The 926382-nt window shown below is 35.4% G+C and overlaps 2 protein-coding genes and 1 long non-coding RNA gene across 5 annotated transcripts; 2 read left to right on the forward strand and 1 right to left on the reverse strand.

Annotated features, from left to right (window-relative positions):
• Window positions 1-38227: 38227 nt before the first annotated feature.
• On the reverse strand, window positions 38228-889521 carry NEGR1 (neuronal growth regulator 1). 3 transcript variants are annotated; one of them, XM_045477845.1, is made up of 7 exons: window positions 889048-889521; window positions 519528-519760; window positions 377694-377819; window positions 313546-313677; window positions 228231-228351; window positions 212455-212606; window positions 38228-42087 (listed from the first exon to the last, which is right to left on the reverse strand). In XM_045477845.1, exons 1-7 carry the CDS (start codon window positions 889221-889223, stop codon window positions 41963-41965), a joined length of 1065 nt encoding a protein of 354 aa, XP_045333801.1. In that variant the 5' UTR covers window positions 889224-889521; the 3' UTR covers window positions 38228-41962. The 3 variants fall into 3 exon arrangements, with proteins under 3 accessions (XP_045333801.1, XP_045333802.1, XP_045333803.1); XM_045477846.1 differs by lacking the exon at window positions 38228-42087 and adding an exon at window positions 147626-147756; XM_045477847.1 differs by lacking the exon at window positions 38228-42087 and adding an exon at window positions 198385-198500.
• Window positions 193315-207849, forward strand: LOC123598067. The gene is made up of 4 exons (XR_006712379.1): window positions 193315-193327; window positions 195604-195608; window positions 203484-203489; window positions 207741-207849. It is a non-coding gene; the product is annotated as an uncharacterized LOC123598067 (long non-coding RNA).
• LOC123599758 (40S ribosomal protein S7-like) lies at window positions 712877-713327 on the forward strand (the record flags this gene model as incomplete). Its single annotated transcript, XM_045482061.1, has 1 exon — window positions 712877-713327. A coding segment is annotated over one exon (384 nt), but the record flags the coding sequence as incomplete, so codon positions are not given.
• Window positions 889522-926382: the final 36861 nt, after the last annotated feature.

Below are 926382 nucleotides of genomic sequence, written 5' to 3' on the forward strand. Positions count from 1 at the left end.
TAGAGTAAGTAATTTTAATAACATAGTGTATGGGGTGCTGCTTAACTGGTGGAATGATAACATTAACATTATGTAATCCACTATTAAGTGCCATTCATTCTTTCTAGGTTTAAAAGCAGGCCAAATTGGGCTGTTAATTAGAGAAGCAGTGGAGACAATCACCCCTTCTCTAATAGGTCTTATACAATAGGTTTCGATCTAGAAGACTCGTTTTAATTTATACTGGACCATACAAACTATTTTATCTGGGCAGAAGATCCATAGGGTCTCATTTTATCGAGCCAATTGTGAGTGCCAAAGACTTAATTTAATTTTAATTTATTGCTCATTGGGATAGAGCAGCCATGACCACTATGGGATACTTTAGAACATTGGGCACTATGACTACAGGGAATTTAAAAAAAGCAACGGTTCCTATGGCTAAGGTAAGGCATTCCTATTTATCCTCTATTTTATGTTTAGAAACTCCCCTGACATGACAGAGATGCCTTGTTTAAATTTAGTGGGATCTCCAGGAATAAGTATAATTACAGCCCCCATAATGATTAAGGCCATGATGTTTTGCTAATTGGTAATTTCAGCAGATGTTAAAGTTAATTCAGAAACTATATTGTAGAAACAAAATGCCAAGCAGCAAGCAACCTTTTATCATTTTGTTGTATAAATCTTTTTAGTGAATGTTAGATTTTCAACTGGGTCAAATTTTGGACCTCTGTTTCCATTTTTTTTGTTTCCTCCTCCTATATTCAGCTTTCTGGGGGATTTGGGGGGTCCTTTTTGGTTGATCACTAGACATATTTTGACAGAGGACTGTGTCCTCTCTGCCCTGCTCATATTTGTAGGTTTCTCTTTCCAGAAAGCCTCAAATCAGTATTTGTTAGCTTTTTTTTTTTTTTTTAAGATTTTCACAGATAAATTCACATTTTCTCAAAACTCTAAGAGGAATGGTTCCTCTAGAATGTATTAGGTTTGCTTCTTCCAGGAACCTGGGACACCAGTCTAGCTTACTAATTTAGTCTAGTTACTAAATTAATTTATTCACATGAAGTTTTTTTGCACTCCCCACATAGAATGCATTTTCATTTCAAAGCTTCTTTGAGATTTTGGGGTTAGGAATTCTCGAGGAAGATATTTTCCCCTTTCTGTTCCGTGTGAAAATTTGAGACAAGCAACTTTGTTTGTAGTATTCTTGGTTTATCTTTAAATTCACTCCTATAATGAGGTTGTAGACCCACAGGCTTTGTATACCGTGCTCAATGTCCCTTGCGGCCTTAAAAATCAAAGCTGAAGTTCACCTCATTCATCAAATGATTTTGAGAAAAGTCAAATAAAGTGCTCAGTAATGCATCTTGGATTCTTCCTTCTCTTAATTTTTGGTCTCATTATATTTAATGCTCTTTTAAGCTTATCAATGCATTTAGACAAATTGATGGTTGATGCAAATGTTTTCCGTCACTATGCTTAGTTTACTTTTTATTTTTTGTATATATCATTATTATTTGCAATTCTCATAGTCAACAGTAAGAAGCCTTTTTGAGTGAATGAGGTTTTTCATGTATGTACATCTAGGCCTTCCTTTTGTTTAAGAACTACTCTTAGAAAAGAAAAGATGGAATTCTAAGTGTCTGGAAAAATGATCCTACATAATGCACATATAGTAATTGCTTTTGTTACTTTTGAAAATCCACTCTACCAGTTGAATTTAGATATACTCTTCTGAATTTATTAAAAAGTGACAGTGGTTTCTTTAAAAATGAAACCATTAAATGGTTTCGTTACATGGTTTCTTTACTCTTCACCTGCAATATTTCTTATTTATGGAATTGTTTTTGTTTGAGATATATGTGGATAACAGAATATTTTCTTCTTATCACGGAGCGATAAGAAATTTGATCTCAGAGACTTTATGTGCACATAAGAAGTGTGTGGCAGTATTATACTGAGAAAGGGCAATGAATTTGCTCCCCTGCCCCCGGATTTGTGTCTTTTATAGTGCTTTCACACAATAATGCTGGGCTTTGGCATATCAGAGTTTTGGTCAATGAGACATCAGCAGAAGTGATACAAACAGAAATTCGAGAGTACTTCCTACTCCCTACTGAGGCCTACTCTCAGAATTGTTTCTGGAGGAATTCAGTAGCCATGCTGTGAGCTGATCCTAGCTTTTCAGACAAAGGGAGGTCATGTGGAGGGGCTCTCCAGGGTACAATCTCACAGGGAGCTAGCAACAATGAGGATAACAGGCCTCTAAGCAGCAGTCAACTCCAAGACCCAGGTATTGTGAGAGAGCCTTTCAGACCTTCCAGCCCTGCCTATTGGGGATACAGGTGCCTTAAAGTGACCTTAGTGGGTACTGTATGGAGCAGAAAAAGAGCTCAGTCAACTCCAGAAACATGAAAAGTAATACATGCTTGTTGTTTCAAGCTATTCAGTTTTGGAATATTTGATCATGCAGGGATTCATAAGAAACATGTAAGAGGTTTAATTCAGCCCTGGGTACTGGGAAATTTTGCTTTCTCACATTAAAAAGCCAAAACAAATATGCATTTCCTTCATTCTCTAGTATGCTCATTTCCAAAGTACTGTGAAATCTTTATTAAAGTACAAATTTGAGACCTTTTCCACAGCATCCCTCTTTCACCAAGATATCTTTTTTAAATGTTTATCTTTGAGAGAGAGGGAGAGACAGAGGGTGAGTGGGGGAGGGGCAGAGAGAGAGGGAGACAGAATCTGGAGAAGGCTCCAGGCTCCAGGCTCTGAGCTGTCAGCACAGAGCCTGACATGGAGCTTGAACTCACGAGCCATGAAATCAGGACCTGAGCAGAAGTTGGATGCTTAACCGACTGAGCCACCTAGGTGCCCCTCACCAAGATATCTTATTTGTAATGAAATCATTTGGCAAAGCTCAAATAATTCTTTCTATTATTATTTTGATTTATTTTAAGTAAAATATTATGCAAATGCTTGCTTTAACTGCTAAGAGCTGTCACTAAAGGATTTGTATTCTATACTAATAATGCCAGGCCGTGTTTCATGCCCCTTAATGAAATTTTGACCTTATTTGCTCTAAAAAAAAATCTCTGCTCGCAAAAGCTATAATTCTGTTGAATGTTTTCTCAAATGCTTGAGGAGTCATACTGTGTAATATTGGTTATACTTCACAGTGTGCAACATTATATTGCATGTGTGTTTTACTAGTGAGTAATTTTATTTTGTAGTCCTGCGAGTACCATCATATAATTAAACTGTAAACTCATGTGGTGTAAAGGTCAGACACTTTAAATGTATGAAAACAAATGATATGTGTATTTAGGGTTCTACTCTTTGCACACTGAGATCAGCAAAGGGATGAAAAGATCATGTATGCTGCAATTGAAATTTCTAATCTTTGGAACAGTTTTGCAGCATCTTGTTATTGTAAACAGAATCTTACACACATCGTTTAAAAGTGTACCTCCATTTTCTTGGAATATTCACAGAGCAAACATTCCTGTTAGAGATTTTTAACCTAGTCATGAATAAGTCAATCACTGTAGTTAGTGCCTACTTTTTTCTTCTTAATTGTATCTTCTGTAAATACACCTTGATTTTGGCTTTGTGGCAGCTTTCACAGTAGAAATACATTATGCCTTTCTTTACGATGACCAAAAATACAGAAGATTGTAGCTAATTTATTCTTTGTATTTTAGGTTTTTAAAATGGACACAATAATTTCAAACTAGTTTTAAAAGTGTCTCTTTAGAGACACCTCAAGTCATGATCTCACAGTTCGTGGACTCAAGCCCCATGTCAGTCTTTGTGCTCACAGCGCAGAGCCTGCTTCCAATTCTCTGTCCCCCTCTCTCTCTTTGCCCCCTGCCCCCGCTCATGCTCTCTCTCTCTCCCTCTCTCTCTCAAAAATAAACATTGAGAAGGTTTTTTAAATTGTTTCTTTAAAGGCCAAGGGAACATGTTTGTGTATACCAATTATATTTATTCCATCTTACCCTTGTACATGGAGATTCTGGAGAAATCAAGGCTTACTTAATCTTGGACAGTATTGCTATTAGATAGATCACCAAGAGATGAATATAAGTAGTTTCTAGTAAAAAATATTCCAGTTATTCTTTGGGAATATTCGGAAATAAATTTAAATGGGCCAGGTGCTGATATAAGATAGTCTTATTATTCCTATCACATGACTTCTCAACAATGTAGAGGAGCATTTAGACACTATGCATCCATTTATTTAGAATATGTGAATTCTTATAGAGCAGACATGTGTCTTAAAACTTCATTTCTTCACCCAGTAATCTTCTACCACAGATCTTCCAAACTAATGAGTCAATGAAGAGGCTTACTGGTGTTAAATTCTATGTATGAATCCATATGTGTCTTCACCTGGAAAGAAGGTCTAAAGCTTTCATTATATTCTCAAAGATTCATAAATGCAAAAATGTTTTGAACCTGATTGTCTCTGGCTTTTTAACCTGGATGTGCATGCTTTCTTTGATGAAGTGTATGCAATTTCTTTACATTCTTAGAGTGAGCTTAAATATATTTCTGTAATGTTTCCTTTCACCATTCTTAATTCTATCCCTTAGTGTCAAAGAGAAAAAATCCAATTATAATATTTCAGTCCATCAAATAATTAAAAATAACTATTTTGATTATTCTCATTTACATATCTTAGAAAATTTTGTTTTTCATAATTTATAAATGATAAAACAGAGTGGTATAAATTTGTTCATAACATTAGTTTATGGTTTTAATGTCTACAGGATTTGTAGTGATGTCCTTATTTGGTTTTATTCCTAATGTTGGTTACTAATGATTTTTTTTTAAATCATCCTCATCAAAGTTTAATCAATTTTATTAGAGTTTTCTACAAATAAAAATTTGGCTTTATTGATTTTTTTTCTATTGCATGTTAATTTTCTCTTGTACTAATTTCTGTTATCTTTATTATTTGTTTTTCTATTTTTGCGTGTGTGTGTTTAATTTGCTCTTATTTTTCCAACTTGTCGAGCCAGAGACTTAGATCATTGATTTTTAGCTCTTTTAAAAATGCATTTTTGGGCGCCTGGGTGGCTCAAGCCTGTTAAGCGTCTGTCTCTTGATTTGGGCTCAGGTCATGATCTCACAGTTCGTGGGATTGAGCCCCACCTCCGGCTCTTCACTGACTGTGGAGCTTGCTTGGGATTCTCTCTCTCCTTCTCTCTCTCTCTGCCCCTCCCCACTTCCTCTCCCTTGCTCTTTCACTCTCTCTCCCTCAAAATAAATAAACTCAAAAAAGGCATTTTAAGGCTACAGATTTTCCTTTAGGGATAGTTTAGCTGAATGCTACAAGCTTTGATCTGTCATATTTTCTTTTTTTTTTTTTTTTCAACGTTTATTTATTTTTGGGACAGAGAGAGACAGAGCATGAACGGGGGAGGGGCAGAGAGAGAGGGAGACACAGAATCCGAAACAGGCTCCAGGCTCTGAGCCATCAGCCCAGAGCCTGACGCGGGGCTCGAACTCACGGACCGCGAGATCGTGACCTGGCTGAAGTCAGACGCTTAACCGACTGTGCCACCCAGGCGCCCCTGAACACTGTATTTTTTAGAAAGAAAAAAAATTAGCTTAACAATTTGCCATGATAATGCAGCATAACTGGACATGCCTGATTTGACTTCAGAAAGAGTATATTTAAAGAGACATAAAAATAGTGAGTATGATAAAGTCCATCTTCTGATAATAACCTTGATTCCAACAATTCAACATCAATGGAATGCTACCCTAGAACTAGAATATTTCTTACATGAGAAAAAGGTATCATTCACAATTACAGAAGTGTGACTTCCTCATTTTCAAAATGCATGCCCTTAAGTTTAAAGACTTTCAGCATCTTTTATTCTTTCCATGAATCTGGAAGACAGTCAGAAGTTGCCCAGAGGTTATCTTTAAATACATTTCTTGGGGTGCCTAGGTGGCTCAATCAGTTGAGCATTCAACCTCGGCTCAGGTCATGATCTCCCAGTCGGTGAGTTCAAGCCCTGCGTTGGGCTTTGTGTTGACAGCTCAGAGTCTGGAAACTGCTTTGGATTCTGTCTCCCTCTCTCTCTGTCCCTGCCCTGCTCATGATCTGTCTCCCTCTCTCAAAAATAAATAAACGTTAAAAAAAAATTAAATAAATTTCTAAACAATACCAGAAAATGTTATTTTATGTACTTGTCAATATTTGACTCTAAACTTTTATTTGCATATCAAAAATTGTGTCCAAAATTGCTTTAGAAGCTATGGTTTAAAATGACAAAAAGGTGAAACATTGTTTTGACGAGCCATCCAGAAAGCTAACTTTTAAATAGAATAACCACCTCCCCTTGTGCACTCACCATCCAACTTCAGCAATTTTGTCAATTCTGTTTTATTTACCATCACATATTTGTTTTTAAACTGAAATATTTTAAAGAAAATCTCAAAAGACATTGTGTTCAGTCAGCATGCTTCTTAAACTGATAAAAAAAACTTATTTTTAACTTAGCTGCCATTCAATTTTCATACTTTATGTAAATACAAATAATTATTTTCTCAATGTTTAGATGTTGAAAAATATAAAATATTCTGAAAAGTTGTTAGACTAGTTCGATGAACACCTGCATATCTTTGCTTTATTTAGATTCAGCAACTGTCAAAATTGGCCATATTTTCCTTTTCTTTTATGTCACTTTTTCTTGCTCAGGATGTGCGTGGGCTCTCTCTCTCACACATGGTGATCACTTTGTAACATACATACATGTTGAATCACTGTGTTACACACTTGGAACCAGTATAATATTGTATGTAAACTACACCTCAGTAAACAAAGTGTGTTGCCTCATGGGTTTATTTACCACTTTATTTCCTTACCATTCCTCCCCTCCCCCGCAGGAATATTACATGGATGCAACACATCATAAAATATATATTGACAATTGTGATGAACATAGCATAATGTGTAGATTTGTTGAACCACTATGTTATACACCTGAAACTAATGTAGTATTATGTGTCAACTGCGCTTCAATTAAAAAAAAAAAAAGATATGTTGATGTAAATTTGTTTCATTATTGGTGATGTTACGTTTTCTCATTTGGTTAAGATTGTGTTCACCAGATTTCTCCATTGTAATTTTTCCCTTTATAATTATAAGTATTATGTGGAATGAAATTCAAGAATATGTGAATATCTTGTTCCCCAACAAATTTTACTCAGTAGTAAACGATCTTTATTATATTATCTCATGTCCAATCAGTGTTCAAAATTTGAACACTTGCCTCATAAATATTTTAAGTTATTTTGTTTGAATCATGATCCAGACAAGGTTTAGACATTCTGTTTCATTTTGATGTATCTTATATTTCTTTTAGTCTCTAGAGTCTGTCTTCCCATTTTCCACACACTATCTCTCTTTTCATGTCTTCCATTGCTTTATTAGAGAAATTGAGTCAGTTGCCTTATAGAGTGACCACTTTTTGTGTGTATTGTATTCAAATTGATTTTCTGTTTCCCATATAAACTGGTAAACTGTAAACTGGTATTGAGATCTAGACATTTGATTAAATTCCATTTAAGATTTTAATGGCACTTACTTTAATTTCTTTTAACGTTTATTTATTTTTGAGAGAGAGAGACAGGGTGCGAATAGGGGAAGGGCAGAGAGAAAGGGAGACACAGAATCTGAAGCAGGCTCCATGCTCCGAGCTGTCAGCATAAAGCCCGCTGCGGGGCTCGAACCCATGAACCATGAGATCATGACCTGAGCTGAGGTCAGATGCTCAACTGACTAAGCCACCCAGGTGCCCTTAATGGCACTTACTTTAAAAGTGGTGCTGAGAACTTTCAATATGCCTCTTAAAGGAAGAATCTTAATTGATTTTATTCTGCAATGGTCTGACCAAAACCAACACAATTCAAGGCAGTGACTATGTATTCACTGCTTGTGTGCAGAATGCCACCACTCTCGGTCTTACTTCACTGCTTAAGTAGTGGGACAAGTTTTCAAATCAACATTTCCTTGCCCATAAGCGTTTTACCATAGTTTATGACCAAAAATTGAGAGGAGCGTAACAGAAAATGTATCTGTGCATGCAAGTTTAAGATTGAAAGTGGGGAATTCTGAGCAACAGCTACTTTGTCCTGTAAAAGTCCTATTTCTCCTGTCTACACAGCACGTGAAGAAATGGAGAGGACTTTGAGAGCAGGGCAAGAGAAATCTTCCAGTTGAGCAGTTATATAACAACTAAAACTGTACTACTTCATTTACATAGATATAATGCAATGGGTTTTAAAAAAAATGATAGACTCATTAATTTTCAGGACTAAGGGGACAATACTATTGGCCACTCAGCTTTTGCCTGAGTATTTCCAATCGAAGTGTGCGTACCCCTTTCTGAGAAAAAGACACCTCTATTGTTAGTTTATCTCAAAGAATACCATTTTTTTCTTATGTTGTCATGAAACCAGTCATCCTATAAACTCCACATTTATGTCTTACTTATGCTTTCTGTGAAAACTCAGAGTTCCCTTTCTCATCTATGTGACAATCTGTTAATAATTGAAAAGCACAGCTATGGTTCCCCCTGTCTTTTTAGAACACATGTAACCAGACCCTTACCCTGAGATCTGTCATGTCACAAACTCAGATACCTGTAGAGGCCAGGCTATAGCAGGAATGTGTGATGTTGGCTAGACTAAGATGGAAAATTCATAATGTAAAGAAGGTAGGTGTCAGCTTATGGCGTTTGTGGATTGTCACCAAGGTGAAAATGTGGGACTTAATGCTACCAGATCTTTGAATTCCCAATAAAAGTTGGAAACATGGTTTGTATGAGAAATCTCCTGATTTCTAAACATTAGTATACATTCTAAACTTCAAAGCACTGTGTAGTTTAGCACTGCGCAAGCGAAATAAAATACATTGGAATGGTCAGATTCTGTTTGTCAGTTGCCAGTTGTGACTTGTGTTGTAATCATTCTAAAAGTGACAGGTATCCAGACTCCTGGGCTGCTTCCTTTGGAGGTACTGTAATTCACCCATTACCTTCTTAAAATAGAGTTCACGGAGTTGAAACCAGTCATGTTCTGGTGCCGAGCAGAAGACTGTCACTTCTATGAACTCAGTCTAGATTTTGCTCTCTTTTTACCACTTCTTTTTATCCTTACCTTATTTCAGTATGGTCTGCTAGAACATCCAGATCCTTTTCACATTATCTGGTACGAAGCCATCTGATGCTTCTGCACATAGTTTTCTTCCCAATAGCCCAAACTTCTATCTGTTTTTAAAATTTACGTTTGTTATTTTAAAACTTTCACATGGCAGCTGTATGTTTTTCTTTAAGTAAGTTCACTTACCTTTGAAGAAATAAGAGCTCATAATGGGTAAAATCTAAACTATTTTTCTACGTGTGACTTAAAGAAAAAAGGTTGGGTGGATCATAACAATATGACAAAGATTTGTTACCTAAACGTGTCATTGATAAGCAATGCTTTTTTGTTTCAGCTATTTAAGGAAGTGGAATAAACATTTTTGTAAGTTAGAAACATGTTGTTGAATTTTGTATTTGGCAGGATAGACTGAATCTCAGTCTGATTATCTTATATAAGCTATTGCAATATCCATTAAAAAGTCATTCTGGTAATGGCAACAAATGTGCAAATGTTGCTTCTTTTACAAACGATGAAATACTACTATAATAGTTGTTATTATCTCATTAGCTAAGATCCCAAGCAATTTTTGTTTGTGTTTAAAAAAAAAAACTGTTTCTAATTTAAGATCACTCTTTCCTGGATGCCAATACAAATTTTGATAAAATGAGTGGCTTTATTTTCTATACAGTTACAATTAATCAGCTTGTTTAATGTCTTAATACAAGTTTGATTTTTAAGATGGAATAAAAAAATAACTTATTTATTTATTTATTTATTTATTACTTATTTATTTAAAACTTTACATTTTTAAGCAATCACTATACCTAACATGGGGCTTGAACTCATGAACCCTAATCAAGGGTTGTGTGCTTTTCTGACTGAGCCAGCCAGGCAGGTGCTCCAACATCATACAATTAAATGTCAAAATATGATTGACACCAACACCAATTTTTAGAGTTTTCAGTAGCGATTATTCTTTAGCAACAACTACATTAAAAAAAAAAGAAGGGGCGCCTGGGTGGCTCTGTCGGTTAAGCGTCCGACTTCGGCTCAGGTCATGATCTCACGGTCCGTGAGTTCGAGCCCCGCGTCGGGCTTTGTGCTGACAGCTCAGAGCCTGGAGCCTGTTTCAGATTCTGTGTCTCCCTCTCTCTCTGCCCCTCCCCTGTTCATGCTCTGTCTCTCTCTGTCTCAAAAATAAATAAAAAAACGTTAAAAAAAATTAAAAAAAAAAAGCTAGAGTCTTACATTTTTATTTCATGTTGCAAAGTTCAATTTTATTTCTAATTTTTGTTAGTACATATTTCGTTATGTACCTTATTGCAAAGTAAAATTGCAACATTATTTCACATTCTTTCTCTTCAATGTTTGATATCAGGACTTTAAAGGATGAAAATCTGATTGTCTAGAATAATGAAATGTGTGATAATGAAACTAGGCATCTGAAATTCAATTTAGGTTCTGAAATTTAAATTTTACTCCCAGTTGTTGATATATTCTTCCACTTCTCTAGAAACACAACCAAAGCATATTCCTCTTAAAGAAGCATAATCATCAACTCTAACAATGTTCACTCAAGGGAGAAAAAGTCACATAGAAGTTGAATGCTATTTTATTTTTGTCCCTTTAAGTGTCCTACATTTTTCATAAAAATGAGACTATGATTATAAAGACATTTTTATGTAAATCTAAATTTTATGTCAATCAGCAGTCAGGCTTATAAAAAGATGACTGTGGGTCTTAAAATAACGTATGTAATGTTATCATTGGTGTGATATTTATTCATGTCACCTAGTTCATTATTTTTTTTTTTTAAAGTGCTAATAGTAAACTACTCACAAGAATGGACTTGGCCAGCATATGGACAGAAAGGGGTCTGCGTGTGTGCACTGATGGGAAACGTATATTACCTTCCTACACAGCATTTACTGTTGGTATTTTTGCCCAAGTATGTTAAAGTACTCTGTTTATGATTAAACGTGAAAAACATTAAATGTATAATGAGGCCAGATGCCAACTTCAAAGTAACAAGAGTATAGGACACATTGAAAAATCTTGAGTTTTAAAGGTTAAATTAAAAAAAAATTAATGTTTATTTTTGAGAGAGAGAGACAGAGTGTGAGTGGGGGAGGGGCAGAGAGAGAGGGAGACACAGAATCCGAAGCAGGCTCCAGGCTCTGAGCCATCAGCACAGACCCTGACGTGGGGACCCACAAACTGTGAGATCATGACCTGAGCTGAAGTAGGACGCTTAACCAACTGAGCCACCCAGGCACCCTTAAAGGTTAATTTTAAGACAAAGAATTATTCAGTGGTTTCATTTAAAAGTAAAAACATAAAGGGGTGCCTAGGTGGCTCAGTCTGTTGGGCGGCCTACTTCAGCTCAGGTCATGATCTCATGGTTCATGGGTTCAAGCCCCGCGTCGGGCTCTGTGCTGACAGCTCCGAGCCTGAAGCCTGCTTCGGAATCTGTGACTCCCCCCTCTCTCTGTCCCCTTCCCAGCTCATTCTCTGTCTCTGTCTCTCAAAAAATAAATGAAAAAAGTTAAAAAAAATTTAAAGTAAAAACATAAGGAGTAGATTGTCCACTGTTCAAATCAGTACGAGAAAGTTTTCCTGACGGCAGTGTAATGACTTTTTCGGGGAGGGGGTACAAAACCCAGAGTATGTTTGTCATTCCAACACATTGGTCTGTGTTATCATGACATGACTAAAAAGGGTAGAACGTTTCCCTTTACTTTCAATCAGCAGCATTTGAGCAAATTGGTAAATTTCCCTACGTTTCCAAGCATAATTGCCCAGAATTTGGGAAGCCCTGAAATTTGGGCACTGGCTGAGTATGCTTGCAGACAGAGGAGAAACAAATGATAGGGCCTCAGCCAAGTTCAGTCTACTCACTGGGTGGTCTGTGGGCCAGTCCACGATAAGAACAGAAGTTGAGAGTAGGCATTGAAAAAGTTTCATGCCACTTTAACATTGCTGCTATTTCTAAGCATGTGACCAGTGGGTTGATTTGTTAAATCGAATCATAAAGTAATTGAGCTTATTTTCTTTATATCTTGCTTCTCACTTTTACTTCGTTTTTATAATTCATCCTCATTGCCCTTCACAAAGTAGTGGTATGCAACACATTGGAAATTAAAACAAAACAACAAAGATTCTTCACCACAGTTTAAGAAGCACTGATCTAAATGCTAACCACCTGGAGCCAGAATCCACCATGGAAGTGTCAGGACTGTCCCACACTGGACTACTAGTGGCCTGGCTTCACAGATGCCAACACTGTGTAAAAATGTTAGTTATTAACTTCTTAATTCACTGCTCCTTCCCAATTTAATTAGGGTGATCATTTTAGGGATGAGGATGGAAAGTGCCAAGTGGAATCTGGAACAAAATGGATCTAGGTTCAATCAGGTCTGTATTTTTATAGCAGAGGCTTAACCTTCTTATCTCTGTGATGTCAGCAGTCTCCCTTGCAGGGTCGTTGTTGAGGATCAAAGGAGGTAAGTTATGCAGAGTACCTGGCACATAGTAGGTGCTCAACAAGGGGAGAAAGGTTGGCGTTCTACTATCCTTTCTCCCTGAACACAACATACAAAGCTCAAGGTTGTTTAAATAAATGGCTGAAATTGACCCAAAAAGTCCTGATCAACAGTTTTTACAAATGTGTGTTCATCTTTTAATAGCATCTTTTGGGGGAGTCTTATGTTTTCTTGCTTTTATAAAACTTTTTATGAGTGCAGATTGCTATGAATATACAACCAAAGGAAAGATATAAATCTGTTAGATTTTTTCCCTACCTGCTGAGCCCTGTAGGAAAGCTGTGACAGTGGACAAGGGGATAATATCATAAGCCATTATTATTATCTCTATCAATGAAATGATTTATAATGATCACGGAGCAAGCTGTGTGATAATAATAAAGTCATTCCGTACAATTTGTAAAAGCCACATATGGTGATATACCACTTCCTACTGTTTTACATCTATTTATAACTCAATTATCTGGTGCTATTGTTAAGGGAGTTGTTTTGAGATTGAACAGTAACTGAGCCAAGCTATGGCAAAAAAAAAAAAAAAAATCTGTAAAAATGCTTTTAGTTCATTCTGTTGCTCTGCAACCCAGTGTCCAAATCTCTTTGATTTGAGCAAGTAGTTTGTGTTTAGCTTATAGATTAAATACAGTGTTTACTTTCATTTTCTACTTGCATGTAGAAAAGTTTTTATATCTGGTGCCATTAGTAGCATGATTGCATTGTTAGATCCAGTGAAGGAATAAATTAGGCTCATTTGAGAAGAACATTTCTTGTCTGCTGCTAGGATACTGTTTCAGAAATTATCATTATGTTGGGTAATGACCACAAAAGTGTTAATGCCCTCAACAATGTACCTCACTTACTTCCTCAATGACTCATTGGAAATCTAGGTAGCCATATTTTCAGTTTATTTTTCTGGCTTTTTTTTTTTTTTAGTTTAAGCACTACAAGTACTAGTTTTCCTCTCTATTGTGTTTGTGCGTGCATGTGTGTTACACAATTAAGTTGCATACTTTTTAATAGTAGTTTAATGATAGTTACTTTGACAGTTTGAGAATTGATTTTGTTTTTGTCTAATTTGCCTTTGTTTATAGTTATGTGATATCCTATCAAATTATTTGGCTTTGAAGCAAAACAATTAACAATACAGTGTTTGAATGATGTGGGAGTGTGCCGGATAAATATTTCTTCGAAGAACATTGTAGCAGACTGAAAATGAATCAAACTAATCATTGGTGTCCTACATTCAGAATGCTGTTAGGAAATTGTTCCTCATACTAATACATTGTGTTGTGTTGGCTTCTATACAAGTTGACTTGAAGGAATTAACCAACTTTGTTATAAAAGGACAAATCCCTGAAAATACTATCTTCCAAAGCAGAAAAGAAAAAAATGCCTTAGTGGAACCCTTGTGGTATTAACAATACTAGCTAGATAATGACAAAATTACCATTCTTTAAATTAGAATACTTGTACTAATGTTGTACTGTGTGAATGTTTAATATATTAAGGAAATTGTCTTCAACACCCTCAAAATGTGTGTAGGATTCCCCCAAGAAACAAGGGTGTTTAATAGGGGACAATGTCAGTCATTGACACCCATTATTAAAATAAGTAAACAAATTAAACTTTGTAATATATATATATATATATATATATACATATAAAGATATATATATACATATATATACATATATATGTATATATATGTATATATGTGTATATATATACACACACATACATATATACACATATACATACATACATATATAAATATTTTATTTATTTAAGCTATTTCCTACCCCAGCAAAGGGATGGTCATCATTTGATACAAATAAAGGATACTTAAAGTCCCATATATTTTTCTGGTCTATGAGCAGAGTTATGGTCCAAACCAGAGCTGTGGTCTGTGGTGCCTAGATAGTGGTTCAGGTTTTCCTTCGTCATCTTCATAGTCAGTTGGAAGCTTATTCACACAAGGGTTCAGGAATAGAGCAGGGAAAGAAAGGGTTTGGGCCTGATGTAGAGATAGGAGTAGGCAATGAACTTGGGTCTCTCATGCTCTCCTTAGTGAAACTTCAGGAAGGTGTTCATCATGCTCACTCCCACGAGGGGGTGCTTGACCAAATAAGTGAGAACTTCCCACCTGCAAGATCAACCCCCTTCTACATAAGTACTAGTCAACATAGGCCTCCCCAGCTATGGCTCAGACCAGGCAAGCAGCCCAGGAAACCAGGCCTGCTGTTGTAAGTTTTGACCCGGACAGCCACACACCCCCAATCTCTTTCATTGTCAATATCCTTCACCATCATGGTACATTTATTACATTGATGAACCTACATTGACACATTATTATTACCCTATATCCATAGTTTACATTGTTTCACTCTTGATGTACATTCAGTGGATTTGAACAAATGGATAATGCCATGTATCCTTCATTGTAGTATCATATAGAATAGTTTCACTGCCGTAAAGATCCTCTGTATTCTGCCTATTCATCCCTATCTCCATCCTAACCTTTGGCAACCACTGATCCTTTTACTATCCCCATAGTTTTGCCTTTTCCAGGACATCATATTTGGAAAAATACAGTATGTAGTCTATTCAGATTGGCTTCTTTCACTTAGCAATGTGCATTTAAGATTCTCCCATGTCTTTTCATGCTTGGTAGCTTATTTCTTTCTAGTGCTGAATAATGTCCCATTGTCTGAATGTACCACAGTTTATTTAACCATTCACCTACTGAAGGACACCTTAGTTGCTTCTAAGTTTTGGCAAGGATAAATAAAGTTCCATGTGCAGGCTTTTGTGTGGATATAAGTTTTCAATTTCTCCAAAAATACCAATGAGGACAATTGCTGGATCATATGTTAAAAGTATGTTCGATTTTGCCAAATAGTCTTCCAAGGTGGCTATACCATTTTGCATTCCCATGAGCAATGACTGAAAGTCGCTATGGCTCCGCATTGTTGCTAGCGTTTGATGTTGTTAATATTTTGGATTTTGGCCATTCTAATAGGCATATAGTGGTATCCCATTGTTTTAATGTTTAAGGCATTTTTAAAAGGTTAATAATCTCAAAAGTTAATACTCTCAGAATAGAATGAATATCTGTCAAAAGATTTCCATGTCTAGAAAAGAAAGCCTTTTATTACAGTAAAATTTAATTATTTTACAAGAAATTGCTCTAAATACACAGTCATTGGAAAAGTTACTAGAAGAAAAAAAATTGTAGACTAAAGAGACTAAAATAGACTAAAATTTATTATTATCAACCTGACTTCTTTTCAAATGCTTGGTCCTAGAAATAAAGGTACTTCTGGCTTTCATTTATATGATTATGAACACTGGTACCTGATGTAAATTCAAATTTAGTACTGAGATAAAAAAATAAGATAGCTTCTTAATCGGGCAATACATAATTTTTTATTGGCTAGTCCTCTGGCCAGAAGCAAAATAAGGAAACTAGCATTCTGAACTCATTTTTCCATTTGAGAAAAAAGTTCATATTGGGTTAACAAATGCAATTACATTTTATAGCTTTAAAATTATTTCAACAGGACCATTAATTGCCCTCATGATATAACAAGTAAAGTTTACTGCTAGCAACAGCTTATTTTGTAATTATCACATGGGAGCATTTTTCCTAAACTCTACCTTCAATAGATATTGGTTTAATTTATCAGAATTTTCCATTATTGTGTTTTTAGGTAATGTATTAAGTTATTACTCAAACACAATGGTGTCTGAGTTCTTATATATTACAGACTGAGTGACAGAAACAGAAACAGAATTATATATCATTCTAGTGAAAATGACAGCAACATTTTTTTTTTCTAATAGCATCCTACAGGAGGCCCAAACTGATTTGCACTCTGCTCTCTATTTGTACAGTTAATTAATCCAAAAGAAGCATTTATTAACTTGAATTTTTAAAGTCGTCTTTTAAGATTATGTATCACTTAAACAAAAGTGAAAGAAGTCGATGTAGGAACCTGAAATATACTTAATAAGGATAGATATTAACATATGCCCAACTATGAAAACTCATAGTTTCTCTTATTCTCTCTCTCTCTCCCCTCTTTCTCTTTCTCTTTATATATAGATATATAAGGGTGAGGACAATAGAAAGAAATAGAAAGAGGACAATAGAAAGAATGAAATAGAATGTTGTAGTAGTCTCCTATAATGGCTGTATCAAATTACCACAAGTGTAATAGCTTAAAACAATGCAAATTTGGGGCTGCTGGGTGGCTCAGTTGGTTGGGCTTCCGACTTTGGTTCAGGTCATGATCCTGCAGTCTGTGATTTTGAGCCCTGCGTCTGGCTCTGTGCTCAGCCTGGAGCCTGCTTCAGATTCTCTCTCTGCCCCTCCCCTGATCACACTCTGTCTCTCTCTCTTTCAAAAATATGTAAACATTAAAAAAATGTTTTTTTAAAAATGCAAGTTTATTTTCTTACAGTTCTGGAGGTCAGATGTCCAAAACGGGTCCCACTGGGCTAACATCAGGGGGTTGGCAGAGCTGCCTTCTTTTCTGGAGCCTCTAGGGAAAAAAATCTCATTCTTCCCTTTTTACATAACATTAAAATGAGACTACAAAAAGGAATGAACTATTTGGATGATATTTTGATACAATATCTTGCCTTAAAATTATGCTTTTACCAAAGGTCATGATTAGACAAGATTAATGAGATTCAGAGGTTGGACATTTGTACTATGGCTTCAAATTTAGAATCATTTTAGATTCGTTCGCTGAATAAAGACCAAAATACAATTTCTCCCATATCAAGTTATTGATACTAGAATAGAAACTCAGTGGCTCTACTGGACCATATTCTTCCTGCAAACTGAAATCTTGTAAGCGGAAGTTCCTTGTTTGTATTCTCTGTAGGTGTTGACCTGAAAAGTCACACATAATGAGAGCATTGCTGAAGTAGTAAGCCTGTCATTTTTATAAAACTTCAGCCAATAGTTTCCTGATATCAGCAATAGATTCAAAAGATAGAAGAACAAGTGACTATCCCGAAATCCTATGACCTCAATAGAGTGTGAAATTAATGAATGCAATCCTCAAGAGGGATGGGGTGGTAGAGGCATAGATATTTGCAATTTGTCTGACCGCTTTCAGTAATAGGAAGTTACATCGATTCGATAACGAAATGAAATTAATTGATGTCGGTTTGTCAAATATAGTAAATAGCGTTTTATATAAGTGGCAATTTGTACACAGATATGACACAGACAGTTCATGCTCTCATATATTTTAGTGAATCATATCAGTTATTGTAATGTCCCAGATTTTTGAGATTTGCAAACATGTCGTTTTAAAAATAAGTGCAGAAAGGTAGTATATAGTGATGGTGGAAAGTACTGATTTTGAAATCTGGCCACCATGTTTTAAATCTAGTTTGACCTATCACTCATGGATAGGTTATTTCACCTGCCTGTGTCTCAGATTCCCCATCTACAAAATGGGCAAAATAATAGCCTTTATATCAATGGGCTACTGTCAAGAATATATGAGAATTACATGTGAAATATGTAGCCAATGGACTACATTTGATAAACAAACAAAAATATTTTTTTTTTAAATTTTTTTTTCAAGGTTTATTTTATTTTTGGGACAGAGAGAGACAGAGCATGAACGGGGGAGGGGCAGAGAGAGAGGGAGACACAGAATGGGAAACAGGCTCCAGGCTCTGAGCCATCAGCCCAGAGCCCGACACGGGGCTCGAACTCACGGACCGCGAGATCGTGACCTGGCTGAAGTCGGATGCTTAACCGACTGCGCCACCCAGGCGCCCCAAACAAACAAAAATATTAACTATTACTCTATAGAAGTTGACTTTATTGTAGATGTTTAATCTAGATTATATGATACTCAAATTCATGCTCAAGAAAAAAAATCATGAATTTTTCTTGCAATTAAGGAAGTCCAAGAAAAAGAAGTAGATTTTGTTATATCCTTGTTTTAAGCCAACATCAACTTTTAGTCTTCAAACTTTAAGAAACAAACAGTCATGGTTTTGTTAATTGGAAATCTTGTGTGCAAATATTCAAAGAAGTCAGCAAAAAGACATGAGATGTTCTAAAATTTTAATAACCAAGTATGTTTGTTAATAGACTTTGAAAAGTTCATTTTATTAAATTTGACTTTTATGCTAAATTTAACTTTTGTTTAAGAACATATCTGCTTATATATATTGACTTTAAGTAGTGCCATCAGTATATTCCTTCTGATGCCAGGGATAAATATTTTTAATACCTAAAACTGGATCATGAGCCTGGGTGAGTCAGTCAGTTAAGCGTCCAACTTCAGCTCAGATCATGATGTTGCGGTTCGTGAGTACGAGCCCCGCGTTGGGCTCTGTGCTGACAGCTCAGAACCTGGAGCCTGTTTCAAATTCTGTCTCTCTCTCTCTCTCTCTCTCTCTCTGTGTCCCTCCCCAACCCATGCTCTGTCTATCTCTCTCTCTCTCTTTCTCAAAAATAAATAAACATTAAAAAAAAACAAAACTAAAACTGGATCAAAATCAGAAGTAGGAATTACTAAGACCAGCTTCTAGTGTGAATGTTTTTTTAAGTACATGTCCCCTGCTTATTCATCACATCAGGAAGCCAGTAAAAGGAGACATTTGTTGGTTGGGATTAGACACCAGTATCTGGGCACTTCAGCAGATTGTACTGGAAGATTTGAAGGGGAGGAAATGGTCACTTTAGTGCAAATTATTCTTGGCTATGGAATCAAAAGTGATTAGGCTGTAAATCTTATTCTCTCTTCTATCATGGAGATTTTCTTCTACTTCTGTCACTGATTTTCTTTTATTGGTTGTCAGTTTATGTTTTTAAATGTCTTTTCTTCATAATACAATTCTATGAAGCTATATATGATTAATTCCACTGCTGTTAAAGAAAGGTTTCCTTAAAACATGTTGTAAATTTACAATCAGGAAAGAGTAAAGTCATAGAACTAGTGGTATGCAGTTTGTACAGGGAGCTCTGGTTTTACTCCTCTTGGTCTATGATGACCTTAAATTAAACTGAGCTCCTCAGACTCTGTTCCCTGTATGATAGGTAGCAATGAAGCCTGTTCTTTACATGAAGAAAAATAAATAAATAGAAGAATGTGGGAGAGGAGTTATGGCAGAAATTTTTTCCTTATTATAAGCAAGCCACTTTATAGAGTTGTGCTGGTGTAAACACCAGAGAGAAAGAGTATGTTATAGAGTTATGATACCTTCATGGGTTGTTGATGAGTTTTCACCATAGGTTGCAAGACCACATAGCATGCTTTTACCTAAACATGACTATTATTTCCTGTTTTCATGGGGTATAAAATGTTGTTTTTATTTGGCATGGTACATCTTAACCTATGAGCTGGAAGAGGAAAATATGTTCTTTGAATTGTGCATCCTCCTGATGAAATTGTGGCTGTCAATCTAAACTTTGTGTTGTCATTATTGGTCATTTTTAGTGACGGATGAAACCTTTCTAAAAGAAACTTAATAGTACCTTGGGTCTAACCGGCAAATGCGATTGCAGAACACTGAGACTGGAAGAAGTATCTTGTACATTAGGTTGATATTGTAAAATCACAGTTGAATTAATTTTGCACTCTTAGGATGAAAATACTCTTGATGTGTGAGACTTCCAAAAAGACTTGCTTGCTGTTATTTATCTGTTATGTTCCAATACTCCAGTTTTTAATTCACTTAACTCATGAAAAACAATTTCAGGCCTATTTGTGACAACATGGATGGACCTAGTGGGTATAATGCTAAGTGAAATAAGTGAGAGAAAGACAAATATCATAGGCGTTCACTTATATGTGGAATCAACAAAACAAAACAAAACAATGCAAATGAACAAATAAACAATACCATTACAGACTCTTTTTTTTCAATATATGAAGTTTATTGTCAAATTGGTTTCCATACAACACCCAGTGCTCATCCCAAAAGGTGCCCTCCTTAATACCCATCACCCACCTTCCCCTCCCTCCCACCCCCCATCAACCCTCAGTTTGTTCTCAGTTTTTTAGAGTCTCTTATGATTTGGCTCTCTTCTACTCTAACCTCTTTTTTTTTCCTTCCCCTCCCCTATGGGTTTCTGTTAAGTTTCTCAGGATCCACATAAGAGTGAAACCATATGGTATCTGTCTTTCTCTGTATAGCTTATTTCACTTAGCATCACACTCTCCAGTTCCATCCATGTTGCTACAAAGGGCCATATTTCACTCTTTTTCATTGCCACGTAGTACTCCATTGTGTATATAAACCACAATTTTTTTATCCATTCATCAGTTGATGGACATTTAGGCTCTTTCCATAATTTGGCTATTGTTGACAGTACAGACTCTTAAACACAGAGAACAAATTGATGGTTGCCAGAGGGAAGCGGGTAGGGGATGGGAAAATAGATAAAAGCGATTAAGAAGTACAAACTTCCAGTTATGAAATAAGTCATGGAGATGAAAAGTAAAGCATAGGAATATTGGCTATAATATTGTATAATGTTGTATTGTGACAGATGGTGACTATGCTTATTATGGTGAGCACTGAGTAAGTAATGTATAGAATTGTTGAATCAATATGTTGTACACTTGAAACTAATAAAACATTGTATGCCAACTATACTTCAATAATGATAATAAAACAATTTCAGGCCAAACTCGTTTTCCTTACTTACCATGTCAAGTTTAACTTTATCCTCAGTAATGTTTTCAGATATTAAATGGGACTGCTTGACCTCTGTCAGAACATGGCATTTCATGAATACTATTCTATCAATAACAAAATAGTGGGCTGGAGGTACCTGGGTGGCTCAGCCTGTTAAGTGTCTGATTCTTGATTTTGGCTGAGGTCATGATCTCACAGTTTGTGGGATTGAGCCCCACATCAAGCTCTGAGCTGACAGCACGACAGTGTGGAGCCTGCTTGAGATTCTCTTACCCTCTCTCTCTACCCCATCCTGCTTGTGTGCCGGCACACACGTGTGTGTGTAGTCTCTCTCTCTCTCAAAATAAATAAACTTAAAAATAATAGGAGCTTGGCTCAACTTAGTCTCATTTCTCTTTATTCTTCTGAATACCCCTTCAGTTCATTTCAGAAAAACCTAATTATTATCTATTGTATGCAGTTTTTTAAAACTGAGGGTCCTTTCCTTAGCTGCTGAATACTTTCCTTCATTGACTTAATTATGCTTTCAAAGGTAGGTGGTGTCAGGTAAGAAACAACACGTTCAATAATGCTAATTTATTGACATTTATACATAAGTACAATATTTTTTATAATGTACTTCTGTTGTAAACCTGAGTATGTCACATGCTTTTTTGGTTTTTTGTTTCAATACATTTTCACCTTAGCTAGGGTGGCCATATAATTTATTGTCCATAACAGAACACTTTGAGTTTGAAAGAGGAAGTTACTAATAATTATGCCAGGTCAATAGATACAAACTGAGCCGGTCCTGGGAAAACTATGTTCCCTGGAGCAAATCCAGGTCACCACCTGTTTTTGAATAGCCCAGAGACTAAGAGTAATGTTTTTCATTTTTTGATGGCTGGAAAAAATCAAGAGAAGAATAATATTTCATGACATATTAAAGTTATACAAAATAATTTGTGTCCATAAATAGAGTTTTATTGGAACACAGTCACATCAAATCATTTATATATGGTGTATGGCTGCTATCATGCTACAATGGCAGAAACACAGCATATTGCCTAGAATATTTACTGTTTTAATCTTTAGAGAAAAAGCGCACTGACCCCTGAGGCAGAATAATCCCAACCATAGCCCAACTGAGACCACTCATTTCAATTGGACAGGATCTTTCTTTTCGAATAGTGCCAGTTAGTGGCATGTCTGCAAAGAATGCTTGCATGTATTATGATAATACGTATTATGATAATACGCACGATAGTACTGATGCCAATGCCAATGATGATGTTTCTGGTAACATATTTACCTACCCTGTAGTTTCCTATGGACGAGAAACTCTTCCAGGTCATATTTTTGGACCTGCTAGTCCTTTAGTCCTTCGACAATATACTTTTGCACATAATTTTTCAAGCTGTTAATTTGTTTTATGAATAAAAAATAGGTTTCTCTTCAGGAACCAGACTGCTTCCATTTTCTCTGACAAAAAAATTGTCAGGCAACCTTGAAAACAATTTTGAGTTTTTGTCTGAATGCTTTTAAAAGTGTGGGGTTGGGCAATATTTTAAAGTAACCTCATTCTGTCTCTTTGGTATTGAATTAGAGTTACAGGAATTCTAGCTCGTTGTCCAATAGGCCAGATAAATTTCCTCTTTAAAGTGAGTCATTTATTTGTTGGCTAATTAACAAGTCATGTGCTCTCATAAAAGTTAACACAATTGGCTCATTTGCAGCATCGTTGTCTATTAAGTTTAACTGAAACTGTGAGCTTATTGAGCCTACTTACCATCTTCTAGATTAAGTTAGATTTGCCAGTAGGCACATGTAGAATATTTTTAGGAACTACACAAAATACAAAAATCTGTATATCTAGAAATTAAATTAACTGGAACTTAAATTACCATCTGAATAACAACAGATACGTTGTTCTTGTACATTTGTTTACTGATTAGATGGTTCAGTGTTGTCTCCTGTGAAACGCAATACAGTTAGCAAACGGCAACCAGTGTGAGCTGGAGGCTGGTGAGGAATTAGTATTCTCCTGGCACCAAAAATGTGCCATTCATATCTTTTCACTTAAAACACTAATTGCATATAATAATTCTAGGTTTTAGTTTTAAAAAGAACCCTTCATGTATAGGGTACTGTAGAACTATTCAGTTCATATGTCAACCCTAATTAAAACCTATCTCAGAATTCATTAAAATCAGGCTCAACTGTTTAACATCTCTTACAGCAGTGCACCTTTAGATGAAAAAACACTGCACTCTCCATTTTTTCCCTTTTCAGTCTTTGTTGTGTAATAGAAACCATTAATTTGGAAGGATGGAGTAAAAATGGAATAAATAGTATAGGCTTTGTGTAATTCTCTAAAGGTTTTCTATGTCATAATCAAGGTGAAGAAAAAATGCTTATTGCAAATGTCCTGAGCTGTCAGAACTATATATTTAGAATCATTAAGTCTGTGGTAACCTGTGAAAATAAAATACATAATGAGGATAAAGTTAAATGGATGATAGAATCTGAGCTTCAATGACTTGAAGGAAAAAAAAAAAAAAAACACAAAACTCCTAACCTCAGTTCTTACATGCTAGTCAAAGCGAAATAAAACTCTTCACTTTTTTCCTTTTTCTTTTCAGATTTTAGCACAGAAAATTACTGTTAGTCATCTCAAATGATGATTTAAGATTTTATCCAATTTGTAGTGTGGTGACAGAAATTTACTGAAATGGTTCTAGTAGAACTTGTAAGTATATATGATGAAGAATGCTGAGTCTTTTGTTATTCAGAGAAAACCAAAAGAAAATATGATTGGCTGAGTAACTGAGAAATAAAATATATGCTTCCCATGAGGGCAGAAGTGTGAGAAGTTCTGTGTCTTCACATCAATACCAAAGTGGGTCCTCTTACATTCCAGAAGAAAACCTTGAGGAAACATCCACAAACAAAAGCCTAACTCCTGTATCTTAGTCAACGCAGGCAATTGCCATAAACTCATAACTTAAACAAAGAACACCTATTTCCCACATTTCTCGAGCTCAGAAGTCCAGCATCAAGGTGCTGACAGATTCAGGGTGGGCTTAGAGCTGCTTCCCGGTTCATGGACTGCAGTCTTCTTGCTATGTGGTCACACGTTGAAAGAGCCAACAGAGTTCTGCGAGGTCTCTGTTATAGGGCACTAATCTCATTCATGAGGGCTCCTCTCTCATGACCTTCACCTCCCAAAGGCCTCACTTTTTAATACCATAATATTGGGTGTCACTATTTCAGCATATGAATTTGTGAGGGGGGACACAAACTCTCAGTCCATAACAAGGTGATGATAACCCTGAGAGTGGCTCACAATGAAGCCATTGTGTTATGTCACCTATTATATATCAAAACTAATAATGAAGAGGTTAAAACAATAATCACAGGTTAAAATGAGGAAATTCCCTAAGTTATTCTTTAAAGATATAGGAACAAATCTTTCTACTTGTTTTTTTGTCCTGGGAAAGCTCCATCAAGGAAGTGTAGAGACAGACTTGTAATATTTTGATTCCTGCTCCTGGCTCTATCTTTGGCCATAAGGAATAAACTATTTGTATGTGGGGCCTCCCAGTAAGCTCACATTTTATCCCTGTCCTGAATCACCCTTTCAGCTAAAGGTTACTAGGAGCTGCAATCTGTGGTGCTTAAATGGGAAAACCTATCTTGGACCATCATAAAATTGACACCAACACCCTGCAGACTCTGTCTTCATCCTCAGATTGTTCCTGGAATTTCTGCATAAAAAAATTCCATGCACTAAAAATTCACACACAAATTAAAAAGATAATTTAACTCAATAATTTTGGACTTTCAACAAAGAAAAACTCATATTGTCACAGGAAACATGTTTCTTCGAATGCCTAAACATCTCATTAAGGGCACGTAGTTGATCCCATTGATGTTATGAATTATTAGTTAATTTCTTAAAAATTCATAAAACTTTATTTATATCCTCGTCTATTTCCCTGAGTCTGGAACATTTACCAAGATTGATGTAGGTCTAGAACAGCGAAAACTGCCTTTCATGAGCTGAGTGTAGTGGGAAAGATGGACAAGAAACATGCTCAAGGGGCGGGACTTTACACCTATGCCGAAAAAAAAAAATGGGGCAGAATGAATTTTTAATTTTTCAAAATTACACTATTTGTTATTTTTCACTTTTGGAAATCAAGTTATTAATTTTAGAGCAAGAGTTCTCAGGACATAGTATTCTCCTAACCATTATATATTTCACAGAAGTTCTGAGACTTTCTCACCATCATTGCCATCTCTATCTCGAAATCTTTTTTTTTAAATTTTTTAACATTTATTCATATTTTGAGAGACAGAGCATAAGTGGGGGAGGGGCAGAGAGAGAGAGGGAGACACAGAATCCAAAGCAAGCTCCAGGCTCTGAACTGACAGCACAGAGCCCAACACAGGGCTCAAACTCACACACCATGAGATCATGACCTGAGCTGAAGTAGGATGCTTAACCAACTGAGCCACCTAGCCACCTAGCCACCTAGCCTAGCCACCTAGCCCTAGCCTAGCCACCTAGCCACCTAGCCTAGCCACCTAGCCCTCTATTTTGAAATCTTAAAACAAAAATCCACTCCCCAAATCATAACAATCCTTCAGACTTAATAGTTACGACAGAAATTGGCTAGCTACTAACCAAACCGGTTTTCCTTTCTGCATTATGTCCACAGCTAGACTTCATTTCTAAGCTTTTCTTGAAGTTGGGTGGTACCACCAGGTTGATGTCTGGTTTCACTGGCCCACAGATTGTGAATGGAAGTGATGTTGTCCTACTGTGAGGCCTGGCTCAGGAAATCAAAAAGAATGAAGAAAGTCCAGAAATTTGGGAGTTAAAAGGGATGAAAAAGTGGATGCCTGCCACTGTGCTTCTAAAAGTAAGAAATAAAATTGAAGTAGCTTTGGAGGTCCAAGGGTCCATGACAAAGATCAGATTAAGAGTATGGCTTTTTTGCTGAAATAGGAATCAGATTTCCAAATGTTCTACAGCCCCAAAGGAAGTCCTAAACTCCCACAGCAACTTCAGGGATGGTGATAGTGATCAAGAAAGAAGTTTCCATAGGGTGCAGGAAGGGCCGGGGAGAAAACCAGAGAAGGGAGATGTTCAAAAAAAAATTAAACTCAGAGTCTAATCAAGAAATGTCCCAATCTTCCTGGGTAGGGCCCCTTCAAAATATTTGCTCTGCAGAATTTCATAAATTCTTGCCACTGTCACTTTTTTTCTTTTCTGAATGGAACACTTTATTGTGGTTATCTTATTTTTCACTACCTTTGTACTTGGCTCTATGTATGGTTTGGAAGTAGGGAATGGAAATATGTTGTTTTATATTCACAAGGGTTATCAACTTTTAAGAGCCATATTTGGACTTAATGGAGAGGTTTTGCATGACCAGAAGATACTGGACTTCTTGCTGGATGCAATGACTGAGCAAAACTTTGAGGGAGTGGAAGAATGAGTTCTGTATATGGGAGGAAAAGGAATATAAACTTTTAGTGACTAAAAGAGAAGATGAAGAGACACTAACTAAATTTAACAAAAATCCATTTCCTCTTTCTCCGTGGCACACATTTTCCAGCTTTTCTTGACTTAGGTTAAAGCCAGAAGTCTGAGTGCTAGTTGATGGAATATAGATATGATATATGCCATGTCTAAGTCTAGCCTATAAGAATTTCTTGCATGTTCCTACTCTTTCTCTTCTTTTGCCTTGCCACTAAATACATAATGACTGGGTTGACTATTGAAGCTATGTTTAAAGATGGCAGAGGATTCATCAACATGGGTCCTGATTATCTGCAAGGAGAATATCCCCACTCATCCATGCTGCTACTTGGTTAGTGCATAAATGAGAAATAAATCTCAACTGAGATAAGTCACTGAGATTTCAGCATTTATCTGTTACATAAAAGTTAGGGTGCCTAAAAATATATACTAGTAAAAATAGACAGCTTTTAAAAGTCCCACTGAAAATAACATTTTTTAAGATTAAGAAATCCAGCATAGTTTATTGCTGATTTCAATTGAGATTGTGTTTGAAATGGTAAAATTTTGGATTATGTTACCATCTCAACAACTAAACAACTATTCTGTTTTCAATAACACTGCTGTTATTGGCATGGGAAGCCAATAGAGTTAATTTTCTAATATTCCAATGGAGACATTTTGTATGGGTTTCTGGAAAGAAATAGAACATTTGGTTGCAAAAATTACAATATTACACATAAGGTTGACCGTTTGTATATTAACAAATTCTTCAGCAGAATGAATAATTCCAGTTAGAAACATTAGGACAAACAAAATGAGTCTTTGGCCAGGGTTAAAACTGGGTAAGTCTTTAGAGAAAATAGAAAAGAAATTGCAAGAATGATGGCATTCATTAAGTTTCAGCTTCAAAACTGCCCCACCTTAACTTTCTGGCTGGAATTCTGTCCTGGAAAGAAATCAGTAGAGACTTTGAGATAAGGATCCATGCCTTGATGTATTGCTCCCCTTCTCCCCTTCTGCTCCCCTTCAAAAGGTCCTCTGATTTGGCAAGAAATATACATATTCACAACTCTTTTTAAATAACTTCCTCAGAACACAGGTGAACCAATAGTGCTGGTACTGATTTTTATAATCCTGAATCCTTATGTGGTAGATCATTTATTTATTTAACAAATATTTAGTGAGCATCTATGATGTGTCAGGCACTGTTTCTGAATATTAGAGACACAGTAGTGTTCAAAACATGACAATCTCTGCCATCATGGCATGTAGTCTGAGGGGAAAGGCAGAACACTGAAGATAAATGGGTAAATTATACGGTGCTAGTGACAAGTGCTAAAGAGAAAAATAAAATGAAGTAGAAGAATACGTATAATTGGGATGGAAACTACAATTTTAGAAAGAGTAAGATTTCACTGAAATGGTGTCACTTGAGGAAGCCTAAAGGAAGGTATGGTCTAACCCGTGTTGGTACACAGGAAAGTTATTCCAAACAGAAGGAAGAGCAGGGGTGAATACCTGACATGGGAGCATGCCTGACATGTGTGAGGAACCCTAAGGAGGCTAGTGAGATCAAAGTCAAATAAATACAAGGGAAGAGTTGTAGGGGATGATGACTTAAAGATCGTGAGATACTGGGAGACATAAGACTTTATGATTCATAACAAAAATTTTGGTGCTGGGGTACTTGGTTGGCTCAGTTGGTTAAGTGTCAGACTTCTGCTCAGGCCACGATCTCATGGTTCAGTTTGTGAGTTCAAGCCTTGCATCGAGCTCTCTGCTGACAGCGCAGAGCCCGCTTAGGATCCTCTGTCCCTCTTTCTCTTCCGTTTCTCCACTTGCACTCTCTCTGTCTGTCTCAAAAATAAATAAATAAACTTAAAAAAAATATTTTGGTTCCACTCTGAGTGACCTGGAGAAATTGAGATCTGCCGATGTTACAGAATTACTGTGGCTCCAGTGTTCAAAACAGAGTGAAGAAGCCCAGATTAGAATCCAGGTGAGCCTTTTGAAGGTTATTACACAAATCCAGGCAGGAAATGATGTGGCTCAGACCAGGGCCATGATTGGGAACAGTCATCACAGTCTAGGTGTGTTTTGCAGCTGGAGCTGACAGGATTTAATGAGGGACCAGATGTGGAGTCTCAGAGAAAGGGAAGAGGCAAAACTTTTGGCCTTGAAAGAATGGAATTGCCATTTCCTGAGATGGGGCTGATAGCAGGAGGGGCTAGTTTAGAGGGAAATTGGAAGAGACCAGATTTAACATATTTAAGCTTGGGATGTTTACTGGATATTTCAATTGGAACTACTGAGTATGTGCTTGGTATATGCCTTGAGTTCACCGCAGCCTTTTGGGCTGGTGATACAGATATGGAGCAGCATAGACACTGCTTAGGACTCAGAGATTGAATGATATCACTTCGGGATTAAGTGTAGCAAGATAAAAGAAACAGTCTGAGGACTACACTCTTATGTTTAGGTATTTAGAAGAAAAGGAGGAAACATCAAAGGCTCTGAAAAGGAATAGCTAGAATTATAGGAGAAAAATGAAGCAAACATGGTCTCATGGAAGACAAGTACTGAAAACGTTTCAAGATGGAGCAAGATATCCATTAACCAGGTTGAGTAAAACGAGCACTGAGAAATTATATTTGGATTTAGAATGTGGAGATCATCGATGACACAGTTATAGCCAAGCATGGGGACAGAAACCTGATGGGAATAGATTCGACAGAGGAAAGAAATAGTTGGAGGCAGTGTCCCCTTTGCATTTGATGGATACAAGTGATAAGGTTGTGGCCATAAATTAAAGTAGACTTCAGTATTTTGACATACATTGCTCCAAATGAGGACTCAAGCTCATACTTATCAAATATTTATTGGAATTTACAATTAGCATGAAACTGTCGTGTTGGGAGATCAAGCTTCAATGTTACCTTTTCTGTGAAGTCTTTTCTGCCTCCCTCATACAGTTCATTGCTGTGTTTTTTTGTGCTCCTGAACATTTCATTAATGTATTTGCAAAATTCGTGTTGTAGTATTGTGTTGCAGCATTTGCAAAATTTGTGTTTAATCATTTATTTCTATGTTTGTCTCTCCCATTACATTGGGAATCCCTCAACTTTATATAAAAATACAGTGTTTTGGTAAAAGTATACACTCAATAAGTGTGTGCTGACTGAATATTATTTTAAGTTAGTCTAAATTATGTAGGGCAATACAAAAAGGAGATTTATTGGGTGTTGAGGACTATAAGAGTCCTCATTCACTTTTCCCAAGATCTAAAGCCTGGCACTTTCAGGAAATAATGGCACCTACTTCTTGGAATGTAGTTGTGCATTGTCCCTTTTATTATGAAATAAAGGCCTTACAAAATAATTAATCATGAATGTGCCATTCAACTAATTATTATGCTTTTATATTTTTTGTTTCTTTTTCCCCTCAGATTGCCAAAATTGTTTCTTTTTCTCATTATAACATTATTCAAATGATGAATTTAATACTTTTATATATAACAGAATCTAGGTAAAGTTTTTTTCTGTGGGACAGAAATCTGGAATTCAGTTCACAGACTTTTTGACAATTCCCATGTCCTTGGAGTTTATGAGTGCTCAAATTAACATTACTATAATTTCAATTTAAAAGAGAGACAGTTGATCTGATTTGGAATACTGGGTGCTTCTGTGAAGCTACTTTCCCAAGGATGATTAGTTTTGATATTAATTTTTAATAGGGCTCATTTACAGCTTGCTCGCACATAAGATCCTATTTGAGGCATTGAATTTGAGTATAAGAAAAATGCCTATTAAGACTAAGGTATTAAATATGTATATAAAATCTTTTATGCTTCTCTACAGTTTAAACAAATAATTGTCATAGATGCCAAACTATCTTTAAGATACCCCTTACTTGAACTACGCACTGAAAAAAGTGTATAGGTTCAAATTCATATGTTAATTCTGTTGTAAATAACATCAGACAAATATTTTGTGACTATGACTTTTTGTTTCTTTTGATTGTTGTTTTTAAAGAGGAAACTTTAGGCAAAGAAATTGCTTGCACATGTTTTATCTGTCTATCATCTATCTATCTATATATCTATCATCTATCTACTTAATCTAAAATCTATCTTCCCAAATTGAATTCCAGTCCTTATGAAAATCACCTTTAGAATTTATAGCAACTTCACCATACTTTTCAAGACTACATCAAATAAAATGTAATTCTGATGAATTGTTCATTATATTTGTTTTAATGAGCAGCTGAATAATTTTGATGTAGAAGATCCTACACCAAATATGCAGGCATAATGGAAATATTTTCTCAGATTATAGTTAAAATAGATAATCTTTTTTTTAATGTTTATTTTTGAAAGAGAGAGAGAGACAAGAACATGAGCAGAGGAGGGGCAGAGAGAGAAGGAAACACAGAGTCCGAAGCAGGCTCCAAGCTCTGAGCTGTCAGCACAGAGCCTGACACGGGGCTTGAATTCATGATCTGTGAGATCATGACCTGAGCTGAAGTTGGATGCTTAACAGACTGAGCCACCCAGGCACCCCTGAGAACCTTTACTAAATTAGCATAACAGCAAATGTATAATGACTTTCCATGTGTGACTTTTTACAAACTTACCTGCTTACAGGTATGTGTCATGGGCAATTTTCACTTGGTTAAATAGTATCTGAATGCTCTACCTCTTTGGAAAGGTCTCCTGTGAATAGATCTTAGTAGAAGAAAGGACCCTATCTCCTGTTTCTAAAACTCAGGCAGGGTAGATTGTCCTGCATCTGGCAGCTTAGTTCTTGAGCATATAAACTTAGGTTTGGCCAACTGCTCAGGACTTTGGATCTTGAGCAAGTGAAACAGATATGGGAACAGTTAGATATTACCTACAGTAGCAGTAGTAGAGCTGAGATCCAATAGAAGTGACAGATGTCTATAGATGTGGTGTCCTTACCTGTGGCATGACCATAGTGGTGTGCTTGATTGCCTATTGGCTGCATTTGCAGTTACATTTCCTGTCTTGGTGTCATTCTGTTTTCCAGATTTTCCATCATTCTGAAAGCTACCCACGATTCTTCCAATGAATTCCTTTTCTGCTCAAGTTAGCCAGTCTGTTTCTGCTGTTTGCAACCAAGACTGATAGAGTATGACATATGCATATACTGATATCACAGATGTAGGAAACACTGAGACCCCTTAAAATACATTTTTATTTGCATTTGAAAAACATTCTGCAATGTTTCTGGTAACCTGAAATCAAGAGTTAAATTCGCAAAGATTTTGGGATGTGTGTGTGTGTGTGTGTGTGTGCAAACATCACCAAAAGCTTATACCTGACAATCACAGATGGTCTGAGTCTTTATTTTATTGTGCATATTCATAAAATGATGACCTATTCAAATTCAGATTTTCTTTTCTTTCTAAGCAATTTCAGCAATTGCCTGGGAGAATTCATTGTTAACTATCTCATAGCAATGGAAGTTTTATCTCTTTTATTATGTTATGTGATGAAATGGAATATTGTCTTTTTTTTTTTTGAGAAAAGGGCATGATATACCACTTTCAGAATCTAATTTTAGATGAACAAAAATTAAACTTTTAAAGAAACAAGAGGAATGACAACTTGGAAAATACAGAATAGTAACCTTTATTCACATCACTGTATTTACTAATTATAAATGGAAAAAGTTGAAGTCACATTGCAGAGATTTTTCTATTTCATGGTAGATCCAGGTAGCAGGAAATAAACACACACACACACACACACACACACACACACACCAGAAGTCTCTGGCGACGTATTCCTACTATTTTTCCTGTTAATCTCTGTCTCTCTCTCTCTCTCTCTCTGTCTCTCTCTCTCTCTCTCTGTCTCTCTCTCACCCCCTCTTCCCTCCTCCCTCCCTCTCCTCTCCCCTCTCTTTCTTCTTTTCCTTCTCCCTTTTTTTCAGATTTAAGGCCAGGTTGACTTCTTTTTAAAAAAAATTTTTTTTAATGTTTATTTATTATTGAGAGACAGAGAGAGACAGAGCATGAGCATGGGAGGGGCAGAGAGAGGAAGAGACACAGAATCTGAAGGAGGCTCCAGGCTCTGAGCTGTTAGCACAGAGCCTGAAGCGGGGCTTGAACTCATCAACCGAGTGAGATCATACCTAAGCGAAGTCAGACACTTAACTGACTCTGCCACCAAGGCGCCCCCAGGCCAGGTTGACTTCTTAGAAAAAGGCTTCAAGAAACAGACGCCTTCTTCTCTAGTTTAGTTATAGTCATCTAAGCATCCAGATTAACTGTCCCAGACAATTCCTTTTAGATGGCTGTTTGAAGGTTGCCTAATCACACTTTCCTATGAGTGAATGAATGAATGGATGGATGCCAAATGAACATTTCAAGTTATCTGACAAAGGTAACCGTCTTGTCAGTCTAAACTAAATTTGATTTGTAAAATATCCGAAATCAACAGATGGCAGATTCTTCTTGAAGTGATAACTATCTTGAGAATATACCTCAAAGAAGAAAATGAAGACCACTGTTTATATTCTTGTGTTACTTGATAAAAATATATATATTTGTGTAGGGACCAAGGGCTAGCCATCTCAAGATGTGCCACTTTGGTATGCAGATCATGGCAAACTGATCAAGGCACAAAAGACTCAGGAAGAAACTTGACCTTCCCTCTAAATGCCTAAAAGATTTTAGATAGAGGACTTGCTCCAGGCAGAGAGCTACCACCATAGATAACTACATTATAATATGAACTAGGTGTGATTGACTGGGAGGATCCTAGCAAGGCTTTACTTGATCAAGGTCTAAGTTCCTTTGCTTCTGAAAGGCCAGTAAACATTTGTTTACCAAACATTTAACTCCATTCTTCCTATGAATTGCTTTCTTTCCCTTTAAAGTCCCAGACCTCCACCCCTTTCTCCTGAGTCCAGTTTGACCTAAATACCTCATTTTGCCTGACTGTCTTTGGAATTTCATGTCTCTGTGGATTCCCTGTACATCCAAAATTAAATTTTAATTCTTTTGTTCATCTGTCTCATGTCAATTTAATTTTTGGTTCAGTTAGAAGAACCTTGATTGACAGAGGAAATATTTTCTCTCCTACATTTGCCATATGTTAAGCCATAGAATCTTTCTAATATATTGTTAACATTGAATTGTGAGAGAATAGGAATTTCTGAACACACATGCTAGTTGGTCTATCTATAAACTAGAAATATACATTTCTAGGAAAAAAAATGTTTTTCCAAATTAAAAAAAAAAAAAACAGTCTTTCTCCTTGTCAACATTTAAAGTTATGAGACAGTAAGACTTCCCAAAGCATAAACTAGTTATCTATCTGTCCACAGGAAAGATGTATCCCCAGAAATAAATTTGATTCCAAATCTTTAAAAAAAATCTGCTTTTCTCCGTGTCAGCATTTAAAGCAGGTGCCATCTTCTGATTAATTAAACACAAGATGTTACTTATTCTAAAATCTTAGCAAATAAAACTTAAACAGAAACTGTTGGCTGCACTGTTGTCATTTCTTCTTCTTTTTGAATCATCCAGAACACCACATGGCTGGCTTGCAGGCTTATTTTCCAGATGACTGATAGCTATGTGATTTTGTGTTTGTGGATGTGAGTGTGTGAACTATTTTGAAAGACATGAGCTTGAAGCAGTTCAAATCTCTGGCAACAATTTCTTAAGGAGTATGTCATATATGAGCTATTGACCACATTTTTGCCAGGTCACTTGTCAAATGAGTGGTAGGGAGATGTCAAGTTCAAAGCAACCACACTCTACATCTATTTAGAAAACCATGTAAGAGTTCTGATAGGTACTTTAGAACACTGAAGAAACCCTTGCTCTTTACTATTAGCATATTATAGTCTCCAAAGACTATTTTATAAATCCCTTTAAAAAAATACGGTCCCCAAATTTTCTCAGGAAATTCCATGTGCTTGGAGTACTTGTTTAAGCACAATTCAAAACTGCAGGAGGTAGAAGTCTGCTGTAGTTTAGTGTAAAGTTAACTTTTTTGAATGTAAAAAAGGTCAAAATTAATGAAGAAACTAGCAAATTCAAAGTTCCACTGAGGAACATCCCAGTGCTTTTAGCAATTCACTTGAATTGCAGGAGGAAAACCACCCCCTTTAACATTTTAAAGCTTTGAAAGCCTAATGAACCATGCTACCTCCTGTAGTTTCTACCAAACCAAAATTTGTGCGAGGAGCAGGCTCATTAGCATTAAGTGGAAGCAGACCATTCAGCTCTTGCAATAGCTTCTTATAACGTTTTCACCATTATCATTGTATTTGGTTGATAAAATATTGCTATCTCAACTGTTATTTTGTTTTTCTTATTGTTGTTGATGTAAAATTCCTGTTATCCCAAGAATTAAATGCTCTCCTTCCAAATGACAAATGACTTTACTTTTAACAGTATCGAAAATATATTCATTGTTCAACGAGGTAGATTCTTGCACCAAGGTGGTTCTTGTTATGTTTAATCGTTTACTTCACCTTCTCTATGTCCCAAGCTGTTAGGTAATGACTTGGGGATAGGAAGAAAATAAGCAATTAGAGGATATTAGATGTAGAGATAATATTTGTGTGTGTGTGTGTGTGTGTGTGTGTGTGTGTGTGTGTGTCATTACAATGGAGATTATGTTGTCAAACCTCGAAATATTAGCAATTCATTTAATTCAACTGTTTTAAAGATTTTTACATCTCAGCATTTTAGGGAAAAATTTGTGTTGCAGTGAGAAACCCATGCATTATTTACAGCACACCCTTCCAGATGACCTGATTCTGATTCTGTGGGAGTCTACCTTTCATTGCATTTGAACTTGCATTTTACAAGTTGTAGATAAGTGATACGAAGGCAAAATATTTCTTGTCTGTAGACATGTAAATAAATTCTGTTGGTTAAAGATTCAATTGGATGAATTGAATTACTCTTTCTTTCTCTGGAAGAAGTCAGTTTTGTTTCTATTAGCATATTAATTTCAATATTCTTGATCTATAAATGTGTCTGATTTTTGGATTGTCCTTTTATCTGGTTGTAACATCTTATTCAGTGACTCATTAATAATTAATGTGTTCATTTTATATGTGCATCGAAAGTCGTGCTTTTTTCCCAACTAGATTGAACTCCACAGGATTTGCATTACGTTTATATTTTGCTAACAAAATACAAATGTATTCCTTATGTTATATATAGTTCAATTTGTAAAATTAGCATCTCCTTTTTGTTGTACTGCCCCATAACAAACAGATGTGCATATAATTAGTATTTTGATCTAAACTGGCTCAAACAACATCATTCAAGATTAAAATCAGTATTCTATTTTACATTTAAAAAAATGTGTATATATATATTTGGCCTCCATTTTCCTAAGAATTCTGGGAAACAATCTTAATGGATTATCCAAAATTTGACATGTCTTTTGCAAAATGTTATATAAAAAAGATACATATAGTTACGGGAATATCCTCCATGGGTGTGATGGATCTAATGTTAATAAAGGCTCATGTGTGAAAGGCAACTGCATTCTATGTTCTACACCCAAAAGTTTTCGATGAGATACAAATTGTGATTTGCCTTTAAATCATGTACACACTGGAAGCATTGGAAAATAAAGGGATGACATTAAAGAAAAAAAAGTATAAACAAAGTTACTTATTTATAAATATAGATATACATATAGTTGTTTACAAAGCTAGTAATATGATCACCTCCTTTTCTTCTTCCTAAGAAAATTAATGGAAATAGAAACAACTTGGGACTATGTTGCACAGCTTATTTGATTCAAATCTGCCACTTAGTAGAAGCGTAATCTTCAGCAAGTGATTTAAGATTTCTGAATCTTGTTTTCATCATCAATGCATGACAATAACATTTGAAAGTATTGTGAAAGTCAAAGTAGCAATGTCTGCTAAAGTGCTTTGCCATTGTAAAATGCATGGTAGAGATCGTCGTGACCTTTCAGGAGCAATTCTAGCTGCCACTAGTAATTCTAGCTGTCTCTGAGATGGAGTGCATTTCTTAGATTGAAGCATTGGGTGAGCTATGCTAACTTTAGGATGATTGTGGGTGGAGATTTCAGGGAGAAAACTAAAAACCTTTTTCCTTTTTCCTCTCTCCAGGAAGACTGGAAGTATTTATGTGATTCATTTGCCAATTTTATTCCTTCCACTAGAGATGTCAATTCTTAAGTATTTTCAGTGAATTTAGAATTATTAGAAGTGCGTGTGAACGTGGCGGTTTATGCTTCTTGGGAAGTTCAGAAAGAGTACATCGATTCTCTGGTGGTTGGATCAGACTCCATTATCATGAATGAATTGTTCTTAGAAAATTTCCTCTTAAAATTCTTAAATTTCTGCCTACCAGGGTGAAGCAAGTGATTATTTTCCAAATACCTGGATGTCGTTTTGAAGTATTTTGGCCCATCATGTTCAGAGACAAAGTAGCTCTGCTTCACATGCTACCTTTCAAGGTCTGAGACTTGATGCTTCTGTTTCCATGTAATTAAGTGCAGGATAGAAATTACACAGGGAGAAGTGATGAACCAGTGGGAAAATCAGATGTTTATTAATGTGTTTTTATTGGGGGGGTAGATATAGTTTTCCCAGAATAGCAATGACACCCACATTTCAAAAGAGCTTATTACTCCAAGCATGGATCTTTTTCATGGTTTGTTGTTTTGTTTATCAACCATACTGTTCCTTTTTATTTGATTCCTTTTTATTTGGATGGATGTGGAGAACAGGGCTTAAATCACTCATCTGGGATGTCTCTCATTTGGATAGTATAGCAGCCACAAACGAAGGGCTCTCAGCCAAATTGTGTTCTGTTTGGAAAACAAGGTGTTTTAAGGAAATTGTATGTGCATGCCTTGAGGTGGAATATATACTCCCTGTTTTATACCTGGCTGTTTATGAAATTATAATATATGCCTGACTCCTGTAGGTATTTGAGTTTTGGGATTCTTGGCTTATAAAACTAATAAGATTTTATCAGCAGTCTCTGTTTCTAACTTTGCTGCATTTCCGCAGGTGAAAGTTCTAAATAATAAATAATAAAATCTCTCTGGAAAGTTGCTTCTTTAGGCTAGATGTAGTTCAACTTGTGAAACCTTTTGGGATTCAGCAACAGAAAGAAAGGCTATACGTGCAGCCCTTTGAAATTGTAGCATCTAATGTTTTCACCCTGTATTGCTTTGGAGTTCCTGAAAGATGTGACTATGGTACAGTGAATGCAGCAGAAAATAAAGAAGGGAATAGCAGAAATATGTTAAATTATTATTTCTTCCTTTTTTCTCTTAAACGAATAGAGTTTTAAATGAGTCAAATACATATTTTAATTGATAAACTGACTTTATATTCACCTATTGGAAACAGTACAACATATTTTACATCAGATTATGAAATATGGATGTTTTACTAAAAGACAGGAAGGGCTTTTTCCAGTCTTTAAAGTAAATACATATTCAAAGGATCTTAAGGCATACCATTTATTCATATTCATATCTATTGAAATACTGTACATCCACATACTTCAATAAATAGTTAAAAACCTGACCTCTTTTTAAATCATTTCTGAATTTCAAAAAACAATTTTTATTGAAAAGATTAAATAGGTAACTTTTGGCTGTCACAAAGCTAAGTACAATGGATAAATTAACAATTATTCAGTAAATTTGATCAATATAGATGATTGGCTTTGATAAATTTCTCAGACTTCTCTGAGTTCACACATTGGGGTATATATATATATATATATATATATATATATAGTTGTGTTTTTTTTTTTTGTCCTGAATTACCTGGGTAATTTTCTCAGTTCTCCAGTCTACTTTCTAGATATAGCTTAAATGTTATGATGAAGCATTAATTTTTCAGTTAAGTTTTAAACACCCCCAAAAGTGGTTTTAAGTTTGACATTCTCTTTCGAATCTTTTAGTGTTTCCAAAAAAACACAATCCTATAATTTGGGCAGTACTTTTCATTATGTAATTGCTGCATAATAGAAACTTAATGGTGTCACAGGACTTATGTTTTGAATGGGATCATTGTAAAACATAATTACAGCACTTGCAGTTAAACCAAAATGCAAATGAATTAAGTCAACTACCCTAATATTCTTCTTCCCTCTCTCCCTTATCTTCTCCCTTCCTTCCTTCATTTCCTCCTTCCTTCCTCCTTTTTTTCTTCCCTCTCTCCTTACCTCCACTCTTTTCTTTGCAGTCTCTTTTCTCAACTGCTCTTTATTTTTCTTTCCTTAAAAAAAAAAGAAACTTTAGGGGCAACAAAAGGAGTCCCACAAATGTAACTTGTGGAAATATAACGCTGAAATGAATAGCTAGCAAAATTGTTATAGATCAAAAGATAAATCAATTTCATAAAACCGCTATTCTGAAATTGCAACAATCTTGTACAGTCAGGACTGATAAAATGGAGTAATCAGACATTTCATATGTCTATAAATGTAAAATCATCTACTTGAACATTATATGCAATACATTCACACAAAAAAGCAAATACTGTAGCCTTATTTGAACAATATTGAACTCATAAATACTCATGGTTTCACTCTGTTCAGGGGCCTAAAGACTAGGAATGCTGCTGTGATACAGAAAAACATAGTGAATACCTCCTCTATTTAAAATGTCACTCAAGAAATTCTCTTCTAACATAAAGGCAAATACATATAGCTACTGAGCTATGACTGTACTTCTGTCACATTCTATGGGAAAAACACCAGACTCCACAAATTCGGAATCATGACAACACTTTGAACTAATTATTTGGTTCATCCATAGTTTATACCTCGATTTACCTCACATTTACCCTACAAACCTTACAAAGAGGAGGTATTTTTAACTCTAGGAAAGCGGTCACTGTATAATATGCATTCTTGATCTGTTTCTTTCTCCCAAACAATGGTACTGATGGTTAACACTTTTGTGGTAGCACCACTATTTCTAGTAAGTAGATTTTTATGGAGTGTGCCACTTTAAAGCTGCAATACAAAAAAAAAAAATTGTAGTTTACTCACCAATTTCACAAAGAATATTTTTAAAAAGCAAATAAATAATAATCAAAATTAAAATGCCATGTGTGTTAAAAAAGTTTTTAATACATCAGTCAAAATAATGTAATGAATAATTACAGTGAGTAAATTTAATAGCATAATGCCATATTATTGCCATTTTGTGGAAACACTGTATATTTATGCCTCCTCATGTAGGATTCATTTTTCTAATTAAAATAGATTTATGGCGTACTTTGGGGCTAAGCTTTACTCAAAAAAAATCATGATTTTCAAGCCATTTCTTTCGGGGCAAAATATTAGGTATGTTAAGTATGTACAACCTCCATGAAATATCTCGTATCTAACTATTAGTGAGTTTTTTTTCATTGTTAATATGACTTGCAAAAGGAGACTATTTGCAGAAATCCCCCTATGTAGTGAAATTGGTAAGTTCATCAAACTTGTAAAATGGCTTTCAAGGCTATGGTCTTTCTTTAGTAAAGAGTAAAACCATGGAAATACTCTTGTAATATAATACTCCTTAAAATAACACCATTTTCCTTAAAAAATGTAGTTTTCATTCTTTATGGTGGAAACAATGAACTATTCATGATAACTTGATAACTAATATATCTTAAGATATTCTAATCACGGGTGTCTTGTCTTCATTTGATCATGTCTTACACATATCATGTAAGAAGACATAAAGCATGGTCATTTTGTCATTGTGTTTTGACCTTATGTTTTTGAACTGACATTGCTACAGAGAAAGATTTTATTGCAGAACTAGTTATTTCAGGGATTGATCTGCTGCATGCCAGCATGGAATACTTGTTATTATATATTTTGGAACATTTTCTTTTATATAACATGCATTCCAAGCTCTCAGCTGAGTGATGTTTTCAGGTGGAAGATGTGCGAAATGCCCGGGTGCGGGAGCACGCATCTATCACACCAACTTACCTGCCACAGAACCAAATGACTTTGGCGTGTTCACCAACTCATGTCATGTTAGGTGATCAGACTTTGTGTTCTTTCTGACAACCATCTTAAAGATTTTGGCTTGGAGTAGTGAAAGGAAAAGATGCTGTATTGCTGAGCAATCCCTTGGATGGACTTTGCTGTCATTTTAAAGGGAATTATTTCCCAGAGTGGATTCAACATTCAACTGTAACCAAAGGATTCACACGGTAATAGATTGACCTGTACTACGTTAATGAAATTGTTTTTCATCGCAAAACTGAGTTTAGGTGGGGCAAAATTCTCACACCCCACTGGCAAGGAGGGAAGAGATTTTTACAGTCTGACAGCTCCTTCATTCTTTAGAGATAGGATATAGTCTAGCTTTATCATTATGGTTTATTTTTGCTTTCAAATTATAGGATGTGGCAAAACATTTTTATTAGGTGGAGACAAAGAGCAAATTATTATTTTATGAAGGCACACCCATGCTGAACTTACAGGGAAGAGAAGCAGAGCTGCACAGCCAGTTATATTACAAGGCTCATTCCTGAAACCTGAATATCATGCGAGCAGAAAAATCTAGATATGTGTTAGTTATATTTTGAAGAAATGATCTGAAGGCAATATTATTTGCTTTTTTATCAAAAAAGGAAAAAAATGCATCTTTGTCAATGTGGATTGACTCCTATTGAAACAGGGAAATGAATGCTTGTATTGCAGCCTTAAAGAATCACATAGTCACTGCAATATTCGTTTTTGTAAACTACAGCCTGCAACCTAGCAGACCATGACTGAATGCTTTTGAAAAGTTGTAGATTACAAACATGAAATCACAATTAATATCCTCTAAAAGTAATTTCAGAGCTTTCACGTCTTAAAAAAAGGACAATGTGTACTGCTTCACAAGGTAATGTAGCTAATCAAAAAAAGAGTAGAATTAAAGTATTTACATAATGAGCAATTCTACAGAAGGCGATCATCCCCATGTAAGCACTGCTGATTATATCCCACGCTGCTTTTAACAAACTGTACCAGATTGGATCCAGCCATCAGCACTTTCAGAGAATCCTTAAAAGCCTTTTATGGGTCTTTAAATTTATTGTAGAATGGCATTCTTCAGGTAGAATATGCTGGTGAAAGAGGACAGTGTCAACACAAGGTACCAGCAGGAGAAAAGAACGTCAGCGCTCCCGGTAATTCCATACTGGGCTGTACTTGGAGCTGGAAAGAAACGGAAAAGATTAAATCAAAATCTAATTTGTGTCTTTTAGGATCTTAACAATAATCAAAAGGCAGCTGGGTGTACTGGGGAGAGCACTGGCATTGGAGTAGATAGACTTAAGTTCACATCTGGTTCTGCTATATGACAATGTGTGGCCTATGCAACTAACTTCTCTGAGCTTGAGTTTTCTCAAGGGCAAGAGACAATATAATCCACCTGGCAGGGCTGCCGTGAGAATTGGAGATGAAGAACATACAGCACATCGCACTGGGCTGGACACAGGCTAAGTACTTAATAAACAGTGGCTAGCATTATTATTCCTTTTTTTGTACTGTAAATATTTGTATTGGTGGATAATATGTAGTTCATGCATATATATATATATATATATATATATATATATTTTTTTTTTTTTTTTAACATTTATTTATTATTGAGAGACAGAGAGAGAGCAGGGGAGGAGCCAAGAGACGGGGAGACACAGAATCCAAAGCAGGCTCCAGGCTCTGAGCTGTCAGCACAGAGTCTGACGTGAGGCTCAAACTCACAAACTGTGAGATCATGACCTGAGCCGAAGTTGGACGCTCAACTGACTGAACCACCCAGGTGCCCCATGCATATATTTTTTTAACATTTATTTTTATTGAGATCTATAATTGGCATTGTGTAAGTTTAAGGCGCACAACAGTGTTGATTTGATACATTTATGAATTGCAATATGATCACCACCACAGCATCAGCTAACAACTCTATCATATCACATAATTATCATTTCTCTTTTGTAATGGAACAATTAAAATCTAGTCTCTTAGCAACTTTGAAGATTATAATACACTAATGTTGTCTATAATCACTATGCTGTGCATTAGTTCTCTGGGAGTCCATTTATCTACTAGTTCTAAGTCTGTACCTTTAGACAACATATCCCCGATTCCCCTACCCCAGCCTCTGGTCACCATTCTGCTCTGTTTTTACAAGTTTAGCTTTTTAGATTTCACATATAAATGATACTATATATATATATTTTTTTGTGTGTGTGTGTGGATCTTTTTTATTGGTCAAATACTTGTACTAAAAGCTGGGAAAAATTTTTTTGGGGGGGATAGGTGAAAAAAATATTCAAACAATCATAATATATTCCAAGGAATATTAGATTTGCATGTATACACTGGAGCAACACAGAAAATTTTGTATCTAAATCTTCCCAAGCAAGGGAGGGATGATTTAACAGAGTTTTACCAAAGGGGACAGTCATTTGGGTAGAGGAAACAATTTATTCAAAGGTATGAGTAAAGGGGAGAGCAGGACATATATTCTAGTAGATTAGTCTTGCTGGACCATGAAGTTTGAGGCTTGGAGTAGAGGGAATTGAAACTGGAACTCTAGGCAGATAGAGCATAACCTTAACTGTAAGAAAAATAACAGGTTTTTTTTTTTAAGTTTATTTATTTATTTTGAGGGAGGGAGAAAGAGAGAGAGGGAGAGAGAGAGAGAGAGAGAGAGAGAGAGAGAGAGAATGCACAAGTGGGGAAGGGGCAGAGAGAAGGAGAGAGAAAGAGAGAGGAGAGACAGATCCCAAGCAGCCTCTGCGCCATCAGCACAGAGCTTGATGCGGGCCTCGAACTCACAAACTGCAAGGTCATGACCTGAGCCGAGATCAAGAGTCAGATACTTAACCAACTCTGCCACCCAGGCGCCCCGATTTAGTTTTTTTTATAGTGAAGGAGATTTTAAAGAATTTGGAGCTGTTGAATCGTGTGATTACTTTTATACATTGGAAAGATCACAGTTTCATACTCAGAGAAGCTTATGTAGTACTTGGCGAACAGTCATGTTGAATTCTCACTGAGAGATTTCACCTAGAGAGTCACTGAAGCTTAGAATATGGTGGGAGTCTACTGAATGAATTTCACTGCATTTCACAAGAGAACTGTAGCCTCTTTGAATGTGAATTATACTGTTCCAGAAATGGAATGTTGTAGGCATGCTCAGCTTTGCTTGAGACCGATCCTCATTTGTCATAATAAAAATAATAGTAATAATAAAAAACCCCACCAACATACTTTTAACTACCCTCTCTTAATGAAACCTGGATTTCAAGCAATGTTTCCTAGTAGAAAGTGAACCATGTAATAAAAAAAATATACTATTTCATCCCCAAAACCATAACTCAAATCCAGAAGCAGTTTTAGTCACAATGAGTTTGAATTAACAGCAGGTTGTTTTTAATAGAACTTTCACCAGTGACTATATTTCCATATTACAAGAAGAATAAATTGTTTTGTTTGTATCTCTAAGAAATTAAAAGGGGATGAGAGCTGCATTGACCTTTGCAGGGGGAAGTTTTCTTGACAGTACAATTGTTGATTCCAGGTGAATAAAGTTCAAGGTCTAAGATTACTCCTCTTTAGTAAACATGGAGCAAAATCCACTATTTAATGCTTCTATTTGCAGCATAAGTGAGTTTTAAAAAAATGAGAAGATGATGAAGAAAATAAGTCTATTGTTGAGCACATAGCTTTTGAAGTTTTGATATATAAGAAGTCTAATTTAAAACCATGAAACTCCTTAAATTATTTCCTCTTGTTCAAGACCTGGAAAGGTGTGTTGTTTTTTAAAACATAAATAAATATTTAATTGGTCTGTTACCTTTTCAATGACAGCTATTTAAGAGTTATTTTGCTGTTGTTTTTAAAGAATCTCAAGTGCAATAAAACCGGTATTATAGTAAAGGACTAATAATAAGCAAAGCATATAAAATGATTTCATAAATAAGAAATAGATCTTAAAAGCCAAGCATACAAAACAAAGATAAAATTTTTATTGTCATGACAAATTAAATAGTACATCAAGGGGGTAAAGTAGAAAGAATCCTGAAAACTCCTTATCCATCCTTTAAAGTGCATTTTGGGAGCAATCTTTCCTGAATCCCCTCTCCTTTACCAGCACGCTGAACAGATTACCTTACTGTGCCATCATGCCACCATAATATCCCTTTTTATACAGCTATCATACTACATTGTCAATATTCACATACATATCTATTTTTCTAACCAGACTGTGAACTCTCCTAGGTCATGTTTTATTTATCTTTTTGTTTCCATGTACAGAGAGTGGCAAAGTAGATGCTGAAGAGATGTCTTTTGAATGAATGATTCAATTTAATAAATGAATGGGCCGGAATTAAAAGGAGTAGTTCTCTCCTACAAAACGGAATCTCTTCTGAAGCAAGCCACTTGCTTATAGGCCAGAGATTCTACAATATATCATCTTTCATTCATTCATTCAGCCCAAATTTATTGGATTAGGTACCGGGCACTGAGAATACAATAGCTAATAAGATAGGATGGTCCTTTTGCTGCTTAATTCCATATACCCTATCTTTTCCCCCAGTGTGCCTTTATCTTCCACTCAGCCTCCTACTGCCTTAGACATGACAAAAGTATGTCAATAATATATTTAAAATTAAATATTATAACAGAGTATGTATTTTTCCATTGTACTCTTTAGTTGTCCTATTAGTCCTTCTATTAGTCCTAAAATAAAGGAGGAGCCTTTTGCTGCATCATTAGCCTGCAATTATTACAGGAAATGGACTGTAGACTAGCTATTGATAATCAGTAAGCCAAAAAACAAAGAGTAAAGTTAGTCAAGGGAATTTTTGATTACATACCTAATGCTAAGTCATGTACACAATTTGTACCCCTTAAGTATATATTGAGCATCTTTCATGTGCTAGGGATTGAACACAGGCAAAGGCAAATAAAACTCAATCTCCTCTCTTAGGAAAAGTTTTATTATAGTTGGAGGTGTAAATAATAAGGCACATATAGAACATTAGGATATACATACTTATAAGGATAATAAACAAACATGGGAAGGCTCCACAAGGAGTCATGGCAGGTAAGTAGTCTGAGTAGATACAAATAGAGTGGTTTTTTTTTTACAAAATGCAATGATATGCATGTGTTAGTGTATCTCACTTTTAAAAATGGTGGCATATAGTCCTTTTACTTGGGGAATCCTATTATTGTATAACCTTAGTCCCATTAACTATTTATTATGTATTTGTGTGTGTGTGTGTGTGTATGTGTGACTTGTTGAGTGATTCAGAGTACCAGACTAATGGTACTAAAGTTAGGAGTCTCAGTATTATTGGGGCCAATTAGATTTGTTTGGCATGTTAAATATCAAACATCTACTTGAGAAATTATAGAAAATGTTAAGAAATTAAAGAAAATAACTTCACTATTAGAAATTAGCTTGAAGAGTCAGTTCAAATATCATATGCTTTAAAAAGAGGAAAGTTTGGGCGCCTGGGTGGCTCAGTTTGTTAAATGCCCCACTTTGGCTCAGGTCATGATCTCATGGCTCGTGAGTTCAAGCCTGGTGTCAGGCTCTGTGCTGACAGCTCAGAGCCTGGAACCTGCTTTGGATTCTGTGTCTCCTTCTTTCTCTCTGCCCCACCCCGCCGCTCATGAGCGCTCTCTCTCTCTCTCAAAAATAAATAAAATTAAAAAAAAATAATAAAAACAGAAAGAGGAAAGTTTTTATAAAGTCCCACATGCCAAATCAATTTGACATCATATTTGATATCATACTTACATATCTATCTTTCCCCATTAGACTAAGAATGTCTTCAAGCCAAGATTTATTATATGTAATTTTTTTCATTGGTACAGAACAGAGTCTGATATTTAGTAGGTGTTCAATAAATATTTGTTGAATGATGATAAGGTTTGTATCTATTTCCCATCCTTTTACCATAAGCACATAAAGGAACACAAGGTCTTGACTTCTTTTTTCAGAAGAATATTGTCTTTCATCATTTGTGTTTAACTGCCTTTCTTCTCTCCCTACTTTTAGACTTATTACTTTCTAAGACCTGTACAGAGTCAGAATACCTCTTTTCAGCATTTGAGCAGAAGATAGATCATGAGGCTGATTATAAGGGGGAGGAGCAGCCATCCAACTTTCTAGCACTATCCTTTTGCAGCAAACAACAGGAAGTGTAGATGAACCCATGTCCCCCAAATATAGTCCTGAATTTTTTAGTTAGGAGACATCTAGTGGTGTCTCTGACATGGTCAGATCTGTTGTATATTCTCTGCCATGTTTTTAGTTTCCTGTGAATATCAAACTGCTACTCATCCTAAATAAAATTAGGAGGGCTAGGGCATATGATCAGAGGTGTAGTTGGGCTACGCTGAGAATTTTGATTTCATTCTGAGTGATATGGGAATCCACATGAGAGTTTTGAGCAGAGGAGGCTAGCTGACATTCTTAAATAATTGCTTGGCTATTGTGTGGAAAATAGATGATACTAGTGGAGGCAAGAGTAGAGGTCTATGTTAATCCCAGACCATCAGGGGTCTCCATTGCCTCCTGAGGAAAGCCAAAACTCTGTAGCTCAGCATTCAGGGACCTCTGTTACCTGGTTCTAGTCAACTTATCCAGACTCGTATATGCTCCTAGCTCCAGTCACATGAACCATTTTCTGAACACACAGAGTATTTTCATTTCTTGTCATTTGCATATGCCATATCATTAAGCTTAAATGGTCTTCCTTCCTGTCCCCTTCTCCCCCTACCTTAAAAGTCCTACTCATCCTTAGATACCTAAAATACCTTTTACTCCATGAGGCCCCCTGAATCTCCCTATGAATTTTTAGTAACCCATTTATACCTGATTTCAGAAATAGTTCCTTTTTAACTGATAGTACATAAATATATTATATATAGTATATATATGTATAGTATACTATATATATGTATACTATATGTGGTATATAGTATACAGTATGAATATTTTACTTCATTTTTAATCTACACTTGCTTAAATTAATGTTTCTCTGATCTTACAAAGCTGTCCTCCATTTTATCCTACAAAAACATTTATTCTCTTCATTATTTTGGTTTCTTTTGAAGGACTTTTATTTAATGCTATTTACTGCTAGGTAATTGTTCAGTTTCCTCTGGTTTGCCAGCTCCTTGAAGACAGGGAGTACGAGCTCTTCCCACCTCTCCCCCCGTATGATGCATGGCCTTTAGAGAGTGGTTTCCTGGCTGATCTAACACCCAGTTGGGTTTTGCTGGGGCTCTCAGGTAGGGAGCAGAAGTGCCTGGGCTAGGTGTACAGTCCAAGCCTCTGGGATTTCTCCCAGTTGTCAACAGGAAGATCCAATCTGGGTTTTAACACACATCTTACATCTTGTCTAATTATGATTATCATTCCCAATTACTTACAGCTGCTGCATATTATTTTCAGTCTTGGCAGTTTTCCCTTGTATTGCTCCAGTTTTTATTTTTAGGCAAAAGCAAATGTAACTGTGAAATATTTAGTTTTGGTATAATACCAATTACTTGCCTAGGCAATTTCCTTAAATTACTCAAGCTTTAACTAAACTAACTTTGAGTCATATTTTTAAGATTCTTGCTGAAATCTTAGGTACAGTTACTTCAGCTACATTAACTCTGCTTCCATAAAAAAGCTGGCCTCAACTTACATTTTACTGAGGAAGCCTATACCTGGGAAGTGAATGATTTACACCTAAATTAGATTTCATAGAAAAGAGAGTGATTAATGTGGATTCAAAATAGATTGCGCATTAGTTCACTGAGAAATTATGCATCATTGATTCTCTGCAAAAAGGCAGGGTACCTGTTTCATTGCATACTGTGGGAGGCATTAGCTCAAGAGACATTTTAATCCTCTCATTAGCAATATCCACCCCTTAACACTATCAGCAGGTGGAGAGGGTATCCAGATTCAGATCATACCCCAATTTCTTCAATCACTTAACTCTGCCTTCACACTGGGTGGAGATGGGGGAGGAAAAGAGAACTAGCATGGAATATGTTTTACCATAGAATGTACAACTTTGGACTGTAGTGTCTGGAAGAAGCAGGCAAGTCTCAGCACAGGTGACATCATCTCATTATTCCTTTCTGCACTATTTCTTGTGCAGTCAAGTGGTCCAGGCCTTAAGATTGAATGTGTTGTGTTAAAGACACAGCAAAGAGAAGCCCTGTCTTCTCGTGCACTATCTCACACACAGGGCACACTGATTTCCACAGGTAGGCTTTCTTTGTGTGGCTATTCCATGCTCCTGTACTGTAGATCCTCCAAAATCTTCCCTGAGGCTCTAGAGTTAAGAGATACCTGAGTAGCATAGTGATGGTGTATGTAGTAGAGCTAACAATGGATAGATTTTTGGATTCTTTTTTACTCAACACACCTTTATTTTGCCATAGACTGTTTCCAAGAGTAAAGAGAGGGAAACATAACATACCCCACTTTTCACGCAGCTTTCGGGACGGTAGAGTAAGGTTTAATTTATGAGCCTCTAGCACAGTGAGCTTCACTTTTATTTAGGGAGAGAAATTAGGAGTTGGTAAACGGCTTCGAATTCCTGCCTATCAGGCTTCTTTTTTATCTTCCTTAGAAAGAATTGGTCTAACAAGTTCACATTGGTGCACTTTTTTTTTTCAAAATCAAAACCTAAGGGTACAGAAAATCTATATTTAGATATTTATTCTCACATTTTAGACTTTCATTTTTCATTTGATCAAAAGCTGAATGCCTATCTTCAGGAAGTTCAAACATCTTTTACAGATAGAGCCTTTGCAAACATAAAAATGTAAAATAATTATTTCACAGAGAGTATCTTTATTTTAGCGGCACCTGGGTGGTTCAGTCAGTCGAGCATCTGACTCTTGATTTCAGCTCAGGCCATGATCTCATGGTTTGTGAGTTTGAGTCCCACATCAGGCTCTGCAATGACAGTGCAGAGCCTGCTTGGGATTCTCTCCCTCTCTCTCTGACCCTCCCTCTCTCTCTCAAAATAAATTAAAGAAAATTTTTAAAAAAGTATCTTTATTTTATGTTATGAACAATGAGGAGACTGGCTAGAGAAATCACATGATTCCTTTCTCTTTCTGACTCATGGTATTTCCCTGCCAGCTTGTTCTCAGCAACTACTAAGCTATTTCTCTGGCAGACCACCATCCTTGAATCCTTTCCTGCTTGCTGAATAGCCATTTTGCCAAAGTTCACAGTATACAATCCTATTTACTCAGCATCAACTGCATTAGGAATTTTAAACATATGTTTGTCTCTGTTATTACCCATATTCAGAAATCTGCCTATTTGTAGATAAATACTTTTATCTGCAAATAGCCAGATGAAACTATCCAAGACTATTACCTCTAATTTGAGCTAAGGAGAATAAGTAAGCAATCACCCAAATAAAAACAAATTCCACAGTCTTTTTTCTGTCCTTCAGAGTCATTGAAAAAAAGTTTCAAAGCCTGAATTATTCATCAATATCTCCTAAATGTGTGGATGTTTTAGTTTACTCTTTTTTTAGCAGATCAGAAGTGATTTACATGAATGTATAGTAACTCTGTTTTGAAGTATGTTGTCAATAGAGGTAATTTTGTATAGTCCTAAATGCTTCTTTGAGCTTGGGCAAAGTCCAGTCATTCATTCCAGGTTGGTTTGAAAACAGGTTTCTATAGAAGTATCATCACAGATTTTGGAGTATGTGTGCATATGTGTGTGGGAGTGTATACACGTGTTTCAAAAGCTGGCTTTGTTGTGTGAAATATATACACAAACATACAATACAAATTGCCTTGACTACATAGATTTTAGTTTAGGCCTTTAAGGCATCATTTAGTTGAAGAAAAGGGTTTTACAGAAATAAAAATAGAAACCCAGCTGTGTTCTTAAGGTCACTAATAGTCACTGCCATCAGCTGTATCATCAATGTGCTAATGCGGGAAAAAATGGGAGGAATTACAAACTGGTAAACATTTTTGCAAGTTGAATGAGCTTTTAAGATTTTATACGTGTGGTTGTGTGGCTGTAACTTTGTTTAAGTTTTTATATAAGTGTTAAAACTTGGAACTATAATGATCAAATTGTCTTATTTATTAAGTTTTATTTTATCTTTTATGTTAGGAACGTTATCCTAAAGCAGCTTCTCTTCTGTTACTCTACAATTGTTCTTTCAGCATTAAAGATCAAGAATTTCATAAAGTTTGATTATCTTTTTCATTTTTTGGAATATTACATTTACCTTCCAATTTTTTTTCTTAGCTTTTCAAGTGCAATAAAGGCCAGAGATTATCTGGCCCTGTAGTTCTGATTTACTTAAATTGTTCCACTTGTTATGCTCCAGATTGATTTTCAATTATTCTCAATGATTCTCTAATCATTGCCTTTATATTTCGGCTATTTAAAAAACCTTATTAAATCCAAATGGCTTTGTATAGAATTCAAGACCCTCTGTAAACTTTCCCAAAGCTACCTTTCTGGTCCTACCCTGGCTGCTGTCTCACATGGACTGCACTAGTCACACTAGGCGGGAAGGGCCCTTCGTGCAGGATATGCCCAGGCCTGTGTTGCATTTGTGTATTTGCTCATGCTCTGCCTTCATCTGGGATGGGTTTTGCATTTCTTTGTGTTAAAACGGTACCCAGCTTTCAGTGCCCATCTCACACACATTCTGCTCATAGGTTAGAACTGCCAGAACTCTAAGGGGCATTGAGAGTGGTATAGGTTAGAACCTGCCAGAACTCTAAGGGGCATTGAGAGTGGTATGCATGAGGAGATGAGGCTGGTGGAGATGAATGATGTGGTTAAGTTAGAGGTAAAAATAGGACTAGAACTGTGGTATGCTGATTCTCTGTGCTTCCATTTCCATGTAGCCTCCCTGAATTGCTACCTAACTCTACTTGGAATTAATCTGCCAATTCCTCTTTTCTTCAATAGCCAATTTGCTTTTACCTCTACTTTATCAGCCTCCTGTTCATCATCTTCAATAGAGCCTCAATCTCTTGAAAACAAGGATCATATTTAAATTACTTTTGTATTACAGCATTTGATTAAATGATTGGCACTGTCAAAATATTTATTGCAGGTAACTATAGATGAATTGTTTTAATTTCTGCAGTTTAATGAGGTTTTGCAGCAAAGCTCAAGAGAAAGAAAGAAGGACTATAGGGAAGGAATTATCAGCAGTCAAGAATTCGGGATTTGGAAACATCGACTACCACTGTGGAGGAAGATTGGTTCTATTTTATTGAAGCGAAGAAGCTCCTATTCTCAGATGTCCCTGAAGACACTGTTCCATAAACATATGGAGTTATACACTCCAAGAGAACTGTTGAAGAACTGCTCTTGTCTGTGACTTCTAGTTAAATGTGCTAGTTATAGACGGAGACAGTATTGGTAACAATCAAGCACACCGTGTATTAGCTTCGCACCTCTATGCCTCGGTTTTGTCTTCCTGGTAGGGTTGCAATAAGTAAATGAGCTAAGTAAAATGCTTAGCACAGTGCTCATTTAAGTGTTCATTGAACAGCAGCTTTTAAGATGTACTAGTATATGTATAAGAAGGGCCAATGTAAGTCCTTTACTTTGGCCCAAGAGGAAATATCCAGTTGGTGGAATAAGGCTATGTGTACCTCAAAATCCTATCCACTTGAAACAATCACAACCATGCCAACCATATGCTCCTTGAAAGGACAGCTCTAAGAACGCGGATCAGAAAATTTATTCATTAAGCAAGTAATGCTTGAGTACCTATAAATACATAGTGAGCGCTGATTATGCATGATAAACTATTTTGTGTGCTGGGATACAGTCTTATTATCTAATTGCTCTAAGTAGATCACAGTGTTCTGAATAAGCCACACCCTAACCCCCTGGCTTACAGACAATATTTCTTCTACTTGGAATCATCTTCTTCCACTTCCTCCCAAGTTTTCAGCCTCCATATGACATACTTCTCCACGGCAGTTCAAACTCCTCTGTCATGGCCTTACTTACTGACTTGCCTCCTTGTCTAAACTATGAATTCCTAAAGAACAGGGACCTTGAATTTTTCATCTTTCTATACTTCTCTTTTCCTCTTCCCCAGTGGCTAGCACAATGACTGCATATAATAAGGGCTTAATAAATAACTGCTCTTTTTATCTCCACATGAGATAAATTTGCAAAATACATTTGTTTCCCACACCTTTTGTATCTTGCCTTCCATCCTCTCATCGCCTTTTTACTTTAGCTGCTGCTATGACAACCAGCTGCATGCAGGGCAAACAATTGTGAGATATATTCCACATGGTTCCTCGCAGGGGTCCCAGTGGGATGGAGCTTAGTGACCCATAGCAGGGACCAGCTCAATAACACATTCTTGGACTGGCTTTCCCTCTTTCTCTGTTTAACTTGTTCCAATCTCCTACCAGCATGCTTAAAATTCCTTTCCAAAATAATCACCTATTAGTGAGCAGCTCATTTTGGGAGGACCCACACAAAGATGGCACTCTTGTATGAAGAAGAGAAGAACAACAGGTTATAAATACTGTGCCTAGGGCAATTTAATATCCTCCCACAGTGTATAGTGCTTTGCACTTAGTAGGTGTACAATAAATTGGTTTTAGATAAATAAATTGATTGAAAGTAAATAATCATCCTATCTGTTTGCCTACATTCTTCTTGGCTCTTGATAACTCAGTTGCATCACTTTTATGAGGTCTGCATTAATTATATTGTCAGCAGGCACACACCCTTCATAAGGTAAAAGGGGTCTTAAAATCTTAATTAAATCTGATTTTTTTTCCTCATAGATTTTATCCCAGGAATATTACCCACTGTTTTACATTATTATCATTCTGGTTTCTGCTATACCAGCAACATTGCCTAATGAAATTTCTGTCTCCTATTGTATTTTTTAAATATTTAAAAGCACTCATGGTTCTTATATTTTTATTATGATTTCACTGTAAAATACTCCTCTCCCTACAACCTTGAAATGGTCTTTTCTCAAAGCTCCAGCCTGCCTTTTCTGCCTACATTTTCTGCCTAAGGTGATCCAACTTGTAGGGTGGGAAAATGGGAAATACAATTATTATGAAAGGAACTTGGATGTGTGCATGCAAAAGTCAGATGTTGGGGAATTTTAGTCCAAAAATGGTCCCACGAAGGATGAAAAGAAAAAAGATCAAAACATTTGCATAGTGATCCTGGCACTGAACACATTTTGCAATCAGGATTCATACTGATTTTTAAGGATGTTTAGTAACGTTCTTCTCCCCAAATACAGAGACTACATTGTTCTTAATTTTTCTGGACACCAGTGAAGGTATTTTAAAAGGAGAGGTGGGAATGTTTTAAACTATTACATCAAAATACCTAACATGTGCCTCCTTTTAGGGATGTTGTACATTTAGCCACTTATATTATTACTCGAAAATTTTTTTAGGTTTATTTCTTTCTTTTGCGGGGGGGATGATAGGGCAGAGAGAGAGGGAGAGAGAGAATCCCAAGCAGGCTCTGAGCTGTCAGTGCAGAGCCTGATGCAGGGCTTGAACTCACAAACCATGAGATGATAACCTGAGCCCAAATCAAGAGACAGATGCTTAACCAGCTTAGCAACTCAGGTGCACTTGTTCAAAAGAGTTTTTGACTGTAATTGAAATAATGCTTCCTGGGACTGCATTGATAAGTTTTTCAGTCTATCAACTGATAAATTTGTATCCACAGTTCTTTTGGTCACAAGTCATGAGGAGAAGCCTTGTTATTTCATTAGCCAAAATTTTAGTTTTTTAGAGTTGCCTCTACTTTAGCATTATTGTCAATTATCCTTAACCAAAACATATACATTTAACCCTCAAACTGGAAAAATAACTTAGTGAGTCAAAAAAGAATAATTCAGGAGTAACTGGTTTTTATAACATTAATCACATTCTTCACATAACAAATCCTTACTGAGCACCTACTATGTGTTAGGCATTGTGCTTAGTGCTGAATATACAAAGATGAACAAGATTTAATCCACGGCTTTCAGGAACTCAATGTCAAGTAAATCAAAACTATCTACTTTAGAATAAAAGGGTTGATTTTCACCAAATCATATATTATTAGAATTCCAGGATTAAAAGAAACTTTGAGAGACTCTATTCTCATTTGTCAAAGTATAATCAAATCAGAAATCTAGTTAGAAAAAGGCATTTCAGGTTTATGCCATTGAGTTTTTTTAAATGTTTATTTATTTTTGAGAGAGAGACAGACAGAGCAGGAGCGGGGGAGGGGTAGAGAGAGAGAGGGAAACACAAAACCTAAACGGGCTCCAGGCTCTGAGATGTCAGCACAGAGCCCAAAGCGGGGTTCAAATTCATGAACCAGGAGATCATGACCTGAGCTGAAGTCAGATGCTTAACCTACTGAGCCACCTAGGCACTCCAAGGTCTATGCCATTTTAAATCTAGAAGGGAACGAAGTCTAGAGAGGGAAGAGTTACACAGAAAATTAATTCAATTCTCTAGACTTTCAGTTTGGTGTTCTTTCTGGCACACGGCACTTCTCACATTAACCTATTTAGTACCTTGTTTCAGATTTTTATAACTCCCACTGCTCATATAATCTTAAAATATTTCTTTTGTTTTTAATTTTTTTTAATGTTTATTTTTGAGAGAGAGAACAGGTGTGGAGGGGCAGAGAGAGAGAGAGAGGGAGACAGAGAATCTGAAACAGGCTGGCCTTGTCAATGCAAAGCCCAATATGGGGCTGGAGCCCATGAACCGGGAGATCATGACCTGAACTGAAGTCAGATGCTCAACTGACTGAGCCACCCAGGTGCTCCTTAAAATATTTCTAAATATAATATGATCAAACTAATTTCATAGTCTAGTAAATTATCCACACCACTTTGATTAATCATTTCAACCAATAAAATACAAAATGAGTTTTTCTGTATACGTGCTAGAAGTGATACAATTATTTTTTAAAATAACAAATGTTTGAAGTGATTCCCAAATTTTATAGTCAATGTATGCTGTATTTGCATCTCATAATATATTTACTTGGATGTTTTTAATGCATTAAACATATAAAGCCCATAATATTTGCTGATCAAATATTAGTGATATTTGAACAATTATCATATTAGAATCTATCATGAATGGTTAATTTTAATTTGTATCAAAAAGAATGAGATTGTTGCCTAGTACCTAGAATCAAAACAATAGGTACCTATAATATTCTGCATGTATGTTTAAACTGTCTTGATTCATCAGTTTCTCAAAGGTGCACATGAATTCTGTAAGTTAGAAAAATTAGCATCTTTGCATAAAATGTGGTTTATTTTTTTTTTCACATGAAGGACAGACTTCAGTTTATTATTCATGCTTGCAGTCAGGACTTGAAAACTTGAAAAGTGAAAAAGGGATTAAGGAATCCATAGATTCTTAGAGCAGAGCGTAGTTTAAAAACAAATGTGTCAATTTGGTTTTATTGCAGTAACTTCCTCTACCTTCCTATTACACCAATACATAAGAGCAATTGCTAGTGAAATCAGACAGCCACATTTAAATACCCGTGGTTTAATATGCATTTTCCACTTCACACTAAACTGAATTATAATCACAATTAATAAGAACATTTAGTATCATTCTAATAGTCAAAAGTGAATTTCTAAAATTCTCTGTAAGTTGATGTGCAAGATTTGAGAAAAGCAACCATGAAGTCATTTCCTTTCCTGTGTATTCTTAGAAACATATCTTATAAAAAAACTTTGGGCTATATAATTGCACTTGGGTGTACTTCTTTTAATCTAAAAATTAGAAAAGACAGATGATTATTTTCTCCCCTCATTGAAAACAGAAAAGATATTAAACGTTAATATCCCATTGTTACACTTTTTTTTTCCTGAAGATAAAGGGATATAAAAAGGAAGCAATAAGCGCTGTGCATGTTCTTGCTAATCTTACCAGAATCTCCTCCTATATTAAACTATTTCTTGTCTATCCTATTTAAACTGTTCTCCTGATATTCTTCACATATGAACAAGATGATCCTTTGCTGAGTTTAGGCATCATGGCAGCTACCAGCTTATAAAGAGTGAAAGAGCAGCTTTATCCGCATGTCTGAATTAGGAACAAGAAACTCACCAATAATACAAATAGAGTTTTTCATTAAGCAGCATTCCTGTTTATTACAGAGCAACAATAATTTTTTTGGAATTCAATTTAACAATGAAAACAAATCCCAATTCCCCCATCTTTTTGATGCAGCTGGTTGCACTATGCATAATGCCTGATATACAATGGCAGTGTCTATTGTTACAGAACTGGCTTATTTGTGTATTGAAAGCTTCATTCAAATTTGTATGGTTCAGAATGTTCAATGAAATGCACAAATTGACTAGTTCAATATTCCTCAATTTGTCATAATGGTTTTTGTGCGCATTTTTTTTTAAGACAGCCATAATGCCATTTTTGTTTCATAAGAAACAAGGCAAAGATTCCTGTGAAATCTCACAGTTCAATGCTAGAGATAGGGTTCTTGGTCAAGTTCAAAGTCACTTATAGAATTATGAAAACCATCTCAGACTAAATCTGGGTTGAGCAGCTACAGAAAATCCACGGGAAGTCTTACTTTATTGTTTGCTGACAATGAAGTGAAATACAAGGTGGGCATATTATGAAAAGGATGTTGTAAGTGAAAGGGAGTGCCTGAGAAGAAGAAAAGTGAGTTTTGGAAAAGACATTGAAACTTAAATAATGTTTAGGCAGAAAGAGGGGTCTAGGGAAACCCTATGATTAAAAATATCAGCAAAAACACAAACATACTAATTTTGGAGTCTTGCAAATACATCTCTTCATATTGTGCATTTTGGGTCCTTTTCTATTCCTAGGTATGTTTACTAAATTACATGAATCTAGTAATTCCAATACCCTTTGAGTATGCATCCTAAAATACATGCTCAGTTAATTCGTTTTCAACTCACTCATTCATTCATTCAATCATGCATTCAACTTTACACCATTGAATTGCCTTTTTTTTTTTTTAAGTTTATTTATTTACTGAGAGAGAGATTGTGTGTGCACAGCAGGGGAGGGGCAGAGAAACAGAGAGAGAATCTCAAGCAGAATCTCTGTGCTGACGGTGCAGAGCCTGACAGAGCTCACTGTCATCAACTGTGAGATCATGACCTGAGCAGAAATCAAGAGTTGGACGCTTAACTGAGTTGCCCAGGCATCCCCCTTTTGGGTTTAAATTATGGAAAAGAAACCTTGAGTCAGAAAATATGGTTTGATCTCCAGGTCACTGAATCATGAGAACAATAGATACAAAAAGCTGTTTTTAAATAAGGAAAAACTACAAAACCCTGGAAGGAAAATCAAATGTCACTATTTCTTAGGTGCCAGTCAGAGGCATTTAATTGCCTGTTGTTCATTTGAAGATATTACCTTTTCATCATTTCACTGGTAGGTAAAGAATAGAGGTTCTTTTCCAGCTGGAAAAACTAGACTCTTCTACTTGACATAGATGACTTATTATTTTACTTCCTGAGAAGATGTATTTTCAGCGTTAAATATAGAGTAGAATAACAATCGCATTATAATTATCAAACATGTGGGCATTATGACTCCTCCCCCATTTTTTTTCTGATGCTAATCGTGATTAGAAATTTTTTTAGTATAAAGAATTAAAGATCTTCAACAGAATACTGAAGTACTGTGGGTTTCAGGTTTTCTATCTCTAGGACAGGGTTATTAATACCCGTGGGTTATTGTGAGCATGAGAGGAGATAATGTTGGTGACCATGCTTTGTGATGCATAGATCAGTTTATAAAAGCAATGTGGGTCCAGGGCATAATTCTCAGGTGCTGATAATTGAGTCTTTATAGAAAAAAATTCCAGGGTGCCTGGGTTGCTCAGTTGGTTGAGCGTCTGACTTTTGATTTTAGCTCAGGTCACAATTTCACAGTTGTGACATAGAGCCTCTCGTTTGGCTCTGCATTAAGTGTGGAACCTGCTTGGGATTCTCTCTCTCTCTCTCTCTCTCTCTCTCGGTCCTTTCCCCCCTCTCGTGCTCTCTCACTCTCCCTCCCTCTAAAATAATAATAAAAAAAGTCTCTCTTAAATTTGTTGTCATTTGTTAAAGAATGGAATATCTTCAGGTGATCCATCAACTCAATCATGATTATAAGGTGAAGTGTAATGACCACAAATAACTTGCTTTGGTGAAAAAAAAAAATCTGTTCACTCAGAGGCTCAGCTTTATCTATTAGTAATTGGCAGGGTGAGGTATCTGACTTGTGAAAGTATCTCTTTTATCATTTATTCATTCAGTGTTTGTAGATTCATTTGTGAAATATTTTTGTAGCACCTACTCTGCACAGAACTGCCTGGGTGTCACAGGTGTTCCTCCATCTCCCAAGACTCCCATCCCCTGGTTGGTTAATCAAACACTAATCTAGGCACTGCTGTGAAAGAATTTTGCAGATGTAATTAAAGTCAATTGACCTTAAAATATGGAGATAATCCAGTGGGCTGACCTAGTCTCATGAGCCCCTCTAAAAGTAGGCGGTTTTCTGCACTGGTAGCAGAAGAGGATGTCAGAGATTCAGACCCAGAGGGGAACAGCTGGCTTGAGGGCAGAAGGGCCCCTGTGTTGAGGAATGCAAATGACCTTTAGAAACAGTAAGTAGCCTCTGTCTGACATCCAGCAAGGACATGAAGACCTCAGTCTCACAACCACAAGGAACTAAATCCTGACAATAGTCTGAATGAAACTAAAAGTGTATTCCTCCTTAGAGCTTCTAGGCACCTTGATTTCAGCCTCGTGAGATCACACGTAAAGAATCCAATTGAGCCACATGGCAGTTCAGACCTATAGGACTGTGAGCTAATGAATGTTGCTTTAAACCACAACATTTGAGGCAATTGTTTCATAGCAATAGAAAATAATTTCCTTTCATACTGGCACACATCACATGAAGTGTGGAAAACGATGCCAGGGTTACAGAGACAAAATTAGAAATGGAAGACCAAAAGATATGTCAAGGTGAAATGGCTAGGCATCAAATGAGCAGCACATGTAAGTGCTCTTAGCGCAAGAAGGCATTTCATAGTATTTTGACTTCTTCCTGGAAGGTTTGTCAGGGCAGAATTCCTCTTATAATTTCAAATAAATCTTTTCCTGAACCTACATGTCTATCTTTAATTCAGGTTTTTGTTTAGATGACATTCTACAATCCTATGCTATGTCTGTTCTCCATGTTTTATACAAACCTTTCCTCACCTTTGCAAACAATAAAAACAAAGCCTCCAATCAGAGACTCCAGGGGGTCAGTACCATTGTTCCTGTCAGTTGAAAGGAAATAATCATTAGCTACTTATAAATCCAGGATTACTCCAATTCACGCTGTGCCCTGAATGAGATAATATGTACATACATGTAATCTCTATCCAGAGTACAGAAAAAAAGCTTGACCGGAACCCTGTGTGCACTTCTCCCCTCCCACTTTTTAAATGTAAAATGCCTAAATCTGAACACTGATCAATGAATAACTAATCCTAGTAAGCACATAGCCATGCTTATTTTCTAACTCCTTTGTGGTCAAATAATGAATACAGATGATACAGAAAATAGGCACCATGGCAAATTTAGACAAATAGAATTTAGAGACAGTGACAGAAAGCTTAGTCAAGCATAATGCTCACAAAACATAAAGCAAAAATCAGGATGAAAAACATCAAACATTCCCCAGAGGCTCCTGATTGCATAAGAGGGTCTGACTTTAGAGTCCTTTGGTTTAGTGCAATCTCCTCTTTTTCTAGCATTCATACTCCTACAGCTGAAAGATATTTGGACTCTAACACTCATTATTTACAGTAACTGTGGAAGCTGCCAGAATACCTAAGTAAATAAACGAATGGATAAATAAAAGTGAATACATGTGTAGAAGATAAAGAGGAAAGCCCCGGGCTCCTCTTAATTTCCTCAGGTTTGCAATCTAACTGTGTTTCCAGTAGGGAAAAAGGCATACGCTCACTCCTCTAAAAAACACTTTTTTATGTACAAAAGGTAAAGCCAACATAGTTTTTTACTTGTGCTATTTCTCCATTTAAGCTGCTATTTGCTACTTATCATGTATGCATAGAGGAATGGATGGAATGAACAAAGCATGGATTTTTGTTGTTCCTGCCATGTAAAGTTACAGGAAATAAATTGCAGGGAGGATAGAATAGGTGTAGAAATAACCTAAATCTTTTTATGTAGATGAAGTGAAAAAGCAGTCTCCTTTAGAATTGCTTCTTTAGATTATAATAGCAATTTATGTTAAAAGTCACTATGACAAATCAGCCCATAATTTATTTTAAGAAGTCAAACTAGCAAGATCAAGTGTTCTGTAGGTGGTATTTCATCTTATCATATTAAAACAGTCTTCCCAAATGTAAAAGATAATCTCAACTGCTGTGTTCTGTAAGCAAGCAGAAAATTATGTAAATCTGATTTCCTTACTATGCGTTTGCTATCTCTTTAAAGCTTACTAAATCATATCCAGATTTGTAAACACAAAAGCACTGGATCCAAGATACATTTGCTTTTCAAACACTCAGAATGAAAAAAGGTATTTTGCAAGATGTAATTGAAAAATTCCTATCTGTTTTCAAAAGCTAACAAATCAACAGTTGTGTGAGATTAAAAAAAAAAATACAAAACATCACCTCTTAACTTATTATGGGCTTAATTGCTTCCTCATAATGGAGTGTGACAATGTGATTGCAGTAAGAACACCTGCTTTGAAAATCGCTTATCAAAGAAATGCCAGTGAGGAGCAGGAAGTCCAAATGGAGGCCATGTTGAAGTTCCTCATCTATTTCTTAGTTTGCATCACTTCTTACCCCCTCTCCTTTAAGCCTATCAGGTTCAGTGCCTGAATAATTGGTGTTTACTTTGTTAGCTCACCCAAAAATATCTGCACCTGCATGCCCAGCTTTGAGGCTACAAAGGCAAAGAGTTTGCATATGCAAGTAGTTGGGCATTTTTCTGGGCCCAAACTCAGAGATTATCTTCCCTACAGACACAGAAGCCCCCTGAACTACAATCTAACTATATTAGATTGCCAGTGTGTGAGAAGACAAAGCCCGGGAGCTAGACTGCATAAATCTCTCAAGTCAATAGCCAATAGAATGGACTGTCCTCATTCTTTCTTTGATCTGAAGAAGAAAATCCTTTGATGTCAAGGTTAACTGGTTAAGTTCATTGGTATTGTGGATTTGCGTTTAGTTGCATTCACATAGCTTAATCTTTTTGTAAACATATGTCTAATCATATATGTTTTTTCACCAATAATTTCTTACTTTGTCTTTGGAAAAGGGAGGAAATCCTTTCCATTTTCTATGAAGAGTTGGACAAGGGCAATAAATCAATAGGTTAAAAGATATTTAAATTGCTATGTTTTAGTTAACAGAAATGTATTTTATGCCCTTTTTAAAAATGAGGATTATGAAAACAAACTCTATTTCTAGTTCCTAGCATGGCTAAACGTTTAGTAAATGAGATAGGTTCAATAACTTCAGTGAACAATAAAATGTAAATTTTGGTTTTATAAGGAATTGTATTAACTGTAAAATAAGTCAATATTCCATTTGAATTCAAACATTCTAGAATTTTAAGTGATAGACTGAAACAATGACATGTAGAGAGTAAAGGACAGAGAATGCTCCACTTAGATGTGGTAGGAGCCATAGAAAGAGAATGGCGCACAAAGAAGGTAGGACAAATAATGAATGAGAGATGTGCTCAAGCAGAACTATGCAGCCATGCATACGAACACAGAGACAACACCCACACAGACATATACACACACACACACACACACACACATACACTCCTCAAGCATACCAATTGCTCAGAGAATCATCTAGACATTTACTGAAAGGGCAAAAGGAAACTGAGAATGATAATTATGGGTGAGGAGAGGAACAGCCCCAGCATACGCATTTGTAGGATAATGCTCCAAGGGACTAAAAATGCCCTCTTGTATTTTCACAACTCTTGGTGCTGGCTCTTCTGCTAGGATGACATAAAGCAGAAGTGCATGTTTAGCCTATGAGCTGAAAGTTTTCACACTTGCTGTTAAGGAAGTCTGTGTTAGGTCCCATCTGAGAGAGCACACATGCAGTAACAACGTTCAAACCAAAATTTCACAAAAGCAAAAGGACTGTGTCGATAGTCTTTAGTATCTAGAGGTATATCTATACCTATATCACCGTTATGTTAAGATACTGAGCATAAGCCCTGATGATTTCAAATGCTGGGGACATAATGTCAATGTGCTATCAGGGAACTACATAGCTAAAAGAGAAGAAATAATTTGTATGTTTAGGAACCCGTGGGACTTAGAACAAAATAATAAGAATAGCTGATTATTACCTAGACCTCGTATGTTGAGTATTATTCTAAAAACTTTGTATATATAAATTTATTTACTCCTCATAATAGTCTATATTATTTTCCCCATTTTATATGGGGGAAAACTGATAAATGTAAGTATTAGAGATCTATTTTAATCCAATCTCTGTAGTTTTAAGATCTTTGCTCTTAGCCACTTTACTATGGTGCCTTCAGCGATAAGCAAATATTACAAAGGTTAAACAGTTTTAGAAGATCTGCCATTAAAAAGAAACAAACAAGCAAACAAACAAAACTACATTAGGAGTTTCTCTAATAAGACAAGAAAGGAAAAGAGTGCTTAAAAATCTTTGTCACCTACAGGTGATAAAACCTTTTTAAGACTTCCCTTTCACAAACAAACCAGAATGAAGTAAGGAGAAATCTTGGCATGCTCAACACATCTTTGGTTTTATGATTGAGATGTTATGTTTTAGAATTTTTTTTACAAACCACATAGACTAGATGGCTGATACTGGCGAGCATGGCCATGTTATTTTCAAGGAACTTAGATTCAGTGAAAAATCTATTTCTAAAGAAGGAACAAAAGACTACCCAATATTTAAATTATTTTACAGGTCAATAATAAGTATTGCTATGTACCATACCAGTTTTTACTATTTTTAAGGTAAAATTAAGGCAAAAAAGTCCAAAAGATGAAGAAAACTCTACATTGCATTTCATTTTTAATTCGAATGCTCAGTAGATTGCACACACACAAAAAGTCCTTATTGATGACAGACTGCCCAAGAAAAAATTCTTTTTAATAGCCTGAGCCAAATCACCCAGAGCCGGTGTTCTCTGAGGCATTTTGTCCAGAAAGCCATCCATTGAAGGCTTTTTCCATCTGTTAGGTCCACTGTACTATGCATACCATTTTGTTCTCGCTCTGGGAGCTGTCTAGCCAGTCCTAGACCCATCCATACCTCATTATTCTGCAGCCAGACAAATGGTGGCAATTATAACATCGCGGTAGGGATGACATACTATGGTATGGTTGAGAAGGCTCTTTCATTTTAAAAACCACTGTTTTATAATGCTTAAAACTTTCTCTAAATATTTTTCATATGGAAACTTTGTGTTTGCTTTCAGTTTGAAGTGATTTTGTAAGAGAAATATTTAAGAGATGTATTTTGTTTTAAAGTGAAAATATACCTGTGGGTTACCCTGGCTTATTTATGAAGCATTCACTGGGAGGTGAGGGTGGAGAGAAGGATAGTTTACACTTACTATCCAACAAAGTGCGTTGAGTGCCTACTGTATGTTCAAGGCTCTTTGTCAGCCTGGTCTCCCTTCTTAGAGTGCTAATTGTCTGGTAGAACAGGTAAAGCAAATGCACAAGTGAATGTCACACAAGTGTCTCGTCCCCCTATTCATGGTCTCCTACTTCAATACCTAAAGGAGACAATGTCCTTCTAAACTACTTGGGCAATTCATCTCTGAACTTTTGGGTTTTTTTTGGTACCTTTGGCGAACTTTGGCCACCGTAGCTTCTGATTCCAGGTTTGAAGGTACTTTTCCTCATTGCTTTTGGCTCTTTGGTCTCATTTGGACCTTAGCTCCTTTTCTGACCTAACTCAGAAAACTTAGGGGTTTGCCCTAATATGTCCTTTCTCTATAGCTCTCTGTTCTTTTGTCTGGGGGATCAACTAGGTGACTGGGAAATATAACATTCCTTTTTTTCTTGTTTATTTAAAATTAAGTTTCATGTTTTAGATTTTTAAAAAGTGGAATTGAATTTCTTGTAGTTAAAGCAGTCATACTGTCTTTTCACTCTAAAAGTCTTAGATTATCCAGATGTGCCAAAGTACTTATAGCACAGAGTTGCTTATAAAACATCAAAATTTTAGCTTGGTAATGCACAAAGTGTATAATTCACACATTTTACAGAATTTTCAGAAATGGTGTGTCTTACAGTTTTTTATAGTTTTGACTCCATAGAAGAATAAAAATAGGAATGATTATTTTTTTGAGATCAAGCAATAAATACATATTCCGTGGCATTGTTTAGATGTATTCAAAACCCACAAGTACTGATTTGAAAGAAAGCAAATAAAAAATGCATATGAAAATATGATGCAGTTCTAAATCATGAAGTCAGCTTATTTAATGTTAAAATATACAAAAAGTACAGTTTGGATTAAGTAAAAAATGACTATAAGCTCCCAACTTTTCCAGTAAAACACTAATGGAAAAAGAGGAGATGAAAAATGTTTGTTTACACAAGATCCTACTGCAGAACATTGGTGATCAAGCCTCTTCATTTCTTCGAATATTTCACCTAGTGACTATAAAATGTCAGTTCTAAAACTGGGTTTATAGTTAGTTTGTCTGAATAGAAAACTCCCTTATATTTTGAGTCTTTCAAAGTCTTTTTTAGGTCAAAATCAAGTCAGGCATTCTTTTTACCTGACTGAATTCACCCAGGATTCTACTCATGTTATACAATGTCAGTAATAATGTCAGGGCTAAAGGCTAATTGGTAGCCCTAAAAACAGAGTTAATTATTTTGAACTGCACTTAGAAAAAAATAAAACAGTCTGTAGAAAGTCCACAGTTCTTTTTTGGAGGTATTTGATCTGAAGGGAAGAGGATCAATATTTCTTTTCCTTCATTCATTCACCCATTTGTCCAATTATTCATCTCTTCATTCATTCATCAGACATTAAATACCTACTATTACCCAAGTGCTACTTAGGATCTACAGAAACAGCAGTGAACAAACAAGTTTCTTCCTATCAGGGAACTTACATTGGGGCAGGGAAATGGAGAAAAAACAACCCATCAACTAATTGTCAGGTAAGTGTTAAGAAGATAAAACAGGATAAGGGAATAGAAAGTGAATGGAAGTGTAGGGTGCTCTTTTATGTATGGTTAAGGATTTGGAGACTTTTGTCTAGATATGTGAATACAGTAATAACATGAGCCATAAAAATATCTGAGGGAAAACTGTATTAAGCAGAGGGGCCAGTTAGCACTGAGGCCCCACGGCAGGAGCACACCTGGTATGTTTAAAAACAGCAATAAAATCAGAATGGCTGGAGTCCAGTGGGAGAGCCCAGTAAGAGAGGTATTGTAAGAGATGAGGTTACAGGTTGGGGGGAGATATCATACAAGCCACCATGAGAACTTTGGATTCATTTTTAGTGAGATAGAAAGCTATTGGATGGTTTTGAGTAGAGAAGTGACAAGTTTTAAATATATCACTGGTGCCATTTGTGGTACAGAGTAGATTAAGATGAGGCAGTGTGGGAGGCCAGGGAGACAAATTGGGAATCCATTGCAATAGTCTAACTGGAACATATGTTTTAGCAGTTGCTTTTAAGGAATCTTCAAGGTGGACACCAATCACTGTAGTCCACACTGCCTAAAAACTTCCCTGGGAAATACAGAAGTATGACTCCTGGAGCCCCGTGCGCATGTGAGACAGAGAGGCTGTCTTTCTCTACAGCTTTAAAGGTTTGTTGTTACTGGTAATTAACATGATAGTTCTCTACATTCTAAAACAACTTCATAAGCAAACAGAAACTATGAGAAATATATTGCACCAAAAATGTGTTATTTAATAAAATCTGTTTTTTAAAAGTTGAAGTCATATTGAGGTTATCCTATCGGTAATGAACCGGTAAGATAGAAATACGTCTGTTTCAATGGCTGGTCAAAGTGTATTTGTATATATTCTTAACTATGTGTTCATTTACAGAACTTTCACACATGCTGTAATGGTAATACTACCAAACTGTAGGTACATGACATTGTAAATATATGGCTCAATAAGACAAAATAATTTTTTAGAATATGAAATATATTTACCTACATGAAGTTAATCGGTGCAAATAACTGTAAAACCTTATGATTCCATTTATATGAAATGTTCACAGGAGAAAAATATATAGATACAGAAAGAGTAGTAGTGGTTGCTCAGGGCTGAGAGGATGAGGAGGTTTGGGGGGGTGATAGCTGGAGGGTACATGATTTCTTTTATAGATGATAAAAATGTTCTAAAATTGTTTGAGTTGATGGTTGCATAACTCTGAATACACTAAAAACCACTAAAATTTATACTTTCAATGGGTAAATTGTACGGTATGTGAATTATATCTCAATAAAGCTGTTATCCGAAAAATGATGATAAAACTGATGGGTGAAGTCTTACCTATATAAAGCAATGTTAATAAATGTTAGTTAAAAAAAAAGCTAACGTACCAGTGACTCAAGAAATTAAATTGCTTCTGTGTTAAATTTCTTATGAGAATAATCACAAGCTTTCTATGCACTTTGTCCATTTATGAATGGTTGTGGTGTGTTCTATATTCTCTATTTGGAAAATCTGGGAAGGGGGTGGCCAAATTGAACAAGAACTCTTTAGAAAGAAAAAAAAAAAAGAACTCCTTAGAAAGAAAAAGCATCATCAATTATCAATTATCATTAATTAACTGTTCCATGTATATTAAGTGCCTGAATTTGTGTTTGTCCAAGATAGGTCTAGAAGATTTGTTTGAAGTATCTTTAGTGCCCATGATAAATTTCAGGCAAAGAGAACTCTCTAGGTCAGGCAGAAGTATGATCTTCTTTAAGTCAAAAGAACACCTATATTAAACATGTACTTCTAAAAGCAACATTGCCTTTCAGAGGCTTCTTAGAATTCTTATTAGTAATATTTTTTTTGTCTGGAGACACTTTGTCACAGGGGCTGTCTGCCCTGATGGACATGGTTCTTATATCTATTTCTATTAGTCATGGCTGCCAATCTGTGGTTCACACCAGCTATCTACCAGATTATAATGCTCATTGAAAGTTACAATAGTAATTCGATCAATCTATTTCTATGTAAACTGTTTGGATAGATTTGAGGTTGCATGGATATTCTTTATGAAGTCTGAGTCATTTGTGTACACATGACAAAATAACAGGTGCTCTGATAACCTGGATTATGCCTCAATTTTGCACCAAGAATTAATGATCTTATAACAGAGGTACGTAGAACTGCTTCTTGTGAAAAATATATCCATACTTATGTCCAAACTCCTAGAATATTTCTGTATTGTGAAGCATTTTTATCAGATTATAATGATACTTTAAATGTAATGAATCCTAGCTCTTGTGTGTGTGTGTGTGTGTGTGTGTGTGTGTGTGTGTATGTGTATGTGGTGCTGAAAAATTACTCTGTATAATAATAAACTTTCTAAACAAATTTAATTGCCTTCTCATCCCACTGGAAAAAAGAATGAAAAGCTACTTTCAGGATAATAATTAAAAGTTGCTATTGTTTTGTTTTGTTTTTACGTTTAAAAAGCACCTAGGCATAATAGTATTTTGTAGCAGCTTGGGGCACCAGACAAAAGATGGCCCTGAATTAGGGTTCTGTGATGAACTGGTTTCAATCCAAGCTCATAATTTTGGTTGTCAGAGGAGCCTTGACATTTCATACAGACTATCACAAATGAAATGGGGCCAGGCACTCTTGAGAGAGCACCTGGCCCCATTTGATGCTATCATGCCCAGAACCTGAATATGCTGATGTAGAAGACTGGCAAGTGTCACTGGCCAGTGGTGGAGCAGTGGAAACCTAGCCGGTTCTTGCTCATGGGAATAGCATGCTGCAAGGGCCAGCAACACATGTGGACAGGTGCTCACTTATGTGTCTGGCTGGAGTATATTTCTTTTTGTCCTGCTGTGACCAGCAAATAGTTGTACACTATCCTTAGTCTCAAATTCACACTAAAGTCAAAGTACCCCTAGAGAGTTTTCCAGGGGAATACATCCCTAAGTACCACTCTCTCTAATGTTTACTCCTGATTCCATTTCCTATCACTGTTTTGACAGACACTACTTCAATTAATCATTTTTTTCAAACACTATTCAGGGGTGTAATTGGTCCTGAATAGGGCTCTATGTATTAGAAGATCAACTCTTTATACGGAAGCAAAAACTTAGAAAGGTAAGTGGGAAAATTAAATGTTCAGGTAGGTACAAAAGTGTAAAGTGTGTCTACAATTCATTGGTTGAGTTCCAAGGGTTCAAATGGAATTTCACCATATTACCTTTATTTGGCAAATTAAAAAATAAACTGAGTACATCCACTGAAGACTGATGCTTCATTAGAGGTTCTCAACAGGAGTCTGGAGGGGCACCTGGGTGGCTTAGTCGGTTAAACATCTGGCTCTTCATTTTGGGTCAGGTCATGATCTCATGGCTCATCAGACTGAACACCACTTCTGACTCTGGACAGCTCTGAGCCTTCTTCGGATTTTCTCTCTCCCTCTCTCTCTCCCTCCCCCCACCCACCCCGTGTGCGTGCTCTCTCTCTCTCTCTCTCTCTCTTTCTCTCAAAATAAATAAACTATAAAAAAGTAGTAAACAGGAGTCTGGCTGAGAGATTCTTATTTTTCCCTTTATCGACTTCTTTAGCACTTCTGTTCATTTCTTAAGGAAATTTGTGCTTCCTGCTTTGTTGTACTGTTATCTGATTATCCATATCTGTTCCCTGATGTGTAAGCTCATTGAGAAAAGGTGTCTTGTGTCATCCACCACTATTTCACATACAGTGCCCATCACCGTGTCATGTCCTAGTGAGTACTAAATATTTTTGAGTAATTAAGTATCTTCATCCAAAACATACTGCACTTTATTCTATAAGTAAAGCAATTCATTTTGTTAGTTGATTAACACAACAACTGAGGATTTATTACGAAGTGAGAAATAATTATCAGTAAATTCTCATGGGCATTAGTCCAATTACTTGTCCAGGTGTAATTGTGAATTCATTGCCAACAACCAGAGCCTGTGATAGAGCAGTAAAGTAGCTGCTGTACGATGAATATAATTTTATTTTGATTACAGATATGTCTCCAAAATAAACTGTTTTTATTCATTTTAGCATACTTAGAAGTATAGCTGGTCTCTGATGTATGAGAAAAATCTTAACATTAATTTACATGTTGGGGTCACTTTTTATAGCTTTTTAAAAAATGCAATTGCTATGACCCGTGGATAAGGATTTTATTCAGAAAAGGACACTACTGAATCCTTTAGACCCTTGCCATTTCAGTGTGGTTTGGCCACCAATAATATCAACATTAGCTGAAACTTGTTAGAAATGTAGAATATTAAACCTTCCCCAAGAATATTGAATCAGAACGTGCATTTTAACAAGATACCTGGGTGATTCAAATGCACATTAAAGTTTGAGAGGCCCTATCTTAGGCCTTTTTTCCTGTCATTGGAATTAGAAATGTCTTATTTATAGAATTGAAAGAATAAAGTCTTGTTGTGTCTGTTTTTGATTGATCCTACAACCTCAATCAGCTTGGCTGATGCAGGTGAGCGGCTTAGTAAGGTTCTGAATATTAATGCTTCTATATAATCAAAATCATGGAAACATATTGGTCATACGTATCTTCAAATGGTATAAAGCAGTCAGTTAAAAGGTAACATTTGTAGGGGCTCACTGTGTGCAGAAATTTAGGTGAGGCTCTCTGGCTCATTACAAATGAATATATTTCTTGGAAGACATGTTTGAAGATACCTACAGCTGAATATAGGAGACATACCCAGAGTTATTATCGTACACATGAGGCCAGAATATTCTTCCAGGCAAAACGCATGACCACGTCTGGAAATGTGGCCAACCACATAAGCAGTGTGCCGTGTGACCAATAATTATTCAGAAGGTAAGTGAGGATATCAAATCAGTGTGGATAGAAATACAAAAGAGTTAAGAATCAGAAAGACACAAAATCATAAATTTTCACATAACCTAGTGGGGTAGATTGTGCTATTAGCCCTCCCTGTATACATACCCTTTGTTACGTACTTTCCAGAGCCCCCTCACTTCTCTGCTTCATGACTTCAGTTCAGCCATGAGATTTACTTTACCAACTGACATGAGATAGAACAGATACTGTGCCAGTTTTGACCCTATGCATTAAAAGAACTTGATGAGCCATGGTAAGCAAAAGTGCGTAAAGTGAGGCCAATAAATGAGCAGAGATCACAGCATTCAGAGTCCTGCAGACAACAGTAATAAAAACTGGATTTATTTTTAGCGATTATAGATTTTTAAGGAAATTATGGATTTTTAGGAGATATGTGTTATTGCCTTTAGTATATTTTTAGCTCCTTGAAGATGGGAATCTATATTATCTATCATTGAATACTTCCATGTAAGCACAAGATGGGTATTTGGTAAGTATGTCAAGTGGTAACTGAAATGGGTACATGCAATTTGTAAGTCAGTATTTTGAAAAATGCTGATGACTACATTCTATGAAAGAAACTCAATCATAAAAAGTATAGTATAGTATAGTTCATTCACCAAGTTAAGAAACACATTTCCATGATTTATTTTGAAAGAAATTACCTCTATATAAATACATTAGCAAATAGTAACCCCACATGTTACATGAACATTCAAATATGAAGCATTTGGAAGTGCTTCTAATAGTTTAAAATTACTTTTTTTTAAACCTGTATATTTTATGCTTATCTTCAATAAACAAAAGAAAAAATCTACCATTATTAAATAGGCATTTTAACCTTACATAGCACAATCCTAGCAACCCTTTAAAATTGGAATGGCAATAGGCCAGGGTAATGGGAATTAGTCATGGTTGGAAAAGCTTAAGACTAAAAGTGGGATAGTTCTGACACAACACTAGGATCCCTCTACTGGGCCTTCTTCTGGTAGAAGGTTATAGTCTGACTCTGACCTTTCCTTAGAAAAAGTGCCATATTACTATGGAGAATCATCTTCCAAATGTGAAAAACTTTGAGTTTCCAGGGAAAATTCTCTGTTCCTTTTTCTCCTCTTTCAAGACCCTGTTGTGTTCAGGTTAATCCGTTACTTGGTACACTCTAATGCTCCACCAGCCATGGGAGATGGGGGATGAAGACAGGGCAGAATTGATGAGCCGCACCACCGAGTTCTTCCTGAATCTCCGGGTGAATCTAGGAGCAGGGTCCAGAAAGTTGTCAATTTTATCTACTAGTGTCCTTCTTTCTCTTCGGCTATGTATATCTTGGACTGATTTATTTATGCATCGAATATTTACTGGGTGTTTATTCACTCCTACAACTCCATTTTCCGTCTGTCCTCTATCAAAAAACCTCCACTGAACACTCTAGATCTCAATGATCCATTCCTCCCCACAGCAGCTCTAGCCTTTATTTCCCGTATTGCTTATTTGGCACATAAAAAGGCATTTCCATAGAATGCCTTTTATTTAAAATTTATGTTTGTATTAAAATATTTTGTTATGTCCACTTTTATTAGTTATATGTAATTCCCCCAATTAAAGTATTGCTGAGAGGCAGAGACAGTTTCTCGTATAACTTCATGTCCCCCCAGCACTCAGTGCAGAATAGCCAGCAATGCACATTTGTTGATCAAATGCACATGTGAATGAATAAGCAGCTTTGTGAGCATCACTCATTAATTCTTTCAATTTATATAATGCCTATTCTTGTGAAACTCCTATTCCAATTGGAAATGGCTCACATCCTTGTATGTTTTCCATTGGATAAATTTCATCTGATGCTAACAGTTTTTTATAATTTGTGAGAAACATGCATTAACCTACTTTTTTCTAATGGATTTAAATAATACTCACTTGATGTTTACAATTTATAGAACATGGTAATCTATAGTCAACTCTTGATTAATTGATGTACAGGTTTTCTAAATTTTTCATTAGCATCTTCAACTGTGTTGGAGAATAAAAATGAGAAGTTAATTTCACTTTTTTTCTTTTTTGCAAAGAATTGTTGTAAAGTTGATAGAGAGATGAGATGCCTAGCTGTATTGATTTGTGTGACCCTTTAACATCACCTGTGAGCACCATTTATGCATTTGATTCTTGAATCGATAATTATTGGTAACTGAGAATTGTGTACTAGATTCACAGATACTCACCAGCAGGTGTGGAATGACATCATATTCTTTCTCTTGTATCATTACTATATTTCAATTATAGGAAATCTGGCTCCCCAAAATTAAAGTTTTAAACTTTTTACATGTCTTGAAGATGTGGAAATCGTTATAATCAGAGAATGTAAGGACAAATTCCCTATCATTTCCAGGCTCTCTTTTCAAAAACGTTCTACTGCTTAATTTAACAGTTGCAACAACTCAGCACTGCCATTAGAACACACATGCATTTATAGACAGAATGTAAATCCATGTGCATGGCTATATTCCAGTAAAACTTTATTTCTAAACACGGAAATTTTATTTTATTTTATTTTATTTTATTTTATTTTATTTTATTTTATTTTATTTTTTTAAAGAATTTATTGGTTCATGTAACTTTATTTTATTTTTTTAAATGTTTATTTATTATTGAGAGACAGAGAGGGGCAGAGCGTGAGCAGGGAGGGGCAGAGAGAGAGGGAGACACAGAATCTGAAGCAGGCTCCAGGCTCTGAGTTGTCAGCACAGAGCTCGACGTGGGGCTGGAACTCACAAACTGTGAGATCATGACCTGAGCTGAAGTCGGACGCTTAACCAACTGAGCCACCCAGGTGCCCCTAAACACGGAAATTTTAAATCTGTATAGTTTTCAAGTCTCAGGGGACTTTTGATATTTAAAAATAATTAAAAAAAATTAAAAACCATTTTTTATCTCAGGAGCCTAATAAAACAGGAGGTGGCTGCCTGTTTATCATTTATGCATTGTCGGTGTGCCTCTACTGCAGAGTTAAATTCCTATAGTGGAGTTGAATACTTGTAAGAAAAACCATAGGTTCCACAAAGCCAAAACTATGTCTGACTTGGTTCTTCAAAAAAAGTTTGCCAATCCCTGGTTTAGAGGGTATTATAATTCTATTAAAAAGCAGGATGTATTCAAATGACACGCTGTATGAGGTACAATAGAAAACACAGTCTTTCTCAAAAGACGACAAACATCTTAACCTAATATTAATGAACTCAAATGCCATGTTTTGAGCAACTATGTGTGGTGCAGTATTCTAGGCATCAGATATACTGCATCTCAGGCATACCTATGGATGGGCATAATCTCTGCCCTCATGGAGTTTATATTTTTGGATTAGAACCACATAATAAAACATAAATAGGCACATACGCAATGCATAAATGTAATGCACGGTCAAATGACTCTCACAGAGACTTCCGGCTTGAGTCAGATCTGAAATGGCAGAAGCGATACCAAAACCCTCTTTCAGGTTTATCTAAAGCTTGATGCTACCAGCCTGCACGTTTAAACTCTAGTGGGGGTTAATGACATGAGGAAAAGCTTAAACTTTGTCTTCTCAGAAACTGCAATAAATCAAGGAGAAAATACACGCTCAAGGTTAAGACAGCCTCAATGTACTTTTTAAACTAGCTTAGGCTATCAAAACTGTCTTTACGCAAAGATTATAGATAATGGGACAATATAATTACAGAAATTTGGAATTCTCTATGGAGCCCTAGAGATAAAAATCTCTAAATATTGTTGCACTTGAAGTTAGTTGAGGATTTATAGCTTTAGAGGAGGAGGTTGATGGACTATAAAAAACTGAATTAGAAATGATGACTGGACATAGCATAAGTGATCTGACACACTGACTCCTGAATGTTCTGAGTCTAGCAAAGTTCTCAAAGTAAGAAACTTCGATCTAAACTGCAGACACCTGAGAGGAATTCAATTTATGATAGTGGAAGGTTAATACCTGGGAAATAGATATGCCTTTAAATAAAAATAGAAAGCCCCAATATGCTTATCCTGATGTTCCAGTAAGCAGTTGGCTTCCTGATGGGAACCTGCACAGGAGAAGTCTGATGGTCAGGTCCAATGTTGCAGTCACGGTTGTGTGATCTACTTGGCATTCCCAAGGGCATTTAGTAAATGCTGTATCCAATGTGATGCTGTGGTGTGAAAGTTCTGTCACTGAATTTTCTAGCTTCCTGCTATGAGAGTTGAGAAGGAAAGTAAAAAAGGAAAAGAGATCATATCTTTAACTCTCCTTTATATTTTTACATTACTTATTAGATTATCCTTTTGTAAGGAATTGTCACAAAGCACTAAAATAAACACTAATGTTTTTAAAATAGTCAAGACAAAGAATATCAAATGTGAGTCATGTTGCTGTAAAGTTATAAGTACAGATGACTTTGTGTGGTCTTTAGAGCATCTGTGACCACATTAGAAGATATTTTTCTCTTTGCTAGAAGCCAAGTTGCCTCATTTGAGATGAACTCATTGGAAATCATTTCACGGAAAACCGTGAGGAAGAGGAAATAGGAGGCATTTCAAATCGGTTGTGTACCAAATAGATTTCTGTTTAGTTTATTCTGAGACAACTGTCTCAGAAAACAAAGCGGGGGTGGTTTCATGTTGTTTCAGAAGGAGGAAAAAAACTATATTTTCTTAAATGTCATCAAATGGTGAATTGTTTCACAAAATCAGGAGGCAAACCTTTACAATGTGCTCATTATTTTGAGAAGGTAAGATGAATTATTTTTGACAAGATTGACTTTTAAGAATTGCACACAATACTACTGTGAAGGGGAAATAATTCAAAACTGACATGTTTTACATGGATTATGTCCCTATGACCAATTTAAGTGACTACAAATTTAGTTGGCATGTTTAGATTTTAATTAAAGATGATTATATTAGCCTGTTATATGTTCATAATAGAATCTGGTTACTTATATTTGTTTATTCTGTCTTTCTCTTTAATTGAAATGTAACAGAAATGTACATAAATTGTAACTGTACAGTTTGATGAATTTCACAAAAGAAATATATCCATGAAACTGGCATGCTTATCAAGAAGCACCCTGAAGAACCCTTTTGCACTGTTGGTGGGAATGCAAACTGGTGCAGCCACTCTGGAAAACAGTGTGGAAAACAGTCCTCAAAAAATTAAAAATAGATCTACCCTATGACCCAGCAATAGCACTTTTAGGAATTTACCCAAAGGATATAAGAGTGCTGATGCATAGGGGCACTTGTACCCCAATGTTTCTAGCAGCACTTTCAACAATAGACAAATTATGAAAAGAGCCTAAATGTCCATCAACTGATGAATGGATAAAGAAGTTGGGGTTTATATATACAGTGGAATACTACTTGGCAATGAGATAGAATGAAATATGGCCTTTTGTAGCAACGTGGATGGAACTGGAGAGTGTTATGCTAAGTGAAATAAGCCATAAAGAGAAAGACAGATACCATATGTTTTCACTCTTATGTGGATGCCGAGAACCTTAACAGAAGACCATGGGGGAGAGGAAGGAGAAAAAAAAAGTTAGAGAGGGAGGGAGCCAAACCATAAGAGACTCTTAAAAACTGAGAATAAACTGAGGGTTGATGGGGGGTGGGAGGGAGGGGAAAGTGGGTGATGGGCATTGAGGAGGGCACTTGCTGGGATGAGCACTGGGTGTGTTACGGAAACCAATTTGACAATAAATTTCATATTAAAAATAAATAAATAATTAAATAAACATTAAAAAAAAAAAGATGCACCCTGAAGCTACTATGTCTCCTTTCAGTAAATATCCCAATTCGTAAGAGTAATCAGTATCTTGACCTCCAATCCTGGCAATGTTCTAACTTTAAATCAATGGAATCAAACAATATATACTTTGTTATGTTTGGCTTATTTCATTCAATGTTATGTTTGTGAAAATCCTTCATGATGTTGTATATAACTGTATTCATCCATTCTTGTTGCTATATAAGATTCCATTGTGTAGATATACAACAACTTGTTTATCCATTCTGCTGATGGACACTTAGTTTGCTTCTAGATGTGTATTAGTAATAACTAGTATGCTAGTTATTACTAGCATAATATTGCTAGCATAATATAGCTATATTACGCTAGTAATATGATATAATACTAGCATATATAGTATATATATACACTAGCATATATAATACATAATATAATACTAGCATATATTACTAGCATAATATAGAATGTATATAACTTTGTATATAACTTGTATATATTGTTGTACATAACTTTTGTATATAACTTGTATATAAATTTTGGTGAACATATGCCTTCATTTCTGCAGGTGTACCTAAAAGTGCAATTGATTTGTCATAGGGTAGGAATATATTCAGTTTATACTGATATTGTCTAATAATTTTCTCAAATGGTTAAGTCAATTTACACTCTCACCCAAGTGTATGAGTGATCTTAGCCAACCATTTTTGTCTTTTCCATTTTAGCCCTTCTGATGGCTGTAGAGAGCTTTCAGATTATGGTTATAATTTTCATTTGTTTGATGACTAATGACCTTGAGTGTCTTTTCATATATTTATTCACAATTTGTATGCACTCTTTTGTGAAGTAGCTATTCAATTTTTTTAACTTATTGCCCTATTGTATGTTCTTCCTAATCTTATTTTTTACAGGAATTTTTTAATGTATTGAAAATACAAGTTGGATATATGTATTACAAATTTCTTCTTGAAAACTGTGGTTTACTTTTTTGCTTTTTATGATGTTTTGTGTCATATTATTTAATAAAGACATTGTCAATTTTTAATATTATTTTAAGTTATTTTTTTTTTACTTACTCATCAGAATAAAATACATTGTGTGTTGTGTCTCATGAAGCCCCAAATAGGAGGATCTATTTAATCAGCAACCTTGAGCTTTTAGTGCATTTCAAAATTCCATTTACGAATTTTGTTCCAAATTCATGATTTTAAAAATCAGGCTATATAACACGTGCCCTACTTTCTTAAATTCTTTAATTGAAAAAAATTTTTTTTTTAGAGAGGGAGAGCATGAGTGGGAGAGAGGGGCAGACGATGAGAGAGAGAATGTTAAGCAGGCTCCACACTCAGTGTAGAGCCCGGACATGGGGCTTGATCCCACAAGCCCAGGATCATGACTTGAGCTGAAATCAAGACTTGGATGCTCAACTGACTGAACCACCCAGACACCCCAGTGTGCTCTCCCTTTTTAATCATCAAATTAATTTGATACTAGTGTTTCAGTTTATAATTAATTATTTAAATTCATATATTTAAAATACAACCTTTAACCATTTTAAATGCAATTAAATGCACAAAAGTCTTGAAGTCATTGAAAATAAAAATAATGAAATATTACTGGCTTTGTGGGTATGTGTGTCTCATACATAGTATTTCTATGCCACAACTGTTTTATTCACTATATGTGACTTCATGGAGCTTACATTTATTTTGCATTATTCTCCAAACTAATACCCTTGCAGTGTCTGCCCCACTGCCATGCAATCTACCCTCTTTCTTGTTACTAGAGATATCTTTACAAATGTACACTGACATAAATCACTTCCTGGGCCAAAATATTCCAATACCTTTGGATAAAGTTCAAGACCATGGGGCAGCATATGAAGCCACGAATAAGATGGTTGATGTTTTCCCCCTAGTCACCTGGCTTTCCTCGCAGTTCCTTAACAACCAGGGAGTACTGACTGCCCCTCTGCTCTTCTGCCTGCTGAACTCTGACTCCTCCTTTAAATCTCTGTTCATACTTTACTCTCTCTGAAAAGCCTTCCTGACCTTCCTAAATTTGGTTAATTCCACCATCTGTTTCCCAAACGCCTGAGCATAACATATGTATCTCCCTGTTTATAGATTTTTTTTCCCCGAAGAGACTGTGAAGCTTCAGGAAGAGACCAATGTCTTATTCCTCTTTGAGTTCACAATGCCTAGAATGGACCTAAAATGTGTCTGGCATAAGTTTATTGAGTAAATTAATGAATGATTCTTTTCTGTAAGTTTTTTTCTTTCCAAAATACTTTTATAAATGTCAATAAAATTTGATCATAGAAATTATGTCTCTTATACTAGGGAATAATTTTTTTGAAAAAGAATAAAGGCATGTATTTGCTATGGGGACTGAAAGAGAAAACATCAATACACTTGCATTTTTTTTGATACTTTCACAGTTCTGAACGATAACCCTATAACCCTATGGAAAGAACAGAATGACCCAAGAGAAGGACAGTAATTTTTTTTTTTTTCCTTTTGTCTGCCTGGCCAAGAAAAGCTCTGTTTACTGGTCATTGAAAGGTTATTTAGAAATTTTAGTATTTAGTGTCTTTGGTCAGTGTTGAAAGAAAAGGATAGAAGTGAAGCTTAACAGAGCTTAGAAGAAAGAGAGGGCTTGCAGTACCTGCTGAGAGAGAGAAAAAGCCATTATTCCTTGTGCCCTGTCAGATAAGAGGAGTCCTTGGTAAGAACAGGCTGAGAGAGATTAGAGAAGATGATGTAACATTCCAGAAGCAGAAAACTCTGAAAGCAGGTGGTAGGGCAAGGTCTCCCAGTAGATGCAGGGCAGGGTTACGACAAACACAGTCTGACAAAAACACAAAGAAGGTTAAGGTGATCCCCAACTTAGATGTCGTTTATACAATCGGTTCCAACTGTATGGTAGTAAACATTGTAAGTGACATCACGAAAAGCTTTCTGGAATCTTTGATTACAGTGACAACTGCACAATATAAGGGCAAAGGATAAAAATCTCATTACTTTTCATTTTTTTCCCCTTTCAAGGGGCTTATAATATGGTTCGATGCTATGTCTTTGTCAAGTTTATTTGAGTTGTCAAAGAGTAACGTGAGACTGTCACTGTGATAGTCTGAAAGCTTAATGCTCTCAAACTTTGTCCATGTACTATTCACACAGAAGTGTCACGCCATAATCCACACTATCCATGAGATGTAGATGTTAGATACTTCATACACTCAGTGGCTACCCTCAACTCTGCAAACTCTCACCGGATCACAGCAGGATTCATATTCACTATTGCAACATCAAGGCTGGCAAAGGTATGAGAGTTCATGCAAAAAATCCATCATCCATATGGAGATTTTATTGTTAGAAATTGCTATCATCAGTTTCTCTGACACTGTTTACATTAAGTGTTTATTCAGTGGTATCTATATTTAGAATTTTACAAAGTTTGGACAATCAGTTTTATGGGAAAAATAAAACAAAACTGCATTCAAGACTGTTATTTGGGTTAATAGGATCACTTTACTGGTATTCAAATCTCAGCATCAAAATCACCTCTGAATTTTTTTTTTTTTTTTTTTTTTTTTTTACCTTGGAAGACAGTCTTTGTTGGTAGTATTAATTCTCAGGTTCGGTGAGCCATTATGTGATGACAGATAAAGAGAACTACAATTTTTACAACTCTTAAATTTAAGAGCTACAGTTTAAGTTCAACTTACTATTTTTATTTTATTTTTAAAGTTTATTTTTGAGAGAGAGCACGTGCTTGTGAGAGAGGCAGAGAGAGAGGGGGGCAGGATCTGAAGTGGGCTCCATGCTGACAGCAGAGACCCCAATGTGGGGCTCAAATTCACAAACTGTGAGATCATGACCCGAAGCTAACTCAGACGCTTAACTGACTGAGCCACCCAGGCACCCCTGAGTTCAACTTTCTAAATTAGGTGCTAGCATCATCTGAGTAGCAACTTTAACTTCATAACACAATTCCATGTACAGTATATCACTTAATTCTCACAATACGTGTTTAGGCAAGCTTTATTATTTCCCCCATTTTATAGGTGGTAGAACTGAGGCTCAGGGAGATTTACTGGTGTGCTCAGGATTCTACAATCATTAAGTGAACTGAGGACTCAAGCTGTGTCTGAACTCTAAATCCTCAACCACATTGCTGAATACCATTATCTCAGTCTGGATTGTCTTTCCTTTTTCTTGTTATTCCCATTGATCAATACCAGTCTGGAATATAATTTTTTAATGAATAAATTTATTTCTTAATATTTTATTTTTTAATATTTATTTTGCTTATTTTGAGAGAAAGAGAGTGTGAGAGCATACGCACATGCATGCAAGTGGCAGGGCAGGGCAGGGCAGAGAGAGGGAGAGGGAGAGAGAGAGAATCCTAAGCAGGCTCTGCCTTGCCAGTACAGAGCCCATCATGGGGCTTTACCCATGAACCCTGAGATCACGACCTGAGCCAAAATCAAGAGTCGGACGCTTAACTGACTAAGTCACCCAGGTGTCCCATGAATAAATTTATTTTTATATGTGCTGTTTATTTTCAAAACTTTTAGAAACTTATGGAAATTTTATACACAATATTTTTTTTTACCAGCAAGATATCCTTTGTTATTAATTTAGTGAACAAACAAAATCTGTGGCATATCAAGGTTGGATGTGATATATCATTTAAACTGTAAATACTAAAAAAAAATAATAAATAAATTGTAAATACTGCATGCAACCAAAAATATGAGAAACATTTTAAGAGGAATTATTAATATATCATACAAAAAGTGAATTTAGTGTCATTAGTGGTTCTTTTTGGGTATTGAAAAATGGGTAACTTTTTTCCTTTTATGTTTCTGTATTTTCTACATAATCTTTAATGACAATGTAATACTTAGAGCATTGAAAAACATATGTTTGAAAAGAAAGCTTGTGGCCTTCTTATGGTCTTCAATGTTTTCAATGTTTTTAAATCTTTGATTTGATCTAACCTCTAGTGTAATCAGAGAAAAGTCCAATTCTTATCTCCTCTTCTCCAGACCAGGAATTACCTTCATTTCTTAATAATTACATCCATTGGATACTTAGAAGATGCCCCTCCCCACCCCAGAATACTTCAGAGCTTCCTCAGATAGGTTAGATCTGCCTGTTTATGATTGGAGCTTTAAGAGCAGATGTTTTAAAACTGTTCCAGAACTGTTCTAACAAAAGCCTAAGTTTCTTTTCTTTAGCCAATTATACAGAGGAAACATGGTCCCGGGAAAGAACCAGTGGAATCAAGAGGCACCCAGTAAGTGCTACAGATTTCACAGTAGCTGATATCACTATTCATTCTACAGCCTGGCTATTGATCTTGCGGTCAATATTATACCCATGTCTGTATCCTTGAAGAGATTGTATGAAAACTATGCTACTGGTCTATAAAAGCCATTATTTAAAGTTCCTTTGAAAAAAGGATATTATTAATTTGATTATGTCCATTAAAATATTCAACAATCCTATTCAATATTCTAGTACATAATTCTGAAAAAATGTGTCCAGGTGTGATTTTATTTTTGAACATGTAGGTCTTCACCAGATTGTGAATTCTTTTAGGGAAGGGACAATATCCTACCACACACACACACCCACACTCTATCCCCCAGCATCAGTAGGGGCTCAAAATTACCAGCTGAATTGGATGAATAAATTCCATTCAAACATCATGAGGCAGTCTTCCATGTTACACTGCAAATAGTTATAATTTTACTATGGGGGGGATAGCATTTCCTGATACCGAATAAATTGTCAAATTTATTAACCATCCCAAACACACACACACACACACACACACACTCACACTTAAAATAGCATGCACCTCCTTTTCTTTTCTTTTATTCTTTTCAGTATCTATTAGGATGGCTAATTCTCATTCTCATACCATTAGATTTTCCTAGTGTAGAAATGCAAAGTTTATCATCAGTGATATCACCACACATAAAACTCCACAAAATGTCTTACGTTTTTTATGACATTAACAAGCTTTCTTGTTAAAGTAGCAATCTACATTGCTATAAGGTTTAAAATAATTTCTGACTTTTATAATTAAAGTGTTGAAGTTTTTCATTTAATGTTCCAGATACATCAGGAACTTTCACAGGGACTAGATAAAAGGTCTGCTTCTAGATAATTGTCAGAGTAGGGGAAAAAACTTTGTGAAGACACAATTCATGGGGGAAATCACGGACTTGAGTAGTCATTAAATTCATGTCCCTGTCTCAAAGCCATATAGGATCCACACTGTCACTTCAATAGTGATTTTGAAACCTATCTTGATTAATACCTCCCCCGCGCCGTGGCTTTTTCCTGGCATCAGATCACAATAACACTCCCTACCATCTATGAATTCTGCAGCTTCAGAAAAATAAAAGTAGCTATCAATGAGGAAAAATTAGAGCCTATTCACTTAAAAAAAGCTAAGAAAAATATATAAAAATAACTGCGAGGGAAATACAACAGATAATAGTGCTAGCTCCAACAATGTCACTTGTACTAACAACCTTTATAAAAATACCCATAGCAGATTTATTTCAGTAGCATAAACACTGGAAGAGTCCTTTGACTTCCAAGAAGATGAAATAATATGTAGGTCATGAATACATAAGTTTTATTTCTATAACCGAAAGTATTTCACCACTTCAAGATGTATTTATGAGGCAAATTACTGGAATAGTACAGAATTAAATTTGGTTTTATATAGCATCTTTCATACCCCAAGTATCTCAATAGCTTTCTGAAAGTACAGAAATGCAGTGGCAATTGGAAGCTGAAGAAGCTATTATGCATTTAAGGGCAGATGATATAGGTTTGGATTCAGAGACGTGCTTTATGGATTCAGGGAACAGGATATTTTCCCACTCATCCTTTACATGTTCTGTGTCATCTTTATGCTCTACCTGCGCTGCAACCAAGGACATGCAGCGGGGCCTTAGTGCAAGAGCTTCTTTAATCATTTTGTCACCTGTCTGTAGGTGTGGGCACAGGGTTGCAATGTTAGATAAGCTTTGGTTATGGTATTTGAAATCCGCTTGTCTCTGGCCCTGTGGTAAGTGAGGCATCGTACTCGGTATAGCATATTCAGTGTAAAATGCCATTCAATGCCCAGGATAGAAATAAACTTGTTCTTAATTTAGGGGGAAGACAACAGCGACTAGACCAAGTTTTATGCCAAGATGGTCAAAAAATGGGAAAACCAGACACAAATCAGTGTATCATGTGGTGGAATTACAACTCTCACCATGCTGGAGAAAGATCTGAAATGACACCAGCAGCTCTTTCCATACGATGTGGGGAAAAGAAGTACAAACAAGGGCTATTGCCCTTCATGATATTTTATGTGGCAGAACTGTTTGTAGCTGGAAAGTATTGTTCATGTCAGAGAGAAACTCCCAGGGAAATGAAAAGCTAATAAGGATCAGCATGAAATCTGGAATGGCTCTGAGCAGATTGTTCACTGACGGGGAACAGTACTAAATGGAGAAAGCCCCACACTCAGTAGTCGAAAGGCTAGAAATCAGAATTGCACACAAAAGAAATAACCTCTGCCCTTTTCCTTTACTCTAAACTAAGCCACGATTATGCTGCAAATGTTAGTCTCACATTTACCCACAAAAACTGGTGGCTGACTGCCCCACAATTTTCTTTTTTCCCTTCTCTTCAGCCTTAATTCATGAACTTGCTTTCTTATTTTGAACTTAAATCTTATTCTATAGACTTGATTCCTCCATTTCCCAAGAATATCCATGGCCAATTTATTCTCTACCTCCTTTAGCAGCAAGTCTCTGTCCATCAGCACTAAATGACCATTTAAATTACTCATAGTTTTCACTACATTTAAGTGTTTCACGTGCACTTTTGGGTTTAAGAAATTTTTACTGGAGTGGATTTGCTGCTTTCCATTTCTTCAGAGCTTATTATGCTCTTCTGTTGTCATTAATTCTGGATCCAACCTTTTTTCTATCTGACCAGACCCAGTCTCAGGTTTCAGTTCTGCCACTTACTAGGTAAGCTTGGACAAATCACTTTCTACTGCTTTGTCTAGAAAATGAAGAGACTGGTAACAACTGGTGAACATCTGCCCTACCTATGCCACAGAGGGAAATAGGGAATCAGATGTGATAACAAATACAAAAAGGCTTTATAAACCACTGTAGTGGGCACTGGATGTTTTATTTTGCTCAGCATCCCTTCTTAAGATACCATCGCTTGCCTCTCATAACTCGTAGTTAGAGTGAGGTTGGCTCTAGCCTCCTTTAGCCCTACCTTGGGGATAGCCATGCTATCAAAGCTTGGCCAATCAGATCCCACATCAGTTGCTTTAGGAAAAGGCACTGGTGCAAGTGAGGCAATAAGACTGTCTGCCAGGGACTTAAATATTGAATAATAGTTGGCAGTGACTTATGGAGCCCAATAATGGCATTTTGAAGAAGCTTTCCATTATTTTATACAATGCAGATTCCAAGAATTGATTTTGGTACTTTTGCAAAGACAAATTTTTCAATATTTCCTACAATTCCAGGAGAAAGCCAGTATTCAACACAAAGTATCAATGGTGCTGAGGCTGAGAAACCTTGCTCGAGAGCCTACTATAGTGCTTGGCATATAATATATTCATTCAGTCCTTACTAACTCTGTCAATAGTAGTAGTGGAATGAATAAATGACTGAATAAATGAATGTAGGTGCTTAGATGGAAGTGTAATATTATTAAATAGCTTTTTCAAGTTCATCCAGTTAGCCTTCAGCAAGGGTGGGACTTGAGTTAAGATCTCTTGACCGTCAAGCTGGTGTTTTGTTTGTTTTGTTACCTTTTCACATCTCCAAATTACAGTTCTTAACTTATAATTTATCACTGTCTAATCGTAAATTTATTTTCTTATCTTCTTTTCACCTTCTGTGACTCATAAACCCAAAGACATGAAACTTCAGGTTATCGTATATGCATGTTTCACCACTGGATGAACTATTGTGTACCGCTGCCAGTTGATTTACAATTTCAAAAATAAGGAGAAAGTTTCCTAAATTATAATAAGTATTTTTTCAACAAAAGCATGTAATTTTGTAAATAGTTCTCAATAAACAGGGATAAAAAAGCAATCATGTAGAGCAACAGAACCAAAATTCAAAACCGGAGTCAAATGAGACAACTTCCAAGATTTCTCAAAGGCTTGAAGATATAGTTATATGTTTGCTCAAGTACAATACAATACAGAAGGACATGTTTTAAGCCACTCTAGGCAAAGAAGCACTCTGAAAAATCCGACCCACAAAAGGGAATCACTGCTGGGTTTCAGGAAGGGTAGTAGAGTAGAGGATTTGACAGCTCGGGCCCTTCTTTGTTCGTAATGCAGGCAGAGAGCACGCTGCCCCGCGTAATGAGGCATGCACCGATCTGCCCAGACGACTAGGGCCTTGACTATTTTGGAAGGTGGTAGATGTGCTTTAATCATTTTTTATTCCCCGCAATGGTTGACTCATGGCAAGCCTTTCTCATATATTTGTAGGGCAGGTCCTAGGCTGCCATTCCACAAAACTGTGGAAAGTTGAGAGGCAAAGGGAATTCTGAAAAGCCCCCAGATTTTTTTGTAAGACACACAATGATAATGAGCACCAACGAACATGTCTTGACAATTTTACCACGAGCTTTTGAACTGATAAATCTCGTTTCTTTCTTCTTTTTCTACATTTCTCCCTTTTCCTATGCTGACTTTTTCCAATTTTTGAAATGTTTTATTTTTTGGCATGCCAGCAGTTTGAATCCACCTGTGTGAAATGGAAGAGGTGACTGACCAACTTGGCCCAATTTGCCTGGGATTTTTGTGGTTTTAGCACAAAAGTCACTTTTTAAAAAATGTTTACTCATTTATTTTGAGAGAAGGAGAGGGAGAGAACACAGAGGCCTAACACACGGCTCGATCCTATGAACTGCAAGATCATGACCTGAGCCAAAATCAAGGGTCGGATGTTTAACTGACTGAACCACCCAGGAGCCCCTAAAGTTGTCTGTCCTTAGAAGCTCTTCAGACCTAGGCAAACCAGGACACTTGGTCACCCTATCTTGCTTCTTGAGGGATGTCTATCAGAAACCTCCCTTTCAGTGCTCTCCCATCTGTTCCCTCAGTCACTCGGTCCTGAGATTCTTCCTTCACAAAGCCTTACCTTTACCCTTTTCCCTCCTTCTACTCTCTTGGTCTAAGTCCTCCTCTTTTGTCCCCATTGTCTGGATGCCAGAAGAGTATTTGTAATGTGCCACCTGGTTGCATAACTCCTCAGCTTAAGGGTTTTTGATGATACTTCACTGCATAAAAGATAAAGCTAAGAGCTGAAGAACAGAATCAGCCTCCTATTTCAATTTCCAGTATTTTCTTTCAGTTCCTTCTGATGTGAATTCTGCCACATAAATAAGTCTACGTATGACCCAAATCGACTTTTAATTTTATCAGTCATTCATTGCACGGTTATAGTCCCTGTGTGGTCCAGGGATTGTGGTCCACAGTTATAGTCCCTGTGTGGTCCAGGGTCCTAGGGAAAGAGCAAACAAGACAGACAGGGTCTCCATCCTTAAATAAATTTCTGTCTACTAATATTAAGTTTTCCTTATTACAGATTCAGTGAGGAAGCTGAAATTTATGCATGCATACTTGAACCTGACTTTACATACATTATTTCTTTTAGTTCTCACAACTATGTGAACTAGAACCTCTTACTGTGTTTCCTACAAAGGTAACTAACATAACACTCAGAGAAACTACACCATATATCACACAGATATATAATTATCCTAGGTATATTTGACTGCAAAGTTTGTGTCCTTTTCCTTGTTCTGTATTGCTACTCTGAGGACCTCATTAATTTATTTCCGGATCATGTGAGTCTCTTGGCTAGGCTGGATACAAACCCAACTGATCTCTCAAGGTGCAGCTAATGGCCTGCCTGCTCTATAAATTCTTCCCTTATTGTCATTGTAGTCTCTAAACTCCTATAAACTCATATTATCTGTACCAGTCCTTTGTTATTAGATTAGACATTGTTTTCCCTCAATTGTTCAATGCCAGCAGTATTTGTGAATTGGACAGTGTTTGTTGATTAGGTCAAGCACAACTATTAGGGTTGGAAGGCTTAAGTTCTTCCAAATACTATTTGTGGGTCTATGGGCACAAGGGCCTGGGCTAAGGTGAGGCAAGCAAGGCACCCAAGGCTAGGATTCCAAATTTAGGTAGGTTTTTACTCATGGCACAGAGAGTGAATAATACTACCCTACATTTTGGATCCTAAGTACCTTGCTTTCTTCACCCCAGTCTCTAAACCCTGATGACAATTTCCTTAACCTTGTCAGCCCTGGTTTTCTGAATTATAAAGTGAAGATTAAAAAAAATTGCATCTAAGAGAAAGAAGAACACTTTTGCACTGTTGGGGAGGGATGCAAACTGGTGCACCACTCTGGAAAAAGTATGGAGCTTCCTCAAAAAATTAAAAATAGAATTACCCTACGACCCAGAGATTGCAATACTAGGTGTTTATCCAAAAAATTAAAAAATGCTGATTCCAAAGGGCACATGCACTCAAATGTTGAGAGCAGTGCTATCAACGATAGTCAAATTATGGAAAGACCCCAAATGTCCATTGAATGATGAATGGAAAAAGAAGGTGTTATATATATACATATATACATACATACACATACATAATAGAATATTACTTGGCAATCAAAACGAATGAAATCTTGCCATTTGCAACAATGTAGATAGAACTAGAGTGTATTTTGCTAAGTGAAATCAGTCAGAGAAAGATAAATAGATAAATATGTTATTTCAGTCATGTGGAGTTTAAGAAACAAAACAGATGAACATAGGGGAAGGGAAGTAAAAATAAAATAAGATAAAAAGAGAGAGGGAGGCAAATCATAAGAGACTCTTAAATATAGAGAACAAACTGAGGGTTAATGGAGGGGGGAGGGGCTGGGGGGATGGGCTAAATAGGTGATGGGCATTAAGGAGGGGACTTGTGATGAGCACTGGGTGTTATATGTAAGTGATGAATTATTAAATTGTATCCCTAAAACCAATACTACACTATGTGTTAACTAAATCTAAGTTTAAAAAAAAAAAAGAAAAAAATTCCATCTACAGTAAGGTTGTTTTAAATATTACATGTAATATGATAGAGTACCCAGTACATAGGACTACTCAACAGGTTTTAGCGCTACTACCCATGGTCACACAGCCTAGTAGAGTATTGAGGTGATAGATCCAGAGTAGATTTGGATGGCACGACAAAGCAGGAAAAATTCTGAAGTTCTCTGGAGCAAGAAATCAGATAGTTGGAAGAGACGTGTCCATAACAGGTATAAGGGAAAGGGGTAGAAAAATGCCCGACACAGATGCATTTGCTTACTTCACAATTTGCCTAGGCCTGGATAATTTCATGCCACTAATAAAAACAAGTAATTGTATAATTAACAAAAAAAAAAAAAAACCCTTATTCCACATCATTGCCAAATAAATTTTTTTTGAGGCTGACTGGTATCTGAACGTGGAGCAAACCTATTCTGTCCTTCTCATGGATGAAGAACTTTCCACTCAGGGCTTATCTTATTTATGTTTAAAAAACACTGCTGCTTTGTTTTTGATGAATGGGTGTTCATCCAACATTACCTATTTATAATATCACATTTTAAAACTCCTTAGTATACAAAAAACATCATTGTCTATTGCTGTTCTCACAATAAAGGGCAGCTGTTCCAGGTCTTTGGCTAAATTAACAAAAATATCATAAAAAAATGTTTGCCGATCTATCATGTCACAAAGCTTTTTTCCCTCTCAAATCATATATTATCCTAATGCATACTTTTTAAAATAAGACAGATCACTTCTAAATGATTGTCTTTAAGATTTGCATAATTAGCTAAACTAAATTAACATCCTGAACTTGGTCATGATTGCCAAATTTGAAGGTCTTACTTTCATTTTTGTTGAAGAAGCTTGAATTAATTTATTCTCTTATAAAGCTTGAATGCATAATCAGTTTTTAATTTGAATAAGCAAACTGGCCCAGAAAATTTTGCAAATTACTCTAATAAGTTCTCTTGGTATTTCCCACAGAAGGCTGAGCAAATGTTGATAGAAGGACACACTGTTTGCTTATGTTTAATCTTCCCATCTGACTTATATAAATGTCACAAATGAATCTTGGACACATGTCCAATGTCAAATATCGATAAGATGGCCCTGGGAAGAAGTAATCTACATTTAGGACTGGTTAGAGAAGATGGGTTTTTAGCTTCAAAGAAACTGATTGTTGGGAAACAGGGGGTGAAGAAAGCATACAAGTATGAGGGAAGTTTTAAAAAAAGGGTGTGTATTCAGAAATACTTTAAGTGAAGCTACTGTTGAGAAAAAAGAGCCAATGTCATTTTTTTTTTCTGAATGCCATGTACTAGCCATTCTTATAAAGTCTTTATATAACTCTTTTTATTTAATCTTCATAGCCACCTTAGCCAGTGAGGAAATGGGATCTTAAAGGGGGTCATATACCAGCCCAAGTTGCCACAGTGGCAGAACAAATGGCAGAAAGGGTTTAGAATTCTGGTCTGTTTTCATTTTGGGGTTTATGATTTTAACGACCATACATGGGTTTGGCTACGTTAACCTATTAACCTGCATCTTTTTAAACCTAGGCATTACAGAATCATTAGCATTATTGGAGTAGTAAACAATTGCATATAAAACCTTTAAATACAGTCTACTTACAATAAAATCAATGATGTAATCTAATGTACTGGGTGGGGGGAGGGGGGGATACTCAGCAGCATTAGCCTGAAACCCATAATTGTTCCTTAAGTAAGAATGGCCTGAGTTTGTTAGGGGTGCCTTTTATCCTTCTTTCCGGATAGGACAACTCTTTTAAGATCAAGCAAAGATTTAATAGCTGGTATTTGGGAAATTCAACAGACCTTTTTTAGAAGAAGAGCCCTTTCATGATGTGTGCGGTTAGAGAGCAATGGAGATGCAAAGAAGAAAATCAAGCACTAATAGGTGCTCTCAAGGTAATTCCCTTTTGTAGTGCAAAGCAGGCCTTAGAACGCTGGGTCTTGCCCAGCAGGATGGCCCCCTACCTGTCTGGTGACTGTGCACGCTGCAGGCCAATCATAGAAGAAGATACTTCAAATGATTTTTCCATGGGTGTGTAGCCAGAGGCTTTTGTATTAAAAACCAGAGATTATACTAGAAGTGCAGTTAGGGGATACGTCCAGCCACGATAAAAACAATAACCCCAATGACTCTTTTACAAGAGAATATAAAGTGAACTTCATCTTTTGGGAACAGCTTATTTAAAAGCAGTCTATCAGTCAATTAACTGATCAACAAGTTTTGGTACCAAATTTCATTTATCATTGTGATTTTCAAAAGGAATAATTTGTTCATGTTAGGAAAATTGAGAAGACTTACAAACGTGTGTGTTTCTGTGTATGTGTGTGTGCATATATGGGTATATGTGTTTGTAGCTACATTAGATAATACTTAAGCATATGAGGAGATTTGAGGGAAGCCATGGCAAGGAAATGAGATGAAGCTCAGTGTATGGACGCTATAAGGACTTGTGCAGTTCATTTATTCTTCTATTAGATCATTCATTTATTTAACAAATATTCATTGAGTGCCTCTTAGGTACTTGACACTCCTCTAGATGCTGGAGTGTTTGCAGTGAAGAAAAAAGATAAAAATTCCTGTCCTGGTGTAAATTATAGTGCAGGTTGGATGGGGTTGAGAGGGACAGAAAAACATAATACCTTAGGAAATACATTGCATATGCTGTATGCAAAAAAAGTGACAAAAGTTGTAGAACTAAATCAGGCAGTGAAAAGGAGACTGGGGAATGCTGGGGGAGAGGCATAACATTTGCAACAGAGCAGTGTTTCAGTCACTATGGAGATTCATTATATACTTGTTCATGTCCTTCTAGGTACATGATAGGGCTGCACTACTCTACCTTGTCGAGGGTGGGTGTGTCACGTGACTCACTGTGTCCAGTGGAATATGCACAGAAATTACGTGTGCCACATTTGACCAGAAATCTTTAAGAAAAGTTCATAATTCTCCAAGTTTCCTATCCCTTATTGTGGCAATCACTGGCTAGATGATAGAGGTTATTGTGGTAAGGACACAGGAAACAGTGCCCTCTGCTTATGCTGATGATCATGCAATATAATCAAGAAACAAACAGACCTTGAGGTGCCTGGCTGGCTCAGTCAGTAGAGCATTCAACTCTTAATCTCAGGGTCGTGAGTTTAAACCTCACATTGGGTGTGGAGCTTCTTACAATAAAATTAAAAAAAAAAAAAAAAAAAGAAAGAAACAGACTTGATGGCCATTTGTACTGCACTATTACTGCCTATCCTGAGATATAGATGGTCAAGAGTCAATTTTCAGTAGTTGCTCAAATCAGGCTGCCACTTTTTCCCCTCAGGTCCTGGCAGACAATGTTAAACAATGGGATCCTTTATAACAGGAGTCAGTAAATTACAGGCCAGATATGATCCACTACGTGTTTTGTATAGTCTGCGAGTTAAGGACAATTTTTAGGGGAGCCTGGGTGGCTCAGTCGGTTAAGCGTCAGACTCTTGGTTTCAGCTCAGGTCATGATCTTGCAGTTCGTGATTTCGAGTCCCACACTGAGCTCTGCACTGGCAGTGTGGAGCCTGCTAGGGATTCTCTCCCTCTCCCTCTCTCTCTCTCTGCCCTTCCCCCACTCATGTGCTTTCTCTTTCAAAAATAAATAAACTTTAAAAAAACAATAATTTTTATATTTTTAAATGATTACAAAAATCAAAAGATAAATCCTATTTTGTGATCCATGAAAATCATACAGGATTCAAATGTTAGTGCCTATAAATAAAATTTTATTGGAACTCGGTCACAAGCATTCATAATGTGTTGTTTATGGCTGCCTTCCTGCTATAACAGCAGAGTTGAATAGTTGTGATAAAGTTGAGTAGTTGAAATTTCAAAGCCTAAAATATAATTTGGCCCTTTATAGATAAACTCTGCTGAACCCTGTTTTATAGTGGTCACATGGCTCATATCATTGCTCAGAAAATGTACAGTAACTTTTCCCAGGCATGAGACCTCTAGCATACAAATCTCTTTCTAAATATCCTCTAACGGAAGAACCTGGGAAATGGAGGGAACAAGTTCACTGGGAGAGTTTCTTACCTGCATTTCTCATTGTGGCGTATTCAAAGTAAATTTATAGTTCATTAAAAGCAATTCTACACTGGGACAAAATGATGCAACTATATATTTTGTACAAGTCTCTGTGCTAGACTCTTGCCTTAACCCTCAAGGCATTTATAATCTAATTAGAGAGAAAAGGCCCAAACAAATACAAAAAAAAAAAAAAAAAAAAATAGATGGAGCTTATGCTAGATGAATGGTTACAGCCAGGAATCCAAAGGAAAATTGATTGCTCAGAAGTGGGGCATGTCTGCAGGACAAGGTCAGAGTTAGACACATCTCATTCCTGGGCTGCTGCTGTTGTTTTAAACCTCAGTTGGGTTTCAAGACATCTGCAAAGGCTCCATATAGTTAATAAAAGTGGATTAGAGTCAAGTTTTCATATTCTTTCAATAGCTTGCTTATTTAATCTCTTCATTAAAGAAACAAAACAAAACAGAATCTCAGGTCAAAGTTGACCCAATACTGTATCATTGAGTCAGAGTTACAAAACTACCACATACTATTTCTAGGCCACATACGTCTCTGACTTTAAGTATGCCTCACAGTGATTAAGGAATATGATAAATCTATTGAATTGAGAAAGAGTGCAATGATTTTTTTTCTTTTTCAATATATGAAGTTTATTGTCCAATTGGTTTCCATACAACACCCAGTGCTCATCCCAAAAGGTGCCCTCCTCGATACCCATCACGCACCCTCCCCTCCCTCCCACCCCCCATCAACCCTCAGTTTGTTCTCAGTTTTTAAGAGTCTCTTATGCTTTGGCTCTCTCCCACTCTAACCTTTTTTTTTTTTTTCCTTCCCCTCCCCCATGGGTTTCTGTTAAGTTTCTCAGGATCCACATAAGAGTGAAACCATATGGTATCTGTCTTTCTCTGTAGGGCTTATTTCACTTAGCATCACACTCTCCAGTTCCATCCATGTTGCTACAAAGGGCCATATTTCATTCTTTCTCAAGAGTGCAATGATTTTTGTCATCTCTAGCAACATGGTACGTTTAAAAGGGAAAGCAAAATGAACTAATAAAAATAACTAAAGAGCATGAACCAAAGGAAAGGGTTAAGGAAAAGAATAAGAAAAAGTGATGAGTAATATCTAATCAAATTATAACTTCATCCACATTAGTGCCATCTTCATTTTGATTTAACTTTGCCAAATTAACTAAACCAATATTTAAAAAAAAATCTGTCAGAAATGAAAAATGAAAGATTCAGTTTTTCATTACAAAGTACCATATCCTCCCAAGGATACAACTGTGTTGCAGAAGCAAGCTCACACGAAACCTGGATGTATATAAATTAAAGAGCTTTCTCCACAGTAGAGCACAGAAAATGAAGAAGAGCACCTGTGAGCCAATTCGTGTGGGAAAATATGCTTCCCGTAATTAAATAAAAACATGCTGCCTCCATCTTATGTATATTGTTGATTAGACAGAGCAATTCACACTGTGAACTGCAGGATCTTGGTGTTGAGGGAAGTCTACCCAATGGAGTGTAATATAATAACAAACTGAAACTTTGTCTCTAATGGTTGAAACACCAACAAAGGCAGTGGTATACAGTTCTGCAGGAGAAAATGAAGCTTGGCTATTCACTCACTCTTAAGAAAATCCAAGTCCCTTATCTTCAAAGACAATTAGGGGTTCAAGACAGAGAAAAGCACTTCAGATCCGTCCTTTACTGGGAAAGGACCAGTGGGGAAATGTTTGGATTCCTTAGAATTTGTACCATTTATTTCATTAAAGATCTCAAATTCCTGTGTTTCCTGCAATGTTACTGAAATTATAGCACACATAATGGACAAAAAAAAAAAAAAAAAAAGAAATAATTAAAAATTAGAGTTTCAATGAGAACAATTAGCTACAAAGATAAAAGTACTTACTGAATTTTACTCTGTGCTAGCTACTGCAATGGATGCTGAGGATATAGCAGTGAAAAGGACAGTCTCTATCTACCCTCATGGAGTTTGCAGCTTTTCTTGAGTGGCTACCAGCAGAATCCCTAAATTACCTACCGAATTATTTCAGGAGCAGAATGGTAAACAACCTGCTGACAAGTGGTCCCTTGTCTTCGTGGTCGCTACTGAGGTGGTCATGATCAGGGCACTGTATCTAGCCCTAGTCTTCTGTAACTCAGAGGACAACATGCACACATGCTGATTTGGAGACGATGACTAACAATCTTGTTGAAGACAATGATGATACTAGGGTTACTTAACACTTGTAAATCCAAGTTAAGTTCACTTTGTAGATCTTTGGCACTCATTTCTGTACTAGTTTCTACAAGGCTAGCTTTCTTGCTGGAGTGGGAACTGGGGAGAGAAAGCTGCAACGGTAACAGATAAACTTAAGTCATATAATGAGTATATACTAAATGGAAACACATCGGAGGACTCTGATCAGATTAATGGCATGATTATAGCTGTAAATTAGGTAGATTAAACCAGCAGTGTATATAGATCGGACTGGAGTAGAAAATGAGGAATGTTAGTTGAGAAATCTTTATCTGCATTCATGTGGCAAACAATAGGTCCTTGAATAAGAGGGTATATATAAAAGATATCAAGAAAAACTGATTATGATGAGCAACTTTTACCAAATTAATATCAGAAATGAGCATTTTGTGTGCTAATGATTAATAGTAAAATCTTTGGAGATTGATATGTTCTACTCCTAACTGCATTTCCTAGCTGTGGGACCACTTAAACTCTTTGAATCTCAGCCTTCTCAGAGGTAAAATGGTGATAATAATATGCAAGTAACAGGAGCATTGAAGAGAACTACGATGATTCATGTGAAACATTTAATGCTGTCTGGTACACCTTATGTAGCCACTGAATTGATAACCTTTGGTTGAAGAATTAATAGCAGCAGTTATAGTAATAGCACTATTAAAATTCTATATTCTTGTGTAGAATCAACGTTCAGGACTTGAAATCTATGTTTACTATTTTCAAATCATTTGTTCAACAGATATTCACTGACCCCTTACTTTCTGGCCCTTCTTGCTCCAGGGCCAAAGACACAGTTGCTTAACAAACACCGCCTTGGAGCCCTCTTGGAGGTTACATTCTATGGGAGTAGACAGATTACAAAGTATAAACATAATGAATCAATTAGAAACGGAATGTGATATGTACTATGAAAAAAGAGAGCATGGTAAGGGAGATGGAGAATCTCTGAAAAGCAGCCAGTAGACATATGCATGGTCAGAGTTGATCTCAGTGAGAGGGTAATAACTGAAGAAAGTTTTGAAAGGAAAGGGTAAGAGAGTCATGTGATATTTGGGGAAGAATGTGGCAAGCAGAGGGAATATAAAGCCCAGGTGGAGCATGCCTGGTGTGTACATGGAGGCCAGTGTACATGGAGTGGAGTGAGCAAGGGACGAGAGGTGGGAGAAAATTATGGAGATAACAGCATGGGCGGAACCCACAGGAATTGACAGGCCACACTTGAACAACTGTTGATCTAGCTTAATAAGGCTGGAAGAGCGGAGAGCCTAAATCCGGTTCTGTGGAGTGGTATCAAGATTCATACGGCCTTTTTGCACAGGATTGTCCAACCTGCAGTACAAATTGTGGGTTGTCTTTGAGCCAAGTTTTAAGCAAACCTGGAAAGCTTTTTCTTGTAACTTTAATGGATTTTTGTTTTACATGTCATGGCCGGAAGATTTAGTCCCTATCCATATTGCCACCATTTAAGTAATAATGCTAAAATCATGTATTCATAAAGTATACCTTACAAAATTAATACATGAAAGGAAAGTAAGACAAAATTGGCATGTGGCTTCTCAGAAGTTACACATCGTGGCACAAAGCTTGAGGCTGGATTATTTCATTAGGTTAATTTGTGGGCTAAATTTAAGACTGGAACTATACGAATGGATTCTGAGGCTGTGTTGGTGTTTCAGGTATGAGAGAAGCATGCCTGCGGTCTGTTAGTTTGCTAAAGTAGGTGTCATGGTGTAAAAATGGAAAACAAGGTAATAAATGAATGCCCAGAGAATTATATCATCTGTATTGCTCTTGTTATGTCATTTATGCTGGTATTTCAGAATCAAATTTCAATAATGCTTCAGTAACAGTATGTTAAAGGACTCCTTCATTTTTCACTGTCATATTTTAGAAAGTCAGAGCTTTGAATATGAGAGGAAATTTTAACTAGTGAACCAATTATTTTAATTTGATAGAATTTTTGTCATTTGCATGTTTGACAATTATTTATGACCACTATAGATAATTAGGGGTTATATATTTTTCAGAATACTGTTAACAGCATTATAAACATTAGCTGAACCATAAATTCCAATAGAGTATAAAACACTTTATGCTTTTGACCTTTTATAAAATATTCTCCTGTTTGAAAAAAATTGTCAAAATTATAGCTATCTTTCCAACCAATACCTGGTATTGTAAACAAGCTCTTGACTTCATATAGCACATTTAAATCTAAGTATTTGGTGGTAACCATTGATAACTGTCCTCATAAATCAAAATCTATTGGCTTTGTATATTTTAAATGGAGAAATATGGCATATTGTAAATAATAAATTATTTTCTAGTGAAAATCTTGTGTTTTTCAGCATTTTAATTATCTTTCCTCCTAACATATCTATAGGTGAAAAACTTAAGTTTCTGCACCACAGATAAGAAAACAAAATAGATTCTATATATACACATATAATATTAACCACTTAAAATGATCTAGCAGTATCATTTGCCTTTTCCTTGTCAAACTGAATGATTTGGGGGACAGAAATTGTATATATATTTCAGATTATTATTTTGACGTTTCACTGACCATTTCTATCTATTATGTGAGCTTAGACAGTGGCACTCACTATAGGCTATGTCTAACAATGACTACTGATGAATTCATAGATGAGTCTTTCACATCTGATGACTCCATCAATGTTAAAAGTCCTACTACTAAAATTGAGCAAATACATTTCCCAAGACCTTATCAACCTTGGTATGGAACAGATGAGCAAAGAGCTGAACTGAATTGATGAAAAGTATCCTAAGTCGTTCACAACTAATGATGGAGCTTGTAAAGTACAGAATCTCTGGAGAAAGGAACTGACTCGCCTTATATGCATCGTATTTTTATCTGCATTTCAATACTGCTTGAATATGTACTTCATTACAGGGCACAACTAAAATAGAAGGGCACCTGCTAAGTCAGAGCCATAAAACAGATCTACAGCCTGCTGGCATGTGAAATTTCTCTAATTTATATTTTTTATGAAACTACCCTCACATTATGTGGTTGGAAGCATAAATAATAAAGCATGTTACTTAAGCAATTTTACATTTACTATATTAGTAAGTAAATGCAATGGCCACCCTTATTCTCAAACAATAAAAACTACCCAGCCTTTTCATGAAAGATGATTGCAATTTCCATTGGCCTGTATATGCAATAAAAAACCATAACTCATCAAAATTTTAGCTATTTTCTCTTAAGAAAGAAGAGCGATTTGCTTGAACACTGAACGTGATATTAAATATTCATGAAACTGAAAAGAGTTTAAGTACTAAGTAAAACTCAAATTCTTTTCAACTAGGTTGAAATTCTTTTTGAACCAGGTAAAAACTGCTACTAACTTGAAGAGGTGTTCAAAAACACTGTAAAGAGATGCTACAATATGTCCAAAGTGCTAGAGTTATTTGGAATTGATTTTTCTAAAAGGCCTGTTCCTCCTCTGAAATTGATTCATGATAACAGCCTCCATTTGGGTCAAACAGTATTTAACCGCTTGTAAATTTTAATTAAATGATTTGTCACTTTGAGCACATAGTTTGTCATCTTGCAACTAAACGATGTGTCTTTATCAGAAAATGACTCAGGGGGAAGGCATTCATCTAATTTGTCACTTGGACACCCATTAAGATAATTTGGTTGTTGCATAGGGATAAAGTTGAAGATTTGCAAAATGGAGTACACCACTTTTAGTAAGCAGGATCACATTGTAAACTATTAAAAAAAACCATAATTTGCTCTGTAATTAAATTCTAATAAGTACTTTACTTCTGGTCATTTTTCATTAGCAGATGTTGAACTTTCTGAGAAGAGAAAATCCTCTAGCTGAATTTAGTATCTACAGCAAAATCGGGGGCTTCAAGTGAAAAGCAATAAGCTTTAATAAAATTATCTGGGAGAAAAACCCTTTCATCAGAAGAACTTACATCGCTGCAGACCCAGCTGAGACCCTGTCTGCAGCTTGGCTGATACGATCAGAGCTAGCCTGGAACAGAGTGAAAGGGACAACTGATGAATTATTGTAGAAAGAGCAGAGATCATAAAACCCTTCTCTACAGAAAGGTACATCTGGAAGAAGGAAGGTGTTAAATATATTAATTTTAGTGTCCCAAAGTTATTAGAGAGTTAGTGTGTGTATGGTTGAGTGCTCAAGTCAAACAGTATAATTACAATACTCTGGATCCTTTTCTACACTGATACAGGGGTGATGTTGCTCAACAAGGAACAGATTTGTTAACCAGAATTACAAGATAGGTTCAAATGTAAATTTCTTTTGAAACTAAAGAATAAAATCTTGTTAATCCAACTACTCTCAGGCTGTCCTGAAGGGTTCAGCGAAATCACCAACTGGTGTGGAGTGAAGGGAATTGAATCTGACCTGTGAGATCTTTTTCCAACTAAATTCTAAGTCCTTGGAAGTCAAGGATGAAGTATTAGATGTCAACATTCCCCTCAGGGTTTATATACTCACAGGGCACCAAAATCAGCTGGGGCCTTTTGAAAATTTTTGCTGCCTAGACTCTATTGCATATATGCAGGTTCACTTGCTCTGAAGTAGGGCCCAAGCACTGGTATTTTTACATTCCAGTTTGTACCCAGAGTTAAGAAGCACTGGGCTGACATAGGCAGTGCTCATATAATATGCAGGGAATGGGGAAGGTCTGTTTCTAATAGAAGTATCAATCCCATAGTCATTCAGATTCCAGATTTAGCACCGTCTTGAATTTCTATCTCTTCCTAACATCCTTTAACGTTGCCTCATCCCACCACTACCAACCTACACAACTGTTTGTTCTTCTTTGATTTATTTTTTCTTTCTCCTTATGTTGTTGTCTAAATTCAGGCACATTTACTAATTTCTGTAGAAAAAACTTTCCCAGCTAATGCTGTTTTCTGTCTCTCACATATCTTTTTATTCTGTTGATAAATGCTAGAAAAGTTCTCATCAAGTTTTGCCTCCACTCAATAACTTCCAAAGGCTTTGAGACCTGGAACCATCTATCCCTACACAGTCTACTAGTTACTTAAGGTGACATTACTATTGCATTGTTTTTGTCAGCAAACTAGATTCTTGCCCAATAAATTAGTGAAATTTATTGCTCATTGCAGAGACTTTCTGCAAGACCCATTAACTCTTCAATAGAAAGCATCAACAGGGGCACTTGGGTGGCTCAGTTGGTTAAGTGTCTGATTCTTGATTTCGACTCAGGTCACGATCAAGCCCTGAGATCAAGCCCTGCATTGAGATCGAGCCCCACATGGTCGGGTTCTGCGCTTACAGTGTGGCGCTTGCTTGGGGTTATCTCTCTCCTCTCTCTGCCCCTCCCTCCCTTGCACTTTGTCTCCTCTCAAAATAAATAACCATTTTTAAAAAAGCATCAACAGTTTATACCTAGAGACTTTTTTAAACCTCTCAGCTCAAAATCCTCAAAGTCTTCTCCTTGCAGTGCCCACTAATTCTAAGCTACTGTATTGTTGCCCTTACCCAATCCTAAGTAAGTTCCACACTGAAAGACTTATTTAAACCAAAAATCAAGTTCTCAATAAAATCTAATTTTCCTTGTCTTCACACTCTGAGACACCAACAAATTTCTTGAGGAAGCCTTCTTAGTTACCTACCTGAACAACAAACTCAACACTGTTTTATCAATGTGTTGAGTTAGTGACATTTCAGAAGGCATTATTCTACATTTCTTCAATTCCAACAGAACAGGGTCCCAGCATTCTTTCTTGGTCTGACATTCCAGATCTTGCAGTAGCTGACCCCCCAGATATCTTTCTTACCTTATCTCTTGCTGTTCTATTTTACCTACCCTATGTTCCAGACCATCTGGGTGAACTTCTACTCTTTGCAGACATCATGACTTTTCTTATTACATGCTATTCTCTCATATTGAAATCCCCCATTCATTTTGATTTTCACCAGAACTAACATTTGTGGGAAACTTAAAATTAAACGACTGGGATTGGATGACCTCTATGGTCCCTTTGACTCCTTAATGATCTATTATGGAGTCTGTACTAACAGTGACAGAAGGAGTGAGAGATGGAAGAAGTTTTGGCTGGAAGAATGGAGTGGTGTTGATTAATTATATATGCACCACAAGACAACCGGACTGGCTACTATTTTTCCTAATTTAGAGATATTTACATACCAGTGAGTTCACTTTACCTTTCTCCCACTGTTTGTTAGGTTCACCCTAATATAGCTTTTCTGAAATCTCAGTATATGAACTTTTGATTCTTTATTCTCCAGGATCGTGAATGTGGTGTGAAAAATGAAATTCAATTGGCTTAGTGAGATGTGTGCTTCATTAAGACAGATTGATTCATTCTTAGTATTCCAAGATCTTTTAGGGACTTCAACATTGGAAGCAACTTCATTTATGTGCAAGTCCATTATCTTCCTAGGCAGTAGAGCCAAGCTGACTGATCCATAGCTGGCTGGTATCTCTTTGGAAGCCTCTCCTTAGACTGTTTGGGAATTGGTGATGAGAAAAAGTATTTTTGTTTCACTCTGATTCATGAAAGAGAGAGCACATTTATATTCTCTAAGTGAGAATTCAGACCCAGGTGTCATTTATATATCTATTCAAAGGAAGGAGAAGGAGGAGGGGGAGCACGAGGAGGAGGGGGAGTGGGAGGGGTGAGGAAGGAGCAAGAGGAGAAATTACAAAACAAAAACAGGCTGAAAATGAAATAAAAGGTATAAATATGGAAAAAATACATTAGATGTTCTAAAAATGAAGAATTGAAGTAAAAGACTGAAGATGTGGTAAACTTTACTTTGGGACAGTGGCACAGAGAAAAAGTGAACCATAAAAGAAATTCATAGCCAGAGTGATAAAGTGATTGCAAAATGTGTATTTGAATATATGTGTAGTTAAGAAAAACAGAAAGTAGATTGAAGGGCTCCAACAACTGTCTGAAGTGAATTTCTGCAGAAGAAAACAGAATGATACAGAAGAAATACTTGATAAGAAAACAGGTAACACTTTTTCAGAATTAAATACACATATGAGTGCTAAGATTGAAAGTGCTCATTGAATACCAGTCAAGATAAATGAAATTCTGTATATACTCAGACATGTTATAAAGATAAATGAAATTCAGTACATACTCAGACATGTTATGACATTACATTGAACCTGCAAAGGGCAGTACTATGAAGAATATCTTAAAAGCTAACAGAAATAGAGGATAGATTACCTCTATTACCAAGGAGCAACAATTAGCAAATTTCCCATTAGTACTTAGCAGATATCAGAAGATAATGAATAACAGCTTCAAAGTACTGATGGAAGAGATAAAATCAAAAATAAAAAGCCTGAAGCCAGAATTAGACATTTCGTAAGACAATTGGGAGGAAATGGTTAATACCAGGCCTGCGACTCATTCATTTCCTACTGGGGACCTGGTTTGGTGGAGGGGAGAGGAGTAGTGAATGACCTTCATCTAACTTCCTTATAATGATGTCGATGACTTTGAACAGGCCTCTCTGCAGTATGATAATGGTATTTACTACAGATAGGGAGTCTTTATCTAGAAAATGGTTTTTTGTAGGATATCCATGGTGTAACTAGATAGCTTCTTGTAAATGAGCCTGGACTTTATGGGTGTATATGCTGGGGGATGGGGGCTGGTCATCTAGACATTCCCCTATCCCTGCAATTATCAGAGTATAAGATGAAAGAGCTCCAAATCCCTAATGGCTTCTCTTGCGAACAGTTTAGCATATACTGCTCAACACTGTTCTATCTGAAATGAAAACACATCTTAAAGTGGGGAAAGAAACATTTTTGGAAGCTGCATATGCTGGTTTTGAGTTCCTACAGGAAATGAATGTTTTGCCTGAGCCTCTTGCTTGCCTATATCCTTCAAATCATTAATAAAGTTTGGTGCTGGGTAAGATCTATAACGTGTGGCAATGTTCTTTGACTATTCAACCCTTTGAGTTAACACAGCTATCACTCAAAAATCCTGAACAAATTTTCAGGCATACCTAGGGTAAGAAAGCTTGTCACCAATAGACTCACACTGAATAAACTAAAAACATATTTTAACAGAAGGAAAAATTACCCCAGAGGGAAGGACGATATGAAAGAAAAATGATGAACACAGAAAGTTGTATTTTTTGGCAAAGTTAATTAACTGTTGAAAAAAAGAAAGAACACATAACAAAACCAGTGAATATGTATAGGTGCTCGTGTGTGACTAAATAGCAAAATAAAAATTCAAAACGGTGCAAAAACACTGTGTGTGCTCATGAGAGGAGGGTATTCAGTAAATAACTAAACCATACTGTTTCTTGTCTTTTGGGGAAGAGGGTACTGAACAAATTTAAACACACTAGAAAAATTTGTATTTAACTCTGCATGTTAAAATGTATGAAAAATCACTAAAAGAATTGCAATATGTAACATCAGCATTTAACTTCCAAATCAATACAGGAAAATATGAAAAAAAAGAAATAGAAGGTAGGTAGGGAGGAAAACAGAACATGTAAAATTTAAAAACACAATATCCCAAAATATATATTAAATATAGATAAATATAAACATCTTACAAATAATATTCTTTTTTTTTTTTTAATTTTTTTTTTCAACGTTTTTTTTATTTTTGGGACAGAGAGAGACAGAGCATGAACGGGGGAGGGGCAGAGAGAGAGGGAGACACAGAATCGGAAACAGGCTCCAGGCTCTGAGCCATCAGCCCAGAGCCTGACGCGGGGCTCGAACTCACGGACCGGGAGATCGTGACCTGGCTGAAGTCGGACGCTCAACCGACTGCGCCACCCAGGCGCCCCCAAATAATATTCTTAATTGAGTTAGGCAAATAAATCCTAGACTAAAATTTAAAATACAAAGTGTTATCAAAAAGTTCAATTAATGATTTATATCCTCCTTTCCCATCTGATAAAATTTTGATATTATCTGATTTATTCAATTTGTAGTCTAATAATTTAGTGTTATATTTTATTCCGTAGTGTTTCCCTCTAGAGAATATAATATCTTCAATTGTACTTTTTTTCATTCATGTTCACTTGTTCAAGTATTTAGCTTTTAATTTGCAAGATATCATGTAGAATCATGTCATAGTACCATCCATTTGGTGTTTATAAAACTAATTTCTCCTTTGAGAGTTCTGTCTGGAGGTTGTAGTAAGATGATTTTTCTACTTTTTTTCCAGTCCTGTTTAAAGTACATTTTTCTTTAAAGAATATTTGAAACCGTTAGAATATGTGTCATATTTTACATATTCTCATGAATTTTTCTTTATGTCTATCTGATCTATCTAGAGAGAATATGGGTTACGTGATTGGTTTATAATCAAATGACAGGAAAGAAAAAAACCAAAAAGGAAAACTACATGGATCTTTAACAGCTTTAATAGACTGTAGAGTCAAACCTCGACTCACATCTCTTTTTTCTACCAGTCGATTGTCATTTTTGACAATACAAACCAAAAGAAAATGAAATTAGAAAAATAATATATGGCCACTCATATTTCATCAGGTTGTGTAGTGAGGAATTTAACATTGCCAAAGCAATCTCTAAGCCCTTGAAATGTCATGCTTGATAGGAAGGTCTTTGCTTGCTTGGGGGTCTGGGCCTAGCCAGATAGAAACAGTGTGGTGTAGAAGCTGTGAGCCACATCAACAAAGTGATTTAGGGTAGGGGCTTCGGGTCACATGATATCAGCTCTATCTTCTGAAGGCTTGGCAGCAGATTCATTACGTGGGCAATCAACCGTGTCCACATGTAGAGCCCCAATAAAGGCTGCAGACGCAAAGGTTCAGGTGAGTGTCCCTGACTGGCGCTCCTCTGTACATGTTACATATCAACACCAGGATAGTAACTTGGTCTTGACACCAAGGGAAGAGGACAGTGGAAGTTCCATGGTTGGGGTTTTTCCTGGACTTGGTTCTAGGTTTTTCCCTTGGCTGATTTTAATATGTATCCTCTAGTTGTAATAAATAGTAATCACAGGCTTAGAGTTCAGTGATTTCTGTGAGTCCTCCTAGAGAATTATTAAAACCGAGGGAGGTTTTGCGAATGCCCTTAACTAGTAAGTAGGTAAAATAAAAATAGTGAATGCGTGCTCAGGTATGCAATTATAAGTTTATTTCCTTCACCATGACTTGTAAATAATGAGCAAGTATTGTTGAGTATCAGCTTAATATGTACATGGAGAATTGTCTAGGAATCGATTTTAATTTTAACCAAGACTATTGGTGAACATTCCCTATACGAACAAACTGCTTAACCCGTGCAGTTTTAAAGTGTTTAAAAAAACAGGCAGCCTTACTTAATATCAACAATATGAAGTAACTGGCAGGTATTTCAAAGACTGCTTTTGTGTGTGTTTTAGCAGCAAATTTTGTTGACATTCACTGGAAACCCATCTTTAGGGCAGAGAATTTGGCAGATACTTTGTTCAGCAGGTTTCTTGACAACTGTGTATGAAAAGCTATTTTTTGCCTTTCACAGGGACTGGTCAAAGGCTGAAGTTTGCTTTTGGTGACATTGCGTTAATTGTCTCCCTTGAGGCTGCCAGAGCGCTAAAGGCAGGTTAGCATTTCCTGACTCTTGCTTCCTCTTGAGTCCATGCTTCTTGCCTTCTAATAGCACTGTTTATGCCTGCAGCATGGCTGGCTGCCACCTTCCCTGCTTTGCTGGGACTTCCTCTTTCACCTTTACTTATGCCTGTCTACTGAATTTATGGGAGAAAGTGTCCAGTTACTTTAGTCTAGTTAGCTGCAGTTGATGCTAGATGGGCAGGGTGGTTAGTTTTGAGGAGAAGCAGGGTTAGTAGAAGGTGAAGCTCTTGCTCAAAACTCTATGACCCTTCTGCCTTAGGTATTTTGTTCCCTTAGTAGATTATGGTGCTTTGTTATATTTATTTTCAGTATACATTTTTGGTGTAGAACTCAGAAGTCTCAGAAAGACTGAGGAGATAATCCTAACAGACAACAATATTTCACTTTGGGGATTTTTTCTTCTTCTTCTTTTGATACACAAGGTCAAAGGTCAAAACCTGTAGGGAGCCAGAGGGCATGAGAAATGAAAAAAAAAATCATGATGATCTTATACTTTTCTTGTATCATTTTAACAGTGTTTTCAAATAAACCCCAAACTGTCTCTGTTGAATTGGGGTGTTTTTTCATAGGTTTTCATAAGACAAAAGTATGCGTTAATCTTTTGTTCCACTTTACTTTGTTCTCCAGGGACTGACCCTCATACCGTTGATTTCTTTTGCTAGTAAAAGACCCACTCACTGTGGCAAACTCAAGATGTGTGTGCATATGCACATGTGTGTACGGTACGAAAATACTCTGATCATTCTATTTTTTCTGACCGTTCTAAAGAAGATAAAGGCTGAATATTTTATTCCTATTTAATTCTACTCATTTATTTAGTCTTCCCAGTGTCTATTTCCTTCTCCTCAGTCCATAGTAACTTCATATTTATTTGGAAACCATATTTTTCTTCTATTCTCAGTTTGGAAAGGATTGATCCCCTAGCTGACTTAACACATCACCATGTCCTATTCCTCTGGACATAGGAAACAGTTAATGAAGCACTTTGGGCCATGAAGCAAAAGCACATCCTGGAATACATGTAGGAGCAACCAGAATAAATCCCTTTTAGGGCCCCCGGATGGTATTGTGTGAGGATGAGAGGTCAGTAATTTCCATATCATTTTGCTACTACAGAGAGATAATTAAAGTTGTTGATTGTTAGTGGAGGCACCTAAAGATGAAGATGATATTATAGATGCTGGACAGATAGACAAAGGGAAAATATACGTCAGTGACACTCTCTAGCAGCTAGATCAAACCTTACCTAAAGCTTACCTCTTATCCTTTTCTTCTAGAGTCACTGGGACATAATTGACATATAACATTGTATAAGTTTAAGGTTACAGCCTGTTGATCTGATACACGTATATGTTGCCAAATGATTACCACCAAAGATCAATGTACCTGAAGCCAATCCCTCCTATATTTTCAGTTACATGAACCAATATATTTTTTATTAAGCTATTTTAAGTTTTTGTCTGGCACTTTAAAACATTAAAGTCCTACAAGACAGTCCTACAAATATATAGAAAATATATAATATATATAGAAGTATATATATATAGAAAAAATATATAAATATATATATACAATATATATATATAGAAAATATATAATCTAAGTATAAAAGTTTCTTTATTAATAACTTTTCTCATAAGAACTAGGCAGAAATAATTATTTTACTTTACTAACATAAAAATAATATAGAAGAACCTGGTTGAGATTTACAGGTTTCCAAACCTTAACTCTACTTATCCTTGGGCTGAGTAGCTGTGCTGGTCAGTTGAATCTGCTCTAATGATTTTCATTGTGCTTCTTTAGCTGGCCTGGATCAGCTTCCTACTGTCTTATTCTTGCCTGCTCTTCTCTCTACCTGCCGCATCTCTACTTATGCACGCCAGCAGTACCCTGTCATGGGATGGAAAAAAACAATCACAAAACCAGCATCCCATTTTAGCTGGTTGGATGCAATCCAGATAAATTCACTATCCAGTAGAATCAATCAGTAGAAGAAAGTCATTATGAAAGTATGTCTCACTTGCTTGTTTTCTCTTCCCGACAGGCTAAATATTTAATAAGAATCCAGGTGTTATTTATTCATTTTTATTAGGTCCTCCTGACACCCAATCCTACATTGTGATGGGCAATTAAGGTAAATATACGCTTAAGGGAGAAAACTTTGCTTCTGGGAAACTATTTTCACACCAATCCCAGTCCAATTGAGTTATAGCTTAAATATCTCTTGCTTAAAATATTTATTTATAGGTTGTAGATATACTTTTAACTATTTGTATTCTCTTATTCATGAGAAAATTAGAGACTCTGATTGGTAGAGAATCTTTTTCTCTGCCAATATGCCATTAATATTGTCATTGATTTTGTTATCTACAGTGGTGTTGTTGCTTATTAAAGTTTCTTAGAAGCTCTGCGATTGCTTGCATGTAAATAAATTACAACTACAGAGTTGTTTACTATGCTTTGAATATTTGTACTTCTTTACATGGTTTAATCTAAATGTTAGTTGGTTATGAAATTTTCAAGGATGGCTCACTTAACATTTTCAGGCTTTTTTGAAAGAGTGAAAATTGATTAAATAGAATGCCCTGAAAACAATGAATTTGATAGACTACATTTCAGTCAACCCATATAATTACAGTGGCCATATTTCCCTAACTCCTATTAACAACAACAACAACAACAGTCAATATGTACTGAGTGTTTACTATGTGCCAGGCATTGTTCTAAGTTCTTTACAGAAAACAATTCATTAAGCCAACCGTATTATTTGCAATATTATTTCCCCCATTTTACAGACAAAGAAACTGAGGCCAGAGAGGTTATCTGCTTAAGGTTTTAGGAAAATAAGTAACTACTGAGTAAATATGCAAATTTCCATCTCCCTTACCGTGTTCTACCCCCTGCCTTTGAAGGAATAAATCTTTGTTTATTTACTGCTGTATCCCAGGCTTAGAACAGTGATAAAACAGTGGGTAGGTAATGCAGACTGAATGAATGAAGTTTAGCACCAGTGTTAAAAAACAGGAAATGTAGCATCAGATCCTTGCTTTTACCCTGATGTTATGCTGCTTCAGAACCAATGAGCAGCAAATAGAACTCTGCACTATGGAAAAATAAGAAGAGATATTTAATTTTTTTATATGTTTACTTATTTTTGAGAGAGAGACAGAGTGTGAGAGGCAGAGGGGCAGAGAGAGAGGGAGACACAGAATCCTAAGCAGGCTCCAGGCTCTGAGCTGTCAGCACAGAGCCGGAAGTGGGGCTGGAACTCACAGACTGCGAGATCATGACCTGAGCCGAAGTCAGATGATTGACTGGGCCACCCAGCCACCTCAAGAAGAGATATTTAAAGTAATAACTTAGGGGGGCACCTGGGTGGCTCAGCTGGTTGAGCGTCTGACTTCCGCTCAGGTCATGATCTCACAATTCGTGGGTTCGAGCCCCGCGTTGGGCTCTGTGCTGACAGCTCAGAGCCTGGAGCCTGATTTGGAGTCTGTGTCTCCCTTTCTGCCCCTGCCCTGCTTGCTTGCTTGCTCTCTCTCAAAAGTAAATAAAAACATTAAAAAAGATAAAATAGTAACTTAGGAATGTTGGCCACATCTGGAACTGTGATTAGCATCTTACATCCCCAATCTCTAATTCTTCCAAAGAATCCTGAAAGGTAGGAATACTTATTTCTTGTTTAGAAAGTCCCTTGTTAAACAGGGACTCAGAGAGGTCAAATGACTTACCTAAACGCCTTATGATTAATAAAGACTGGCGCCTGAGTCTGATTTTCCCTTTTCACATAAATTCTTAGGCTTCTTCCCTTAAACTCTAATTCCTTTATTATATATGATAACAATAGCCAATAGCTTATTAAAAGAGATGCATCATTATCACTGTTTTACATGCTTATATCATGTAATAAATTTCACTTTAGAACTCCGTGAGGTAGGCCCTATTATTAAGACTTTGCCAGGCAAGAAAATGGATGTGGCACATGCTTGAGGTCATATAGTTCGTCACGAAGAAAAGAAAGACCAAACCCAGGCCTTTCCACACTGTCCCAAGCTGCCTTCTTCCAGAAGTCCCGCCCAGAGCTTGGCACAGTGGGTGCTCAGTCAGGGCTTGCCGGCTCGAAAGCATCAGAAAAAATATGTGATAAATTTAGCTTCTGTACACAAATATTTTCGCAAGCTCTAATCCTTTCTCTTTACTGTAAGGATCCTTCTTTAAGCAATGACTGCTGGGTACCTACACCATTTGGATAACTGCAACCCTTCCCTTGATTTTGTCCGCATATAATGAGTATAAATAGGTGAGTCACGCTGCTTCCTTTGGTGTTTCCATGTCCAAAAAGGCAAAAATGGCAAAAATTAACTGTCTATGGACTATAAAGATAAAACACAACTTTTGAGCTGACTGGCATTCCTTGGAGCACAGTTTTGTGTGAATAGTTTTGAGATATTTCTACCAATAAAGACTATAGTAATTCTTGCAATTATTCACGGTATGTTCTTTCAAAATAAAATCACTTTGTAAATTTTATTAGTAAGAGATGATACAGAACCTTAGGCACTGATTATCATGATCCTCACCACCTTGTTATTGTTGTTATTATTGTTGTTTTTTGCCTTTTATGAAAGTATTTAAGAGATTTTTTTTTTTTTTAAGTATGGACTTTAATTACTGCCTGATGAATAAATGTTTTTAGTCTTTGGAGGTAAATGTTGCATTCATACTTCTGGTTTCACATTTATTAATTTTTGGGGCGCCTGGGTGGCTCAGTTGGTTAAGCATCAGACATCAGCTCAGGTCATGAACTCATGGTTCGTGATTTCGAGCCCCGCGTGGGGCTCTGTACTGACAGCTCAGAGCCTGGAACCTGCTTTGGATTCTGTGCCTCCCTCTCTCTCTGTTCCTCCCTCGCTCTCTCTCAAAAATAAACAAACATTAAAAAAATTTAAAAGTTAACACTTGTTAATTTTCCTTTTGTTCCTCTCCTCCCCCACACCAGCTCAGATTTGTTTTCCTCATTCTCCCTGTCCCTTTATTTTCTGGACACTATGGACACTAGCCTAATCCTGAAGACCAGAAGCCCAATTTCTGTAGCAAATTACAAACCATTGAGCTTTAGGACTAATATACCATTTCATTTCCAGACCTAGATCTTTTGATATCAATGCAACACTGAATCATGAGCAATAAAGTTGCTTAATTTTTAAAGTGCCATTAACTCTTCATACTCATACCTTTATATACTAAATAGGCAAAAGATGGAAACAGAATCCACACCACAAACAGCTGTACATCTTCATTGTTGCCAAAGCAGAAACACACTAATATGAAATAACTAGTTTTGGAAACAGTAGCAAAAAGGTATTTTGGGTTGAGTCATTGAGAAACTTCTTTCATATATAGAATTTTTTTTCAACATGAAAGGAAAAAAATGCCACAGATCATCTTTCTAAATAAAATAAAATAAAATAAAATAAAATAAAATAAAGGTATTGGGAAACACTGAACAAATTCACAAAATCGTTTTTTAAAAATTTTTAATGTTTATTTTTGAGAGAGACGGAGAAACAGTGTGTGAGAGGGGGAGGGGCAGAGAGAGAGGGAGACACAGAATGGGAAGCAGGCTCCAGGCTCTGAGCTGTCAGCACAGAGTCCAATGTGGAGCTTGAACTCATGAACTACGAGATCATGACCTGAGCCAAAGTCGGACGCTTAACTGACTGAGCCACCCATGCATCCCAACAAAATATTTTCTGATTAAAAGATCCTTATACTTGTCAAGAAAGCAATCATTAATTTAAACAAATCCAAGATCAAATGACTTAGAAATTTTTATGTTCTGTCTTTCCATTTTTAATTCTCGTTGTTTTCGTTTTTCACAGGAATTTGTGCCATTACAGGACTTTGAGTTTGTTTATAAATAAAATGTTTTAATATCTATCATTCTTTTTTTTTTTTTTTAATTTTTTTTTCAACGTTTATTTTTGGGACAGAGAGAGACAGAGCATGAACGGGGGAGGGGCAGAGAGAGAGGGAGACACAGAATTGGAAACAGGCTCCAGGCTCTGAGCCATCAGCCCAGAGCCCGACGCGGGGCTCGAACTCATGGACCGCGAGATCGTGACCTGGCTGAAGTCGGACTCTTAACCGACTGCGCCACCCAGGCGCCCCTAATATCTATCCTTCTTAAGCCACACACAATAAGTCTTAAAACTGGACATGGCAAATAGAAGTTGTGTTTATCAGGATTATCTTAATACCTACTTCACATCTGTATTTCCCTGAGTCCTTTGTGGACATAACTGTTACTAATTCATTAAGTCATGGAGGCATTAATTCAACAATAATTAACAGCTAACTTTGTACCATCTGCCCTAATTTCTGGGGATAAAATTGTGAATAAAGCACTGCCCTGATGAAATTTACATTCTAATTGATGAGGGAAAGGGCAATTAAAAAATACAAAAGTTATTTAATATAAATGAGATAAATAAATGAGTCAGTGTAGGTTAATGGAGAATGCCGGGGTGGAATGCAATTAGCAAAATGGTGGTCAGGGTAGGGCCCAACAAGAGTGGACATCTGAGCAAAGACTTGAAGAAGTCAATGAGAGGCCATGTGGGTATCTGGAAGAAGCATTTTCCAGGTAGAAGAACAGCCAGTGTAAAGGCCACGAGGCAGGGTCCATCTGGCAAGACATGTTCTAGAACTAGCACAGAGGTCAGTCTGATTGAAGCAGATTGGCCAAAAGAAAGAGAATAGGAAATGAAATCTGAGTAAAGGCAGTGTGTCAGATCATGCAGGGTTATATAGACTAATATAAGGTCTTGGGCTTTTTACTCCAAGTGAAAGGGAAACAGATCTATGAAGAGCTTTGAGGAAGAAAATGAGATGATATGACTTACATTTTAAAAGTTGGGAATGGGGCAAGAACATAGCATGGGTCCTGCTTGGGAAGTTTTGCAATAATCCATAATAGGATGGTATCAGCATTACATCTTACCCTCAAAGATGATTGGATTCTATTAAAATATTGGTGTGTGTGTGTGTGTGTGTGTGTGTGTGTGTGTGTATGTGTAAAACCATTATGGTGGGCATGACATAGAGGTTTTATCTTCAGTTCCAACTCTCGTCCATTGGTAGTGACTGCCAGGTGTGTTAGAGTGAAAAGAGTCTAGGGCCATGTTCGTGCTCAGAGGGAGAGTCCCAAAACTGTGAGAGGTGGCATGGCAGCAAGATGTCAGGGATGTTCTCTGTTCAAAGGCAACTGTCAGTAGTGGATTGTAAACAGGTGAAGACTTTCTTTTGGCTTAAAACACATACAATAAATGAAAGTGCCTAGCATTTAACAGTAATTTCTACAATAGCAGTATCTAAAAAGGTTTTAAAAGTGGCACTTTCATTAAGAATTTTATTCACCTACATTTCTATTCCTCAGGACTAAAGAGCAAAAATGCCTAGATCATTTTCTATACTCTCTGGAAAATAATTGGTTTACTCTTGAGGAATATAAACTTGAAAGCCATATAGAGATTTTAGGTAAACTAATCAACTATTGCCATATTCTCCTTAATATGACTATGGACTTTGAACCTTGACGGAGAACTAGCTTTGCAGATATCAGCCTCCCATCCTATTTCAGCTTTTCAAATAGGCTTTTTTTTTTAACGTACAACAATTTTTGTGGTTATTTAAACATTCTTAGAGTAACTCCATTTGGGCACATGGATGAAATACCAGCTGGATGTTACCCTCTAGTATGATTGGGATACTATTCTCCTTCTCCACATAATGTTATATTTTTCATTCCCAGGGTCAACTAATTTTATTTATTGCCACTGCCGGTAGCCCTTAAATATATAAGAATCTCCATATACATCTGTATAAAATAAAGCCTTGAAATTATTTCTTCAAAACAGCAATCATTTGCATTTAGCAGGCAGAGCAAATTTATCTTTCTGTATAATGCTGCTACATCTTAAAAAGGCAATATCATAAATGAGATTATCCCTTCAGAAAGCAATCCCAGACTAAAATAAATCAAGATATGGAAACCTTACAAGTGGCCTTTAATATATTGGATATTACCAGAAAGTATGTGCAACTCAAATGTTCTAAGACAACAATTTATTGTTGAATTCTCAATGTAGGTTTTCCTTTTAACAATATATTATCAGTCTCTATCCAATAGAGTTAATAATCTCCCATCCTTTTGTAGCTGTGAAAATCAGCATAGGATCATTCCAGTTGAAGTCTTCCAGTCCAGTTCCTTCTTTATAGTGATGGGGAAACTGAGGCCCAGAGAGCAAACAGTGAATAACAAAGATAAGAAACTACTCCATCTAAGTCACTAAGGATTTTTCTCGTGACACTATACTGATTGCATCTAAGTTTTCCTTATATAAAACTCTATCTCCAACTGCCATGTAATCAAAAAGAATACAATAAACCTTTAATATGTGGAGTGCTTTAATATGTGGACTGTTTTTACATTTTTTTTGACTAATGAAAATATTCTACAGAGTTTTTTCTAAGAGTAGATAAAAAAATACCCTGATAATTAAATAACTGTCCCCAAGATTGAGGTTATTCCAATGAGATGAAGGACAGGATTCCAACCCTGAAAATTTTTGTCTTTTCTTGGTTCGTAGATAAATGGGGGAGCAGATGGAGAAAGGAGAAAAGGCACAGCCGGGGGAACAGCAAATTCATGCCATTCTCTATCCTCCTTCTGACCATATCCATTAGCATATAATCTTCATGGTAAAATAAAAGAAGGCAAAATTCAAAGTATTTCTTTAGTCTCAAAGAGACTATGAAAGGACTGGGAGGTACTTTTCTAATAATCCAGCTGGTACTTTAAATATCTTTAGCATGTCCCCAATCAATGCAACATTCAGGCTCAAACATAGCCCTTGAAGCACAAAGTAGGTCTCGTCTTTTTAGTACCTGAAACTTTTCTATTGCTAGTTAAGCTTCTACTGTTGGAAACTTGGTTTTTAATAGAATATTGTTCTGACGGTATATGAGTCACACATAGACATTTCAGAGTCCCTTTTATTTCCACTCTGAATGAAAACCAAGTGAGAACTAGAATAAAAACATATAAGCTAATTTAAATATTTAGCATGGTTCCTGGCAATAGTAAGAAGTCAGTAAATGCCATTAGTAATAATATAGACAACACTTTAAATTATAATTAACAGTGTTAGTGTTCCTATTTTTATTATGTAAAATCATATAGTTTCTAACATGATTAGGTATTTTTTCCCCACAATGCTCCAGTAATCAGTCTTGAGACATTAAGGTGAAGAACTGTGTTTACTTAATTGCCCAAAACAGCAAGGCGATACAGCAGCTGGAAAGGTCTTGACCATTTCTACTCCATATAGGGAACTCTTCTTCTTCCATATAAGAGGAAGAGACAGAATACACAGAAGTTTTTTTACCTCTTAACTTGTTTGAAGAGGAAAAAAAGATCTATCTTAAAAACATCCAGTCTTTCCTTTTAAGACCACACCACAATTTTAGGAAGTAATCCCTAAGTTACCATAATGAGAGGCCAGCAGAGTAGAATCAGGAATGTTCTTGATGAAACAGTCCTACATACTAATGGCTTTGTCTAATGCTGAAATAACATCTAAAGATTCACAGTCCTCTCCATCTACTGGGGGACTACTTTCTTCCCTCTCTTCCTCACTGCTGTCTCCCAGGCAGATGATTTTAGTATAATACCTGTAACTACTCAAGAGCTCTCTCCTGACGTGTACTTTGTTCTCTGAACCCTTTTAAGTTGTAGCTTCTCTGATTATTTTGGTCCCAGAGTTTCATGCCTTTTACACACTGTTATTCTAAATTCCATGAGTCACTTATTGGCTCATAATACAGGTCTTTCAAACCCCTTTGAGTTTGCACATTCTGTTCTATACTATTTGCCCCCATTTTTGTAACATTAGCCAAATTCACTAATATGAAAGCTTTCTAGGATGGTTCAAAATGAAAATAATGGGCTAGCTGAGGAGTAAATAATACTTATTTATGAATGACAAAGTTTTGCTCACAAACTTGGCTTATGGTGTAAGTAGTTTTTTATAACTATGTACCCTATTATGCAGCAAAAACAAAAGAAAACAGAAGCCTAAATAAAAAAAAATGGTTAAAAATGAGCAGAAGTTTCCTTTTGTAAGCAAATGTGCTTTTCCTTGAAATGTAAAAAGTCATATTTGCTCATTAACTTTCTTTATAATATAGTGCATTTGCAGCAACCAACTTTCTATTTGAAATACACATTTTCCAAAACATGTTAAGGATGTGTTAAGTAGAACAAATAAGCTGACTTGGCATTTTTTCTAACATCCTTCTCATATGTTTTCTTACACTGAAGAGGCTGGGAAGCTAAAAATGACTTTCTAGCTCCTTTGGAGTTAGGTTTCCATACATAATTTTTATTCTTTTTTTTTTTTTAATGTTTATTTATTTGAGAGAGAGAGAACACACACAAGGGAGGGACAGAGGGAGGGGCAGAGAGAGAATCCCAAGCAGACTCCATGCTGTCAGCACAGAGACTGACATGATGCTCAGTCCCACAAACCTGGGATCATGATCTGAGTCAAAATCAAGAGTCAGACGCTTAACCGACTGAGCCACCCAGGCACTCCCAGATGTAATTTATTTTCTAAAAATCCGATGAATATGCTCAAGACTTAAAATTCAGAACTTCAACAGTTTAAGGAGCAGTGGTATGTGGGTCCCTTTTGCTCATGGGAAACTTACAGAAATGGTGTTCTCTTGGAGTTCACAGTGCCAGCTACTAAGGTTCTACTTAAGGCAGGAATTTTCTAGAAGCAATAGTTTTGGGATGGACTTCCTGAATTCTTCAGCCTCCTGGTTTGGGTAACATAGCAGTTTCCTTGGTGGTGGTGTTCTGGTAGCCAACCCTTGAGACCAGCCTACAGCCTGTTTTTATTGCTTCCCTCTCAAACAATTTTGTCAGCCTAATTCCCTCTAAAAATAGTCACTTTCTGCTTATGAGTCTAGAGTGGTTTTTGCAACAGAACTCTTGCTGATTCAACTTTGAGGTCCTGAAATTAAACTTTAAGGTATGGAATATTTTTTAATATTCTTCAAAGTTACCATCCCATTCCTCAGAGTCCACTCTTTTCCTAAGCAGTGCCATAATTTTCTACCCACCTATTGTTATTCAGTAACTCACAGAGGCAGATTCTTCATTCAAAATTTGGCTAAATTCACCAAATATCTTTGCCACTTTTACTACCACGTACCATGATTTATTTGTATCCTTTCTTTTGTTATGAACAGCTTTCTCCTGACTTACTCACAAACCATTCAGAAAACCCATCTCAGATTCCTATATTGGAGTGTGTGTTGCCTGCAATCAGAAAGATTATACTATTCAAGATTCAATAATATAGAGGTTCTGGTTTTTTTTTTTTCACAAAGATGAGGTGGCATAATACAAATTTGAAAACAAGTAGATCTAGACTTGAAAACAGGCTCCACCATTTTACTTACCATTGGTGTGACTCTGGAATAATTATTCAACTTTTTTGAATCTGTTCCTTGAGATTCAAATACCTCATAGAGTCCTTGTGAAGATTAAAGGTGAGCTATATACAAATAAACATAGCCCATGTTTTACCAATTGGAGAATTACATCTTCCTTATTTTATGTAGTGTGTAGATGGAAGTATTAAAAGTAAACAAGCTTTATAATATAAACCAAAGGAAGTAAGTATTTCCTTTGTCTGTCTCAGGCTATATAGGGAACAGGAAGCTCTTTCCTGAGTTTTAAAATCTCCCAGGTAGATTGGAAATTACTCATTAAAAAGACCAAGGTAGTAGCAGTGGAGTCTTGCCCAGACAGTTTCACACCGTGTTTCCAGTTTTCTGTCTTGGTCCTCGAGCATTCTACCGTTCCTGATTCATTCTCAGGCCAGGTTCCCCAGTATCTTGTTGATATTGGAAGTTCCTTAGTCATCCTTCCAATAAATTATTTTTTATCTAAGTTCTTCATAGTTGGTTTCTGTTGTTTCCTATAAAGAACACTGATTGATAGAGTATTACTTTTCTACTCCATAAAAGATGAAACTAAGCCCACAGAAAGGTTGTGTTACCACTCCAAGGTCACATAGCTAGTAAGTAATAAAGCCATGATTCAACTCGGGTCTTTCACATTGCAAAACTCCAGTAAAAGCTGTTTTTCTGCTTAAACAGAGCTGAGTCTTCTAAGACCAAATATGTCTAACTGGTCTTATTTCCCTGGAGTATACCCAGGAAGCTTCCATTCAAGCCAATCTGAGTTACTTTAAAATAGGAAGGGGAGAAAACAAAAGCCCATACAGTTGTAAAGGAGGAGGATTTGCTACATTGCTTTCAATTCCTTACATCTTGGCACCAAATGGGATAAAACGGAAATTATTGCACTTCTGGGGAGAAAAAAATAGCCCATCACCCCCAAATAAAGCAATAACCTTATTTTAATCCATGAATTAAATTGAATCACATTATCACTTATGTACCAATCTATATAACACACTTAAAATTTAAATGTATGACTCAGAATTTGAATAGACTGTGTATTGTACTTTACATTATAAAATCATCTCGGGACTGCCAATGTGATGTCTGTTGCAGACTCTTACACATTTCTTATCCTTAAATAAAGAAGTATGATTTTCTGAATTATTCTTTTGTAGGACTGTATTCTTTTCTGTTTATACCAAGATTGTATGAAATCCAAGCCAAAGGTAGCTATAAATATCATATATTTATTTCAATTTTGAAATATAAATTTAGAACTAATATATATTTATTACAAACCTAACTGAATATGAAAATGCATTATTTTTATTCAAAAAGTGTTTATGACACTAGGATATAATGTACATGGCCAACGATATTCTCTAAAAATCATCACGGAAAGCACAGTGTGACCTATGTAAGCATTGTTTCTCCAGCTTTTCACTGATATGTTTTATCTTCTCACACAACATTTATAGATATATAATGTTATAGCTATAACAAGTATATTCTTATTGCAACCAGTCTAGGTAATGTTGTTCCTCTCACCTATGATTGGGTTAAGAAGGGACATGTGACACAGTATTGGCAAGGATTGAGTCACATATAAACATGTGAAGGGAATGTTGCTAAAGGATTCTGGGAACGTTTCTTCACTGATGAAAAGAAACAGAGAAGGAAAAAAAAAGGCTCCTTTTCTTCCATTGGACATTGATGTGTCTGCATGGAAAGCCTGGAACTGCAGCAGTCCCCTTGTGATTTCAAGAGCTGTTTCCAGAACACAGAGCTGATAAATGGGGAGAAAAATGACTCCTTGAGTGGCTGAATTAACTAACTCTGGAGCTGCTCTCTTATTATGTGAAATAATCATGTTTCTTTATTGTTTAGGCAACCTTACCTTGGGGTTTTCTGTTATGAGAAACCCAAGGCATCTTATCTGATATACATAGCAAGTGAGTATTTCAGAGAAGATCTTTGCACAATCACTGGCCCATAGAGATTGTTCAAGTAGTATTTATTAAATAAGTGGTGAATGCAAGGAGGATAACATTATCTTACAGACCCAAGGAAACACTGAGGAACTGAAATTTATTTGGATTAAGGATGGTAATAATGGAGGGTGACTATAAGCAAACAATGGTTATTATGGAAGTGGTGTGATATGGGGAAAGGCACATTTTAGAACCTCTAGTGAAGAACTTCAGGGCTTGACCCTTTTTTCTTGAAGTGAAAATATGAAGTCACGACAGAGTGTTTTTCTCACTCTTCATCCTAGTGTGAATGTCACTCAACTCTGTTATGTTAAAGGCTGGCCCCTCCACATTTCTAGCCTATAGGCACCACACTAGCAAACATTCTGTCATTCCCATAGGGAATCTAGCATATTTTCAACATGGAAAAATACCACAGCTACCCAATGTGTAAAATACAAAACAAAACAAGGTGTTTATTGGCTTTTCCTTCTATCAGCACTCTAGGAGAGAGAAACTTGTCTTTTGAAGACATTTACTTGGGCAAGGGGAAAATACAAACTAAAATGCAAGAAAGACTTTCAGATAAGGGAGATAGGTAGAGACAACACAGAAGAGAGTACCACTCACAGGGAGGAGCCTGTCTACTTGTGTTAAGTATCTTTTAGGTACAGGATAAATTTTCCTTCTAATGAGAAGTTCTAAACCATTTACAATAGTGTCAGTACCTCTTGAAAATGATCAATTAAACCTTTATTGAAAAAAAAAACATAAAGACCTTTTCTCCATTCTCATTATCAAGATCTCACAACCAAACCTTTGAGCTTGAAGCTCTCACCTTCAAGTATCTATAACAATGCACGACCCTGATCTTTTTCCAGCTAGGTGGCTCCTAGTTCAGCAATTTTCCCCTCCCTTCTCCAAGCAGTCAGTACGCCCTTTCCATTTTTTCTCTGTATTCACTTAGAGTTTTTATATTTATGGATTTCTCTCTGATTTGTATCTCTAAGCAATTTAATATAGAAAAATTTACTGGAAGTATGCAAGACCCAAAACTGGTTTGATAAAAATAAAAGGATGCATGACACTTTGACCCCACTCTTAAGGATCTCAGGATCCAGTTTAGGAGACAGGTACTTAAGCAGGTGTGTCATATAAGACACACTGTGACAGGGGCGCCTGGGTGGCGCAGTCGGTTAAGCATCCGACTTCAGCCAGGTCACGATCTCGCGGTCCGTGAGTTCGAGCCCTGCGTCGGGCTCTGGGCTGATGGCTCAGAGCCTGGAGCCTGTTTCCGATTCTGTGTCTCCCTCTCTCTCTGCCCCTCCCCCGTTCATGCTCTGTCTCTCTCTGTCCCAGAAATAAATAAACGTTGAAAAAAAAAATTAAAAAAAAAAAAAGACATACTGTGACAAATGCCATAACAAAAATCTTTAGGCAATGGAAACAGGGGTAACTGGCTTCCCACTGGAGTCTAAATGTAAACTGTCTCCTGCCTCTGGCTGATTGAGTCTCTCCCTTCAATTCAAACTCACCATGTGTAAGAAAGAATTCACCATCTTTCTTCCAAAAACTGTTCTCCATCGTGATGACTACTTCTACTAGCAGTTTGACAGTTAGCCTAGTTGCTCACGCTTGAAAGATGGGTATTCTTTGCATTTTCCTCAGATTCATGCTCCCCATCTAGCCATTCACCAAATTCTGTTCATTTTTCTTTTGAAACGTCTCTTTTATCCTTCTGTTCTATGGTCATTACAACCTCCCTAGTCCAAAAGTGGATCACTTTACACCTATATTCCGACAATTTCCTAGCAGATGTCTTTGGATCCAGGCCTTCCCTCACCTAAATCATCCTGTATACTTAAAAAAACCACAGAATTCTAAAATAGGAAGAGGCATTGCCCTTCAGTGCAAAAACCTGTACAAATTAATTTGGAACTGTAGGTGAATTGCCATCTATTACCTGAACACTTACTGGTGGAAACCCAACTCCTCAAAACATTTCCTATTTAAATTATAGATTATTTTAATTGATAGAAAAATTCTCCTTGCACTGCTAAGTCTATATATATATATATATATATATATATATATATATATATTGCTATGTTCCTCTATTGAATTCTAGTTTTGCAAATCTGAATTATGAAGTCCATCAAAATTTAAAGGAAGTTATTTTGTCTCTTCAAGCCTTATCTTTAAAAACCTGGATAAATATACACTGTTCCCATAATATGAATTTTAGGTCTCACCATTTTGATGATCCTCCTGTTGGTACTTCATAATTGTCAGCAGTATTTAAAATGTGGTGTCCAGAACTAAAAAGGGTACTTTGAAATTTCTCTACATCAATTTTCATTGTCCTACTCATCCCACAAATTCAAGAATCTTAAATATTCCCAGTTTTTATCACTGCAAAGCACAACTTTTGAGCTGTACTTGACTTTTAAAACCATCCAATATCTATGTCCTTAGTTCTAGCCCAACTTATTTATCTTCAGTTTCTTTTTTTATTTTTTATTTAAATTAAAAAAAATTTTTTTAATTTATTTTTGAGAGGAAGAGAGAGAGAGAGAGAGAGAGAGAGAGAGAGAGAGAATGAGTAGGGGAGGGGCAGAGAGAGAGTGAGACACAGAATCCTACACTAGCTCCAGGCTCTGAGCTGTCAGCACAGAGCCTGACATGTGACTCAAATCCACGAACCACAAGATCATGACCTGAGCTGAAGTCAGATGCTTAACCGACTGAGCCACCCAAGCACCCCTATTTATCTTTAGTTTCTTAAAGCATCTCCTGCTTTAGCTGGACTGGGATCTTCATATCAGCATTCCCTTTCATTCATTCACTTATACTTCCAAGCCTTTCCCTATATTCATCCTTTTGATTGAAATTATTTACCTCCTTTCTACCTATCTTAATATATCTTGATATTAAGACTATGTAGTAAGAAATCAGACTATGTAGTAGAAATCTGATCTCCAGACTGTAGACTCAGAAGTCTCAACTTTGCCCTTGGCACCTGGGAGGAGACCTCTAGGCTCCTGGAATATCCTGTCTGCTAAGAGTGTTTATGTTTGCTTGAGGGCTTTGGCCATCACCAAGTGTCTACTAATGTGGTGATGTATGACAGGGGCTTATGTTCTGACCTCTGGAGGAACTGATGACTAAGGGTAGCCTGACCTTTGTGAGAGGCTGGTGATGAAAAGGAAGCTATATAAGTACTATGTGATTAAGCCCTAATAAAAACTCTGGACACTAAAGGCTCAAGGGAACTTCCCTGAATGACAGTACTCTGTGTGTACTGTCCCACACTGAAGCCAGGAGGAGGTCACACCATCCATGATTCCACATGGAGAGGACAGCCAGAAGCTGTGCAATTGAACTTCTCCCAGACTCTGCGCTGTGTCTCTTTCTTTGGCTGATTTTTCTATATCTTTTCTCTGTAATGAACCATGAGTAGAATAGTTTTCAGTGTGTTCTTGAGTTCTGTGAATGATCAAACCCAAGGATGATTGTGGGGGTGTCTGAATCCGTAGCCAGGTGGTTTGAAGTGAAAGTGGTCCTGGGGACTCATGAATTTATGGCTTATATCTGAAATGAGGGCAGTCTTGCAGGGACTGTTCCCTTAAACTGCACAATTGGTTAAACTCCTTGCACAGAGCCACTTCCTTCTTGAAGCATCCTCTGGGCACTATCCTCATGATGTCTTCTCCTAAATATCTATAGTTTTTTTTATTGAGTATCACAAAATCTGTCACTAGCATACATCATTGGAGGTTGGTTATTAAGTAGACATTATGATAATTATCATAAAAGGTTTGGATTTTTGTAACCATGAAAATTTAGTGATCTGGTAACTTCTGACATCAGGAAGAAGTAAAAGAAGGAGAGAAAAGACTATGTATATAATGCTGTGAAAAGGTGGAAGATAGAGAAGAGGGTAGTGATACTGGAAGGATGATATTAAGCATTTTCCTAAGGAACCATTGCATTAAAGAAATAGGTCAACAGTTCTGTCAACTGCATTGAGCACATTGTAGGTATTGAAAATGTGAAAATGTGAAAAATTTCCAGGAGGAATCCTTGATGAAGTTACCTGATAATTGTGGTATTTTTCTTTGATAGAAAATTATCCCAGAGGTTTCAGGCTTTAGGAGTCAATTCCTGCCTTTCCCACATCTTATAATTTCAGCTGAGTAAGACTGTCTATGTGTTCACTGCCTATGACTGATCATTGATCTCTTAATTATAACTTTTTCCTATTTCTTGGTCATATAAAAGATACCAATGGTCAGTGGGGGGCTCCTGCCCAGTTTAACAGAAAGGGTTAATTCTACATAATATAAGATACTCCAAAATAGAAAGAGCAGACATAGGCAGCAAGTAAGTAGAGCAATATGGAAGCAGCCTAAGAAACCAAAAGGAATGGAGGAATTAAGGGCCAGAAATGAGCTCACACTGGCACCTGCAACTAATTTGGGGAAGATATCCACGGAAACTTAGAAAAGTCTTCAAATCAGAAATGGTGATGAATTGATTCTTGGTTTGAGTGCTGCAGCAGGTGGTGGAAGAGGGGATGGGAAGAGTAAAGTATACATTAGTCAGAACTTTGATATCATTTCCTTGTATAATCCATCTTGCTTTCCTGGTTTTATTTTTTACTTCTTTGAAAACTTATGTAAGGGGACAAGAATTCACATTTCCTTGAGCTGGGATTATGACAGACTACATTTTTTTTTTATCCCAAGATAATGCTTTTCAGAAAGGAAAACATCTCAAATAGGCATCCTGGAGGGTCCTGAAGGACCTTAAATTGGGACAATTCTATACAAACACAATGTTTGATTATCTGCTCGTTCTGTTCAAATAACACTACGGATCCTGGCTGAGCTACAGAGATGTGCAATAGATCAATAACACGACAAAAATTCATTATTTACCTGCTAGAATCCTATGATAACCGATCAACGGAATACATGTGTAAATCCTTACTTTATAAGCAATCTCCACATTCCCCTAGACTCTTTCTTAGAGCTAATCCACCTGCAATTTTGCTAACATCCACCCTCAATACTGGAAAATTGATCAATCAAAATAATGCACTAGGTTTTGATGTGCTTAATCTGGTTTCTGTTGGGAACGTTAGCATTTATGAATTAGAGAAGTAAAGAGCAGTGTGTCTGTTCCCTTAATTGCTATCTGATTCCAGTATACTAAAAAGTATTGGGAGAAGAGTTTATTAATATTGAAATTTCCAATAAGAAATGCATGTTTAATTAAAGTGATATTAGCTAGTACTTTACATACTGGGCTGATAAGTGCTGATCAATTGACAAATGAGGTTGTTATTAAGTAAAGAGAAACTACTACTCCTGATTGAAACAGATGCATTTATTAGCCAACAACATACATCTTTATAATTTTATATGTGCGAATAATTTTCTGAAATAATACTAAATGTATACGTGTATTATAAACATATTTGGAACTATCAGCAGGTACCGAGTGAATTGTTTGAAATATGTGTTTCTCTTTTAAACAGAAACATTTACTCTTGTTCCATAGTTTAAAAAAAATCCAAATATGCTTTTCTCAAGACAATTTGAGAACGTTTTTGAAACTGAGGGTTTTCAATCTCTTTTATGAGATCAGATGAATAAATTACTTTCAAGGTACCTGACTCCCCAGGGTAGAATTGGCTTGTTGCTTCTCTAAATTGTGGTGGTTTAAGAACTCATTTTTTTTCAATATACATTCTTTATTTCTTTAAAAGCTATATAGAGAGGATGAAGAAAAAATATGCAATTGCAAAATATACAGATGTAAATACATGCAGCATAGGGAAAGATAAATAAATATTCATTAAACATATCCATATATATCGTATGCTTGTTATTTACATATCAAACAAACTGTCTCAGGTAAAATAAAACCTAACATTAATGGTTCTTATGATTAGAACCTCCTTTTCCATTTGTACATATCTATTTTTATTCAGGATAGTATATTAAATTATGTAACTTCTGTATTTCAGTCAGGATATGATGCTAAATGAGATGAGAAATCATCTCATACCTTTTCCCATTACAGAAACAAATGTATGCTGATTAAAATTTATGAGCTAATTGCCCCCATGGTCCCTAGAACAGCACTAAAAACTCAACATGAGTTCATTAATAATTATTGAAATGGATATTGTTTCTGTAAGTCTGGTCCTAGGCCTGTCTAATAAAATATACAAACAGAAAAACATGAACTGCTTTAACAACTGAGAGGTAGTTGCCATCAAGTACTCCTCCTTTTTTGGAATGATTACACAATTCTCTGTATGTGTTAAAACGAAGTTTGTTGCATTCAAAATCACAACATTGTAAAATATGCCTTTATCTCTCTCAAAAACTTCCTTCTGGGTTGGGAAGTATGCTGCAAGAAGACAGTGTGATGCACTAGTTGACTTTCCAAGGTCTATTAATCTATGAAGTGAAAATTAATATCCTTTCATCAGATGAGGCTGGTACCCAATTATCGGTAGAGCAGATGTTGTGCTTTTCTGCTGGGTATAAAGAAAAGGGATGTACATATCGTGTTTCAAGAGGTGTACCAGTGTAAGTAGGACATTCCCACTGCCTTACTGCTACTCTGAAGGTAAATTGCTTGAGCGTGCAGCAACCTCCTGCAGTCCCTCCAATACCAGAAATGAAAAGCACCACTCTGAAATGTCCAGGCTTGGCTCTTTTCATCAGTAAATTATGGGAATGTAACTCATACAGCTGCTATGGGTACCTGCTGTCTGCCAGATCCCTTTGCTTCTATTTCTTCTGCCCACTGGGTATAGCCAGTCATTTCCAAAAGCTAATTTGCAGTTGATTATGCAATCTGCCAAACCCAATCAATGTGCATACTCATGACCACTCATAAGATTATTTGCCTTAATCATAGGAGACCTCTGGGTCATTACTCCACCATGGGGAATATATTCAGTGGAGATGGTTATGGGCTGCCCACTATGCAGCTGCCTGCCAGGTCTCTTGGCTTTTATTATTTTCATCTCTCGGATGCAGCCAGTTCTATCCAAAGACGCTTGAAAGGCAAATCCATTTCCTATCAGTGAGAAACCCTCTGTTGACTACTGACTTCTGAGGCAGTAGGATAAATACAAAAACCTTGAGGATACTTCAGGATTAAGGTTTCTTTTCTTTTCTTCTTCTTTTTAAAATAGTAATGTTAGTTTTCGGTAAGAGTTCATTCTCTTCCATATAGCAGAATAGACTTTCTTTAGATGTCAAAAAAAAAATGGTCTTCTAAATATCACACCTCTTGTTGGGATTTCTTAGGTGCTAACTCTCCATAGCCATGAATTGCTTTCTGATTTTTTATACTCATAAGTTTCTTTTTAAAAATGGACTGGATCATCATGTTTCAACACATACATAGGGACTGTGACTTACAGAGCCTGGCATATACAACCACCTAATGCAGAGAAGACAAAGATACACCATGCAGGCTGCTATTCTCCTTCATCTCCTTCAGATATAAAAGGTGTCTGTTATATGTTGGGCACTATTATAGGTAGTCAGGATGCAACAGAACACAAAGGAGACAATCTTCCCACCCTTATGGTGTTTATATTCTAGTGGGGACAGAAACATCAGTATCCTTATCACAGAGTCATTTCTTCCTGAGCCCTGACACAGCCATGGCCTATTTTCTCAACCTTCGCTCCAGACAGTCACTACCTATCTATATGAGTGGGCATGTCAAGTGAGACCTATTGGTCATCCCTGATCTAGTACAGTCTAACAGTGATAGAGAAATAGTCACACAAAAAGTGCACACTACTTTACATTGAAACACCTGAATCAAAACCTCCAAGCCATAATAAATGCCAGATCAATGTATGGACCATTAACTATTTAATCTACATTTCTCAGTAGTAAGTCTTATTGGACTGCCAAATAATGTGATTTTTTTCCAAATTTTTATTTAAATTCCAGTTAGTTAACATACAGTGTAATATTAGTTTCAGGAATAGAATTTAGTGATTCATCACTTACATGCAACACCCAGTGCTCAATCCAACAAGCCCCCTCCTTAATCCCCACCACCTGTGTCATCCACCCCCTCCCCGCCCCTCCCAATAACCATCAGTTTGTTCTCTATATTTAAAAGTCTGTTTCTTGGTTTGCCTACCTTTTCCCCCACCATGTTCATTTGTTTTGTTTCTTAAATTCCACATATGAGGGAAATCATATGGTATTTGTCTTTCTCTGACTGACTTATTTCAGTTAGCATAATACTCTGCTTGATGAATTAAACTTGAATTGTAGAAATACATCGTAAGAGGTTAATTGCTAACAGATTAACGGGCAGATTCTTACTAATCACAAAATGGAACATAATACCAAAAAATCAGCTGTACAATTTCTTCATGGTTCTTCTTCTGTGTAAATAAACATATTTCAAGAACATGAAATGTGGTTAAATTTTTTTTAACTCGCCACTTTATAAGTTTAATATGTCTAAAATTGTGTTAAACATATTATTGTTAATGACATCTTGATTTAAGCAAGTTTTAGCTCCAGCTATCAGGGTCAAGACAGACTGAGAATGAATAAAGCCATGTATGGCCAAATTGCTGACTTACAGGATTAATCTAAATGAGGAAATGACAATAGTCACTTTCTTATTTTATCTTAGTCTGAACTCCCCAATAGGACCCTAGCTTTTTTTTTTTAAAGTGGATTTTTAAGGTGAAAACTCAGTTTTGATAAAGGTAATGTCTTATTTCTCAAGTGGGTCAATTTCTTCATGTCTGTTACATAAAGGGGCCCCATCTTCTTTGCCTGTGTAAATGTTTTGGAACTTCCAAAGACCAGATGAACTGCCACCTTATCCTCAAAGTTCTCCTCATCCGCAGTAGAGTCTTCTCTAAGATCTATCAGCAATTAATGTTTAAAATAATAACGGTGCATTTAAATGTGCTTATTTAAAATAGGGTATTATAACTGCTACATGGTATTTTTAAATTGTCACAAAAAATTTTATGTCTGACTCCATTGTAAGACTGGCAGTAGTATGTGAATGATACCAACGAGTGAATACCAGCTTTTCCATGTATTTATTATTGGCTCCCATATTTATTATTATCTATTTATTCTATATGCACATACCCTAGTATGTGCACACATATCCTTTTGTATTACAATCCTTATAAAAATAAGTTGTGATCCAATAAAGATGTGACTTTAATCACTTGGCTTCTCTACATAATTGACATATCTTTAAAACAAAGATGGCATATTTTCTTTAAAATTAAGATATCATTTGTGACACATTCATGGTGATTCAATAAATATAATGAATTTTAACTTTACCACAAAGTAAATATTTTCAATATGATTTTTACCATCATTTGAGGCATAAACGATCCCCAAATCTGGAATATTGCTGAAAGTCTCAACCCTCAGTTTTCTGCATTATGAAATAGATTTACCCTGAATTGAGAAACATTAATCCTAGGTTTTATCACCTGACTCTGCTTCTAAGAGCTGTGTAACTTTAGAAAATTCTTTTAGCCTGACAAATCTTAGTTTATCTGTCTATAAAATGAAGAGTAGGTAATCTCCATTGACCCTATAAAACACACACACACACACACACACACACACACAACACCAATGATTCTGTATTGATACAAAAATGTCCACTCCCTGGTGACATGTCAAAGAAAGTCAAACTATACAATGTGATAGTGAAAAGACCAGGTTTATGAAAATATAAATAATAAGAAATGGCATGAGAAGAAGGAAAAAAATATAAGGACTATTTATATATCTGCCTTCAGTAGAGTTTATTATAGTTATTGTAAATTGCACAAAAATCTTTTGTTAAAATAAAACATTAATTACTTATTTATATATTCAAAAGGTAAACATTGATCAGCATTGTGCTATGTGTATAGGGTTCTATTGACTGCTAAGAAGGCAAAATGCACTGAAATAATCAACAATGAATTAGAAGTTATTCTATTTAACCTTCAGGTTTATTGTAAATTTGAAAATATAATTAGATATGCCTTATGATTATTTGGCCAAATGCCAAATCTTTTGGAAAATAAAGACACACTCAGACCTGAAGGCAGTAACATTGAGTGTACATATAATTCTCCCAGGCTGTGAAATGTCTCCTAAGGCATAATTTAGTCAGTAAAACTCCCGTGGCCTAAAACAATGTTAAAATGCTCACAAGTCGAGGGCTGACTTCTGGAATTGGCTTGATGACTTTGCAGATCCAGGCTACAGAGAGCTTTTGGAGTGTGACTTGAGAAGAAGGAACAAAATGAAGACAGAGCCTTTTGACTGCTTTTCAGGCATCTTAACTGCAATTGACAGCATGTTCTGCATAATATGCTCTGCAAAGCTGAGTGTTGGTTAATAAAAAAGGAGTGGTATTTCATGCTTAGGTAAGTTTAGGAAATCCTGAATTAAACAATTTACCAGGTTTCTTCATTGCAGAATCTCTATTGTGTTTAATGTTTAACTTGAATCTTCAAGACAATGGTGTAGTATGCGGAATCATCAAATCTATTTGACCAACAGAACTATTTTGTCTCAAAGTATGGCATAAGACTAGCATTTGTGGTCAAGTATACAAAGCCCCCTTTGTCCCCAAAAGCCTTTGTTTCACTATTACACATCATATTACATTTAATTGTTCATCAGAGTCTCGACTAAACAGAATGGAAAGAGTTTAGCTTCCAGGAGCCCAGAGACTTCCACAGAAGTTCCACAGAGTTGAAGCATTATTTTTATTTATTGATTCCATGTAGATCAATGCCAGGATGTTGTAAAATAAATCATCTGATAGGAATACTTTTCTGGCTGTGTTGAGATAAGCTGAATCAAAGAGAGATATATCCTTTCATTAATATTCTTAGGGTCACAAAGTATTAGCGTTTGTGTTTGCGCTGAGATGATCGGTCAAAGATACACAGAGCCAATATTAAATCTAACTGATGTGAATGGCCTTGTAGTGTGAACACATAATAAAGCATATCTTTCTTCCTTTATATCCAAACTTAAATTGGCTAAATTCTAAGTCAGGATTATAGAAAAAAAAAAAAAAAACAAAACCAAAAACCTCAAAGAATGCATCCAGTGTAGGTTTCATGTTATAATATCTATAGTATAATTATATTCTGCAAACATAGGTGGATTCATTGGAAATGTGTTAAAAGCGGGAATAACTGGAATTCTAGATACAAGTAAATGATAAGGTCTGATGCATGAAGAACTCCATAATATCTTGCTTAATTGAAGTACTACTATCGTTCATTTTCAAACCAAAACCAACATTATCTTTTCAAAATAGAAGTATTTCTTCTGTTTTATAGAATCGAGTGTTATGTTTTTAAAATAACTGTCAACTACATTAAAAGAAATCTTTAATGAGATGAAATGTTTTCTCTTGGAAATATTAAATGTAAAAACACTTCTCACTGCCCCCCTCCTGCACAAAATATGAATTATATTGATAGAAACATATTTAACATAATGCTTTACTAAATAAAAGTGAAAATGAAAACATTATTTGTGATAACTGGACTGTATTTAAGGAAAAATAACCTGTACTTTTTAATATTCTGTTTTCCAATGTTTTAAATGTTGTGGTATTTTGTTTCAGTGTACTCTATGCAACCATCAACACCTAATTTGTGTAATATCTGATCCCAGAAAAACTATGTATGGTATATCCTAAATTAAGCAGTATTTGGAAAGTAACAAATACTAAGAACATTTTAAAAACTGTGTTACTAAAAAATGCTCTAAGAATAAGATGCATTGGAGACTATGATTATGAAGAAACTAATAGTTTTGCTATATAACACATGGGCAAAAAATACCATATAATACACTAATAAAGATGACAGATTAAATAATTTCTCTTATAGAAGAGTTATGGATACAATTGTACATATAACTTAGAAAGGCTGAATTCAGGTGAATCTTGTAGAAATCAGTTTTATTACCTTGTAAGTAATAAGACTTCATATAATAACTCAAAAAGTTAAAGTCTAGGACATTTCTTTGTGTTACCTAGACATATTTAGTTTACCTATGCTCTGTCTGACTGATACAGAAATCTGTCCCCACCTTCACCTCCCCAAAAAAGTGAGCTATGAGGAAAAGCACACAGAGTGATTATTATCTTGGCAAATCTGCCAATACTTAGATCCTGGCTCTCTCACTCTTCTGAAACAAGAAACTTATTTTCCCTGTTTTCAGTTGATAAGATTAGGAGAGGGACTCTCGCTACATAAATTCAGAATAAGCTAAAGAAGATATGCCAGTTCCTAAATGTATAATAAAAACTCTCATTCATCAGCATTTTTCTTCTGAAGGCAAACCAAAATTAACACTCTATCTACTTTTGTTTATTTTTAAAAAAATATATATTTTTAATGTTTTTAATGCTTATTTTTGAGAGACAGAGACAAAATGTGAGCAGGGAAGGGTCAAAAAGAGAGGGAGACACAGAATCCAAAGCAGGCTCCAGGCTCTGAAGTATCAGCACAGAGTCCGACTCGGGGCTCGAACTCACGGACTGCGAAATCATGACCTGAGCCAAAGTCGATGCTTAACTGACTGAGACACCCAGGTGGCCCCCGCTCTATCTACCTTTATTAAGTACAATGGATTTTATAGATATCTTCCTAAAATATCCCAAAGTCCTAATTGGTATGTGTTTTTGCCTTCATTAAATAGAAGAAACTGAGGCTCAGGGAAGTTGAGTAACCTGTTGAAGATCACACAGCTGGTAAATCACAAAGTCCAATTCAAATTAGGGTCTTAGGCAGTTTATTTTGATACAGTGTTTTCAAACTTAGATCTGTCTGAATTCCTTCTAAAGAGATCTTACGATCTCTTAGGTCTAGTGAACCTAAGACTATGTGCATGAACCAGGTTTTTAAAAAGCTTGTTCATCCACGTTGCTACAAAGGGCCATATTTCATTCTTTCTCATTGCCACGAAGTACTCCATTGTGTATATAAACCACAATTTCTTTATCCATTCATCAGTTATGCTAAGTGAAATAAGCCATACAGAGAAAGACAGATACCATATGTTTTCACTCTTACGTGGATCCTGAGAAACTTAACAGAAACCCATGGGGAGGGGTAGGAAAAAAAAAAAAAAAAGAGGTTAGAGTGGGAGAGAGCCAAAGCATAAGAGACTCTTGAAAACTGAGAACAAACTGCAGGTTGATGGGGGATGGGAGGGAGGGGAGGGTGGGTGATGGCTATTGAGGAGGGCACCTTTTGGGATGAGCACTGGGTGTTGTATGGAAAACAATTTGACAATAAATTTCATATATTGAAAAAATCAATCAATCAATCATTAAAAAATAAAATAAAATAAAATAAAATAAAAAATAAAAAGCTGTTCATTATTCACTGCATAAAGAAATATCTTTTTAAAACATATTTGGTAAAAATGATTCTTTAAGGATTATCATAAAAAATGAAAAGACAAAATTTCAAAATTCTCATAGAATTTGTGGGCCTTTAAGAGGATGGGTGAGAATCTCAGCTGAGAAACTGGCTTAATATTTAAGGTCACAGGATTTGGGGTCAGATAAATCCTGACTGCAGTCACTCATTCATTAGCTCTCAGGGCTTCAGTTTCTTCTGTAGGTTGGGATGAAAATATCCACTCTTAGGATTGTCATGCAAGTTAAGCGAGATAAAGTATTTAAAATGATCTAACGCAGTGTCCGCAGTGCTCAATAAAGGGTAGTGACTGTGATTTGTATTTCCAGCACAATGTTGTCCACTCAGACATGCGCCCTTCTTCCTAGCTATCATTGCTATCTCCTTAAGCCTGGAATCAGATTTGGCCCCAAGCATTCATGGCTTCCTGGTAGGCAGATCCAGTTTGCATATGTCTGCCAGAGAAATCTCTCCTGATCAGGGCTGAGAGGGACAAAAAATAGTTTGTCTCAATGACTCCTTTGGCAGGCTACCAATTCGCACCCTGCATTCTTTAATTAGATATGTTAAGATCTATAAGCAGTTTACAAGGAAGTCAAACGCCTACAACATGTTTTGTTTGTTTATTTACTCAAGGCAATGTTTAAGACTTAGCTCTTTATTCTTGGAAGTCAGATCTATTTCTAAGTTCTTGAAGTAGCACTTCATTTGGCTCCTGTGTACTGCCTACTATGAAAGATACCTTGTGTGAAAAATATAAAGTTAACTACTACATATCTCCTCTTTAGTATAACAGGCATATGTGGGACAGGGAAAGGCAACTAGGGAGAACGGGTGGAGAAAATGAGAAGGTGCTATCAAATATGCTTAGGAAAGGACAAGATAACCTGCTGTTACTTGCCACCAAAAGCTTTCTGTCACTGTATCCCAAAGTAGCAGGCTTTGAAGGGTTCATTGATGGTTAGATGAGCCCACTGGGAATTTTTGCATATGCACAAGACCCATCGTGTTTGGAACTTTGGCCAGAGTGAAGGACAAGTTAGTTGTGATTTGTCATTCTTGGACATTTTAATTAATAGCCTGATAATATGGGAATTTTTAGAGTTCTTTTCTCATTGAGCTTAGTTCGAGGGTCTCTGACCTGGGGTAGAGATTTGTCTGAGTTGAATCATGCTCATTCTAAATTCCTGGATTCAATGCAGATATTTCAGAACAAGCTATATTCACAAGTGCTATGTACCCATCTGACTGGGAAACAGTCAATTTAACTAAGCTCATAAGGAACACCAAAGCAATTTCACAGCTGATGTAGACCCATAGACCTTTTATATCTTTTTTATAGGAAAGTCATAGAATTTAAGAGTTAGAAGCAAACTTTAGGATCATCTACCCCAACCACTCCATTTTATAGAATCTATATTCCCAGGATAATGAGAGATTCATTGAGGACAGGGGCCACATCTTAATCATCAGTATTCTCAAATGAGTTGAGATATGCCTACAACCCTAAACTAGTCATTGACTTGATTTCAGGAATTTTTTTGATAACTAACAGTGGCCTCCTAATCACTGTACTATATTGTTTAAGTAGATTATCCTATACCACTCAGTCCCTAACAAATGAAATATTAAATACAAATAGATGGGGTGGCAGCAAGGCAGCAAGGCAGCAAGACTGAATTTTTTGTATTTTAATGGTTAGGAGTATGTACAATTTCAATATATTACTATTAAGTATATAGAAGCAACCTTTGCTCAAGGGGTTAGAGCAAACCATAGTTTGGTGAATACTACTGTGGGAGGGAAAAATGTGTAAAATTCCAACACAAATCAATACAGATCTTTCTTGACTTACAATGGGTTTCCATCCTGAATAACATAAGTTGAAAATATCTTAAGTCAAAAATACACTTAATGCCCTTAATTTATTGAACATCATAGCTTAGCCTAGCCAATGTTAAATGTGCTCAGAACACTTACATTAGCCTATAGTTGTGCAAAATCATTAACACAAAGCTTATTTTATAATAAAGTGTTGAATATTTCATGTAATTTATTGAATACTGTACTGATGGAGAAAAACAGAATAGTTGTAAGTTTATCAGTTGTTTACCCTCGTGATCATGTGGCTGATTGGGAGCTGTGGCTGGCTGCTTCTGCCCAGCATCACAAACGAGTACTGCACTGCATATTGCTGGCCCAGGAAAACATCAAAATTCAAAATTCAAAGTACAGTTTCTATTGAATGCATGTTGTTTTCACACCACTCTGAAGTTGAAAAATTGTTAAGTCAACGAAGACTTCAAAGCCTGCTACGTTGGGATAGAGTGACATAAAGCTCTTGGTGGCAAGTAAAAGCAGGGTACCTTGTCCCTTCCTAAGTATATTTGAAAGCACCTTCTCATTTTTCATCCTAAATCAGGAACCCTCTGTATGTGGAAAGGACGTGTAAAAGTCTTCAGCAGAGGATATGGCACAGAGGTGCCACCTAGTGACTGTGAAAAGCATAGATTTGTTAGCATGGACAATGGGATTTGTTTGTATTTCAGGTCATCTGTAAATATATTCTAATACAAAATATCTATTCATAATTTGCTCTGCTCTATCAAGTTCTGAAGAAAAGCTGACTAATTCTCTGCAAGCCTTTAAAAAACACGAAGGCAAAACAGTGTAAGATGTTTATCAAAGTGCTTTGCTCCTTATAGGTGCACACCCCACTAGTTCTAAGTAAATCCAATAAGCAAAATTTCTAATATATCATGTGATAAGAAGAGTAGAACACATTCCTGTAGAACACATTCCTGTTTCCGATATTATTTCTTAAGGTTAGCCCTAAGACTTTTTTTTTATTTAGCAGTGTGTTGCACATAATAGATACTTGATAAAGGATGTTGAATGAGTGCATGCATTAATGAATGGATAGCTACATGAATCCTTGAACTTCAGGAATGTCAAGAGAGATGATGTTACCTTGGAAAGTGGACAGGTCTGATTTTTCCTCACTACCTGGATGATCAGTAGTAAGACAGCCAGCTTATATCTGTGTATAATCTCATTTTGAAATCGAAGAGAAATCCTGAAATCAAAGGACTTTGGTAGTTCAAATTGAGAAGAATGGTAGAGGAAGAGGTAAAGCCAGAAAAGAGCCAAAAAAAAAGTGCTATAAATGAAATATGAGGATTGGTGAGATGCACCATAATTTCTACTTGGCAACAGGAATCGCTTCTAATACGACAGACTTATTGATGGTATGGATCTAGGTAAGTTGCTGTTATCAATTACAAAATGAATATACAAGATGCCCCTGTCCAGTCTTCCTTTGTCTCTCTGTCTTCCCCCAACCCCCACCCCAATGCTTTTCTGAAATCAAGCCTAATGGTAAGGGCACAGGCTCGTATGTTCACATGTGTGGTTGCCTAACAATTGTAATGTCCTGCTAAATCGATGGGTGTTACCTCTATACAATAAAAAGCAATAAGTAAATGTTGTGGACAGTTTATGAATTGAAAAGAGTTTGATCACCTGGCTGCATGATTAGAGGCTCAAACTCCATATGCGCATGAACCATTAAATGGATTCTTAAAAACTACAAAAATCGTCTCTTTTCAAAACTTCTAAGACATAAGATGTGATAGTAAAGGATGGCATGTTGTTTATTTTTGTATGTTTAGATGAGCAAAAGAGTGTTGGGGAAGAAAATTAGTTGGTATACTCTTAGCAGAAAAATGCCCAAAGAGGGACCTCCCAATCTGTGATGGCTCAGATTTGTGATCATTATGAAGAAGCCAATCAGCAGACAAGGTTGCGTTGTTAGGTTGTTGTGGCAATGGCATGAGAATATAAATAAAGCCCCTAACGTAATGCAGGAAAATACAAAAACTATTTGCTGATTTTGTGGGTCATTGGATAAATTGTTTGACATTTCTGAACTTCACATTCTTAACCTATGAAATGTTGATACAAGTATTTTATATATCACAAGACTATTTTGAGAAGTCGATGTCTATTGAAAACACTTTTTACAACAGTAACTCCCTTTGAAACATGAGTTATAACATCGCCATTTGCAAGCAAAGCACAAAATAGCCTTGTCTAGTTGCATTTGCAGTCTCTATTTAGTCTACCTAAGGTAAACAATGGGAGAAAGATGCAAAATTGGCTACTACACCTGACCAGATGATCAGCAAAGGCCTAAGATTTGGAGCTCTGGATTTAGTGATTTATACAGCAAACAGAAAGGCTATTCTGCCTAGTAATACCCTTTTGATGTGCATGATCAACTGTGAAATTTCCACCATTAGAAATAAATTGTTTAGGGTTAAATAGGCAGCTCCTTTCAAAACATAAATACTCCTAGGAAGGTGTATATTTGACATTATTTGTCATTAAGACTATCACACAAACATAAATTGGTTTAACAACTGATTTATTAATAAAAACTGGCTGAAATTCATTCATTTCTGGCCATAATTATTCTCAGTACAGTGAAAGTCTCTGGACTGGGAGCAGTAAGGATAAGGGTGTTCTACAGGAGGCAAGGAGCACTAAAGTGAAAATTATGTTCTCCAAATGTGGTCAAGAAAAGCAAAAATCTGAAGGTTCACCTTCCCAGCAGCTTTACCCTATTCTCCTAAATGCAAAATCTCCATGGAAAAACATTTTTTCCCTTTTTTAAAGTTTTATTTATTTATTTTGAGAGAGAGAGAGAGCAACGGAGGGGCAGAGAGAGAAAGAGAGAGAGAGATAGAGAGAGAGACAGAACCCAAGCAAGCTCCATGCTGCCAGCACAGTGCCTGATATAGGGCTTGAACTCACAAACCGTGAGACCATGACCTGAACTGAGATCATGAGTCAGATGCTTAACCAACTGAGTCACCCAGGCGCCCCCACATTTTACCCTTTTAAAAAAATGTTTATTTATTTTGAGAGAGACAGAAAGAGTGAGCATGAACAGGGGAGGAGCAGAGAGAGAGAAAAGAGGGAGAGAGAGAGAGAATCCCAGGCAGGCTCTGTGCTGTCAGTGAAGACATGGGGCTTGATCCCAAGAATGGTGAGATTATGACCTGATCTGAAATCAAGTTAGATGTTTAACCAACTGAGCCACGAGGAACCCTCACGTTTTTCCTTTTAGTTTTCTTTTTAGTATTTCAAAATTAAAGCCAAATTAAAATATATGCATTCTTACTGGGAACAACTACAAAAAAGCATTGACTTGTTGGCTTTTACAGAACCATGTGTCCAAGAACAAAGAAACTGTTTCCTACATGTATTATTGAAAGAGTAATCACTTATTACACCAAAAGTCATTAACTCCAATTGTTTCAAGATTTACTAGCATTTCTGATTCTTTCCTGTATGGATTCCTTCTCTAATTGACCATTGGGCAGTTGGGATTTATCTCTTACATTAAGATCTTTCAGTCTTCTGTGTGTGTATGTGTGTGTGTATGTGTGTGTGTGTGTGTGTGTGTGTGTGTGTGTGTGTATCAGCTCATTTGTTTTCTAAAATATTGTAATATTGTTGGTAATAATGTGGTCTAACAAACAGGACTTATTTAATGATATTTTTTACTTCTTATACAATGAAATATGGGATTATAAACATTTAATGTAAAATTCAATGTTTAAGTAGTTAGTATTCTCAAAAATTCATGACCCAAACATTCGAGAATCCAAGGAGGTTTGGTAGGTTTTGAGGGAAAATATTGATGTAGAGAAAAGAAATTATTTCATCATCTGATGTGACTGGCAGAATAATGACCTTCCACTGGTGTCCACAACCTTATTCCTAGAATCTATAAATTTATTAGAATTGCATGGCAATTGGAATTAAGGTAGCAGACAGAATTATGGTTGCTAACCAAGCAACTATAAAATAGGGAGGTTGTCTAGATTATCTGGGTGGGTCCAATGATATCACAGAGTACTTAAATGTGGAAGAGTGAGGCAACAGTCAGTGATGTGATATGAGAAAGACATGAATGGCCATAGCTGGCTTTGACGTTGGAAGAAGAATATATATGAAGGAATGTGGACAACCTCTAGAATCTGGAAAAGACAAGAAAACAGACTTTCCCCTAGAGCCTCTGAAAAAAGAATGCAGTCCTGTTGACACCTTGATGTAAGTCAGTAAGATTCATTGTAGACTTCTGACCTCCAGAACTATAAGATAATAAATCCGTGTTGTTTTAAAACACTGTGTCTGTGGCAATCTGTTAAAGCAGCAATAAGAAACTAACATGCTTAGGAAATCATTCATCCATCTATTCATGCATTCAATAAATCTTGCATGTCTCCTAAATGTAAGACACTGCCATGTTCATGTAATCAGTGTTTAACTAATAGAGCTGCTTTTTGTTAACTTCTATTTTCTTCCTTTCCACTGGTAACCCAGAAATGATTAGACAAGTAGTAAACTTTCCCCTTTTCATGAGGATTTTGGACAGAAACTTTACTTTCCATCAGCTTTCGATTCTCTCCCTTTTTGAGTGGATATATTATGAAAACTCCATCCCTATGTAAATCTTAGCTTTATGTTGGATGTGAGAAAACTCATGTTTATTTCTTTTAAAATATAAAAGATAAAGGTGTGTATTTCAATTCTAGTTTTTCAAGCTGCTGAAAAATTTCTCATGTCAATTTGCTCAATTTTTTATGGATACATGGATATTGCAGTCACTTAAAAAAATTTTTTTAATGTCTATTTATTTATTTTGAGAGACACAGAGACAGTATGAGTACGGCAGGGGTAGCGAGAGAGAGAGAATCTCAAGCAGACTCCGCACTATCAGTGCAGATCCCAACATAGAGCTCAAACTCATGAAACTATGAGATCATGACCTGAGCAGAAACTGAAAGTCAGACACTTAACCGACTGAACCACCCAGGTGCCCCTGTAGTCACTCTTTAAGACACTATGGATAGATTAAAAAAGATTAAAAATAACAGGAAGGATCAAAAACCTTGCCTCTTTCTGTAAATGATCTTGCCATTTAGAGCTGTGACAGGCACATACCTCCAAACATAATGCAAGGCATTAAGGGCTTTGATGATTGTGCTATGACTCCATAACTTCTTATATGGTATAATGTACTAGTATGTACCTGGCAAATACTTATTAGAAGCTTACATTCATAAGTGTATGTTATTTTATGTATGTGAAGTAGAGAGATGGTAATCATTAAAATCTAATACTTAGCTACATATTAATCATTTAACTTAACACATTAAGGCTTTGTTATTAGTGGTTTTTGACTTTGAGCCATTGATCTATATCTTTGGTGGTGTTTTACTTTGAGCCCAGAGTAAAGCAAAAAACCAATAGCTTAAAATGATATTTCAAGATAAAGTTGAAGATATGTCAAGGAAGAAAGGACTGAATGAATAGTGAGAATACAGAGCACCCCACTTTCTTCATCTCTAAAAAAAAGAGCATCTTATTTGAAATTGCATCATAGATTTTCTGCTATATTTTATCTGGAAATTAATCAACTAATTATGGATAATTATAATTAATATCTGAATTCATTATATTCAGGCATATTAATTAGAATTTGAAATATATTCTGAGCAGTCTTAAACTCCTTACACTCTAACAATCAGAGAATAATGGAAGCTTGATTGTTTTAAATTAGAAAAAAAAACCACGCCCCTTAAAATAAATTTTGAAATAATACCACAAGTTTGACACTTATTTTGCTGGAACTCATCACCAGCTTGCAGAGAGACTTTTGTACTCAGGTAGCCATTTTCTTATGGCAAGAAACTTGTAGCGAGGGGTTGGGATTTCACAGACTTCACTTGATGCCTCCTCACCTCCATTCTTATTTTTCTGCTCTTACAGAATTATATCTGCAAAATACACAGTAATATTATTCCCCTTGTTACAAAAGAACAAAACACTGAATCCTTTCCCCAACAACAGGATAAAATCCAAACCCGTTGATGAGACATTTGGGTTATTTTCCCTATCTTGGTTGGTGTCCCACCATCTGCAGAAAGAGGTGGGAGTCATCCTTGTTTGATCCTCTCCTTGTCCTTCAAATCTAATCAGTAAACAAGCACTGACACATTTTTCTTCTAAATAATTTTTGAACAGATTCTATTCTCTCCTTGCTACAACCACTGTCTTATATCAGGCTCTCATCATCTCTTCTGGATATTATATAATAACATTTTCTGATGCTAATCTTGTTCAAACCAATTATTTCTGCACCTCAAACCTCAGAGTTACATAAGAAGCCTAATAATCAGCCTATGTCTAGGATTAAATAGACAAAACTTCCAAGTAGTGTACACAACACCCTTAATGATCTTGCTATGTTCATCCATAGAACTACTAAACTCTCTGCTCAATTTACACTCTAGACATTAATTTGGAACCTCTCTCAAACACACTGCGCTATTTTATGTCTCTGCATTTTTGCACATGCTGATATCTCTGTTGGATTTCCCCCTTTATCTTTATGTTTAAACTATTCAGAAATCACCTTCTCTAGAAAGCCTTTTCTGACATTCCTCAGGTGGGATCAGAGTTCCCAGAGCACATTACACGTACCTCTCTTATAACGCATACTGCATTATATTAATTTCTTCTGTTTCCGTGTTTCTCTCCCACACTGGAATGTGAGATTCTTAAAAGACAAGCAGTGGGCCAATCACTTTGCATCTCCAATAGATAATGCAGCGTTTGACACATTTAGGTGCTCATTAAGCGGTTCTTGGGAACTGACAGAAACTTCACAAGCTGACTTAACTTTTCAACTTCTGCCATTTCCTTGCTAGTCTGATGCTGTAGTCTAATGGACCACATATATTTGTTATCCATTCATACACCCATCCATTCACCTATTCATTCACTGATCCATCCATTCATTCACTGATCCATCCACCCATTCACTCCTTCATCCATCCATCCATCCATCCATCCATCCATCCATCCATCTATGCATCTATGGGTAGTTAGGTATATTCCTTGATCCAGGCATTAAGATTTTTAAATTTTCTATTTAGTAAACAAGTGGATAAATTACCCAATCTTTTCTTGCTATCACGTAATTACTTGATTTTTGATGGAGTATTTTCATCCCTCTCTATTCATGAATGACTTTTACCGAAGCACACTACTATTACTTAGGATATTCTTCTTATGCTCTAACCCTGTGGACTATATATGGGTTTCTAAACCATTCATTCATTCATTCATTCATGCAGAAAAGATAATCCCTTGAAAAAATAGACATTTTTGTCTTTTAGTATAAAACTTGATAATGCAATTTAAAAAACTGGTTTAATGCCCTTTCTCAATCAATTACCATAAGAAATGCTAGAATAAAAAAGTATTTTTAGGAACTGTTAATATCTATAAACTGATGCAAGAGAGTGAATTTTGGTTCATTTAGTAGTAAATTTGTGGTTTTTATTTTATCATCTTCCCTTTGCATGAGTTTAAAACATGCTGGAAGAGATAGGTATGACCTAATATAAACCAAAAGCCGTGATATAGTTAGTTGTCAGAAAACCTCCTAAGTCTTGTGTTTAATGTTCAGTTCAAATGCTTTATTAGGAGGTTCAGTATTTTCACTAAAACCATTTGGCATACATGGAGGACCTACTAAGTAGCAGCACAGTAGAAGATAGTAAAGATACAGGAATGAAATCCGATTCTTCCTCATTTTCCGTACTTTGTACCTCTTTGGCTTTTTAAGCATTTCCTTTGTTTATGATGGTACTTGCATTCCTTGCCAACTACATCTAATCTATGATCCTGTCCGTATATATGAAGATTTCCTCCAGGCAGAATTGTCTGATTTTTCTCTAGACAGAAATTATAGAATGTATTATCTTGAATAATGGTTAGTTACACATATGCCTGTCTACTTAATAGATTATGAACTCCTTTAAAATAATAAATGTATGCTCCCAGCACTCAGTGTCTGATACAGTTGTTCCTCAATAAAGGTTTGCTAAATGATGAACACTATCCTCCAAATAGAAAATGGGGCTTCCTGGGGTAAGCTTAAAGAAAGCATTTTCCTTTGTAAGAAAACCCAGGAAACCAGAGAAATGAAAAATTGTTTCCAAAGTAGATGAATCAGGAAGTATTCAATTTAAAGTGGGATTTCTTTACATTATGTGGTGTCTTCTGGTGAATATAAATGATTCACTCTACAAACATTATATTTTGTTTTTTTTTTTTTTTTCAAAAATGACTTCTGTTCTTTAAAGTGAGGCACATATATTTGATGATCAAGTATTGGGCATTTTAATTTTGGTTTTTCCATGTACTTGCTGAGTGGCCTTGAGTGAAACATTTGTTTTGTCTCTTTATTTGGCTGTAAAATGGAACTATGTTTGTTGCATGACTTAAATATGTTCTTAAAACATCAATAAACACAATGTGTTTAACAGTAGCCACTTTTAAATAGTGTTTTTTCCAAGCCCAACTTGAGAGTCTACACTGACTTTTTTGTTTGTTTTCAGAAATGGAAAAATTATTTTTTTTTTATTTTAGAGAGAGAGAGGTAAATGGGGAGAGACAGACAGACAGAGAGAGAGAGAGAGAGAGAGAGATTGAGAATCTTAAGCAGGCTCCATGCTCAGCACCGAGCCCCACATGGGGCTTGACCTCATGAGCATGGGATCATGACCCAAGCCAAAATGAAGAGTCAGATGCTTAACCGACTAAGCCACCCAAGCACTGCTGGAAAAAATCATTTTTAAACCACATTTCCAGCTGTCTAAAGATTTATAAAATGAAACCATTTTTTATGACAAATAACAGGGATATGCAGTTAAAATTAAATTATTTACAAAATAGTAATTTTCAATTGATGACTAGTAGAGATTATTTCTAGGGACAAAGTAAGGACAAATGTTGTGTGCAGGCATCTGCAGTACTTTAGCAAAGCCCAAATTTTAATCTTCTGCCTACAGACTACACAAGGTTGGCTGAATTACTGTTTACTAAACTATTTTGAGTCTATAGGAAGCCAAATAAATGCTGGTTTGGTTGGACTTTTCACTTTTTTGTATGGTCACTTTGGTGCTATGTAGATAGCTATAACCCAGGAGTATAAAACCAGAATCAAAGCATCATCATGAATTTGTTTCTAGACTAGGAACTTCAGTCTTCACTTGATGGGCTCAAGGTCACAGAAGAGAGTACTTGTGTATATGGTATTCAGACAGACAGATTGTGCTTGCAAACCAACAGATAGTTTTAGGTAGATTAGTTTGCATTGAATAAGGCAGACAGAATCAGCCTTAACCTCTTTTCCATCCTTCAACAAATAAAAGTCAAATATTAATATCATAATACACTTCAAAAGTGATCACAAAATGTAATTTAAAAAAAGTGAAGGTAAATCTTTAAGTTGCTTTAATAGGATGATGTTGTTATTGGCCTAATGGTGGTCATTTTTAAGCCAAGTGACCACTGGCCAGAATAGCATAAGGTCTATCTCGGCAATTAGAATAACAGTAGTCCAAATTTTCAAATCCACTGCATATATCATTCACCATGAAAAATGCCCCTTACCTTTCAAACTTTGAGACTCTGAGACTGATCAAAGAAGAGTTTGCTTTTGTTCTTATTACTTACTATATTTCATGGCCTTTTCTTGAATAATGATGTTAATAATTCAATTTTCATTCCCTTCAGTTGAAACAGAATCTGACTTGTCAAGAATATATAAAAAAATATAAGTTATGACTCCACGACCTTCATTTCTTTAGTACTTATGGACATAAATGATATAAATCCACTTTCTTCAATATATTTTCAATGTGCCCAATATTTTCATAACTATATCCACTTTATCTCTGCTTTAACTCTCTGACAGTAATATTACAAAATATGAAATCTGTCTTAAGTTATTTTACATTCTCTTTTTCCACTTCTGTAGAAGCAGTAAATGGACCAGTTTGAAAATCTGATATTTCTTACCCCTTGAATACGTTTGTGAGAATATTCATTTACTATTTTTTATTGAATAAAATATTTTTTAAAGCTTTGTTTGAAATGACTGGGGCTTTTAAAGGTTTGGCTTTATTCATAGGGTAAATTATTTTCCCATCTACTTTTAATGATCTTTTGCTTAGAGTTATATATTGCCAAATTCTTCTCTTTCGTATCTTGCACAGCAGACTGCACATACTTTTAAAAGCTTTTGTTTATCATTTATACCACTGTTTAAATCCTGCTATAACCACATGCTCTTCAAATCCCTCACTAACCAAACCGTTCTCTGGAGGCCTTTAACAAATTCACAATTAATGAAGGATGAGTTTCACTGAAAGCTGTGTTTGTTTTTCTACCCTTCAATTCCATTCAGTTCAACATATATTTATTAATCTTTCCATAATAATCCTTCTTATAAAAAAAGCTTACATCACTTTTTTTCCTAAGATTGAGGTGTTAAGAAATTCAATTTTAAAATATTTTTTCATGTGTTCATTGTTTTGAAATATTGAATCCAAGCAAGGAACTGACCAATTTGGGGTTAATGACAATTTGAATAACGGTTGCTTTAGGCATTCTATAGACAGGGCCAGAAGTATAAGGTCTCAGAGTACTTGAAAAACCACATAGTCCAAATGATACATAGTCCAATGTATCTATATTTATATATGCTATATATATGTATATTTTATACACCTGTATGTTGTATAGGTGTATATTTTCCCTCAAATTGTAACCTATACTTTTATCATAGTTACCCTGTAGCACACACTTTTATAGGTACTTTACCAATTTTTACTTACTCAACTTTCATAATAACTCTATGTGTTAGGTACTATTGTTATTCCACCCTCATCCCATTTACCAAATGCATACGCTGAGGCAGAGAGAGGTTAAGTAACTTGAATAAGTTTACACAGCTAACAGGAAGCAGAGCTAGGCTTCAAATCCAGACAGTTGGCCACATTCTTAACCCTTATGCTCTACATGGTTTAAAGACATATGAATCTATTTATTTGCTTTATGACTTGTGATTTTTTTGTAAGAGTCCCTTCCATTGAAAGAACGTTTGCTACAAATAGCCTACTGAAAAAGCATCTTTTATGCTTATCTTTAATAAAGCTTTCTCCCAAAACACAAAGTCAGCAGTAGTATTACTGAATTCCACAAGATGCCACCTCTTAAAATATTTTGCATTCCATTCTTTGTTTGAATAGATAAGGAAGGTAACCCATCCTTTTAATTTATGAAAACTTCATCCAATAATTAGGGCATGGCCTAGGAAGAAAAGTAAGTACTTATCTAATCTTCACTTCAATCTACTAGGTGACATAGCAACATAGAAATTACTTAATATCCTCTTTAAAATTGATGAAAAAAGAGATCAAAAAGTTTACTAACAAGATTAATAACTCTAAGATCTCATATGAACCTGAGATTATGTATCTCTGTGGAGGTCTTAGGTATTCATAAGAATCAGATTTAGGAGGTCTTTTTATAAGCTAAGAGAAAAATCAGATTCAAATGATTAATTGCTCTAATTATATTGGCATGGCAGTCAAACTTGGGAGGCTATTACTCCTATCTATAAAATGGAGAAATGTTATTAATTATATAACTTAAACCTTGTATGCATCTACTGTGAAATAATTTAAATTAGACTACTCCAATATGCTTTGGTTTGACAGGTTATGAAAAAGTATTCTATAATTTGACCAGAAAGTGTTATAATATGAGATTCTTTAAATACATAATCATAGACTTGCTCAAACTTGTTTCATTCAGGGGGTGGGGATAATTCATAATCATCTAAAGTAATTTTAAGCATTTTTGATTGATTACAATTTGAGATAGGATTTTTTTTTCACTTCTAAAACACTCAGTTTCTCAGATCAGCAAATCCTCTTTTAGACTAAAATTTAGAGCCATTTCTGGAATGAGAGGAGAAACAACTATTTAACCAACTTATACCTCTTTATGGGTCGGCAGCATCAACAAATCCTTTAACTCAGCAGTTGCAAGAAATCCCTATGAACTTTTCAAAGCTAAATAACTTTAGCAGTTCCACTTTCTTCTTTAAATAGCCAGCAGCCAACATTCAAAATGAACTGCTAAATTCCTATAGAACAAGATAAAGGTTGTTTCTAATATCAATAGCTTTTATCTCAATTTCATGTCACCCAGAAATGCTCACAGTTAAAAACAACACTTAAAAACACACTTATAGCAACGGGCTATCTTTTCAGACTGAGTGTCTGTGGCTGAATTAGGAACAATCTGGAAATAAAACACAACTGAAATAAGTCCTTTGATTTGACAGTTTCAAGAGACCAAAATCTCCCACTATCATATTCCAAGAGTGGAAGTATAAGTTTTCCCTCAGCTATTCCCTTTAGAAACACTAAGTGCTATCCTGTTTAGTAATGATTTTATAATAATGAAATAGCAAAGTACATAGTTTTTTTTTAAAGCTACTCAGAAAATCTTGTAAACTCTCTACAGCTCTGTTTGCAAAGATATCGCAGAAGCTAATCACCTTGCAGCTACTACACAATGTGACACAGATTTACTGCATCAGGCCTGAAGAATGAAGTAGAAGATACCGGCCTCAAATCAGGGTCAGATCACAAAATCCAAAGGGAGGACAAATCACAGATAGACGAGGACAAGTAACAGACATTAGAGCGGTACCGCAAGCATGCGGCCCATATTCAAGTCAGTTTGTTTCTATGACAGTGCAGAGGTCTTGTTTAATGGAGAAAGTACCCAAGCATACTTTGCGAATGTATGTGGATACTGACCTGGACTTGTGACAGGACTAGAGGTAGTAGGCTCAATAATTTCTACAAAAAGGGAAAAGGAAAGAAAAGAAAAACATTTTGTGTATTAATCATACATAAAGACGAACACTCATGAGACAATCAACAGTCATGCAACATATACACAGGTGGTCTTTTATTTGAAGGCTTCCCTGACCATGGAAACCACTGAACAAAATCCAGTCTCTGAGGTTTACATAACTCCCCATCACTGTCTTTGACAGTAAGTAATCTTTCATTATGAGCCAACATTTAGGAGTCCTTTCCACATTCTGGTCTAGAGCATCAGGTTATGCTGTGTGAAGGTTAAGCCACCAGCCTTAGAGTTCTGAAGCAAGTTTTTCAAGCCTTCCTTCTAGGAAAAGTACTGAACCTACATGTAGAATGACTTTTCTAAGAGAGTTGATGCCGTAAGTGGAATTTAAGAAACAAAACAGATGAACATAGGGGAAGGGAAGGCAAAATGAGATAAAGCCAGAATGGGAGCCAAACCATAAGAGACTCTTAAAGACAGAAAACAAACTGAGGGTTGCTGGACAGGTGTTGGTTGGGGAGATGGGCTAAGTGTGTGATGGGTATTAAGGAGGGTACTTGCTGGGATGAGCACTGGGTGTCATATATAAGAGATGAATCACCAGGTTCTACTCATGTAACCAATACTACAGTGTATGTCAGCTAACTTGAATTTAGATAGATAAATAAAAAATCAAGAAAGAGAGCTGACACCAGTTCTTACAAAGTCATTCAATCAGTTATTGCTTACTAATATGTATTAAAAATAAAAATCATGGGTAAAATTCATATATCTCAAAATGCCTTTCTGAAGATAAGTTTCCTATTTTACAAGCATGTCTACAGAATTTGGCCATTTAAAGGACCAGTTTTGTCTGCCTTTATGCCTCTAGGTAAAAAGTAAACACACATACACACACACATACCACATATACACAAACATGTACACATTATGGATTACCTGAAATACATTTGCATATCTACAAGGCATCGCTGGCTATAGTGTAAGCATAATTAAAGGATAACTATATCATTGGTGTATCAGTATAATTTTCCAGCAAGTATCTAACAAAACATAAGCTCTATAGCATTTTAAATAATGTATGCATTTTATTTAAGATTTCCATTTTAACTTATCTTTTAATAGGATAATTTCTTTCCAAATATTAAATAGTGGTGATCATAAAAATAATAGTAATACGAACATTAAACGCCATCATTGGCAATCCTAAAGTATATGAATAATTTTTAATGAGGAAGAATGCAAATCATGAAAACATGGCATTTTGGAGAAACTCTAATCACATAGTGGTCTGAGAGACTTATTTCAGTACCAAGTACACACAGGTAACCTATTCCTTTTTAACCTAGTTAATAAACATGCCTTATAATGGTAAAAAAAAAAAAGTCCAGATTCTTATAACCAAACAGTGAGTGTGGCTGTGAGAGGTAAAAGCAGAGACCCTCATACAAAGTCATATTTCTGAGCAAGAGATTGCCACCTTGCTAGCTACATTCACCAAAACTACAAAAGATATTGTAGATCCCCCCAAATTATTTTGTTAGTTTACGACCTCATTGGGGCTCTGCTGTCTTTCACCGATTCTGGCACAGACAAGGCTCTGGCAATTCCCAATCCCATGCAATAATGAACTCACTAACAGTCTAGCTCAGCTACTGGTTTGAATTAAAAAAACCCTCTTTAACAAGAGTTATGCAATGGAACTTCCAAAAATGTTTTGGGGGGTCAATTATTTGGGGAACTAACGTCTGTGTGTCTTAGTCTGCAAGGCTGATTACCTGGGTCCTTCCTGAGTGTTCCGAACTAATGGATCAGGAAAGATGTTTAGGACAGTTGACAAAGATTATGGCTCAGGTTACAAAAGATCTGGGATGGAGGAATGTAACTTTTGAAGAGAGACAATCTCAAATGGTCAAATACTTATTCAAATAACGAGCTACAATTCGAAATTCAAAAATCTGTTCTGTAATTTGGTATTGCTGAGAAGTAGAAACTTATAATAGCAATTCTGAATTAGATTACTTAAAAATGTGGGGATGTTCCTATTTTCCTTCTCCAAGAAAAGTTATATATATTCACCATTAATGTTTCAATTCTTTCTATGTGTTAAGCAATATTCTAGGTACTGGGATTACAGCAGGTAATAGAATTGTTAAAAATGCCTGGTCTCAGGAAGCCTATGGATTATATAATGTAGAACTTTAAAATATTAAAGCATTTTATCCTTATGTCAGAATGACATTATTTATAGAAAATTAAAATTTGAAATAAAATATCATAGAGAAACACTGCTCTAATTTAAAAACTTTTCTTTTGTTAGGCTGGCATAAACCTTCAAACGTTTAAATGCTATTATGCTTTAAAAATTACCATAAAAAGCTCCATTAAACTAGTGAAAATTTATATTAAACTTAGTTTAATGCTATATAGCAAATCTCATTGATATATACTGGGAGTGTGTACTCAAATCAAAGGATTTTATAATTCAAAAGAGAAATGAAAGCATAAAATGGCTTGTGAGGTAGAAGCCTAATCAGAAAATTTATTCACAAGAAAACTAAATTCAGTAGGACAGTGAACAGAGTTTTCTATGTTCAGTAATTTGGACAATTGAACTTCAATTTCTTCAACTGTTTGGCTTCCATTGTTTTGGATTTCTAATGTTCGTTTGAGAGTTTGCTGAAAAAGGTGGCGTGGCATACAACTTCATCTCAATGCAAGGATGGTAGAAACAAATAGCTATCCTATTGAACCAAGCTCTTCATTGTGCTTGCTTATGTAGAGCTAAATTACTTATGTAAAGCCACATTGTCGCATAGAAAGGGCTTTTAAAAGAATACAGGAATTTAGTGCATGAAAAATTATGTTGCACACCGGATCTACTCCATAATTTAGTTTAGTTTCATAGTCAATACATAATTTAGTTTCATAGTCAATACAAGATATTTTTCCCACATAGGCAAGATATACTAGAAGCCATAATAAGGTAATTTTATATAAAACAAGAATCAGGACCAGAGAAGTTGATTGAGTTGGAGATTCCCATTATAAAAAGCAAGGGGTCACACCTAAGGCTGGATGGACAGGAAGCAGAAGAGAAAACCAGAGGAAGTGGGGTCAAAGCACCAACATTGGGACAAGCTGGTGCTGTGGGTTGAGGATAATGAGATTTCCTGATGTGAGATAGTGTGGTAAGTTAGAAAGGAGCCAGAAAAAACTGGGATTAAATCTCAAACCTGCCATCATTTAACTGCGTGATGGTGAGCGTGTTAATGAATCTCTCCAACCCCCCAGTGTCCTCATTTATTGAATTTAGATAATAGCTCTTACTTTGTAGGGTTGTTGGTAGGATTAAAGATACTTTATATAAACAACCAAGTGAGATTCAGTAGCAGTGGTAGTTTTTGTTATTACTCATAGAAATAAATGGAAAAATTAGTATCTGAGTCGCTGAACATTAGTAGAGTGTTAGGATTTCGGGAGATTTAACTTTACTAGATAGAAGCAAAGATGGGCAATATCACAAGTAGTTGAAACTATATAAATAGCAAAATTACACCTAGAATGTGGACACTGATTTTTCTTTTTTAATTCAAAAGGTTAATATATCATGCTTTTGGGGAATTATTTGGGAGTCATACTGGCTCTTAGAAGATAACTATAGAATCTAAGATTTTTTAAAAAAGTTTATTTATTTGAGAGAGAGAGAGAGATAGAGGGAGAGAGAGAGAATGAGAGAATCCCAAGCAGTCTCTATGCTGTCACTGCAGAGCCAAATGTGGGGCTCGATTTCACAAACTACGAGATCATGACCTGAGCCAAAATCAAGAGTTGGATGCTTAACCGACTGAGCCATCCAGGCGCCCTAGAATCCAAAGTATTTTTGAACAATTCTGGTTTAAGTAAGGGTAGAAATTTATAGATCTCACAATTTTTATGAGGGACAAACACACTTTAATTTTAAAATGGGGCCAAACTGTAGGCATAAAGTATTAACATATTCAGAGGTATTTAAAAATAAATGTTTCTTCCTTATATCTCCAAGCAAATGAAAATGACCCTACTAACTCAATATAGTCAGGTTCTTTTTCTTTTTTAAAAAAAATTTTGTTTAATGTTTTATTTATTTTTGAGACAGAGGGAGACAGAGCATGAGCAGGGGAGGGGCAGAGAGAGAGGGAGACACAGAATCCCGAGCAGGCTCTGAGCTGTCAGCACAGAGCCCGACATGGGGCTCAAACTCAGAAATCGCGAGATCATGACCTGAGCTGAAGTCGGACACTTAACCGACTGAGATACCCAGGGGCCCCAGGTTCTTTTTTTATAAAATAATTATATTACTTAAAAATATAGTTTGACTAGCAGTTGAAACTGACTATATCCAATAAATCTGCTATAGATTTTCTTATACTCTTCAGACACTGATTTAATTTTTTAGGAATGACTTTTTGACCAGTTGCTATAGCAGCAATAATTATTATTATCATATTAACTACAATTGCTGACATTTATTGAACTCTTGCTATGTGTCAGGCACAGCTACATATATTAACTTATATTCTTCTCCCTAAAATTCTGTGAGGTGCATACTCTTATCAATTTCCCTTTTACAGATGAGATAATGAAGCACAGAGAGGTTAACTATCTTGTTTATAGCCACACAGCTAACAAGGAGTAGAAACGGAAGAGACTTTGTGCTAGGATGTCTTAGCATTCCATTTTCTCAACTTCCAGAAGAAATAGATTGCTCACTTCCAGTATGTCTATAATTACTTACATGGGTCATTCCTATGTGAGGGATCTTACAACTCGTTACCACCACTAAGCTTTCCCAAAAAGACGGTTTTTCTATTAGAGGTAGCTAATACATGAGTGGCTTCTGTTACCAAAAATGGAAGAGAGGCAAATTCAATGTTAATTCCTAGAGGCTTCTATAATATACGGCTTTGCATGAAAAAAAGAAAAAAGAGAGAAAGGTTTATAACACAGGATTTTTCCAATCTTGTTCTCATATTTCAGGCCAATACCCAATATAGTTGTTTGCTTCTGTATAAGCCTTGATGCCATTGAGGAACAGTACTCCAAATAGCTCAGAGGACATTATCATAACTGGATTACACAATCAAATGAATCTTGAACTTGTAAACTCCCACTCTTTTAACACAGTAGTTTGACCAGGTATTATTTAACTTTCAAGAATACTGGTTCTTTTTATGTGGATCAGATTTGAGCTATTTTTCCGTTGCATTAGTAATCAACTTGTAAGCAGTGAAATATTCTTCAGGAGTTGCCAAGTGGGCTTTCCTGATGAACAACAGTAAAAGTTCTCAGTGAGACTTTCTTATGTGTCTCATTATGTGGAGAATCAGAGTGAGCGCTTCAGGGTTAATGGCAGAATATATCATTGTGGGCAATTGTATTACTGTAGGGAATAGCCTCAGCAAAGAGATGGTTTTAATTGTACATAAAACAGAGGTGAAGGGAAGTTCACCACGACAGACATTTTCAACAGTTACGTGAAAAAATGAGGTGTCGTGCAAAACAAGTTTTACTTTGTTAGTAAATGTGGTTTTGGCTAGGACAGAGGGAAATGCTATTAAAACAAGGCATTGAGGAAAAAGCGTGTGTTACAAGGAGACATTTGTAACAACCCTTTCTATAGAGCTCATTAATTATTCTTTAACTCTGCACACACAACATATTGTTTGAGTTGTCTAGTATCAAACCCTTTCATTTCTATGTATTTTGGAAGTTCATATTTGATTTCTAGATGCTTTTATCTTTATGTTATTACACAGCCATGACGTGTGTGAGTTATGTTTTAGACTGCTGAGACATACCATGATTGTGTGTTGAGACATGGCAGAAATTAATCTTTTTGGTTGCCCTGGTTTCATCTGACAGCTCTGACTCCCAATCATTGGGGAGTGGAGGCAATGGCATTTCCACAGTAGAATGAAGATGTTGCCCTGGAATGACCAAAGTTAGGGCTGATGGAAGCCACTGAATAGACCATGAGCTAGACTGGACACAGCACATAAAAAAAAAGAAAGGCTACCCTTTCCTTTTACCTTTACAGAAGAGGCCCATAAAGTGTGCGTCAGGCACTTAGGGCACTGGAATAGCAGAGACTTCGTGCAGAGAGAACAATTTAGGCTTCACACTTTGCCTCCAGACAAGAAACACATTAATGGGATTGTAGCTGACATCTGTAACTACGTGGTATTCTTGTCTAATTCAGACAACCCTATCTTGGCAGTCCAAAGACTTGGGTTCCATCCCATCTATCAACCTTAGGTGTCTGATTCTAACCCAAGTTCTGGATTTTACTTTTCTAGTATATAATTAAGAAGTTATAATGATTGGCTCACATACTTCACTGGATTATTTTTGTATCCATCACATGGTTGTTGTTTAAAAGATGGTTTAGATCAGGGGCACTTGGGTGGCTCAGTCGGTTAAGTGTCTGATTTGGCTCAGGTCATGGTCTCACGGTTCCTGAGTTCAAGCCCCGCATCATGTGCTGAGCTCTCAGCACAGAGCCGGAGCCTGCTTCAGATTCTGTGCCTCCCTTGCTCTCTGCCCCTCCCCCGCTCTCTCTCTGTCTCTGTCTCTCTCAAAAATAAATAATAAAAACATTAAAAAAATAAAAGATGGTTAGCACAGAGGTCAGTGATAGAGGTTCTGGAGGAAACCTACTGAGGGCCAAATCCTGAGTGCCATACATAGAAGCCACTCACCCTCTATGTGCATTAAATACAACAGAGATAATGATAAAATCTACCAGCCAACATTGCAGGGAGGGTAAGCAGGATAAACCACTTCACACAGTAGCTGCCTGGAAAATAAATAAACATGGCTCTATAAAAGTTAACTTATTTTTTAATTGAAACTATGATAACATTTAAAATCATTATATGGGGCGCCTGGGTGGCGCAGTTGGTTAAGCGTCCGACTTCAGCCAGGTCACGATCTCGCGGTCCGTGAGTTTGAGCCCCGCGTCGGGCTCTGGGCTGATGGCTCAGAGCCTGGAGCCTGTTTCCGATTCTGTGTCTCCCTCTCTCTCTGCCCTTCCCCGTTCATGCTCTGTCTCTCTCTGTCCCAAAAATAAAATAAATAAACGTTGAAAAAAAACAAAACAAAACAAAAAAAAATAAAAATAAAATCATTATAGCACTATCAGCATTTTGTGTTATTCTAAGTGACTATCACATACTTCAACCTTAAAGGTAAAATAATTTCCACTTAAGAAAACCATTTCTAATAATGGAAAAGTTGCAAAATCATTTCCAAATGCTTACAAGGAGAAGCCTAAATGCTAACATTAGCTGCACTCAATGGCCAAAAACTCACTGTAACTTTACAAATGTGCACAATTAGTCTGCATTTATTTTGGAGAAGAAGCTTTGTGCCTACTGAAAGGAATATCCTATGTGGATCTATTGTTTGCAGATGTTTGAGTGTGTATATGTGATATATGAAAGGATAAAGGAGGATTCACAGAGACATAAGAATTAGAGGCTGATGTAAGTATCTTTATGTGTGTGTGTGTGTGTGTGTGTGTGTGTGTCTAGGATTCATTTGAAGACAAAGCCCTATATCAAAACTAAAAAAGATGCATGTCTGATATCATTCTGGTAAATATTCCAAGGCAGTATAAATGTTGCTATACAGATCTTCCTTGACTTACGATGGGTATATGTCTTGATAAACCAAAATTAATTAAGAATAAATTAAAAAATGTATTTCGTGTATCTAACCTGCCAAACATCATAGCTTAGCTTAGCCAAGAAAACATACTCAGAACACCTACATTGGCTTACAATTGGGCAAATAATCTAACACAAAGCCTATTTTACAATAAAGTGTTGACTATCTCATGTAATCTATTGAATGCTGTATTGAAAGTGAAAACAGAATGGCAGTGTGGGTACAGAATGGTTGTAAGTTTATTGGTGTTCGCCTTCATGATTCCATGGCTGACTGGGAGCTGTGGCTCACTGCCATGCCCCAGCATCATGAGAGAACATCCTACTATATATCATTAGCCTGGAAAAAAGGAAAAGATCAAAATTCAAATTTCGAAGTAAGGTTTCTATCGAATGCATATAGTTTTCACACCATCATAAACTCAACAAAAAAAAATCATTAAGTTGAACCATCATAAGTCAGAGACGGTCTGTGCTTAACCTTGTCAATGCTACCTCTTTGAATATAGAATGTTCTCAGTCTACTCAAAGCCAGTTCTGAGTGAGGAAAATGTTTCTGTATTAAAAAGGTGGAATTCATAACAAATGGTGCATTCATATGCTTAATAATATTAATAAAATAACTTTCTAGACTGAAATTCTCAGTTGCTCCAAAATATTTCTCTACTGGATGAGATTTTGAGAGAATAAGTTTGGAAGAATTTTGGTCCATGCTATGGATTACTATGGATTAAAATGTTTGTCTCAGACTTCTTCTAAGTAAGCGACTCTAACCTAGACTGAAAAGGCCACTGAAATGTTGGGTTTTAGTGAATATTTCATATGGCACTCTGATGCCAAAGACTGTGTGATTTTCATCATTATATAGATAATCTCTGGAAAGGATCTGATGAGAGCGAGATGTTATTTCTGAAACATGCTTCCCAGAGTCACAGAATAATAAATGTTTCCGCTTTCAGCAGACATACTTGGTGTCTTCCCTAATACAAATTAGAATGAAAATCAAAGTAAAAGGAATATAGTTAAGGATACAACAAGGATCCAAAAGAGGAGTATTAGACACTGACATATTTATAAACCACCAATGTATTTACAAAACTCCACTGTATTGATGGCATGCAATAAAATGCAGGGCCTAGGAACTCGGAAGTTAATACTTGGACTGTTTATTGTCTTAAATCTACAAAATCCTGATGACTTCCAAGACTGAATTGCAACATTTGAGCTCTTTCCAATGCTCCCTCATATATGACTGTACAGAGGAATGGCTTTTCTTGACTGCCTCCAGATTTTTGTTGGCACAGGGATCTCAAAGGAGTTGGCAAATGACCAGATACTTTGAGATACTCATTTCACTGCATTAGCATATTACTCATCAGTTTGGCATGTTCAATCTAAATGGGATTTTGATGAAATCAAATCTATACCATTACTGAGATTTAGCCATGTGAAGTGTCTTTAATATTGTTGGAGTCACACAGAAATGGATTCAAAACTTTGCTACATACTAGATGCAAGATCTTTTACAAGTTAACAGTTATAGATAAGATGAGCTTTTCAGGAAGAATAACCAACATGAGATGCCTTGCATACTGACTGGCATAGAGTGGGATGATACCAATTTTTGTATCTTTCTCTCTGATCAAGAGCCAACATTTCTGATGTCATGGAAGAAATCTCTTAGTCTCTAGCTATTCACAGATCTTTTTTGGCAATATATTTGTAAACAACTGAAGAATATTAAAAAAAAAAGAAACCCTGAAAACTAATAATAAAAAGGCAGCTTGAGGATAACGACAAATGTCCCTTGAGCATTGGCTCCACTGAAGATATGTTAAATGATGTGGCCTACAAACTCTTTTACAAAGAAGGATGCTATGAGATATCCATTACAGGCACTGAAGTGTGTTAGAGGCACATGTTGCTTCTGTGAGCCAGGTGATTAAGGACTGGTTTTACATGGAACAGCAGGAACAGAATAGTCTGGCAGAATACGTGTTACTACAGTCATACTAATGCTCTATCTGAAGCTACATGGCAATGGTACAGCTTTCTGGGGTACCAATGCTCACAGAAAATCAGGCTTGCCAAGGAGAAGTTAAGGTAAAAAGACCAAGGGCAAAACCTTGAGAGGTGACCACAGAGGCTTTCCTAGAGAAGTGCTTCTTGGACATTGACACACTGACACATCAGATTCTTTGGGGGTTATCCATTTCTTTTCAACACATCTGTTGAATGCATTCTATTTTCTTGATATTATGTAAGGTGTGTTGATACAGTGGCGAATAAGACAAATTCCCATCTCCGTAAAAATATTGTAAGACAGATTGACAATAAATAAAAACAAAGTAATTCCATAAGTTACACTGCAGTAAGAACTATCAAAAATAAATACTGAGTACTTTAGGAATATGTAGCAAGAGAATCTACCATGTAACTGACACGTGGTTAGGGGAAAACTCTCTGAGATCTAACATACGAAACTTTAGTTGCCATATTTTAATTTTGTGCTTTGTCCAAGGTGTTGACAGACGACAACAGAAGGGGATGTCATACAGGTTCATTGTTAGTGTGAGCCTGCTAACAACAAATTTAGCTACAGCATAGTCTGCCCTGAGAAATGTTCTTCAGAAAATGAGATGGCAAGAGGGTATGATATGATGTGCTCTCTGAATAGCAAGGTAAGAAAGTAAATGATTCTAGTTGTAAGCAGAGGATGTGACAGCCTAAAGACATCTTAGAGACTATTCTGATCCCCCTGGTTCATCTAAGGGATGAAGAAAATGAGGACCATACAGATACATTAATGTTTGTACAGCCAGTAAATTACAGAGAAGGAATCAGAAACCCGGTCTTTTCATTCCTAATCCAGTGTTAATGAGGGAGAAAGAAACCTTTGCAATGCTCTACCTTAGTCTAAAAATGGCACATCAAAGAGAGCCAAATCTTCTTAGTAATGTGCCAGGGTACGTGCTTTCATAATTTCATTCTTGTCATGACATTTGGTCCTCCTAACAACACCTGAGGCAAGGACAGCAAGTGATTGAAGATCAAGGACTCCACAAGCAATTTTACTTGGTGTCAAAATCTGACCCAATGAATTCTGGAGCACATTCACCTTTGGGAAATTTTTCTACTTTGTTTTAAATTGACTTGAAAAACCACAAAGGTGTATATATGCATATGACAGAGTGTAAGGCCTATGTGTGTGCGTGTGTGTGTACATGTGTGTTACATGATATGAACATCTAGGATATGATGAATATTTTTTTCCTTTCTTGGTAGAACATTATAAAGGCAGGAGTTTTACCTGTTTTGCTAATGTATTCTCAATGCCTAGAACACTGCTTGGCACATAGTAGCTACTCAATAAATGCTTCCTCAATGAATGAAAGAATATGTGTGCAGTTGTATATATGTGGGTATATCTGTTCATATGTGAATGTTTTGGTGTGGACATTTATACTATACATGTGTCATGTACATGTGACAACCCCATAATATCTGTGGGAACAGGAGGATTCGTGAAGAGGAGTGACTCACAGATACCAACCAAGCACCTTAAGGTCACACTTTAAATATATTCTCAACATGAGAGGCATTCTCTTACTGAGTCCAAATGGAAGTTGCAGCTTTGCTTGAGTATAAATTTTTTTTGAGATTTCTTTTGAAATTTGGCAGGATTGAAGCAGTTACTATTATGCAAATTGAAATAGTAAAGTCTGACCAAGATCCTTGCCACCCTGACCATATGATAATTTTTCTATATTTTATTCCCCTGCATTTAATTACAAAATGTTTCATTTTCACAAAGAAAGTAAAGACTGATAATGCAGGCAGGCATAATGAGTTGGACATAAATATATTCTAATTGCACAATCTACCATATATATGTAAAAGAAATACATAAGATTTCAGTCAAGTTTGGTTTTAGAGAATAAACCATTTTCAAGCTCAATGCACCATGGATTTCCTTGGTCTGGATCTCCTGGAAAATATTATTAATACCAAGACTTTTAATAGACATGGATGAAATCTAAGTTTAAAAATTTGAGCAGAATATCGGTTATGACTGAATTTTACTCCAAGTTACATATTTCAGTGAAGGAAGTTAATCTCTTGACCCAAAATTAAACTCTCAGGAAATCCAGAGCAGAGCACTAGTTGGTTAAGTTGGATAGAATGTTCAGCCATCAAAACCATATTAGGTTTCAGGCATCATACAAAGTCAAAGCAGGTGTTCAGCATTACTCATTTGTTTGACTTCTTGCATTCACTACAGCAGCGCACCAGGAAGCTGCACTCATTGAGGCAAAAACCAACCTTATCTATATACTTTTGGGTCAAATTTAACTCCTCAAGCTTTCTTGGATGTGTAGGCTTCCCTTTCCCTTCTTGCTCATGCAATGTTCCTATCATTTTCTGATATCATATGTTTTAAGTGACTTCTTGCTTCACATTCATTTATCTAAACTGCTTCCTCTTTTGTCTCATGCTGGTCACATTGGCTACATTAAGAACTTCTCTAGGCTTCAATTTACCTAGCTGTAAAATGGACAAAATAATAACTTACCTCCTCAGGTGACTGTGAAAACTAAATAGTTTCTCTGTAAAAATTTTAGCATGGTCCCTGGTACATGATGGACACTAAACATTAGTGATCACTTTTAATTTAACTTAAATAAATTACATACATGTTACATATTAAGTATTGCAATTATTATTATCTTGTCTCTAATCTCCAGGATGGAAGATTGTTAAGAAGGAGAGTGGGAGGCATTCCGACTAGCTATGTTTGGTGTCCATGAGTATAGTTTATAATTCCACTGAGATTCAATTCACTTAAAGAACACATCAAGGTATGGTGGAAAGAATGTAGACTAGGGAATTTTTCCTGGCTCTGTGATTGTTAACTCTACAGCCCTCGGCAAGTTATCTTAACTTTCTAAGGCTGTTTCCTCAATCAAAAAGGGGAGCAGAGAGCCAAGAGAGAGGAAATAGAGTGTTATTTGCCACAATGCTGGTTGGGATCAGAAGTGAGATCAGAATTCAGGTTTTCTGAATTCCAGGTCAGGTCTCCTGCTTTTGCAGCTGACTGGCTGCTGGCTCCAACTGAAGCACTTCACTCATTAGCTCATGCTACAGTGATTATTAATGACGATATACCAAGGGCTGTGTTAGACATCTGAGATACAACAGTGTACAAAAAGAGGCAGCATCTCAGCCCCCATGAAGCCTTGTCTAGCAGGAAGAAATGATTTGGAGTGTGGTTCCCATGCTGGATTTAGAGAACTGTGAATGAGCTCAAAAGCCACAGATCAGGATCTGTTTGTCTGCCTTTGACCTGTTCACAGAAGGAACAAAGGATGCTTTATATCTATCAGGTAGAAGCATACTACACATGCTTCTCACTTTTGGGTGTTTTGCTTTGAGTTTTGCTGGTTTCCATGGCAACTGTCAAACAGGTTTTATGGAAAAGGAAATCTCTCCTGAACTGTTCTAGCTTGGAGGTGATTAGACCTCTTTAAAAGCCAATGTCCTTTGCTGACTTCAGTGTCACATTATCACTTTTAAATCCCAATTTTATGGATAGTTTCTTGACTTCTGTATCTTTTTTCCTTTCTCTGTCTCTCTTTTGCCATATTCCTGATTTAACCTTCTCCTTTTATCTTTTACTTGTACATAGGGTGTGGCACTTTTCTAGACATGATTCATTGCATGACAAATTTCCCCAGAATTCTATCTCCCATGAACTTGATAAGCAACACAGAGCAGGCAGCCCTGGGAGATACCTGTACAGGGAGAGCCCAGCCTTTGAATAGAAACTCAGGCTGTGTGGAGAGAAGTGGCCCATGGAGGCATAACATTAGGGTTGGTAAGGACGGACTTTCTCTTGACAACTACTTTCTCATATATATTTCTATATTTTGACTCCTTATTGGCTATGAGAATTTGGTATTATTTGCTTTTTCCCTGCCTATGAAATTAGCAATCTGAATATATGCTATCCATGATGCAATCCAACTTGAAAATATTAGGGTCTATGGATCAAATGGTTATATATGTGAAGAGGAATTTGGGTCTGATAAGCATATTAGAACAAACTACCAAAATAAAAATAATCTTTTAAAGATTAAAAAAAAATAACACAACAACTCTTCGGTCACTAGCGTTTTAACAAAGTTATTTAACCAGGGTTTGGCTATATTTAGTATAAAGCTAAATGTATCAAAATTTTCTTTAATCTATATACATAAGGAATGCTCATGGAAAAAACAATTTACAAAAATTCTCTATCACTAAATAGTGGGTAAAATGAAAATTTCACAGTGAAGAATAAAATTACTTAATTTATGTATTAATTCATTCATTCACCTCAAAACTTGACCGAGTGCCTACTAAGTGCCAAGTATTACACAATGTGCTGAGGGTACAAAGATAAATGTCAGCTCTTGCTTTCAAGTGGGCAAAGTAAAATAAAATGGATATAATATATAACATAAGACATTGATTGGTACCAAGTAACAAAGAAGGCAAATATGTTTTTAAGGTGGGGGTTGCAGTAGCATTAGATGTCATTTGCCAGATAGCATTTTAAACGCTGTAAACACATTAACCCTTTAATCCTCCAAACATTCTAGGAAAGTGGATACTATTATTATCCTCATTATAAAAGAGGGAGAAAACTGACAAACTGAGTCATCTGTTCAAGGTGACACGGAAAGGAAATGGCATAGCCAGAATTCAGATTCAGTGTGTCTGGACTCTGGAGCCTATGAGCTTACCACTTAATCCTACAGTTGTTAGAACTGTGTTAAGGTAGGGCCCTTGAAATAGCAGGGTAGAAAAGACAGCCTATAGGACTGAAGGAACAAGTGTAATATGAAGTAAGAGCTGCATTACCCATTATCAGGTTTTCTGCATAAAGAGATGCCCTATTGGTTGTTGCCGCTGTAAATCATTTCTAGCTGCTAGTCAATCAGGTCACAGATTTAGATTGGCCAAAATGAAGTGAAAGACTAGAGGGAGGTTGGCAAGTTGGTCTGATACTGTAATCACTCCTAATGTTGCTTTCATTTTTAAAATAAATATTCTATTATGGCCAATCAGTGTGTCTGCCAACTTCTTTTCTTCTAAAATATTTAGATGTTTCTGGTGATTTCATAGAGCTAAAGTAAGAGGTGGAAAAATCTTTTTTGAATAGCTCTCCTACTCTTTTCATCTTAGTTTCTTTGTTTAAATCTTCATTTCATTGCCAATTCAGAACAGTAACCCCCTCCTTTATTGTCTAGTACCGTCCATCTAACTTGTTCATTTACCAAGAGACAGAGACAATATTACTGGGAAATATCTGTTTGGGAATAATTAATTGGAAATGAGAGCATGTGTATTTTACAATTCAGTAAAGTCACTGGAGTGGAAAGGGGATAGGTTGTTTCTGCTTCTCACAGTCTATTCTTATCCCTTTCCTGTTTGGGGAGAGATTTTCTAAAAATTGGATTCATAGCTCTGCAGCTTTAGTATCTCTTGGAGAAGAACCAAAACAAGGATGGTCCATTACAAAAAAAAATAAAAAGAACATGCAATGAAAGATATTTAGACATGTATAAAAACTTAAAAATAAACATGAAAAGTTAATAAATTTTTTAATGTTTATTTATTTCTTAAATTTTTTTTTTCAACGTTTATTCATTTTTGGGACAGAGAGAGACAGAGCATGAACGGGGGAGGGGCAGAGAGAGAGGGAGACACAGAATCGGAAACAGGCTCCAGGCTCTGAGCCATCAGCCCAGAGCCTGACGCGGGGCTCGAACTCACGGACCGCGAGATCGTGACCTGGCTGAAGTCGGACGCTTAACCGACTGCACCACCCAGGCGCCCCATTGTTTATTTATTTCTGAGGGAGACAGAGACAGTGCAGGAGCAGGAGAGGTACAGAGTCAGTACTCAATAAATGATGCTATTACCCATTGTAGTGAAAGTCTTCTAAAAAGATTTATTTTTTTTAATGTTTATTTATTTTTGAAGGAGAGAGACAGAGTGTGAGTGGGGGAGGGGCAGAGAGGGAGACACAGAATCTGAAGCAGGCTCCAGGATCTGGGCTGTCAGCACAGAGCCCGACATGGGGCTCAAACTCATGAACTGTGAGATCATGACCTGAGCCCAAGTCTGATGCCCAACAAACTGAGCCACCCACACACCCCTACCTGAAAGATTAACAAATAACATATTCTTTCATATCAGTGTGGTCCCAAAAAAGCAGGGAGGACTGCATGCACATCTCAGAAAATTGATCTGGAAGAGGAAAAGAGAGGGGCAGGGAAGAACTCTGTTTTGCCAGTTTTGCTACAACCATTGCCTCTGTGGTAGGCAGCCTTCAAGATGGTCTCCAGTGAAGCTGATGTTCTGGTATTCACATCATTGTACCAGAGTTGGTGTGTTTTACTAATAGCATGGGACAGAAGTCATGGAATGTCACTTTGCTCTAGATTAAAACAGTTACTGCAACTTCTGCTTTGAGCTCTTCTTCACCCACTGCCCACCCACTCTGATCAGGGAAAGGCATGGAAAAGCTCACATGGAAAGTGACTGAGTTCTCCTGTAAACAACCACCTTGAATGATCATGGAGGCAAATCCTCCAGATTTATCAAACCTCAGATGACTTCAGCCTCTTCTGTCACCTTAATTGTAGCCTTGTGAGAGACTTTGAGCTAGAACCACCAGCTAAACCACTCCTAGAATTCTAACCCACAGAAACTGAGATAATAAATGTCTTTTGGCAGGGGGGGGGGGCACCTGGGTGGCACAGTCGGTTAAGTATCTGACTCCTGATTTCAGCTCAGGTTTTGGTTCATGAGATTGAGCCCCACATCGGGCTCTGTGCTAACAGCACAGAGTCTGCTTGGGATTCTCTCCCCCTTTCTCTTTGCCTCTTGCACTCTCTCAAAATTAAATAAATTAAAAAATACATTTTTTAAGTTTATATGTTTAGGGCAATTTATTATGCAGCAAAACATAACCAGAACAGTCCTACTAGTTCTGTAGTCATGGTGAACCTTTCCATAACTGGTGGCTTTTTTGAGCAGGAACATTCCTACTGCTGTAGGCACAGCACTCTCTGACATACCTTCACACTAAGTAAGGCACACTCCATGCTGCCATCAAATGCAAAGGATAGTAATAATGGATTTCAAGGAGGTTAATCTCCCAAGGCCAAAACTATACTCTCTAAATTTCTCAATTTTCAGAAAAGAGGAGACAAGATCCTATCAGGCATTGGGTTCCGGTATGGATTTGACTTTAGCTTCTTGTCACTGTTTCAAAGACATCTTACATTCTTGGATATTCTTGACGTTTGAATCATGTGTCAAGATGTTGTTGATTCTAGTGATGGCAACGTTTCATCTCATATGCATAGCAGATTGTTCAAACATGCCGAGGCTGTGGTGTTCCTTTCCATTCTGCTGTTCCCAATTTTATTGTCACTTCAGAAATAAACTACAACATATAAAGGAGCACTGAGAAGGCGGCTTTAAGAGCCCTGGGGTAGAGCTAAAAGCAGCTCCCTTGATTTTATGTTTGAGCCATCTGGTGCTTACATCAGCTACCACTTGTTTTCAAATATATATTATTTGCGACTTTGTAGAGCTGAATAACATGAGCCCCTTTGGTACAGCAAATATTGTCAACGTACAGTGATTTAAATAAAAGAAGAAGCTAGTCATTTCATATGAGTCTGTGTGGAGAGAGGTTGATAGTTTCTCTGTACAGAGAACAGAAGAGTTCTTCAACTAAGAAATATGTCTAAAACTTTATCCTCCTGGACACCAAATTAACTAAACCTTTTCAGAGAAACCATCTGCGTCTAGAGCAAAGGCCAGTTACTATTGAGAACTTACTATATCACAAACATTGTGCTAAACACCTCAAATGCTTTATCTAATTTGAGCATTTCAAATGCTCTATCTAATCACAAATAAATTAGACAATGCTGCAGTAATAATCAACCTTAAAATCTTAAGGAATTAGCATTACAAATACTTATTGCCTTGCTACATGCATATCTATATATCCCTCAGAGATCAGGTTGATCATCTTGCTATTGTAGCATTTGGAAAGAGCAAAAGTTCAATTTGGGAGGGAAAGAGGCACAGTGTCATTCATTGTTTCTTCTACATGTTGGCACCACATATCAAGACTGCTCAAAATCTTACTGGTTGAAATAAGCCATATGATCTTGCCTAAAATCTTCCTATAAACCTAGAAGGAAAGAAGAACCAGATCTAGGCTATCTTACTAGAAGTCTCTAAAATACCTTCTTTTTACATGTTCAGAAACAGTGATTCAGAGAGGTAAGGTGATCTTTCAAGGCCATTTAGCTGATAGGCCATTTAGCTGATACCTGATTTTTCAAGGCCAGATACCTGATTTGTATATTTACATCCAGGTCTGTTAAAACTCAAAGCCCATGCTCTTGAGCGCTACATGTGGAGAAGAGAATCCCTGGCCTATAGTGGCACTAATCAGAAGGAGGTGGAGGGTCAAATGGTATCTGTTCTGTCTGCACAACATTCTTCCATGGAGTATTTCAAATATTTATTCTGTATGCCCTAAGTGAATGAGGGCAGGGACCATGTCAGTGTTTGACGACCACTGAATGCTCAAGATCTAGTATAGCTCCAGGCACGTAGCAAGTGTTCAGTAAATTTTGGTTGAAATCTATTGAATGGATGCCTAACTTGTGACACAGGTCATATAGGACTATGTAAACCAGGATACAGAGAACACACTTGGTGCTACTTTGAACTACACTTCCTTCCTCATTTATACAGTAAAATGGTAAACTCAAACTATATTATATCTTGTATGCTCCTCCATTAATGTAGCAGTATTGTGGGATAATCATTTCTACTCTCTAAGGCCAAATGGAAGAGTAGTCAGTTAGTCTTTAATTTTTTTTTTTTTTTTTTTTGCTTCCATCCTTTGCTACCCATGTGTGTTGTCTGGAGTTACCAAGTTTGGCACATGTTCACTTTTCCACCTATGATTACTTTTATTCTCATTCTTATTGCCATATTACCTTCCCAGCCCTTCAAAATTTTTTTTTCACTAATGTTTATCTAGAAATGTCATAACATTTAAAAATTAAAACTGTCTACACTTTGCTATGCTATGTCCGTAAGAGCTCCTTCCTCTCCCAGGAACTGGAGTTGCTATTTCCTAGAAGCACCACTGCTTTAAGAGAACTTTCCAGACTCTAACTCACCCTTGCTCTTGTCAGGATCCTGAAACTGACTTTTTTCTACTGACTCAATTTCCCTGTCTACTGCTGTGGACATGACTTTTTTGAATCCAGCCCTTCATGCAGGAACATTGTGATTCCAGATATGGGACATGAACACTAGCATCTAAGGCTGAGACACTTGGCTCACATTTTTATTCCTTTTCGTTTAGTACTCTGTATACTTGGTCCGCCTCTGTTCTAGTTCCTTAGACTAGACTAGCTTATGCCATCCAAATCACTTAGTAGGAGAAATTGGACCATACTTTTCTATGGTATAGGAAAATCTACTTGGAGTATTAAGTGCAAGAATCAGCTTGTAGGAAAGAATTGAGGTAATTTTATTCTCTTTCTAGAATCCTGAAATGTACCACCAAGGAAAGCTATGAAATCTGCCTTACCTCTGTGTTTACTATTTTAGGTTTATAATACATGTCTCTGAGTATAACTTAGAAGACCTACATCATGGGTATTATGTTGTCACAGAGACCAGCATTATAAAAGGAATTTACTATACCATAGTGTGCTACTCTACATTTTATGCCCTTAAGAAGAATTTTTATAGATATTGTTTATAAGTACTTAATTAAATGATATTGCATACTCCATCAGGATTGCCAATGGGACTTTTCCTACCTCAACATAAAAGTGCAAGCAGTACTCTTTAATAATTTGTAACATTATTCTTTCACAGTGATCCTTACTTCTTCAAAAATCTAAACATTAAGTTTCTGAGAATAGATCATATTCCATTACAGACGTTCATGAAGGAAAAAAATAATCATGACTTATTGAAGAAATTTCAATCATATTTTGGTCACTTCAAATAAATAATGAAAAAGAGACACTGAGAAATACATTCATTGCCTGATGGGCCACTTATATGATTGAGTATTTTAAAGACATATTCAAACAGCCATACACAGATGTACACACACAGAGATGTTTATAACATGTACACAAAGAATATATTCAGGTATAGTCAGTATGATACACAAATGAAAGACTAGAAAGCCAGAGACCTGAGGTCTTGTCCTTTCCTGAATTTATTCATGTTTAAGATCTTAGGCAAATACTTAACTTTATTTAGCCAGCAATAGAATAAAATTTTTAAATCAGAGCAAAGAATATATATGTTAGTTTCCCTTCTGCCACATGTGGTAGACATTGCTTATTGATTTGGGCATTCATTTCTGCAGGTCAGGGTGGCAGTCTCAAAACTCTTTTCAGTACTAGGCTCCAGGCAACACCTTCGATTGATTTGATTTTGCACCTGATATAAAGTCCATTGGTCATCTCAGGCAGATGACTGTAAATGTTTTTTTCTGTAAGATCATGAAAAAATATATACCTTCTTTCATACTGAAAGAATTTGGAGCCTGAAAATAACTCGTTCATATTCATGTGCATAATAGCAAAACAAGTGCTAAAAGTATGAAAACTTGTATATCTTTAATCACAGATACTCTTTCTTCTTCTTCTTTTAGAATACACTGCATATAAATAGGCAAAAATGCATTTTACTTTGCAGCATATTCTCAGGAGAATTCAGCAATGGAAACTCCCCCAATTTCTTGACAACACAGAAAATTGACATTGTCAGAAAAAGATGTTTCTTTGCATTTGACTTAAATATAGGGACATACACTAATATTTCTCTTCTCAACTTTTTGCAACATAGATTTTATGTTCCATATCTTTCCACAAAAGAATTGAGTCAGCTTGTAAAAATTACATATACTTATGATGCAATTTCTTGCTTTTCTTTTTTCCCTATTATTTAAAAATCTACTGAGTATATACTTTCTAGAAATAAGATTACATTTAGAACTCCACTTCTTCCAAATGGGTATGTTTCTTAACAGCATATACCATAATATCTATATTTTATACTTACCCTCTTTTTGAGTGACCAGTCTTATTTCCAAATTTCCCTATATGTTTAAATAATGAGATTATTTCAAGCATTTCAAAATGAGTAATTAATTGCCCAGCCTGAAATCTGCCTGGTATCAAAGTATTAATGCCTGAATTAATTTTCAACTTATAACTGTTTTCATTTACACCTACTTCCTCGGTAGTTATTTAAGGCAATTTCATCTTCCCTGTCTGTGGCTTATATGTTAATGTATTTCATTTTAATGAACACTCTTTAAGCTGTAGAAGTAGGCCAAACGCTATCAGAATGTGTCATAAGTGAAGAAATCTGACTCAAAGATAAAACTTTCAGATGAAAATGTTTAAAAGAAAAGGTACAATGGAGATATTTTTAAGTCAGAGATGAGACATAAGTCATCTGAAATATATTGCTATAACAGGTTCTATCCTTCTCTAGGAATTGAACAGAGATGAATATATCTCTTTGTGCATAGGTTTTAAAATTTTTACCCAAGACTCATTGTACACACAAGCTAATCTGTCGAAAAAGTTTGATAGCTGATAGTTTTCAAAATTACTTGTTATTTCACTGAACTCTAATTTGAGTATGTAGATATAGCTCAAGGTTTTTATACTATTCGCATACTCCTAATAATTACATTTAATTTGGTACAAAATTATTGTCCTTGTTTAGCATATTTTCTTTTGTTAGCATCAAATATCTTCATCACAGGACATTTTAAAAGTAAGATTTAATAGTAAATTAGGCTTGCAAAAAAGGATTTTAATGCAATAACTCAAGTCAGCATCATAAATGAGGATTCATTGCTTTAATTAATACTGTGGAGAATTAATAAAAAATAATTTTGTTGTTTAGCTTTCATCTTTATGCCTTTCAGACACATTAGATGCTAGAGTAGGCAAATATAAAATGGTTTATCATTATATAAATAACTTTACTTAACTTTTTAGCTCTAAAATATTTCTGTTTTAGAATACTAACTTTTTTCTATTATTGAAAATCTGGGCATTAATCAAGTATAAATGAGACAGGTGTCAATCAAGTGTTAATTGAAGATCATATTATTTGGCTAATTAGACAATATTATGTTGCTAATTAGAGACAATATTGTTAAAGAATGGAATACTAATATAAAATCAAACAACTGTATTATTCTCCCAGTACTACAGTTAGCAGAGACCACTTAATTAATCGTGAGGCAGTGACCTGTTCAGTCTGGGGAGGTGCTCTTTAGTTTTCAAGATAGACAATTCCTGTGTCAAGGAAGAATGAATCACTTAATTGTTCAAAAGGTGAAGAGTTTGTAGCCAGAAAAATCACTGTTATTTGGAGTTTCTCACCCTCCTGCATCCTATTATTGTTCTCAAGTTCCAAGAAGTACAACATAGTGTGTTAAATCTCTATTCTGGGATGGGACTCCTTCACAGACACCATTATCCTCCTTTTCTTGGTAAAAGTGGACAATCTAGAGGAAAAAACTTGCAGCTGAATTTATCATTTCTCTTAATGAGAAAATATATTTTGAGCACTGAATTTCTGGATTCTTTCTTCTTTGGATTTCACCAAGTAGGTTGCCAGAATCAAAGATGTCCTGCATGTAGAACCTGCTAGAAGGTTGGAATAAGAAAAGTTCAGGCATTTAAAGGGCACACTTTGGAGCACCAAATTTCCAGGAATTTAAGATCTTTTTAGTGTCTCTGGTAACACCAAGAAGTTACCCCCGAAAGTTCTCAGCAGTTTTACTTTACTATATTCCTTCTGAAAGTGTCCTCTTTTGAAGGAATCAATTTTTCCTCCAATAGATGAGGAATAGCCACATGGAATTCAACTTGAGACAAAGAGTGACTAGCCTTTTGCACAACAGATTGAAAAGTCTTAGTTGAATATTGATGCTCTGCATCCCTCTCACTTTCAAATTACAAATTGCATTTTCTTTATATCATGCCCCAGCTTAAATAGTAACCATTCTCAAATATCTCTAAGCAAATATGTGTTTCTTGCAAAGCAACTCTGATGGGTTGGTAGTGGATGTTTGTAGGCTGCAGTTGGTTAAATAGCAAAGATGGCCAAGGTTGATTAGCAATGTCTGCCAGAGGAGAAGGGTGAGGGAAGAAGATGCCCACATGCTATGTTATGCTTCCTGCCTTAGAGAGAGAGAATTTCCTTTCTGAATCTTGGTTCATGATGATATAACTTGCTACATAAGAATAGACATTCTTAGAATGTTTACTTGTTGCAAAAAACATAAAGGTAAAGGTGACATATATTTATCCTCTGCCCACAGGGAAGAAGAAAATTAATCTGTTACTCTAGTGACCAGGAGTGAGAATTTGACAAGAGTACCACTGCATATGCACAGAGTATAGGAAAAGTTAGTCTCAATGTTTGAAGTTTAATATGTGGCCAAATTCTATTCCTTTCATAAGTAACTTATGAAAATGAAGTCAACAAAGATCCATTAAAGGAAAACAAATACAGTAAAACCTTGGTTTGTGCGCATAATTTGTTCCAGAAACACCTCGGTAATCCAAAGCACTTGTGGGTCAAAGCAAACTTCAAGAACCATGGCTCAGTTGTGGTCATGTGACGTTAGGCATCATGTACTAGTTGTATTGCAAGACACTGCTCATTTACCAAGTTAAAATTTATTAGAAATATTTGCTCATCCTGCAGAACACTCGCAGAACAAATTACTCGCAATCCAAGGTTTTATTGTATTCTCTAGTAAGACTATATGCACTCTATCTCTGAATGCATGGAAATCATTTCTGGTGCTCCTTTCTTGCTCTCTGTAACCCTAAGAGTTGAGGATATCTTTAAATGTCCTTTACTTTAACTGGGCTATCAGTAATACGTAGGCTTGAGGAAGCTATTTTCTATGATGTTATATAATTCAAGAAAATATAAATATAGATAATCTACTTGTTATGACTAGATCATAAAAGATGATACAAAGTTCTGAACTTGACATACTTAAAGGATATTATTTAATGTACTATAAGATGTCACTTACTAGACCTCTTCTCTTTAAATGAAAATAAAGTAGTTTTAGATGAGTTATGAAAGCCCAGATTCATCAAACTTTAATGCATAATAGTAGTCTCTATATTGCATTAAAACCTGGGGTTTCCATGCTGGACTTTAGTTTTGAAACATAGAATTCATATTTTTGGGTAATACGTCTGAAAATTTTTCTGCCTTATATGTCTGAGACAATCTGCTCATTGCCCACTGAAAAGATTGACCAGATAGAAAGTAGGAAGTGTTTGCTGAAGAAAGAGGCCCACACAGCTCTGTTAGTTAAGAGGAGAGAATTTCTCGACTCTCTGAAGAATTAATATGATGTTGCCGTAATGTCAAATTGAATGTTATGGTTTATTTAGTAATTCCAGAAGCATTTACTCTGATAATGTATGAATCCTGGTGCACACGTTATCTTGTATATACACAAAATTCCGAGAAAAATCATTAATGTGCAACAATTTATTATTCTGTCCTCTCAGTGACGTTTTAAAATGAAGTTTTATCAATTTCCTAATTATACACAAAAGCAAATAAATTCAAACTCACACTCATAAAACCACACTCGGGAAATGAAACACAAAGAAAAGAAAGAGAGAGAGTTAAAAATAAACATGGATGGGAGGGATATATTCTGTTTTGAAGGTAGACATAAATGTTCAATTAACCTATTTCTCATGTCCTTTTTTATGACTACATATGGTGACAAATCTTCCTAATAAGAAGTGGTAAAAACAACAGATGTGTAACATAGCAAAATAAAAACACCTCAACAGATGTATAATTTTTATTTTGCATGAAATGAATAGGAATGCAGAAAGTACATTTTGCAAAGCATAAAAAGCCCTTCATTTAGGAAAGCTATGAGTTAGAATGGTTTTAGAAACATTCTATGGATTGATTTGAAGAATTCAGGAAAGACCATCCCCAAGGCAGACACCTAAATGCTGTGAAGCCTGATTGTAGTTAAAAAATTAGTTCTTTAAGGTAGATATAGTTCACCTCCCACATTTCTTTTCAAAAAGCACAAATACCTTTGGGAGGGAAGTCTGAGAAACAATCACTTTGAGGACTGGAAAGAGAGAAAAAGAAAAGAAAAGGAAAGGAAAGGAAAGGAAAGGAAAAAAAGAAAAGAAGGAAAAAAGAAAGAAAAATAGAGAAAGAAAGAAAGAAAGAAACAAACAAACAAACAAAGAAAAAAAGAAGAAAGCTGGAGAAATCATGAAGAGAAGGGAAGCTAACAGAATCTTAAATACGGAGTTGTGTAAGGGCTTGGAATTGCTGATTATTAAGTATGGTGAAAGCGGGGAAATTTGGCTCTGTTCCAGACAAAAATTAGCTGGAGGTAGTATGGGAGGGAGGAGTGTCAAGTTCAAAAAACTTTGGAAGTTACATCAAATACTTGGAGGACATCAATCAAAATGAGGAAGAAAGAAAATATTGATAAGATATTTCTAGTTTTTCTAACTGTTGAATTCCATTAAACAAATTAAGTTGCTCATTAATAAGTCAAAGTCTTTATTTTGACATACATTTTTAAAACTTTTCAATTTGAAATAAATTTAGATTTACACAGAAGTTGCAAAGGCAGCACAGAGAGCCCACATATACCTCTCACCCATCTCCACCATAAGATAATAATTACCAATAATCACTATAATTAAGAATACTAAAAAATGAACATTCATACAATATCATCAAACTATAATCTTTATTCAAATTTTCCAAGTTTTTACTTTAATGTTCTTTTTCTATACCAAGATCCAATTCAGGGTAGGTACCATGTTGTATTTAGTTTCCCTGCCTCTTTGATCTTCTCCAGCTTGTAATATTCCTTCAGTGTCTTTCATTACGTTGACACTTTGAAGAGTACTGGTTGAAATTCTGCAGAATATCCTTCGATTTGGATTTCTCTGATGTTTTCTCATGATCAGAATAAACATATATTTTGGGAAAAATACCACAGAGCTTATGTACCTTTCTCCTCCTATCACATCAGGGGTTCATTATATCGATGTGTGTTATTACTGGTGATATTAACCTTAATCGCTTAGTTACAACAGTTTCTGTCATGCTTCTTCACTGTAAAGTTATTATTTTTCCTTTTACATACTCTAATCATTAGCAGGGAGTCACCAAATCCAGTCCATATTGAAGAGGAAGAGGAATTAAATTCCACCTCTAGAGGGTGGAGTATCAAAGAATATGTGGAATATGTTCAGATCACCACTGTAATTAATATGTATTTTGGAGGTGTCTGGGGAGCTCAGTTGGTTAGGCGTCCGACTTCGGCTCAGGTCACGATCTCATGGTTTGTGAGTTTGAGCCCCATGTCAGGCTCTGTGCTAACAGCTCAGAGCCTGGAGCCTGCTTCGGATTCTGTGTCTCTCTCTCTCTGCCCCTCCCTTGCTCGTGCTCTGTCTCTTTCTCTCTCAAAAATGAATAAACATTAAAAAAATTAAAAAATAAATATTTGGGGGCAGATACTTTGAAGATATAAAAATATCCCATTTCTATTTAAAAGTATTCCACTTATTTTAATATACATCAAATCTTACCTGCAGTAATTATTACTATGGTGTTCTGATGGTGGCTTTCGGTTTCCCTCATTCTCACATTTAATAATTGGAATTTTGTAAGGAAGGATTGTCTTCCCTCTTTGTCTATGTATTAACAATTTTTTATAGCAGTATGGACTGATGGGTATTTATTCTTTCTTTGAATTGTAGTCCAATATTATCAATAGTTATTTTGCAGCTCAAATTATTCCAGTTCTGGTAATTTGGAGCTCTTGTGAGTAGTTACTGTGTCTTTTTGGCATGCCCTTCATCTCTTTTTGCCCCCACACTTCCTTACATATTGGCACCATAAATGTTCTATGCTTCTCTTGTATTTTCCCTGCCCAGCCCTAGAATCAGCCATTTCTCCAAGGATACCTGGTTTCTTTTATTGGACAATGGTATTAGGAACTAAGGTCCGGGTGCTAGAAGTGCTCATTGCCACTGGAGTTTCAGTGTTTCTAGGCTTCTCAGGAGGCCACATTAGAGAATGTGTGTATGTATATTAACTCATATATACACACATTTAATTTTATTTCTGTATCTATCTATATATACATTAAAATCACACGAGTTCATATTGATATTCTCAACAATCAAGCACCACATGGTTAATTCTTGCATTTTGCCTTTGCTTATTTGTAATTTCTTTCTTAGGCAATGGGAAAGTTGACTTTTATTGTCTATAATATATCTACTTATTTGCCCATCCCAGTACACATGCAATATTAGTTTCAAAACTGCTAACCCCTAATCTTATGAGAAATGAATTCACCAGCCAGAGTACAGTTCATTTTCATCTTTAGCCTTACAGTATCAAATCAAAAGACAAATTTACAAAGTTCCTTAAATCAGCTCCTTTCTTCCTCACTCATTTTGGTGTGGTTAGGTGATTCATTTGTTACACAGTTACATTCATTTGTCACAGTCTGAATTCCATCTTGGATTTCCCGGACATCTGGTTTGATTTTTAAAAATTTGCATACAAGTTTGCTTTTTATTGTGTACATTTCTGTATTTTGATAAAGACATAGAGCTGTGTATCCATTACCACAGCACCACATCATCCCAAAATTTCTGAGCAAAGTATTCTGACACAAACGAACCAAACAATAATAACAGTAATAACAGCACTTTACACTTTTAACTAAATTCCTAAAATATGTATGTGAAGTACCTGGAAGGTTGGGTTGTGATTGGCTCCAGACAGATACCACCAGTTTCACAGAACTTAATACTGAGAAATACACTATCAAGTACACACTTTCCCACACCATTATCTATTAAATCACCATATATTTCGGATTACCATTCTGGCAAAAAAAAAAAAAATCTTCAGGGATTCCAAATGCTGTGTATACTTCTCAATCCACAAAAGACTGCCGAGATCTCAGCTTGGAACTGCTTTCCAACCTTCTATTCTACCATTTTGCTGTCTGCCTTTTATATCCTAAGACTTTTTCAAAGTATTGTGTGAAGGCCAGCTGTACCACCTTCACTGAAAGCTCAAGCGTCCACGGTTATCACCTACACAGATATTGCCTTACTCCTGAAGAGGCAGTGGGCGTGGTGGGGGTGGTGGGAGTAATGATGATGATAATAACTATATTTAGAAGTTATCATTTATAAAGAACTCTTATATGTACTTTTCTAAAGAACTTCTACATGCACTTTTCTAAAGAGTTTTCATAGGCAGCTTACAATGATCCTGAGAGTTTTAAAGGCACCCACTATTACAATATCTACTTAACGATGAGATTAAAGATTAAAGTAGATTAAAGAGTCTACTTAAATTGAATCTCAGAGATTATCTCCAGGCTCTAAGGTTAAAAAATAGCTGGCCTAGGACTTGAACCCACATCTTCTTTTTCATATTTCTTACCCTCCCCATCATCTATGTTGAAACCCTTCAGTGCTATCAGCGGAGAGAAGAAATAAAATCAATATTCATTACATATGGTATTAATATGTACCAGGCATTGAATAATTTTCCATCTTATCCAATCTAATGACATTCTTTCAATGCTGTAAGGTAAATACTACCAAATGGAGACACTCGTATTCTAAGAATAACTTTCCCAAAGTCACCTCTAGATTTCAATCTCAAATTGCTTGAGCACAAATTCCATCTTTCCACAGGATCACACTAGATCTTGTTAGAGTGATTATAAATACCCTTAGCTCTCAAACCCAGTGTTTTGTGTCTCATGAAGGTAACCGTTTTGGGTTTCATGAAGGACTGGCCAAGATTCAGTATATAAGCCAGTATATAAGAAAGGATTTAATACTATATAAAAGGGTGAGCTTGATATCCATTCTCTTCTTTGAAGTAGGAAAGATTCTTCTGATTTTAGTCTCCTGGATCTCTGAAGTCTGGACCTAAGCCTTAAGAAAGAGTGAAGCTTTTGCTAGCTAGCTAGAACTGGGTTTGAATCAGGGCCCACTTTGCACTAGCCGTATGGAATTGGAAAAGGTATTTAATGTCTCTGACACTCAATTTTATGTTCTGTAAAATTGGGAACTATGTCATAATGTTGCAGAAAGGATTAAATAATATGCTGCACATAAAATCCTTAGCACCTTGGCTATAGGTATGAGATCAAATCTTAGGACAGGCAGCTTTTAATCTCACAAAGCCATTACAACAGTCCCACTTTTCTGTTAGCCAATAAAGTGGTCAAGTAAGTTGAGGAAGTTTATCGTAAACATAATCAAAGCAAGCCTCTAACAAAGTCCAATGGTCCTGTTACTTTTGATTCGGTATTTACATTCCAAATGTTTCCACAACCACTCTGATTATACATCCTGTTCTGTTTGGGAACAATCCTTATGTAATTTAAAAAAAAAAGTTTATTTTTGAGAGAGAGATAGAGAGGGGGGTGGAGGGGAAGAGAGAGTAAGAGAGAGAAGAAGACACAGAATCCGAAGCAGGCTCCAGGCTCTGAGCTGTCAGCACAGAGCCCAACATGGTGCTTGAACTCACAAACTGTGAGATCATGACCTGAGTCAAAGTCGGACTCTTAACCAACTGAGCCACCCAGGCACCCCTATCCTTATTTAATTTTTAATAGGACCTTCTTTTATTGTCAAAAGTTTTCAATTTGGATGATAAGCTATATGATCACACTATTTAAAAGGGTTTACTAGTTCCTCTGTCTTTTACTCCTCAAAAATAAGCAGAAGAGACCTACTGAACTGGATGAAACTATGTGCTCACTTGAATTTATAAATACTAACCACAAACCAGATTTGAATGGATAATCCTAAACTTTTTATACAATAACAATAGAGCAGCTATTAAAACAATCATTTGAGTAGAAATGTTTAAGATCCCAAATTTTCAATATCATTGTTTCTCCATATACTTTGGTATTTGTTTGTTTGTTCATTTATTTGAAGGAGAGACAGAGAGAGAGAGGCAGAGGGAGAGAGAGAGAAAGAATGTTAAGCAGACTCCATGCTCAGCATGGAGGTGGATGTGAGGCTTGATCCCACGACCCTTGGATCTTGACCGGAGTCAAAATCAAAACTCAGATGTTCAACCAACTGAGCCACCCAGGGTCCCTCCATGTACTTTGGTGTTTAAATAGCTAAAGATGACCATGAATCCTGGAAACATAGATAGTTAGAGTCCTGTGTGACCAATCATGTTGAATTCTAGAGTGTTCAGAGTTGAACAGATGGCTTAGGTGTCATTTTAGTATCTGTTCTGCCTCTTTCAAAAAGAGAAAAAAAAGTGACAAAGTATTCTTTTTAGATCTTTCTTTCATGAATATGCATAAATATAGCATTCATGAATCACTGAGATGTAGGAGACTGTTAAATTGCATTTTTGCTAGAGTTTAAAAAAACATATGAGTAACCATACTTTTGACTCTGAGTAATTACAATTCCTTACTTAGAGGTCAATTTTTGAATCTGTTCCACTGTTGGCTTATGGGATGAAGTGAAATGGAAGCACAAAGGCACACTAATGATGAATTATTAAAGTTCTTTTTATTCCCTTGTGGCTAAATATCTTTCTAGTTAGAATTTAGGTGCCAAAGGTTTGATTCAGATTATCATGAATAAATTATATAGATTATTTAGCAAAATTTAAAAAGATAATGAGAGAGTGAAAAGAACAAACTTTCTCATTAGAACTTATTCTGCATTGTTAACTTTTCTGTTGTTATTTTGACATCTATTTGAAAGAATGACCCTAGAAAAATTTTATTTCTTTCTTTAAAATTCTTCATGTGTACTTAAGTATTTTTCCTGGTTGTAGGACAAAGATAACAAATATATTGCACTGCTTATCATTACTCCCATCATACACCTGCAAATATTAATAATCTGGATTTTTTCCAGATTGTTTTCATTATTTCCAGTCATTTTCATTCCACAGCATTCAAAGGATATGCTTCCAAATAAATAGCACTAGAATCCAGATGAAAATCTAAACACTTTCTCCAGTATATATTTACTAAAGCACAAGGTCTCTGAGTTCTCACTTACCTTTAAGAACTGCTGTAGAAAATTACTTGGGTATTTAGCCTAATTGTTACTTTATACTTGAGGGACTCCATTCTCTTTCCTTTTAAATCACTTGAAAAATAGTATCTTTTGTTACATAATGCTGTGTCAATAGTCTTAAAATCTCAGTGACTCCTACAACATTCATTTCTTGCCCACATAATTTGTTGACTGTAGGTCAATGGCAATACCGTTCCTTTTCCACGTGTCTTCTTTGCTTTAGGGTAAGGTCCAAAGCATATCTCTTACCTGGCTTAGGTCCTTCACATTGCTGAGGGAAAGTCTGAGAAAGAACTATTAATAGTTCTTGGGGCTTTTGTCTAGATGTGGTATACACCATGTGTGCTATTTTATTGGCCAAAGCAAGTCACAGAGCCACTGGAATCGGTGGCAGGGAGGAGTTGCACATCATTTAGAAATTGGTAGATGTATAATTGTCTTACAGGAAGGAAGTGGGTATCTGTGAAAAATAACAGTATCTTCCACAAGCATATATTTCTTTGTTTGCTTGTTTATTAGAGAGCTATTGTTCCAGGCAACATACTGGGGTAGGAATAATAGGGCTACCTTCTACTTAAGTGCAGCATAAGAAGATTTCAGGTTTCCTGCTGACTCTGGAAGATACTTAATCTTCTGGAAAGACATATCTACGGCTTTTGCCTGGGAGCTGGTAGATAAATGGACAGTTCATGAACCCAAGATATGGTTGATTTTTCCCTCAATGTTTTTATGCTGCTTTGCACCTGGACTCTATGAGCTAGATCAGAGAAAGCCCACAGAGCATTTTTGCAGAATAATGTCCTAAATGCCCATGTAATTTTAATTATAGACCAAGCTTAAATGGATAATTTAAAATATGCTCCAATCATACAGAGGGAGAGTAAATTATCTTGTATTATTTACTGAAAGAACTGGAAAGACAAGTAAATGGTTGCTAAGCCTTTTGCTATCACTTGGAGAAATAAGAGAGTATCAAAAATAGTAAAACCATGAGCCTGAAGGAATGTAAGAGTGAGATTTATTTATTTTTTGTCACATTTTCATAACAGAGGGAAGTTTGAAATAAGCAGAGGATTAGAATTTTTCAGGGAATACTGTCTTTCTAGTGTAAAGAAGGGTGACAACTTTAATCAATAATTTTTACCATTTGAAATCTGGCAATAGTGGCTGAAAGAAAGAAAGAATAACAGTGCTGAGTGAAAGTGTGGGGGACTTGTCCCAGCAGGTTGACATGAGATGACTTGAAAATGATACACTGTTGGTGTCTTTTGTCCTGACTGTAGGTGATAGATGACTTTGATACAGAACGGGCATGCTGATCAGCAAAATAAAACAAAACAAAATAAGAAAAACAAAACCAACCTTCCAATCTATCATTTCAAAGTAAATATGTACTTATGTTTGTAGGGGAAAGAATGAAGGGCTAAGGCATTCCACATTTATTAAAACCTCTACTCTTGCCACTGGAAAGCTTTGGCATTACTTGGGAGCTTGTTAGAAATGCAGAATCTTAGGCCCATCTCAGACCTACTGAATCAGAATCTGCATTTTAATAAGATTCCCAGGTGATTTGCATGCCCTTTAAAGCCTGAGAAACACTGCTCTAGGATGATCAGCTCCATGCAGGGGAATGTATGTATACCATTTTATGTAATCATCACCATACATACATTTGTTTCCAGAATTTAAGAATTAGGGAACTTAGTATCAGGTCTCATAAATTTGGCGAGATCTTCTACATGGTAACTAGTGAATCTACTAGTTTTTATTTCCCTCAGTCTTCCATGCTCTCTTATTGGAAATTTCTTCTCTAAAAACAGAAAAATAAAAGCTCTGTTTCTTTAGCACCTCAGTTCTCTACAATTCAAAACTCAGTGTTCCCTCAACTCTCATTTTCTCTCTGCTCCCTCTCCTCCTTTTGTGCTCACAAGTACAAATATGTACTTCAGGCACTAAAAACTAAAAACAAGTCAAAAAGTTGATCACAATTTTTTTTTTGTAGTTCAGAGAAATAAGAAAAAAATTTATGAAGAACTATGTTTTATCAGTTCTGGATATCAATAGTTTTCATAAAATTTCCAAGGCCACAATTAATATGTGGATACTATAGACTCTTGATAAATCTGTCTCACAAGGATAAAACTGGAACTCACAGATTATACAATCATTGACTCAGAGCCAGTAAAAGATTTAGAGATAACTCTCTCACATGTCCTGTGACCTCTGGTGATTTTTCAAGCTCTTCTATTGCAGAGCTGTGGTTAAAACCCAGGTCTTCTGATTCTAGTTTGGGGTTCACCTATTTCTCCTACATATCACAATACTCTAACGAGAAGCCAAGGGTGCCTGTCAATTAGAAATGATTAGGAAAGCACACAAATTTTGCATGGTATTTTCAGGGGAAGAACCAGTCCTGAAATCCTGTCCTTACACTGGCCAATGGCCTTTTTATTGATAGGTAACCAGGTAGAATAAAATGGTAGTAAAGAAAACACTCCTTGATGGTTCCTGGGAGGAAGCCATGCTTCCACTGCTTTGAGCCTTTCTATAAATTTTATCCAGAAACAGGGTTGGATCAGATTCCCACCAAGATCCTATTTGACTTAATCCTTGGCTTGAGGTTACTAAAGAATTATGGCATATTCAAAAGAAAAGAAAAGGAAAAAATAAACAGCTGGAGTTTGTGTGCTTGTGCATGCTTCTATGTATATATATACACAATAGTTTAAGCCTGACTAAGACTTTTATGATTCATGTCATTTCTTGTATACAGACTTCATCACGGTTCTTAGTGGTTTTTGGTAATAAGCTATTTGCTTAGCAGGAAAAATAAGTCTCTCCCTATGATTGCCAACATTGTACTGGTCTCTGTGTAGAGCGTATTTCCTCATCAAGAACTCAGGCCCTCTAAATAGGACAGAGCAACCAGTATTGGCATGCAGACAAGAACACACAGAGAGCACCAGCTGATTCCTGAGTTTCTTCACCAGGTACACAGAAAGACAGAAAAAAGAAACAGTGCAGGAGCTTGGTGGGAAGAAAAGGAATGTGAAATAAATATGATGGCACAAGTGAAATCAGAGATATTGAAAAAGACAGAGTACTAGCGGAGGCAGCAAGGGAGTGGATGAGGCTAGAGAAGATAATGTTCTTAGGAACATTTTGGGTAGGAGTGTCCTCTTTAACAGACTTATATCAACCTTCAAAATTTTCTAAATTTATTTTTTAAATTCTGCATATTTTGATAGTATCTTCCTGTCCATCTATGTCCACACAGAAGTCAAATCATAAAAATATACGCCATAAGTTAACATAATGTCTGGCACACAGAGAATAAGGCCACTGAAGACAGAGGCAGAGATCAGGGTGATGGTGCCACCAGGCAAGGGACACTGAGGACTGTTGGCAACCACCAGAAGCTAGATGTGAGGCAGAGAACGGATTCTCAGAGACTCTGGGCCAATCATGCCAAATCTTGACTATGGACCTCCAGAACTAGGAAGGAATAAATTTCTGTTGTTTTAAGCCACCCAGTTTGTGGTAATTTGGTATGAAATCCCTAGGAAATTAATACAGATATTTAAGTGAACGGATTACTAATAATACCTTTAATATTTCCAAGTATTTGAATTTCTAATATGTTATTTTGTCATTCAAAATAAGTAACCACAAGATAAAGCAAAATAATTTATAGCATTTTCTGTACTTTATAGGTAAGGAAACTGAGGCACAGAGAAGGCAGCAAGTAGTAATAAAATTATTAGCCATCTTTTTTAAGGAAAGCATGTATTTAGCATTATTCTACATCAGGCAATTTACTGTGGCAGTCTTTGTGCATCTTTTCATTTATTCCTAGAAACAATACTCTGTGTGAGACGAGTATTACAGCCCTCATTAAGCAACATGCTGGTAAGTAACAAAGTTGGATTTGAACCCGTCTCTCTAGTCTAACTGTTCATACTCTTAAACAGGAGTCAACAAATTTTATTTCTAAAGAGCCAGATAGCAAATACTTTTGTCTATGTGGGCCAAATGATCTCTGTAGCAACTTCTCCACACTGGTTATAAGTAGCCATAGACATACATAAACAAATGGGCAAGGGTGTATGCCAACAAAACTTTATTGGCAGTGAAATTTGAATTCATGATTTTCACAGGTCATGGAAATGTTTTTCTATTGACTTCTCCCATCATTTATAAAGGCAGAAGCCATTATTGGCTCATAGGTCATACAAACATGGGTAGTGGCTGGATATGGCCCACGGACAGTAGTCTGCTTTAACTATAACAAGACAGTAGGAGATAGCCATGAAAAAAGTCCTAGGAAGTTAAACCAAAAACATATTCTAGTAGGATACAACAATTTTACAAATGTTTGGTTTTAAACTGCTTTATTGCATTCCAAAAATTCAAAAAATTTAAGTAGGGCATCTTTCTTATAGGAAAGGTGCTCCCTCTTCTTCACATTCTAAAGTCAGGTTTAATTGGCCAGTAAGGTCTCCTGTGTCATCATGCCTAACATGACTAATGTTAGATGGAGCAAGGGATGTTTATGTCCCTTCTTGATTCCTTTTATCCCCATGTAGATACCACATTATCACACTAACTGGCCATTGGTAAGACCATAAGAAGCCAAGTCCTCAGCCTCCTCCATGTGAGGCTATGGGAGGTGGCATGAACAAACGTGACCCCTTGAGATGAGGAAATATTTTGTGATGCCCCTTGTCAATATCTCAAATCTGTGGTTTAGCCCTCATCTCAATCTCTCTCTCTTTAGTCACATTTCAAATTTTAAATGTAAGAAAATTAATCTACTATCACTTAAAGTCTTAATTGTCACTGATAACAGAGGTAGAGAATACAGTAAAGTATAGAATCAAAGAATTAAGCATTAGGAGTCTAAAAGAAGCTTTCTGATTTCTTGAGGACAATTTGAGACTAAAATGGAAAATATAAGGAGATGTCTCAATTTTATTTAGAGAAATGCAGACCCACAGAGATAATTTTCTTTGCTTTTTCATTGTGTTTCTCCCTCCCATCCCCATTTCCATCATATTCCAAAAACCATCTACTTGAGATAAAATTTATTAAGTTTTGCAGAATTCGGTGTAGCTTCAAACATATATTTTCTATATACAGTCTGCAATGAATGTAGTAGCTGAATACAGAAAAATGACTTGAGGGAAGATTGTTCTAAAAATACTATTTCCAGCAAAAGGCAGAAATGGTATAGGATTGATAAGCATTTGCTATTACCTATATTTTAGTCTAATCGCCTGTGCTTTTTTGAACAGTTACTTACATTTTCTAGTAATGTTTGTTTATATGCAGCTACTTTTCTGCTTTCTTGGTACCTAAAATAAAATTCAGGTAAACTGTGCAATTGCTCTACTATTGCTTGATTTCCACATAATGGGGACATGTAAGAATTCAGTTTTCTGTTACTCATTCTAGATTTCATATTGTAATTGACTTCTGTCATTATTCAGCTCACAATAAAGTATATCAGCATATGCAATGTATAAGTTCAAAGATTCATAAAATGATAGCATTTCCAACTCACTCATTCAATCAACACTGTGTATCAAGAGACAAAGCGCTGTTGTTTATTGCCGGTTAGATTATGTATATCCTTTGTTGTTTTAGGGAAGTCGTTTTATTCACTTATCCGTGAAGTGAGCAGGTTAGAGACATCTTTAAGCTTCCTTGACAGGAAATATACATTCCATACACAAGAGCCCTAAGACCTTAGAATTTGATGAGCTCCAGTGAAGAATAATTTCTGCTAAATGTCTGGTCCTTGCACCACTTATCGTATTCTTTTACCCCTGAGAGACTGTCTAGAGACCCCAGGGAGAAAACCTGGGAGAGCAGGAACAGTACTAGGTTTCTAGGAGTCCCCAAGGATCTCAGGTCATCCATATATTCCAGATGAGCAAACTCAGAAAACAAGTAATTTGTTTATTATTAGTCAGTCAAATATTTATTGAAGTTACTATGTGATGAGTCTGGTGCTGGGAAGTGGTTTTCCAGTTGTAAATAAAAGAATGCAAAAGTGGGGATGTGAATAAACACCCGAAAGTAAAAGTGTAAGAATCTGTTTATATATGAGTACATATCTATATATGTGTGTTTGTGTATAGGTGGTACATAAAATAGAATTATAAGAGTTATACACATTGCATATGTGTATATATATGTGTGTATATGTATATATATATTTCTTGGGAATAAAGATCCTTTGTTATCTGTTGTTAAAAGTAATGTATGAGTTTTTAAATCTTAAAATAAATCATTTCTCCTTAAAAAGGAACAGACTAAGAAAGAAAAGTTAATGACCTGGTGGTAGAAAAAGGGTTGACAGGAAGGAAAGGAGAGGGAAAGAAGTTCAGCACAGCCTGAACTTGGAAGAGAGACCGAAAAAAGAACAACAACAACAAAAATAAAACTATGTTGGAGCACTTAACACGAAGTTAAGTGCATTTCAGAGAGAAATAAAGAGATTGATCTTTATTGTTGTTGGAAAAATTCGGTGACTCTCTTGAATCCTGAAGACAATTTTCAGAACGATCTGAATTTTTGTTTTAAGGTCTTAAAGCCTTATTTATTTATTTATTTATTTATTTATTTATTTATTTTAAAACAAGATAACACCGTTTTATTGGGGTTACACATGGTTCTTGCCCTCAGTAAGCATGGAGTTGAGATAATAAATATCTGGTGCTTTGATTTTATTTGTGTTACTTGGAGAGAGAGCCGCAGCATGTCTCCTTGGCAAAAGGAGGCTGGAAGCACCATTGTGTGTGAGGTCATTGAGGGTTTCTCTTCCCAGTTGAGCTATACATGAACTGGTGACTTGATCGTGTTTCAGGTGACCCTCAAAAAAGCTCAGACATGCATGTGGCTCACCAATGGGGTCACCCCACCTTCCCCATTCCTGCTTAAACACTGTTTCTTCTCTGGTGGTTGTGGTTATAGTGTTAACAAGTATACTACTAAGCTTTGTAAAACAAATTCTAGCTTCACAGCTCCCACTATTTCTGGGACTTTGGGTTACTTACTTAATCTCTTCGTGCTTCACTTTCCTAAAAAATCATAAAAAAATACTTCCTACCCAAGATAATTTTGAGGACCAGACAAAGTGTTTTAAATACTTAGTGTAATTTAGACAATGTTTTTATTGATTTTCATAATCTGTTGACACACATAGGAGTTTTCCAAGGGGATCCCACGTTTTAAAGAGAGAGAAAAGCTTGGTAATTTAAAAAAAGCTGTTTCTAATTTGTTGTTATTACAGCCTTGGGTTTTTTATACATGGTATTTTCTTTGACAAGTGGCACATAGTGACATTGGTACCCCAATACCACAGACACTCTCATAGAACTTTGTATTTGTCCTCCCTGCCTAAGACTATATAGAGCTCACTGGGGGTCTTGAATATATCTTTTTTTTCCCCACTAGCTCTCTGGTACATTAACTTGAGTAATACACTGAATCTGTATGGCTTTACAAGTAATAGAATTACCTACACTTATAAATTGGAAAGTGACATATTACTACTACCCAGTAGTTAAATGTACCTTTCAGCTACAAGATACAATATAAAATCTTTGTGTGACAAATACTTTTCTTACTTGTAAATGCATACTTCCAGTGGTCAAATTATTTTATGCTGCACAGTAAAATTTTTCCTTAATGGTACTTATAAACTTTGTTTATACTGGGTACTTATTATTATTATTATTACTTTTTAGAGGAAAATGTTCTGAAATATTACTGTATGACTCTAGCCACCTCTTTTTGTTTAATACATGAAGCCATGATGATTAAATTTTGTAGAACAAATCATAGTTCCCGGAGGAAAACTAGCTAAAGTGTTTATACGCTTTAACGAAATTGAAAGGCTAGAGAGTTAATAAAGCATTTAGTTTGTACCTGATAGCTTAGTTCAGGGCTTTTGTAATTGTTTAATGCTGTTGTTTTTGTGGTGCATGTGTGACTTTTGCTTGTTTGCTCTAGATTGGTGGAAAAAGACAAGTTTAGTGACGTCTATCTGTGATTCTAGGTATGTTAGCTAATTGTCAGATTAAGTGGATGATGTGTCAAGCAGTTCATTTTGAACTTTGAATTAAACAAACAAATAAACACATTAATGGGTGAAAGAGCTCATATATATGTGAAAATTCATATTAGAAATTGAGACACATTTTGGCCAAGAATAGCATTTTATTATTACCTCCTTCTTAGTCATTAATATATTTGGGGATAGACTTACCTAAAGTTTTCCGAAAGTCACAATAGAGGAGTCACCGTTGGTTTAGTTGCCTCACAAGGCATATTTAGGAAAGATGCATTATATTAGTTAATCAATACAAGACTATTCTCATAATTCCCTGAAGCGCAAATATATCTATTGTTAATCATAGCCCGAGTCAGCATCATGAAGTTATCGTTTTTAAAAATAAATAGTAGTTTTCTGTATGATTGACCAAATTGATTTTGCCATGATCGGGGTCAGACAAAATAACTGACTGAAACATACAAAACTAATAGTAACAAAAACAATAAAACGATTTTTAAAATCTGAAATGTGAGATTATTATACATAAAGCTGAGTATACCTTTTGGAGCATATATTTGTCAAAAGTCAAGGGGACTTTTGCCAGGACAAACTAATATGCCTTGCCTACATCACAGATAATTGTCATATAATATCCAGTACAAGCTGGGATTGGGGCACGGGTGACAGACAATTTTCTGTACTGTAAATTCATGCCATGTTTAGACCCTATGTAGAAGGTTTAATTTTTCAAATTAACTCTGGGCATGAGCCCTTGTTGCCTATGTTAGAACACTCATGATTTCTGGGTTTAAAACAGGCTTTATTTAGCTCTGTTGCAAGTTGTTCATTATAGTTTAAAACTCTAACAAGCCATCCAAGCATTTGTGACCTCCCGATCTCCATTCCTTATTCGTAATCACAACTACTGAAAATGCCCATTAGGCTTGTGACGTACAGCAAGTCTAAACAAAGGCAGAAAGCAAGATGTTGAGATTCTGGGAAATTCTAATTACTCCTAGGAAAAAGGACAAGTAAACAACTGAAAAGCAAGGCTCTGTTCAGACCAAGACGGTTTCATTATGGTTGCTGTTGAAAAGGTTTTCTTTTCTTTTTTTTCTTGGTCTGAGGTGAGCACAAGCTCATAATCCATACTATTTTTCCAGTATTCTAGACAGGAGATAATATGCTCAATACCAGTATCCTGCACATTAACTCCTCTCTCACTACTGAGAAAAGCAAAGCATCTGTTGCTGCTAATTGACAGGCATTTTATACCACTGCAGACTCTTGCTTAAACATTGATTTCCAACTCAGGGTCCAGACGTGTACGCTTGAGGTCTAGAGGTTGTAAATATCACACTTATGAGTATACGTTCGTTTAAATACATCTCTCTGTGTTCAACTTTATTTTGCAAATGTCCAAGTATATTAACCTCCTCAAGGTTGGAGTCATTGCTATGGAAACAACACTAGTTAATAAATGTCTGACTGCACATATCATTGTGCTAGACACTAATAAATAGATAGACATGGCACCTTGGCTTCTGGTTTGTTACATCCCCAAAGGGACCTCTAGAAGAGTAATCAATGAACACTTGAAAAAGGATGGCCATTTAGATTGGTTTGCTAATATCATCTTAAAAGCAATTTTCAGTTCCTGAGATGACTGGCAAAGAAAGTGCCCCTGGAGGAGCCTAGGGCTATAGGAAAACCTCCAGAGGCCGAGTTCTTGTAGCAGATAAGAGTTTTGTGGAGAATTCTCATTTGCTGGAGGCACTCCCCCCCCACCACCACCACATGTGAAGTCATATGGTGACAATGCTTCTGGTTTGTGGGTTTGTTTAATATTGGTACAGATTACTATGTCTTAAGAATATAAATTGAGATTGAAATTAGAGTTTATTGAACTAGGTGGATATTTAAGAAAGAAAATATGAGTTTGTCTTTGCATACCACCTAAGAGGACCGTAAAGAGAGCTCTATCTAGAAATAAATAACGGTCCGTATTAAAGTGAGACCCAAATAGATGATGATTACATGGGCAGAAAGAACTGCTGCATGGAGGCAAGAGCTTGGACTTTGGGATACTCATGCTTCACATCTTCCTGATAGCAATTTGAAAGGTTAAAAGATTTAGTTGAGGCCTCTGTAGCTATCTGTTCACCAGCCAATGACTTCCAAAGCTGTGAGATGTATTGTGTAACCCAGCGAGCTTGCCAGGCCAATCTGCTCTTATTTGTATCTTGTGTCTGCCCAATGCCTCACTGTCTCTCCTGGGTCAAGGTGTAAGAGTTACTGAAGACAGCAAAATATCCACAAACTTACTTTTTACTTTCCCTTCCTTCCTGACCAATCTCTGGGTAAAATGGTGAACCGCAAAAAAAAAAAAAAAAAAAAAAAAAAAAGACAGAGGAACCTAGTTTATTAGAATTTGCTAAACTAAATGTGTTTATGTAATCCCACTCCGTTTCTTGAATCTGGAGAATGAATTTCACAGATATGGAGTGACTTGCTCAAAGTCACATATGAAGGAAATAGCTAAACCAGGAAAAGAAGCAACCTTTTCTGAGTCCCAGGACAGATTTCTGATTTAGACTTTAAGGGCTGATTGTGTTTGGGAAGCAATGGACACAACTAAAAAACAAACTATATTTTCTAGCCTTCCTGATATATGTAGTTTTGTGGCATAGGCAAAGAAGTGCAAGTAGAAGTCACCGGGTGAAGTTTCTGGGAAAGCTCCTCAAAAGATAGCCAATTCGGCCACTGTATGCCCCTCACTTCCTCTCGTTGGAATATGGTTGTGATGTTGAGTGCTCTCTGCTCTCTTGTGAAAATGAGACAACAAGAACATGCTGAGTAAAGTTGAAAGGGGACAGATCGTTTGGTCCCTGTTAACACTGTGGTGCCAACATTATGGACCGGTTTACTTATCTCTAGACTTTTAGTTACACAAGGAAAACAAACCAGTAATTTGTTTAAGACCCTGTTTATTAGACATCTTTAACTGCTATGGACCTTAATCCTTAACTGATATACATAAATACATAAATGTATGTATCCTCACCTAAGAACATGCTAATTAAAGTCTCTGAATCTAATGTATAATACTATGAATTCATGTTACCTTAAATTAGAACTCTGATTTTGTACAACTGTACAAATTATGCCTAACATAGTGGGCATATTCTAGTGTGTAATTAATTCTATCCTTGAGGGAGTGTTTGTGGGGAGAATCAGGTGATATGGGCTCTATCACCAATTCTCAGGAAAATATGCCAAGCTGCTTAGTGGGCCTTGGTTTCCCCAACCAAAATATTATGGATCAGATAATATAAACCTTTTAAAATACTCATAGCCTTTAGACCCAAGATTCAACAACTAGATATTTTCTTTTATCTCAATCAATCTGTGATGCCAGTTTCAGTATATTATGGGTTAAACAGACTTGTGATTTTGTCTGGGAAACAGTCTCTTTTGCCTTGAGAATTCATACATACTCTTTCACCTGAAATCTTCTAGTTTCTTTCTTTTGCCTGGCTAACATTCACTCATTCTTCAAATCTCAGACTGGATATCAATTTCTTTGGAAAGTTATGCCTGACCCTTGCGTATTATATTTGTCTGATAACATGCTGGTATCTACCACAGATTATACATTTCTTGAAGATTGGGGCTATGTCTGCCTTATTGCCATTGTATTGCAGCAACTAATATAAATCCTGGCACAGCATCCATATTCAAAAATGAAAAGAATGAATGAATGCATTAGGAAACATTGTTTCTACTGCAGGGAAAAGATATTCCAGTTTTCAAATAATGGGCTAAGAGAGGAAGAGTTTCCAATGGAACATAGTTTATCTGCATGTGCATGTAGTTTGGCTATAGTTTTTATGTATGTAGTTATGTATGAATATATCTATAAGATTGAGGCCTTTTCATAACATTAGGTAAAGAGTAGATAAATGTACCTAGTACATACAGGCTTTGACTGTATTATTCATAGAAATTAATAGGAATACCATATAACATTTAATGTGGTTTAAACACCGGTAGGATAATTCATACACGTGGTCTTCGATAACTGAACAACTTCCCTAAAAGTATTTCAAGGAGAGAGAAAAGCTCATTTAAGCATTTTTATTTGAGAATATTTTCTTACTTTTATAGTGTATCACATAATCAGTTGAAGAAATAAGCAATGAGATAACTGGCCGGAATTCAAATGAATTGCCTTTTGGATGGGCTATGCCCCCAGTTCACTTGCAGAATTGAAAATGAGGGAAATTGGCTTGCCTTCTGAGAGTTAAATTATGAAAGCAACAGATCAGAACAGATATATGCAAAATTACCTTTTAAAGACAAAAGAAATTATACAGCAAACAGAACTTGACAGAAACCTGATTGAATATATTAACACTTGTAAACAAAGAATATGTTACTCCTAAGGGGAAGGAAGCAGAAATCCATGATTTGGTTAGCTGTATGTGCAGACAAAGTCACAGGGGCAAATCAGGATTGGAGGGGGTGATTTATAGATGGATGTAATATCGGTCCCACTCAGAGAAAAGGGAGCCAGAATTCTTGAACTTTCTGTGTATTTTTCCCACTGTTAAAATTGCCATTTTTTGGTATGATGGGATGAATGAAGGGATGTTGATTTTAGATTAATGCCATTTACTGTTTGATTTATTTATCTCCCCTTATCTGATTCCATGATCATGAAACAACCTGCTGATTGTGATTTGGTGTCCGATGCAGGTCTGGTTACAGGGAGAGAATGGCTGATCCTACCGACTGCAAGTATTTTCTGTCCTCAGACAGTGATTTCTTAGGAAGAATTAATAAGAAAACTTCTGATTATGATGTGGCTTCTCATGAAGCTTCACTTTAGGAACAGATCATGCCAATGTGAACATTATAATCCAAGTCAACTTCTTATTGTAATTAGTAAATCACTATTTGGTGGTCTACTCAGAATGTATGTTGTAGTTTCATATACTTTTTAGTCAGTGTCAGTCTCTCATAGTTGCTAGGTCCCAGGCAATGGACCAGAAAGACTCTGCATCTTCGAAACAGATATCCAGAATCTATAATATGTTGATCTTTAAGCCATTCTCAGGCCCAACCAGACTTCCCCAGAGCCTTGCTATTTAATAAGGAGTGGTCCTTGGACTTGCTACCTGAATATCCCAGGTTGTTTTGAGAAATTCAGAACCTTAGCCTCTGGTCCAGAATCACTGAATCTGCCTGCATTTTACCAAAGTTTTCAGTATATTTACGTGTATAACACAAGTTGAGAAGTTCTGCTTTAGGGGATACATCCACAATTTTTATCTATCTCTACAGGTTGTTGGGAGACATTCTTTCATAGGTATTTCACACTGCTCATGTTTTGTTTTGTTTTGTTTTTGTGAATGCCAACAAATGCAAGGCTTCAGTGAAGAATAAAGAGTAAATGCTCTTTATTCAGGCAACATCTTGTGGGATGAGGTAGGGTATCCTGGGTAGACTTGCTTACTGGCTGCTATAAAATGCTGGGTTCCCAAAGTTCGGTGTTCTTCTTTAACAGAACTCATGGTATGTACAAGCATCCATGTGGGCCTTTTTTTTTTTATAATTTAACTTTATTTTTTATTTTTCAAAATTTACATCCAAATTAGTTAGTATATAGTGAAGCAATGATTTCAGGAGTAGACTCCTTAGCTCCCCTTACCCATTTAGCTCATCCCCATCTCACAACCCCTCCAGCAGCCCTCAGTTTGTCTCTTCTGTTTTGTCCCCCTCCCTGTTTTTATATTATTTTTGTTTCACTTCCCTTATGTTCATCTGTTTTGTCTCTTAAAGTCCTCATATGAGTGAAGTCATATGATTTTTGTCTTTCTCTGACTAATTTCACTTAGCATAATACCCTCCAGTTCCATCCACGCTGTTGCAAATGGCATGATTTCATTCTTTTTGATTGCTGAGTAATACTCCATTGTATTTATACCACATCTTCTGTATCCATGCATCCATTGATGGACATTTGGGCTCTTTACATGTATCCCTTTGAAACAGCACACCTGTATCCCTTGGATAAATGCCTAGTAGTGAAATTGCTGGGTCTTAGGGTAGTTCTATTTTTAGTTTTTTAAGAAACCTCCATACTGTTTTCCAGAGTGGCTGCACCAGCTTGCGTTGCCACCAACAATGCAAAAGAGATCCTCTTTCTCTGTATCCTTGCCAACATCTGTTGTTGCCTGAGTTGTTCATGTTAGCCATTCTGACAGGTGTAAGGTGGTATCTCATTGTGGTTTTGATTTGTGTTTGCCTGATGATGAGTGATGTTGAGCATTTTTTCATGTGTTGGTTGGCCATCTGGATGTCTTCTTTGGAGAAGTGTCTATTCATGTCTTTTGTCCATTTCTTCACTGGATTATTTGTTTTTTGGGTGTTGAATTTGATAAGTTCTTTGTAGATTTTGGATACTAACCCTTTATCTGATATGTCGTTTGCAAATAGCTTCTCCCATTCTGTCGGTTGCCTTTTAGTTTTGCTGATTGTTTCCTTCGCTGTGCAGAAGCTTTTTATTTTGATGAGGTCCCAATAGTTCATTTTTGCTTTTGTTTCTCTTGCTTCCGGAAGGGAGTTGAGTTGAGTAAGAAATTGCTGCCGGCAAGATCAAAGAGGTTATTGCCTGCTTTCTCCTCAAGGATTTTGATGGCTTCCTGTCTTACATTTAGGTCTTTGATCCATTTTGAGTTTATTTTTGTGTATGGTGTAAGAAAGTGGTCCAGGTTCATTCTTCTGCATGTCACCGTCCAGTTTTCCCAGCACCACTTGCTGAAGAGACTGTCTTTATTCCATTGGATATTCTTTCCTGCTTTGTGAAAGATTAGTTGCCCATACGTTTGTGGGTCCATTTCTGGGTTCTCTATTCTATTCCATTGATCTGAGTGTCTGTTCTTGTGCCATCCATGTGGGCCATTTATGTTGACTCTGTGGGAATGTGGGGCTCATGGAATGGATGCAAATGTGCTGACTCAATGGCTATCGCTCTTGCCAGGAGTAATAAAGTCTTATATCTTTGACCCAGGAGTCTTGCGTTTTCTGCCAGTCCACAAAAATATGGCAAGCTAACATTAGCTTGTAAGTAGGTAAAATCTCAGACACTTCCCAGTTATTGTCACAGATTTCTTCAGCCTTTTTTTTTTTTTTTTTAGCACAAATGCAAAGAGCAAAGTGTTAGGAGAACTGAGTTCTTATGTAGGTTCTACCATTAACTAGTTATGCCAAAGAATGGTTATTAGTTCTTCTCCATGGAATGATTTCTTCTTCATGTATAAAGTCAGGGGAGCAGGGAAAGGGATGAAGTACTTGATGAGAAGTTATATATGGTTAGTTCCTTGAGGGCAAAGTCCATGTCATAAGAATTATTTGTTATTATTCTCCCTTCTAAGAATAAGCATATTTCTTTGAATGTTGGTGATATCAATAATGCATACTCTATTTTAGTCACAGGGGCTTGATAATCTCTTACCTTAAGTTATTTTTTGTATGCACTCTAATTCTACATTAAAGGATATGCATATGTTCTATGCACACATAGAGCCTTATGTGGTGAAGATAATTAATTTTCACTGAATTCAAAATACACAAATTGTTTTCATTATCTCTGGTTCAGTGTAATCTTGATAATTTTCAGGTCCCTACTCATTTGGGGTATTTTAGCATCTTTGTAAGAACAACTATTTGTCCATCATATAATACAAAATTCTTCTGACACTAAACCTGCAAATGATTTTCAAGGAAGAAAAAACAATAGAATTCAAGAAGCTAATGTGTGTTGCCTGCATTTGCCACTTTCAGGGTCATGAATTCAGTTTAGTGCTAGCTGGACTACAGAGATGGGAAGGAATACACCTTTTCTAAAGGAGGACCTCTTGCACCCTACAATCAAAATTGATGGAGAGTTCGGTCACTTATATCTTCCTATACGAAAAGAGTCAATTGCTTCTGTCTCCAATTAAAGCACTAAAGAACTAGCTATAACTTCAAAAGCATCAACTTCAACATGAAACAAGATGGTCAGGGAAAGTTTGTGAGCTTTAGGGCACAGGCAGTTGTAAGAGGGTTGCCTTTCCAACCAAGCCCACCATTTTTGATCTCCTTAATGTAGCTGCTGTTTGAGAGAGAACAATGATGATAGTAACACTTTTTCTACCAAAAATATTTTCCTAAGGTTGCTAGCAAGTTAAATCAATTAGACTGGAAGCCTAGTAAGTTTTTGAGCAAATTAGTTTGTCAAAGTAAACCACAAACCTGGTCTACTATTGTAGTTAACTCTTAAAGAGAGTTCTGTGTCCTCAGTCTGCATCAGTACAAAGTGGGTCACACAGGCTGTTCAGGCCCCAATGCTTTCTTCAGATAAGAATCATGGAGCTTAATATCCAAGAGATTCCAAGAGGAAAAAGACAAGGATCACTGAGGAGAATGGACTTGGGAGTTCTTTCCAGATCATAGAATGAGCAGCTGTCCAGTGATCCACCTAAGGAACATTAATACTGGCAGAAAAGGGAAACTTGGTTCTTCAAACTGGTGGGAGCTGATCCTTTCTGTGGATACGTGGCTACTGTGGGTTTCCCTTTTCCCCGTTTTTATAATGCGAATGCTATTACAGTGTTTTGGTTTGTATTCTACCATAGTATATCAGGCTTATATGTGGTAAAAGACATTTGTTTGAATCCCAAGTTTAGTTGACCACGATGTGTCACATTCAGGCTGACAGAGAAGAGTGTGCAACACCCAGAGATCCTGTCTCAGATACAGCATCTGATAGCACATGATGATCTACTTTTGAAAGGAATGGGTATGTTGTATATATAGGAAGAAGGGCATGCTTGGATATGTGAGTCACAGACAGAGTGTAGTAAAGATTACTTACTAGTCATCTGTCAATATCCATCATATCCCTTTCTTATAATAAAAAGATACAGTTTGGGCAGAGAATTCAGCTGTCACTAATAAATAGTATTTTGCTAAGTGAAGTAAACCAGGAAGAAAGAAAAAAAATGGCATGATCTCACTTATATGTGGAATTTAGAAAAGTCAAATACATACAAGCAAAAGTAGAACAATGGTCATCAGGGGCAGGGAGGTGAGGGAACCAGAGAAGAGATGTTGATCAAAGGATATAAAGTTACAATTATATAAGATTAATGTCTAGAGATCTAAAGTATAGCATAATGACTGTACTTAATAATAATGTGTTAAATATAGGAAATTTGATATGAGACTAGAGAGCAGATATCAGTTATCTATCATCACATATATAAAAAGTGGTAATTATATGGTAATAAGATATGGTAATTGCCTTGACTGTAATAATCATTTCACTATATATATATGTGTGTGTGTGTGTATATATAAATATATAAATATATATATATAAATATATAAATATATATACAGTGATACATACATACACATATCAAATGTTGTACACCATAAATATGTACAATTTTTAATTTAAAAACAATAAAAACACTGCTTTACAAAAAAGTGTTATGTGTACAGATTTGGGGAAGTATTTGTAAAAGAAAAGTGTGAGATCTCTTTCCCTCTATTCTTCTTCCCATAGCCTGAAGTACCAATATTATGGTTTGAACTGGATGGGATACTTGGGACCATAAAGTAACTTGGGAATGGATGGGACAAAGTGCACCAAAATCATGCAAGGAGGCTATGTCCTTAATATTATTATGACATTTTAGCCCTGGACTATCTATTGCAGACTTCCATGTGAGAGTGAAGTAAGTCTATTTTGCGTTTTGTCACTTGCAACTGTTCCTAATCCTAACACAGATGCTTTTGAATTTATCTAGAAAGTAATTCACAGATCTTAAAATTTGTGTCGATTCCTTACAAGTCTCACAGGATTTTAGTATTAATGAATAAGAATTGATAAATTATTTTTGGAGGGGCACCTGAGTGGCTCAGTCAGTTAAGCCTGCGACTTCGGCTTGGGCCATGATCTCATGGCTCATGAGTCTGAGCCCATGTTGGATTCTGTGTTGACAGCTTGGAGGCTGAAGCCTGCTTAATATTCTGTGTCCTCCCATCTCTCTCTGTGCCCCTCCCCCACCAGTGCTCTCTGTCTGTCTGTCTCTCTCTTTCTATAAAATAAATAACCTTTAAAAAAATTAAAAATAAATAAATAATTTTTGGAATACTGACCTTCCAGGGGAAGATTTCCCAGAAATTTGGTTTGATAGAATTTTAATGGGAAAGTAGAACATAGATAAAATAATTCGCTTTTGGGTCTAAACATTTGTTTTAGATATTTTTTCAAAGGTCATATTAAATAACAAATGTTAGAATGTTACAGTTTTACAAGAGTACCTATGAAGAAGCCTACAACCTGGCAGCAGCTACTAACACACTATCAACAACGTTGAGGCACAACCAAAAGCTGCTATGAAGTGACAAATATAAACAAGTACTTAACCGACTATGCATCTGATGGTCTTTTAGAAGGGATATGTTATAAACCATACACATGATGATGGTCACGAAGAAATGAAATCAGTATTAGGTGATTTTTAATTCAGCCTTACACACACACACACACACACACACACACACACACTCATGCATAGTTAAAAGAATCATTTCCAATCACTATAATAGATTCCACATTTTTTTCTGTTTTCTATGTATGTGGTAATCGTCACCATTTCCAGTCTGAAATTGTCCTCCGTGCAAACCTGTCACTTTGCCGCACTTTCCTCTATAAACAGTGACAATAACAACAGCAACAGAACATAGCATTTTTCAAAGCTGTTAAAAGTTAGGCCTATCTCCCACTGAATTCCACTATTGTAAATCACAAAGGATAATAATGTTGTCTTTGTATTTGAAGATAATGATTCTGAGTCACCATCAGCAGAATACTTGCTTGGAGTAATTTTTTTCCAGTACCTTGATACTCACTTTTTCTGAACTCCCGAAGCCATAATTATCTTATCTAGATAGAGCACTGCATTACATTTTGCCTCACCTCATTCTCTAATCAAGCCTAGATACTAAGTCTGATCTCATACCAGCCACACTGAACACAGGTTGCTCAGAGGCTGTTTTCTCCTCATACTTCTCTTTCTTCACAACCTTCACCCTCCAGCCATTAGTAGAGTGTGGTATACAGAGGCATTTATATTGACTTTCTGGTTAATAGTGGGGCTGGATTTGTGCTTAACCACCTCAGCTCCTATCATAACCAACTGAAAGATGGGACTGTAGACATAGGTTATTAAAAACTAAAGCAAAACAGACCAAAACACATAGAAAAACAAAGGCAAATTCTCCTAGAGAGCTCAACTTACCTTCCTTGGTCTGGGACTGGAGAAGGTATGTATTATGCTGGATATTTCATTGCATACAATAGACAGTAACTAAATTGGCAAAACGATCTCTATGGGTTATTTTCCAGGACATGGAAATAACTTTTAATGTTTAGCTATCAACTGTTATCGTGACATTACTAATCAGGTGTTTTTTAAATCAGGAGACAATGCGTTATAAATCTATATAAGAAAGTTCTCTATGGGTTCATTCAGGGGCAAGAGTATTTAACTTTATTACAGTAGTCAGAGATGAAAGATTTTGCTCCAATGTATCTTTGGAGAGCTTCTTGCAACATCCAGTATAATCTGAAGGAAAAAGAGATTACACCAAACAATTATAGTATTAATTGGTGAATAGACTAACAGTGTCCTAGCTGTTAGGGAAGACAACATTAGAAAAAGGTTAAACATCTCACTAAATAGTTCTGTACTAGTTATTTTACTATTTGATCAGCAAAAAAGATCAAGAGAGTGAAGTAACTGCTCTTCCTTTACATGAATGTTGGCCCATGTATATATGATTTTCTAGAAATATATGAGGAAGTGATAATTATATATGTCTGAGAACTGCCAAAAGTGGCAGAGAAATTAATGCTCAGAACCAAAGTAGTCTATGTTAGTAACTGGGGTTGTTTCACGTGCACGATGAGACTTCTAAGAACTAAAGTACCACAATATTTTGGTGAAAAACTAGTGTAAAGCAGGAATGAGGCATAGTGATAAAGCCAATTTTAAGAGGGAAATGTTTTGTGTTGCAGAAAATGTAAACAAGAAATGCTACCTGTATTTGTGTACACTTGGGTATGAATGAGCTTAGCACAGAGACAGGAAAAAAGTCTCACTTGTGTCAGGGGTCATTATATGGATTTGGAGATACTGTATCAAATCATTCCTACTTCACAGTAAAGTTTAGGAAATTATAGATATAATGAGGGGGATTGGAGTTATATAAGAGGGAAAGGAAAGACAACTAATGGATGAATCCCTACTATGTACCAAGTGCATATCTTATTTAATATGTAAGATCCTTCCACTTCCACGTGAGCAAAGTCAAATTAACTCCATTTCACATGAGTAAATTGAAGATAAGAGAGTTTATGCAATTTGCCTAGAATCTTGCAGCATATATACTGGGAAGACAAGTTCTCCTTTATATTCACTCAGGTAAATAGAGGCATGGTGAAACTGGCTCGTATCAGGTCATGAGAGCCAATTGTTAAACCTGAAGGAATGTTGTTAGCAGTCTGCCAAACACTGCCTTTGTTAAAATTAAGTTACATAAGCTTACCATTATATATATTAAAAACAAATGGCATTACTTCTCAAAACTCATCTTACAAAATTATTTTACTAAATTTCTATTATTATCTATGATCTTCAGGTTTTTTATATTATAGTTGCACTGTGGAAATATTATATTATGGTGTGATACTGTATATCCTCTCCCGACTCTGCATTCAGTAACATCATTTGATAGCTTGAAATCTGCATGACGGGGATATTTACACAATGGAAATTGGCAAATCCTCTAAATTAGGGGTTGAGCTTTTGTTACTGTTGTTGACTGTCTACACTTAAGAAAACGATGGCAAACATGTTAATGGAAATTAAACTTAAAGTATATTGTATGTATCCATCACACTGTAATGAGCACAAAAAATTGAGAGAATTTTCTTTCAGGATCTAAAACTGTTACCTGTTTCAGCAAAGTGGTTGTTTTCATCTTATTCATTATCACAAATAAAAATAGCAACACATATTCATGTTAGAATAATATTCATAGTTGGGTACAACTCCATTTGTCAAATCATGATTGAATTGCAACCATAGTTGGCTATGGATACATGATTTTGGCAAAAATTAATGAAATAATTCTTTGAGAGGGAATTGGCTGTATGGAGTTTACAATAAAGTGTATTGTACATTTTATTATTTACAAGTATACAAATTTTTGTGATACACGTTCCTTGTTTCAGTTACATTTCTACCAATGTACCACTGAATATATAGAGGTGAAGCCATAAAATTTTTGTTAAGTGAGACTGAATAGAAATATGGGAAGTTTTTGCAAGGTGTAAAATTCATTCTATGTTGTAATTATAAACATGTAAAATAAATACATAAAGATAGGAAGGCTTATGTGAAAATAAAAGGAGTTTTGTGAGGAGGATAGATGATGTACAATTAATTTACAGCACAAAGGGGTAAATATGAAAAATAAAAATGCATAACAAAAGCCTGCTATGCCCTAGAAGAGTAGTTTTAATATTCTTTTGCGCCAATATTATAAAATATTTTGAAAAGGACGGGTGGGAGGTGTTGTCACAGAACATAATTCTACAGACCCCCTGTAGAAGGTTCTTTTGTTTACATCACAGTAAAACATGATTTTTTTTAAACTGTCACATCTAAAACTCTGCCATACATATCTCCGACCTTTCCCTTTAATAGTAGAATATTATACTGCCTGATTTTTCATCACTAATTCTCATTTTCTCTAAATTTTAGTACACATATGTTAAGATTTGAACTCATCTTTCCAGTCGGAAGCGATTCTTTGAGAGAAGAAGCACTTTTCTCAAATCAAAACAAATGTAAAAACCAAACAAACAAAACATGCTTTGGGCAGCCAATTCTGCGACTATTTTTAAAAAGTAAGCCTGCTTTTTCCCAGGAACCTATGAGAAAATCTTCTTGCAAATTTCAGGCACAACCAGGTTGCTTCCCAAATTGGCCATTTGCACTCCAGGGCTAGAGATGAAAGTGCCCAGAATTGCTGAGTAATTCAATTGCGGCCAGAATCGATGCAAGCACAGACGCCACTCTGGTCAAAGGTTGGCCCTTAGGCTGCAACTTAAGTCAATTTTGGGTAAGCCAAGTTTGATTACATTTTCGGTGATGAAGCTTTCGAAAGCAATGCTGAGCTGCCTATTCTGAGGCTGTCTGGTTCTATCCCGAATCTATACTCCTGGTTAGAGAAGCATCTATGTATCTGTTTTGGTTATGATTAAGTCCTGCTGGAGTTGAGGAAAAATGAGAGAAAGAAAAAAATTAAAAGAAAAAAAAGAGGGCGTGATCCAGAAAACATGTGAATCTATCACCAATACTATGTGAGCAATAATGTATTTTATCTTTTAAAAAGCGTAGTAACAAGAATAAGAGGGAGAAAGAATCAGGGAACATGCTAACAAAGAAAAAAAGTAACAGACAGAAGTTTATTATGATGGTGATGTGTGGCCATCTAAGAATATTTTGGCATGTGAGACCTGTGCTTTTAGGGGATGGTGGCAGGAGGGATGTTGAGGAAATACAGGTGGTTCTGAAGTATGAAGCAAAATGGGTGTAGGAAAGGATGTCAAATATGGACTCCAACAGCCACAGGCTAGCTTGAGAGAAATAAACACTTTCAATTTATCTTTTTCCAGCAGTCAAGACTGCAGACCCGTTGTGCATCCATAGCTTATGCAAGTCTCCCTAAAATGTGTTTGCTTAGTTAAATCGTTTGATTATAGATATTACATGCGAGTAAGCACATTATTATAACATAAACTATAGTGCTCCCAAGAAATTATAATTTTTTGGAGAAAATATGAATTTTCCTACAGGTATGGCCACTAATTTTTGAAACATGGACTAGAAGCCTGCCAGTTTTAGAAAAATATGTTGCTAAATATTGTCTTATGAAGTGTTTTACAAAACTTGCAATTCCTTCTAGGTGGACTGAGAATGACTCTAATGGTTCTTTGACAAGAATTATGATCTGCCTCACTAATTAGGCTGCTTCACATATGCACTAATTGGATTGATTTAAAAAATCAAAGAAAGGAAACTGAAGAGCATGCAACTATTTAATACCACATTTTAGAGCTGGGTTACTCAAGTTCTTTCTTTGCTTCAAAATAGTTGAAAGAGAAAGCTTGTTAAAAAAAAAAGAGAGAGATAAAATTGGAAAGATCCAACTTACTAAAAATTTCTGGCCACGCCATAGGTGAAATAACATTTCCATGAAAGCACGTCTTGTTAATTTATTCATATCTTACTTAAGTACACACTGAGCAGGTATCTAATATGTGTTTCTGGAGAGAAATCTCAATTAAATTATATTTATAAGTAAAGAATCCATTCTATACTGAATAGATGCATTCGATGAGGACATACCATTTCTACTCTCTTCCCCAGCAGTTTTATGGCTACTAAAACAGAATTTACAGTGCTTTAGAGAAAGTTGGCCCATTAAAATATCATTGCTTTCACAATTAATTCTTCCTCTTTTTTCTTTTATTTGGAATATCAAAACAGAAAAAAACACCTATTTCATTCTACTTTTTCTTTTGGTGATGTGCTCTATTAATTATACCTCACATTGCCTGAGGAGAAATGGGAATTTTAATAATAATGGCACTCAGCACTTCATAATAATCATTTTCTTCACTTATATCTCTGAATCTTATATGGGAGACCACACTTGAATTTTTCAGAAAAAGAAATTACAGCACCAAAGTGGAGGTGGGACAGTAGCTCAGACTGCTAGCTTATCGTGTGCTCCAACTATTAGATCATGCTTCGAATCCAGGCACAGCTACAGGGAAAATAATGCATGCTGGGTAAATATGCTCTCAGGGACTTAATGAGAAATCATGGGAGCGGAAATCTCTCACAGGGCCTCCAACATGCTTTGTCAGGGAAAAGACTAGCAAAGGCACTCCTGAAGGTTGAGACTGGGAATACCTTTTTGTCAAGCTGGAAATGTTGGCACGTTTTCATTTTTACAAAATCTTAATAGCCACAACTCCCATATACACGAGGTCACATTTTGGCCTAATTTGTTATAAGGGTTAGAGCTTTGTGAAATAGCAAGCAAGAAGATCTATTCTAGTGCCTTTTCATAGGTTATTGGCCAACAGAATTGAAACTGTGAACATAAAGGAAATTTCCCTGGAGAGTAAAATTCTTTGTAGAGATGACAAAATGATTAGGCCAGCAGTGCTATTGAGCTAAACTTTATGGGAACTCACCACAGAGCAAAATACATTAAAATACATTTTTTTCTGTCAATAAAAAATAATTTTGAGTTCAATGACAAAAATGTACAGAAGGGAAAAATATTGGCAGCCTTTCTACTTTGTTAAGGAGTAAGTGTAACTGTTTTTAATAACAATCAATACATAAAACTGCTTCTTTTAAACATATATAGATTTTTTTTAGAATCTTAAAGCATTATAGGAGAAAGAGAACTTGGGTAGTTATTTTATTCTCTGCATTTTATAGATGAGGAAACTGAGGACAGAGAGTTAAGTGCTTTACCTAAGGACTTCTCCAAGTAAAGGCAAGAACCTACATTCCCCGACTCTCAGGCTAGGACCCGTAATAAAATTTTATGGTTAATTTTTAAACTCCTTTTGATTTTTCAATATCTTTTTGGTATCTAATTCCCACAAACCTGCTACATTTCAAGGCTGATGAATGACAACAGCAAATACCAAAGCTCCATCCTCCCTTTGGCGTTTACTGACCCTGTATCAGCTATAGGGATGTATATGTAGCTTTAGTAGCTTGAAGATACAGCTGTCAAATTGCCTCTTAACCAGAGAGAAACACATCAGTAGAGTAATTAATCCTGTACAACCCTTTCTATCAACCTGACCACTTTTTTTTTTTTCAATCATTACAAGTGAATGCTCATGTGCACGGCTGATTTAATTAATAATTCTAATAAAAAAGACAGTATCATAACGATAGACATAAGTACATGAATAAATGGATTAAAGAACCAGTGCTGTTCTTAAATAGCCAGTGAGATAAAGTTGCTCAGTTATTGAGGTTACGGAGGCTGAGCTTCCAGCAGCCACCCTTCAAAGTTTGGATCATCCGTACCAGAGAGTAGAGACATTTAATCAGGCCCTAGATTAGTTATTTTACATATCCTGTATCATTTGATCTTTGCAACAACCCTGTAAAAATAACCTATTTTCTCCATTTTATAGGTGAGATGATTGAAGCGTTAAGATTGGGACTAAGAGAACTGTCCAGCATCCTGAATGGGGGACTAGGGTTTCAAATCAGACTTATTTGATTCCCAAGCTTTTGGTGGTTGGTCTTGTCATGAAAAAAGCACTGGAACACGAGTAGGACAAACTAAGCAAGCTCTAGCTTTAGATCTGCTATGACAATATATAACACTGAGTTCCCTCACCGATAAAGGGAAAGAACTGGTCTAGAATGAAAGTTTTCAAACCTAATTTTGTGGAACTCTATGGCTTTTTGACAGGCCTCAGGGTCACTGTGTGGTGTGATATGGAGGAAAAAGATAGGATTTTCCAGGTTTACCTTCAAACCAACCACATGAACTCCAATTTAACTTTGTTATATATTAAGGGCTTGCATCAGGTTTCTCTGGGGAAGGAAAGGAATCCACAGCTGTAAGAACTTTAAAAAAAAACCCAACTAGGTAATATCTGAGACTACTCTAGCTCTAAGGTTGTGTCATTTGATATGGCTAACCAAAGCTCTGTTAGCATTTGTATTTGGCTCTTACATGAAATCAGTGGTGATTTCATGAACTGAAGTACCAGTTGGAGCGATTTGGTGAACTGTTCCTACAGTTATTCTCACTACTTCAACCTGTTGGTATATCTCTCGTGTATGGCACTGAATGGCTATTTTGTGTTTAGCTTCTTGAGAATACACAAAGCTTCTAGGTATAAGGTCAGGGAGGAAAAAACCTTCTTGCTTCACTCATGCTGCATTTCACCAAATTTGTATATAGCCATTATTTGTATGATGATTATGTCTCTATGTGCATATTTCAGTTTAGCAGAGTGCCATTCAATAGGTCGACATAACTATATCAAAAATCTACCTACAACTGCAAACCTAATTTTTGTAAAATACTTATTACTAGAACATCCAGGAAAGGCTTTCCATTAACATCTTAAAGCTGTGAGGATAAAGCAAGTTGGCTCACATAGCACACTGTCTTCAATAATCACCAAGTCTAAATTTATTACTGCCTCTTTCAACCAAAATGAAATCCCTATCTCTTTTAAGCTCCAGGAGGGGAGATCAATTTCAATCTAAAATATGAATCATTCAAATTTGTGGTATCACCTTTCACATGGAATCAAGGTTCATTATAATACGCGAAAGTAACAGAGAGCCCATACAGTTGCTTACTGGCATGTGGGGACATTTGAAGCAAGCAGAGAGCTGAAATATTACTTGCAAGGGCACAGCTGGCTTCACATTCAACAAATCAGTCAAAAAAATAACGTTTGCCTGCCTCAGTCAGATCTAAACAAGGGAAAACTATTATGCCAGCTACATTCTTTCTTTCCCCAGTAGCCTCTTCCATTTTCCTTTTGGATACCAGCTAGTGCCCCCCCCCCTTTTTTTTAATCCCTAAGAGAAGGTGTCCATCAAATTAAATAGACTGGGAAGAAATATTCTGTAAACATGAAAGGAGATATTCCAGAAAGTTAAATAGCAATGATTGTATAAAACATTTGAAATTAGAACTTCATTATTGTCTCCACAGGGTTGCTAAGGCAGGGAAAAGAGAAAGTTTTGGTGATTCCTTTGAATATTTTATGTGTAATATTTCTGAGGCAAATGCTTCGTTATTTGAATAAATGCATGTACGCACGTGCGTGCACGTGTGCACACACACACACATGCACACACACAAGAAAAGAAGACCTTATAGCATCATTAGGACCTATATTCTGGCAATAGATTTGACACCCCACTTTTGGAAACATGAACAAAGAGTTTGGCACCCACACACTATAGCAATATGATTGTTATCTATTTTGGTCTGCAATCTAAGACTCTGTTAATATTAAAGCTTGAATTGTCCCAAATAGTTTCATATATTAAGTCTCAGGAGAAGGTTGTACTGAATTAAAGTTATGTGAATTTTAAGCACTTTGTTTATGTGGCTAAGATTTTTTCCCTTCTTAACTGATTTCTTTCCTTATTTGCCTTTAGATTATGATTCTTTGTGTCCTATAATGAATATCTGTTTTTTTAACAAAGCATATACAACATATTTTACTTATAGAAATGACTTTTATTGGTTACTAAATTACTAATCAAATAAGGGTGTAAATCTGATGAATTGAACCCATAGATGGCAGGATGGGACCATTCAGTTCATATTCTTTAAGGGGAAGACATAAAGAAATCAGCTCCTGTTCAGGAAACAAAAAACACAACTGAAAAATAGTATAAAAATCTCAAATAATTCTGAATCTCTCATTTTTTACTTAATAAGGAATTTTGCTATGAATAGTTGGCATGCTGTCATCCATTATTAATTTTGTTACAGCATTTGCTCTCTGAGGCTGGTCTATAGTGATCTACAGAATATTCTCTCTCTCTCTCTCTCTCTCTCTCCCCCTCTCACACACACATCAAGAGACATTTTTAATGCAAGTATATGCCAGAAATTTCTGTACAGAACATCTGCAAAGTGAGGGATTCATTGTACACAAGGTTTCCTACAGTTTTCCTAATACAAACTTTACTTTCCCCTAACTTGAGAAATCATACATTCTTTATCTAGAGTAATTCTATTAATGAAATTACTAACATCTCTGCTTAGAATTAGAGTTCCTCTTAATATTACAGTCTAAAGCCTACAGGTCACGGAAGGCAAATGGGTTTAAGGTAACTTCATTTTAAATCAAAGCCCTTTCTTGTTTCTCTGGGACTAAAGAAAGATGTGTGAAAAGAGGCTAACAAACTGAGAATGAGGGCAGCTTGCAGAAGAGCAAGAAGCATGGGAAGTATGATTCACCAAAGACCGAGTACGGCATCTTTGATGGTCAGGGAGTGGTTGACATACATATAGTCATTGGACCTATTAATCAGATTGAAAGCCAATTCAGACCAGCTGCTCAAGGATCAAGGCAGATCATCAGCCTGTTTTCTTCCTTTCATAGCCTAGTCCATAGAAAGGGTAGTTTACTACCCATGTCTCTACTTCCTCATCTACTTCTTTCACCTGAATCCACAACCTCATGACTTCTACTCCCAGTTTTCTACAAAGTGCCTTGGCAAAGATCACCGATTGTTGCCAGTTGTCAGAGGCAGTGGTTGATTTTCAGACTTTTCCGATCTGATGGAACATTGGGCATTGCTGACTGTCCCTTTTGCCGAACAAATCTCCTGTGGCTTCTGTGGCACTGATCCTCCTCTGGCATCTTCATCCTCACTTGTCCCACGAGCTTCTACAGGATATTTCAACTCTTCTGCACACTCCTTGGTGCTGATTTTACCTGGAGGTTGGTCCTTGCTCATCTTTTTACTGTACGTGGCCTTTATGCAAAATCTCACTTACTGCTGACACTACCAGCTCCACTCCGATAACCTCCAAATCGTATCTTCATTCTGGACTTTACATCCAGCAAACTACTGGACATTGCCTCCAACTGAGTATGTCCAAAATTAAAGTCACTTTTCTTCTTTCAATCTCTACTTTCTCCCCAAATCTGCAAGTGCTTCTCCTTCTCTCCTAAACTCCCTGACTAAACTCCCTTAGTTTAGTGTCACCCAACTAAATGTTGGGAGTTTTTTAGATTCCTACAATTCCCTTCCTGTTCTCTCCACAGTTGGTCATTAACTCCTCTCTCCTAATTTCTTGCCACCCCCTCACCTCTGCTACTTTTTTTTTGGTGCAATTATCTTCTTGTAGGTCTAATACCTGGGCCTAGAACTCATGTTAACTAAGAATGTCTTCCAGAAACTAAATCTGTTTATATCCTGCCTTTATTAAAAATCCTTCAATAGCTCTTCAAAACCAGAAAGATAAAGTCCAAGCTCATTTGCAGCCTTTCTTGTCATAATTCCATCAACTTGTCCAATCATCTCTCAATAGTCTCTTCTCCCACCTTTTACTCTAACTAACCATATAAAGATACCACTATGTCTTCAAGTGTATCAGATTGTTCCATACTGCCATGTCTTTACAGTGGCTGCTTCAAACTAGAGTATTCTCCCTCACCCCCACCCAGCCATTCCACACCCAGGCTCAATCTAATCACATCCTTTGTTCAAGGGTCATCTCTACAGCTCATCCTCAGTCACGGAGACTGAGTTGATCATTCTCTCATTGTTGCCACTGTACAATGTACTCACGGCTGTTCTTAAATGAACTCTGCAAACTTCTGTTGAAAATCACACAATGGTGGCTAAATAGGTATTTTGAGGTGCATATTATTTATAATTCTTATAGTCATACTCTCATCAGCCATCTAGATGACAGTCCTTTCATGACCCTCAAGGCCAGGTCAAGAGCCTCTTCTCTGTCCTAGTATGCCACCATTACTATATTGCATTACAGTTGTCTGTTTCTTATCCCTCTCCTCTCATTCATCTGAGAACTCTTTGAGCATTGGGTTCCAGATATATTAATCCTTTTCTTTCTAACATTAAGAACAGTTTTTTGTACAATATAGGCAGTATATATATATATATATACACACACACACACACATACATATATATGTATTTCTTGACAAATAAAGGTTGCTATTGAACAGATTATCTGAGCCTTGAAAATAGAATTTTTTAGTTTTGTCTTTACTACTTGCATCTCCTAGATGTCTGAACTTCTATGCTGCAGACTTCATTAATCTGGAATTAGTGCCACAAAATCTGGTTCACGCACCGACCAAGGGATATGGTTAAGTTACAGCTAGAGTTAGGTCATTATTTCAAATTTGCATGCCTTCTCCCTAGCTTACCAGTAACAGATTACCACTTAAACTCTTAGTAAAGTATTGGGCATGGGGTCAACAAGTAAGGTCAGCAACCTATATATTGCTTTTGGAACTGAACTGAACTGAATTGAGTGCTCTTACAGGATATGATATAATAACAATGGTTAACATTTATTGAGTGCTTACTTTGTTCCAGGCTGAGGGATAAATGCTTTACATGCATCATCCCATTTAATTTTCATCCCATAGATGGGAGCCATTATTGGCCTCATTTTATTAACAATGAATTAGTGAGACTTTGGCATTTGCTTACACAAAGTCACATGTGACTAATATGCAGCAAAACTGTGATCAAACCAAGGCCTGCTTGACTGCTTTTACATGAAACACACACACACACACGCACACGCACATGCACACACACAGACACACACACACTAAAGAGTGTTGCATTTTTTTTATGGTCTTAGTTATAGAAAGGCTCCAAATTATAGCTTCTTGCCTTCTGTCTCCTTGGTGATCTAGACAATGCAGGTTATTACAAACCAGGAGTAGACTGTATCAGTCCAAGTTTTATCCTAAATAGTTATGGATGGAGAACTGACGCCTAGTGGCTAAAGCTCTGTTAGAACATTATTATCAATCAGTTTGAGGGTTTATATGTATAAACGCTACACTAGGCAACTCATATTTCTTATAACCCTCTCCCATTCATAGACCTTGTGAGATATGACAAAAATTCTTATCAAGTGACACAGTGCTGTCTCAAGCTAACATCACATGAATGTTAAGAAAGCTGCCTTCCCCCATAATATAGTTTGTAGATTCACAATGCCTGTGTTGGGTAACTGTACCATCCAAAGAGATTTAAAATGCTATAAAACTGTGTGTTTAAATATCCGTGAGTCTCATATTTGTATAAGTTTTCAGTCAAACATTGAGCCCATTCATCTTTCATATACTTAAATCTGATATCTGGTATGTGTTGTTTACATCTAACCACTTACTTTTAAAAGTTTTATATATTGAGGAATAGCATCCTAAATGATTAAAGTCGATTAAAAAGCACAATGAGGACAAAGGTTATATGTAGAGGTTTAGCTTCGGAAGAGTATGTTGCAAATGATACAATTTATCTTTCACTCCGTTGATGCTTCTATGTTCATAGCAAGAGAGTGAAATGTAAGAGTTAAAAACTTGGGCTCTGGAGCAAGACTGTAGGGATTCAGTGTTTTGCTTTGTCCCTTATTTGGCTTTGGTCAAGCGTTTCATCTCTTTTCATCTTAGTTTCCTCATTTGTAAGAAGGAAATTATAGAATTTACCTCTTTGGATCACACGAGAATTAAATGAACAAATTCATATAAAGAGATTAGAATAGCATCTGGTCTACAGGAAGCTCACAGTAAGTGTACCTTATAATTGCCCTGGTATTGTCTTACATATCTAGAGATTACAAATACACACTTTACATCTGCAACCCAGTTCATTCATTCATTTATTCATTAGCCATTTAATCACTTATCCAATGTTTAACAAATTCATTTAGTCCTTAAAGATTTATTGATTAGCTATTAAATCACAAGCACTGTGCTTGGTGATATGGGCCATAAAATAATGAACCAGGTATTGATCCTATATTCTCAACAAACATAATTTCGTGGAGAGATAAAAAATTTATAAAAGTAACTATTGTACAAAATAGAAATGCTCAGTGTAAGAAGAATTTCAGATGAGGGCATAGATGTTGTCTGAATATATAGTCATTTCTTCAACTTCTAGGTCTATGTCCAAAATTGCAGTTAATATTTGCATATTACGTCTTTGCTGATAAATTAATCAAACTGCACTCGTATTCCATAGCACCTCTACATGCAGGAAGGCAGTGGCAAAGGGAAATACCTAGAGACCATTCTAAAGATACCATGTTTAGAAGCCCTTTTAGCAGTGCATTATTTCCAGATGATTGTGTTAAGGTTGTCAGAACACAACAAACACTTAAGTAAGTGACATTTGTTCTTAATCTGTCATATTCATTAATGTTTCTGTTTCAAAAATCAGAATGTGATTTAGAAATTTAAATAGCAAAGAGTTAATGTGTTATATAAGCCTTAAATTTTTCTTTATTTTGCCTTATTAATTCATTAATTCTTTCAGGTCCTTGAATATTTAAATCATTTAAAATATTAATAGTATACCAAAGAAATATCAATATTTACATGAAATTGGAATTCACGTAGCTCTGTAATATTTTTAATGGTTTATATTATTCATAATTACACTAAATAAATCATCCTCATGGAAGAAACTCAAGCAAGTTTGTTATATACTATGGCTATTGCATGGCAAACAGTGGTTGTCTTTCAGAGTGTGGGTATTAAGAAATAGTAAGTAATATTAAGCTGGAATAATAAGTGATATGTTGTTTTAAAAGTATATAGAAAGCAAATCATTTCAAGTGATTATTTTCTACTAACATCAAATTAATATATTTTATTTAACATCAGAGGCTCTTAAATTGTCACAATTCAAAGTTCATAAATCATGAAACTTTTTGTAATATATTTTTAAGTAGTAGAAGCATTATATATCCCATGCTCGTTTCTGCAAAATGGAAGTGATCATGTCTGTGATGAACTACACAATATTCACATTTTTCAGAGACACAGGTATATATATTATGATAATATAAATATACACGTGTCCGTGTACTATAAAGATATTAACTATAAAAGATAAGGATGACTTCAGTTAACTTTGTGGAAATGAAAAGATTGTATATTCTCTGCAATCTTCTTTGAACACTTTGAGAAACACTCCACTAAAATCAGGAACATTTTATGGTTATGAAAATGTGTTGTTTACTCGGCTTTTAAAAAGTACTGAAACTAATTGTAGGAGAAAATATCAGCTTAGGTTTCTCTCCCTCCAACTAATCCTCATGTTTATTCTTCCTTTTTTAGCAAAACCTTAAGAACCAAGATACATTAGAAATATAGTATTTATTTTAGCAAAACCTTAGGTTGTTTTTCAAATAGTTTTGAGTAAAAACATTATCTATATGGAAAAAATATTCTGTCCATGACGATTTACTTACTCTTACATTTTATATATGGCATGTGAAATTCTCACTATTACAAGGTGAATGCCTAAAGAAAACCAACCAAGAGTAAGTTCAACGGAAATTAACCAGTGTTTAAGGATAATGGAACACATTTTTAAAAAACAAAATGAAAACAAATAAAACCCCACCAAACCATCTTCAGTCAGAAGACATTTTTCAGTGGGTCTTATTATTTAGGTATCTTTTTTCCCTTTTCTCAGCTGTAAGACAGTTTTCTAAACACACATGGACTTCAACAGGGATTATAAAATTCTCAAACACCCATACCATTTAGGGGCCAAGTTTCCTCCGTGTAAGGGATGTGTCACATCAGGCTGAGTTTAAAAATGAACATACACCATTCTCAGGTTTTATCTCTGCTGATGGACAGGAGCCAAGGGGCCCCTGGGAGCATTCTGGCAACACTGTGTTACTTACGGTTGAGAGGCAGGCTCGCATTGGTTGTGCCTAGCTTGTTGGCAGCCACACAAGTATAATTGCCGAAGTGCTCCTGTGTCACATTGGTAACAGTGAGAATGGATCTTGTGCTAAAGTTTTGAATAATAATTCCTTGTTGGCCATTGAAGAGCCTAGAAGACAAAATCACCTCTAGGTTAATATGCATCGTGAATATCATTTTTGGTTTTATCTTAGTTGAGGTTGTCATGGCAACCCATAGACAGTTTGGTCCACACTAGTATTAGCATATAATGTGATAATGGTGCAATTATATTTTCCTTACGTGAGTAGATATAGGGGAGGAGAAGCTGTATGACAGCTGTGGATTGTTACTACAGGATTCTTCGCACTCTACAAAACACTAAACTGAGATTTCCACATGTCCTTTTCATACGCTGACTTGTATTTTAGAAAATTAAATGCACCACAGCAATAGAGTCTCATCTGTTAAAGTCAAGAACGACTAAAGCAAATTAAATATAATGATTTCATTAAAAATACAAACCGATGGTTTCTAAAAAGCTGGCTAAGATATGTCTAGGCTTTTCCAGATAACATTGTTGGATAACTCCCCATCCAAGTTAACCCCACAACTGCAATAAGATGTTCTGAGTCCAGGGTCAACACCATTTTGCTGCTGCTACATACAACCCAGACAGATGACTTGCTTTTCACCTAGAAAACAGCCGCAGTATAGCACTGAGAAGAGCATTCCAAGTTGAGTCTTGTCTTGGTCACATTTGAGGAATGTGCTGGGGGAGTCCTCTAACCTTTCTGGGCCTCAATACAGGCTTCAGTTTTACCTGATTCCACCCTGATGACCCAACACTCTCTCTCCAGGCCTACCGGCAGAGGTTTCACTCTCAAATAGGCTGGCAATGCATCACGGTTCTCAGGGCTTGCCACACTCACTCCATCTTCACTTTTTTCCTGATCTGCACCCAGTGGTCATCAGCCCTTTGTATCTCTGCCAGCTGGATCCTTCCCTCTGCACTCAGGTCTGATGTGTGTCCTATCTCTCCTACTCTAGTGCTCCTTAAATGACTCTTTCCCCCGCCCCGCTCTCTGCATGTTTCTCTTGAAATTGCTGTGGGATTCATAAAATCAAAGCCACATTCTTGCATTGTTCTCTGTAGCGGTTTCCATGCACACAGGTCTTTTCAACCCAAATAAATAGAATTGCCTTAAATTCCTCAAAAGACAGGGCCATATGGACATGCTTTATTTTATATTTGAGTCCTGCATAGCACTTAATAGTACCTAACAAATAACTCATAGATCAGCAGAATTGGGGTGACATCCCCACAACACAGGTATTGGTAAGCCCCCTTCAGGGGCCTCCTCAATACATTCTTTTTCTAAATATGAATTCTGTTATAATGACGATGCCAACCAGATGATAACGTCTTCCTAACTAACCCCAAAGTTTACTATGAAATGATGTGCTGATCACAATATGGGCTATGTAAGCTCATAGCCTGAATGGCATGGTATTTTTCCTCCTTAGTATGTTCAAATTTTAGTAGCAAATATTTTTTTTAATCATGAAGATGCAAATAAATGGCATTCTCCTGAGAGTTTAGGTTGAACTCCTTTGCATTACATTATGTGACTTGCATCTGAATTTAGATAAAATATACTGTAGTTACATGAAGATTAAAATAAGCAGCCATGCTTGATTACCCTGGGAATTTCTTATATTTCATGTAATGGCTGAATTTAACTTATCCAAAACTCAAACCTTAATCAGATTAATAAAACTTTGACTTAAATAAACACTGAAAACATTAACTTGAGCAATAAACCCAATGATTCTCAACTATGACACAACAAAATAAGGCATAAAATATCAAGGATATGGCAGTTTTTACTCCTCTGTCTCGTATTTCAAATCTATCAACATTTATGCCAAAATACCAACGTGATAATTGCATATTTTTCTGCATCACATTAATAACTTTATTTCTAACCAATATTATATGCTATGTATAAAAACTGATGGCTTCATTGGCCAGAGAGCTTCAGGGTTAGGGCTCAAATCTATCTTCCCATGTTTGTGCTCATATGGACACATTGTCCAAAGGACTCAGCAGCTCTCTGGATTACTAAGTTCCCATTGTGCCGCACTTACCAAGCTAAGATTCATTTTTCTGCTAAAGAATTAAGAAGAAGTTAGTCAGGGCCTTTATTCGACTAGACTCTGGGGAGAAAATTCTAAGGGAGTATATTTAGTAACTTGATGGCACTGTTTGCTTATGTTCCTTCAGACCATCTTTCTGAGTTGGCTTCCAACTCTCTGCCATAAAATGTGTCTGAAGGCAAAGCCCCAGATGTTACTAAATCACACAGGACACCCACGCTCTGTATGTGTAGACCCATTTTTGGCCTCTGGTCAGGGGTTGCTGTGAACATCCTTATCAGAGAGCCACATTGGTGGCACAGTGGCACGTTAGCAGCCATGACTCCTGCTGCTCCACTCATGCTGGCAAGTGATTATGGCCAATAAAACAGAAAAGTATCTTCCCTGGGGGGATTTTCTTCCCTCTAGAGGAAGCTACCTTTCTGAGATTACTGGAGAAGTCCAAAGTTTACTTTTTTTAAAGTCGGGAATTTTAGAAGTGCTGACTCCTCAAAATACCCTATAAGAACCTGTCTTTACCAGTAGATGGCTGGTAAAGCTAACCTTGAGGGAGAGTGACTTCTGAGATGGTGTCTATCTCTGAGGGTGTACTGTGATTTTCCTGTAGGGATCCTGTGGGTGCAAGGGGTGGAGAGCTTTCTCAGCTATTCAAATCAATTCTGAAATTTATCATTGCTACAAAGATGAGTTTGATGCCAGATGATTAGGGACTTGGCTGGGCAAGATCTTTGAAGGCTCTTCAAGATCTTTGAAGGCCTTTCAGTAGCTTAAAGTTGAAGAGAAGAATCATTCAGACACATAAACATAAACAGTTGTAAACACAACTGAGTTGATTTTAGTCACAATGGGGACCCTGTTAAGATGAATACTCCTGCCCTTAGTTACTGGATATAGAAATCTGAACCACACTTATAAGTCTCATCATGTATGTCCTGAATGTAATTTTACTCTTTGACTAAAAACAAATAATAAAAGATGCCTTTAATTGGTGACAATTGTTTTCTTTATGAAATAGTTTTATTCCAAAATGGTTGGATATAGTAAAGAGAATAGTCTGTAAAAAGAATAAATATTTATCAATAAACACATATTTGACAAATTAAAGTATCATACTATATTAAAGAAAATGCTTGATAGCCTTCAAACATGCACATGTTAGCCTATTAACAGAATGACCCTGGCCTCATTGAGTTTTTCACATCCATCCCAGACTTGTTTGAAACCAGAGTTCCTTGCATTGGTGATGTGAAATCTTGAAGTGACAACTCAAGCAATAGTTCACAATACACCTTGCAATAAAAACCAGAGAACTAACTCTGGAATATTGCCTTATTTGGAGTTCTCTCTTTTCCCTAAATACTTAAGTGTTTCAAGTTTTAAGAGAATCATTCTTGTATTGACTTAGAATCCAAAATAAGAGACGTCTTCTCATAGTTCCTTCCCGTAGGAAGAGAGGAAACAATTGTGTTGAGTTAGTGGTTGGTTATGGAATTCTTACCCTCAGAAGTGGATCAGCAGCATTTGATGCTTGCTTAGAAATCCCTGGGAATTTTTGTTTTTTGCATTTTACCATTCAGTGGACCCCATGGCTGTAAGATCCTTCTATTATTGTGGACCCTGCTGTCCTCTATATTTACTGCCGATGGTAGTTTATTCATACTGCTCTGATCAGAATGTTTGTGTCCTCCAAAAATTCTTATGTCAAAAATCTAAACCTCAAGGATGATGGTATTAGTGGGTGGGGCCTTTGGAAGGTGCTTAGAAATCATAAAGGTGAAACCATGATGAATGGGATTAGTGCCTTACAAGAAGTTCCAGAGAGCTCCCATAGCCCCTTCTGTCATGTGAGGATACAACAAGATGTCTGTGACCTAGAAGAGGACCCTTTTCAGACCATGCCTGCACCCTGATCTTGGACTTCCAGGTTCCTGAACTGTCAGATAACTTTCTGTTGTTTACAAACCACCCAATCTGTGGTGTTTTGTTATAGCAGCCCAGATGGATGAAGACACATACTGAGGATCATTGCCCTCACTCTCCTTCCTTCTGCTTTTCATTAATGCCTCATAAATCTGTAAACTGCAGGCCATCTGCCCTGTCATCAGATGATGCAGGCAACTCATAAGTAACACAGCCTGACCAACTAACTTGTTCTGAATTAGAATAGCCATATTTTCAAGTGTCAGTCATAAAGAAGTAGCACATAGAAAGCATACTAATAACTTAAAGATACTTATAAATCTGACCCATGAAATGTTCACAAACTTTACAATCACAGCTTCTCTCAGGCAGTAAGTAAGATGGACAGAAGAGTCCATAGCAACAACACAACAGCAAAACTGACCACCAAGCCATTGGCACTGACTGATAAGACTGCAAAACTAAGTGGTATAGCTATACCAAACCTCATTCACTTTATATATAAATCCAGCCTGATGACACATTTTGGGACTATTGTTTGTTCTGTGCATTTCCAGGTCAAGCGTAACAATAAATATTCTGGAGAAACAAGCTTATAAGTGCAAATAGTCACTGAAATTCTTCATTGCTAATGTAAGAAATATACATAAGTGTATCAGACAACAACATTTAAAATGTTTAAGTACTTTAAATAGGAGTGGGAGAGGTGGACTAAATGATGATTGATCTTTCATCAGAGTAGAATTATAAGGAAATATGATAATATATCATGCTGTATAACTGGATAAGATTATTATGGCCTTATTAAGTGATTTTTGGGTGATAGTATAGCAGAGATCAAAAATAGCAGGGGACAGAAGGTAGTTCCTGAGTCATAAGAGATATATGTACAAAGAAAATGAATATTACTTCTCACAATGTATTGCAGGCTTTGAGTTCCAAGAGGTGGTGTGAGCTAACGATACAACTCAAAAAAGAGCTTTAGAAAAAGTCATGGGTGATGGTAAAAACGTCACAGGTGATACAGTCGTAATGGAAATGAAGTTCTACTTCATCAACAAATGATGATTAAATTCCTTCTATGCTTAAGGCACTGGTTTAAGAACCAAAGGGGGGAAAAGACAAATGGACACAGTTCTAGCTAAGGACTTTGGCTACACTTAAAAATATGAAGATGACATCGAGATCATATAGGTCCTTACATGACACATCTCAATGTCTCTCTCAGTGGCAGAGTTCTAGCTTACATATATTTTGCTTCTGCATCATGGCTATATTTCTCGTCTTTTCCATGAGAGCAGGAATGCTTTATGTATGTGGAAAATGTTAGCTGCTCTCAACATATTTATGACCGAGGTAATCTAACACTAAAGAATTTCAATGCTGTACAAAAAAGTTTGTGTTAAGACTGTGTGAAATTGACATTCAGAAAACATTTAAGCATTTTCAAATGTATGTCAACTAATCTTCATAGCATCCCTAGGAAGTAAGCATTACTAGTCCCATTTTACAGATGAGAAAAAAAAAGTTTAGAAAAGTTAAGTTAATTTATCTTCCATCATCTGGTAAGTGGTAGAACCAACATTCAAATCCAGATCTTCTGACTATCGATATTATTCAAAAATGGTACTCAAATCATCAAATAGAAGCCAGGATACTGTATTTTAGTTTGGAAAGACAAGTCATAAATCATTGGTGGTTCAAGGAAATTAAGTAAGCCAAAGAATAGAACCAGTGGAGTTAAATAACCAAGTAATATGTGGTATCTATGCCAGGAAAACTAGATCCAGTCCATGGGGTAAAGAGAGTTAAAAAAACGTAAGGTTCAGTTCAGCTGAGATTCCCTGGACCAGAGGTCCCTTAACTATCTATGTGGGGCTTAGCCATGCCCCCAGTCTCCTACAGTAGCTGTCTTTCACTTCCAATGGAGTCATCCTTTGATATGACTCAGTCCCAAGATGAGAAGTGTGAAATGGTCTCTTGACACACTCTTTCCTCCTCAAACTACCTTCCAGGACAACACACACCTTCAGCATTGATTATTGTTTGTGTTTCATCCCCTAGGCTCACTAAATATTTGGGTTGCAGTAAATCTTTCCCCATAGTGTATATGTGGAATATAGTCAAGAATGGCAGAAAAAAAACATAACCTAGGAGATGGCAAGAATGCAATAATTTTAAGTAAGTTCAAAGTTGTCTTTAAAGTTTGCTAGTGATGCTATGGAGTTAATGTGTTCTTTCTGACTTAGTCAAATCATTATCACATCAAAAAGCTCTCTTTACCACAACATTTCAGGTATAAGTTTTCATAGATTTGTATGACTTTGGATTACTGTCCATATTCCCCATTAGAGTGCAACTCCATTAGGGCAAGTTTCCTAGCTTTTGCTGTTCATTATATTCTAAGCATGGGGCATAATGTTGTGTACTTAATAGGTATACAGTGAGTAGTTATTGTATACTTACGTTGAATTGTATGAATTATGTTTTTACATTTTTGTACTGCTTAGTTTTTTCATCTGTTAAATGAAAAAAACGAAACCAGGTTCAAAGTGTTGATGTAAGAATGGTTTTTAAATATATAAAATGCAATATCTATGAACACACTCATTTATATCAAATGCAGTAGGCACTAGACATATGATAGGTGTTATTATTGTTCAATACTAGGGTCTGTTTCTTAGACAGAGCAGATACATTTCCTCTCAGATGGCAGCAAAATATTAAATATTGAAAATACAGGAAATTACTTTTAAAGGAAAGATCTAGGAGAGTGACTGAAAAGATCATAGTATCATGATTTCAAGATGTGCCAAATTCAGTCTCAATTACATGTGTATTATCAACCTCATCTAGCTTTTTCACAGATGCGCAGGGCCGATAAAAAAAATAAAAGTAAAAAGAAGGAGGAGCGAGTACTGCTAGATACCAGAGAGAAATGAAAATTGATGTGAACATGCTGCCATAGCAACCTATTGGTTTACTGTGTTGTTTGGTACTTAAGGCTTGAATACAATATGATATCATTTATTCCTAGGAACAGACTGAAGAATATCATGCATCAATGTCTCAGCCCCAAGGGGTATCTATCTTTAGTTGCACATTTGAATAAATTAATGTATTATAATATATTAGGACATTTTAATGATTTTAGACTTTATTAGGCTATTTAAAATGTATGCCTTGTTTACTTTATCAATTTTAATGAAATTAATAATTTTAGATTAGAGACCTTTGGGTTGCCTTGCTTGTGACGGTTTGATTCACATGGGGAGGATATTGCCTTTAACTTTACATCAAATAAACAAAGGCTATAGTGCAAGTGTCAGTCCTCCCCTGACTGCAGTGAGCCTTGTATCCCTGACAACCTGGCCTATGACTAGATTTTTTCCCTCTGCTTGAACTGCCTTTCTAATATCAATGTGCGCAAGACTTTAATGTCAAATTTCATCCCATAATATACCAACACAACCATTTTGCAGAGATCACATTCACAAAAACGAAATCCTGGAAGGTCAGAACTGAGCAACAGAAACCAGTGTCTTTTCTGCAATCATGTATTGGGTTTACAGTGTCCTACAATCTAGGGTGACAGATGCATCTTGTAGTGATACTCTCTTCTCAGTTTGAAACTGTATTAAAATAAGAATGGCTCTACGTTCACATGATTATAAGGCCCCACTCATTCTTGCAATAGAGTGTATTTCAAACACCATGTTAGATGCTGGAAACACGATGGTTGAGCAGGGCAAAATCCTCATGCTCAGGTAGATTATAGATTAGGAGAGGAGAGACTAGTAAAAAAAAGTTGAGTATAGCTTAAAAAGTGCTTTGATAGAGGTAAGAACATGGGAGAACATCTGGAGAGACTCCTTTCCTAGTAGAAAGGGGTCAGGGTAGTTTTCTGAGAGAAGATGATATCTGAATTGAGACTAAAGGACTAGTGGAAGGTAGCCAGGATGGGTGTGTGTGTGAAAGGGGCTTATAAGCAAAATGGCCAACATATTAAAAGGCCTGAAAGATAGAGATCATGTCAGTTTGTGGCCAAAATATTTTAGGATAGTTATCACCCTATTGTGAGATGATAGAATGGCAAGATTTGTGGTCAGAGAGGTAAACAGGGGCAAGAACATGAATGCCTTCCATGCCATACTGTGATGTTAGGACTTGATTCTAGGGACATTTAAGAACCATAAGATTAGGTATTTAGTTTGGAAATACTGCTATGAATTTTAAGAACACAACTGAAATCTAGCTGTTTACTAATGGACTGTGTGTGCAGTATTGATACCTCAATTTTAGTATATCCCAAACAAAACTCAGCCCAGCTCTCTCAAATCTCTGTTCCTATGTTCCCAGCTTCGGTTGACAACTTCACCATTCACCTTGTTCCTGAGATGGAAAACTTAAAATTATCTTCAAATGGTCCTTTCCTTTTAGCCTAATCTAATCACTGATTTTTAATTGCACAACTAATACCCTACGTTAAATCATATTTTATATCTTTGCCATCCAAACTGCTCTGAGAAACATTTTATGAAGACAGGGATGGGATACTTTTACTACTTTTGAAAAGTCCTTCAGTGGCTTCCTAAAGCCTATGGAATCAAGTCTAAATGCTTTATCATGACATTTAAAATGATCCAAGTCTTGCCCTAGCGTGCATTTCTTTAAAAAAAATTTTTTTTAATGTTTATTTATTTCTGAGACAGAAAGAGACAGAGCATGAGTGGGGAGGGGCAGAGAGAGAGGGGGACACAGAATCCGAAGCAGGCTTCAGGCTCTGAGCTGTCAGCACAGACCCAACGCGGGGCTCGAACTCACAGACTGCGAGATCATGACCTGAGCCGAAGCCTGACGCTCAACTGACTGAGCCACCCAGGCACCCCCCAGCGTGCATTTCTAACCCTACCTCCTATTACACCTGATTTCACATCTTGTACCCCAGGGAATAATAAAACCTCTCTGCACAATGCTTATATAACATTGACTATGTTCTTTCCTTTCTTATGATTTTTCTTGACTCCTTGCAATGTTTAGAAATACTGTTCTCTGGTATCAAGCACAAAAGCTACCTGTTCCCTGAAGCATTTGTTAATATTCTGATTTGAGCTGAATGGACCCTTGCTGTGCACTTTCAAGGACTTGGCTTAGGCTCCCTTAGGATCTTCTTATGTGGAACTTATTTCATTTTGGTGATTTTTATGATAAACTGTAAACTCTAAGTCAGGGAATGCAAACTGGAATAGCCCACTTTCAATTCTGTTTGACTGGCCCAAAGTTTTAAATGTGATAATTTGTATGTATGTCTTATGGTCATGTGTCTTCCGTTTCCCAGCAGTTGAAATGCTCTCACTTATTTCATATATTTATCTTTTGCTTCCCTGGTATTGGTTGATAAAATCATCACAGGGGCAACCAAATTGTATTGATAAGACTTGGGTTATGAACTAAAAAGAGTGAAAAATCATCAGAATAAAATTAAAGATAGATAGATAGATAGAGAAATAACACTAGAAACACAAGTTTCTTCAATGCAGGAACTTACTTCCTTTTCAGTCTTCAAAATACATCACAGTTAAGTGCCCAATGCACATTTGTTAAAATCTCAGGTAAGCAGGGAAGATTATTTCTAACATGGAGTGGTAATGAAGTTATTTCCAGTACCCTTCTAAATCAAAATATGCAACTGCTTAATCTTATAAAAATGGCTTTGCAAATGAGGGGAGAGAGAGAGAGTGAGAGAGAGAGAGAGAAAGGGAAAGAGAGAAAATGAATTAACATTTCTAGTCTCTTCTTTAATTTTTTTTTTACATTTATTTATTTTTGAGAGACAGAGAGAGACACAGCACAAGTGGGGGAGGGGCAGAGAGAGAAGGAGACACAGAATCTGAAGCAGGCTCCAGGCTCTGAGCTGTCAGCACAGAGCCCAACGCAGGGCTCGAACTCACAAACCATGAGATTGTGACCTGAGCTGAAGTCGGATGCTCAACCGACTGAGCCACCCAGGTGCCCCTCTATTCTCTTCTTAATAATCAAAGTTATGGTATAAATCTAGAGAAAATGGATACCTTGACATGACTCAGGAAATTATGGGTTGGTGTGTTTTTGTTTTTAAGATCATTTCGTTGAGGTACTATATATATATATATATATATATATATATATATATACACATATATATACACATTAAATATATATTGATATATATTACACATTAAATATATACAGACATATATATCTGTACAACTCAATGAGTTTGGGTTAAGTATACACCTGTGAAATCATCACTACCAACTCCATAAACATATTCATTACCCACCAAGGTTTCCTGAAAATTAGACTTTACTTCCCATTCTGTACTTCCCTTCAGTGACTCATTTTACCTTTGTGAGATAGTTTTTTTTTTCCCTCAGGCATAATCTAGCTAGAATTATGTGAGCAATGGGCAAGATAGTATACAGCCAGTTACATGTGTTATAAGATTACAAAGCTAGCATGTAGGGTAAAATATGCATGGCATTAAAATTGCCCTTGAAAATTCCTTATTTTAAACTAACATACTTTATAAGAGTCTCCAAAATGGAGGGAAAGTACTCCAAGTTGGATACAAACTGATCTGTTGGATTTTAAGAAGAGAATAATAGAATGCCCATTTATGTTACAATTGTATCTCATCTTTTAACTTTTATCTGTTTTAGGTCATTTAATGTTTGCAATATATATTGCAATATACTTAAAAAATGCATACAATTTACAAATAAGTACGCATATACTTAGTTTTTGCTAAGTTTTAAATTTTACTTATAGGGATATATATTTCAAAAATTTTGTGGACCACTGCCTACATCACTGATCTAAAACACGATGGTCATGCCATCTTCACAACATGATACAAAACCCATGTTTCTGCAATATCTATTTAAACGTTAGTCCGTTACAATTCACTTTATGTTTTTAGTCTTAATCTTAAATAAATATACTGTTTTCAAGTCATAGATTAATTTAATTTCATGTCATCAAAGACATTATTTGCTTAACAGTACTTTGCCTATTCTGAAAATACTCTTCCACTGGATATAAGAAGTCCATTCCTTTTATCAATCTTCTCTATTATCAAGAAAATAAGTTAATATTTTTGGCTTTCTACATAATTGAGCTCTGAACTCTGATTTTCCCAATACTAAAATGTATATGGAGTAAAACTAAATCTGTGAGCACTGTACCTGCCAGGTATGCTGAAAGAGCCTATAGTGTTAAAAAATAAAACCATTTTATACCAAAGAATGATATTTTAATAACTAGTATATAACTTTAGTCATTCTCATGATGCTTATCTAAACAGTGCAATAAACTAAATGTCAAATGGCTAATATGTCTAATATAAAATATAGTTTTTTGGGGGGCGCCTGGGTGGCTCAGTCGGTTGAGCGGCTGACTTCGGCTCAGGTCATGATCTCGCGGTCCATGAGTTCGAGCCCCGCGTCGGGCTCTGGGCTGACAGCTCAGAGCCTGGAGCCTGTTTTAGATTCTGTGTCTCCCTCTCTCTGACCCTCCCCCGTTCATGCTTTGTCTCTCTCTGTCTCAAAAATAAATAAACGTTAAAAAAAATTAAAAAAATATATAAAATATAGTTTTTTTTTGTTTTTTTTTTTTTATTGCCATCCATGTCAACCATGAGGGAGACAGTGTGGAAGCTATTTTGAAGATAGTATCTGATGATTCTCAATTTTTGGTATTCATGTCCCCATTTTGCCCCTTCCACATTGAATAGGGTCGCTCTGTGTAACCAGTAAGATATTACTGAATGGCAGAACATAACTTCTGGGACTAGGTCATAAACAGCTTCTACCTTGCTCTCTCTTGGACCACTAGCTCTGGAAAAAGTCAGCTACCATGTCAAGAAGACAGTCAAACAGCTCTATGAAGAGGTCCATATGGTGATTAACTGAAGCCTTCTGTCTATAACAAGCACTAACTTGCCGGGCATGTAAGCAGATCCTTTAGCTCTAGTCAAGCCTTCAGATAACCGGTGCCAGGTGACACGTGACTGCAACCTGATGAGAGACCCTGAGCCATAACTATCCAGCTAAGCTGCTCCCATTCTGATCCACAGAAGCTGTGATAATAAATGCTTACTGGTTTAAGATGCTGAGTTTTGGGCTAATTTGTTATTTAGCAATAGATAACTAAGAGTGGCACTGTATACAACAGAAACAATGTGGGCTGAAAGGTTAACAATAAAATGTGTCTTGATGGCATCTTTTAAGTTGAATGCTCTTGGGCAGGTTAAGTCTCCTGTGTCTCAATTCTGTCATCGGTAAATTGAGGACAATAAATTGTGTCTCACAGACGTCTGAAGAATAAGTGAGATAAAAGAATTTAAAGAACCTAGAAAGTGATTTGTCCTCAGTAAGCGTTTGTTTCCTTCTTTTCTTTAAATTGTGCTTTATTTTGCAGTTTTTTAAAGGTTTTTAGATTATTCTCAGCACACAGAAATGGATTTTATAGGATGTGGAAGAACTATAGGTAGAGATAGGACTAGGGATGTTGAGGTACTGACTTTTTTTTTTTAATTTGCTTGTGTTTATTTATTCGTATTTTATTTGAATGAAGATCTGGCTTTGAAGATCTTAATTTAAAAGAAATGAGTTTTTATAAACATTCTCTTAAGTAGACCTGAAAGAGTAGGTTATTTCTGAATATTTTTGTAAACTCCAACTATAAAAGATCTCTAGGAAACAAAACTTCTCCAGATCTTGTAAAAACTCTGCTACACTCTGACAGGGTCTCTGACAGCTTCATGTTTCTGTTAGTGACCCTGAGGTCAAGAAAACAGCTCGGAAATGTGCTCTATCTGTTTCTTCTCTGTGTGTCTACCTTGACTCCATTATTTCTGTGTCTTTGACTAAATAAACTCAGGAAGTCTGACTGTTTGTATGTGCAGTCTTTTATTTTGCTAATTCACAAATGACCTGCGATGCCTTTACCCCTGCCATTTAGTATTGACATTTCAAATTATTTTTGATAGTCTCTGAAGTGCCATGACCTACACTAGGGGCATGGACTCTGCATGAAGATTTGCAAGACTTCTTGAGTTCAAATCCCAGATCTGCCACTAACTGTCTGATTTTGTGCAAATGACTTAAAAACACTCCTTGCTTTGGTTTTCCCCAAGCAAAAGGTGAGAATAATAATAGTATCTATCCTATCAGTTTGTTGTGAAAATAAATCGGGCTAACATTTGTTAACAATTTAGAACCCTGCCTGTCAGGTGCTTTTTACATGGATAGTTTTTCATTTTAATGAGATAAATATTTGGATGGCCTGGGCCCAGAAGATAGCATGGTAAACCCACTCAGGGAGTGTAACAACCATCATTCAGCAACTAGAAGCCTTCCCTTTCCTACTCTGCAGACATTCTCAAATTTGCTTTATGGTAATTTTGAGGGGAATTTATATACTCAGTGGGATTTGGTAATTTGGGTATTTCCTTAAATATAACCTGAACAAATGACAAATGTGCACTTCACTCTGAAACCAAAGTGTGTTTGCCTTTGACAGGTGCATCGGATTTTCACAGCTCCCAGATTTTCTCTAGGTGTGTGAGTGTGTTGGGAAAGGGCATTGATTGGGGAGAATCAATCCACTATTTTTTAGCAGTGGTTCTAAACTCCTTTGAAAATGTAATGAAAGCTATAGTCCATCTTTCCAGTAGGGAAAAAAAATCACTGAAGCTATGACTACGGACACCAATGGGTCCTTTGCTGTTTTTGCTATAGGCCAAGAAAGTGGACTAAGGATTATTGTAGCCTTTTATGACAATGGTTTCTGAATTTAGGAAAGGAAAAGAGAGAAACAGAAAAAAAAATTCAGGACATCATTTCACAAAATACTAGAAACCAAAAAAACTTTAACAAAGGAGCTCTCACATGTACTACTAGGGATAATTCCATTAACCTGTAAGAAAGGTATGACAGGTTCAACAGTGACTTTGAAAGCTATACTAAATAGTTTGTCATTATTTAAATTGTGCTTTGTGGAGTACCAGGGATTTGGGGGAGGCCCTTGCAAGGACAGTCTGTTAGAAGGGAGGGTTCTGAGCAGATGGAATTGAAATTCTATTCATCCCACATCTAGCAGAGAAGTCCTGCTTTCACAGATATTACTTACTGGGCTTCCATATAAGATAATATTTGAACAAAGGGTTTCGTAACTTTCGAGGATTGGGAACCGTTCTTCTAGATATTTGTCTATATAGATAATCACAAACTGGAAGCTTCTCAATCTGGATTATCAGAATCTGAGAAAAGTTATATTGGCTGATATACAATATTGTACAGTAGGGCCAGGGTGACCACAGACCCAGTTTATCTACTTCTAAGTATATAAAAATAAAGGGCTTCTATGAAGCTACAAAGAGGTAGATTTAGAATTAGTAAAAACGTTAATTAGTAAGAAGAACTAAAAATGGAACATACCAAATTGTGAAAGAGGCTGCATAAAAATAGTTGCAAACAATTTTAGATAAAAGCAGAGCCAGTTATTGGGGTCAAATGAGATAGTTATGGGGATATCGTTTATTGTTAAGGCTGCTGTTGAAGAGGGAGAAGGTCTTCTAAAAATCCACTTTTGATTACAGTTTAAGAAAAAAAAATAGCTGCTTATGTCACATCCAGTGTCATCCATTATGGCAATATCTAAGATCATAATGTCATTTCACCAGTTTTCAGTTCAGACATTTAGCTGTAATTAGTCATGAGCGATGGTATAAGTAAGTAAACCCCATGCATATATGTCAAACAGTACAGAATTGCCAATATTCAGCTTTTTTGGCTATAAATAGCAGTTTCATATGGTCCAATCTAACATTTTCTTGAACACGTTTCTCCCTAGTTTTGAAGCAAAAAAAATATATTATAGATAATATCCTCCCCTCTGCATTACATCTTCCAGTTAACCCACAGGGGTTCCACTCTTCTTTGATGGCTTGATAAGAGCAGCTGAAGAAGTCTGAATGAGCCTACTGGTTGAAAGTAAAGAGAAAGTAGTCAAGTCCTGTCTCCTCTTGTTCAATAGCTCTTGTCAAGGTTTTTCCTGGGGCTCCTCAAGGGGACAATCATATAGAGCTAAAGTTCCAGTAACCCTAAAATCCCCTTGGTTAGTCCTTTAACTATGTATTTTATCTCCTCTACAGGCCCTTTAGTGATAGAATATCTAAAATACAGTGTTCTGTAAAATGAAATGTTAAAATGCCTTGTGGGAGAGTAAGGCAGGTGAAAGGGTTGAGACTTATCAAGGAAGCCAGGCAGAGGCAGCAGCTCCGATTGCTTTTGGAGTGCACTCATGGAAGCTGTGCCCAAGTCCTTTAAAAGCTAGTTTACTTTCCAAGTAAACATGGCTGCCAGCAAGAGCAATGGTGTTCTGGTTCAGAAAAGAAGGGAAGGAATGAAATGCATCAGTAATGTGGGATTTTCAGGCATTTCCGAGATCCTATAAAACCAAAGTGGACATTTCTTCTAGATGCTATTAGCTACTCATCCCTCCCACGTGGGCCCCTTCAGTTTGCCTGCCTGCGAGGAGGCTGCTGAGAATCATTCAAGCCAGTTAAAGAAATGGCTTAAAGTAAGCATCTGAAACACAAACACATTAGCTCAAAGTGCTTGAAACACAGTAATAATCACAAAGTCCTTACTTCTTCTCTCCTTTGTACCATTCAAAGGCCGGAGGCGGCACACCTGCACCTTCGCATCTTATCAATCCACTGCGTCCCGGGGCCACGGTGCCAGATTTAATTTCCTGAATTGTAGGAGCAACTGAAAAAGAAACAAACAAACAAAGAAACTGGTGGGTAAGTAAAACTAATCTTCAGCAGAAATATAACACACATATATTTTTATTCCTTCTATATTCAAAGCAATCTTATGCCTGATAGGCCAATGCATCACATCTTCAGTGTTTTATGCTTCTAATACAAGACTAGTCATTTTCAGCTTCATTTTTCACGTTGGACAATAGATGAATGTTCCCAAGAAGTGCAGAGTAAATGCAATACATTTTGGCCATGCTTCCTGTTGGAAAAATGGCATTGTTGAGGGGAACACTTCATCTGTACTCCAGTCAAACTACACTCCCATAATAGCTCTCATTTATTGAGTGATCACTAGGAGCCAGTCACTGGGCTTGCTGCTTTATTTTCACGATTTCCTCACAGTAAACGCCAAGCTGGATGGTATTATCCCAAAACCATAAATATGAAAACTGAAGCTCAGAGAGGTTAAATAATTTGTCTAAGGTCACATAGCTACTTAGCTGCAGGATTTGGGTATAATATTGGCATATTGATTTAGGTATATTGACTCAAAGCCTGAACTCTTTCATTATTCTGTGCTTTTTTCTGCTTACTCCCTGTGCTTTAGCACATTAGTGATTTTTTTTTTTGGGGAGGGGGGTTGTTTCTTCTACCTGGAATGCTATTCTTTTCCATTTCTACAAATTCAAGGCCCCATTAGGTATCTCCATGCTCTTTCCTGTTGCTCTGGTTGAAAATAGCTCCCCCTTCTCTGAATAGTAGATTTAAATCTCTCATAATGTATAATGTATACTTTCTATCTTGTATTGTTATTATTTATGGATATGTCAGACTTTCTTGTTAGCTGCTTGAAGGCAGGGTGTCTGGTTCATATTTGCATATTCAGAGATCAAAGCACACAAAATCATGCATAAAAAGCTTCTTTGTAGCATAGTCACTCCTTTATTTTTTGAAAGGTTATTTACTTTGAAAGAGAGCTAGAGCAGGGAAGGGGCAGAGAGAGAGGGAGAGAACCCCAAGCAGGCTCTGCATTGTCAATGTGAAGCCTGATGTGGGGTTCCATCTCACAACTGTGAAATCATGACCGGAGTCAAAATCAAGAGTCAGTTGCTTAATCCACCCAGGCACCCCATCGAGCCACTCCTTTATTCATTAAATAGTTGTTGAGCTATCAATATAGGACTAACATTTCTCAAGGTACAAAGCAGTTAAACTCCCTGACATGATGAAGTTTACATTCTAGATGAAGGGAGGGATGGGAAGATAGACTACAAGCAGCAAATAAAATAAATAAGTAATTTAAATACAATGTTAGAAGGTGATAAGAAAATGGTTTAAAAATTAGAGCAAGATAAGAGGAATTAGAGCAAGGCATGGATTGCAATTTTATGTGGGGTAATCTGAGGAGGATTCATCAAGAAAAGTGAGATTTAAGCAAAAACTAGAAGTAGATGAGTGAGTTTTCCCTGTGGCTATCCATAGAAAAAGACTTCCAGGATGAAAGAACAGCTTGCAGTGAGGCCCTGAGGCTGAAGCAAGCCTGGTTTGTTTGAAAATTACCAAAGATATCCATGTGGCTGAAGCAAAGAGAAAGAAGGGAGATTTTCAGGAGATAGAGTGTGATGATGGTTAATTGCTGCCAACTTGACTTGGTCACAGTGTCCAGCTATTTGCGAAACATTATTTCTGGGTGTGCCTGCTTTTGTATGGAAGTAACCTTCAAATTGGTGGACACAGTAAAGTGTAGGGCCCTCTCCCAATTGGGTGCACATAATACATTCCATTGAAGGCATGAGTAGAACTAAAGGGAGAGGAAAGGAGAATTCACCCCTTCTCTGCCTGACTGCTTGAGCTAAAACATCGGTCTCCTTTCCTTGGACTGAGATTTACACCATTGGCTCCCCCAAATCTCAGGCTTTTGGATTGGACTGAACTATACAGTGACTTTCCTGGGTTTTTCTTGTAGACAGCAATTTGGGGCTCTTCTCAGTTTGTATAATCGCGTGAGATATTCCTCATAATATAATCTCTTTGTGTGTGTGTGTGTGTGTGTGTGTGTGTATGTGTAGGTATGTGTAAATATGTATGTGTATATCTACCTATCTAGATATCTATAGGTTTTTAGATATAGATGTGTGTGTGTGTGTGTGTGTGTGTGTGTATACATACATACATACATACATACATCGGTTCTGTTTCTCTGCAGAACCCTGATACATGGGACCAAAGGATGGAAGCTCAGGTGGACTTTGAGGGCCATTTTAAAGACTTGGCTTTCCTCTGAGTGAAATGGTGAATTACTATAGAAGAGAGATAGAATCTGACTTCAGTTTCAAAGGTATTTTGGCTGCTGCTGTCTTGAGAAAAGACCATAGTGAGGACTGGAGGAAAGCTGAGCAGTAGTAGGAAACTGTTGCAGTATGCAAGGCAATGATGTTGGCAGCTCAGACTAGGGTGGTAGCACTAAAGGTAGTGAAAGTAATTGGCTTTAGAGTCTATTGTAAAGTTGAAGCCAATAAGATTTCCCTAACAGACTTAAAAAATGAGAGAGGAGTCCACGGTGACTTCATTGGGTTTAACTGCAAAGTTAGAATACCTATTGTCTGAGATGGGTAAGATAGTAAGTCAGTGAATTTGGGAGAGAAACATTAGAAGTTTTATGCATGTGTGATTTTTTAAAAGTTTATTTATTTATTGAGGCACCTGGGTGGCTCAGTTAGATAAGCGTCTGACTTCGGCTCAGGTCATGATCTCATGGTTCGTGGGTTCAAGCCCCGCGCTGGGCTCTGTGCTGACAGCTGAGAGCCTGTAGCCTGCTTCAGATTCTGTGTCTCCCTTTCTCTCTGCCCCTCTCCTGTTCCCACTCTGTCTCTTTTTCTCAAAAATAAATAAACACTAACAAAAATTTTTTTAAAAAGCTTATTTATTTTGAGGGAAAGAGAGCACAAGCAGGGGAGGGGCAGAGAGAGGGAGAGAGAGAATCCTAAGCATGATGTGGAGCCTGATGTGGGGCTCGAACTCACGAACTGTGAGATCACGACCTGAGCTGAAACCAAGAGTCAAATGCTTAACTGACTGAGCCACAGGTGCCCCATATTTCTTAGAGCAAATTTCAGTTCACACAAAACTGAGTGGAAGGTACAGAGATATTCCATTTACTCCTTGCCCTGATATATGCATAGCCTCTCTGTTATTGACACCCTCTACACCACAGCAGTGCATTTGTTATAGATGATGAACCTACACTGACACATCATTATCACCTAAAATCCATAGTTTACATTAGATTTCACTCTTGGTGTTGTATATACTATGGGTTTAGGCAAGAGCATAATGACATATAACTATCATTATAATATCATACAAATTATTTTCACTGCCCTAGAAATCTTCTGTGCTGTGTTAATCTCTACCACCCCTCCACTCTTGGAAACCACTGATTTTTTCATTGTTTCCAAAGTTTTGCATTTTCCAGTATGTTAAATTGTTGTAATCATAGAGTATGTAACCTTTTCAGATTGGCTTCTTTCACTTAGTGATATGCATTTAAGTTTTCTCCATGTCTTTTCATGGCTTGATAGAGCAATTGTTTTTATCACTGAATAATATTCCATCAACTGGACATCCCACAGCTTATTCATCCATTTGCTTACTAAAAAAATCTTGATTGCTTCCGAGTTGGAAATTATAAATAAAGCACCTATAAACATCCATGCACAAGTTTTTGTGTACATTAAGTTTTAAATTCTTTGGCTAAATGCCAAGGAGTGCAATTATTGGATCGTATGATAAGGTTATGTTTAGTTTTGTAAGAAACCACCACACTGTTTTCCAAAATGGTTCTATAATTCTGTGTTCCCACCAGAGATGTATGGGAGCTCCTGTTGTTCCGCATCCTTGCCAGCACTTGTAGCTGTCAGTGTTCCAGATTTTGGTTTTTCTACTGCATGTGTAGTGGTATCTCATTGTTTTAATTTGCATTTCATCGCTGACATAGGATGCAGAACATCTTTTCATATACTTATTTGCCATCCGTATATCTTCGGCAAAGTGTCTGTTAAGGTCTATGGCCCATTTTTTAATCGGATTGTTTGTATTTTTGTTGTTGAGTTTTAACAGTTCTTTGTATATTTTGGATAACAGTCCTTTGTCAGATGTGCCTTTTACAAATATTTTTCTCCCGGTGTGTGGCTTTTCTTTTCATACTTTTAATAGTGTGTTTCACAGATCCCCAAATTCTAATTTTAATGAAGTCCAGCTTATCAATTATTTCTTCCATGGATTGTGCATGCCTTTTGGTGTTGCAGCTAAAAAGTCATCACCCATCCCAAGGTCATCTAGATTTTCTCCTATGTAAGCTTCTAGTGTTTTATATGAATATCTGTTTTCATAAATATTTTATTTTCCATCAATCTTTTGAACATAGTATATATATTTTAAATAACACTATGGGAAAGTTGTCAACACAACAGCAACCTTGAAAATGCAAATACTAATTCATTCAGACAAATGACCTGAGTAAGTGTGCACTCTGGATATATTTTAGATTTCTTTAGAAAGCAATAAAAAGTACAGAGTTTAATGATTTTTCAATATGCAGTGAATATGAAAACTGTAAACACTCTTACTACAGAACATTGCCTTTCCTTTTAAAAATACCCTAGCAAATTCATCATTTTCTGTTAAGGGTGATACTTCACTTTGAAATTGCAGCACCTCCATTTCTCTGTGGTGTTTTTATTCCTAATAGTAATAGTTCAGTTACAGTTCCGGAAAAAAAAACTTGCAAAGAAATATTTTTATTAAAGTGCTTGCTAATAACTTGGTGAAAAATAATAAAGAAAATGTTTACCAAAAATATTTGAAGAAGAAATAGTTATGAGGTGATACATATGCACATTTATATATGTATATATGTAGTATATATGTAAATACATAAATATATTACACATATACATATATATGTCTATGTATATATGTGTAGGTTTGTGTGTATATACATATACATACAAATATATGTATATCCACACACTTTCATATAAGAAATCGCTTACTAAATTTAATTATCTTTATAAAGCAAAGATTCACATCCTCCCATAAAAAGCAATAAAATATACAAAATATGTCTATACATAAAAGCCTACTTATTTGTCAATTATTATGACGCTGTTTTGCCTGTGAGAGGCATTGGTAGGATTGCATTTCCACCCTTGTTCTCATAGGCTTTAATCTCTCCTTCTCTCCCTGTCACACTAAGAGGGCATAATCTTTTATGATATCCAACTATTACTGAAGATGAAATAACCATATGCAACAGGAGATCCATCACAAGCTTCTATTGATAACCTGGTTAGTTTAATTACTCTCTTGTTTGTCAAGGGGGCCATGACTCATTACAAACAAAACCATGAAATCCGGAACATTGACTGAAAACCCATGCGTAATGAACTGAAATAAAATCTAATTTGTCATTAAAAGGCTTTTTATGCAGTTATTTGTGCATATGGCTCAACACTAGGTGCTTTACCACACAAGTTAAAGGGACATGATCCTGTTGTCTAGAGGTTCACAGGTTGCTGTGATGGACACTGAAAATGGAAAAATGCCTAAAATGTCATTGGAAGCATACATGAAGAATAAGTCCAGGGTTAACACTGCACATAAGAAAAAGTTCTAAGAACATTTTTTTTATGTGTTAGAGAATGAAAGGGCTATAATCAATATGGAGAAGGCAGTCTCATATAGATTTCATTTGGGGGTTAAAAATTATACACTTAACATAGAAGGCTCTATTTATTGATTTTTCTTGGGGACACAGATGAACCTTTATTCACATTATTCTACCTCTTTTAAAAATAACTGTTCAAGAAGAAGTGGATTTATCCACCTAGCTATTTTTCATCACTTTATCAATTAAACAAATATTTTTATTAGGGACCATGTTAATGAAAATAAGTCATATTTTTGGCCTCATAGGGCTAACATTTTTGAAGGGTGTGTGTATGTGTATGCCTGTACATGCACGTACAAAAAGTAAATTAAAAAGTAAATAAATAAATAAATAAATAGTAAGAAAGTTGTATGAGCTAAGATGGAAATTGAGCAGAGTAAAAGAAAAACGTAATTATCAAGATGTGTTGTTTTATATGGTGCAGTCATAAAGGTCCTTATTGATAAGGCAATATTTGAACAGAGAATTGCATGATGTGAGAAAAGGAATCATGTGGTAATATATAATAAGTTATTATAATAAAAAGAAATAGAAAAGGGAAAAGATTTGAATTGAGAGTATGCTTGAGGTGGAAACATACTTAACAGGTTTAAATGGTCATCACAGTTTAAGCAGATAAGTGAGAGGAAGAATCAGAAGGGAAGATTGGGCAGGCAGCTGGGGCTCAAGTTGTGTAGAGTCTGGTAACCCATGGTAAAGCCTCTGAATTTTGTTCTAAGGAGATGAGGTTTTGGAGATTTTGAGCAGAGTGACAATGATTTGATTAATATTTTATAAATATTCTTTGGCTGCTGAATGGATCATGGTCTGTAGAGAGGCATGAGGGGAAACAGGCAGAACAGCTAGGAGGCTGTTGCAGTAATTTTTAGGATGATGAGAAAGTCATTGGCCAATCCATAAAAAAGGAAGGAATTGAGAGAAAATTTAATTAAATAGATCATTGGTCACATTGGACCTGAGTCAACTCATTTTAGTTAACTGGCAGTGACAGGGCATTTGTAGTGAAATTCCAAGTTTATCTTATTCTGAACCCTATTATTTTGTGTAAATAAAAGAGTTCTATGGCCACAGAAATGTCTGATTATACCCAGCAGGTTTCTTTTCTAGAGCACATCTCAGAGACTGATGTGCAAGTATGCGTTATGAATATTGTAGGGTATGAAGTTTTTCCCAAACTTATGAGACCATGCAATTGTATAAGGTTTTGTATAAGGAACTGTATACTGGAGTACTGTGGGTTTAATATTTCTTGGGAGACATTCTGGGTATGTTGGATAGTGGCATTAGTAGATGTGTGAGGTCTAGTTCACATCCTATATTACATGATTCATTACTTTCAGGTCAAATCATTCCTGGTTCAACAGGTTTCTATGTGCTCATGAGTTGTAATGTACTCAGGAATTTTATGTGAGGAAAAGGCCTCAATTAATTGCATCATAGTATGGTATATACTTGCTTATTTGCCAGAAATATATACCTCACAACAATTATGATTAATTAAGTCTCAAACTGGAGCTATAATAATGAATTATAAGTATGCTTAGCTAAGTTGTATAAAATACTTATTTTCTACCAAAAAATGTTCTGTGTTTTAAGGAAGCATATTGGGCCCTTCCTAGAAGAGATAACCAAATGCTAAAATCTAAATGACTGCTTCCAGAACTTACTTGTTTTACCATCACACTCCATTACTCTGTGAATTTTGGCCCTGACCCAGGAGTGTATGCTGCTTTTTTTAGGGAATGGGGGTGTAAATGTGGGCTTCTGCATGCATTTGTGTTTCTAGAACTGTTTTTATTTCCATGAAGACAGTTTTTGTTTTGCTCAGATGTAACTTCTTTCAATTATACCAAAGTAGCAGATAGGGTGACTACCTGAGCCTCTCAATTTCATAAGTACAATGGCATCCTTTGGAATAGACAAATTTGTGTGCACTGCTGAAATGTAGGCATACCATTCTTGTATCAAATTGTATACGGCTGTGAGCTGAAGCAACTGCATACTGAAACAAATCAATTTTAGAGAAATGTTATTAACAGATGTGAGGAACAGCAAAGAACAGATGTTGGGAAAAGCCAGCAGTGAAAGGGTCAAGAAGGGGTATTTAACACCTGTGTGATTAGATGCTCATAAAAGAGGAGTCTTCCTTTTTCATTTACTCAGTGGGATTACTTCCATTCATTGTTTAGCCAGTCATTTCAGGATGAAGATAATTAAAGGTTCTTCATCCAAAACTCCAGGCTCTGCAGGTGCAAGCAACAGAACCTTTGCACTTGGCACCCAGTAAGCCTAATCAAGATTCAAGTTTTCTTAGTTACATGACAATAGCCACAAAGACCTTCTTCCTCTCTTGTCATTCTCAATGGGAGTTTTGGTTTTGTACAGAGTCTTATTATCAAAAAGATGAGTGAATCCAAGAATTATTTCAATAGCCTTAGTGAATTGAGGTAGTTCAAAAGAAACTTCATAGCTCCAGTGGCAAACAAATTGACACCATCCCACTCCCTCAAAATGATGGACAAAATGAGGAAGGTGCTGTATTAAATAGTCACAACAATAAAGAAGAGTGAGGAATAGTAAAGAGAAGTAAATCATGAGGAAATCTGTCCTATAGAAGCTACATAGGAAAACACTGGGCTAAATAATCATGTTGATGTTGATCTAAATTCTAGACCTTGTGAGCTACACTAAGGCAGCCTCAGTCAAATGAATACTCTTCAAAAAAATTTTAAGGTACCCAGTACATAATAGAGAACACAATATATAGGATGTGCTGAATACACAATTGTTACAGATGTGAATGACGATAGTTGAAAAATTTCTTCCTTGAAGATAGGTTTCACCGTAAGGTAAGAAATAATGGCAATCTTTCAAAGGCTGTCATAGATCTCACAGAAATGGACCACAGGTCAATAAACCCTTCCCATGAAGCAAATATGTCCTTGCCTTACGGGCTAATTTGATTCTAAAGAAAGCTGAGAACTCCATGTTATTGTTAAGGGAACATTTTAAAATAATTTATCTAGTCAGATTTTTTAAAAAATGAAACTATTGAAATATAATTGAAAACTAATCTTCATGACCTAAAGGACTTTCACATTGAATCACACCTCTGCTCAGTTTTCACAGGGGATGAAAATAGTACAGTTTGTAATGTACTTCCAGATTCCTCAAGACCTTAAACATTTACACAGTCATGAAATAGTGCAGTGAAAAGGTTTTTTCTTTTCAGTCAAACAAAAGTGGTTGTAACATTCATTCTCTGAGTTATTTAACCCTTCTAAATCCTAGTTTTCTCCTCTGTAAAATAAATAGTGCCTACTTCATAGGATTGCTGTATAGACAACATAAAACACTTCATGGAAGGTCAGAAATAACCCCACAATTATATGGTCAATTAATCTTCAACAAAGGAGGCAAGAATATACAATGGGAAAAAGACAGTCTCTTTAACATGTGTTGGGGATACTGGATAGCTACACGCAAAAGAATGAAGCAGGACCACTTTCTCACACCATACACAAATATAAACTCAAAATTGATTAAGAATCTAAACGTGAGAATTGAAGCCATGAAAATTCTAGAAGAGAGTACAGGCAGTAATTTCTCTGACATTAGCCATAACAACATTTTTCTAGATATGTCTACTGAGGCAAGGGAAACACAAGCAAAAACAAACTATTGGGCTTTAATCAAAATAAAAAGCTTCTGCACAGCAAAGGAAATGACCAACAAAAATAAAAGACAACGTGCTGAATGGGGAGAGATATTTGCAAATGCCATATCTGATAAAGGGTCAGTGTCCAAAATACATAAAGAATTTATACGACTCAACACCCATAAAGACAAATAATTCGATTAAAAAATGGGCAGAAGACATGAACAGACATTTCTCCAAAGAAGATGGCCAACAGACACATGGAAAGATGCTCAACATACTCATCATCAAGGAAATGCAAATCAAAACTACAATGACATATCACCTCATACCTGTCAGAATAGCTAAAATAAAAAACTCAAGAAAAAATAAGTGTTGAGGATGTGGAGAAAAAGGAACCCTCCTATACTGTTGGTAGGAATACAACCTGGTGCAGCCACTGTAGAAGACAGTTTGGGGTTCCTCAAAAAATTAAAAATAGAGGGGTGCCTGGGTGGCTCAGTTGGTTAATTGTCTGACTCTTGGCTTCATCTCATGTCATGATCTCACAGTTTGTAAGTTCGAGCCCCACATCGGGCTCTGCACTGACAGCATGGAGCCTGCTTGGAATTCTCTCTCCTCTCTCTCTGCCCCTCATCTACTTGCACTATCTCTGTCTCCCTCAAAATAAATAACTAAACTTAAAAAAAATTAAAAATAGAATAATCCTACAATCCAGGAATCACACTATTGGGTAGTTACCCAAAGAACACCAAAACACTAATTCAAAGGGATATATGCACCCCTACGTTTATTGCAGCATTATTAAAACTAGCCAAATAATGAAAGCAGCCCATGTGTCCACAGACAGATGAATGGATAAAGACGTGGTCTATATATACAATGACATAATATTTAACCAGAGAGAGAGAGAAAGAGAGAGAGAGATCTTGCCATTTGCAACAACATGGATGGAGCTAGAAAGTATAATGCGACACAAAATAAGCCAGTCAGAGAAAGACAAATACCATATGATTTCACTCATATGTGGAATTTAAGAAACCAAACAAATGAACAAAGACAAGAGAGAGAGAGAGAGAGAGAGAGAGAGAGAAACCAAAAAGCAGACTCTGCACTATAGAGAACAAACAGATGGTTACCAGGGGGAGGTGGAAGGGGGGATGGGTAAAATAGGTGAAGAGGATTAAGAGTAGAAAGTAAACTTATTTTGATGAGCACTGAGTAATATATGGAACTGTTGAATCACTATATGGTACAACTGAAACTAACAGAACACTGTGTATTAACTATACTGGATTTAAAATAATAAAAAAAAAACCCATAAAACATCATGAAAAGTGCTTACCCTAGTGCTTTGCACTGAGTTAGCAGCCAATAATAACATTAATTATTTTTAAACAGGTATTATTACTAGTGAATAGGATATCACAGTCTTGCTCCCTTTAAAACATGAGATCATGATAAGATATGGATAGAAAGGGAACTAATTTTTAAAACATTCATTGTCTTAGAACGGCAAGCATGTGACTGATTTAATTAGAGGACAGACCAGTATCACTTTTTTGTAAAATAATTTTTAAAGTTTATTTATTTTTGAGAAGGAGACACAGAGTGTGATCGGGCAAGGGACAGAGAGAGAGAGGGAGACACAGAATCTGAAGCAGGCTCCAGGCTCTGAGCTGTCAGCAGAGCCTGAAGTGGGCTCGAACCACGAACTGTGAGATCATGACCTGAGCCAAAGTCCGACTCTGAACCGACTGAGCCACCCAGGTGCCCCAAGGACCAGTATCACTTCTTAGTCTCCCAGAATTTCATCTATTCCCTACCTTATAATTGTAGTTAACCAAGAAAATTTTCTTTGAAAGGCATTTGTGATAGACCTTGTATAATTTCTCAATGACCAAAAAGTAAGAGGCTTAGGTTCAATAATGTGATAGAACATCAAAAGTGTATGGAACACAAAGGTGTTCTTTCTAGAAAGATAGGCAATTGTGGACATACATTATGTGTTAAGGCATATAAAAGATCAATGTATCGATTCAGTTAAGCTTATGATGAGATCATTTTCTCTTTCACAAGAAAGACAATGAAAAGTGGAATTTCACATTAAATTCACATGAATTTCACATAAGATTGACTTCAGTGGTTTTATTAAAGGTTCAATATCCATCTCAGTGTACTACGCTGTGGTCTCTAATTCCCTTATGTTTGCACAGGTGCATAACAAGCAAACTTTTGTAAAATATTCCAGAGCTAAGATATATAAGTGCATATTAAATCTGATTTTAGGGGCATTGGTAAAGGACCTTGCACTAGTCCCCTAAACCCACAAAGAGAAAAATCTGTTCATTGTTTAAAACTACAACATATGGGATTCTTTTTCTAAACTCCTGGTTTAATGCTATAACTCTTTCAAGGGGGTTAAATATACTTAAGCTTTCCTCAGTCATATATATTGTGGTGTGAGTGGTCTGATATTGTGCTGATCATGAGAGTACATCTGTTAGAGGCTGTTGAAAGATGGATGGTTGGGTTATCTGTGACTCATGAATAAGTAGATAAAAGAACAGTAAGGAGATAAAAGGGTTATATAATGAGGAGTTTGTTGGTGCTTAGGCAGAACTCATTCACATCATGCTTTTGGCAAGGGTCAGCAGTAGTGAAATTACAGCTTGAAGTAGCTGTCCTCTTATAGTCAGCAATGCTCACTTCAGTGATGCATCCACTGTAAAATATGTCTGAGATTTATTGGGCCACCAGCTGTATCAATAGGAATTAAATGGTTCACTGTTTTCCTAGCTGTTCACCAAACTTTCTTTCTTTAGACTTTATTCATGATTTGATCTCTTCTCTGTTGTCAGTCATGCTGAAATTATAGCTGAATGTGATTGATTTGGATACAGTGGACACGTTTGCAAGAATTTTGAAGTTGGGTTCTCCAAAGGCATCTCTATTCTCAGCACGTATGATCTTGCAACACAAGTTGCCCATCAGTACAAACCTTCCGAGTCTCTAAATGTTTGCATACATTTTTTTCATGTTGAAGCTATTATGAATTTCCTGATATAAAAATTATTTTTAGTGAATACCTCCAAAATAAAGAATAGAAGAGTTCAGATGCTTTCTTTAGGTTACTTCTAAAACATGAAAATATTTTTTTTTCTCATGGGGAAAACCTTCTAGTTATATTAATCGGTCAAGACATGTTATTTAAGCTTCTATTATGTTTATTGTTATGGTTTAAGTCATGGTACATTTTCAAAAGATTAGAAATGATCTCTCAGAATACAAATAAACTAGATGCATATAAATTTAAGATTTTTGCAGTCAGTCAATGTAAAAAATACTAGTAAAGATATACTAGGTAATAGATGGGGATAATGTTGGTGGAACTTTTCTTTAGGCTAATTCTCAGCAGATCACATTTCCCTCTGACTTCAGGGCCAGCTTCCTCCAAGGACCTACTAGTAAACCTGAAGGCACCAGGGGACCTTGGGCTGGTATGTGACTTCTGCCCTCTGCAGAATAATCAGTGAATTAGATTTCTTAGTTGACTAAACGGTTTATTATTTCTTCTTGTTTCTGTGGCCTTCAATAATCTTAAAATAGCATATTTAAAAAGTTGATTAAAATTCAATTATTAAAATTGTTTAATTCTGAAAAATGAATAATTCATATTGCTAATATATTCCAAAGAATTACTTTCCAAACACACTGTCTTGGAGGAAGAGAAAAGAAAGGCTTTGAGTAGCTAGAAAAAAAAAGGAAATTAAGAAAGAAAATTTATGTCATAGAAATATAGTTGTAAACTACCCATTTCTTCTTGTTTACTGCCCTCAAATGCATGAGGGAAAATGTTATAATTCTAGCAAGACTATAGGAGATGTATTAAGTGAGTTGACATTTTTTAAAACTATATGCACAGATTCCCTAGTAAGAAAATGAACATTAAACTGAACCACTTCTACCTCTCCATGTATCTTGAGGTGGCAATCAGCTGTGTGCACGGACCTGCATCCTGGAGTTTGCAGTGTTATAGAATTTCTATACGGTTCAAAGAGTAAAGAAACAGAGGTCATGACTGTGGAACAGATGTGCTTCATCCATCGACTCGCTCTGAACTTATGAACAGGAGAAAAATAACGGAGCAGGAAGTGATACTAGTTGTAGAATTGAGAGGTAATTTTTCTCCCATTTGAAAAACACAGTTTTAGACACTTCTATTTATGGATAAAGAAAGCCAAATCAGAGCAAACACAGTAAGGGTAACTAAGAGCAAAAGAATAAGAAGATATAAAGTAGGAGAGACATTTACCTACAAATAGTGTAGCTTAAAGAAATAAAAAGATGTGGGAGGAGGGATGGCAGAAAACTGTAATTTTCAGAAACAATAGCGTAGGTTTATTTGGAACTAAGAATGTTTAACAAGGGAAAAATGTCATTCTTCCTAAGATGATTAGATAAAACATGGTATGAGAAAACTCTGCCTAACAGCAAAAGTAATTTGACAACTGAAGGGTGTGTCAGGAAAGGGAAAGTCTGACTGACAAATAAGAAATTCCATGTCAGCAAGAGTAGCACATAAATAAGTTATTAGAGAAAATGTTTAGGCTCTTTCCTCCTCTGCTCGGAAATATATTTTGCCCCAAAAGCAGCTGATACCCTCCTTATAATCTCAATCTTATTTACTGCCTCTTAGGTCAAAATCAGTAGATTCCTCACTATTTATTGCTCTCATCCTGCAAAGCTTATCTGTGCATTTGATGAACAGTTACTATTGCCATTTCATCAAAGTCATTACAAAACATTTCCAAGTCTTGAGAGACTGTAATCTTGTAGATTCTGCCTTTAAAGTGCATCTTATCATTCCTTATCACCCCATAGCTATCATGCTGGGGCAAGCCAACATCACCTCTGGCTTGAAATATTGGAAGTTTCCTAAGTGGAGTCCCCCTGCTTTTACCCTTGCTCCCTATATTGGCCATTCTCAATATAGAACGATAGCGTTTCTGATAAAACAAGTCAAATTCTCAATCTTGCTACTACACACAGCCACACCCTGGCTTTTCCTTCCATTCAGAATAGAAGTCAAATGCATTACAGTGGTCCACAAAACCTTAAACAATCTGACTCTCCTGCTCCCCCCTCTCTCTGTCTCTCTCATTCTCTGACCACATTTCTGTCCACTCTCTTTCTTGCCCAATATTCTCTGGCCACACTATGTGATATGACATGGACATGGACATATGAAATAGGGACAACCAAGAATTCCCTACCTTAGGTTCCTTATACTTGGTATTTCCTCAGCATAAAATACTCAACCCTCAGTTATATTCATTTCTTGCTTGCATCCTCATTGCTTCCAGTCTGTGCTCCAATTCTACCATATTGAAGGGACTTCTCTGTCTATATAAAATGATAATACTGCTCCCTTACCCTACAGCTCCTTCCTTCCATCCTCATTGTTCTCTCTACCAACGATTTCCAACTGACACAGTATATATTTACTTCTTTATTTGCTGATTGCCTCTTTTCCTTCATTGGAAAATATAATCCATGAAGAATCAGTCTTGTTTTGTTCAGTGATGTATCCTAGGCTAGTGCCTGGGACATAGTAGGCACTCAAAAAATAAAAGATATATTATTTCTATCTAATGAATAAAATCTTAAAACAACCATTCAATTCTCTATTACAAAAATGTGACATATCGTAAGCCAAGGCAGATGTCATAGTGTTATTTCTCTTTCATGAGTAGAAAATTTCTGTAGCATTATCATTTGTATGTGTAAAATCTCTAATACTGTGTGCCTCCAAAATGAATAACGTAATGTCTGCAAATATATCACCTTAGTGTTTTTGATAAGTTTTGCTATATAATAATATCATATTTTTCTCAGCTCTTCATACTGAGTTAAATTAATATATACCTGTGTGTATGCATATATATTTTAATATACAATAAATATATTTTTATATACTTATATAGTATATATAATGTGTGCTATATTTATATGTTATATATGTAATTAAATTTAATGTATTCCTTAGAGTACTTAGATATGATTTATAATAAATCATCTGAAATTAAATAGTTAACTTTATAGTTATAAGGTATCACAGGTAGCACTACATCACTCAGCACTAAAATACAATATAGCTGGGCAGCTGAGTTGTAGAAAACATTCAAGCATTATTTGTCTATCATATTCTTCAATATATTGTGACTCAGAAAGAAAGCACAGATAAACTTTAGGCTTATGCCCTGTTTTACTTAGCTATTGTCACAATAATACTGTGTAAGAAATAATCACTACAACTTAGTGACATGTATCAGTATCTAGTTCTCTCATGTGTCTTACTCTCTGTCATATCTGTAATGCCCATTAGTCAAAGCAGTCATATAGTCAAGTCTGTCATCAATGAGGCTGAGAAATATTCTATGTACAATTGGAGGGGGATGGGAGATAATATTGTGCTAAGAAATTATCCAGACTATTACTTGTAGAATTTTCCAAAGTCATTCAGGCTCAGAGTCTCTTTCATACCAAAGCCAAAGAGAGCTCCATGGGTCTGCCTTGAAAAGGAAAGTTTGTTTCATGTTCTGGTGAGGAAATGGGGTGTCTGAAATGAATTGTGGATTTCACCATGGTTTAATGTGAGAGATATCTGACTAAAGAAAACCACAGAGAACAGAGCTTCCATGGAAACCAAAAGGATAGCAAGCGCTATGTAAACCAAGTACTGTGGAAAGGTAGCATGTCAAGGTGTTATTAGAGCATCCCGAAAGGTTGGTATGAGGACCCATCATACGAAGACTCCCTACTTCTTTAGCTACCATAAGTGAGATACATTTGAAAATTGGGAGATATTTTTCTATGTTCGTATTTCATCTATTGACTCAATATTTATTCTGAGTTATTGTCTTTTCTCTTATTCATTAATTTAATCAGTGCTATTGGTCAAGGATATATGAAATAGTTCTTAGAGAAGCTCAGGACTCTAGTGAAATTAGGAACTGGCCAATAATGTGTGATAAACTTTTGTTTCTCTAAGACCTTGCCCAGGAAGAGGAAAATGGAAAACACTTTAAAGAAGTTTGTTGAACAACTGAATGTGATGAATGAATGAACTCTATGAAATACTATGATTCTACGAACTTACTAAAATTTATACTCCAGGCTTTTCCAACTTAATATGGTTAAATTCTAATGAGTTACATTCGGTGTTGATGGGTTTATTATTTTCATGTAGTACATAAGTGATACTTAAACACATTCATACTCTGTGGCCAAATATTGATACCAATGGCATTTCCTAACAATGTACATTTCTTAAAGAATTTCTTTAACAAATTAATTTTTAGTGCATAGGGATATGGAAATAGGATTATTTCTGGGCCCTTTTCACCTAAAAATTACTCTAAAGCTAAAAATACATCTGAAAAAAGTTATACATTCTAGCCATAAAAGGCTATACTTAGACCAAATAAATGGATACACTTGCTAAGGAAATTAGTATTTATTTTGACTAGAAATCTTTGTTATTAGTTGAGTCTAAAACATATATATGAGTCCAAACAATTTATTCACTTTGTGTGTAAATTGCAAGATATTAGTACAGTCCCTCTTTATCCACAGGGGATATATTCTACCACCTCTAGTGGATGCCTGAAACCTTGGACAGTATAGAACCTATGTAGACTTTGTTTTTCCCTATAAATACATACCCATGGTAAAGTTTAATTTATGAATTAAGCACAGTAAAAGATTAATAAAAAATAATTAATAATAAAAGTAGAATAGCCATAATGATATACTATAATAAAAGTTACATGAATGTGGTTTCTCTCTCTAAAAATATATCCTATACTGTTCTCACTGTTATTCTTCCTGTAATGAGGTAACATGATAAAATGCCTATGTGATGAGATGAAGTGAGGTGAATGACATAGGCAATGTGATCTACTGTTAGTCTACTAAATCCTTCTGATCGCATCTCAGAAGGAGGATCATCTGCTCCCAGACCATGGTTGATAATGGGTAACTGAAACCCTGGTAAGTGAAACTGCTGATAAAAGGGGACTGTTGTATAAAGTAGAGAGTTGATCTGTGAACACTGGGTATACTGGAAACCATTTATGTGTTTGTTTGTAAAAGACAGCACGGATGATTTCCAGAATGTTAGAAGTAATATGTGCTGCTTCTGTTTGGTTAAATGTTCAGTTTAGTATTTCTACCTGAATTTGAGTTCACTATTTTTTTAAATGGAAATGCACAATTGGAGGTGAGTATGATCATAGTGTAAGAATTTTGAAGACTGGTCAAGATAATGCTCCCCATTGAGTCTATTATCTTCAAGGTCTTTCCAGTGTATTCCACTATGTGCCCCATGAAATAATGGTCCATCATGGATTTAACGTTTTTTTGTTTTTGTTTTTGTTTTTTACTCAAGTAATCCTATCAGGTAACTTAGCAACAGCATCAATTAAACTATTTCAATGTGGTTTTGTGGTGTGGTGTGGTGTGTGTGTGGTTTGTGTGTTGTATGTTAACTCTATTTCTTCCAAAATGGAAATAAGTCTGCATTTGGTAACTGAACCAAATGTTTCCAGGGCATTTTAAATGTATAATTCATAAAAACCAAAAAATGGTAAAACAATGCACGGGCTCTACTAGCATTCATTTAGCTATAGAAAATATGCAAAAACTCCAGGTAGAACAGGTTTTGTCTTTTAACATTTTAATGAGCTTTGGGACTTTCATGCATATTAGTTATGTTGCCCTAATTACTCATTATAATTCTAATGTGCATTTTATATTTAATTACAATGCTTATAAAGATTTGGTATGGACAGTAAATTATTATAACTAGCATGTGCATAATGATTATGAACTGAATTTATTAACTTTTATACCAGCATTTAGTGTTGGTAACTTTCATTTTCACCTTGGTGATTAACCACATTGTCTGATTAAACAAATATTTGTGTGGAATTAATTGTAAATGACAAAGAGCAGTGCCCACTTTTTTGCTTTTCGTCAATTTGCATCAAATATTATTTTTAGTTTTCTTAGCTATGCCATTACTAGACAAGTTCATTTACAAATGTAAAGTATTGTTATTTTTTCTTAATTATTCAAAATATTTTAGGCTTGTTAAGATATTTCAACAGGGAGCTTGATGTCAGATGATTAAAAACTTCCCGCTAGGGTAGGTAAAGTTAAGAGTTTTTTTTCTGAGATATTAGCTTAAACACATCCTAACTGCAAGGTATGCAATTAAAAAAAAAAAAAAACAAAAACGATTCTCACATTTTGTAAACATTAAGAATAGCTGTCCTCTATCAACAAGAATTTCTCTTCCTGTTTAGAAAAATGCATTTCCACAAATCTTAGATGTTAATTCTTTGCCAAATTGCTTATATTAAAAATACACAACAGCTCCAGATTCATTTTCCATCCCTGAAATTTAGCACAGGGCTCTGTATCAAGTGGGCCATCAATACTTGTTAATTGATAATTAGGGTGGCGATAAGGTTTCCTTGTAAAAATTCACATTCACTTAGAGGGAAATAAAAATAACAAGAACTTGAATGTGAAGAAATTTTAACCTTATCAGATAAAGTCTATATTTTTGGACTCCAGATAGTCTTATTCCTAATCCAGGTAATACATTCAGGAAAGTATTTATCTGAAAAATTCCTTTATATAGTGTACTACTTAGGAACTTTGCATTAAGAATTCATTTAGGGGGGCGCCTGGGTGGCTCAGTTGGTTAAGCGGCCAACTTCGGTCATGATCTCGCGGTCTGTGAGTTCGAGCCCCGCGTTGGGCTCTGTGCTGACAGCTCAGAGCCTGGAGCCTGTTTCAGATTCTGTATCTCCCTCTCTCTGACCCTCCCCTGTTCGTGCTCTGTCTCTCCCTGTCTCAAAAATAAATAAAACGTTAAAAAATTAAAAAAAAAAAAAAAGAATTCATTTAGGATCTTAGTTTATAACCAGTCACTAGTTGCAGGATGCTGGGCAAACATAACATTTTAAAACTTCAAATTCTGCCTCTCTAATACAGGGATGACACAATCTACTTCAAAGACTTGTGGCAATTCAATGAAGAGGTTGTATATAAAGAAAGAGCACAAGGAAAGCCTGGCATGTAATGAACATTTGAAAATTTGAAAATGTGAGGCGCTGTCACACAAATGCTACTGCCACCCTGATTCAAAGAGACTGTTTATTTTGCAGAGCAACATACGTATCTAACATTCATCTTCCTCAAATCCTCCAGTATAATTTATCTACTGACAAACGTGGTATGCATGTATGTACATATATAATTATGGCAGCATACATGTATTAAATATTTATATATAGGTGCATAAGTGTATATGTATATATTTGATATTACAAACCATTAATTTCCTATCATGTGACCACTTGGGGTATGGATATGATAGTCTCATATACTATTCCATTGTTTGCTATGTAGTGGAATTACTAGTTCACCCTTTGAACGACTCTTATGAAAACAATCTATAGACTTGTATGACACTTATTTATATATGTTAATTGATATCATTGAACTTCTGTAAGTATTATTAATAACAGTCATTATTATTTTGTACAATTATATATTATGCAATTGTATACAGAAAAACAGACATACAGCTACATAGTAATATAGCACATTATTATTTACAAAGTAATGCTATTATCTCCTTCAGTACACTGTAGTCTCTAAGGTAGATTGTATTCCTTAGTTACCTTTTTTTCCCTGTAAATAGCAAACATTTATTAAGTATTTACTGCAATGTCAGTTACTATGTTATGGCCTTAGCAGCTAGAACTCTGTCTTGCACATAATAAATCTTTGTAATCTGAGAGAATAGGTGAATGAATTATAGTTTATCTACTATATAGTCTATTGACTTATGGGAAAGTTTTTGAAGATTATTTTTTGTTTAATAGGCTGTGTATGGTTAAAGGAAACATAATGAACTGATAGGTGAAACTTCCTATCAGTCCGTTAAGTGTTTTCATGGCAAAATTCTCTGAATATTTACTTAATTTCCTGAATTAATTAATAAGATTTTTTTAAGAAATAAAAATAACCACATACCTCTTTTAAAGTATTTCTAAGATTTAATTCTAAAACCTTAAATTGCTTTGAAATTGAGTTTATGCCAAATTGTGTATTTTTTGTGGTAATACGGCCATACTAGAGTAAATAAAAATGCTTCCTGCTTTTTACTCATATCTTTGTCATCCATGCATTCCTTCTAACATGCCCCCGGTCAGGAAATGAAATGTTAACACCAGGAGCTCTCCAGGTCACCTAACTAAGTGATGCTCATGGGGAAAACAAAACAAACTAAACTGTACAGAATCCAAAGACTGCCATTGCCAGGGGCTGCCACCAATGTTCCACATATGAACTTGGAAGAATAATAGAGTGTGAGAGATAGTTGCAGAGTATGAAACTCCTATTCAAGAGCTGTTCAGTTCTGCCTCCAGTGATGGTACACCTATGCTCCCTGACAAGTGTATTGAAACTACCAACTTCCTATTTGGTTGAAACAATTTTGTGTCATCTTACTATAAATTAATGACTTAAACCTATGTGAAGAAATCTGTCCTTTTATTTTTTCTTGTCTTATTTTTTCAGTCTTAAGAAGATGTTGACTTCAAAGACTCCTGAAATAGAACATACAAGCACCCAAAAAAGGAGGCTGAAGTGCCTTTTTGATACCTGGATTTTCCTGCCATTGGTGGATGCCACAAAAATTCTTTGTCCTCTCCTCAATAAATATATTTTAAAGTCCCCTGGCAGTCAATGATCTAATGTTTATACTTCTAACTTTCACTGAGTGATTTCAAAGGCCCATTAAGTGTACTGTTGGCAATTTTTCTGTGGTGCAAGTTGAATCCTGTGTAATTATATTGCCGGTAAGGTGGACTGGAGGAGTTTGAGTTTAAAATGTAATAATTGGCTTAGTTTAGTTTAACAGTGAAGGATTGAACTGTGGGCATTTCAAGAGGGATGGAAAGTCCTAAGGGAAGGGATTAACTCAAATGGGAATTGGGAAGAAATGTTCATTCTCATGGAAAGTTAAGGAAATAGAAAGGATTTTAATTTAAAATATTTGGTTTCTTTTTCTACCCACATGCTCACTCCTACCCTAAGAAAAAAGAACAACTGAAATTTGCACTTGTAGAGAAGGAATGGTTGTTAGAGATTGGTCATTTCTCTTTACCCTAGGGTAGCTATGTGTCAACAGAACATAAATATTCTGCTCAGTAACTCCACGGAGGAGTTTTCTAAAAGCACGTAGTCCATGTGGAGAGGTCTATGATTTTCCAGTTGTGTCTACAAGTGGAAGATAAGTTCACTTCTTGTGAGTGTTACAATCTGGTGCATTGGGCCAGAAACCTTGAGGAATAGACAAAAGAGATGGATTTAAGGAGCAAAAAAAGCATTCAGAGAAAGAGGTTTTGGAGGAGCCAGGTTGTTTTGGACCTGGAATTATAGGTACTCTGTGGGTAAATTTTAATAGTTGTGTGGCTGTCTTTAAACTGCTCTGATCAAAAATGCAGACTTAGGTCTTAGGTGTGAGTCATATGGGCTTTTCATAGTAGGTTGTGGGTCTTTGTCTTGGATCTTTGTACTGAGAGAATGACCTTTATGATACAGGTAAGCAGAAATATTATATGCAGAGTCATTTTTAGTAGGAGTGGCCTGAGTAAGCAGGCCGACCATGCCTGAATTTAAGTAAAGAACAGGTGGGCCCAGTGGGTGGCCTCAGCAAAATGCTAGAACAATAAGCCAGGCCAACCATGGCAAAAACAGGCAGCATTAGGGGGCCTTGGCAGGCACCAGTTAAGCTGGCTAAGATGTGTAGCCTACTAAAGCTTAATTTTGAACTCTACTAGCACCAATAGCCTCGTTATATAGATGAGGTGGACTCTTCCATACTTCTATTGTGTTTTTCAGTCAGGTAGGTAGGGTGAAAGGCTTGATCTTTTAATTGCAAAGATCCTGAGTTCCCAATAGGTAGAAACTGCTTAGTTCAGCTGCCACAAATTTTGTTTCTCTTTTATGTTTTGAATTTATATCAGGACTAAAAGAGGAAACTCTGAAGGTGCTAACCTTGAAAACATGAGGCTTGTCCACAGTCCCTTTAGAGTCATTTCCCACTATTGTCTCAAGTTGAATCTGGACTTATTAATTACATAGGCTTAGGAAATGTTTTTGATTGCTGAGATCCAAATTATGACTTTATTCAGAGAAGAGTATTAGATTTTATTGATAAATAAAAAGGAACAGGGACCCTTATAAAGAGAATATTCTGTCTTCTTGGACGAAGGTAGAGAAAAAAATTCAGTAACACTGATGCCTTTTAGATAGTTTAAAAAAGGCCTGGGCAGAAACAAAGGATCAGGTTTGCTCAGGAAGTTAAGGAAAAAATGGAAGGATGCAAAATAACTTGTTTCAATCATGATTGAGGAGCAATGGATGAATGAAAATAGAAAAACAAAACAACTAACCCAGACCAATTAAATGGTAGAGGAGGGAGAAATTCTCAGCAAAATAGGTAATATCTTTGTAGCTAGTCCAAATAGATATTAAGGGGGAAAATGTAATATTAAAAGCCTAAAGACAGTGATATATAAGAGAAAAGAATATCTGGTTTCACTTGCTCTCAGGGTTTCACAAAGAGTAGATATGTATTAGTTATTACTAGCTCAAAACAAACACCTCTCCTGCTTCCCCTACAAAAAATAATACAAACTATAATTTTGGCTATGGGGTTAATCTAATATTGGAGGAGAGACAGAAGATGGGAGCAAACAGTAAGGAACATATTATAGCAATCAAGATTTAAGGTACAGAAGTAGATTTCCAGTGGTAGAGATGCAAGATGATAAAGGATTTGAGAAAATTATTTAAGAGGCAAAATCGATGTGGTTATTTATAATTGGATATAAGGAGAGAGGAAGATGGGGATGTTGACAATTATTCCTGGGTTTTTGGCCAGCACAATTGGATGGGTGATCATGACATTTGAAAATAATGTAAGTGGGTTGACGATAGAAGAGGGATAGCAATGCTAAGTTCAGTTTGGGAACATACCAACATTGAGATGCTCTTGAAATATGAGCATCAATACTAGATGAAGAAATGGGTAGAAAGGTCTAGGGCTGAGAGAAGTCTGGCCTGGGTTATGAATATTTGAGTCACCTGTGCAAAGGTGTAAATTAATGTCATAGGAAGGCATGAGATTGCAGATTGAGAGAGAGCTTTTAAAAAAACTGGTGTCTCCTGGGTCGCCTTGGTGGCTCAGCTGGCTAAGCTACTGACTTCGGCTCATGTCATGATCTTGAGGTTTATGAGTTTAAGCCCCATGTTGGGTTCTGCTGACAGCTCAGAGCCTGGAGGCTGCTTCAGATTCTTTGTCTCCTTCTCTCTCTGTCCCTCCCCTGCTTGTGCTCTGTCTCTCTCTCAAAAATAAATTAAAAAACAAAACAAAACAAAACAACAACTGGTGTCTCCTACTTTATTACAATGCACTTTAAGAATCCTTCATATTGTCTAAATCATGCTACTCATCTAATATATTGATTACCAACAAATACTTTACATTCTCGCCCTGGGAAAAATTAAATTATATAAAAGTAGAGAATATTTTAAAAAAAAAGAAAAGAAAACAAACATTCAAACTAAATCAAAGATAGAAGTAAATGGTATCTTAAAAGTGCTCTTAATCTTTCTCATGTACATATAATGACCTATATTATACAAATATAGATGAATTATTCATACCTTTTAAATATTATCTGAATAGAAATTCTTAGAATGGTAGTGTTATGGTAGACCTGGAAACAACTAAATATTTTGTTTAAAATGTATTATAGTAGGTTCTGTGAAAGACTATTTTTGGTTTTGTCAAAAGAGAAACTAAATAATAGAAGAAATAAATTCAAGAGACATAAAGAAAATAATTTCTATTTCTAATTGGTTTCAGGGAAATTAATAATCTGGAAGTTCTACTATGCATACTTCATACCTTTCTAGTCTTTATTAAGCCATTTCCTTTTAATATCTCTTAGTTCTTATTTTTATTATCAAAATGATGGAAATTATTTTTTTTAAAGGCAAAGGTAAATAGACTTCCATGTGAAGAGTGAAACTGTGGAAGATTAGAATTACTGTTAAGGTTTATCCTGGAATGATGGATTGGCAGGAAATAGCACTGAATCATTTCCATCAAAAGGCAAGCTTCTCTATTTTAAGAGAAGATCCCTTAAGATTCTATCAGATTCTAATGTTTTCTAAGAGACATCGTCAAAAAATATTTTCCAGACACTCACAATATATTTATATCTGATTTTATAGAATACCTATACTATGTTGAGTTGGCTATCGTATTGTTTATCATTTAAAAATATATATAAAAAAGGCTATTTTCTTAACTGAATGTTATGGAGGCTTTAGTAACAAAGTATATCTTCTATTCAGCAATATGTTGGATAGCATTTATATGCTTCGAGCTCTTTAGTGATCTTTTATCATATACCCAAGGTTCTGTTTCTATAATAGTAGTCCAGTTCTTTGAGGTCAGAGAAAGTAGTGGAGTAAACATGAATACAGGTCCTTGCAAGCATTTATGTGGGGAACAAGGGTATGGTGAATAAGGAGAAATTTCTCACATGGTATGAGGAATACCAACAGAGATTTGTTCTAGGCTTCCCTTTTTATGAAAGGAAAAAAATCAGGTTTTATAACATTTCCCAGCCATGGGATGCTAGTAATTGAGTATATAAATCTCAATACATACCATTGATGTGAACTGCTTTGATATGCTCTCCCTTCATAAGGAAGTGTCTAAACAAACAAATATGCCAACACACTATTGTGTAGTGTCAAGCTCCAAGTTTTTAGTCTCTTTATTTTTTATTTATTTTTAACAATTAAAAAAATATTTTAGAGAGAGAAGGGGGGAGGGGCAGAAGGAGAGAATCTTTTTTTTTTTTTTTTTAATGTTTATTTATTTATTTTGAGAGAGCGAGAGAGAGAGACAGAGAGCAGGGGACAAGCAGACAGAGAGGGAGAGAAAGAATCCCAAGCAGCCTCTGCTACTGTCAACACAGAACCTGACATGGGGCTCAAACCCACAAACCATGAGATCAGGACCTCAGCTGAAATCAAGACTTGGACATTCATCCGACTGAGCCACCCAGGTGCCCTGAGAGAATCTTAAGCAGGCTCCATGCTCAGTGCAGAGCCTGATGTGGGGCTTGATCCCATGATCCTGGGATCATGACCTGAGCTGAAGTCAAAAGTTGGACACTCAACAGACTGAGGCACCCATGCGTCCCAAGCTCCCAAGTATAAAATAAACAAAAATTCATTAAGTAAGGGCAGGGGCAGAGAGAGGGAAACACAGAATCTGTAGCAGGCTCCAGGATCTGAGTTGTCAGCACAGAACCCAATGTGGGGCTCAAACTCAAAAACTGAGATCGTGGATGACCTGAGCCGCAGTTGGACACTTAACCAACTAAACCACCTAGGCACCTCTATGAACACTTCACATGCCAGCTCATTTAGCTTTCATAACAATTCTATCAGTCCTATCATAATTTCCATTTCACACCTGAGAGAAGTAAGGTGTCTGAGGTCACACCTTTAACCACTACTATCTTATGGATGTCAAAACTTTGCATTTAATAACCCTTCATATTCTCAGAGAGGGCCATTATTAATATACTGAGGCATTTCTGATGATGTTTCTACATGTGGCCACAATGCTAGCTGTTAGTATTTTCTGGATCCTTGAAGAATTCCTTTGTTCCCCATACTCAGAATCTTTCACTGGATAATACCACAGCGTCTAAGTATTAAGGGCAAAAATGACTTCTAGCTTTTAACACATGTACTCATACTCATTTCACCTGTTGTAAGTGGAAGGAGTAAAATATACTGTGAGTGAAAATAAGCCTGTATCCCTAATTCACACCCTTGCATGAGCGCTGAAGCCACTCGTATACAGGTAGTGCTGTGTCAAAGGGAAGGCACATTCATTTTCTCTGCCACATGTGCCTGTGCTCAGAGTACTGTGTAAACAGAAAAATAGACTGTCTTTGCATGGAATGCTAATGCATATTTGAGGATGAATATATGTGCAGGGGGCGGAAAACAGGGCATAGAGCAGTTTTCCATGCCCAATCACAGGCTTTCTCAACTAGGTGAGTTTATGCTTTACGATTTTCATCAGCAGAAAGAAACAGTTGCAATTACTGAGGATTTTCACAATTCTTCAATGCACAGCTACAAAGGACTGGCTCAACAAAGCCCCTTTTCATCACAAAGGTTCGTACTCCTATTTCTTTTCTTGCTGCTTTTGCTGAAGATATTTTGTCCATATTTTCTCAGACTCTATGTTTCAGGTAGTATGTGGGTGAGTGTGTGTATGGTGGTCTGCAGCATGGTAGAAGATTGTGTGTGTGTGTGTGTGTGTGTGTGTGTGTGTGTGTAGGAAGCTGAAAACTGAGTCATAGTCCTTGAACACTATTATTTCAAAACCTTAAAAAAGTTAAACATTTCTCAAAACAAATACTGCACTGCTTGTGAAGGGGAAATCAGGGTCATCAACCATTACTCACTCGTGTTTGGGCTCCAGGCATTTGTGACCTGCCAACTAATATGGTGTGGGCCCAACAAGCACATGTCATTAATGCACCTGAGTGCCAGAGGCAGCATGAATGGACACGTGCGTTTCATCTGTAGTGTCTTCATGATGTATTAGTAGAGGGGTGGAGGAAGGGGATGAGAGAACATGAAAAAAATTAGCACTATCCAAGAAGAGAAATCAGGTCGCTTGTCTTAGCACACGTGTCCTCATCTCAGACCTGAGGATGATTGCTACTCTTTTTTGCAAACAGACATCCATAGATTGAGGCAGAACGGCTCTGCTTTTCTGGAATGGTCAATTCCAGCATAATGGAATTATGCCCTCACAAGTCATATTTTCATTACCACAATTATAGGCCTACTATGTAGCCTCTATTATTGCTGAGAGCAAGTCATATTTGTAATGTGAACAAACTGCTGTCCGGTCAACAGTTTCCAGTATGGGTTACCCTGTGCAGGAAGAGATTATGTGTAAAATGCAATTAAACTTGGGATTCTCTCGTGGTTGATTTGTGGCCACACTGCTATCACAATGAAAGCAGAAACCTTGGCTGTAGAGAGAGCTGTGTGGTATGCAAAATTTGGCTCTGTAGAGACTCATGGAGTCAGACCTCTAATCTGCCTGGAACATTGAGCCCCCTTGAAACTGAAATGATGCTCTTGGCTTCAAAACGTACATTGCAGAGGAGAAAATGTCTCAGAGTGTCAAAGTGAATTATTCCCCTTCACACTCTTCTCTAGTCTCCCCCAGTAACTCGAGCCAGGCAAACAACGTGAATGAAATATTCTCCTATTAATGATAGTAAGTTCCTCTCTTAACAAAAGTGATAGAACATGATAAGCAGTTAGTAAATTTTAAGTCTTTGTTATTAAATATTCCCACCAAGCCAAATCACTCCCAAGGAGACAATCACTTGAAAAAGAAAGTTCTTCATTAATAATTCAGTATCAACTAGGGAAAATTATTTCAAGAGCTGAATCTATAAGAGCTTACATATTCAACTTCAGATGGGAAAATTAAGAAGTCACTTATTATTTACTAAAATTGAGAACTTCTGACTGGAACACAATGTTTAACTACTCTAACCTGGAGTGACCAGATAATCTGCTTTACTAATAAATTGAAAAAAAAAAACTAAGTGATAACAGACATTTTTCTTGTGTCTTGTTATACTTTTATAACTTGAGAGTGTTAGACATAGTAAAAACTCATAGATCCTTATGGCATGGATAGTGGATGACTCCTCACCACTGGACAATTAACCAAAACTTCTGCAACAAAAAAGCTCCTCCAAAGTCTTTGTGGAAAACCAGCTGTTAATTCTTCTGGTGTTGATTTTGCAGAGCCCACACAACAAAGTATGTAAATCCACTAATTCAGATTGTGTTTCTGAGGACACTGCTCATTACGACTGTATAATAAATGAGAGTGCACAAGTCACCATTAGCACAGAACAGATTGTTTGGGTAGCAAAGACAGCAGCTGTCACAGCTTGACAGCTTTCTTGTTAGTGAATCAGCTTTACTGACAGCCTATTTGATTGAAAACCACTGTTCACTGACAGTGTGTTACAGTTGATATACATATGTATCTCATGAAAAATGAGACAGTTGCTGAATATCCATGAAAGGTTGAGAAGCTACAGCTTTACGAACTGCATTAAAGAAGAAGGAAGTTCTCATAAAGCAGGACCATTAGTGTATAAACACATTTTGCTTACAAAAACTACCCCCACATGGTAACAAAAGTGCCTGTGAAAGCACGATGGATGACCCAGTAGGTAGGTTTTCCGTACGTTGTTTAGACGCCTGGTCATAGGACTTTTTTATTTGTGAGTGAATAAGGCCAATGTAAAAACAGAACTTGTGGAGAAGTACATTCATTTCACTTCTTAAATCTCAGGACTGTTACAGGATGAATGTGGGGGGTGGGGAAATCCCTTCTCACATCTGAACTTGGGGTAGAAGTACAATGAGCGGAGTGGGGGTGACATCAGTAAGCAGAACCAGTCCTGCATAATCAGGCAAGTGTGATCTATGCTACCTAGCACAGACTTGACACCATACTTTCGTGCTGGAAAGCTTCTGTTTCAGCAGCACAGGGCCTCTGCCTGAGTAGAAATGTGGGGATAAGAATAGTTCAGATATTCTGGGGTTACTTGAAAAGTGACAAGAATGACATTTCGCTGGAACAGGAAGCACTAGATTCACTCATTTGGACTTCTCTGTGAGGTTCACTAATTTATGTTCCCTGAGCTCTTCCCTAGAATGATCCATATGCTTGGGGCCTTAGGAAGTACGGTGAGTTAATGCATTTACCTGATAGCTTCGTCCAAGTTCCCATTTGTCATCATCACATAATTTGGCAGAGTTTCTAGCCTCTATACAAGTGAGAGACAGGATCAGAATAACCAACATGCCTGCAGGTCAGGGGAGCAAGGCAGCTACACTCAGACATTGATTGGGGTAGGCTGGCAGGGCTGTGCCTCTGCTATTGGCAAACCCAAGTGTTTTTGGTGCAGGTGCTGCTAATAATGAGTGGCAACAAGGTTGGAAAATGAGCATTTGAACCAACGGTGAAGGGTTTAAACCATGGAATAAAGATAAATTATTTTTTTTTTAATTTTTTTTTCAACGTTTATTTATTTTTGGGACAGAGAGAGACAGAGCATGAACGGGGGAGGGGCAGAGAGAGAGGGAGACCAAGAATCGGAAACAGGCTCCAGGCTCTGAGCCATCAGCCCAGAGCCTGACGCGGGGCTGGAACTCACGGACCGCGAGATCGTGACTTGGCGGAAGTCGGACGCTTAACCGACTGCGCCACCCAGGCACCCCTAAAGATAAATTATTAAGCCGATCATGTTTTGTTTTGTTTTGTTTTGTTTTTAAAGACAGAGGAATGGTAAAACATAATTTGGTAAATGTGAAGAAGGAAAGAGGGGGGTAGGGGAGAAAGGAAGAAAGAGAGGGAGGGAGAAAAAACAGGAGGAAAAAGAGAAAGAATAGGAAGTAAAGAGATCATCTGTGTATAAACGAAATATTTTTAAAATAATAGTAAGACCACACATCAATTTGGGCAGCATGATTTTTTGTTGTTTTCACTAATTTGTTCATTCACTAGAACTAATAAAGTACACTGTTCTTGCTTCAGTATTTAGTATATGCAGTGGGGAATCTATAAATGTTTATTATAGCTTACAGTAGGCAATTTATAAAATATCTACTCTATAAAAGTTAAATGTGTTTCCCCCTATTTTCTTTCACTATTTCTTTTTCTGAGAGACTGTAGCCACAAGAGTCCCAGGCAGATAGATAGCCACTGTTGTACCTAGGATTGGGCTTGTAAGTATCACTGGGACTCTTATTTTACTTTATTTTATTTATTTATTTTTTTCCTGGGACTTTAAGGCAGGGCTAAATATACTCAGGAGTGAATAAGGAAAAGTTAGACATAAGGAAGGGAGGTAAAAGAAGCCAGGTAAAGGAGTAAATCCATGAATTTGGTGTTGCCAATCTTTTCAAAAGGGGACAATCTCTACTGGGTTTTAGGCAAACAGGTCAGCCTGTTGAAGTAGGCAACCTCTTCTTTAGTGTGATATAAGATGATATGAAAGAATACACAGCCCCAAACATTTGCCCTTGCCTTCCTCTTGACTTGACCTAAAGTCTCCTCCATTCTTCCCATGATGCGAGGCTTGTCAACAAGTCCTTTCCAAGTACGTTAATGCAACCTTTCAGGAAGAAGAGACTTTATGTGTCAGGCAATGTGTCTTTTGAATGATGATGGTGGTATTGAGGATATAGTAACTATAGGAATACCACAGGGTAGAAAACAGATGGACCATTGGAAACTGGTGGTTAAAAGCGGGCATAAACTGAAAAGTCAAACAGCAAAGGTTGTACTGGATACATTTTTCATTGACTTTTCAACTGTACTGGGCTAAACTTAATCTGAAAGAAATGCATCAGCCTATTATGTTGCTTCTGTCAGTTTCTAAGACCCACTCTTAGAAAGCAGGATAGAGGAGAGAGTCAGTATTTAAGAAAGAGAAAGGATATTCTTATTCTTAGAACTGCCACTACCCGGTTCATGATCCAAACACAAATGCTTATGCATGTGGGTGGTTGCTACAATTTGTAAACTCCAAGCTTCTTCAAATTCTGGCTCAGGAATATTATAATTTTCCAAAATCTAATAGGACCTCAGAAACAATCCAGGCTCATTTAGTGGCAGATAGAATGCCTTCAGGACTGGTATTTGATACGATCTGGAATTGTAAACAAATCATTAATTAGATTTCCTCATGGATTTTGCAAAAACTGAATCAAGTTTAAATGAACAATAAAGAATTGATGGCAGTTTTCATTGCTTACAGAAAGTATGATATATGCTTACTGAGAAAAACCTCAAACTACCACAGAGAAGTGAACACAAAGTAAGGGAGTATGCTTTACAGCTTCTTCCATATGGCTGAAAAGGACAGAGATCCTAGCAGCCCAAGGGAACTCCATTTCCACTGGGAGCAAAAGGCAAATCTACTGCAGTGGCCCTTATGGCTGCCATTGTGACTTTTGTGACTCTGCTTTTTAAAAGCTTGTCTGATTTCATGCCTCTCTGGCTGCATTGGTCTCACCTTCAGGCCTCAGCACTAGTTTTTCCCTGGGGCTGGAATGCTCTTCCCTAGATAGCCAGCCACCTAGCCAACTTCCTCACCTGCTTCAAGTCTTTGCTTAAATGTCACCTTCTCAATGGGGACAACACATAGAACTTCATCAAAATTACAATTCCTGGGGCGCCTGATTGGCTCAGTTGATTAAACTTCAGACTCTTGATTTCAGCTCAGGTCATGATCTCACGGTTTGTGACATCAAGCCCCACCTAGGGCTCCATGCTGACAGTGCACGGAGCCTGGTTCTGAATCTCTCTGTCCCTCTCTCTCTGCCCCACCCTCACTCACTCTTACTCTCTCTCAAAATAAATAAATAAACTTAAAAGAATCCTTAAAAAAATTACAATTCCCAATCCCCTCCCAATCTCTCTTTACCTTCTCTACTTCTTTTTTCCATTATGCTATCACACTCTAATATATAATTTACTCTTTTGTTAGTTTTTAATGTCAATTGTTTAACATCTTCCTTCTTTTGCTAAAGTGAAAGCTCCATGAAGCCCGGTTCTGTTTTATTTACTCATCTATCCCAAGACTCTAAGACAGTGCCTGGCATGTGACAGGAACTCGATATATAGTTGTTAAATTAATAAAATAGGTGTGAAAACTTGGGAAGGGACTTAAAATTCAGGCCTCAATTTCTACATCTTTTAAATGGAAAAGGTATCTATAGTGGTGAGGATTAAGCAGAGGGGTAGGACCTTCCAGGGGCCTCTGAGTGGCTTAGTTAAGCATTTGACTCTTGGTTTTCGCTTAGGTCATGATCTCATGGTTTTCAGTTTGAGCCCTGCATCAGGCTGTCTGCTTTCAGCACAGAGCCTACTTTGGATCCTCTATCCCCATCTCTCTCTGCCTCTCCTCTGCTTGTGTTTTCTCTCTCTCTTTCTCTCTCTCTCTCAAAAATACATAAAACGTTAAAAAAACAAAGAAATTAAAGAAAAGGACCTCTACACCTTCCTGTGTTACTTCCAGTACCACAGTAATCTTTATCCAAGAGCTTATTCTGATAACTTCCCCAGACTAGTGTCTGTTCATATATGTTAATGAAGGTTTCTGAAGTCTGCTAGAAAGAAGTATTTCGTCCCTCTCGTACAATTACCCTTTGTAGTCATTTCCTACTGGCTTTTCTTACTGGCTGTTCTCATACCGTTTATACATTTATACAACTCTACATCTTATGCAATTTTGCTACCTTGACAAGCTATATTAAGACATTGTTATGCACCTCACCCCTCAAACCCAGATTAGGAATCAACCCATGTAATAAGTCAGGTTTACATCACGCCCTTTCAGTTTTGCATTTTTCAATTCTAGCTGAAATCTCAGATTATGTTCCAGTTTAGAGTTATTTTTAGAGCAACCACACATTTTTCTGACTTTTGAAAAATGCAAGCACTTTTAGAGTGCTTTTCACATAGTATGCATTGAATGCATATTTGTTGAATGTTATGTAAATACAACTTTATTATATATTTTGAGCATAACACTCAATATACTAAATATTCAGGACAGCAGTGTACTCTGAAACAGTTTAATCCTTGTATGCAGAAAAAATAGGAACACTCAATAATAGTGCTATTTATCATATATTAAGTTTTATTTACTTAACATAGTTTTAGAAATACAACATATTCCTGACTTGACTGGTTTTCTACATTCTCAGAGCGGTACACAATAGCAGTCTCTCAATAATTATTTTTACAATGAAGTAATAAATGAGTGAAATAAATCATACCTTAGGACTTTTTATGCTTTTTAAATATTCAGTAGAACCATTTTTGAAGCCCATGGTAAGGTTTAATTTCTTTTAGAGGAAATGACTAAGCCTGAAGTGTCTGGACATTTGAAGAATATACCGGAAGTAAGAGGCTAACATTTATCTCCACATTGTCTGCACTTCTTTGACAGGTTAGGTAGAATAGGAAACATGGGTATTAAATTTCAATCAGGGTTAATAAGCGGACACATATTGGGCTGGTAAGAGGTTGAGTAATGATTGGGAAGTTCCATATTTAATCACTGGTTGGCTGCCTTGACCTGCATAGGTCATGAACCCTAGACAGGTATTTTTGGATTGTAACATTCTTAGGAAAGAAAAATTACTTCTCAGAATGTTATCCCGCTCCTCTACTGCTCCCACTGCCTTACAGAAATGGAAATAGTATTGGCACTTTGCTCCCAAATGTGAAAGTTTACCATTACAATATTTTGGTCTTTCCAGAGGATGGATTCTTTGGCCATTTCCAACAGTGTGTGTGTGTGTGTGTGTGTGTGTGTGTGTGTAAATGCACACACATTTTATACATGAATGTTGAAAATTAATCTTTTCAACAGCATTTCATTTTATTCTCTATGGTCTCCTAAGGGATAGTAGACCTAAACTGGTAGGTGGCCCCGAACTGGCATAATATCTCTTCTGGAAGAGGATCACATACTAGAAATTTAACTGTAGTATAATTGACCTCAATCCTCATTACTTAGGAAAATCTGCCAGAAGTATCAAGAAATTAACTGATTTTTTTTTCCCTGAGAACTATAGAACGATGATGATTAAGAGAAAGATTGATTTTAGGTCAGACCTAACACATTGTTTCATCCTGGCTCTCAGAAGTTATGTGTGTAACAGAGAGCAGGGCAATCTGTTCGGTATGATAGTATAATTAATGGGCACTATGCATTTGAAAAATGGCTTCTCTCTTTATGTTTAAAAATACATATATTATTTCAAAGTGAGGCATAACTGAGTCTGTTTGTCCTTGACCAGAGGTAATATCTGAATCTCAGAGAAAAAGCTGATCTGCTGTGCGGCTGCATTACTGAGAAAAATCTTTATGGGCTTTCATCAGAAATATTGAAAGGTTGTGAATGAGACAAAAAAAGAACAACTTACATACTACTGAATTGATGTTTCTAACTTAAAATACTGTCCTTCCACGTAATAATATCTGTACTAATTATTACAGATACAAACTATGAGTGAATATATGAAGAAACTAGTTAGCTATGGACATGGTATTTCACTTTAAGGAAAATAATCTTTTAAAAAATGTTTTTTAATGTTTTTACTTATTTTTGAGAGACAGAGAAAGACAGAGCATGAGTGGGGGAGGGGTAGAAAAAAGAGGGAGACAAGAATCTGAAGCAGGCTCCAGGCTCTGAGTTCCCACCACAGAGCCCAACATGGGGCTCGAACTCATGAACCTTGAGATCATGACCTGATGTGAAGTCGGACACTTCAGCGACTGAGCCACCCAGGCACCCAAGGAAAATAATCTAAGTGTCTAGAATGTGTTGGCTCTAGCCATGTTAAATTAGCTTTATTTAAAAAGATGTGCAGAGGAATAAGCTTCTTTATCCAATTTGGTAAAACCAACAGAATTCTCTATGTTACACCAAGTGTGTTCGGGACCCGGATTCACCACCAGTTCTTCTTCATCTGCTCTAAGCAGTCCCAAGTCTAAGCCATAGGACAATTTCTTTGCCCATCATTTCTGTCTTTGGGAACCAACCGGAAACGTTGATTCATTTTGTAGAGTTTCTAAATGCTTGTATGCAGTGATTCTTCTCTAACCCAGGTGTTGATGAAAACTTACAGACTTACAAATGACTTTCAAATATTCGACCAGCCAAAATTCCACTAAATCCCTAGAATTTGCATTGGCCTCATCTCTGGTATGGAAGGAGGGCTATACATCTTTCTCACAATTTTATTTATATCATACTTGGCGAAGAAATTGTCATTTTCTCACAATAAACATTTGAGGTCACACTGAAGAAGGACTTTGGTTCTGTGTTAGTAGATGAACTACCTATGAGCCATTTTCCTTTTTTCTTCCTCCTTCCCCTGACAAGCTCCAATGACTATTCAATGACCCATGTGTGAGCTTTTGTTCATTTGTTAGTTTCTCTGTGGTACAGATAGATTTATATTGAGTCTTCTATACTTTCTCCTTTATTCATCTTTGCGACTAATATTAGTACTTGCAGCTAGGGGTGAAAGAGAACGAAAGAACAGGAATTGAATGTATGACCTCAGCCTTATTAAAACCATACACTGATCTATGACAGTCATGTCATACCTACAAACATCAAACAACCTGGCTTGTGATAGTATCTACACTTAGTACTCTATGCATGTGGCCATGCCACTGATATATTTCCGTGAAAATCAAATTGTTATGTCATAGCTGCTTCAAATATTATCCATAAAAACATATGCAGGAAGGAAAGAAGGTAAAAACATATATAAGGGAAAGCAATGGAGAATTCTCTTAATTCCAATGAAAAATATTATTTAATATATCCTACTAGCTTTTCTTGAGCCAGAAAAATATGTAGTCAACTAGCACTGTCCCCATTCACAGTTGTTTATAACTTTCTTAAAATAATGCTTTGGGGGCTAAAATACCTTATAAATCATCCTGGCCAAGAAACAATTTTGTTCAGAAAATTCAATTTAAAACAAAAACTAGAGTAGTTTCTGAATTACCTGACCACAGGGAAGAAGAAAGGGGTTCAGCTATCTAAAAGTGTATGTATGCAAGAAATCACACAAAAAATAATAATAAAGTAAGATTAGCATGGCTTAAAAAACAAAGAACTTGGATGTCAAACAGGTGAAATCCAACAATTTTTATAAAAGCAAATAATATTCATGTTAACTGGATCCTGTCTTCTCATTTTAAAGATGAGGAAACTGTGTCTCAGAGAAGTTAAATGATTCATCCAAGGGACAAACGTAACATTACAACTCTGTTTGCTTGAAGATGTTTAATCCTGTAAAATTGTGTAAAGAGCATTAAACAGGGAATTACGAGCCCTGAATGCTATTTCTGGCTTTTTAAAACAAGATTAGACCCTAGGTAAAACATATAACTGCTCAGTTTCTTCATGTGTACCCTGTACAGTCGAGCTAGAACATCTCCAGAGGTCCTTTCCAAATCTGGAGACATGATTCAATCACAGAACTTGCTAGATTGTTTTTTGTTTCTTGGTTTGTTTTTCTGTGAACCTGTAATGCCCAGACCCACAATCCTTCCTGTCAATTACTCACAGGATGGCACACCCAAAACTTGTACTTGTCTTTCTCTGGTTTGTTCAGTATATATCTCTGCCATGTTCAGTTTTCACCATTACCTTCCTTTGATGACACCACACTCTTCTTTCATTTCTTCGATTTATTTTTTCCCTTCAGTTCCATACCTCAAATGATTTCCTAATAGTGCTTTCTAGACTCTGACTAAATGCTTTCTCTGATCCTCAGCTAAAATTGATTATTCCTTTCCTTGTCCATGGTTTCTTAATTTTATCACGGTAGTTATTTTTATATAGGTAGAAATGCCCTAGAACCATGTGAAAAGTGTCCGATTTCACTTTTAATCATTGTAAATTGAAATCAGATGTTATATTTTACCTACCAAACCCTAAATTATTAGGTTAATTGTGTGTGCAGAAAAACAAAACCTTCATATCCTGAGAGTATAACTGTAAACTGGTACAGCCTTTTCAGAAGGAATTTGGCAACAGATATCAGAAGGCTTAAAATGTATATCTATAACCCAAGAATTCCAATTCAAATAATTTATCCTAAGGACGTAAAAAAGACAGACAGAAGGGCAATGCACAGGGATAGTATTATTATATAACCAAAGTGGAAACAACCTATCAAACAATAAAACAAGTTTTAAATTGTGGTACACCTTTCTAAGATACCATTTGGCCATTAATAAGCATGTTCATGAAGATTGATTAATTACCTGGGAACAGGATAAAATATATTAAAATGGGAAGGGCACAAAACTCTATGCACAAAATACATGGAAATATAAAATTCAAAATGTTGGCAGTGACTATTTTTATTTTATTACTTAATTTTTAACGTTTATTAATTATTGAGAAAGAGAGAGAGACAGAGCATGAGCATGGGAGGGGCACAGAGAAGGGGAGACAGAATCTGAAGTAGGCTCCAGGCTCTGAGCCATCAGCACAGAGCCCGACGTGGGGCTCGAACTCACAAACTGCAAGATCATGACCTGAGCCAAACAAAGTCGGATGGACAACTGACTGAGCCACCCAGGCGTCCCAGCAGTATTATTTTTAAATGAGTATTCTTATTATCTTTATACTCTGATGTGTAAAACCTATCGGGAACTTGTATTAAACAATAAGAAGAAGCCAGACTATAAATGTGGAGACATGTTAGGTTTTCCCTGGAAGGGTTTGTTGGTCCAGTCAGTTTGAATACTGAGATGGGTGCTAGTTGAGAACTCAGACGTCTGTGGCTTCACTCTTATACACCCTGTGTGTGAAGAGAAGACAATTTGGACAACTTTTTGCATCTTTAATCTCCACATTTCCAAAATGATGTGTTTGGGAAAAGATGATCTCTTTTATATAATTTGTTTATTCTATAAGTCCATTAAACACTTAATTTATGAGAAACAAGAGAGACAACATAGGGACTGTTATACTTTGACACACAAAACATGAAACAAAAATGAGTGCCTATGAAAGTATACTAGAGAATATTTTAATATTAAGTCTAACACTTCAGATTTTGAAGTACCTCCAAATTAAAATAAATGAATAGATGCATGGCATTAAAAAAATTATTTCTCCCTTATTCATTTATTGCTGGAAAAGCTCTAAATGATTAAGTCGGCCCATATGGAAATGCTGTGATGTTAGACAGAAATTTCAGTGACCCCTGCATAACAGGAGCTGTGATTGCCAGTTCCTTCCTGGTTTGAACTGGAAGTTTCAGCTCGCACTATTTATGGTGTAATGACTCCATACAGATGGGGAAATCAGATCAAGTGGAATCAGAACTTTGGTTTCTAATTAGATCCAGCTGTTCCATGGAAGCTGAATCTTTATCTCTAGGCCTTAAAAGTAGCTTGCACAAGTTTCACATTTTAAAGAGCATTGTGAACCTGTGAAGATATAAATGCAGAAATAACAAATTTGGAAATGGAAACTTGTGTCTGTCTTATCATAAATGAATCCTGTATTTGTATTGCAGTTATTGAGAAAAGATCATGAAAGTTTTCTCCCTGATGCTTGCTTATAGAGTACTTTTTTTCTTTCTGGCCTTCAATATTTTTCCAGGAAGAAAACTTTCTACCAATAAAGCTTTATTCTTGCAGTTGCTTTTTTCTAAATTTTGGTTAAAACAAATACAGTGTCATTACTATACTCTTTAAAAGAGTTGTGATTTTTAGTGTCAAAAAACAAATTTATGGGGCGCCTGGGTGGCTCAGTCGGGACTACCTTGGGTTCAGGTCAAGATCTCACGGTTGGTGACTTCAAGCGCTGCGTCGGGCTCTGTGCTGACAGCTCAGAGCCTGGAGCCTGCTTCTGATTCTGTGTCTCCCTCTCTCTCTGCTCCTCCCCCACTCATGCTCTGTCTCTCTCTCAAAAATAAATAAACATTAAAAAAAAAAACAAATTTAAAAATAGATAATATCAACCATATGGAGATGTCATTTTGCTTTCTAATAACTTTGAGATCAGTTTTTTTTAAAACCTTTATTTAGGAGAATAGAATGATAATTAGGTAACAAATGAATTTGTGCCTTTCTCTGAGGGAAGTATTAGCAGTTTTTTTTTTTTTTAATTTTTAAAGTTTACCTATTTTAAGAGAGGCAGAGACAGCGTGAGCAGGGGAGGGGCAGAGAAAGAGGGAGAGAGAGAATCTCATGCAGGCTCTGAGTTGGCAGCACAGAGCCAAATGCAGGGCTCAAACTCAGGAAACTGTGAGATCATGACCTGAGCAGAAACCAAGAGTTGGACGCTCAACCAACTGATCCACCCAGACACCCCAACAGTGTTTTGATAATAAATTCTTACCTCATTCTTAGAAATAATTTTCAAAAAGTAACAACAAACAAACATAACCCCATAACTATGTAACAAATATTTTTATCTGTTTTTCTTTATTGATGTTTGCCTTCGCCTAGAATAGTGCCTGGCACATGAGAGGTGTTCAAAGATATTTTCTGAATGAAGAAGGAAATGAAATTCAAGGATATAAATATTTATGATTAATGAATGAAATGTGAAATATAAAAATAAATAAAAAATATAAACAGATTAACAATTGATCTAAAGAAAAGGGAGGAAGCCACCACTAAACTCTACTTGCTTTTAGAGAGTTTGTATAGCAAAGTGATAATAGCACTGACTGGCTGTAGGGGAGGAATGATATGAGCTCAATTCTAAGATGAGCATATTACTTGTGTGTCCTTAGGAAAGGCTTTAAATCCTTTGAATCCAGATTGTTTTTCTACAAATTATGTATAATAATGTCCATCTTGGGTTGCTTTGAGATCTGAATAAGAAATGTGTAGATTGGGGCGCCTGGGTGGCGCAGTCGGTTAAGCGTCCGACTTCAGCCAGGTCACGATCTCGCGGTCCGTGAGTTTGAGCCCCGCGTCAGGCTCTGGGCTGATGGCTCAGAGCCTGGAGCCTGTTTCCGATTCTGTGTCTCCCTCTCTCTCTGACCCTCCCCCGTTCATGCTCTGTCTCTCTCTGTCCCAAAAATAAATAAACGTTGAAAAAAAAAAAAAAAAGAAATGTGTAGATTCTACAAATGGCATCATATTAAGTTAGCACTCACTCTGCACATGCCTATCACATCCCTGCTTTTCTTTGTTTTATCTTTAATTTCTTCCAGCTCCTCTAACTGAAATATAATTCATTCTACCCAGACAGATCAAATGAATCCTTTTCTGATTACCCCAATCAGATTTAACTTCAATATCTCTGTCACAGCATTTATTACACTCTGTCCTGCACATCTTGAGCCCACTTATGAACATATACATCTTGTACATTAATAGTAACAATGATGGCAGCAGCTAATATTAATTGAACACTCACTAAGTCCCATGCACTGTGCCAACTGTTTAAGTGTTTCATACATTATCTTATTTAACCCTCATGATTTCACATAAGGTACTATTACTACTTTTTTTTTTCAACTTTTTACGTTGAAGTTCATCCCCCAACTAGTAAATAATTAACTATAAGTTCCTTGAGTGCCCCTAGTACATTTCAGAATTTATATTAAGTGCTTTATGCAAGGTCTTTTTCTTATTATATACAATAATTTTATGAGTAGGATTTATTCGTATTTTATAAATAGGGAAAGTAAGGTGCAAAAAAGTTAAGTAACATAACCAAGGCCATATAACCCATAAACGATAGTTAATATTAAAAATCAAGGTATGTCCAATTCCAATTCCAAAACCTGAATTCTTCCTCAGCATTCTTTCAACACACAACAGTGTATTATTTCCACCAAATATTCAAGAAATACTTATTTAGAAAACTATTTCTTCTCACACATATAATCATTCATTATTTGCACTGTCATAATGTGAATTTGTATCATACTTAACACAATCTGTCAGTCTTTGGTTAAAAAAAAAAAAGAATAGTGTGATTAGTCATTTCAGTTTGTAATCTGAATAAAATGTTTTCAGGTTAATTCCACTCTTTTTCTCATTTTCTAGCCAAGAAGTCAGCAAACTACGGTCAAATCCATATATCCAATGGTATTTATAAATAAAATTTTATTGAAATATACCATATCCATCTGCATATGAATATATGTATAGTATATATATTATCTGTGGCTATTTATACACTACAAAATATCATTTTGAGTAGTTATAATAGATAACATAGGGCCCAAGAAGGCTAAAATATTTACTGTTTGTCCCTTTGCAGAAAACATTTGCTAGCCCCTGTTCTAATCCTCATAGGTTTTGTATTATGGTCTTATTTTTGGTCAGTTATCTCCTTCTCTCTAAACTCAATATTTTAAGTCACTTTGGCAGAAACAGGAATTCACTGATTCATGGAGATTCCCCCTACCCCAGCAATGTAAATTAGTTGATGTCAGGTCTTGGAATTCAAGGCTCTGTCTTAGGTATCTCAAATACAAAATAAAATAGATATTAATGCTAAAAATAATTTGCTTTCTTCAATTTTTCTGTTTTCAGGCTCATAACTTACTATAATCTTAATAAAAGGCTGAAAGATTAAAAAATGACAATGGTAGCTGTAAATACAATCTGTGAATCTGTAACTCTTGATTCTCCTTTTAATCTGCAGTCTTTGATGTAACTAAGACATTCTCTGGAGTGTTTATGAAGCCATCTTATATACATATACTTGGTAAATATGAAGTAACTTTAAAATATTTCTGAAGTATAATATTCATGTGTACCAACTTTTCTTTCTTGAAACTGAAAGTTACACTGACAACTTAAAAAAAACTTTCCATTTCAGAAATTCCTGTCCAACTAGATGGATTAAATAGATTCTTTCTCCATCTCATTCATCCTTTATTTGCTGCCCATTTCTCTGTATTAGATCAAAGCCCTGTAGTTTTCATGTATTGTATTTTTTTGTCAATTGACTATACATCTTATCTGATTACTAATCATTATTGTACTGGTCTATTGGTATTTATGACATAAGTGATATTTATCAAAGTAGACCTTTATCACTGGAAAGACAATGTTCTTGTACGCCAAGCATGTTGCTCCTACTTCTGTGATCACCACAGCAGCTGCCTCCTTTGTTGCCAGCATTACTTTCCAAGGCTTTACATGTTATTTCCTTATCATGGCCATGTCAAGATAAATGATGTTTTCACTTAAGAGATGACAAAACTGTCTTTTGAGATATTTAGTGAACTGCCCAAGCTCACAGCTAAAAAACATTACAGAGCCACTTGTAAAACCCATGGCTGTGGGGTGCCTGGGTGGCTCAGTGGGTTAAGTTTTGGACTCTTGATTTCACCTCAGGTTATGATTTCACGGTTGGTGAGATCAAGCCCCAGGTCAGGCTCTGTGCTGATGACAACTCGAGACTGCTTGGGATTCTCTCTTTCACCCTCTCTCTCATATACACAGGTGTGCTCTCTTTATAAATAAATAAATAAACATGTACTTATTTATTTTTAAATGTTTTTACTTATTTTTGAGAGAGAGAGAGAACACTCTTGTGTGCACACATGTGAACGGGAGAGTGGCAGAGAGCAAGGGAGACAAGGATCTGAAGCGGGCTCTGTGCTGAGAGTGGAGCACCCGATGGGGTCTCAAACTCATGAACCCCGAGATCCTGATGTGAGACAAAGTTGGACGCTTAACTGACCAAGCCACCCAGGAGCTTCAATAAATAAATAAACATTACAAAAAAAGGGGGGCACCTGGGTGGCTCAGTCTGTGCTGACAGCTCAGGGCCTGGAGCTTGCTTTGGATTCTGTCTCTGCCCCTCCCCCACTCTCTCTCTCTCTCTCTCTCTCTCTCTCTCTCTCTCAAAAATAAACATCAAAAATTAAAAACAAAAACAAAAACAAACAAACACACGGCTATAAAGCTCCAATGTCCTATTCTTTCTACTACATGATACCTAAGATAGCTCCTTTTGTTAGTGGAAAAAAATCATTATATAAATATGTCTGTATATTATTTAGCACTTGAGAGAGGTGAGCTATCAAGATATGAAAAGACATGAGGGAACATTGAACACATACTAAGTGAAAGAAGTCAGTCTGAAAAGACTACATAGGGCATGATTTCAATTATAAGACATTATTGAAAAGATAAAAATATGGAGAAAGTAAAAAACAAATCAGTAGTTGCCAAGGGTTCAGGGGAAAAGATGATTAGGTGGAGCACAGGGCATCTTTAGGGCAGTGAAACTATTCTGTACTACACTGTAATGGTAGATACATGACTTTAGGCATTTGCCAAAATCCATAATATGTATAATATCAAGAGTCATGAGGTTGTGGAGTGCTGGGGGTCTGAAGCTGACAGCCAAGAAAGGATTCTTGAGATGTCTCTGGTGCAAAGAGGTGATTTTATTAAAGCAAGGGACAGGACCCACATGCAAAAAAAAAAAAAAAAAAAAAAAAAAAAAAAAAAAAAGCTGCACTGGGGTTGTGAAGAGTGACTGATTATCTAGGATGAAGTTGGGAGAGGTAAAGTCTAAAAGGAGTCCTCTGAAAGGACTTTCATATGCTAAAGAGGACTTCTAAGATACTGGAGGCCTAGCTATTGTAAGCTAAGGTTGTTTTTTCCTTTAGTAAAGCATTAACATTAAGACTGTAGGGAGTTCCTGGAGAAATGTTATACTCTGTGTTGCCTCAAGTATTTGTCAATGGGCTACAGGTTATGAGGAAATTTAATTTTATTTGCCATTTCCTTCTTGCTTTTGTTTCCCACATCACCACGGAGGGGAGGGTAAAGTTGGGGCTCCAGGAAATTGAGTCTATGGGTTTCTGAAGATTAGGCTATTGATAAGACTGCCTTTTTCTTGTAAGTTACTAAGACACTTGTAAACCGATAGAGACTCAGGTCCTGCATGACTGTGACTCTATCAGTTAACCATTTGTTTTCCCCCTTAACTTTGTTCTTGGGCAGCCAGGAGTGCCTGAAGAATGTCACACATATCCCAACTTGGGGAGGAGGGGTTTTCAGCATGTCAGCTTGCCTTATGCTCCCTCCTCACAAAGTAAACCCTATGTAAACTATGGACTTTGCTAATGTGAATGTATCAATATTGGTTTATCAATTTATCAACGATTTTATTTATTTGTTACACTAATGCTAGATGCTGATAATAGAGGAAACTGGTGGTAGAAGACATAGAGGAGAAATATAGGGACTTTCAATAATTTCTACACAGATTTTCTCTAAACATAACACTAGCCCCCCAAAAAGAAAGTCTAGGACTTCTAGTTTCAGGTTTTGCATGTAAGGAGCTTGGAAGTACCATTTAATCCTAAAAGTGAGTGACAAGACGAACAGATTGAAAAACAACTCATTTTGGATTCTAAAATGGGGGAGGACATGGGAAAAACAGTTTTGCTTTAGACTGGCAAGACAGACAGGACCCCAAAGGCCATCCCAACCTACAGGAGCACAGACTCACCAGTAGAAACTGACGAGGGAGCATAAGGAAAGTTGAGAGCAAAACATAAGCTAGCGTACCCATCCCCAAGGTGGGATGTGTGTGACATTCCCCAGGCACTCCTGGCTGCCCAAGAACAAGGGAACAGGAAAAGAAATAGTTAACTGACAGACACTACAGTCATGCAAGACCCGAGTCTCCATCAGTTTACAAACACCTTAGTAAATTACAAGAAAAAGGCAATCTTATCAATAGCTTAATCTCCAGAAACTTATAGCCCCAACATCAGCCACCCCTCCATAGTAAAGTGGGGAACAAAGGCAAGAAGGAAATGTCAGGTAAAATTAAATTTCCTTATAACCTGCAGGCATTGACAAATACTTGAGGCAAAGACAGTATAACATTTCTCCAGGAACTCCCTACTGTCTTAATGTTAATGCTTTATTAAAGGAAAAAACAACCTCAAGCCTCCAGTAATCTGAGTCTTCTTTAGCATATGAAATCCTTTTAAGAAACTTCCTCTTGACTTTATCTTCCCCAACTCCATGGTATATAACCAGTCACTCTTCACAACCCCAGTGCAGCTTTTTTTTTTTTTTTTGCATGTGGGTCCTGTCCTCGTGCTTCAATAAAAACACCTTTTTTGCATCAAAGGCATCTTCAAGAATTCTTTCTTGGCTGTTGGTTCTGGAACCCCATCACTCTGAAACCCCCATCAAAACCACCCAGATGACCAGGGACACAGGTAGGAAAACCTAAACTATAATTGACAAATTGCTAGAGGTTCAGTGGAAACAACTCTGAGGGTTAAAAACTAAAGAGGGACATGTCATGGTGGGGTACCCACAATATTGTGAGATTTACCACCAGGAACTCAACCACATTCCAGCCCCAAATATTTGAGAAAAATCTCTTTGGGCTTCCAGTAGGAGGGGACAAAGAGCCATTTGGAAATCATGCCAGAGCACTCATTCTCAACAAGGTCTGCCCTTAGGGGAAACTAGTGAATGAAAGCCTAACCTGCTGGGGGCATTATGGGATCTTCATTTACTAGGGTAAGGGAAATACCCAATTCCAGCCCACTCTAGCCACCCTGTCCCACCAAAGGGGGATTAAAAAGACTTGTAAAGTTCACAGTTCAGTGGCATAGAATCACTAAAAGACTGAGAACTCATCATAAGACTATAGAGCACTTCCCCTCTGCCCACACCTCACCACCATATTACTGAAAGCCTTTTTATAGAAGTTCCTTTTATCCACCACGCCCAGCTAACAAAACCAACCAAACAAACATAACAAAACATACCAAAAGGCAGCAACACAATTCGCAAGCATCAGAACCAGACATGGCAAGGAGGCTAAAATTGTCTGATTGGGTTAAAACAACTATGATTAATATGTTAAGAGCTCTAGTGGATAAAATAGACAGCATTAGACAGCATGGATGAACAGATGGGCAATGTAAGCAGAGAAGTGGAAATGCTAAGAAAGTTCTTTAGAATAAACACATGTAAATAAAATAATACAGTTTTATGAACTTGGATCTACATAAAGAAAGGAAGAATACCAAAGGAGGAATAAGTGAAAGTAAAATAAAAAGTTTTAACTTTCATATTTTTAATTGATCTAACAGAAAATTTGTTTAAATTGATATCAACAATGTATTCAATTGCTTAAGCTTATGTGTATTATACACATATATGCTTATGTATGCATATATATAAATGAAATAAATGACAGCAATGATATGAGGGATAAGGGGAATGAATTAGGATATTTTGTTATTATATGGTACTCACATTACCTGTGAAGTGTCAACTATAATTACTTGGAACTTCAGTGTCTAAATATAGCAATTGAAAGACAGAGATTGTCAGAGTGGATCACAAAACACAAGTCTTTCTACTACGAGAAACCCACTTTAAGTATACAAGCCCACAGAGATTAAATAAGCAATGAAAAGATGTCCCGCATCATACATCACCAGGGAAATGCAAATTAAGACAACAAGGAGATACCATTATACTCCTATTAAAATGGCCAAAATCCAGAACACTGACAACAAGGACAGCATTAAATGCCGGTGAGGATGTAGACCAACGGCAACTCTCCTACATACTCTGGTGGGAATGCATCACCACACAGCCACTTTGGAAGGCACCTGGGTGGTTTCTTTCAAAATGAAACATACTCTTAACCGTGAGTCCCAGCAATCAAGTTCCTTTTTATTTACCTAAAGGAATTCAAAATTTATGTCCACACAAAAACCTGCACATGGATGTTTACAGCAGTTTTATTCATAATTGCCAGTGTTTGGAAGCAACCAAGAAGCTCTTAAGTAGGGGAATAGATAAACTGCATACATACAGCCAATGGGATAATATTCAGTGCTAAAAATAAATGAGCGGTCAAGCCAGGAAAAGACATGGAGGAACCTCACATACATATTACTAAGTGTAAGAAGCCAATCTGAAAAAGCTGCATACTTTATGATTCCAACTACAGGTCATTTTGCATAAGGCAAAACTGTAGAAACAAAATGATCAGTGGTTTCTATAAGTGTGGGGTGGGCGTAGACATGGGCAGATGGAGCACAGAGGATTTTTACAACAGTGAAAACACTTTGTCTGATATTATAATGATGGATGTAGGTCCTTATAATTGTGTCCAAATGTATAGAATGTACCACACCAAGAGTGAACCCTAAAATAAACTGTAGTTTGGGTGATTATGATATGTTAATGTAAGGTTCATCCTTGGCAACAAATATAATATTCTGGTGAGTGATGTTGATAATTGGCATGCTTTGCATGTGTTGGGGGAGGGGATATATAAGACCTCTCTCTATCTTCCTCTCTATGTTGTAAACCTAAAACTCCTCTAAAAATGAAGTCTTTAAAAAAGTAAGGTCTACTAGAAAATAAATCACAAATACAGTTATGACTCTACTCAGAATTAACGCCATTCCTTTGTCCACTATCTGTTTTTTAAATAATTTTTAATTAATTAATTTATTTTAAGATAGAGAGCATGAGCCAGGGAAGCGCAGACAGTGAGGGAGAGAGAATCTGAAGCAGACTGTGCTGACAGCAACGTGGGGCTCAAACTCACAAACCGTGAGATCATGACCTGAGCTGGAATCAAGAGTAGGATGTTTAACCAACAGAGCCACCCAGGCATCTCTCCAGTATCTGTTCTTGAAAGTGCTTATTCTGTACCCTGAACATTTTCAGTGGGGTGTGGAAAGGCAGTGCCAGCTATGAGATAGAATTCAAGATTTATGGGAGGTTAATATCAAATAGGTCAAGTGATAGATAATTTCTGAATCCATTCTGACAGAGATGACAAGTGATACTTTTAATACAAGTGGATATATTCCGAACATAAATAAAATTTTGACATTATGGGGTGTTGGTTTTCAATGAATACATAAATTTGGGAGGGGATTTTCTAACACATGAGTTCAATGATAGAATACTAAGTATTCTGTTAAAAAAAATTCCCTAGATAAATGGTGATGGAGAAATGAATACATTTTATATCATGAGGCTCAGTGCTGGAGTTCTAGTAATGGTGCAACACAGCTGGTCTATATACATTTGAATTTGCATACTTGTCAATTGAATTTTCAGTGGTGTTCTGACTGTATCCAGTTGAAACTCCTCCTATGGAGTCAAAGCTACACACTTTTAATTCCGTTCGGAGAATGTATTATGTGTGCTTGCATTCATTTATTCAAGAAGCATTTATTAAGTGTCTTCATTTTGGCAGAGTCCAGAACTAATTGCCGAAGTGGGAGGTTTAAAAGAAATTATAGTGATGTTCTGAACTATTAAGAAGCTTACAGAAAGTTGAAGTAATATCTTAAGCAAAAAAAAAAAAAAAAAAAAAAAAAAAATTCCAGCATATACAGGGACAGTTCATTTTAGGGCCCTGTGTATTGATGTATTTGAAGCACAGTGGTGATGAGACCAAATGTACTAAACAGGGATGAATATGGAAATAGGACCATCCATAGCCAAAAGCCTTATATTAGACTTTAAAGTAATAGATTACTTAAATGAAAATTACATAAAAACATTTAAGCAAATATATTTACCTCCAAATTTAGGGAATTTGTGGACTCCCGTTCTTCCTAAAGCGAATGATTCTTTAGTGTTGGGAATTTCCCATCAAATGCATACAAACATCGACTCTCCATTTTGCAGAGGTAACAAGTAGAACAGCTCTATCACAAAGCAGTCTCGCAGCCCTGAGTTAGAGGGTATCTGGTGAAATACCAATTCTTGCTTTTTCAGGGGCCGGGGAAGGTCTTACAAACACTAATTCTAATTCCTCTCTACTACTTGCCTTGACAGTAGAACATAGCTTTGCAGTTGTATGCAGAGCAAGGACTTCCAAAAACCCTCTTCCTCCCATCCACTCTTCCTCTGCCATTTCAGCATTTTTTTTTTAAAGGATAATAATACCCACAGGTACTGCCTGTTTGCCAGGCACTGGGCTAGTGGCTTGAGGAGTATAATGGCAAATAAGACAGAGAAATCCTTGTCCTTCTGTATGTGTAGAAGGCACTGAGGAAATTACTATATGAATGATCATTTAAGTAAAGTTGTGAGAGGTGCCACAAAGGAAAAGCAAAAACTGCCATAATGGTTTCTTACAAAGCACTGTGATTTAATTCCTACCCCATGGTCTCCTGAGCAGCTACGTTACCAAACTCCAGTTTGGTAACATCAAGTACCACTCTTACTACACATATTAACATTATCGTCTTTTTGAAGTGCTTACTGTACACTGAATTCCAAGCTAGGAACCCTATACATCACATCTCACTTAACACCATACACAACCCAGGGATTTTCCCCAATTTAAAAAGTGAAGGAAGTAAATGAAGCTGGCCTAACTTCCAAGTATTTAAGAACCACGACTGAGTTCTCACTCTAGCCTGATTGATTCCAAATCTATCCCCATGCCCCACCCTCCCAATTAGGTGCCTTGCCTAATTCAAACATGCAGTGCATTAACATAAAAATGGAATTATTACCCTTAAATCCTAATGGTGTGGTGAAAAGGAAGAATTTCCCATTGGAAGGCAAAGCAGTTCTCCTGGTCCCTTTGCCCCTTCTGGTATAGGAAAGTATCTCTTAACCTCTCTGAGCCTGGGTTTATCTATAAAGTGAGAGGTTGGATTAAAGATGTCTTAGGCTTTTTCTATTACTGAAATTATGAAAGTTTTTCTTTTCTTTTTTTTTTTTTTTAATTAATTAGCTTCTATAGCCCTGACATACAGGGAATTCTCCTCATAAAGGAGAAAATTTGGTGGTTTAAGCTTATTGATAATTTAAGGAAAACCTGTGTCTTAGTTATCTAGACATACCTGGTTAGGTTCTTGGGGAAGATTTTGACCTGGATTTTCCAAACAATTGTGACATGTTTCTAATTCATTTATTAACACACGAAATTGGTGTCCCCAAATTGGCCCCGAGGTCATAATATTGCTACATAGATATCCAATAAAACTGTTCGCTTCAAAAATAATAGCGAGGATTTGTCACACAGAATATAGAAAGATGCAAGAGTATTGAGCAAGGAACCCCATGGGCCACTGTAGTTTGATAAAGGAGATCTGAAACAGCAGTCCACAAAGAATGTCTTGAAATAGCTTTACACTCAGACAGTGAATCACAATAGTATAAAGAACTAGTGAATTCTTTAAAAGGCAAACAAAACCTCATGTTTCTTCACAGGAACCATCTCCGGGAATGGGCCCTAACAATGGTTCAAAGGGATTCTATCTCGACCTTTACAAAAACTGTAATAAGTGTTGGAAAAAGTCTGGAGATCAAGAATAAAATAAAATTCTCTGCCAAACATCTGTTCTTTGGTGAATCAAATACATTAGCTCTAAACATTACACTAATAAATAACATTAATATACACATTGATTTATGTTACTATAAAACCAAGTTACTAGTCACAAAAGATGTCTAGTTTTGCTACCATATTCAGCAAGAAACACTCAGTTTTGTTCTCATGACAAATGTCCAACATGAAGAAACTAATTTAGAAACAAGAAGATCTTTCAGGAAAGAGGGTTTTAATAATGGCAATGATAAAAAAGAAAGGCAGCATTAGGGTCTGGCAGGAGAAGGGAGCAGATGCCAACAAGTAAGAAAACAAGCTTACAAAAAGCAGGCCGGGGGGACTGGCCATGAACTTTACATATGCCAGCTTTGATGGTTTGATGTCCCTGGTGGTTTGCCTCCTTTGGTCATAGATAATGAGGAGGAAGTTTGTTACAACAAACTATTTGGAATGCTTAACAAGTGCTTTCACAATAAAGAAAAGAAGTGTTTTTTCAAACTCTGTAGCTAGATTTAGAACTAAATTAATAACTACAACACTATGGCTGAAAACCATATATTCTTGTACTCTTGTGTAGTAACATTAACCAGAACAGGTTCAGTGACTTGTCCCAAGTCCCATGGCTAGACATTCTTTCTTTCTCTACCAGATACCTAATCTTTTCAGTCACAATTCAAATGTCATTTCCTTCCATGGTCCCTGCACAGCACCATCCAAAGCATAATTGCTTCTCACTCTATGCATACATAATGTCATTTGCACACTTCGATTGTACTGACAGTTCTTTTATGTGTTTCACTTTATATTAGAGAGTGAGCTCCTTGGGGGCAGGAATTGATCCACAATACTCAGCACAGTGCTTGATGCATAGAGATTGTCATACATTTAATGTTTTTAAGAGAAAAGTGAGTATATAACTAAATTCTTAATTAAATGAACTTTGTGATGCCTACTTGCTTCATGGATTATTCATTAATTTGGCAATAATTATCATTTTATGTGGGGAGGAATAAGCTACATTTTTTCTTTTATTTTCTTTTTTCATTAAAGAATTCAAAGACCTGCATTTTCAAAACTGTGCCAAATGCCTCTCTGAATGTGCCAGACTTCTCAACTGCTTAAAACGGGCCATGTGTTAAAGAGCTGCTGAATTGTTTATTATGGTAAATGGTGGCTATTGTAACTCTGTCTCATACATGTAATCTTTTTTTTTTTTCTGGGCAGAACATTTTTAAGATGAGGACTCTAATTTCATTTGTAGGGCTATTGAATAATTAAATAAACTCATAATAAGCAATTAGAAAATACAAAATTAACCACGGTATCTACCAAAATATACATTTATTTGAGCAATTTTAAAAGAACTTTGAAAGCTAAAGTCTTTACAGAACTACAGGCTTCTGGAGATATGCTATTTTAATTTGTTTTATACTTGACAGTAAACGTGAAAATATTACCGTAGGCCACAAAATTATTACTCAAACTAGCTTTTCAGCAAAACCAAAATGTGAAGTAATTCTCATTTAATAAAGAGACATTTAAAGGTTAACATTTGCAGGCTAATAAATCTTTGATTTGAGGTGACAGGCTTGGCCCAATCAGATAAAGTGGAGGAAGTGACTTCTTGGAGAGCTCACTGGACTTGACGTTGGAAGATCACTACTGGCATTCAGCTTTATCACGTACTAGCCACCGGACCCTTTTTAAGTATTTAACTTCTCTGAGTTCATTTTATAAAAAGACAAAAAAAAATTTTTTTTTCAATTCTTAGTGTTATTTGACTAGGGCAACCACAATCAGGCAGTTTGAGCGTTACACAAAGGTGCCCATACAAGAGAACAAAGGGGTCTTAAAGTCCATTCTGTTCTTCAAGAGCCAAATTGTGAGCCCTGGGATTGGGTTCCCTCCATCAGGAAAGAGGACACTTTTTGTACCAAAATGTTCTTCCACATAGGGAACATAATATCCTCAGGGCTGTACTTGCCCAGAGAAGGTGCTTTTTTCTAGTTGACTCAAAGTTGCCATACAGGCTAGCTGAGGCCCTGATTGTGAAAAACCAAGATATTTAAGAATTTGGAGTCTCAGTTTTTTCATCTGAAACATTAGATTCTTTTTTTTTTTTTTTTTTTTTAACGTTTATTTATTTTTGGGACAGAGAGAGACAGAGCATGAACGGAGGAGGGGCAGAGAGAGAGGGAGACACAGAATCGGAAACAGGCTCCAGGCTCTGAGCCATCAGCCCAGAGCCCGACGCGGGGCTCGAACTCACGGACCGCGAGATCGTGACCTGGCTGAAGTCGGACGCTTAACCGACTGCGCCACCCGGGCGCCCCTGAAACATTAGATTCTTAATAATAGGTATGTCACATATTTGCTATGTACATCAGTACTTTGAATAGGGTAAATTACAACACAGATGTGATCATCTTTATCACCTCAGAAAATATGCATTAAGAATATATAACTATTTTATTAGAAAGTAGAAATGGAAAACACATTTAAAACATTTCTATAAAAATTATCTTCATTTGAAATTCTTCCATATCCCATAGTTTACTTTTAAAAAAGAATTAGAACTAATTCCATTTTAGGAGCGCCCGGGTGGCTCGAGTCAGTTAAACGTCCGACTTCGGCTCAGGTCATGATCTCACAGCTTGTGGGTTCGAAACCTGTGTCGGGCTCTGTGCTAACAGCTTAGAGCCTAGAGCCTGCTTGGGATTCTGTGTCTCCATCTCTCATTGCCCCTCCCCCACTCGTTCTCCCTCCCTCCCTCTCTCTCTCTCTTTCCCTCAAAAATAAACATTAACAAAATTAAAAAAAATAATTCAACTTTATTAAAGTAATATCTGCACATGACAAAATTTTCATCTATAACACCTCAAAAAATATCCAAGCATCGCTAACCAGTACTATCTGCGTGCTCTCTGGAATTAATTGCTTTTGGCAGTTTTGATTTTGAGTTTTTTATAGTGGCTGCTCATATAACTTAAAATAGTACATTATTTTTGCTGATCATACTTAAATTACACATATTCAGTCTGGAGCATGAAAGATTAATAGATTGGAAATTAATCCTTATTTCTTCTCACTTTCCTACATTTTAATTCTTATCATGTTATCATTTTATATTGTCAATGTTTGTAACATGCTTATTACTTTATTATCTATAATTAAGTCTTCTTTGCCTACATGCTAAGTCTAGTAACTTAATGTCAACAAAACCAATCCTTGCAATTTTAGGAATAGATCAATATTCTTAATTACAAAAGGAAATTGTGTTTTGCTATTATTAAACCCATACTCCTAGAAGAAATTCCAAAATGCCAGTCTACTAGAATTCCATTTAATTACTTTTGAATTTATTTTGCTTCTGCCAGTACACTCAGTTGTCACTTTTGAATTTATCGCATGTCATCTTATTTGTTGTAGTCTTTTACAATTTTACTGGAGAACCTCATTGAGAAACTGAGCTAAACTCTGTGTCTTTACCAATTTGAAAATGTCTCCATTTTGCCTTCACACATGATTGACTGTTTGGCTTGTATGGAATTCTAGGACGCAAGTATTGCTTTCCTAGTTGTACATGCATATTATTAAAGGACTAGGTTTATTTACCTCGGTAGCAATCATAGGTTTTCTCTGAAGGTGTGTCAGTCATCTATTTCTCTATCAGACTTCTGTGTTAAAAGGTAACTCCTTTCTTGAGACAACTGTGCGATCCATACAAGAGGGAATACTGACTACACACTGACTGGCCCCTTCCCTTTTAGGATGCATGTTACACATGCTGAGACCCTTAATTGTCAAAATAAGAGTACATTTTAGTTCATTAGTGGAGAACTCCAGTGCATTTCTCACTTCAGTACAGATGACCTTTCGTGTGTGTGCGTTCTTCATTTCTTCTGTTGACATCAAGCATTTTCAAAGACTACTCTTCATCTCTCTTAGATTCCTCACATCCACATCATAAGTTTACTCTATGCAAAAAAATATTTTGGAATAGTTAGGTTTTAAGTATATGCTAAATGAAAGCAAGTGGTTTGAAAGAATGGAGTCCCACTCTCCCTGTTCTAAAAGTAGTTCTTTCATAATTATCTTGATGATTGCCAGAAGACTCACTTCTGAAACTGGCACATAATGGTTCTGAACTTGGAAACAATGGCTCCTATCCATGTATTTGCTATTGCATTCTTTTCTACTTCATTTTTTAATGTCTAATTATTACCTTCTAAGATTTCCTCATGATTTCCAGTTTGCCACTGATTCCCCTTTCTCACCAACACTACTGTGGATTTTTTCAGGTTCTTTATGCATATAGTGCTTCTTGTTGTTTTTTGTTTGTTTTGTTTTTATTCTTTTTTTTATTTTTGGTAATTTCGGTGGGAACTCAGAAAAGAAATGAGGTAGATGTGTGTCAAATCTGTTATTTTTACTAAAATAAATAATATTAAATCAATTATACTGCCTTTGAACATAATTTAAAATGAAACCTTGTGAGAATTCAATGGTCTTTTTCTCACTATCAATCAAAACCTTGCCTCGTGTTATTTGGCCTCTTACGGGAAAAGAAAAAAAGATCCTATCTCCCTGGCAAGGTTAGGGTATATTGTACAAAATGTCTCTTTGTGTTTCTGACACTCTTTCCTCTTGATCTGTTTAAGTTGATCCTATTATTGCAGCAGAATAGTAGCCTGCCATTTGGACTTACTTTATCTAGAAAAATGTGAGTTTCTAGGATAGATAACCTTTAATAAGAAGGTATAAACATACATTTTCTATCAAATCTTTCTTTGGAATGACTATCCAAACGTGGAAATGACTTAAATCCAACAAGATCAAGCCAAAGTAAAATAACTGTCAAAAGGTTAGGTCAGCAAAAGAAAATTTAATAACAGCATATCAAATATTTACGAAAGCTATTTGCAAAGTTAAATCATTCATGACAATATATGAAACACTTTAAAATAAGCTAACTTTCATGTGATAAATGAGGGATACTTAGGAAGTAAAAAGTATAATATTCTGTAATAAGAGCACTAATTTTTCTAAAACAATAGTTTCTTTTACACACAATCTTCATCCATCTTGTCTGTCTGGGGACAAAATTATGGATTGCTTTAGTTTAATTCTTCAGTTCAATGTACTTCCCACTGACTTCAAATTATAGGGGCTTCTGCAAACAAAATGGATGTATAGGTTAAATAAGGGGAAAATGAGCAGGACTATGCTATCCCTGAGAGATTTCTATTAGCCTGTGCTATGTTCATTCTATAACATAGGATTGAATCTTACCACGTGATAGATATGTATAGAGCAAGGGATACAACATGGTTCTTGCCTTTGAGGAATGCACATTCAACTTTGTTGGAATACTTGCAGTAATGTAGCACCCACTCACAGTATGCAGTTTGTTCCAAATGTTAGACAACACTAATTTAAAAATGTTTTCCCCCTTAAATTAAGCTCCACTGCTCTTCCTTAAACTATTATCCATTGGTTCCTACTATTTCCTTTGGAACTACATAGATTTTTATTCTTCTTTTCTTTTCTTATTTTTTTTAACGTTTTTTATTTTATTTTTTAAGAGACAGAGAGGGACAGAGCATGAGTCGGGGAAGGGCAGAGAGAGAGGAGGACACAGAATCCAAAGCAGGCTTTAGGCTCCAAGTTGTCAGCACAGAGTCCAATGCGGGGCTCGAACTCAGGAACGCGAGATCATGACCTGAGCTGAAGTCGGATGCTCAGGCAACTGAGCCACCCAGGTGCCCCTTTTATCCTTCTTTTCATTGAATAGAACTTCATATACCTGAAGACCAATTATAGTTTCCTTCCTGATCTTTGTTCCTCTGGGCAAAATATTTCCAATTATTGCAACTATACCTTCTAGAATGTGTGTTCCATACCTCTTAACACCCTACTTATCCTCTTCTAAGGTATGTATTTTATTATTTTATTTCATTTTTTTATTTTATTTGAACCTCTGTGGGGTATCTTGGTACTTATAAGATAGAGCCCAAATTCTAATACAAGGTTCACTTATTTCTTAAAATATTAAATATGTTTATTTTACAGATTATGATTGGGTATTTGGGATACAGTTTGGGATAAACCAGAGATAGCCCCTGCCTTCAAGAAGTTAACAGTTCATCAGCCATCAGTCTCATTTCATCTTACTCTGTACTTAGATTAAACACCAACACTGCTCCTCAATGTGAATGCACAAATAAAACTTAATGCTTCAGGGAACCTGATTATCTAAACCTCTCAGTCACTCAAGTACATTATTTGCAATCTACTTCCAAACAATGGTCTTATCTTTTATGTCATTTTCCTGTTCTGAAAATAGTTAAAATACTTTTTTGGGATTCTCAAGACCACTCCTGACAATACTCATTTGCATTAAAAGCATGGATCTCAAACCATAAATAATTCCTTTATGGAAGCCACATGCTAAGAAAGCCTTGAGGAGGTTTTATTTGTCTACCTTTGATTGCAAAGTGTAGAAAAAAACCCACCATGGAAATGGAACAGTCAGTTCTTTTAGAAGCCAAAGCTTAGGCACTCAATCAGTGTTAAAAAATGAAACATACTAACATTCACTCTGGATCTGTTACTGCAGACCTTTTATTTTGATTGGGGCATAGAATAAGCAGTGTTTATCTTTGGAAATGCCATTCAAGCCTCTCACAGGCACAAGCACTGCATCCATGGTGAAATATTTCAAGCCCGAATCGCAATTATGTTGGGATTTACTACAAATCCTTCTTCTAGCAATATACCTACTCAGTAGTAAAAGCTCGCTCTCCTTTTGTTCTGTAAATTTATGCCAAAGTATAGTTCTTGTTATTACTTCAAAGGTTTAACATACCAGAAAAAGTTCGGCAGACAGGGCTGAATAAGTTCTGCATTTCATCCTTCTTTAAAGTGTGATTTTGAACTTTTTTTTTTCTTAAGTTGCATTGTAAACCACATTCTGAACTAAGATTTATTTTGCTACTGAAGCCATTCTATTATTTCCCAGCTACAAGAGCCTATAGAAAAATGTCTCATGACCTCATATTTAACAAACCAATATCCTGTATTCTGAAGGCATTCCTCTGGAGGCATTAACAAATACTGGGTCAGGTATTAACATTTCTAATATGATTATCATATATACCTTTCTATAGGAAAATATTATTATTTATGGTCATAAACTGAAGTCCATGAGGCAAAAGAAACCAGAACAGGCATGGACAGGAAGGCAGCACACTTCATCCATGTTAAGTGTCCCCTAACAGAAAAGGTGGGAACTGTGTATTGAGTAAATAGAATTTGACCAAATGCCAAAATCTAATTTTTTCCTTGGTAGGTTTAAGGCTAGAATTACAAAGGTTTAGTTTTCAAATGTGACTGTTGTGAGTTGAAAAGTCAATTTAGAATGTTTTGAGTAATTCAATGCAAACTGCCACAATGACAGTAAAAGCTGGTTTCTAAAACATGGTAATAAATTAAGCTCTTCTGTGTAACTATGCAATAAAACCAAAGTCTGTGACATGCACACAACTGAAAATGTGAATAATAATTCCAGAAATATGGTGCCAGATAGAAAAATCAGTGTTACAATCTGCTGACATAGTGGACCGGATGGGTTCAGGAGGTCTGGATTCTAGATCCAATGTTATGCTTTGGTGTCTGGTGAGACAGCTATCTAAGTGGGAAAAAATACACTACAGAAAAATGACTGAGAGTCTTAAAGAAAATTTTCTTTTATTGCATAATTCTGTTGAGGGCAAAGAGGAAGCCAGAATAAGGTGTATCAACAATGCATTGTTTAATGAAGCTTTTACTAAAACCCATCCTTTACCTTTGAATTTATTATAGCAAAATGATTAAGGGCACAGCTTCCCAAACGAGACAGACTCTCTGGGTTCAAATCCCTCCTTACACCCACTAACTTTGTGACTTTGGGCACAGTATTTAGTCTAACTCTCCTACTGTTAGTTTCCATACCTATAAAATAAGTGTTACAGAAGATTGCAAAGTCTTAATAAATGTTCAGTGTTTAGAACAATGCTTTGTATGGTTTAGTCACTATATAAATTTTAGATATTAATGTTATTATCAGTGTATATGAAAAGTACCAATGGATTCTATCTAATCCATCAGTTTACTCTTCTCCCCTCTTTTCCAAAAGGACTGAAAAGTTTTGTTTTGTTTTTTTACTTTTTTTCTCCTTTTATCAGTTTTTTTTAAACATACTAGGCAGTAACTGTTAAAATCATTATTTTAGTTGGATTTAGCCAAATGTTTCTTCCTGGTAAGAAAATCTTTTTGGGTGTCATGTGGACACGTTTGAACAGCTCTTGGAGTATCACATAGAGGTTCATTAAGCTGGTAAACTGCCCATTCCTCTTGCTCCTCTTCCTCACGGGACAAGAATGCATCCTTATTTGACCAAAGGAAAATGAAACTCTTTTTATTCTCCTTTTATTAGAGGAAGACCTTGGCAGTTAAAGTCTGCGCCATTCCCAGGGTAGCAGAGGAAGCAGCCATTGACAGTTAGCATGTCATTTTTTGTGACTGCTGAGCTGGCAGAGGAGGAAAGAACCCAGTGTTTTCTAGTACAATGATGAGAATACAGGATTAACTGAAAGTTAGAGTTAGGGCTTATTCTTGGATTACTGTTCTTTTTACAATTGATAGAATGTTTGTCTTTGGGGGATAAACATCATTAAAGATGCCACTAGTACTGAAAACAGCAGTTTCACAGCAGGCATTAATGGGAAGATAGAACTAAACCCAGAAGATGTATGCCATGGTTCCACAGGGGCTATGCTCCAAGATTCCCAATGGATGTTTGAAACAGCAGGTAGTACTGAACCTTACACAGATTATGTTTTTTCCTATAAAACGTACCTATGATGAAGTAGGCAACAATAATAACAACAATAAAACAGAACAATTATAACAATATACTCTAATAAAAGTCACATAACTATGGTCTCTCAAAATATTATTCTGTACTCATGCTTCTTGTGATGACAGGAGATGATATAAGGCCTATGTGATCAGATGAAGTGAGGTAAATGATGTAGGCATAGTGATTTAACTTTAGGCTACTATTGACCTTTTGACAATATGGCAGAAGGCAGATCATCTGCTTCCACGCTGCCTTTGACCATGGGTAACTGAAACTGGGGGAAGTTAAAATGCAGATAAAGGGATCTACTGTATGACTTTCACTTGGGGCCTAGCATCAAACTTTTATCTAGAGCCTGAAAACATCAGTCATCTGGATGACACCTGGTCTCTCTTGGAAACTTAAGAAAGGACTAAAAATAAGAATGCCTTGTATAGAAAAGTTGGTGTTTTCTCAAGGAAGGGGGGAAAGTCTTGCAGAAAAGCATCCCTGTGATTACAGATGAGAATATGAGGATGACGAACCAGGCTAGGAATGGAAGGAATGTTTCTGACAGCAGCCTGCTCTGTGTGAGATAGATTTTAGGTCACTTATGTTGTCTGTGTTTTTCTCATCTACCATATTGTTACTTTTGGTCTTGCTTGTTACATCAGTTATTTATGGAGAGAGGTTTGTTAAAATCTCTCATATAATTTGTTGATTTGCCTATATCTCTTTTTAACTACATCACTCTTTTTCTTTATATATTTTGATTCTGTGTTATTGAGTGCATGTAAATTTAGAATTTTTATATATTCCATAGTCTCTTTATAACTTCACTATGTTCCTTTTTATCTCTAATAAAGCTTCTTAAAAATCTAATTTCTCTTATATCAGTAAAACTGTACTAATTTTCTTTTGGTTTATGTTTCATGGTATATCTCTTTCCATCTTTTTGCATCCCATGCTATATTACTATATTTAATGTATCTGAGCAACCTTAGTATTTTATTCAGAATATATATTCCATTTACTTTTAATGTAGTTAATAACATATTTGGGTATATACCTACCATCTTACTATTGGTTTTCTTTAGCTTATTATTTTATGTTCCATTTTACCTTCTTTCTTACTTTCCCTAGAATAATTAAATATTTATAATTTTATTTGTCCTCTATCACTTTTTTTAGTTTAGAATATTTTTCTATCCTTTCAGTGTTATTTCTAGATTTTAAGGCATGCAGCTTTGAGTTACTGCAGTCTAATTTAAATGATTACTTATATTATTTTACCTATAATTTTAGGTACTTAAAACACTATAGCTTTATTATTCTCCTCCTATATTTTGTGTTGTTGCCATCAGATATTTTAATTCCAAATATGATTTTAACATTCTAAGATATTATTAATGTTTCATATAGTCAGTATTCATTTAAATGTACTACATATTTACCCTTTTTGTTGCTCTTCATTCCTTCCTGCATTTACATATTACCATTTGCAATCTTTTTTCTTCTGCCTGAAGAACACTTTTTAAGTTTTCTTTTGGTGCTAATTTGCCATTGATGAATTATGCCAGCTTTGGTTTATCTGAAAACCTTTTTATTTGCCTTTATTTTTGACTAATATTTTTTGGAGTATACTATTATAGTTTAGAGTTATTTTCTTTCAGCATTCAAAGTTTTCCAACCATGATCCTTTAGATTTCATTGTTTTTTATTGAAAAATTAGCTGTTAGTCTTGTTGATGCTCTATGAAGATATTGTGTATTTTTTTTTCTAGCTGCTTTTAAGATCTTTCTCACTGTCTTTGGTTTTCAGAAATTTGCTTATGATGTATTTAGCATAGACTTCTTTGTATTATCCTTCTTGTGGTTCATACATTTTTTTTGAATTATGACTTTGGGCTTTCATCAATCTTGGAAAAATATTAGCCATTATTTCTTCAAATACTTCTGGTCCATTATCTCTCTGTTCTCTTGGAACTCCAACTATCCATATACAATTGGTAACATGTCTACTGTCACTTGTAATCACTTTTCTACTTTTTGTTTTGTTTTTTTCTTTGGGTTTCCTTGGAATATTTGCTATTGGCCTATACAATTCAGTAATCCTCTCTTCTGGTATGCTTGGCATGTTATTAAAACTATTGATTTCATAATTTTAGTTATCCTATTTTTCAGTTTTAGAATTTCCACTTGATTTTTTTTTACTGATTCTAATAAGCTGATGAAATTCTCCATCATTTCATTTATTTCCTTGAAAGTATTCATTATAATTAGCTTATAGTTATTGTCTTTTACTCCAGACAATGGGTCTGGAGTCTGTATCTATTATCTATTTTTAATCTCTTAGGTTTTGCCATTTGTTCCTATTTTCTGGTATGTTATTTCTTAAACTAAATGCTCTACATTGTGCATTAAAAATTACATGGGCTCTAGATCATGTTATTTTCCTCAAGAAAATGTTTATCTTTCTTCTAGAAAAATAGGGTGGAGAACTGTTTTAATCAAATGTAACCAGGGGCGCCTGGGTGGCGCAGTCGGTTAAGCCTCCGACTTCAGCCAGGTCACGATCTCGCGGTCCGTGGGTTCGAGCCCCGCATCGGGCTCTGGGCTGATGGCTCAGAGCCTGGAGCCTGTTTCCGATTCTGTGTCTCCCTCTCTCTCTGCCCCTCCCCCGTTCATGCTCTGTCTCTCTCTGTCCCAAAAATAAATAAACGTTGAAAAAAAAAAATTAAAAAAAAAAATGTAACCGATCTCAAAAAGGTTTGCATTGAGAATTTTTAAAGCCTCCATATATCTCTTGTTGGCCCCACTCAAGACATAGCCTTCTGTGAGTTCCAAATGAAAGCTTGGGTGCTTACCAGGGCCCTTACCTTTTGTAGCTCTGAAATATCAGATCTTTTGTCCTCAGTTAGGAAGAAACTCTACTGTGTTTTCTGTTTGTTTTGTTTTGTTTTTTAAGGCTTTTCATTAGTTTCCTAAATTCTTGTTGCATATATCTTAAGAACTGCATATATTTTGAGGGAAACTGGCTGTGGCAGGCTTAAATCTTTATCTGTTTTTTCTTCCCTAGATCTTGCACCCTTAAATCTCTATTTTGCCTTCTCAGCTCTGTAAGATTGATAAAAATTCTTCTTCTTCTTCTAGCACACTATCCCTCTACTCAAGAAAAACCTAGGTTCTCAGTCTCCTGCTCTGAACCTTAAATCAGCAGATGCCTGAAATATAAAGGGTGTGGAATGTTAACTCACAAATTTCCCCCCTCACAAATATCTGCCTCAGGAACTCTTTGATGCAATTCTTCAAAGAATTCTTTGTTATTTTTCTATTTTTCTCTTGTGTTTCATCCAGAGCACAAGTCAACCTCAAAGTAGTCCATCCTAATTGGAAGAAGAACTACAATAAGCTGAAATTTTAATATACTAATACAAATCCTTACTCTGTTTACATTTTGTTACTTTAACTTTGCAGTAAAATAAATTTCCATATTCATCATTATTATGTCTATTGACCTAATTGAGATCAATTGGACAATATGATGGAGCAAGTTGAGAACAATTTCACATCATTTTGGGATGGTTCCAGAGCATAAGAGACTCTATTTTGTAATGTAGTTTATATGCTTGCTTCTGGCAATAGAAGAGAGCTCTACATACCTGGAGACACTGGAGAAAACTATGAGGAAATACAATAAAGAGCAACCTTCAAATTGCTCTATTATTAGAAAAGGTCATCTTTGAAAGGAAAAAGAAATGTAAGAATATAGCAAAACATGGGTTACGGTTACAATAATGCTTTGAAAGAAGGGGGAAGTTGATACAAAGAGATTATAAATGACAGAGTTTGAAAGACAAAAATTTAAATAAGGAAAAGGTGAAAGTAATAAGAAAAAACTTACTTATAAGGGAGAAAAGATTTTAGGGTCTCGTTTACAAGCAGTGATTTCTAGGGTATTGTTTATAAGCCTTCCATCTTGCCAATTTCATCACAAACTCAACTCCATCTTGGTCTTCCATCCTTTATTCTCCATTCAGCCTCAGCTTCCATTATAGTGTCTCTTTACTTATGGTCTGACAATCACCATGATCAGGGTCTTTTCAATTGTTCTTTATTCTATCCAACTCTTCTTTGATTGCATCTTAGTTTGAAGACCACAGGTTCCTGATAGTAACACGCACACACACATATATGTGTATACACACACACACACATATATATATATACACATATATAAAACATTCAGTCCCAATACTGACACTGAACAGTAGTTTGACTTTCAGCGTGTTACTAAACTTTTATAGAAATCAGGTATTCTTTCTATACTTGGGACCCAGAATGGTTGTGAGAGTATTATAATGTATATGTAATGTATATTATATGTAATGTACATGATAATATACATATGTGTATGTATGTATACATAATATATATGTAATATACATATGTAATGTATATGATAATGTATATGAAAGTGTTTTCTAAGGTCTAAAGTTTAAATACCTTATTTTCTGATTTGGGAAAAGTGTTCCAAGCCAATAATGGCATATTGGTGGGGGGAACACATTGTAAGTTGGGGGCCATGATATTCTGGAAGTTACTGTTAAGAATGATTTTCTTCCACTATGCCTCAAAGGTTTGTGGCTTCATGATGAAAATAAGGGAGGTCAATGTCTTATAAATGTTTGAGAGGGAAAGCACGAGCGAGGTAAAGGCAGAGAGTGAGGGAGAGAGAGACAATCCCAAGCAGCCTCCAAGCTTAGCAGAGAGCCCAATGCAGGTCTCAGTCTCATGACTGTGAGATCATGAACTGAACTGAAATCAGGAGTTGGATGCTTAACCAACTGAGCCACCAAAGTGCACCAATGTCTTCTATATATATTTTATCTCTCAACTAAAGACTATTAGAAGCTAATAAGAAAAAAAAATATCAGCCCCATATCATATATGAGCTACAATCATTACAAATACAGTAGCCACACAATGAAATGATTGCTGTAAGACAAGAAAAGAATAACAATGAGTCATGAGTGAACTTCCAGGGAGTAGGATATTTTTTCTCTATTGGCATCTTCTCAATCCTTGTTGGGTGCCTTGCTTGGTACAAATCTCCCAAACAGTTAGCACTGCCCTGCTAACCACTATCTCTTTTTAATGTAACCCAAAGGGTACATCACATGACCTTCCTTGTTGTTCTTTTCTTATAAGAAATAGCTATCTGATAAAATAGATTAAAAAGTAAAATAACTTTACTCACTATTTTCCCCTTATAAATTATGAAGGGAGAAAAGGTAGAAGAGAGACTTGGAAGAGTTCTGAAGAAATGAAGACATTCCTACCAAACATCTGTTAGAATGTAAATTATAAATGTTATGACTGTCAAGTACCAAGCACAGGTAGCTCACTTTGCAGATTTTCACTGGATAGAGTATAAGCAGCAATTCAAAGCTTTGGCTTTCCAATCAGAAAGGTATCACACGTTCCTCTTTATGCAGTGTATGACTATGTGTAGGTTACTTAAAATTCTCAGAACTTTGTTTCCTGCATCTGTAAAATGGAGATAATGATATTTTCCCCCTTGGATTGTTGCAAAGATTAAATGAGATAATGTATGGAGAACGTTTAGCTACAGGCTGGTACATTGTTAGCTGTCTGTAATGGTGGTCATCATTCTGCCCTGCATGTTTGCATGGCAGACCTTGTTTTCAATTTCTACCCTCCCTGATTCATTGATGGTGATGGGAGCTGCTTTGTTCCCACAATCTGGTCCCTGGATTGGATAAAATCGTAACTCACTACCACCCAGGCAGCATTATCTTTACTGCATGCTTTTTAATGATTAACAATCAATTACAATATCATCCTCTAAATCCAATCCGCAGCACTGTCAAATGATTATGTACTATAATTAAATTAATGATATTGAACTTTAATTTTAGTTGCATGGCTGCTTTTATTTGATGTCTGCAGTACTCTCATTGAGTGAACGTGGGGTTCTGGTGTGAAGTGGTATTTATTTTACAGACACAAAAAAGTAAATCCTTAATATAATTTTTAAAATAACCACAAATAGAAATATTTCCACACGAGCCCATTTGGAGGTTCATATTTGCTATTCATTAACTTAGGATTTGGCAATTTAACATAAATTAAAATAAAAGCCTGTTTCACGGAGCATGTGTCTCATTCTTCACTGTCTCAGCATGACCACACTGATTCTGGTGTTTAGTAATGTCCTTAAACGTAATTTACAAATGAGAAAGTTAGTGGGGCTGGTGTAATGTATGTATAACCTGCAGTCTAGCTTCCTATGACATTAAAATCTTGTTAATCTGAGACTAAAGTTGTGAAGGAAAAAAATCAAGATTATCAAGCATAAATCAGCATTTGCCTTATAAAATGTAATGGAAAAATGCTAATAAGATTTACTGGTAACAGGAAATTGGATTATAACTTATCTATTTTAAGTCCATTTGAAAATTGGCCTCAAAAAATTTGTCTTGATATGGATTGAGCCCCAGATTCTATTACATTTTTTTTCACAGAGCACAAGCAGATGCTTATTGATAGATTTGTAAAGCATAGTAATAAAAGGAAAAGAATGCACACACCTCTAAAACAATTTATGTAAACAAGTGATGAAAAATGTACACATTATTATATTTATACTATGAGGAAAGATAGGGGACTGGTTGTTTACATCTAGTTAAAAGTAATCAAAAGGGGATAAAAGTAATTTAAACAAGATACTTTTCTTATGCGTATTTGGAATGCTGAGCAGCTATGATAAATGGTTAAATGAATATTCATATTAAAAGCTTTTCTTTCTACTATATTTTATAGAAGCTTAGCATCTATTTCATCAGTCAATTACATGGCGTGGTAAGAATGTGATTTGTTCTATAACAAAATTGGTACATGCAGGAACTAATGAAGTGTTTATTCAAAATTTATCTTCAGTGCTTAACTCTGAATGCATTCTGAGTGACTGACCAGCAATTTAATAAGGTCCTCTTACAAAGTGATTGTCAGGTCTACCCAGAGCAAGTCTAGTGTAATGCCCACATCAAAGAATTTAATTCATAGAACACTCATGTGGAAATTTCCTTCTACTATGAACATGATGCCAGGAAGGTGCCGTTTTTGTCTTATTTGTTGAACATTTTATTCAACAGTTATTTACTGGGTGCCAGGTACAACATTGAGGGCAGAGTAGAAACTGGAACATCAGTAGGAAGGCAGAAAAGAAAGCCTTCAAGACGATGTGTTCAGACATTCAGAGTTAAGAACCCATGGTTAATTCAGGAAATTGTGCCTCTGAATGGGTGAGACATCATACTAAGAAGAATAAGGAACAGGGTCCGAAAAAATACTGAGCAAACAGGCAGAAGTCAGATCAAGAAGAAGCTAGTATGTCATGTCAAGGGATTGCCACAATCCTAAAGGAATGGTAAAGCCGCATAAGAATCTTAAGCAGGACGGTGACAATATCAGATTTGTATTTTGTAAAGATACTGTGGAAGCTATATGGAAAAACCTGGAAATCAAATAGATCTTTCTGCTGCAATTTTTGCCCATTAGGTTGTTTTTGGTCTGTCTACTCTATTTAGTGCTCTATTTATCTTTCCTTCCATCAAAACCAACTGCTTAAATTATAATAAGGTTATACTACCAGTTTGTTTTCTTCTTTAGGATTATCTTGCATCTTCTTGGCTTCTTCCTTCTCCATGTCAATATGAAAATCAGCTTATCAAGTTTTGACAAATATCTGTTGGGAACTCAATTGGAATTGCATTTGAGAACAAGTAACATGTTCACTACATTTATAATATGGAGTTTTCAGATTCAAATATACACCAGACCAGTCTATTCATTTAAAGTCTCTTAAATGCCTTTCAATAAAATTTGTAATATTTTCCATGAAAGGTTTACATATTTGTCTCTAAATTTTATATATGTTTGCAATTATAAATGAATTTTTGAAATAATTAGTTTCTGGGGTGCCTTTGTGGCTCAGTCGGTTAAGAATCCAACTCTTGATTTCGGCTCAGGTCACCATCTCACAGTTCATGGGTTTGAGCCCCACGTCGGGCTCTGTACTGATAGTGCTGAGGCTGATGGGACAGTCTTATCCCCCTGCACATGCACACTCTCTGTCTCACTCTCAGAATAAATAAACTTTAAAAAAATTTTAAAAATTAAAAAATTAGTCTGATGTTGATGGATCATTCATATCATTGATAAAATCTTATGTGAATCATTTTCATACAGATTCTTTTAACTTGACAATATAGAATATGCTATTATTTACAAATAAAAGTAATTTGTTAGAGTTTCTTTTTTCCTTTAAAGTTCTTACATCTTTCATTTCTTTGTATTTTGTACTGCAACAATAAAAAACTACTGAAATGTTGAGTATAGGTTTTGCCAATCAAACCCTTTTCTGATCTGATTTTTCAATAATACAATGCTTGATGTAAAAATTTTGTACATGCCTCTCATCAGGTTAACTAAGTCCCATTCTCTTCATAGTTTACTAAGAGTTTACCTAGTAAATACATGTTGAATTTTATTGACTTTTTTTTTCCCTTGAATCTTTTAAAATGATCTTATGGTTTTCAATCTTTTTCAATAATTTTGAAAAAGTTCCATGCCATTTTTTAATATTGCTTATTCCCACTTTCCCAGTTTCTGTAACATATCTTTATTACACCGTATTCCCCGTATCTTTTACTTAAATTCTATCATTGGGTATTTCTGAATTATATAATTTCTCCAGATTTTTTTTCCATTTCACTAATTTTCTCCTTAGCTATATATAACCCATTTATCTGGTTGTGGCGTTTTTAATTGTAATTATTCTAATTTTCATATCTGGAAGTTCTGTGAGATTTTTATTCAAAATTGCTTATTTCTTCCTCATATCCAAGCTTCACTTTTGCTTATTTTTATTTACATTTCTGAAATTCAGTATCTGAAACTTCTTCAAATTTATTTTCTTTATGTTCCTTCTCTTCTAGTGGTCCTTATTTCAATTCATTTTAGGGCTCAGCATTTATTTTTGATTTCATTCAATTACCGTAATGCATTTTAAAACATGCATTCGAAATTTTCTCTAGCATTTTAGTTGTTTCAGTCTAGAGGGTTGCTTCTGGCTATCTGACCCACTATACTTCTAACAGGGAAAATCTCCCTCAGATTTAATTTTTTTAACTTCTCATACTGATAATTTACTTAATTTGCTAGCATTCTTTCCTCCCCCCACCCCTTTTTAAAAGCTATTAAAGTTATAAAGTTGCTTCTGAGTATAGTTTTCCTTGAATCTGGTCTGTTTTGCTATATAGTTACTTGTCCTTGCTATTTTTTATATAGGCACCAAAAAGAAATTATTTATGACTTTTTTTCAGAAGTTTGGAATCTTGTCATTGTGGTTTGAAGATTTAAACATTTGTTATAGAAGTTGGATCAGAAAATATGACCTATACAATTACTGCTTTGGGAGATTTATTGAGAATTTTTGTGGCCAGATAAATAAACACTATTTATAAAAAATTCTGTGGCTGCTCTGGAACATAGCTTGTTCTTTGAGGGTGCACAATGCAATATGTGCATTTATTCAACATCATTAATATTATCATTAAAATTCTTTATTTTCTTATTCATTTCTACATGGTGTGGCAACTTTCAAATAAAAGTTTCTCCAAATGTTTGTAAATTTCTAAATATTTCCTATGTGTTTTTAAGAAAATGATATCTATGTGTATGCATACATATACATCTCTATATTTGTGTACACACTTATTTTTATACACATGTAAATATATACATTAACATGTGTATTCTATATTATTTGACTTATACAGATTCTTTACTAGTCTGGCTTGTTAGGGGGAATGTCCATTTTTCTGGCCTCATAGTTCTATTTGGCAGGGCTTTTGCTACATTAATACTCCTGGCCTGCCACACCATTCCCATGGAAGGAAGGGTGAGCTAATGGAACGTTGGATTGGAGGATGGACTTAATCATGTTCTGTTACTTCCCAAAAAACCCATTGATTCTTGCCCATACTGTAGATAACAAGGGTAAGCTTTCCATTTGTCAAGCCCCTGAATGTTTCTCTCAGTTCCAAACTCATGAGGGAAACTTATTAGACTACGCACTGTACTCCCTCAAAATTAGTATTTTAAAATTACTTTAATTCTCTATTCATTTCCTTTCATTTGCTTTAAGAAACCTTTATCTACTCTTTAAGTTAATTTTTTTGTTATTTTGCTTTAGATTTGCCTTATGTAAACAATATATCATTGCTTATTGTATTAACATATAATAAATACTCATGTTTTTAAATGTGAACTTAAAACTATTTTCCCTTTGATAGAATTATCATATTAATCATATTACGTACTATAACAGATACTTTCATTTGCTCTTTTCTTTTCTGTGAGTTAAAATTATTATGCTTTTGGATTTCCCTTCCTATTTTACTGTGTGGGAGAGATTTACACTCATGTTTCCTGCATGTATTTTTTTATTGGGGTTTACTTTTAGTCTTCAGCACTATTACTTATGTTTCTCAGATTAAATAATTAAATGTCACCTGCTCTGACAAATGATAGATAGCATCAACATGTTTTCCTGCTGTCTGTGTGTCCTCTTACCTCCCTAGCTATTCTACTCTCCATTTTTCCATTCACCTCAACGTTGCTGTCAATTCCTGTTGTTTAGAGGGTATAATTTCAGTTTTCATAGATTGGAATGCAAAATATTTGGAAGGAATTTATGAAATAGTGTTTATGACATTGTGTGGAATTGCTACATCTATACTTAGCTGGTTTCAAAGACAATTGTCAGAATTGTGATCCTATTGTGCTACTAATGTTAAATTATCATTGCAAGCTGCACAAACCTGTGGAGGGTATATTCACCTATGCAGTCACTCCTAAACAATATATTATTTTTAGCTTATTTTTGAACTTTATATCAAAAATCTCATGTTCTACATCTTTCCTATTTTTTCTTTAGTTTAATACTACATTTTTGTGACTCATCTAGACTGATTTGTGTAGATATATATATATATATATATATATATATATAGATAGATAGATACATGTCTATTATAGTGTTGATACATATATTGTTGATGAGCACTCATCTAGACTGATTTGTGTAGATATATATATATATATATATATATATATATATGTCTATTATAGTGTTGATGAGCAATTTAGTATTTAAAAAAAATTAATGTTTATTTATTTTTGAGAGAGACAGAGACAGAGTGTGAACAGGGGAGGGGCAGAGAGAGGGAGACACAGAATCCGAAACAGGCTCCAGGCTCTGAGCTGTCAGCCCAGAGCCCGACACAGGGCGCTAACTCACAACCCATGAGATTGTGACCTGAGCCGAAGTCGGACGCTTAACCGACTGAGCCCCCAGGCACCGTGAGAACAATTTAGTATTGATGAACATTCGAGTTGTTTTTTTGTTGCTATTATAAAGAACGTCTCTACATTATTTGCAAAGCATTCTTGTACACAGCCTCTGATTCACATGTATGCATATGCAGGGATTATACCTCAGATGAAAACTGCCATGTCATAGGGTATGAATATGATCAACTTTGTAAGTGATATAAAATTGTTTCCCCAAGTTATTGTTCCAATTTACATCCCTCAGCAGTATGTGAAAGTTCTTTTTATACTACATTCTCACAAAAACAGTTTAAAATGCATATTGTTACTAATCTGTTCATGTGAAATTATATGTGATTATGGTTTTAATTTGTATTTCCATCATAACAAAAATGACATTGGACATCTTATTATATGTTTATGAACCACTAGACTTTCCTCTGCTGTGAAGTAAGTACCTATCATGTATCCATTCACACATTATGGGATTTCTTGATTTTTTTTAATAGATGTTCTTCAGATTTTCTATATATTTAATCTTTGTTGGCTTTATGTATTTGAATACCTTTCTCAGTTTGTGGCTTGTCTTTTTCTCTCTTTCATAAAAGAAATTGTTAATTTTAATGTGATATGAAATATGTCATTGTCCTTATAGTTTCATTTTCCTGTTTAGCTTAACGAAAATTTCCCTACCAAGGGTAGGATAGATAGTGTCCTACATTGTCTTTTAGAGGTTTTTAATGATTTGCCTTTCATAATCACATCCTCGATTTATCTGGAATCGATTTTCTTTATGTTGTGAGGTAGAGTTTCATTTCCTTTGGTTTTTATTTATGAAAACTAATTGCTCCCAAACCATTCATTTAAAGGTTTATTTTTCTCCCTACTGATCTGCAATGTCTTCTCTTTCATATATCAGAATTCTACATAGGCATGGATCTGTTAGAAGGGTCTCCATTTTGCTTTAGTTGTATATTTGTCTGTTGTACTAAATTGACTATTGCTGCACTGTTTCATATCTTGTATAAAACTATACATAGCATTATGTACATATAGTTATATACATAGAAAACATATATAGCCATAATATATTTTGATATTTGGTAGTGCATAGTGCCCACCTGATTTGATTTTTTTCTTTAGAAGTTTTTTATATTTTCAATGTAAATTTTACAGTTAGCTTGTGAAGTCTCATGAACAATTGAGCTAGATTTGTATTCAAATTCTAATGAGTCTGTGTTTTGAGGGTAAAGACATCTCTAAAAAATCTCTGAGTATGTTATGCCTTTCTGTTTCATTAGGTCTTTAATATGTTTAAATAATTTATATGTATATTGTGTTAGATTTATCCTCAATACATTATATTTTGTTGATATTCTAAGTGTTATTATTTTTCCCAATTGGATTTGCTGTTTTTGCTGGGTTGTAGCAATATGCTTTAATGTAGTATATTGATTTTATATCTATCCATCACGATAAACTCTTATTTATTCTATTAATTTATCTGTACATCCTTCTGAATTTGGTACATAGGTGATGACATTATCTTGGGATAATGCCATTTTTAATTTTTCTCATCAAATACTTCTACATCTAATTTTTTCCTGGTCTTATTGTCCTAGCCTGGCTAGGAAAAATAATGAAAGGGACCATCCTTGTCTTAGCTGATTTTAAAGGACATGTATTTACATTTCATTCATGTGTATGATACTTGCTGTAGCTTTTTATAGGTGCCCTTTGTCAGCTAAATGTATTTCCAGTTCGATAAGATATTTCATAAAAAATGGATAAGATCATATTCTTCAATTCCTGTTTTATATGTTTGAGTATATTAACATTGTTACTGTTCTATTTGGGATATTTCCAATATTGTATTATCTTATACGGTAGTTTGTTATTTATCTCTTGGTGGCTTGCTTTCTCTTTTGTGCACTGGATTTTGGGTTGAGAATTCATGTGTCCTGAGCACCACTTATGGAAAATTTTTGAGGCCTGTATTTAAACTGTTTTCTACAGAGAATATTGCTTCTTCCTCTGTCAGGCATTTAAGGGGCCAGTCACCCTAGATCTACTTTACACTAAATTTTCGACCTGACATGTCTTATACTCTACAGGGAGTGCTAATCCAGCCCCAAATCTACATGAGAGAAATTTGTGATAGGAATTCTCAGAAATCATTTTCTTTCCTGTAACTGTTCTTTCTTGCCCCATCACCCTGCGTCAAGATCGGACTGGAATAGCAGGATCAGCTTTTTGTTTATTTGTGTCCTCTTTTACCCCTGAGTGGGTCAGCCTTTCACTGCCATATTTTTATGACAAGAGGGTGTCACTAATGTGAGTTCCCATACCAAATAGGGGCCTCGCCTTTGTATCCAGACTCCTAGGATTGGCAAGGTAAAATCAGATTCAATACTTTCAGAGAGTAGCAGGTCAGGGCACCCTGCCCCATAGAATAGCAGTTTTTGTTACTTTCAGACTTCCAATTTGTGTTTTTTATATTGCTACAAGCTTTGCCATGCTGGAAATGACATACGATCACATTCTATCCAGCTTCTGGCAATTTTAAATGTTTAATACTAGGAGGGGTTTTTCTACACCTCTGGCACGGTTGAAGGTAGGGCATAATATGTCACCAGCTTTCTTTGCATCAAAATCGGTCATCTTTAAAATGTATCTTACTCTTTTCCCTCTTGTCCCTTCATTTCAGCCTTTTCTCTCTTTATAATTTTGCGATACCATTTTTGTGGAGGAAATGTCTTCTTGTTTCATATTAAATATGTTAAAAACATTTTGTAACATTTTCTCCCTTTTGCTGTAGCCAGTCATTTAAATAATATATTCATCTTCAAGTTTTATTTTTAAATGTGCTCTTTTTTTCTTCTTGTTCTAGTGCATATTTGAGTATTCACTTAACTTCCCCACCCCACCCCCAACTGCTGATCTCTTAACTGTGTGAAGTTCTGATTTGATTTGAAGTGATGCTACCCAGCACACAGATATATAGTTTGTAAATACTTCACTAGTTGTCTTCCTGATTTCTAATTGGATGCATTTCCCAGGCCAAGGTGCAGAGTATGTCTATGGTCACAGCACGTGACTTGTCCTGAGCTTCAGAGTCCTTTTGACATCCGCAAAGAACAGTTGAAGAGTTTGCAAAACCAGTATGTTCACAAATATGAAACAGCATTAACAGATGGAACATTTGTGAACTTCACCTAATTACTGATACACCCCACCCCCATCCATGTAAATGTACAGTAGCTGGTTGCACTAAATGTGGAAACAGTCTCAATATCTGTTCTAGGCTACAGAATGCTGATTTCTTTAGACCAGGAAGAAAGTATTTATTGCTCAAAAGAATATGCCTTAAGCTAATGTTTCATTGTGTTGTATAAAAACTTAAAAATGTATCCAAATTCTTTTATTTTTAATTTTTTTAATGTTTATTTATTTTTGAGAGAGAGAGAGAGAGAGCAAGCAGAGGAGGAGCAGAGAGAGAGAGGGAGATACAGAATTGGAAGCAATCTCCAGGCTCTGGGCTGTCAGCACAGAGCCCGATGCAGGGCTCGAACTCACCAGCCATGAAATTGTGACCTGAGCCAAAGGTGGACGCTTAACCAACTGAGCCACCCAGGAGCCCCCCAATTTATCCAAATTCTTAACTCTAACTCTGAAACAAGTGGGAACTGGGCATAAGATATTAATTGCCACCGAACCACTTTTAAGTTTTTGAGAAACTGAATGAACAATGATCTCATGGTTGTAAGAGCAGAGCAGTGAATCTTAAACATGAAACACAGAGTATACTAAATAAACCTTTATCCTCTTTCATTTTATCTATAAGACCCATAATTGCTTATGTCCCCAGCACTATGGTGGGTTTTTCTTTTCTTTCTTTCTTTTTTTTTTTTTTTTTGGTTTTGTTTTTATTTGCTTGTTTTTCTTGCACGGCTGTTACCTGTACTGTGTAGCAGTAAGCAGACAGGCTGCATGACACTGAGAGTTCATTACATTCACTATTAATCAAAAGCTCTTATTTCAGACAATATGTGAACAAACTCACTTTGAGTGCAGCCTCATTCCTCAGGATTATTTATTGTGATTGTTTTATCTATTCACCGAGAATCCTAATTTTCTTGGTTCTTCCCTGTATTTCACTGTCAGCCATTCTGACAGCTAGCACCTGTGCATATTCTGGTTATTCAAGTCTCTCCCTTATGAAACACAGCGATCCTGTCTCCTTACCCTTCTGACTAGACTATCTTCCTGAAAGTCTCTGGAGTTTACACAGTTTACTGAAAATAATTAAATTCTGTTTTGATTTACATGGAGTCAGGATAATATAATAAAATAACCACAGACCTAGAATCAGGATTTCAGGATTCCATTCTGAGTACTTCTATAAATCCTATGATCTAATTTCCAAACCTATCTGAATCCAAAAGCACATAGCCATAAGATGGGTGAATCAGGGAGATTTTTCAATTATTGTCAGCTACAGAATTCCGTGATATATTCATTCATTCATTCATTCATTCATTCAAACAGACATTTATTATCAGGCACTGTGCTAGGTGTTAGGAGTAATAATAATGTACTACATTAAGCCTTGTCATGTATTAACTGGGTTAATCCTAATATTCCCCATTTAATAGTTGGAGATACTGACACACACAAAACTTAATAATTTGACCAAGCTCACACAGTAGTAATAAGTGGCAGAGCTAGGATTCAAATCAAGGGTAACCAGTCCCAGAGATTATCCTTGTAACTACTGTGCTGCACTACCCGCAGCACAAAGTTGAGTAAGAGGAGTTTCCCTCCGCAAAGAGCTCACAGGCCACAGAGAAAGGCAGATACATAGACATAGAAGGTACTGTAACAAATGCGACACACCAATACTTACAATACGAAAAGTTGTTTGCCTTGACCTACCCACTTTGTTGTTTTACATGTAACACTTAATCCTTAGAACAAATCTTCAAGGCAGGTATAATTATCTTGTATTTTTATGTAAGGAAACTGCCCCAGGGAGGTTAACTAATTTTCCAAATACTCCAAAGTGACTGAGCTGGGATTAGAAATCATGTTTGTGTAATTCTAAATCCTATTTTTGTTACCCTCTGTCACACTCCATTGCATAAACAGAATCCTTACTTTAAAATTCTCTAAAGTTCATTTCTCTATTGTTATACTTATTCTTTCCACAAAATTAAAATTTTATTTTTTTAAATGTTTTTATTTATCTTTGAGAGACAGAGCACAAGTGACAGAGGGGCAGAGAGACAGGAGGCAGAATCTGAAGCAGGCTCCAGGCTCTGAGCTGTCAGCATAGAGCCTGTCACGGGGCTGGAACTCACAAACTGCAAGATCATGACCTGAGCCAAAGTCGGATGGTTAACCAACTGAGCCACCCAGGTGCTCCCACAAAATTAAAATTTTAAAGTAAAAAAAAAAAAAAAAAAAAGTTTGCCCAAATTTGACAACAGTGTAAGAGAGAACAAAATTATCATCCTTCATAACTTCTCAAAGAATTCACAAAGTAAAATAATGAGATTATCTAGAATCATTTGACCCTGAAGCCAAACAGTTGCTTTTAGCCTTTGCTTTTTGCCTGCCAGGAATTGAATCCATACAGTCCCCAAAATTTGGATACTTGGATCAGAGAAATACATCAGAACCTAAGAATTAGGGGATGTCATAGTGATAATTCCCTTATTTTACAAAAAGGGGAATCAACAGCTATAAGTTTATATTCTTTGTTCAAAGTTGTACGATTAGTTAAGTAATTGAATTAAAAATAGAATTCAGGTCTTCTGCCTTTCTGTCTCATACTCATTACCCTGTAATCTCCAAACATATATGTAAATTTTCAAAAAAATTATACATTTATAGGTAAGAAAATATAGACTGAATAATTGAGTATGGGGAGTGTTATTCAGGAATCTGTATGTTTAAAATGTTTCAACGATGATGAAAAACGATTCATTGATAATTCCCATTATACACATGAGAAGTTCTTTCAAAAATTGGTTTATTAGCATTATGTGTATGGGTAGAAATAAGGGGAAAGAGAGGGGAGGAAACGAAAAAGTAAAAACAAAGATAATGAGAAAGAGCAGTAATGGGTTAATGATGATGAGAAAGGGAGAGAGAATGAACACGAAAGAGAAGACGAGAACGAGTGGGTTTAGGAGGCGGAGCACATTCCAATGGGCAAAGGAAGTTTCCCTGGAATTTGGTCCCTATGTTCCATATGTATCTCCCATGACTCTGCTACATACTGCCTTTATGTATCCTATCTATACCATCCTAATTACTCCACACAATCACTCCCTTCACACGCATACATACACACACATACACAAAACATACAAATATGTTGAATGACAGACTTAAGAATATTTGACAATTCCTGCAAAGTGGATTAATGATACAGAAAAGACCCAAGAACCTTAACAATGTTGCTCCCATTCTATGGATGGTTTTCAGTGTTTGGTTAAAAAGAATTGAATTACATAAATTATTTTGCTTGAATTTGCTCATGAGGAAATATGCTGATAAAGTTGGACTTCAGGTAAATACAGGTCTATAAACTGTAGGTTTGTGCGAGGTTTGAACTTTCAAGATCAGCTTGAAGGATATATTCAGAAGAAGCCACCCTGTAGTTTTCAGAGTTTGGCTTTTGGGGTGGGTATTCCCAGAACGTGAATCTAGACGAGTATGTCGGAGAAATACCCACGTAAGTGTGCGACTTATAGATTTGTTTCTTTCCTGGTGTTTGCCATGGATTGTTTTCAACCTAGAGCATTTACATCCTATTAGAAATTGCTTTCTTACTGGTGGCTGATAGTCAAACTCTATTATACCTATAATTTTACGTATATAGAAATATATTTTTTGAAGTGATAAATGCCAACTTAGAAATAACTGTACCTATTATTTTATGTATATAGAAATATATTTTTTGAAGTGATAACATGCCAACTTAGAAATAACTGTAAACAAAACAAAATAAACAGACTCCCATCTAGCAAATACTTTTGCTCATGTATTAAAACAAGGGAATTGTTTCATCTTTCACTTTCAAAAAAAAAAAAAGGAATAATAAAAATAAGCACAGTTGCTTACTGCAGACGCATTTTGATTTTCCATGAACAAAAGGGTAAAAGATCACTCATAGACCCTTAACACTAAAATTCCTTTCAATACTAAGATAAAAGTATGGGAGAATACATTTAAGTTAAATTGGGAAGCACACTTACTAAGTAAAAATAGCCTCATTAAGTAAAAATAGCCTTGGCACACTAGTCATTAACTGAAGTGTATGTCTAAGATTTAAAACAAAGGACCAATTATGCCTCCTTCAATAGAAGAAATCATGTATTCCTTAAGTGCATGTTTAATAACACAATTTTACTTGAACTGAGGAATTATATAAACCACAAAATTAAATCTGAACTTTTTATGCCATGGAAGTCCCTAGGTGAAAAGAACAGGTTTAATTCTTATACTTTTATGTTATTCTACGGAAGAGAAATGTTTTATTTAAAAATATGGTTTTTTTAAAAAGAATAACATAAAAATATGTTTTCTGGGTGATTATCCATAGGTTTCTAATATTTAATGTTTGATACTTCATTTGAAGGATTTTTCCTTCAAATATCTTAGCTCCTCTTAAATTTCTTTTAGCTGGAGTTATTATCATTTTAAGCCTTTATTTTTCCCTTGCTATGACAAAACAGAAATAATCCAAGTAAACTCCATAGATGTAGGAAATAAAAATATTTAAATAAATATCTTAATATTCATATATGTATCTCTTAATAGTTCCATCATCTCGAAGTTATTCTTTGATGGTAAAGCTGGATCTATGTCAACCTATGAAAATTTATAAACTCCTATGTAATGGGGCCTTGACTTCTTCCTTCTTAGATACCCACCCTCCTTTATGTTTTCTTTGATGGTCTCCAGCTCACTGCAAGCCAACAGACCAAGAAGCGCCTTGTCCCTGAATCCTACGGTGCTAAGCAAATGCGGCCACTCTGTGTGAGACTCCTCTTTCCTTGATTTTCTTTAAAAAACTGTCAAATTCAATTTTATCCTCAGATTCCATCAGGGTCAAGTCCTCTTAGAAGCCTTCCATGATATCCTAGGGTTGTATTTGGTGACTTTATGATAACTCGTGTAGTACTTAATGATTGGTTTATCAAAGCACTTGCCACACTATTACAAACTACGTGTCTCTCTTGTCTTTCTGCTTTCCTTGAAGACCAGTATCTCAGGCTTTAAAACCTTGATGGTGTCATGGTAAGCCATAAGTAAATAGGTGAATAAATACATATATTAATGCAGATTTATTGAAGTGCTTCATTATTACTCTAGAAATGGCATACAAACTAGTACTTTATTTAACAGACAACAGCAATTGTTTTTTATACTCTGAATTATTTCAGATAAATGTTAATTAGCTTATAATAAAACATAAAGTACAGGATAGTAGCCTAAATCATAAACAAATGTGAAAGATGAGGTAAATGTAAAGTAAAGGTAAGGGCATAAAGTGGAGACAGAAATAAAAACTAATGTGATAATTATGAATTCAAATAACACTCATTTTTCTTCTGGTCCCACAATAGTACCTTACCCATTCCAACTCTGAATGCTGGGATATTCTCTTTATTTGAGGTAATATCTACATGTCTGTCATCTGCAATTTTTTTATAGTCTTAAATCCAGGATGTCTGCCTAATTTCCAAGGTTTTGTTGAAAACTTATGAATACACCAAGAAAACTGGCCATTTCCCTAGAAAGCATCCTCCTCCTCCTCCCTCTCTCCCCAGTGGCCCCCTCGTTTCAAGCTTTGATACAATTGTACTAAGTTATACTAATTGGTACATTCTTTCCCACATGTTTAGAGCTAGTTATATTGGAAGATAAAGTGCACATTTGCATAAATGAATATGTATAAGATGCAAAATAATGCACAAATATGTGCCTATGATTTATTGGATGAAAACTTAGTGCACAGTACACCCAAAAATATCTTTACTGTTTGACCATAGGAATAATACTAAATTCTATTTTACTATAAATTGTGTGTGCAAAATAATTTCTGATACCAGATAAATAATCAATATAAAATGACTGTCATGAGTGAAAATTGAAATAATGTCTAGGCTTCTTTTTACCTAAATCTGGTTGACTCTATATTTTTTTTCTGGTTAATTAATACCTCCCTTTGTTTGTGTCTGTTCTGTTCTTGAAAATGAACAAAGGTACTAAATATTTTAATCTCCTCAAACCTCAATATTCTTATCTGTAAAACAAATGGAATTAGTGTGTCCTCTCTTTGGGTGAAAGCACTATATAAATGTCAGATTATCTGTATTAAATCTACCTGAAAAGTTTGGTTAAAAAAATGGTATTGGAAGTAAATTCCTCAACATACTATTTACTTACTGTCTTGGGAGAAAAAAATATAATTGTTCCACAAATATAATATTTTCTTCTTTTGTCTAGTAGAATGACTCACTGGGAAAACACTAATCACTTAAATTCATTCAATCAACTACTAGTTTTTGGAGTCCCTCCTATGGACCAGGTGCTGCTGTATGTGACAAGAACACATCATTTTACAAAGGAAAGGAGAATCCCTTACTGAATAGAGCTTACATTGTAAAGTAAGTACATACATACAGAGAGAGAGAGAGAGAGAGAGATTTTTTCAACTACCTACAGTGAGCCAGACACCATAGATGTATATCATCTCATTTAATATTTACCCAAACCCTGATAATTATATAGTACTGCCCTAAACTACAGAATTGGAAACTGAGACTCAGAGGTAAATTGGTTTCTCAAGATCTGAAATCCCAGTAAATTATATAGCAGGCATTAAAATAAGAAATATCTGAGTATAAGGCCTATATTTTCAAAACAGTTACTACTAACTGAAAGAATACACATAAATAATGGTTGTAGAACAAACAGCTTCTGTCACGAGATCAGAGAACCCTACCCCTTTTACGGATGGCTTTCATTTTGAAGGGTTAGGTCTTTCAGGCTTTCCTGATTTCTAATATCTGGGATTCTGCTTCTCCATAGAGATCTACGTTACTTTATTAGTCTATGATACTTTCTAAATTTTCCAGATTTCTAGATTTAGCTTGCAATGAGTCAACATTGCTGATTTTCTACACTCTAGTCTCTCCTTTCCAAACCAGATCTTCATAGGTTTCTGTTTTTCCCAATTAAGTTGAATCTATGAGCTTTCTGGAACTCATTCATTCTTCTAGTTTTTAATTAACAATAAAAAATATGGGACTAGAGTCTTCTAGGCTGCTTCTAGGAATGGAATAAAGATGCAGTTAAAATGGAGAATCTGTTCAACTCTAATCCACTAGTTCCCTCTGGCTTAGCTAATCAACCGGTTTAAATTTTTTTCTTGTTTTGTGTGTGTATGTGTTTTAATATCTCCAGGTCTGGTTATGATAAGGGTCATAATTCCTTTTTATTAGTTTAGGTTTTTTTTTAATTTGACAAGAAATATGTCTACATACATATATATATATATGTATATATACACACACAAGGAAATTTATATATAGATACAATTATACGTCAATACAAAAAAAAAATAAACAAAAATACAGGTAAAGACAAGGAGAATAATCACCTACAAAATCTCCCTACCCAGAAACAAGCTTTTGCGTAGAATCTTAATATCCTAAAAATTTCTTCCTATCTATAGACTTTCTGTAAGTAATTCAAAATTTACTGATTTATTCAATTAATTGACTAATTCAATGTATAAAGTAAATTAATTTTGCTAATCCTTTCACTAAATTGTTGTTTAATCAAACTGAACAGAAGTCCGCATCAAAGTGCTATAGGTACAAAGTATGTGAGGTGTGGCAAACATGTTACTTATTGTATGTGTGTGATATATATAGTGTGATATATATGGTGATATACATATAGTAATATATACATAGTAAATGTGGCAGACATTTTAGATAAATAGTAAAATATGAAACATTTCTAACTTGAAGAGAACCTAAATCCCTTTCTCAAATTAACTTACCACATAACTGAATCTACCAGAGCTTATGAAAATTTATTACATTTCATCTTGAGCCCCATTTGGGAAAAGGGACAAAGTTTCTCTTCAAATTATAACTCACAAAGCTACTGCAATTCTATATGCACATCATATTGATTAATAACAGTGAAAAGAAGCGCTGCCTTCAACCTGGCACGATTCTATCTTCAGGGAATCCTCAGGTTATCAGGAGATGTGCGGTTTCGTGCTGGTAACATAGACCACTGTGCTCAATTTGGGGATTTGACAAACTAAAGTTTATTCAGTAGGCTTTGGCTAATTTCCTTTGGGAAATCAGCTCAGTAAAATCCATAGATAGTGCTCAAATTTTGACTTTTAAAGGGACAAATTCACAAAATTAACACTTTCCACACCTCTTCATAACCAGAAACACATGTGGGTATACCCTGACAGACCTATACGACTTAGAACTCGCTGGTATATGTGTGACATAACTGTTCCAAAGTAAGGCAAAACTTAGGTCTTGAACAGAAGTCTGAACACTACTCATCTCTTACATAAACTCTTGGTCCCACAGATGTACATCGAATTGATCAATCAGTATTAAACACAATTTTTCATAGCACATTTAGGAAAAGGTAAGCTCTCAAAGGTATAATTTAGAAAGGAACAGGAGACAAAACTGATTGTTGAAAATCATTAAAAAGTCTTTTGGGTCCATTTTTAAAAAAGATATGAGCTATGTTAATATTATGTTGGCACCAATATTTCCATTTATGACCGTACTTTAACTGAAATTAATTCTTTAAGAAGATAGTCTGTAGTTATAACTTAAAAAACACCTCCTTAACTTTTTTTTTTCCTACTTTCTTCTTTTCATTCCCGTTCTCCTTCTAAAATTTAATTAACGGTGATTAACAAAGTCTTCTTCCCTACCTATCATAACGGCAGGAAGCAAACCTCTGCCCTTTGCTGCAGAGGGAGAAATTCTTTGGTGTCTATTCTTCCGTGTCTGCACCCCACAAACCTACTGAAGCATCCTTTTTGGCTGATGGAACATCTCTAAGCCTCTGCTTCAAACTTTCTTGCTCCTGTCCTGTGTTGAAAAACAATTCTCCATAAGTTACTTGTGTTTCTGCACATCTTGGAAGCAGAGACAATGAATGCTTTTGTTCTTGAGTATCTTTTCAAGAATGCTTGTACAGTGAACATTTGTGAAAGACAGAAGTAGTTCTCCCTATGGAGCAAACAGCAGGTTTGTTTACAGTCCAGGATAATAAAGATAATTTCTCCCTCTGCAGCAAAGGGCAGAGGTTTGCCTGCTGCCGTTATAAAAAAATCAAGTTTCCTAAGCTCAGGGAGCTTCAGCTATGACATAAACCCACTGCGTGTGTACATGTCACCTGGCCGTCATCATATCACCCTGTAGTAACTGGAGCATGGGGAACTAATGCAAAAAATGACAATACTCTGGTTACTGTTATTACTGTGAGTAATAAACTGCCCTTTGTTTTCTGCCAGCGTCCGTGAAATTGTGGCCGATTTTTCACAGTTCTTGACATCTTGTTTCCCCAGTTTCTGTCCTTCTGCTTTATAAGATCTTCTCCACCCAGATCCCTTAGATGATGACTCATTTGGTTGGTATATCTTTCTTTCAATTCAGTTTCTCTCCACATTTCTGCTGCCTTAGTTGACCTTTCTGTCTAAGGTTCCCACTTCTCCAGGAAAAAAGAAGATCTGATTTAATGATAAGTGAGAATAAATTAAAGGCAGAGGGATAAAAAGGATGAAAGAGAAAGTACGGATACAAAGGAAAGTGTAGGTTATACATGGACTATGGGCCCATGAGAACCCATACGACAGCTGGGTTTTCAATTCTACTCCAATTTGGGACATCACTGTAGAGACCGATTATGTCTGGGGGCTGAGGAGCTGCATTACTGGGTGGGGTGCCCGTTCAGATAAATACAGTTAGTGATAAAATAATCATCATTTCTTCCTTCAGAGAGTTCCAGAGGAATGAGCAGTAGCTCTACACGTAGAAATTTACTAAATGTAGATTTCCAAGTCATGTACCCCACAGATTTTGATTCAGCTGAGTTGAGTGGGGGCCCCGAATTTTTCATTTTCAGTGAGTTTTTTGGTGAATCTGCTAAAGTTTGTCTACAGAACATTCTTTGAGAAACTCTGCCCCAGACACTGCCTCTTGATCTGGTATTATGCCTATTTTCTCAGTCTCAAAGAGATAGTTCAACCCCAAATATATAGATTAGTCAGTGACAAATGTTAGTTGATGGCAGTGATTTGCCCTGGCAGACACTCAATTGCCAGGTGTGTTTTGATAGTTATTTTTTGGCTCATGAAATTGAAAGATTCACATTAATATGAAAAAAAAAACCTGCTTAAAGTGTTTTAGATTATATTTGGAATGATTCCTTCTTTTAATGAGGTATACATTATTAGCAATGGCTATATCCAGAAGAGTGCATACATAGAATAAAAAAAAAAAAAAAGAAGCTGTAACTTATCAATACCTTTGGTAAATACTATTATCCCAAAATTATTCTATTTGAGTAATTTAAATAATGTAAAAATTTTTGAAGGACTAAGGGGGTATTTTAGAAACGTACAGGCTATTTCAGTTATTACTATTGAGATCATAAGATATAAAATAGGATATTAGTGAAAAATATCTTAATCATTGTTTGAGATGCATTTAGAGAGGGTGAACCATGGCATTGGTAGCTCTGCAGGTATTTCTTAATATTCTAACTTCCTACTATTGATACCCTCGGGAACACTCTTTATTCATTTTCTCAATATTTTTCAAACGAAATAGAATTAAATGACCCAAGTAATCAAAGTATCACAGCACTAGCTCTTCTCTTTGAGTACAGACCAACATACTTAATTTCCATTGGGTTTGATTGGGAGTTTCATGCTTCAATTTAACCAGAATACACCCAGGTGAAGCTCATGAGAAAGAAGAAAATGCCATGTGTCTACAGTACTCTAGATATAAAGGTACCATACTTTACAATGCCAGAGACTACCATGATACTGGAAATGTTTCCATCTGTACATCAAACTGAATTATCGTGGGATTACTTGGGACAACTAATGTTACATAAAACAATTTGGTCAATCTTCTAACATGTCCACAGTTTCACTGTCAATAGGTGGTCTTTATCAATAACAGCACCTCTTAAAAAAACAGCAACTTAAATTTCAGACAGTGTATTTCAGATGTTTATCTTTTCTTGAGAGTTATGCGGATAAAAGATGACAGGACTTACAGTTTACGACAACTTTTACTTTTTTCACGTCTGGGAATGACACATCATTTTCCGCACTGCATTCATATTCTCCAGCCTGGTCCCTTGTAATTCCATAAATGTCCAAATATTGTCCATTTTCAAATGGTTTTGCTACAAGAAAAAAAATACAGCATGTTTAATTATAGCCGCCTGAGGCTTCATTCAAATAAAATAACAATCTCATGTCTTCCTATTAGATACTGCTGACAAAACAATCCCAAGTGAAACTGGGGAATTATTAAACCCTTTGTTCTCCTATGTTCAGAGGAAAAGTCAGAGAAAAAAGCAGAAACTGAACAAGGGATACTATAACAACTGTTTCCCCAGAACAGGATGTACATGTGTTCTTTTTAATTGATTGTGGTCTCCTAACCTCGTCACACATCAAATAGAGCTCTGCACATTTCTGTAATTGAGTTCAACAACCTTCTAGCAGTGTAGATGAAATTCACTAATATGGCTTGGTACATATTGACTTTTATACAGTGTAAGCTAGCAACTTGACACTTAACCTAACTAAATGTTGCTTTTCTTTTGGGGAAATTTCATACTCATTCCCAAGGTTTCAAGCCAGATGGCTTGATAAGAGTATAGAAATACCTTAAACCATTGCCACATTTCAGTTTCCCAAAATTACTATTTTTTTACGAGAGGCATACTGCATATGCTATATATAACTGATATGATAAACCTCAGAAACAAGATATGATTCTCAAACTAAGGGTTAGGTAGTTATAAAAACTAAATTAGCTTCATTTTTTAATATTCTAGGGAAAACATTCTTATTTGACTAAAAATAGCACTAGAGTAAAAATATAAAAACAGGGGCGCCTGGGTGGCGCAGTCGGTTGAGCGTCCGACTTCAGCCAGGTCACGATCTCGCGGTCCGGGAGTTCGAGCCCCGCGTCGGGCTCTGGGCTGATGGCTCAGAGCCTGGAGCCTGTTTCCGATTCTGTGTCTCCCTCTCTCTCTGCCCCTCCCCCGTTCATGCTCTGTCTCTCTGTCCCCCAAAAAATAAATAAACGTTGAAAAAAAAAATTAAAAAAAAATAAAATAAAAACATAATCACAGATAAAAAATATGCAAATGAATGAAATTTGAAAAAAAAGTACTCTTTTTTGAAATAATAGAATTTGTATTTGTTCGAAAGCAGAGACTCCTCAGGCAGGAAGGATCCTGATTATCAGAGATATGGCAGGGGAAGAATGGGCCTCTGTGAATTTCCAGAGGGGGGTCTCTTCTCCCTCCTTACACAGGTCTTGAAAAATCACATTTTACTGCATACCAAAGAGAATTGGAAAATCCCATTAAATGGTCTGTTTTGAAAAGTCAACCTTATTTTTGTTTCCATCTTACTCTCTTGCCAAAACTACTATAAAGCTGTAGAAGTTAGAAAACTAGTAAGAAGATTCAGTTTTATAGGAATAAAGTATTATGAAACTTAGGTGTGGTGCTCCAAATCAAAAATCTTTATCAATTAACAAAAATGTTTTTCCTGTGGGCTCCCTTCTCTGGGCCTATATTAGTCACTAAACTGCTTGCCGTCAGGTAAATATGACTTGGTTAATTGAAACCTGTACTATTTAGAATACATATGATTAAGTAATCTCTCCATTTATCTGGCTGACCCTAAGTTGTACACAGGGAAGAGTTATACTTCTAAGATGATAGTTGGCTGATATGCTATTTCAGGTACGCCGAGGTGAGTTTACAAAAGCAGCATGTGTCTTCAAATCCATAGTCTTAAAATCTGATTTTATAAGTATAAAATTTTTAATTTTTTTTTAACATTTATTTATTTTTGAGACAGAGAGAGACAGAGCATGAACGGGGGAGGGTCAGAGAGAGAGGGAGACACAGAATCTGAAACAGGCTCCAGGCTCTGAGCTGTCAGCACAGAGCCCGACGCGGGGCTCGAACCCACAGACAGTGAGATCGTGACCTGAGCCGAAGTCAGACGCTTAACCGACTGAGCCACCCAGGCGCCCCTTTTATAAGTATTTTTTAGCTCAACCTAATGCCCTTGTATGACTCCATCCACTAATATAATATTTTCTATTCCTTCCTTTTTATCTTATTTTCACCCTTACAATGAAGATAATCTAGGTTTAAATGTGTTTATAAAAACTATTGAAACATAGGGAGGACAAAATCCTTATTCACATTCAAGAATTTTTTTCTTTTTTTAAAATCTTTTTTAGTCTTTATTTTTGAGAGACAGAGAGGGAGAGGGAGGGAGACAGTGTGAGTGGGGGAGGGGCAGAGAGAGAGGGAGACACAGAATCTGAAGCAGGTTCCAGGCTCTGAGCTGTCAGCACAGAGCCTGACGCGGGGCCTAAACTCACGAACTGCAAGATCATGACCTGAGCTGAAGTCAGACAGTTAACCGACTGAGCCACCCAGGTGCCCACAATCAAGAATTTTTAAAGTATAACTTGAATTATAAAGTAAGGGATATTAAATGAAAATTAAAGTATGGGTAAAATTGATATATTATACCATAATTAAATAACTTAGTTGGCCAGTAAAAAATGAAGACAATCATGTATAAAAAGGTAAAAAAAAAATTGTGAAACTTTTTAAAAACAAATTTAAAAGGGTCTAACTTATTTTCAATATTAAAGTGTTTCATGAATATTCCTATTTCACATCTATTGAATGTTCATCTCTGGGATATATATCTATAGTCAGTGGTCTGAAAACATCATTGAAAGATAGCTTTCAACTTTGAATTTCTGATACGGATCACAGGCTGGGATAGGTCCTTCTAGCCTGCTGTCTCCTTAGACATTTCATCTTTCTGCTGCCAGGATACTTTATCTTCCAATTTACCCTGATAACTTCTCATCTTTCAGGTCTCTGAATAAGCAATATTTCCTCATAGAAACCTTTCCTGATTTAGTCACTACTCAATCTAATAGTTCCATGTTACATACTTTCAAAAATAAAACAAAAAATCCTGCACTAATATTATGTGGCAAATACATGCTTGCTACTGTTTACTTAATTATTAGGAACTCTTAAATTAATTCTGTTTTTGTTATACTATAAGTTCTGTGATATAAAAGGCTACATTTTATTCCATGTTTAATATGGGCTTTGTGACATTTGTTGACTATATCATTAATGAAAGATAACATGATAGAAAGTCCATGAAATATAACATTTCATTTTCTCTGCCTTCTCCAGCAGATTAATTTTCTTACTCCAATAATTATTAACCATGACACCAGCAATAAAAATAATAATATTTACCTGTTATTGATTCTTTATTATGTGTACAGTACCATGATAAATGCTTTTCATTATGAATTCCTCAGTTAACCTTAGATACGTGTATCAGGTAGAATCTGTTATATGGAATAAAACTCTATATGGTTAAAGACGTTAAATACTTGTTAATGGACCTAGTGACAGATATGAAATTCAGAATTCCAAAACCTACGTGCCTGATCTGTATCCCACTGAAATGCTGCATTAATTTTTTCATTTGTAAATGGTAATAATGAAAATGCTTAGTGTAAGAACTAAATCAGGGCATATGTGTGTTGTCCTTCCTCTTAGAACTATAAAGCACTATCTGGATGCTATTTTAATTTTTGAATTATTAGTTTTCCTTGTATTACTTTTCCGTAGCTGCCATAACAAAAGACCACAAATTTACTTGTTTAAAACCATATGAGTTTATTATTTTCTGTAGAGTAGAAGTCCGGCACAGGTCTATAGTAATTGGAATAAAGGATCTTCCAAAAACATTCATGTCCTCAGCATTTGGGTCTGTGACTCTACTAGGTTTCTTGCACAAAGGGACTTTGAAAATGTGTTAAGTACCTTGAGATAAAAGACTATTATGGATGGCTAAGTCTAATCACATGAGTCTTTAAGTGTAGCAGGTGGAAGGGTGGGTCAGTGAGATGTGACATGAGAGGACACTAGTGCTGACTTTGAAGATGGAGAAAGTGGAACATGAGCAAAGGAAACCTCCGTCCTCTGGAAACTGGAAATGGCTCTCAGCTGACAGCAAAAAATTGATTCTCTAGAGCTTAAAAAAAAAAAAGAACACATCCTGTCAATACTTTGCTTTTAATCCAGTGAGATCCAGATTTCTGAACCATAAAGGTATAAAAGAGAAGTGTTTTAAGCCACTAATTTTGTAGTGATTTGTTATAGCAACAATATAAAACTCAAATAGGGTCTCCTTGGACTAAAATCAAAGTGTCAGCAGTGCAGGATCCCTTTCTGGAGGCTCGTTTGCTCATTCAGGTTGTTGGGAGAATTAAGTTTCTTGCTCATGGTACTGAAATTCTCATTTCCTTGGTGGAGGGCTATTCCTAGCTTCAAGAGGCTCCCTCATTCCTTGGCTCATAGCCCCTTCCAAGCCAGCATATGGTGGGTCAAGTCTTCTTCCATTTTGAATGCCCACTGCTTCTTCTCCAGTTGCATCTCTCCAAACAGCTCTTCTGCCTTCCTCTTCTAGTTTTAAGGACTCATGTGATTAAACTGAGTCCATCTGCCCAATCCAAGATAATCTTCTCATCTCTAGTTCTTAACTTCAATCACATCTGCAAAGTCTCTTTACTATGTACGGTAATGTAGTCACGGGTTCCAGGGATTGGGACATGGACATCTTTGGGGGCCTTTATTCCGCCTACCACACTTCTTCATTAGACTCTGCAATTATTTTGCACATACAAATTGTGATTTGCCTATAATTTCCAAAGATAGCGGGAAAAGAAAATGTATGGTCAAATTGATAAAGTTGCTGAGCTCATTACTATCTCTGAAAAATATGAGTGAAGTTCAGAAAAATAAACTTAATTAAGACATTCTTTTAGAAGCAAATAATTTTCAGGAGAATGTACTGCAAATCTAACAGGGAATGTGATTCAGGGGTGTTGTTAGAGCACAAAAGTAGTGGGGTTTGAAGAAGCAATGAGAGGAGGGTGTATGGGCAGATAAATTATAGAAGCTGCCTACTGAAATGACTGCAACAGAGGTTTCAGAAGCAAACAAAACCCCAGTAAATAAAAACTCAGCATTTTGATTTGTTTTGTTGCATATTTACGCATATTTAGTACCAGACAGTACTAAAGGAAAGTTCTTAAGTCAGCTCACAATAGTTTCCTTCCTTCCTGCCTGGCTTCTCTCCTTCCATTCAAATGACATTATTTGTGCCAAGATCACTGACCAGTGGACAAACTGTTTCCATTTCAAAGAGCTTATCATTTATTATGGAAACAAAAGTATAAGCAGGCAATTTCAGTAAAGTAATAATAGTAAATATATTTGAAGTAAATATAGATGCTATGCTGTTATAATTGTGCTGTTAAAGCTTCAAGAAAAAATTGGAAAAATTTGGTCAGGTGAAAATAATTGTAGTGCTACAGGTAAAAATGTAACAAATTTGAATATTTTAATATTTTTTTTACATTTATTTATTTTTGAGAAACAGAGTGAGACAAAGCATGAGTGGGGGAGGGGGCAGAGAGAGAAGGAGACACAGAATCTGAAGCAGGCTCCAGGCTCTGAGCAAGCGTTCAGCACAGAGCCTGATGCGGGGCTAGAACCCACGAACTGTGAGATCATAACCTGAGCCGAAGTCGGACGCTCAATTGACTGAGCCACCCAGGTGTCCCACAAATTTGAATATTTTAAAATATTGTATTAAAAAATAACTCTGGAATTCTGCTTCCACGTACATTTAGGAACAAAAATCAGACCTACCTTCTTGCCATAAACCACTAGAGAAATGGGTAAAATACATAAAACATCTCTTTTCAGATATTAGACAATAGGTGGCACAAGACTGATCCCGGAAGCAAATAAGGTGAGCCCCAAATTGATCTCCATAACTTGTATACATAGGCAATTTTCAGACCCTAGACTTAAGAAAACTTTTTGAAAACCAGAGCCTAGTAATATTGAGTTGAGTGAAGAAAGACTGAAGTTCCAGCAGGCCACGGGGGCTGGATCTAGTGGTAAAGAGTTCTGAAGAGAAGTAACATATAGGGACCAAAAAACACAACCCAACACAACACAACAACAACAACAACAACAACAACAAAACACTAGAGAAATCAACATGTGCTTCCTTGTCTTTACTTCAGACTAGGCTGTACATGTGTCGGGAGAAATCTCAAAACATTTGAAAAAAATAACTGGAGATTTTGGAAGTTGTGGGAATAATAAAGAATGAAAATCAGTTAAATTAAAAATGGACAATTAATAGGGAGAATTAATGAAACCAAAAGCTACTCTTTCAAAAAAAATCATTGAAATGTATGAAACTTAGACTGATAAAGAATAAAAAGAAAGACAACACAAATTTCCAGTTTCAGAGATGAAAAAGAGAACATTGCTATTGTTATAAGAATGACTGAATGGCCACTAAGCAAATATTAAGAAAAACTACCTACCATTTAACTCAACAATTTCAATTAAATGGGCAAATTCCTTGAAAGGCACAGAAATTGAAACTGATTTAGAAGAAATAGAAAATCTGAATATTCAATATATATCCAATAATAAGAAATTGAATTTGTAATTTATAAAATTACCAACAAAGAAAACTAAAGGGTCATGTTTATTAAGACTGTAAGAAAGAGGGGCACCTGGTGGTTCAGTCAGTTGAACGTTGGAACTGTTGATTTTGGCTCAGGTCATGATCTCAAAGTTTTGACATGGAGCCCTGCATGGGGCTCCCTGCTGAGCATGGAGTCTCCTTCGGATTCTCTCTCTCTCTCTCTCTCTCTCTCTCTCTCTTCCCCCTCTCCCCCTCCCCACTTGCACTGTCTCTGTCTCGCTCAAAATAAATAAATAAACATTAAAAAAATTTTAAGAAAGAATACCATATATACAAATTCCTTCTGAAATGGAGGAGGAGGAAATCTCCCAATTCATTTTATGAGGCTAGCATTACCCTTAATATCTAAACTAAAGATGTCAAAAGAAAGAAAAAAAAAACCCTCATAAGCATAGACACAAAGATACTTTATCAAATATTGAGTAAACAAATCCAGTAATATTTAAAAATGATAAAACATCACAACCAAATATCGTTCATCCCAGGATTGAAAGGCTGGTTGTACAACTGAAAAAAATTAAACAATGTAATTCACCATATTAAGAACAACAACAAAAATATGAGTATCTCTAGATGTAGATAAATCATTGAAAAAATCAGTATTCATTTATGAAATAAAAAGTTTCTGGAAACTGAGAATTGAATGATACTTTCTCAGCCTAACAAAAACTTCTGTGAAAACCCTACGTCTGACCTCATATTTTATGATATAAGGGTAAATAGTTTCCCATCCAAAATGAGAGGCAAGGCAAGATTGTCCACTCTGATCCATATCTCACGTCTTTATAGAGAAAGTAACTCAACAATCACCATTGCCCTAAATGTGAATCACAAAACTATAAATATTCTAGAAAAAAACAAAGGAGAGAATCTTGGGCTAAGCGTACTTAGATATGATACTAATAACACAAGCCATATAAGAAGGTGTTGATAAACTGAATTTCATCAAAAGTAAACAATGTTTGCTGTGCAAAAAACACCATTAATTAATTGAAACCCACATAATGGGTGAAAACATTGTAAATTACATATTAGAGAACTTGTATCCAAAATATACAGGGACTCTCCAAACTCAGTAAAAACATACAATCTAATAAAGAAATGGACAAAAAATTTAAACAGATACATTATTGAATAAAAATACTTAGATAGTAAATAGGTATGTCAAAAGATAATGAACATTATTAGTCATTAAGAATGTTAGGAAAAGCGGAGCACCTGGGTGGCTCAGTCCGTTAAGCCTCAGACTTCAGCTCAGGACATGATCTCAGGGTCTGTGAGTTCAAGCCTACCTGTTGGGCTCTGTGCTGATAGCTCAGAGCCTAGAGCCTGCTTCAGATTCTGTGTCTCCCTCTCTCTCTGCCCCTCCCCCACTCAAACACTGTTTCTCTCTCTCTCTCATAAACAAATAAACATTTAAAAAATTAAAAAAAAAAAGAATGTTAGGAAAAAAATCAAAATGACATTTTGCTATATATGTATTAGAATGGCTTCAAACAAACACACACTGATTAGTGCTGACAGAAGCAGGGTACCTGGAGCTCTCCTATATTGCTGGTGGGATTATAAAATAATATAGTCCTTTTGGAAAACAGTTTACCAATTTTGCATAAAATTAAACGTGCATTTTACTATGTTACTTAGCAATCTCCATCCTAAAAAAATGCAAATTTATGTTTACACAAAAACTTGCATACAAATGTTTATATTAGTTTTACCAACAATTACTAAAAAGTGAAAACAACCCAAGTCACTTTAACCAGTGAATGAGTAAACAAACTGGGGAACATCCATATAGTGCAATACCATTTGCCAATCAAATTATTCATATATACATAACACGGATGGATCTCAAACACATTTTACCAAATGAAAGACACTAGGGTCAGATGGTGACATGTATGGTTTCATGTATAAGACATTCTAGAAACAACAAAGCTGTAAAGGCAAAGAACAGATCAGTTTTTGCCAGGGTTCGGAGAGGGGAGGGTGGTTGACTACAGGAGTTTGGAATTTCTTAGTCATGAAACTGCTCTGTATCTTGACTGTGGGTATGGATATATGAAGATGCATTTGTCAAAACCCATAGAATTTTTGTACTGCAAGAAGTGATTATTTTATGTAAATTTAAAGACAAAAGCATATTGATATTCTACTACACATCCACTAAAATGGTCCAATTAAAAAAGATTTGCAATCCCAAATATTTGTGAGCAGGTAGAGCATATAGCACAGCTCTCTCTTAGGAACTGACATCAAAATCCCTCTTTTCCAGTCCTTTGAGTCCTACAGAGAAGGAGAGAGTTCTACGAATATTCTAATTTGGTTCTTGGTTAATCACATTTTAGAAGTTCCATAGAGGTAATGTGAATTACACCTCATTTTGCTATCTGTTGCCTTAGGATTTCAGCTGAAGGTTCCATTTTAGCGTCTTATTCTATTAGCTTTGTGACCTAGGGCTTTCTGTGAATAATATACTCTCTACTCTAAGGTCTGGCCAGAGAATAGAACTTTGACTTCTTTGGTGTTTAATTATTATTACAAGTTCACATACAGAAAGTATTCATAAAAGATTACCTGAAGGAAATCCATTCATTTCTTTAGCTATTTAAAAATTTTCTTTTCAGAGTAAGTTGGTATATTAAAAAAACTGTACACTCTCACTACTTTATTTTGGTTCCTATTGAATTTCCTTTACAAGAACTTGCTTTGGTGTTACTGCACCCGTCCTCATTGACGGACATTATAAGAAAGGCCATAAGAAACTTCCTATTACATTTTTATCAGAAAAGTTACCGAGGCCCTGCTGCTATAATCAATGTATTGACTTTCTGAGTACCCATGAGAGAAAGTCTTTGTGCCTCTTAGTACCAGGAAAGGCTCTGCTTCTGACATCCTAATTTGCTTTGATATTATGATCCATGATCTTATAAACTGTTTCTCTTTTTTTCAAGAAAGCTAGGAAATTTCAAGCCAAGATAAAGGAAAATATACTTTTGATGTCTCTATGTCTAATGGTGTTTTGAGGATCATTACATAATATGTAGGCAGATCAGGATATCCAAAGCTATTTGGAAAATAGCTATATTACATATAATGGAACAGAACTGTGTTAAAATCAAATAGATTAGATGATTTCCTATGGGATATTACCATATCTTAACTTTGTGTACAAGCAGAAATGTTTGCCCAGCATTCAGAAAACAAAGAAGCGTGGTGTCTAATAGGAAGGCTATAATAATTAGAACACCACTTAGAGATCATCAAAGAGCACTAAAGTGACTAATCATGGTGATGCTTCTCAAAGTCATTTTGCATTTTGAGGAAGTAGACATATACCCATACCTATTGCAAAATGTGTTCATATGGATGGTCTTATAAAAAAAGAAGAAAGAAAAAAAAGATGTTTTATGACAATAATAGAGAGGGAAGTAATTAAGAATGTGGGCTTTGGAGTAGTAAATGCACTAGGTTTAGTGTGATCTGGGTCAACATTTTTAACCTTTCTCGGGGTCAGTTTTGTCATATGAACAAAGAAAACAATATCAGCTTCATAACACTATTATGAGCACTGAATGCAAAAATATGTATAAAGCCCTGTGCAAAATCCTAATAAAATTAAAATGAACATTTTTATTGATAAAATTAATGAAAATAAAACTGAAAATACGATGTATTGTTCAATGCCTATAGTGTTTGTATTGAAGAAGTAAAAATTATGTTGTCAAATCTCGTAACATAACTTGATTTTGTTAAACCAAACCCTACAGAGCCTGAAATGCACTTTAATAGTTTAAAGTAAAAGAAACAACTCATATGCCTATCCCTATCAGGAAGGGATCTTATTCATTCAGTAGAGCACTAACAAAGGCTTTCTAACTGCCATCACACCATTTGGATTAGGTGACTATTTTTCTGTCCTCTCTATATTTGGCAGTTTGAGATGCATTTTCCCTGGAAAATAGTGATTCAATCTGCAATGGCAAGTTTAGTCATTGTTTTTCATTTCTGCATTTAAACGGGTGGGGGGGGGCGGGGAAGTGAGATAACAAAATTTACATTATCCTGGGGAAGAATTACCCTTCTATCTCCTTTCCAGCCCCACCCTTAACACACATACTTTCTTCCAGAGGGGTAATTACAAAAAGGGAGTGCTTGCAAAAGGAACCGACTGCTGTTGTTTACAGGTTGTTTGTAGCTAGGCTCTGTTCTGACCAGCTTGAATCCATTACTTGCTATGTATTATTTACGTCTCTATGAACGGAGCCATATGTTACTGGCCTACACCATGTGAAACCTCTATTATGTTCCATTTGAAAGTATTGTAACTTACCTGAATGAACTCGTCAACATATGCTATAGTCTAATAAAACTGTCTTCTCCAAGTGACAATAGCTGCAGTTACAGAAGATTCAACTGGGTATCAGGAAATACTGCTTACGCTTCCACTGTGCCTGTAACTCACTGTATGGCTGTATATGTCCTTCAACATATTTGTTCCTTAGTTTTGCATCGTGCAAAATAGGAATTGTTTTGTTCCTAGTATTACTCTTATTGAGTCAACTCCAGTTATGGACACTGTTTTGTCATCTGAAACAGCCCAGTGCCTATGTAGATCTGTAGAGCTAATCCTAATTATGTGCCATCACTCTATTATATTTTAAAATACATCATCACTCATATATTTAATATACATATAAAACTTAAAAAATATACATTTTAATATTTTCATCAAGGACAAAGATTTAATCTACTACTACTTTCTAAAGCTGCACTTCATATCAAAGAGTACTTTGCTCCAGAAAAAAAAAAAAATCTTCAATAAATGCCTTTTGACTAACATTGTTGCATACTATGGGCTGAATCGTGTAACCCCAAAGAGTCATACATATGTTCTGCAGTGCTTCAGGATGTGATCACATTTGCAGATAGGGTCGTTAAAGCAGAAAGTAAGTTAAAGTGGGGGGGGGGGGGAGGGGCTTAATCCAATATGACTGGTATTTTATAAAATGAAGAAATTTGGATACAGGCACGCACAGAGGGAAGATGCTGTGAAGCCACCCGCGAGAAGATGGCCATCTACCAGCCAAGGAGAGAGGCTGGGAACAGACCCTTCTTCGAAGCCTCAGAACCTTCGGAAGGAACCACCTGTCAGCACCTTGACTGGGGACTGTGAGCCTCTAGACCTGTGAGAATATATATTTCTGTTGCTTGCGCCATATAGTCTGAGGTACTGTATTATGGTAGCCCTAGCAATCTAGTACAGATGGTATACGAAGACAGAAACGGCAGATCTTGTCTGTTCAGGGACACTAACTATATTTAAAATGCTTGAAATTTGACATATGGCCTCTTATTATTGGTTGACTTTTCATTCCAACTTTTACAAATTCTAAATGTCCATTTCTGTTATTTATACAGTACATAAGGTATCACAGGGTATATATAAGACCTGTCACTAAAAAAAAAAAAAAAAAAAATACATTCTATTATTTTTGTAAAAAAAAAAAAGAAAAAAAAACAGCTGTGGCATGTGAAAAAAAATCAAAGCAGTAATCCTTTCATTATTTCTTTTCTGTCCCCTTTATATGCTTCTCTCTGTCTATTCTTATACTCCATTCTCTTCCCAGTAAACTAGGTATCTCTTTCTGTATGCTTAAGAGTAGGCCTATTTGTACCAATTCCTTGATCTCTCTTACAGGACTTCAGGAAAAAAAAAAATCCGTAAGATTTTCTGTTACGAGCAAAAAAATACTTCTTACCTCATATTTGAGATTGGTGCTGGGAAAAGGGATAAAGTAAGAATTTGTGTTACAAGGTACTTTAGAAAAGAGTTTGAGATAGTAAAATTGTGCCACCGTCTGGGGAAAGAGTTCTATAATCCTTCATAGTTTTGCCCCAAACACATTACACCTTTGCTTTCTGCAAAAGTATGATTTGGGCCAGACTTTCTTGAAATGAACCAACATGATGACACATAAGGCTTAATGAGAGGTTTTGTTCTTAACTCCCTACTCTCCCTATAGCCATGAACTTAGAAAATTAAGGAATTCAAAAGTTCTGGCTTATTAATACATATAAATGTCCATTACATTTCTTAAGTTAAAGAATGAGAGGTAATTGGATGAAAGAATGACAGAACGAAGCAAGAATGAATATACAAAGTAATGAATTACCTGGCTTTTCCGGAGTTTGACCATCATTGCCTCTTCCCCCCACCCCAATGCCTTCTGCCCTCTTCTTGGTGGATCTGGAATTAATATCAAAAAATAGAAGCAAAGCAATTGCTACCATCATCTTCTGAAGACTTCAGGCTACCAGTGATGGAGAAACCTTCTATCAACATTGCATTCCCATATCTTTCCAACATCTGGGAAGACTAAGTAGACCCTGCTAATTTTGAAATGTCAAGACCAAAGCAAGAAAGGCAAAAACTTTACAGTACTTAGGATTCAAAAATTTCTAGTGATACAAAATATAATATCATGAACCCTAAGGGAGCATGTGCTCAACATGATGACTATACCTCATGTAGTACCTGTTCACTAAGAAGAAGAAAGCTAAGCTGAAAAGGACATTGTGATAAAGGTACATGATGGGATACAATCATTCTCCTTTTGATTTTTAGATATTACTCTATGACTATAAGAGAAAATAAGAAGAAACTGACAAGTAAATTGAAGAAAAAATGAATGCAAAGATGATAGATCTCCAGTAGCAATTAAATGTGTTTTTTTTTTTTAAACAAATAAAACAAGTGTTTCTATTGTATAATATTGTGACAGTATATGGAGAAATATATTGGTTGGTGATCGGAATATATTGGCTCAGTATAAATGACACAATCTATTGACTCTATCGGTGCTACCTCTATGCAATAGGAGGAAAATAAAACTTCTCTAAAGCCATAAATGCCTGTGTCTACACAGCTAAATCAGAGAGAAGTGTATAAATGAGCCATGCATATACATGGCGAAATGCTATAATGGGCACCAAAAGCTTTGCCAATTATCAAACATATCCACTGCTGGTTTTCCTCATGCCTAAAGTTCCTGCTACTATTAATTATCCTTTTAGTTGAACACTTTTGTACCCCTAGAAACTCTTGCTTAAAATGCAAACACTTAACTAAGAAGTAAAACATATAAATCTATCGGTACCTATTTCTTTAAGGGGCCTAATGTCAATCAAGTCCTCACACTACCTCCCTGTAAGTCTAAGCAAATTACCTTACATATTTCAACAGCCATGATTTTAGTCTTTGGTACGTTTGTCATACCAAAGCAACTACTAGAGAGAGAGGGAGATGTTAGGCAAAATAAAGTAGATTCAGGTTTTATTCATTTGTTTGTTTACGAAAGCTACTAGATAGATGCTTTCATGACTTCGGCATGTCTGCTTTGGTCATAATCTGCCTAAATGTGAGCACCATCATTCACAATTCTTGCTTCCTGTGAACTCCTTCCCTGCAGGAAATCAACAGCTAAAACTACTGCCTTTATTTGGAACAGTGAGGTCAACAGTCATTTCTTCAGAGAAAACATCAGCTAGCACTGCAATAGCCTTCCAAATATAACAGGTGGAAGCGAGTCAGATTAGATAAAAGTGTTAATTTATTTATAGCACAACAGAGGAGAAATCACAGATGCAATAAGTTTGCACATTTAAACACAAATCATTGACCCTGACAGAGATTTAGGAAAGTAGATTTATTTCCAAGCTATGAACAGAATTTTACTAAAAAATCATGTGTGCTTGGCAGCTTTCCTTCCCTGAAGGTTTCTGGTATTCATTCACTTTTCTTTTTTAAAACGTATATAGAAAGTTGATTCCCCATCCTGTAGTCTCAAACATACTCTGGGGAAAACATGCCTTCAGCTGACGATGGGGGTCATTTGCAGAAATACTCCACAAGTCATATAGAATGCTTTCAAAGGAAGCATTCAATGGCATTCAGTCACTCAGTAAATACTTATTGACAAAACATTCTGTGCCAGCCATTACTCTAAGAGCTGGGAATATAAAGATGAACCACACACCTAACATTCCTGTTCCCATTGGACTTTCAGTCTATCAAAGTGTTAAAAAAAAAGATAAAACTAAATACAGAAGAGAATATTAGATAATTTATATATGATGAGCATGGAATTAAAATGGAGTAAATTTAGCACTACTGATATTTGGACCCATATGATTCCTTGTGTGAGAGGGTGCTGTCCTGTCCCCTGTAAGACAGTTAGGGCCTCTCCAGCCTCTATCCACTAGGTACCCTCTCTCCAAAATTTTCCCATGTTTCCAAATGTCCTTCGAGGGGTCATGTTATCTCTAGTTGAGAACCACAAAAGTAGAGTGACATAATAGAGACGGCCTAGTCACTGGATGAGTGGGATTTGATGGTCTCAAAAGGCCATTTAAGCTGAGACCTTAATATCATAGAGGACGATCCATGTAAAGACTCAGGAGAGAATGATCCAGGCACAGGGAATGGTTACTGTAACAGCTCCAAGGCAGGAACAAGAAGGGGAAGGTTTGAGGGACAGAAAGAAGGCCAGTAAGGGGAAGAGAAGTGTGAGATGAGAATGGAGAATAGAAATTCGCATATGGTTTTTCTACAGGTAAGGAGTTTTTATTTTATTCTAAGTATACTGAGGTACCATTGGAGGGGTTTTATCAATGAAGTGATGTTAGCTGCTGATGGTTTAATCTCTCTGACTTTTGTCTGGAAAATGAATTGAGTAGGGATAAGTAGAAGACAGAAGACTACTTAGGAGGTAATAATTGTAGAAACTGAGGTGATAATGGTTTCAATTATCTGCAAACATAATCTTTTTAATATAAGATTATAAGGAAGCATGATTGGCATTTATACATTTTACAGGTCTGTTTTCTTCTCATACCCTTTTCTTGCACATAGACCATCTATTCTCTTTCCTATCTTCAGACACACAATAGATCAACCTATTTTCATAAATATAATACACAACTAATTTTGCATTCATTAATTCACTTATACATTTCTTTTATTAATTATTTACTGGATAAAATTAAGCTGCATTAAGGGATTTAAGATATAAAATATGATCTCTGCCATTAGGAGCTTACTTTTCACTAGTATAACTTTCAATGACAATATATTATGCCTATAATTTTTGTTTACTACAGTCCAAAAGATCTTTTAGAATTTGCTTATCTTATCTGTATGACAACAACAAAGAATAATGGGAATAGCCATTAAAGTTAGATTTTTTTTTTAACTACCTGTGGGCAAATATTTTTAACATTGCTTGATTTATTTCATTAGCTATAAAACAAGGAACTAAATATTTTGCATGGTATTGTATCGATTATGAGAAAAAAACTGGTCATTTCATGCATATTTTATTTTTATCTTTAACAACTTTAGTCAGATATAACTGTCATGTAATAAACCACACACATTTAAATATAATTGTGTAAGTTTTAACATATGAATAGAACTTCTAAACCATCACCACAATCAATAATGAACATATCCATTGCCCTACAAAATTGTCTCATGAGCCTTTGTAATCCTTCCATCCAGCTCCCCTATCCCCCATACTCCAACATCCAGGCAACCACAACTTGTGTCATCATACATTAGTTTGTATTTCCTAGTATTTTATATAAATAGAATCATACTCTTGCTTGCATAGTTTCTGACAAAAAAAAAATGCAGTCCTTGTCTTTGTTCCTCCATTTATACTGTATCCTTTTTCTTTGGCTGCTATTAGGATGTTTCTCTCTTTTTGCTGGTTTTTAGCAATTTGTTTATGATGTTCCTTGGGATAGTTATTTATTTTCATCTTTCTTGGGCTTGAATTTCATTGAACTTTGGTCTCTGGGCATGGTATCATAGAAAGATTGTTGTCCTCAGTTACTAGCAGAGCTCCTAAAAACCCTTGCAATTTCCTGAGTGATACAGGTGACAGGAGCATCTTCTGTTCTCATGAACTGACTCTTGGTGGGCCCCTGTATTTCCTCAGGTTGGGAACTGGTCATCAGAAAGTCCAAAAATTGATTAGAAGTTTGATACTTTTCACTCCATCCCCCATCTCTTTCTAGGGGAAAGGGGCTGGAAATTGAATTAGGGGCGCCTAGGTCGCATCGGACTTCGGCTCAGGTCATAATCTCACGGTTTGTGGGTTCGAGACCCATGTCAGGTTCTGTGCTGATGGCTCAGAGCCCAGAGCCTGCTTCAGATTCTGTGTGTGTGTCTCTCACTTTGTCCCTCCCCACTCATGCTTGCTCGTTCGCTCTCTCTCTCTCACAAATAAACATTTTAAAAAAAGGAAATTGAATTAATCATCAATGGCCAATGATTTAATCGATCACACTCACATAATGAACATCTCATGAAAACCCCTAGTTGATGGGGTTTAGAGATCTTCCAGGTTTGTGAGTGCATCCATATGGTGGTGTACCCCAACTCCATGGGGACACAAGCTCCTGTGCTCAGGACTTTTCTGGATCATGCCCAATGTACCTCTTTATCTGGCTGTTCATCTGATTCCTCTATAACAAACCAGTAAATATAAGTATAGTTCATCACTAAATTTTGCAAGTTGTTCTAACAAATTTTGAATCCAAGGAGGAGTGTATTAGAACCCCCAATTATAGCCAGTCATTTATAAGTGTTGGTGGCCTCAGACTTGTGACTGGTATCTGCAGTGGTGGGGAGGGGGCAGTCTTGTAAGACTGAGCCCTAAACTTGTATGAGCTGACACTAACTCCAAGTAAACAGTGTCAGAATTGAGTTGTTGCCCATCCAGTCAGAAAACTGGATAAGTGGTGTTGCACAAGACACCAGTTATTTGGTGTGAGGAGGACAATGAAAACTTCTGAGTTTATAGCTTTTACCAAATTTAGGAAATTTTCCATAAGGCTCTCAATCTCTTAAAAATTATTCCTCTCTCCTCTCCTTTGGGGAATCCAGTTACATAAAAATTACGCTGTTTGAAGCTATCCCATAGCTTACTGGTCCTATCTTCATTTTAAGAATTCTTTTTTCCCTGTTTCATTTTGGATAGTTTCTATGGCTATATATTAAATTGAATACATACTTTCTTATAACATCTAATCTACTTTTATTAATTTTTTTAATATTTGTTTATTCTTGAGAGAGAGAGAAAGAGAGAGAGACAGAGTATTAGCAGAGGAGGGAAAGAGAGAGAGGAAGACACAGAATCTGAAGCAGGCTCCAGGCTCCGAGCTGTCAGCACAGAGCTGCAAGCGGGGCTCCAACTCATGAACTGACAGATCATGACCTGAGCCGAAGTCGGACGCTTAACCGACTGAGTCACCCAGGAGCCCCAAATCTACTTTTAATTGCACCTAACTTTTTTTCATTTTCCACATGATACATTATAATTTTAGTCTTTAGAAGTTCATTTAGAATCCTTTAAGCATATGAACAGATAGATAGAATGACCAAATAAGGCATTAAAACAGTTTTCATATCTGTATTCCATATATGTAAAAGAGTATCTATCATGTATCTATCTATCTATCTGTCTATCCTCTACCTAACATTTGTGTAAGATCAGTTTTAATGAACTGATTTATCTCCTCACTATGGGTTATATTTTCCTGCTTATTTGCCTGCCAGGTAATTTTTCAACAAGTAGAATACACGGTCAATTTTACTTAATTGATTAGTGGATACTTTTGTATTTCTATAAAGATCTTGAGTCTTGTTCTCGGATGTATTTAAGTTACTTGAGAATGCTTTGATTTTTTTCTACTCTTTTAGTATTTTTTTAGGTGGGACCAGCACAGTGCTCAGTCTAGGGCTAATTATTCTCACATTATTTCAGGCACTGTTACCTTTAGTTCTTTTGGGTGATTCTTTCCCCAGTCTGTCTCTTGAGTTTCTCAATGTGCAGATCTCAAGTTTCCTCTTCTCTCTCTCTCTCCCTCCCTCCCACCTCCTCTCTCTCTACCCCCTCCTTCCCTTCTCAGCTTCCTACTTTTGGGTCTCTGTCTTGTTGAATCTCACCATCTTGCTTTCCCTGGGCTTTCCACTTCATCTTCTCACCTCTGTGCATCAGTCACACTCTGCTTGGAGTTCACTTCCCTACACCACAGTCTTAGTTACCATCTCAAAGCAGTAAGCTGGAACAATTGTAGGGCTTTCCTCATTATTTTTTGTCTCTTGTATCTGAGGAATCACCATTCTTCGCTGCTCAATGTTCAGTATCTTCCAAACTATTGTTTCACTTATTTTGTCAATTTTGTTGGTGTGTCTTTGAGAGAGGAAATCTGGTCTCTATTACTTCTTGGCTGAAGAATCATCATTCTTCATTGCCCAATGTTCAGTATCTTCCAAACTATTGTTTCACTTATTTTGTCTTTTTTTTTTTTTTTTTTTTTGGTGTGTCTTTGAGAGAGGAAATCTGGTCTCTATTACTTCTTGGCTGAAAATGGAAGTCAAGATGGTTTCAAAAGATCTGGCCCACAGAAAGATCTCCATAAGTAATAACAGCTGAAATTCAATATGTGTCAAACTTTTATACTTGGTATTCTAGATATACAGGGACCTATACTAGGTTCTTTGGGTACTTGTATTTTCTCTCTATGGCCCTCTCCCTACCACTCACTCTATCCATTTCTATTTTATGGGAAGTTTTATGGGTATAGACCTCTCACCCTGATACTTCTTTGAGGGTAGCCTTAGAATTTAAGTTTCATCCATACTGATAAAGGTTGAGAGAATGGTTTAAATACATTAGCAACAGTTAATTCTGTGGCCCTTTCAGTTTTCTACCTTAATCTTTGGTCGTGAGAATGAAGTTGCATCACAAGTGAAGAGAATATGCTGAACTTCAAGAACTAATCATTTTCTATTTTAAGTAACTGTATCTTTCAAATTAAAACAAACAAGAAGACTATTCAAAACCCAATGCTAATTTTCTCAGTATCTCTAGAGAGTTTATTTCCAGAGTCCACTCTCGGGAAATCTCTGTAGGCAAGGCTTTGTTATTCTTGTTATTTTTCTCTTTGAGAATATTCTGAGGGATTTAAACTTGTCATCCTTTTCTCCCTTTCTGTTTTCTTTGATATGCTTCTTAATCTGTTTTAGATTATGGCACAGTTTCTCATCCTTATTTTGTAGCTTGGGTGGGGTAATATCTTAGTGTCACTGCTGCTCCTCTGTGCTGGAAGAACTGACTTTATCTGCTCAGCATCTCTCTACCTCTCTGTGAGCAGCATTTGTTCTTGTGTCTCTGGCTGGAAAACACACACACACACACACACACACACCCCAAAAAAAACAGATCTGCTTTCTTCAGCAAGTGGACTATGCTGAAAAACTGATCAAAGATAGCTTCTTGGTACTGATTCTTGCAGAGGATGGCAGATTGCTGCTGTTGTGAGTTATTGGAGTTAGTATTTAGAAAACTTTGAGAGTACTTACATGATCCTATTGAAGTACAGCTGTTACTGTCAAGTATTAGCTGGGATCTTTCTTTTATTTTTCTTTTTCTTTTCTTTTTTTTTTTTTTTTTCTGTGAAATCCAGACTCTGAGAGTGTCTTTTATACTTTTTGCAAGTAATCATAAAGTATGGATTTTTAGTCCCATTCAGTTTTGGAGTGAGTAGGAGAAAGGGAAATTATGAGAGATTTTTCTGATTTTTCTCTTCTTATCCCACCCACAAATACAATGTTCCTTTGCTCTTTCAAAGTGACAAAAATTCAGTTTAAACTACTTAAACAGAAAGGGAAATTTGTTGTCTTGGGTAAATGCAGATTCCAATGTTAAGGGCTAGTAGTAGGAATGCTGGCATTCGGCATCAGAATTCCCAAGATCTACATTTCTTGGTAATGTTTTCTCTTAGGTTGTTTTCTACTCTCAGTCAGGTTTTTCTACGTGATAGTAAAGACAGGCCCCATACCCTTAGTTTATATTGTCCTTGATGCCCTTAATCTCAGAAGGATACAGATCCTTTAATTCCCAGTACCCAAGTTGTCCCCCAGAGTTCTGATAAACTCTGTGTGGTCACATGTCCATCTCTAGAGCAATCAGTGTAGCAAAGAGAATTAAGTAATCATACTGTGGAAGCTTTCCTTCCATGCTCCTACTGGAGGAGACATAGTGAAGCCAGCATACTCATACCACCTAGAAAAGTTCCTCCCAAGAAATACTGACTTCTATTACCAGAGGTGAAAAAAAAAAAAATGCTGGGTATACAAATGGAACAAATATCTACCAGTAACACCTCAGGCATGCTTCTGTCAAATATCTTAGTCTATGTCACCTAAGCTCCTAGTGTACAGCCCAAGTCCTCTTAGGTTCAAGAAATATGACAGATCTTGATGGCAAGATCTGCCATCTTATTTATTTCTATTTCTTATTAATCATCAATAGCTCCAACTAGGTACTATTTATTACCTGAAGCTGGATTTTATTTTCTGTAGCACTACCATGAAACTTTGCCAGTTGCTTCTCTATACTCTTATCCACTCCCTTTCAATTTCTTATCTATCTTATCTATCCCTTCTTATCTTATCTTATTTTATCTGTTCTTCTATTTCTTATAACTTACTTTGTTTTGCTGGTAAAATGTTAAGGCCATTTCTAAGTGTATAGAAGTTTAATATGCCACATGGATAGGTAAATAAGTAATAACTATTTTGAATAAACATCAATAAAATGAATTCAGGATATGCTAAAAGATCTAAGAAACTGGCAAGCTGAATGGCTAATACTTTGGTAAAGGATTTTGCTAATAGTCACACTATAGGCATTAAGAATTTACTAGGTTCCTAATATATTGCTAGGCAATAAAGAAAAAAGAAATCAAGAAAAATAGATAACATTCATCTAGTTCTCCAGGAGGAAAAACACTAATATAAGAAACAGCAGTTATTTTTGTGTGTGTTGTGAGGTAAGCATCACATATAATAGCAATTCAATTCATATAGTGAAGCACTCAGTAAAGTCTTTGAGAGAAAAAAAAGACTTGTACAGTCTGAAAACACAATTTGCATTTGTGGAGGGCACTTCCAGCCAATGGCAAAGGAACAAAGGTTCAGAGGCCAGAATGATCTTGTTCTACGTATGGTAACGAGTAGTCCTAAGTCTTCTTGAGCAGTATGTTAGGTTTCTGCTAAATCACAGTAAGGAGGCCCTAAGAATTGCTGGTGGGGTATGAGGCTTTATTAACATAAAACATTGGGAAGCAACTTCACAGTATTAGATGTTAAAAAGAGGAAACAATTTTGACACAGAGTAGCTAAGCACGGAGTCATAACCCTCAACCATTCAACAGGAGGAAAGGTGTAAAAAACCCAGGCAATCAAGTCTTCATATAGGCTCATGGTGTGAATCTCAAAGAACAGAGGAAAAGTTCCTAGCCCAAGCAGAAAGACCATGACTAGAAGTTTCTAGTCAGAAAGAAAGGCACTGACTGAAGTGGGTTGTTTATATAGGCAAGGCTCCAAGGATCCAGTGGAAGGGTCATTTCAATTCAATTCAACAAGTAACACAACCAGATTCTGGAACGAGGAGACTTGTGCAAATGACTGGAGATGTAGAAGGATAAGTCAACAGATTGGGGCCCTAGAAGAAGGCGTTACGGTGAGGACGTAAGAAGCAGGACTGACCTTGCTATTGAGAAAACTACTGGTGAGGTCTATGTTTCCTATTTACTGCTCTTCAGGACTAGAATAGAAACGTGGATGTGAGTATGATGGAGGCCACAGACGTAACACATGAGAACAGTTCTATATTCTGAATTTCTATCTTTCCTTACATGTTCTTCACAATTATTTTATCGATACTCTTGCATAAAATTCTTTCACCACAATTAACACTGCTTCTTTCTCCACTTGATTTGAGAGTGGATCTCACTCACTGTGTGATTTTAGGCAACTTACTTTACCCCTCTGAATTTCATTCTGCTCCTCTGTAAAAATGAAAACAAGAATCACTGCTTCTTAGAGTTTTGAAGATTAAATGATATAAAGTATATCCTGGAAAACAGCATAAAACTATACTAAGTTTGTGTTCATTAATGAAAGTTTCCTTTAGTTCTTCACCACTTGCCTTCTTCTTCCTGTCTTCATATCTTTGCTAAAATGTCTCTTTTTCAGTGAGGCTACCCTGACAACCTTATTATAATTGCAACATTTTCCTCCATGCTCCAGCATTCCCAACCCACTTTACCAAGCTTTACTTTATTCCCATTTAATTTGATCACTACATGATTTCATTTAATACACTATTATGATTCATTATTTATGATTTATTGTCCATCCTCCTTACTAAAATGAAAGCTCTCCAAAGAAGCTTCTGACTGTTTTGTTCACTACTCTATCTCAAGTTCTGGCACATGATAAGCTCTTGATAAATACTTACTGAATTAATCAAGGTTGTATTTTACAAAATAAATCTGAGAAATGCACATTAGTAACTTCACAGAACTCATTACAAGATACAACTGAAGAGTTTTAATAAGAAAAGAATAAATTATTTTTTTTCTTTGATTGGGAGATGATACTTAGGAGACGGAATCCAAAGCTAACTTTGAAATACAATTGGATAAAATGAACCAAAATGGTTTCAAAATGGGAAATCTCTGTTAAATCTGGTCATCAGAGTGGGGATCAGGAAGATGAATTTGGTGACAGGCACAAACTCTAATGCCACAGGGCATGGGAGACCTCTTAAGAAATGTTTTTGATAATAAGGAGATACAGACAGCCCAGAGTAATTGATTAGAAAAATAACTCATCTGTGTACAGGCTTCTGTACATAAAGAACTATTATTTATTCTATAAATAAGTATTATTTGGTCCAGGAAGGGGTTGGACAATCAGAGCATCAGAGGGAGCTGCTGAGTGCTTATTTTTCACCCCAAGAAAAGAAAGAATTGATAATAGCAATAGTGAAGAACCAGGAAATAATTTGGAAAAAGAGATAAAATTCAGAAAGTCTAGAAATAGGTTACATGTTTAACCTGAAACTTATGTTGAGATGACAATAATGATGACTGTGATAAAATAATAACAAATAAAACAGAACAACCACAGCAGAAAACCCCACAATTATTTTGGTAAAACTCATATGTCTTTCTGCTTGACTAAGGTTTGTGAAAGAGTTTTTAAGTCATATGTCATGCACATATCACATTGTCGTATAATTTCCTTGCACATATATTGATCTTATCTGGGAAGTTTATATGACTTCCCTAATTCCGAAAACACATTTTTGAAAAGCAGTTTAAATTCACTGCCACATTTTCCAAAATACTCTCAAATTGATGATTAACATCTATAATTATTTATGAAAAGTCACAAAATGTGGTTTAAAAGTTCTTTCCAGTATTCACAAACATCTATTTTAATTTAGCTTTAGTAGCCAAATTGTTCGACATTTAAGATTCTCCTTTACCCATTCCTACCAACAGATTTCATAGGCGCATATGCTGCTGTATTCAGAGTACTGATCTGTCTCTCTCAAAATATCTCTGTATCTGTGCTTTTATTTATTTATTTATTTATTTATTTATTTATTCATTTATTTATTTATTCTTTAATGTTTATTTTTGAGGGAGAGAGAAAGCACAAGTGGTGGCGGGGGGGGGGGCGGAGAGAGATGGGGAGAAAGAAGATCTGAAGTGGGCTCTGTGCTGACAGTAGAGAGCCTGATGTGGGGCTTGAATTCACCAACCATGAAATCATGTCCTGAGCTGAAGTTAGCCCTTTAACTGATTGAGCCACCCAGGCACCCCAATCTGTGTGTGCTTTTATAAAGACACGACCATGGAAAAGTAAGTGGAAGACCAATAGCAAGTAAGAAATGGTTTAATTTTGTCATTATTAGGCTCTTTATTATATTTTTTCTAGTAAGCATTGAGGCTCAGAAAGCAACGTAAGAAAGTAGTAGGATTTTGTTCTTATATGGATTAGTGATTCCACATGGTCATCACTGCCTGATTACATAATGGCAGAATTCAACTGCTTTGATGAGCACTTAGGGTGAGGGACACTCACTCTGATGTCTCAAATCACACTTTCTATATATTTAGATATAGATATATATATTAAAGTTAACAGGCATTGCTAGTTGGAGGTAATTCTTTTGATAAAAACAATAATGCAAATGGAAAAGGATGATTTTATCAGGACTGTAGAGACATGAGTTCCCCTTCTCTTTGTACGAATTTAATTTCAAAAGCACATTGCTTTTTTCCTGGCTCCCCACCAGTGGAGCAGGCAAAATTGGACTTGCCTAAAATGATGGTTACTGTTCTACTCCTCTGCAGGAGAAGATACAAGATCGACATAATGTTTTCATATGTAGCATTTTCTGAAGACCAATGCGTTACCAGCACACAACCATTACATAAAACTGGTATAAAACTGTTGAAATTTAATTTTAAGGTGGTTTAAAGTTTTGAAGTCATACTTCTATGAAAACCTGATATCTGCCTCCATTCACAAATGGGGGAAAAAAAGGGGAGAATCAATAAGCACAATCACTCATTAGGCTTTGATTTACACTGTGAAGATATTAATTAACTTAAATGAAAGCCTCTAGTTTTTATAAGACATTGGTGTTTATCAGCAATGAATGGTAAAATATTTGTATTTCATAAGTATATATAAATTGAAGATAATCTTGATTTATATCAAACACCTAGGCTCAGCCAAAGTGTTCAATTTTATACTCATCAATTACTACCTTTAATTTATTAGTGACACATTCAACACACATTCTTTTCATTTCTTTTTTTGTTTTTGCCAGCTTCCATGTTATACACTTGAAATATAAAGCATGAAAAAAGTATTTGCTTAATTAATATGCTTGTTCTTCTTCGACATTGCAGATGTTTTGTCCTTAGCCTAATACTTGGTAATTTTAGAGAGACGTGGGAGGAAAATTTAACGTGACATTCTTCCACCAAAAAGTAAAAATTTGGGTATCAATTGCATAAGATTGCATTTCATAGTTCTTTTTAAAACCGTTTGCATTGGCACCGGTAAAACAGTTTCTCTGGCTAGTTAGCTACAAAGCTCTATAAGAACACAGTGCCTTTAGAAGGAACCAAGTTTACTTTTCTGACACTTTCTGAAGATTTGCCAATTTTGTATTATTAGAAATATGAATTTATATGACTAATACATAAACACTCAAGAATACTTAATTTTTTCTTTGTTCCCATTGTCCCAGAAAGCACAGGGCAAATCAGAGCCTGCAGTATTGCATAAAGTATGTTTTTGGGGATTGGCAGGAGAGCCAAAACATCCACCATCAATAAACATCCATTGTATAGGAGGTTCTCTTGATGCGATTATAGAGAAAACATTTTTCCATTTTCAAATAAGCGTGGGAAATATCAGATTAAACAGAAGCAGCATATTTCCGTGTTCCTGGACTTCTTAGAGCCTTTAATATTCTAACATGCATTGTGAATCCCCACGACAGGTGTGCTCAGCTTTTGCCAAGTCAATATAGTCAAAGGACAGGTTTTTGTTTGTTTCGTTTTTGCTACAGATCATCTACTGGAATGATTGTTCCAAAGAAAACACTTTGAGAAAGCTGCACAGTGTGCTGATTAGCTTCAGAGATTAGACTGTGATTTAAAAGGCAAGTGTATCTACATTTTAATACTCAAGCATCTGATACATCTTCTTCTCTTTGGAAGAAAAAACATTGTCTTTGTAGAAAATGATAAAAATCAGTGAGGGTCTGAGGGTGGGTGGCACTCAGATTGTGTTCGTGGGAACAGTTTGCAGATGTGCATTTTAACATCTGAGTGGTCACATTCCCACAGTGAACTTGAATTATATATATTAGCCAAATCAGAAGGAACACTTTCTTAGAAATTTTAGTCTACTTTCGAACTGCAGCTTACCCTGCTCCAAATACTCTCTTATTCACCACCATGCTTCCAGTTTGTAAAACTGTAAATGTCACTTGCCCAGATTGAGTAGAAGTTAGTAAAGTAGATCTGATGCATTATTTATATTTCAACTTCATATCACACTTTTGGCTGAAGAGCCCTAGGCTCTAAGAACTTTTCAATAAAGCAAAAATAATAGAAGTTAGTAGAAGACTCAGGAAGTTAGGACAGGGAGAGTGAGAATGAGAGATGTAGGAAAAATTAGAGGAAATACTGACAAGTTATTCAGAGCTCATTTATTAAAAAAGCAGAATACAAAGTGAGAGAAATATGATAATATACCAAAATGAAACGGCACAGAATTAGATGTGTCCTGTATTGTATGTATAGTATCAATTCCAAAAGGGCAGGACGTGTCAACGACAGTTTTGTACAAACAAGAACCTTGATGTGTCATATGCTCTCCACCTGCTCCCCCACCAACCACAGACAACTTATTATGCGTTTCTAACTAGTATGTTGAAACTTCCTAAATTGAGAAGTATTAAATCTTTCACTATTAATATCCAGATAACCTCATTACTTTTCATACTTTTCTGAGATTCTTATTAAAGATCCTAGGTTTTCTCATATTATTGAGAGCCACTGACTCATTTACTGCATCATGTGAAGAGTGGGGCTGATGTATCCCAAACATTACCAAGGACCCTAATAATGGGAGAGAGTATAGAATAAACAGGGAGTAGTATATGACTTCCCTCTTAGTTTCAAAACTGTGTTAGTTCACAAAAAGAACAAGACTGGCAACTATTAGCTAAAGAAATAAAAGATGCAGACTGGTTTTATTTATAAAGCTGGGTCTCTGAATGCAGATGGCCTCACTTCAGGTCATATCTCTGTCCTTTCCTAGCTGTGAGACCTCAGGCAAGTCACAGAAGTTGGGCAAGTTACCCTAAACCAAGGCTCGATGTAAATCTGTAAGATAAGGATAATAATAGTATCTACCTCATAGAATTGTTGGAAGCATATATTGACTTATTTTACATAAAGTGCTTTGAATATTGCCTAGCATATAGTAATAGTTTGATAAATAGCTATTGCCATTATTTGGATTATTACAAGCAACTTTTATCCATTAATTATTCCCTTTTTTGTTCTTCTATATCAGTCTCTGCATTGGCTCTTCCCTTTTAGTTTGATTTCTCCAGTGTAAAAATAAGTGATCCATGAATCATGCTTCCAACTTAACCTACCATCCCATCTTTCTCCTCCTGTTCCTGCCACAATCCATTAAAGACTGGCCTCCCTTATTCCTCCCAAATGCAATTTGTCCTTAAACTTCTGTCATTTGACACTTATTGCTAGGGTATCACTGAAACAGTTTCGCTAAACTCACCCATGACCTCCTACTCTTAAATGCAGTGAGCCCATGCATATTCTTGCCATCTTTGCCTTTGATAAACTTAAATGCCTTCTCCTGGTCATGAAACCTGCTCCTCTTCAGTCACTTAACTAGTTCTTCCCTCATTTGCCACTTAATTATAAGTCATTCCCCTAAGCCACCACCATTGTCATCTTTAAGCTCAATCCACATAGTTTCTACATGGGAATCTCTTTTACTCCCTAAGTTATATCTTCCTAACTTCCAAATGGTCTTCACTAGATGTAACCTATTTTTTGATTTTCAGCCACCAGTTACATTGACATTTTCACGTGGATGCCCCATTAGTACCTCTAGCTCAGCATGTGTTTTCCCATTTCTTGATTCTCTGATTCATCCATTATAATGCTGCCAGATTTAGTATTCATCTTTCAATCTACTCTTCAAATAGAACCTCTTTTATAGAGTCTTTGAGGAGCTCCAAGTAAAATTTTACCAGTACTCCAATCTTTTGAGTCTCTTTCTTATTTATAGTTATTTTTACCTATATATCAATTTTAACCCACCACTAACTGTAAGCTGTTGAGAGCCCAGCACATCACTATAATTATCAAAGTACTTCAAAAATGACATGGTGAACAAAAAATATGATATTTAACGAATAGGTTGCTAAACTGGATGACTGAATGTAAAGGTAGACATTACCTCTTGAAATTGGTAAACGAGATATGGTGATTACATGATTTGTACAAAAACATATGAGCAGGGGCGCCTGGGTGGCGCAGTCGGTTAAGCGTCCGACTTCAGCCAGGTCACGATCTCGCTGTCTGTGAGTTCGAGCCCCGCATCAGGCTCTGGGCTGATGGCTCAGAGCCTGGAGCCTGTTTCCGATTCTGTGTCTCCCTCTCTCTCTGCCCCTCCCCCGTTCATGCTCTGTCTCTCTCTGTCCCAAAAAAAACAAATAAATGTTGGAAAAAAAAAATTTAAAAAAAAAAAAAAAACAAAAAAAAACATATGAGCATAGTACAATAAGAGACATTGGAATATAAGATTCTAATGACTATGATAAGAATTGCTAAAATGAATATTTATATATGCATTTTGTATATGTGTATACATATAATTAAATTTATAAAATTTTGAAGCATATAATTATACACATACACAATTAAGTATATGTAATATATAAAATATATTTTGCATGGTATTTCAGATATGTCATTACCTATAGTATTTTTGTGATGATAGGTACCAGAAGGCAACAACAGAAGACGATTCACCCTAGAATAGTATTATGTGCTCAAGGGCATTTGAGAAAAAAAAAAATTTAAATTGTTACATATGAATCAAAGGGCTAGGCAAGACTGAGAAAACCATCTACTTTATACCCTGCCTCAGGGTTTAAAGTCTTTACATTCTATTGAAATGATCAATTAACATTCAGGGAAAGAGAATGTTCATAGATTTCCACACAATGTGGTTCACAATCTCCCTAGATTTTTATTGTTTCAATATTTTCATCATTTTCAATGTAAAAAGCTCAAAATTACAAGGTACCTTGACCAAAGCCAGATTATCTGATTAGATAAAATATCTGTATTATTTTAAAAAATACTACCTTCTAACAATGGAAAATATATTTAAAAAGTTTTTATTGGCTATTTTCTGTTGGCTCAATCATATATTATGCTATTAGCTCCTTTCTACTTTTCATATATTTATTGAAAATATTTTGATGAATTTTATGTCCAAAATAGTCTGGGTTTTGACATTGAAAGACATTGTCAGTGGGGCGCCTGGGTGGCGCAGTCGGTTAAGCGTCCGACTTCAGCCAGGTCACGATCTCGCGGTCCGTGAGTTCGAGCCCCGCGTCGGGCTCTGGGCTGATGGCTCAGAGCCTGGAGCCTGTTTCCGATTCTGTGTCTCCCTCTCTCTCTGCCCCTCCCCCGTTCATGCTCTCTCTCACTCTGTCCCAAAAATAAATAAACGTTGAAAAAAAAAAATTTATATTAAAAAAAAAAAAAAAAAAAAAAAAAAAAAGACATTGTCAGATAATATAAACACATACATGTATCTTTATAAAAACTATTTTCTTCTTTTGCATACATACATTCAGAGATTATAAAAATGTAAGCAATACATTTGGTTTTAAATACCTATTTTATAGTTCACCATTAAATTACCATTCAAGGGGCGCCTGGGTGGCTCAGTTGGTTAAGCGGCCGACTTCGGCTCAGGTCATGATCTCGTGGTCCGTGAGTTCAAGCCCCGTGTCGGGCTCTGTGCTGACAGCTCAGAGCCTGGAGCCTGTTTCAGATTCTATGTCTCCCTCTCTCTGACCCTCCCCTGTTCGTGCTCTGTCTCTCTCTGTCTCAAAAATAAATAAACGTTAAAAAAAAATTACCATTCAAAATGTACTTTTTCTTCCTAAGGTTAAGCAGCAGCATTGAAGAAAATCATAATGCCCTGCAATAATCAGGAATTACTTTGTAATTGGCACAGAATACAGTTTTTAGAAAAGGTACATTTACTGTCTGAGCCTCTCAGGGTTGCTCAGGTGGTAGTCATCTGATGGTTGCTTTTAGGGCATAGTTTGAATGGAATCAAAAAATCCTTCCTAGACCAAAGTTTTTACAGATTATGCTACAACTAGGAGCCTCCACTGTAATCAGTCTTTCAGGTTAATGCCTTCTAGTATCTGGAATAATAGAACTAAGTATTTGCCGAAGAATCAAATGCATTTTTAGACATGCTGAAGGAGAAGAAATGTGGATAACTATCTGCTTCTTTCACAATTAAGAAAAGCAAAATTCTGCAATTCTATTCCAACCAAACTAAAAATGTCAAGTGGTATTTAACATCACGAAGGCACATTCTGGATGGGCTCTGTGAGAAGAGACTGGAAGGAACACTTGAGAATGCAATGCAGTGAAGTTGGGTGCTTCCTAAAATTGTTCTCTAATATCTGGATGAGAAGAAATCAGAAACCATTCATGCATGTTTTAAGCAAAAAAAAAAAAAAAAAAAAAAAAAATGTGAAAAAAGTCTTTCAGCTATAATAAACTCCAAGCAAAAGTAGAGATGTAACCTGAATTTTAAAATAAATCTTTTTGATTTTTCAACTTATGAAAAAAGATATGAAACAGGCTCAACCATATTATTTCCCAAAATTCCTGTTAAAATGTGACCTTTTACTCAACTAGCTTTTCAACAGTTCTAGAATTACAAATTCAGGTCTTGATTTTTCTACATATTTCATATTTAAACACCTTTGGGATGGAGGTAAGAAAATAACCTTTTTTTTTTTTTTTTTTTTTGTAAAGGAACACTAATGCTGTATGAAGCCTAGCCCTTAGTTCTTTCCATCCCTGAAAATGGAGATAAAGGTATAAAAATGTTATTGTTACTGCAACAAAAACAGAATAAAGTAATGAAGTGGATAGGAGGACCCTCTCACTATGCCAATCAGTCATTTATCTTGGACATTAGTTTTCAGAATTCTTGAGTATAAACATGACAAACAAATTGGACAGTAAAACTTATGTTGGACCTTTTTACTCTTTATCCTTTCAGGCAAAAAAGTAAAACAAACAAACAAACAAACAAACAAAAAAACCTAGCTAATTTTCTTACAGGGTTTACTATGAAGATAAAACTTGGATTAATAGCTTCCTTTGGAGGTGATACCCCTGCTCCTTCCCAACCCATTTTTGGGATCTCTCTGGCTCTCTGGTTTACTTCCCACGTGGCTGTCAGAGGTTACAGTCCATTTAGGCAACCACGCCTCCGCCCGGAGTCAATGCTCACTACTTCTATCAGATGCTGTCCCATCTCCCTAAATAGTTATGGAGGGAGGAGGCCATCCTGGAGTGAAGACTTTTTCTCAACCCTCCCCCACTCTTCCCTTACTGGCTTACTGTTATCCCATCTATTTTCCTCTGAAACGGACCTCTAAAAAAATCTGACTTCACTTGTGCTCTATGCAAAGCTTTTTATGAACCTTAGGATTTTTTTTTTTAGTTGAGATACATAGAATTGCATGATATGCATTCCCTGTTTTCCTTTTTTAATTCAAATCATTATCTCTTTGTTTATTATTAAAACCTAAAGGGAACCCAATGGCAACAAAAAACACACAGATCAAAAACAAAAAATCAAAAACCAAAACCAAAATCCTCTGAAATCATTCTTACTCCTTTCAAAAAGCTGGATACTCCCCTCACAGTCTACTTTTGTGCAATTGCACATTTGTTCCAATGAAATCTAAGAGCATCTCAAATAAAAGTTTACTTTTCTTTTGTGACCTTCACAAAATCAGGAAATTGATTCATTCATTCAATAAAAAATTTACTTAACACATATTAAGATCTAGGTGACAGGAGTACAGTAGTGAACAGAAAGGATAAAAATTGTTGCTTTTGTGGTGTCAAGAAATTTTTGTCTTCCTGTTTCCATATCCCTAGAGATTATATATCTGTAAGGCATGATTCAACTTATGTTATTTCATTGCTCAAAAATATTTAATGGCTTTCATATTTTTTTTTAAGTTTATTTTGAGAGAGGGAGAGGGAGACAGTGTGAGTGGGGCAGGAGCTGACAGAGAGGGAGAGAGAGAATCCCAAGCAGGCTCCATGCTGTCAGCACAGAGCCCAACACTGGGCTTGAACTCATAAAACCATGAGATCATGACCTAAGCCAAAATTAAGTGTCTGACACTCAATGGACTGAGCCACCCCAGTGCCCCTAATGGCTATCAATTTTTACCAAATGAAAAAAATATATATCTAAGACCCCTACCAGTTGTCCTAATTATCCTCATGTTGTTCCCCAAACAAGCCTTGTGTATCATCACTCCATGACACTCCACTCCAGTGATTGCCCCCTCTGCCATGATCTCTACTATGGGGCAATTATTACCAAGTTCAAGTACTTCACAATGTAAGAATTAAACGTGTGCCATCTAGATATGGTCTATCTCATTTGTGACTTACACTGTATTCTATTCATTATTTCTCTTAAGTAATTCACACCATTAATTTCTACAATACAGCTTTTCATATCCTTATTTTCCTAAAACATTGTAAACTTTTGAAGGCAGTTAATATGTCTTATTCTATTTTTCAACCATTCTTCACCATTAAGGCCTCCGATAGAGCATGAAATATAAATGGTTCTCAAAAAACTGTGAACGAATCACTCCATTATTGCTTTGTAATATTTGTATTATTCTTTTGGTTTGCTACTGTATGCCATATATACATTTTAGATATATAGAGAAATATAGGTATGATTTAGGTAGTAATGGAATGGAAAGTAATGGAATTAAATATCTAGTCCATTAAAAATTATGAAGCCTAATTTCCCTCGCGAAAAAACTGACAACTTAGGAAAAAGGTTGGGACTGAAGGAGACAAAATGAGCTTATTCAAGTCTCAAAGATGCTTCCTGGGGCAATAATGGAGGGGGCTTGCCTGCTGTACATAGGACAATAATATAAATGCATGAGTGACTGAGACTTAGATTTAGTGGCAATTTAGAAGATATATCATTTAACATTATCCATGGCAAATCTCAGGGGACCACATCTTTGGTTCCTTCTGCAACTAGGAGGCAGGCACATTTTATTATTATCCTTGCATTACCTTCATAATAAAGTGATGGGGATATTTTAAATAATCATTCTATTGTCGAGTTAGGCCATTGGACATTTCAGAATTGGCAAGTGAAAATCTATTTTCAGGAATTATTTTGCGAGGCTGCTGCTTTACTTAGCATGACTCAGTGTACTAAAGGAGACACCCTGCAGAGGTTTCCTCAAGTGCCTGATTTACCTTCAGAAAATGGGAACTAAATTACTCACAAAGAGAATCTGAACTAATGATTTCTTCCATCTTCTGTGTCCCAGTTAAGCACTCAACCACTTGATTTCATTTTATACTAAATCTCAGCACATTCATTACTGCTCTAAGGAGGAGGCACCCAGAATCTCGGGTTGGTCCGTTTATTCTCATGTGAATCCCTTTTGGGCTGGAGGTTCAACAACTGTAGTTGCAGAACATACTACAAAGTTGCACAAAAATGACGGCTCAGAAAATATCTTCAAACCTTTGCAGTTGATGCTCTGTTATGCCTATGAGCAATGTGAAAATCATAGCAATGGCAGTGAAAAGCACATTTCTGTTTACCATCTTTTGACACTATTGATCAATTTGTTTTTAAGTCATACGATAGTTGCTTCCTTATATCACTCTACATTTCTATTTCAAAAGTAAATAGTCTAGGCTTTAGTTCTCTCTGGTTCATTTTCTTGGGAAACTCATTCTTCTCTCCAAATATCCACTCATCCTTCCTGTAAGTATTTGCCGAGTAAGTGCCACATTCATTGTTTCCTAAGTGAGGAACTACAGAGGATCAAATATGTAATGCAGATTTATCTTCCTCCAGGAGAATAAGATGTAGTTGAATATACATACAAAACAACTTTTTCACAGGTTCAGAAAGTACATGTAATCTTGACAACTGCAGTTACCTAGTTTTGTCAGCCAAATTTTGGTTTGGATGGTTTAAAACATAGTGTCACTGGGGCACCTGGTGGCTCAGTCGGTTCAGTGTCCGACTTGGGCTCAGGTCATGATCCCACAATTTGTGAGTTCGAGCCCCACACAGGGCTCTGTGCTGACAGCTCAGGGCCTGGAGCCTGCTTTGGATTCTGCGGCTCCCTCTGTCTCTGCCCCTCCCCCACTCGTGCGCGCGCTCTCTCTCTCTCTCTCTCAAAAATAAACATTAAAAATTAAAAAAAAAAAATAGTGTCATTGATTTCTTCAGCCTGTGAACAATTTCAACTAAAATTTTTATAACCAGATCAGCTTCTTATGTTAACAAAGAATCTTTTTTTTTTTTTTTTTTCAATGTGTATTTTATTTTTGGGACAGAGAGAGACAGAGCATGAACGGGGGAGGGGCAGAGAGAGAGGGAGACACAGAATCGGAAACAGGCTCCAGGCTCTGAGCCATCAGCCCAGAGCCTGACGCGGGGCTCGAACTCACGGACCGCGAGATCGTGACCTGGCTGAAGTCGGACGCTTAACCGACTGCGCCACCCAGGCACCCCTAAAGAATCTTAATCTTAACTAATGCTTAATATGTTGAATATGAAATGTATTTCAGTATGGTATTATTAAAAATAATCCCATCCATGTTCAAATGGAACGTTATTTATAGACTCTCTTTAAATGATATTGCTCTCTCAGGTGCCCTACTTGGGCCCTAATAACCTGCCAGATCATCTTTAATGGGTCAGATCTTTCCCAGGGTCTCTGTGTGGGTGGGTCTGAAGATCTGACTACAGTTGCAGAGCTCTGTTGCCGAGCTGAGTGTCTTTCTGCCTTGAAGCTGAGGATCATGCTTGAGTTTCTCATTTAGCTAATTGACACTTAGGTCTTATGAATAATTGTCCTCCCTTAGATAATTGAAGCAGCAGACTCTCCTCTTGGATCCTCTTTATTCAAGCATCATTTCTACCCTGTAAATTACATATGAAATAATTCTATCTTTCTGTTGAAAATTGGAAATATGGTCTGTCTAGAAATTATTTAGCCCTCCCCTCTGGTTAATTCTGCTATCCTCTTTCACTGGTGTCTTAGATGATTGTAGCATTCATTATCGAAAAGAGTGATGCTGATGTGGTTCTATTATCTGGGGAGGCAAAGTTGCTAACTAAGCCTAGGCAGATGACATTTGCACCTTATTATTACTATTTTAAGCCTCAGACTATAATATAAAGGATACAATCATGTATTTTATAATTATAAAGCTCAGGTTCCAAGTCCTAACTATTCTTCAGCCTTAACTTCTCCTTTGTAATGAAAGAATAATAATAGAATGCTTATGACCATTAAATGAGATAAGCATACAAAGGGCTTGGCTTGGCAAATACAGTATATAATAAGTGCTCCATAAATATTAGCAATGAAGATAATAGGCTATGTAAATTTAAAACACGTAAGTCAACATTAACATCACATATTCATGTCCATCACATGAAGTTTTAATCAGTTTTATACCTGCTTGTCATTCCTCTCTATTTTTAAAATGTTTATTTATTTTGAGGGAGGGAGGAAAGGAGGGAGAGACAGAGAGAGACAGAGAGAGACAGAGAGAGACAGAGAGTCCCAAGCAGGCTCTGCAGTAACAGTATACAGCCCGATGCGGGTTGTATCCCAGGAACCGTGAGATCATGACCTGAGCCGGAATCAAGTCTGACACTTAACGGACTGAGCCATTCAGGAACCCCTCATTTCCATGTTTTAACATACAGGTCAGAAAATATTTTCTATAAAGAGCCAGATAGTAGGACATATTGTCTCTGTTGCAACTACCCAACTATGTTGTTGTTGTAGCACAAAGGCAGCCATAAACAACGTGTAAATGTTACGCCTATGTTCCAGTGAAATTTTATTTACAAAAAGAGTCAATGGGTTAGAGTTAGCAAGCGAGCTACATATAGTTTCCTGACTGTTGTGGACTGAATGTTTGTGTAACCCAAACATTCAAATGTTGAAGTCTAATCCCCATTGTGAGGGTATTTGGAAGTGGGGCCTTTGGAAGGTGATTAGGTCATGAGGATGGAGCTCTCATAAGAAATAGTGCCCTTACCAAAAACACGATCCATTAAACAAATACTTGATAAGCTAGGTTTCGTTAAAATTACAAACTTCTGCTCTGTGAAAGACAAAGCCAAGAGAATGAGAAGAAAACCATAAACTGGGAGAAAATATCTGCAGAAGACACATCTAATAAAGGACTGTTACCCAGAGTACACAAAGAACTCTTCAAACTGAAGAATATAAAAAACAACAATCCAATTTAAAAAATGGGTCAAACATTTTTTACCAAACACTTTACCAAAGAAGATATACAGATGGCAAATAAGCAAAGGAAAAGATCTGGTCCATCATCAAGGAAATGCAAATTAAAACAATGAAATACCACCACACGTTTATTAGAATGGCCAAAATCTTGAACACTGACAACACCACATGCTAGCCAGGATGTTGAACATCAGGCTCAACAATCTCATACACTGCTGGTGCAAATGCAAAATGGTACAACCACTTCGCAAGACAGTTGGGCAGCTTCTTATAAAACTAAAAATACTCTTACCATATGATCCAGCAGTTGTGCCCCTTGGTAATTATCCAAAGGAGTTAAAACCTTATGTCCACACAAAAACCTGCAAATGGATGTTTATAGCAACTTTATTCATAATTGCCAAAACTTGGAAGCCACAAAGATGTTCTTCAGTGGGTGAATGGATAAATAAACTGTGGTACATCCAAACAAGGGACTACTATTCAGTGTTAAAAAGAAATGAGCTATTTAAGCCATGGAAAGATATGGAGGAAACTTAAATACATATCACTAAGTGAAACAAGCTGGTCTGAAAAGCTATATACTGTATGATTTTAACTATAAGAATGCTGGAAAAGGCAAAACTAAGGTGACAATATAAAAATCAATGATTTTGCCAGCAGTAGAGGGATGCTGAAGGGATGAATTAGTAGAGTGTAGAGAACTTTCAGGGCAGGATAAAGACTGTAAATGATATTGTAATGATGTCTATATACATTATACATTTGTCTAAACCCATAGAATGTAAATACCAAGAGTAAACTCTTAGGTAAACCGTGGAGTTTGGGTGATTATGATGTCAATGTAGGTTCATTCCTGGTAATAAAACATACCACTCTAGTGAATGATATAGATAATGGGGTTGGTTATGCACATGTCAGGGTAGGGATGTGTGAGAAATCTCAGTATCTTTCTCTTAATTTTGTTTGAAATTAATAATGCTCAAAAAAATAATTAAACACCTTTTAAAAAAGAGACCAGGAGAGCTCTTTCACTTTCTCTCTGCCTTGTGAGAACATAGGAAAAAGGCAACCATTTGTGAACCAGTGGTTTCACTAGATATAGAATCTGTTGGTGCCTTGATCTTGTACTTTCTACCCTCCAAAACTGTGAGAAATAACTGTTTGCTGTAAGCAAATGGTATCTTTGTTATAGCAGCCCAAGGGGACTAACACTGACCCTGTTCTAAATCACTGAAACTTTTTCATAAAGTTCTCCAATTCACATATCTCCAATATAATGTTCTTAGATCCAACTAGTAAAATGACAAATGTCTGCCCATGATAGGGTTTTAGTGGAGAAATGGGAGCACATAATGATTTTTTTCAAAAGGCAAGTGAAGATTGAGTTCAAGAGATTTCCTTTATTCTGTCTGTCCTTTTCTTCTTTTGTGCTAAAACATTTAACCAAAGAATTGATGGTGATAGATGATGCAAGTTATTTTTAATTATTTGATCACATAAAAGCTAGCTCTACCCAGTAGAAATTGCATGGCCGACAGAGGTAGTGCAAAATTATTTTAATTTCTGAAAGACAATATTAGAATGTTGAACTATATTTATAAAATGACTAGAAATTTTAAGGACTTTTAGTCCAACTCTTAACCTATGCATGAATTGCCATTATAGCATACCTCAAAGATTCTAAACAAATGAGATGCCCTCTTTGAACACTTCTAACCTCACTACCTCAATGAAAGCTTGTTGTATTTTTACAGCTATAAAAGAAAATGTTCTTTTTTACATAAAAGTAAAAATGAATCTTTCTTCCAATACTATAGCTATACCTTATCTGCCCTCCAGGATCACATATAAACAGGTACAAATCTTATCCATATAATACCTTTTGATATTTGAAAACAGTTCTCATCCACAAAGTAAAATATAACAAAATCCAAAACCTCACATCAACTTACCAAGACAAAATTTTTCCTAGTTCCTTCAATTTTGTTTTCAATTTGCAATACCAATTTCTTATACTCTTAGCTGATGATTTTGCTTTGTAATTTCATTGATAAAATGTTAGGAATCATATGAGAAATGTATCACAGGTTCTGATTATAACATTATCAGCATTTGTATCTCTAAAATCATTATGTTGAAACTGTTCAACATTTCACTAAAAATGATAAATTAAGACTGTTATAAAAGAATATATACATTCTTTATATATATATATATATATAAAATGTTCATAGATAGATGACTTAATATTGAAAACACACTTCCTATTGAATCCATAAGTCCATAAATTCCTGTGGGCTTTTTGTTGTTTTTTCAAAGAACTTTTCAGAACTTTTGCATATATTTACACAGAAGAATAAAAGTCCAAAAGGAGCTAAGTCAAGTTGATAAAAAAAAAAAAAAAAAAAAAAGGCAGAGGGTAATTAGGTTACCACAGTTAAGGTGCTAATGGGAGAGAATCATTCACTTAGAATAAGGTAGCACCCTACTCATCAACAGAGAAAGACTAAATTGTTATATGACATTGGGGAGTCTGGTTCACCATATGGAAAAAATTACTATTGGATCCCTCACCTTATGCTATATACAAAGATCTTGATGGATTAAATACCTAAATGTGAAATACAAAAATATGAAGCTAATAGAAAAAGTATGGCAGAGCATATTTGTGATTTAAAAGTGAAAAACAAAAAGTATAAGGTAAGAAGTTAGTGGTTTAGCCACATCAAAATTAAGGATTTTTGTTCAACAAAAGAAAATGAAAGAAAAATTAAGATACAGTGACAGACTGGGAAGATTATTTAAAATGTGTAAAACAGGGGTGCTTGGGTGGCTCAGTTGGTTAAGCATCCGACTTCAGCTCGGGTCATGATCTCGTCATTCGTGGGTTTGAGCCCCGTGTCAGGCTCTGTGCTGACAGCTCAGAGCCTAAGCCTGCTTCAGATTCTGTGTCTCCCTCTCTCTCTCTCCAAAATAAATAAATTTTAAAACATTGAAAAATAAAATAAAATGTCTTTAGACAAACAAGAGATTTTCAACAAAAGATAGTTTAAGCAAAATTAATGGACACATAAATCATTAAAAATGTCTAAGACAAAGAGATTAATATTGATGATATATAAAGTATATCATTCAATCACCAACTAAAAGCACTGAAATTAAAGGCAGAGAAATAGTCAAAATTATTAAAGGAAAATCTTCAAAAGGTGAAATCTGAATAGTTAATGCTATGTATGAGTAGGTAATCAAATCCACAGGTTCACAAGATTGGCAAAAATCACAAAGTTACATAACAGTAAGTTTTGGCAAATATGTCGGGGAGTAGAAATTTTTTTTTTTTAAACGTTTATTTATTTTTGAGACAGAGAGAGACAGAGCATGAACGGGGGAGGGTCAGAGAGAGAGGGAGACACAGAATCTGACACAGGCTCCAGGCTCTGAGCAGTCAGCCCAGAGCCCGACGCGGGGCTCGAACTCACATACCTCGAGATCGTGACCTGAGCCGAAGTCGGACACTTAACCGACTGAGCCACCCAGGTGCCCTGGAGAGTAGAAATTTTTAAGCACAGTCACTTATATCAATTTAAAGCCCCCAAATAACTCCACATGCATTATAAGAATACATTTACATTTGCTAATCAACAGTAAACACATTAGATTGGGTGAGGTAAGCCAGGAGAGGGAAAGGGGACTGAAAACAAAATATGAAAAATAAAAGTAAAACGAAAGGGTTATGTGGACCAATGACCATGTGCTGTAAACTGAAGAACAGTATTTTATTGATGTTGTGCACTGGGGTTATAAAAATTAAATATTAATTGTGGCGCCTGGGTGTCTCAGGCATTTGTGCGTCTGACTTCGGCTCAGGTCATGATCTCTCAGGTCGTGGGTTCGAGCCCTGCATCGCAGCCTGGAGCCTGCTTCAGATCCTATGTCTCCCTCTCTCTCTGCCCTTACCCACTCATGTCCTGTTTTTCTCTCTCAAAAATAAATAAACAATAAAAAATAAATAATAGTAATAATAATAATAAAATCAAAGTAGATTTGAATTAAACTTTAAATATTCCACGAATATTTCATTAGGTTTTTAAAAAGAAAGCATGTGTCAACAGTTTGTAGGAAAAATGCCTAAACTACTTACTAATGAGTAAGAAACAGATTTATTTAGAATGCTAGAAAGGCATTTTATAGGACCAATGTATTTATTAAAAACAAGAGTAGCATGGGAAAGAAAACTACTTTCAACATATTTTGTTTTTCTAATTCACTTAGTCATCTGTGAGTCCAACACCAGTCATAGGATAGGAAATGCTGCTGACAGGGCATATGTGCAAGAGATATTGTAATACATTCAAGCCCAGATTATGGGGAGGATGTGTTCCTTGATTTCAGGGAGTGAATGATTTCAGAAACAAGACAGAAGATGGAACAGGGAATTAAGAAAGAAGCTGAAGACAGAAAGATGAGAAAAGATTTGAATTGACTAAAAGGAGCAAAAAATGAACAAGAAGGCTAGCTTTCAGGGGTCAAGACTTGTAATAATTAAGGGGAAATGATGCTTATGAGGAAAAAAAAAAACAACAATACACTACGAATATTGTTACCTTGGCTCCTAAAAGATGGATTTCGGACCAAGGGGAAAAGAAACACAGCAAACAAACTACTGCACATGATCTGTTGCCTGTCTTGGTTTGGCCTGTAATTTAGCACAGTACTTCGTAACAGGCTTTGTGTATTTACTTAATGAATACATAAAGCAATTAAATTCAAGACTACAAGAGTAAAGAGTGAAAGGTTACTTGGAGGAAGTAGTGGGATTTCTAAGAAGGAAGAGCAAACCTGGATAATCTCAGTAAATTTCAAGTACTCTTTTGTCTGGATTATCTCATTATACCTAAAAGCTATTAAATACCCTAAAATTCATATTTTTTAATGCAAGGAAGTGCCAATTATCTTCATTTGCTCATTATTTAAATTCTTAAGCGACTACCATTTAAGGAAGTGTTTTGGGATTTTATTTTCTGTTAAATTTCCCTGGAAGTTAACTTTCAAATTTACAAATAAATCGATTTTCCTCAATGTATGTTCTCTGTTCTGCTACGTCCGTAACAATTCTCACACAATATCACCTAATCTGAAAAAAATATATACATACGCATATACATATATACACATATATATTTACATATTTCTAAATTTTCCAAAATGACATTCCTGGATGTTTTCTGTAGTTCCATTCCCCTTTTAATTGCATAGCAGATTCCCTCTCTAAACTGCCTTTCAGTCAGCCTGGGTATTAGCCATTAAAAATGGAATATTGGTTGTCTCAATTATGTAAAAAGCTTATCTGATTCTAAGGGTCACTGAAGTTTCCAACCCTCTTCCGAAAATAAAGGATATAGCTAGTGTAAATGATTCCTTTGCATTACTGGCTTTCAGATGACAATTAAATTGAGTGTAGGAGGGAGGCTATCTTCCTTAAGACTATTTCCTCTAGTGAGTAGTAAAATACATCAGCTTTTTATCATATAAAGGAGCAATTGACTTAGTGACAAATAGACCCACTTGAAGAGAGCTATTCTGAAGTAAGGCATATAAATCTCATTAAGAAGGAAAAAAAAAAAGATGAGGTATTTCCTCTATTGATATTTACAAGAAGGGATGAAATATCTTAGATAGGCAGATCAGTCAGACAACCGTCTTCCATTAAATCCAGCTCAGTATAGCACATAGAATCAATATGAAAACATATAAAAATAAATGTTGAAATCACTTAGTGCTGCTTCTGAGTGAAAACAGCAAGCAGTCCAGGAAAAATTTCTTTCATCATCTTTATGTAACAATAGAACCATTTAACAGAAGAGGTGGGATGGGTTTATTTCTCGTTTTTACAATGTTATCTTTAATTCCATTCTTTCCATATGTCAACCTTCACTCTGGATTTTTACATTTAAGTTTTATTAGTGTCATCTAGATTGCAAAGTTTTAGGAAGAAGAAGAAAAAAAACAGAGTTAGGAAAATTGAAACTACTTCCTAGCATTCACAACCTTTCAAATCTCATTTTATAGGACATAATAAATCTGCTAATATATTATGTTCATTTAAGACTTCTGATTTTAGAAAAGCTTTCATTTCTAAAGATGATTACTTCATCTTGTCATTAAAATAATCAAGTTGGACAAATGTAACTTTCCTCAATTTGATGAAAAAAACTAAATTCCAAAAAGGTTGAACATCTTATTTAACGACACAAGTCACAATAGCAGAACTTTGAGAGAAAACTATTCTTTTGACTCTTTTGACTCCCAGTCCAGTGCTCTTTCCAGTGTCCTTATTCACCTTACAGAATGCGTGACAATGTATAATTAGCCTTTTAAGAAGAGTCCTTCCCGATGTCAGTTTTACAAGTTTCCTGAAAATTGACTATGGTGGTTTATAGTGTAGTTCCCCGATAGATAAATGTGAAGCTCATTCCTGACATAAAATACAAGCAGTTCTCTATTTACTCATTGAGGACATATGTGTATCTTCACCCCTGTTCTTTTCATTAAAAAGTAGCTTATCTTTTGTTATGTTTCAAACTAGTGTCAGTCTCCAGATAAAGAGAGAAATATGATGACATATGGAGACCTTATCAATGGCTTATGATATCTGTGTCTGGAAAAAATAGACGAAAAGTTCAAAGGTTATGCTTTTGATTTTTTTTGTATTTATTTGAGTGGGTTTATTGGTTTTTAGTTGACTAATACCAATGAAAAGCATGTCCCGCCTTTAAAAAATTTTTCAGTTTCAGAAAAAAATACCCATGGACCGTTTAGTTCTTACATGATGGCATAATTTAAAACAAATGAAATGAAATAAATACAATTTAATTTTGGTATGAAAAATGAACAGTGTCTCAGAAGCTCTAAGACAAGGAGGAACTGATTTCTATAAAGGACTATATTATGCTTCTATGATTCACACAAGAGGAGGAAAAAAACACTGAGACTGATCAAAGAAAATTATCTGAAGAAAACAGAATCAAAAGATTGCACAGAAAAAGATTTTAGAAAGAGACTTCACCATAAATATTATAACAAGATCATAATACTATTGTTTTTTATGGAAACTGAGAGCTTTTGAACTTAAAATAAGATGGATGCCTTCACTATGTGCTACCAAAATCTACTTATATGACCCAAAAGTAACAAGAAATGTATTCAAAATAACAGCATCTGGAATGGAATCTGATGCAATATGGAGGAAGATATTTAATTAAGGAACAGTTTTCCCTCTTATCACTATTGTGGAGAGATCACAAATTCACTGAAATCACCATGTGGCTAATTTCTTCTTGAACAAACACTGAACGCAATTATTATTCCATTGTAATATATTATTGCAATGTAAAATACTCATAATTTATAAAGGCTAACTATATAGCAATGGCATCTTTTAATTTAGTATTTTCATTTAACTTAACCTGGTTTCTTTGTGAGTAAAATACACATGATAATAATAGCAAGTTTTTGCACTGATACAGGAATATATTATAGGATATGTAAAGCACTTAGCATAGTTACCTGCCATGATATAAATACTAACACGAGGATAGATAGCTATTGATACGTTTCAAGCTCTTATCTCTGACACCTTATCTTTGCTACCTGGGGCCTCAAGTTTGCATTCATATTTGCTGTCCCTGGACTAGATCAGCCTCTCCATCTTACTGTGGCTGTCTCGTAGGAAGAAACTTCTGCCTCAGCTCCATTTCACAGAATCTGATCAGCTGTCCACAACCTCACTTGTAAAGTTTCTGAAGAACAGTTCTTGTGCAAAATTCAGAAAAGACAATTGGTTGTGTTAATCATTTTCTCCTTCAGCATTTCAACACTGTATCTCTGTTAAATCTGAACACTGTAAAGTAACACACTTGGACTATATCACTTTTCTCTTCTTAAACAGTCACTTATATTTCACATTAATCAAAGATTAATTTAAAAAGAATCATTAGCGCCCTGTTGACTATTTAGTGTCCTACGTTTATAGACAGTACAGACACATGCAGAAATTCTTCTCAAAGGTCACAAAAAATCAATCTCTTCTGATGAATGTTTTGCTTCCCCTGTTTAGACAACAAGCTTTATATATGCCACTGTTTAATATTTTTGCCCTACGTGCCAGCATGCTCAGATTTTATATTTTTACTGAGCTATTTGTTTTCCCAGAGGGCTTGTCTATAGCTTAATTTTTGTCTTTCATATTTTATTAAGAAGCTTTTGTAAGGTTTTGTATCTCAAAGGTTTTGTCTTGTGTTGTTTTGTTTTTTAATAGATTATGACACTATGCATGTGTGGGTGCATGTATGCAAATTTCAGGTATCTGTATTTTAGGGGAATGTAATGAGACAGAATGTTGTATGCCCCATTTATGAAACTTAGCTTATAACTAGATTCACTGAATTAAAGAACTCTGGAACAGAAAATATCTTAGGGATTCTCTTACCGCTTCATTTTAGGGGTGATAAAGTTGTGTTCTTAATAAGTTAAGGACCTTGCTTAAGATCCCATAGTAAGGTGGCAAAGCTTAAATTTATGATTTTTCCTCTTTTCATTAGCCATACTATCTTGGTCTAGAAAAGATATCCTATCAAATGAGAATACAGTAAAACATTTGGTGCTAATCTGTCCATTCTTTGCTTTGTTGTTTTTGTTTTCTCTTTAGCCTGAATCCTCTAACACAGACTAATATCCAATGTTATTGAAAAATTCATTGGTTTCAGGTTTTATCTCCTCTTTAAAAAGAGACGAACTCTTAGCTAAGGTCAGTAATGAGCATCCCATGATCTGTTATTTTAATCTGCCATTTCAAATTTATTTACACAGTTTACTTATTTCACCTCTAAAGTGCAGACATGGTACTTATTATAGTTTAGATTGCAGTATAATTTGAACACATCAAGAAATGTATTTGACTCCCAGAACAGTGAATGATCAACATTTAACACAACAAATCCCTGTTAAGGGCATAAGAGGCTCTGCTGAGGATGTCTCTGAAGATCAATACTATTAAATCACACATTTTCCCATTATTTGACTTCCCAAATCCCAGACAGAGGCCTTATTGATTTTACTTGACAACTTTTTTCCCCCCACTGTTTGTTTCTTGTGCTTTCTCTACCCATTGGATGTTGATCAAACAGCGACTTTTATCTTACTAGGCGGGAGCTATTCAGCCTAGAGCTGCTTCTGTGGCTGTCACTCAATGAAGGCCCACAGGCCTCTTGGGCAAACATGCCAGCTCTCAGCTCCTTCTTCCAAGAAAAAATCCTGCCTCACTCAAAAGTGGCCACATAAATTGGCTCGGAACAGCATTCTTCCTGGAGTGAAGTCTACAGACACATTTTCTCTATCAATAGAACAATGCAGACAAGGATATATCCCTTCCAAATTCTGTAATAAAAATTTCTTGGCATAGATATAGAGGAAATTGTGTGAAAATAACATCTATAACAATATTAGAATGTGAAATTTTAAACTCTGAGAATTTGAGAAAAATTTAGTGGTCATCTGGTTCACTGGTTGACTGAAACTTGGCAGAATAAAGAAAGAAAATGAATATACTTGAAGAATTAGTTGAAGAAAAAATATAGAAATAGCCCTCTACTGGAATTATATAATGCCTAGGAACTACTAACCATGAAATCAAGTATTATGAACTTTCTAGAGGTATAGCAGTAGTTTGTATATAGTGTGATACTAAAAAGCAAACACAATTGAAATGGAATCTTTTTATAATCTACAGTGGGGGTCAGTGAACTTTGTCCATAAAGGGCCACATGGTAAATATCTTCAGATTTGCAGATCAAAAGGTCTCCGTTGCAGTTACTCAACTTTGCTGCTGCAACATGAAAGAAGCCATAGACAATTCATAAATAAATGGGTGTGGCTGTGTTCCAATAAAACTTTATTTACAAAAACAGGCAGTGGAAGGAATCTGTCCCACAGGTTGTAGTTTGTTGACACTTGATCTACAGGAAATATACAGTTCTGGTTTTACTGACTAGATAGACAAACTGATAAAGAAGGGAATCTAACATGCAATTACCAACTATCCATTTTTATGGAGGACTGCCTTTTATTTTGAATGTATGCTTTGTCTTCTTTTTTTGCATTAACACATTTTTTTAAATGAAATGAGGGTGAGATCAAATGGCAAAATTGTGTGTGTGTATGTATGTGTGTGTATATATATGTATAAAACAAAATTTTATAATTTTAATATATATATGATACACGCATTAAATAAAATTTTGCCATTTGGGTCCACCGTTTTTTCATTTAAAATGTATACACAGACAACAGACACATGAAAAGATATTCATTGTTACTCACCATCAGGCAAATGCAAGTCAAAACTACAATGAGATGTCACCTCACATCTGTAAGAATGGCTAAAATCAACAACACAAGCAACAGCAGGTGTCAATGAGGATGTGGAGAAAAAGGAACCCTTGTGCACTGTTGGTGGGAATGTAAACTGGTGCAACCACTCTGGAAAACAGTATAGAGATTCTTCAAAAAGGTAAAAATAGAACTACCCTTATGATCCAGCAATTGCACTACTGGGTATTTACCAAAAGAACACAAAAGCATTAATTCCAAGGGAGACATGCACCCCCAAATTTATTGCAGCATTATTTACAATAGCCATGATATGGAAGCAGCCCAAGTGTTCATTGATTGATAAATTAATAAAGAAGATATATATATATATATATATATATATATGATCCCACACATACATACAATGGAATATTATTCAGTCATAAAGAGAATGAAATCTTGTTACTTGCAATGACATGGATGGAGCAAGAGTATTTGCTAAGTGAAATAAGTCAGTCAGAGAAAGACAAATACCATATGATTTTACTTATATGTGGGATTTAAGAAACAAGCAAATGAGCTAAGGGAAAATAAAAATGAGAGAGAGAGAGACAAATCAAGGAAGAGACTTTTAAATATTAAGAACAAACTGATGGTTACCAGAGGAGAGGGGATTGGAGGGATGTGTTAAATGAGTGATGGAGTGCAATTTGTCATGAAGAGCACCAGGTGATGCATGGAATTGTTGAATCAGTATCTTGTACAGCCAAAACTAATAGAACACTGTGTGTTCCCTAACCAAAATTAAAATAAAAACTTAAAAAGACAAAAATAAATAAAACTAAAATGTATATATACACATATTAAACAAAATTTTATAATTTTAAAGAATATATGATGTATATTTTACATATATATATACATTAAACAAAATACATATAAAATATATCTATTAAATAAAATTTGCCATTTTCTTTCACATTTGTTTTGTAAAAAAATATATATTAATGCAAAATAGGAAGGCAGGACATATATTTAAAACAAAAGCGTTCTATGTGAAAATAGATAGTTGATTATATATCTATCTCCAATTGATTCTGTTTCTCTGGAGAACCCTAACACACTGGTCTATAATAAAATACAAGGGTATCGATCATTAGTACACCCTCTCACTTTCATGAGTGCCAGAGTTCATTTATGCAGCATTCCTGATATGAAATTATGCAATTGTTATTATTATCTGATTGATAGGGAGTTTATTACCTAATAAATAGAGTACCAATTCTATTTTATAATACCTTACTTTGCTGGCAATGGTTCCTGAAAATCTCGGCCATTTTGAGATAAACATCATTCTATTGTAGTAAACACATGAACCAGAAATTCTAATTCTACTATTGGCACCTCCAAACAGCTGGGCTTTATACCCTATATCCTACTTTTAGTGATGGTTAACAGCTTGGGCTTTGGAGTCTATCAAAGCTGAACGTAAATTCTGACTCTGAAATTTTGAATACTAGTTGTAGCCCTTGGTAAAATTACTAAATGCCAAGTCCCAGTTCCTTCAGCTAAAATATGCAAATAACAAACATCACCTATAATATAGGGACTTTTCTGAAGTTTAATTAAGAAAATGAATATAAACTGCCTGGCAGATAAGAAGTGCTCACAAGAAGATATTGTTGACATCATTAGTGTTGCTAGGGTTAATAGAAGAAGAGATCAAATCATGTCCCAAAATGACCAAAAATATATTTCAGGTTTTGCTATCCATTCAAAAATATTTTTAGGCACCTATCATATTGAGAGCACAATGAAGATCAGGATAGAAAGTGGATTTGACTCTTGTAAATCTTACGCCCTAGCAGAGATAAAAGATGGCATTGTCTGTACCTACATGAATCCTCAAAAGTAGGTCATGGTCGGTGGGTTTGCTAAATCTCAGGAGTCTTTTTGCCCGTGTCTGAATACTTTCAGGAGGAAGTATACACATCTCTATTAGCAATCATAGAGCTACATACTGCCTTTTCCATCATTCATGATAAGGAATCAGTGTTATCGATACTGTCTTCTGCCTGTGGACTGTTAACAAGATTCCTCCTCTGATTTTCTAGTAATTATATATACAACCCTCTTTGTATTCTAAGGATGGGTTGCTACTATGTATTTAGTAGGTCCATCCCCTTTAATGGGTAGATTTCAAATTTGTGGATGTTGTAGATATATATATGAAAGAATAATTTCAAAATAATGAAATTGGAAGGCAGTGTATAAGAAAATTGATGCTGAACAACAATCCGAATTGCATATCTTAATCTAGACATGTTTGATGTGTAGTCTAGACATCGTGATTAAAGTTGATTATGTCAGGGCCTTAACAAGCTCAACATGTGTCCTTCTTTGCGTTAGTGGGGTTTGGAGAAATCATATTCTATTCAACCCCCTTACATCTGATTACCCCACCATCTGTAGGAGGAAATCCTAGAGAGGATAAATTTGCATACCGAAGCCAAGTAAAGGTTGAGTTCCAATTCCATTACCAAACTACCTAAATCAGAATTTTAATTCCACCTTAACCCCTTTAGATTACAGTCTTAGACTACATGGACTCAGTGTATCACAGAAGCAATGTTTGAAAGACACAACACAAATTTAAGAATCTAACAAATTCATCAAACGTATCATATGAAAAGATTGTTTTTTGGCTTATAGGCTCAAATTATATTTACTGAGCATTTTTGTATTCTAGTGAACTGGTATACCTATTACTCTATAAATCAGATTCCACAGGTGTGTAGATAGAAGCTTTTTTTCCCCTAACTATCTAGAAACTACACCAATTTTCTTTCTTCCTTCTTCCTGATTTAACTCGGTGGATCCAACATATGCTCTGTAACATTTTAGAATGGTGATAGGAACAGTTGGCAATATGTGATGGCTGCAGAGCAAGGGAACACCTGGGAAGAGAAAGGCTGACTTTTTCGAAGACTGCACCTCCTGTTACCGACCACAAGGAAAGGGAAAGGATTGTGATTCCTTTGAGCAATAAACTGCCAGGTGACATTTCCAGGCTGGTGCCAGTCAGGGCAGCAGACACCTGGGGTGATGAATTGGGCATAAAGCACACACAATTTCAGGGCAAAGCAATGGAACGGAACTAAGAGAGCATGTTATCAAAAAAGAGGAGAAGAGAAGCTTTCCTGAAAGAGCTGGAAGTGAGAAACTTTGTGTCCCTCTAACTGACATGTTCCAGTGACAGAGCTGAGCACAGGGAGCTTGTGAGCAGCGTACAATACACTCCTGAGAGTCTTCAGCTCCTTACGCACTCTCTATTGGTCAAACAGAAGCCTCTACATCGTGGGGTTAAGAATAAAACATAAAAGAGACGGTGATATTACGTTTACAATTGCTCCTATTTCTGTTTTGTTTTATGATCCATCGGATTTTAAATGTTCTGCAATTACTATTGTATGGCACTACTGTGGTCTTTTAACAAAAACATTTTTGTGACATAAAAAAAAAGGAAAAAATTCTCCTTTAAGTTGGGGAAGGCAGCATGGATAAACAAAATTAGCCTGTGTCGCTAATTGCTGAAGCCCAATGACAGGTATATTGGATTTGTTATATTCTTTCTCTCAAAAAATTTGACCCTCATCCTTACACACAGTCCAGCAAACATCCCATATCTCTTCTCCCCATCACCACAAAATTTCTGAAAGAGACAAGATTTCTCTACTAGTTCACCACCCTCACCTGCATTCCCTATTTAAACCACCCAGTCTGGCTCCCATTTCTGACCGTGTCACTAAAACAGCTTTTATCAAGGTCAAAATTGATCTTTATTTTGCCAAACACAATAGACACTTTGCTGTATGTATCTCATTCGATTTCTTATTACATTTCAACTCTTTAAGCTTTTTTTCTAATTATTAAAACAATCTTTCTGTTCTATGAATTTACTTTATTTTTTAAAGAGTTTATTTATTTATCTTGGGAGAGACAGAGAGACAAAGAGAGAGACAGAGAGAGTACGTGTGGGGAAAGAGCCTGATGCGGGGCTTGAACTCATGAACTGTGAGATCATGACCTGAGCCACAGTTGGATGCTTAACTGACTGAGCCACCCAGGCTCCCCTCTATGAATTTCCTTTCAAACTAATTTAAATTTTACAATTTACTTTCCTCAGTCTTCATCTGTCATACTACCAACTCTTGCTTTTTCTTTTGTTCTTTCATCTCCTAAATCCTCACACATTGGTCATGGACCTTCTTTGTCTATCCACTTTGCCTCCTGAGGACAGACTCCCATTCATGACCCCAGGTCTCATTTCTTGTCCTGGCTCCTTCCACGAGATTAAGCCTCATTTGGCCAATTACTCACTGATATTTCCATTTGGATGTCTAATATACCTGATAACATGGCCAAAAGAAAAATCGATCTTTCTTGAAAATATATTTCTCTCCTGGTTTGCTTCACATCAGTTAACAACATGCCCATTCTCCAAACTGATGAAACCATAAAACTAAAAGGCATTCCCCATCTCCCATCTCTCAGTCTTTTGATTTTACTTGTAAAAAGGGAAAGGATTCAGGCACTTCTCTCCCTCTATTGCCATTACCCTTGTTGAAGTCAGCATCATCCCTCACTGCAACTACTACATTAGTCTCCTGAATGGTCTCCCGGCTTCTGCTTCAGGCTCCCTGCAACTCATTCTCTACACGGTACCAAAAACATATTTTGCACATTAAAATAAAATCATGTCACTCCCATGCTTCCATGGCTTCCCTCTGCATTTAGAAAACAAGCAAACAAACAAACAAACAACAAACACCTATTTTGCTCACTATGGTCTCTAACCCCTGGTTGATCTGACCAGCACGTGCTAATCTTTTGCAACCTCACCTTAAGCTATTCTTTCCCCTTTTCTCTGCTTGTTCCAGGCCCACTGCCTTCAGTTTTAAAACACACTGACTTCTCTCCTGCTTCAATTATTCGCAGATATTATTCTCTCTACACAGAATGCACAGCATTACTTCACACAGCAGCCTCCCTTCCTTCAGCTTCAAGTCAAGGCTTCACTTAAAAGATAGCTTCTCAAAGATACCTCCTTGTTTTATTCATAGTCTATGACTTTATACAGTCTTTAGTTAACGTGTAATTATTTCCCTCTTCATCTGTGTCTTCCAACAAGATTGTAAACTCTGAAGTTAGTAGCTGTATTTTTGCCTCTTACATCTGTGTATTCACTGTTTAGCAAATTGTCTGGCATGTAAGTGTTCAATAGAGGATTTTTAAAGAAAATAAATGTAAAATAAATATTCATAATATAACCATTATATAACGAGCTAAGGATTTTTTTACTAAGCAATCTATTTTTGCAAAACATGTTAGCCAGATTGAACGCTCTCAACACTGAATGTATTTGCACTATGACAAAATTAAGAATCTCTTTTCTTTTTAACATATGAGAGCTATAGAAGAAAAATTTACCCTAGCAATAAGACTTCTTGATCACTCCAGACAGCCCAATCTAAGTTTATTTATTTATTTTTCAGACAGAGAGAAAGCATGTATGTGTGTGTGAGCAGAGGAGGGACAGAGAGAGAATCCCAAGCAGGCTCCTTGCTGTCGGCACAGAGCCCAGTGGGGTGGAGCTGCATCTCAGGAACCATGAGATCATGACCTGAACCAAAATCAAAAGTAACACTTAACCGACAGTCACCCAGGCTCCTGTAGACAGCCCAATCTAGTAGAAATAGTCAAGGGCTAAGAAGAGTTGTTGGTTTTCTCATTTCTTGCCTGTTGATCATTTTTCAGCCAGCTGCTGTCTCTTATGTCTGAAAATTTAAGAATTGCCAACTACGACTTTATTTGAAGGGCAAACATTCCTTTACACCTATCACATTTTAATAAACCAATCTGCAAGTTATCATATACTTTAGGCTTACATGTTAAATGAATATGAATGTTTATACGACTTTCTCAAAAATCAATTAAATGCCTCACAAAAGCCATCAGGTGCCTACTGAGTCAAACACAGGGTTGAGAAGCCATTTTATCTTTACGGATGTGTGTTCAAAATCCATAATTAGTCCTTGTCATGTCACAAAAGGAAAAATGGAGTATACTTCCATGAAATACCTGGTTGTAATCAACTCCACTGAGAATCTTGCTTTGAGAGTTCTCTCCTTCTCTTCAGCTGGTTCTTTTGTCCTGTAATTGAATTGAATTTGCTCCTCACCCCATTCCTTCCAGACAGCTTCTCATTTGAGGGCTCTGAAGATGTATTACACTAATATATCCTCAGAATGACAATGCTATGATGATGCATGGGTATAATACATCTTCAGAGCTTCAGCACTGTCCAGAAACAATACAGCTAGTACTGGATTAAATTCAAACCTAATGCAAAAGGAAGCATTTTAAAAAATTGGCTAACAAGGAAGGTGAAAATAAAACATAAATAAAAAAAGTTATTTTAATGAATTCCATAATCCTGCATATTTTAAAAACAAGTTTTTGAGACTTCAGTATGGCTTATTATTAATCTGTAAATTTATGCAAGAATATACTTTGCAAATTTCTAAAGATCACAGTGAAACATAACCTTAGTTAGACAAAAATACACAACAATTCTAGGTTTTTAGTCTCCATCTCTTAGGCAAAGTTTACACACAAAGTTTATATGCAATAAATATTGCATTTTGTCTCTTTTGTCTGGCAAAATTAGTCTCTCAACATTTCATAAGACATTTTCATTATGTATAATACTAGGGGACATTTCATGAATGCTGACCTTCTTCCCTTAGGACAAAGTCACTTTTGTAACATTATGGTCAAGTTAATCAAGAAAAGTATAATTTTAAAACAAGGTGGAGTACCATTAAAATTCAATAGCAATGTATTGATTTTGAGTAACGAAAATGGGTATAGTATTCTTTTACACAGGAAATCATAACTCCTCTAATAATTTATTTCAAGCCAACCATATGCTCATGTCTATAACTGTCAATGACACTTTGGGTCTTGATTTGTAAAAAAAAAAAAATCATTATTGACATATTTTTTTTTCTTATTGTAGTAATAAGCCAGAAACAGCACTTAAATTTCAATAGAGCTTGTTTGTATAGGAATGTAGTCTTGATGGACATGATTTTACATTTATGAGAAGTAAAACCAAGTTGTATCTTCACTGACTGATGGGATTTAAATGATCAGTACAACCTGGGTTCAAATGAACATCATGCTTTTTTCTTCGAGAATGTATCTATGAAGTTATAATACTTTACATGTAAAATAGTCAGCATATGTTAAACTATGTTAGAACAGTGCCTGGGGCATACTAAGTGCTCAATAATTAATACTTCATATAAGTATTAACTGGGCTCATTTTATTTTATTTTTTATTATTATTATTATTTTTTTTAACGTTTATTTATTTTTGAGACAGAGAGAGACAGAGCATGAACAGGGGAGGGTCAGAAAGAGGGAGACACAGAATCTGAAACAGGCTCCAGGCTTTGAGCTGTCAGCACAGAGCCCGACGCAGGGCTCGAACTCACGGAACGCGAGATCATGACCTGAGCCGAAGTCGGCCGCTTAACCGACTGAGCCACCCAGGCGCCCCTATTTTTTATTATTTTTAATGTTAATTTTTGATAGAGACAGAGTGCAAGCGGGGGGTGGGGGGAAGATGGGGAGAGGCAGAGAGAGAGGAGACACAGAATCAGAAGCAGGCTCCAGGCCCTAAGCTGTCAGCACAGAGCCCAATATGGGGCTCGAACCCACAAGCCATGAGATCATGACCTTAGCCAAAGTCGGACACTCAACCAACTAAGCCACCCAGGCACCCCAAACTGGGCTCATTTATACATTCACAGTACCTACTGGTGATCTTTCTGGAACCATATGGGATCTATTTTAATATTATGAGTGAAATTTTTACCCATGGAGTCTCACCTCAGCATGAATTAGCATGAAATTTACAACCAAATTAAAAGCTGAATTTTCTAAGATTACAAACAAGCCCTAACTTGTTTTAATATAACCAGTTATGTAATATCTTTTCCTAATACATGTAAGGTGACATTGAAATCACTCTGAAAAAATAATCTAGAAAAATCTAATTCCTAAAACATAAACAGCCTAAAAGAATGCAACCTTGCCATCTGCAACAAAATGGATGGATATAGAGGGTAAAATGTTAAGTAAAATAAGTCAGTCAGAGAAAGATAAATATTATATCATTTCATTCCTATGTGGAATTGAAGAAACAAATGAACAAAGCAGGGGGGGGGGGAGAAACAAAGAATCAACACTCTTAAATATATAGAACAAACTGGCAATTGCTAGAGGGGAGGCGTGGGGGGCAGGGGTGAAAAATCTGAAGGGGATTAAAGAGCACACTTATCATGAGAACTGAGTCATGTATAGAATTGTTGAATCATTCCCTATATTACACATCATCTGAAATTAACATAACATTGTATGTTAATAATACTTAAATTATTTACTTTTTTTAATGTTTGTATATTTTTGAGAGAAAGACAGCATGAGCAGGGGGAGTGTCAGAGAGAGAGGAGACACTGAATCCAAAGGAGGTTCCAGGCTCTGAGCTGTCAGCACAGAGCACAATGTGGGGCTTGAACCCACAATCCATGAGATTATGACCTGAGCCGAAGTCAGACGCTCAACCAACTGGGCCACCCAGGTGCCCCAATTTATACTTAAATTTTTAAAAAACAAATTAAATTAAAAAATATACATAAATAACCTAATACCAACCATTATTTCCAAATTCAGTCCACCCAAAGGAGATAAACTGGAGTGTGTGTGTGTGTGTGTGTGTGTGTGTGTGTTTTCCTAATGCCCAACTCCTCAGAAAATCAAGTTCCATAAGAAAAAAAAAAAAGATCCTTTATAAAATGCTTGAAATTCTTGATGGGTTCATGTTTTCTGTTTTACATGGGTAAGCACTTTCCTCTGAGAATAGTGGATTATATTTTATATTGATTCATCGTATCATCAGACTCATTGTTTAGCCTTATATGTGTTTTAAAATAATGAAAACTTTCTTGTTTTCTAAATTCAAATAGTAGGCATTAACAGTTCTGAATACAAACAATTCCTCATAGCCCACCACTAACTAAATAGAAGTAGAGAGGACTCTGGAAACAGACAAATGAAAGTTAAAATTATAAAGAAAACTCCCAGAACAAAGAGGCACTTTTAACTGCATATATAAATTATTGGTGTGCAATCTTATGGTAAAAGTTTAACTTGCCATCATTATGTAGATTCATTCATTATATAATTATCCATTATGTAAAGCCATTATGGAAATTCACAAACGCTCCACATAGAGTGCAACTCTACAATGGAACCAGAACCATAGCTTGTAATCTGAAGATCTCATATTGTTGAAATGTCATCAGCATAAATTGCTGGTTTTACTAAATTTTTCTTCCTAACATTGAAGAGTAAAGTGCAGTGTCAGGATTGCAAACCTGAAAAAAGACTCTTAAAGAATTACAGTGTTTGGGCGACAGGCTGCCAGCTTGCGAGGATCACACACACAGCCTCTTCATCATACCATCCTTGGTGTTGGCCCAGCACTCAAGTGTTTCAGAGACTTTCTTTCACAAAAGGGGAATGACAATAGAATCAAGAGCACTAATAGAAAGTAATAGCTTCTGGTTTGTACCTGTATTGACTCAAATTATTTTCAGAATTATTTTAAACAATAGATTTGAATGGTACACATCATTTTTAGTTAATAATTTTCATTTTCTATAGCTTTCTATTTTTTCTGATAATTAACATTTCTGTCTTAATTCTCTTTAAAGGTTATAGAAGTTTTAATGTGCTAAACCTGTATGTCTTACAGCTAGGAAATAAAGTTTAAAACCTAAACTTCTTTTAAAGTATCTAAGGCAGGGGTCAGCCAACTCTTAAAAAAAACAGACAATGGGGCTCCTGGGTGGCTCAGTCGGTTACGTGTACGTCTTCAGCTCAGGTCATGATCTCACGGCTTGTGAGTTAGAGCCCCATATCGGGCTCTGTGCTGACAGCTCAGAGCCTGGAGGCTGCTTTGGATTCTGTGTCTCCCTCTCTCTCTGCCCCTCTCCTGCTCATGCTCTGTCTCTCTCTCTCTCTCAAAAATAAATGAACATTAAAATAATAATAATAAAAAAGAACAGACAATAAATTGTTTAGGCTTTGTGGACCATATGGTTTCTACTGCAACTACTCAACTCTACCTTGTAGTACTGAGAAAGCAGTCAAAGGCTATATGTAAAGTTGATAGCATGGCTATATTCCAACAACAATGACAACAGCAACAACAACAACAAACTTCATCTACAGAAACAAAGTAAAGCCAGTTGGCCCACAGGCTTTAGCTTGCTAACCCATGGTCTAATGAATACTGACTTTGTTATCCTGAAATGGCTCTCTTTGACAATCTTAAAATCCTTAATATTCCTTAGTTTGGCAATATCTGTTATATTCCTAATGGACAGTTTATACTATTTATTTTATAGCTGGGGACGTATAGCAATACTTACGAAAGCATGGAAAACACTCGTTTTTAGTTTTCAAAGGTTCTATACGTCAATCCACATGATTTCCAAATGTTGTCTTAAGGTTATTTTAAGGCTACTTGAATGTTAAATAAGTGTATGTCTTATTAAACTCAGTATTCTATCCCAAGCAGAAATATCCTTTAAGAATAAAGGCAAAATCAAGATGTTCTCAGATTAAGTCTATTCTGAGAGAATATCTTTAGTGGACCTACCATTAAAGCATGGCTAAAGGAAGTTTTCTAAATAAAAGGAAGAATAACAGGGGCGCCTGGGTGGCGCAGTCGGTTAAGCGTCCAACTTCAGCCAGGTCACGATCTCGCAGTCCGTGAGTTCGAGCCCCGCGTCGGGCTCTGGGCTGATGGCTCAGAGCCTGGAGCCTGTTTCCTATTCTGTGTCTCCCTCTCTCTCTGCCCCTCGCCCGTTCATGCTCTGTCTCTCTCTGTCCCAAAAATAAATAAACGTTGAAAAAAAAAAAAAAAAGGAAGAATAACAGAGTATATAAATACAAAATACTTCCCTTCTTTTGAGTTTTCTAATATATGTTTGGCAGTTGAAACAAAAACTATACCACTGTATGTAGAGAAATATTTAAGATTACTATATCAAAAAAGCAGAAGAATAAATGTAGGTAAGGTTTCTATACTTCACTGGAACTAGTAAAATAAGAATACCTGTAGACTATGATAAATTATGCTTATATGATACAATACTATTAAATTTATGCAAAGAAGCACACTCAAAAACCCTATGGATAAAACAAAGCAGAATTCAAAAATGGCCAAGTAACTCACAGAAAGGCAGGAAAAAGAAAACAGAGAGAAAAACTAGAGGGAACAAACAGAAAACAACAAGAAAATAAGATGCCAGTCATAAGCCCAAGCAAAAGTGTCACGAGATTGATTTCAGAAAAGAATAACTGGAGTTTGTGGACAAAATGAAGTCAATAGAGGGGAAGAGATTAATGAGGGAGGGAGAGAGAGAATATTTAATGGAATAAGGAACTGACAGGGGCACCTGGGTGGTTCAGTTGGTTGAGGATCTTACCCTTGATTTTGGTTCAGGTCATGATCTCACAGTTGGAGCCCTGCATCAGGCTCTTCATTGAGGGTGCAAAGTCTGCTGGGGATGCTCTCCCACTCTCTCTCTGCCCCTCCCTGTGCTTGTGCTATCTTTCAAAATAAATGAATATACTTAAAAAAAAAAAAGAACCAACAAATGGGAAAGGATGAATGGAATCCAGTACATAAAAGGACAAAACGACATGAACAAACAGTCTTTATCTTCAGTTCAGCAATAGACTTAACTCTTATGGATAATTAGGGTGATATATTCCATCAAACAGCACTAGGCATATGGAAATTAGACAAAAGAGAGTTTAAGACATACAATCCAGTGTTTATGATCGTATTTTGCTCCAGAGCTGAAAGAATATCTTTGTCAGCTAATAAACACCAACAGGGTAGAGTGAGAACATTTCTGGAGATTCCAGATATCAAAGTATGAAAAGAAACTAGGAAGCAAAGATTAAGATAAGCAGCAATGAATAATAAATGGAAATTTGATAGAGGCTTTCAAAATGCCTCATATTTGTTATCTGTAATCTATTATTTTAAAATGTATCTTTTAACTTTTCCTATGTTTTTTTTTCTTGAGTGGATCCAGATTTATTAATCTAATGATGTATGATTAAGAATTTTATTTTGCTTTTATATTCAAAATCAGATGACTTGTGTAAATTTGTCAATGTTCTCTACAAGCTTTAAGTGAGTTTTAGCTTTATGATACCCTCATTTGAGAGCAGCTATGTGAAGTGCATTCAAGAGTTGTAAGTAAGCCCCTCAATTTTAGAAACAGGGTTGGAGATTCCATTTGATCAAAAGTTTAAACACATTTCAGTAGTAAATTAACCACTAATACTACATGATATTTACTGTAAGTCACCGACTCTGTTCAATGCTCTATACTATTCCATTTAATACTCAGAACAATTCTGGCACAATTAGTACTGCCATGTTATGTGTAAAGTTTAAAGGAGTTAACAGTTTTGTCAAAGATTTTACAGTGTGTAAGATGAAGATCTGGGTCTCAAACCCAGTTCTGACTGATGTAAAGTTCATGATTTTAACCACTGTACTATACTAGCACCGTCTGATGCCCAAGAAATTGTGGGTAGGAAACTTCATTATTAGAATTCCCTTAGGAATTGTATTAAATTACCTTACCTTACCTTTAAATTACATGAAATTGAATTACCTTAGATTACAAATTTTGAGAAAACCTTGAAAATGTCTAGGTATATAAGAAGTTAGTCATAGATTAGTTAAAGCAGTAGTATCACTTGTAAATAAAGATGCATGAAGTTTCTATCTAAGTTTCTCATGATCGAACAGTTAATTGCCTCCTTATGTTCTGCTTGACATAAATACTTTTTACCATTAATTCTGTAATCACCTTTTGTATGCACACTACGTTCCAGGCCCTATCCCAGGATTGTTAGATAAAACCAAACAAAATATGGTTAATTTTTTGCACTAAAGTTATTTAAGTTCTTTTGGTTAATAGAGTATCATAGAAAATAGTCTAGATGTCTGAGTTTCTGATAATTTTACTATAAAACAGGTGAACAGGGTTATATATTTGAAGCCAATGTATAATTATTATAACCCCAAGTATACTGTATCCAACTATTTGAAGTAATGTAAAATCTCTGATTCCACAGATAGGGCAATTAAAATACAAGATGAACCTGGCATATATTGCCATGCCAGAAAGCATCAAAGTGTTGAAAAAAAAATGATGGTAACACATCAAAAGGACATGAGAATCAGAATGAAGTGACTTCTACTCACCAAATAAGGGACAATTGGAGAATCAAAATAACCAAAGACAGTAATGAAATATAAAAAGTTTAAAAAAGTTGGGAATCCTTGAGCCTCCGCCATTATAAATAGATAAAGTAATAAATAAGTAAGAAATAGGGGAAGTCAGGTTAATGATTGCAGTGGAATGCCAAGCGCTGACTGGTAAAAGTAGGATTGCTCAAGCTAGAAAAATCATCATTTTGTAATCATCAGAGTAAAGATTAGTTCACAAAAGAATCACTGGTAATGCAAAATCTAGGGGGAAGGTTAACAAGCAACAGACATTTGCATTTTAAGGGTTTAAATCTCTCCAAAACTGCTTAGTTAGGTAGCATGGCGAAAGGAAGAGAGAGAGAGAGAGAGAGAGAGAGAGAGAGAGACAGAGAGAGAGAGAACTATGCAATGCAGAAATCAGACACCTTGATTAGGTAATCAAAATTACATCACAAATGAGGGACAGATGGATATCCTGCGCCTGTGGATATCATTCCCTGAGAAGGCCACAACTTCACTTGTTTCGTCCCAGATGGGAATGACTAGAACTTAATCACGAGGAAGCATGAGTCAAACCCCAAATGAGAACACATCCTGTTAAAAAAGAAGGGGATGGCACATTCAGTGCTGAAAAATGTCAATGTTTGGTAATGCCATTAGGAATTAGACCCCAGAATAAAGAGGACTGAAGGGATGTGACAACAAAATAAGATACTTGGATTTCGTACTTAGAGGGAAAAAAAAATCTATTCAGAACGTTATTCCATCAATTGACAAAATTGGAATATGAATAACAATGGGACAAAAGTATGATACCAATGTTAAATGCACGTAAGTTGAAAACAGCATCGTGGTTACATAAAAGAATGCCCTTAGTCTTCAGAAACACACACTGACATAACTAGGAAGAAAAGGCCATGATGTATGCAGATTGTTTTCAAATGATTCAATGAAAAAATATATAAATTTTCATATACTCTACACACAGCAAATGTTGAAGCAAATGGGAAAAATGATGGATGAAATCAAGTAAAGGATGTAGGGCATAGTTTGTATTATTTCTGTAACAATTTTTACATGAATTTGAAATTAATTTTTAGATATAGAAAATATAGAAAGAGAGAAATCAACATACGTAAACTCTAAGGAAGCTCATATATACAGAAACTTCTTAAGAACGATGTTTTTGTGAAAGGTACAATGTGTTGTTTGAAGTAACAAGTAGAATGACACCTCAAGTTAGTTAAGGCAATGTTTGTGATATGCTTGAACCCACAACCTAATTTTTGTGGGGGGTGGTGGTGGGGATTAGGGAGAAGCTCTGTGAAGCTATCATCCTGTGACCATTTTTTTAGTTGATTTGTAAAACTGATATAGACCATAAACAAATCAGCAAGAATTAACACAAGTACTGGTTAAAAAAAAAATCTAAACAAATTACACATGTGCAAAAAACAGCCATTATTTCTAGTACAGACAGGGAGTGTATCTGTATCTGTTATCTGTTCCTGTGGTGACCACTATTTTTAGATACATTTTCTTTTGTGATAGCAAAAGAAGAGAGCATACAAAATGTTGATATTTCTTGGGTAAAATACAGACAGATCAATGGAGTTTATGATTTTGCTTTAAATATAAGTATGTAAGTTGGAGAAATTTAATAGAATTATAAGACATGTTACTTAAAGCAGAAACTCTACAGTGCTGTGCATTTGAATACAGATCATTAGTAAATTATAATTTGAAATTATTGGAAGCATTTATAAATATATCGGCCATGTCTAGCTATTCATTGGAGAATAGTTAATATTTATGCTAATATTACTCATTTGCTCTGTATGGCAGGATCAGAAAAATAAATCCATGCGCAGTTTAACTTATAAACCCAATCTGTCTTCTTTCAGCTTCATGATGTTATCCATTATCATTATTCTAATAACTTCACTAACCAACATTCACGCTATTTAATTAAACCAAAATGTATCTAAGCACTTAAAAAGAAGAATATGCATAATAACAAGCACTGTAAAGCAGGAGAGTTCAGTCCAAAATATTAATCTTAAATTATATGAAGATGAAGATTATGTGCTTCATTCTTACAAAAATTATATTGCCATATCAGATTTAAATCCCCGGAAAGATGATTAAGAATCAGCCATACATTTGCATATCACCTTATACTTTTTAAAGCACATTTATGCTTATTATCTTTTTTAAGTCTCACAATAGTTAGGCATTTTTATCATTTGATTTTTGGAAAGTAGAAAACTAGCTGAAGGAAACTGAGGCTGTGAGATTTGCAATACAATTGGCTGAACTGATGTGGATGAGAACCTTGCGATAAAAGTGTTTGTATCCTAACTGCTTGCCCTCAGTTTGTCTCACTTAGACCCCATAGAGAGTCCTGCCACTAATTCAGTGCTCATATACCAGTTTTATGATTCTGTAGCTGCTCTAAGGAGTGAAGTATTGGCAGTCAGGAGCACACTCCTGCTTCAGAAATAATATAGGGGCCATAATGCATATTATATAAGTATATACTGCTGTTCTATTGATTTTTTTCTCACATTCATGCTAATACTTAGCATATGATGTAAGTCTCATTAGACCGACTGCATAAATGAGGAAACTCAAAGACACTTAAGGACAAGTGATACTAAGGACAGCATTAGCAGATAAAATGGATGTGGCCATTGTACTCTTTCTACACCTACATGAAGGGTGATTTTCTGATTTCTTTAAAAGCAGTTTCATCACACTAGCCTTGTTAGAGCTATTTCCACCAAAACTGTAAGACGAATGAAATCAGATTTCACTTATCGAGTATGTGGTGGGATCCTATCCATTAAAAGTACCACTGTTATTTCCAGGGTACAACTCAAAGCTATATAGTTCAAATATTTAATCTTTACACAAATTGGTAATGCTGTGAAGAGTGGCTGTGAAAACAGCCTTGTTTTGATGATGATTATACCCAACTTCCTAAAGTTGACTTAATGTCTTTAGGAGAAGGTGCACTGTAGCAGAAGCACCCGAAACCCATACAAAATGTTACGTCCCTTAATTTCACCTAGCTCTGTGGTCTTGTACAAGTTACTTAAAGTCTTGGGTTTTCAGATCCCTCATCAGTTAAAATTTAATTCTAAATGCCAAATCCTTGATTCTGAACTGCATTTTGAAATTAGACCCAGCAACCTCATAATTTGTATAATTTCATTCTCTCTTGATTACCTTAGCAGTTCACGCTGGCCTATTAACATGTGAATGACGACTGAATAAAAGCCTTACACATTTAAATGAAGATATTTCTCTTGTGATATTTCCATTTGAGCTTTATGTCTATTGATTTGTGATTATCCAGTACACTAAAATGAAAATAACCTTGACTAAGAACCAAGAGACACAGATTCTAATCTGGGCTCTGACAGAAACCGTTCATTTAACTTCTGTGAACTACAGTGCCTTTAGGCATAAAGATTCAGTATAAAAGTACGTATCCTGTTTATCTCACAAAAAATATGTAAAAAATATAAGTTGACTCTTAGGTTCTGAACATCGAGGTTACAGAATAATAATGAGCAATGGTTCAAACAACACTGATATATTTCTGCTTTACCTGATGGTGAGATGTGCCGCCAAGAAATGGAAGGCTCTGGTTTCCCAGTGGCCAAACAAGTAAGGGTGACATTGGTTCCTTCATTGATGGTCATATCGCTTGAGATGTCATATATCTTCGGAGGAACTGAAATGACAAAACATTCAGTGGTCAGCAAAATACAGTAAAATTCTATTGAACTAAACATGATCAACTCCACGATATTATACTTACAACCCATGTTCACCACTCAAAATAGAGATTCTCTGGATTGTTAGGACTCTCCTAGAGTTTTCTGTTTGTTGGCTGGTTTTATTTGTTCGCCAACTTTTAAATATTGAATACTTCAGCATAAATGAATTAATAACAAAAAAGTTTGAATTTTACTTCAATTAAAATTTTATTGTGCATACTTGTATTAGACACTGCAATATAGCCAATCTATTTGTTCCACCTATGTATCTCCACTATAATGATGGCTTTCTTGATGAGATGATTTAATAAGAATGGAAATTTGGAAGAAACTTAAAATAGCAGAACAGTTGCTCTTTTAAAAGCTAAGTGAGGTAAAACATATATAGGATTAGGAGGTAAGGGGTGCTTGGGTGGCTCAGTCAGTTGAGCATCTGACTCTTGTCAGATCTGACTCAGGTCATGATCTCATGGTTTGTGGGACTGAGTCCTGTGTTGTCAGTGTGGAACTTGGGATGTTCTCTCTCCCTGTCTCTCTCTCTGCCCCTGCCCTGCTTGTGCGCAAGTGAGTGCCCACCTGCACTCTCTCTTTCTCTCAAAATAAATAAACATTTAAAAAAAGAGATTTCAGGGTTACAAAAGCATTTGGGACCTCAATTTTCAATCTGCCAATTAGTAGGGGTGGACTTACTAACCATTTATATTTGAAGGGGCTCCATTTCTAAGGGCTTGAAAAGTGTCTTCTTGTCAGTGAAGGCTGGGAACCGCTGGTTAAAATAGATCTCTTCACCCTGGGATTTCTTAGAACCTTTGTTATGCTTACTGTAAATCTCCAAGAATGAACGGGAAAAATTCTTATTGTATTTGTTTAAATGTTCTTTTTTTTTCCCTCACGTACTAGACTGTGTATGCTTTTATCCAAGAGCATTTGAAAAAATCGGTGACCATGGAATATACTTTGGGAATGCTGGATAGGAAAATCCCTAAATGAACTTCCAATTAAACTGTCCATATCCTTTCAAATATCAGATGGTCTCTCACTTCACCCTCAAATGCCATGGATACGAATCCTGGGTTCTCTACCAGCTGTGTTATCCAGGGCAATTTACGTCTGTATCTCAGCCTCAGTGTCTTCATGTGAAAGATGAAACCCATATAGCTGCTGTGAGGGTTAAATAAGCCACTGTATTTTAAAGAACTTACTAAAGCACCTGGCATCAGTATTAGCTATCATTATTAAATGCCCTAGGACACATATGTGGTTTTTGAATTTCATTTCAGTACTGCCCTTTTCCTGTGCTTTCACCAACTCATCATTTTGGCAGTGTGTAAGACCAGCTTGTGCCATAAGTTTTAGTTTACTCTACACAAATTATAGTATGTTGAAGTTCCAGGTAAAAACCAAAAATTGGCAATTAGATGTCTTCATAATTTTTAGGCAAATAAGCCTTTTACTGGAATTCTTTTAATTGTTCCATTCTTAGGCTTTCTTTATGCAAAAGATAGGTTTTCACAGCTATTTTTAAAAAGGTAATTAAAATTTGTCACAGGGATAAATTAAATTATCTATACTTTGAATATCATCTTAGATTTTTAAAATAAAACCAATATTCCATTACCAAAAAACCCCTAGAATGATTTGATTATAAATATAAAGTATTTGATTATATATAACTGTAGCTAAGATGTAGGAAAAAGCTTATTCCTAACTAATATACCATTGTAACTGTTTCTAAATGACATTCTTTAATTGGCATTTAAAACAAATTATCATTAAACTCTTCAGTGAGTTTTCCCAGGCAAAAATAAAAATAAAAAAAATAAGAATCATTCCAAACCGAAGACTCTTTTTAGCTTAACTGAAACAGAACAGAAATAAAAGACATTAAGATACCCTTGGAGGAAAGTAGAAGAAAGTGTGCATGACTCATTGGTGAATAGGAGAACTAATAAGAATCAACTTAAATTAAACAAAACCATCATCTGGATATACGGATGTAGGTGCAGGTTTGAAATAGTAAACTATGAAATACATGTGTACATATGTACATATATAAATACACACACAATTACATACACGCTAATGGCCACTAAACAAAAGTTATATAGTACTTTCCTCCTTCATACAGGAGACAGTACATAGAGATCAGTCAAGTTTATCGACTTTTTCCAAACATATAACTGACTCAATTTTGGGCAAAGGTATGTATATTTAAGAAAAATGATGGAATGCCACAAGACCATGAATTCTATCCTGTATATTATTTTGTCAATTCTATCTGATCTTAAAATAGTTAGTTTACTCTTTACATGTCTACCTATATTTAAAGTGGTAAACATGAGTGGTAAACTAATATTAAGCACACTATTTGGCTTCACAGAGAAACAACTAAGTCCCTTAGCAATAAACTTAGATTTGACATTTAACTTTGGGAAATTGTGTGGTGGGGAAGAGTGTTGAATTCCAGGTGTGACATGTCATCTCAGTGATGGCAATTGCCTCCCGGGGCCTCATAAGTCAGGATATGTTACAGGGAAGAAACATCTGGAAAGAGGATGTTAGTAAAGGAAAATCCCTCTGGCAAGGCTCTTCTCCCTAGAATGCATCACCTGTTGGCAGCAGATGCTGTGTGTGAAGAGGGCCAATGAAATCCTTCACATGCACTGTAGCTCGTGGAGGCAAAAACAGGTGTTGCTTTGCTGACTGTTCAAAGCCATTTTATATTCAGTTCGAGACTGCAAACTTTTACTGAGTATTGTGGAGGGAATAATTCTGGACTCACAGGAAATGCAAAATTTTCAAGGCATAATCCTTGCCCTCAAGGAACTTAAAATTAAAAGAAGGAGCCAATTAGGTAAGTAATGAAGAGAAGACAAATATTTTCCATGTTTTCCTTTCCCATTTTACATGAGTAACACATGTCTTATAGGTATGCCTTGTGCGACCAAATCAGCAGACATTAGTTTTATGTTGGTTTCCTTTAAAGAGAACCATGTAGGATAGTTTATGCACAAAGTTATTCAGTGTGGTACTATTTATAATAGAGAAAAACTATTAATAGCCTCAATGTAGGACAACAGAAATAGAGGTATTGTTAGCTCTGCATCTAGAATAAGGTATGGTACTGGGAAAGGACTTGGGATGATCTGAGGCAGCATCATGCTAGGAGAAAATAGAAGAGAAAAAAAGATGCTTTTACTTTGGGTAACAAGAGCAGGGAAGAATGGTAATGCCTCAGGCATCTTAAGATCATTCAGTTCTGATGGGTGTCCCTGGGTTATAGTTTGTGTATAAATCATGCATGCACACAGGTCGGGAGGACTCTGTTGAGCTCTGTGAGTGACAAAGCAGCATGTCTATAGTATTTCCAATATACTATGCACTTGCATAGAAAAACAGAACAATGAGGAGAGTTAAAATATCTTACTATTCTAGGTGTATGTTCCTTTTCCATATGCCTTATCTTAAACTCTCTCAAACTCTTTTCATTTAGAAATTGAGCTGAAAAATCATTTGTCTGAAAAGGTGCATAAGTGTTCAATCAATTCAACAATTCTTAAATCACTAAGTAAGTACAGATTTTAGTAACATTTTGAGTTGCTGTCCACATGTTTATGACCTAGAGCAGAATAATAAAGGAATAAATTAGTCATCTAAATGTAAACTTGTTTGGGGCGCCTGGGTGGCGCAGTCGGTTAAGCGTCCGACTTCAGCCAGGTCACGATCTCACGGTCCGTGAGTTCGAGCCCCGCATCAGGCTCTGGGCTGATGGCTCAGAGCCTGGAGCCTGTTTCCGATTCTGTGTCTCCCTCTCTCCCTGCCCCTCCCCCGTTCATGCTCTGTCTCTCTCTGTCCCAAAAATAAATAAACGTTGAAAAAAAAAAAAAAAAATTTAAATGTAAACTTGTTTAATTCATAGGAAGAAATTATTATAACATTATCATCACTGTTATCATCATCACGATACCATAAGTAAAACAATGAAGTTCTAGATTTCATACTGAATCACAGAATATCTCTCTCCTAAGGGGACCCTTATTGGGGATTCTTATGACTTTGCAACTGTGTTCATAATTAATTGTTCTATGTCACCAGTTACAGAATTGAAGAACATTGGAAACTTTCTAAACAACAGAGGTTGGAAGATTGTGTTAGGATGGAGTGTTTTTTGAAATTCCCATATACATTTAAGGGAGTAACACTTGGATCCTCAAATTGATCATCTGCTTTGCCTTTAATTACTTGCAGGCCTCAAATTCAACTACTACCTAGTACCGCGTCCTCAACTCCTATTCACCTCACCATGGTGAGGGGATAATGCATATTTAGGTGAATCTCTTGATTTCAATTTACTAAAGGTGATTTAAACTTCTGTTTAGTTTCACTTTCACTAAAAAATGTGCAGTCTGACCTGCCCCGACTGCCTTCTCTCAGTTGAGCCATCTATCACAGTGTCCTCAGGCAGGGTATGGAGCAGTATCAGTAAGGAAAATTGTAGAATATATATCCAAACCAAAAACTAATGATTTCTACAGGGCCAGCCATTTGGGATTATCCTGCACCATTTGCATCATCATGCGCAACTGAGTTTGTGAGTGGCTTCATCTGTTTTTTGTTTTTAAAGTTTTAAAGTTTTTAAAGTACACCCATTTTTATCTACATATAAATAAAATAAGTCTTTCACTTGTTTGTTTAATGAGCAGCCTTCACAGAGTCTGGAACATAACCAATAAAAAGGATGACTATGAGACTATGATTCATATGAATCATTTGAATCATATGAGCCCAGTGTTTTATCATATTAAATGTGCAGATGATTTTTTTTTAAACTTTTTTAACGTTTATTTATTTTTGGGACAGAGAGAGACAGAGCATGAACGGGGGAGGGGCAGAGAGAGAGGGAGACACAGAATCGGAAACTGGCTCCAGGCTCTGAGCCATCAGCCCAGAACCTGACACGGGGCTCGAACTCACGGACCGCGAGATCGTGACCCGGCTGAAGTCGGACGCTTAACCGACTGCGCCACCCAGGCGCCCCAATGTGCAGATGATTTTGAGAAATAATAAACACAACAGAGTTCACACCCATACCAAGTTCCGTGAGATGTGAGGCTGGGTCACACATAACACTGAAAACCTTAGATGATATATTTGATGATTATCTTAACTGTAAGTGCAAGACAGTGACTATTTAGATTGGGAAAGTTGTGTTGGCTCACTAGAATCAATTAAATGGCCCATCGAGTTCTTAAGTTGTGAGAGTCAATGAAAGACCACAGCACATACAAATCCATGTGGAAGTCTTCTTTGAATTTACAGGGATAAAAAAAAAATGGATGAAGTATGTACTTAATCTGGCCCCAAACATTCACAGATTATTGAAGGAAACATCAGTTCAGTATTTATCATAACCACAATATTCTTGGCATAAAACCCACTTGTTTCCTCAGGGTGTAAAAATCACAGCAGTGTTTTATAGGTAAGTGCACTCTTCACATCATTCTCTGAAGCTATTCCTAAAATCATTTAAAAGCTTCCATATATCTATTTGGATTATGCACACGGTCACCAGATCTGTTCTACAAATATGTTCACTAGGCCAAACAATAAATAAAAATAAAAGTTATTCTATGTCTCTGGTGTCTTGCTTGACTTAACTTTCTTCACAGTGACTTCTTCCACCCACAAAACTTCCTACAAAGAAGAAACACTGAGTGAAAATTTCAAGTGAATGTTAAAGGGTTAGAATTTTACCTTAAACCATTGTATCACTGATGGTTTTGATCATCTCAAAGCCAGATAGATTTTTCTGGGCATGTGTCTTATTGAAATAACAGCTTGTACCCACAACCCTGTCCTTCCTCACTCCTCTTATAGTTTCTTTGTTATAGCATCTCTTATATCTGTCAGTATCATTGATATTTACTTCATTGTTAATTACCTCTTCTTCTCATAGAACAGAAGTAAAGACCTTGGGTAGGAATCTAGTTTATGCAACAGCCTATCACCAACACCTAAAAAAGGTCCTGACACATGGAAAATATTCAACAAATATTTGTTTTCTTGTTCTTTTATGGTTGAGCTAATATTTCTTTGACTTTGTAATGAATATTTCCCATAGAATTTTATACCACTGCGAGAATGATGTAATATAAATATGTGAGAATATAGTGAAAATATAATTATAGTGTCAAGAGTCCTCTGTGACTTTTTTCAAGGATTCTCCAATTCGGGGGATTCAATATTCTTTTAAAAACACAGTATTTTCCTATGTCACTGCCTACCATAGTTTATGCCAGGCAAAATGTGTATGATATGGCAATAATCATATACATTTATACCCAACAGAATAGGCTGTCACATCTTAGTACTGTATATGTTTATTAGAGTTGTTTTTTTTTGTTTGTTATGTAAATTTGGGGTCAAAAGGATTTGACCTTAAGAGTGTATACATATTATTTCTGCCTTTTTTTTCCCTTCTCCATAGATTCGGAGTCTAAGTTAGTTCAAATAAGCTATATCTCTGAAGATTTTCCAAACCGCTTGAATCAACAAGCTAGACATAACTATAAATCTTCAGAGAATTGGCGCTTTTTTGCACTCCCATCTCTGGTAATGGCTGGCAGCATCAAAAGAACAGTCTTCCTTTCCCTAGGCTGGCACTTCCCTTTTCAGTCTTGGCCAGCCCCCAGAAAGTGAAAGCAGAGCTACGTTACATAACAAACCTCCTGGAAAAGGTGCTGTTCTCAAACTGAGAGAAGAAGAAATTGTTTCAGGATTTTTTTTCCTCTAAATTGGTTTGCTTGTGGGTGCCTGATGGTTTCCTGGCTTGCATTTAACTAGCAACATTGTTTTCTCCGGCTCATAGACTATAGCTGACTTTTTATAGTTTATGACATTTCAGAGATTTCTATGGCTTCTCCCCTCATCCCATCACTCAGATAGTGATAGGAGGAAAAAATAACCCAAGTGTGACTTGTAAATGCAAACTTGCCAGATTTGCGAATACCTACGGATGGAATATGCCAGTACTACTTTGGGGGGCAAAGAATATGTCTGAGAAAAGATGTATCTTTCAGAATTTGGTTCAAACTTTGAATCATTTTGCTTAACTTAGTGTTTTTCCTTTTCTAGAAAACCTATGTCCACGTTTTTCTCAACTGGCTTTGCCCTTCAGGAGGTCACTATATAAAATAGTAAAATTGGCAGAGACCTACGTTAAGCCATTCATCCATCCATCCATTCCACATTTACTGAGCACCAACTTGATTAGGGAGACTAATCTTAAGTCTATGTCTAAAGAGTTAGAAAAACCTAACACTATTAACTATAATATGGAGTCATAAATCCTACAAAGTGGATTTTGAAATAATTTGTTTTGGGAACTCTGAGTAGTAAATCTAACTCTACCTATGGAGTCAGAATTGGAGGGGGTACTGATATTAGACAAGGCTTTATGAAACAGATGGCATTTGAGTGGACTTTGTGGGTTAAAAACATTAGTTTCCTGCACCCAGTTAATCATTAAGATAATCTGATGAGTGTTTTACAATCTTGGGGTGGTGAGAGCTAGTTCAGGAGATTCTAGACCAAAAGGTGTAGAGTGAGTTCCAAAATCTATCTGCTTTATGGGAAAACAGAAAGATCTCTCCATGAACTATTCTCACCTACATTTAAAGTCTCTGTTGTAATTATATAGGCCTTCCTCCAGATCCTCAGAGTAGTTATTTGCCTTCAAGGGCCTAAAATTAAAATGTAACTACCCCTAGAAGAGATGATTCCTTAATAGCTTGCATTTATTTTCAAACTTCCTGACAGCAGCAAGGTGGGTGTAGTGAGGACACCATAGCAAAGGTAGAAAGATGCTATGGGAAACTCTTCCACACTGTGTAATTTTCTTTTGGGAAAATCCAGAATTGGTTCTGCATAGCAGTGAGCAAGACAATCCACAATGGAGAGAAGAAAATGAACATGTGAGAGGAACAAACCTCATAGGACATGGAGTTATTGAAAAATCAAAGTGGAAATAGCTTCTCTTTCTCTTCCCATTTTCTCCATCTTACTTTGACTGCCAAATGCATGGGGTGTGCATCAGAGGGATGAGAGAAAGAGGCAAGTAATCTCTAAATTTTAAGATGGATTTTTTCATTGAAGAATGGTGTATTTGCTAAATAGGTTTCCCACGGCAAAACAAATATATATTTCTTACATGTATATAGGTTATATTACGAAGGCTTAGCACACATGAGGATTAAAATGTGATAAAAAGAATAAAAGGTACTGATTTAGAAAGGTTAGGTTTTAGTAGCTTAACATTTATTTAACAATTTTTAAATTTTGGATTGATGGCAACTTTCTCACCTGCTATATAAACATTGTGAAGGCAAATAATACCACATTGTTATACAAGAGTTTCAATATTTTGGACTGTAAAGGTTTTATTTTTGCTTCATTTTGGCTAGAGGATCAATAGCTGGCCTCCACACATGAGTGTTTATACACCAGAGTTCAAATCCCTGCTGTACCTCAGGCGAGCTTCAGCTTCACTTACTTGGATGGTTCAAAGATATAAAATACTGCTTAAAATCAGGACCATAATAGCAGCTACCCCCTCAGGCAGCAGCAGCGGGAAGGCTGGAGCACACTTACAGCAGTGTTGTATATCACAGGGAATCTACAATGCCTGCTTAATTCACCCTTCCCCCAGTAGAGGACGGTTACAAAACACATAGGGAGAACATCACAACTGAAATTCCTCAGAGCACACAAATGTAGGGGTCCATACCTAGAGAAGCAGAATTCTTAAGGAGCCAAGTCCAAATCTTTAAACCTGCAGTGATGGTAACCTTTTATTAAGAATAAGTAATTAGCTTTTCTTTGGAAACAATTTGGCAGTATACTTTAAGGACTTTATAAAATTCCAACCCAGAGAGCGAATGATACCCCTTCCAGGATTTTAAGGAAAGTAGGTTACTTCTTTCAGTATAGTCACTATTCCCATAATCCTGGTGGCCAGCTCCACTGTTCTGTTTGAAAATGTGCCAGCAAATGCCCTCTGGAACGGCCTGGGTGAACTTTTCTTGCCTCATCCTCAGTGCTGAATTATTCTCCACATAAACCAGAGGCAACAGCCCAGCTGTGCCATACTAGAACCCAGCTGCCTTCTTAGCAAATATTTCCCATAGCTAAAAGCATGTTTTAGTGTTTTTGAAACACAGGAAAGTCCAATGTCTACCCTTGGACTCATAGAGTTATAATGTAACACCTGGCTCCTGATTTCAGGAGGTAAGCCTGTTCCGGCTCAATATGAGTTTTCCTTGTTAGGCTGAGATTTTTACAACTGTGTTAGCAGATTTTTATATCTAAAGGTTGCTATGCTGGTTTTTTGTACGTGTAGAGGAGATGTGTCATTTCAGTGCAATCAGAAAAATAATTACTTCTCTGAAGTGCTTCGGTGTCGTTGTTCTTTGAATAAAATATTTTTTTCTGATTATGAAGGTAGTACACATCTATTGGAAAAAAATGTAGAAAAATATATTTTTTGAGGGGAAAAACTCAAAATCACTTAGAAGGCTGAAGCTTCTAAAATCCTCCTTTGGTAAGTTATAAACAAATGGCTGTCATTGCTTTGAGTCATTCATTGTAATACAGTCTCACAATTCAGAGAAAATCACTATTAATAATTTCATATATTTCATTTCAGACTTTTTATGCATGTACTTTCACATAGGTCCCAGAGATTTCCATGTGGTCCAACAAGTTCACCAAGGAATTGTGTTAAGCCTTGGCAGAAAATAGTGCTCCCTTCTCTAAGTCACACATCTTCTAGAAACTGAGCTAGAAAGTAGTTGGAGAAGGATTCAAAAATGGACATTGTGGTTCTCTTTCCTTATTGGAAACATATCTAACAAAAGGATACCTACAGCAAAGGTTAATATTTGCTGGGCATCTACTATGAGTAATGTACTGAGAATTTAATGACTTTTTTGTTGTGGTTGCCAGGGATGGGATCTGTCATGGGGCAGATTTCTACATGTCCAGTCCCCACTTTCTTTTTTCACCTACTCACCTGCCTTTTTGTTAATTGACTTATATGGCAGTTTTATAACATGGCCCCAATTCTTTTTCTTCCATCATGAATGAGGTCTTAGTAGTACCTTCACAATTAATTTGAGTAAGTAAGTTTCTGGCCACCTCAAATAATAGATTTGGGAAGGAAGTAATGCTATGTGACTTCTGAGACTGGATCATAAAGTACCATTTGTTTTCTGCCCTGTTGTCTAAGAACACTTGCTTTTCCAGGGCCAAGTTGCCATATAATTAGACGGACTGCTTTGGGGCCACCATGGTAGATAGAACAAATGTAGACCCTACACATGGACCCCAAATGGAAAAGTTTTGAGACAACAGAAACAAGAAGGGAGCCTAAGAAGCACCCTAACTCTTCTGGCTCTTAACTCTTTCAGTCATCTTTATAAAACTCCAAATATTGTGTTCAAATAACAGTATCATGAGTAAAATATTTAATTGTTGTTTAAAATTGCCAAGTTCAGGCATGGTTTGAAAAAAATAATGAAAGTTGGAAGACTTACACTATCTGACTTTAAGACGTACTATCATAAGGGCTCCTGGGTGGCTCAGTCGGTTAAATGTCCAACTTCGGCTCAGGTCATGATCTTGTGGTTTGTTAGTTCAAGCCCCGCATTGGGCTCTGTGCTGATAGCTCAGAGCTTGGATCTCACTTCAGATTCTGTGTTTCCTTCTCTTACTGTTCCTCCCCCACTCCCACTCTGTCTTGCTGTCTCTCTCTCAAAAAATAAAGAATAAAAAAATTAAAAAAAAAAGACTATCATAAAGCTACAGCAAAGACAGTGTGGAATTAGCATCGTGATAGACGATGGAACAAAATGGAGATTCCAAAAATAGGTGAGAAAACTTGCCATGAGGATTAAATCCCTGATTACTTTTAATAAAAACTAAGATATCTAAAGTATAAGTGAGTGATGTAGGTCAAGAGAATATGTGCACCTTTACATTATGAGTGATAGGGCCTGGTGGGAGCACCAGTCTGAAGAGGGCAATGATCACTGAAAATTTCCATTTAGAAAATGGAAGCCCAGCCTTGACAGATCTTTAGATATGAATTTTTCCTTTTTGTTTTTTGTACCATATACACTCATCAAAATATCTGTTGACTTCTCCTGGCATCAACTCAAATGGCACTATAATGGCAATTAGAAATATTTGACACTTATTGAAGACTCTTGGTCATCACATGCTGGAAAATTGTCATGATATAGAAATCTACATGGTCCATGAAAGTAAACATACCTTGGAGTTATATACATACACAATCCTGACCGTATATTACAGGCCCAATGTGTTGCTCAGTTATGGAGTTACAATCTTGTTATCTCCGCCTTACACCCTGGCAAGCCTTGAGCCTATTCATTTTCCTCAGAAGACCCAAGGAATCCATTTTCACATTACATTGCTTGGTTTCTCATAAAAGCTGTATGTTATCACACGAATGTGCAGTTGCTCACCTGTCATTGAATAACCATGATTAGATCTGCAGGAGGACTATAGTCTTGCCTTAGGAAATATTCTGAGAATAGGTTTTATTTAAAAATTCAAATAATAAAACCATGTTTCCTATTAATATTCTACTCCCACCAAAATAATTTTCATCTACATTTTTTAAGTCATCATGCTTCTTTAACTACTTTTCTGTATGATATTGCTTTATGTATGCTTTTGAAATATAACAACCAAGTGTTTGTATGCAAATATAAACCAGGAGATCTCAGTACAGTCCTATGGTTACAAGCACAGATTCTTTCTAAAATTGGGCTAAAAGGTAATTTGCATGTTGCTGGCCCCTAGATCATTAGTCACAGTGGCCTAAGTGCATTCTCTTATAATTCAATATCAAAGAAATTGCTTTTATGGCATTAACTATATTATATTCAAAATTGTATAAATTATTGAAATACTATGCCTACTGCCAAGATATAAGATAGTTCACATGGAAAAAAGCTGAATTTTAAATTATTCATTGGAAAAAAAGTCAGTCTCTTGCCAGAACTTGTTTTATACTGGGGCTAGCTTCTGGGACTTACATTTAAATATGAATCACAAAACTCTGGAAATTTCAAATACCCATAATTTCTTGGCATTGAATAGAAGTTTTCTCTCTTTAATTAGTTGACTTTCATCAAGTGTATTAAACGTTACAAATTGTCTTGTATCTAGGTGTTAGTCTAATGAGCATTTATACAGAAAGTATTCACAGGTAATAGTCATAACAAAGTAATAGAGATGATCTATATAAAAATACTGAAATCTGGTGCCTTTCTTTCTTTCACTATTTTTTTTTTTTTAGAGAGAGAGCATGAGTGGGGGAGAGAGGCAGAGGGAATGAGAGAGAGAATGTTAAGCAGGCTCCATGCTCAAAATGGAGTCCAACATGGGACTCCATCCCATGACCTTGGGAACATGACCTAAATCAAAACTAAGAGTCGGATGCTCAACCAAGTGATCTACCCAGCATCCCTCATTTATTATTTTTGAATACAATATAAAAACTATATAACCAATTATTAAATATCTTATATATGCATATGCACATACATAAATTATATGTATGCATATACGCATGACTATATACATATATGTATAATGTTATATAGTTGGCATATATTATACTGGATATGCGTGTTTATGTGTGTGTATCCTGTAACATCATTAGATGCCTTTGTTAATGCTAGAATACGGTAATAAGGGGGCAAATGTTATCATAGGAAGGCTAACCTCAAAAGTTCTCTCTATATACAGATTTATATATTATGCATTTGGTTAGAAGATATTTATTTATCACTTGCTATATACTAGCAACTATGACAGGTACTAGTTATTTAAAATTTAATAAAACAGAATTCCTGCTTTTCAGTAGCTTATATATTGATGGGAAGAAACAAACCTAGAGGTAAATTAAAAATATAATTATATAAAGTTATAAGGGACATGTACATAAAATATTATGTAAATCTAAAGGGAATTCACCTACCCCAGATGGAGATGGAAGAGTGGTGATGAAGAAGCAAAGACAAATTTTAGAATAATATGCTGTAACTATCTGGAGAAGTGCATTCCAAGTTGAACAACAGATGTATGAAGGCACAGAGCAGGGAAACATCATGATCCATTTGTAGACTATGTATTTATCACTGTGGTTGCAATAGTTGATTGAACTAGTTGGTCACAACTAAAATTATACCCTTTCTTTGCTTTCAAGCCACGAACAAATTTCTTTATTTCTTACATATTTCTGGAAAAGTAATATGAATGCGGAAACGATTTTATATTAATCCCTGAGTACTGTATAGGATCACACTTGTACATAGTAATTGCTCAGAAAGTGCTGAATAAGAATGTTTTAATCTGTTCTAAATGCTGCTTCTTTGGAGAGTTAGTCCTTAACACACTCATCAAAATGTTATTCTCCCTCATATTAATTACTACATTCTGAAGAAAAAACAACAGTTACCACCTCTCACTTTGAATTAACAGACACTGTAAGTAAACTACACCCTGGGGTATTAAGTAAAACAAAAAAACAAGAAACAAAAAACAAAACAAAACAAAAAACCATGCTGTTTTATTTCAGCTTCTCCAAGGTATTAGGCATGTCACATATTTTCATATCCCAACTGAAAAGTATCATGCATTTTTATTTTGGCTTTCTAGATAATATACTATATTTTTAATAGTTGAAAAATGTGGTTAAGACTGAAAAGTATATTCCTTTGGGAATGAGTGTTCTGAACTCTGCTGTTCTGAATATTCCCGTCTTATCACTTGGCAAATTCCCTAAAAACAAGCCAAATCCTCTCTTCTTTTTGAAAGCTAGAAAACTCAAACAATCTACTCAATAAACATTAGCTCTTTCATTCTATATTTTTGCCTATACCTAAGTATCATAACTATTCTTCTTTCACAGCTACTACTATACTGGAATGACAGAAAGTATATCTAAATTTTTGTTTTGAGGGTTGAGAGAAATGAAAAGCAAGGTTAGCCATGTCAAAATAATCAAATTTACCTTTTGGGTAGGTTAACCAACTGTTCATTATTCTACGAACACATTTAGTGTGTGTGCACATATATATATTTCAGGAGTCATTTGACAGTTGTTAATGGTAGTTTAAGCAATCAAATGGAGAAGTGTGGACAAGGAACTCATACAGCCAGGAAGAATCCTATCTGGTTAAGCTACTACAACCATTGTTGATGGGTAGATTCATGTCAGTAGGAAGGGGAAATATTAGAGGAGTACCATAGGAAACAGTGTTTGGTCCCTCCCTTTTCTCAATTTTAAACAATTTGGATAAATCTCTTGGAAACATGTTTATTCATAAAACCATATCAAGGGGTTATGTGTTCAGTTACAGTAACTATAATTTAAGAGTGAAACACTGATATTTTACAATTAAAGGTCAGTCAGAAAAGTAAAGTGCCCAGACGCAATGCCATGTAAAGACACAACTGAAGGGGCTAGGAATATTTATATAAAGATAAGAAATGTAAGAAAAGACATTTTTTCGATTGATCTGTGGACTTATTCTAAGTTGTTGCAGTACACAGAATAATGGTAGATTTTATTTCATTATAATGAGGTGTATGTATACTAAACAAAAATTGTCCTCACAATGAAAAATATTATTTTATAAAAACATAAGCTCTATGTCATCAAAAGACTCTCAGAGAATATGGAAGAACAATAGGATTAAAGAAAGGACTACTACATTGAGTGGGTTCTTGGGTCAAATATGCTCTTGGGATTTTTCAACTGTTGTGTTGACTCTTTGCTATACTGTCTGCATATACATGAGGAAGAAATCCAAGAAAAACATCATGAGCATGTTAAAGTGCTTGGATAAATGGTTATTTATTATGTTTCCTTTCAGTTCTTAAAACATAATAGGCCTGAGTAAGTTCTTGTTAAATTCTTGTCATGGAAAGAACATTTGATTAATATCTTGGTGGGGAAAAAAGAGACTATTCTCTGCTATCTGAAAACTCCATTGGCCAATTTTATATATTCCTTTTCCAAAATAATAAGAATATTATATCAAGTGTTTAAACCTAACCAATTTTTTGGGTTTGTGTGCATTACAGCAGTGACAGTGTATGCATCCAGATCAGTGTGTTAGTGTAAACAGATGGAAATATGTTTCTCAGTTGATGAGTAACATAAGAGCCCTTCTCATCCTGTTTCAACAAACACCTAAACCCACACACTTTCTGCCCCGGTTTCTCTTTTTTTCAACATTTATCTTTGAATTGCTTTTAATCTCTAGAGATGGGATGACCACCTGCCTTCCAAACATATTGCAAAAACAGCAGTGACTATGGTTGGTTTTTGCCAGTCGGTTATTTTGTTGAAGAAAACATGTATCAAATGACAGCAGAGTCACCAGCTGATGAGAGGATTTTTTATGTATATAACATTGTGCTTTTTGGTAGGAAGACGGCAGAATTGTGCTAAGATTTTAATATCAAACTGTTTCTATCAGGCTGAGAGTTGTGATACTCAAATGGTACCTTAAATGACTGAGTTGTGTGCTTGATACTGCATGGTACTTTGCAGAAAGGGAACTAAAAAAAATTTAAAGCATAAAGAAAAATTGGTAGTAGGAATTATAATATGTTCCTTTCTGGGTATAGTAAGTCTGCTAATTGATCACCAAACTGATTTGTGCTTCTAGGCACATGATTAGATTTTGTTTCCCAGAATCCCTTGCTGTTATTCATGGCTGAATTTTAAACAATGGAATGTGAGCAGAAGTCCTGTGTGATACTTCCAGGTTTGGCCCACAAAAACTTCCCAATGATGGTCCTCCATGTTATTTTCCCCTACCCAGCTATACCTGGGGTCTTGGGAATTGGAAATCATATATTGAAGGTGACAGAAATACAAGATAGAGAACTAGTGTCTAGAGAATGTAGCTTGCTTGTAATGAACAACTGATTTGGATGTTCTTTAACAAGAAATAAATAATATGCCCAGTTTTATAAAAGAGATCTACCAATATTTAAGGAAATAATCTCTATGTTTTATATAATTATGTATTTTTATAACAAAAGAAGATTAAGGAAATAAAATGTAAGGAAAAATAATTGCTATGTATATATGTATATATATATGTATATATACATATGTGTGTGTATATATATATATATATATATATATATATATATATATATATACACATATATATATACTATTCCTGAAAATGAAAAAAGGAAAATGTCAACAATTTATTTTATAAAACTGATATAATGTGATACTAAATATGGACAAGAACTATACAAGAAAAGCAATTTCACTTATGAACAGAGAAAAAATATAACAGTGAATCCATCAATGAATATATATATTATATTATATATATTATATATATACTATATATATATATATACACACACACACACACACACACACACACACACACACACACATACGTGTGTGTGTGTGTGTGTGTAATGCTTTATTCCTGGACTGGGATTCATGGGATATTGTTCAATATACTAAACAGATAGATAGAAGGAGAAATGTACATATGACCATGTCAATAGATACAGCAAAAGCATTATATAAGAAGAAAGACTATAATTTAAAACAAAAATGTTGCAACCTAGAAATAGAAAGTTTCTTTAATAAAGTCACTAAAAGTATCTATAAAAAATCCACAATGATTATTATCTTTCATTAGAAGTATTAGACATATTTCATTAAAATTAAAACAAGGTAAAGAAGACCATGTTTACTGTTTCTCATTCACACTTGTTCCTAACAAGTTCAGTAAGATTAAGAAATAAGTTAGAAGTATTAGAAAGAAAGGTCCAAGTTACATACTACTGAACTTGATGAAATTGATGAGAGTTTCATCCAGACTACAAAATAGATGTGAATTCTTCCCACAATAAATCTATACATTTGATAAATTTCCATTTTTATTCACAGTTATACACGATAAACCGCCAGTATCAGTATTGAAGGGTAAAGGACACAGAGTAGCCAAAATAACCTTGATTAAGACATATAAAGAGAGGAACTTATCCTATCTACTCTCAAGTAGACAAGACAAATTATAAAACACTGATGGAAAAATAGAGAACAGAATGAAACCAAAACACACAAAACACATAGTATACACAGAACATATGCACACAGAAGTTTTGACTGTGGAATATTATAGATTAAAAAAAAGGATTGTAAAATTTAATCAATGGTGCTAGGACAACTGACTATTGGCTATCTTATCAAAAAAAGATAAAAGTGGATTCTGACCTCACATCATGAACAGAAATAAGCTGGGCATATATTAAAAGCATAAAATTAAAAGCAAAATACTTAAATGTTTACAAATTTTAAAATAACTGTATTATATTTAAGTTGGAGTATGACATAAAACACACACCATCATGAAAAAGATCAATAAATGTGACTGTATTAAATTTAAAACCATATACTTGTGCACATGTGAAACACCATAAACAAATTAAGTAAAGCTCCAGATTTGTAGTACTTATAATGAATGCAAACAAACAAACAAAAAGATTGGTACCATGAATATATAAAGAATTTCAACAAGACAATTAGTTAAAAAGTACAAAGAACAGTATAATAAAAATGAAGAAAGGATATAAATAAGAAATTCATAATAAAGGAAATTTTAATGGCCACTTCTTTGACAAGTAGTAGAACTTCCTTAATAATTATGAGTTTAAATTAAAACAGCACAATTTTAAGTTCATAATATTGGCAAAACTTGAAACTTAAGTACTATCAAGGTGATGAAGGTGCCTAAAAATGAAATATCATACAATGATGAAAATAGTATAAAACTGCAAACAATTCAAAAACATCTAGTAAAAGTGAAGATGCACATATATCTCTACAATTTCATTTCTAAATATTTACATATCCTAGATCCTTGTGCTTTAAATTGTGGTTCTCCATCACCTGGAAGCTTGTTACAAATGCAGATTCTCAAATGTGGCCAGATCTACTAAATCAAAAGCTGCAATTTCTCCCTCTTTCTCTCTCAAAACAAATAAATAAATAAATAAACTTCAAAAATTATAAATACAAATAAATACAAATAAATATATTATAGGAGTGCCTGGGTGGCTCAGTTGGTTAAGTGACTGACTCTTGATTTCAACTCAGGTCACCATCTCATGGTCATGAGATCGAGCCCCGTGTAGTGCTCTGCACTGGCCAAGGAGTCTACTTGGGATTCTCTCTCTCTCCTTCTGCCCCTCCAACTCACACATACTCTCTCTCTCCCTCTCTCTAAAAAATAAATTAGTTACTAAATTAAATATACTATAAAACACAAAAGATATAAATCAAAAACATAAATATATATAAAATTATGTTTATTGATCTTATAAAATTTCACAATTAATAAATGTTCGATGGAAAAGAAAGCACCAATTGGAAAAGAATCATGCAGTCTGAAAGTGTGATACCATTAATAAAAATACTTAGAATACATAAAATATTCTGTAAATTATGATGGTTACACATATATAATAAAACATAAAAATATGTATAAGTAAGATACACACTAATGACTAGATAGTTCAGAATCATGGAAGGGAAATAGAGTAAATGGTTTAGCTGTATTTGTATATTATTTCCATTTTTTAAGTCAAGTGAATCAATATTATCAAATAGCTAAATTTGTGTATTGGTGGTATTTTATCTGTACCTTTCAAAATTCACTAAAAGTAATAAAATTTTAAACAAAATCTTAATTAAAGGAGCCCTTATCTCCTGAGGTTGTGGTGACTCTAAATGAGACATGATGCATGAATGAAGGAATGGCTTTGTATAGTGAATGTTACATTGGTGTTAGCTGGCATTATTAATAAAAATTATTTTAATGAAACTATGACAAAATCACAAATATTAACTTATTACTAATGAACATGAAATCACTAAAAAATGAACCAAAAGCAGTCATCATTTTCCAGTCTTATAACCAGTCTTGTCTCTAGTGATTCTTTCCCGTTATGCTTTTCCCATTTTCTTGGAAATGTTCAACCTAATCCTCCTTCCTTCTTTTTCCTATTTCCTATTTTCTTTCTTTTATAATTAGTTGCTTACTACTTTTGCATACAATCTATTCATTTCCTGTTTCCTCTCTTCTCTTTTACATTTTTCTTGTTTCTCTCAGCCCATTCTGAGTGTGATGTGCAGCAATTATGCAAGTTACTTATCACAGAATTTTAATAAAGAACTTCTATATGTCAGGTATTAAATGTATTTCACCTAATGGAATGATTGATGTTATGATCAATTTGAATTCTTTAAAACCAAAACAAACCAACACAAAAACTATATGAGAAAAAATTATAACACCCAATGGAAAAATATTAATTATTTGTTGGCTTCATTTCCAGTTAAGTTCTATGGCGTTTGTCATCAAATCAGGCACTAAAAGACAGACTTTCCCCAAACTATTTGGAAACTGGAAGTTCACATCCTTAGGAAGGGAGCGCTATTTTGTTTAATGGTATACTGTGAAAAAAAGAACAGCTACATAATTTCGACCCATAATAGCCTGTGGGGATCATTTTAAAGTCTCATTCAGTCCTAGAGAAATTGTGTGTTTCCGTGTGCACACATAGGTCTCAGATAAACCAACTTTTGGTCATGAAGATCCAGCTTTTGGAGCAATACTGATGCTAACTTTGTTGTCTTGACTGCATATTGATACAGTTCTAAATTTTAATTGCCAACTGTTCAGCTAGCCTGAATTCCCTCCAATCTCCCACCCCCGGCCACCATATACACTCACACAATTTTCTTTCCAAGTGTATGGAGGCCTCTTCTGTGTGTTCTCCTCCCCCATCTCAGGAGATACCATAGAGCCTCGGGCACATCTCAGCCAATGCTGAGTGAATGCTGTTATTTACACATTTCCCTGGGAAGTGTGCATCCTACTAAAGAAGATGCTCTATGAGAAGAAGCATGCTCTGCTAAAGTACAGCATTACCATCAATCCGTTTTTCCCCAGAGGTTTCCCCAGAGGTTAGTTTCAGAGGTAATGATAAATAAAGTTATTATCTTTAACTTTACCCACCCCCAAACAATGTTGATTTTGTACTTTTTCACCATGTTTAAATAATCAAGAAAATGAGATTAAAAGCCAGTGACTAACTGGCTTGTTTTAATACAGTGAATAATGGCACATAATTGGAAGAATTTTTAAAAATGAATTCCAGGGTAAAAAATGTTAATTTTGTCCATCAGAAAGTTGGTAAATACTATCAGGTACAAGAAACTGTTCTCTCTTAAGCAAGGCAGATGTCAAATTCCCCTACAATCTCCTAGAGAGACGGGACGGGGGCCCTGCAAGTACAAAGAGATATCACAAAGGGAGGAAGTAGATTGCTCAGTACCAAAAAAATGGAACACCTATTAAGTTGTGAGAGAGTTGAGGAGTACTTTTGCTTGGAGTTCTAGGGAAGACCTTTTAAAGGTCAAGGGTTTTATACAGGGGCCCGATATAAATTGTTGGGGGGCTGAATGGTAGGGGTTAGTAATTTTTTACAAAAGGCACATGTATCATTGGAGCTCATTGTAAATATTTGTTAAATGGTGGAAGAAAGGATTTGTATTGCTAAAGGGGAGAAGGGATTTTAGATGAAACAGCATTGTTGCAGAAAGATTGGTATCCTAAAGGACAGAAGGAAATATTCTTCAAACACTTAAATATTACCTCATTTATTTTTACAGTCATATTATGAACTTATTAACCTAATTTTAAACTATTAAAATCTGAGAATGATTATTAACTATTAAAATCTCAAAATAACCAGATAATAAGTGGCAATACTAGGTCTCCTCCAGTGTTTGGCACATAAATGCTGGATGAGACCAGTGTTGAAATAAAGTTCAAATAAAAATGTCCCATTTGTAGTTTAAGGCTAAGGATCTTGGAGTTTGGCTGCCTTGAAACTTTATCACTTACTATTCATTGTATTCATTTGACATTGAACAAATGATTGAAATTTTATCATCCTTTGTTTCTTCTTGTAAAATTGGGATAATTATAGGGCCTACACAATAGTGATTTTTTTTTTGTTTTTTGTTTTTTGTTTTGTGGCAAGAATAGATAACAGTATAGAACTTAGAATATTACCTGACATAAATTACATACTTGATAAATGTTAGCTTTATAGAACTAGCATTAAATACTCTTGCGTTGAATAGCTTCAGCAGTCATGTTGTAATTATTTGGGGGGAGATTTTAAAAATGATTCTGAATAATACCTACATTTGTCTTAATATGTCTAGTTGTCTTTGTTTTCTTTTAATAACACTTTCAAGTACCGACTCCTTTTCTACAATTAGGTAGCCTGCACCACAAACTTGGTCATAAATTTTCTATTTGTGCTGATCATCTTTACTGGCAAGATGTCTTTACAAAAATTAAACAGGGCTTATTTTGTTTAAGCTGAATTGCTGTAGTATCTAGTTATAGAATGTGATCAAGTATAAAATATCTATCTTTGTTTTACATCATTAGGTGCCATTCCTTGTCATTAAAAAAAAAAAAAGTATGTGTGTCTTTAACGTTAGCCAATCAATAGCCAATGTTAAAGGACACAAAGAACCAAACATTCACATCCTTCCAGACTCAGGTGTTTTCTCTTCATATAAAGCAAACAGCACAGCTGGGGGGAGTCAGAGCTTCCCCTAAAGCCAAGACTGGCTTTTTGATATTACCACTGACTCCAGCCCATTTAGCAGGTAAAATCAGATTTGGTGAAGCAGAGAATACCCACAGTGAGCCCAAGATAAACAGCAACAGAAAAAAAAAAAATACACGAAGAGTTAGTCTTAAAGAGAAAGTTCATGGTGAGGAATCATCTTAAATATGAAATGAAAGATGCAAAGAGTAAACATAAAAAAATGAACTCCTACCGAAGAGTAAGAAATAAAGATTATTAAAAAAGAAAGATGGAAAAGAAAGCTAAGACACTGGGTGGAAAATACAAAATAAAATGGCATGCAATAAAACGATAGGCAATAAAATAACTGATACTGATTACACATTCCCTATGTTCCAGGCACTCTTCTAAAGACTTCTACATATTAAAGAACTCCATCTTCACCATATTTATGTGAGATGTTATTTCCATTTTGCTGATGGGGAGATCAAGGCAATTTCATTAACTTGCTCAGATAGCTTAGCTATTAACTGGGAATCTAGGATTGAACTGACTTGATGTGAGACATAAGCTTAATTTTTCTCTCCAAGTCTATACAAGCAAAAAAGAAGAAACAATAGAGATTTATTAAACACACTGAGAAGATAAGCATATTGCACAGAGAAAACTTAGCTGACGGTGTGAGGGAAAATTATTGGTGCTCTGCACTTATAATCCTTTTTGATCCCATTTTTTTGAGTTTGCCCAAGAATGCATTCCTGACAAGGATGTTTGCACAGTTTATGTAAGTAGCTGCATCTACCATTTTAAAGTATTTACCTCTCTGCAATAATTAAACCTATGTCTTCACTGGACTGCTTTACTAGACTGTGTGTTTCTTGAGGATAGAAAAAAAGATCATATATTGATCTGTGTTCTTTTTATTTATTTATTTTATTTTTTTAATAAAATTTTTTAATGTTTTATTTATTTTTGAGACAGAGAGAGACAGAGCATGAGCAGGGGAGGGGCAGAGAGAGAGCGAGACACAGAATCTGAAGCAGGCTCCAGGCTCTGAGCTGTCAGCACAGAGCCTGATGCGGGGCTCGAACTCACGAACCATTGGGATCATGATCTGAGCCAAAGTTGGACGCTCAACCAACTGAACCACCCAGGCACGCCGATCTGTGTTCTTAATAATTGGCAAAGTCTCTGATATTTTGAAGGTGCTCAAAAATCCTAGTTCACTCCTCTCTCTAAACTTTTTCCTTATCCTCATAACACATTATTCACAGCTTCATATTCTACTTTCAATCAAAATTGCTTGCTTTCTTTCTACATGCATACCTCTTTGTCTTTATGCTTTGCCTTCTTTGTTAATGGAGATGTCCCTCTGTTCCTATGCAGAAACCTGCAGAAACCACTGAGTACTAACCCCATTCCTTTTGACTACTCAAGGGATTCATTACATTAATTGTCCTGCTTTCTCTTACATCACCTAGTGTTCCACCTTTTTTGGATCATTCCCATAACATGTGTTGTAATTTCTGCAATCTTAAAAAGAAACAAACAAACAAACAAACAAACCGACACAGAAACAGAAGTGGAACAAAAAACCTCTTCCTTCTCCAAATACTGCACCATTTTTTACAGTAAAACTTCTCAAAATAGTGTCTATCCTCACAATTCCAACTGTCTTGATATCCTTCTCATTGATTTCACTTGGATTAGACTTCTGGTGCCACTACTCCTGTGCATTTCCTTCTCTCTCGTTGCTCTACAATGAACCACATGCTGCTTAATCCTGTGATCAGTTCTCAGTCCCCATCTTACTTGATCTACCACCCAACATTTGACATAGTTGATCAATTTCTTGTCTCTGAAATACTTCCTTCACTTTGCTTCTAGGAGAATACACTCTCCTGGTTCCCTCACTGGCCTCTTCCCCCAGTCAGCTCTGCGGGTCCTTTCCTATCTCACCAACATCCTGATATGAGAGCATCTCAAGGATGACTCCTTGGACCTCTTCTTTATCTACATTACTCCTGCAGGGATTTCATCAAATTGCATGGTTTTAAATACCAAGTCAAAAGCAGACAACTCTTCTCTGAAGTATAGGCATAGATCTCTCCCATATCTTTCCACTGACTTACATGCACACATATACAAATTCTTGCTCAGCATCTCCATGGTGGCATCCAACACATACCTCAACTTTAATGTGTTTTAACTGGAACTCTTGTTATTCCTGCTCAAATATTCTTTGCTGTCAGTCTTCTTTATTTTAATTAATGATAACTGGTACTTCCAATTTGCTCAAACCAAAATCCTTGAAATCACCTTCGGATTCATGCTTTTCCTCACACTCCACATCCAATATAAGCAATTCTTTTTGACTTTGTCTTTAGAGCCTCTTAACTCTTTTTCCTGCTGCCTTTCTTGTCCCCTGCAATCAATTCTCAACATCGAAGGCACAGTAATCCTAATAAAATAAATCAGATTGCACTGCTATTTTGTTCAAACATTCCAATAGTTTTCTGTCTGTTGCGGACTGAATTGTGTTATTGGTCAAAATATGAATGCTAAAGGCAATTCTAGTGAGAGCTCAGAAAGAAAAGAGAAGAGCCAAACATAAAGCTTCTATCATCTCAGAGAATATATATATCATTATGAACAGAATGGTAGTAGAAATATGAACATTAACGGTGTTTCTGGTGAGGTCTCAGACGGAAATAAGAAACATGTTATTAGAAACTGGGGGACAGTGATTCTTGTTATAAAGTGGCAAAGATCGTGGTTGAATTGTGACCTATTCTTTTGGAAGGCAGAACTTATAAGCTATGAAACTGGAAAAGGTTTCTCAGCAAAGTGTTGAAGATGCAGCCAGGTTGTCCTTACTATTCATAGTAAAATGAGAGAGGACAGAGACAAGCTAAGGAAGAAACTTCTAAGCAAAAAGGAACCAGGACTTAAAGATTTGGAAAATCTGCAGTCCATCTATATTGTAAAAAATGAGAAAGCCTGTTCTGGAGAGAACACCAAGGATGCGGTTGGATAAACACTCCATAAAGAGATTACCCATGGGTTTAGTCAGCTATCTTGGCAAAAGCTAGGATGGGACAATAGAGCTATTCAACTACGATTATGCTTTATCCTTTGGAAAAGGGAACCTGAAAGCTCCACAGATCATCATGGCTGCCACTACCAGCAGAGGTCCAGAGTGTACAGGCTCAGAAGGCAAGGCTGTTTCCTCCAGTTTCAGAGGGTGAGGCAGCTCCTAGGTTTTAGTGGGCTAGGCAGCCCCTGCAAATGCCATGGGCTTGAGGCCATCTCAAAGACAGAAACCCAGGGATGTGGGGGTGACACTGCTACTCCAGTGAGGACAGAGGGCAGAACATCCAGCCAGAGAGGATTATCCTCAAACCTTAGGATCTAATAGAATTTGTTTCCTAAGTTGTGAGACCTGCTCTGCCTTATTTATTTCCACTGCCTTCCTTTTAGGATGGAAATGCCTATGCCCTTCTCACCACTGTATTTGGAAACACACTGGTCTTTTCACATGTTCACGACCGGTGAGAAATTTTGCCTCAGAATGAACCATACCTGGAGTCTCACCAGCCAAAAAGCTGATTTAGATGATACTTAGATGAGACTTTGGACTTGGAGTTCACGCTGAAATGAATTAAGACTTCCAGGCCTTTGGGGGTGCCTGGATGGCTCAGTTGGTTAAGCATCCAACTTCAACTCATGATCTCAGGGTCCATGAGTTCGAGCCCCGCCTCGGCCTCTGTCCTGCCAGCTCAGAGCCTCAAACCTGCTTCAGATTCTATGTCTCTCTCTCTCTCTCTCTCTGCCCCTCCTCTGCTCACACTCTGTCTCTCTCTCAAAAATAAACAAACATTAAAAAAAAATAAAAGAAAGATGTCCAGGCTTTGGGAAGGGGTGACTATATTTTACATGTGAAACGGACATGAATCTGGGGGAAGGATGGAAGACAGAATGTTATGGACTGAAATGTGTTCCCACAAAATTCATACGTTGAAACCCTAACCCACAATGTGACCAAATTTGGAAAGAGGGCCTTTAAGGAGATAATTACATTTCAATGAGGTTATAAGGGTGGGGCCTATAGGACTGGTGTCCTTGTAAGAAAAGACAAAGAGTTCTCTATTTCTCTGCGCACATACAGAGAAAAGGCCCTGTGAGGACACAGCAAGAAGGTAGCCATCTGCAAGTCAGTAGGAGAGGTCTAACCAGAAACCAATGCTGATGACACCTTCATGTTGGACTTCCAGTCTCCAGAACCATGAGAAAAGAAATGTCTGTTGTTTAAATCATCTTGTCTGCGGTATTTTATTATGGTAGCCCTAGAAGACCGTCAGACTCAGAGAAAAAGGTAAAGTGCTTGCAGTGGCCAACAGTAACCTTCCCATCCTCATCCTATTCCTTTTCTAATATATTACTCATTCCACCCTGCTCCAGCCCTATGGCTCCTTGCTTTCTTATATTACCCTACCTCAGACACTCTAACATGCAGTTCCATATATCTGGACTCTTTCTTCAAATATATGCATTATTTTCTCTTGTACGTCTTTTAAGTCTTTGGTCAAACGTCACCTTTTCAGTTTTCTTTCCCTATTCATTCAATTTACACATTTTACCTTCTCACCTTCCCTGATAAAAATTCCTCCATAGAACTTACACCTTCTAAGATAATGTATAAATTACTTATGTACTTTGTTTATTGTTCCTTACTATTAAACACAAGTTCCATGGTAACAGACATTTTTATCAATCTTGGTCTCTGCTGAATCTTCAATAAATAGAACAGATTCTCTCACATCATAGCTGCCCAATAAGCATTTATTAAATAACTTAAAATGTGTTTAGATTTTCTTCTCTGATAGAGAGTAACTATTTTCATCTTTGTATTACTAGTACCTATAGAGTAAATACAAAGTATTAAATTTTATATTAAAAAGGCAATAAATCAAGCATCAGTCTTAAATGAAAGACAAAATGCTTGATGCTATTAGGGAGAGGAACATGGAATCTAAAATCACAAACTTACCATCTTTTCATGTTTATTTATTTACTTTCAGAGAGAGACAGAGAGAGAGCAGGGGAGGGGCAGAGAGAGAGGAGAGAGAGAAAATCGCAAGCAGGCTCCCAACACAAGGCTTAATCTCATGTACCGTGAGATCATGACCTGAGCCAAAACCGAGTCAGACGCTTAACCGATTGAGCCACCCAGGCTCCCCAACATTTCTATCATTTCTGATATTTATATGAACATTTCTATGTAATAGTTGGAAATGATTACTAAGAATATGACAGTTATTATAACTGTGTTTGTTTATTCATGTGTTATAAACTTGATAATAAACAGCAATCACATGCCTTGTTGCCAATCTTCCCCACCACTGTGAATGGTGCAAGTTGAATTAATTAGTAAGAATATATGTAATGCAGTTCAAAGAGATCTGCTGACTATGGTTCAGTGGCTGGCTTCATAGTACCATGTAAATTAAGTACATATTCATACATAACATCATCCAAGTTAGGTTCACATGTGGAATCACAGAGATGGCTTTACACTCTTTTTGAATATCGCTTTCAATGATAACAAACTAGCACAGTTTTAGAGATAATTGGAATGTTGTGTTTAGCTAGAGATTTCACTGCAAGCTCATTGTGTGCAAACAACATTTACAATTTCTCATGTTTCTTTTTGTGAACTGCTTAACTATTTGCCTGCTGTAATGTATAATAGGGGAAGAATTGCGATCTGTGTGCCCCTGGTTTATTTAAATGACAAAATTTTACTCATCTTCTCAGCCATAGGTATTGGAAAGGCAAACAGAAAATAGGTGGTTAATGAAAAAATAATGACTATAGAAAATTTGCTTTCTCAAGCCTCTCAAGCTCTCATTATCAAAATAGAAATGAATGAAAATAATCTCATACGATATAAAACTTTATTTTATTTATTTCTTGCAGGAACTTTGTATGAAAAATAATTGCCACCCATCTACAAGAGAGAAAAAAATCATTATTATTTCTAAAATTAAGGAAGATCTGATTCAAGAGTCTCAATTTAGGGATGGATGATAAATAATCATAAGATATGCCATGAAAAATCATGTCATAATAAACAAAGACTTTTCTATGCCCATTCTGACAGTATTAGTTCCCTGGCCTAATCCTTTTAATTAGTTTTTTTTTTCAGTCTGGCCAAGAAAATATAGTAAAGATGATATAAATATTTTTAAGAAAATACATTATAAAACATTTGCAAATCTAACTCCTGAAGCTAAGCACCATTTGAATTAAAACATCTTAAAGTTCTCTCTTTCATACTGAAGTTGGAATCCCTATGATTTGGGGCTTAAACTGGTCACAGGAAAACCCTAAGGTAATAAAGATTTTTAATACTGTAATATAAGAAATATCAAATGAGTGTGTAGATCCATGCAACATAAGAAATAATTGTAACTCAAAATCCTCTTGGAAATCCTACTGCCTCTTCCTACAAAAAAAAAAAGAAAAATCCAGCAGGTATTTTTTTTTCACCTCAGCTACAGCTTCCTTATGTCAGAACCATAAACTCACTTGGCAAATTGTTACAAAATAAATAATAGTTCATATTTAAACATTATTACTATTTTCCTAGAACAAGCAATTGGTATACATTATCTCATTTAATCCTCACAATGGCCCTATAGGTGATAATCATATTATTCCTAATTAATAGATTTTGAATTAAGGGGCACCTGGGTAGCTCAGTTGGTTAAGCGTCCAACTTTGGCTCAGGTCATGATCTCACGGATTACGAGTTCAAGCCCCATGTCAGATTCTGTGGTGACAGCTAGGAATCTGGAGCTTGCTTCGGATCCTGTGTGTTGTGTGTGTGTCTCTCTCTGCCCCTCCCCTGCTCTCTCTCTCTCAAAAATCAACATTAAAAATAAAAAAAAAACAGTTAAGTAATCTGCTAAAATTATGAGACAAGTACATATCAGACCTGAGTTTAGATGTCTTTAGGCACTAAAATTATTGCTCTTAATCACATTCTATAATGCCAGTACACCACACAAATTTAACAAATTTAAGAAATGCACTGATATGTCCACCTATTTTTCAAATACTCTAGGGGACATTTTGAAGAGTTACTAGGAAGCAGATAACATTGAATTTTTCATAAATTGGTACCAAAATATGGCTAATAAAGACCTTAATTTAAAATGCAAACTTGAACATTTATGGACAGAGAGACTGAACATTTTCTGCATAGGTAAAAAAAAATATAAATCAATGAAACAAAGAAATAATAGCAACAAAACATCCTGGAAAAGGACTGACTAGTATTGGATATCAATTGAAGTAACAATGGATAAAAATGGAAACGAAGACAATGATACTACACTAAATCAAATGATTTAATTAATTCTTTGTAAAGAGCAACAGAACAGAAATTTTTCATTTTTAACTCATAAACAACGCCCTGTGTGATTCTTATTCTATGGTATAGATTTAGTCATAGTTTATGCTTCTTCTTGACATTTGCAAAGTCTAAGGTAACTCACCATTTCAAAAAAAATTAAGTTTTTATTCAAATTCTAGTCAGTTAATATACAGTGTGATATTAGTTTCAGGTGTACAATATAGTGACTCAACAATTCCACACAACACCTGGTGCTCGTCACCAGTGCCTTCCTTAATCCCCATCACCTATTTCACCCATTCCCCCCTCCCCTTGGTAACCATCAGTATGTTCTCTATCCATAGTTCAGAGTCTGTTTCTTGGGTTGCCACACTCTCTCTTTTTCCCCTTTGGTCATTTGTTTTGTGTCTTAAATTGCACATATGAGTGAAATGATAAGGCATTTGCCTTTCTCTGATTTATTTTGCTTAGCATAATATTCTCTAGCTCCATCCATGTCGTGGCAAAACATTTCATAATTTTTGAAATCAACATTTCAACCAAGGAGACCCAACTGAGTACTGGAAATATAATTCTGAAATTTAAAGGTAATAAATCAGGTAAGTGGTTTCTCTTAATAAGGCTTATTCCAACTTCCCACATGAAAACTTTCACACTACGGGAGCTCACCTACACCTTAGAGGAAAATAGTGGGTACTATCAGAAGACCCTAAGATTTTTGAGGAGGCTCTTTTTTTTTTCTATTTTCATAAACAGTAAAATATAAAGAGGTGGTCATATATCATAATTTGTTACGTTCCACCCAAAAAACATTTTACTCTCAATTCTTATACATTATAAATTTTCCTTTAAGGCATTTTTAAAACTTCATTTATTTATACCAAATATGGTATCACTGAGGTAGAGGACTATAAGAAAATATTTTGGTTTGTAAAGCATAAACTTGTAAGTGGCATGATACAGCTTTTCACCATGAAAAGTAAAACAACCACCCTTCCATGAACACTACCATCAAACAGCAAACAGAATTCAGAGAGGGAAAAATCACATGAAATAGTCTAAGATGAGGACTTGAGGGGAGCCGGGGAGACTCGGTTTGTTAAGCGTCCAACTCTTGATTTCAGCTCAGGGCATGATTTCACAGCTGGTGAGGTATAACCCTGCATCGGACTCTGGGCTGATAGCACAGAGTCTGCTTGGGATTCTCTCTACCTCTTTCTCTGCCCCTCCCCCACTCATTCGGTCTCTAAATAAATAAATAAACATTTAAAAGATGAGGACTTGAATCCAATAACAGGAGAAATACATATGTCAAGATTTGTCAAACTTTATGAAATTCAGTAATCACTTTAAATTCTTCATCATCTACTATTGATTTTTCAAGTTCTGTTTTGAAGACAGCTCTGCCCTCCTCTCAACAGCTTCGTAGAGTTAAGAACAGATATTTTCCAGTGCCTACTATACGGTGCCAATTAGGTGATTTAAATATATCACATTACTTCCCATAATCATTGTGCCAGGTAAATATTTCCCTATTTCCGGGTGAGGAAACAGCTTGAGAAGAGAGGTCAGGGAGCCTGTCAGTCACACAGCTGGTTCAGGCCTGCAGGTCTATTCCACACAGGTGCATCAAGTCTTTCTTATGCTTTCTGCTGTAGCTGCACAATTTTTGTACAAACAAAACAATGCACTTCATCTATCCCAAATCCAAGGTAGTTCTTGTTCTTAACTTTTAAAAGCCTTTAAACTGAAAATGAGTAGGATCTTTTGCATAATTACTTCCTCCAACTCCCTGTTACATATTGTTATTTCAGCAAAGGAGAACAATAGGGAGAAATGAGAGATCTTTCAGAGTGGTAGTCACCCTAAAATGATGTGTGATTTCTTCCCCTAAAAGTAAATTATCTACAGCTTTTAAATCAATGCACACCAAATTAGCTCAAAGCAAATAAAAATGACAACAACAATGCTCGTCTATCTGTAGCTTGTTTTCTATATATGGCAATTCATCACTGGCTAGCAAAACCTAATAAGAGTGTGTATGTGGTTTTTGCCATTTACATGATTAGATCCTTAACAGCATTGTGATTGAAGAGCATCCCTTTAAAGATCTCCACCTATTGCTTATTAAACATACATCTCCATGTGTGAGAAAGCAGCAGCAGCAGGGGGAGTGACAAGATAAGTGATGGCTGTAAAGGAAAGAAAAATGGCCATGCCTCCATTCATTGTTTGTTTCCAATTTATTGGTGTTGCAGGAGCATTGTGGGCCCTGGCAGGAAGTTGTGCTTTTTGGAGGTTTTGATTAACCTGTATCATGACACTTCTCCCATCATCATTACACACGTAGGTAAGCAAACAGATGTAATAGTTAAGTAAAACGGATATAATAGACCCCTTTGTCTCATCTCTAGAAATTTACAGCTGAGGAAATTCAGCTAGCTATCTCATTTATCTCACTTCCCAAAGAGTGATTTATGTGGCACCCACATGGTGCAACAACAGCAAGCTAGGCTGCCATCATTGTTCATTCATTCATTCACAAACTACTTCTGTGCATCTCTTATTTCATAGGCTCTGTCCTAGGCATCGGGGTAATAATGTTAAATGAAGAATGACTTCCAAGTCTTAGTAATGCAATGAATCTAGAGGATCCACAAATGCTAATTGAACATCCCACATCTAAAAATTATTGTCTACATCAAAGGTATTCATAGTGATAGTAAGTAAAAATAAATAGAAATTTATGAACCACTCTCCCAGTTTACATAGTAACATCCTTGTTATCTATGGCATATAATTTTCTGCCAACAGAACTCTGATATGTCCAAATTGGTACTGAGAAGTTGTGTGTGTATGTGTGTGTGTGCGCACGCACATCTGTGGTGTGTGTGTGCACATACATGTGTGTATGCTCAACACCTTAAAGGGACTCCAGTGTGGCTTGGGTGACAGATACAGAAATGTAACATGTAACTTTTCATGTTCTCTTCTTTTATTCTCTTGTGAGTCTGAAGCTTTTGTAGTTTAGGAAAAATTTCTTTGAGCAAATCAACGAAAAACTAATATATAAAATGAAGAAGAAAAGTATGGTTCTGCACAGAGGGAAACTAAAACCATCTCAGACAAACGGTAATTGTCTATAAAAAGATTTTCTTTTTTTAAACTTTTTATTTTGTTTATTTGTTTTTATTTTGAGAGAGAGAGAAATAGCAAGGGAGAGAGGCAGAGGTGGGGGGCAGAGAAAGAAAGAGAGAGAGAGAGAGAGAATTTCCAGTAGGCTCCACACTCAGTACGGGCCTAACACTGGGCTCAATCCCACGACCCTGGGATCATGACCCAGGCAGAAATCAAGAATCAGATGCTCAATCTGCTGAGGCCACCCAGGCACCTCTCTATAAAAAGATTTTCCGCAGGGTTTACTGTCAGTGAACTGAGATCATTGATCCAAATAAAGTAATTATGAGCCACGAGCTGCTTTATGTTAAGAGAGATAATACATTTTCATTTACTCAAGCTAGCAATCTGCACTATTAATAGTTATTGAAACTCTGACTTGACTGGCAATGGCAGAGAAGAAACTTTGGGGAAGGAAGAGGGTTCCAACACTGAGGCTGAGCTTTCCTCTATGTTCTAGGACCTAATGGCAGCTCTCCTGTTCACTTTTAACTTTAAAAAATCATGTCCAATGATATTGTAATGATATTTTTTAAATCACAGCTTTTGTTCTACATGGGACTGGAATTAACAGCATGAGCTTTCCCTTCACAATCTCTCGTATACTGTGAGTCACTCACCTTAATTTTGCAATTTTCCAGTCAGGTAATCTAATCACCACCATGGATAGAACTGACACAGTATTAAAACCGTATCAAAAATACAGTACTGAAACACATTAAAAGCTTTTTAATGAGTTACTGAAATAGGAATATTGTATCAGACTTGTCAAATTTGTTAACCCTTGTTTATTAAGGTATAGATTTCTCAAATTTGCTTTTCTATAAAAGGGACATTCCTAGCATTAGATATCAAGAAAAAGTTCCACTGATATTCTAGTTTTTTTTTTTTTGTTCTTTTTGTTTTAGTGTTTATTTACTTTTGAGATAGAATGCCACTGGGGGAGGGGGGAGAGAGGTGGGGACAGAGGATCTGAAGCAGGCCTCACACTGACAGGAGCCAGCCCAATGGGGGGCTTGAACTCAAGAACCAAACCATGAGATCATGACCTGAGCTGAAGTCGCTCAGTCACTCAACTGCCTGAGCCACCCAGGTGCCCCTCTGGTGGTGGTTTTTAACAACGTGGACAATAGCAAAAAATTCTGCCACAGGCTCTGTGAAACACCTTTATAGGAACTCCAGGAATGAAAGGAAGGAGTCCACACAAAAGGTAGATCATATTAGCCCTTAAATCTTTCAGAGATTTACCATCTCTGTGAAAAAAATACTAAAGGCAAATCTCATTTTAAAGATTACTGACTAATTCCGAGGCTTTATGCCATATGTTATTTATTCCATAGCAAACTCTAAGAAAATATTATTACTATGTATTAATGAAGGAATTAAAGCTAAAAAATTGAAGTTTCCTCACCTCAGATGATAAAGCTAGCTACTCTCTCCTCTGACCAGAGGATTTCTTTTGTAGAAGTGTTTCCTTCTTGCCTTTCAAATCCGAAGGCCAATTTTTACCTCCTTGAGGAGGACTTCCTTGATCACCTAAGTAAGTAGTAGCTGCACAAAGTCAGCCCTGAGTCAGTGACTATCTCACTACTTTTTTTAAATATTATACTTACAATTAGAAATTACCTCATTCACTCACTCACATGTGTATGGTGTTTCTCCCTTCTCTACCCTGCCACTAGAATGTAATCCTGTCAAAGAAATTTTCAATTTGCTTATTGTTATTTTTCAGCTTTTTGAGAAGTGTCTGGCACTTAGTAGTTGCTAATTTTTAATTAAATTGTAGTTAGCGAACATACAGTGCAACATTGGTTTCAGAAGTAGAATTCAGTGACTCATCGCTTACATACAACACCCAGTGCCCACCACAAGTGCTCTCCTTAGTACCCCTCATCCATCTAGCCCATCTCCCACCCCCCCTTCCTCCAAGGCTCTCAGTTTGTTCTCTATCATTGAGACTCTTGTGGTTTGTTTCCCTACCTTCTCTTTCCCTCTCTTCCCATATGTTTCTCTGTTTTGTTTCTTAAATTCTACATATGAGTGAAGTCATATGGTATCTGTCTTTCTCTGATTGACTTTTTTTCACTTAGCACAGCACATTCCAGCTCCATCCATGTTGTTGGAAATGGAAAGATTTCATTCTTTTTGATAGCTGAGTAATTCCACAGGATGATTACATCCTTATCCGTTCATTAGTTGATGGACATTTGGGAACTCCCCATAGTTTGGCTATTGTTGATAATGCTGAGTGATTGCTAAATTAATATTTGTTGAATAAGTGTATACATGCAAGCACAAACGAATGAATGAATGAAAATAATAGAGTCGAGATTCAAATCCAGGTCTTTTCATTCAATATCCAATGTTCTTTTTATACTATATCACATTGCTTACAGGTACTCTAAATCTGAAGGTTTCAGTAAGTGTCTCTGTTCCTTGCAGATATGAAGGAAACGATTCTCTAGCCCAATGTGCTATTGATAAAATCTATCATCAGCGTCCTCTTCCTGTTGTTTTTCTATTTATCAGTTTCACTTTCCACTTAAGTCAGCCAGTGATCTTTGATAAATTGGTTCATACTTACAGGTTATAATAGACTTAACCTATTACTCTTTCATGGACTTTTGCTCTTTTTCCATTATCAGTCAGTGCCCCTCTTATGTCCTTCATTTGCTTTTTACTCAAATCGGATTTCAAAATGCATCAATAAGATCAATCCCTATCAAGCACCTTTAATTAACTCACCTAATTTCTTTTTTTATTATTATTATTCTTTATCTCACTCATCTAGGAAACTCAGAAAACCCAGTAAAAACAAAATATTTGCCTAGCTACTTGCTGTATGGTCTGAATTCAAATTCATGACCACAAAACTCACATGAGAACTTAATAATATGTGCAATTCAAATTAATTTTAGTATGCTCGTTTTCCTATGCTCAACAATTTTATACCTTCTCTTTCCTCAAATCTTGTATATGATACCCCTTCCTTTTTTTTAATTAAATTTAAAAAAAAATTTACATCCAAATTAGTTAACATATAGTGCAATGATGATTTCAGGAGTAGATTCCTTAATGCCCCTTACCCATTTAGTCCATCCCCCCTCCCACAACCCCTCCAGTAACCCTCTGTTTGTTCTCTATATTTAAGAGTCTCTTATGTTTTGTCCCTCTCCCTGTTTTTATATTATTTTTGTTTCCCTTCCCTTATATTCATCTATTTTGTCTCTTAAAGTCCTCATATGAGTAAAGTCATATGTCTTTCTCTGACTGACCAATTTTGCTTAGCATAATACCCTCCAATTCCATCCATGTAGTTGCAAATGGCAAGATTTCATTCTTTTTGATTGCCAAGTAATACTCCATTGTATCTATGTACCACATCTTCTTTATCCATTCATCCATTGATGGACATTTGGGCTCTTTCCATACTTTGGCTATTGTTGATAGTGCTGCTATAAACATGGGGGTGCATATATCCCTTCAAAACAGCACACCTGTATCCCTTGGATAAATACCTAGTAGTGCAATTGCTGGACATAGGGTAGTTCTATTTTTAATTTTTTGAGGAACCTCCATACTGTTTTCCCTCCCTTTCTAATCTCACTCCTACACCTCATCCCCTTAGTGGAACATTTGTTTCATACATTTAAGTAGGAAATCTCTACTCTTCTCACCCCCAAATCTGCCAATTAATCTACATCTGTAGCTACATCTGTATGCATACTCTGCCTTCTTGACTATAATTCCTGGCTCTATCAAAAAAGCAAAACATTCCTGATAAAATATTCCTGACTCAAGGGCCAGAACTTCAAATGGTGCCTATATTATTTCCATTATAGCTTCCCAGAAGTTTTCCTCTTCAAATTACCCCTTGTACACCAATAGTATCATTTCTTATTTTCCAGAGGGTCATCTTTTGTTATTTCCATTTCTATTAAAGGGGCAAAATTTGTCTTGATCCCCTCCATCTGTACCCTATCCCTTTATTTGCCTTCATAGAAAACCATGTTGGCAAGTTTTCTATAGCTTCATTCTTTCCTTCGCTCACTCTAATTAGGGTTTTGCTTCTATTACTTTAGCAGAGACTCTGTATCTGAAGGTACCAACGGCCTCTGTGTAGACATGGAAAGTGTTGCTCCTAATCCTCTTCAAGAAAGGACTTGCTGTACAGTTGTCAGGGGGTGTAGTGGGCAGACTGCCTCCAGCTGTCAGCTTCTTCATGGTTGGCATTAGCTGAAGAAACATGCTTTTTCCAAATACTTGACATTCAACGACTGAGCAAGGCAGGAATAAAAAGTCCCAGCTGTTTTGCTGACATGCAATAATGCTAGCAGTCATTTTTGCTCTAGAACTTTCCCACCAGGATGGCCAAAACTTTGTTAGGCATCATTGCAGTGTGACATCTACCTCTGCCAAATCCTACTTCCTTCCTCCTTCCTTTTATGGGTGTTATTCCCTAATAAATATCTTATACCCCAAACTCAGTATCTGCTTCCAGAGAATCCAACCTATGACAGTCAGTACCAGGAGCAATTTGAGAAGGCAGGTGGTAAGATGGGGTTTAATTTGGGGAAGTGGATCATATGCTACTTGGCAGACAATGACAGCCCATCACTAGTAAGAGGAAGCACAGATGGAAGCCAACACAAAGTACCCATTCAACTGAAATTTTCACCTTTGGTAACTGGGAATAGTACAAGGATTACTGATACAGGGGCATACACTAGCAGCTGATGTCACTGTTGCTAATGAAACATATGGAGAAAATAGTAGATGGGAGAATAACAGGATTAGATAGCTACTAAGTACCATCGGTACTTTACAGCCATGCTTCCCAGTATGGTGGACACTTGCATGTGTGGCTATTGTGCGATTAAAATACTGCTAGTCCAAACTGAGATGTGAAATATACATAGAGCTACATGAGATTTTAAAGATTTACTATAAAAATCTCATTAATTTTTAATACTGATTACATGTTGAAATGATAATATTTTGGATGTGTTGTATTAATTAAAATATATCAATTAATTTCATGCTGTTTTGTTTTACTTTTTAAAACGTGACTACTAGAGATATTTGAAAGTATAATTGTATTTCTAATGTAAAATATTGCTCCATACAAAACAAGCAAAACAAAACAAAACAAAACAGTTGAAGGGTGCTGGGGTGGTTCAGTCAGTTAAGTGTCCAACTTTGGCTCAGGTCATGATATCCTGTCGTGAGTTCGAGTCCCGCTCATGAGTTCAAACCTCACATTGGGCTCTCTGCTGTCAGTGCAGAGCCTGCTTTGGATCCTTTGTCCCCCTTTCTCTCTGCCTGTCCTCTGCTCTCTCTCTCTCTCTCTCTCTCTCTCTCTCTCTCTCTCAAAAATAAATAGACATTGAAAAAAAAAGAGTTGAGATTGAGTAACAGGTAGTTGAGTAACAGGGTGTTGAAAGCTAGATTTAGATGCCAGTGGGCCTCTATGATTATATAAAGTTATTAGCATCTGCTCTGGTAAAAGCTTTGAGAAAGCTGAGGGCCCAGTTCTGGATTTAACAGCCAGATTGTACAAACATGAAAGAGGTTTAAATACCAACTAAGGTCAAGATCAGAATGGAGACATCTGGGTACATGTCCCTAAAAATTATTACTCCCCAGACTCTGTTTTGTGAGACTGTGAGATGGCCTATCTACCCTATTAAGAGCTTGCACCTGATGCCAGCCCTGCTGGAAGACAGTGTAAAGCATCCAAAGCAATATGTACCCACCTCAAGACTTGCCCCCCTACCTCTCCTGGCACTAGGCCTGAAAGTATGATAAAGTCACAGCATAAACCAGATAGGATGAAGTGGTCTGTACCCAAAAGGAACTGCCAGAACTAGCCAACAGGAACTAAGGGTTTGAGTGAATACATTTAGGACTAGATTTTAGGGATGTTTGTTCAAGGAGACTCGAAAATAAAATTGGATAGGGAAGGGTTTATTGACTTGAATGTGTCCTACCAAGGTATTGGATTTAAGTAGAAAAGATCTTCCCCAGGAGATGTTGTGAACTCCCTCCTTAGGAGGACTCCCAGAACCATGGAAAAAAGTGATGACACACACAGAAAAGTTGAAATGCCAGAATTGCCATGGCAATCTCTGGAGGAAGGGTTTAAAAGACTTGAGGAAATGCTGGAATGGATATTCAATGTAAAGCTGAGAGACCCAGTAGATGTTTATGCACCTCATAGAGGTTAGAGGACACAGTATTTACAAAGGTCTTGAGAAATGTACTAATGGGATGACTCCAGCTTCAGTAAAAATTCAGTGGTGATTCTCTGGATAGGGCTGGAAGGAAGAGAAGCTGTTACAGATCTTTTCCCACCGATATTAGTATGGATCATAGGACCCCCAAACAACTGAAACCGAGTGTCAGGTCAGTGCTTAACTACCAGAATCCAAGGATCCAAGGATTTTTTTTGCTTTGTTTTGTTTTGTTTTGTTCTGTTTTTTTGTATTGAATGCAACAGCAGAGTGGTACCCAAGAAAGCATGAACCAAAGATGAATATAAAGATATAATGATGGCAATAAAACATGGCATCCTGAAGTACAAAATAGATAAGCTGCCCACAACAGGAATACTACTCAACTTATACTAGCAAAAGAACTCAAGTTTAGATTTCCAGGAGGATGAGGGTAGCCATATTGATAAAAATTCATGATCTTTGTCTAGTTGCCAGACCTAAGCCAGTTTTCAGAGGGAGGACCCATTCACTGAAGTTGTGATAGGGTTTTCAGGTGGAAGGACCTCACAATTGTATGGTAAGTGTACATGGTCATGATTCCTCCAGTTCTTCCTCAAAGGCGCTATGATCATTTACTTGGGAAAGGGAAAAAAAAAAACCTCGATATTTTGATGACTGTTGTATACAGAGTTTGAGTTGACCTTGATATCCAGAACCATTATCATGGTCTTCCTGCTAGAGTGAAGACATAGGAGACATAATGATAAATGAATAAATGGAGTTGTAATAAATGTCTACCTTGTGGTATATCCACTAGTGATTATTTCTCTTGTACTCAAATGTATAATCAAGAATGATACTTAGAGGTCAGTGAAAAACTACTATTGAATCTTTGGTTACTGGGTAGCAGTTATGATAGTGGGTAAAAGCAAGTGAAAGCCCTTAGGTCTGTTCCCTGCACACTTAGTCAATTCAGAATAATAATAAAAAATCATTGTTGAATCCTAAGAGTGGAAGAAGGAGTGGGAGATAAAGTCTGTCTTTATGGATCTAAAGGATGCAGGAGTATTTGTTCTCATAACATCATCATTTAATTCACTAGTCTGAAACCTAGAGAAACAAGATAAATCCTGGAAGATAACTGCAAGCATAGCCCAGTAATAGTCCCTTTGCAGCTGCCATGCCAGATGTGGTATATTTGCTAGAGCAGATTAATATGGCCTCAGGAACTTGGTATGAAGCCATTTTTCTGGAACATGTATTCTTTTCTATCTCAATCAGAAACGACAATTAGAGACAGTTCACATTCACATGGATTGAACAACAATATTAATTTACAGTTTTGCCCCAGGGCTATGTTATCTCTTCTGCCCTCTGTCATAATATAGTCTGAAGAGATCTGAACCATCTGGACAACCCATATTACTTCACATTAACCATTACATCAATGACATTATATTGATCATGCCAGATAAGCAAGAGGTAGCTGGCATTCTGGAGGCCTTCATAAAACACATGCATTCCAGAGAGGAAAAAAAAAAAGACAAGACGAAAGGCCTTCCCATATCCAAAGCAATTTGAAGGATCCTAAGTAAAGGACAAATTATTTCATCTTGCACTTTGTAACACAAAGAAGGAAAAAACAATGTCCCAGTGGGCCTTTTCAATTTCTAAAATGGAACATATTTGTAACATTCGTTCCATACCTAGAAATACACTGGTTGACACAGAAGGTTGACACACATTCGAGTAAAGCCCAGAGCAGAAAAGGGCTTTGCAGCAGGCTCAGGCTAAGGTGCAACAACCCCACCACTTGGGTCATAAACCTGGTAGACCTCATGGTCGTGGAGGTATAAGTGGCGGGAAAAGATTCCACATAGAATTTGTGGCAAGCCCCAGTGCACAACATACGACCCTACAATTCTGAAGGAATGCCATGCCCTTTGCAGTGGGAGAACTACAGGCCATTTGAAAAACATCTCTTGGTGTGCTACTGGGTCCTGGTAGAGACAGAGCACCTAATCATGGAATACCACATGACTGTCAGAAATTACATAATCACGAACTTGGTCGTTTCAGATCTACCAAGTCCTAAGGATTGTTGCTGCACCCTCCCTGCCACCATCATAAGATGGAGGTGGTACCTTTGGTATGGCACACGAGTAGGACAGGAAGACACAAACAAGATACATGAGCAAACAGTTGGAACGTCATGACTCCCAGCACTACTGTAACAGTACCCCTTCTTCAGCCAACATCTAGTCCACATGGGAATGGGGTATGACAAATTGACAGTGGGGGATAGTCCCAGTTCAGTTTACGTAAGGATTACCTTTGAAAATGAGGCAAAAATACATAGTGACTGCACTATAGACTTAGGGTACTCAGGATACCCTTAAAAGATAGTGGTGAGGGAAATTCTCCCCATGAGTGGGAGCTTCAGGCAGTAAAACTGGCCATCTACTTTCTGTGGAAAGAGACATGGTCCTAAAAGTGGTTAAGAGGTGGCCTATGCAAATAGCCTGCAAATCAAAGTTTGGAATATAATAGTCAAGAAGCCATGAGGGAGAAGCAGTGGATGGCCCTATGGGAGTGGGCATGAAGTGGAAAGATCTTTGTATCACATGTTAATAATCACTAGAGAAAACCCATAATGTAAGAAGCACTAAAAAAATAGATAAAATGATCTGGCAAGTAGATAAAATGATCGATGTCTTTGGCCACATAAGTGCTGGCACAATGGACATGTAAACAAAGTAGCTATGATGCCAAACATGAATATTACACATGGGTCCAACAGCATCAGCTCCTACTTATCAAGGCTGATCTAGCTGCTGTTGCTACGCATCCAACTGCCTGTAACAGAAACAAATGCTGAGTCCTGGGTATGGCACAATTTCTAGAGAGACTTGCCAGTTAAGGGAAAGTTGACTACATGATTTCCCTTGCATCCTGGAAAGACAAATGGTTTGTTTTCATAGGAATAAACATCTATTCTCCATATAGGTTTGCTCTTCCTGCCATTAAGGGCCTTAGTCAGCCCCACTATTCAAAGGCTCACAGTGCATTTGAGCCACTAGCATGAATCCCACTGACCAGAGTTTCCCTTTTACAGTAAAGGAGGTGTATGAATGCACCCATAACCATGTTATCCACTAATTGTATCACATACTTCACCTAGACAGTTGACCTTATGATATGTCACAACAACCTGCTGAAGCATAGCTTAAATGCCAAGTGGCAGGTACTATTCTGAAAAGAGGAGGTACCATTCTCCAGGTCGCAGAATATGCATTGAATCAAAGACCTTTAGATGGTGCTGTGTCACTGACTAGAAGAATACACAGGTCCAAGAATCAAGGGGATAGAATAACTTGATCCTAATCTAACTTTATATAGACATGAAAGCTCCCTTTGACTACTGGAATGCGTGCCTCAGGTTCAGGTTCAAATAGCCCAGGTATAAGGAGTAATGGAGATGTTTCCCTAAAGAATCCAGATTTCTGCATCATTTCTTGCTCCAGGATTAAACACCTTATAGGATGATGGATAGTGAACAAATCCATTGTCTTCTGATGAAAATCAAATCCCCATTTAATAGGGTGCAATCTTGGCCTGAAATCTAAACAAGATGATCACAAATTATTCCAAAATTGGTTATACTTTACTCTGCCATATCCACAGTAACTTTATTTATCCTTTCTCTCATTCTGGGTTGAAGCAATTGTGATAGGGGATAGAGGTTGGGAGGTAAATAAACATTAAATGTTTAAGGAATGTTTACTTTTCTCTATAAAGAAGACAACAGACTTGGCATTTCCAAGGTTATCCTTGTCGTCAAACTTACAGGAAGTGAACTTGAAGCCTTTTATATATTTTATCCTCCATTTTCTGAATCCTTTTTTTTTTTCTATATCCCAGCCTCAGACCAGAGCCTATATCGAAGGACAGGTTCCTAAATTGGAAGAAACTTACAGCCTCACACTAGAGTTTCCAGTCAGTATTTTGTTTCTTCTTCCATATTTCCAGAATTTTTATTTCCTTAGGAAAAGACTGTACAGATAAAGTGTTGAAAAAACAGTAGCAATGATAGCAGATTTACCACCTGCCCATTTACTGCCTGCAGATTTATGGCCAACGCAGCCTATTTTGCCATCTGGGTCAAAGTCATATTTTCACTGGAAATATTTTGGTAAGTTATTGCTGGCATTTTTTTACATGCAGGTGGTGATCACACAGGTTTTATGGCACTTTCATAACTGCACGTCTGACTGAAGTGCACAGAAGCTGATCTTTCGTGAATGTCTACAGAAGCAATTCGATGAAATGGAATGCACTCTATTCATTACATTTACCAGTGTAGGGGGGACTCCGTTAACATTAAATGTAATCCTGAGAAAGGTGCCAAGTCATTTTCCCTGGTTGTTTCCAGAAGTATAGATTGTGGTACTCAGGGAAAAACAAGTGGACATTGAGACTAGTGTCATCTACACAAAAACAGTTTCAGAGTTGGTGATGGGCATCTTTCCAGAAAAGCACCCAACCTAGTTAATTTTGATGCTTTAGGCTTTACAATTTTCTCATCCTATCAGTTTTACTATTGAAAAAAAATGTTGCTATCTGTTTCGTATATATTTTTTGGTAGTTATATAGATACATTGCAAAGGAAAGATTTATAATTATGTAAGAGCTATTGGAAAAAAAAGCATGAGGCTGGAAATAAAAGGAGCTGGATTCTGATGTCTGTTCTACAACTTGAGAGCCACACAATCTTACCTAACCTCCCTGAGCCTCAGTTTTCTCTTTTGTAAATGGAGGAAGAGGGTAATACTAGAAAGTACATATATATGTTTTAATTGAAGTAAGCTGTAATTTACATGCACATATATTAAGTGTCTCAAAGAATGAATTTTTACATCGGTGTAACCCATCATCCAAAAAAAGATATGGAATATTTCCATCACCCCAGAAAATTTGATTATGCCCCTTTCCAATCTATCCCCATCCCCCTTCACATACCAAACAAGGACTTTCTGAGTTCTGTTACCATACATTAGTTTTGCCTGTCTTTGAGCTTCATATAAATAGAACTATCTAGCTTCTTTTGCTCACCATGTCTATAAGATTTGTCCATGCTGCATGCATCATTTGTTTTTTCTTTATTATTTCTGAGAAGTTTCCCAATATGTGAATGTGCAACAATCTATTTTCCTATTTATGGGTTTTTGGATTATTTTCAATTTTTGACTTTTATGAGTTAGGTTGCTATGGACATTTAAGTACAAGTCATTTGTGGGAATATATTTTCATGTCTCTTGGGTCTATGTCTACATGTGGAATTTCTGCAAATAAATTTCTGTATTTAACTTTATAAGAAACTACCAAGCAGTTGTCTAAAATGGTGGTAGTATTTCTCTTTTGCTGTTGTTATTTTGTTTTGTTTTGCTTGCTTTTTGGTGATACTATTTCATGCTCCCACCAGGAGTTCTAGTGACTCCACATCTTTAACCAATAATATAACTTTTATTTTATTTTATTTTATTCATTCTGGTGAGTAGAAAACACTATCTCATTATGAGTTCTGAGGCTGGGCTTCTCTTCATATGTAAACCACATAGAACTTAAACATGGTTTAAATCTCCTTCAGAAAACAGTCTGATTTATTACATGGTATCCTTGTTTTCCCTTGGTATTTTATAACTCACATGTAGCTTTTAAAAACGACACATGCTTTAATCTCACTTACACGCTTTTTTAATTTGAAAAATCTAGCATAAGGCCAAGAAATATGATTCTGATTCACAAGTGAACCACTGGGATTATCCTATAAAAGATTTTGTTATACTACTAATCTGCTTTTAGATCATAAAAAGGCAATACAGAGTAATAGTTGAGAGCATAGATTTAAAATAAAGAAGACTAGATATTGGATCCTAGTTCCCACATACTATCTATATGGTTTTGGGCAAGTTACATAATCTCTCTAAATCTCAGGTTATTTATAAATTGAGGGGAATTATAATAGTTACCCCAGAGGGTTGTGAAGAGGTTCAAATATGATGATACATGTAAAATGGTTGCCATGATGCCAAACTCATAATAAGCACTCAACATACATTAGAGAAAGGATAAAATGTGAAAATATTATGAAGAAGGATCAAACAAATCAGAGCACTTAATGCTAGTATCCTGATGTATCCATTTTACTACTACTGCTTAATTTAATTATAAACGAGATAAACTTCCAATTTTTTTACTTCATTTCACTTTTTTTTTTTTTTTTTTTTTTTTTTGCTTATAGCGTTTTTGTAGATTGACATGTTGACCAGGTCTTGACATTTTCCATTTTCATAAACCACATACGTGATGGCTCACTAGTGCAAGGTTTCATGGATGGGCTCTGGCTTCCTCCCCCAGTTCCCTGCTTCCATCTGAAATTCCTATCTCAAACTTTGGGTCTTTGTTTCTGGATTCTCAGCTCTCTTTTCCCTTCCCTTCATACATAAAATAAAGTTACACTATTAAGCACATTCTCTCTGTCTCAGTTTTTTCATCTATGCATCTGTTTATCTCTACTTCATTAGCACTCCCATAATGATATTTTTGATTATTAGCATAAAGTTTACCTTTCCTACCACAACAAACATGATTTTACCTACTAATCATTCCATTCACTAAATCTACTCTCTTTTTTTTTAATGAAAACATCTGTTTTACACATTTGAGATTCTTTTCGCTTCTGGTGCTTTGTTTGTTTGTTTTGCTTTGTTGTTGTTTACAAATCAGCTGTAGCTCCCTGTTTAAATGGGCCTTCCTTCCTTCAGCCCAGTAATTTGTAACCAACATGACCTGCACTTTCTAACAAGAGGTATAAGTAGATTTTCATTCCCCTAAGAGTATATGGAGCCCATGGAAATAAAGGAAACTGATTCCACTTCCACCTTCCCCCCGCCTTTTCTCTGTGAAAAGTGTGTGTAATATCATGGTTTCAACCTCACAAGAGTTTCTCTGTTGTGCATTTGTATTAAAAGTACACTGCTCAAAAAGGAAAATTCTATTTGAGTTGTTAAATTTTGTCTTCTCATTGATAAGGACAGGGTTACCTACATAACTATATTTCCACAGTATTAAAATAAAATGACTCTTTATGGAATACTTTTTAATGCATTAGTGAGGCTGAGGATAATGACAAAGGTAATAGGAACATCCATTAAACTAAATGGAGATTTATCTATAAGTAACATTTTATTAATAATGACAGTAAACATTCCTTTAGTGAAGGAAGGTGAAAACAACTAACTTATTAATAGGGCTTTTAGCAAGCTACTGCTTTTAAGCTTACACTTGCTCAGAGCTGTTTCCACTATTGGCTTTTCTCCTTTGACAGTGGTTTACAAAAATGCAAGACTAATGGTCACATCAGCTTGGTATGATGGCTCAGTACATATCCAATAGTCATATAGAAAAGTTTTTTAAAGTCCTTATTTTTGTTTCCTATTTTATTCATTCAGGAAATGGAACAGAGAAGAATAGGAAAAGGTTTTTCCTTGAGAAATACATAAAGCTTTTACTACTGAGAGACAGAAACAATCCCAACTTTAACTTTGATGGGTGAACTTTGATAGGCTGCCAAAAATTCTCATAAGAATGACTATCTTTCCATTTTTCAAGTAACTTGAAGGGTCTACGTCTCTCCCCAAGATTTTTTTTTTAATGTAACCCTGTTCAATCAGTTGACAGGATGAAAGACTATAGATAATCATTCTTCAATTTGGGTTGCCTTAGATTTTCCCTGGCAGTTGGTGACTCAGTGTTTTCATGGTAGATGCCAACAGAAAGAGATGATTAGCACCAGTATTTGCTGAATCCTTTTGTCAGATCTATCTATCTATAATTTATGTGATATATATAATTTATATGACATATATAATTTATGTATATATATTTAGTATATATAAATATGTATATTTATGTAACATAAAACTTATGTATATATAAAAATTTATGTATGTTTATGTGTATATGTGTGTGTGTGTGTGTATATATATATATATATATATATATATATATATATAAAATTGCTGTTCTCAAACTATCACCCAGAAAATGATAGAAGTTAAACAAACAAGTGATAACACAGAACTCTTCCCTTAAACAATTATTTCTGAAATTAACTATCTAAAGACAAAAACAAGCAACATGGAATTCATAATTTTTTGTTTTTCCAAAACTATGCTCCCGTCTTGGGTCAGAATTGTTATATAACTATACCAAGACATAAACATACATGAAAACAAACAAAAAAAACCAAGCAGAACAAAACAAAACAGTATAACATCTTCAAGATTTTCTCCTTTTATTAACTGACCCAGATAAAAATACAAATTCTATGTCAACTCTAAATATGCAAAAAAAGAAAAAAAAATGTGGAACCAAATGTAAAGTCAGGTCAAAAGTTCAGTAAATAAATAACTCCATTTCTGAAGTTCAGAAATCTGAGAATCAAGTAAAAAGCAGCAATTGCTTTTAAAGCCGGAGAAGTGTTCAAATCATAGACTTGTACCATTATACTACTGTCGAATAAGTACTATAATAAAGATAAAGATGCTCAACATCACTCCTCATCAGGGAAATACAAATCAAAGCCACACTGAGATATCACCTCATGCCAGAGTGGCCAAAATGAACAAATCAGGAGACTATAGATGCTGGGATGGTGGGAATGCAAATTGGTGCAGCCACTCTGGAAAACAGTGTGCAGGTTCCTCAAAAAATTAAAAATAGATCTACCCTATGACCCAGCAATAGCACTGCTAGGAATTTACCCAGGGGATAAAGGAGTGCTGATGCATAGGGGCACTTGTACCCCAATGTTTATAGCAGCACTTTCAACAATAGTCAAATTATGGAAACAGCCTAAATGTCCATCAACTAATGAATGGATAAAGAAATTGTGGTTTATATACACAATGGAATACTACGTGGCAAGGAGAAAAAATGAAATATGGCCTTTTGTAGCAACGTGGATGGAACTGGAGAGTGTTATGCTAAGTGAAATAAGCCATTCAGAGAAAGACAGATACCATATGTTTTCACTTATGTGGATCCTGAGAAATTTAATAGAAGACCATGGGAGAGGGGAAGGGGAAAGAAAGTTAGAGAGGGAGGGAGCCAAACCATAAGAGACTCTTAAAAACTGAGAATAAACTGAGGGTTGATGGGGGGTGGGAGGGAGGGGAAAGTGGGTGATGGGCATTGAGGGGGGCACCTGTTGGGATGAGCACTGGGTGTTGTATGGAAACCAATTTGACAATAAATTTCACATTAAAAAAATATGGACTAAGTATTTTGGAGTAATTAGGATGAAGTAGTTAATTGGTTGTTATTACTCTGTATTATAAGTATTTATTTCTCTTACTCTCCAAGTAGACTGTGAACTTCAGAGCAAGATTGTGTGTACGTGCATATGTGTGTGTGTGTGTGTGTGTGTGTGTGTGTGAAATGTATTTAATTCATTTCTATGCTTTTTATTAGTGCTCAATAAATGGTTGAAATATTTCTTTAGCTCTGGATTAGTTCTGCTTTTCACCCCTTCCTATGGAAAGCAGAGTAGGACTAGAAAACACAGAAAAGGGACATAATAAAGAAAAAAGAACAGTTGTGTTTTGGGTCCTCACAGGCACAATTCAGAAACACACTGTATTGTTGTTACATAGGATTTTGACCTTTTCTTTTTCTCTCACTACAAAATATAGGTATTCTCTCCTTTCTTTCTTTCCTGTATTTTTTTTTCAACTGTTCACCTGTACAATCCACACAGCTCCCAACAACTCCAGTCTGTGTTTGCACTCTTCTAATGAATCTGTTGGACATGTCTGTGGGATTCAAGTCCACATGGCTTCCTATTTCCCAGTAACCTATGCCTATTGCCATCAGAGACCAAGTTCTTGAGTTTCTAACTTTCTAGCAAAGTACACCTGCTGTCCTGCACTCCACAGGAGCTGCTGTTTGTTCTGATTCTGTGTCATTATTTATTGCCTGAGTGTGAGCTGTGCTCCTTCAAGGAAAAAAAGGTTTGGCTTATGTGTTCCTCCCAATCAATGCACAATGAATACTACTGATGGCTGAGCAATGAGGTGAGTGCAGGGCCTGTGTGTATATTTCAGGGCAGGTTCTATTGTCTGAAAGGGAGGAGGGAAACAATCATATTTGGAAATTGTATAACATAAGTATGGGTTAGCCCTCTTTTCTCATCTCACAGTCTATTGCTATTACCTGAAGTCTGAATCCAAATTAAGTTGGAAACAAGCCTTCAATGTACTTTGTGATTTTTAAAAAATGATCCCTGAGTGTGGAGGATACAGGAGTTTGTCTGGACTTGGAGATTCTGTAAAATCAAACTGAAATCAATTATAATTAAATCCCCCCCCTTTTTTTTGGCCGTAGTATAAATTCCTTTCAGTTTCTTTTCTATGAAAAATTAAACAGAAATTATTTCTTCTGAGGTTGAACAGATATTGGATCCAGCATATCTCTGGCATCACCAACCAGTAAGTAAGACTGTTACATTTCCAGCAATACTCCAAATCTCAATGCAATAAGCTTGTATCAACTTGATGAGGCAGACAGCTAGTCTTTTTCAGAGATACCACACTCCAATTATTTCTGGCAGGGGATCATGATATATAACCAGAGTGGCTGCCTACAGCTCTGCAAGACCTCAGCTCTAGATTCTCAGGTTCCGAACACCTTTTGATCTCTTGACCTCTGTGATTTGACCCCTAACTATGTGCTCATTTCCACCAAAGTAGTCACAACCAAAGTGTCAGAGACCAAATAAATGTGTCCCCCAAATTCACATGTGGAAATCCTAGCCCCCAGTGTGCTGATATTGGGAGATAATTAGGTCAGAAAAATAGAGCCCTCATGAATGGGATTAGTGCCCTTATAAGAAGAAACTTGCTTCCTTTCTTTCCCTCTTTGCTGTCTGCAATATGAGGATACAAGAAAGACAGCCATCTACACACCAGAAATCGAGTTTTGTCTAGAATCCAGCCATGTTGACATCCTGATCTGACACTTCCATCTTCCAGAAATGCAAGAAATAAATTTTTGTTGTTTACAAGCCACCCAGCCTATGTCAGTTAGAGTAGCCTGAACTGACTAAGATACAGATATGTCCTCCCTCTCTTGTCAGCAGGGAAAAACCTCTGTTCCATATGTTTTTTTTCCCAAGAAGAGGAACCTCACAGTCCAATTTTGAGTCCACTGTGAAATGTCTAGTTCTATTCTTGATACTTCAGCACAGTGCTTTCCAAGTTGGTAGGACTAAGGGAATGGCATGGCTTGTAATTACCGAGAAGAACTGCTCTTCCCAAGTAGTTCTATGTGTAGCCTACCTAATGTTACCAGATTTCTTTACTCAATAGTGATTTTCTTTCAGGAACCTCATGTATTTTTTCCTCTAGCCTAATCTTTCTGAAAGACATCAGCCTATCAAAAAAGGTTTATACAAATCAACCCTAATTTTAAGGTAAACTCAAATTCACTTCCAAAGGATTGTGGGCCTCATGTAGATAGGGAATATGATTGAACATCTATTTCAGAGTCTTCAAACATTTCAAGACACACAAAGGGCCCCTGCAGGCATGGTGAAGTGTTACCTGAGTTTTCTTTTTTTAAAAATTTTTTTAACTTTTATTTATTGTTTGAGAGACAGAGACAGAGCATGAATGGGGGAGGGGCACAGAGAGAGGGAGACACAGAATCCAAAGCAGGCTCCAGGCTCTGAGCTGTTAGCACAGAGCCCAAAACGGGGCTCTAACCCATGAACTGTGAGATCATGACCTGAGTTGAAGTCGGACACTTAACCCACTGAGCCATCCAGGAGCCCCTCTTTGTTTTTTTTAAAGCTTATTTATTTATTTTGAGAGAGAGAGAGCGTGGAGCCTGATGTGGGGCTCAAACTCACAAACCGTGAGATCATGACCTGAGCTGAAAGCAAGAGTTGGATGCTTAACCAACTGATCCACCCAGGAGTCCCTGAGTTTTATTTCTGACTCATTTATTTATTATTTCAATTATTCAAATAATATTATTGAATATATATTGGGTGTCAGACATTGCTCTAAGATCAAGAGTAGAAAAACTATTTCTGTAAATGGCCTGATAGTAAATATTTTTGGCTTTGAGGGCCATAAACTGTCTGTTGCAACCATTTCATTCATCTGTTTATAGCACTAAAACAGCCACAGACAATGTGTAAACTAATGAGAGTAGCTGTGTTCAAGAAAACACTAAGGGGGATAAGAAATGTTTATATGGGCAGGTTTGAAATATCATTCCATTAGGATAGTTCTCTACTTTATTCCATATTGATATATCCCTCTTGAGTCACTAAGTTTAGCTCTTAGTTGTTTTAGTTCAGTCATTCACTTAGCAAATATTCACTTAGTACTTACTGTGTGCAGAATACCACATGCTATGGGAAAACATATTTCTATAAGCCAAATTTTCTGCCTTTAAGAAGATCACATCATGGTTGCAGGAAAAATTTGTGTACTGTTAGCATCATCTGGATCTAGGAGTTCTGAAGACATTTAACCTATTAGAAAGCATTTCCAAATGTGTGTGTGTCTGTGTGTATATACACATATTTGATAGGTGTGTGTACACACACACAACCACACACACACAACCCCTTCATATATATATATATATATATATATATATATATATATACGTATATATACGTATATATATATACACATATATATATATACGTATATATACGTATATATATACACACACACACACATATATATGTGTATGTGTATGTGTGTGTATATATATATATATATATATATATATATATATAAGCAGAAGCTAAGTATTCTGTCATTTAAAACAGTTTAGCTCAGCAAGTCGTTGCTGTGATAGACACTGGGAATCGTGTGTTCTAGAAGCTTAAACATTCAAATCACCAGGTTCTCAAGTACCAGCACTGTACTAGACACTGCCAAAGGATCGAAGGGCTCATAAGATGTGGTTTCTACCCCTAAAAAACTCACCAATAAAAGACTGAGTTCATGTAAACTCCTTTATCTTGGGTCTGTGAATGTTAGTTACTATATTCCTCATCTTTAGATACCTGGCATATTGCTAAACTTCTATTCTGGTCTGGAGGTAAGCATGTAGAGAAGGGAGAAACTAAGCACTTTGAGAAAATTTCACTGAGAACCTATATGAATCAAACACTTCTGGGCACATACGGTTACAATAAAGTGTGTTTTCTGTCATCGCATAGCTCATTATTGAGTGTGAGACATAATCCTGTGAGTAGACAATGACAGCACATCGTGATAGGTACTGCAACAGGGTATCAATGGGTACTATGGAAACAGAGAATGTGAGGACACACTGACATGGTTAGGAGAGAAGCTGGGAGAAATGGAACTTGGGTTGGTCTCCGAGGACATTGTGAGAGAGGGTTTACCAAGGAAATTTTGGGTTGGGAGAAAAACATAAGAAAAACTATGGGGCAGGGGTAAGCATGCTGTTTACTGGGACAGATCCGAGCCCTGATTTGAAGGGAGTAAGACATGTCCGTTAGAATGTGTATTTATTTATTTATTTATTTTTTGTTTTTAACGTTTCTTTATTTTTTAGACAGAGAGAGACAGAGCATGAACGGGGGAGGGTCAGAGAGAGGGAGACACAGATTCCGAAACAGGCTCCAGGTTCTGAGCCGGCAGCACAGAGCCCGACGCGGGGCTCGAACTCACGGACCGCAAGATCATGACCTGAGCCAAAGTCGGCCGCTTAACTGACTGAGCCACCTAGGCGCCCTAGAATGTGTTTTTTAAAAAAAAGGTAAGAGGGGGGGCGCCTGGGTGGCGCAGTCGGTTAAGCATCCGACTTCAGCCAGGTCACGATCTCGCAGTCCGTGAGTTCGAGCCCCGCGTCGGGCTCTGGGCTGATGGCTCAGAGCCTGGAGCCTGTTTCCGATTCTGTGTCTCCCTCTCTCTCTGCCCCTCCCCCGTTCATGCTCTGTCTCTCTCTGTCCCAAAAATAAATAAACGTTGAAAAAAAAATTAAAAAAAAAAAAAGGTAAGAGGGAATAAATCTAGGTTATTAAACAGCAAGCAACAGAGGGAAAGGAAGACTTTAGGAACATTGGACTGTTGTTAATGCCCACGATGAATGAGAGATAGTAGAGACTAGAAAGAGAAAATCAACTGAGCACCCTTGCAATAATGACAAGTGTAGATTAGTGTGGTGGTAATAGGAAAGGAGAGGAGGGCAGGCACTGAAAGACAGTTCAAAGGAGGGAATGACAGGATGCAATGACAGACTGAATACTAGGTTTGAATGAGAGGGATGAGTAAAAGATAGTCTGGAAGAATGGTGATACCAGGGACAGAGTCAACATAGCACTGGGAACTGACAACCAGGCGATCAAAGTGACATACCACTTGTGCCATATATCTGAAAGCTCTTCATCAGAGATACAAAGCTGAAAGGAAAGTTGTCCCTGGATTTTTCTTGCTCGGGAGTATATGGGAAAATGATGAACCTTACAAAAAGAAGTCCTCTAAGGCACTAGCTGATGTGACCTCATGTGTCAAACCAAATTAAAGGCCCACAGAGTGAGGGTCAGCTCTGATGTCTATACAATTTGGAACTGCAAATAGACATCACATTCTCCTTGTGAAGTTTCATTCAGGTCACCTATAAACCATAATAAAACATCAAATAACAATACTTGTGGTAGGTTTTCAATAAAGATTTGTTGAACTGGACTGAGGATAAGGGGGTTAACAAGTCAGTGGGGATTAGGTCTAACTCTTTAACACTGCACACCATGTGAGCAAGGTAGAAAAAAGAACAGCTTTAATAAATTACAAAGCCAACGCCCAGTTAGGCAAAATGGGATGGCCTCTTTTAAAACTCAGGTGCTAAATGCATTCCAATAACTACACAGAGAATTCCAATCAAGGAAGCCCATCATATCTGGAAATTTGTCTCCTTCTGTACTTAAATAGTTAGCTTTGACTGAGTGGTCTTGACCATAAACAACATGTTAAGAATATACAGTGTTATTAAGTAAGTGGGTATCTATATATCTGAAAACCAGAGTGGAAAGAACCAGTTATTCCTTGGGCTCTCAGGTCACACTGCTACATGGAGATAAAAGCATCATAAAAACAGATGCAGAGACAAGACACAGAGGGAATATATTTTTTTCTATTTCAGCCAATAAGGAGAAATTATGTGTTTTCTTCAAAATAGGCTACTATCTTTGAGATCATCAGAAAATAGAATTTTTATTGTTTACTATGTATTTATTCACAGTAATATAAATTTAAGTCAAATACAGTGGAACTATTTTTTGTAACCTGAGGAAAGTATTCCTTGCACCTGTCAGTGAAAAGGTATTAGAACTTTTCTTTGTAATAGGAAAATAAAATAGATCTTGTAAAATTCTGAGTCAGACCTTATTGTTTTCTAAAGGCAAATACCATTAACTCCTCTCAATGGTTCCTTCTCAGGAGTTAGAAAGAGAAAATTATACACTGTGAGAGAAAAGAAAATTTATTTCTCCATGGTTGGTCAAGCCTAGAATTCTCCACAGAGAGAATCTTTCTGGAAGAAACCGGTGTTTTTATGAGCTGGAGGCAATGGAGAAGAAAGCAGAGCTGCATACAAAACCAATGGCAAACGGCATCGTGAGTTGGTGGCTCTAGCATGCCAGTACTTGACGTGATTACTTATTGTGTCTCCAGCAATATATAAAGCTAGATCGATCTTTTAGTGTTTGACTTGGGCTTATGGCTGTGCTAGACCTGGTGTTATACACCAGTTGCACCAAATTTATCCTGTGTTCTCTGCAGAGTGCACTGAAGAAATTTGGTTCCAATTTCCATTCTTAATATGCTTAATTATTTTGACAAATTGTTTCAGAACTTTATGTGTATTTCCCTTTAGATCCATAGCACTCTCACTGCAGTATAAGTATAGCATTTAAACTAGGCCATTTCCAATTAGTCTGCTTCTTTATGAATAACTTGCCTTGTTCTCCTTAAATTATTCAGCTTAGAGTTGTTTCTGAAATCATAGATTCTTTTTAAATTAATTGCATAATAGTGCCAGGCACAGGGCCTAGCATATGGCAGACAGTTAATAAATGTTTATTGAATAAATAAATGAGTTTTGCTTCATCTTGGATTTTGGCCTATCTTTTTATAATGTTAACCACATAAACTGGCTTCTGTTGGAATGTGAAGCGAATTCCATGGATACTGGAATTTACTTCATAAAACTTGTCTTGATTCATGAGTTAAAAACTCAGATTAGACGTAAAGAAAGATTTGGATTAGAAGCGAAGAGAAATTTGTATCCAGATCTTCATTAACTGGCAATTACTTAACTTGTTTCTTTCTGAGCAAGATAAGACGTAGGCACAAGGTCAACTTGAGAGTAAACATTGGCTGCCACCATTACTATGTTCTATTACCATAACAGAGCTTTGTTATCTTTGGCATGTTAAAAATACCTACAAAACAGTGTTGTTTTAAAATTTTAGAAGACAACATATATGTAACACTTCTCTACTGTTGCTTAAAACAACATTTAAACTTAGTTGCTTTAATTTGTTTTTGCTCACAAGTTTATGGAACATCTGGGAAGCTCTGCTGATTTGGGCCAGGCTTGGCTGGTTTCAGCCAGACTTTCTCCTGGTTTTTGCCTGATAGTTGGCTAATTGCCAGTTAGGGTGATGAGGGGAACAGAGCCATGCATTTCCATCAATCTTTTCTTGTGGTATGGCAAAGGTTCAAGACAGAGAACAAATAAATGTCGTTAGTCCTCCTGAAACCCAAAACTCAGAACTGTCAGAATGTTGCCTCTGCCATATTCTATTGGTCCAAACAAGTCACAAGGGCTGCCAAGATCGAAGGATTGGAAAAAAGATTCTCTTAACGGGAAGAAGAGCAAAGTCACATTGCAAAGGGGCAAGGACAGAGGGAATGATCTATGGCCATTTTTGCAATCTACCTCAATATTAAAAAAAATTGTTGCCCAGAGTAAATGTGTATATATATGTATTTAATAAATAGCATTTGTTATTATTGACCAACAAACTATGCTTCCTTGTTAGCCTTTTTCCTTTCACTCTCACCTTATTCCTTTTATGTGTGAAATTCCATGGTTCTAACAAAAGAGGGTGATTAATTAAGGAAACCACTCTGCTTACCCCCTCTAAGTCCCCCAGCCTAACCACTTGAAGAAGTACAGGGTGACCAATACCCACAAGGGATGACTCCTGTAATTTTCATTAATCCTACAGTTTCTGAGTCTTCCAATTCACTGTTGAAGCCAAGGGAGGCATAATGGTGAAACAACAGTCTCTAGAGTTAGGCTACTTTGGTTTGAATCATGACTGCAGATTTATAATGATGTGACTTTGTGTTAGTTTATGTCTTTTTCTTCTTATCTCTAAACGGAGTTATTGAGTTATTGAGAAGTTTAAATGAGATTCTATCTATCTATCTATCTATCTATCTATCTATCTATCTATCTATCATGTACCAGTATACAGTGAGACTGATATGTGTGTGTTTTATGTTATGTTTAATTAATTAACTTATTTCAGTGCAGTATAAAGTCATGAGTCTGACCTCTTGGATAATTAGCAGACAACAAAGGAAAGAATGTTGGGCAGCTGATTAGGCTCACCTATTTTCTCACTGACCCTCACCTCCTATTCTCTATGTACCACATGTTATTAACCTTTAAGTGAAACCCAAAGACAAAATCTGTGCATGTTAAATCTACATATGCTATTTTGAAGGAAAATTAGGCTTGCAATGAAAGTTTATTTTTATTCATCCTGTTCTATGTTATATTATTAGGATTTATTGTTCATGAAATTTTATTTTCTGTTTTTTATAAAACTTTTTACTTTATGAAGCCATACAAAAGGATTAACTCTATACAATTATATACCACTTATATATATCTACATAGATAACAAAGGGACTAGGAGAAATTAATCTTCCTCAAAAGCAGTGAAATACAACATTAACAAAAATTACTTTAAGTCACTACTCTTTTCACAGGAACAGTTTGGTAAAATAATGCAGATGATGAAACATTACTTCTTCTGGTGTATATCAAGACTACCTAAGAAAAAACTAGGATTGCAGAAATCCAGTTTAAAAAACAAAAGAGAAGAAAATTCCTATTTGAAAAAGTTTACTTATTAAGCCTATATTTTTGCCTATATTTCTGTCGATATTTTAAAATACATTAATATGCAATGTTTAGTATACAGTACCCCTTGCTATATTTGAAGAAGAAACAAAATCTAACCAAGGCCTGTTTTCTTCTCTGCCATACATTAGTACCTTACACCACAAGTCTGAGCAAAGGAATATGGCAAAATTGTCCTGATGGTTAAATCCCCTGAAAAGGCAGATGGCCATATTTAGCAACATTTCTAAGAAAGAAAGGAAAGAAGAGAGGAAGGGAGGGAGAGGAAGGAGGAGGTAAGGAGGGAGAAGAAACAGAAACGGAAGTTGTACCTTATTGTATTCAGCAAAACTTGAATTCTGCCGAATTTATCCATGTATTAGTATGCTCAATAAAGAGCTGACTGATCCATTGTCCTCTATGGTCAGGCACCCTCTTCCTCTAGTTTTCCATCCTTCAACAATACCACTACTAACCTAATAACAAGCCACTCTGTGGTTAGCAGTTCCACACGGCCTCTGTGACACAGCATTGGAATTGCTTATGAGGAGTATCTGATAAAAATAGTAGAAATAACACCAACTATTATTTATAGAGGAACTTTTACATATGTCTGACACTATTCTAGGCATGTTACTTACATCATCCTTATTCCTAACAATAGCTTAGCAAAGTAGATGCTATTCTGATTTTACATATAGGAGAGTTATAGCCAGCCAATAAAACTATTATTCAAATACAAGTTTTTCTCATTCCAGATCTTATGCTCTTATTATAAAAATACTTGAACACTGATATTTCTCTTCAGCTTTTTCTCCTTTTTTAATTTTTTAAGTTTTTGCTTATTTATTTTGAAAGAGAGAGAGAAAGAGAGAGAGAGAGAGAGAGAGAGAGAGAGAGCGAGCGCACACAAGCCAGGGAGGAGCAAAGGGAAGGACAAACAAAATCCCAAGCAGTCTCCATGCCATCAGCGCAGAGCCCGATGCAGGGCTTGAACCAATGAATTGTGAGATCATGACCTGAGCAGAGATCAAGAGATGGAGCCTTAGCCGACTATGCCACCCAGGAGGCCCTAGCCTTTTCTTTTTAACTTGAAACACACCATTCTTTATCTTTCACAGAACATTTCCTCATATTTGTTGTCCTCTTTTTTAAACTCTCCACAAACTATCTTTGAATAACGGATCCCTGATTGAACCCAGCACTCTACTTACCTTATATTTAAAAGGGGTAGATAACTTTATGTTTCCGACATGAAATATTCTTTTAATATTCCTGAATACACACCTGCAATTCCCCCACACTGGCACAGTCTTAATTAACATCCATTTAAAACAGTCAAGCAAAGTCCATGAAATAGATATTGAGTTATTGTTAATCATTCACAATTGGGCACTCATCTAATTAGAGAAATACTAAAGTATAGAGTCCAGTTTCCTCAATTCTTTTCTGGATAAATCAATAGAAAGCACATTTTAAATGTAAAATGAGTTTGATTCCCCTTGATGTTCTAAATATATTAATGTCAAAACAGACTACTAAATAAGACTGACAGGATTAATTTTTCTAAAAGTTTTATAATCCCTGAACCACATCCCATTTGTTCACATTATTTGAAGTATATTTATGAAAAATATTATTTTATTTTTCCAGTTGCTATGGTCTCATATTTTAAATCCAAAATAGTATATATTTAAAATATATATTTTGAAAAAATTATCTGGTTAATCAAGTTAAAAAGTGAATCATAAGTATATAATTTTGAGAAATATACTCACTTTACAAGAAAATTAACTGGGATAGTACAAATAACACAGAAGTCAGACGCCAAGAGGAAAAAAAATTATAATGTTCTATCACACAGGTAAAATGCATCATAAATTATTTTAAAAATTGAACCATATAAGTAAACACATGATTTTGCATACTTTGGAAGCTATTATTACCCTTTTGGGAATTAGTTATAATTGAATGAACCTTTTATACAAAAGAAATGCATGTGTGTGTGTGTGTGTATACATATATATACATATATACGTATATATATACATATATATATATATATATATATATATATATATATATTCACACATATACATATGTAATCATTAGGGGAAAATCATTATTCTTGCCAAGTGAAAAGCTCTTCATTTTGATGAAGGTAAAATAATTGATATGTTAAGATATTGAGAATCCCATTGGGAACTACTTATGTCATAATAAAAGGTTGTATCTAGCTTACTTAGGACCTAAATGGGAAATATAAAGGCATATTATAAATCTTTGACAGTGAGTGTGAAGTGTTTTGTTTCATTTGGAGTAGTCTTGAACTCTACTCTGTTAAACATCTTCATAACTGATCTGTAGTTGGTTGTTAATGACATTAATTAAATTCTCAGATGAGAGAGGATATCAAGCAATGAAACATCATATAACAATACGAAAAGTCTAAAAAAATAGCCTGAAATTAATCAAATGAGATTTAATCTTCAATTGCAAAGGCCAGTATTTGATTAAAAAATAGATCCAATAAAAGTTGAAGTAAAATTAAAAATTGGCTTCAATAAAGAGGTATTTCCAATAGTTAATATAAAGTTGATTTGATATTCTGTAATGGGCTTTGGGAAAATGCAAAGTTTTAAAAATAGAAATGAGTATGAAATCCTCATAAGTAATCACCACCTAAAAAATTCCAGTGGCTGGCTGACCACAACATAAAAGTTCAAATGTTATGGATGTTTTTGCTTAACAGAACCTTTATGGCCACCAGACATCTATCCAATAGAAGGAGCAAGGGATCCCACAAAAAATCCTTGGAGAAAAAGATTGAAAAAGAAGTGCTGCTGGATGAAAAAACACCAGATTTGTTGACAGTTTTCTACAAACTTTTCAAAAGAACAAAATTTTTCTAAAGGAGTAACAGGAATCAAAATCATGAGAAACAAAATCAAGATACACAAAAAGATACAGCTTAGAAAGTATGCTGTTTCTTCATTAGCAGAACTTCCCCATTTCAGAACTGGGCAAATATTCCAGAGGATTTGATTTTAAACAAGACATTCAATTGCTTCTTCATAAGAGAAGCTTTACCCGTGTTTCTGTGAAGATTCAAGTTTGTTTTTGGAGAAAATACAATCATAAAGGGTTCTTCAGAGCACTTCTTTTGCAATGGTCTTAGTGCCTTCACATTGTTATTCTTTGAAGGAGATGTTCAAGCTCCAGTTACATAATTACAGCTTTACAAAGGAAGTCCTCTATTTTGATGTTCTTAGCGGCGATTTTGTCTTACTACTACAGAATAATGGCAACAGAACATAGCTGCAGGTGATGATGTAAAATAGATACCAAACAAGAAAGTAATAGGCTTTTCCATTTTTAGCAAATGTGATTATATGAATTATCTCCTGAGCAGATTTCTCTTTTTCTGTAAATATAATTCCTGGAAAAGCTTGCTTTATGGAAGGACTACAGAAGTGGGTTCAATTTGAGTTTCTCTATCATACCTGATTTAAGTGAATTAGGAAACATTGTACATCAACATCTGTAGGATTATGCACAGTGAGTGAAAATATCGTTTAACTGCTGCAAACATGTTTAGAGTTTTGCTACTATAATTACTCTAAAATGTTCAGAATTACCATGTCATGAGATTATGTTAAAAATCAGTATTTTTTATAGGTTCCAAAGCAATTCTTCATTTGATCTCCAGAATTTAAAAGAATAGCATGAAGATCCCTAATAAGTAGATTCACTATTTTATTGGGGTCTATTCAAGAGAGTGAGTCCCTTTTTAGTGACATTAATATATTTATGTTATTTCAGTATGAAAAATAACAGCTTTAACTATTCTTTCTTTGCTGTTCTAGTGAAAAATAAATTATCTGCTATACTTATTTTAATTTTTACTTTAAAGTAAAACTCACTTAGAGTAAATAGAGTTAACTCTACTACCTAAAGTTTACAATACTCATAGTTACCATAGTCTAAAAAATTCCAGGGGCTGAATGACCACACTGGGACGTTTGGAATGGTATAGATAGGTTTGTGCCACTACAAAACCTTTGTGACGGTTACTTTTATGTGTCAACTTGGCTGAGCCATGGTGCTCATATATTTGGTAAAAATTATTCTGGATGTTTCCATGAAGATATTTTGGGATGAGATTAATGTGGGGTTTGAACTCATGACCCTGAGACAAAAACCTGCGCTGAGATCAAGAGTCGGACACTTAACCAAGTCACCGAGGAACGCCAAGATTAAGATCTAAATTGGTGGACTTTGAGTAAAGAGGTTTGTTCTCTATAATATGGATGAGCCCCATCCAATCAGTTGAAGGTCCAAATAGAAGAAAGACTGACCTCCCTTAGCAAAAGGGACCTTTGACAGCAGATGGCCTTCAGACTTGAACTACAACGTAAACTCTTCCCTGGGTCTCCAGTCTGCCGGTCCACCGTGCAGAATTGGGAGTTTTCAGCCTTTAGAATCACATGATTCAATTCCTTATGAGACATCTCTAGATAGATAGATAGATAGATAAGCAGATGTATCTGCTTATCTGTATATGTTTAATATATATACACACAAACACACATATATATACACATATATCCTATTAGTTCTGTTTCTCTGGAGAACCCTGGCTAATACACCACGTATAGCTATCAGGTGTGCACTCAATGGAAGGAAAAAGAGTTACACAAGAAATCCTTGGGGAAGAGGAATATATAAAATATAAATGTCTCTTCAGTTTTTGTATACAAATGTAATCTTCAAATATGAATTTAAATTACACCTTTTACTTTCAAAAGAAATGGACTCCCTTTGGGAAAAAGGGTATGAACACTTTCCATCATTCCAGGACTCAAGAACTAGCTCTTTAAGGAGTATGACTAAAAATTAAATTTGGTTTTATAGTTCATTGTACACCATAGTCCAAACCTAAATTTGAAAGACTGAAGTAGAGAAGCACTTATCTGTGGCCAGCAACAATAATTCCCTCATTTACTCTCTTTTACAGACTGTTTGTACGTACCTTTCCCCTAGAGATGGTGCACTGCCATGTGACTCAGTATGATAGGTATCATATGTGATAGGTCACATGTGACCCACTGTGAGGTCACAAAGCTAGAAGGTTAGGTAACCCCTCACATCCTCAGTTTCCTCAGTTGTAGAATAGGAATAACAACACTTGTTGCTCAAAATCTCTAATGTGAGGATAATGGATGTAGTGCTTTTCATAGAACATTTCAGGAGTCCATTTCTTGCTTTTAGCCTTCTTAAAGAGCATGAGTATCGTCTTATATACCTTTACACCCACCCCACAGATCACTTGGTTCTGTGCTTTTTACTTGGTCAGTTAGCCAATAACTAAAAATAATATCAATGAATCATTGTGTGTTTATGACATACCAGAATGATTTTTTTTAAATTCTCACAAAATCCTTCAAAGCAGGGACTATTATCCCCATTTTTCGATGAGGAAGCCGAGGCTCTGAGAGTAATAGCTTTGGAGATCACACACAGCTAATTTAACAGTAGTCAGCATTCAACTCGGGTCTAAATCAAAAGGGCTCACTTTGCTTTGCAACTTGCTATCACCGCCTATGAGATGATTGGTAATAGGAATTTGTTAGTTCCAGAAATCACATGGGAAGTTGCCATTGATCACAATATTCTATCCTTTTGTTTCCTTTTTATGCTGCTTGATGGTTTGGCTCTGTCACACTTTGGGAGCTAGAAGTCTGGCTGTTATGGCTTGTTAGACAGCGAAACAGAGTAAAAGGGAAGGTTATGAAAGTGTCTTCCCTGGTGATTCCTTTGAAGGAAAAATACACTATCTATTGAGCTTAATTTTTAGATTCATCATGCTTGGACAAGATACAAACTCCTCATGGATAGCATCTACCTTTCAATGCCTTTCCAGGAGGCTGAAGAAAAATTATGTATGATCTGAAGATTCTTAAAAACCCCCGGGCCTGTGATCTTAACAAAATAAGAAACTATAAGAAATTTCCCTAAGATTTTTGCAAAGGTTTTTTCATGATAGCTAATAAATACTACAGTAATACACACTGGAGAGATGGTCCCATGCACACGGTTAAACATGTCTTTCAACTTTTCATGGGACACTTTCTTGCAAGCATTTTAGTTACAGTAATATTTGAGATTTCATGTAAAAATTAAACCTTGAAAATATTAGTTTAGTTCTACATTTTAAATATTAGTCCTAGTGTAGAGTGATTGCCTCCATTATTAAACATCTTTAAAACTTGAGAGTAAAACATTGGATTTCTAAGTTCTAAGTGCCTAACAATGTTATCATTAAATTACTGCTGTTATCCTATATCTTAACTCAGGACATCCTGTTATGGAGTCTATAGACTAATTTTTTTAACCAATAGACCTATTATTCTCAAATACAGACTTCTGTTACCAAGTTAAATAGGAAATGACCCTGTTATCAGTTCTGAGATAGAAGATTACAGTACTTTCTCAAATGCATGACAATATATATTTTTTTCTTTTTGACTAAGCTTCTTTAGGCAGTATTTCTGCCTTTTTGATTTTGTAAAATTATTTCACATTTTTAAGGAAACATAATCATGGCATTGCCTCAAGTGTCACATCAGGTACATCCAAATGGCAAATGAATGTCATTACAGGACACATTAGGGAACTCACTTTGATTAAAGAGGACATCCATGCCCAAGGACAGCTGCTGTCATCAGTTTCCAGGCTGAAGCAACATCCTGTTTGTTGCATGGAAGGAAGGGCTTGAACTATTGCTTAGAAACATGGGTTCTCTAGTCTTTGGAGGGAAATAGATACAGAAATTCTGCATTGAATGAAAGAGCAGACCAATACAAAAAACTTGCAATTTGTTTAAAGAAATTTAAAATAAGACCTTCTCTCATGAAACCATTAGAGAACAGAAATTGGGGGTATTGATTCGTATGCACTGAAATGGAAGCAAAAAGGGTGATTTTAGTAGGTGCATACTGACCAAGACAAACTTACTAGTAAGGCAAAAGTTTGTCAAAGGTCAGTTCTGCAGCTTCTATCTGTTCCTAGTATTAAAAAAGCTTTCTCGGGGCGCCTGGATGGCGCAGTCGGTTAAGCGTCCGACTTCAGCCAGGTCACGATCTCGCGGTCCGTGAGTTCGAGCCCCGCGTCAGGCTCTGGGCTGATGGCTCAGAGCCTGGAGCCTGTTTCCGATTCTGTGTCTCCCTCTCTCTCTGCCCCTCCCCCGTTCATGCTCTGTCTCTCTCTGTCCCAAAAATAAATAAACGTTGAAAAAAAAAATTAAAAAAAAAAAAAAGCTTTCTCTCAGGATAAAATAAATTCTGAAACTAAAGTCACATCCTATTGGTACTAGAAGAAATCAATAATCATCAGGACTAGAGAAACAATAGTAATAATTCTGAAGGCTGAAAGAGAAGAAGGTAGTCTTATTAGTTACAATAGTACTAATTCTGAAGGCTGAAAGAAAAGAAAGTACTCTTATTAGTGAGACCCAAAGCCAACTCTAACACAAATACTTTTAAATACAAATTTTAGTTCAGCATTTGAAAAATTTGAAATTGGTCTATTTTTACACCTCACTGTTTTTCTAATTGAAAAGACAAGCAAGACACATGAGATGCATTATCTATTATGAACAGAATCACTCCATTAATTCAATATTCTAGAGAAAACTTAACATGTCTAATTGACAGGAAATGTAAAGTTTCAAATTTGTGGACGTGACATGCAGCACTTACTGTGCTGGAGATATTTAACCGCTCTCTCCCTACATTTGCTTCAGTTCCTCCAAAAAGCCAGGCTATCATTCTTTTAATTGAACTGGGGAGGGAGGGAAGAGAGGATGTCAGACTGCTCCCATTGATAAGTGTCACATCCAATTGCCACCCTCACCAAAGGGAATGAAACTAGGTTAAGGGGACAGGTTCTGTATTTTTAAAAATTACCTGCCATGTATTTTTTTCCCAAATGTCAGGTGGCGGCCTCTATTAGAGGTATACCATTAATCAAACTAATGAGAACTAGGGATATAACCATCCCTTAACGAAGACGTAACGCCTCAATGGGGAAAGGAGTAGAAAGGAAGAATTTTATGAACTAGGCCTTTCCTCATAAAAACGTGCGGTTTGAGTCACATCTCAGTGTGCAAATCAGGGCCTCCAGATCCTTACAACAGTTCAGTGTTCTATAAAGGAGAGAATTGTATTAATGATTCAAAATCAGTTTTACTTATGGTTAAGCCAAAAAAAAAAAAAGAAAAAAAAAAAAGAAATAGGAAAGGAAAGGAAAGGAATGGGAAGGAAAGAAAAGAAAGGAAAAGAAAAGAAATAAAGAAAAATCACACTGGCTTTGCAACAATAAGGCATTTCTTTTTGTTTGTTTGCCTTATTTATTTTGAGAGAGATAGAGACAGAGACAGAGGGAAAGGGAGAATCCCAAGCCAAGACCACTGACAGTGTGGAGCCCAATGCGGGGCTCAATCTCATGAACTGTGAGATCACGACCTGAGCTGAAATCACAGAATTGGATTGCCTAACTGACTGAGCCACCCAGGCGACCCAACAATAAGGCATTTCAAAACCATTCCTAATTATCTAAACATTATTGGTGACCACTCAGGTTTTGAACCTGCTAAAAGGAGTTTGCTGACATGTTTTCTGAGACAAGAAAAGTGAACGAAGAGTAAAGCTAGTCAACGGCCACTTCCTACCTCCTTTGTGCCTCACTCATCTTTGGATGTTATTGCATCCCACAACCCTGAGGAACAATTCTACATGTATTACTTTCTAGTTGCCCACTCTTTTCTTAAACACCACATACATTCAAACATCTCATTCAATATTTTCTTCTTAGACTGTACCATACTCTCAAAAATGAATACTTCTTCCTTCCTTCTTCTTCCCATATTACTACTTTTTTCACTAGTATTGCCAGGCAAAATCCCTCATCCCTCAGTATGCATGATTTGACCCAAGTCTGCTTCAGATCCCAAAACCCTAACAGCAAGGTTAAGAACATTTACTACAGTGGGGAATGAGGCCTTGTTACGTTTCCTCCGGCATGTTGAGATTGACTATTTGAACTGTTACCGAGAATTTAATTGTAGTACAAAATAAACTTCTTCTACAAGGCCCTATTTAGGAACATTTTCTGCCATAGAAATCAGAATTCTCACTAAGAGAATCTGTTACAATTAGTATCTATATGTTATTTATTTATCTTTTTGGGGGGCAGAATGATGGGGATTATTTCTAAATGCTTATGCTTTTTATTGTATAGTGATTTTTTTTACATGTTAATCTGGCAAAGACAGCAGTGAAGTGGGAAAAATTTGGCATCATGTCATGCATTCAGATGCTCTAATTAAACTATAGGGCATCCAGAGAATGTAATCTAGTTTACTATCTCTGAGTGCCACAGTTATCTATAAAGATCCCAACTCTGCTCTTGGGAAATTTCCTCAGTAAAGTACACTTAAAAAATAAGCCAATCCGAGAGCACTCAAGGCTGAGATTTCCCTGAGTGCTAAGGATATAGTTTAAGTCACTTCTGATTCAGAGTTTGGGAGAGGGTAGTGTCTCAGACCATATGACAGGCTACCTGTACTTATCCTGATCATCCCTGATGATTTCAAAACGAGTGGCTGTTTCCTGTAACCCTTTCAAAGTGCTGAGTTGGGCTGTTTCAGGAGAGAAGGGAGTTTTTCTAACAGATAGTTTTGGCTATCTACATGACAGCAAAGGAACATTTTGGCAGGAAACTACACAACACAGCATGACACCCTGGTTTGAACAAAATGTTTTTATGCGATGTGTTACCAGGGGAATTGGTATGCATGTTGACACTACTGCCCACACATAAGCCCTACTTTATTTCCTTACTAAATGAGTTGTTTTCCTCCTAATATTTTACAATTACATCTTATTTTCTAAATAATTTAATAAGTGGTTCTGATGGCTTAGACAGAACCAAGATTTTTAAGCAATGCCAGTAGGAGGTATGCTGAGAAATACAGATGAATTTTCTTTTAAACAGTACTTTATTTTTAATTATCATTTTTTTTACTACATTTAGATATAGCATACCACTTGAATCAGAAAATGGATAGGGGTGTCTGGGTAGCTCAGTAGGTTAAGTGGCAGACTTTGGCTCAGGTCATGATCTCCTGGTTCGTGAGTTAGAGCCCCACATCAGGCTCTGTGCTGACAGGTCAGAGTCTGGAGTCTGCTTGGGATTCTGTGTGCGTCTCTCTCTCTGCCCCTCCCCAACTCATGCTCTGTCTCTCTCTCTCTCTCTCTCTCTCTTTCTCTCTCACAAATAAGTGAACACTAAAAAAAAATTAAATGGATAAAACCTCCTAATTCACATATTTCTAATTTTATTCAAACAATTTTATTAAGTTCCAACTATGAGCAAGGGGCTGTGCATGATTTCAACATGTTGGTCGTGTTTAGTAAAAGAGGTTAAATTCTGTATGCACATTTTAACAAAAATAGACGAGAGAAATACAAGTGAAGTAATATGGTAGTGGAGAAAGATTATTTCTGGCAAAGAGGAATGAGGAAATCATTATAAAAAAAGTGGCATGTAGCTGGATTTAAAAATAAGAGTTTTTATTTGTTTATTCTTTTTTTTTTCTATTTATTTAGTGTAGTATAAAGTTGAGTAAGAATGGAGACTGGTCTTAAACTGCAGACTCACAGTCTGGCTCTGCCTATTAAAAGTTTTGTGATTTTAGACAAGTCATGTAATTCACTTCCCTCACTTGTAAAATGAGGATAAAATTAGTTCCTTTTCACAGGTTTCTTGGGAGGACATGTATCCTTACTATGCATGTATCTGGGAAACAGCAAAGTGTGAAGGGCATAGACTTTTGAATCAGGCAATGTTGTATTTGAATAAAAAACTACCAATTACTAACCTGGAGCTACTGTTAAACATTTCAACTTCTCTGCAACATAATTTTTTCATCTTTTAAATGGGCATAATAATCCCCATTGGCATGAACTTGTTTTAGGGGTAAATACCAGGCATAGTACCCACAAAACAGGCACAATATAAATATTAGATAATAATAAGAGATGACACTGAAAAAAGACACTGGGGCTACCTCTGCAGAGTTTACAATCCAGACAACATTAACTCATCTAACTCTATAAACCAGTGTTGACAAGCCACTAGCCTGCCTTTCATAGCCAATAAGAGGTGTATATAAGAATTATAGATACAGATATAGAATATTTTGTTTGGTCCACACAGTGTCTTAAAAATTACAAAATTTATATATATATATATATACATACACACACACACCTATATGTATATTTTTTTTCAAAAATTTTTCAAAAAATAACCCCATATTCCAATACAAGAACAATCAACTAGAAATAAGTTCTTATTTGGAGCCAATGCATGCTAGAGTCTATACCACTCCCTATTGCCTTAAATCTACACAACACTTCACTCATTTTATGCCCTACTTGGTCCTGTTAGGCACTTGATTTTGTGACTTTTATGGGCAATAAACCAATATTGATTACATTTTAACTGAGAGTAGTTTGTATAGATATTTTTAAGAGTATTGCATCTCTTCAATTTGCAGATTTGGTTAGAGGAAGAACATGACTGGAGATAAATAAAGACAAGATTTTCAATAGTATAGACAAGAAGCAAATAGATGTTAAGATACAGAAATGGGCAGAAAAAAAGTTGGTGTGAAAGTTATTCCAAAGATATAATCAAGAAGACTTTGATAACGAACTGGGAAAAAAAGGAGGGGAAAAAAAATGATTAGTGTTACTGAAGGATGCTTGATGCACTTAATCAAAACGGGATGAATAAGAGTATGACTAGGGATGACAGGGATTTCAATTTAGGGCATACTCCTTGATTTCCATTGTAAATTTAAACTTAAGAAAGTTTAAGGAAATTTCCAATTATCATGACTCCTGGTAAAAATCTATGCTGACCCTCAGAAATTTTCACAGATCTTAATCAATGACAATAACCTATGAACCTTAAGGGAAAGGATGATATGATACCTATTTATGTAATCTCTGAGTTTGGCAAACAGTGTGTCCTCAGTAAACGTTTATTGAATTATAAGAAATATGCATACATTTTATAAATCTTCAGGATGCTGTAATGCTTTCACAGATATACTAATAAGTTTTCTACAATTAGAAGATAATAATTTGCCATTTTAAAATCTATAGCATAACAGATTCTCAGATACAACTGTGTTCCATGTGAAGTGATGACATACAGGAATTTAATGTGACTTTGCTGAATGGTAATTATAAGAATTCCAAGCCATGTTTAGCAGTCCATTAAAAGATACATGTTGGGGTTACAATTTTCATAGAAACAATTGTGTCATTTATAATGGAGGAGAATTCCACCAAATTGTACCTTTGTCATGAGAATGAGCCATGTAGCACACTCAGGATTTAATTTACTCAAAGCAGCTCAAAAGCGGCAGAAATGAGGAGTTCCTACCAGAGAAAATTGAGGGTTAACTGGACATATCTTGATTCTGTTCATTCTTCTGTGCCTCTGAATTTACAGGCTGTGTGATCACAACAGCCAGATCCAAAAAAAGGATCAAGAGTCAGAGGAAGAAAGGAGACAGGGGAAAAAAGAAAGGTGTTTTCTGTTATCACAAACCAGTATTTCTGTGTAAGAAATACCATAAGTTGTCTGTACTGTCATTGAGAGAGAATTGCATTTAAGAAGCAGTCCCCATTTTGGTTGTTAGCACTGCTATATGTCTGTTTTAATATGAATGTGTTTAGTTCACAGCAAAATGGAGCAGTCATGAAATGTGCGAAATGAATTACTAAACTTGAGATGAGCCTTGTGGTTTTCAGCCCTCATTGCAAAGGACAGAGTGATTTCCAGCTGGTGTTGTTGATTCTGTATTCTGGTCTGGTGAGGATCTAATTTTTACAGGGAATGCTTTCTCTGAAAACTTAATTTAATATCATATATCTTCACTTTCGCATAGTTTGTTCATTCTCCTTTGCCCTATCCCTTGTCAACTGTAAAGCTCCTATTCACCCATTAAAACCCATCTCAAGCCCTACAATCTCTTTGAAACTTTCATTAATCCCTACCTTCAAAATTTACTGGGTACTTTTCATATACCTCTATTTCTACATTTAGCATGCTGCCTAGAAATTACTTCCCCTGTAAGGCCTAGAAATACTTGCTCTGTAAACTCTTACAGTACAGGCCCAAGTTATGTTAATCTCTCTACTCCCAGAATTTAGTAGAGTGCCTAGAATCCAGTAGGTTCTCAGTAAATATATTCTGAATAAATTATTGAATAAATAAAAGTATAGTAATATTAATAAATGAATACAACTATATTTCCTGTATCCCCAACATCTAACACAGCACCTGAAATTTAGAACATATTTAATAAAAATAGATTAATCTCAATACCATAAATCAATTGGTCAGTCAGGAGGTAATGGGAATCATAATCTAGGGTATCAAAACAAAATTGTAAAAGTCACTGTCTCTTTGAATCAAGATCCAAGAATTGTGAGATATTACAACAGCACAAGGTCAGCTACACTATAAGTCTTTGAGTTTACGCTTTTCTTGACCTATGAGTTTTCTTGCTTGAGCTTAACCTCTTCTACACTTTTTATCTTTAAATACTCCCCAGTGAATATCAAGTTTAGGGATGTAGAGGTTCTCTAAATCACTTTCATTGCCCAAAGTCCCTTTAAAAAAATGTAACTCAGTTGTGTATTTCCCCATATGCAGTCTGTCAGGTCAAACTGCAACCCGTTTCATTTTCTTTCAACAAACTCAAATCCCTGACCTGCCAAGTTCCTTGTAAGGAAATGTGGCAATTAGAAGGCAAAACAACTTTTATTCAATCGATGTGTATTTGCTAACAAATAATGTTTGTATAATCTCTGGTTTTCCCTGATGGACCTAGAAGAAACTTCATGTTTTTTTTTTTTTTTTTTCCACTAGTGTGGTTATTTGGAACACCCTTAATAATAATTTTTTTCTTTCAAAATGGAATAAATGAATCCGGAGGCTTCCTCTGTCCTAGGAGAAAAGCAGTTGATTTATGAAGCAGAAATAGCCAACCCAACTCTGGAGGAAGCTGCCATAGGCATTTAACCTCTAGAAGAAAAATAAAAAGTCCCTTATAAGATATGTACATTGGCATTTGAAAGATGCTAAAAATTAATTGAAAAGATATTAAATATTGAGACTTAGACTGTATTAAGAATAGTAAGCTTATTGTTTTAATTATGCTTAATTATCCTTATGGCACAGTAACTACAAGTTTGAATTGTACATTTTTACAGAGTCTTAAAATTAATAATGATGTCTTAAATTTGCATACACTTTTCTTTAAGGAACTCAAAACGTTTTAGAAGACACAGGTAATATTTATACTATAATGAAGAAAATTATTGCTTTAATAGATGATCAAGGTGACAAGGTGAAATTAATTCTATTAAAAATGGTTGAACTTACAGAAACACCTTCTGAGTACTTCATGTTGTAAATTTAATGCCTAAAGATATAACTATGGACCATGATTCCAGTAAGCAAATATCATTGCATTTTAGTCTCCAGCTATATACCATTTACACCCTCTACTTACACCCAAAGATGCCTTTCTACAGTTTTGTGTTTTGGCATGTTGCATTTGCTATACATGCTATAGTGCATTTCTTACTCCCCTCCCTCCAAGCCCTCTGAGAGTAAGGAAGGGACATAAAAATGGCAGATATTTACAAAGTGTCTGTGTTCAAAATACTGAGGTCAGATTAGGAGTGGGTAATAGTGTTTATTTTCAAGGAGTACTTGGTCTAAGGAAAAGATGGTTATCTACCCACTTATATATGCCCACACATATATAAAGAGAGAGAGACAGAGAGAGAGGCAGAGAGGGAGACAGAGAGAGAAATTCATAAAGAGCCATCCATAAAATATTTCAGGGTCACAAGGGCAAAACTTTGCTTAGAGAGGTGACATCAGGGAAAATTTTATGAAACAGGAAGTTCCGTGAGGAAGCACATGATCCCCAACAGAACTGTTGTACCATTTATTTATTTATTTATTTAACCATTTGGTTCAATCATTTTATCTATTAATTCATTTACCAAATATGTGTCCTTTAGGGTGTGCTGTGTATAGTGATTAGCAAAATTTTGCTCCTTGGTCAAAGGAACTAATGGTCCAATATAACTCACATTATGGAAGCACAAAGGATGTACACCTAACGCTCCTTCACTTAGGCAGGAAATGCAAAGAAAAGCTTCAAAGGTTTCAAACCTCTCAAATAAAATATCTTCAACAGTGAGATAAACAGAATTTCAGGCTTGTTATAAATATCATCCATCCAACCATCCATTTATTCTTTTGTCCATTTCAACATTTATTATCTATCAGCATGCTAATTATTTTATAAAAATATTCTAAAAATCTCCAAATCCTAGCTCAAATGGCAGCTCCTCTATGAAAATTCACAGTCTAAGGGAAACCTTTAATGTAATGTGGATCATTTTATTTTTATTAGTGTTGGCGTTACTAGGATCTTCAGGCATATGGTCCACATATCATGAGATTTTTAAGGCAGGATATATGTATATATAATTATAAATATACAATTACAAGTTATAAATTACAAACATATTTTATTTATATTTATATTTATATTTATATTTATATTTATATTTATATTTATATTTATATTTATTTACTAATAGATATAAATTTTATATTTTATAAATTATAAATATAGAGTATACAGATATATAACATGTATGCAATTATAAATACATATTTATAATTATATATGCATATATATGTGTGTGTATATATAATTTGTGTGTGGTCTTTGTTGTGTAATGGGTAATAGAAAAGGCAAGAGCTTTGAAGTCAGAAGAGCTGGATTTCCACTGTCACTCTTGTATTGACCTTGGTCAAGTATCTCAGACTTAGTGTCCTCAACTGGAAAATGGAAAGAGCAAATGAGATAGTACAGAAATGACTTGTAAACAGGGAATTATAGCACAAAATATGGTGATTAGTGATTATTTCCTTCTAATTTCTAGGTGATTATAAAAGTCCAACATTTATTTGAATACAATTGGGAATTAATTGATGTCAAAGAGAACATGGATATTGAAAATGTCCTATGTTAGAACTCAAAAGAACTGGGTTGTAATCCTTATTCCAAAATTCTTTGTCACTTAATTTTCCTGAGTGAATTTTCTTCCCTGAAAAGTATTCTTCTGACCCACAAACATACTTGGTTTTATGAGAGAATGTATATGAAAATTCTCTATGTTATAAAAATCTATAGAAATATATAGTGCTATTATATATCTCTTGGCTATAAGCTATTTCTGTCCAGCATGGTTTCAACAAAATGCACAATTTCCTTTTATCTGAAATATTCTATAAATTCTGTGAGTCCCTGTAATGGTAAAGGATTTAATTTGAAGGAATGATTATTTGTTATTTTATTTTATTTTATTTTATTTTATTATTTTATTTTATTTTTATTTTATTTTTTTAGAACTGAACGATAATTTGTTTACTGCATTCCTTTGGCTAAGGCAGTACTTGGGGGGGAATTTATATACTTCAATAACTATATCCAAAAGAAAAGTCTAAAAATTGATGAGCTAATCACTGACATAAGACATTAGAAAAGAGGGGCACCTGGGAGGCTCAGTTGGTTAAGCATCTGACTCTTGTTTTGGTTCTGGTGATGACCTCATGGTTCTTGGGACAAGCCCCACATCAGGCTCTGCACTGAAAGCACAGAGCTGGCTTAGGATTCTCTCTGTCTCTTTGTCTCTGCCCCTGCCCCCCCCCCCCAAAAAAAAAATAAACTCTAAAAAAAATTAGAAAAGAACAGATAAATCCAATAAGGTAAAATGGCAGAAAAGAATAAAATAAGAACAAAGAACAGAAAATTAACAATGGCAAAAGTGTGTTTTTTTTGTTTGTTTGTTTCCTTTCCTCCTTCCCTTTTATTTTTTTTAAAGTTTTTATTTAATCTCCAGTTAGTTAACACAGTGTAATATTAGGTTCAGGTGTACACATAGTGATTCAACACTTCCATACAACACCTGGTGCTCATCATGAGTGCACTCAATCCCCATCACTTATTTAACCCATCCCCACTTCCCCTCTGGTAACCATCAGTTCGTTCTCCATAGCAGAAGTCTGTTTCTTGGTTTGCTTCTCTATCTCTTTTTCCCTTTGCTCATTTGTTTTGTTTCTTAAATTCTACATATGAGAGAAATCATATGGTATTTATCTTCCTCTGACTGACTTATTTGCTTATCGTAATAGTCTCTAGCTCCATCCGTGTCATTACAAATGGCAAGATTTCAGTCTTTTTTATTGCTGAGTAACATTCCAGTGTGTGTGTGTGTGTGTGTGTGTGTGTTTGGGTATTTTATATATATGATATATATATATATAGTATATATATTACATATATATAAAATATCACATATTTATTCATTCATCATTTGATGGACACTTGGGCTGTTGCCATAATTTGTCTAGTGTAGATAATGCTGCTATAAATATCAGGGGCATCTGTTCATTTGAATGAGTATTTTTGTATTCTTTGGGTGAATATCCAGTAGTGCAATTGCTGGATCATAGGATAGTTCTATTTTTCACTTTTTGAGGAACTTCTATACTGTTTTCCAGAGTTGCTGCACCATTTTGCATTCCCACCAACAGTGCAAGAGGGTTCCCCTTCCTCCAAGGAAACAATCAACAAAACTAAAAGGCAACCAATGGAATGGGAGAAGATATTTGAAAATTACATATTGGATAAAGGGTTAGTGTCCAAAATACATAAAGAACTTAAAAAACTCAACACCCAATATACAAATAATCCAATTAAAAAATGAACAGAATACATGAATAGACACTTTTCCAAAAGAAGACATACAGATGGCCAACAGACATATGAAAAGATGCTCAACATCATTCATCATCAGGGAAATACAAATGAAAACTACAGTGAGATACCATCTCACACCTGTCAGAATGGCCAAAATCAACAACACAAGACACAACAGGTACTGGCCAGGATGTGGAGAAAGGAGAAAGATGGGATGATTTTTTTTAAAAGCATGCTGTAGAAAGACTTCTTCCTTTACACAAAAAACTAAAGAATCTTCCAGGACTTCCTTTCACTTAGAATATTCTTTAGGACATTGAATTTGGCAGACTTTGTTTTTTCCTTCCACTCTCTAAAACCAAGTGCTATAATTTGGCTTTCACTTTCTTTTATGCTAATTTCCATTCTTCTAAATGTATTTTCTCTAGCTTTCTGCTGAAGTAGTGACCATCAATGACCACTCTACAGTAGCACAACATGTTTTTGACTAGTTGATCCTTTAAGTCAACAACCTAGAGAACTACTATTGAGATGTCTTTCTCACACAACTATCCAAAGCTCACAGTGGAATATACTCTTGTTATTTTCCTTCTTCTTTTTAAATATTCCTTTTCTAAAACTCAAGACTCCATTGCTCAGACTGTGGTTTCCAGCTATTCTTGCAGGTAAGTTTTAAAAGCCATGATAGCTTTTACATTAGATTAAATAGACTGCCTGCTGAGCAATGCATTTGGGTAGCCATCTCTGAACTCATCATGTAAAACCTGAACTTCATGGATTTTAATGGGAAATTATTACAGTGGAACCTTGCTAATTCATCTTAGTGATGGAGAGTCCTATTTAAATTGCTAAATTTCTCTGTGATAATTGAAGAAAAGTAAAGGGAAGAGTATGTAGAGGAACTAAAGGAACTTAGCTAATAATTCACCTCCTTTTCAGATTGCCATGTTCACAATAAGACATTCAAATCACAGCTTTCTTATAGAAAACAAATGAACAAAAAAAACAAAACCACCTTCAGATCCTATTTCGTAAACATCTTATGACCAGCCCTGCATTTGAATATAAAGCAAAATTTATATAACACAAATATATTTTCATGAAAGTAAGAGGTAATATTTTATTCCAACATACAATGGCATCACTTTATTGTCCTAACTAAATAAAAGTAGCATTTAATTGGAAATCATGTCTCAATTATTATTATTGTAACTTTTTTTTACCACCTCCAATCCTATTTTCCAAGCCATCATCTTCTCATTCCTGTTTCCTTACTTGACTCACTAAAAGTTCTCCCTCCTCTAGCCATGTTCCCCATCAATGTGCTTTCACCTCAGCAGCCTGAAAAAATCTTGTTAAAATCTAAGTCACATAATCACTTGATCAAAACCCTTTAAAGGCTTCTAACTCACTCAGAATACAATGGCCTCCAAGGCCCTACATGACTACTTGACACCTTCTGCCCCATTACTTGATCTCCTACCTCTTCTCCTTTACTCTATTCTGGCAACATTGGCCTCTGCTGTTTTTAGAATATTCCAAGCTCCTTCCTATCTCAGAGCATGTGAACTTGTTGTTCTATCTGCCCAGCATGCTTTTTCCTTAAAAGCTCTACAACTTGCTCTTTCACCTTCTTAGAGCTTTACACAAACATGACCTTCTTGGTGACTTGTCCTCTGGTCACTCTATCTAAAAAAACACCTTGTTGTTCTTCCCCTTCCTGTGTTTATTTCTATCTATATTACTTACTAATATCTAATCCAGAAGTAAGAAACATTTTCTGTAAAAGGAAAGATGCAGGCCAGATAGTTTTTGTTGTGATTTCTCAACACTGGCATTGGACCCCCAAAACAGTCATAGACAATAGGTAAATGGAAGAGAATGCCTGTGTTCTAGCAAAACTTCATTTATAAAAACAAGAGGTAGAGCAGATTTGGTTCACAGGCTCTAATTCACTGACCTTGAATATAAGGTATTATATGTTTTATTTATTTTATCTATCATCTGTTTCTTGCCACAATTTGGATGTAAACTTCATGAAGGCTAGGGTTTGATTCACTGCTCTACTACGACCACATACAACAGTACCTGGAACACAAGTGACATTCAATAAATTAATTGTTCAATAAAATCTTTTCATTTATCCATCCATCTAAATATCAAGGTAAGAGCTCACTTTCTTGAATGAGGACAGTAGAAGAGGAGGACCTCTTTCTCCATATCACTGCTCCCACTTCTCTTGGATAATAACATAAGGACCATCTGCCATACTTACAATGATTAATAAAGGAGGAAGAGCTGCCAACAGTCTGTTTCCAGATCCCTACTGCTCTGCAAATTCTTGCAATATGCCCGAACATTCCCTTCCAAATTCTGCCAATCCAGGTCATCCACGACCCTGTTATCCTTAAAGGTGTACCATAAAGCACATAGCCTTATGGTATATTGCTCATGTGTGTCTAGGGTAGAGTGATAGAAATTCTACTCACTCATGAACTGTCTAGGAAAGGGATGCTTATGAAGGGCAATATACTCTTTCTTTCCTTCTAGCACTTCCTTCTGAGAACATGACTTCACAAGTCTCTTAGGAAGTGAGAAGGATCATTGTATAACAGAGCCATTCTTTTTTTTTTTTTTTAAGAAGGCCTCTTTTTTAAAATTGCATTTTAGAAAGTGGGGGGGGGGGAAACAGAGAGAGGGACACACAGAAAGAGCATGAGTAGAAGAGAGGGGCAGATGAAGAGAGAAGGTGGGGGAGAGAGAGAGAGAATCTTAAACAGGCTCTCCATGCTCAGTGTGGGGCCCAACGTGGGGCTCGATCCCATGACCGTGGAATCATGACCTGAGCCAAAATCAAGAGTCAGAAGCTTAACCGACTGAGAAACCCTGGTGCCCCAGACATTCATTTTATTATTCAGCTGCCTATTCATAGTCTGCTTAGTAGATCTTGTATGTCACCTGATATTGTCCAGGCATTTTCAGGTCAGTTTTAGAACCTTTAATGTTTCAGAACATTATGATCTAAATTTACTGTGTGGCTATATTAGAGTAACTCTTTAACCTCAGTGTCTAATTAAAACAGTTTCATAAAATCACTATATTAGGATTTAGATTATCACAAAACACAATGAGAGACAGTAAGACTAACTTAAAATTTACTACTTACAAAACAAAGAACTTAATTTGTTTGGATGGATAAATATCAGAATCAAAACAATATGAAATTTCAACCATACTCTTATGAAGCTACAGAAGGATAACATTTAGAGTTGAAAAGTCTTTAGAGATTTAAATTATACCTCTGTCTTGTATGTACAGATGGAGAAACTGAGCCCCAGAAAGGATAAATAATCTCTCAAGTTACAAAGCATTTCTGTGCTTGGGAATGGGGAACATATGGGCATGAAAAAAAATTGGAGATTATTTTTATAAAATAGCATGTCTGCAAAATCAAATTAAAATAGTGTAACTGGGCATTCAATGAAACCAAAAGTGAAAAGAGGCCACAGAGAGGACAATTACTAGTTTGCAAACTACTAAAAGGTTTGCAAACGACTAAAAGTTACTCTCTTTGACTATGGTTTATTTTCATCTAAAATAGGGAAACAGATGATCGCCTGCAAATTACAGAATGCTTTGTGGGTCCTATATTTTGAGAAGCCACACAGCTTAGTGTTTTGGGTGACAGACTCTGGGGCCAGCAGCCTGGCTTAGAATAACAGCTTTAATATCTAGGGCTGCGTGATCTTGGGCAAGTTCCTTAATCTCTTTGTGAGTCAGTTTCTCCACCTATAAAATGAGGATAATAATAGCACCTCCTTCCTAGAGCCATTGTAACTATTAAATGTAAAACACTTAGAAGAGTTCCTGGCATACAATAGGCACTATACACTATTACTACAATCTAAAGAGGTGAATTGCAAAGCTCCTTGGGAGAGCCTGGAGTGCTTATATCTATTTCCCCCAGGCACAGTTTTGGCCCTCTCCATTGGAGATGCTAGGAGACACTGAAATGTTTACATATATTGCAAATGGCGGAGACTGGAATCAGACTTCCAGGCTTCAAACCCAGTTGTCTGCAGATCCATGCTGTTCTCTCAACACAAACAAGAGCAGGGGAAATAGATCTGTCTGCATCGGCAGACTTGGTTTCATTAGCACAATCCAGCAAGTAATGAGAAAGGAATGACTTTGCTAAGAAAGATGGCTAACCTTTATAAATAAACTGATTATTTACAAGCATAAAATGAAATTAATTTTGGATTATTACAGGGGAGACATGAGTAAACTGCAGTTATTAGGGCATAATGCAGTCACATTAATTCAAGTTAGTGAGTAATTATCACTGTTTCCTTTTTTTCTTTTTAACCATTTCACAGAGTTGAGCTGAATGAACCAGATTTACCCCACAAAAAGAGAAACCATGTATTTAGATACAGTGTACTTTGCCAGGTATCATTTAAAAATTGTATTCCCTCTTCTAGACATTATGTAGGTTTTAACACACACTGAGGTGAAAATCCAAAGAAATAATTTAGTTATTTAAGATAGAAGACAGAACATACCTTCACATTTTAGGTTTTTTTCACTTTTGTATGTTTTGTCGCCTGAATTATGAGTAGTTCATAATATTGGATTAAGTTTTTTCAATATTGGATTGTTTTTGAATAACAATCAGCTTTTTGAATACTTATTATATACAAGTCCTCTGCTACTCATTAAAAACAAATCATTTTTTAATCACTTTCTTTAATCTTCACAATGCCCCTGCCAAATTTGCTAGATAAAAACAAAACAAAACACACACACAAAAAGCTTGGACAGAAAGAGATTAAGAATACAGGTAGATGAGGTGCCTGGGTGGCTCTGTCAGTTAAGCATCCGTCACCTCAGGTCATGACCCCATGGCTCATGGGTTCTGTGCTGACAGGTCTGAGCTTGGAGCCTGTGTCGGATTCTGTGTCTCCCTCTCTCTCTGCCCACCCCCTAAAAAAAATTAATTAACATTAAAAAAAACTTAAAAAAAAGAATACAGCTAGAAAAAGGCAAAAGTGAGAAATCTTGATGTGCTGATTTTATAACTCACACTCCTAACTATATTACAAAGCTATGCTTAAGTTCCCATTCCATTCTCAGTTCTAATATGCCATTATTCACCACTAAAAAAAATAGCATGAGATAACTTCTCCTTCCCTCACTCTCTCTTACCCTGGATGTTTCCTACCCTAAACTGTCCTGGCCTAGTGATTTTACCAAAAAAAAAAAAAAAAAAAAATCAACATGCTTCCTCAGGTAAATCTTGGCATGCACGTAGGTTCCTCTTACTCTGTACTTCTATTAAAGGGTTGGTGGCCCTCCACTCCATTCTGTGTACTTTGCCTTTTGTTTTAGATTATATTGCACTGAAATCAATCTATTCACATATCTGTGTGCTTCTCCAAAGAGAAGCATACCTTTATTCCATTTTAGAGATTCAGTAGCTAGCACAATCCTGAACACATAATAAACCCTCAAAAATGTATTTGAATAGGAAGGTGATTGAATGAACAGAATGTTGTTGATAACTTTTATTTTTTTTCCAGAGTTCCTACACGTGGTTATTAAGATCCCAAAACAGATGGATGCTCCTCAGTCAGAAATAGAAAGTGCAAGTGTTCCAGAGTTCCCTCAGGGAGTATAACTTTGACTGGTCTGGCATCCACCCAAAGTTATGATTATAGCTAACAAACAAGAAGAGTGTCCATTTTTAATAGTTTATTAAAATATCATTTCTTAACATTTACTACATGCTGATTACTTTATATATGTCACCTTATTCAATCCCCCTACAACATTTTGAGGTGACTATGTTTCATGTTTTTGTAGATGAGCAAACTAAAACTCTGCAAAGTAAGTGAAATGCCCTAAATCACACCATAGAGCTCAGATACCATTTCACATCTCTCTGATGCAAGAGTTTGTTCCTATGACACTAAATTATATTCACTCCCTAGTTTCTCCCTCAGTTATGGTGGGCCTGCACTGATGGATTGACCACACGTTTGCCAGTAAGTTATAGTAGCAAAAGGCCACCTAGTCTACAGGGTTCATGATATCACCTCTTGGCATTACTCATACTAAGTGATTTGCAATTTAGACTGTATAGCTTATCCCTGTTGAAGGACACAGGCATGTAGTTCTTGGTCACAGATGAACATTGAAAGCGAAGTTGTTTTTTTTTTAATTTTTTTTTTCAACGTTTATTTATTTTTGGGACAGAGAGAGACAAAGCATGAACGGGGGAGGGGCAGAGAGAGAGGGAGACACAGAATCGGAAACAGGCTCCAGGCTCTGAGCCATCAGCCCAGAGCCTGACGCGGGGCTCGAACTCACGGACCGCGAGATCGTGACCTGGCTGAAGCCGGACGCTTAACCGACTGCGCCACCCAGGTGCCCCGAAAGCGAAGTTTTATCCCATTCTGCATTTTGTTCCTGGGCCTGCTGTGCCATGGCCTGAATTCTGTAGCACTGGCTTCAGTTTAAACTTAACAATAACATGTGTATAATTTACTGGCTTTCACTACAATTTGATTACACCTAAAAATTAGAAGGTCATCAGACAAAAACAAGAAAATAAATTTCTTTGTGAGGAAATTGTGACTAAAGTAATTTTTCCTGATACATTGATAAATGTTGTAGACTAGGTGAAAAAGTGGCACATGACATTTTTTATATCCTTAATTTATTGACACAAGTGCCCTCCAGCCTCCAAAGTACCTTCATCTGACAGAAATTAAACAAAATTTCAAAGAAAAGGGCAACACAAGATGGGAGCTATTTCCAGTGCTGAAATAGAACAAGAACCACACAATAAACAGAAAAATCCCTCCAACAAAGCACACAATAAATAAAACATCAAAAGCACAAACAGAAGAACTCAATTAAAGTAGAAAACTTTCCAGTCTTCCCCTGAAGGACATAAATATTATTATTTATTATTTATACAGTGCTCTAGGTGCACATGGCTTTATATACCAGGTTGAATATCATACGAGAAACAAAAACAGCATCCTGTAGGGCTTCTGATTTAGGGATACATTGAGAACGGGGATGGCGTAGACTATTTGATATGAAGAAAAGCAATATACTGAAAACAGTTCAATCGGACACTTTTTAGAGAGGGCAATTTCTACTAGTTTTTTTAATGAAGAGAAGTTCAAGGTCAGACTTGATTTGGATGATTGCAAAACCTAGCTACTAAGAACATGGTGAATAAAAAAAAATGGAAAGCAGAAGGAGGAATAAAATGGTCAGAACTTCCTAGTGGTGGCTTCCTGCTTCTCCATCTTCCTTATTTCAGTTTTAGTTCCCTGCAAGAACAGATATGAAATATGTTTCTAGCCATGGCTGGAGGCTCAATAGACAGCATCTCTAACAATTGTATAAATAACTAATCCCATATGTAAAAATCCCTTTGGGCTTAAAAATATCTTGAGGAGTTTGTGCTTCCTGTACTGAATACAGATATACACATCTTAAATGTGTCTTATGAATAATACCATTATATGCTATTATTTTGTGTTGAAAGTACTATTTTTTTAATTTATTTATTTTGAGAAAGAGAGCCTGAGCAGGGGAGGGGCAGAGACAGAGGGAGAGAGAGAATTGCAAGTAGGCTCCATGCCCAGTGAGGACCCTAATGTGGGGCTCGATCTCAAGATGGTGAGATCATGACCTCAGCCGAAATCAAGAGTTGGATGCTTAACCGACTGCGCCACCCAGGCGCCCCGAAAGTACTGTTTTTTAAATGCAGACACTTAAAATACACTGCAATTTTTCTAACCCAGGTTTGAAATACCTTCATCTTCTCTCATGTGAGCATACACGGAAAAGGCTGCAAACAGCCTTACTTAAGTTCCTTCCTTAAAGGAATAGAAGATATGAAGAAAAAAGAGGCGAGTTAAACGTTGATGTTATTCTCTCTTGGGTTTAAAAAAAATCTTTGAATAATTAAAAAAAATCTCTAATAGAATAGTTAAAAAAAGAAAAAAACACGGGAAGAATAGTAAAATATCTCCTAACTAGACCATTAAGTGTTATTAGAAAAAAAAATTTTGGCTTCAGAGGCAACGTTGGAATTGTTTTTGACATGATGTTCCACAACATATCATATTCATCCATTATAATGTCAGTAAGAATAGGCTAATCAAATAATAATGAAGAGCAGATACTTTCCCAACCATTTAATTCTTTTAATATTTCAATATTCAAAAATGATAAAAGGCCATAGATATTGTGAATAATGTAAGCTGTACTTTAAATAATGACACAAATATCTGACCCTACCAAGTTTTGCACATTTTAATTAAAATGACTGAGGTATTAAATTGTTTCATCACAATATTCCCCCAATATTTTGCACCTTTAAATATTCTGCACTGTTTAGTAACTCTCAACATTGTTATTGGTAGTTTATAGATTCATCCTGAGAGCACAGGGTTACTTTTATGTTTAGCTTGTGGCTCATTTTATGGTTAAAAAATCATATTTATAAGAGAAAATCTAGTATATTTTAACAGTGATTATATATTTTGTAAATTTTTTTTTTAAATTTTTTTTTCAACGTTTATTCATTTTTGGGACAGAGAGAGACAGAGCATGAACGGGGGAGGGGCAGAGAGAGAGGGAGACACAGAATTGGAAACAGGCTCCAGGCTCTGAGCCATCAGCCCAGAGCCTGATGCGGGGCTCGAACTCAAGGACCGCGAGATCGTGACCTGGCTGAAGTCGGACGCCTAACCGACTACGCCACCCAGGCGCCCCTATATTTTGTAAATAAACGTGGTAAGGAGAGATAAGTATAATGGGATGTTCTCTGGATACCATGTCAGAAGATAAGTCAAGGCTCTATACCTAGAAGTATGATTTGGCAAATCATTTAACTTTCCTGAACTGCAGTTTTCATCTCTGAAAAATGGGAATGTATTTACTTCCTTTGTATTTTTATGATTAAATGAGACAATGTAACTTAAAGTTATTTTTGAGGCATAAAGGTAATACAAATGATAAGTATCAGTACACTTGTGCTTTGGAAAGGGGAAATAGTGAAAAAACAGGTAAATTATCCTTACCCCAGAGGGGATTTAAATCTACTGGAATGGGGGGTGCCTGGGTGGCTCAGTCAGTAAGCGTCCCACTTCGGCTCAGGTCATGATCTCACTGTCCGTGAGTTTGAGTCCCGCGTCGGGCTCTGCGCTGACCACTCAGAGCCTGGAGCCTGTTTCAGATTCTGTGTCTCCCTCTCTCTCTGACCCTCCCCTATTCATGCTCTGTCTCTCTCTGTCTCAAAAATAAATAAACGTTAAAAAAAATAAAAAAAAATATATCAGAATGGATAAAATGAACCTAAGTTGTTTGACTATTATGCCATATAAAGAATAATGAAAGAATGCGATTATTTAAATCAGAGAAAGAAATACTAAAGAGGTATTTAAGTGATTTTAAAATATTTGAAAATTGGTGAAATAAAATAAGGGGTAGCCTTTTCCTTTCATATTCAGAGGACTATCTGTTAAGACTCTCATGATCAGAAATGCCATACTTTGAAATAGACACTATAACTTTCTAAGGGAAGAGACTAGCAGTGAATGAAAAACTGCCATGCTAAAAAACAGAAAAAAAGTATTTGATTGAATGTAGATATTTAAAGCCCCTCCCAACTCTAAAAATGTATGATCTGTATTTCCCTGATGATGAATGATATTGAGCATCTTTTCATTTGTCTGTTGGCCATCTGTATGTCTTCTTTGGAAAAGTGTCTATTCACATCTTCTGCCCATTTTTTAACTGGATTATTTGCTTTTTGCATGCTGAGTTTGGTAAGTTCTTTATATATTTTGCATACTAACCCTTTATCTGATATGTTATTTGCAAATATCTTCTTCCATTATTATCCCTTCAAATATGTACAGCAAATAATAATCAACACAGCAGCATTTGATCATTATTTTGTAAGGAGTTTCCACATTTTAGTGTCAATTAGTTATTTTACATAAAAGCAAATAAAGGAAAACACACAGACTGACTTAAAAGAAACATTATTTTAGGGAGTCCATCTCTCTTTGGAAAGTAAACGAAAACACAAACTCTACCTTTTACTTAGAAGATATGGTTTCAAAAATCCAAATGAATGTTAACTTACACAGCAAAATTCTAAATCAATTAGGAATGGTCTATTGGCTAATGGTAAAGATCATGAAGGTTGGAACCAAACAGTAAATGCTATTAAGGAAATATTATTATAAGGTCAAATTAAATGATTCAGGGGTGTCGGGGAGGCTCAGTCGCTCAAGTATCCAACCTTGATTTTGGTTCTGGTCATGATCTCACAGTAGTGAGATGGAGCCCCATGTTGGGGTCCGCGCTGGGCATGGAGATTGCTTCAGATTCTCTCTCTTCCTCTCCTTCTGCCCCTCTCCCACTTGTGCGTGAGTGCATACATCTGTTTTTTCTCTCTGTCACTAAAAAAAGTAAATAATTCAAGTGTCAGAGTTCTGTATAGACAATGAAATGAAAATTATGATGATCCTGGTTTTATAAGATTTCTTATAGAAAGATTGTTTCCATTTGCAACTCCAAGACAAGGACAAAGATACAACTATACTAACACTGAAAAAGATCAGTAAGGGTATAGCAACCAGAAATATGGAGCAGAGGGGAGAAGAGAACTTGGAAATAATTATAGTACTTAGATTTTCTTTGAAAGTAGTAATAGTTCAATCTGAATATTTCCTAGATTTGGAGAATCCAGATTTGTGTTTATGAGTTTCTTCTCATCAATAAATAAGTACCAACTGCATAGTCCATGAGAACCACAATAGTCCTAAGTAAGAGATTGCTAGTAGTGCCAAAATTGGTGACACCAAAAACAAGTAACATAGCAATTCGGTAAGGAGAGAAACTGTGTCTGAGACACTAAGGAAAGCAGCGACTTAACCTGGCTTAGTGGTTTAACAGATTTTGTGAATTAACCTGGTCTTCAAATAGTAAGAGCTACCATTTTTTGAGCACAACTGTTTGCCAGGCAACGGAAGATCCAGGATTTGAGGGGCTTTGCATAATTTAAGTGCCACCTCCTCCCTGGTAAGAAAAGGAATAAAAAATTGGAAGAACAAAATTCAGACAAAAATAAATTACAAATTTTTAAAAACTGACAAATACTAGAAACATCTAAAATTCAGAGGAAAATCATATCATTTTTATCAGTTGATGTCTGATTCACCACTATAATGCTTTTTTTCTACAAACTGATTAGATATTTTTGCCCTTTATAGGACAATTAATTTGTTACATTTTCTATAGAGAGAAGAGAAAGATGATTTCCATTTTTTCCTTAGCAATGTTGTTCAGGCTTAACTTTATTAGTTCTAAGAAAATACATTTCTGCACACAAATTCATTAATGGTTTTGTGCTGAAAATATTTCAGAATTGTTACTAAATTTGGAAAAAGCTCCATCAATTTTATCTCAGATATGATCTGTTTGCTATCAAGTCTTTGTCCTTCTATTTTTTAATTGTTATTTATTTATTTTGAGACAGAGAGAAAGACAGCAAGCTGTGGAGGGGCAGAGAGAGAGGGAGAGAGGGATTCCCAAGCAGGCTCCATGCTGTCAGTGCAGAGTTCATTAAGGGGCTCAATCTCATGAACCATGAAATCATGACCTGAACCAAAATCAAGATTCAGATTCTTAACCAACTGAGCCACCAGGCACCCCAAACCTTTGTTGTTTTAACTGAGGACAGCATGAAACAATTTGTGGTCAATGTCATTTTTTCAGTGGTATTTATTTACTGGTTTTATATTATCTTTGTTAATGTTGTCATTATTTCATGTCTAATCAGCAAGAAATTTAAATGTTTTTCCAATATATATATTTTTAATCCACTCCTCCTCATTACTTAGTAGAAAGATTCCTGGAAGATAGTCTCATGGAGAAAAAAAACTAAAAAAATAACTATCTAACATAGAAGTAATTGTGAATCACATAAAAATATCCCACTATACATTGATGAAATGAATTCCCAACCAAGTTCCTCTTAGGTGGCCTCTCCAATGTCTGCTGACACAGGAGAAAGTGCAGAAAGACACAATGGTCTTAATCAACTGAGGTAAAATACCTCATCTTCACAAGTTAAGTTTTACATATTTAAGCACATCACTATAGTCCCACCCAGAGCTTTGGAAGATGTTCATACAAAAGAAGGCCCCTGGAACTTAACTTTCATTAGCTTCATGGGCAATCCACTTATGTGGCCAAAAATATCCTCAGTATTTTTCAGTATTATCTTAGCCATATCAAACTGCTCCTAGTTCATCGAAAGTTCATTTCTGAAACACACTTCTACTCTTTCCTCCTACTCCTGCTTCACTTTGCATTGCTCTTTCTCTTGCTCCCTACCCTAACACCCTAGCATATACAAATGCACGCTCTTCTCTCTCCCTTTACACACACACACACACACACACACACACACACGCAAACACACACACACACATGCACATGCACACTGGAAGGCAGTTCTTTTGTCTGGTTCACTCTTTCTCAGTCTTTGTATTTTAGCATAAACATCAATTTCTCTTAGAAGTATTTCCTCACCTCTACAATCCTGGCCAGGATCCCTCCTGTGTGTTGTCAGCACACTGCATTTTCACTACACCATACCAAAACTCTTATTTGCTTATCTGAAAACTACACCAACTTTTACTTCCTATGGAGGCAGAATCTTTCTATGTCCTGTTTATAGATTATTATTCAGTATCCAGTAGATTTTCTGGATTTAAATAGTTAACTAAATATTTGCTGACTGAGTGAATAGGTGGAAGAAGTGTAGATGAAATTAGGTAAACTTGTTATTTAAGACAACTGATACAAAACGTTGATTATATATAGAGAGAAACTGATAAATATAAATATAGTGAGCGCATAAATTCAATACGTATAAGAAAAAGAAATGAATAATTATGAAATAAGAGAAGAAAACTTAGAATATAGCTCCATGGTATAAAATAAATCTTAACGGAAAATACAGCAGGCAAAAGTGATTACCTTACTAAAATTCTACGAGACAGATGGATAGTCCATAAGGGAAATGCAATTAGTCTCACATTTATTTAATGTGATAGATACTGATTGCTAGATAACATTGACAATGCTATCTATACAAGGCTTGTTATTCTCAGGTAATAGGGTACAATGGAAAAGGTAGCTGAACAGAGTTGGAAATTTGCCCAGCTAAATTTGTGTAGATTGAGATTAAATCATAATAAAAAGAATATGGAATATGTAGTCAGGTCATAAGAATACACTAGCTCTAAGAAAACATTTTGATTTTCTTTTTCCTCCTTTTCACTTCATAATGTAAGCAGCAGCATTTTTCTACTATCTCTGATATATAACAGTAGTCTTAATACATATTAATGGATTCCCCAAATTTGTTTGGACAGTTTTTGTGAAGTATTTGTCAGAAACTGATCATTCTGAATGCATCAGCACTGCAAAACACAACAATTGCTGTGAACATTTTCAGACATAGGTATTAATATTGACAAAAACCTCCTATAAAAAGTTACAATTTTAAAAGATTAAATATAAGGAATTAAAATAGTTCATACATAACTATATTAGAGTGTTATATAATAATTAAACATCTAGTGGGTTCTTCCCTGGACATTGGTGAAAAAGCAGCTATGAGTTTAAAAAACCACCAGTGGTAAAAAAAAATCTTAAAATTCAGAAATTGGTTGAAGATTAAAACTCAACAACAACAACAATACACCTGGCCTAAATTAAATTCATACTTTATTAACACTGTGATTAAAGCTTTGTGGAGGGAACACTTAAGTGTAGCTGCCTCATATTTTTAATTCCAGAAATTGATATTGTGCTGTCTTAAAGATTAGGTAATAAGTTTACTATTCATTCTGTTACACTGTGTGAAATTATGTTGGCCTAGAGCTAGGTTGAAAAATCACAGACCTACGAATGTGACTATTATCTGGCTCTGTAAGTGCCTTTTTATTCATTCAAATCTGTGTGCTCAAATTTGAGTTCATATCACACTCATGAGAGGTTTTTTAATGAATGTGCTAACCTGAAGGGGTGAATGTTCAAAACACTGCAGAGGCAACATGTACCCAAAATGCAATAAACTAACAGGTTTTGTATGTGCCTTGCCTAAGCAGGATTTTGAAAATTCACCCTGAAGGCTAGAATATTTTGTTTGTAAGAATCTCAGCTTTCATATGAACACCTGGGGATAAGAGAGCTGTGAGAAGCAAGTCTAATAGAAGTTAAACTCTATTGCAGGATTGCATTAAGTAGAAGAGCTGTACACAAGTTCTCTTCTTCTTAGAGCTTTTACTCCATCGTGTGTCAAGAATATCAAGTATTCTATTTATCATCAATGTTTCAGGGACTAGAGAGTGCAGAATATATCTTGTAAAGTACTACTTAGGTTTATGAATGTAGGTGGCATACTGTGCTAAGACATGAAAGACATAGTCTTAAGAGTGGCTCACAAGTGAGTGACCTAGTCATTTGGGAGGTCGTAACCTAAATCTTAGATCTCTTAATCTAAGAGATTCCAATAGTTCTTCAGACTCAAAATTGATAAAACAGTATTTCTGATAGACTTTTTGTGTGGACTGCAATGCTTTGTGATAATTTTTCTGGTCAAGGCACCTCTGATGGCAGCATTTTAGGTATCATGAGGAAAGTCAAAATAAGAGCGACTGACAGGACCACACTTTTCATGTGTCTTCGTTATTGTGGTTGCATAATGTTCATTGCCAGCCCAGAATGCATATGAAGCAGTCTTATAAGTTGCATACACCCTTCACACCTGTACATTTGCTGTCACTCATAAAGAAACAGGTTTTATATTGGCATGCTGATGCTTGACAAGTTATATTAATTTGTACTAGACAAATAAAAACCTAGCAGACTTCGAAACCTTAAAACCAGTAATGAAGGCTTTAATCACGTTACCTTATTTGCTGTCAACAAAATAGTTTTTACTCAGACTCATATTTTTTCCTTTATTTGTTTTAGAAGAAACTTATTTTTTATACTATCTATCTGGATTCTGTTTCTATTAGGTTTAATCATGAATTAAGATTTCAATTAAATTGAGCTCATATGATCTATTTCTATTTGAGATTAACAAAGACATCAATTTATCCTTTCTAAGTAGAAATTTGGGAAGCATTAGTCACAGCAGCCCTTCTTAATATTGTTTGCACAGGATCAAATTATTGCAGAAACACCAGCCTTGGATTTTTAGGTTGTGCAGTCTATAACGTTTAGTACTCTGACCCACTAAATAATATCAACAACATAAAAATAAATGGTGGCAATCATAGATGTTGGAAAACTGATGAAAAACTGTGGTACATGTAATTGTTAAAGAGTTTCTGTACTAATTTTATAATTATATAAATAAGGTCTAAAACTTACTTTGAGGAGGTGTAACATACAGAAAGATGATGATGTTTCTGTTGAGGTACACTAAGTGGTACACTGTGATTTTCTGAGATGGCTTTGATACATTCTGTTGAATTAACTCCTTGTCTTCTTAAGTGTTATGGTTCTCCAAGACATGGTTCTATGGATTATTCTAACAGCAATACTAGTATTGTTGTGTTATAAATGTTAGCACTGCTCACCAAATATTTCTGTGACGAGCTAGTTACCAGAGTCCCAGGAAGTATAATAAGCATAAGAAAGTGTTATAAGCAGAAGTGGTGTGTCATTTCCTGTTTGGTTTGAGACTATCTAAAGCATTCTCTTTTCCCTCCAGGACTGTATAACATTCAAAATGGTTGTTGCTCTATCTTCCTGGATCACTTAGTGACTGTGATGAACAAAGCTCCTCTACCATGACAGACATAAAGCATGTGCAAAATATAAAACTTGATTATTTTTAGCCACTGAAAATTATGTACCACAGTGTAATTCATTTAGCACATTCTGACAGAGGTAGGTTGTATCCAGTTCAAATTTCAGTAACACACTCCTGGCCACACTGCTCAGAAGAGGCAACAATTTATGTCATGTAAGACTTTTGATAAACTGAAATTACCACAAACATTTATTCTTATTTGTGCCCATGTGGACATTTTGTCTGTCTTTTTCTACTTCATTTCTTCTTTATTTTTCCTCCTGAAAATGCTTTAGGAGTTTGAGGAAACTGGGCTGCCCTTAGGCTTCCCCAGTGTTTCACACTCAAAGACAAACAACCTCCATTTTATGACTGAGACATATTCTTTCTTCCCATACCTCCCAATTCTTATGCATTCCTAGATGTAGAAGAGAAAAGACAAATAGGATGTTTTGAGGTTTTTGTTTGTTAGAGTTAAAACAAGAATTATTTACCTACTTCTACAGAATAACATTTATATTTGTAATTTGAGTTTCAGATTTGAAAAAAACATATTTTAAAACAAATAAATACATGAAATATAGAAAGCCCATGGGAAAACATTATCTCTAAATTGTTTTTTTTTTTTATTTGTATGTGGAGTAGCTAAAATGTCTGTTGGCAAGAAAAAAAATAACTATAAAATTTTTAAGAAATTTTATTGTAGCATGGGTTAGTAGAAAGGTTTTGAAAAAACATTAGGCTAAGCCCCGGATGTACAGCTCTCTCACTATGTGATATTGCACCAGTTAATTAATGTATATGAATTATTGTTGCCTTCTCTTTAAAATACAGAAAAAATGACATCTATGCTACTAATGCATAAGATAGCTGTATACAATTAAGATACTGTATATAAAGACATTATACATCCCAAATAATTTACATACACAAATATTATATTTTATTATTTTGTTAATAACTTTTTTTCTAGTTTTCTCTCAATCTTCTCACATCCCTACCTCAATCAATGGAAAAAATATAAGTAGAATATGATGGGTAATACTACCAATGAGTCAAGCTTTAGTGGGTGTTACTGTAATAGTTCATATTCATCATTGCTATGGTTGAAAATGTGCATTTAGTTGTGGTTGTTCAGTTCACATCAAAACAAAATCTCATCTGTATGACAGAAACTCTGTTGTGTTGGGCTTTGAACATAATCTAAGAGACTCAAGACAGTAGCAAAATTAGGCAATTGGAAAAATCAGAGTAAGAAAGCCATTTTTCATGCTTATTTGCTTCAAAGGATGCTCTGATTTTGTTAATTGCCTCAAAGAGGGCTTCGATTTGCTATTTTCTGCAAACAGTATTCTAATCTAGTTTATCCTCTGAGTTGCAGCTGTGTTCAAGTATCCTAATAGATTTGGTGCATGCTGAACTATTCTTCTGCAATTAATTCACTTGGTTCTTCACATGAAATGATTTACACCTATTTAGAACTAAATTGGAAGCCATTCCACTCTTGCTTATGAAGTCATTAAGACAGCTTTTAGATGACACTAATTTGCACTTAGTACCTTTCATCTAAGGATCTCAAAGCATCTATGAAAGTACATTATTTAATGGGTGAAAATAGAAGAATTGAAGACTGTACTCAGGAATGATGTGCAAGGTAGGAAATAAAGCAAAAATTGATCCTTCTGTTTGAGTGTAAAATAGTTACGGTGCTTATTATCTTTATGCACCAATTTCTCATTTCCTCTCCCCGCCTACCTAGTTTTCAGGGCCCCATCTTTAAACCACATCCCTGGTGACCATTCTCATACTTACAAGCCCACATTGTCTGATTCTTCTACCTTATGGTGTGTCTTCCCCATCATTACTTTCTGCCTTTTAAGTATATCAACCTAATGCTATAGTTAGCCTGCTCTGAAAAATATTGAAATATGTGACTTTGCTTTCCCTGCAATGGGTTGAAGCTGCCAGGCCTATTGCATATGTGTGTTATCCCCCTAGAGGTCCAAGCGTCTTCGATTAAAAGATGTGCAAGACTATGGGGCGCCTGGGTAGCGCAGTCGGTTAAGCGTCCGACTTCAGCCAGGTCACGATCTCGCGGTCCGTGAGTTCGAGCCCCGCGTCGGGCTCTGGGCTGATGGCTCAGAGCCTGGAGCCTGTTTCCGATTCTGTGTCTCCCTCTCTCTCTCTGCCCCTCCCCCGTTCATGCTCTGTCTCTCTCTGTCCCAAAAATAAATAAAAAAATGTTGAAAAAAAAATTTAAAAAAAAATAAAAGATGTGCAAGACTAGAAAACTTGGGTTGTCATTCAGTAATATAACATCACAGTGAATATTCTGCATATTGATTGCCCAAAAAACTATGTTTTCCACAGCAAATTTTTTTCTATATAAAATATGCTTTTATTAACTCACAAAGACAAATATGAATAAATCCATATGCCTTAAAAATGACAATCTAGTAGATACCATCTTATTATAATGAGTTTTAAGAAAAATAGATCCTAGGCACAATTTGTCATCCTCTTCTCTGCTGCATTTATTTGCTTTCATTGTACTGGAAAGCGAGTCTCAGATTAATAATTAAAAAAAAAAAACTTCTTAAACTAAAACTCATAACTTGGATACAGAATAATCCTGCTTCTCTCTGTAAAAGCAGATTTCTGGTTATTCTGAGTCTTTGGAATTTAACCAATTCATGCTGTCAATAATAATGGTGGCAATTGATAATGTCAACTGATTTCAACAGGACTGCTGCAGATCAGTAAAAAGTCTTCATGTGAAATAGAAAAGGAACAGACCAGTACTAGGGATTACAGTGTGGTGAGCAGATGTGGGCTGGATTTAAGCCCCAACCTTAATCTTTTAGCCAGGCACTCCTGTGCAGCGAACAATCTGAACAGTTGCATGTTGAAGTCCTGTTTTTAGATTCTAGAGACTTAGAAACATCTGTATTTCAGAGAGTACAGTTTACCTACCAGAAGTACTAAGAACCAAGATTGTAATACAGGAGCCACCCAAACACCTGGCTAACTAGGACCATTCTCTAGAAAATAACTTTATTTCTTTCTTTTATTTTTTTTTAAGATTTTTATTTTTGTAAAATAATCCCTACACCCAATGTAGGACTCAAACTCACAACCCCAAGGTCAAGAGTTGCATACTCTACGACTGAGCCAGCTGGCACCCCTAGAAAATATCTACAAATATTGTTCTAAAATATATTTTTTTAATTTTTTTAATGTTTTATTTATTTTTTGAGGCAGAAAGTGACAGAGCATGAGCGGGGGAGGGGCAGAGAGAGAGAGGGAGACACAGAATCTGAAGCAGGCTCCAGGCTCTGAGCTGTCAGAACACAGCCTGACGTGGGGCTTGAACTCACAAACTGTGACATCATGACCTGAGCTGAAGTCAGACACTTAACCGACTGAGCCACCCAGGCGCCCCTGTCCTAAAATATTCTAAGGCACAACAAAAAAGATGAAAAGCCTCAATGAAATTAGACCACTCTATATTACCTTCATAAACCTGTCCTGACCCAGAGCATTGCCGACCAAGTAAAAATAGTCATAATGTTAAATAAGATAGTTTTTTGTTTAGACTTAATGTCTCATCTACTTGGCTTCCATACTTTGTTTCTTTCCTGAAGTTAGTACTACCTATCGTTCTCATTTGTTTTTTAGGCTAATGAACATAATAACCTCTGGATTCTTTTGGGGGACATCCTTAAGTATGTTTTAAACATATCAATCATAAAAATAAATATATATAATATAGGAGTTTTTCTTTTTGCAAGTCCAGTATAGTTCTATACTGTTATGATTCTATGATTTTAAGCTAACAATATGAGAAATGTTAATCTGTTCACCATCTACTATTCAGTGAATGACAAACATTAAAGGTATTTCAGAAGATGAAGCATAGGCAACAGTAGTTAAGGAAGATCTTAGGAGAAAGTAGGACTTGAATTAGACCTTAAAGGGTATTTCTGTATAGCATTTTACTTTTTATACTTTGTAGAGATAACCATTCATTCATACCTAGGAATCTGAGGATCTTATATGTATCTGAAAATTACCTAGAAAGACAATACAAGTGAGGAGTGTATTCTAGTTGCGAGGGAAAGATCATAGATTTGAACTGCTTGAGCATAAGTAATACACAGAGGAATGGAAAAAAAAAGTTTTTATAGGTCATGATTCCATATTAGAGCATTGGGGCTTATCATGTAATCAATGGAGGATAAAGTATTTTTTTTAAATTAAACAAATTCTAAAATAATAAGGATGAGTGATTAAAGGAGATAAATCAGACCTCTGCTTTAGAACACCCATGCTACCTGCGTTTCAGAGGCCAGTCTAGAATCTGAAAAGAGACTCAGAGAAAGTGAATCCTAAAGGAAGATTCTTGCAATAGTCCAGAGAAGAGATGAAGACCTATAGCAGTAATAGTGAGGATGGAAATAGAATATAAAACTCTAGCATGATTGTGCAGGTTAAGGGGTAGAAGATAAAGGTGGCAAGTGATAAAACAATCAAAAAGTTTTCAAAACAATGGGAGCATGACAGAAAGAGACAAACAAATTCTGAGATTAAGCAAGAGAGGCAGCTCTACCTGGAGGAAAATTCAGCAGTGAACCAGAAATAGCTACCTTCAAAGAAAAAGGAGTAACTACAATAAACAATAGTGACTATATTATTTTGATAGTACTTCCATAACCAGGTACCACAAACTGGGTGGCTTAAACAATAGAAATTAACTTTCTCACAGTTCTGGAGGGTAGAATTTGGAGATCAAGATGTCGGCACATTTGATTTCTTCTGACACCTCCTTTCTTGGCTTGTAGATAGTATCTTCTATCTCTGTCTTCATGTGATCTTTCTTCTATGCTTGTGCCTATCCTAATTATCTCCTCTTTTAAGAACACCAGTCACAGGGGATTAGGGTCCACCCTCATGACTTCATTTAGTCTTAATTACCTCTTTAAAGATACTAACTCCAAATTTGGGGTAGTTAGGGCTTCAACATATAATGGAGGGGCACAATTCACTATTAATGACCAAGAAAGTAGACTAGACAAAAGAGTGGAATTGTCTGTGGTTTTAGTTTAATACTTATGCTTTTTACAATAATACCCATTATCTTTTAAGAAGAAAACAATAAAAATTAGTTAGGGTTTATTTGCCACCACAGGGAGTCCATACCCAATGTGAATGTTCTATTGACCTGCCCCAGCACAAAGGACTAACTCCTTAGTCCTTGATGGAGATACTGTTACATGTTTTACATTATAACTTAAGGAGTACAACAAAATATGCCATGGCCTGTCATGGCCTGAACTTCATTTAGAATTCATGTAGTGATGTCAGGGTAATGATTTTCTGTTTTTGGTTTTCCTAATTCAAAGTTAAATGACATCAAAATCATCATTATTTCTGCAATAATTTCAAATCCTAGAAAAAAGTCTACTCTTATTAATTTTTGTTTGGTGGGTGGAGGGTAGAGGGTAATGATTTAAAATCAATAATCTCAAATAAATTCTGGACAATTTCAGTAGACTATGTATTCTTTAATTAAAAAAAATTAGAACATATAAGTTTAAATTTGTTTCCCTCATGAAGTTGTTCATCCGAGATTATTCGTTTCTGGACAAAGTGCTTTCACTATCCTTCCCAACAATGATTCTTCCACTTTGGCATAAATAAAAATCACCTGGAAGGCTTGTTAAAACACAGATTTTTAGGGGTGCCTGGGTGGCTCAGTCAGTTGAGTGGCCGACTTTGGCTCAGGTCATGATCTCGCGCTCCGTGAGTTCGAGCCCCGCGTCAGGCTCTGTGCTGACAGCTCAGAACCTGGAGCCCGTTTCAGATTCTGTGTCTCCCTCTCTCTGACCCTCCCCTGTTCATGCTCTGTCTCTCCCTGTCTCAAAAATAATAATAAAAAAAAAACAACACAGATTGTTGGGCCCTACCCTGAGTTTCTTATTCATAGTCTGGGGTGGAGCCTGAGAATTTGCCTTTTTAACAAGTTCTCAGTAATGATAATATTGCTTTGTCCAGGGAGTACTCCGGAAACCTCTGCCCTCATGTTTGTAACTATAACATCAAATTATCCCATTTTACTTTGAAAAAGTATTTTCTGTTATGAAAATGTAAAGTTTTATACACTGAAATAAATTTAAGTCACTATTATGAATGGTTAAAAATTTCTGGACAATTATAAAATGCATGGCATCTTAGAAGATATGAAATTAATTGCAGTATCCCCACCAAGAACTAATTCAAAGGATTAATAAATCTACAAAGTCAGTGTGTACTTAAAAATGTTTGTTGCCTGACAATGTGCCACCTTGGTCTTAGCCACATTAGTGTGAAGACAATAGAAAGGAATATAGATCAATATTATATCTATCAGTGAATTCCTCAAGAGTTATATCTGGGTCAGTAAATATCCCTGTTACCATATAGCAATGTATGAGATTGAGAACACAGCACTGAAACCTTAAAAACAGCAATAAGTATTACATTGGCACATCCTAACTATTAGCCATCAAGTAAATTATAAAAATGTGTAAAGGATGATGAGTGGTAAGTGGTATCTTTTGTCTTGTTGCCCTGGAATTAAAACTGATGACCAAAGCTCCTTCCCACCTTCACTCAGCAATATAAAAAGAATATTAAAAGGAACAAGTTGGCAGCTTTTTAGAAGTTCAGTATCTAAGAAAAGAGAATTGTTTTTAATGACTAAGGGTGCCTTCAAGAAGACAAGATCTACCAGCAAGTTGGCTGAAGCCCAGCTGTAATTAGCAAGGCCAGTCAATAACAGAAAACATTTATGGAAATATAAACTTTTCTGATAGCCTTATGCTGACACTATAGGTGGGGAAATAATTAAATACACCATGATAATTACACAACAAATCCCTTTGTTCAAGAGTTTATTAAAATCTCTAAACATGCACAGTGTTCTAGCATATCACAAGTTATAAAGGATTTCTTTGTTCTCTACGAAAAATATCTTAACATAACTTTTTTGCTCTTTACTAAATCATTTCACAAAAATCTCAGAAATTCCAAGGTTTTAACATGCCATTCACAACATTTCTTGGGCTATATAATTTTTCTCCCTATCTTTAGATGGAGTATTGAGTAAAATTTCAGATTTTTCAACTGAAAATCTTTTATTTAAAGACAAAGTGTAAAGGGACTAGAAATCTCATCTGAGGACCCAATTTAGAAACATTAAACAGACTAATGTAAACCTCAGTAAAAAGTTATCTCTGACACTTGCTTCAGAAATTGAAGCATTCATGTGAGCTCTATAAGAAGATATACCTTTTCACTGCAGCCAAACATAGTAACTTTAGTGTGACTTGTCTTGAAATATTGCAAGATTATCAAGATAGCTAATAATATAAAATCACTTTCCTTTCCAGTAATATTTTTAGAAGTATATATTTTTAACTTTAAACCTTAGGATTTTATAAAGGAGAGATGAAGTACATTCAAAACTCCCCAGGTATCAAGGTGGAAAGCTCTGAAGATATGTTTTCATAATACAAAAAAAAAATTGACTATTGTATATAGAGAGAATCTTATAATCTTTCGCCTTTTATTGATATGCTTCTTAATAAACTATTCTTATTGTTCATATTTCAAAGAAGAATGACTGCATTTTAAAGTGCTGTTTGTACTAACTTCCTAGGGTTTATAAAATTATCATTTTAATCCATTTAAAAGTATATTTCTAGAGATAAAAATGGTGATGTTTCTAATTACTTACCCAAATGAATCTTTTAAGAATATATGCAAGCTAGTGTTGGCCAAAGATTCCTTGTTGATTTTTTCATTTGTTGTTCTCTGTTCAAATCTAAGACAACCTTTGGTTCCAGGTGAATATTCTTTTTGCAAACTTTTTTTAAACGCCTATGAAATGAGTTGCAAGCATTTTGATACAGATACAAAACCTTATACTTTCAATGGAGCTTTTCAAAGTACTCTTTTACCCTCTGGTAAAATATTTTTGCAGTTCCTACCAAGATAACCTACTGCCTTCAATTCTGACTGTATACATAAATATTTTTCTTCTTCCTACCCATAAATGCATCACCTCAAAGAAAGGTTAAGAGCTTTGGACAAAGGATCTATGCTTAGGGCTGCTAGTATTTCCCTTAAGACCTCGCATCTTCTTACCACAATAAAGAATAAACAGTGGGGGGATTAATATTCATTTAATTATTAATATCGATGAGTGTTTAGATTAGATCTTCAGCCTGAAATTAAGCTTCTTGGAATTCCATGAGAATGACAAGCAACATACCCCGTAATTATAACAATATTCAGAATGACAAAAGATGGGTGGTATTCACATATATAAAGAATTTATGTTATGGACCCACCTGGTCCTGGAATCTCACCAACACTTTTTACCTATAAAGAATTCTCAAGAGAATTCTGTTCCATTACAGTCCTTCCTTCCGACAATGCAGCATGTTTCCTTCAAGCTTGAAGGAAATTGCTCTTCTAAAGATTATGTAGATAACAGGATCCCCAAATATGCAGATGTTTTATGAGAGGCTTTTATTTGGGACAATAGGGGTCTGATGCAGAAAAGAATCAGAAAAAAAAAGAAGACGACGATAAGGATGGATAAAGGAGGATGATGAAAAGAGGAAACTATCAGCTTCACAGCAAATTCAACTTTTAATAAGAATACTATTGATAGTTTCTTCCTTACAGTGCTGGTGACATCACCAAGCCTTCTGGCTTTTGCATGCTAGTTCCCTAGAGTCTTAAATCTTAGTCTAAAATAAATCAAAACTGTTAATTGTTTGGCAAGGTTCATTTCAATTAGGCCTTTGCACAGATTTCTACATTTACATTTTTCTAACTTGCTAATATGCATGTGTATTTTAAGATACACAAACTATTTAAGTATGAAGCTATAAATAAACCATTTTAAACAAAGATTCTGCAAGGTGCCTATGTTTGCTCTATTTATTTTCATTTGATAATCAACTATTAAATTTGGAGGGATACGTTTTTTCTTATAAAATATATGTGGGAAAGACTGGTGTAAATGTTTCTTGGATAAATGAGTATCATGTGACTTTCCTTCATTAAAACGTGGCAGACAACAAGTGAGTCTCCAACTGAATTACTTTAGTACTAATATGTTCTTTTCTAAAGTCTTTCCCTTACACCCAACTGCTTTTCCCTCATGGTTTTAAGGGTGTGCACTTAATCTTGCTATTTCAGTCATATCTGTGTACTGTAGAAAGCAGCCAGTTCTTAGAATGGCTGATAAACTAGTTGACCTCTGTAATCTACATTATAGAGAAATGCATTTCAGCTGCAGATGTTTCCAAAGGTAGAAAATCTGTGAAGAAAATTAATCTGTAACTGACAGATGTTTTCCTATTAACACAGCTTGGGAATATTCTCTTCCAAACATGTTGTCTTCCTGTGGAATTCAAGAGCACTGTTATCTCACTTTCCTAGACTCTTGGATCGTAAAGCATGGCACCAAGATGGACTGTCATCAAAATAAACAGATGCAAACCTTGCTTTGTAGTTAGAGGGTGCAATTTAAATCTGTTGACTTTCACATTTGCTCCTTTCCGCTTAATTCAGTTAGTTGTATAACTGCTGATAAAATTTTCCTAAGTCCTGTGGAAGGCACAGTTAGCTGCTTATATCCAAACTCAGAGTCAGTATAAACCTTGGCAGAAGATTTCATTCTATTTGGGCATTTTATAGCATCTTAGGGAATTATTTTTCTCCTAAGGGCTTTATTATTAATGGGAAATGCCCACGTGCTTTGAGGGAAGAATGGACTTCCTCAATTAGAAGACCTTTCAAGAGAGTTAACAGAGAATTTATTTTTTCATTTAGAGAAGAGAATGTTTCCCATAAGAACACTGAATCTTTCATGGCTGACTTTCTTGCAAACACAATGTGTAAAATTTTTAGTTCCTTAAAAATTAAAGAGACACTGAAATTTAATAAGGCTTAAAAGGGACCTATCTTTAGTAGCACTGTTTTCTCACCCCACCCCACCCCCCCCCCGCCCCAGTATTCTTGATAACAGGTTATCAGCTCCACATACAAAAAAAAAAAAAATAATCTTCAGGACATTAAAACACACACACACACACACACACACACACACACACACACACCAACCAACGAAACAAAAACACATGTTGAGCTCTTCCCAAGGATTCAGTTTCAGTGGTTCTCAGTCTAGGTCTGGTGGAGGTTATAGGAATACTTTTTGCTAACAATTATTAACTATGTGATTATGGATTATTTTCTTTGCCTTCTGAGTCTCTGCTATTTCATTTGTGAGCCATATTACGTAACCACTTTGTTGGGTTATAATTATTGGAGAAAATTTGTGCAAAATACCTAGCATACATAATGGTAAGTAAATGATGCTTTGTAATCATTTGTTAAATGCTATAATGCTTACTTCTGTTTAACTAAATTCAATATATGTAAACTCAAAAATATAATTTCAGCTTTGTTGCTGCTTGGCCTTGCATGTCAGACTTTCTGAGCTGCAGTTTCTTCTATGTAAAAGCATTACTTCAGCAAATGTAACTCACATATATTAACTCACTTCATCAATACCACTACTGTTGGATTTATTCATTATAAAAGTATATGTCTTCGATTATATTCCTATTAGAGCATAATAAATAATAATTTAAAATAATTTAAATAATTTAAAAATAATAAATAATTTCCATAAATTCTAGATTAAAATACTTGATTTACTATATAAAAATTACATACATTAAATTTCTACTGTTGTTTGATATGCTATCATGTTGGCTAATTTTGGAATTTTTGTTAAATAATTAGAAAAATCAAAGGAGTGATCTTTTTGTTCAACTAAAAGTTGTATCGCAGATAATTCAATATAGGAATCTTACTATTTGATAAACTCCCCAGAAGAGTTAGTTTGTCTAGCATAATGATGATTACAGATTATTGTACTGAAATATACTTTTCGGTGAAACAAAGGAGATATTTTTCCTAAAGTTAAAATTGACTCAACATAACACAAATTGTTTGCTATTATTGTTAGAAACAATACCAAATATTTAATAAGATAAAGGTTTTGAAAAAGTAAATAGAAGAGTTACCAACAGCTAATTAACATGATTTTCTTTATTCTCTTAGATAATGACTCTTTTGTGTCCTTAACCATAATGCTGTTCTGTCTTTATGCTTTACTCAAATCAATGAAAATCAAATGTCTCAATTTCTCCACAGGGTCTCTTAAAGTCTACTGGAAGTTATTCTAGTTATTCCTTCCTTATTCTATATCTTTCCTAACACTGTCTTTAATTGACTATTCTTTCCTCCACCTCGGTTTATGAGCAGCTTATATATTGCTTTTTATTATGTTGGCTTTCTTAAAAATTTTTTTTTAATGTTTATTTATTTTTGAAGGAGAGAGAGACAGAGCGTGGGGGGTGAGCAAAGAGAGAGGGAGACACAGAATCTGAAGCAGGCTCTAGGCTCTGAGCTGTCAGCACAGAGCCCGACGGGGGTTTGAACCCACAAACCACAAGATCATGACCTGAGCCGAAGTCAGGTGCTTAACTGGCTGAGCCACCCAGGCACCCCCATTATGTTGGCTTTCTTATAAGAGTGGTATTTTCCCTCATTTCTTGGGAGAAGGGGGTATGAAAATTGTTCGAAGAATTGCCAATTGTTCTTCCAGTCATCTATTTTTCACTGTAACTAGACCACACCCACACATACAGACTCACCCAGTCTAAATTCATACTGTAATTGAACACTGTATATGTGAAACATTCAAATTTAAGTGCATTTTATCAATGAGTTTATAAAACACTTACTTTCTATTTGATAATTTGGGATTATTCAGTAAGTGAATCAACAAAATCAAATCAATAAATGAGTAAAATCATAGAATTTAAAAACTGAAAGGTGTCTAAAAATTCATCTGGATTAAAGTGAAATTTCATGTTCCCTGTCTCCAATAAAAGGATTGGGTTTCTTATTCTATATCTATGGCATGCAAAACCCTGTACTTGGCATGTGGGAAATTGAGAACTAGATGACACACTCACTCACCACTTTTATGAAACAAGTATATCAAAGACAAATTATTTTTAAAAGAAATGTTCAGTGATTGTTCAGAATAAACCTGGCAGGCCTGTAAATAGGCAATCACATGCAATGAATCAAAGCAGTTGCCTGGATGTTGGTTAAAATTCACATGGAAAACAGTTGGGCTTGTCCTTGATCTTATTTCTTCTTATAAACATTTTCCTCTATATATTTGAACTAGGAATGTGACAGAATCTAAAACAATTTACTGAGGGTTCCACTTTTATAAGCTAAGGTCAGTGTCAAGTGCTTTCTTAATCTTGTTCATAAAACTCAAAATGGCTTTTGAATCCCTCTGCTGTGGCCAAAATGGAGTTAAACTGTTGTACGGGCGAGTTTGTCTTAGCACAGATACTGATAATTTTAGTCTAACATCTCCCCACCTGGGTGATTCTAAGGATGTCACAGAATAATGAGCACAATAAACAATTAGCATCATCCAAGAAACAGCCCTCAAATAGTCTGTGGCATCTGTTTGTCCCTAGCTATAAAGCTAATAAGAGCGAGGACTCTCCACGGTACCTTCCTTTTCAGTTTCAAGTCTAATTATAATTTCTGCATTTCAAACTGGTGCAAGTACTTATGGCTAGGGAGAAGACTCACAATATTTTATAGTAGAACAAATTAAGAAACCCTGCATAAGTGGGCAATATGCCAGCTTGCAATTCTCCCAGAAGACCTGACTCACATAGCAATGTTTCTTGCAAGATTTCTACTTGTTTAGATTTTTTAATATTTTTATTATAAGGAAAAATTTTCACATTAGCCCTTTTTAAAACTTCTGTAGTAAAGCATAAAATTAGGAATGAACTATGAATGAGAGGATCAGGATGAAGAGACAACATATGAAGTTTACACATTGAAGCTGAAATACGCAATAAAATCTCCAAACTTCCTAGAAAATGGTTCACAAGCCATTAATTAATCATAGTGAACATGATTTTTTTAATATTCATGGAAACACTAGAGAATAGGGAAGTACTTAATATTGTAGGGAATCATTTTTCCTTGATTATACATATTAGCATTATTATGACTTATCCAAATATCTAGTAAAATATTATGATTCTCTTTAAACTTTCATCTGTTCTGTATTTACCTGGATATTTTTCTCAACAAAATATATGGGTATTTATATTCAACATAAGCAAAATATGTTTTTCACAGAAATATCTTTATACTATAAAATGAGTAAGATATAAACTATTTATTTGTTATAAACATACTTTCAATAAGCATCAGATTTAGTTGAAAAGACTTATACTTTAAATGTTAACTAAATCTCATCATTAAGTTTCTATATCAAAAGACAGCTTTTTCACATATGTGCTTCTGAGAAAAGACCATCAACTGTTAACAGTCCTATGAGAAACCTGAACTTTAATGTTTGCAGGCTTCCAAAAGAGTTGCTAATTATACACAAAGGAACAAAACATATTGAAAACCTTAACAAAGGGCTTACACTAGTCCAGGGGAATTTCTTGAAGTCAAATCCTGGTAAACGTATTCTCTTGAGAATTATGATTATTAGTTATGCCCTAATAAGGATAGTAAGTGAAAACGTTAGTGTTAACTTTACAGTGATAATCGGAGAGCAATAAGACCTAAAGTTTACATTGCATTTTTCTTCCATGGTACTAACCTGGTGATTCCATGAGAACAGTTACTGTACATTGTATTACCTGTCTTCGTGGCCACAAATTATACTACAATGGCCTGTGCAGAGTATATGCTTAGTCACGGGTTATGGGGGAAGAAAATGAAGGAAGGAAAGGAGAGAAGAATGCTAGAATTGGGGTGGGACAGATAAATGAATCATTAGTTCTTCACACCTCATCAGGTTAAGTTATTTATTTTGGGTAGAAGACTCATCTTCACTTTTTAACATTAGTCAGCCTCTGAAATGGTAATAGAGGTTATATAAGGTACACTACACCTCCTTTTTTTTTTAGTTTATTTATTTTGAAAGAGACAGGGAGAGCATGAGTCGGAGAGGAGCAGAGAGAAAAGGAGAGAGAGAATCCCAAACTGGCTCCATGGGGCTCGATCTCATAAACTGTGAGATCATGACCTGAGCCAAAATCAGGAGTCAGACGCTTAACCGACAGAGCCACCCAGGAGCCCCTATACCTTCTGTATCATTCCAGCCTGTCTCCAATTTGCCTGGAACAGAGAGCAAGATCTTCAATGAAGATAAATCAAATATAACACTACTTGAGAGCTATTTGTTACACTTATATTTTTATATTTACTATTATTTACTAGTTTTCTGAAGCAGAGAAGAGAGAGATACTAACAAGTGAGAAAAGGAAAACGTCCTGATTGGATTTTCTTTTCATTGTCTTATTGTAAGAATGCATCATGAATTTTAAATACTAGTGTCTTATCTGATAAATGATTTGCACATTTCTCCCATTCTGTGGTTGTTTCACTTTCCTGATGGGATCCTTTGAAGCTTAAACATTTTAAATTTTTGATTAAGTTGAATTTATCTATTTTTCCCCCTTGATGTTTGTGCTTTTGTTCATATACAAGAAACCACTGTGTAACCTAAGGTCCTGAAAACTCCTATGTTTTCTTGTATGAGTTTTATAGTTGTAGCTCTGACCTTCAAGTTTTTTACTCATTTTAAGTTAATTTTTTCGGATGTAACCTGAGGTAGGGGGTTCAACTTCATTCTTTTGCAACTGGATATCCATATACAGTTGGTGCACGCTATTTGTTAAAAAGGCTATTGTTTCCCCATTGAACTGTTTTGCCATCCTTGTGAAAAATCAATTGACCATAAAAATAAAAGGTTATTTCTGTGTTCTCAATTTAGATTATCTCCATTTTAGAAATGAGAAAATGGAGGCATGGAGAGATTAAATAGCCAAAGATAACAATCAAGTAAACTGGGATTCGAAGTTGGTTGGACTGACTACAAATGCTGTGTCCTTAAGTACTATGTTCTGATGCCATATTACAGATATAATCTGTACTGATCCATACTGGACTGACTCTCTTTTTAATTTCTCAATTGGTAAAATAATTGCTGAGCGTTTTTCTTTGTTCAGATTTAAAATAGACCTCTCTCTCTCTATTCTATAACTCAAAGTATTACGCCCCTATTTTCCATTTCAAAAACATGTATAAATGCAAAAACACTGGATTCATGAATAGCTGGTGAGTACTAAACTCAATATAACACAAAAGCCAGATAAGTAGGACAAGGAGGTGATGTTCTACTTTGGATTTAATATCAAAAGGACAGCGCTCAGATCCCAGCTGTGCAGCTAGTTAGTTACTTGTCCCTTGATAAATCCTGCAACTGCTTTGTTGTAACCTTTTTCACCTGCAAAAGTAGAAGTCTGAAATACTCGTCTAAAATATATAAAATTCTTTCTATATTTATAACCCTAGTTTGAGAGGTGTTCTTCAGGGCTGGTAACAAATAAAGCTTATATGTTTACATTTGATGGGTGCCTGGCTGGCTCAGTGGGCAGAGCACGTGGCTCTTGATCTCAAGGTTGTAAGTTTGAGCTCCACATCGGGTATATAAATTATTATATAAATTATTTAAAAATAAAATCTTTCCATAATTTGGCTATTGTTGAAAGTGCTGCTATAAACATTGGGGTACACATGCCCTTATGCATCAGCACTCCTGTATCCTTTGGGTAAATTCCTTCTAGTGCTATTGCTGGGTCATAGGGTAGTTCTATTTTTAATTTTTTTGACGAACCTCCACACTGTTTTCTAGAGCAGCTGCACTGAGCCTAAATGCCCATCAACTGATGAATGGATAAATAAGATGTGGTTTATATATTCAATGGAATACTATTTGGCAATGAGAAAGAATGAAATATGCCATTTGCAGAAATGTGGATGGAGCCGTGAGGTATTATGCTAAGTGAAATAAGTCAGAGAAGGACAGATACCATGTTTTCACTCATATGTGGATCTTCAGAAACTTAACAGAAGACCATGGGATAAGAAAGGGGGGGGGGAATAGTTACAAATAGAGAGGGAGGGAGGCAAACCACAAGAGACTCTTATATACAGAGAACAATCAGGGGGGTGGGGGTTGAGAGGGGAAACTGGGTGATGGGCATTGACAAGGGCATTTGTTGGGATGAGCACTGGGTGTTGTGTGTAAGCCAATTTGACAATAAATTATATTCATAAAAATAAAAAAATAAATAAACATAAAAATAAAATCTTTTTAGGGGCGTCTGGGTAGCTCAGTTGGTTGAGCATCCGACTTCAGCTCAGGTCATGATCTCAAGGCTCATGGGTTCAAACCCTGCATTGGGCTCTGTGCTGACAGCTCAGAGCCTCTAGCCTGACTCTGATTCCGTGTCTCCCTCTCTCTTCCCTTCCCCTACTCATACTCTTTCTCTGTATCTCTCTCTCTCAAAAATAAGTAAACATTAAAAAAATAATAAAATCTTTTCAAAAAATTTATATTTGATATTTGTACACAAGGAAGAGAAAAAGCATATGAGCTCTATAATTTTAAAGGCATTAACTCATATTTTAAAACATAGAGTAGATTTACTGCCTACAGTAAAAACTTTCTAATGTATAAAAACCAAAGTAATTCTACAGTAAAAGTCATAAAAAGTACATAAAAACTTTAGGATTTTAACATTTTTTCACCTCAAATTTGGTCAATCTCTATGGTATTATGCCCCCACTAAAAAATTTGAGGAATTCGAATCTAGAATTACAGGTCCAACAGTATATTTGGACCTAGTAATTTTGATCAGAAGAATGAGATATAGCATATTCATTAATCCAGAGGAAGAAAAGCATTTTCAATTTAGAAATTTTACGATAATAGTTTTGACTCCTTTACAAAGTCAATAGAGGAGTTTGGTCTAGGGGTAGTATTTTTTTGAAGGAACTGATAAGTTTTAAATTCTCAAATGTCACAGTTACTAGTGTGCCATGGCTAATAATGGAAGAAGACTCATTAATTAGGAATGACTGAGAGTCTGTAAACAGTAAATAATTTTTTCTTCCCAAATTTGACTAAAGGCACTCAATGACATTTTGAAGTTCGTTTGGTTGGTGTTTATATATCAGTCTTGGGCCTCGTCTTGGGCTGACTTGGGCCCAAGGGAGGCTAATATGTTCTTTCTCAGTGGTACATCTGTGTCTTTTTATTTTTTTCTCCTTAACATACATTTTTATCCTCTCTATTAAGAAGAATTTACCCTAATGTTTACAGACATCAAAATCAACAGGTAGTTTTTTTAAATGTTTATCTTTGAGAGAACACAAGTGGGAGAGGGGCAGAGAGAGAGAGAGAGAGAGAGAGAGAGAGAGGACCCAAAAGTGGGCTCTGTGCTGACAGCAGCAAGCCTGAGGTGGGGCTTGAATTCATGGACCGGGAGATCATGACCTGAGCTGAAGTCAGATGCTCAACTGACTAGGCCACCTAGCCACCCCAATAGGTATTTTCTTGTTGTTGTTGTTTAATGAGAAACTGCTATGTAATTTGTTTCACTTAATGCTTCAATAAACTTTGGAAGTTTAAAACATACTTTGAAATAATTGAGATCCCAAAGTTCAGCTTCAGTGGAAAAAAAAAGAGCAATCTTTTAAATATATACCTAGGACTACCATGGAAAATGTGTGCCAAGTTAACATTTCATTGGGAAGAAGTCCATTTTTGAAATCTCTTTCAGAAAACTGAGAAATCAAACCATTGTGTCCTACATTGATGCCTGTCAAACAGTTGCACCAAGTTATTTGTCATTGGTTTCTGAACTGCTTACCTAATTGTATATAAGTTTAGAATGTAGACCTCAAGATGAGACCTGGGGAGGGGGAGGTTCCATGTGGAGTCAGTACTGACCTCTGACATTCAGAAATGTAAGACGATCCAAGAAAGAGGGGCTAGGAAGACAGTACAAGTAAGGCAACATATAGGAGCTGACCTGCGGATAGGTTCAACAAATAGTAGACAGAGATGCTTGAATACTAGACCAGAACAAGATTGTTGGTAAAAGAAGATAGGGACATAAGCCTTGAAAGATTCCTTGAGCTGGGGTATCGTCACAACAGAAAGGAAGGAATACTGAGGAAGAAATTGTTGAGAGCACAAATATACTAGGAGCTGCAACTCCCTGAAATGCCTAAAAAGTTACATATTTGCATTTCAGTTTTACAGTATCTGCATAAGCCCCAATTACCCAAAATAAAACTAATATTTATTACTCTAATTAAATGTGATATAATTTAATTTGCAAAACCTTTTTTGATTAGAGATAAAAGTTCTTTAATCCAAGATCATATTATTCATAGTTAGGAACTACTCTATTCAGATCAGAAACCATTTTATTACTTTTCAAAGCAGGTTTGTCTGAAATTTTCCATATTTGCTTTTTTGTCTAATCCAGATCTCATCAAACATAAACAATCGTTTTCCTTTATTGATTATTCAAAACATCAGTACCATTGGTTGAGGGTCCATTCTTGCTGGTGCAAATTTTCCTCTGGCCATGCAGCTCTCCTTATGTCCTTCTTATAAGATAGCCATTTGAATAGTTGACTCTTTCCAAAGAGCTACAGGGAAAACATGGCTAATGAAGGAAAATGATGGAGTTATACATAACCAGTAAAACCCTTGCAGATACCCTGATTGCTTAAGTAGTTTTCCATTCTCTACTTCCCACCAAACAATAACATATTATGCCATTGAGCATGAAATCCTGCTCAAGGAAAGCCCTATCCAGGTTCTTTGATTTGATATATGGGGATTTCATCACATGATAAATGGGAGGGGGTTAGGAACTCTTATAAAGGATGCTACAGTGGAGTTAGGCCAAATTTAATCACAGTAAAGTGTCATAACTCATGAACTAGAAGTTTAGAAGTATAATAACCAATGCTTTCCCCTATTAGTCTCTGTTTAGTATTTACACAATGAATTCTTTATCCTAGTCATGCAAATAAGCACATTACTTATTGTTATGAATTAAAATTATTTATTACATTCACTTTATTATATTGAATTGTCCAATTATTTTTGAGGCAATTTAACAATGTAAAAATCCCTAAGCATATTTATTTAGTTTTTTGAAATGGAAATAGTTCATTTTCATTTAATAATATTCAAATCATCTTAATTGCCTTCACTGATACATGTAATGTTTTGAATCTTAATAATTAGAGTTATTTAACTTGCAGGGTAGCCAACTATGTACTGGAAAATGAGGGCAGGGCTCCAATTAATGTGGGAAAAGAATGTTTGCATGTTTTAATAACTTTTAAGAGGAAACACAAGATTTAAACTGTAACCACAATTATAGACGATACAGATGGAAAGCACATGTATTTGCTTAACCCATCTCTCAGTATGTACAAAAATATTCCACACAAAATTTAGGTGTTTTGCTTAGTTAATATTAATTTGTACCTAGAAAGATACATTGAAGGGAAGAGATTGAAATGGAGAAATAAGATCTGTTAAGCAGGCTCTAGTTGTTTCTAGGTATAAAATACACACTAGTGAAAGAAGTTTAGAATCACTATCACCATTATTACTTTCATAGCTAAGAATCGTTAAAGAGTTTAAAAATATCTCCTATTTAATCTTCATATAATGTATAAACAAATGATTCAAACATAGATTTTTGAACCTTACAGCTCCCTTTACTGAACTAAAATTATCTGATGATGACATTAATCTTTGCTATGTCATCTCTATTTGCTGAGGTATCAATGAAGAGGCCATATGGAATTGTTTAAAGCCTTTTATCAATACATGGCTGAAATCTGAAAATGAGGTTTGAATTTGAGACATACTAAGTGGAAACAAAATGATGTAAAAATAAAGAATGACCTTAATATTTATTTCCCTGAGTCTATCATTACTACTGCTACTGCCATTGCTAATAATAAGTATTATTGCCAACTACCTCTGATTAATTGGTACTACTATTCCTATCTGATATGTTTCTTATTTATTATGCATTCCCCTTCACTAGAATGTAAACTCCATGAGAGCAGCTTCCAAAGGTTATCTTAAATACCGCTGAATCTCTAGCTCCTATACTACATATGGCATGGTCTAAGTACTAAAAACACTATTTTTGAATGAACAGTCAAGTTCATCGATTTATAATGTAGGCAATTGCCTTACAGAAGATGGAACAACGATCAAGTTGGGACCCTGGGGTTAGAGTTGCCTCCTAACCACAGCAGGGCATTATAATACTAGATAACTGTCTTTTCAAAGAACCTTTTCCTAAGTATGAGATATAAATATATTTGATTTTTAACCATAACATCACAAAAATGGGGAAGAACATATAATCATCATAGTGTTTATTTTTCTTCAAAATTTCATTAAATATTTATATTGTTATTTGCATGCCCAGGCAAATTAAGGAAGAAAAGGTCTTCTTGTTCCTTTTTCATAGACTTAGAAACTGAAAGGGGCGCCTGAGTGTCTCAGTCGTTTGAGCAGCTGACTTCGACTCAGGTCATGATCTCACAGTTTGTGGGTTCGAGCCCCACATCAGGCTCTGTGCAGATAGCTCAGAGCCTAGAATCTGCTTCGGGTTCTGTGTTTCCCTCTCTCTCTGCCCCTCCCCCACTAGCACTTTGTCTCTCTCAAATAAATAAAGTAAAAGGAAAGAAAGAAAGAAAGAAAGAAAGAAAGAAAGAAAGAAAGAAGAAAGAAAGAAAGAAACTGAAAGAGGCAAGCATAGAGGCACACAGAGGTTTAAGGACCCAATAGTAAAGACAAGACTGGAAATCCCAGCCCTAGGGCCTACTGTCTCAGTACTTATTTACTAGATGATAAAATATGAGTGCAATATGTGATCAGTGTGCTTTTAAACTTAACAAATCCTGAAGAATCCAAAGACATGCATTCCTTAAGGCTTGATTAATACAAGGGCATTTGTCAGTTTATGCTTTTTTTTTTATTGCCCCCTCAGAAAAGCTAGAAATTAATGGCACTTGGAGACTTTTCCCATAAGGGTTACTATTTAAATATATTTTAGTTCATTTTAATTCACAAGATACTCAAAATCATTTATTCTTATGAGGAACTAAAACCTATTACAGGTATTGTATTCATATCGGCTGTGTTGCCTGTGATGATTTGCTTGGTCAGATACTATTTTTTCTGCCCAGAAACTCAGTGCCATTTAGGATCCACCCAATTTTTCAATTCACATTTGAACTAAACATCTTGTTATCTGTTATTTTATCGCAAAGATAAATCCATCACTTAAGAACTTAATACATTTTACCTTTTCATACTCTAACTCAATATTCATAAGGTCATCGTCACAACTGTGATAATCTTTAAAATATTCATTGCTAACTGCTCAACGAGAGAACATACAATTTATAAATTATTTTGGTTAATGAATTTATGTGGTACAATAATTACAATATGGACAATAAGATGATATTGATAATTCTAAACTATACTTTCAAATATATATTTAATTATAAACAAGTTATTACTGTTTAATGGATGAACTTCATTTATAGATTGTATTTTCATGTGTTCTTGTAATGATAACTTATTACCTATATTATTGGATCGGGAACAACTATTTGAGGCTAGAATACACCAAGGCATTATTAAAATGCTATGATTAATTCTCCTTTATCAATTTCCCATTTTTAGTTTTCAATCTATCTATGAAATTTAGTTCTGTTAAGAATAGGGACTTTTACACCAAATAAAAATGAAGAAACTTGAATCAAAGTACGTTAGCCTCCAGAAATCATGGCTGAAAGGTCATAAGACTAAGTTAAGTCTTCATATTACTCTTTCTCAAGCTCATTCACTTCTCTACACCAGTACAAGTGTTACTGACTTTTGATACTACTATAATGGTTTATAACCACTTCTAATGTCTCCTCATACTTTTAGCATGTTTGCTAAAATAATAATGAGTATAGTGAAAGGAAATATATAATCACTATCACCATTATCATCTTCATAGTTAAGAAGTGTTAACGTTTAAAATTTTTATTTTCAATGCTCTTTCTATGCACTTCACTTTATAAAATATTAACCAAACTTGACAAAAGATTTTTATATGATGATAGCATTTCAACTAAGATATTTAATATGTCAGATATTGTTAGTTTTAAATCAGTCAAAGAGCCCCATTATGACCTCAATCTTTCATCTAGAGATGTCCTGGAAGTCCCATGACTAAGGTGATGCATTTAACCATGTGACAAGACTGATCACCTATAAATTTTGGCATGTGTTCAAATACATTTCCATTATGTACTTTTTTTCTTTCTTTGAGGGATCACACACACACACATATTCATATTTATATAAATAATAATAATTTTCCTATCCATGAATCAGTCAGATGTGGTGTATACATGCTATTATTTATTGACTTTAATGTTGGTGTGCAGAAACAAATTTCTGGTCTTATAATTTATACTAGTCTTATTCATTCATTTAATAACAATTGATTTATTACTTTGCTTTTCTATTTACATGGTACAAGAGCTTAAAGTGATGACTTCATCATTCTGTTATGTATTATATTAAAATCCTTTAGACTATTTTTTATCTAGCCCAAATGAAATCCAGTATAAAGCAGAGTCTCAGGGAACAAAAGCGATTGTGATGCCATTGCTAAGGGGAGCAACTATGTGTATCGGCATTATACCAAGAGAAAAAGAAGGATCTTGGGCATGTTTATTAATAACATTATTTCAAGTAGATACTAGTTAATACAATTAATTTGTATTATTAGTAAATAAATTATGTTATAAATTATGAAATATCATGGTTAATAACTTTTATGTGCCAATTCTACATAAATGGACACAAGTGTTTGATACCTATGATATGATCTCCAAAAAATAATCAGGTTGGTTTTATTTTCATTCTACAATTACCAAGTCTGATAAAGTATTATAAATTTAACCCAGTAGCGATGTTCCTTAGACTTTTGAACACTGTCAATCAAGATTTATCCCTATGTTTCCTCTAATATAGGACTTGGCAAGACTAACAGTCTCTTCTTAACAGGAGAAGTAATCTGTCTCCATGAAGGTGGCTGGGAACAAATTTAAACTAGAGTTTATATAAGCCAATCCTTATGCAATTGCCCATTTTTCTTTCTTTCTTTATTATTTATTATTTATTTATTTATTTATTTATTTATTTATTTATTACAATTGCCTATTTCTGCAAGCAAATTCACTAAAGAATGGTCACATTTATTACAATTTCTACTCATTTGGTATCCACCCATTCTTTCTGGAGTCCAGAAAGAGCTCAAAATCCAGACCACACTAGCATCTGACAATTTTACTATTGATAGACACATTTGTGCAGAACAAGGCTGTGTGATCCCAGAATCAGTACTGTGGATTCTATTACTTACCATAACCAACATGGAAGCTTATTACCACATAGCTTCCAATACAGTCTCAGTAATTCAATCCACCCCTAATACAGCTTTTGAATGAATGCCACAGCAGTCATCTTAAATAATTGCACAATTAGAATGTTTTCAAAGGATTATGAAAGATTTTTTTCTTCTTATACAGGGCATTTTTGTGTAATTGAATTGTTTTTTTTCTCATTAAATAACTTTGTCTTATGAAACAGACATTTGATCCCATATTTTGGTTGAGACATTTGAAAAAGTACTTAAAGTGTCAATTTTTAATTGAGGTTTTAATGCTTATTCGTGTACAAACAACAAAAAAGTTAACTTTTTCTAACCATGTTATAATTAAAACTATGTGTTAAGATATTGTTCATTTACTTTAAAATTACAATATTTTTCTTGAATTAAAATATTTTAATTAATTAAAATGTAAAATTCTCATCTATTACTATATTTTTAGATAAATGCTTTCATTTACATATATATGTTATTCATATTAAGGAAGTTCACTACATAGTTGGAATTTTCTTCTTATCTAGAATCAAATTCTTAGAACAATGTAAATATAATCAATAGAAATTAAAATCATGAAGATTATTTATTAAACAACATGAGACCCATTGGTCACAAGTTAGTCTTTATGGCTCTTTATGGGACAAATACAGCAAAATTTACCTTCTGGATTAAATTATCATCTGGGATAGTCTCTCTGACTGAGGGACAGTTAGAAAGCTAACAAAAAGAGAGTATGTTTAAAACAGGATCCAGGGCGCCTGGGTGGCGCAGTCGGTTAAGCGTCCGACTTCAGCCAGGTCACGATCTCGCGGTCCGTGGGTTCGAGCCCCGCGTTGGGCTCTGGGCTGATGGCTCAGAGCCTGGAGCCTGTTTCCGATTCTGTGTCTCCCTCTCTCTCTGCCCCTCCCCCGTTCATGCTCTGTCTCTCTCTTTCCCAAAAATAAATAAACGTTGAAAAAAAAATTAAAAAAAAAAAAAGGATCCAATAATAGTTGCTTTCTGAAGAAATGAATCCATACATATTAAGAGGTTTAACACATCATCTTCATAGGCAAATTGGACAGGGACACTAAGTACACTTATTAAATAAAATGATGTTATAAATCATTAGAAATATATGGCCTATTAACTCACCGTACCAAAACCAACCAACACACCAACCAACCAAAATAAACAACAAAATACAGGATAAAGTGAATGTATATTTTGCATCCTGATAACTTAGGTTTCTGAAGGTGTTTCTAAAGCTAGTCCCTATCTCTTCACTATACATAACTCTTACTTAGTCCTGAGAAGCAATTAGTGGGGATAGTCGTTAGGAAGTTAGTTGAAAATCAGGAATATTCTCCCCTTTATTTTCACCTGTAGGATTTTCTTATTTAATTGCTACTGCCACCAGCCCACTAGGTAACAACAGTAGTCTCTAGGGGAAAAACACTGTAGACAATAATTTTCTCTTGGCACTGTCATAGTCTGTTATTTCATTCTTCATGTCTCCTTGACTTTATTTGAAAAAGCTTAAACCAAAGATTATGATCAATATTACAGGAAAATATACTATTTCTAACTTAATGCAGATGAAACATGTCATCCAAAAAGAACATTTTCGGGATGCCCGGGTGGCTCAGTCAGTTAAGCATCTAACTTTAGCTCACGTCATGATCTTGTGGTTCATGGGTTCAAGCCCTGAACTGGGGTCGGTGCTGACAGCTCAGAGCCTGGAGCCAGCTTCAGATTCTATGTCTCCCTCTCTCTCTGACCCTATCCCACTCACACTTTGTCTATCTCTCAAAAATAAATATACGGTAAAAAATTCAAAGAGAACATTCTCATAAATATTTAAAAGCAATTTCTAGGTCTGGTCTCTGTTCCCATTACTATATCTCCAAAGCAGTTGTCTGAAACTAGACAGTACTTATTGGCTCTAATTTAATGTAATAATATAATTGGCCAAAACATTGAATGAACCATTGTCAAAAACATCGAATTATTAATTTGGAAGAGATTTTAAAAAGTATCAGAGAGAGAATGTGAAAAGGACACCAGTGAAGTTCATATGAAATTGTCACTGGGTCTCTTCTCTACAACATGCCTCTACATCTCCAGTACAGCTTTCATCCTAGTTGAACGTGAACATTTGCAAAAGTTTCACCACAATTACAAGACAATTTTAATTCAAACACTGAACTGATTCTAGCAAATGTGCTATAGTTGAAAGAACTCCAGACACAGAGAAGAGCAGAATGAGAAAGAAACTAACATGAGTTGAATACTTTGTGTCTGACAGGAACCCAGCAAGATGCTTCAGTACTGTATAACATCCTCAGAAGGTAGACAGCTCACCTCTAACAGCTGAAGAGGGGAGGCTCTGAAAGGTCCTCCAACTAGGAAAGAAACAGATTTTAAACTTAGGTCTACTTGACTCCTTCCGTTACTACCTCTACAAGGTATCAAATCATTCAACTCCAGTGGGTCTTAGGACTCTTACCTGTAAATTCAGTTTGATTTCTAAAAACTCTTCCACATATAACATCTATTATTTTAAATATATGTAATCGGTTGTCATAGTTATTAATCCCTTAGAGCAGCATCTAAATTATTATGTCTCTCTATTCAAAATTAGTTTGTGTGTTATTTATTGTTACCAAACTAGACACTAAAGAAGTTTTGGACTATTTCTATTTCCTTCTTTCCTCAAGTTGAAGAAAATGAGCCAATTTGTCTTTCCTTTTTTCTTAAATACACATATAGCTTTAAAGTAGTGTAAAGCTTAACACTGTTGACATAGGGCAAATCATTTGAAAGCACTCGAGTTTTTAACATGGAATTCCCAATAGTATTAGCAGAAGCTGAAGGACTCTTGCTGCTGAGATACTTGGAGAATTCCCTTTGGATTGCTTATGAGGCTTTCAAAACAATTAAGTCTTTGCTACAGTGCTCTGTGGGCACAATCCTAAAGATGAAAGATGTAATGGTCAATTCACAGAGACTATGCTTTCGAGAAGGGATTGCTTCATGCTGCCACGAAGCAGGGCATATCAGCAGGACTCCATTGAAATGGCTTGTATTTTGCTCTCATAAAGTATTCCAAAAATCAGGCAAAATAGGACTGAAAACGAAAGAGTCTAGGGAAACTGGGCATGATTCTGAAAATTCAATTTTATGTTTCTTCAAAGATATACCCTGGAAAAAAACATAGCCTATTAATGTTCCTTGTGTTGGTTGAACATGATTGCTTTGTTATTGTTTGGTTAATCTCACCAAACCACTTCTAAATTCAAAAGAAATTTCTTCTATGTTGCTCTTTTTGTTCTGAGCTAGGACAAGATGATAACAGTGGCTGGCAAGAGTGAATTAATTTTAAAACCAAAACTGACATCCCTCTCAAGTACCACAATTTAAAAGAGTAATGAATTGTCAGTTTTAAGTGGAAAGGGGTTTTTATGTGATTTTAGAAGTCTTTTGAATATTTATTTTGTTCCACTTTGCACAAATCTGTAGAAGATTTATCTTGTTAGTTCTAAACATAAGTCTCTCTTGGCCAGATATGGAAAATAAATTAGAATTCTCAAATATTATGAATACTGAATCAATATATTAATATTGAGGAGCTGTTTGAAAGATTTATCAACCAGAAAAAGATAGCAAATTTTACACCAGAAATATTAAACATGTTTAATCAAAGTCATCAATTGTAGTTATGCATAGACTCTATAAATAGTACAGAGATTTACTTAAATATGTTACATATTCAAATGAGACTATCATATGATTGGATACTTACAGAAAAAAAGGAAAAAGTTAAAATTGACAGATGGAGTAGGAAAGTGCATCTTGTTTTTTGTTTGTTTTTTTTCTTCTCATCACTGATTTTTATTTTTTTTTTTTAATTTTTTTTTCAACTTTTATTTATTTTTGGGACAGAGAGAGACAGAGCATGAACGGGGGAGGGGCAGAGAGAGAGGGAGACACAGAATCGGAAACAGGCTCCAGGCTCTGAGCCATCAGCCCAGAGCCTGACGCGGGGCTCAAACTCACGGACCGCGAGATCGTGACCTGGCTGAAGTCTGATGCTTAACCGACTGCGCCACCCAGGCGCCCCTCATCACTGATTTTTAAAAGTAGCTCCACAAAGTCAGACATTTTAAGCCAGCCAATTAATATTCAGTGAAGATTCTCATTAATTCAACAAGTATTTAATGAGTGTCTACTAGAGGACAGACCACATGCTAGATGCTGATGATAAACTTTAAATAAGACATCATCTCAACCTTTAAGACACTTAGAATCCAATGGGTAAGTAGGCAAATGAACAACTACAATTGAAGTGTGAACATTTAAATACTGGAGTATTTTAAAAAGGTCTTAGTCCAAACCGATTTTAGAGATGTGTGGTTAATGAAATGAAATACTTTCATACCTATTAGGTGTCAAGAACCTTCAAAGACAGGCATGATTATCCTCATTTTACAGATGATTAAACTGAACCTGATTGATTATATAACTTGAATTTTTTTGCTAAAGGAGACGATGCTAATTGTGGTAGAGTGGGAATTGAAATCTAGGTAATTTCACTTGAAAATCCATTCTATTTCTGTCTTCCACCTCTGCCTACATTCTCGTCAGTTAATAAATAAAATTACATTCAAACCTACATTGTTTATTTTGAAAAATCCTAAGCTTCTAGAACAGGTTAAGTGACCATGTCTAAGGCTATTCTAGAGCCTTGGCTTTTAGTCAGAATACTCTGTGGAACTGCAAAAAAAAAAAAAAAATCATATCTAACTATTGGCACTACCCTAAGAAGAGTAATATTATTCTATTTATTTTATTTTATTGGAATTCTTTTTCAACTGTAAATAAACATTTTATAAAGGAAAGCTAAGACAGTATGTTGTTAGTCAGTGATATTTCTTCAATGGATTTGATTAAAATATACATTGACTCACAATATAGCAATTTTCTCAGTAGTTAGATTGGTATACAAAGTAAAGAATTTGGTAAGAATTTTGTATTGCAATGTTTACTAAAATATGACTAAATGGATTATAGTGGAAAGAGTTTTTGTTAGGAGACAGATGATGTCCATTTAAGACCTGGCTCTATTTGCTATCTCTTTGATCTGCAGGAAGAAATTCAACTTCCCTGCACTTCAAGTTTTCATATTTATAAAATAAGAATATGGTATCCATTCATTGGTCCACAGGGAATTGTTATAAGTAATGTTAGTAAGTTGGTGGGTGTAAAATACTTGTAATTGTAGGCATAAATAAAGCTAAGGAAGAGACTCTAAGTCCCATGAGAACAGGGACTGTTTGGGGGACATCACTACCTGAAGAAACTGAGGCCAAGAAGTACAAGATTACTTAGCCAAAGTTATATGGGTACTTAACAGCAAATTTAGAATTAAGATCTTTGTCTCTTGAATATAGTCTCTTTCCACTTACAGTAGTATTTCTCAAAATAAACAGGCATAATAGAGAGAAATGAAAGGGTTAGTATCAAGTAAGTTTGGTAAAAGTTGAATTGAAGAATAAGAAATGTAAAGCACCAATTTTGTAGCTGGCCTTTAATTTGAGCCCCAGTTCTGCTATTTCTCATTTGTACTGTTTTGTACAATTTGTTAAACCTACAGGACTTCCCCTTCCCCAATTTACCTGTTCATAAAATAGGGATACTTATAATATTTACATTTTATTGTCTTTGGGGTTGATTAAATGTAATATAATAAGCACTTAGCACAGAGTGTGGAATATGGTACACACTCAAACAGACACAACTGATGTATTAGTTGTATGGCTGCTGGGACAAATTACTACAAACTTTCTGGCTTAAAACAACAAAAAGCTTATTTTTCTTACAGTCCTGTAGGTTACAAATCTAACACTGGTCTTAAAGGGCTAAAATCAAGGTGTAGGCAGGTCTGTATTCCTTTTTGAATATTCTAAGAATTAATGCATTTCCTTGTTTTTCCCCCCAAATTCTAAAGGTTGCCCTCATTCACTGGTTTATGGGCCCTTTCTCCATCTTCAAAGCTAGGTTACTCTTCACATCACATAATTATGATCTATTTTTCTGTCCTCCTCTTCCATTCAAGACCCTTGTGATTAGAATGGGCCTACCCAGATTAATCTAGGATAACCTCTCTATTCAAAATCATCTAGTAAGAAACCTTAATCCCATATGCAACCCTAATTACTCCCTACCAGTAAGGTAACATATTTACATGCTTCAGGGATTAGGACACAAACATCTTTGGAGGCCATTATTCTGACTACCACAGACACTGTGATGAAAAATTGCTCTTGGAGAATACTATACACATTTACTATGTGTATGTTTTACAGGGGAGTATAATAATCACAGTTTTCAGCCTATTTGAGACCTTTTTTAATTGCAGACCAGTTTTTGGAACTATTACTCCAAAGAATATACTTTAGAAAATGATGTATTCTGGGGTGGCTGGGTGACTCAGTAGGTTAAACGTCTCACTCTTGATTGCAGCTCAGGTCATGATCTTATGGTTCATGGGTTCAGGAAGCCCCATGTTGGGTTCTGCATTGATAGTGCAGAGCCTGCTTGGGATTTTCTCTCTCTCTCTGTCTCTGCCCTGTCCCACTTTCTTTCTCTCTCTCTCAAAATAAATAAATAAAATAAACTTTAAAAAATGATGTATTATACCATACTTCTACCATACTCTCTAGAATCTATTTGTTAACAACGGATTATGTATGTTTTTATATATGAGTATGAGTATACATTGCATACGTATATATAAATGCTATTAGATTGAATATCTTAATATACTTTATAATAATTCCCAATTTTACTCTCTGAAATAATTTTCTCTGTTTTTCTGACATATCTTTAGTGTTAATTATAATTGTTTGATACATATGATAATTCTGCAGAGGAAATCCTTATCAGTTTGAATAAGTTTAAAGATACACAAAAGACCCTAAATTCAAATATTTCTAGCCACATATATTTACTAAAATATAGAAGTAATCCTTTCTACATTACATTTCCCAGTCTTATTTAAATCAGATGAGAAACAAACAAAAAAAGAAGTCTGCATGATGTCACTTTCTAAATTCATTGTGTGATATTCCTGTTTTTCTTATTTCTGGATTTCTCAATCTTAGAGATTAGATTTTGAAGGATAAGACAGTATGTTAAAACTGAAAGAAGATCCAATGCCAAATGATATGCCTTCATCAACTGATTAGAATATTTTTTTCTATTCATTTTGCTCTGATTTTATTTCCAATTATTTTCTTTATAGTTGTTCAGCAGTTTCTAAGCTCTTATAACAAGGGAGTGGATGGCACATACACACAAAAGGGAAAAAAAAAAGCAGAGCTGACATTCCTGAATTTCATTATTTTGCAGTTATTAACACATAGTTACAAACTCTGGTGACACAAAATGTTTCTTCTGAAGAAAAGGGGAAAAAAAACACTGATAACTAAGTATATACCCTTTGGTGTATGCAAGAGAAACAATATATTTCCTGATATGTCTCTAATCCCTCACTTGGTATAAACTCCTCTGTGAAGGGTTGATCACAATACCAACATTCTCTGCCATTAACATAACAAATGCTAAATTTAAGACAAAGGCATTCTAATTTCAACAATATGAGAAGATTGTGAGATATTTCTGGCCCTTGAGACTGGAGCTTATGGTCAACCTGGAATATGACTCATAGACAGCAAATCTGAGTGAGAATTAACCCTTTCTGAACAAATCCACACTACTGTCTGTATCATGTAAAGAGACACTGGCAGGGCATTCAAAAATGCAGGACCCTGGGGTCAGTCTCACAGTAGACAGACTTCATCCTTGATTTCCATAATCAAAATTCTGGTGATTGTCATGTTAATGTATGTTTATCCTTATCTTTTTTTGTTTTTTCTTCTACTCATATTTTCTTCCACGTATATTTCACAGAAAAAGGTAAATGAGGCACAACATTGCTGCCGTGAATGAGCAAATTAACTGGAAATACCACTTTTTTTCTGGATTTCCAAAACATGCCAACAAAGTTTCTGTAGGCTGTAGTTTCTCAGTAGACATGGTAATGTAAAAATAAGATTCATAACGAAATCTGACAACCTACCCAAAAAAGAAACTAAACCAAGCAAATACAAATAGATATATAGTTTATCCCCATTAATCAGAACTTTTGGAAATCCATGAAAAATGAATCTATAGAGGTGTATGATCTTTACATAAGTAAACACGTGCTTGTAAAATACTATACTGTGGTTTTGTGCCCCTAACTCCTCTATTAACTTCAGAGTTTGGGAACATCTGCTGATGATATGGTAAAAATCCAAAAAATGAAAATCAGATGCTCTAAATTATTACCATGCATCTGATCATCCCAACTTTCACAGGATTTTAAGTTCCATGCTGTCATTTGGTGTTGCCACTCCCATTTACCATTAAATGAAGGCCCCCTCCGTCTTTCCTATAGAAATATAGTGTGCTTCTTTATTCTTCCCATCATTTGACACAGTGTCTAAATACTACAGCACTACTGTATTTGGTCATATGGAAAGATATAGGTCTTCATTGACAATAATTTTGCAAAGCCTCCTGGTGAGAGGTAGGAATTGGGAACTTCTGCAGTCTGGCTGTCTGTCTCTCTCATCACTCTTTCTCTTTCTTATTTATGCCATAGTATCAACAATTTTGCTTCTCTTTTGAGTAGTTACACATAGAGACACATGCTACTATCATTTTACTATGAAATCAGAGCCTATTACTATCTATTTTAACTGGTGAATTTATTTGTTCTTGTGTTCTTATTTTGGATTTTGGTAACGACTACCAATTTGTATATAAAAGTCTTTGAACTGCTATTAAGTATTTTCTCTTCCTTTAGTTGACACCAAAAGTTTTCCCAACAATATGGTCTGTAATTAATCTGTCATTATGCAAATTGGAAGCCACACTATATATATACTATATATATATGTGTATATATATATATATATACACATATATATATGTGTATATATATATATGTGTGTGTGTATATATGTATATGTGTGTATATATATATATATATATATATATATATATATATATATATATATCTTTGTCAGGCTGGGAAATGATTAGTCTAAAATAAAAAGGTTGGCAAGAATCTCATTAGTTCTAATAAAGTGGCTGGGTGGCATTTTAACAAATTTAGTTTTGACAAGAAGCTGAAGTTTCACTACAAAGCTGAAATGTATTTTTCTATGTTGAGTGGTCATCTCTCCTCCAAAAGAAAGAGAAAGAAAAGAAATAGAAAACAATAGGAAATTAGAGAAACGGGCAACTAATATTTAAAAAGATTCTGTTTGATACCTCTATTAAATAAGAAGTTAGAGCAACACAAAAGAGGAGAAACTGAGGAGTTTAAATGAATCACTGATTTTTTTTTTTAATGTTTATTTATTTTGAGTGAGTGTGCATGCGAGCAGAGGAGGGGCAGAGAGAGAGAGGGAGAGAGAGAATCCCAAACATGTTCTAGGCTGTCAGATCATGACCTGAGCTGAAATTAGGAGTTGGACGCTTAACTGACTGAGCCACCCAGGTGCCTTAAATCACTGATCTTTTCAACAGACTATAAACGTACATTAAGGGGCGCCTGGGTGGCTCAGTCAGTTGAGCATCCGACTTTGGCTCAGGTCATGATCTCACAGTTCGTGGGTTCGAGCCCCGCATTGGGTTCTGTGCTGACAGCTCGGAGCCTGGAGCCTGCTTCAGATTCTGTGTCTCCCTCTCTGCCCCTCCCCCACTCACACTCTGTCTCTCTCTCCTTCAAAAATAAATAAACATTTAAAAAAAATAAATCTTTTTAGAAGACCTTCACTACAATGGGTAATAGCATCATTTATTGAGTACTGACTCTGTGTCAAGTACTTAACATATTTCATCTTTTAATTCTGAAAGTAATTCTATAACATAGATTTCATTATTTACAAAGTCCCAAGAGGATTAAGTGTCTTAATCCCAAATTCACACAGTTACTAAGCGTGAGAGCTAAGACACACGTTCAGGTCAGTCTTACTCCAACACATTAGCCCCTTCCACTGTTGAAGGCCTGTAACAACATCACAATTCTGGAGAAGCTGTTTTCTTTACAAAGCATGGTTCTAGTAGCTGACACACATCAGCTCTGACAGCATAAATTCATTATGAAAATATTTATTAAGTATAAATAGAACACACTGCCTGTCCTCATGTGATTTACATTTTAGCTGGAAACACAGATATATTAACCACTAATGGACTAGGAAATAATAGTGAAAAGGGTCAAGGAGAACTGAGGGAAGGAGTGATTAATTCTAATTGGAGAAAAGGGAGAAGGTTCAAGAAAGAACAAAAACACCCGCAGTGGTATGAAACACCAGAGTTCTTTAAGGGGCGCCGGCAGGGTAAGGGTAGGCAAAGAAGAGAAAAGGAAGACAGAAGGGATTATTTCATTGGCAGAAGCAGACAGAATTTGCTTGCCATTCTGGCTATACTGCATATTAGAGAGAGAGCTTCAAACTCTAATCATTTACTTAAAAGCCTATTATATACTATTTGATGTTTCCATCCATACATCTTTATTAATTTGGTAAATTAAAAAAAGCAAAGAAAGTATGAAATGAAAACCATAATGAATGTTATTAGAAACCAAGAGTCTATATTCTTCCTTAAAACCATCAGGAATGTAAGCAATGCTCAATTCGGGGGCAAAGTTCCAGGTGGTATGGAGATCCTTAAAAAACATACTCGTTCATCATGAAACAATGAAAATATCAGGTCAAAATATCAAAACAGGGAGATTTTTCAGTCCCAAATACAGAGTATTCTTTTCATCAGAGAGTCTACTCCAAATGATAGACCTAGTATTTTATCCAGCCATATGTAAAGTTTTCATGCTAGGCTCAAACAATGGGTTCCCTTGGGGCTGTATGTGATGGAAGATTTTAGAGTATTTGATTGACAATAAGAGTCCAGGAAACAGAGAAAGGTAGAGGTTGGTGTAACATTTTCTTCTTGGTGTTTTCTATGTATGTATGTCCTCTGTGTCTCTAGCTATATATATGAATGCTCTTGGCTGTATGTGGTACTCAGAGAGGACTGACAGTGCATTGCACAGCACCTGGCATCTATGGCTGCTCATAAATATCACTATGGTGATGACATGGAATGGTAAGTACTGAAGTGGGACAAGAAGAGGACTCAAAAATTATGCAGCAAATTAAATCAAACTGGTACATTCAGTTATCTTTGAATAGTAATATAACATTTTAATAATAAATATAACAAACAACACCCATTCTTTCAGAAGGTGAGGAACCAGAAGGCTGACCCCTACAATGATCTTAAAGGAACAAAGCAGGAGACAATTTTGCTTCTGTAATATATAGCTCTTCCTATTTGATTAATTCCACATTTAAAGCCTTAGTAGGTTCCAAGAAGACCCTGTGAATTCAAAGTGTCCAGGGATTCATACATTCCCTTCTTTTGATCTTGATAAGGCCACACCGATTTTTTTTACTATATGCAAATGCAAAAAGTAAGTCATGTCATACTTTGGCAGCAGTGAAAGTGGATAACAAACCACACTTCAGAAAGCACAGATTGAGTTAGGTTGCCTTTAAGGGAGATCTAACTGCTGTGTACTGTGAAGTTAAAAGAGGAACATATCATACTGTCAAAGACAAGTGGGCTGTGTGAACTGCAAGCTCAAAAGCCTCACAGTAATCCCAACCACACGCCAAGTCTCAGAAAGTGGGGCAGTGTCTCCTTTGGAGATGGGGGTGCGGGAACACTCCAAGGTATGCAAAGCTGACAACTCTCCACAAGAGAGGGAAGAGCCGCACGGAATGTTTTTTGCCTTCAAATAATTGTTCACATGCTCTGCAAGTCATCTTCATTAGCTAAACAAATACCTTTGAGAGCAATTTTTATTTGTCCAGATCAGACTTAAAGTGAGTATTTCCAGGACTCTTTAGGAGGTCAGGAGCTTCAGGGGTAAATTTACTTTGAAAAATATACTCAGCTTTTCTGTTAAAAATGCTCTTTTTAAAACAGAATATGGTATGTTGCACCTAAAAGTTTTGAGTATGCCAAACCTAAAAGAAAACGAGTGTTCTCCTTTGGGTTGTTATTCTGACATTCCATTCTTGGTCACTCAAACCCCAATTCACTAATATACTCAAAACCTGACTCACCTCACTTCATTTTGTTGTTTGTCCAGTAAAGATTGTATAACAGGCAAAGATCGAAGGTCAAGTTTATTGATTAAAACCCAAAGCAATGAAGTATCTATTAAGTGAGGGTAACTGACTCTCATGTGGCTTAATCCACATGGAATTTTTCTTCATGAAGTGATTTTGACAGAAATTAGCAACACTGTAAGAATTAAATAACACAAAAAATGTTTCTAGATACATTACATTTTAAAATTAAAATGCTCACATTCACAAGTTAAACATCTCTACTTCCATGCTGTCCCTCCCATTTCTACGGCATCCATACTAGTTCTGAGACCCTCTGTAAGTGTGGACTATTACAATAGGTTTCCACCTGGATTTTCTTTCTCAAGTCCTTACACCATAATTTTGTTTTACTCAAATAAAAACTGAAAAATCTGTTATTCTGCTTTTATTTCCCCCTTTTAACTGAGTCTGTACTGGTCCCAAAAGATGCATATTGATTCACTAATGCATCAGGCTATATTATCCCACACAATATTTGAAAAGGATCATTTTATAGTAATGCTAGATAGCGTTAACATGATTATTACACAAATTCATCAAACAACAGTGCTTTTTGTGGATAAGCTGGTGACAGATGTTACCAAGTTCTCCATGGCTGACCTTCTTTCCTGGCTTCTTACTGCAAATGTCTTAACCTACTTTAGTGTCAAGAACTTTAAGAATAGGATAAAAGTGATAGTTACTCTTCCCAGTGGAAAAATATTAAAGAGCACCAAATTTTAGATATACTCCCATGGGTTTTATGGTTAAAGAATCCCTTGATTTTAAGTCATATCACCTCGTTTTAGCCAGTGAAACAGCTATTCTACCGGGTAAAAAATGTTCCTCATAAACAAACAAACAAGAACAAAAATGTCATACCACATCAGCCAAGGAAGCCTGTGTCAGCGTTTGAGGAAATGTGTTATTTAAAAATCTCAAGTCTATTTTGTCAATCCTGTGAATCGTTCGTTCATCATGTCTTTATACATGTAAGACTGTGTTTCAACCATCACCAACTCCTGAGATGGTGGAACCGGATGGATAACTCTGAAGTTTCCACACGATGACACTCATGACTGCTGTTTCCCGTGGCAGCTTCTTAATCTGGGGAAGCTCCCAGCCGTGGCTCCCCAGGGCCCCCTGCTTAAACTCTCGGCAGCTGCTCCTCTCAGCATTGAATGGCTCCAGTCAGCAGTCGAGCCCGGCAATTACAGTCTCCTACAGCTGCTCCCCAAGAGTCCCATTGCTTCTCACATGCTCAAACAACCTCCAACAGCATCTTGATCTCCCAGCAGCTGCACATTTGAGCATTTCTTTGTCAGCATCACTTCTAAAAGATGTCTCATGGCAATGCTCTAATGGAGCCATTCCCCCAGTCTGAAGAGCTGGTCCTGTTCCCAAACAGCCCATCCCCCAACCCTCACTCCACTTTATGGAACAAGACAATATGGTGTCATACTTCTAACTGCTTCTTCAGCACTTGCTGGGTCTTGAAGTAGCTTCTCATTCAGTTCTGAATGATTTATTGTGCACACAAAGAAGAAGTTTCAAGCAGTTTCCTAGAGCTGGCTATCACTTCCTGCCTTGTAATCAAACCACAACCCTTCTCTGTACCAACTACTTCACTCCAAAAGTTAGATATGATCTCCATTGAAAGAAGGTCACCTCCTTCATATGCACCCTGGGTGTACCTCTGTCCTAGCCCCTACCTAACTTTAGTGCATTCATTTGCTTCATGTTAGTATTGCCCCACTGATTTGTGAATTCCTTGAAGGGAACAACGAATTCTTATTTGTGGATATTTGTTTTCTAAACACCTAGAACAATGCTTAGCATATGGCAGGTGCTTAAAAATGTACCTAGGTTGCATTAGAGGAAGTGTCCAAAGTCAGGTAACTGGTTTACTAGAGAAGAGTCCCAAACTGCTTTTCATTGGTTTCCCCACAAGGCACAGGTGCAGCTGTAAAAATCAAGACCCAGAATATTGTTGCACAGCTCACAGCTCCCAGGGTAAATATACAACCCCAGTTCTGCATCCTTTTTTAGGTTATTTTTCTTAAAGTTACAGTCTGTGTGAATAATGAAAGACTTCAGTTTCCACTCGTGCCATTGTGTATTTGTAGCTCTAATATTCATTAAAGATGCAACCGAAATGTTAATGATAATTGCACCCTAAAAGCTAATAAAGAGAAGCCCAAGGCTCACATAAATGCCAGCATTTAATAATTATGCATACTTTTATCTTTTCTCCTTAATCTATCTTACTTTCTGAAAATTAGCTTAGTAAATCTAAGATCCCAATGTATGTGTAATTAATTTCAAAATTTGTTTTTAAATTTGTTTTTTATACTCAGGAATGAGATATATTTTTTTCCAGAATATAAAGAGGTAATCATCATTATATAAAATGGTTACCTATATAGACGGTAGAACTTAAAACATACCTCTTGAGAGTAGGAAATGCTTGACATTTTAGGGGGAAAAATTTTATCAGTCAAGATCCAGCCAGGAAAAAAGAAACCAATTTAAGCATTTCAAAAAAAAAAAAAAAAAAAGAGGTTTAATACCTCTTGTTTATATGGTTGATAAAGAGCTAAGAAACCAAAGCATGTGAAAGTGAAGAAGCTCAGATTTGTAACAGTGAGAAGCCACTAATAATTCCTACATGCAAGTATCGTTATTAGCACCCAGAGATCGGAACCGCTCATCAGGACCGAGATCCACAACATGGGACTGCCTTGCATGAGCTGTGCCAACTGGAAGATAGGCTATCCAGTGGAAGCTGTAGTCCAGGAGGGGAAAGGCTTGCAGGAGATGCTGCCTGAGGCAATGGGAGAGGGGGACTAGCCTGACTTCTCCCTGACTCCCTTTCTGATCCCTTCTCCTCTGGGTGAATCCTGCCAGGAACCAGAAAAAGGGACAGCCTGAGAACACACCTACAGTGGTCAGCCCACTCCATTATACAAAGCGTAGCAAAAGAGTACAGAGAATGGCTCTGAAATCAATAAGGCAGAAATGACTGCCACCATATCTTTTCCTTAACTTTAGGTAGTAGTCAGCTTTCAAAAAAATGTAGAATCCTAATTACTGTACCTCAAAACTTTAACATCGGTATACATTGATCATATCTTTTTCCATGAAAGATTTCCACTGGAACAAATTAATTTTATTAATATTTTACAACTAACTATTATCTATGTTCTTACATTTATTTTATTTTTTATTTTTAATGTTTATTTATGTATTTTGAGAGAAAGAGAGAGAGTGAGTTGGGGAGGAGCAGAGAGAGAGAGAGACAGAGACAGAGAGAGAGAGAGAGAGAGAGAGAAACCCAAGCAGGCTCTGCATTATTAGTACAGGGGCTGGATCCCATGAACTAGGAGATCATGACCTTAGCTGAAATCAAGAGTCAGATGCTTAACCAACTGAGCTACCCAGGTGCCCCTCTATTATCTATCTAATGAAAGTCACTGGGATTAATGACAGCAATCCCAATTATGTCTTAACTCAAAAAAGGAAAGAGGAATGGATGTACCTATGCATTATCAGGTCACTGGAAAAGGAATAAGGTAAAACCTATTAAATATCTACTCTGAATCAGATACTTTGAGATTTTTTTCATATGTCTAACTGTATTTTTAAAGAAAAATTTCACAGCAATACCAAGAGTTACTATTTTTTACTTTTCAGAGAATGAAAATGGGCCTTAAAAAGATGGAGATACTTAATCAAGTTCACATACTTTATAAATATCAGAACTGGATGTCACCTGAAAAGTGTCTAATCCCTATGCCACACTAAACTACTTAGGAGAATACTGGTCCCAACTAGTTTCAAAGAGAGAAATAACCCAAACCATTATTGAATGAGAAAAAAAAATCCAGAGAAATTTTTTTCTGGTAACTGGCTAGCTTGTACTTCCAAGGAACTTCACTCATTCATTCTATTGTGTATTCAGTACTTATTTTAGACCCAATTACTTGACAGCCCCTGTCCCATTCACTGAGGGTATGGAAGTAAGATGGACAAAATTCATACTTTCATGGAGCTTATCACAACCTGCCATGCGTTGGATAATTAAGGCATGTCTCTATCCTTTCTACTAATTTAATAGTATCTCATTCTGAGGTGATTTTCACCCCAGCAGTCATTTGGCAATGTCCTGAGATATTGCAGGATATAACAATCAGGAAATGCTACTGGTGTCTATTGCATCGAGGCCAGTGTTTTAAGTCCATTCAGGCCTCTATCACAAAATATCATAACTGAGTGGTTTATTAACAACAGTCACTTATTTCTCACAGTTCTGGGGGGTTGAGAAGTCTAAGATTGTATCATCAGCAGATCCTTTGATGAAGACCCACTTCCTAGATAGCCAAACTTTCATATTTACATCCGCACATGGTAGAAAGGGTGAGTGGTCTCTGTGGGAGCACTAATCCCATTCATGAGGGTTCCACCCCTATGACCTAAGCTCCTCCCAAAGGTCCCACCTCCAAATACCATCACACTGGGTACTAAGTTTCAACATATGTATTTTGGGGGGACACAAACATTCTCTAGAAGCCAGGGATGCTCCTAAACATATTACAATATGCAGCCAATTCTGTCTATCCCAACACACACACACACACACACACACACACACACAGAGTAATTGTATGGTCCAAATGTCAGTGATGCCAAGGTTGAGAAACCTTGTTCTAGGTGTATAAGAAGATATCTTTATTTTTGAGTGTGTGTGTACTAGTTTTCTAATTGTTAACATAAATTGCTACAAAGTAGCTGAAAACAAATTTATCTTAAAACAAATTACAGTTCTGTGTGTTAGATATCCAACAGAAGTCTTTCTCAGTAAAAATCAAGGTATCGCCAGGCCTGCATTCCCTTCTGGAGTCTCTGGAGAACCCATTGCCTTACCTTTTTCAGCTTCTAGAGGCTACCCATATTCTTTGGTTCATGATCCTCTATCTTTAAAGTCAGTAAGGGCAGGTCTAGTACTACTCATATATCACACACTCTGACCTACTTCCACAGACGTCAATCCCTCTGATTCTCTTCTACCTTCCTCTTCCACTATTAAGGGGCCTTGTGGCTTCGTGGGGCCCACCTGGATAATCCAAGATGATATCCCCATTTTAAGGTTAGATGATTTGCAATCTTAATTCTCCTTTGCCATGTAATCTAACATATTCACAGGTTCCAGAAATTAGGACATGGTCATCTCTGGGGACCATTCTGCTTTGGCCTAAGGAAGAGCACATGTGCAACTTTTAGCAAAGTTATTTGCACAGAGTTGGTACTGAATTAAAGTAAAGGGACCACACAAGTATTTTTTGAATTAATCATAGATGTCCTTTTAAAATGGGCTACCTTGAAATGGAAAGGTCATAAGCAGAGGGAAGACAATATGCATGTCATGCCTAATTCTGCACTGATGAATAGGGGAAGCCGTCCCTCCTCAAGTCTTCAATATGTCATTTTAAAACGTGTCCATCCACCGACTTACTCAAATCAAAACCTAAAATAATGAGTGAAGTACCTGAGAGAAAATTCTAATTGTGTTATTCTTTTTAAATGTTTTAAAAATGTTAACTCCTTAATTTGTGTGGCATTAGGAATCCTTGGCTATAATATTTATAGCTAACTTTGTCCCATATAAAGTATTTTTTTCTCAAAATAACATTGCTCTATCTATCTATCTATCTATCTATATATATCTATATCTAGATAGATATAGATAGATAGATATGTGTGTATATATACATTCATAAAATGCTGGTATCCCATTTATTATTTTTTCACTACAAAATGCAATCACTATTCTGCACTTGTAAAAACATGGGGATTAGCAGAGGATAAAGATGCTATGACCTGGAATGGAAATAAGCAACCTAAGTCATGAATGCCTAACTAATCCTTTTAATTTAAAATTTTTCCTGTTATGTCAGCATTCCTGATGTTATGCCCTAAAGATAGCATCAGTACATTAAGTCACAGCTTAAGCAAAGTGACTGGCTTGAAGCCAGGGAGAAGGAAGTATGTATATATGTACAACCAATAAATCTCTATTGGGTCCCTAACATTTGTCAGGCAATACTGGTGATACTTTCCTGGATGGCTGGGAGTCATAAAAGGATCAAGACTCAGTCCTCACCCACGAGGAGTTCACTGAGGTTCTTACCGGGAGTCCACACATAGACCAAGGGGGTTCATGAGCATCTTGCTCATGTAGTTTGTAAAATGTTCATGGCATGTACAATTTTCTAGAGACCAAGTGTACAGGTTTCATCTGATTTTCAAATGGGTTCATGACTGCAAAATGTTTAAGAACCACTGGTCTGGATGCAAAACTACTAGCATGGGTAAGAAAGCTGTGACAGCTTTCAGGTCCTACCTTTCCTAAGTCCCTCCTGCTCCCACTGGATCACTAACCAAAAGATGCTAAAGGGATGGGAAGTGAAGTGGTGTGGGGCAGAGGGATACAAGGACACAGAGTCACTGTATGATTCAACTTTGCCACCAGCCTTAATTGCTCCCATTTTCTTCTTGGCACTACACATAATTTATTCTTACTGTTCTGCTACAAATCATAAGATAAACAATATCATTAGCAGATTCAAATTTTCTCCTCTGCTAAATTTTACACATGTAAAGGTTATAAAGGAGTATGTCATTTAGAATTTAATGAAAACAGCAAAATCCTAATTGTCTTGGTAGTAATTTCTTAACTACCCACATAATTTAGGGAAGTAAACAGTAAAATTATTTCATAGATCAAATCGTTTTGCAATGACTTCCAAGAAGACAAATTGTTTCACCAGAGTCTTATGTATTTTCAGGGTTCCTGAAGATAAGTGGACCAGCGAAATCTTGGTGATCTTTTATTTATAGAGAGATTTTAATACTGATAGTGTACATTGCATTGGGATTTGACATGTGTTACTTACATAGTTATTTTATTTCTTTTTTAGGAAAAAATAAAGATACTCCAAGATAAGCAACAGATATAACTATTATGAAATGTAACAGACAATACACAACTCAGAATTACAACCACACAATAAAAATTTCATCAGCCTGGGCTTTGAGATACTTACCAAACTATGTGTTTCAAGAACTAGAGTAAATATCCATTAATTGTTGAAGGGACTTTTAAAGGACATCAGATCTTGCTTAAAGGATTAATTACTTTAAAATATTGTCTGTTTTTTTTTAATGTTTATTTATTTTTGAAAGAGAGAGCGTGACCATCGGGAGAGGCAGAGAGAGGGGTGGGGCAGAGGATCTGAAGCTGGCTCTGCGCTGACAGCAGACAGCCTGATGCGGGGCTCAAACTCACGAACCACGAGATCATGACCTGAGCCGAAGTTGGATGCTTAACTGGTGCCCTGTTTGTTTTGTTTTATTTTTGTTTGTTTGTTTGTTTGTAACAGAGAGGGAGGCAAACCATAAGAGACTCTTAGACTCTTAACTATAGAGAACAAACTGAGGGCTGCTGGAGGGGACGTGGCAGGGGGGCAGATAGGCTAAATGGGTGATGGGCATTAAGGAGGGCACTTGTTCGGATGAGCACTGGGTGTTTGTTATATGCAAGTGATGAATCACTAAATTCTACTCCAGAAGGCAGTACTACACTTTATGTTAACTAACTTGAGTTTAAACAAAATCTTGGAAAGAAAAAAAAAACATATATGGTCAAATTGCATTTTGAAATGTGCATTACCAAAAAAAATTAATAAAAAAAACAAGTACTGCTTTACTCAGTCTCAAAATGACTGATAAATATTGTTCTGCCTCTTGTACATTCAATTCTTCGATATCCTTTTATTTAACACTTGCCAATACGATTCAAAACGTAGAAAGAAAGACAAACTGTGGCAGAATTACTTTTCAACAACACAGACCCCAAACTGTACAATCTTTGGACTTCATTGCCCCTAGCCTGCCACACCTCAAAAAAATACCCGACTCGTGAGTAAACCAGAAGTACTAAAGAAGTACTTTCCTTGCTGTCACAATTCCCTAGTCAGCAAAGATGCTTATTTAAATTCCAATATTGGTCCCCTTGCACCAGCTATGAAGCTCAGTGGTTTCCATGAAAGTTCCTTCTGTAGAAGAAGGGATGACTCAGCTGGAAGCAAACAGTGTGCAACAGCTACCAATATTGTTTTTCTGTCATTCTTACCTCTCTCTCATTCGCAAATGATAGCATCTTGAAACTTTATTAGAAAATGCCATCAACTTCCTCATTCCCTCTGTAAGCAGTACACTATGGATTTCTGCACCATTTTGATCTAATACTGTTCTAATACAAGATCTTTTATTGACGATACACAAAACTTCATGTACTAATTTCTGGCTAGGAAAATATGATTACTAAACTTGAGAAAACCCGTTTCAAAAAAAACTATTGTTCATTGAAATTTACCTTCTCTTTCTGCTACTTCTTTTACTTCACATGCAGAAAAATGATGGCCAAAAGACTTTAAAAGAGAGTATAAGAGAAAAAAAGATTTTCTAAAGATTATAAGAGAAAAAGAAAAATCAAAAGAATATTCAGGAAAGAAGATAAATGTCTATTCTGAAAGAAGTGCCCAAACTTGGGTGCCTGAGTGGCCCAGTCAGTTAAGTGTCAGACTCCTGATCTCAGCTCAGGTCATGATCTTACAGTTCATGAGATACAGCCCCATGTGAAGGCTCTGCACTGACAGCATAGACCCTGCTTGGGATTCTCTCTCTCTCTCTCTCTCTCTCTCTGCTCTTCCCCCACCTCTCAAATGAGGATTTCACTAAAAATGAGTTCAATTAATCTTATTTTTAATGGACGCTGGTAGTTAAATCAATAACCTAATAAATGCCAATACATTCACAGATAAAATTAAGGTGATAGTTTCCTAGAAGTTCGCCTGATACACATGACCATGTAACCACAGTGATTCTAGCCAGACTGGAATTTCTGAAAAGAAAACTAAAAATATCCACCAGAAAAAAATGCATTAATTTTTAAAATTATTATGTAATATCCGCTGCCTAAAAAACCCTATTCCAGATGACTGGACCTGAATTTGTCTGTGAAGGTACACTTGAGGGAGCGATTTTACAGAATTCTAGATCACAAATGACACTGGAAGGACTTATTTTTCCAAAGTTTCAGAAATGAAGCATAATTGTTCTGTTTAGAGTCCAGATCTAAACATAAATCTCAAAATAAATAAATAAACATTAAGAAAAAAAATGAGTTCACGGATACAGAGATGATAATTGGTGGTTGCCAGCAAGAGGATGAGGGGATTGGCAAAATGGATGAAGGGGGTTAAAAACCACAATGTCCAGCCATAAAACATATTCAGTCATGGGGGTATAATGTACAGCATGATGACTGCAGTTAATAATATTGTATTGCATATTTGTAAGTTGCTGACAGAAGAGATCTTAAAAGTTCCCATCACCATAAATAAATGTGTAAGTATGTGTGGTGATGTACGTTAACTAGACTTATTGTGGTGATCATTTCACCATATTTACAAATTTTGACTCATTATATATTGCACACCTGAAAATAATATAATGTTTTATGTCAATTATATTTAACATTTTTTAATTTAAAAAGACTGTATTTTATATCTACTTTATCGTGTAAGTATACTATGAAGTTACATTCCTTTAGTTATAGCTAAAGGCTCTTCAGATGGGATAATGAAGCCTCATTATGTTAAGGACCATTTTTAGTGCAGGTGGCTTATTATTTGTTTATATGTTGAAAATTTTAAGGGTATATATTTTAGGTCTTTGTCATTTCTTTGTATTTGACAGCATGTCCAAAGTTGGGTTCCTATGGATAATCTGAATATCCCCAATATCCCCAACAAATATAAAAAGAGCTTAAATAAAACAGAGTGGGGGCCAGTCTGAGGGCCTTCCTGAGCCATCACTGCATTCAAGAAATGACTATTTTGACATGTGTGGGCTCTGTAAGAATTTTCCTAGTGCTGATAATTTTTCTTTGGTTTCATTTTGTAGCTTATTGAAAAATTTTGAAATGTTTACTGTTGCAGAACATCGACCTGAATTTTCTAATGTATGTGGTATTTTGAACATGTTTTTACTATCATAGCTCTTTCTCCCTTTGGGTCTTTCAAGGAAGGCAGGTCTATGATCTGTAATGCTGTGTTATTGCCCATCAGCTCAATGTGGAGCACAAGTGTGGTGTCTTTCTCTTCCACTATGTACCTTGTCAAGGCTTTAATATTCATAAAAAGAATGTTAACATTAGATTAAGATGTGCTGGTCTTTAAAGAATACAGCTCTATACTTGTGGCCACATGGAATAATTGCTCTCCAGATACTCATTGGCAAGTCTAATTTTGAAATATCTGTACCTGAATTCCTATTCAAAGACCTTCTGAGAGAAATAATATTTGTGGAGGTTTGATTCAGAAAGGCTAGGTCCTAAAATTTACTTACAGATTAAGGTAATAATCAAAAAGCTATCTCCCTGTTATTGAACTGGCATCATACTGAATTTACTTTCAGATGTTTAATTTTTTTCTTTACTTCCCTGTACTTCAGGTTATATTGAGAGGTGTTACAAGGAATGATTCTCTGAATGAGCACTGTGAGTGTTGTACAGTTACTGTTGAGATGTTCCTTACAGCTCACAGTGGTTCACTGGGCTGATTCACAGTAGAAACGTTGTTCCGTTCTGAGTAACAGGATCAGGGCACTAAGAAATATAAGTGTCAACTTTATGAGCATGGAATGAATAACTAATCCTGTTTCTCTCTGTGTACTGGCTGCTACAAATATCAGAACTAAATTTTTACCAAGCTCTAGAATTAGTTAGAAACCGACATAAATTTTATGTTCTAACCTCACCAATGACTGCATCCTTCTCTGCTTACCTTATCTTTTGCCTCCAATTTCTCCTATTTACCTTGGTGTACTAACTACTTCTTTATAAGCCTCTTTAAATCCTTTCCGATGTAAAACAGAATGTTTAATAATAAATGGTGTTTGAATGTGTTGTCTTTCCATTTTACAAAGGCTTTCTCCAAACAATGACTAAGCCAGAGGCAAGGGGCTAATACTGTCATAGTTTGGGATCTTTGGGAAGCACACACTGAAATGAGATGGAGTTTATAGTGCAGGGTATTTATTAGGAAATGCCTTTGTGATAAATCTCTGGAGAAGGAAGAAGAATGAGATGGGATTAAACAGAGCAAGAATTTCAGCTGTAGAGCTGTTCAACAGCTTCAGCTGTTCTGGAGCCAAAATGGCTCATCAGAGTTATCCTACTTTAGGCTGAAAAGGAAGGGCCTTTATACCCCCTGCATCAATCAGTCCTCAGATATTGGTTGCTTTAGGACAAGTCTGACTTTGGGCAAAGTGGCTTTCTATAGCTGAGGTGATCCCTGAACGGTCTGATCATTAAATGCTATAAAAGCAAACCCAGCAGCTAGAAAAGCAAACCCATCCCTGAAAAGGGAAGTGTGCCACCCCATCTATCACAAATACTCCAGGTAAGCCAGATAAGCTGAGGAAATCAGAATACCCTGGAAAGTTAAATACCCTCAAGAAGGTATTTTGGCCATAGAATTATGTGCTAGTCAAATAATCTATTCTACCTAGAGAAAATCTAGAGTATATTTCCCTGAAAGGGCACAGGTGGAGGGAGAAACATTTCACACATATGTAATATGTGTGTGTGTGTGTGTGTGTGTGTGTGTGTGTGTGTGTGCGTGCGCACGCATGCGCTTAAAGGGGCTTAAAACAATATACATCTATTATCTCAGTTTCTGTCCAGGTATGTCTTAGCAGGATCCTCTGCCCACAGTCCTACAGGCTATAATCAATGTATGGTCAGGGCTTATTATTGTGTGCATATGTGTTTAATATACAGTAGGTATGAGTGCCTATTTTGTGCTATACACAACCTAGACTTTAGACTTGGACTCGAGGTAGAAGCCATCTCTATCATATACTCAAGTGTGCAGCATTTACATTTCATGATTCCTATCATTACAGGATTGTACTAGGGAACTCAAGCTTCATAGCAAGTCTTCCAGCCTTGTACACTTTTACACTCATGAAAAAGAAACATTATGCTTAGTAAATTCTTTATCACATGATTTGAAACACTGGACATTTAGGTAGCTTTATCAGTGGTATATTATATATAGGCAATCAAAATTTTATCTTCTTACTGAGTCTATTTCTATGCCCTTGAAGTAAAACTCCAATTCGCCACATTCTTCAAATTTCATGAGTATATACATTGTTCAGCTAAGTTGATGAAAGCAAAACATGGAGATAAACACAACAGACCTACAGACTATATACTGAAAGGTACTGCTATGCACAACTCAGTTTTCACTGTGTTCAATGCAAGCATGGTACAAGTGGTACGGAATATTTTTCATACCTAAATAATATTTTCCCTTGCAAATCATCAGTGTTTTATTTGTTTGTTTTTTGTTTGTTTGGTTGGTTGGTAGACTGGTTCAGGTTTTTTTGTTTTCATTTTTTTGTTGTGTTGGTCATCTTTTTGTTTTTCACTGGTAGGGACCTTAAGATCTTCTGGTTTGAGTCCTCCTCTTTCAAATGTGAAAACTAGAGTTTAGAGAGGCTTGATAATCACCCATTTCATGAGAGAAAACTCAGGATTGGAATCCAGGTTTTCCAGCTCCTACTCTAGTGCTTTTTCTCCCCCATTGTTCCATTCACTGGTATTAATAGCTTTAAGAAATCAATAACACTGACAAATTTCCCATGCACAATGTCTGTGTTGGCAAGATATCCTTTCTATTATCCCCTTTCTAAAATGATTTTTTTTAATATCCCTGGAGCACGCAGTTGCAACAATTAAAGATGAGCTTTGTTTTTACTAGCCAATGTGTGTGTTTGACATCAGTGATTAATACAGTCTTCTCTCACTTGCTATGTTTCTTTATCTTGGTGAATAAAGACTTGACAAATTGTTAGGCAAAGAGCATATACTTCAAAACTATTGAGATATACCTGAGTAGCAGACAACCTAAGAAATATAAAGACTGAAGAGAGGGGCACGTCAGCTTATTCTCATTCATCAAGAGAAAATGTAGCTTAAGTGGGGTTGACTTTTTGTGACATTTATTTAGTTCTTGAATTGACTGACAAGCCTATTAATGTATTCCCTGAACTTTATTAATGTAATTGGAAAACTGCCCACATGTCAATCAACTTCTAATAAGTAATTATGTTCATAAATACTGTAAAATTATTAGCTTTTAATTTGACCCAAACACATACTCTGAAAACTGTAACATGAATTTTATTTTTCTAGAAGAATAAAATATTCTAATAAAGCATTGAATATTGGCATTCCCACAATGCACTTCCTAAAATGGAATTTAAAAGTTCACCATCATCAAATGGCCAACAAAAAAGAATGCAATAGTAAGGCATGTAACAGTTTAAAAAAATCTGTATGATTTGAAACAGTCTAGCATAAAGTTATGAAGCAATCCTATGAAAATTAAACATGTGCCTGGGCACAGCTCATATAGCCATAGTCTGGCTTAAAAATACAGTGCTACTATGGAACAAGAGAGAATGGAAAAAAAGAAAGAGGGATATATTTAGTGTCTAGAAATACATCACTTAAAACTATTAAGAACCAAAATGACTACATCTCCAGTGACTCAAATATATTATTACCCAAGTATACTTTTTTCTCATGTAATAAAAATCTTTTGCAGTCCTTGAGGTAGAAATTCAAGTCAAAGGGCACAGAAATAAACAAGAGAACAAGATTGGGCTTAGATAACAGTAGAAATGTGTTTTTGACTTGTAATCCCATGCTGGTTTCTGAAGCTGGACCAACTCCTGCCCTCTAGCATCTCTGGATAATCTCTGAATAAAGATGGACTTTGGTGTAAACTTTATTCTATTCTCATATGATTTTAAATAAAGAACATCGCCACAGTGTGCAATGTTCTGTAATAAGAAAAACCATTGAGGAAATTTACAGACTTGTTTGCCTTATATTTGCCTCCTGAAAGTTAATTATTTAACTAATATGTTTAACCTTTATCACAAATTTAAAATACTTACTAATAATTGAAGTTGTATTTGAATTCAGGTTTACCTCTTTATATGAGGAAATAAAGTTCCAGATGTAAGTTAATAAAGTTCCAGATATAAGCCATGTACCTAAATTAATAGTTACAGTTGAATATTTGAAGGATAAACGGAGAGATAACACAACTAACTTGCTCACTCAGCTTTCCTATTAGGAATAAAACATGCACTCACTGGCACCACATTATCATATAATTTGTTATTAATTTTACTTAGAAATGCTGCAATGTCATTTTGAGATCCACAGCCTAATATTTCTATGCAACAAACACATGATTAATCTGTAAAGCACAAGGAAATAATGTAAAAGGGCAAGAATATACATTTTCTATTCTACTAGCATTATAACTGCATTTTTCTTGAAAAGTATTTATATTGGGGATAAATATGCTCTTACATTTTAGTATGCAGGAAAAATAAAATAGCATGATGATTCAGTTTGTATTTGGAGACTGCAAGTTAGCTAGAATGATTTATGATCTTCTGAGAGTAAATCAAAGTATAAAGCATTGTGTACCATGTTTTTTCAATAACTCTATATTTAAATAAAGTAATTCTAGAAGTCTGTTTCTTTCCATTGTGACTTGAATTAATGTAGGAAGAATTTGGATTGAGACAGAGTGTTAGCAGTCTGGAGGATTACTTTTAAAGAGTTACTATATATATATATATATATATATATATATATATATATATATATAATTTTTTTAAGTTCTAATATTTTAATGTACCCATCATGAGTTATCAAAGATTAAGTTTAATGTATCAATCATAGGTTCTCAAAGATTTATTGACGAGGTGACTCAAAGGAAGATACTGAGTGAATCATACACAAAAAAAATCATAATGTGGTGTTAATGGATAATTTTTGATCTTGGCAAGTCGGGATTTGTACATCTATAATAGCCATTACACTTAATGGAATCTAGGAAGATAAATCCCTGAAGATAATGACAACATATCTTTCAACAATGTCAGTTACTTCTGAGTCATTCTGATATCTAAATATTGAACCCTGTTTTAAGTACAGTCCTTCACAATATAGCAGTTACAGAAATGCGTACCTTGTACAGTTAGATGCACCTGCATTGTCCTTGGTGTATGTTGAGTCTGAACAGAACACGTGTACGGGCCATCGTCTGTCACATCTACATTCTGTATCTGGAGGCTGTAGTCTCTTTTATTCAATGTCGAAATAGAAACTCGAGGATCCACTGACCACTTATCACCTCCCGCAAAAATAATACTTGACCGGTTCAGCCAGGCACCCTTTGAAGCTCCATCTTCCAAATAACACCTACAAATTACCAGAGACAGAACACTATTAATCAAAATGAAAATGAAAGACAACGTTATCTTTGCTCCGAGTGCATGTCCGTATGCTGAATTATAGTGCTGCATCAAATGCAAATATCAGACAGTAATGCAGAAGATACGAACATATGAACACACTGGTACATCTTCCATTCCCAATGTAAACGTGAAACAATACCTGCATACGGTTTTCTTTTGTTTTAAATGTGTGTGTGTGTGTGTGTGTGTGTGTGTGTGTGTGTGTGATGACATGCACATGTTTTAACTTGAAGCCAGTCAAAATCCTTTTTCATTCTCTCTGGATGATGAGTAAATTTAAATTAAGTTAAAATAGTTCAAGTAATAATTTTCAACATGAAACATTCTTTTTTCTTTGAAATTATAAGAAGTAGAAAAAAAGGTCCATGAGTTGGCCTGTTTTAACCAAATCCAATTCTAATATAATGCACTAGATACTAGAGAGAAAGCATAGAATAGTACCATATCATGTCAATTTTTTAAATTATGCATTTGCAGAGTGGTAAGCTTGTATTCTGAAACTATAAACTGCATTTTACTGATAATATTGCTCTTATAATTAAATGAGACAAGGCTTATATGGTATGTTTAGTAGCAAATTCTTGCTGTCTTTTCAATAAACTGACCATACATAGTCTTTCTAGGAAGCATTAATTTGTCCAAGAAACATTTACAAAACATCTACCATTTATGGACTTACACATGATATTACCTTGCTCTCTAAAACTTTTAGTCTGGTAAGGAAGCTAATCAAGCAAATCAATCAATACTATATACAGAAAGAATATTTTATTAAATCAGGCACAAGTTACAAAAGAGTTACTTGACTCAGAAGGGGTATTGGGGGTATAGAGAAAAGCTTTATGGAACAGGAAATGCCTGGAATAAAGGGTAAGGAACAGGAGACATGACATTTAGACAGAGGTCATATGTGGGTAACACCAGAGGAAGGTGAGAGAAAGTTATACATTTCAAGAAGTACAAATACGCATGGGATATAGGGTAGGAGGGGTGAGAGATGAAATTGGAAAGGTAGACTAGAGCCAGATGATGATAGCAAGCCTGATGACAATTAGTGGATTTTCAGGCCAATTTTGATGCCATTTATTCAAAGTTGTATTCTACAACAAGATTCAAAAATATAGCTTTGTATCTGATAGAAGTCAGACATCATGATTTACAACAGAAGGAAGCTGTGGTCATATATCAGTGAATTTGCTGAGGCCTGGAATTCTATGTTTCATCTTGAAAACGTTCTGATACAAATTAAACACTAGTTCTCTTAAATGAGTACAAAGCACAGCCACAGAATGAAAATACACATACATCGAAATAGTTTGACAGCATTTCTACAGAACACCTTGGGGGATTGAACACAGTGTTTGAGATTGCTACAAAATTGCAAGCTGAATGCAACAGGGTAGGCTGCTGCCAACTGTATAAAACTAATCAGTGGTTGAAAAAATAAGGAACAAGGTACACTGCAGAATCTAATTTGCAGGCAGCTTCACCATCTACAGAATCCAAGCTAGTAAAGTCATAAAGGTCATTATTAATTGAAAAGCTTTTCCTTATGTAATTAATGAAGAAAATAAAACTCACCTTAATGACATAATTAAACAATTACGGTATACTGTCATTCTTAATGATATGTAGAAAAAGGTAGAGGGGACATATTTCCCATTTCAAAAGATCACGTGTCTACATGTATTGGGTAGAACTGAATTACCACTACTAGGACTGTGATCATTACAATGCTTGTATTTAATATATGGGCTCATCAAGTGTTGATTGTGTGACCTCTGTATTCATGGCCTTCACACATTACCCTGTCTGGTGCTCATTACATACCCTGTGGGGTATGGATTGCTATGTCCAATTCATCACTAAAAAATAAATTCAATGTTTAGGTTAAATGACTTGCCCAAGCCACACTATTAGCAGGTGACAAAGTAGAATTCATAATCAAGTCTTATATTTCTATATTCAATGTCCTTTCCTCCTTAATGTAGATCAAAGACTTTTAAAATAGGTTTCAGAAATGGAAAGATGATCAGAATGTTGTAGAAATTACTGCAAGTAATTTCTTATTTACTAAATGTGACCAACTGCTTAACCTGTCCTATTCTAAAGGAAGCAGAAAATTAATTATTAATGGGTATTTTACCATGAAAGTCTGATTTAGAATACTCTGCCCGGCATTTTCCTTTCCCTTGAGGCAGGAACAGCTTTACTTTTATTTGGGGAGGTATCTGGAAGACCACAGAGATTAACTGGCCTTTAGATACTAAAGCTTTCATAGACCAAATCTGGGTTATAACTCCTGGTCTTAGCATAAGCACTACTCCTCTGCTCTGGCATATCAGGGATCATCAAAGAACAGAATTCAACGTCTACACTGTGAAAAATGAAAAAGGAGCTTTTTATGTCTCCTTGCCTGGGTAACTATATTTTATAATTGTTATTGGTCCCAACCCAAAGCTTTTCGAGACATACATTAGGAAAACCCTTGAATCACACACACACACACACACACACACACACACACACACACACACACAAAACCAAAACAAAACAAAATTTGGTATTAATTCCTTGGATTTCTGTGGAAATATTCTCAAATTACACTATTTAGCTAAAATTTAAATTACTAAAATTACCATAAGTGTAATTCTACAAATTGGGAAAGGAAGACCTAGGAATGGCATTCTATTTCATAAAATCATAAGATATTTATATAAAATATGTATAGTTTTAAGGTGAACTAGGAGATAATTATATCAAATATATGAAATTGGTCAAAAACACACGTTTCCTTAAGAATTAGAACTGTGGGGGCGCCTGGGTGGCGCAGTCGGTTGAGCATCCGACTTCAGCCAGGTCACGATCTCGCGGTCCGTGAGTTCGAGCCCCGCATCGGGCTCTGGGCTGATGGCTCAGAGCCTGGAGCCTGTTTCCAATTCTGTGTCTCCCTCTCTCTCTGCCCCTCCCCCGTTCATGCTCTGTCTCTCTCTGTCCCAAAAATAAATAAACGTTGAAAAAAAAAATTTTAAAAAAGAATTAGAACTGTGTATTCTTCCTTTTTAACATATCTTTGTTCTTCACACCCACTCTAGTTTTGTTTTGTTTTGTTTTGTTTTTTGTTTTCCTTTACAATAGAAAGAGATGCTGCCTGACATGTGCACACTGTATTAGGAAGAATTCTGAAACGAAGGAAGATATTCCAGGTGTGGCAGAGTGGGGAAGGTATGTAAGGAGGGGTTAAAGAAGGATGAGAAGTGATGATAATTTAGTTTTGCACTCCTTGGACACCAAAAAACATTTTCTGTGTTAAGAATTCTAATGTCTAAAAATACAAACATGTTGGAATCCTGACCTGTACAAAATTTGTAACTTACGTAGGATGATAAAGTATACTCATGAATAGCCATCATGCAGAATAGTAAATGAAGATATAATAATTAAATTGTTGTAATTGGATTATTACAATTGCCCAAGCATCTCTGGTTTCTACCCTTGACTCCTCTAGCATGGTGTATTCTTTGTACAATAAACAAAATGAACTTCTTAGAGTTTAAATGAGATCATCCATACCCCTTCCTATTTCATTCATATGAAAATTATAATCCTGACAGTGGTCATGGATCTTATGGAGTCTTGTCCCTTGATGCCTTCCTGACCTTACCAGCTGCCACTCTTCTCCAGGTTACTCTGTTCTAGACTGTGGTCCTCTAGCTGGGCTTCCAACAAGCCATGCATGCTATTGCCTCAGGAAGTTTGCATTTGCTGTTCTGTCTAGAACTCTCTTCCCCCAGATATCTGCATAACTTATTCCCTATCTTCCTTAGGCCTTTACTCAAGTTCCTATTAAATAGAAAAAATTAGGGGTGCCTGGGTGGCTCAGTTGGTTAAGCATCTGACTCTTAATTTCACTCCAGGTCATGATCTCAATGGTTTTTGGGACTGAGTCCCACTCGGTGCAGAGCCTGCCTAGGATTCTCTCTCTTCCCCTCTCTGCCCCTCTCCCTACTCTCAAAAATAAATTAATTTAAAACATAGCAAAAGTAACACCACTATTCCCAACACTCTCATGAAAAGCATTATCTACTCAATTGATGGTTTATTTTCTGTTTCTCCCTGCTAGAAGTAACATTCAGGGCCTTTGTCTGGTCACTTCTGTATATTCCAGGGGCCTACATATAATTGAAAATAAATATAAATATTTGTTGAATGGATGAATGAAGGCAAAAATTAAGATACTTTCAGAAGAAGAAATAATAATATGGAAAAGTGTATCAAAATTTCCCAAGTGCAACCTATTTGGGAAAGCAAAGTCATGCCCACATTAAGTTATGACAGCATATAATTAAATGCAAATATATGTGGTACAAACAATAATTGCTATACGATCTATAGGATGACTAAGCAATCTGAGACAATGAGTGGAAACCAACCTCACTGAAGAGAGTTAAGTGGTAAGTCTGGGGCAGAAGAGAACTGGGCTTGGGGCACCAGGGTGCCTCAGTTGGTTAAGCATCTGACTTCAGCTCGGGTCATGATCTCATGGTTCATGAGTTCCAGCCCCACATTGGGCTCTCTGCTGTTATCACAGAGCCTGTTTCAGATCCTCTGTTTCCTCCTCTCTCTGCCCCTCACCATCTCTCTTTCAAAACTAAGTGACCATTAAAAAAAAAAGTGACTTAGGCTCATAACTACTTGAAATATGAAAGAACTACATTTGACCCTATACTTCAGGAACCACTTTAAATTACTGAATATTCTGCTTAGGATGTACTAGGCACTTAGGCACTTCGAATTATCCTACTTAATTTTCATATAACGCGATAAAAGCCAGATACTAATGTCTTCATTTTAACAATGAAGACACCAAGGTACTAAGAAATTGTGTCTGGAATGAAGCCAGTCCACCTGAACTCAACCATGGTGGTAGACTATGCTATATATTCCTAGAGTTAGATAGCAGCAAGGGTGAGGGCTTCTCCGACTGTATGATGAAGAATTAATGTGTGAGGGAGAGGTTGGTGATCATTAATGTGGGTATGGGGCAACAATTCTTGGGTCACAAACTCAAATCTTTTTTCCTCTCTGAACTCCCAACATGGACATTTTTAACAGCTAGTGATCTCAGTGATCTTAGGATCCCTTTGAAATACAGACAATGAAATAATCTGGATAAAAAATGTTCAATAATGAATGCATCCTTTTCTTAACATATATCCTTTAATTGAGTATAGCATGGCTTTTCTTGAAAGCATTTTTTTTCCACTTTAAAAATCTGCTAGACTACCTACTTCAATGGGAGATGAGTGAAACATCTCCAAAAATATACTCGTCACCATAAGCTGTGTTAATACCATGCCAAATATCATGACAAACACTTACATTTTCAGTCAATCATCTGGATGTTTTGTAATCATAGTTCCAAACATCTGGTTGCTGGAAGATCTATAGAAAATAACCTGAATATTTAATTTTGTCTCATGGTTGTTAAATATATAAACCTGGGCTTAAAAGTGTTACTGCTTTTCTCTAAAGGATGGCATTGCTGTCCCTGAACTCTTTTAAGGAGTTCATTTATAAATGATATCACTATATACTACTGGGCAGGTCCTAATCTGGGGGGTATAGAGTCCCATTTGGTGAGCTGCTAGTTGATCAAAATGATGTTGGAATGATTCAAATAGACACTGTATGTGACGTTACCTCCTGTGATGATTAAATCTGAAACGTGGATATATCAGAAAGTTCGGTGGAAATTAGCATATTTAGGTTATTTATTATTTTTTAAAGTTCTAGTAAGAAAAAAAAGCCTCTGGCTGCTGAGGATTGATTTTTCTCTTTCATATCTCTAATTCCCTATAACACATTCCAAAATCATAAGCCTTAGCACCATTACCAGGACCCCTCACAGCAGGATGTATTCAGCTCTATGGAAAGAGACCAGCTATTCTCAAGACATGTTGATTAATGAAAGCGCCTATTAAAGCTACTAACTAATAAAAGGAGAAAAGTGCTCCTTCTCTTGGATTCAAAACTAAACCATGTGAAAATGATATTCCTGTGAAGGAGCTGGCCAGCTTACCTTCACAGCTGTCTTTTCATTGTATCACAAAGTTCTAAATTTGACAGAAGAGCTTTCAAAAGCATAAAGAAAAAAATAAAAAATTCACAACCCCATACAATCACCATTCTAATTTCTCATACAAAGAGAGTTTTGATGTCCTGGCTTCCAGGCCCAAATGAAGTAAGAGAAGTAAGAGATTAAACAGAACAGAACAGAACAAATTGTATCCCCTCTCCCACTTGCCTTTGTTTTTAAGACACTCCCTTCCTAATGTCTTTCATGACAACACTCTGTAAAATATCATAGATATGAATGTGGATAGACATATATGTATATATATATGTACATAATATGTAAATTATATAAAATATTTGTTAGATATTATAGCATATAATATATGAATATATAACATATATAATATGGCATACTACATATGCTATAGGTTGATTTAATATTTCTAGTTCTTCTTCACTACTACTATGGTGGAAACCACTCTGGGGCAGAAACAAATATTATCTTTCTATTTTGGCATATGCAGGATATGTGAGACTTTCTCAAAGTAAATCCACAAAATTGGCAATTTGTCCAATTAGTTTTAGTTGTTTACTGAAGTACCCACACCTCCAGATGATGGGAATTATGCTTTGAGTATTTTTAAGAGATACGTAAGTGAAAATGCACTTCTGCAGGTAATGGTTCATAATGTTGCATGTTACCTATAATAGTATATTAATATTACTACCTGCCAGATACTGTTGTAAGACCACTGCATATATTACTGCACAACAATCCTTTAAAATATATAGCTACTGTCAAGTACTATCATAATGCCCAATTTACAAAGGAGAAAGTAAGGGCTAGAGAGGGTAAGTAACTCACAGATGACATGCTTACTGAAATTTGTAATGAATGGAAATAACTATGAAATAAGTGCATTAAATCTTCCACATTACCTCAGTAATATTTATATTAATATGATTAATTACACATGTACATTTATTTTTAGAATGGAAATTATGTCGTTTGGGACATATTTTACTTATAGTAACAAAAGAGTAAAACAAAATACCAAATAACGTTGATTTCTTATTTTGCAAGAGAAATAAGTCTCTTTCCCATAAATTTTGTTCTAGCACTTCCTTGCAATAATAAAGCTATATTAAAAATATCTTAGATAAGAGGTTGAAAGATAGAGGTTGAAAGATAGAGATTATCAGCTACTATCTAGTTATAAGACCAAATTCCCAAACAACTTATATACTTTTAATATTGTAAAACAGAGGGGGGGAAACCTAAAAATAATAAAGCTTTTTAAATGCTTCTTGCTTTTTTCATACAACACTATACCTAATTCCTAAAAGATGGGAACTTTAGTATGATCAAGTGAGTGTGTAAACCCATACTTTTTAGTTTTATTTTAACGCACTATTTAAAGTATTTAAGACTATATTTAATAACACATTTTAATCCAACATTTTCAATGGCTAAAATCATTAGAAGTTGGATTTGGATTAATCACTAAATTCTAAACATTAACATCAATTTTTTTAACTTATAATTAAACCATGCTTTTCTATAATGCTACTTTATCTTATTCTTTCCATTGACTTACTTAAATCAAGCTTCCATATAAGCATACATGTCTGTGTTTACAAGGGTCACTGCTAAGAAATATTTACATTTTTAATTCTTTAAGACATTATCTGTAAATGATTCAACATATACATTAACATTTATTACATAAAATAAGTATGGACAGAGTGAAAAGAGCCTGTACATTATGACTGAAGAAAATAGTAAAGTCGTTACTGAGGTCTAACTATCATCTTCTGCCAATAATAATAACAATAATAATAATAAATTCTATTTGCTGAATGATGACTATGGGTTAAGAAGTATAGGAAATGTTTTAATATATGATCTCACTTAACACTAACAAAAGCGTTTTGAGAGGGAGGTATTAAGAATGGTGCATGCATGAATGCAGGATTGATGAATTAAACAGGGAATGTAACGAGAAGAGGTGCCACATATTTGAAAAGTTAGTTTAGGACTAGGTTTGCTCAAAAGGCTTTACTCATGAATCAAATTGGAAATTGCTTTGTCTTTTCTACTTTTTTAGTTTTTGAATTCAACTAAACCAGCTTGCTTTCTCCCACATGGACTTGAATGTGAGATATATGGATCTGGAAGGACTTCAAATTTTCTGTTAACTGGCAGGTGCTCTGAACCGCTGTGTGGAGAATTTGTCTGCAGTACTGTCTCCCCAGCAGCTGCTTCCTGGAGAAGTTGGACTTTCACCTCAGGAGCTATAAAGGGAATGAACACTACATTCAGAATGCATGCAGGGGAGGTTTAAAATAGCAGTATCAGAGAGGGAGAATGCAATCAGGCCCAGGAAAGTGACTGAGAGAAAGCTCTAGGGTCTAGGCAAACCTCTCTATTACATCCTTTTTGGGATGGAGCCAAGTATAGACACCTCATTCTAAAAACAAGGGGAAAAATAAAATGGAATTCTGTACTAAAAGCATATCAGCAACTCCACCTCCTTCCATCAACCATCTTTCTGTTTAAGTCATTTAGAAAGTATTCTATTTGCACATAAATACAGATGATGAAATAAGAAATACACCACCAAATGGATAAACAGAAAAGTTCTATACTCCTCTCTTTTGTTAAAGTAATTAGTAGATACTTTTTTATAGCATTAATGAATATTCAAATTTAGAAAACAATAAGAATTATAAAAGTTATTCTTTCTCTTCCTCTCTGCTTATGTTGATCTTTAAACATTCTGCTGGTCACTGTTGGATTGTTCTTCTTGAATTTTTCTCTAGTAAAAATATTCTGAGCACAAATTTTATTTTATGAATAAAGAATGGCTACATAGCACAATTAATTAAAGCCAGACTTGCAATCATTAACTAAAGTAGCCATTAATCCATATTTATCTGTCTTCTCTTGAGCAAATTGACTAAACCATATTTCAGTATGAGCTATGCCTTAAAATATAAATTAGGAAATGTGCCCCTGAGGAAAAAAAAATGTACTTTTTTTTCCATCTGCTTCCTGCAAACAAATTTAAACTAATTATATTTCCTCAAAAGATGTTAAAAGTTAAAAAGTAGTCTCAAGTTTCAGTCTTTGCTAAATCACACAAATTATTTGTCCTTGAGAGGCAGCACAGTGATTAATTATACTTTATGTTGGAGTTCAAATGCCAGCTTTCTTGGGTACTAGCTGTGGAATCTGGAGAAAATTAATTTACCTCAATTTTCTTACCTGTAAAAGGGGGTTAGTAAAATTATTGATCTGACAAGATTGTTATGAGGATCATATTAGTTTGTTTAAGGTGTTCAAGATGGAGACCATTATGTGGTAAGCGTGTAAATCAGGGTAACTATTATTAACCTACCTTCCTATGGTTAACTTTGTTTAAAAATAAAACAAACTACCATCACCATCACCACCAACAAAAACCCTGTGATACCAAACCTAAGTGGAAGAAAGAAAAAAGAAGCATTTGTAGAACCTGGCTTGATACATCAAAACATTATTTACCTACATAGTCATAGCAAAGGGCTGGATCACAAGAAATAATTTTATAGATAAATGAGACATATCTTAAAGTACTTCTATTTTCCCACCCTTGACCTTCCAGAAAGGCTTTTTTATTTACCTTCAACTTCCCATCTTATAAGCAGAATATGTAGAAAAAAAGAACTTTGGTATTACATTTTTTATTTTATTTATTTTTATTTTTTTTAACGTTTATTGAGTTTTGAGACAGAGAGAGACAGAGCATGAACAGGGGTGGGTCAGAGAGAGAGAGGGAGACACAGAATATGAAACAGGCTCCAGGCTCTGAGCTGTCAGCACAGAGACTGATGCGGGGCGCTAACCCACGAACTGTGAGATCATGACCTGAGCTGAAGTCAGACGCTTAACCGACTGAGCCACCCAGGCGCCCCGGTATTATATTTTTTTAAAAAAACGTTATATTGAGACTGAACACTTAATGTTTAGAAACCAACTCCCTGGTGTACCAGTTATAGTTTGGGGCAAGCAATTCAACCTCTGTTAAAGCTCTACTTACTTGTTTGCAAAATGAAAATAGTAGCACCTGTAATAAGTAACTCCAATTTTGGTAAGATCAAATCAGACTGTGCCTGGGAGATAGATTTATAAAATTATAAAGCAAATATATAACTGCAAATATTTTATAATTATATACAGTTTTATGAGTTAACTTTCCTCATAACTCTAGAACATGATTATATGAATCTCTATTTGGAGATTACATGAGCACAATGATGTTCCCAAACTCAGTAAGAGGAAAAAAAAGTTACCAACTGTTTTCTTTGCTTTTACAGTCCCTAAAATTATTTTCTATCCTACGTAAACTCCTTTACTTTTTAAATTGCTCCCTAATTTTTTATTATAATCTGATGTGTTTGCAAAAATTATAATTTCTGGTTACTATAAATATGGTTATTTTATAATAAACCTGTTACTTCTCACTTTTAATGTGTCCATGGAAATCTAAATAACACAGTGATTTGATATTCACTATCATCCACTTAAAAAAAAGGACAAGTTCTATTTTTTAATGCTATATTGTTTCTTTTTATCCTCAAACTCATATTTCCATTCTACTTCTGTCATGTAATATAATCTTAAGTAAATTTTTTGCAAAATTTTAAAAGTATTTTATTGGTGCCTTATCTTCTCTGCGATAAAACTAAAGGATATAAAGGATATATAAAGGATCTAAGAGAGCTCTGTAACTGTAAGAATCTAAGTGAAAAATATTCTGGATGAATTTATTTTCACAATTATTAATAATGCAAAACTAATCAAATTATAAAGAAATAGATCACATTTTGATATTTATTAAGCTTTTGTTTTTACTTTACACAGTTAATAATGGATGTGTTAATGAAGTGGTTTTATTTAGATATATGAGCAAAACTTTCTTGCTCAAATGAGCATACTATTTGCTTACATGAACCAAGGTCCAGAATCAATTCTGTCAAACCTTGTGTTCCTAAATAACACTATAAGAATGTAAAGAGTCCTGATACAGTGATACTCAAATCCTTAACTTCATCAGAGTGATGTAATTCTGGTAATCCATTACCAAAAATAATTCCAAATGCTCTATTAGTGTATAATCCTATTATATCTTTCTGAAGATTATATATATATATATATATATATATATATATATATATATATATATACTGCCAAAGTGAGCTGTAGCTATGTTGAAAGTAAAGTAGAAATTGCCTAAATTACAAAAGGATTTACTGGACTCCAGAATTACTCATTGTCTCAACATCAACAACAATAAGCTTGCCTTTGTGACCTGAAGGTTTTACACTTTGGGTGATGCCTCTTGATTTTTCCGCACATTCATGAGATTTTGTAAAAGACAATGGTGTAAGTTGTAAAAGACAATGGTGAAAGCAGGAGGTAGGACCTGGAACCAACCATCCACAGATCTACTCTCAGGCAGGTCATTTTTAGGAAAGAATATATATATATAAATTATAATTTTTATATTATAAGAATTTAAGATAATTCTTTAATGTTTATTTATTTATCTTTGAGAGAGAGAAAGGGGGGGGGGTGGAAGGAGTAGAGAGGGAGATACAGAATCTGAAGCAGGCTCCAGGTTTTGAGCTGTCAGCACAGAGCCCAGTGCAGAGCTCAAACCCATGAAGTGTGAGATCATGACCTGAGCTGAAGTTGGACGCTTAACCGACTGAGCCACCCAGGCACCCCTTAAGATAAAAAATTTTAAATGTTTATTTATTTATTTTGAGATAGAATGTGCGCGTGTGTGCACACACAAGTGGGAGGAAGGGCAGAGAGAGAGGGAGAGACAGAACCTCAAACAGGCTCTGAGTTATCAGCATGGAGCCTGACCCAGGGCTAAAACTCATGAACCATCAGATCATGACCAGAGCCAAAATCAAGTCACATGCTTAACTGACTGAGCCACCCAGGTGTCCCACCCCAAAGACATTCTTTATAAAGAACATTTACTTTTTAAGGATAGTTGCTTAAAAAAGTCTTTTCCTTTTGTGTTAATTCTAGTTTAGAGTTGCTGGTAGTCTGTTAAAAACAAAACTTGGGTGAGATGGGCTGTATTATAATTGCAGGTAGGATTACATGCAGGTATCAATAAACTAGAAATATACAGCCTGTTAATACTAATAATAATGTCTTAATTTTGCTAAAATTCATATTCTTTTTTGTTGCTGTTGTTTACTCAGTATTTTTAAATACGTGTTGGTGATCTCTTGGGTTTCTTTTCCTTCTGAGAAATCTAAAATACATTTACTTTTTCTCTATGACCAACTCTTTTGTTATTCTTTTATTTTCATATTTTAAGTATGTTTTAAAGTTTATTTATTTATTTTTAGAGAGAGAGGGATAGAAAGAGAATCCCAAGCAGGGACTACACTGTCAGCACACAGTCTAGTGCGGGGCTCCAACTCATGAACTGTGAGATCATGACCTGAGCCAAAGTCAGAAGCTTAACTGACTGCGTTACTCAGTTGTCCCAAACACTTTTGTTATTCTTAAATCTTTGTTGCTTTAAGAGATATGTGTGTGCTTCAAGAAGTGTGTTTATGTGTACGTGTGTGTGTGTGTGTGTGTGTGTGTGTGAGAGAGAGAGAGAGAGAGAGAGAGAGAGAGAGAGAGAGAGAGAAGACATTTGGGGCTAAAATAAATAAGAAATAAAAATGAATATTTATAATTATGAGAATAGTAAATGATGGAAAAAATTAAATATATAGCCAATATTCATTTCATCCAAGCTCTTCCTACAGAAAGTACCAGAACCTCCCCAAACATCAATGCATTTCTTGCTTGAGAATCCATCCAGCAGTAGTATCTAATGGACAGCTGGACCCGTCATATCTCAGTGCCTGGCTGGCTCCGAAAAGCAAGTGCCTCCGAGGGATGTAAAATTCCACTGTGACTTCTGTAAAGCTGAAACTTCAGCCATGAATTTCTGGCTGGACCTTCCCTTACTGGATTGCTGCATATTTTCTCATCTCCATGACTAAATCATTTCTCAAGGTCAAAATTCTGTGATTTTGCCATTACTTTCTCAAGTCACTCTAAAAAGTAAACCTGAAGAGCAAAGAAGAAAACTGCCACTATAATGCTCTCTAAAAAAGGTGACCTGGAACCTGAGGAAATGTTGATGTGATTTCTCCAAGGATAATTGTACCCTGAATTTAGAGCAACATGGGGTTGAATCACAGTTTTTCCTGACACTTACTAGCCTGAGAAATTTTCAATTTTTTTGAGACTTCACATGTGATTCTTTAAAATGGGCACAGTAATACACACGTGAAAAGACTATTTCATGAGGATTCACTAAATTGTCCCAGGTGACAAGACCTAACATCTAACCTTAGATGCTGTGTCTTTGGGAAGCTCTTCCTGACATCTCTATTCCATGCCCTAGACAAGTTTAACAGAACTCTCTTAAAGCTTGCATTGCCCCTAGCACATTAACTATCTTGCTTTATTAACCCACCCTGTAAAATTGCTTGTTTAATCATTTCCTGGCCCTGCTAAACTATAAAGGGCCATGGTGGACTTATTCACTGTGAGGCCCAGAAATGAGTGCAGTGTCAGTCACATAGTTAGGATTTTATATATATAAATTTTTATAAATATTTATATATATAAATACTATAATATAGTAAATTATATATATATATATTAGTATATATACTAATATATATATATTAGTAATATATAAATTAGTGTATATATATATATATATATATATATACGTGTGTGTGTGTGTTTTGAATACTGTAAAAACTCTAAATAAAATATTGCATGAATGGTGCATTAAAGAGAAGAAATCACAAAGTGCTGAAAACAGGAATGAGGTGGGAATAGGTCAAGGAACAGGGTCAGGGTTTAGTACAAGAGGTAGCACTGCTACGACTCCTGTTGTACTGTAATTCCTTTGCTCCTGGTTATCCTAAATCGAAGCATACACATGAGTCTTGGGATTTCCTCTATGGTTCAAAGTGGAATATATCATTTGGAACAAATGGGCATGCCCACTGTCTACAGAGTTTACTGGTTGTTCGTTGTCCTATAAAAATAACAGTAATGCAAAATTCTAGCTTCCGTGCGCTGAAAGCAGAAATGCTATTTATCTCAGAAAAACAAATGGAAGCCACTCGTATGGCAATATTTTCTTTCCTAAATTTCTGGAACATGTGAGAAAAACTCTGGGGCTAGGTTACATAAAAAGTGATTGAGGAGTAGACCTAACAAAAATGTATTTAATGAATGAACAAATGTTTTGTCTAAACACAGGAAAACTTTACTCATTTGGTTTTCATTTGATCAGAACAATATGAAATTTTAAGTTATCATCCTTACAAATACAAAGTGGGCTTTTAAATTTTTACTTGATGATCTCCAAACATATTCTTAGTTAAATATTATTGACATTTTTGTCATTTAGTTTAGAGTTTCTAGTTTGGGACAAAAAGTCTTCCATTTCTTAGCAAAAGGTAACCTTGAGATTCACTGTCCTTAAATTATCTGTATTTTCTTGCTGAACATACTAGCAATTGCTTTTAGTATAATTTGTATCGAACATAGTATATATTTGGGAAACATAATTACACATAAAAAATGTATGGCAATAATAAATTAGAAAAAGAAAAGAGAAATAATGTACATGTAGGGCTTTTTAACATTAGAAATACACCATGAAGGGTCCCCTAAACTTTTAAAGGTTACTACATTTGAAATTCTTTGTATTTCAAATATTTTTATCCTCAAAGACTCTGTTTTACTCTTGAACTGCTATCTTATGTAAGGAACTCTTTACTGTTTATTCTATGATTCTCTACCTTAGCCATTAATCTCTCACGTGAAGCTGTCAAAATCTTTTATGAAAATCGAAGTGTACTGTGTCCGCTTCTCTTATCTTTCACACTGCATTATTTTCAAGCAGCCCAGCAAGTTAGTTAAGCGCAAACTGCCTTGTAAAAACCATGTTTGAAATACAGCCACACTTTCCTCAGCTTTTATTCTGTTACCAATATTTCACAATTGTCTTTGCAATCAATACTGAGCACACGAGCCTATTGTTTCCTGGCTTGCTTGTCTCCCGAGTTCCTTAATCTACGACTGTCTTCTGAATCAAAAGGACTTCATATGTGTCATGCTGTGTATACACATGCATCTTTTTTTTCTCTAATTGGTCTCTCTAATTATAATCCCTTGAAAGAAGCTATCGTACTTTTCTCTTTGCTTTCTCTAAAGCATGAGCTTATCACATGCATGTTTTCAGAATTTCAAATCAACACTGTGCAGTACTTTTAAGCCCTACTTTATTTTTCATGTACTAGTACAAAAGAAAAAAGAGATGAGTTATAAAATATAGCGCTTTATGGAGAGTTAATAGATTTAAAAGTAGCATTTTATTGAGTCATAGGTAAATGAATGTATTCATTTTTCTTTGAAATACACATTGCTCCAATAATTAAAGGAAACCATTCATGGCAATGTATACTTTTGATTTTGCCAAACCCCAAATTTTCTTACAAATAATGAGAAACATTTGTCTTTCATCTTCAGTAATGCCTGGAAGTCACCATTACCTAACAAATGCTCAGTGACCTCTGTGAAATGAGTTGGTTATACCAATCAGCTATTAATGGGCAGGAAGGCAATTATAGTAAGCAAATCACCGATAGTGCCACTAATTAAACTCCACTTTGTATTTAAACACAGAAAACAAGGTGAGAGTGAGATATATCTGTCTAATCTTATTGGGAAATAACCATATTTCAAAATGAATTCAAAATTGCTATTTTGAGGAAAAGCCTGTGTCAATTCCCATCGCAAATCCCTCAACAACTTTTTTTTTTTATTTAAATTCAAGTTAGTTAACATAGAGTGTAGTCTTAGCTTCAGAAATAAGGCCCAGTTATTCATCTCTTACATATGAAACCCAGTGCTGATCCCCAAAAGTGCCCTCCTCAGTCTTAATGCCCATCACCCATTTAACCCATCCCCCCACGCACCTTCCCTCCTTAAGTTCTGACTATGTAAGTATACTAGAAATTCCTTTGAAATTATAAATCACAAATTCCCTATTTGGTCATTGCTGAATTGGCAAGCATCCTTTAATTGTCAACAATTTTGCTTTAAAAATTCTATTCAGCGGTGCCTGGGTGGCTCAGGTGGTTGAATGTCCAACTCTCGGTTTTGGCTCAGGTCAAAACCTGGGATTGAGCCCCACACTAGGCCCCATGCTGAGCATGGAGCCTGCTTGAGATTCTCTGTCTTTCTCTCTCTCTCTCTCTCTCTCTCTCATCCCTTTCCCCCACCTGCACTCTCTAAAATAAAATTTAAATAAATAAATAAATAAATAAATAAATAAATAAATAAAAATTATATTCAAAGTCTGTCTTCAGCCAATATTTTTGTACTAAAGTTTTTTTTAATAGTCTAATCAATATTTTTGTCCACAAAATAATGTAATTACTAGATCCTTTATTTCCATCTCATTTAACTTATTTGGATAATTTTAAATATATGAATGCACGATAGCATCTGACATTATTTATTACTCACTTAGAAGCTTAGAAAAGAAAAATGCTTAGATTGTTTATTTTCTTCTCATCATTACATTTCCAATTAGTGTGTGTAAAGGGGTATTTTTAAACCTTAAAAATCTATGTCCCTGTTTCTTGTTGATATAAAAAATGGCTACTTCACAGCCAGCTATTGTGGGTATATTTAGAATGTAAAGACAAACCAAGGAAGGGGGAAATTACTTTAAGGTAAAGGGTTTTCACTTAAATTGACTTACGGTATACTGATTACCACAGTTCCAGCTTCTGTTTCTGAAAGACTGTGCACTACAGTTCATAAATTCAGACTTTGAAAATATGAATGAAAAAATTTTAAATTTAGTTGGATATAAACCTAAATAAATTACAAGACTCTAAAAAATCTTGCTGACCTAAGCAATTACCAGGATAACTCACTTAGATAATAGCCTCAGAATTAAGTGAACATTAAATTAAAGATGAGGGAAGTGTTGGAATAATCGTAATTATTTTCAATAATCCATGCTTTTCTGACTTCCAAAAAGGAAACTGGAGGAATCAAGATATTAAAAACCAAAATCCATATAAGCACAATCCTGAAAATACAAAGTTCAATAACACAATCAATCCTAATAAAACTATTGTAGTCTGGTAGCTGTCAACCACACATTGTAAATGATCAAATAATGATTACAATCATTTCATCATTAATGACATACTAAACACTAATCGAATATGCAAAAGCACTTTATAAAATCATTGTTGTTGCTATATTTTACAGGAAAGTAAGATGAATCTCAAGGAAGTTAACAGCCCAAAGATACAGACTACAAATAGTGAAAGATGGGTTTTGAACTCAAGATCCAATTGAATCCATATTCCTGGCCCTTTCTGCCATATTTTCCAGACTACTACAAAACTAATTTACTCATATACCACTGAACAACCTTTTTATTCTAGTATGTTACAGAAAATTGTGTACATGAGTCCAGAAAATAAAATATATTTTTTAGTAGACCATGGTCAGATCTTACATAGGCCTAATGACACATTTAGTAACATAAAAGGGAAGCAAACATTATTATATAGAAAGTAATTCTCCTATATAGTAATGGATACACTACTGAGTATTAATATTCTTCCTTTTCCTAGCCCACAGATATAAATGACAATGAACTCAGGGCTCTGGGGCCCTCTGACACAACAGGCTGCAAACTCTCTGAAGGCAGCTTTGGCCATCAAAGATAAAGCAGACTGCCTTGTAGACCAACAAAAGAAATAGTTGAATGCCTCCATTCAATTATACACCTACGTCTTATGTAAAATTGTTTGCTCACTTGTTGGTTCTCCAGGGCCCATAAATAAAGAAAGTCCAAGTCCTTATTTTCCCCAGTGAATCAGTACAGGTCATTTGTCATTTGTTTTAGATCAATCTTCTGCTTTAGCACTAAATAAGGAAATTTTTTTAATTTGTGTTTACTTTTGCATTCACTTTTCCCAAGAGTCTACCATCGGGAATTATTAGGGCAACGTTTGTTACAATAACTAAACCTCAGTTGTACATCAATGGTGGCATGTGTCATGATGCATATCTTTGATGTCAGTTTCACTTTTTTAAATTTTTTATCTATCTATCTATTTATTTATTTTAACGTTTATTTATTTTTGAGACAGAGAGAGACAGAGCATGAACGGGGGAGGGTCAAAGAGAGAGAAGGAGACACAGAATCTGAAACAGGCTCCAGACTCCGAGCTGTCAGCACAGAGCCCAATGCGGGGCTCGAACTCACGGACTGCGAGATCATGACCTGAGCCGAAGTCGGCCGCTTAACCGAATGAGCTACCCAGGTGCCCCGCGCTTTTGTGCCCGAAAGCATGAAATTTAGTTTTCACAGAAATTTCAGCCTTGTTAAGATAACCAGTTAACCATGCTGTTGCCGATGAAATAATGGGCTTATAAGCAATCACATTTCTGTGTGGGGGCTTATGTTCACACGTGGTCTATACAGAACATTTGCTGTTTTAAAAATGAAGAGGCACTGAAGACATCATTAAAATGGATAAATTCAATTTCTATTCATTTGTGTTTAGCAGTAAGCCAGGTATAACTCAAGAATATAAGTACATATTTTAAGAAGTCAGAGCTGATATTGAGTAGTTTGGGGTCCTAAACAATACTCTAACAAAACTATTATTATTTTTTTGCTGATGTATTTCAATAAAGAATAGCTTTAATATCTAAACTTCATTACCAGCTCCTTAAGTACACAGATATTTTCACTGCCAATATATGTCACAGAGCCTACCACAGTGTCTGATAGCTACCAGTGCTCAACAATTACTGGTTGAATAAATTATTAGTTGAATAAATCATCTTTCAGAATTATTATTAATAACATAAATTACAAATATACCCAAGTTCATTAAAGGGGGTTAAAAACACATCATCAACCCAAGAAATAATGAAGTAGTATTCTCTTACAAAACTAAATTCTCAACTTTCATTTGCTGTCTTAAATATATTCATTGCTAAAGCTGCAGGAAGTCTGGGGGAAGGAGAACTCTTTCCATACATGGTAAAAATAATGAGAAATAAGTAACCTGACCCTTGATTAGTAAAAATTTATTATTCAAGTCAAAGTGAGAAATGAAAATCAGTGTTTTTAACATTGATATTTTAAAAGCTATACAATGTTTGTGAATTTTTTTGTCAATACATGTCAGTCATATCAGCAGGAAATATTCCTATTTTACTTTCTGTGAATTTTAATGGTCATGTAAGTACACTTAGTCTAAATTCTAACTGCAGAGCATGTAGGATTCTTGGTAACGTAAGCTGGTATAAAGGGCTTGAAAATAGAACCTGAAGACCTGGACTCTAGTTTTTATTCTGTTAACAACCAACAGGCTGTTATTTGAGACTTAGTCTCTGTAGACTTTTCTGCCTTATCTGTGAAGTAAGATCAGTATTTTTCAAAGTGGGACCCATGGAACTATTTTCTTGGGATGTTACCAGGCATCCCTTCAAAATACAGTCTATTATACATATAAATTGTTTAAAATAATCAGGTTTCCTTATTACAGGAATTCTCAGAGCATTTAGCATATTGATGTTCATGAAGACTCTATGAGAAAGAGAGATAATAAATAGGTATTCCCAAGCTGATTTGTCTCTAAATGCCATGTCCAAGATTAATCTTGAAGAATTAATGTTCCACAAAAAGAAAAAACAATGAGAAACTCAAAGTAATGCCTATCTCCTAGTGAATGCCCTCTCCTATCACCTTCAATATTTCAGTGAACCTCACTTTGTTCACTCTGGCTTATTTAGAGACTTGGCCTACAGAGCAGAACACTAAATGCCAACATTTACTATATACTATGTACTATGATTAAATTCAAGGGTAGCATCGTATCATCATGTATTTGCTCTACTTGGGTAATCTGAAGCTCTAAAATCTAGTTTTATAAGCATGGAAGTTACATCAATCCAATTCCTTTTTTTTAAAATGTTTTATTTATTCTTGAGAGAGAGACAGAGACAGAGACAGAGACACAGCATGAGTGAGGGAGGGGCAGAGAGAGAGCTAGACACAGAATCCGAAGCAGGCTCCAGGCTCTGAGCTGTCAGCACAGAATCCTACGTGGGGCCTGAACCCACAAACGGTGAGATCATGACCTGAGCCAAAGTCAAACGCTCAACCCCCGCATCCAACCAATTCTAGGAAGGGCATTAGTTCACTTTATATAAAAATGAACAGAACCAAATCGATATATAATTGGCATTTTCATGGATAAATACAAATCAATATAATGATTCATGAATGGTAAATATAAAATTGTTAAAATGTATAACAAGAAAATGCTGTTTCCACAGTTGAGAGGAATACAGCATTGCTAATTAAGTTCTTTCTAAAATATTATTTTTGTATGTGACCAAAATATTTCTCAACAATCACTCTTCTCAACAAACAATAATAATATTAAAGTGTCACTTGGGTTTTGGAATCAATTCAACATATCAATGCATCTCATTGATATTGTAAAATTGTTTATCATAGACCAAATTCCAGATGAGTAAAAACTTATTGCTGACAAATCAATAAATGTAAAAAAAAAAATGTAATTCACTCTACCAAGTGCAAGTGGGACTTAGTGAACAAGACAAAGATCCCTGCCATCGAGGAACTTATAAATTTACCACCTTACCACCATTCTACTTACTTTTTTTTGTTTTCAAATTATACTTTGATTATGCAATTTTCTGCTTAATACCATCAAATAACTCTTAATTTCCCATGGAATTAAGTCCAAAGACATTATCATGGAATCAAAGACATTTTATAATATGACCTCTAGCTACTTTCCAGCCATTTCTCTTACAACCTTCAAACATGACCATAGTGTAATAGGTATCTTAATTCTTTTTTTCTTTCACACATAAATTTATTACACAGAGCCATTAATGATAACTTTGTCTGAAATATCCTCATTGTATTTACCACATTGTAGAACCTCATCCATCCTTTAATGTCCACTATAAATTCCCTCTTTGGAGTACTCCTTTATTATCTTCCCACATGAATAGAGTTTTCACTAAAGTGTGTGCAATTAATGTAGGCCATGAAGGACCTTTTTAAATTTTTTCTATTTGTTCACACCTCCTGAGTATAACTATAGCATTTTCATGACACAAATGTAAGGTGACATTTATTGCCTCTAGACTTCCCCTTCTATTACATTCCCCCCATTAGAGATGTCCTCTCCCTTAGCATCCCCATCTTCCAATTTTCTAACCTCTTTCCCAAAGTAGGAGAGGACAGATTTCAAAATGTATATTTATTCATATCAGTTTTAACTTAATCAGACATTTGCATGTTTAAGCTTAATTTGTAACTGAAAAGTGAAATTTTTGTTTCTCCATAAAAGAATCCAGATAAAAACTATGAAACAAGGGAGATAAAGAAAGGACTAACAGAGTTTCTCATGGTCCAAAGAATCATACTAATCCTAAGACTGACTCTGAATATAATATTGATTCATCATTTTCAAAATTTTGATAAGTAGAATACTTTTTTCAGTACTAAGAGTACTTAAGTCTTGGTCTTAATGTTATCCTCTATATGAAATATTCCCAAACTCCTTCCAGAAAGATTAAATTAATTCTTTATTGATATCATTGTAGTATTTTTGTTTATATCATTAAAATCTCATTCATTATGCCAAAGCAATAGACCATTCAAAAGACAAATGACTTATTTCCCCACTCTGAGTGATCTAATTCATTTTCACTGTTCTATTATCGCTTTTAGAACATGATGAGTCCCAAATCTATAGCTATCCAAGATCTCTATGTTGAATTCCAGAACTTTAGAGCCAAGCATCCACACCTCAAGCCGAATTTATTTAAAATTGAACTAAAAATAATTCTTTCAATATGCTAGATCTCTTCCCATTTTCATTATTTTGTAAACTGGTACCACTATCCACTTAGTTAAATAATACTTTCCTCCCCCCCCCCCCGCCCTGCAGTAAATTACAAATTTCAAAATAAATTACAAATTTCAATCAATTTAAACTTTTTAAATATCTCCCCTTCTCAACAATATCTCCTTTGACAATGTTCCTTACTGGTTGGAGAAACATGTTAGGGAAGTTCTTTTACACACATGTATGGTAAAGTATTTTCAAAGCAATGTCCATAAGTGGACATGCTAGATACAGTATTCTGTGTCTCTGGAATCTATTTGGGGCATAAAGTTAAACAACTATTTAATCTAGTCATCCTCTTCATAACATATGTATTTCCTAATAGTTTAATTGTGGATAGTTTATTTTTCAGGTTGCCTCAGTGTTTCTAAATCCCATATCTATTTCTTGATATGTAATTTTTATTTTAATTATTTTTGTGACAAAAGTTCATTAAGGCACCTAATACTTACTATTTTTGACTGACACTTTGCAAACTGAACACCTTTACACATATGAAAACATTTTTTCTCAATGTGTTCCACAATTTTTTAATTTTTTTAACATTTATTTATTTTTTAGAGAGAGAGAGACAGAGAGAGGGAGAGAATGATCAGGGGAGGGGAAGAGAGAGGTAGACACAGAATCTGAAGGATGCTCCAGGTTCTGAGCTGTCAGCAGAGAGCTGGTCATGGTACTCGAACTCACAAACCGTGGGATTATGACCTGAGCCAAAGTCAGATGCTTAATGACTGAGCCACCCAGGCACCCCCACAGACAATTTTGATAAGTAAAATAAGAAAACCCCGAAACAGGGCATGATCAAGAAACAAAAGTTCAATCAAGATTATATGACATTATATATTTTCTATACCAGCTATGCCAAAAATTTTACGTCACAGAAATGATAACAATGAAATTCACACAGATTCCTTTATCCCCAAATCTGAAATTAATAACTCTCACAGGTGGGCAGCAAGGGAAGTATGTATTCACTTTGAGAGGCATCAAAAGATGATATTAGATTTCATGTATGGTACCTTTTTAGATTACCAAAATGGACTTGAAAACATTTTTCAAGTATAGTCTATGGGTATTTTCATGTTAATATGAACGTTAAAAAAATCTCACACATCTCATTCAATCAAATTAACTCAGTGACATTTACTGACTACCTACAATGTAAAAGACATTGTGCTTGCCCTATGGAACTTCTCTTTGGCCTTGGTTCTTGAATAAGAGTATTTTTATAATTGTCCTAGTATAAATAATGTTACTAGTTTCTTTGTGTCTTTTTTTATGTTCTATGCTCAAGTTACAAGAAGGCATTTATTAATAAAGAAGGTCCTTTAAGAAAAGGTTTATTACCACACAAATTTGAATCTGATAAAAAGCAACTACATATAATTTTATAGGGATTTTATATTGAACAGAAAATTATCAAAGCATAAAATGAAAATGTAAGTTTCCTTTATTTCCTATTAAAGTTGGATTTTTAATGGCCAGAGCAGATTCTCAAATTAATTATTTTACTGTTATTAGACTTTCATTTCTTGTATCCATCCTAAACTCTGTCCAGCATTCCTATGAACATTAGTGGCTCATTAGGAGTCTCTGAGTTAATCCGCAGGGCTAAACATTTGTTCCATCATTAAGGTCTGCTTTTCCCAGACTTAGAAATAAGCAGAAATCTAATTTTGGTTAATTTTATTGCCTAGGTCACAGTAGTAAATTCAACTCGGTCTGGAAACAGCTCTTATAAAATTACTTTTTATTAAAATGAACTATATGTTTTGTAGAAATGCAAAAATGTTCCCATTGAGGCAAAATTCCTTAAATGCCAGAATACAAAATAAAATTATGCTTATTTTCCTTAGGCATCATTTCGTATACTATTAACTCCATGACTTATATAATTTGATGACTCCTAACTTTTTCATAAACAAATTATAGTCATGACCACATATCAAACTTTTGTCAAACACACATGGGGGAGGATTTTATCATATTCTCAGATTGCCTAAGCAATTCCCTGATCATACTTTAAGCTCCCTAAGAAACATCACTCATGTATTGCTACAGACTGAATGCTATGTCTGCCTAAAATTCATATGTTGAAACCTAACCCCCAATATGATGGTATAGATGAGGGTTTGGGGTGGTAAAATTAATAACCTCAGAAAAGAGCTTCCAGGGAGCTCACTCACCCCTTTTGTCATGTGAAGACACAGTGAAAAGACAATTGTCTATGGGTTGGGAAGCAGGTCCTCATCAAACAACTAATCTGCCAGGGCCTTCATCCTGGACTTCGCAACCTTTAGCACTGTGAGAAATAATAACAATACTAATAGTAATAATAATAATAATAATAATAATAATAATAAATTTTAATAAGCATCCCAGTCTAAGGCATTTTTGTTATAGCAGTCCAATGGACAAAGACATATATCGTCTACCAATTTGAACTGAACTTTAGTTATGGGTGACCAGATGTCTATGCTCAAATTCAGTAAGAGCTCATTATTTAATGTTTTCATCCCTAAGTTGGTGTATGATTCCAAGTCAAGCACTTCCCTTTCCTATCTCTTGACGTAGAATGTTGAAATGAATATGATGCATGTTCTATTAAACATTATTTGTCCCTGGCTTAAAAGAAGAACTACTAACTGAAATTCTACATTTATAGATGGCATTAATTTTTTTCACTGTGTAAAATGCCAAGAGGACAAGGCTTAAATACGAGGCATTCTTGTGAGAAGTGATTTTGGAGCTTGTAGATGTGAGATCCAGCCCCTGGCAATGCCACTTACTATTTCCAGTCACTTAACCTCCCAGAACATCATGTTTTCTCAGCCATAAAATCAAGATTACAAATTCACCAACCATACAGGTAGTATTAAGGATTAAATTAGGTGAGATATTGGGTATAAAATCATTAAGGCATGTGAAGCAGGATGGAAAGAGTCAAGGGAATCAAGAGGCTAGAGTTCAAATTCCAGTCTATCATTTATTAATTCTGTCTCACTTTATTTCTCAATCCTTTATTTTATACCTCTGCAAAAATCTCAATATTAACAACTAGCTCTGGAATTGTTTTATGACTAAATGAGATGATAATACTTGGTAGGAACGCCTGAGTGGCTCAGTCAGTTAACCATCAGACTTTGGCTCTGTTCCTGATCTCGCAGGTTTGTGAGTTTGAGCCCTGTGTGGGACTCTGTCCTGACAGCTCAGAGCCTAGGGCCTGCTTCAGCTTCTGTATCTCCTCTCTCTGTGCTCCTGCTCTGCTCATGCTCGCTCTCTCTCCCTCTCTCAAAAATGAACATTTTTTAAAAAATTAAAAACAAAACAACAATAGTTGGTAAACTGTAACAGAAGTTTGCAAAGATACTATCCTAATAAGTAAAATGTGGATTAAAAGCAGAGATATGGAATCAAACAGACCTAGTTTGGAATCCCATTTTGCCACTTATTAGTTGTGTGAGTTGGGAAAGTCGCATGACTTTTCTGAGCTCTAATTTTTTTTCACTTGTAAAACTGGAATAATAAATAGGACATCAATTTTCACAAGAATTAATGAAATAATCTTAAGTTGGGGTAATATCTAAATATGCTCTTTTTATTAATATCTATGTTCTTATTATTGTTAAGAAATCTTGGAAATGGGGAAAATAACAAACTTAAGGATTGGCACGTATAAAGTCATGCTCTCAACAAAATGAAGAAAGTCATGCTTTCATGAAAAAAAATCCAATACAATCTTAAAAAGTGATGAATGCCAAAATGTCAAATAGGACAGAAGAAAAGGATCTGTTATTACAACGTATTTCCTAAAGACAACAGTCCAATGTGCTCGTGTCAACATTAAAGGTCAATACAATTGTGGGCATCATTTAAAAGGTTATTGGAAACAAATCAGAAAACATGATTTCTTTTTGGTTTTACACAGATATGTCAGGGGATGATAATAAAATGAAGTGTATAATTATTGTGACAAAATCCACAGCATTTGCTTTTATATTTAAATCATTTAAAATCATTTAAAAATGATTTCTTCCCTTATTAAACTACCATTTTAGTTGCTCTCAAGTAAAATGAGCAAGGAATGAACATTTATAAAGGAAATTAAACCCTCTTGATCTAGCATGGTCAGTGGTCAGATTGTATAAGTGGGGAATTAGCCTGCAATCATTGGTATAATGATATCACTTTATAATGAAAATCTGCCCTAGTTGGCTCTATTCAATATACTTAAAAATCCTTTACAAATCAAGATGCACCTATCTCCTGGATAATGATATGTTAAAGCATTTCTCATTATTGCATTTACAAATGCTAATTTAGAAGAATAAAAAATTGTCTCCTATTGATTTCCCTCAAAGAATACACTGTTAAAAAATCTTGGGCTCTTATTCTATTCCTTCTAAATTTCCCAAGTATTTTTCTGGAAGTATACTTTTTCTTCTCCTTACACTCACATTAAAAAAAAAGGAGTCACATAAGTGACAGTTGTTATCAACCGTGGATAGACATTGGAACCATTTCTGTAGCATTTTAAACACAAGAACGAAAATATAATAGTCTTGTTTTTAAAAACAATGAATGCCCATGATTATATAAAAAAATCATACAGAAAGTTATTCCTTATTCCAAAACTCCAAGTATCACTACCCCAAAGTATTGTTAACTATTTCTTTCATGTCTTTACAGAAATTATATGAGCAAGCATATTTTTCTATACTTATATCCATTTTAAAAATTCTATTAACATAAATAAGATCATCCTATACATAATACACTACGACTAGTGTGTTTAACTTCACAAAATATCCAGGGTATCTATGTATAATGCATGCATGTAGACACCATCTTCTTTTAAATGCTTGAAAATTTACCTAGGAATTAGTTACAAATGCAGCCTTGGATGATTCATTCATCTAAACTGAGGGGTATACTACAGGGAAAGCAGCCTGCTAGTTCTGAGAGTTCAGCAACCGTTCTAATTTTACAGAGAGAAGGTACAACACTGTTCTCCTTCCTGTCTTTTAGGGGGAGATTGGCTAGTTCTCTCTAGTAGATGTTTTGCTAACCCAATGCTGCAATGAATAGCTTTTGAATGTTAATAAAGTAGGTGGAGTTAAAGCATAAATCCATGTAAATGGGATTACTAAGTCAAAGGTTATGTTCATCTTTAGTTTTGCCAAATTGCCTTCTCAAATATTGTGTTAGTTAATACTCTCACCATCCCTGTGTGGTGGAAATATGTTATATACATTGGTGGGAATACATATATGTTTATATGTATGTATATATAAAACAAATACTTTTATTGAATAAATATAAATATGGAGAGAAAGATCACACTACAAACCAACATAATTATACCTTCTGTGACTAGGTCTGGAAATGTGTATATATACATAAAATATATAGATCTAAATATAGACCTATACCTAATTTTTTTCTGAAAAGCTCCCAAAGATAATCCTATCTATTAAGCATTTTTAGTAATCATTTCCTCTCTTTTTTTTAAAAAAAATTTTTTTTCAACGTTTATTTATTTTTGGGACAGAGAGAGACAGAGCATGAACGGGGGAGGGGCAGAGAGAGAGGGAGACACAGAATCGGAAACAGGCTCCAGGCTCTGAGCCATCAGCCCAGAGCCTGACGCGGGGCTCGAACTCACGGACCGCGAGATCGTGACCTGGCTGAAGCCGAACGCTTAACCGACTGCGCCACCCAGGCGCCCCTCCTCTCTTTTGAACCATACTAGATTTGTTACACAAACATTACTCGTGGAAATTTATCACCAGAATTTGCGACCCAATAAATATGAATTGAATCCACTAAACAATGTAACGTAAATCTCTCTGGTGATTTATATAGCCATGTTGTTCAGGAATTATGGTTCTACATTACACCAGACCCCATCCTACATGCAGATTCATTAAACACCAACATGATGGGGGTAGTATTTCCCTATTCTCTACTTAAAATAGACCTTGACTTGGAAATTCAAGTTGTGCAAAGGTTATCCCTGAAAAAAATTTAATATGATCAATCACAGTGCCATTACCAATTCTACCTCAATATTTTTGGCAGATTGTATTTTCCAAAGACAGCAAAAACATCTTGCACCCCACATACTCTTCTGCATTAAGACCTTGCCACTTCCTGATCAAAAGGTGGAGTTCATGTTCCCTTATCCTAAATCTTGGCTAGCTTAATGTTTTGATTCTACCAACAAAATGTGGTAAAAGTAGGAAGATATGAAATCTAAGGCTAGATCAAAGAAAGTCATATGGATTCCACTTTGTTCTTTTATAATGCTCACTTTCAAAATTATTTCTCTTAGAGCTTTTGTTTGTTTTTTTGTTTTTTAACCCAGTTTGCCAGGGAAGGTCATGTATAGATAATCTGATCAATAATCTTAGCTGAGCTTGTCCTTTGAATCCTACCAATAGAGGTACCACACAAAAGAAGAGGCCTCCAAATAATTCTAGCTTCCAGTCATTCAAGTCACCACCAGCCATTCAATTCTTCCCAGTCGAGGCTCCAGATATTTCTGAGCAGACGTAAGCACACCTCATTATGTCTTGCCTGAATTCGTAATCCTAAGAATCTTTTGGCAAAATAAAATGGCTGTTGTTCTATACCACTATGCTTGGAGTGGTTTGAAATGCAGTGATAGCTGCATCACTGACAGACTGTTTCATATTTATAATGTAAGAACAATTATCTATTGCATTTATTCATAATCACATAAAAACAAAATATTATTTAAAGTATGTTTAGTATTTGGGAGTTCATCAAAGGGGATTCTATATTCAACTTGAGGAAATACTAGATGCAGTGGACATTGTTAGTTGTCTACCCAGTAGCCCTAGATGGTGATCAATAGTTGGTCTAAATCAAACATGGTAGTTCTTTTCTCTTTGCTAGTTACTAGTTTAGTAGCAGGCTTGTATCCAAGTTCTGGCCAATAAAACCAGACTCAGATCCAATTGAGAAGTTCTGATAAATACTTTCCTTCCCTGATAAAATAATCAAGGGCTACACAGAGAATTATTTCCCAAAGTTCTGGTCATAATTGCCTTGTACTTTTAAAATTTGTATATGAAGGGGCGCCTGGGTGGCTCAGTCAGTTAAACGGCCGACTTCGGCTTAGGTCATGATCTCGCGGTCCGTTAGTTCGAGCCCCGCGTCGGGCTCTGTGCTGACAGCTCAGAGCCTGGAGCCTGTTTCCACTTCTGTGTCTCCCTCTCTCTAACCCTCCCCGTTCATGCTCTGTCTCTCTCTGTCTCAAAAATAAATAAAAACATTAAAAAAAAATAAAATAAATAAAATAAAATAAAATAAAATTTGTATATGAAGACTTAAGGCTTGATGCTAGAAGTGGTGGTGGCTATCTTCTGAACAAAAAGCTAAGGCCAAAGGAATTACAGACATTATGAACTGAAGCATAGGTATGATATCATTGATCCACTGAATAAAACCTAGAATCATGTATTTCCTATATTAAGCAAGACACCACATGCCTGTATGATTTAATCAACTTAGTGAGATTTTCTGCTGCCTGCAGCTGAATGTATTATAAATGCTTCTCTTTAGACACAGTTACTATCCACATATGGCCACTTTAGTCAATTCTTCATAATCTATTATGTGAATATTACTGAATTTGGGTAATGTAGTGGCCTTGTCAATGTGCATTCTAAATCTCCCATGGGGAATGAAGTATTACAGGGTTTTCAAAACTAATTTATTTGTAGAATTGTCCCCACTTTTTTCTTTAGGAGAGACATTCTGATTGGAAAATATATCCTTTGAGAAAGTGCTTTAGAGTCTCTCTCAACTTCTAAAGGGATGTCTGATTTCCCTTAAGCTCTTTCTGACTGACTATACATTCGACATCTAGGATCTCTGCTTTGAATGGAAGTTTGGAGAAGATCAGGGTGATGAGCTTTATTTACTCATGGAGAAGTGCTAGTATATGTTGTCCATATATCCATTCCCTCTTGTAATTTGGGATTTTACATATCTTTTCCTATGTTAGAAGATAAATATTCATTTTTGATTAAGAATATATTAGCCTTCCAAATAGAATCCAATAAAATAAATTTACATTTAGAAAGTTACATTTAGGAAATAAATACTGAACTCAGATCCAAATCACTTGGAAAATGTTTTGAAAGGTTAATTTTTCTCACCCCCTTTTAGACATCAGCTTCATTTGATCCTGGTAATACATAAAGAAAAAAATATTCATTTAGCATGACTAGAGAGTAAGAGGTTATGACAGCGTCAATGATTTTCTGTGTTTCTGTAGTATGCTATGTGATAAAAATGGTCAGTCTAGGAATACTTACATCTGTTGATTCAGTCATTAATAACCATGTGCAAAATACTGATGTGGAATACTAATAACTATGCCATCAAAATTATAATAATCCCCACTCCCCATGCATTCAACTAATATTGGATATTAGTAGATCCAGGAATGATGTTACAATCTCAAATTTAAAAATGTATCTCCAGGCTTTTTTGTTTAAAAATAACTGTGCCTCATTATTGTTAGTACTTTACCAAATGTAGATACCTTTCATTTTTTATAGCATAGCTACCTCTTCAAATGACAGCTAGTTAAGCTAGCAAGCTCACCCACATTAAGATTTTAAATATTAAATAAGTAACACATGCCCTTTGTCCAAAGCAAACATTTTTTTTCAGTATGTGCATGCATGAAAAAATGTCTCAAGTATTAAAATTTCATGTACTATGCCAAAAAAGGAATAAGCCCAGTGTTCCTTCAACCAAACTAAATAGATGGCTACTGAATGCCACCCATATATATTTGAGCTATATTCTCCTTTTCCTGTGCCTACTCTCTGCAAAGTTCCTCAAAAGCTAGTTTTAAAATGCATGTTATACTTGGTTTTCCAATTGTTTTTTCAAATGATAAACTTCTATTTATTACTAACTTGTGTGAAAGAATTAAATAGCTTTTTTTTAAAGAGTCGAAGTGCACATAAGATCTCACATACTGAGTTTTCAGTGAAACAAAAGCATCTGAAAATCAACCCTGCCTCAATCACTTCAGCAGGCAAGTCAAAAATTCCTGCAGGTGATGACAGCTAATACAGATGGTAACTTCTCCCCTCTGATTTTCTGCTCTGTGGCGGAGAAACAGATATTAAAGGAGTTAAAAAGCAACATACGGCTTGAGACCATAGAAAAGTAGTTGATCATATCTAAGGAACAACAACAAAAAAAAAATAAGCAGCTTTTAAAATTCTTCATAGTATTTAACATGCTCACAACTTGGAAGAAGGGTGCAAGTCAATTTTATTGTAATTCTATATTCAGTAGGCTAAATCTGGGCTCCACCAGCTGGGTTGTTAATACAGGTCAAGGAATAATTAGCTGCATTTGTTTCAGTTTTAGAAAACCTAAATGAGCTCTGTGTATGTTCAAAGCTAAAGAAAAAAAAAACAAAGATTTCTTTACTGATGTAATAGGTTCTGACAAAAACATGAGAGCAGAGAGCAGAGGATTATTACACTAGGATGCACTTATGAAAAAATAATGAATGAAGAACTGATATTATACTTGCAAAATTCAAATAAATGCCACAAGTCTGTAATAAATGGATTATGATGGTGAGAAGAGTCCGTGCTGGGTGTTCCTACTCATAGTAAGCAGGCCAGGAAAGAAAAGAGAACAATTCAATCCAGCCATCATCCAAAAGCACCAATAATTTTTATTCTATGGTACTCACAGACAATGGTGCACATAAATTTTATATCACCACAGGCCTTTGTGGGGAGGGAGAATTTGTAAGTTTGAATTGTAAAGAAATATGATCATATCTTACTTGGGAGTCTTTTAATGACATGTATAAGCTGAATAACTGGAGATCATACATTATTATAATTTTAATATTGGGAGTTTTATCTCAAAGCAAGTTCATCATAAATACACATATAATGAATGAAGATTATGTCCCTAAAAGCAACAACTCTGGCTTGGTAAATTCCAAAAGAGACAAAAAAAAAAAAAAAAAAACACAAATGCAGGGGATAGTACTAGTCAGTATTTTCTCCTTCCTTTACATCTTTGATCTCAAATGTAAATAATGCATGCATACTATATTTCTTTATAAAACAGACGAAGCAAATGTTTGCAGCTACATTATATTATTTTCTTAAAAATAACGGGATTGGAAGAGAAGTGGTTGCAAAGGGTTATGGACAATGATTGTATGCAATGTCCTCTAAATTACCTAGTGATTTTTTCACTCAAAGATTCATGTGCTGAAGTGGGAATCTATTTTGTAGTGACGTATGTGATTGGCGGCAGAGAAGACTTGAAAAATAGCCAGACTACACATCTCTGTAATATCGAGAACAGCATTAAGGAAGCCAAGCTAATTTCTCAGATTGTCATGTTTGAAACAAATATGCTTTAAAGGATACCATTTTCACTCTTCATCCTGCTAACAATCACTTCAACTATCTGCTCTAACAACTCTGCAACTTTGCCAGCTTTCCCTTTAGAAACTAAATTTGTATAAGAAAGTGTGCAAGTTGCACTAGGAAGAGGAAATAAGGAAGTGTCACTTGGACCTTCTATTGCAATCCTTCACTGAAACAAAAACTTCTGCGGTGCCTGGGTGGCTCAGTCAGTAAAGTGTCCAGCTTGGGCTCAGGTCATAATCTCATGGTTGGTGAAGTGGAGCCCATATTGGGCTCTGTGCTGACAGCTCACAGCCTGGAGCCTAATTAGGATTCTGTCTCCCTCTTTCTCTGGCCCTCCCCACTCACATCCTGTCTCTGTCTCTCTCTTTTTTTCTCAAAAATAAATAAACATTAAAATAATTAAACAAAGGGGAGAGGCCAAGATGGCAGAAAAGCATGAACGTTTTTGTTGCATCTCTCGTCCCTGAAACACAGCCAGATCAACATTAAACCATCCTGCACATCTAGAAAACTGATTTGACGATTAACACAATAATCTGCATAACCTGAACCACATAACTCAGCAGGTACATGGTGCAGAGAGGTGAACTGGGAGAGAGAGAAGCTGAGGAGGGCAGGGAGCTAGCTGTTTTTGCTTGTGGAGAGAGGACAGAGACAGGGGAGAGTATCGGAAAAGCACCCACCCCTCAAAAAAAGCAGCTGAGAAGAAAGTGGAAAAGTGTAAACAGCCACAGGGACTGAAAAAAAAAAAGGGAAAAAGGAGAAATAAGAGAGTTTAAATTCCAGTAAGACTCTATAAACAGGGGGAGTGCAGAGTATGAAACTCTGTGGCTCAATACCTGGTGAAGCTCTGGTGGGAAGGGAGAATCCCCAGGAGCAGAGAGTGAGGCCCAAGGAGTCTGAGGGCCACACGGGAAGAGGTGGTTACCCCTCTGGGAGGACATCTGGTAGAGGCTGGGTGGCTACCCCACAGGCAAAGGTGCCAGCAGACCCTGGAGAACAACCACTTCCACTGGTGCTAGAACAAATACGTTAAGTGGGAAGCCTGGTGCCAGATGTGTGTTGTGATTTATCATAATCCTTTAAACGCTGCTGCTACACGATTGCGTGAACTTTTTCTGGGGCGGGCTGGCACCTAGCCACAGTTTCTGGGCACCAGCAGCAGCAGGGTCCGATGAACATCCCTGGGGACAAGTGGGCATCCAGCAATTGTTTGGTGAGACCCTCCCCCAGAGGGTCTGAGCAAGTCAAAGCCATAGTACCTCAGAAGTGAAGGGTTGGGAAAAACAGCCACATCTGAGATAAAACTCAGGAGGGAGGTGCCACCTGGCAACCTGACAGCTTGGTCACAGTGTAAAAAGCAGGGAGTGGATGAGAGCCAGAGACAAAGGAGGTGTGCACCATTGCTGGTTGGGGAGAACAGATTTCTGATACTAGAAACTGGGTACCTGGGTGACACCATTTTCACCCTCTGGTGCATGCACAAACACGCCTACAGGCGCCACAACAATCCACCACAGTAAGCTAAGCAGCGCCATCTATTGGAAAGTGGAGCCATTACACTAAGCCCTATCCAACTAGGCTAAACTCACTTTTCAGGAACACCAAAAGTCTTTCTGCCTGCTTAGTTTACAGACTATAAGTGTTTCATGGTTTGACTTGAAATGGAAAGTGATGTAATTTCAATCATATTTCAGTCTGTTCGCTGGTCCATCTATTCAATTTCTTCCTTCTTTTTCTTTTATTTTCTTATTCTTGAACACAGAGAGAAAAAACTTAGTTTTCTTTCCAATTTTTATTAAAAATGTTTTTCTTTAATTTTTTTCTAATATATTTTTACTTCTTTGTAAATGTATCAAATTCTATTTCCAATCATTTCATTTTATTCTATTTCATTGTATTCATTTTTTTTCAAATTTTCAAACGCTTTCCTTTTTTCTTTTCTGTTTTTTCTTCTTCTTTTTCTTTTCTTATCTTTCCTTTTTTCCTCTAATATATCAAGCTGCTTTCCACAACCAGAACAAAAGACACCTACGATTTAACATCATTTATTTGACTTTTTTGTGTGTGCTGTTTTTAATTTTTCAATTTTAATTTTTTCCTTTATTAATTTCTTTTTTTCCTTCAAAATGAGGAAACAAATGAATTCACCCCAAAAGAAAGAACAGGAAGAAATGACAGTCAGAGACTAATCAACACAGACAAGCAAGATGTCTGAACAAGCAAGTATTTAGAATCGCGATAATAGGAATAATAGCTGGGGTTGAAAACAGATTAGAATCCCTTTACGTGGGGATAAAAGGAGTTAACAACTAGTCAAGATGAAATAAAAAATGTTATAACTGAGGTGCAATCTCAAACGGATGTTACAGTGGCAAGGATGGATGAGATAGAGCAGTGAATCAGAGATATAGAGGATAAACTTATGGAGAACAATGAAGCAAAAAAAAGAGGGAGACTAAGGCAAAAAAGTACAATTTGAGAATGAGAGAAATCAGTAACTCATTAAAAAGGAACAACATCAGAATCATAGTGGTCCCAGAAGATGAAGAGAGAGAAAAAGGGTAGAAGGGTTATGTGAGCAAATCATAGTGGAAAACTTTCCTAACTTGGGAAAGACACAGACATCAAAATCCAGGAAGCACAGAGGAGTACCTTTAGATTCAACAAAAACCGACTATCAACAAGGCATATCATAGTCAAATTCACAAAATACCCAGGGAAGGAAAAAATCATAAAAGCAGCAAGGGAAGCAGTAGGTCCTTAACTTACAAAAGAAGACAGATCAGGTTTGCAGCAGACCTATTCACAGAAACTTGGCAGGCCAAAAAGGAGTAGTAGGATATATTCAATGTGCTGAATTGGAAAAATATGCAGCCAAGAATTCTATATCCAGCAACATTGTCATTCAAAATAGAAGGAGAGATAAAAAGTTTCCCAAACAAAAATTAAAGGAGTTCATGACCACTAAACCAGCCCTGCAAGAAATTTTAAGGGGACTCTCTGAGGGGAGAAAAGATGGGGAAAATAAAAAAAGACCAAAAACAACAAAGACTAGAAAGAACCAGAGAACACCACCAGAAAGTCCAACTCTACAAGTAACATATGACAATAAATTCATATCTTTCAGGACTCACTAAAACATCAGTGGACTAAGTGCTCCAATCAAAAGAAACAGGTAACAGAATGGATAAGAAAATGTTATTCAACATAGTATTGAAAGTCTTAGCCTCAGCAATCAGACAACACAAAGAATAAAAGGAAACCAAATTGGCCAGGAGGAGGTCAAACTTTCACTCTTCACAGATGACATGATTTTCTATATGGAAAACCCAAAAGATTCCACCAAAAAACTGCTAGAACTGATCCATGAATTCAGCAAAGTACAGGATATAAAATCAATGCATGGAAATCAGCTGCATTCCTGTACACCAATAATGAGGCAACAGAAAGAGAAATCAAGGAATTGATCCCATTTACAATTGTACCAAAACCCATAAAATACCTAGGACTAAATCTAACCGAAGAGGTGAAAAATCTATACATTGAAAAGTATAGAAAGCTCATGAAAGAAATTGGAGAAGACACAAAAAATGAAAAATATCCCATGCTCCTGGATAGGAAGAACAAATATCGTTAAAATGTCAATACTACCCAAAGCAATCTACATATTCAATGCAATATCTATCAAAATAACACCAGCATTCTTCACAGACCTAGGACAAAAAATCCTAAAATTTATATGCAACCAGAAAAGACCCCAAATAGCCAAAACAATCATGAAAAAGAAAACTAAAGCTGGAGGCACCACAATCCCAGACTTCAAGATGTATTACAAAGCTGTATTCATCAAGACAGTATGTTACTGGCACAAAAACAGACACTCAGATCAATAGAACAGAATAGAGAACCCAGAAATGGACCCACAAATGTATGGCCAACTAATCTTTGACAAAGCAGGAAAGAATACCCAATGTAACAAAGACAGTCTCTTCAGCAAATGGTGCTGGGAAAACTGGACAGTGACATGCAGAAAAATGAACCTGGACCACTTTCTTACAACATACACAAAAATAAACTCAAAATGGATGAAAGACCTAAATTAAGACAGGAAACCATCAAAATCCTAGAGAAGAAATAAAGCAAAAACCTCTTTGACCTTGGCTGCAGAAACTTTTCACTCAACATGTCTCTGTAGGCAAGGGAAACAAAAACAAAAATGAACTATTGGGACCTCATCAAAATAAAAACCTTCTGCACAGCGAAGGAAACTATCAGCAAAACTAAAAGGCAATCGACAGAATGGGAGAAGATATTTACTAATGACATATCAGATAAAAGGTTAGTATCAAAAATCTATAGAGAACTTATCAAAGTCAACATCCAAAAAAACAAATAAACCAGTGAAGAAATGGGCAAAAGACATGAATAGACACTTCTCCAAAGAAGACATCCAGATGGCCAACGGACACATGAAAAAATGCTCAACATCACTCATCATCAGGGAAACACAAATCAAAACCACAATGAGATACAACCTCACACCTGTCCAATGGCTAACATTAACAACACAGGCAACAACAGATATTGGTGAGGATGCACAGAAAGAGGATCTCTTTTGCACTGCTGGTGGCAATGCAAAGTGGTGTAGCTATTCTGGAAAAAAGTATGAAGATTCCTCAAAAAACCAGTATAGAGATATCCTATGACCCAGAAATTGCACTACTAGGTATTTTTTTTAACGTTTATTTATTTTTGAGACAGAGGGAGACAGAGCATGAACGGGGGAGGGTCAGAGAGAGAGGGAGACACAGAATCTGAAACAGGCTCCAGGCTCTGAGCTGTCAGCACAGAGCCTGACGCGGGGCTCGAACTCACGGACTGTGAGATCATGACCTGAGCCGAAGTCGGACGCTTAACCGACCAAGCCACCCAGGCGCCCCTACTAGGTATTTATAAAAGGGATAAAGGTATGCTGTTTCAAAGGGGCACATGCGCCCCAATGTTTATAGCAGGACTATCAACAATTGCCAAAGTATGGAAAAAGCCCAAATGTCCATTGACGGATGAATGGATAAAAAAGTGGTATATATATACAATGGAGTATTACTCAGCAATCAAAAAGAAAGAAATCTTGCCATTTGCAGCTACATGGATGGAACTAGAGGGTATTATGCTAAGCGTAATTATTCATTCAGAGAAAGACAAATATGACTTCACTCATATAAGGACTTTCAGATACAAAACAGATGAACATAGGGGAAGGGAAGCAAAACAATATAAAAACAGGGAGGGGGACAAAACACGACTCTTAAATATGGAGAACAAACAGAGGGTTGCTAGAAGGGTTGTGGGAGGGTGTTAGGCTAAACGGGTAAGGGACATTAAGGAATCGACTCCTGAAATCATTGTTGCACTATATACTAACTAACTTGGATGTAAATTAAAAAATAAATGAATTAAATAAATAATTAAACAAAAAATTCTGAAGTGACTCATTACTCAATTAATGTGAGACACAATACCCCAATAACATATATAATGTTGGGTTTATATGGTAAATGATAAGTTCCTAAGTTGATATGATAAATTCTGAAGTTGATATGAAAAATTAAAATTAAAAAAAAGGACATTGGGATATTTAATTTTAGTGGTCAGTCCATGAGTTAAACTCAGAATACATTTCTTCTATGTGTATGTATTTATTTAAATATTTAGTAAGTACCTTTTATGGACTGGTTTTATACATGGGACATACCAATGAACAAAACACATATAAATCTAATGGAACTGACATTTGGCTCACAAATTCCTAATCTTTATTAGAATTAGAATAATCCTTTTTGTGGTTAACAGTGCAATTAGGAAAAAAGATTTCCCAAATTTGGCATAGAAAACATTTACAAAATAAACTGTTAAATAAACACTGAGGGTTTTAAACGCATATTTTTTAGAAAAGTAAGTTGTCCCTCTCTAAACTTCAAGTATTTATAATAGGAAACAAAGGTTGTATTACACATAAAATTGCACATTAGATCTTCAGACACTCTATATGATGGCAGTTGTTATTATTATGATTATGATTATTATTATTATTATTATTGGCAAGAAATAAATTGACCAGAGGCCCTGTTGTGTGTGGTAATGCTTTTCTCATGGAAAACTGCTTCCTGAGTTGCACATAGCATGTTGTTTCAAAATGGTGGACTGTGCCATAGGGAAAGGTGGCTTCCTGGTAAAATGTTTACATGAATTCTAAATGAGAGCTACTGTGCAGGGTGACTGCAGCTCACACATCATGCCTCTAATACTGCAGGTCGTATATATAACATCATTGTATTCTAACACTTGAGACCCTTCAGTTGAAATCCTATTACATAGCATTTCCCTGCCTCTGTCACCGTGGGACTCTGGTGAGCACTATAGGAAGTGTGCAGTTGAGTTTAGGTTTTGTGAAACACCAGGATGCAGGCAGGGCCATGGGAAAGCAACAAATTCAGTTACCTTTTCAGTCATGACTATCCTGTCATTCAAATCATGACTTGCCTCCACACTTTTCTCACTGTACTTCAACACTCACCACTGAAGTGGGGGCAAATGGAATAACAAATGCAAATATTTTATCTGAATTCTTGGAAGATGATTAGGAAGTTCTAGACTCATTAAAAAGAGCAGGAGTAAATGACACTACAAACACATTGATAGTCAGCTGCTCACTGGAAGCCCAGATGTGTTTCCTTCTTGAGGAGCAGTGCACCAAGAAGTCAGAATAAACCTTTTTCAGAATAAACCTTTTTGGAACAAGATGAAGACAATGAGTCATGAATTATGAGGCAGTTTTCTGCCTCTGCTTTATCCCATGCATAAAGATATCCTGCCTTCAATTTTTCATTCATTGGATTCTTCTATTCTTTCAACATATTTTTGAGTGTCAGTCACTCTGCTTAGGTACTGAAAATACAGCTGAGAATATATAGCTGTGGGCTCTGCTCTCACAGACTTACACACCCTTAGGAAAGCAATCATAGCAAGGCACAATGGCTACTAAGGTAAATGCTGCCTGGATTGCCATGGAAGCCCACAGCAGGTTCACCAAGCCTTCTGTTGGTCATCAGAACAGACCTAGAACAGAATAGAAGTGGCAAAGTGGGACCAACCAAGCAGACAGAAGCAAAAGGGTGGCAGAAAGTTTTGTACACAGAGAACAACATGGGAGAAAGCTTGGAGGCCAGGATGGGTAGAGTTTAAGAGGGAAGAGGGAGACCTGAGTTAAAGAAGGAGGCAGGGGCCAGATCCTGGTGGAGGCTAAAAATTACTTCAAGGAATTTGGGTTTTATTTGGGGCAACACGGATGCATAAACACATGTTTAAGAAGGGTAACAGCACAATTTGTGTTTCAGAAAATTCACATGAATTTAAATGATGCTGCTCTGTGACATATGACCTTAGGCATTCCTACATGTAAAAGACAGAGTACACCTACCCAGATATTTCTAATGGTTTTTAAATGAAATATGTCTTAAGTACAAAACCTGGAACAATCATACATATTTAAGTGAACAGGCTCTGGAGTATGTTTGTATCATACAGACCCTTCAGCTTTGCTATTATAGTGGAGTAATACTGTCCCCCTTCGTATTCAGTTCCACCCAGAATCTCAGAATGCGATGTTATTTGGAAACAGAGTCTCCGCAGATATAATTAGTTAAGGATCTTAGGGTGAAATCCTCCCAGACTTGGGTGGTGGAGGGTTGTATCTAACAACTTGTGTTATTATAAGAAAAGGAAAGAACACAGAGACACACACAGGGGAGGACATGTAAGGAGGAGGTAGAAATTCGAGTACACTGCCACGAGCTGAGGAGTGCCTGTGGCCAGCTTCTAGGCAAGGAAGGATTCTTGCCTAGAGCCTTCAGACATAGCTTGGCCCTGTCAGTGCTTAGATTTTGGATGTCTAATCTCCATAACTATTACAGAATAATAGATTTCTGCGTTTGTTTGCTTTCCAAGAAACCCAATTTGTAGGGCTTTGTTATGGCAGTCATAGAAAATGAATTCAGCTACATACTCTTGGTGTGCACCTGGGTAAGCTACACATTTTCTGTCTCATTTCCTTCTCTGTAAAGTAAAGATAATAATAACTAACTTACCGGTGACTATGTGAATTACATAAGGTTATCTATGTCCTGTCATTCAAACCATTACTTGTCTCCACACTTTTCCCACTGTATTTCAACACTTATAACTGAAGTGGGGGCAAATGGAATAAAAAAATGTAAGTAGTCTATCTGAATTCTTGGAAGATGATTAAGAAGTTCTAGACTCATGAAGAAAAAGCAGGAGTAAATGACACTATAAACATATTGTTTGATAGTCAGCTGTAGTACCTTGCTTGACACAGAGTAAATAATTAATGTTAGCTCTTATAACTACTGTGAACATACTACATAAATAATAAAATGAAAATGTTTAGGGGCACCTGGGGGTTCAGTTGGTTAAAGATTCCAACGCTTGATTTTGGCTCAAGTCATGAGCTCATGATTCATGAAATCAAGCCCCGTGCCAGGCTCTTGTGCTGACAGCACAGGGCCTGCTTTGGATTCTCTCACTTCCTTTCCCTCTACCCCTCATGCACGCTCATGCACGCTCTCTCTCTCTCTCTCTCTCTCTCTCTCCAGCTCTGTCTCTGTCTCTCTCTCCCTCTCAAAATAAATAAATAAACATTAAAAAAAGGAAGTGTTCAAAAGATTCAAAATATTTTAATTTGTAAAGCATTGTACCCAAACTTACACTTTGTAGTTTTCTTCCATTATCCATTGGTACACTCCATGATCTTTAATATTAAAACATTTAGTTTTATTGTAGAATTACTAAATACATTTGTCAGTCTTTAATCAAAATATGATCATACACTTTTAAGGAGAAAGATCAAATTGTCCTTAAAGTTGCATATTTCATTTTTCTCAGGATATTTTCAATGAATTTGTTAACACTTCACTCCTCTTCCTTCCTTAACTGCAGTTGTCCCTTCTTTTGTATAGAAACAGCACTGACCCAATAATCTTACTTTAAGAAGGTACTCACATTTCAATATAATTCTCTTGAGATTGTTTTAAGGAAAATAATAGAGTAAATGACAAAAATGAACTATCCATTGCAGTACAATTTATCATGGAGTGTTGCATACCATTATCTGAAAAATGTGCAGTGTAGTAATCACTTGGAGTAGTGCTAGCACATAATTGTATGCTAGTCATAAATTATAGGTGAATGGCAGTTTCAGCTAATGAGTGCCAAATAGCAGTACAGGCACTGTAGTGATTAGAGAAGATGTGGTTATGAATGCATTTATTACTGGTGTATTATAAAGCTTTTCAAATTAGAAATGGCAGGTATATAAATAGACACCAAGCTGGAACACCTATATCTACAAAGTAAAATACCAAAAGATACAGATAATTCACCATCCCCACCTCCTGTGTGTGTGTGGGTATGTGTGTGTGTGTGTGTGTGTGTGTGTGTGTAAAGAGAGAGAGACAGAGAGAGAGAGAGAGAGAGAGAGAGAGAGAGAGAGACAGAGATAGCTAGAGAGAGAAAGAGGTGAATTAAAAGCAGAAACTAAGAACAAAATAAACCATCTGCTTATATGCTCTTTCTTCACAAACGCTTCCACCATATTAAATTCATTTTATATCACTTTAAGAAGAACTTGGGAATATTTTTATAGAAAAAAAGAGTATTTTTCCCTCTTTTTACATCTTAAATTTCATTTATGTTGCTTTTTTGATGTGTGAACAAGGTGAACTCTCCACTGGCTGGCTGTATTAGCATTTGTCTCTCTAAAGCAGATTTCAAAATCCACAAAACAGCTACAACTTTATGCCACACCCCATAGCTATTATATATTTAACTAGTCCCTAGCTATGCTTGGGATGCTATGAAATTTCGATTTATTTTGATACAACTGAACCGAAAGTTAATTTATGAAGTAGAATTGAATATCAATGATTTCAGTAATATTTCTTCCCCAGTTGATTCTTAAAGATATTTTGTTTATTTGGGGCGCCTGAGTGGCTCAGTCAGGTGTCCAACTTCGGCTCAGGTCATGATCTTGTGGTTCGTGGGTTTGAGCCCCACGTTGGGTTCTGTTCCGATAGCTCAGAGCCTGGAGCCTGCTTTGGATTCTATGTCTCCCTCTCTCTCTGTCCCTCCCCTACTCATGCTCTGTCACTCTCTCTCTCTCAAGAATAAATAGACATTTAAAAAAAGGATATTTTGTATACATTAGTTTGTTGCTGCTTTTTGATTAGAAAATGAAAACTCAATAAACACAACTTTTAGTCGTAATACTAAACAATGGTGTTTCCACAAAATCTCATTTTAAGAGTTATTACAAGATTCAGTTGCAGAGGTGAGTGAACAGAAAAAAAAATGTATAGGAAAATGTAAGTTTTTAAAGCATAAATTATACCATTTTCTCTCAAATGTATGTTAAAAAATTATAATAAAATGAGTAACTACACAAAAATAACATTTTAATTATTCTTATTACCCTGCTTTTGCCCTACAGTCTTTATGTCGTTTCTCATAAACTGCCTTTCTATTAGATTTCTTTGAGTAGTTTTGTTTATTATTTGGACACAAACAAATAGGTATGTGCCAAAATAAAAATGGCTTTTGCTGAGGAAGCTTTTATTTCTGAAAATTAATTTTAAACTTCTTTTCAAGAAATAGATTATTGGCACAAAATTTACTATGTTTTTATTTTTTTCCAAAGTACATTTTTATAATCCTTATTTTTTAATTAAAATAGTATGTAGATACATTCTCTTGGTATATTTAATGTCTTCATATTTAAAAGTATATAAAAATTTTATAACTTCTCAAGTTCTGCATGTAAAGAGCTTGGAAGTTGCCACTCTATCCTAACTATTAGCAAACAAACAAACAAACAAAAAAAAACTGAACAGACTGAAAAATCAACAATTCTCCTTGGATCTGTAAGGGAGTGAGGACAAAGAGCAAGCCACTGCCCCCAAAATTGGAGGGGCCTATAGGTAAATACAAGGAATCACAGCTTCCCAGAGCAGGAATTAAAGGGTGAAAGCCATGAGGGAAACCAGTCCCAAAGGTCGGAACACCTAAGTTGTAACTGAAAAATTGCTGGAGGCTCAGTATGGACAGTCTGAGTGTAAACAATTTCAGGAGGACCCAGTCACAAAAGCACCCACGCACTTTTGTGACCTTTTTCTTCAGGTGCCCAACCAGATTCTCCTAGTAAGAGTGAAGAAAAATCCCCGTTGTAATTCTAATAAGGAGAGAGGTAAAGGAACCATTGTGAAATATACCAGATCGCTTCGTTGTTCTTAACAAGGTCTTCCCTTAAGAGAAATTTTATTTAATCAGAGCCTAACCTCTCTGGGTTTTATCAGAGCCTAACTGATCTGGAGAAAGGGAAATGCCAACCAGTCACCCCTAGGCTTTGATAAAGGATAAGGGAAATACTCTATTCCACCCACTCTAACCTTGTATGTGGGAGAAAGTAATACTCAACCCCACATCACTCTAAATATTCTATCCCACCTAATTGGGGGTGGGAAGGAGACACTGAGTAATATTTGTGAAGCTCACAGCCCAGAGACATAGGATCAATACAAAACTGAGGCCTAATCATAGGGACTATGGAACATTCCCCCTTCCCCCATAACTTACCAGCAAATTTCTAAAAGCCTATTTGAGCAGTTCCTTTTACTCCTTACATCATGTTTGACTACCAAAAAAAAAAAAAAAAAAACTATAAAAAAATACTGAAAGACAACAACAACAACAACAACAACAACAACAAGAATAACAAAACCATTTAAAGAGACAGAGCAAGCACCAGATTCAAATATGGCAGGGATATTGTAATTATCAGAGGGGGAATTTAAAACAACACTCGTCAATATGCTCAGGGCTTCAATGGAGAAAGTAGAGAACATGCAAGATCAGATAGGCAATGCAAGCAGAGAGAAAGAAATCTTAAGGAAGAACTAAGAAGAAATGCTAGAGATAAACAACAACAACAACAACAACAAACACTGTAACAGATATGAAGAATGCTTTTGACTGCATCCTAGTAATGGGACATGGCTGAGGAAACAATATCTGAGCCTGAATATATAGCAATAGAAACCTCTAAAAAAGAAAAGCAAAGGGAATAAATCTGATAAATTCAGAACAAAATATCCAAGAAACTGTGGGACAACTACAAAAGGTGAAACCTGAATCAAGAGTATACCAAAAGAAGGAGAGAGGAAGAAACAGAAGAAACATATGAAGTAATAATAACTGAGATTTTCCCAAATCAATGTCAGACACCAAACCACAGATCCACTGAGTTCAGAGAACACCAAACAAAATAAGAAAATCAAAACAAAACAAAACAAAACAAAACAAAAACCTACAGCCCTACAGCTTTGCATATCATTTTCAAACTACAGAAAATCAAAGATAAAGTCCTAAAAGAAGACAGAGGAGGAAAACAAACAAACAAACAAACAAAATAAATAAATAAATACACCTTATGTATACAGGAACAAAAACAAGACTACAGCTGACTTCTTCTCAGACAATGCAAGTAAGAGGAAAGCAGACCGAAATATTTAAAGTGTTTTGAGAAAAAAATCACCAACCTAGAATTTTTAGTCTGTGAAATGGACCTTCAAATGTGAAGGGGAAATAGATTTCCTAACAACAACAACAAGAAAAAACTGAAGTAATTTGTTGTCAGATTTACCTTGTAATAACTGCTACACTAAAAAGTTCTTTATAGAAAGGGGAAATAAGGGTCAGACGTGAATTCTCATAAAGAAAGAAAGAGCATAAAAGAAATGGAATGAATAAAGGTAACACAAAACTTTTATTTATCTTATTCTTCATTAATCTAATACATAACACTTTGGTTAAAATGATAGCAACAATGTTATATATATTCACGTCTAAATAATTTATATTCATGTATAATATACATATATTTATATATATATGAATAACATCATTAATACAAGGGATAGGAGGGAGGAAGTAGCATTATTTTGTTATTATATGGTATGCTATCTGAAAAGTGGTATAGTGTTATTTGAATGTGGACTCAAATTAGCTGAAAATGTGTATGTCAAATTCTAAGGCAGCCACTGAAAAATAAAATAAGAAGTATAACCAATATGCTAAGAAGGGACAGAAAATATAATAATATAAAATTTTCAATTAAAACCACAACGAGAAGAAAAAAAGTAGAAGACAAAACTCGGAACCAAAACTAGGGCAATAAATAGGAAACAGCAATAAATATGGTAAATATCAATCCAACTACATTAGTAATCACTTTGAATGCCAATGGTTTCAGCGTACCAACTAAAACACAGAGATATTTGAGTTAATGAAAACTCAAGCTTCAACAAAGTGTTATCTAAAAAGAAATTCATTTTAAATATAAAGGCATGTATTAAAAGTAAATAGGTAAAGAAAATATACCAAGCTTACATTAATCAAAAGAAAGCAGGAGTAGTTGTATTAATTTCAGACAGGGGAGACTTGAAAGTAAGGGAAATTATCAGGAATAAAGAGAGGAATTACATAACGATTAAGGGGGTCACGTCTCCAGGAAGACATTGTAAGAAGAGGCCTAATGACAGAGGGACTATCTATATGAGGCAAAAACTGATAGAACTGCAGGGAGAAATAGATGAATCCACTATTATAGCTGGAGCCTTCAACACCCATCTCTCAGAAATGGACAGATCCAGAAGGCAAAAAATCAGTAATGACATAGTCGAACTCAACGGCAACATCAATCAATTGGAGAAAACTGGCATCTACAGACTAATCCAACATGAGAAGAATACATATTTTTCACAAGTCTACATGGAATATTCACCAAGACAGACTTCATTTAGCCATAAGGCACACCTCAATAAATTTAAAAGAATAGGAACCATACAATGTCTGTTCTCAAACCATAATGGTATTTATCTACAAATCAGTAACATAAAAGTAACAGGAAAAATCCCAAAATACATAGATATTAAACAACACACTTTTAAATAACATATGACTCAAAGAAATCTCTAGAGAAATTTAAAAATATTTTAAACTACATGAAGGTGAAAATAAACTTATCAAAATGTGTGGGATGCAATGAAAATGGTGCTCAGAGGAAAATGTATAGCACTGAATGTCTATATTAAGAAAGAAGAAAGATCTAAACTCAATAATCTAAGTTTCCACCTTAATAAACTAGAAAAAGAAGAACAAATTAAACACAAATTAAGCAGAAAAAAATTAAATAATAAGAATTAGAGCAGAAATCAATGATATTGAAAACATCAAATCAATATGGAAAATCGATAAAACCAAAGCTGTTTCTTTTAAAGGAGCAATAAAATCGATAAGCTTCTGGCCAGGATAAATAAGAAAAAAAAAAGATAAATGAAACAAATTACTAAAATCAGATGAAAGAAAGTCCATTAAGAGATCCCACAAAGATAAAAACAATAATAGAAGATAATAGAACAATTCTATGCCAACAAATTTGAAGCCTGGATGAAATGGGCTAATTGCTTCAAAAACATAAACTTCCACAACTCATTCAGGGAGAAACAGATCATCTGAATAGGCCTATACCTATTAAATAAAATAAATCAATAATTAATAATCTTCCAAAACAGAAGCTTAAGTCCCAGATGAATTCACTAGTGAATTCTACCAAACATTTAAAGAAGAAGGTATAGCAATTCTCTACAATCTCTTTCAGAAGCTAGAAGCACAGGGAGTACATTCTAACTCATTCTATGAGGTCAGGAATACCCTAATACCAAAGCTACTCAAGGACATTAAAAAAAAAAAAAAGCTACAAGTCTCTTTCATGAGCACGTATGCAAAAATCCTCAACCAAATATTAGCTCATTGAGTCCAACAATGTGTAAAAAGAATGAATACACCATGACCAAGGGCAATTTATCAAGTATTCAAGGGTAGTTCAACATTCAAAAATCAATTAATGTAATCTATGACATCAACAGGCAAAAAAAAGAAAAATCACAATGATCAGTAGATGCAGATAAAAACATTTGACAAAATCTACTATACATTCACGATAAAAACTCCTAGTAAAATAGAAATCAGGGGGGATTTCCTCAACTTGATAAAGAATAACTACAAAAATCTTCCAGCTAACATCATACTCAATGGTGAGAAACTTGAAGATTTCCCATCAGGTACAAGGCAAGGCTGTCCTCTCTCACCACTGCTTTTCAACATTGTACTAAAAGTCCTAAACAATAAGCTAATGCCATAAGACACAAACAGGAGATAAAATACATATAGACTGGAAAACAAGAAATAAGGCTGTTTTTGTTCCCAGATGACATGACTAAGTATAAAATCCTAAAGAATCAATATAAGAACTCCTAAAACTAATAAGTGATTATAGCCAGGTTGCAAGATATAAGGTTAATATATACAGAAGTCAGTCACTTTCTAACACATGAGCAATGAGCAAGTGGAATTTGAAATAGAAATACAACATTAACATGTCATTAATGAAATGCTTGGGTGTAAATCTAACAAAATATGTATAAGCTCTATAAAAGGCAAACTACAGCACTTGGGTGGCTGAGTTGGTTAAGTGTATGACTTCAGCTCAGGTCATGATCTCATGGTTTTTGGGTTCAAGCCTTGCGTTGGGCTCTGTGCTGACAGTGAAGAGCCTACTTGTGATTCTCTCTCTCTCTCTCTCTCTCTCTCTCTCTCTCTCTGCCCCTCCCTGGCTCATGCTTTATCTGTCTCTCAAAATAAATGAATAAACTTTTTTTAAGGACATATTACAACACTCTGATGAAAGTAATCAAATAAGAACCAAATCAGTGGAGAGATGTTACAGTTCATGGAGAGAAAGGCTCAGTAGTGTCAAGATCTCAGTTCTTTCCAAGTTGATCTTAGATTAAATGTCATTTCAATCAAAATCTTAGCAAATTATGGACAAATTGACTCTAATGTTTATATGGAGAGCCAAAAGACCTAGAATAGCTAACATATTATTGAAGGAAAAGAACAAAGTTAGAAGACTGGCATTACCGGGCTTCAAGACTTACTATAAAGCTATAGTAATTAAGGCAGTGTGGTATTGGTGAAAGAATAAACAAATAGATCAACAGAAAAAATAAAGAGCCTCAAAACAGACACACACAAATTAGTTAACTAATTCTTGACTAAGGAACAGAGGCAACACAATGGAGCGAAGATAATCTCTTCAACAAATGATGCTGGCAAAACTGGACAACCTCATGACAACACAAACAAACAAACAAACACCTTTCACCTTCACAAAAACTAACTCAAAATAGATCACAGACCTAAACATAAAACACAAAAATATCAAACTCCTAGATTACAAGGATAGAAAATCTAGATAGCGTTGGTTATGGTGACGACTCAGATATAATACCAAAGACACATCCCATGAAACAAATAATTGATAAAAGGTAGTTTTCCTCAAAATTAAAAACTCTGCTCTACAAAAGACAATGTCAAAAGAATGAGACAGCCACAGACAGGGAGAATACATTTGCAAAAAGATACATCTGTCTGATACAGTATTGTCATTAAAAATACACAAAGAACTATTAAAACGGAACAACAAGAAAATAAACAATCCAAATGGGCAAAAGACCTTAACAGATACCTCACCAAAGAAGACATACAGGTGGCAAATAAACATATAAAAAGATATTCTACATCATATGTCATTAGGGAAATGCAAATCAAAACAAGATACCATTATAAACATGTTAGAATAGCCCAAATCCACATTATTTGATAACACTAAATGCTGGTGAGAATGTGCCACAACAGTAACTTTAATTTATTGCTCATGGAAATGTAAAACGGGATAGCCACTTTGTAAGACAGTCTGGTGGTTTCTTACAAAACTGAATATAGTTTTACCGTTAGATCCAGCAATCATAATCCTTGATATATATCACCCAAATGAGGTGAAAATTTGTCCTCACAAAAATCTACACATAGATGTTTATAGAAATTTTATTAATAACTCTTTTTATGTGATTTAGCCAGGCGATTTTTCTGTGGATACTGGAGGAAAATTTGTGTTCTGTTTTTCCTGGATAGAATAGTTAGAACTATGTATTCTAAAGTATGCTCCAAGTAAAAAATATTCTTGCTGAAAACAACAACAACAACAACAACAACAACAACAACCTTAACCAAGGGCACTCATTTAAAATAAAGCCTATCAGGGGAAAGTGATTAAGTGTACACTTATGATGAGCACTGACTAGTGATGTATAGAATTGTTGACTCATTATATTGTACACCTGAAACTAATATAACACTGTATGTTAATTGTGCTGAAATTTAAAAATTAATAAGAAATAATAATTAAACAAAATTACTTTTTTTAAATGAAGTTGGAAGAGGCCATGAGCCAAGGACACAGGTGGCCTCTAGAAGCTAGGAAAGGCAAACAAATGAATTCGTAGCTAGATCCTCCAGAAGGAATATAGCTCTGCAAATCCATTTTGGACTTCTGACCCTGCCCCCCGCCCCCCATAACTGTAAGATAATAAATTTGTATTCCTTTAAAAAAGGGATCGAGGGGTGTCTCTGTGGCTCAGTCAATTTAGTGTCAGACTCTTAATTTCAACTTAGTTCATGATCCCAGGGTCATGGGATCAAGCCCCACGTTAGGCTCCATGTTGAGCATGGAAACTGCTTAACATTCTCTCCCTCCCTCTTCCCATTTCCCCCACTTGCTTTCTCTCTATATATCAAAAAAAAAAAAAAAAAAAAAAGGATCAAGACAAAAATAAATAAATAACTGCCCTAACTTGGAAACAATGAAGATGTCCTTCATTACATGAATGGATAAATAAGCTGTGGTATATCCAGACACTGGAATACTATTCAGTGCTAAAAAGAACAAATTATTGAGCCATGGAATGACATGGAGGAATTTTAAATTCATATTACTAAGTGAAAGAAGCCAAGCTGAAAAGGCTCCATAGCATATATTTCCAACTATATGACATTCTGTAAAAGGTGAAACTATGGAGAAAATTAAAAAATCACTGGTTGGTTGGAGTTGGATTGGGGGATGAATGCATAAGCACAGCACAGAGAATGAAGGGCAGTGAAATATTCTGTATGATACCATAGCGAGGGATACATGTCATTATACATTTGTCCAAACCCACAGAATGTATAACATCAAGAGTGAACCCTAATGTAAACTATGAACTTAGAAAAATAATGATGTGTCAATGTAGGTTCATCCATTGTAACAAATCTATCACTATGGATGGGGGATGTTGATAACTGGAGGTGGTTAGCATGTCTTGGGTTTGAAATGCACGGAAAATCTCAGTACCTTCCTCTCAGGTTTGCTGTAAATCTATACCTCTCAAAAGAGATAAAGTCTTGGGGCACCTGGGTGGCTCAGTCGGTTAAGCGTCCGACTTCGGCTCAGGTCATGATCTCACGGTCTGTGGGTTCGAGCCCCGTGTCGGGCTCTGTGCTGACAGCTCAGAGCCAGGAGCCTGTTTCAGATTCTGTGTCTCCCTCTTTCTCTGACCCTCCCCTGTTCACGCTCTCTCTCTTTCTGTCTCAAAAATAAATAAATGTTAAAAAAAAGATAAAGTCTTAAAAAGTAATAAATAATAATAGTTACAAGAAAAAAAAAAGTGCTGTCGTACTTTGAGTTTTAAATATTTTCATTTTTATAAACTATGTTAAAACAATTTTCTTTGTGATTTTATGTGTGTAGTATTTCTGTGGTACACACAAAATGTGATCACATTTTGCTTTATTTGCTCTGTCTGTGCTAATGCATCTTATCTTTTATAAGCTCCTTGAGTGTAGGGACTATGTCTCATCTTGTATCTTTCCTAGATTTAACACAGTGTCTTGGAATAGTAGGTGTTCCATAAATATTTATAGAACAAGTAATTTAATATATATTTAAAACCTAACAAATCGAGCTCTGGCAAATCCAACACTTTAACAAATAGAAATCTGTATTATTTCTGCAATTCTCAATAGATTGTGTTGATGTTTTTTAAAATTTTAAAATTGTGCTCAGCAAAAACTGATAGTGTTCTAATTACAAAAATTTGGGAAAATACAAATATGTATGTCCTGCTAGGATCATACATTCAAATTAGATACTAAGCTATTTTCAATGAGTCAATAAAAATATTAATACTAACATGTTTTAAGCACTATAATATTGTAAGTGTATGTTTCAGACCCCTTTTAGTGTCTAGACATAGTATAGGAAGTTCATATTAATTTTCACTATAATTCTGTGAGATAGGAATTGGAACCAGCCCAAACACAGGCCTATTCTGAGTCAGATCACTTCTAGGAAATAATACACATGAAAATTTAAGACCAATAATTATTTTAAATTATAAATGCCTACATAACTCTTAGAACATCGTGGACTCTAAAGGTATCTGTACCATATTTGACGGCTTTGGAGTACTGTCATGGTGACTGGAATACTATATATCTTTTTCTATTGTTGAAATTCTGTATCTAATGCCACATAGCTACTAAGTGATAGACACCGTAATTCAAATCTAGGTCCATCTCATTCTGAAATTGATGTTTTCAGAACTTTTCTCTAATGTTTCTCATGGTTATACTGATTTCATCTCATTCCAATTCATACACAAGGAAAAGATTTTTAAATAACCTAAACAAAATCTAGTCCCCAAAATGTGTTCTTATTCTAATTTCTAGAATCTAGCAATGTCCCCTTATTTGGAAAAAAGTTATTTGCAGATATAATTAAGTTACAGACTTTGACATGAAGAGATCATCCTAAACTATCCAGGTGGGCCCTAAATCCAATGATGAGTATTGTTATAAGAGGCATATAGGAAAGATTTGACAGACAGAAGAGGAGGAAGCAAATTGATAAAGGAAGCAGAGATTGGAGTAATGCTTCTCAAAACCAAGGAATAGTTGGAGCTCCCATGATCTCGAAGAGGTAAAGAACAGAATCTCCCTTAGAGACTTGGGGGGAAGCACCACCTTACTGTACCTTGATTTTGAACTGTTGGGCTCCAGGTGTAAGAGGATAAAATCTATTGCTTTAAGCCACCACATTTAGAAACTAATACACATTTTCATTTTGATCTAGAAGCCACTGAGATTTTAATATACCATGCAGAAAGACAGTACAAAAAATCTTATTTGAAACATTTATCTTTAAACAATATTTGAAAATTACTTGGGGAAAAAAGTAAATGATTGATTATCTTTTTTCCCCATTACTGAGCAAAATATATATCACAGGAGATGATAAAACCAGATGCCAAGTTTGTGATAAATATGAATGAGACAATACTTATCTTTATTAGGAAGAATACACAGAGAACATAAGGATAGGGGAGTAGAAATTAAGAGGATGCCCTGAAGAGACTGCCTGGCTCCAGTGTTGATGCCTAGTCTATGGCATACTGGGTCTGCACTATTAACAGGATGATTTCTTTCTCCCTCCTTTCTTTGAAGTCCTTTCCTCTCTTTCTCTTTGCTTCCTTCCTTCCTTCCTTCCTTCCTTCCTTCCTTCCTTCCTTCTCTCCATCCCTCCATCCCTTCCTTTCTTCCTTTTTTCTTGAGCACCTTGGGAGCCCATTCTCAGGTTCATGCTGTATTTTTATTTGATTCACTCATTGTGCAAAAGAAATTTTACCAGAGGAATTTAGCATTTTTACAGAATGCAGTCAAGGGAAGTAGATTACTTAGCAAAACCATCATCTCCACTCACCTGGAGCTCTTTATCTTCTCACTGCAGATACTCACACCACTGCCTCAGCAATCGAGTCTAAAGAATATGTCCCGTGAACATTAACCACATTTCCTCAGGAAATACATAACTATTGATTCTGACATGTTGATTTTCTCTATAAAATTGTTCACTATCTGTTTTTATGACATTAAAAGAAGCTTGAGATTTTTCTATCTTAACAATATTGCAGTCAAACTGGATTAGGCCCTAATTAATAATACATATTCTTATCTGAGTAATAAAAAGAATAAGATACTAATCATGCTTCTACATTTTGAATCTGTATAGTTTTTAAATTTGGGTTTCTTTCTTTGAATTTTTTATAGATAATTGAATTAAACTATTTTAATATTCAAAATAAAAATATTCCACAAATTTATACATATAATTATAATTAAACATATAATTTATCAGCTTTGAATATAGCACTAATAAGTAATCATTAAAATTAATGAAACTAATAATCATATGTCCTGATTTGCTACCAATGTTTAAAAATTATTTAGTCTCCTTTATGGCTGATGATATACTATTTTTGCAAATGTTTACATATGAATTTACCTTCTCAACATCAGAGATCAGTATCTCTTGTTTATTCCATAAATAGGATAATCCAGGTCACCTATTAAAAGGTACATACCTGAATCATGGTGTTCCACCATCATGTTGCACTAAAATTAATGGAAGCTTCAACTAGCTCAAAAGACTGAGAATGAATATTGTCCCTTTTTTTTATCAATCATTCCTTAACTCATGTAATTCATTCTGTTCAGTTTGGTGCTCACAGAAATGCCTCATGCTAATAGGAGTCTAGAGGAAAAACCTAACATTAGGAGAAGACATATCAACTCTTGAGTCATTATTCTCAATTCCAGAAAGGGTTATTTCCTACTGCATACATGTTAAATCACTTATTGAATAAGCATTACAAATGCCAAAGAGGAATTCAGACTTTGCTTAAGACTTATATAAAGAATTTTAAATGTATTCCTGTGACAATGCAGAATATAGTCAACATAATTTTAGAAGTAGAAAAAAAAACAACCTAAGCTTTTATTTTGGGAGGTGTGGAGGCGTTGATAGTGGCTATTTTCTTTCTGGCACAGTGGCTATTTTCTTTCTTTTGCCTTCTTATATTTACTTTCCCATTATTCACAGTTCTCTGAAGTGTGTTAATATGCCAAGACTATGTCTTAGGACCTTAAAAATATTGCAACTTAAATAGATAGAGACAATTTGATAAGAAGGATGCAATACTGTGGAATAGGCACAGTATTATGAAATTAACCTAAATCTCTGTCAGATCTGTGAACTATTCTTCTTTGTCCATTTCTCATGCAAAGGTTGGAAATAAACAGTGTTTTTGAAGTAAGGTCTGACAGTACTTTTACAGGAGCTCCTGGATCTATACAATGGAATCAACACAAACATGATCTAATATTAGATAAGAGTCCATAACTTTCTCTGCAAAAGAAAATATGCCTCACTCTGAACTCCATATCCTCTAACTGTACTGGGATGAGTCCTACTTGTAGATCCCTATTAGTCATGTGAAGGGACTGAAGCCAAGTCCCTTCAGTTCTCTGTGGCTTTTTCTTCTCTATAAAACACAGGCTTTAACTGGAATAGATAATCTCTAAAATCCCCTGTATTTCAAAATTTTAGGTATTAGATTTACCTTGCCATACAGCCAAATTCTCTTATTTTGAAAGAGATTAACAATGAATTTAATCACCCAATATTTTGTAAGAGAAAACTACTTATTTTCAGTTTCTCCCAAGTACAGAGAGTCTGGCTATTTTCTGCCATCATCATCAGGGAAAATGTTCACCGTACATTACATTTTCAACAAATACATTCCTAACAAATTCAGTCCATATTAATGTTCAGTATTGGGCTCCAATACTATCTATCTATGAATGAATCATATCTATTCATTATGAATCATATCTATTCATTATCTATTCATTACCTATTCATATCTATTCATTATCTATTCATATCTATTCATTATCTATTCATTATGAAAATAGAACAGTTTACATGTATAAGACACAGGCATAAGCACAAAATCTAGAATAAATTGATCTAAAACCCCAAAAAGAAAAGTTTACATTTTCATGGGTTTTGTTTCATTTTGTTTTGTTTTGTGTTTCTTTACTTCAAAAACTCACATCACTACATCATAACCTTGAAACACAGTTAAGAGATTGCATTCAAATGTAGATCATTGATGCAATGCAGATCCCATCAGTTTATATAATATGTACATGAACCAAGAGACAAAAGAGTAATGAGGCAAGTGCCTTTGACAGTATTCTGAAATTTCAGTGCTATTGTTTTATTTTATGATTTACTGGAAGATTTCCTGTGGATATGAATTCTTGGAATACATTGAATCCAGCCAGAGGATTTCCATTCCATTTATTTTTAACACCTGATAAGTGAATCTGATTGAGGGAGACTGGCTGGTGGCTATAAGAGCGGGTGGAATTTTTTTGAGTGATCTCAAGGGTAGACAATTATCTGTCTTTCACTACTTGGGATTCAATACAATTTTTGTTAAGTTACTTTTAAATGCTTTCTGAGTTTGTAAGTAAAACAAAAAGAAATTTTATTATGCAAATTCTTTTTTACAACTGCATTTGTCTTTGCACTAAGACTTTTTGGGCAGAAATCCTTCTTTCCAAACACTTTAATCTCACTGCCTTTAGAAGAAACAGATCGATTTTGAATAAAGTATCAGCAAGGAAAAAAAACATATTTTCAGTATATTCTTCAATGAATTTAATTGCAAAGCTCACATACATCATTTAAAAATAGTGAGACAAGGGGTACCTGGCTGGCTCAGTCAGTAAAGCATGCAACTCTTGATCTTGGGGTTGTGAGTTTGAGCCCCACGTTGGATATAGAGATTACTTAATTTTTTTTTAAATATCATAAAACATACTGAGACAACTTTTGCTTCAGATGGTTTTGTGACTTACTGTATTTATTTCATCATTTTGGAGGTTTTTTTCAAAGGCAAATTAAATCTGGAAAATCCATATAATGATTCTACATATTTTGCAGTATAAAATTCTACATATTTTGCAGTATAAAAAAATAAAACTAGATAGTGCCTATTTGTTCTTGGATTTAAAAGATTGTAAAATATTAGAGATGCTATCATTGAGATGCATCCATTGCCTTAGGGATATCTAGGCAAGTGAAAAATGGTCAAAGACTGTACCCCAAACCTGATTTTCTAGTTGACCACTTGAAATATTCCTTCCAAAAGACCTGAATGTAAACTATCTTCATTTTTTAAGCTGCCTCTATTAAATGTAATATATACATTGGGATATGTATATATACTTATTATATATTTATATAAAGCGTGGAATTTTATGTATCATATATATTTTTTATATAACAGAGAACATATTAGATTGCATACTTTCACTATCTTATCATTATTAAAAATTTTACAAGAATTTTCCTTTCTAAAAATCATACTGGAAAACAACACTAGGGAAAATACTGACAAAGTAGAATTGAAAAAAAAAGGAATCTCAAAAAATAGAACAAGGAGAGGGCGCCTGGGTGGCTCAGTCGGTTGGGCGTCCGACTTCAGCTCAGGTCACGATCTCGCGGTCTGTGAGTTCGAGCCCCGCGTCGGGCTCTGGGCTGACGGCTCGGAGCCTGGAGCCTGCTTCAGATTCTGTGTCTCCCTCTCTCTCTGCCCCTCCCCCGTTCATGCTCTGTCTCTCTCTGTCTCAAAAATAAATAAACGTTAAAAAAATTAAAAAAAAATAGAACTAGGAAAAGCAAAACCAAACCAAACAACAACAGCAACAACAACAACCAAAAAGAAGACAAAAGATAACATCCTTAAAAGGTACAATTCAATATCTAATTTCACTATCTGCCAGAATATATTTATTTGTAAGCAGTGTCTCCTTAGTTGCTGCTAATGTTGTTTCAAGTAAGATGGGGCAGATTTGAGGAATGAGTTACCAATAGCGCAGTCCAGGAAAGCTACTTATACAAACTTATTGAAAATGAGCATCTCTTAAATTGATAACCCTACATTTTCAAAAGTGTGTTTAAGTAAGATGAGTTCTCCTTAGAGCCTTTCATGTGAACTCCAATGTTTAATAAAGTAGGAACCTTTTGTTTCATAATCAAATGCTTCTTCATAATGGTGATAGAGATACAGGTCATTCTAAACCGTCCCAACTAAGTGTTGCCAGACACGTATATGAGATTCAGCAATAACCATCATTTAGTTTAAATATGGAGAGTATCTGTCCTCTTTGAGCAAACCAGAGTTAAATGTAAAAATAATGTAGATGTTCTCGATTTTAAAAGATCTTTTACTTGTGCTATGATATTAAAGTTTATTTCTCCATTTCCTAGATCTATTCCTGAGGTCCCGATAATGTGCCCACATGTTTTCTACCCTGGACTTTGTGATTTACCAAAAGGAGCACTGAAGATAAAACCACATTATGACCCTAAAAGTGCTACATAATAACTACTAACATAAGCTCAAGAAGCTGTTTCCACAACTTATAAAACAGAGAAAACACTTACTCCATCTGTGAAACATTCCAGATGTTGTGAGAATCAAATCAGATGATCAATATAAAAGCATTTTGAAATTTTCAACTGTGGGGTTAAAGTTCCAGATTGAATATGTTTACCTCCTCAATTACTCCCACATTCACACTAAAATATCAATAAAGAGTAACCCACAAAGGCAATGAGAATAAAGAGACGTGACAATAGAGAAGAAACTTTTTAGATGATGGAAAGCTGGTGGATGACTGGTTACTGACTTAGTAAAGTAGAAAAGGCTCGAAACTAGCTTCCTTCTGAGATTATAGCCAAAAACCAATAAACCAATCTGAGCCACAGAACCTTAGAAGAGTTCAAAAATGAGAGGCACTACATTTAGAAAGTGTGAGTGAGGGATGGAGCTGAATAAAAAGATAATTGGTTCAAATTGGATATAAGCTAGACACTTCTTTACCTTATAAAGCCAGGAAAATTATACCAGAGACTCCAAAGTCAGGGACACCATGCCCAACAGTGATTGAGATATAATACTGAAAACAGAGATAGAGACAGGAAGTTTACCTTTAAAACAATGAAATGCACAGCTCCCCCCCCCCCCCCCCGCCACTGTGCATCTACCAGAAAAATGGCAAACAGGTCCTCATCCCAGAAAGGTGATAAGAAACTTTTTTCTTTGAAGAAAACTTTGGGTCATATCCCAAAGAACTGACCAAGAGATTTTGATATTTGGAGATCCCCAAAGAAATGACTGAATTACATACATTTAATCCCTACATAATGAAGCCAACTAGTCTTACACACAGCTTTACCAGTTGCTTTGCCTTCTTACGTGATTAAACAGAAGGGATCCTCAAGCATTTGCGCAAAATAATGAAACTGACAAAGAAACACTAAGGAAATTAGGGTGATGAAAGAAGCAGAACATTTAGGGGGGAAATCACATCATTAATGGCGTCAGAGAAGCAAAAGAGTATACTGCGTCCATGACGCAACAAAGCGTTGCTGGATAACAACAGTATAAGTATGTAAGAAAAATAAACAGAACATCTAAAATATTAAGTTAGAAAGTTCTCACACAATTTAAATACAGGATATAAAAATCATGCAAGTGACACAAAAAACATTTATTAAATATACTATGTTTAAATGTTGCAAGTGAACGAAAATGTAATCATGGTACACTATGTAGTTCAGGTGTAAGCAGTCTTTAGAGTCATGATATTGCGGTCAATTAGTCATTTAACCTCAAAATGTGATACAACTCTAATTGCCCCTTGAACAGTGTGGGGGTTGGGTCACCAAGCCCCCACTCAGTTGAAAAGCCTCATATAACTTTTGACTCTCCTGAAACTTAACTACTAATAGCTTACTGTTGATGAGAAGCCTTGATAACATAAACAGCTGATTAATACATAGTTTGTATGTGACATGTACTATATACCATATTCTTATAATAAAGTAAGCTAGAGAAAGGAAAATATTATTAGGAAAATCATACAGAAGAGGAAATGCATCTGTAGTAATATACTGTATTTATTAAAAAAAAAAATCAACTTACAAGTGGGTCCATGCAGTTTAAACCCATATTGTTCAAGGGTCAGCTTGTCTAAGAGAAATCAGAAGGAGAATATATACAAGAGGAAGGGGATAGGAGAGCTAAAAGCTCACCTTCTATATTTGTAACTCATTAGAAATGCCTCAGATTTAAAAATCCTCAAATAACAGAATATACATATCATTTAGAAAAATGAAAAGGCAGGCTGGAAGAAACAACTATAAGAGCTGTAAGAGGTTGCCTCTGAGGAGCAAGACATAGTAGTGGGAAACTGTATTATTTTTTGACTTTTGAAGCATGAATTACTTTGATATAAATTAAAACAATAATCTAAGAACACAACTAGAAAAATTCAAATGTAAGTCATTATTAGGTGGCAACATGGTGTCAACACTGGGCCCTTTTTCTTATGCACAGCATTGTGGTTCATTCACAAAGATTATTGTGCTAAAACTTATTCTAAGCAATAGAGAAAAAAAACAGCATCTAGGTAATATCCCATAGGATGCTGTATCTACATTATCTCATTTAACTCTTCTAACAATGAGTCAAATGTTCTATATCGCTTACAGATGAGAAACACCTCTTCACCCTCGCTGGCATCCAGCACATGACAAAGCTATAATATAAATGTGCATCTGCTTTCTACATCCCTTTATAACAACCAGTCCCCACCTTAAACCTTTTAGTGGTTTCTTTTCATCTACAAAATCTTTAAGTCCAAGACCCTTAGCATATTACACAATAGCATCCAAGGTTCCACCCCAACATCACAAATACACAGTATTATGACTGCATAATATCAACTCAAGGCTCAACCGTTCTAAAACGTTTGCACTTCCTCCCCATGTACTTAGCGGTGTTAATACCATTCTCTACTGGAGCCTCATGCCTCAATACTCCTGTGTTCCCATGGTATCCCCCTGCCGAAAATACTCCTCCCATCCTCTTTTATTTGGTTTCCTCTTTTTCATTCATTTCCATTTTTTCATTATATTCCAGTCTATCTACGTGTGATCTTTTCCTACAGGTTTTTCCAAACTCTAAGGTTGAGTTACATGACCCTCTTCCGTGCTTCTATAACAATACTGTCTTCATCTATCTCACCACTTACACACCAGATGGCTAGTATTTTGTCTGAGAGACTTTGTCGTATTTATCATTAGACCCCAAGAGCCACTGGAAAAAACAATGTTCCCTACCATAAATAACTTAAGCATCTAATTGTAGAGAGAAAAATTACATGGAAAGCTTTTGTTCTAGACAAACACTGAAAGTTACTATGAGAAATGGGTAAATTCTTTGAGAATTTGGAGAAAGAAGACAACACAGAGGATTTGTTGCAGGAGAAAAGCACTTTTGGGGTGATCCCATCATTTGAAAAGGAGGATAGATTACCCAGTGGAGGATACAAGAAAATCTTACACAATGCCAGAAGAAAGCATAAGCTCTTTCCAAAGATCAGTTTTACAAACGTAGGGTAGAAGGTTTAGTTCCAGAACATGGAAAAACTTGACTATCATAAACAGTTTGGTACTTGAAATATTTGACAGGTGTACACTTGATGGAAATGAAGTAGGAATGGAAAGGTGACTGTTGAAAGGTATCTATGAAAGTATCATGACAGAGCAGTGGAGAAAAACAAAGAGGTATGAAGACCTTTTAAGTAATAGGCTCTGCAAGGTTTAAAGGGAAGAATAATGTGAATGAGAAGGAGATGTCACTATGAATCCAAAGTTTTGAATCGCACTGTCTGAAGAATACAGCCCTATAACAATATATGGTTTATGTCTGATGTCTCTAGCATTTCTGGTCAGTAGAAAGTGAGATCATTTACTGGGATGTGAGATGGTAAGAGAGATTAAAGGCTTCACAGATCAGTTAAAAAAAAGGAAAGGAAAAAAACCAAACTTTCTCTGCAGTTTATTTACATGATGTGAACTGTTTAAGGATTTTAAATACACACCTAGATTAGAACCATTGAGCTCTCTTTGGAAATAAGCCATATATATTAGCATTGTATATATTGTGGGGGTAGCAATATGCTGAATGATTTCTGTTTTTTGCATCTAATGAACAATGTCCCATAAACAAGTAACTTGTTACATTATTACTACCTGTTTCTTTCAGTTTATGGAAGAAATAAGTTTAAAGATACTTAAGTAAAAAAATACAATAGTGAATGAAAACCTAATTTTCAACGTTTATTTATTTTTGGGACAGAGAGAGACAGAGCATGAACGGGGGAGGGGCAGAGAGAGAGGGAGACACAGAATCGGAAACAGGCTCCAGGCTCTGAGCCATCAGCCCAGAGCCCGACGCGGAGCTCGAACTCACGGACCGCGAGATCGTGACCTGGCTGAAGTCGGACGCTTAACCGACTGTGCCACCCAGGCGCCCCGAAAACCTAATTTTCAAAAATGCAGTCTCTCTTTAATCTTTAAACTTTATAAATTCAAACTAAAGCCCAAGTATAAATATGGATTTATTTTGAACCCTTAACACCCAAGTTCAATATTAAACCCACGTGCATGTACATAACTCTTTCTTCTAAACAGCATTCAGCAAATCACACACACACACACACAATTTCTCATTAATCCTCACTGACTCCTAGTTCAAAGAGGTGTGATTCCTCTACCCTATTATTTGGTATAGCACAGAAAACACAGTATCTTGACAGCTCAGGATAGCCAGCCTAGATTCCCAGCTTCTTTAATTTTAGTTCAACTCTCTCTTCACACAAAAAGTAACAGTTTTATTGATTTCACAATGTCTGAGTCCTGTTATCAGGCTGCTTTCTGAGTTGCATAAAGTTAGCAACTGCATCTATTATTTCCTTGAAATGAATCTACAACGCTTATTTCATTACAATGCATACAGCAGGGATTCAATAAATGTTGACTGATTAACCTGGAGCAGGCTGCATAATGTTTGGATACATTTAAAACTCCAAGTAGATTCAGGTACTCAAATAGAGGGACAAACAAAGCAAAATGATTTAATTAAACCGATTTCAATTACAGTGCCTGCCACAAAGACTAATTAAGGAGGATACCAACAAGTACAAATGAAGTATAAATCACAAAAATCTATTCCTAGGGGGAGAAATCCTTGAAAGGCTAAACATCTAAGATCAAGAAAATGGTGAGCTTCCTTCTTTCAGCACAGATGGAAAGATGACTGTATTCTGTTTCACATATGTACACTTCACTGAGAATATTTCTCCTCCAGAACTCTCTTTGGTGTTCCTATGGCTTTGTATCATTGTACTTCTTATGAATCTTGTATATAGGACAAAATCCCTATATATTGTAGATGAATTTGATAAATTTAAAATAAAAACTGTTCCTTTTAAACTATAGTTAATAGTTTAGTCATAGAAAAAAAGAGCATGAATCATAATCATGTGTTAACCATTAAGATCATTTTGCAATTTAAATTATTTTGCCTGTTGTAGGCAATATCTGAAAAGCTAGGAAATAATATTGCTTCAAACTTCAAATTCTTAAAATTATTAATCATGACTGAACTTAATAAGTTGCAGGTAGCAATTTTTTTTATATAAATGATGAAGATGTAAATAATTCTACATAATGATCTGAAAAGTGAAATAATGGAAAACACATTTCTTTTCCCAAGAAACAAATCAGAATAAGTATTTTTTTTAATTTAATGGCAAGACAAATAAAATAGCATTTTTTTAAATGACATAATTCTTTGGAGCATGTAATGGAAGACAGTGCTTCCTACACTTACAGGACAGACCATCATTCGATACTTTCCAAAAATGCACCCTCCACAGGGTCTTGACTTGAGTCAGTTTTACTTTCAGCAAATAGAATCAAATTAAACACACTCCACTCCTCTGCAACTGCTCTTGCCAAGCCTTCAGAAGTTCAGACGGCTTTGTGGACAACTATAGCCTCAGAAAGAAAAGATCTATGAAGAACAAATGACTATGAGTCTCACAATGGAGGTCAGACAAAGGGATAACACCTGCAAGTGATGAATATGTGTTCATGAATATGGAGTTGACTGATCCCAACCATAAGAATGCCTACAGATGAGGCACACTGGAGTAAACTCTGCTTTTATGGTAAAATAATTATAATAAAATATAATATATAGATTATATTATGTATATTAAAAAAACTATTATCAAAAACTATGTTGAGTACATTTTAAAGTTATGGATAGAAGAAATTATTATTATACAATATATAATGTATATTATGTCATTATATTTTATTAAAATTATTATTTAATAAAAATATTGTAATATAGATAGAAGAAATTATTATTATATAATATTATACATTATGTACATTATATATTATGTAATAATTTCTTCTATCTATATTACAATATTTTTATTAAATAATAATATAATAAATATATATAATATATAAATATAATAATATATAAATATACAAAATAAAATATTTATTATAATAATGTATATAATATTATATAATAATAATTTCTTCTATCCATAACTTTAAAATGCACTCAACATAGTTTTTAACTGAAAATTATCAGCTCTTCTTTAAATAACTGTGATTTAAAACATTTATGAAATTCTTCTATGAGTCACAGAATCACAATGTCAAAGGAATGTCAGTGCTTCCATTAATCCAACTATGATAAAATGTGTCTCTTTGAAACATTTTGTGCCATTACATTCTATGATGTAAATCTAGTCCTGAGTAAAAGCTTTGAGAAGTTGAAGTTTGCCATTTCAGTTATCTCCTTGCTACCTTTGGTTCTCTTTTCCTCCTCCCTTTCTTTTGTCTTTACTGCTTCTTACCCACCCACAACCACATGATCCTAATTTGCACTGATTCTGCTACTTGGTCATCACCAATTGTATACAATTCCCTCTGGGTTCTACTGCTTAACAGAATAATCACCCTGTTGAAATCATTTTTAACACCCATTTTTTTTTTCTACCTGTAAAACTAACACATACCCATTATGGAAAATCTGGAAACCACAAAGCAAAGTAATAAAATTAAAGTCTGAATGATGTTAGGCAGACTCTGGAGTTAGACTACTTTTGCAGGAATTCTGGAGGCTCTGGGCAAATAATTTAACCTCTTTTAGTCTCAGTTGGATCATCTATAGAGTGAGCATAATAAGAACTCTTACTTCCAAAAAAAAATAATAATAATAAGGCTTACTTCATATAGTTGTGATGAAAAATAACTGAAAGAATCCCAGTAAAGTTCACATAAGAATTCTTGGCATATAGTAAGAGCTCAGTAAATGTCTTATTATTTTTTTTCAGATAAATTCTTCATATTCTAATAGTGAAATAAATATTTTCATTCACAAGGCCAGGATTCTAGATCTGTCTTTACTGCTCTATAGCTAAATAAACTTAAGCAAGCTTTTAATAACAACAATAATGATATACAAATAATAGCTAAGTCTTAGAGTACTTACTATGAGCTAAACATTTTATAAACCTTTTACATACATCATAACTGAATTAATCCTCACAACAACCATAAGTGATAAGTACTATTACTATCCCCATTTTACAGATGAGGAACGTTAGGATCAGAGAAGTTAATCACCCAAGACCACTCAGCTGGTAACATGCAGCATAATACCAGAACAGGCAGTCTGTCCCCCCATCTGTGTTCCTAACCTCTGCATCAAACTGCACTAATGCCCATAAGCTTCAGATTCCTCTTCTATGTTGTAAGGAGAATAATCTCTTCCTCACAGGCAGAATCGTAATCATAAATAAAAAGAAGCACAGATTGTAATAATTTGCAAAGTATCACATACATTAAAGTGTTTGGAATACTGAAAAAAAATATGAAGATGGGGTGAATTTTCCTTGAACCTTCTCTCTCAGTGTACCTTTCAAGTCATGAAAACATTTCTCTGCAATTCTATATAATAAAAATATTCAAAGCACTGTGGTAAGCACTTTATCTGTAATAGCTCATTTAATCTTCATAGGGGTGTCATATATGAGCAAACTGGAGTGCAGAGAGAGGTTAAGTTACTTGCCCAAGGTTATATCACAGATAAATCTCAGAACTGAGATGTGAATGTGGGCAGCCTAAAACTGGAGTCCACATAACTCTTTGTTGTACTTTACACAGTTTCTGGAGGAAATGGGAAGGGCATATTCATGTCCTAGATTTCTCATGTAAATAACTTTGAAAATATACAGTAAATATATTAAATTACACATATATACAGTTTTACGGTTTCTAGAAATGGCAACCTTAGAGTAATGCATAGAAAAGAAGCAAAATTACTTTATCTCTTTGAATCCATTAAGAATTCCATTTATTTTACATCAGTGGCTCCCAAGACCATCTAGAAAATTAGGGTATTTGACAGACTTGTTTATTCACTCTCTAATTGGTAGACAACTCACATTGCTTCACCATACTTGGAAGTGCATTATACTTGATGAAATAATTCTCTCCAACCATCAGGGTTTCTCATGTTTGAAATGAGGATAACTTTGCTCATGAGAAGGAAATTGGAAAAGATAGCACTCGAAATGTGTTAGTTTAGAAAATATATAAGTGAATACTGAAAAGGGGAAAGGGGGGCAAAATCTTTAGTACATGAAACTGAAAATGCTCATATATATTTATATCGATATTTATTTGTTCTCCAATCTCCTCTGGAAAGACACAGCTAATTAAATTTGGTTTCAGTGTGTGAGATTTCTATACATAGAGTAATTGTTTTTATCATTTCATAAAATATATCTTGCCTCCTAAAAAACATTTAAACCTTTAAACCAAAATATTTATCACTAGCTTAAAATTGGGCTCCAGGCCTTCACCACAGCTGGTCATTAATCTATTGGATATGTTCCACACAATAGTGCATTATGAAACTTTAAAGGAAACATTTGTCTTGGGTGAGTGAATGTCTAAAAGTTTTCTTTTCCACTTTTTTTGGAACCGACAATTCAGTAACTCTAAGATGTCCTGCCACATCTGGCCTGGCCCTATGAACTATCCTTCATCCTATGCTTCTTCCCTATCCCCTATTTCAACTTTCCCATTTTCCACCTCAGTCCTGTTCACATAGCCCCACACCCCTTTTATGCTCTCCTCCAAGAACATACACCAGGAAGAGTTTCCAAATTCCAGACACATGCAGAGAGGCCCCATGATGTGGATCAATGAAATAAAGGTAGCCCAGGAGAAAGACTGATGTTTCAAAACGTTTTCTTAAGAGTCTTGTCCCCGTGGGCCACCTATAATATGACAGACCCTCCCTCGATATTGTGACCTTTCATAGCTAGATTCATCGGACGGGGTCAGATTTTCAGAGCCCATTCTTGTCAGTGTCTGGGCATGCCGCCTTTCAGTAGTGCCCCTGTTAGAGATTACTCAGAGTCCTTCTGTCCTTTGACCTTGCCCCAGTGCAAAGTTCTGGAGAGCAAAAATGAAATGATAATTTTCCAGTAGGGAACTGCAGAAATGAGAGGTCACTACAAAGATCTATAAAAGTCAAAACACTGCAATGTCTACCTTGATATTTTAAGGTAGAAACATTTAACTCAAAGGTTCACTGCTTTAAAAACAGAATTTTGAGTGCTTTGTGAGCAAGGGATTTCTAGGAAGGGAAATTTCTTTGCTGTCTTTGGAATCAAGCCACTTAGGAAGTAACTACCTGGTTTGTTTTTGGGTTTGTTTTTGTGTTTGTTTTTCCTTTCCAATAGGATGGCCTCATCAGCCACACGAGAATTCCTAAAGAGTTAATGTCCAATTCTTTCCCAGACCTACTTAATCCTGTATGTTCTGTAACTTTCACTTACTGAATCCAGATAAAAGAAACAAGATGTAGGAATAGCAAGTGGTGAAAGAGCTACTCGAGGGTTTCAATCAAGTCCTGGTGTCAGCTTCATGTCCAGCACACAAAGAAGAGATAAAGAGACAGGCAGGAGAGAGAGTAGGAAGCAACAGCTACCAGGGAGAAATACAAACCACTCACATAGTTGTGATGTATAGAAAAGGTAGGCAAAGGGGGAGAGAGTGCAGAAATAAGACTAAATAATGTCGACCAAATAGTACACTGCTGAGCAATGAAAGAAAGGGGCAGAAACAGAATGCACGGCATTGACCCTCTCACTCACTATCGAGAGAACATGAATGTACCTAGTTGTATGCGATGATCCAATTTATTTGACTGCACTGGGATGGAGTACGTTGGAGAAGATATCACTGAAGCACTTCCCCACGGCATTTCAGCTAGCATTGAGCAGCAGGAAAATAAACACCCCCATTTGTGGCACAAAAGAGAAAATTACATCTATTCATCGAATGGGAAAAAAAAATCTCTGGAATATTATGATGAATTAAAGAAATTGGTGGATTTTTGTAAAATTTGCCTTATCAAACTCATTCATTTTCTAAGTCTCTTCGTACTTCCCTTCCTATACAATTAACTCACTAAAAGGATGTAGATATGTATAAAATAATCAGTTTTGCCATATGGAATTTGAAAGAGTAGTCCTTCATAAAGGATGTTTTGGGAGCTGTTTTAAACATCATCTGGAAATTCTTCTCCAGTTCTAAGTCTGTAATAAATAAAGATACTGGTTTCTGTCCCCTAAGACCACTCCAGTGCTCCAGATGAGCATGCAGAGAAAGAGCCTTTGACTCTAATGGTCATTGTCCTATTCATGCCAAGGACAGGTCATAATGCTGCTGACACACCATGGTGGCCATGCCATACATCAGTTATTTTTTTGGTCACTAAACTTTCTAGAGATGAGGTCTCCCTGCCAAACATGTAAACATATAAAGAATGGAGGCCAGAGACACAGAATAAGGGAGGAAGATAAAAATAGTATCATGGGGATGATACGAAGAGTAAGAGAAAAATATAAGGGAAATAGAATTATAAATTTTTCAGCTGAGGAAAATATAAAATGGAAGGAGGTATAAAAAGTGAAGAAGCTAGGGCCGCCTGGGTGGCTCAGTTGGTTAAGCGTCCAACTCTTGGTTTCAGCTTAGGTCATGATCTCACAGTTCCTGAGTTTGAGCCCTGTGTCAGGCTCTACACTGACAACACAGAGCCTGCTTGGGATTCTCTGTGTCCCTCTCTCTCTGCTCCACTTCCCCCCCACCTCTCTCTGTGTCTCTCTCTCAAAAAAAAAAAAAAAATATATATATATATATATATATATATACACACACACAGACACATATATATGTATGTGTGTGTATATATATAAATATATGTATATATATATATTTTTTTTAAGTGAAGAGGCTAAATTGAAAAGGGGAGCTGAGTACTGAATCGAATATTTGTATGAATGTTACAATAGTAAACATACAAAGAAAGTCTATCATAAAGAATCACATGTCGGGAGAAACCACAAACAAAAATCTGCTATGGTTTAATATGGTTTGATAAAAAGTAAAATGGCAATGATAATGTAACTAAATGTACATGATTTGGAATGCAAGGAATCTCCACCTATCCATGTCTTACTGCCAGATTGTTAACAATACTGGAAATCACATCAGTCATCTTTGCTTTAAGCACTGCCCTCTTGGGAGGTCCTAATTTGACCATTTCAGAGTCTTAGAACACATCAGTTCATGGAACTAACAGTTCAGTGTGAATTAATTCGGGAGATAGAAAGATACTGGGGCTGGGAAGATAAATGGGGTAGAAGTGGCTGCCATAACAGAAGAAAGTGGGTGCAAGGGAGTTAAAGTCCCTAAAACACAGAACTGCCATTCTTTTCCCTCCCACTATCATGAAGGAGAGAGTAAATATGTAGGATGAGGATTCATAATATCAAAGGAATCGGGCTTTATCCTACTGGGTGAGAAAAGACTTTCTGTATACTGGGGAAGATTTGGGGAAGTTCACAAGATTTAAGAAAGAAAATAACATACTTTTTTTTTAAGTTTATTTTTTTTATTTTTTAAAGTGATCTCCATGCCCAATGAGGGGCTCAAACTCGCCACCCTGAGATCGAGAGTCACATGCTCTATGGACTGAACCAGCCAGGCGCCCAAGGAAAAGATCATTATTACAAAGTTGTTTTTTGGTTTTTGTTTTTTTTTCATCCCAAACATCCAAATTCCTTAGTTTCTCTGGGACTACCAAGTGGTGGAAAGAGCAAAAACTAAATGCCTGGGGTGGGTGCAGGGAGAGAAGAGAGTGGAATGAGAAGATACAAGAAATGCTGAAGATCTGTTTTGCCACCTAAACAAATTTGGCTAAGCCGATCCTCCAGGAGTATACACAGAGGTGATACAAGTCCCAAAGTACATGTAAACCTACACACATGTTTACCAGCTTTCCCTCCCACAGATGTTCAATGAGAACAAAATAAATTAGATCAACATTTTTAAAGTGCATCCTGTAGCCATTTGCCCAGGGAAAGAAGACAAGTGGCCATTTCAAAAGCTGATGTACCAGGTCAGAATACTCAATATATGATAAAAATTAATGAGCCAGTAAGTGATCCAGCTGCAGATCTGATCAATCCAACAACTACATTTTGTGTTGCCTAAGTAGAACAAATGAGTGATCGCATTTTATGGCATGAGCTTACATAACTGCAAATGTTAGTAATGATTTTAATCCATCTTTAAAAATGACCCAAGTCCATTAAAAAAAAAATCCTGCCAGCATGCCTGTTCTGTGAATTTTGGGAAGATAAAACCTATGTAGTTCACCACAAACTGTACCAGTAAATACATTGCTGAAATGACTACTAATTATTTCTATTAAATTGTATAGGTTCAGTATATTTCTCATGACTTCAGCAACGAAAAGCCTTATTATTTTTCTTTTATAAAATATAAAGCAGAATAAAGGCGACACTGGAATCATTTTCTATCACAGCTTTCACATTTGTGAGTCTCTCAACCAAAACTCCTTGTCTAGATTTTCTCATCTATACACCATTGAAATTGTTGTTTTCCAATCACTCATCATATGTAAATCCTAATGTACTTCTAACTATCCTGGCTGGTTTCTCTGAACCTTTCTGATCTCTAATATATGGCTTGAAATGAAATAATCTAACTTGTACCATGTACAGCAAGGATGCATCATTTGATATGGAGTCATTATGTCATTGTACTATAAAAGTTTTCCTTTTCTTTGTGCAAAGAGCACTTTCGTTATTAACTATTGACGTACAATAGAAAATTGTTTTTAGTATGTGCAGTACTATTTTCTTCAGAGAATCCAAATGGTTGCAGTATAATAGTTTCACTAGTTATATCTACAAAGAGTAGGTGAGATTTATTAAAACAATAGAGAAGCTGAATTCCACCTGTCAGAGCTACCTGATGATTCCCCAGCATGCTTCAAGTTTGTTAAAAATCTAATAATTCTGGTCTCTTCAATAGCATTATTATTTAATATTGGTAAACAAAAGCACTGTTCTTTTCTGTAGTATATAGCATTTTCATTTAGATTTTTGTAAGTGATTGTTACAACTGATGGTTATATAGTTGGATACCTTTCCCGTGATCCCATTCTCTCTTTGTAGTCAGCTTTAGAAGACATCTTAACATCTGATGTTAACATCAATTTTGGTATACTGAGAAAATTGTGGGTCAGAGCTGTAAAATGCCTGCCAAGAAATATATTTTTTATACTCAATTTATATAATTTTGAATAACAGTGTGGGATCCTATCATTTATCACTGGTAAAAGGATGATAATTTAGTGAAATTATATAACATCTGTGTTTAGAACAGTTCTGTCCTACCAAAGTCATAGATTATATTAGTAATTTTGAAAAATTCATAATATGAATTCTCTCTGGATACATCTCTAATATCTCATTTTCATCAAAAAACTTAACTAGTCCCTGAGCCTCTGTTCTTGTCACTCTGCATTTTGTTTCTGAGAGAGTTCAACCCACAAACACATTATTGGAACTATTTCTTTCATAATGACTCTCTCAATCTATATCTTCAGGTCCATATATATAATTAATGACTAGATGTTCACAGATACCTCAAATTCAATGTGCTCAAAATTGAACAGTGTTTCCCTATACCAATCCTGCTTCTTTCCTTGTATTTCCTATCTTTGAAAGTGATATCCTGTAATCTAAGACAGAAACCTGAGTGCTACCCTAGATGTCTATATTTTATTTATTCCCTGCCCCATTTCTTATAGAATACAAATTCCATAGCTGAGGCGGTCATAAATTATCTCCTGAACTACTGCAACAGCCTCCTAATTGACTCCCTCACCTCTTCCCTTCTTCCCCCTTCTTCTGGTTACCTGTCACAGTGTGCTTACATTTCCCCTCCTTAATACTCCTTAATATTATATAACAGATCTCCTATTTTTAAAATCCCATATGTTAGCATCATCTGTCTCAATCTCGCTTTCCTTTCAGTCCCTACTCCTTCCCACCAATAACAAGCACACCCTGGGACGCCTGGCTGGCTCAGTCAGAGGAGCATGCCACTCTTGATCTCAGGGTTGCAAGTTCAAGCCCCACAGTGGGTGTAGAGATTGCTTAAAAATAAAACTAAAAGACAAACACATGTGTTTAAGCCATAGAAAATACATTTATTTCCTAAATAGGTCACATTTCATGCCTCTATACCTTGGCTAATGCGGCTCTGAGAATGCTCTTACCTCTTCTTCATCAGATAAACATTAATTGGTCCATGGGGCTTTTACAACTCAGCTTCAACTCCTCTGGGAAGACTTTCCTACTCTCTGCACTCTCATAACAACTTATGTTTATTTCTGTCAAAATGCATCTGTTTACACTCTCACTGATATTCACCTCCCTATTTAATCTAAGCCTAGAAAGTAGATTTGTGTATACCTACACATATATATTTACTATTGAAATTAAATTAGTAGTAATATTTCAGGAATCTATAAAAATGAATATAAAAATGGACAATTAGAACTTAAATACAAATAACTGTGAGACTCCAAATCTTGCACCACTAAAAACTTCTTAAACATTTGAAAGGATTACTAATGCATGATTTCTTTACGGTATCTTTAATTGCATGTCTAAAACAGTACAGACCAACAGAAATAATATGTGAGCCACCTATGTAATTTAAAGAATATTTTAGTAGCCACTTCAAAAAATATAATAAAAATAAACAGGTAATATTAATTTTAATAATTTACTTTATTTAGTTTAATGTTTCAAAATATCATTCCAACATATAATCATTTTAAAATCACTAATGAGATACCAAGTCTTCAAAATCTGGAATGAATTTATAGTTATGGCACATTTCACTTCAGAATAGTTACACTTTAAATGTTTAATAACCACATGCAGCTAGTGGCTACTATATAGGCATGTTCACAAGGATTGTTAGATTTAAATCCACTCTGTGACAAATCAGTTAAACTGCAGCTTTGAATGAAACTTGAATTATAGCTAGAAAACTTAGTTTTTGTTTGTTTGTTTGTTTGAGTTTTAGCTATGACCAAAGTAAAGTGGGAATGACTTTAAAAGAATTAACCAGGAGGGACATCTTCCATATAAAATAAGAATAACTCAGGAAGTGGTAGATGGGGTTTCTCTTCACATTATCGTAAGTCAAAAACAAATGAACAAAACATACTGCAGATTTGAAAGCAAATTAAGAAGGGCCAGATTCCTCTGCTAGAGATTTCCTGAGGCAGTTTTTAATATAGTGAATGGTATATTCAATGAAAAAAAAATTGCTCAGCAGCTTACTTCACAGTCAAATTCGGTGTGGTTAACTTTGGCAGTTCATATTCTTCTCAACTGAAGATTTATAGTCCCTATGTCCTGGCCATCAACTTAAGTCGAGGTCTAAATTATTAGAATGGTATGTATTCCCTTAACAACTTTCTTAGAATGTCTACACTTTGTAAGCAGTAATTTTTTTTTTTTTTTTTTTAGCAAGTGAGCATGATGCAGTGGGCGGAGAACAAAGAGGGTACTTAAGCGGGCCAACTTTTGGCTGGAGCTGGCCACTGACTGGCAATGAAGGGAAGCCATTTAACCATTTTTGTGTCTCATGCTACACTTGACTAAACTTGGGAAAATAATTCCTCATCTATTTACCTGACAGAATTTATTTGTAAAACTAATATAATCTGTGGAGTTCAAATCTCCAAAAAGTCAAACGTTATACAAAAATGGATTGCATTATTAAGATAAATGTGGGTAATAACTTTGCTTATAAGAAACTAGAAGTTGGGTAACATTTAAGATATAATAATAATAATAGTGATAATGACATTCGCCATATTTTAAATGCATTCGGTGTGCCACAAAATGTGTTAAATACATTATCTAATTCTTTTTAAAAATTTTTTTTCTTATTTATTGATTGATTGATTGATTGATTTTTGAGAGAGAGAGGGAGAGAGAGAAAACCCAAGGCAGGTTCCATGCTGTCAGCACAGAGCCCGGTGAGGCTCGAACTCATGAATCACTAGATCATGACCTGAGCTGAGATCAAGAGTTGGAGGCTTAACCAACTGAGCCACCCAGCCATCCCTATTATCTTATTCTTCACAGCAGCACTATAAAGCAGTCATTATACAGATGAATAAACAGAGATAAGAGAGAATAAGGATCTTCCTCCATGTCATGCAGTTATTATGACCTTAACCACAGTTATAATTCTGAGAGAGAATCATACCCACAGAGATTTAGAGCATTTTCCAAATCCAACCATTTCTTAGAAGTCCTATCTGGGTATATCCAATCTGGCCCCTATGACTACCCTTTCTTCCTACCACCTATAATGTGGAAAAGTCAATAAGCAGTAGGACGTCTGCCTTTACATTCCCAATAGCTAATAGAATATCCAGCATGATTCTGTTGCTAAAGAAATGTATGAACAAATGAAAGAATGAGGCTGGCCATTTACAGTATTGTCAATCACCTCCAAAAATGACAGTCTTCAGTTTGTTAATGCAGAAAGAGCAAATGTATGAGACAGTATCCATTTCTTTCAGAATCATGAGACTAAAGGCCAGAAGACATTATATGTGATATATAAAACCCATGACAAAGAACCAAATGCCGGGGCGCCTGGGTGGCTCAGTCGGTTGAGCAACTGACTTCGGCTTAGGTCATGATTTCACGGTCCGTGAGTCCGAGCCCCGCGTCAGGCTCTGTGCTGACAGCTCAGAGCCTGGAGCCTGCTTCTGATTCTGTGTCTCCCTCTCTCTCTGCCCCTCCCCCACTCATGCTCTGTCTCTCTCTGTCTCAGAAATAAACATTTAAAAAAAGTTTTAAAAAAAGAACCAAATGCCTATATGCATTTAATGAGTAACCACTAAGAATCCACCATTCTCTCATTTGCTCAGAGCCAAGAAGTTGAGCAGTAAAAGATTACCGGTATTATTATAAAAGTTTCAGGGCCACTCTGTTTCCCAGATGGCTTCCTCCTAGAACACTTAGAGGAAAGAGGACTTATTCAATAAAGTCCTTCCATCTAAGTCCACACTTAGACGTGTGAGTGTTTCAATGCTCACTACCTAGAATAATGATATGTCTCTGTGAACTTCCTGTCATGGCAATGTCAAAGTCCTAGAGACAGAAGACATCATGACTTATTTCTTTCACCCTTACCTTGAATTGCAGAGTACAATTAGCATCTCACACTTAAACTAACCCCTCCTGTCAGGCATCAGGAGTTATGGCAGAAGAATATAGGCACTGGAGAGTCTCTAAATCCCCCAAATTACAAGAAGAAACAACTTTCCTGCTTGAGGAATCCTCCAAAAATAGCCATCATTTTCTAAAACAAGACTACCTAAAGTCAAACCTAATTCATGAGTTCATTGTATAAGCAACAAATCCCAAGAATGCCTTTTCCTATAGAGAAAACTTCAATGGTGATAGCTGAGTCACATCTGGATCAGATGATGTAAGAGCAGGAATCAATCCTAGGTTAGATAGGGTAAGCATAGACATTAGAATTGAATAACATACCTTGCGTTGTCCAGTTCAACTTTATTAGTGAGGAAATTGATGGCATCAGCCCTTTGTATAGTGCCCCTAAGGAGTAGTGAGTGAAAGTTATATGGAGACACAATGCTATGCCTTTTGAATACACCATGTATAAACATTACTATTCAACACATGCCTAGGAAGCCACTGTCAGACAACTTGGGAAAGAATCAGGATATATGCAAATACATCAGAGAAATGCTGATAGGCTACATAAACACAAATCTGCAGAACAGTGGAAATTCTTATATTTACAGTATTTCCCCATTATCATCTTCATTGTACTTAAGAACCAATTGGAATAAGTCTGTTTAGAGTATACCACTACAGACCTTAAATGCATCTCGATTTCTCTCCTCTGTCTTACTTTGTCACTCAGTCCTCAAACATTTTCAACGAATGTGAAAAGATATGACTAGTAATTTCTATGTATGCATAGTTATGGCAAATAACCTAAGCTCATTTTTCTAATGTCATGGACAAGCAACATTTTCCTTCTTTGATCAATTCATCAGTCACTGATTATAACTCAAACAAGACATTCAAGAACAATTTTCCAAATCAAATTAATTGAACTTTTACTTTTAATGGCATTCATAAAATTATAAAAAATCTTCTTTGCTTTCCTTATAGCTAGTTTTGTTAAAGATGTTAACATTATTCATCATTATTTTAGAGAATGAATTTCCTTCAGAATTGGAGATACTTTATGTATGCACACCTGTTAACTTTGTAACTATAAGAGGAATTAGGGATAACAATTTGGTTGGAAATAATAACAATAATAATACGCATCACACTGCAGACTTCATGGAGAAAGAATTATTTTCTATATAGTCCTTTATAGGCATTTTGCACCTTTGAGTATAGAATAAAAATGCAGTAACAATGACACCATTATAAAAATATGAGTATATTGAAAGATCAAGCCAACTTGCTCACATCTTATAAAACAGACTATACTTTATATGTCTTTATGTTGTTAAAAAGAAATAGGCCCAAAATGGAGTCACTTAAATATTAAGTCTCATCAAGACTTAATACCTAACCTAATTGCACTTTCAGCCTCTCTCAGGAGTAGAATTTTAAACCAATCAGTCTAGAATGTCCTGATCAGCACTTGTAAGATAATCTATCTGTGTAAGACTCTCTGCTCTGCCCCCTAAGGGAAAGTGATCTTAACTGAAAATATCCTCTTTTGCTAATAATTTCTTTGCCCTAACCTCCTTCCTATAAAAACCTTCCATTTTGTATAACTCCTTGGAGCTCCTTTCTACTTTCTAGATTGGATGCTGTCTAATTAATGAATCCTTGAATAAAGCCAATTAGATCTTTAAATTTACTCAGTTGAATGTTATTTAACAATGTAGTATGTCCATTCACCTACTAGCAGCCAAACAGAGCGGTAAGAAGTCAAACAATTATTTTTATTGAGAAAAGTTATGATCATGCCTTTGATCATGCCTGCTCTGAAGGGCTTCAGAGCAAATCTCCCCAGAATGTGTCACTTTGCATTGTGGACTATTTTGAGTTGAGGGCAATCAAGACCCTGGCATCTCAAGAGAAACTTTTGCCCCTCTCTTTACCTAGAAGAATCTGAATTGGAGGTATTTCCCAGAATGGGAATTTTTACCAGAGACTAATTTTATCTCAATGATCCATCTGTGTGGCAGGGCAAACATCTAATTACCAAACATCTGCCTTTCTTACTTCCCTGTGAATTGCCCTCCTCTCCTTTGAATCCCCAGGCCCCTCTCCCATTCCTTAGCTCAGGATGGCATATCTACCTCACTTCACCTTTCTGTCTTTGATTCTTTCCTGTGTGTGAGGTTCCCCTCAGTATGAAAAGCTAACTTTGATTTTCTCCTGCTAATGTTACACCAGCTGGGAGAATCTTTAGAAGGGTAGAGGAAAACTATTCTCCCAATACACCGAAAAGCAAAAGTCAATTTTTGGGTCATTTATCAAATATCCAAATTTCCCTTGCTATTTTATATAAGCTTTGACACTGTTCTACCTCCTACCTATAATAATACCAGGTATAATTACTTTTTCTATTTTAAGATCTTGCATTAACATTTCTGAACATTAATAGATTCATCTTTGACTGAAAAACTACCAATTTTGAAATTAATTCTTAATTTTTCCTAACCAAGAAGAAATTTCCAAAAGTTGTAATTATGAACAGTAAGGCTAAAGGACTCTACATAAGGGATAAAATAGGACTTTTCAATCAACAATATGTATTTACAATGTATTTAGATTATCTAATTTCTTTGAACTCATTTGTTAACTGGGGCTAATCAAAGGTTTTTTAAAGATTAAACAAAATAATGCATATAAAGTGTTTTCCATAATTTGTGGCAGACAATTAAATAATTAATGTTTATTTTTATTCATTAATTTTATCATATTTCTCAAGCAGGAAGCTGTTTCAATGAAAATAATTTTTATGATATACCTATATCATAGGCCAGTTAATAAAAATTCAATTTCAAAGAATACTCTGGAATCATGTCTTGGCAATTTCTTCTGGCTTTATTATTTAAGTAAAGCTCCCATTTATAGTGTGTCATTATAGCCCGTAAGGAGTGAAATAAGCTAGAACCATCAGAGCAATTATGTGGTTTCCTGCAAAACTCTGTGAATTCTTGTAATTAACAAAGGTCAGTTTTTAAAAGGGAAGTGATCTCTATGAAAATTCATGAGATCTTCAATGATTGAGTTGTCAGTCAGTTCCCATTCTTATTGCTACTACCCCAGTACAGGCTCCTATCACCTCTAACCTGGACCACTGAAATAACTTTCTAAACACTTCAATCCTTCTGCTTCCCATTATTTGCCATAGTTATCTTTTAATACACAGTTCTGACAATGACTCTACTGCTTAGAAAATTCACATACTTTCCTATTGTTCACAAAATAAAATCCAAATCAATGGAATAGAACTCAATACCTGCCATAATAGAAGGCTAATCAACCATTCTAACATGAAATGCTATTGTTTATCTCACACAGAGTACATTAAAGCCAAATAAAAGATATTTTATGCATGTTAAAGACTGATGTCTTCTCTTCTCCTTACAATGCCCTTGCTGCTCCCTATTCCTTCTCTTCCTATACAGTCTTACTCATACCTCAAGATACTGTCTAAATAAAGATCACATCTTCTACAATATTTTCATTTGTTATACTCCCCCAGACTTGAATATATGTATTTAAAGATATATAAAATGCTATAGTTTATAATATATAATAAATGTATATTTGTAATTAATATAATGTGCAAATAATGTATAAATATATACAAATATACAATTTTAAATGTGTTTGTATATATTTAAATAAAGTTAGACATAACACACATGGAATTATAATAACTCAGGTACATAATTTTCTATTAACTCATAAGCTCTAAGACATGTATCTTAGCACAGTGTCTGAAACATAGTTAATGATCAATATAGTTTTCCTAAATGTGTGACTATATGATTAAATGAATTGGCTTATATTTCATCATCTATGAAGTACACAAATGCCGGGCTTACAATGGTTTTCAGTATTGCCTCACTGACAGATATCAATTTCTAAAATGTACTTTCTGAGTTCCAATTATTTTGACATCACAAAATTACAGGACTGAAAAGGAATAGAAGAATGCCCACTCCAAGCTTCAATGAAGGGAAAAATATCTTCTATTTTAAAAGAGTTCAATTTTGAATAGGATTTCATAACCTACCCCTTTCACTCAACCCTTTCATGTTTAATAATGTCCACTATTAATTCCCACAGACAGTCTTGCGATTATTTTTCAAGGTAATTGAAGCATTACTGTTTTTTTTTTTTCCTCTCCTTTTTTTTTTTTTTTTTTTTCCTGCCTGGGAAGATGACATAACACCAGAAGATTTTAAGAAAGTTAAATATATCAGAATAAGCAAAGACTGTGACAGATGGGTCCTGGTTTCAGAACTAAAACTCCTCATCTATTTACAAGCATCTATTTTCATTCGGGTTTGTTGATTCTGTCTTCTGAAAATTTCTAACATACACTGTTTCCTATTCCCAAGATTCCAGCGTTATTTGCATTTTGACCAATATACCTTTTTTTTTTCTTTACTTTCAACACAGAGCCTTGGCTTTCCATGCAGTCACTTTTAGTTACTGAAAATACATACCTTTCACTTTGTTTACCGACTACTAATCATCCTTCTTGAGCTTTTGAGGCATCAGCCTTAAAACCTAGCACTAGCTCAATGTAGTATTTTCCTTTCTTTTCTTTTTGAAATTGGGATATTAATCAAATTCTAGTTCTGGTGTTTTTTTTTCTTTCTTGACACCACTTCTCTAAGTTTAACATAAACAGTTCTTTGGCCATATTTGAAAATTATTAAACTGCTTTGGAAGAAAATGAATTTGGGCCTGGACTTAAGCTGATTTCTTTCCTGCCTTTAAATTGTGTTATACTACAATAGAGGGAGAAGAGACATTGGGAGTCTGGTAATGAAGTCACTTTTATTTTTTATTACTTATTTAAAAAAATATACAAGGATGTAGGAAATTTGTTATAAAATCTGAAAAATACACAATAAAATGTTAAAGTACAGTAAGGTGATAACTATTGCCTTTTCCCAATTACATATCTTTAGTTCCTCTCACTGAATTCCTAAGAGTCCACCAACTATAGAGAATGAGTAAAGCACAACTCAACAATGCTACCTGGGAAAATAAAATGATGACTCTAATTTCAACTAATTAACTGGAGTTATTGAACACCTGGTGTACTTTAGCATTGTGATAGAATCTACAGCCTTGGAGGGGCCAAGATGACAGAACACCATGGAAGTTGTTGAAATACAGCCAGAAATACAGCCAGATCAACACTAAACCATCCTGCACACCTCGAAAACTGATATGAGGATTAACACAACAATCTGCACAACCTGAACCACAGAACTCAGCAGGTACACGGCGCAGAGAGGTGAACTAGGGGAGAGAGAAGCTGTGGAGGGCAGGAAGCTGTTTTTGCTTGAGGAGAGAGGACAGGGACAGGGGGAGAGTACAGGAAAGCACTTCCCCCTGCCCCTTGCAGAAAGCAGCTGGAGAGAAAAGAAAGAGTACACAAGGAACTGAACAAAAAAGGGAGAAAGGAGAATGGAGAGGGTTGAAATTCCATTAAGACTCTATAAACAGTGGGAGTGCAGAGTCTGAAACTCTGCAGCTCAATACCTGGCAGTGCTCTGGTGGGAAGGGTGAATCTCCAGGAGCAGAGAGTGAGGTGTGATGGGTCCAAGGGCCACAGACAGAGAGAGACCATTCCCCTGCTGGAAGGACATTTGGTAGAGGCTGTGTGGCCTCCCAAAGGTCACAACGGACCCTGGAGAACAACCACATTGGCTGGTGCTGGAACAAGGACTTTAAATGCGAAGTCTGGTGCCAGATGTGTGTTGTGATTTTCCATAATCCCTGAAACACTCCTGCTACATGATTGGGTGAAGATTTTCTGGGGTGGGCTCCCTCTGTGCATCAGCAGCACATGGTCCCTCCAACGTTCCTGGGTACGGCCGGCACCCGGCCATTGCTCGGTGAGACCCTCAACCAGAAGATACGAGTGGGTCAAAGCTGCAGTTCCTCAGAAGTGAGGGGTCAGGAAACACAGCCGCATCTTAGATAAAACTCAGGAGGGAGGTGCTACCTGGCAAACTGATGACAAACAGTTTAAAAGTGGGGAGTGGACAGAACCCAGAGACAAAGAAGCCTGCATGACTGGTGGTTGGAGAAGCACAGAGTTCCAATCCTAGAGACTAGGAACCTGGGTGACTCCTTTTTCACCACTCCCGCGCATGTGCATACACACCTACAGACGCCACAAAATCCACCTTAGTAAACTAAGCAGCGCCATCTAGTGGAGAACAGAGCCGTTACACTAAGCCCCACCCAACTGGGCCAACCTCGCTCTTCAGGAACAACACAAGTCTGTCCACCTGCTTAGTTTACAGACTATAAAGTGCTTCATAGTTTGACTTCTAGGGAAAAACGATGTAATTTCAATTGTATTTCAGTCTGTTTGCTGGTCCATCTACTCAGTTTTTTTTCTTTTTCTTATTTTTGAATACAGAAAGAGAAAATATTTGTTTTTATTTTCCATTTGTATTAAAATATTTTTCTTTAATTTTTTCTACTATATTTTTTACTTTTCTGCGAATTTTTCAAATTCTATTTTACTTCCATTATTTCATTTTATTCTATTTCATTGTATTCATTTTTTTCAAATTTTCAAACATTTTCATTTTTTTTTCTTTTTCTTATCTTTCCCTTTTTTTCTCTTATCTATCAAGCTCCTTTCAACAACCAGACCAAAACACACCTAGGATCTAGTGTCCTTTATTTGACTTTTTTGTCTTGTTTTTAATATTTTAGTTTTAATTTTTCTTTTACCTTATTAACTACTTTTCTTCCTTCAAAGGACAAAATGCAGGAATTCACACCATAAGAAAGAACAGGAAGAAATGACAGCCAGGAACTTAACACAGATACAAGCAAGATGTCTGAATCAGAATTTAGAATCATGATAATAAGAATACTAGCTGGAGTTGAAAATGGATTAGAATCCCCTTTTGCGGAGATAAAAAAAAGTAAAAGCCAGGATGAAATAAAAAATGCTATAACTGAGCTGCAATCTTTAATGGCAGCCATGGCGGCAAACAAGGATGAAGCAAAGCAGTGAATCAATGATATAGAGGACAAAATTATGGAGAGCAATGCAGCAGAAAAAAGAAGGAGACTAAGGCAAAAGAGCATGATTTAAAAATCAGAGAAATCAGTGACTCATTAAAAAGGAACATCAGAATCATAGGGGTCCCAGAAGATGAAGAGAAAGAAAAAGGGGTACAAGGGTATTGTGAGCAAATCATAGCAGAAAACTCTCATAAACTGGGGAAAGATACAGACATCAAAATCCAGAAAGCACAGAGGACTGCCAGTAGATTTAACAAAACCCAACCATCGACAAGGCATATCATAGTCAAATTCAGAAAATACTCAGGCAAGGAAAGATTCATGAAAGCAGCAAGGGAAAAAAAGTCCTTCACCTACAAGGGAAGACAGACAAGGTTAGCTACAGACCTATCCACAGAAACTTGGCAGGCCAGAGTGGCAGGATATATTCAATGTGCTGAATTGGAAAAATATACAGCCAACAATTCGTATCCAGCAAGGCTGTCATTGAAAAAGAAGGAAAGATAAAAAGTTTCCCAGACAAACAAATATTAAAGGAGTTCATGACCACTAAATCAGCCCTGCAAGAAATTTTAACGGGGGCTGTCTGAGGGGAGAGAAGACAGGAAAAAAAAAAAAAAAAAAGCAGCAAAGACTAAAATTAGGTCCAGAGAACACCACCAGAAAGTTCAACTCTACAGGCAACAAAATGTCAATAAATTCATATCATTCAGTACTCACTCTAAACATCAATGGACTAGGGGCGCCTGGGTGGCTCAGTTGGTTAAGCATCTGAATTCGGCTCAGGTTATGATCTCGTAGTTCATGAGTTCGAGCCCCGCATCAGGCTCTGTGCACAGCTTGGAGCCTGGAGCCTGGAGCCTGCTTTGGATTCTCTGTCTCCCTCTCTCTGCTTTTCCCCTGCTTGCACTCTGTCTTTGTCTCTCTCTCAAAAATAAATAAACATTAAAAAAAAAAAAACTTTTAAAAATCAATGGACTAAATGCTCCAATCAAAAGACACAGGGTAACAGAATGGATAAGAAAACAAGATCCATCTATATGCTGTTTACAAACGACCCACTTTAGACCTAAAGACACCTACAGATTGAAAATAAGGGGATGGAGAACCATCTATCATGCTAACGGTCGCCAAAAGAAAGCCGGAGTGCCCATACTTGTATCAGACAATCTAGACTTTAAAATAAAGACTGTAACAAGAGATGAAGAAGGGCATTATATCATAATTAAGGGGTCTATCCACCAAGAAGACCTAACAATTGTAAAAATTTATGCTCCAAATGTGAAAGAACCCAAATATACAAATCAATTACTCACAAACATAAGGAAACTCATTGATAATAATACCATAATAGTAGAGGACTTCAACAACTCACTTACAGCAATGGACAGATCATCTAAACAGAAAATCAGGAAATAATGGCTTTGAATGACACACTGGACCGGATGGACTTAACAGATATATTCAGAACAATTCATCCTAAAGCAACAGAATCACATTCTTCTCCAGTGCACATGGAAAGTTCCCCAGAATAGATCACATACGGGGACCAAATCAGCCCTCAGCAAGTACAAAAAGATCAAGATCATACCATGCGTATTTTCAGACCACAATGCTATTAAACTCAAAATCAACCACAAGAAAAAATGTGGAAAGATAACAAATACTTGGAGAATAAACCATCCTACTAAAGAATGAATGGGCTAACCAAGAAGTTAAAGAGGAAATTAAAAAGTACATGCGAGCTAATGCAAATGATAACAGCACAGCCCAAAACCTACGGAAGGCAGCAAAGGCAGTCATAAGAGGAAAGTATATAGCAATCTAGGCCTTCCTAAAGAAGGAACAAAGGTCTCAGATACACAACCTAATCTCACACCTTAAATAGCTGGAAAAAGAACAGTAAATAAAATCCAAAACCAGCAGAAGACAGGGAATAATAAAGATTAGAACAGAAATCAACACTATCAAAATCAAAAAACAAACAAACAAACAACAATAACAGCAAAAAAAAAAAAAAAAAGTAGAACATATCAATGAAACCAGAAGCTGGTTCTTTGAAGGAATTAACAAAATTGATGAATCCCTAGCCAGTTTGATCAAAAAAGAAAAAGGAAAGGCCCCAATTAAATAAAATCAAGAATGAAAGCAGAGAGATCACAACCAACACAGCAGAAATACAAACAATAATAAGAGAATATCATGAACAATTATACCCCAATAAAATGGGCAATCTGGAAGAAATGGACAAATTCCTAGAAACATATAAACTACTAAAACTGAAATAGGAAGAAATAGAAAATTTGAACAGAGCCATAACGTAAAGAAATAAATTATTAATCAAAATCTCCCAAAAAACAAGAGTCCAGGGCCAGATGACTTTCCAGGGGAATTCTACCAAACATATAAAGAAGAGTTAACACCTATTCTCTCGAAGCTGTTCCAAAAAATAGAAATGGAAGGAAAACTTGCAAACATCTTCTATGAAGCCAGCATTACCTTGATTCCAAAACCAGACAGAGGCCCCACTTAAAAGGAGAACTATAGACCAATATCCCTGATGAACATGGATACAAAAATCCTCAAAAAGATACTAGCCAACCGGATCCAACAATACATTAAAAAAATTATTCACCATGACCAAGTGGGGATTTATACCTGGGATGCAGGGCTGGTTCAATATCTGCAAACTAATCAATGTGATACATCACATCAATAAAAGAAAGGACAAGAACCACACGATCCTCACAATAGATGCAGAGAAAGACTTTGACAAAATACAGCATCCTTTCTTGATAAAAACCCTCAAGAAAGTAGGGATAGAAGGATCATACCTTAAGATCATAAAAGCCATATATGAAAGGCACACCGCTAATTTAATCCTCAATGGGAAAAAACTGAGAGCTTCCCCCCAAGGTCAGGAACAAGACAGGGATGTCCACTCTCAACACTATTATTCAACATAGTACTGGAAGTCTTAGCCTCAGCAATCAGACAACACAAAGAAACTAAAGACATTCAAATCAGCCAGGAGGAGGTCAAACTTTCACTCTTTGCAGATGACATGATTTTCTACATGGAAAACCCAAAAGATTCCACCAAAAAACTGCTAGAACTGATCCATGAGTTCAGCAAAGTCACAGGATATAAAATGAATGCACAGAAATAGGCTGCATTCCTATACACCAATAATGAAGCAACAGAATGGGGAAGTCAAGGAATTGATCCCATTTACAATCGCACCAAAACCCATAAAATACTTAGGAGTAAATATAACCGAAGAGTTGAAAAATCTATACACTGAAAAGTATAGAAAGCTCATGAAAGAAACTGGAGAAGACACAAAAAATGGAAAATATATCCCACACTCCTGGATAGGAAGAACAAATATTGTTAAAATGTCAATACTACCCAAAGTAATCTACATATTCAATGCAATACCTATCAAAATATTACCAGTATTCTTCACAGAGCTAGAGAAAAGAATCCTAAAATTTGTATGGAACCAGAAAAGACCCCGAATAGCCAAAGCAATCTTGAAAAAGAAAACCAAAGCTGGAGGTATCACAATCCCAGACTTCAAGATGTATTACAAAGTTGTAATCATCAAGACAGTATGGTAATGGCACAAAAACAGACATCAGATCAATGGAACAGAATAGAGAACCCAGAAATGGACCCACAAACCTATGGCCAACTAATCATTGACAAAGCAGGAAAGAATACCCAACATAATAGACAGTCTCTTCAGCAAGTGGTACTGGGAAAACTGGACAGCAACATGCAGAAAAATGAACCTGGACCACTTTCTTACACCATGCACAAAAATAAACTCAAAATGGATGAAAGACCTAAATGCAAGACAGGAAGCCATCAAAATCCTAGAGGAGAAAGCAGGCAAAAACCTCTTTGACCTCAGTCACAGCAACTTTTTACTCAACACGTCTCCGAAGGCAAGGGAAACAAAAGCAAAAATGAACTATTGGGATCTCATCAAAATAAAAAGCTTCTGCACAGTGAAAGAAACAATCAGCAAAAAAAGGCAACCGACGGAATGGGAGAAGATATTTGCAAATGACATATCAGATAAAGGGTTAGTAACCAAAATCTATAAAGAACTTATCAAACTCAACACCCAAAAAAACAAATAAACCAGTGAAGAAATGGGCAAAAGACATGGATAGACACTTCTCCAAAGAAGACATCCAGATGGCCAACGGACACATGAAAAAATGCTCAACATCACTCATCGTCAGGGAAACACAAATCAAAACCACAATGAGATACCACCTGACACCTGTCAGATGGCTAACATTAACAACACAAGCAACAACAGATGTCGGCCAGGATGAAGAGAAAGAGGATCTCTTTTGCACTTCTGGTGGGAATGCAAACTGGTGCAGCCACTCTGGAAAACAGTATGGAGATTCCTCAAAAATTTAAAAATACCCTACAACCCTGCAATTGCACTACTAGGTATTTATCCAAGGAATACACATATGCTGCTTCGAAGGGGCACATGCACCCCAATGTTTATAGCAGCACTATCAACAATAGCCAACATTTGGAAAAAGCCCAAATGACCACTGACTGATGAATGGATAAAGAAGATGCGGTGTGTATATATATATATGTGTGTGTGTGTGTGTGTGTGTGTGTGTGTGTGTGTGTGTGTGTATACACACACACACACACACACATTACTTGGCAATCAAAAAGAATGAAATCTTGCCATTTGCAACTACATGGATGGAACTAGAGGGTATTATGCTAAGCGATATTAGTCAGTCAGAGAAAGACAAATAAGCCTTCACTCATATGAAGACTTTCAGATACAAAACAGATGAACACAGGGGAAGAGAAGCAAAAACAATATAAAAACAGGGAGGGGGACAAAACATAAGAGATTCTTAAATATAGAGAAAAAAACAGAGTTGCTGGAGGGGTTTTGGAGGGGGGGATAGGCTGATTGGGTAAGGGGCATTAAGGAATCTACTCCTGAGATCATTGTTGCACTATATGCTAACTAACTTGGATGTAAATTAAATAAATAAATTATTAATAAAACATGAAAAAAAAAAAAAGAATCTACAACCTCAAGGAGCCCATCCATGTTCTAGTGTATTGATAGATATGATCATTAGAGAGAAATGAAAGAAAGCACATCATTTTTTGGTAGAATTTCATTATATAGCCTACAGAATAAATGTTCAATAAGAGTTTAAAGAATTTGGTGGAAGAGCGTTGGAATAATGAAACCATATAACATGAGGAAACTATATAAAAAATTTAGTATTCATATTGCTAATCAATAATGTCATATGGATTGTCTACTCTTAAAAGTAAATCAATACTAACTTTCAAAAATGCAATTCAGCAATTCATTAATTATTCTTTACAAATTGCACCAAACAGTTGACCACTGATCTCTTATGGTTTCCTTAAATCAATGCAAAGGACACATCAAATGTAAAATGCTCCTTGTTTCCAAGCTTACTAAAAATAATTGCTGCTAATGGGGTACAATTTAAATGCATATGAATAAAAACATTTTAAGAGGTGACACCTGTTATTAACTTGTAAAGTGGCTTGAAAGAATCACTTAAAACTAGGCAATGTTCAGATGGACACTTTCAAGGTTAGCAAATCAAAACTGAAAAAAAAAAAAAAAACAACAACAGAGAATTAAAGAAAAGGTAGAAGGAAATTAAATTCTATGTTCAGATTTTTATTTCTTTAGAAATGTTTCTGATTCTGGCATAACCCAAAATACTATTCAAATGCTTGAATATCCGGTTAACCTTGATGCCTTTAAACCCTATGTGAAATGTTGGATCTACAGGTTAGCCTTCACAACTCAGCTGTTGTTCTGCTCCGCCTGGTACAATATTGACTTTTATAGAAAGCTTTGTAAATATCAACATTTTTGTACCTAACCTCAAGCTGAAGCAGCACAGCAAATGCAGCCTGTCAACAAACATGCAATGCCACTCTAAAAGGATCTTGACAGAATTTAATTAGAAAGTTAAATAAGCAAGGAGAGGATACATTGATGGAAAAGGAAAACACAAGAAAGAAGTGAAGAATGGCATTGCGAAAATAAAGACATTAAGAAAATAAAAAGGTAATACTTGGATACTTTCAAGCTGGTAGAATAATAAGGAACTTGAAAATGTCCGTGAAAGAAGCCATGAAGTTATTGGAAGATAGGATTAAATTTTGTTTTTGTTTTAGACCATACTAACTAAACTTGTTTATCCTGATAGACTTTCCTTACCACATTGAGCTTATGTTGATAAGCATGGTACAAAATATGATATAAAGTCCTTCATGAAAACAGCAAATTGAAGGAATATACACTGCATTGTCTTTTCCAGAACCAATTCAATGCAAGCAAAACCTGAAAGATCAGAATGAATAGAATTAAAATGTGTTATTCCAATTCAGAATTCTTAGAAAGCATACGATTTATTTTTGTTATAGTGTTGCATAGTGAACCTAGTGCCACAAATTTATAGTTTGTTTACATGAGTCATTTTTCATGTAGTAAGGGAGAGATTAATGAATAAATAAATGATTTAGAGATTAATGGGTAAAAAGAAAGAATGCTTTCCTCCCATTTGTGTGTGTGTGTGTGTGTGTGTGTGTGTGTGATCAGCATGCCATCGTAGTTGAGGAGGAAAGAAGTTTAGAAAAATAGATGTCTTAGTTCCACTGCTATAACTAATACCATACACAATGTGGCTTAAACAACAGAAACTTCTTTCTCACCATTCTAGAGGTTAAGAAGTCTGCGATAAGGGTGCTAGTATGGTCAGCTTCTGGGGAGAGCTTTCTTTCTGGTTTGCAGACAGCCATCTTGGCTGTGTTCTCACATGGCAGAGAGAAGGAGGAAGCAAGCTCTCCTCTGTCTCACCTTAGAATTGCACTGGTCTCACAATAAGGCCTTCACTTTCATGGCTTAATGATCCTCCAAAGGTCCCATTTCCACATGCCACCACATTAGGGAAAAGCATTTCAATATATGGGTTTTGGTGGGGCGGGGGACACAAACATTTAGTCCACAGCAATAGGAGTAAACGAACTTCCTATAACCAACAACTACTCTAAGCTACAATTTTATCTTTCTCTTTTCTTTTCCTTTCACCCAATTCATTATATGTATATAAATTATGTGTGTGTGTGTGTGTGTGTGTGTGCGCATATGTATATATACAAAATAAAAAAGTCAAACACTAAAATATATGCATAACTCTAAGCTATATATACAAACCCTAATTGAGGAAATACTTATTTGATATTAAAAGTAAATTTCATCTATATATTCTTTATCCTTATAAATTATACTTATTAAATAATATGGTAAAATATAAAAGCTGTTAATATATTTTTTAAATTTTTTTATGTTTATTTACTCTTGAAGGAGAGAGAACGTGAGTGGGGGGGGGCAGAGAGAGAGGGAGACACAGAATTTGAAGCAGGCTCTGAGCTGTCAGCACAGAGCCTGATGCAGGGCTTGAACTCATGATCTGTGAGATCATGACCTGAGTGAAGCCGGTTGCCCAACTGACTGAACCACGCAAGCACCCTAAAATTGTTATTATTTTTAATTAAGCCTTTATATTTTATAATTAAACATATCTAGATTTGTATTCATTTGAAATTTATGAAATATTGTTTAAAAGCTTGGAAAAGAATTGCTTTAAAGAATTTTAGTTGAGTTATAATAAATACATGGTTATAATAAATATGTTTATTTTTTTATAAATTCAGCTTCCTTATTTCCTTTACTTAAGTACTAAGTTGATCTTCTGTAACATGTTCCAAATGACTTCAATATTTCAAATATTCAGCAGCAGGCAATCATGCAGAGATTCAGGAAAGAACATTTAGCAAAAGAACCACTTAGGAAAATTAACAATATAATCACCTATATTTTGATTCAATTTATCTTTTAATTCCCATGTGTTAGTAATACAAATAGTAATTATCAAATATACCTTTCAGTGGCCAACCTTTTCCAATAAAAGTTTACTCATTTGTCAAGTACTTTTTTTTTAACCAAAAAGTAACAAAGGCTTAAATTCTTACGAAAAGAAAAATTTATGAGAGACTACTAGGTTTGTCATTGCTACATCTGTCATTTAATCGTGGCATGTATTTAATTTCAGACCTTCTTCAGTGTAACTCACATATATTTGAAATAAAATATGCAAATAAATTCAGTCTCTGGAGAAGGGTAAATTCAACCATGAAGCAGAAGAGATTTCCATTTTCCTAATGTACTGTGGCACTTCTGTGTGTCCACTTACATTAGTCTATGAGAGTGTCTCCAGCTCTGGCAGCCCCAAGAATGTGTTAAAAAGACATGGTAAATTCAGAGTTCTGAGAGTAAATAAACCTGGTGTAAAAGAGGACTTCCAGACCACATAGGTAGAGTAGAAACATTCCATGCATTTTAAATGCCTATAATCATGATTCTCCACCACAAAATGTAATATATGTTCTATCAGAATAATTATTTTCCTCTATACTTATTAATGCCACAAAATAAAGTGTCCTTCTCACCTTCTCTCCTGGTCAGTACCCAGCCTAATGCTAAGGGTTGGGGAAGGAAGGGCTCCGTTCAGGTACATTTTGAGTTTTAACATTAAGCACCCAGTAATTAGTCAATAACCTACCTGCATAATGTGATGAGGGAAAAACTGACAAATCAGAAGAAAAGTGTTTCCAAAAGTCCCAGTGAAAAATAATACCAGCAAACCAAATGTGGAGGTGAATCTCCATTTCTAAAGTATTGTCATGGCTTACCGCGTTAAAAACTGTAAAACAATATGGTGGCTTGCAAAGACAAGGTTAGAATGACTTTAACAAGTCCCTTTGAGCCAATATCAAATAGTCTCTGCAGCATCCTTACCTTCCCTACAAAGCACAGTGGGGAGAAGTACATTGTCAAGCACTTTTTTATAAGAGTGTAAAGTGAAAGATCAAGGTCAAACTTAGCGATGCAAATTTTTGTTTGTTTTTGTATGTTTTAATAAGCCTACATTTCTCCAGATGTTTCCTTACTGTTAGGCCTTATTCTTTTCCTTTCAAAGGTCAAAAATCTCCTTATAAAAATAAATCATTTCTTCCTTTCATGATAAAGGAAAATAAACATTAATATTGGGACAATTTAAAAATAAAAAAGGAAAGGATGTCATTTAATCCCGGGTTTACCACAGAATAAAATGTGCTGAGAGGAATTTACTTGTAATTGTAAATGTCTTTAGGTTCCCTGCAAATGACCATTTCTTTCATAACTTCTCATATATTTCTCCCAGTTTGGAGTTCTTTTGAAATTAGCATCCCAGGGTAAATTCAGACATTCAACCCTTTTAAAACATTTTTTTTTCTCCTTCTAAGTTCAAAGGATACTGAAAAGAAAGAAAGAAAGAAAGAAAGAAAGAAAGAAAGAAAGAAAGAAAGAAAGAAAAGTTTCTCTATTTCTGTCTAACCTGACCAATTGCCTAGGTCAAGCTCACTGTGAGCTCAGTTGATTGGTAGAAGGAGACACCAGAGGTGTTCCTGAAGAAGGTCATTCTCTAGGCCAGCTAAGACTTTTTTTTCTGCTTTTGCTATGCTATGTTACCCATTGAGCTATGGCTACTAGTTAAAAAAATGCATGTAAGATATGAAGTACTGCAGACGGTACAAAAAGAATAGAGAAGCAAAGCTACAGCTGCCTATATGTAGATGAACAATTAATGTTAAAAAAAAACATTTACTATAATTTTCTTCTGTTCAAAAACTACATGTTTTAAATTGAGAAGCTTAAAGAAAATCTGATTAAATTCTACAAAGCATACTCTTAGGATAAAGCCATTTTCTATTTCTATCATTTATTAATAATGTTAGCTATTTCTTCACAAGTACATTAATAGCTTACCAAAGGCCTGACGCGTATTTTCTTTGTTTCTCATGAAACGATGTCAAGTGAGCTGTCTTAGGTATATAAGAATACAGGGACTGGTTCTGGACTATAAAGAACTACAGGGGCAGCTGAGTGGCTCAGTCAGTGAGGCATCCCACGGGTCATGATCTCACCTCTCCTGAGTTCCAACCTTGCATCAGGCCCTGTGCTGATAGCTCAAAGCCTAGAGCCTGCCTCAGATTCTGTGTCTCCCTCCTTCTCTGCCCTTCTCCTGCTCATGCTTTGTCTCTTTCTCTCAAGAATAAATAAACATTAAAAGAATTTTTTAAAAAGAAGAACTAGAAGAAATATAATGAAATCCTGAATTTAAATAAAGTAAGTTTATGGGTTGCTTGAATAAATACTTGTTTGTTTATTTTCCTCTGGAATTTTTACTTAAAGAACATTAATATCACTTTTGTTATGATGAGGAAATAATAATATATGATGTGTGTATACACAACTCATTGGTGCTTCTTATAGGTGTCAATAATTATTATCTATATTTTTATAGAATGGCAAATTGAGTTTAGTGGACACGATGTACCCAAGGCCACATAGTTAATAAATAGATTAATCAAAGAAGGGTTAAAAATGTCCTTTCAGGAGCCCCAATCTAGATTTCTACTCCTATGGAACCTCTCTCATCACTGCTAATAAATAAATCTTTTTTCTTAAAACTCTAATAAAATGCTTGCAGTTTCTCGTTTGTGATCTACTAGTTAGTATGCATCATGACATTTTTCGCAGTCTACATTATAGCTTCCTATACATAAATCTTAGGATACAGAGCAAGTTGTTTTACTTACTCTACCTAGCTGAAATTTCTCATCTGCAAATGGGAATATGAATGGTATCTACCTCAAGTTGATCTGTGTTAAGTATTAAGAGACAGTCTATGTAAACACTTACTATATGCCCTGATGCACAGCAAATGCTCACACATTTCAAATATTATTATTATGAATTTTCATAACCATCTTTGACAGCAAACTCACTAAAACTTGAGCGTTGCCCCATGGAATGCCCTTTGTACAACACTTTGTACAGTCCCATGATTTCTCCTAAATACCATCTTCAGTAGAATTGCATATAGTATCTGTTAAATGCACACTCCTGGGTTATACCGCAGATGTTTCAGAAAACCTCTCCAGAAATTACTTTAGTGAAAACAGGGAAGTCAAACATACCTGCATTAAAATATGGTCCTAGCACATATCACCACTAAGAATCACTAAGCCTATCTGAACTATTTCTCATCTGAAGAAACGAAAGGAAAGAAGGAAGAAAGGACAAATGGAGTGTTAATAAGAAGGAAGGAAGGAAGGACAAATGGAGTAGTGTTAATAATATCAACCTCACAGAATTGTAATATTGATTAAATGATATTTTTGTAAGAATATTTTATGCAATCATACTGTCATGTAGCAGGTGACCAACAAAGCTAATAGTTCCCTTTATCTTCCATAACAGGAATAACCAGAACTCAAATCTAAGGAGTTTCCTTTACTGTCAACTCCAGAAACTGGCCTGGAGATTCCCCAAACCATTCTGTCTTCCTCTACATTTCAGGGACAGTTCCTTTTCTAAGTTCTCCCAATCTTTGTGAAGGTTAGCATATGGATCCTTATATCATAATCTAATTTTGATTTCATTTAAATCCAAAATTAGCATAGATTCCTCAACTTATGTTTTTCTTCCTTCTTTTTTTAATCATTCTACTTTTAACTACAGGGATTTTGTTTGTTTATAAAAAGCACAATCTCAAGTTAAAAATATTCTTTGGACAAAGTAGTCCTGAGAGACCCTACTCTCATCTATCCACATACAAGCATCTTCATGCATAGGGCAGGAAATATTCTGTGACAGTAACCTAAGGGATTATCCACTCAGGACTTCCACATTTGTCTCCCTACATCTCTACATATTCACTCCTTTTGTATCTAACTGGCCATTCTAGACTGAACTAGTCAATAACAGGAGCCATGTGTTATTCGCATCTTTAACCTCAATACCTGGCAACACAGGTGTATCATGGACATTTATGTTCTCAAAGAATGAATGAAATCCAGGTAGATATTAGTAACTTTGGGGTCAGACAGTGATTGTAGGCTGCTTAAATCTGGGAAGTGAAAAAAAAATCCTAGCTATTAAAAGCAGAAACTGGAATGCACAATAAAAATAATTCCAGCTGTCAAAAACCTACATGGAGGAAATGACAGGAAAAGAATACACGGGCAACAGAGACAGAAATAATTTGACTGAAAACTAAGTCCCCTCTGCCACTGTCCAGCCAGCTTGTCAGTTTAATTTGCAGTTGGAGAAAAGGAAGGGAGGTGAGTCAAAACAGGTGTTTGTTTTTTTTGTTTTGCTTTGTTTTGTTTGTTTTGTTTTTCTCTTTTTAATGGGAGAAATCAAGTGAAAAAGCAAGGCTTCGCCAGCTGTGAAGAGCTGCTGACACCCGTGGTTGCCACATCCCATGCCTGGGAGATAGGTCAGATGCCGCTAAAGACAGCTGATAAAATGAGGTGAGGATACATGTAGGGGAAAAAGTCAAAATGCTAAATAAAACACAGTGCTAAATAAAACACAGAAGGAAAGGAAAGAACAAACAGTGCCCACAAAACGTCCAACTGCATAATGTCCTTTTTTATCTTTGTTTTTCTAATTAGTACAAAGTCATACTCTTTCTTTTTCCTCCTTCTGTTCACTAAAGAAAATGGGATGAAAATGGATAAAAATGAACACTTGGCCTTATGTGCAGTATTCAACCCTCCATACCTGCCAGGCTCAGCTAAAGCATTGCAATATTCTCCCCTGGCTATTTATATTCTGTGCTTTTTTTTTTCTTCCCTCATTTCCCCACTGGCCCACCCACACTAGAAAGTGGAAAGAAAGGATTTATTCCGACAGCAGAATTGTGTGGCGCTAAGAGGAAACGACTTTGGTCACAACTCTGAGGGGTCATGATGGACAAGCGTAGAAGGTCATGAGCACTTATTTAGTGATGAAAGCCTGGGAGAGGGATAGATGGATGGGAATGGTTTCTTTAAGCATAGGAAGTAATCATGACCACAGTTAGATTTTTTAAGATAATTTAAACCTGATACACATGGCAACTCACAACAATATGTGTACTAGCCTTTACTAGTATCTCTATCCTGAGATCTCTCATTTAAAAGAGGCCCCCAAATAGCATTTCGGTGCAACTGACAATGGAAATTGGAAAGGTGATGCCATAGAAGTTACTGATTTGGGCTAAAGAATAAAGTAACAGTAAAATTAAGTACATATTTAAAACTAATATTCCTTTCAAGTTTTTAGTTTTTTTTGGGGGGGGGGGGCTTTGTTTGTTTGTTTAAATTATTTAATATAGTACCCTCTGCACGATTTTGGTCATGGCAGTGAAGTTCAATTTGGGCAGCATGGGGGCTGATGAACACTCTGAGACTCTACCCAGAAAGGGGGCTGAGAGAGAACATAAGAATTCAAAGGATATTACTGGGCTCAGCATGTCTGAGAAGTTCATTACCAGCAAGTGCCTGAAAAAGACACAGTTGGTATTAGAATAATTCAGAATATCAGTGGGTGAGCTGATATCCTTGGAAAAGGGAAATTTAAGGTTTGAAAGAACCATCTTTCAATGTTATGTAATGGCATTCACATGGGAATACTGACTTAGTAGATCAAACACTCTCAGATACGAGATGGAAAACTTGGAGGGTTCACAAATTCTTAAGGTACATCCAGCTATTGGAAATATTTCTTAATACTTAGTGAGGTTGATCACAAATAGCCACTATGAACAAGATACCAATGAGACGCGTGGAATTAATATACCACAGTATCTACTCTCAGAAAGCTCACATTCTTAGGCACTTAACAGTTTATCAAAATACAGCATGGCCACGGCAAATAATAGAAGTATTATTGTGAAACTGGGGCACGCTTAATGGCATTAAATCCAGTTTTATATTCAGAAGTTAGAGAATATTTCTATAAATAGTGGTGTCTAGGTGGAATCATTAATGATGATTTGTATTTAACTTAGCAATAAGAACAATATACACAAAGGACAGAAAGTGTGCAGGGACCCATAAAAGTCTAAACAGTGAGAGCATAAACTGATGAAGTACATAGTGTGAGCTCTAGTGCTGGGGATGGAGAGTGGGCATGTGCAAGGCTGTGGAGAGTCTTGTGCTGTATCAAAGAGCTGGGAGCTTTCCAGAAAGCAAAGGGAAGTCAGCTTTTTAATAAAGTGCATCCTTTTGATGCAATGTGAAAAGTATATTTTCCAAACTGCACATAGGCAGACAAGTTAGAATAAATATAACACAAGTTGAAGATAGTATTCGAGATTCCAAGGCTTAAATTTCAAATTTATATATAACTAGTTACTCTTTTCAATAGCCTGGTTTTATATTCAACTATGTAAGTAATCTATTTTTTTTTTTGGAGGGCAAAATAAAAGTCATCTTAATACTTCTTAGGTTTATAATTATTTCTTAAAAAAATAGACACTTTTGAAATCTACATAGAATTGTGACAGTAAATAATGTCAAGCACTATAATGTAATACTTTGGCTAACATAAAGTAACTACAAGTAAATAGATATCTCTTATTAATAACAGTTATTAATAACAGAAGGTATGAATTAAATATTATGCTCTGGTGATTATGGGCACTTCTAGAATGAAAAGACTAATTTTGGTACAGTTGGAAATTTTATTCTTAAAATTCTGGTTATCAGACTGTCATGTTCATGAAAAAGTTTTTTAAACTTTCATTATTCTGACATTTGACATTTTGCATTTAACTTTTTTTATACTTCAAGCAGTTGAAAACCTAAGTAATATTAATTTTACATGAATTATGATTAATAGGTAGGTGTTTACTTAAGAAATAATTTAAGAAAGTGTGTGGGAAGAACACTAGTCCCAAGAGATGTTCTCTGGGAGAAAAAAAAAAGAAAGAAAGAAAGAAAGAAAAGTGGCTCCCTAGTTAATTAAATTTGGGAACTGTAGAATTTTTAAAGATTCACAATGCACATTAGCATCTTAAAAGCTCTGAGGACCTCTGAAGGAAGAAAAAAAAAAAGCTGTTCATCTTTTTTTATGCAACATTTCCAAAATACATTTAATCATAAAACTTTTTACATTTTAAAGTGGTACCTATTAACATTATTATCTCCGTACTATTATTTAGAGTACTATTATTATAAAGAGTACTGCTTACTCTTTGCCAAGAATGCTGCAGTACAAACAGTATCTTAGTTAATAATATTGTGATTTAGGGGTTATGATACCTTTTCTGATATGAGGAACCCAAGGCCTATAAGTGGAGCTGGCTTGAGGTCCCATAAGTGTTAAGTGGCAGAACAGGGATTAAAACCAGGACTTTGAGTTCTACAAACTATATACTTAGGCATTATGTAATACTACTTTACTTACAAAGAATTTCTGTGTTTAGACTCACTTAAAAAATGCTTTCTGGGGGGGCGCCTGGGTGGCTCAGTCGGTTGAGCATCCGACTTCAGCTCAGGTCATGATCTCTTGCGGTTTGTGAGTTCGAGCCCTGCATCGGACTCTGTGCAGACATCTCAGAGCCTGGAGCCTGCTTCGGATTCTGTGTCCCCCTCTCTCTTCACCCCACCCCTGCTTGTGCTCTGTCTCCCTCTGTCTTTCAAAAATGAATAAACAAGATTTAATAAAATAAAAATTAAAAAAATTAAAAAATGCTTTCTGGGATGCTTGATGTAACATTTCCCAGTTACATTATTATTATTACTACTACTAGCCTCAATTTAAAATTCAGGTTAATGTTTTTATATTCCAGTACATGGCAAAATATGTAAAGGTTATTTAAATATTTATGGAACCTTTAAAACAGTAACTTTTCATCATATTAACAATGTTATATTTATATGCTAAGATTTAATTAAATAATATGTTCAAGTAATAATTCCCAGCTTATGAATACAATATTAACATATTATATTCTCATTAAATCAGTGCAGATATTGGGGTTTTAAAGGCAGCTCTTCATTGAATTGACACACCCATCAAGCCAGAAATACTTGCTACTTATTTATCCACTACAACAAAAGAAGTTTCCTTTGTAACAATTGTTCATACCTCTTTAGTATGAGCAGGAAAGTGACAATAAAGAGTTCTCTGAAATATGCCAAATGAAGGGATTCTTCCATAAAGCAGTACACGAAACGTTCAGGCATTTGGTTGTCATTAAAAGTATATTACAGGGTATTTTCCAAGGATCTATTTTAAGAAACGCAAATAAGACCATGTTCTATACAACGTTACAGCTAACACCTTATTTGTTCCAATTATTGTTAACATCCAGGTAACATATTTCAGAAAGGCACACTATTATGAGTTAAAACAGAAAACAGAATTTTAAAAAATTCAATACTTCAGGAAAAAAAAAAGCCTTCCTGAATTTGAAAGGGCTTACAACTGTTGTGATGTTTTTATAAGCATAATTAAAAGTAGTTACTCAGTTTTGCCCTATATTTTTGTTTTTTATTTAAAGTATTTAGTGTGGCATTCTATCTTTTTCTAAAACAAACGCATTGATGTATTAAAATTTTGCAGCCACAAAAGCACATTTTATTGTACTGTGAGCTTGAGTATCTACACTATTCTACTAAAGTTGTTATGCGGACAGAATAGTTAACCTATAAGTCATTTAAAAGTTCCTTCATTAGATTTTTAGCATGGATAAAGTGGCCATTACTATTTTTTAGGTAATTTGCTAGTAACTCTCGTGTCCATGACCAAAATAATGTCAAAGAATATCACAGTAAAAATAGGCCTCCAAAGTTATCTAGTCAATTCTAAACATGAATACAAATCCAGGCTGACATTTTATTTGGTCCAAAAAGAAATGAGAAGCGCAAGAATAGTGCCGTAACTTTTATATAAAGTTAAATTTTCTCAATTTAAGAAATTGTCCTTCATTCTGAGATCATGTCATCGTACATTTTTGTGTTTCAACGTCCTTATTTATTAAATAAATTTCTTTTTTTTTTTATTTTTTTTTTTTTAATTTTTTTTTTCAACGTTTATTTATTTTTGGGACAGAGAGAGACAGAGCATGAACGGGGGAGGGGCAGAGAGAGAGGGAGACACAGAATCCGAAACAGGCTCCAGGCTCTGAGCCATCAGCCCAGAGCCCGACGCGGGGCTCGAACTCACGGACCGCGAGATCGTGACCTGGCTGAAGTCGGACGCTTAACCGACTGCGCCACCCAGGCGCCCCAAATAAATTTCTTATATCACTGATCAGTTTGAATATTAGTTCCAATCTTAAAATAACCCGGACTGACCAACAATAACCCAAACTGACCTAAATAAGATGAACAGGGAATTAAATGAAAAGTAATTAATGTAATGTGCAAGGAAGAGAACTGCTAGAAGAAATTAACACTTGTTACCTACCATCCTTTACAAAGCATTTCTAATGTAATCATTCAAAAAGACCTGTGAAATATAAATTGTGTTCCTATTTTACAGAGAAACAGGATTAGAGTTAATTCTTCTAAGGTGGTGCAATTGTGACAGAACCTATTTTGAAATTCAGGCCCGTATGCTTCTGGAGCCCACACTCTATCTCCTACACTCATCTGCCTCCAAGAATAAAAAGGACCAGGAAAAGATCCAAGAAAACATCGGCAATAATCCGGAAAACTTTTGAAGTTCTTGGAATTCCTACCCTCCACCCCAATACTTACACAATAAAAGTAAGAGGATTAAACCCAAAAATGCTTTCCTCTTAAATGTTGCTTTCATGAACAAGGAAAACACTAATCAGTAAGCCTGGAAGAAGATGTACAGCAATTTAAATCAGCCCACATGCCAAGAGCTCAGGTGTTTGGGTTCATTCTAAGAGCCACCATTCTTCCTTTATCTCAGAGGCAAGGCACATGGTTTACCAATTGTGCTTTATATGTGGTCACTGCAATGCTACACAAATTTTGACCTTTCTATAGATTCTGGGTTGCATCCAGTTAATTACAACCTCTGGTAATTTTTGTCTTATACCTGAGCTACTTATTTATTTGAATTTACTTAGCATCTTTGGAAGGGTTTGAGTCTGATATGCATATGGATTGACTGGATTTTGTTCTAGATTTTTATGACTATAAGTTTTACAGTCATCTTAATTTATTCTATATATTTGATAAAATATATGTATCAAGGGAATATGGTATCCAATGCAACGTAAACACACACATATATATTGTATAATGTATATATCTAGGTGTAATATGCATATAATATACATGTATAAGCCAAAAGGAGTGGGTAGCAGGAATGGGTAGCATGAGTAGATAATTAATTAGAATAAAAACAGACTATGTCAGTTGACATGAGTAGATAATTAATTAGAATAAAAACAGACTATGTCAGTTGACATACAAGAAACTGAATGCTATAGGGGTGCCTGGGTGGCTCAGTTGGTTAAGCATCTGCATCTGACTTCAGCTCAGGTCACGATCTTGTGGTTCGTAGGTTCAAGCCCCACATCGGGTTCTGTGTTGACAGCTCAGAGCCTACTTTGGATTCTGTGTCTCCCTCTCTCTCTGCTCCTCCCCTACTCATGCTCTGTCTGTCTGTCTCTCTCTCTCTCTCAAAAATAATAAACATTAAAAAATAAAAAAAAAGGAAACTGAATGCTATTGAACATCAGAAGAAGGAGAGATTTAGTGAGCGTACCAAGGACAGGGTCTAAGTTCAATTCTATATGCTTCCTTCCAATGTGCAATATTTGTTTTATGTTACCTTTGCTTTGATATTTGCTATTGTTTCTTTACAAAATGGGTATAATAAAAAGAGCTTCTCAAGAGCAGAGAACATGCAGTATAACCTCATGACTTGGCAAAACTCCTAGTAATTTTTAACACCCAGGGATGTTTATTGGATAGATGAATGAGAAAATAGATGAATGATCATTTTGTGCAAAACTAGAAAGAACTTTTAAATGATTCCCATGCTTTTGCCATCCAGGATATCCCAGAGCTATCACTCCAGCTGGTTTTATTCTGCAGACTATGAGAATTTTTTTTAAGACAGATGTAGTGGGCCTCATAAATCTGTTACAATCCAATTATTTTCTTTTGCAGAAAACTGGTGTTCTTTTAATTAGTCATAGTTTAAGAAAGAAAGCATCCTCTGAAATTACTGTGGAAAGTTGTTTTAAACAGCAGCACAAAAATAACAGTTCCAATTACATTGAATTAAAGAATGGTTATTTTAAATAATTTCATGAGTAGTTCCAAAGAGGTTATGTGGCTTTTTTCAAGGTAACACAGTGAATAATGAAAAATTATTTCAAAGCACTTAGATTTTCTTATTTGTAAAGCTACAATCATCCTCAGAATGTACCACCAGGATGAGAATGTAAGTTCCACAAGGGCAGAGATATTTATTTCCTTCTTGATTTCTGAGAGCTTAGAATATTCTCTGATTCATTGTATGCACTGAATAAGTATTTCTTAAATGAGTGAACAAATGGATGAAAAATAAGAGGTATAGAGTTTACTGAATTATGCAGAGCCAATGGCGCATATTTATTTGTATATTCTAGGCGCAACAAACTAATTAAGGTATTTTTAAAATTATTAACAAGTACTTATTGAAAGCTTACAATGTGGCAAGTACTATTCTGAGAGCTAGGAACAGAACAGGGAACAACAGAGAAAATACCCTTGCCTTTACTGAGTATGTAGTCTGAAAAGAGAAAACTAAACCAAAATAAAACACATAATACAGTGGTTCTCAACTCTGTCTGTTGTTTTTAAAAGTTACCAATGCTTAGAATGTCTCTTCTCTCTGTGCCATCATGTATATATGTATGTATACATATCATGTATATATGTATGTATACATATCATGTATATATGTATGTATACATATATACGTGTATATATATATATACACATATACATATATATATTTATGACACATATAAATATGATCAAAAGATATATATATATATATATTATATAGATATGACTTCTTAAATAATTCTTATGTGTATGTATAATTTATAGTTTTTGATAACTTCTTAGTAATTCTGATACATGGCTAGGGTAAAGAACATCCACAATAAACAAACAGACATAAAATATAATGTCAGGTAATGAGTGGTAAGTGCTATGAAGCAAAATTAACACAGGCCAGTGGGGGCAGTTAGGGGTCCCTGACACGGGCTGCTAGAGTGCCATGTGCATATCTAGGGGAGGACATTTTAGGAACAACAAGAAGGCCAGTCTGGCTGGAATGAAGTGAAGTGGAACACTTCTTCAAGGGTATAGTCAGAGGTTGCTATAAGGATTTGGTGCTTTCATTTAGGTATGATGGGAAGACACTGGAAAAATCTTAGTGAAGAATAACATGATCTGATACAACTTTCAGAGACTTCCATCAAATGGCTCTATAGAGAATATTCCGTAGAAGGGCAAGAGTCAAAGCAAGACAAATCAGGAAATGTAAGAGAGGCATAGATGGCAGCACTGGAAATCATGAAATATGGTTCAATGTGTTTTTCGATGTTAGAAACGAGAATATGCCTTCATGGCTTGGACATGTGGTGAGGAAAAAGGGAAAAAGTCAATGATGATTCCAGGATTTTTAGCTCAAGCAATAAAGTGAATGGCAGTGCTGTGCTCATAACTCTTGATGTTTCATGCTTATGTATTTCCATCTAATGAAAAATAAAAAGGCTGGGTATGGTTGCCTTAAAATAGGATGGTAAGAGAATCTATTTAGAGTCCTCTTCCTCTTTCCCATGTATATATAGACTCAGTCACATGGACACAGCATACAAGCATATTTGTGCCAGCACATGCACTACAATAAAACAACCTTAAGTCTAAAGAGCCTTTTCTAATTCTGCAATAGATAATAGTGACAGAAAAAAGAAAATAGAAGACAATATTGGGTTATAATGTACTCAGTTATATCCTGACCCCATCAGTATGAACATGAAAATTCTCTGAGTAAAGAAAGCTAAGAACTAATAAAAATAAAGTACCATCAAAGACAGACATGAAGCCTTGATCAGATCGATGCATACATTTAAAACACAGTTAAGTGCTTTGAGACACTAAAGGCATTTTTAAAATTGTTTTGTCTTAATTTTGAGGTTGCCACTTCTTTTTTCATGAAAGCTGAATAATGGTTGAACTTCAATTCTGTGCCTAATCTTCCGTATAATATTGCTTTTCCTCATTTTGTTCCATGCAGTACTATGAACTTGAAGCTATACATTTTCACCTAAATCATTCTTGCTGCCATCAGCAGTTTGTTTCATCACCTTCAATTCCTTTTATTTATTTATTTATTTATTTATTTATTTATTTATTTTTCTTTTTTTTTTTTTTAAACGTTTATTTATTATTGAGAGACAGACACAGAGCATGAGCAGGGGAGGGGTAGAGAGAGGGGGAAACACAGAATCTGAAGCAGGCTCCAGGCTCTGAGCTGTCAGCACAGAGCCCGATGAGGGGCTCGAACTCACGAACTGTGAGATCATGACCTGAGCCGAAGTCAGTCGCTTAACCACCTGAGCCACCCAGGTGTCCCTTCAATTCCTTTTTAAAGGCATTCCTCAAATAAGCACTCTTCTTAACATAAATCTTTATGATTATTAATAATATTGTCATTTATTGAGTATGTGACTATCAATGAGCCAAGGGTTCATATATTCTAGACTAATTCTTGAAAATCAGGTATTAGAATCCCTGTTTTTCAGATGAGAAAACTGAGGAACTCAATAAAATGTTGGCTAAGATACTTCTAAAGCTTCCTTTGGAATTTAAGATTTTGAGCCTATATACTTTATTTATATAAAAAAAAACCTCCTTTTGTTTCTGGCAACAAAGCATAATAGAATTGAGATGGAAATTCAGGGAAAGGAAATCCTGAGGGGTCAAAATTATAAGAATACTTGAATAAAGAGAAATAAGTCCTGAAAACTTTCTTATTCTGAGTGGCTGAGTTTGGATACCTCAAACTAATTTTACTGGAAGTTTATTTATTTATTTTGAAAGACAGAACTTGTTCATGCACACAAGTGGCAGAAAGGAGGAGAGAGAGAGAATACGAAGCAGGCTCTGTGTTGTCAGCACATGATCCCACAGGGATCCCATGAACTCTGAAGTCATGACCTGAACCAAAATCAAGTCAGATGTTCAACTGACTGAGCCACCCAGGCACCCCTCAAACCATTCTTAAAGACAATAGATAAAAAGTGGGGACCAGAAAAGGTGAGAGGTTAAAATAATTAGCTTCTATAATACTAGACTTCTGAAAAACAAAGCTCCTGGTAAGTAAACTAGGAAAAACACTCTTCCCAAAAAAGGTATAGTAGGGAAACCTGCTAGTTTGGGCCTTATAAATAGACCAAACCAAATAAAAAAATTGCTAGATTAGATAAAAGAAAACACAGACCCGCTTAATGCAATTTACAAGAAAAAAATGCCTATCAGTTAAGTGTTTTAACTATCAGTTAAAAGTCAAAGGACAGAAAAATATGTCAGGGAAATTCCAGGCAGAAGAATTCTGATATAGTTATTTTAATATCAAAGTAAGGCATGAAATAAAATACTAAATCTAACTAAAGAAGAAAAAAGCAGTAGAGATAATAAGTTTCTATACAAATGGTAGAAGGTTCAATTCAGCAGAAAGACATAAAAGGCTTAATTTTAGATGGACTTGTAAGACAGCTACAAAACATTTAAACAAAAACTTGATACTAGAATAAAATAACAAATATATCATTATAGTGGCAGGTGTTAACACAACTTTTTTCATAATTGTTAGAACATGTAGACTTAAAGGAAAAAATTAGTCAAGTATACAGAAGATGTGAACAAGCTAATTAATGAGACTGACATAAATGTCATAAATGAACTGTTTCCAACAGTAAAAAAGAACATATTTTTCTAAGAACCTTTGAAGCATTTACAAAAATGAAACATATACTAAAGCCTCAACTAATTTTATAATGACTGCACTCTGAATAGAAATTAATGTGTTAGAAAGTCAAATATAACACAGAATATAATAATGTTCTAAAGAATTAAATGTTAATTCAAGAAAATTAATAAAATTAATAAACATTAGCAAAGTTAATAAAGAAAAAAACAAGGAAGTCATGAAAACCATGCTGTAAATGAAAAAGGGAACGGAATTATAAATGAGATAGACTCTGAAAAGACAATAAGGTATTTTGAAATACTTCATGCAAATACATTTAAGAACATAGGCACAATGATAAAAGTGCTAGAAAAACTTACTCAAAAGTAGGACTTTGAAAATTCCTCTGGGGCACCTGGGTGGCTCAGTCGGTTAAGCATCCAACTTCGGCTCAGGTCATGATCTCACGGTCCGTGAGTTTGAGCCCCGCGTCGGGCTCTGTGCTGACAGTGCAGAGCCTGGAACCTGTTTCAGATTCTGTGTCTCCCTCTCTCTCTCTGACCCTCCCCCACTCATGCTCTCTCTCTGTCTCAAAAATAAATAAACGTTAAATAAAATAAAATAAAATAAATATTCCTCTATCTCTTAAAGCATTAAAAACAAACAAACAAACAAACAAAACATGTCCTAAAGACCACCAGGCTTTTTTTTTTTTTAAACAGGATTTTTTTTTTTTTTAACTATTTGGGGAACTGACCCAAATGTTAAGCTCTTTCAGAGAGGAGAAATGAGGAAACCATACTCACTTTTTTGAGATAATTATAAATTAGTACCAAAACAAGACAAAGGAACTATAAGTATAGAAAATTGTAAACAGGAGCACCTAAGTGTCTCAGTTTGTTAAGCTTCTGACTCTTGGTTTCAGCTCAGGTCATGATTCACAGTTTTGTAGGTTTAAGACCCACGTTGGGCTCTGCACTGGGAGTGCAAAGCCTGCTTGAGATTTTCTCTCACCCTGTCTCCGTGCCCCTTCTCCACTTGTGCTGTCCCTGTCTCTCTCAAAATAAATAAATAAAACTTAAAAAAAATATAAAAAAACTCATTAAGTACAAATATAAATATGCTAAAGTAAACTGAATCTTTACAAAAAGAATGTTATTTGACCATGTGTTTTGTTTATCCAAAGATTTAATTACTTTTTAGTGGATTAAAGAAAAATATATGATCATCTCAACTGATGCCAGAAGTACATTCAATAAAATTCATATATACCTATAAAAAAAGCTTAGCAAACTGAAAAAGGATATATATGCATGTATTAAGTCCATATATTAAAGATAATAATAGATATTGCCAATAGTAAAAAACTAAATGCATCCCCTTTGGAACTTGACACAGTACTTGCTACCATCGCTTCCTTCTGAAATCTAACAAATACTTTAGCCAATACAATATGACAAGAAAAAGAAATAAGAGGTATAGCTTGTTAAAAGCTTATCCAGATTGTCATTACCCATAGATGATATAATTATCTACATGGAGGCACCAAAAGAATATACAATTTCATATTTAAATTCAACAATTGTTTGAGCAATTTTTTGGCAAGGTTGCTCTACATAAAACTAACACAATAGAAAAACAATCACAGTTTTATGTAGTAGTAGCAAATATTTAGAATCCCTTATATTTAAAGATGACTAATTTAACAAAAATAAAAGGTATCCAAGAATAATTTGACATTATATTTAAAATTTAATATTTCAAAATATTTTGATTAAAACAAAGATCTCCTAATTTTATTGTATTTTTGAAAGGTGCCAAAGACTCATAGTGTAAAACTGTAAATACTCAAAGCAATAAAACTCAAATCTTTGCATATCCTATTTTTTACATTAAATGCTATTTTATTTTCATAAATCATTGTATTTCAGTGCTATGAAATGCCCTGAAGTAATAAAAACACCATTGAACAAGAATAAAATCTGTATGTGTCCAACCCCTTTCATTTGAGTATTTTGTTTCCTCAATTTCTTGCATTTCAGTGACATCATTGTCATTTTTATGACAGAAGTTTTTGAAAAAAAGGTGACACAACTAGTAACTCCTTTTCTGTCTTTGCCCAGGCAAAGGTCACTGGTATTTCTTTATTGCTTTATTTTTATTAAATTTTTTAAAAATTTTATTTATTTTTGAGAGAGACAGAGTGCGAACAGGGGAGGGGCAGAGAGATGCGGGCTCATGTATTGCAAGATCTTGAGCTAAACCAAAGTCGGACACTTAACCAACTGAATCACCCAGGCACCCCTGCTTTTTTTTTAATGTTTTTATTTATTTTTGAGATAAAGAAAGAATGGGGGAGGAGCAGAGAAAGAGGGGAGCAGAGGATCTGAATCAGGTTCTGTACTGCCAGCAGAGAACCTGATGTGGGGCTCAAACTCACAAACTGTGAAATCATGACTTGAGCTGAAGTCCAATGCTTAACCGACTGAGCCACCCACATGCCCCAATCATTGGGTTTTTATTGTTATTGTGGTGGAGGTTGGAACCTGAGCATAGCCCTTGACACTTGTCTGATTAAAATTAAGCCCAAACCTTTCACACAAATAAAATTACCTCATTTCAATTGGTTATGTACCTGTAACCACTTAACTGTTTACAGTTTCACCCCCACCTATTTCCTGGATGAATCCTAAAAGCTGATTTATCAGGAGTATATTAAAAAGGCTTAGCACTTTAAAATGCAGATGCAAATCCCCCCACATAGAGAGGCCAGTCAGCCTGTTTTGGTGTAAATGAGGGCAATGCTGCTAAATCCCCCATAACGAGATTAAAAATATCTTGTAAATTAAAGCTAGAAATTTTTAAAGTTAATATAATGTTTCCCTGCTAGATTACAATTCATGTTTAAAACATTTTAATGAAAAAAAAAAACTTAACAAATAACACAAGAACAATAATTACTGAAATAACAAATTAAAGTCTTGAGCTATGTAAAGGCTTTCATATTCACCGGGGATCAGTAAACATTAAAATGAAAGAGAAAACTGTTTAATGAACTAACAAAATAACATTCTAGGAGTATTAGGGACTAGCGAATGTCATTGTATTTTATTATATTCTCCTATCAAATTATGCCACACCCTTCTGTCTTGATATAATGTATTGTTTAAGCAAAATAATAACCATAGTTATAGACAAAGACAGTGAACTCACTGGGTTGCTTATAACTAGGGTGCATATCACTTTACCTTCATTAGTATAATGAAAAAACTTTTAAAAAGCATTATATAAACTATCATGTTTCCAAAAAACTCACCATTCATAACCCACCACTAATATAAAAGTTATTCTCTTTAACTCATGGAATCACCCTTGCTAAAAGTTCAGAATAAAATATTTGACTTGTACAGGTAATTTCTCACATGCAGCCATCTGGCTACATGACTTATCACTGAAAAACATGCTAGAAATTATTTGAGACAAATTCTATGTACTAAAGGTTTTAACCACCACATCATTTATTTTTCCCTCCATCTAAAATAAAAATTGAAAATTTTGTAGTATATAGTGTAGATCTTCTCATGTTTCTGTCTTAGTTGAAGCAAGAAATCTAGCATTTATTTTTTACTCAATTTTAAAGGAAATTCTTCCTGTTAAACCTTCTGATGATCTAAGAAATAAAATACATAAAAATCTTTGGTAAGTGGTGTCACAAAAGCACCACAATATATTTCTTAAATGTTTATTTATTTTATTTTTGAGACAGAGAGAACACAAGCAGGGGAGGGGTGGAGAGAGGAGACAGAGAATCTGAAGCAGGCTCAGGCGCTGAGCTGTCAGCACAGAGCCCCACATGGGGCTTGAACCCACAAAACCGTGAGATCATGACTTCAGCCAAAGTCAGACAATAACCAACTGAGCCACCAAGGCGCCCCGGCACCACAATATTTTTGATGATAAACTACTTGCCCTAGGAAAAAGTATACATCCACTGGTCCATTCTATTAGACAATGCAAACAAAATGCTTTTCTGTGAAGCTCTTAACGAGCAAATTTCCAAATAATTTTCTTCACATTGTTACATACTTTACATAAAAATGCAAAAAAGTTCTTTCCAGAATGTTTCTACAGTCATGTTACACTTAATCGAGGTTATCACTATATTCAGCTCTGTATTTACTGTCAAAGGAAAGATTCAATCGTTATCGTGAAATGTAAGAACGCTTCAAGCTCCCTAAACCTGACAATTGCTAATCTTTAAAACCTGTCTTTACACAAAACTTGACAGCTATAAGCTTACCTCTTTAAAAAGACAATATACATTGATGTATTAGAATAGTAAATTCAAATTTCTGAGCATAATATGCACATTAGCATAACATAATTGCTTCTGCCTTTAGGGTAGCCAATCAGATTGGGCAAATGCACCTATTCTTAGAGCTCTTGAAATGATTTGCCACTTGGGAATTATAGTGAAACAATCCAATTTCACTTTTCCACAAATGATTTATGCTCCAAAAATCAAGAAAGTCTATTAAACTTTTAAGGAGCACTTTTCAGGCTAGATACCAAAACATAACTCATAAAACATATTGCTAAGTTTTTATGTCTCATATAATATAACCTTCACATTGACCCCCCCACACACACACACAAAGTGAAAGGCTGCTTAAATTCTATGTATTTACACTTAAAAAATGAGAAATTCAAATAGATACTGAACTTTGTACTGAACCAAAATTATCTCATAATATTCTTACCATATTGGAGACTAGGTTTTTCCATAGTGCTTATTGGCCATACAAACTTATTCACAAAAATGGCAATTTTAACTAGCTTAGTACTACTGCCCTGTCATGATTTTTAAAGCCTCTATTAAGTAATATAATCATTATTGATTGACTCAGTAAATATCTAGAGAATATATTCCTAGTTTCCAGGCACTGTGCTAATCCTGGGGAATCAAAAGATAACAAAATACCCATCCATACTTTTTTGAGTTCATAATCAGTCCAAAACTAGTCAATAGCACCAAGATAGAAAGGGTAGCTGAGAAGATAAACATGCCCAGGGGTTACGTGAGAGAATAAGGCAAAATTTTAATTTCTGTGATCTACCTGGGATCCTGTACTGAATTCTGATTTTCATTTAGCAGTATTTAAATATATCGCTGAGGAGAGGGCTGGGTAATTTTTGTCCTCCTATTTACTTTCTGCCAAAAACCAAGTTACAGTTCTGGAGAAAAGAGCCCCACTTTCCAGAAGTAACATAATTAAAGCAGATGGTTCATTGGATCAAATAAAGTATTATCCCTGCACAACCTGTGAAGTGGTTCTTATTTCAACTGATTTACTATTAAGAACCGAGAGATGAGGAAGAGATGGGAACACGGCATTCAGAATGGTTGATTTCAACAGTTATTTCCCAGTTTTATTGAATGATTAAAGACAGAATGAAACTAAACCCCTGCCTCTACTTCAAATCTATTTCTTTTCCTAAAATATTGGGGTCTTCTACACCAAAAACGAAGTAAAAACACTTTGTCAGCAAATTGAATATTGAAATTAAAATACAACTTTAAAAATGTGATATTAAGAACTACTCCTCTCTCTTTCATACTATGCACAATGAAATTCCTTAACCGACCAAACCAAAACCTATTTCCCTTCATTCCTTCTAATTCCTTACCTCACAATTCAATCTTCAAGGCCTCTTCTGACCCACTCCCTCTACTGAAAATGCCTAGAAATGGCCATCAATCACATAACTACAAAAATTCTAAGTACAGTGAATAGTGTCTGTAACCTATCTTACTTCCATTCACTGCAGCTTATAATATTGTTAACCAATTCCTTTTTGAAGAGCTCTTTTCTTTTGATTGCAATACCCTGATGAATTCCTGACTTCATTTCTTTTCCATTTGTTTAGCTGGCTCCTTCCTCTGCGTGCCTCTCAAATGTTCTTGGCACCACAGGGATCAGCCTTTTCTTCTTATTATGTTCATCCTTCCTCAATTCAAGCACTATTGGTCTGAATGTTTGGATTCTCTCATCTGCCAATTTGTTTTTATCATATTTTAAGAAAGGTTTCATTTGATTGGTTTAAGAATGAGATCTTTCTGGGATGCCTGAGTAGGTCAGTCAGTTAAGTGTCCATCTGACTCTTGACCTCTGCTCAGGTCATGATCTCATAGTTGGAGTCCCATATCTGGCTCTGCACTGATGGATGGTATGGAGCCTGCTTGGGATTCTGTCTCTCCTTCTTTCTGCCCCTCCCCCCACTTGTGCTTACTCTATCTCTCAAAATAAATAAACTTCAAACAACTAAAAACAAACAAAAAAACAAACAAAAAACACAAATAAAAAACGCGGGTTGGCCTTTACCAGCACCATATTATTGACTCATTAGACTCATGAGATTCCATGTAAAATACATACAAATTTCTTCCTAAATAAACTGTAAATATGAGCTTTTCTAGTTGATAGGCCCAATGAAAACAGAGCAGAATTTAATGAAAAGACTACACTCTATACAAAATCTTAAATCTGTAAAGAATAGCATAATTTATAGCTTTTTATTTATCTCTGAAATTTTGGTTTTATAGGAAAGATTTTTTAAAGCTGTATAAATAATCACTAGACTGGCTTCAGCTGCCACAAATATGCTGAGAATTTGTAACTTTATAACTCTACCTCTCATTTTTTGATGAGTATTAAATCCAATTATCTCTTAGATCCTTGCTATGCAAAGTGTGGTGCATCGATAGGCAGCATGGCTGTCTCTCAGGGGCTTGTCAGAACTGCAGAATCTCAAGTCCCACCCCAGACTTACTGAAGTAGAAACCTGCAAGTGAAGAGGATCCCCTGGTACCTGTATGTACATTAAACTTTGAGAAGCATTGTACTAGGTTTTTCCACCTGGATTTGCTATCAACACTTCACACTCATAATAGCCTCCCTCCGACATATTCACCATTTTCCTCCCTGCCCTATCTCCAACTTATGCTTTCTCTTGAAATTTCTATCCTAATAATGGGCTCCACAAATCCACTCAGCTATCCAATCAGTTATTTCTATTTCAGAGACTTCCTCATCTACACGTTCAATCGCTGAATCCTATTTCACTGACAGCTTAAATAGTCCTCCAATTCCTTCTTCTTTTCACCACAGCATACCAGTAATCCAAACCTTCATCACCTCTAAACTTGGCTATTTCCATGGCTTTCAAACTGACTCTGTGCGATCCTTATTCTCATCTGTTTTTCACACTACATGGGAATTGCTTTTTCAAAAGCTCAAATCTTATTTATACTCTCCTGATTAAAGCCCTTCACATAAAAATATCTATTTTCACATAAGCATAAATAGAATCCACATGAAAATATGTTGTTGATCAGGAGATCTGACAAATGGGAGAAAATAAATGTATGCAATGATTTCTCTCTGCCTGTAGAATAAACTCTCCATCACCTGAGACCTACCTACAGCTCTGAACATTTCACCCACAAATTGCTGTATCCTTAGCACATTACCCTGGAATCATGGCATGAAGTCATTTCATCTCACTGTCTTTGTAAACATTGATACCTTTACCTAGAATGCCTTCTTCCACTCTTTTAAATCAGGAATATGCCTATGCAAACTTCAAGAGTCTGTTCTAATAATTATTGCCTTTGTCAATTATCCTGATCTTCTCCAGATGAACTTTACCATGTTGTGCTTTATATTCCCTATTGTTTCCTATGCATCTCTTTACTGTAGAGGTTTGAAAATTGCAAGTGTTTCAATATTTATTTCCACTATTAAACCATGAGCTCTTTGAAGGCAAAAAACTATGTCTTACATTCATATCTTAAGGCCTAATGCCCAATTGAATGTTTAATAAATGAATGAAATAAAATAAAAGGTACAGAAGAATTGAGCAATCATAAAAATGAAAATATTAGAATATTAAATAGTATGAATAACTGTATAATGTTCAAGGACAAAGGAAACAGAGTCAAATGACTGGTTAAAGAAGACATCGGATCAATAAATTATTTAGATTGATATGCAAAGATTAATTCTCAGTGTCCAAAAACATAATTAGAAAATATAGAAAATGTAGCAAATAGACTGTGTAAATAAGAAAGGGAACAAAATAAGAGTGGCATTTCTTTAGAGATAGAATGAAGAAAAGGCAAGGGCATAGAGGCAATTTCAGTATTGCTTTGGAGGCTGTCAGGACACAAGAAAAAACAAGCTGGGGGCATGGCTAGTTAGCAACTGGAATGGTTGTGTAGGTACGGCAGAGCATGGCAACTCTGGACCATTAAGTCCATGGCTCTTATAGGATGGATCATTAACAGTCTATCAAGTATCGTGTGCCTGTAACAGAGTCATTTTGATGTGTTTATTGACCAGTAATGTCGTCTCCTATAAAATGTAAACATATTTCATTGAAAAATATGGACATTTAAATAGAAGACAATGTGCCAAGTTAAAAAAAAAAAAGCAAGTGTTATACTCTATGCCTTAAAACCTATACACAACAAAATGGAAAAAGTATTTGAATAATATGGAAAAATTCTAAGGATGAAATGTATTTCAAAAGATCTTCAATAACATGCAGAAAATTACACTTATGCATGATTAATTAAGGGAATAATAATATGTCACAGACAAATAAGTCAGAAAGTCCAAATATAGTAATACTATTCAGTCTTTATGCCCTGTCTAATTTAGAAATTGAAGTAGGTTTATGGATAAAAAGTACGTGAATAAAATATAATTATATTCATATTGAAGTATGTAAACCTGCTGTAAAAATTGTTACTGATTTCTTTCTACAGTCCAAAAATTCTAAGTGTTAAGAAATGTTAAAAAGGAGCTGAAATGTACAGAAATGCTTACAGCTTTGCAAATAGTATTAAAATATATATATATATATATATATATATATATATATATATATAAGGTCAGTCCTTGTACAGCTGCAAAATATGTCAAATCCACATTCTCTAATGTTTACTTGACACAAGTGAAAGTCTAGATTGTAAAATTCTCACATGTAAGGTCACAACCAAGGATAGCACTGAGGTACCATCATCTGTTTAAGGTTTAAGAAATATAAATAGTAGTCTATGGGGAGTCATATTTAGGACAATATCATACACTAATTCCTGGTTATATAAGTCTCATTAGAAGAAACAGGATTTTATCATTTAAAATTATAATAGTATATGATATGTGATTATATTTATTTATGGAGTGGTAGAGTAATAATAACAACTACACGAGTAAAATGAAGCAACCGGCTCTTATCAAATGTAACCATCACACAGAAAAACACTAAAAAGAATTTCTGTTCAAAGCAGAAAATGAAAGAAGTATACTGTACATGATTGAAACCACACAGAAACATTAACTAAAGCAAACATGGTTAGATTCATCAAAATTTACAAGTTAACGATCCACACCCTTGGGAAAAATGACAGAGATATTTTAATGTTTATAAGAATTACACAAAAATATTGGCCAAAAATTCTTTGCTCTCTCCTGGGAGAGAATACATTGAACTTAGACACAGGATGAAACCACTGAAAGAAAGAGACTCAACACGGCACGCTTAATCATGTTTTATGAACTCTTTCTGAAAATTGAGTCTTAATTTTTTTCTATTACACATTCTTTTTTCTCTGTTATGTACATGGAAAAATCAGAGATGGACTATCCTTAAAAGGCTTTACTATTAAGTACTGGGATAATCAGTCCTTTGAGAAGCAGAAGAGAGAAAAATACAGCAGCTTGAGGCTGTGTGGAAATTAGACCTTTCCTGGATCTGAAGCCCCAACAGAACAGGTAGCTTACATTGGCTGCCAGAATGACTATACAGAACCATAAGAACTAATTTAAAATACTGTTTTAAAAATTATATTTCAGGAAATTCAAAGTCTTAGTGAAGCTAATAAAAGAGCCACTGGTGATAAGGCAGAGGTGGCAGCAGAATAAATCTGAGGCCACAGAGGCAAGGAGGCCAAGCATTCAAGGCTCCTCTATATTCAACCTTACTTATTGAGGACCTCTTCCAATTGTAATTGTATTAGATATTGACATTCAGCTTAAGATTTTGCTTGACTATGAAATGTATTCCCTGCCTTAAAAATTATCATCAGAATTACCTGTATAAAATCTATCCCAAAAAACAAGTTAGGAAGAGAGGAAATATATCCATATTGTCCCTAGCTTCATAGTTATTGAGTAGCAGAAAGGGAAAGACTTAAATCTGAGAGTATAACAAAGTATTACTAAATTTTACAGATAGGAGGATGAATATCTTATATGAAATCCTCCCATTTTCAGGAGAGAGCAGTGAGGTCTAGAAAAGTCATGGGACTTACATCGTGTTACATGAGTCAGGATCCAGAAGTGAGCCAGGAAAGGACAGTCAAGGTCTGAAAGGAGGAGGGTTGAGCCCAATACAAGGTCATTCTGTGGAATGAAGTGTCTCATAAAGCCACATGCTTTCCATCAAGTGGGAATATTCAACAAGAAGGGAAGCATCGTAGGGGCGCCTGGGTGGCTCAGTCGGTTAAGCGTCCGACTTCAGCCAGGTCACGATCTCGCGATCCGTGAGTTCGAGCCCCGCGTCAGGCTCTGGGCTGATGGCTCAGAGCCTAGAGCCTGGAGCCTGTTTCCGATTCTGTGTCTCCATCTCTCTCTGCCCCTCCCCCGTTCATGCTCTGTCTCTCTCTGTCCCTTCTGCCCCTCCCCCGTTCATGCTCTGTCTCTCTCTGTCCCTTCTGTGTCTCCCTCTCTCTCTGCCCCTCCCCCGTTCATGCTCTGTCTCTCTCTGTCCCAAAAATAAATAAACGTTGAAAAAAAAAATTTAAAAAAAAAAAGAAGGGAAGCATCGTTTATGGAGTATCTATCATGTGGTAAAAAGTGAGATATTATTTTCTCCAATTTGACACATAAGAAAACAAGACTTGGATAGATGAAGTAACTTACCCAAACTCACAGAGTTAAAAAGTAACAGAGCTGGAAAATAAACTCAGGTTTATCTTACTTCAAAAAAACATCATCTACATTAGTAAGAAGCATCCTGCATGCAGAAGGCAACTCATTTCTCATATATGTTTTTATCACTGATTCAAGAATGTTAAGACAGTTACATTTGATACCTCTAAAACCATAACATCTATATTTGTGGGTATGGGCTAATTTTGGGCAAACAGTCATAAGAATTCTAAATAACTGAGATGAAAATGGAGCAGACTATTAACTCAGGAACAGAGGGAGCAGGAATCAAGAAGAACTTGGTGCACACAAGAAGGCCTGGAGTGGGAAGCTGAGAGGGATTTTTGCCAGCTTTAAAATTATACTTTGTCTGTCCTTGCTTATAATATCTCTAATCTTGCAATGGCAGAGAGAAAGCTGGTAATTAAGGATTTGAGGTAAATTCTCTAGCCTCTCTGTACTCTCCACAGCATTAATGAATAATTTCTAGACTGCAAGATGCATGTTCTAAAATAGGACACCAGGACTCAAGTTCATAACTGACATTCATTAGTTTCCTTTAGTTTATTCACACTCAAAATGGAGAGGCCATTTCACACATATAAAATGTTTTCACAAAATGTTATTATTCACACAGTAATATTTGTATATTTTCTTTTAAAAACCATCTTGTATGTTTAACACTTGTATTCATTAAATACATTTTAGCAAGTAAGAGGATAGACCACAGAAGCTGACCATATTGACCAGAATCGTGGCTTCTTCACTTTCTAGCAGTGTGGCCTTGGGCAGCTTACTTAAACTCCTCAGACTCAATTTATTCATTTATAAAATAGAAATAATGATAAGTTCGTTACAAGGATTAAAAGATTTAATAACTCAAAGTATTTAGAACAGATCTTGACATATAACAATTGTTATATGTTAGCTATTATTATTATTAAATATCTTCTTAAAAATGTATCTGAATTTCCAAAAATATAGTATGAAGTTTGAACAGTTAAACTGTTACTCATGGAATCAAAATTTTATTGTAAGGTACTAGGTAAGTTCAAATATAATGGGAAGAGCATTTCTAAAGGCACAAAATTAAACTTCAGTCTTTGCCACTATTATAAATTAATATATTTACTTAACTTAAGCAACTATGAAATCTGTTAATATATGTATGGAATATGCCTGGCATGATAAAAGGGACTGCACTATTTCGGTAATCACATATTTTATTGAAGAGCCTTTGGGCTATTTTAATATTCAAATCAGTTGAATATTTAGCAGTAATAATGTAAGATTAATATTTGTACAGGCACTTGCTCCTTTAACAGGAGACATTATAGTCAAGTTATTACCCTGCAATAATGGAAAGATTTTTTTAAAGCACTCTCAAAAGGACAGTTTTTACAGGTTAGTCTGATACCATGTATTTCCATACATGATGCCATTTTTCTTTAACTTTTTTAACGTTTATTTTTGAGAGAGACAGAGTGCGAGCGGGGTAGGGGTAGAGAGAAAGGGAGACACAGAATATGAAACAGGCGCCAGGCTCTAAGCTGCCAGCACAGAGCCCAACAAAGGGCTCGAACGTGGGATCAGTGAGATCATGACCCGAAGCGAAGTCAGATGCTCAACCAACTGAGCCACCCAGTCATCCCAATGATGCCATTTCTTAAGGTATGAAACATTAATCATGAACTTTCACACTATCTCACTTTCAAGTAAATTCATACACCTTAAATTGTAACCATGTCAACACAGACAATCATCTTAGGATCAACTCTCTGGCTTTAATCATTTAAAATTGATTTTAAGAAATGCACCAAATTTTTGCGACATCAATAATTTGGGACATCTAACTGGGTTTACGAACAAAACATTTTTGTTCTTGCAGTTTTATACTTGGTTAATATTTTGCCATGTGTATACTGCCCAGTAAAAGCACAGATCTACATGATTTCCTTTTTATGTGTAAATTCTATTTCATGATATTAATACAACACTCCAGGCAGTACTTTTCTGAGGAATTATTCCATGGCCCTGAAGAGGACAAAGTCACTCGGACTCGCACTTTAAAATACCCTGTAAGGTGTGCTATAATCGTACAGAAACGTTGTCCTGCCATGATTTATTGCTTAATTTTCGTATTTTTACTTTAAATAAGAAAAGTAACAAAATGCTCTCCTTTTGTTAAAGACTGCAAATCTCGATTACCGCATATGTTTCGGGAAGGTGGAACAAACCTGAGCAATATTATTTTCTCGTACCCTTCCTTGAAATTGAAAATAGCTCAGCAGCTGTGTAGCAGAGGCACTTCCTTGAACACATGCAGAATGAAATGACACGTTTTTGGATTTTTATATAAAATTAGCTTCAAGACACTCTTATTTGAAAACATTTGCCCATTTACAATACATAACGGCCCTGACCAAAAGCACACAGGTGTGTTACTTCCTTGTAGTATTGTTTAGTTCTTTGGCCCTTAGAAAACACCAGAAGGGGTTCTATTGTGCATGCAGGTGTGATCACCTACTGTGGAGTAGAAACTGTGTCTCCTTTTAGGTAAGCGGAAAAAGAAAGGGAAGAGTGGTTTTGCATATTTACTTCCTAGCTTGCCACTGATTAACTTGGGTATCCACTTCGGGAAAATTAGTTTCTCTCTTCTGGTAAATGTATTCCACTTCCTTCTTGTGCACAGACCCTTATTTTGTGACACTATGTTAAACAGAATGTCAAATAGAGCAGGTGTGAAATACTTCTTGTCCATAAGTAACTGGAAGATTCGTGGGCAACGGCATTTACTTCCCTGACTCACAAGGCCTATGAGTAGGTCAGCCAAGGCATTTGCCTTTTTTGAGCCTTATTGAGGAATGACAGTAAAAAAAATCACACGATAGTTGATGACACTTTACAAATGATCTTCACAACATTACTAGTACTGAGACACATCTCCCCCATTATCTCAACGGATTTTCTCTTCTTTATAGATATAGATGGGGCTCAGGACGCTTAAAAGTTTTTCTTAAAACAGTTAATAAATTATGGAGTGGAGATTCAAATTTTTTTTAATTTTTTAAATTAATTAATTAATTAATTTATTTATTTATTTATTTATTAGAATTTACATCTTGAGTCATTCCTCTACTATGACTTAGCAGTGAGCATGGATGGGTGGGACAGGGAAGCCAGTGACATGGTTGGCAAAGGGCACTTAGAAAACATGTAAAGGGTGGAAAAGGCTTTTCTAAAAATGAAAATTATTAACATGAATTGATAAGGTCTCCGAGCCAGACTGACACTTCATTATTTCATTAAATCTCTACTAAAATTCCACATGAGCTTAGATGCTTTAACAACCCCTATTTTACCTAAGAGCAAACAGACACTGGAAAGTTAAAATCACTTATGAAACTCGGGTGGCCCTTCAGTGGTCGAATTGGGATGGTTTCACGAATTGGGATGATTTCACCTCTCTTGTCTCTCAGGAGAGGTCTTCCCAAGGCCTCATTCACAGTTTTGTGATAGTTTCACAAATCACAGATGGATAGATTTAGGAATCACTTTAAATGCAAGGGACTGCACTGTAGTTGAACTGTTTTAAGGTACATGATTCAACAGTTGTTCTCCCAGATACTGTAACTGTTTGAATCTATCAAATATCATGTCAACAATTCATAACTTCTAAAAAACAGCCCTCTGATTTAGCATAAGTACATTTTAGTGAGTCCTGTTGGAATGCTGTTAGAAGAGAATTGTTTACAGCGGTCTGTCTTCCTAGACTGATTTCTTATTCTATATAAATTACTTATTTATATAGAAATGAATTTAGTCTGGAAATGTAAAACCTCTATAGAAAAGTGTGAAGCATTCCCAATAAGCATTTAACATTTCTGAATGTCACAAATGTGTGCATGGTTCTATGTCCTCCCAGGCAATAGTAACAAAAAATGGTCCCATCTACAGTTACAATTAAAAGTTACATTAAATTACACAGATGGAAAATTAAATATTTATATATATTTAAAAATTGTGTTCTATTATGCTATTATATTAGGATGTATAAAAGGAAAAAATATATATTTCTAAACTGTTGCTCTTAGCTATAAAGCTATTTATAAGATGAAAATTAAGCATACTGTAAATAGACTAAATAACTCAAAATAGCCAAGATAGTTAATTGTTTTATTTATTTTTTTAAAGGGCAGGGTATGATAAGTATATATTAATTTAAAGTGTGTAGCACCAAAGTAGAGAAAAACACAGTAAAATAAGAGCTTTTTAAAATGGACAATATAAACTAAACTTTATATTTTTTTACTTACCAAAAATACTGCTACTTTCTTAGACACACATCAGATCTATTTGATGGGACAAGGGTGATGATAATGCTTGGAGTGTGTTCTTCCCTATGACTGCATCTTGCTGCTTCAACATATATCTCTGTTGTAAATGAATTTGTGTCTGCATATTTAGCTTAAATATATAGGTTTTTAAAGATGCTCTCTCATATTTTAAGCATAAAAACCCAGGAAACAAAAAAAAAAGTGAGACTGACTTGAATACAATAGATTTTAAACAGGATAAAGATAGATATTTACTAGAAATAAGTTCAAAATACAGCTTAAGACATATTAGAAAAGATAGTTGCTATGTTTTATTGAGTACTTACTGTAGTTTTGGTGCTACTAACAATTTCTTTTATAATGATTTCATTGATTTTTTTCCAAATGTTTATTCATTTTTGAGAGAGAGAGTGAGCACGAACAGGGGAGGGGCAGAGAGAGTGGGAGACAGAAGACCCAAAGTGGGCTCTACACTGACAGCAGGAAGTCCGATCTTCAGCTCGAACTCACAAACCATTAGATCATGACCTAAGCTGAAGTTGGATGCTCAACCAACTGAGCTACCCAGGTGCCCCTGATTTCATTGAATTTTTACAACATAAGGAAATCAATACTTTTTTTATTTCCCCTGCACAAAGGAGGAAACACGTATTTACTCAACTCACATATCTAATCACTGACAGAACCAGGATATAAGCCGAGACAATTAAACAGCAGAACAAGGCCTCTTTTTACTCTTTGTTAACCAGGTATGTTGCAGCCGTTCTTTGGAAGACATTCTGCTTTTCAAACTTAAACTATAATTGTCTTTGTTACCATTCTTTGTCATTTTTTATTGCCTTTATTAACACACAAAGAGGAAACTATGGAAATAATTTTATGCTTAGAATCAAGCCACAAACTATTTCATGGATATCTGTGTACAAAGCTGATTTAATCTGTACCACTGCAAACACTTGAATGTATTTTCATCCTGTGTGACACAGATATTATTTCATTTTCATATATTAGTAAGCAATATGTAACAATATAACATAACTCTATTAATAAATGTGCTTTCAGGATGTAATATTTGCCAAGTCATTTATTTTTATTTGCTCCCTGAACCATCTTTAATTAGCAAAGCACCATTTTTGGTGTTTATGATTACCACTCAAAGTTGCTGCCACCTGCTGGTGGCATTCCCTTATAAAAGAGCTTAAGTTTCTTTTTGCTAAACATTATTTTCTAGTGTAATTCTTAGCTATTTCCTAAATACTATGTCCTCACATGTCAGACCTTAGCAAAGGTGTCACATAACTGGTAAAACATGTAGCAAGGTTTAAAAGGTTTAAAGTATCTGGGTGGCTCAGTCAGTTAAGCATCCGACTTTGGCTTAGGTCATTATCTCAGGGTTATTGGGTTCCAGCCCTGTGTCAGGCTCTGTGCTGACAGCTCAGAGCTCAGACCTTGCTTCGGATTCTGTGTCCCACTCTCTCTGGCCCTTCCTTGCTCACACTCTGTCTCTCTTTCTCTCTCAAAAATAAACATTACAAAAGATAAAAATAAAATAAAAGGTTTATAGTATGAATCTAACCACAGCTGTTAACTACTATTCTATAGCAGTTTCCTCTTTAGAAAAATTTTTAAATAAGTCTGTTACATCCATACTATTGAATGTCCTGCAGTGGTAAATATGGATGAGCTAGTTCCACAAACACTGGCAAGAATAAATATCCATTGCATACTTTTAACATAAAAAAAGGGTGGAAAAACATTATATACATAAATCACATGTATATGTTGTAAATGAATTAGTATTTGGATATTTGCCTTAAATATATAGGTTTTTTTAAGTGATTACCTTTAAAATGATTAAATAAATAATTACATTTATTTAAATAATAAATTACAGATTTGTATGTCTAAGCTAAGATTGGAGTTAGGCCTATTCTCATGGAAAGTTAATATTTCTTCCTACAAAACCATGATGCTTCCATAAAAAAGTTTCCAAGGTCAAGGGAGCCAGTAAGTCAGGATATTTAGTTGAAATAAATAATGTGTTCTGCCACAGAGTATACAGGCTCAGGTGTGTATATATATATATATATATATATATATATATATATATATATATATTTTTTTTTTTTGGAAACCTGTCTTATATGTTTCTATCTACAAATGATCAAAAAACATTGGTAAAATTTTTGACAAAAGAGGTAACTTCTGCCTTCAAAAATCTTGTAATCTTTTAAAATAATCACCCATTAATGAGTACTGATGGTAACTGAAGTAAAGCATGCAAAGATCTTTGTGTTCCAAGAAACATAAGAAAAAGAAAGGAAAGATGTTATTATTGATACTCCATGAGTAACATGTTTAACATATTTTAATAAAATAAAGAGATTCCAATGTAACAACTGAATACAAGGCACTGAATACAAAATACTGAGAGATTCTTGAGGGATATGACATTCAAGTCATTGAGTAGTAGACAGGGAGAACATTCATATGAGTCAGATTATGATAAATTATGTAATATGAATATCAAGAAAATAAACTGTGAGTTCATGAAAGAGAAATTTTTCCAAAGAATGAAGGCAGTAAAATCTGACCTAGACTTTGAAAAAGCACTAGGACCTTATCAGGTAACAATGAAGGGAATGGCCATTCCAGGCAAACAGAACAGAATGAATCAAGACATAGAAGTAGAATAGATTGTGAGAAGTTCAGAAAACAGCAAATTATGCAAAGTAATTATAGTTCAGGATATGTTAGGACAACAGTAGATGATAATAGTAATTGTCTGATGTTGAAGGTATGTGAAGATTATGCTGAGGACGACAGCTACTTTCCTGTAAGTATGGAGAAGCCACTGCGGTTTCTGATCAAAAAAGTGACATGGGCATTTCTGCAGTCAAAGACAATACCAAATAAACAAGATAAAGGATGGATTAATGGATGTGGAGTGGCTATTTCAGATGTTCAGACATGAGCTCATGCTAACAATAATGAGAAAATAAGCAAGAGAAAATATGAAATATTTCAGAGGTAGGCTCTTGTTAAAGCTATAAAATGAAGAACTGAATTTCTTCAGGCTTCCAATTTTCCAACATTAATCTATTTAGCAGTAAGAACGGTCTAAGTGTTGAAGAGAAAAACAACAACAACAACAACAACAAAAACAACAACAAAATACTTTGTGCTCCTGGATACCAGCTTAATATTGTGATCAAGAGAACAAATAGGATTTTGTATTTTCTACCATGCAGAATCCCTGAAAGATACAAAGTATAATAAAGAAACTCTCAGCAGCTTGATTAGAGGAATGAATATGACATTAAGGAATAAATACCTAAGGACTATCTTCTCGTAATAAGTGCAACACCAATAGCATGTCAAGAATGTAGAGATCTTCAGATTCACAGAAATATGGAATTCTTTTATGATCAGAGGGGTCTAAAGACTTATTCAGTTTTTACTTATGCTGATAATCATTAGTAATTCTGGCAATGCCTTTAAGAAGAGTTTCTGATGAGATAAAATGCTGGTTGTAAGCATTTAACTCAGAAATGTATTTCCTATATATCCTGAGGTAAAGGGAAAATGTAATATTTAATATACACAGCTGTGAAACATAATTGCTAGACACATACGCAGCTGAAAAGAAGTAAGTTATTAGGACATATACAAAGCCTTCAATAATTCCATTTCCTAAAAAATTAACTACTTGTACTACATATTTTTACACTTAACTCGTTATCTATAGATTCTGCATTACGTGTTATAATTACCAAGTCCAAAATATACTTGGAACTCCTTGCTGGGTAAAGGCCTGTCAAAGTCTTCCCCTGAATCCCACATAGTGGCTCACAAAGTGCTAGAGAATAATACAAGCCAGATAAACACTTGTTACATTAGAGGGAAGGAAATTCTCAGATGAATCTGCAATAGACAAGAGCATCACAGTAGCCTAGAATCACATAGAATGAACCATTCTACAGAATCATTCCCTCTGAGGATTGCATTCACAGTGCACAGAAGCCAGCACTTAAGCACCACTTAAATAAAAACACCTCCTTGAATGAATTGGCAACAATAGACCCTGAGTATAAAATGGAAATGGAATAGATGCTGATTATGATGAACTTGTCAGCCGGCTAACCTTCTGCAGTTAAATTGGCAAGTGCAGTAAGAGCACTGACAAAAATCAGAGAACAAGTCCATCAACTCTGAACCTTATTGAAAGGAAAGAAATTGGGAGTGTGTGCCCGCGCGTGTGTGTGTGTGTGTGCGCGCGTGCGTGTGTTTGTGTATGCATATGCATGAAAGAACGAAAGAAGATCTAATGACTATTACAAGGTTCTTGTAATGAAATATGTGACTAAGTACATGCAGATTGTGATGAATGTCAAAGAAAACTCCAATTGAGGTTTGAAAAACAGCCACTTTAAATTTGGTTAAATATTAAATCCAACTCAAATTACATCTTGCAACTATTTCTAGGACATCATTTTCATAATTTTCAACATTCCTCTCGCTATTAAAGACCATGAGCTAAGGAAGACCTGATCAAAGCAGTCTATACCCGATGGGGCCATCAACCTAATAATCTGGTCTCAGTTTAGGTTCATCCATATGTCAGCCTGTTTCAAGCAGCCGATGCCACTTTGGTGTTCTAATTGGGATTAGTTACCAAAGAGGCATTTGCCTGAGAGTATCAATTCCCCTATAGACAAAGTAGTACTTAATTAATCTAATAGTTAAATTAAGCATGAAATAATTAAAATGTACTATACGTATATTGGTTTAGTTTTCACCATCCATTCTTCTTTGCACTTGTTTATAGATTGAAGGCCAGTCCTATTGCCCAAGGTCATTTGTCCTTCATTTCTTTTTTCTGCCCCTTCAGGTACTCTTCTAGCAGCTTTTGCGGGGATTTAGATTTCCTTTATATGTGTTTAATACCCAGTTACTGTACACCTGTAATACTTTCCTGTCTTGATTACAAATATGCAGGATTTTATACTTTTTCTTTATATTACTTCTAACCCATGTCTTCTCTTTTCTTTTATGGTTTTGTTTTGTTTACTTTCTTGTTTTTTTTTTTTTTTTTGGCCTCCTGAAGTTGCACATTCCATTAAAATGGGATGGTTTCCTTCTTGAATTGTTTGCATATTCAAAGACTGAGGACTAAAACATGGATAGCCAGGTACCCCAATGTTCCAAAGTGAGGTGCTATGTCACTTACATGCTATTGCTTCCAAGCGAGTAGTCAAATACAGGTTTTGGGACTCCAGAACTTGAGGGTATAAAATGATTGACCTTGAAGAGACTGGGAGAGGGAATTTTTTTTTAAAGAAATGTTTGCAGGCCTGTGGGAATACATCTCTTTATGTCATGTCAGGTGAAAGGGTCTCCAACAATCATAGTGAGTGGAATCTGTGAGCCTCAGACACAAAGGAAAGATATTATGTTTACCTTGTTTCTCAAACAGCAGGGAGATGTAAGGAGGCCATATAAGGAATTTCCATGGCATTGTCAGAGCAAAGGGGCATGAGTATTTCACATGGAATATTTGTAGACCATGATGGAGAGAAACCCAGTCCGGGATGAGTTAGAGGCATTTCACCTTAGGAAGCTGCCTCTTGGGTCATGGTAAATCTATAGATATTATATAATGAGGGGGGAATCAACAGAATTCACCCAGAGAATGCATATTTTTGTAGAGAAGAAGTGCAGTTGGATATTCCCAGTGTGGCTATGTCCACAGAAAACATCGGAGAAAGTATTAGTTTTGAACATCTGCCAAGTAAAGAGAACATTGGATATCAGATTTCAGTAGTGCAAATCAAAATATAACCTCTTTGCTTCTTATCTCTCCTCAGCCCCTCCTCTCTCTCATCAACACTGGAAAGTCCAGAAATCACATAAGCACTAGACAAGGAAACAGATAAACCAAAATTACCTGCCAATCCTCACACCCTCCTTCCCACAACAGACTAAAAGTTCAAAACTTGCCAAAGCTGGGCGAATAAAATTTGGAATTTCATCTACCTCACTTGCCTAGAAGTAGTAGACACTCTTAATATACACATTATATTAGCTCTTAATACACATTATATATTAGCTCTTAATATACACATGATTTCTCACTAACTGTGATGAGGACACTTTTATTACTTTAGACCATCCAGAAAATTCAGAGGATCAATGCCAGGTATCATCCAACATACCTGTTCTCTGTACCAGTTTCAAACAAGCATGAGGGACAGGGATAGGAATAAAACTTGTTTTGTGCGCTGCGCTCTGTAGAGTTTCACTTTTTTTAAAGCACACCTAGTCATTTACACATGAGTCTGCACTCATTTCTCTTCTGGGGCAACCTTGCAGGCCACATATCCCTAAGAACAAGTACCACTGTCCAGGCCATTATGTTACCTAATCTTTAGGCTATGAAGACTCCTCCCCTGCAGTATAGGGGTGAATGAAGCTGCCCGGAATTCATTCCTGAGCTTTTGTCACAACTTTCTTTCCCCCTGTAATTAGTAATCTCTGGATTATCTCAGACTCTCCTTTTCTCCTCTTTCAGCCTTTCCAATACTTTCATAAGTCACTTCCTTTATTAAATCTTCTCTGTTTGAAATAACTAGCATTGCTTTTGACTTCCTGACTGAGCCCTGACAGATATACTCACTAACTCTGGTTACATATCATATATTAATATATTAATGTAAATATAAATGTTGGAGGAGAAAGTTGAAACAAATGTACTAATTTTTCTTATGTATCATTCACAAAAAGTTTTAAAAAAAAGTTTTAAATTTTTTTTTTAAAAATTTAAATGTTTATTTTTGAGAGAAAGAAGAGACAGAATATGAGCAGGAGGGGCAGAGAGAGAGAGAGAGAGGGAGACACAGAATCTGAAGCAGGCTCCAGGCTCTGAGTTTTCAGCACAGAGCCCAACACAGGGCTCAAACTCACAAACTGTAAGTAAGATCATGACCTGAGCCAAAGTCAGACACTTAACTGACTGAGCCACCCAGGAGCTTCTCACAAATGCTTTAAATGACTTCAGAATGAATATCAAAAATCAATTTAACTCAAGTAACAAAAAGTAAAAGTCAAATTGAACACATTCCTTAAAATAAACTATATCATCAATAGCAAAAAGCCAGCATAATTATGTTGGTACTGCTAAGAACAATACTGTTACATGTTTGTAATTACATGCCATTTGAGTTTTTCTTTCTTTCTACCTTTTCAACATAATTTTGACCTTGTTCCACATAATATAACTGTTTGAAGATTGAAATCTATTTTTTTCATAATAAATGCAAGAAAGTCCCTCAAAATTTCTCTAGTGAGATATATATATATATATTATACATAATATGGCCATATATATATATACATATTATGGCTATATATATAGTAATATATATATATTTAATGGTCATTTATATATATATATATATATATATATATATATATATATATATAGTAAAATATACTAATGCCCACTTGAAAGTGCATCCTACTAGCAGAAAGTATTATATGAGAAAATATTTAATATTCCATCAAATAATCTATTTGAAACTAGAAACAAGTTTGATAAGTCAGTGTCTACTCTCATGTCTACTTGTAAAGCATCCAAATATGTCACATTTCCTAAATTTCTCTATTACCAGCAACGGAACAAACTCAGTACCCAAAATGGAAGCTCCTACAGAGAGTAGTATAGCAGCGATTTGAAGGAAATTTATGCAACTTTGTGTAGGCCTATCTACAAAGGTTTTGAAATAATATCTTAAAATGACATGAGTTGTCCAACTGTATTTTACCAGGCTGTGAGAAAATACAATTTCATCAAATGTTGTAAATTCCTTTGGAAAATGAATGAAATCTGTTCAATCTGAAATAAGACACTTGAGAAGAGAGAAAAGCATCAATGGAAAAGCTAATGACCTACTAGGGCAAATAGAAACAGAGAAATTCAAAGTGTCTTAAAAAGAAAGATTCATGAAAAAAAATTCCTGCATTTGTTTGTTTGTTTTTACTTATAAAAAGTCACTTAATGTATATTCCAGGGTGGCCAACATAACCTGGTTAGGTAATCAGACCTTGAGGAATTTTTTTGTTTTTATTTTTGTTTTTTTACAGTCATGTAAAAATGTTTTGCCTTAAAAAAAAAAAAAAAAAAAAAGAAATACAGGGGCACTTGGGTGGTTCAGTCAGTTGAGTGTCAGACTTTGGCTCAGATCATGATCTTGCAGTTTATGAGTTCAAGCCCCGGGCTGGGCTTTGTGCTGACAGCTCAGAGCTTGGAGCCTGACTCAGATTCTGTGTCTCGCTCTCTCTCTGCCCTTCCCCTGCTCTCCCTCTCTCAAAAATGAACATTTAAAAAAGTTTTTTTGAAGAAATCCAGTCCAACAAAAACATATGTACCAATGGACTTGTATTGTTTTCTAATGTTCGGGTTTGAAAGATAATTAAAAATATATGCACATGTATCTCTGAACATAGCACTGTCCATTAACTAATCAGTTTTAGCAACACACTGCATGGAGGTACACCACCATTGGCTTCTGACATTGGTTAGCTTTCCACTAATTGGCTATTCAGACAACTGGAGAGAGCTTGGAACCCAGTCCCTGGAAAGGATCTGCAGGATTTACCACCCATATGCCTGAACTGCTTCAGTGGTGAGAGGTCTGGGCACAGACTTATTAATCCAAGGATATCTTAATTCTTGAGGTGGGGTCAAACGGGCAGGGGGTCCCAGTGAGGACACCTTTTCAAAAAGTCTATAAACAAGTAGCCATCACATCCTTTCAGTGCTGTTACGCAGTCTCTGCTGCCTGGGAGAAACCTGTATGTCCGGCTATCAAGCAAGTCATTCAACCACCGAGTTCCTTCTCACATATATAATGATTAGCCTTAGTCTTATATAAATATCCTACAATTGAACAAAAGTTAAAGTTTGAGAAAGAATAAATATTGAAAGTCTAGGAACGTGAATTTGATACTTAAAGGATGAAATGATAAAAAATTATATGTTTTTCAGACGCATCAAAAGGAATAAAGCCCAGAGAACAAATGAAGAACTGAAACGTGTAAGTGTATAATTTTAAAATATTTTTCTTATGGAAGGACGTATAAGGAACAATAAATTGCCTTCCGAAAGACATGGTTCTTCAATCACATTGAGTTCAGGTCACTGTAATCCTACAAAATGATAAATAAATTACAGGTTCTAGATTACAGTGAGATAAATGATCTGAACCAAAAGGCATCTATTTAGAATAGATTAGAGAAGTAAATGACTCAATTTAGTCAGCAGTAAATGAAATACTAGTTATTTAAAATTTTTAGCCACTAAAGAAAAAAATTAAAAAGGAAAGGAAGATATAAACCTTTTTCAAGTAGTAAAGAAAAACATTTTCTTAGAACCTTTACAGAGTTCTACCGGTAGCATGCTTTACTTTGCCAGGCTAAAAACAGTTCAAATATGCCAGACATTAGAAGAAGGAAATGTTAATTCAAAATAAGGGCATTTTCCAGAAACTCAATGTATAAAAAATGAATCCTAATAAAAAGGTCAGAAGGTCTACAATAAGTAACAAAGAAAAACATCGTGGGCAAATAAACCATAATGCTGTATTACAGACTATCTGGGATGCAGCCTCTGACCCATAAACATCCATTCCTTTCAAATATCTATCATTTTCAAATAGGCAGAATGGAACACAGATTGTAAGAAAGATTAACCACCCTCCCACAATTACCATCAAAAAGCTCAGATTACTCAAAATTGAACATTCTCATATTCCTGGCCTCTGACCAAGTTCATTTTAGAGAGATTAGTTTTTGTGGTTCTCTCTCTCTTTTTTCCATACCAGGAATCTGTTCTTAGCCTTTTAAATATCTATCTATTCAACCATTTCAGCAAGCATTTCAAATACAGAGAAGGATGAAATGTAATATTAATAAAATATCCAAAGTTAAATCCCTAGAAAACAATTTCACTGGTTATCTCTCAGTATCTCTTGTAACCCAGTATGTAAGTACATCAAAATTGGAGCGGAAATAGAATTAAAAACCTGAAGAAAGCTCATTTGATTCTAATGAGTGATTATGCTAGATAATTCTATTTTCTAAAATTGTACCCAATCCATGATTTTTAAATAGCATATATTGGTAAATAAAGAAATATTCACATTTTAATATAAAAATGAATATAGCTTTATATTATGCATCATTCAGATACCAGTAAATATGAATTTCATAAATTATCAGTAAACTACTAGAACTCAAAAATTGAAAACAGTTTTCCAGTCTTTAATAATAATGTATGATGCTAAAATGAATTTCTTCTTGAAAGGCTGAGTTTGATCAGTACTTACTTAAATTCACAAGGAGCATTTCTGTTATAAGCAATCATTCAATTCTTATATATTAAAAACAAATTATTCATTTGAGAAATTTATATTTATTAACAAGGATTACCATTAATACCCTAATAAGCATCTGATTTTAAAATTACACTCAATATATATTTTTTAATCTTTACTACATATTGGTGGTCCTTAATTCTTCATTTCTCCCCTCAGGCAGACGCAACATTCTGTATAGAACAATACAGCACCAGATACGTAAACATTCTTCATATGCACAGAAAGAAAATAAAATCTGCTTAGCCAGACACTCAAGGCTCTCTAGAATTGAGCCTTAAATGTCATGTGACATATAAGGCAGCCTAAATAGACCAACTACTTCTTCTTCCTTTGACTCCTGCTGTTGCTGGGTCTGGCTGTTGTATCAACCTGCAACACCCTTCTCCACCTCTCATCTTACACTTATTCTAAGTGTTCAAAATCTAGCCATCCTATGCATCCTTAAGAACTCTCAAACCCAAAATTCTTTTCTTAAAACTTCTTTTTTCTTTTTAATCCCTTGCCAGAAGTGATATGAACAGCAGTGAATTCCCACAGGACCTTTCCTTTGTTCTCTTTTTGCAATACAGAATGTTAGAGTTGAAGCAACTTTAGAGGTAATTTCATCCATGACATTTTTTTTTCTTTTTTGGCATATCAGAAAACTGAAGTCTCCATAAATGAAATGCTTAAGAGCATACCATTAGAGACAAAAATGGACTGTATCCCTTCTACTTGCCTGATTCACTTTATACCATGTATTTTGAATAGATCTGCATGTAGTTCATCATCCCCTTAAATAGAGAAGTTCCTTTAAGTTTCATATTTTCTTAATATATATTTACACAGCAACTTTTTTTTTTGAGAGGGCAACTTTAATTGTTGAAAAGGGTGCAATGCCGGGGGGGGGGGATGGGGGCAGGTAGGAACAAGTCCAGATTTTGCTACAGAGTAAACAATTCTCTAGGCACCAAATAAAGAATATTAACTTTACGATGCCCTTCTAGTTTTTTTTTTCCTCAAACTGCAGTAGTTAATCCTATGACATAGCCAAAGTAAAAGCATATCCAGAAGGCTAGTTCTTTTCTTCCCTTACTACATTATTGAGCCAATCTGAAAAAACAAATCAAACAGTTGAACAATCTTAAATAAACAAACCAACCAACAAACAAAAACATATGGAAGTAGGATTCTCCTGGCACCATCCCTATATCACCTGCTCAAAATCACATCAACTGATTCTCCAGTCTAATGCCTGAGCCAGCAAAGTAATCAGAAATAAGCAAGGGAATTATACATTGTAGCCTTTCATTAAGGAAATATATAAGATAATGAACTAAAAATAATTTGGGGGCCCATTTTAGATAGAGTGGTCACTAAGATTTATGTGAGAAAGTTACATTTAAACTGAGAAAGGGAGATGAAAGTGAACCAGCCTCAAGAAGAATCTGAGGACGTTTATTCAAATTTATTGCACTGAGAAGACAGTGAAAAGATATATTTCCATGTCCACAGGGGATAGCATGCATAGCCTATAGATCAGAAACTGAATTTTTTCATGGTTTAAAATGAAACAGTTAACTATGTACAGTTGTACAACATAAAGTTGTTTGCACACACTTTTTATTTTGATGCAGAACACCACTACACAGAGCATTTAGTCTCAAGCTCATTCTTCTGTGTTCCCAACATCATTATGAATATGGCTAATACACACAACCTTAACCAGAGAAGAAGCTAAATATGGACATGTCAACTTCCCCTATTGAAAGGTGAACTTTGGGAGCACCTGGATGGCTTAGTCGGTTAAGTGTCCAATTTGGGCTCAGGTCATGATCTCACCGGTTTGTGAGTTCGAGCCCCACATCAGGCTCTTTGCTGCTAGCCTGGAGCCTGCTTCAGATTCTGTGTCTCCCTCTCTCTCTGCCCCTCTTTCACTCACACTGTCTCTCAAAAATAAGTAAAAATTAAAAATTAAAAAAAATAAATAAAAGGTGAATTTTTTTGTGGGTAAGGACCATCTTTAAAAAACCATCTTTGTATTCCAATCCTCAGCATATTCCAGGGCATTAATAAAAACTGAATTGTTGCTGAATTACATTTTATTGTATTCCATAAACTGGACCAAATTCCAGAATGGCTGAAACGTTTAGAGCAGCAAGTCTGTATGGCTAAGGCAATACATACATCAGCCCCTGGCTAATATGGAGAAAAATACTTATATTTTTTATTACTACGTCCAGTAAAAAACTTTTTGCTGATTTATAAATAGTTGGATATTTTGATTCTGTTAATTTCCACTTTACTTTTCTAGACAAAATAGAATTTTTATATTCTAAAAAAGGGAAGGTCTAAAAAATTTGTGAAAATCATAAATGTTTTAAAATTAATATATAGTATATAAAATTAAATGTATATAGCATACAAAATTAAATTTAATTATAATAATCAACGTTAAACTTATATTGAAAAAATAAATTAAATTTCTTAATGAATTATATGCTTTATAAATGAATTAGTTGATATACATAATGTATTTGCTGGTATTGAAAGGTATTTCTATAACAAAAATAACAAGCATCATTTCAATTGTTTTTAAATCTCAAGTTGGGAACCGCAATTGTCATAAAATTACATGCACCATACTATTTCAAACAAAGAATGAATAATTGTTTTTAGTCTGACTATGCACATCTCAGTATAAGCAAGCTGCTGGGTCTATTAGTTGACTCATTCCAATCCCTTAAACAACTGGATTACTTTCTAAAATGTTTTCTCCACTTCAATTCTAACTGACATGGAAAAGGGAGTGACTTTTTTTTTCTAATCCATGAGTGGCTACTCCAGAGGTTCTACTCGTATGATGACAGCAATTGTGCATTTTCGGATCTAGCAGTCAGCACCCCCAAATAGCTGTCAGTAATCTGTCTCCTGGTATTCATGTCCTGTACAGTTGTGTCCTTCACTGAATGAAACAGCCTGTTAACAGGCTACTGAGGAGAGAACTATGTGAGACTTTGGAGGCTGAGTCATAAAAGACAATCTGGCGTCCATCTTATGCTCTCATGAATGGTTTACTCTGAAGAAAGCTCGTGTCATTAGGACACTGCCAGAGCAGTATGAAGAGGTCCACACAGAGAACAACTGAAGTCTCCTTCCAAGAGCCAGCACCATTTGCCAGTCACCCGAGTGAGGCATCTTGGCATTGGATCCTTAAGTCCAATCAAGGCCAACCTGATCTTAAATAATGACAATCTATGATATTCTAAAACTGTTGAAAGTGAAACAATAGCTTGTCTTCATCTGACACCAAACTATTTTTCATAATCAAAAGAATGAAAGAGAAGAAGTCTATTTTTGTTGTTGTTGCTGTTGTTTTTAATTTTTTTTAATGTTTATTTATTTTTGAGAGAGACAGAGTGCGACCAGGAGAGGGGCAGAGCAAGAGGAAGACACAGAATCAGAAACACATCTGAGTTGTCAGCACAGAGCCCAACAAGGTGCCTGAGTTCATGAACCATGAGGATCATGACCTGAGCCCAAGTCGGACACTTAACAAACTGGGCCAGCCAGGCGGCCCTATTTGTTGTTGTTGTTGGTGGTGGTGGTGGTTCATGGAACTTTGGAACCTGTTCATTGACCCTCAAGTCTCATATTCTGAAATTCTTCTCTCCCTATTCCTCAATAGGGTAAGCTTTCCCCCCATGAAATTACCCACTATCTATAAAATCTCATAGGCACTTTCCACTCTGCCTTTATATGTGTAGTTTCCAATGTGTTTTAAGACCAACGCTTCTCTAAATGACTAATGTCTACTCACTCATCATGAAATTTCATAGAATATATACTTAGTGTTTAATGAATAGCAAGATTACGGTGGAAGGAAATCTGAGGCCAACAATTTTTGATGACACAACTTACATTTGTCCATCATGAAAATATGCAGCAGAGTCAAAATTACTCTCATGAGAAGACAACTTGATATGAAAGGAATGCATTTTTACTTAATCTGTTTTTTTTTTCCAATATATAAATATTTGTTTAAACATTACATTTCCAAGAAAAAAAAAAAACTTCCTTTTTACCGACCGTGATGATGCTATGAACCCTGGAAGGAATCTAGCTCATTTGCAGTTTGGAGCAAAATAAAATATCGTCAGTGACTATATCCAAAAAAACTGTTGACATTTCTATTATGATGTATTATTTTTATAGTATTGAAGAAGTTTTACTATTTTCTAGCACCACCTCCCCCCCTTTGAAAATTATAAGGTCCACTGACATCCTCAAAAGTGTGAACGATTTCTTTGCCAAGGAAAATGTAGCTTGGGAGAAAAGGCTTGGTAACTCGTAGCATAGATGGAGCACCTGTGAGGCTTGGCAACATCCATGGCTTTGCTGCCTTGGTGAAGAAAGGAGATCCACACAAGACTGTGACTCACTGATTTCTAAGTTGGAATAACACTGGCACTAAAAACACTGCCAGAAATCCTGAGAGGATTTTTGTCTACTGTCCTAAAAGTTGTCAACTTTATCAGAGCCAGGGTCTTGAATCACTGCCTTTTTAAGAAATATGTCAAGAAGATGAAAAGAGAATGCAAAGTTCATCTCTACTAAACAGAAGTTTGCCAACTTGCCAGAGCACATGTTCCAAAGCCCTTGATTGAACTTTGAGTAAAAAGTTCAAGAGAAAAAAAAGCTCATCCTCAGAATAATTTTCTAGAGCTTCATGGCTTGACTTACTTGGCGGGTATTTCTAGCCACAGAAATGAACACACTTTCTCACGTAGGTCCCTACGAAAGCGTTTTTGATAGTGATGATAAACTGCAAGTTACCTTGTGCAACTTCCTAAACAGGGAGAGAAGTTAGAGGTAGACAACAGCGTGAATTTCCAAATGCTATAAAAAGCACTTCTTCAGGGTTAATAGTAACAAAACCTTGAGCAATCCTTCCAGGATATGTCTTTAGACCTCTGGAATCACAACGGAACTCTTGATTAATGATTCTGCTGAAATGACTTTTAAATTGGGCACAGACTGAAAAATTCTGACACTGACTCAAAAAAAGATTAGAGAAGCATTCCTGGTCAAAGCTAACCCCAACAAGTCCTTCACACGAATTCAAATGAGAATCTTGGGGAAATGTAGTGTTAGAGAAAATAGCTAACTCCTAATGTACATAGCTGACCAGACAAGCCCTGATTCCTTTCGGTATCACTGGCAAAGTTCGAAACATTTCCAATCAAAGGGAAGACAACCTCAATTTATGTAAACGTGTACATAACCATGTTTAAAAAAATACACATTCAAATTCTTATTCAAGCAACTGCCTTATCAAGGAAATTAATTTTGAACAGAGCTAAAGTTTAATTTATTTTTAATTTGCACAAGTTCTATTTCTTGCTCTTTTTTTTTCTTATTTATAGAATTGGACCATTAACTTTTGCATAAAAATAGTGAGACATTTTGAGAAGAGTTTAATTTGGTAGATGTATAAAATAGATGCAAACTCATTACATAAATTTTATGAACAATTTTGCATTTATGTTATTTCTGCATTTTCCCAGTGTAGGGCCTCAAAGGATTTGGTGACCATACTAAGTAAAAGCCATGCACCTCACCCCTTAGAGTTTTCTTTGACTTTCCTAGGCCAAGTCAGCATTGCCACCCTCCATATTCCCACCACGCTCTTGCTCCTACTTTGTGTGGGTAAGTTTTATGATAGTTTTTTTTTTCATGTCATTAGATTGTGATATTATTGAGGACAGGAAGTAATTATTCATGTTTGCATTCCACGCACTTATTAATTAGTAAGGCCTTGGAAATGATAGGTGCCCACAAATGCTTCATAAGTGAATAAATGCAAATAAACACACCCTTTCCTTTGTTTTGATTTTTCCCCGCAGGGAGCCTGTGTTTGTAGGACAAATAATTTTATGTGGGAAGATTTTTTCATCTTCATGGTTAGTAAAGGAAATTGACCTGATAACTGAGAAAGGCCAATCATATACAAACAAATTATATGTAACAGTTTAGTTGTTTTATCTAATACCAACTGTCACTTTCAAATTACAAAAAAATATACTTTACACACTATTTAAATTAGAATCAGTTGGCCATATTGGAAAAAAAGAGTAATTAAACTCTTGCCATTTAAATTAAAAATCTATCCAGCATGAAGATTTTTAAAAATCCCCTTTTAATTTTTCACAACACATTAAGTTGTGCATGGTTCTAGATACAATTCACTTGAACCATTCTTTAAAATGTATTGCCAGGCACCATGGCAAGATACTAACATTAAACTCAAAGGCTACACATCTGCAGCCAAATTCTATTTGTAATTAGCTAACTCACTCATATAACTTAAGGAAAAATGAGAAATGTTGAATTATTTAGATACTGCACTTGTTTTCAATCCCTCTTAGCCTTTTAGAGACTTACTAATATATCTAATAATATACTAGTTTCATGTTTTGTATTTACAACAGAATTTCAATATCAGAAGATTTCAATTATCTTTAAAATTTACATGAACATTTTCTCTATTTTAATTTTAAGATTTTTTAATACCTTACACATATAAGAACTTCAACTGAATGTTTGTTGAACTTAATTTAATACTCCAAATATTCAAAACGAAACCATCTCTTCTTACAGAAAGCATTGTTCAAGCAATTAGAAGAATATAAAGCCATAAGGTAAGATGATAAGGTCTAAACCTGCTGAAGTTAATTAGCTCTGGGGAATAATTTTAAAATAATAGGTACATCAGCTAGAGAAAATTACAGCAGAGTATCTTCTGCATAAAAAACAGAGCATGTGGCAAAATAAAATGGTAAAGAAAACATCTTTTCTAACCTAGTGCAAAGTAAATCATCAGAGCCTTTTCGTATTAAACCAGAAACCCTTCTCTATTCAGGGAAGCCCCTTAGGAAGGTCTGTCACTGAACAAATAACTGATGCATTTGACTTTCTGGCTATTCACATCTATAGCTATATCATAGCACTTTCCATCTGTTTGTGTTCTCTCTCTTTGCTTTTTTTGTTTTGTGTTTTGATTTTGTTCTGTTTTGCAACCCTTTTCTGAATCTTCAGTCTTACACCACAGATTCTTTGGAATAGTTTATTATTCAGTTTTCCTGGTTCAATTCTACAAGCTAAGTTGCATGATCTCAAAACAACTAATTTTTGGAAATCAATTTTATTTTTAAAAACTGCCCCCAAACACATCTAAGTTATATCTATAAACATCATGATTTTCTATTTATCAATATTTATCTATTTAATTTATTTGATGACAGACATTTGATAAAGTTAGTTTCCAACCTTTGCCATGCCAGGGTAGTATTCACCATAAGCATAGTAGTATCTCACTATTTAAAAAATATATTTTTTAAGTTTATTTGTTTCTGAGAGAGAGAGAGAATTAGCGTGAACAGGGAAGGGGCAGAGAGGGGGACAGAGGATCTGAAGTGGGCTCTGCACTGATAGCAGAGAGCCTGATTCAGGGCTCACAATCATGAACTGTGAGATCACGACCTGAGCCAAAGTTGGATGCTTAATCAACTGAACTACCCAGGTGCCCCAATAGTATTTCATTATTAATGTGATGTTGGATTTCACCCAATACTTGATTTTCCACATATGTTACCTATACGAGTAAAATACCACCCTTTTAGTACATGGTCTTTTCCTTATCTGCACATAAAATAAAAACTTTCTCCCCAATATCCATATTTTCAGAAAAGGAGTTTTCTCTCTACATTATTAGGTTGGAATTCTAACATAAATTTTGAGAAGTTATGATTTACAATTTTAGAAGAGACCAAAAATCAAGAATTATCCCTAGAGATCAAAGTAATGTCATTTTATTTGCAAATACATTTGATTCATGGAGGCTATAATAAATAATAATATTAACATATAAGGCACTACTCATCTTCAAAGACCTTTTCCAAATATTAAATAATTATCAAGATTACACATTCAATATGTGACATGTGGACCACATGTTTTACTTTTTAAAAAAATTACAATTTTTTAATGCTAAACTCAGTACATATTTTTTCATTGCACATACCAAACAGTTACTACAAATTTTATTTGTACTACTCTTTGTGAACATCTGCACAGGTTCACCAATATTATAAGAATATTTAACAAAGGCTAAAAGTTTACATTAAAGATGTAGTTTACATTATCTTTGTCCTTAGTGATACAGACCAGGAATTTTGAACAAGGTATTTACAGTTAGTTTCAGGTAATACAATGAAAAGACATGTTTTACCCTGTGCTGAACAAATAATTACCTTCTTGTACTGTTGTCTCTTATGTTCTCCACTGTGATTCTCAGTACTAATGGACCTGACCAATTCCAGAATTCTCTGCTGCTTAAATCTATTCCTTCCCTTGATTTTCTGGAGATAAAATGCATTTTTTTTTAATTTTACTAAAAAATGGTGGCAAATGAAATATGCCTGAATATGCCAGTATACAGATTATGCCTTGATTTCAACATTTAGAAACACCAAACAGTGACAGTATACTTGGTATTAGATAACACAACTCAACTGTTACATATAATTTCTTTGTATATGATTGGCCTTAGTTACCAGGCCAATTTCCTGTACTAATCACAAAATGAAAAAAATCTGCCCACATAAAATTATTTGTCCTACAAACACAGGGTACCCGAGGGGAAAATCAAAACAAAGGAAAAGGTGTGTTTATTTGCATTTATTCACTTATGAAGCACTTGTGGGCACCTATCATTTCTAAGGCCTTACTAATTAATATGTGTACACATAGTAATTATTGAATATTTTATTTGAAAAGAGGGTGCTATCCTATTTCTAAATATATTAAATGCTTATAGCAAAAATATAACAATGTGGAAAAATGAACACCACTTCAGATGTGCCTGGGAAAAGTAAAATATAGTTTGGGCACAACTTTTTATGGAAATGATTTGAATGCATTTTTCTTCTCCATTTACTTCCTATTTATTATTCTTACCATACTGGAAGTCAGTAAGCTCTTTGAGAGATCTGAGTACGTATTATGTGGGATTTGAATCCCTCTCAGTTCCAAAAGAGTAATTATGTTTAATGAGTCAATAATACTTTCTCATGTTCTGATTTTAGCTAATAATCTACTACTCATATTAATCATATTTAATCATATTTTTCTTTTTTCTCTTTGTGGGTCTTACTTGGTTCAGGGAGAGACTGAGTGAAGAGTGAGACCTTAATTTTGCATGTGCCCAAAATAGAATAAGAAATTCATTTGCTATTAATTTATTCATTTATTGAAAAAAATTTTCTGGCAATTCAAGGAGGGTTACTTTGCTAATGACCACACAGAGGATCAGAACAGAAGAGAACAGGTTTTTCTTCAAAACCTTTTAGAATTAGCATTGTCAGTGCCCTTCCAGATTCTGTGGGGAAAATTGAAATTAGAATAATCTATCTAGTAAGTGAAATTCTTGCTAGAATTATAGTGATTTACTTTAGAAGCTCATTGAAGTGATAAGAATATTATTGGATTCTAACTAAGTTACTATTTTAAGAAACAAATGTCTCTTTATGCCCATTAATAATATTATTTTCACTGATCTATGTCCTTTGATTACATTTAAAATGTAGAACAGTAGCCAGTAATTCATTTTTATTGAATTAGTTCCTTTTCATTACACATAGCAGTGTTTTAAGTAAAAACTAATAGGATGTAAAAGTTAACTTTGGGTGCACCTGGCTGGCTCAGTTGATTAAGCATCCAACTTTGGCTCAGGTCATGATCTCCCGGTAGGTGGATTCGAGCCCCGAGTAGGATTCTCTGCTCTCAGCGCAGAACCTGCTTCAAATCCTCTGTCTCCCTCTCCCTCTGCCCCTCCCCTGTGCACTATCTCTCTCTCAAAAATAAACAAACATTTTAAAAATAAAAGTTAATTTTTGAAGTCTATTTGAACCATATTTTCTCTACTTGCCCAGTAATATGTCCAATTAGTCACCAATTTCTATTTATTCTGCCTCTGAACTGTTTCTCTGATTCCACACAGGCAAATCACACACGGGTCCTTCCATGTCCATTAACTGCAGCTCATGCAGTCACATGTATTGCCAAGTCCCCCTGTGTGGAGACAGAGCCAGTCCTCTGTGCTTCTTTTTTGTGCTCCCAGAGCCCTCGACACAGTTCCTACCTCAGTAGCTTCGCTCTTCTATAAAGCCACCCTCCTCCCCACCCCAACCTCAACCATACCACCCCCACTGCTGAGAGTCTGTAAAAACGGTGGTGGGGCCTTAGTTCTTTAATGCCTGGTACATAATATTATTATATATTGAATGGAAGGATGAATAGATGGATAAAATAATCACAAAAATTGCTTACCACAGTCCAAACTTTAGCGAGAAGAAATTCCTTATTAACTTCATGGCTACCAAATTCAGATTGTGCATAATGGGGATACAATTAAATTCAACTTTAATGTTTTTAGGCATATATTTCACTTTCTATACCTTAGGTCAGTACTGATATGGACTCTGTACTAATCCAGGTGACTGGATTCTACAGAAACATTCAAATGCTCGTATCTATCATAGTTTCACAGTTTTCTTAGGTCATGGTTTCAAGTAAGGAACAATTTCACAATTCACTTAGCTTAGGATTTGGTAGAAGACAAAAGAAAGATTTTCTATTCTTCCTTCCCTAGTGACTAGATATAGCTGAAAGCCCACTGGACCTAAGAAGCATGAAGTATTGTTGCCAGTTCTGCACAATTCTGGAGTAGAGCCTCCCCACCCCATACTATTACCCCTTACATACACTGCATTAGTCAGTTTAGTCTGCCATCACAAAATACGAAAAAAGTAGACTGGGTGATTTAAACAACAGAAATTTATTCCCTCACAGTTCTTAAGACTGGAAGTCCAAGCTCTAAGTGCCACAGGTTCATGTCTAGTGAGGGCTCTCTGCCTATATCACAGATGGCTGTCTTAGTGTGTTCTCACATAGCAAAAAGAAAGCGTGAGCTCTGGTTTGTCTTCCTCTTTTGTAAGGGCACCAGCCGTACCATATTAGGACCCCACCCTTATGATCTCATTCAACATCAATTACTTCCTAAAAGTCCTATCTCCAAGTTGGGGACCTGGGTTTGGGGTTTGGAGTTTTATTTATGAATTTTGGGACGCGCAGTTCAATCCACAGCACATACACATATTCTGATTTTCCCCTACATTTCTTTTCCTGATATTTCTTGACTTGACTGTACACATCTGAGCATAGTCGGCCAAGCAGAACACACATTCAAGTTTCTCAGAATACATCTGCCTCTGGAGTTCAGTATCTGGGCATTCCCTTCACATGTTCTTTCACTATGCCCGGTACAAGATGGATCCTTGCATACAATAAGACTCAGTCTGGTAGTCTGAAAGGAAATGATCATCATCACAAATGGAACTCACAAACTTTTTGTACTTGAAAGTGCCAAAAGTGGAGGAACTTGACAAAGAGGAGCAGGAGAAAAACTTTCTTAATAATCTCTAACATTAGAACTCAAAGCATGTTCTTATTAGTTTCTATGATATCTGCCATGCTATCTGGTTAGCAGCAAGTTGAAGGGTTTGGGGCTGTTAATTCTATCAAATGTTGTTTGGGATCCAAATTGTGTCTAAATAAGCACGGCAGTAAATTTTGTAATATAGCAAGGAGTCACGTGGAAAATTTAAATAGTAGTTTTGCCTATGTCTAGGTTGTTTCACGCATTCCTTCTAAGTAACAATGACTAGGACTCATGTTACTGTTTCATTATCATCTTGGTGAGTGAGGCATCTGCTTCGTCTGTCCTTTTAGTTTTATGTTATTAGGTATACAAATGTTTCATTTACGCAAGGTAAGCTTTACACTTTAGTACCATTGCCTATCAATTGCTCTGAAAAAAAAAATCAATATGTATTTTAAATTACACATATAATTGTTTTGGGTTTTGGTGCCTAATTCCTCTCCTTGAAATGCATGAAAAAAATTAAAATGTTCAATTTGTTTCCTTTAATTCCTTCCATGCACTTTTGTGGGGGAATTAACCTCCACACTTTAAAATGATTGTATGTGTAATATTAAAAATGGAACATCTCATTTCCGTTTTATTTCTACTGTGGGAATTGTAAACACCAGCGGTACCTAATGAAGACCCTATTTTTACAACACCACAAAATGAAAAAGGCACATTGGAAATACAACTAGAAGCTTGTCTTTTCAGATTGGTCCCAAGACCTACTGCAACACATTGATTTTTTTTTTTTAACTTTCATTTTTCTTGTTGCCTTTCTTTTACTTCAACCATCTAGTAATTTAATATGACAAAGTGTCAACAAAGCAGCTGCATAGAGGCTAGCATCTATAGAAGACGAGTCTTCTTTACTAGGGTCCTCGATTTCCTATTTTTAAGCCTGTGCATCTAAAGCCAGTAAGTTCTGTCCACAATGCAAGTCCACAAAAAATGGTTTAATTATCTCTAACCATTTAGATCTTCCATCTTTTTTTACATCTTTCTTCTGTAGGTTCACAGAACATTCATTTTTGGGGAACTATGGGGTAAAAGTTTCTTTGCCTTGACAGGTCAGGTTGTTCCTTATCAGATCCAGACATTTTCAAGTGATACCTGATTTACTCATTTTACCTTATAATTGTTTAAAGTTTAAAATTATTTCTTTTTTAAGTATTTTTGACTTACCTATCCAATATACAACTATAAGCACATAGATAATTTTGCCAACTTTTTTTTGGTAATAATATACTGATTGTAATAGATAGTTTGAAGTGTGTGTGTGTGTGAGAGACAAAATGAAACAGAGTAACTTCCTCCCTTTTGGTTGGTTTTGCTCATATATTCGGCAAAATTCTCAACTTTAGTCTACTGCAGATTGAACTATCCATGAATATTCATTCAGCAAACATGTTAAAATAGTTATAAAATCAAATACTTCTAATACATTTATAAACCCTGCATGCTAAATCCTAACACATACTTTTACTGACCGCTATTTTGCAAGCATAAAATAAACAGCAAAAACCACATTTGGAGAACAAAATGTTTCTGCTTGATTTGTAATCTTTGTTTCACACACTGGTCACAGTGTCCCTTCCATAACAGTCCCTGAACTATTTCAGATTTCAACATGACTTAGACTGAAACTCAGACTTTAAAAGAATCCATCTTGTAGTCCTATGACAAAGTAATTGGTTGGAAAAATTATAATAAAATTTTCATAAAGTTCATATTCATGAAGTGGCAAAAATTGCTTTTAGGAAATTACGATATTAATAATTTACACTCATGTCAATAGCATTTCCAAAATAACTCAAGCTCTCTACCTTGAAAATTATGAACCTACTCTGATTTTTCTCCAACATACAGACAGTTAAATATGCTGAGACACATTGAGATCTAGATACAGATTATTCATTTAAGAAGCCAGCTCCATGTTTAATTAGAGATTTATCATCTTAACTAGCCATACTATTGCTCTGAATTAGTTTTCCAGGGTTTGCAGAATTAAAGATGGTAAAAATTGATGAACCTTAGCTGTATTTTCCCCCGAAGGGTACAAACTTTTATTACATTTCAGATGCAAAACACAATTAGCCTCTAACCTAACCATGTTAATCTCCTTGAGTTAAGCTTATGTGTTTCTGCTTGTCTAGAAACTTTTAATGAAAGATCTATGTCTTTACAGCCGATTTTAATAACCTCTTTATTTGCATCTCTGCCCTTGTTTAGAGGAGGAGTTAATACAATAAGCTCCAGGATTACAGAACACTCTTATAAAAGTGAGGGTAAATAAAATTCTGTGACATTCAATTGGAGCAGCACTCAGCAGGAAATGGACATCAACAATGAACATTATTCAAGTTCCAAAAGTTTCCGTGTAATTAACTAAGACGGATACATTAGTGCCATCCATTATATTTTATTCTCCAAACTCCATACTCGTGGCCCTTAAGTAGGGCCATTTTGACAAGACTCGATTTAAAAAAAATAATAATTTGTTTTATAGATAAATAGCTGTTTAAGGAAAGATTTTGGTTCTTTTTTTTTCTCAGAAATAGAACTACTGAAACTTCAATGTTTTCCATTGCACATTCTCAAATGTTCACCTACTCCCAAACTGTATTTCCTCTGAGCCAAGGTTTTGGTGGGATAAATATACGCAGTCTCAAAAGAAGAAATAAATGGTCATTTCTAAATTTCCTCACTCTGGGCTGAAACCAATGACATAGTTTCTTCCTTACCCTCAATAAAATTTTTAGTAACTATTGTGGGCACTCGAGTTTTATCTTGTAGAAAGGATTTATGTAAAAAAAAAAAAAAAAAGAAAGAAAGAAAAAAAGGAAAGAACAAGAAAAGCAACATCATACATTTACAGATTGAACTACAGAGGTAAAAAATGTTTTCCGTGGTCCAGAATTATCTAAAATACAGAGACACAATAATCTGATTAACCTCTCATTGTACTGATGGTTTAGCACAATGTCATCTGTTTATTACCAAGAGTTTGCAATTATTTCCTCAAAATGAAATGGAATCATTGTGTCTCAAAATTATATTTTAAAATGGGTTTATTTTGGATATTCAATGGGAATTTCCCCTAAAATATTACATATATAATTGTGAAACACAGAATCATTATGCTATTTTCTGACACATAGCATCATTTATTTGTGGTCATGTAACAGTGAGATGCCAATAGACAGAGGTTGTGTCTAATTCAATCTCCTACACTTAGCATGGATTCTAACATTGAAGACAATCCATAAAGATTTACTGAATGTGGACTGAATACATGATTGAATCATCAGACTTTTACCCACCCACCAACATTTAGCTATAATAAGAAGGAAGGGAGAACAAATTTTAAAAACATAATTTTCATAAAAGGCCTGCACAGAAATTTCAGCCTCATCCAAGAAACTTACATAGAATTGTTTATACTATTGATGTAAATTTCTTGCCTCATAGAGATTCTTAAATTAATGTTCTTCAGTCAATGAAACATGTTACATGAAGCAGGAGCTGCACCACTTTGCCACTGAACTATGAGTAATATCTATCCTCTTGTGTTCATTTTTTCAGATTGCTTCATGATTCTTGTAATGGACTCTGCCTGTAGTCTCCTCCTAGCCCAATCTCCAACTGCAGGCTATTCCCCACATTTCTACTGAAGGTAATTTTCAGCAACATAATGTTATCCTTGTCTTTCCCTAATGGTAATTTCCAAATAGCTAGCATTTCATTACTTCAGGAATAAAGTCCAAGCTACTTAGCAAATCATTCAAGGTCTTTCCCAAATGGGTCCCAACTTTATCTGCTTGAACTACAACTCTAAACAATATATAATTACTGTCTTCATATAAGGGTTTTCTGAAGAACCGTAAATTCTTTCAGCTTTTATTCTTCCACCCACAAAATGTTTTCCAATTTCCAATCCTCTGTATTCAATTGGCAAGCCCGGTTTCCAGTATCACCTATTCTTTGAAGCCTTCTAGAATCCTCCAGGCAAAATTAATCATTCCCTATTCTGTGCTACCATAATATTTACTATGTACTTCTATGACAGCACCTACCACATCCAATATTAGTAATATTTATTAGGTACCATATCTTATACTATGTGTATTTATGCTGAAAAGGAAAAAGGCTCTCCTTATTCATCTTTAAATGCCTACCTTCTACAATAGTGTGCAGATACAGAATGAGTTCAATAAATATAAAGAGAGCATGAAATAAGCGGTTACAAAGGACTTTGGGGACACACATATTTTGCCTAGTGACTAGACTGATGGACTCCCAACAGACATATGTTACTTCTTTTAGTCTTTTTCTCCCAGTGTCAGAGAGGGAGGGCACATACCGCACATGTCTCAGTAGTCCCTTGCTGGCAAATAGCTTTCTGATCTAAAGTGAGCACAGACTAACTACTTCTCCATCACCTGGGACAGGAGATAACTTGTCAACTGAGCGGACCATGGTAGTCTCTGCTTGTCAAACCTCAAGTGGTTATGCTTTACCGAGATAGCTTGCATTGAAGAGGAAATCAGGATCTGCCCACAGAGTCTCATTAACCAATTTAAAAATGGGTAGCCACCTTCAGAGAGAATTTGTCTTTAACTCCATCTTTTTTTCTCTGTCAGAAGGACACACATTAGTATATAAGCTGAGTGGAATAATGTGAATCAACGGTACTAAAAAGTGGGAGGAAAGGCAAAGAGGGAAGTTCTTTATGTTGTACTTTTAAAGATACATTTATTTTGGAAATGTATAGTAGATCAGGATACAACATTTCTTTTGAAACGAATAAGCTCTCTTCAGTCCCCAAATACTCATGAGCCTAGATCAGTAAATATCATTTATATGATAAATCTACAAGTTTTGAAACTAAATATTCTCCCTGGATAATCTATTATCCCAATGATCTAACAGGCACTGTATTTTACAGGTATATCCTCTAATCCTCTAAAATTCCCTACTAGATAATATATGGATTCTGGGACTTATATTATTTTAATCTACTTGTCCCAGGTCATTCCTGGTAAATGGCAGAGCCAGAATCTGAACCTAAGTCTCACATATTCTTTTTTTTAATGTTTTATTATTTAAATTTGAGAGAGAGAGAGAGAGAGTGAGAGAGAGAGAATGTGCCAGTGAGGGAGGGGTAGAGAAAGAGGGAGACAGAGGATCCAAAGCAGGCTCCACACTGAGAGCACAGAGACACGGGGCTCGAACCCACTAACTGTGAGATCATGACCGGACCTGAGGTCCAAAACTTAACCAACTGAGCTATGCAGGCACCCCTAAGTCTCACATATTCCAAAACCACTTTTATTTCTAGCATGCTATGAATCTAAGGCGTGGTTTCTTTTATAACTATGCAGATTTAAATATATAGGTTAAATATTTCAGCTGCTCATAAAACTATCTTATATCCTGTCCTAAAAGTAGCATCCAAAGAGTACCTGGATGTGCCATGGATGTACCATGTACCTGTGAGCGCAAACTGAGTCATGACTGTTAGTCTTCAATGCAGCAACCAGCTACAAAGCCAACATTTCAGCATTGATTACACCAGCTACATGCGCCTCCTGACTATACTCACAGACTCTAAGATGCAGTCTGCCATGTGTTAGATTTAATGTAGTTTTTTGACAGCTACCATTCTATAAAATAATGCCCAGTGATGAAATGGTGTTACAGACTCAATTTTAGCTTAAGGAACAATTGGAAAGTTGTATTTTATAAATTTTCCTATATGGGAGCAAAAAATAAATGCCTAAGAGGTGAAAGAAAGAAAGAAAAAGAAGAAGAAAGAAAGGAAGGAAGGAAGGAAGGAAGGAAGGAAGGAAGGAAGGAAGGAAGGAAGGAAGAAAAGGAAGGAAAAAGAAAAAAAATTCCTTCCTTCTTTCATTTGTTTTACTCAAAATTATGCTTGCCGAGAGAATGGGGTTTTAAGTTGAATGCACAGAAGTGATGGGTAATTAAGTCTGTGTCATTTATTTTATAGAAAGAAGCAGCCTTTATCACAAATTGTATTGCCTTTCCAGTCTCTCAGAAAAAAAAAAAAAAAACATTTTCACTTCGCCTTTTTCTCTTCAGTTATTAAAAATAAGCCCTCCAAATACAGAAACCAGACAGTTACCTAAAGAAAAGAAACCCTCTAATCCTCTCTCCAGGCATGTAGAGGAGCTGAGGCTCCTTTACCTCCGCAGCTTTGTTAGAGCCCCAATAACTGAAGCAAGATAAACTCTGACTGAACAAGCAATATGTTGATAGTGTCTGTGCAAAAGCTCCTGTGGTTCGGCCAGCTGGGATCAAACTAGAGAACAGTGGCCCTGAGCACCACGGCTTCCATTATGCTGGCCTCATTCTTTCATCAGCGGTGTCCAAATACAGTCATTCTTGTCAATTTATGATGCATTTAGTTTAAATTTCTGCACAGAACGGGCTTTTAATGGGATCAGTGTTTCCAAAGAATATGCTCTACGAAAAAAGCAACATGTAGACTATATCCTTTAATCATCTGGGAAGAGAATCATCATTATTATTTTTATTATTGCCACTAACCCTAATATCTGACATTTAAATTGTTCTTTCAACACTGCAAAGTGTTTTCCGATTTTTCATCTTGCTTATTCCCACAGAAACCTTGTGAGATAGAAGTCTGTTTTCTGGTTTCCTTTCGATAAATGAGGGAAGTAAGAAACAGAGTGCACATCACTTGGCCTGGGGTCATGACTATTACTTGTAGCATCTGAATTATAAATCACTGCCAACTCCAGGTCCTACTTATTACGCTGTTGTGATGGTGATGATGATGATGATGATGATAAAACTTCATAACTAACTGTAGATTAAATATCAAATACCAAACATCTTGAGGAAAACAAATTTCAAACATCCCAAGATAACCACTGTTATTTTGGTATATATATGTGTGTAGATATATATTCATCTGTGTATGTTTTGTACATATACACAGTGAAAACGAGCATACAAGTAACTGTAATCATACAAGGCTGTAAACTACTTTTTGAATTTTCACAGGATATTTTCATACTTACCTTTTGCACACTTGCCCTATTACTTTCCAAGAATAAATGACAACATGTGTAACTTCTGGGTTGAAGAAGGGGCACAATTGTAAGGAATCTAACAAGCCTACTGAACTGTCATTAAACCATCCAGTTCCATCTTAAAATCCTACATTTTCTTTGAGATCTTTCCTTCACTGAACTCTTCATTTAGACAATGGCCCTAAATGGGGTGACTTTGATTTTTTTGATCAAAGTAACTACTTAACCATTTCTTTCCCACAGATTTAGACATGAAACACTGGCATTGCTCATTATTTCTCCAAACTTCAAACAGACAGACAAACAAACAAAATCACTCTGCAGAAACTGCTTTGGGGGCTGAGCACCTTTTTTTGCCTACTCAGAACTGCCCCTAGAAGTAGAAGGAAAATCAAATCACAGCAATGGCAGTTGGGGGGGTGTGGGCTACTTTTCAGGTTTGGCTGAATTAAAAACTAAAAAGTGTGAAGCAGCCATTTAGCAAACAGTTAAAGGGTGTTCGCTATTACATTCATATTTATATAAGTGAAAAATAATAAAAGTAATATTTCTTATTTTGTGCCAAGCAATGCTCTAAGTACTTTATCTATGTTGCTGCATTTAATGTTCAGAACACCCTTATGAAGTGCTATGTTTTTTTAATGTTTTATTTATTTTTGAGAGATAGAGCATAGTGGGGGAGGGGCAGAAGGAGAGGGGGACAGAGGATCTGAAGCAGGCTCTGTGCTGACAGCAGTGAGCCCAAACTTGGGGATCAAACTCACGAACTAAACTAAATTCATGAACTGAGCTAAAGTAAAATGCTCAACCAACTGAGCCACCCAGGTGCTCCTGAAATGCTACTTCTAATTGTCATTTTCCCATAAGCAAAATTAGGCTTAGAGAGGTCAAGTGACTTCTCAGAGGATCTCAAGCTAGGAAGTGATAGAACCACAATACAAACCAAGGCAGTCTGATACCAGAGTCCAAACAGTCCACCGACCTGCAATTAGAAATGTTTTTAGACTTTTCCTTCACTTTAAAAAATAGAGTATTCCTGGGGTGCCTGGACGCCTCAGTCGGTTAAGTGTCTGACTCTTGGTTTCAGCTCAGGTCACAATCTCATGGTTGGTGAGTTACACAGCCTTGCATTGGGCTCTGTGCTACAGTGTGGAACTGCGTGGGATTCTCTCTCTCTCCCTTTCTCTCTGCCTTCCCCCATGTGCCTGTGTGCACACACGCGCTCTCTATCTCTCAAATTAAATAAATAAACTTTTTAAAAAAACAGAGTATTCCTTAAAATATTCAGAATATATAGAAAGATATCCTCATTATAAAAATTGCCGATACTGGGGTGGGGCTCAACTAGAGCCCCCAACTTGGGTTCTGAGCTGGGGAGCCTGTTTAACATTCTCTCTCTCGCCCCTCCCTGCCATGCGTGCGCTCTCTCTCTCTCTCTCTCTCTCTCTCTCTCTCTCTCAAAAAAGAAAAAAAATTGCTAACACTTATAAGGCATTTACTATTTTCCAGGAGTTTTTCTAATACATTGTGAATTGCTTTTAAAGCATCTATATGATTTTTACACATGAAAAGACTTAGCCAAAGGAGAGTAAGTAACTTTCCCCAAGGCCACTCAGCCTGGGAGAGCTGGATATACATCCAAGCATCCTGGCCTGGCTCCATGGGCTTAGCCACTAAACTACACCTTCTTATTAATATCCATTTCAATGTAAACATTTTCTACCAGAAAATAATTGTGTCAAATAAGATCTAAATACACATAATCAGTCTAATACCCATATAGGCTACAACAGAAACCAAATCTTAACTTTTAGAGTAACAAGAGAAAGAATATATAATGATTGACTGTTATGTACGAATTGTTTCTCTTCAAAATTCACAGGTTGAAGTCCTATCTCTCAGCGTGACTGTATTTCCAAACAGGGTCTTTTAAGAAGGTAATCAACATTAAATGAGGCTGTGAGGGTGGGGCTCTAACCCAATAGGACTAATGACCTTATAAGCAGAGAGAGATATTAGGGGCACATTCATAGAAGAAAGGCTGTGTGAGGACACGGTGAGGATGCCATCTGCAAGCCAAGGAGAGGCTTCGGGAGAATCACCTCTGCTGGAAACTTGATCTTGGGCATCTAGCCTCTGTAACTGTGAGAAAATAACCTTCTGCCACTTAAGCCATGCAGGCTACAGCATTTGGTTATGGCAGTCCTAGTTGACTAAGACCTTGACTAACTCATATATAAATTTCTCAATTAAAGAACAGTTAGGTATGAGAGAGAAGGTTTGAGAAATAAATTTTAAAATGAGGTACAATGCTAGTGAAACATTTCCAGAGCAGGAGAGGATCTCCTGAAGTAGGTCTCCCAGGACCCATTCAAATTTTTGCCATAAATTCCCAATATGATCACACATGCATTCATTTACCTTACACTGATTTTGTGCTAAGTGTATTGTACCTGGTTAAAGCAGTAAAGAACCACCTTTCTAGTTGTAGCAGCATCTGGTGACAAAATAGCAAGTTCTGCAAACAGGAAAGATCAATTTGATTTATAAACCAAATTATATACCTTTTAATTTTAAGATCCCAACTCAACTCATGAATCTTTCATGATTGGTAATATCTTATACATTAGAGATTTAAATTTTGTTGTGGTGTAACAGTGTCTGTATATGTTCAATTTCCATTACTCTTAATGAGTGTTCTGCTCAAACTGGCTTGTAAAAAGTTCACAGTGTGAAATGCATTTTGATTTTATGTAAAGATGAGATTCATCTTGTCATACCTCAAGCACCAAACAGAAGATAAAATGTGTATTTTAACACCCAACCATTTCTTACACACACAAAAAAAATTGACTAGATGTCTACTCCAATTTTAGGAAGTACAACTTACTCAATTTATGAAACTTTGAAGATAAGGTGCAATAATTTACAGAAAATTTACTTGCTCTAAATCCTGCCTCAACTATAGTTTTACACTGGCTGATTTTCCTCATCTATGCTCTAGTTTGTCAATTTTGTGGTCCACTAAAACAAGAAACATAGTCAGTGATGCATAATAATATCAGGTTTGTGGATCTGAAAAGACCTGACATTCTGAAAACAAACAAAACAACAACAGCAAAAAAATCTCCTTAAAATATATCATTTGAATTAAAGTCTTTACCAGATTTATTCTACATAAGACATGGGAATAAATAGCTGTTGTCTATTTTTAAATTTAGTTGAACTGAGTATGATACCTATTGTTATTGAATATTATATTCATTATAAAGTATTTGATGGACATTTCCCGACTGAAATGTGCCAAAGTATTGTTCCTTTGTATCTTATGCATAGGTCTTTGGCATTATGTTGTGAAACTTATTGGCAAGTTTTTCTTTTTTTAAATATTTTTTAATATTTATTTATTTTTGAGAGAGAGAGAGAGAGACAGAGAGAGAGAGAAAGTGGGGAGAAGCAGAGAGAGAGGGAGACACAGAATCTGAAGTAGGCTCCAGGCTCTGAGGTGTCAGCACAGAGCCCCATGCAGGGCTCTAACACACCAACCATGAGCTCATGACCTGAGCCAAAGTCTGACGCTTAACCGACTGAGCCACCCAGGCGGCACTTGGCAAATTATTCTTTAGCAACATACTGCATAGGAAAACCAGCCCTATGGGAGAGGAACATCCCTTTTTATAACTTCACAATTAGAGGTTCACTGATTATTTTATACATTACATTATGAGGATGGAGAGATGAATGCATAAGAGAAAGAAAGAATGGGTAGCTTATGAATTTTAGCATGTACACTTCTACCCCAGGGTTTTCAAAAGGTTGCATAAGGCAACACAACTTCTTAAAGTAAACACAACTTTATATAATCAGAAGCTCTTTTAATAGAATGAATACCAGTGTAGATGGGCTAAAAATATTTTACCTGAACTATTAATAATTATTAGCAATTGTGCAATAATCTTATTAAAAACTCTTCTCTAAACACAATGTGGAACTTATCTTTGAGAATTTTGTTAAATATAAGTATATATTGGTGTATAAATATTTAATTATTTAAATTTGGTGAAACAGATGTTTACCTTCAATATTGTATCTACTTAATAGGAAGAAAAATTAAAGACATATTAAGCCAGTAATATGTTGGTCAATTAATTCTTAGAAAATGATTATTTTTCTTAGAGAAATCATCATGTTTTCTGATTAATATCTTGGTTAACAAAGAAACCTTCAGATTTTAATCAGTAAGTACATAATTAACCTAAAATAATTTTCTTATGTCAGCTTAAGTGTATAAGCTATTTATGTCTGTTACAAGAAGGAATCGTGATTAAGCTAGTTTATAACTTATTGTGTATACATGCCATAAATCTACTTCAGTTACCTGCCAAAAAAACAATTCTCCTTGTCTTCCCCATCTCCCGCTGTCCCCCACACACCTTGTCTTTTGTCTTCTTTTTTTGTTTGTTTGTTTCTATTTAGTACACCTTCTAAGTATTTCCCACTAAAATAATACTCTATAGGGTAAGGAGAATGGTATCCTATTAAAATGAATTCATTTTGTATCTGTAATGGAGTCCTATTGTGTTAACACCGAAACTGCTCTAGAAAGGGCTTTTGAATACTCCACCGATCATAGGTGCAAGGATACTTGCAGCACATTAATAATCTGGTCTTTCCAGAATTGCAGGATATGTGACCTGAAAGTTTTGATAATATAATTGTTTCTTTACAGGATTCCAAAACCCAGAAAATAATTTCTAATATTTGTCTTTACATTTTGGTTCTATTAAATTAGGTTGTATTAATTTGTCACATGGCCACGCATGACTCTTGTTAATGAGGTCATGATTTATTTATATCATAATCTATAACTTAGGATAATTAACAGTGGACTTCACTTAGAGGTATGACACTAAGATTAATTCCATGGAAAATAAAAACTTATTTAGGTTTAAAAATGTATATTGCAAAATTCCATAAACTTTAGAAAGCTGATCTTCAGATTACAGACATTTTTTATAGCATACAAAGGAAAGTAGGTTGGTTGCATTAATTAAATTGGCTTCAAGCTTTCTAGAGGTCTCTAATAATTTTTTTTCAACTCTTAGTTTGATGGGGTTTTTTTCCCTTGCATTTACAAAATTGAAACTTCTCTCCTAATGGCTATGTTTCTTGAACTTGTTCTCTATTTTCCCCAAAGAATCGTATGATTTTAATTTGAAGTTGTGTGAATATTAGATATCAGTGGTGACTTGGACAAGAAAGTTTTTATGTTAATAATGCAATTTCCTATGTTTCAATTTTATTACTTCATTAGCAAAAGTTTGGGATATAATAAAAAACAGAGAGGGCTATAAGATATAATAAAATATATGACTTCTAAAATCACCATCTATATTTAATTAAAAATACTAAAATATGAGGTATTTTATATTAAGTTCTATGGCACTATGACATTAAAGCCCAGGCTAATGTCATAGATGTGAACACTGGTATTCATAATCCCTGACCCTACCAGAACATCAAGAACAATACGTATCATACAAATACATCCAACTAAGCTTTCATTCCTTAACTTTGTTATTTGCTATCTATAAAAATATTAAACAAAAATGTAGTTAATTTTATAGAAAAGGGGGTAGCATATTGAAAAATTAAGATCTCGGGGCGCCTGGGTGGCGCAGTCGGTTAAGCGTCCGACTTCAGCCAGGTCACGATCTCGCGGTCCGTGAGTTCGAGCCCCGCGTCAGGCTCTGGGCTGATGGCTCAGAGCCTGGAGCCTGCTTCAGATTCTGTGTCTCCTTCTCTCTCTGCCCCTCCCCCCTTCATGCTCTGTCTCTCTCTGTCTCAAAAATAAAAATAAAAACGTTAAAAAAAATTTAAAAAAAAAGAAAAATTAAGATCTCTCAACAGGAGCTGCGCTTTTGGCCCCTTCTCAGCATCTCCATTAGAGTTTGTTTGTATGAACATGCTGCCAATGATGATCCCTACAACGTTCTTCATCAATGCAACACACAACCTTATGCCTCGCTTGATTCTCCTTTCCTTCTCATTCCACTTTTGCACTATGTTGGATTAGTCTCTTATTTCATCTAAATATACCCCTGAAATACCTTTCAAAAAAGTCTTTTCTTATTTCCATAATTACTTCCCTAGTCAGAAACTCGAATATTCTCTCTACAACCAATGTTTTAAAAGGTCTCCTTGACATTAATGTCTTCACTTTCTAGTTTTAATGTCTCCATCTTCTTCTGTGCTACAAGATTTCTGAAACAAATTTAAATATCATTCTCTCTTGCTTACAAAACTTGTGGTGGCCCCTGTAGATTTTAGAATAAAGTCCAAACTCCTTATATTCTCGTCAGTTCCTTCCAAGAGCCTTTAGAACAAACCCCTTCATATGAATATATTCTGCTTTTACTAAACCTTGGTTAGTTACCACTGGAATAGACTTTCTTCCTTCCATACACAGCAAAGTCCTTTTTTCCCCTTAAATCCAGTTCTAATATAATCTCCTTAGTTATAAGAAACGCCACCATGCCAGACTGAGATTATTATATCTTTTGTAATCACATTGAATTGTTTTTTTTTGCATATCTCTCAAATATACTTTTATCATATTGCATTATAGACAGAGTAAATGAACTCCACCCCCATATGTTTGAATACTTTGAGGACCAGAGCTGTCATAATCGTCATTGAATTTCCAGTACCTAGAATAGTGGCTGAAAGGTAGACGATTATACAGGAAATGATTTATAACACCAGGATACAGCTTTTAAAGTATTTATGCTAATAAAATAGTCTTTAAAATGACAGAATATGCAATTTACAACTAAAGTTTATTTGCACACAGACCTGCATCAATCATTTGGGAGAACAATTTCACAAATAAAATTGTAGAGAGATAAAACTACATTCCTTTGCATATAATCTTTGCCTCAGAATAAAACCTGAGAAAAAATAATGGGTTTGATCTAGCCTATAAAGGCACTGATTTCAGGCTTTCTGAATAAAACAAAGACTGAGCATCTTCACTTGGTATTTTTAAGCTGAGTCCCTTACCCATTTTGTTCTCAAATGCATCAGTCTCAAATGCATCAGTTCATTTTTTTAGCACTCCCTGTCCACTAGTTTATAGAAACAGTGTCCTTTGTGTTGCTAATAGCAAACCTGACAGGTCAGCCTCATTCAGATATTATTAAATAATTGGTGGAGAAATACCCCTGGGTTCTATCTGCACATACAGACAATAATCACAAAATATGCCCGCCTTGTGTTTTGTACCCACAGATGAAGAAAAACGTTCATGTACTTCATTTGTAAATTTTAGATCAGCTTGCAGTCCAGGCAAGCTGCTCCCTGAGGAACAGTCTCCTAAATAGAGATTTGAAAGCAGGACATTCATTAGGGAATGCTCCTGGTATTAAACACCTAGCGGGGGAGGCAAGATTGACCACAGGGAGAATCTGAACAGTGATACAATCTAAACAAAGACCTCAGACAACCCCATAGAGAACTCTGATGATATCAGAGGATTTCATAGTTATTCACATTTGAATCAAGGCGCCAGGACTTTATATGTCCTGTGATGATCAACCACTGGATGCAGATTTCCATAGAAGAATGTCTGACTTTGAATAAGACATTTTTCTTTGATGGACCATATTTTAACAGCATTCCCAGAAATTAGAAAAATAGCTATTATTCCTGAAAATTACCTGGGTTATACATCAACCATAGTTACTAAATTTCGATTTGTTTTTATACTGTGACTGTTTCTCCTATGATTGATCTGTCTACCTATCTTGAAGTATTAAAGTGAAATAAAGAGAAGCCTATAGCTAAAAGACTTAGCAATATTATAAGAATTTGTAATTCTAATTACTAAAAGCAGTATACAACTTTTTAATTATTTGTATTACTTTTTATAAATACATTTTAATTTTACTCTTACTCTGTCTTCTAGCCTCAGGATAGATAATACTGGATGAGGGGTGGATCTTGAGATTAGTATGTTTGAGTTTTTAGTTGCAGAGCTGGCTTAAGGTGATAGATTTTTTTTTTTTAAGTAAACTATACCCTGAACTATACCCCAAACTCATGACCCTGCCATCAAGAGTCATGTTCTACCAACTGAGCTAGCTAGTTGCCCCCAAGAGGTATACAATTTGATATAACAATTTAAAATGACATTTAAGAGGAGGTTCAAGATGGTGAAATAGGAACATACTAAACTCACCTCCTCCCATGGACAAGCCAGATCTACAGCTGTACATGGACGCTTTTGAAAAAGATCTGAAAACTAGATGATCAGCTTCTTCACATCAACAAAGAAGAAAAGGATCACATTAAACTGGATAGGAGAAGCAAAGATGTGGTCTCACCAAAAACTTCACCCCTGGTACAGTGACCCACAATCAGGAGGGATCTCACAACTTTGGAGCTCCTCCCTGGGGAGTGAAGAGTTTGCACCACACATCAGGCATCCCAACTCTTAAGACCTGCACCAGAGAGACAAGCTCCCAAAACATCTGGCCTGGAAAACCACTGGGGTTTGTGTCCACAATACCCAAAGAGCTAGAGTGAACTGAAAAACACTCCTGACAGGCTACCTGCTGACTCACTTACCCCTGGAAAAGTGGCCTGACTATATTGAAGGAAGTTCATCTCATAATCATAACAAGTCTGATGGAGGGGCAGGGTCCTGTTGGGATTCTCTCTAGAGATATATTCAAAGTGCTGAAACAAAACAAAACCAAACAAACAGACAAAAACTTCCACCCAAGAATACTCTATCCCACAAACTTATTTAGAATTGAAGGAGGGATAAAGAATTTTCAGACAAGTAAAAGCTAAAGGAGTTCATCACCACTAAATTAGCCTTATAAAAATTGTTAAAGGTACTTCTTCAAGCTGAAAATAAATGGCATTAATTAGTAACAGGAAACCTATGAAAGAATAAATCTAACTGTAAAGGTAAATTTATAGTAACAGTGATGGATTAATCACATAAAAGTAGTATGAACACTAAAAGCCAAAAGTAGTATAAATAACTATAACTATAATAATTAGTTAAGGGATACATGAAATGAAAAGATGTAAAATATGCCATCAAAAACAAAATGTGTGCTATGTGGGAGAGTAAAACTGTAGAGCTTTAAAATGCTTTCAAACTTATCAACTTGAAATACACTATTATAAAACTAAGTTGTTATAACTAAGTTGGTAAACACAAAGAAAAAATCTACTGTATATACACAAACGATAATGAGAAACAAAGTCTCATAGCAAAAAGGTTTTGAGAGACAGAGAGAGAGAGAGAGATAAGGAATACAGAAACAACAAAACAGCCAGAAAGCAATTAAATGGCAATGAGCATACACCTATCAATAATTATTTTAAATATAAATGGACTAAATTCTCCAATAAAAAGACACAGAGTGGCTGAATGGATTAAAAAAAAATCTATATGCTGCCTATAAGAAACTCAATTCAGATGAAAAGACATACACAGACTGACAGTATAAGGTGGGGAAATAAGAATATTCCATGTAAATGGAAGGAAAAAGAAAACTGGGGTAACTATACTTACATCAGACAAAAATATTTTTAAAACAAAAACTATAAGAGACAAGAAGGGCATTACATTAATGATAAAGGGATTAATCCAACAAGAGGACATAACATTTGTAAATACTTAACCACAAAACATAGAAGCATAATACATATAAAGCATATAAATATACAAAACACATAAATATATAAAGCAAATTTTAACACACCTAAAGAGGAAAATAGAGAGCTATACAATACTAGTAGAGGACTTTAACACCTCACTCATATTAATGGATAAATCTTCCAGACAGAAAAGCAGTAAGAAACCGCAGGTCTCAAACAATGGTTTAGACCAGATAAATATAACAAATACATAAAGAAAATCTCACATTTGATGAAATATAGTATTAACCCCAAAAGTAATAAAAGTGAAAATAACAGATTAAATGGGTCTGATAAATTTATGAATGACTATGCCTATAACCCTAAAGTTTATTAGTTGGTCAGTTGATTGTAACTCAAGATACAGTTTTCCATATCAGAAGTTCCATAAAATAATTATCAGATTTCCATGTACCCCAGATAAATTTATACAGGTTAAGTACCCTACTTTTAATATTTTTCTTTACCATCATTTTTGTACAAATGTATCACATATACTATATAATGGGAAAAATATCTCCATTCACTGCTATTCCAGGTTCTAAAAGATATTCTTTATTATTCTTTCCCCTGGGACTGGATAGTGAAAAGGAACTTCTCCTATGTTCTTATGCTTACAGCATTAGAAGAACACCAGCTTTTTGATGTAAGGAAAAGTCGAATTTTGACTTTTATTATTTGAGAATGGTATGATGAACTCCTACAATACCTATTCAAAATCGTGAGTAAGCATAGATTTTATTTATTTTTATTTCATTCTATAGTTTCAAAAAGCCTTTGTTACAGCGTGGCATTTAAAAGAGATTATCATTCTCATATTGTAAAACTCAAAAAAAATGACATCTCCAATTTTGGCCTTACTATATTTTATTCTGTATTTATAATTTTATGACCTCAAACAAGGCTTTCTCCTTCTGCATCTCCCTCTCCCTCCCCCTCATCTCCTCCCTCTCCCCCTTCCTCTCCTTCTCCTTCTTAATGGTTCTAATTTAAATAGGTGGGAATCTTTTTCAAGGTCAGGTATATATAGTGTATGTTTTGCTTGACAATTCTAAATTCAACTTTAAGGACATAAATATGAACAATCTTGAGCTTAAAATATTGAAATTTTAGTTAATTTTATCCCCAACAGATGTAACACTTGAACTACAGAATAAAATGAGTTAAAACTTTTTTTCACTGTAAACTACTTTTAAACAATTTTAGATGCTTTTTGGAAACATTACAATATTTCAAGCTACCAAACAGATATACAGAAGTTCTGCAAATATTTTATTTTTACAAATTAGAAACTCATCATAATTAAATTTAAAAAATTTTGGGTAGCAAATAAGGGGTACAGGTTTGATGAATTCTTCAAGCAAGTTTGTTTTCTGTGTTATGTTTCAAAACATAGTTACCTATAGTTTCACAAAAAATAGACAAGTCAGTCTGATTGAGGTAGACTACTTTTACTCTAAATCCTGAGTTATAAAAAAAATGTTTAAAACAATTGTCTTTTAAACATTATACAATGTGATTGTTAAAATTACATACTGGAATTAAAATGATTATAAGAGGCAGCTTCCTTCTCTGTTTCAAAATAAGAAAAACTCTGAGCTTTCAGGCACATTTTTTTAAAGATCATTTCAGCAGTATCAAGCTGTGAAGCATCTACAGCTCATCTGCATATACTAATTTTCATCCAAATTGTTATGGTGCTGACCATCTGGATGAATGAATGCTACAGATGACTAGCCAGGTCCTTTAAACAGAAGCTGAAGTTATGCCTGCTGCTATGGAAAAATATATTTTGGTTGATCCTTAGGAAGTCCATTTGTCAACATGCTGGAAAGTGGAAATGTGCCTGGATATGTTCTACATAGAATTTCTCTGCTACATACTATTTTGTTTTCCTGAAAACGTTACAAACAAGAGTCTCAGTTCTTGATTACTGGAAAAGAGGCTAAAGAGCTAAGATTGACGTCAGAATGCTTGGGTTTGAGTTAGGACTTAAAGCTTTTCCTAGTTTTTGTGTGCATGTTGAGGGGAGGGCTGTTTGGTTTCGTCTGTGCATGTGGCAAATCTAAAGTTCTCTCAACTCTAGTGTCTCTATCTTTTAATGGGAATAATAATAAATAGTAAAAAATTATTACAAACATTGAATAAAACAATGTAAATAAAATCATTGTTGCTATTTTTATAAAGACTAAAGCATGGATAAACTTTTGTAAAACTGATCAAGAAAGTAGAAAAGCCCAACCTGAAACCATAAAACTTCCAGAAGAAAACATAGGGAAGATTCTCTTTGGCAATGGTCTCAGCAATGATTTTTTTTTGGATACGAACCCAAAACTTCAGGCAACAAAAGCAAAAATCAACAAATTCAACTACATCGAAGAAAAGGCTTCTGCACAACAAAATGACATGGCAATCTATGGAATGGGAGAAAATATTTGCAAACCAAATATCTAATAAAGGGTTAATATCCAAAACATAAAACTCCTACAACTCAATACCAACTACTACTACTATTACTACTACTACTGGTAATAATAATAATAATGATAATAACAAAAGCTGAAGTTATGCCTGCTGCTTTGAAAAAATATATTTTGGTTGATTAAAAATGGGCAAAGGAGCTGAATAGACATTTTTCCAAAGAAGACATTCAGATGGCCAACAGATACATTAAAATGTATTAACACCACTAAACATCACAGAAATTCAAATCAGAACCACAATGAGATATCACCTTGCCTATTAGAATGCCTATTATCAAGAAGGCCAGAAATAATATATGTTGCTGAAGATGTGGAGAAAAGGGAACGCTTGTGCACTGTAGAAGGAAGTGTAAATTTACACAGCTGCTATGGAAAACAGTATGGAGGTTCCTCAGTATGTTAAAAATAGAACTAACATATGATCCAGCGATCCCATTTCTGGGATCTGAAGAAAATTAAATTACTCATTTCTAAGAGACACCTGTACCTCCATGTTTATGTCAGCCAAGATTTGGAGACAACTTAAATGTCCACAAAGATGAATGGATAAACAAAATGTGGTATATATACAATGGGATACATTCAGACATAAAAAAGAGGGAAATTCTAGGGGCACCTGGGTGGCTCAGGACTTTGGCTCAGGTCATGATCTCATTGTTCATGGGTTCGAGCCCCACGTCAGGATCTGTGCTGATAGCTCAGAGCCTGGAGCCTGCTTTGGATTATGTGTCCCCCCGCCGCCTCTCTCTGCCCTGCCCTGCTCACGCTCTGTCTCTTTCTCTTCAAAAATAAACATTAAAAAAAAACAGGGAAATTCTGCCATTTGCAACAACATGGATGTACCTTGAGGGCATTATGGTGGGCAAAATAAGTCAGAAAGAGAAAGGCAATAGTATATGACCTCACTTATATATGGAACCTAAAATGCCAAACTCAGAAACAGAGTAGAATAGTGGTTGTTAAGGGCTAGCAGTAGAGAAAATGAGATGTTGGTTCAAGGGTACAAACTTCCAGTTAGAAGATGAACAAATTCTGAAAATCTAATAACCAACAGAGTGACTATATTATACTAATATATATTAGTGATTATACTCTACTAATAACACTTTATTATATACTTGAAAGTTGCTATGGGAGTAAATCTTAAATGCCTTCATCATAAGAAAAAAGTCATTATCAGGGCGCCTGGATGGCTCAATTGGTGGAGCAAGTGATTCCTGATCTTGAAGTTGTGACTTTCAGCCCCATGTAGAGTGAGTGCATGGAATGAATGAATGAGTGAACTAACTTTATCGTGGTAATCATTTTACAATATATATGTGTGTCAGATCACTTTTACACCTTAAACTTATACAATGTCATATGCGAATTATATTTCAATAAAGATAGGGGAAACACAGAGAAGGCCAAATAAGTGTGCATTTAAAGGCTAAATATAAATACATAAAGCAATAGCCATATTTAAAGCCATAAGTAACCAGTGGAACTAATTTATGCAAACAAACTTGAAAATTTAGATGAATTAGTCAATATTCTAAAAGAAATAAATTATTAAAATTGACTTACAATGAAAAAGAAAACGTGACTAGTCCTATAACTGTCCAGTAATATAAATATGAGGATGAACTCCAAACAGACTTCTGAAAAACTGCAGAATTTTACTGGTAATCAGAAAAATGTAAATTAAAATGTTACCACTCCATAGATATTCTCTTATAGTTCCAAATAATACTAAGTACTTGAGGAAATGGAAACACTTATACTGATAAGTGTGTAAGTCTGTACAACCATCTGAAAAAGAAATTCATTAATATTTAGGAACACTGAACATGTATGTATATTCCAAGGTAACAATTTCACTTGCAGATGTCTTCTCTAGAGGAAATTTTTGTATAGGAGCACAAGGGGACATGGTGTAGAATGTTTTGTTCCAGTACGGGATATAAGAACAAAAAAGGTACAACCCTAGCAGTCTCTTAGTAGAATAGATAATTAACCAGATGTTTATTTATTCAATGTAACACTATACAATAATCAAAGTGCACCTTTGTATTAACATGGCAAATCTCAAAAACAGCTTTGGATTAAAAAAGCAATTTGATAAAAAATGCATATTTCATTATGCCATTTCTCTACAATTAAGTATAAAACACACCCATACATATTCTATTATATATGATTCACATCAACCTCAAGATTGTCACTTCTGTACATATCTCACTCTAAAAAATATAAGGCAAATAAGACAAATATTAACATTTGTTTACTCATGAGTTATGTGTCTGCCATATTACGGCTACTCTTTTGTTTAAATGGTTTCATCATTTTAAAGGAAAGCAATCTGTATAAGAAAAATATAATAATAGTTTTAAGACTCATTCATTCATAAGTACTTAAACTGACCTAGCATAAAATAAGTCATAAACTGAAGCCCACCCCTAGTATCTAGTTGCAGTCTCCAGATTTAACTTCCTACTAAAATGACCCAGGTTTATCTGGGAAAAAATGGCTTATTCTAGCATCTGGGTCAAAAAATGGACAAGGTCAGCCTACCATATCACATTGTGTAAGAATGTAAGTTAATGGGGTGCCTGGGTTGCTGAGTTGATTAAGCATCCAACTCTTGATTTCGGCTCAGGTCATGATCTCACGGTTTGTGAGTTTGAGCACCATGTCGGAATCTATACTGATAGCTCAGAGCCTGCTTGGGATTCTCTCTCTCCCTCTCTCTCTCTCTGCCCCTCCTCTGCTTGCTCAAGCTCTCTATCTCAAAATAAATAAATTAATTAAAAAAAAGAATGCAAGGTAACTATGAAAGAGTCCTGGAGCCATGTGTTAAGGAGGCAGGACACTGCCTCTTATGATTATGGAGATAGAATATCTTAGTGGCCAACAGCTATTCATACACATTTTTATTATGTGTATTTTGTTTATTAAAGCGTTTGAAAATGGATGATTTCATCTCTTATTCCTTTCCTCCCCATGCATACCATGGAATAATGTTCCAAGGAGGTAAGAAGTTAGCAAGCCTTTTGACCCACACTAAACTATGTCTTTCAACTTAGCCCATGTCAGTAATTTTGAATTCCATTTACCTAATTTTTTTTGCTTTCACTTTTCAGTTGCTTAAAAACATATTTCGTCCCTCAATCTATCAGTATGTTTTACTTAGCCAGGGCATAATGAATAAAATACCATTCTCAAGAAAGGTAGCTAACTCTTCACCTATAATTTACCACATCAATAATAATGGCAAAGCAGAGGTATCTCTCATTTGGGAATGGCAACTGGACATCATGGCCCAAATTGTTTCCAAACTACTGTAATTGCCACTATGGTAGCTTCTTTATTATAACAGAAAAATCTGAAATTTGAGGATTTTTTTTTTCATTTTAAAAGCTTTACTATGTTTGGGAATAGCAAAAAAAGAATACACAGAGAAAGCAATGTGTCACTGGATAATTTAGTTTCAAAATTAGCTCATTCAAGCATGCTTGGCCTAAACCCCCACCTGCCTTCATAGTCAGAGACCATCTTTAAGTTTTGCTGAAGGTTAAAGAATAAACTGAATGTTCAGACTCAAAAGAGTGAGTCAAAGACAGAGAAAACAGTTCCTATTCATGTCGAAGTTCTGCCTTTGAGAATAGAATTTCCTTGTCTGAGGATCAGCCTCTCACCTTTATGATAACAACAGGAAACAATCCACTCCAGTATACTCCAAAAGAACTGACTGAACCAGTGGCTTCAGTAGGATAAGCTTAACTAGCCTCACCACTGTGGTATCCATTGTCCCTGTGAAGACCCATCCTAGTCTGAGTAAATGTAGACATTAGAGCTACCTTTATTCCCATTTCAGTGACAATGTTGACTTTAACTCCAGCCCTGTAATCTTGGTAAACTTAGAAGTTTAAGGAAATGCCCTTAAAATTTTGTGTTTCATAAAAAGGTTTATTGCAAAGAAATATCTACCTACATGACTCAAATAAAGCAGAAGGATGCTCTCTTTATCTACCTGTGGCAAGACCCGATACAGACTCTTCAAATTCTCATCCTTTGCCTCATAAATGATTACCTGAACTACTGTGTGACACAGGATAAAATGCTTGTGAACCAAACTTCCCCACAGAGTACTGTTGGACTTAGACCTGCCCTCAACCAGAGCCAGCATAAAACTCCAAACAGACTGACATCAGGGTAAAACATTCTCTGATTACTGTCCTATCATAGTATTCTTGCTCACTACACTTCCCCACACCCAGTTCTTTCCAGCTTTATTGACTTCACCCTATTAAAGCAAAGCCCCTTTTCTTCCTAACTTTTGAGATGCTTGCAAATTGCATGGTTGAAACACATTTCAAAAGTCTACATCCAGCTATCGCAAAGGTCTCCTTCACCTTTCTTGCAACAATCCTTCTGAATAAAGTCTCTGCTTCCCTAAAACCCAATTTTTGTAATTTTCTTTTTAATTTTTTTTATTTGACACCAGTTGTAATACCCTGTGGAAGAAACTGTTGGTTCTCCCTATCCCCAGTATTAATTCTCCCCCTTTTTCTCTAGTAATTTTTTTTTAATTTTTAAACTTTGAAATATAATCCAAATTTCTCAGAATCCTTCACAACTAAGTGTGGTCATTTAACAAATCTGGCCAGTTGGAGGTAAGCAGAACTGGTATTTAAGTTCCCAAAACTGTAAATAAAATTATGTGCTTTTCTCATACTCTTTTCTCATTTCTGTTAGCGAAACATGGGTGTGATGTCTGCAAATAGAGCAGCCACACTGGACTATGAGATGTTAGCCATCTGTTAAGGATGGTAGAACAAGATAGATGGAGCCACTGCTTTTTTGGGAATTTTATCACTTGCAGCCAGATCTAATGCAAATCGAACCCCTTTAATTCTCCTTTCCTCCACTAAAAAGTTTTAAAAATGTTCAAATCTTTGTTACCTCAGGGTGAATCTCACTTAGTGAATGATCATTTTTAGATTTTTTTTTTGTTTTGTGAATTTTTTTTTAAGTTTATTTATTTAGTTTGAGAGAGACAAAGAGAGAGCATGAGTGGGGTGGAGGCAGAGAGAGGAGAGAGAATTCCAAGCAGGCTCCATGCTGCCAGCGCAGAGCCCGACATGGGACTTGAAGTCACAAACTGTGAGATCATGACCTGAGCTGAAATCAAGAGTTGAATGCTTAACCGACTGAGCCACTCAGGCACTGTTTGTTTGTTTGTTTGTTTGTTTGTTTGTTTGTTTTTAAAATAAAGCACAAAGAAGTGAAAGTGAAATTACTAGAAATGAATAGTGGACAGTCTCTAGAAGTTAGGATAAATCATCTATTGATTTAAGGCTTTTCCTTTATTACAGTGTAGTAAATAATTACAAATAATCAGAACACAGTGGGAATGAGAAAGAACTAATGACTACCCTGCTGAAAAGATACTTATTCGCTGTTTATTAGCCTGGAACTAACAATGACTTGGTTCAAAAGAGTATAATTCTGACATCCCTGTCCATTAGACAGCCTGTCTTTTTACCCATGATCAAATATAAGTACCGATTTATAACTCCCTAATTCAAGCCACAGTTACCCAAGTCACAGCAAAAATCATATGCAACAGAGATGTCAAATGAAGTTTATTGGCATGCAAATGTCAAAATCAGAAAGAGCAGCTGTAGCATTACAATATAGTGAGTTCACTTTACTATAAGGCCACAAAAAATGACTGAAAGTAATCTGAACACTACTCTTATTTTTAAATCTCTCACCTTTGAGCTAAAAATCTCATTAAAATTCATGCTTGCTTCTTTGGAAATTCATTCACGCACACACACACACCCTATAACTTTTAAGACTACGTATGCTATGGATCCATTTTTGCCTCCATTGGTATTAGTAGAAGGAATATGTACTTATTTAAGTATGAAAGTTTACCAATTGTGACTATAAATTAAAATTAAAAGGATATAAATATTTCTATGTATGTATTATTTTATTGCATGCACCCCTATACTTATAGATTAATTTTAATTTTATTTTTCTTTCAGGACACAACTCTTATTTCTGCTTATATCACTAGCTTAAACTATAAATAAAGTTACGGTCATACAAAGTTTGGGGGCGCCTGGGTGGCGCAGTCGGTTGAGCGTCCGACTTCAGCCAGGTCACGATCTCGCGGTCCGTGAGTTCGAGCCCCGCGTCGGGCTCTGGGCTGATGGCTCAGAGCCTGGAGCCTGTTTCCGATTCTGTGTCTCCCTCTCTCTCTGCCCCTCCCCCGTTCATGCTCTGTCTCTCTCTGTCCCAAAAAAATAAATAAAAACGTTGAAAAAAAAATTTAAAAAAAAAACAAAGTTAAAATAAATTCATGATACTAATTATTAAGATCAAAATCACTGGCATATTTAACGGATATATGCCAAAAGTTATCTATTAAAGGTATATATATACATATATATGTACATATATGTTCAAATTAAATAACTGCCATAGGTAATATTCACATATCTGTGACTAAAGTGACATAAATTCAAGTTTGAATATGACAGTAATTTCAGCATTTCTAATACTCATTGGTTTATCTAAGAATATACTTTCTAGGTGATTTTTGAGTGACATATAGTTGCTTGGTAATCAGATTTTACTTTTTTTTTTTTTACTTTCATGACTTATTCTACAACATCACATCAATTCTAATTTACAGTAAATCTTACCTAATTAATACACTAGTGGGAAGAGAAATATGTCCAATTAAGTCATTGTCCCAGTTATTAAAAGCCCATAGGAAAATATTATGTTAACTGGTAATCATTTTTTCCCTAAATTTTTAAAATAAAAAGCAGTATCATATATAAGGATAAATAAGTCCTACTTAACAATCTTAGCACTAGAACAAAGAAATAATTAACTACAGAGAAATCCATATTTTTTCTTAGGAACTTGATAACTAAAGTCAGACATTAAAATAAAATATGTGCTTATATATATATTTCACATTCAGTATTCAGTCAACACAAATGTAGTTAAAATGAGCTAGGTGTATATTATTTCAAACCAATCAATTTATCTTTGAATTCAGAGCAATTAAGCAACAAAATGAAGATTTAAATACACCTCTACAGTGTTCCATCTATATCAGAGAGAATCTCAAACTCTGCTTTTGAATGCTAATATATATATATATATATATATATATATATATATACACATGCACTAAAATGTGGTATTTAATAGTCTCAAAATAAAATTGTTTCATTCACTTTATATCTATATATCCATATCTCTATCACTATCTACCCATTTATCTAAAACTTCTATTAAAAAATCAGAGATCACTGAACAAAAAACTTAGATTTTGAATTCCATTTCACCTCATAGCTATGTTAATAGGATTCAAGATTGTACTTGTCTATTTGAAGAACTATCTTCCAATAACTATATGATTTCTTTCATCAGACAGAGAACTGTTACCTACTTTGAGCTAATAATCCTCCAACTACTTTATTTAGCAGCCTACCATTAAGAGATAGTTTTCTCCTTTTTTTCTTTGACCATTTGTAAACTCTGTAAAATTCATATGTTATATGAATTGTTGGCCTTTGCAACTGAAATTTGATATTATAAACATAACCCTTTGATATTCATCTAGAGCTTAACATGAAGTGTTTTGAAATTTATATAATATTTAATATGACACATTGGGAGTAACCTTGTATTTTCTCTTTTTTAATGTTTCCAATTAAATATTTGTTAAGGTTTTTAGACAACATACAAAATTCACTAATTTATGCAGTCATAAAATATATTCTCTAGATATCTGCATTTTTGAAAGTATAAACACTAAGCAGTATGCTGAGATAATGAATTAAGTGTTATGAAAATGAAGGAGTGTATGACAGTTAACAGTTGAGATTCTAGAATTACAAACCTACAGTTGCATTCTGTTTTGGCTATCTATCAGCAATGGGCTGCAATTCCTTCGTTTGTGAAATAAGAATAGTAAGAGGGAGTATCTCACAGACTTGTTGCAAGGTTTCAATGAAAGGAAAGAAATGAAGAGTCCTTAGCACAGAGGCTCGTACATGGAAAGCATTCAATACATGATGATTTTTATCAAATTTCTCTGTAGAAATCAAGGAAGGTTTCCTGCAAGTTTTAGTGGATGATCTGGGTTCTAATACATAACAGCACTGTGCCTGGAATGAATGAATGAATGAATGAATGAATGAATGAATGAATGAATGAATCTCTGAGACAGGTAGTATTTCAGATTAAGGGGCTAGTTAAAACAAAAAGGACAAAGACATGAAAAAGCAGGTCCAAAGAAAATTAGTAGTTTCATGAGGCTATAACATAGTATCAATGAGAGGATTCACTATGGATAGGTTCTTGCAATTCAGGTACTTCCAGTTTTACTGTTCAGAAAAACATAGGCAGGACTTGGGCTTAATTTAGAAAAGACCTGGAATTACCTCCTAGAAGTCTTAAATAAAGAGCAGTGTAATCATAAGTCTTAAGTTCAGGACATTCTGGAGAAACCAAATACAACAATAGAATAATTGAGACAACATGCCTTCCTTAAGCCTTGCCCTACCGGAAGGCAAAAATAAGGTTGTCTTTAGAATGAAAAACAGGAGCTTAGTGAAGTCTCCCCACCTCTACCCACAATTCAAAATCTCTCCCATCTCTCTTAAAATCCCAATTTAGAAATCTACAATTATTATTCCATAAAATTTTAAATCTGGAAGATGCCTCAGAAATTACAGTCTCAAACTTCACAAAATTTCAGTTACGGTTCTCTGTAATTTTTCTTCATTGCACTTAACCAAATTTTAAAGTTCTATATCTGTATAATTGTCTGATTAATCTGTCTCTCCCTACTACAGTATGAGTATCATAGGAGTAAATAATGTGGGGTTTTTTTTGTTTGGTTTGCTTTGCTCACCATATATTCCAAAAAGCAAGCACAGTGTCAGATACATCGGAGGTGAACATTACCTATTGAATACATAAATGAATATTTTACAGCTGAGGAAACTGAGGCCAAGGAGTCCATGCTTTGCCCTAGCTTACATCTTTAGAGAGATTCGGACCTGGAAGCAGCTTTATGGATTATATTCTATGTCGTCTCCTAATCGTAGCACACGACCACGTGTTAATCAGAAGCTCTCCCAGACACCTTTTTTAGTAATGATAAGGACTTCTTACATGTTATAAGCACATCTTATTACATGTCTCTAAAACCTTAGTATGAACGAATGTAACAACCTGTTTTATCTATTCTACAAGAGACTCAGAGAAGTTTAGAATTTGGAGATTTTAGCAAGAGGTATAGCAGTGTAAATGATAAAAAACATGATTAAACACCAGCTTGGTCCACTTCACAATTTTGCCTAAAGCCATATCCAGGTTCTTTATCCTGTGATCATGCAAATAAAATATGTGAGCCCATTTTCCACTAAAAGTTAAATAATGAGACTCCACAAGCCTTCTAGACCCTAACAGAACAAGAATTCTTTAACCAGCAAGGACTAGGATAGGAATGGAGACAGGGGACTCAGGAAAGAGCAACAGAAAGATCTCCTTAATAGTCTTCCTCTTGGAAATTGACAGCTATTTTATCATGCATACTGTTCAGTAACTATTTGATGTTTCTTAAGAAAATGACAATAAAGAATGACATTAAAATGAAAAGGGATAATAATGTTATTGTAATTCAAATGTCATTTTCATGAATATATTAACTTATGTAAAAGAAGTTACTTATTATTCCTTGTGTCCATATAAGAATCCACATTCCATCTAAAGATACTTGTTATTCTCTTCAACCATAATTCCATCTTGGAGACAGAAAACATTGCATTATCTAAGGACACACAAAAGAAAAAAAAAAAAAAAACTGTCAAAAGTGATGCTGGTGTTATGCTGGTGTTTCTACCACAGCACAGAGTTTTCTCAGGATTACTTCAACCTGGGTTATTCACTGAAAAGAATGAACATTGATACCATACAAATTTTTATGCTTATAAAACAACAACAACAACAACAACAACAAAACAAAATGAATGGATCCTACCAAGGACGACCGTAACCTTACGCAGTGTCTCCCTGATATACTGCTATATAAAATATTACCTAAACATTTTGTTAACTAATTTTTGCACCCATTTCAAGCTTAATTTCTTTCACTCAAAGTCAACAGCACCAACATCTAAAATCAAGCTACAATATAAAGACTTAAATATATACTTCAATACTGGAATATGGAATTATGGACTATATGACTTGTCTTAGATCAGTATAAGTGGTCACTGCTTCATTGTAACAATTTATTCAAAACACAAAGTAGCTCTAAATTTCTTTTGAACAAGTGAATTAAAATCAATTAAAATATCAATAGCTTATGATTTTTAATTTTTGAATCAATATTTCTATATTAGAGAAACAAATTAACCATGCTAATTCTTCCAATGATATTTATTTACATTTAAAACAGTATGTGTTTATAATCAAGGAAGAACACTTTAGAGAGTGAGATGGTCTATGTTTGTCTTTTAAAAATAAGTTTAAAATTAGATATACAAAAGGTACTATGAGAATCAGATTGGATAAAAAATTTTCTGACTTTTTTGAGTAACAGTGGTCATATGTTAATTGTCAGCAAATGTCTCTGCCTTTCTCATTAGCATTATTTTTGGGGAGGAGGGATTCTTTCTATGATCTGCTTTTTTAACAAACAGCCTTTACTTTTCAGAGCAATTTTAGGTTCAAAGCAAAATTGAATGGACAGTACAAAGTTCCCACATACCCTCTGTCCTCACAAATACATAGCCTCCCTCATTCAACAATGTACCCCACCAGAGTGGTACATTTGTTACAACTGATGAACCTATGTTGACACATCATTATCTACCAACGTCCATAGTTTACATTGGGGTTCACTCTTGGTGTTGTGCCTTATATGGGTTTTGATAAATATATAATAATACATATCTATCATTTCAGTATCATATAGAATAGTTTTACTGTCCTAAAAATCCTCTGCATTGCATATATTATCCTCTCTCCTTCCCCCTAATCCCTGGCAAACACTGAACTTTCTACTATCTCTATAGTTTTCCTTTTTTCAGAATGTAATATAATTGGAATCATACAGTATCTAGACATTTCAACATTATTTTTACTTTCCTTTGAGAAATTCACCCATTCATTTTTGGCCTTGGAAAGGATAGCTCCTGGTTTGTTACGCCAATGAGCCCATCACATGTCTTAGACTTCACAAGCTATTCACACTTCTCCTACATACCAACATGGCTCTCTCCTCAGGGCTTTACTTCATTTTTATTTTATTGTTGAGACTTTCTCTGGAAATTCCATCCAAAAATTCTAAGCTGTTTTTCATAACCCTTATTGTTCTTTCCTGCATCACTTTTATTTATTTACTTACTTTTTATATAACTTATTGTCAAATTGACTAACATATATAGTGTTAGAACTATAGAACATGTATACTGTGTTCTTAGTTTTGGGGGAAGATTCCTGTGGTTCATCATTTACATACAACACCCAGTGCTCATCCCAACAAGTGCCCTCCTCAATGCCCATCACCTATTTTCCCCTCTCTCCCACCCCACCCCATCTCATCCCTCACTTTGTTCTCTGTATTCAAGAGTCTCATGGTTTGCCTCCTTCCCTCTCTGTTTGCAACTATTTTTACCCCTTCCCTTCCCCCATGGTCTTGTTAAGTTTCTCAAGATCCACATATGAGTGAAAACGTATGATATCTGTCTTTTTCTGACTTACTTATTTTGCCCAGCATAATACTTTCCAGTTCCATCCACTTTGCCAAAAATGGCATGATTTCATTTTCTCATTCCTGCATCATCATTATCATTAGCCAAAATATGTCATTGTTTAGAAAATTTTCAATTTCATTATCATTAGCCAAAATATTATGATTTAATTATATTTATTTTTTTCTGTCTGGATACTTACATTAGAAAGCACATTCTATGAGGGCTGGGATTTGGGTCTACTTTATTCGTAACTATATCCCAGAGCCTATATTACTGCCTGGGACATATTTGCTTAATAATAATGTGCTAATTAAAGGAACAAGATATTTACAAAAAAAATGTTTAATCTGGACTTAATAATACTTTTGAAGAAATAGTAGGTTTTAACACTTTCTAAACAAATGACCAATTAATATTGCATACCTTGAAAAAATACTCAGATTATTTGAACAGAAAAAGAAAAAAAAAACCTGATCGTGGTTAAGCTGCAATATGTTAGTTTACATATCACTAAGATCTTCAGTGAAAATACAGCCACATTTGGAATGAAGGGGAACAACTATAAAAGTGGGCATTAAATTTAGTGAAAGCAAAACAAATACTTTAGGTAGGTCACCTTTTACGGAATGGTCAGATTCACAGACAAAATGGAACACTGAGACACTTGTGAGCTGAACAGATTCTCAGGTTTTCATACATAAAGTTGGTTTTAGGCAGTTTTCAGATTGCCCCAAGGGATAAAAAGAACAAAAGATTATATTAAATTATTTTGTATTAACAGCATTGCTTTAATAAAGATGAGGCATTTCATTAAATGAAAGAAATGCAATGCACAATTATCAGTATATGCACATATACATATACATAGGTTTACACATATATAGATAAGCATTTGTTATAACAGTGACAGAGAAGGTTTGGTTTTGCAGAAAAAGTCTGCATTATTTGCAGTTTCAGCCTTGAAAATCTTTAAAACAATTTGCTATGTATTAATTTTGGTCTAGGTAGGTGCTAGAAATATTTATCATAACCAATTATTAAAAACTGCTTACTTTGTAGTTTCAGTTTTGAAAATTTCTAAACAATTTTCTTTTATTATCCTGAGTTGCTGTTGTCAGACCAGGTATACACTGCATATTTCTTTGTTCTCTTAACCAATTACTCCCCTAAGCTACTCCACTTTTGGCTTTCTTTCCACATTCCTTATCATGTAATGTTATTAAACAATGTATATATAATCCAATCATAAACTAAAAGACATTATCAATACTAATATTTATCCTTCAAATTTTACATTTGCCAACAAATTATATTCTTACAAATAAGAATTCAGATCAAAGGCATTTATCTCCAACACTGAACACTTAGAAGAGTAACAGCAATCCTTTCTCAGAAGTAACCTACAGGGGTGTCTGGGTAGCTCAGTTGGTTAAGCGACCGACTTCGGCTCAGGTCATGATCTCACGGTCTGTGAGTTCGAGCCCCGCATCGGGCTCTGTGCTGACAGCTCGGAGCCTGGAACCTACTTCGGATTCTGTGTCTCCCCCTCTCTCTACCCCTCCCCAGCTCACTCTCTCTGTCTGCTAATGGTAAATAAATGTTAAAAAATGTTTTTAATTAAAAAAAGAGGTTACCTACAAAAACAGTGTACAATTCTCATCCATATGACATTTACAGTCATTTTGATATTGAAATAAAAATATTTGAATGACCAGTTACAAGTTCTATCACTGAATCATGAGTAATTATTGCCAACACTGTCAACTAATGTGCTTTCTCCGGAGGCTGATGAAATGATCTCTTCAAATGAACACAAGACAGACTGTACTACACTAACCTTTTCCAGATTCATAAGGACCTAAATGGCATGGAGTTTGATTATTTGCAATATTTGTTGTTTTGCCATCTTTTTGTTTTCCAGAGATTTCAGTTAGGAATCCTTAAGGAACTTTACAAAATTAAAAATGAGAGAAAAAGAAAATCCTCATTCTTTCCTAGATAACCCTTTTGTCTAAAATACTGGGTGCATGACTTTATTCATAACATGAAAACAAATATTGTGTTTACCGCATGAACTCAGGTAACCTGTCAGACTTATCACTACCACTACTTGTGCTACATTTTTTTTCAACTGAGTAAGTAGTACTGTAACATCAGACTTTTGGTTTTCTTTATAATTAGGACTGGTCAGGTCGATTTGATAATTTCTTAAATCTTTAATTTGTTGACAGGACTACTTAAAATTATGGGAGCCATTTTTGGTGGAATATGATTTTATATTTACTATAAACATATTTTTATTTATTATATTTTAATTTTTACTAATCTTCATCAATCATTCAATCTATAACATTGTCACTTTTATTTCTATGTACATTTAATAATTTTCAAACTAAAGATAGTTAAAAACTGTTTTATGGTAATACAAATTGTTATTCAGTACAGTAATTACAGTATGATTAAAAACACATAATTAGGGTTTACAAAATTTGGATTCTGATTATTTCATTATATTTTAGTGCTATGATGAGCTGTGTGGTTGTTGGTAACACTCCCTAGATCTTATTCATTTTTAAAATGAATGGTCAGAATGAATTCGAAGGGTTTCAAAATTCCATGACTCTGAAAATACCTAAAATATTTCGTCTTAACCTCAGCATAACAAAAGTCATATGCACAATGCAGGAGTTATATTCAAAACATTTAATAATAGAATGGCATTTACCCATCAGAGCCATATTTGCAGAAACAAGTACAATCCTATATGAACATTTTTGCTTAATATGGAAGAGATGCCCTTTACGGCAGAATAAACAAGATGACTGACTGAAGAGTAACAGTAAATATCTGTGTCCAAAATAGATTTTTTGAAGTTTCTAAGAAGTTTTCACCAGGTGGGTTATGAGTCTTCTCAGTCTGGAAAAATCATTTCACTGACAGTTTCTAGACCCAGGGCTGTTCTGTATAAAATGAGATTAGTATAGCCTAGAGCCTTCCTTAATGGCTAATTAAATTAATTTGGGAAATACTGTTGGTCATCAATGCAGATGAAATCAGAGAGCAGGAAAGTGACTTGCTAGTGTGGTCCTTAGACCAGTACTAAGAGCATCACCTGTGAATGTGTTACAAATGCAAATTCTCAGGTCTCATCCCAGACTCACTAAAACCAGAAACTTTGGGGGACTAAAGCAACAGTGTGTGTTGGGGGGTGGGGGGGGGTGGTAAACACGATCTCCAAGGGATTCTAATGAATACTAAATTTACAGGACTACTGGCTTAGATTATCATAGTGGGCTGGCATTTTGAAAGATGAAGGCAGGTGCTTAGATACTGTATTTCAGACATATTTGGCCTGATTCACCTCAAATGTTAAAGATTAGAAAATAAACCTTAGGGAATTTGTGGTCAACTAGCAAGCAAGAAGTGAATCAGGTGAATCCAGTTCTCCCTTAAACAGTTCAAATATGTAGCCATTATTCTTCCCATTAAAAAGCATATTAAATATCAAATAGAAAAATAATAATACTTGGTTTAACGTTTGAAGTCTTGGCTTTGAATTTACATACTGTTTTAAAGGTGCTGACCCCAACAAATTTTCAAATTCCTTTAGAAAACAGAAACATATAATTACCAGTTAAGAATATAAAATAATATATAGCATAGTTCTAAAAGAAGTGTTTTACTAACAGGCAGTATTTACATAATAAATCATCCAGGATATCTTTTAAAATACAGATATTGAATCATTAGGCCTAGAGTGAAGTCTAAAATCTACATTTATAACAAGCTCCTAAAACATGCCCCTGCTTTTGTTCCATGGACCTTACTATGTGCAGTAAGGGCATGGAGTTGAAGAGGACCGACTCTGGAGTCAGACTAGAACCACCAGCTACCACTTATAATCATTTGAATTTGAGAAATTTAGTAAATCTTTCTGGGCCCAAATGTAAACTGGGGATAGGAGCGTGTCTATTTTTTAACGGTTGGCAGGTTAAATGAGTTAATAGATACAAAATGCTTAAAATAGTGTCTTATCCATAATAAGCACGTAATTTTTAGCTTTTATTTTTTAAATCTTTTTAAATGTTTATTATTTATTTTTGAGAGAGACAGAGCATGAGCAGGGGAGGGGCAGAGAGAGGGAGACACATAATCTGAAGCAGGCTCCCGCCTCCGAGCTGTCAGCACAGAGCCGGACGAAGGGCCTGAACTCATGAACCGTGAGATCATGACCTGAGCTAAAGTCAGATGCTCAACCAACTGAGCCACCCAGGCACCCCTAAGTTTTAGCTTTTAATATTAGACCAAAAATTTACTTATCATTACAAAATTAATTAGTAATTTTTAAGCATGATTTCAAAGGATAATTCATATAAAGTAACATATAATAAATGCTATATTTGAAGCCACAAATTCTACAGGAAAAAAAAGTGAATAATTTTTAAATTAGTAGAATAAAAAAGTTTTCTTCTTTATGAAATGCTATTTGCCTCCTAGCTCAAACGACATATTCTTAGTGCTTACATCTCTCCTCATCAGTTATAATATCAATAACTTCTAGCTAAGTCTCTCTTTTTTTTTTCCCTTTATTCCCATTTCATTACTTATAGCCAATGTCCACTTGGGGCACTTTAAATAGTTTCCTGTCCTGAAGACAGAAAATTAAATTATAGACTATTAAATAAGTATATGTAACTAATTAGTGTAATGACTAATTTCATATTTGGTTGAGATAGAAATTCTGAATTATACCTAACTTCGGGGATTTGTGGTTGGACATTCTCCTAATTTCTTAAATAGAAAAATGATTACTATTATATTTTATGAACCTTTTAATCATGTAAGTGGTCAAATTGGAAATTAATGACAGAAGTTAGGGATTAGCCAGATGACCAACAGCTTACCATTAGATTTTAACCTCTATTAAAAAGTTGGATGAAAATGTAAAATCACTCCTGACTGCTCCAAATAACTAACTAGAATTTTCATATGAAGAGGATAGTTGCATATTTCTTTCTTTAAATATATGTAGGAGCAGGAGGAGTCCCTAAAGAATTAATCACTTCCCCCAAGATGTTGATGGTGTCACTTGGAGTCCTTTAGGTATATAATCATTATATTAATGGAATAACTTAAGGCAAAAAGTTCATCATAGAGTAATTATATATTTGGTGTCGGGAGCCAGAGAAGATAAAAAAAAAAAAAAGAGGTCTAAAATATTCTAACTTCAGTTCATAGAAGAATTCTCTCTCTCTCTCTCTCTCTCTCTCTCTCTCTCTCTCTCTCTCTCTTCTCTCTCTCTCTTTTATCCTAAAAAATAAGAGCTCCTGCAATAGAAATAAAGGATAATGTAGTGAGGGTTTATTTTGTAATTAATATGCATGGGAATTTACACAGTTAATTTACATTCACATTTACAGGAATTACCTCTCACCTACATATTGACAGAAGAGGCTCTTTAATTTTATGAGTCCAAGGAATCTATCTAAGTGCCTAATTTTTTTCTCCATTGCCTTTAATTAAAATAACTCCAGGATCATCTACCTGATAATTTGGATAATTTTTTTAACAGGAAGCAAGTTTGCTCACTGAACACATTTGCTAAGCTTGCCTAACGACAACTTTAGATTCATGAAAATTAAAACGAGCACATTCTCAGCGGGCATTAGGCCCAGTCACAGGGAGTCAGAACAGCTGCCTGCTTGGCTTGTCCTTGGGTAAACCAGAGAGCTGTGGGGCTTTGGGTAAGTCATCTAACCCCACAGCCCTAGTTTTCACATCTGAAAAATAAGGGACTCAGCTAATCTCCAAGATGCTATCAAGTTGATATTCCATGAAATGACACAGAACCCTTGAACAATTTTAGGGATTCTCCTAGAGATAATCAATAGCTTCAGCGTCATAAAGATATAATTTCCAACTATGGAGTTTTTTTGAAAAAACGTGCCATTACCTACCTCTGATACACTAGAATATTTAAAACTAATTGAATATTTAAAATGTGTTAGAATCATTTAAAATTTGTTTTATTAAACAAATAGTTGTGTTTATTTTAAAAGATAGTTTCAATCAGTAATTTCCATCCTTCTAAAAATCTAGAGAAGTTTCACTAGGAATAAGCACAAAGCTACAACCTGCACCAGTAAAAGATTGTCAGACTTACACGTTTAAATTTGTATTTTCTCATATATATTAAGATATCCATTGTCATAGTTATTATATGTATAATATTTAATGATATTCTATGTTTCCTGTTTAGCAGATTCTGCCGTCCTGTTTTCTTCCTCTATCTGTCCTTTCCTCCCTCTCTCTCTTTTCTCTCCTTTTTTTCCTCCTTCCTTCCTTCGTTTCATCCTACATTAGGGCAAGACTCTGAGCTTGATATTTCCAAGAACAGAACAACCCCACTGGAAAGACAGGAATTAATAAAAAAATGTAATGATAGACACTGAATTTTCATATTACAATTGCATCTAAGACTCAATGAGAGTACAAAGCAGAAAGGAACTGATTTTGCTTGGGGGTAAGGTAGGGAGGACTCCAGAATCTTTACAAAAGTTTATGTTAGTTCTACAGAATAACCAGACTGATTATATTAGTCAGCTGGGGCTGCCATAAAAAAAAAAAAAATACCCTAGACTGGGTGATCAAGAGAACAGTGATTTATTTTCTCACAGTTTCAGAGCCTGGGAAGTCCAAGATCATGGTACTAGCTGGGAAGGTTTCATTCTAAGGTCTCTTCTCTTGACATGTAGGTGGCTGTCATGTTGCTTTGTGCTCTGTCTCTTTTTATAAGAAAAATAATCCCATCCAATCAGAACCCCACCCTTTATAACCTCATTTAACCGTAATTACCTCCTTATAGGCGCCATATGCAAATACAATCCCACTGGGGATTAGGGTTTCAACAAACGAATTTGGGAGGACACAAACATTCAGTCCGTAACACCAACGAAGAAAAAAGTGAATTTTGTATCAGTTTAAGTAAGTGACAGAGGGGTGAGGGCTCTGTGTTCTGGGTAATGCAAACAGTTCAGTACAATTAGGGTATTGGAAGCATGTCTGGAAGTGTAAGGAAAAAGTCAGGGAAAGTGAAGACTACTCTGAAATGTCCTCCTCAGTGGACGGGCATCCAGCAACACAGTGAGGCATGAGACCGACTATATTATTTATGATCCTTGGCAAAGGATCAGTCTGGTCCATATCTGATCTCTACCAAGCAGTGAAAAGGCTTTCTGACTCGATGTATACTTTTGCTTGTTAAAAACACACTGTGGGGTAAACTTGTGGCTAAACCAAAAATTTATCTACTTACTATATATCGAGGTGTTTTATTCTTCTGAAAGAAACATGCTTTAAAAACCATGTTGCCATACATTTTAATTTATCTAGTAAAGTTTTATGGAATACAGAGGGCATAATCGACAAGTGAATTGCAATTACACTTTTTCTCATTTCCAATCCATAATGAACACATTAGAGATGAACTCTTCTTTGTTATAGTACAGTGTACAATTTCCTCAAATTCTTATCATGACTGGTGAGTCTTTAATTTTACTTTGGATATTTTGAAAGCCTTGTACATACTACAAAAGTTTCTTAAAATGAGAGACTCAAATGTTAAAGCAAAAAGTAAAACATTTTAGGGATATGAGTGTACCAATTTCACATTATGTATCTCCTCAGTGAACTCTGTCTTTGGCTTCTGGCTCTGTAAATTTGGGGAAGAAAATATTTGCAAGTCATATTAACACTCATAGGTTGTCTACAAATGTGTAAAAGGAAGATTATTCTCTAAACATTATGTATTTGTGATGTCAGGGGTTTATTATTCCAAATGCAAACTATATTTACATATCAAAACCTCATGAGATATGAGAATATTCTAACACTGCATTATGTTGGCAACATACTTTTCTACCTAGAAAAATGTTTGTAAAATGGCAAGGCTCATTTAGGCCATTACTTATAAATCAGTATTTTACTAAACCACAGCTTGGTTAGATCAAGTTTATCAATCTTGTCACTAAATATCCTCAACATAATGTTCTGATTTCTTAATGAGCTCCTTGCAATAGAAAAGGTTAGATAATTAACATGCTGTTGTTCAACCGGCATCAATTCTAGCATTTCTAGGAAGATAAACATCTAGCTTCAAAACAAAAAGAAAATCACAGAAGTGATTGATTCATCTTTTTTTAAAGAATTGAATGATAGAGTAAGTTTTGTAGAATTTGTTGCTTAAAAGTCAGTAACAATAAGGCATCCAAGTATAATATTTTTTTATTTCTTTCCTCCATTTTTCTTACTATAATAACTAATAGTGTCACTTCTCACATAAAAGATCAGATGTGGCCTTCTATAAAATAGTGTCAGTTTGATACTCTTCTGGTGCTTAAAATAGGAAACTGACTGAAACCAAAAAATAAGCTCACAAACAAATCCATGATTACAAAGTATGAACATGGTTATGAAAGGAAGTATCAGAATCATGTTGTAAGAGAAAGTGAGAGGGCATTAATTTATATGTGGTGGGGGACTGTGGAGAAGTCTAAGATTTCAGAGATTAGCAGGCATTAGCTAGGGAAAGAGCAGGAAAGAGTATGCCAGACAGAAGGAATAAGTTGTGCAAAGGCCCTGAGCTGAGTCAGAAATGAGGTTCCTGCTCTTTCTATCTCAATGAAACATTTAATGACTACAGATGCTTCACACAGGCTGTAAGTTTTCATAATGTGAATTGGCAGTAACTGGACTGATTAATTATGAAGCTCAATTTTCATTATGAAAGCATGTTGTGACCCTCATCTACAACAACTAAAAGCCCTAGACAATATTTATTAGGCTGGCATCACAATTATTCTGTCTGGGTGGTTTGCTGTTTGTTTGTCGGTAATATGAATTTTAAGAAAGGAGGGGCTGGTGTGATGCTGTTGCCACAGTAAGAAAGAAAGAAAGGCCATTACCCTGGAGCAAAAGCCAAATCGAATCAAAGGCTGACTTTTCTAAATGATAATTAAGTTGTCTAGCTCTACATTTATAGCTACAGAATATTTTATTTCTGAAATTCCTCCAGAAAAAAAAAAAAGTAGCTTGCCATTGAGACTTTGAAATTCACTAGCTATTTTCTAATCCCATTTCCTCATTTTAAAAAATTGCTTCTGAAACTAATCTTTAATAACCCATTAAAACATAAATATATATATTTAGTATCGGCACTCAATCTTGGAGCTACTCTGACACAGAAACTCAGCACTCTGGCACAAGAAACAAGACTCCTGCCTAAACAAACTCAATCAATGCTTCCTCCTAGCTGCATCCTCACCTTTCTTGTAAAATATCCTTATGAGCCTTTACTTGTGTGTGGTTTTAGTTAAGTGCCTAACACACTCCAGGGACTTAGTTATCTCATTATTTTAGCATCTGTTCCTTCTCTTCCCTCTCTTGGCCTACCAAAACCAAATAAGGTTCTCCTGCAGCCTTCATATACATACAATACACATACATATTTACTATGGAGTTCAAGCTATTGTACTAAGAAATTAACCCTAGGTACTACCCTTCCTGATACAGAATCTATACCTCTCACTCAGGTGTTTTTCCCCTACTTTCACTACAGATCTGTTTCCATGAAATGACTCAATAATTATTCAAATTCATTCACTGTATTAATGTTCTCAGTATTTTTACATTATTAAAAACCATAATGGGCGTCTTCTAAAAAAGGATTTAGAATTATTATATTTCTCTTGTGAGCATGCTTAAACATTTAAAAATTAATAAACCAAATAAACCATATAGTCCAATTATTCCATAATAATGTCTCCATAGAAGTTACTAATCTCATCAACAATAACTTTGAAAGGTACCAATGTTTAAAGAAAGCTAATGTTAGAAAAGATATCAATAATAGGAAATACAAACATTTGTAATCATACAGAGTAGGACAAAAGTGATATAAGTAAACTGATGAAATTAGCAAATATTGGATTTATACACCTTAAAAATATTATAATTCACAACTAGTGCATCACAACTTCCAAAAGGTCATTTACTAACATCATATAACTTCATTTGGTGAGTTCTCCTTTCAATACAGCAAATTCCAATATTTTCCCAACCACCAGAATATACAAAAGAAACTATTCTACCTATGGCAATGCATGAAAGCTAAAAAGTACAACTTAAAAATAATGAAATTGTATTATCTAATATGAAGATGAAATGCAAGAATATCTAATTATTCAAGCTTCTCTTTTTATATTACCTATAGAAATCTCCATTAAAATTCACATTTTATAAACACACATAGATTAATTGTTACTTTGGATTAAAATACTACCTCAGATAATTCAATAATAATTCATATGTTTATTTTGCACTCAATCACAGACATTACTTTCGAAATCTAAAATAAAACCTATTATCTACTAAGAGCATAGTCATATTTTCCTTATCAATAATTTCCTGTTTGGTATTTTTTGTAAGAGTGTAAATCTTTTACTGTAGGAATCAACCACAGATTTAGGAACATTTCTGCTAATTGATTATGGTAAGTTTTCCTTGAATGCTTTATCTTAAGGAATGAATCTCCAATCCCTGTTTAGATCGAGTTCTATTTTTTTTTGTGTGTGTGTGTGAGTGCCAAGTTCATCATACTGGCTACATTTCTCAAAATCAAGGCATATCCCTCCTGCTGTCTTATACTATGCTTTTTGTTTATTTTTTGGTTTTGTTTTTAAAATATTAAAAGAAACGATTAGCTACTGTATGTAATTATGATTTCAATCCTTTCCTGAACAAGTATTTAATATATCATAAAATTTGGGAATCCACAGACTCCAAAACCGCTGCCATTTTAATAGCAAGTCTTAACCCAAGCCAATCTCAGGTTGAATGCCCGTTAGGGTTTATTTGTAAGGAACACAGAACTGCTCATCTTTCCAAGCTAGCTATTACAATGGCTATTTTCTTTCTAATTCTCCCTTCCACCTTTTATTGTCTGCTTCCTCTGCTCCCACATTTACTTTTAATAACCAAAGTAATGGATTAGAAATTTCATTTTCTCTAAGCTGTGATCTAAAGTATGTGTTTCTTAAAGTATGACTAAGCATCTTGCTAAGACTTTCACAAGGCTAAACCCAGTTTGTGGTACTTTCTTCTCTCTGTGGATCACATTTCTTTACACTTCAAATACTAGTCTTATATGATCAATTTTCCAATTAAGCTTGAAAAAACACCAAATAATTAGAAATGATGTTTGATGTTTCAAGGTGAAGCTGAACTTCATTTCATTTTAAATGTTCTCAAAAAAGCATGGGCTTCATTTATTCCAGTCCTTGGTTTATGGAGACCCCAGACCTTAAGTAAACAGAAATTGAGCAGATAAGATAATAAAGCAAAGGATTATTTCAAATTATTTCACTCTATAAAAAACCTTATTATGGAATCTAGCTATGTGAATAATTGGTTGAATTAATTAGACAAGTCAGTGAAATTTGGTTTGACTCATTTAAAAGTTAGCTGTCAAATTTTGCCCAACTTTGTCTTATTTTCACATTAAAAGGAGTCAAAACAAATATAACCTAATATAATATTCAATATTAAAATAGTTTGTAATAAAGATCAAAGACTCATAAATATCCTATTAATTACATTTTCTGACATTTTTATGGTCTAATTCATTTAAGCAAGTACATTCATATGTAAAAGGTGTATCTTCAAAAACTCCATAATACGGTAGTCACACATACCTGTGGGGGATACATTCCAAGACCCCAAGGGGATGCTTCAATCTGCAGATAGTACCGAAACCTATGTATACTATGTTTTTTTCTATACATACATACCTATGATAAAGTTTAGTTTATAAGTTACCACAGGAAGAGACTGACAATTATAACAATTTACTGTAATAAAAGTTATGTGAAGGTGTTCTCTCTCAAAATATCTCACTGTCCTGTACTCACCTTTCTTCTTGTGATGATGTGAAATGATAAAATGCCTCCATGAGGAGATGAAATGTGGTGCACAGTGCTGCCAGGCATGGTGATGATGCAGCAGCGTTAGGCTATTGTTGACCTTCTGACACTAACGTCAGGAGGGTCATCTACTTCTGGTTGATGGCAGGAACTAAAACCTTTGGAAAGCAAAACCACTAATAAAGGGGAACTACTGTACTAGGTCAAATATTTGAGACTTATTTTAAATTTTTAGGTAAAATAAAATTCTATAAAGTCTTGCCTGGGTTGTTTAGTTTTAATTTTTATTTTCTCTGAAAGTTTTATTGACTTTTGAGAGGTGGTCCTTTGTTTTATTTTTCAGCTTTATTGAAGTATAATTGACAAATAAAGTGTACAATGTGATGATTTGATATACATTGTATAAGGATTCCTACAATTGAGTTAATTAACACATTCATCACCTGAGAGGTCATATTTTATAAGGGTTAAGAGTTAAAAACTCTTAGACTGGGTTTGAAATCCACCATCATCACCCTCACCACCCACTAGCTAACAGATATTTGGAAGTTATCCAACCCATTTGTCTCAGTAAGGTGAGAGTTATAACACTACCTCTCTTTCTTAGGGTTGCTGTGAGCACTAACTGAGCAAAAATGAAAAAAAAAAAAAAGCTGTATGTTGGATACCCACACAAGTATCATACAAGTGCTAATGGTCAAACTATCCAGATTATTTAATAATATAGATTGCCAAGGGAAGAGCACCAAACTTTCTCTGCCCTGCCTCATTATTTTCCTCTATGGCACAGACCTCTGATGCTTCCAGGGTTCAGTTTAACCCATCAATTTCCTTTTCAAAGATATCTTAAATGGCTTCATAGAAAAAAAGAGGTAAACTAGGTCTTGATTGAGTTCAAAAACTTTAACCACCGAAGAGAAATTGTGTACTATTTTCTTCTGCACCCAAAGTTTTCCCATTTCATGCTTTACAAAAGGTCTAGAAAGTGGGAAGAATCTTACATGCTTTGGTTCAGAGATAACAGGAGTTTCAGACTATTCCACTAGTATTAGAGAATGCCTTGACTAAAAGGGTCATGAAATTGAACAAGCTACTTTGCATTGAATATTGACCTTATGAGTTGACCCATTCTTAGTCCTAGCCTCCAAACTCTGATTATATTCCTTCTCTTAGTATTTGTCTGTGTTGTAGAGTCAAATGTGACTTCCAGAGTTCAAATGCTGCTGCACAGCAACTGTCTTGTAAAATGATAGATGAGTTAATCTTTAACAAGAAGAACAAAAATGTGGAATATTTACTTTCAAAAAATCTATCTATGACCATGACACATCAAACAGATATGTAGACCTGGACTGATCATATCTCTAGACCATAATGGTTTATTGTTCAGTTTAGGCTGAAGAGTGGCCAAGAAGAAGGATGGAGAATTGAAACGATACAATCCACTGCTCCTGTGGGAAACACTATTAAAAACAGTCATACTTCTGGCCTATGTTCAACAGTACAGAGGACAGGCCTACTTTTCTTTCTCTCTGCTATATACTGGGGCCAGTTTAAAAATCATACATTCTGGCTCCATAAATACTTATTTCTAAGAGATAAAACAGATTGCTCATTAAGAATTACTTTCAGACTTTTCTGTGCACACCAATCTAAAGCTATTCACCTCATAATTCTGCCCGATTCCAACCAATTATATATTTTGCAAGACCTATCTTCAAATCACCCAGTGCAGACACTAAAACCTTAAATAACCTTTTCTGATTTTCCTCTTTGGAGTATCTACTAAGAACCTACGGAAGCAATATTCTCCTTTACTAAATTAAATCTATTTGTCTTAGCACTGCTTGATCAGCAAGTTTTTCTAGTAGCTGTTGGGAAGTCTACAAGGATACCTAATAATAACAGATAAATTGCAAGTAAAACAGAGAGTTATATCAGAAGATTTATTCTGATTGTGGCTCATTACAAGTCACAGGATAACTTTTTTCTTTCTCCTCTGCCAACCTAACATGTAACCTTCTTTTAGGGCTATACAATTTTCTCCAAGTTTCACATTTGTGTTAAAATTAAGCTTCTGTGGGCGAAGTAGCCTTTTCCCTTAGAAGTACACAACAAAAAAATAAACAAATAAAACTAAGTAGAATGAAAATCTCCTGATTTTGACTAAGGTTGCTAAAGGATTTCATTTTCAAATTAGTAATGTAAGATTTATAATTTAATCTTATGATTATTTTCAAGTGTTTCAAGTTCTTATTCATCTCAGTAATGTTATCTTTGTTTTTAAAAAATATATTATTTTCATTAAAGTTTATTTCTGAACTAGAAAAATCACAATTATTACAGAATGTCTTTAATTTTATTTTCAATTTTATGTTTTAAAGTTTCATAGGGTATTTTTCAGGAATTTAGGACTATTTTGAACAGTGAACATTCATAGTATTTTTCTATTCCTTGTTATTTCTCACTCTGACAGATTTTAAAATTCTGCATAAGAGCAAAGATGATTTTATTTCACATAATAGTTGCTTCCCTAACCTTAAATGCATTGATTATATATGTAAGTATATTTTATTTCTTAAATATGGGGGAGACACTAAAAAATCTATGTCTTGTTCACCACTTAGGAATTGTAAGTTTTGGAGATTGTGATTTTTTTTCTTCTTAAATGGAAAATGTTTCAAGAAAATAAATTAACATATATGTAAACAGATGGTAGCCTTAGACTTGTTGGTTTCCTAGCTGGATGATATGAAAATATTATAAAACAAATTAAATTATTTCAACTCATGAATTTTCTTCTTTAGTGAGGCACATTTAATGACTTACCATTCACACCGGGCCTGTTTAGTAAACTTCCTAAAAACTTTTCTCCTCATGGGGCCAATATTTTATTTGTTTTGCACAGTTACTTGGCCCTTCTTCATACACATTATAACTTTTATTTTCTCACCAACTTAATGCTTGCTGCTGTGGTTAGTATTTAAGCTGGTTTACAGATGATAAAATAAAACTTAGATTTTTTTAAGAATTATTGTTTTTAGGTAATCTCTGCACGCAATATGGGGCTCAGACTCCTAACCCAGAGATTAAGAGTCATATGCTTTATTGACTAAGCCAGCCAGACACCCCTTAGATGTTATTTTTTATATGATACACACAAATTCATTTTTGTATTCTGTCAATAGTTCATAAAATACCTGCGGTTGCTATAACTTTAAGTAAATAAGAAATTCAAACATCTTTCCATAAGCATAATACTCTGGAATTGGATCTTAAGTGGCAAGTATTCTTATATAATACTATTTGACCATCTAAATATAAATAAAAAGTAAATATATAAATAATGATCTTGGAATTGCCAACATGATATTTAAATACTATGATTCCCAAAATAAAATGATTTAATTTGATTCTACAGGCTAAAACAACTCTTTAAAATACAGTTAAATGTTCTGCCTGATTGATTCTCAGTTTCTAAGGAATAAAGAGACAAGAGTGGAACTGTAGGTCCCAGGCGTGTAACTAGAAACCAAATCAATACTTAATTTTAAAACATCCACAAGGAAAGTTTTAGAAATATAACATAAACTTTCTATACTAGTTCCTGAAGAGAAAAACACATATATGGACGAACTTGCTTTTACTTAAAACTGATTTTATCTGATTCCAATACTTCCTCCTCTTTTATTATTACAATCACACAAAACCATTAACTCATTATATCTCTACTCATAAGAAGGAGCCAGCACAAGGTCTTGTTAACCACATATTCATCCAGTGTGTGCAGAGCTCAAAGTTTGGGTGCCTTTCTAGAACCTAGTCACTTTAGTACACAGTTAAACTGGACTTATTGTGATCACGTTAATTTCAAGGGCAATTTATCGATATGCTCCAGCTGTGGAAGTAGTATGGGCTGGTTTCCATCATCTACACACATAAATAGCGCTGAGTTATCTATTATTTACAATTATTTGTTGTGTGTTTCATATGATATGGAACTTCATCAGCTGAGGACAAAATAAGTTAAGACTTAGACACTAAATTTTTGCAGTTATATTCATATTGTATGCTTTCATTAGACTGCTCAGGCTGCCACAGCAAAATACTACAGAATGGGTGACTCAAACAACAGAATTTACTTATCTCATGGTTCTAGAGGCTGGAAGTCCATGATCAAGGTGCTAGAAAATTCAGTTTCTAGTGAGAGCTCTCTTCCTGGCTTGTAGAAAACACCTTCTCTATGCACCCTCAATGGTCTTTCCTCTGTATGCCAACATCATTGGACCAGAGATCCATTCTCATGACTTAACCCAACCCTAATTGCCTCCTGGAGGCCCCATCTCCAAATACCAGCACACTGGGGGGTGGGGGGGGGTAGACGTCAGGGCTTCAATAATGAATTTGGGTTAGAGACAATTCATTCCGTCACAATACTTAAGCGCAACTTATGCACTTGACTCTCCCACCTTCCCATAAAACATCTTAAAGAACAAAAATCAGTAGAAAGCATCTGTATAGTTGAGTTTCAGCAAAAACAGAAATAAATGAAATAAAAACCTAAGATCCATCAAAATAAAAACTTGCTGAACAGTAAACATGGACACTCAAGAATTTTCCAGCAGGGAAAGAAGTATCCAGCTGCAGCAGTTCCTTAGACATTTATGATAAAATACTCGGCATGAAAAAAGCAAAGGAACACTTTTAAAATAATTGCTAACTGGTAAATTTTATATGTAATAACTGCATCAAACTAAGCTTGGGACTTTAAAAATCCAAATTAGTAAATCCCTACTTGTGCTTCAGGGTGAAGTTCTGAAGAAAATAAAATCAGCTCAAGCAGGATTCCAGGGCAGTTTTAAGAATTTTTCATTTTCAAGAAGTAATGAGAAAAGGAAAATATAGATTATTTTTGAAGGCTCAAAGAAAAAGAGATATACTTCATTCAGAATGATGAACAACGTAACTGAAAGCTTTGTTTCAGATTCTTCCAGAAACAGCAAACTGCTTCTTTAAAACAGCAAAGAACTGGCAATGTTGACTATGGCTACAGAAGTAAGGAGAGTGAAGGCATTCCTAAAGTAAGGATTCATTAAAATAAATGCTAGATGTCATATTAGAAATAGCTAAAATTTTTACAGTTGGTTTTCATTCTCTTTTTGTATTAAGTAATTAACTGAGGTTTAACAACATAAGATGGCTATTTTAAATAGGTGAGGTCTTTACATATGTTTCAATAACTATCTGTCCATCATTCCTCCATGTCTTATCTATTCCTAAGGTTCACACCGAAACTGCTGTGCTGACCCTGCAACTCTAATAAGCAACATTTGATCCTGACAGGAGAAATAGGCTATCCTAGAGAAAAATAAAGACACATTTAGGTTACTCAACAACTTTCAATCAAGTGTGCCTTACAGAGAATGCTACAGCCAATTCAGGAAAGAAGCATACTTATAAAAAGTTTTATTAGCATGATGAAAAAATTTTGTGTAAGTAATATGATGAGTTAGATGACATAGTTGGTATTTCAATCTCCCCCTGTCCCCCCACTTTCCCGTTCAGACAATTCAATTATGCTCTAAAAAATTCAGAAGGCTTATGGTAAAAAATCTCCATGGTCTTTATGAGTGTGACCTTCAAAATTAAAATGCTAAATTGAAAAAGTGTCAATTTGCATAAGTATTGCAGTCTTGCTATTTTACAAGAAACTCAGCTATAGGCAATATCCTATGCTATAACTGTGACCTTGCACCTATAAAATGGGAGAGAATAGCATTTAAGCTCAATGAACTACTCACATTTGGAAGATACTAAAAACAGCCTAAGTCTGTAAACATGGTAGCTATATAACTTTCTGCTAATGAGGTTGTAACTGAGAAGCTTTTAAAGTAAGTTTTTTTTAGCTGAATCCTTACTAAAGCAAACCAAAGAGTCACATCTCATTATGTAACAAAGAAATAAAATATTATGTACATATATATGTATATATACATATATATGCACACATATACTTTTATATATATATTTCAATATTACGAATATATTTACATTGGCCTATATACTAATTTACCTAATTATTTCTCATTTTATTGCTGAAGCAATAGTACAGACTGTCAAACGAATCCACATATCAGTAAATACTAGAATAATTTAAAAGGCAAGCCACTTCAGCAGCAGACATACTATATGAAATCATTCATTTTATTTTATTTTTTAAGTTTATTTCTTTTGAGAGAGAGAGAGGGAAGGGGAGAAAGAGAGGGAGAGAGAGAATCCCAGGCAGGCTCCACACTGTTGGTTCAGAGCCCAACATAGGGCTCGATCCGGTGAGCTGAAATCAAAAGTTGGACACTTAACCAACTGAGCCACACAGGCACACCATGAAATAATTTTTTAAGAAAAAATCTGCTGTTTGCTGAATGGCAACTGCTTTACACCATAACACAATGAATAGGTTGGGGATAAAGGGATACAACATAAGCAGTAACTTTTTAACCCTTCCTTGTTCTTGTGGAATGTTCACTATTGCTTGCACCCATTTTACCTATTTATCTTTGTTTCTTCCTTCCTCTTTTTCTTTCTTTCTTTCTTTCTTTCTTTCTTTCTTTCTTTCTTTCTTTCTTTCTTTCTTTCTCTTTTGTCTTCCTATTAAAAGTGCTTTCCTTTAAATATACAACATTACACCATGTATTCTGTATTTGCTACAGAATGAAATAAAGTTGTGTAAATAGTTCCACTGGACATGGATACTTGCTGTTAAGGTATTAACACTCCATGAGCTTATTTATCACTTTGTATTATGCTCCACTGAGTCTACTTGAATAAAGAGCAAATGAAGAAATTTTTAAGACATATGGCCTTCATTTCCTCTTGGGTCCAATCCCCCTTTCCTACTATGGTATATTGACAGAGCACATTTAATGGCTTCACCAAAAAAAAAAAAAAAATCACTGTAGAAGCAAAATACAGATTTTATGTTCTGCTTCCCACCAAATCCTTTAAGCTTTATTGATGGAGAAAATCTTCCTCTGCTCATGGATGAAATACTCCGCATGATTCCTGACTTTTCTTCTCACTCATGGATAACACAGTCATGGGTCCCCCTCTCCACTTACTAAGAATGGTAAGTCTCATATACTAATCATGAGCTAGATTCGATTTAGTGTTAAGTTGCCAACTTCCTCGATTCAGACCCTGCTTCAAGCTGGAATTTCTACAGTGGGATATGAGAGAGTGATTAGTTTCTCTGTATTTATAGTTTCTCTGGTTTATAGTTTTCATTTTCCTTCCTTTCCTTAAGAACCTTTGACTCAGCTCCAGCAGGGAGGTGCTACTCTTAAGAACCTTTGTCTGATTCAGCCCTGGCAGGGAGGTGGATTGTGGAGAGGAGTGACAATGAAATAGGAAACTCTTAGGAGACTATTTTTGTTAAATTTATTTAATGTTTATTAAGTTTTGAGAGAGAGAGGCAGAGACAGAGACAGAGCAGGAGCAGGGGAGGAGCAGAGAGAGAAGGAGACACAGAATCTGAAGCAATCTGAAGTCTTTCCAGAAAATCCAAGTCCGGGTAGGGCGTGAGCTAGAGAAAAAGTTCAGTGGGAACCACGTGGTCTTTATTGCTCAGAGGAGAATTCTGCCTAAGCCAACTCGAAAAAGCCGTACAAAAAATCAGCAAAAGCGTCCCAGAAGCCGCACTTTGACCGCTGTGCACGACGCGATCCTGGAGGACTTGGTTTTCCCAAGCGAGATTATGGGCAAGAGAATCCGTGCGAAACTGGACAGCAGCCGGCTCATAAAGGTTCACTTGGATAAAGCACAGAACAATGTGGAACACAAGGTGGAAACCTTCTCGGGCGTCTATAAGAAGCTCACGGGCAAGGATGTTAACTTTGAGTTCCCAGAGTTTCAACTGTAGACAAAATGATTAAATAAAACATTGACAGAAAAAAAAAAAAAAAAAAAAAAAAAAAGAGCTCAAACCCATGAACCTCAGAGATCACTACCTGCACCAAAGCCCCTCCAAGGGACTACTTTTAAGTTAGGTTACCCTCTCAGGGGCGCCTGGGTGGCACAGTCGGTTAAGTCTCCGACTTCAGCCAGGTCACGATCTCGCGGTCCGTGAGTTCGAGCCCCGCGTCAGGCTCTGGGCTGATGGCTCAGAGCCTGGAGCCTGTTTCCGATTCTGTGTCTCCCTCTCTCTCTGCCCCCCACCCCCCCCCCCCCGTTCATGCTCTGTCTCTCTCTGTCCCAAAAATAAATAAACGTGGAAAAAAAAAATTTAAAAAGTTAGGTTACCCTCTCTACATCTAGGAGGTGATTATAAGTCAACAGGAAATGATGCTGTAAGGATGAAACTGTAAGTTAATTAAAAAATACATTAAATCAGAAATAGCTTTTAAAAAGGTGATATATTGGTGCATTTGAGTGGCTCAGTCGGTTAAGTGTCTGATTCTTGATTTCAGCTCAGGTAATGATCTTGATCATGACATTCAATGTTGAATGTTTTGAAGATGATGCCTGGGCATATGTGGTGATTATGAAGTCACCATCATTACTTGCGTGGATCCTGAGAAACTTAACAGAAGACCATGGGAGAGGAGAAGGAAAAAAAAAAAAGTTAGAGAGGGAGAGAGCCAAACCATAAGAGACTCTGAAAAAACTGAGAATAAACTGAGGGTGAGGGTTGATGGGAGATGGGAGGGAGGGAGCGTGGGTGATGGGCAGTGAGGAGGGCACCTGTTGGGATGAGCACTGGGTGTTGTATGGAAACTAATTTGACAATAAATTTCATATTAAAAAAAAAATAGAACAATTTCAAAACAAGGCAGTAGTCTGACTATAAGGAGTGAGTGATAAGAAAACTCTGGCAGAAGACACAGAGTATTTTATTAAGGATATTTAAAGTGAGGGGCACCTGGGTGGCTCAGTCGGTTGAGCGTCCGACTTCGGCTCAGGTCATGATCTCACAGTTTGTGGGTTCGAGCCCCGCATCAGGCTCTGTGCTGACATCCCAGAGCCTGGAGGCTATCTCTCTCTCTCTCTCTGCCCCTCCCCTGTCACACTCTGTCTGTGTCTCTCTCAAAAATAAATAAACATTAAAAAAAAAGGATATTTAAAGTGAAAGAAAAATCAACAGAAAAAGAAAAATAACTTTAGGGACTAGCAGAGTCCCTTAGGATGTGGAAAACTTGAAGATTATTTCTAAGCATGGAGAGGTAGATACAGTTACACAGGTAATGATGATAGAAGAGGATTGGGGCATGAATGAAGTTATGGATAGGAAAAAGCAAAGTAGGGGCTTCCTGGGTGGTTCAGTTAGTTCAGCACCTGGCCCTTGGTTTTGGCGGAGGTCATGATCTCACAGTTCATGAGTTCGAGCCCTGCACTGGGCTCCGTGCTGACAGCACAGAGCTTCCTTGGGATTGATTCTCTCTCTCTCCCTCTCTCTCTACCCCTCACCTGTTCTCTCTCTCTCTAGATCTAAATAAATAAATAAATAAACAAACTTATTAAAAAAAAAAAAACAGGAGTAATGATAGAGGTGGATGTTTCATAGGTAAGAAAAGGGGAAGTTCAAATTGAAGGTCTTTAAGTTAGTAGAGAAAATTTCTTTCATAACTGAAAAGAAAGGGTAGTGTTAAGGTTGCTGAGACTAAAAGATTTTTGGAAACGTTGAATGGAAAACAAAATGGAAGATCCATAAAAGATGCCAGATGACTATGAGAACTTACATACAACTAAGATAAATATAAATTTGTCCTTGAAAAAGTAGGATCTAAACTTAATTTTTTGGACAACTTTTCTAAAGTTATTGCATTTGCATGAAGAAAATGTAAAGGTAAGTACTAGCTAATACACTGAGTTTAAGCTATAAGAAAGCAATAATAGTAAAGTCAGAGATCATTTAAGAAAGGTAACCATAGCATTGAGTCAAAAAGACTCATTACTTACAAATAATATCAGAAACTTACTAGACAAAAGGAACAGGAGTTTGAACTCAGTGTAGATTTGAAAATTCAGTTAGGTTTCCCTGCTACACTATTCTGTAGGCTGAAAAGCTGAGATGCATTGGAGCACTCCAATTCAATTTGAGAAAGCAGTGACCCAGGCATACGCAATGTGAAAATTTCACTGTCCACTTCCCCAAAGTTCTTTGCTTATAGGCATGTCTCATTATGTAGGAAAAGTTCAGTAGATATTGCTAACTATGTTAGTTTAAGTTACTCATATTAAATTTCAGATGTTAGTTCTCAATCCCAACTATGAAATAAGGAAGCTGGAAAAGAAAAAAAAAATGGGCTTGAATAATAAGGTTTTGATTTCTAGGATGATTGGATTTAGACTCTAAAATGACAGGTTATAAATTTCTTCCCATTGCTTTGAATGGAAAACTAAAATAAAAATATGACTAAGGAAGACAGCAATGCATTTAGAATAAGAAACTCATCAAACTTTTCGACAAAGAAGGATTGAATGACCGAGAGCAATGGTCGTAGAGATTAATTTACTACTTCGAGGTCCTAAATATTGGATTGTGTCCTTTAGACACAATTGTGAATGAAGTATCTATTAGGATTCAGTATTATCGGTGTTCCCTCTCTATCAAAATCAAAAGTGTCATTAAAGTATAGCTATAAATACAGGTTTGGATATATGAAATTTTCTTGTTTCCTGTCATGGTAAGAGATATTCAGCTGCTTTGTAACAACCTAGGAAAATTCAAATTATAAAAGGTTCAAGCTTGATTTATACTGCTTCTTCAATAAACCATTTTTTCAGATAAGAAAATTTCTCTTCTTACTAAGTCTATATACAATGATTTGAATCAAATATCATTAAGGTGGGAATAATCACACATCTTAAAAGCTGGTTACAATGAATCATCTGATTGAAGAACTACTTTGCAATATCATAGGGAGGAAATTAACTTACATTAAGAATATTATAAATTGTATTACATGAAATTACCACACTAAAGATTTGTGAAACTATACTTATAAATAGAATGATCTACTCCAAAAAATTATGTCTTACATATATTTTAGCAAATCTAACCACTAGAGAACAAAGCTTTGCTTTGGGAAACAAAACAAAGCAAGACAAAACATTACTGAATAATATAAAAAAATGGTCTGGGAAAAGTATGGTAGATGCATAAATGCAATTTTTAGAGAAACTTTTTACATTAAATTTTAAAATATGTTAAACACTTTTACCTACTTAAACAACAGTTTGATATGTTTCCTTTGGCTGGGTTTCTAGTCTCATTTAAAGAAAAGATAATTTTAGCATTTTTTAGGCAAAAAGATGTCATATCTATTGTGCTTTGGACTTAAAAATATTTATTTATTCATAGCATCTCTAAAATTTTCTTTTCTAAAGCTATTTTGCTTTGTTTATTTAAATACATAATTGTATCAACAGAATCTTCAATTACACACATGCACACACACACACACACACACACACACACATTTGTTCATCTAATGTTTGTTTCATTATATATATACCATCATTCTTCCAATCTAGCAAAATATATTGGGCTGAGTCTTTATCCTATTTCGTCTTTTTTTTTTTTGAAATCTGGTTCAGTCTGCTATTATAATTCCAATGATTGTTTAAGTGAACCAGAGATTTCTAGAAAAGAAAGAACAATTTTCACTAAAGACCAAAATTTTGAGGGACAAAATATGAAATTTATAGCCAAACAATTGTTAGGACATCTTAATGAGTAGTTAAAAAAAACTGAATGGATTATTAAAAATAATATTTTTTAAATCATCTTGTATTTCCATTTCATGCACTCTCACGCCCATGAGATCAGACTGTTGTTGCAAGGAGATTCTGAAAGATTTTCTCTTTTTTTTTTAATTTAACGTTTATTTATTTTTGAGACAGAGAGAGACAGAGCATGAACGGGGGAGGGTCAGAGAGAGGGAGACACAGAATCTGAAACAGGCTTCAGGCTCTGAGCTGTCAGCACAGAGCCTGACGCGGGGCTCGAACTCACAAACTGCGAGATCATGACCTGAGCCGAAGTCGGCCGCTTAACCGACTGAGCCACCCAGGCACTCCCGATTTTCTCCTCTTTATAACTAATCATTGTGTTAATTCTTTACTTAACTATGTTGATATTCTCACCTAAATTCATCGGAGGCATTCTCAGTCAGACCCTCCTTCTAGTTGTAATTTTTCATATTTTGTCTCACATTTGATTGAGTACTTTCAGATGGATATCATTACACAGGCAAATATGACATATGTGCAATGTGCTTAACCATTCTAAATGTAGATAAATAATACATTATTTATAATTTGTAAGACTAGAGTCTGAGGGTATATCAAGACAACTCAATATGATTCATTTCAACTTACAAGTTTTAATGAAAGGAGTGTACCATATCATCATAATGATATAAGTCTTTCTTATAAAGAATAGATGATAATTTAGAGAAAATGCCTTATACAATTAAAGAATATCTGAGGAGTTGTATGTCAAGGAAAGCATAATTGTAGGAGGTTAGAACTAGAATAGACCTTAGAAAAAAATAGATATCGCAACCTCTTCAGGAATTCTGAGAGCTGTCCAAAGACTCGCAGAGGCAGATAATGGCAAAACTGAGACCATGAACCAAGCCTCCTAGTTCTTAATGAACTGCCCTTCTCTGTGCTTCCTTCTAGCCTTCTGTGTTGGGTATCAAATTTAATCCAGTGTATGTCATAGGTAAGCAGCTATATCTAGCCCTTTTTTAGATCACTTTTTCCTCCCACTGAAAACACAACTATACTTAACAGATTCTAACATTAAAGTCTTCTTTCTCCTGCTTGCCATGAACCAATAACTTCCCAGGCAAGCAAGCAACATTATCAGACAAGGTTATCATGCCTGGAAAACAGGTGTCATTCTATTACTGTAATCTCATTTTCACATAAGTACATTTTCAACGAAACAAAGTACAAAATAATTTAATAACCTGATTGTCTGGACAAATTCCTTAATATCATAGCAGCAAGCCTGAAACAACAAGCTTACATAAAAGTAGTAATGATATTAAATATTTAAAATTGTGTTTAATATTAAAACACTATTCCAAGGAAAAAATCCACAATCTATGTTATTATTTCACTTTGTTTTATCTGAATCTTACATTTTATTCCAAGTAAGATTGAGGTTAATGGTTCAGAAGAAAAGAAGGAAGAATCATAAATAAAAATACTTCATTTAATTTTCAACATGTGATAAGTGCGATGGATTCATAACCTATTTTTTTTATTTTAACACCTGTAGAAATAAGTAGTTATTAAAAAACTTCCTTGAAAAGTGGCTGCAGAAACATACAACCTTCAACGGATTCTATGGAGTCTTTCTGAGACAAATATAGTTACTGCTTTTCTTGCAGATTCCTTTTATCTTCCAGAACTATAAATGTATGTTATTGCTTCTTCATCTCTCTATTTGCTTCAGAAATTTCATTGTTCTTAGTATGAAGACAGCAACTTGAGAATTGTCTTTAATTCCTTCCTAAGATTAGGACACACTAGGAGAAAATCAAAACTCACTAACTTCAATCGCCAGTTCCTAACTAGCTTAAACAACAAACCCAAAATTGGCACTGAGAAAGAACATTTTTCATGTTTTTAAAACAAGAAAATGTGGCAATTAGGACAATGGGAATAATTTGGACTGGTTTATGCCTGTTTGTAAAAGCCTATTTATATTAGTAGTATTCTTAAACTATAATTAGAAAGCCCTTTTTTTTTTTCAAACTATCAAGCTTATAGATAACAAAATGAAAACATTGGTGTTACTGCTTAGGAGTCCACAATGTAAAATTTCCATTATGTACACTGATAGGAATCAAAGGTTGGAAATGAATACTTCTAGAACCTGCCCATTCCCCAACTGGGGAAACATGTGAGATAATGCAACTCTAAAACACCAGGAGATTAATTTTCAGTTTGGTGTTAGAATAAAAAGGAGGTATTTTACACTTGTAATTTCCACCAGCACTTTTAAGATCCATGTGTATAAAAAGTATATACAACACACCGGAATCTTGTTTCTCATGGTGAGAAAAATTCTACATGCCTACTTTATGACACTTGGGAATAATTCTTTTAATTACAGATATGTGTCTAGTCAGTAAAGTAAATATAGTTGATAAAGTTTACCAACAAAATCTAAAAGGATGAAAAGTAGGGAAAAAAAATCTTTCTTAGATTTGTTTAACTTTTTGTTTATTATGGTAGCCATGGTAATTAACTGTTCTTTATGGGAGGACATTCTTTTCCTGCAGTAACCACTTTTTGATGTGGAATTCTTTTCTTTGGAAACAAAATTAGTTTGTGCACAATTTAAAAATACTGTAAACAAGCAAAACTGCTTTTTTTCTCTAATCAAAAGCGATATAATCAAGTCTTAATTACTTCAAAAAGGCTGCCTATTAATTTAGACACTTAAGGGTACTGTTTAACCTATGAATAAATATATGTAGAAATAGGAAGGGGCGCCTGGGTGGCTTGGTCAGTTAAGCGTCCGACTTCGGCTCAGGTCATGATCTCACGGTCCGTGAGTTTGAGCCCCGCGTCGGGCTCTGTGCTGACAGCTCAGAGCCTGGAGCCTGTTTCAGATTCTGTGTCTCCCTCTCTCTCTGCTCCTCCCCTGTTCATGCTCTGTCTCTCTCTGTCTCAAAAATAAATAAACGTTAAAAAATTAAAAAAAAAAAGAAATAGGAAAATGTGAAGAGCCCTGCATACCTGGTTTTCACAACTTTCCACCCTGTTTTTACTTTACATTGCAAATATTAGATCTATGATTTTTCAATACATATGTTAATTCAATAATTTATTATTCATGGATAGAAAAGTATTTTCAAAATCATGATATAGTCAGTAAAACTATAAGTACTATCTTTGGGAATATGAAAGTAAAAAGAGGCACAGTGTATAAATTGGTTATTCTATCCTGTTGCATACACTATTTGGTTTTTTGGGTTTAATTTTGACTTCCTGAGCAGGAGTAAAAGGTAGTTCCACAAATTTGGCAATCGTTTGGAACAACATGCAGATTTCTCAGGCCTCGGCATGCACTGAACATGACTTACATGACCCTGAGCTGGTCATTCAACATTTCTAAGCTTTAGTTTTCTCATCTGTGCAATGCCTATCTCACTAAGTTGTTTTGAGGATTAAGTAAGATAACCCATGAAAAGCAGGTAGCACAGTGTCTGGCATGTACCTGGTGTTAAGTGCATTAGCTATTATAGTTATAATTGTTAGATTTATTTTGGCTTCTCGTACTAGCTTTTGTAGAAATTAACATGTGGCTTCATTTCTTTTCTCTCTTCTCAAAGCTTAGCAGAACATGAACTTAATATCATGAGAAAAAAATGATTCATTAACATAATTATACCAACATGTATAAAGTACTCTTATTAAGTCAATTTGTCTCAAATATTAATTAGTATTAAGCACAGTGTTAGGATGGTATGAAAAGATGAGTAAGATCCAACATGGGTGCACAGAGACATGAGAGTTTAATGGGGACTGGCAGATACAGAACATTCATGACAAATAAGTAATGATAAATATAAAAAAAACTCATTTTATTTTGTAATCCAAATTACGGAAGTTCTGATAGTTCTACAGTCACAGAAACATTTTTCATTCCACAAAATCCCTTACTGATATGACCAGGAGAATTACTGATTTTGCAACACAGCTTCTGAGAGTCAAGCAAAGAAGAATGCAGAGAACAGTAAGGATTATCGTCCAATTTCCTGAGATGTTTGTGGCAGGAATTTGCACATACATATATCCCAGTGCTTCCTTCAAGAGATAAATAATGAGAAGGTAATTGATTTTTCCTGACCACTTACCATGTGCTAGATTGTTTTCATTTTGGTGATGATCAAGTCTTCAGAGTAATTCACTGTAATTCCGTGAAGAGGAATTATTTTACACGCAGAAAAAATGGAATTCTGAGCTATCAATATGAGGTCACAGAGTGGCTAAGTAACAGAGTGAAATTTTAAATTCATTTGTTTTATTCCATATCCCATGGTCTCCATCACACAGGGCAGCCTGTTTCATTCTCAAACTTGAGCATTATTGAAATAGACCTAATTCTTTACATTTTTTTTTAAATTTTTACCTATTGTTAGAATATTGATGGCTCTGAGTCTTATTATTTTTTCTTTTTATCTACCTCTTGGCTTATTTTTTTTTCCTATATAATTATTTGAAAATGCAAAGTGATCATCAGAGTTCTATCCTCAGTATATCTTCATTATAGTTTATATCTTCATTACCTTTTCCATAATTCACTTTATTCATAAAATATTCACTATTCTGAAACTAATATAACATATGCACTATTTTCATATTTTATTTCTAACAGCCCAGTTTTTTTTTTCTTCTAAAGTCCCACCAAGTTTTCTAATCATCAATTGAATCTGAGTTGACATATTATTCATATGGCTTGGCTAATATTTTGACACATTAATAATGATTTGGTTTCTTCCCCTTTATATTGAAACAAATAGCTAAGTTCATGACCCTTGATTCAAAGGAACATGGGTCTTGGTCACTAACATTAAGGGAGACAAGCTTTCCTGACCAAAAAATAATTTCCCCCACATTTCCAGCTACAAGAAAATAAATTCTGGGGATCTAAGGTACAGCATGGTGACTATAATTAACAGTACCATATTATATTCTGGAGAGTTGTCAAGAGAGATCTTAAATGTTACTGCCACACACACAAAAAGTAATTATGTGAAGGAATGGAGATGTTAACTAACCTCACTGTGGTTATCATTTGGCAATATATATGTATATCAAATCACCACAATGTACACTTTAAGCTTACATATGTTATATGTCAATAAATCTCAATAGAGCTAGATAAAAACTATTGTAATCTACTTTTTAAAGACATTATTGCATTAAATAATTTAAAACCTGAACTATAGCGGTGGCAAAGAGAATGGGGAAGAATTGTGTAAATATAAAAGTCAGTAACAATAACACATCTATACATGAATATGGAATAACAAGAGCTAAGCCACCACAATTACCCTGGTCCAATTTAGTCTTTCTTTTGAGCAATATCTAAATCTGTCATTTAAATGAGCAAAGGGTAGCTGCAAACAGAACAGTATCCAGAAAACTTTGGTTTTAGAAGGTCTAATCTGTATCTGGACAGAGATGATTACTAAAAATTTTGAGGCCTGCCTCGTTAATAATTCAGTAGGAATAACTCACATACACGAAGTGCCATACATAGGTGAAGTGACAGGTCGAATGATGAAAAATATAAAGATAAAAACAACTAATTTCTCAAGACTGGAGACAGTAATCTGTAGGTTACTAAAGAAAATGGATCTACTCCATCTTCCCAAAAGTAAGAAAATGGCAGCATGCAATGCCCCAACTGTGTGTGTGCATGTATGTGTATACGTGCATATATATGTGTATATATATATAAATACATATGTATATATGTGTGTGCATGTGTGCCTGTGTATGTAGGTATGTATATATAAAATATATATAATTTATTGCTAATTTCAGTGCTGGGACCTCTGCAGTTCATCCTCTACTCCTTTGCTTCCTCTGTTCTCCACCTGAAAAAGCCCTACAATTAGAGGTAGTTTGGAAAAGATGTCACGGTTTTAGATTTCAGCTTTTTGGAACTCTTCTAGTCAGTATGAGTAATATATCTGTGTTCCTGTTTCTTTCTATGACTCATGTGACGTGCCCAGTGAAAATCCTCCTCCTTTCCGTACCTGCCTCGTTGACTACCACCCTTGGCAGAGGCAGAGCTTGCAACCCTTTCAGCTCTCCTCTCAAATAGGTTCTTGGCGAGGAATTTGAGTTTTCTCCAAAACCCCTTTTCCCCTACTCTTTCTAGTATTGCTTTCTTTTCTTTTCCCTTTCACTCGAGTTCCTTCTTTTAGCATCACCTCCACGGCTACCCACCCACATTTTCTCTGATACATCCTTCTTTTTGGTTGGCAAGAAGCCATCTGAGGCAATGACTCAAAATGAGTCTCTGATCTACTTCACTTAGAGTTTTAGATGTTAATGTATTTATTCCTCAGGAACCCAGGAAGTCAGTACTGCATACTCAGCCTTGCCACATGGTACGTCTAGGAAGATGGGACCCTAGAAAGCATAAAGAGTGCCAACCTGACACAGAGAGTCACCAAGAGCCACTAGACCCAAAGGTTTCGTGATGGCCAGGATTACGGACTTATCATTACTAGCAAACTGTGTGAATGAATCCCCTAAATCATGGAGCTACATAAAACTCTGAAATTGCTACTCAGCTTTGGAGTTGCAGAAGGCCAAATAAACTGAACCAAAACAAAACAAAACAGGGTTTACAACCAACCTAAATAAATGGTGCCTCAAAACCAGAAATTCAAATAAAGAAAATAAAGTTAACAAAGCTTAACTATTGCACATTTGAGTTGGTGGAGTAAGATTTATACCTCCTATCCTTGGTGGTCAGAGTTGGGAATGGGACGGAGTTGTTACAGGAAATGTGTGTGTGTGAGCACATGTGCATGTGTGTTGTGTGTGTGTGTGTGTGCGTTTAGAAAAGGAAGAATATGAGAAGAAACATCAAAGAAAGGGAAACTAGAAGGTAAGTGGAAAAGTAGGTGAGAGTATGGGGAATGTGTAGTGAAAGATGAGTGTTTAAACTGAGGAATTGTACCCACATTAGTCAGGTATTTGGAATTACTCTTTCTAAGCAGATTCAGATTGAGATCTTTCTCTCCTTAATCCTGGATTTCCTGTAGAATTTGTCCTCTGAAAGTTATGTGGCTTTCATTTTCAGCAAATGCTATCAGCCTGTCAGCTAGTCAGTACAAAGACTAGATTTCACTCCTGTGCATGACAGCACCACACAGACTGTTTTTCAATCAGGACACCATCACTGTTACATGATGCTTATACTTTTACCATATAGCCCATTGAACCATATCCTGTATTTTTCTATGCACAAACATGATGATGCCATGTTATTATCATCTACCAACCAGAAAATAATTTAAGTAGTAATTATATACTTGAAGGTGGCAGAATTGATCAACTTATTCTGTGTGGTGGTTAAATTTATGTGTCAATTTAGCTGGACACAGTATCCATATTTGGTTCAATATTATTTTTGAATTTTCTGTGAAGGCATTTTTTGGATGAGATTATCATTTACATCAGTAGACTTTGAGTAAAACATTACCATCCATAATGTGGACGGGCTTCATCCGATAACTTGAAGGCCTTAATAGAACAAAAGCCAGGAAGGAATTCTGCTACCAAACTGCTTTGGACTCAAACTGCAACTCTTCCCTGGGCCTACCCTAGAGACATGGGTCCTGCCAAGCCTTCACAATCTTGTGAGCCAATTCCTTAAAATAAGTATCTTTCTTTCTCTTTCATTTTTTAAAAAGAAAAAATTATTTATCTGCAGCATGGTCCAGTGTCCCTCAGTTCAATATAGCACAGGAATGTGAAAGAGTCATTTATGCCATAGCAGAGTGCCATGCCTCTCTCCCCAGAGGCCCATGCCCAGGACCAAACTGAACACACAAACAGGCAAACTCAGGATCTAGTCCACTCCTCAGCATATCTCACCCTTCCCCCACCACCTTCAAGCTCTCTAATTGCAGCCTTATATATATGATAGACGGATAGATAGATAGATAGATAGATAGATAGATAGATAGATAGATATAGATAGATACATATGAGAAATCTATAGATGTACAGACATAGATAGAGATCTATATATATATATCTCCTATTGGGTGTGTTTCTATCCATAACCCTGATTAAGACATCGAACATTAAAATCAGTACTTGAAATGATTACATAAGCAAAAATAGATTCTTCTTTGGAGAAAGGATTTTAACTCCCTTGTGGTATTTCAAATTATAAGAAAGCATTCTAGAAGACCTGCTTTTATGTTTTTACAGAGAACAAAACAAGCGAGGTTTGAAAACAAACTTTATTCTATTTATTCTATCTCCCCTCTTCCACAGATTACAGAAGCACATCTTCCTTTTGAGCAAATTGATCACACAGGAGAGTAACATTTTAGTTCACTGTGCTTACAGTTTATTAGTAAAGAGAAGTTGATAGACTTATTAAAAGGTTCAGTTTTTGACTAAGTTCAGTCTTATAAAAAGATACAGTATCATATATGTCACTTGTTTTTGACGCCAAAATGGGATCAGCAGAATCTTGAAAAAGCTAGCTTTTTAAACAAGGGAAATGTCAGTGAAAGGCAACAGAAGTCCTCGAGAAGCCATAAAAATATATATTGATTTGGCCTTTTATATCTTTATATGATTTTCCCATTGAGCATGTAAAATAATGTCACATGACTCTGGATTGGGATGAATATTTTCCTGAAAAGAATGGGAATTCCCACTATAATCAGAGATCAAAGGTAAGACAGAGAGACATCTTGAATAGACCCAAGAAAATATGGCTGGTATTAAGTTTCATAGTGATATCTAACAGCAAGTTTTAACGTTATTCGTATTATAGTTCTATTCCTCCAGTTGCATGGAAAGTTTTGTTCAAAGCTTCAGTCTGACCTCAACAGTGTGGGTCTGTATTCTTGTTAAAGCCAATGGGACATTAGCACCAGTGATTCAGGGATATTACTTGCTCCAGAAAATCTGGTACCAGCAATAGTTCCCGAACTATTGGGAAACATGAGCAGATTGCAGCCTGAAAAAGAAGGCTAACCACATGGATCTCAAATGGGACTAATGCCTCGAAAGTGCATATATAGGAAGTAGGGAGGGTGGTGGTTTTGACTGGCTTCACTGAAGACAACTCCAGGCATTTACTAATTATGCCAAGGATGGAAACACTCATGCCACATAGAGAAAGTACTCCAGATGACAATACAATGACTAATGTAAATTCAAGTATGGGTCACCTACTAAAGGGCAGGAAACTTCAAATTGGGAGTGTGAGTATTGAAGGCATAGGTCTTACCTCCTGCTTCTTCTTTGTCATCTTTTTTTTTAATGCTTATTTATTTATTATTTATTTTTTAAAAGAGAGAGACAGAGAGTGAGTAGGGGAGGGGCAGAAAGAGGGAGACACAGAATCCAAAGCAGGCTCCAGGCTCCGAGCTATGAGCTGTCAGCACAGAGCCCTACACGGGGCTCAAACCCACAAACCATGAGGTCATGACCCAAGCCAAAGTCGGAAGCTTAATCTACTGAGCCACTCAGGGGCCCCCCTCTTGCTTCTTCTGCCATGCCATTCTGATGGTGGGATGCGTGACAAAGAAGTTCTGATAATACACATGTAGACTTGTGAAATCAATAGAACAATTTGAGTTCAACCAGTGATAGAACTTAAGAACATCTGAGTTACATTTAAACTTTATATAGTTCCATGTATACTCTAAATTTAAAATTAAGCAAAAGCTTATTAGCCTCTTCAAAACATAAGAAACATATTAGGTCAGCAAGGAAATAACCTTGGACAGAATTATAATATGGTTCTCTTTTTGCAAATTCAGTAGAAAGATTGAAGAAATGTTCATTTTCAAAACAGATATAGGAAATAAAAGTCCCACTCTAGGGAGTGAAATGGAGGAGGGTGTTGGGGTAAGACTTTTATTTTATATATAATAGCATTCTGTCCTTTTTGATTTTTTTAAGTTTATTTTATTATTTATTTTGAGAGAAAGAGAGAGAGAGAGATAGGAAGAGAGAGAGAAAGACCAGGGAAGGGGTCAAGAGAGAGGGAGAGAATCCCAAGCAGGTGACGCAGGGCTCAAACTCATCAACCATGAGATCATGACCTGAGCTGAGATCAAGTCAGATGCTTAACTGACAAGCCACGGAGGCCCACCTGTCCTTTTTGATTTTTTAACTTCCGCACATTAAAAGATATTCAGAAAAAAAAAGTAAAGCCACAGACTTTAAGTTAAAATGTGTCTATCCATCAAATCTCTTTGAAAAGTAACTATGATCTGTAAGCAGCAAATATATTAGAGATAGTATTTCAAAAGAATTGCTTTGCAAAGTATAGATCCCTTTGAATTGTGAATAATAACATCCAATTTACAACCTCAGATTTAGTAATTTGGATTTCATTAAAGTCATATTCAGCCCTAATGATTTAACTAGATAATCATTAGCACATTGTTATACATATAGAAAATAATCAACAAATATGTATTGAATGAAGGTAGTCAGAAGTGTTTTTAATTACCTCATAAAAACAAATATCCCAACATGATTTCCACCCTCTTGTCACACATACATGTATACACACACACATACACACATACATACACTTATTTGTTAATGATGTCTATTAGCAATAGAAAGCATACTTTAATTAATTTGCTTTAAGTAGACTATTTATACTGACTTTTGAAAAACAGTTAACACTTAAAAATACATTTTAACTATATAAATAGTGACTAACATTTAAATCTTCAAATGATTAGTCTATGAAAACGTTTACATTACTTATTTATTGCCACATATTTCTTTTGAAACAATTTGGTAACACTAAAATATTCTCCAACATCCACATTCACAGAAATTTTTAATAAAACTTTTTCACTGATCTTGATAACAAGAATATTAATTGAAATGTTTTATTAAATGTCACATTGAAATAGTTCACTTAAATAACTTACTGTTATTTGCCTCTGAGAAAACATTTTATATGAGCTTAGTGTTGCTAGTCTGAAGGCTCAGGTGAAAGCTTATAAAGTTTTCTGTGGGCTTTGATTTAAAAACTAGTGGTAACGGGGCACCTGGGTGGCTCAGTTGGTTGGGCGTCCGATTTCAGCTCAGGTCATGATCTCACAGTTTGTGAGTTTGAGCCCCGTGTCAGGCTCTGTGCTGACAGCTCAGAACCTGGAGCCTGCTTCAGATTCTATGTCTCCCTCTCTCTCTGCTCCTCCCCCACTCACACTCTGTCTCTCTCTCAAAAATAAATAAACATTAAAAATAATTTTAAAATTAGTGATAATACTGCAAACCATGCTGAGTTGAATCTATTTTTTCTATCTTCTTAGCTTCACCTCTACTTGATGAGTTTTACTCACAAATATCATGATACAGTGGAACAATGAAATCCCATTGTTTTCACATGCATTATAGCATGTGTGACTGCTAAAATGTTCCTGGAATATTTTACGTTGGTTTTTAAAGATGTGCCTAATTAATTGGTTACTTTTATTAGAGCTAGAGATGTTTTGCATGGCTTCTTTTTGTCCTCAATGATCCCTTAAAAAAGGCTTAGTGGTTACTTTTGTTACTCTATTATTAATATTAGCAGCACTCTGAAAATAGCAGTTACCTATGAAAGAATATAGCTTTAAAGCTTTAACAGAAATCAGAAATTAGTCACATTGACTCTGATTTCTGTGCTTTAACCTGCCAGCATTCTAGGTACAAAGAAAACATCTACAAAGAGATTTCTAACCATGTTCTCTGGTACAAAATAAAAAAAAAAAAAAAAAAAGGAAAATCCCATGGTGCCTAGACAGGTACCATACCTACAGTAGGATGGTGGAATTTGGGACAGCCTATCCACCTACACATGCTATGTTCTTAACAGTGCTAATATTTCAGGGACTTTCTTCTGTTCCCCAGTCCTTCAAAGCCTGAAATATATTCCCAATGGAAAAGAAATATCTCTTTTTGGTTTGTGGACAGAATGCTTCCGGGGGTGGACACCTGCTAGTTTAACAATCTTTATATAGGCCAGACTGTAAGCAGAGGGATGTTCACTTGCCTCAAGGTATTTTTGATTCTCAAGTGCCACCTGCTCTAGAAACTGCAGCCAAATGTTATCTAAGAGAAGTGGCATAAAGTACGGCAAAAAAGTCCTGTGACAACAGAGAATATCTATCTAAACACCGCAGCTACTTACTCTAGAGAGCCACCTGCATCAGTGAACTGGAGATGGCATGGAAGCCAGCCACGGAGCACTACTGAGAATTCTCTTCAGGCCACAAACTAGCTCCTATTTCTCAAAGCTAAATGCAACTTTTAAGAGCATGGACTTACTCCTATGGGTGCCCCAAGAATTGTGTCCCTACAGCACTAAGTTCAGTGGCTTGTGCTTCACAGTGTATGGACTTGATTAAGGAAAACATAGCGTAGTGTTTTAAATCCCCTTCGTAGGTTGATCTATAACACCTTGGCTCTGGAATCACACTATTTGTGGGTAAATTCTGACTCTGCCATTTACAAACTGTAGTGGAATCAGATTGGATTCTTCAGTCTTCTAATCTCCTTTTTACACCATTTTGTACAGCTGAGGACGTAGAATTAAAAACATTTCCCAGATTCCCTTGCAGTTAAGACTCCAGCAGTGACTCAGGGGCTGCCAGTCAGAATTAGGAAGTGTAAAGAAAGGTAGAGGGCCATACTGTATTCATCTTGACAGTGAGGATCACACAGGTGTTTTGTGGCTCAGGTGACAACAATTCTGGCAGTGGCGCAGGGTGCTGTGTTCCTGGAGTAAATGGCCAGGAAAGCTGTATCCTGATTTCCCCACTTTCTGATTGTGGTAAAGTGGCAGTTATAACAATGTTGCTCTAGAAGTCTGCTGGATGCCCAGCCTACAGCCACATGCTCCAGCTCTTCCAGCAACTTTACCCAGTTTCCTACATCGGATCCCTTTCTTTTTAAAATGACTACACGTGTCTTCTGTTATCTTAGCTGAACCCTTCAGAAACATACATAGTTACCAAGTCATAATTTAGAGTATAAATTATATGCCATATTAATTTATATAAATTACATAATGTAAAACTATGTGAACTATAAGTTATAGATATTTTACTCCATGAATTGTTACATATTATTATAAGTTATATAGAATATGTAAAATATATACACATATATACATCCATATTCTATCTATTATATTTAACACACATATATTTCTATATTTCTATTTCTGTTGGGACCCATTTCCAAGCAAATTTTATTTTTTATTATTTTTTTTAATTTCATGTTTCTAATGGTTTCAGGAGTAGAATTTAATGATTCATCACTTACATATAACACCCAGAGCTCATCCCAACAAATGACCTCCTTAATGGCTATCACCCGTTTAGCCCATCCCCCCACCCAACACCTCCAGCAACCCTCAATTTGTTCTCTACATTTAAAAGTCTCTTGGGGCGCCTGGGTGGCGCAGTCGGTTAAGCGTCCGGCTTCAGCCAGGTCACGATCTCGCGGTCCGTGAGTTCGAGCCCCGCGTCGGGCTCTGGGCTGATGGCTCAGAGCCTGGAGCCTGTTTCCGATTCTGTGTCTCCCTCTCTCTCTCTGCCCCTCCCCCGTTCATGCTCTGTCTCTCTCTGTCCCAAAAATAAATAAACGTTGAAAAAAAAAATTTTTTAAGTCTCTTATGGTTTGCCTCCCTCTTTGTTTTTATCTTATATTTCCTTCCCTTCCCCTATGTTCATCTGTTGTGTTTCTTAATTTCCACATGAGTGAAATCATATGATATCTGTCTTTCTCTGGCTGACCTATTTCACTTAGCATAATACAATCTAGTTCCATCCATGTTGTTGCAAATGGAAGACTTCATTCTCTTTGATCACCAAGTAGTATTCCAGTATATTCCAGTATATATATATATATATATATATATATATATATATATATATATATACACACACACACCACATCTTCTTTATCCATTCATCAGTTGATGGACATTTGGGTTCTTCCCACAATTTGGCTATTGTTGATAGTGCTCCTACAAACATTGGGGTGCATGTGTCCAAGCAATTTTTAAATAAATGCAGTTTTGATGATTAAATACTTCATTTCTCAGCAAATTTTGTAAAATTCAAGCCAATGTAATATACAAAAAAGATCTTGAGTTTTCCTGAATCATGGTGAAATGTTTTAGTTCTGAGTTTATATCCTGGGATCTAATTGATTTTTATTATAGCTAATCTATTTGGATTTTCAAATAGTCCTAACGGGGGAAAATAAACAGTTATTTTATTTTTGTCTGATTGTCTTGTCCATCAGGTTTAATACTTTAAATATGGCACTGACATTTCTGTCAAGACTACTGTGTTGGGCATTAAGATAGACATTTGATGCTTGACAGTATTTAATCCTCATTTGGAGAGTTAACATTAATATATGAATAACAGATTGTTAAATAGATAATAAATTGACTATGAGTTATTTCATTGGAGAATATGATGTTATAGTCACCTAACAGTAAGCAATAAATTATACTGAAGTGTGGTAAGTGCGATTATAAATGTTTGAACCAAGCACTTTGGAAGTAACAAGGGGGAATCTCCTTATCTCTAAAATTGGTTTGTGGAAGTCTTCATTAAAGAGGAGCAGTTGGGTCTAGAAGGATGAACAGGATTTGGCACATAGAGAAAGAATATACGAGTGTAAATGTCAGTTTAAATAAAGAGAATAACATCATATACTATAACTTCACAGTGCAATGAATGAGAAACAAATGGAAATAGGTAAGTATCAATAAATTAATGCTCTCAGTAAGACCTAGTTACTTTGAAATGAAAATCATAAATAAAATTTCTTGTTTTGGTAGGGAAAAAGCATATAAATTTGTTAAATAGGCAAAAATAACAAGGCTTATGTAAACATGTTTAGATTAAAATATGAATATCTTGGGGCGCCTGGGTGGCGCAGTCGGTTAAGCGTCCGACTTCAGCCAGGTCACGATCTCGCGGTCCATGAGTTCGAGCCCCGCGTCGGGCTCTGGGCTGATGGCTCAGAGCCTGGAGCCTGTTTCCGATTCTGTGTCTCCCTCTCTCTCTGCCCCTCCCCCGTTCATGCTCTGTCTCTCTCTGTCCCAAAAATAAATAAACGTTGAAAAAAAAAAATGAATATCTTCCATGACTCTCCTTTAAGAAGTCATGAGGCTTCCAATCACTCCCAAAATGCAATACGTACGGAAATATTGTAAGACTTGAATGCCTTAGTATTAAATAAAAAGGGGGGAAGTGTGATGAAGGTAAAAAAAAAAGCACTCTGAAGTAGAAGAAAACCATACTATTTGAGTGATATAAAAACTGCTCAGGTTACCATATTGAGATAAATAGGTCAAAAGCTAATATTTGTATTGTTGCGAATATCAAAATATCTCAAGTGGTTCTCAATAAGGGATGATTTTATCTTCCCTGTTCCCCTATAGGGAACACTTGGCGACATCTGGAGATATTTCTGGTTGTCAAAACTGGCAAAGAATTGGTCTTGGCATGTAATGGGTAGAGGAATTGGACATTACTAAATAACTTAAAATACCCAGCATAGACCCCCACAAAAAATTGATTTGGGGGGTATCCACCCACAATGTCAATAGAGCTAAAGTTGAGAAACCCTGGAATATCTTCAAAGAGAGCTTTTCATAGTGAATTTGTAGACACAGCTTTCCACTGGCTATCTTCTAAATGGCTGGATATGTTACAGGAGGATAGCCTCACTTGACTGGGTCTTATGGTGAGTTTAAAATAAATTGTGTATAAATGATTAATTAAGAAGAATGATTCAAATGTATATGAAATCTTGAGCAATAACCTGACAAGTCAAGAACCTTTGGGTTATACATAATTTTAATGAAATAGGTTTTCAGATTATCTCATAGCTAACCTACTTCCAGAAGAGTATTGATGATAAACACAAAGACTAAGTTGGTGACCTTAGGGACATATGACTTTGAAAATATTGTGACTGTACAGTATATTTGAAAGTTGCTCATAAAGTAGATCTTGTTCTCATCAGTATGTGAGGTGATATATATTAACTGAATTTATCATTGTAATCATTTTATAATGTGTACATATACCAAATTATTATGTTGTACAACTTAAACTAATACAGTGTTAAATACCGATTTTGTCTCAATAAAACTGGGGGGTGGGATGCTATTACAAAAATAGAAAGCAAAAAAACACAGCTGACATGTTTAATGGTAATATATTGAGTATTCTCCCTTTGAGGTGCCAGTGCAATGCTGTGGAAGAAAATATGTGCTTTTGTTGTTGTTGTTGTTGTTGTTGTTGTTGTTGTTGTTGTTGTCATTGTTGTTGTTTTCAACATATGAGGCTAAAACTATTGCACATCTATATGGGAAGAAAATATCACAAACTTGAGCATTACACCATACACAAAAATTAATTAGATAGGCTCATAAATATAAATGTCAAATTAAAATTATCAAACTTTTAGATTAAAGATAGCAGAATACCTTTATAAACTCAGAGTAGGCAAAGATTTCTTAAACATGGTACAAAAGATGATAACCATAAAGGAATAAGTACTTGGACTTCACTGAAATTAAGAATTTTGTTTAGGGGCGCCTGGGTGGCGCAGTCGGTTGGGCGTCCGACTTCAGCCAGGTCACGATCTCGCGGTCCGTGAGTTCGAGCCCCGCGTCGGGCTCTGGGCTGATGGCTCGGAGCCTGGAGCCTGTTTCCGATTCTGTGTCTCCCTCTCTCTCTGCCCCTCCCCTGTTCATGCTCTGTCTCTCTCTGTCCCAAAAATAAATAAACGTTGAAAAAAAAAAAAGAATTTTGTTTATTAAAAATATCAGTAGGAGAGTAAAGAGGCAGGTGATAGACAAAGATAGTATTTTCATTAGCTATTTGTCTATCAAAGGAGGTATCTATCTATCTATCTATCTATCTATCAGGTTATATCCAGACTATATTAAAAACAGTAAAATAAAGCAAAAAAAAATTAAAGAATAGCCAGAAGTCTTGAACAAGTACTACATACAACAGGTCATCCAGATGGTCAATAAACATGAAAAGATGGTCAGCATCATTATTTATCAGGGAAATGCAAAGTAAAACCACAAGATACTATTATACATCCACGAAAAGTCTAAATTTTAAAAGACTGAAAACACAAAATATTAAGAATGTGAAGCAGCTGAAACTCTCACACAATAGTTGATGGAGATGTAAGCTTGGAAACAATTAGGCAGTATCTACTAAAGGTGAACATAAACCTACTCTATGACTCCACAGTTTTACTTCAGGTATATGAATACAATGAGTACATATGCCCAACAAAGAACATATACAAGTATGTTGATAGCAGCTTTATTCAATATGGTCAAACACTAGGGATGCCTGGGTGGCTCAGAAGGTTAAATATCTGACTCTTGATCTCAGCTCAGGTCTTGATCTCACAGTCATGAGTTCAAGCCCTTCATTGAACCCCACGCTGAGTGTGGAGGCTTCTTTAAAACAGAAGAAAAACATGGTCAAAAGCTAGAAACAATTCAAACGCCCACTATCAGAAGAATGGTTTACTAATCTATTCTGTTTTCCCTTAATGGAATACAAAACAATAATTTAAAGAGAATGAACTACTGGTACACACAATAACGTGAACAAATCCCACAGATGTTAGGTTGAACAAAGGAGGACATCGCAACACTCCTTGATTTCTATTTCTATTATATTCAAGAGCAGGCAAAATAAATTGATATTTATAGAAGTCAGAAGTGATTACTCCTACATAGGTGGGTAAAGTGGCAACAGAGAACTTTCTGAGGTGATGGAAACATTTTATATCTCAATCTGGATGATGTTTACTCAGATGTACATATATGTAATAAGTCATTGAGCTGTATATTTCAGATTTGCACACTTTCCAATCTCATTACATTATTTCACACATAATTTAAAGGATGCTAAATCTCAAAAAGAAAAATATTATGCATAATTATATTATGGTAAAAAGAATATTTGAAAAGGGGAGTTAAACATGTTTTCTTTATATCCAAAAAGTATTTTGACTGAATTGCAAAAAGGAAAAGGTCAATCTGCAAAATATATTTTATGGAAATAAAGAATGATTTGCTAATGACATTGAACCCGTTAGGAAAAATATGTAAGTAATTCAAGAGTGTAACTGAAAAGACAGGAAACTGGAATGGTACCATCTATCCTGTAAATAAAATCAGCAATTAAGGATGAAATTAGCTACCCAATATAAATATATTATTAATGTTTTATATATCTGTACATAATTTAACACTTCTTAAGATGCTTGTTTAACAAATGCTATTTTTTAAAAGATGAAATTAAGGTCTCTTAGAAGCACAATCCATTTCACTTACCAACTTGCAATTTGCAGTGAGCTATGTATTGTTTTGAAGGTGTATGACTTAAAATATTTTTACTATTCATTTTAACATATGATATTGTCATACAAAACTTTGTTTTAAAAAATTATTAGTAATGCAGGTAGCTACAGTTGATGAAACATAATTCACTACAGAAGGACAGAACACATTTTTGCACATTTATTTATACCAAAATTGCATTTAAATTTTAAATTCTGGGGTGTACAAAGAGATAATTTTGCATTCACATTATAGTTAGTCATTTTCTTATATTTCTATTATGTACTTTAATATAAACAGCTTTCATTATGAAACAGAATAGAATATACCACTCCAAAATATGCCTCTTTAGCATAAGGATTATTTTAGGCTGATTATTTTTAAGGAACAGCAGACATAGGAAAAGCTCTAAAAACTGAGTAGAAGTTATCCTTTTTATAAAAAACAGTTTACATTTACAAGGGAAATCTCCATTGTAAGAGTGTCTCCCTCTCCATACCAAGAAGAGAAGGATCACTCTAAATCTCTAGAAACTTATCAAGAAGGCAATGACTTAAATCTTCATAACAACCTTCCCCTTGTTTACTGTGTTCTGGCAACCTCCCATAACCGCCCCCTTCTACCTCCCAACATCTTTTTTTTTTTTTTTTTTTTTGTCTTTAGCTGGAAATGTTATTTAGGATGGTGGCAAGGGTCATTCTGAGGAGTTACCCAGTTTTCTAGGGTCTCTCCCCATGTATACAAGAGGCACACATGTTACCAGTCTTCCGTTTTTCTCCTGTTAATCTGTCTATTCATTACAGGGGATCTCTGCCAAGAACACAGAGGAGTAGAAGGAAAATTATTATTGTTCCCTCACAATTACAGGCTGCTATAATTTATGATAAATCAACTCTTTGTCTCACTTACAACTGCACATACTTAAGCTTGTGCTGACATATCCAAAATGTTACTATTATATTGTGACACACTTCTTACAATGGCATTTGCACGCACAATGCTTACACCCATATCCACACACACTTGAAGAGGTTAAGGACAAGTCTCTTCAAAATGTGACACTTCAACATGTGGACCATTTTGAGCTGAAGCCAATCAAGACCTTGGGGTCTCTAGAGAAATTTTAGCCCTTCCCTGAACTACCCAAAAGAATCTAAATTGGAGGTATTTCTAAGAATAAGAGATAGAACCACGGAAAATTTTTATTTCAGTGACCCGTCTGTGTGGCGAGGCAAACATCTAATTACCAAACATCCACTTCTTCTTCCCTTTGAAGCCCCAGGCCCGTCTCCCATTCCTTAGCTCAGGATGGCATATCTACCTTACTTTACCCTTCTGTCTTTGATTCTTTCCTGTGTGTGAGGGTCCCCTCAGTATGAAACTAAATTAGACTTTCTCCTGTTAATCTGTATTATGTCAATTTAATTCTTAGATGAGCTAGAAGAACCTTAGAAGGGTAGAGGAAAATTGTTCTTCCAACATGCCAAAAAGCAAAGGTCAATCTTTGGCTCACCTATCAAATATCTAAACTTCTCTTGCTATTCTTTAAAATTGCTGAAAATTAAAAAAAATTAAATCTAAAAAAGAAATTATTGCAAGCTCTAAGCCCAAATTATTAAAAAGAAAATATTGTAGGTATAATAAGTATGCCATTGCACGTTCAAGCTTCTACTCCAGATAAGTACTAAAACTGTAATAAATACATCATATCAAGCATCTAGGTTATCTTTACCTATCTATGAGAAATGGAGACTAAAGCTGTAACTCAAATTTTAAGGTGTTAGTAAATACCTCCCAAAAATCAGAAGTCTAGGTTACGATTGTTAAGTAAGCAAAAATGTAAAGGTACAGAAAGCAAAATATGTGGCACAAATTAGTGTAGATTTTATTTTATGCTCCCCCTTTTTTTCAGGAAAATTGATAATTATCTAGATACTATTCAAAATCCATTAAGATAGATACAAGGAAAGAGGAGTGTTTACCAATTAACCTATAATTACTAAATATTATTTCTAATTTAACTTCTTTTGGTGGGCAATGCACAAGAATTTTAAGGTTCATATACACATACTTCTTGTATTTTTCTGTAAATATTACTTACTTAGATACCAAACTGGATATCAATCGTTTCCCTAAAAGGAGGTTTACTCTAAAGTATACATAATTACTGTCTTTATGAAGAATTTATAATCATCAATGATACCACTACAAGAACATATTTCCTATGCTTGTTCAAAAAAAAAAAAAAAAAAACAAAAAAAACTCCCTGTACTCAATAAACTCCTAACTGGATTTTGCTACAAATATCTCAGAACATGTTGTCTTCATCTATTTCCAGAAAACATTAAACCACCGCTCTCAACAAGCTGTTCTCATTTATACTACAATGCATTTGTAGTGTTGGCAAATGGGAAATCCCAGAGCGGATGAATAAACAGGAAGCTTCATCTAGTGTTAATAATCCCCTAGGACCCTATTTGTAAAGAAATGGCCTTTGCAAGAACATGCACAAATGTGCAGTTTCATACTTGGCAGAAAACCCGTGAATTTTATTCCCAATTCATTTAGTAACTTTATGCTTTTTCACATACACAAACATATACAAACTTGTGACCTTGGGCATGTTTATGAAGACCACATATATATATGTATATGTATATGCATGCATATGTACATATATGCATATATATTATCACATATCATTTTGTATGTAGAATAAATGAATCATATGTATGGTTTAACAGCAGGTCCTTGTGCAACAAACTCTAATTACAGAAAATATTAGCATGACATGAAATGGAGTGAAACTAAGCTGGATAGAGTGGTCTATTCCCACTGAAGCAACTTTCAAAGGATATTGTAATTTGAAATACTATAGTAAATATCAGAAAATATTTATAACAGCAAATGTCATTAGCCCTTAACCAACTGGAGTGCAGTTCTCTGCAATCCCCAAACCACCTTAACACAAAGCAGGGAAGTCCGGTAGTAACAGTGTTAAACTGCAATTACACTGAAACACGTTATTTTCAAAATACAAAATAAAATAATTCTCTATTCCATAATGGCAATTTGTAGGTTCTAGAATATTCTGAATAGGTCTAAATAATGCACGACATACTTTGAGAACATATACCACCTCTTGGAATACTCATTTAAAAGATCTATTATTTGTTGTACATGGTATGAAATAAGTTTCATGTCAGAAATTTACTAGGGAGCACAATTCAATCTCTTACAAAGTTCTTGAAATTGATAACCATTTCCTTAACTGGAAACACAGATCCTAAATTCTTCTGTTGTCATTCCTTCTATCTGTGAGTATTCACTTTCATGCACCTTCAGTCTTAGTGAAAGTTTATTTTACATGTTGATTTTGGCCATATAAGCAAAAAACATATTCATGAATAAAATCATTGCTACAAATGTTTATGTTTATATTATATGACCCGGAGATTATGTTAGCATAATTCATGTAGGTGTATATAATAAGTAGAAAGGTGAAATTCCCCTAGAAGCATGTGAGCTGGCCCAGAAGAATCTCTTGTTTAGTATCACATTATAATAAAGTGCTTTAAAATGCTCTAGGATCATAGCAATAATAAATTCTACCTATAGGTGGTCATTTAGAGAGAAAAAGGGAAATGTGTTGGCATGAATGAAGAATTTAACACTAAACAATACATTAAGTTTCTACAGTTTATGAAAATGGTAAAATTTAAGAAGTATAAACATCTCATCACAGCTTTCAAGCAATAGGAAAAGTTCTATGGACTTATGATGTAGGCAAAGAAACCACACCTCCTTTGTAAAATTCTCACCCTAGTAAATTATTCTTAATTATGAACCAAGCATATCTAAAGGAGATAACAACATATTCTCTTATGTAATTGATTTAAAAGATAGAATTTTAAAAAATTCTTTATTATAACTGGATTTGAGGTTGTAAGCATTGGAACAGACACAAAAGCAGAAGGGAAACAGAGATTTATTTGGTATTATCTGCACATGCAAAATTACAGAAGTGTAAAACCAACACTGGCCCAGAGGGATGATTCAGCCTCTGTTAGTACTGGTGCTGCTTCAGCCACTTTAAGAAATAGATGTTCTTTTAACGTTATGTATAAATCATCTTTTTTGAAACTAGACATTTATCATTTACAGAGTTTATATAATCTGAGATGTAATGTTTGAGGAAGTGGAAAGGGAATGAAAACATATTTTCTCCCTTCAACCACAGAAGCTGCTGGCTTGCAAATCTTTGCCTTGAGACTTGTTGATGATTAACAGCAAGAAAGTTTTATATATATATATATATATATATATATGCATATATATACATATATATACATACATATATATACATGCATATATATACATACATATATATACATGCATATATATACACACATACATACACATATATATGAATACATATATACATAAATGCATATATGTATGTATGTCATACATGTATACATATGTACGTGCATATATGTATGTATACATATATATGCACATATATACATATATATACACACACACACACATACATATACATATATGTATATATTTACAAGCCATCACCAAGGTGGTTTTAGCTCTCCCATAATGTCCAGGACCAAAGTTCCCACTCCCATATGGACATCCATTAAGTAAACACAATGTGCCTTCTATGCTAACTTTAGTTCAATGTCAGTTCTCTAGGTTACCTCCTCTTGCCATAATGCTCATCCTTCCTTCCCCACATGCCCTCAGAGAATTCCTAGGAAACTGCTGGATACAGTTAAAGAGAACTAAAAAAAACAGTAGCCCAGAGAAAAACCTAAAGCCTTAAAAATTGGCTTACAACTTTAAATTGGCTTATAAAAAACAAAGGATAAAACAAACAAAGCAAAACAGAAAAACAACAACAACAACAACAACAACAACAAAACCTTGAGCAGTTTGTCAGATAGATAAAATTAACTGGAAACCCAGTCATACATGGCTACCTCTGAGTAGAAAGTAAAGACCAAATCTCACAGATTTGAGATAATTTAACTAAAAGAAATCTGGTTGCTTGTACAAACATACAAGATGACAGAAACCTAATTCTACTGTCCCTACTATGTTGTATTAATAGCTGCCTTTAAGTAGTTAGTGATAAAAATGATAGATGCTAGCTAATTCTTGGCACTGAATACTTTTCATTTGTAGAATTAGATCAGATTTTGAAGAAAACTACCAAAAAGTATATGAGATTTGATGTGGAATTAATCTTGAGCTAGTACTTTCACCAATAAAAATATTGGTACACATAATCTGTCTTGAAAATATAGTATCATACAATACAAAATAAATGGCTAAGACACTATAATTTTCTAATTGAATAACACAGAAGTTAAAATTTTACAATGAGTACTAATTTTTACTTAACTAAAATATTTGTTGATAATGATAAAATGTTTAAGGTTTATATTAAAGTCAGAAGTTAGTTCTTACATGTCACTGAATAACAACCCCAATAAACACACTGTTAGGTTGAGTAACATCTGTATAAAAATGATAATGCTAAATGAACTCCAATCATCACATATCATTCAATTTTATATTATATCTAACAAAAACAAAGAGAAATAATGTTGTGCAAGAAATGCAGTATCGGGGAGCCTGGGTGGTTCAGTGGGTTAAGCATCTGACTTTGGCTCAGGTCATGATCCCGCAGTTCGTGGGTTCAAGCCTCACATCGGGCTCTGTGCTGACAGCTCAGAGCCTGGAGCCTACTTCAGATTCTGTGTCTCCCTCTCTCTGTCCTTCCCCTGCTCATGCTCTATCTTTCTCTCTCTCAAAAATAAACATTAAAAAAATGTAATATGTCTTCATCCTTACAACAAACAACTGAATGTCCCAATAAAGGGCCACATGAACACATAAACAGGGGCATATTTATTTCAGTTGCCTTAACATTTTTTAAAATGTTTAATTATTTTTGAGAGAGAGAGAGAGAGAGAGAGAGAGAGAGACAGAGCATGAGCATGAGCAAGGGAGGAGCAGAGAGAGAGAGGGAGACAGAATCCGAAGCAGGCTCCAGGCTCTGAGCTGTCAGCACAGAACCTGATGCGGGGCTTGAACCCACAAGCTGTGAGATCACGACCTGAGCCAAAGTCAGATGCTTAACCAACTGAGCCACCCAGATGCCCCTCAGTTGCCTTAACATTTTAAAGACTAAAACAATTTTCTTTTTAAAATGTATTCACAGTTTCTAAAACAGCAATAATAGTAAAAAAAAAAAAATCACAATTTTCATAGCACTATTATTACAACAGTATGCCAAGGGAAGTGCTACGGTACAAAGGACAATATAAAATGTAGCCAAATAAAATATTAAAATTTAATCCATAAGCTGTATATTGAATTATACATATTTCCTATCTATAAGTTATTTATAAATAAGATTAGAAATTCCAATACTAAGATACAATGGCAATATCATTATATTTTATGAAAACAGCAAGAAAATAGTATTACAGTTATGAATATATGTAAAGCACAGATAGTATATTAAATAGGCCAATTATAGCAGTTAATGCTTATTGTGTTCAAAGGATGTATGAAGTAATATAAGTTAGTGAGACATATGTTACAATTGAAAGTTTTTATATTTTTCACACAGAGTCAAAAAATTTTCACTGTTGGAAGGAGACAGGTCATTTGAAATTACTGAAAGTAACCAACATTGTTTTCACAGCACAACAAACTAAAAAGCAACCAAGTGATAAGCTAATGGTTCAACAGCTAGTGACACAAGTAAGAATAGAGTTCATTGTTCAGACCCTCAATCCAGAATTTTTATTACCTATTGGTGTTCCTCAAAGACAACTGCCTAACAATGAAATAATTCTAGTTTATGATAGTAAAAATATTAAATGCTTAACAAAAACCACTCGGGCTACTAGAGACAGTCTACCATGTGATGTAATTCCTTGCTGAAAGCCATCAGAAAATCCATGTGTGTGTGTGTGTGTGTGTGTGTGTGTGTGTGTTTTAGAAAGAGGAGAGAAAGGGAGAGGAAGAGGGGGAGCCAGAGGGGGAAGGAGACATGGATGGATGGATTGAGAAAACATTTTGTGAGAAAAAGGCAATGGTGGAAATGAGACTTTTTAACTACTATCTCCATATTATTCCCAGATCTTTGAAAATTCCAGGAACATCTTTTTAAAAATCAAATTACAATCTTAAAGCTGGAGCTACAAAAATCTCAAATAATAATTACGATAGTTTTAAAATGTCCCTTCTTTGTTAGATGTAACTGAATTTTAATGAATGTATATTATTTTTTTATGCCTGATTAAATCTTCACTACTAAAATGAGCTTCCAGAAAGAGTCTTGCCTGTGTTTAGCTTCAGTTACTTACCTGGAGATAATATTTAACACTGTGAGCGGAAAGTCCTCTACCTGGCTGTAGCATCGTATTATAACATACCTAGGACTACAGTTCAAGTTCTACCTGTCACTAATGGCTTCTAGAGCCTTGAGCTAGTTGATTTTGGTTTTTGGCTTTGGTTTTGTCTTTGTTTTTTGTTTTTTTTTTTTTGTTTTGTTTTGTTTTGTTTTGTTTTTTACACTCCATGAGCCTGTTATGTCTTCTGCAAAATGATGGTAGGGTCAAGTGCTGTCAAGGTCAGAGATTTCATCCTACTTGAAAGCTAATCTGTCAGCCCACCACACTTACATGTGAGCTGGCAGTAGACATGAGACTCTTGGAGGCAGAGACAAAGAATTTTATCATTCATGTCACGCGTGTGATATTATGTAAAATAAAATAAGGGGTTAGGCTTTCTAAACAATGATGGCCCAGGGTATAATATTCACATTAATATTTTATCCTCAAATAAAGCACTTATATATTTTGGTGTAACCTGAAGACTATAAGTAACTTGAAGACTAAAAGTAACTAAAAGTAAGTACAACTTAATTTTTATAAAATCGGGAAGAGATATTGTGGGATTTTTTAGTGGTCCCTTTCCTAGATAAAATGGTTTAAATAAAACAACATCAACAAATACAAAACCACATCTAATAAATTGATTTTTTAAGACAACCTTATAATATTAATGTTCTTAGGTGATAAATGTAGTAATATATTACATGTGCTTTACACTGTTTATGCTTGCATTAGTGAATGCACTGTATAGATTAAGTAACCTTTAGAGTTATTTTACTCCTATTGTCCACGAATATGAATTGGACACATGGACACAAATGGAATGTGAGCTCATGAAATCTCAATACTTAACCAAGAAATTATGGAATTAGAGACTCATATTTATTTACATTCTTTATAGAGGGTTAAATTTGATTTCCTAGGTCATTTTGCCTGATCTGTCATGAAGTGGCTATGGTTAGAAGACAGCAAACCTGAGGTCGGAAAGAAAAGGGAGGAGAAAAGGGTACCTTATAATAAGACAGGAACCTGAGCCTTGAGGAAAAAACAAACAAACAAACAAAAAAAACCTTACAGTAAAAATGTTAAGACTAGAATCTTTATGGAGTTGTTGCCACTAAGCCTGCAAACCATTCAGAGAAAAACCAAGGTTTGGAAAAGGAATTTAAAGGTGAAGATGTTGTAGTAAGTTTTTCAAATGCCACTTACTTAATTAATATGATCCGTCTACTCATGCACTTTACTATTAACATAGGGCAATTTGTAAGTTCAGTAAGTGAGCAAAAGAGGAAACACGTACTCTCAACTAATTTTATCATAATCAAGAACGAATATACACATATATATATATATATATATATATATATATACACACACACACACTCACACAGATGCATACATACATACACATATATATAGTTTCAAAAGGCATTTGTCACACACACATACATACACACGCATATACACACATACACACAGATACATATATACTTACATACACACATATATAGTTTCAAAAGGCAATTGTCAACTGCTGTAAAAGTAATTTATAGTGAATATAAAAATCAAAAATGATTTTAAAACTGAAAACAGAATCCAAAGTGCACAGTACAAGGGCCAGAGAATTACAAAAATCTATTTATTTAGTGAGGTTAAAAAACAAACAACTAGTCAAGAGTGGAACATGATGACCAATTTCTTTTTTTCTCCTCAGTAAACAGTCATGAAGTATTCTTCAAGGTTTTTTTTTTTTTTGAGGTGTTATTTATTAGAAGAAAAGAAATCTACCTGGCTAATTTCTCTCTTAAATTTTTTCTTATATTATTTTTTCTTGAAACATTACAGATTTTTTGGCTTTAATGCTGCATAAGTACCCTTCTTTTAAAATTCAACAATTATTTTGTCATGACTGTATTCATTTGTGAATAAACACCTATAACCAGTGTTGCTAATCAATCCATACCTTTAAATTATCTGGTTTGGAACTCTTGTGGATATGTAGGGAAATATCCACCATAAATTTTATTAGTTTTAAATACAGAGCTCATATGACTTAAATTACTGCTTGGAAACAAAATCTTTTTTGATTTTGATTGCTATGCATCAATCAATAAAAAAATTCATTCATATATGAAAAATGTACATTTTGACATTAACTGTACATTTAACAGAGAGCATAATAATTCAATAGAAAATGTTTGTGTTTCATAAAAATGTCTTCTTTTATGTAGATAAATAAAAGGGAGGAAACAGTGTAGACTTTTTTTGCACTGTATAATATGATATGTTTTTTCCAACTTCATTGGGCTATAACTGACATATAACATTGTATAAGTTAAAGTTGTTCAATGTGTTGCTCTGATGCACATATACTGCAAAATGATAACCACCATAGCATTAGTCAACACCTGGATCTCTATCACATTACATAAGTACCATGTCTTTTTTATGATTAGTTTATTTAACATGCACTTAGCAAATTTCAAGTTTTTAATATACTATTATTAACTATAACCACCCCACCACACTATATATTAAATACCCAGAACTTATCATATTGTAACTGGAAATTTGTAACCTGTGATCGACATCTCCCCATTTCCTGCATCTCTCAGCCCCTAGTAACCACCATTCTTCGAGTCCAATGTTTTTAGAATCCACATATAAATGAGACCATATAGTGTATCTCTCTCTCTCTCTCTCTCTCTCTCTCTCTCTCTCTCTCTCTCTGATTTATTTCAGTTAGCAATAACACTCTCAAGGTCCATCCATGTGGTTGCAAATGAAGGATTTTCTTCTTTTTCATGGCTGAATAAAATTCCCATATATTTCTATGTCCATCTTTATCTCTATCACTATCCTTATATCTCACATCTTCTCTACCCATTCATCTGTTGATGGGCACTTAGGCTATTTCCATATCTTGGCAACTGTGAATAAAGCTACAATGAATATGGGGATGCAGATATCTCTCTGAGATCTTGTTTTCATTTCCTTTGGATATATACTGAGAAGACATACAAATGGCCAAGAGGTACATGAAAAGGTGCTTGACATCACTAACCATCAGGGAAATGCAAATAAAAAAAAATCACAATGAGCGATCACCTTATACCTATTAGAAAGTCTATCATTAAAAAGACAAGAGATACCAAGTGTTGGTGAGAATGTGGTGAAAAGGGAACCCTCTGCACTGTTAGTAGGAATGTAAGTTGGTACAGTCACTATAGAGAACAGTATGAAGGTTGCTTAAAAAAAAAATCATGTTAGTTTGTATCAAGCAATGGAGTTTCTCTTCCACTCAAATCTCTCTTCTCAAAGTTGTAGCAAATACATTATTATGTTTTGGTACTCAATAGTATTCTGTGTCTTAAAAAAGTGGCATAGTTAAAATTTCATGTATACTTGTAACTGAACTCAATGTTCTAATAAGTTAATATTTTAATAGAAAAGAATATATACTAGCATTTTAAGAAAACGTTGAAAATATTTTAATAGACAATTATTAGCACATAAATAACAGAACAAAGAATGACTTCTGCTTTGACTTTTGTAGTTACTATTTTAAAAGGGCAGTAACTTTAGTCATAGCACACTTGACCCATTTGAATAAAATAACATAAAAATAAATTTCATATTAATTTGACAATTTTTTTAATTTTTTTAAAAATTATTAAGCAATGCTTACATATTTCCAAATAATTTATAAAAATGTTATAATGGCTTGCCTTAATAAAAATACCATATATCTTATGAAAGTGATTCATTTGTTATAAGAAATTCAGTCAAATGCCATCGTAAAAAATTAATATGTTATCATGGCACTATATATACTAAGTGATTATTACCACAAAATTTATAAATTACCTTTAAGTACTTTTAAATTCATCACTTATTTTTTCTTCACTGGTTATATTTAAGTATTACTAAAAACCATGACAAAAAAAGAAGAGAAAATCAAACCCAGAGTAATGAGAAGAAAGGGAATAATACAGATCACAGTAGAAACTGAAGAGTTAGAAAATAAAACAGAGCCAAAAGCTGGTTATGTAAAAAAAGAAAGAAACTAAGCAACTTCTGGTCATATTGATCAAAAAAATAAGAGAGAAGAAATAATTTATCATTAGCAGGAACGGACATGGTAACATCATTACATATTCTACATATGTTAAACATGTAAGAAGACAGTATTAAGAACAATTTTATGCCAACAAATTCAGCAATTTGATAAACAAATTCTTTGAAAGATACAAATGACCAGCATTTACTCACAAACAAATAGACAGTCTGGATATCCCTATATATTAAAACACATACCGTAAGATAGCATTTATATAATATTCCAGAAATGCAAGCTATTCTATAAACAGAAAGTAGATCCTTGTTTGGCTGGAGACTAGGTGGGTATAGCAGTGAAAGATGAGAGGGAAAGATTTACAGGTAGCATAAGGAAAATTTGGGGGATGAAGTATATGTTTGCTATTTTAATTGCGGTGATAGTCTCATTTGCATATATTCATACAAATATACACAATTGCACATTTTCAAATGAGAAGTTTATTGTATATCGGTATGCCTCAATAAAATAAAACCCTCAAAAAAAACTAAACAAATAAAAAAAGATGAAATAACTACTAAGTTTCATTAATAGTTAAAATCAAAGCTGAAGCATTTAGTCAACCTCCAAAACATTTCACTGTAAGTATTTCACAAAGCAGTTCAGATTTTTCCCAATACATAATAAAACATACATTAAAGGAGAAAATTGAAGTATGATTCCACCCATATCCTTATTTTCTAAGTCATTATTTAAGTATAATTGAGTATTTGGAAAATTTTTCTAATAGTTTATATCTAGTCATAAAGTGTTTATATTGATAATCGATTTAATGAATGACCTGAATTAAAAATTTGCTTAAATGCCTACTGGAAAAAAGAATACCCAAAATTCCCCATCCTAAACATATACATACACACAAACACTCATGCACACGTAAGTGTTACATAATCATTCTTAAGGCTCAGGATGGCACATGCACCATGTCCCCTACTATAGTAACAATAATTTTAGTCATTGACAGGGACATGATTATAAGACTTAAGTATGTAAAGCGGTGCATCTGACAACAAACTGCCTTAGCCGCTATGAAGCCCTATCGTATAACAAAAATACATAAATGCTGAATTACATGTTTTACAAAACAACTTAGGAATATTCACATTTTAGAAATTACAAAAATGAGACACAAAGGATTACCTGATGCCAGAAACGGAATTTAGAGCCAGATTTAAATAATCATGCTTAACCAGCAGAGGTTGAGGGAGTACTGGACTTGGATACAGAATTTAAGGATGGACTATGGAGTTAAAATTACCATATGGGAAGGGCAGACAAGAACTTCAATTGGCATAGAGTGTTGACTTTGAATGGAGACATCTGCCTTACGAGGGCAGGGTTAGAAAACTATTTCATTTGTGAAGAAAAGCAATAAGGAAAGATCCTCCCACCTACCCAAGGAAGAGTTTATGAAGCTTTCTTCTACTTAGACTCTGCGAAGAAAATTACATTGTAGACATCTTTGAAATATATGTCAAAATCTATGGTGCATAGTTCATACAAAGGGAAAAAAATGGAAACAGAAGAAAACACCTAGTCGAAATGCACTTAACACTGTAAAATTACAAATCAGACTAAGCAATAGATTAGCATGAGGAAGAAACAACAGATATAGCAAATAGAATGGACACCTCAGTTCCAAACAACAGAACAATCTGATAGGGGTTATGTTTACAATAATTATGTAGGTAAAGAAAACAACATCTAGTCTAAAAACAGAGGAAATGTCAAGATACCTACACAAAGGAACAACAATCAGATTAATGGGTGACTTTTAATCAATAACATTAATAGTGAAATATAACAACATTTACAAGATTCTTAAGGAAAATATCTGTGACTCCTGAAGTCTAGACCCAACTGAACTATCATCACTCAAGAGTCAGGGAAAAATGAAAACATTTTCTGATAAAACAGTGTGTTTTTTCATGAATTGTTGTTAAGTGTGCCATAAAGGATGGAAAAGGAAAGGAAAAATGGTATTCAGGACAAAGGAGTAGGATGTTAAAACCAATGAAAAGTAAGTGATATATTTTGGCAAATTTATATATGCATGATTTGGAAAAACACCACAGCAATAATTTCCATGGTGAGTTCAAACAAGGAAGAATTAAAACAATGTAGAATAATGATAACAATTTCATGTGGGGCTAATTGGTACTCAGGTATTCTGATATCCCTGAAACATCTGGATGTAATGTAAAGCTACTAACCACTTTTGTGTATTGTCAAGTCGAAAGGACTTGCTAAAAATCTAAGAATAACTATTGTATTATAAAACCAGAAATATGCACAATTTAAAAATGGTATTGTAAGAAAGAGAAAAAGGATAACGAGTCATTAGATTAAAGGCACAACAACAAAAATAACATAAAAGTTTTCTGTAAAAAAACAAAGAACATGTAAACTATATTAATACAATACTATAAAGCAGAGAGCATGAATGAACCAGAGCATTATCTTAAATATGAATAAGACACCAAAATGGTATGTTAGTGAAATAAAACAAATGGCCAAAATATAGATAATGTTTCATACAATTTATGCATCTTTTAAGTACACTAAACAGTTCTTATTATATACAATATAACTTAGAAGGCACAGACCCATTCCAACTTCAGGCTGCTTATGAAATAACTCAAGTTTAGGAGAAGAGGGAATTAGATGGAGCATAAGGTTCCTAGTTTTATCTATAATATTTTACTCTTTATAATTTTCTAACTCCATTATAATGCTTCATCCCTTTAAAAACAAAGTATATAAAATAAATATTGCAGTAGTTGTTAAATCTGTTTGGTGGGTATAGTGTCTATGTTATTCATTGAGCTTTTAATTAATTTATTTTATTATCATAAATAATTTCAATCAGAGGCATTGAAAATTACAAAAGTAATAATTACAAAAGTGGTATAATTTCTAGCAGAAATTATAAAACAAGAGTATTTATTTCTTATATCCTATCTTCCTTATATACTACAAATGACCCCGGTTATGTTATTTCTACTCTGTTTTCCATGCCCTTTTGACAACAGCTAGGTTTGGACCTAAAGTTTTCACTAACTTGTTTTGGATATTTGGTGTCGGTAGCAACAGTTGATCTACACTGTCCCTAGTATGTGGAGTCCAGCCAGCAGCTAAGATTACCATGTCATTTTTGTTTGCTAGTCCCTAGAAGAATCAAATTCAATTATTAAATTATACCTATAATCAAAGATTAAAAGTTAAGATTATTTTGAGGGAGACTTTAGTTCTAAAGAAGTCTAAATAATCTGTATGATCCACATACAGAAACTCGTTGTGGATGCAGGATTTAATTTCTGAATCTATGTGTCATCTTATCAATTTCCCAGCCTAATTTCTTTTCTTGGTCATACTCTGAGCTTCAAATGACTTATAATAGCTGTGTATGGAAAACAAAAAATAGAAAGGGGAGTCATTAAGGAAGCCTTTTACTATCTTTATGGTGAAACTAGAAATCTTCCATTTGCTGAAGGTTTTCCTATATTTTAGTTATATAAATATAGGTATATATAAAGGTATATTTTTGCTTAAGGATATTAAGTTTTCTCTTGTTTAAGCAACAGATAGATGGTTGGAACTGTTACTTTTGCTTTCAGGAAATTAACAGATGAATTATTGTAAAGGAAATGAGTTCAATAGTAAGATGATACTAGAAATTAATTGGAATAGCAAGATAATACTGGAAATTAGTTCCACTTGAACAAAGACTTAAGTTTTGGGGCAGAGATCTAACCTTAAATCCAAAAAGACTTTTATATTTTTAGTAATAAATTTTTAGAGACAGTCTATAACATGTGTATATTTAATATCAGGAACTTAATTTTATACCAAGTAATATGAGCAGTTTCCTTAGATAGCTTTTTAAAATCTAATTTAAAAAATTTTGGGGGTGTCTGGGTGGCTCACTCAGTTGAGTGCCCCTACTTCGGCTCAGGTCATGATCTCTCAGTTCATGGGTTTGAGACCCTTTGGGGCTCTCTGCTGACAGCTCACAGCCTAGAGCCTGCTTCCAATTTTGTGTCTCCCTCTTTCTCTGCCCCTCTGCGCCTCTTGCTCTGTCTCTCTCTCTCAAAAATAAATAAGCATAAATTTTTTTTTAAGATTTATAAATTAAAAATTTTATTTCATGTAAGCTAAAATATATTGTTAGTTTTATTGAAGAAATAATGTAGTCAAGTAATTCTGTGTATGCAATGCAATAGACATAAAATAATAATCAATTAATTTTTGGTCATCATCAATTGGACATATATATTATTAATAACTAATACAGTTAGATAAGAAAGAAAAATTCACCTATTCATTCTTTCAGTATAACTCTCTAACAGGGACTTATATTTAGATTTTAAAGGGAGTTAAAGTTGTCAATTTGTTTCCAACAAAATTTTACTGAACACCTAACACGTGCTAGATAATCTGGCACATGTTATGAATATAAAGATTAAAGATATAGACCATACCACTGTGTATACCAGTATTATATGTAATGTAATGTTCATCATTACATAATGGTGAATTTATGCATGAAGTGCTAGGGAGCATATTAAAGTAGGAATGGTATGTTAGAAAAGGATAAGGGAAAAGACACATGTGAGCAATCCATATGTAACCCATATGGTAGAATCAGGGAGCCAAGAAGTAGTTCGGTATTAGAGAAACACAGGCCATGAATACCAAAGATGCAATTGAAAACATATGGGCCAATCCTTTAGAGACGTGAGAAAACTTTGTGAAATAAGCAAATTTCTGTACATGTCATTTCCAAGGAATCATTAAATATGAATGTTACATTTTATCCAGATTTTCTAGTATTGACATGATATGAATTTACACCAGGGAATTAGGTTAAAAGATATTTTTGAAAATCACACATTCAGTAAAAAGCTTTATTAATTACCCTTATAGTACGTATTATCTTGAACTTATTTGGAAATTGGTTACTAAAATTTGAATTAACTATTCTCTTGTTAAAATATTCTGCAATCAATGAGATCACCACTAAATCACTGGGACTTTTTATTAAACTTTATTTTAGTACATCGATGATAACAATATTAGTCAAAGGGTGACAACTTAAAGCAACTGATTTCTCAAGGATTTGATTAGTGGAATTCTCTGTTTAAATGCTGGTAACTATACCCTTTGACAAAATCTGCAGGCCCTCAGTAAGTAGCTTCCTAATAAACCTGGAAACACACACATTCACTTGGGCCGAGGGTCACAAAAGAAGAAAGGCTTTTCGTTATTGCAATCTGTCCCTTGGTTTATGGCTGTCTAGTATAGTAGGGATTTAGCTAAAGCAAATCTCTGTAACTGCTAGTCAAACAATGACAGTTAATAGAAGTTTTACCCAGGGCTATCAAGATAATAATTAACAATTTATAGCAAGAAGGAAAAGCATGATAATAAAAAAGTCAAAAGCTAATAAAGAAAAGGAATGGTGTGACTGCATGAACACTGTACCCACCCAGTCATCATAAATAAACCAACAGGATAACTATCTCTTTAACACAGTAACTCTGTATCAGAGAACCAAACAGCAGAAGGTGAAGGGAACCCACAGTTCATAGTTCATTCTAATGTCCAGACTCCAATTCCATCCCCTCCTGACCAAGGAGGTAATTGGTACTTAGACTGCATAATTTAAATTTTCTTGGGGGGAGGTCCCACTCTGTCAGAGTATGATTTCTTTTGCTTTTGCTCTATTTTTCTCTGCTTTCTACCAAGTAAAAGGTAATTCTGAATACACATGGAAGTAGAGATTTATGGACATGGAGAATGTAAGATTGATCTTCACCAATTTTCATCTATTGAATATAATTTTAGGACACAGTGAAGTTCATGCTACCAAAACATTTGGTCTACAACCTGCTAGGATGTTAATGAATTATCATAAAAGGAAAGGTTTTTCCACCACAAGAGCCACTTTAGTTAGGCAGCAAAACAAGCCAATTGCTAATCAACCATAATCAGATAGATAAATAGATGATAGATAGATAGATAGATAGATAGATAGATAGATAGATAGATAGACAATATATAGATAGATGATAGATAGGTATGATAGAGATACACTTATGAGATAAGAGAGAGAGAATACATGTCACTTTATGGTTTAAAAATACCTAGATAGTATTTTGATATAAACACAATAACCAATTTGTTGAATATCTATTATCTTCCAGGGGACTTTACATAAACAATCTCATTTAACTCTGACAACAACAGCAACTCAAATACTAAGTGAGGCTTAAATTAAGTGTTTTGGTTTCTGGTCCAATTATGTTTATGTGAAACCATATTCTTTTAGTTAAAATGCATGATACTAAAGGGAGAGGATACAGGATGCCTGAATGGCTCAGTTGGTTAAGCAAATGACTCTAGATTTTGGTTCAGGTCACAATCTCACAGTTCTTGGGATTGAGCCCTCCTTGCGATTTTCTCTCTTCCTCTCTCTCTCTCTCTCTCTCTCTCTCTCTCTGTCCCTCTCCCCCTTCAAAGTAAATAAAAAACAAAAGAAAGGAGAGAATCCAAGAACTCTTATTAGAGTTTTTCTCACTAGTACATTCAAATTAATTACATTGTCTGATGAGGTTACATTTTACCCAGATGTATGGAGTAGTTCATGATCTCTTAAGGTGTGGGTGTGTGCACATGTGCACATTGTATGGCAACTGTGTATATGTTCAATACAATGATGAAAGTAGCTAAGGGATGTCAGATCACTGAAGAACAGAGATAAATGAGTGACAAGTGGTAACAGTGGCTAGTAGGGTTAGACTCAATGAAGGCAGGGAATATGCCTATCTTTTATTGTGTTGTTTCATTTCCACACCTGGAATAGTCACTGGAGAGTAGGTGATACATAAATATGTATTTAATGATTGATATAGAATCAACATGAAGGTCGCTACATCAGACAAATTCCATAAATGTTGCCATATATGGAATGAGACTGTACTTATGATATTTTGTTTTATTTTAATTTTGTTTAGCCTTTCATAATATATGAGTAACTCATTCTCAGTACGTTCCTTAGCCCTTCCTCTCTCTTCAGGTAATCAAACTCAAGCACTCTTCTAGTTCTGAGTAATGCAGAGCACAGAAACTAACACATGAGGGGCACTTGGTGAATGAGATGGTGAAAAGTACATAAACAAATACAATCAAAAACATGAGTGATGAAACATTAAAATACCACTCCTTATTTGGAAACAAATACTTCCTCAGTATCTATTAGGCAACGGCAAAAGGGCCACAAATTGACAAGAAGTAAAATGATGGGAATCATCACTCACCCATAATCATGACCATTTATTTACAAAGGGCTTCTCAGAGAATCAGTATTCCAATTTACTAAGATCACAGACTCCAGAGCCACCGTACATGGATTCATAATCCAGCCTCAAAGTTTACTATTGTGTACTACAAGGCAATTTATTAACCTTTTATGTGTTCTATTTTTCTTGTGAACAATGGGGATTACAATAGTTTGTGTCTCTTAGGATTATAGTGAAGATTAAAATATTATTATGCATGACTTATATTTAGCCAAATAAATACTTAATCATACTATATACATCATAAGTCAACTTATATCCAAAAACTACAAAGTATAGAGTTCTACTTGTGGGGCTATTACTCTTCAAGTGGCAAGCGATGAACTTTATATGGTTAAAATGAATTTAAAAAATATAAAGCTAATTATGGATCATCATTGTTTGAACCTTTACAGCATTCTTTGTATTTCTGGAAACTTTCTAATGATATGTAGACTGTTGCCTAACTAAACTTCTCTCAATTTAAATTTAGTAATAAATAAACACTGATTTAGAAAATAACATAGTACTTGATAATTTTGAAACAAAAATTAAAATGCAAAAGAAACAACTGTAGCAACTTCTTTATCTTTGCTTTTAGGTTTTTAAAATTGTTAATGAGAGGAGTTTCTTTTCATCTCACATCCAAGTATCCATAAAAACCTCATAATTTAAAAAAAAGTGTGTATTCATTCATTAATTCAGTAGATGTGTATAGAAATCCTTTCATGTGTCTGACACACAGGAGACATTCTGTCAGCATTTGTTAAATATGCTTTGCAAGACTTTTTATCAGCTCTGCCAGACAGTAACACAATGAGAATATAGGTTGTCACGTAGTTTACTATTTAAGATAAAAGTACAGTGGCTTGGTGATGTGTAAAAACAGGTCATAAAAGAGTTAACTTCATTTGACTGTACAATCCAGTGATGAGGCATTCAGACAGCTAGACGGGATATCTATATGTATATACAGTTTTATTTGTATATTATATTTTATAGTAATAATATAATAATATAATAGATGGTATATCTATAACCATATATCATTTTATTTATATATTATAATATATAATATAATATAATAATTGTTATAATATATATATTATTTTTCTTTGAAACCAAAGAAGAAGTTTTATAAAAATTTGATGAAAATATGTACAAATCTCATCAAAGAAAACTTTGCTAAAATTTGTGGACAATGGTGTTCTGATGACATATTGAAAGAAGAGTTTCCCTCTCCATTTTTAAAAGACAATTCATTCCTACCTCCCAACAAGGAGGCTGACGGTCAAATGGTTTCACACATTTAAGAATTAACACTAATCCTTAGATTCTTGAAAAAAATTGAAAAGGAGAGGACATTTCCTAATCCTTAGACTCTTGAAAAAAATTGAAAAGGAGAGGACATTTCCTAACTCGTCTTAGGAGGACAGCATCATTCTCATACCAAAGCCAGACAAAGGCACAAGAATAGAAAACTACAGGCCCAAATTCCTGATGAACATAGATGTCAAAATCCTCAACAAAATACTAGCACACTGAATTTAACAGCATAATAAAAAGATCATATGCTATAATCCAGTGGAATTTATTCCTGGAAGACAAGGATGGCCCAACATCAACAAATGATTACGATAGCCCATACTAACTGAATGAAGAATAAAAGTAGAATAATCCTCTCAACAGCATTTGACAGAAATAGCATTTGACAAAATCAAAATTCAACAAACTTTCATGATAAAAACTTTCAATAAATTATGTATAAAAGTAATGTACCTCGATATAATAAAGGCCACATATAACAAGTCCACACTCAACATCACACTCAGCAGTGCAAAACTGAAAGCTTTTCCTCCAAGATCAAGAACAAGACAAAGATACCCACTTTCTCTACTGCTATTGAGCATAATAAAGAAAATCTCAGCCAGAGTAATTCATCAAAAAACAAATTAAAAATAAAAATAAAAGACATCTAAATCAGAAACAAAGAAGTAGAATTATCTTTGCAGATGAAATGTTCATATATGTAGAAAACCCTAATGATTCCACATACACAAAAAGTTAAAGCTAACAAATGAATTCAGTAAAGTTGCAGAATATAAAATCAAAACACAAAAATCAGTCACATTTCTACACACAAACCAATATACAACAAAAGGAAATTAAAAACACAATCCCATTTACAGTAACATCAAAAGCAATAAAATACTCAGAAGTAAACTTAATCAAGGAATTAAAAGACTTGTACATTGAAAACTGTAAAATATTAATGACAGAAATTAAAGACATGGACATATGAAAAGACATCTATGTTCATGTACTAGAAGATTTAATATTGTCAAAATGTCCATACTACCCAAAGCAATCTACAGATTCAATGCTATCCCCATCAAAATCCAATGGAACTTTTCACAGAAAAGAAAAAGTATAGTTTCCAAATCTATATATACCCAAAAAAGACCTCCAATAGCTATAATAATCTTGGGAAAGCAGAGTGAAGCTGGAGACATCACGCTTTCTCATTTGAAAATATATTACAAGCTAAAGTAATCAAAACAGTATGGTACTGGCATAAAGACAGACATATATGACCATTGGAACAGAAGAGAGCCTAAAAATAAACCATACATATACAACTAGCTGATCCTCAACAGGGAGCCAAGAATACACAAAGGTTAAATGATAGTCTCCTCAACAGTGTTGAGAAACTGTATATCCACCTGCAAAACAATGAAACTGGGCCCTTGCAACATACACAGAAATCAACTCAAAATGGATTAAAGACTTAAATGCAATATCTAGACCTGTAAAAGTCCTAGAAGAGAACAGGAAAAAAAATGCTTCTTAACTTTGGTCTTGGCAATGCTTTCTTGGATATGATGCCAAAAAACACAGGAACAATAGCAAAAATAAACATATTGAAATACATCAAACTAGAAAGCTTCTGGAAAGCAAATGAAACAATCAATAAAATGAAAAGACAACCTGCAGAATGGGAGAAAATATTTGCCAACTATCTGATAAGAGGTTAACATCCAAAATATATAAGAAACTCATAACTCAATAGCCAAAACCAACAAACAAAAACTCCTATTAAAAACTGGCAAAATACTAGATAGACATGTCCTCAAAGAACACAAATGAATGGCCAAAAGTCTTTTAAAAATTTAAACAAAAGTAACAAGAATTGGTGGATGTATATTCTATTAGTGAGAATGTTAAATGACATAGCTTCTACAGAAAACTGTGGAGGTTCCTCCAAAAATCAAAATAGAACAATCATAGGACCCAGCAATCCCACTTCTAGGTATATATCCCCCCAAAATTAAATCAGAAGATATATCTGCACTTCCATGTTCATTACAGCATTATTCACAGTAGCCAATATATGGAAACAATGGAGTGTCCTTTGATGGATACATGGATAAAGAAACAGTGGTATATATAAACAATGGAATATTATTTGAACCTAAAAAAGATGGAACTCCTGCCATATGTGACAACATGTACAAATACGTAGGCCATTATACTAAGTGAAATAAGTCAATCACAGAAGTACAAATAGTGCATGATTCCCCGTACTTGAGACATCTAAAACAGTCAAAGCCAAAGAAGCAAAAAGTAGAATGGTGGGTATCTGGGGGTAGGGGAAAATAGGTTCATTGGTTATAAGCTCTACAAAATTATTAAGTGCTTGAGATCTGCTGTACAACACAGGACCTACAGTCAACTATATTGTACACTAAAACATTTGTTAGAAGATAAATCTCATGTTAGTGTTCTTGACACAATAAAAACTAGTTTCTAAGTTTTGGCAGAATAATTTTTGTTGAAGCTGAGGGACTCAATAATTATTCTCTCTTTCCTGCTTCATTTCTGAGCTACTTAAAAAACAAGGCAAAGAAAAATGCAGATGTACATAAACACGTTTTTTTAAGTTTATTTATTTTGAGAGAGAGAGGGAAAGCATGTGCACTCGGGCAAGGGGGAGGGACAGAAAGAGAGGGAGAGAAAGAATCCTAAGCAGGCTCTGCACACGGGAGCCCAACAGGACTCCAGCTCACAAACCCTGAGATCATGACCTGAGCCGAAATCAAGAGTCAGACTCCACTGACTGAGCCACCCAGGTGCCCCCATAAACATATTTTTAATGCTGATAAATGGAGAACCTGTCTTATATTTGCCATAAATTATGCTTAGTAATTCTGAACCCCAGAAGATGTTGGATTTATACAAGCAGATTTCCCCTGAAAAGTATGGGCCATGCACTCCCAAATACCACTTCCACATTCAACAATCAAGATAGTCATGTTGCCACTAAAGAAGAGTTAGTGTAAAGATGAGAAGATATAGATATATAAAACAATATACCTTCATGATGGAGAAAACAGAATGAGTGGGAAATAAGGAGTCAAAGTAGTGTAACATTACAGGACCTTACATTCCCTGGATATTCCTAATGAAATAAAAATATGTTTGGAGTTGTAAATTTGTATAATTTGCAAAAATTATATTAGTTTATTGTTTTTCTGATTAACTTTTTGTAGAATTGGTATCTCATGATTAAATAACCACTTGTATGATTCATAAAAGCAGCCATTTTTCTATCACTTAATGATGCCATTTTTCTACCAATAGTAAATATACTCTAAATACTTATGAAAAACAACAGAAAATTCTTGTTTCAGGTACACATTTTACATAATTGTTTTAGTATCTCATTATATTGTAAATTGAGCTCACTCTGATTTAATTCCAAGAAAAATATACTGACAATAAAGGAAATGGTTTTAAATGTATGCATTCAGTACTTTTCAATTGGGAAAGGATTTGTTACAATGACTTGGGACTTTCTCATTGCCCTTTCCCCTTTTGCATCATTTGCATTTTTGATGGAGATATGCTATATTCTTCAGGTGTTCTGGAGTAGGATATTTTTTAATATGAAATTTATTGTCAAATTGGTTTCCATACAACACCCAGTGCTCATCCCAACAGGTGCCCTCCTCAATGCCCATCACCCACCCTCCCCTCCCTCCAACCCCCCCATCAGCCCTCAGTTTATTCTCAGTTTTTAAGAGTCTCTTATGGTTTGGCTCTCTCCCTCTCTAACTTTTTTTTCCTTCCCCTCCCCCATGGTCTTCTGTTAAGTTTCTCAGGATCCACATATGAGTGAAAACATATGGTATCTGTCTTTCTCTGTATGACTTATTTAAAAAAAAAATCATTTCCTAAGTGAATAGAATTCTGAAAAATAAAAGCATAACCAATTCTGAGTCAATGTTCTAGACATACATGATCTTTCTGCTCACTCTAAATTATGCAAACCTTCTATGACTTGTATGTATTCCAAATTATATCTCATTCATTAATTCATTCATTCATTCATTCATTTTTCTTAAATATATATATTGTTGAACGGTTAGACCTGTGCTAAACTATGGGGATATGTATGGGCATAGTGGTGAGGAAAAGATATAATCATTCAAAATTATCTTATACTTTTCAATACTATTTGTATTAGAAGTATTTCTTACTAATGTAAAGAGGATATAATCAAGAAGCTATAAGAAACACTGTGAAAATGTATCCGTAATGAACCATATATAAGCACATAAACTGTTAATTGCTCTGGGAAATGAAATGGAAATTCAGAACGTAGAATTTACACATGCATGAGACATACACTTTTGTCATCAGGTATCCACGTATTTCACACATGAAAGAAGCAAAGCAAAAATTTTTTAGAGTTTTACAATTGATACTCCTTAATAGTACTCTATTTATAATCAAACTATGTAGATTTGAACACTTTTTCCCAGACAGCTTCTCACCACTCTCATGAGAACATCCAAATTATAGAGACAAGAATAGAGACAAGAGACAAGAATATTGCTGAACAGAGGCCTGTTGATCTCTATACCTTAGAAGGAAGGAATCTGTATTCTTTGAAATATCTTCTTGCTTCTCTGATTACTTCCTCCACAACCCCTAGAACCAATAACATTTTTTTCTGATTTCTTTATAATTTCCCTTACTTTAGAAAATTAGAAGAGAAGACTTGATCTTGGTCTTTTATTCCAATTTAGATATGCAGCTCAACCCCAGGGCTTGTATTGTCCTCCTGTAATCTGCTTCTACTACGCTACAAAAAGAACTCTTGATAAAAGCATGTCAGAGTCATTCAGTTGTCATTTTGAACAGAGAACTGTATGGAAGACATTGGAATTCACAATAGTGAATCTAGGGTTTTATAAACAGCGAGTAAAAAATGTCTCCATGGTCCTCAATGAAAATCAAAAAAGAAACTTTCTGAGAAATAACTTATGCTAAGAACTTCTTTAAATATCCAGGATAAGATAATACTAACACATCTCAAGTATGCTGAATAGTAAGTAGAAACAAATGCTCAAAAACAGCATTCTCAGAGTCAACTACTTAAAATTTATATGGTGTGTGTTCTTCTGCCTTCATTAAGGTATGCCCTGTAGTTTTATTTTTATTCCAGATGCATTAATCACTGGGAGTTCATTTCAAGTGAATCGAGTTGTTGAACAGCATTTTTCTTAGCTGTGAACACTAAATGTGATAGCAGAAAATAGATTTTGCAAGGTGGTACGAAGCAGGGAGTTTGGTTGGGCACGCTGACGCAGCCATGTGCAAACTTTAAGTTGACAGGTGAGTATGCGTGTATCATACTTTTCTAAAATATATGTTGTGTTTGCTCTGTGAAGTGGGATATTTTGAGTTACGCTTTGATGGGCTAGGGCGACACAAATTTAGTTTCTGTCTCTCCATTAGTAAGTGGGCATTTTGTGTTTTCTGTGTGATCTCATTCCAGTCTTTATTCTCCATCTTCATTCTTCTTTTTTTTCCTAACTCAGAATTGTCATAAAATAACACTGCTAAAATATCAATTTACTTCACCTTTTAAAGGATTTTTTCCCTTAATGATGGTCACTCCAATTAGGGCTTCCTTTTACTAATTCCACCCACTTTTCATGCCTAATTTTATTTTCTACTTCACTGTGAAGGATTTTATCTGCTATGGCTTGTATTATCATTCCAGAATTGAATTATTGAATTGCTTTCATCTTTTTTCTGAAAGTTGACATATATCATTGTTCAGTGCGTGTGTGTGTGTGTGTGTCTATATATATATGTGTGTGTGCGTGTGTAACACATATATATGTGTATATATATTACATATATGTGTGTAATATATATTAATATACATACACATATGTATATGCATATGTACATATACATATGTATATGTAATATATATATACACATATATATATTACACACACACAATGTGATTTCCGGCTTTTCTTTTTTCTACTGGTTGTGTTGGCAGGAAATGGGGTGAGATGTCTATACAAAATATTTTAATTCATGGCACAGCAAATTTTCTTACTGTGTCAACAGCAATATTAAATCTGTAAAGTTGTTTTAATTTCCACTTTAACACTGGTGGGTAGGTGGCATAAGTGCACACAGCACATGTCGTTTGTGTGCATTCACATAATTCAGAGACTACACTTATAAGTAGAATCTGTGGTGGAATTTTGAGAAAAGTGGAACTTCCGGGGCGCCTGGGTGGCTCAGTCGGTTAAGTGTCTGACTTCAGCTTAGGTCATGATCTCACAGTCTGTGAGTTCGAGCCCCGCATCAGGCTCTGGGCTGACAGCTCGGAGCCTGAAGCCTGCTTCAGATTCTGTGTCTCCCTCTCTCTCTGCCCCTCACCTGCTCATGCTCTGGCTCTCTCTGTCTCAAAAATAAATAAAAACATTAAAAAAAAGAAAAGAAAAGTGGAACTTCCTACTATATGATTATGTGCAATTTCTTTCCAGTCGACAGGGACTTATTATACTCTCTTCATTAATCTATACTTCCAATTAATGCATTTTGGCTGTGGCTGACTTAGTTAATCTCTCTTAGCAATAGAAACAGTACAATGTGTGTGTGTGTGTGTGTGTGTGTGTGTGTGTGTGTGTACACATAAGTCATATTTAGGCAATAAAAACTTTATTTTAAAAGTATATATTTTTTATTTATTTTAGAGGGAGAGAATAAGAGAGAGACAGTCCCAAGCAGGCTCTTCACTGTCTGTGTGGAGCCCGATGTGGGGCTTGAACCCACGAAGTGAGATCATGCATGACCTGAGCTGAAACCAATAGTCCGACAGAGGCTCAACAGGCTGAGTCACCCAGTCACCCCTAAAAGTGTACATTTAGACATATATGAGTTTTTCAAAAATAATCGTCATTGATACAATATTTCCTAAAGGATTTGTGAAATTTTTAAGGCAAAATACAGAAAGTTCTTAATATCTTCAGGTGTTCTGTCATATGTTATTTATATACTAAATTTAAATAAATGTTAAGAAATAAAATATTTTAACATATAACCTTGTTCAGAAAAACTGAGACACAAAACAATTAAACTTACCTACAAAGTTGGTATTTTAAGTCTACCAACAAGTAACATCCTTATATAATAAGACCAGTTTATAACTTGAGTATCAGACTTATATTCTAAAAAGCCTGTCACACTTATCTTTTGTGTTTTTCTCTTCATATATTACTACTTTGAACTCTCTTATATTTTGTGTAGTAGCAATTCATTTTCATGGATGTTAAAGTCCCAAAGCTGAGTGTCTCAGAGAAGATTTTGCAAGTTTTCTCTACCATTCATTTATTATTCTTCAATATTAATTTGAATCACCACCAGTCTTGACAACTGTCATGAAGCACAAGCATTTCAAGCTACAAAGGTACTATAAATTTGTAACTGACACACATTGACTTGAGAAGAAAAGCCATTCATTGCTTCGTTTAAAAAGAATGTATAATAAAGGAGAGAATCTGGCTGAGATTTCTTCTCAAGGGTGTCAAGTTTAAGAGGCTGTGATAGGAATTTTTAAGCTTCTAAAATGAGTAAATACAACTATTGCAAAAATGAACTAAAATAAATATGAAGAGAATTCAATTTCTTTTTTTTAATTTTATTTATTTTGAGAGGAGGGAAGGGGCAGAGGAAGGGAGAGAGAAATTTCCAAGCAAGCTCCTTACTGTCAGCACAGAGGCCAAAGCGGGGCTCGAACGTATGAGCCACGAGATCATGACCTGAGTTGAAATCAAGAGTTGGATGCTCAACTGACTAAGCCACCCAGGTGCCTCAGGAGAATCCTATTTCTAATAGTTATCTGATGACTGTAAAATAAAACAAAACTAAATAAGCTTACCAGGTACTTAGCAAATGTCAAAGACAATATATCAAATTTTGTTATGTCTATTTTGAATCTTAAATTTTTGAAAAGAGCTATATTTTTGGTGGTACTTGGCTAGCAGTCACTTTGTAAAGTGAATGGCTCTGTAACATGGTTGATTAGAGTTCATGGAAAAGGCCGGAATTCTATAGCCACATTTGGCTAGAAAACTGTAAAAAGTTAAGATTCGCTGATGATTTTCAGTTCTTTAAAATATGCACATTCACTTTACTGTCTACACTATAAAATGAAATTATAAAAGTTGTGTAAACCCAAAATGGTAATTTTAATTATTCACATAATATTTGCAATGCCATTCCATAAGCTGAACAATAAAAACATAAAAACACAAAGCTTACATAATCACCACTGTCATGCCTCACTTGTCATTTTTTACTTGGTTTATTTCTTGGTCCGTCAATAAATCCTCTGACTCTTAGCAAGTGTAATTAAAAAAAAAAAAGAAAAGAAAAGAGAGAGAGAAAACCAGCCAAGTATACAAACATCCCCCTCATAAAATACATATTTGGATAAATAATTTGTTCAAATAAAAGCATACACACAAGAAGACCCCAAAGAATAATGATCAAAGGTGTACAATGGTTCTCTCACTGTTTATTCTTTTTTTTTTTTTTTAATTTTTTTTTTTCAACGTTTATTTATTTTTGAGACAGAGAGAGACAGAGCATGAACGGGGGAGGGGCAGAGAGAGAGGGAGACACAGAATCGGAAACAGGCTCCAGGCTCTGAGCCATCAGCCCAGAGCCCGACGCGGGGCTCGAACTCACGGACCGCGAGATCGTGACCTGGCTGAAGTCGGACGCTTAACCGACTGCGCCACCCAGGCGCCCCACTCACTGTTTATTCTTTAATGAATAGACACTTGGTTCTGATGGCATATATTTATTCATTTATTCATTTTTTATTTAATAAATACTTATTTCATATGGGCCATGTGTTAGGCAGTATGTTAGCCAGTGGAGACATACTGGTTAAAAGAGAGAGAGGAAAAAAAGGAAATTTCCCCTGAAGGAATTTAGAGCTGAAAAGGATGCTAGACAGATAAATAGGAGATGAAAATATAATAGTAAATAAAGTTATATGTATACACACATGTACATATTCACATATGCATGATACTTGTAAAATGTTAAACATACTTTATAATTAATGTTAAACACTTTAAGAGACTAAGGTCACTTACTACCATTATTACTATGAAAAGTGCACTTGAAGTCACACTCAATGGAATAACACAAGAGACACAAATGGTAAATAAAATAGTTATAAAATAAAAATAAATAATATTGCCACTATCTCAGAAAAAAAATATTTCTAGACCTCAAACTTGATTTCTTTAATAATACAAAAATCAGGCAAATCATAAAAATTTTATGTTAGTATATCATAAAAGTGTCATTATATGATAAAAGGGTCAATTCAGTCAGAAGATATAATAATCCCCAAAATGTATGTACCTAATAAAATAGCCAAGCTTTTAAACACAAAAATTGATAGAACCAGAAAAAATCTGTATGGTAATTACCAAAGTAGGAGATGTCAGCATGTTTCTATCAATACCCACAGCTCATGTTGGCAAAAACAAAACAAAACAAAAACAGTACTGATATAGAATATTTAAGAAACACAATAACACAGATTTAGTGGACATATGTGAAACATATGAGGAATACTCATTCTTGTCAAGCTCCTATAAAGCAGTGACAGGAGTGCCTGGTTGGCTCAGTTGGCTGAGTGGCCGACTCTTGATTTTGGCTCAGGTCATGATCTCTTGGTTCATGAGTTTAAGCCCCATGTTGGCTCTGCGCTGACAGCTTGGAACCTGGTTGGGATTCTCTCTCTCTCTCTCTCTCTCTCTCTCTCTCTCTCTCGGCTCCTCCCCCATTTGCATCTCTCTTCTCTTTCTCTCTCTCTCTTTCAAAATAAAGAAATAAACTTAAAAAAAGGCAATGACAAAAATGTCCACATACTAGGACTTAAGCATAGAAATGATGTAAAGACAGGGCCAAAAATTATATTCTATAATAATAATCCAATTACTTTTTTGAAAAGAAATAATAAAAGAATATTAAAATAATACATTTGGAAATTTAAAAACATATAAACCATGCAAATCAAAGAATAAACCATAATGACTCTTTTCAAGGTCTTAGAACTGAATAACAAAAATACTACATAGCAAATGTTGAAGAAAGCAGTAGAAACAGTACCGAAAGGGATATTCATAGCTTTAAATAAATATATTAGAAAGAAGAAACGCAAACATAAAAAAGCTAGTATCCAACTTAAGAAGTGAGAAAACCTAAGAGTATCTACATGATGGAAACTAGAAAGATGGGAAAAGTGAGGCTACAGAGAAAAAAAATAATGAAATTGGCAACAAGGACAGAAGGATGATGCCATTATATGATATAAAAAAGTGTAAACACCCTTCAAGACATGTAGATAGAGGTTACATAGTAGCTGGGATAGATCTGGATCAAGAGAAGATTGGTGGGTGAATTTGGTTGTTTCTAACTTTTGGCAAGAGGTGAGTGTGTATACACATGCCAATGAGTATGGCAATATAGATGGACAGATTTAAGACATCTGTCCCTAAGTCTCTAAAGTGAAATCCCTAAGAATCCAAGACTTTGTTTCAACTAAATTCACTGACACTCAAATCAGTACCCAAGTAATTTTTCTGACCTCTAGTTCATGACTGGCTCATTATTGTCAAAGCCAGCCTTTCCAGAGCCTCCTATAGAGTTTATTTCTGTCATCATGATAATTCAGAAAGCTCTTGTTTCCTTTCAGTCAAATTTTCAAAGCAGAAGCATAACACACATCCTCCTACTAGGAAAGAGTTCATAAATGCCCAACTCAAAAAATTCACCAAATCTGAAATAATTTTAAACTAGTGCAAACGTCTACAAAATTCATCAACAAAATGAATTGTGAAATTCATGGAAAATTTTACTTCATTCAGAATATGAATGTGTATACTGAACTTTATAATGACATCTCAGAGTCATATCCTAAGATCATACATAACTTTAGGTTAGTATGACTCACAGGGCAATTCTGAGCCCTGCTGTTTTAGCCGTTATTAGATGTCCACAGGTCACTGGGTACATTAATACATTAATAAATTATCCTTTAGAATGAATGTCAGCATGCCATATTTTAACTAGATAAATGAAAGATGAGTCTATTATTAGAAGAATGGATATGAAAAACTTTGTTGTTTGAATATAATAATAAATATAAAACATTATATACACAATGATAAATATTAGAGAATAATTCTTCAAATCTGTCCCTAAGGAAAAAAATTATGATAGAAAATAACAATCTTCAAATGAACCTTACAATTTAAAATTAGATTGTGCTTTGATTATTTTAATTCTACTTTTTCCCCAATCCTTTAAAACTGTTTCATAGTGGACCAGAAATTCATACATCTCCATAATTCCATGAGCACTTTCTAATTATTCTAACCTTTTCGTTATTGCTAAAACCACTAGAATGCTTATCCCAGTAGTGGTTCCAAGAGCATCTCTCTTTAGTAATAAAAATGCACACTGCAAGTGTTAGCAGTTAAAGGACACTGAAAAATTAACAATTAATTTCAGTGGAAGAAGCTCATCCTTCATAATATTTCCATTCACAATTTAAAGGAAGAAATGTCATGAGTAGCCCAGATCACATAACCTAGTGGCCTAGTCAATTATCCTAAAAACAATTAGGTCTCCATTTTGAAATTAATAACATATTAGCAAGGATGGCATCTCTTTATAGCAGATAATTTTATCATAATCCACATTCTTTAAAAATTATATATTAACTATACTGTGATTCATAAGAGATTTGGGTATTTTCACCTACTGAGATTATTAATTGAAAATAAATTGTTTATTTTCATTGTCCTCCAATATAAAATATTTTAATACATTTGTGAGACCAGAAATAATCTATTCCAATGTTTGTAGAGTCAGTTTAGGCTTTTAAGCTCTTCACAGGCAAAATGATATATTGAATTAAGTGCACAAAACTTGGACAAATACTTTATCTAATCTAAACTTCAGTTTTGTTTTCTGCAAAATGGGGATAATAACACATACTTCACCTACACTATATGGCATAATGAAAGTAATGTAACATTGGCTCCTGACACAGAGAAAACGTTCAATAGTGTGTAGCTATTAACATTAAACATCAAACATTAAATTGACAGTAAAGATGGAGAAAAAGTGAGGAAGCAGGTCTAAATGAAGTGTCACATTTGATTTATCCAGGAAATAAGAAAGGCCTGCAGCAAAATTCGGAAGCAGATAAAGCATACTTTTGATACTTCTACATTTCACATTTAAGTTCTTCTAGGAACTCCTGGTCATTTTTGATATACCTTGGACACTTAACTAAATCATTTTCAGCTTCCCCCCTCACCAATTTTAATGAGGACACAGGAACTAACTCTTATTTACAAATATACTTCAGATACTTGCTTTGTGCCAAACCTATAGTTCTAGTTGTCACTGATATACACACAGTCCTTACGCCTATGCATCTTACAACTTTAAGTGAGTTTGTTAGTGCTAAGTCATTTAAACATCCTCCCCAAACCTAACCAAGATAATCACATCAAGCCAAGCCAGACTAAGCAAATCAAAGTAAAGCAAAAGAAAACAAAAAGCCTTTGCAGAATATCTAAGGATAAGGGTGTTTCTGTTTATAAAGGGGTTTCACATACAAGAAAATTATCCTGGAAAAGATCTGCCACTTTTATAAGAAGTTAACATGAATCTTCCGGGAGAAAGGTACTATACTACAGATGTATGTATTAGTATAGGACAGAAAGATTGAAAAACTTTCATAGATGCGATATATTATGTTTCCACCTGTTACAATCACCATTTTTCACTCTATATGTTATATTATAAACAATATTTCGGATCTTCTTGTAAACCTCCAATTAATATAAAAATCAGTCTTTAGCACTTAGCACTATTTTGGGGTTTGAGAGTCAAGAAGACTATCTAGTACCTTTTCTCAAGGTTTCAAAGGAATTACGCAAAATAAACCTTCAATAAAAACACATATTTTTGGAAGCAGTGGAAACAATTATCATCTCATTTCTTGTAAATAAATTGTTTTACCTTTTAAATGCATTTTGCTCTTATGCAAACGAATTCCCCTTTCCCACAGTGAGAGACTGACTTTTCTTGATAGAACTGTACTGTGTCTATGGCAGATTCTATACACATGGTCTATTTCTTTAATAAATGCAAAAGTTACATTTTATTTTTTTGCCATAGCTTTACTACCATAGTCTCTTTCCCTTTTTTTCTTTTCTTTTTTTTTCAACCAAAGCACAACATTGTTTCTGAGATGGTCTTGCTTTCATCTCATAAATTCTATGTAATATGAACCAGTTAGCAGCATTAATAGACCAGAACAAATAGAAGAGGCTAAAGCTTCACACAAACGAATAAATGCAATGACAAATATTTCCTTTTTTATTTTGAACATAAAAACTTTGTTTTGCATTGCTGTCTGCTTTTTAAAAATTTGATGACAACAAATAAATTATCTATACCTTGTTTGAGGTAAAATGTCCTACACTTTCAGATTACGTGTTGAACTCCAAATAGTGCAGAGCTCGTATTTTTTCTTTTTTTATGTTGTATAGGAGATTAATAGAAATGCCTCACACTTCTAAAATATATTTTCATTCAGAAATCAATAATAAACATTACGATAAAGATATTTAATGCAAATATTAATCCAATCCCTAATTTCAGCATCTTGTCCACTTTCTTTTATGACAGTGAGGTCCAGATTCTGCATGTTGTGACTTTCAAGTAGACTTGAAATGTACACAGATATGTTTGTAAATTTAACAACTGCACTCTTTACACTGACAGCTGGTGCATGATTATAAAAGCAGTGTTCTTAGTACAGAAAGTATTTGTTAAATCTGAGCCAGGCTAGGTTGAACATTCTATCTGATGGGAACAAGGCAGTGGGGCTACCATGATGAAGACATTGACAAAAGGAACTTAGTTGGTCCCTAATCATAGCCACTGCCTGCTACCAATCCAAGGCAGCGTTGACTCATCATGTGCTACTGATTGCAAGGATTGCCATTCATCAACATGGACATACATGCTATTTGATTGCCTTTGAAGATTTGTCCATTCCTTGTTCAAGCCAAGAACAGAAGCCAGCCTGACAAAGTTATCACTGCCACATATCTACTTAAGAAGAAAGCTACACATACAATGGCCTGCTTAAAAGGACAGAAAGTATCTGGCATTATTTGCTTGAGCAAATCTCCCACATTTTTACCATGTGATTCAGGAAAGTACTAGAAGACAGAGCAAGGCCTCCTCAAAGCCAGAGTGTAGGCCCATAAAGAAAAAAAGCATGTGGAGACTAGCCAGGGAAAGGGTTAGGAATTCTGGAATTTTTCTCCGGTAGCTCATCTGAAAAGCTCTACAGTAGGCCCAGGCAGTCTTTGCCACCTGATAGAATGTGTATGCTGTCATCTGTGAAAGATGGCACTGAAAGTTTTTGAAGTGTTAGCTCAGGGTCAAAAGACATCCTGAGGAAATAGTCTATAATATTTTGTGATACTGGCAGGATGCAAAAATCTCTTAGATGATGTAGTATGGGTACAGGATATTCAGCAGAGAGTGTTCCCTTTAGTGCAGCTCTAAAGTGCTGGTATGGTTCTTGCCCAGCTGCTCTATGACCAGGCTCAGTCGGCAGGGCCCACTTTGCTACCGATATAGTTGAAAGGATGGTAGTAGAGGACAGTGTTATAAATTGTACGTGGCACAGTGGTCCAGCTCAGCCCCCCAGCTGACGTCCAGTACACTCAATGATTCCTGCGCCTTCTGTTCCCCATTTCCCTCTTTGCCCCTGTGTGATGCATTTACTTCTAAAATTTTGTGAGCAATTTTAAATTGGAGAGAATTGGAATATAACTGTTTATACAGAAACAAAAAAGGAAGCCCTTTTTCTAGGTCATCACATTCCAGATTGGAAGACCATTCATGCAATACACTGAGCTATCATGGAAAATGAATAATAAAAACTTATGATCTTCAGTATACATTAGTTGATCAAGTTTCCCAAGGTCATTACTTGAGTTTTAAAATATGATGACCAGAATTGAAATGAGATATTGCCGCGTGTTTTAAAATGATAAATATTCCGTGGCATGAATTTAGTCTAAGAATTTAGTCGATAAAGAGGAGACCTAAGAGGATCTAATTCAACATGTTAAACTGAACCTGAAATGAAATCAAACACAGGTGTAAGGTTCTTATAAGGCTGGGAAATACATCTGCTGAGGCTGCAGGTGGTGAGTACTTTGCCTAGATAATGTGAAATTAGTATAATAGATCCTAAATGTCTACTAAAGGTTAGACATAAGCATTTTCTTCTGGGCTTGTAGGTGTCTATTGCCATCTCAATTTTGATACTGTGGTTTAAAATTCTACTTACAGTATATTCTCAGCTGTAAACTTTTATTTCTGGCAAAGGATCAGACTATTTAAGATGAGGAAGAGTATTTCCAATAGTCTTCTTACATTTCTATAACCTCTATCCTTCATAAGAAACCCTTATCTCTAAGAAAATGATAGGCCAAACCGTATAGGACTTGGTTGATTAAACACAACACCTTGAATATCACTCAGAGGCAAAACAGGCACTGCAGAACACAGGTGCAATATTGGGTTCACATCCGTAAAGTAAATGGGTCACTGAATTCTGCACAACACAAAACCTCCCCATGGTCTTCAAGGACAACTCCAAGTTATAAAGGATTACAGGACTTCAGTAAGAAGGGCAATTGCTGGCTAACTTCAAACATTAAACACTGCAAGTCGTATCACATACCCATTCTCCACAAATCAAATATTTGGTCTCAATGAATTTAAAGAACATGGCAGAATGCAGAGCTTTGGTTAGGCAAGATTATTTCAATTTTCTTTGTGTCTGATGCCACATAATTTATTTGAATATATTTTGATAAAAGATGCTGTGGTTATTTTCCAAAAACTATAAACTATTTGGGAGGAAGTGTTGAATCACTATATTGTACACCTGAAACCAATACTACACTGTATGTTAAATATTTCGAACTGGAATTTAAGTAAAAACATAAAAAATATTTGGAGGGGACGTGACTATTCATATGTAAATGAGATACTATAAGAAAGACACAGATGGCCAAATGCACAAATTTTATGGTTGTAATACCACTTTAGACCTTGTATTTTATATTTTAAATTAATTTAGCTTGTGAATAAAAACAAACAACTCACAAACTATACATACCATAAACCAAGCCAAAATTAAGGTATATTGTAACTTCCAAAAGCATTGCCTGCTTCTTTGACACTAAGGTAAAGTGTAACCATGGTTAAACCATTTTATACAATTTTTCCATTTAATATGTATTTTGGAAAACTTATCTTCATATTTTTGTAACTATTCATTTCTGAATGAGTAATCAAAGATTCTATGATCAATGTCTCTTTCCTCCAAAAGACAAGATGGATTTTCAGAAGCTGGCTAAGCTCATTATGCAGTAGTACTGAGTGTGAAACTATCAAGGTTTCATTCCTTTTTCCAACTCAAACAGCTGCTACCATCTCGGAAGAAGCAGGTGTTGATGCGCGAACAATATTAGCACTAAAAAGAACAGACCGTTTGGTGATGACTTTTCTCACTGGAATATTATATCAAAATACTTTTAAATTCCCTAAAGTGCCCAGGTGGGAAGGCAAATTAAACTTTAAAAGTCTAAAAATATTTCAATAGTTTCATTAGTTCTCCATCCCCTTACAAATTCAATATGCAATTGTAAGAATTATAACTTTAAAAAGGATATTACATTTCAGGGATTTTGTTGTTTACATGACTCTTTATGAAAATATTTTTAAATTAAAAAATGTATTTCAATAGGAAACATGCCATATAAGCAGCAGAAATAAATCGAATAGTCCAAGCATTAAAATCCAAATTTGGGGGCTCCTGGGTCGCTCATTCGGTTAAGCGTCTGACTTCAGCTCAGGTCACAAGCTCACGGTTCGTGAGTTGAGCCCTGCATCAGGCTGTCTGCTGTCAGCACAGATCCCGCTTCAGATCTTCTGTCCCCCTCTCTTTTCTTACACCTCCCCCTCCCTGTGTGTGTGTGTCTCAAAAATAAACATGTTTTTAAACCCAAATTTGAAACTTTAAAACAAACCCAAATTCTAATAATACATACTTAGGTTCTATCTTGATCCTATCATGTCACTGAAAATACTAACAATGGAGATTTTACTCGTGTTTTTTCCAGAAAGGTCATTAGAAAGGCGTTTATATAAAATGGAGATTTCTCTGTCAATACTACCAAAAGCAGTCTACATATTCAATGGAATCCCTATCAGAATAACACCAGCATTCTTCACAGAGCTAGAACAAACAATCCTAAAATTTGCATGAAACCAGAAAAGACCCCAAACAGCCAAAGCAATCTTGAAAAAGAAAACCAAAGCTGGAGGTATCACAATTCTGGACTTCAAGTTGTATTACAAAGCTGTAATCATCAAGACAGTATGGTATTAGACGCAAAAACAAGCACTCAGATCAATGGAACAGAATGGAGAACCCAGAAATGGACCCACAAATATATGGCCAACTAATCTTTGACAAAGCAGGAAAGAATATCCAATGGAATAAAGATAGCCTCTTCAGCAAATGGTGCTGGGAAAACTGGACAGCGACATGTAGAAAAATGAACCTGCACCACTTTCTTATACCATACACAAAAATAAATTCAAAATGGATGAAAGACTTAAATGTAAGACAGCAAGCCATCAAAATCCTTGAGGAGAAAGGAGGCAAAACCTCTTTGATCTTGGCCACAGCAACTTCTTACTCAACACATCTCCAGAGGCAAGGGAGACAAAAGCAAAAATGAACTATTGGGACCTCATCAAAATAAAAAGCTTCTGCACAGTGAGGGAAACAATCAGCAAAACTAAAAGGCAACTGATGGAATGGGAGAAGATATTTGAAAACAACATATCAGATAAAGGGTTAATACCCCAGATGTATAAAGAACTTATCAAACTCAACACTCAAAAGACAAATAATCCAGTGAAGAAATGGGCAAAAGATATGAATAGGCACTTCTCCAAAGAAGACATCCAGATGGCCAACCAACACATGAACAAATGCTCAACATCACTCATCATCAGGGAAATACAAATCAGAACCACAATGAGATACCACCTCACACCTGTCAGAATGGCTAACGTTAACAAGTTAGGCAATAATAGATTTAGGCGAGGATGTGGAGAAAGAGAATCTCTTTTGCACTGCTGGTGGGAATGCAAACTGGTGCAGCCACTCTGGAAAACAGTATGGAGCTTCCTCAAAAAATTAAAAATAGAAACAGCCTATGACCCAGCAATTGCACTACTAGGTATTTACCAAGGGATACAGGTATGCTGTTTCGAAGGGGCATATGCACCAGGGTTTATAGCAGCACTATCAACAACAGCCAAAGTATGGAAAGAGCCCAAATGTTCATCAATGGATGAATGGATAAAGAAGATGTGTTATATAGATACAATGGAATATTACTCAGCAATCAAAAAGAATGACATCTTGCCATTTGCAACTATGTGGATGGAACTAGAGGGTATTACACTAAGCGAAATTAGTCAGAGAAAGACAAATATCATATGAATTCACTCACATGAAGACTTTCAGAGACAAAATAGATGAACATAGGGGAAGGGAAGCAAAAATAATATAAAAACAGGGAGGGGGACAAAGCATAAGAGACTCATAAATATGGAGAACAAACAGAGGGTCGCTGGAGGGGTTGTAGGAGGGGGGATGGACTAAATGGGTAAGGGGCATTAAGGAATATACTCCTGAAATCATTGTTGCACTATATGATAATTAACTTGGATGTAAATTTAAATAAATTAAATTAAATTATTTTTTTTAATTTTTAAAAAATAAAAAAAGAAATACAAAACAAAAAAAAAAGATTTCTAAGAATGTTTTAAAATATGGCATTATGTAACCAAGCATTCCTTTTGAGGCTAGAATGTATGACAATATGAAGGTGGAAGAGTGCCATATAAAAATGTGCAAGCTTCTGCCTTTGAAGGCTAAGATTTGGGGTTTTCTTGTTATTGTCAGTTCTCTGGTTCTCAGGAAACAAACAAACAAAAACTCCAAAGTGAAACTTTCATTTAAGTATCTCTATAGCAAGAATCTATGGACTTATCTATGGCAGACTGAATTCTGTGGAAGAAACAGAAAACTGCTGTTTAGTAATGTTCAATTAACATGGATACTTTCATTACATGTTTACTGAGTTGTTCCTTGGAGCACTTGTTTCAGAATATCCAGCAACTTGGATGGAATGAATTACTGCCATAAAGAATCTGTAGCTCTGGGAGTTTCTTCAGAGTCTGGGATCGATTTTGAAAAGAGATGGACTTGGAGGGCACAAGGATCCATGCTTTGAAAAGAGGCTATTCCTGGGGAAGCAAAGAACATACCAGGAGGTGGCATGAAATGGAGGACAAACCTCTCCAACATCCTTTGTGGAAATTTGAGTCTGGAGTCTTAGGCATGTGATGGCTTGGAATATTTCAAGGGTTAGAAGTAAACTGGTTCTTATCCCCAAGTTAGTGGATCTCGATTGGGGATTTTGCAGGAGGCATTTGGCAATGTCTGAAGACATTTTTGATTGCTGTGACTTGGAACTATGTCACCAGCAGCTAAGCCAGGGATGCTGCTAAATGTCCTACAATGCACAGGGAGGTCACCAATTCAAAGAATATCTAGTCCAAAATATCGATATTAGAGCTGTTGTGAAACCCAGTCCTAGATGCAGGACAGGCATTATGTCTCTCTGTTTTCCACTGACCCTGCATGATCTGTAAATATTCATCCAACTAGTCTTAAAAGTTACAATTTAGGCTTAATTGTGCTGTCAGAAATTATAGAAAAAGTAGTAAATATAACCAGCTTTAGATAATTGAGTTAAATTAAACAAGATATCAACTGAGTACATGAGAAAGTGATAGAGAAACTGCCCCAATGTCCCAAGTCTAGAGCGGCAATCATCAATGAAAACTGTGTTCAGCAATGACATCTTGTGTGATGTGGGCATCAAACAGAACAGGATGGCCAAGACAATGGGAGGCCAGAGTAGAAGAATAGGAGAATTTTTTTTTTCTTATAAACATAAAAAACAAGCTGTAGGACATGCCAGAAATCATCAGAAGAAAAGCTGAAGCAATTTGACCAATGGAGGCTTGAACATGAAGAATTTGGGAGCTAATAGTCATTGTGATTGCGCTGCATGACCTCATATAGGCTATAAGTGCTAGAAGAAATAAAAAATAATGTACCCCTATGTGTATCATATTGAATTAAAATATCACCAATGAAAATTTCACTTTTCTTAAGAGGAATATAGTTTGTTGATAAAAATAGGAATGCCACATTTTACACATTCTTCCAGGAATGTTATAGATTGCTAGTGTGTAGAAAATATAGGTTAAGGTTCACCTGGGTGGCTCTGACTTCAGCTCAGGTCATGATCTCACAGTTCGTGGGTTGGAGCCCCAGGTCAGGCTCTGAGCTGTGAGCACAGAGTCTGAAGCCTGCTTCAGATTCTTGTCTCCTTCTCTCTCTGCCCCTTACTGCTTGTGCTCTGTTTATCTCTCAAAAATACATAAACATTAAAAAATGTTTTTAAAGAAAATATAGGCTTATATTAGCTCTCATTTTGCATTTGTGAAATAAAGTCACATAATACAGTTTTATTAAAAGCCAGGTTTTTCTTGGAAAACAATCAGAAAAATATTGTGAGATTTACCAGAAATGTGTATGTAATGCACTTATTCATCAGTATTCTGTAATGGTGCCATCCTGAACTTCAGCATGCTATTTCGTTTTCCAGATTATGTTTCTTTTACAATAAGCATATGAGTATGATTACACATATTAAATTGTCACTTAATTCTTCTGACAGATACTATTTTGTTCCTGCTTTACATATAAGGAAACTCAGTATGTATGACTTGCCTAAGTTCATTTTTGGCTAACAATGAGGCCCAGACCCTAATCTAGCCTCCAGAGCCTATATTGCTAATCTGTGACATGAAATTAAGCACTAGCAGTAAAGTCTTTGGTTAATAACTATATGCTTTAAAAGAATCCCTGTTGCTATTTTGTGCTTATTTTTCCTTTACTTATTTTCTTTCTACCATGCCCTATGCCATAACCACACAAATATGATTAAAAAGGATTAGTTATTGAAAATATTCAAGCTAGGGGCGCCTGGGTGGCGCAGTCGGTTAAGCGTCCGACTTCAGCCAGGTCACGATCTCGCGGTCCGTGAGTTCGAGCCCCGCGTCAGGCTCTGGGCTGATGGCTCAGAGCCTGGAGCCTGTTTCCGATTCTGTGTCTCCCTCTCTCTCTGCCCCTCCCCCGTTCATACTCTGTCTCTCTCTGTCCCAAAAATAAATAAACGTTGAAAAAAAAAATTAAAAAAAAAAAAAAAAGAAAATATTCAAGCTAGAAGTCTGAAAAACACATAAAACAGAGACATGAGAATGTTCTTTTAGAGCACTTTAATTGCTAAACTAGGCTTGGAGTAGAGGTAGTCCTCTTTATCTGATTTATTAAATTATCTGAAGGTGCTACTTTATAAAAGCTACGTTGAAACTTCTAAACATGAATCTTGTCTTTCTCTTAAACAATGTCAAGGCAAATTATATACTATACTCCTTGGGTCCAATATGCACATATAGGGGCACCTGGGTGGCTCAGTTGGTTGAGCATCTGACTCTTGATTTCAGCTCAAGTCATGATCCCAGGGTTGTGGGATTGAGCCCTGTGTCGGGCTCCACTCTTAGTGTGGATCCTGCTTGAGATTCTCTCTCTCTCTCTCTCTCTCTCTCTCTCTCTCTCTCCCTCTGACCTACTCCCCACTTATACTCTCTCTCTCTCTCTAATAATTTTTTGATTAAAAATGCACATATATATGCTTTTTCTTTATTTTTTAAATTCTTAACATAAGAAAGTAAAAGTACAGTGTGCTATTTGATATTGCATCCTGGGTCATATTTTCTACTATGAAATGAAAAATAAACAATTACAAAAACAAAAGAAAAACAGCACTGCAGATAGCGAACACTTTCTTGGAAACACAGGTTTGAGCTTGACATTCAGATATACCACAGGAGTAAATACTCCTAGGATAAAAGGAGTGTAAAGTAATTCTACTTACATAAATCTTCAGACAGGGATTTTTTTTAATTAAGTAAAAATAAAGTGATTTAAAATCAGACACCACAAGGGTGAATGGGATGGTAGGCTTTCATCAGGCTCAGCAAGTATGCAGGCCACTGAAAGAAATGTCCCTTGAGCCTTGCTTGGAGCCTATTATTTCCTTCAAACTAAAGCTTACCTTGTGTTAACTGCTGCTCTGAGATCCTAAATGACCATTTAGAGGACCTAATGTATTTCTAAAAGAATGTAGCTTACATCCAGAATATAACCAGTTGACTTGAAAAGTTTTTTGGGGAGAGAAGCAGGAATATGCTTGACAGGTCTAAGGCCAGGTATTATTACCTGGTTATCTTCCCTTATTGTCTCCACCTGGTGTCTGCACTCTTAGGATCAACTTATCTCAAGTGCTTATCTCATAAGCATCTGAGACCAGTTCTGATATTTCTCCAATGTTCCTCTGGTATTTTGTGCCCCCACTTCAAATTATATCCAATTTTCTTTCAGCTTCCAACTATCTATCATTGTACTCGTACAAATACTTTAAGACCCAATTGAAAATCTCACGAAATCTGTGCTATTTAAATATTTTCTTTGCCATTAGAATTTACACTTTTTCTGTAAAACACCTATTGCCTACTATTTTGTAGTCCATCAAATATTTACATTTATGGCTCACTGTTGTTCTACTACTTCTCCTTTGTTTTCTTACTTTAAAAAAAAAAAACAGTATATAAAGAAATCAAGGTAGGGAAAGCCAAATAAAGTACATTAATTTGGGATTTTTAAACTCATGTAGTTTAGACTAATGCATATAACATTGAAAATTCTGACAGGAAAGAGAAAAGTTTTTTGAATGTTATATGCTTACGCTAAGTACCACTGTAAATAACTTCCCAATCAAAAGTAAACGAGATGCTTTCTCTCTGTTCTTACAAAAAAAACCTCTATTTTTTTAATTTAAAGTTTTATTTATTTTGAGAAGAGACGGGCAAAGAGAGAGGGAGAGAATCCCATGCAGGCTCTGTGCTATTAGAGAGAGCCCAACCCAGGGCTTGATCGCATGAACCATGACACCATGACCTAAGTAGAAATCAAGAGTCGGATGCTTAACTGACTGAGTCACCCAAGTGCCTCTTACAAACACCCTTTAAAATCTGATTCTTGATATTTTTTTTTAAGTTAACTAACATGACCATTCCCTTGTCTATAGGATTGTTGGCGCAGGAAGTGTGAACCTTAACATAGTTCATGATATTAGGTTTATCATTATCGGTATCCTATTCAACTATTATGATTTATCAGAACAATATCTGCTGGAAAATGATCATTAACAACTAAAAATATCAAAAATAAAACTAGCAAAACATCAACAACAGTTGTCTCCAACTTATTTATGGATCATTACATTAGAAATCTTAATTTGAGGGGCGCCTGGGTGGCTCAGTAGGTTAAGCGTCTGACTTTGGCACAGGTCATGATCTTGCGGTTTGTGGGTTCGAGCCCCACATCAGGCTCTGTGCTGACAGCTCAGAGCCCGGAGCCTGCTTCAGATTCTGTGTCTCCCTCTCTCTCTGCCCCTCCCCTTCGGGTGCCCTGTCTCTGTCTCTCTCTGAAAAATAAACATTAAAATTTAAAAAAAAAAAAGAAAGAAAAAGAAATCTTAATTTGAAAGGTCACTAATGTTCAGAAAATACTTTTGTGGTGAAACATTTTGATATACAAAGATATATTGTTCTGGTAATGAAGTAGTGGGTCAAAATAACATTAAATATATATGTTTATATTAATAAAATATGAGTTCATAAAGACAAGTAAGGAAGCAAGGATGTACACAGATTGCCTTGAGCAGTTTGAGGACCAGTGATTCTACTGTAGCTACGACTCCAGGTTTCCTACGTCATTAATCCAATAGCACGCCCAGGGAATTCTGGAGAGGGCAAAGCGTCACCAGCTTGCTTTAGGTGCAATCTATGTGTACCTACATCACGACATGGTGCACTACCTACTCTGCTTTCTTTCATGACTACAGTCTTCTCTCGTTAATTCTTTTCTATCACTTTCATTCTTTTCTTAAGCAACTGCCTCTTCTTTACCAAGTCTGACTTTTTTTTAATGTTTATATTATTTATTTTTTGAGAGAAAGAGAGAAAAAGAGTGAGTGAGCAGGGGAGGAACAGAGAGAGAATCCCAAGTAGGCTCTGTGCTGTCAGTGCAGAGTCTGATACGGGCCTCGAACTCAGGAACCATAAGATCATTACCTGAGCCAAAGTACAATGCTTAACAGACTGAGCCACCCAGGAGCCCCATTAAGTTTGACTTTTGAAAAGCTTAAAGTAGATTTTGCAGCAAGGCATGACATCCATTCTTGGTATCTAAACATTTGTTAAACTGGCAATGGAGTCATGGTTTTTGAATAAAATATCTTTCTTGATTTGAGAAGTATCCTCTCCACTATTCTCAAATTTAGGTGCTGCTCATTTGTGAGATAGGTAGCAAGAAGGAAAGGTGGACTGTGGATAACTTCTAAGTATCTACCTCCCCTCCAACTATCCTGCTGGTTTCTGATTAGGTATGAGTGAACACAGAATATTTTTGTTTGGGTAACTGTCTTATTAAGAACTGTTTTGATATCCACTGTCAGAAATTCAACTTAAACTACCTTCAACAGAAAGAGTTTATATAATTAGGAAGGCCAATCGTAGAGGCAGGGTTGACTGAATTAGAGACCAGGCACTTCTTCCCCTATTTTCCCACCTATTCACCATTTTACTTGTTCTCTTAACAAGAAATCTCAAAAAAGAGATTTCTCTTCAAATTTGGAGCCAGAGAAGCTTTTGACTAACACCTTTAATTTTATCACTAAAAAGGAAAGGGACTCTTACTGCCAAGCATCAGGTTAAAAATGTAAAATCCCACATAACAATTGAATACAATGGTTCAAATGACTGTCTCCTGAATTAACATTTATGGGCCAAAAATGGTCAAGTGCTATAACTGACCCACCTAGAGTCAGAATCTAATGCTTAGCCAATCCCTGGGGGTACAGAAATGAAATTGTATAAACATGGCCACTACCACTCAGATAATATACCTAGCTTGAGGTGGGAAGCAGTTCCTCAAAGCCAGAAGGCTATTTCAAAAGGAAGAATGGAATCCTATGTGGCCAAACTACAATGTTTCCCCACATTACATGTATCGCAAACAAAGCCTCCTCTAGTCTTTTCTTTGACTTGATTACCTTAGCTTTCACCCTTTACAGTAGAAAGGGAGATAAAAATCTCACAGAATAAAGAGATATGTTTTAAAAAATTACTCAGCTATTTATACTAGAGAGAAGTCAAAACCAAATGTTCAGGAAATATAATTTAAAAATTACTGAACTATGAGTAAATATGCAGTTTAAAATTGAATATTACAGTATTATAAAATATTATAAAATGAATATTACAGAATACTGAATACAGTATTACTGTATTTTCTAAGTAAACAATTTTTTTAATAAACCAAATAGAATAAAACAAATAGAATAAGTTTAGTAAACTAAATAGAATAAGTAAATAGGTTAAATGCACCATATATAGTGGTATTTCATTTGTGAGAATTTATACAAATTAAAATGATTAAATTAATATATCTAAAGCAACAGAAGAAAAGTTAAATGATACATATTGTTTTATTTCTAGTGCTTCTTCTTGTCACTGTAAAATTAATTACCCTCCAATTTGAGGTTTCTTGTAACTTTCAACAAAAACTGTAGTTTGCCAAAGACACAGTTTAATTGAGCTTCTTTATAAATGAAATTTAAACAAACCTTGAAAGAGTTTCACTTCATATCCTAGTATGACATTTTAAGGATCATAGTGTCACTTACACTTTCAAATCAATTGTTTTCCTTCAAACTAATGTATCACTCTATATTTATTGGTGTATACAAATGTATTTCTAATATATTAATTGTTCCAAATTTACAAATTAGGCTTTTTACAAATTTTGCAGTAACTTCTATACCAGAAATAGAAAAACAAGGCTATTATTTAGAACATGTTTACATTAGGTCCTAGGGAGAAACTACTGATGTAAAGGAAAGTCAGTCTCTCCTTTCTTGTCCTCTTGTCCTATCCTCCTCTCTCTGGACACACACACAAGTAAATATACAGGAACAAATTTGAAGGGAGGAAAACAAAAATATTTTCTCTCTGTCTCTCTATTTTCAGACCTGTAGTATGGCTGCAGAAAGAAAGAGAGAGAGAGAGAGAGAGAGAGAGAGAGAGAGAGAAAGAAAGAAAGAAAGGAAGGAAGAAAGAAAGAAGGGGAGAAAGAAAGGAAGGGAGAAAGGAAGGAAAACAAAGTTCACACTAATTTAGGTAGAATCGGTGAGATTATATGTTCAGGACAAAGGAGGAAAGCACCCCACTGTACTAGGCAGAGGCCATGGAAGGGGCCTCAATCTACTGCAACTCTGAGGTGGGAAAAGTAACTACAAATTTGGTGAAGGTTTGGAAACTTTATCAAATGCAAAGTAGCTGAAATAATTAGGTAAAACAGAATAACTGAAAATGCAAAAGAGAGAAAAGAGGACAGGACTATGTTTTTTTGAATTTTTTAAAACAGTCTGTCATAAGGAAAATAAATTAAATGTATCCCCCAAAATAAAAAAAATTCAGGATAATTAGTAGGAAGTTGCAAGGAGTCACTTATTCAAACATATTCAATACTTATTATGAAGAAAATATATTAACTATTAAACAAAATTTTATAATGTCTATATTAGGGAATATTTATATGTCTATAAATCAGACCTTTAAAAATTACATTCATATTTTTAAATCACCTTTAGACATTTTTTTCCCTGAAAATTAGCAAGTTGATACTTTCAGGACATTCTATTAAATATTGCCCTACTTGACTTTAAAAAGACTTCAAATGTTCTTAATAAACAACTTATTATTTTATATATTAATTTAACAATGAATATATGGGTATACGGTATTTTACTTCTGATTTTAAGTTAATTATCTACTCTAAGATATTTTGCCTCAGGCCCAGACTTAGCATGCAATCTTATAATTTAGGAATTAAGTATATTACCTCTACTGAATTCTTCTTTATGGTTTTTAATATTATTTTTGCTTCTGACCTTTTATAGGATTCAACAGGTTAATGAAATATAAACTCTCCAATGGTTATCTTTATGCAAATAGTTTTGTTTTTGTTTTTTTCTGCAAGGGTTTTTATCTGACCCATAGTTTAAGCCAAACTCTCCATTAAATGGATCTATACTAATGAAGGCTTTCCTTCTGACCTGTTGTTTTTAACACAGAATTATGTCTGACACTTCCTAATCCTTGAGAATCTTTTTCAAATTTAGTGAACTTTAACAAATGTCAGTTAAAAGTTCACTGACAAATTAGAGGTGAGTAGAAAGACAACTGAAAGACTTAACACACAATGTTCAGTAGAAAAGGAGTAAGAGATATCTCTTAAGACCACGGCATTGAAAAATAATGTGTGGGACCATTAATACTGGTTTTAGGAGTTTATAGTTAATTAGATAATTCAAACCTGCGTGTGCACATACCCTATATAATATATAATATTTTATTTAGACATACACAAAATTCCTTTATTTGTGCCTCTTTTAAAAATCTCTGTTGGCAAAATTCTAAGTATATGCTTTGAGAAGTTATAAGCTCTCCAGTGTTTAGAAATTTTTCTCCTGCCTTAGGTAGTTCTGTGCTCCTTGAAAGTACTCAGGGTCTCACAATTCTTAAGTACTCATTTTTTTTTTTTAATTAAGGAATGAATGTTTCATCTACATCTTTGTTACTTTTTAATTGACATGAATCTGTATTCCAGACCTGTCTTTAAATATCACCTTTTCAAGACCTTTCCTGGCCATCTTCTTTGAAATTGCAAACTCACTCATTATTTTCACCTGATTTATTTTATAGAACTTATTGCTATCTAACATACTGTAAGTTTTACTCATTTATATGTCTATTGTCTGTGTCCCCAACTAGAAGTAAGCATCATGAGGTGGGGAATTAGACTGTGGTGATCTCCACAGTAATGCCAGTGTCTAGCTCATGGTAAGTGTTCAAAATGAAATGTCATACTTGGAACTCAGAAACTTTTAAGAGGGTGCTAAGCCAGGAACCTACTTAATTTTTTAAATGAGAGTCCTTTTAAGTCCTCTATTTATTTTCAAATAGCAATGGAAAAATTAATTTCTTTACAATTTTACACTTAAGTACCCAAATTTGCTAATTTGCCATACTTACTGTTTGTCACAGCTATAGGTATGGGAGGCTAACATTTCCTCTGGTGTCCTTGATTATGTAGCCCTGTTGTCTTGGGTTTCCATAGAGATTTCTTATTGAATGAGATCTGAGATATGCACTTCTTTCGGTTCTATTCACCTATTATACAGGAGTTCTGTTGATGTGGTCCTCAGGTATGGTGAGAAAGGAAGAATTATATATTTCTATGATTAGGTCTGTCTTTTAGCGAGTTTGTGCCCCTAGGCTATGTCCTTAACAAGTACTTCTTATTCCTCTTCTCCCCAGTACTCGCCCTTAGATGAGACAGGAAGACTACAGAGGACTGGAGTTGGGTAGTGCCACTTCCCCAGGTCGGTTGGGCTCTGGTAAAATCCAGCAAGTTAGATTCTGGTAAAACAGAACTGGGTGTATTTCAAAATAGCTACTTTTCCTGTGCCGGAAGCATGAGGGGATTTTCCTCCAACTGGTAAAACAGAACTGGGTGTATTTCAAAATAGCTACTTTTCCTGTGCCGGAAGCATGAGGGGATTTTCCTCCAAGCTAAACTGATGTGAAAGAATCAAAAATTAAAGAAAAAGTACACATTTAAGAAACAGAATCTAACAGTTGCTACAACTCTTACTTCACTTATAAGAATCTCATTATAAACAGATTAGAATCTTGTATTTCTCTAAATTTGAGTGTATATACTGAGCATCAAAATTCTGCAATGGTATATAAGAACATGCAAAGTATCCTTTTACTCTTTCTGACATCTATTGGGTATTCTTTCAAAGAAACACTGAGTAAGGTCAAGTTCAGAAGCTGTTGACAAGTAGAAATAGCATTGGTAGATAAATGTTTGGCTACCAGAAACTTAGGCTGTGATTCTAGAGGCTTCTGAAATTAATTGTTGCTGCCAATTCTTTATCTGCTGTTAATTTAAATGATTTCTCTCCAAATACTCCTTTTGTTTTGTTTTGTTTTGTTTTGTTTGCCATTGATAGAATATTGTTGTAATTTACTCGTGACAAATACCAGTGATACTCTACCTACAGAAAGGATGAAAATGAGTTATTTATGAAAACATCAACTCTTGAATGTAGCAAATTTTTATTTAGAATCAACTTCAGCACTCCTAACCAATAGAGAGGAAAATCAATATATTTCCAAGAACTGTTACAAGAATATTAATGTTCTTGTGGAAGTTTTATGGGAAAATATTAAAAAATTCTGAGAAATGCATTTTAAAATATCAAACTATGCTTTCAACAACTGAACATGTTTTATCAGGTCACCAAAATGTTGATCTGCTTGTGAATACAGTGTTCCCTACAGTTCAACTTCTAATGTCAAGTGACTTCTAGAAAGATAACTGGACACTATATTTGTCAGGCCATTAATTTTAAAATTCTCTTAACAGAGAACTGAAGGGAAAAACCAGTGGATTGAAACAAAGCTATTTTGATATTGTGAAATGATCATCAGCCCTGGGTGGCAGAATGAAATCACCATGATTATAGAATGTGAATGATTTAGGTCTTTGTTTGTTTTTTTTTTTTTTTTATTAAACCAATAGGATTATTTTTCAATAAAATAATTATACATAGTATTCCTTCTACATCCACATTATGATGGTATATGAAATACCTATGCAAAAAAAAAAGAAAGAAAACTTATGCTACTTATATTTTTATCATTTAGTTTTGTCATTGTAACCAAATACCATTACTGCATCTGCTTCCATTCACCAAAATACACTATTTTTCCAAGGAAACAAGATAGCATTAACATACAAACGTGAAACTTTTAAAGATACTTTAAACAACTTCATATCTAGATACATATAACTATAATCGTTCATATCCAAATATAAATACTATATTAATTATAATGAGGATATGGTTCCTTCTTCATAAATACAATCTCCAACATCAGACATAATCTGCTCAAATAGGCCTCTATTGTGCACAAGGGCTTCAAAAGTAATTTGTCATCATAAAAAAAAAAGATAAAAATAAAATTATTATAAAAATTGAATTTAAAAAATGTTACATTCTGTCCTTGTAATGCTAAGCATATTGTATTAGTTTCCTATTGCTATTGTAACAACTTACTACAAACCAAGTGGCTTAAGACAACACAAACTTATTATAGTTAAGGAGATCAGAAATCTGAAACGGATCTGACTAGGCTAAAAGTAAGGTGTTAGTAGGGCTGCATTCTGTCAGGAGGCTATAAGGGGGACAACTGCTTTCTTGTCTTTTCCATTTTCTAGAGGCTGCTCACATTCCTACCCCATGGACCCTTCTGCCATCTTCAAGGCCAGCAATTTGGGGCTGAGTCCTTGCATGTTATCATCATTCTGTTTCTCTTCCTCTTCCCTATTCCACTGTTAAGGACTCTTGTGATTACAGTAGGCCTGCATGGATAATCCAGGATAATCTCCCCATCACAAAAGTAACTGTTTTACAATCTTAATTCTAGCTAGCATCTTAACTCCCTTTTGTCAAGTAAATTAACATGTTCATGTGTTCTGGGGACTAATTCATTTCACTGTAATTTAATGTAGTATTAGCTGCTTCCACAGAACTATAATAAACACATTCCTTAAAATACGACTTTAAAAGTTTAATTAAAAAAAGAATATTTCTACAGTAATTAATTCTTTTTTTCTTCTCCCTCATTTTTTAAACTGTCTAAATTGTAGGCAATGGTTTCATCTCCAGTTCAAATCTTGGCTACGTATCTCATTATAACTTTTTGATTGTTATTCTTGTTCTATTAAATAATAAAAGATAGATGAAAATAATATGGATATGGGCAATGCTAATAAAATTGTAACTTTCTGGAGTGCTCTATAATTATCACAGCATTTTACCATTCTCTCATTTGATTTCACAACCATCTGACACAGGCACACTTGGGTTGTTTTTTTGTGTTTTTGTTTGTTTGTTTTTTAATTTTCTATTTTAAGGTTTTACATTTACTGGTATAATGCTGTATAATTTATCGTCCTGATTTTTTTTTTACACTGACTTTATTTTCTAGAGCAATTGTAATTTCACAGTTCCTATATTTCCCCAATGCCTTCCTACCCACAACATCCCCCCCTATAAAAACCATGCACTGACATGGTATATTTGTTATAATTGATAGCCTGTATTGACCAATCATTAGCACCCCAAATCTATAGTTTACATTATGATTCACTCTTGGTGTTGTATATTTCATTAGTTTTGACAAATATATAATGACATGCCCATCATTATAGCATTTTACAAAACAGTTTCTCTGTTCTAAAAATCGTATGTGTTCTATTCATCCCTCCATCCCTCCTTACCCCTGATCTTTTTACTGTCTCCATAGTTTTGCTATACTGGGTATTTCTTAAATCCTATATTGCAGGTGAGTAAACTGAGACCTGAGAAGTTCATTGCCATTCCTCAAGCCAGTCAACTGTCTGCATTTGGATTAGAACAAAGATCTTTTGATCCTACTAAGTTAGGTGCATTTATTTTAAAACATATTACTTTTTCCAAATAATGTTAAAAGTTTGCATCCTAATGTTGTTTGATCAAAAAGGCAAGATGTTATTTTGTGTAACACTTAATTAAAAAAAATAGAAAAGAAAATTTTTTCATAGCTTTAAACAACTGTTTTACCGCATTACCACAATACAAGAGAGGCAGTCACTAAGAACTGTGTACTAAGTTCAGATGAGTTGCATTTACAATCACTTTGTAAATTATAAAGTTCTTTTAAATATAATGGAACAGTGGGGCGTCTGGATGTCTGTCAGTTAAGCGTCCAACTTCGGCTCAGGTCATGATCTCACGGTTTGTGGGTTTGAGCCCTGCATTGGGCTCTATGCCGGCAGCTCAGAGCCTGCAGCCTGATTCAGATTCTGTGTCTCCCTCTCTCTCTGTCCCTCCCCTGCTCATGCTCTGTCTCTCTGTGTCTCTCAAAAAGAATAAATGTAAAAAAATAATAATAATAAATAAATATAATGGAACATTGTAATTACTACATGTGCTTGTCCAACTATCAGCAAAAGATGAATACAGTCTATGAGTTGACTCAAGAAATGCTCACAAATTGATCAGAAGCTATTATTTAACCTACAGAGAAGGGAAATCATACCTAGAAGTTACCACTGGTTTCCTGATTCCAGTTAGTACACTGTCTAGTCTGTCCTTTCCTCTAATTATGACAGTGACAAGTTAAATAATCTAATTGGGCTTTCAGAAATGGTTTCCAAAAGCCACCTAAATGAAAAAATGTTCACTTTTCTTCTGTTTAAATATCTAAAATTGCTACTGAGGTGATAGCACCAGACTGGTTGGAGTTTTCTAGGAAAAATGCTGAGATAAAATATGTTGGAGAATAAAACTAGGGGTTTGTTTTAAGTAAGTATGTACACTGGGGGTAAACTTAAGAAGCATATGAATATAAATGCTGATATCCTCTAACTATAATGGCTGACTATAATTTTTAGAAATATTATAGAAAAAAGGCATTGGGATTTGGGGCTACAGCTGTTTTCCCAAAACTTGATTCTTTTATGCCTTTTTCCAAGTTTTTCATGCTTTTTTATTTGAGAGATTCCATACCCTTCACCTCTTAAACCAGTCTTGGGCTGAGGCCCAGGCACCATGAATACAACTCCTGTATGTCATTAGTTTGAATGGATCTAAGTCTTCTTTATGTACATAACAATAGGAAGTGAGGGTTTATGAATACTGGAAGACATATTATGGGCCTTAGAAGACAGTAAACAATCAAAAGAGGACTAAATATTTTTGGAAGATTTTCTAAGTTACATTGGTTGCACTAGTTTTGAAATATATGTTAAATATTTTCTTGGAAATTAATTAGAAAATCAATTTTAATGATATCCATGGGCCAATGATGTTTCCCCCCTCCAACTTTTTACAGTTCTAACAATGATATGTAAAATTCTAAACAGAATTTTGCCTCTTGCTTTATTTCACCTTCCAAAATATCACAAATACTTCCCTTTGACTATATAATTTTTCATAAGTACATTTAAAATTTTCACAATTATATCAACTTCATATCCATTTATTCAAAACATTTATAGAGCAGCTACTATGCTCTGAGCACTGCCAGTCACTAGGAATACATACTCCTAAGAATTTGCCATCAATAAACCCAAACTCTATTGGGAAGAAGGACACCAGATAATTAAAATATAAGATAGTAGCTATGGTGATAGAATTAGACACATAACATCATAAGAATTCAGAAAAGGGACACTTAAGTAAGCATAACTCCAGAAGAATGTCAAACTCATTGAGCTAGCTGTTAATGAATGGGTAGAAGGTAACCAGTCAACATTAGATATGGGTCAGTATTCCCAGACAATGAAGACATGGATAAAGGCACTGGCTTAAGAAAAACAACTTGGCATTCTACAAGAGAATGAATAAACACTTTAGGATGGTTAGGATATGAAATAGAAAGCAGTGGTAGAAATGAACTTGAAATTATAAGCAGGAAAAATCATGAGAGGCCCTATCTGCATTGACATATATGCCAGAGTAGATCACTGAGAAATTTTTTTTTTATTTTATTTTAAGTTTATTTATTTTGAGATAGAGAAAGAGAGTTGGTGGAGGGGCAGAGAGAGAGGGAGAGAGAGAGAATCTCGAGCAGGCTCTGCACTGTCAGCAAGGAGCCTGACACAGGGCTCAAAACCCACAAACCGTGAGATCATGACCTGAGCCCAAATCAAGAGTCAGACACAATTGACTGAGCCACTAAAGCACCCCTATCACTGAGAGGTTTTAAGCAAGATAATGAAATGGCCAAAAAGATAGTTCATATTAGTGGCTAAAAAGTGGATTTCAGCGGGAAAAGACTCAAAGTTTGGGAACAATTAAAAGTCAGTTTCAAGATGGATTCAATGAACGTTCCACATGGAATAAAGACATTATTATACCATCATTTTAACAACAGTGAAAACTAATACTCTTTGAGAATCTGTTATCTGTCAGACACTGAAGTGGTAATTATATAATCTTAGTTAACCTAACAAGTTAGTTATTCTTAGTAATGAAGAAACTGGGACATAGAGAATGTAAGGAATGTCACTCACGGTGCATAGTTAGCAACTAGCAGAGTTAAGATTCAAACCCAGGCAAGTATGATGTAATATGATGAGTAAATAAACAGGAAAAGTTAAAGACGACGCCTAGTTTCTAGATAAATTAACCAGAACGCTATGCCCTGAGGTTGAGAAGCTAAACCTAGTGGTTTAGTGTATACCACAGTTCAGCATTTTTCCTATTATTGACATTTATTTTATTTATTTCCAATATTTTATTATTATAACCAATACTAAATTGAATATCACTATACATATATAATTCCATGTTTTGAATTATTTTTTATAGAAATTGATACATGTAAAATTTAATCTTTAGACCAATAGTATATGAAAATAATAATTTCTTTAAAAGCTTACTCATATTGGGTATTTTTCCCCTTCCTAAACCTTCTGGATAAAAAAAAAACCCTCCCCCCAAAAATGAAAACAAAACAGCACTATATGTAAGAATGGAATACATTCCTTTTTTTTTCCTATGTCTTCTGAAAATGTCACTCTATTCACAGGTTATTTTTATAATCACTATGGAATACCCATAAGGCATACATACAGTATGTGGAGGACCAACAGGATCTCTGTGGGGAAGTGCAGGCAAGGACAGTGAGATGAAGCATAGCTTGCTATTTGCATATCCTAACAATGGGCACTGGAAAAGTCTTACCTTTCTAGAACTTCAAGACATTAAAAAAATTAAAGACAGTATTAACCTTGCTCTCCAAAGTCTTTAAAAGGATATATTTTTTAATGACAGAAAAAAATGTATTTGATACAGTGAAACTGGCAGTCAAGGTACTGCACAAATATTTTTCTTCTTATTTTGTTTTTGTTCATCTTTTAGAGGGAAGGGTTTAGACTCATGAGAACAGTTTGCCAAGTTTAATTGAAACAATGACTACTCTTTTTTTCTCTTCTTTTATCCTCAGCAGTTAATTTTACTTAAAACCACAGACGTGAATTTGTGATCAATGGCCAATTGTGTTTTGTGACTTTTATGGTCAGTCCCCAAAGACAGGGTATTTCATTAGGTGGTCCCCTTCTCTGAACCTCACGCAGCCACTGGCTTGCAGAATCCCAATTAGTTCTCCTCTCCTTGTCATCTTGCCACAGCTCTTCCCTTGCCCTCTACCAATTCTACTTGACAGCTCGCAAGAACAAGAGGCTAAATCAGGACACGAATGACTCACAAAGGCTTGAGGCCTCTTAAAGCTCTTCTTGCTTAGATTGTGTCTTGCAAAACTATAATACTTCTTTTTCTCCTATATTAAGAGAATCCCTAGCTCTAAAAATTAACTGCTTATCAGATGTGTTCATTATATTTTTTATTATCCTGCCAGGTACATTCTAATATGGAGACTCTGCACAGGATTTCCTCAGCTACCTGATGAAACAGACCAAGAATCAGATATAGAATTTCCTGAAAGTCTCCAGCATTGTTTATTATTATCATTATTATTATTATTATTATTATTATTATTATTATTATTTATTACTATCTCAAGTGCATTAGCTCAAAAATTCGAAAGTAGAAAGTCTACACACTAATGATTCACGATCTAAGTTAAGATTATTTCCTCTTTGAAATAACTGCCAACTGCCTCACAATTTAAAATATATCAAGAATGAGGAGCACCTGAGTGGCACAGTTGGTTAAGCGTCTAACTTCAGCTCAGGTCATGATCTCACAATTCATGGGTGTGAGCCCCGCAACAGGCTCTGTGCTTCAGATTCTGTGTCTCCCTCTCTCTCTGACCCTCCCCTGCTTACGCTCTGTCTCTCTCTCAAAAATAAATATACCTTAAAAAAAAGAATGAAATGAAAAAGTGTACACAGAGGATTTCAAAGGCACATCTTCTGTAAGTACGGATCTACTTCAAAAATATTCTAGTGTGTGCATCCAATGAAATAGTATGCCAGTCATTCAGTGCCTTAAATTATGGGCAGTATTAATTAAACAAAGTACTATATCATTTGTGTATCTCTTTGTATCTGTGTTTGTGCATACATAAAACATGTATTTTATATACATAGAAATTATGGAGAAGTGACACAGTTTTATTTCCAGCACCTACCCCAGAATTGACAAAATTTATTGATTTAATTATATAAAGAATTACAGAAAGACAAACTAATAGGGATTGCAGGATATTTGCATGATTTTTTTTCTGGTTGTTTTAGATGTAGTTTAAATAATCTTGACTTATCACATTCTTAAAACGTTTACATTAAATTATCTACTATTATCAGTAGCATAAAGTTTTGATAGGATAATGAACATAAATAAAATATAACCCATTTAAAATTAAAAATGCATTCTGTTATGCTGTGATGATATACATTGTTTCAAGGTAATTTTTCTTTTAGGGCTGAGTGGGTGGCTCAGTCGGTTGAGCGTCCGACTTTGGCTCAGGTCGTGATCTCATGGGTTTGTGAGTTCGAGCCCCACATCGGGCTCTGTGCTGACAGCTCAGAACCTGGAGCCTGCGTCGGACTCTGTGTCTCCCTCTCTCTCTGCCCCTCCTCTGCTCACACTGCCTCTCTCAAAAATAAATAAGCATTAGAAAAAAAAAATTTAAGGTAACTTTTCTTTTCTTTTTAAGGTAACTTTCTTTTAGAAGCTAATAATGAATGAAATTGGATACTGTTGACATACATGAGTATGTATCTTCCTCTTCACCACAAGAGTAACGTCATGGAGATGTAAAAGCAGGACAAAAGCTCAATTGCTTCTTTTAAGATTTACTCCAAGACCTATGCCTTTTCTTCCTCTCAGGACACACTACTCACCTTACTCTCCTCAATGGTAACCACTGTGCCATTTTTATGCATTTCTAAACTTTTGAATTGGTCTCTTTTGTTTTCCTTTATACCCTCTCCAGTCACTCATTTTTTCTCTCAAATCAAACATCTAAAATTTAATGGAGCATCTTTTAAGTCAATAATATCTTCAAAAAGTCAAATAAATTTTTTGTATATGCATGTGTGGCATTTGAGGCAAATTACACATTTAAAAATTTTATCTGCCCTTAGTTTCAATTCCCTGGATCATCCACTTCTGGTGCCCTGATCATTACACTTCTGCTGCTTTTAGGGTCATCGTTTTCATCTTTCTCATTCTCCCCAATTCAGGTGTTCCTCCAGGCTTCGTTCCTGACTCTCAGAGCTCTTTCTGCCATACCAACCCTCCGATATTTATCTCAGAACTTTAACTCTCACCTCATGGTAAATGATGCCTGATATTCCCCTCTTCTCTCTTTATGAATTCCAGCTCCTAATTTCTAATTCTCTGCTGGGAAATTGTATTTTTACATTACCCCATTATTATCTGAAACTCAGCATATGCAAAACCAAAATCAGCATCTTTCTCCCCACTAGCCCAGACCCTCTTCCTAATATTCCTGTTTCGGTGCATAGTTTTATTAAGCTCAGGCTCAAAACCTTGTGGTTAAATTTAACTATTCCCAGGCATCTTCATACTATGGGATATGTTAGCAAGCCTATTTACTCTTCACTCCTAATGTGTCCCACAACAGCTCTTTCATTTCTTATACCACCTAAATTTGGGTTTCTTAATATTATACTTATGTAACATAATAACCCGCAAGTTGGTTTCCCAGCACAGCCCACAACAATCAATTCTTCCCAAGAGGCAAATTTAATCACTGATCTTGGTTTCTAAGCCAAATATCCTATCTCTCATTTCTCAAACATTTCATTGGCTCCAGTCTACTCATTGCCCCACAGATACATGGACATAATGCCTGCTTGTATCCCATTATCTTCTACGTCAATGTCATCTTTCTTCTCTCTGATTATTCAAATTCCAGCCATGTTTCATGGTCTGTTTCAAGTTCTGCATCTCACAATGGTGACTATTTTTCTATGCTGCAATAGCAATTATTGAAAATTCTGTTTTTCTTTAAATCATTTACTACTTGAATGTCCTACTTCTGTTACAGTTATACTTTTGTCATATCTTCAACCAGATGTAAGCTTCCTAAAAGCTGGGTATGATTTTTAACTTTTATGTGTGTGCCTCAGTTTCCTCATCTATAAAATGTGAATGAGAAAATTACTTGCCTCTTGGCATATGTGTCAAATTGTATTAAGGGTCTCAATAATTCACCCCTCCCTTTAGTCACACATTGTACCCTATAACTTTGTGGAACACTCTCACCATGGACACAGCTTCCTTCCCTGTGTCTTGACTGCTTTGAGCTTGCACTGGCCAATAAAATGAGGTTGACAGTGTGGTAGTTCTGAGCCTAGACTTTAAAAATATATCTTCAGGGGTGCCTGGGTGGCTCAGTCGGTTAAGTGTCCGGTTTTAGCTCAGGTCATGATCTCACAGTCTGTGAGCTCGAGCCCTGTGTCATGCTCTATGCTGACAGCTGAGAGCCTGGACCCTGCTTTGGATTCTGTGTCTCCCTCTCTCCCTGCCCTTCCCCTGCTCATGCTCTGTCTCTGTCTCAAAAATAAATGAAAACACTTTAAAACATTTAAAAAAATATCTTCAGTGTTTTTTGTTTTCATTTTTTTTTTCATCTACTTGTACTTTTGACATAACCGAGAAAAGCTCTTGCCCAGGCCAGCCCATGATCCTAGAAGTGAGATGAAAGGCACAAATCAGAGGCATCCCCCAGACAGCCATAGATCTGTAAATGAGCCACAGTGAAACCAGAAAGATGGTTCAGATAGAGCAACAGACTCCTTAGTCAAAATGAAAAACTATTCTAGAGATTTGTAGCCAAAATATATATTTATTTTTGAATGCTGCTGAGATTTTATAGTTATTTGTTACACATAGCATTTTTGTGGCAATAATCAACACAGGATACTTAGGAGTGAAATACCTGTCAAATGCTCAGAATAGTGCCTATTATATTTGTTTGTTCTATGTCTGTGTCTGTCTCTGTCCCTCTCTCTCTCTCTCTCCCTCTCTCTCCATATATATATATATATATATATATATATATATATATATATGTGTGTGTGTATATATATATATATATATATATACCTATACATATATAAATATATACATATACATATATATACACATATATGTGTGTGTATATATATCTATATCTATCTATAGATATAGATATAGATAGATAGATAGATATAGATAGATATATAAAAGACGACAAATAGGATTGCTTTGTGGCCTGGAAGAATAGTCCTCCTTGTAGCACTATATTTCCTTTAAAATGTAAACATTTTCATATAACATTATACAGAAGAAAATTCAGGCACATGAGGATACAGTGACATACAAAAGTCACACCACTAAGTACTAAGAGCAAGCCCAAAATCTAGATCTCCTGCCTCCTAATTTAGTGTCACTGGCATATGATTTTAAAGGTAAGTGCCCCTCCTGCTAATACATTGACTTAATGAGACTGAAGTTTATACTCATATCAAAGCACCACGCGGATGGGGCACCTGGGTGGCGCAGTCGGTTAAGCGTCCGACTTCAGCCAGGTCACGATCTCGCGGTCCGTGAGTTCGAGCCCCGCGTCAGGCTCTGGACTGATGGCTCAGAGCCTGGAGCCTGTTTCCGATTCTGTGTCTTCCTCTCTCTCTGCCCCTCCCCCGTTCATGCTCTGTCTCTCTCTGTCCCAAAAATAAATAAACGTTGAAAAAAAAAAAAATTAAAAAAAAAAAATAAAAAGCACCACGCGGAGCGGAAGGGCGGGCCCCTCAAACCTTCCTTTAACAGACCCTGCTGGAGGGATGATCGTTGATTGGCACTTCCAGCAGTGCCACCTTCAGATCCACCGTAGTATTTATGCTCAGGTCAAGCCTTCCTAACCTTTTTCTAGTCAATGCCCGGGCATGAGGACCCTAGAGCCGAGGCATTTTTTACTTTGGGGGTCTCTTCTGACCGTGGCTGGGGGACTTCACATTAGAAAGACCAACGGTCTCAGAACCATGCTGCATTCTGAGGCCTTTCTTCCTCAGTCCTTCTTCCTTCCTTCTCCTTTTCCACAGGTTTCGGGCCCGTGTCCGTGTCTGCAGGCTCTCCCTGTCTACTTCTACTCCATCCCCTCATCCTTACAGATGTACGCATTACACATCCAATCCTGGGCTGCTGCCTGCTTCTCAGAGGACCTAAACTGACATACTGTAACTAAATAATTGAGGGGCGCCTGGGTGGCTGAGTCGGTTAAGCATCCAACTTTTGATTCTGGCTCAGGTCATGATCTCACAGTCCGTGAGTTCAAGCCCCACATCGGGCTCTCTGCTGTCAGCACAGAGCCTGCTTCGGATCCTCTGTCTCCCTCTGTCTCTCTGCCCCTTCCCCACTTGTGCTCTCTCACTCTCAAGAATAAAAATAAAACATTTAAAAATAAATATAGAAATAAATAATTGAAACATCTGTTGATCACCAACTGTGTCTGTCTAATACCAGGTGCTGAGAGTATGTCAGTGAGTATGAACTGCCTTAACTTTAGTTATCAGTGGTAGCTATCTGTATTGTAGTCAGTAAAATTTAATAAATTCTATAATCCAGAGGTCTACAAAATGCATAAGAACTTGAGGACATGTTCCTTCTTCTGTCAAAAGAGAAGATGTTACTTCTTCTGCCAAATGAGCTGACATCTGAAACTGGCCTTCAAGTTTGAATATTTTCTTAAATGGAAACAGTGATGGGGAAGAAGGTTGGAGGAGGGCATCCCAAATAGAAGGACCAGCATGAATATAGAGAAAGCTGTGTGAAAGCCCATGACACATTGAAAGGGATATTCAACAACTTTAACTTTTTGTTGAACTATAATGAAAAGCCACATAGAAGATGTTTCCAAAGGCCAAGTTTTATGGATTTACTTTCTTTAAACTTTTTGTCTTAATTGTCTTAGACAAATAAATGTTCTTTCCGTCCATAGAACTAGTTAAGAAAAACAAACAACAATTAACGGCAACAAAACAAGGCTCTATACAAAGGCAGATGTTGTGCTGAGTTTGGAAGGAGCTTTGAGGGAAAGTCAGAGTTTCATATGTATGCCACAAGCAAGAATGAAAAAAACAAAGGGAATGAGTTCAGTATAGAGATTCATCTCTGTGCTCATTTGGGTCTGTAGCAGCAATGGCAACACGTTTGGCAACATAGAGGGTATTTAGACTGCAGGATACACAGGATATTTGCAAGAAGGCAACAGAAAGACATTTAGCAAAGAAAATACAAAATAATAGAGCTAGGAGAAAGATGGCACAAGCAAATAAACAATGTGCAAAAGAATGGAGCAAAGAGCACAGGAGACAAAGAACTCAAGAAAGAATAAACTCTATGAACTGAGAGAATATGACAAATTATAGTTCGGGAAAAGAAACCACAAATGAGAGAAATAACAATGGTTCTTCTTGAGTGAATGAAGAGGGAGGTAGTGAGAGCCTTGTGCAATGCACAGGAGAGGACAGGACTGAACTGAAGAAAAACTAGGTAATAAGCCTGAATCAATAGCATTGGCTTTCCTGCCGCGTTTCAATTTTCCCTTCATGTGATTTAAGCATAGCTAACTCTACATGCTAGTTACACAAAATCAACTCCTAATATTAGATATTAATATTATCAAATTTAAAAAAAATATTCACTTAAATTCAAGTTAGTTAACATACAGTTTAGTATGAACCCAGTGATTCATCACTTACATACAACACCAAGGGCTCATCCCAACAAGTGCCCTCCTTAATGCCAGTCACCCATTTAGCCCACCTCCTCACCCAAACCTCTAGCAAACCTGTTTGTTCTCTGTATTTAAGAGGCTCTTACACGTTTGTCTCTCTCTGTCTTTGATTTCTTTATTTTTTTTTAAGTTTATTTATTTTGAGAGAGACAGAGACAGCATGAGCCGGGCAGGGGCAGAGACAGAGGGGGAGAAAGAGACTCCTAAGCAGGCTCCAAGCAGCCAGCTGTGGAGCCCAAAATGGGGCTTGAACCCATGAACCATAAGATAACCTGAGCCAAAACCCAGGACACTTAACTGACTAAACCACCCAGGCACCCCCTCTGTCTGTTTTTATCTTATTTTTCCTTCCCTTCCCCTATATTCATCTGTTTTGTTTCTAAAGTTCCACATATGAGTAAAATTAAATTATATTTGTCTTTCTCTGACTGACTTATTCACTTAGAATAATACACTCTAGTTCCATCCACTTTGTTGAAAATGGCAAGATTTCAATCGTTTTGATCATTGAGTAGTATTCCATCATATATGCCACATCTTCTTTATCCATTCATCAGTCGAAGGACATTTGAGCTCTTTCCATAATTTGGCTACTGTTGATAGTTCTGCTATAGACATTGGGGTGCATGTGCCCCTTCAAATTAGCAATGTGGTATCATATGGATAAATACCTAGTAGTGCAATTGTTGGATCGTAGGGTAGTTCTATTTTTAATTTCTTGAGGAACCTCCATACTGTTTTCCAGAGTGCCTACAACAGTTTGCATTGCCACCAACAGTGCAAAAGTGATGTTGAGCATCTTTTCACATGTCTGTTAGCCATCTGGATGTCTTCAGAAAACTGTCTATTCATGTCTTTGTGCCCATTTCTTCACTGGATTATTTGTTTCTGGGTTGTTGACTTTGATAAATTCTTTATAGATTTTGGTACTAACCCTTTAAACGACTTGTCGTTTGCAAATATCTTCTCCCATTCCGTCAGTTGCCTTTTAGTTTTGATGCATGTTTCCTTCACTGTGCAGAAGCTTCTATCTTGATGAAGTCCCAACAGTTCATTTTTGCTCTTGTTTCCCTTGCCTCCAGAGACAAGCCTAGTAAGAAGTTGCTGCAGCCAGGTCAAAGAGGTTGCTGCCTGTTTCTCCTGTAGGATTGTGATGATTTCCTGTCTCACATTTAGGTCTTTCATCCATTTTGAATTTATTTTTGTGTATGGTGTAAGAAAGAGGTCAGGTTTTACCAAGCAAACTCCAGCAAGTATCCTTAAATGTTTGGTTGATCTTTATAGACCATCTGGCCTAAGTACTAGTTACTGAGCCCTGAATCACCACTAAGCAACTCTATGTGTCAATTCAGGCAGTTATTTAACTTCTCTATATGAAGTCACCTGCACAGGTAGAAAAGAATCAAGCCAATCTCAAAGGGTTATTCTGAGAATTAAATGAGGTAACATATGAAAAAGGGCTTAGCTCAGTTCTAGCATATGGGATGTTCTCAACAAAAGCTATTATTACCAGTTTAATTGTCTTTGGCAAGGTATTTAACCTCTGTGAACACTATCTTATTTTTAAAGTGAGGATGACAATACTTAGTGTTGTAAAGACCAGCAACAATGAGTACAGAGCAATTGGCATGGTGCCTGGCACATGGCAGGCCTTTAATGAATACTTTTCTTTCCTCATTTTTCCTCTCTTTCACTCTTCTCATCTCTCTTTTCTTACTAATATTATTATAATTTGTATAACACACTATTTTATCACTGATTACATAAATCTCAATATCTACCCACTTATTAAAGGAAAAGGCCATAATTTAAATAGTGTTCGGAGTGAGAGCAATAACATTATGCAGTTTTGCAGTTATTTCTTTCACCTTAAAGAACTATGCGTACAGGGAAGACTGCATAATAGTTCAACAAAACATGATAGAACCCAAGAGCCGAACTCTGCAAATCAATCAATCTCATACCTCTTGTGCCTGACTTCATAAACTTAGCAATTACTTACGCAGGGCCTGAGAACTGAGAAACAATAAGAGCTGCCTTCTCCCAGGAGAGCTGCAGAATGGCTGGGCGATAAGTAGGAGAAGAACTGAACAAATGGAAATTGAATTCATTGAGATGTTTCCATGGATTAAACAGGGCTTCCTACCATTAACACTGTATTTCCTACTTGAGGTCAACAATATGGTAGGTGGAGGAGACCAGATGAAAAAAATTAAAATCCAACCTACTATTTTTATTAGGTCAAAACCTGAGAAGGAAGGCAGTATCTGGTGTGAATTACTCCTACTATTTGAATATTTCTTAATATATTGTTCAGCTGCATAGTAAATGTAGAAGTGCTGAAGATCTACATTTATGGCAAGTCCTGCCTCCAAAGCAACGAATCAACCATGAAACAAGATGATTCACAAACCCCTATATAACTGGTCAACGTAAAAGCCACACAAGCACTATATTCACAACCTTAAAGGGGGAAAATAAATGCTCTATTTTGGCATTACATGTTTTTACTCTTTACATCTGATTTAACGTGAAATACACAAGATCATATACAATGAGGTTTTACATTTAAAATTTTACTAAATGCTAGTTGCAACCTTCAAGATCGTAAGTGGTTAGTTATTACTTATTCTGTAGTCAGCCAAGAAATTTCACTCAGGGAGAAAAACAACTCTCTGGTAGAAGCACTCATCTCCACATCTAACTGGGAAAATGCCATCTAACAAAGTTTAGCTCATTCTGCCACCTGTTGATGTGTTGCAGGCTAGCTCAAGTTTAACATGACATTATGCCAACTTCCTACATGATTTGCAATATTTTAACTATAATCAGGTTCTACCACACTTCTCTATTCATAGAGATGTATTTGTTAAGTGCTTCTCAAGAAAACAGTTAATTCTTGAATATCCATTGTCTGTTTTCCACTCATTCTGTTCTCCTCCCTACTCAATTTAAGTGGCTTTTATTGGAGAGCTTGTATCCTTAAGAATAGTTCCTCTTGCATAATGCATTAATTCCTGACTAAGGCAGGGTATACCCTAAGCCAGTAAAGAGGGGCAGTAAGAGGGGGAAAAAAAAGACTGGGCCAGGTGACATTCTACCAATGCTAAAGTTTCACTTTAGCTCCTTACTAGACATACAACTGGGACAAGCTGAGTTTAGCTAATTTTAGCATTGTAATGGATGTTAAGATGCTACTGAGGCTATTCTACTTCATTTATAAAACCTCCAGCAATAAAAAACTAATTAGTACTGTAATTTGGTCCTAATCTGAGCCTTCCCACTTCATAATGTATTACTCTTAGAGTGGTATCCTATCCTGAGTTAAGAATCCTCACCTTTAAAATAGGGACAATAAAACCTCACAGGTTTCTTTAAGAGGCCAATGAGATCAAACATAAAGAACTCTGAAAACAATAAATGTTCTGCAAAAGACGGCATCACGCTTCTGATAGTTCACTTCTTGATGTGCTTTGTGGGGTCTTTACCCTCCATTAGAGGGAAGTGATAACCATATTGTTGTTGTTATTGTTGTTTTCCTTTCTTTTGAAAGTCAAGTGCTTGCCAACTTTCCTCTTCAATAGGAAAAAAAAAAAATCTGGGTGGATTTCCTTTTCTTTTGCTGCTTTAAAGGCAACCACTATTGTGACCTAATACTTTGGACTTGGGACAGTCTTTTAGGTGGCCAATCTCAATGCACTGAAAATATATTTTCTCCTTTCACCAGAGAAATGGTGTCCTGGTTCTCAGTGCTTTTCTCTTTGGCTGGAGGAGGGCTTCCTTTATTTGGGGTTTATCCTCACTCACAGCAATTGAGCAGTTGAGATTTCGACCTCTCTATAGACTTCAACCTTTAACAGTAAAATTTATTAACCTTCAGAAGTTTATAAGCTCTATCAGTCTTTGTCACCAAAGGGACACTTATTTGATTTGTATTAGGCTTTTCTTAATTAAAGAAACTTATTGGGACACCTGGGTGGCTCAGTCAGTTGAGCATCTGACTTCAGCTCAGGTCATGATCTCAAATTTTGTGAGCCCAAGCTCCACAGTGGGCTCTGTGCTGACAGCTCTGTGCTGGAACCTGCCTTGGATTCTGGTCTCCTCTCTCTCCGCCCTACTCTGCTCACACTCTGTCTCTCTCTCTCAAAAATAAATAAACATTAACAAAATTAAAAAAAAACAACTTATTAAAATCATATAAGCCAAAGACATGGCTTCAAGACCTTCCTGATGTAACACACAACAGCATACAATTGAGAATACAAACTACTCTAGGTTTTGCTATTTCCCTGGGTTTAGGCTGTAAGATTTTGAGAGGCTTCTACTCTTTATTCTTCTTTGTTGAATGTCCAGGACAAAATAAACACTTTACAAACATTATTTTTTTTAAAACATTCCATACAACACACAATTGAAAGCTAGTATATTTCAAAGGAATAATAAAAATAGTAAGTAACATTTACTGAGCCACAGACAGGCCAGGTAGAGCGCTAGCAGCTTTCCATGCACAACTTTATGTATAATCTTCACCAAGACCCTGTTAGGTTGGGTGCTATTTTCAACTCATTTTGAATAATAGGTAACTGACACGTAAAGAAAATGAGTGGTGATAGAGCCAATATTCAAATTCAGGTATGTCTTGCTATAGTAAAAGATTTTTATTACTATGCTGTACTTCCTAACTTACATATATGCTTCATGTAATGTTTCTTCTGACCACTCCAGTCTGGTAAATTTAATCCATGAATAAGGAAGAGTTTAATACTACCCAGAATATTCAAATCATTCTAAGCCTTGGGATAGTTTTGGTTCCTTAAGCCAAAGCAATGCTAAAGTGATGTTACATGCTGATCTCTTTACTCTCATGACATGAATATGAAGGGACTCACACTAGCTGCCCTATGCCATTCTCTAGCTGTATCTGTGCTTGAAAACGGCATAATTAAGTTTCAAAGTCAAACTATTTTAGAAAGATGAACCTTTCAAAAGGTTCAGTTTTATCAGTAAATTATGAACTTCTAGAGATCAAGAAAGTTGGTATTTTTCTCAATAACCATGCACATAAATTTATCTTTCAATATGACCACCAATGGCACATATCCTTTTAAATCTTCACATCCTTTATATTTAATACTTTAGCTGCATGTTACTTCCCTTATGGAATTGGCATTGTTTAATTCTTGGCAACAGTTCATTAATTGGAGTAAAATTAATCATATTCTTCCTTTTACTGCCTGTACTTCTAAAAATGCATTTCTTCAGTGACTTTTATTTAAAGTCAATGGAATTGATTTCTATTGAATATCTGAGATAGTGTTTGCAGTCTTCTGCTTAAATAGGAAAAGAGTCCTATGCCATTATTGCTACTCATCCTAGCAAATGTTTGAAAATTTACATTATTTGCACATATTACACAAAAAGCTTAGGGAATGACTGCTGGCATGTTAATTTTAGCTATCACCCTACTACTTCAGAGTGATATGAAATTTGGATTTATAAACAATTTTCTGAGCTCTACCTTTCTACCCTTCTAATAAGAATTAAATGACTATTGTGACTTTATTTAAACAATAGTCAGATCACGAAGTCAAAATTGCCACTTCAATTTTGAATGCCTCAGTGCCAGCTCTGGATAGCAATTCAAAACAAAACAAGAAAAGAATTAATTCTTGACACTACTCTTTCTTAAGTATCTGCTCTTAGATCCATAAATGCATGTTCATTAGGCACTGAGTCTTTTCCTCATAGCCTGACATGAAAGTATGTTATTTTATAAATGTAACGCATTGGAAAATTCACCTTCAATAGCTGGCCAACAGCCAGCTTCGTGCCCACTGTCTCATTTTTTAGATCCAGGAAAACAGCTACTCTATTCAAATGATAAATTGTACCTTCTATCACATTGTAAAAATCTATTACTGTATCTTCCTTTTAAGTATGTAATTGTGTTTTTGACTATGTGCTCATTTTTGGAATGTTCTCTTCCAAAGGCAGTACAATGTAGCAATTCTTCCCTTTTGTCTTCCTTGCACTCCATTTACTATAAAATGCCACAGATTTCCTTGAAGTTTCACACTATTTCTCACCTCTTTCAGGTTACTCACACTAAGCTCACACTTTTCTCCTCAGGATCTAGAAAATCCAAGTTATTTTTTAAGACTCAACTCAGGGATCTGATCTTTAAAGTCTTCTTGGTATCCCCATTCTGTGGTCTGTACCTCATTCTGGACTCCCAAACTAGTGTCACCTTACAATTCCTTCTGAATATATGTCTTTCACTCTGGACTCTCGACAGTGAGCTCTATACTGTTTAGGTGCAGTTTAATCACCTTTCTATCTTGAGCGACTACTCTTATGGAGGTCCAAGGCAGGCCTCGGAGAAATGTGTTTGTTCAATGATTGGATTATTGAAACCATACATTATAACCTGCATAAGAAAGTAGAGATTACACTGCTTGAGAAATATTATTGTTCATGTTTTACACATATTTCTTCCTTCAAAGCAGTTAAGTATAATGAGAGACATATAATAAGAACTGGCATTATGTTGTTCAAGATACAAAACTGTATTCCTCAAATCATTTACTAAAAGCATATAGTTTTTAAGGAGTAGAAAAAGAATTCAAAGGCAGGTCTGTCTCATCTAATGACCTTATCTGCGTCTTCACTATCAGATGGTGAACTGTACAAAGTATGTCTTTTCATTTTTCCCTTTTTTCGCTTTTCTTCTCCTCATTCTCATTTATTTCTTTCATTTGTAGCATTAAGAAGTCATTGCCTTAGAATTTTTGCCTCTATAAATTTTAAAAAAGTGTTTAAATGTGTTACTAATAAAGAAAACCACTGGTACATTGGCCAACAAAAATTACACATGCATGGGAAATTTGAATTCCGTTGGTCAAACGTACGTATGTTAAGTACAAATTGATGAGTAGAGTCAGAATAAATGGATACATGTTGCAACTATACAAAAAATCATATGTATTTTCTTGAGAAACTTCATTTAGCCCCTCTAATCCTCAGTTCTGTATGTGTATAGGGTTCGTGTGTGTCTGCGTGCGTGTTTATATAGAAAATAGTTAATGCAATAACTGTATGCAGGTTTCTGTGAGAGTCTAAGATATAATTTACATGAAATGACTTGATAAATGCTAAATATATGAAAATGCTTGCTGATAATTACCAATGAATTACCTTTAACTGAACAACTTGAATAGAAACATGGCTTCAGATACCTCAATATTTATTCAGACATTTATTATTCCATTAAAATTGGAAAAGTCATTTTGTTAATCCATAATGCAGATAGATAATCACATATTTTTACTTCTTGCCAAAAACAAAAAAAAAGTTTTCCTAAACATTCATTTCCATTTAATTTTGTTTTCTATTATGCTAATATAACATAATCAAAGTTTATGTCTATAAAATCAATATTTTGGTTAAACTTTATATAGAGACAAGAAAAGTATATGTCTGTTAATGTAAACAGATAGCTAATTAATAGTGATGCATGATGAAAATTGCTAGACACTTAATTGTTCTTTGGAAATAAATTACCTGCCACTCCCATGAGGTGGAATATAACTATTTAATTATTGTTTTATATTTTCATATAAGTCCATTTAAAATATTGATATATGGGGTGCCTGGGTGGCTCAGTCAGTTGAGTGTCCAACTCTTGATTTCAGTTCAGGTAACGATCTCACAGTTTATGACAAGAGCCCCGCATTGGGCTGGCTCTGTGCTGACTGTGCAGAGCCTGCTTTGGATTCTCACTCTCCCTCTCTCTCTCTCTGCTCCTCCCCTGCTCACACGCATGGGAGTGCTCATGCACATTCTTTCTCAATAAATAAATATTTAAAATAAAATAAAATAAAATAAAATATTGATATATAACAACACATGCTAGACAATAATTCAAGCACTTCAATTAATTAAATTATTTTTTAGTCTTTCTGTTCTACAGATTATGACACCTATTTTTCTGTCATTTTGATGGCCTTTGATATTCTCAATTGTGTGTAACCAGTGGTTCAGTTAACTCCATATTTTTTCCATATTTGTGAAAATTTTATCTAGAGTAAAAGTGTACATGATGACTCAGTACTATGAACTCCTATGCATACATATGATTTGATATGATTCCTTAAATCTCCCAACACATATACTAGTTCCTAGATGCATAATATTTTACTAGCACTCCCCTAATAGAGATCACACTGTCCCTCCACTGATTTTATAAAATATTATTGTGCACACATATCAGTGCAGACTTAAAATATTAGGTTCATTTTGATCCTGTTGCTGTTACTACATGGTCAAAAGTTCCATGAATGTTTCTAAAGTAAAGTTATTTTTATCATTATGAGGCATCATCCGATGGATTAGGTTGAGACCAGAAAACGCCCAAGCGCGTGCACACACACACGAAACTTGCAGCATCAGATGCTTATTTCAAGTGGTTTTAATGAGCACATAAATGTCTAAAATGCTTCCTTAGACTTCAGGATATGTTTCTTTATAACAAAAACCATCCACATAGCATGTGTATATATCACAGTACGTAGTTCCCTAGTGGGAACTGTCTTTGTACATTCTCAAATTCCTTTTTCTCTTATTTATCCTTACCAAACTCACACATACAATATATCATATTATGTGTGAATTTTATCAAAATGCATATTGAAGACCACATTTAAACTGTGATCGAAAAGCGGACAGCATGCACTCTACATAAAGCGTTGCAGGAAAGGGTAACTTCTTGCTGGGCCATCCACATCAACTGTCGCTCTGCTGCTCTGGCCATGTAGATAGGGAACCGGGGTGGGCTGGCCCAGCACTTCAAGTGACATGTGACCAGCTGGCAGTGCCACTTTCCTCTTTCAAAAATCAATATTTGGACACAAATGTCTAGTCCCGAAGATAACTCAGGTAATCCTCCCTGAAGATATTTCTGCTTATCACTGAGCATATTGTTTTATCTCATTTGAAATTACAGTGTTTGCTTGTTTTATTTTAAGCAGCTGCATTTATAAAATAGTTTTGGAACATTACAAACATTTTATTTAAATGGGTGATTCAAGCATGTTGGTTTAAATTAAACCACATGCTTGGGATATTCATGGAGCTGTGTAAGGACTATATTTTATGAAAATGCAGGGTGCTGAGCAGCAAAATTTAATCTGGAGGGCACTTGTCCTCAGTCATGCGAGACAAGATGTATTAGCCATGAATGGATTGCAGCAGTGCTACTTGAGTTTCTTTAATTTTCTAAACCAAGATTGTAAAAAGAATCAGTAGTATTGAATCCCACTGGCTATGGCGAAAAGGCACTGCTCAGAGATAAAGAACAATTTATCTTCTGCTGTAAAAGAGAGCAGTTTTGGCAGATAGTAAAATACATCACAGTATAATATACTCCAGGAAGAACATTACAAAATATGGATTTTTTTCTCTTCAAATTTTAAGAGTACTGATTCAGTATGCTTTCCCAAATAAAAGGCAAATGATAGTGTTAATTGCAAATTACAAATATTAAAAATGTAAATTATAGTCTAGGAGGGCATATGCACATGTCTTTATGAGACATATTCTTAGCAATGATTCAGTAAAAAGAATAATATTTCACTTATGTAACTAATTAAGCTTTAAATATTCCACAAATTACCACTATTACATCAAACTGGGTATTGCCAAATTAGAATGGTGGGTTTTTCTGGATGTTACTTTTGATTTATCAGATTATAGTTTATGGATTACAGGGCTTATCTTATCCATATTTTTTATAAATGGCAAGAGACTCAGCATTGGGTGGTAGGGCGTTCCCGTCAGCTCGAGATCCAGCTTTTTATAGTTTTCTCTATGTATAAAGTCATTGGTGGCCTGATTACATCTCTCTTGTTTATTATTCCTATTTAGTACATCAATAAAATTTAACACATTTTTTTTTTCAACGTTTATTTATTTTTGGGACAGAGAGAGACAGAGCATGAACGGGGGAGGGGCAGAGAGAGAGGGAGACACAGAATCGGAAACAGGCTCCAGGCTCCGAGCCATCAGCCCAGAGCCTGACGCAGGGCTCGAACTCACGGACCGCAAGATCGTGACGTGGCTGAAGTCGGACGCTTAACTGACTGCGCCACCCAAGCGCCCCAATTTAACACATTTTTTAAGGAAAAGAATATTCATTTCCAGTCTATAGTTTTTTGACTTTGTAAGGAAGGAACTCTATGAGAAATATGATGGAAACACTAACTTTGAGCTTTAAGAATATACCTGGCATTTCTGTGTTTCACAAAAAAGGAGTAAGTAGGGGCACCTTGGTGACTCAGTCAGTTCAGCATCTGAGTCTTGATTTCTGCTCAGGTCATGATCTCTCAGTTGGTAGATCAAGCCCTGCACTGGGCTCTGTGCTGCGCACGGAGCCTGCTTGGATGGGATTCTCTCTCTCCCTCTCCTTCTGCCCTGCACGCATGTTTTCTCTCTCTTTCTCTTTTGCTTTCTCTCTCAAACTTAAAAAAAAAAAAAAAAGGAGCAAGTATTTTAAGACAATAGAAACAATTTTTTCAGACAACTGAATGTGTATTGTTTTTATTTTGTCCCTTTCACAAAGGTAACACTGATATTAGGATGCTTCAAAATTGAAAAGCAAAACAAAATAAGTTTTTCCATGTCTATCTTTGCAATAATTTCATAAACAATAATCAAGAAAGTTCTAGTACATAAAATTTTTGATAATCAGGGCACCTGTGTGGATTATTCAGTTAAGCATCTGACTATTGATTTTGGCTCAGATCATGATCTCACAGTTTGTGAGATAGAGCCCACCTTGGGCTCTGCACTGACAGCATGGACCCTACTTGGGATTCTCTCTTCCTCTCTTTCTGCCCCTTCCCTGTGTGCATGAGTGTACACATGCACATGCATGCACCTTCTCTCTAAATAAATGAAAATAAACTTTAAAAAAATGATAATACAAAAAAAGCAACATAAGGTGTCCATAAAACAGGCACACAATCCATAATATCACTTTAATATTGATATCTTTTTAATGTTTTTGAGAGAGAGAGAAAGTGAGTGAGTGGTGGAGGATCAGAGAGAGAGGGAGAAAGAGAGAGAATGCCAAGCAGGCTCCACACTCAGTGTGGAGCCCAAAATGAAAATTGATCTCACAACCATGACATCAGGACCTGAGCTGGACAAGAGTCAGACACTCAACCAACTGAGTCACCCAGGTGCCCCTAATGTGAGTATCTTTGAGGAAATTTAGGAACTACATTGTTCTGTAACTCCTGGACACAATATTGCTGAGTTTTTTGGCATCAAAGAATTGCACATACAGGATCCTTTAAAGGTAAAACTAGGGAAGCCTGGCTGATTCAGTCAGTAGAGTATGTGACTCTTGATCTAGGGGTCATGTTCAAGCCCCATGCTGGGTGTAGGTAGAGTTTACTAAAAAAAAAAAAATAAATAAAAAAAAAAATAAAAAAGTAAAACTTTATTTTAAGGCTAGAAATGTCATTTAATTCTTCTTCTAACTCAGTATCAGGTATATTACTTTTTCATGTAATATATTTATTTATTCTTAGATTATATGGTATTCTTTTGACTTTAGAAAACTGTATGTAGGGGCGCCTGGGTGGCGCAGTCGGTTAAGCGTCCGACTTCAGCCAGGTCACGATCTTGCGGTCCGGGAGTTCGAGCCCCGCGTCAGGCTCTGGGCTGATGGCTCAGAGCCTGGAGCCTGTTTCCGATTCTGTGTCTCCCTCTCTCTCTGCCCCTACCCCGTTCATGCTCTGTCTCTCTCTGTCCCAAAAATAAATAAACATTGAAAAAAAAAATTAAAAAAAAAAAAAAAGAAAACTGTATGTATATTTTGCTGAAATTGTTTATTTTCAACCACATATAGAATTCCAGGTCGAATTATGGCTCTAAAAACATATCTACCATATACTATTTTAATTCTATGGAACTCAGCTCTAAACACCAACTCTAAGAGTTTACTATCATAATAAAAAGGAATACTTAAGGAATACAAAATTTAGTGATAATATCAAAATTATTAATTATATTTGCCTAAGGTATTATTCCATTACTTTAATTCAATGAGCATCATCCCTATAAAACATAAAGAAAATGATGTGTAAAGTTTAATATCATTGTGAAAATTTGAAAAGTATAGAACTTGCAAATCACTAAAATCGTGAGTAAACTCAATCTGTCACTTGAAATTACAGAAATAAATATTTGAACACAATAAATGTCATTAATATGTGTCCAAATGTTTATCTCTCTTACAACTTCTCTGTATGTATGAAAACAGGGGCCTATTTCTTTACTAGACAAAGATAAATGTTACAGAGCTACAAAGCCTAGCTCTCTCCATATATTCACATATCAGATGGTAAAGAGGAGAGAGCTAGTATCTGTATATAAAGTAAAAAACAGGATAAAAGATATGACAAGTTTTAATTCTTAGTGGTAACATGCTGTCCTAAATAAATACTTTATTGGCTATCTAACTTTAAGTCTCAAAAGTAGAGAAACTATTAAGGAGTAATCCCTCTTAGACTCAAAGTCCAGAGCAAACATCTTCAGGGAAGTTGCCAAGATTCCTTAGCTGGTTCTCTCAAAAACATGAAAATCAATTGTATCACTTAGAGTTAGACTGTAAGAAGGATTACACATTCAGCCTTCCAGGGAAATAGTAAACAGGGAAATTGACCAGGAACTCCCCAACCTCATGGTAAAGATGGCTTACTCTGGCACATGGAAGGTACTGGTACCATGAAAAGATCTGATAAACATGAAGAACATGGTTAGGATTTGGGGAAGCTTGATTTGCCTTTCAGACAGGAGTTTTAAGTTGCTCTTATTTCTCTCTTTTGTTCTGAAGTTTCTGGTTTCTGACTACATGCCATATGAACGGCAGAAAGATCTCAGAGTTCCTAACTGGATTTTCATGGATTTTTTTTCATATGTTTTCAACTCCTTCCCATGCACTGGAAGGCCATGCAAATGAATCTCAAATAGGGAGAATGCTTGCTATATCATCTGTTGTATGGAACAACCAACATGCATCCAACATGAGTGTAGTACTTATATGGTATATTGTATCTTGCACATTAAAGAGACTTCTCTCTCATGCACTTATCTAATGGCATCTGTCAACATGTCACTGTATCATGAGAGTGAGGCACAGGGATTTATCAAGGACACAGAGCACTGCATTCAATATCCAAGCTTAATCATTATAATAAGCTAAAGGCCTAATTGAAGGAGGCTCATTATTACAACATTGTTAAACCACCACCACCAAAGTACTTTAGAAAAGTGAGTATATCTCTTTGAGGGTAAAAAGTCACTGCTCTTAGTGTTGTTTATTCAATATATTACATAATTAAATAATTAATAATTTCAAATTATACCACTTGTGACTGACTCTAACAACCCATTCCTAATTTCCTAGGGGGTGACAGATTTAAATTCAGATAAATTTGTTTCCTAGGGGGTGACAGATTTAAAATTCTTCCACACTTTTAGTTGCCACACATAAACTTCTTTTAAAAAGTCTATATTAATCTTTAAAAAAATCTATGTTAATTTTAGTCAAAATTATTCCTCTAGTAACTATGTAATAACTCAGATTATTTTTCTCACTAAGTAATGTAATATGTTGGTTTGAAAACTAACAATGTAACAAAGAGAAACTAAATTTAAATCTAGGATATAAAAAATGATGTATTTTTATAGAAACAAGAGAAAAAGACAAAATATCTGAAAAGCCCTACAAAATATAGTCACAATTTTTTTTCTTGGTAGGGGGACATAGGCTTAACATCTACACAGCTTTATTACTCTGTATCATAATATCCAGGGACCATTATCCTCTGTGAAATTCCTAAAAATGCAAATAGAATTAAGAACGACCGATACCTTATATAACTGCATACATTATAAAATACTGCGTACCTTGCGTAGGCATTGAACTATCAGGTGTTATATACTATGTCTTAAAAACCAACACGAAGCTGCAATTTTTCACATTGTTGCTGTTGTGACAGTGGTGAATTAAGTTCAAGGAAAACAGAGCAGTTACGTAAAGTAAGCATAACCCAAATATTTCCAGCATTTGCATTCAGTAATTTTGTTAGCGCCTTCTCTCTCCCTCAGGTTCACCCGCTCCCGTCTTTTCAGTCCTTCAAATGATACAATCTAAAAAACTGTCTTATGCCAATGAGGTATGCACTTTGGGAAAGCGTGAAGAGTATTCTAGGAAATTCTTAATAATGTTGTACTTGTTTTGAGTTCATTTTAAAATTTATTTATTTTCACCTTAATATGTGCTAAAATACTGACAAAAAATATGCACTTATGTGAAAACTACAGGGAAAATGCAATTCTTTACTTAGAAAAATAATCACTGAAGAATAGAAAATGACATACATGTCATTTTAAGAGACATAGTCCCTTTAATAAGACATAGTCCCACAAGAAGTCATTGTAATAATTGAGATTAAAATTAAAATTTTAATAACCTTTTTCTCATTTTCCTGTGTTCCATATAACAGTGGCAAGTAGACTTGAGACAACTTAACCTGTAATTTGGGACAATGAGAAAACATAGCTAACATCAAATTTCTATCACAGTAGAATACTATAAGACCTTGTTTAGACTATGTAGTTAAAATTATCTGCAAATTTTTGTTATGTGACCTGGGTCATAGGAGATTGAGGAAAGTACAAAGAGCTATATAATATGGGTCTTTTATGTTCCACTGAAAGTCATTGTTTTACTGTTCCTTCTCTCAAAATGATATGATGTTAAGATGGAAGTAAATGAGTGCTCAAATTAGTTTAATCATTATAGTGATAAAAATACTAACCAAAGATTAGAAAACCTTATTCTTTAGTATTTAAGAAACAATACCTAAAAATTGCATATAAAACCTTATTTGGTCTTATTTTGCAAACTGGCATGGATAAAAACAAACAATCAAAAGAAGTACTACTTTTGCATCTTGCTTTTAGACTTCAAAACAGTATACTTTACATATTGAACTTTGCAATAATCATTGTTTTGATCACTTAACTCGTCTCTTTGGCAGAAGAAGTAGATTATTGTACATTAAAGATTAAATACTTAAAAATGATCTTTTTAAAAGCAATTATTCATATACTGGTCAATAACATGCAGTTATACACCTGTATACACCTGCCACTTCATTCATTAACACAGGGCCAGTGCACAGGTCAACACTGACAGTGTGAACTTATAAATGCTGACACTTTCTCTACTTTCATCTATAAGAAAAATTGTCTACTTTATACATCATATTCAACAAGGAAAAGCACTTGGATTCCCACCTCACAGATCTAAGACTAAAAGGCCACGGCAAAGGAGTAAATTAAAATAAATTGCTCAAAAGTGAAGCAAGACACTTGGTTTACATTTGGTTTATTCTATGATCTGAAAACAAAATAAGACTTTTCCATAGAGACAGATTAGCAAAGAGTTAATCTAGATTATTCATGCTGAAATCAGAGTTTGATGCTAAAAGTCAGTTCAGTATTTAGATTTGCTTTTTTGTTGTTGTTGTTTTAAAGCGCCAGGGCCTCTGCACTGCACAACTCCATGAGGACCACTCTATTCCATTTGAATGGTAATCCTGTTTAAAAAAGTGGTAGAGAAAGAATGAAATATGGCCCTCTGTAGCAACATGGATGGAACTAGAGAGTGTGATGCTAAGTGAAATAAGCCATACAGAGAAAGACAGATACCATATGTTTTCACTCTTATGCGGATCCTGAGAAACTTAACAGAAACCCATGGGGGAGGGGAAGGGAAAAAAAAAATGAGGTTAGAGTGGGAGAGAGCCAAAGCTAAGAGACTTAAAAACTGAGAACAACCTGAGGGTTGATAGGGGGGTAGGAGGGAGGGAAGGGTAGGTGATGGGCATTGAAGAGGGCATCTTTTGGGATGAGCACTGGGTGTTGTATGGAAACCAATTTGGCAATAAATTTCATATATTAAAAAAAAAGTGGTACCTTAAGTACCAAGCACAAAATTCATTTAATAAATATTTATTACATGAAATGGACATAAAGACATGTAAGAAATAACTAAGCCCTATTGATACATTAGTTTTATATTTATCTCCAAAATTTTAAGTGAAATAAGAAAAAAAAAAAAAAAGAAGACTCTCAAGGGTGTAATATGCCATGGTGGCCAAAATATCTATGATTGGTGGGAGGATGTGACAGAGGCTGCTGGCATTTACCCAGCCAGCTGCCTCCTTAAGCTGAAAAGGTATCTCTACTTTTTAGATGGCTGCTCAAAATAAGGACCCCATTTCCCAGCTTCCATCATGGCTAGGGACATACATATGACTAAATTTTGGCCTAAGGATTGGAGGTGCAGGAAAAGGAAAAGATACTTTGGACCTTTGGAGAGTGTATGACTTTATCTTCTCTTGTCCTCTTTCCTACTGGCCAGAATAAGGTGTGATATTGGATCTGGAGGGACTTTAGGCCATGATTTGACTTTGCAGATAGACAAGATGATGTAAACCCTACCAACTAAGTGGAAGGAACCTGGTTCTGTGATAGTCAGGAATATCACATTAGCCCTGGGCTACCTACCTCTGAAAAAAATATGTGACAAAAACCAGTTTCTATCTTGTTTAACAACTGCTATTTAGTGTTTTCTACCACTGTAGCCAAACCTACTCCTGATATAAAAGTGAATACTTAATTTGATTGTTTTTAAAGACATTATATTTTCTGGTTTTTGATTTTATTCTTTTGTCTTTTTCTACTTTATGTTGTCTTTGACTAAAGATGAACTAGAAAAACTTAAATAGATCATGCCAGCTTGGAAATTAATTTGATAAATTTGGAGAAATTGCTGGCCAGAAAGTGAAACAAAGGTGATGAATGACATCACTTCCTTATACTTATGCAGGGATGTAATTTAAAGTACAAAACTAAAAATCATCTCAAATATTTGGAAATTAAAGGCAGCTAAAGATTTTTACACCAGTAAGATTGAGTGGATACTATACTGAGTTACAATGATCTTCAACCTAACTTTTCCATAAAGAATCAATTCAGATAAAGTGCATTTTACATATTCTACCATTTCTAAGTTGTATTTAATTGCAAGATGCATGCTTCCTTTATGAAGTAGCACTAACAAAAAACCACACTATATACCATTACAAAATGACCTAGCAATAGTTGTATCTGATATATGGGTGGCTGAGTGGCGAATACCAGCTCTACATACCTTGAAATTTCTTTCATTTAGTTCAAAGGATCTGCCAATGTCTACTGCATTGATTTACATTATGTGGAAATGACAATTATATTACAGACATTTCAGTATCAAACAATACATCTTCAATTAACTGTATCTTCCTTTGTTAGGTATTATAAAGTTCTTGGTAATAGCTTTGGGAAAAAAAGTATATTAATTCTTCCAATAGTGAACATTTGTCCCACAAATATAGAATGCATACCTTTTGCTCTTTTTATCATGACTTTTGGGAACATAATACTCATAACTTCACTTTAATATCACATATTAGGGCAATAATTGAAGACATTGTAATGGCTACTAAACTCCACCTCACCATTTTAACAATGCACAAACTCAAGTGAAGGAAAAACATATGAATAGCTTGGACGAGGTTTGTACATGCACGTACAAGGACAACTATGCCATTACTACTGCCTGACTGACCACAAGTGTAAGATTCCATGGATTTTAAGATGCGTCATGATTTTAAAGATGTTAAAATGTGGAGAGGGTGAACAAGTGTCTTAGAATCAATGATATGTAGGGTATATGTATGTATTTATTGGGTTTTTTTAATGCTTAAAGTTGATTAAATTCATCTTAATGGAACATCTAATTTTAGTAGAAAAGCATGAGAAATTAAAACTAGAAGGGTCATAATCACCAAATCTTCCAACCTTAACATGACTCTGGCTTGATCCTACCAAAGATCCACAGAGTGAAATATTAGGACAAGAACTAAAAATGCAATAAGGGTAAAACTGCATAAAACAAAGTTACATAGTGATAACTGATAGCTGTGATAACAGCTGGAATTATGTAAATGACTATAATGTTTTTCTTAACTATAATCAACAAGACTATCCAATAGGAAGGATCCTCGTGAAAGTCTTTAGATCTTCTAAAGTCCCCACTTAATGAGAAAAGTAATTCATCATTTCCTCCTTCCTCACCATTTTCCTTATTTTTCCCTTTCTAGCACACAAGCTGCAAATAAGATCAAAATTGATTTTAAGAATAAAAGACTCTTTGAAGAAGTAAGCCAGAAGCCAATAAATGCTAACCAGTGCAGCCATTTCAGTCAATAGTCATCATAATAGGAGACCCTCTGTGTTTTTCAGTTCTTTAAGCAGTGATGTGTGAAAAGTCAACAATGTTGAGATTTAAAGGGGAAAAACTGTTGATGCTGTCTATCTTTTACAACATTGTGGATCACTCACAGTTCACAGCATGTGAAACAATGCAATCTGTTTTTCATATATCCAAACTAATTAAACGCTGACTTCTTTCCAGTACTGTTCCAGTTTGGGTTACAAGGACAAAAAAAAATGTATAAAAATAATCAGGAATTGTCAATGAACTATACGATTTATATATATATATATATATATATATATATATATATATATATATATATACATGTATGCAGTCTCATTTCCACTCGAGTCATTATATAAAATAAGACTCATATGTTCAATTTCAAAATGAAAATATAATATGTGATTAAAGACATTCATAGGCTATAGCCCTCAATTCTGATTTGTGACAAACACTAAAAAATATTTCCAACTTCCCTTGTACAACTTTTCAGGCAAACATAAATCAAATGGTCAGATCTGTAGGGACATATAACAGTGCTTAAAAATAAAGTTATATGCCTTCGTGGAATACAATACAAAACAATAAGCAAATGTGAGACTGTATTAATGACAGTCAAAGCTAAGTGCTTGGAATATAAAACCTCTATTATACTGCAAACTGCAGAATTTTCCTGCCACAGGATCAGAACTGGGAAGAAAACAGAAACGCAATTTTCTTTAGCAAAAATTAAAAATACAGCAATCACCAAATTACATTCTTAATATGTAATTTGAAAGTGATTTTGAGTTAAAATACCAAGGCTCAACTTGCAGTGACCAGGTTGTTTGACTCTTTTCTAAAGTTTGTATTTAAATTCCAGTTAGTTAATATACAGTGTAATATTTGTTTCAGGCATACAACAGAGTGATTCAACACTTCCATAGAACACCCAGTGCTCTTCACAGTTAGTGCACTCTTTAATCCCCATCACCTATTTCACTCATCCCCCTACTTCCCTCCCTGCTGGTAACTAACAGTTCGCTCTCTATAGTTAAGAGTCTGTTTCTTGGTTTGCTTCTCTCTCTTCTTTGCTCATTTCTTTGACTTTTTATTATTTCTCCATTTTTACCCAACCCACAGACTGATATCAGAAGGTCCCCTTATTCCACAGTCACAACCTACTTGAATTTTCAGATATGGGAAGAACAGACAGGGCCGACACCCACAGCAAGACTCTTAATTAAGAGCCAGAAGGGGCGCCTGGGTGGCGCAGTCAGTTGAGCGTCCGACTTCAGCCAGGTCACGATCTCGCGGTCCGTGAGTTCGAGCCCCGCGTCGGGCTCTGGGCTGATGGCTCAGAGCCTGGAGCCTGTTTCAGATTCTGTGTCTCCCTCTCTCTCTGCCCCTCCCCCATTCATGCTCTGTCTCTCTCTGTCCCAAAAATAAATAAACGTTGAAAAAAAAAAAAAAGAGCCAGAAGAGAGAGGGACTACATAGACATTCCCTTAACACTGGACCAAGCAAATGCTAAAACTGCATCCTCTAGCCTAGTTATATTTCTATTGAGTAGGAATTAGAACTTGAATCTTGTTAGTCTTCTAATGTTTTTTTTTTACATTCACAATCTTTTGCTACTTGTTAAAAATAATTTAAGCTTTATAGTGATATAGAACAGGTGATTTTTTTAAATCAAAAAAGTACTTCCATTCATTTACTTGATTGTTTATCAAAACAATACAGATACTATCCTACTGAATGTCTAGTATGTGTCAGACATGATACCAGATGCTAGGGATATAGAGATGAATGAGATTTCTCTACTCTCATGGGCCCAGGGTTTGGGGAAAAAGACAAAGAGATACACAACTAGTTCTAATATAGTGCGATGTGCTAAATGTTATACTAGAAGTATGATTAAATACAATGTGAGCACAGATGGCATGATTAATTCTGTGAAAGAGGAAGGTCAGGAAATTTAGTGATGTGTATGGGAAATGCTATTTTCAAAAGCCTCAAATACACATTATTACCAGATGATTATACTGAAGTCTTGGCACAAACATATATTTGAGAAATGTAGCATACTATAAGAAGAAAACAAAAATAACTTCAACATTATGAAAATATCTGAACCAACAGCAACGCTGAATATTCAAGAAATACCAGTGTCCTAAAGTTCATTGCATGTAAGTACCCAGTGATACTAATTTTGTATGGGGTGTTACAGTGCCTCCTAATTTGATGCAGCTATTTACATAACTTGCTATCTTTCTACATTTACAATCCTGACCTTATTTAATGGCCACATCTCATGATGAACTAACCTTGACATTTTACTTTGTTCTCACCCTACAAGTTGATCTTTTTTTCAGTATGTGGGGATGACTAATGAGTTAGAGACCAAAGAGGCTGGGTCCTCATAGTCAAGACAACCATTAAAAGAGGGGAAACAAGTCATATTACATTTTATTTCATCAAACCTCATTTTCATTTTCATCCATGGGGGCACAATACTACAGCCAGCATTTTAAAGTGACTTATCCTTATTTTGTCAGTGCAAAGAACTTATAAAAATGGCTTCTGAGTTTGTCTCCCTTTTAGTTGCTTAAAGACTTCAATATACCACATTTTCCGTCTTTCCTGAATATGTAGTGTCCTCATCAACTTCCAAGTACTTAAGGAGGTATGTATTGGATCAAGCATAAAAATAGGCATATACATTATAATGTAAAGTAAGCTTCACATAAGCTTAAATTAAATGCACATTATATTTACACTAACACTATATTTATGTTCATTATTAAAAAATGGTAACTGTATGACAAAAATAAAAGAAATATTTAAGACACTAATGTTTTAATAACAATATATAACTAAAAATATTTTAACAATTAACAAAAAAAATAACATAAATGGATCCCTTTTATCTGAACCAGAAGCTGAAATGCCAAGATAAATAATTCAAAAGCTATATAACTGTATATATTTCTGAATGAATGTGTCTATAAACACTGTAGAAAAAATGTTTAAATTTTATGTCACTCTTAAGGTTATACATATATAGTACTAGGAGTTATGCAAAATTTGCACTTTCTCATTCATTTTCTTATTCATTATATTCATTTTCTTAAATAATTTTTTAAAGAAATGTTTGACACTAGCTTTAATATAAATCTTTAAGTCATTAGTAAGAAATTAAATACTTTCATAAAGAAGATCTCTTTTTGAATAATAGCAAATGTTTAACATTTTGAATCATCTGTGGACATCTTATCTGAGTGCACCACAAGCATGATTAAAGCCCCAAACAACATCTTTTATATATGATGCTTCATATGACTTTATCCATTTCTTTAAATACTTCCTATATATTGTGTCTATGAAGCAGAATGGGAAGATATGGTATACATTCAGGAGAAAGTAATTTGGGATGGAGCAAGGATATAGTGATGGCTGATTTGAGCATCTGCCTTTAAGATGACAGGATACCATTCTCCTGGAATTGAGTATTTATATTCCAGAAAGATTATGGCTAGAGGAAACGATTTGCTGAAACTTCTATATAAAAGTGAACTTTACCAGGGCTAAAATTGCTGAAAGGCCAAAAGAAGGTTAAAGATGGGATCTGGGGATCTGGGGATTTATCTAGTTTTATAATAGGAAGGGAATAAAACAACCACCAAAACCAAAAAAAAAAAAAAAAAAAAAAAAAAAAAAAAAAAAAACCAGGGATGAGAAACAGAAGAACCAGAAAAATGAATCACATAGGACACATGGAGATATACTTTAAAAAGAGGGTTAGTTTTCAAAAGTGTAGATGTTGAGAGAATATATTAGGGTACAAGGAATTAGTTTTCCTAGGAAGTGTCAGGTCCATGAGGAATTGAAGGCATATGTTGGACCAAAAGATGAAGAATCAAAGGCAAAAAAAAGGAAACAAACAAACATAGGCAATGGATGAAAAAGTAATATATTATATATATATAACAGGCTGCAAAAGAAAGAAGATGATATAAGTTTGAGAGGAGTTAAGCAGAACTAAAGTACACTAAACTAAAAGCCAATATATCAACTTGTTAAACATGGTTATATAATAAAGTAGATAAGGAAACTGAATGGTTTCAAAAAGCAAATATTAGATAAGAAAAGAATATGAAATAAAATATACACTTATAAGGTATAATACCAGAAAATAAAAGAAAGGGTCTAAGATGGAGATAGAATATATAGTAAAAAGGCTGGGGACACTGTCTGTGCTCTCACAGAGCTTTGATTTTTGATTAAGATAAAAATTGAAGTCATTTTTTGGACAGAAGAAATAGAAAAAGGGAAGGTGTCAAATTAGATTTATAAGAGTTTTTGTGGACAAAACAATCAGAAATAGTAAATACATTTTCATGAAAACAAATCACTATTAAACTATGCCTATTAAGAATTCATCTATATTAAGTTAATATCCTATTTATAAAAATTTTTATAAATATTTATAAGTATTTTACAAATATCACAAATAAATGGAGTCCAAATTCCACAAAATACTAATCTTATGCTTTGTTCAGGAAAGTTGGTTGTTGGGAAAATGCTGAGATATAATGTATTTGATATGCCATCCTACTGTCTGGCTATGGTCATTTCTCAAAAAATACTTATTAAATGATCATCAATCAAAATCCCTGGGATTAAAAAAATCTGATTTATTGGAAAATATAGCTAAGTACATTTAACCAATAATTTAGATACACATATATTTTAGATAAATATTTATTATATTGATATAATGTACTTAAGAGAGGAAACTGAATAGTCCTCTTTATAAAAATACTTTTCAAAAATTTTATTGATCGTACTGTCAAGTCAAATGTGGAAATTCAATAACAAATGAAAGAAAAACAACTATAAGTATTGTCAGAGAATTCCATTTGATTATAAGACTAAGTCTGTATGATCAGGGAAAATGTTGATATCTCTTTCTTCATCTGTAAAATTGAGATCCTAAGTCTCACTTAGGCATATATTCCACATTAGATAGTGTAGTATCTAGCTGTAATAGAATGGGATGGATATATATACATATATATATATATATATATATATCGGCAAACTACGAAACACTGATATAAATTCCAAATATTACTTTATATAATTTTACACATCAAAGTACAGATAAAGAAAGTATAGCTTTAGTTTTATGTCAACATATTTGTTATGTTGTGATAAAATTTTGTTATTAACTCCCTGAATAGAAATGGGATTTTGTTTTATTTTAAATTTATTCGCTCAAATAATGAACGAGTTACATATTTTCAGCTGTCCACAGAAATATGCAGACATTTTTCCCTCCCATATAATTGGTATGTAGAAGTATCTGAATACCTGGAATAAAACTTCTAATAAACTTCCTTTAGAAAGATAAGAATTGGCATTTTTAAATGATAGGCATATTAAAATAGATTATAATAAATTAAAGAGCATTGCCTAAGAAACATGGCTTACTTCAGAAATGAGAAAACATTTTTTTCATTGTAGTCTATGTCAGCCTCTTGAGGGAACCTCATTTCAAACAGAAATGTATCATTATTTTCTTTTGACAATTATACAATGATTTAAAGGGTTTCTTTGGGGCGCCTGGGTGGCGCAGTCGGTTAAGCGTCCGACTTCAGCCAGGTCACGATCTCGCGGTCCGTGGGTTCGAGCCCCGCGTTGGGCTCTGGGCTGATGGCTCAGAGCCTGGAGCCTGTTTCCGATTCTGTGTCTCCCTCTCTCTCTGCCCCTCCCCCGTTCATGCTCTGTCTCTCTCTGTCCCAAAAATAAATAAACGTTGAAAAAAAAAAATTAAAAAAAATAATAAATAAATAAAGGGTTTCTTTAGTTAGAATATTTTAATTGTTTAAATATTCTAACAAAGTGTACCTATTTTATATCAATGCCATTAGAAAACAACTTGATATGTATGATTACAAGATACAAAATTAAGCAGTTAACTACTGTCTTACTTTGACAAAGTATACTGCCAGAATTTTAAAAACAATGGGTGCTTCATCAGTTTAAAATACTCATTAGCAAAACAAAATGAAACAAAACATAAAACAGTGTAAGTTGCTTGTTTGTCTCTTCCCCCACAATGTAATAATTAATATAATCATTTCTAAAGTTTTTGAAATTTTACCTTTGCATTTATCTTGTGAAACCATAAAATCAAACAAAACGTAGATATACTTACTTTAGAGTAATTGGGCACTATTATTTTCAGGCAAGTTTGTGGAGATACACTTCTTCAAGAGAGATTTAGAATTCTTTTTTCTTATTTATCCCCTTTTATTTTTTCTACATTTTTAAAAAATATTTTTAGGTTTATTTATTTTTGTGAGAGATACAGACAGACAGACAGACAGAGTGTGAGCAGGGGAGGGGCAGAGAGAGAGAGAGAGACAGAATCTGAAGCAGGCTCCAGGCTCTGAGCTGTCAGCACAGAGCCTGACAAGGGGCTTGAAATCACAGACCATGAGATCATGAGCTGAGCCTAAGTCAGACACTTAACTCACCGAGCCAACCAGGCACCCCTTTCTAGACTTTTTAAAGTAAATATCGAAAGCATGGACTAAAAGCAAATTTCTTAATCTTTCTGCCTCAAGTTTTCTTATCCATAAAAGGATAGATTATTGCAAGGTACTTGGTAGCACCTGGTGTCAGACACATACTAAGTACTCAGTAAACGGTAGCTATAATTATAATAACAATTATTGTTTCAGGACATTTCCTTGTCCTAATCAAACCAAAGAAATTTAATATTTACTGAAATGCATTTCATATTTTAAGTCCATTATTCACTTTTATGCATTAAAGTTTAGGTGACTGAGGAATGCACTAGACTTTGGAAGACATTCCTAAACCTACAGTTTACTTTTTCTTCTTTAGTGTAGCATTTCTCAAACTGTGGTCCACAAACACCTGGAAGTCCCTTAGTCTCATTTATTCCATAAAAACTATTTTCATAATAGTTATGAGACATTGTCTTTTCACTATGTTAACATTTGCAATGATGTTGCAAAAGTAATAGTAGACAAAACACCTAGAACTTTAGCAAGTCAACTCAGTGACAGAGTGTGTGCCATTAATTTTGCAAAGAATAAATAAAATAATAAAACTTAGAGAACACTCGTTTCATATTCTAGGTGATGAAGTGGAATGTACATATAAAGGGCTTCTGTTGCATTTCAAATCATAGTGGTTGTCTTGAAAAAAGCACTTGGGTTTGAGATGTAAGGTGTCACTTACATTTTTCATGAAACATCATTTTTACTTGAAGGAATGAACAAAATCAAAGTTATACAAAGTAAAGTTTTTAATGGACATGTGCTTGGAAATAAAACACTGTCCTTAATGACAGTTTTGATTGAAAATTTGCAAAGCAGCAAAAATTAAAATTTCTGATGTTTTGATTCCACCACCATGAGCTTGAGACCTTTCCAGTTCTCATATTATTTTTAGATGATATCAGTGGTGATATTAACAAATGTGATTATTTTTCTAATATTATTTAATGTAATTGTAGAATATGTGCACAACTCAGTCAAGCAATATTTTCTATCTAACAAAGATGTGTTCAAAGTGTAGGATATACTGATGGCTTTTAAAATCACACAGCACATAAAGTTCACTGATATGGTTTGAGATTCTACTTTGCAATTAATCATTTTGAAAACACCACTTGTCAAGTTTTGGTGTAGTATAAAAGAAGACACAATTTTCTGAATAGGCTATTCTCTTTAAATCTATATTGGTAAGACAAGATTTTCTTTCAATATGTGATCAAGTATCATATTGTCACAAACTGAATGCAGAATCAGAATGAGAATCTGGCTATTTTCTAATAAGGCAGACATTAAAGAGACACATAAAGAAGATAAGATAATTCCATTCATCTCATTTAAAAATGTATATATAATTTTATAATATGTTACTTATATTAACTTATAGTCATTTTGTTTTTTAATTTATAAATGGATATTTTTTAAATTTCTCCATTTTAGTTTATAATATGATAAATATTGATAGACATAACCTTCATGAACAGAATCTCCTTAGTGTTCTATGTACTTTCTTGTCAATGTTTATTTATTTTTGAGAGAGAGAGATAGAGCGTGAATGGGGGAGGGGCAGAGAGAGAGGGAGACACAGAATCCAAAGCAGGCTCGAGACTCTGAACTGTCAGCACAGAGCCCAACGTGGGGCTCGAACTCACAGATGTCGAGATCATGACCTGAGCCAAAGTTGGACACCCAACCGACTGAGCCACCCAGGTGCCCCCATTTACTTTTAATGAAAGTAATTTTATTGTATCTTAGACTTAATAAAATTTAGATTATAATGAAAACTCCAAGCTAATTTCTAGAATAAACAATTTTTTGAAGAAAATGTAAACCATAAATAACTTTATGCTTGACTTTTGCAACAGAATCAGAGATTTTTTTGCCAAAAAAATTTTTTAACTTTATTGACCAATTTTTTGTCCAGATGAAACTGAACAAGCTTTGTTTGCCTATTATGTTGTGCTCTGAAATAATTTTTTCTCAGTAATTCTTATATCCAGGGTGGCAGATGGCTCATAGGTTAGGTGCCTGAAATGGACAGGACCAAATTAAAACATTTGGCTGGAAATTATCTCAGGAAGCCAAGCTTGGTGGTGGGCAGCTGCACACCAAATTTATCAAAAACTCAACAATGAGGAAAGCCAAGATTAATCTCTAAAGACACAAATGTTCAATTTTTGAAGAGATTCTTATAATCCAGATCACTACTTAATATTTACCCCTAATTATCTCTTCTGAGCATTTAATTGTTATAAACCTATCTAAGCAAGTAGGGAAAAAAAAGATGGAAGTGATAATCAAAATAGTATCTACATGGAAATTATGTGGAAGTTAATTAATATGGAAATAGAAAAGACCAGATAAGAATTTTAAAATCCTTCCATCCATACAACAAAAGTTAATGAATACAAGATGGAGAACCAGAACTGGCTATGAGTAGGATAAAAAGAAATATAAAATACCCCCACTTTCTGGAGCACTTGGGTGGCTCAGTTGGTTAACCATCTGACTTTGGTTCAGGTCATGATCTCACAGTTCATGAGTTCGAGCCCCACCTCAGGCTCTGTGCTGACAGCTCAGAGCCTGAAGCCTGCTCCAGTTTATGTGTCTTCCTCTCTCTCTGCCCCTCCCCAGCTCATGCCCCCCCCCTCAAAAATAAATTTAAAATATTTTAAAAAATTAAAAAAATACCCCCACTTTCTGAAACTTACATTTTAATGTGAGTAAAACTTACAAAGTTGCCATAAAAAGTACAAAAGAAAGAGTCTTTAAAAGAGACATCATGCTATGTATCAGGCATTTTGTAGGACTAAATACAGATATGGAACAACAGAGAAGACTGGATAAGACAAGACAACTGAGGTAGGCATTCAGGGAGGCAATGAAGTAGTGGAAATAAGGAAGGGTAAGAGGGCATTTGAGGTGAATGGGGCTGGCCAAAGACATGGAAACAAGAATATTTCTGATGGAGAGGAATAAATCTTGCATCTTTCTGATCACATTGTTGAAGTAGTCAATGGCATTGAAAAATTCTTTAAAGCTGTAAGTTTCAAGTAAATGTTTACATTATTTTCTTGTAATTTAATGGGGAAATAGAAGGCAGGGTGAGAATATTGTGAAAACAAGTTATAACTCACAAGAATTCATGAAGACAAATTCAGTATTTATGGAGCAGATACATTTTTGTCCTGTTGAGTTTTGCATTTGTTTGAAAAACTAACACAATCTTTCCCTATGCTTAATTTTGTTACTTTTGTCCTTTCCAACAACAAAAAATACACAAGGATCTGATATGGTGATAAATTATGTAGTTTACAAACCTTTAATAAGAAGTTTCATATTAGGTATTATGAAGACTCATGCATGTAAGCACAAAAGAAATAATACTTATAATCACATCTTCAGTAAGTACCAACTATTACCTTTATTACCTTACTATGAGAAAGCATCCAGCTATATTTTATTACAGGGAGAAATGGAATATTGAAAATGAAATATTCTAAACACCAATAAATGTGGTCAGTCCAGAAGTTTAAAAATTGCTCATATAATGGTGTGCTTCATTTAGTGAAAATTTAAAAAGATATATACTTTAATATTATATTATGAAGATTTATTTTCAAAGAGACAATTATTTCTTCATAAACCACAACTAAAAAGTAACTTGGAGTTACTTCCAAGTTACACAAACTTCTACAAACCGATCACAGAACTAACTATTCCACTGTCCCTGTCATCACAGGGAAAGAATCCAATTGTAATGACCACCTAAATTCTCAAATGCACATAAGCCCAAAGGTCAAGACAGGAGATGGCACTCTTTATGCAGTGAAGCCTTGTCTTCCCTACACCTGAGATCCTCCTTCCCCACATTCACATAGCACTGTGGCTTATCTCTAATAGAGCATTCTATATATATATATATGGATTGAAGTTACTCTAGAACATGTTTTCTTATACCATGTTATCCTTAAGGGCGGCATTCAAATTTGTGATTAACAATAGGTATTCAATAACTTTTTTTTTTGAATGAATGAATAACAACTGTTACCAGGGCCATACAATTATTATATAAAATCATCTCTAAATAAACAAGAATATGTCCAGCTTGGACCTCTTGTCATAGATAATAAATAATTATGGTCATAGCTTTAAATTATTTCTATGTTCTTGCAGTGTTAATTCAAATTGACATTTATGGAAGTTGCCATGTTATACAATGTTTTATATTTAAATCATCATATGTAACAATAATGTAATATATACTGTTATTTTTCTTTATAGTACCAAGGCAATCTTGGCATTTCAAAATTCTTTTTAAATTGAAATTATTTAAGTAATCTTATTGTGGATTTCATCTATAGATTACATAGGAAGAAAATACTATCTGATAATTTATATTTAAGGAAATTAGACTATTTAGAGTTCTCTACTTATAGATAATATACAATTTATTACATGTCACTCTTACCTCTGAACACCATAGGTGTATAAGCAATAGGCATGCTTATAATTACTCGAAAAGGATCTCTATGGTTACAATATTATCAACCCCAAATTTGACTTCTGTCACAATTAAATTAATATTGACAAACAGTACACAAATATAACGAAGGATCTCTAGTCTCCAAGTTTAAAACACATTTGATCCCTTTTCAGATAGTGCAAATTTTATCATGAGTCTACCATGTATACAATTTGTAACAAATTACTTCTTTTCGGTGTACAAATAGAAATGGCATCAGTGATAGTTGCCCACATTCCTTTACTTTAAAGACAAAGTAGCCTTATGATTTCTTCATGCAATTTCTACCTACCTATTGCTTTAGGTCCAAAATTCTACTGATTGCATTCTTACTGAAGCCCTTCTGTGTAAAGTGATTTACACTGAATACCATTCCCATATTAATATTAATAATTTACTAATAAAGTCACATTGTTTGAAAATACATAAAAACTATCTATAGTTATTTATAATATCCTACTAAATATCAGAAAAAATGAATAAAATAAATCTTACTTTGGCAAAATTTATTTTCTTAAGAATAAATTGACTATTCCACCTGGTTTAATAAAGTAGTATTCACATTAAGAGAAAAGATAGGCTTTTTCAGGAAACAAGGACAATATAATAGAATCACAGAATTTTAGAATATAAAGAAAAATCAGTCCAGCTTTTTCCAAATTTTCCTTCTGTGAAACTAAGACATTAACAAATGTGAATGAGTACTAATTAATAAAGTGTGCCTCGATAAAATACAGTTGGTAAACATGGCATGCAATGCCACCTTGGAAATTAACCTTGAACATTAGCATACTAAAGCCCACCAAAATCCTGAAGTGTTAAATTTAGTTTAAATGAGATTTTGTGTTTTTTTTATTTGATCTGAGCCCTTTCCCATCATGTCTATAAATAACCTAGTCTGCCAACGCATCACTTGTGACACAAAGATTTAGTCCATGATATTTCTAAACCACAGTCAGATTCTTTTAACACTCCTCCTACATAGAAGTAGAGTCTATGTCCCCATACTTTAGGATTGGGTGGGTTAATTATTTGTCCAGTAAAGTAAGGTGTGATGTCCTATGTGACTTCTGAAGGTAAGTCCTAAAATGCCACATGGCTGCAGCCTGGTTCAAATGTATGTACCTGAGACGCTCTCAGAACTCAGCTGTCATGCTCCAAGAACCCCGATGAAAATTTTGCATCTACGTACTTTAGTCAACAATCTCAGCTGTTCTTGATCTTAGAGTCATTCCAGTCCAGGTCTTAGGCGTATGAGTGAAGATGCCTCTAGATTGGTACTGCTTGAGAGAACATTCTGTGATGATGGAAATGTTCTATACATACACACTGTCCAATGGGGTAGTCACTAGCCACATGTAGCTAGTGAGCATTTAAAATACGGCTAGTGTGACTAAAGAAGTAAATTATGAATTATATTTACTTGTAATTGATGTAAATTTGAATAAATAGTGGCTACTCTGTTGGCCAGCAGGCAGATATTTTAGCCCCCAGACATTTGCATCATACTCTGCTGACTCCCCAGAGATCATGGGGCGAAGACAAGTCAACCTGCTTTATCTTGTCCAAATTCATGATCTTACAGATCCCATGAGCAATTCTATGTTACTTCACAAAGTTTAGAGTAATCCGTCATGCAGCAATAGGTACCTGAAACAGAATAATAACCTCTTGAAAGTATTAAAGATAAACAAACTGAGGTCTAAAAATTGTTTTGCATAAAATTCTGTGACTGGCTTGCTGAAAAACCTAAATACAATACAGGAAAGAGAGTTTTGAAAATGCTACAGAAATGGACTTTCGATAATAAGTTATTAAGCTCTTAAACTTATGATGAGTGACAAGTAGTCCTCTTCTATATGATGCATTCCTGAAACATGCTGTATAAGGGCCATATAAATGACTATAAATCCATTAGCCAAACAAAGGTCCTTCCTACTTTATAATATAATCTTCCCTTAAAAGTGCAAAAATTTGAAAACAAAATTACTTGCATACAAATTATAACACTAAATAGCAGATGATGCATATATGGTAAACACTGACCTGCCAAAATAGCGTTACAATAATTCTGAAATTCCTCTCACCATTCAAAAATGTGTCTAGTTTACCACTTCATGCTTCAATACAGTTTATAAAGTGAGATATCTTTTTTCCGTTTTTCTGATGTATTCAGTATACAAGTTAAAAGTATCAGAGAATAAATTAGCAACACAAATCAGCAACATCACCATCTCTCGGAAGCTTGACAGCTTTGTTATGGTTTCAATTCCCCAAGAGGAGTCTCAGTACCAAGATACTGATTTGCACCACTGCACTTTTCTGACTAATTATTACCAATGCAGACCCTCCAGTTAATCAGTTCATTCTCAAAGCAAGAGTGGCCTTCAGTTTAAATTCATTATGCTGATAAATGACAACATTACAGCTGCATAACAACTGGTTTAGTTGAAAATATTTTTGACAAAGATTAGAAGACAATTGCATGCTTTTAAGTATACCAGACTGACTACCAAATTTACTGCCCCCCCAAGAACTCAGGCTTTCATTGACGTATGCATTCAACATTTTGTAAATTTTGTGAAGGGGGTTCCTTTTTAATGACATTTATCTAGAGAACTATGTCAATATAAACGACCCTAAGGGAAACTGGTTAGGAAAGCTGTCAGAATCATTGACCTTTTCTTCTAATGTATGGCCAGGTTACTTAAGATCTAACGGCAGGAAGTGGGAAAGTGGAGGATGCTATTTAAGATGGGGTTAGGAAAATTCTCTCTTATGAAATGCCTTGAGGATCTCAAGACACTCTTCGGAAAGAGAAGTCTCATGCAGAGATTACAGAAATGCAAAAACACGGAATTTTGTGCTCTTTACATGTAGTATGTTATGTAATTCTCATAACTTCTCCATGAGGTAGGTCATACTATTCTTATTCTTATTCACTGTATGAATAAATCCAACCTTACACAACTAAGTAACTTTGCAACTTGCCCCTTGTAAGTTTTAATAGGTACCTGTACTTGTAATAGATAATGTCTTACACTTTGAATTAAAAGATTTTTCTTTTTACAGAGCTCATGCTATTAACTGCAAAATGATTGAGAGAGAGAGAGATACAAAGAGACAGAGCAGAGAGATACAGAGAGACAGACTCGAGTACATTTGAAATATACTTGATAATTTATTTTCATCTTGTCTTCACCAAAATTTTCCTAGTTGCTTAACAGAGGGCTAAAAAATAAGGAAAATATATAATTAAGAAACTTAATAAAGAAGACTAAATATTTGCCATTATAAATTTATATATTATGCATACATTCAGTGTCAATAATAGCCATCCAGTATTTTTCTTTACTAAGAGGTTATGGCTAAGTTTTAATTTTTTTTTTTCAACGTTTTTATTTTATTTTTGGGACAGAGAGAGACAGAGCATGAACGGGGGAGGGGCAGAGAGAGAGAGGGAGACACAGAATCGGAAACAGGCTCCAGGCTCTGAGCCATCAGCCCAGAGCCCGACGCGGGGCTCGAACTCACGGACCGCGAGATCGTGACCTGGCTGAAGTCAGACGCTTAACCGACTGCGCCACCCAGGCGCCCCTGTTATGGCTAAGTTTTAATAAATAGTCTATCTTGGTAGTAATTTTTACTTCTTTTTTAGAACTGATAATTTCTCAAATAGCCTCATGTAGTTAGTTATTGTATGACAGAAGAAGATCAAATTTTGGACAAGACAATTACTCTTCACAATTATTTAATCCAGATTACTCCCAGTTTTTATTAAAAATTATCAATTTTTAATGATTTTGAAAATGAGTAAGTTCTTGAGGATTTATAGTTACATTAAGATGTAAATATATGTGAGGAACTGACTTAGCAAAAAAAAGTATACTGTCAAGTAAAAGACCAAAGAAGGTAAGATTCAGAAAAAAAAAAAAAAACTAACTTATGTATTAAATGTATTATAATCTAAATAGCCATAAATATTGTACAAGTGAAAGAATAGCATCTTCAAAATATCTGCTAGCTTAGTCAGGATCTAAGCTTTTATGGAATGGGTATTTATGTTACACATTACTAAAAAACAATTACAAACTATATGCATTTTTTAATAAGGAAATTCTTTGTTGGAAGCAAATAGTAGACATATTATAAATGTTATTTTACTATTATAGATCTTTTAAAAACAGAATATCAGTAATAAATATCTATAGAAAGGAAAGATCAATCAGAAACCTAAATATCAAAATGTTGTATTTTACAAATGACACATGTACCCTCTTTGTCTTCAAAACCAATACTTCATAGTGGGCATTCACCTGCTTTCTGAAACATCAGTGTCACAAGGCATAGATTTTATTGGATAGCTAGAGAATAATTATCTTCTCAAATGGCAAATGTTACAACACTCAATTCCTATTTATCTAGGAAGATTTTACATTTGACTCCATACAGAAAATCGGACATTCAGAATTCTTAAGTTGCATTAAGTTGCACTGTGTTTTAGTCATAGCCAACTATATCACTTAACATATGCCACTTACACTAAATATTTACCAGCATATTCACAATATATTCTTCATATGCTATTTTTTGATAAAATGATGGTATTCCCATTCATCATATCTTTTGAAGTTCAGAAAATAAAGTGATTCAGAAACTAAATTATCTTTTTCATATATATTTACTTTTATATTTCTGAGCTCTACAGAAAGAAAACAAAACAAAGCATCCCTCTATCATTTTTCTATAACTTTAAAAATGGTACTAAGAGCTATGAGTGCTCAATTACTCTTATATTAGAATATGGAAAATGACCACCTCTTCCATTTTTACAGAGCAGCTACCAAACTGAGCTCTTTCAGAGGAAATTGGAACCTATATGCATGTAAAGCATTTAATCACAAAATACATAGGTTAAATAACGCATTTAATATTCATGACCTAAACGAGAAGACACCAGTGGAAAGAGTCTGGGCTTTAGAATCTGACCTGGGATGTGCACTGTTGCATTTACTGGTTTTGAAACCTTGGACAAAAGAATTAATTTTCTTGGACCTTAGTTTCCTCATCTCTAAAATGAGAATAATAAAAACCTAACTCATGGGAAAGCCAGGAGAATGAGAAGCCATGTTATAAAACACAGTGCCTCAAAAAATAAATAAGTAAAGAAATAAATACACACAGTGCCTCATAAATAATGAGTACCTAATAAATGGTAGTGAGAGTTGTTTAAAATTGTATCATCCTGACTGCTATTCTGAGAGTCCTTAGCTAAGGGTGTGAAGTGCTGGCCTGAAATAATACCCTCAAGTAGATGGGTTGAAGTAAAAGGTGCAATGAAGGAAAAGGTTGGGAAGAGACTGCTGTGCATGAAACAAGAATTATTTTATTCCCAAGAGGTAAGAACTAAGAAAACCAGGATGATGTTATAAAGTTGGAAGGGAAATCTGTAGGGGAATCTGTAGGGGAACAGGAGCTGGGCATTGTGTTGGAATGAAGGAGCTAAAAAGTATTCTGAGAATGTGAATGCTTATGTTACATTTGAAGTGTTTGGCTTTGCTAAGCTAAGTTTAGACCCTTCCTTTACCATAACAAACCTTTCGTTATGAATATGGATTTTTCCCTTGTGGAAATCAAGTAAGAAACACTGGTTGATGTAGTAGGGATATGTAATTGCATATCTGTAAATAAGCAGAGGTGAGTAGTAGTAGTAGTAGTAGTAGTAGTAGTAGTAGTAGAAGAAGCAGAAGAGGAAAAAGAAAGAAAGAAAGAAAGAAAGAAAGAAAGAAAGAAAGAAAGAAAGATGAACAATACAATGAATTCACGAAGTATTGTTGAAATACTTTGAATTTCACAGGATGTGGACCAATAATTTTAGCTGGTGTTATCCAGAGCACAAGTGAATAAAATTCTAGACAATGGAGCCAGACTGCTTGAGTTAGAAGAATATTGGCTTCTCACTATTGTGTGTTCTTGGGCAAGCTACTTAACCTCTCTGTGTCTCACTTTTCTCACTGTAATGGCAGCAATTACAGCAGTACCTGACTTGATAATGTCTTAGGTATTAAATGTAATACCCTTAGATGATGTCTGACACATGCAAATAGCTTTAAATAAAGGCTACTATTATGAGGAAAGCCCCAGCTGACCTTCTATAAGTAAATGTTATTAAGATGTAAAATATACTAGGTTGCTTAGAGAATGGATAGAGAATGGAAAGGAAGTCTTGAGATACCTATAGACCAAAGAATGATCAGAGATTCTTGAATGGTAAAGCTTTCATGCCTTCATTCAGCTATATTTCTTTGAGAAAAATGAAGCACAGTCTAATCCTGTGGCGTTTTAATAAAGTTTTGCTCTCACAATTTAGCTTCTTAAGGTAGAGGTCGTAATTAGGGTGATGGAAAATAGAGTAAAGGAATTAACATAAAAATTCACTTTGATGAGTACACTGCTGTCACCCTATTATTAATATGTCTCTACTACCAGAATTTTTAAAAAGAAGAAGAAGGAAATTCATAGAAGGGTCTGAGTAGTGTTCAGCTTTAATCTACCTCCTCCACCTCTCCTCCTCTTCCCAAGTACAATGTGGACATTCAATAAAATTTAAGCCCTAATGTAATAAATAAATGTTTAGGTTTATATTTGCATATGTGTAGGTCACTAAATCATTTATGTTTTTGAAAATAATTACATTAAAATACTATTTTCCCAACTCCACTTGTAGAAAATCCCATAGAGTATTGACATAAGTAGTATCATCCCATGCTACTTAATGGTTAAGCAAGTTGACATTGGAATCTATATTATTAGCTCTTTTTTGATATTTTTAGCTTACAGTTTGAAAACTACACACACACAGTTATGCCCATATATAAAATAATATTTTAATTGTAAATGATATTTTAGTTATAAAGAGTCAACTCTATCATTTAATTTTTAAAACAGACCAGAATTAAACAATAAATTTCATATTTTCAAACACAAATGATCTATATTTCCTATATTTCCACAAAGATAACATTTATCGGTTGAGATTTTTTAATCTTTATTGTGAAAGCAATGTTCACGTCTGGGAAAAGGAAAAGGAATTTAGAATATGGAAGATAAACTGTTTGTTAAATACTATGGTGTTATATTTATGTTAATCAATATATCTTGTTATTGTTTTTTGTTTATTGTAATGAGACCTAATGATCACAGTTTCTAATGTATTCCAAAATTCCTGCAAATTAAAATTTGTTTAGAGAATCAGATTCACCCTCTGATTTCAAAGATGGTTTCCCAAATAAGAAAATCTGTTCCAACATATGATGGAAATTACATTTCTAAATTCCACATTCTTCTAAGACATTCTGCTTTTATCAAAAAGCAGATCTTGTACAATGAACAGTACACTGTAATTTTTCCACTCAATGCCTTTAAGAAGTTAGTAAAATGAACAATCAATCCACATGATCTTTACACAGTTGCTCAGTACATTAGAATATATCATACCGATAATCACTAGTTCAGTGGGAGTGCTCTGATTGCAGAGGATTTAACTGTTTAAGCAACCACATTGGGTAGTACACTTAGCGGATTCTCTGCTGGAAATATCACATGAATCTTTTGCCAAAATAATTCTAACAAAGCAAGCAGTCCAAAGTTCACACCAAAAGTTAAAATCTGCTCGTTAAGAATGGAGTTACTTACTTCCCTCACAAAATTCTCTTTGGCATAATGATATGAGAATTGATTACAAAAATTATTTGTATCTAATACCGAACTTTAAAAAAATGCACTATTGATTGGTACAAATGACACTTATGAAGTTATTTTTATAGCTTTATTGTTAGAAACTGACTTGCTGATATCAGATAATCCCAAATAGGTTTCACATACATTTCACAAGTCATGAAATATGTAAATCAGATAATGGTGATCTTCATTACAAACAAAAATCTAGACCTGTGCTGAATTAATATAAACAAAGCAATAACGGCCTTTAGCTAGTCCTTGAAACTCAGGTACTTTGTAAAATATGACTCTAAGCTAGTCACTTTCCATCTTTTCATCTATGTTATGCCCAAAATCTGAATTGGTCCTATTCATCTACTATAAAGCTGAATAATTTCCCTAATATGTCAAAGTGAATTTGAATTTTAATCTTATAGTATCCAAGATTTTTTTTTTTAGTTTCCAAGATTCTGTCAACTGTGTACAATTTCCTACCATCCAAAACTTAATAAAAAAAACATTGCTCCTGTTTCATCCTGTTTCAGCCTCCCAAATAGTGAATTAATTGAAACAATACTGATCCTGGGGCGCCTGGGTGGCGCAGTCGGTTAAGCGCCCGACTTCAGCCAGGTCACGATCTCGCGGTCCGTGAGTTCGAGCCCCGCGTCGGGCTCTGGGCTGATGGCTCAGAGCCTGGAGCCTGTTTCCGATTCTGTGTCTCCCTCTCTCTCTGCCCCTCCCCCGTTCATGCTCTGTCTCTCTCTGTCCCAAAAATAAATAAAGGTTGAAAAAAAAAAAATTTAAAAAAAAAAAAAAAAGAAACAATACTGATCCTGTAACTACATCCTGCCTTTAGGTCAACATTGAGTCATTCATAAGTATACATTATTAAGCTATTATATAAACTGTGCACTTTACTAATAATTATTACAATTTCTAAAATTTTTCACTGTCATATCTAAAGGTCATGGAAGAATTCCAAAAGTATCCAGAAGGGTCTACATCATGATTCATGCTTTGCCCAGCATAATACTGTAAGTTCAAAATAAACAAAGGCATGAAACTTATTGACTAGAGGAGAAACCAAGGAGAGCAGAGAAATAGAAGAAAGTGATAGATTGTCACTGTATTTATATCCTTTTCATATCCACTCTTTCAGACTAACTCTGGAAAACTGTCCAGATAAAAACTTTCAGAGCTTCTTTTCACATTTGCCTTTCCATGTTTCTTTACTTCCTTTTTGTAAAATGACCTTCTCCTTTACTTACCTAATCTGCTGAAATACTGTCTCCTCCATGAGTTAGTTTAACTACAAGCACAAGTTCTAAATCACGATTGCTTGGAAATGATTCCTTGCTCTTCCATTCAAGACTGAAATCTGGGAGAAGTACATGACCTCATTTTGCATCACATTCCCCACATTAACATGGGGATAATAATAGTACCTACCTCAGGATTATTCTAAAGATTAAACTGGGGTGTCTGAGTGGCTCAGCCAGTTAAGGGACCAACTCTTGATTTCAACTCAGGTCATGATCTCATGGTTCGTGGGATCAAGCCCACAACCAGCTCTGTACTGACAGTGCACAGCCTACTTGGGATTCTCTCTCTCCTTCTCTCTCTACCTCTCCCCTGCTTACACGCTCTCTCTCTCTTTCCCTCTCTCTCAAAAATAAGTAAATAAATAAATAATAAATTAATTAATGTATAAAAAGAACTTATAACCACAGTAAATACTATGTATTTGCTATTGTTACTGTAATTACTGATTTTATGTGAGATTTTGTCTGCCATGACAGAATTTATTGCTTTATTGTTGTTTCTTCCCAAATGACTTTGTACATATATCCCAGAACATATAACATTGTAATAATTTTGAGTGTTGATCTGTGTGGTTCTCTACCTATACTGTCAACAGGTAAAGAGCAGGAGCCATGTCACATTAAACACATAATCTTCTGAACATAGATAGCCCTTAATTAATTAATTTTATTTTTAGGAAGAATGGCAAATAGAAGAAACGGAGGAATTAATAGGGTAGAGCTTTGTAAAAAAGTAAAATTTCGGTCTTGCTTTATAGTATTCGGTAAGGTCCTCAGATAATTCACCAATACACAATCTCACTCATACAGATGCAGAAGGATTCTAGTAAATACAGTTCCATGAGTGGCCTGCATCTGGATCACATAGGGGATGGGTATTTCCAGAACAACACACAGGACATACTCACACCTACTGAATCAGGATCTCTTAGAGTGGCCTCAGAGTCTACATTTTAACAAGCTTTCAAGGTAATTCTAATGCACAGCCAAGCACATAAACATGTTTGTGCTGCATTTTAATTCATTCAAGTAAGGATATTCAGCTTCCTCAGAGAGAAAGTAAAACAAAAAAGTCTCCTTAGGTAGCTAAATGAGCTGTGTTACCAACCATTACCATGGCCATAACTGTGTTACAGCCTAGCCTTGAAAAACAATGTCTATAAAACCGCGTGCTGTGACAGATTTTTAAGTAACACTTTTATTTCACTTAAAATAATAGAAAATAGGGGTGCCTGGGTGGCTTAGTCGGTTGAGCGTCAGAGTTTGGCTCAGGTCATGATCTCACAGTTCGTGGGTTGGAGCCCCACATCAGGTTCTTTGCTGACCACTTGCTCAGAGCCTGGAGCCTGCTTCAGATTCTGTGTCTCCTTCTCTCTCTGCCCCTCCCCTGCTCACGCTTTGTCTCACTCTGTTTCTCAAAAATAAATAAGTGTAAAAAAAATTTTTTTAAATAATACAAAATAGTTTCAATTTCATCATAGGGCCCTTTTTATTTTATTTTTATTTTTTTTTTACTTTTATCAAGGGATTTTCGTATATCTGAAAGGATAAGGAAAATATACTCCATTCTCTAGAGCTGGACAGGGAAGAAGCAAGGAGAAAACAGATGACTAAACGATATAGGCCATTACCTATCTTTTATATTCCCAGGAATTGCATCCTGTTACCACTCTATCAGGAAGATATCTAACCTCCTCAGACACTCTTTTCCAGCCTTCTAAAGAACACAACAGAAAGACATGAGGCATCTCAAAGGCAGGAAGATGAAAGTGAATTAAAAAGTGTACACATAAAGTCTTGAAAAATGGCCAGCTGACTCTGCAGCTAGGTTTTCACTTCTCAATACAGATAGTTACGAGTACAGATATCTCTATCATATGTTTGTTTTCACCAAATTTTAACAAGCATTTATAATCTGACTATATACAGAAGAATGCAGATATACTGAAATACAACGAAATGTAATATAGCTCTATCCTCAAGGAATTGAAAAGCTACAGAGATGTTGACACATATGTGCATATATATCAAGGTGCAGTTCCTGTTTAAAGCAAAGTGTAAAAGCCAAGATAGTCTTGAGGAGGGAGCAGCAATCCATGACGGCTGCCCTTATCAGGAAAACTTTTACACAGGAAGTCATGTTTCCTTCTGGCCTAGAAAAATGTATTTAATATGAAGAGCACGGAAGAGGATGGAGGGAAAAAGTATCAGTGTATATTTCATTAGAAGATTGTGAGCTAAGGTGCAGAAATAGGAAAGCCTAAGATATACTCGGAGTATATCAACATGAACTGTGGCTGGAGTACTGAGTGTCTGTGAAGGCTGGTATGTGAATGATGAACTGGAGGGTAGCAAGGCAATACGAAATAAAATTGTATTTGTAAAAGCATTTTGTAAAACGTGAAATACAAAGCATATGTAAAATAGTCTTACTATTTTCAGCAAGGAGAAAAAAGTGAGAGCTGGAGGCAGGAAGTATAGTACAGTTTTTGTTTTTTTTTTTTTTTTTGAAAAGTAAAGAGAATTACTTATTGAGACTAGAACAGACAAGAAAGAATAATGGGACAGGTAATTACAGTGAATTCTGAGGAGTCCACTACTAATTTCATTGATAATAGGAAGCCGCATTAGGTTCTGCACATGAAGTAACATGATTATGTGTTGAGACACAACATTTGAAACAGTTAAGAATTGAGAAAATCCTAAGCAAAACATATTTATGAGTCCAATCTTTTAAAGTGAGGTCATGGAGATTAAAAACTCAAACATGAAGACTTCAAATAAAATACAAGTTTGAAATACCTACACTGATACTTAGTCCATCATCGTAAATAATCAATGATAGGTTGTCTTTTTGTATGTTTGCTTGTACATGTAAATTATGATTTTATCATTTCAATATTAATTATTTATTAATTATGGGCTATTTATCTCTGAAAAGGTGTTTTTATGCTGTAAAAGACAATGGAGAGGAATGAAGGGTATTAACAAATTTATCTTTCAGTTCTCCTCTGACTGAGATCCTTGAATTTGTCTAAATAAGCTACTTTCAGTTTACCTACGCCTTTTCTGACATGGTAAGATTCATTTTTCCAATATTTCAGAGTACAATTTTAGCTTAGATATACAAACTAATTTAGAGAGATTGCTGCCACAAGGAAAGAGCTATTAAGATTCAAGTGACACTCTGTGCTATGCAGCTGAGGATTCTGACCCAGGGTTAAAATATTTTGTTACAATTCCAGTTTCCGTTGGCTCAGGAGAGTTAAAAAGGGTTTTCTATACTATGTGTATTTTTCTAATAAAGCATATATTCCTTACTTTAATTATAAAATCCAAGAATTCTCTAAGAAACAAAACAGATGAACATAGGGAAAAGAAAAGAGAAAGAGAGAGAGAGGCAAACTAGAAAATAGACTCTTAATGATAGAGAACAAACTGAGGGTTACTAGAGGAGAGGTGGACATGGGGATGGGCTAAATGGGTGAGGGGTATTAACAAGGTCACTTGCTATGATGACCACTGGTGTTATATGTAAGTGATGAACCACTAAGTTCTACTCCTGAAATTAATATTACACTACATGTTAACTAACTAGAATTTAAATAAAAACTTGAAACAAAAAAATAAAGAAAATCCAAAAATTTAACCTTTCTATTCATATTTTATTTATTTAATGTATTATCTTTCATGAACTTTCCTAAGTTTTTTTCACAAATTATAAAGGTTAAAATTGGATCTTATAGCATATAGATTTCATGAGAGTCCTCTGCCATACCAGTAACAAAAGTATGTTAGAATATAAGAGACATATAAGAATGTTTAAAGAAAATTAAAACATATACCTTAATTTTTCACAGATAATACCTGCATATGAAAACATCGTTAAATTCTGAATTACAAATCATTTAAGGCAAGTGTGATTTCATAGTTTGCTGTGGGATTCACATTTCCTCTAAATGGTGAACTACTCTATTATAAGAGAAGGTTTGTTTATATGTTAGCCGTGACCTACTGGAGATTCTAAAAACAGAGAATCAAAGGGGCGCCTGGGTGGTGCAGTCGGTTAAGTGTCCGACTTCAGCTAGGTCACGATCTCGCGGTCCGTGAGTTCGAGCCCCGCGTCGGGCTCTGGGCTGATGGCTAGGAGCCTGGAGCCTGTTTCCGATTATGTGTCTCCCTCTCTCTCTCTGCCCCTCCCCCGTTCATGCTGTCTCTCTCTGTCCCAAAAATAAATAAACGTTGGAAAAAAAAAAAAAAACAGAGAATCAAATATTTAAAATCAATACCAATTAAATATCAATCAGACAAAATTAATTTGATTTTTTGTTCCAGGATATTATAAAAGGAGAGACATTATTTTTTAATTTTGAAAAATTAGAAGTGTGACAGTGAAATGTCTGTAATTTTATGTTAGATCTTTTCTTTCCAGAGTATTTTATCAGGGAGGCTGGGTGGTATAGTTATATTTGGAAGGCTTAAAATCCAGTGTTCTCATTTTGGTTTTGATAAATAGTAGTCACATGATCTCAGGCAAGTTACATACAAACAATACATATATGCAAGTTACATACAAATAATACATGTATACAATAATAACTTCCTTATGTGGCATTGCTGTAAGCATTAAATGAGATAATTTAGTAAAGTTCCAGTACAGCACCTTAAAGGCACACAATAATTGTTTTCTTTACTTTCTTCTCCCTGTCATAGTCAGGTTTCTTGTTACCATCCAAGTACTCTTGATACTAGGTACATTTCTTAAGTAGATTTTTAAAAATCATTTTACTTATAAATAACACACACACAAAAACACAATTTGACTGTAATTATAATAATGTAGAATAATAAGATCTGTTATATGTGTAAATTTACTGGATTATGTATACTATAATTATTATCCTTCATTATCTAATTGTATGCATTAAGAATCTCAAATGTTACATTACTTATACTGCTGTTTTGTGCCACTTCAAATTATTTCTAAAAATAAGTATATTAAATCTGTATGATGGAAATCTGGAAAAATATCATTATGCTGTTAGTATATTCTTGATTAAGGCTTTTAATTTAAATTTGAATTGGAAATTAAATTCTCTTTGTTTTAGGTTAATAGGAGATTTATAGAGAAAGCTAGATTTATCCTTTCAGATTTATCTAAGTATAGCATCTTAATCTGATTTTCCAGTACACCATATTTAGTCCTTGATCCCAATTCTATGTCTCATTAATAATTTATTTTATTCAACATTCTTGTTTTGTTTTGTTAATATCTGGTAAAGAACTTTTTTCCACATATATATGAATTCATTTTTTATTCATATTCAAAACATATATTCCAGGATACAACAGAGGATTACTGCATCTAGGCTGCTAACAATTCCTTGGTTTTATTGATTATTAATTTTAAGATATATACCTTTTAGATCTTTGTCTTTCTTTTTTTTTTTTTCATTTTTTTTTTAACATTCATTCATTATTTTTGAGACACAGAGACAGAGCAAATGGGGGAGGGCCAGAGAAAAAGAGAGACAGAATCCGAAGCAGGCTCCAGGCTCTGAGCTGGCAGCACAGAGCCTGATGCGGGGCTGCAACCCACTACCGGTGAGATCATGACCTGAGCTAAAGTAGGATGCTCAACTGAATGAGCCACCCAGGCGTCCCTAGATCTTTGTCTTTCTGACATAACCCATCTTATTATCACTATCCAAGAGATTGAGAAATTTTAGATCTGTTAGATTCTGTAAACCTGTTCTATCTACTTTACATAGTATGACACATGATTCAGAAATTTTCTGCCCAACACTGAAATCATACATATTTTTAATTTTGCTTAATACACTCACACACGTGCGCGCGCACACACACACACACACACACACTCACATGTGCATGAAAGCAAAACACTGTTTGTATATGTATCTTCTATCACATTGCCAAAGTTACCAGCTGGGAATTGTAAATACAGTCAATTCATATTATTCACGGTAGTTATATTCTGTTACGTTGCTGCAACCACTGAATCAGCAAATACTGAACAATTGCTCTTAGAAGAAATGCAATGTTAGATTCCTGGGAGACTCTAGTCACAACATTTTCATCACCTAATCAATATATAACATTGTTTTGTATGTGTTTCTGTTTAAACATCCTTTAACATTTTAAGACGTTGACACTCACAGCCTTAACAAGAGTTAAGGCTTCATCAACTCTTTGAATTCACGGCCAACAGCACTATAACTCATGCCTGAATGAAACTTACCTAACACACGTATTTCTCCATAATACACATCACAGCCTTTTGTACTTCAGCCTTATGCTTGGGGACCATTTTAAGTAGTGAAATCATAAACAAAAAGCACAAATTGTGAAAAATGTGGCCCTAAACAGACCACAAAAAGGATATTTGTTCATAGTATGAGAGCTGACACAAGAAGAGCATCCCCTTGTTTGACCTCACCTGGGCACACATGATTGGTCAACTCAAATTCTTTGCTGCTCTGTGCTTGTCTACAAATGACTATGAAGGGCCCCAGTATTGATTTGGGGATTAGAAATGAATTATAGCAAACTCACAAATATGGAATTCACAAATAATAAAAATCAACTGTATTATGTCAGAAATCCCATGCTGGGCCATCCAGACCAAAAAAGATTTTTGCTGTTGTTGTTAAGAAATGATTAGGACAGGGGCGCCTGGGTGGCGCAGTCGGTTAAGCGTCCGACTTCAGCCAGGTCACGATCTCGCGGTCCGTGAGTTCGAGCCCCGCGTCGGGCTCTGGGCTGATGGCTCAGAGCCTGGAGCCTGTTTCCGATTCTGTGTCTCCCTCTCTCTCTGCCCCTCCCCCGTTCATGCTCTGTCTCTCTCTGTCCCAAAAATAAATAAAAACGTTGAAAAAAAAAAATTTAAAAAAAAAAAAAAAAAGAAATGATTAGGACAGGGGCGCCTGGGTGGCGCAGTCGGTTAAGCGTCCGACTTCAGCCAGGTCACGATCTCTCTCTCGGTCCGTGAGTTCGAGCCCCGCGTCAGGCTCTGGGCTGATGGCTCAGAGCCTGGAGCCTGTCTCCGATTCTGTGTCTCCCTCTCTCTCTGCCCCTCCCCCGTTCATGCTCTGTCTCTCTCTGTCCCCCAAAAAATAAATAAACGTTGAAAAAAAATATTAAAAAAAAAGAAATGATTAGGACAGATTTTAAATTATTTATTCAGTAATTAAATGAAAATTTATTAAGGAAATGTACAGGACTAAAAGGTTTATAATGTGGGGTGCCTGGGTGGCACAGTCATTTAAGCATCTGACTCTTGATCTCAGCTCAGGTCATGACCTCAGAGTGAGTTAGAGCCCCGCATCAGGCTCGGCACTGATGGCACAGGGCTTGCTTGGGATTCTGTCTCTCCTTCTCTCTGCCCCTCCCCAGCTTTCTCTTTCTCTCTCTCTCTCTCTCTCTCTCTCTCTCTCTCTCTCAAAATAAATAAACTTAAAAATATCTCATTAATTAATTAATTAAAGGCTTATAATGTTAAATCTATTGGAATAATCTGAGCTCAATCAGGTAAGGAGATTCTTCCACATCACAAGTTGTAATTAACTTCTGCGTCAATGGTACAGTCATGGCACCATTAACAACTCTTAAAAGACTGAAGTACATTCGAATGTAATATGGCATCAAGGTATATTTTAAGGTTCAGACAGATTTTGCAAATAGTCACATAGGCATCAACTATGAAATCATGGCATTTCAAAATAATACATAACACTACTGTCTATAAGAAAATAAAATGTATTTTGCTATTCATTTATAAGATTCAAATATTAATTTTAATTGTAGGAGAAATAAATTCACGTGAGAAAAACATTTTAACTAGGCATATTTTCTGCATATACAATGATGAAATATGACATCCACATTTCAACAGAATTGCTAAGCAAATATTACATTAATCTAAAAGCAACTCTAAATTCTAAACTTCTAATATATATAACTAAGTTTTGTAACCTAACACTCTCAACCTAAGAATCAAAAAATTATTGATGTAAAATTCTGTTATAAAAAATCAAATCCTAAATGGGGTAAATTAATATATGAAACAAATTAAATACAAGTTTTAAAACAAGAAATCAAAATATTAATTATTTACTACCTTACTAATATTCTTACCAGTATGTGTCATAAAGTGTTTGCTCTTGAAATACTTAAATTCCATTTTTACAATGAGATGAATTACAATTATCTTATCATAGAAAGTGTTTTATCCCATTCAGTAAAATCAAATTGGTTTTATCTGCCCATTGCCTGTTTGCAATAAGTTAAACTAATAATATTTATTCCAGTCTTATGCACTTTCTTTCCATCAATTGCTTTTCTAAACTACAGTCCTGACTAGACCATGTTGATGCTTGAAACAATTCACAGCCAACAAAATAAAATGCAAGCTATCGCCAGTCTTAAAAATCTCTTTATGATCATGTCCCTTATCTAGTTCTCAAGTCTCACCTCTTGCCATGTTTCCTCCATGCATTATAGCCTGACAAGAACAGAATAACTTTAATTCACCCCAAAATATGCTACTGTTTAATATATCTATGCTTTGCATCCCAATCTTAGAACTCCTTTTACTTTAGCCTGCCTAAACAACTCTTACTTATTTAACAATCAGCTCAAGCATTGCCTTCTCTATGAAGCTCTGCCTGACTGCTTTGAGAAATACCTGGATCATTTTTCACTTTGGAGCTATTCACATCCATTTGTTGTTGCCTTTATCATTTAGGAGCAGGTTTCCAAAAGACTTAGAACACCATTAGTTACGAATATTCTTTATTTTTTAATTACTTATTTTATAATCCAAATACTAGCACAGTACTCATCAAAAGATGATCAATGAATGTGTGCTGAACAATGAAATGAAACTGAAAGGACTCTGTCCACTCCACATTCACTGTCAGTTTGGTTTAATGCAGAGCACAACAGCAGTGTGAGTGTCCATCCAATAAAGATACATTATTAGTCATAAGAGAAAATAGAGAAAATACTTTCATTCTACATATTAACAAAATTCAGATTAAAAATATTAAGCATTTGATGAGTTCATCAAATATCACTAAGTGAACTATCTCAAGTTTTACCTTTTGTCTTAGGTTTACAAACTATCTACTTTCAAAAGACTTGGTGCATTGTGTAAGAGCAGAAATGAAATGCAATAAAATATAGGGCAGATGACAGCTAACCAAGATGTTTTTATAAGGTGGACACTCTTCTTAGTATTTTATCTATATTGATTCATGTCATCTTCCTGGCATGAAATGATATAGGTATTACTTTCTTCATCCCCCCACTGCAAAAAAAATAAAATAAAATGAAGACACAGAAGATAAAAAAAATAACAAAACACTTGCTCCAAATTACTCACTCAGTAGATGCAGGGGCCAGAATCAAACTGAGTGGTCCCACTGCAGAGCTCATATGACCTTAATTACTACCCCATAGCGCCTCTGCCCCAGGTAAGAGAAAGATGCATTAGATATCACTGGAAATAACATCTAGACTTGAGCATTAAATTATAGTCTACATTGTATTTGACTCTTAGCAAACAAATAATTTTAGATTATGGAGCTCTTAATCTAGACCAAGTACTTACCTATTATTCTATAAAACAATTCTGTAAAATAGTATTTTAGTACCTGGCCATGTAGTAGTATCTTAATAAATATTATTTGTTGATGAACTGGATAAGAGATAGGCTGAGCATAGTTTTAGTATTTTTTTTTTTAATTTTCGAGAAAAGAGAGTTAGCAAATTTAGGTAACATGCTCACTGTCAAACAGTGACTCTGTCGGGATGGAAATTTGGGTGTTTCCAAGACATAATGCCTTATTTGTTGTAAAAGCTGCACATTAGGGGCGCCTGGGTGGCGCAGTCGGTTAAGCGTCCGACTTCAGCCAGGTCACGATCTCGCGGTCCGTGAGTTCGAGCCCCGCGTCGGGCTCTGGGCTGATGGCTCGGAGCCTGAGGCCTGTTTCCGATTCTGTGTCTCCCTCTCTCTCTGCCCCTCCCCCGTTCATGCTCTGTCTCTCTGTCCCAAAAATAAATAAACGTTGAAAAAAAAAAAAAAAAAAAAAAGCTGCACATTAAACTGAGTTTCAGTAAGTGTTTGTATTTCTGCAGGTAATTAAGCTCAAAGGTCCCAAATGCTTTGAGTTCTGATGTCATAATTTACTATGAGGAATACAACTTGAAGTATCTAGAGGAATGAAAACAGAGCGCACCTATTAAACCCTCTCTCAAGTGTCCATTCATATCTCCAACAGATATCTACTGCATGCTTTTTATCAGATGCCTTTCTAAATGCCCAAAACACAGCAGCAAACAAATAAAATTCTTTCCCTCATGACTTTATCGCCTACATCCAACAGTAAACAAATAAGTACAAAAATACAGTATACCAAGTGATGATAAGCACTGGTCAGAAAAGCCTAACTGATTAAGATGACTTTTGTTTAGAAGCCAAAAGAAAGTAAGGAAGCAAGCCATGTGGGTGATTGGGGAAACAATGTTTCAAAAATTAAGTAACATGTGCAAAGGTCTTCAGGCAGGAGCATGATTGGCTGGGACAGCAAAAATAAGAGGAAGAGCAGTAGGAGATGAAATCAAGGAAACCATTGGCATTCAGATTATACACGGCCTTGCCAGCCATTTGAATGTCTTTGGATTTCACATCTGTTGACATGGAAAGTAATCAGAAGATTCTGAGCAGAAGACTGACATTTTCTGACTTACACATTTAAGAATTGTTCAAGATTTTGCGGCTGTGTTGAGAAAAGATTGTTGGGGGGCTAGTGGAGGGGTGCAGTAACAAGAAAAACAGAAAGCGGATATTAGAGGTCTTAAGCAAATGTAGCCACCTGCTGAAAGCACTATTATGTACAGTCTATAGAAACAGCTTTACTCTTCCTCTTCTATTTCATTAACAAGTCTTTTACAGGCATATCTTCAGAATCATTTGCCCGATAATGAATTGTAAAACTTTCCATCCCCTGTATTTCTCGTTTCATAAAATCTTTGGCTAAACAAAAGACAATCAGCAGGACATGGTCCAAAAAATTACACACTTTGCAGCCAAACACACAGGAATCCAATCTTTTCCATTTCCTAGTTCTATGGGTATCATTAATTTCCTACTCTTGTCTTTTCTCTGTAAATCTATACAACATGCATAAGCCATTTATATATTTTTTAAATTTCTTTAATGTTTATTGTTTTTGAGAGAGAGAGAAAGAGACAGCACAAGCAGTAGAGGGGCAGACAGAGAGGTTCAGGTCATGATATACACATATATATACATATAATAATTGAATTAGTGACTGGTATTAGTCTAGTATTTAAATTCATAATGAAAGATTCATAGATTAGAGAGTGACTCTGTTAAGGGAAGAATTAGAATCATATTTTAAACACAAGTATCGGGGCGCCTGGGTGGCTCAGTCGGTTAAGCCACCGACTTCGGCTCAGGTCATGATCTCACGGTCCGTGAGTTCAAGCCCCGCGTCGGGCTCTGTGCTGACAGCTCAGAGCCTGGAGCCTGTTTCAGATTCTGTGTCTCCCTCTCTCTGACCCTCCCCCGTTCATGCTCTGTCTCTCTCTGTCTCAAAAATAAATAAACGTTAAAAAAAATTTAAAAAAATAAATAAATAAACACAAGTATCAAATATATAATACGATATATGCTTCATTTTATGCTTTATATCATATTCAATTATATTTAATATTAACTATTGTACTATATATTTTATTATACCATATAATATATATAGAATTCCCTGCATGTTCTGTAACGTTACTTTTGAATATTTATTCAAAGCATAAATGCATAAACACAAGAAATAAACTCAAAGAAAGGAATTTTCATTTTTCTTCTTAAAAGAATTAAGATATTTTTGTCCAAAAAATGAACATATTAGAGAAAAAGAGCCATAAATCAATATCTATTTAATATATATTTATTATATATATATATAATTAAGTGTATGGATTATATATGGATTTTGTGCTAACACTTTACTTTTACAGACTATTAAATAGCTACTTTAGACTTTGAATAATATGCAATATACTACTGTGTGTAACAAATACATGTCAATGTAAAAAAATATTAATTTTTATTTAAAAAGAAGCCATACTTCTCTGTACTGATTAAATAATATTTTTATTGGAACACTAAAAATCTAAACTTCTGAGCAGAATATTATTGGTGTTTAGTCATGATTCATCATGAGACTAATATCCAAACCTATAAATTTTTAGAAATATATAAAATATAAAGACTTTCTGTAGATAAAATACTAAATCATGATGACAAATATAAATAAGAAAAAAAATGGACTTTTCATTTATTTAGTTTTTTAAAGTTATCTGTTTATTTTGAGGGAGAGAGAGTGCATGCATGTGAGTGAGGAAGCAACAGAGAGGGAGGAAGAGAATCCTAAGCAGCCTCTATGCTCTCAGTGCACAGCTTAATATGAGGGTCAGTCTCATGAACCGTGAGATCATGACCTGAACCAAGATCAGTTGGAAGTTTAACCAACTGAGCCACCCAGGTGCCCCTAATTAGACTTTTAATTTAAAAGTTAAATAATACTCAGTTCATATTCAAAGTTTTTCAAGTGCTTTAAAATACATGTATACCCCTGTTTTGTTGGAATCAAGATCTGCACAGGCTTACACAATGCCTTTGTTTATAATATCTATCAATTTTATTTTAATCTATAAAAGTTATCTCCTTCTGCTCCTTTTCATGCCATTAGCAACATTTTTCTGGATATATCTCCTCAGACAAGGGAAACACAAGTAAATATAAATTATTGAGACCACATCAAACTGAAAGGATTTTGCATAGTGAAAGAAACCATCAGTAAAACAAAAAGGCATCCTACTGAATGGGAGAAGATATTTGCAAATGACATATCCAATAAGGGGTTAATATCCAAAATATCTTAAAGGGAAACTCATTCAACAACAGCAAAGCAAACAAAACAAAAACAAACAAACAAAATGAAAAATAAGTAACACAATTAAAATGTGGGCTGAGGACATGAAGAGACATTTTCCCAAATACATACAGATGACCACTAGACACATGAAAAGATGCACAGCATCTCTAATCATCAAGGAAATGCAAAACAAAACCACAAAGAGATATCACCTCACACTTTTCAGAATGGCAAGTATCAAAAAGATAAGAAATAACAAGTGTTGTTGAGGATGTGGAAAAAAGACATCCCTTGTGCACTTTTGGTTGGAATGTAAATTGGTGCAGTCACTATGAAAAACAGTAAGGAGGTTCCTCAAAAAATCAAAAACACAAATATTATAATAAAAATACAATCCAGTAAGTCCACTGGTGGGTTTCTACCCAAAGAAAATGAAAACTAATTTGAAAAAATATGTGCCTCTATGTTTATTGTAGCATTAATTACAATAGCAAAGATATGCAAGCAACCTAAATATCTATCAGTAGATAAATGGATAAAGTAGATGCAGTATATTTTACAGGGAATATTACTCAGTCATAAAAAAGAATAAAATCTTACCATTTGTGACAACATGGATGGACCTAAAGGGTATCATGCTGAGTGAAATAAATCAGACAGTGAAGGACAAGTATCATATTGTTACACTTATATGTGGAATCTTAAAAACAATATAAATGAATAAACAGAAACAGGAAACAGACTCATAAATACAGAGAACAGACTAGTGTTTGCCAGAGGGAAGAGGGGTAGGAAGATGGATGAAATAGGTGAAGGAGATTAAGAGGAACAAACTTCCTATTATAGAATAAGTAAGTCATGAGAATGAAAAGTGTACCATAGGGAACTGAGTCAACAATAATGTATTAATGTTGTATGGTAGCAGATGGTAACTACCCTTACAGAGGTAACACTGCATAATGTATGGAATTGTTGATTCACTATGTTGCACACCTGAAACTAATATAACATTGTATGTTAACTATACTTCAGTTTAAAAAAAAAGTTACCTCTGGTTGCCCCTTTCCATGCCATTTGGGAGATCTATATTAATATTACAGATGATAAAAGGTTGTATTTTACTATATGTATTGGTTAATTTTATGTCAATTTGGCTAGGCTATGGTGCCCAGCTGTTTGGTCAAACACCAGTCCAGATTTTTCTATGAAGGTACTTTTCAAGTCTGATTAACATTTAAGTCTGTACACTCTGTGGAAAGCAGATTGTCTTCCATAACTTAGGTGGGCCTCATCTGATCTGTTGAAGGCATTATGAACAAAGATTGAGGTTTCTCGAAGAAAAAAGAATTCTCCTAAAGACTGTAACATAGAAACTCTACCCGAGTCTCCAACCTGCTAGCCTATGCTACAAATTCTGACTTACCACCTCCAGCCCTCACAGTTCCATAAGACAACTGCTTAAAATAAATCAATCTGTCTCTCTCCATATATACATACATACATATACACATACACACACAGGATATATACATAGACTCTATTTCTCTGTATAATACAGTACCCTTAAATTTTAACTAACACTTTTCTAATTAGTAAGAAAAAGTTTTTTTAGTCTTAACATATACATGCATATTGTGACATTCAGACAAAAGGGAAATGGTAACTTGATAGAAAAAAATTACTGTTTGGAAATTTAGCTGCTGTTTTGTTAAATTAGGGACAATGAAATACATACATCTACCTTCAAATAATAAATAATCAAATCTAAAAGAAATATGGAAAACAAGTCAATGAAGACCATCTACTTTCTTGTTTGCCATTGTATCTAAAAATACAACATACATAGCATAAAATAGTCTTTAGCAATCTTAGAATCCTGTAATACCTTCATACATTAGAGAGCTTTAATTAGAGAATGGTAATTTTAACTGTGAAATTCTTTTACTTTGTCCATTTTTATCAGAACCTTTACAGTGATTTTTATCAGAACCTTTATATGCTCTTTTTGACATAATCAAAATCTCAGCCACCAAAATATATTCAAAGAAATATGGAAAACAAGAAGAATGTGATTCTCTCTACCAACAGCAATGTTCAATAGGGCCATATCTGCCCAGCCCAAACAGCTCACTCCCACTGGGAAATAGCAACCTCCCCATTATGGAGATAGCATTATTTTTCAAGATGATCTGCTCCATGTACTGCTACCCAGCATGCTATCCATAACTCTCCAGATAAATTGAAGGGACTGAAAGATTTATGGACTCATGAATTCTTTTCTTGTGGGGAACCCCAGCTGAATTCACCAGGGGATTTCTTATGTGTATGTGAGATCCTCTGGCAAAATAGAAAATGTGTGGAAAGAGTAATGGGACATTAAAATTGACACCTATTTATTGGAAATTCTCTTGTGAAAGAGAAGACTAGGACCATATTATATCTTGCTAGGTTGTACAGTACTATATCTTAAAAGGGGCATATTATGTATTGCTGACCACCATAACTTTTCTTTATAAGTTTTACATCAATTTTTTTGAAGAAGGGATTATTTTAAACAAAAGAAATTTATGCATTATGTAGATTTTACTCTTTTGTATGAAGTACACTTGTCATAAAGGTTAGTTACCAATCTATTAATAGACAATACTAGATTAATAGATAATTAATAGATAATGATCCCAAAATAATTCACTTCACAAAAATATATATATTAAAAAAGACACAAAAATAAAGGACAAAAAGAACAAACAAAAATACACACTATTTTGAATGACTTAATTATACCCTTACAATGAAACATTTTTGTTATAATATTTCTTCAAACCTATTTTCCTTTGTATTAAAAAATACAGTCCAGGGACGCCTGGGTGGCTCAGTCGGTTTCGACTTTGGCTCAGGTCATGATCTCACGGTTTGTGAGTTCGAGACCAATGTCGGGCTCTGTGCTGACAGCTCAGAGCCTGGAGCCTGCTTCGGATTCTGTGTCTCCCTCTCTTTGCTACACCCCCACTCATGCTCTCTCTCTCTCTCTCTCTCTCAAAAATAAAACTTAAAAAATTTTAAAAAATACAGTCCAAATGAACCTAGTAAATTACTTCCTTAAAAAGATGATTAATCAGAGAAGAAAGTTTTATTTAGAAAAATCTCAGCACATTACTTTATATTTTGTAGATATGATTGTATTTTGGCCAAAATAATTAAATTATAAAACCAAATTTTCTCATTAACCACATTTTATTTTGAATCTTCTCAGAGCATCTGTTTGTGAATTTTTACATAAAAATGTATACAATCTAAAATCTTAGGGATTTGTCTAGGGAAACCAATTAACTTATTCAAGAATTCTGTTACCACTGTGGTCTTATGTCAAGTTTTTCTCAGGGCTCAAAAACCATTTTGAAAATTAATGTACCAAATCCCAGCGCCATGACTTGGGTTTAACAAACTCAAATCTTACTTAGCAATTCTAGTACATGTCTGTAACATATTTGTGGATTTCTCCTCTTCCATGACTAAGTTCTGTTACTTTATAATTCTTATGTAGAATGTACTCTATAGTTTATGTATTAATTTACTTTTAAAAGTTTGTAGAGAGAGTGAAGAATGTGTGTCTGTGTGTGCATGAGAGAGAGACAGAAACAGAGACATAGAGAATATTTTTAACGTAGAGTTTCTTTGGGAACTCCAAATTAATCAGGATGAGTGATCATATGGGGATCTACAGATACAACTTCCCAACATGATGTATAGTATACAGGTTGATAGAGCTAATAGTATATGATGAAACCTTACACCATCTATTTCAGATATACGATTATAAATGATCACATTTAGGGCAAAGTGAAAATGCTCTAGGTTTAGAATGCAATTAAATTGCTAAAAAACAATGAATTGGTGATCCTAGCCAAAAAGGCTATACACTTGCAGCTTGGTCTATTGTTGCTGATGTGCTTGTTTCTTGTTTTAATTAAGTGATAATTATTTTTTTACCCCAAACAATAGTTTGACACTGCAGATGTTTCATGTAGTTGGATGCGTTGATTCGTATTGGCCCAAAGATGTGGAGGTTTTTCAAATTATTTGATAATGTAACTTCAGAATTTATACTGAATTTGTTGGGTAGTGTTTTTTGTTTAAGACATTAGGTTATAATTCTCCACTGCCTCATCCATCATCTCTCCCTCCTTGTCAACAAAGCACCTCTAATAGTTCCATTTCATCATTTGAAAATACTTGAAGAATTGAAAGTTCATTTTAGGATGCTTTGGGGACTCTCTAGGAAATCCTTCCATCTCATTAGGCTACATGCCCAGAAGTTCAGGCAGAAAAGTCATACAATGAATTTGAGATCAAGTCACAGAATCAGAATACTTCTATGGAGTGACAATAAGCCTGAAGAGGGATTAAATAATAAATCAACACTCATCTTCACTTCAATACACTATGCTTTCTGCCATATCTTGGGACAAATCCAAGTACAGATCTTTTCCATTCAAGAGCATGGAGACAGAAAAACAAGCTAAGAATGAGTGTTATACAGGAATAAGTTAAGAGTTCACACAGGAAGAGATGCATACCAGAACATTGTGTTACCAAAAGAAATGAAAATGAAGTATTTATAACAGATTTCAAATTCACTCCTAACAGATATAACTAAGACAGGAAAAAAAATAACCCAATAATATGTCTTTAACTAGAATCAATAGCACTATTATTTGGATATCAGCATATTAGCAACAGACTCAATATGAAACATAACAAATACGTACTGGATCCATGATGTTGAAATGGAATCTTCAGTAAACTAAGACTTGTCTTAAGTAAGTTCTTGGAAGAAAAAGTAATTAGCAAAGAGACACTAGGTAAAGCTGAAATGAAAAGACTAATTCAACATGAAAGTCTTGAATGATGGACTTTTTAAACTCCATCATTTTACACATGAAAAACTGAAACCTGAAATTGTTACAAACAATTTTCCTAAGGCCAAATAAATCAATTTCCCAAAGCAGAGATGGATGACATTCTCTAACAGAACCAAGACTAGCCCATATTCTCTCCTAACCCAAACTGCATACGTACTCCAAAGGCCACCTCAAATCTCACCTTATTTCTGTTTCTATATCACATGTACTCTCCCTTCTCTGGATTTAAGTATCATGTATTTTTTTTATATTGTATTTGATATGTAGTATGCTGATAACTCTTTCTTGGGTGGGTTTCTTCTTGCTGCAATGAAGAACATCTTTATAACTTTCCCTCAATACCCAGTAAAATTATATGTATTTAAGGAGGCACTCAAAGTATGCTTGCAGCTTGGATGAAATGAATGTAAGAGAAACACTGCTATCTTTCAAGCCGTCAAGTTAAAGTTCTAAAAGCTTTTGTGTTTTCAAAAATGACACCTTGGTTCCCACTTCATGTACACATCAAGAAAAAAGCATTTTATTCAACATACGGTTAAACATGTTACAAAACCAGTAAAATGTTGACACATTTTACATAAGGTGTCTTGTGCTTTTCTTTTGATTAAACTATATCTATTCTTTCTTTAAAAACTTGTATTTTTCATCTTCTTTCTAGAGAATTTTCCAGAAACTTGACCACCATTCCTACTTCATATAGCCCCTGGGAAGATTTATATATCCAAGTCTATAGATGTAATTAAATGAATATATTTCTATCTATATTTTAATATATTTTTGTGGGTTTTTTTTTTTGCGTTATTCACAGGTTTTCTATTTTCTCAAATGCTCAATCTTTCATTATGTCAGTCTGTCAACTCGGTTAATGACAATTGGTATGCTCTGAAATGAAGTTGAAGGCTTATGAAAAATAAATCTGTGATCAGATCCATTTTTGAGTAGAAAGTACAGGTAAGTTAAATACTACCTATTCTGTACTAATCTAAAATGAACACCATTATTAAAATTTTATTGCTGTCGAAGTAATTGCTTTCACTTACAAATGATTTGAATAATAGGTAGCATGAATGAAAGATTATTCAGATCAAATTCATGATTAATCAGTTATTTTATTTACAGAATCATGAAATAATAGTTAAATAGCTGGTGCATATTAGGTATTAAATAGATACTAAGTGAATAAATGAATTAAGTAATGAAACTATAGCCAGAATAAAATTTTTAAAAATACACCATCTTAAAATCACCAAAAAAAAAAAAGACCTTAACTTACTCTGAGCATTAATGTTCTCTATCTCATGTATAATACTTAATCTTTCCTATTTTAAAATGTCTACTATGTCATCAAAAATATGTATTAATTTTAAAGCACTAAACTGTTATGGAATATAAAGTATATATTTCTCATTTTTTCTCCCCATTAAATGATAGCTGAAAATCATACAGTAGAGCAATCTAGAAAAGTGTGTGTTGAGTTTTATATGGCATTTGCACAATAACATGAACTGCAATAAATAGAGCTAAACTATTCGACCCACTCATTAACAAAAATAATAGAAATTGGAATCCAATCACTGGGAAATGTATATTTTACAGAACAATGCACAATAACTGTTTTGTTCACACCTAAACTATCACCAAAACATTGTCTTTGTAGCTTGCAGTTTAGATTAACAATTGAACTCTGCATGCATTGCACATACTGAATAGATTTGCACCTTTTCATCTTAAGAGTGTTCACCATATGATAATTCGTGTCTGCTAAGTGCTCTTCAGACTAACATGATATCATCAAGAAATATCACAAAAGTGTTGACACAATGCTCATCCAGCTGGAGATTCCAAACAAGACTGTTTTCACTGCCATTTACTGTAAATTTTAACTCTGCACCAGCTGGCCAGATCATTTCCCTTTACCCCACTCGTAACAGAAAAGAAGAAGAATGTGCTTTTTGTTTGTTTATCTACTTTATCTGGCTTAAACTGATGAGGAGGTAGAAAATACATATTTGAAATTGAAATTGAATTATGAATTATAATTACTCTAGCCATGTAACTTCATTACTGTATACATATCAAAGATAATTTGTTTCCTAACATCTATTTCATTACTGCAGTTCACAGAAGGAGGAGAAAAATTAATGAGCTAAAATTTATGTAAAAACTAGAATATATATTCTGTGCATAAACAATTTTTTTAGTTTTATTTACTGTTTTTAATCAAATTTTGTTTACCTGATTAGAGAAATAATGTAGCTTAACTCTGAAATCTGAATCTTTATTAAAAGATAAATAAAAATGCAATGTGCACACAAAATCCATAAATTGGAGTTGCTAACCAAATATATTCTCGGGGCGCCTGGGTGGCGCAGTCGGTTAAGCATCCGACTTCAGCCAGGTCACGATCTCGCGGTCCGTGAGTTCGAGCCCTGCGTCGGGCTCTGGGCTGATGGCTCAGAGCCTGGAGCCTGTTTCCGATTCTGTGTCTCCCTCTCTCTGCCCCTCCCCCGTTCATGCTCTGTCTCTCTCTGTCCCAAAAATAAATAAACGTTGAAAAAAAAATTAATCAAATATATTCTACAGTAGGTCAAACCCTGACTTAAGTCCAAATTAAGACCCATGGTTTAGTTCATTCACATGTATTTTTTTTTAGCCAAACAGATAAGAATAGCTCATAATAACATTTCTTAGTTCACAAGATTGAGTAAGTATTGAATGAAAAAATAAATACATGTGTAAGCACTTAATAAAGGGTAACTTATTAGCATCACTGTTTTTATAGAAATATTAATGTAAATATACATAAGTGATGCCATATTGATATATGTATCCAAATTCCATGTCCTTCCTCCCCATATTTTGAGACTTATTTATATTCCCATATTTTTTTTTCTTTCTTTTTTTCTTTTTTCTTTCTTTTTTTTTTTTTTTTTTTTTTTTTAGTAGCAGTTTTTCAATCAGGACAAATTGAAGGGTAAAAGGGGAAAGCAACCTAATATTCACTGCAACAAAATACCTACTGAAGTAACTCTTTCTTACTCACTGGTTTGGGGATGCACATCTGTTTTGTGCTCTATTTTATGTCCTATGTCCAGAGATACTAACTGTAACTTGAGGCCACAACAGTTGCCTGATCATTCTTTCTTTGGAACCAAAGCTGGTAAAGACTAGATATTTTATATTTGTAAAGAATGAAAATCTAAAGGTCACATATTTAGGAATCATTTCCCCAGATAAATAACTAAACTTTCTTGGCAGAGTAACCACATTTAAAATTCTCTAATTTAGAAAAAGTATTTGTCACTATTTTATGGTAACGATGATAGTGTCAAGGATTCTGGGCACCTGGGTGGTTCAATCAGTTGAGCATCATATTCTTGATTTCAGCTCAGGTCATGATCCCAGGGTCGTGGGATCTACCCCCATGTCAGGCTCCACACTTGGCATGGAGCTTGTTTAAGATTCTTTCTCTCTTTCCCTCTGTCCCTCTTCCCCACCTGCTCACTCTTCTCTAAAAAATAAAAAATAAATTAAAAAGTGAATTTAAAAATAAAAAAACAAGTGTGAAGGATCCTGAGTAAAGGATGACAATAGACCACAAACAGTTATCTCCTAATATTCCCAGCCATTCTCAAATCTCCTTTCATGCAAGTTTGATTAACCATGGGTCAATGAATCAAGGACTGCTGGGCTATGATTAAATGGTTCTTGACCAGAGGTGATTTTGCCTACCAGGAGACATTTGACAATACATGGAGACCTTTTTGGTTGCCATAACTCAGGGGTTTGGGTGCTACTAGTATAAAATGGATAGAGGCCAAGGATATTGCTAAAAATCCTCAATGCACAGGACATCCCCCACAACAAAGAATTAACTAACCCACAATATCAGTAGTGTCAAGATTGAGTAACTCTGGAGTGGGCTTTTAGAGCTATATGTTGGCCATGTGTGTGTGTTTGAACATTGGCTCACCCCCACCCCCAGGGCATCTAGTTTCATTAAAATAATCAAGAGTAATTATGGCCTCAAAAGAAAGATTCATTCATACACACACACACACACACACACACACACACACACATACACACACACACTATAGGCACTTATGAAATAAAATTAGCTATTACCATGAAGCTCATAGGGTACTGTGACTAAATTATTATATAACTTACTAATACAGGTTTGTAATGAACATGATGCAAATATATAGAAGGTGGGTTTTTAGCTATTTTGCAACTCAACTTTAAAAATTTTTTAAAGGGTAATTAGTACTGAGAAAATAGCCTATAAGTGCAAAATAATCTAATATATTAAATTATAAAAGCACTAACATATTTTTATGTACTGATTCACCTGTCACTTTTTTAGTTTCATGAGAACAATAGACTAGCAGCCAGGATATCTCATTTAGGTTATTTTCTAAATAGTTACATGACCTTGGTTATTTTTTCTCTTTTATAATTCTCTCCTCATTGAGCCTTTCTGAGGACCACCAGGAAGAGTAAGTAATGGAAGCTCCCTAAAAAGTGTATCTCAATATAGAGTATGATAATGCTTTTCTGCTTGATTCTAAGCTTTTTATTATAATATATATTTATTTGTTTCGGTTTTCCTTTATGTACCATGTAATCTGAACTATGACAAGCACAAATAAATGGCTTTATGACTAATCCTAATCAAGCCAAAGTTTGCAGTGTGAATATGTCAGCATTTACCATGTATATACAATCAGCATTAGAAAATTGCATTAGGGGTGCCGGGGCTTAGTCAGTTAAACGTCTGACTCTTGATTTTGGCTTAGATCATGATCTCACATTTTATGAGCCCCATGTCAGTGCACAGCCTGCTTGGAATACTCTCTCTCCCTCTCTCTGCTCCTCCCTTGCTTTCGTGCTCTTACTCTCTTTCTCAAAATAAATAAACTTAAAAAAAGAAAGAAAAATACATTAAAAACAAGGAGCTATTCAGAGCAATTCCTTTTATTTCAATACTACAAATTTAATTAAGGCACTGTGCTAGGTGCTGAGGATATAAAGGGAAATATCCAGCTTCCTAAAGAAATGGCTCACAGATGAAGATAAAGAGGGTTTGAGTCTAGATAGCACCTAAAGGCCCTCTCCATACTACTATTTTCTCTCCTCTTCTCCTTTAGTACATTGACCTATATTTATTATTTGTTCCTCAAATCCCCTTTTTCCTGTGCACATTCAGTCAAATCTTGATACCTTGTAGGAACTGAACACATTTTATGGCTCATGAAGATATCACCTAAACTATAGTAGTGGACTTTAGTATTTAAATGCTACCTCTCAAAACCATGGTAGAGTTTTCGTCTCGTCTGTAACAAGAGGAGAAACTTTTATTATATTCCACAGCAACAGTACAGTTTTCCAACACAACAAACTTAGTACATAGGAAGATAGTTTATACATAGAAAGAATACATTTCATTATATCCTCCTAAAGAGTAAGTGTCGTGTCTATTTAATGGACCCTGACAAGAGCATGACCATGGGTAAGCCTAATAAACGTTCACTGACAATAATGAGGGACAAATAAAACTATTCTTGTATGTAGTTTTGTCTTAGGCACAATTGCAATGCAGGCAAAATTTATCTTTTGTTATCACTCACCTGTTTTATTGTTCTTATTTCTCAGTTCTCAGTAATTTCTGATTTTTATCATGAGATTTTTGTGTTTGCAGATTTCTTTTTTTTCATTTAAAGTGATTTTCTGAAATAATTAGCTATACAATAAAGTTAACACAACAATAATAATAGTAATAACAAAAAGCTAACAATCACATACTATATCTGGCAAGGTACTAAGTGTTTTATGTAAATTTCCGCCTTTGATCCTCATAGTAACTCTATGAAGCACGGATTCATCCCCTTTATATAGGTAACCAAGGCTTTGAGAAGTTAAGTAAACTGCCTGAACACACAACAACTAGGAAGTAAAAGAATCAGCATTGCTCTAACTTTGAAATCTGAAAACTTAAAAACAGTAATTTTCCTAAAGGATGTTTATACAGTATAAAGACATCCATTATCCCTTGGTTTCATTTAAAACCAAGATTTGATTGTCTATTGGTAAATCTAATTGGTATGGAGAATATATCTGAAAATAAACTTTCTTCTTGCCCGTCAAATTATATGAACTATATCAACATGTAATAATTTACTAATATTTACTAATAAGTATTCACTGTAAGCCAGGCACAGTTTTAAGTAATTCACAAGTTTTATATAAATAAATCCTCATAACAACTCTGTAAAATATGCATTATTATTATCTCAACTGTACAGATCAGGGAATAGGTACAGGGAGCAAGCAACTTGTCCTGTCCCAGTTAGTGGCAAAGTTGTGATTCACAATATAGCAGAGTTAAGTTTCTCAGGATCCACATTAAGAGTGAACACATATGGTATCTGTCTTTCTCTGTATGGCTTATTTCACTTAGCATCACACTCTCCACTTCCATCCACATTGCTACAAAGGGCCATATTTCATTCTTTCTCATTGCCACATGGTACTCCATTGTGTATATAAACCACAATTTCTTTATCCATTCATCAGTTGATGGACATTTAGGTTCTTTCCACAATTCGGCTACTGTTGAGAGTGCTGCTATAAAAATTGGGGTACAAGTGCCCCTATGCATCAGTATTCTTGTATCCCTTGGGAAAAAAAAAAGAAATCTAATTCTCTAGGGGGGTCTGGGTGGCTCAATCGGTTGAGCATCCGAGACTTCGGCTCAGACCATGAACTCGCTGTTCCTGAGTTTGGCCCCTGTGCAGACAGCTGACAGCTGAGAGTCTCCCTCTCTCTCTGCCCCTCCCTGCTCACACTCTGTCTCTCTCTGTCTCTCAAAAATGAATAAACATAAAAAATTAAATAAATAAATAAATAAATAAATAAAGCAGAGTGATTCTAAGGATGACATTATACACTTCAAGGACCCTGTTACCCTGTCAAGTACTCCTCAAACCAACTTGTCCCAGTGAAATACACTGTGGATGAAATATACTTAAACAGTTGCTCAAATTGGAAAATATTTAAAAGAATTCCAATTGGAATTCAACAAAATTCCACACTTGCTGCATTATTTTATCATACAGTAAAGCAGTCAACGTTCTTAAAAGCTGACATTTACATGCAGATTGGGTAAATACACTCCTTTCTAATAAGTTAAAATATTATTTTTAAAAGTATAGAAGCGAGAGACCGGAGGGAAGATGGCGGCGTAGGAGGACGCTGGGCTCACCACGCGTCCTGCTGATCAATTAGATTCCACCTACACCTGCCTAAATAACCCAGAAAACCGCCAGAGGATTAGCAGAACGGAGTCACCGGAGCCAAGCGCAGACGAGAGGCCCACGGAAGAGGGTAGGAAGGGCGGCGAGGTGGTGCATGCTCCACGGACTGGCGGGAGGGAGCCGGGGCGGAGGGGCGGCTCGCCGGCCAAGCAGAGCTCCAGATTCTGGCTTGAAAAAGCGGAGGGGCCTGACGGACTGTGTTCCAACAGCAAGTGCGACTTAGCGTCTGGGAGGTCATAAGTTAACAGCTCTGCTCGGAAAGCAGGAAGGCTGGAGGACAAAGGGAGGGAGAGCTGCTGAGCCCCCGGACAACAGAGCTCAGTTTGGTGGGGAACAAAGGCGCTCGCCAGCGCCATCTCCCCCGCCCATCCCCCAGCCAAAATCCCAAAGAGAACCAGTTCCTGCCAGGGAACTTCCTCGCTCCGCGCAAACACCCAACTCTGTGCTTCTGCGGAGGAGCCAAACCTCCGGCAGCGGATCTGACTCCCTCCCGCTGCCACAGGGCCCCTCCTGAAGTGGATTACCTAAGGAGAAGCGAGCGAAGCCTGCCCCTCCTGCCCCTGTGCACCTTGCCTACCCACCCCAGCTAATACGCCAGATCCCCAGCATCACAAGTCTGGCAGTGTGCAAGTAGCCCAGACGGGCCACGCCACCCCACAGTGAATCCCGCCCCTAGGAGAGGGGAAGAGAAGGCACACACCAGTTTGACTGTGGCCCCAGCAGTGGGCTGGGGGCAGACATCAGGTCGGACTGCGGCCCCGCCCACCAACTCCAGTTATACACCACAGCACAGGGGAAGTGCCCTGCAGGTCCTCACCACGCCAGGGACTATCCAAAATGACCAAGCGGAAGAATTCCCCTCAGAAGAATCTCCAGGAAATAACAACAGCTAATGAGCTGATCAAAAAGGATTTAAATAATATAACAGAAAGTGAATTTAAAATAATAGTCATAAAATTAATCGCCGGGCTTGAAAACAGTATAGAGGACAGCAGAGAATCCCTTGCTACAGAGATCAAGGGACTAAGGAACAGTCACGAGGAGCTGAAAAACGCTTTAAATGAAATGCAAAACAAAATTGAAACCACCACAGCTCGGATTGAAGAGGCAGAGGAGAGAATAGGTGAACTAGAAGATAAAGTTATGGAAAAAGAGGAAGCTGAGAGAAAGAGAGATAAAAAAATCCAGGAGTATGAGGGGAAAATTAGAGAACTAAGTGATACACTAAAAAGAAATAATATACGCATAATTGGTATCCCAGAGGAGGAAGAGAGAGGGAAAGGTGCTGAAGGGGTACTTGAAGAAATAATAGCTGAGAACTTCCCTGAACTGGGGAAGGAAAAAGGCATTGAAATCCAAGAGGCACAGAGAACTCCCTCCAGACGGAACTTGAATCGATCTTCTGCACGACATATCATAGTGAAACTGGCAAAATACAAGGATAAAGAGAAAATTCTGAAAGCAGCAAGGGGTAAACGTGCCCTCACATATAAAGGGAGACCTATAAGACTCGTGACTGATCTCTCTTTTGAAACTTGGCAGGCCAGAAAGAATTGGCACGAGATTTTTAGTGTGCTAGACAGAAAAAATATGCAGCCGAGAATCCTTTATCCAGCAAGTCTGTCATTTAGAATAGAAGGAGAGATAAAGGTCTTCCCAAACAAACAAAAACTGAAGGAATTTGTCACCACTAAACCAGCCCTACAAGAGATCCTAAGGGGGACCCTGTGAGACAAAATACCAGAGATATCACTACAAGCATAAAACATACAGACATCACAATGACTCTAAACCCGTATCTTTCTATAATAACACTGAATGTAAATGGATTAAATGCGCCAACCAAAAGACATAGGGTATCAGAATGGATAAAAAAACAAGACCCATCTATTTGCTGTCTACAAGAGACTCATTTTAGACCTGAGGACACCTTTAGACTGAGAGTGAGGGGATGGAGAACTATTTATCATGCTACTGGAAGCCAAAAGAAAGCTGGAGTAGCCATACTTATATCAGACAAACTAGACTTTAAATTAAAGGCTGTAACAAGAGATGAAGAAGGACATTATATAATAGTTACAGGGTCTATCCATCAGGAAGAGCTAACAATTATAAATGTCTATGCGCCGAATACCGGAGCCCCCAAATATATAAAACAACTACTCATAAACATAAGCAACCTTATTGATAAGAATGTGGTAATTGCAGGGGACTTTAACACCCCACTTACAGAAATGGATAGATCATCTAGACACACGCTCAATAAAGAAACAAGGGCCCTGAATGAGACATTGGATCAGATGGACTTGACAGATATATTTAGAACTCTGCATCCCAAAGCAACAGAATATACTTTCTTCTCGAGTGCACATGGAACATTCTCCAAGATAGATCATATACTGGGTCACAAAACAGCCCTCCATAAGTTTACCAGAATTGAAATTATACCATGCATACTTTCAGACCACAATGCTATGAAGCTTGAAATCAACCACAGAAAAAAGTCTGGAAAACCTCCAAAAACATGGAGGTTAAAGAACACCCTACTAACGAGTGAGTGGGTCAACCAGGCAATTAGAGAAGAAATAAAAAAATATATGGAAACAAACGAAAATGAAAATACAACAATCCAAACGCTCTGGGACGCAGCGAAGGCAGTCCTGAGAGGAAAATACATTGCAATCCAGGCCTATCTCAAGAAACAAGAAAAATCCCAAATACAAAATCTAACAGCACACCTAAAGGAAATAGAAGCAGAACAGCAAAGGCAGCCTAAATCCAGCAGAAGAAGAGAAATAATAAAGATCAGAGCAGAAATAAACAATATAGAGTCTAAAAAAACTGTAGAGCAGATCAACGAAACCAAGAGTTGGTTTTTTGAAAAAATAAACAAAATTGACAAACCTCTAGCAAGGCTTCTCAAAAAGAAAAGGGAGATGACCCAAATAGATAAAATCATGAATGAAAATGGAATTATTACAACCAATCCCTCAGAGATACAAACAATTATCAGGGAATACTATGAAAAATTATATGCCAACAAATTGGGCAACCTGGAAGAAATGGACAAATTCCTGAACACCCACACTCTTCCAAAACTCAATCAGGAGGAAATAGAAAGCTTGAACAGACCCATAACCAGCGAAGAAATTGAATCAGTTATCAAAAATCTCCCAACAAATAAGAGTCCAGGACCAGATGGCTTCCCAGGGGAGTTCTACCAGACGTTCAAAGCAGAGATAATACCTATCCTTGTCAAGCTATTCCAAGAAATAGAAAGGGAAGGAAAACTTCCAGACTCATTCTATGAAGCCAGTATTACTTTGATTCCTAAACCAGACAGAGACCCAGTAAAAAAAGAGAACTACCGGCCAATATCCCTGATGAATATGGATGCAAAAATTCTCAATAAGATACTAGCAAATCGAATTCAACGGCATATAAAAAGAATTATTCACCATGATCAAGTGGGATTCATTCCTGGGATGCAGGGCTGGTTCAACATTCGCAAATCAATCAACGTGATACACCACATTAACAAAAAAAAAGAGAAGAACCATATGATCCTGTCAATCGATGCAGAAAAGGCCTTCGACAAAATCCAGCACCCTTTCTTAATAAAAACCCTTGAGAAAGTCGGGATAGAAGGAACATACTTAAAGATCATAAAAGCCATTTATGAGAAGCCCACAGCTAGCATCATCCTCAATGGGGAAAAACTGAGAGCTTTTTCCCTGAGATCAGGAACACGACAGGGATGCCCACTCTCACCGCTGTTGTTTAACATAGTGCTGGAAGTTCTAGCATCAGCAATCAGACAACAAAAGGAAATCAAAGGCATCAAAATTGGCAAAGATGAAGTCAAGCTTTCGCTTTTTGCAGATGACATGATATTATACATGGAAAATCCGATAGACTCCACCAAAAGTCTGCTAGAATTGATACATGAATTCAGCAAAGTCGCAGGATACAAAATCAATGTACAGAAATCAGTTGCATTCTTATACACTAACAATGAAGCAACAGAAAGACAACTAAAGAAACTGATCCCATTCACAATTGCACCAAGAAGCATAAAATACCTAGGAATAAATCTAACCAAAGATGTAAAGGATCTGTATGCTGAAAACTATAGAAAGCTTATGAAGGAAATGGAAGAAGATTTAAAGAAATGGAAAGACATTCCCTGCTCATGGATTGGAAAAATAAATATTGTCAAAATGTCAATACTACCCAAAGCGATCTACACATTCAATGCAATCCCAATCAAAATTGCACCAGCATTCTTCTCGAAACTAGAACAAGCAATCCTAAAATTCATATGGAACCACAAAAGGCCCCGAATAGCCAAAGGAATTTTGAAAAAGAAGACCAAAGCAAGAGGCATCACAATCCCAGACTTTAGCCTCTACTACAAAGCTGTCATCATCAAGACAGCATGGTATTGGCACAAAAACAGACACATAGACCAATGGAATAGAATAGAAACCCCAGAACTAGACCTACAAACGTATGGCCAACTCATCTTTGACAAAGCAGGAAAGAACATCCAATGGAAAAAAGACAGCCTCTTTAACAAATGGTGCTGGGAGAACTGGACAGCAACATGCAGAAGTTTGAAACTAGACCACTTCCTCACACCATTCACAAAAATAAACTCGAAATGGATAAAGGACCTGAATGTGAGACAGGAAACCATCAAAACCTTAGAGGAGAAAGCAGGAAAAGACCTCTCTGACCTCAGCCGTAGCAATCTCTTACTCGACACATCCCCAAAGGCAAGGGAATTAAAAGCAAAAGTGAATTACTGGGACCTTATGAAGATAAAAAGCTTCTGCACAGCAAAGGAAACAACCAACAAAACTAAAAGGCAACCAACGGAATGGGAAAAGATATTTGCAAATGACATATCGGACAAAGGGCTAGTATCCAGAATCTATAAAGAGCTCACCAAACTCCACACCCGAAAAACAAATAACCCAGCGAAGAAATGGGCAGAAAACATGAATAGACACTTCTCTCAAGAAGACATCCGGATGGCCAACAGGCACATGAAAAGATGTTCAGCGTCGCTCCTTATCAGGGAAATACAAATCAAAACCACACTCAGGTATCACCTCACGCCAGTCAGAGTGGCCAAAATGAACAAATCAGGAGACTATAGATGCTGGAGAGGATGTGGAGAAACGGGAACCCTCTTGCACTGTTGGTGGGAATGCAAATTGGTGCAGCCGCTCTGGAAAGCAGTGTGGAGGTTCCTCAGAAAATTAAAAATAGACCTACCCTATGACCCAGCAATAGCACTGCTAGGAATTTATCCAAGGGATACAGGAGTACTGATGCATAGGGGCACTTGTACCCCAATGTTCATAGCAGCACTCTCAACAATAGCCAAATTATGGAAAGAGCCTAAATGTCCATCAACTGATGAATGGATAAAGAAAATGTGGTTTATATACACAATGGAATACTACGTGGCAATGAGAAAAAATGAAATATGGCCTTTTGTAGCAACGTGGATGGAACTGGAGAGTGTGATGCTAAGTGAAATAAGCCGTACAGAGAAAGACAGATACCATATGGTTTCACTCTTATGTGGATCCTGAGAAACTTGGCAGGAACCCATGGGGGAGGGGGAGGAAAAAAGAAAAAAAAAGAGGTTAGAGTGGGAGAGAGCCAAAGCTTAAGAGACTGTTAAAAACTGAGAACAAACTGAGGGTTGATGGGGGGTGGGAGGGAGGAGAGGGTGGGTGATGGGTATGGAGGAGGGCACCTTTTGGGATGAGCACTGGGTGTTGTATGGAAACCAATTTGACAATAAATTTCATATAATAAAAAATAAATAAATAAATAAATAAATTAAACCGTATAAAAAAAAAAATAAAATAAAAGTATAGAAGCAAAATAGAATTAAAACAATTCTTGTGGATTTAAAAATAACAAATTTTAGGCACAAGTTTAAATAAGAAATATTTAACCATGTCAACATACTCCTGAAAGATTCCAGACATAGTTACAAGATTATGACTTTTGTTTATTTTATACACTGAGATGTATTTTAAAAGGGTCACAAGGGGCGCCTGGGTGGCGCAGTCGGTTAAGTGTCCGACTTCAGCCAGGTCACGATCTCGCGGTCCGTGAGTTCGAGCCCCGCGTCGGGCTCTGGGCTGATGGCTCAGAGCCTGGAGCCTGTTTCCGATTCTGTGTCTCCCTCTCTCTCTGCCCCTCTCCCGTTCATGCTCTGTCTCTCTCTGTCCCCAAAATAAATAAACGTTGAAAAAAAAAAATTTAAAAAAAAAAAAAAAAGGGTCACAAATGAGTATGTGATGAAAATATAATTTGAGCATTTTTACTCAAGGGAGAAAAATGTTTTACAGTAATGTCAAAAGTAAAAAGGAACTCAAAAATTAATGAGCCTAAATAAATGGCTATAGAAATGCATAACTTTTTTCATTACTATTTTACAAATTCATATTTGTTGACATTTAAGTTCATAACCAACTTGGAGACAAGTATTTTAATTTTAGCACCTAGAATGATATTTTTTATAAACATTCTTTTTTTTTTTTAATTTTTTTAACGTTTATTTATTTTTGAGGCAGAGAGAGACAGAGCATGAACAGGGGAGGGGCAGAGAGAGAGGGAGACACAGAATCGGAAACAGGCTCCAGGCTCTGAGCCATCAGCCCAGAGCCTGACGCGGGGCTCGAACTCACGGACCGCGAGATCATGACCTGGCTGAAGTCGGACGCCCAACCGACTGCGCAACCCAGGCGCCCCTATAAACATTCTTAATTTGATCACTTTAAAACAATAAAATTGCGTAAGAACCTTCTAATGTGTATGTATGTTTCCCAAACTCTGTTATGCAAAACAATGATCTGAAAAGATACTTCTCAGAAAAAAATATCCAAGATAAAACAATTTTGGAATAACTACATATTTGGTAAAATTAACAATTAACATTGTCACATTAAATAGTGAGAAACGTGCAGTTAAAAAAATCTTGTTTCTAAAACTTATTTCTTACTGTCAACAAAACCTTATTGAGCAATCCCCAGTGGGTTGGGCACTGTTTCAGCCCTGGAGATAAAGCCTCACAGAAAGCATGCAAGGTCCCCACTCTTACATAAAATTAGAAGGAAAAAGACAATTAATTAATACAACATATGATAGAGCATATCACATTGAGGAAATAGGCATGTGATGTCATGTTGAAAACCAGTCGTGTCTCACCAGAGGTCTACCTCAGATGGGGTCACAGGGTTAGGCTCCTAAGAAGTGTCTAACCTATAAGAAAATTGGGGAAATCAAAGGTAATACTATATGTGAAAATAATGGGATTTATAAGAGCAAAATGGTGAAGATTTGGGAGATAAGGTTATACACCCTTAAATCCTGGTTAGCACTGAGAGTTCTCCTTAAGAGAATGCATATACTTTTTTTTTTTAATAGCCTGAGGAGACATCCAGGTTGAACATCCTAAAAGAATACTAAGTGTCCATGACTCTCCTCCTTATTAGTAATGCTGTTTTCTTCTCTAGTTGTTTTCCTGTCTATTGGTTTACCTGTCAGATTATAAAATCCTTGAGGACAAGATTTTTTTTTTGTCTTAATGAATCCCAGGAACCTAGCATGATGCTGTCATATACTGAGTGCTCAAGAAATATTAGTTGTATCAATAAATAAATCATGATTATCACTTCTCCCCAAAGAGCAAGAGGCATGTAGTTTCTTCTATTCTTTATAAATATCAATTTAAAATGTTATTTTAATCCCTCTTCAAGAATATGGAGTAAAGGAAGGTGCTTCATTTCACAGCTAGGGGCACATTATTTGAAGATATTAACTTTCTAAAATTTTTCTTCATAGAATAATCTTTAGGAATGTCTTAAAAGTTGGATTAAGATCATGTTGATCAGCCAGTCAAAAGGTAATTTATCATATACATACCCTAAATATTTTGTTTTCACTTAAAAATGTATATTCATATATCAGTCTTAAAAGATTGAATAATTTCTTTTGTTAACAAAAATGACCACTAAAATTCCACACTATGTCTTATACCACATAATGCTCCAATTAAGATGATCAGACTTTCAGTTTCTGGTTTTTCAAAGTGTTATGAGAATTTAAAGATACTTGTGAAGCATTCTCAGTGTAGAATACATCTAAATTGTAATTATTTTCTTAACAAATATTTTAGTTACTCCACGTACATCTAGTTAAACATAATTATTTTCAATAATTGCCTGTATTTTCAAAGCATTTAACATTGTGTTTGTAGAAACTAACTTTTTTTATAACACATATTATAACTGATTCTACTAATCTCAGAATTCAACTGACAGGAAGAAATGTTCACGTACACAGTAAAGAGAAGCTTATGGCATGCTGTGGGCACCAGTTCAAATTTTTTAGAGGAAACAAACATTGTTGATCAAATACAAATCAACTAAAAGAACTTTTGTATTAACATTGCATATATCAGCTTTCCCCATGGCACCATTGGGGAAATTCTGATCAAAACTGATTAAAGTTGTCTATTATCTTATTATTGTAAATTATCTATACAAATTGGATGTTTGATTTCTCAAAAAGGACTGTTACACTCTTTTTACATTTAAGTAGTTTGTTTTGTTTTTGAATTAAAAAGGGAAGGAAAATCTGTTGTTAAAGTTAAATATATGCTTAATAAAAGCAACCTTAAATAATACATTAAAAAAAAACTTATGATGAATATATCTAGTGAAAACAAAATAAAACAGACAAAAAAGAAACCCTCTACAGTTTAACGTTCTCTTTACTTGAAGTCTGTTCTATCTCTATTGAACCACTGCTATGAAGGCACTTCTTTCTACAAAGAATTTTATCCTTCTGAGCTCCTTTACCCCAAATTAAGCAAGATGGTAACATAATTTCCCCATTGTGCAATTAGCTAAAGAACTAGCATTAATAGATATTCATCATCTCCTGACACTTTCTTCTCTCAGGGTACAGAGAGAGGAAGAAGGTATGAAAGCAAAAAGGAAAAAAAGGGCAGTGACAAAAGGCAATGACAATAATAAATAGGGGGAAAACATTAAGTAATTTTCTCTCCAGTACTCTTCATTTTACTTTCCTCATGTGATTTTATTTCTCCTTAGATGTTACCTTTATTTACTCAACATACACTTACTTTGTAGAATAGGGTAAAGTATGATAAGAAAAGGAGCACAAAATAATGGAGGTTAGAGATATCACTAGTCATGATAGGTATATTCAATATGGAGGCCAAAATGAAACGTTCTGAAGCCCCATGGAAAAAAGATAAAATCTGTAACACTGAGTAGTTTATACAATCAGTAATATGAAGAAAAATATCGAGCAAGAAATCAGTTTGAAAAAACGTTAACTATTCATAACCAAGAAGTCTTTAAACATCTACTTATCCTGTACTTATCCCTTTGTAAAATTGGAATTTTAATACTGGTCCTGCTTCCCTCATAAGGATGTTGTGATGTTTAAGTAAGATAACATAAACAATACAACATTTCAAAATACAATTATTATTTTCAAGTATAAACTAAATATGTTTAAATTTTATTTCAAAATTTATAAGATATATTTACAATCATATCTTGATTTTTACTTTATTGGGATTATGGTCTATTACTAAATAGCCAGAGACTCTGTATTAAAGGCTTTTAAATACAGAAAAATCTATACTAACTGATTAAATATATTTTGAGCAACTATGTTATTTTTGTTTTCTGATATCTACCATCTTACAATATCTTTTATTGTTTATCTTTCAAAGTAAATAATATATGGAGAATGAACAGTTTTACAGTAATATTTAAAATTTTCAAATATTTTAAATATTTAGAAAAATGAATTATAATATTTTATACTATTTACATAGATCAATTATTTTTAATGACAGTAAATACAGTCCTTAACACCCATAAAATGTTTACTAATGTACAGACCTTTTTGGTACTGAAAGAATCAACATTCAAAATACCAGTATTTTATTTCTTCTTAGGCAATTCTTTTTGAACACAAAGAAAATCTGAAAAAATGTACCAAAGTCTAATTTTTCTATAGATGGAAGATCATTATCAAGAACTTACTTTATAATTTGTCTGTTTTGAAAGTACTTATGTTAATGCAATAAATTTATAACTCATTATATAAACTACTGTCCCAAGTAAATTTCAAATATACAATTGTCATTTCTTCATAAAATAGTTCAACAACATACATAACATTTTTTCTTAATCAGAAGTTAGATAACTACACAATTACTATCAGTTTATGTACACTTTTGTGTCAACTTTTTCTCCACACTAAATTAAGTCTAAACTCTTGGACAATCTTTTTTTTTTTAACTATGCTTGATGACAGTAGCTATTTGTCTGTTTGACTACCAACCTATATGTTTATATCAAAAGAGAATAATTTTAAAAAGATAATAACTTGACTCTTCCATTAAGAAGATAGTTTTGGTGGGGTGCCTGGGTGACTCAGTCGGTTAAGTGTCCCACTTCAGCCCAGGTAATGATCTCACTGTCTGTGAGTTTGAGCCCCACGTCAGGCTCTGTGCCAACAGCTCAAAGCCTGGAGCCTGCTTCAGATTCTGTGTCTCCCTCTCTCTCGGCCCTTCTCTCAAAAATAAACATTAAAAAAAATTTTCTTAAAGAAGATATTTTGGGGGGCTCCTGTGCGTCTCAGTCAGTTAAGCATCTGACTTCAGCTTAAGTCGTGATCTCCCGGTTCCTGGGTTTAAGCCCTGTGTTGGGCTCTGTGCTGACAGCTCAGAGCCTGGAGCCTGCTTTGGATTCTGTGTCTCCCTCTCTCTCTGCCCCTCCCCACTTACACTCTCTCTCTGAGAAATAATCATTAAAAAAAAAAGAAGATAATTTTTGTTAGCCTTTAATTTTAATTAGCTTTTTGGTATTGAAAGTAATCAGCTTCAGTATTTCCATTTAATCTTAAAATATATCAAAACTCCTCTTTTGAAATTTTTCTAAGGCAAATAACTGAGATATGAATGCCACAATTTAATGTAACTATTAGGAATTAATTTTTATCCTAAAGTATGTCTCTAATTTACTAGGAATAACATATCAGTGGTTAAGACTGGTTCAAGGAAATGTAAGACTATCAAATAAACTGTAGAATGTCTGCTAATACATACTACAGGCATCAGAAACCAAAGTTCTTTACCTCTAAAGCCAAACTAAAGATCTGTTTTTTCAATCTCTAAGGCATGTAATATTAAGTATACTCATTGGGAACTTATAAGATATTTGGAAAACCTCCAATGAGCTGCCTTGTTAATTTTATGAATTTAAAAAGTATTTTCATATCAGGCTATAGAAATTATAGGCATTAGCATTATTATCATGACACAATGTTCTTCACAATTCTCCCACTCTAACATGTATTTGGTCCCATTAAACTGGAACTTCATTCTTCCTCCCCACTTGTGATATCCTATTTTATGAGCCTCCACTCAAAAAAAAAAAAATTGAAATAAAAAACTACAGCACCCTTCAGTCTAGAATACAAGTGATTTTATTTAATAAAGTACCAAAAAAGTACCCCCCATCTGATTTTTAGGTAGTGTTACATTAAAAAAGTAATACATTGCATAATTCCTAAGATGATCTTTTTTGAAAATATTTCCCGTGTAACTCCCAAATCAAACACGCAATGACTCTATTGTGAGACTAACTGTTTTAGATTCATTTACTCATTTCCACAAAAATTTTTCTACTCAACAAGCTTATTTAAGGCCGAAGGGATACAAAGGCAGTTAAGGTAAAAATTCTAACTTCACAAGGCCTACAATAGGGTAGACATATCTCATAAAACATGTACGTAAATAACTAAAATCCAAGGAAAGAACTACTTATGTTCACCAAACACATTTTATAAAATCCAGCATTAATGCAAGGTAACTGGGCTTACAAAGTCATGAAATGCAGATACATACATATATGTACATATTTGGGTAAATAAATTTGGATCTATATATATCTCTATATCTATATGTACATATAGATATAGAGATAGATATATCCAGGTGTTTAAATTTTTGCTTTCGGGGCGCCTGGGTGGCGCAGTCGGTTAAGCGTCCGACTTCAGCCAGGTCACGATCTCGCGGTCTGTGAGTTCGAGCCCCGCGTCGGGCTCTGGGCTGATGGCTCAGAGCCTGGAGCCTGTTTCCGATTCTGTGTCTCCCTCTCTCTCTGCCCCTCCCCCGTTCATGCTCTGTCTCTCTCTGTCCCAAAAATAAATAAACGTTGAAAAAAAAAAATTTTTGCTTTCAATTTTTTCATTCTGAACAGCTAATAAAGGTTCCATGAAAAAATTAGCATTAAGCTAAGTTTAAAAAATGAATAGAAATCAAACATTATTGAAAATCCATCTTGGAAAATCAACTGATAAGGAAAAGAAAGCCCCACAAAAGGGGAGGCAATAGCAAGAAGTCTTATCTAAAGTAAAAGATAATTCATGAAGTAAGTCCCCAAAGCATGCTGGAGCATATAGAAGTAAGCACATTACCAGAGGATCTTGATTTTGTCTGCTGTCAGATAATCCCCTAAAATTATTAATGAAGTTTTATTGTTAATGATATTTATAAAAATCCTAATAGCTACCATTCATTTACTGTTTATTTTGTACCAGGCATGATGCTATGGAGTCTACAAACCTTATCTCATTTAATTCTTACAATCTATAGTTTAGATAGTATCATTAACCCATTTTATAGAGAACTAAACTTAAACAGTTTCCTGATTCAATTTTATTCAATGATTCAAAGAAATATGCCACTATTTTTCAAGGGCCTAACCTAAATACACTTCTAGAATAACTAGAAATGGGGAAAAAATGAGGATATTGAAAAGTTTAGGATAATTTGAAAAAGCACCATATTCCTGTATAGGAGAAAAAAAAGTGAATAGATGTTTTAACATAAATGAAGGAAATTAACAAGAATTTACCTTTAATGATTTCCCCATATAAACATTATACAATTGTATGCTACTTGAAACTAGGTGATAAAGAAGTCTAGATATTGCCTGCCAGAAACCAATTGATTATATAAGTCACATAAGAAGAGAATTTTTAGAATACTCCAAGAAAAGTAAGAAAATCAGCTCATCAATTGTTAAGATTAGGGAGAAGTGTCATCCACTCCATTAGGGGCAGGAGGCTCAGGATAATTCAGAAAGTGAAGTGGCAAAAGTAAGGAAGTGCTATTTAATGAAGAATCATTTGCTGAAGAATTCCAAATTGTTAGCCAGGTGATAATTATGAAGTGTTCCTTACATATATCACCATCCTACACAAGAAAAACAATAATGAAAGCGTACTGAGAGAAGTCTAGGATTTTAGAAAAAACACATAATAACGATAAGAATATTTTAATGCCAAGAGAAGAAATTGTGAAATATAATCTTCATGGACATTCAAAATATGTCAAAAACTGACAACAAATTTAGGGAGAAATAAATGTACAAAATTATTCAAAAGAGAGCACAGTATGAAGGGAGTAAAACATCCTAGAAGAAAAAAAAATGAGTCCAAGAAACAAACAAGATAAATGAGATGTTCATCATATGTTCAGGTTAAACCTACTTTTCAAAGTATCAGAAAGATGCCTTGTATTAAAACTAGGTGAGTCTCAGAAGTTATTGGGGAACAGAGAATGCAGGAAGTATAATATAACATATAACAATTCCTTCAAGTAGATAGTCCTGGCCATAAGTTACAGCTGTATTAAAGGAAGACTGAGGAAGGGAAAAAGAAAAGACATTGACATTGAGCACCACTGTGCAGAATAGGGCTTTTGGCAGTATTCACCAGCATTATTACTAGGATTTACAGTATTCATTGTATTTACCAGTATTCACTGGCATTAGTACTAGGATTTACAGTAAGTACAGGGGTAGCTATCAATATTTCCATTTTACAGACAAGAAAATGGAGTCTCAGAAACTATTAATCTCAGAACTAATAATTGGTGAAGTAGAAAGTCAAAACATAAGTTCTTTACACAATACAACACTGTTTAAGGATACAGGTTGAACTACATTGAATGTAAATTCAATGCAAGGAACCTTATCTCTTATCATGATGGTATCTCAAACTTAGTGAAAGTGTCTGGTGTCTGATGGGGACTCAATAAATATATGCTGAAAAAACAGGTGAATGAATATCTGGAAGAACATGTTCCCTATGGAAAAAACTATATGATTAGTGGAAAAAATACAAAACAAATTCCTGAAAGAAGAAAGAAAAATGATCAATGAAAGTATTTAGTAAATATATTCTATACAAAAAGCAACATGCAAAGCTCTGTGAAGGATTTGCAATAATATAAGTAAATGAGTACTGTATAAGACAGAAGCTATTATATTCCTTTGCAGAATCAAACATAAAAGTATATCATAATGAAAAATTGACAGAATAAACACTGTAAAATTGAAAGGTGTAGAAATTTGGAATTCAGGAAAGGAAGAGTTAGAATGCGGCTAGAGGGGTTGAAAATATTCTTGAATTATATGAGACAAAAATAGGACTTTATTTTGGGAAAGCTTGGATAGACAAAAAACAAGTCGACATGAAACTCTCCTCTTGGGTGCACACGTAAAACCTTTGGAAGGTGGATAAATACACACATTAAAGAAGATACTTAAATTATATATGATCAGATAAAAAATCAGTTTTCACTCAACTGGGCTATAAACTATATACACTCCTTCTACCAGCTAACAGAAAAGGCAACCTATCTAATTTCAGTATGTTTCATTTTATCCATTGACTACAGTTAAGCATAAGACTCAAAAACATTTTTGACATGTTTAATGTAATTGGAATAAAAACATCTTTTATAGGTCTTTGAATTTTTTTGATCTTCCCATCTATCTTGGGAAATAATGGTGCTCCTTAGGCTGCCTAACCCTTTTCAAAGAAGGATTTGAAATCAACTTGGTTCAGCTGTTGAGAGTTATGCCAGAATTAGTATTCAAATGACTTAATTGGGAACTCAGAATACTATAGCAAGCAACTACCGCTCTTCCTTTCTGTTAAGGACTAGAGTACACAAAATGCTCCAAGAAATATTATGACTTTTTTTAAAAAGTGAGGATGGGCCATGGAGACACACAAGCCTAGGACCAAGCCATGGTTATGCCATTTACTACCTATATTAAAGTTCAGGAAGTTATTCATCTTCTATAAGTTTGTTTCTCCAAGCCTAAAGTAGAAAAGTTGTAGTCTGTTTTAAAAATTCAACAAAATAGCCAATGAATGCCTCACTATATAAATGTATTCAAAGCCATTCATTTTTTTCCCTTGTATTATCAGTAACTTCTAATCATTAGGGATGAAATCATTGGATGAGAGATTTTATTTCATAATATTTATAATTTTAAGAATTCATGGGGCGCCTGGGTGGCGCAGTCGGTTAAGCGTCCGACTTCAGCCAGGTCACGATCTCGCGGTCCGTGAGTTCGAGCCCCGCGTCGGGCTCTGGGCTGATGGCTCAGAGCCTGGAGCCTGTTTCCGATTCTGTGTCTCCCTCTCTCTCTGCCCCTCCCCCGTTCATGCTCTGTCTCTCTCTGTCCCCCAAAAAATAAATAAACTTTGAAAAAAAAAAAATTAAAAAAAAAAAAAAAAAAAAAGAATTCACTATTTTCCAATCACTTGACTATGTAATAGATGTATGCATTTAATCTCACTTACAATCTCTCATTTTTCCTCATACATATAACATACCTTGATTTTTTTTATCCTTGTTGGCTAATCAGCAAATAAAATGCAACTAGTGCTTAATAAGTGTTTAATAGATAAATTAGCAATAAATTTACTCATTGTTTTGATCTTTTTCTTAGTAAGAGACACAAGATAGTAGAAAAGCCATGGAACTTGGGATAAAAGGATCTAAATTTGAATTCTCGTTCAGCTACTACCCTTTTTACCTGGGACAGGTTAACTTATTTTTCTAAGCCTGAATTTACTTGGCTATAAAACTGGGAAAGCAATAACTTATTGCATATTGTTGTGAAAGTATGTCATATACAGTAGGTACACAGTGACTGTTAGTTGAAATCTGAATCATGATGATGATGGCTTTGTCATGATTATGAACCTAAATCACTCTGCTATGCATTTGGCAAATATGCAAAATTAAAGCAAGCGTATTTTCTGAGCTTCTCCTAAGTGTATTGTCTATGAATAAAATGGCAATATAGATGGAAAGTTCTTGCCCATACAGACTACTTCTAACTGTACTGCCTTCAGCATACATACAGATGCCCTAAAGAAACATAAGGGCATATCTAATCCTGAAGAATTATTTGCTACCCTATCCAGAACACACATTTGGCTTCTTTTTTATTCTCACCCTCTTATCGACTATTCCAATGTTGTCACCAGTTATCACCTCTTCTCTCCTAAACTGTCACAAATGTTAATCTTCACTCTCTAACTATTCCACTGCCATCATATTCTACTTTCTAATCCCTCTCATGTCTTCTCTTCTGTCTCTTTTCATTTCTTCCTCTGCTCTCGATGTTTCATGTGACCACCTAATTACAGTGATATTCTTACTTTTATGTTAAGTGAGTCAAATCACCATCAGTCTGTTGAGCATAAAATTTGTGGTTCCTGGAGTTACTGCATTTGCTTATCAGGCTCAATAACAAAAACACAATCATGTCCACTGAACAGAATCTTTAAAATACAAAATGCCAAGTGTTTAGCTAAACTGTCCCATGTTATTGCTGCCAAGTAGCACGCAGGGGCCTTGAACGCACTGACACTAGCCCCTTCACTTGTGCATCTCCAGAAGAGACATAAGCAAATCCAAGTTCCTGATACCACTTCTTCAAGGAGTCCTTGTGAGCGACATTCTCTCCTGCCTCCTCTTGTGTACCTTCCCCTTGTGCAAGGCTAAGATAAAACTCTACTCTTTTTGGTTAGAATTGACCTGATCTGAACCAAGACCCCAAAACACTCCACCCATCAACCCTCATAAAGGTATGTACTCCAGTTCAGCTGATCTCTCTACCTGGATTTCCCATAAGGCCCCTGGCAGTATGGCATGTGCTTCCTCCAGGACCTGTGAGTAATAAACATCTCTACTTCATTCAGTCTCCCTTGTGGTTTTGTTGTTCAGTCACAGCTGACTATCTGACACCCTGGGGTTCAACAAATGTTATTTTCACAGAATCATAGCAAAAATATATATCCATTGAATATTGTACAGTTGTACAATTGTGAAGCATATTGTAAATTATGCTTCACACATAATTGAATCAATGATTTAAATGGGGAAATATATACCCATATCAATAAGTAAATAGTGACAACAAATTTCAGATTAAGAGTAGGAGAAGAAAAGCAACACAAAATTATTAGCTAATATAAATGTAGTGCTTACTACGTGGTAGTTACTGTGGTAGCATTTTATGTGTATTATCTCATATAATGCATGTAGTTCTGTTAAGGACATACAAAGTGAGGGTAAGGCATTTATTTGTTCAAGGTCATGTAGCCAGTAAGTAGAGAAGTAGGAACTCAAATTCTCATAACTATCATTCTGGATACCTCAAAGCATGACAGGTTTCAATACAACTAAACAATACCAAAGGAGATAAACTCTGTGCATAAGCAAAAGTAACTTTTTATATCTATTATTCCACATTAATGATGTATGAGCAAAAAAATATCGATCAGTGACATATGCTCAATAAGACAGGAGAGCAATTATTCAAAGATTTATATATAATTTCCTGTTGTGAACATATTCCAAAAAATTAGCCCCTGACCGCACTGCAGGCCAAGGTATGGAGTTATTAGGTATTTTTTAAAACAAATATAAATGGACTAGTAGCTTGGAAGGGAGACATATATCCGAATGTAAAATATGATTTTGGAACTTCAGTTTGTATAACATACATCACTTTATTATGGAAAGTGTGTAGGTTTAGGATTATTCCAATTATTTGATGAATTATATAAAATGAAATGTATTCATTGTATGGGAATTATTTTACTATAATATATTCTTTTTATTACAAAATAGTATTTTTTTATTATTTCTTTTTTATTATAATATAGTACAAATTGTGGGCTTAATTTTATGTCATCCCAGTGATTCAAAATTTTAGGTAATTTGATCAGAAGTCACTCATATAGCAGAACACTTTCCTTCCTCACCTTCCTCCCTTGCCCATTACTCCTTCTCTCCTTCGAGTGCTTCAGTCAACACTAACAATGTGTCAAGCAATATGTTAAGCAGTAGAGGTGCCATCAACTCTGCTGATCAATTACCAAGACATTAATGGAAAACAGGTTACTTACAAATCAAATATATCTAAATATGTTCTCCTATAAGAAATATTTTATCTATAAGATTAGGAAAACGTTATGATTCCTTTGATTTATTCATTTAATATCCCAATACAACAGTATGTAGTGTTATTGCAAAGAATACACAAACAATATTCTTGTCTTCTGATTATTGTTCTTATGTTCACAATGTCTCTCCTTTTAATATCTCTAAATTTAATTTAGCTGAATGAGAGGAAAGGAGTTTCTGAAGACAACAGAACACATTTTTCCCATGGCCCTTTTAAATCATCCAAAACTTTTCAGTACTTTACGGCAATAGCTTTAAAGAAACCCTATCTTGTAGCATCATCATGGACACTGGACCTATATCCAAACAACTTAGTGAAATTCACTGAAGAACAATTTAGTTCTGGACCGAAAAGGGTTATAAACATTTTCCTTAAATTGAACAAATTACCAGCTATCTGAAAAGTATAATGCACTGGCTACTGTTCAAAAGAGCAACACTTAACACTGGCAACCCTGCCAAATTCCTCCTTTCCTATATTCCCCTTTTCCTAGAAAAAGTGATTAAAAGACCAATTCCCATGCCAGCTGGATGCTTAAGAGCATCAAAGGTCCTCTGTCAGGATTCAGAACTTGATATGGCTTAGAAACCACTATGCTAATAGATAACCTCTTCAACATTATAAATCAAAGCCATATGACCACATTAAAATTCTATCAGCTAGTATCAATACCCTGTGGTTTATAAAGTACTGTTGACCTGCCTCTGGGAGATGGTTGGAATGATACAAAAGTGCTGCTCTGGTTTGGGGCATATAGCTACTTTTCATAATTGAGAGTTATCAGCCAGTTCTCTCTACCCCTGTATCTTTATTGATTTGATTTAATTGAATCCTTAGGAGAAAGGAAAAAGAAGCTCCACGGGTTGAGGTAGAAACAGAAAAAAATGTTAGGAGGTCACAACAGACATTTTGCTACTTTGAACTGTCTTTCTTATCTGATGATTATAATTGCAAATGGCAAAAGTCTTCCTATATAACTTAAAATCTTGGATCTTCTTAAAATAATAACCACAATTCAAAATCTTACAACCATACCACTGTGTCTCAAACTCTCCCTGCTGAAGCCCTCACTAAAGTTTTATCAGACAAGACTTACCTTTATTACACAAAATGCCTTCTACTCTACTTGGTACATTTAATTTAAAAAATGCCTTTAGTATCCAGTACCTTTCTTCAAGACCCACTAGTAGGTTATGCACTGCAATTAAAAGATACTGAGTGATTCCAATGTATGTATCTTAACCCACTAGAACTTCTGCAGGAATTACATAAGGCAGAGACTCTTGATATATAGATTCAATAAAAAGTACTTAATCACTATAAACATGTAGATCTGCCACAGTATTAAATATAATACAATCATTAAATGTGAAACAATTAATAAACTAAAGAACAAATACATTTATCCCTTTGCTTATTCTTCCAGGGATTCACTAATGTAAAAAATAGTAGATGTTAGCCTGAAAAATGTAAGGTTCTGTGTTAAGGTCTAGGAATAGATGAACAAGAGTCATAGCACTTACACACTCAGGTGGTTTGCATATCAAAATTAGCAAAGAACAGGAAAGTACATTTTAACAAACTATCAAAAAAACTGCTGTTAGTAAATTTCTTCATATCTTGCAAATGATACTACATTTTTAGATATAAGGGACTAATTAAAATCTAGTTTGAGGGGTGCCTGGGTGGCTCAGTCAGTTAGGCATCTGACTTCGGCTCAGGTCATGATCTCACAGTTCGTGAGTTTGAGCCCTACATTGGGCTCTGTGCTGACAGCTTAGAACCTGGAGCCTGCCTCGAATTCTGCGTCTCCCTCTCTCTCTGTTCCTCCCCCGCTCATGCTCTGTCTCTCTCTTTCTCTCTCTCCTTCAAAAATAAATAAAAACATTAAAAAAATTAAAATCTAGTTTGATAATGATTATGGCCATATAGGAAAATCCTACATTTTACTCTCCAGTAGTTTGGGAAGTTCTTGTTTCCACTGGTGAATTTGAAATCCATAAAATACCAGACAAAAAAAGCATGTGACCCGATTTAAAATTTCCTACACAAAAGCCGAAAGGCAGGTAATATGATTCTCCTAGGTAAAAAGAGAAATAAATTCTATTTTCTCTTATATGTAGGAAGTGTCAATGACAATCTATAATAGATCAGCAGAACTTTAAAATGGATGGCATGGCAGAGATCAAGAAGTCCAAGTCCCCTCCCAATTCAGAAATCCTCTCTTAAGCATCCTTGAGAGATTCAGTTCATCAATGATGGTTTTAAGATGCCATCTTTCTTGCAAAAGTATGGAGAAATATACCAAAGGTAGAACTTTATCGTGAATGCTTGTTTATATTGGAACCAGACACCTACATAAGTGCCTTTCAGAAGGTATTTTGAAGAAATGAGAGAAGATGTCACATGATCTAATACTCGGTTAAGAAGACAGATATATAAAAAAAAAAGAAAACCTTATTAATGAAGCATCTCTTACCTCTTCTATGTAAGTTACATGATGTCTATAATGTCTTAATTTATGTCTTAACAGGATATTATAGAAAAGTGATCTGATTTCTAATCATAAGATTCAAATGGCTTGAGAGACTAATTTCTACAGTGGCCAAAACACTGGACTCATGTGCATTTTTATGACTATATACTTCATAAGAAACTGGAAATTTTGATTAGTTCCTCAGGTATTAAGCTTCATAAAAGAAAAGCCTTTAATTCCTATTGATTTCAATAGGCAACTCTGTAGGAATTATCTCAGCATTCAGATCCCATATCCACAAACAGAGGTTAGCCCTTCTTCTCTTTTGCTCAGTCAATATAAATAAATAAATAAATAAATAAATAAATAAATAAATAGAGAATTATTGAATCTTGCCAATATATATTCATCAACTTCTTTATGTTCCCACCTATAGTAACATTATTAACTCAAATATTATTGATCAATGTATATTTAATTAAATATTTACACATTTCATTTATTATTCTCACCATAATCTGGGTGCAGGAAAATCTTTCTTCTTTGTAATATGCCCTAATGTCATTATGGTTTAACTTCTATGCATGTCTCCCTAAACAACTCCTGTATCTAGTGCTAGTAACCAACATTTATCATGCCATGGGCAAAGTAGTCATTTAATCAAATATAATTAAAATAACTGAAGCTATTACCTTTCACTATATATCAATCAGGGTTCCACTAGCAAAACTTAAAACATTCAGGTTATTTAAAACAGAGGGATTTAATGAAAGAAACTGATTACAAAGTGTTTAGAAAAGCTGAGAAGCCATATAGGTAATGGTAAGACAGCTCAGGAAATTAGAAGAGCAGGAAGCCACTACTACTCCTAAGATATGAGAATGAATAGATGAGAGTGTAAATAGAAGTCCATGAGCCAGTGATCCAGTGGAGGATGGAACAAAGACGTTCCCCTGGGAGATGGAGACACTGCTGGATGCTGCCCAAAGCAATGAAGAATGGAGAGTCTCACTCATCACGTCCTCTCCTCTCCCCAAACTCCCCTCCATCGTGCAACTACACAACCTGAAGGCAGATGACAGTGGCTGACTGGGAAATGTTGTCTCAGGGATTAGCTCTACCATCTATCTCCAATAGCCTAGGGTAGCAGAAGGACAAAGGTTGGACTGGTTAATTGGGCCCAGAACTGTCACAAACAAGATGTGAACATTCCTCTAAGCTCTTCAGAGGTCAGGTATTGCAAAAAAATAACTTATTTCATGGAGGTGTTTAATTTCAAAGCCAATCTATTTAAAATAAGTAGTTCATTAACATGAATGTGTTCAGAGATTTATACAATCACATGGGTTTATCAATTCTTCTAAACTGAAAAGACTAGGAAAAATAAATTTACCTAGAAAAAATTTAAAATACTACATTGTCCTTTAATATAACAAATGATTGTGTATTAATATACAAAACAATGTGTCATGCTAATTGAACAGCTTTGCAAGTCACTACAGGTAACAGTGTAGCATTTTATTCTGTATTCTAGAACACATTTTTCCCAAATGACTCAGTAAGATAATCTATTTCCCCTTCTTTTTTAAAGAAGGGAAAAAAACTTCAGAATTTTAAAAATATTTGTTCAACACTACTTAATAATCTTATAGGTCTTTAAATAATGCCTTAATATTCTAAACTGAAATCACCTACATAGTTAAACAATGTATTTGAAATATGTAATGCATCAATGTGTAGGAATGACTCAACAGACAATATTAGACAATCCAATGATATACGAAAAGCACACCACAATTGATTTCTACTACTATAGGTAATTCTGCATTCTCATAAATAAATCCTTCACTTTCTTATATCCAATAGCATGCATTTCAAACCAAACTCATTAATGTAGTCTAATCAAAAGGCGAATGTATAGGACAAATAGTTCCAAGAAGTGATAAATACTCATCATATCCACTTATAAATCTACTTGCGAAAGTTTTGTGGCTTCCAACGAAAATATCTTCTGTGCAAATGTGCCCTATGTTCTCTGCTGTAAGCAAAAATCGTCCTTCATATTACAATATCATATTGGGATCTCATATAACCTCCATTCAAACCTACAGTGTTAAAATGACAGCATGTGTTCAACTTTGCTAAGGTAAAAGAAGATATCACATTTAAGAAAAGAATCTCTCTTCCTTTCTTTGATTAAAGCATGACAAGCAGAGAATAGGATATTTTGAATTCATATCAGGAAGGCGGCTTAAAATGTACAAAATTCATACAGAAGAGCTGAAGTTGAAACAGATTGAAAGAATTAACTTAAAAATGACATGTATTTAAGAAAATGTTCAGGCACTGTGAGGATATAAATGAGGATGTTCCTTGTATTGTTTCCAAAGAATATTACACATTTTGGACATGTTAACATAGCTGTGTTTGTTAGTAAGGTACGATAAAGCAACTTATTCACATTAAAGTGACTGCAAACCAATATTTTAAAAGTCATCTGAAATTGATGTACTGATCCAGAACCTTATTATGTTCCCCTTTATTCTCCAGGTCTAGAAACAGAGGGTCCTGCAATGTGACTAATGTGGTTCTAGCATCTTCTGTTCTTTGCTATGTCACCCCAGGAAACATTAACTCCTATCTTCCATGTGCTACAAAATGCAATTTGAAGACTGGAGAAAAAGTTAATTTCTCCACATGCAGATTAATAAATTTTGTTAGGCATAAAATACATACAATAAAATATGTATTAAACATAGTAGCAATTTAAGTTAATATTTAATAAATTAATGCAAACATTAATTTGTGTTTGTAGCAAATTACAATGCACTCTAAGACATGCACGCATTTAATGAAATCCAAAGTTTAAGTAAGGGAGGTACCAAATTCTCTATATTGAATAGATGTATCATTAAATGCATTATCAAGAAGGTCCAAATAGCTCAAGTGAATCCTTCAGAGATTTATCAGTGAATAACATTATTAGAAGTAAGGGGAATTTTGACATTTAATATATTGCTTCACTAACTTTAAAGGCAAAATTCAAATGATAAGAATGCTGCAATTATGAAATGGAATTTCATTATAAGTTCACTATTTAAGCTAAACAGAGAAGATGATTTATAAAATGATACATATAGTAAGTAGATCACAGAATGATTTCCCTTTCGTATCATAATGCCACTTAGGGAAACTTTTGTTTTTCTTTATTTTTTTTTCTCTAAAACAGACATTCTGGCATTTAGAAGATAGAAATGTATCATTTGACCTTTAAACTTCTGTTTCATTAATGTAACCACAAGCAACAGAGTCACTGACCAACATTTTTGCACTTTCGGGCCTTTAGCTCTTAAAGTTATTTGATAACTGCTATACCACTACTTGCTTTTTATTAGAGACACTTTTGAGGAATGTGTTACATTAAAATAGAGCCTATTGGGTAAAGCTTAATGAATGATATCATGTAATTCAGTAAAGTGTTCTCCTGAACACCAGATTTTTGTACTTTGATGTGAGGGGGTGTATGCAGGAGGGTAAATTTTGTTTTGTTTTGTTTCCTAATTAATTAGAGAATACCATCAAATATAATTCTAAGTCTCCAATGTAAAAACATAAACTATAACTATGACATTACTTTTGATAAGAAATATGGCACCTGACTTACACACTCAGTTAGTCCTTAAGCTCTGTCTGTAGTGGTCTATGAACAGAGTAAAAGCCAGATGCAGAAGAAGAGTCAAGAAAAACAACTCATACAATTTAACATTTTTTTAACAGAGTGAAAATTTCTTATAAATGCATATATTAAAATAGTTTAAAAACCTATGAGCAATGTAGAAAGGTAAAAAGTGGGATACTCCCTAGAGAATTACAGAATTGGTACTACCCAAATGACTTTGGGTAAAAAGTAATGCTGATAGGATTTCTGTTTCATATGACACAAAATTATTCTGTTTATTAAAAAAATAAACACTGTAATTGGTAAAAAAAAAAAATCACTTAGAAGAGACAGATTCTATTCTTTCTAAAAAGTTTAAAAGTCAAAAGTTCTCTAATTAAGATATTACAAAACTCAGGATACAGCCTATAAATGGATGTGGTACCATGTACACAAGTAAACGAGGACTGCACCAAAGCAATAACACTAGAAAGATATTGCCCCCACTAGTTAGAGAAGCTTCACTATTGTAAGTGATGGGTGAACTAAATATAGGTCTCCTAGAAGCAGAATGTGGTTCCAGCTATTTTAGTTAGCCATAGCATGTATTAGATTCATTAGAAATAAAATGCCAAGATATATCATCAAAAGGCAAGTAGTCTATCAAACCCTTTAGGTTGAAAATGTTAATGCTCATTACAAATAAGCAGTGCACTGCTACAAACACATAGATTGCAACCCCCATGATATGTGTTTGCAGCCTCTGAAGATAGTGTTTCGTTCTTACCACTGTTGTTCAAACTTCCAAAACAAACTTAATATAAAAAAAAAAGAAAATGTGCATTTTATTTATACCCTCTATGTGACATAGAGTTCATAGCTTTTACCAGCAATGAAAAGGTATTAAAGTTATAACAAATTATTTGCTATTTTTGTATACATTCAGTGGCATTTTGTATTTACAGCAGCAAAGATAACATATATTATAAAAGCATATTAGTTATTAGGGTATGTCAGAAATTATTATAGTATTCCACACAAATTTGGACTCATAAGCATGTTTCAGAAGGTGTAAAACATATACCACACCCAGAACCCAGATCATTAAATTTAAAATATGTTGCACAATTCAAACAGAAACATAGCCTACTCTCTTTCACCTTAGACATGCCGCGTATACTGATTTTGTGCATGCACACTTACAAGCCAACTACCACCCAGTGGAGAGAAAGAAGATCTTTCAGGGAGATTTGAAGTGTACGTCAGTTGGGGGTGTCAGGGGGAGAAGGTAGGGCGGTGAGAAATGAAGGAATAAGAGTGTTTAGCCTTGTTTAGATCTAAGCACTGCTGATCATCAATTCATATTTTCACAAGAGAAAAAAAAAATGTTTCCAGGATCTCACTCTGCAGTGTTGCTTTGGGGTAAAATCGGGCTACGGATGTTCACTAATGACAAAACATTTCGGTGCTCAACCTTAGGGAAAAGAAGGGAGGAAAGAAGGGTGAGAAAAAGAAGTAAAACTAAAGATGGAAAGAGGGAGGAAGGAAAGGAGAAAGAAGAGACAGAGAAACAGAGAGAAAGAGAGAGAGAAACATAGAGAGAGGGACCATGTGTACACATGTGTGAGAGTGACAGTGTGTGGAACAGTAAAGGAGTGTGTGCCTTTTAAACAGTGAAAGAGAACGTGAATATGAAAGTGGCGGTTAGAGCACGGAAGGGCCAGTGTGTGTGAGGATGTGAAACAGAGAGTATGTGAGTGAGTGTGTTAAGGGAAATAGATTTGTGAGCGTGAGAAGATGGTACTTACTGTAAGGGTTCAGAGGGAACATGCATGTGTATGTGACGATGATGGGAAAGGATGTGGGAAGAAGGATGGGGAATGTGAGTCAAAAACAGGGAGACAAGACCACAGAATAGGAACATTAATAAGGGAGAAAAAGAAGGGATGGAGAAAGGTGAAGAGTGGAGGAAAGGCGGTTAAATATGATCAGAAATCAGAGTGGTGAAGATATACAGGAGGAGAAAATAGAAAAGGGCGGAAAGAATAGAGGGAGCACAGAAAAGGGACGAAAAGAGGCAATAGAGGAAAAGGAGAGTAGGAAGGAAGTGGAAAAATGGGAAAAGAAAATGAGGAGGGAGAAAAGAGAGAGGGGAGAAAACGATCAGCGGAAAGAAAGAAAGCTGAGGAGGGAGAAATTGAGCCTAAGTGTCCAAGTGAAAGGGAAAATAAATGGGAGCAGGGAGGCAGCAGTTTGAAAAAGTCGCTTAGGCTAGAGTAAAATAGAAACAAACCTGATAAACTTGTCAGACTCTCCACGAGTACCCCATGACAGTAAAACAGAGACCTTGTGAATTGAGTTTCAAAGTGGCACCTGCCCCTCCTAAACCTCACACTTCACTCATCCCTGGGCTACTTGGCGTTCCCGCAAAGTGCTTTAGCATCACGCGTCCAGCTTCCTACCTGCCCCAGCATCAAGGGGCCAGGCACCGGGCAGAAGCAGCACCTGTATTCCTTGCGGTGTGGTTTTTTGATGGTGATCACCACCAGCATTCTTACTCGGGGTTAAATAAATAAATAAATAAATAAAAGCAAGAAGGGTGGAAAGAGACACAGAAAGAAAGACTGAGACAAGTACGAAAAGCACGCCGTTCATCCTACCTAAGCACCGCCGTGTCCCCTTTTCTGACCATCATGTTGTCCACGGCCGCCCAGGGGAAGTCCACACTCTGTCCAGCCGGGAGGCAGGAGGGTAGCAGGCAGCACAGGCTGAGGAGCACCGCCGCCAGCCACTGGTTCGAGCAACAAGCACCCTGCACCAACAGCATCATGTCCATCCCTGCTAGGGCTGCTCACTCTCCAGCAGCTTTCAGCTCGCACTCCCCCACCCCCTGGTGCTGGCGAGTCTTCCCGGGAACCAGGCGGCGCGCCACAGGATTTTTTTTCTTTTTTTTTTTTCTTTTTTTTTTTTTTTTTTTTCTTATTTTGTGGGGGGAGTTTTGGGAGGTGGGGGGGTGGGGGGTTTCTTTCCTTTCTTTTTTTTTTCTTCCCCCTCTAGTTGTTGGCTGTTGTTTCTCTCTCTCTCGCTCTCTTTTTTTTTTTTTTTTTTTTTTTTTTTTGCCTCCCCTCCTCCTTCTCTTCGCTTTCCCTCCCTCCCTCCCCTCCCACCCCCTGGCACCACACTACACCTCCTCTCGGTTGCGTTTGGCCGAGTCCGGAGTGAGTCTAATTCTCGGGCGGCTCGCACACCATCTAGCGAGGAGGCGAGCGCGCCGGCGAGTGAGGGAGGAGGCGCGGCGGCGGCGGAGGCAGGGCGAGCGGCGGCGGCGGGCGGCTGCAATCGCAGCAGCAGCAGCAGAAGCAGCGCCAGGCGCAGCGGCGGCCGCTGGCCCCCGGGCTCGCGCGCGTTGCCAAGCGGCCGTTTCCTTAGCAACCCCGCCCGGGGACTGGGGATGCAGCGGGGTGGGGGGGGGGGGGGATGAAGGGGAGAAAAAAAAGAAAGAAAACGGGGGAAAAAATCCCGAGGAGGTATATCACAATTACGCAAAGTGAGAGGAAAAGAGAGCTGGGTCTTAGACAAAATGCTACCCTTCTTGTCATGTGCACTAGAGATGTTTTGCTAGAAAAGTCTCTGTGTCGGTGCTGAGGTGAAGAGAGCCGAGGGGCGCATTGCTTTTCCTCTCTGGTGCGTTTTACCTCATGAGACACCGTAACTTTAAAGTCCTCCAAGTTGTAGTCGGCGCCATCATGACGCTGAGGACCGTGAGATTTTATTGTTTATTTTTTTTCCAATCTCGCTTGGGCGACGGCACTACAGTCGACAAGTTGGCTACAATCGGCCAACTAGTTCACTCTTTACATCTTTTCGGAAATAGGTAGGACGGTGGCGGGAGCGCTGCTTTTTGAGGGCACCTGAAAGGGTGCGTGCAAGGCCCTGCGGTAGCGAAGCTGGTGTGTCTACTGGGTCAGTCAATACGGATTGGAGGTCGCCCGCTACCCGTCCCTCGTGCATGCTGACACTAAACGGTGTGTGTGTGAGGCATGGTCGAAGTGGAGGGTGTGTGTGGATGTGTGTGTGTGATATGCGCGCGCACGGGCCTGTGGGCGCGCGGCACGCAGGCGCGGTGGGAGGGACGGGGCGGGTCGAGGCTGGACGCAGTCGGGAAGAGACTGCAATCAAGTGTTTTAATTGTGTAGAGCCAGGCAGTCCTGTTATGTAAGAGGCAGTTTAACCCCTTTGAGCCTATCAGGCATAATGATCAGCGCATCCGAATCTAGACAGGGCAGAGTTTTCGGGTTTAACGAGTCACGGGTTTTTTTTTTTTTTTTTTTTTTTTTTTTTAACATTCTCCTAACCAGGTTGGACAGATTTCCTCCTCGCGGCACAGAGCGGCTCCCTCTTGTTTCGCACGCCGCAGCCTCCTAACCGCTCTCCCCGCCGCTGGGAGCCGCTGTCCTGGCCTAAGGCAGAGCCAGGTGCTGCGCAAGGGGCCGCCCCCTACCCTTTCCTACTTCTTCGCTTCTTAAACTCATTTCCAGATTCAAGACCCTTTAGCTATTCCGGGCCATTTACAGATCAATGCGAGAACCGAGGCTGGAGTCAATAGCAGTTACGCCAATCAATCTTCTTCAGTGAGGAGTTTGGGAAGCAGAGCGGGGAAGTGGAGAGAAACAAGTAATTAAAAAAATATGCTCACCACCACCACCCTCATTTCCCTTAAGCAGTCTTTGAAGATTTTCTTCGCCTTGACTCCAGTCCTTCTTCCCTTGGAGGAAATAAATAAAGCAAAACCGCACATCCCTAACTCGTTTTCCATAATGCTAGCAGGATCCTTTGGCAAAGCGCACAGAAGCAATAATCTCTGCAGGGGTCAGCATCCGGCTGCCTCCCCAGACTGAGCTCTTTACGAGGCAGGCAGGGAGTCGTTTTGCTTGGCGGTATCGGTGCTCAGGGTGATTTTTATCGCAGTGCATGAGGATATATGGGGGGAAATGGGGAAAGGGAAGTGTTCCCATCACCTGTGACCACCAAACTGGCTGCTTCAAGAGCCCCTAACCAGCATCGCCTCTCTGTTGAACTGACATTCCAAGGCTAGGCAATTAACCGAGACGTTTGCAGCAGGAGTTACTGTTATTAGTATTCAAGCTTAACTCTCAAACCCGGCTCAGAAATTGAGAGTGCAGTAGTATTCAACCGCATTTTGAGACATCAATAAAATGTTAGTCATTTGCGGATGAATGAAAACATTTTCTTTACCGTCTGGTATGCTAGGGAAATAATTGTCAAATGACAGACTCTTGCTAATATTGGTGCCAAATACCTAGATAACACTGTCATCTTGTTAACTGTGTTTTTCTTTCTCCCGTGGTACACTGATGGATAAAGCTTAAAATTATCTAGGGCAAACGGGAGATTAGAAGAATCACCATGTCATATGCATGGGCAAAACTATGCAGTATTATTTAATATTTTCTCTAGAAATGATCTAGATCCCATTGAAAAGAAGCAGAAGGCACAGCTTCCGGCATTGTGACTCAGTTTAGTGCTATTTTATGCAAGGATGGGATGCCAGCGTTTTCTAGTACAAGCTATGAAAAGCATCCTTTTGTAACTGCTGTTTCCCAGAGATCTGACATCTTGGCGGGGGGGGGGGGGGGGGGGGGGGTGGAGGGGGAGGGGGAGAATTTCTGTGACCAGGGATGGAGCTGTGCAGCAGTTTTAATATGTACAACAACCCTTCGGGCTTGTAAAAGGAAACTGGAACCACTTCTATTTAAAGGCAAAGAGTTTATTTTCATTATTTCTAGTTTTTATCTCAATTGCCATTCACTGATCATAAAGCACTTAAGTCTCACAAAATCTATCCAAAGGAAGCAATAACTAAACCTAGTTTATAGATGCATGGACTATTGGGAAGATTATTTTCATGTACATCAGGTAGCCCCTATTACTATGTGTACTTTTTTCTGCCTTTCTGACTAGGGAGGAATATGATTTTAAAAGCTCCTATGACTTTCTTTTGTCTTCATTCTTTCTAAGGGTATATTTCTGAGAGGATGTTACAGGGTTTCCAATATTTGCTTTTGCAGTCTACAATTTCTAACAAGCAGAGGCTTAAATTCTGGCAGTCTTGGCTTCTTCTGAGGGAAAGCCAGAACAAAAAAAACAAATAACAACAAAATGAAAGAAAGAAAACCTCCCAGCTCAGACACCACATGGTTCCTTAGAAGAACATTTTTAAAGTATCACGAAGAGGTAACAGCATCGTTTGAACTTCTTAGATGGGAAGGATTGGAATGGTTATCCTAAGATGTAGGATACTCTTTTGGACAGAGTTTTAAGAACTGGCATTGCAATGAATTACTACTTCCTTTTGGATCATGTATATTTATTTTATTTTCAAAGCTCAACTTCTAATATTCAAAAAAAAGTGAAACTAATTTGAGTTCCTTTGGAAGGAGAAAGGTGGAGCCCAATGTGTGCAATAGTTGATTATGTCATTATCTAGATTGGTTTACATCCCTGTTTTTCATGCCCTGAGACCTCAGAGGTGTTGGAAAGGTAGTTATAAGGAAGTTTCTTAAGCTTTCATAGTATAACAAGCTTTATTTTTACAGTGTAAATGAAATTCATATTAGGAAAAAAACGTAGAATATAAATTCACATTTGTTTTCTGATGATGAGTGTGTAGACCCGTATACCTTTTTCATGCTCTTACTGTTTGGCATGAGAAATTTTAGGTACAGGTCCCAGCTAATGGAAACAGCTAATGAGAGCACTTTGTAATTCCTGAGAGTTGGTCAGGTAGCCCTTATAATCAGGACATATGAATAATAGCTCCCTAACTTGGGGCCATAATTGACTCTTTGAATTAAGCTGGTTTAAATTTGGAACACGTTGCCAACTTAAACTGACGTATAGTAATGATTTGCAGGTCACTGTGAGAACTACAAAGAATTTTGGTGGGGGCAGGAAGATATTCCTTTATAGAAAATTTTCTCCAGCTAGACACTTTTGACATTTTGGGACAGCTAATTTGTTGTGGGGATTGTCTTGTGCATTGGAATATGTTTAGCAGCATCCCAGCCCTCTACTCACTAGATGTCAGTTCTAAGAACTAACTTGAATCTTTGTATTCTCTATATAGTGACAGCTACAGGGTATGCACTTAGGAAATGGCTGTTGAATAAAGGAGAGGAAAAACAAAGTCATTTCACCATTGACTCTCTGCAAAAGTCATATAGTGATTAATTCATTTACAATTTTTATCACATTATCTATTAAATGTAGATATTAAGCAAAGAGATAAGAAGTGGGATCGGTGAGGGGTGCAAGAATATCTATGATACTTTCAAAGTGCTTCAAACCATTCCCATAGAATGGCTCTGAAAATTTCACCTAAGTACTTAAATCAGAAAGTGAAGTCTCATGATAAATGTGGGTGGAGATTATTTTTAAAGTATTAAATTTTTTATCCTTTGCATTTGTAAGACAATGAGTACAGCTTTGACTATTTATCATCACGTATTTACATGGGTTCTGAAAAAAAAAACTAATAATTACCTCCATCATTATTTATTTAAGGTTTTTCCTCACCTATTTCCAAAAGAACTTTGGGGATCTCAAGCGCATCTATTTATATGTCAATTTAAATGTTTTCTATTGGAAGAACATGGATGTAAAATCTTACACTTTCAAACTAGTATTCTATTTTATTATTTCTTTTTATTTCCTAAAGAGTTCTAGCTCTGATTGCAGAATATATGCAATATATCTTGTATACATATTTTTATAAAGATTTTATCGAGGGGAAATTGTAGGTTTACAACAAAATTAAGAGAGGTACGTGGATTTCCTTTATACACTCTCCCCCATTATCAGCATCACCTGCCACAATGGCAGTTTTATTTTTTTTAAACAAGGATGAACCTACATTGACAGATCATAAGCACCCAAAGTCTATTGTTTACCTTAGGCTTCACTCTTGGTGTTGTACGTTCTATGGGTTTGGTCCAATGTATTATAACATACATCCATCATTATAATATCATACAGAGTATCATCACTACTCTAAAAATCCTCTGTGCTCTCTCCTATTCATCTCTCCCTTGGCAACTTCTAATCTTTTTATTGTCTCCATAGTTTTGCTTTCTCCAGAATGTCATATATTTGCAAACATACAGTATATTGTCTTTCCAGACTGGCTTCTTTCACGGTAATAAAACATTTACGTTTCCTCCATGCCTTACCATAAATTAATAGCTGATCTGTTTTTAGTACTAAATAATATCCCATTGTCTAAATGTACCCCCATTTATTTATCCATTCACCTAATTAAGGATACATTGATTGCTTACAGGTTTTGGCAGTTATAAACAAAGCCAAAATGTCCATGTGCAGGTTTTTGTGTGAACATAAATTTTCAGCTTCTCTGGGTAAATGCCAAGGAGTGGTGGAATTATTGAATCATATGGTAAGAGTATGTTTACCTTTTTTAAGAAATCACCAAAATGGGGCGCCTGGGTGGCACAGTCGGTTAAGCGTCCGACTTCAGCCAGGTCACGATCTCGCAGTCTGCGGGTCCGAGCCCCGCATCAGGCTCTGGGCTGATGGCTCAGAGCCTGGAGCCTGTTTCCGATTCTGTGTCTCCCTCTCTCTCTGCCCCTCCCCCGTTCATGCTCTGTCTCTCTCTGTCCCAAAAAAAATAAATAAACGTTGAAAAAAAAATTTTAAAGAAATCACCAAACTGTCTTCCAAAGGGGCTGTACCATTTTTGCCTTCCCATCAGCACTGTGTGGGAATTCCAGTTGTTCCACATCTCCACTAAAGTTTAGTATTGTCAGTGTTCTGGCTTTGGGCCGTTCAAAGACGTGTGTAATGGTATGTCATTTTCATTCACATTCCCCGATGACATATGATGTGAAGCAGCTTTTTACATGCTTACTTGCCATCTATATATCTTCTTTGATGGGATGTATATAAAGGTCTTTGGCTCACTTTTTAATCAAGTTGTCTATTTTCTAACTGTTCAGTTTTGAGAGTTTGTTCTTTGCATATTTTGGATAAAAGTCTTCTATCAGATGTGTCCTTTGCAAATATTTTCTCGTACTCTATGGCTTGTTTTCTAATTATCTTTATGTTGCATAGAGCAAAAGTTTTTTTTTTGTATTACTTTAATGAATTTTAGCTTACCAAATATTTCTTTCATGGATTGTGTTTTGTGCTGTATCAAAAAAAAAGACATCACCATACCCAAGGTCACCTAGATTTTCTTCTAAGATGCCTTCTAGGAATTATACAGTTTTGTGTTTTATATTTAAGTCTGTGATCCTTTTTGAAGTTAATTGTTGTGAAGGGTGTTTTATATGTATATATATATATATATATATATATATATATATATATATATATATATATGAGGAGCAGATCCTTACTGTGTAAATTTATAAGCCATCTTGACTGGAATTGGTGATTTTTAATTTGGATGAATTTTTACTACTAAATTTTCATAGCAAAGGTGTGAAATCATGGCTTTAAAACATGGTCCTGAGTAGAAAGAAAATAGCTATTGCCATTTCATTCCATGACCACTTCTAGCAACTATTGGGATTTTTATTTCTCTTTAGTAAGCTATGATATTCATAGTGAAGTAAGTCATTGTTTTCCCTAAGATTAGAGAAAACCAGCCAGGTTTGAAGTGGAATAACTTTAAAGGACTATATAAAATACCTTTGCAAATTCATAAAAGCCACCCATGTACATAGTATCTTTTTTTTTTTTTTCTGATGAAAAACACATGTTTAACAACACACTTTCAGAAAAGTACATAAAATATAAAGGTGTAGCTTAGTGCACACCTTTTTTTTTTTTTAATGTTTATTTATTTTTGAGAGAGAGGGAGAGTGTGAGCAGGGTAGGGAGCAGGCAGAGAGAGAGGGAGAGGATCCAAAGCAGGCTCTGCCTGACAGCAGAGAGCCTAACATGGGGCTCGAACTCACAAACCATGAGATCATGATGTGAGCTGCAGTTGGACGCTTAACCGACTGAGCCATCCAGGCTCCCCTTAGTGCATTATTTTTTTAAAAATTTTTTAATGTTTATTTATTTTTGAGAGAGAGGGAGACAGAGCTCAAGAGGAGAAGAGCCAGAGAGAGAGAGGGAGACACAGAATTTGAAGCAGGCTTCAGGCTCTGAGCTGCGAGTTGCAAGCTGTCAGCACAGAGCCCCATGGGGGGCTCGAATTCACGAACCATGAGATCACCAGATCATGACCTGAGCAGAAGTCAGACGCCCAACTGACTGAACCACCCAGGTGCCCCAGTGCCGTATTATTTGAAGTTAACCTCCATTTAATTCTACCCAGATTAAGAAATAGAAAATTGGTAGCACCCCTGGAGGACTTCTGGAAGCACTTTGTAATCCCAACCCCCATCTTCTCACATAAAATTGGTCCCTAGAACTATTTCGTGGTTTTCATTTCCTCATTTTCTTTATATTTTCACTACTTAGTTTTGCATCCTTTCTAAACAATGGCTTGCTTTCCTATATACTCATCTAAAAGTCATATCAACCATAGAATATGTAATGATACAGTACACACATTTTTGCATCTGGATCCTTTTGCTGAACATCATATTTTAAAATTTCTCTGTGCTGTTGTACAGGTGATGTCCCTTCAGGGTTTAAAAGAAATTTTTTTTTAATATTTATTTATTTTTGAGAGAGAGACAGAGCAGGGGAGGGGCAGAGAGAGGGAGACACAGAATCTGAAGCAGGCTCCAGGCTCTAAGCTGTCAGTACAGAGCCCGACAGGGAGTTTGAACCCACGAACTATGAGATCACAACCTGAGCCGAAGACAGACTTTTAACCAACAGAGCCATCCAGGCACCCATCATCAGTTTTTGTTTTGTTTTCTTTTTCGTTTTTTAATGCTTATTTATTTTTGAGAGAGAGTGCATACGTCCAAGCAAGTGTGGGAGGGGCAGAGAGAGAGGGAGACAGAGCTCTGCACTGTCAGTGGAGAACCCCATGCAGGGCTCAAACTCAAAAACTGTGACATCATGACCTGAGCCAAAGTCAGACGCTTAACTGACTGAGCCACCCAGGTGCCCCCTTTCAGTTTTTTTTTTTTTTTTTTTAATCTATGCAGCATTCCATAGTATAAATATACAATTATATTCTATATTTATCCATTATATTATTGACAGACATTTATGTTTTATATTTCTACCTCATACAGACAATGATAGTATGAACATTCTTGCACATCAGTGCTGAAAACTTCCTCAGGATTGAAGAAAGCTAGGCTGCAAGTTTGTGGAAAACGCGCACACACACACACACACACACACACACACACACACATTTTAAGGAATTGGTTTATAGAGTGGGAAAACTGTGAAGTCTAAGATCTGCAGAATAGGCAGGCAGGCCCCAGACCCACAGAAGATCTGATGTTACAGCTTGTATTTATATACAGTCTAGAGGCAGAATTCACTCCCCCTCAGAAGACCTCAGTCAGTTTTGTCTTAAGGCCTTAGGCTGATTGAATGAGCCACACCCACATTATGGAGGGTAATCTGCTTTACTCAAAGTCCACTGATCTAAATGTTAATCTCATCTAAAGAATTCCTTCACAGCAACATCAAGAATGGTATCTGACCAAATATCTGGGTACCCTAGTCTAGTCAAGTTGACACGTAAGATGAACAATCACAGTGGTTTCCTTCCAGTTTATTGCTATGCTGATGGGTAGGCCCTGCCCATCTCAGCTTCAAGTGAGAGGGTTTCTTAAGATACCAGCTCTTGGCTGCCCCATATTGTATTCTGACATGATTTCATATCAGTGTTAAACTAAAAATTCTCTTGTTACTTAAATCAAATACATAACATTAAGAAGGCTTGTGTTTTTTTCTTAAATCATATTAGATGAAGGATAAATGGAGGAGACAACTTTTATTTTTTGTTGTTGTTTTGTGACTATTGCCTGTGTTTGTTTTAATCATAGACCTTTAAAAACTTTGCTGTTAGAAACTGTATCAAAACTATAATAGCAGACAAACCAATTTCAAGTTGGGACAGATGAGAATGCTGAAGCATCCCTACCTTGAACTCACTTCCGTTAGAGCCAATTTCGAATCCTATGAACTGAGTAGAATGTCAAGCATTATTCAGAAAGACCGTGTTTATAAAGATAGGACTCTCTCGCCCAGCAAGTTTACAAAGATCATATTTATTTTTCAGGTGGCCTACTTATCAATACTAGTCCTTCAGTCGCCTCTAGAATTTGAATCACCACTAATTTATTCTCCACTGCTCTTATTTTGTCATTTGGGGAATGTTATATAAATGGAATCATACCATGTATCCTTTTGAAGATGCTTTTCATTTGTATGCCACAATGCCCTTGAGCTCCATCCAAATTGTTTCTTACATCAGTGGTTTCTTTTACTGCAGAGTAGTGTAAGGAATGGATGTACCACAGTTTGTTTAACCATTCACCAAGCTCAGGATGTTTTAATTATTGCCAATTTGGGGCTACTACAAATAAAGCTGCTGTATCCAATCATGTTTAGATTTTTATACAGACTTATTTTCATTTCTGGAATAAATATCCAGAAATGTGATTGTGGGATCATGTAAATGTCTGTTTAGTTTTTGAAAGAGAAACTTCCAGCCTGATCGCAGAGTGGCTGCACCGTTTTACATTCCAACAGCAGTATAGGGCAGATCCAGTTTCTCCCATCTTCACAGCATTTTGTTATTGTCACTAGTTTTTATGTTAGCTTTGCCAATTTCTAATAATATCCCATACAAATGTATCATTCATTGTGATTTTCATTTTGTATTTCATTTCATTGTAATTTTCATTTCATATTTCATTCAGTGTGTTTTAATTTGAATTTTCCTAATAACTGATAATGTGAGATATCTTCTCATGTGCTTATGTTAGATATAAGCTGATAATGATAAGATATCAGCTTAGATATAAGCTGATAATAACTGATAATGTTAGGTATCTTCTCATGTGCTTCACCACCCTAGAATCTTCTTCAGTGAAATAATCTTCATGTCATTTGTCTATTTAAAAAAAAAATTTTTTAATGTTTATTTATTTTTGAGAGAGAGAGAGACAGAGAGAGAGAGACAGAGCATGAGCAGGGGAGGGGCAGAAAGAGAGGGAGACACAGGATCTGAAGCAGGCTTCAGGCTCTGAGCTGCCAGCACAGAGCCTGACTTGGGGCTCAAACTCACAAACCACGAGATCATGACCTTAGCCGAAGTCAGAGGCTTAACCTACTGAGCCATCTAGGCACCCCATCATTTGCTCATTTTCTAATCAAATTGTTTTTCTTACTAAGTTTGAGTGTTTTTTTTAAAAATATATTTCAGATATGAATTTTCAAATATGTGATTTGGAAATATTTTCTTTTAGGCTGTGCTTTTCATTTCATCCTCTTAAAGTTTTTCAGAAAGCAAACTTTTTAATTTTTTAATGTTCTTTTTACTTATTTTGAGAGAGAGAAAACATGAGCAGAGGAAAGGGGGAGAGGGAGGGAGGTGGGGGGGGGAGAGAGAGAGAGAGAGAGAGAGAGAGAGAGAGAGAGAGAGAATCCCCAAGCAGGCTTCCTGCTGAGTGCAGAGCCCAATGCAGGGCTCCATTCGCATGACTGTGAGATCATGACCTGAGCTAAAATCAAGAGTTGGTCACGCAACTTACTGAACCACCCAGGCACCCCACAAAATTTTTAATTTGAATGAAGTTTAGTTTGTCAATTAAAAAAAAAAAAAATTATGAATCCTGCTTTCTGTATCATATCTTAGAACACTCACCAAGAACTAGGTCCTGCAGGTTTTCTACTGTTTTCTTCTTAAAATTTGATATTTTTCCATCTAAATCTATGATTCGCTTAGAGTCATATTTTATGCACGTTATGATGTTAGGACCAAGATTGTTTTTGTGTTTATTTTTTTATTTGGTCTACGGATACTCAATTAGTCCAATTATGCCAATTATTTTTGAAAAGCATGTACTTCTCTCACTGAATTATTTTTGTTCCTTTCTCAAAAGTCAGTTGTGTCGGACTATTTCTGGGTTCTTTATTCTGTTTATTTGATCTCTGTGTCTGTCTCTTCACTATTTCCGATCATTATAAACTGTATAACTCTTCAAATGAGGCAAAGTGGTTCCACCTACTTTATTCATCTTTATCAAAATTGTTATAATTATTCTAGTTCCTTTGCCTCTTGATATATATTTTGGAATAATCTATAATAATTTGTATATGTACAAAAAACATTTTTGTATTTTCATTGGAATTTTTTTAAAACTATATATCAACCTGGGGAAAATTGACTCCTTTGCTGTATTGAGACTTCCAGTCCATGAACATGGCATATTATTCCATTTCCTTAAAATTTTTTTGACTTCTTTCAAAAACATTGTATAGTTTTCAACATATAAGTCCTTTTCTATTAGATTTATACCTAAATATTTTACTTTTATTTTGAACATATATAAGTGGCATTGCATTCAGTTTTCATTTTTCCATCATTAATATATAGAAATACAATTAATTTTGGGGAGTGCCTGGGTGGCTCAGTGGTTAAGCATCTGACTCTTGATTTTGGCTCAGGTCATGATCTCAGAGTTCATGGGATCAGCCCCACATGCAGCTCTGTGCTGGTGGCGTGGAGCCTGCTTGCGATTCTCTCTCTCCCTCTCTCTGACCCTTCCCAACTCATGCTCTCTCTCTCTCTCTCTCTGTCTCAAAATGAATAAATAAAAATTTGTAAAGAAAAAATACAATTAATTTTTATGTTTGACCTTGTATCTTACGATGGACCTCACTTATGAGTTAATTAAATTAACAAGTTAATTTTGTACATTACATCACAAGATGATATTGTACATCACAAGATGATATTCTACATAAACCATTATTTCATCTACAAATAGGAACAATTTTCAGTTTTATTTCTTTGTGCTAATTTGTTTGTTTGTTTGTGTTTATTTCGGTTTGCCCATTGTGATAGCTAGGACTTCCAGTAATAGACTGAATAGGAGTGGAGAGTGTGGAGATCCTTGCTTTGTTCCTGATTTGTGGGTAAGGCATTCAGTCTTTCACCATTAAGTGTGATATTAGCTATAAGGTTTTTTTGGTAAATACTATTTATCCAGTGAGGAAGTTCTACTGTATTTCTAATTTCTGAATGGATGCTGAATTTTGTTGAATGCTTTTTCTGCATCAGTTGATGTCATATGACCTTTATGTTTTGTAGTCTATTAATATGGAGGAATACACTAATTGATTTTTGAATATTGACCAAGCCATTTTTCTACTGTTCTGTCTAATGTTATGAGATGGATGTTATGTCTAATGTTATGAGATGATGTGGTCTCCAACTGTAATTTTACTTTTGTCTATTTCTTCTTTTAATTCTATCAGTTTTGGGTTCACACATTTTACAATTCTGTTGTTTGATGCATGCACAATTACCATTGCTATAATTTCGTAATGGATTACCACTTTTCTCCTTAAGTAATGTTTGTCTCTACCTGTCTGTCCCTGGTGATTTTCTTTGCTCTGAAGTGTATTTTATTTGATAGGAATGGAGCCCCTTCTTTTTTCATTTGATTCATGTTTGCCTGGCATATCTTTCTCTATTCTTTCACTTTCAAACTACGCATATTCTTACATTTAAAATGAGTTTCTTCCACACGGTATATAGCTGGGTCACTTTTTTCTTAATCCACTCTATCAGTCTACATTGTTTAATGTATGTAGTTAGGCCATTTATATTTAGTTTACTAATTTATAAACCGGGATATATTCTACTATTTTGTTATTTTTGTTTTTGTTTGTTCCCTTTGTTTTTTGTTTCTATTTTCTTTCCACCCACCTTACACAGGTTAAAACTTTCTAGACCTGCATTTTTATTTATGATAGTATTTTTCAGTGTATTTCTTTGTATAGCCTTTTTAGTAGTTATTAAGGTATTACAGTGTATATACCAAATTTGTCATAGTATACTAGTTTCAAAATCTTACCTTTACACATTAAGTGTAGATACCTTCTGTCCCTTAAAATCTGTTTAACTTTCCCATTTGTAGTATAATTATCTTAAGTATTTTTTATACATACATGGGGAACGTCAGATGATATTATAAGTTTTGCTTCAACCATTAAAATAATTTATAAACTCAAGATGAAAAGGAAACTTTATTATGTTACCCATATATTTACTCTTTCTGTTGTTCTTTGATCTCTCCCTATGTCAATAAATTCTTTTAGTTTTTCTTCATCTGAGAATGTCTTTATTTCCCCCCTATTCCTGAAGTCTATGTTTGCTGACTATGGAATTTTATGAGTTGACAGTTGTTTGCTTTTAACACTTGAAAAATATGCCACTTCTTTCTGGATTCCATGGTCTCTAATAAGATATCTACTTTCATTCAAATTGTTTTTCTCCAATAAGTAAAGAGTCATGTATTGTGTGTTATTTTCTTTTTTTTTTATTTTTTTTTTTTAAATTTTTTTTTTTTCAACGTTTATTTATTTTTGGGACAGAGAGAGACAGAGCATGAACGGGGGAGGGGCAGAGAGAGAGGGAGACACAGAATCGGAAACAGGCTCCAGGCTCTGAGCCATCAGCCCAGAGCCTGACGCGGGGCTCGAACTCCCGGACCGCGAGATCGTGACCTGGCTGAAGTCGGACGCTCAACCGACTGCGCCACCCAGGCGCCCCAGTGTGTTATTTTCAAAAATAGTGTTTTTGTTTTAATTTTCAAAAGTTTTACTATGATTTATCTTCTATAAATTTTCTGGGGTTCAACCTGTTTAGGATTTGCTGAGCCTCTTGAACCTGTAGGTTATATCTTATGCCAAATTTGACACATTCTCAATCCTTATTTCTTCAAACACTTTTTCAGTCCCTCTCTCTTTATCCTTTGTTTCCAAGACACCAGTGGCAGAAATATTAGATCTTCTATTATAGTCCCACAAGTTCCTGAGGATCTGTGTTTATTTTTTATTTTTGTTTTTCCAGTCTATTTTCTCCCAGTTGTTCAGACTAAGTAATATTATTCTATCTTTGAGTTTGCTAATTTTTTACTCTTCCCTCTCCATCCTGCTGTTGATCATAGTCATTAAGTTTTTAGTTTTGGTTATTTTTCTGTTCTAAAAATTCATTTTAGTTTTTCTTTGTACTTTCTATTTCTTTGCTGAGACTTTTTCTTTGTTGAGACTTTCTTTTTTGAAATTAAAACATTGTTTTCATTGTTTCCAACATTTTCTTCCTTGTTAGTTGAAGCATTTTTTTTTATTTTTTTTAAATGTTTATTTATTTTTGAGACAGAGAGAGACAGAGCATGAACGGGGGAGGGTCAGAGAGAGAGGGAGACACAGAATCCGAAACAGGCTCCAGGTTCCGAGCTGTCAGCACAGAGCCCGACACGGGGCGCGAACTCATGGACCGCGAGATCGTGACCTGAGCCGAAGTCGGCCCCTCAACCGACTGAGCCACCCAGGCGCCCCAGTTGAAGCACTTTTATGATGACTGCTCTAAAATCTTTTACAGATAATTCTCAACATCTCTGTCATCTTGGTGTTGACATCTGTTGATTTCTTTTTCTCATTCAAGTTGAAGTTTTTTGTGGTTAATGGTATGATAAATGATTTTTTTAACTGAAAATTGATTACTTGGGTATTATGACACTCTGGAAATAATTTAAAGCATCTATTTTATTGGTCTTTCTCTGACACCCTTCTGCCAGGGAAGGAGGGTGCTTCTTTGTGCCAGATCAGGGTAGAACTCTACGTCTCCACCCAGGGAAAAGTGGGGAGGGTTTCCATGTTATTAGTGGGCTGGTGTGGAAAATCAGATTCCCAATAGGCCTCCGCTGATATTACACTGCCTGGGAGGGGAATATACTACTTCCCACATGGCTTCCACTGATACCATAGTGGGAGGAATGGCCTTACTTATGAGTGATTGTGAAATTTTTGACTTTCGAGTAAGCCTCCTCTGACACCACCATGGCAGGGATGGACAGGGTATGTCATTACTGCCTGATGGGGATGAAAATCCTGCCCACTAAACTCAAACATTTTTTATTGTATCTACTTATGTATTTGTTTATGTATGTGTGTATGTATGTATGTATCTATGTATCTATCTATCTATCTATCTATCGATCATCTATCTATTGAATTATAGCTCACTCACAATGTTACATTAGGTCCAGGTGTACCACATAGTGATTCCACAGCTCTATACATTATACTGCTCACCACAAGTGTAGCTACCATCAGTCAATTCAATCTTTTTTGTTTTTTTTTTTTAATATTTATTTATTTTTGAGACAGAGGAAGACATAGCATGAATGGGGGAGCGCCAGAGAGAGGGAGACACAGAATCAGAAGCAGGCTCCAGGCTCCAAGCTGTCAGCACAGAGCCCGACGCGGGGCTCAAACTCCCGGACTGTGAGATCATGACCTGAGCCAAAGTCAGATGCTTAACCAACTGAGCCACACAGGCACCCCATACTCAACCTTTTTTAATATCATTCCCTCCTTTCTACCCACCCCCCACAACTTCTTCACTTCTACCTACCCTTGCAGGAAAGGAAATTTTGGAAGCTTTATTGCAGCCTGATGAGAGTAGTCTAGTCTCCTTATGGAGCTTTTCTGGCGAAGGTGGTGTTGGGATGCAGTTTTTTTCAGTAGTATTTGGCAGAACTAGAGCAATTATTGTCTAAAAGCATTCTTCTTGCTAGGCTGTCCTTTTCTCATACTTTGGCTAGAGAAAGCAGGCTTTTATTGGCAGAGTTTTGTTTTGTTTGTTTTTTTGTCTATGCCTATTGGCATTTCTGAGTTGCCACTTTCTCTATCACCCAGGCTGGCATAATACATGAGGGAAAGTGAAAACCCAGGAAATGCAGAGCCATGTTGTTTCTCAGGTCCTCAGGTTTTTAGCCTGCTGGTCTTCTTTTCCCTACCTTTCAGAGTCATCTTACGTTTGTTTAAATATGACAAGTTTTTGGGGTGCCTGGGTGGCTCAGTCGGTTGAGCGTCCAACTTCGGCTCAGGTCATGATCTCACGGTCTGTGAGTTCGAGCCCCGCATCGGGCTCTGTGCTGATGGCTCAGAGCCTGAAGCCTGCTTCCGATTCTGTCTCCCTATCTCTCTGCCCCTTCTCTGCTCATGCTCTCTCTCTGTCTCAAAAATAAATAAAAAACATTAAGAAAAAAAATAAAAAAAATAAATAAATATGACAAGTTTTTAACGTTCTTAGTAGAAAGAATGGGGTATTGTACATCGAATCCATCTTTCCCAACACATGACTGCACTAATTTTTTTTCATTATAAATTGATTTTTTTCTGGTAAGCTCAACCTAGGGTTGCAGATCTTCTATCTCAGAAGATGTTGTTTGAAATGGACTTGTTCATTACCACCATAGAATATATACTGTCAGTAATGTTGGCAAGGGAAACAAAAACTTAAGGAAGAAAAATTTAGTGTTTAATAAACTTTCTTAGTTACACAACTTCTCTGACCCAATAAATATTTCACAACACCTAGGCTTTATATGTGTTTATATGATACCACTGAAATGACTATGTCTCTACCAGCCTATATTTTTGTAATTCTGTCACTATTGTTGATTGTCTAGGTCAATCAGAAAAACTTCGTTGCAATATAAATAAATATGAAGATGGCTATACACAGTGGAAAGACCTCATGGCTATAAATGAAGAAAAAGTCAAAATTTTTATGAGTGTAGCTAATTTGAATCAGTATTTTTAAGTTAAATGATAATTATAACTGGAGTGAAAACTGAAATAGAGGACAGGAGACCTCAATTCTTAATAAGTTTTAGCTACCTAGTGGAAAGGTATCAGAAACAAGTCTTTTTCCTTGGTCTCTATTACAACTCTTGCCAGGCAGCAGGGTTGGAGTAACATATAACCTTTAACTTTTTTTTTTTTTTCAGAATAATTGGATGGACTATGTATGTTTACCGATTGAATAATGTGGATTAATGCTACCTGATCACATGTCATCTTAGTCCTTCTTGGGCACTCAGTGTTTACTCTCCATCTCTTAATACCTCAGAATACAATGACTGGATGTGAGCTGTGCACACAACTGATTTCTGTTTATTATTATTATTATTATTAGATATTATTTTAATATTATAGTTTAAATATATCATTCAATGTAAGAGACATACAAACTCATTTTTTTCTTGGAGTTTAAGGGAAACATTTGGACCATGATATACATAGATAATGTACACATGGATACACATGGATTTGTGCACATGGATAGATTATGAATAATGGACAAAAGTCAAAGTTAGACTTACAGGATTAAAAGAATTAAAATTTGGGGGCATCTGGTTGGCTCAAGTTGGTTAAGAGGCTGACTCTTGATTTTAGCTCAGGTCATGATCTCATAGTTTGTAGGGTTTGAGCCCCACATTGGCTCTGTGCTGTTTGGGATTCTCTTTCCCTCTTCTCTGCCCCTCCCCCCACTCAAGTCACCTCTCTCTCTCTCTCTCTCCCCCACAGTGAATAAAATTTAAAAAACATTAAGATGTCTCTAGACATATAATTTTGGCAGGAGAGTAAATGCTTTACTTTTATCTTAGTACATATCCTTTCCTAGCATGACCATGCAATGCGTGTGCACAAACACACTTTATTATTAATGCAAGATATTTAAGGGACTGGCATTGTTTTAAAGAATATTTTAATGAAACTCATGAAAATAGTTTTATAATTGAGAAACGTCTGTAGTCTAAAGGATATCTTCCCAACCCCACAATCTCTACATGAAGCATGTAAATGATCAGGTCTTAGAACAAATAAAATTATACTCTATTTCCGTAATTATAATCTAGGGGCTACACTTACACTTATCTGTCAGTTTTAATTGCATTTATAAGGTAAGATTTATTTGTGATTATTTATGGATGATCTAATTTTCCATTACCCAAAAAGCAGATCCAGATGCTTTTAGGAACTCTTAATAATATTTAGTCCTGATTCTCTGAGAAAGGAGAGAAGGATTGTGGCCAGACAATAACAAAATTTCTTATAGTCTGATTAGCTCATTTTTCCAAATGCTTTTTCTGTTGGTCATATCACCATTCAGAATCCAATTTTGGCATTCCCAAATGACTCATATATCTGGATTATTCATATATAATGAGTGTGTTATTTTCTGGTGCAGGATCACATGGCTTTTGGATACTGAAACCAACTTTACTTCATTATGACTGATTTCCTAACGTTCCACACAATTTTCACTGCAGAAGGGAGGCAGCAGCATGGAAGTGATGATGAATTAATACGTATTATAATTATTTCTCAAATAATTGCTATTTATATTTATCCTGATTCCATCTCACAATTTTATTTATTTCAGAAACATTTTTGTTCTAGATGACTAGTGATTTCTTCTAATTATCTTATGACCTGATACACCCTTGTCACTATCAAGTTTAACAAGAGACACAGGTGTCAAGACAAGAAGATTTAAGACAAAATAGATATAATGTATCAAAAAACAAGACAAACCCACCACAAATATTCACTGAGAATTTATAATCCAAATGAGGTAAGTTTTTTTAACTGATTATTTTTTAGATTATTGTTTGATATATAGTGCATATTATATATTTTTTACTCTGGAAAACAAACTATAATAAAAACAGAAATAACTTACATTTGTTTAAAAATATTTGTCAATCATAGCTGTAATATAAACCATCAAATTATAAAGCAATTTAATCAACAAAAGTTTTTTTGTTGCAACATAATTCTGAAACCTATTACCCTTTTCTCTGTATTTTAAGTATTATAAATTTGTCATTTTGAATTTTTCGTCATTAAGACACTTATGATATCTCAAAATTTATACCCTAAATCTATATATTGTTAAAAATTATTTTTATTAAAACTATATTAAGCTTTAATATTTTTAAAGTTAAATAAAGTTTTGTTTGTTGTTGGCCATGTGTCAGTAAAAAGTAATTGAAAATGCTTCATCTGTGTCCACCATAAAGTGAAGATTCTCTCTTAGGTAAATAACTAGTTCTTGACATTCCTCTTTGTTCAGCTATAACCTAATCTTTCAGAGAAGTTTTTTGTTTTTTGTTTTTTTTTAACTCAAAAATTATTGTTTCACAGTCTACAGAATGGGAGATAATTTTTGCAAACCATATATTGAATAAAGGGTTAATATCCAAAATACGTAAAAAACTGAGTTAACTCACTAACAGTGACAACAAATAACTCCAAACAATCCAATTAAAACATGGGCAGAAGACATTTCTCCAAAGACAACATCAAAATGGCCAACAAACATGAAAAAATGCTCAACATCACTAACTATCAGGAAAAATGCAAATCAAAACCACAATGAGTTATTACCTCATACATATTAGAATGTCTATCATCAAGAAGACAAGAGACATAAGGTGCTGGAGAAGATGTGGTGAAAAGGGATCCCTTATATATTGTTGGTGGGGATGTAAATTGGAACCACTATGGAAAACAATAGGGAAGTTCCTCAAAAAATTAAAAATAGTGGCACTTGGATGGCTCCGTCAGTTAAGCATCTGATTCTTGATTTCACCTCAGGTCATGATCTCACAGTTTGTGGGTTCAAGCTCCTCACTGGGCTCCAAGCTGACAGTGCAGAGCCTGCTTGGGATTCTTTCTCTCTCCCTCTCTCTTTCTGCCCCTCCTGTGCCTGTGCTCGCTCTCTCTCTCTCTCTCTCTCTCTCCCAAAATAAATAAATAAACTTAAAAAAAATTAAAAATAAATATACTGTACAATCCAGCAATTCCTGGATTTATACCCAAAGGAAATAAAAACAGAATTTTGGCAAGATGCATACATCCCTATGTGTATTACAACATTATTCATAATAACCAAGATATGTAAACATTCTAAATGCCCATCAGTGGATAAATGGATAAAAAAGATGGGGTACATATGCACAATGGATTATTATTCAGCTATGGGAAAGGAAAATATTCTTCCATTTGTGACAATATGGGTGGATCTTGAGCATTTTATAACAAGCACAGTGAGACAAAGAAGGACAAATACCATATAATATCACTTATATGTGGAATCTAAAAAAGTTACACCTGTAAAAAACAGTAAAATGGTGGTTACCAGGAGAAAGGGAGATGGAGATAAGATTGATTGAATTTAAAGGTACAAACTTGTAACTAGTAAATGAGGTATAGAAACCTAATGTACAGAATAAGGAATATAGACAACAATATTGTGCTATAATTATGTAATGTGATAAACACTGCTACATTGGAAATCACATTACAATATATAAATGTATCAAAGTAACTCATTTCACACCTTAAACTTGGACAATGTTATACATTGTTTACTCAATTCAAAAAAGTGAACTTAACATGTCTACATTGCTTCTTATATTCTTCTATGTCTTCACATTATACTGGGAAAAGCAACCGAATCCTTAACAGTTTGCAGCCTTCAGAATCTGATTTCTCTCCCTCTATTTAACCTCTCCAAAATGGTCTCCAAAATGGTCCAGAAATCAGTGGAAACTTTACATATACAAATCCATCGTTTTTAGAAAGAAATTATGAATATTTTCACCTATCATCTATCATCATCATCATCATCATCATCATCATCATCATCTCTCTATCCATGTCGTGTGTTTTTTCCCGAGCTTTTTTCTGAGCAAGCAATCCAAGAGACCAACATGGGGTGCCTTTATGACCCAGCTTTGGATGTCGCGAACCATAATTCTGTCATATACAAATGGTTGTACAATCTTATCTGTGATTCAGTGTGGGACGACCCTTCTTGAATACCAGGAGGCAAGATTGCTCTAAGAACCATCTTAGAGACTAGCAACTAAATAGATTTATTTGAGTTTAAAAAACTTAATGCTTTGGGGCACCTGGGTGGCTCAGTCAGTATAGTTGTCCAGTTCTTGATTTCAGCTCAGATCATGATCCCAGGGTCATAGGATTGAGCCCTGCATCAGGCTCCACATTGAGGTGAAGACTGCTTGAGATTCATTCTCTCTCTCTCCCTCTGCCTCTTTCCCCCACTTAGGTGCTCTCTATCTCTAAATTAAAAAAAAAAAAAAAAAAAAAAAAACAAAACCTTAATGTTTTATGTTCTTTAGTATTTAAAATATTTTAATTTATGCAAGTTTTCAAGTCTTTAGTATACATTATATTTCTAAATGTTAGGTTTAATTCCAGAATGATATTCCATTGTGTAGCTATGTGCAATTGTGTAGCTATAATTTATTTAACACATCTATTATTGGAACATTTAAGTCATTTTTTTTCCATTTTAAAACAACCAATGAGCAAATTTAGTGCTAAATCTTTACATAGAAATAAATTAATATGGATCCTTAAAATGCATTACTAGAATTAAACTCTCTGGGTCCAATGGCACAAGCCTGAAGGATAAGCTTTCAATATATTGGAATATTGTTCTCCAAAAACGTTATTTCAATGTACTTTTTTATTAGCAAAGAATTGTGAGTTGTCTATTTTTTATGATTTGGTAATAAATTGTCTTACTTGTATTTTAATTAATATTTCTTTAATTTTTGCTGAAATTTATTAATAAACTCATTGGTGGCTCATAGTTTGGAAATTGCATATATATACATATGTATGTGATATATAGATAGATATTCACATACATAGATTTATTAAATTAATGTTTCACTTTTTAAAAATGAATTCTTAGAGCATATTACATTTAAAACTGTAGTAATCAAGATTATTGACTACATACAACTTTCTTCAATGATAAAAACATTTTAATCTATGTTAGAATTGCTGTCCATTGCCAAATATGGCTATTGAACACTTAAAAATGTGGCTAGAGCAACTGATGAACTAAATTTTTACTTTTATATAATTTTAATTAAATTTAAATAGCCACAAACTACATATTGGACAGCCCAGAATAGGGATTAATCAGGGATGTTGTAATCCTTTTGATTCAAAAACATCCTTTACCCAGGCTTCTCTAATTACCTACCTCATATCAATACTCTAAATTTTCAGGTATATATTATATACAGTAATTACACGAATCTACTGTGCACAACTAAATAAATGTTTACATATGTAAAAACCTATTTAACTGCCACCCAGATCAAGATTTAGAATACTTCCGTCATTTTAGAACATTTCCTTGTGCCCTTTCCAGTAGTGTCCCCTTTGAAGAGTAATCATTATCCTGACATCTATCATCATAAATTAGTTTGGCTTATTTTGAAGTAATATAAATAAAGCAATGATTAGTATTATTTTGTATCTTTGTTTTGTTTTCTGTTTTTTTTTTATTCGTGTGTGTGTGTGTGTGTGTGTATTATTTTCTATTTAGCTTCTCTCTCTCACTGTGGTTAAGATGCACCTATTCTGTGTGTGTTAGTAGTGTGGCATTTTTCTTTGGTGTGTAGAATTGTATTTTATGAATATTCCACACTTTTTTTTTTTACCCATTCTCAGTACAAAGACATTTGGAATGTTTTCAACATTAGGCTATCATAAATAAAGCTCTGATTACATTCTTCTACATGTTTCTACATGTTATTCTACATGTGTGTGTGTGTGTGTGTGTGTGTATATATATATATATATACACACATATATATATAACAAAAACTTTAGTTTAATGTTACAACAGCTATAGAGGAGTCTTCAAAAATGTTTATACTAGTATAAATTTGCATCAGCAATGTAAGGTAATATCTTTTAGATATTGAGTAACTGAGTCATAGAAAATCAAATAACTTGACCAATGACATTGCTAATAAATATCAGAGCTGAAATTTCAATGAGGAGATGTAGAATTATAGATAGCTCTCTTCACCACCAAATTATTCCACAGACAATAAAACAAATAAGCAAATTTAAAAAAATGGATATAAAAGGAAACAGAGAACCTGAGTTACCCTAATAACAATAAAATTTGAAGCAATATTCCAGGGAAAATGGCAGAGTAGGAGGGTCCTAAGCTTACCTCATCCTGTAGATACAACTAGATAACACCCAAATCAGTGTATGTAACCCAGAAAATGACATAGAGATTGGCAGAACTGAGTCTCCATAGCTAATATAGAGAAGAGGCCACATCACAAAGTAAGAAGGGCAGAGAAGTGGTTAGGAACTAAAGGGCCCCCAGAACTGTCTGAGGGAGGGAGGGATGTGGTGGTTACAGAGAGTGGAGAGGAGCAGACCCAACACCAGGCATAAGGGACTCACACAGGGAAGATAAATCCCTATAATATTTGGTTTTGAAAGCCAGAGAGGCCTAGCTTCATAATTCTTATAATCAGTGGGGCTTAACACCTAGAAATTTAAAAATCAGTAGGCTTGGCTCTGGGAGAGCCAGGGGGGTGACAAGGAAACTGAATCCCTGCCCTTAAAGAGACAGCACAACAAACAACTCCATGCAGATACAGCACAGAAGCAGCAGTTTGAAAAATGTCTGGGGTTTATGGGAAGATTCACTTACTAATCTCAGTGCATATGCTGGAGAGGTAGGGATCTTTGGGAGACTTCAAGAACAAAAGAGATAGTGGGCACCATTTCCCTCCCTCATCCCCCAGCCTAGAAATACAGAAACCTGTGAGTACCAGTGCCAGGCTAACACTTTCCACCAACTTTGCTAATAGCACACCCCACTCCCAGAGGTTTCTGCAGATCCACCCCCCACACACACACACCAACTCAGACAGGCTTTGCTGGAGGTTTCTCGGGTGGCTGTGGGTCCCCTCCCACAACAGCCCCTCAGAGAACTTGCTGGCATCATTTGCCCCACCCCTGCATTCTTCAGACCTGCCCCCTTCAATAACTCTTGTCAGGAGACAATCCAAAGCAGTGGCAGAAGCTTGGCAGAGTGCAAGCAGCCTTGATAGAGGACAGTAACACTCCAATGAGATTCCTACCCTGGTGAAAGGGGAAGAAACTACACACACCAGTCCAACTGTGGTCCCAGTGGTGGGCTGGGGGCAGATATCAGGTATGACTTCAGAACCCATCCACCAATAAAAGCTTCTCAGAAGAAATCACAAGGAAAGAGCCCTGCAGCTTGGTGCTAGTACATCTCTAACATACTCTTGGTCTGACTTAAGCCCAACCCTGCCCACACAGCACACAGGCCCAAACCCTGACCACAACAGTGAGATCCACTGCAGATGACTGGACCAAAGGCAAAGTGGCTAGCCACAATTGTAAGGCTCATGCAACAAACGTATCAGACACCCTGAAGCATCAGGTTCTGGTGAACAGAGGGTATTGCACTGCAGGGCACTACAAGACCTCCTCTTCATAAGGCCACTACTTTCAATAGCAGGACGCAGAGCTGACTTTTCCAACACATAGAGACAAACGCAAAGAGTTAGAGAAAATGAGGACACAGAAGAATATGTCCCAAATGAAGTAACAGAACAAAATCACAGCAAGAGAGCTAAATTAAACAGATATAAGATATAGGTAATATGCCTGATAAAGAATTTAAAGTAATGCTCATAAAGATATCAGTGAACTTGAGAAACAAGTGGAGGACTTCGGTGAGACCCTCAACAAAGAGACAATATAAAAAAGAACCAATCAAAGATGAAGAATTCAATAACTAAAATTTAAAACACACTAGATGGTACAAACACACACACAATTGAATATTACTCAGCCATAAAAAAGAATGAAATCTTGCCATTTGCAATGATGTGGATGGAGCTAGAAAGTATTATGCTAAGCAAATAAGTCAGAGAAAGAAAAATACCATATGATTTCATGCGTATGTGGAATTTAAGAAACACAACAAATGAATGTAGGGTAGAAAAAAGAAAGAGAGGCAAACCATAAAACAGACTCTTAACTATAGAGAACAAACAGGGTTGCTGGAAAGGAGATGGACAGGAAGATGATTAAATTGGTGATAGGTATTAATTGAGATGATTAAATTGGTGGTGGTTGTGATGAGCAGTGGGTGTTGTATGTAAGTGATGAATCACCAAATTCTACACCTGAAACTAATATCACACTGTATGTTAACTAACTGGAATTTAAATAAAAACTTGAAACTAAAAAAAATTATAATAACATAAAATAAAATACACTAGATGGAATAGATAGTAGACTAGAGGAAGCAGAAAATGGATCAATAACCTGGAGGACAGAGTAATGGAAAGCAATCAAGATGAACAGGAGAGAAAAAAGAATTAGAAAATGAAGATAGGAACTCAGCAGCAACATGAACTGTAATAACATTTGCATTATAAGAATACCAGAAGAGAGAGAAAAGGAGGCAGAAAATTTATTTGAAGAAATAAATAGCTGAACGCTGCCTGAATCTGGGGAAGAAAACAGAAATCCAGATCCAGAAGGCACAGAGAGGCACCAACAAAAGTAACCCGAGAAGGTCTACACCAAGACACAGAGTAATTAAAATGGCAATGTAGTGATAAAGAGAGAATTTTAAAAGCAGCAAGAGAAAAAAGTTATATACTAGGGAAACACCATAAGGCTATCATCTGATTTTTTAGCAGAAAATTTTCAGGGGTGAAGGGAGTGGCATGTTACATTCAAAGCACTGAAAGAAAAAAATCTTACAACCAAGAGTACTCTATCCAGCAAACCTATAACTCAGAATAGGAGAGAGAGAGAGTTTCCCAGACAAATAAAAAATAGAGAAATTCATGACCACTAAACCAGCCCTACAAAAAATGTTAAAGGGGACCCTTTGCATAGAAAAGAGGGACCATAAGTAGCAGTAAAATAAGTAGGAAGTACAAAAGCAATAAAATTAATATAGTTATAAAAATCAGTCAAGGGATTCACAAAATAAAAGGATGTAAAGTATGATACCATGTACCTAAAACATAGGAGGGGAGAGGACTAAAAATTTAGTGCTTTAGTCTAGGTTCAAATTTAAGAAATCGTCAACTTGGGGTGCCTGGATGGCTCTGTGGGTAGAGCATGCAATTCCATCTCAGGATCATGAGTTTGAGCCCCATAGTTGGTGTAGAGATGACATACATACATATATACATACATACATAAATACATACTAAGTAAGTAACTAACATACATACATATATACATACATACATACATACATACATACATACATACATACTAAGTTTAAAAAAAGAAACCATCAACCTAATATAGACTGTGATATGCATAAGATGTTACATAAACCAAATGGTAGTCAAAAATTTCATAGATATGCAAATTATGAGAAAAGAATCAAAGTATATCACTAAAGAAAGCCAGTGAACTGTGAGTGAAGAAAGAGAAGAAACACAGAAAACTACAAAAACAATCATAAAATAAGTAACAAAATGGTAATAACCACATAACTACCACTAATTCTTTTAATTTAAATGTACTAGATGCCTCAATAGAAAGACATAGGATGACAGAATGGATAAAAAAGCAAGACCCATCTATATACTGCTTCGAAGAGACTCATTTCAAACCTAAAGATGCATGCAGATTCAAAGTGAAGGTGTGGTGGGGCGCTTGCGTGGCTCAGTCAGTTAAGTGTTTGACTTTGGTTCAGATCATGATCTCATGGTGTATCGGTTTGACCCCCAAGGTGAGCTGTGTGCTGACAGCTCAGGGTCTGGACCCTTATTGGGATTCTGTGTCTCCCTCTCTCTCTGCCCCTCCCCCATTCATGCACTGTCTCTCTGTCTCTCAAAAATAAACGTTAAATTTTTTTTTAAAAAAGAAAGTGTAGGTGTGGAAAAGCACTTATCATGTAAATGGAAGTGAAAAGAAATCTAGGGTAGCAATATTTATATAGACAAAATAGTCTTTAAAATAAAGAGTGTAACAAAATAAAGAATGCTATATAACCATAAACGAGCAATCCAACAGGAAGATATAACAATTGTAAATATTTTTGCATACAACATGGGAGCACCCAAAACATAAAGCAGCTGATAATGAACTTAAAGGAAGTAATTGATAGTAGCATAAAAATAGTAGGGAAGTTTAACACCTGACTTAAAGCAATTGATAGATTATCCAAACACAATTAACAAGGAAACAGTGGCTTGGAATGACACATTGTACCAGATGGATCTAACAGATATATTCAGAACATTCCATCCTAAAACAGCCGAAGGCACATTGTTTTCAAGAGTTCATAAAGCATTTTCCAGAATAGATCACATATTAGGCCACAAAACAAGTCTCAACAAATTCAAAAAATTTAAGTCATACCATGTGTCTTTTCCAAACACGTTATGAAACTAGAAATCAACCACAAGAAAATATCTGGAAAAAACACAAATACATGGTGATTAAATAACATGCTACTAAACAATGACTGCTTCAACCAAAAAATCAAAGAGGAAATAAAAATACATGGAGATAAATGAAAATGAAAATACAACAGTCCAAAATCTTTGGGATGCAGCAAAAGCTATTCTGAGGGAAGTTTGTAGCAATACAGAAGACAAACTCAAGAAGCAAGAAAAATATCAAATAAACAACCTAAACTTACACCTAAAGGAATTAGAAGAAGAAGAACAAACAAATCCAAAACCAGTAGAAAGAATGAAATAATAAAGATTAGAGCAGAAATAAACAAAACAGAAACTAAAAAACAAAAGAACAGATCAGTGAAACTGGGAGCTGGTTCTTTGAGAAATCAATGATATTGATAAACCTCTAGCAAGACTCATAAAGAGAGAGAGAGGACTTAAATAAAAAATAATCAGAAATGAAAGAGGAGATATAACAACCAACACTAAGAAATACATAGGATTGTAAGAGAATATTATGGGAAAAAAAACATATGCCAACAAATGGGACAACCTAGAAGAAATGGATACATTCTTAGAAACATATTACCTCCCAAAACCAAATCATGGAGAAGTAGAAAATTTGAATAGACTGATTACCAGCAATCAAATTGAATCACGAATCAACTCCCAACAAACCAAAGTCCAGTACCAACTCCCAACAAACCAAAGCTCCACAGGTGAATTCTACTAAACATTTTTAAAGGAGTTAATACCTATTCTTCTCAAACTATTCCAAAAAATAAAAGAGGAGGAAAAGCTTCCAAATTCATTCTATGAAGTCAGCATTACTCTGATACCAATACCAGGTAATGACACTGCAAAGAGAGACAGAGAAAGAAAGAGGGAGAGAGAGAGAGAGAGAGAGTGAACTATAGGCCAATATCTCTGATGAACATAGATGGAAAATCCTCAATAAATATTAGCAAACCAAATCCAATAATACATTAAAAAATTATTTGCTGTGATCAAGTGAGTTTATTCCTGTGTTTGAAGGACTATTATTATATTATAATAATATTTGTATTATTTAAATTATTATATTTATATATAATATTTATATTTTTATATAAAATAGAATATTATCCAGCCATGAAAAAGAATGAAATTTTCCATTTGCAACAACATAAATGGATCTCAGAGGTGAAGTAAGTCAGAGAAAGACATTTTACTCATATGTGGAATTTAAGAAAATAAATGAACAAAGAAAAAGACAAACTGAAAAATAGACTGTTAACTGCAGAAAGAAAACTGATGGTTACTAGAGGGCTGGTGAGTGGAGGGGGATGAGTGAAACACGTGAAGGGCGTTAAGATTACACTTATTATGATGAGCACTGAGTAACTTATAGAATGGTTGGATCATTATATGGTACACCTAAAAGTAATATAACACTTTGTTAACTGTACTGATTTTTTTTTAATTGAAGCAATATTAAAATACAAATAAAATTCTAAAGTCAGATTTTTTGTTTAGTTGTTTCTACAAATAATTAAGGGAGTAGATATTTCTAATTTTACACAAGTTTTTCCAGGTAATTGAAGAGAAATAATACTCTCCAATTCATATTATTAGTATGATTTTTATACAAAATTGAAAATTTTGTATTGTTTAAAGTTTGTTTAAGTTATTGTTTAAAGTATTGTTTAAAGTATTGTTTAAAGTAAAGTATTGTTTAAGTTATTGTTTAAAGGACAACAAAGACCAATCAAACTCAAGAATATACACACAAAAATACTACTAAATTATTGGAAAATGAAGCCCCTAATATATATATAATGATCACATTTTATTTATATCAGGAATGCAGGAGTCTTTAAACATTACATGGTCACTCAAGTAATTCACTGTATTAACTAATTAAAAATATAAAGGTATATACTCATTTATAATTATTCCTATAGATGTAGCAAATGCATTATAAGATTCAAAATCCATTAATGATTTTAAAAGGCTTATAAATCTAGCAAATAGAAGATAGTTTACATAACCTAATAATGATTACAAAAATTTTTATAGTAAACATGTCACTTAATTATCAAATATTGACACCATTTCCACTGAAATCAAGAATTTCAGAATATTATTTATTATAAATTCTGTTTAACACTTTACTCAAGCTTCTATTCCAGTAAGGGAAGAAAAATAACAAAACCAAAAGTACTGTAACTGAATTACAACACTATTTTAAAATGATATATACAATTGAAAAGAATCTAAGGATAAAAATTAGAATTAATGAGAGATTCACAAAGTTACTGGAAACAAAAGAACCCAAATATGTATGTGTATACCTGCACACATATGTTTGTATATATAGTATAAATTTTATTCCTATCAACTAGACACAAACAAAAAATTTTAAAGTATTACTTATAATAGCATCAAAATGTGATATACCTATGAGTAATTCTTACAATTGTGCAAGATTTCCCTTGAGAAAATTATAGAAATTCCAACTCAGTAGCACCAAGAACCTCTAGGAGGATAACATGGGTGGCTCAGCCACAACATACATAGAAGTTTAATAAAATATAATGATAACATAATGTGGTAATGCTCTGAGGTCATTGTTTTTTAATTTTTTTTTAATCTTTATTTATTTTTGAGAGAGAGACAGCATGTGAGCAGGGGAGGAGCAGAGAGAGAGGGAGACACAGAATCCCAAGCAGGCTCCAGGCTCCAAGCTGTCAGCACAGAGCCAGACACGGGGCATGAACTCACGAACCGTGAGATCATTACTTGAGCCGAAGTTGGAAGCTCAACTGACTGAGCCACCCTGGTACCCCTGAGGTAATTTTTTTTATTAAAAGACACAGTAGCACAAGAAGAAAATAAGATATCAAGCCATGAGAAGATATGGAGGAATCTTAAATGCATATTACTAAAGGAAAGACACACTGAAAAGGCTATATAGTGTAGGATTCCAACTATCAGACATTCTAACAAAGCTCTGGAGACAATAAAAAGATCAGTGGTTGCCAGAGGTGGAGGAAGTGAAGATAAATAGGCAGAGCACAAAGGATTTTCATAGAAGTATGATACGCTGTATAATTATGGCTATATGACATTATACATTCACCTAAACTCACAGAATATACAACATTAAGTTGAACCTTGAAGGAGCTATGGACTCTAGGTGATTAGGATGTTATCTGTGTAGGTTCATTTGTGGTGACAAAAGTACGATTCTGGTGAGTGAAATTGATAATGGGTGAAGCTATGGGTGGAGATGGGGGATATAACAGAAATCTCACTACTTTCCTCTCAAATTTGTTTTAAATCTAAAATAATAGTCTTAAAAATTAAATTTTCAAATGGCAAAGTAACTATGATGTTGCCTTATAATATATAATAACTCAAAACAAAAAAATTAAATTGTTCTAAAAAAGTAACTCTTTAAAAAAGACTTCAAGGGGCGCCTGGGTGGCGCAGTCGGTTAAGCATCCGACTTCAGCCAGGTCACGATCTCACGGTCCGGGAGTTCGAGCCCCGCGTCAGGCTCTGGGCTGATGGCTCAGAGCCTGGAGCCTGTTTCCGATTCTGTGTCTCCCTCTCTCTCTGCCCCTCCCCCGTTCATGCTCTGTCTCTCTCTGTCCCAAAAATAAATAAACGTTGAAAAAAAAAAAATTAAAAAAAAAAAAAAAAAAAGACTTCAAGTCTTTTTTTTTTTTTTTTAATGTTTATTTACTTTTGAGAAAGAGAGAGACAGAGCATGAACGGGGGAGGGTTAGAGAGACAGGGAGACACAGAATCCGAAACAGGCTCCAGGCGCTGAGCTGTCAGCACAGAGCCTGACGCGGGGCTTGAACTCACAGACGGCGAGATGGTGACCTGAGCTGAAGTCAGATGCCCAATTGACTGAGCCACCCAGGCTCCCCAAAAAGACTTCAAGTCTTAAAAAAGAAATCTTTAAGATTGTGTGCTAATGCTATGGGATAGATAAAACAACAGAATAAAAGTGATCCAGAAAGATACGCAAATATATTGGATGCTTTATATATGGCACTGATACACACTTGCAGGGAATTAAAGATATTACTGATTTTTCAGCGAATGGTACTGGCTATGGGATGACAGTTCTTCACAGGTCTCATGTTTTCCTGCATGTCTTTTGAGCAGAGGCACTGACTGCCTTTGGTTTAGACTATATTTTCAAGGATTTTTGTGTACCAAAATGTACAAATACTATGTCCATTCCACTCCTACCTTATCCCCCAGCCAAAGGTAGGTTGCTTTACTGCCCCATATATTAAACTTAATGTCTTCTGGGGCTAAAACTAAGCTTTTTTGCTGCCCATTATAACAAATGTAGGTCCCTTAATCTCAGAGTTCCTGTTCTGTAATGCACCCCACTGTATGTGTGAGTGTCATCAGGCCCTTTTCAAATTCCCCTTTGGAAGAGGGGATTTGGAAAATTCGTACCCATGCTAATTCTCTGGCTACTGCTATTCCTGTGATTAATAAACTACACTTTTTCTCTGACATAGAATTCATATCTTTTGCCAGCATTCTTAAAATTATGGCATACTTACTTGTTAGCTTACAAGGAAATATTTCAGATAATTTCCATTCTTGGCACCATCCTTACTCATATCCATAAATAAAAATATAAGGAGAAATCAACAAGGTGGCCAGGACGAAACTCAAGATGATGGCTCTCACTAGGAGAGGAAAGCAAGAAAGATTTGATGACGGAAATGTACTGAGTGGAGTTTCTGGTGCATGGGCAATATTCTACTTCTTTTCTTAGGTAGTAGTTAAGTGGATATTGAATTTATAATTTTTGTTTAAATTGTGCATATGTGTTTTACGCTCTTTTCTCTTTGTTCTCATAATAAAAACTGTTAAAATAATAGATTAGAAACTCAGTGTGGGTAATATATATTTAAGCATTTAGGACTTTGTGCATAATAAGTGCCAGAAAAATTTTAAAAGGAAAGCAGCATGAACATAATTTATATTTATTAAAATACTTAATTGTATAAAATATAAGTCAATAAGCCTAAAAGAAAATAAAACTGAATACTAGTATTTATCTCTGAATGATATGAATACAGACTTTCTTTTGCTTCCTACTTTTACATTTAATTTTACACTTAAAATAATTATATAAGTGGGATGGAAAAATTCTTCTTAATTTAACAAAAACAAAACAAAAAGAATCCAAAAAATGTCTCTAATACATATACTACAAAATTACATGGACCACCTGGAAAAATATAATATTCAAACAATTACCAATTTATGAGCAATTAAGATACTAGGAATTATAGATAATTTTTCATGCTACAGGCATAATGCTAGATTCAAGAGCCACACACACACACAAAATCAGACTGGAAGTCTGAGTCAGAAACCAACTCCCTCCTCTTTTGAAAGGACCAAAATGGTTACAGGGTTTATGAGGGAACCCTATTTTTTTTTTTTTTTTATAATATATGAAATTTATTGTCCAAATTGGTTTCCATAAAACACCCAGTGCTCATCCCAAAAGGTGCCCTCCTCAATACCCATCACCCACCCTCTCCTCCCTCCCACCCCCCATCAACCCTCAGTTTGTTCTCAGTTTTTAACAGTCTCTTATGCTTTGGCTCTCTCCCACTCTAACCTCTTTTTTTTTTTTTTTTTTTTTTTTTTTCCTTTTTTTCCTCCCCCTCCCCCATGGGTTCCTGTTACGTTTCTCAGGGTCCACATAAGAGTGAAACCATATGGTATCTGTCTTTCTCTGTATGGCTTATTTCACTTAGCATCACACTCTCCAGTTCCATCCACGTTGCTACAAAAGGCCGTATTTCATTTTTTCTCATTGCCACATAGTATTCCATTGTGTATATAAACCACAATTTCTTTATCCATTCATCAGTTGATGGACATTTAGGCTCTTTCCATAATTTGGCTATTGTTGAGAGTGCTGCTATGAACATTGGGGTACAAGTGCCCCTATGCATCAGTACTCCTGTATCCCTTGGATAAATTCCCAGCAGTGCTATTGCTGGGTCATAGGGTAGGTCTATTTTTAATTTTCTGAGGAACCTCCACACTGTTTTCCAGAGCGGCTGCACCAATTTGCATTCCCACCAACAGTGCAAGAGGGTTGAGGGAACCCTATTTAAAGCTAAGTGTATGCCAAGGAGCTTGTGTGGCTCAGTTGGTTAAGCGTCAGACTCTTGATTTCGGCTCAGGTCATGATTTCAGGGGCCATGATCTCAGTGTTCATGAGATTGAGCCCTGCATTGGGCTCTGTGCTGACAGTGCAAAGCCTGCTTGGGTTTCTCTCTCTCCCTCTCCCAGCTTCTTCCCTGCTCTCACTTTCTCTGTCTCAAAATAAATGTATAGATATCTAAAAAAATAAAGCTAAGTAGTTGCCTACCACAGAATGTTCAAAGCAGTCATTAAAATGCTCTTTCACTTGCTTTAGTAAAAATAATGGTTGATTAATAAAATAATAATGATTTTAATATGCAGCAAAATATCAATAGGTAACATTTATTGGGTATTTGCTTTGGGAGAAACACTATGCCAGCATTTCACATGCATCATCTCATTTAATTCTCAGAAAAATTCAGTGAAGACAGACAACTCCTAGTACCATTTTACAAACATGGAACAACTGTGATTAGAGGGTTTTAAAGTAACTAGTCCGAGGTCACACAGCTAGTATGAGAGGAGCCATGGCAGACACCCAACTGTCTGAATCTAGAGCCAGAACTCATCCAAATATGAAATGAAATATGAAAATAGCCAGAAATACCACCATTAAAAAAATCATTTAAATGAAAAATATCCAGACTCTGGGATCATACCCTTCTCTGCCTTAGCCATTCTCAACCTCCGGGGCATGACTTCACTTTCTCTTTTGTTTGTTGGTTTAGGAAGACAGAATGAAAATTGAAATTCTCTTTGGGAAACATTGCATGAAAATATACTGTAATCATCGAATCTCCCAGTTTTTCACTACTGATATATCTATCATGCTTTCTAAAGACAGACACAGTATAGAATCCTCTTTCGGCCTCAAAATCCTTGGTCAAGTTATAATAGCTCACTGATGTCCAACTTCCTCATTGGTAAAGTTTTCATAATACAATTTGTAAGGTGGTTATGAATACTAAAATGTAATAATATAAGTGAAAAAATGCTTAGTTTCATGAATAATTAGCAATATTATGTTTTCTGTTTTGTAGAGAGAAGTGACGTGATAAAGAGAAAATAAAGGGAGAAAAATTCTTATTGTATTAGAGCCCCTCCATAGCTCCATGTATTTTCTACCCACAACACTCTAATGAATTCCCCTCCTATGCAAAACTATGCAAAATCAGTGATTGTGAGTTTGGATTGTTTTATGTGAAAATCATAGGTGAAAGTTATTTGTTAGTTACTGTTCTCCTACGTGTGTGTGTGTGTGTGTGTGTGTGTGTGTGTGTGTGTTCCCACACTACCAAGTAATCCCAACAGCAGCTGGGTGTCCTACAATTCAAATCAATTCTGACACTAATCACATGGGACACTATCACTTGTCCTACAGATTAAGGGCTCGGTCCCAGAAAACTTCCTCCCCAAATTTAGATGCCAATCTCAAATCCAAGTTATCACTTGTGAATCTGACAGACTTGCCATAGATCAGAGGTTTCCACCACCATCCTCCTTGGGTTGAATTAATTTACTAGAGCAGCTCACAGAACTCAGAGAAACATGTTACTTACCAGAATACTGGTTTATTATAAAAGGATAAACTCAGGACAGCTGAATGGAAGAGACCACAGCAAAGGTATGTGGGAAGGGATGAAGAGCTTCCATGCTCTCTGGGTGCACCACTCTCCCGAAATCTCCATGTATTCACCAATACAGAAAGTCCACGAACTCAGTCCTTTTGGGTGTTTATGGAGGCTTCATTACATAGGCCGATCGACTTAATGATTGGCCATCAGTGATTGATTCAGCCTCCAGCCTCTCCTCTCCCTGAAAGTCAGGAGGGGGAATGAAATTGCAATCTTCTAAACAGGCTGTTGGTTCCCCTGGCAACCAGCCCCCATTCTTAGGTGCATTCTGAAAGTTACTTCCTTAAAACATACTCAGGTGTGGTTGAAAGGGGCCTATTATGAATATCAAGACACCTTTATACCTCTTATCACTTAAGAATGAGTTTTAGGAGCTTGGTGCCAGAAACAGGGACAAAGACTAAATATATATATTTTTATATATTTATTATTATAAATCACAAGATCACACACACACTTATACATATGCAAATTGTGTGCATCTGCATGTCTGTGTTTCTGATCACTTATGTAAACTCTCTGAGATTATTACAGAGAAAAATGTTAGCTCAAAATGTTAAATTTAGGTGGCTGAAAACGTGTTCTAAGGAAAAAAAGTCTGCAATACGGAACAAAAAATAAAAATCTGTAAAGCAGTGGATTCAGAAAATAAAGAGGAATGGTAAAAAGGCCCCCAAATCTAATGAGGGGAGAACAGGATCCTTACCCTGTTTGTAGGCTTGGAAGCCTGGGATGGAGAATCTAGTCTCCAGGCTATTACATTATCTACTAGAATAAACCTCAATTAGAGTTAAACACATTGACCAATTAATTCCCAAGTGGAGAAGTTTGGGGGGGTGGGTAATAATCAACTCTAAATTACCAAAAAAAAATAATTGTCTTGGTTGAATATGAGACCCATCATATTACTCAAGCTTATGTAATAATATGCAGGGTAGTGTACATTTTCTCTAAGAAACAGAATTAAACATCATACATTTTCTACTTCCTGAGCCATCTTCCCTCTTTCCTTTTAGTTATTCCCTTGTGAATTATGGTGGCATTTATGGAGCGACTGTGTGTATGTGTGTGTGTGTGTGTGCGTGTGTGTGTGTGTGTGTGTGTGTGTGTGCTCTTCCTGTTTGTGCAAATTATGGGGAGTGTTAGTATTAGTGGGGAAATAAAGAAATTTGTGAATCTTTGACTTTTGTTTTCATATTAACCCTAATATGGTTAATATGACCATAGGATTGGTACAACCCTATCTTTACAAATGAAGTGATTCAGATTCTTAATTTGTTTTTGAAACTCAAATCCAACAAAATAAATACAGTAATATCTATAATAATTTTATATTAATTGTGTTATTAACATAATATTAGTAAATAACTAAAAAAACCTAGTGATTTGAAAACACTTGTTTTAGTAACAGCTCACAAACTTTAGACATGCTGAGTTATCTTTATTACACAGTTTAATAAAATGCTGCAGAAACCATAGGATATGGTAATCTGTATCATGGTTTATTGCACAGGAAACACCATAGGAGATAGGCTTATAAATAAATGCCTATGGGAAGCATAAAATACTGATAAGTAAATGACTAAATGACTTAGATTTAAGCATTTTTAGAATGTTTTGAAATTTTTCACTAGAAATAAGGACTGTGCAAAAAGAGATGGAGAAAACAAAAGTTACATCGAGACATTTTGGAATAAAAATATTACTTTGTTCATGCACTATTGCTTAGGTGGTGCATAGAAACCTGCACTTTATTTTACTTTTCTGCAAATTTAAAACAGCTGAAGGTAAAGTATTTTGAATTAAGAACCGTGTGGTGTGAGCATGAGAGATTGTGAAGTAGAAA

The sequence above is a fragment of the Leopardus geoffroyi genome, chromosome C1 (assembly GCF_018350155.1).
Source record: "Leopardus geoffroyi isolate Oge1 chromosome C1, O.geoffroyi_Oge1_pat1.0, whole genome shotgun sequence".
NCBI classification, from domain to species: Eukaryota; Metazoa; Chordata; class Mammalia; order Carnivora; family Felidae; genus Leopardus; species Leopardus geoffroyi.

Bases quoted from the DNA above. Each gene is read 5' to 3' on its own strand.
- NEGR1 (XM_045477845.1), bottom strand. From the start codon at position 889,223: ATGGACATGATGCTGTTGGTGCAGGGTGCTTGTTGCTCGAACCAGTGG. The intron at 228,352-313,545 runs GTAAGTCCTGTC...TTTCTTTTTCAG, and splicing joins AGTAAAAGTTGTCGTAAACT to TTGCTCCTACAATTCAGGAA. The intron at 212,607-228,230 runs GTAAGGACTTTG...TTTGTCTTCTAG, and splicing joins TGGTACAAAGGAGAGAAGAA to GCTCTTCAATGGCCAACAAG.